We start from the raw sequence: 1,129,458 nt of genomic DNA, 5'->3' as shown, positions 1-1,129,458 counted from the left end.
CTTTGAACATTCAGCTAGATGTCCTCTGTCAGTTGGAGATACATATTGTTCACCAGTTTATTTCTTTTTTAAACTGAGCATTTGGAAGAGTGGCTGGGAGGAGCTGTCTGTTGCCTTTAAGGTCAGCGGAGGGAGAGAGAGGCACTGGCAGGAGCTGTGTCACCCTTCACTGGGTGTTATACGAGCCTCCTCCCCAGGCAGAGGCAGCTGAGACAACTCCCTTTAAGAAGATTCCTGGCATTTACACAGGCAAACTGAGGTTAAGCGCATCTTAATTGGAAAGGACCAGGAAATATAGTAGAGAGAAGGCCCCTACCACGAGGCATGCGCTGATGGCAGCTACCGTGAAAACATTTTTAACTCACTTTATTCAAATTCCTGCAGAGCCTCTGGCCTTCACAGCTTGTTCTCCAGGATTCTCAGTGAAGGAAAAGAAAAAAAGCTAGCTGGCTTTGCAGCCTGGTTTGCACTTTAGCTACCCAAGCAGCAAAGGTTGAGTCAGATAATAAACTTCTGTTGCCCTAAACTGCGATTTATCTGGTAGCTGCTTCCTTAACTGATCTCTTGTTCCAATTTGGGATAGGCAGAAAAATTCTGAATATGACTGTTGTGGGCAGGAAGGAGTTTTAGTTTTTCAAACAGGTTTATGGAGCAGCCTTTTTTATTTAAAGGAAGTTAAACCACATTAAATAATGTTTCTTCTACCCTAACTATGACTGGTATCAGTCTCAGACCACACCCTTGGAGTCACATGTAGGAGATGGACAGCAAAGTTCTGGAAGTAATGGTCAGGATGTAGACTTGGCCCAAAGCACAAACGTGCTCTGGACAGTGTGGTCTGTGCTGGTGGGTGAAACAACTTTTTGTCAGCCTTAGAGGAGTTTTGCACATGGTAACAAACTCTTTCAGGACACAGGTAAACCAAAAAGTCAGTAGGACTTCCCTTGCCCAATTCAGTTTTGCAGATCCCCAAGAAGCCCAGCTCCTCAAGAAAACTCTTATCCTATTTTTAAAGCAAATCCTGCACTCGAGTTGGGGTCATTTTCTGAGACCAGTGCTTCACCTGTGCCCCATGAGTTTCACAAGGCAGATTTGCACATGCAGTTAGCCCAGCTCCTTGATGGTCTCCTGTTCCCCCGGAGCTCAGCCCCTCAGTCCTGCATTGCTAAAGCAGCAGCCCTCCTCCTCATCCGAAGTCACCATGGGGGTAAAATTAGCAGCCAAGTCTGTTTTTACACTGAGGAAGAGGTTATGGTGTCCTCTTCTCTCCAGCTTCTCCTTTCCCAAGAGCTGCACACACACCCTCTGGGCCCCTTATCACAGTTTCACTGTAGCTTCCTCTGTTCCAGAGAGGGGGTTTTTTGGAAAAAAAAAATTAAAAAATCTGCCATTTATGCTTTGCTTTTGAACCAGCTGCTGCCTTCACTTCCATCCCAAACCATACCTCTGCATCATGGGAATATGGTCTGCGGGACCATGGTGCATGATGATGAAACCATGACTCGATGCCTGTTTCATTGGTAGGTTTTATTGGCACTAAGACTGGTTGGAAAGGATGCGATGCCGGCAGCTGGGCAGCAGCTGTCCAACAGAGTGCTCAGGCAGGAGCAACCTTGGCCAAAGGGATTTGCGTGGAAGTGGAGATGGTTGGTATCCAGCCTGTGGTTGCCCACAACAGGCTTTGAGCCAGTGTGGTTGCAGCTGTGGGTATTCCCCATGCTCCTCGAGGGCAAGGGGAAGGAGCAATCCAGCCCCTTAATTTGGCTGGCTGGTGCAAAGGAGGACATTGCTCCCTGCTTGCAGCTGGGCAGAGTTTGGCCATGGCTTTCCTGGTAGTTCATGAAAGGACGGGATGAGCAAGTGAGCGCCCCAGGGATGAGAAGAAATAGTCCTTCTGGTAATAACTGGCTGGGAGGAAACAGCAAACTGGAGCTTTCTGGGGTTTTCTGAGTGGGGAAATTGTCAGTTTGTTTCCATGATGTAGACAAGTGAGACTTCAAGCGTGTTTTTTCGCAAACAAAGAGACTGCATTGATCTCCGTGTCTGACAAGTAATTCTGATTTGTCTTAATAGCAATACTCCTACCCGGCACCAGACACTAGCACATTTCTCGCAGGCCAGACAGCAGTGACATGACACATCACTTTCCCCATCTGCTGCATAGAGAATATAAATGCTCCATTATTCGGCCGTGAAAAGAGCGTCACTTTGGTTCTTAGTAGCTGGGTTTGTTGGCAGTTGAAACCAAGAAAATCCACTTCTTATTTGTATTACTAAAGCAGAACACATCTGCAGGTTTACGCTGCCAACAAAATACTGCCACACACACACACGCCTTGTCTCTCTGTGTGTAGCTGTACACATATCCTCCCAGTGATATACTGCAAGATGTCATTGTAATTAAAAAAGAACTCGCCAGACACTACACCATACATTTAATTGGCAATCTTAAAGCTGTGTAAGAAGTCTGTTAAGTAAAAGGTGTGTAAAGAAGCCGACTCTATTCTCTCACAAATTCTTGCAGTTACAAAATAAAGGCAACGATCAAGACAAAGGAGTACATTGCACTTTTGGGAGGAATAAAAGCATGTTTTCCTCTAAAGCTTAGCAAAACTCATGCCTTCACATAAAGTTCATGAACTCATTGTTACAGTTCGAGGACAACTTGAAGAACAGGGTTGTATTTTTCTATAGAATTCCATTGCTACTGGTTTATTTAAGCTATACACACCCAATTTATGGTTTTTTTCAAGAGGATTATAAGCCCTATGTCTAAGGAATTTGTGTATCACAGCTTGGGTGGGATTTCCAGTGTTGCCGCTGGGGCGCTGCTGCAGGAATGATGCCGAAACAGGGGAAGGACGCTGGCAGGCAGCAGGCACAGGGGGCTGCTCCCCGCTCCCGAGGCCCGGCTCAGAGCAGCGCACCTGCCTGCAGCCCTGGGCTGCGGCTTCAGAGGGGCGGCGGGGAGCAGCCTCAGCACCTCTGGCTGCAGGCAGAAGGAGGTGTGTTTTCTGGAGAGAGAGCTGAGCAATGTCACTGCAAGAAGCCTGGCTTTGTCACAGAGGCCGTCCTTGTCCCTGCCAGTGCTGCCGGCCTCTGTTTTTAATGACTGTGAAACGGGCTTGCTCATACCAGGCTGTTTTCACTGGTGAAATCATTCTGATGCTGACGTCCATGAGACTCAAAAGGCTTTAGTCAAAGCAAGAAAGAAGAGAAAGAAAGAAAAAAACTTTATCCACTGTGCCACGTTTGCACAAAATGAAAGACTGGGTGTAGCATAAGGAAGAAAACAACCTAACTATCACCGCGTGTATCACCGTTTGTCACTGGCTGTCTTCTCGGCACTTCCTAACCAGTTTTGCTTTGCTTTGCTTTACCTTCATCACATCCCATAATGCTTTGCAGCACAATGCAGAGCCTGAGTTTCCTTTATTTACCCCACTGGTACTTGCTGGCTTTGGCTACCACCTACCCCAACGTTGGGAGCTCCCTCACACCCAGACCCAGGCGGGTGGCTGCAGCGTGCCTCCACCGCTCCCAATGGACAACCCTGGCCAGGCTGGGAGGCCCTAGCTGCACACTCCCCTCAGTGTGGCAGCTGGCCAAGGGAGTGATGGGGAGCCTTTTCCTGCAGAAGGGGAAGCAAGACTAAAGAAGAAAGGGCTGTAGCCAGGTCAATGCATGAAGCATCCCTCTCCACTGGCTATACGGTGCCCCCTCTTCTGCCAGCCTGAAATGCTAGCTTGCTGTCTTGAATGGGCATGTTGTAGCTCTTGTGAAGGCTAAGACCTGATGTATGAGCAGCCTCCTGTGCTCAGAGGGATGAGGCGGCTCACCATCAGGCAAGTCACAGCACGGCGTTTGCTTATCACTGGGTTAACTTTGTTTGCTTCTGTGTTTCCCCTGCTTTTTCTCAGGGCGGCAGCTCTGAGGTATGATGGTGGTTTGGAGAAGGCAACCTTTGGCACAGACCTCTCGAGGCTGCAGACCTGAAGCGCTACTGCTGCCATAGAGGTACAGGGCATCTGAGCATGCCTTGCTGCCACTTTGCTGCCCTCTCTGCTGCTACGCCTTACTGAGTTACTGGGCCTCCAAAATCACCGCTCCACATTACAGCTGGTGAAGAGGGTGATGCTAGAAAACCAAATGAAACAATAAAGGAAGAAAAAAGAAACCACTCTGCCCACCACTGACCGCTCATTTCCTTTGAGTCTTGCAGAAGATTGTATACAGCAAAAAATTATTTTTGCTCCTGGTTTCTGGAGAGAACCAAAGGTTCTTGGGGCTGCTCTTCAGATTAAATCTGGACTCAGTGAAAAGAGAGAAATGCAGAGTGGTCAGAACAACCAGATTGCAAGGGAGAATGGGAGAGAGGAATGGCCTGAGGCTTCATCAGGTCGAGACTCTGAAGGCATCTCAAGTGGTGGTGGTGAAGAGGCCCAGGCTCAGTCAGACTTCAGGAAAACAGAACTGACTGGGGAATGGAAAGCTTTTCACAATTAAAATGAAGTTTCCTACAGAAGACAGAGCTGGAAGAATTTCCTTGTACAAGGGCATTTCCAGAGCACAGCCACTGTTTCCCAGCTCTCTGTTGGATACACTGATGAGCCAAAGCAAAATAAACCTAATTTAATGAACACCACCCCCCCACCCCTCCATAGTTACATTCAGAGCACTGTTTATGTTAGCAATGAGGCAATTAATAACTTGCAGCAGAAAAATTTGACCGCAACTAAAAACACTCCGGTGCTTTTTAGCCACTACTTCCCCAAACCTCAGCACTTCCTCCTGGTGAGGCATGTCTGCCCGCAGGCCAGAGACACAGCCCAGGCAAGGTGCATTTGCAAGAGCTTCATCTGAAGAGGGAAAACCATCTCATCAAATATTTTCCCCTAATTCTGAAGAACAGCTGTGGCAGCAATGGCTTCTCTAGCTGATCCTGTGGTGATTGCAGTTCAGGTGGCACCGGACTGCACTTGGCCTGTGCTGCTCAGTGAGATCCACCTCTGGGCAGATGGGCTCAGGGCATGCTTTCCTCTCAATAGGCTCTTCAGAGAAGAAATCCTTTCCCTTGGCTGCCCCTGTGAACACAGCTGTTCTTTTTAAAGATCTGGGCTGAAATACAGCTGGCTGAAACATTCCGTCTGAGCCCAGCAATTCTTGAGGTCCTGGTAGACCTGGCTTGCTTTCACACTCCCAGATCTTTTTCTCTAGCATTATCTTGATTTCCTTATATTGAAGATTTGCTGCTGTTATAAGAGGCAGCTCAAAGTGCTTTACCGCAGTGTAGCCACTTTACAGAAGACATTGCACATTTCCATCTGCCATGGCATGCAGTTTGCGTGCATGTATTTCAACACCAAAGTATGAGCAAGCAGGTGCCCAGCAGCAGCAAGTCCACCCAGATAAGCTGTTCTTTAGCAAAAAGTCAGCTGTAGCCCACGTTCCACAGCAGGAGGTAACATCAGAGGCTGAGTGTGTGAAGTATGGGCAAACCAAGACAGTATCTTAATATTCCAGTTCCTGAGACATTTCATAACATCTCCGGCCATCTGTCCTTTGACGAGATCTTGTGGTAAGTGCAGCAAGGGGAAACAATACTTTATGCAACAAGGGTTGGCATGCTCTTCCCTGAAACCACTCCCTAGCTCCTAGGTTGCACTACGTCAACTCCAAGGTAGCTCCAGTCACTCAGGACATCTGTCCTATTCAATTTACGTGGCAGAGGCATATTCTTCTACTTTGGTGATATTGTGCTCAAACCACGTTGAACAACCACTGTTGCGCTTTTCAAAGGAAATCAAGTTTGTGAGCTGGGAAGTGTGGCTAACTCCTTCCCCCCAATTAAAGAGTGTAAAACCAAAAGGCAATAAGCAGAAGGTGGTAATGCAATTAGGAGCTGTTAGCACAGGTCTCCAGGCTTGCATAAAGGTCAAATAATCTAGAAAGCAGTCTCTTTATACACTTTCCCTTTTCAAATCGTTCCTTACTTAAAACAGATTCTAAATACATTTGTGGATGATAATGTGGAAGTGAATTCATGAATTATCCATGGATGACATGAAGGATCCACACAGGACATACGATCAATAAATACGTTTCCACTCTCCAAAGCTGGGATGCAATCTCACCTACCCCCTCCTTGTACAAAGGGGCAGCCCCAGGGTGTCCCAGCCCTGGAGAGCACAAGGCTTTCAGGTTCCCCTGCTGAGGCTTTAAGACTCAGAGACAAAGCTCTTGGATTTTGCTACGCAGCTTAGCCACCACCCCAAGCGACTTGTCTGCACCTCTTCTCCAGAGGCCGAGCTGACTGCAGTGCAAAGAGCAAACCTTCAACCCTCATCTTCCAGCAAGCATGTGTGAGACTGAGTGGTGCTCATGGGACCAAGCGTGCATTTGCAAAACCACCCGGTGTGCCTGCAGAGGCTGCTCCTTCACTGGGTGGGAGGCAGCCAAGCATGAAGGACGTGTGCAGTGTGAAGCACTTGGGCCTGGGGCTCTTCGGCAGTCTCCCTTTCTCAGAAGACGTAGCCAAACCACCATGTCGTCGCATCCGTGTGAAATGAAGCAAGCAGAATTTATGAACGGCTCCTGAGCCTTGTTTCATTTCTTGTGTAACTCTGCCCTAACGGGGATCAGCATCCTGCACTGCCAAGCCCCCTGTTCAGCGCTGGATGCCAGAGCTCACTGGAAGTGCACGCTACAGCTTGAAGCCAGAATTAAAACCTGCACTGTTTCAGAGCAATTTCTAGGTTTTCTTCCTTTCTGTCACGAACTAATGCTTCTTTTCCTGAAATAAAACTGATTCTTCTTTACTTTGGAATTTCTCACTTCAGAATTTCCCACAGCGCTGAAAAATCCAATTTCTCCCAAGCCCTACCACAAGCTGCTGCTGCCCATGGTGTGTAAAACTGGCAGTAGCACTAGGTGGTTGATGTGGGCAAAGTGAGGTTTGTCGAATGAGGTTTTAAAGACCAGCTGACACAGAATGAAAAACCAAGATGCTTGGAGAGCTTGTCTGCTTGTAGGTGAGCATCAGCAAGTCCTTCACTTTCAAGTTCTTTTCTATGACTGAGATACCAAACAACTCAGCTCTCCATCTACCATGTCTCTTTTTCCACCAATGTCTTTTGTTCTAGCAAACAATGTCTTTTGTCCTATTGCTGCAGGTAAGGTCTGGCTGATAAAGGCTTTTCTCAGCCTGTAGAAAGCATTGGCCAGGATACAAAGCTGAGCCTTGACTAAAGGGAATAAATTAGTAGGGATGGATCGTGACAGTCACTAACTGCAGCTTTTGGAGGAATTTGGGGCAGCTCCTTCATTAGGAGGCAGTTACCTGGGGCTTTTCAGCTGAAGCAGGTGGCCAGCATTCTTTCTGACTTTGATAGAGCCCTCCTGATTCCTATAGGGCAGCTGGCAAACTGTTCTTTTTTATCATGTTTATATTCTGCTGTCTTTCTGCTAGGGAAAAAAAATAGGAGAGATGAGTCACTTAAATTGTATACAAGTCGAAAGTAATTCTGTGGAAATGAATGATGAAAAAAAACCCATAAAAAAGGTAAAAAGAATTGTCCATAGAATTAGCAATATTTATCAATCTGAAAAATACAAAGTGACAGAGCCAGTAGCACTGTGCTTCCCTGCGCTTCAGGTATAATGCCGTTCCTCAGACCGCATGCATGTTGTGGGAGACACCCTAAGATCCAGAAGGGTTATTGGGGTGTCTGCTTTGATAGCTGTCCTGATCGGTGACAACCCACCCTGCCCATGCCCTTCAACAGCAGCGCTGCCCTTTTCCATCCAGCTTGGGGATGTGAGGTGTGCCCCTGTTTAAGGAAGTTTTTCTGCATATTTACAGATTTTATTGATTTTTTTCAGATCTCTAAATAGAGCTGTAGAAAATGAAAAGGCTTGTGAGCCAAGAGATTCGTCTGTTTTTTTGCAATAGGACCAGATGGTTTGACAAGAGCTTCGCACGCCTCTTGCCTGCGCTGGCGGGGCAGAAGGGAGAAGGGTGCAGGCTGGGTGCAGTGGTGCAAGTTAGCAATAGATGGCACGCTCGAACAGGGGTAACCCCTGCTTGCCCCCAAGCAGCCCAAGAAATCCCTTGCGAGAGACCCAGACAGCCATAGCTCTCTTCCAAAGGGAGGCTTAGCTGAGCATCTGCTCTTCAGCAGGCACATACATCCACGTCTACACCAGCTGCAGATAAGCAGAGCTGCTGGGAAGTCAGATTTGATCAGGTCTTGCGTGTGGCTGTAGGCGTGTCTGGGACCCTTGTGCTGTTTGCTGGGTACTGGGGTGCTGGCGGCGTGTTGTTCATCAGTGTGGATAAGGCAGTCTTGGTCCCCCATCCAGTCTGAAGCTCCATCACACCAGCCTGGGACTGGCAGTCTTGCTGCTGCGTCACCCCCTCTTCCCTGCTCCCTTCAAACCACCTGGCAGGGATGTTTTTGGGACCTGTGGTCTTCCCCAGGCAGCCGAGTCTCTTCTGGAAAGTGCATGAGAAGCTCTAAGCGCTAGCTGCATCTGCGTGGGTAATTTATGGTTCAGTTTGTGAGGCTAGGCTAAAACCTTGCCAGCAACAGGGTATTTTCAGGTACATTTCGTATGAAAACATTTGGGGTTTGTTCTTAGTGAAAAAGTAACAAAAACACGCATCTGTTTGGGACCATGGGGGAAGGCAGAAGGGCACTCTAATCACCTGATGTTTTTCTCATTTTTTGAAGTGCAAACATAATTTTGCTTTAAAACCGCAAGGGCAGAACACAAAGAAAGGCAAGCCTTGCATTTAGAACCTTGAAACCTCACGTGTCAACTTTTCATAACATTTTCCCTTGGTTTTTTTGACACCCTCCCCTTCCCAAAGGCTGTTGGAAATGACTCAGCCGTGCATGGGGCAGACCAGGGCACGCCTGCAGCTGGGCAGTGGCAGGCACTGCTGACTCAGCCCGGGCACTGCCCCATCACCTCCGCCTGCCCAGGCCAGACCCTCACGCCCCTCCAGAGCAGAGCACCCTTCTCTGAGCAGGCGAAGACCACCCTGGTCCCATGGGAGATGCAAGGCACCCTTGCTCCATTGCCCAGGCCATGCGTCCTCATGTCTCACTGCCCTGGTCCCCAGCTTGCCCCCCAGGTGGGAGGAAGACCGAATCACTGCCTAAAGCTCTTCCCAAAGCACCTTGCTCACAGTGTTTCCAAAGAGGAGTCTCAAATGAGAGGTGCCAACTGGCCAGCTCTGGTGGACAAAGGTGTTATGTTTTTGCTTGAATTTTAGATAAGAAGATAGCATGTTCTTCCATCACAGCTCCCCCACCAACAGCCACTATCACACTTTGCCTCATAAAAACCACCTCATGTGATAACAGGATACTTAGGTTTCAATGATCCCTTTCTCAAAGACACCGTGATACTTTGCCCCATCTTGGCTTTCATCCAGGTGTATCCACGTTGCTCATTAACACTAATGGTGATTGTTCTTACATATCCCAATAAGGCAGGTGATGAAAGCACGCAGAAACCAGCAAAAAGGGATAAAAGGGTTTTGTCAGAGCTGCAAGCATTAAGGCTTTATCTACCACATAAGGACAGTCCCTTGGCTGCAGTGGTACTTCTAAGATAACAAGTTAATAACCTCGCTATAGTCAGCTGGAGTTCAAGTGGAGGAGAGATGAACCAATGAAGTCTTCTTTTCTGTGAGCCTAGGGTTACTAAACTGAGTCTCAGGTCTCAATTTGTAATGAAGAAAAAACACTATTTGAAATTCAGTTTATTTTGTTTCAATTCTTCATCTAGGATTTTACAAGACTGTCCCTGTAGGCATCTGAGCAACAGGGTATAATTCTGCTCTTTTATGCTGGAAGGGCAATGTTCATTTTTTTTAACAATGACAGAGGAAAAATAATAAAGTTTGCACCCTGGCTTGTATATACATTCTTAAGACATATAAAGGATGTTCAGAAATTTAAATACAGACAAAAAAGAAGGGGAAACTTCTGCCTGTGTCCACAGCACACAGCATGTTTGACTCTTCTAGTTTTCCTGAAGTGCTCTGAAGCTGAGTGCAGAGATCTTCTGATACCTGGCGAATGAAATATGACTAATCAAGATGAGAAGTGGTTTTCCTGCGTGTCGGTTTATTTTGTTGATATCTTTCTACCTCCAACAGCAAAAGAACGCTTTGGAGAAAACATGTTAAAGTTTTGAGTATAGTTCCACCTCAGGGCTGAGAAAGCTTTAAGCCTGGGGAAGCAGGGGCCTCTCCTAGTAAAACCAGACTTCTCAGTCCCATCATAGCTGAGGCGGAGAGTGAGCAAGCCTGAAAAAAATCCTAAAATGGCAGCAGATTTACTTCTGCTACAGAGAGCCAGCCAAGACTAAAGCCACACCTTGAAGAACACAGCACCACAAGAAGCCTCTGCAGCTCTTGTTCAAAGTCTCTGGGTGGGGGTTTAGCTGGGCAGGCTCTTGAGGGCTTTCACACACTGTCAGGGGGGAACGGATGGAGCATCGTATGTGCCAGGCCCTTGGGCAGGTTTTTCATCCCCTGGAGGGATGAAATGTGTGCTCACACCTCTGATATGGCTATGCAAAGCTCAGGTGGCAAAGCTTAAACTGGTGATAAGTGTAGGTTTAAAATGAGTGCCTAGCTTTGCCAGCCATCACTGAGCACCCCACTTTGTTGCTTCAGCGCAGGGGAGTGGAGGCAGGAATTTGAACTGTTACAAAATAAAGTTATGAAGCTTTGTCTGACCATACCCAAAATGTGTCGTTATGAGCTGATCTAGTTAAAGCACAATTTGATTTAGGTCTGGTTACATCTATTTACATATTTCTGTACCAGCTTCATGCCTTCCTCCCATCAAGGCAAGCTAAATTAATGTAAGCCACTTTTAGGTCAGATTTGGTGTAACTGTATAGAGTTTTCTCTAAAACTTGCTTTTAAGTTGGCTTGAAGACAAAATGCCCTACTAATCTTTTCTAGAAACTAAGTCAAAGCATCACTGCATGTTCCTGGAGCGGGGGACTGGTACATTTTTGTTTGCTTCCTGTGCTTTTACTGAAGTCATCACGAAACTAAGCATCACACTTAGCTGAAATGTTACTGTTTCCCTATTTGTCCCTGCCAGGTGCCAAAGACGGCAGAGTGGACTTGTGTCCCTGTTTAGGGGACACCACGAGGACCTGACAAAGTGTGGCTGTAATTTTAGCAGTGGATTGTTGTCAAAACCATATTTCACATATCCTTTTTTTGATCTCTTTTTCTGCCTGGGCAGTTAAATAAAGTAAGGATGTAATCAGACTGAGGAGCACCATTTTCATCTTTCTTCCTGAGTTTTTGGCAGTAGATTTTTCTTGCCTCTGGCTTTTGGTGACTGCCCAGGTGATGGGGCAGGGTGTCCTGCAGCAGAGGTGGGTATGCTCAGCTGAAATACGGACAATGCCTACAGTGGGTCTCTTCTCTTGCCCCTTCTGGGATGTGTGAGGCTGTGCATGCAGGGCTGCTAATGCAGGACAGCGCCAGCTTCACCCAGAGCTCACACATCCAGCTGGCCCCCCTGCTTTAGGATGGCTCCCTGTAGGGTGGTATTTTGGGGAAGGGGGGTGTGTCATGGGAGCCTGGCTGGTCACACTGAGGCTCTGGGTGGTGTCTGGGAGTTTGCCCAGACCTCTTGGAGCAGGTCTGAAGAAGGTGCTTATGCACTGTTGAGCAGTGTGGCCCTATGGAGGGTCTCATGCCAGACTGAAACTGCGGGGTTGGGGAGCACAGGACACAAGAGACACCTAAATCTCTGCTGGCAGGCGCTGAGGATTGGAGAAGGTTGGAAAATAAAAGCTAACCTCAGCAAATCACTGTTTCCCAATGACAGTCTCAAAGTTGAAACCTCAGGTATGAATCACCTGCCCTTTAAAACCTCTTGGGGTTGCAACAAGTTCTGCTTGTGGATTAAGGACAAGGAGCTAATCAGTGAGGCTGCCAGTCCCTCTCCTTTGGGGCAAATGCAGCACACCCACATGCTGGTTCCCAAATTTGCTTTGCTTCCACTCTACAGCTTTGGCTTGGGAATACAGCCACGGCAAGAGCCCCTTGCCCACATCAAGCCAAGTCTGTGTAAACGGTCTGTCTGCAGCACAGATGGGGAGGTGGAGTAAGGCCAGAAAGAAAGTCTGCTAAAGCATTTCACCCAGTGCTTTGTGCAGCAGCCCCGCTGTGGTCAGTGGAGCTGCACTCATGTGGCTAAATTTGACCCTGTGGGTCTCTATCCTGCTGAGCTGCAAGGGAAAAGATGAAAAGGAGGAGAAATACACAGGGATGAACTGCCATCCTGCTGTGGAATTGGAGCCATCAAGATGACCAAAAGTAGATATTCTTAATTTTACTTTTACAAAAATAAAACTAGGCAGGGGCAATCCGAGCAGGGACAATCTGGACCTTAATGCATTTTCTTCTTCCCAGTGCTCCCCTTCCAAGCTTAGCTCGGCTCTTTCCTTCCTATGAGCTGTTTTGTAACCACTGCTCCTTGTTGCGCTGTGTGCCACAACACAAACAGCCCTGTGATGACAGCCAGGGTCTAACATGTGATGGTGAACGTTCAGGGTATTTAAATAGGGTGGGTTTTGGAGTCAGGATGTCAAGCCAGGTGCTGGCTCTGAATCCAGCTAATTTGCACAACCTCAGAAAGTGAGTTTTGTTGGCTCTCTGGAAAACTCTCCAACACAAGAGCAACGCTACAGCACGGTCTTGCTGTAGTTTCCCCAGGCCGTCCCACCTCTTTCTCCTCAGTTAATTTGAGCCATTGGAAATGGGATCAGACCCAGAGTACCCCATGTCCTGCGATTCTTTGTGGCTGTGACTGGATCCTGGATGGGGTGTGAGCTGAAACTGACCCTAAAAGGCAAAGCTCCTGCAAAGATATCTCAACTCATCTTTTCCTGAGATACCTCAGTATATTTTTCAAGGTTTTCTCGGAGAAAATAGCATGTCTTAATGGTGCCAAAAAGTAACACTGCAGAATGAGTGGCAGAGAGTGAGGTACATGGCTGGGAGACAAAGACCCTGGGCCAAGGCAGATGGGGGGAGTTTGACTTGATCCCCGGACTGATTACACCCTCGGTTACCATGACCTGGCCAAGGTCCCCTGTCCTCTGATAGGCACCACTCATGGACAGGTCTGACCTTCACAGTACTTTGCCTACATAGTTTTGGAGAGCTACAGGGCAATGGGAGAAAGCATGTGCATTTTGGAAGATTTCTCTTCTTTTCTAGAGGGACACAAAGTAGCAATTCCAGGGCATGCAAGGAGGAGTTGACAAGAGCTGGCAGCAGAGCAGAAGGTGTGCAGGAGTCCTGCCACTAGCTCTGCAGAGCAAGGCAGCTACACAGCTGTGATGCCAAAAGTGGAAGCCAGGGCGTGTAGTCAAATAGGCATGCACAATAGGGAGCCAGATGCTCTGGGGCCAGGTCCTGCTCAGGGGTTACAGCAGGTAAAGTTAAGTGTTAGCTAGTTTCAGAAGACCAGCTCCATATCTAGCTAGTGACACTGGCAGCAAAGCTTGCTTCCTTGGGTTGGTGTGGTGCAGCAGATGAGGAAGAGGCACTGGAGAACCTCAGAGCACAAAAAAAGAAAGATCAGCTCAAGCGTGGCCAAGGCTAACTGCAAGATATTCATCCTCATCACCTGCTTTCTGTTTCCTTCTTGGTGCTGCGCTGCCCATCCCTCCCTGTCCTGGCTGCCCATGGCCTCCCTGGATCTCCTCTCACTGTGCCCTGAGCTTGTGCTCCTGTTGCTTCACTTTCTTTACCCAGGTTCATTGCTCATCTCAGGTCTTTGCCTGTTGTCTGCAAACGGTGGCTAACACGCGGCACTGGATGACCGAAAAGAGGAGCTAAGATCCCTTTGATTCCTCTGCTAAACCCATGCTAACAGAGGCAGCCAAGCAGCTGTATGCATGCAAAGCCCCCTCTTTCCAGCTGGCAGGGGAATGGCTGCACTCACTGGACTGTCACCCCATGTTGCAGAGATGTCCCTTGCTAGAGGGCCATGAGCAGCAGAGGCGTTTTGCCATGGGCTGGTGAACCCCACAACAGGTGCCATCAGCACATGCTGTCTGTATTCCTCCTCCTGCTGCTCTTCTTGGGGTACCTGGACACTCCTTGGCTACCCTCTGCTCAAGGCTGCCCCTGATGCCCTGTGGTGATCCCTGCCACCTCATGGTGGTTCCTGCCATCCCGTGGCAGTCCCTGCTGTCCTGTGGTGGCCCTTTCCTCCAGGCATTTTGGCAAGCTAGGGGTTGGTACTGGTTTCCAGGGAGGACCGAGGTCTGCGTCAGCCCAAGACTTAGATGTGCATCGCTCCTGGCTGGAGGGGTCCACTGGCCATTGAGGTGGGGTCCGGTGGGGGACATCTCTGGTGGAGATGTAAGCACTCCCCAGGGGGGTAGATGGGGCACAGGGCAAGAGGTTGTGCAAAGGGAAGAAACACCTAACGGATAGTTGTCTGAACTGGGGAACCCACTCTGCTTCCCGCTCCGGCATTGCTCCAACATAGAGCATTTTACCCATTTTAACAGTGTAATGTGAAATCCATGGGCACTGTAGGACCCCACTTCACAGTTAGAGGCAGAGAAGCTGGCTGACAGCTGCAGTAGTCAGGGGGACAGCAACCCTCATATATCAAAACATATAGAGGCACTGCTTCCAGAAAACTTAACTGTAAGTATATCTATTTGGTGAGGTGGGGGAGCCTCAATGCCCAAAGGCAACCAGTGCTGTCCCCACGCCAGCCTCCGGCTCCTGCCATCTGTGCATCTCTGCAGCCCCAGGAGCCAACAGCTGCTGCCCCACACCACAGCACAGAAAGCTGCTCCCTCCTGGGTTCCTGCACAGCTCCTGCCAAAGCGCGTGCTGCCAGCGGAGGAGGAGGAGGACACTGAAGCAGAGCCGAGCTGGGAGGTAGGTAGTGCTCACACGTGTGGGAATTTGTTTTACCTACCCAGCATTGAGAAAAACTTGCCCAAACCCTGGCACTTTACTACAAGGGGACTGACTGGTGGCGGTATTTTATCTTTAGGACAGCCTGTTGTTTTCCTTCTCGTGCTCGCCTATTGTTCTTTGGATTCCATGAAGCCTAATTGCTGCTCCACATCTCCTCCTCCCACGGCTGCATTTGCACTGTCTCGGAAGCTGTGTTGAAAGTTGGTTGTTCCTTCCCCCCCCGCGTTGATTCCTGTATTTTTGCACCCATGGCTCTGAGTGACAGTGACCTGGTGCATCTGTCAACTGTGACTGCTTCTCACCTTTGGTAATCCGGTCCCTAGCACCTGTGCCGGAGATGAGAGAGGATTTGAAAAGCAAGCATGCTAGGGAGGGAGCAGCGTAGAGGATGTTTTCAGCTCAGGTTTGTGTGTTCACACTTCGGTGGTGGCCGAAGGGCTGATAGCTTCTGACCCAGCTAGTTCTCTGAAAACCTTTTCAAATGTATAGCCCCTGGTATCCCTGACTGCCAGCAGCGTTGGCTTTTTATGAGAGCGTGATCTTCTTCTCCCTGTGCTGGCAATTCCTTCCCTGCTGCTCTCACGCCGCAGGTGAGCCCCCTCCTTTCAGTGTACTTGTGGAGCAGGAGTGGGATGTCAGAGCAGGGGCAGCTTGCCCAGCCGTCTCTCCTCCCTCCAGGCCTGCAGCTCAGCCCTGCACCGTGTCTCCCTACCGCCGCTTCGCTGATGCTGCTGAAAACTTTTTGTTTACTGAAAGATTGGGTGACTTTTCTTTTTGCATAAGACTGATTCACAGCCAGAGCAGGCAGACCTCTCAGGACCAGCATTTTGGCGGAGGGTGGTAAATGAAAGAAGGCTCCTTCTGACGTGGTTCTGTAACACCTGAAGGCCATTTGCATGAACTTGTTGGCCGCCAGCACCCTCAGACTGTAGTTTACGATTCTGGACCTAAGATACACTAAACCCCAACTTTGTATTCAAAATGTTTCTGGATGTCGGGCTTGTAGATGATTCCTAGGCCCAAATTCTTAGCACAGCAAGTGATTTAATGACCTTTTTTTTTTTCTAGAGAGGCTGGAGACAAATGTGTGATTTCCCTATGCAGTCACTTCCTTGTCTTGTGCAAGGGGGGAGCAAACAGGTGTGTTTTCTACAAAGCTTAACACTGAAAGCATAAATGAAATCATGCTGGGAACAGACTTGCATTATTGAGTAGCATGCTTTACTGGGAAGTACATTGAATGTTAACCTGTGGTATATGTGGTCAGCAGCTGTTTGATGTCTTATCAGAATACATATTCACATTTCAAAAGGCAAAGAAAACCTTTGCATCTCTTTTTTTATGATGTGATTTCACCTTGCTGCCTTGGATAGTGGATCTATTTTATTACATTACAGTAGAGAATTTCTGTTTTAACTTTCTGTTTTTAATTTGTCAAAACTGAACTGAGACATAGCAAGAATAAACGAGGGTTGTTCTGTTCCCTCTTCAGACCTATGTTACTGATAAAAGTCCGAAGTAATTAGAACGGCAAGCATTCTTTGTCCCAGCTTATGACAATTATCGTTGACAAAGTGAAGTGCAAAGGTTTCTCAGAGCTGACTGCCCCCCCCCTATGCTCTGGGCTCTTCCTTAAGGAAACCTCACACTGGGAAGGGTTTTCTGAGTTTGAATTGCTGGTTTTGCACATATTTGGTAGAATAAAGATAAAGTAAGCAGAGCAGCATTTTGGGTAAAAGAAGTACAAACACCCAAGCCGCTATCTTGTGTTGTTGATTATTCAGTATTATTTAAGACTAATTTCAAGAGCTTTCTTTTTTTTCAAAGATTGCCTAAAGCACTGTGGCTCAACTATTGACTTCAGGGTTTCTCAGATGTCCATTGCTCTGTCCAAGAAATGTGGACGCATTACTATTAATCTTGTCTATAAAAGCTGGTCTTGTGTTTGGGCCTGGTCAGAAAGACATGTTCACACCTAGTAATTTCAATAAGTTAATGAAACGTTTGACTTTTTACTCTTCTGCCTACAAACTTATAAGAAGGGGACATATGAAATCTTGAAGGTTCTTGGAATTACTGAACTGTATCAAAAAAGAGTCAGCAAAATAAATTCTGTGCATTGTAAAAGGAAATACAGATTTTACCTATGCAGTGGCAAAAGTTCATCTGTTTTGTCCCACTCATTTGAAAACCACAGGAGCCCCTCTTGTGCTTTCAGTACACCAGAAAAACATGAAACTGCAGTTTGGTAATGAGAAGAAAACCTGCCCCAAGCATCTGCATACCGCAAAGACATTCCTCCTCTTCTTGAACCCAACTTCTTGCCGGATCTGGTATTTTTCAGAACTCGTATTTCTTATCTTCACTGAGCTGCTTGTCCATCGCCAGCCCACAGGAGAGGTCAGTGTAGGTGGTGGGAGCACGAGCTGCTTTACCCTGGCTAGCCTAAGGGATCCTCCTTGCTGCTAAGGCAAAGAGAGGGTGAGAAGGGCTGATGCATAAAGCAGACTCCCTCCTGTCAGTGCAAGGTCTGCCGTGCTGCATCCAAAGCCAGGCTTGCAGCCCCAGGCTGTGTTGGGAGGAATGCCTGCCTCCATGCTCTCCACACACCACCACCACCACCCAGCTCCCTATGGCTTCACTCTGTCCAGTATTACTGCTGGCAAACCTTGGCATGTCTCCCTGTAAGCAGCACCACGCGAGATCAGGAGAGAGTATAAAGATGGTCAGCATTGATTGATCCCTGCAGGTTTTGTACCTGCACTGCCGCCTACATCCTAGGACAAACTGTCCTGCTTGCTCCTGATGTGTCTGGATGACTTGCTGGGTCCACGCTAAGGTGCTGAGCATGAGTGGCCTTCCCTCTTCCCCAACAAGCTCTGGCATGTGGCCTCAGCATGGCTGCACTTGTTTGCAGCGGCATGCATGGTGGATGTGCCTGGTATGGACAGCATGCTCCCTGGTGGGTCTTTAAGGTTGAAAACGAGAAATGAGTTCCCCAAGAGCCTGGTGCTGCAGCTCTCCTGGCTGTCTTGATCAGAAACATTTGAAAGCTTCTTCTGATACCGGTGAAAAGCCCCTGAGTTGCAACATCTAATCATAGCACAAAAAGTATGTAAGCATCTTTATTCTGCATGGCCAAATTCTTTTAGACTTACTTTCACTCTTGTGAGCTTGACCCATGGGCTTCTAGCTTTTTCCAGTGCAATTGTGTTGCCTTTGTTGCCCTCCTTGCCAAGCCCTTTGACTCACCACCTCTCGTACAGCAGGTTGAGCTAACCATGAGGTTTTCAACACTTTTTGTATCTTGCACATTTCCTGCAAGAGGTGGCAGAAAAATGTTTCCTGAGATGAAGTAGGTGAAAAAGAATAGCTACAAAATCCAGACCAAAAGAACCTAAAAACCCAAGAAAAAGCGTAAAGCTGTTCAACAGGTTCCTGTTTACCAGTGGCTCAGATAAAGATTGATAAGTGGCATTGATGAACTCTCCTTGCACGTTCTCTCAGACCACAGCAGCACAGGAGGTGTGTGTTACCCCAGCAAAGACTCTCTTCACACATCTGGCGAGGGTAGAGGTCTGAGGGAAGATGTGAAAGACACGACAGCTCTGTGCAGATGCCTGCTTTGAGATCACAGCCACTGCAGTCTAGATGGGAAACACCATCAGGACCGGACCATTGCCCAGATTTTGCTGTGTGATGGTCTCAAGCTGAGAGCTGCCCTGGGGAGGCATTGCTAAAGGCACACGACCACTCTAAGGGGACCTGCTGCCAGTGGCAGGGTGCAGGCTTGAATCCAGGGTCCCTGAGTCACATTCCAGTCTTAAACCACACAGGCTTCCCTGTTTTAAGAGCATGATTTCATACGCTGAAAATATTTTTTCCTTTTAAAGTCTGGCAAGTGTGCAGAGCTGCTTCCAGGGGAGGCTCCTGTGGTGAGAGCTGAGCTGTGCTCACAAGGCAGACATGGGTGCCAGCGGCCACACAGGGAATTTCCTACCCTGCAGCACCCCAGTTCCTCACAGCCCCCAGGCTGGCATGACCCAAGGCCAGCCAGGAGGCAGAAGTGGTGTGGCCAACACAACATGGCAGTGAGCCCTCACAGGGGTACTGCTGGCACCCAGCCACGGGCAGGCACCAGGCTTGCCACCCAGGAGTAAGTCTGGCAGTCTGCACCATGCGCCACTGCTCCCAGGGGGCAGAGAGTGAGGACAGGGCCAAGCCCAAACCCTGCCAGGGACCACTCTAGCCTTTTCGCCAAGTAGCTCAGTGCCCTGGCCCATGCGCCAGCCACGTGTGGTTCACCTGCATTCACAGAGGCAAAGTGCTGTACAGGGTTAGGTGGCATTGCTGCGGTGGGAGCAATCCTGCCTGGTTGCTGTGCTGCAGCCCACAGACTTCACACCTGAAGGGTCAGTGAGCCCTGAGTGCTGGCAGTAAGGTGTGCTGGGGTTTTTGGTGGTCTCCAGCTGGCGCTGCCTGGCCGGGCGCTGGGAGCAGAGCTGTGCTCTGGCTGGGCGGTGAATTTGCCCCCTCTGCAGACTGGGGCAGCTGGGACTGGGCACTACTGGGGCAGGGCATATGCTCCAGTGGCCCTCTGCTCCAAGCCACTGTGGCCAGTGCCAAGCTCAGGTGGTGAGTACTGGGCAGCCAGCCAGCACAGGTAGCTTTGATCATCTGGTGGGGAAACATCAGTTTACACCAGAGAGGGAATCCTGTGCCAGTCAAACTAAGTTGCTGGAAAGCACTAGAAGAAATAAGCAGCCTGCAAGAATATAAAGAGTTGGAGCCAGTACAGGTTTGTCAAGAAGCAGCTGTGTCAAATCGGCCTCAATTACAGCATCAGGCAAGCCGGGCATAGTGGAGGTATCCCATACCTTGGAGCTAGCAAGCTTTCAGAGCACATCAAATAACCTTAACATGGGTGCACAAGTGGTCAGACGGTCAAAATTCCTGAGCAGTTGTGGCTGGACAGAATTGCTGCCCAGAAGGGTCCTGCAGCCAGGGCTGTGCTTTGCCCCGGCACAGGCCAGCGTGCACATTACTGCTCTGGATAAAGGGCTGGTGCACATTTTTACTATTTTTACATACACCGTGACCTTGGGAGGGGGTACAAAAGTACTGGTGGACAGGGTGGCTGCTCAACTTGACCTTGACAGATTAAAAAGCCTGAGAGTGATGGGCTTTGGTTCATTAAGGACAAGCGCCCACTTCTGCACATGGGCGGGGTCAGCCAAGGCCACAAACACAGGATGGGGAAGGCAGCACTTCTGGGGAAAAGGATCTGGGGGCCGTCATCCAGCACCAGAGAAGCGTGAGTCACCAGTGCTGCGTGACTGCAAAAGAAGACAACTACCCCAAGACAGGTGACTCCTCCAGTCTTCTTTGCCAGGGCTAAGGCCACAGCTGGGGCTGTATGTCTAGGTTTGGGCACTGCAATGCAAAAAAGATTAAGGAAAACTGGACAGCCACCAAAAGAGAACAGTGGTTATGATGAACAATTTAGAAAACATGACCTGAAAGGAAAAAGATGATGGAACATGGCCTATTAAGATTGAAGGGAAACATGGTCTTAGAAAATTTTAATGCAGCTAGAAGAAAGCAATTGTTCCTCCATGGATAATGTAAATAACCTACTCAAATCATACCAGAACAGTTTTAGATTAAGTCACATTTACTAGGAATGAATCTGGAGAAGCACTGGCATGGTTTGTAAGGAGAAGCTGAGGGGAATGCAGAGGCTGTGGGAGCAGGCTGAACAACTGCGTGGCAAGAATAACAGTGGGACACTGCTGCTGCCTTCAAGACAGAGGATGGGCTACATGATCTCCCAGTGTCCCATCCAGCCCAGTTTCCTGTGATTTCTCCATTCCAACTCATTCTCTCTTGCATCTTTCTCTCTTCTCCACCCTTAGGCAAAGCAACATCAGATGGCAATCTGAGAGGTGCCCATGCACTGGTGGACTGAAGGTGTGGGACAGTAAAGACTTAAAAACCTAAGTGCTTTGGGGTGAGGAAAAAAGCATCAGATAAGGGACAGATGGAAAATACTCTTGTTCTCAAAGACTCCAGATGTATTTTTTTACTTCTATCCCACAAGTGCCCTGTGGTAAAACATGAGTGAGAAAAACCCACTCACTGCTGACATTGTTATGAATTAGTTACTGTGCTGGGAGTTTTGCAACACACTGATTTTTCTGCTTTAGTGAGACCAAGCGATTGTGCAAGGCCACAGCTGTCAAAGCCATAATCTGTGTGGCTTTGGTGCCAGCTGCGAACAGCAGAGCATGGAGTGGAGTGAGCTGATCCAGGCCTCACCAAGCACCTCCAGCTGCTTCTACTGTACAAACTCAGCAACAGTTTTTGGAGGACTCTCTAGCTCTCAGCATTTTTTTCCGCATTGAGCATCTGCTGCAGGAGAGACAGAGAAACACCAAATAGGTCTTTTGGATGCACATTTGTATATGTCTACATACACAAACATTTTGTTACAGTAATACCAGTCCACTTTGGTGGAGGGTATCAGTATTTGACCAAGCTGAAAAGAAAATAAAAAAAAAATCTGTCTGCTATCAGCAAAACAGACACATCCTAATTCTACTGGAAATTTGTTGAAGATATGAAGTCTGCCTGTTTTTGAGGAAGAAAGGTTAGAAGAAGAGGTTATTTAGTTAAAAAATGCGGTATTTGAAAATGACACATTTAAAAATGAAAAATGGCCACGTCTTGTCTGGAACTTTTCAGAATAAAGTATTGTGACTTCATTTCTTTTTCTCTAATTTGGAGGGGGGAAATCCTCCCCAAACAATTTGGCACTTTCAGAGATATTTTAGTCAATCTAAATATACTTTTTTGATGACAAAAAAACCAGATTACTCAAAATATCACCTGCTTACAAAATCTCACCCACCTCTTTGTACACAGGCATACAAATATGTTATCCCCGTTAAGAAAAGGAAATGAACCATTCTGCCATATGGCACATTTGTACCTCTACACTGGCAATGGTCTGATTAAACAGTTTTGATTGATGTGGTCCTACTAAGACGGTGTGTTGACAGCTGATGTTGATAGAGCCGAGCATTGTGGCATTAACTGAAACAGGCAAGGATTTCTCAAAAGATAGCTCCTATGTGGGGTTTCCTCTTGTATCCCCCAGGTGACTGCCAGCCCTGGGCACCCAGGTCTCGGTGTCCCCCTTACCCATCCCTCCTGCCCTTTGGGAGAGGGGTGCAAGGGATTCGCTGAGGGTACTACAGCCAGGGAAGAGACCTTCTGGTCCATGCAGGAAGCAGAGGCATTTGGGAGAGGGCTGCTGAGACAGAGATGGCCAGGAGGAATTCAGGGTGGGAGGTTCATCAAAGTGCTACCTGACACACTGCTCCCATGCTGCAGAGGCCATGCTCACTGTGACCTCCTGCCTCTACCTTCTCCTGCAAAGCCAAGCTGTCATCATTGTTCTTCCCATCAACAGTGACGACTGCTGGTATTTTACAAGCCATTTTATCTGAGCAATCCAGCCTGTCTGAAGATTGCGTACTCCCTACTGCAGTTAATCCCAGTTCTGTTTCCTCTGCTGAAGTAAGCCCTCTGAAATGTGAAGTGAGAGCTGATTTGGAAGGGAAAGGCCTCTTCTTGATGAAGAAGCTGCTCTTATTTTGCTGTTGGGCAAAGGCAGAGGAAAGTGCTCTTCTCAGATAAGAGCACCTGACTCAGTTGTTTACCATTGCTTTGAGATGGGTGGAAGCAGGGCATGGCATCGAGGCAAACTTGTCCTCCACTTTCCAGCCAGCTGCTATGATAGCGAGCAGATCCAAGAAATACTTTGTCTTTTCTTGGGAAATACTCTGCCAGGTAGGGTATTTTACTCTGCTTTCCCCCCCCACCCCGTCTTTTCCTAATGGCTGCTGCACCAACATTGGAGCCTGTGCTGTCAGAAAGGTGCCTCCCATCCACCTTACCAAACAGCCAGGGCCATACTAGGGCTCACAGCTGGTGCTCCTGAGGCTGAAGCAAGTTGCTAGTGGTGTCTTCTGTTGCAGCCACAGTTTCCTTTCTGTGTTCAAACTCAATTCATCTAAACCATCTGTAGGAGGAAGGAGAGGTTTCTACAAGAGCAGGCAGTTTTGCAGCAGCTAAGCTGGCCCTCGCCCCCAGGCTGAGGAGCTGCAGTGGTGGCATGGGGTAAGAAAACCCTCTGTGACTAATGTCAGAGGCTGAGCTAGCATGCATGGGTGGTTCTTCGGTGCAAGTGAATATGTCTAGCTGTAGAAGCTGCAGATGTGGCCATGTTGTTTCCCTCACAGCAAGATTCATTTTGGTTGTGGCATTTGCCACAGCCTTTCCGTTTAACATGGGGCTTCAGTGGAGTATCACTCCCCTGACCTTGGGGCTTCAAGGAGTTCAGGGGAGTAGAAGTCTGCGTTACTCTGATGTGCTGGTCACTTTTAGGCTGACAGTGTCTTCAGCTATACGAAGTGTTGCATGTGTTTCTTCCACACTGAAGCAATTTTACTGACAGAAGATAAAAGCAGAAACTAACTTCAAAGGTAAATACAAGAACCACTGTGGTAGCGATGGCAGCAGCTAAAGGGGAAGTGTGAATGAATGGCATAGTGCAGAGTTTTGTGGAGACTCCCCTGCACCCACCAGCTGCCTGGGGCCACTCTGGCCACTGCAGGCTGACCCTAACAAGCACCATCAAAACATAAAAGACAAACCAGAAGGCTCCTCCGACAGTGACATTTTCCCTGTGTTTTTTAACCTGAGTGGTGACTGAGGTGCCTGTGCACCGGCATTTTTACCAAGGTGGTGATGCCACATGGCTCTTCTCTCCTGCCGCCCACAGCCCTGACTGGGTGCATAGTGTGGCGTGTGGCACAGCTCCTGCACCCAATTCCAAATTGGCCATAGGCTGGAGCACTGGAGATACCAAATCAATTGCTTCTGTTTTGCTGTAAGGCATTTCTTTCTCACAGGAAAGTTTGCAAGAGTTTGGAGAGACACAACTAGCCCTGGTATCAGTGTCCAGCTAAAACTCAACCACAGGGACACTGCAAGGTAGCAGCCAGGGCTGCTGAAGGGAGCTCTAGGGTGGATTCTGGATGGGTTCTTAGCAAACAGATCTGAGACCTCCCTGCCCCCTGGCTCCCACCCAGCACCTTGGGAGCACCACTGAGGCCCTGGGAGAGAGTGCCCCGTGCCTGCCGTCCTGTCCCCAGCTACGAGAGCTCCTGGATCAGGTGTCCCCTTTGTACACTTAACCAAGGACCACTTTATACCCGCTGGCTTGCTCTCCTCCTGCAGGAAGGGTGCTCCACAGCCTCAGTGCCACACTGGCAAGCTCCCTTCAGCCCAAGGGACAACCTGTAAATATTGTTTTCATATGCCTGTGCTTTCTGTAAGGTGAGACAATCCTCCCTTTCCCCTGGCCATTTCCTCACTGCATTGTCTGTATGTGGCAAAAGTATCCCTTCCATGACTTTGCTTTACCAGGCTGAGCCCAGCTCTCTTGCACTGCTCCTGCCACCTCACAGCCCCTCTGCACCTCCTTCCACTTCAGCACTTCTGAGTGCTGGTGACCTTTAACTTCTGTGTTCATTTTTTTACCACCTCTTGCTGGTTTACCACATTTTCTACTTTGTTATCTTCCTCACATGAACTTCAAAGTGCTGTTTGTTGGCTCAGTAGAAAATCCCTGTTTGCCTGCACGGCCCTTGTGTAACTCAGGACAAGGTGAATGCTACTCACAGACTGAAAAAGTGTCAGGAAGGATACAGGTCACCACAGCCTGGATCATAGCTGGTGGTGGAGAAAATCCAGAATGCATATCGCCCGTCCTCCTCCTGCCAGATATCTTCCTCTGAGCTTTCAATGGAAATTTAGCATACCTAGAGCTTCCATCACCCCACATCTGTGAACACACCAGTGGTTACTTCTCTCTATCGCACTCCAGCCCAGCAGTGCTCTGACTGCCCATGCTCTCCTCCAATTACCTGTAGGAGAGCAACTAGGGATCCGCATGGAGAAAAGAATAAAAGCTGCCTCCAGTTCTTCCCTGTCCCCTAGTCCAGGCATCTTCCATTAGGTTTCCTCATTGTAATTATTGCTCTTTCAGGCAATAGTTCCTACAATCCACCCCTGTGCTGTGGGCCTCCCCTCCTGTCACACCCACATACACCCAGGGACAGCACCTTTCCAAAGCCATATTTGTCATCTCCTAAACCCGTTTGCTCCCTTCCTTTCACTGCCTTCAATAAATCACATCCTTTCTTGCCTTTAATGAATTTTCTTCCTCTGTTGAGAAAAGCTCAGGTGACAGCTATGTGTCAGGAACACCGACTACCCCAAAAGTGGTGCAGGCGCGTAAACCTTTCTGAAAGACAGGCAGATCTAGGGACTTGAATGTGTATATCACTTCTCAAGCCACAGCAAAGCTGCTCCTGGAAACGTTACATCAGAGACTGTAATTCTGCTGTTTCCTTCCAAAACACTGATACCACCACAGTTTTTTCCTCCCTCTCCTTATTACCAGGCTGTTACCCATATGCAAAGTGCAGTCCTCTCTGGTCTTCCTAAAGTACAGCAGCCAGCTGTCTTCCAACCACAGCAGTTGTCAAGCCTGCTTACTTGTATCTTATCTTTTTTTCACTTGAATTCAAGCTCTTTTCCTTGCCTTTAAGATCCTCTGCATCTTCTTGCTTGCTCCAGCTTTTCACACAACAGCACTTCCTCTGATGTTTCCCTGTCACATCCTTCCAGCTTCATGCCTCACTTTGCCTGGGTGTGCAGAATTGTGGCTGGAATTCTGCTGGAAAAAAAACCCAACCAGCTGGAAATTTCTCAATTAAAAAAAAAATTAAATTAATGAACGGAAATCTTCTTGCAAAATCAGAATGTGTAACAGAAAATAAGAAAAAATATAAGATTTTTTTTCATTTTATAGTATGTATAAATGTTTTAAAATGCAGATCTGTTTCATTATTTTACAGGTTTCATGTCAAACTATTGTTTAAATTTTTGTTATATGTGTTAATAACTTATCAGACAAACTAATGCAAAAAGCATCCAATGGAAAAGCAGGAATCTTTAATAGATTGATGTTTTGTTCATAAGAAGAAATAATGAAAGTTGACCTTATTGACTTCTAAATGAAAAAAAATAATAGAATGGAGTTACATTATGTGGTACTGTATGTCTGTAACAGGATGTACTATTGACATACTAATGAGATAATTAATATATATAGACAGAATAAAATAAAGTTCTATTACAAAAATGTTCAAAAGTTAATTCTGAAAAAAACACCCCAACCAAAAAAAGAGGAGCTGGTGTCTCTTATGTAATAAGACCGAGTATTTAGAAGCAGGGTGATGCTGTGGTCATTGGTAGCGTTTTAAATACCTCAAGGGACAGGTCTTGGTAGCATTTTAAATACCTCAAGGGACAGGTCTTTTGTTTCTGACTGTGCTACTACACTAGTGCCAGGTCTTTCACTAGGTTACTTCTTTTCCCCAGCCCATTATCTCACTTTTTTTTTTTTTGTCTATCTGAAGTATTTAGCTCTTCTCTTCCTTGGGACTGTCTTTCACCATCCATTTAGGCAACAGCCACCAAGCTCAAAAGCTACTTCAAATTGGAGCTGATAGCTGCTACCAAAGAACAGGGCTGTAATTTTAATAACAGTCATGCTTTAGATCCACATGCCACACATTTATTTGGGGGTCTTGGACAAATCCCTTGTATTCTCTGTGCTCCTATAAAACAGGAACGGTGCTTGTTGAGAGTAATGAATGAAAAGCATATAATTTGGCTGACTTATAAAGCATCACAGTTTACAGTATTACACAAGACAAAAATAATTTAAAACTATTGAATAAGATAAAAAAATTCAAGCCTATTCTTGTTTCAATTTTTTTCCTTGACCGTGTACCCTAAATGCACTAAAATAGACTTTAAAAAAACCCAAAGTAGCAAAGAAATCCTGAAATATCTCCACTTGAATAAAAGCTGCTTAAAAAATGATTGTAAAGAGGTATCAGTAGGTGTGAGTCCTTATTTTGCTCAGAAAGTTAATACATTACTTAATAGGGAGGGACATAACTAGACTGCAGTATACAAGTTGATATCAGCTGAAGGAAATGAAAATCTAATATAATGCAACTCAGAAATTATATGTCAGCTGCTGTAAAAAGTTGCAAATTTATTAGGGTGTTTTCTGTGATGTAGACATCTGAACTTTTAAATTTTTCACTTAAATCTGGGGTGGCTGTGAAGAAGGGGGGGTTAGTAAACACATTAAAAGAACACCTGTCCATGTGCTACCTTTACCATCTTCAAAAAGAGCAGTGTTTGGTTTTTGTTTCACAGAATGTGTTTGTAAGCCCTCTCACTTCTTTTTCCTGTTTACTGCAGCTACAAAATTTTCTGTTTGCCTCAAAACCTATTCTGTAACTGGCAGATGCCCATTTGACACCTGCGTATCACCAAATCTCAGCCATCTCCACAAGTGAAGGAGTAAACTTGGAAACTCCCAAGAACGAGACACAGGACAAGAACGCAGAAGAAGGAGGAGGAGACTGAGGCCAACTGAGAGAGTAGAGGCTTCTTGCTGTCAAAGGTAAAGAGTCCATTTACATTTAATGTGCTGCTCTTGAAAGCAATAGGCTAACTTTGGCAACCAGAGGAAAGGGACCTGCAGCAGTTGTCTCTCATTTGATAGCTTCTGGAAAACTGCTTTTTTAGTTTGGCTGTTTTGCCAATTGATGTGGAGAGAAATGGAAAATGCTGGGCCCTGGTCAGAACCCGTCGAAGTTATAAAGGTGTAAAGGCAGTCTGAAGTGGAGCATCACCAGTCTCTGTTCAGCCTAGGAAAAACACTTCTGAATTTTGCCAAAATCAGATTCATCATATCTATAAATCTGTATCTATGTATCTGTATCTATCTACATATTTACGTATCTATATGTCTATGACTCAGTATTGAGTATTTTTTGAAAATTGTTTACTTTTGATTGTTGAATCTATGGACTGCTTTTATGGGGCCCCTGACAGGCAATTAAGAAAAGCAAGCCATTGCTGCCATGCTTACACTCAGTGTGTTGGGGTCACACATCAAAAGCATTAGTATGAAATATTTTCTGCCCATATCTGTTACTGCATGAACAGCCATTATGTAGCGACTCAGCATCTTGAAATTTAGGGGTTTATGCATGAAAACAAAGTTGAAATTAATAACGCAGGTGTCTGACCTACAGCTGAAAACTCAATATAAGAAAGTATTACGCCATCAATGTAGATTGCAGCACTGCTTTTCTCTCATTACTTATTTCTGAACAAGGAACTCCTTGGGGTTGAGTGCTGTATTTGTAACAGGTTTCTCCGCATTGCATGTGCCAATTGACTTTGACCAAGAAACAGTCCTGGTGCCTCAAGAAAAGCTGAGGCAGATCAGTGAGCCATGAGCAGCACCCACACCTGCAGTGGAGAACAAACACTGACTCTAGCACCCCCCTGTGCTGTGCATACGGATCCTCCCATTCCTCTGCACAAGGTGGCACAGACAGGCAAGAAGGGGTGAATTTTGATTCTTTCCTCGCCAATGTGAAAATTTTCACTGTTGTCTTTCTTTTCATATACCCAAGCAGCAATTTTTAACTCAGGGGAGCATGTCCTTTACTTTTAATGAATTGATCACCGTAATTCATATTATTGCTACAGCTTAATAGCAATGATTACTACAAATGATTCTTAACTCCTGGAAACCCTGTGCCTTTGAAGCTCTTTTCAAGATGTGACCAGCCTGTAAGCAAGCATAACATAAGTGCAGTGCATAATGATCATGCAGATGTTAGGGCAGCAACAAGGCAAACTCCTTTGAAATAGTGTTTTTTGAAAGAACCATTACTTCTTAAAATGTGAACACTTAATTCTGCAAACCAGAACCCCTTTTACAGGGGCCATGAGGTAATATCGGATTAAAAAAAGAGGTGGCTAAAGCACTGACTCACCTTTGGAGAGCAGGTCAGACTATTTTAAAGCTGTCTTCAAAGCGATTCTGAAATTCATTCCGAAATGACAGAAGGGAAACACCCTAGATTGTTTTGGGTTTCTCTAAACTAGAAAACTGAAGTTCAGCAGAACAGGCAGGAGCAATAAATTGCTGTGTTTTAGCAACAGGCACAGCCAAGCTGTTACCAGCTAACCTGGAGGTAAGTGGCAGCCTTGCAGCAGCAGCCCAGAGCTCAGCACTGCAATGCTGCTGTGTAACCCTGCTAACTCCTTGCTGCTGCCGAGGTTTTCTGTATGCAATCCTGCACTCACCCATGGAAAGCTAGCTTACATACCTCTGCACTCCATGACAGCATCTAGCTCGGATCAGCCCAGCTAAAAATGTGGCTATGCTGCTGGGTGATGGCTTCTTCAGTCAACACACTTTATAAGGGTTCTTACGCTACAGGCAAAAAGCTTCCCCGCCCCAGGGAGCACAAGAAAATCCAGATTCTAAGATCAGATGTAGGTTTTGTACCATTTTGCACCATTATGACAATTCAGAGCATGAATTTTTCCCTGTCACTATAATGATGAGGGGCTAACTTGCTGGCGCTGTGGTAGTTTCAGGGAAACTTGAGAGAATCCCAGTGCTCATACTTATGCATATATAGGAATGACTGGCAGGCTGCAGGTAAAGTTTTCGGGGTGGTACAGCTACTCTTGTCCAGCCAGTAAGACTGAGACTGCATTCTGCAGTCCTTCTCTGCCTGGAGGCTGACCCACAGGCTCAATCCAGCACAGAGAGAGGCAAAGACCCCTGGGAGTCCCGTGCCCAGCCAGCCATTTATTCCTTGCTTTTTCCTGCACAGGTATCAGATGAATCCCACAAGCCAGTTCCTTGGCACAACAGAGTATGACTACGGATATGATGAAAACACTGCTCCATGCAATGAAGGAAATAGCTTTCGCAGGTTTAAGTACCTCTTTCTGCCCATTCTTTACTGCCTTGTGTTTGTCTTCTGTCTTCTGGGAAATTCCTTGGTCCTTTGGGTTCTCCTGACCAGGAAAAGGCTGACAACGATGACTGACATCTGCCTGCTGAACCTCGCAGCCTCTGATCTCCTCTTTGTTGTGCCTCTCCCTTTCCAAGCCCACTATGCTTCAGACCAGTGGGTTTTTGGCAATGCTATGTGCAAGACAATGGCTGGCATTTATTATACAGGGTTTTATAGCAGTATTTTCTTTATAACCCTCATGAGCATAGACAGGTATATAGCAATTGTCCATGTTGTCAATTCCATGAGAATACGTACAGCCTCTCGTGGCATAATTACAAGTTTAATCCTGTGGCTGGTAGCTGGCTTGGCTTCTGTACCCAACATAATGTTCAACCAGCAGCTGGAAATTGAGCAGTCTGTCCACTGTGTCACCACATACCCCCCAGACAACAACACCTGGAAGGTAGCCTCTCAGTTTGCAGCCAATATCTTAGGTCTCTTGATTCCCCTTAGCATCCTCATTTGCTGCTATGCCCAGATACTGAAAAACCTGCAAAAATGCAAAAATCGGAACAAGATCAAGGTGGTCAAAATGATTTTCATAATTGTCATCGTTTTCTTCCTCTTCTGGACTCCCTTCCACATCGCGCTGTTCCTAGACTCTCTGCAGAGCCTGCACATCATCAATGACTGCAAGGCAAACTACCAGATAGCCCTGGCCCTGCAGCTGACAGAAACCATCTCCTTCATCCACTGCTGCCTGAACCCCGTGATCTACGCCTTTGCTGGGGTGACATTCAAGGCCCATCTTAAAGGACTACTGCAGTCCTGCGTCCGCGTCCTCTCCAGCCCTGTCGGAGGTGCCAGGTGTCAGTCATTTTCAGTGCCCACCCAGCTCTCTGGCTGCTCTGACAGCACAGGGGTCCTGTAAGCCCACTTGACCTGCCTTCTGGTGTGAGTCATTGGCCTAAGGTCTGACATGGCACTGGAGGTTGTACCACCTGCAGCATCCTCTTGGGAAAACCAGTATACCTGTATCTCCTTTCAGGATAGCTGTGAACTATGACATGAAAGCAGCAACATGAGTTTCCTGAGAAAGAGCACTGGTGCATTTGTAAATGGTGACCTTAGAAGCTTGCCACACAATGATTTTTAATTAAGTTTTAGAGTTCTTTTAATAAATTTCAGCAACCAGGGTGCTTCCTCTAGTACTTATTTTCGCCTTTGATGAAAGCATTGCTTAGACCTCACCCCCAGATATGCTTTCCCTGGTGGAAGCTGTCCATACATGAATCACTACATCCCTGGGACAGGCATGGGGCAACCCTCCAGGAAGCAGGGAAGAGGACAGGCATGATTACTTCACACTGCAAAGAGGGAATAATCTCAGCCACTGTCACCATTCCCACTTTGCTTCAGCTCCCGGATAAAGAGGCTCCTCAGCTCAGGGCCCTGTTGCTTTGCTGTGGGGCGTTCCCAGGGGCACAGCCATGGGGTCCCTGGAGCTGCCGCCACCCAAAGCATGCCTTCAAAAATAGCAGAACAACATCTCCAGGTGCCCCCTATACTGGTCACTTGTAGAGGCCCATACACTTGAATATGTCATCATCAAAGCAGCTTGGTAGTCTGCTTCACTGCTGAAGGCTTGGGACCTCCAGCTCTGTGCTCCTAGCTCTCTCTGCTAAATGTAACCACAAAACAGCATGTAGCACATAGGCTCTGTTTCTTCTTCCATACATCATTATTTTCTGCCATTTTAGAAATGTTTTCTTTGAATAAACATATTAATGCACCTTTTTGTCTTGGCTTCTGAAAGTCTTTCTAATGACTCACAAGCCTAGATTAGGATAAGAAAAGGATGTTTTTACAGATTTTTGAGGCAATATCATGCAAAATACATCTGATGGAATTGAGAGGCACCCTGGAGCTCTTCAGCAAAGTAAGTCTTGCCTCCACTCTCCTGTTGCGAAAGATTTATTCTTGAAACCCCAATAAAAATTCACAGTGAAAAAATAACATTTATGTTGAGGCAATATTACTGTAAACAAAATTTTAAGTTAAACAAGAGAGTACCTGAAACCAGGAAAAACACAGGCTGGATATTGTCAAAGATTGTATTTTCCAGGGCAATAAAAAAATCTTTTGTTTTCTTAGTTCTACCTTTCCTTCTGAAAATATAATTGCTTTTTTTTTGTTTATTTCCTAAACATTTCAAATACATTTCTAACCTCAGTACCAAAAAAAGCCTCATAGTATAGAAAATACTTTTTTCGTTTATGATAGCATAATTAAGATTTCTAGGTTTTACTCCTCAATGGATAAGAAATGCCCTGCAGCTCCATTATCATACTAGTTTACTTCTGAGAAGACTTCTAGGTATTTAGAAACAAACCCCTCTGTGTATTTTTGTGGGGTTTTTTATACTGCACTGGCATTTTAACAATTGAAAAGAAACATCAGTCAGCATCTCAGGGCAGTTATCTTGCCCCTGTGGTCAGACTTTTGGAGTTTGCATAGAAGTATTTCTGTTTAAGATGTTCAGTAACATTCACCATCATTTTACCTGTAATGTTTCAGATGAAAATGGAAGGGAGAAGACACAGAAGTGTTTTTTATATATATATATATATATATATATATTATATATATATATATATATACACATTTTTTTTTTCGTTGGTTGGTTTGAGTTTTTAATTGGCATTTTGAGAAGAAGGAAAGATGGAAATGTTTTCCAGCCAGCTCTCACACACTGACACTTTCCCAATGAGCTGCATCGCTGCAGCTTAGAAAGCAGAAAACCTGGCAGTCAGGAGCCAAGTTTCCTGGCTGCAAGGAAGAGATGCAACTGACTGATCAAAGAGGGCCCCCCCCAGTCTAATCCAGACTGCATGGGGCTTAGGCCTTCAAGGATATAAAGTGTCTATGGAGAGGCCCCTGCACTTTTTTAGGCCTCTAGATTTCAGGGAATAACTATTTCATTCCTGGCAGCTTTTTTTTCAGAGTTTTTTCTTACTGAAATTGGGCATGTGTGAAACAGCAAAGAATTTGCCCTGATCACTTTGTTTTACACAACTGTCAAGAATTGTGTAAAAAAGACCAAAACCAAGCAGAGACTGCTTTTCGGTAAAGATAGTATTCAAGGACTTTCTGGTTTTAAGACACAGATTTGGATCATATCTGCAATCTTGTCAATCAGAACAAATAAGACATAAGGTCGCTAAATTCCTATTATTTGAGTAATTGTTTATGTGCCTTGCTGAATTTCAAATTTCAAAAAGACAAGATGGTCAAAAGCACTGCAAGTTTTCAAAGATTATGCCCGTTTTCAGGTTGCTATGTCATTCAAAGTGATATGCACCAGATATGCCCCAGCCATGCACAATCCTTTCCAATACCATGACAAAATTCAGGAGTCTCTCTGGGTTACAAGGGCCAAACTCTTTGGTTTCTATTTTTTTTTTGTCCAGCTCCCACTGAATCATGCTGCGTATGTGCATAATAGCAGAATTTCACCCAAATGTGTGAGGCATTAACCAAAGAAGTAAAAAAGTAGGTTTTGTTGGACTCACTTCAGAGTTTCTTCCTCCTCCTTGTCTTCCAATGCTGTGTTTGAAAGATTGGTATTTAAGAATCCAGAAGCATAGATCCAAATGCCTTGTCCTCTGCTCAAGCACAGTCGATCTCTCACAGGTTAAGATTGCAGATTCTTAGGACACTTTTCCTTCAGAAGGCTCTTTCTCTGTCTAATGTGGCTGCAAAAAGCAGTAATACAAGTAGCTATTTTGCCCCTTTTATGAACTACCAGAATAGAGACACAAACATAGCCAGCATCACCCCAAGTACTCATACACAGCAGAGCTCTCAGAAGTATTGTGCCTCTTCTCTGAATGTGAAATTCTATTTTTAATGTAGTAAATCCATAGGATTTTATGCTACTCTGATATGTGATAGGAAGAATCTACAGAGGTATGATTATATATGTAAGCAATGTTCAAAAATTTTTGCGCTTGTATGCACTGAAACAGTTCTGGATAACAGCACTACACTTGTAGGATACTATTAAGGAGCAGGTGCTGCCATTTTTTCCATTATACTTTTTTTTAAGGTAGAAACTTGTCAACAACAATCTGCTTTCTTCTGCAGACTTAATATTCTCTTTGGAATAAAACAGGTGGCAGATGCACTATTTCTGCAGTTTCAAGGATTCTGAAACAAAGTAAAATTGGTAAAAGAATTTTGCAATCTACTCATAACCAGATCAGCTAGTTTTCCTGTGCTGAGATGTTGTCCACTGCAAATACCACTGCAAAAGCACAAAGGAGCATTCAAGTTTGATGTCACCTGGATTTTCTGCTGCTGTGTGTGGTAACATGATGTCATGGTTTAACCCCAGCCAGTCACTAAGTACCATGCAGCCACTCACTCGCTCCCTCCACAGAGGAATGGGGAGAAGAATCAGAAGGGAATGGAAAACTCAAGGGTTGAGGTAAGAACAATTTAGTAATTGAAATAAAATAAAACCAATAATAATATTTATAACAATTATAATGAAAGGGAGGAAGAAGGACAGAAGAACAAAATCCGAAGGGAAGGGAGAAAACAAGTGATGCACAATACAGTTGCTTACCACCTCCTGACCAATGCCCAGCCAGTCCCTGAGCAGCAATCAGCAGGCCCTGGCCAACTCTCCCCAGTTACTGAGCGTGACATTCTATGGTATGGAATATCCCTTTGGCTTTGGCTAGTTCAGGTCAGTTGTCCTGGCTGTGTCCCCTCCAGTTTCTTGTGCCCCTCCAGTCTTCTTGCTGGCAGGTCATGAGAAACTGAAAATTCCTTGACTTAGTATAAACATTACCCAGTAACGTCTAAAAACATTAATTATCAACATTATTTTCACACCAAATCCAAAACATAGCACTGCACCAGCTACTAAGAAGAAAATGAACTCTATCCCAGCTGGAACCAGGACATGTGAACATACATGCCAAAATATCTAGCCCAATCTTGTTCCATTAAATTAGTTGAAAGTTGATTGCTATTCTGACGACGATGGTATATGGAAATTATTGCTATTCCTAGAACAGATCTCCTAATCAGATGTTGCACAACTAAAGCAATTAATATCTCTGGAAGGACCAAGATGTAACACCTACCATTGATATCAGATTGCCAGCTAACATTTCCCTAGCTAGTTCTAAAATGTGTCTGAATCTAATTGAACTTTCTAGCTATTTTCATCTAACACGTTTCACAATTCTCCACTTTCTTGTTTCATGTTTGCTTGCCCCTTTGTAGCATTATGCTTATGACACTACAATAGGAAAATCTAGACCTTATTCTAGTCCAAGACCACTTAGCAGTGTGCAACAAAACATCCAGATGTGCACATTCTCAAAAACACCTCCCAGACCTTTAAAATAAATAAAGTATAATAAAAGTGTGTGAAGCCATGCAAAGGAGAACTGGAAGAGTTTGAAAAGCAAGAGTATCATGTAAGATGTGGTGCTGTTGGTGATTCCTTCTGGCTTTTTTCCAGCCTGCAGTGGCCAAGTTCACAGCTTTTGTAATGTACCTCAGTCCTACTGACTCACCATGGGACAGCTCAACCTTAAGAAGACATGAGACTGAATTAGAGGCAAGTCACATTTGGCCCACCTCCCCAGGCTAGGGTCATGAGAAATCCGATTTGATGAGGGCTCCTGGGAGGCTAAAAAAGTGAACATAGGAGATTATTCTATAGGAAGAAAAATTCCTTGAAGTGACGTTCTGCTTATTGAGGAAAGTACTTGGAGGCTGTGCACACTCTTCCTCTCTACCTCTTTGGCCCCATGAAGCTCCCCTCTTTCCCTATGGAGGAATGACAAGCTGCACCTGGTGTGGGAGCAGGGTAAAGTGCTGGTTTGTTCTGTGTCGGCATCTGGATTTGCCCCCATCATCTAGCAGGTGTAGAGGTCTGTAACCTAACTAAGGGGCTATGCCCTCCCAATGGGAACAGTGACAGAAGGTCAAGGGAGACAGCCCAAAGAAGCTGTAGAAAAGGTCTATTTTCCTTGCCTTTTCCACTTCTAGGGAGGAAAACTGGATGTTAATTTCTGACTAAATACTAGAATTTCATTTATTCAGGGGCTTTTTGGGTGCTTCTGCTCAGGCTCCTAGATTAAAACTAAACAGAAAAACACAGGTAGAACTCTAATTTAATATGCTTAAGCACTATGGAAAAAGTGGGAATCAACCCATAGAAACCACCTGTTGAAATCAAGCAATCCTTCAGGATTATACAGCTCAGGAAAAAAACCCCACATTAAACTTCATTTTATAATACTGAATTACTGAAGCTAATCTTCTCAGTGAGTTTGGGAAAACATGAGCATATGCTTTGAAAGAGCTGAAAAACTTATTTACACTCCTACTGGTTGTTCTTTGCTGCCCATTAGATGCTGAGGGCAGTGGTCTCCAGGCAGAACCCTGTCACTGGCAGTTCCAGGCAGCCCTGGGACTACACACTCTCAAGAGGTTAGACTATTTGGAAAATGTGTGATATACAAAAGACATTTCAGATTATTTGATATCACAAGTCACACACAACACTAGATGGCAATGAGCTAGAAAAAGTGTGCTTTAGGTACTACAAATAACTTTTTTTTCAGTGCAGTTTCTACAATGGACAGTTCAGGGTCATGAAGAAATAACAAAGTCACTTTCAAAATAAGAAATGTGCCAGCACACTAAATAGAGTATCACATACAGAGACTGCTCCAGAGACACAAATCTGTGAAGTCAAAAAAGCATTCAGCTTGCTCAGGCTAAATAGTAGCTGAGAGCTATGACTCTATGTCATATATCTAGGTCATATGGCTGCTGGTCCTGGACCTAGCTCAGATCTATCTGTAACTGTGCAATATAAACAGCTTTCTCCACTTATTACAGCTTGTGCACCAAAACGTGCCCAGAACTAGCTTTTGGAGAGTCTCTCAGGTTCTCCAGCTGTTCAGGGACAGGGACATCAGTAGTCTGTGACAGTAGGGGAATGGGAGATATGAAGAAGCCTCAGAGTCTGTGACTGGGATGTGAGATTTGTGACAAAACCGTATAGTGCCGCCAACTGCTCGGAATCCAGCACAGGGTGTCTAAAAATATCATGGAAAAAAAATGTCAACAGTTGTATGGTAGAATATAAAATTGTAAAGTGAATTGTTATCTCATCTCTCAGTGGGAGGGGGAAATGTGAAGTTATGACTTGGCACTGCTCTTGATTCCAGGAGCTGTTTTAGCCACTCTCCTACTCAGAAATTTCAACCCACTGTAACATATTCTTGAGCTTTCAATTTCCTTGCCCCTTTTTCTTTCTTCTGGGGCAATTCCCTTAGCACAGCCTTCCTACTCCTAAGGACTACTTCCTCTCTTTCAGGAGCCTCTAGCACCTTGATTTTTTTTCTGCTGTAAACATGCTAGAGGTTAAGTCTGTGCCTTTGTCCCCAGTCCTTTCCTCACAGCACACCTCTTTGCTTCTCCATATCAACCTGTCAGTTTGTTGGCTCTCAAAATCTGGGGCTGAGCAAAGCTGCCCTGTGTGGAAGGCTGGTGAGTGAGAGACATTCTTGAATTCCTTTAGGCTCACTATCTCCAGCTCAGAAATTTAAAAATTTCTGGAAATATATTACTGTATCTTCTTAGTATTGTCTTCTGAAGCATTCACTGAGTATTACCTCTTGTTACAAGGGGATGTAACAAGGGAGAGACTTCTGTAACCCTGTAAATGGAGACTGCTTTCTGAGTGTCTTCTGTAGCCCAGTCACACAGCAATACAGTAGATGTATTGCTATTGCTAGGCCACAGTCTTTGTACCAAGTGTGCAAGGCCTCAAGGCTGAGGCTTGCCAGCCTGGCTGTGTCTGAACTCATCTTGACCTGCCTGAAGCTTTATTGCAACAGCAGTTCTTTTGAGCAGGTGTGTATATTTAATTTGTCCTAGTTTTGCTTATCTTTGTGTGGCACAACCACAGTTTTTATACATCTAGTAGTAAAAAGTAAGTTATTCTTTCTAACGTGACTCTAATGTGAGAAATACAGTCCCAGTATGACAGCAGAAGCCTTGAGAAGTAGGGACAGAGCATGAGGTGCAGAGGGACTCTTTCACGGGGGACCAACAGGCTGAAGCCATTTAACTTCAGACTCAGAGGAGCAGTGCAAGAATGAAAGCATTACACTTAGAAAAGGGGTATAAACTAGGAAGTGTATATACAACAAACTATTATTATTATTATCTGCTGTTATTATTATTAAGATGTTTCTGCCCAGAAGTATTAATGTCTTTTTTTTTAATTTGTTTATTTCTTTTCCTGAGATAATTAGATCTGAACTAATAACAATTGTTGGATTTGAGTGTTAAAAGTTCATTTATACTAACAATAAATATTTGGATTGATGTATAAGGTGTTTCCTTTTTGCCCATAACAGAATTGTGAGCATTACAATTGCCCCACAGACCAGGTCAACCAGGCGGCATTGAGCACCTTGGTAGACAGGCTAGGTTGTGGCACTGCAAATTTATGAGGTACTGCACCACTTTGGGGAAACCCTCACTCTGAAAGCCTGAGATTTCAGAGCTCTGTATATGATAATCACTTTAAAGCCAGATTCTGTCATATTTGAGATCCACCACTGAATTCAGTGAGGCAGGATGCAATAGTCACTGGGATTTGTAGAACATTTTCCTAGGGCACTTAACATCAGTGTTAAAAAGATCCAGGTAAGAACTACTTATTACCTTCTCCTGTTATTTAACACAAAGATATAAAGAAGAAAAGTTGGATCAGTCAAAATTCATATTGTTCATTCGTGGCCACACACTATAACTACCTGTAGTCCTTATTCTAGAATCTTGGCTACAGAAACACATCTCACACAGTCTTCTTTCTGATACCTTGTGTGGCTTTTGCTCTTCTTAATTAGAAATGCATTATAACCCAAATACATTATCCAATGCAAACCCCAAATGCATTATTAACCCAGAAGTGAGATACAAAACTTTCTGTGGTTTAAAATTTTCTGCTGAAATGACCTCATAATGCCAATAATTTCTGAAGCTTGCCTGAGTTCAACTTTCTTTAAGAATCTGAAAATCTCAGAGGTCTGCTGCAACTCTGGTGGCCCTTAAATAACTTCCATGCCCAACTTCTCTCTCTCTGTCAGCAGTTCCCTTGTTTCTCTTGAGCTGGAGAAGATAATCAGGTGTCCTCTCTCATCCATCCCACTGCACTCTGGTGTCAGGTGGTAGTCTGTGTCTGTTCCTAATAGGTTGGCTTGTTTTTCTCCTCCTTCACAGTGATTCTCTAGCTAGCTGATAAATTGTGTTTTCACTTGTCACAGCTTTCTGATACAGCTTTTCCAGGTTGTGGCTGATGTCCAGAGCCTTTGGCCCTAATTTTTCTAGGCTTTTTTCTCTGGTAGAGGAAGCTTTAGGCTATATCCCAGGAAAGTCTCCCTGATTTCAGGGAAAAAACCCACAGGCTTGTGGGGCTTGGACGTACCAGTCTTTTCAGTTAAATGAGGGGAGGGAGGGAAGTTGGAAGTGTCAATGGTGAGCACTGTGTAAGTATTTAATGTTTAATGCATTAAACATATGAACAACTAGGAGATAAAAAATGGTCCCTTGCCAGTGTTGAAAACAGTAACAGATAATAAACTACTCCACTATCCAAGGACAAGTGCTAAAACTGAAAATATATTGCAACTTGAAGAAGTCGTGTAAAATGGAGCATCAGTGTACGATGTTACTTCCCCAAAGAAACATGCCACTGATAGTTTGGTTTTGAGATTTCAGGTGAATCCAAGAGCACTTCAGGCAATGCAAATACACTTTTTTTTTACTTAAAGCTTTTTGTAGGACTTTATCCCAGCATACTTTAGTAGAACTTATGCTGAAATACCAGCTTTTCTTTGAATTCTCTTGTTTAGATGGCTTTTCAGTTGAAGTTATTTTTACCACTTACTTGTGGCTTGCTTTCATCTTAACACTTACACAATCCCTTCCAAGAAAGGCAAACTAGTTTGCGTGTGCGAAATATACTGGCATAAAACTACTATTGCAATGTTCTCTGAGAGCTTCACAAATACCAATGGACTTGTCTTCACATCACACTTAATAAAACCGATACCGTTTTGCACAGTGGAACAAACAGCCTATCCACAACTGTTCAACTAACCATTCAACTATCAGAGCAGGTGTAAAATATCTCACTTGTGGAAAAAGCAGTAAGCTAGCTCTTCCATTTCCATTATGAGACAGAAATTAGTACTGCCTTTAAAAAGAGAGAGAATGCAATAAAATTTACCACAACATAGTACAGAAGTTGCTGGGGATGGAGAACAGCATGTACAGCCTGTGGTATTACAAACTCTGTGGTGTGGTTAGTTTGCTGTGGACTGAAAGAAAGGAGGTTTTGCTGACTTACCTAAACCCCAATGTTTTCAAATAGCTTCTCTACTGAAGTTACTAAGGAAACAGTGTCTCCACCCTGTAAATACCTGTCAGAAGATGATTAGGGTCAGATTCAGCCTGTCTATTAGTTGGTATAGTATGGCTACCATGCTAGCTTCAGGCTGCTGGAGTCTCCATGTGGAGTTTTCTCAGAAATAAAACAGGCTTTACCAGACAGGTGCACAGGAATATGAGGCCAGTCTCTGAGAAGGCTGAAGACTATCTGGGACTGGTTGTGTCTGATTCAGTTTCACTGAGCAGTCCCACAGATACCTGGGAAGCAAAGTCAGGGAAGATTTACATTTTAGAGATGCACAAATACTACCGAAATCTGCAGTCTTGTCACAGGGCTAGCACAAGTTCCATCAAGGGATTTAGACACTAAGGCCTGAATTTATCCTACTTACTCCTAAGTATCTTCTTCTAGCACATAAATTAAGCACCTTCCCATGGCCTCTGAGGTTGTGTTCTTCATGTTTCAGGACCAAATACAAGGACCAGCAGCTACAACAGATGGGAACCATGCCCCAGCATAATACTCTGGTTTGCAGAATAACAGTTCATCCACCAGGTTCCTCAAATTAATAGATGCTTGACAGTATTATTCATAATCCTGGCACTTCAGCACCCTCACTGCAAAACTGAGGTAATTGTAGTGATTCATCTTATAAATGTGGTGAGAAGACAAATGCTGTAATATCTGTGAAACACTCAGATATCACCCTAACAGAACTAGAGACATGGTCATGAAGGAAAAGAAAAATTCTGCAGTCCAAGAAGGGTCTGGATGGTGTATATTAAATAAGGCCTGGTCCTGCATGCTAGTGAAGTGCAATAAAAAGAATGCTGAATAACCAGTCCCTCAGCTGGGAGGATGGCTCCTGCAAACTGAATGAAGCATTGTGATGGGTGTACTCAAGAGGTTAACTTGAAGGGCAGACTGCATTGATATTTCCTCGTGTAGTTCTTCCTGTGAGCAACTCAGAGTATCTTAAGAATATGTTGAACTCCCAGTTTATTTACATCTCCGTTGTTGAGTCTTATTTCTCCTAGGTTCTGCAAAATGCCCCAAAGCTGTGAGGAAGTACTGTGACACCTGAGCAGCTGACAATGCAACTTTCATATGCCATCAACAGAAACTGTGTTTTGCTTTTATGTATCTTCCTACCTCTTCTAAAACACAGTGCCCCTTTGGAACACCTGCATGGGTATGAGGACATAGAGGAAGAGGAGGACAGCCTTTGCAGCCTTACTTCTGTGACACGATGGGGAGCATATACAGTTTTCATGGGTGTGAGCAGGTTGCAGTCCTCACTGCGCCAGTAAATCTGTTCCAGCTTCTGGGTGGGTCATCAGCAGGACTGGTCTACAGATCTACAGTATAGGTCTGTTCCTATTCAGCAAAGGATGTAAACAGCATTAGGATTACCTGCTGAAAGAAGACCTCAGCCCTGAAGAACAGCAAATCGGAAATATTTGGCTTGATTTTCTTCCAAAATAAAGAATGGTTTCTCATTACTAAAAGCCCCAAAGCTTTCATTCAGGTTACCTGAAGCATCTGATTGGGCTACAGCTCAGTTTTATCAATGTACAGGTTAGCTGTCTATCTGAACTGGCTGTCCAGGCTCTTTCTGTTGCTAATGAGAGCCCCCTTCATATGGTGATTCATTCTAGCCCAAGGTGGAGTAGCTTAAGATGGAGGCAGTTACTCTCTGTCATGGTTTAACCCCAGCTGTCAACCAAGCCCCATGCAGCCACTTGCTCACTCCCCCCCACCCAGATGGACAGGGAGGAGAATCAGAAAGAAATGTAAAGCTCAAGGGCTGAGATAAGAACAATTTAATAGGTAAAGCAAAAGCTGCCCACGAAAGCAAAGTAAAACAAGGAATTCATTCACTACATCCCATCAGCAGGCAGGTGTTCAGCCATCCCCAGGATAGCAGGGCTCCATCATGCGTAATGGTTACTTGGGAAGACAAACACCATAATGCCGAATGTCCCCCCCTTCCTCCTTCTTCCCCTAGTTTATATGCTCAGCATGATGTCATATGGTATGGAATACCCCTTTGGCTAGCTTGGGTCACCTGTCCTGGCTGTGTCCCCTCCCAATTTCCCATGCCCCTCCAGCCCTCTGGCTGGCAGGGCCCAAGAAACCAAAAAGTCCTTGATTTAGTATAAATATCACCCAGCAATAACTAAAAAAATTAGTGTCCTATCAACACTGTTCTCACATCATAGCCAAAACACCGCACTGTACTAATAGGAAGAAAATTAACTCTCCCAGCTAAACCCAGGGCACTCTCTCCAAATACTTACCTCTAGTTAGCTACCTCTGGCTAGCTAGCCAACTACCAGGTAAGGGTGGAAAAGATTATTCCTACAGCCTACAGCATAAAATTTGAAGGAATCTGGAATTATTTTCCTACTATCAGACTTTCAAAGTCCTCCTGTGTGCTCTTCCTTGTGCTCAACCAAAGTTGCCACATGCCCATCCCTGTAAGCTTGAGGGTCAACAAATTGTCTGAGAACTAATGTGGATAAGACACTTACAAGGATTCTACTGCACAGGACTCAGTAATAAGTTTACTGAACTCCCTTTTCAACAGAAAACATCCAATTTCACCATAAAAAGGCAAGCTGAAGCACATGACAGGAATAGGAAAGCAACTCCGTTGGTATGCACCTTCTTTCCTCGTGTCCTGCTTTGCCTGAAATTCTTAAAGATGTTTTGACACAGAGACTGTAGTCAGCATTTGCCCTTCCACGTGGGAGGCCTAGAATATGAGATAAACTGCAAGGCCATCACTTAATCTTTGCTATGGTTTTAGTGGTAAATGGCTGAGGCCCAGTCATTTCTACTTAGGTAATCTGCTGGGTAATTTTACCAATATTTCGGCTGACACTGAACTGTCTTTAGCTCTCCTTCCTCCACAGGAAGAGACCTCTTCAACAAATCAGGAAAATTATGTCAGTTCCCTTCGTGTATCCCCATGTCTTGACTTCAGTATCCACATAACGTTCTAAATTTAAGGCAATGGTGTTATTGTCAGAAAAAGCTAGTTCTCTCTTATGTGCAGCAGTTGATGCAGTAATAGAAGTACATCATGGTTTGGTTCCCTAGCTTCAGTTCTGTCGGTGGCAGTGTTGTGACAGCCTGTAGAAAGCCCCAGCTGAAGAAAGACAGTTTTGTTGCAGAAACTTTTTGTTCTTTTTTGATTCTTCTCTTTGGTACAACCAAGTGGTACTTCCCTGTTTATAGAATTTCAATTGCCTGGTGAAGTTTATATACTCTTTTCTTGCTCTTTCTAATTTTATAGATGGAGAACCTAAGCAGCTCTTTTAATTTTATAAGGCAAGCAGTCTTCACCTGGGAAACTCTCTAACTTTGGGAGGCTTTTCTCCCACTGCTTCCTCTGCTTCTATCTGCTAGGCAGTTCTTTTGATTGGTTAATGTTTATAAAGCTCACTAAACCCTTACAGGAGAGATGTTAAGAGTAACACCATAGAATGTAAGTCTGAGACAGCTCTCCAGAGATCATGAAATCCTTTACTGATCATTTCTCACAGGCCATTCTTCCTAGACCCATGAACACTTCATTCCTTTCCCCTGGATTTCTTCAGAGTCCCAACAGTCCTGAAAAAGGGAATTTCAGGTGGTTCTGTCCTTTCTAACAGGCCGTATCCTGTATAACATAATAATTATTTAGCTATGATTTGAAATGTAGCCTCAGGTGCCTAAAATTAAGTGTCCAATATGAGATATTTCTTCTCTTTTGAATCTCTTTATCTGTATTTTAATCTCAATCAAACTTTCTGAAGTAGCTTCTAATTATTTGCATTACCATTTTGGAAAGAAACTGTCCCTAATTTTCAAAGGTTAGAACAACTGGAGCTCAGGCAGCCCAAAACCATTGTCCACTTGTCTTCAATCTAAGCACCCAGAGTCGAGGCACAAAGAATTAAAACTCTTTCAAAACAGTGTATGCAAAACTGTGTTTTCTTTCTCAGAAGTGAGTCATGAGTCACTCATTCCCATCACACGGATCCAGCAAACCAATTATGCCAAACTCAAGACTGCTGCTTACCTCACAGATTACGAAACTAGCGTGTACGTCTTCCAAGGATGACTTCTTCTGTGATCTTTCCTAGGACCAACCGTTCTGTGTAAAGAGTGAAAATGAAAACAGTTTATTCATTCCTGAGAGACTTCAAATATTAGAAACTCTATCAATATATGGATGTTTTTCTCCCACATTTATTTAGAAAGTACTGTCTGCATAGGCTACTTGCTATACATGTAGGTCTTTTTTCCTTTCCTGTGTGGGAGGGATTCAGTCCCAAAGGACCACATTTGCCAAGTTTCCAAAACTTTTGCCGTCACTTACAGGTTGGCTCTGCTAGTTTCAGCTGTAACTGCTTTTTGCTTGGTCAAGCTAATAGAGCAAGCAAAAAGGAGCTTGGTGACTCCATAAAGGCCCTGAAAAAGGCAGAAGGAAGTCCCAGTATCACAAGACAGGGAGAGAAGAGGTCATGGATTACTTCTGGTACCCCCAGACAGTCACACCCACCCACAGGAGTCCCACTCTTGAGAGCTGAGACAAGCCCCTTCTCCAAGCAACTGCCCCTTTTTTTCCCATGAGGCAGTGAAAATGAAGTGCCTTAGGCAGGATTTTTGATCCTGCAAGCCAAGCGTGTCTTGTAGCTTAGTAGCACACAAAAAGATTAAACCTGCAAACAAAATTGCTGAACTAGCAGCCTGTACATTGATTCGTGAGAGATGTCCTGAGTGGTAAAACCCATAATTTTTCAAACACAGACAGCAACTCAGAGAGAGATGGTATAGAAAAAAAAAACGTGGATTGTATCTCCCTGTTACCCACTGTGTCCCTGTAGGGAAAGCCCTTTCTGCTCAGGCTTGAAGGTTTTCAGTGGCTTGCAGTCTATATTTAAAAGCAAAATCTACACAGCCCCTTCCAAATTAACAGGAAGTGTTTATGTTCTTTCAGCCATCAGAGACCACTCTTCCTAAAGGCTTACTTCAGCACTCCCTCTGAAACAGCTCTGTAAGTCTTTTTCATACTCTCTGGAACACATGTTCAGGTTATGTATGCCCGGTTTTATTGAAACTCCACATAAGGTTTCTAGGAAATGACACAATCCAGCTATAATTGTAGCACAAGCCAGTATTACAGCTTTTCAGGAATACTATAGGAGATCAAGCAGTCTTAAGAGAAAAGGGTGAACAGCCGCTGCCAAAACCCTGCAAATTTGAAAAATGTTGCCTTGCTATAAAATTGTAAAAACACTCCTCAGGGAGTGTTGCAGCACAAGCAAGCTATCAGGCTGCAACAAGGCTTCACCATTGGTCAGACTACTGTGCATGCTGTTTCTGCTTCCTCCAGAGGTCAGACCACACTGCTCCTCCTCCAAACAGCCACCCATCCCCCCCCCCCCTCTCCTTAGGGCTATTTAACCACTTAGCAGGAACAAGCCACAGCTGCACATCATCCATGTCAATCAACAAGGCCACAGCTGCATATTGTCAATGCTAATCAACCCACTGCCTTCATTCCTCTACAAGGGAGCAGCTAAGTGGCTATATTATTCATCAGTCCTGTTTATAATAGTCACTTACATAAGGCATCAATTTTCACTCCAACAGCTGGAGGCCATTGCAGCTGCAGTGTCAATGGCATTGGTGAAGTGTTTTAAAAAATTAAAGCCATAACACCAGCCTGTACACTCGACTATACTCCCTGCCTTTGAAGCAAAAATATGTTTCAACCTGTTATTTTAATCTTTATTTCTATTGCTTTCAGTCCTGCAATGTCACATGAAAAAGGCAATAAGCTGCAGGTCCCAGCTTGCCTCATACAATGGCTTCTTAGAAATGTAAGATTATTACAAATGGTTTTACAGAAATTGCAATAGATGTTCAAGGAGGATGTCTACACTACACAGTGCGTTGTGGTGTGGACTGCGTGAGCTGGTCACATAACTGCAAGCCAGATATCAGGCAGAGCACTGTGTTGCTAGAGCTTTTATTAGCTCTGAAACGTCTGGACCTTGTTTTGTCTCTCTTCACAATGCTCACTTAAGACAACTGTGATGTTGTCTAACATGACACTGCTTTGCATAGTATAAACATACCCTAATTTTTCTTACAGATTCTTTTTCACTAGTGACGATGAAAAGGAGAAATTATGTAGAAGCCAATGATAATAAATATGAAGAATACCTTGGTGGGGTTGTTTCAACAATAATTTTGGAGACCTGAATTTCATTTTAAAAGCACACATTCTCTATGCCAGGTATTTCACACCACTTTCTGTTGAGCTGCATAAGTGTCTGCAGCAGCTAGAAATACTTATTGTCCTGAGAACAGGATTATATTGAATTTAACCACCCAGTCTTAACCCTGTAGAGATGCAGTAGGTCAGATACTGACTGCTCCAGTTCCAGCTGGAGCAGAACAAGTAGACACCCATAAAGTCCTCATCTCTCAGTTCTGAACTCAGCCTGGAAACTGAGTGTTTTCAGAAAAGAAGAACCATACCCTTGATTGTTGTAATAACATTTTGCAACAGATCACACAGGAAGTGCTGTTTCCTATTTTCAGATCTAGAGTTTAACTATGTGTTTGTTCACAAAGAAGAAGACACGCTCAGACAAAACAAGCTTGATAAATCAGTGAGTAGCTAATATTTTCCTTTTTTACGTGCAAATGTATATATATATGGATTCACTCAGTGGGGAGGTATATGTGGCAGCAGAGCTACCATTCAAGCAGACACTATCTTTAAGAAAAATTGGGTCTTCTGACTTAGCTTACAACTTGGGATAAGGCTAGATGTGCAAGTAGAGAACTGAACTGGACAAATGGTGTAGAAAATTGTATAATCTTTTTTGTACAAGACACTGGGTCTTGGTTTCAAAGCTATTCCAGGAGGTCGGTAGCTTGCAAATGCATTCTGCGAAGGATATAAACTGATCAGATGTGAAATCCTTCACACTTCATCTAACCTCTCTAAGCCATATCTTGCTCTATCAGATGGAGATAGCAGATATTCTTCATCACTATCCTATCATATGGTTTCTTTGTATTATTCAAGCCTTTAATCTGTTAAAGGTGCTGTTTCAGTATCATGTTATGAAGGGATATGTTCTTTGGGATTGGTTCCTCTTTTTAACGTGATGTCTCTGACCCACCACATTAGGAAGCCTGTACTCCATATCTCAACTAGAAATACCAGTTTTATGGTCAGTCACGATCTGGCTTGCAATTTTTGTTAATGAGGTTTTACATTAATAAAATTCATCAGTAGTACACTGGAATTGTACCATTCTCACCCACAAGGACTGGTGAGCTCCTCTGCTTGGATAAATGAGACTTGCTACTTGGGTATTAGCAAAAAAGCTACAACAGCCTAAGTTTTGGGTTTTGGGGTGGGTTTTTTTCGGGTGTGGTGGTTTTTTTTGTGGTTTTTTTTTTTTTGTAGTTCATCAAATATGCAGCTATAGCAATGTTTGCTTTCATGGAAGAATTGTACTGTCATTTGCCAGGAACAGTTGACAGTATCAGAATAGTGGGCTTGAACTTCTTGTGTGGAGACCGTTATAGCAATAACAAGATAGAGCCATGATCCTATGACATATGTTGGCAATCTCCACTCCAGACTATTATCCTTCTTTTTTATACTCAAGTTCATCCCTAGAATGGTTGTGACTACAACTGTTGTTGGAATTACTCTGAATTCACTGTTTTAGCTGAAGCAGTTTAAACAGAGGCACTGAAGAAAAAAACCCCAAACAGAACCGGGATACTAGTACAGGACTTAGCACAGAGAAGAGAAGAGCCCTCTTGCACATACACTTGTGATCTGGAGTAAGACATTGAATAGCTGTCTCAAGTTTCTCTTTCTCAGGGTGCTTATTTTCACTGCTTATGCTACTCTTTAACTGTACGTTTGTTTAGGTAAGACTACCTCCTAATTCTCTTGTCTTGCAACTACATAGATGACTCTATTTAACTGCAGAAAAGCTCAGAATTGTAAGACTGCCATTCTTTTTTTGGTGAGGAATGCAAACAACTGGATTCTGAGGGTTCACAGAGGATTAAGCCTGTTTTTTGCAGCCCAGAACATATTTTTCCTTGAAAGTTCTGCAGGGATGGGAAAAACTCATCAGTTAGGAGGCAAGCAATTCTGAAGAGATGTTTCTAATGCTCAGCTATTATAAAAGAGGAAGAGGTTTCCAAAGGAAGGTTTAATTTTGAAGGTACTGTCTTTCCCTAATCATATCCTGGAAAGAAATCCTGTGGTTACTACCACAGGAAAAGATGGGTGTGAGGGGAACTATCAGCTCAGAGCCTTACATACAGCATTTAGTTTATGCTTCCTTCTTTATTGGTAACTCAAGAAAAGTATGTACATATATGCTTGCTCTCCAAGATGTCTTTGGTGTCGGCGTACAGTCTTCTCTGCAGTTTTGCCTGTCCACAGACTCCTTCTGCAAATCCAAAGGCAAAGTTAAAGAGATAGAGCTGTTAGCAGGAAACATTGGGCACCTCTCTTCCAACACCTGCTATCAGGATATGGGGTATTATTTTTCTTCATTTAAGTTTCACTTTTACTCTGTGCTACATTGTACTTCTCTCTCTTCGTAAAGTTCCCTAGATGCTGCTGACACATGCTTTTAATCTGAATAAGAGTGATAAATCAGTTTCTTTTCCTGTATGACAAACACTGCCATTTGTGAAAACAAGGAGAGCGAGGGCAGGAGGAGTAGCACTGTGTTACCCGTTCATACATTTCAAAAGAGAAACCTTGTCTTAGACTGTAAAAAGAGGACTGGAGCTTTGGTCATCATTCAGTTTTGAGTAAGTGGCTCTGTTAATGCATGGATGCTCTTCTAACATGTAGTTATCAAGTGTTCTGATTTCCATGAGGAAACTTTGTCCAAATCCCCTTCAGGGCACAGCAGACTCACTGAGCTGTGACAACTGCCATCCCTGAATAAGTCAGTGTAGCAACTCAGGAGCCTTTTTGCTTGGGTCTGTTTGTCATACCAGCACCCAGACACTTCTATAGCTAAAGGTGACACACTATAGGTAAGAGCTACTACTAAAAAGCTAGCAAGGCTTCTCTCAAAGCAGCCAAAATACAATAATCTGCAAACACATGATTCACAACTACATCTTCATTACAAGAATCTCTGATGTTGTTGTGAAGTGCAGCTTTGTTAAAACTTAAAGAAATGAAATTACATTTATTTTGGCTTACATTACAATTTTTAAGAAAATAAAATTTTCTCCCATCCAAGCTGTAATCCCATTTTCTCTGCAAGAACTCTTCCTGGGGTGCAGGTATTTGGCCCTGGGTTTGGTCATACTTCTCTGTACCAACTTCTGGGGAGACTCAGAACATAACTAGTCCTCCAGGGGGAAACATGAGTAGCCTCTTCTTGGACCCCTCATATATTGAGATGCCTTTGCATGATAAGCACACAGGATAAATTAGAAGGGAAGGAGGGCACCAAAAATAAAGTTTGCCTTCTCTTATATTTCTACCTTAGGCTTGACTTGGTTGCCCATTTTTGCAGAAATCATCCAAATTTCTGTTAGCAAACAAAACTACCCTGTGCATGCAGAAACTGTGGGTGTGTGGGAAGGGGCAGGACAGTGGGCGCTGATGGCCGCATGCAGTCCATAAAGTAAACAAAAAAACCCCAGAAATGAAAAGCATTAAGACTTCCTGAACATTAATTTGTAATTTTGGAAGGCAAAGAAAAGAGAAATGAGCCAAATAATCGCAAGTTCTGAAATCAGAATCTCTCAGAAAAGCCTATTTATACTTATAGCACAAGGTCAGAGACAAATGTGGAGATTTCTTTGTTAACGCATTCCCACCTTTCTGAATGTTCATGCCTAGGTATTTTTTAGAGCCAAAACCAGAACCCTTGTCAAGGGCTACAGCTTCTGCAGAAAATGTTCCTTTCTGCATGAAAATTAAAATTGAAAAAATAATTAAAGACAAATAAAAAAAAGCACACAGTAGTTTCCAATAGAATTTGTTAGCCAGATCAGTTTTCTATAGCTCTTTGTGATTAACATTGCTTGTGTGCAAAGAGTAAGGATTTTTTTAGAAAGCATTTCAGAAAACACTTTTAATATTTTGTGCTCATTGTGAAGAGGAAGATCTGACTTCTATCCCATGCAAATGCTCAGAGATTTCCCATCAGGTCACTGACAGTTAAACAAGATAACCACAGTGCATACTATCTTTCTAGACAGCATCAGTGTGAATTGTACAGGGCAGGAGCTTAATTTTAGTTGTGGGAAGACATACTGAATCTGGCTGGGATGGACTTAATTTTCTTCATAGCAGCCCTTATGGTGCTGTCTTTTAGATTTGTGACCTTGGCTGGGACAGGTGACCCAAACTGACCAAAAGGATATTCTATTCTGTGCAATACAACATCATGCTCAGCATAAAACTTGGGAGGCGGGGCAGGGAGGGAAGTTTTTCAGAGTAGGTGTTGCTCAGAGACTAGCTGGCCATCTGTCTGTTTGGTGGGAGTTGGCAAACATTTGTCCTCGTATCATCTCTTATGCTTTTTTCCATTTCCTTTGCTTATTTGACTGTCTTTAGCTCAACCCACAAGTTTTTCTTGCTTTTGTCCTTCTGATTTTCTCAACTGTCCCACTGTGGGTGGAGTGACTAGATGGGGGACAAGCTGCTGCTGGTCCCATCCCATCACAGGAGATAAGACTTGGAGAGCAAAGGAGACAAACTGGTAAGAAATCAGTTACCTTTAGTTCTGTTACTCCAACAATTATTTCTGTTGTTTTCAAGACTCAAAATAAGTTCCAAACTAGATTTAAAAAGTTATTAATTTCTTTGTATAAAAATATAAAAATTCAAAAATGCTAAGTGTGCCAGAGGAGGCTTAGATTAGGCATTAGGAAAAATTGCTTAACCAAAAGGGTTGTCAAGCACTTGGAACAGGCTACCCAGGGAAGTAGCTGAGCCACCATCCCTACAGGTATTTAAAAGACATGTAGATGTGGTACTTAGGGACATGGTTTAGTGGTGAACTTGGTAGTGTGAGGATTATGATTGGATTCGATGAACTTAAGGATGCTTTCCAAACTAAATGATTCTATGGCTCTAAAATTCTGATTTTCTCTATATATGTATGTATACTTGTGCATATACACACACAGAAAATTGTTTTAAAACAGTATAATCAATAAAATCTGTTCAAGATGATTATTTGTATTATATATATATCCACTGAAAGACCCACATTAAAACTAGATCCTCTGGATCCTGAATGAACTGTAATTATGTATTAGGATGTATAACTTTCTTGATACAGCTTAGTACGCTGACACAAGCTGAAGACACTTCAGAAATTTAATGTACTAAGGCTCAGAATGGCCCACAACATAATTAAAGTGGGTTTATACCAAAAGGGAGACACCAGCTATGGGCTGAGTTTCTTCAGTTACATTTAGTCTTGCAGAACTCAAGTGCAGAGAGAATGAAGTGGTGTTTTTCAGAATGTGGGCTCTGAAAAAGATGCCTGCAGTCACACAGGCTAGAGGTTGCCATTGAAAAAAGCGTACGGCAGGGCTGTAAGCAGGAAAGGAGCAAACACAGCTGTGCTCATGTATGTATGAGTGGGCAGGGATCACACAGCAAGTTGGGGCAGATGTACCACCTGAAGTCTTCTGTGTCAGGAACGGTCCTTTGCTTTTGTCAAGAGAACATCCAACTGCCTTGGTGAAGGCATCAAACTGGCAGGAAGATGCAGAATTCAAACCCATAAGCCTGCTAGGAACAGCCACCAATCTGCAATGAAGTGTCTGATAAAAGCAGTCGTGGTGACACAGGAAGAAAGAGCAGCCCTTTTACCAGACAGCAAACAGCTCTATTTGAGTGGCTGCCACACGCATCAATTTCACTTCCCCACTAAAGTGACCAGGAAGCACATTGGTCCCTCTGAACACCCGTCTTCACAAAATCTTCTTCCCAGCTTCTTAGGGGACACACAGGAGTTCTTCCATTTTCTCCGGGGGTCTGTGAGAAGACAGTTCTCCTCAACTTGTTCACAGACCAAACTACACAATGTTATGCTCCTGCATCTGGCTCACAGTCCTACCCGGCACTTGGGAAAGGGGAAGAGTTTGGCAACAGGAAGGGCTGACACCAAAGTCATAAGCCTTCATCTGCTCCCACTATAACAGAACCCGCCTGAGGGCTTTCATAGCTCTGCTGCCCACTTACCTCCCAGGCTGGGACTCCTTCTTGCAGGGGTAGCCCAATCCCTCCAACAGTCCCCAAAACAAAAATGGAGGGACAGAGAGTTCGGGCAAGCCTTACACTTCCTCAGTTACTGTGTCACTTCACTGGAAACATCGATTGACAGGATGAAGGACGATACCAAACAGCCGCTACACGCAAAGAACTGCTAGTGCACACTCCTAGTGATGGCCATATCTGCCTTTTGCCTTTGTGCCCTCTCCAAGACACTTAACCAATCTAAACCTTGGAGCTCCTGAACCACAGCTGCTAAACAGCTACTGAAACATGGAATCAAAACTTTCTTCATCCCCAAGCACTGGGGAGGTCGTCCAGTTGGCAGGGAGATGCGCAACACTGATAGCAACTGTCATCTTTTATGCCATTTGACAAGGTGGTTACCTCTCTCTTCTTTCTACAGGACTGCGCACCACTTTCATTCCAGAACTCCCTAACACCAGCACGCTTCCATGGCCTGCGCCTGACCCAGACTCTGTAACGGCACACGGCGTTTGCCATTTTGACCCAGACCAACACGGCCATCTTGCTGCTCTGCAACACCCAGGACAGCAGGTCCACCAGGTGGGTATGCCTAGGACTGCGCAAAGGTCATTTCTATACCTCCAGTGACCTGATTCCCAGAGGCATTAAGACTCCCAGGAAGTCACAACCTGAACATGCACCACTCAGTTGTCTTTGACCCCTGTCACAGTGCCTTTGCAGGCACCAATTTATTGCCAAAGTGCCTGGCCGTCCCTGGGTGAGGGCTACACTACGGGTTGGCACGACGGGAAGGTGGCCAGGTCCCAGGGAGAAACATGGCTACGCTCTGCGAGCCAACTGCTCCGCGTTCCTGTTGCTGCCTTGCTGGCTTGCTCTGCCCCTTTGCAAAGCCACTGCTGAGCACAGCAGCCCTGAACTTCTCACTGCTGAGATGACATTCATCATTCCTCTGCTTCTGGCTGGGTCAGTTAGCTGACAGGCTCTGCTGAGGAGGAAGAACGCTTCAGACCGTGTACACGTAGGAAATGACACGCACCACACTTCCCAACATGCGGCAACGTGACTTCATAGGTATATAGATGGGTTTGCTGGGAGCTCTGCAACTTCATTCACTTCCAGACCTTGACGTAGTAATGCTTGTGTGCTCAAAAGCAAAAACCGTTCCAGATGAGGACGCCAGCATGTTTCATTCCCCTCACTGCCAAGCTTAGCGTTTCCTCTAGTTTAACATCCTTTTCTTCCTTTCCAGACAAACAAGCCATGGAAAACCATACCACAGACTTAGCCGACTGGTCACTGACAACAGAATTTGACTACGGTGATTCAGCACCATGCATGGGAACGGAGGAAAAGCACTTTGCAGCAAACCTTTTGCCACCGCTTTATTCTTTAGTGGTGATATTTGGCCTCATAGGCAACATGCTTGTTGTCCTTATCCTGGTAAAATACAAGAGACTGAAGAGCATGACTGACATCTACCTGCTTAATTTGGCAATATCTGATTTGCTGTTTGTATTTTCTCTCCCTTTTTGGGCTTATTACGCTGTTCATGACTGGATTTTTGGGGAGGCGCTGTGCAGAATTCTCTCAGGCGTCTACCTCCTTGGCTTCTACAGCGGCATCTTTTTCATAATCCTGTTGACCCTAGACAGGTACCTGGCCATAGTGCATGCAGTGTTTGCCTTAAAAGCTAGGACAGTTACCTATGGCATCCTCACTAGTGTTGTCACTTGGGCTGTTGCTATTTTTGCTTCTGTCCCTGGGATAGTATTTCACAAAACTCAAAAGGAAAATTCACGTTATACCTGCAGTGCTCATTATCCAAGTGATGCCACGATAAATTGGAAGTACTCCTTTACTTTAAACATGAACATTCTGGGACTTATTGTTCCTATGTTAATTATGATTTTCAGTTACTCACAAATTCTAAAAACATTACTGCAATGTAGGAATGAGAAAAAGCAGAAGGCAGTGAGACTTATTTTCGTGATCATGGTTTTTTACTTTATCTTCTGGACACCATTCCATATTTCTTCTTTTTTGCATACATTTCAAAGTTCACTTTTTGTCCCAAACTGTGAAATCAAAGGTGAACTGGAGAAAGCAATCCAAGTGACAGAAACAATATCAATGATCCACTGTTGTATCAATCCTGTGATTTATGCTTTTGTTGGAGAAAAATTTAGGAAGTATCTTTACGCCTTTTTCAGAAAGCATGTTGCAGCCCATCTCTGCAAAAAATGTCCAACTCTTTATCGCGAAAAATTAGAAAGAGTTAGTTCCACATTCACACCATCCACTGCAGAGCATGACATCTCTACTGGACTGTAAAAATACATCAAATTAGTTAGTAATATTGCATCACTTGCTTTGCCTTAAGGACTGCCTGATACTATTTAAGATCTTTATGTTAACTATTACTGAAAATTGTATGACCCTCAAATCTTTTGGTTAACTGTTCCTTGGGGTTACAGCATTTTCCATTCTTAAACTAATAGAATCAGTGAGCTCTCCAGGAAGCATTAACACCATAGCTGGATGACGTCAAGATCTGAATGGGGCCCAGAATAGTATGATTCTATCTCTTCACCCAAATTCTATTCAATGAACAAATGCCAGTGAGATATACCTGGGGGGAATACACTGTTTAAGAGACTAGGGAGTAATATGTCATCTCACAAGAGTCATTTATTGTTATGTAAACATTGTAAGAGAAACACTGGGAGGAAGCTTTGAGGATTGATGTACCTGTTTAGTATTCAACATTAATGGAGCACCTTTTGGAAGTGACTGTATTCTTTCTGCAACATGGTCAGGCATTTGATGAAGGGAAGCTTTTAGTTTTCTTCATTTTTCCCCCCTACCCCTAGTTTTCCCTACATGAATAAAAGGTATTTCCATACAAACAAATGTGAGGATGAGTATGACATATATCAGGATAGTATCTCCCCTCTGATAGGAGATAAGACTGACCTTTATCTTACTGGGGCCATTTAACGCAAGGATTTTTCTGTTAGCTAAGAATGTAGTAATTTTTAAACATAATCCTTTGGACTCTAGGCTATGTTATAGTATTTTAATTTTAGTTCTTTAATTTTATACCTGTCATATTATTCAGTTGCTAACATTTTCCAAAGTGGGCTTTTAATTGGCAACATTGTGATTTTTGTGGGTGGAATTTTGCAAGTAACTGCACACACCAAGTCTGCTGACTGCACAAGACAACGATGCACTCCCAAACATGAGCTTGTTTCTAATAAATCATATCCCTCCAAGGAAAACTGCACTTAACCATTAAAAGCACATCACCAAAGATCTGCAAGGCCAGAATGAAAATCACCTTGGTATTTGCTATGCAAGATTCTGTATGAAAAAAATATCAGGACCCACTGAAGAATTTTGGAGATCATGAGCACAGTACTGAGTGGAGGCCTCCCTAGTTTTGGACAGGTGCATCATGTGTAGAGGAAGACTTTACATGGCAGATGCAGTTAAGTGTGTCAGGCTACGCTCTTGCATGAGAAATTCATGCTCTTCACATACACAGCAAGTCTGACATTAGGGATACACTTCCAGGCAGACAGTAGCCTTGGAACTGCAAAAGCAACCAACTGCAGAAGAGACATACCTGCTCTGCCTTCCCAGGAGAAGAGTGCCCACAGCTAACTGGTACCCCAACTAGAACTGCATACTAATTGAAGACTTTAGACCATTAGCCTACTGGTGTCCTATGGCCATACATTTATGCCATTAATAGGAGTGATGTATTTCCCTGTAAAACAAAGTAGTATTCTAGGGACATGATGTTTGCAAAGAAGAGAGAGGGGCATAGTGGAGAACTTTTTGCTTCAAACTGTAAGAAAGCACAGGTGAGCATTCCTTACACAAGTGAACCGTCCTTCTGGTTTTTTTCCCATATACTTCAAAGGGGGCCTTTCATGAGGTCTTGCTCATGGAAGTGTGGAGGGGCAGGTTCAACCAACCTTCAGGCAACACAAGGACACAAGAGGGCATTCCGTGCTACTTAACTTTAGGCATGTGATACAGATACCTAAATTAACAGTGAATTTCTTCAAGGTCCCTCAGTGGTCAGCAGAGAAAAACAGATGCCCGAGTCAGAAGCAGACATATGATTTAAATGGCCTCTGGGGAAGATTACCTGTCAGACTGTAGAAGGAACATGGAAATGCCAGCCTCTTAATTTAGGTATTAGATGCCTTAATCTAGGTGGTGCAAATACTCTTTCCCCTCTAGAAAGGGGATGTGCCTTTTAACATCAAAGCACTGCTTCTGTAAATAGTTACTTTTTATCCTATCAACTATTATAATCAGGCCACTACCTTGTGAGGTTAATAGTCACAGACAGACTAAAGAAAAGACCAAAAACCTATCCTCACAGTAAACTTTCTTGCTTGGAAATAATACTTTTATTTCTTTTGTACTTTTTTACTGCACTAAAGTAGAAGTACCTTTTTAATATTAAAGCATAAATTAGTTCAGTGTGATACAAATCCTGTTGCATCTGTGATATTTTTACTGCTGCGTTTTATTTTAAATCTTTGTCTTGTTGGAATTTTGTTTCTTCCTTTTTCATGTCGGTGCAGTGAAATGAATAAAATCTGTGTCTGAAAAGCCACATATACCCTGTAGCCCATGTTCTCCTCTATAAGCGAAAAGGCATCAGCTCTGCTCTGAGAATAAAAGATGCAAGCATGAACTTAAAACACCCACAATACCACACTCCAGCAAAAGAAATGAAACCTACCAGGCAGAGAACTGTCTGCTCAGTCCAAAAGCTACTGTTGCTGGCACAGCTTTTATCCACCCACAGCCTTGAGAAGAGTGCATTGTAATAGCTTTGGGAAATGTTTGGGACCACAGTTTTTACATGAATGAAATTTGGAGAAACAGGGCTGCATATGTTATAAATAGAGGAGGAAGAGGAATAAAGGAGGGCAATAAAAGATGGCACTCTCTTAATAGTGGGACAGAGACAGGATTCTCCATAGACTTTCTGCAGCTAATTTCAGCTCTCCTTGCACTGTATAGAGTGACCCCAGCCAAGTGATATGCATGATCTCCCAAGTTTTATCTATAAGGAACTTTCAGCATTGAAGTTCAATATGGAAATATGCCTCTGCTCACCATGTCATTTTCCCTATTCCACTGTCTCAGTTCCTTTTTTCAGCCTACATTCCACACCTTCTCACCCCTATACACTCTTTTAATCTGTCCACAAAGATATAAGCTAAATTCAATACCCACTGCCTTTGTTTTCTGATTTTCATTTTCTATTTTGTGTTGTCAGGAACACAAACAAACTAAACCTAAATATTAGCTTATTGTTATGCTATGTGTCCAGGCAGGATAATCCTTGGTTCTTCATTGCATCTTTGCACCGAGACAAGCAAGGCTTTATGGTTTTGCGGCAGATATTGAGTCTTTACTAGTCAGATGTGGCTGCAGCATGGTGTAGTTATAGGCCAGGTAGCTCCAAATTAGCAGGACTTCAGGCAGACTAGTCACAGTGGGATGGAGCTACCCACGGGGAAGATTTAACAAGATCCCTAATCCTTATGAAAGAGAATACAAGTCACCTTGGCAGAGAAGTGGGGGAAATTTTACATATGGGAGACAAGTATTCCATAACTCAAGGTTTGCAGGGAAAAGCATGGAGATAAAGATATAGTGTGGTTTTAAGAGCTAAAGAAGCAGGCAGATATACAGAAACTGTGTGATGAACAAGAGGTATGTTAAGAGTATGGTAAGGCACACCAGGATTGTAATTACAGCAGAGAAGAAAGTAGCACAAACAATGACTGCAGTGCTTGGGAGACATCTGAGCCGCTCTGGTGAGATATTGAGGAGATGAAAAAAAGTGTTTGAAAGAGTGTGCAAGTAGCACCAGAACACTAAAAAGATTCAGGACAGGACCTCTGTGCACACAAGTAAATTGCTGCTTTACAACGAACGTTGAACATCAAAGTGAAAATTGTTTCAAGTTCAAAACTTTTGGCAATGAACTTCTGAGAAGATAATATGTTGACTGGGCTTTCAGCATACTTACGAAAAGAACGTCCATGTGCCATGGACAAATATCTATGCACAGCCTTTAAATCAATCAAACAGTTTATTTTATGCACAGAACAGGACAGAGTCTGACATTCTTGTCAGAAGATGTTACTGCCACATGTTCAGAAGCATGTGGAGAGGAATGCCCTACACAGCAAAAGATAACTCTGCCATCTGTCGAGCAGACTTCCTAAGGGGCAAAAGGAAATGTAGCAAAAGTGCATATATGGTGTTGGTGAGTACTGAGCAGTACTCACAAGCAACCACCTGATTTATAATCACCGCCATTGGTTTGTCTGTGGTAAGTATATAAAGAACAAACACAGAAATAGTGAAACTTCTGGTAACCAGTACATAGAAGTGTTCCTGTCATAAGACTTTTTTGTTTGTTAACCCAACTGTGACTTTACGTATACATGTTTTAGAAGAAGATACAGGTAAATGCAGTATAAATGGTTAAATAGGAAAAAGTAGTGGCAAAAAATGAGAGAATTACTTTATTAGCCTTAACAGAGACTAGTAAAGTGATAGGTAGAGTAATGGGAAGATCAGAGATAAATACTTCAAGTAGAACATTAAAACATTCAGGCAAGTAAGAGACTTTCAGTTATGTGTTACTCAAATACCACACCAAAATAAGTATCACCCCTTCCAGTGAAAATTACAGAAGGGATGAATACAAAGAACATAAGGACAAATGTACATGGTATGTTGTTCCAGTTAACAAAAAATAAAGAAGTGCCAGGAGAATTACATGATGTTGACCAGGTTAATCAGCACAACAGGCTGATCCTGCTTATTTTGAAGCTTAATCTTGCTGCTCTTTTCAACCACTGTTGCCTACTGGACTTCTGCTAGCAGCACTGTGGCCTTAGAAGCATTATGCTTTAGTATAGTAATAAAAAAATTAAGCTAGCAGAGGAAACAAAACCAAACAAGTAAATTCTGGTGCATTTAGAATATCAGCAACAATCAGGCCAAAACAAAGAAGGATGTTTGCCTAGAAATAAGGGGTCAAGGCATTGCTTTGTACCCATGTTCTGGTGATACTTGCCTATCAGGAGCTATACTTCATTCAGAAAATTTAATAGTAGGGAAAATAAATGTTGTATAAATTTGTATAACTGCCAAGCAGTTTTTTAATTCCTGTGACAGTGATAGCAATCTCAGTTTGAGTGTTTCAAGCCTGAAATGACTATTTCAGGGAAGGTGGGGGGGCACAACACTGAACTGGAGGAAGACAGCATTATCAGATACCCCGGTCAATGTGCAAATCTGCACAAACCTTCAAGTGGCAATCAGCTTTGCAGAACTGTCTACAAGGTTGTGACAGTAGGACGCTAGCCACATGACATTAACAACACAACCTATCCTGATACCATACTTTTTGAATGGAATGAAAACGAAGTGGATGAAAGTGAAGGAGCCATTTGGACATAACTTCCAGGGATGCTATCATGAGGTATGGACAATTACAGACTACATCTAATCTTTAGCATGCTTTTAAAAGTACTTTCTGGTTCCTGGGTCCTGGCACACACCTTGTCATTATACAGACTCTGTCCATACTTTCTGTGACCTAGTTTTCATTGGGAAGAAATTTGGTGTGTGATTTTCCCAGCCTGCCTGATCAAAGGCCCAGGATCTACATGTAGAGTGAGGAGTATTTCCAATTCACGGTTGATGTAGTATTGATATAGCCCCAAACAGCACCTCTAGACCTAGAATTTATGTATTATAAATATACCTGAAAACTGAAAACTCTGAGAATTAAAGGCCTACGTAAAAATTATATTCTGAGAGTCAAAAATTTGTGAAATGCATAGCTATGGGCCACAAGCAAGGTCTATTGTACTATGATAAACCCTTATATATAAAACAGGGCAGCACACATCAGAAGCCTGGACAAAAATGGTAAAAGGAAGCAACGCTCTCTTCCCCCTCACTGCATGAGGAAACACAGCTAGTTCAGTTAAGAGCAGCCTGGGGGAAGCCAAAACAAAAATAATACCATGACAACACCATTAATATGTGCTGCAATGGATAATTATGTGTGTGCAAGATTTACAAGAGAGAAACAAACAGAAAACAGAAGAATTACAGAGGGGAAAAAACCCTTGATCTTACTGCCAGTAAACAACCATGTAGAAGTGCTTTTGTCTTCCAGAGGTTGTTGTTTATTTTGTACCCCAGCTTATTCAAAACTGTGAAATGTTTTGCTGGCTTCTTTTTTTTTACCAATCTCCATGACAGAAAGCTTAGGGTATGGTATATAACATTCCCCCCCCCCCTCCATTTTCTCCCCCCCCCCCCCTTTTCCTCAAAAAAATATAGCTCACAGATGTAAGATTGTGTGTGATTGTATGACGGCAGCAAAAGATTAGTTACAAGAACTCAACAGCCTGAAAGAAAAGCTTGATAAAAAAAAGCCCTAAGCAACAAAGTAGTTTTAGCTGGATGTCTTTATTCAGCCTCTTCAAAACAAAGACTTTTAACTATTACTGATATAATGAAGGATATGTTTATACTAACATAATCTGGACATGGATTTTGTGAATGTAACAAGTAAGAAAATGAGATACAGTTGGGGGAACCAATGGAAAAAGAAATGCATCCAGTCTGTGTTCACATGTCTTCATTAGACCTCTTCTCAGATGAAAAGTATGATCTGCTTTGCTGTAGCTATAGAATTTGATTAAGAGTGTTGTGCACTATTATATTTTGTACCTCTAAGAAAGATATCTGCCATTCTGTCCTAGGCATTTTTTTCCCCAGTCTTTCTTCTTCAGGTGGTACAAGTTTGTACTAACTTGAATGGAAACTGTTAGTTGCAGTTTCAAATTTCAGTACCCATAATTCTGCTTGATGACATTGGTATGTCACAGTGGTATGTGAGCATCTGGTTTATGTCCTAGTAGATGTTTCAGTACTGGTGCAGATTTCACATAAATGATGACATCTCCTCGGGGGAGTGCCATACCATTTATATACTGGATACATCAGTGTGATGGCCTGATTACTGTGAAAATGAATCATATAATCAGTCACTAGATAGAACAGACTGACAAACACAGTTTTACTTGACAGTGTACATGGTTGCATACTTGCTGAGTACAACAACTTGAGCCCCATAGGCAAGGAACAAAACCCACTGCCATTCCAGGAATGTCTTTATGGAGGGAATGAGTGCCACTCTACTAAACATAACTCCTACTCATCTCTGAAAGTAAAACTGTTAATAGGTAAAATACCAACCTATATTAACCCACTGTATTATTCCTTCTGATACTGGAACAATAGCTTCAATTTCTTGGTAAAATTATGATGCGCATCTGTAGGTGAAGGTTCTTAAAATCTGCTGTAGTTCATGGCAAGCAGCAGTGCACTTTCTCAAAGTGATGCTGGGCAAGGGATTGAGAAAAGCTGAAAAAAATCTGACTTGTAACAATGGATGTGCTGCTTGCATTGTCCATACGTCAGTGTTTACACACACACTGGATGGAGTCAGACAGAGGGCAGCAGGGAAGAGGGGGTGACGCAGCAGCAAGACTGCCAGTCCCAGGCTGGTGTGATGGAGCTTCAGACTGGATGGGGGACCAAGTCCCGCAGGGGCCCATTGAGAGTGGGGAGTAGGCGAGTGGAGAGGGAGACAAAAGAAAGATCTTGCCCTACCCACACTGATGAACAACACACCACGAGCACCCCAGTGCCCAGCAAAGAGCACAAGGGTCCCAGACACGCCTACAGCCACTGTAAAGCTCTGCTTATCTGCAGCTGGTGTAGAGCTAATTGAGCATATCATGTAGGTGCTGATAATCAAGTCACAGTCCAGATGCCTGTTGCCAGAGTCTGTCCCCATATTTGAGCTGCCAAGTGTCATAGCTATTCACGCCTCTGTGGGGAGTCTCTCATCCAGCTCTAAGAGCCAGCTGGTGAGCAGAGCAAAACGATTCCCCTTAGTAAGCTGCTATAACCATGAATGGCAGAGGCCCTCTGTTGGCATACAACACCTTATAGTGCTCATCAGTAAATGAAATATCCAGCTACGCTTGCTGATCACTGTGCTATGAGAATGAAAAGCTATAAGCAACAAAACCAAACATTAATAAAGTCAATGAATCTGTGGGAACAAGGGACTATTTCTGAAGACCAGCCTACCATGTCTTAATTTTAAGTTGTTGTTAGTTCAAAAGTTTGAGAACAGTTTTGTAAGAGCATATTTCAGAATCAAAAGCTTGATGTAAAATGTGCAAGTCCAGCAACAGGTTTAAGACAGTTTCCCTTGTTCATATAGTGTGAGATTATGAAAGGTATTAGTCTCCAGTAGGTTCAGTAATATGTAACAAACAGTGAACAATGAAGCACACTTCAGAAAGAAATCCTTAAAAGTCTTTTAAGTTCAGTATATAGACTGTTGAGGAATTACACATTGAATACAATTGATACAATACCTTGTTTGCAAAGGATTAATGATGAAAATGCAGGTTTTTGTCAGCAAAGTGCAGCAGCAATTAGGAGCTTGATTTAGGTGTAGTGGAAACATTTTCAGAAGCAGCTCTTTCCACTGACTGTATAGGGGGTCTAATATAGTCCATTAAGTAAGGCAGTGTGAACGTACCCTTAGAATACTCTACGGTGGCCATTGATTTTGATATTGAGACTCCAGCTCATCAGAACAGCTGATTAGGATAGGAAGAGAAAAATCTATCTAGCCTACAGAATAAAGACCTTGATTAGTCCCTCATGCAAAGACAGGTTCAGGAAAACAGGCTGAGCTTTTTGCTTTTTACTGTCTTCTCCCAGATGTGAGATGTAATTCAGAAGTTGTGATTCCCTTGACTTCCATTAAGGAATGACAGCATCCGAAGCAAGACATCTCAATGGATTTTGGCATTTTAAAATCTTTTAAGGATACTAAGGACTGAGTGCAGGAAAGACATGTCTTTAGTGCCTTCAAGGTTGACAGGATGAGATACTCCAGAACCCTCCAAAGAGATATCAAGGGGAGGCAGGGGGTTGCACTTTATTAGTTATCTCCTCAGGGTTTCTCTCTCAAGGGTTCTCAGGCATCTGATAAGGCACCATCTCTTTCTTGCTTCCTCTGTACCTTTCCTACCTCCTGTGTGGTTTCTCTGATGTCTAAGGAGGATCTAAAAAGCTGCTCCCAGTGCAGCATCAGTTTAATTCTAAAAGTCACGGGGATCACCCACATGGAAATAAGTTGATAAGAAATGAGATTCTATCAGGCTTTTCTGAAGCTTAATTCCAAAAAGTAAGCAACAGTGTTGCTTTAAAAGAAGGTCAGAACTTTCACTGAACAGACTAAGTCACAGTCTTATGACAGGGGTTAAAATAATAAAAACCCCACAGTCCAAATGACCAGTTAGAGAAAAACAGAATCAATCATATCTCCTAAAATATAAGGACTGCAACTCAGAGCAAGCCAAAAGAAAGCACAGGTAATTCTGAATAAAAGTGGCAGCTTTATTCAAAAGGTCCCACTTCAGGGACAAAAACCATAAAAGAAATATAATTACTGAGAAATGTAAAGGGATGAACCTCATGTAAACTGCTCTTGATTCAAAGATGTTAGCTAAATGAAAAAGAGAAAACAATATAAAAACCTTTTTCTAAAACTACAGCTGTGGGTTGTGAAACCTTGAGTTCAGCTCCTAGGAGGATCCTCCACAATTTCAACATCTCTGCACATCTCACAGTTAGAAAAGTAACATCTGATGAACCATTTTTAGAAAAAAGAGAACTGCTCCTTGATTTTTTTTAAATGAACACAGTTTTGTTTGCTAAAAGTTTTCAAACTGATACATCCTTCTTGAGGCAGGAAGAGGTGTTTTTGACCTTCTTACTGTGACTGTCAAACCAGTTTGGTGTTACTCTTGATGTAAATCCAGGCCATCACTTGCACCATAAGAGATATGGTAAGTCATCTTTGCTATTTTTTTTTCCTGTTACCCCCCCCCCTCCCCCCTCAGTAATTAGTAGTTGCTTAGGTAGTCTACTGCCTGAGGTGTAAAATACTTATGGAATCTTGCCAGTGTACTCATCTTTAAAAAAATACCCTGGAGAAATATACAGGATATGTTAAATAGAATACACTATTTTTAAAGGGCAGAACCACTAGAAGACTTGAGCAGAGGGTCCAGGTAAGCAAAGAAATATATCTTCAGAGATTGATCTAAGTAAGAACTATAATAGAGTATGCCTCTTTGATTTTTTCTCTAAAGATGATATATAATGATGGAAATCTGCATGTTAAAACTGTTACTGCAAAGACAAAACAGCTTATTTGAGTGAAGAGTACTTATTCTTCTCACAGGACAACTACAGAAAATCTGATGTATTTTAAATACTCTATCTTATGGAACCTGTTTACATGCAGTGTGGTTTAGCATTTTACCTCCATCCATTACACCTTTTTAATTGTTACCATTTTATAGCACTGTGCAAATGAACTTAAACTCACTTTAATAAAATCTTTGCCTCTTTAAAAACAAAGAGCTCTGACCTGAAACTCAGTCTGATACAGAGGCATGAATTTGCAGCTTTTCTATGGAGAGCTCTTCTTGAAAACTGCATGACTGCTAGTTTCAACCAGAGCAACAGAATTTCTATAGCAGATTTCAGATTTCTAGAAATACTGCATTTATATAAACTGTATTCAAAATAATACAGACCTCTTTTTGAAATATTCTTTCTTCAGAGATCTTGCAGGGATATCTTTGGGTTTTTTTCCTCGCAACCAGGAAACATAAAAACAGTCATATATCTCTAGTTAGGTAAACAAGCCAGCTTGATTAACCCAGTGAAGCATTCTAGCTAATGGCCAATGCTGTTTCCTAAAACACTGAGATTATAGGATAAAGCACAAAACTTACAATTCCTTTTTCTGGTTTCCAAATTAATACCTGCAGTTCCCATTGTCAGCATGTGCTGTATACTATACACAATTCAGGGTAGTAGGTACTTTTGCAGACAGAGGCTTCTGAAGCAAAGGCTAGGTTAGAGGAATGGGGCTCAACTAGCGGACGGAAGCACTCAGAGAGGAGAACACAATTTAAGCCTGCAAAAAGGGTTGAAAGAAAGAAAATAAGATGCAGAGAAGAGGTGGTTGTCATTCCAAGAAGGCAGTGGAAAAGGAGGGAAGGCACCGAGACAGCAGTTAGCAGGAAAAAGGGACTGTCGTGACAAGAATTACCACAGTAATATCAAGGCAGCATTTTGCAATAATATTTGCATGAACACTATCAATCACATACTCATAAAATCCCACTCTGGGTTTATGACTCAGGTGTTTTTCATACCCATGTTTATGCATGACCATCACACAGGTGCAGGATCATTAAGACAGGATGTTCTGGGTTTGGCACTGTGTTGTAGCCACATTCCATAATCCCAGTATACAGCACAGCTGACTGACACATAAGAAATGAGGATATTTAGCTATATGCAGTACCAGGGACTGGTATTGTTAGGGCATGCAACATAGACTTAGCAGATCTAGATGAAGGGAATATTAAATATTGGTGAAGTGCCCAATTCTTGGTAGTTCAGAGATAAAGAAGTTAATGCTTTGGACCAAAAAGGGTTTTATTTTATTTTTTTTTTTTTTTAAAAAAAAGGGTTGCTGAAAGTCCTTAAGAAATATAAACCCTTAGATACTTTAAAATCAACTTACTGTCAATACACCTGAACCACAGCCACTTCCTTTACCAACAAAACCATTATCTCAGTATTGTAATTACTATGTAGTTAGCACGGCTGTGGAAAAAAACTGTTTCACAGAGATTGCCATAGCTTCCTGAAAGCTGGTCTTTGAGGAGTTTGACAGTACTTATTTTCTCCCCAAGAAATTGTATCTAGGCAAAGCTGAGACACAAACTATTAAAACACACCAATTTTCTCTTATTCCTTGTTCTCCAGAAGAAGACTTCATGCCATACTCAACATGCTAAAGTAAGGTCTGAACATGGATGGTCTCATTCCTGATACTGTTAGGAGCAGAGTTGACAGCCAGATGTGGAGAAGGGGTGGGAAAAAAAGTCTGCAAAAGCAGCACTTATTTTTGTTTAGAAGGTGCAGATTTTTCTTCAATAAAGCTTCCTCCTTTTTTGGGGGGCAGATTCATATTTGGGGGCAGATGGACTCAGATCCTCATTTGTAAGGTCATGGGAAAGTGGTCAAAGACCTAGCAACCAGTCCCTTCCACAAGACCTCTGCTTAGGTTTAGCTAAGTTAACCACTCTGACATAATCAAGATATGGACATTAGCATTTCGAGAGATCTGTGCTTACATCAGAAAATACTCCCTTCAACTGGGCAGTTTTGTCTAGAGAGACACAAAGAGACACTTCAGAGATTTCACAGGCTGTAAATCAAAATGGACCATTGTGAGCTTATACCAAAAAAAGAAGACTGAGGGCCTGCCCCTGTGTCATACCAGCCATGGGCTGAGTTTCTTCAGTTACATTTAGTCTTGCAGAACTCAAGTGCAGAGAGAATGAAGTGGTGTTTTTCAGAATGTGGGCTCTGAAAAAGATGCCTGCAGTCACACAGGCTAGAGGTTGCCATTGAAAAAAGCGTACGGCAGGGCTGTAAGCAGGAAAGGAGCAAACACAGCTGTGCTCATGTATGTATGAGTGGGCAGGGATCACACAGCAAGTTGGGGCAGATGTACCACCTGAAGTCTTCTGTGTCAGGAACGGTCCTTTGCTTTTGTCAAGAGAACATCCAACTGCCTTGGTGAAGGCATCAAACTGGCAGGAAGATGCAGAATTCAAACCCATAAGCCTGCTAGGAACAGCCACCAATCTGCAATGAAGTGTCTGATAAAAGCAGTCGTGGTGACACAGGAAGAAAGAGCAGCCCTTTTACCAGACAGCAAACAGCTCTATTTGAGTGGCTGCCACACGCATCAATTTCACTTCCCCACTAAAGTGACCAGGAAGCACATTGGTCCCTCTGAACACCCGTCTTCACAAAATCTTCTTCCCAGCTTCTTAGGGGACACACAGGAGTTCTTCCATTTTCTCCGGGGGTCTGTGAGAAGACAGTTCTCCTCAACTTGTTCACAGACCAAACTACACAATGTTATGCTCCTGCATCTGGCTCACAGTCCTACCCGGCACTTGGGAAAGGGGAAGAGTTTGGCAACAGGAAGGGCTGACACCAAAGTCATAAGCCTTCATCTGCTCCCACTATAACAGAACCCGCCTGAGGGCTTTCATAGCTCTGCTGCCCACTTACCTCCCAGGCTGGGACTCCTTCTTGCAGGGGTAGCCCAATCCCTCCAACAGTCCCCAAAACAAAAATGGAGGGACAGAGAGTTCGGGCAAGCCTTACACTTCCTCAGTTACTGTGTCACTTCACTGGAAACATCGATTGACAGGATGAAGGACGATACCAAACAGCCGCTACACGCAAAGAACTGCTAGTGCACACTCCTAGTGATGGCCATATCTGCCTTTTGCCTTTGTGCCCTCTCCAAGACACTTAACCAATCTAAACCTTGGAGCTCCTGAACCACAGCTGCTAAACAGCTACTGAAACATGGAATCAAAACTTTCTTCATCCCCAAGCACTGGGGAGGTCGTCCAGTTGGCAGGGAGATGCGCAACACTGATAGCAACTGTCATCTTTTATGCCATTTGACAAGGTGGTTACCTCTCTCTTCTTTCTACAGGACTGCGCACCACTTTCATTCCAGAACTCCCTAACACCAGCACGCTTCCATGGCCTGCGCCTGACCCAGACTCTGTAACGGCACACGGCGTTTGCCATTTTGACCCAGACCAACACGGCCATCTTGCTGCTCTGCAACACCCAGGACAGCAGGTCCACCAGGTGGGTATGCCTAGGACTGCGCAAAGGTCATTTCTATACCTCCAGTGACCTGATTCCCAGAGGCATTAAGACTCCCAGGAAGTCACAACCTGAACATGCACCACTCAGTTGTCTTTGACCCCTGTCACAGTGCCTTTGCAGGCACCAATTTATTGCCAAAGTGCCTGGCCGTCCCTGGGTGAGGGCTACACTACGGGTTGGCACGACGGGAAGGTGGCCAGGTCCCAGGGAGAAACATGGCTACGCTCTGCGAGCCAACTGCTCCGCGTTCCTGTTGCTGCCTTGCTGGCTTGCTCTGCCCCTTTGCAAAGCCACTGCTGAGCACAGCAGCCCTGAACTTCTCACTGCTGAGATGACATTCATCATTCCTCTGCTTCTGGCTGGGTCAGTTAGCTGACAGGCTCTGCTGAGGAGGAAGAACGCTTCAGACCGTGTACACGTAGGAAATGACACGCACCACACTTCCCAACATGCGGCAACGTGACTTCATAGGTATATAGATGGGTTTGCTGGGAGCTCTGCAACTTCATTCACTTCCAGACCTTGACGTAGTAATGCTTGTGTGCTCAAAAGCAAAAACCGTTCCAGATGAGGACGCCAGCATGTTTCATTCCCCTCACTGCCAAGCTTAGCGTTTCCTCTAGTTTAACATCCTTTTCTTCCTTTCCAGACAAACAAGCCATGGAAAACCATACCACAGACTTAGCCGACTGGTCACTGACAACAGAATTTGACTACGGTGATTCAGCACCATGCATGGGAACGGAGGAAAAGCACTTTGCAGCAAACCTTTTGCCACCGCTTTATTCTTTAGTGGTGATATTTGGCCTCATAGGCAACATGCTTGTTGTCCTTATCCTGGTAAAATACAAGAGACTGAAGAGCATGACTGACATCTACCTGCTTAATTTGGCAATATCTGATTTGCTGTTTATATTTTCTCTCCCTTTTTGGGCTTATTACGCTGTTCATGACTGGATTTTTGGGGAGGCGCTGTGCAGAATTCTCTCAGGCGTCTACCTCCTTGGCTTCTACAGCGGCATCTTTTTCATAATCCTGTTGACCCTAGACAGGTACCTGGCCATAGTGCATGCAGTGTTTGCCTTAAAAGCTAGGACAGTTACCTATGGCATCCTCACTAGTGTTGTCACTTGGGCTGTTGCTATTTTTGCTTCTGTCCCTGGGATAGTATTTCACAAAACTCAAAAGGAAAATTCACGTTATACCTGCAGTGCTCATTATCCGTCAGAGCAGAGAAATGTATGGAAGCAATTCTTGACCTTAAAAATGAACATCCTGGGACTTGTTATTCCTATGTTAATTATGATCTGCAGCTACACACAAATTATAAAAACATTACTGCAATGTAGGAATGAGAAGAAACATAAAGCAGTCAGGCTTATTTTTATCATAATGATTGCCTACTTTTTTTTCTGGGCACCATATAACATTTGCATTCTCTTGCGTGATTTTCAAGGTGCATTTTCCATCACTACTTGTGAAGGCAGTGGTCAGCTGCACAAAGCAACCCAAGTGACAGAAACAATATCAATGATCCACTGTTGTATCAACCCTGTCATTTATGCCTTTGCCGGAGAAAAATTTAGGAAGTATCTTCATAGCTTTTTCAGAAAGCAGATTGCATTCCACTTCTCTAAATACTGTCCTGTTTTCTATGTTGACACAGCTGAACGAGCTAGCTCCACCTACACACAATCTACTGGAGAGCAGGAAGTTTCTGCTGCATTGTAAGTTGTGTCTAGCGAAAAAGTGGAATTGACTTTTGTTAAATCCAATCTTTGATGAAAGCCTGCAGAATTTGTCCTGGATACTGGCTCTAAGGCAGCTGCAAAAATCACAGAGTACATATGTACCAAAGCTTGTATTTGCTCATACATTTGGGTATTTGTAGGTAAATTAAAAGGATGTATGAAACTAGATACCTAGATATGCTAATGTGGGATTCGGTGGGAAAAGCGTTCTCTTATTTTCTGAATGTAAAAGCATAGTTTTGTACTATAGGGCCCAAAGCCACACAAAAGCTGAGGGACTAAGCTAGCAGGCTCATAAACTAATTTTTTGAAGTGAACTAGAGGTTAGAAATTGGCACTGGTTCTTTGGAAATATTTCTTGACTGTACTTTACACAAGGTATCTCAGTCATTTAAACCCAGTCTTGGTCACATCTTTCACTAGCCTAGTTGTGTATCTCTATAAATAACACAAAATCACTGAGGTCTGTGATACAGAATATTTACAAGTAGCATGTGAATTTTTATTACATTTAGAATAAACTCTGATATTTCAAGGTATATTTTTCTTTGCTTATGGTTGAATATCAACCTCTTGGATCTTTCTCTTAAGAGTTTTAACTGTTAGGTGTTGCTATGTCAGTGACTTGAGAGTTTGGTATTTCAGAAGGCTCTGTTTTCATCAACTGCTTTTTTATATGCTATTCATACTAAAAAGCTAATATAATGATCTATCATTGATCAGAAAATCAATGTGTTTACAATATTTTAAAAATAAAGTATTGCACATGGAGCTTTAACCAGGTTACATCAAATGTGGACAATGAGTCAATCACACTTTAGCTTCTTAGTACAGTGATTTTGCTTGTCATTTTTCTAGCCTACATAAGAGAAAAACTTCAAAATATAACACAAATGAAGTTGTAATGGCTGCAAAACCACAACAGCATTAGAGGTGTGAAAATGATTTCTGAACAGGGTTCAGCCAGATGTTTTTAGAGATAAGCATATGCTACAGACATTTAAGTTATCAAAACATATGAGTAAGTGAAAATAATTTCTGTTCTAGAGAGTCAAGGGCACAGTGCATCCCTTTTTATGTTTTAGAAGCAGCTATCATATGGGGGCTATGACAAGGATTTTTTCTGCCATTTAGGAGTTTTACAGAGAGTCGAATCTTCTATAATTACTAAGACTGATGATCAAATATGACTGGGCTTCCCCTTAAAGCTCAGATCCTACAAAGCACTTGAACACATAGAAAAGATGAAATAAATATGGGGATACTCACACACTTAAGATCATACCATAATCGCACTATTAATCAATTTAGGTTGAGTTGTCCTTTCTAGCATTTATTTCCCCTAAAACAGATGAGTTTGAATAACTCTGGAGACAGGAAATGAAAAGTGAATATTTTGATTGCTGTTCTTCTCCAGCAGGGCAATTTCTGTTTCCCAATTCCCCTAGATAGCCTTTTAAATAATATTTTCAAAGAAGCAAATGTTTCAAGCAGCCTCAAAGATATTTTACATTGCCAAGTGCATATGAAATCAGTAAGTGAAATAGGGAAATCTTGCTTATCAAACCACTTGTTTTAAGTTACTCAGTTTTGTCATATTAAGCACCACTTTTGGACTACATCCACATGGGAAGTGTAACAAAAGTATACTACACCTTCTAATTTACAAGATTTTCAGCTGCAGTGCTTTTTAAGACCCTGTGCATCAGTTACTTTCTGGACTTTGTTCTTTTAAAACAGGTAACTATAACAGTATAAGCAGAAAATGGGTAATTTCAGCATAAAATTATAAATACATGCATTTATTTTTTAAACTGATAGAAAGCTACTTGCAGTAACTTCTAGATAGGCTGGCCTTTTCCCCTCCTTCTAGAATACCTTCATGAAAACATTTTTATATTTTATTCTGCTCTGGACAAGAACTTCCATTTGACCCTTAAGACACCTTGTCTTTAAGAAGTTACTTTGTAGGGCTTTGATGCCAGGCAGTGTATGTATCTTGACCAGCCCTGCAGGAACGAAGTACAACAATCAAACATGCAGGAGCACACTGACAAGCTTTCCAAGAGGCATGCCAAAAAGCAGCATGGATCCTTCACAGTGTTCTCTTTTACAGCATGGACCTTTCCAAGCAACAAGCAGCTTCTAAAACAGATGGAACTTAAGAGATTGGTGGCCCAGTGGATCAGCAGCTTATCAAGAGCTGCTATCACCTCACCAAGAAGGGACCATGCTTCAGTGAATGAGAACAAGCCAGAACCCAGCTACTGTAGTGAACTGTGATCCACATTCAAGAAGGTAATACAACATAAGGCATTTGGTAGCATTGCTGGTGCATTCCATTAAGGACTCTGCTAATAGATTGTAATATTTTGTATCATTATACAATCCATTAAAGTTGGTTGACTTTTGTGTGTTAGACTTCTTGATCCTCCCCCTCCTGCCCTCCTTCTTTTTTTTTTTTTTTTAAATAGCCCAGAAGAAGGAAAAAAGAAGAGAATTTCTTTGTCATAACAGGTTGCTATGATGCTGAAAGAGTATGTTGAAGGATGACTCAGAAAATTTAGAATGGTATTGTTTTGTGCAAGATATACTTTATACATGTTAAGTTGACAAGTTTGTGCTGTAATCAGAAAGGTACACAGCCATTCTTTGAGCAAGGACACTCTGGAACTATTAGGCTTTGAAGAGACAGTCAAGGATACTTGGAGGATGTTTTGTGTGCATTACCAACTTGGCAAGAAAACTTAAAAGTTCATGTATCCTTAACTGAACCACCCTTATCATAATACTAAAAATTACACCCCTAGGTCAAAAAGACCCTTGCCCGAGTGAAGAATCCTCCCCGAGCATGCATGATAGTAGAAACATATTACAATTATATGCAAATTAGTAACAAATCAGTGTAAAAAGGAGGGATTTTGGCATTGACTAACTGCTGGTTTTGTGCATATAGTGAAATATCCCGTTTGGGGTGCTTGCTTTGTGGAATACCACCATCTAGCCCCCAGCTTTGTGCAAACCTGAAATAAATAAGCAATGTCTCCCTGTGTGTGAAAACTGACTTACTGCACACCAGGCAACGAATCCACTTTTTGCACAAGCAGTCCACTTTTAATACCCTGAATTTCTCCTGCCTAAGAGTTAGCATCATCAAATAACACAGGGCCACCAAGATAACTCCAGTGTTCTTAACCCTTGTCGCTAATAATCTAATAATAAATATGCTAGTTTGGTTGTCATTACATTTGATTTTATTTTTACAGATGGGAAAAGCACTATCTCACACAATTCAGTTTGATCCTAGAAGATTACTATTAAGTGATTTTAAAGTAAATAAGCATACAAAAGAATTTTTAGTGTGTTTAGGATCCGCCCTAGTGACCGAAGAGCTAACACCTAACAATTCCAGTAGCCTTGCATGCACGCTTCCCCTTCGGTTCTTAAGATTACGGTGCCATCGTGTGGCATGTAAGGTTTCATGCTACCGAACAGTCACTACCCCGGCAACGCTTTCGGTATTTTCCTTTCGAAACTTTTCCTAAGAGGGTCTTCTGTCAAAATGACTACCTCCACGACGGGCAGCATCAATATTACACAAACAGCAGGGAGCCTTAGAAAACACTCACGGCCACTAAGAACGGAGGTCCACTGGATGAGCGGGCATGGTCACCTCGTACAGACTCAGGCAGATGGGAGAAGTGAGGCTTACTCAGCTCCTGCACAAGTTTTGCACACAACTCGTGCCCGGATTCCAGCCATCTGCTCTGAAAGGAGCGCATTTGACGTTCTTTTCCATAGCTTGGAAATGACAAGAGTAAAAATACATTCCACACCGCATTTCCTTTGGAAAGCGATAAGGTTTGAAACGTGGATGGGAACGGGATGCTCACACTCCCAACCTCTCCCAGAGCCTGGCAGCTGCGATACCCCCCCCAGCAGAAGACGGCGGCACCAGTACCCATGCCTGTAAAGGAATTGTGTAACTTTTAACCGATGAAGGTTGGTGTCTTTGCTTGCTGAACGGTATAAACAACGTAAAGTTTTGACAGTCGAGGGGCGAGGCATTGGTGGGTGGCCACCTCACCCCCTCCTCTGCACAAACTATAGAATAAAGGAACAGAAATACCTCGACTCGGTGTGTGAATTGGCGCTGCGCACCGGATAACGAGCCCGTCTACAGGGCAACAGGAGGCCGGTCACACCGGCCCCGTTACTCGATCACCACAGATCACCACGGGCCGCCGAGCGCCCTCCCCGCCCGCCGAGGACGCGAGCGGGAGGAGCGGGGGGAGCGGCGGAGACCGGCTGCGCGCGCCCTCCCTCAGCGCCCCCTTCCCGCGCTCCGCGCCCCACGCCGGCAGCCCGCCGCAGCGCACGCGCCGTCACGTCACGGCGTGGAGCCGCCCCCCGCCCCCTCCCCACCCACATCTCCGGCGGCGCATGCGCCTCGCCTGCTCCGGCCGCGTAGGCCCCGCCGTGCGCCTGCGCAGTGCCAGCACCGCCGCTTTCCCGCCCGCCGTGCAGGCTTTGGGCCGCGGGTGAGAGGTTGTGGTGGCGGTGGGGTGCGTGCGTAAACCGGTAGCGTCAAGCACCTGCTGTGGAGCTCGTGGGTGTGTGGGCGGCAGTAGGGCCCTGACGTGAGGAGGGGGTCCTGTGAGTAAGAGGCCTCCCGGTGGGCCCGGCTTCCCCCGCCTCTCTCCGGTAGAAGTCGGCGCTGAGGCTGAGCGCCGTGGGGCAGGCCCGTGGGCCGGCGGGGACAGGGACAGGGAGGAGAGCAGTTCCGCAGCTCCTGGACGTGGCTGGTGTGCCCCCTCTGCGCGATTCCGGGCGGCTCCGGCAATGTCAGGGCATTTAACGGATTTTGGTTCTCAGGTAAAAGATGAAAGGTAGTAAGGAGCCACTTTTTGTGAAATTCATAAAGTCTTCAGGGAGCTCGGAGTATTTTTTTAAAGCCCTTGAGGTAAGTAAGTAAAAAAAAAGGCTTGATCACCTGTTTCAGTGAGCTTGGTGAATTGTTCAGTAAATGACTTCTGTGGTTGACTTAGATATACCATAAAAGTATGCATCTGGAAATAAAGCTATTTCTGTAATAGGTGTTTAGTGTTTAATAAAGTTTGTCGAACAAGAACAATTTTGTTGAAGAAACTACTTCTTGTTCAAGAAACAGTTATCATCTCAAAATTTGTTGACGTTGATGAAAAGTGACATGTAGCTTGGGAGGTCTGGATGGTGGTCACTCATCTGAGCACTAAGCAAACTTTGGAAGGGAACTGGATTGTTTCCCACCTTGAGAGGTTGGCGGGAGCTGAAGGCCCAGTGTGACAGGATCAGGTCCTGAATGGTTGTGTGATGCATGTTTAGGTCTCAGTATTGTGAAGGCTTGGAGGAATGAGGGGGACACCATTGAGGTATTTTAGCCCTTTATGTCGATATGTTCTTGCATGGTAGCTTTGCGGCGAACTGTCTGAAGTAGATGCACTTGAGTTGTTTCCACAGGATTGGCTGTTTGTGATTTGTTAATATAAATGTTGTACACACCGTTTACCTGCAGTCTATAGGAGAATTTCAGTCAGAAGAACATCTTCAGATCCTTGAAGAAGAAGCAGCACTCAATATAAAACAAAATGATAAATCACTTTACATCTGTGATCCTTTTAGAGGCGTTGTTTTCAGTCATCTCAAAAAGGTACGCTACCCATCAACTTAATTCTAGCTACATTCTTTCTTTTCTAGAATCAGTCATGTCCATACTTGCACTCTGTATGCTCTCTCTTTTTGCGCTGAATATAGCAGTATGGAGTACTCACAATAAAATCTTTTAAAACTTCACTGTATCCTGTATTTAGGGAAGAAGATGACTAGCAAGGCATAAGGATTATTTTTGTAACACATGGGAAAATAAATAGTATGATCCGTTCTGATTCTGCGAAGTAGTTGCTAAGCTTGCTCTCACACTTTTTTACCTCCTGAGTGATGCAGTTTTCTTTGACCTGCAAGGAATCGTCCAGCAGGCAACGATGGTCTAGCTGAAATTCTCTGGCATGTTAGCTGTAGCATCTGTTGCTTTTACTGAGGCCAGAAAACCTACAGGAAAATCCACAGTTGAAAGTGAAAGCAAAACTCTCAACTACCTGGAGATGCTAGAGGAGGAGGAGGACAGACCGAGGGCCCTGCCTTTCTCAGGATTCAGGGACAAGGAAAGCCTTCCTTATACCAGTGTACCTTCTGCTAATTTTCTTTGGGTTTGTTTTTTTTTTTTTTCTGTTAATTTATTGCAGCTTGGTTGTAGAATTGTTGGACCACAGGTAGTCCTGTACTGTATGCAGTCCCAGCGCTGTGTCCCAAGAGCCGAGTATCCTGTGTACAGTATGACCATGGCCGATGTGACAGTATCCTGTACCAGCCTTGAAAAAGATGTTAGGGTAATGCATTGTAAAAAATGGATTGTTTAGCTGATTATTGTTGACATTTGTTTCAAGTGGCTTCATTACTAAGGCAGCAGTCACACTAATACATCTAACTGTGCTTGTGTCTAGATTTATGTATCTTTGGTAGTTTGTAGACTGTAGTTTATGTAGAGAGTTGTATGGAGAAAGAGGGAGGCTTATATGTAGTGGTGCATCTGCGCGCACATGTATTTATTACATAAGCATATACATACATAATCATACATACATAATCATATAGGATTTCAGCTTATTACTATGGGAGTAAATGTATGGTTTAGGGATTTTTAGTAACTGATCAGAATACTTGCTAGTTGGTCTGCAGCTATAATGCTACGGACAACATGTATTTCTGATTACTCAAAACTACATAGTAAAGATTTAATACACAGTCAGCTATGGTTTAAATAGTTTTATCTTAGAAGTTTACTTTTTATGTGTTCTGATATAGCTCTTTCTAATTTATGCCGCTTAAAATGTCAACCATCTGTGAAATTTTGCTCTTACTATATGATTGCAGTATTTTTATTAAGGGTGTGTTATATTCACCTTGTCATAAATGCAAATAAAATGGAAATTATATTTGATTTTTTTATGGCATCCATATATATCCACTTTTTATTTTTGAATATGTTTTTAGGAGAAGCCATGGACAATACAAATCCATGATTTTGTTTTTTAAGGTGACTATGAGTGTGATGTAGGTTCATTCTTCTTTCTTGGTAATTTTCTGTAATTTCTTTTCACCACCCAGGAAGAAGTCCATAAATATGTGCAGATGATGGGTGGATATGTGTGCAGAGACCTCAGTCTGTCAGTAACTCATCTTATAGCTGGAGAAGTTGGCAGCAAGAAATACTTGGTAGCTGCTTCTCTGAAAAAACCTATTTTGCTTCCCACTTGGGTTAAGACACTGTGGGATAAGTCTCAGCAAAGGTATAAAACAAAACTTATTTTGGTGTGAGGACTGGTAATTGTTATGTTGATACAGACTGCTTTCTTTTTCTGATTGATTTTACTTGGAAGTAAAAATATTTCTTTTTTCCTCTTTCATTCCTTTAGCATGATGAGATACACTGATGTTAACATGGGAGATTACGCTTGCCCTGTGTTCCTTGGCTGTACAATTTGTGTAACTGGCTTAAGTAGTTCAGACAGGAAAGAAGTCCAGCGCCTCACTACTGAACATGGTGGGCAATATACAGGGCAGCTCAAGATGAATGAGTGTACCCATCTCATAGTTCAAGAGCCAAAAGGTAGAACTTAAAGAGTAAATATTATTTTCACTTCTTGAGTTGAAGTAGTGTAAATATGCATAAGGATAAGAGTTGAACTGTGTCTGCTTCAGTGTTGCTCTTACTACCTCTGTTTAGGGAATCACTGTTGATGGGAAGGTTAACACAGGGCACGCTTACTTTTCTCTAAAGGCATGAGAAAGTGAAAAGAAGAAAAAAACAGACACCCAGATGGTATTTAAGGGAAGAAAAAGCAAAAATCCTAGAGGGAAGGAAAGAATAAAGAAAAACTAAAATTTTTGAGAGTTGGATAGGACTTATATGCTGATTAAAATTGGACTGTGGACTAATTAAGTGATCTGTTCTTTGTGCCTTCTGAACTCCCTACTAAGATAATATGAAAACTCCCTTTCTTTCCTCTTGGGAAGATGAAAGGATTGTAGTTTTATAATTTGAATGGGAAGAGCTTTCTTTTGGCCCCATTTTCCCTTCCTTTCCCTATGGGGAAATGGCCTGGAACTTATTAAACTTTTTCTTTTCCCCTGTGCTTGCAAGCTTTAAAGCCTTTTTTTTTTTTTTTTTCCTTATTGCCCTGCCATACTGTACCCGTGAGCTAGCCATCAGTGAGATTTTTTGCTCTTAAGCTGCTTATTTATTCTCTAAATAAAGTTATCAGAAGAGTCAAGGGTAAGACAAACATTGAAATTAGTTATTTGAATTTTAAAATTTTCTTAATGTCCAGTCCGCTTTCAGCAATCGCTGTTTGAAGTGTTAGCCTTTTAGTGACTTGTGATTTTTCTTTTGTTTACATTTGAAAGGTCAGAAGTATGAATGTGCCAAAAAATGGAACGTGCACTGTGTGTCTGTGCAATGGTTTTCTGACAGCATTGAGAAAGGCTTCTGTCAGGATGAGACAATATATAAAATAGAGGCTGGATCAAAAATGGGTAATACACCTGCTACGTCAACACCTACAAATCATGCCAGCGAGGCCAATAGTAAGACCTTTTAAAATACGTTAAAGTAAGGTAGGAAACATTTGTAGTAAGGAGGAAGAACTGTTTCAAATTGGTAGGGTGCTGCTTGCTTTTGCAATGCTGGTTTGGCAGTTTGGGTTCTGATTCTGCTTACACTTGAAACACAATGTGACTTTTATGCACATTGAATATTCTAATATGTATAGACTTAAAATGTCAATAATTGTTTAAAAAGTAAACTTGAATTAGACAAATGATATTCTGCTTAAGTGTCAGTGATGTTTATTTCTTAAGTCCTAAAAAAGCACAACTGTTTGCAGATTTTAAAACAAGTGTCTTATGAATTTAATCTTATACCAGTCTTAGGGGGGAAAACAAACGCTGATTTTTTTTAAATATTTTTTTTTTTCTCCTTGATACTTTTTTTTTTTTTTTTACTTCATGCTATTAACAGAAGGAAAGTTAAAAGCATTTTGTAAACAAACATGGTAGTGTGAAAGACAGCCAGCTTTAAATGTGTCTTTCGGAATACCTGTTACTACTTCAGGAAATGAGTAAACCAGTAAGACCATACTTGGTCTGTGTGTAAATAAGCCCCTTGGTTGAACCAAGCTTATACTTATGTATTATATTCTGGTTTTCAGACTCTGTATTTCCTTCTAGCACAACAAAATAATACGTGGCAGTTTTGTATTTTGTTCAGTGAGGCAGCGGAGAGAGATGAGCCAAAACTAATGGATCTTTTTTAATTTTAATTTTATTTGAAGATCATGCCCTTTCGGACGTCAGCCACATTTCCAATATCAATTCAAGTGGTGTTAACGAAACTGCATGTAGTTCTGCTATGAGCAGCAGACTGGATCCCGTTCCTGATGAGCTGGAAAACCTGAATATAAGTTCTTTTCAAGGCCTTGAAGATTTATTAGATGGGTGTCGAGTATGTTTAATAACGTATATTTTGAAATGTTCAGTCTTAACCCTGTGGAAGCAATGAGGTTGAAGCACTGGCAGTGGCTGCTGGAGTAAATTGTTTCTATTGTAAGCAGCAAATGCCAGGTTTATTTTGTGTCCACATGCTGTAGCTTGCATGTGTGTCTACATACATACACAAGTGTGTATAATTTTATTAAATATGTAGTATAAATATATATATTTATAGACGTATATATTTAAAAACTATAGTGAATGGGTTGTGGAATTGGTGTGTGATTTTGGGTGGGGTTTGTTTTTGGTTTTGTTTGCATGACTTCAGCTGGGGGTTCATTCCATTAGTAAATACTGAAGCTTTGCTAGATTAATTTGCAAAATAAATTAATCCAATTCTAAATGCTTAGCTTTCTGGCTGCTTCTCAGAAGCTGCACCACTAGTTTCTGTGTTCTGCAGCAGTTAAACAAAAATAAAGAAAACAAACCAGGATAGCCTACTTTTTTCTTCTTTTTGACTTTTTTTCCTTTTTTCAAAAGCCTTTTTTGTTGCTCTGTTCTCTTTGTAGATCTATCTGTGTGGTTTCAGTGGCAGAAAGTTGGACAAGATGAGAAGGCTTATTAATTGCGGTGGTGGTATTCGATTTAATCAACTTAATGAAGATGTAACCCACGTTATTTTGGGGGAGAGTAATGATGAGCTGAAACACTTTTTGGACAAGACGACTCACAGGTTATGATAACTGTATTGCCTTGTTTTCCTGTTTACAGGGTGGTGGGAGAAAGAAAACATAATTGATTTGAAAATTCTAAATAGTTCTCAACTTAAATGAGAAGACTTACAACTAATGTTCATAAGTACACCCCAATGTATTCTTGAATACTGTGGTTCTTTGGGTAGCCATGAGTCAACTCAGTGAAGTGAAATACTGCTGAAAAGAGGTGTTAACATTAATTTGTTAATATATTGAGGATGAAGGATTTGGCAACCCAGCAGTGGCAGATACCATTTATATTATAGAAAATAAGTATGAAATTCTCTGTTCTCAGATCAAAAGAATTAAAAGAATATGTTTGTAAAGTACCCGAAGTTTGCTTAGTATTGGAGTTAGAAGCTTCAAGTGTGTGTATATACTAATACTTGCAGAGCGGGAAAGAAGAATCACAGTTCTGAAACCTGCTGTAACTTGTTTATATACACTTTATTTTATAGGCCTCATATAGTGACAGCAAAATGGTTGCTGGAGTCATTTAGTAAAGGTTATCTACATCCAGTGGAGCAATATATCCCTCTAAACTACCAGCTGTTAGAGAACCCAATTTTGGAGCAATGTGGCATGAAGTCAGTTCTTCCCAAAAATAACAATCTCTTGAAGAAAGAAGTGAATGCTATAAAGCATCAGAAGGCTGCTGAAGATGACTTCCTCTCTCAATATGTAAATAATGATTCTACATTAGGTATGTTCTAGGCTCAGCATGCCATAGAAAGCGTAATTACTCATAATTAGCATTTGATTTTTTGCAGCATTTGCTTTTCAAAAAGCTAGCTACATCTAGTATGTTAAATTCTGTACTGGTTTTTAGAAAACAAATTTAAACAGGCCTATATAGAGCAGTTTTTAGCTATAACCTGGCTGAAAACAGCAGAATACTGTCATTTCTTCATGAGCCTATTTTGAGTTGTCTTTGATGGTCTTGTCAGGTAACTGCTATGGTTGTGGGGTTGGGTTTTTTTTTTTTTTTCCCTTTCAGATGAAACCGAAAAGCTAACATCCACAACCTTCAAGGATGTTACTCACTTGACTGCTCAAGGAGAGAATCAGTTTTCCATCTGTAGTGATTCTTTAAGAGAGTCTTCTGCACTGGCTGAAGGAGGCTTATTTGTCAGAAAGAGATTTCTTCTTTTGGGTTTTGGTGAAGAGGAGGAGTCCTGCATTACAGATATTATAAAGGAGAATGCTGGGAAAATTCTGTCGCTGCAAAGCAGAACTGTTGCAGACTATGCTGTGGTACCTTTATTGGGGTGCATGGTGAAGCAGACTGTTGGTGATGTTGTCACAAATACGTGGCTGGTAAGGAAGTTACACTTTCAGTTCCGTGAGTAAATGGGTACCTATGTTAGAAGCATGTCTTGTCCGAATGCTGAGTTACTGTATGAGGCTTAGGAGACTTAAATGTGAGATACTGAGATTTTAGCATTGTTACATTTGAAATGTACTAAATGAAAGCATGCTTTAAAGCCTTTGCATCTGTAAGATGTCTTTTACCTGTTTCACTTCATTTTCTACAGGCTTGTTAAATAGGACTTCATTGTCATGACTCGGAGGCTTCTTGTACGAGACTGACAGCGTTCTCTCTAAATAATGAATTGTAGAAGGAGCTAGTTGACTAACAGTGATTTCATTTGGTGTCTTTATTTTTTCATACTTTTTTCAGCTTTTTAACTGGTGACAGAAGAGCAAGTCAGTCTCAAAGTCAAAAAATAACATGTCTGCCAAGAGTGGACAGATGATATAGACTAACTGCTGTTAGTATTTTCAGTACTAGGTAACTTTGCTGTGAAGTAAATCTATACAGACTCTCAGGTCACACCATGAACTACTTTAAGGTAACCTCTAGGGTTGAAAGAGAGTCACTGAAAAGTTCTGAATAATGCCTCAGTATGTCAAACCTGACAAAATTAAAATGCTCTAGAAAAGAATTTGTCTGATTCAGTGGGAAATAATTTGTGATGGAAGCAAGATTGTTTGTGTTGAGACCATAAATGCTATTGTACTGTTGCTGTAATATTGTTGACTTTGTTGCTGTTTGGCTTGATCTGGGTTTTCTCTCTTTCACCTTCTTTTAAGATTACATGTGTGGAACAGCAGCTCCTTTTAGATCCTCAGTCCAGTCCACTTTTCACGCCAGTCACAGTAATGGAAGGAGTTACCCCTCTGGAAGATTGTGTTCTTTCTTTTAGCCAGTTCACTGGTGCAGAGAGAGACTCCCTGGTTTATCTGGCAGGACTGCTAGGAGCCCGGTATGTCTGTCTCCTGTCACTGTTTCTTCGTGTTCTTAGACAGCCGGTGTGATGAAATCCATTATGCATTTTCTTTCTTCTTTTACAGAAGTAACAAATATTAGCATTAAAACTCTTCTGGATTCTATTCACTTACAAAGCCTAGTGCTGAAACGTTGAGACATTATTATATGGTACTTTTACTTCTCTTTAGACAAAGTTAGTCAGTGTTCATACAGCCTAATTTCTACCCCAGAATACCCCCATTCTCACATTTCTCAATGACTGAGTGTCAGTACCTTTCTGCCCTACTCTAGAGCCGAGTGTGGGGGAAAAAAAAAAAAAAAAAGTTTTTCACATGCCAGGTCTTCTGAGTTAGGCTTCCTTGTCCAGGAATGGACCATCTTTTTCAGTATTATCTTGTTCAGTCTCATAACAAGTGATAGTGTACCATTTCTTAGGAGCTGAGGTGGTGAATTATTTGCTCGCAGTTCATCAGAATCTTTAAAAAAAACATGCTTAGTCATGAAGTGGCAAAATTGTGTAGCTTGAAGTATCATTTGATCTGATTTGTAGTCCATTTGAACTAAATTCTTTGGTGGTGAGTTCTCAGTCCTGCCTTCTTGGAAGATTGGGTCCTTGATGATAAGAGAAAAATTGTAACATAAAGAAAACTTCTGTTCATTTGGAAATGGTGCTTGTTGGCTCTAGAAAGTAATCCAGCCTGTCCCATTCGTCTTGCAGAAGAGTGTTAGACCCAGTGTATTCGAAACGAGGTGTGTGAGGACCTCTGGAATATGAGAAATGTTACGTTTTCAATACTGATAGAAGCAAAACGTTGCTCTCTTTTTTTTTTTTTTTTTTTTTTTTTTTTTTTGTTCTGTAGGTATAGGTTAGGCTATAAAATGCAAAGTGGATGCCCTTAGATAATTCTACTGGTTCTTTTTCTGTTGCTTGAATGCATTTTTTAGTAGTATAAATGTGCCATAGCATAGTTTTGTTTATGACTAAATGAATCTTTTATTAATCTAACTTTAGCGTCCAAGAATTCTTTGTGCGGAAAGCCAATGCAAAAAAAGGAATGTTTGCCAGTACCCATCTTGTGGTGAGAGAACCGGATGGTTCCAAGTATGAAGCTGCGAAGAGGTGGAATTTGCCAGCAGTCACTGTAGCTTGGCTTTTGCAGTCTGCGAGGACGGGAAAGAGAGCAGATGAAAGCAAGTTCTTGGTTGAAAATGCAGAGGCCGAAGGTTGGTTATTAGCAAGTTAGGGAATATGATTATGTCGTTGTACTGTTTATTCATCATAAAGCAGGTAACGATGACAATTTATTTTCCTAACACCTTTGAAGTATTAGAGCTAAAGGATATTTTTCTAAGTATCTTTCCCCCCTGTTTTTTTCCTACTGTTGACTTGTGATTGTAGAAATGATAATGTGTTTGCTGCAAATCTCTTGGAGCTGGTGGAGTCTTGTGGTTATCAGTAGTTTGGAATCAAGGTCAGTGTCTCAGCTTCGTCCTTCGACACACATGCTGCTCTGTAGATTATGTGGAAATTGATGATAGATCCACCTTAGAACTTCATACTTGTTAGTCTGCAATGACATGATGCCCCTCTCTTCATATCTACTTAATCTTCTGATGCTTCTGCTCCTTTTCCAGTTAATTCACACATTTTATTTGGTAATATTTCTTCCATATTGAGATGCACACTACAGTGATTTAATACTGAATTTTAGCAGACCTGTTTTAACAGTGCCCTTGTGAATTAGTTACATGGGTCACTAAGAGGACAAAAGGTATGTTGTTGGCATAGGCATGTCTCACCTCAAATTTTTAAGGAAAAAAGGGGCAGGAAGCAGCAGAAGCGAACAGTAAAATGTAGAAGCAATTCTTATGTTAATCTTTTTGAGCTACGCAGGTGATGAGTCATGCTTATTTAGAAGTGTTTATGGTGGATAAGCTTTAACGGCTTATTCCTGGCTAAATCTTGGTTCTGTTAATCCAAAGGCATAAGGGGCTGGAAGAGTACATAGTGACCTAAAGAGGTATGATTCAGAGTCATGAATACAAAAGAAATTTTATGTTGTTTGGGAAATAAGGAGCCAGGGAGGAGTTACCTTTACTATTGAAAGGAAAGGATTTGGTGTGTATTACATCTTTTTCTTGGGATTTGTATTTTCATAACTCATCGTACAACATAATAAGCCCTATACAGGTATGTGTGGAACTGCAAACTGTGAGCAGACCAGGGGTTGCTCGCTGCTTTTCAGAAATTGAAGGTCAGGCTCAGTACCAATGGAAATCAAACTAAGCAGTTAACTGGAAGAGACACTTAAGACACTGGCTTTTAAAATATAATTGTCGGTTTAGGGCATTTATTGGGAGGATGTGAATTATTTTTTTACAGAAAGAAAGAAAGGTCAGATGAACTTACATTTGTATAAACAAGTGTATGTGAAATCTGTGTGCAAAAGAAAAATCAGGTTTTGCCTGCTTATGTTTTCTTTGTTCCTTTTAAAGGTACAGAGAGTTCCATTACTCGGCTTAGCATGACACCAACAACTATTAAATCTACTGATTTAGAACAGCCTGCTTATCTCCTTGAAGCGGGAAAAAAACCAGCTGTGACCCCTCTTGATGTCAACAAGTTCCGGAGTAAAGCTTTCCAAGCTGTAATGTCTCATCATACTGGGAAAACAACCCCTCTTGCACATGGAGGACCGCCACAGAAAGAACCATCTCTACATCTTGATACACCATCAAAATTTCTTTCCAAAGACAAGTTATTCAAGCCTTCTTTTGATGTAAAGGTGATCATCTTTGCAAAATTTTTAGTCTGTAGAGCCAGTAAAGTTAAAAGATGTGCATAAACTTAAAAACAGCACAGAAACCTGTGCTTACGCATTTTTATGTGTTAACATACAGACTTTCCATTTGAATAAAGCCAGGAAAACTGGCTCCATTTATTTATATATATACTGAATTCTTTGACTAGTAGATGCTAAAATGTCCTTAACAAAGCTCCTTTGTGCTTATTGCATTATATGCTCATGTGTTCTACACCTCACACAGTACACAATCTGTGTTCTTTACATCTCAAGACTGAGAAGTGCAACAAGAAGGCTTATAATTGCTCCAGATATTAGGAAACAAGTGTTTACTTGTTCTGTGATGAAATATTACTTTAATGATATGCTTTAATGTAATAGCTTTATGGCAATTGCGAAACTGTTAGTGCAAATTGAAAAAGGCACCAGGGTTTGGGGTTTGTTGTTTCATTCCGAAGGCCACAAAAGGCTAGAAAAGCTACTAATTTTAAAACAAAGCAAAGAAACCCCTGACACTTAGGGAGTGTCTGTGCTGGAATAGCTCTTGAATGACTCAAGTGTGCTTTGGAAGTCTTCAGGATTATTTTTTAATTTTTGAGCCCTTAACTGAAAGAGCAGTGATTTAATTCTTGCAAAGTTAGGTTGTTGGTTTTCGGGTGGGGTTTTTTTGTGAGGTGGTTTGTGGGTTGGCTGTTCTGTTGTGGTTTTCTGGGTTTTTTTAAACCTCTCTGCCTGCAATAGAACAAAGCATGTATTACAAAACCAGAAGAATCCAATGTTCTCTTTTTAGGTAGCTTTGGTTCATGAAGAGAAGGCTCCAAGGAGACATTATATTGGCCTTCCAGTACTTAAAGGGGGCCTACAGGAAAGATGGGGAGGGACTCTATTAGGAAGTGTAGTGATAGGATGAGGGATAATGGTTTTAAAATAAAGAGAGGGTAGATTTAAATTAGATAATATTAGGAAGAAATTCTTTACTGTGAGGATGGTGAGACACTGGAATAGGTTGCCTAGAGAAACTGGATGCTCCATCCCTGGAAGCATTCAAGGCCCAGTCAGATGGGACTTGGAGCAGTCTCCTGATCTAGTAGAAGGTGTCCCTGCCCATGGCAGGAGTGTGTGGAGCTAAATGATCTTTAAGGTCCCTTCGCACTTAAAGCATTCTGTGAGTGAGTGAGTCTGTGCAGTTGTTACTCTGCTTTTTGAAATCTAATAGTTCACTGCTCTGAAAATTTTCAAGAGCAAGATATTCTAGACCAAAATGTATGTGTGTGTGTCTCTCTCTCTTTAAAAAAAAAAAAGGGTAATAGGAAACATTGTTTTAAAGGTGTAGATAGAATGGCATATGAGTATGTGATTATCTAAAGTAATTGGTTGGAGTTAGGAATACCTGTGTTTGGCTACTGGCTTTTCCATTGAGGGCAGTTTCCCTTGATAGCAATGTAAAGAGATTAATAATCCATTTTCCTGGCTTGCTTATGTGATTGAGATTGTCTTGTACTGCTTTTGTGCAGTGGTACTACGGTTGCACTTGCTAGCTGCTGCTGTAGCACACCATCCTGGCTTAGGAGTATGAAATCTTACTACAGAGCATATCTGTGAAACTTACACTTGAGTGAGAATTTTGTAATGCATTTGTGCAAGTCAGTTAGTTGCTTCTTTTTTTGGTAGGATGCTCTGGCAGCTTTGGAAACTCCAGGAGATCCTGATCAAAAATCCAGGAAACTGAGCACACCCCTCTCTGAAGTCATCGGCAGAAACTTGAAATTGGCACTGGCAAACAGCACAAGACATACAGTAGCTCTTACTGCCAGCCCTCAGTTGACTGTTGCACAGCCAGAAGTGGTAGGAAATTTTGGTTTTGAGTTTCTGGAATATAGGCTTAAATAAGAAGATGCTATTATCATTTGTGATTTAAGTTATGAACGAGTTTGTGAATTGTGCTTTGTGATCTATTTGTGTAGAGATCCATATGATTATGCATTCTTCAATGACAGTTTAAAGGAAGGTAAGACAGGAGTTTCCTCCTGGAAGGCAAAAACTTTTAAAACCTTTTTCTACTGTCTGTACTGTCGTCTTGAGTATTAAGCAGTTGCCAAGTAACATGACATAGAAGTATGTACCAATTTAGACTTAGTATTGGGATGAGAGAATTTAATCATGCTTAAGAATTTCTCAGGCTCCAGATGAACAGAATTAAATGCTTTGGACTGAAGTTAGGAATTCTTTTTTTTAATGCATGTGGGTTTGAGGTTTTTGTGTGTGTGTGCGCCTATCTTCCTCTGTAAGGTGCTGCTTTCCTTTTTACTAGGAGGCACAAGATGTGATCAGTTGCTTACCCCTTTGTAAAGACATGTTATGTTACCCTTCCTTGTAGTCATCTTGCACCTTCTGTCTAATGTACCCGAGTGAGACAAAATGGAAGATATAGGAGGAAAGGAAGCATTTATATGCTGCTTGCCATGTTAGTACACTGTTTACTGTAGAGGAGGGCCAAGAAATCTGATGGCCTTCAGCAACGATAGGCAGTCACTTCGTGTTTTGTGGCTCCTTATTACTTTTCACTCCGATACAGGAATACACTCCTGTGGCATCAGGTTTGGTAATTCCCTAATTTCAGTATTTAGGGAGCACTTAGTCTGTGATGGAAGAAGTAGAATGTATTCCAAGGAGACTGGCTGAGAGTGAATCTTTTGTCTTTGGATTCCTGGTGCATGGAATGATAATAGTGCTGGGTTTTGACCATGGAGTTTGGGAGCGGCAAAAATAGAGAAAATGTGTTTGTCTTGGTTTTGTCGTTATTGCGTATTTTACTGCATACTACACTAAATATTAAAATATTTTTGTTATTGATACAGAAACCTTCCAAACATGACTGTCCTGTTTTTATCCCTTCTGTTTGAACAGGAAGAAGAGCCCAAGCTTCTAGCTGATGTTGTTATATATGTTAGTAAAAAACTTAGTAAGAGGCAAAGTGAACTGAATACAATAGCAGCTTCTCTTGGGGCAGACTACAGGTATCAACTGATACAAACAACTTCTAAGCTTCTGCACTGATATGTGACTTCTAATAAATATGAGTCTCTGCGCTAGTATGCTTTAGATTTGACCATCTTAAACAATTTCTATTGCAAAATAAGACCATCTTTCTCTGCCACATCCCCAGTCTCTTTGTCTTAATTAAGTCTATCTTGGAAAGGCAGTCTGTCATGAAGTCTTCCCAAATTGCAGAATGTTGTTGGGTTTTTTTTCCTTCTCTTCTTTTTTGAAGAAAACTACAAAACATTTAGCTTTGGGGTAGTTTAAAATTTGCTTTATATTTTAGATTTTGAATCTGAACTGAATTTGTGTGTGTTTCTCCCTGGCTCAAAATTAATTATTTTACAGATTGTAAGCATGGCAAATTTAGCATTTGTAGAAAAACTTAGGAAAAACAGGTTGTCACAAAGAGAAACTAATGTTTGTCGTTTAAGACAGAATTCTGTTCCCACTGAATCAGATGTATGTATTTTATACTGACTTCTATAAGTGTTACCATTCATGGTGTGGATGAGGAAATTGCCCTTACGTTTGATAGTAGCTTAGAAATGCTGAAGGCTTGCATGAGAGAGCAAATGCTGGGTTTTTTATCAGTTTAAATGTTAGAATCTCACGTTTTGTTTATTTTGAGCTTGGAGGATCAGTATTTCACTTGCATCTCAGTATGTCAACAAAAGAAAAGCTCTCTCATCCTGGGTCACACATTATTTTCAGAAACTGATTTGTAACTCCACTTAAAAACAGAACAACAAACCTAAAGCAAACCCCCTCTTCTTTCATATGTTTATGGGATTTAGTTTTGTTTACTTTGGGAATACTTTCAAAAAACATTGAAGATGTTCTATCCTGAATCTGAATGCTGTCTTTTTTGATGAAGAAAGCAGGCTTACTGCTTATTTAGGCATTACAAAATAGGCAAAACAATATTTTAACATGGACAAGGGATAGGACAGTTTCGAAGCTGGATTTCTGATACTTTTTGATAGAAATGATATCTTCAATTAGTTGTATTGTTTTCTTTTCTAGATGGTGCTTTGATGAAACAGTAACACACTTCATATACAAGGGAGGACAAAATGACAATAATAAGGAGTACAAAGCTGTTAAAGAACGGGGTATACATATTGTTTCAGAACACTGGCTTTTAGAGGTATGGAGCTTGCTTTGTTCCATTATTAAAAGTGAGGGGAACATGGGCTTAAACCAGTTACATGGCAGTGGCTTTTCTGTTTGCATTTATACTGAACATATGTAGGAACTGATGTTTTACATCCTGCTTTAAATTTATGAGTTGAGCAGTCAGTTTTCACTGATGTACTTTTAACTCATTCTCTATGAGGAGAAAAGAAATTCTTTTCCATTGAACATTTCTGCTGTGTTTCCCAGTATAAGTGCCACGCTTTTCTGTTGTGTAAATTACTTTTCAGTGATATCTAAACATAGGAAAAGTACAGTAAGAATGTGAAATTTCTTTTATCTCAGTTTCTCATCTGTGTTATGTTAACTGATCTTACTACAGAGTGCCCAAGAATGCAGACGGCTTCCTGAATCTCTCTTTCCTCACACTTACAATCCCAAAATGAGCCTGGACATCAGTGCAGTGCAAGATGTCACACTATCCTCCAGTAAACTTCCGTCAACTGGAAAACCAGCAGAGGAAAATGAGGTATAATGTGTGATATGACCTCATGTTCTATGAAGCAATTTGGATTCAGTTAACTTAATTGGTATATTAATAAAAATAATTGGTGCTTATTCAGTGATGCCGTGAATCAGGTTTAGCTAGTAATTAATAGTAGGTATTGCAGATGTTCCTTCAGGTTTTTCTGCATTTGTAATACTCCTTTTCTAGGGTGATGGAGGGAGACATAGGCATTTCAAGATTAGAAGTGCTTTCCAAATTTGAAGTGATATAGGTCCAGCCTTTGCTTTCTCTTGTAGGTAATGAGATTCAAGGTGTGAACGTGCCTTAGCAGACATTTAGACTGCAGTTTAGGTGTCACTGATGCTGCTGGTCACTGATTTACTGTAATTTTAATAGCAGAAAGGTTAGATTTACTCTAAGGCAAGATTATAATCTTCAGAATTTATACAAGTGTTGAACATGGGTAAAAAAGCCAAAAATGTTGGTTTTGAGAATTCTGACTCGTCTTAATTGGTTTTAGATTATTCCAGTGGACGAAGATGATGCAGAAGATGATGGAACTACTGACCAAATAAAGGAAACTGTCACTACAGGGGAAGAACAAATTGTAACAAGTGAATCCAAAGGAGGTAAATGTGAATCTGTTTTCAAGGGAGTTGTGGAATGTCAAACTGTCAATGTAAAGCTTTTACAGTTTCAGGTGCTGAATGTTAAAATCCGGAAGCTTTAGGTACTCTATTTATATAATGGTCAAGTACATGTATTGTTGCTGAATGAAAGGAAAGGGTTTTGCTCTCTGTTTTAAAGACTTTGACAGCCTATAAGAAAGTAATGATCATCTGTTGCAAATTATTTAATTGCAGCTTCTTTGGTTTTAAAACACTGAAGTTTGTCTTTAACATGATGAATCACTGTCTTAAGAATATATGGTTTTTGTTACGTAAATAAACGTGTTGTGGGATAATTGTGTATATGTTAGGTCATGCAAGGAAATTCACAGATGAGCCAGATGGAGATTTCTCCTTGTGTCTAGGGATAGGGGACTTGGGCATACATAGGTTTCCTAGATACTTTTTCACAGATATCTTTTCCTCTCCTTAATGTATTGTCTTTGTCCCAATGTGAGGGTGCAGGGGGGAGCTGACTGGAATTGCGGTTACTTTTCACTTGTTGCAATGTAACAGTCTTGATCTTATGAATTTTTTTCCTTCTCTTAAGTTTTAACCCAAGCACTAGAAATGAGGGAGAACTTCCAAAGGCAGCTGCAGGAGATCATGTCTGCCACATTGCTAGTGAAACCACAAGGGCAAAGAGGATCCCTTTCAAGGAACAGTTTTGATGGTTCTCCAGCCACTCCTGCTAGCGCACGCTCAGTGCGAAGTGGCCGCAGTAGGCTCTTGGAAGCTCTAAGGTACTGATTTGTGTTTCAAAGCATATTATTTTGTCCTCTGTGTACATACTTCGATATTCATTGAAACGTGAATAGGTCCCGAGGGTTTTCAGGTGTATTGGCTTTCTCTACTGATGTACTTCAGTTGCTTCTCCTGGAATTCAGAATCTTTAAGTGGGCATACTAGATAAAGTCAGAATGTTATCTTAATCTATAGTGGGTATCTTTTGTTTTCCAGAAAATCACAGAATAGTATGATGGCTTTTTTTCTTTTTTCTCTTTTCTTTCTTTTCTTTCTCTTCAGATTAGTTAGTGTTCTTACAGGTTTTGAAGAAAGCAGTGCTGCAGTATTTCAACACAGAGATCATATACAAGTAGTAGGTATTTCTGCAAAGTGCCTCTATGAATGTTTCTCCTCTCTGCTTTTTCTTTTCTCTCTAAACAGAGAATAGGATTTGAACTCTTTAACAGTGCTGAGCTGCAGTGAGAAAGTAATGGAAACCTTGCAAAATTATTCCTTTAGCTTGGTGTTTATTTGCAAATTAATAGGTTCAGTAGAGTACACTGATTTTGGAATAATGGTCAATACAACGCATAATAAAAGCATCTCCTGATATTTTGGTTGTCTTTTTATCAACCATGCTGACACTTTAGCAGCCTAGCTTTGTGAGCCTGAGTTGCATTTATACTGAAATATTCCCCTTTCCCAGTCATGCTTTTTAATAACGAGGTTGCTTGGACATTAGAGTTGATGTGATCATTAATGCATTGCCTTCTAGTATGGTAATCTTCTGTAAAACAAATGAATACTTAAGATATCTATGCTTTCTTCCTTAGGCAATCCCGTCAGGCAGTCACAGATATAAACACGGAGCCATCCCAGAGTGAGCAGATCATCTGGGACGACCCTACTGCAAGAGAGGAGAGAGCAAGACTTGTCAGCAACTTGCAGTGGCCTAACAGTCCTTCCACTGAGCAAGGTCAGAGTAATGCCAATAAGAACATGGATGAGCCTGCTTTTACAGCTGGATGCAGAGATTGCTGGTACATGTAAAACCAGAAACACCATATCCTTGTCCTTTCCTAAAGCATCCATTTAATATTTGGGACTTTTAAAATACAGTATTATTTGAATTCTACCTTTTTTTTTAAAGTGAGCATTGTTGGCACTTCTTGAACGCCAAAAATACAATTTTACATCTTTGAGCTCCATTATGTGTTGCTGTTTTTAAAGAGAAGCTTTCCTATCCATTTGCCATTTGTGGTCAAACACCAAGTAGCGCTTGTCTAGAAATAGTCTGAAGCAACTTTAGGAAACCCTCCAAATTTATTTTTTTTTATTGGGAACCACAGCTGGTTTCCAGGTAACAATTCAGGTAGGTGTAGTGGAATGCAAATGGGAATACCAGTAGCAAAATCTTTTTAATTGTAGTGGAAATATTCATAGGTGAAGAATGGAGATATAGGAAGAAGGTAACACATGAGCCTGAAAAACAGATGTCAGAGCTGCAGATGGATGTGCTTAGGTCAGGATTTTGTGAAGATACTGTATTTATCTTTCCTGTTCTCTTTGAAGTTCTTAGTCTACTGCTAGGACTAAGGAAGCAACATACTTAGTTTTTTCATCACTTTTTGCTTTCTTCCCATTCCTGCCTCCTGAGGGATAGTAAAATCCTTTATTTCTCCTTCCCTCTTGCCTCAACTCCTTCCCTCAATCTACTCACAGAGTTTCTGCTTGCAGCGATGGTCTTCCTGACCTATAGTTGACCCTAGCCTAGAGGTTGAAGAAAATCAGCTAAATGCATTCAGTTGATTTTTGATTTTGCCCTTCCCCCCTCCCCCGACCCAAGCAAGGCATCCAGGGATGTGAGTCAGCAATATTGCAGTTGGTAGTTTGTGTTACAAGGAAAAGCATCTTTATGAAAGGCAATGGTGAAATGTTGTACATGCTGTAGCAGCAGTTGTATTTTGTCCTTTTAGGATAGTTACTTCTTTTTTAATTTGTTATTTTTTACTTTATCTGTAATCATATTCAGCCAAAGACAAGTCATGCAACAATGCTTTACTTTCACAGCTGTTCCTGAGGCTGGGGTTGGAGATGTGACTGAAGGGGTAAACAGTCCTGTATGTAGAGATCCTGAAACACCGATTAAAGATGACTTGATCCCCACTCCACAAGCCCCCAGCATTGCGTTCCCACTGGCTAACCCTCCTGTGGCACCACAGCCCAAAGAAAAGGTGTGTAATATGAAGAAGTAGTTATGATGATTGAGAGATCTAGTGACACTTTTAAGAAGTTTTGAACTTGATGACAGATACAAAATAGGTCAATATCTGCAATTAGAACTTTGAAGTGGATTACTTTTGTGCAGTTCCATTTCTTTTGCCCCCCTTTCTGTGAGAGTTTGATCAAATAATGTTTGTTCAGACAAGTAAAGCTTTTTGTCCTGTTAGTTCCTGCTAGAATGTTGAAGTAGGCCTTGGAGTGCAGTTACTGTGTGTGTTGCCTGGAACTCCTCCAGCCACGTTAGGATGATGGAAAAAAGGTTAGGCCTTTGTTTCCTTGGTGGTACCTGGAAATTATGTTTAGGTACAAACAGAAAAATTTTCTGCTGAAAAACAGATTTAAAATGTTACTATTTTGTAGTGAACTTGGAAAGAGCTGGGAGAATGAGCTTAGTCTTTTTGCCTGCAGTGTATCACCTGATGCTCAGACTTTCAGCAACTATGTGTCTTCGAAGCCACAATGTGTCATGTTAGTAAATAAGCTGTGGTGGAAATACATAAAGGCCCTTGAAATCATAAAAAATCTGAATGAATGATGCAGTGTGATAGATAGATGATGATTTCTTAATGTGTTTGACTTGGTGTTCAGTGGATATGAATGAAGGATTAGTTTTTGACAGATTGGTTCAGTTGTGCCCTGAAGAAAGGGGGAACCAGGAGGATGTTAAGCAGGAGCCTGAATTTGATTTGATAAGATCCAAGCTTTTTTTTAGGTGACTGACAAGTTTGGTTCTGCTTTTCCATGATAAAAGAAAACTCAGTATAAAAATAACCCAGAATGTTTGGCAGAAAAATAGTCAGCTGTCTACCTAATCTTTCTGTCATATATTCAAAATCTGTTACTGTATTTCCAGGCTGTTACAGAAGATGAGAAGGCTGAGGAAGAACCAGAAAAACAACGTAAATTTCAGCTGTCTTCTCTTAATCCTCAAGAAAGATTTGATTACTGCCATCTGATTGAGGAATTAGGTACCAGATACTTGTGAAATGCAAAGAATAGTATGTGTCTGTGTGTGTCTGGTCAGCTGTGGCCCACTGGGGGAACGAAAGGGCTTCTGTTAGTGACTCATGAGATTTGAGGTCTCAAATTTATAGCTTTCTGTGCTTGTGAGTGATTCTTGGAATATATTATTATTATGTGAGCGCTCAGCTTTGCCGTAAAACAGCAATGGTTTTGTCTTCTGGCAGTTTTCTTTTAGTTGTCTCCACAACAGCCTCATTCTTTACTGTTCAGAGTGCCCAGTATCTGCTGTCCTCTGGTGTCTCTCTCTTATTCCTGTCTGTGTTACAGTGGCATTTTATTATCAGAACACTCTTGCCTGGCAGCTTCTCCTTCCTTGCCAGCTTCTGCCCATGTCACTTCAATGATAATATTTTCAATGTAAATTTGAGTTAATTTTTTTTTTATCTGAATTCAAATAATTCTCACTTTGGGTTGATCCTTCCTGTGGTACAGCATGACCCTTAAATAATTTGAATCAAATTAATTCCTCAATTCAAGGTGGAATAGTACTTGAGAAGCAGTGCTTTGATCCAAGCTGCACACATGTTGTTGTGGGACATCCTCTTCGAAATGAAAAATTCTTGGCTTCGATGGCAGCTGGAAAGTGGGTGCTTCATCGTTCCTACCTGGAGGCATGTAGAGGAGCTGGCTGCTTTGTTCAGGCATGTGACATTATTATTGAGAACTGAGAATGTTGTACCTTTTTGCATTTCTTTTTTTTTCTGCACTACTAGGAAAGGACTTAACCTATCAGAACCAATTAGTGGTTTCAGGTGCCCCAAGCCTTGGGAGTTTTAGAGGATCTGAAGTCTGAGAAATTCTTGGCAAGCTTTTCTCTAAAAAATAGCCCTGCACCAAACTCCTAGTATAGGATAAATGAGATACTTCTTATAGTTGCTTTTGAAAATTAACGCTTGAGTACCTTTTGGTAAATTCTCACTGGTATCAGCTAAATTTACGTGGATCTTGTTACACCAGGAGTTAAATCTTGATCCTTTCAATAAATGAACATATAATAGTTTTAAATATTCCAACTCTATAACCATGTACACAAACATTTTTGAACACTATCTCTTCCAACTCCTCACCTCCTGTGCTGTTATTTCACAGTTCTCCTGGGTCTAGAAGTTCTTTTACATTGACCAGGCTAACTCTGAAATAATGTCTGTAGAGTGGTTCATATCTTTCTGTATCAAAACCAACTTCCATTGTTTTGGAAGTAGTTGTTGATGGTGTCCAGAGTAGTGAGTTGCTTTGCTCTGCTGTTGAATTCCATTGTAGATAACTGCAAAAGGAATCTGGTTGTGTACATGACACAATGTCACTGAAAACATGATATGATTTAGATACATATGTGCAATTAAGAGCCATATAGATAATTTTACCTAGAGCTGTTTTGGCCAGGTAAAATCAATATGTAAAGCTAGAGTGAATTGCCATTTGTTCTGGTTTTTTTGGTTTTGTTATTTCTTTTTGGTGTAGTTTTTAAAATTTATTTTTCTGCTGGTAAAGTTGGCAGGACTGTTTTGTAATTCAAGCTTATGATTCTTCTAGGAAGAAGACTATGAGTGGGGAAGTAATTCCATACTTAATGTTTTGCCTGGAATCAATGTAAACCAGAAGAAACTAGCACTTGCAGCATTGAGGTGGAGGAAAAAAATTGATAAAGGGAGACAAGAAACTGGTGTTGTTGAGGTATGGTATTGCTGAGGTATTTAGATGCTCATGCAATGTAAGTTGCACGGTGTGAGTGGACAGGACAAGTATCGTCACCAAGAAACTCAGAAATTTAACTGGCGAGGAAAGATAATCTGCCTTGGTATTAAGAACAGAATGGCTTAGCTGGATATATTCTATAAATTTTTATATATATATAAAAGATACATTAAGTAACTTTGTTTTAAAAAACCTTTTAGTGCTGGTGCATTAAAAAGCTTAATCTCCTGAACCATTGTTCGTGTTTTGCAAAGCTGGAATATGGCTACTTATGTATGTAAATGTCCCTCAGCCAGGGAAGATGATGCTTAAGCGTCAGAGCTCTGACTGGGGAGCCAGCCGAACTCAGCTGTACTAGGGAACCACAGCTGGTGGTTGCAGTAATGGAAATAGTGTGCTGTGCTGTATAGTGAATATAGCTCTCTGGATAGCATTTTTATAGCTCTAGTACTGAGCATACTGTTGCACTTCAAACAGGGCACAAGTTTACACCTTTCCTAAAGCAGCTTCTGTGATTTTTATGGTGCAAGTTCTGTAGTTTTTCAGTGAGATTTTTGAAAGTGGGACTTGGGTTCCCCAAAGCCTTTTAACTCCTCTCTCAAATCAGGCATTGCAGTAGAATACTAGCTGAAAGGTAGAATTACTGCTGCAGTTTCAGTGACATCAGGATAAATCTTGACTTGCATGTATTTTACAATAACCTTTTTAAAATGAATGCTTGTAACAAATCTTCTGTACCTCTTGCCTACTTGGAAGTAGAATGCTTGTAGGAGGCAACCAGTTGGTCCTAGGTGCTGTTGCTGTAACTGAGTAGATAATTGTAGCGCATAGGGTGGGGGAGGAAATGTTTCCAAGCAACTGCTTTTTCTTAAGATGCTTTCCTGTAAATGAGTGTCTGGTGTTCTGGAAAAAATACTTATTGCCAAGGGTCTTTTCATAGATGGGTTTGCCAATCTTGCTATGCAGGTGAAAGGGCTTGGTGGCAAGCTGCTTGACTGTATGGTGTTGGTCCAGTAGTTGTGTTCTGGGTTGGGGGTTCTGCTGTTTACACCTAAAGACAAAACTGGGTGGTAACAAATCTTTATCTGATGGATATTCATCAGAAGGGAAACTATAGATCCCTTAAGTCTTTATATTTTTTTAGTACCAACATACTTGTGACTAAATTGAGTTTTTTATCTAGGGAGCTTTCAGTGGCTGGAAAGTGATCCTGAATGTTGATCAAACCAAGGAAGCAGGATTCCGTCGCCTTCTTCAGTCAGGAGGAGCAAAAGTATGTAGCTTTTCGGAGAAGAAAAAAAAACCTAAATACGTTTTGTTTTGTTTTTTCTGTTAAACTCTGTGCTGGGCATTTTTCATGTGAATAAAAGGTTTAACCAACAAAATTGCTTACACAAGGTAGCTGGTCAAAGGGTGGGAGGAAAAAGCTATGTCATCTTCATTTTGCAAGTGGTCAGCTTGTCTGTGGTTGCACAAGTCAGTAGTGCTGGTGGGAACTGAGGATAGAATTTCTGTGCCCTGCTCTGTTGAGAAGGATCAGCCTTCTCGAAAGGTACATTATGGTACAGAATGCAGCTGTAAATGGTATTTCATTTCCAATTGGCTTGCTAGTTGATTTGATGAGTGACAGTATAGGTCATGAACTGCATTTGTCTTGGGGAAGAAACACAAAAATAAACTTGTTTTTGTCTATTGTGTTTTAATCTGTAGGTGTTTTCTGGTCACTCCATGTCTCTCTTCAAAGAAGCAACTCATCTCTTCGCTGACTTCAGTAAGCTGAAGTCAGACGATACCAGGGTTAACATAGCAGAGGCTGCAGCCCAAGGAGTGAACTGCCTGAAACCAGAGTACATTGCTGACTACCTCATCCAGGTGTGCATGCCTCAGGGTGCTCTCAGGGTGTCATCGCCAGCCCCACAGGTGGATGGGGCAGGCCCGTCTCCTCTGAGAATCCCAGCCACCTGAAGTCTGTAAATGGGACAGCTGCTTTACTGGTCATGTGCCTCCTTTGCGAGGAATTGTGGCCATGAGTGCCTATACAGAGTATTTTGATCTGTGAACTCAATAACGCTATAACATGACTTGTTTAGTGCTGGCAGTGGGATCTGTTGCAGGGTAGGGAGCTTGCAAAACATATATTCAGAATGTAGATGTGCAATGGTTGGTTGTTTTAAATTTTAGAAATCTAATGAGCTGTTTCTTCTCAGAAGCTTTTTGAGATAAACAAAGACTTGAGCTAAACCATTTTTTTTTCTTTTTTTTCCTCTATTGAAGGATCCACCTCCCCCAATGGACTCTTACTGCCTGCTAGAAGCTGAATCTTACCTTCAGAATAACACAGAACTTAGACTTGGATTATCCCAGAAAAGAAAAGCACTGGGAGAAATAAGCGGAGTCAAACGATCCAGAACACACTGAGCAGATTATGTGCTTTTGATTTGTACATGTTTTTAATTCATAATTTTTTTATTCTCACCACAAAAATGAAAAGCTTTGAGTTCCACTTCCGATTTGTCCTGAGATTAAAACAACTTTACAGTAATGCTCACAAGAGATTGCTTTGGTTGACAGTAGCATGTAAAAATATTCATGCAAAAAATACTTTGTTTCTGAAATGTCCTAAATATCCCACTATAATTTTGTTTAGGGATGTCATTGTACAATAATAGTTAAGAAATACTTTGTCAGGCACTTCCCACAACTTTCATCTTTGTGTTGTGGGGAAAATACCAGTTGATAAGAAATCTTTTGCATTTCCAACACAGTAAGGGAGTTAGGTTTTACACTAATTTTTCCTCTTTTGCTATTTTATCTTGGAGGGGAAAAGGGGAACTGGACAAAAAAACTTGTGTATTGACAGATGTTAATAAATTTACTATAAAACAGAGGTACTATTGAAGTGCTGCCATTGTGAGTGCTCCCAAATCTGTTCAGCAAACATTGAACCAGCTCTGTTATACAGGAGCTGAGGTTTGTCTGACCATGCTCCCTCTTTGGGTCTGTGACAGGAACCAGAGCCAGAACAGACGCTAGTTCCCAGCAGCTGGAAATGTTCTTAGTCAGACAGTCACAACGTTTGACGAACTGCTTGATGCTTTAGCTGCTGTGGGGTCTGGATATTGTATGTGAGTTGTATTTCTCTATGTTAAAGCATGTGTATGAAATCTGAAGAGCTGTATTTAAGCAGCTAGAATTGCTGCAGCCTGCTTGAACAGAAAAGCACAACATGCAGTTGCACAGGCCCAGTGGGCGTTCTCTGGGGAATAATGTAACATCTTTAAAGTCTATTTAACTTACCTCTTAATTGGGGGGGTGTGTGTGTGTGTGTATTCTACTTATTTTCTAGCTGCTGAATACTCGTATAGAAAGTCTTTGCATCAGTGTCAGTTGCAGACAGAAGACAGGAAGAGCCATGAGCATCCAAGTCCTATGAAACCTGGAGAATCTTACTTTAGGCTGGGGAGAACTGGCACCTTACTGCTGGCAGAAGGGACAAAGGGACCTGAGCTGTGGGAATGTCCAGGTGAGAGAACAGGAAGGCAGCTTGCCTTTATGTCTGAGGCTGTACTTTGTGCTTCTGCTTCCTTCTTCAGTGCAGTGGATGTTTTGTCAACTCCACAACATGTTGGGATGACCTGAAGGAATTGTCAGGAAGGATCAAAAGATGCCAGTGAATGTGAGGGATTTGATTCTTTTTAAAAGTGTTTTTAAAAAAAAATCAGTGGGGGTTTAGGCTGGGGCAAGATTGCTAGGTTGAGCTGCAGCAACTGGAGTCTTAAACCTGCTTTGCTTTTCTTGGCTTGGTGCCATTTGTGGATGCTGAACATCTCCAACTTGCTCCAAGTCCACATACTGAAAAGAATGCTGTTAATTCAAAATGTGATTTAAGGCATTAACTTTGTTGTCACTGGCAATTTTCTGTTCTGCCTCCAAAATGCTGCTTTGTATTACAGGCAGTTTCAATAGGTATGGATATTAGTAGGTGAGACCTGAAAGTCCTGACTTTACTGTTGTTGTTTTCTTCTTCCCAGTCCTCAAGAAACTGCTATGGAAGGGTAGTGCTGCTATTCTCACTCAACAGATAAGAAACCACTCCCTGACCCACTTTAGCTAAGCTTTAAGGAAGTCTTGGAGACATACAGTTCCTGCAGCTGCTGCAAACCCTGGGGGGCAGGGCAGAAGGGGAGCAGTGAAAATCAGACACATACCAACCCCCAGTGGAACTAGTCATGTGGGATCTGAGCATTAGCTGTTCTCCAGTCAGCTTGCGTGTAGGCATATACCACAAATAGGCCAGGCCACAGCCCTGACGTGGGCTGTGAGCCAGGGGCAGCAAGGGGGAAGGAAAGAAGGAAGGAAGGGCAGACAGCTAGGGAGCACTGGGGGATCAGAGGCAGAAGACAGCTGTTAGAGCCAGAGCCAGACCCTCTCCTGTGCTGACCCTAGAACAACACCCTGACAACCAGCATGTTGCTGTCTGTCACTGACGGCTGTTGCTGGAGAGAGGCGTGAACACAACAAAAGTGAGACAAACTTGGAGGTATAAATTCAGTTGGTGCTGTTAAGATAAATTTATTTCCTTCAGCTTTCTTCACAGGAAACATCACAAAAGTGCTTTACAGAGTTTGATACCATTACTCTAACATGGGAAAAAAGGACAACAACAGGTGTGTGCACTGCACAGTTAGAAGTTGTCATATGCAGAAGCCATGATAGGTAAACAGGGTAAAAAAATCTACTGACAAAAAATATATATTTATTTAGTTCAGGTTTTGAACTTAAATTATGACTATAAACATATAATTATATAAATATACAGGCACCATTAGGTTCCTGTGTTAATGGTGGGGGCCACACAGGGATTCAAATAGATCACATTGTACTCTGCTGAAAGAGTTTCTGCTGTGCTCAGTGGGCTGCCAGCCAACCATTTTCCCAGCCAGACAGTATAATTCTTCCTTTTGCGCTACAATAAGCACTCAAATGGCTTTATCTTTGTTTCTTCAGGTTAAGTCTGGTGGTGAGACATTCTGGTAGATTGTTGAAAGCAAACTTTCGTATTTTTTCACTTAAAGAGATGTCTTTACTAGTCTTCACTCAGTCATCTCTTCATTAGAAAACAAAATGCTTTAGACTAGACCCTGCTGTCCAGGTAAGACAGTTTTGTTTGAGCTAGCACGTTACCAGTCTTGCAACGCCATTCCTTTTTGTAGCTGAACTGTGTTGTACTGCAACCAGCACTACTGCCTTCATTTTGCTGTATTCTATGGGAATTGGGCTCCTGTGTAGCCTCTGAGTGTTTAAACTCTTCAAGGAGATCACATTTACTTGCTAAACAATTTTGCCACAGGTGGAGCCATGTTTGTGATGCTAGAACCCTGACTGAAGAAATACAGCGTGATCAAGAATCAGGAGTTCTTGCTTTTAAAGCTGCTTTCTAAGTAAGTGGTGAATAATTCAGGCCCCTGACTAGAAGTTCTTGGTACGGAATACTCTAGGGTGAAGAAAGGTCAAATGAAGAAATTTTTTGCTGGGCTTTTTTTTCAGAAAAAAACCCTTAAGAATCAATTATCTAGAAAACACTGTTGTACGAGTTTACAAAGCCAGTTTGCCTTTTACACAATTCCCAGATTAAAGACAGTGTACAGCCAGAGAACTGGTCTGTCCTGAAGGTTACTGAGTGGCTAGCAAAAAACACAGTAAGGATTTACAGTGGCAAGACAGGGCTTTGGTGAGTGCAGCAGCACAGAGGTATCTTTTAGATGTGTGGGAGAGGGTGCAAAGTCCTACATTCTAACAACTATCAGATATTGCTGCATCTGCTTTATTCCCCCCTACACCCCCTCAAAATTAACAAAAATCCTCAGCTGCAATTTGCCAACTTTATAAACCCCAGAGCAGCCACAATTTTTTGACAGAATACTAGTAAGTGCTTTAATAGAACACCTAACTGATACAATTTATTTGGATGCAAAATCCAAGGTACATTCTTCTCAACCTCCTGTCATCGTTACTACTGGAAAGCAGCTGATCTAGATGATACAGTATTCTGATACTCGGACAATGCAGCTCTTAAGTGGTAGGCTATACATCCTAACAGGCTTGAGTCTTGCTTTATGACACCCCCTCTGTATTTATAAACTTAGCATTACTGGTAAATGCAGTCAGCATTTACAGACTTAACCTTATTTACAGTTGTACAATCTTTAAAGCACAAGATAAGAATGCAAAGAGATGAAACAAACCACAAAGACTAAGCCTGCCCTCCGGTGTTGCTGCAATCATCTTCATCTCAAGTATTGCAATTTAATTTCAGTGTCCAGTTAAATACTACAACAGGTATGTTAGACACCAAGCATGGCTGAGCCCATGTGGTTGCTGGCCAGAGATCAAGTAATAAATCTGCTTCATCTCTGCTGCAAACAAAGGAGCAGAGTAATGCAGAATTTAATACAAGTTTGCTGTGGGGCTTGTTCACCTGCACTTGACTCTGGCTGTTGCATCTAGACTTCAAATGAGATCTCAAATCAGGTTTTAATGAAACTGATTAAGTGACAGAAATAACTCCATAGAAACCAATGAAGTTAAGCTCTGGGAGCTCACATTAATCTAAGTTTTACGTGTTTCTCAATGCATTTGTTTTATCAGCCTGTTTTTATGGTTTGAATCATTTTGTTATGGTTGTACATAGTCTGAAAAAGATAGAGAATAAGTGACTTAAGTAAAAAAAAAAGGAAGCTTGTGGTAACACTTTTAACTATCAGTTTTCTGTAGGCAAATTATTTGAAATAAAGCAGACAGTCGTAACGCAGTGACATCAATGCCATAAATGAGCTAGAAAGAAAATTCAATACAGAAGATAGGAGACAAAAACAGAACAGATTGAGTAAAAGTTAGTAAGAGCATGCCATGCTTATCAGTGATAAGAGGAGTGAGTTACATAATACTGAAGACTTCGGTCTATCGGATGACAAAAGCCAGTGCCCATAAAAAGTTGTTAGGTTTGTCAGCACTGGGAAAGATGGAGATTGTCAGGGTAAGCTAACTAATTCTGTAAACTTGGCAGTTCAGTAGCAAGCGAATGTCAACAGAAAATAAACCCAAGGCAATGAATACTGGAAAGGCTTTAAACCACTCATACATGCTCTGGTGGATTCTGAATTAGTTGTGATCTTTCAAGGGGACGATCTAGGCATCACCATGGACAGCTTGATGAAGACATCTGCTCAATGTGTAGTTGCAGTCAAGAAAGCGAGTAAGATGTTAGGCTGTATTAAAGACAGAACAATATGGAAAAATATTACAGCATGTATTTCTCTTAGAGGTCCCCAATGACTATTTGCTGTTTCATCAGCATCTTAAGAAAAGTGACAAACTAGAAAAATACAGGGAGGAAAGTGATAAGAGAATGGCAGAAGCAGCCCTTTGTAGCTGGAAAGACAGTAAGACCAAGGTAGTTTATTTGTTAAGGTGGGAAAAGAATAGATGATATACATTCTCCCCACCATGTAACATGACATATAGCTCAGTCATTTTAAGCCATGTACCAGTCTGTTAACCTCAGTATCATTCATCATCACTACCATAATTATGCCAAAAAGCTCCGTGTTAGTCTTTAATGCTCATTATTCAGCTAGTTAGATATCTCTTATGAAGCAACTGCAGTAGTTGTTTGAAATTGAACAGTAGTAATTTCTGGAAGAGAATTGTCACAGCTGATGTAACAACTGCCTCAGAGGTGCTCAATGATAAAAATACCAGTAAGAAAAGATAGCTGCTGGGCCTCATCTCTGTCCAGTACCCACCAGAGGTCTAATTTGTCTGCATGCATGCCACCATCACATTCTCTGCTTCTATCTGGAGGTCTACTGTACAAGCAGAGTGATGAACCTTGAAAACATCAGCAACAGCAGTAAAGGGCATATTCATAAAAAAAAATATTTCTGCATTTTCAGCTGTAGTTAACTGGTAAAACAGGAGATAATACTGAATAGGGGAATCACCTCTTCTGTATCTATTCCTTCCTTACCCACCCCACTCCTCTCAGCTCTATAATTTCTTTGTTTCATAGAAACCACTCCTCCATGGGCAACTATTTCCCTTTGGTTTATTCATCTTTTTCCTCCACAGCCTGCCTTAATACTAGATTTTAAAAGGTTTGATGTTAAGATTACTCTGTCTCCCATCTCTCCATTGTACCTGCATGCTACTTCAACTTAAGTACGGGAAAGGATAAAGAACAGGATGGATGTGTTTACTGTGAAGAGGGGAAGAAAACTCTGTTCCTACTACAAAATGCAGCTTGGTAGCCTGACACAAATACAAGCTTTCAGGAGTGAACATTTCCAGTTCACATAGTTTGAACAAACTTTAAAGCAGCCACATAAGACATGGCTATCAACTGTGAGCACAATTTTATTTGTCATGGGGTTTACAAATGTAGCAGTATTGATTTTAATGGATTCCACATAAAACCAAAAAGCCTCATATTACTATACCATTTGGGTCACACAGATAATTAGAGAGGAAATAGCAGTTTAAAGTACTCAGCCTGAACTTTTTCCTTACTCATACATAGTAAAATGTCTGATGCCATAATACTTAAACAGAATGTATATTACACTCAGTAGAAATAAGCCTTTCCCAAAGTAGTATTAAAATACTGTAATGAAAGCTAATATAAAGTTCTTTTAATAAAGATTTTTAGTCCTCTTTAGCACCTTCCATCAGCCCCAGCCCTTGACAAAGAACAGCTTTGGCCTCACAACATCCCTGTGAGGTAGGTTGTCGAGGGGTTTTGGTACAGCTGGGGAAACAGAGGATACTGTAACTAAATTACTTGGAGTTAACACAGCAGCTCAGTGGAAAACCAAGCCTGAACACCAACTCTCTTCATCCTCTGCTCTTGCTACAAAATGGGCTTACTTCTTTTCAGTGCATGCAGTTGTCTTAGATGATACCTTCCATTCCAGTATTCCAGATGCACTACTTTCTCTGGTGACTCATTAATACTGTGATATATTTTAAATATTTGTATTCAGGCTAAGCAGCCCACTGAACTTCATTAACCTTGCTATATCAACATTATTCTAAGCAACTGAACATAAACCATGATATACGTACCATTAAAAGATGCAAGGGGTAATATCTTCATAGCAATTTGAATCAGTGTCTTAGCTTTTTATCATGCAGGAGTGAAGTTTTCTTAAATATAAACCTAGTTCTTTCCTAATAAGATTGCTGAACTATCTTGGAATCTGTCCTTTCCCAGTTCTCTCTTTAGGCAACTGGTTAGACAGCTTTGTACCAGTGCAAAATTCTACGTTCTCTCTGGACAGGTTTTCCAGATTAATTTCTTTTAAAGGGGAAAGATAAAGTGGCATGCCTTCCCCAAGTACTGAACTTCAAACGCTTTTGCTGATCTAGTCAGATGGATTTGTCACTTGTGAAAGCAGTGCTTACCCACGCAGAACTTATATCCAACCACTTAACGCCCTGCTCCCTACCTCAGGCTATGCATTTAATACTATCATTTAGAGAACTGCCTTCCTAATCCCTCTTTTATACCTCCTGTGTTTCATTTGCATAATTTCCACTCTCCCTAATATAAAAACAAAAACAAAAAATCTTCCTTCATGTTTTATTTTGTTTCAAACAGAACATGGCAGAACTATACTTGGTGTTTCGAAAGCCAAACTCTAGATACATGATAGTTACAGCTTATCCAAATTGATGAAGACATCTGCTCTTCATCATGCATCAGAAGATTCATTTTCTAATACCAATACAAACTGGTATTAGACTCCTCAGTTCTGTTTTCTGCTGTCATTTCTTCTTCCATCTGTTAGAGCCTGCAGGTTCTTATATGAATCTCTATACAGACAAGCTGACTTTTTAACTTTTTTTGAAAAATTTATCAGCAGATGTCAGATTTCCTCCCCTTTTTTACATACCTAATGTACGTATCTGAAATTTAAATATGCATGTTACTATTTTCTTACATTCCCAAATAAACCCACTATCATTAAAACCAGTTTGTGAAAGTGTAAGCTGAAAACAGAGGGACAATTCAGTAACTAACAGTCAGACAGCAAAACCTGGGTTGTGGCTATTCGTAAAAACCTCTTAAGTACTTGAGGTAGTTTTGGTAAGATTTAGTTTCTTGGGCCTCTGATACAAATTGCTCATGTAAAATAGGAGATATTAATTTGTCTGACCATATCAATATTGGAAAGAATAATATTACTGCCTTGTAAATAAACACTTTTTAAGGACATGAAGCCTTCTTAGTTTAAAAAGGAATTATCTGCTCTATTTTAGTTATGGTATTTGACAGAAAATCACAAGCAACTTCGTAACTGCTCAACCAGGTTGAAACAAGACAGACAAAGATGTAACTATTGCAAAAGCTCCAAGATGTGCAGCCCTGTCAAGTTTACATTGTTTACTTGACCTGAACAGCACAGGTGTCTCAGCCTGTTGTGGTGAAAGTTTCCAAGAAGCCAAAAGATGCAGTCAGATACCAAACCCCCTAGTCCCTGTGGTGTCAGGTGTCTTAACACAGTTTGTACCATTCATCTATTTGTAAGTTTTGTAAGAGAACTACTGTGGACATGACTGGTAAAGCTAGCTACAAAGACAAAACTGAAATAGGAGACAGTCACTTTTAGTTGTCCCATTTATCTTCATTTGTGAGTAAGATTAAACATGGCACAGCTAAACCAGGGAGGAAGGGGAGGAAAACTAATCCTCTCTTACATTCATCATCGGCTCAAGTAAATACAGATGCCAGATTCCTACAGCAGGCATTTGAGAAGTCCAACTTCAATAAAGCTACCTAGTTTTTGGCATTTTAACATTCCTTAAATACAGACTGTATCACCAAGAACCACAAATCCAAGCTGTTCCTTTCCCAGTAAGTACTGGACATTGGAAATTAGTAACTAACCCACCGTAACAGCATGTTACAGGTAAGGAAGTTCCTGAAGCAGCAAACTGCATTTTACTGACTGGTATCAAGAATCTCATTTCTACAACTGATAATCCTTCATTTATGGCATGAGCCCTCAACAAGCTTTTCAAAGGAATGAAATGGACATTCTTAGCATGCCTTGAATGAATGCAACAAACCAGATAAAGTTGGACTTCAGAGTCTCAAAAGCATACTGAACTTCCACAGAGAACCGACTTTCAAAATTTCAGGTATGCAGAACAATCAATTGTTATAAGGAAGATACTGACAACTGGCATTTTGATAGTTGCTGGCAGCAATATTTAACACAAGAAACACTTTAAAATAGTTTAACATTCTGTATTATGGAAATTGGCGGCATTTCTGGCTGGTTTTTTTTTTCTTTATGCCTCCAGAAAGAACCTGGAATGATACACTTCAAAAAAGCCTCCAGAACAACACTTCTAGTTATCAGTAGCTGATGGACTCCAGTGACAGCAACCATGCAGAAGTTTGGTTTCTTTCTTTTTTTTCCCCCTCCTTAATTTAGCAGAGCTACTTTCAAGTGAAAAGCAAATCAAAGCTTCATTCATACTCAATTCACAATCTCAAACTAGTCCTAGATGGTGGGAGTAGGAAGACACTCTGAGAGGCAGCAAACTAAACTTCTAGGTATGAATAAGTCCTATTAATATGCACTGCTATAAGCTCTTAAACATAGGCCACCTGACCATAGGGCTGACTACCCACCCCATGGCCTGTCCCTTAAAGGGATCTAAATGTTCTGTTTCCTCAGCTGTTGTATGGTCATAAGCTAGAACTTAAGGTAAAGATTCATTAGACTCCAGAATCCATGTATATTTCCATTTTATTTGATTTGAAACTGTTACAAGGTTGTCTTGAACTGCCAGAATTCATGCCCAAAACCTCAAATAAAGATGGTACAATGGACAGTCTCATCTACCCTTCATACAGTAGACTAAAACTAGATTCATGTGCATTGGTGATCTCAATTGCTTTAAAGCATCAGGAAAAGAGTTTTTAAGATTTCACATTTCTACCATATCAAGCGACATGTCCATTTACCACAAATTCCACAGAAATCTTTAGTGACAAATCAACAGGTTTTGCTGTTGAATTTTCAAGGAAGATACATGGCTCAGAGTCCAAGATATCGGTATCAGTCTTTCAGTGGGATTTTGTTTCCAAATGAAGTCTCCAACTTTAAGAATAGTCTTTTGAGCCCTCTCTTTAATAGCAGCTTCTAGCAGAAGTTTTAGAGACAATTAACTCTGCAAGGCCAAGGCCAGTTTTAGCCTGTGCACAAAAGAACCAGGCGGAACCCCAGCCGCACTGAAGTCAACAGCAAAATTCCCATTGGCCTCAGAGTAGATTTAAAGCAAGTCAGCAGTTAGTCAGAGGGAACCCAGCTAGGCAATTCCTGCACTATCCTCATCTTCTGCACATACACAGTACTCCCACACATGTAAGCAAGTTTTGTTCCCTTGTTTTTCTTGCCATTGGCAACTCTTACAGATGTTGGGTCTATTTTTTGGCATTTACTCTTGAGAAACCTCAACACTGGAGCACGCCACTATTTTACTTCATTTCTGGTGCAATAATTCAGAGAAGAGAAGTTACAGCAGGACACTTTTGGTACTTGACAGATTTCATTCAGTGAATCAGAGTTACGGACAATGTCCTGTATTTTTAGTGTATCAGTGCCATTTTGCCTACTTCCACTAAATTAAGTCAGAGATGACAACAACTTAAAGAAGTCACTGCCTTCCACTATTACTAAACTTCCTGACTGAATAAACACCATTTATGAGTTTTCCTTAGAGGATTTCTGCCTCAAAAAGCCTGCATGCTTCACAGAAGTAGCCAAACAAATAAGGCTTACCAGCTTCAGTTATCCCTCTGCATACTAAGTTATTCTGGTTATCAATTATCCATTACCCTTCAACAACCAACTACTTTTAGGAGAAAATTTTATCTAGTATCGCTACTGCCATGTATCTCATTTTTAAAGATAAATTCTGAAGACTAGTTGGAGTCTGGATACCTCTCTGTCAAATCAAAACTCTAAAGTCTTAGTGCTTTAGGGTAAGAAAGACAAACTTATGATAAAAAACAAAATAAACCCGATTTCATTACAACATCTCACGTTAATATACTGCAATTTGATACCAGAAACAAGGCAGGCTTTTTTTTTTTGTGGAGAATAGAAAAAAACATTTAAACAGACAAACATGAAAATGGCTAATGCAAACAGACCATTCAAACCCATCATTCCTCAAATCTGATACTGAGTTTTCGTTTGTTTTGCAGTTATCAGCACAGCTATCTAAAAAGGTAAACAAACTACAGCTCTGTTATACTTTGATAGTATGAGTGGTATGGTACGCTCCAGAAGTCTCTAGTAGGCTATGGCTACACATGACAGGATTCCTCAGAAGGGGAACAGAACAGGTTTGTCATTAAGGTCACTTAAATCTTTGTTATAGCAAATTGGAACCAAATGGCTGACTTCTGCGGGATTTCTGACAGGAATCCAGTAGAGCTGGTTTCAAGTTTCAGATGGCCACTAAAACAGCTGTAACCTTCTCTTCCAGAAGTTGTGATCCACATGGTGTCCACAATGAGTGCAGCAAGTCTGAGGTAGTCAACCTTTACGAAGGCTCAGTATCTGAACATAAAAAGATTTTGAAATGACCACTGGCTGTAGGTATCTTTCTGAGCAATTAAAGAACACTGATGACTCTTGTTCAACCATTTACATTAATTTGCCCCATATCCAATGAAGAAGTTGTAACATATTACGCTTCCATAGTGCAGGAGAACCAATCACTTATGTCAAAAGTAGTCTGCACTTGCTGCAGTAGATCCAGCAGAAATAAGGTGGCATGTTCATCATAGCCGTTAGCTGTAGTTTAGTTACCTTAGTAGAAGGGTTACCATAAAAGCATTCCTTAATTGTAATGTGTATGCAGCTCTACTGATCCCCAAGCACAGCATACTGGTTGTCTAGCTGAAGTTTAAGTGCCTGGTTTTTTGAGACCTCATCCCTACCTCTAGTTTTGTGTTTTACTACTTCAAAGCTCTTCTCCATTTCTTTATCCCTAAGGGAAAATAAATGTAATCAGTAAATATCTTATCACTAGCTTGTGAACTGAACTTCTAGTCTATTTCCACCCCATCCCAACAAAAACATTATAAACAGAACACTAAGGTCTAGAGATAACAGACCAGTCAAACATTCCCAAGCAAATCTTGTAAAACCATCTCCAGAATCAAGCTCATCACCCAGTACAATTCAGGTTACATTCTAAATTTCAATATTAACAGTCTCAAAAGTTTAAGTGCATTTATGAAAAACAGGTTTTAGAAAGCAGAAGTCCATTTCTAGAATGCTCACTCGGAATTTCATCTTAGCTCAATTTTCACCATTCAAACCCTAAAGCATCAGTGACAGCTTATCTCATTTGCCAAGCAAAGCTACACCAAAAAAAACTCAAAAGAGAAACAAAAAGCTTCTGTCAGGCTGTTATAGTCAGTAACACAGCAAGCAGAGAAAATAACTCAAAAAGCCCCCAAACCCAAGTGAATTACATTGGCCTAGCTATGTCTTCTAATTACATAAAGGTCAGGACTTAAAAGCAGGGCGAGACTCAGGTCTTCAGCACCACAAAATACAGATCACGTCAGTAAAACCAGGGGGGTTCATCATTGTAAACCACAGCTCAGACAGCAAGTTTAATTATTTATATTTCTATTAAACCCCGTTCTTCCACTTAAGTTACCTTTACATCTCTAATGAGAGGACAGTGCGCTCAAGACATCCTACTGACAGTATTAACACAGAGCCCCACTATGGCTAGTAAGTATCTCAGGGAACCAGATGCTGTCAAGAGCAGAAATACTCTGCTTCAGGGAAATCCTTCAGCAAGTTGAAGAAGTTAACTGGCACCCTTGTTTGGCTATCTTACTGGGCTACATCCTGTGAAAGTTATTTCATTGGAAGCCCTTCCTAGATTTGGAAAATACAGTTGAGCCCTCTCCCATATCTCTTTGGGAAACAGAGTAATTTCTTAGTTATTTCTTTCCTCTGTGGAAAGATTCAGGCTTAAGCTCTGAAACAAAATAAAAACTTAGAGAAGGCAGTTAAAATATGTCTCTTAGGAAATTAATGAAATGCACTTACTTTCGACTGTCTACAAGCTTGGCGGTGGACTGCAGTGATGGAAACTGCGTATCACTATAGATTTCTGGTGGTCCTTGCTGTGCTCTCCGTGGCCTGCCGCCCTCCCTGGCACCAGGCGGCCTGTATACACCACCAGTCTGAACTGGTTCTGGGGTTTCTGTTACTGGTTATAAGAACAAGATACAGACAAGAAAGTAAGTTTGCATTCACAACTGAAAAAACCCACAATATTTTTTTTTTTTTTAAAAAAGTCTTACAAAGTATGGTTTTGCACCTTTAAAAGCTCTGAAAGTATTTCAGTCAAGGCAGGAAATCAGGCATCACATAATTTAACCTATACTTTAGCAGTCAAATTAAAACGTGACTCCAGTGTATTACCTCAAAGTTCAGGGAATCAAAATCACTGATGACAACTTTGTGTTTCTTATTTGCAATTTAGTAGCAGCTTACATTTAAAACTAGAGATTTAAACACCTAACTGTATATTCACCAAATTTAAAGCACTTCTCCAGATGCAGAATATAATATCCAAGTAGTTTGTATTTAAGGTAACAATCTACAATGAAGTAACACTAATTATCTTTACCTCCTTGCCTGTACAGGCAGGAAAAACCACCACAGGCCACTTTTAAATGAATTTCTCAATGGAAGAGAATAGTCTGAACAGGTCATGACTAAGTAGTTTATCACCACTGATGCTAATAAATTGCAACATTGCTAATAAAGAAGCAACACTGATTTGCAAAGCATACCACTAACTATGGAACCCTACTCAAGAACTGCCATATTAGACACCAGATATTGTCTCAACATCCACTTAATTGTCAAAGCAGTATTTTTAGATCAATGGAAAAAGCTTCCAATTGATATATTGCAAAGCACAGAAATCTCCTTCCAAGATTGAATGCTTTCCCCACCCTCCACCAAAATCAGAAATAAAACCCCTCCACTTGTGTTTTAAGTATCTGACAGTACTATCAATTCAGTTCCTTAGATCCTTTCACGGGACAATTTCCTCATTCGCTCACATGTCAAGCCATTAGTATGAAGGTGCCTGAATAGGAACTGTTCCTTGCGCTCTGCCCTCTCCGAGTAGCTTAATTCAACCTGATACACTTCCCACTGGAAAAAGCAACAACTCCAAGTTAAATTTACCAATTGGTTCAACGACAGGTGCTGGTGCAGGAGCTGACTTGTTCCAAGGACCAGATGATCTGTCTATACCACCACCAGTCTCCTCCCAGTTGTCACCAGGTTCTTCTCTTTTTTCACTTTCATCATCTTCTTTTTCACTACAAAAGAGAAATGCTAAGTAGCATTTTAGAACCACAATCACCATAGACAAGACAGACTTCATAGCTACTGTACTGAAGATACCAGATTTAACCGGACTATGTTAGTCCTGCAATCACTGTATTAGTACTTCCATCTGAACAATTTCTGGCACACTGCTACATAACTTGGCAACTGAGAAGGAAAAAAGTTCTTAAAAATAAGACAAATTCAAACTGTACTAAGGGATCAAAAAAGTGATTTCATATTTTAAACTTAAAGACTTTTTTCTTACTAAGATAGTCATGCATTGGGAAGTGATAAGAAGATAAAGCAAGAATGGGCTACAAATGCTGTTTCCATAAAATGCTTTAGTCAAGAGAAAGAAGTTGCGGAAGAGGAGTGATAGAAAGCAAGTCCTGAGCTTCCTTTCCGTATAACCACAGCCACCTGAGAAACACTCTTATACTACCCATACAAATATAATCTACAAACCAACTCAAGATTTTTTTGAAGCAATAAAAAAATACAAAGAGAAAACCAGCCCATTTTAAAAAGGTAAGGAAGTCCTATGCCAAAGCCTGACTATTTTATTTAGACTCTTCTATTTTACATAGAAATAGTCGGAGACTCAAAATAATTTGCTAGACAAAGCTACTACAGAAAGCTGTGCGCTATAATGAGACATACGTGAAGGGTGAGGCTGTTAAAAAAACCCAAGACATTGATCTTGACAGCAGTAGCAAAGTACGAATACAGAAGTTCATAATACAGCAACCCCTACTAAGCATGATTGGATAAGCTTTCTATGTAAGTAATTATCAGGGAACAGTTAAAAATACCTATCATGTCTGAAAATGAAACAGCCTTTCACTGTTCATCCAAATACAGTAACACTCATAGTAAGCTGGACCAAGTGCCTAGGCACACTACTATCCTGTTTTAAACTACAGTCAAAAGCAGATGCCTACCAACTAACTAGAACAGAGTAAGTACACGTAACATCCACCCCCACAAGATACTCTGTGTCTTACTTTCAGCATAAAGATCTCCAAAGCTGGATAATTTATAACCTCCAGTGGGTTTTTCTTCCATTTGCTCCTCCACTCTCTCCCAAATCCACTACCTGAGTGGTTACAAAATCCTGTGACAGAAACTTCCATCTGCCACAGCATCAAAAGCATTCAGAATGTTGGCCTTTGTCTGGAAAACCAAAGTACTTGCTTTTCAGTCAAACTGTACCAGTAGTCAGTGAAGCAGCAGCCTACTCATTTCTTGCCTATTAAGACACGTGATTATCTGCTGTGACACTTCAAAGGTGTGGAGAGCTTGTGGACCAAATATGTGCAAATGACCTAAAAGGACTAGTTAACTGAAATGGAGCATGTGTTAAAAACAAACAAATCAAAGAACATACAGGACCTGCTCAAACACTGAAGAAAGCACCTATTGCAGTGGTTACAGGCGAGATGATAAAACATCATTAATACCTGGACAATGAGGATTATGTGACATCTTCAGTCTAAGACTGAGGATGTAAAAATCCTTTTTCTGACCTGATGAAACATTCCTCTTACATTTTTCTTAACACTAGTTTTACCAACTACATTTTTGTTCTTTTGAAATACAAATGCAACTGTTCAAGAATTCACTCCCCAAACTGACATGCTGAATACACTGCGTCAGATTCACTTGACTGCTGTAAGGGTCTCTATGGGAATTACTATCCTGCAGTAATCTCTCATAGAAATTACTACTTTACTATCTTTATGGAGGGGAAGGTTAAGTATGTGTAATAAAAATCTTAGTTCCAACCAAAACAGACCTAGAATATCAACAGAGATTTAAAAAATGAAGAGGAAATTGGCAGAGAATAGTCAAACCGAACTTGCCCCACAGCAGACTTCTACACTAGCAGAACATACCAAACCACTGTTTAATTGGACTCCAGGGAGGCAGCTCTGAAGAAAGAACATGCTTTTTAGACATAGGTAATGCTGATACTAGAGAGAAAAAGAAAAAACAGTAGTACCTTATTTGCATGGACTGAACTCTAAGACCACTATAATCGATTTCTTCCTTTTGCTCAAACTCCTTCCAATCATCCTCTTCCTGTAAGAAAAGTGTAAATTGTTACTTTAGACAAAGTAGACAAGAACAACATTAAGGTAATACAAAGAAAAGTAAGGGTGAAGGTACAGTTCCATGGGAAACCAATCTGTGTGCACCACTGCCAACAGGGCAAAGGAGTCCATTCCCTCCTCCCCTAACTTACTATATGTGATCTAGGATGCACTTGTGAGCCGACTTTAATTCACTAGAACAGCTAAGAAATGCCCCAGCAAAAAAGTTGTTCAAGCAACAGAAAACCACATCACCTCAGCAAAAACCCAGTGGGAAGTCAAGGGACAACACAAAGTAGGGAACAGGACCATGCAGTCAAGACTAAGGAATACAAGGGCAAGACCTCTCCCTTTTACTAACAGTAAGTTTTTGTAACAGTTTGAATGCACATGAAGCTTTAGATTTACTTTTCTGTCGTGTATTTCATGAGCCAAAAAGCAAAGAACATGTGGAACAGCTTACAGTGGATTTATGACAAAGATTAGTATCATTACGTTTGACTTTTTCATATTCACAACCACATTTATAGCCTTCCTTGTTTTCTTAATAATGTTCTTATAATAGTAAAAAGGTCAGCTTCAAAACCATAGTGATCTTGGTACACAAAAATAGAGTACCAGCCTTTGGAAAGCACCACTTCAAGGCTTTAAAACAGGAGTTTGATTATGTGTTCTGGGAAAGAGGAACCCACCCCAGTGGTGCCAATTTTGCCCTAATATGTAATCAGCAGATTCTGGGGTTATTAAGAAATGGAACAGAGCAGATAAAGCCGTGACTAGGAACACATGGGAACTGCTTAAGACACACACAGCCTAATTAGTAGTCTACGTAATTCCTATACTCTACGTGAAATGCAGTTATTATTACTCTACATCTGCCAATGGTATAGCCCCCCTTCTACTGAACAGCTGGCAATACAGCTTCTTTTAAAGCCCTGTCCTAAGCTCTTCTACTTATCAACCTCTAGCAGGAAAACTTTGACCTGCTTTAAAGGAACAGCAGCAGTAGAAAGTGACCTGGTGTTATTGCACCATCTGCTCAAGACCCAGTCTTCTGGAATACAGTGAGTCTACAGCTCTAAAGTCTTTCTGATTTCTTGTATCCCCATCTCCATGGAAACATCAGTTTCCAAACTGATGTACCTTTCACATTTAATGATCTTTATTTCTAATCCAAGTACAATCTCCAGTCAAACCCAGGTATTATTTTACAAGCAAACGAGCAGAAGAGCAGCTGAAAGATTACCGCTGACCTTGGTCTACTTAGAAAGCTACTGCAGGTGTCAAGCTCCCGAGGGTAAGCAGCATTAGGAAATAGCAAAGTATTTCACAAAATTTATTTTAATATATACAGCACGACCATCTATAAGATGCTAACTCAACAAGCATCTCTTGCACTCATCGTTTCACTGTAAAATGGTACAAAAAAAATAATAAATTCTGGCAGTAAGCCCCTTCCTGGCAGAAAGGCTGAGCACGCAGCGTACTTTTGTCTGCAGAGCCAAGCGTGATCCTACCGCCAAGGCCCAAAGGCCACGGACCCCGGTGGGCTCCGGCCGCCACCGAGCGCCAAGGCCAAGCGCGCGGGGCGGGCTGGGCAGCACGGAAGGCGCAGGCAGGGACCGGCCCCGCTCCCCTCGCCGCGGACACGGGGCGCGTTTCCCGGCCGGGACCCCGCCCGGGCCGGAGCCGCCGAGTGGCGCCCCCGCCAGCGGCGCCCTGCCCGAGGGCACCCGCCCGCTGCCGTTGCGCTGCGGGGGACCCGGCCCGGCCGCCCCGCCAGGCCCCTGCGGCCAAGGGCGCCCGCATGGCCGTGCCGTTCCCCGGGCCGGCGGCGGCGCCCCCTGCCGGCAGGAAGGCGCCGCCCGGGCCGGCGGAGGAAGCCCTGACCCTTCCCCCACCGCCGCCCCGACGGGGCGGCCCCGCTCACCCCCCCTCCCCCCGCACCTCCTCCCGGCCGCACCTTGGTCGCCGTCTTGGCGGAGCCGGCGTTGGAGGCGGCGGCCCCAGAGCTGCTACCATCAGCCGGGCGGGCTCCCCCGGCCGCCGCGGCCGCCCCCGCGGCGTTAGAGGCGGCGTTGGAAGCGCTGGAGGCGGCGGCGGCCCCTCGGCTGCTCTTCTCCTTCCGCTTCTTCTTGTCCCGCTTGGCGAAGAAGTCGTCGAGGCTCCTCTCCTCGGTCTCCGCCATGGCGGCGGCGGCGGCCGGGCCCAACGGCGGGGCGGGGGGGGGGGTGTGCGTGGGCGCGAGAGCGCAGCGGCGGCCCGGGCCAACAGGTGAGCCCCCGCGCGGCGGCGGCGCGGCCTCCCGCTGCCTGCCGCCCCCCGCCGAGGGGAGCGAGCGCGGCCGCCTAACGGTTGCGGCTGGCCGGGACCGCGGGAGCCCGCCCGACGCCCGGCGGAAGAAGGCCGCCGCGCTCCACGTTGGTGGCCGCCGCTTGACACGGCCCGAAAAAGAGGAGGGGGAGGCGGCCCGCCGCGGGGCTGGGCTGAGGGAAGAGGGGGCGGGGCCTTCCGGCCGTGCCCCCTCCCGCGCCTGCGCCGCAGCGTTCCGGCCAATGAGCGGCCGGGAAGGAAGTGCCCGCCGGCCAGTCACAAGTCTCCAGGGGCAAGCCGCTGACGTCGCGACGTGAGAATGCGTGGACGGACGGGGCGGTGGCGGCGCGGCCGGGGATTGGCCGAGGCGGGCGGGGAGGGGGGGCCGCAAGGTGCGGGTGAGCGGCGCGGCGCGTGCGCCCTAGGGCGGTTGCCCCGCGTGCGGGGGGCGCCTGCGTTCCCGCCCGCCCCTGAGGGGAGCCGTGCGTGGGGCCGGTAGGGCGGGGCTCACCGACCGTGGCTGCTCGGGAGGCTGATGGCTGCTTCCCGCGTCGGGGGCAGGCCCTTCCTGTCAGCGGTCGCCGCGGGGCGAAGCAGGGACAGGGACGGGAGCCCGGGGCGGGGGTGCTGTCGCCACAGAGCGCTGCGAGAGCCGCTCCGCGGGAGGCTGAGAGGGCTGCTGGAGCGGCCTCGGCCGGGCCTACCGGCTCAGGGGGCTTCGGCCTGCCGAGCGGCGGCTCGGTTTGTGCCCGGCTCCCAGCCCTCGCGTTCCTTTAGCGTGGACCGAGATGACTTAAGACTCTGCCTCCCCGCACCCTGGAAAGCGCCGTGCATTTGCACTGTCGTTGTAAAGGTTGCAAGGAAGTAATTTAACTCTCATCTTGGAAGTGGTGTGGTTGAGTGAGTAAAACTTGAACAACCACTCTGTCTAGGATCTCCGATGTGGGTGTGAGCGTTCCAGCTGCTTTCCTGCCTCGTAGGGAAGCCTAGGGAATACCTGCTGGAAAACAAGCTTCGCAGTGGGTACCTTCAGGTACCGTAGTGACCTTTAGCTCTGGAAAAGAACATAGGTGTTTTTAAAAAGTTCACCGTGGCTAAAAAATGCATTGTCAAAAGTTTTGAGGCAGGATATTTTGAATAAACAGCCTCAGACTGTCATATGAGTCATACGTAACTGCATGAGACATCATTTGTGATTATTTCGTTGGTCAGCCATCAAAAGGAGACAGATGTTCCTAATGCTGAGGTGTGAGCCCAAACAAGAATTACCCATCAAATAATCATTGGTTTCTATTATAAAAGTAAGCATATTTGTGTTCTTGATATATTTAGTATCATTTTGTTTTGTGATACTTTCTCTTGAAATTACATATGTTTGTATATGTTAACATTTAAATGAAAAGTTTTTGTGAACTGTTTGACAGGCTCTTTAACTTGTGTCCATAAAAATACGTTACTTAGTGTTTTCATCCATAATTCTCACCTTGTTTGAAAAAAAAGGTTAGATACCATTGTCACATTAATCACAGATTAAATACTCTTTGTCTGTGCAAAGCATTTTATAGCAGTGACTGAATCACTGTAGTTGAGTGTCCTGCATTTGAGAGATTTCTTGGAATCCTCTTCTTATGTTCTGCCATGCTGTGTTCTCCCTGTATTTCTCTACTACCGTTGACATTCTGTGCGCTTACAGGATCTGATCCCGCACAGAGATCCCTGAGAACTAAAATTTGCAAGCGTAACAGTTCATCTGGTAACACCAAGAATGCCATGTGATCAATGACACTTTCCCTTTTGTGATAGGAGTAACTACCAAAGTAGAGAGAAAATTCAGTAGCAAAGTCTCATTTTCTGTGCCTCCTTGGTGCACCTGGGCGCCCCTCTCCTACTGCTGTCCCCTTTGGTTGATAGAAGGTCGCATGGAAGATGTGACACAGGACAGCAGTGTGGAAGAGTGATGTTCCTTTTGTCATAGTGCTGCTTTCCCTTGCATTGGTACTCCATTACTGCCCAGAAAGCTGACATACCTCCATGCTGCACCATGCTGTGACTTGCAGGCTCAGCATTGATAATAATATGCCACTAAGCAGACAATTTGTATGCCTCAGCTTTTGTGGTAGATAAGTTAATAATGGCAGCTAAGTACAGTGCTGTGCCTGATTTGAAGCTAAACTTTTTAAATTTCAGCAGCTGGTAAAATACTTTCATTGCATTATTATGGATAGCCCCGAGTATCAGGCTGCAGAATGTGAACCCGATACCTTTTTGCTGCTTTTAGCACCTGCGTCACTTGTCCCTTGCAAACACAGTGCTGTAAGGCTGGAATGACCAACTCTGGATTAGAAACTTAATACCTGTCAGGAGCAGAGTACCAAGAAACATTTCAGCTGTTAAATCTGGAACAGACTCGGTAGAAACCATGGAAAGTAGCAGCAACATTTTAGGCCTCCGAAGGCTTAGATCCAAATTTGAAGACATGTCTCAGTTGGCACTTTAAAGGAAGCATTAGTTATGCAGTTATGCTTGGATTTGCCTCCCGCTTTTAGTTTTATTTTTATGTAAAATTGTGAAAACATGCTGATGCACAGCATTTGTAGTTCTCTGCAAATGCATTGCATTAACTTTTATGGTTAAGATTGTTGCTGTGTAAAATGTTAGATGCAGGGAAAAAAAGCTCAGTATTCCTGTATTTACTTTTTTCTTTTCCTCTCTCAAATTCAGCGATCCTCAATACTTATGCAGAGGACATTTGGCTGAAGAATGGCTTGGAGGCATGGACTGGCAGAAGTAATGTTTGTTTGTAATGTAAGGAGTATATCCAGAAAGCCACGTTGCCATGACGGAAGCATGAGCTCAGCGGACAGGTTTCTACTGTGCTGTCTATCACTGACCCGTGTGACTAACTTTTGGCAAGACACAGCGTGCTGAATGCCTCTGCTCAGGTATGGGTTCACCCGGAGGACTCTGAAAACCTCGCCCACATTAGCAGTGTGCTCTGCACCATGCCTGTCCACCTCTTGTGTCTGTCCTGTAGCTATGATGAGTCTTGCCATGATGCTGTTCCCTGTGCATCTTGGTGCATTTTATAAAGATTGGGGAATTAAGCACTACTGCATATAGGGGAAGTGATGCAGCAGTCACTATTCGTGTGGAGAAAGGAAAGCTGAAGTGAGTTGTGGGTGATGCAAGGGTTTGGAGCAGACTTCTATTTCCAGTCACCCAGTGTTTTGTCTTACCCTTACTCCTTTGTACCTGCTTTCCTCCATTCTGTGACAGGAAGGTGATAGCACTGCAAACTGCTTGGACATTTGCAGAGCACAAGCAGTAGAACTATTAATTTGGTAACTCTTAGGCATATGCCTGCTTAAGGAAATTGAGAAGGTGCCCCTAGGTGCAGAGCAGCTTGCAGAGGATTCTGGGGGAGTCCTTGCCACAGCATGGGCCCTAGTTCTCCTTAGGAGCTTAACCTTCCTATCAGCTTTGGGGCACTAAGAGTTGCTGTAATTTCAGACCTTTACAGCCAGAAGGCAGAAGACTTAACACGCCCATTTTTCCACCCATAATTGCCATCTGAAAGCAGGCAGTGGTGGCAGCAGTGTTCTGTCGAAGTATTGCATTTTACACAATGCCAGCTTGAAATAATTTAAAAAATAATCTTTTAACTGTGGAATCAATGTAATAACGCTTATGCTAATATGTAAACAGTAGGATGGTAGGCTCTGGAGTACCAGTTCCTAGCTGGTATGGTATGCTGCTACTTGAGTGGAAATCTGAAATGAAGCGTGGGCTAGCATTGGGCTGGCACCCTCTGCTTCCTCTGAGGATGCAGCAGGGTGTGTTCAAGCTGAGGTGCAGCAAAAGCCGTGCCTGGCTGAGGAGGAAGGTAAAGCATGCATATGGTTTGATGGTACAGCTAATCCGACCTAGTGACTAGCTATCGCCAAGGGGGCGGCCGTGTTTTACACCCCTGATTAGTCTCTCTCTGCCTCCCATCCCTGTGCTGCTACTGGTATGTGTTTGGACCTGCAGTGGCCTGATTCAGGGAGCTAAGTAGCAGGGTAGTTTCCCTGCGTTTCACAGGGCTAATTTTCTGCTAGTTTTGCTTCCTGAACTGTCTCCTCTCTTGAGACATCAGACAGGTGTTGGTGCCAACACAAGACAGTGTGATGGGAACGCATAGCAAGTGAGGGGGAACGGAAATGTCCTTTTATGCAGCAGCTGGCTGTTAGATTGTGTTATCTGTACTCCCTGCATCCTGAGTCTTCGTAACAGCAAATGTCACAAATCTCTTTGTGGGTGTATAGGTGTGATAGATACTGCAGTAGAAGATAATAAAATCTGTTTTCTGGTTTTGGTTTTCTTAGGAAAACCACTGGGAAACATGTTCACCCATATTTAATTTAACAACTGCTAGACTAGAGGATAAAGATAAATCAGTTTATGAACCTTAGCACTGACAAATAGTTGTGAAAGCCTTTAGTCTCTTGTTCTCAATTTCCCATCTCATGTGGTGAAGACTGTCAATGCTTAGATGGCATTCAGGCTGGCAAAGCATGCCGGAGGAGCTGTGCAAGCTATCAGTAATCTGTGGAAAAGTAGAGATTTCTTCACAAGAGCTTTAGTGCTTAATGTGAGAGCACTTTGTTTTAGGAGGGCCAGATGTGCTACATTTGACTTCTGATGAACTATTCACAAAAATAGTATTTTCAGTGGGTTTTGGTCTTTGCTAGGGGTCAAGGGAAAACCTTCTGGAAATTCACTATTTACGCTTAGATGCTTCCACCTTTTCCAGCCACTTCCCCATGCTGGAATACCTTGATTTTGCATTTTCCATTCCAATGAATAATCTGCTTGTATTTTTGTGAAACTTGCTGCATCATTTGAACCTAACAAGGAATGGCATATTAGAAACTTCAAAAAATCCTTCCTTTCATATCACAGTATGATTGTAGATTCATAATTTCACCAGGTTTATCTCTGTCAGTGACATTTATAAAGAACAGTATTACAGTGGGCTAGCCAGCAGTGTCTTCATACCTGAGGCATCACCAAAAAATAGCAAAGAAATCTGATACCAGGTTGTATATTTTTATGCTATAGGATTAATTTGATTATTTATAGAAGCTATCTGATTACAGTGCACATGAGACAGAAAGAAAACCTGAAAACCTATCAGGGGGTTTCTATGAAGAAATATACAAATAATTTGTAAATTCTGTTTTCTTTCTCAAACCACAGTGAAACTGCTCTCGCTTAAGTGTCAAGAATGAGGGGGAGGATATGTTTCACTAATGTCAAAAAGTGACCACTCCTAGACAGCATCCACTTAACAACCCAAGGGTCTCTGCCATCTCATCCCTTGTACCACTGTTTGTATATATTTTCTCTCATCATCACTATCCTTGATGGAGTCTTAGCTTGGCAAGTTCTGCGTTGATATGTAAGAAGGTAGTATTGCTGCTCTGAGGAGCCAGCATTCTGTGAGGAAAAAAAAAAAGGAATCTGCCATCATCTGCCTTTCTTTTTTGGTTGTTGTTGGGTAATCTCTTAATCCAGTACTTTTTTGTCAAAATCTTGAAGGTGGTACCTGCCAAACGGCCTTTTTGCAGAGATTAAATGAGGAATTGTTTGTCAATAACTGTATCAGGAAGGATTTTCCACGTGTGTGGGAATGTGCAAGGAAGGGCATGGCAATACATGTGTGCTGATTCTTGTTACTCTCTGGTGGATCATGTATGGTGGATTTGGAGTGCATTTGATTTTATCAGTCATTAAAAACTTAAGTACCTTTGTTAGCTAATATTTCAATTAAAGATCAAAATATCTACAGACTCTCTCTCATACATGCTGTATGCCATTACGTTCTCTAATATATGCCATTTCTCAGTAGTCTTTGAGTCTGCTTAATGAACTATGTTGTCACCCTGTGTAACTGTCGATACTGTAAAGTCGTAATCCAACACACGCATGTAGGGATAGCTTCATTCCTGGGCAGGGACTCAGGAAGGAAAGCCAGCCATCCACCTGAGATTTTGTGTGATGGGGGCCAAGGTTCATTATGTTCCTCTGAAAATGCAGGATCCATCTTGGCACTTTATATGACCACACTGTGAATGCAATACAATGAGGATATCAATATTTAAAATACAGAAGTCAGAAGTGAAAGATGACAAATCTTTTTCATCATACCATCAAAATAAGAGAATCTACTTAGGGTCACCTGCACGTTGATGCTATGTGGGTGTCTGTTGAAAAGAAGTTTGGCCAACCTGCCTTAAGGGATGTTGATATCAAGAAAGATCCAGGCATATAAAAAACCAAGTATCAAAATATATCAATAGATCAGAAAGTATCATATTTGCACAAACTGACACTCTGGCTAGGATATGCAGTATACAGTAAAAGGATGTGACCTGGACTGCAGACAACTACTGTTGCTCTCCTGCACCTTCAGCTTTTCCAGAAGTTTAGTTTAGAGTTAAAACACGTTTATTAAATGCTGCTGAGATGCTCACATGAATGCTTATGCTGACTTACGTATTGCAGAATTAATTGTGTTGAGTTAACAGCACACTTGAACTGCTTCAGCATTATTTGATTTAGATTTCACACTAGTGAGCTGATGGTCTTGTGACACAACAGAGTGCTTGCCATTTCCACCTGGATGCTGTGTGCAAAGTGGAAGGGTAGTTCAGTCTTGGTATATTTGTACTGCAAAAAGGAAGAGTTTACTGGCTGTAGAGTGGAGGGCCTATGTCTTTAATCCAACCCCCTTCAGCTATCATGAAAAATACTGGAAGGGAAAAAAAAAAGTCAAACTAAACCCCTGATATTCTTTATTTTTATTATAATTTTAACAACATGAGTAAATTGAAATCTGTAAGCAAAGCAATTACATGAGGAGGGTCTAATAAAGTTGTTCAAGCTACAACCTACTTTGAGTGTTGAATCAAACTGAATAAAGCAGGCTGCTCTGATGGGGTTTTAGCTTCCACGAACATAATTGGCAGTGACATCTCCTTTTGCTTTAATGGCAATGGTCTTCTGTGGGCTGGGAGTTTCATAATCAGCTGAAAGTAAAAAACAAATAAAATTAATCACTACTACAAATAGGAAAATTGCTGAACCAAATACTATCCTCAGTTCAGCTGGTGAAATCTCATCAACTTCAGCAGGATCTGTTTATAAAATAATTTCTCCCTGACTGGAGCAGAAGAGCAAGTCAAAATCTGTGGATCAGATTCTCAGGGGTTCCATGACTAGTGGTGATTAAGGATCTTTAAAAAGCCCAACCAAGCAACCCAACCACTGTAAAGGCATTTAAGGTTATTCCCAGAGGACAAACATTAAGAGTCTGAACTATGGTTTTTCACAAAAGGTACGGTCAGTTGGCCAGATTCTGTCCTCGGGCTTCAGGGCAGGGGGAACTTATATGCTTAGAAAGGGAGGTTCCCCAGGATCACAGCTTTAATATTTGGACTGTATAGTAGGAGGTCGAGGGAAGGCATAATGTACCCGAGGCAAGAAACAACACAGCTGCTTTGCAGCCACCAATGTAGCCCCCAGATTCTGTACTAGCTTTATAATCTCACATCTCAAATCTTCAGGGAAGCGACATGTAGACCTACTGGCATATTCCTAAGAGTCTTTCCGCGGCAGTGCTGGAAACCACTCATCTCCAATACGTCAGGAATCTCTGCACGACTGGATTCGGGGTGTTATTCCCCTTTGGCAACTGCTCCAAACGTCACCATCACCACTTAACCTTATGAAATACAAGAATCACCCTAGTCTTCCTGCTTCCAGCAACCTCACAACCCCTTCTCGGGGGGGCACATGTTCTCCATCCTCATGGCACACTTGCTTTTAAGGACAAGTACCTGCTTTGTTCTCCATCCAGAAGGCAGTGATACGCAGCAATGTCTTTCTCCAGCTGTTGTTTGCTGGTCAGCAGGTTTTCACGATCCCGCTGCTGCTGCTCGGTTTCTACTTTGATCTCTCCCATCTCAGCCTCCAGCTTGGAAATGACAGAGCCTAGGTTCTGCAGTTCGATGTCATGCCAGTGCTTGGCATCATATAAAGAGTTCTCCAGGCCCCTTTTCTATAAGGGCAGGACAGCAGACGTTAGAAGTCAGTTTTCCTATACTTCATAGTGATTTTTATTCAGGTTTGGCCAAAATCTCTATTGAATATGCTTAAAGTGGAGATGTAATATTTTGATAATTCCTTTCTTTAGATACTTTGAAAAATGTGTATTATCATTACAAAGGTTGAGCCACCGTGGTTACAAGGTGCAGATACTCTTCACGTTGTCAAGTACTACCCACCCAGCAATCTCTGTGAAATTATTATTGAGTATGAAGACACTGAAGATTGAAATCTGGGGCCTGGTTGTCAAATATGTTACACTTGGTGCACCATGTCAATCAAGAAGAGGCCAGAAATGTCTGGCATCTCTGGAAGCAGTATCTGCTGGAAAACGGAGTTTCTTAAGCCTGCGTGCCAAGACAGGAATGTTTTCCTCAGAAGGCATGTTGACTTTGCACAGAATATACCCACTGAAACCCCAACATTGCTTACCAAAGTTCTCAAAGATTCGGTTTCTGCTTGCAAGCTCTGTATTTTGCAGGCAGTTTCATGGAACTCAGTTCTAAGACCCTCCACCAGCTCTTCCTCCTGTGTTCGCACGGCAGCCATTGTTTCAGCCTGTTGCTAGTAAAAAATTGTGACTGTCACAGAATCATGGAATCATTTAGGCTGGAAAAGACCTTTAAGATCATTGAGTCCAACCCTTAACTTAGCACTGCCAAGTCCACCACTAAACCATGTCCCTAAGCACCACATCTGCAGGTCTTTTAAATACCTCCAGGGATGGTGATTCCACCACTTCCCTGGGCAGCCTGTTCCAGTGCTTGACAACCCCTTCAGTGAAGAAATTTTTCCTAATACCCGATCTAAACCTCCCCTGGTGCAACTTGAGGCCATTTCCTCTTGTCCTGTTGCTTGTTATCTGGCAGAAGAGACCAAACACCCACCTGCCTACAGCTCCTTTCAGGCAATTGTAGAGAGCCATAGGGTCCCCCCGAGTCCCCTCCTCTCCAAGCTAAACAACCCCAGTTCCTGCCGCAGCCCCTCATAAGACCTGTGCTCCAGACCCTTCACCAGCTTTGAAAGATACAGCCTATTCAAATTATGGTTTAGTTTCCTTACATACCAAACTGACAGTTAATATTTTCACGGTTTGTGGCAATTTTGACTTTAAGTTTGATTCTTGTATATTAAATCCCTCAGTTGAATAATTCTGAATACTTCTTAGTGTCAAAATTACCACATTTCCTATGCATTTACTGTAAAAAGGCTTATACATATAAGCATATATATTTTATCTACGTCAACAAAAGCTATTCACCATTGATACTAGTACATTTAAAATGACCTATAAAAAGAAAACATTGCTGGATTTCTTCATTTTGTAGCTATACTACAAATTTTTTTTGAGTGTTTTTAAAGTGGTTTTTAAAGACGTAAGTGCTTTCACTTAGTCTACTGGATTTCAGAAGTATTCACAGCTTGATTTTTCACACAGGATTTGGTGAGTAAGAGCAAGTCATATCACAGAGTCAGAAAAATAATTTCTGTTAATTGAATTAAGGTATTCTTATGCCATTTCATGCTCTTGTTGCTTGCAGGTTTTTATGTGTTTAGTTCAGTCTCCTTGGAAATAGGTGAAGGAAAAGGTACCTGAGTGAAAATGTCTATACTTTTTAATGAGGGCTGAGATCATGGTTTTCAATCCAGAGCTCTGGGCTCTAGCAAATACAATTCTTCAGTCAAAACCTACATTTCTTCTAGTTGACACTAAAGTTAAACTATGCAAAATACTTCCATTCTACTGTGAAAATTCATCTTGACCCTGTCCTGCTTTTCTGATTATGCTTTCTTTTATTTTAAACGTAAGATCAAATTTAAAAAAAAAATCTGGGACCATGCACAGGAAATAATTTCTGTAATTTTTTAGGGTACCATAATATGAACCCCACACCTTGGCTGTTGTGAATGAAATAATCTCAGGTGCAGAAGGTCATTTTAGTACCATTTCAGTCTCAAGCAGAACTTAGGTTTATGAACCTGTGTTGCAGATGGCTGAGTTTCAATCCAGGCACCAAAACTGTCCTTTCCAGCAAATTGCACAGAGCCTGTATTTTCTAGAAATACTTTGTAGGGGCTTATGCTTCAGAGAGACGTAATCCCACCTCACTGATTCTGCTGAACCCAGCCTAGTGATCATGGACCTGCCATTCTGGAGTGATTTGCATCTCCTAAATTGTGTTGAGAGTGTAGTCTGCACGTTATTATGGTATGAAGACTATAAATGTCTCTTTTTAAAGTGATACATAGGGCAGAGAGGGGGCCTTTGCATCTATATTTATAGCCTACACCCATTACCTGAAGCCTGGCATCTCTCATTCACATTTACCCTGCTGGTGGCCCAAATGCTACCTATAAATCCAACTCACCATCACCACAGGTGATGCTGAAACTCCTCCAGGAGCTAGCCTGAGCTGATGTTAGTGATGTGAATGATAGAACAGGCAGGTAGAGTAGATGGAGGTAGCCACAACAGGCACTAAATACTGAGGATGATACAGCAAATAAGCACACACTGAATGAGCTCCAACACTTTTGGTACACACAAGGTTTTCCCATCCTCCTTACAGAATTACCAGCTGAGTCGCCCTAAGAGTCCATGTGGAGGGTGCTGCTGGGTGTGACATTTGGCCTCAGCTTTGGGATTCCTTCTGTAGAGAAGTGCAGACATGTGCCACTAGACAATTCGTGTTTTCTGGGGGCTCTGCTCTTCCTATTCCTGAGATGCTTCACAAGGCAGATGCTATACCGAATTGTGATGCCCACAAACAACTGGAGGGAAAGGATGAAATCGTTCTCCTAAATCTTTATCATTTTGGTGCTTGAGCTTCCTAGGAATGTGTGGATTTCAAGCACCTCTGTACAGTTCTGAGCCAGCCATTGTGCAAGAGTGCAGAATCTCTCATTAGTCTGTTTTTCGTGGAATCAAGATAATTAAAGTATGATATGGACAGAACACCAACACCAGGGTCTGATCAGCATGATATCTGCAGAAGGAAAGTGACTTTTATAAGATCTTTAGAGTTCTGAGAACATGTTGGCAAAGTAGTAAAGAAAGGAAAAACAACTGATATAATCCACAAGATTTTTCAAAACTTTTTATGAGGTCTCGCATAGGGGATGACAGAGGAAAGTGTGTAATTGTGTGCTCAGGGAAGAGCATTGCCATGGATCAACAGCTGGTCAAGAGACGGGACATGAAGAGGAGGATTAATGTCTAGTTCCATTATGACAGAAGCTTAACAGCTCGATGCCTCAAGGTTTACAGCCTTGGGGATGAAACATGAACTAGAAGGATTTATGGATGGCAGAAAGCAATACAGATCAGCAGTGAGCAGGGGTGGATGTGCGGAATCAACCTACATGAATGAACAGCACCACATCATTAAGTAAAGCATTTTTCAGGGGAAAATACTAAATAGCTTGTGTGTCTTACAAGGGTTTAAATCACTGCTGTCAGTTCAGGGAAAGGTTTTGAGCATTATGGACAAGAAAGTGCAGAGGTCAAACCAATGGACTCGAGTTTCAAGGTTATACTCATCTAAAAAAGTCCCATGTGAAGCCCTGTTAGGTATGAATGGAAATTGGTGTGTTTTGGTGTCCGAATACCTGTGAAAAATCTAGCCAAGACTGCAGGTCTAGTCAGGAGACAAAGCAAACGAGGCAAGTGAATTAGAAAATAACAATACTGCACTGACGTCTAAGTCAGTGCTAGGACGTCATTTGAAATACCTTGGTCTCACATTGTCACAGCTACACTAAAGAGTGGGTGCAGGTAAAGGAAATTAAAATATTAGGGACCAAGGAAAACCTCACACAGAGAGATTAAAGAAACTAGTAATGAATAGCAAAGTTGAGGAGGGAATGGCTCGCTTTCTGATGTTACAAAAGAGTAAGGACAAATTTTTCACAGTGTGGATAACTGAATGGTGCAGCTTAGCCACATAAGATGGCATAAGTCCACAAGATTAGTTGAAAAAAGCTGAACTCTCATTATCTGTCTTAATAGGAATAATCTGAATAGATCTGTATGAAATACAAAACTGTATGAGATGTGAGATGCAAAACTGCATCATCTGGGTTTAATGAGAGGTATGCCTCGGGGAAAAAAAAATCTGGAATGTCATACCAGACCCTGTTCAGAACCAGAACTGATCTTTCCAGAAATCTGTGATGCTCTAATTCTTCCTCCCATCAAAAAAACCCCAAAACAGTATCAACTTAAACTAGTAGGAGCTTAGACCAAGAGGGCCAAGTAGAGATGGGCTAGGTATAAAAGACACGTTAATGGGATCCAGTCATCAGTCTAATATGAGCTGGCAGTTTTCTCCCCAAATGATATCTCTGAGCATCTGAAAGACCAGATATTGAAGGTATGAAAGAAATAAGAAAGAAGTTGTGAGGGTGTGTTTGCACAGGAGGAGGAGAAAGTGGAACAGAAAAGGAGAAAGCAGGACAGAAAAGTGGGAACACTGAAAAATTTGGTGCTGTTCAAAGTAATGCTCATTTTGCTGAAACCTGGTGGTGGGCCAGGAAGAGAGATTCTGGGAGAAGCTTAGGAGGCTACTGAGGATGCTTAGGCTTTTCAGGGCTGCGTATGCTTTGTATGGAGGCACTGTCTGGGCTCGTGTAGTTATTACTGTGTCACCGATTTCCTTTGGGCTGTACGAGCTGAAAATCAGGCCCCTGCAGACCAACCTTATGAAAAATTTGTTGAGTAACAGTCTGGCATGCTCACAAACTTGATGGGACCTCTGGGTTAAACTCCTCTGGTTGGCTGGCTGGCTCCTTTGTTATCACTGTTGTCACAGGATTTTTCTTGTTTTGAAAACAGACACGTACTCAGAGCTTGCATTTATCTCTGAAAACGTATTTCTTACTTTTTTTCTTGCTGTTTGCTTTCACTAACCCTGAATCCTGTCATGGCAGTTCTGTACCATCGAACAGGGGAGGCTATGTTTTTGCAAAATATTTCTTATAGCACAGCTGTAGTTATGATTTGCTGTGCCATGCTCTGCTGTAATAGCCAACTCAGAATGAGATGGCTGCTAACATACAGGATCATCTGCTGATCTTAATGCTTCAGCTCTGCAAAAATACTTACTTCAGTCAGCCAATTTGGAAAATGTGTGATCCTTCATGACAGAGAAAAAGATGCATTAAAAGGCTGTTTCAGACTCAGTGTCAGGAGAGGAGAGGCCTTTTAAAGGCAATAGCTATTATCATCACTTTTCATTTCTAAGTTAATAGCCAGTTTTCCCACTGCTGCCAAAGGAAATAATATCAAGAAGAAACCCACAAGGAGTCTGTAGCTGTATAATTAGTGTAGAGCAATCTGTTTTGCCCTTTTGCTTTATAGACCCTTGTAAATTGTTCAGTGGAGGAATGATGCTAGGAAGAAGGGTAATAACTGTGGCTTATCCTACGCAGAAGGTATCAACTGATTTTTTTCTCTTAGCCAACATTTCAGAGCCCTTAGAAGGTTCACACAAATATTGGTAGGGCCATTTCCACCTGTGTGTACACATTTAACTCTGTGTATGCCAAGAAAGCCACTGATATTTATGAGTGTATTTTCCCATGAGCTTGGACCAAAATCCTTTAGATTTTTACCATCTTTTTTGTTTCAAGAAAAAAAACAAACATCCAACCCTCCAAGTTACTACAGAGTATTAGGTGTTGTGTTTGCTTCAAATCCACTAAGGTTAGAGTGGGCTACAGAGTGCTTACCTTGGTACGGAGCAGGGCACCTGTCTCAGCACGATTCTTTTCAATGTCTCTCTCCCAGTGGATTCTGATTTTTTCCAGTATGTCATCCAGGCCACTTCCCAGGGGAACATCAAGTTCTTCCAGCTGAGATCCAGCAAGCTGCTTGTATAATACCTTCACATCCTTGAACAAAAATAACAGACATAAAAGAAGGTGAACCGGACAACTGAATGTGGTAGCTTCAGAGGCTCGAGGAAGAGCTCTTTCAGTGCCACAGAGAGAGTAATTAAATTTGGTCCCAAAAGGTGTCTACATTAATGACTTCGTGCACTGGAGGGTTTCTTTTGCAGATGTGGATTTGCCTTGCTTCTGCATAGGGAGTCTTACTGCAGATCTGGGGTGCTAGAAGTTGTTTCCCTCTTGGTGGAAGGACACTGAAGCCCTACACCAAGGCACTGCCTGGAGCAGCCCCCACTCACAGTGGGAAGTTTCTGCATCAGTCAGAGCTTGACACATGCGTACTGTGCACCCAGGACCTGAACCCATCACAACTATATTGCCCATAAAGCTGCAATGTGGACTCTGGGTCAAGGAACTAACAGCTTACAGCAAATCAGACCCTGCTCTTCCCTCTCTGCTGCACCACTCGATAACAAAGACATGCATTTACTGGGAGATACAAGTTGTGCAAAACAGCAGGAGGTCTACAGCCTTGCAGCTTGTGCGAGCCACGTGTGCTTGTGTGCTTCTGTGCATGTACATGTTAGGTGAAGAGTACTGTCCTTGTCCGTGACAGCATTCTGTTCTTTATATATACGTGCTCCAAAAACATGTAAGCAGTAGAGAAATAGTGTGTTTAGAATTAGAATTGCATGCTTAAAGGTAGCACATCAGTTGTACATTGTGTTCAGGAACACAAGAATAAATGAGATTTGCACATGTATCTAAACTGTCTGGCACTATGATCTTTTTACATCAATCTGTTCATATGTGCTGTTAGCATAAGCAAAAATGTAGTGTAAAAGCCTCTGGGAACTGTGTAAACAATGGCCCCTGACAGTGGCAATACTGGAAAAAAACTGATGGAATTGTATGAATTACGAACCTGCAAGGATGAAAGCCTCAAAATGTGCCCACTCCAAGTTCATAAGAGCCTCAAAAGGACCTGACATGTATTACCTAGTGGGGGCACTTGAGGAAAGAAAGGTTTGAATTAGTTCAGAAAAATCCTTAGGACTTTCTGTCTCGAGCCAGAGCTCAGCTGAAGTAACTGCAATAGTTGCTTCCAGCCTTTATTCTATGACTTCTCTTGAGCAGCTTCCCTTGGTGATGCTGCCGTGGGAAAATCAAGTCTGTTCTGAGGTGGTTCTGCAAATGCTCAGATACTCCCAACGGGTAAAGAAAGGAGCATCCTTCTACCTTGCAGGGGCTCCTCGCTGGCTAAATGCAGAGCAGGAGGAGCTGTTGGAGAGGTGGTGTTCTCGTTACACCATACATATGGGCAGAGAACAGCATCAGCGCCAGCTTTTCTGGTTTCACAGCAGTCATTGCAATACACAGAGGTTTAAGGGGGTTCCTGTATATTCCTAGGAATTTTCTGTTTTCCTTCTTATCAAAAATAACTTCCGTCTTTCTCATGCCATGCAGTGGTGTTGAAGCCACTGGTTATTTTCTGCAAGATGCCAGCCTTGGGATTAGCCTCATGAAAGTAGGGAGGGGATGAAGCAACCTCATCTTGGCAAACCACGTCACCGTATGCCTGCAATGTTGCTGAAATATGAAAATGCTGGAAAAATAACCTGTAAGAAATGTAAGGTAGGATAGTACCTTGCTTCTGTGAGGCATCTCAATTCAAGCTCTCTCTTACTTTTGAGGCATCCCCGCAATTGCTTGCTCTCCCTTATGTGGGATTAGTAGCAGCTCTGTATTCGAGCCTCCATCAGGTGAATGTAATGAGTAAGTGGGAAAGTATTGCAAAATTGGGTAATAATGGGCTTCCCTTCCAGCGGCCTGTCCCTGTGACTTGCTTCAGTGGTGTGTTGCGCAGGAGAGACATGTTTTTGGGAACTGAGCAGCTTGCTAAGCCAAGCAGGATATTTTCAGAAGAACCTGGTTAATGCTCAGTGTTAGTGCAGCAGGACCAGAGCTTGTTCCCTGCACATGCATTTTCTCTTTACATCTCTAGCTGAGAATCAGATCTCACTGTTGAGATGTCTACATACAGGACTGTGCAGCCTTGTGACCATCATGTGGTGTCTAGCAGGAAAGGAAGTGATGACATCTCTTCCATGTCATATTTATCAGATGAGAACGGGTTAAAACTTAAATGTAAGCAAATTGATCATGCTTCAGAGGTTAGCTCTTTAACAGAGAAGAGGTAAGTAGGAGGGGGTTTCAGGAGAATCTCCCCATCCAGATGGCAGGCAGACCTTTTTAGTGCTTCTTTGCACTAGATACATGACACCAACTGGGTGAAACAGGCACACGTTGGCTTTGCAGTGTGCTGAGTCTGGACTTACTTCTTCATGATTCTTTGACAGCAAAGTTAATTCTTCTTTCATGCTCTCTATCTGACTCTCCAGATCCATTTTAGTTAAATTAGCATCATCAATCACTTTATATAGGGAATTAATTTCATCTTCCACTGCCTTTCTGAATGGCTGTTCATTTTCATACCTGCAGAGAAAAAAAAAGAAAACCCCAAACCTTAATACAGCACAGCTCAGCAAGAAAAACCTGCTTTTTTTTTAAAATGACACCGTTTATGCTAATTAGCTCATGCGTCCCAGACAGAGACACAGAAACACAGAAGATATACTTTGCTCTCACCTTGTCTTGCTATACTTGAATTTGACTGCCTGAAGTACCCTGTCATTAACTCAGAGTGTAATAAAAGAGGCCAAGTTAGCAGTCTGCACTAGGGTGGTTATCAGCCTGATAGGATTCCTGAATAAGCACGGAGCGGCATGCGGTCTCTTGCTAGATCTGGTATTTAGACACAGTATGACTATGGGTGGCTTTTTCTCTGCTTGGCTTTAAAATGAGAATAACTGCTCATTCATCTACATAAGAATTTTTCAGAGCTATGGTCAAAGAAAATATGTGTGCATCAAGGTTTTACTAATGGACAAGCTGATGTTTCAGGGTACCAGCCTGTGCTTAAGACCTAATGCCAGTGCTATTAAAATAAAGAGGAAATCTGAGTGGTTTGTTTGTCAACTAGAATTGCTGTTAAATCAAACGGCTCATTTCTAAATTGTGCCTGCAATGGTAAGGGAAATTGTGGCAGGCAGTTGCTATTTTATACTGCTGCTTGCTGCAATCGCTCTTGTTTTGTACCTTTTCATTTTAGGCTTTCCATTGAAAATGTGGCTGGGTTGCATGGTGAATCTGCTTCGGTGAGAGGCTTTTGTGTCAGACCTGGTGGCCAGGGAGGCTAGACAGGAGGGTTTTCAGGTTAGATGGGACCCAGCTTCATAAACAAGTCCTGCACTCTGCCGCCCCTTGAGAGCCACCTACTTTGCTGGAAGTTCAAGTGCTTGGGAAAGTGGCAGGTGATCCCAGTGAGAATTAGGAGCTTTTACTATGCAGTGGATTGATCTGACATTGGTTTTGTTATGTAGACTGCTTGTCCGAGTCAGATGACATTTTTAAGAAATATTTTTTAAAACTACTTAAAATGTAAGTGTAACCATGTACATAAAGACATAAAAAGAGTATCTCAGACTTGTACCTTTCTGAAATAAAAGGCAAACCTAAGAACATGATTAACACACTTTTTGATGTGATTAAATAAAATAATACCAGAGAGAGAGAGAGAAGTGTAAGGGATGATAAAAATCATAGGAGATAAAAATCAATTAGTTTGAAATACAGTTTATGTGTCAGATCTTGCAAAAAGCTATTTGTAAATGAATGAGTTCATTATGAGTAAATCTAGAAGGACCACATCTCCTGAGTAAAGAGCTTCATGCACTCATGTACATGAATATTAGGCTCTGCAAACAGAAAGACATTAAAAAAGTAGTTTGTCAGTATGTAAGATCTTCTTCTACTGTTCATTTCTTTCAGTAAAGACAAGGAAAATCAGTGCAGCCTGTTTCTGTTTTCTTAACTAACGTTTCCACACTGATGTTTGTAGTGGTGCAATTTTTGCTTTTCAGCTGCTGCAGCAGAATGATTGTTACTTCCAAAACCACTCATGTGGTACCAAAAATTAAAACTAAAAAGTACATGGAAGTTTGTCTTTATAAAAATGTCAACCCAAATTTGAATGAATACTGACCTCTCAGTAAATCAATGGTTGTATATCAAAGAATAGCTTAAGTAGTTTTGCTAGTGCACATTTTTGTTACTATAAATCTTCAAAATCTTCCAAAATAATGCTAGCATCGTAATTATTTTGCTGTTACAAACCCCCTCCCAAGTCAAATGGTTGAATATTCAACTTAAAAGAACAAGCCTGTTCTACTCACTGAGTGTTACTCCCCTATAGAGTAAGCATTTGCCAAAGCAAAGTTTCAAAGAAAGTGGCCAACTAGGTGCCACCACAAGACTACCTGTCTTTAAAGTCTTCAGCACAGGCTTGAATGTTCTCGGTGTGCAGCATAAGACGAGCATTTTCAAGGACTGCTTCACCCACCTAGAAGAAAGAGAAAACAGAGCTCAAGCAATGAAGAGCTTCAGCACATTAGCTATGTGCACTGTACGTGTATCTTAAACAGATGTATAGGTTTGATTCTGAAAATAGTCCTTTAGCCTAGGGCTGTTTAAGTGACTCATTCCATATAACAAATGAATTTTGTACATATAAATTCACAAATTCTCTGCAAATAGGCTGTAATTTGTTATCGAACTGTTCATTGCTCCTAAGCATTCATCTTCTTGTGGAAACACATTTATTCTGATCGTCAGCTGGTCACAAGGGGCAAAATTCATTACTGCGCGCAAGGTACGTTCATCATTTTAGTCCCACTTACATTTTCTAAATACAGTTTAAGTAGCACTTATGCAGTTCCTATTCTACTTCCCATATCAGCAGTCCTCTTCAGGGTTGTCATCTTCAGTGAGCCAAGGGATACTTGTTGCTCATGCCACCTGTGAGCCGTCCTCAGCTCCCAGAGCGTCACTTTTCTTCTCTGATGGAATCCTGTAAGCTCTTGCGAAAGATATGTGACCTGAGGAGCAGGCAGTCTTCAAAGATTATTACAGTGAATGTGAAGTGCTTTGGAAAGATTGTGCAAATAAGACAGACCATGGTATCATTGCTTTGGCTCTGGGGTCTATCTTTAGTGCCTAGGATGCACTTTGAGGGGTAAGCAAACTGAAAGGCTTGTGACATAGCAGCTTGTTGTGATTCAAGGTTATATAAAATGATAAAAAGGTAAAAAAAGACCACTGCCTGCCCTGAAGTCACATGTGCACTGAGCTATGGAGGTGACCAAAGACATGCGGAGTTTGGTACCAGGCTTAGAGCGATCACCTCTGCAAATACCTGTCTGGGGCCTCCAGCCATCCCATGGTCCATGCTGTCACTCGGGAGGAGCTCCACTGAACATCTCTTGGGTCTTTTTCAGGAGATACACATGGAGATTTGTAGTTGAAACTAAACCACCACATGAATAAGAGAAGCTTTTTTTATGTGGGCCAGGAGAGTTCTTGAAGCAGGAATGTTTCTTTAGATAATTAAGTCTGCAATTAAATGAGCTTGCAAATTCCCCTGAAGCATTCTGCTCCCCTGAGGTGAAACGGGCCATGCAATATGGAGACATCAAGGCTGCGTCCAGATAAGTTACCTCAAGTACCGCCAAGTGGGAACATTGCCTTAGTATGGCCCCACCTGCTTTTTGGCCTGCTGCTTGGTGACAGGGTGGAGGTGGACATGCAAGGCTGAAGCATTTCTACATGGTAACTAACATTCACCCTTACTGCTTACTGCTAGAGCTTACTGCTCCAGATGTTTTACAAATGGTTGGACAAACAAATATGAAATATCTGAAGGCATCTGATGAGGAGAGATCTGGAGGAATAACCTATTCCCCACATTGAGATGTCCATAATGGATCATGAAGTTAAAAGCACTCTATATCTTTTAAATCAGAGGAGGCACGAGAGTTAAACAAAGTGGTTTGCTTACTTCTCACCTGCTGTAAGGAACAAAAAGGAAAGGCAGCTGTGGCTGGAAGCCTGGGACTGGAACTCTGTTCCTGCCAGCTCCAGCTTGGAGCTTAGCTTCCAAGGGAAACAGAGCTCATGCCATTGCATGGGCGGCCAATTTTTCTTTAATAACTCTGTGATTTCTTAGCCAATTCCAACCAAATGATCGAGGGGTAGGCCACCTCAGGGACATGCAGCTCTAACATGTTTCATGGAAATAGCATCTAGGCAGAGGAGAGAGGTCCCATGAATACTGTCACTGGGCAAAAAAGTCCCAGTTTTGGCATAGAGAAAATTAAGAGAGCGCAGTGAACGCGCAGGAGGCAGAGATGTTATGAAAGCCCCAGATGTGGGAAAGAGATGGTATCTCACAGCACACCAGCCAGCTCTGCTGTGCGGCACACAAATACAGAAGACTTTATATGCTCTCTCGCACGTAGAACTGGCTCTTCTTTATTGTTCACCCCCTTATTTCCTTCTCCCTGCTTTTTTGCAACCCCACTTTGCCAGCACTGGCCTAACTCCTCAACTCCTGGGTCGTCCCTTCTGCAGCATTTCAGAGTGGCTGGCCAGACCCAGGACTTTGCGGATGTGCTGCTCTGCTAGCCTCAGGTCCCCTTGCACCAGGAAACCTGAGTTTCTCCAGAAAGATGGAGAAAAGACATTTAGTTTTTACATGCCAGCAGCATGGATGTAGTAGAAGCTCTGAATTTTTTGGTGTTTTTTCCTTCTTCCTTTTTTCTTTTCTTTTCTTTCCTTTTTTCCTACAGAAGTTATTTTGTCTTCCTGCCAACTCATACATGTGTGGATCTTCATAGAAGCTTTTATTTTTTTCCCTGACTCAAATCAGGAAGCAGAAATGCTGCCCTGTGATTTGCCCTGTCCTGTCAAATCAAACTTATTGCCTCCGGTAGTGAGCCCACACGGTTACAGTATTTGACCTAAAGTCTGATGAAAATGAATGTCTTTGAGAGAACTGGGAACATCCCATGAGGAAAAGTAGCATTAAATCCTGTGAGCTGCACAGTGCCACACAGAGGTATGTTAATGGCTAAGTTTAGAGGCTGAATGCAGTGTAAAATGGCTGCAATGAAAGCAGAAGGGAATAGCTGGTGATTTGCTGCTGCTGGATTTCTGCCTTATACGGAGACAAACTGCAAGTGCTTTTCAGTAGCAATCTTACAGTTTTATGGAGTCATTTGAGGTGACTTCTCACCTACCCCACAGTGGATGTCTTTACCAGAACCCTGGTAGCACACATTCCTGAGGACTTCATCAAAATCCAACTCCCCTCTTCATAGACCAGCAGCTAATGACAACGGTTCAGTGAAAAAGTCCAGAGCTTTCCAGAACTGCACACAAACCTGAACTGTGCCATATAAGTAAAAATGTTATAAAGAAGTCTAATGTTTGGAAGGCTTCAGGGATGAATGTTGCAGTGGGAGCCAGCACTTTCAGCCCTCCTGGAAATCAGCTGCGTATGCTTCAAATCCAACAGTAAACTTAGGATAAACAATGACACGGTAGTTTCTGTGTAGAAACCAGGTTTCCTGAAAAATTACCACGTGATCTGTGAAAGCCCTTTCCTAGGCTTCAGAAGAAGAAATGTAAGACTTCCATCTAGTGGCTCTTTTGTTTGATTTAATTCTCCTAATAATCAACAGCTGGGTGCAAACATGCAGCATTAGTGACATGGATTCGTAGCTACATTGCTGACACACATACCAAAATGCATGAGGCAGGAGTTTTGGAAACACCCTTCTTTGTGTCCATTGGAAATGAGAGGGTTTGCAATGCTGCAAGCACTTAGACATTGCCGCCTCTGCTTGTAAAGCAGAAGGCAACACTGTCCTGCCTTGCAGGGCTTCTGGGAGGCTTAAGTCACTGATGCTCATGTGGCATTTAAATGGACAAAATGAGAAGTGTTTTAAAAATGCAAATGTTATTACTAATAATAGCTCCTTTAAGTCACATACTGTCTTTCGACACTTGGATCTGTGATACACATACACCTTTTGAACATGATTTTTTTCAGCTCTTGAATTAACACTGAATATTTGTGGTATAAAACATCGTAACTAAAAAGCAGCAACAATTTTCTTTAATTTCATTGCGGTTTTATGGACATGAAAATGCAATTTTCATTTTTAGGAAAAAAAATCAAAATCTGCATCAACATACTGGCCCATTTACTGGGTTATGACTGGTAATAAGGAAAACTAGCTGCTTCCAGGGAGTTTGCAGGCTCCAGCCTTGATAAGGTGTGATGTGATACAGACACTTATGGGGAGAACTTATCCCTGCTGACTGGCAGCGTTTGATTTTTAAGAGAGATCTGACCAAGCTTGGCATTGCAAGATTTAATATGTCTTCCAGATTCTTAGCTATGTTTTATCGATAGCTTTGTATAGTTTTGCTGTTCTTACAAATGCCTAAATCTTTTCTGAATGCTGCTAAATTTGTGGCCTCAGGTGTGGTTTAAATATTTATGTAATGGAAAATTATCTGGCTTTTAAGTTCACTTCAGTTAAAGCAAATGATGCCTCTGTGGAGAAAGATCAGAAGATGGCGGTCTAGGCTTCCTTTCCACACACAGAAGGAAGTGGTTGGTATCAGCCCATTGCCTCCAACATGTTTTAATTCACGACTAAATCAAGCTAAAAGCATGCAACCCCATGCTTGCTGCTCAGGTGCCAAGCAGTAAAATCATAACGCTTTTGGTCATGCTTTCTGTGCTGAACCCCTTCTCAGAGCCTGAAGGAGGAAAACTCAAAGGTAGCAAGAGTGGCATTTGTTGCATTGCCTCGGGAAAGGTAATACCTAGAGACAGGCTGGCAAGATTGATGGGTCCTTTGCCGATCCCTGCTGCATCCAGGAAAAAACTTCATTTATACATTATTTTCTGAGTAAACAGGCCTGCATCAAAGAATGCCTGGTTCTCAAAGCAGGAGGTAACTCCTAAAGAAACAATCTGTAAAACCTGTAATGTTGCCTAAGCACAAGGAGGAAACCTCCGCGCCCCACCTCACAGCTGTAGGTGAAGGTAGTCCAAGGTTGTGCTGTTGGAGGTGGCTGAGGACATAATTAAACCTACTTTATTGCCATCCTCTGTACGGCAGTTGACCAAGCTCTGCACCATTTTGTGGGAGTTCATTGTGCCCTTAGATGAGTAGCAGAATGCTGTTTTGCCCATTTACGGACACTACACATGGTGTTGGCGTTAGAGTGTGTTACAGATAATACTCAGCTGCTCCTGGCCCCACAGCAAATAAATTACTGGGTGCGAGTCCAAATGTGGCGATTCCTCAGGCTGTGGGCCTCCAGGCTTAGTACTAACACTGAGTAAATGCTGACAGTAAGTCCAGGTGCAAATAAAAGTATCTCTATGGAAAAACGGTGATTTTTCAGATGCTGCCGACCATGCACAGGAATCACAGCAGTGATAACATTGGTCCAGGATGTTGATTCCTTCTGCTTTTGTGTTTACTCCTGTGATCTGAACCACGCTACGTGCCATCTCATAGACAAAATAAATCTCTGTGTCTCCCACTCAGCCGTAATTGAATGGTCACGGAGGCTGAGCTACCCGCTCCTCTCCATACACTCACTGAGACTGTTTCAAGCATCTGCTCTTCTCAGGTGCTACCCTGCTCTGTGGGAAGGAACTGCCATTACAAACAACCTCCTATTCTGCAGAAGTGACACATTTGATTAGAGAGAGATTTTCCCACAAGAAGACCAGGATAAAGCCTGCAGAAAAGGAGTATGCCCAGGGTAAAATGCGATGAATTTGTATTTCTGTCACATGAATTCCTCTCCGCAAGGATTTCTCATTTCCTGCAAAAAATCCTCCCATTTTGTGCCTGTCCCAATTAGTGTGTGTCCACCTGCTCTGCTAAAAACCAGCTGCCCGGGCTGATAATTAATGCTGTGAGCTGGATAGCAGCTTCCCATCATTCAGCTCCTGTCAGTGATCCCCTGCTGCAGTAATAGCTCTGACAATTGCAATGAAACACGAGTGGTTTTTCCCCTGAGGGAGCCTCCACTCATACCCTCCGAGTCACTCATTGCCACATTTTTCCCCAAGCTCTGTCTCTGGGAGAAATGCTGGCACCCGGTTGTTATTGCTGGGAGGACAACTACTTGAAATTTGGGATGCTGGAGCACATCCTAGGAAGGGCAGGAGGGAAATGGAACCTCGGGTCCGCTGGGGTCTCTCCTACCCCACTGTGGAGATGAGCCCATCACATTTCTGATTTTGGGACCAGGAGAGCCCTGTGTGGCCATACCCTTGTCTTCTCACTAGCAGTGCAGGAGGAAGGGGCTCCTGTCTAGACCCCACCCCCACTTGTGTATTTTCCTTCCCTGCTTCTTGTTCAAAAACTGTTCCTATTGTGGACATTTGGGTTAAACCAGGTGGCTGCTTAAGTGGCTTTCTGCCCTAAAACTTTCACAGCTGCTTCATGCGAATGGCACCAAGGGGTTTTATGGCTGCCAGGCACCCCTCCCGGCTGAATTCACAGGGCTGGCAGGGAATGAAAATGAATCCTCAGATTTTGCAGTAGGCTGAAAGAAGTATATGTCACATTAAGGTGGATGTGGACATCTACACAAAATCTATTTACAAAAAATACATCTAGAAATGTATCTTCCAGGTATCTCTCATTTCTGTTCACCCGCTCCTGGACACCTTTTACTTTTCCTACTGGGACGTGCCGTGGCAGGAGGGTCTGACTTCCTGTGATTGCAGCCGTTTCTGCAGCAACTGATTTTGATGCAGCTTTAATAAATGTGACAGTTTCAGTGTCGATGCTGGCATACTTTTAGCAGTTAGCTCCAGGGTGAATGAGTGGGGCTGGATGAGGTCCTACTTTCATTTTGGTTAGATGCTTATTATAAAAAAAGTGAAGAAACCTATTAGTCAGAACTGTACATAGCAGCTCAGATTATATCTGAGAAAGTCAAAACCCATTAAGTGATGCCTCTTTTATTGATTTAATTGAAGTAATTCAGAAAACTTTATGTGTTCTCTAATGTGTTTTAATGGTGAAGTAGATATGGATGGTGCTAATCTTTTTCTCTTATTTTCTGTGTTACTTGCAAATGCTACTACTACATAGCTCTATTTTTCTGATTTTATATAGGAAGAGCCCAATATTCAAGCCAGATTTCATTATGAGCTGCTCTTACTCATAAAGAGAGGAGGGTAGAAGCAAGGTGGCAGGATGACAATATAAAGAAAGGTTAAAAGGAAAGCCATTTGGGTGAAAAATTATTATATGAGTAGATTCATCTGCACTACAAAGTTGGGGTTTCCTATAAAGAAATACCAAACAGTCCTTCCTAAGGTACCCACAGTTCTACTTTTTTTGATCTTAACTGTAAGCCCTGGTAGTTTTTACAGGTGAGGTCTACAACGGCAGAATGGGACACACCTAGAAAACACAGGATGGCGGCTGTAAAGCATTAACCCCCATCTCCCATCATAGTCCCCATGTACCTCAGTGAGATGATAGGTTCAAGGGTGTGGCTTTTCGTAAGCACCCCATATTCAGAGCACCCATTGGCTTCAGCAACTAGCCACTTCAAGAAGCTTTATAGAAATGTAACTTATATTAGCAGCAACAATTAGTCATTCACCAATACAAAAAGATAACAGCTGTAAAAGTCGGTGCTTAACTGGGTGTTTCTGCTGGCACGACCTTTGTTCAACAAGCTTACACCGCCGCATTCAGGGTTCAGATGACATTTGTAGTATTCTGGGTGAAGGTCTGCCCTAAAAATTCAGCACACCATAAAAATATACCTTCTTCTATGCTGGAGTAAAACTCTGGCCAGCCCAACGTAAAACACACAATTGTCCCAGGGAATTTAAAAGTTGTCTTTCAGGCTTTCTGAGGACCCACCGACGGCATGTTCTGTGCCTGCACCAGTGCTGCTGGGAAGAGATGTGCAAGATGCTGGGTTCCAGCTCTTCAGGGTCCTGTCCGCTCCCGCTGGCTGGGAGTCGAGAAGCCAGGACTTGAGAGGTGCCCTGAGACCTCAGGGGACAAAGCCCCATGTATGCTGCAAGCAGGACATCAGCCTGTAAAGTCTTACTGGTCTTACTGGTCAGCAAAAGAGCTGCTGCTTGTCCCCGAGGTCAATGCAAACACCATTTTGCACCCCCACAATAAACACTCTCCCAAAGAACCCGCAGCCTGTGCCGTATGGAGAAGGTGGGAGTAAGGGATAGCAGGGTGGTGACAAAGGGAAAGAAAGGAGTCACTCATTTTTAGCCATGTAATTATTATTTTTAAATAAATAGACCTTTTGAAAATGTGATTAAGCGAACAAGGGAATCAAGTAAAAATCTGAATTGCTAATGAAAGAAACCCAACCAACCAATGTGCTTATAATGATATCATGTTGAGGGAAAAAAACTAATTCGGTCCTAGCAGTTGTCTTTTAATAATTTTGATGCTCAGTATAATAACCACAGCTAAGAAAAAAAATAGTATGAAAAACCCCCACCCATTTTAATCAGCCCAGATATCACGCCTTGGGGTGCATTTCAATCACCCCCATGTGCAGGATGCCCAAGGCAATTCTCCTGCTTAATAGGCATTTTCCACAACACACTGTGAAATGATAATGCTAATTATCATGAAGACAGATTTAAAACCCTCCGTCTAGGGCACCGTGCCTTGAAATCAGGCGGCATTCATCAGCAGCATCAACCCTCACCACTCAAGGTTGCTAACTACTCCTGAAGCTCCCCCTGTCCCCCCTGCTGCCAACAGCACTCCGGTGCTCACCTGATGGTAAATGGCCTCCCAGTTCTCCCGCAGTGCTCCCCAGCTGCCCACGCTGGCCGCTTTCTTGTCCAGGTAGACTCTGATGTGCTCCTCTAGCTCTTGGTTGACCTGCTCGAGAGCTCGCACCTTCTCGATGTACTCCACCAAGCAGCCGTTCAGGCTCTCATAGGAGAGACCCCTGCCCTTCTCCAACCCCGGGGCCAAGGGCACAGCAGCAGAGGAGCTGCGCAGACCCTGGAGGAAGACGCTGCTGATGCCCAGGGCTCTGCGGGACACTCGGGTGCCCAAGCTGCTCACGCCGCCGGTGGGGACGGTTCCCACGTAGACGCCGGGGGGTCTCAACAGGCTCCCTCCACCCCCGACACTCACTCGGCGGCCAGGTGGCCCCGAGCTCTCGGCCGCGGAGGAAGAGGGCTGCTGCCCCCCCAAGAAGGACGACCGGCGCCTCGGCAAGGGCATGCTGCCGCTCCAGCCCGCCGAGCACCGCCGCTCAGCCCGGCCGCCTTGCCCCGCACTGGCGGGAGGGATGTGCCGAGCCCAGCAGGTTGGGGCTTGCGTGGGGTTTCGGCTTTGTGTGACGGCTTTCTGGAAGGGGGGCTTTGTGCTGCCTGGGAGCGCCTGTCACATTGTCTGGGCGGCCGCTGGGTCAGCAATCCCATTTCAGGGGAAATCTCTCTGCTGCTGCTGCTGCAAATGTGGCAGATGAGAAGCACAATGGTGTTTACAGGGAGAGCGGGACGGGGATTCAGTACGACGTACGTGTTAAAATACCAGCAGTGTTTTCTACACTGACACCCAGATGATTTCCTACCCTTATACCCGCAGGTATCTACACCTATGTTACAAATGCATTGGCTGCTCACACCCATGCTTGCTCCAGACTGTCTCCTGCGGCAAGATGTTACCTAAAGTTAGCAAAACCCAAACTTTTGAAGAGCCAGCAGGGACATGGCCAGGCAGAGCTGAGCCAGCCTTTCGCTGCCACAGAGCCTCGAATGCTCCCTCGGCCCTGCTGCAGCTTCTGGATTTCTCTGCGCTTTGGCTTCACCACTCGACCAAGGCACGTTGCCCCAAACCCAGCAGATTCTAATGAGGGACAAGCACCTGCTCAACGGTTTAACATCACATCAACTGCACTTGGTCTGTTCAACAAGGGCCCCTTTCTTTTTGCCTGCATAACGTGGCAATAATGGTGCGGTGGGGTCCTTCACCATACAATGTCAGGTATAGCTTTTTCTACCTACACACAGGGATGCTTCACAGTCAGGATGCCAGACTTGTTCCAGGGTAGGACTACCATGTGTGCATCTTTGTAGGCATGCCTGTAATGTGCTGATGTTGGGCATTGCCCTAATGCGGTGTAGGTTTGTACAGGGGCGGTGGTGAGTCTTTGGCGAGATGGAATAAAATCAGAAATCCCCGTCTTCCGCGGGTGCCTAATCCTGGCTTGCCGGGTTGGTGGCTGGAGTCTGTTTCACTTGTTTTTTAAGTCTGAAAACTGTGAGACTGCCTACAGTCAGCATTGCCTACAGTCAGATCACCGTTTCCCGGTTGTGTGAAGCCTAGGAATAGCGCGGCATCTCACAGCTTTGCAAGTATTTTTGGCTAGTTTCTAGGCATTCTGCATTTGGATCACCAAGCAAACTGTGTTGGCTGAGTGAGAGGAATCCTCCTCTATTTCTTACACACATTTTCAGCATACTTCCTCTGTGTCAAATAAAACTACCTTGCAAGAGAATTACCATGTACAGAAAACAAATGTAAAAACACAGACTTTTTTGCAAGGAATTGAAATTAGTTCTCTGTAACCTTATTTTCTCTTTCCACCTCCCTGTTGAAATGGAAGAGGAAGGTCTTCATGAGATTGCTTTCCCTCTTGGCATGACTGTCTGGAAGTTTTTACTCACAAATCAACCAGTGATTTGCAGGAGCCCACTTAGTATTTGATCGTGAGGATCACGGCTATCATGTTGCATAGCATTTATCCCATGGTGAAAAGATATATTCCCAAAGAGCCCAATACATGTCCATGCACAGCCATGTCTTCCTGCCTGCCCTGGTCACCTTGTAGGGAAGTGGTGCTTTACTCTGTGATACTGAGCAGAAAATCAAATACCTAGGAGAGACCCTGTAACATTACAATTTTCTAATTTTAGGAAGCCTGTGGCCCACATTCAGGTTTGTGCTTCAGCACAGTAGACATGCACATGTGGGACAGGGAGAAAGGAGGGACAACAATGCCACTGTGCCCCCTGGTCCTGGGGGGAGCTGCGTCTTGGTTTGATTCCAGCCATCATTTAGTAAAGCTGTCAGGTTGCTCTGACTAACTGCAGCCACCAGCACACTGCTGGCAGGTGGGAACAGCTGGACCAGATGTGCTGCTGCTACAATTCCCTTTTCTGGTACCAGCCGTGGCTGCCCTTGAACAAGGCATATGGTTAATAATGCTATGCCAACCCTGTCCTGCTCAAACTTCCCTTTCACACAACCAAGCGATAAACCTGAGCACCTAGTGGCACGGAGCAGCCAGCTGGAGCAGGGCGTAAAATCCCTGCTCCTGATGAAGTGAGGAGTGCAGGTAGAAAATAATCTACAAGGACTGACAGCCAGAGGTGTGGAGAGGCCGGCCGAGACCTGAAAGGACAGAGGCCATTTCACTTGCTGAACGATACAAAAAAGGAAATTTCAGAAGCAAAACTGAAAATTGAGCCCACAGTAACGGTTCTGGGTTACTCAAAGAGAGAGCATTGATTTAGGCAACATCATTTCCTGTTAGCCTCTCCTTGTAACAACCTATATTTAGTCCATCATTTAAGCTTTGTTCACCCCTACTATTCCCCTAACACCATTACAGCCTGCAATCTAGTGCTTAACTGGGCAGGACTGAAATGCCATTTTGCTCTGAAACACCGTGTTTTCATTCCTAAGGGGGTAAGAACATTCTGAGAGAGGGGGCTATGAGGAAACTTGATTCAATGGCACTAGCAGCCGAAGAACATAAATAAAACAGTGGGGAAGTGGAAATGTGGTCAATTCAGTTGGTGGGAGTCCCTAGTCACTAGATTTCAAGATTTCTGATCAGTTCAGAGGAGGTTTATGTTCCTTTGAAGGGGGCTCTCTATGTACCTTCTTTTGAGGCTGTTTGCTCTGCAGGAAATAATTCAGGACTTGACTCATTGGGCCAGAGTGGAGGAGCTGTGAGTCCAATGTGCAGCATGGTTATGACATTTGTGCAGGAAAAAAAGTCATTCTTGTCTGTGCTCATGTAAAACAGTATTGGAGTTCAAACTGGAACTTGGCTCTCCTGTTGAAGCCTGAAGATAATATAAAAAAGTCACGGGGCAACATTACTACCCTGATGGGTTTGCCTGTGTCTTGCGTGGCCCTGGATGCCATGCATACGTCAGGTTTGTTCATCATCCCACTGTAGCCCAGCTCCCCTTCTCTCCTCATGCTGAGCTGGCAGACCCTGGCTGGTTTCTACTGGAAGGGGAACTCTGAAAGGTGAGCCCTTCTATATCCCGGTACTGGAGTCACTCAAAGGATACAAGACTGGCACACGAGCCGTACAGACTGCTTCTGGCAACTGAGCTGGTCCTGTCTGGTTTGTATTCTAGCTTTGCAGCCTAGAAGAAAGGAGTGACCGAAGTCATTTTACAGTACGAGAAGGGACATTCACCAAGCAGCAACGCTCATGGCCAGGCTGAATGATCTCACGTAGGATGCAGGGCGCTGTACGCAACACATGCTGTCTCCACCAAACCCAGCCTTATCCCATATTTTTCCAGACCGAGTATATTTAGCAGCAGATTGTAAATGACAGCAAAGAAAACAGCCCACCTGACAGGTGTTTTGCTTAGAAATACCTTTATTTTATAAAGCCACAGTTTGTTCTGTAAAGTTTTACCACACTTATAAAAAAGGGGCTGACAATTCTGAGGGACAAAAGAAAAGCTGAAAACATTTCTTGTAATTCAGGGTTACACAAAGGTTATATTTATAATATATATATTTATTTATAATTTGGAGACATTAGAGATGAAACTGCAGTACGTGGGCAGCTGTGGGGTCATATTTCAGAGACTTGCTCGTGTCCTACAAATAGTGTTTCTTGACAGAAGGGGTTCACAAGGACCATCCCGCTGTCACGGTAGTCGCCATTGGCAGGGGAGCGCGGCTCAGAGAGGTGGTCCTAGGAGAAAGAGAAACAGGGTGAGCACTTCACACCCCTAACCCTCCACGAGCACACCAGGGCATTCCACTGCCCTGTGCAAATGCATGTGAGGAATCAACTGCTATTTTTATCACTTCTCCCAGTCCTCCAAAAGTGCCTGAATTTTGGGGGCTCGGGCTCCCGGAGAGCTAAGTTTGGTGAGCCAGTTTGGAGATCTTCAGGCAGTAGGAGATGCGAGTGAAGAGCTCCTCTGATAGTCACGCTGATTCTTTCTCAGTCTGGGGACACAGAAGTCAGATGCACCAAACTTCAGGTCCCTTAGCAGAATTTGAGCTTTCATGTTTCTTTTTTGATATCTTTTTTTCCACTTTCACGATGCATTGCAACAGTTTCCTCTCTATCAGTTGGCTTTGACTCTTCAAAGATGCATTTTCAGCTTCTTTTTAAGGTCAGAAAGCCACATATACGGTTCCAAGCTAACTGAGCACGCTGCAGTTCAGTCATGTTCCGATCAGGTTTAAATGACTCAGATGACAGCTTTTGGAGACCATTCCACATGTCAATAGGTCTATCACTGGTCAAGAGGAAACAGCCTCAAGTTGTGCCAGGAGAGGTTTAGATTGGCTATTAGGAAAAATGTCTCCACCAAAAGGGTTGTCAAGCGCTGGAACAGGCTGCCCAGGGAAGTGGTTGAGTCACCATCCCTGGAGGTATTTAAAAGACCTGCAGATGTGGTGCTTAGGGACATGGTTTAGTGGTGGACTTGGCAGTACTAGGTTAAGGGTTGGACTCAATGATCTTAAGGTCTTTTCCAACCTAAATGATTCTATGGTTCTATTGATTTGATTCTTGGTAAGTCTAGACCAGATCCTGCCTTAGTTTGAGCAACATAATTGCCAGCAAAGTGGGATTAATGAAGTGACTGTGAGTACTTGTCTAATCACATCTGACAGGTTCGTTTCTGAACACTTTTTTTTTTTTAAGATTTTATTTAATGAGATGAGTTAAGTCAGCTAGCTGATCTGAAGATTACTTCAGTATAAACCCAAACTCTCCACTGTTTCTAGGTTTTAAATACCTCTGAACTAACCAAATTTATTATTCTCTATCTCTGAGGCCATCAGTAAGATCACCTGCCCATATATGAATAATCCCACTGAACCAGTAAAGGATGAGTATACACCACCACTACACACTCCCATATACTGATGTCTTGATTGCTTATATGCTGGGAACACTCACTCCCTGAACTGGAGAAGCTATAGGCAGCTCCCGAGACATAAATGCACAAAATTTGTGCTAACTCCCACAACCCCTATATCTGATGCTGTGTGGGACATGCACGAGACAGATTAGAAGGGCTGACTGTCAGTAACAAGCCAGCCCGAAGAGCTCTCCTAAGCAGTCATGGTATGCCTAGACGCTGGCCTTAGGCTCAAAAGGAAGAGAAACCCGGGAACAAATTCACCAAAAGGTGGTTAACTCCCATGACCCCACAGCAATATGGAATATATCTGCAATGGCTGGGAACAGGGTGGCAATACCACTGTGGTTAACATATTTATCCCATATTATACATGCACAGGGGCAACTCCTTCTCAAAAAGCTGTCTCTCCCTGAATGTGCGCAGGGATTTCAAGGTGTTATTAATACGACTTCCTCTGCCCTTCTCCCAGCACGGCTACAGTTACAGTTTTCAGACACTAGTTCTGCAAGTGAGGTACCTCTGAAGTCTCCAGCGACTGGATCTCTCTTGGTAACTCTACAGCATGCCTGTTGAAGTAGTCCATGGTAATAGCATTATTCCAATAGCTCAGGTTGTTTTCTGGGTTAGATGTCTTTTTCTTCCTCCTCATGCAGCAGACTGTCAGCAGAACTGCTGTCAATAGAAACATGTAAAAATGTGGTTATTTCCTTTCAATAACGACTCATCAGTACAATGGATTTGTTTTTTATATTACTTAAGGAGAGGGCTGGTGACCTTTGTTCATACAGTTCACTCTCAGCCAGATCTAGCTCTCTCCTAACAAACCCCACACAGTTAAGTCAGAATCTGGGCCAAGGAGATGAGGCTTTGGGCTTGGCAGAATATACAGGTTTTACTTTCTTTTTGATGTGAGTTTATAATCTTCAGGATGTGGCTGTGTGGCTAATGGAAAGTATTGGTGTTGTAGCTGATGCTATTTTAATACCTAAGCAGGGATTTATAGACCCTCTAGGACAGAGGGCTCTCCCCAGGGACTGCAAAAGATGCCTCTGCACAGATCTTTTCTACTTCTAATGCGTTCAGGTGCTGCAGCAAAGGGCACATTACCAAATGGGCAGTGAGAGGCACCTGTCCTAGGCTCACATACCAAATTCCTAAATGCTTGTAGCTGCACGTCTTTAATACCAAAAGCTTCTGCCCTGAAGTGCCACGGATTCCTGCCTCTCTCACCTGCCCTTCATAGCTTGGATTTTGGGTACGTTGTGATCATGCTCCAAAACATCAGTGACCAGCAAGGGCTCCTGAGCAGGATGAGACAGTGGTGAGGTGGTGTGGAGATCCCCTCTGGCACCTGTCCCACGTAGCTTATGCTTCCAGGGTACCACTAACCCCAGAGCTGGGCTTTTCCTGCCTGTCTCCATCAGCCATATCAGGATGTGGGATCTACTGATAAGCATAATCTGCTCCCCACACTTCCCTGAGCACTGGTGGTGTCTGAGCCTGGCTTTTTTTTCTTACCTGTGGAGCACACTTAAGCTTCTGCAGTCTGAAATACTTGAGCTTAAAGTAGAGCAGTTAAGCAAGATGAAGATGAAGTGACCAGCAAGTGAAACTCCCTGATACAATTTTCTGTCTGGTCTCAAGGCCACAGGCACCCATTGACGGCAGAGATGCCAGGATACTGCGCCCGAGGCAGGTGGGCCCAACGCAAAGCTGGTTGAATGTTTTTTTCTGGAATTGCTTTTGGTTTAGTCATCTCTCGCAATTCAGATGGGTAATCTTGGCAATTTTATGAAAGCCAGGCAAACCCACTGTAACAAACTTACTGCTCCCAATGGTCCAGGCTCAGGCATAAGCTGAGGTGCATACAAGGGTTTGTTCAGAGGAGTAATGCATAAGCTCTGTGTGCTTACCTTACACCTGTGGAATTAATTGACCAGTTGTGCTTATAATCTGCCTGATTTATATAGACAGACAGGTAGCTGGACATGTACTTAGTTTGATTTGTACCTGTGAAATAGGGAATGCCCTCTCGTAAATTCACTCCATTATTTCTAAACCCCTCATGGTAGAAAGAAAGAGAGAAAATATTCATGAAGCAGAAAAATATATTATTTTCTCAGCTACAGCCAAAATTATTTATTAGAATTATAGCCCAGAGGAAAGAAAAGACTGCAGAGAGGTCAAAGCTGCTTTGTATGTTTTGACAAACATTGCAGCTACTCATATGCCATGCGTCTAATTTCTTTTTCCGTCTACTCACATAAAATGGCAATACAAAAGTGCAAGGCTAGAGCTCTATTTAAAACAAAACAATATGCTACTAAGAAAAAAATAAATTAACAGGTTTGAGTTCAGGCAGGTTATGTCTCTTCAAAGGGAAAGGTGAGCTTATTGTATAAATCTTCCGAAACTAATGGAAAAATCTCCCACACTATTCCTGCATGTTTCAGAAAAGCAGGTCACCATCAAACTTGCTATTATCTTTGACTCATATTGCTTCGTTCTTTCTATCACCAATAACTTCATGTGCTGACAGCCCGACTCCTGCTGCTGCGCCCGTAGGCAGGCACCACGTTGGGGCTGCCAGAACTGCCCTCCCTGCCTGGGGAAACACTCATCCTCATGAAGGGCTACATCTTTGCTCCCTGCTCTGCTGCTACGCTCTCTGTGTCCCAGCCCAGCCTGCAGGCTTGTTAAGATTAGAAAGTGAAGCAGGACCTACATTTAGTCTTCCCCACTGCTGGTGAGATCCAACAGACCTTTTGGTACTCCTTAAGGCACGGAGCGTTTTTTGAAGGTGCCTGAGGATATGAGAGCCCCAGTAAAGCCAACTCTACCACTGTGCAAATATTTTGAAAACCTGAGGTTTTACAGCTTACAAAACATTGTGACTGCTGACAGAGAAGTATCAGATTTGGGTTTTATGGGCTGGAAAGCCGGTGACACTGAGTCGAGAACTCTGCTTCTTCCAGCAGGAAATGGCCTTGCCATGTGCAGATATGGCTGCTCTAAGGCAATAATGCTCTCTCCGTTAATTACACTCTTGCCCTCTAACATTAGTGCACACACAAGCAAACGGATGGAAGACTGTGGAAAATGGGTTCCTGAGCCTCCTTGAATATAACATATTTTAGCAGAAGGCTATTTACCTAAGCTGCCCCAATTCAAAGATGAGGAGACCTGATTTAAGAGGGACAGAGAGGACAGCAGCGCTGGAATGAGGCTGTTCCCTTTTCATCTCATATTAACTACCCTTTGGGGGCATATTTTAGTGAAATTAACGTAGCTAACACAGGACCGCTCACTTCCAGAACAATACTATGAATGGGGTACAGCTTTACAAATATTCTTAGAAATCTATTTGCTCCTATGACTAGAATTATGTGTATTACAGAAAAAAATTCTTTCCAGAAAGACAGTTGCGATGGCCAGCAAGGACATATTAAATGGATGAAATACACAGAGGGCAGAGATGGTCTAGAAGGGAGAAATGGCAATAACAACAACAGAGCTGAAGAGAGAAACAGTAGCTGCAATAGCCTGCTTATCCTTCCTGGTACATTATGTCATGTCCTCATAAGGACGAGAAAGTGCTGTTGTTCAGCGCTGCCATGTATATCACCTCTGTTTCAGAGCTGGCCAACCCTTCAGGCAGGAAGAAGGCTAACTTCTCTGGTTTTCAAGGACTCGCGTCTGAAAAGTTAGACGAACTTTTCCCTTTGCCTGCTCAATAGCTAGTGCCCCGAGAATGACACTTCAGTGTTGTCCCTGTGTCAGCCTGAAGTTCTACATACAAAGATGATGATACATGTTAGGAAATAGCAGGGCTCTGTGCAATTTTGTGGACACTGGAGGTTCAGGGAGCTCAGAAGCATTTCTAACTCATATGCTTTGACCTGTGGCTAGTCTGGAGGGAGAAAAGTCAACCCACACATTCAGGGGCTGAGCTGTTAAGCTCCAGCTATGATGCTGGCCTCTTTCTGACCCCAAGGCAAATTACAACTGCATTATCTGTCCCCCCTACCCACGAAACAAGACTTAATACATCCCGCAAATGGGAGAAATGAGATTCTCACAGATTTACAGGTTTCTAGGCTGTTGGGAACATATCTGTCATATACTCTCAACTGCACGACACCTGCTCAACCAGGAGACTTTCACCTGTTAACCACAAGCTGCATTTAAGGTACAGCCTATCTCATGGGAAAATATCCACCTTCATTTAAGGACATGGAGTGACCGGATAACGAATCCATCCCCACAAAGTTTGTTTCAATGCTTAATTTCTGTTGTGGCAACATGTTTACATTCCCCTTGTTGTCTAAATACCTCCAGCTTCAGCCGCCACTTCCTCAATCTGCTTTTGCTTTTTTTTATTAAAAGTTTCCACTATGCTATCAGAAATGTCCCCTATATATGTGGGCTTCAGCCTTTTCTTGGACTACTTGGTGACACAAGATGTCTCAGCTCTTAAATCATTCAAATGGCTCTTTTCTACTCTTCCAGTGCTTTCTTTTTTAAACATAAACCACCAGGATTATACACCATATTCAATACCGGCTTCATAAATGCAGTGTAATGAGATCATACCAACTCCCTACAGTTTCCTGATAGTCTTCTGTCTTTCTTTTCAACTCGATTAAATATTTTACCAATCTTATATAGCTGCGGAGCCCCATGCCCCACTCTCCAGCTCCCATGTAAAACACAATGTTAACAAACCTGAACATTGCAAGCGCTTAAAAGTCAGGAAATACTCAGACCGAAGGATGTTCATTTACTTCTCCCTATGCCTGTAGATCATAACATAAATGAAGTTTCTATTGAATCCTTGCCTCGTTTACTAAAATAGAGGTTTTTCCATATTTCTTTCAATTTCCCTTGTTTACCGTGGCCATCTATAGTAGAACAGCCTTAGCCATGATAAAGGTATCACAATGGGTTTGGTTATCGACCGTCACTGCTTACATCTGGAGACAGGATGCTCTTCTCCAGCTCAGCCTGAGCTCTCACCTGGGGATTAGACTCAGGGCTTGGGATCTCTCCTGCTTCAGACAAGGACGCAAACATTTGTAGGCTTTGTGATAGAGAAAATGGGTGAGATAATTTTGGAAAGCATCCCAGTGCATGAAATGCGATCTAAGTGGGGTTAGGTCCAAGGCAATTCTTCATATATTCTTTGAGTTCTGCTGACGCCTGTGTTCAGAGGCTCAGCCTTCCTCTCGTGTTTTCCTGTGTCAGCAGAACTGACTGAATGAATTGACTTCTGTGCATCTGATTTGCAAGTTTCTGTTCTTCTACATTTTATCGTGCCATTCTGTAATTACAGAGATGTAAGTACTGGGAGCCCAAGGACCGGGATATTGGGTTTTAAAAAGAGTTCATATTGTGTCTTGTTCTGCACTGCAGAGGCTGGCAGCCACACACACATAACTGCATGTGCACAAAAATGTTCAAGGCTGCCTGAAGGACACCACAAAACCAACTCAAACTGTGACATGCATAAAATACAGATATCAGTGTTATATATGACTGCTTTTCTGGGAATGCAATGATACAGAATCCTCCATTTTGCAGCCGTTAAATAGCATTAGCAACATTACCCCTGTTGTTTGTATCATGAAACTGAAGCAGCAAAAGGTGAAATGATTTCCCCAGGTTCACAGAGCAGACATGGCTCAAGCATTCCTATTCAAAGCATCACTTTTCTGGCCAGCATTTTAAGGGATTTCAGTGGGACTCAGAAACCTATGCATTCTTAAAGAAAAAGATACTGTAAGGACGGGGAGGCTAAACCCCATCTCTTAGTTCAGTAGGCAAGCTCCTGAGGCCCAGGTCTTCAGGCTAGTGCTATAGCCACTGAGCTGTGCTACCAGCATGGCTGGCAGGACCTGCCAGTCCACAGTGGGGCTCAGATGCCAGAGCACAACGATGCTGAACAAAGCTTCTGCTGCTTCCTGCTCTTAGATGCAAATCCCCATGGCAGGGATGGGCCAGCGAGGAGCCCCAGTGGGGTCTTTCTTCTGCAAGAAGCGCAGCATCCCAGGCATTTCTTGCAGTGGGGACGAAGAGCCAAGGGCTCCTGCAGTCACTCTCCAGCAGGTCACTTCCCCTGCTACGGAAGTTAAAATGCCCACAGGTTTTCATTTAACAGGTGCCTGTCAATAAAAGATGTGACAGCAAGCAGTGTGCGGGGCCCTACTGCACCAGGCGTTCGAGAGGGACAGACATGTTTCTGCAGCATGGTGGTGTGGGGCAGCACAAGCCGTGCCCAGAAGCCCCCTGAGAAAGAAGGCTTTTCCAGCCTCCTCGCTACACTCCTCGTGCAGGGGAGGGATTCCAGGGAAAGGTACCAGGGCTCCTGGCAGAGGAGAGATGCACCGGCCACTGCGTAGCTCTGCAAGGGCTCTGGCAACAGCCCCGAGGTCAGCGAGCTGGCTGAGGGGCACTGCTCATTAGCAGGAGGAGGGAGCCGAGTTCATTAGATTCCTGCAGCTCTGCAGCTGCGCACAGGCTCTGGTCGCCTCTCCTCACCTCCCTCCACTCCTTTCCAGGGTTTGTTGCTAACTTCCCTGCCTTGGGGCTGCCTCTCTGCCTGGTGCAGGGCCTTATCCCTTCTCACAGATGTCCCAGCAGCAGCTCAGGGCTCACCGCCCCCCTTGGTGGCTCTGGCCAGCAGCCTTGAGGGTGCCAGCCCGAGCACAGAGCTGCCAGCTTGCAGCTCCGGGGTAGCAATAACTTCCAGCCTCCCATGATCGGAGCCCTCCGTGACTTTCCCCGTGGTTGTTCCCTCCTAAGGCAGATCAGATATTTAAAAGCATGGGGCCGAGTCTTGATGTCGGAGATGCCTCCACCTTTCAGCATGCCAAGGCGGGGGCAGGACAGTGTTTTCCCAGTCCATGCCCACAGCAGCTGTGAGAGCATTTTCATGCCTTGAAGATGAAATGAAATCCAAAGGGCTGTACGCTTCGACCGCCTCTTAGCATCAGCCCCCCCTAGACCAGAAGTGAATGCCAGCTCTGTCCTCAGCTGCAGGCGCTTGTGCCCGGGAGGTGGCGACAGTCCCCTGCACACCCCGGACTGCACCGCGCACCGCGCACCCTGCTGAAGGCACGCAGCTGCCCGAGGGCCAGGACAGAAAGTGCCCCTCCAGTGTGCAGCACAGAGGGGAGCCATGGCCGATGCATGTGCATCTGGGTAAAAATGCTTTAAGTTGTTATAACTTCTTTTTCTTCTCCTCTAGGAATAACTTATGCCTGTACAACAGCACTTACCATGGAATAGTTTAACAGCATAACTTTTGGATGAAAGCAATTCCCTAGGCACTTCAGCCAGATCCAAAAAAATCCCAGTTAAAAGCCTACCTGCCAGTCTTTTAAACTCTGAAATATGTCTGAGGATCCCCAGATTTTAAAAGGAGAGTCCCACTGAAGACCATCCTCAGAAATCTGGCCCTCAAAGCAGGACTTAAATACCTGCATCATTTAAACACTCAGATATATTAGAGCTGGTATAGATAATTTTCAAAATAACATTTGCCTTTTTAAAAAATGTAGCTTATAAAGATAAGAAACAGAACAGACACAGCCATATGAACACATACTGTTATGGCACACATGATAAGAAGAAAAGGTTAAACACCACTATTTAATGAATAGTGCGTTAGAAGTCCTGCCAACAGACTCCTATTATTATTGTTATTAATAAAAATAACAACTATCATTACTTATTAGCTCATATGTGGCACACTGCAGGCAGAATACACCAGTGTACACACTAGTTATGCTTCCTATGCTTGTGTTGTATGGTATTGTATTTTGTGGTTTATTTTGTTTGGACACTTTCCATTAGGATCACCTTCCTTTCTGAATATTGGCCGAAAAAATAATGCTTGGAAGAATTTATTTCATCCTCTATTTCTACTGATTGATAAGACAAGGCTGTTTGTAAAATCATCAAATATCACTGCTTCTCATCATGTGCTATAACCCAGTTTCTCCTCTCCATCTTTTGCAGATGTATCTATGCACACTTCTGCTTTGGTTTATCTTTATTTTGGTTTTCCATCTTTAAGGTTTAAGCTTTGTTCTCACCCGTGGTTTTAACCACGTTGACAACAGCAGAAGGGACAAGCCTAACCGAGACGCTGAGCCAATCCAAGAATTTGCAGCTGCTGAAAGGATTAGCGTGGCTGCCCCTCCAGGTGTATATTCCTGCAGCCTCATCCACTCCACGTCTCACGCTCACCTGACCCTGCAGGGAGCTGATTCAACTCACTGGGTGGACAGAAAGTGCCAAAGAGAAAAGCGAGCACTTTTTGGCCACTTCAGCAATCTGGAAGTGTCTCAGGGAAGTGTCAGTCAGGCCTGGGCAGAAGGAGAGGCGCAAGATCAGGTGGCTGCGCCCCAGAGACAGCAGGGGACAGCAGCACTGTCCTTTTTGGCAGGAGTAAGCTGTGTGCAAGACTCTCCCAGTCAGCTTATCTAGCCTTGTCCTCAGAACAGCTAGTAGATGTAAATAACTGAATTAACACACAATATTGTTGGCTGCTACCCTTTAATATTTCCTCAGGCAGCAAAGGCTGGGAAACGTTTGGTTTTGTTTCACTCCAGACAAAGCAGCACAATCACACCCCACAACAGTGAAAGCCCAGAGCGTATGTTGTCCTACCTTGGTGATATAACCCTGCTAAGCAGGGGACACATCAGCATCCACTCACAAGCTTCCTCATTGTTTCTCATGTGCTTTTTGTAGCTTAGGCAAATGACAAGACCCTAAGCCAGCTCTGGGAACCCAACCTGCCCTGGTCCTCCCTGTGGCTGAATCCTGGTGTCTGAAGGCCAGGATTTAAAATTCTTCCTTCTCCTTCAACGGCTGCAAAATTGGAATTAAAATGGAGGAAACCGGCACTCTGATTATCAGACTTTAAAGTCTGATAGTTTACAAATTGCCTGCAATGAAATATTCTATCGCATGGGAAAACTGGTGTTTCCTAAGGTATTAGTCATTACAACTGTCATTAATACTTTGGGTTAGCAATAGGCTTTTCAAATCCAGTTGAAAATCCAGGGCAGCATATAGCGGTTTCTAGATTAAAGACTTGCACAATTTTTCATTACCAGCTTAAATGCCTTGAAGTAAAGCTGCTTCACCTTCTAGAGTTTTTCAGCCTTGTGTCACACCCTCAAATGGAGGGCCCCAAAGTGATTTCTAATAGCAACAGAACAAGTATATGCTTTGAGCACAAACATTTTGGCCCTGCATTTTGAAGCGAAGCACTTTGGTCAGTGAATGTGATCCCTGTCTAGTGATTGCTTCTCATCCACCTCAAGCTGCCCTGTCTCCGTTAGCTCTCCACCTCCTTGAATCACGAGCCGAAATCTGAATTTTAAGGAAAGAAAAAGCAAAATAAAGCAGCAATTAACTTACAACATGAAGATATAGGTACGCTGATAGCCAAGATGATCCAGGCAATGTCCATCTTGCTGAGACAGATGGTTGCTCTGTGCTGGGGTTTGTCCCCCTCGGTGACATGGGAGATGTTTCCTTGCACCCCGGGTTTCCAGGTCCCAGCAGGAACCAGTCTGTTCAGGAAGTTCCCGGTGGCGGTGGAGCCAGCTGTGGAAAGGGAGCTGGACAACCTTGTGGCAGGTGCTGCAGAGAGAGCCCTGCCTAGCAAGGTTGTGTTAGTCACCACGCCATGCTGTGTTGGAGCAGGTCCCTTGGGGTCTCCTGCTGCCAGGGAGGAGACGCTGACGTCGAAACTGGTCTGAACCGAGTGACCCGCTGCTGCTGTTGCAGATCCAGGGCCAGCAAACAGAGGGACGTTTGTACTGAGATTCAAGGTTACCCAAGAGTTGTTTTTGCTCAGCATATCCCACACGCCGTAGCGGGTGGGTTTAAAAGGCACCGACACTGCTTCAGGATCAGTTGATGGTCCAGCAGTTGTGGTGGCAAAATCTGCCTCCTGCACCACTAGCTCGGCCCCGTCCCCTCGCTCTGCTTCCCTAAGGCTTCCCGAGGCGTTGCGGTGGGGAGAAGGGTCTGAGTGTGTAGTTCTTGCCAGCCCCGTGCCATTTGGATCGCTGGATGCTGCGGTCTGGGACTGAAACGGGTGGTCTGTGAAAGGGCTCCTCAGGGTAGGGAAGGGAGAGTGCAGGGTGGTCTTTAGGTAAGGCTCTGAGGACTCTGTGAAGTTGCCTTTGAAAACCTGGAATATTTTCCCCTTGGGGCGAGTCTGTCCCGAGTACAAAGCACTCTGGTTGTATAAATGATACGTTTCCTTTTCACTGATGTGAGGGCTGCTCACTTGCTTTTGCCCGGTGGAAGGGGCTTTCTCCGCCAAGCTGACAGGATGGGGAATGGTGTGAGCAGTTGTGGGAAGGGGCTCTGCCACGTGGTGGTCTTTGTGGCGAGGTGTTGCTCCCATGGCCGTGGTAGTGGTAGTGTCCATTGGGAAGCCCTGAGAGGAGGAGACAGTGGGAGACAGTACCTGAACAGAAAACACCAGCTCTTCTGTCAGTGCCAAGATCAGTAGAACACCTGGAGGAAAAAGCACAGGGAGAGGGTGAGACACCAGGGAGGGACCAGCCGACAGGGAACAGGCTTGCACATCTGGCAGTAAGAAATATCTTCCGTTTTCTGCAGAAGGACAGAAGAGTTAGTATCCAATTTTGTTGGCTTCTCTGGGAAAGCAGGAAAATCTGCAGGGGCTGTGGTGGCCCCGCGGCTGCGGGAGCAGTGAGGTGGGAATGGGAAGATTGCAGGGAATCTCTGTGGCAAAGGGAGACGAGGTTGCAGTATGGCCTCAGGAGAGTCCCTTGAAATGCCATAAGCAGGTGATTTCCCTGTAGAAGCTACAAAGCATCCTACTCTTTAGGGGTAGAAACAAAAGACATTTTCATTTTTGTTTTGGCCAGGCAGGCCTCCACATGCATGTCTGTATCATTATAGGAAGCCTTAGTCTGCTCATCCCTTTGGCTGAAAACCCCTAAATTTGGCTGCCTCCAGTCCTGGGTGCCATTAAGCAATCTGTTTTTTGAGAGACCAGCTGCTTAGCCCTAGCCAAAAATTAGGTCAAGAAGGGATGTCTGATCAGAGGGCTTCTTGGGTTATATATGCCATCCTTTACTTAGCAACTTTGGAACATCTAGTCATTTATTTTAGAATCTGAGACGTGGAAAATGTCCAAATGATAAAAATGAACAAGAAAACATAGCTACTGCAGCCGTTTTAAAAAGCCACATGATTACTAGGGATCTGACTCAAATCTAACAGAACCACCCTTCTCACCCATATACAAATGTTTGGTTGTAACCTGTTCTGTGCTCACATGTGCTGTGCGATTGGATTGTGTGAAATTTGCCTCCCGCTACCCTCCGTAGTGCACATTATTTCACGAGGTGCCAGATTCACACCGCTGGGAACATCCATTCTTCCATTTATTCCTAATCCAGATAATGGACGTGGGCAGCTGCAGTAGCATAAGCCTCCCCGGGACGCAGGGCTAATACACCGTGAGTTAGCGTGACCTGCAGGGACCACATCAATCACACGTCACCATTTCCATATGTTGAAGCTGTCGAGTGTAATGTGGATCTCTGCCCACTAGGAAGCACACAGAATAAATCCATTTTGCACAGTCCGCTGAGCATCATCAGATGGCATCATTAGCACTGTGCTAGTGTGAATTTCAACCAGTGGTGTCAAGGTGAAAAACGTTGTCACAGCCTTAACAAATCAGAGAGATGAGTTCGTCAAAGCTGCAGGACTCCAAACTGGGTAATGATCATCTTCCAGCCAAGACTATGGAGTGCCTTCCTGCCCCCTTCTCCACCCTTCCCAGGCTTGCCAGCTTTCTCTGTGAGCGATTATGCCTTTTACTTCTACCCTACTTGGGTATACGTTATGGGCACCAGCAGAAAAGGAAGACAGGGACTTGGGAAAGTGAAAGAAGATCTCTGATTAGGTGTCCACTGGGCCCTAGGGCTCTGCTGCACATTTGGCAGATGCAAATGCCATGAAATGTGTTTATCCCAAGTCCTGTGCATCATTCACACCCATTCGCAAGCGGTGCAATAAATGTAGCAAAAACTCACCAAAGGAGGAGTACCTATTCTTCTTTCCCAGCTAAATGCTCTGCTTTGATCACTAACCATCACCTCTGAACCAGAACAGAGCAGAGCTCTGCAACTGAGAAAATTCACCCCATCTTGCCCCCAGCCTCCTGTTACTTTGCAGAGCATCCAGAAGATGAAAACACTGGTGAACACAGCGAGAGCCAATTACAAGCAGTGCACTTCCCATGATGCTAAAATTAGCTCCTTTTTTTGGTTGTTTTTTTTTGGGGGGGGTTGTTTTTGTTTTTGTTATTTCTCAAATAAATATCTCTGCCAAATAAACCATCACCTGGGATACTGCTTACCAGTTCCTAGCCAGCCACACAATATGTTCTTAGCAGAACACACCTAGTAAAAAAAAAAAAAAATAAATTTCTGTACACTGAGATGCAAACAGCAGAGCAGATCATGCTATACTCATGGAGCATCACTCTTGGAAATGAAAGACAGGAGTTATCTTCACACTTTTGGCAGCACTTATTCTGAGGTCAAGGTCAAAGCAGATATTCTAGTGTCCATATGGCTAATATTTCATGCCAAGACAAGTTGCTGCCACCAAACAAATTCAAAGAGGAAAGGATGACAATTTATTTTGGATTTGGTGTGTGAAGATAATGTTTCAGGATACTTTAGGCCTGCTGTTCTGAGCACACAAGATGAAGTGCATTGGCAGGTCTTATGAGATACTAGATTATGATGATTGTAATGCCTGCTAAAGTTTTTGGATGTTCTTTGTGTAACTAATTTCTCTCACAGCTCACATGCAGAAAAAACATCTCTATTGCGTTAATATTCTTCTCCAGGATATTCCTTAAGGAATAAGGAAGTTGTCAGCTTTTCTGCATATTGTGCCCTGGGGTTAGAAACCCTGATCTTTGACTAAAAACCTACCTAATATCCATCTCCACTTCCTGAAATACTGGTAAATCAGAAGCTTGCTGCTGTAAAGATTTACAATCTCTCTGGGGCAGTCTGTTGCGGTAGCAGGTCAGCACACATCAGGCATGGGAAGCCAGATGCATTTAGTTAGTACCTTTAAGTGACTTGTAAAGTATGAATAATTGTTCAAAGGAAATACTACATCAGAAGTAATTTATCTGACAATAAACAATAACCCCCATGACATTTGGCTGTCTCAGGCTGTGGCAGTCAGGTTTTGCTCCTCTGCTAGACTCCGTTTAACAGCCTCTGCAAAGCCACCATGGCCCCCTAAGCTACAGCTTCTTAGGATTTTCTTTTACTGCCTGAATGTACCACTAACTCCTTCAGTGACAACCAGAGCTAATCTGTGCCCCTGACTACTGAAAAAACATTCAGTTTAGTAGATTATTGTAAAAATAGCCAGTGCTCTATATTTAGGAAGAACCAGCTGATAATAAGAACTTCACAGTGGGCTTTTGCTGGTCCTTTTAAGTAGAATTAATTTGCTTTATAACTGTTCAACAGCCAACTTGAAAGCAAAAGTAAAGCTGGAATTGGTATTTTCACATGCTCTGCATCATCACCTAAGCATGCTCTGGCTGGAATTGCGGTGATCCGGAGTGCCCAGAGCTCCTGCTTGCTTTTCTATCACTTGAGGATATGCAGTGTCTTACAAAGTGGGACTCTTATTGAGGTCCCTGATATTAGACTGCCCTTTTGGCAATTTTGGCTTAAGCCTAGGAAAATGATATTCTGAATTTCTCTATTAAGGTGCAGGAGGCATTTGTCACAGAAATGAACTTCACCAGCTCCAGATTTCTTCCCTTCCCAGTCTCTGTCTCTGCTTCACAAATGCATCTGCACTGAGAAAAGGGCCACGGTGCGTATGACACCAATCATCCCCCAGTGCCTTAGCTTACCCTCCATCAGACTACCACTGAAAGGAAACCTTCTGGTTGCTATCAAGTTGTCACGGCCAAAGTTTTGATATCCCAGGTGAGATGGTACATTGCAGATGCTCTTGGTTAGTTCAAAGCACAGTCCTGCAGCTCTTTGCGGAAATCCTTCAGTTTTGGCTGCCTAAGACTCTTGGGATTCATGTTACTTAAGAGCGTAAGCCCCTTGGGTAAGGACTAGCATAATGGTATACAGACTAATGTAAGCTCATTATAGCAAATAATAATAATAAATTATATTTTCAAAGGTCAGTTCACACCATTAAGTTTTTTCATAAGGGGCCATTTCTACAGTATAGATGCTCAGGCTGAGAAGGGGTCAAACTGGTTTGGCTTTTAAATGCTGTGTGTCAATTTCCCGCTTTTGGAGTCTAATTTTATGACTACATTAAAACCATTCAACCCTAATGAGGCGGCTGATTGACCTGACATCTCTGTGGTGTGAACTGTGTCATCCTGTGGTCTTGCATAGTGCACCAAGAAGGGAATATTAAGTACAAAATGAATTAACTCAAGGATGAAGCACAGCAGAGTGACAGCAGAGTGTACACAGAGGGTACTGATGTGCATTTAGCCATAAAAACTCCTTCCTGACAACACGGTGTAATGGTTCAAATCTCAACAGGATCTCCCTGCAGTGCTTCTTCCCACGGTACACTCACATGAGGAGTCCAGAAATGGTGTGTGCAGTTGTTTAGGTGAAGAAAATTAAGGAGCTTCTTTACAGCAACGTTTTAAAAGACCACAGCTGATGTCCTCAGGAAATCTCAGTAAAGTCGGGGAGAGAAGTATTTTGCTTTCCCAGACTATGAAATCTGCAGGGTCGTACTGTTTGGGAACTTCCTCATGGCCCTTCTATTTGCAAGCAGGAAGCAGAACTGCCTCCCTTCAAACCAGAAAAACAAAGCACTTCGGGCCCCTGATGTTCTTTGTTTTATCTCAGGACCTCAGCAGCCCTCGCTAGGAGCCAGTGTCCTGCCACAGGACAACGTTAAAAGGCTTAATTTAGGAGTGAATACCACCTGGTGCTGCACGGGACACTTCATGGGCACTTCGAGAACAGCCTTTTTGCATGACATGGCAGAGCTGGCATGCGGCTGTCTAGTCAGCTCACGCGTTCAGCCTCCCCAGGGCAACCCCTTTAAACAACACAAACTTACGTAACTTCTGATCTAAAGCCCGTGGAAAGGTTCCCAATGACTTTAGCGGGCTTTGGACCAAGTCCTAATTGCTGGAGATACAGTGGAAACTTTTGAGCTTCACATCACATTTTCTACAGTGCTGGAATACGCACAATGAGCTCAGTCTGGTATTTGACCCCTTCTAGCCTCTGCTACCTCGGACCTTGCAGCAAGACAAACAGAGCCACCCTGAGCAGTACTTGGCAAACATTTTTGCTCTAGGAAGTCAGGAAGAGCTTTTTGTGCAGAGAACTACTGCTGGACTCATTATTTCGGACTGCCATGGGCAAGGGAAGCAAAGGGAGCCATCCTACAAAGGACCCATTATCTACGGACGCAGGGCTTGGGTGCACATGGGCAGCGTATGGGCTGCTGAAGCCTCTCTATGCTTCTAACAGTCTTGACTTAATAATGGTGAGAGAAGGTTGTGGAAAACATGTTCAAAGCAACAGCAATGTTATTGTTGTAATGAAAGCTTCCTTCATGACACTATTAACTTCTCATGTGTCTCTCAGCAAACCTAAAACATTACAGGAAGCAAAATGAATCTTTAATAGATGGAAACTGTGCATTAAGTATATATTATTACTTTTGTTATGGACGTTTCTTTGTAATCTCCCAAAGCAATATCATTTTCACTCATAATAAAGCAGTCTTTGTATAAAGAGTTAAGCAAATATCATCTCCATGATTGGTGGCAGAACTGAGGGAAGAAAAAGTAGGTTACTCTGCACAGAAAATTTCTCTTCCATGCCTATCAGTGGCTGTCATGCCAGAACTCCCAGCTATTAACTTACAAGTTATTGTCCGTTTTCCCTTTTAAGTATTAAACAGGGTGATCAACTCCAACTTGAAAACAACAAGCTGTTTGGTAAAATGCAGGGAGCGAGACACACAGAGTAACAGCTCTATTTGCAATAACAAAAACCAGCACCAGCAGAAGCTCTGGAAATCACATGTACAAACACAAATTAAGCAGTACTCGCTGACACTCCCTGTGCAACAACAGTAACGGTAGCTACAGTTTTCATGTGGCAAGATGCCCCGGTCCTTTAACAATATAAAAACATTGCAGAACACTATTATTGCCTCTAAGATGCACTTCCATCAAAGACTTTGAGAGAGTGAGCTTGTAAATCAAAATTCCTTTCTGGTCCTCCAGGGAGTTAAACAATGGGTGATAGAAATAGGAGGACAGTGTCATGTAGTCACAGAGCAGGCAGCTCCCAATTCATTCTCACACTGCACTAGAGACTCACGGATACTGGGAATAGGTGCTTTAGAAATGCTTCATAACCCCTGTTCAGCTAAATATATACAGATATCTAAGCTGCTGAACCTTGTGAAAAGGCTTACTGACAATCTAGGACAACAGTAATTACTGAGAGGAGGGTAATAAAAAGAAAGAGCCTGAGTCTAGCTGCTTGTTCAAGATAATCACTTACCTGAAAATATCATTTGGACTTGTCAGCAGACATCCTCACCTGCTCACATCACACAGACTGGGAAGCTTCATCCCTCAATAGAAAAAGGAAAAATGCATCTTCTCCCTAATGAGGCAGCTGCACGCAGGAGTTGCTGTTATTGTTGGAACTGGTTTGGAGGAATGAGGACAGAGACAGCCCAGGCAGGCGTGTCTTGCAGGGCTGTGCAGCGAGAGGGCTTGCTCCTTTATGGAGTACCTTTGCAACTGCAAGGCAAGGTTACTTACTGAGCCAGTCCCCCTCTCTGCCAGCGGATCGAACGGCTGCTTGGTATTCCAGCTTGGTTACTCATCAAGTCCAGATACAGTTTGTCTGACACGGGTCTATTCAGATGCCAGAGGATTGCTGGCAGTTCTCGTTTTCTGGGAACAAAACAGCAACAAGCACCCCAGCTGCACGCCCTTGTGAGGCTGTTCAGTCCCTGTTTCAAGGCAGAGTACCCTCCCTCCAGTGCAGCGTTTAGCTTCCCATGTGTGGATAAATTTTACAGATCTACCTCCTGCTTCGGCATCTCCGCCAGATTTCCACTTTATTCAATTACCTCTAATGATACTAATATTCCTGTCAGAGGACAATATGGGGAATTAAACAGTGATCATCTTCTCTCCTTCTCCTTCCCTGGCATCAAAATGCATGTTCTGCATTTTATCTCTTCACCCCTCAGCAGTGAATGGGCAATTTCTACTTTGTAACCATAAAGAAGACCACAGATCCTGTGATCTCTGAAGCCGTAATCCTACTTCCCTTCTTCCATTTCTTCTTCTCTCTGTTTCTCTCTTTCCCTCTGGCACACCTGGGTGTCTGGAAGAACACACTGCCTGAAAAGCACAAAAATGCGGCCAACTACCAATCCCTCAAAAGGCACAGGGAGATGGTAAGAGAGCAACAAGCTGGGAGCTTCTTGAGATCAGTGTAAGAATCCCCCAGGAGTCAGAGGGCAATCCCCGCTCTCCGTCTTTCATGCACAGACCCTGTTGTATCTAGGGGTGCCACAACAGCCCAGGAAGTTTGTTACACGGGCTCTTCGCAAAATTAACTCCTAGTATTTTGCTAGAGGGAAAAACTAGTTCCTTCTTCTCTCTTGTCATACCAGGTGAGAAGACCCTCCTTTTTCCAGGTCCTAGATACAAGCATGCTGCAGCCAGACTTCTTTTTTGATGCTGTGGCCCAGTCAGAAAAGAATGGTGCTGTGATGACAGGCTGGAGATTTGGCAGCACTAGCAGCTATGAGGCCTATGACAGTGACCCCAGTGCTGATTTTTGGGGACTGAAGTCCCTATCAGGAAGGCTAGGCAGATGCATATATGATATCACAAGTATATTTTACCCATAGTTATACAAACTCTGTTTTCACAGCCATGATCATTTCATGGAGGACATGGAAAGATGGAGTGAAAATAATAACCTTAGATGTGCTTTGCATTTTTGTGCTGTCGTGCTGATGCTCCTTCTCTCCCTTACTGTTTCCAGTCTGAAGGTTTTTCTAAGTAAAGATATCCAGTGCATTATATATTTAAAAAAAAGGTCCTTACAAATAGCTTGTTTAGCAGTTTCTAGAACTCAGGGCTGATTAAGAGCTTGCTGCTGAAACAATGATTTAGCATGAAGCTGCAGCTGGCGTAACAAGAGAACCATGCCACATATTTTAACCTTTGCTGGAGGATTTGACACATCTGTAAGTAGTAACTCACCACAGATTTCTTCCCTGTGTGCTGTCATGGATGGAAACATATAGCTCAAAACTGCAGAGACTGTTGTTTGGAATTTCAGATGAAAACTCTTCATAAGGACAGAGGCTCTGTGCATTCCCTTGTCCAAAACCACATGGAACAAACCAAAAATAATTTTAAAAGCACATGAGTGTTCCTTAGTCTGACAGCTCCCCCCTTGCACAAAGCTTGTCCAGCCCCAGCTTTGCAAACGCACATCCCTTCCTTTCCAGCCTTTACTTGGCAGCAGTTTTTGTTGGCAGGATGCTGTTGCCAAGGGAGACAGAAAGGATGTGCAGCTGGCTTTTCTTTCACCTGCACTTAGTGTTGCTGATCCTATTTATGTTACTGCAGAACCTTTGGCTTCTAAAAGACCTACCATCAATGTCACTGGACCTTCTGAAGAGTTTTGACAATGACACAAACAGCTGTGGCCTCTGATGGAAAGCTTAAAATAGGATCTTGCCAAAGAGAGGATGGAGTTGGTGTCCAGATGCTGACTCAAGCAAGGGTATCTGTTTCACAAGCAGCAATAAGAAGGTGGAAAGAAGGATTCAAAGCCATCTTAAAAAGGTTTCTGACAACTCCCCAAAACAGTGAGTAACTTCAGATATGTAAAAGTTACATGCTTTGTCTAAGGCAGCCGTGGCTCTGGCAGGCAATTCACCCCATCCACAGGCTGACCCCAGAGAGGCTCCTCGCTTGCCCTTAGCAGAAGAGGTCACATAGAGGATGATGAGCTTTAATGAGATGTCCAGCTTTCAGCTGATGAAAATTAGGTGAGATGAATCCCACTTTATAACCCTCTATCTATTTACATGGCATCATCATAAAGCAAACCAAGGATTTTAGTACAGTAAAGGTATTAAATCAAAGTGATGTTTGAAAAGGTGAAAAGTAGTCTCTGTATTACAATACCTTCCAGGAGAGGAAACCCTACTGCTCTGGACGTTCAGAATCAGTTTCTACAGAACACCAAACAACGAGCCATAGAGAGCAACGCTTCATTGGCATGAAGAGTGGACTAGAGCAGGGCCTGGCAGCCTTTCCATGGTAATGCATTAGGAAGCATTTTTCCTTCCCATATTAGAGGGTAAGTGGGCAAGCATAATTCAGCTGAATCTAGGAGCTGCTGCCTCTCAAAGAAACAGCACACTACCAATCAGCTGCGCCTGACCCCTGCAAGGCAAGACGTTTGGTGCCTGCTGAACTGGAAAGCGGCAGATAGTGTGAGGAAGTAGGAGCCACTTACTCATGCAAAATCCTTTTTCCAAAAAAGCACAGCTCCTAGACCTGCTGCACTATTTTCAAAATTCTCCCACTTGCAGCTGAAGGTAACCAAGTCAGAAGCTTTTGATTCCAGCACATGATGTGTCTTCCAAACCTAATTTCTTCAGCACCAAGCCCCCAGCTCTAAGTAATTTACACCAACATACCTATTAATCAAGGACGCTTATTTGAGGTTCAGGATACTCCTTCATTACAGCATAGTCATTTTTAGCTTGTCTTTTCTAAGGAAACATTTCTAGAGGCAGGTTGTCTATCCCTCTGTCTCTCCCAGTAACTTCTGATCCATGGCTGATTTCAAATATTTTAACACACTGTATGACAACTGGTGAGGAGACAGAGCAGTGTGTCCTACTCATGGATCCCTCTGCTTCGACAATGCAGACCTTTTTTTCTCTACTTTGCAAAAGCTGTTCTTAAATTCTCCAGCTGCAGGTACAGAAATGTTGATACAGCAGCCAGAAGGGATGTTATAGTTATGCATAGGCTGACTAACTTCTACAAAACCTGAAGGTATTTCAGTCATTTCATCTGTTCACTCTAAGTAATTTGGATGATTTATTACCTATGTCCCCTTCAAACACATTCTTATCTCCAAGTGCCTGGTTATCCTTGTGCTTGATCTCCAATGAGAGCTTGTAATGAGGAACTTGCACCAATTTGTTAATGTGAGCAGGTAACACACAATTAGAAAGTAACTGTTACATTTACCTACAGGAAAGCTTTACCATTTTTTTGACCATTGCCCAGTTGAAGGAAAAGGGACACTGTGCCTCAGAGCGTGTAAATGGGCAGCAGAGGCTTGTGCAGTTATTCACGTCCCAGTTTACCATCTGGGCAAATCAGAAACAAACCAGGTCAGGATCAAGGGAGTCAGCATTTCCAGTATGGGGACTATCTACTGGTTTGGGGGTACAAAGGGTCAGAAATGGCAATAATTCCCAAGGTGGACTTGGGGTACAAAAGGCAGCGACAATTTCCACATCCAGATTTTCCCCTGTGAGCACAGCCCGAGGATGTAAGGTTACACATGAATCAGCCAGAAAGGCTGTAATGTGCTGCTCTTATTATCTGCTGGATTATAGAGGGCTAGCAAAGCCTCTGGAGTGGATGTGAGGTTGCTAGGGAAAGAAGTGAGCTGTTATTTTTCATTTCTGCTCATCCTTCCTACAAACTAGCAACAGCTTTCTTTTGGCTTCTGGAACAGAAGTTTGTATTGCCTCTTAGCTGTCTTGAGGTGAACCTGGCTTCAGCTAAGGGTGATTCCAGAATAACCTGGAAGTTCATCATGGCCCAGCTGCACTGAGCCACGTGGGTGCTCCATGAGCTGCTCTTCCAGGAAGTCTGCTAATGGCCTGAGGGGGGAAGCCCTCCACAGCCTGCAAAAAATGGAGATGCATGCCTGAAACTCAGGAGTTTCAGGGGTGCATGTTGCATTATGATGTACAAGCATAAAAGGGAAAGACCAAATTCCCTTCTTGAACATATCAGCTGCTCATTGCAGAGATGAAGAAAGGGGGCTTTGCTCCATTAGGTGAATTGCAGGATTGCACAGGTACGAAGATACGGATTTTTTGCCATCCTTTGAAGGAATGATAGTCCAACGTGATGTAGTAAATCGTATGCTCTTGTAAGTAAGGTCACAGCAGTAGCTGGATATAATTTCTGCTAATGAGAGCAGGACTCTGCTGCTTATATTTCACTCAGTGTTACTGCTCCTGAATTAGATTCGAGAGGTGGAGATATGCAATATCATACACAAAGAACATAAGGGTGAGATGACATGGTGATACAGTGTACTTGATTAGTCAGGGGATCAGGAATTCAAGTGGAAATACGTATGGAGTTAGGAACAGGATCTCACTTTATAAAAATATGCTCTATCAACTCTGCAGTTCATTCATGTCTGCAATTCGTATTTCCTATTCACCATGAATGCAGTTACAAAACAAAGTAAAACGTTTCACCTTTCTGTGTGGATGGTCTCTTTCGACAAGCACATTTGCATTTTTTTAAAAACAATTCACTACCAATATGTATGTGCTACTTCGGAATGTCACTTTGAACATGTGTTGGTCTTGTCTTTTGACAGGAACACGTTGCATATCTGAAATATCATTTACATTCAATGGTTTAAATGTTCACAGTGGTCTCAGGTCATTAGAGTTTCATCCTGCCTTAAATGTGACAGGCTGGTGCTGTCATATGCGCTTCTTCACACCATCAACATAGAGTCACTGTTTGGAATAATAGTAATAATAATGAGCATAGCCCCTATCACACCATAATTTGCTCAGTACTTTACAAGTAAGATATTCTGTCTCCTTTCTGGTTAAAACTGCCTCTATTTATATTCAGGAGAGAATCTACTTCACCCATTCCTGAAATGTCATCACCTCCACAATTTTATTTTGGAAGGAAATTGGGCTGACAACCCTAACAACTTCTGATTATTCACAGAACAGCCCTTGTGAAGAGATTAAATGTACCAGCGTTTCCATGTTGCCCTGTCAGCACACAGCCCTTCAGGGATCTTCTCTTGATGTGAAATTTAGCTCAGCCCCAATGTTCATTCATCCTTGACTTCTGTTTTGTTAATACCAGTTATGCTGTTGGTGATATGACGTGGACATCTTATCTCTCTCCTTCCCCCTCCAGCAACCACGCTGGAAGCCTCATTTATTTTCAGTCAGGCTATTACATAGTTCCCAAGGCGTGGTACTTACTCTTCAGCTCTTGCTGATGGGGGGTGGACCCAGCGGGCAAACCAGAGAGCAGCTGCTCTCCTACCTCTCCCCTGCACCATCTCCCCTCCAGGAGCAGAGCATCTGTGCAGTGTTGCACAGCAACCCTGGATGGCTACCAAGAGAGCACCCAGTGCTCAGACACCTCTGCCTTTACAGCAAATGTACAGCCTGGGTGTCCTGTGCTGAGAAAGCATCACAGCAGCAAAGTCCTGAGGTGCTTGTCCTAATACTTTGCTGTGTGATCTGTCTCTAGCCCTGTGATCAGACTGCTCTGCTTTTGAAAGCTATTGATTTTTATTTTTTTTCTGGTGGCAGTGCAGGAACGTCAGCCATGTATCAGGAACATTCAATTTTTGGTAGTTTCAGTGCCTACCTCAGTGGTAGCACCTGGCTTCACTGCACTGCCCTTAATATGTCTGACTGCCTGGGTCCCAGGGAGGGCTTGAGACTTCCTGATGCATCGGCAACAAACTAAACACAGCTGTGGGTTCCCTCCTCAGAAACGATGCAAGTGCAAACATACCCAGTGGTGCATTTGGAAAGACAAATTCATCTCTGAAATAGCTAATAACATGTTTTTACTGCTTACACTGCCCTGATCCAGGCTTTCCTTGGCCTGGACTTAATTTATTAATATACAAAACATAACCTTGAAACTAGGGCACAGCAGAGCTAACGACAAACATAGAACTTTCCTGTTCAAGCACTCTGAATGAACTACGGATAAACATCACTCTGGGTCCTCAACAGACAGATGCTGGAGGAGCTGTGTGGCAGTCATATGTTACATTCCCATGAAATGCAATGATAGTACTGACGTAAGTGTCTTGTCATGCTTTTGCCTTATTACTTTTCCCCTTTCTCTCTTTTTAAGCATTCTCAGCTGTCATTGCACCCAAGCAGTAAAATTATTCCCACAGTAAAGTGCAATATCGTAAAGCAATTCTGTTTGGAGACAGAGCACTAAGTGTGGCATATCAGCCTTAAAGCTGCAGAAGAACATTAGTCTTTGCATTAATGTTAACTACCACGGCTAAGAGAATATATTAGCAACAGCCTTAGTAAAGGTCAGGACACCAAGAGGAAGGAATACCAAGAAGCATTACAGAAAGGACATAATTTTAAGATAAAGTGCTGAGTTTCAGCCCCATTCGATGTGAGTTGAAAGGACTGGGTGGAAATAAATAACGGAAGGCTTGCTTGAGGGACCAATTTCAGGACCATTGATAGCAGTGCCAGAAAAAGTCCACCAGGACAGATGGTGGCTTCTGCTGCACCGATGTAAATCCAGGACGACCCCTCTCCAATTAGTAAGATTATTCAGCATACAAATGACTCTGAGAGGAGAACACAGGAACTAAAGGAACCAGCAGAGGTGAAACAAGGTTGGGAGCTGAAGGCCTATGACCAAATGAAAAGTACATAATCTGAAGTTTAATGGCAATTAAGAACTGGAAGGAGTAGTCAAAGGAGTGGAGAGGTTCGCCTTTTGTTCTGTTTAAATCTGGGTACTGGGTGGGCCACCTGAACCCATCATGGCAGCTCAGCTCAATTAATGCTTGGGTGCCTAATTCCCCTTTTCCTGGTTTGTTGGAAATTAGTGTTTCAGCCAAACAGGAGATTTAAATAAAACTCAAGTACTTGCCTACCAAAGATGCGGAAAACAGCTGCTTGGCCCAAGATTATTTGCAAACCATAACTTGTATATAGTAGCTAAAAATGAGTTATCTGACATGAACCAAGGTTAGTGGCAGAAATGCCTAAGGTAACAAGAAACCCGCCTAAGGTTATGTTTTGATGCAGTCAGAATCTGACTTCTAGGTTTTGGCCCTGCCTCAGCAAGGCCCTGGAGTGAGAGCCGCTTCCATCTGATGTCAGTGCCGTCACCATCACACATGATCAACACTTTACTGAACCGGGACCAGGGCGGGAGCAGGCCGATGAAGCAGAGGGAGCAGCAAAATCAACACGAACCTCTGCTGTTACAGGCCTAAACCAGAGAAGATTTTTGAGAGGATGTACAGCATGCAGTTCTTTATGCAGCTACTTTACTCTCCCATTCTGCTGTGTTATTTAGTGTATGTTTATTCAAAAGTGTCCCTGCTGGGAGCTGCTCCTGCATGCTCATTCACTGTCAATTACAGTGCCAGAAACACAGCAGCACCTACAGCAACATTTCTATTGCATTGCAACTATTTCCTTAAGATGACCTTGGGGCAGAGATATTTACCAGGAGAGAAATAAAACAAAAAGAGGAAAAAATGACACAGCAACAGTTTGCAACAATTTGTGAAGGTGGTGTGATTTGAGCTTGCACACAACAGGCAAACACTTTGTACTTGCTATGGCAATAAAAAGCACGTCTTACTCAGAACTCTGTGACAACTTCTGCCTCTGTGTAAATTAATACTTCCAATTAGTCCTGTTTTATTTCACATCCATCACAGGAGATTCACTGTTAGGGCTTTGAACAATACAAATCCATACACTGGTAATTATGAAAAAATACATTTAGCAAGACACAAATGTTTCATATTTATCAGCAGTGCCTTGGGCGCTTTACAGGGTTTTTTCTAACACATTTTTAATTTCTGCTGTCAGATTTCTCTTTGAGTGTAGTAACTAACTGGAGTCAAAGGTTGTATAACTTCACACTGGGCTCAGGCTTGGCTACTTAATTTTTCAGTATGCCTCTTGAAAAAATCATCTAGCTACCATGCATGCGTCCAAGGCAGTAACTGATCTCCCAAGCTACGTGGCATGCACCATGTAGGGGGAAAAAAATATCCAGACTTATTCCTTGAAATTACATCATATTACCTAACTTATCCAGTGCTGTTTCCAAACTTTCTCTCTCTTTATATGTAAAATCTTTGGCACATACTAAAAATATATGGGGAATAGTTTAGAAAGCACTGAAAAGATGGCAAAAGGGAAGAATGTACTTAGGGCTCTGACCAAAATTATGGTTCCCTAATAAGCCTATGGTTTTAAGAGACATATGACTGTCACAATAATTATTTAACTGGGCTAAAAATTTTCAGGTTTGGAGTCAGTCCAGATATGATATTTCCAGAAGACAGGAGAAGGAGCAATATAAGGCTCAGCCCTGAACCAAAGCAGAGGAAGTTCTCATCTCTGCTTGCTCACTAGGGTCTTGGGTGCAGCTGGACACAAACACCTTTTCACCACTGCAGCAGCTGCTCTTGGCAAAGCATGATTAAAAAGTGAATATGAATACAACAATTTTTACAAGTTATTTTAAATATCATCCCTGAAGATAAATATTTATTTTTTGAAATGAAACATGCGGAATTGTTGGAAAACAAAACAACTGACAGCAAGCTTTAATCAGAGCAGGAGATTTTCACTGATGCTTTATTGTCCAGTCACCTACAGAGTGCCTCTGGAGGCACAGGAAGATCACGACCTCACTCGACAAGGCCCTTCTGATATAAGAAGACTGTCTGCATAGCCCTGCATTATCTTAACAGCTCTATCTCACTGTCTAACGTAGACCTTGACGTGAGTGGGGGACAGGGCTGATGAAGGGGAAATGGTGTATTGGGAAAGTTCTGCCTCTTGGTTTCTGGAATGGCAGCAAGAGACGTGCTCAAGGGCAGGCTGAATCACTTTGCAGAGAGCTGCTCTGCTTCATCACTGCTTCAAAGGGAAATATTTGAAAACTCTATCTCTTTGTGGCTCCAGACAATGGTCTAGTGAGAAAGAGAGGGCATCATAAGCTCTGGGGCCAGGTATCACATGCAGATAGCATCAGGGTTTTCCTACTTGCTTCCATGCAGCCCATATGGGGACCATGGAGAAAAACCACAGGGGAATCTTAGCAGGGATGAAACCAGCAGGTTGCTGTAGAAATTATTCTTTTAAATCCTTTAAGTTTTAGTAAAGATGCAGATCTTTTTCTACAGCAGGCTAAAACTTGTCCTGTGTGATTCCACAGAGGCTTTTTAACTGTAGAGGGTGTTAACTTTTCCACAAGAGATGGAGCTGAAAAGCCTCAACCTCTCCAGGCACAAGGAAGGAGGGAGGGAGGGAGAAAGGGATGGAAGAAGCTCATTTGGCTTTTCCTGCAGCAGATGTGTGGGGTGAGCAGACCCCACCTAGCCCTTCATTTTCAGTTCCTGGCCCAGGCAACACACATGCTTGACCATCTCATAGGCACTTCAGAGCAACAGACCAGACCCTCAGCTCATACGAGTCACCCGGCCCTACCGAAAGCCCAAAAGCACTGCCAACTCGAGGCCATCCTGGGGCTGGCTCTGCACCTGGAAAGCTGCAAGGCCAAGCACACTCTATCGTTTCATGACATTTTCACAACACACTGAAAGCCAGCAGTGCAGAGCAACCCCTCCAAAGCTCCAGCCTCACCACGGTGGCACAGTTCATTAACAGAATCACGTCAATGTGGGCTTCTCCCTACACCTCCCTCCTGAGACAGTGCTGTTGAGCTACTAGCCTTAAACAAACACACTGATTGCAAGAGCGAGGAGGAAAGGGAGGACTGAAGGGGAAGGGAGAAACGGAATAATATTTTTAGATGGCATGAGAAAATAAACAATTGTAATCTCCGTTTTAAAAAAAACGAATCACCCATTCATTCATTCACAGGAATGAATATGATCAAACTCATCCTCCATTGAATAAGCATTGCTGATGGAAGTTATGCAAATCCATTCCTAGCAGACTCCTGGTGGTGTACATTTACATGCCTTCCCGTTATGTGTATATGATTATGCTGAAGAGTCTTCTTGTCCAAAGATGAAATCTGTGGACTGAGAAGCCCTCCCTCCTGTGTACCCACAGGCAACAGGCACGCTACGGCAGTAGTTGCGGGGGAATAAGGCTGGGCATATCAGTGTTATTTCTAACTAACATATTATTTCTTGTTCATCTTTTTATCAATAAACAGATTAGAAAAAACCACAATATTTTATAGTTCATATCTAGGTTCCTCTTCCAGTAAACACATCACGGTCTTTCATTTGTCAGAAGTTAGAAAAAACTAGTGACACAGGCTGCCCAAGAAAGACAGTACCATGGATCAGATGGAGCATGCTGAGGTTGTCTAAGTGTCCACACAGCATGGTCTCCATTGGGACAGGAGATAAAAATTCAGACTTGCGAGGCTCCTTCTTAGTCTTTATTACAGACCCTGGGCAAAATTATCTCATATGGAGGCACCATCTTGACATGGCAAAACCTCTTACATGTATCCACGACACAGCTTATGAAGATAAAATCTATTTGAAAGGATGCCTGCTCACGCAAAGTGAAGCCGCAATCACGTTTGCTTAACTCTAAATGTGTGTTATGACAACCGAAGCTTAGCTCAGGTGTCAGGTTTGAGTGCTCTGACACCAATTCAGAAGAGGTAAAATATCTTGAAATGAGTGGATGAGAGCCCTGGTTGACACACTGACCTCAGCTAGACCCAGGGGGCCTTGCTGAGGCACATGGCTGTTGGACCAAGTAGAGAATAGCACTAAGAGATACCAGCGGATGGCTGGACCATTTGGGGAGGCTTCTTGAGATGGTTTAGGAGTAGAAAGACTTGATTTCTTAACTGCTGTTCCTCTGCTGTTTGCCTGATACAGCAGTGACAATCTGATAATGGGCACAGGCTGGGAAAATCCACTTTTTGTAAATATGCTATGGGTTTGAGGGGTTTTAACACACCTGTTCCCTTTAACCATTTACAGCTTACAGTGATTTTTCTTGGTTCAAGCAGCTTATTTGAAGATGAAGGGTCAGATTTGGTGGAATGTTATGGGGAATTTATGTGGAATTTCACACAAAGGCTCAGCTTGATAGAAACAAGAAGTTTCACCCAACAAAAAACCCAAGTCAAAGGCTAGTTCAAACCCACTGAATGGATTTACGTGACTGATCGCACATAACTTTGGTAAGATGTAGTTTATACTTGTGTTCTGGGTTTCTAAAAAATGAAAGTTTGTCTCTCTTTACTGTCACTAACATGTCAAGTCAAAGCCCGAAACTGACATGTAAATGGCACCATTAACTCTTTAACTACCACTCCCTGGAATGGGGAAGATATTAGAGAGACCCCTGCAGATAGCAGGCTTAGACCATTGGTATAAGGAAGGAAAAGATGAAGGAAGGACAAAAGAGATGCCTCAGGGAGTAGAGAGAAAGACAGAGGAAGGAAAAGGGGAACAGAGAAAAGCAGGCATAGAAAACGGTGGAGTACGCACATTTTCCTACCAAGCGACGCTGGATACAAGAAATATGTCCAGAATAATGTTACCTGCAAAAGTTAATTGCTATACATGACCAAACCCCTTTTCTGATCATTGCACAAATCTCCCATTGACATGGCCGAGATATTTACTCCATGCTGAATGCACATTATTTATACTTCAGCCCATGGGTTCGCATCAGAGCTGGAATGGGGCCTTTTGTGCAGAATAAATCTGACATTCCTCCTTTTGACCTCTGTCTAACATTCTAGGAAAAACAAATTTCTTCATGGATATGTACAAAATGTGCCAAGATGAGTTCTGCCCTCAGACTGGCATTTCAGTGGGGCTGTGCTGCTGTATTTCAAAGCAAAATTTGGCCTTCGACTCTAATTGCTCCCAACTCTAGAAACATTGAATTGATTTTCCTCAGACATGAACTGTTTTCTCCTTCATCACCGAGGTCTATAAAACAAGCCGAGTTCAAATTTCCTAGCGTCAGCTGTTCTTGAGTTATGAGGGCAGAGAAGCTGCAACCGGAACAAATAGGAATAGCTGGTTTCTCTTCACACCCACATATCATAAAGAAAAGCCATGCTGATTTTGCTGAGAGTTCTTGAAATATTCACCTTTAGGCTGAGGCCAAGCCTGAAAAGTACACTGCCACCCCCTGAGGAACTTTCTTAAGAAAATTAGAAACAAGTGGAAAACGGGGGTAAGCCTGGAAACAGAAATCAATCTGAAGCCATAACAGTGGTTTGTTTCCACAGGAGTAATCAGCAATTCCCACGCCTCCATCATAAATTAGCTTTGTAAGAGCCTCCATGATCCTGAGTCGGACTGTGGCTTTCTTCTTTCCTAGAAGACATTTTTGTTCCTAGCATCAGATAATCACAGGCTGTTTAGGGTAAATTTAATCGGTTTCTTATGTATGTCTGGCAGACAGGAATCCTGCCATGAAGACTATCAGAAACATCTGCAAGACTTCACCCAGATCCTTGCTCACTGCCTGCTTTGGCAGCTCCCTCTTTCAAGTTCAGCCTTGCAGCCCAGAGTGCAGCCAGAACCGTGTGAGCAGGACTCCACACTGCTGCTTGCAAAGCCCGCCCAGGGGTTTTATCATCATCATCCGATATATTTATGGCTTTCATGTTGAGACACATCAGTTGGATTTAGGGGTCCTCACTGCATTAGACATTGCAGAGACCTTGTAGTCATCCATCTGTTCTCCAATGAAAACTTGCATCCATGTATGTCTACTGCAGCTTTGAGAAAAGCAAAGTAGATTTTTAAAAATCTGAGCCACTGGAAACAAAAGCCCCAGCTCCAAATGCTCACAGTGGAGGGTTCAAGGAGGAATTTGCATTTGGTGCTTAAAAACTAACTTGCTTTGTTGTGGATAACACACACAGATGGACAAGAAAAGCTGTTTTAATTCCAGTTGTCCCTTTTTCACTAAAAATTACTTGCACTTGAAAGCCTTCTGACGAGCCTAACTGCATGCACATCCTTAGCCAAAGGCAGTGGTTATGAAACACCACAGAAGTACCCCGTTTCACATGTCATTCGCTGGGACAGGGAATCTCTAGTACAGCATGCAGACACAGAGGACATCATGTGGGGCCACCACGTGAACACATGTTATTACTCAGTTGTCACACTGTCAAAAGCTGCAACTACTCACTGCTCTAGTGAGCCATGAATGACTTGCTTTGCTCCTCACCAAGCTCTCCTGGTAAATACAGAAATACTGAGACAGAAATGGCCGTACCTAGATCACCAGAAAGAGAGGATGCAGAGATGCTGAAATACATTTTTTATGGTGATCAAGAGCAAGTGCTGTGGGCAGCAGACAGCAGTTTCTCAAGGACCCAGATGCCTGCTCTGCCATTTTTGCTTCATGATTCTAAGACAAAAAGCCTGCATAGTCATCCTGTAGCATGATTCCCCATCAGTTTCAGTCTCACCTTGATGCTGTGATGATGATGAGGATATAACAAGATTCAAAGGGGAGCAGGATCTGCCTTTCCATGAGGCACCTGCGATGCACTGAACTCACATTAGCAGAGCCGAGGGCAGATTTGGACCCATTATCTTTTGGCTGTTTTGTGAAATCAAGTGTAATAGTGAAGCTGTTCTTTAGAAATGAGTTACAGGGTATGCACGTTTATGGGGCTTTGCTCCCCAAGGTGCATGCATGTAACTCCCATTTAGCTAAAGTTGCTGATGTGGGAATGCTGAGGACAAATTAATAGGAGGTTTACCACTCAGACTTTCCAAGAACACACAGCATTCTTATTTAACAATAATAGAATAATGGTATTTGTAAAGCATCTGCAACTCAGCATTCAGAACACCAGGGGAATTTGTTTAGAAAAACATTTCAAAGCCTGAAAACAATGGTGTAAAGCAATAGTAGCAACAATTTAAAGAAAAGCAGATACAATCTTGCCCAGGGACTTAGGGGAACGGGGATCAGGAAGCCTTTCTTTCTTTTCTTTTTTTTTTTTTTAATATATATATTTTAAAAAGACATTTTTAAAGTGGGAAAACAAGATCAGATAGATTTTAGGAAGGAGCAGAAGAGACAGGCAGTCAGCAGGGCTGTGGGATCCTAGTAGAGAACACACAGGATCTGGTTGCACTGCATATGAAAGAAGTTACGTTTAGTGGGCAGGCGACCCTGTGTTTCTCGCTGCCTTTCCAATGGGCATGTGATGTAGTACAGGCTCAGCTGCCTGGGATGTGCATATGGAGTACCTCTATGTCCTGGCCAGGACTCAGCAGTCCTGCAGTGTGCTCTTGCTGTCTACACCGCAAAAATAAGAGTACAGGAATGATGTCTGCACCATAGGGAGTACTGATGCATCACCGTGAGCGCACGGTCAATTTATTTTATGGATCCACTTCCTGAGCATGTAATTAATGAGTCCAGAAACTATAAACACCAAGCCTCAAACATGCCCTGTTGCATTGATAGACAAGTGACTGTGAAGAGCTAGGCTTGGATATCATGTGGATGTTTCCGTTTTTCTTCAAAAGGAACCTCAGAGGCTGCATGTAAAGGAACAGCAGGGAACACAAGGAAAGCCACCCAAGCCTTGACATCAGATGTGCTGCCCTGCCTGCCTCTGCCTTTTCAGGAGCTGCCAAAGGAACCTTCTTGTGAAGCTGCAGAATGGTTGTCTGCAACACCTCAGAGTAGAGGGACAGAGCCTGCTGTGTCCCATGATGTTCTGGCCTCCTCCTGCCCAAAGTGGGGCAGGACACAGCTGATCCAGCCTGCTTATGCCCCACTGTCCATGTAATGAATGGGGCAGGGGCTTAAATAAAGGGACTTACTATGGGATGCTGCAACCAGATGGCTTTTTAAAGATATAGTAATATAAATATATATATATAAAAACATGTAGCATGTTATATCATCAGTCTATCTACCTACTCCATATACGGTTTTATATCTATATATAGATACAGAAATAAACATAAACCGTATAATATACATACACACCATTTTAAGACACAAAGTTACAATAGTTCAAAACATTTGGTGCCAAATTTCACTGTTGCTTTGCACAGCCAGACATCCTCCAGTTGACTCAATATACTTTGATTAAAATACCTCGTGGAGGGAGAGGTGCACAGCCAGCACCTTTCTGCAGCTGCCCTCACACACAGGCACGACAGCAGCCAAAGACATGAGGGCAAACTGGCATGGCAAACCAACCTCCCTCAGGTTTCTGTTCTATTTCTGTTCTGCTAAAGGGTAGGAGCCCCAGCTGATGAGCTTGCTACTGAGTGATAGCTGGGATGGAAATTAAATAGATGGAACATCTGCCTGCATGTACAGAGGGTGGCAAATAGGGAGGGGGAAACAGCTGAGACATAGCGGTTGCCGTAGAGCAGTAAATATTAGCATTAATTTTGCTCATCACAACTGCACATTCATTATAGTTTTCCACGTACCAAATCCATAAGTCTATACGTGCTGAGCCAGTGGCTTGCCATAGCAAGCAGCAAATAACGAATGATGTATTACCTCTCTTATAATGGATTGGTTATTTCAACTGTACTTGCCTTGATGTGATGGAATAAATGACAGCAATTTTCCTAATACATGGGTTTTCTGCTCTCCCCCTCCTTTCAAACAGGGCAGAAAGGTGTCCTTTAACATTTAAAGCCATGGAAGAACACAATATGTAGGATGGTAAATGACTATAATGTAGTATGCCATAAACTGTAAGTACTGTCTGGTTTGGAAGGAAGATGACGCGAGGTATAAAGAAGGTATTTTACACATGACAGAGGTAATAAATCTAGAGTTTGCTGGAGGATTTAGATCCAACTGGAAATAAATCCATTGCAAATATTTTTGAAGTATTGTATAGCTACATTAAGAGAGGACTCTGCCACTGAGCTGAAAGTGCTTCTGGTTCAGCTGGTGATATTACAGCTTTGCCACTCAAATATTGATAATACCAAACAGTTTTCTATTTCAGACTGGGATCTATTCAGATCTATCTATTTCAGACAGATGATGGGAAATGTATGGCATGAGCAATATTACCATATTCTCCATTAAAATACAACATCCAACTCAATAGCAAAGAATTGCTGGTTAATGCCATCCATTAAGATAAAGAAATTGGATGGGGTGAGTACATCACAGCCCTTGTCCTTCCCTGTGCTCTGCTTGCCTTGTTCATGAGGCCAAGTTATGACCAAGAAATTGGAAAAAGCAGCCAGGAGTAAGTTTCCATAAGCCTAACCCCATTACTAGCACACAGCGACCAAGAGCCCTTGCCCCAAGGAGCTCAAACAATACCACCAAATTCAGCCTGCACAATCCCAGGAGAAGCAGGTGTGGCCGGAGGCTCCTGCAGAGAGGTCCCTCCATGCCTGCAGAAACCCAGAGGAAAAGGACCTTGGTGACACCTCCATGATAAGGTTATCTTGGGGGAGGAAACCACCAGGCAGGGGGAAAGCACAGGTCATTTCAGGGCTGGGAATACTAGCAAATTCTTAGGGTAACACGGATGACTCCATTACAAATGACTCTGGTTTGTTCAAGTTAAGATGCATTCAGGGTCTGACCCTGAGGCCACTGCCATCAGTGGAAGGACGTCCACTAATCTAAGGTGGCTTTAGATAAAACCCTTAGTTTGGCCCTCATTTTGTACAAGCATGTAGGCCTTATTCTGTCCCCACCAAATGGTCGTGGCCCTGCACTGCTCTAGTCCTTGGCAAGAGGATGAAATCATGCTGGGAACTCAAGTAATTCCCACGGCGTGAGGCCCACTCTGCCCTTCAGTACGGCTGGATGCTAAGCCAGCTGTTAAATGCTGCCTGCAGCCAGCTGCACTATCTCTAGCTGCTGAGGCTCTCATCTTCCCTCTGAGAAGAGGCAACACCTCTTGGTGATATGGCAGTTGTCCCTTCTTTTTGCTGGCTTGGACATGGAAGTCCCTGCCACCCCAAGGTTTCTTGATCCTCATTACATTATTAATTTTCCAACACTTCCATTGTGCATTGGGGTTCTCAGTCCTCAAAGTTTTACCAGACGCAGCAGACTGGACGCCACAGTGGCAGTAGTTGCTCCTGATGTTTATCATCACTAATATTACTGTTTTTCACCGCAGATATTTTTTTCCCCCTGATGAATGCTGACTAGTCTCTTTCCCTTCTGCCACTTTGCTTAAGTCACATTTACCCTCAGAGAAAAATGTGGCAGCATCACGAATAGGAATGGAAAGCTCTGTCATATGGAGACGCTAGGATGCAACGTGATTATCATGTTAACCAACTCGCTGCCCTTTGGATGCTTGGCCCACATCCAGCAAAGTGACATCAACATGGTGCTCTGGGCACATGCTGCAAGTTGTCAGATTGTACCGAAATGTCAAACAGTGTCCTGGATGCTGAGGGGATCTCAGGACCTGATCAGCGAAGTGCTGCACATCTCTGCCTGGCTGGATCCATGCTCCCTCAGCAACAAGTGCAGCACACGGCGCGGGGGCAGCAGGGCTGATCCACCCTCTTGGAAAGCCACTCAGATCATTACATAATCCCCCGGGGGCAAGCAGGCCAAAGGATATCCTTCATTATTTTCTACAGCAAACACTAGGTGCAATAAGTAAAAATATTAAATGGGCATCTGGCCTCTCCTTGCTAATAGAGAGCCTTTTCTTGTGGGATTTCTTTCAGACCTTCTACTGAAACGCAAGCATTTCAGGGAACCTTGTGTGCTTTGTCTTGGGTAAATCAAGGACTGAATTTGCAACCATATAGATCACTGGAGCCTGAGGAGCCCTGGCTCCCAGTAGGGGCCCATACACTGATGTTCTGGCACCCATCTGCTAGCCACCGAGACATGACCCACCTGTGGCAGGCAAAGGCACAGACTGAACCCTCTTTTCCAGCGCTGGGCTGCCAGTTATACCCCTCTCCCAGTGCTGTCACATAAACTGGGCAACAGCCCGATCCCAGGCATGGCGCAGCAAATCCAGGGTCAGGACTTTGCTTTCTGAGGTTCCTCAGGTTTGGTAGCAGTACAGCCATGCCCACAGTCTTGCCCTTTTAGCAAATCAAGGTTCCCTTCCTACCCAGTCTATCTTTTGTCTTCTCCCTAATCCATCAGTGAAGTTACAAAGCTGAATTTCCATGGCAACAGACTGTGTGGTTAGAGAGAAAGTACTAGGCAGGATCAAGCATCTGAAGTGGACTTGGGAAAGGGAAAGAACAACATTACTTAAAAAAATTAACAGTCATAATAGAAGGAATAATAAAAAGAAAACAACAGGCAGGTCAGATAATCTGCTCCTGGTGTAAAGACTCCTTTTGGTTTCTGACAAAGCCAGCACCAGCAAAAACACCCTTTTGTACATGCAGAAACCAAATTTGTCTCTTTACTTCCTTTGAAGTCAACAGCAACTCCAACAGGAGCAAGATATGGTTGTCCAAGAATTTGCAGGGGAATTCCCAGCCATCAGGAAAATTCCCCAGTATCTGCCTCTTGCGTAGGAAGAGCCCACTGCATGTTGTCACAAGCCTCTAGTGAAAGAGCATTGCCACCTCCACAGGTGGTGGGACACGGAGATTTTAAACATGTTTTTCTAAACAGAGGGCATGCCAACACGTTTCTCTTTTAATCACCTCAAAGGTGTAGTGACCACAGCCTAACACCATGTTTAATTAGCAATGAATTGTTTGCTCCCTGGCATAGCCCTAAACCAGGCTCCCACCCCACAACCAGGTGCTCCTGGGGGACCAGCTGCCAGTGCCTCCAGCATCCACATTGCACACCCCGTGGAGGCAGTGGAGGCAACAGGGTGAGCCCATAGATGGTCAGCACAACTTCAGTGAGCGTCAGCAATGGGGGCAGCGAGGTGGGAATACAGATTTCCCCCAGTGATGCAGCCATCCCTTTGGAGTCAGACAACTTGTCGCACAGGGAGCTGCATTTTTGCAGGAAGGCTGGCAGTTAGAATTCTCCTGTTTTTAATAGGGTCTCCTGCTGTGCCTGAGACACAGTCACTGAGGTGGCCCCCATGCAAAGTGCCTGCCGTCACATCACAGCTGTCACACAATGCTGGCGCTGACGGGCTGGAGCCCTGTCACAGACCCAGTGCCTTGCCTTCCCTTTCAGCAATGCCACAACACCGCAGTATATTGCCTGTCCGCCTTTGTCACTACCTTCCCCTTCCAGTCCATGATCTAGGATCTACAGTTCTTCAGAGAAATCCAATTAAGGACGTTGAGTGAGCCCCTCTTCAGATGAAAGCCACCAATTCATTAAGCTATTGCTGCCTACACCCAAAGAGTGAAAAATGTGTTTCCCCCCTTCCCCCCAGCAATGCTGCCTCCCCTCCTTTCCCTGCAATCAGCAGACACTGCACATCAGAGGAGACAAGAGGCTTTGGGGTCTCTGCATTCCCCACAGGGGATTTTTCTCCCTTATTCAGGAAAAATCGAGAAGGCAGGCAGTATCAGACCCCGAAAACATTCTGGTGATGTTTGGAGGGGAGGCAGGCAGATACAGAGAAAAACCTCTAGCACCTATATGAGATTTATAATGGGCATGGGTCTCTGTGACTTAAATTTCTCATTTTTTTTTCTGCTGCTTGATCTGAGAGCATATTTGCGTCGATCTGAATGTCAAAGAAATTCAGAAAGGCAGTGGGGCAAGGAGTAGGGCAGAGACTGACAGGAAAATAAGAAACCAGGGAGGTGGCACAATCACGGTATTGCAGACAGACCAGGTTAAAAGATGAAGAAAAGAGGTGATGTGCCTGGCCATCAGGCAAAACTGCTCAACTTAAATATGCTCTCTTCCCCCCCGACTTAATTTTCTCAAATACACATTTTATGCTCTGTCCATAGGCTACACATACTCTCTTTGAACTAAAGGTTTTCTGACACGGGGTGACAGAAGAGCTACGCCACAGCTTTGCACCAAAGTGCTATGGAGCAATCCCTGCTCCAGGACAGTTCCTCTGAACCATGCCTCCAGAACAAATCCAGAGCTTGACCTGGCTCCCAGGAATGTGCGTTTAGCACACTTGGCCAGATAAAAGCATTAACAGACCCTATCTGATTAAATAGTGCTCTGCAATCCTGAAAATTGAAGGGGAATGTACGTGTGCATGGTGGGACACAGCAGAGTACTGAAGCACTCCAGCCTTTTCATGGTATGTGGCTGTCAGTGGCTCTAGGAGGTGGAACATACTCCGCTCCATAAAAAAGAGCAAGAAGAGACAGTATGTCCATAGCCCCTCTGCCAAAGGACCACATGGAAAAGCTAATCATGCCTGTAAGACCAAATCATCACCACTTTTATTATTATTCCCTTTCCCCAGCATAATACTCCTTTGTCCATAAAGCCAGGAAAAGTCTAGGAGGTATTAAGAGAGAGCATGCCAGCCCCATGGCATGTTCCCCATCATGCTGACTTTACAAAAATCCTTCACTGTGTTACAAAACCAATTCACACATATGACTAAGGACCATAGCCTGTGTTCAATATCCAGGGATTCATCAGTAATGGATGACAGCATAGTCACCAAGAAGATGGCTATTTGGAAGCTTTATTACCAATGGCTTAAAGGGAGTAGGAGACACTCACAATTGTAAAATTTTACGCGCACATCTTATGTGTCTCTGTGTATAAATATATATATGCACACATATGTACATAATCACACAAACCCCTCTAATGAGTATTTTCACACTCAAATTCTTATACTGCCCCTACATTGTAATTAGCATTATCATTCTATTAATTAAAATTTTCTGCTGTCTTGAATTTAAGGATAGCACATATGGTGGCTTGTATTAATGAAGTATAAAATCATCGCTTCTCTTAACTCTAAGCTAAGATTCCTCTCACTTTTCCCCATATGCTGTTTTGAGGGTTAGCTTTGCTGTGATTTCCTTCTCTCCCTTATTGATATTGAAATATTCTTACTTCTGATTCTACTTTCATTGCTCCTATTGGTTTCACACATTTTCTTCACATGGTCATGAGTACTTACTGTTTTTATGATTTGCACATTTCCACCCATATATAAACTGGCTCTCATACAAGTCATTCAAAATTACATTTTGATTAAAAAAAGACATAACAATGTCATTTCTTCCATCCAGCTTTCAGATCAGTTTCGCAATGAGCCAGTTAACGAAATCTTGACTTGTTTATCTGCGGTTTCCAGGTTGGATTATAGCTGCATTTGGGGGGCCATTTCCTGCCTCTCTGTTTTGTTAAGAATCTACTCCAAACTTGGCAGCTACTGAAAAGTTGTGCGCTCTTCTCACAACTTGTTATCTTCCATCTTTATTCAGGCATTGCACTTGGCTACCTTTTGAGGCTTGAAATTAACATGTTATTATTGTTTCTGAAGACCCTTTAAACTTTGACTCCTACCTATTGGAGAAATTTTTATTTCTGTTTACGTACTTGCTCATAATTTGGGTTCTGTTTCCAATCTGTCACTTGCTAAACCATCTGTGCCATCTGGAATGTGCCTGGCCCCAATTTGGTGGAATTCTCTTCCTTATGAAATTCATGAGATTCAGCCTGCAGATGCTTTCACTGCTTCTCTGACAAATTTACTTAATTTGGAAGCTTTGAGGTTTGCATTTTTGTCAGTTTCCAGGACCGCATCCTGTTCTTGTTACTATGTTATAGGTGGTGGGGTTATCTTGAACAGGGATATGTATGAAACAGGAGAAACCTTTCAGTTTCAACAGCTTTGACATACAAGTGAACACAAAGATCTGGGTACCAAAGATCCTTATGAGCCATTTTCCCTCTAGTATGCCATAAAATCACAGGCACTGTAGAACACAGGTATAAGGTAAATGAAATTAATAGCTACGCAGAATGTCGCCATCAGGTTTATGTTCCAGATTAATTGGTGCTGCAGGTTACAGCATACAGGAAGAACTGGAACAGACAAGACTCTGGCTCAAATATTCCATCAAGGTGAAAGCATAACTTAGCCATCTGTAGATAAATCCTTCTATCTGTGAGAATTTTTAACTCCTGAGAAACAAAACCATACTGGAGATCTCCTGAGGATCTGATTTTGGTGTTTTCCAAACCACTGAGGTGGGCCCAGTAGCCTCATGAAGACTGATGAAACTGGCCAGACTTTTGAAGGATTATCTGAATGATCCCTGGCTAATCAAAATATGCTGGACCAACCATGGGTAAAATGGTGCCAAATAGGGTCTATGTGCTTCTAAATTGGCCTTCATAAAGGTTACTCACTTCTCAATGCCCAGGATGACATACTTTACAGGAAAGCATTCCTACTTTTTTATTTGTTGATGCTTCCCTTTTCTGGACCAAATTCAGCTCCTAGAAACTAAAGTTTTGATGTACAATGACAGAAAAATTTGGTCCGAAGAGCACAGTTCTAACACATAGCCAAAATTAGAATCATATTAAGTTTTATGTGAAAGAAAAATGAACTTTTCCGTAAGTTTTATCTCACTCCCATTCAAACTGCAACTTCCTAGACAGACATCATGAAATATGTAAAGTATGTTAGTATGTATTCTAGCACCTTACAAAAGTGAGCTGATTTCCAGGGGGATAATCCCTCCCCAGCAGAAGTAATTCACAGAAAATGAGAAAACCCAGGTAATGAAAAGGTATTGAAGCCAGATGGTACCTAAGTCCATCTTGCTGTGCTTACCTGTTTTTCTCTGTCACTCCCCCATGGCTGCCATGATCATCCCACTTCATATTACAGCATTAAAGAAAAGTTCTGATGATCAGCATTTAGCCTGCTATATCATCAGAAAATGTTCAAAGTGAGCAGGTGGTCAGGGAGAAACCCTACCAAACCACATTGTGTTCTACATTGAGAACAAGACAGGACACCATTCACAACAGCCTCTACTGAATCATTTCCTTACAGCTATCAACATTGCCATGTGTTTTTTGTGGCAGTCACAAAAACACTACAGTAGGACCTCAGCAAATAGGGAACACGAAGATAAACGAGCTTTGCCGGTTATGTTTTCTTCCTCACTGTAAGGGAGTCACGGAGCTATATTTCGCACTATTAACAGCAACACGACTGCCATGGCTTGAAGCTCTCACTAAGATCAGATGAACAACCCGACACCAGTTCGTGGAGGTGCACTGTATTTCCGTGTCCTAATTTTACTGCCCAATTCAGATATGTTGTTACTGTGATTACAGATGTGTTTAGTAATAATAAAACGCACAAAGAAACCATATAAGGTTAAAAGGTGCTATCTGAATTTAAATTTTTTAACGTCATTAGCACAAAACACTCCTTTGGAAGACCCAAAGCAGTATAGTCTGGATTGATGCTAACGGGCAGCATCCCAGCAGGAAAGTGATGCATGCTTCATCACGATGCTGGAAGGAGTTTGTCTGCTAGCCAAAATCTCTCTCCTACTGTTTATAAAGCAGTACCCCACTGAACTACCCCCCTTTTTACAGTTCATTACTGCACAGTCTTTTAAAGGGATTGGCTGCTGTTCAATTTCATGGCTTCAAAGTTGCAGAAAAGCACCTTTCAGGGTATCTAACCTTCCCTCCAATCTCATGGCTACTCAGCATGCTAGGTAATATTTCACTAGGTCTCTTGCTCAGAAATGCCTTGTTCATTGCTCCTGTGATAATCCCAAGCGAACAGAAAATCCATCGATCCCTTGTACCGCAAGTAATTAGAACTGGGGCTGCATATCATTCTTGCAAAGTTGTATGGGTCAGGATTTTAAACATGATATGGTTTTCAGTGGATTCAGCACTCAGCCTCTGAATAATGTAGCCTATAAATTGAAAGTGCCTTTAAAAGATGACATTTTTATTCTTTATTGTCCTCAATTACTGTTGCTATAATTCGAAAACAAAGCTGGTGTTTCTCCTGTTCATAGGATACTAAGATTGTGATGAGAGGCATTACATTGTATGTGTTGTAACTTCTAAATTCTCCTAACAATTTTTATGATTCTCTTGAATTAATTGATCTCCCTTGTGTACTCATATTTTCACATTTGATTGGAGGAAATTAATTTTATTACCATAAAAAAGCCTTCTGAAATTCTTTTATGATGAGCTTGCTCTATTTAGCCATTAAGCTGTGACGAAAGCAACACCTCTAACGGCTCAGTCAAAAACCTTCTACTGGCAACACATATAATTCTGCTGTGAGGGGTTAATCTTTTATTAGATTATAGTTATTGTAAAAGCAGGCATTCAATTGTTTAATAGGGTTTCTTAATTCTAATCTTCTACACTCTAAGAAATAGCTAGAGGTAGATGATAAAAAAGGTCTCGAGGCTTTACTGCAGTTGCATGGCTTCCTAGGCATGAACTATAATTACTTACAGGCTATTTGTAAATAACAAAATCCTTTTATTTCCTTTCCAGCCAATGCCACCAACATTTTAATAAAACATTTAGGACTTACAGAGAGAAACAAACTATTTTGTGAATGAATTGCAAAAATCAGATTATACAGATGAGCATGTAGATGGTTTCCACAAGCTCCTGCTGGCCACCAGCGCTTTCTGCCACACCTCTGGTAGGAAGGAATTTATTTGAATTCACTAGACAGTTTTGAAAGAAGAGAAAATGCATACCCTTTTGGGGTACCACTCAGCTGCAGACAAAGACTATTGTGACCTCTGGGAAGGCTGATGAGAACCATTTATAATCTGACTGACTCGTCTCAGCATTAAAACGCCTAATACAATTAGTTCTGTCCTTATGAGACAGAAATTCTGTTTCCAAGCACACATTTCACTTGACAATACATGTTATTTGTGGGTGGACTCCATCCTGGGCTTCAAGTTCTCAGCACCGGGTGGGACTGAGAGCACCTGAACCAAAAAGCATTGCTGGGGCCTGCCAGGAGTGTAAATTTAGGAGTGTGTATTTTTGTGGCCTTGGTAGTTGCTGCAATAATAAAATATTTTTGCTTATTCACTGAACATAAATTTTAGTTAACAGTTCCATGTACTGCAGGACAAATCCAAAATGACACTTGTAACTGACCTTGTAATTGTGGAAAACATACTAAAGAAAACCAGGGAAAACAGATAATGATTCCCTGTAATGGAGTATGCTAAGGAGTGAAAAAGAATGCTGACTCCTAAGGAATTTCCCAGTTTTCTTTTCAAGCCTCTTTCTAATGCACTTACAAATGCATAAATTGTTCTAATGCTCTTTAGGTCATAAAAAACAAATTGGAAGGGTAAGAACTGTTTTTCCTTGTCAAATTGGGCACCCTACCTAGTTACAGAAATGAAGACAGTCTGCTTCCTTCTCACCATGCCATCATGATCAAAGGAACAGGATGCAAAATTTTTCCTCACTGGAACATATTGTATTCAAAGCCCTTTGTAGGCACCTCACAGCAAAATACAAGTGTCTGGTATGAGATGAAAAGAGAATACATGTATTTATTTATTCAGGATGGCATTGTGCAGCTCCAAAAGAAATGTATGCATACATGTATGTCTGTATACGGGGGTCGCTAACGAGGACAGCACTGTCTGTGGGGTGCTCTCTTCCCCCCGGACAAAACCTCAGCCTTGAAGAGGACTCGCAGGCTACCACTGACTCCTGGCGGGTCTCTGCCATCCCTTCCTCTGTTACCAGGCAACATTATCAGTGATGCTGCACATGTGTGCTGGACATTAATTACCACTTTCTGCTCGCTGTTTATATTTTCATGTATGCATTTTCCTTTAGAAACATTGGGTATTCTAGAGCGTCAATGTCAGAAACGTTACAGCATTCTGATTTTGAACAGGCTGCTACTACCTGTCCTCTAAAAACTCACTCTCCAACCTCCTCAGTGTTTTATATTGAAATGCCCTAAATGATGGGGCTCACTTAAAAAGCTGGCAAGGTTTTACTGTAGGAGACGGTCTCACCATTGTAAGCAGCATCCCTTTTTTGCTTCAGAAAAACTCTTCCAACATTCCTCCATGCTAGTGTAGTCTCTGTGTCCGTGGGCAGCCTATGGTTTCTCTAGCCGCACATATTATAAATGTGAAAATGTTCCAGAATACACAAGACATGATTTCAGAAAGGCAGAATTATCTGTCATCACCCTGCCTCTGGTTTCACTGCAACAACACAATACTTTCAGTCTCTTACAAGAACCTTCAAGAAAGAATTTAGGGTATATGGCTCTTCTAATCCTCATAAATCTGGAATTACCCCAATTACCAAGAAGAGACATCATTAAAAAAGAATGACTGGACAACAACCTTCTCAACGTCACTGTCACTACACTGATAATTTAATTAAAACTGCTGTGCGTTTAGGTATAACTAGTTTGTATCAATAAGGAAGACACAGATTTTTTTAAAATTTTCAGACCGCACTCAACAAAACATACCTCAGTGCTGCTACTTAGGGATTACATCAATTAACAGATTTTATCATTCTTGGAGATAGGTGACTATCTCAAAAGAAAATTCTCATCTTCATATGGCATCTTCATACCAGCATATAAATGGAGTTGACTAGAAATTAATCATCTTTACTGCAAAAACCATGACCCTGAGTATATGAACATCATATTCATTATATAATACTCCACATTTTTTTGCCCTGTTTTTCTGCCTGATGTAGAAAATGAAGAAATATGTGAAGGAATTAGAAAGTAAACAAAGAAAAGATTATTTTTCAATTTATTGTACCATTTTTTGACAGCAGAAGTCTACCCTGACTCTGGTCTCATATGCTCAGGTGTAAATGTGGAGCAGTGGCCTTGACGCCTGTGGAGTTAGGGAAGCCAGGTGCTTACTCATTGAAAACTGATGCTCTCCTTTCCAGATCAAAAACTCGGGGAACTGTTGCAGTGATTCCTGTCACGTTTTGTGACTTTCTTCAAACACGGAAACAACCTCACTTGAAAAGCTCAGCTTCACTTTTTAATAAAAATATGTTTCTGTCCCATGTGAGCCTTTAATGCTTCAATATCAAAAGGCAACTAAATAAACCCCAAAAGCATTTTCTAATCTCCTATTATTTAAGCCAATCTCAGGATTTCTTGGAGCCTGACTAATGATTTTCAAGCACTTAGGGCTGCGATGACTCCAGCTGGGTATGTGGTATCCACTTATTTTATTTAGTAAATTACTTTGTAACAACTGCTCGCCTTTCACATGTCTGATCCCTGACATCCTGTTTTACCAAAGCCGAGCCCAAGCCTGTTCCAGCAGAAAGGCTGTGGCACTCACTTCAGTCAGACCCTCTGCCAGTACTTTTTTGATCTGGACACGGAGCACTGATAATATCCTGCCTTCACAAAGCAGAGCTTCAGATGGGGGATGCAAAAGATGCCAACAGAGTAAAGGAAAGGCCAAGCAGCGAAGAGAAAAGCACCTCTGAAGTCAAGGAGCCTGAAATACACTGGAAGGGCAAAGGTTGCCTTTGATCTCCTGTTCTTTTCTGACATGCTGGTTTCTCCAGAAAGATGAAATTCAGATATGACCTCAGCCTATTTTCCTGGCATGCGCTGATTTGCAGTCCTTAGCAGAAAGAGGGAAGCGGGATAGTAAGGCAGATTGAGTAGTTTGCATGCAATTAGCAGAAAAAAACAGGCAATGCTTTCAGTGTCAGCAGGTTGTATCTGCTGGAGCAAAACCCAGCTCTCATGAACTACTATCATGACAGCTAGAAAAGAAAACACGCACCTTAAGACCTGGATGTTGTGCAAAAAAGCCAGTGCTGGGTGGAAGAGTGGGGGATCCGGGAAAGAAAGCCAACCAGGACATTAAGCTGTCTTGCCAGCATAATGGGCTGGGAAGAACGTGGCCCGCAGTACACTGCCATTGCTCTCAAAACCAGTAGCCTGTGCTCTAACATTCATTACTGCGTATGCAGAGCATGGCTGGAGTGTCCTGGCCACAGCCCTGAGCTGATGGGTGCTGCTGCCCTAGAGCTACAGGACTGCTAGGCCTGCTTCTATTAGTAAAGGCAAAGCAAAGATAAGGTGGTCCTGGCATCCCTTCCTGGCAGGATGGCAGATCCAAAAAGGCCAGCTGCAGGCTAGACCCATGCCTGTAGGTTGCCAAACGCCTTAAGTCAATGGTGAGGAATTACAGTTGAAGTTTGTTGAAGAGGAAGCATCAGGGAAGAGGGAAGGTTTGCCACAAGAACAGTAATTTGGGAAACTGGTTCTCTGTTTTGTTTTGTTTCCATATGGAATTCTCATCCAAATGTATGTTTTTCTGCTGCTGCTTCTGTATTTCAGATTTATTTTCTTTTTGGGAGCAGCATGTGTTGTCTCTCAGCTGCACTCTTTATGTTCCTCTCAGCCTGCATACCAGCTGCACGGCAACACGCTGCAGGTTGCCAATAAACACAACTGGAAGCCGATGAGACAAGAGTGTCTTTGAAGACCGAGGCACAGTGTTCTCCTTGGGGTGACATGCCATGCCAGATCAAAAGCTCTCTGTATACCCAGACACTGGTGATAACACGGACACTTGATGCAACACAAATGCAGATTAGTATGGTCACCTCCTGATGCAGGAACCTCGAGGTTGCTTGGCTTTTAGAGCCAGATGAAGAGCACAGTCAGGTTTATTTGACTTACATGCTCTCTGAAAGCATCATTCTGAGGGAGAGCTTCCAAAATCATTCAAGTTTTTATTAAGTGCTATCGGGTTTGTTCAACGGCACATATCATCTGTAAGGTCACCTAATCATCTCACACATATAAATCTCCATCTCAGACCTTCCCCTCCCCAGTTCTCCCTCTGTTCCCCAAGGAATCAAGCAAAGCCCCATGAAAACTGATGGTGTTAGTTGGATTTGATCTCAGCTGGATGTCTCACTGTGCTGGATACCTGCAACTGACCTGTTGCAGACTGGTGACTGTGTTTATTATATTCATTCATGCTTAGGAAAGTAAATAAATAATTATACAAATACATAGCTCCTCTCAGAACACACTTCAGCACCCCAACACAATTATGGATTAATTACAAACTGGTTCTGCATGTAGGACAATTAAATGCTTACTGGAAAGACAATCACAGCTCTTCAAGCCTTGTACATTTTACTAGCACCACAAGCAAGATTATTGGATATGGTGAAGACATCTTGTTCTGTCAAAGGGCTCCAGCCACTGATAAATACACCTGGCTGTGGAAAGCCTGTGCAAAGCCACGATGGATGGCCATGGGATGGCACCTGCCATGATGGCGTTGGGACTGGACCTCCTTCATGAAAAAGAGATGAACTTAACATGCAGTTACACTGTGATAATTGCAGTCAGTGCCATAAAGCCAACAACCTTCACCAGGACACGCCTGCTTTGGGGGGAGAGCTAGCAAAATCTTTGGTCTGCAAAAAGACAGTCAGCTGCCCAGAGCAGCTAGAATGCACAGAGCAGCCTGCAGAAGACATCCACACTGGCAGGACCTCTCTCTCTGTGCTGGACTTAATTCTGAACTTCTTGATCAGAGGAACTTCTGGTCAGAAGTTGGTAAACATTTCCTGAAAGAAATGGGGCTTTGAATTGTCTTCACATAAAATGTTTTGGGATTTTGTTGTTGTTTTTTTTTTCTATTTAAAAAGGAAAAAAGCAACTAGATTTTGAGTATCTTCAAACATCAAAACAAAAAATAATTTAGTTTTGACTTTCTTGAAGATAAACATTCCCCAGATTTCCCCCTTTTTCTAAAAACTGGAACATCTTTAGCGTTTACAGTTTTATAGAGGTTAATACAGGTTACTACCTATTAAATCAATACTTTAAATGAAAATCATGTTCAAACCCCCTATTATTATGAGAGAAAACTACCTGAAAAAGAGACCTTTGCTCCAAAAATAACAGATTCTATCTGGACCCTCCACCATTCCATGCTTAGGAAGAATAAGAAATGCTGCTGTGGTTTCTGGATTAGGAACTAAGACATGACATAGTGTGACGTAGAGACACGAGTTCTCAAAGAGCGCAAGGTTAGCATTGGAGACCCGTGCAGACATATTTGCTTGACCCCCAGAATAGGTCATGAGTCACTTGGCTGTTTCTCTTGTAGAAGGAGGAAGAGGAAACACGAAACAAGACAGCACAACTGCAGACATTTGAACTAATCTGCGTTGCAGCACAACTGCATCTCTGAGCTGAGGAGATCTACTTTTGCTTTGTTGCCTCTAAATGTCACTAACATTGCCTGACCATAAGAATCAATGTTCTCCACTTTCTTTCAGCTTAAGTAAACTCAAACCAGTCACTGGGATAGCATGTAAGGTGAAACCATGATCATGGTCACCATCACAAATTAAAGCCAGTGACGGCAATGAACAATTAAACAGGTCACCCTTTAATATTTCCTATAGCTCAGTGTAAGCTCCTTAGACATCACCCCTTCCCCCTCTGCTAATGCCCCTGCGTACTTTTTTGCCCTTTCCCAGTATCTCCTCACTAAAGACTGGCAAGTCTGGGGATAATGTAAGACACATAGCAGATCTATTTCAGCTAAACCAAGGCTCTTGGCAATACAAGCATTTTTCATGTAAAACATTTTTTGTCTTTCACACTAATTCCTCAGGGTTGTGGAGGCGCGGTGTTCAGTGTGGTTGGTTAATTTTTATTAATGTGATCTCTCCTTCTCCCTTTATTGGTTACATAGGGGCGTGAAGTTGATTAGCCAAGGGAAAAGTAAAGTTACACATCATTTGTCTTCTCCTACATTTCCATTGATCAATCCATTCAACATTATCCAGTTCCCGTTAATTTTCTATTTGCAGCACACCTTATTTTTAGAGCTATAGTTAGCAAATTGATTTGCGGCTCTTAATCAGCAGTTTCCATTTACAGCCTGGGAAGTGGGATTAACACAGCATACTTGCCATTTCGTTTCTGTCAGTGATACCTCACACTAAATAATTCTTATGTTTGGTATGTTTTGCTGATTGAGTTGGCCTTCTGGAAGAAGAACAAGCTATATGAAAGTACAGCCTACTCATCGGGCTCTGGGCCAAGTGTCTAGTGTAGGCACAGATTACAGGTCTTTCCAGCAACACTGACAGGGTTTGTAGAAGTCTAAGGAAGCCACGATACCTCTGTTCGAAGTCACAACACAGTGGTGAGAACATTGCCTCCTACATTTACGCTGCCTTCAACTCTCACTCCTCTATCAGATTTTAAATGAAACTCGATTAGAGACTTATTATCTGGTGTTATTGCTCTGAAAAGGTGTCATGAAGGCAGGATGGTTTTTTTTTCAAAGTAGCACAGAAGTGTTTGAATGAATTAGGAGATAATCTGTTAATTCATCAGATTGTTCAGGCATAATGTACACAAATGATAGAGTAAGAAACATTGCTGGTTTTCTATTAATGGTTTCACATAATGCTGTCTTCCCTCCTGAGAGTTGATTAAAATGTAATTTAAATTGCTCCTGTCTTAGAGCTTCACTGTCTATTATCTTGAACTGAGCCAGAGGCTCCCTATTGAGAGGATGTTTAACAGCAGAACATTAACTGATCTCCTCACTTTCATTTCATCGCAGACGAATTCTCCATCTTTCTCAGCTGATCTTGTTCATTATGGCAAGATGATGAACACAGGTGATAGCATCCAAAAGAGATGAGCCAGTCAGTAACCGATTGGCATTTTTTTTCCTTTATTCGGCACAAAACACTACCAGCTCCTGTTACCATCTTTTTCAGTGGACCAAAAATGCAACACAACAGAATATGATCTATTGCTGTTGTTGCAGCTCTTTTGCCTAAATTAAATGCAGCTGATATATGTTAACTTCAAACAGGAATAAACCTTATTACAATACATCATTGCAAAAAAATGAGTCAGAACTTTCTGGCTCGCTACATACTGTTTAATCAATGGAAACTATTTCTAAAAAATGCACTGTGTTAAATAACTGATTTGGAAGGGAGAATTATTTGCCATATACTCTGATTTATGTTTAAATACTTTTTTTCCCCTTTCCCTACTGAAAATAAGAATGATTTGGCAACTAAAACCATTCCTCAAACAAACTGAGTGAAAGTAACACTTTTGCTTTCTTTGTTATCTCAATGCAACCCCCCCATCCAAGAGACAAAAATTGTTACACTGAGCTCTCTCATTATACATTAATTCAGTACCAAAGTTGATCATAATACTGCAACAGAAAACAGCAAACAGAACACCATAACAGAAATCAGTGAGGTTTCTTTTATGTCCGTTTCTCTTTATCCCTTGATTCTGGTACAAAGCCAGAAATTTTTCTCAGTCTTTCACACTGGGTCCTAGCACAGTACATTTCTACAGAAACTTGGGTCTGTAAGTCAACTAAAAGGAGTAATTCCATAACCATTTTCTACCACACAGCACTGATGCTGATCTCCAAGTCTAACACTTCTGACTTTCCTTGGTATCAGAGTGCTCCACAGAACAGCCATGCAAAATCTCAATCTCATTTCCATCCCCTTTACTCTGTTAGCACTTTTTCCCTTGCATGACAACTAGGCAGCATGAAAATTTTTAAATATTTCTTTCAGAAATGCTGTGAAATCTTACCATCTCAGAGAAACATGAATCTTAAGTCGCAAATCTGACTTAGGGACCTGTACTTACTAAGTTCCTTGGAAAACAGCACACAAACATTGAATAAAGATATGCCTATACTAGTTAATTAAGAAGGATGATCCTCAGGTCCTGGGTTGCAGTTGTCCATGTTATCCAAAAGTAAAAGGGTTCCCAGGCATAGGACTGACAGTGTTCCAGTGGGGCTACCAAACTGCTGCCGAGCACAGTGGGGAATCAGCCACCCTCTCCTGCAGGCTCGGAGAGTTTCCCAGTCTAGGGATGTCAGTAAACCTCAGCAGCCCACTGCTTCGTGCCAGTTGGCATCAGCTCTCAGGCTTGTTCTCAGGCGTGCTTAATTTACTAGTGTAGATACTAGCGCAAAGAGTTTGAAGTACTCATGAGAGATGTAGAATAGGATTAAGACCAGCTGGAACCACTTCCAGAGGTGCAGTGTTAAACACATGCGGAGTGGGAGCAAGGCTGGGCGAAACAGGACCTGCCCGAGAGATCCGTTTCATGTATATTTACACAACTTGAGAATGTGCAAAATACTATGCTTGTTTACTCATATCACAAAAAACTAACTGCAAAACTGGACATTCTGTGTTGTAAGGTACTTAAACACAGTATCAGTCAAAAGTATTTCTGAGTAGCAGTTTTGCTCTATACTCAAAATGCATTCCTGATTAAGAAGAGATGCTATATTCCCCGCAGCATAATCAGATGCATACAAAAATATTTTGGGGGAAGTCTTGACTGAGCTGTAAGCCATTATGTGTGAAAGAAAGCTTACAGGAACAAAGATGGGAAAGGTAATCACACAGCCACAAGCATTGAAACACATTTGTATAAGGGTAGAGTAATGTTTATGGTTGATAGAACTAGCAGAAATCTGTTAAGTAGATTGAGCAGAAGTACACAGTCAGACAAAGATAAATTATCTCATTTGGCATTGTGTTAAATCTAAATTGTGGTTTAAAACAAAATGATGAAAAAAACAGAATCGCTGCAAGGGAAGTTGAAAGAACTCAGCATTTCACCAGAATGAAAGGAATTTTTTCTCCTGCTTCTTCAAGACGCATTACGTAGCATTTCTATTTTAATCTCTGAATTTGAAACCATTTGCTTTGAACTTCTGTATTCTATACTCAAATTAGGATTTTATTCAATTATTTCAAGCATTTACGAAGTTAGCCTAACTGCATTTCCTATCGCAGGCAAGAGGATTTTAAGAACTGTATCAAGAAGGATTTTGAAAATTTCATGATTTGGTTCTTCTGACCAAGTCTTCTGAAGTAATTACACCTGACAAGAGGGGACTCAAAATTTGATAGTGCATGAAAACTGAGAAATAAGCAAATTAAAATAAATGTAACGAATTAAATGGGTAAGTTTTTCTCACTTCCTGGTAAATACGATTTGAACACAGGCAGGATGACTTTTGAATCAGGTAGGTATCCAGTGTCAGTAAGAGCTGCACATTCATTCATTAAGTCTCTTGCCAACCCAGTTCTGAAGGAAAAATTCTGATTTTGCCTTGTGCATATATATGTAAATCTTACAGCAGCAATGCTTTTGCTATAGAATGATAATGGATTTGGTGTGGCCATGAAGCTTGAGACTGTGACTGATTTGGAGTCACCTATCTCACCCAGAAATGCTGACTAAGAGTGGAGATCATGCACCATCTCGTCTGACTCACAGCATGAGAGGATTCTGGAAGCAAGTGCCAACACCCACATTAGCAAACAGTGTGGTGGGGAGCTCTAAAGCAGAACAGGAGGTGCTGAGGACCCGACATCTGTGCTGTATGTGTTTCAGGGGGGCTACTCTCATTAGCACCCATCAGGAGCTGCAGTACATCAGTGTGTTCCCTGGGCACAGACTCAATCCTAGTCTCATCCGTAGGAACCAAACCACAAAGCTCCCTGTAGCGAACCAAAGTGCACTAGGTGGGGACAGGCAGAAGATTCACTTCAAAAGTATCTTCCTGATCTGAATGAAAATGCTGACCTTGCCTAGACTGGTGGTCTAAATGAGAACCAGTCACTGAAATCTAGAGCGTTCTTGGGCAGAGTAACAGGATGTGAATTAAGTACAGTACTTTGAGGCCACAATAAGGGCAGCCACTTCTGCTTTAGGTAAACAAGAAACCAAGAAACTGATGACACTAGTTGTTTACAGTTAGAAGACTTTAAAGGTAAGTTAATAGACAAAGGAAAAGATACTGAGTCAGATGTGAACATCTTCACAGATACTGTCGGCTTTGTGTTCTGTCTGGGAAGGTGCCAGCAGTAAAACACTGTAATTTCTGACATCTTCCCATCTAAATGTCTCAGCAGAATTGGTGCCTCTTTATGTAGAAGATGTGGGATGAAAAACTACCTGAAAGCAGACAGCATTCATTCTGTTTGTACGTTGCTGCATGCACAAATTTCAAACTGCTTTGCATAGTTTTAGGCATGCAGCTCTGACTGAGTTCAAATGAGTTGCACATGGCTAAACCACCATGATCTACTTAAAAAATACTCCCCCTGAGTCTTAAGCAAAAACTCATTGTGTAAGTGTTGATCATTATTTTTTCTCCACTGAGATTAATTAAGGTCTTTAAGGAGCAGAAGGGAAAAGAAGGAAAGAGAACTTGCTTATCAGATTAATTTTTTCATGTGTGTGCTGCTAATGTTCAGTTGTGGCTGACACACAATGAGAAGTCAGCACGCACACATGCAGGCACACATCTGATCGTGGACCTTAAGGTAATCTATCCAGGTAACAATGCTGGTTAGCTGAGAGAGATATTAAGAGTTGAGAAACCATCAGTACATTCATAACGAGGGACACAGCCACTTGTGTGAAAACCACTAGAAAACAGCATTAGGCAGCCGGACACTAAAGAACACTTCGAAAGTATGAACATGTTTATGCTTTAACAGAAATATATTCAGGGAGCTCGAAACTATCTTTTGTCATCTGTAGAGCTACTTCCTCTGCAGGATCAAGTCCACTGAATAAAGCTAAATGAAAGAACAAAAATAAGTTCCTTTACTGCAGCATAAATGGAGACAGACCTAAATTATGGTACTCCCCTAACAACCATGTTGTTTTAGTCCATCTGAGGCTCTGCTTGTAGTATTATACTCCAGGACTGTAAATCAGTGCCAGAAAAACACAATTTAAGCAAAACTGCAGGTCAGAAATCAGGATCTAACTAACCCTTTTTCCTCCCATGAGGCTGATTTGCATGAGACTGATTTAAAATGCAGAATAATACATGAACTGCATGAGCAGTTTAAAGGTTTATAAAATCTCCTAATGCTCTCCATACCCAGACAGCTAATTTAGATTTTTGCTGTGGATTAACTCACAAGCAGTCCAAACTCATCTTTCCATTAACCCGTCCTGATTAGCAAGATCCCAACCATCATACAAGGGGCGAACTCCATCTCAGATGTACTCATGTGGATACAGAGGCTAAAGTGCCCCGATTACTATTCTCTTTTGTGATCAAGAGTAATTTTAAATGGTTTCACTAATCTGATGTATGGGTTAGATGAGGAGGAAAACCTTCAGTCGCATCAGCTTGAGAACTAACCATTATGACCTACATTAACTGATACGGCGCACACTCTCACAGAAGCCAAGTCCTGGTCCCAGACAGACTCTGAAGAGCTAGATCTCCTTCCTCTGCCTCAGATGCAAACGATTGTGACATGGGAGAGTTAAGCAATGAGAAGGCCCTCCAAGCACCCAACGGAGGGGAGATAAAACAATAAAATCCTATTGAAATGTAATGCTTGCTTTCAGGGGCATTCAATTAATCAGTTCCTGTGCACCTGAGGTAACATTAAATATTGTCCCAGCAGGGTATCCAGTAATTTGTTGAGTAATAATTACCACCCCCAAACAGGAAGCAGCAGGAACACTGTTTATCCATCAGTGTGCTACCGTTTGTACATGATCATAGGATAAATTGTCTTGGGCAGGGGAGAAAATATTCACGGACATACGTTTCAAAGCTCACGCCAGTGCTCTGATACTAACTCCAAGACCTACAATAGAGCCACCTTTACCCATATAAAAAAATCCATGATGTACCAATAAGCTTCAGAATTTTTTTATATGAGCTTGACCAGCACACAGTACTAAATGGATCATTACTTGGAGCCAATATTGCCATTTTGTCTGATAATTTAGCACGGTCTACATGAAGAACATACAGTTGGCAGCAGTTAACTGGTGAAGTAGAGACCAATATTCAGAAGTGCTCCAAGTTCTTGCCACCATCAAAACTGACAAAGAACTTGGGGGTTGTAGTTTTGCTGTGAAGAACAGTTTGGGGGTTGGGGTCTTTTTTGTTTGTTTGTTTTTGGGGTTTTTTTGAAAGAAGGTGAGGTGACACTGAGAGATGAATGGCGTATTTGTCCCCATGGCAGACCTTCCACCTTGCTGTTGAGAACTGCAGTGGGCAGGGAATTGGGCATTACTGCTGCCTGTGGACTCTGCACTGTGACGGCCAGGAGAGAATCTCTTTCTGCAGAGATGACAAACAGGTATCCTTCGCAAAACACTGATATGAGAGAGGTCCTGAAGAATCAGGCAGAGACTGGGATTCTAGACAAGTTGGTCTTCTGTTTAGATTTTTGTGCATGTCTGTGTTGCTCAACAGCTCTGTCAAGGGATTTGGCTCCTCTGAGATGGTTTTCTTCTTCTAAGTCTGTATTGGATTTGTGTGGCAAGGTTTTGGTAGTGGGGTGGGGTGGCTACAGGGGTAGCTTCTGTGAGAAGCTGCTAGAAGGCTTCCCCTATGTCCCACAGAGCCAGTGCCAGACAGCTCTAAGGCGGACCTGCCACTTGCCAAGGCCGAGCTCATCAGCGATGATGGTAGCACCTCTGGGATAGCATATGTAAGAAGAGGGAAAAAATTACTGTGCAATTGCAGCTAGAGAGAGGAGCGAGAATATGTGAAACAACTCTGCAGACACCCAAGACAGTGCAGGGGGAGGCAGGAGGTGCCCCAGGTACCAAAGCAGAGGTTCCCCTGCAGCCCGTGGTGAGGCAAACTGCTCCTGCAGCCCATGATGGCCCATGGTGGAGCAGGTATCCACCTGCAGCCCATGGAGGAACCCACACCAGAGCAGGGGGATGCCCGAAGGAGGCTGTGAACCCACAGGAAGCTTGTGCTGCAGCAGGCTCCTGGCAGGACCTGTGGAGAGAGGAGCCCAGGCTGGAGCAGGGTTGCTGGCCGGGCTTGTGACCCCATGGGGACCCACGCTGGAGCAGCCTGTGCCTGAGGGGCTGCACCCCGTGGGAGGGACCCACGCTGGAGCAGGGGAAGAGTGTGAGGAGCCCTCCCCCTGAGGACGAAGGAGCGGCAGAGACAATGTGTGATGGACTGACTACAGCCCCCATTCCTCATCCCCCTGCACCACTCAGGGAAGGAGGTGGAGAAAATCAGGAGTAAAGTTGAGCCTGGGAAGAAGGGAGGGGTGAGAAGAAGGTGCTTTAAGATTTATTTTTACTTCTTGTTATCCTACTCTGATTGGTAATAAATTGAAATAATTTCCCCAAGTTGAGTCAGTTTTGCCCATGATTGTAATTAGTGAATGATCTCTCCCTGTCCTTATCTTGACCCATGACCCTTTCATTATATGCTTCTGAGGAGGGGAGTGATAGAGCCGCTTGCGGTGGGCACCTGGCCTCCAGCCAGGATCAATTCACCACAAAGTCAAGGTCTGGTTTTCAAATACTCACATACACTCAGAGAAATTCAGGCAGACATCACAGACATATGAATCATAGCCATGAGCACAACAGTTGACAGGTGGCAAGAATCGAGCTTTGTCGCAGAGCACCTAAATACTACATTTGTGAGACAGCTGCAGGTTATTTTCAAATAAGCAGGTATTGGACTGAATAGGAAAATGAATCCTTCAACATGGGCACTATTATTAATATTGCTTACTTTAAGAGACAGTTTCCTTTTATTTGTATTGTACTCCAATTTTTTCAGTGCTTCATTTTGTGATTTTTGTTTCTAAACATCCCAGTAAGGTAAACAGGCTAGTTCAGATTTGCTCAAAGCCAGTATTTCAGGCTATTTGCAAATTTAGGCAGAGACAAAGCCTATTATACAGACACTGTAGTCAGTTTTTGAGTTGTCTCATTCATACATTCACCCTCCAGGGACTGACTCTAGCTTACATCTAAAAAGGAGCTGCGGAGTGGTATAATGGAGGCTACATCAGCACGCATTAACTTGTGTATGCTAAGAATCACTTTTCTCACTGACTTCCTAAAGATAGCGTGGGGCAGTCTGGCTTGGAAGACCCTTGATAACTGGTTCTTAATCTGTGATGAGCAGTGGATCCCAGCTCAGGTCTCCTGACTCAGGGTTCCAGCTGCCAGGTGGCTGGTGGTTGCTGGAGGCATTCAGCTCCAAACCAGCACAAGCCCAGAACACCAAGCCACAGCGTGACACAGTGTGCCACAGTATCTGGTGTGAGATACTGCTCCTGAGCTGATTTTGCTTTTGTGAAATTAGCTGTCTCACAGTCTCTGGTAACTTTAGAATTCAAAGGGGGATGGAAGCTGGAAATAGCTGTGTCTCCCAGAGGTGAGATCTTGTTAAGGTGAGAAAAAAAGACTGCTTAGTGAGAGCTGCACATTAGGAAACCTTCCTGCAAAATCCAGCCAGCAAAATCTGTGCACATACATATCTGTTGGAAAGCATCAATCATATGCATGGGCTGGCGATGAGATTGCAAGTAGGGTCAGTGTGCAGACTGGGGGTGCTTCAAAACAGCCCAAAACTGCGGAGGAGATCAATCACTTAAAAGGCTTGTCCACAGTAGGGTGTCCTGTGACACTGAGGTCACATTCTTGAGCTTTTTCCACAATTTTTAAGGCCAGAAAGTTTCTTGGAAATCTAAGCTGAGCGCCCAAAGGACAATTTCTGTGGGTAAGGTAAATGCAGCAGGTGTTGAATTTGCTTGTTGAAACGCGTGATAAAGTCATATATAAAGAAATTGCCTGCTCAGAAATGGATGTTCTGGGATCTTATTTGGACAAAATCTCACAACCCTGTCCTTTGTCAGGCACCACCTGGCCCTTTTGCACTTCCCACTAAAGATACAATAAGAAAGAAATGACCTGACAATAGAGAGCAAAATGCAATTAGTTTGCAGCTGGTTTAGAGAGAACAAGCATTCCACAAGGTGCATCTGTTTAACGTATCAGGAATGAATAATTGACATGGCATGGGATGAAGGAATTGACATGACATCTACCCACACCTGACTTCTATTCGGACAGCATTTTGATATAAATCTGTGAATTAATCTCACTGGTGCCAAGGAGATGGAAATATTTATCTAAAATATATTGCTATAGAATAGACTTTTTGCTGAGGACGAAAAAAAATAAAAAGCCAAAATACATATTAGGCATCCCCAAAATAGCCCATTTTTCAATTCAACCAGTAGCCGGCACTGTTTTCTCTTTCCAGAGGTCTGAAGTATTACGGCCTACAATATGACAACAATAGCAGAACTTTTTCAGCTGATACAGATGACTTTGCAGCAGGCATCAGCAGTAGCATTTACTTTCGCCAGAGATGAAAGTGGCTTAATAAACTGTGTTTGTGTCAGTGCTGCATGATGCATGTGTACAGCACTGCCAACTAGAAAACAACAGGCAGCATGGGAATTGATGACTCAGGCAGCAGAATTATGGTTATGCTGAAGGAGCAGGACTACATTCTTCAAATACAGGTCATATGTCCCCAATTATTTCCAAGTTTCACTTCAATTATCTGAGTGATTGTTAAAATGTCACTTCTTGGGCTTATGATTTGTTTATACAATTATCAAGTAACATTACAACCTGTCCTGTTCTCTTTAATTATGTAGCCAATATTCTGCTAAATATGCTGAAGCAAAAGTATAGACATTCAAATCGGGAACAGACACAATCAGAGTATTGTGTTGAGCCCCAAAATTATCAATACCTTGTGTCTTCTGGCAGGAGCCAAATGTGAATGATGTTAAAAATAACTAAGTCATTACAGTTTTCACAAAGATGAAGAGACGAAAATTTAAGGCTTAGAGATGATATGCGCAGAAAAGATTGCAAGACAGTTCTGCACACTAATAATCAGAAAAGGTCAATCTAACAGTCCTATGTATTATGTCTGGGAATTCAATAATATCTAGATATCTAGAATAGCAAGATTTATGAAAACTGAAAAGCTGTAGAAATAAAACTAGTCTTGTACACAGTCCTGAACAGAAGGAGAAAGGAATAGAGTGGTGACCACAGTTAGTTTGTGTTATCCTTGTAGAAAGAGAAATTTAATGACTCAAACAAGAGCTAATCTAGCTCTACCTGGGGAAAAAAACCTCCAAAACTGCACACTGCTAATCTAAACAGCTTAAAAAAGAACAATAAACCCTTTAATTTCAGGACAAAAGTCAGTCATTAAGTACTCTCTTGTGCATTGTCTAGTATATTGGCCATTCTCAGGAAGACAGTATCAGATTAGATATACCCAGCTTTAGATGTTGGATGTGCCAAATTGGATGAGCTGGTATGTTCCTCCAATATAAGAGCTCTTCCCTTATTTAAAAAAAAAAAAAGAAAAGTGCACTAAGCACAATCAGCTCCTAGCCATGCAGTTTTCAAAGTGTCCATTAAAACTAATGAATAGAGCAGTGGGGAAAAAACACAACCAGAATGGATGTGCTATGCTTAAGGGTTTGAGGGCAGTATATCAAACGTGACTTGACTCTTTTCATTCAATACAACATGATTGTTAATGAGGAGTAATCAATAAACGTTCTTCAAATAAAACACCAGAGAGCCACACATGAGATAAGCAAACAACAGAAATTTCCAAGAGGGGATGCACCTTTCATTGTTATTACAGTAGCAATTGTTAATGTCTTGATTTAGACTCAAGGGACTCCTGTAAACATTGTTTCCTCATTCTGTTCCATTTATTCAGTTGAAAATCCTGTCACAGACATTTCTAGCTGAAGGAGACCCAAATAAATTCCAACACCAAATGTTTCAGTGAAAACAAGGATCAGGGTGGATTTTCTGTGTAAGTAAAAAATGAAAAGCCCATTCAATTAGTTGTCTATCCCATAATTGTAGAGAGATTACAGAAATTGCAAACTTAATTTTATTTTTTTTTCTGAAAGATGTCTTCATTTTGTTAAACAGCTTAATTCCCCACCCATATGGAAAATCTGAAGTTATGCTGCTTACACTGTCCTTCCATTTTTTTGTGAACTTGATGTATCGAGCATCTATATTTTATCAGAAAAACACAAGCTTGAAAACTGCCTGACACAGAATTAAGCTCTCATTCTTTAAAATATGTAACAATTACAGATATTTTTTTAGACAGATAGATATAATCTGTTTTCTGTGCTTCTGTATTCAGGGATATTTAAGTGAAAGTCTGTGTCTGCAAATAAATCTCCAGCTAAAAATTAAATGACTTTACCAGCTGTCCACAGCAGGGACAGTCTGTAGCTCATCTATTATTTCATCTGATCTCACCAGCTAATTATGGTTTGGTCTAGTAAATTCTAAGATGACAGGTCTCTTAAAAATTGTGGGGTTTGGGTACTGCTGACAGTTGTATTTGCTATTTGTTGGGTGGCACACTTCCCTCTCTGTCAACACAGAGCGTGATTTTCAGGTGCTGCTAGGGATGCTACTTTTTCAGATGAAACAGAAGCCAGGAGAACAAATATTATTTGCAGGGGTAAGCCAGGGATATATTTTTTTTCAGTTTCCATCACTGGTATATTAATGATATATCTGTGTTTGAAGTTCAGGAATTTTTCTTTCCATATCTACTCGTGCTCTAAGTCCCTCCAGATGAAGGTGCTGTCGTAACAGCCAACTCAACTTCTGGAGCTGCTGCACTGTTCCAAAGACAGGGGAAACCCTGTTGGAAGTGCACATCAGGGATATCAGGTTTTTGAGAGGTTCTGGATAGGGAGATCAAGGCAAGTAATCTACTCATTCTTTCTTGTAATGCTGGGTGAAATACCTAAGATAATACAAAACTTTCAACATGAACATACTCTCAGGGACTATATATAAGGAGATCAGTCTGTAGACACTTCCAGTGCCACAGATTGTACTGAATATCAGAAAAAGCATTCAGCATTCACAAACTAATGTAACTCATGGTTTTTCCCCCCCTCCTTAATGCTATTATAAGTTGGACCATTCAGCAGCACCCATAAATATTGAACTGATGATACCAAACTGATGCAAGCACAATAGCACAGTCTATAACACACTAGATTAGTTTCTGGGCTCTTGGGATTCAGTGTGGTGTTGGGCTGTGTTCAGCTGGGCTCCAACTGTCCCAGCACAGGGGTCTCTTGGGGCAGCAGACCACGCTGCTTTTATTTTATGCCGATTAGCACCACACCACCATTTTTTACATATAGACTTCATGTGCACGGTTTCACATGATGCGCTGCCTGCATTATTTCACAGGTAAGGCCAGTCAAGCAGGTAGATCCCAGCAATATAATGCTGATCGAGCCCACCGAGTTTCTGCTGTCTTAGATGCCACCTGCTTCCTCCCACCGATGGGAGTTACCGCTAATGGCCGAGCAGCAGTGGTGAGCCACACTGGAGTAAAGCAGGAGCCCCCACCCCAGACTGCTCCCCTGCCCAGCAGGAGCTCAGCCAGACCTGGAAACCAAAGGCTGGCTGCAGGAAAGGGAAGCACGGCCAGGCAAGCTGGCTGTCTGTATGGGGGCTCTGCGCACCACAACAGCTCCCCTCAAAACCATGGTCCCATTAAGGAACCAAACCTGTGCTTTTGCCCTCTACCTCGCTTGATGATAACAGTGCATCGGCCTGCAGAGAAGGGGCAGTGCCAAGCAGAACAGCAGCACTTCAAGGGTGATCATGTCTCCTGCCAGCGCCTGAGTTTTTCCACTCGCTTTTCCTCAGGGACAAAATGTCTGTCATAAAGCCTGTGCTTAGCTCACAACGAGGGCTGTAATTTGGCAGCCTGGCAGCAGCGTTAGGTAGGCATGCCGGCCTGCACATAAGTACAGAAAGAGCTTTATGGTTCATCCTGTTGTATGACCGTGTAAGAACAGGAAGAATTTAATCCACAGTGACAGCTGTTGTGGGTGAGAATTTTGAGATAGCACTTGAAACCCAGGAGCAGCAGCAATCCATCCAAATCTCCAGCACATCTGCTGGAGCGCTGGTGATTTGACTCCAGAGTTGCCATCCCACCCACCAGTGCATGCCACCGCTTTGGAAACTTCAGCCTCATTCTTGTCCTGAAAGGGAAATCCGTCCCCATCACTGGAAAGGCCTTTTCCCATTCACATCATGACCTGCAGAATCTGTTTCTCTTAACATTATAAAATAGGAGTAATTACAGGCTGTATGAGAAGCAAATAAATGTGATTACTTGGTGTAAACGGTGCCAGAGTTAACCCCACACACCCACCCTTGGCAGACCCACCACTCTGCAGAGCACGCAATTTAAAAATAGCAGGAATCAAAGATCCCATCTTGTTAGAAAAGCAGCAAAACCCACACGTTTTGGGACTTTCAGGAAAGAGAAATCTCCTAACTTGGCACTGACTGTCACTTAACCTGCAGGCAAAGCTGCCAAGACCTTGTAATTACAAGTACCTGAATTATACTGCAGGTATCGATCCTCTACGGTGTGGAACAGGAGTGGTGTGTTGACCCCAGTATTCCTTTTCACAGAGCAGCTGGGGTTTGACAACAACAGTGAATCAATGTCTGGGTAAACTGTTGGGGATTTTTTTTCTCCTTCAGTGATAATTCAATTTAGCATCAATAAAGCAGAAGTTAATTCTTTGCCTGATTGTATTTGGGTTTTCAGAGACTTGCTGCCCTACTGTTTCAGAAAATAGCCCTGTCTAAAATGGTCACAGCACTTTATTCAAAATCACCAATTCCCTCCCATCAGTCTTGAGTGGGCCTCATTGTTATGAGTCTCTTTAGGATGTTTCAAATGAAAAACCATATGCCTAGTCGCGTTCCCATGGAACAGCCAATCTCTCCTGGTGGAAAGAAGAGCTGGCATTACATTGTGGAAAAACTGTCCCATAAATGTATTCTTTATTACTAATATTGAAAGCTTGATTCTGCCACATTTACACAAGTTGACTGGCTGATTTTAATGGAAATGCTCTGCTTAATGAAGGAGGGGAGAACTGCTACAAAATAAACAAATAGTAAATAATAATTAAATAAAAAAGACAAGTTCTAAGACTATTGAGGTTTCAAATTTAGGCTCACATCCTGCAGTCTGATTTAGGTATACTTCAATTTGGCTCTGTGCAGAGTAGCTTGGATGAATGTTGTCTTAAATTGTAACTAATTGCTTTGCTATCTGTGCTGACGAATCTGTCCATGTATGATCTCCTGTTCCCTTGCCAAATTCCAAAATGAATTTCTTGAAACACATAGTACGACAGGAGGTGAAGGTACATGGATGGGGACACAGACGACCTACTTCTTGTTGTAGAACTAGCACCTGGTGCCAGGGACCCTGCTCTTGGTTGGCCTGTAAAGAGACACCATAGTAATTCTGGCAGACACACACATGGCATGTTAGGCAGCAGTGAATCAGTCAGTGGGATTTTACAGTCCGAGAATTAAGAGTGTAAGGAAAGAAAATGATCAAATTCCACTGAATATATAGCTATGAGAGGATGGAAAGAGCCATAAGAATGCCTCAGCTTTAAAGTTACAACTTAGCTTCATGCCTGAGATTTGATTTAAAATGGCTAGTGTTGCTAGTACAGGAAAAACCCCACCAAACATAGAACCCTTCTAAATTTGATCTGTGCAAGGCATAAGCAGTAGTGCCAGCTCTGGAACGGATATGTGATGACTCATTCCAAAGCTGTGTTCACTCTGAATACTAATGCTGACAAATAAGTATCATTTCAAGAGGCTCATCATCTTATCAGCAGGAAGAAGTGCAAGGTGCTTTTTCACTGGCAGCAGGTATTAGTAATTATTACATATATAAATCAATATATTAGTCTGTTATTACAAAAGGTTCCTCAAGCATAAATTTGAAGCAACCTCCAGCTTTGTGAAAAGAAGGTTCACTCCTAATCAGGTTTTTAATCAATATCAAGTGATACTGTGCAATGAATCAGAAGTCCTAAAAGATGTAGTCTATTTAGTGAAACCTCTAACTTTCCCTGGACAACTTCTGTAATGCAATAGAGTATCTGTCCATTGCATTTTACGTTTGCACATGAACACCAAGCAGGAGTGGAACACATGGGTCAATGTGGAATAAATTAAGCTCAATATCAAAACCAAAGGTATATAGATGAGAAGAAAGGAAGAAACAGGAAGTAGGGAAAATTTTTGTGGGCTTTTCCACGTATTCTAGCTCTGCGTTATTCAACTTAGATTTCATGTCCTGCGTAGTCATAAGGTATTGGGAGAGATAATAATGGACCTTAAATTGTTATTCCTTGGTAACTTTTAGACTCAGAGGTGTGATTAAAGACAGGAGTGTATCAAGGCTGGAAAATATGATGTGGGAACATCTGGCAACAATTGGCAGCGTGTAAAAATAGACTATATGTCCTAATATTTTTTCTTCCTGTTTCCAGTGTCTGTGTTTCTGTGCTAGCAAGCAGTTTTACAAAATCAGCTTTTAAAAGCAGAGTATCAAATTTATGAGTATGATGGTACTTGGTCACATGGCCCCTAACACTTTGTAAGCATAAGGTTAGAAGAAGTATCCCTTCTCTGACAGTTATAGCATGTGCACATCCCTGGTACCGTCGAACATCTTACACTCACATATTCCTGACGCAATGAGCATGTGTCCAGGAGCCACAGCAGGACAGCTCTTCTGAGCTGATAAGCAAACCTCTGTTTCTCTCAATCTCTTTCTCCACATATGCAAAGCCCTAGTCATGCCGGTAACTCTCTGCACATATGGCACAAAACCCCCCAAGTCAGGGCTTGGTTTACAAGAATAATCCCAAAGGGCCTACATAAAAGCTTGTTTAACTGCTGTTTGCAAACGAATATGAACTAGAGGAACAGGGCAGGTCTGAGTCCGTTTCAGAGAGGATGCTCTGATCAGACTTACTTGAAATCCTTATTTTCTTGGAAAAGTCAGCTGTTGTTTTCTTCAAATGTGTTCATTCTGAGAAGCCTCTGGGGCACACTCAGGTTCATGCAGAATAAGTGGTTCCTTTCCTGCTAAAGCTCACAGACTCTTAAAAGCCTATTCATCTGAGAGTGCTGCTGGAGGGGAGTTTGCTTCAATTTAAAAAGAAAACCCACAAGAAAACATTAAGCCACCACACTACTTATGGCCACCAGCTCTGTTATGTTTGCACGTCCCAGTCTCTGCACAGGACATGGGCAAGGCGAGGTGCAGGGATGGGGAAACGAGGCAAAAGAAGGATTAAGTCCCCCAAGGTTAAATGGGAAATTTAACTGAGAAAGTCAGCAGAGCAGCCAGTTATTCAGAACAACATCTCAGCACTGCTCTGCTCTGCTAAAGACAAGACATCCCTCCTAGCTGGGCAGTACTCAGTACGGTAATGCCACTGGCCAGGGTCAGCAAGCTGAGCAAATGTAAGAGGTAAGGAGAATCCACACAACAAGAACAAAAATGGAAGACAAGGAAACTGTCAAAAAAGGTACGTGAGAGTAAGAAAACCCAACATGGCTGAAATTACCCAATATAAACAGAGGATTTGGATCTGTGATTTTTAATAGGACAAAAACATTTAACTCTGTGCAATCTCATCTCTCCCAGGGAAAGTGAGTAAGGAAGAGGTACACACAAACACTTCAGGGCGTGCTCAGTCTACCTGTTGAATACTCAGGGATTAGATTATATTATATTCTTGGTTAGTTTGTAATAAAGATAAAAAATGAAAAGCAAGGACAAAGGTTTCAGTAAAAAGGGAAAGAAATATACTTATTTCATTGTCCTGTGGCAAGCAATGGTGTCCTGCCATGTGCTCAACAGGGACTACCATTTCAGTGTAGTTCATCCACTTTGGTGATAAGCACAGAGCCTCCCTTTCTGAATAGAAACTGTGCTGCTTTTCTACTTCACAAAGCTATAGTGATTATGGGGAAACAGCAGGGGACTTCTGCCTCCCCAGAAGATAAGCTCCCTATGTGAGCAGAGTGCTAATCACTTGCACAGCACCTATCTGCAGGACCTACACTTACTATACAGTTCTCAGTGAAATAAAAATTGAGTCATTTACTCTTTGCTGCTTTGTTATTTTTTCTTTTTACAGTCCTGAAGACCAGAAAGAGAAATTAGCACAGGATCATATTTTCCCCTGGTTCAGTAAGCTAGACTGGTTCATAAAATGAGTGAAGAACTTGCACTAAAGCACTGGGAAGAGCCCTGACAGTCGAGTTTGGATCCACCAGATTTCCCTGTAATCTTGGGGAAGCCAATTCCACACCATTTCAGTTTTCCAAGACTAAAATAATGCTTTTGCTCATCTTCCCTCTGTTCAGATTTTGAATGCATTAGGATCTAAGACGGTATAGCACTCATGTGTACAGCATTTAAAAAATGAGCCCTTCTCCTGCTTGAATGCAACAGGACAACCATTACCACTAGAAACAATAAACAACAGAAAGACTTCCTCAACTTTTGTGCCCTTGTCCCTAGCACTTGAGGATGGGCAACACAACCTTGAAAATGCTGTGTTTGAGAGAAACTCTTCTGGTTGTAATAACTTCACCTTAAATGGCCCCATTGATCTCTACATACTGATTTCCATCGCTCCACCTGAAAGATGAGTGAGAAATTGTTGGATTTGTTCATAGGTGAGAGGAACAAGGTTCCTGAAGTTAAGGTTTCCTTATTCAATTCCATTACTGTGGGCAAGACCGGTGATGCAGAGAGTGTAGGGCTCCCCTGCAGTCAATAGGGTCTGTCATACCAGAGATCAGCCTGGTCACTATACCCTGACTGTACAGTCACTTTGCTGTAACTGGCCTTTTAGCTCCTCATTGGCTGGGGCCAAAAAAGGGAGAACTGGGACCCTTCCTACAAAACACTCCATTCTTTTGGTGATGGAAGAAGAAAGCCAAGAACTAAAAAAAAAAAAACAAAAACCTGGATTCATTTTCTTTCAATTTTCCATTATACAAAATGTTCTCAGTAGAGATTAATGTCTGTTCATGTCAGGCATTACTTCATCGAAGAAGGAAGGAGAACTACTCAGCCATCACTCAAAAAATAAAAGCAATCTCAGATCAAATCACCAGTCTCCTGCTTTGATCAAGTCATCGTCTGAGCTAAACCCAGTCAAGGAAAAAAAACATTTTGAGGAAAACTTTAAAATTTGGGTCCATGCTCACCAAAAATGTACAACAACCAGGAATTATACAGAAAAAAACATCCTTCAGATGTTTCTGCAATGTGAGTCTAATCATCCTGCACACCTAAACCTTCAACCTGACGCTTCCAGCTCAGGTGTACTAAAAGCCCAGGATGCCTGGAGCCTGTGCGCAGGCTGGCTGCATGGCACTGCCATAGCTGGGTGGTCTGCTGGTGGCTAGTGGGGCTGCTGGAGATGGCACCCCAGCTCCGTTCTGCCACCAACCTGCTAAAGGTCTTCAAGTTGTGAGTTTCTTCCCTGCATAATTTGGCTTCCCACCAGCAGAACAGGCAGAGACACTAACTACGTACCTGGTTACACTACCTATTTCTACCTACAACAAGTATTTGTAGTACACCAAGTTCTAGGGTAGTTAAGGGGTGATTCATTTCTGGATCTCACTAATGAGGTATGAGCTGTTTGGTTTATCTGCACAAAACACCATGAGAGCCTCAAAAGAAGAAATAATGCACAACATTATTCTTAATTGTTCGTAACTGTGTCTGTGTCCAAATTATCAGAGTTGCTTGTGTCTGCTGTGCGATACATAGCAGTGAAGTGGTTATTTTGTTGTTTTACTTTTTTTTTTTTTCTTCCCTTTTTGCTCTCCTGAGAGAAGCACATTGTGCCATGGAAAAACAACTCACAAACCCCCGGTCTAACTACTACTCACAGCTATGCTTCAGGGTCAAAGGCACATATAATCATATGGCTGGACATTGTTGTGCCTGCATCTGGTTCTCCTGCACCTACAGAGAAGTCAACTAGGGGCATCCTATGTCACTCCATGCAACTCTCCTCCTTGAGGTGTGCACCACTCGTATAGCTGCAAAATTGGTATACTTCAAGGGATCATCTTCCTGTGAAGCACCCTACCCTTGCCATGTGTCCACTATTGGTCTCTCACACTCACAATCAGCCAGCTTACTATCTAGGACTACTGTAAATAGGCAAAAATTAAAGAAAATGCAGCAAGGAAGGGATATAGACAAAATAATTCAGTAGATCAGTTTTCTCACTGGAACAGATGTGAAGGGAACCAAATCACATTTAATGCTAGTATAAATCCAAAGATGATTTACTAAAATTAGATTTTTTTCTCCTCAAATTAAATCATCAGAGTAACCAAGATGAGAATCTGGAGCTGATCGCACCAGCTGTGTTCTGACAATGCCTAAATGCCCGTACTAGCTAAAGAAAGAAGTTGTCAAGGACCAGAAAATAAATTAAGACATACTTGAGGGATTTCAGTTGGAGTATTCATGTGAATAGCTGCATGAAAAGGGACTTGCAGAGACCTTCCATATATGCTTCTGTGAGACTATGCTAATGTGGAAAACTGGAGGAACAGCCTCAAGAAGATGCTTCAATGGATATCTGCTAACTTCAAGTTTTGCAAATAAATGTTCCACTAAATCAATGGCTATGCAATACAGTATCAGTATTTTATTAACTACAATAAAGCTGTGTCTAAAAGATGAGCTTTACTTTACCTGACCAAGTCCTAACTTGAATTAAAAGTTGCTTTGTCTTTACTGTTTGTCTTAATTTTGTCTTGGCTTACCTGAATCTAACCAACTAATTGAGGGTGGGTTTTTTGCACTGCAGGGGTGTCCTAAGTTTATACCTATGTATAACAGAAGAATAAAATGTTGAATTCACTGACACTGTGGCTTACCGAATGCATTCATCCACAACAGGACACTATAAAATTATTCTGTCTAGTATAGAAAACACCCGTCACAGTACATCAGTTGCTTAACTACTTGCAAGCTTTTACAGACATCATGGGCAAGAAGCCTTCCTAGCAAGGCTATGAAACAGAATCTAAATTTTACTAGTATTACTAGGACCCAAAATTTTTAAATTAACTACTATTTACTACTTTCAGGACCCATCACACTGCTGGGAGGACAGGGATGCACAACATGAGTGCACACAGTCACCGTGCTCTTTAACTCATTGCACTGCATATATTGTATACACTATATACATCGAGGCTAATAAAAAAGAAGGGTTTGAAGAATGAACAGTGTTTTCAACAGATACCCTGACAAAGGACACAAGAAAGCCAGTCACAGCTCACATAAGTAACTGGTTTATATCTGTCATTACTTGTCTGTACCATCTGGAACAGGTTGCCCAGAGAAGCTGTGGATGCCCAATCCCTGGAAGTATCCAAGGCCAGGTGGGATGTGGGTTTTAGCAACTGGTTTAGTGAAAGGTGTGCCTGCCCATGGAAGAGGGGTTGGAACTCAATGATCTTTAAAGTCTCTTCCAGCCCAAACCATTCTGTGATTCTGCGATTGATTCTATCTCCATATTTTACTAATATAATACATAAAATAAATACATAATACATAAAGTATATATAAAATAGCGTAATTTATTTCAGTGGAGTGATAATGATTTAAACGAAGCTAATCATGTACTTATTTCTGTGCACTGGGAATCTGATTCAGTGAATTAAAGAAATCCAAATGCTGTGACTGGACTTACTTTACTATAGACAGAGTATGATCTTTAGATCCTATAGAAGCATCAATAATGGAATGTTTCATGCTCCTGCATTCTGGTTCACTTGTGTTAAATATTTTCTAAACAACACTATGAGTTAATCTTCATTTCCAATGCTTCTGCATTCCCATTATACATACTGTTGCTTCACTGACTGACCTGTACTTGCTGACCCTCCTTTCTACCAAAGCATGTTAATGAATTCCATCTCAGTTGTCACAGTTGCATCTTCTCTTGAGCTGGACCTGCCATTCACTTGTTTAGGCTAAGCATTTGATCTAGTGACTGCCAGCAGAGACAGTCACAGAGGAATGGGCGGACATTGGTTTTTTTGAGGGAAGCAGCTTGGGTAGCCACAACTCTACCTACACTTTGCAGCATTCTCCTCACAGTCTGATAAATTCTTGTTCAAATGATAGGAAATAAAATTAAAGGAATGAAAACTGCAGGTGCTCCATCACTGCCAGCAGCGTTTGAGAGTACTGCAATCCCAACATACATTAAAAACAGCCTAAGGGTGCTTTTAGCATACTGACTTAGAACTAAGTAAAGCTCCTTTAAAAAAGAGACCCATTAATCCCCTCCATCACAAAAATCGGCTGTAGAGAGGAGTCATCACAAATATAATTCAATTCAAAGCTGAACATATAGCTAGAAGGCTGCTGACACAAATACTATAGAAGCATAGCAGTCAAACATACATTTCCAAGGTCTCCCCTTTACATCATCCCCAAACTGTGCCACAGAGCATTTTTGGGGGGTGAAGACTAGCCAGCCATAACACAGTTTGGGTTATGTTGAGTCTCTGCCTCTCTGCAAAGGCTGCAGGACACTTGAGTAACTCCAGTGCCTCCCCACCAATTACTTGAGAACTTCTGCAATATTTTTGTCAAATGTATCACTGCAATACATCTTCTCCATGAGATCACAGAACAGGGTATAGACTTCACTTGCAGATATCCATCACCTTTGTTTGTAGAGCACCTAAAACAACAGGTTCTAGGTCCTTGCTGGGGTCTGTAGAGGCTGTTGGGCTGGAAATAGAAATATTGAAATGCCACTGCCCTCACCAGAACATTACTGCAACAGCAAATTCACTGATGACTGTTTCCGTGTTGTGCTCCTTGCTGATGCTGATGGGCATTTCCAAGAGGTAGCAGCCTGAATGAGTTATGGGCAGAGCTATGCATCTCCCCTTTTCCTGTTAAACAATCCTACCATGTTCCTATGACAACCAGCAGTGCCAAGGTCCTCTAAAAATGAAAATGGGGTCGGAGAAGGGGAAGAAACCACAAGATTGATGCAGTTCATATGCAAACTTGCCCTTGAGGCAACACCTTAACAATCTAAAGTGCCTGATGAACATGCCGTAGCGTAGCAGATGTGCTTAAAGCATGTATGGTGCACAGGTTGAAATTATCTTATGCTGAACAATGGTCAAATGGATTAAGTAATGGAAAAAAAATATACTAATGTTTAAAACACTGAAATATGTGGCAAATTCAGTAGACTGTGAAGTACCCGTCTTCTCCTAGATACATACAGTTCCCAATCTATAACTCTCACAGCTTAATATAAGTGACAAAGCCCCAGAACTGTCATGAAAATACATCCTCAATAGTTGCCAGAATCACTATGAATGATAACAGTGAACCTCTAATGCAGCTACTGATTTTATATATGAAAATGGCAAAAGAGGTGCTTACGACTGGTGATTTATGTCTTCATTAAAGCACTCGTCCTTCAAACCAAACCCTGCAATTCATTGAAATTAACAGGGTCTTAAAATCGGAATATGTATTATAAATTAATGAATTTTTGACCATTTAAAACGACAAGTATAATACTATTGGCATCTTACCTTTCCTGCATAAAAAATACTGCCTGCTACATTAATACATATTGCCTTACGCAGAAAAGCAAACCTAAGAATGTAAATCTCTAAAGCTCATTTATCAGAGGCTTCCACGGTATTCTGCTATAAGTCAGTCCAGAACTACCAGTTTTAAATTTTCAAAACCCGAGTAGCTCTCAATTTAGTGTCTTGTGCATTTCAGGACTGTCAAAGTGAAAACATTACAGCTAATAACTTAAAGGGAAAATTTTCTCACTGACAAATTCATGACTGTTTCCTACTCTTGCACAGATGCACCATAGAAAATATGTTTTGCTTTCTCTTGCATGAAAAAGCAGCCACAGATGACTAGCCTCACGGAACGACTTCATTTTCTTTCCTACTACAGCTTTGATGTGCAGGGAACCACACTGATCAGAGAGTAATCTTCCCCACCCTTACTGGGTAAGCTATCCTCACCCACTCCACTCTTCTCCTTCAACGATGGCTTCTGAAGGGCTAGCCAGCTGCAACAGGGGCGGGTCTGCCAGACTCCTTTCTCTGCACTTCAAAAGGAGCACCCAAAAATGCTGCCAGAAGAAATTCTAGGTGTGGGTCCTCCTCCAGTGGCTGTAAAGGAGCTACTTCTTTCAGTAACTCATCCCTGGCTGTAGGTGCTGAGCAATGAAATAGATGGACCCTGCAAGAATGGGCAGGAGTTAAACATTAGTGTGGTCTGTTAGAGGCTCTTGTGAGCAGGGGGTGGACGGCTGAAAAACTGATTGACACTGCGAAGCAGAGAGAAGAACTCACCCTCACTGATCCCATGACTGAGAAAACCACATAAGCTGAAGAGTCTTTCCTAGCATGATTGTTTTCTTACCTCTGACTGTAAAAAAATGCTATTAGTTCCCCTTTCTACCAAGTACATTTTTGTGCTTCCCTCTTAGCACAAGAACCGATGGATGCAGAGGAAAAGCCGAGTACTGAAAATGAAATAATGTCTCTTCCATTGCCTTTTTTTAACTTGCTTTTCTCCACCTGTCTTTTCTACAAACCACACATCATGATGGAAGCTTCCAAAACACCACAACAGTGCCACAGGCAAAATCAGAATGGGTAGTTTTCCCCCTTTGTTTTTTCAGAAGTTTCTTTTATAGTGGTTTCCATTTGTGTTTGCCAGGGGCTCTCAGCAGCAGGAAGGCTGACTGAACATTGTTATGACATGTCATTTTTAAAAGTCTTTTTATTAATATTTTCTCCAAATTTATTTGTTTCAATAGCAGATTTATTGTGAGTTTTAGAGTTATGTGCAAAATCCATGAACACAAAGGATGTTGAAACTATGCAAAAACGTATTGCTTTCCAAAGAAACATTAATAACACATTTGTAGATACCAAGACCTGCTCCATACTAGTTGAGACAGAGTATGGATCTAATGTACTCAACAAGCACTGTGGATAAATCACCTGGATAAATTCTTTATGCTATACTGTAATCTCCAAAAGCTCTCTGACTGGTAAAAATCAGCCTTGCTGATCTGTTTGCAATTCTTCTCACAATCTTGTTATTCATCTGCCAGTAACACCTGAGGTTGAAACAACCTATGTCCTTATACATCTGGCACCACAAAACAACTTTATTTCACAAAAGAAAGTCTTGTTTGTTTTTAAAAGATACTAATGCAAACCCGCATCCTCCTGCACACCTCTTCCCCATGTTCCCCCTCAGCGTATCAGACCACACTAAAAATGTACTTATCTGTGCTTTGGTTCTCATGAAGGCAGTAGTCAAAGCTTTTCAGTAATTTCTACTTAATATTTAAACACAAGAAATAGTTCTTCCAAAATTATCAGTGAAATGGACATACTGCATGACAGTCCTTTCTTAACAGCAATAAACATGATATTCTACTCACAGCTAAACTTTAGAGAAATACACCTCTATACGCTCATGCATTACTTTAAAGATCAACTGTAAACGCTACTTTGATGATTTAATTACCGAGATGACCCAAATGCTTGGTCTGAGTTTCATTCCCTTGTGAATGCTGTCGCCCAGGTGCATCCTTTGCACTACATCACAGTCTCAGCAACATACCGCTTGTCTCAGCCAGTGACAATATGCCTCTAGTCCAAAAAGCAGGACATGCAATACACAGTCTGGAGATACAGCAGGACCATGTGTGAACTCCCTTCCTCCATGGATATAACGCTTGAATCCCTTCAACCTACAGGACAAAAGAGGCTTTATACTGGTCCATACCATGCTGAAAAGTATCACCTCCGCTAGACATGAAAACCTCATCTTGAAATACTGAAGACTGAAATTTCCCAGTCTCACATAAGTCACTAGACAGCAAGTAAGAGGGACTCTATCATAACTCTGCTGCATTGTCCGAAAAGCAGAATAAAACTTGCAAATTGAAATTTGAGAGTAACATGTCTCTACCCCACGGATCTCACATTTGTGGTTAAACATGTTAGGATAGGTGTTGGTAATGCCATGATCAAACACCACCTGATTTCCAAACGAGTACTTGGATTCATGAATTCATTTGGATTCGTCTCCCATTCTCTGATAGCAGGCACCTGAGGGTGCAAAGAACGTTCCCTACAGGGGACACATCCCTTTGAGGATTAAATGTAGGATTATTCAACCAGGAAATTTAATTTTAAAAGACAAGTAGTAGGAGACAGCTTTCTTTTTTCATTCATTCTTCACACCTTCTGTAATAACCTGAATACTTCTAAAAATAAAAGCAGAAGGATGGCATAACCGATGGCTGTTAATAGAAAAATAATTGGCTTAAATGAGGCACACACTCATATGCACAAAAAATAAATGGCCCAACAATTCTTTTGAGAGTTACAATATTTTTAGCCATATGGCATTTTTTATTAATTGTTATAATTTCTAACTAAGAGCCAAATGTATATCGGCACTGTATAACACATCCAAATACTCTCAACTCCTAGCACAAAACACTTACAGATAAGACATGTAGGAACAGGAGATAGTGAGAAATACAGCAACAGCAGCCCAAGTTCTCCCCAATATTAGGAGGTGGATTTGGCTTTACTCTTGCAGCTACATCAGCAACATCCCTCCTCTGAGAATGACAAAATGGGCTCTAAGCCTTTTCTCCACAGAGTCAGCAAAGATAAAGAAGAAAGAAAAAGGGAACATGTTTTGAGGCTTAACAATCCACACGAGCTCTACAACATATTTTGGGCCTTTGGCAATTTATGCTAATTGAATGTAACCCTCAAGCTGTTCTTTCTGCAATGGTGCTGTTCTGGAGCACAGCCAGCCCAGAGTCCAGAGAAGCACATGCTCCCACACTGAACCACCCTAGGTCACCACGGAGCCTACAAACCAAGGGAACCGCACTGAAAATTTTGATGTACCAGTGAAAACCACTGTGAGAAAGGCATGTTGCTCTGGTAGGAGTGAATCACATTTAACTGCATGTTCTGGTTTGGGCTTGGTGCTACAGCATCCCCACAGCTCTCCTTGCTGCTGGGTTCGCTGCCCTACCTATTTTATCTGAGGCCAGAAGCAGGGAGCACGGGCAGGAGGGGGCAGTGGTCTTTTCAGGGCTGTGAGGAAACACATGAAGTCACCAGATGGCATTGTCACCTTCTGCAATAGAAAGGGATATTTTCCACGCTGGGGAATGCCAGTGAAGACAGGTGCGTTGTAATCGAGAACAGCTTAATAGCCAGGAACATTAAGAAATGCTCCTAATAATGATTAAGACCAAGACATTTTCCTTAGAACTACCTTTGATTTCTGAAACAGGTTTTCCTGAAACAAGAGCTAGTCAAGTCTACATACACTGCACAACAGTCTCCCCAGGTTTTCTCTGGCTCTGTAAATTACAGCAATAGAGAACCTTCCTTTATCACGTAGAAGCCCTTCCTTGGACAATGTACACTAAGCATTCTCTGTCTTATGCTGTCTCCACTCCATCCATCTCCACCTCAGAGACCAGAGGATTTATATCTGATTCCTTGTCAGTGCTTTGCAGTGACTTTGCAACTAATGGTCCCAGTCATAAACATCCCAAGGGCCAGGAAAGATGCACTGCAATATGCACAGCTGAGGCCCAAGGTCCTGTTTCTCCATCTTGTAGATGACCTCTCTCCTAAGGGATCACTCTGCTTGAAAAAAAAAGCTGCTAGTGTCCCTTCCTATTAAGCTGTAGCAACTACTCCATTCCTGCACACCCTCCTTGCCCACTCCTGGGAATTGGTCTCAGAGCATCCTCCTTCCTTTAGCACCTATTGCTCTTTCTCCAGCACAGGCTTCATCCTTAATAACTTTCAGGGTGCTTCTGCACAGCACAGACTGTAATGTGATTAACTTTATGCTTCGCAGCCTCAGCATTAAGAAGTAGATCCTGGGGCAGGGATTCAACATGAGGCTCTCAGGCATGTAGAGGCCTTGATCAGGGAGACAGCTCTTCCTTCCAGATATGGCTGAACAAAACACCTTTGAACTAGGTGAAATGGCCAGATGCTCTAAAGAAACAACACTGCCAAACCCAAGCACTAGTGAATTGAAAGACATAAAACATTAGATAATTGTTCCATTCTACCTCCAAGACAAGAGCAAAAGGTCACAGGGCTTGAAACCACTTTCTTTCTCTCCCTGTGCTTTAAAGCTCTGAATTAACTCTCTCCATACAAATACAATCGGTTTGCCCTGAAAGCATATGGTTGTCTATTTATCAGGTGCTCTCATGTTTGTTATCTTCACTTTCTTCTCTTTAACATTTTAATCGTCGTGTCTATGTTAATTGTTAATGCCCTCAGCAATGAGAAGCTGTGATAACATAATGGATTTGTAGCCTCTGCAGGAGCCAGCGGTATCTAAATCTTCAGAAGATAACTGCAAAGTCATAATTCTCCTTCTTACAGGATGCTAACTTAAAGAAACAGTGCCTTTTTCAAATACATAAACAGTTAGAAACTTCATGTTGAAGTACTGAGAGCCCTTCAAAGGCTGGCCACAAGGGAATTCTAGCAGCAGCAAAGCCCTGGGATTTACACAATGTGACTTATAATCTGGCCAGAAATCATGCTGTTTTTCATGCAGTTTATACTACAAGTACTGCCACTAATACTCCACGGTTCACTTTGAAAGCCACAATGAAATGTGATGTGAGGCCTTGTATAAGTGCAGAAATTTTCAGACTCCTCTAGGTTCTCATGTAATGACTCATAACTACTGATGACATTGGTTTTATAAGACCAATACTCCTCAGGGATGAGAGGAAATTGTTTGTTCCCTTTCTAGCAATAAGGAAGGTCCATGGGTTAAAGACCACAATGAGACAGAGGCTGTTGTATGGTCTGAACAGTTCCATCTAAGCAATATTTTAGCTTTCTTTGCAAAGCATGTTTTATTCTGTAGCAGCACACACCACATGTGCTTCTACTAACGACGGCAGTTATTACATACATATGATGCATACATAAACATATCTGTATGCATCAGCAGTACAGAGTAAGAACAACAGTATAGTGAATACAGAATGTGCACCTAATAAAATTGATCAGCACAAGTGTTTCAGTGTGTATATGAAATACACTTACAGATTGCAACTATACCTGCAATAAGAAATTAATATATCTGCTTTATTAAGAGAAATATCCAGCCATCTCTCCTTCTCTGCATTGCTTCCTTTACTGATTATCCCTTCACTGACAGGATACAAAAAAGGTTTCTTTTCCTTCTTCTTCTCCCAGCAGCTGGAATCTCTTATAGCAGAATTAGGAAGCAACGTCTTGTGAAAGCTACTCTGACCATGGCAAGCTGCAGGGCAGTGTGAACACACAAGAGCAGCCTTTGTGGAACAAATGCATGTGGGAGTGTGTAGACAGAATACACACCCTAGTGTGTGAGACAGATCCACTCATCAGTTGTAACATTTTAAATTGGAGACTGAAATTACTTGTATAGTTTCACTGGAACCTAAATTAATTAATTAACATCTACATAGTGCTGTGACTTCATAAAATACTACATAAGAAGCATTTGCTACCACTACTAGGAACTGTAAATGTGCACTTGATTCTGTGCCACCCCCTTTTGTTTTTCCTTTCCTTATAACTCAGTCTTTGTAAGCACTGATTATTCTTCACCAACTTTTGCCTCAGGCAAAAGACTTACATTCTGCACGGTATTACACAGTTTTGAAACACTCCGCTCCGTTACATTAGGAGAAAAGGGATCAGATTTTCCAAAGTATCTTGGCACTCCTTATCAGAGAGACAGCCTAGTGCAATTCTTAAAGGTACCTGCAGAAGTTTCTTACTTAGTCACCATGAAGATCACAAGTTAGCCTGCTTAGGGACTTAGAAAACTCACTGAGTGCTCAACTGAGTTACTAAGCATTTGCTGATTTGGAAAACTTGGCCTCAAAATCCTGTCCCTGTCCCTGGATATGACAGGAGCCTGGTCTTGAGTGAAAAGGGTAGCTCAAGAACCATGTCATCATCACAGCAGAGCAGAAAAGCTCAGTGATTGGAACACTAGTGGGGCTACATTGTACCATTCCTTCAAAGCCTGGAGCGGTGGGTTCCTCCTGGGCACTCGTGGTGCACATCCTAACAGACACACCAGCCGGCACGGGGGCACAGCTCCTCTGCTCCAAGGAAACACAGCCTTGGGGTTGTGGTTCCCTTGTCTTCTCTAGCTGAAGGGTGCTATAAGCATGCTATAAACTTTCTCTCCTAATTTCCAGAATCTTTTCTGAACCTAGTAGAGTGGGTTTAAGTTACTACAGCACTGCTAAAGTATTCTTCCTGCCAAGGTCACTTTTCAAAAATCTTTTGTGAGACATAAAACAAGCATCTTCCTTTATCCAAGAACAATGTGGGGGGAAAAAAAATAATGTGAAATGAGACTGTGGGCTTTTTCCAGACCTTGGGACCACATCCTGCCCTTGAGGTTTCACGCATTAGAGGATACACATAGTTTAAACCGATAATTTACTACAAAACAATACATTCATACCGATTATGTATAGGCCTTGATTTGTCAAGGAAGTTTTGCAGATGTCTATCTTCAAAATAAAGACCAGCCGGATGCACTGCTTTGAGAAGCAATGGCTTTATTCCAAAGGCTAACTTAGGTAACGCTCACAGCAAGTTCTTTTGCAGGTGGAGTTTTGAAGTCTTTCATTGAATTGAATGTGCTTAAATTTTGGCATATGCTCAAGTTCTTTGGAGATCTGTTGTAGAACTGGAAAGGACATCTATATATTTGTTATTTAGAGATGAGACAGGGGTAGTACCCACCACATGCTGCCAAGCTGGATAACACTTTCATTTATATGTATTTCTTCCAAACTGTTGCCACAGCCTGCAGTGAGCTACAATGGACACATACATGAGTGATCAAAGGTGCCATAATCTTCACAGTTAGGTCTTCCTTGTTCAAAAATAATGGGATATAGATTGCCAAGGGGCAGGTGGAGGGAGAAAAGTTCAAAGGCTTTGCAAAAAGTCAAGACATTTTTAACACATAGAAGTTCCAGCACCTAAATGCGATGGTATAAATATCACTGTATTACTGATACCAGTGGTACATGTCCCTGTGCATGGCAGTTCACACGTGGGGAAATACCAGGTACCAAGGTATGTTAAGTATCTAACAGCCATTTTTCTGTCTTCCTCATAGGAACACTGTCACAAGCACTGGACAATTCATGAATGTTAGACACCAGTGTTCGTGCTGACATAAAAATTTTCTTACTTCAAATTACTGAAATGCAGTCCAACAGAGATTCAAGCCTATGGCTAGTGGCTGCTGTAGGAGCAGTCTGCCTGGTGCTAAGAGCTCTATTTACATATTTAACTGCCTTTCCTGGATTAGGGCTTGATTGCAATATTGTCAAAAACATATCAATGTCTCTTAGGCACAACCAGCAAGAAAAGGCGGCTTCGGGGAAGGAAATAAAAGTTTGACAGGATATTTTTGTTTTATAAAGCAACATGTCAAAGCAAGATGGGAACATGAAGGCTGGGAATAAAATCCCAATCCTACTAAAGTCAGTGGGAGTTTTGCCACTGAACTCAATAGGACCAATATTTCACAGTTGCTAGGCTCCTGTCTGCATATCAGTAACATTTCTTCCTCCACTTGACTTGACTCTGAGTCTCAAAGACACACATAAAATTGTACAAGCTGCTACGTCTTTGTTCCTGAAGTTTCATTTTTATTACAGATGGATGAATAGACTTTTGAAAGGGAAAATAGAGAAAAGTAAAATTTGTACTGTTGCCTATTCACTCTCCCTGTAACACCCCTCTCTCAAGGGTTGAGGCAAACAATACTGAACCTAAAATAGAAGATTAGAAAGATACATTGTCATACAACGGGGACTGCTTCAAGTCCAAAACACAAGTAATTCACAACGTAAGATGGAAATAATATTGTGAGTTCACTTTTGACCTATCAAATAATGGTTTAACAAGACAGAAAGGAATTTTAAAACCAAATCCTTGCAGCATCTTCCAGCTTGGGTAAACATCCATATTTATACATATTTAATATCTCTTGGTTTTCTAGCATAATGAACATGGACATTGTTACCAGAAATGTCCCACAACTGGTTTGTGAATGCTTGATGAATATAAACACAGGGAAATTATCCATGTTCTCAGTAATTTTGAAAAAATCTACAGGGTTCTAATGCAAATAGTACCAGTATAAGCATAAAATTGAAGGTATTTAATGCCAAGAACATAACCAGATTATCAAATGATATATGCAAAGGCACAAACTGCTTGCTTGCCAATAGAAAGAGCAAATATAATAATGTAACTGTCTGTTGGCTTTTCATCCCAAATTCAGAGTCAAGGACTTAAACCATGACCTGAAATTCTACAGCCCCAGGCCTGTTCCACATCTTTCTGTGTTTCAGCAAATCTGCAAGAACAGTGGAGAAGCTTCCACAATATATTAGTTGTTTGGGAGGGTTGCTGTGTCCTGAATTTGTACCTGCTCCTGGCAGAACAAGGCAAAAAATCCCCTCTCCAATAGATGTACCTCAAACTCTTCAGTAAGCTTATCCAATTTGTGAAACACTGCCAAACTGTTATGTCTTTGAAGGCAAGAATGTTCAGGGAACCAGCAAATTTAAAATAAATATTGCAAACTATTCATGGGAACAATCTCAGGTTTAGAATGACAAGAGCTATCTGATTCACAGAGTGGTGCTTATCCAGAGGGCAAGCAGGAACAAGTTCTCTTGTGTGAGTGCAGTTGAAATCTCACTAAAGCGCACATCAAGGACTCTGGAGCCTACATCTGGTAAGTAAATGCATATTCAATTTCATTTCTTTATAAGGTGCATCAGTTTGCTTCTAAAGCTGTCTTTAAAAAGGTCTGTTTTCCAAGAAGGGACCGCAAAATGGAAGGCTGCAGCTTCTTTCAAGGCACAAGGTTTTTGCTGAGAAACTGAAGCAACAACTTTTAATTGAATTCTGGGAAAAGCAAGCGTTGATGCACTGCTTGCTGCAAGCTGCCTGATGGGCAGTCTGTTACCAAGCCACGTGACTTGCAAATACAAATGCTCCAGCCCAGTGAGTATCCCAAAAAGCTTTGTACATGAAACACTGCATATCCAGAGGCTGTTTACCTTTCTAATTTTTAAGCAAACCAGTTGGAATCTGTTGCTGGATAACCACTCCCTGCTGCTCTCTTTACTGAAGCCAACACCTACCAGCCTAACAGAGGACAACAAAAACATTGTTTTCTTTTCTCTCTGTGAATGATAGGAAAAGACTCTCTGCTGATCTGTATCAGGTGATCCCCAGTACCTTTAAGCATACGTCAGCTGTACATTTCTATCGCATGGATTAATTATACATGGCTCATGCAAACCGAGAGCCCTCTATCAAAGCAAGCAGGCTCATTTGCACTAAGGACACAGTACCTAGTGGTCACAGGATCAGAGTGTTTCATGGGAGCTTTTGAAATCACCTAGATGACCTCTGTCTCCCCAGACAGATGTGGTTTTTTTTCCATTCAGTGCTTCAGTGGCAGACTAAAACCTTCCTTACTAGCCTGCTGTTCTAATGTTTCAAAGTCCTAACCTTCTAAAGCGTTTTTGCCTGATGTCTAATGGCAAGCTACCTGCTCTATAAATCCATTTCTTCATGTCTTATCTACTGCTATGGGCAGAGAACAGGTTATTCCTCTGCTTCTGGCAGTAGTCTTTTTTGCAGTTACTATGCCTCCCTCACTTGCTATAAACAAGCCACGTATAGTTGTATAAATGAGCCATCGGTGCATACCATCTTACTACCACACGTAATTATTCACAGACAGTACTTGACAGTAGAAATGGGACTTGGTGGGTTCCTATTACAGGCAATAGGCATTAAGAGACAATGCTGCTCAGCACCTTTCAGAAGGCACTGCGAATTGGATCTTCTCTAAAAATGGAATTTGACAAACTCGCATTGCTCATCAAATATTTATGTAAAGACACATGAGCCTCTGGACTTGCTTCCATCTCAAATGAAGCACTGGTGTGGGCTAACCCTTTCTACAGGATGAACTTCACCGCAAGAGACTTAAAGTCAGTCAGGCTGGCAGTTAAAACTGAGGAAGGCTAGCTGCACCCACAGCAAGGGGATACTGACAGCCTGTGTTATAAGGCACAGCCACTCACTGCCATTTTTGCTCAGTTTGCTACACAGAACGGTGCAAGACTGTACATAGGAGACTCTTCCTATTGATATTACTGGGCATTGAGCCAGACTTGAAGACAGAAGGGTGATGCTTAGGAATGCACTAAGTGACAATGGCATGAAGAAACACTCAGACTGATGTTTATAAACAGGTCTCATACAGACTCTGGTGCTGTGAGCAAACAGAAAATAGTAGTCCTTCCATTTTCCAGGAAAACAAGTGTCTGAAGAAAGTCTTGTATACACCTTGTACACCAAGGGCTTCACTAGTTACCTTTCTCCACTTTTTTCTCAGTTTATATGCAACCTGGAAGCCCTTGGTTAAAAGTGCATGCATGGTAAATTATAATGTGCATGTTTTATTACAGAAAATGCAGACATATTGTGGCTCATGCTGTAGGGCTTAAATCATCACATTAGGTCTTTATAAAAAATGGAGATCACTCAGCCTCACGGGAAAGGCATTTGCATCTTCATCATTACAGAGGCAACAAACTTAATCCATAAAGATGTGCCTAGAACAAATGGCAGCAAATTGTGGACACATGTTTTGCTTTAATTGGTCCTCATCAACTCAACCTAGATAGTGACTTCAAAGAGCTCTTACCAAGAAACCTCTTCCACATTTTTTATTTTAATCTTTTTATGTTTTTTTTAAACGTCTTAGAGATTTCAGATTAAATAGAATCTTTAGGATACAGTTTGAAAGCACTGCTTCTTCACAGTTACACCACATGTTCAACTACTTATAAGTTACGAGTGACTAGAGGTAAAGTAGCATCGCCCAGCGCCCCTGTCCTGGGCCAAGTGTAGCACTGCAATTTTTTACAGTGCCTACCCCTCTTGACAACTGGGATCAGATCCAAGCCAGCTACAACCATATTCAAAAGAGCAGCTGCTGCTAGTGCCATTTTCACATGCTATTCTTGATCAGCATAAATGGATGGAATATGCTCTTTTTGGAAAGCACAGCAGAAGGACATGGATGGCAACAGACTGGTTACATAACTCACCTAAAATTCACAACAAAAAAGACATACGCTTCATGTAAAACCTTATTTAGATATGGGCCTGACTTAAAAATACAGCTAACAAACACCATTAGTCTGTACATCACAAAAATATCTATGTAAGTCTTTTCCTCCAGCCCCAAAGCTAAGCAGTTGTGATGAAAACAAGGGCCCCACTGTCTCAAGACACTGCACAGACACAGCTGAACACAGCACAAATGAACAGAGGTCGAAATGAACACAGAGAAAAGTTTAGCCACTATTGGCCCAGCGGAACAGCTGGAACTCAACCAAGATGTGACAAGCCTCATAGCAACACATCAGTTTGGGATAAAACTGCTTCCTCCTACATTTCTTAGCCACAGGCATGCTCACACAAGCACAACAGCTTTGTGTCTCCAGCTGATCACTGTTTCTACAAAAAACCCCAACACTTTGTTCAAGCCATCCTAGTTTTTGACTCACAAGAGTACATACATAGGGCACCTCTCCCTATAGCCCAAAGCCTCAATTAATCATTAATAACACAGCAGGAAAGAGGAAGATGCTGCCACATCAGAGGCGCAGCACCATGGACCCACTTGTTACAGTTGCAGATGAGGAAGGCAGGCAGGCAGGCAGATGACATCGGTGAATCAGCCCAAAGCAGAACATCTTTTGACACTTTCTCTGAAGGTCTGTTTTTCCTTCTCTGTATAGTAGTAGCAACCTTCCTTCTTTTGTGCAAATGAAACAAATAAGACCATGCTGCAGGCCCTTCTTATAGCATAAAGAATAGTTACAGGAAATACATTAATTTCCTCTTCCTTGGTTGTAGAATGTACTCTCTGGTTATCATTTTTAGCATTGTGGTGCAACTACAGAAAAAGGGAGCTCAGTAACACCTACAGCATATCTAAAGGAAAACTGATTTAATAGGAATTAAGTAACTTGGTGGATCTTACCACAGGCTTTTTACAAACCAGCCAACCAACCAGCCAGTGAAAAAACTCATTCCAGCTGCCCAAAATATCTCTTCTATAACTATAGCTGTTGCATTTGTTAATGATAACTACATTTAGTACACATTTTTGCTGCATTCAGAGAAATAAAACAGTTTGCCAGTAGAAATAGTATGTTCAAATTCCATCCTTTCAAATTGTATCATGGAGTTCATAATAGTGTTGCCTATTCATACTATATATATAAATACACACATACATATATATATAGTTTGGTCACTCTTTCCATCTTCGTTGTCAGTGTTCACCTATTTGCTTCCTAGATCTCCAACATATTACCCTGAAAAACACAGTTTCAAGGAGCAGGGATAGCAATGGGGAATGCTGCCAAGCAGGGAAGCATGGTACTAATAAAAAAAAAAAAATTGCAGAAAGACCCAACACTGTAATAGGTTGGATGTAGAGTATACATTCCTTTTTTTCCCCTACCACGCTGGTAGAAATGTATTCATACAGTTTAGTTTCATATTTTCATTACAGTGAACCTAATGTTGGTCCAGCAACCAAGATAATTTTACAATTAAGTTACAATTCAATGTTCAGAAGCACATCAAAATGTGACAAAGTATTCTGGGCCCTTAGCTATTGTAACACTACCACTGCCTCCACTGCTGTCGGTGGGTTTCTGGTTACAGCCCTCCTTGAGTAGCTCTTCCCCCCCTTGCACTTCAGCCAGCCACCCAACCTCTGGGAGCCAAAGGTATGCTGCTGGGCAGGTTGTCTAGGCACATCTGGCCTAGCTTTATGCTCATGAAAGCAAAATTATCTTGGGTGCACCTTCAGAGTCTCCCCTCGGATGTCATGAAGACACAGCTGAGTTTATCCTATGTCATAGGAGAAGCTGTAGATAAGAATAGGAACACTAGCCAATCTAGCAAAGCAAAAGAGATCTCTCACTCTGCACCCTGAAGGCAATGAATAAAGGAAAGATATTCACTAGTTTTCGGTAACAGTACATAAAATATTTGTTAGACTTAATTTTCACACGTGCTAATAAAAGTAATAGTCCTTGCATTGCTCACTGCACGTATACTACCATGATTTTCTGGTTTCTGTCTTGCTTGGACCAAAATAAGACAAATCCAGACAAAACTGTCTATAGAAATATGTATCTCAAAGTCAGAAATTCTGCTGAATTGAATAGAAAACATTAAAAAAATTTTTAGATTCTTACTCTAAGTTAGCAATTTCCTTTGTAAAACATATGACAACGAGTGATTACACTTACGTTTTGCCTATGCTTATTTTATTTTAGCTCTAAAATGTTGAAGTTGTTGCTTGTGATGTTGACACTGAAAACGGTCAGTCTACAGAAATGCCCTAACAGTGTCAATACTATTTTAAAGCTAAAGCCTCCCCTTACTCCCATGAACAGGGGAGGCAGCTCCCATCTACATAGCCTAAATTTCACCTGAATCTTTCTGCTGGACTTTCATATTGGAGGGACTCTTCTGAAAGCCAAAACTTAAGAGAAGAGAAACTAGTCATCTCAGGAAGTGAAACAGAATTTAGGTCTGACTCTGGAGCTCCCTTCCCTCACCCACAGATGTTTTATTGAGAAACCGCTACCACATGTGCCAAGTGGGATGGACCTCTATTGTCCACTGAGAACTAGACAAAACCATGATTACACAAAAACGTTGCATTATTTCTTCCAACCACCGTACTGTTTCTAACATCTCATTTTTTAAGGGTGATCACAGTTGCAAGGCACAGCAAATCATGTTTATTTTCGTATGAAACCACAGAATCGCTGATGCTTCAACTAATTTTTTTAAATACACCTCCAAATACCTCAGTTAATAAGGTAATTTAACTTCCATATGGTTCCTTCAGGTATCTAAAACAAGGCACATGGTTAAGTACCTCTCTGAATTGTGCCCTGCATAAACATTACTATATTATATGAGGATTTTAATAGTTCCTTTTATATATATATATAAATATTAATATTTACTTACTAAACAGTTGGCAATAGAGGACCTGTAAGCTTCTCTTCATGGTATCATGTGGTCCTGCTGGTCTGCCAGTTTATTCATGATTCTGTCAGGAAAACCAAGACAAGAAGAAAATTATGTATTGCAAAATATATGTTCTATCATTACACCTGTTGATTACAAAGTAAGATGAAGCTTCACAGGAAAATCGTATTAACTAGCAATAGGAAATTGCCTAACTGCGCTTCGCTAGTGCTAGCCATGCTGACCAACAGCTCGGCAGCGAAGGGCAGAGCTGTGGCCAAAGAAAAGTAAAAAGTCTCAAGAGTATACAAAAGACATGCACAGAGAATTACTTTCACATTGTGTCGCAGCACTCTCCAAACTAGCCAGCTGCAACAAGGTCTTTTTACCATCTCATACCAACATACTCTTCATGCCAGTCCCTCTGCTGCCTTCTCCGAGTCTCTCCTCATCCAGGGCATGCATTCTTACTCTCTTCTCTCTGCTTCTTCCTCCTCTCTCTTCCTCCGCTGCTCTCTCTTCACTGGCTGCCCAACCACTTAACAGAACCAGCCACAGCTGTACCTTATCTAGACCCACGGCCCCTGAAGCCAGCCCACAGCTGTATATTATCAGTGTTAATTAACCCAGCTTCATTCCTCTACAATGTTGTGCCTAGGACTTTATAAAATCAATCTCACAAGAATCTTTTTAGTTTGAAGAAAGGGTCCTCACTGCAGAAGCAAACGTGAGATGTGGACACTGCTAGACAGCTCTGCTGGGCACACCGAGCTGGCGTCTCCTCCCCACATCTCACCTTTTCACATCCCTCAAGAAGTACAACAGGAATAAAGTCCACCTTCCTTTCCCAATCAAAACTTCAGTGGTGCTGAAGGGGGAAGATCCCAAACTGTGCTGAAATGATAGCACAGAGGGCATTTTTGTCTGAATTGTCTGAAGCAATTTTTAGCTTCATGTTAGCCAACTGTTGTAGCTCACATCACCTCCTGACCTACCCCATCAGCTACCAGGGCTGCAGCCAGAGCAGTGGCAACTGGAAAAGCTTCTCTATGTCCTTGGAAACTTTTTTCTCCTAAACTGTATCATCTCGGTGTAGGAGGGAATCTCATAATTCTTGTAACTACTGTCTGAAAATGGCATGTGGCGAAAATATCTGACTACCACATCTCCCCGCTTTTGCCCACTTGGGGAGCAACTAACAACATTTTATGTGTCCTCATGTCACCAAAATCGTATTTTCAAATACATGTCACATATTTTTCACCTCAGTTAAAAAAATATTATGAAAAAATAAATCCCAATCATGCGGACATTAATTATTCATATTGTGAGGAAAATAAATGCATAAATCGGAAGCAAAAAGCAAATGTAGTCCCAAAGCACTGTCATGAGTAATGTCTCACTGAGTACCCAAAGATAACACAACATTTAAGTTCTTCATTCCATAAAAAAGCATTTGCTAAACATTCATAACCAACTTTGAAAGACAGGACACAGATCATCCTCCTAAAATGCTTCATGTCAATATTAAATAGCATGTAGTGTCCTCTAGTTTTCACTTCAACGTAATTTCATCTTCTGAACCCTCAGGATATTTCTGAGTTGTTTTAACATGCCCCCATATTAATCTTTAAGCTTATTTAAAATGCAATCTTGAAGGTATAAGATAAACAAGTTAAACCAATTAGTAACACCTTTGAACTGAATAAATGCGGAAGAGTTTGTGAAAACAGAACTATGTTCGACTCTTATGTGAAGCCTCAAAAGGATTGTGACTTTCCTTGCCTATGCTCTGCAATAAAAACTTTCTTGGGTTTTGTTATGTTATTAGATACAGAAATTTATGTATGCAAAACCCATGTTTTTTGATCCTCCCATGCTTCCCTTTCCATTTAAAACTGGACCTTAAAAACATGAAAAACTTGTGGAAATGTCAGTATTTGCAAGGTGTTTTCCCCTAAATGGAAAGCAATCACCAATGAATTAATTTACTATTTTTTAGTCAAAATCAGAATTTGACTCAGGCCATGGTTTGATCACGAAAACTTGCTGAGGGACTCCTGTTCACCCCTTTCTCCTTGAGGTTTACCAAACAACAGCGCAGTAAAAGCTCAGTCTTTATGCATAAATAGACATCATATAGTCTATTATAGCAGTTTTCAAAGATTCATATACAGAAAGCCTATGTTTAGCATCCATTCAGATATTAATAAATATATATGCAGGAAAGGACAAGAATGAGATAAGCCACTGACAATGTAGATTCCATATCCCCACGGACTCTGCTTGTAAGTTTGTGTCAAAACAGGTTTTACAAGCACTGGCCCATATGAAGTCATAAAAATACATTGGAAAAAAGGGAGAATCTGAAATTGCAACCCTAAATTCACATTATTTGCTTTGTGTAATTTGAACTGTGCTTCACAACTGCGATGTGATACAGTTTGTGGCTATGAACTACAATTCTTTCATATTTCTCTTCAATCTCCAAGTTAATGCTACCCATAATGTATAAAGGTATTTGCTTATAAATTCTGGTATTGTGGTTAAAATAAATAGTATGGGTTTGTGTATATATTTATTTATACAGGACTCTTAGGGTAATTTACCCTGTGCTAAGAAACAGGAACCAATGTGCATATGGGGAAGGAAACAAAGATTAGCACTGGAAAACTTTCACTATGTTTTTTCTGTTGCCCTCAATTAGATTTACCTTTTTGACTACAGGGCTATAAAATTATACTCAGAAAACTCAGTGAAGATACATAAATCAAATGTTGCCATGAGTTTACAACCTCTCAATTTCTTCAAAGTCCTTGGTATGACTTGGGGTTAACAGAACAGAATAGTGTATTTCAGCTGGGCAGGCCCTACTTCAATCATCTACTCCAACGGATTTAAATTTAAACACGGGTGGAAAATACTGCAATCAAACTTTCCATAATTTTTAATACCTTATTTCTTGTGTACAGGAAATGCATGCAAACCAAGGATTTATTTTACAGATATTGTAAGGCAAGAGACATTTTATGAGATTTATTTGTATACCCTTGGAAGCCAAATCACACCAACAATGGTTTTCCAAAGACAGAGACTGATTGCAACAACTATCAATGCTGCACGAAGTTCAGGCAGATGAACCAGCCCATTAAGTGCCTGAATCAAAAAGACCTGATATAAGAACAAAGGAACCACTGCTGCACCTGCCCAGATGAAAGCTCCAGTAAGCCCACTACCCTGTCCTTAACATTAGCTGCTAGCAGGATTGTAGGGAAATAACATGTGAAACAACATAATCTTTACACCCTAGCATAGCTTGCTCTATTTCCAGCAACCCTGAGCTGAATAAAGCATCTGAGCTGCCATGTTTTTTAACTTGACAATAATTATCCCTCACTTATCTCCTCTGTGTCATACACAATTTTAATCTTTCATTAGATCATTTAGAATGTCTTTTCCAAGCTGAGGAGTTCTTGTCTTTTTGTTTCTTTCATACAGAAGACATACCCTATGTTTGATAATCATCATGTCTTAAGATGTACATATCCCTTCCAGTTTGGATCTGAGAAGCAGGGAACAGAATTGCATGCAGCCATGAAAATTTGGGTGTGTATTGGATTTTCACACTGGACAGCGACGTTTCCTGTTTCTTCTCTATTCCATTCCCAATTCTGCCTTATGATTCTCTTTTCCCTTGTGACTGCTGCTGAGCTTTACTCCTCTGTTTTATAGAGCTGCCTGCTACAAATCCATGAGTGGCAATAACTCATCTGGATTCCATCCTCAGATACGCAGAGTGAGGACTGGTTTTCGCCTGTGTATGTGCCTTTGCAATTATCAGCACTGAATTTCATCTGCCATTTTACCACCCCATCCCTTACTACCATGACATTTCTGAGATCGCAATGAAGACCTGAATTATTATATAACAAACACACACCTGTTGTATATAACAGCTTCTGAACTTGCTACAGTTTCAACACTAATACTAATTTCAGCAGCTTCCAAACACAGTTCAATCACGGAAAATCTGTATCTCTAACAAGAGAAAGCAAAGGTTCATGGCCAGGCATTTGAAAAGCTGCAGAAGAAACTCCCTTTCTGATCACCAACCCATGTCCAGCCATCACACCATCTCATGGCCATGCGGGCACACTGGATTCAAAAGGTCTTTTCCTGAAAGTACCTGTTTTCTGTAGTCTTTAGCTTATGAAAACATTTTTCAGGTCTTCTGTGATAAACACATTTATTTTTCACAAGCAAGGAAGGTTACATATTGAGTGGCTGGTAGCTTAGAGTGCTCCAGTTCACCAACCCATGTTTTCTTAGGTATTTGAGCCTGTAGTTTTAGTCACCAATAGATTAGCAGAGTAGTGCGCATGTAGATGGAAAATGCAGACACACAGCCAGTTCCTGACCTTGGGCAGATGAATGTAAAACCAGAGTATCACCACCTCAAATGCACAAACTGTCACTTACTTACACAGCGGTGGGAAAAAAAAAAAAAAAAAAAAAAAAAAGAAGAGTGAGCAGAAACAGAAATGGTCCTGGAAAAAAGTGTGTTAAACTTTAATAATCCAAAATCTAATCTGAGTACCTAGGGTTTGTACCCACTTTATCATCACTTTATTCTTTAACACTTTCCTGAGTCTTCTCAGGTATACGCTTCTCCAAAGTATTAATTTTAAAATATACTGTACTTTAATGTTTGAGAAGCGTTTCTGAGTATTTGAGGGAATTATGTTAAAAATACACCAGATCTTTGATTAAGATTTTTTGTTTGGTTGGGTTTTTTTTTTTTGGTTTTTTTTTTTTTAAGGATTCTTAACCTTAGTTTCCTAGATTCATAGTTAGGTCTCCAAGTAAATGGGCATATTCCCAATTACTCTGAACAACCACTGTTTCTCCTTTGAAAACTAGGAAATAAAGGCCCAAATGATGGCTTTGGTGTTTTTTTTCTATATTGCAATTCACATTGGTGTACCTACTGATGTATTTTGAAACAATGTAATAAAGCTAGTGCAAGTTTGTACTCAAATCCAATTTTAATTTAGAAAGACCCATCTTCAGCAGTTAAATTGGTAGAAATTTGTATCCATAAAAGGTGTCATATGCCTAGCCTCAGAGACCTGTGTTTGAAAACAGCAGCTAATCATTCAGTGTCTGAAAGGGACTTACTTATTTTGCCCTTTTTAGTGCACAATATTTCAAGTATAGTTTATCTTATGCAGGATGAGGAATACATGTATGAAATCCCTACGGACATCTAGCAATATTGTCTTTCACAGTAAGTGATACCCTCAACATCACAACTAAATTAAAGAGGACAATCAAGACAATGATGAATAGAAGATGAAAGAGTCCAAAAGAACTGACAGCTCCCAGTCATTCATTATGCCCGACAGGGAAAAAATACCAACGGTGCCTTAAATTAAAGAAGAAATGGAGCAGAACAGAAGGTGAGCATTGGGCAAAGCTAACAGTCAATGGAGACTCCTTTTTCTTTGTGAGTCTGTCAAACACAAACCTGAAGACTGAAATAAAGAAGCTGAAAAATCAGTAATGGAAAGAGGAGACAGGTAAAAGACATGCCACTTCCATCCCACGAAGAATATGAACTTTATTATGTTATTTCTGACTGCCTTCTTTCCTCTTGTGGATTATTCTGAGAAGAAGAAAAAGCTACATCACTGACAGTTCCACTGTATTACTCCTGGTTCTGCAGAAAATGAAGGAGAAAAAGATGACACACTCAGAAGTTCTTCCATCTCCAATCACTGTTGAATCCCCAGTCAAGGAAACTGGTCGTTTTAGTATCATACTATCCTGTGATGTTCAATGAATGCCTTACAGAGATAGCAACAGCAGAGGCTCCTCACTCAGAGAGTTATGACTCCCTCCAGGAGTTACTCACCCAGTGTAAATTCCACCACCAAGGTCTTCACCCATTGCTTCCTATACTTAAGTGGTTATTCAAGTGTGCCTCATAAAATGAAGCAGGTGTACTCTTCTTGACTACAAAGGGCTAAAGTGCAACTTTGTGTTATCAAGTTTGCATGGTTTGTTTCTTAATTCAGTGGCCCAGTTCCACAATCCAGCTGTTATTTTGCAAAATTTATATCCCAAAAAGCTTCAGTTAATCATCCAAAAAGATGATTAACTTACAGCAATAAGATTCCTCCAAACAAGAATTCTGTGTTCATGTTTAACTTGTGCCACATTGTCTGCTGTGATTTATTTCCCACTGCTTGAAACATGCAAACCATCACTACCATCTTTCTTCATAACATCCTGAGTGCAGCACATTTTATATTTATGTTCTCTTTATACATAGATCTTTTGTAGCACTCTTTGGAATGGTTTATTCTTTGCAGATTTAAGAAAGAACAATTCTCATCTGCTTCCACAATCATCCTCAAAAGTGTACACCCTTCGCTTTCCTAAGGTCTCCAAAGAGAGGGTCTACCCTCAGGATATCATAGCTGAACAGAATCAGTCTTGCTGGCATGTAGACCTGTCATACATACATAAGGAATAGTCAGGTAGGAGCTGAACTAGATACTACCGTGCTTTTCTGCATATACAAGACTTACATCCTATGTAACTGGACTTAGAAACACAGAATCTCATAGCATCCAGAAAAACCCCCAGCAGCCCCAAAGCCTCTCCTCTCTTCATTCAGATGCAGAGCATCCCCACTGGACTGGCTGTGGTTGTTCTTGTATTGGTGTTTGAATCCATACCTTCCCACTACCACAGAGATAAACACACCCTGCTAACATCATAGTATGAATTATTACATTCCCACAGGCCTCAGCCCCACTGTAATAGTGTCTCCATGAACACTCCTACGCTAGATGATCACTTAAAGGCTACTGTCATTACTGTAGTGAGTGGAGGACACAGTCAGCTAACTCATTCCTCATCTTCTTTTATTCACAAATTGAACCTGAGACATGTTGATGAAAGGGAGACGGAGGAAAGGTCTACACTCTTGGGATTCACTGTCATAGATGGGCTTGAAGAACCTCATGTCCAGGTGAAGAACGTAGTCTGAAAAGGTCAGGTAACACCGCTGTTGCCTTTGGTTGTCTAATGCCTTGGTGTCTGTGGCAATCTTATGAAGGATCACTGAAAGGGTAGGGAAAACGGAGAGGAAAAATACCAGGGTGTAAATAAAAGGTCATTTCACATGAGACTTCCTTGCTTTGATGTGTGCGTGCCCTCCAGCAAATTTGAGCCCCATGACCTTTTTGGAAAAGCTATGACAGACAGTTTTACCATCTTGGCTGACCATAACAGAAGTCCCAGAGATGGAGATCGGAACAACTATAAAGCACTAGGCTATTGAATGTCCTTCACACTCCATCGATAGTACAAGGGACTTTATTTCCTAATATTGTTCCTAATTATCTACCGTTAGCAAATACTTTTGAAGGCAGCTCCAGTGGGACAGAAGTCTGAACATCAATTGTTCTGGTTTGTTCTTGTTCCCACAGGTACACAGACAAGACTCTGTGTGTGCATCTGTCTGTCCAGTTGTAGAAAAAGAAAAAGCTTCTCCTTTTCAGCATTCACCTCTGTGGAGCTCCAAGAAGCTAAATTCTCCATAAGTCTCAAACTGACTTAGCAGCTGTAGCGATAACTAGATTTTGGTCATTAATACACATTAGGGGTGGCGAGAAGACGCTCGTGTGCATTTTAAAACTTTTATATGGTTGAATTTTGATGCAGTAGCATTTATGTAATAGAAGCTCCTTTGCTGCTTCTCCTACACCATTACTCAAGATGCACTGCTTATTAGTTACATATTATTTAGTTGCAATTACACCACATGTAAAAACACTTCTTCACTTTTGCCAATTATTCACATATGAATTAATGATCCCATTACTGTCATCAAGTTATACAAAGCTGAAAGAAGTCCCACAAGTCAGTGTCTACAGTCTAACACTGGATTGTGACACTAGTCTTTTTAAGGCACTATAGAATGCCATTGCTCTTACTTTACAAAAGATCTATTGCCACAAAAGGTCTGGTGGGTATTTATTTGCCTTCCGTAGCTTAAAAAGGATTTTTTTTTTCTAATCATAGTACCAGGGTGCTGTTTTCCAGGTGGAAGAAGTGACTTCTGCCACCTGAATAACTTTAAAATCTGTATTATCTAACAGTAATAAGAGATACAGCACACATACCTGAGCCATTCAAACCTCTTTCAGGAAATCTCACATACAACTATGTGCTTTGTAAATTTACTTCAACTGGAAAACTAATAATAATATATTAAGGTCTAGCTACATAAATATTTCCACTGCAGTTCTTTCTTTTCAGTTACTAATGGTCATTTGAAACTTATCTTTGATGATGAAATTTTACTGCGCAGCTTGAAACACGCTATTTTTGCTAACTGTTTGAAGAAAAAGAGTCCAACTTCTCTGAGTTAGGAGGAGGATCATCTCTCACATTACAATATAAAAAACCAACAACAATAAAAGTTAAACAACTGGGTCAAGAAAGTTGTATAGAAATAGACCTTAGGGAAAATACATTTCACTGTTCTCTGGAAAAGGACTTTTTTTTTTTTTTTAAACACAACAACAACAACAAAGTGAAATATGATAGATTTAAGACTAAGCTGTGTAATTTTTCAAAATTTTCTTTATGGGTCTTATGGGAGCCAAAGCAAAGAAAATCTTTTCATATTGTATCAAGTTCATGATGAAAATTCCACATGCTGTGCTATGCCCAGGAAACATTCAGCAGTTTAAACTGTCTTCTCTTTCACAGGAAAACTTTATAACCACTGGAAGCACTTCTGCTAAAAGACTTTCTTGACACACAAGACTATGCTAGTTAAGATATCTCTATGACTTCTGGGAAAAAAACAGAAAATACAGCTTGTTCTTCCTTGTCAGTCACAGCAGGGAATGGATGTAGAAATATGCTCCATTTCCACATCACATTTGTGATGGTGTCTTTTCCCTGGAGGATCTCCCATGGCATCCCATCTGCCTCAGAGTATGCACCTTTGGACCATGTGGAGGGACAGCATCCATGCTGATGTTAACATGTGATTTACTCAGCTGAAGTCCCTCTGTAGACAGCAGGTAGATTGACTCCTCTGAAGCCTGATGCCTGTGACGGGTATCTCTCTTGGAAGGAGAAGACCCATTCCCTATGTGGGGCCACCTCACTCCATTGAGTTTGAGAGGGCTGAAGGTCCACCATCGATTTGAGCTTGTAACACTGAAAATGGGGATTCCAACATATGTACAAAGGAAGCCCACACAGTGTTTTCTCCAGCTACAGGGATCTCAAGGTTTATGGGGTTAACTTCTCTGCAGCTGCATTAAACTGTTCCTTTGTTCCTATTGTGTAGGATACACAATAAAAAATAAAAATGTAAAGAACAGGCAAGCAAATATCTCTGCCTGCACTATAATAAACACTGGAGAGTCGGAAAAAGGTGTACCTTTGTGAAGCAGCTGAAATAATGCTTTTCACATTATTCAGCTTGATTAAATGTAAATATTGCAAGTAGAGAAGAAAAAAGGGTGCAAAAGAGAAGGTACTATTTTCCCTCTCTTATAATATGGTACTGTATTCCTAAGGTTGACTGGGTCAAATTTTGAAGCATTTGAAAGCATCAGCTATAAACAAAGAGGAGTATGCATGCTCTGCATGTCTGAAATCTAGGCCAAAATAAGTTTCATAAAGATGCTTGAGTATTTCAAAAATACAAGTAAATGCCATTGAACCACTGAAAACACTGTTACACTGACTCTAGAGGACTTCGAAGAAAATCTGTAGTAGAGATAGAAGCATCTCAATATAATATTTTAACTGCAAGATTATCTTCTCTTTAGTAAACACCACAATCACCCAGCTAAAGAAATAACTCCTAATAAACCATCACAAAGGAGGCTCAATACTGTGCATCACCATTATCTGATTTACAGTGAACTAAAGATGTGAGCTAAGGAAGGAAAATGCCTGTAATTGCTTAGACAAAAATCTCACAAAATGGTTTTTGGCTTTGAAAACTTTTAACTGTAAAGAAGGCTCATTTTACTGACTTTCCTCAAGAGACTTTCAAGATTAAAAAGATAAGGGGATATAGAAGAAGAAAAAGGTCAAGATAGAATAATTAAGTTTTGGCCCATCTCAAGGGGAATTTCAACTGACCTCATGTAAGATAAGTGCAGAAGAGCCCAGCCCATAATCTATACATTCTGCTTTGTCTCTCAACTCCCTGGCTAGTTTACATCTGTAAAACACAGTGGAAATAATTGCCAGTGAAGGATAGCAACACAGTGCTCTGACTCCACCAGATGCTGAATCCAGTCCACAAACACAGACTTTGAAAACCAAAGATAGGTGAGGAAAAAGAGCTTTGAATCCGGTCACAGTGCCCCACCAGCATATTTTGGTTGCGGCCCATTCTATTGTACCAAACAAGATGACATAACCAAGGAGAACAGAAACAGCTCAGCTGCCAAAAAAATTAAACAAAAAGCAATGCATTTATTATTGCAATTTTGAATTGCACACATATGTTTATGTATGCATACAGCAGATGACGACTACGTTTTCTGCTTGTCTTTCCTTATTTCCATATTAATACTAGCATGCCACTCCCAGTGACAAAAGGAAAAAAAAAAGAAGGAAAAAAATTAAACATATATGGCATTTTCACTTTCTCTTTTCAGTGAAAAGAAAATAAAACTAAAATTCCTATCTAAATATATATTTAAGAATATTTCCGTGTCAGTTTTGGATGGAGTGTTTTGAACCAGATCTTAATCATAACATGTAAGTATAGCATAAGGATCTAATTTTACAATGACAGGTAATAATAGACATATATAAGTACCTAAGATTGAAAGAAACATTTTATTATAGCTGAAAAAAATCATGGTAGGAAAACATAACCACTTTTTGAATTCTTAACCATTCAGTCTCAATGGTGCATTAATATATTTAATAGTAATCCACACTGTTGGTTTTTTTAACAGCATAAATTCCTAACAAAAACAACATGGTCTATAATGATATTTTATTAACAATATCAGTATAGTAAACAAACAGAAAAGGTTGTTTGTTTTTTTTATGATCTCCTCAGGTGCCTTGCCGGATCCTCTTGCTCCCACGACAGGATGTTAGTTCTGGGCCAATCCCAACTGAACTGTTTGCTGGTTTCCTTTGAACAACTCATTTAGAGCACACATTCATCTTAGAATAAAATACATCACTTCAAAGACTAAGTCTGTCTGAAGTAGCTTCTATGAAATTATAACAACTCATACTCTAAGAATAGACACATCTTTGGCAGATTTGGATGTATGGATGCATAAATGCATGTAGACAATCCTACACCACAAAAAGTAAGATGATGTCTTGACCTACGTCTCCCTGGTTAAACCTCCTTTTAATAGAGCCCTTTACTACCTCTCTTATAATCAGACATTCAATATGGTAAGACAAGAAGGGAGATAAAGTGAGCTCTGAAATATGACTGCTCTGCTTTGGAGGGCTGATCAACATACACTGAAAAGTAGAAGAGTACACTTGCTTAGACTTGACATTTCATCTGAGAGTTTATTATGTCTGTGTCTAGTTCAAGGGACTTATCCCCAGCTTTCAGCCCCAGGGTTTGATGTCAAAGGAAGAAGTGGGCTCAGAAAGAATAGGGGACTACCAGCCAGTCACCCCAGTCATAAATAGCAATCCCTTTTACAGATGATTGTTTTGCACACCATTTTGACACAGCATGTGGGAATAAAATGAAAATTTTACATTGTATCAAACAGAAATATATCCTCACAAAAATTCAGGTTTGGAGGTAGGTGGCAGGAAATAAGCTCTTGGTAATTTCAAAATTATTCATTCTTGTCCATACAAGGTTAGTGTAGTGCAAACACTGCATTTCATTTGAAAATGTATGTAGTCCTGCCTGATTCAATAGCAAGAGTTTCCATGAAAATTAAATGTCAGAGCAGTGCAGCTTATTGGTTTTACTCAATGTAAACTCACTTTTTATGCAACTCTGAATAATAATGGCCTGCTCTGTGTCAACGTGATGTCAACAACTTCAGGCTTTGGAGGAGGGGACGGAAGGCAAGGGAAGGAGAGACGGGTACGTGCAGTGCTAACCTGGCGCTATCCGAGATACAGCTCTAGTGACAGGTCTGTAGCTTTAGAGAGGATTTAGCACAATGATCATTGCATGTCTGATTTTCTTCCCTTTTGCTTTGTGCAGCCAGCAAGACTGCTACTGGCTAAACAGCTCATCTTCCCCCCTTCAAAGGCTTCAAACACTGGCATATATAGAGGTGCAAGTTAGCCACAGGGAAATACATATGAAAGAATATGAAAAATCCCAAACAGCAGTATCTGAAAACACGTCAAGCTACCAAGTAAGATTACACTCAGATGCACAATTTGTTCTAATAGGTTAGTTAAAACTCCCATTTACTGCCCAGAAATACGAAGTTCTTCCTCAAGCAAAACCCACTGACGCTGATGGGAGCCTTGCTTCAGTACAGACCCCAGCACCTGGCTCAGAATTTGTAAAGCAGTGCAAGCAAAGGCCACTGTTCCAAGAAGGCTGTTCTGTTAGGCTTTGTTTTGGTTTGGTGGTTTTTGTTTGTTTGTTTGTTTGTTTTTCTGAAAGAGGTAAGAAACAGCACAAGCAGGAAAAGAATAGGAATCTCTGAGACTGCATGTTTGATAGGTGGATTTAATAAATAAACTTCTTACTGAATAATTCACCTCAGCTAAAATGCAATGAGGATAGTTTCCAGTATGTCAGATATTCTTTTCCTGCATTGCAACTAAGATGGGCTAAACCATGTTCTGAGCTGCTGAGTGCAAATCCAGAGTATTCCCAGTGACTCTGTCACAGCACAATGTGATTGAGTATGAAAATGAACTCATGAAAGAAAAAGGGCAAGAATGGCCTTGTGTAAAGTACGGAACCGCACTGCAGAGGATCTGGGGGATGCTAGATCCCTCTCAAAAAAACCTGCAGCTTCTCTCTTGCTTTAGGGGCCCCTTCTCCTGAGTGCTAAGACTGCCACAACAGAGTTACAGGAGATGGGGATCAATAAACTGCAATGAGAGCTCTTTTGGTGCATCTATCCCTGCAGTGCCAAAGTCTCCACTGGCTATAGTCTGTACATACTGTGACAACCCAAATAATAAACTCGCTTCAGTTTTTTTGTCTACTATCCAGCCTCATTCAATGTAACAGCAGGGACTGTCCACACACGTCCAGCGAGTCAAGGTCACATCAAGAAGGAACCTGCTGTTTGCTGCATCTCTGCCTCATCACTGATAGCACTGGACAGCCCGATGAGAATGAGGTAAGGGCTTAGAGAACTACCATGGCTGTGCCTAGGGCAGCTGAAAGCTGCCCTGGGGAACTGGATTATCTCTCTGCCTAATGCCAAGGAAGTCACAAAACCCAAACTCTGCACAGGCAGTCATTAATTCCATCTTGTTTGCTTAGAGCAGAGCGCAAAACACCTGCGCTCTGATCTGTGGAAGCAAGGAACAATTCCAACTGTGACTGACTTGGCAAAAGCCGACTCCAGAACAAAGAAAGGGTGATCAAACACTATTTCTGGAAAATCGGGGCACAAACATCTGAAGCTGGGCATCTAAATTGAATATACCTTCTTGAAATTATGCTTCTGTCCTCATTTTCCCTGATGTATAATATCATTTCACCTTATTGTGAAGATAAATTCATTAACATTTGTGAAGTACTCAGATGCCACAATAATGAGAGACGCAGAAGTGCTCCCCAGGAAATTAATAACTCTGGCCTCAAAGCTGGATCTGAATGATGTACAGTTACAGGAGGAAGGGGTGACCTAATGAACTACTAAGATAAAATAAAATACTGATTATTCTGAACAGTGTTGACTCAAATCTCTATTTAAAAGAGATTTGCTTTGTACCCTTAACAGGCTTTTAAGTGTGACTTACATAGTTTAAAAAACACAAGCCACAACAGAAAAATGAGAAAAGAAGACCCTAACTCAGAAATTGTTTCACACAGCCCTACCACCACCCACAAAATTCTACAGAGAACTGGAGCCTTTAGGTCCTCAGCCCTGACTTGTAACACTTGAGCTAACACTTGACCTTGCCTTACTACTAGTCTGGTCTCTTCTGTCAGAACCCTGTCCATCTCTCTCCTGTGTACTGCCTTCATCCCTTCTTAAATGTCCCACCCATCCCTCTGCAGTTCCCCTCTGCTCCTACTCTCTGTGTCACCACTTCATTCCACATATTCATATGGGACAATACCCCATGCCTGGTCCTTTCTTTCTTAATCATTTCAATACCCAGATCAACCACCTAGACCATGGTCACAACATTCATATACCTGGTCTGCAGCACACTGCCTACTAACAAAATCCTAGGAGAGCTGAGCTGTAAAACTTTAAGAAACATACACGGATAAGAATTTTTTAGACCAGAATGTAGTCTAATCTGGCAGATCTCCACTAAAATGCAGGAGTCTTTAACCTTGACTCCCACTATAGAAATCCCACTTAGTTTTTGCCCTGCATCTTCCTCTCTCCCTGATAAATTTCAGTTTCCTGATCTGTGACATGGAAGTCCCACAAAATAATAGAAGGTGCTGAAACTTCATAAAACATGATACCCCCTCTGTTGTGGGGATTTTTTTCAGAGACTGAACTACTTCTACTAACATGAAAAAACTGCAGGCTGAAATTGGAATGGAGATCTCCTGGGTTGGAAAATTTCACCTTGAATGGTAAGAGAACAGTTTTACTGAGTGAGGCATCAGACAACTTTTACCAGATTCAAGGTCAACTGAGTCCTTGTCTGTACTGTTCTGCACTCAAGACGACTCTGACCCACCAAATCACATAAGGAACTTAAATTGTTTGAAGGAAGCAATCAAACCATCAGGAAGGGGAAGTCCTGTAGATACACATCTCATTCTTCATATATTTCCCTCCAAATTAGGCAAGCAAAACTTCTGTCTGGTTTTTGCTGGACTATATACTTATAGGTGTGTTGTGATTTACAGAATTTATCACTGCAGAGGTCTTCAATTTCATTCATATTGGAAGACATGAATGCAAATCTTTAACTGAAAAATATTTAAAGAAATTACCTGAAATAACAGAATACTTTTGCAAGAAATGCATTAATTCTTTGCAAACTGAATTAAGTCTTTTACTAGCATCTAATTGAAGGAAATATTAATAAATTATTTTAATTTGAAAAAAACATGTTAGCAGCTTTGAAACAGAAAGCTGTATAATGGCATCTTTAACATTAAGATGTCATTGTAAAAATGAATGTATATAATGAACTCAGAAAAATAGAAATATAAGTGTCTGATCCTTTCCTTGTTCCTGTACATCTGCATTGGAGTTTGCCTATTGTTATTCAACTAGCTAATCATCATCTTTTGTGTGGTGTGACTGTGTTTTTACTCAGAGAGGCTAATCTGTGAAGACATCTGTTATTCAGTAGATAATAGGCCATTTTAAGTCTCAAAGCCCTGCAAGGCATTTCTGAAGAAGTAGATACATCTGTTCCCACCAGGTAGGACTACAATTGAGCACGCTGTGACACAGCAGAACAAAACTCTTTTACTGCTATTCACCAAAATGCTCAATGAACATGGAACGATGCAAACAAAGAGCAATTCTGGTGTAGTTTGTTAGGGCTGGGAGGGAGACTGACTTTATGTAATTAACATTTTCTTGAGAAAACAGAACATCTCACACCACAGAACAGCGGGATTTGTCACAATGATCACAACCACTGGATCTATAAACCAGGTGCAGCCACAAAAAGCAGTGGTCTACTGAATTTGATATTCTGTTGTTGGTAAAGGTCAACATTAGACATTTTGAGGGCAATGCAAATGCTTGATTATTCACTTGGAAAGAAAATCATGTGCTGTTGCTCACTAATGACGTATCCATATGAACCAGTTCTCTGCATTCCACTGAAAATATACTAGCTCTGCATCATCCATGAATCAACTGCAGCTCTGAATAACCCTTCCTATGAATATGGGAAGAAACAGGACATATCTTTATCTTCAGGCTGCCTAAGCAACCTAGCACACAGTAGCTGCATTCTGCAAGCTTCCATTCCTTATATCTTCACTACTCTGTCTGTCTTTCCCATTGTGCTACGAATGCAGATAAGATCAATATATTCAGATTTATCTTACCTAGGCTTTATGACACTTCTACTGACAAATGACTGCTCCTAAAGCAGGCTGGCCCTGTACACAGTACTCTGTATATGCCAGTAGTAGGACAATGTGTATATGTGAAATTACAGTATGTACAGCTTCCTTGTACTTAAGACTTTGGAATGGCACTAGGCAAACACTGCAAATTCAAGGAGTTTATGTAATTTCTTACTCCAGTTTCACCTACTCATGCATTTTGGAGAATCATTGTCCAAACATGAGTTAACGTTTTTTGGCTTGTTTTTTTACTGCCTCAGCTCACAGGCTTAGAATATTGCAGAGAAAGCAGAGTTGACACAGTGCTGCCCCATTCTCTGTTTAGTCAATTGTAGAAATGCAAAACTGAAAAGTGACATATGAAGTCAACACTTTCTGCTGGTACATACAACAGAGTGTTGTTCAGTAAGACCAGCTAGACATGTTTCTATCCCTGAACATTATTATTTTTTTTTTATGTTTCAGACATTTGCCCACTCCTGTTGGATTAGAAAATGGCCTTTCAACTCTTATCTCAGAAAAATAAGGCTCAACCCTGTAGTTTGGTGGTTAAGGTAGTTATCCACAACCATCACTCTGCTGAGTACCCTAATACAAGACTTCTCTTACTGCCCTGCTACAGTTATTTTTCCATTTTGTATAAATAATTAAGACATTAAAAACATCAAAGGCATGAACCTGAGGCTCCTGTTTGTAATGTGAGTGCCCTGTCCACTAAGTGTCAGGGTCAGTTTCTCTGTCTCTGGCTACGAACACTGAACTATTTGAGGAAGAACAGCTATAGCAGGACAAACTGAGAGACACAGACTGATGCTGTAGCCTGCTAGCTTGTAATTTAGGTAATCAGAATAAACTGACATGCATAGCTTTAAAACTCAGGTAGCTATTTCCTCGTTCTATTTCTTGACTGAGACATCTAACCACCAACAGCCTGAGATCTCTGGACAACATTAAACCAACCTACTCCCTGTTACAAATGTATGCACATTTTGTCAGATACTAAGCACAGGCCCATGGATGCAAAGTAGCTGAGGCAACTTTGCATTTTTCTTTTGTGTTGATAATACTTTGACTACAGCAAGAGTCAAGAAAGACTACAGCTGCCGTGCAGCTGCCTCCAAAACCTCCACATGTGATGGGATGATTCCAGTCAATGCCGCAGTACGCTCTCAACTTGCATATATGCCAAAATCCTGAATCCATGTGCAGTCCCAGTTTCACAATGTTAAGGGCAGGGTTTCAAACAGCTGAAGGGCTTGGGAATGACAGAAAACTGTTGCTCCTAGATATCATCTACATATAAAGAAGTATCTCCCCAAGGAGCCAACAGCTTGCAGTTCCAGACAAACACTCCAAATATCTGTGTTACATATACACAGCCTTTTCAGATAAGGGCAAACATATTTTGCTGAAAATGGAAGCTGGCTGAAGGCAAAAGCCACACAATGTGGTGGTATGCTCCAGGGAATGAACCCGACCTCCTGACAGAGCTTATTGGATCAAGTATAGCTAAGACAGCTACAGGGCTTCCCATTCAAGGCTGTGTTTTTGTGGCAGTCAGGAGCAAAGTGAACTCAGACTGGTCTGCAAAACTCCATCAAAGGACAAGTAATAGGCAGGAAACCCAAATCCTGGTAAGAGATTTCTCTGTAAAATACAAAGTAATAGCTCTGTGTGAAAAACAGACAGACCCTGGAAGAAATTAATTATACAGTTATGGCATAAAATGCTGTACAGATGAAGAAGGAAACACTGGAAATGAACTAACAACAAAAAGGATTAACAGCAACATCACACACAAGTTTTCCAGCAACACTGCAAAATGCTGGTTTACAGTTTTGACCTCATTAGTGGCTATTAAACTGCAAAATGCTGGTTTACAGTTTTGACCTCATTAGTGGCTATTCCTCTCTACCAATGCAGGACCCACGCACATTGATCTTGCTTTGCAAGGCTCCATGGTGTCTGGAGGAATTATTCTTCAGCTTAACCGTAGACTTCAGGCAAGGCTCATCCTCCCTTTTTTTAGCCATATACAAATCGGGAATCTCATGTAAGCTGATTGCATAAGCTCCTTTTAAATCAATGCAAATAAGAGAGGGTGTCCTGGGTGATAACTGAGCTTGTCTTAACAAAGTTGGGATGAAACCCTGTCTTAAAATAGGATGGCTCACTAGCCACAGGTAGCTATCTCCCCTCACTGATGACATGGAAAGCCTAGGAGCCTTGCTCCGAGGGAACAGGCCTTTTTTAGAGAACAAAGACTGTGAAATCAATTTCAGCCTAACCGGTTAGTCCAAAATCAGATCTGGGAACTTGAGTGGGGTCAGAAATCAAACAAAGGCTTCCAGAGTTCCTGACTAGTGCCTTAGCTTAAAACATGTTTCTTTTCCAAGTGGGTGTTGCAGTAGAACATACAGATGAGATTCTTCCCCATAATATGTCTAGAGCAACTGCATATAAAATATGCTATTCAGTCCACAACACAGAATTGCTAAATAGATGCTAGGACTGAAGTAAGTTCAGCAATAAAGCTGATCAAATTGCTGGAGAAATTATCTATAAGGAACAATTTTAATTGACAGTGGGTAAATGCTATAAAGACAACATGAAGTATAGAGATGGTAGAAAGAGGAAGAATCAAGACAAATTAAGAAAGGCAACATATAGATAAAATATCAGAAAGGATTTCACGGTACCCAGATACATTCTGTTATGGAACAGTCTTCCAAGACAGGTCGGGTGAGTAGAGCAGCACATTATAAGACAGACAGCCAAAACACCTGGAAATATATTGCCAGACAGAATAGTTTCACAGGATTTTGGTGCTTGAATAGCTCACGTCTCTCTCTAGCTTCCATGCTTCTATTTTAACACAACCAGTTCAGTTTTGCACTTGCTTTTCAGTCCACAAGAGATACTATAATGAAATCTGGAGACACTGCTTGAAACTGCAAGCACTGATCAATTAGCATTTCTCACCATACAATTTATTACCTTTCTTCGTAATGCCCTTAAGTGCCACGCTGATTCACTACACTGTTCTACTTAATTATCTCCAGTGCTTTATTTGAGAAGTGATACTATTCTTAGCTGTTTCTTTATTGGTAGTATTGCATTCAGAGGGATCATCCCATCATCAGTTTCAAAGCTACAGCAGCAAGTCCAGACCTGTAGTTTAGAAACAAGGGATACATTTCAAGTATTTTGGGAAGAAGATACTACTGTAAATTACAGAAAGCAAATTCCAAGATTAGGTTACACCAACAGGTCTGAGAAAAAAAAAAAAAAAGCAAGCTGCCAGCTCCTCTCTGGAAGGCACTAAGATTATTCTGCGAGTGAGAGAAGACAACATTCATATATATAAGAAATTAATTTTTGCTCGGACTCTAACTCAACTATAACACCCTGCAAGGAGGCTTTCAGCTATCTCACCCAGGAGCACAGGAACGTGCTGGTTGGCACAGGTGAGGACATGGTGATAGCCAGCTGTGAATGCATTGAGATTGTAAATCAAAAGATAGTCACTAAGTAGCAGAGATTACAGAGTGCAGTATTGGAATAAAAAACACTTAGCTTTTAAAATGGAACTCAGAGGGTCTGTCAAAAGGTCATTGATACAGCAGTTGAGACAGAAGGGGACTGGATTCCACGTCTGTTTCTCCATTCATGGAAAGGCTGCTTTGTTAAGGACAAGCCAAGTAACAACGACCTATGCTTTTGATACTTGTGCTCCTACATAATAGCACTTCACAGTACGTGTGAAATGTAAGTAGAAAACTACCTGAATTAAAAGTGGGAGAGAAAGATACCTGAAATCTAAAGAGCAGACTCAAGTACCTAACTTCTATTAATAAAAGCAATCTGTACATTCTATAAGACAGATTCCTGCAATCCAAACCCACCGCTAACAATAGCATTACTCTTAAAAAACCTAACCAGTACTGAACTAAGAGTCTTAGTCCAGGGGTAATGGTTGAATAACATCCCTAGCACATATATTGTTCATGCTTAAAAGACATTTGCCAAAAGGTTACAAAACATTTCTGCACATAATAAGAAAGGCCTGTTGTAACTTGGATGCATGGTACCTGCTGGCCACTGAACAAAATTTGCTTGTTTACTACTGGATATTGCATAAGAAAGGGTAGTCAAGGTAATGGGATAGGTGTTCATTTAGGAGAGAGAACACATTAGGTAGCTAACAACAAAACAGCTTTGAAAGAAAATCTGGTTTTCTCTCAGAATTCATGGCAAATACAATACCATTTCTTAAATTATTCCTCATTTCCACATTCTTTATTTTTTGCACCAATTGCTGCTCCTACCTCTAACAGGAAAGTGTCAGTGTCAAAAATGAGAGACATGGTATAACTGCAAATAAAAGTTAATTACTGTGGAAATTCAACTCCAGTGCTTTAATTAAAGCCTGACAAATGTATCATGGACCCCAGGCACCAGCGTGGAGCACACCCATTAGAGAGATTACTCCTTTTTCTATGGCCTCCCATGCCAACACAAAGGAAATATCAATCATGCCAGAAAATGGCTTTTCCAAATCAAAGATGCTGGAAATTATTCTATTACCTTTCTCGTAGATAATTTTCAGAGTTGCTGAGAGGGATTTTTATGCAAGAAAGCAGCATGTTAGTGTAAATTTTTGCTTAATTGCTAGGTTAAAGTTAAATTGCAGCTTTTCTTTTAGGAAAAATGGCAGCTGGTGAGCCCCTTCTACAAACCTACATTTCCTCTGTAACTTTATGATATGTAAATAGGTATGCATGAGACAAACAGCTTCAAAATGACATGTGATGAAAAGAAGCAGAGGACACTGAGATGCTTGAAGCAATCTTCTCATGGGGAAAACTGCAGTGGACTCCATCTAGAACTCTTCAACAAGCCCATGTGCATTTTTGCTGCCCTCCAAAATCAGCCTGCTGAGAATAAGTATTTCCCAGAGCAGTCTCGGATGAGTCACCCACACAATGCAGACAGTATCACTTTCTCTTTTGGGCTCTAACCCTCCCAGCCAATTGATGCCAGGGCACTGCTAAGAGACAAAGGGGTTTTCCTTTAGATATACTTTATTGCTCCAACTGCAATTGTTTCATCATCATGCTGAGCACTCAGAAGTAATGAACAATGCTGACAAGCTAATGCAGCAAGACAGGTGCACATTTTTGCTTTTACTTGCTTAATATTTAAGGCTTGGTTTTGCAAGTGATCAAGAAGTAAAAGGAAAATACACTCAGATCTCAAGAGTTGTTTTGTTACTCCTTTTACTGCTAAGATATTTTAAAAATGAACTTTCTCTTTCACAGCCCAGGTTCTCCCCTTCTTTGATCCTGAAGCAATAATCTCATATTTATGAGATTATTTTCGTTGCCATGGAAATTAACAATGTAATAATTCAGCATTATCATTTCCGTATAAGCAGGCAAGATATAGTTCTCTTGAAAGAGCCATTTTCCTGACACCCCTCCCTACCCCTACCATCCTATCAACCTGTACACACGGCAGATCACAGCACATGAGCCAAAAGACCCAATGCTGTGTATAGCACACCACAGCCTTGCATATGGCAAGAATCCTCATACAGGTCAGACCAACACTTCCGTTTTTATGTTATGGGAATATTTTTAGGACTCTGAGGAAAGATCCATCCCATCTCAATGCTTCAGTAGTCTTCGCTTGTGGCACCATCAGCTGTCACAGAAACTAGAGACAATGGTTTGTAGCAGTTTCTACCCTACTAGGTAGTAGACTAAAATTACCCACTCTTCTCCCCAAAAAATCCAACTTTAGGTCGTTAAAAGCACTTTAAGATACCATCTGTTTGCATAGGCACCAAACAGCACAGTAATCCATGAAGTGGGACTTCAGTGTTTCAAACAATTTGATCTCCATGCTCATCCTGTAGTGAGATACTACTTACCAATGCTGACTGGTAGACGTCTCAGTCTTTAGTAAATCTGCAACCTGTTCAGGAACAAAAACATTCCCAAAGGATCCTGCTCTTATGTCTTGCATATGTTGGTGGCTGATAAGTTAAACCACCCACAGCAAATGTTAAGTTGTTCCTCAGTAAAGTACTGGTTTAAACACCTTATTCTGTCAATAAATTTGGCTTTTAAGAGTTGTTGTTATCCAGAGAAAGGATGGAAAGCCAGGATTCAGGAAATTGTACTTTCATGCAATCTTTGAATCTGAAAAATACACTACTACACCCCAGGCATATCTAATGAGTTTGACTTACATACTTACAGAAGTCAGTGACAGCATTTGCACAATGCTCCCAAAAAATGCAAAAGCAAACCCCAAAAGCACTCGGATCATCCCTCCTGTTCTGCTAAGTTCACTCCTTCACAGTGATCCAGTGCTTGTGCCAGAGCTGGGGATAAAACTGATTTCCTTCTCTCACTCCCTTTGCACTAAATCCTTAATGCACCCCCCTCTCAGGCTGAGCATGATGTGAGTAAACTAACCATTCCACAACAACATTGCCTACATCTTTTTGTTTATATGTCTGTTTTAATAACATGATATTCCTAAAGGACATGCCAGAAAGCATGGGATTTCAAAACCCATACAATATAACATGTTAAGTAACTAAGTAGGTTTCTTTACTCTCCTTTGCTATTTACTCAGGTCTGTAGAAAGACCAAGAGAGGTAAAACTCCACATCTCTTCAGTCCTTAGACGCATGTACGAGACAGACATCTCAAGCCAACTGTGATGATGATTGTTATGATGTGGACATCTGTTTGCTGAGAATGGCACATTTGTTTCCTTACAAATGAAAGGGGTGAGAAAAGAAGCCAATTTTTATTCATCTTTATGGATTTACTCTGACAGTAATACTCAAGAAAAATAAAATCGAACAATCTATATTCTGGTATATTTTAGAATTTTGATGGTTCAAAAAACCTTGTTTTAGCTACAGGGAATTTATCTCTTGAAATAGGAAATAGTTTCTTGACCAAAGTTTCTATAATTTCATGCCTTACTGAAAGCAAATAAATTTTGTAGTACATCTCTGAAGGCAAAATGGGGAGTTAATGTTGAGCGACAATTCATATTAATGTGCCTAGGTATTAATATCATAATTATCCAGTTTTCTGACCATTCCGCATGAGCACAGACAGGAAAGGATACTGACAACTGCAGTTCACAATACCTGTCACCTTTCTACTGTGGGCATAAGTTGTATCTGGCTTTTAAGCCAATTACTGGTTTAGAGATGACGTTTGCAACTAATTGGATACACACACAGATTTATTTTCCTCCCTCACGGTTTTTATCTTCACTTGTATGTTTGTTTATTTGTTGTTCTTTCAAGAAAGTTGTAAGCTCCAACTCAGACAATTTAGTGAACAGCAGCTACAACAACTACAATTAACAGGTTCATATGGAATGACCATCACCGACCACCTGCAGCAGCTACAGCAAGAGAGCTTTAGGCACCAAAGCTCACCTGTTTCTGGACCTAAAGGGATATTGCAATTCACTAGCAACAGTAGCAAATTCATGTCCCCTCTGTACAAGCACCACTGGAATTAACTCTGTTGAGTTTTAGAAGGATGCACAGAGTCTCTCTTCTCATATGGACGGATGCAGACGTGAAGAACTCGACATTGCTGCCATACTACTTAGGTTCTTTCTTGACCAGGTGCCAATCTGCTCACCAAATGTTAGAAAAGACAACTTCTCTCCGCCTTTCCTAAGTAAAAGCTGTTTGGCAAAACAGAAGCTCCATGTACCTCGGGCTGCCATGCCAGAGCCTCACCTGAGTGCTGAATTCACAAGATGTAAAGAAATACTAAAAGTGGCCAAATTCTTTCCCGAAATGAAAAGATCCCTACCGCTCAGCGGAGACACATTTGTTTGTGTTTACAAATGTTCCCCCTGCCAAGCTGTGATACCTGAACATGAATACACTGCAATTCTGATAAGAGATGGAAAGATTAATGTACTCTAAGTCCAGAGGGAAATCCCTCCAGACATTGTTTTTGAAAAGCTTAGAAATCAGCTTTTTTTTTTGTGGTTGCCACTATTCCTTAGCAACAAAGCTAGTCTGCTGAACATGGCTCTGCTGTAACACATTCCAGAAATAACTAGCAGGGCTGGCATTGTCTGGACTAACAGGAAAACTAATCGGGTCATTTGCTATGTGCTAGTGATATCCACCTGCTGACCACCTGCCCATCCCCGGGACAATCCAAGAAATACCCACACACACTCACATGTGTGTGTGTTTGTGTATACCTAAACATACATATGTACATTTAAAGGGTATTTATAAAAGAAGGTAGTAACAAAAGGTAGTAAGAGTCCTACTGAAGCCCAAAGTGCCTTCTCCTCCCATCAAAGTGCTCCACAATGACCAGGAAGAACCCATGTCCTTGTCCTCCACACAGCATAAGAACCAGCCTCTCCACAAAAATGCAGACTCCAGTCCCCACAAGTGGAGACATTACAGAGAGGAGCTTAAATCGTGTTCCCACATTTCTCCATCTTTACAACAGCGTGGATGTAGCAGCTCCAAAACCTGGTATGCTAATGTAGAAGCTCCCTTGTCACAACAGGGAGCATTTGGAGACTTCCCTCCTTGTTTTCCAGCACTTGCCAGCAAGATGGGGTTCCAGACCAGGACATATTGCAGACCGAGTCCTACAGGTCATCATGTTTTCCTTAGAAAGGATGCATCAGTTAAACAAAGAACTCCTCAGCAATGCAGTATTAAGGGTAGGATTTTTTTCCCTGTTATGTAAATTGTCAACATTTTGAATATTTTTCTGTTCCACACTGGGAAAAAAAAGTGTTGTGTTAATGAAAAAAACCCTCAAACCCTAAACAAAACCTCACCGAGGATCTAGGGGAAAAAAAAGCTCAAATTGTTGCTTTGTCTGATTCAACTGAGGTCTTGAATCTATAGCTTCAGCTTCTCACATGAGTGTCTAAATCAGGAGAGCATTACATATCCTGGAGAGGGACGTTCTTCTTGTGACCAGAAATTCTATCTTGGACTTGAGAAACAGTGATTAGACAAAATGGCTATGTTTTAGCAAAACAACACTTTCCTTTCAATGCAAAAGTATTTTCTGACAAAGCTTGTATTTTGAACATCCAGGCTTGCTCCAATTCATATCTAAGAGGTCAAATCCCAAAGCTCTGTGCCAACAGAAGCACCGACTGCGCAGATCTTCACATGCAGAGACAAAATAGCAACATCAGTGGCAACTGCTTTGCCATCAAGTAAATGGCCACAAACTGAAATGCTATACTATATAAAGAAGCACAGACAAGAACACAGTAAACATGTCCAAAATTCAAGAGAACACAGCTAGGGCCCTGCATCATCAGTTCTCGCTTATGGTACCATCTGAGATTATCCCCTCGGTGTTTTTGACATGTCTGTGTTACTGCTAACATGCCACCATTACACTGAATGATACCATGGTACATTGAATTCCAGGTCAAAACAGGGCAGAAAAATTAGCAGATTTAGACCTCTTTTGATTTGCTTTTTAAAGGCATGGGATAAATTCTTCCCTCTCAACTTCAGCCCAACAGAAGTGAGCGGAAACCAGAGGGGAGTGCAGATCACACCTCTGAAAAGTTCAGTAACACCTGCTATCACAGACCAGAAGGCTCCCTTTCTGCTCTGACACACACAGTGCCTCAAGGTGCAATCTAGTCTACCATGTATAAGCTCCTTCATTTTTAATTTTATGCATTTGCTTCTTCATAAAAGAATTTGATACTCCAGTACCAATGAACCGATACAAGGCACATATTAATGCACCACTGGTGCACATTTTGGGTAGGTAAAAATCACTCAGCCTTCCCCAAGGTGCTTCCCAACATGCCTCATGCATGTTCAATGGGCTGATGCATGCTGAGCGTCCAAATTGCTATACACTGTCATATATTCTACATACCTCACAGCACTTCATTGCCAAGGCAGTGCCTCCAGGGGAGAGGTACGCAGCTAAAACACAGGCGAGCACGCTGGATGCCCATAGACTCAGATGCACCCTAAATTGTTGCAGCCATGAACCAGTTAATGAACTAATCACCTTATAAATTAAATGCTAGCTGTTAAAAATCTCTTTTGACAACCTTCAATTACAAAGACTTGCTCTATTCATACCCAAATGAAACGTAAAACTCTGACTTTCAACTGCTAATTAGCCATAGAAGATAGAGTTACATTTCTGTTATGGCAGATTATACTTTCTGTTAATTGTTATTTACTCCCACTGTTTTGAAACTGCCATTTGATATCTAGCAATGTTAAATCCATGTCTGTAAGACTTGAGAAAAAAGAAAGTAAAGGTTCAGGCACCTGTTTGGAAGAAAAGACACCGTAAAAATAAAATACCAAGTCTTGTTTGGTTAAAATCAATGTATGTCTACTGAAGTCAATGAAGCCACATCGATTTTTAGACATGCTGGAAATCTGGCCCGTTATTGCTTATACCCATTAAAGACAAATCAAGCAGACCCAAAAGTGTTTGTTTCTAAGTAGCAGTAGCAATAATGGAAGGAGATGGGGGGGTGGGGGGGGGGTGTGGAGAAGGAAGCTAAAAACCTAGGGTTTATTTTCAAAGTATTTTTTAAAAAACCCACATGAACAATTTAACCTTTTGGTGACCTCTTCCTTAATTGAAGCTTTGCCAGTTAGTACCAAAAGGCAAAACCACCGATGGTAAAAGAACCATTTGTATACTTTCTTGTATCACATTTTCTTGTATCACATGGAGGGTTACTAACATAAGTAGCATTAACATCTCCTAAAGCCTACTTTTCTGTTCTGACGATTTACTTGGCTCATATATTTAACTAATCCAGTACTCAGCATTCCCTTCCCAGCAAGTGAAAGTCAAAGCTCTATGAACAGGACTGTTTACTGTCTTAATCTGTGCTATTTTTTAGACTTGTACTAATTATAGAAATAAACACATATTATACATCAAGGAAATATAAAGAATGCATTGGATTGGTTTCTGTTCTTACTAACATAGGATTTGTAGGGATTTTAATTTGTTTCAACTGAGTTAAAGCTTCATGAGATGAAATTCAGGCTCTTCAATAGCTAAAAATTACACAGAGGAATGCATTTACTTCTAATGAAATATTATGGTTTTCAATGAAAATCAGTATTTCGCTTAAATGACCCTTTTTAATAACACTAAATTGTAATATACACTAGCATACCATCTCAGAAGATTTGATACTATCGAATTGCTGAGTGTATTAAATGCTAAAAAGCCACCAAGAGAGGAAAATGACCCTTAATGTTTTATTTTCTTTTTCATGTCATTTAACTGGAGTAGCACTCCAATTCATTTTCCAAAGCTCACATATACATCCAGAAAAACCTGAGCCCAAATTTTGTCACTTTCAAAATCTCTAGTATAATTGCCATTGACTTCAGGAGAGTCAGATTTTGGCTTACATAATTTTGGGGTAAAAAACACTATTTCTTGTTTCCAATGAAATCAATAGCAAATGTACTTACAGTAGGCTTGGGCTTTAAATATGAACCACATTATTAAATGTACATCACAACAAGGAATAAAAGATTATCCCTCCTTTTTCCATTTTGTGAGTTATAGTGATTGAGGCAACATAAAAATCTGACCTGTCTGAAATACCTCTTTTGGGTATGGTTTCAGTGAAGAATTATTGCAACCCATCTCTTTCTTCCATAATCTAAGGTAACAATCAGAGATCAGCTAGTATCTTTGCTATCTCCTTAAATGATGGCTTCCAAAATTCCAGCGTATTTGTTATATAATACAAATATTTACTGTATATATTCTATATATTATATTATATAATATAAAGTATATTTATTAAAAATGGAAAGCTAGTGCCTGTCAATTTGGGAAAACAGATCAAGCGCGCCTAACAGGTTACATTTAACCTGCAATACAAGAGCCATGAAAATGTCTAAACTGAACACAAAGGAGATTTTAAAACTAATGGAAATGTAATCAGTGGTGGTTTTATCCTGCAGGATTCCGTTATACTGCTCCAGACTGCTCGCGATATCTCCTGTCTCAAAAGCTCAATCTTCTCAAGCAAAGCTTTGATCTACATGTTCATTGCTAAGGAGTCTCATGTATTAAAGAATTAATAACCATGCAGCGTATTTCCTCTCGCCTAATTCTGCATGCTGTATGGCTCTTCAGAAAATCAAATATTATCTGTCAGACAAATGGCACCATGGTTATTTGACACAATTTGGCTGTTTCATAGCAATTCAGTAGTATTTTCAGTTACGGTAATAGAATACTGAGAACACTGGTACTGTGCAGCTACCACAGAGACAGTTTTCTGGTGCAGCACGAGAGAAATGAAGACCACCCAGATGTCCTAACAAGGATTAAATACACGGCTTAATACACAGTCCACTTGGTGGAAATGAGCTGCAACTCCAATCTTTTGCTCAGCTACTGCAGGGCACCTTCTGAACTTTCACAGCCTCCACACAATGTGCTTTTTGTTGATCATTTATCAACTATATAACTACATTAATTTCTGCTGTTTCATTCAGATAGTAGCAATAATAAACATTGCTACTCAGAAAGCATTTGTATCCTGCACTGTCTTCGGCACTTTTTAGTTAACAGCATGTGAAATTAAGCAGACATAACTGCTCTTCCACCCCTTAAGAGATCCAGAGTCCTGGTGGTAGCATTTCTTCACAATGCTGAGGAAGGAAAGTGAATTATGAAGTTCATACGGATCACCCATCTCCAAAGGATCACAGTTACTGTAGTCCAAAGGAGGCATTCCTCCTTGCCCAGCTGCTAGTGTCTAAAAAGGTGATCTCACCCTCCCCAGGTGTGAGTACTTAGGGGCTGCTGAAACAACCACCACCACCATCTCTGTCAAGGTAGGTTTTGAATATGGAGTCCTCCACACAGGAGCAGCAATATATGAAGGTCTGAGTTGAACTCCAGGGAGTGAGTTGCTCTACACAGCTTGGTAGTCCTGGGCTATGTCTATTGAGCAAGTAGTGTAGCCCAATAGAAATAGTTTTGTATGAAAAACAGTGGTGGCTAAGGGCTCAGCAACCACACTGCATATGTTTCCGGGTGACTTACTTGGGACTAACCTAGCTTTGGTCTCCCATGGATTGAGTAAGAGCTAGCATTTGGATATGTGAGATGCACCTTCTGGTTTAACTTCTTTCAAGAGCAACCCAGTTCATAAGCACCAAGACTACTGTAAACAAAAGCATAGCAAGTGCAGACAACTGGAGAGATTCACATCAAAAGCATATTCCTAAACCAAACTAAAACACTAGTGCAGGTGTACCCTCTGCTGGCTGTCTTTCTTTTTCAATGGGGCTGATCATTGAACACCCAGATGCGTAGCGCCAGAAGCACAGCCAAGAAAGATGTTTATAGCAGGGTGGCATTTCAGCATCTGCATCAACAGAGGTAAGGTGGCTGAGTTAGTGCAATGGCTGATGCCCCCACATGCATCATGAAAATTTTCCCCAAATTTACTCCTTATGTAACCCCATAACCATAAATAAACTTAGGTAATTTTAAGAGCTGCTGAGCAGGGAGCTATAGAGCAGCCAACACAGCACATAGTGATTGCTGCCGCTGGCTAAGGAATAGCTGCAACTGTTCTCTCCTTCATTTTTCAGCCATAGCCAAGGGACATATATGGTCCTCACAATGTATGCTACTATTGGGGAAAAAAAATAATTCCTGTCATGTTCAAAGGATGCAAAGCAGAATACACAAGAACAAATAGTGGAAAGACAAACTTTAACAAAGTCTTTGGATTTCTTATTCTTATTCTACAGTAATATGCCCTATCCTGCAGCTCTTGGTACCCTTGTTAAGCCACTAACACAAGGACAAGAAGACTGGGCCTCAGGACAGATATGCAATTAAACATAAACTCTTGAAAACATTTTTGTGAAGGATGCTGGGAGGAACGGTTAATAGCATAGCAGTGCCACATGGATGATGCAAATAACCTGGCTATTTAACTGCCCAATCATAATTTGCTGTGGCATGAACACACTGCTAGAGGCCTGGATTTTCTCTGCCAGCCAGTGTAATAGTTATCCTGGACCTCTATATATCGAAATGTTGGCTAGTTTACTGACTTCCCCAACGTCAACTTCAAAGCTCTCAAAGACACAACTCCTTTCCAAAGAAGCTAGCAGTGGTATTTTCACTTTTGAAAATAGTAAGTGACAATTCAGTTGCAGAAAAATCCCACCAATATAACAGTGGTATTGCCTGAACTGAGATGCTGTGAAAAGGATCAACTCACTAAGCCATTGCCTGCTTGTGCTGTACTGCAAAAAAAGAAAGTACACTTTTCCCACGCAAAAGGCTGCTCCAGAAAATTTTTTGGTCATCTACAGAATTTCTGGGTAGCAACTAAAACCAGTCTAAAATTGGGCACTCACAGGACATCGTTTTTCACAATAACCCCATTAAAGCAGAATTTCATGCTTATTTTTAGGTGTTTCTCGATGGCCACCAATATTTCAGTTGTTCAACTACAGCTGACATCTGCAACAACTTAGTTCTTGCTCTCTCAGACAAACCCACTGTAATGCCTAAAAAGCCGCACTTTTGCTTCTTAGAGATCTCTCTCAGGAGAAGGCACCTCACACCAACAAGAGGCAGAGACACACGAGGAAGACATACTGAGTGTGTGTTCAAAAAAACCAGTCCAATTTGATGGCTATTTTCAATTGCCATTTTTAATGCATACTACAACTAGTGCAGAAATACTGAACTATTTACAAGATCAGAACTTATCTAAAGTCAAGATGCTGATAAACTGCACAAGAGGACCTGGATGACTACACCCCCCATGAATTACAGCTTGCACAAGTTGTTTCACTAATAAGGGAACCCATTTTCCCACAAGTTTTTTCATGTGGTTTACCACAGACATCAAGCACAGCTTGATTTGAGTTTCCTGATGCTGTAGAGAAGCTCATTGAACCCCATGTTGTGTGTTCCTGCTCTGTTAAAATCACAGGGAATCCTTCAAACTTATTCATACTGGGAGGCTTCAAGAACGCCAACTTTCATACCACCAGAATCATGATCCTTACCCTGCACAAAAATGGATCCTTTTATACTTGCACAGAGTCATATCGATGCCTACATGTGCAGCAAGTACGAAAAAAAACATACCAGGCCACTGAACAGTATTGGCAAAGCAACTCAACTTTTCTGTGCTCTTCTTCCCGATTTGCATAGATTTGTGCCACAAATTAAATACTGTGCACATAAACTCACCTGAAACTGTGATTATTTTTTTTAAATCTTTCAGCATTGATTAGGAGAATATGAAAAAGAGGAAAAAAATCAAATTTTCTTTAATACCCCTGCAGCCAATTATAATACATATTGTGAGCTCTTTAAGGGCACTTCTGTTTTTCCTTCACCACTCTGAATACTGAGTGTTGTTTATTTGATATGTTCTCCTGATCCCTCAGAAAAACACAGTAATTCGCAAATGGGCCAGACCTGTTAGGTGAAAATCTTAAAAACTGTGCGTATAAAAATGCCTGAAACTCTGATGTATTTCTTGTTAAACTGGAGTTAGCTGCCCCCTTTTCAAACATATAAGCCCATAACCTAACGTGGGAGACAAGGCCAGCTTTTCTGAGACAATAAAGCTATTCACATTGTTCTGGTGCCTTTAAGTGCCCTTATATCAGACTTTCATAGCCTCTGTTTCATCAAACACCTTCCACGATTCCCAAATGAGATAAAGGAATTTCCCAATGCTCTCCCACTATCAGAAGGGTTTGCTGGAGCTAAATGATTGCTTTACACCCAGAGTGCAAGGGTACGCTAACTTCTAACCCAGGACAGTCCAGTAGCACTGCTCTACCAAGGTGGCCAGCTGCTCTGAGCCGTCCTGGATGGAGAGAAGAGCTAACTGATCATTCAGAATCAATGATCACAATCCAGGTCTTAAGGCATTTGAATAACAAAATTACCCACATATTACAACTTTATGGATCTGAGATAGAATGACTGTTCTTCGCAGCCAGGTACTGTCTGCAATACCCAAGCATTATGCCAGTGAATGCTTATCTCATTCATTTCACTGGCAGACCATCTGACATTGGCAAAATACAGCTTTCGATGCCAATCTTCAACATATGTATATGAACTAGTAGAATAAATTTTATCACTCTGCTCTGGCTACTATTCCAGCACATTTTCCTGAATAGGACTCCATCTACAGACAGCTCCCAAATTTAATCATGTAGAGTCTTGTCCATAAGGGAATAATTTTAGGGCACTCTTCCTGTAATAAGTTGAGCTCCCCAACTCCCATTAGAGCCCCATAGAGTCGAAGGAGCTCCCTAAAACCCAAAATATTCAAGTGAAAGATAGTTATTCCAAATGTTTTCAGTAAAACAGAAATCCACCCAAATGTTCCAAGTAAAACAGAAATCCACTTATTCACACAGGCTGGCTTAATTAAATACTCCTAAAAGACAACCCTCCTTGTTACTTCTGATCTTCAGTCCATTTAGCTTTTTACCTATTTTACAACAGGGAAAAAATACAAAAAAATCTTTTCTCTGCCACTTTTACACGAGTATTGCATGTCATCTAGCTTGACAGTCTGATGGCAAGCAAAATCAGCAAGAATGTTAATCATTCACAACTGCTGATGGCAACCAGCCTTGCAAATTTGAAGAGGAAAATCAAAAAGGAGACAAGAAGTTTAACTCTTGTGTTTAAAGGTCCTATCACACAAGGTAGCACCTATTAAAAATGATGTTGCTGATATGCAAACATACAGGAAAAGAACTGGCTGTCAGTTTGTTTCAATGCCACTTGTTTATGAGACCAGACTCATGGGAAATACTAATCCTTTATATATATATATATATGTATGTATAATTTCAAAAAAATGAATATGTAAGTAGGCAAGACAGAAAGTCTTTAGCAGGTATATACAGGTGATCTATTTGAAACCCTTTAGGTTTTTCTAGGATTGGCTGTGGCTTCAGACACAAGCTGTAACTCTGGCTCAGGATGCTCCATCTTGTAATCAAAGGCTTAATCTCCTCCTAGTCATCTGGGCAGCTGTAATGCAATATGCCAGTTACTCCCTACTCTTGTTTTGGAAAAATGCCCAGAAGATTACAACAGCAACGAAATTAAATTACCCGTTCTGTATGTCCACTTCACAGCATACCCTTACTGCCCTTTACCAGATTCACATTAAAGCCAGAAATATTAAACTAAAACAGCTTTCTCTCTTTTGCAGATTTCGTTACTCTTCAGGAAAAAAGAAAAGTCTTGCTCAGGACTCAGTATGTCACTTGCTTTTTTGACATGTCGCTTCACACTTCTGTTGCGACACAGCTTTCTACAGCACTAGAAGGAACACATTTTAGCTGCTACATGTTAGCAACTAAGCAACATTAACTGCAGACTCCTAACTCAAAAAAAAAAGAATAACAAGGGTATAAAATATTCTTGGAAGCAAGATACCATCCCCCAAATATACCCCTATACCATCTGGTTTTGACCACTCCTTTTCCTCTCCCTTTCTCCCTCATCCTTTCACTTCCTTCCTGCTCCACATCCTGCAGGTGTCAGTGACCAGCCTGAGCAGCAGGTGGAAACAAGGCTGAAACAAAATCAATGTAAGGTAAAAAATAAAGTGAGTGAGGAGAAAGTAAACAGCAGCTGCCTGCTGGCTTCTGAAACTGTTCAACAGCTCAGCTGAACTCAGAGAAGTCACATCTTACATACAAACATACACGCTTTTACTGGTCTAGACTGAAAAATTTTCAGTCACGTTCTGCTGTGATAGATCTAACAAGGCCAAGAGTCCCACCAACACCTGAATGCTATGACTGCTACAACAAACCGTCCCAAGTACCTCTCTGGAGTGCTGGAGTGAAGATTCACCTCTTTTTACAGAGACCAGAATATCTGTTTTTGGTACCATTGATGATCTCTGAATAGATGCAGGAGATGAGACTCTTGGTGTTCTCAGCATAAAGAGTACATGGGTCAGGCCAAAATTTAGGTGCATACTGAAAAATCCACCCTGCACTAACACAATGCAATTGTCACTGCCTTTCTTCCAGTAACTCCAGGAGCAGCACAAGTGAACTATACCTGACTGGTTTTATTAAGAAAAGCTGAAAGATCATCTGTTGAACACTATCTAATGAATAAGCTAAAAAAAGGGGGCATAGCTAGTCAAAAATACAATAAAAATCTAAGTACTAGTGGTATTTCTTAAATCTATTTACGGAGCAAGAGGTTCTGCATTGTGATCCTGGGAAGGGAGGAGCAGCAGAGTATGTTTCTGTAAGCCCTTCTGGACTTCGCATGACATTACTTGTTATTTCAAGGGACTGAACCTAACGATCATTTCATTTTTGTATTCTTCATTAAGGACTAAATTAGCTTAAGAGAAGTATGGAATAAGTCTGTTTCAGTTGTTCTGGATTTACAAAAGATGAGAAAACATGCTGTCCAGAGAATTGTTCCGGTAACACATGCATTTGTACAATAAAAATGGGCTCACGCAAAGCCCTTACTCCACATACTTCAGCTCTTCAGGGGATTGCGGAAGACACATGGCATTTGTACCCTAATACGGAATAGCTGCTGTCTCACAGCCCATCCTCAACACTATTACAAAGTGCCAAGAATTGAGGGAAGTGGATAAAACACAGATGCACCTGTATTTCAATTGTGAACTGTTCACACGCAGAAACAGGACATACTTTTCAGCAGCGCGCAACTCCCATGAGCCCTGCTGTTAGCAAGGAGTCAGACTGCAGTAAAGTAGCAGTCAAACACATACAACACTATACAAAAAACTCCAGTACAAACCAAACAAAAAAGTTGCTCCAGAGCTTCATGTGTTAACAAACAACCACACAGATTTGGATTCTATATCTGGTCTTCCCCTTTTTCATAAAGCTATTACAAAGCAACTTTAGATAGCAGAGCATGATTTTATATAGCATGATTTTAACCAGAAAAACAAAACAACAAACCCCTAGTGTTTACATTTATATCTTTGTATATATTTTTATACAATGAAGATGACCAACCTAGATGAGTATTTCTTATAAAAGCAGACAAATGTGAATACCCTTGGAAGGATGGAGAAAACGGCAGTCATTAAGCAGACAACTACCAAGATAGGGGGACTAAATGAATGCCAAAATGAGAATGGGAATTCCCCTTCCTTTTGTTTGTTTTTATTCCACTGCTGCTCAGCCTCCATCAAAATGACTTTGATGATGTTATTAAAAATCACAGGTTCTTACAGAGCAAGGGCTTAGAACATCTTAAGGCAGCTATTCCAGCTCCTGTAGCAAGGGCGAAATTAGTTTGTTGCAAAATAGTTACTCCTACAGCCAATAAAAGTGACTGTGGGGTAGATGAAACAAACGCAGTTCTGGAAAAGCTTTCAAGCAATTCATGTTTAATTTAGGAATTTGGACAGTAAGTTTGACATTTGATTAAATCTAAATTTCCAAATTAATCTAAAGAGCACTAAATTAATAACAGCATTATATCTTGCTGGTGACATAACTCTCAGTGCCTCCCTGGGTGATGTTAGGCACCAGCAGTTGATCAGCAGTCCTGACAAAGCTCAGTCAACTCTCCCCAGACTGATTAAATGCAGGTGTTTTTTACATCTTGTTTTCAGAGTCTGCACAAACCTAGCGTGCATCACAGCTGAGACCCATTTCACTACTATTCTGCAGCTCTTTCTGAATAAGCTCACTGATCACTCCAGAAGCAAACGTGTTTGTCTGCCTTCAGTTTATGTCTCCCTATACCCTGTCCCAGCTGAATTTTACATTTTCTCATATGCAGCTATTCGAAAATGTATGCAAGTGCTCACACGACCAACATCTAGCAGCAGATGTCCCGTGTCAAATGATACAGTGTTGAAGCCAGAGCTGGGGAAGCCAACAGACAGGTGTTCCTACTCCTCTGCGCTGCCAAGTCTGCCCCATTAAGGCAAAGAGGCTGAAGGCCATCAGTGTAACAGTCCAAACTTAATCTCCAAATGTGTCTCCATTCTAAATACCTCTCACCAGCTGGTTACTACTTATCCCCTGATGGTGTCTGGGCACATCCCCTCCAAAAAAGCAATCAGCCTCTTCCAATGTGGTGTGAAAGGCCATGTCTGTTCCTTCTTCAATGTACGAGTACACAAGAACATGATCCACCTCCAGTAAGTTCACAGAGTGCCAAAAAGAATTGCTCAACAACTCATTTTTCCATGCTGCGCTGGGAAAAGCCCTACCACAATCAAAGCTGACATTTTCCTTTCGTCACCAGGAAATCTTTCCAGTGAGGCAGAAGCAGCATTACTGCCCTCCTCATCTGCCCCTGCAATTGCCAAAAGACATCAGACCAAATTCTTCACTACTGGAAGCTAGGTGCAGCTCCAGGGATTCGGTAGTATGTAACCCAAAGTAGGGCTTTTCATGGTCTTACCACTGCTTCTGGAAATGTGTTCTCTGCCTTGCACCCAAAGGATGGGTTAGGAATAGATAAGCCATGTTTTATCAGCAGAGATAAAGGCTTCTTCAAAAATGCAAAGGGATTTTATTTACAGTTGGACTCTATCAGACCTAAATAATTCTATGATTCTGTTTTTTAAGGGAAGTTACAGGTTTAACTGTGCTTTTGTAACTCCCCTGCTGGAGTCTCTGCCTCTGAGTGGAAAAATATCTGGGCACGGGCTTACTTTAAAAATCAGCATTTGAGTTTGTTGCCTATTTCAGGGAGGGACTTTCCCAAAAACATGCAGGGCTGAGTTAGGGAACAGCCACTGCCAGCACAGGAATGTGACCCAGGAGTGTAAGCACCAAACCTAGGTCACATACACAACTTGTGTTACTGGCACTCAAACACACGCTTTACCTGTTTTTTTCCTACTTATCCAAGCATCCAGGCTAACCTTGAGTGCTAAAAAGTATGAGGTGGTGCTCTGCGTCAAAGTAGAAGCAACTCTTAGATTTTTAGAGGTGTTGCTAAGATATCTGTAATTTATTAAGAGGGGGAAAAAGGTGAGCTAATTTATTTTCATTATATCTGTTTACTTTTTGCACCTTACCCACTCCACACAATACTTTCTCTCATCTACCAAAAGAATGCTACTTAGTTTCCAGCCTATCAGAGGTATGCTTGAATTTTGTTTAGAAATCACAAAGGAGGACGATTGTATTTTTATCATAGTGTATCAGGACGCAAGAAACCTAAGCTCAATCCCTACTCTGACAGAAACTTTCTTTTTGACATTTGGCAAAATGCTTTACTTCTCCACACTTCTGAAAAGAGCATTACTGTTCTGTTATCCCACATGAATAGTGATACCCCATCTGAAAAAGAGAGATAACATTTCCTTTTTGCTACCCATCGTCTTACCTGCTTATTTTGCAGTCTCTGCAAGGATTGGGACTTTTCCCCACTATGGGTTTATACAGCATCTATGATACAGTGGGCCTCTGGTGCAGCTCAAAACCTCTAGACAGTACTGGAAGACTAACATTAGTGCAACTATGACCACTGAGAAGCACAGATTACTGGGGGAAGGTAATCTGTGAAAGCTCCAAAATCAAGTCCTGCAGTCCTTGTACTAACAAAACTCTTCCTGCTATCAAGACGTCAGGATATAGCCATAAACAAGGAAGGTATTATTTTAACAACCAAGCTGGTAATACCTTTTCAGTACCAAATGTAGAACTGGAGCCCAGACCAGCAACACATTTGTGAGAATAAAGAGATCTAAAACCCTACCTGACTGACAAATTCAGATTTTTCATTATTCAAACCAGAGAACTTCATATGAAGGCAACTGCAAAGGAGAAAGCTTAATTTATCCTACATTAAGATTCAAATTGTTCAGAGCTAGACTATCACTGATTTAACTCCACTCTACAAGATATCATGGCCTATGATTTAATTGGCCAATTAGTTATCCCTGATGAGAAATTAGTGAGAATGCTCTGCCTCATACAAGAAGCAGTGGTTGTGGTAAGGGATAAAATGTGCAAGTCTGAATCACAGCATTTTATCAATCATTTCCAAAGCTGACAGCTCTAATGGGTTTGGAATGATGAATATACTGACATTTTGTTCTTTGTCACAAACTAATAGAAAGCCCTATTAAAGTTATGTAATTTTTTTGTCCAGCACAAACAAATGATGATCTGTATTCATACGTGCTCCAGGAGGAATAAGCCATATTCTTAAACTAGTTATTTGTTTTTCCTGACTAATATTTCATACACAAAGTGGGGAAATTTATTTTTGTAGATGTCCAACTATACCCTCTGTTTTTTTCCACAATGTGCTCAGGGAAATCGGATCTCCCTTAGACTTAGAAGTCAAGCCATGGACAAGATACTGCCATTTGCAATACACAACAAGCTCCTGGTCGGTCATCACTGCCTGGGTGTGTGGCACCTGGGGACAAGTTTATTGATGTCTGAATGAAAAACCCCAAGGATGACCGGCAAACAGAGAAAACAGAGATCTGGCAAGGAAGAAAAGCGTATTTCAGTTCTGATGCCATTTTCTGTCAATCCTATCCCCCACCCAAGGCACAGTTCAGACAGAGATTATTACGCAAATACTTTTGTTGTGCTGAAAGTCCTTATATGGGACCACTGTGCAGGATTAGGCTGGGTGAAGCCCACATTTGCTTGTGCATGGCGAGAAAAGCAGGTAACAAGAACACCACCACAAAGAACACAGGAGCACACGTGTCCACAGACAACAGTCATGTGCCTTAGCGCACTCCTTTAAGCAGCATGTTCAGCCAGCATGTGCTGATATTCTTTTGTGGCAAAATGTATCATTTGCTCCAAACCTTTCTGTTCCCTTTTCTGTGTCTGTTCAATTTACCTCCTTAACAGGGATAAAGACATTTCCATCTTTTATATTGCACATTACAATGGCTGAGCATTTCAGTCTCCACTAGGAGTTCATTGCTTATAGAGCTTCATGTTAAGCGCCCGAACTGACTAGCATGTGCAGAACAAGATGAGGCCTCTGCTCTTCATGCTGTAGAAAGTAAGCAGGGGACAGCAGATTCCCAATATCCAGGCAATGCCAGCTAGCATAAGATTTATGTTAACTTTTGCTCCTTCCTTTTTCCATTGCCTTCTGATGGTGATGGGCCATCTCATTTGCGGTGCCTGAACAGGAAAGCATTATGCTTTCTAAATCGAAAGGGAAGTATCTGCAAGCACAAGCTTATCACTGAAGGGAAATATACCACACCTTGGAACTGAGTGCTCACAATAACTTCCGTCAGTTCCTGGGAGAGCAAAGGAGGAGAACTGGGGCTGTGATTTCTTTATTTCTCAGTTGGTATAGCTGCATGCATTAGCATTAAAGGCAACGAAGTGGGAGCCCTTAACATTCTGGGGATCCACAACTTAAGCTTAGATGTCATCAGTGCTTAGCTCCACACCCTGTAGTGCATGATATTTAGGATCTTGGTTGAAAGAGATGATAGCATTGAAAATGATTATGCGCAATAGATATTCCAAGGAAAACCACTAAAGAAGGAAAGCTTCACAGTGAAGGAGCCCAAGAGACCTGAGGTCCTCTAGACAGATATGCAAAAATGTCAAGTGAAATGAGGCTTTCAACTAGGCATCTTTGGCTTGCTCAGTTCATGGAGAGAGAATGCCTGAAAACACTTACCAGGCATTAGGTTAGCAGTGATCCTTGTGTGTCTACAGCTGGCCAGCTGCCTCACCACCTGTCAGCACATGCTCTTCTTCACTTTGTAAGAGAAGTCCCCAGAGCCTAAGAACGAACACTTTAGCAATGGCATTCAAGGCCTCTCAAGTTTGCTTAGGTAAATTGCTATAGCTCTGCTGCACTGGCATCCAGGAAAGAACTTTAAGCCACATGGGTTCAGATGAACTTGGGTTGTAGCCATTTTAATTCTTTAAATGAGGGAGTCAGATTTGAAGTCCACTGTGTTCAGCAGAGGATCTCCACGGGCCTTGGAGCAGGCTCTTAATCACAAAACACATCTTGAAACACAAAAGAATAAGTGAGAAGTGTTGTGCTTATGGGATTTCCACATTATCAAACTATTAAGGTGAAGTAGTGTCTAGGGAGGAGGCACCTGAAAATTGCATACTACCAGTGCTTTTAAAAATTTCTACTACTACTGTGCAGGGTATGAAACTTATTATACTAGATAATATTCCTGCATATAAATGAAAGCAGAAAGAAACCATCGAGAGGAATCAATGAGCTGAATGGAAGTTTTTTTCTTCCTTCTTAATCATGTCCCAATTTGATATTTTCTGAAAGTTATTCTTGTCTTTTTCTATTATCAAGTGCCTGAAATTCTCTTTGGTGTAGGACAGCTGCATCCTACCGAAGTTGACAAGCCCTAGAAAACGGTATCTGACAACCAAACTCTAGAATGAATCTGTAATGGCTACTTTCAGGGTAAAAGGAATCAGTGCAGCAAGGTATGACACCTTGCTCAGCTGCTGCTTTCTGACACTTCAACGGCTGCTTGCAAGGTGACTTAGCCTGTAGGCATGCCAGAGAGGACTCCAATCTTGTCACATCTCATAAACAAAGCAGGACTGGAATTGGTCAGTATTTGAATGGAAAGCTAAATTTTGTGGGAGACAGGGATTCAATAGATGGCAGTCTCACCTCAGAGTCAGGACTGAGCAGACAAACGAGTGTGTTACCAAGGGCTGGAGGTGCCATTTTTAGAGGAGGTGCAAAAATCAGGTACCAGGCTGAAAAAACCCTAAGGTACTTTTGGAAGATCATGACCAGCTGTTAATTTCTCACTGAGAAACAACATTCTGCCAGTCTGTAGACATCCTCTCTCAGTTTCAAAGTGATACTCTGATGAAACTATGACAGGCTCTTTCAAGTCTCCTATCTCCCACTCCAGAGATTGCTCAGCTTAGTGAAAAGTGATTTATTTTCTGTGTGTATAAGACCAGAGTTTCACTGTACAAGCCACTGAATACAGCATCAGATGGGCAGCAGATGTCACAAGAGTGACACTGAACTACGGATTTTTTTAACTTTTAGCATTGAATCATTCTCACAACACACTGCTAAGAGATGATTGAGCTGTGACTTTGACCATGTAATCAGAAGGGAGAGAGGTAGAAGAATTTCACTTACATCCCTGTAAGATTTATCCTGTTCTTGGGTCTGTGTAAAAGAGTGCAGGTCTCCTGAACAGGTGGGAGATAAAAAGCTTCACCTTCTGCTATATCATGCAAACTAGCTAGCAGAGTTCAACCAGCGTGAGTCATGAGTCATCTGGACCAACAGCAATGCTACATATTCAATCTTTAATGTCAGAAGCAAAGTCACATCAAGGAACACATCTCTCTAATTGTCCTGTCTTCACCAGCCAGACACAATGCATCATATCAAGGATTGAAGCTACCTGCCCTTGTGGGCAATACACTACTTTCAATCACCTTGTCCTAAACACGAACTGATGTCAAGCTGCTGTCCAACAGCACCTACACAAACAGCTGGATGATTTCCCCATACCAAACTCCAAGCGATTTTAATAGTTCTGGATAAAGGTATTCTGATGTGTTTACCAGTGTCTGGGATGTCTGTTCCCCCCTTTTTCTTGTCAGAGTGCTGTAGGGACTTAATCCCTGCAGCTCCAACTCAGAGTTTGGAAAAACTACAAGCTAGAAGGGCCTTTTGTTTTGCCAGCATTCAACACATAAAACACGTACCCCTTTCTTCCTGGGCCTATCATACAATGTCAACCTCATCTCACACTATTTTTTTCCCTCTCTGATACAAGCAAAAAAAATAGCGTCGATGTACATGTGTCAATATGTTCATAAATACAATTGTGAACAAGATGCTTCTAGAGCGACTGAGGAAAAGTGTGCATGGGTATGTGACTTTACCTCTATCTGCACGTGTATATGTGCTCACATATATGCACAGTATTTTTACTTTTTAAGTTTTGTACACATAGTAGTTCAGTTTTGTTCCCATATTTTTTCTGAACACAGAGAGGTAATACTCCACACTGCTTTTTAGGCACAAAATATTTTGCCTTGTTTGCAGAAAACAAAGTAACTTTTAAACAGTAAAAGAGAAAAGGAAACAAAGCATTGCACAATGATCAATGGGGACAATCTGAAAAGGGGTAGACAAACATACTGAAAAGGAGCCCTACCCCAGGAAAGCAAATTACTATTTCAAGCCTTTGAAGAATTTCATTACCTATTCCATCACAGGTTTGATTTACTGTACCAAGCAATCAACTAGTCTTTGGCACATGGTGCAGAGAGATCTGCACTCAATGAAGAAAAAGGCTAAAGACGACATTTATTGAAGTCAACTCCTGCTCTTTTGTTAGCAATGTATGACTTTCTCAGTGTATCAGTGACACAGAACTCAGAAAACCTGAAAAAAAAATACACAATGGGGCTACCAAAAGTACGAGTAAATGGTACTGGTTAAATGAACAGCATATGACTGGGATGAGGAAAGTCAAAAAATACAGAAAACAGCATTCTTGTTCACTTGTGTGGCTACACGCAAATCATTTGGGCATATTATGCTGTCAGGACACAGAAGCCCAGTCATTCAAAAGTATGTTCCAATGCACATTAGGAACTTTTGGGTCCCAGCCTCCTCTCTGGCACTGATGCTGTGTTGTTTTTGACAAGCTACTTTATCTTTTCACTGAAGTTTAACTAGCTGTAAATAGAGAGAATATTACTTACCTACCTTAGGGGCAGGTTAGGATTCTTAACTACATAATAGACCTTAAGTGTTGTCATCCCAAAACCCCTTTAACTGAAAAAAAACATGACGTACATTTCAAGGAGTTTCAGCCATTTGTATCGATTCATTTCTTGCAAAGATGGAACACATTTAACCCAACAGAGGAAGGAAAGACATGGAAAGAAACACAGACTTCTAGATCATTATATTTTAATGTAATAAAGAGATGTAAGTACTACAGAGTTGGCATGGATTGCAAGAAAGGGCCACTGCTAATGGTACCAATACAGCTTTGAGACCTGAAATATCTATGACTGTACATACAATCAAGTACAATGAGTATTCATAATGAGAGCAAAAAAATCTTTAGGTTTTCTCATAAAAAATGAAAGCTGATGTTCTGTGCCATTTCATGTTTCTCAGTTGTGAATGAACTGCTTTTTGTTCACTCCTGCTTTTGGCTAGCAATGGAGGTTCAGCAATATTCCCTTCCCATTTTCACCATAAGCCAAGCCTGGTGACCTAGCTGCCTCATAACAAAAATCTTGACTGAACAAAGAAACCATTTCTCATCCACTTCACATAATGCAGCACAAATGAAAGCCCGGGAAATATTTTATTCCTCCATACTGCTTTTCACAATGTAGCTTTTCAGAAGCATTTCATTTGTCCTCTATGCATTTCTACACAGTAACTTTGTTATCAGCCAGCCCTGGAAGGGCAGGAACTCACTGCTGTCAAAATGTAAGGACACACTTCAAACTGCTTAATGCTCTTGGCAACCTGCAAACTCAACTGCAGCACGGAGAAGTCCATCTCTGGATAAGCACACCTATACTGCAGGGCTCACTGGGGAAGTGGTACACAAAAGCAAGACCTGCTCTCAGGCATGTCTCTCTCAAGTGGGCAAATTCCCGGGAACTAGATGCTGTATTGTTGTTACAAATACTGTAAATTTAAAGGTGTATTCCATAATTAAGAGTTGCAACTTAAAACAACTGCTTGTTCTTAAATTAAAAGACAATGGCAAATTTGTTTGCAAAAGGTGCACAAAATGTTCAGTGGAAATTAGTTTGAAAGAATCTTGATGAGTTTCTACACACGACAAAAACAACAGTGTAATTCAAAGAAACTCTATTGCTGTTATTCCTGTCTTATTTATACAGTCTTATTTCCAGCAGAAATCAGGAACTACTTCTGAAAGCCATAGTGTTGAGTACACGTCTTTCCCCAATACAGATTTTTTTGCGTTTACTCCAGCTTTTTAGTATACATTCGAACTATGGTATCTAGTTCAGTCCAGCTTGATCTACTCTTGACTCTGTTTTTGTCCTTTCTTTTTATTTAAATCAATACCTACATTATTTATCAAAATGTTTTCATAGTCCTACTACAAAGAAGTAGCATCATATTAATCACAAGAGGTGCTCACCTCAGTATAACATTACACACAATCCCCTCTACAGTCTACCTATTTTGAGAAAGTCTATCTTACAAGCCAGCAAAAAGGGCTTACAAGCAGATTAAAGGATAAAACTGCTAACTGTGCTAAAATGCATGGTCGATACACCGTTAACCACAAATCCGTAACTGTTTTGCTGATAAAACATTGCCTAAGATCCAATTTGTTCACATTCTTCATTACATGATCAGCAAAACAAGAAAAAATTCTGCTGTTTCCAAAAGAGCTGTGCTGACCTGCAGTTGTATCTTTATAATTGATTTTCAAATTCCTCTGTTGAGTTTTAAAGTGATTAAAGGAAACCAGCATGGAATTACCCCTTTACGTTCACTTTCCCTTCACCACACCTAATTATGGCAAGTGTTTTGACTTACAGTGTAGGTCTTACAGTTTAAGTGATAAATACCTCCTTCTGCCTGGAACTGGGTGCTGAAACTCCTGCACAACAGCAAAATCACCATGCTGGAATGCTACTTTGCCCAGAGAAGTTGCAGAATCTCCACCTTTTGGAGGTTTGCAAGACTCAGCAAAGCAAAACCACAGTTAACCTTTGGCAGTAGCCCCTTTTGAGCTGGACGCTAGACCACGTGACCTTCAGAGACCTCTTCTAAACACAATTTATATGATCCTATGACTTTGTACTTGGTTGGTGATTAATATGTAAAAGGCAATTCTCCTGGAACAGCTATTTCTGGAGCGCTTCTCGCTCAGTGGAGAGTCTTTAGTGACAATTTGAAGTGGAAGATTTTACTTCATGAGGATGTGTTTGGAATCCTCTGCCATCTATCATCCTCAGAAGTATACTATCTTGTAACATTACAAGAATGTATGCAAAAGGAAGAGATGTTGAAGACACTACTTTCCCCATGCTGACCAGGGCTAAGAAAAAGATCTTCAGTGAGCAGAGTAAGACACAGCCACATGGACGATTAACAGAGATCTGTAGCAATTGCAAAGTCCCCTCCTCATCACAAGCTCTTTCTCTAATTGAATGAAGACATAGGATAACTTGCAAAAATCCTTCAGGTGCTCTGAGTTCCTCATATATGCAAGGTACGGAGTCTAATGTTATAGAAAACATTCACTCACGTACTTGGAAAAAAATAGTCTGTATTATGCACAAAAATGCTTAAAAGTTTTTGCCCCACCTATTTCCATCTTTATTTTTTTTCCTTCAAAATATGATCCTATCATATACAAGGCTAGCCTTGTATAGTAAACTGTTTCTTTAAAAGGGAATTAAGAAAAGCCAGAGCTCACAAGTACTCTTCATTCAGAGCAAAGAGGAATATAAAATAAACCAATTAAACACTAGAATTTTAATATGCATATACTAAAAAATTACAAGTATCTCAAATGCATTGAAACCAAAGTAAAACAATAGATCATTCTACATTCTGGTATCTCCTTAAAAAAATAAAAAAAAAATCTAGCCTATTAGTAGTTTTTAGTCTAGCCTTACAGTTTATAAACAAAGATTCACTTAAGGAAACAGTCTACAAATATTTTTACATGTGATCACCTCAATCTCCAGACAAAAGTAAGCATTTAACATCTAAATATAAATTTATGCATGAAACTCACCTCAATTTCATAGAAATTGTTTGAGAAAGCATCCATATTATAGCAGCTAGCCCCATCCATTTAAACTTGGTCTATGTTAACCATTTCACACATCACTTAAGCAAAAGTAACTAAAATGATTAAAAAGCTTAACTTGTAACTAGAATTGAGTACGCAAATTTTATTGTTGAAGTTATGCACAATGCTGGAAGCATAAATCACACTTACAGCAGACAGACACTTTGATTTCTCTCTGGAGTACAATCTACTTGGAAAGTCATTGCTGGAAGGTAACTTTTGTGCCAAGGTAGTTTGATATCTAAATAACAGATTTAAAAGCCTTCTTAGTTGATGGCTGACCATAAAAGCATTTGGTCTGTTTGCTAAAATAGTTCAAAAAAGATCAATCATTCATGTAGGAGAGCTCTCATGAGCAATCTGGTGGGTTTTTTGCCCCACAAATCATATCTGATGCTTAAGTGTTCTTCACCTGAAGAAATGAGAAGAAAAGCATTTTATTTTCCAGTATATACATTAATCCAATTATTAGAATAACTCACCTTGAGAACTTTTAATCTGGGTTAGATTAACTCCTTGTTATAAACATACATACATAACTGTGTAGCCTAGTGATCTGCAGTCTTTCTTCATTTGCAGACACACCTCCTGCCCCACCCCACCCCACCCCTCCCCAGGTATTTTCTAATGGAGGTGAGACTGAGTCTCAAACAAATTTAAGCCTCCTGACAGTAAACTTACTTGACTTTGACTGTTGTAGAATATTTATAAGTATCCCAGTGGTACCCAGAGATCTGCAGACTGTCAGCTCCATGACCACTGTGCTGCCACCACAAGTCTGCTCATACTGGCATGGGCATGTTCTTCAGTGGGAAACCTTCAACTAGTAACTGAACTCTGTTTTCCTTGTAGATAAAATTACACAAGCCTCACAGATCGAGAGGATAACACTGTCTCATATCTTTTATTTAGGGTTGGTTTTTTGGGTTTTTTTTTTTCAAATTAAAGAAAGCCAACTTTGACCAAAATTATCTGTCTTACAATACCTTACTTTTAAGCTTTTTAATACGTAGATCATAAAAAGAATACATAATAGTCATTACAGATTTTATAGAAAACATTCACTCATGTACTTGGAAAAAAATAGTCTGTATTATGCACAAAAATGCTAAAAAGTTTTTGCCCCACCTATTTCCATCTTTACTTTTTTTTCCTTCAAAATACGATCCTATCATTACATCCTGGTGAGGCATCTCACCTGGTCATGGATCTGAAATCAAAACTAGTCAAAGGCTAATACATAGTTTCCCAACTGAAGACTCTTCTTCCAGCACTCACTCCCCAAGAACCAGGAGCACCGAATTACATGAAAAGTGAGAAGAATTACACTGCCTTCACTGTTCCTGGCCAGTGGTATTAAAACAGACGCCTTCTTTGCATTTCAAACCTGCATTCAGAGCATGAATGCTATAAACCAGCTGGGCACTTTGCTAAGTCAGCTCAAAAAAGGAAGACTGCTTCAGAAGAAATTTCAGATTCCTGCCAAGAACCACTTTAATTTTTTATTTTTTAAAAAAAGCAAACCCTACAACACAAAACAAACCACCACAGTCTAGAAGAACAAAAAAGACAAAGTTTAATGGGCCTGAACATAGATTACATTCTTCCTTCAGTGACATTCATGAAAAATCAAGTCATGTCTAGTTTTAATAGAAATGAAAATATAGTCTCAGTCCATGAGGCTACCAATGAAAAAATCAAGTTTTCACAAGTATGTTCAAAAAGTACCTAGGTAAGTGTCCATGCATTGGTTACCAGAACAAAACCCTCTTTTACGTACACAAACAATAGCTTGGCTGTGCATCCTGAGGGCTGTGCTATCTGCTTGTAGGCACAGCAATCCAACATACTTACGCAAATTTGAGTTTGTTTTATTGTAGCAGTGAGCAAACTTTTGCCAGAAAGCCTGTAGTGTTTGTGTCAGCTAGATACTAGGAGGTGCTCCCAGACACTGCAGGATGAGTATGTTCCGTCCCATTGTTTGACAGAGGGCTCTAACTACAAATGCCTCTTTAAAGTCTTGCTTTATTTTAGAAGTTGCATTGGGTACAACCAGATATAGTCAATTCTGTTCATGTATCATGCTGGTATATAGCCCTATGAGAACTCATGCCTTCCATAGCTTGCTGTTTTCACAAACTATTCCATAAACTTACATCTTTGTAAGGTGTTTCATTAAAAATTATGACAAAGTCAGAATTGCCTCTGACTCTGCACAAACTTGATTTTTATCCTGTTATTCATTCATGCAGAATTTCTGAGCTCATCCAGTCCTTACCACTTATTATTTATTCCATGTCTCACATAGCAGAGATGAGAACTCTGTTTTACTTTGGTGTCAGTCCAGCCCTTCAAACTCACAACCTTGTATAAACGAGGCAGAGTGCTAGAAGGGAACCTGTTAAAAACTTTACTGTAAGGACCAGAAACAGGCTATTAATCATCAAAAAAATCTCCTTAATATTGCACAGAAGTAGTAGGGCCAGTTTTGGTGGCAGACTTAAGACGCTAGTTTGTAGTCATTTAACGTTAAAACTGTCCTGTGAATTGTGTATTGAATTGAGTCTAGAATCTTGCCACAAAAAACCTCCATACCTTCAAAAATTCATTTAGTTTGTTCAAAATTATTAAAAACGCACAGGAGGAAAACTACTGAACAGAAGAGCGAAGTCCTGAAGTGCAATACCTACTTCTAAAAATTTTCTTAACAGAACATGCTTTTCAACTACAGCCAGTGTTCTACCCAATTTATTCTAATATATTGACTTTTAAGGCCACAGCTGTCATCCTCTGGACTTCATTCCCAGCTGTCCCTTCTTTTTCTTGTAATCAATGCAACTAAAGCTACTGCAATATTTACTTCTGCCAACTTAGTTCACACAAGTCTATTTGCCTTTTTTTTTTTTTTTGTAAAAGTATTTTATTTCTATCTTGGCTTCAAAGTTGAATCAAAACTTTTCGGCTGTATCTCTCATAACTACTTACTGTATATTAAATAAAAAGCAACTAGGCATGAATAACAGAAGTAAGGCTAATTGAAAAGTCTGCTTTTCCCAAGCATGTAATGACCCTGTTGCAATGGCAGGGGATTTGGTAGCTTTGCAAAGCATTTTTGATATTTTCAACAGGCAGAAAACATCTCAACTCCCTAGGCACTCCACTTCCAGCATGCCACCGCTTAAAGGAAAGTATATCCATCTACGCAAACAAAAAACTGGCTGAAGTCAATGCATTAGAGATAACTCATTTTTGTTCCCCCACTCTGTAAAAGGGCAACTGTCTAAAAACATTGTTTACTTTCTCTACAGGTGCCTCTTTGCTTCTCCTTCCTTCTTAGACCCCCAAAACACGGCACTAAATTCAAAGCATCAGAACAAGCCCACCGCAGCCAGAATGCAGTTCTAAGTGCGCATGCATAAACAAAGCTGTCATAAATGTCACCCCACCAGGAGTCCTGGACTTGACTAAATTATTGTAATGAGTTCAGTATCAATCAAATATGCTCCCCTTGTCAGAAACAAAGCCTGGTTTTTTGACTTTTAAAAATAGCTATTAATGTCAATCATGATTTGAAGTCAATCGCACCAGGAGGGCTGTGGTTGGATCTTGAAAATTTTAAGTATGGCATGACAGATGGTAATAGGAAGCCTTTGTTACTCATGCAGCAGCAACAACAACTACTCTGCTGCCAGAATATACAAGGAGAAACACAAGCAGGGCTTTAGGTCAACATTTCCTACTGAGATGAAACACACATAGCAATGAAGGGCTTTTTATTGTACAGGAACACGTGAGCCTCTAATTCTGGAACTTCCATGAAAGCGAGACCTGCATTTCACATACACGGGTTAAAAACCTGCATAATTTTTAAAAAGATACCTTTTTTTTATATAAGAGATGTATATAATACATCTGCAAAACAGTCCTGCAAGGGAACACCTCATGCTAAAAGCATGTCTGTCTACATGAGCAACCAGCACTAGATGCAGCTATGTAAAAATGTCTATGTAAAAATCAGTGCATCAAAATAACATCAGCCCTGTTATCAAAATGTCTTAAGCCTTACTCCTAGAAAAAGTGGGTGCAGAAGTATATGAGGTATGCCACAAAATATCTATTTTGTGTGTATGTGATTTTCCTCCACAGCATTTTCCTGGGCTGACAATTAGGCTTCCTGTATTGCTTTGCACTTTGCCTTTGATGCCTTCTGCATCATCACTCTGCATTTGAAAAGCCACACAGCCATTTACACTCTGGTTTGATGCAGGTTCTCTCTCTTTGGGCTCCTATGCCCAAGGAGCAACAAGCCAAGCAAAGAACTCTTCCCTTACACCTAGCCTTATACTTTTTGTACCAAGTGGGTAGCTATATTGAATGTGAAGGGCCAAGACTATAAAGTTTCCAGTCTTTAGACACAAACCAACACCTCATTTGGAATGGGTTATCACAAAGATGGCCAAGCATTACACTGAACAATGTGCTCTTTAAAGCATAAACATGACTTGCAAGCATGTTAAAGAAAAGAAACACATGCCTAAAATCACTCTAGCTGCATTATGAAAATATTGAACAGATTTTTGGCACAGGACAACAGCCTGAATTCCTGATTCATCACATACTGCTGTATGTCTATAAAGAAAATAGAGGGTAGGGGCAATGACTCCTTTCGAGGGGACACACAGAAAACACAGGATCTTGTCACTGAACTGGGGTCTACTGATGAAACCACCAAAAGTGACCAAGAACCTGCAACTCTTTCTTTGCTGCAAGCTGGCATATTGCTCCTGAGAACAGTATGGCTGTCAGGCAGCAATGCAAAGGAAAGTGGCAAACATCACTGCATTAGTCCTTACAACACAAACGTCTTGCGATATACAAGTAGCATTTCTTCTAGCCCCCCCTATCTTAGATGATGCATTCTTAGGAGAATGACAAGGTAATTCACCATCAAGCTGTTGCCTCCTCATCACCACCTCTCTTCATGTGACAATCATTGCTGTCATGAATGTTCCACTAAAATTGATGCTTGGTACCTATCCCTGATACCCAACTCACAGTCTTGCAGCTCCAGAAAAGCTCCAAAGAGGAAAAGAAATCATTTGACAGATCTTGTCACTAAGCTGCTAGCCACTAAGGTGTTCCCTTTTTTACACCTCCTGGTAAAGATAATTTTCATTGTCCATACTTTTGGTATTTGGTTTACATTTTGCGCATCAGTCTATGTACCGTGGCATGTAAAGTTCATAGCTATATAAAAAACAACCTACAAAGCAGTCTCTGCAGAACTCCACATATAGCAAAATCAGCCTGTTCAGGTCTCAAGGCTTAGCTCCCCCAAATTCACAAAGATTTGCAACGTATGCCAAACTAACACCACACAGCTTAGAATTCCCCAACAGCACATCAAAACTTGTTCCTCTTCTTCACACAGATGCAATCGAGAGGCACGTCTACCACTCATCCCTGAGTGAGACATATAAAGGACTTCCAACAGATTTTTTGCAGTCTCTGAAACTCTGTCCTAGCTCTCAGTGAGGTTTTCTGCCTTGATCTTACAGATCTTGAGTAGAGCACAGCACAAGGTTATAATTCAAGGCAGGCACTGCTCAGTTGTCTAAGCCTTCCAATTAGTGTCCATCATGTGTTCTCATCCTCAAAAGCTGTGCTACAACACTGCAGCTGCTTAGGTGGTAAATAAACAATTCTTTGTCATCCAAGTGTCCAGGATAATGCTCTCTAGTCATGGGTAAAAACAGGTAAGCAGAGCTTCCCGGAATAAGAGGTGGAACACAGAGATCATTAAAGCAAGAAAAGGTCGGTAAACAACTTGCCTTTCCTCAGACAAAACAGGTGAGAACACTTATTCTACTTTCCATCTCTGTTTTTTAATCTTCAGCTTTCCAAGTGAACCCACACCAAGCTTACACTGAAGTCGGCAAGGGAGAACATAATCCTATTTATGAACTGCAGACCCCATGGGGGAGGACAAGCAATGGGACAGAGTGTGCAGTCAACGTGACTGGGTAATTCCTTGCAGCTGAGGGCCTCAGAAGCCTCAATATTATCTGCCTCACTTTGATGTCATCTGTTATGATAGGCTTTGATTTCAATTAGGGCTACTCTGTTTTCTTCTTTATGTCCTTTTTTTACTGTTTGAAGAGCATACAGACAAAGAAAACAAGAAAGATACGATTCTTTGTCGGGAATTTTTGGACACTGAACAGCCATGGTCAGAGAGGACTAGCTCATATCTAAAATGCATTTGAAAACTGTAGGCATCCCGATCAACTGCACAAGACCTGCCCTGTGGATTAAATATACCAAAGTGCAGTATGTTCAATATCACTAGAAATGAGCAGAACTGCTGTGCTTGTCCAGGCCACGACTCACATGCAGTAAGGCCTAGGTATCCATTGAGAGGCATGCTACTTCTTACTGGCTGACATGAAGCAAATGCACGGAAGATTGATCCCTCATTGTTTATGTTTTGCTTGTAAAAGTTGAGGAAGAGACCTTGAAAAAACATTACCTACTTTGAAAGGGAAGAATTCAGTCAGTTGTTTTTTCCTAGAGAAACTGCTCGCCTATCTAGCTAGAAAGATTATCTAGCCTGCTCCGTTTCTCCAAATAACTGCCCATCCCAAGATGCAATGCACCTTCAACTGACATCCCTAAACAAATTCAGTCTTATATAATTTTTCCTCAAAATCTACTAGCTAATGCACATTTTGAATAACTGGGACATTTCTAATGCAGAGTAATAAGTAGTCCAGCATTCAGAGCAAGCTTTCCTCAGGCACCAACCTCAATCCAAACAATTTATTGTGGTTTTCATTTTAAGCCACTTCTAGATCTCTCCATTTCCACCAGCCTGCAAATAAGCTACTTTTTTTTTCCCACCCCCCAAGGGGGCACTATTCACACAGTATTTCCAACTTTGCTAGAACTAGGACATAAAAGGTGCCAAAATAATCCAAAAAGTCCCATCCTATTGACTGCTGCCAATTTGGATTCTCTGAACTTAACCATACTGGAAATGGCTATTTAACCATAAGCTTAGTATATTTCCTCTGAAAAAACAAGGCAAAGGCCCAGATTTTTCAAGTGATTTGTCTTCAGTTTATTACCAAAGCTGAGATCATTCCTAAATCCTACAAAACAGCCTCTATGGTCTTTAGTGCAAGCTGGCTTAGTTCTTCTTGCTATGTAAGCACTTGGATTTGACATTTCTTTCCAATAAAGTGTTCTGTGCCACATGCTCTTGTGTGAAAGGAGCTATAAGAAATGTTATCATTTCATCTTACAGTTGTAGCCTACTACTTTTATTTTTTTTTTTTTTTTAAATGCCCAAATAGGTGAAATTCCTGGATCAATTTACTGTGAAAAGCTACTTCGGATGTGGAGTAGGAAAAGAGGGGGAAGGGTGGGTGATGTCAGTTTGATAATACAGTTGCTGGAAGAAAACACATTTTATATGGGTAGCAAGGGTCATCAATAAAAACAGTGGACATCATAAAACACTGTTACAATATAAATGTGGCAACTATTCTGAGATAGGGCTGTTGGGTTTTTAACTGCACCATGAAATATGACATTTCCTAGTGGTTTACGCCAGTTAACAGGGGCAGGGCCATATTCAATGTGTGTCTATTTCTCTGCTTACAATAAAAACATTTCAGGTCTCCTTCATTATTTAAATTTTACAATTGAGTTGTTCACAGCTTCAGTCAGGTTTAAGATTAGCAGCTGGGCTATGACTGTCATAGTCAGATATTCCACTTCTCCTTGGAAAAATGCTGTGTGAGGACATGGCTGAATTACAGTCAGCTTTCAGTTGCTCTTCGAACAGATTCATCTTGCTGGATGCTTGGTAAGTGAATAAATACAAGAGATGTGGGGGGAAAAGGAAAAAAATTGTCTATTAGAAATTTAACGTATAGCCTAGGCAGCAATAGCAGCTTGACAGGTCAGGCAGATGTACAGTTGGTACCCCCAAAAATGGACAGAAATCACTATCTCCGTCTTCCTGACTCAGATCCACTGACACAGTTACAATTAGGTAATTATTAGGAAACTGTCCAGGATCTTCTAACCTTGATGGAAGTTGTATTGTGCTGTTATTAGCAAGCAACCCAAGGATGTGAAGTGTGTTTTTCCATGGGTTAAGGATGATGCCAATTTTACCAGATATTACTCAAATCAGTTCAGCCGTGTTCTCAGTGGCAAAACTCTGAAAGAGACCAGAGCTATTCCTTCACAGAAATTACTTTGACATCAAAACAGAAATTTAAAAATGGAGCCAGGACTTTTACCATATTTCTACAACAAAAGTATTAAAAAAAAAATATTTCATCTTAAGAACCACAAAATATAGCTATTAAGTTCAAAGAAAGCAAAAAAGTGAAATTTTATATGCTTGGACACACAAAAAAAAACCCCAACCACAACACAGTGAAATGATGCTCACTGTACAGAAAAAAAGTACCATTACAGGAAAAAGTCTGTTGTAAAAAGATAAAATAATAACCCAATATATAGACAATAGCTAAAGAAGTTTGGTAATGTTATTTCAAAAAGCATTCATTCCACTGGATTGCTTTAAAAAGTGATTCTTTCACTGACATCCTGTTTCCTAAACAGTATTTTTCCCCCCGTACCTTAATAATCCTAGAAAAGCCCACTATCCAATTACTTCCCTGGGTAAGAGAACACTGTGCTGTGGCTCAGAGCTATGAACCAGACAGACGGGCCAGCCAGTTTTTGCCAGACAGAGCCTAGAACAGGCAAGTTCTGCCTGCATTTTCCTCCATGGAGGAAATAAATTCATTCTTTCCATTCTAACCAGTTATGGAGGCTGTTCTAGTATTCCCTCCTGCAGTTAACTTTTGGGAGGAAGAAAAAACATGGAATATGATGAATAGTTTATTGTGCTGAAGCATGGCAGAGTAATCAGTGTAGATCGACAATCACTAGCTTCAGTTAAGCTGCATGGCTTGTGTAAATTAAGCCTTTAAATAGCCCTGAACACACAGCATATGTCTAACACATCCCGACCAGCCATTGCATGGCCACTGAACATAGAGCTCCAGCTGCTGTTCCTATGACATTGAAGTTGTCAAAGGCATGCCAAACAGGCACTCAGGGAATTAGCCAGCACTTTTGGAGACAGCATTAACCGCTCAGTGTGTGGATTTCACGAGCCTAGAAAGTACAGAGGAATCTGACAAACAAATCCAAACAATTCAGGTTATGTGAGTCCCAGACCACCACAAGACAGTGACAGGTCAATCTGCTTAGTTGAAGTACTTTCTGGTATCAGAAAAGCACTGCACACACTAGAAGAAAAAAAAAAGTATCATCAGCAAACTCTCCATTTGCTCTCCATCCCCACAGCATGTGAAACAGAGCAGAATGAGCCCTTGGGACACAAGGGCGGTCTTCCTGTACCACAAATAACACCATGAGAAACTATATCCAGCAGCAATGTCACCCACATGAGGGTCTGTCTCACCTCCCTCTGATACCCAGAATAAGGCTGTTACCTTTTGTGCCAGAGACTATTGGTCCCCTTGAAGACTTGAGCCTGCAAGGTGAAGGTAATTATAAGCTTTACATGTTCATCTTTCCCCCAAACAACCTGAATGAACCACATGGTTCCGCTGCTTGGGCCCTGAATTAAGGGCCTGAACAAATCACGAGCTCTGTCCTGGGCTTGCCTGCCAGAAGAATGCATGCAGTTACCTCCTCTGCAGAGCATTAACATCTGCTTTAGCAGCAAACCACGATTCCAATGAATGCTAAAACCCACCAGGTTTATGTAATGCTGGACAAGATGCTTCTCCTTTCATGTTTTAGTCTACAAGATTAAGCCTAGATAACAGGAGAAAAATATTTGAAATTATGACTGCTATGGGATATTATTAACTAGTTTAACATCTTTATTAAGGAAGTTGTAAAGATCTCAGGGAAGCGATGTCTAGAATCCTACGCTTGAGCATTTAATCTTTCTCACTAACAGGATGTTACTACCGTTTAGACTGTGACTATTCAAAGACAAGCAGCCAAGCATATGTGAAGGGGGTCTGCTTGACCACTGTGTACCTTACAGAATTATTTGTACAACTTGAACTCAGTAGAGTTATCTTAGCATGAAACTGGCATAACACAGTGTCTAATCAGTCTTATTATCCTAAATTCTCAACTGTTTCCTGGTAAGCTGCATTTATGTCTTAGCTGATTATCCACTTAAACTATCAAGTACCAATTACAAAATGCAGTAACATTAACGTCACAGATGCTTGGATTCAGAGAGAAGAAACCCCAGATCATTTTTGGGATAACAAGTTGCACTACAGAGGCAGCAGACCTCAGTATGAAATGCCTGTCTCTGTGGTTTAAAATAAATTCATTCTTGTGTACAAATTACTCATTCCTAAATAAGACTCTAATTAGTTAGAAATAAACCATGGTATAAGTTTGCTCACAGCGCTACTGCAAACAGGCATTAGGATCACATTCATATAATGGCATTGGCAAGTGCAATTCCTTGTGCAGTCAACAGGAAAGTGCATCTTTTAAGCGTTGTTTTATGGCTGGTCCTCATGGAATAAAGCCCCAAGAATCTTGTTTTCCTTGTACAGAGAGGTCTGAAAAATTTAAGCAGTTTTGTTGAAGACTGCTTGCAACCTGCCCCTGTCCACTTTGCCAACTGAGCTCCCCAGGCTCAAACAAACTGCAGACATTCAAAAGAAAAACTTGTTCAAAGCATTCTCTTAGCTCCTGAAGGCATGGTAAAGTCAACCCAAAACACCATAGTGGCACTGTCAAGATCAACATGTCTCACTGTGCTTCCTCACTGCCTGTGTCTGACCTGACCTTACATTATCGTTGTAACATCAGCTTTCCAACTTTCCAGACCCTTCGGAGAAGGCCAGCCTGTTGCACCCTGGGCACTGGAAATTAATCAATGGTGCTAAATCGTTCAAACGGTTACTGGCTAACTTTTGACAATGCTTAGGCACACTTTGGGAGTTAGCAACATGCAGATAGAACCCCAAGCAAGCAGTTTACAGGTGGCTACCTTCCGGAAGCTAAAAGAGTTTACTTATATAAGGACAAGCTACATGTAGCTTGCTGTGCTCAGGGCATGCCAGCCACATTTATTTTATTAATACTGATGCAGCCACACTGGCTAGGTAAGATAAACAGTTCCCAGCTGCAGCGTCACAGCACGCAGGGACATGGTTTAAGCAATGGACTTGTAAGTCCTGGGTTAACGGTTGGACTTGATGATCTCAAAGGTTTTTTCCAATCTAAATGATTTTCTGATTCTATGATTCTCCCTTGCAGCACGGCCTAATGGCATAGGATAAGTTGTGGCTCCATCCTGAACATCCAAGAAGAAACATGAATCAAAGCAGTTGAGATGTTTGTATGTCTTGATCTAGAAACCTGGGTCTTTTAGCTCAGTGTGGACAAGCCAAAGGTTCATCCCCAGTAGGCAGCAGCTCACCATGGGCCACTCATCAGAAAGAATGCTCTGTCTGGGAAGACTGGTGTTTTGTCCACTTTCAAGCTCTCACCAACTTTGCCTTAGGTCCCCCAGTTGTCTTCCTTCCCCTGCATATTGCTTTGAAAACATTATTTATCTTTCTTTGAGAAATACTGCTCCCTTGTATCTTCATGGCTTCTTAGCTCTCCCTTCATGCCATCTGTTGCCTCTTGCCTGCCTCCCTGCTGACACATAGGCTTCTCTCAATTGTGCAGCAAAAATGCATTAAGGGAATTATTTTCCTTCTTGCTTTCTACTCCATCTGAACAACACTGTCACAAGGACAGCTGAAACTGAGGAAAGAGAAGGAAAAAAATAAAAGAAAAAATATGCAGAAGATACAAAGCAAGGGGAATGAAGCCTATAGTGCTGTGGAAAAGCAGGCTGGTGTTATTTCTGGTAGATCACTGTAACTTGAATAGTTTTTAAGACAGTGTCATTAAATGGTTTAAAAATTGAGTGCTGTGCAAATGTAATTGGTAGGAGTAGTAGGAGAAGCAAGTGTTCAGAGAAGAGCTGCTATAATCTAAAAAGTGCCATCCTGAAACTGATCAGCCATCCATCTACCCGGTATTCTGCCTTCAATGAAAAGCATGTCTGAAAAAGCCATTTATTTCCCCTCAGGACCTAATCCTTGGCTACTGAAAAATCTTCCATTTTAAAATGCCAGTGGCTTAACAGTGAGTAAATATCTAGGGCTTTAGAAGAGAGAAAGAATGAATTTTGACTGCAGTGACAGGGTAAGAGTACAAAAAAATAACACCCCCCCCCCCCCCAAAAAAAAAACAACTTTTCTCCCCATACTTCCCCCTCCCTCCAGTGCTCTTCTAATGCACTAAGATGAATATCACACCCATGTTTGCTGCCAAGCCAAAACAATACATAGTAAATGTCTAAAAAGACTTGAGGAATTACTTAGCAGATCCCAGCAGGTTTCTTCCAGTCCTTTCCATAGGGCAGTAATGATGTGCTCTGTAATTGCACTAGGCTGAGGTGCTTGTCTGCATTCATTTCTACATCTGCACCTATCTACATACAACTTTTCATTCACAGTTCCCAAAGTTTTACAAATAACCTGTAGAACCCTTTATTAAACCAGCTAACACAACCTTCTTGCAGACACACATACTGAAAAGCAAAGGTACTTTGTCTCAGAGAGCAAACAAATCAGCTGGGAAGTTGGGAACTCTGACTCCACCTCCTCCCCTTGCTCAATTTGCCAAGCCACATGCACATGCCTCAGTCCTATTTATTTCACCTTCCCTTCTCCCTTCCATTCTTCTTGTTTCATAAGCAAAGTGCTTTTGTCAGCACAATTCCTTAACGATAAGGCCAAATGGGAACGAACATCTAACACTTCTTTTCAAAACTACACATAAACCGTTTGCCTTTTTTATTTTTCTTTTTTTAATCGTGCAGAGATAGTTATCTGGCCAGAATTCAGAAGGCTGGGCAAGCAGCTTCAGTTCCACAGGGACAGGAAGAACAAAATTCAGTGGATGGATCTGCTAATCAAGGGATAAATGCTGGATTGTACGTACTTCAGTAATCACTTCCATCAGCTGAGTTAAGTGACAATAGATGCTCCAGAGGCTCAAGCTTTATACTTCAGTATGCTTTGCCCTATTAAATAAGCAAAGAGAGTACAAAAACTTTCCACTTGGAGAAGGAGCTCACTTGAAGCACTTTCCCACTGACAATTATTTCTGGAAGAGATTAAGTGTAATTTGGGGAAAAGTAAAGGAAACATCATAAAAGTAATCTTTTAAATATAATTAAAGTTTTAGTTGAGGAATTAAGTGTGGTGGACAGCGGAAGAGAGGAGGAAGGAAAAGTTTTAGCTGGATTAAGAAGAATTTAAATGACTAGGCTGGACTGCCTGGTTTTTTCCAAGTAGATTAAGAGTTATAAAAAGGAAAAGGACTCATACTACATGAGATCAGCCTCTCCCTCCAGATTACAAGGAGTTTAGTAATTATAGTTATGGAACACTGCCACTTCCCTAACTAAGGGACTGAAACAACAACTTCTCACGTCTGACAACCTACTCACCACTGAATTTTCCCTGGAGACTGGAATGCAAAACCCCATGTTTAGTGCTGAGCCCTAAAAACAATCACTTAATAAACCACCTGAAAAGACTCTGTTAATCTATAAAAGGGGTAAGCAGTGAGGGCTCGAGTTAGGAAGTCTTGCTGACTTGAGGAAGCAGTAGTCTTCCAGCAAAGTGCAGCTTTTCCCTTTATAAACTCTGTTAGTTAAAATAACCTGTAGCGTACTTACCCACTTGACTGGTTGTGCTCTCCTTGGCAAAGAGACAGTCACATGACTACATAGCTAACATTGAAGAAGCAATGTCTCTACCTGTTCAGACTCTTGTAAGTCAAGGGGTCATATGCCTTCTCTTCCAATTTCACCATCTAGCCATTAAGGCTTATACACTGTTCCATTACTACATGAAATACATAAAATTCATCTTGATCAATTTGGCAAATGTCATTCTACATTGATGAACTACTTACTGCAACAAAGAATAACCCTCTTACTAAAACTCATGTAAGAGCCTGAATCTTACCTAGAGAGAAAGAATAAATTACGGGCAATCTGTCTTTCAAGTCACCAGAAAGTGTATTAGGCAAAACAATGGAAAATATGACACCAGGAACAATTCATTGCTGTGCCAAAGCAGGATTAAGTTATCTATCATCTTTTTAATCATCTGCCATTGGATTATATGAATTCAAAGACAGTATAAATACACTGTAATTATTACTTAAAAAAACACCTGAAACTACTGGTATTTCATTTAAAAGATCAGAACAGATAAATTATTTTGAAACTAGATTCTGATACTCCTGTTTACACCAAGTAGTACATTGGCCAAAACTGACCAACTGTAACAGCTGTGGGAGAACATCTGAGAGGACATTGACTTAAGTGAGCAGCTGTGAAATTGCATGGTCCTGAACCAAGAATAAGTACCAGAAAGTTGTCTAGTTTTTAAGGTAATTTATTATCTTATTAGACTTTTCTGGCACTCTGCAGTTAGATGTTACATTTCAAATTATATCTTCACTGAATAAAGGGGAATAAAAACATCAATAGTTGAATTCTTCCTTGATATGAAGATAAAGGATTAGAAAGAAAAGCTAGGGACAGGACTAAACAGTATTTGCCATTCATCCTGATGTACAACACTCTTGTACTGCAAAATAACAGAAGAAATTTGTCAAAAATTGGGCAAAACAATTTTAAAGTATGCTAAATAACGCTGTATAGTACAGAAAGTAATAAAAAAAAATAATCTCCATGAGAAGAATTACAACTATAGACACTGTACAAAAACATTGTAATTAAAACTATGATCATTAATAGCCCAGGGCCAAAATCTCTCACATTGACTCATGAGTAAATAGGAGAGGGAGTATCTCCATGTTTATTCTGTTCCAAAACAGAAACAAAAAAGCTGCTTTACCTCAGTGAATGACACCTTCTGGAGAAGGCCATTTAACAACAATGTTATCCATGCTACAGGGTACCACTGCTTTGGAGCCAAGAAACCAGTATCACATCTAACACAAGACCCGCTTACTTCAGCAATCTCTAGGGTCACTGCAGGACTATACAGTTTCTAATTAACCCTACTTTCTTGCTGTCAAATCTTTGTCATACTCCTGTAATCAGTCCTGTCCAAATCATTGAAAACAACTGCACAAATACACCAAACAACTTCAACTATTAAGTCAACAGAAAGATTACTGTTAATTTCAGTAAGTGATCCTCCATGCTTTTTCAAAAATATTCACGATGTAATCTATTTTCTGCAGTCAAGACATATGCATAAATTACTGAAGATTGCCTTGTACTAAGTAGGGACCAGATTATCCTTCCAGCAGAAAGTGCTACATAAATGGGAGAAAATTACCCTAGGGATTCCCTTGAGGTGGTACCTCCACACCAATTAAAAAAACAATCCAACAATTAAAAAAAAATAGACTATCACAGTTCAGAATACAGAAGCAGACAAAGGAAATAAATTCAGTCGTGGGACACATCCCATCCCAGAAACCAGCGGACATCTGTGAAAGACCCTGTATGAGTTCCAGCCCTTACACACAGCAGTATGGTATCAACTAATTTTTCTGTTACTGAACAGTATTTGTGGTCAGTATGTTATTTTGGATAATGCTGTTGCAGCAAAGCAGTGAGCAGCTGGCTATTTAACAATAGGAACTGGGCAACCCCTCTTGAAATAAGAAACTAAACTTTCATTAGCCACTTTTCTCATCACATTGTGTATGCCGTGAGGGAGATCCGAACGGAACCCACCTCTGCAGCTAGTTACCGTATTTAGAAAGGGTCTACAGTGCCAGAATGCAAAGTGGTGGATTACTCCTGACCTTACATGATTACCCAGCTGTCAGCTACAGACTGTAAGCTCCAGTGGTAAAGAAATCTGCTTGAATAGTCCTTTGGTGATCATGTTTCATGAGTTTTGCTGTATTTATAACACAGTAGGAAAAAAATCTGTATTAGACCTGACATGATAGACCCACCAATATTAGAGTGGAGCTGTGCAGGCTCTCTAAAGAATGAGAATTTTAGCCTTGAACATCTATATAAAAAAGAGGGTCGTGGAACAGGCATAGGAGAAAAAACAAAAAACAGTGGCTGTGTTTTGGTTAACTACTGGCTTGCCTTGCACATCAGTAAGGGCATTCTATTAAAAAATACCCAAATGTTGTCAATTTTCATGCGCTACCAACTACATGGCAAGAAGCAGTTCAGTATGATTCCTACTATATCTAACTTGAAGAAAGACAGTGCCAACCCCCTATGGAAGAGATTTATGGCTGCAGTTACCTTTCACTTAGATGTTGATCTAGGGCCAGGCTGTTTCTCTGCAACAAAGGTAGAAAGAAGTCAGGTTAAAGTACACACACAGAAGAAAGTCCTAAGGGTGGAAACACTGCCCAGTGATGAATTCACTCTCCCAGAAGTTAAGACTCCTGATTTCTATTTTTGGCATTCCTGTTGTCATAGCATTGAGGCATTGGGAGAAGGGTATATGATATGTGATGGGGCTAGCTTCCATGATTTTACCCAGCACCATTCTTACAGTCATAAACAGCTGCACTAATTAGCATATAACTACTCACAGAGCACTGCCTAAAGTCAGTCAGATACTGCCTCAGAAGGGTATTGTGAAGTTTAATTAATGCACACGAAATACCTGACAAGCCTGACACTGGTTCTCTGCATCACTGCAAGGTAGTATGCCACAGCTGCAGAACACCGTTACTGGTAGTTTAAAGAAAAATAGCAAATGATCCCCTTGATAGACTTGAGTATTTGCCATAACCCACTAATGCATTTTATATCAGACAGAGAAAATGAAGGCGATTCAGTACAACATGAGGTTAAACTGAATATAAAAAGCATTGAAAAAAAATATGTGGAAAATATTTTACAGCTACCCTTCCTGCAGCGTGTCAGTGAGTTATCCTCTCCTCACATAAAAACTTCTTAGTTACAGTCTTTGAATATCTCCCCTGGATAGTTATCCATGTCAGATTTCAGAATATTAGATTAAACAAAGAGCTTACACTACTTGCACAGAGTGTGAAAATCATCCTCCCACCTCCTCAATGCCTTTCCCAACTCACTCTCCCAAGCTCCTGCCTCAGAAACAAACTGCAACAGCTGTGCTGTCAGATTGAGCATCAGACTGGTTTTGTACAATTAGGTGCCGATACCTAAAATCACCTATTCCTTGAAGAAAAAGGCGCTGCTGGCAGCCATGTATCCAAACCCAATTCTTAGGGAGCCCTGCTGGTACACAGTACACTATGGTTCTTGAAAACTAAACACACATTTTGGGAAGCAGCCAATTATTTCTTTCTAATCTTAGATAAAAAAACATACCCCTTTGACAGTCTAACACTTTGTACATTTCATACATAACTTTCATCTACAAATCTTAAAGCACTTCCCAAACAAATCTCTGTGCAGCAACACCACACCTTCCATAGGAAATCCACCATTATAGACAAAGTGTCAGATTTTAACACGTCTTGCCACATTTGATATTGACATGGATAGGTCCTAATGGTAGCCTTCAAATCAGCCAGGGCTAGCTGCCTAGCCCTTCTGTTAATTACACTGAGCAACAATCTCTGTGTGGGGTTTTTAAAGATCCTAAAAGCTTTTTACATTTGTTCATTTACTAGCCCGTTACACAGGAAACTTGACAGAAGCAGCAGAACCATTCTCTTCACTTGCATTCAGTTATTCCTTTCACTATGAATTATAAGATCTTAATAAATTGATCTTTGATATGAACACAAGTTTCTCTCAGAGAACCACATTTTTTTTAAACACATTCATTTTTCCACATTCCTCCCTGGTCTACTGCAACAGATGCACGTTTTAGGTGAGACTGCCTCTGATATCTATAAGGGGAAAAGAGCTGCAGAAAAACATGCAGAACAGCTTCCTCCATACCTGGAGACTTCCATTGATCACTGCAGACAGTCTTCATACTTGAGTCAACATTCTAGGAAAACTTCCAAGGAACATGCCCCTAACAGATTTCACCACATCACTTTCCTATGCCTCCTCTACTCATGCAAGAGAAAAAGCATAACCCTTCTTTCCCAGAAGCTGCTTATGTGAAGAGAGAAAGAAGGGCAGTTTTATTAGGACTCCTTTACTCTGATCTGCTCTGTGTACAGTGCATGCCTCAGGTCATTCTATTTTGGTCTTTTATTCCTGAGGTTGCTTTAAAATAAGCCGCACCACTTACATCAGAGAGAAACCAGGTATCAGGATTTCTTAACCCATTACTGGATGAGCTATTGAAAATTACTACCTCCACTTCTTGAAATTTCAATTTTCCAAAAAATTTCCTTCACTCCTCCAAGTCTGGGTCAGGCATCCTGCAACTTGAATCATGAGTGCAGCAACATTAAATTAGAAAAGATGCCGGAGAGAACAAACCTGGAAACTGTTAAGAGATACCCAGCAGAAAGTCACTGGGAAGTTATATACAAGTGTGTGAAGAGCACAAAGTACTGTTTCCCTATACATACATGTAATTGAAGCTGCAAGAGACAAGCATGATGTTACACATGCATGTCTAGTAAGTTTAGCACAAGAAAACAGGAATGCTAGCTGAATTCCCTTGTAGATGAAAAGACGTCGTGTAAATCTTTCTGATCTGAGATTAGGTAAGACAATAAAATGCTAACTACCAACATGGAAATGTGCTTGATAGTTTTGTGACCAAGAAGCAGAATATTTTTATTTCTTTACAAAGCAAAAGTTCATGGGATGACACAATCCCAGGAAAGAAACACACAGAAGATCCTCCTTAGTGTAAAGCTGGATAAAACCAGATTGATCACCCATAAGCAGACAGCTAAAATTAACCTGGAAAGGCGCAGTAAGATGAAGGAAGAATTTCAACAGCCTAAGGGGAAGGGTAGAAGATGTCAAATTCTCCAAAAGAGGAAAATTAAGGCAAGACATAAACGTATAGAGTTTGAAAGATGAAGATAGATGTAAGCTACTGCTGAGGAACAGAAAACTGAAGAATACAGTATTATTAAATTGCCAAAGAAAAGTCCAAAGTAAGAGTAGCGTGGTGGTTCCTGCCAACTGGTACCTGACAGCCTCCATCCTGAAAGCTATTAGGTTCTGTGGCAGAATGAGGAAATATAGTAGACTGTGTGCCTAAGACAACAGCATGTTAAGTGAGATTCCACTCAAGGACATGAAAGTTTACATCTGAAAAGAGAAAGCAACAAATGCAAGTTAATAAGCCTACTGTGATAGGTAAAACATCCTTCTTCAGTTTAAAGAAAAGCTCTTAGAACTCTTAGAATAAGATTTTACATGCACCATTTTCAGTGAACGGTTTCCTGTACTGTAAAACAACACATAAGCAGCTAGTAGAACAAATCAGAGAGAAGACTAGTGTAAGGTGAAACTCTGCAGTAATTCTTAGCTTTTGAAGTCTCATCTGGAGACTAGTGTGGAAAAGAAAAAAAGACTCAGCATAAAAGGCAGAGTAGCTGAACAACCTGAAGTTTATAGACAATATACCCTGCCTCCAAAATCTAAGCTGAGCAAGGAAAGCCAGCAAGGATGCAGCTAAACGAGCAAAAAGTACAATTCTTCATTCAGGAAGCATTCAGGAAAAGGACTTGGAAAAATAGAACTTTCAAAAAACATCAGATAATCTCTTCTTTGAATACCTATAAAAGGAAAGAATTATGACACAGATGTCATCAAAAGCCAACCCCAAGAGAGGATTTAGGATATTAAATACTTATTTGGTACTTCACTAAGATGCCTAGACAAAGCTTCCTGCTGATTACGTTGTTCAAACTAAACCAAAGTCACATAACAACAGTACTCTGCATTTTTAACTACCTGGATCTTCAGCAACTGCACATACATTTTTTTCCTCTCATTTCATTCCCAAAGTCAAATGAAGCTAGTACTACTACTCCATTTAATCACAGGAAAGATTTAAGGTGGATAAATTAGGTAATTTGTCTAAAGCCACACAAAAACACCCAGTCAGATCTTGTGAGTAAGACCATGCTTAGGCCATCTTTGTCTCACTTCCTAGCAAACCACCATTCCTTCCTCCGACACAGTTTATCATACATTCATTTTCCCATGCCTTTTAACACACATTTAGAAAGCTGCCAACAATTTGGATCCCACACTGAAATGCATGAAAACATGATTTTACAGAACATTCAAAAGTCAAAATCTTTCCCCGCTATTTAAGCACTTTGATTCAGCACTCAGCCAGCTCTTTGCAGCTATAAACAACTCCAACTACGTGCAAAAAAGGTTGCTGGCTTTCACTTGTGAAACTTCACATGATGTGCTTCTGCCTTCCTACTCAAGCATTCCTTTGACTTCTTCGCACTGCTGTTGGCATGCTAAATGCCAGAAGACACTTGTTTTAAAAAAAAATTACTTTGCATTTGCTTTTACAAAGGTTTGGTTTTAAGTAGTATACATCTAACTAAATCTAAGCAATGAGCACATGCATGTAAGGAGGATTTTTTTTTAAAAAAAGATGAAAACAGAAACAAAAAAAGAGAAGGTTGTATCACAAGTAGGGCTTAAAAAATGTATTTTTAGTAATTTAACATTCAATTAACAGCACAGATACAGAAATAAATATGCAAGTCACACTGTATACATTTGCAACATTTTCTGTACTGACTTAATTTCCAGCATGGTAAACTTAAAGGGATCTCTTTCGCACAACAAGGTGATGCTGTCTCAGCTGCAACCTCACCTTTGCAGACTGACTAGAATTTAAAAGTTCAGTTTGGCCTCTTTCTTGGAAGAAGCTGAACTCCAAATCTGAGTGTCTCCTGAATTTCTGTAGTTTTCTGTACTCCATTTACTATTTTCAGTTCTATTCCTGAACACCACATAGTTGAAACAAAGTGTGACCTTTTTACTCACTTTAAATCTGACCTAGAAATGCACAGTTGAAATTCAACAGATGGATCCTGAATCTAACTGAGGATAGGAGTGGTATAGCCTATTCATTCTGCAGAAAGATCAACCCACTGGTGTAAGAGTATTGAGTGAATAGTCAAGTCTGGTGCTTGGTTTTAGAAGTGGAATTTAGTTCTCTGCTTTGCACGATCCTGGGCTAATCTCAGTGGTCATCTGTATAGGGGGGTGGGATAAGAGCATTTCCATACCTCACGTAGCTATAAGGTTGTCCTCAAAACCATGACTCATGGGTTGTGAGGAACCTGAGGCTAAATAAGTAGACACCTAAAAGTGTCCCAGTTTTTGTTTCTGTTTAGCAAGAAACCAGAGGAAGCACTACGCATCCTGCATAACCAGGTGCCCGCTTCTTTCGTTTTACTAGTATTTGTGGAGTCTATTAGATTAGTCTCATAGCAAGTTTATCTTTATATCAGATTTCCCTGTCTGATTTTACACAGTATAGCAGTTTACTTTTATACCAGCTATCAAACAAGAGCTCACACTCCCAAACTTCTCCCCTTACTGGTTACTGGTGAATTCCCCACCACGCTTGACTGCATTTAACTGCACCCGCAAGACACTTCTTGTTTTCATCCACATTGTACTTAGCAGTTGCCTACCACCCCAAAAGAACTGTTATTTCTTACTATTAGGAACAGTAATCAAACTTGTCAAGGCCAGAGCATCAAGTGGAGTGAATTATGCATATTCAATAGCATCAGCATGAACAAAGTGTTACCAAAATAACTGTATTTTCCATCTAGTCACGAGGAAATAATTCCAGCATTCCACATGCAACTTGAATAGATCACTAAGTAGCAACAAGAGTTTAGGCAATCTTTATTGAGTAAAGACTCTCTCCTTGCCGAAAGAAATTAAAAACAAAGTCGTAATAATTCCCACTTGGTGACCCATATAAAAACTAGAAAAACGCACTGTTTTTGATTGCGAAGACTCTGATCTCACTCCATACCACTTTCCTTTTGATGGGTTTTTAAGTATTATATTCTGTGACTAGCATCCAATGTTAGTAGTAATAAATGGAGGCAAGCACAAACACACCTTATTGCTAGTTGGCTCTGTTGTTACTTCTACATCTTTATGTCTGCTTTGGGAGGGCTAACTTCTGAATCTAACTCCTACAGGATTTCGGTCTTGAAGGATCAATGACTTCTAGCATGCTCTCAAGTAGCAACAGGGGAAAAACCTTGGACTGCTAGCTGCTATCTCATCTTTTCACTTCAGGCAGCACTGGGAAACATTGCAAAGCAGAACTTATCATTGGGGACAAGTGATCAAAAGGGCTGAAATTAGAAACGACAGTTTGCCGCTTTCAGCTCAAGTGGAAGTATTATGAAAAAGCATTTCGAATTATGTCACATAGGGCAAGTGTCACTGCAGTTTGTAAGAACTTACTGTGCCAGCTAATGTCATGACAAATTATACTGCAGGACAGACAAGCTGTATGTCACCCTCACTTCCAAAAGCAAAAGGCTTCCCCACACTGTGAAGAGGCTGCTCCAATTTCCAAGTTGATTTAAAGCAAACTGCTTATTCAAATCAAACCAGCATGGAGTACTATAATGACATTACGGGCAATTCTTTGGATCCCTCCTTGCTTGCATAGATGAAATGCTTTGATTCTCCACCACCTTAAAACACAACCACCTCGAGGCTATAGAGTTGCATATGTAAATGGCTGCCTGCAGGTTCCTGAAGCCACTGCTTACCATGCTGATGGGGAAAAAAAAAAAAAAAAAAAAAAAATCTCACTGTCCTCTGTGCTCCTGGGTCTGTGCCCATCTAATATTTCTTGCCTCTTTGGTCATATACTTTTTGCAGAAAGGTGCATTTACAATTTATACTGGACCCAGCAAGGTACACAGCATGGTACCCAGCACAATTGATGCCTTGTCAACACATGGGGTCCCTTACTAGTATAAGTGAGTAATAGAAACACCAATTTCAATGCACTAGAAAGGAAAAAAACAGGACTAAGTAATAAGAAAAATCAATTTATTTTATTCATATATTATAAGGAAATCTTTCACTGAACTGTGAACTCCTAGCAAAATGAACTGGTTTTGATTGAACTATCCTGAAGTTTGAAAATAAATGTTTCACTTATAAGTTACCAGTGCTTCAATATAGAGTCCAAACACATCTTTATGCTCTGCAGAGGAAAAAAAAAAAAAAAACAAACCAAGAGCTACAAAACATTGATGAGTTGAAGGAGGTTTTTTATTGTTTTGAAGTTTTCTGGTGCTTATTCAGGCTTTCATTTAAAACTTAGATTGCAAAAAAAACCAACATTAACTGAAACTCACATATCTTCTGTTAATATCAGAACACCTGTGTTGGGTATAAACCAGAAGGTAGTCTATTCTTTCATTTCCTAAGTTTTGCTTGATGTTCCAATCATTTCTCAGCCAAAAAAGGATAAACACACCTAGAAGGCTATCAAGAATAATGCCCACACATAAATGGCAATTCAAAAGTTCAGGGATTCAAGGCCTGGCTCTGATTTAAGCTGCTCTTAGCTCCAGTTATTTATTCTATCCTACAGCTGCAGGGTACCATCCCAAATAGAAGAGTCACTATAGTAGACCATGTCAGGTGCTTTAAAGCACACAGTATACAGCACTGAAAGAGCAATGAAGTTTTAAGTGAAGACCAAGACCATACACAGAAGTAGCTGTGTTGCATGTTCACATTTCCACATGACAACTCTGCAGGGCTGGCAGCTTTTGTTAAAATAAAACTAACAAAGCAACTCAGAGGCTCGAACATTGTTCCTCTAAGTAAGTGCCTATAAATCCAGTTAAGACATTGCAGACACTCTGGCCCTGTACATTTTTCTTAGCCACTAGTACCAGTCCTTTTCAGAAAGGACTCAATTTACGTGCAACTCTGTCTGTCACTGACTCGTGTTCTGAATGGCTGGACTTGAGCTATGTCTGTGTAAGCAGAATTCGCCTCCATGGATTCATTCTCTGTCCTCAGAATGGCTGCTGCAAGAATGCAAATCCTATTTGGAAGGATTACTTGCCACGCAACAGCCAGAGGCCCTGTCCAAGGCTGGGCTCTCTCCCTCACAAAGCAGGACAAACTCTGAAGCTCTGATTCAGAGAAGGACATGATTAAAGCAGGCCAGGTGGCAACACAAAATTGTATTCTCATTTTGCATTTGAGGAACCAAAGCTGTCATTCCCCTCCCACACATTGTATTAGGAATTTGCACTAAAGCTAGGGACTTTGTAAAATGCAAGTGTAAAGACTTTCAAACAAGAAAGCACAGACCAGGCCAGCATTTATACTTGTGGAAGCCGGCAACACCCGGTGGCGATACAGATTCCACTGGAGCACTTGTGTGTGGACACCAGGGGTCACACAAGCATCTGGGAAGGGAAATAAAACTCTTTAGGGAGGTGTTATCTAGACCAGATCTTACAGGTCTTTATGGTCTATCTACATTTCTCCATAACAACAACTACAGAAAATTACTGGAATGTCTCAAGTACTCAAGGGTTTGAATCCATTTTTCCTTCTAAGTTGTATTTACTTTTGCTTATCTTTGCATTTTTCTAAATACTTTACAAGTTTCATTCCTGTTATTTCAGCATACAAGTGAGTACCTCCTGTTTCTACAGCACGCAGTGCCACAGTCTGTTACATTCCCCACCTTAGGAAGAGGATCACTTCAATTAGTTCTTCCACAAAAGAATGAGAGGCATGAAGAAGAATACCATGCTTGTGAAAATGGCAGACTGCTAATACTGGACACTGTTGGCTAGTATTTCTGTACGCCATAGAAGCAACGGCAGTGTACTGCCCCAGCACAGATTGTTACCTCATTATTCAACACTGGCTGGTGAAAATGGAGAAACAGCGTCATGCTGACTTCAGCTGAAAGTCTTCTCTGGGTTAAAGCAGAAACCAGCTAAGTCCAGTTGTAACGGCCCCTTTTTGTAACAGGGCAACTGCCTGATTTGAGCTCCCAAATAACACAGAGCTGGTGTTTTGGGTTTGCATTTGCTCTGTAGCAATCTTGTGTTGGTCAAAATTGTTAGAATATGAAGTCCCATCTATCCATCCCCCAGCCACACAGAACTACTTCTTGGAAACAAGAAATTTTACTTTTACATTAGTTCGCTTCGTGTATCTCTCAAGTGCTTCTACCAGTCCCAAATAAGTTTTTGAAAATCTGTGTTGTGTACCTTCCATGAAAACAACTCAGTACAGGAAGCATTCCGTGTAAATGACAGTACACCCAGGTATCAGGCAAAAACTTGCCAAGAAAACGCACCAAGCTCTCCACCACCCTCATCTTAAACCAATATGTAACAAATCTTAATGGAATAGGAAAAAAAAAATGCAGCAGCTTTTGTAGACAAACCATATAACAACCCTGAAAGCGAAAGAACACTAAGACTTCACAAAGAAAATGGCATAACTTGCATCTTCAGTTAGACACATTTTCTGGCATACAACTCTGAGATACTTTCTCTTGATTCTCCACTTCAGTCTACAGCAATTAATAAGCACATAAAAAAAAAGAAATAGACAACTTGTAGAGTCATCTGAACAGACACTTTATATTACAAAACTTAGAATTTTACAGGTCCCGAGGATCCACATTTGTCACTGACTTCTGAAAGTTGAGGCCTTTTGGGTCTGAATATAGTCCAGTTATACATTAACTATAGGCTACAGTTACTAGCAATGAGCCACTAGACTGAACCAGCTTTGGAGAACACCTCCATTGCCATCTTGGGCAGTGCCACAACAGAGAGCTGCACTGCACCGAAGAGAAACAAACCAGCAGAAAAATCCTTGTGTGTCTTACCTTGTAATGGGAAGAGCAGATGCCTTCAAACATGCCTGTATCCGTACAGTCCATTGGTTCAGATCTTCCTGGTAATAGCAACTCTTCCAAATTCTTAATTTTCTTACTTTTAATCGGACTGCTGGTGCAACCTGTAAATTTAGAGAAGTGGGTGTGTTATTCCAAGGTGTTTATTAATCTTATTCTACAAGGCATTAAATTTAAACACATATGGCTCTATGCCACATTGCTCCAATTGCTCTCCAGAGCTTTCAGTGTAATGGATTACAGACCACAGTGTTTCTGTAAGTTATTGATTTTTAGGAATGTAAGTAGAGGATTCTTTAGGATTTCTTTGCAGACTTTCCAGAACATCACATTCCATATGTGTATATCTTACATATTTGAGAACAGCTCCTACCTTATGAAATTCAAACACTTTACTGTACAAAAAAAATGGCATAACTTGCTTCTCTGAATTGTCAATTTATCTGTCAAAGGTTGATTCTTGTGGAAAGGAAGTAAGTTACATTTAAATACTAGCTCAGGAATAGGAATGCTATTAATTTGAGAAACTGGAGGTTGAAAGAGTGGCCAAGATTTATATTCAGCAATTAAGGTAACAAAAAAAGAAAAAAGCCTTCCAAAAATGTGACTTTGAATGCTGTCAAGGGTTTCGGGAGCAGAGCAAATTAGGGAGACAGTAGGAAAATTCAGTCAGAGAGATGTTTTTTGGTAGAAATACTCAGAAAATCACAGTGAGATTCCTCAAATGTATCTACAGATGCAGTGCCTTCTAGGTATTTAAATCTGGTCATGCAAACCAAGAGGACCTCTGAAAACCAAGCAACAGGTTCACTGCTTAGGCACTACAGTTTTCATCAGCAAAAGCTGTAAGTTTGACTCCCCCACCTGCAAACTTGACAGATACCCCTCCTCCCCCCCTGTATGCAGGATCCACAAGCAGAATGAACTTTTACGGTGGATTTTACCAAAGTATATTTTAGTTTCATGACATTTCAATTAAACAATGGAGTGCAGTTATCTCTTTACTGGCAGACAGGCAGTCCACGTTAGCTCAGATCTGCTTTGCTGAGCTGTGTTCGGCTTCTCAAAGCATTTGACTGTTTTGAGATTTCACCAGACACCCCTGGCTCCAGCACCACGACACAGAAAGTGGGATGCACAACACCTGCTGCTTTCCGCATTTTGGCTGCTGCTGCTGCTTAAAATCTACTGCTCTCTACAGAAACTGTTTACAAGTATTTCAAAGGTTAGCATAGCTCTGTGTATGTATGGTTTGTAGCGTACACATCTTACCAGGCCACTCTCTCCCCCCATCCCTTTTTTACGATGGAAAAGTGAAAATTAGTGGCTTTGTTTTCACCTTGTTTGCTCAGAACGCCTAAAAATCATCAGCAATGGTATTTCAGACTATATTACCATGTGTAGTTTTACATCCTGCTGTAACTTCCTGCCACAGAGGATGGCACACGGGGCCACTCAGTCCCTGCATGGCAGAGCTGGCATGTCACACACTGATAGTGCAAGGCACTAAATCTGATTTAATTGCCATTTAAACCTGGAACTCCTGATGGAGCCAGAAAATCCTTGATGCTGGGAGATGTTTCAAGTCGGCGGTGCCCCTTCCTCGATGCAGACAGATCTCAGATCTGAAAGGTCGTGCACAATTACGCTGGAGCCCTTGACTCTGAATCTCCAGAAAACGACCAATGTGCGTAGGCTCTCCTCCTCCCTCTGAGGGCTTTCAGGACTTGGTATCAGTGAAATACAAGGTTTGTCTTTCAGAAGTACTGGCTAAAATGAGAGCTGGGACTTAACATGAGAAAAAAGATACAACATTCATTCTTAGAAATTAAGCATCCCTCACTGTGCAGGCCATCTATAGATTCCAGACTGTATTTACATTTGGTCCATGGTTTGGGACCTCTCTAAGTAGGACAAAACCTTTCTCTTTGTGGCAGCGGGGCATGTAGAGACTGGCATGGGGAATTGGTTTGTATTGTGATTCTACCATACATTACAATCTTACGTCATGCTTGTGTCATTTGGGCATAATGCTGTATCACTCTTGTAAATAAAAATTCCAATGTAATATCAAATATCTACAGGTAAGTAAATCTGGTATTAAAACATGAAACCCTCCTGCCATCTCAGACCTGCTGGATAAAATAGAGCCTGTAGGTCAGGACCAACAGCCATCAAGTCTCCTTGGCGTTACACAGCCAACCATCTCAGTGAGGAGGTGATCAATCTCCGTGTCCCTGTAGCACCAAGGAGACCTGAAGCAAGCAGTGTCCAGACAGAGGAGAGTAGATGTTGTCCTTTGGATGGTGGGCCAAAGAGGTACTTCACTGAACCATGGATTAGATCACTCAACTTGGCAGGAAGAGGCAGCAGGTTAAGAAAAGGGACATGTGGGACATAGGCTTTGGCATATGCCTGGATGCAGGTAAAGAGAACTGTGAAGTGTACCACTCCTACAACACTACTGAAGAACTGATTACAGCTCAATGGAAAAACTGGTTGTCACGTGCCAAAGTCCTATAGAGTAAGGACTCCGTGTATGCAATCATGTCAATTATGTGACTGCAGGGATAGGTAGGAGGGTAGCCTGCATTAGAGAACAGAAAGGAATGAGCCAACAGCAGCAAGCACGATAGAGTGAAAAGACATCTAAAACTTTTTTGTTGGTTGATCACCAAGATCGATTACCCTCAGGATGCACAGGCTCTGCTCAAACACTGACAAACAGAAATGAACTAGAGATCCCCTTGAATATACCATTACAAATAGAATGCTACAATACTATTTTGTATTCAAACCTTGGATATATACACTATTTCTAGTCCTTTGTGTACAATACTGTTACTATTTTACAGTGTTTTCCTACATACTGATAGACATTACATGAACCACAGAAAGTGCAGGTTAACTAAAAAAAACCTCCAAGAGTGTCTTCAAGTGTCTGGTTACACGATCTGCTGTTAACTATTTACTCAGAAACTGAAGCAAACTGAGCTGTTGGAGAGATAACATACATCTTTATTAGCTACTGTCCTGATTTCAGTAACACTGTTAATCTACAAAGGTATAAAAAAAAAAAAAAAAGCTGAGCAAAGGAGCATTAGCAATATGTAAAAATGATCGCAGTGCTTTCAACTCCACTCAGAGTTGTTAGCTCTGCCTCTTAAAATCTTAACATGCAAAAACCTGATCGTAGTATTCCTGTGTGTGCTCCTGTACAGAGAGTACTCTACCTGCCTCTCTACTATGAAGTTGCACAACATGCTTTAACAGCTTGGCAGATATCATACGGATCACACCTCTGAAATCTTTGAATAGGAACACCACTGACCAAGAAAATCCCTCTATTTTATGTCTTGGGTGGCTTTCAACCTTCTGGAAGAAAAAACACAACAGACAACATACAGCAAGGGTAGACAGGTACTGCTCCATTGACTTTGATTGACCTACTTACAGCGGATGCAGGTCTGGACCAATGATAAAGACAAACTATTTCTCAAATATGAAGAACTCCCAGTGCACCTGTGTTATTTCCAAACATGAAAGAGTTATATGCTCAAATGTACATGCACATAATGAAGCTTGCACAACATCCATTTCAGGACCATCATAAAGGACTCTTAAATGTAGTCCTGCATCATCTATTCTTGAGGACTACTGCTGAATGCCAGTGATCCTCTAAGTGATGACAGAAGGCTTCTTTCGGCACCAATTCCCCCCATGTCTTCCACAGCTAATATACTATACTAGTGTCATGAAACTATGTTTGCTCCTTTGAAGCATCATGATCCTTCCTGGAAAAGTCTGCCTTAATAGACAGAGATTAGTAACGCAACATGAGCTGCCCAGAAAAACTTTTCTTTGTCATACCAGTACTGCCAGAACTACACCATTGCAAAGACAGTTGAAAAGGAAAGCATCCTGGCTGCCCTGGAAGCGTATATACCAATCTCAGAATAAAACTCACACATCTTTTTTGATTCATATTAATATCATCATTTACAGTTGCAGGGTACATTAAAACCTATTTAAACTACCAAGCATAGAAGCACTTGTGGATTGACATTCAAGACTGTGGTCTTCCCCCAACAGCATTATAATGAGGCTGAGGTCAACCAGCCTGCTGCAACCACCATACTGGCTATAGTTGCCTGCATTCCTCTACACACTACCATCCCCCCAATCCCTTCTTCTACCATTTCCTCTTTGTCATTTTCCTCTGCTTCCTCCCTTCTCCTTTTGTACCAGGCCAGGTTAGAGGCCAACTGGCTGGGAAAACAGCTTTGCAGAGAAAGACCTGGGAGCCACAATGGAAAAGCTGACCATAAACCAGAGGGGTGCCCTTCTGACAAAGAAGGGAAAGTAAAGAAGCTGGAGCCAGACTTTTCTTAGGGATGTGCAATGAAAAAACAAGATGAAACAGGCACAAACCAAAACACAAGCAATTTCATTTAAACATAAGAAACTCTTGCAGTGAGAGCGTGGTCCAACGCAGGTACAGGTCACCCAGGCTGCAGAGTCTGGATCCCCAGAGACTGGAGTTATTCAAAACCCAGCTGAACAGAGTCCTGTGCAACCTGCTCTAAATGCTATAAGCCGAGGGTTGGACCAGACAACATTCAGAGGTCCCTGCAACCTCAGCCATTTTGTCAGCCTATAAAGAAAATAATTAGGGAACAGTTTAAGAAATATGTTACTGACATGGTTAAGGTGAAAATCTGATCCTGAACAGTGGGACAAGAATTTCATTTGAGGCCTCCACACTTTATGGATGGAAGGGACTGATGAAACAATGACTTTGAAAATTAACCTAGAGTTAGAGATACTCCTAGATGCTCCTTACTCTAAGAATCACGCAACTTCTCTTGTGCTTTCCAGAGAAGAAAAAGCTGCAGCGGTCACTGCTGCTTGCAGTAAGACCAGTAGCTCTGCTTGCAGCATTTAATGCATTGCCCAGTTGTGGCATTATGTTTATGTATTGCCCTTTAGATCACGCTCCCAAACAAAAACTACCAAAGCAATTTTAGTTAGCAAACCTTTTCCTCAGCATCACAGTACACTGCATAAAACCTGCTTTCTGACGCAGAAGAAATTATGAACAAGCAGAGAGAAGAACTTGCCCCCACAATAACGAACAAGTTAGACCTTTACCCAGTGCTCAAGAGAGCTTTGCAAAGGAAAACTAGTAAGTGTGGCAGCTCATACACTTCTTTCTATCAGAAAACCAAAGGTCACAACGACTGCTTTAGCTACAGATTACATGTATTGTCATCAGTGGCAAGGGCTACGCAGTATCAAGCAGAGATGCATCATGTTCTTATCCAAAGAGATGGCTACGTGTTCTGCATAATCCAGTTCCTCAGTCAACCAGGAACAAGAGATGGGTTGTTCTTTCCCATACCCATCACTCCTTATTGCAGTGTTACCCTATTCCTGTCATTAATGATCTATAGGTAAACATCTCTAACCTCAACGTTCTGAGTTCTAGTACCTCAAACTTGAGCTTGAAAATCTTTATTTACAACAGGCTACAAAGTAGGTCTAAAATTACAATCTGGTCTCACTCCTGTTTCTTTTGAAGAATAACTCAGTCCTCAGTCAGACAATAGTCAACTATGAAGCTTTTTCGGTAGATACTAGATTAGGAACTTAACAGCAATTTTCCTTTTTCCTATTTTGTATATTTCCTGTGGCCAGCATGTGCCTCTAGCAGAGTTACTTGCAGTTACCCTCCAGTAACTATGCTGCTTAATGGCTTCCTCTGAATAATGCAGGGAATGGCAAGATAGTTTTTGGTTCACTTTAATTTCTACTGATTTTAAGTTAACCATCTTCAGTATCACAGTCATAAATTCACATCCTATCACTCAAAGGCAATCTCTTGCAGGCACCACATTGTCTTCAGCTGTGCTCCACCACACAGCTGAGCATTGGATGCAAAACCCTAGTATTTATTCACAAATTTATTGGTTATTAATTCATTTTGTTGCTTAGTAGATAAAAGCCAGGCATACCAGTTCATATATTCCACAAACAAGGATGTAATGAAACAATTCAGTGAAAGTTTTTACACAGATGCATTAACTCTGACCAGAATAAATAATTTGCAAGTACATATGCTAGAATTTGTGTGTACATTAATTGCCTCTATATACCTGGCAACTGATCAATCCATTTTAGAGCACAGCCAAAACCTCTGGTCTAGCGATAATCCTCAGAGAATTATTTGTTTACCTGCAGTGAGCTAGACTGGAGGATGAGTTGGTTGATGCAACTGAGGTCTGTTGCATGCCCTCTGAGGGATTCAGCTTAGCTAAACTTTTGCTATGGGCAGCTGCAGGCTGTGAAGAAATGCAATCTGTGCTGATTCAGCTTATCTGCTAAGGCAGAATAGCTCTGGCAAGACCTCTAAGGGAAGGCAGCACCAGAGCAGATGCTACAGCACAAGCACTTAGGAATATTGCCTCTTTTTGCCAGGAGAGGAAAGATTGCCCAGTGTTTTGAAACTTTTTAAGGCAATCAGTGTCAATACATAAAGTGTCTATAATGTATGCTTATTATTGCAGCTACTTTAGCATTATATTGGCACGTCAGTTTTATTAGCAGAAATAAAAGGCTTTGCCAATAATAAACTTGTTTTATTTTATTCTGCATTACGGTGTTGTAACTGCAAATCCTGTATACAATCGCATAATTGAATCTCTACCAGTGTAACACTTGTAATTGCCTTCCCTCTTTCCTTAATCTCTCCAGTGGAAAGTTCAAACTATTCCATATCTGGCATTAATCCAGAGAACATCAGTTTACAAGGACAGAGTAAATTCCATCAGTCCTAATAGGATTAAAGGTATTTCTGCAATTTTAAAATCCTGAGAAGCAACAATTTTTTTTTAAAGGAATAGGTGGTCTTCAAACAGTTGATTAGCATGGTCCACCATAATCAGAATAGGTTGGGAGAAATTTACCATTATAATTTCACTGTATCTGCATCAAAGATTACTTTACGATTAGGATTTATAGTAAGTCTGCTATATAAACTAGAGGAGAATAGGTCACTCTGGGACAACAACATAGTAGGCAATATCCACTTGCTTGCATGTGTAGATTTAGGTCTAATTAATACAGATTTTAAGTCAAGTCACTAGAATATTTTCAAATACAGGTAGTGTCACTGTTACTATACTGTTACCTATTCCTTCAATTTATCTGGTTAAAATCACTCAGCAATGTAAGAGTCGGGACCTAATATAGATTTGAATGGCTGCATCTGCTTTCCAGGGGTACTTCTGCAGAGCATCAGGAGAAAATCATAGCTTTTTTTAAATTTGCTTTTGAATTGCATTCCTTAATCTCCTATTCTGCCCCCCCCCCCCCAAAAAAAAAGAAAAAAAAAGCCAGCTGTTAAAATGACAGCCTCATTCGTCAGAAGCATATTCCCATTGCTGATTTACCTCCTGAGGCAGTCAAAGGGTCATTTTTAAACATTAACTTGTCAATAGGATAAAGAGGGACTGATCCTGCTTGCTTTAATTAGCAGCTATTTCCACAGAAGCCTCTCCATAAAAAGGACTCCCTCCACAGACCTTGAATGTATGGCTGCTTCCTGCAGTTGAGAGAGGTGGGTTTTCTCTTAGATTACATATTTTGCACTTCTGCACAGGCACAGCCATTTATTCATAGCACAGTTCGGCTTCCTTCCCATTTTTTCCTGAAGAAGTCAGTTCAATCCTTAATTACTTATCCATAGTTGGTTTATCTCTGTTATAACCCATATATTCAATGTATGCTTTAAAATATTTTCCTGAAACAGTCATCTGGCCCCTCCTACTATATGAGAGAAATATATGAAGGCTTTCTCTCGTGAACTGCCTAGATAAAAGGTACTGCCTATCACAGTACTACAACAGGCTTTTTCAATGGGCTATGCTTCAAGACCGGTTTAAAAAAGGATGCAGTCTTTCATGCGGTGCTCTACTTTAAATACAGTATGCAAGCCACAGGCTCCCAGTTCATTACGATATGGAGCAGTCTCGTGCCTTCGGTTGTGTATTACCGATCCGCATCTCGGCAAACACACTCACTAGTCACGACAAGCACCTTGTAGCACCTGCTTAAAAAAATTAAACATCTTGCCTTCCACAAGAGATACGATGCTATTCATGCAGCCACAGGTATTAACGTCACCCTCCCTCCCAGCTCCCACCCATTCAAAAAGAGTGGAAATAATCCATACGCGATTTCCACTACGTGCCTACCCCTGAAACTGCTTATTCACATACAGCCGAGCCCACCGAGCCGCAGGAAAGCTACAATGATGCAATGCTTTTTAAACTAGCAGCGCAAAGCCCTAAGCAGCTGCCGCTTCCGATCATATTTCATAAAATACGTGGAATAAGAAGAGAACCGATAAACCAGCGCATCTCGGGAGCGGAGCCCCCGCCTCACCCCTCGCTCCAGAGCCCGTGATGCCGAACCCACCCCGCAGCACCCGCCCCGGCGGACGAGCCCCGGGAAGGAGCCGGCGGCTGCCGCTCTTACCTCAGGCGCGGCGCCGGCGGCTCCCCCCGCGCTGCGGAGCGGGCGGCGCTGCTGGCGGGCACGCACGGCCGCGCGCTGCTGCTGCTCCCGCTCCCCGCGGCGCGGGCGGGGCTCCCGCCGGCCCGGCCTCCCCGGGAAGCGGCGCCGGCTGCGGCGCGGGGGAGGCGGCGGCGGCGGCAGCCCCGGTGCGGAGCCGCGGGAGGCGCGGGCAGCGAATGTAAATGAGGAGCCGGTGTTGCGGCAGCGGCTGGGAGGCGGATTAGGGCAGGGTTTTACAGGGGCTGTACGGGATTAGCCGTAATTGGGCCGGCAGGGGAAGTCCGGAACGGGCGGGGGGGCCAGGCTGGAAAGGTTAAATGCACGGCACAAGCTGCTGACAGGAGTTCGGCGTTACAAAGAGATTACAGGTGGCTGCTACAGCGGTTTGCTCCACGCAGGCCCTTTTGCTACAAGCAGTGGGTTGTTTGACATTCTGGTAGCGTTTTACTGCTCTTACTTAGGCCAGGGCTCGCCTGTTCGCAGGGTAGCTCTGACAGTTTCGAGCCTGGCTGGAGGAGACACACGCCCCCAGCCCTAGAGGGTATTTGCCACCACCGAGCGAGCGTTTGTTCTGTAGGTACATCGTGTGGCTGCTCGGAGGGAAACTGCGCCTCGGAAGTGCAGATCCAGCAGGAGTGCCAGCTCCCATCCCACATCCCTTCCAGTTTAACGCCTTACCCTGTTGCACTACTGCTTGCTGCACGTTTTAAGCCTTTGTTCCTCTTCCCTCGTTAACTGAAATATTTATCGGTTTGTATTTTTCTGTATTCGCTAATAGAAGGTAACATCCTACTCTCTTGTTCTGGGTTTTCTATTGCCATATAATTATTAACAGCCAACACAAAGCTGCTAGCTACATCTGTCTTTTGCCAGTGTAGGCATCTTACTTGTTATTTCTTATTACTTCAATGGAAATGATGAGCGTGTCAAGTACCCACCAAGAGCGGAAAGTGGTATGTGCAGCTTCAGACATATGTGATAGGTCATAGCAATCACAGAATAGTTTGCGTTGGAAGGGACCTTTAGAGGTCATCTAGTCCAACCCCCCTGCAACCAGCAGGCACATCTTCAGCCAGATCAGGCTGCTTGGAACTCCACCCACCCTGACTTTGAATGTTTCCAGGGATGGGGCATCTACCACCTCTCTGGGCAACCTGTTCCAAGCATTTCAGCACCATCACGGGGAAAAAAAAATCATCCTTATATCTACTCTGAACCAACCCTCTTTGTTTAAAACGTCTGTTCCCCTCTTTCTTTACCAGCCTTCTTTAAGTACTTGAAAGGCCACTGTAAGGTTTTCCCAGCTGCCTGATCACTCAGCATTTCATTCCAAAGGCTCTGCAATCTTTGCAGTCTTCTTTCTGATTAAAGAAAGAGTTGCTACTGGTAAAATATTATGAACATTGAAACTATGGATTATTCAATGAGAGTTTCCTTTATCCATGCAGGAGCATCAACCACTGTCTTGTTTTTACCGCTTTCCCTTCTCTCTTCTTCTTTTGTCCAGTATTTTCTTTAAATTGCTGCATACTAATAAAAAATGAATGGCTGAATACATGTCATACACCAACAATTAACAACATCTGTAGTCAGTTATGTTTTCAAATCATGGTAAAAATATTAAATAATTAGGCTAAATGTGCTAATTGAGCTGTAATAATGGAGTATCCCATTACTGACTAGAAAGCATAATATTCCCAGCCTCCTATATGATGATCAGATAGACAGGAGGACAATTTCTCAGATCAGCATCCTCAATTACATCTGCCAGTTTGTGGATACTCCAGTTTACAATGCCCAAACTAAGTAAACTGATCGCCAGCTTATAGGCTCCAGATCATAGTCAATAACGTTAAGAGTTATAGAGGAGGAGAGAGAATTAGCGGTCCAGAGTTTGGCAACAAAAAGTCTGTATAGGTAAAATACATTTTTCCATCTACATTAAGTGCCCAACTAAGGACTGCGAAAATTCTAGCTGTAAATGCCCAGTTCAGCTTTGTAATAGGCAGTGCTTTCTAGCAACTAGTGGGATCAAGCATGTCCTCCCCGAGGAAACTTATCTTGCCCACAAACCCTTTAAAAATTCCTTTTTCTGGATTTTATGCACTTACTGTACCTTTGCTAGCAGTGAAGTTGGTAGTAGCGGGAATATTACTGGAAGTGGGTAACAGAGGACTTCAGATCCTAGTCTGATGGAGTAGACCTGATGCAGAAGCAGTGTTGGAAATGGAGTAACTGTTCTTAGATCAAGAAGAATAGGGATTTTTTTTCACTAGAAATTAAACCTTAGTCCAGATTCAAAGAGAAAAGGAGCTTCGGTTTGCCTAATCATCCTGCTGCCCTATATAGAAAAAGATAACAGTCCAAAGGTAAAAAGCACCCCTATGCTCCACACAGAGGGGATTTGTTTGGCAGAATGTCCATCAATTCTGTTAATCTTTTAAAGTAATTTTGTTCTGTAAAAGCTTTTTTTTCTATAGCTGCTTAGTGCAATTCAGGAGGAAATCTCAGCTGCTGAGGAAACATCCTAGTGTTCACACAGAGCACATATGAAAACGATGTTTCAGAGAAATCATTTGTCTATGTTTAAGATGACTGAGGTTAACCACTTTAAGGCCATTTAGTAATTTATTTTTAACTAGCCAGCAATAGTTATTCATAGGTTAAAAGATATTTTCTGAAGAAGACTGAGGTTCAGCCTCTTCAGAGATCTAGAAGCTAAAAAGAGGTTATGGCTTGTCTCTGGTCAAAACCCAGCAACATTGGCTCCTTTGAGGCACTATAATTCATAAGTAATTATAAAGAACAAATAAGAAGGACTGGAATTTCTTCATCACTGGAACAAAATTAATTTTGATGTTATAACTATAGTTATAAGAAATTTAAAAAATCCTCATGGGATTTGTGAAAGCACAAGACATGACTCATCCTTGTACCTAATGAAAAATCAAAAAAGGAGTTCCAAACCAAAATAAATGGCAATTTTCAGTGCATAGAGAATCAACATTTAACTACTTTAGATACAAAGTAAAATTTGTCTTTGTAAAATGGATGGAAGTTGTAAAGTGGGATGAACGAGGGTATATACATGAGTTCTTTGTCCTTGAAGTACTCCTTAGCAGTCAAGAGAACTGAAGCCTGATAGAACTCTACCACCTTCAAAGTATCTGGATGAGGTGCACAAGCAACACTGATCCAGTGTTAATAACCCATTCATGTAGGAGCCGGGGGAAGTCAGGTTTCTCTTTCTGAGACTGCCACCAAGCTAGAACATTTTTTTGACAAGCCAGGTCATTTCTCAGACTTCTTTTTCTCTCCTGTCTTTGGCCAGCTTGACTTCAAGCTCCCTGGGATAGACATAGTCTTTAAAAACAAGCGCACAGACTCAAAAAAGTTCCTAATTTCATCTAGGAATAGTAGGCACAATATAAACAAATTTACAGAACCAGAGCCAGCAAACAAATTCCAAATTTTTCAGTGTCCCTTTGAAAATATGCCCCAGCAAGGGTGCTCTCTTGGACAACACAGGAGTGATTCCGTTGCCAACTCCCAGAGCTACAGCCCTGAGGAACCACAGATGAGCCCTCTATGACTGCAGGAATTCCTCTCTGTAAACCAGTCGCATGGTGGGTATCAAACATCCAGCAGGAGCTTATAAATATGCAATTTTTAAAACTGAATCAGTCTGTCCCTGGAAGGAAAAAGTATAGAAAACTTATTACACAGTATTTTTCCACCCCCTTCTTATTCTAGAAGGACTATAATTATTCCCTGTTGCAGGAGCCATACAGTAGTAATCCCTCTCCTCCTACATGCTTCATTTACAACGTGAGAGCTAACAGCCTATTAAGTTTTTAATAAATTACACTAAAATATTGTGTCACTGTTCTAAAAATAAAACCTAGAGATGAGTTGTTAAAGATGTGTTCCTTATGTGCATAAAACTTTGCCTTAAACTACATTTTTTAACAAAAATTTCTTGGCTTATAAACATCTGTGATCATAAATATTTCTTGGAAAAGCACTGGCAGTGAATTTGTAGTATCAGAGTCACTTTTTTAAAGGAGAAAGCTTTTTTCTCTTCAGTATTAATCTCTTTTCCTTTCATCTCAAATTTAATTCATCTCTAGGTCTTTACAAAGTCATGATATTATTCATGTGCTAAGAAGGATAAGGTAGCAGGAAAGAGAGACCTCATGAAGGCTTGATAAAAGTAACAGTAAAAATACTGGGAATAATGTTGAAAATACTGGAGTTTTATTCATTCAGGACCACAACATCTGCCTGAGATTTTAGAAAGTTTTTAAAATAATGCTTCTTATTTTGCATTCGCAGGACAGATTTTGATGGGGAGTTCAGATAACAGGAGGCAGTGGAGTGTGCTTTCACTACTGTCTCTTTTTATTTACGTGTATCCTTAACATTAAGTCCCTGAAACCATAGTTAAGGTATTTAAAGTAGTCTGCTTTTCAGGCATCTTGAACATTCACCTGCTTCACTGACAATCATAGAAGCTATAAATACCTAGCAGCTCTAAGACTGAGTAACATTTACTTAAATCTCTCACCTGGTCCTGGAAGTCTAACATTAAGCCTACAACCTTTAAAAACCTTGACCTTCATATCTGGGGGTTTTCTATCCTTTTCTGTCTCTCACAATCATCCTATAGCACCCCAGAATGATCAGATATGAATGCCAAAGTCATTTACACATAGGACATGCTTATATATTGGATGGCTCCTCAAGCCATTCACAAAGCTTCACAGATTTCATTTTGATGCATATTAACCAGAATGGATTCTCAAAAAGACAGCTTTTAATAGGGGAAAGTTGTTTTTCTGCTGGTTGCATAAACATATCACCAGTCTCTAAGCATTTAATTAAGCAAATATCTTAAAGATGAAAAAGAAGCAATATATTAAAAATCTTCAACAACAACAAAAAAAAATTACCAAAGCTTTCTTTCTCTACAACTCTACAAAAGGTCTCAGCGAGGGAAGAAAAAACCTTAAGCCTTACAGAAGACTCTAGAAGACTTCAAGAGTACTGTTCTTTGGGTAAGACTGCAGCTGTTTAGGTATTCTGCTGAAAAGCATGGAGTATACCATTGAAAAGAGTAAACTAGAATATGAAATTTTCAATGCTCATCACAATTATTTTAGTTCTGTGCTCTAAATATTGCACATCAGACTTCAAAATATGGATATTTTTCTTAGAGATGTGCTGAAGAGACTATTCAAAATCTCATGTATATATGCTGAGGATACATACATACCTCACACATATCCTAATGAAACACATTTCTGAGGATGATCACTGGCAACTGGAAATAAAAATAGGGGTATTTTGTCCAGCATAGCCATTTTAGAGTAGTTTACATGGAGAAAAGCATTTCTTGCAACATGTCAACAAAGACATCTAGTTTAAAGAAGCCCTCGGGCATAAAGAATTCCTACTACTGTTCAAGCAACTACTACTGGCAGGATCTGTCTTCCTGAAGGGTCACCACATCACACCAAAACAATGGAAGCTTAAATTTCCATTTTACCATGTGTCTATCAGAGTCAGGATCAACAACAGTGGCACAGCAGGGAAGAAACTCAGGCACTCTGGACAGCAAATGACTGAGACCTCCCCTTACAGCCTCTTCAACAAACCACACATCTTCATGTGTCCCGTAAACTCCAGGGTTTTGTTGCTGCTGCCTTTTCCTTCATCTTAGGTGCTTCCCTAGTTTATGTCTGCATGGTTGACAGAAATGTTGCATGACCACCTTTATGCTGGGGTTTTGTATGTGTTTTGCAGTAGCCGAAGATCCCTGATGATCACCTGGTAAACTGCTTTGTGCTGGGAACTGCATTGGAGCATATTTGCAGAGCTTCTACTTCATTTTGCACCCCAAGACAGCTGCTCAGGCATTTGTGTATCATCTGACCATCCTGCATCGGGAGAGCTCTCCCCAAGCAAGTTTTCTTCATGCAAGTTTGAGTGAGCTTTCATTAAAAAGATCTGCATACCTGAAAACAATGGACTTTTTAAACAAGAAAAGATTTGCTTACTGCAAGAACTTATCAAAATATTATGTGCCTCAAACAGGTGGAATTTAGTCAGGGAGCCAGATGTACACCTTGTGGAAACTTAGTGGTGTCAAATAATTCTCAAAAGGACCTTAGGCCCAGCTCTTGGAAACAGAGGGGAAAAAGATTATTATAATGGTACAAATAAATGACAAAAACTAAAAGCAACTGCAGGAAGAGTTTTGATTACCTCTGAAAGAATATGAGATACAACAGTAATGAGATCTTAAATTCTTTCCGTATCTGTTGTTAAATGTTCTTAACTAAGTACTTAATCCTGCAGTTGGGTTTTAATAAACTGCTGTTGGCGCTGTTATTACTGTGTCAGCATCATGATAAAAATCCTGGAGGCCTTTCCAGAGACCATCACCATAACAGCAAAAAGATAGAGTCTGTTATTTTCTTAATATACAACACATAAGATACAAACTTCCTTTGTATGTAGAACCTCCCTCCTGTCCAGAAACTAAATTCATTGCTTTGTTATAATTAGGACTTTTGCAGATTTCTTTATAATTGCTAATTACTTTTTAATCTCCCGGGCAATAAATAGCTTTTCTAAACTTAATTGATTTCACTTACAAGGACTAACAGATTACCCAGGATTCTGCTCACCATCTGTCATGTAAACACAGGTAAAGTAAAATTTTCCTTGCTTTTTCCTCCTAAATGGCCGCTCTTTTCCTTCAGAGTTGTTCTGTCCAGATTCAGAGTAGCACACAGCAGTGCTTGGTTGGATGCATTTAGTTTTAAAAGAACTTTTCAGAAGCGGGAATTAAACATACAGTGAACACCAGAGACTTCCAAAAAGTTACAAAGGGTTATATTGAGCTAAAAGTCCCCCTGAAAATATAGTGCAATTCTTATTCCTAAATGTAAAAATCCCTAAAACTACAATCAGGTTCCAAACTAGAAAGGGATTGGATTAATTAATTATTATACTTCTTTGAATTAAGAAAACTAAAATAAGCTATGTTATTTGTCTTCTTCCGAACTCTGCATTTCAGGGAGAGAAGGAAAATTCATGTGTTTCCATCCTCAAAGGTTGGGACTGCTTTGTAATGAAAACTGATCTCACATAACTTATAAATCTAGAAAGTGAGACTTTAAAAACAGATGTCTGATAAAAATTGTTTGCACTGTCCCTGATCCAGTTAGAAAATTATCTACCTGCCATTATGGCACTGTTTTTATGAAAATACAACCAGTTAGAGCCTACTGGATCTCTTCTCTATAGTTGGATTAAAGTATTTGAACAACTGCATCAACAAACCAATATTAATAGGCCTTTTTCAAGGGCTATTAATTCAGCCATGTAAAAGTTAGCATTTTGTAGAGATTTTTAAGTGCATTTGGTCACATAATACACTGTAGGATTCTGATTCACTAATGCATGACTTGTCTGCTGGTGTGACTCCTGGAAATCTCCCAGTCAAAGCAGCTTTCCAGAAGGCTTCCATAACAGCCTCCATGTCCTGACAACAGTATTTTTTCTTCACTTTGTCAAAGAAAGAAAAAGACGACCTTTTTTTCTAAATATGACTTGCGATAGAAGCATGGAAGTATTTCAGCCAAACAGAAGATACAGCCAAGGTATCTGCCTTTTATTTATTAAAAATAAATGTGGAGTGTTGACAAAACAAATAGAATGTGGCTGTTTTCTTTGAGGGGAAAAAAAAAGTTAAATTAGGTATGGCACTGAAACACCTGAAGCCTGACATGTGAATTCTATTACAGTATATTGATTTCTTTTGATTATTTTTGTCCACAGAGTGTTAGATTTTTGTTTAGTACACAGATGGGAAAAACAAAGATTATTTCCAGAGAGACCTTTTCCTTTCTTTTTGTATCTTCCAGGGGGGAAAAACCCTCTTTGTTTTCCACCCACTTGCCATCCTCTTGCCTACCATTTGCTGCTTTCATGCCTGCTTGCAAAAGGTTCTCAGGTATTTTTACAGGGTCAACCTCCTAAACAGCCTTTCCCCACTAGTTTCCTACAGGTTCAGGTGTTTGACTTTCTCCCATGACTTTTCCAAACTTCCGGAAAGACCAGCCCATAGCTCTGCAATACAAATCTCCATCAAAACCTCGACTTGCATTATCAGTTCTGATACTCTGTGGATATTTATCTATCTTCTAATATGTATGAATTAGCTATATTAATTAATTCTGGCATTAATTGCCAGGCACAGCATTATGATCAGAGAAACAAGTCTCAAAGGGTGCCATTCCCTGGTTCCATGTTGGGGAGAGTACCGGGCTCAGGTGATGCACAGTCAGGCTACTCCTCAGGGACTCATAATAACCCTCCCACTGTCAACCAGATGCAGCAGCAGGGTGAAGGTTTGCAGATGCCTGTAAGTAGGTCTTTAGCCTATTGGCAAGCTCCATCACTTCTAAAGATACAATACAGAAAGCAAGCACAGCATCCACCTTGTCTTGATTTTAAAGCAATTACAAGTTACTCAGTGTATCTAGCACAATTGCTGATATTTGTGAGAGTCATGTAGGGATTTTCTGGGAAAGGATGGATCAGCAAATGTTTTGGCTTCTTATTCACATCCAGTAAAAAGGGAGGTCCTCAATGTGGGTGATTTTGTTTATAATGTGTCACACTTCAAGGTATTTGGCTGAACATTGGTCATGCTCTGAAATGCACAGAATCGAATGCATTGGGATGGCAGCAGGCCAATCCTTGGAAAGAAAATAGATGTTTCAGGCTGTGAGATTTGGAGTAATGTTTCACCCAGCCTTGTAGCAGCAGTGTAAAGGAGCCAGGCTGGTAGATGCTGAGCCTGGACTGATAGGAGCAGGGCTGCTTTCTCTTGAAACAATCACCCAAGCAGGACTTGGCAATCCCTCACTAGGGGTGTTGTGCCATGCCTCGAATTCCGAGAACAGACAACAAATTATGTCCATATGTGTATGTGCACACATGCAGCAGCAAATAAATATTGTGACTTGCAGCTCAATTCCAAGTAGCATCTGTGTCCTCTTTCATCAGTGTGCCTAAGTCAAGTGTTTTTTCGGCACTAGAGCAAGCTTCTCAGCTCAAAACTAAGGGATTTTTCTTAGACCATTTAACAGTTTACAGTGCTCCCGTCTGCCCTGTAACTTCCTCGCTGCACATGGAAAATGGAGGTTTCCAATCTATTTGTCTCGTTCTGTTTCAAATGCTAAATTCAACCTTGTTATTAACCACCCCCTAGCAATTCACAGTCCTACAATACATTGACCAAGATGATCCTAATGGTTTTACAGGCCTGTGGCCATATACTGAGACTTTGAAGTTAATAATTTTGCTGGAATAAGGACTTCAGTCATATTAAAGCATTTGGTTAAGAACTGCAGACACAGAAACAAAAAATACAATGTCCCTACATACTCCTTGTTCTCTTGAAGACAAAGTGGAAATATTTGCCTCATTCTTTTCTCTTCCTATGCAAATGTCTGCAGTTTCATGAGGTTTACATTATTAAAAATTATCCTCCAAGGCAAAAGTTGTAGAGCCAACTGAATGCGGCTCATTTTCAAGTCAATGAGTTTCTATTTGAACAGTCAAGTCATACAAGTTAAGAGAGCAGAATAAGAAAGCAATAATCTAGTAATAACAAAGTGGGAAGAAGTACGAGTACTTATTAAGCCTTGCTCCCTCAGGACTGCACAATTACATCCGAGTTTTTAAATACACTCAGCTTCAACTTAAGTTGTAGGCATGTAATGGAGCAGGCAAAATTTTAACAGATTCACACAGTTAACCACTTACTGAATTTTGCACTTGTGTGAGTAGTATCTCAGTACATTATTTATTTTTCCTAAGCTGCCATTCAAAAATAAATTTAATTAAGGAAAAAGTAAATGCAAAGCTGTATTCAGTTGAAAAGAATGTGTATGTGTTAGTGCTGTTCTTTTTTCAGTTTGCTTTGTTTTAAAGGAGGACCATGAGTAAGTTTTTCCCACTGCAGTTAAAGCTGGAAGGATCGAAAGAAAGAATGAAGAAATGAACAGAAAACAAAAGACATTTGTAAAAGACCAACTAATATAATCTGTCTGTGGAATTTTAGCACTCATGTGACACATGTTTATATTCAGAAGTTTAAATTTTCCCTTCTCTTTCTGAATTTATTTTAGGAGACACTGACCACATTTCAGCTTTGATGAAACCATTTTCAACCTACACAAATGCTAGCTTTATTTAGTACCTCTGTGTCAGACAGCTGAATGTTTGGACTTCATCCTTCATTACTTCTTCAATGAGAAATCTCTAAACCTCTTGTTCCCCTACCCTTCCTGCCTCCAGTGGGTCTTCTCAGCCTCATCACAGACTAAAGTCAAACTTTAGCCAACCCATAATCAACTTCTTCTAACCAGTGCTTTTATTTATTCTGTGCCTTTTGATTTATAATGCCATTCAGTGTGGCACCTGCCTCATCTCAGCCCTCATGAATGGCTTACTAGGCACTTGTTTATTCACCTCCTCCAAGAAATGCTTTACCTAATGGAGAGTTGCAATTCTCCATTTCTTAAAGAAAGGAGTGAAAGAACCCATTTTTCTTTGTCAGCTCCATGCACACACATATATGCACATATATATATTTTCATTACTCACTACAGATTTTTCCAATCATAAAGCTTCTCTGTGTGGCTGTCAGGAAAAATCTGTGTTCTCACATTACCAATATTAAAGTCAGCTCTGACTTCTATCACTAGTAACACAAAATAGAATTGATTCTCCTGTTTCCTCATAATTTTTATTTCCTATGCTTCCTAGCCAAGGCAAGAAAGACTATTTAGGAAACAGAATCCACCCAGGCAAAAGAAAATTTAGTCTAAAGAGACAAACTTGGTTAAACATCTCTCTGAATACTACCAGAAATCATAAACCCCCAAATAAATTAAAAATCAAAGACACGGTCATGCTTTACATAATGCTGATCTACCAGTACTTTTCTACTTCCAGAAGTGTATTTTTCTAGCTCCTGAGAAGTATTTTCCCCTGTTACCCAAGGTAAATTCCAGAGCAAATCCCTCTGGATCTGCCAGTAAAAACTGTGCCAAAGTTCAGACCTGAGCTTCAGATCACCATAAAAAAGACTTGGAGCACAATTCTATGAACTCTGTAGTTGGGAAAGTAAAAATTCAAATTTGATTTGGAGGCTTGATTTAATTTTGGTTAAAAAACAAAAGTTTTTTCTTCTTCTGCATGGATCCATTACTGAAGAGGGAGAATATAACAGGGAGAAAGCTTCTTGCTGTCTTGTAAGCAAGTTTGCTCCTGCTCTGGGTGGTTGCCCTAAGATGTCTCAGTAGCCGCTATGGATAACTGTGCTATACAACACAGGCTAGAAAGACCATGCTGCTAATAATAGGGATATCCCTCCAACCCCTCTAACCTGTTGAGCAGCATGCTCAGCATCTGCATTGTTATCACAAGACCTTTGGCACTGGTACATAAATATAAGCCCTGCTGTTGACTCAAAGGATCAGGAACTTTATTTCAGACACAAGTCAGAATTTTGCTTTCTAAACAATGGTTTTTTTTCTGTTAGCATCAAAGGTGGTTTTACCTTCTCTTTACCTGTTGCTTTCTTCCTACCTTGTTGAGTAGAATGACTAAAAAATAACTACTTGGTTATAAATAACTAATGCCCCTGAAAACAAGAGCAAATGAGAACTGCAAGATCTTTTGCATTAGATCAAAATCTGTTAGGAACATTTTCCTTTGGAGTGTAATTGTAATTGGCCAGCTTTGTGACTTCAGGGTAGGAAAGACTTTAAGAAATAAAAGGCATATAAATCAGGGAGGGAAACAGCCCACTTCAAAGTTCACATCTCATTTTGAAGTTGTATCTGTTTCCATGACACTAACAGCCTTGGTTAATAACTTCACAGCAGACGTACAAATAGTCAGGGTTTTTGTCCATAATGTGAAAAAAAGATAAATAGAATTGAGCAACAAAAGTCTAAGGGAAAACTAAAAATAGCATGGAGTTGTGCCAGTCAGACATGGGACCAACAACAGTGCTAAGTGTTGTACAGAAAAAGTAAGAAACAATTTCTTTAGAAGATGCAAATTCCCAAAAGTTTTGTATGGTATCAGACTTTTTTGTCTGGAAGGACGTTATGCCCTTGCAAAAAAAAAAAAAAAAAAAAAAAAAAAATTTGGTACTGGCTTTGAACAGACAGCTTCCTCTTGCAGAATTAGGTTTGATTTCCTTGCATTTTGCTTAAAATTACATTTTATTTTCAAGACTGTTCTGTAAACTAGCAAATGTTTGTGAAATATTAAAGACATGAATTTTTGTGTATAGGCAATTTTAATGAAAAAAAGAAGCTGTCTAAGAATGCATACCTAGAGTATGCTCTAACAAACAATACTTACCCATTTTGATCAGACACCCTGATTACAAAAATAAATAGATAAGACACAATTCATACTAAGTTTTCTGGTCTTACCACCACTCTTTTTAGCAACTGGGATGATTCAAGGGGTTGACCTGGGAAGGATTTTCTGTTCAACGAGGTATGGTTTCTGCTAGAAGAAGGATTCTGTTTCTTCCTACTTAAAAAGCTGCCCAAGTTCACTAAAATATAAATGAGTACACTTGTATTTTTCTGCACATTACTCTTGTTTGAATGGATAATGGGATGGAAGACACAACTGAAAACCAGACCTAGGTTTGTTCAAAACCTGGACAGACTTACAAATGTTGATACGAATGAGGGTTTATTTTAAAGGTTATAGTACAGCAAGAGGACATGGGGGATTCTAGAGTTTCAGCGTGAGGTTCTGCCTATTCGAACGTACAGTCTATGTCACTGGAAATAATGGCAACATGCTGATAAAATGAGGCAGTCTTTACGCAATTTTTAACAGAAAAATGCAGGTGAGTTACCATTTGCTTTACTAGCCAGAAGCAGTTCAGTTCCATCTCTCTCATTTTAACTTTGTAAGGCTCTATATCCTGGTTGTTAAAACACAATTCTGCCCTCCCAGTCTGCCTTATGTTGCTTTAAAAACTGTTCCTCAGAAATCATCTGCAGGATTTAAGTGTTTCTATTACTTGCATGCTTCTGAGAATGCTGCCTATTTGTCTTATCTTTGAAAGATCTGGGGCAAAACTTTAGTGACACAAAAGAGAAATGGGAATGAGTTATCTCACAAGAAGAACGGAATTTTTTTTAAGGGAAAATCATTTTGAGGAATTTTGTATTCAAAAGAAAGGTAGTTATATCAGTCATTGCTCGTGTTAATAATTTTTAATTTTTTAACACACACAGAGTTCTATTATTGATTTGCTAGCCATTCAGCATGAAAGCAGTAGTACTGGATTTCAATGCACATAATTCTACTTCAAATTTGCATAAACCTTTAAAAAATTACTATGAACTACAATGACCTTCAACTGCACAAAACATTCCAGATAAAAAGAGCTCAAATCCCTAATTTTTATCTCCTTTGCTATAAATAAAGGTTACAATTCTGACACATTTATTCACAGTGCAAGTACCTGACTGCATGCATTGCCCTCCTACAGACTAGAAAGGCATGGTCCTGACTGAAGGACAGATGCTGCAATGAACACTAAGTCTGCAGAAGCATGGGTATAAATAGGTCGTGCTCAGCCTAAGTCACGCATGTAGTTTTTGCCCCATCAGGCATAAAAAAAACCATCAGTTCTCTTTATGTTCTCCATCTTTGTCTGGATAACTTACTTGTTAATCCAATACAGGCAGCAAGCAATTCACTTCATTTTTTAGTTCTGCTCTTTTTCCTAATAATAGACAGTCTAATAATAGACGGCTGTGTTTTGTTGTTTCTTTGGATCATTACTGAAACACATTTATTCACTGCTGTCTCAGGGTTGATGAACAGGAGTATTCTTAAATCTTCATGTAGTTTTCAATGAATCATTTGAATGTTTCTGAGTTCAGTCTCTCACATCCACTCCTTCACGTCATTCAGATTTCCCCTGTGTTGACAGGATTGCAGTGCCAGATTAATTAATGCATATGAGTTTGCTTTGCTAGCAAGTCATGAGTTGAGGAAACTATGATGCATTAAAAAAAAGTATTGTTACAGTTCTAATAAAGCAAGGTTTGTAGGACAGGCACATCCTTTCATTAGATCAAATGATACAGTTAGGAAAAATGGAAAAGCTTCCAGACAAAAACATGTGAAGCCTAATTGTTTGTCACAACTGTATTAGCTGGTTTAATACCATTCTCCAAAAGCTTTGTCTCTCTGTCACACACACACATACACATGCACACAGTACTTTATGCCTTGCACAGTCATTTCATGTGACAATTTATTGGCAAGGCATTTATAGTTTTTATCTAGGAAATAGGGGCAGGGGGGTATAGGTAAGAAACAGTTATTAAGAGGTGACACTGAATTTCCCTGAAACTGAACAGACTTAGTTGCTTATGAAGATTGTTATAGAGCAGGTATTGGTACACACAACCAGCCACACATTTCTTTGTGAGTTGACTGTGATCAAGGTCCAAATCTATAGACCTCTGGGCTTTATAAATTTGGATCATAAAGATTTTCAGCTGCTCTGTGCTGATTTACATTCTCTCAGGTTATTCTGTTGTTGAAATGTTTACTGCATGAATTTATTGGTATGAGGTGGCAGCTGGGAAGAAATAAATAGGAAGTGTTGAAAATGTTAAGAAATTGTCTGGGAAAAGACCTGTGAAGAGAGGACAAAATCCAAGGTTCTTTCTGAAGAAGAAAAGTGGTAGACTGGAGGAACCAAGCCAAGAAACAAGCACTTGCTGAAGTATTAGAGATAACTAGAGAGGCAAGAGATGGACATCTAATTCAGTTACTATAAACATACATGGCCTGTTTCACAACTTCTTGCTCTAAAAGTGCTGTACTTACACCTAGAAAAAGACAGTAGGAAAGCTGGTAGGAAGACTGTCTGGTTATTGTACTCAGAATGGTTTTCACAGTGTTGAAGAGAAGATCCAGAGGTATCTGAACTTCATTCTGCAGACAAATGACAAGGCCAACCTTTGAATAATGAATAAAAAAACCCAAAAAAACCCAATAAACACCTAGAGAGGCATATAGCTCTGCACAGGCAAAATTAATTGCAGCTTATCACATCTGAACAAAATCGCACAAGTATTCGGGAACGTATCATAAAAATAAGTGCTACAGATGTCCTCTGCAGACATGTTCCCACATTTTGTGCCCCTGACTAGGATCTGGTTCCCCAGGTCGTATTACAATCTCCCTGAACCCCGACTCATCCTCCAATAGTTGTTATTGTTTCCTAATTACAAGTTCACCTTGATGAATTGTTTCAAAATCTTTCTGGCCTGAAGGAACCTCTGGATGTTATATTGTATCATCAAGGGGTAAGATAAAACATTTTTCTACTAACTGTCAACTGAAAATACACCCTATTTCTGAGTCTGACTGTGTAAAATTCAAGAAATTTAGCTGATATGTCCTTAACCTTCAAGGTCAGAGATGTTGTCACCACTGAAGGCCCACTGCTTTTAATAATGTTTTTTATTGGTGAAATTTCACCAATTTCATTGGTGAAAGCAATAAGTTCTTGTCCAGGTAGGTGACAAGACAGTGAAGTTTTTGGTTTTTTCATGTTTTATTTGTCAGTCTGACAGAGTGTGTCCTATCTCAATCTTATGTTTACCATGCAGATTAAAGCAGAGGTCTTACCAGAGGAAGAAGATATGTAGTTTGCAAAGGACTATGGTGAGTTGCTGGACCACTGAACTGGTGGTTCCAGTTGACGGTATTGTTAAAAAAAAAGGAGATACTCATGATACCAATGAGAAAAAAAAACAACAACCCAAAACCAAACCGACAACTTGGCTATTATGATCACAGGATCAGGCCAAGTTATCAACTGGAAAAAGTAGTTCAAAGATAACAGTTACTCTGGGCCCTGGGGAAAACAGTCTGGCTCAGCTGCTGCCTATGCCAAAAGGAAATGGCTCACCTGTGAAAATGAATGCTTTTTGTAACTAAGGTTGACATTGGCAGGGCTTTTACCATCCCACAATAATGCAGTGGATGTAGCTAAGATTAAAAGGACTTGCAAAGCATGATTTACATGATAGGACAATAGAAAATGCTATTTACCACTCACCTTTCTAGCCCTGGTATTCATTAGAGTGACACATGATGTTTTCTTTGAAGTCCAGAGAAGGAAGAAAGGCTTGGACAGATCTCATCAAACTGTAAACTCCCTGCCCACATTTGATGCATGTCGATGTTGCTTTCAGATCACTTCTGCAAGGCTCTGAGCACACCCTGAAAAGTGTTTCTTTCCTCTTTCCCCAAGCTCAGACCCTGCCTTCCTCCTTTAGCCTCAGACTCTACTACATCATTTTCCATTACTAAGTTTGTCTGCTAACTATGTATTGGCAACCTTTGCAAAAGTCTCCATTTGTTATTTCTACCCAACCTCCTCTACTTTGTTTATTTCTAATATACAAAGACGATTCAGAAGAAAAACCTAATATATATAACATAACATTTCTACATTTTGGTGTGTTTATTGGAGTGATCATGCATTGTTGCTTGTGTTCGGACCATAAGGAACACAACAGTTGTTTTTTCTGTCCATTAGCATCATTGCATGTGCCTCTCCGCCCATTTATTCTGAGTTATCTGATCCTTCTCTACTTTGGTTGCCCTGTATAATGCTTATTGCAAGTAAGGAATGACAAATGTGTTCCTAAATACTACATCTACTGCCACAAAGCAATCAGCTCTAGGGTGGGACTGCTGCTCCTTCATTCTCTACCCTTCTCTCCTATGGCAGACCTGCGGCTATGGCTTTAGTTTTCATAAGCTCAGGAGGATCAGGCCAGCACTGCACTTGACAGTGGGAGCTCCAGCCCAAAGCCACAGGACCTGCAATAGTTACAAAGCCAAATCAGCAGCTAGGCAGTTCATTACTACCATGGTGATGGGTGTGATTGTCATCCAGGTGGTGAAACAAAACCAGTGATTTTGGCCTTTGCAGATGACTGAAAATCCCAATGGTTTTGATTACTTCCAATGTCATGGAGGCCACAGTAAGTGATCTGTACCCAATCTGCAACCGTATTGTCATGAAGATGATGCCTTTGCACTGATAAACCAGAAATGCTGAGTGCTGCGTGTTATAAAATGTTCAGGAACCCCGTTCCCAGAACCAGTTCTAACCTGTTATAACCTATAACTATATTGTAGGGACTTAAATGCCCAACAAATTTTAAATGGTTATTTGGGGTTTATTCCCACTTCATCCTCTAAGCCTCCATCTTCTTGCTACTTCCTGTGAAATAAAAGGCCTCATTTCCAGCTAAGACACAAACTCATAAGATATTATACACACATGCTACTATATGTGTCTACCTTTTTGATGTGCTTTGAGGTGAAAAGCAGTATATTAATGTGAGATTACTATCTTTTCTGCAATAAGAAATCAAAGCAAATAAAGATCAAATGGTTGGGTTTTCATATAAAACCAAATGAGAGGTCTCCGTCTTCATGTTTTGTCTACCAAGTTATTTATAACCTGTAATTATTACTGCCCTTTCCATGGTGTAACTAAGTTGCACATTGTAGATTATTAGAGTGATTATTTAGTATTGGTCAAACCTTAAGGCCCTAATTAATTCCTAGTACAAGTGAAGTGACTGAAGTCAGTCACAGTTTTATCTACAAATGGAGTAAAACCAGACTGTTTTGTCAGAACCTGGCCTACTGCTTTATTTCATAATTCTATTGTCATCTTTATCTTCACTGCTTTATTCAACATACATCATTTCCACTGTCTTTGCATGAGAATGAGACTAACAGAGATCCCTTGGAGCAGCTTTGCCAGGACAAGCTAAGAGATAACACAAACCAGCACTGCCTTCTGGTGCCACACACTGCTCCCTTTTCCAACAGACCGAATTATGAAGTATTGTGTAAATTCCTGTTTATATCACATTGATTTCCAGAGAAGGTTGCAGAAGTAAGGTGAAAATTGAGAAATTACTTCAGGTTCTGATCCAGCTTTCAGCAGCCACCAATATTTAAGGAATAAACTGAGAGATACCATCATTGGCAAAATGTACTGAAGTGAGACTACACAATTTCCCATGCTTTAAATTCATTATTGTAGTAGCAATAGAGAAGTTTATCCCTATATTAAATATCATTTCAGTTAGCATTTCAGATTTATTGAAAATTATGATGGGAAGCAAAGCATGAAAAAATGGAAAGCAGCTAGTGTGAAGTGCTTACTTTCTGGGAATCTAACAACAGGGTACACAATATCTACATTTCTGAACTGAAAGTTTAGAGAGATAAAGAGAGTTGGACATGAACCAAAATATCAGAACCAAACCCTGAAACTAAAGTTTATATTTTCCCTCCATATCCATACTTGCCTTTTATTTACAAAGAGTAGTGTTCCAGAACTCATGATTCCAGTTCATATTTCTTTGACTTATAAGGAGAGTTGGATGGGAAACCAGATTCACATTTTTCAACTCAGTCCAAATCACAATGCATGGCTGGTGTAAAATTTCATCTAATTTACCCCTCTGTTTTAAAAATCTACACAGACTAAGTCCCACATGCATTAGAAGTAAAACAGACAGATAAACAAGTACATAAAATCTCAGATTTTTATTACAAATAAATACTTTGGAAAATAATTTTTCCATCTGCAAACTAGCAGAGAAAAAAAGGAATTATTTTTCACTTCTTTTTCAGTAGATGCCAAGTGTTTCATGTACTGCCTATAAGCTGCCAACTTTCCCTTAGTCTACATAATAAGTGAAATCTGATCACTTTAAAGCTCAAAAATATATCACAGGATAGAAATAATAGCTGTAAACCAGGACAGACATCCTTCTGATGAAGTGATGCCAAAATCTCATGGTCATGCAGAAACTAACAGAAAATGGAATGACTTCCACTACTGTACCCAGTAAAAATTACAACTTCTGAACAGTCAGCAGTTAATTTTAAGCAATGCCAAGTGCTGTTTTTAGAAGTTGATTACGTATCATTTATTTCTCGTTCCTTGTGGTATCATTGTGCAGACATCACTGGCATTTTACTGAAGGTACAAGTCTATTCTAAATCTCCCCAATGACTAGTTTAAGTTATGGAGGAAGGAGCAGAACCTGTGCTGAGCAATTGTAATCCGTTAATACAATGGTCCTGTGATTTAACCCCAGCTGGCAACTAAGTACCATGCAGCTGCTCAGTCACTCTCCCCCAGCCCTACAGTGGGATGTGGAGGAGAATTGGGGGAAAAGGTAAAACTCGTGGGTTGAGATAAGAACACTTTAATAATTGGAATATACAACAGCAATAATAATAACAATAATAATAATAATAGGGAAAGAGGAATAAAACCTAGAAGAAAAAACAAGTGATGCACAATACACTTGCCCACCACCCACTGACTGATGCCCAGCCAGTCCCCCAGCAGTGATCAGCGGCTCCCAAACTATTCCCCCCAGTTTACATACTGAGCACGATGTTCTATGGTATGGAATACCCCTTTGGGTAGTTCGGGTCAGCTGTCCTGGCTCTGCTCCCTCCCAGGTTCTTGTGTACCCGCTCACTGGCAGAGCAGGGGAAACTGGAAAAGTCCTTGATTTAGAGTCAGCACTACCTAGCAACAACTAAACCATCAGTGTGTTATCAATATTATTCTCATACTAAATCCAAAATGCAGCACTGTACCAGCTACTAAGAAGAAAATTAACTCTATCCCAGCCAAAACCAGGATGACAAATGGACTGAAAATGTGACTCTAACCATACTGGTTTCATATTTTGATTAAAGGAGATTGATAGAGAGGCAGAAAAAAGTCTTAGTCTATTGCACTCAGAGAAGAAAGAACATGTGATTGACAATGTGATAAGCAGTAGGAACAGGGGAAGGATTAGTAACTCTGAGCTCTGAGGCGCTGAAGTTATGAGTGTCATCCCATACTGAACCACTTGAATGTCTATGCCATACTGCATATTGCATATGCCACATACATTACAGAAAATATGTTTACATGTTCATTGTATTGTTTAGAAACCTTTTTGGGGAGTAAAACATTTCCATCTAGATGCAGCAGTAACTATAAGGACAATGCTCAGGTCTTGTTCTCCAATAAACTACAGTGTTTTTCACGTTCTTAAAAGTACCGTACGGTTAAAACCTAGTGCCTCTACAAAAGAAGTCCCTTTAAAGAATGCTTTTGTACAGCTGGTCAGGAAACTAGAATGCATGAAAAATTCTGAGATTTCAGTCTTTTGCTACTCCCATTTTAAGGTATTGCCAGTATTTTCTCAGGAAAATGCTATACATGCTGAACACAGATTATTTAAGTCAAGGGAATCAACACCTTACATGTGAGAGGCAGAGTTCCACTGTCCTGCTCTTCTTAAGCTGAAGAGCAACCTTAGCCTCCCATTACTCTGGTGTCAAGAGCAGTGGAGTTCTTACACAAAGCACAGTAACTGAATCCAGAGAGTCTGAGGACTCCCATTCTGGAAAAGCCAACCATTTCATTGTAAGGCACTCATAGGATATGTCAGTGCTTGCTTGGCTCCTTGTTACGAATTCAACATACTGATGATTTAACCAGACCTGTTCTTATCCCAAATGAGTACCTTGGTTAGCGGCTCTTAGCTGCTGTGGGATCTTCTCCTCATGTGCCCCTGTTGCAGAAGCCCATATCCTGAACGTAAAAAACTCCAAATATTTTTTCATCAAAACTGGCACGTTTCTATTTTAAAGTTTCTTTCTCATAAAGTGAGAATTTTAAAAAAACACACCCCAAAAAATAAAAACTTGTTGACTAACTTTAGTGATGTATGTGTTATAGGTGGGTGAGGAATTCTTTCAGCCTCTCTTTTTATCATGGTAAGACTGATAGAGATCTAGTTTTCAGACAGCTGTGACATTTTCAAGCAGAGGAAAATCATGACCTGCCACTTTGGAATCCTGTTTATCTTCAGATTCACCCAAATGTGTCTTTTCCCTAGCAGGAAGAACAGATAGTTTAAAATTTGAAGACATACTTGTGCCATAATGATTTTTCCTTAACAAGCAGTTTGAAATGATAGCACAAATGTTGAGGAGATGCATTAAGGAGGAATAGTAGGTTTGCCGCCCTAAAGCCAGCAGCAAATGTATTTCTTACCTAGTGCTAAAATTTGCTGTGCAGATTGGACAGGTAATCCTTGCAAACTTTCAAAGGCACTGGTGTGGCATTAGCAAACACCACCCTCATTTTAAGAAACTGCTTACATCTCTCTAATAGGTATCATAGCGCTCCTGTTTGTCAGAAACAGAAATTTAAAAAACCATGAATGTCAGTATAAAAGAAGTTAGAAAGGGAAGAGAAGTATGAGCTTCTGCAATATGTTCTCCTACTGAAGATTCATTTCTTTATTCTAATTTATGTGAAATGTTCAGGTGTGTTCTAATTTTAGCATTTTGAGAAACAGCTTTTTAAGAATATTTGAAGAAATTGACTTGCTTTTACAACAGTGAGCTATATGGGAAGTGTTTTTCCTTAGAGAGCAAGGAATCTAAAACATCACCAATCTGTTCTGTGTTTGGAAATCATTTACCTACCACCTGGGAACATTACAAACTGACATATGGTACTGTCATTGTCTGCCTCCTGGCAACTAGTGGAGGGTATCTACATGAGAGGAACGTTTAGCCTAGTTAGCACTAAAGAACTACTAGAAAGAAGAACTATATTTTTTTCCAAGCGGAAATTACACTCTTAAATAATTCTTAAAATATTGAAGCAATAATTAGAGACCAGGAGAGACTGAGCTTGCCACACTACTATTTTTAAAGGTAGGGACTTAAATAAGAAGCACAAGAGAAGAACAACTTAACACAATAAATAATTCAGCAGTGGATCTCATGGCCACAGGAGAGCACATTTATGAAGAGATTCAAAAGATTACTAGATAAATTCATGTAAGAAAAACCCTTAAATGGCTATCAAGTATTATACAAGTGCAAACTCCAATTCAAGAGGTGCCCCTAATGTGTGCATATAGTGCACCACTATATGCTTGTCATTTTTTAGTACTCTTTCTAAAACATCCAATACTAGACATCGCCAAAGTTACTGGGGAAGGCTGCTTTCTTGTCTGACCTGCTGTAGCTGTTGTATGTAAGAAATTTTATTTACAAAATCACCAGTCATCATGTAAGCTGTGAGTCTAAAGGAATACTCAGCTATGTACCTTCATTTATGCATTTAGTCATGTACTTTTATTTATGTGTCTGAATACAGGTGTAAATGTCATATTATAGGCATTTACTTTCAAAACTTTCAGCTAAAGGACTTTTTAAAGTATGAAACATAAACCAGTTGTGTAAAAAATGGATATATGGCACCTGATTGTGATAGTTATGGCATAACTTTATACAGGCTCTAAATGCTATTTCAAGACCTTTTAACATCCTGTAGTATGCGTTTTGTGTTTTTTCAGCCTACATCTGCTCTGGTTGCAATAAAGGAAACTTAAAAGAAGGACATTTCCAATCTAAAGCTAAATATATGTGCTAAGCAGTAAATATAAGCAAGATCTCATCTGCAAATCTGACATTCACACATAACCTGGGTTGTTATTAAAATGATGGAAATAGTTAAGTAACTTGCATACACCTGGAGAAGGAATGACACTGACAAAACAGGTTTGAAGTCCAAGTGTATATCAAAGGTTGCAGTTGCTAACCTTGCAGCCAGTCTAAAATTATGCAGATGGATTAAGAATTTATTAACATTTCAAATGTAAATAGTTTATTGATCCTGAAAGACTGGAAGAGAGATGAATCTGGCAACTATGTTTCTGGAACATATGTGATTCTATTGTGAACAGCTCCAAGCCATGGGGCAAAAAACCCCACTAGAATGGAGTTGAGCAAACCTTTCTGATGGGAAAGCAACTGAACCTCCTCTTCTGTATGGCAACCCTGCTTGTCTTTAGAGATCAGAAGCCTACAAAGGATGTAGAAAAAGCTTAGTCCTAAGCAATCTGAATTCATTAATTATTTTTTCTGAATTCATTAATTATTTTTTTACCTGTCCTTGGACTCTCAGCTCATAGAAGGACTAATGAAATCACCATTCTTTGATATTCCAGGGAAAATTAATATGCAGTTTGCCTAAACAAACCTCTTAGCAGTTATTTTTCATTGCTGCTTCACAGTGGCAGTAAGACAGCAGCAGAAAAGATAACTCCCGCCTTGATATGTAATCCCCCATCACAGTTAAATGCTAGATAGTAGGATATCTTGTGTGTATATATATAGATATGTATTATATCTTCAGCCATGTAACTCTTACTTTCACTGCTTCCCACGACTGCTCAAACTGAGCTGGTAGCTCCACGTGCTCTAGTCACTGGTGGAGATAGCAACTGAAAACTATACAGCAGCATAATATAGCACTGTGCTGTGTTTAAGCTGATGCACATTCACAGCAAGGATGTTGAAGCCTGTTTTGATGGTCTCTGCAGCTCAGGTATGCCCTGCCCTGTTTAAGTGCTTCTCACAGAGATGTCTCTATTTTGAACAGTGATGACAAACCATCTCTGCTGCCAGTGGATTCCAACTGGAAGCCTCTGCACAAGAAAAAGCATGGAAAAGCAGGGTTACAGGACCAAGTCCTCAATTGTTTTTGATCCAGATACCTCCAGTAATGTCAGCGGATCAATGTCCATTTTCATTACTAGAAGATATGCCCTATTGTGTGTGTGAGGAAGCTACCAACTTACTTTCTTGAAGGAACATAGTGCTGCACATAAGGAATTCGTAGTTCCTGAACAAAGAGCCCATTTTCTTCTGCTTGATCTCACTGCCCCTCAGTAGTTATAGCCTTAGCCTGCTCTTTCATCACCATACAACACTGAGTTGGGCTGGGACTTAGACTGAGAGCTGATATATAACATTACCAGCCTCCATGAGGAAAGAGATAGGAGTCAATTAGCTAACAAATTCTTCTGTAATGAAAGTAGTGCATAGCGAAAAGTATGCAATGGAGTAGAAAAATATCTTCCATATACTCTTACAGACAACATCTTGTGAAAAAGAACTAAATTACTTCAGGCTACACTCCTGAGCGTAACTTCCCTGAGGAAAGCAAAAAGGGAAAACACTGGGTTAAGCTACTGGATCAAAACTAAACATGGGTGTGTGTGCACACACAGGAGAAAGCCAGCATTACTTATGAGAATTAAAACTGGAGGCATAGTTGGGAGTGTATTACATCACTGACATTTAGAGAACTGGACTTTCTGTTCGATTTTACATCAGCATCCCCAGAAAGCACTTTGAGATATGCAGGCTCTTTTCTTCTACATTTAACATGTGTATCCAGCCCTTTCACCTGTTTTTTTCAGCTTGCTTTTTTGCGCAGACAATGATCCATAACATGTAAGTGAGAAGACTCCAGGGCAGTAGTTAAATGGAAATGCTAGCTTATTTTTCTAGGGTCAATAGTCTCTAACACATTCAAGAAGTTGTCTTTCTAGCTTGTAAATATGTAACATTTCAAACAGAGTGGCTGCAGAGTGATGGCAACAAGCAAAGGAGCCTGAGGAAAGTTGTCCTTATTTCTTTGCAAAAGGATTGATCTTCCTACCATCAATCAGTAAACAAGGCTTTAAAAATGACACTGGGTGAAGGAGGGAACCAAAACCACTGTGAAGGAGTGCAGAAAGAATGTCTCTCTTTGTTAAATAACTCCTTAAAATTTGCCAATTATATCTTCTTGTTAAATAACTCCTTAAAATTTGCCAACGACAGACAACCACTTTATTGTCACATTTTATCTTCTCCTTTATATCAAAGCACCATATTTGCAATGGCAGCCACACAAGCAGCAGATTTTATTGTGGCCTAATATTTGGAATTTGGCAATGGAAAAGCAGGTGCTGCCACTGCACACAGTGAACAACAAATCCATCAACTACCTTTACTTTACTAGATTCTTAGTAGCGGGCTTACAGCTGTCAGCAGGCTTCACACCAGGGAAATGTCATTGATTTCAATTAAATTGTTCCTTTACATTGGTGTAATTGAAAGGAGGTGTAGGGCCTATAGTTTCTTTCTTCCACCTTAGTGGTATACCCAAGTTTTACTTCGGTCTCTTGCAAAATGGGGAGCAAATGCATTAAAATGTAAAACCAAAAAAGGGAGGTAAACAAAGGGGATGTAGAAAATAAAACTACTTTTATGCCTTTAGAATCTGATGTGTTAATTTGAGAAAGCAGTAAGATTTATTTTTCTGTGTCCTATCATCCAGAACGAGCATCCCTTTCTCTGAATCTGCAATTTAATGCTAAAAAAGATTATTTAGTTTCCACCCATCCTCATAAAAAATGGACAAGGTCTAATTTCCTGTTCAGATCGTGGATGTTAAGATTGACAGCAGTTTACTTGCTTTGGTGTGTGGATGGGAAAAAGCTAAAGGACTGTCTGTTTACAGAGATTGTGCAATCTTTTCCCTCTTGCTATTGTTGCTGCAGCCATAGCTTTGGATGGAGCCCTGACCACAGCCATTTTTTATTAATTTAACAGCTGGATGTGTTTAATTGGACACAAGATCAAGTTTTACCTCAACTGTTATGGAGAAGGGCAGGGAAGCAGGAATACTGCCACATCCATCTCCTACAGAAATCCATTGTGCACAGATGTTCTGTTACTTAGTGTGTGCACAGCTAATACTTATTCCTGACTCAAAAAAATGCAAATGGTTAATATGGGTTGTATGAAATGAACTGGTGGTTAGGTCAGAGCTCTTTCAATTATCCTCACCTAGCAAGCAATTCATTACCATAAGAAAACAAACAAACAAACAAAAAAAAACAACCAAAAAAACCACCCCAAACCCTGACTTTTTATTTCCTGTATGAGGGAAAGGGTTCCTTAAACTCTCCTGTTCTTCATGACATCAGAAAAGCACAGCTTAGGACCTTCAGTACCAACCTGTGACACAAGTGTAGATTTCCATTTGATTTGTGCTGATTTATATGAGAAAGAAAAGGTGATTAGAGTCAAAGGTGCTGGAGGCTTTTCAAATATTTAATTACCAAAAAAATCAGTCTTCCTACAAGGAAGATGCTCAATTTCATCTCATTTATAGTATTTTCAACAGAAAACTAGAGAAACAATGAAGAGTTGAATACCATCTGCTTTGCTGACAAGACTGAAGGAAAGATCATAATGTTTGATTACATTTGATGACACTTGGTTGACAGCCAATATAAAATACTCAAAAAGCCCAACAAAAACGAATTTTCCCCCTCTCCAAATTAGAAGGCAAGTCACAACTCTGATTTACATTACTTTACGAAAAGCAATATGCATATATTACTTTCTGCAGGGTTATTTATTATATTTACCTATATAACATTATAGGTTTGTGGAACAAGAACCTAATACTCAGTGCCAATTGAAACCAACATGTTTTAGATATTGTAAAGGTTCAAAATCGGATGTATGCATGTATGTTCCTACATATGTTCTTATGGAACATTTCCTTCTTCAAGGCTGGAAAAGGTATTTCCAAGATACCTTATCAGAAGACCAGAAATTTCTTTTGCTGGGGCTAAGTGGAGCTTCAGATGCCCCAAACCTTGACTTTAGATGTACAAATAACCACAGCTTGCTCTAACAAAAGAGCAAATAGAAAAAAAAATATAAAACAAAAAAAGGAGACAGGTCGAATATGACCAATACATGTTTTCTGCAGGCATGATCAAAAGATTTTCCAAAATTACTGCACCACTTACATTAATTACTTTGAGAGGATATCATGGATCACTACATCCTACATTGCAGGTATGTCTAAATGAGTACGTTTATTTCCCTACTTAAAAAGAGAACAATTTTTTTCGTTCACTAAAAATAATTTATTCCTTACATTGCTGGAGAGATTTTCCTTCATCATTAGACAGCTAAAGTGAACTCATAACTCTCACCAGAGCTGCCATCGGTTCAGTGTTTAGTAGATCTAACATTCCTATATATTTTGAAATGGTAACAAATTAGATAACATAGCAAGGAACCATAAATTACTAGAGGTTTGGTCATCCAACCTTTGTATGTAAGAGCAATTCTGAAATTAACAAGAACAGAACAAACATAGTTAATGAAACACCTTATGCAGAGAAGAATGGAGAAAATCCACCTACACACTTTCGTCACATGCATTAGCTCAATAAACTGATTACCTGAAGAGTCCTTATCATCTGCATGTTCTCATTCTACCCTCCTTCCATCCATACAAATTTTATTATGCCTAAATTTAGGCACAGGCCTGGACCTTCTCATGAGAGTTCTTGCTCCATACTATAATCAAAATGCTTTCAAAATAGAGACCTCTTCCTGACAGGGCCTTATGCTTGACTGCTCTTCAGCACTGCTGGGTACTATAAGCATGAAATAGCAATACTGCAAAGCGAAAGGACGGACCATTAAAATGATGACACATTATTAAGTGGGCACTGATCTGGCCCTCCCAGACAGGTATGTGTCACCTGTCTAATGAGATTCAGAATATAAAAGAGACCCAGATGTTTATGCTGTTACTGAAAGAGTTGCTCACATGACAAAAAAAATCAAAGAATGGATCATAAATGCAACAAAATTAAACAAGTGTGGTCCAGGGGAACAGCTTCTGTCTGCAATAATGGAAAGATAAAACAAGGGAAGGGATCTACACCTCTCACCATTTTCATTTGTCTATTAGAGTTGATGCTTAAACTATCCCTTCTGGCCTTTGAAAAGAGGTAGCAAAAGTCTAAGGTGTTTGGCAATACCTGCCTTTAGGTTTCTCTATGCTTATCTGACTGTATCTCCTCCTTTACAAGCATTTTTGACATCAGAATTAAGTTTATGTTTACATATATTTTGATTTGTTGATCTTCTGCCTGTAGCCATATGTTCTCTTATGACAACCTGCCCAGTGGTATTTGAACTTGTTTCCTATATTCCTTTCTCCAATCTAAAATCCTATTATAATATTATTATGGCTTGTCATGGCCACAGAGAGGCCAGAAACTTATGCTTCAGAAGTTACAGAATCAGGAAACCTTGATTTCATTGCAGTTAATAGTAAATCACAGGTAGAATAGGAAGTGTCCTCACTTAAAGTTCAAGCAGGTTTTTTAGTTTTCTCATAACCATGTTTTTTTCGATAATCGCTCCCAGCCATATAGTCTCATCATAATTCAGAACTGCTTTATCTAAGATTTCCACTAAACAGGTGGGGAAGTACATAATGAAGGTGGATTGCTGTTACATGGTACAAATTACAGGCTTTTTTATGTCCTCTGAGAGCACTACTTTAGAATAACAGTAGATGGGCCTAGAATGTCTCTTCTTCTAGAAACCTTTTGCCTGTTTGAAAACAGATATCACCTTGCCTCTAATTTCTCTAGGCTGTTTTTCACACCCTCCTTGTGTAGATCTCAAGGGGATTTTCTGCTGTGTGTATGCGTTTGACAGGGATGGAAGCATTTGCTTCCATTACTTATGTAGTATTATTGCAACCCCACCACATTTCAAATTTGTATACATGAAACAAAACCAGTAACATACATTTTAATATGGAAATTCTCTGTACCATGATACCACCGTTCAGTGAAAGGACACTGTTCGCTTGTTTTACTGAGGAAAGAGTTGAATTCAACACAAAACGCGTTTATTAAAGCTAGGAAATAATATTTTTAAATCCTGGAGTGGATGTTACTCACATGACCCTCCAGATTTACAATACAATCTTTTTTTTTTCCAAAATGCAACACTACTAGGTTTCAATCTTTTATATTTAATTTCTGTAATTACAATGAGATTAATATTTTATCCTCCACCCTAGGCTGTTTAATTTTAGACCAGGAACCATATTTTAACTAATACATTAAAATGTAAGATATCATCCAAAATTACTTGGGTTTTTTAATACATTGATATATGGAGTGTGAACCTTAGAAGGCACTTTCACTGTACGTCCATTTACTGTGAAATTTCTGTTCTCTCCAAGCTTATCACATTGTGAAGATATGACAAACTGTATCAGTATTATATTATCACAGAGTAACCTGCAGAACTAAAAAGGTTTAATCGCTCAGAAAGTATGTGCCTGTGTGAAAATGCTGCCTATTTCTGCTTTGTTTCTCCCAATGTTGCTAAAATCTGTGTCTCACTTTGGCAACCTCCACTACCCAAGGGAGGAAAGAAAATGTCATGGAGCTGGTGCTCTTGCACCAAGACATTTCAATGCTCCAGAACACCCCCCACTGCTCTGTTTTCTTCAACGCACTGGCTCTTTCACTTCCCCTACTGTTACTTCTTCTCTCTCTTTTTCCATTACAGAGGATGCCAGAGGGATCTGACCGTCTGCTTATGCAGGCAACAGCTCTGAATGCTTCCATCCCTTGTCATTGTGCACAGGGTCAAACTCAATAAATGGGAGCATTCCTTTGTCAGATTTTAGGACACTAAGGAAGATGACAATGCTTGTGTCATGTTCCTGGTAGGAATAACTGTTACAGAACCCTGCAGCTGATTGCATTTGACTGAGAAGACTCAATACTTTCTTGCCAAGTGTCTTAAAACCCTAACTTGAGTAACTGCAGGGCACAGCCTCTTACTAGGTTTAGACTAGTCTTCAGTATCAGGACCTAGTCTGGATTAGTGCTCAGGGTCATCTCCGTACAGAGTCAGAGACTATGGAGATGAAATCTCACTCTCCAACATTACAGTTAGTTGTATATTAGTTGTATACTCTCCTTGTTAGATCAGACCTATCTTATTACTGGCCTCTCGCCTCCACATCTTTAGGTGGGACAGATTGCAAAGAATGCTGGTAGCATTGTATAGGCTTAAAAATGCCCTTCTGTGTCTGGCGTGAATATTGCAGACCCTTCCAAACTTGTCTGTTCAGCACATTTAAGTCTGTGGCCATGACAGAGTAAGAAAATCTGCATTCTTGTATATATATTCCAGTTGGTGAGGAACCCAGAATGCAGCCAAAGGACAAAGTGCTCTCCCTGATCTTGGCACTTACGTGCTTCACTGTACTAAGTTGTTTCAATGGGGTGTGGCATATAACCAATATAAATTTACTGCCTGGCTGGTAATACCAGAAAAACTTAATAAAAATCTAATCAACACAATTGAATAGATGCTTTTGTCCTCAGACTCTTGAGAAAATACTTCTCTAGGCTCATTTTGGAGGTGTCTTTCTACAATATAAATCATTCAAAAAGTCTAGACACATAGGTATGCAAAGTAATTCCCTGGGAGCACTAAGAGCTCTGCTGAAGGCTTCTGGCCAGATAAAGTATGCTTTATGAGATGTCCTAATGGATTCTCAGAGCTGCGAAGTGCTATATAACACCTTCGTTGCTGTGAGTCCCCACTGCAGTCCCCAGAAGTGCACACATCTGTTCTTTTACATTTGGGGTCACTTACTAGGCAAGTGCAGCCCTCAGTCATACTTGGGCATTCCCTACAGAGCAGACCAGGGTATGAAAAGTTCTGTAAGCAGGTTATGCATATCTTTGGGTCATATCTGAGGTTAATTAATATCCCATAACAAATACAAAGTGGGTATTGTTCCAAGAATGCTGTCTAGTCCTCACTGAAAACCTCCAAGTATGCTGCAAGTATATGGGGGTTTTAGGATAATATCCACTAATTTCAGAAATATGACTCTGTGCAGCACTTGGAGGTTATTTACACTGTCTTTTTAACCATTTAGCTAAAGGGTTGATGTTCCCTACACATTTGGTGACAATAAAGAGACAGACTTCTTCAGAGGGAGAATGCATCCACATGCATGAAAAGCCTTCTCTCCACTCATGTCCAATACTCCTATGTACCTCTTAACTGAAACACACAGTATTGCTTTTCCTCTAATTTTTGTGAATCAGAAGCCAGTGGTATTAACAAAAGAGAAAGAAAACATGTTCAGCCTTTGAAGTGTTCCTCCTTGCAATTAATTTCTTCCCCTTTTTGTTGGGTTGGTTGTTTTTTGGGTTTTTTTTTGTAAATCATAATCTCTTGGATCAAAATAGGAAGATAGTGACTTATAGTATCCCTTTCCTTTGAAGTTCCTTTTAGAATAGTACTCTGGCATGAAACAAAGGCATAATTCAAAATTTGACTGGGTTTTGCTGTCATATATTTTTTAAAATGTCCTTTAAAGTGCAATGACAATTTATTCAAAATAGGGCTCTAAAAATTATTATTAACTTACCACTTCAATATACTTTCACATAAAATCTTCTTGAAGAGAACCTGAAGGAAAAATAAAGCCAGATGATTGGCTGCATTTGTAGGCTCATTTCAGCCTATCCTGTGACTCAGCTGTTAGCTGGACTCCATGCTTTTTTCTGTGGGTATTTTTAAACGGCCTTGCTCTTCCCTCTTCTCTTAGCACATTTGCCCAGAATGTCTCCTTTGTCTTTACAGCCACAGTAGTGAGATAACTTTGTTTCCAGGATGTTTCCCAAAAGAAAATACAGGGATATTGGATGCAGCTATTCCCAAATGGTAAAAATTTAAAATTTCTTATAAGTGTGCTGGTTTTAAAAGACAGGGTAGGAATCTATTGTTCTTCAAGGGAACAAACATTATCTCCTACCAATTCAACCCTATTGGAAAGAAATATCTAGTGATACACAACTAGTGTGCTGTGGTTGTGCTGCAGTTTCTACAGAGGATTTTGGGTATTACATTTCTAAAATAACCACTAAATCTATTCAATATCCATCTTCAGAAATATAAAAAATCCATCACTGGAAAATGCTTAATAAGGTCGAATATAAGGAGAGTCTCAGGGTAAGAAAGCAATATATAAATAAGAGCCTTCAGATGTCTGTGCTGTAGCCAGTGTAATTGGAATAATAAATGTGGAAGAGTATTACTGCATACTCCATTAGTCTACCCCAAACCCAGAGGTGTTTCATAAGCTTAGCACCAGTAGTACATACATTGTCATCAGACGTTTCTTCTCCAGAAAATATGGCTTGGCATCAAACCTCTAATCTGGAAGTCCTTTGCTACCTACTAAATGTACAGCATGGATAAATACAACAGACTTGCAACTCTATCTCATTTTCAGGAACTTCCCCCGAGATCATCCCTCAAAGCTGTGTCCCAAAACTCACCTAATAATTTCATCTCAGGCTCTGGGACAATCTAAGTTATTCTAGCATCATGTTTTATATTGAAATTAATGGAGCTCTTGCAACAAATAACACATTTTATTGGGTTTGTGTTTGCTCAGATAATATTATTAACAATTGTCACCAATATATACTTGTAAAAAGGTCAATAATCTGAAGTAAAATGTGACAGTACATAATTGGAATTGCAGATAACAAAACAATTATCTTACAGAAAATGTCCCCCCTCCTTAAGAAACAGATAATATAAAATTTAGATTCCAGTTGTATCAGTTTAATTGCTGACTTTATAATCTCTGTTCACAATGGAAAATTACATTCCCTTGAAAAAACTAATTACCATTTCCGAGCATTTCCCCTAGCTCCTAAGACTTATATCAAACTCTAACAAAGGATAGAATTGCCATAGCAACAGCCAATCTGATTGCTTTTTATTTCTGTTTTTGTTTTCTCACTCAGAAGCCCACATAATAAACCCATTTCATCAAATGACCAGCCATGGGAGACTGAAGCCAATGCTTTTAGAGAAGACAGTACTTTTCTACTAGAGCAAGATGTTGAAAGTAGAGAAAACAGCAAATGCACGTCATGATTACAGCCCAACTGCACTCTGAAACTTCCAACAGGATGAATCTTTGTCATCACTGAAGTATCCAACAACACAATTTTGCTGCAGAAAAAAACCCCATTTCTTAGTATTGCTTTTACAAGCTTTACTCCCCATCAGGAGATCTTCACTGGTCTACTGGCCTCTCATATAGTATGACATTGTGGCTCAGAAAAGTCACAGTGTTAAAAGCCAGATTCTTGGTATGGAAACAAGACCTTTCACCTATATTCACTTAGGCAAGTTATGCCCTAAGAACACAGTAAATTCTCATCACCAAACATAACTGAATGGCAAAACCATGTTTAATTTCTGAAAGGAATGAAATAAACTGTGGAAACTGATGAATTGCTAAAAAGGGCTCTAAGGACTCCTTACACAGAGAAAGCAATTAAATGTTTGAGCTATACGGTACATAACTCTTATTCTGCCTTTATTGCCACTAAAAGTACTTTTGATGAAAATATATTCTTAAATTGTACACATGTTGAGCGAAGAAACTTGAAAGTCTGAAGGTTCTGGGCTTTCACTCATGGAAAATCACACTCTTGCCTTAGCATTTGAGAAAAAGGTTCACGGGTCATTTATTGAAAAGCTGTCATTCACCGCTCAAAAATGATACAGTTAAATTCTAAGAATATTATTGTCTTCACCTGTCTTAAATTCTGTGTATTTTTTTCCATGCAGAACTCTTTGCAAGCCTATTTACATTACTTTCAATTCTCCCTGCAAGCCCACTCTCTCCTTTTATTTATATCATGTCCAAGAACATGGCAGTTGTAAGCTTGTTCTTCAGTGCAGGACAAATGTGGGACTGTAGAGCAATATTTCAAAAATGTCAGCTTATATAGCATATAGCATGCTATGATTTAACTGGCCATATCAGTCATCTCTGCAATTTAAAGGCAGTACTGGTTTCAGTTTAGCTGACAACACATAAAAAGTTTCTCTGACCTATTCCTGAGGTTTTGACTCATGGTAGTGGAATGAGGAGTGAGAAATGAAATGCTTAACAGTGTATTCATCCTTTGCCAATTACCTGCAATCAAAGTCACCCGGCAGTACCTATGCAAGATATTGCTTTTGGATCCTTCTAAAGCATGGCCGCCCAACCAAGCTTTTGCTATTTCTGTTCTTAAACACACCATGGTGGTAATACAACTTGTGCTTAACAAAATAATAATAATTTTTAATGTCTCCAAAATCCAGATAAAAATGGAATAAACTTCAAAAAAAATCCTAGTTTTACAAGTAGAGCAGCAGGACAAAAGCACTAGCTTATGCCTAATCCATCAAACATTAGTGGCTGGTTCAATAATATCAGAAGGAGAAATGGCTTCCATAGATGTTGGAAAACTTTCCAAAGCAGAAATAACGTGATATTTTGCTTTTCATTGCAAGTTTTGTTTTTACTGTATATGCTGGAAATTCTAGAGATCAGCTTATGTATTTGGGCAGTGCTATTTAATGGATATTTTTTTACGTCAGAAAACTGACACATGTCATAAGATGAAAAATTAAACAAGATCTTTTTGACTCCAGAAAGGTTTCAGCTTCATCCTTCATCCTTTCTGCTCCTAAAACCACACATACCAAACTCCAATTCCTTCTCTTTCAAAAATGGCTTGAAAGAACCTTTTCCATCATCGTTCCTTTCAGTAGAAAGAAGGAAAAGCAGTCTCTCAATCCATCTTTCATCAGAAAACAGGTAAAACATACTATGAAACAAAGCAACGCCTAAAAAATATTCATTAGAGGTCTCTGCAGTGACCTGACTGGCAAAACAGCCCCAGCAGCACCAGTGGTTGTCTTCCTTCCTTTGTTACTCTCACCCCACCCCCACCCCCACCCTGCCCACCTTGCATGTAGGATGCTTCAGGCTTTTGTCTGAATTGGGGTTCTGTTTGCTGACTGTTGCCTCATGAGTCTGGACTCCTGCAGCTTTCATTTTGAGTCATATCTTATGCTGCCGAGGAACCAGGCTGAAAATGAAAGGCTGGATTATAGGTTAACAGGCCCTGTCAGAAAGCTGCAAAAAACTCTTTCTCTTGCAAACATGGAAAAGCTGCATCAAAAGCTTCTACATATACATATGGATGTCTAATTTCCCTTTTTAGGTATGCTGTGTATACTTTTTAGGTATCTGCAAACTGATTAAAAATAGCTGTGCAGTTTCTAGTGTAACTACTTAGAAGAAGTATTTTTATAAAATATATCATATTCTATGACTTATTGCCACAGAGAAGAAGTTCCAGCCCTTAAGGGAAAACACAGAACTTTAATAAAATTTACATTTAAAACTAAATATCCTAATTATGTAGTTCCTTAAAGTCACTTGGGCAATAGATGCAGAATTTGTTTCACCAAGATCAAACATTCTTCGCTGAATCACCTTATTAGGCAATCTGTATGTATACTTGGTACTTGTTTCTTTTTAAAAAATTAAGTAGCATTTATGATAGCTTTTTGCAAATTACACTTGTAGTTGTATTTCAGTTAATAAATGTAAATATTTTAGATCAGAGATGAATAATTGCATTATACTTCATTCCTAATTTACATGTAAAAGTACTTGCTAGCTATTAATGGGGTATTTATTACACCGTATAGTACATATACTACTAAATACACGAAACAATACACATTATTTTTTTTTAATCCAATTTGCCCTTTGCTTAAGTGGATGGCAAAACTTCACGTACCTCGGTAAATGCAGAAACATCACCAAAGCCTATTTCTCTTACATGGAATAGAACCCCCCCAAACTATCCAAAATAAGCAATGGAAAGAAGAATATGCTGTACACTGTAGATAGTTCAAGAGTAGTATGAGAATTTGTAATGGATAAAGAGATGGATATGATTTCACCTTATACAGTAACCTTTAAAATCACTGTGTTTCTACTGAAAAGAGATCCAATATCCCTGATACACAGTGCCATCTCCAGCAAATGCACGTGCCTCTGAAGACCTTGGTGACGGTTTACAACTCCCAAGTAGCCAACTGTCTGGCACCTTGTTCTTACCGAACATGCATTGCTATTCTGGACTGGCACTGCTGAATTAAATTTGTCCCATGTGTTTTCCACAGTCTTTAATGAATGTGAACTGCCTGGAAGGAAAACCTTTGGGAGCACAAAGCAAACGAAGGAACAAACTTTTAATCAAAGAATCTAAGTATGCTCAGAGCTTCGTTGTGGACAGGGAGCTGAGGGTTCTTAGCATCCCACAGGAATAAGTAAATATGGTGGAAGGTGAAAAACTTGCAACCAGAAAGTCAAAATCACCCATTCTCAAAAATCAGGTTTTATAATGCACACCTTGTAGAGAACAATTTACCAATAATGGCTAATTTGCAAGAAGAAATTACGTTCTGAAATTAAAACCCTAATTAAAACTGTATTAAATTTTGAGATGTATAAAGCTTTAGTCTGAACAGTGGGTTTAAAAAGTGAATTAACGGCTTACTGATATCATTCCCTTCAAACAATATCAGAAATTGCTTTCCCCTCTTCATGTAAAGATTTTAAAAGAAATTACATTTTACAAATTCAGACAGAAAAAATACCGATGTAAGGGTAACTCTTGAATTTCCAAAATGTGTGTCAATTTTTCTGTGAATTAATCATTACAAATCACAGCCAACACATTTGGAAATCCTGTTGCTTAACCAATATTTTGCAGTTATTTTCTTAGGTTTAAAATACTGGTGTGAGAACATCTTTTGAGAATGTTTCATACATCCAAACCCCATTTTGCAACAGTTTTTACTGAGGAGAAAAGGAAGACATAATTTCTTTATCTGAGTAGGTAATTCATATGGGGAGGATTGCATACAATGGTGGAAACCTCATAACACACTTAGAATAGCATGTAGTATCCCCAGGTGATCTTCATATTTGCAAAACAGTACTCAAAGTTGAGATTTCTGTATCTTTACAGAGAATTTATTTTCACACTAACACTCTGCTGGGTAAGATCTATTCACATAAGAAAACATTCCCAGATACAGATCCTAGAAAGGGTTATAGGTGCACAGCATGATTTATCAAAAGATGTAAGTACCCTTGAAATCAAAGGCACGTGCTCAACTCTGCAAGAGCACGCCTGCTCCAAAGCCAGTTAGCTCTGCAGTACAACCTGAGTACTCAAGCGTTCTGGAAAAGAACTCCTTTGAAACCCCGTGGCACGATTCTAGGTCATGTCAAGGTCTCTGAACTGTCTCATGAACCTCAGAACAGGCTCTGTGCAAAGCAGAAGGATACCTCCGCACTGTTAATGACAATGCTGACAGCATAGGTATGTATCTAAACGATAGTTTAATTGGTTAATTTTAAGCTAGGTAGGAAATTTCAAAAGGTGTAGCTGTAATAACATGGAGACCAGTTTGTGCCATAAAAAGCACCCAGTAAATAAAATCTACACCTAACTTGTCATTCTGTGTTGACCCTTGGAAGCAATAGCCAAACTAATTTATAACTGATTTCATTGTGTTCACAAGACCATCACAGCTGCAATACAAACATACAACTGCTGCATGACAAATTGCCACTTGTCCTGGCAAGCAGAATGGTATGGAGGCTGCAAGTGCAATGTGCATTTAGCAAAGCTTTATGCTGGTAAGAACCCCAAGCATCTGAGCATCTTCAAATGGAATCACAATCGCTCCATTCCAGAAGGACAAACTACTTCTATAGCCAAGATTTTAACTCTAACATATGTATTTAAAGCTATCCCAACATTCATGCTGGGCACGGGTTGGGGGGGAAGTAGCATTATATTTGGCTGCCTAATTGAAGACATAATCTGAGGGGGGAAACAGATCTTGTACAGGTTTTTCCTATAAACAAGTTTATAGTTTTTCATCAACTCATTCTCTTCCAGTCCCAATGAAAATGCAGAGATTATGAATGCCCATTCTGCTCATGGGATAATACCATGAATAGTCTTTGCATTCCATTTTTATTAACTCATTGTTTTGGACCATTATTGACATTTCTTAAAATCTAGAAATGGGACCAGGAGAGCAGAGTTCATTTGTACGCTATTAAAAAACATTTAAAAAATGAACAGCATAAAGATTCATTGAACTAATAACAAAATACAGATATCTTGCTGAGAAACAGCATTACACAACAAAATTTTCTGCATCTTACATTATTTTAATAAACGTATCAAAGGGAGAAAATAGCTAATATTTTTGCTGCTGGATAATAGTTCTTGTTCACTTTTGTATTTTATGTAATTACTCCATAGCTCAGAAACTCAGCTAAACCATTTTTAAAATATATCACATGGTTAAAATATTAGGAACCTCTTTGATGTATACTCCCAAGATGGGTCTATCTGCCAGACACACTAGTTTATTTTTATAACACTTACTTGAAATCAAGCATCCTCTATTGATGGAAAATAATGAAATTTTGAATGTGAGTAGGAAGTCACTTTTCTTGGGATACTGTGAACATGTTCACTTGAAATAAATTTCACTTTCTGTAACCGTTCTAGATCTAATGTTGTAAGATGCTGAGCACCTTCCTTTGTTGTAGGCTATACCCAAAATGTTTTTTTCCAAAATTGTGTATATAAACTGTTTTTCTCACAAGATCTTTTCTGTTAGCAAGTTATCCCCACTTCAAGAAAGCTGTTGGCGTGGGAGGTGTTGGACCAGATGCCCTCCCAGAGTCTTTCTAATGTAAAAGATTTTATGATTCTATTTAAGGCCAGCCAAGTTCTGACAGGAAACAGCATACCACTAGATTTGGTGTTACTCGATACAGCGGTACAAAAAAACCCCAGGATATCAACAATTAATGCCTGGAAGATATGCTTCTAAGCACTCAGGCAACAGAGAAGTGATCAGGCCCAGCTTTAGAGATGGGATCTGCTGCAGAGTTTAGATACAGATATGCAATTCCTAAGTCTCAGCAACTGAAAATCTATGTCTTTGGGATTCATTTGGACATATCTGGATTTCAGAATTATATAATTAAATGTAAGAACATCCGTATGTCAAATCACAAGTAATCCATCTGAAACCTTTCATCTACATTTATTTTCTATTGGGATTTTGGGCCCAATTTCGCTTATCTGTCATCCCTCTTTAGCATCTCCTTTACAACTGAGACTTAAAGCATCAATTATCATATCACAGTCTTCTGAGATCTGCATTGCTGGTGATTACAAAAGATCCAAAGGGCAAGGAAAAAGTTCTCTATTGACTCTTGCATTCTGCATGTTAGCGATGACAGGTTTGCCTCCCTGGCTCCTGCTTGAAAATATAAATACAGAAAAACAAAGGACCTGGCTTTAAGCCCATTATGATCAATAGGACAAAGCCTATTAATTGAAGTGTCTGGGAAGACTGAGATGTCAATGGGAAATTACATCTCACTCTGGTTAAAAAGCCTTCCAGTCCTCCCTTACTCTTTCTCTTTTTGTAGTTTGTTGTCTTTTAATCCTCTTTCTTCCCTTCCTTTTCCCATTTTTTTCTCTTCTTCATTGTCATGAATAAGTAGTAACTCCATTCAGTTCAGTGACCTTGAATTGGTCTAGATCCAGGTTGGTTTGGTTTGGTACAACTTTAAATTAATGACTATGCTGCTGTCAGTCCAGGTTTGTCTACCCCATGCGGAGGACATACCTTCAGTTCATGGGCTCTCCCAGAGCATGGAACAGTCTATCCAGGGAAAAGATGAAAGCAATTTATAATTCAGGTGGCTGCAACACTAGTACTTATCATATATGATAAGGAACCAATGTGTCTGGAAAGAGGCAAACTGAATGATCTAATAAAGTATTTCCATTCCTGATAAATATCAGAAAATCAAGTAAATTATTCTCCTTTTCTGAACTATTACTTATATTATTCTTCAAAACAAAACCTAAGTAATTCTACTACTCTTCTGGGGCTTTTGCAAATGGAAACAATAAAAAAGCATGGTGCAATGCAAACAAACAATGCTATAAAATACAGTGCTAGGAAATACCGAAGTAAGAAGTATGATTTGACTGGCAAGCATTGATGCACAGTGAAAGAATAGATTTCTATTATCTTTCAGTCTGCCTTGCACTGTTATGTCCTACAAAGAAACAGATTGCCAATAAAGCTAATTACTGATCAGTTCCAGGAACTTACCAGTTACAGTTGAAGTGGGCCTCTGACTGCTAATGGCAGGTTCCTGACTGGATTAATTTTGCAGGAGTTCCTATTGACATTTTTATTGGTCTCATGCTATGGAGAACATTTTACTGCTATCAGCAATGGTAACTGGCACAGCTCTTCCTTTGGGTGAACACAACTATACAATTTCTAGCATATGATCTAACACAGATATCCCTGTACAGCGCTGCTTTGTGCTGGGTAGCTGCAGCCTTCTGCCACTGAGCTAACTCTACAAATGCTGAATCTTTTTATCAAACGTTACATTTTTCAGATGACTCTGAAATGTACCACTTATGGGAGACTTTAGTAAGGGTGAAAGAATCCAGAGCAGGTGGATACTACCAAAAAAGAAGCTCCTGTCTGTAGAGGCTTTGAACAGTATCACAGACAAAAAAAGGAATTGTAATGTATGGTTTAATAATGGTCTATCGCGTGCTCCCCTACACATACACTCTCTCTCTCTCATTAACGTTTTCAAAATGATTTTGCAGATTTCTCTTACCACAGGCCAAAAATAAAAGCAAATAAATAAATACAGATTAGCAACTCCAAGAGGTATAGCCAAAGGGAATAGATAAAAAAAAGTTTGATCTCTTATTGAGTCTTTCAAAATCTTAAGCCTTTAAATAATATGTTTAATAATAACATTAAAATAAAATAAAATAAAACAAACCCATATATGTGAAATATAAGATACAAGACATTTTCTTCTATGCTGTGTGTATGATTTGCATTCTGTTTAAGAATTACTGGTGGTGGCTCTCCCAGAAACTTTTGAGCTAAAGAAAATTGTGAGATTTTAAATAAATAGACTAAAACAGAACAAAACCCAAGAAAAACCAAAAACAACCAACCAAACAAAAGTAGCTCCTGCTTGGACAAAGCAGCTATACTAGTACAGCTAAGGATGATGTATTAACCATGTATTAAGGGTATCATCCTCTTCAGTATCTTGAGCAACAGCAGGGAATTACTAGGTTTTCGCTAGCTCCACATAGCCTGCCATTGGAAAATCACTTATATTTGACAGGCTTCACAAGCACACTGAGACTGGGACTCAGGTACATTAAAATGGGCAAAACAGCAATCAGTCCTACCCTGAACTGATTCTGGGCACGAAGAATTTCCAGTTCTTTTCTTCTCCAAGCTCTAAAGTTACAGTATACACAGATAACCAAGGGAGAAACTTCCCAGTACCTTTGGGATTTTGATGATAAAATGAAAAAGAAAAGCACAGCTTTCTTCCTGGATTTTGGTATGTTAGTCACAGAAAGAAAAATCCATCACTTTCCCCTGGAAAAAAAGGTGGGCTTCTTGCCCAGTGAGTCACAGGTATATATTTGACCTTTTTACAGGGCAATCAAACGCAAAATAAACCACACTTTTATCTCCTTTTCCCCTTGGATTTTTTTACATTGTCAGTTGCTGTATCTTCCAGCAAAATTACAGTTAAACAGATGACAATTTAAAATGCCTTTCCATAAAATGCCAGCAAAGCCCATCATCACATCTCCATAGGTTTTAAATGATTTGGAGTTCACAGTCAAAACTGCATTTTCCAGTTCAGTGAATCCTTTCGCTGACTATTGCGCCAACATCCTTGTTGTTTCCCATTACAGAACAGAAAATCACCATGTGACTCATAATAATTTGAATTTAATTGCAAAGATACTACTTTGGTCCAAACGGATAATATGGGAGGGAGGTGCAGGGGATTATTCCCTTTTTCTGAAGCCATGATACAATTTCTTTGAAACATTTTCAAATCTCCAGCACAACATGTTCACCCTAACTCTGAAGGTACTTATTAGATTTCCTCTAATCTAAAATATTCCTGGGGTTTCTCTCTTGTGATGTTATTGCCTAATAAATGGTGTGGAAACTTGGAATCTTTCATAAAAGCTCCAACAACATGAAAATAGTTTCCATAATGAATAGATTCCAATCTCTAACTCCCTCTGTATAAATGTTTTAATCATGAAAAACAGAATGGAGTTCTCATGGGGCTGTTATTTAAAATAGTAAAGAAAAGTATTTCCATCCATTATGCAATTATGGAATATGGCTTGGTGCTTTGTTTACAATGGGCAAGCAGACAGTTATTTTACTGAAAGAATTGACATCTTGTGTGGATTTTTGAGAGGGAGTGTGTTTGTGCTCTGTGAAATTCTCATTTTTCTTGACAGTCTGAAAAACGATATTTTTCTCAGTCTACATCTTGATATTATTTGTAAGGGGATAGCCAGCATTTGAAGAAAGAACCTTTCCACATAAGATTCCTCACATGTATTTGAGGCAAATGAATAGCTTCTATGAACAGCAAGATTCTGTCAAATGCAGTATTCTCCCATAGCTTCATGCTATTGCTTTCTCTAGAATGATGATAGAGAGGATAGGGCATCAGTGTGAATTTCTCATTTTCCACTTCCACATTTTGAAGCGCTGAAAATGGAAGGAATATATAAAGGCAACCAAGTTTGCAGGTACTGTTCAACATCTAAATAACATGGGTCTTGGCTCTACCTACAAACAGTACTGCAACAATAAAATTTCACTCCAGCTGCACATCCTGCATTTATTAGCAATTAACACCATTTTGATTTCCAGCTTCTTCTATTCCTTTTTACATATGCAACATGTACCACACAAGCATTTCAGTTTAATCTTCTAGTGTGACTGATAAATATGGATGTGATGAGAGGTTCATGACTCTGTAGAAAAAATAAAACAAACCACTCTGGAATTTTATTTTGTGTATAATTAAGCAATGAAAATATTAATAAAATCGGTTATATAATTTTGTTGCCAGTCTAATACTGGACACACAAGTAGGGAAAGTAACAATAGCCTTACTGACACATGTACCTACCTATGACTGCAAATGCCCAGAGAAGTATGTTAATAAAGTTATGGATGATAACTTTATTAAACTGTAGATAGGCTTGCATAGAAAGAAGTAAATTGAATGGAATCTTTACTTAAAATAAGTATTCAATAAAGCCTTGATTTTGAGTGAATTTTATTTTTTATGTTAGAATAATTTGCCCTGAATATAGCAACACAATTAAATTTCAAGGAAATTTAAGAACTTATTTAAGAAGTTTTTAATATTCTCCTGAATCAATCAGCAAACAGGTTGGAACATGGGGTAAGCAACAACAAAAAGAGAACAGATTCAATGTACAATGGAAAGAAAAAATTTGCCTAGGGAAAAAAACCCAAACACCTTAAAAAACTGTTTAATTTGAAAGTTGAAAACAGAATATTTTTTCTATTAGTTACAAGCTTAGTGAGAACAGAAGCATTGCCCGATAAGTTCAAGTAAGTAAAAATTTTAAAAGTAAACTTTTCTACCCACAGCTACAAAACCATCAAAACCTGAGAGCACTATGGGATCTGATATTGTCCTTAAGTTACGTCAAATACAAGGGTACACATATACTGCTAATGAATCAAGCATCTACCAAGCCAGGGATCATTTAATACTATCATATTCTAGGAATATTTTGTATCTGTTTATCTCTATTTTAGGGCCTATTAATAGGTCCTTTCTAAAATATATGAACATTTTCTCATACATTTTCTCCTTGAAAGTACATTTTCTTGTTCAAACACATTAGTATATTTTAGTGTTGATTGTGATTGTGTCTCTTATGAAGAGACTTACACAATATCATTCAGAAAAACATAAATTTTCCATGGTGTCTTATCCTTCTGAATGTTCAACTGAAGTTCATCTAAGAATAAAGGATTATATTAGGCACAATTTTAAAACCCATAGAAAGAAAGGTCATGTTTTAATAAGAGACATACATTTTTAATAATAATGTACGTGGAGGCCTACTGATTTTATTTCTATTAGGTTGCATAAGACGTTCCCATTGGAGTAGCATATTGATCTCCTAACTCCTGCTGAAGTGTTGCATGTTACTATATTGACAGAAAAGGCTGTGGGATAAAATGCTCAGGAATGTTTGAGCTAATGATTCTGAAGAGCTCCACAAGGACCTATTATAACAAAGCAATTGGATAATATGATGACCCGATCACATTGAATGTAGAAAATTGCAAGCTAGTGCACATTGGAAAGAACAATTTAAACTTCTGAATTAGTTATACGATCCCGCTGAAAAAAAAATGAAGGACTCATCAAGGAGAACTGAATAAAGACATTTGCTCAATATGCAGCCAGTACCTAAAAAATCATTATAAGACATTAAGTTGCGTTAAGAAGGAAATACAGAATACTACTAAAGCTATAATGCTAATATCTAACTCACTTATGCATCTTCACTTTCAATATTACATGCAGGTGTGTGATCTCATCCCCCAAAAATGATCCAGTAGAAATAGAATAAAGAAAAATATAACTATGCCTTAGAGGCAGTTAGAGACTGTCATAGGATCTTTCTTAATGTTAAGAACCTCAAGAAAAAAAAGTCAGGAGTAGAGAAACATAAGACTCCAAAATGGTTCCCAAGCTTTCTAGGAATATTCAAAAGAAAAACGCAAAGAGGCTTTCACTGTATTTAAAGAGCCAGTGTGGGAGGAGAAAAAGATACAAAGAGACTATTCCAGAAAAATAGAAAATAAGACAAGTAGGAACATGAGCAGATTTTCTAATCCATCCCTCAGGCCCTGTCAAAAATTACTGAGTACATCCCTCAGCCCCTAAAATGCAGGTCTGTATTTCATGCTTGCTCATGACTTGTATTTTTGCAGTGGTCACAGAAGTGCCAACATGATGGTAGTGATGGTTTAGGCCAGGGACATGCAATCCTCCCCCTGAAGCCAACATGGAGAGAGGATTCCATTGCTCCTAGGTCTGCAAAATCTGCTACATATGGACCTTTGGGTAAAGTCATGGTTTGGACATTCAGATACAAGTCGATCAAAAGCAGTCTAATAAGTTATCAAATGCTCAAAAAAGGCCCAATTAGTATGCCCTGCAATGTCAAAACAAGTAGTATGCACTTACCAATATTTTAAATACTTTATTTGTATACACACCATATTAACTAGTGCTACAAGATATTACCGAAGCAAAGAGTGTGGTAAAACTTTAAAAAGCAACCATGGTGAACTAGGCTGTAGTAAGTAGTCAGCAACTGCAACTTCTGTACTACCCTGGGTGAGCACATCCTGTCCCACAAGCCATTTTTCAGGCAACTGGCATTTTTTCCTAGGCAAAGCAACACATTACAGGAAACAAAACAGCATATTTCAGTATGCACTGTAGCAAATAGAATGCTTCTGAGTCAGGAAGAAACTTCTACCCAATTATGGAACTAACTTAGTCACTTTTCGAGGTGGTCCTAAGATACCACAGTGCCAAGTGCATAATAAAAGCCTCAGAAGATTAGGTTAACCAAAAAAATAGGTCACTTTCTATCAAGAAATATTCCATAATCACCTAAAGAAAGATATAAAAATATTTTCTACTTAATCCCTTCCAAAGAAAACTGAATTATAACAGATCTGAAACAGTACAGTCTTTATCTTTAAATAAAATTAACATTTGAAAAGAAAAGATGACATAGTTATTCTCATCTTGGCATCTTCACTAGGGTTCTAGTTTCCTTTTACCCATCGTTTCTGAAGATATATGTTGGAAGTAACAGTGTTCCATGTTGTTTTGGGCTGAATGGAAGACATGAGTGTCTTGATAATAATTCTCTTCTGGAATTTGTGTTGACTGCTGACCAAGCTGTCTGAATCTTAGCAATAGAAAGACAGGAATTACTTAGTGACTGTCTCTTTTCTTCAGTGTCTTTCAGTTCCAGACATCCCTGTATACACTGAAGATGAAAAGACATGCTCATTTTCCGGTCTGGGTACAGGCTCACAGTCTGTAAAATATTTGTCTCTTATATAGACATGGGTAGTTGATCTATTTTATAAGAAAAAATAAGCAGCAAATGTCAGACTCATGCCAACTTTATCAATATTGGCTTTTAAACCCCCCAAACGTAACAACTACAATAAGAAAGGTTTGCTGGAAAAATTATGCCCAGACTCTCAACTGTTGCAATTATGCTCTTTTAGCAATAGATTTCTGACAATTTACAGCTTGGGACCGTAGTCACTTCTATACTACTACTACTGTATAACTCTTCTTCTTCCAGAATTCTTGATTCTCTCTTTCATTTGTTTGCAGGTTTCATGGTCACAAAAGTATTTACTTCACTGTATGATATGAACAAGAGACTGTCAAAAAGAAAATATGAAATGTGATGGGACTCTTAAACTGTCTTTATACATCTAGGGAAAGCTGCCTCTGAAAGACTTAGATGCCACATAGGTGACGTCTGTTGATTTATTTTTTCTTTAGAAACTGATATGCATCTGGGCATTTTTTGTCAGGTTATCTCAAGATTTCTGAAAACTTGCAGAGGTGAAAAAAGTGTAGTAGAAGGGGAAAACTGAAAACACTACATCACTGAAGTACAGTTTGAAGTTTTCGAATGAAAAAGGTTGCCACTTTAATGAAGCCCCAGATCCTAAAGGAGTCTGTATAAAAGGAAAACAACACTGAAATGCTGAGGTAGGCAAATGGAAGCCAAAGGTTTGCACAAGTGAAGCAACAAACAACTAATACAAGTAACTGAGTCATTTCATATTCAGCACTTCTTGGTCTTATGTCTTCATTACTTGGTTTATGTCCCACTTATTTTAACAAATCAGCCTCTTGGTCTTCAATATTATAGCTTTCCAGAGTTTCCAAAAAGCATCTTAATTCCTATTTCCTTTGCTGGCAACCTGGCTAGCAAAAGTGTTTGTGCTTTCCTCTAAGCTAGTATAATGCTGGCAGAGAATGCTCTCCTTAACTTTTATTATGTCAGAACTTACAGAGTTAGATTTAGTCTATGTGAGGCCAAAGAGAACTTGCAGTAGCTATGTGGCTTATTTGACTGCGGGAAAAAATGTCAGGATTAGCTCAGAAATAAGACAGTCAAGTTATCTGTGTTGATGACAGGAAAGCTGACTTGAAAGGCCAACCTGCAATATATTTTCAAAAATTCTTTGTTTCTGTAGGAAACTGACAGTATTGCAACCATGTTTCTACTGTCAATCATAAACTTTCTCAGTCTTCTGGTATGATTATTTTTCAAGGTATTAAAATTCTGAGTGTTGACTAGCATAGGATGAAAAATAAAGACAACTTCACTCAACTTGAACTCATTTTACTAAAATAAAGTCTTCCTCAAGCTGGAAAATTACCATCTTAACCATTCAAATATTTTTATAGACAGGCTCAATTGCAATTACAGGAATGAGATAGCAAAGAGAAGGAAGAAATGCAAATAAAATTGATCATTTACATGAACCCAAATGTAAGGTCACATTTCCAAATAGCATACCAAAACCTTAACAGTGTAATGTTATTTACAGGCAATTTCAATGGCACTGAAATTAATAAATTTCAATGGAATTGTAACCATTTACCAGAATAGCAAGTCTGATCCACCCATTTATACTGTCAGCATTTTTCAGTTTATAAGAGAAAACTATAACTAGTTCTGATGGTTGATAAATGAGGCTAGGAAATTAAGGCTGGCTTGTTTTCCCCACCCCTCACTGACATGATTAGGTGCAGAGCAGCCTAGAGAGTGTGGAGTTCCCTGCTGTTGCAACTTTTAACTACAAAATAGTTAGCCTCCTAAATGGACTTAATGTCTGATTACTAATTGCAGTTTTATTATCTGTACTTTGCAGTGGGAACTGTTAGATCATCCAAATGCTCCTTTTGACTCCACAGTCTAAGCAGCTAATCCTGGAAGCAAGCCAACAAGTAGACACACACATTTGCAATATACCCTTGAATGTCATTTTTTAATGTCTTCTTATGGCTTACTCTTCTTGATGACCAGATCAGCTGAGCTATTAGTAGGAAACCATCTTGGAATACCTAGTCACTAGATGGTCAGGGTCTGACTCAGGTTACTGTTGCCCACTTCTTGGATGAAGTAGTTAGACAAATTTGGCAGATTTCAGATTAGTCCCTTGGAGAAGAAAAACTGATAATGGAAGCACAAATGCCTTTAATATAAACTTGTTTATATACAACAGGAAACTCCTGTTTCCCTGAACCCCAGTAAGGAATTCCCTGCCTTACTGTAGTAAGCACTCAGCCCAAAACTGCCTCTCCCTTTGTTTCTCAAAGGTCATTGTGACTTTGGCTTCTTTGCTTTTGATTTAGCTGCATTTCCTTTTCCTTCTCCCCTTTCTCCAGTCGATCCTAGTTCCTGTATGTGCTTTATCATTTTCCAAGAAAAGGCTTTAGCCTAAATAGTTTCTGCTCATTCTTATCCAGGCCTGAGGTCAGGATACTGGCCATTTTTACTATGGCCGAACAAAAGGGTATTAACTGCTTCTTCATTTAGACTGAATGAAAGGACAACTTTCATTCAACAGCTTCCACCCAAAACTGTAACAAGAATTATTTCATTACACACACATGGATGTCCTTTAAAGTTTTTCTAATCCTCTATTACATATATTTTGCACATACTAGGTTTTGGGACACATTGATGACTGATGGAATTAAGCAATCCCCATTGTCAGAGCTCAAGAAATGTTCATATAAGCATATGGTCTTATTTATAATAATTCCATAAAGGCCTTGCTTCTAGCATTAACATGCTGCATAACAATACATTAAAGCTATGCAGGACACATGGCTTCTACTTATGATATTTTTCTATAATAAGAATCAGAGTTATGAAAAGTCCATGTACAGAGCAATAGGCAAGTATGAAGTCACACTATGTGATCCATTTTGCACAACACGGATTTCACTGAAGACTAACCCTACCTGGCAGAAGAGCCATGAGGAATGAAAAGGATCAACACCAATATGACTTTAAAAAGTGATTTATAGAACTGGTTAAGAAAATAATGATCTTTACTAGATAGCTAGCATGTTTCCCTCTTTCTCCAAAAACAACCCTGAACAAATGCTATTTCAAAAATAATTCTAATAGGACTTTTCAATGAAGGCAGGATGAAAAAACTATTTTCATGGTTGCTAATTTAATTTAGGTAAAGTACACATCACTGTTAGATGTGGTTCAAACCAAAACCACTTTGAACTTCTTCAAAGCTTGTCTATTTAATCTTCTAAATACATCCACCACCAAACACATAGCATGACTGTATTTCCAAAGAATGTAAGATGTTTATAATGCATTCGTTGTTATATGCCAATTAACACCATCCCGTAACAGCATGTAGCCTTTCCATAGACTGTGATGTTGCTCAACAGAATAGCTTTTGCCAAAATTATTAGTCTACAAAGTGTCATCTTCCTACCCAATAGCACATGGGAGGCAAACCTGCTGTTATTTCAGATATATAGATTGTACTCTTCTCATTACGAAAACATTCACATAAAAAGACAAACCTGTGTTATGAATATAGTCATATATTTATTATTTTTAAAACAGTGACACTAATAGATATTATAGAAAATATAGCCCTAATTCTTCTGCGCTGCTTACAGAAATTTAAACCATCTGGTAATACTTAGTGTGCCATACATATGGCTACATTTCTAAACATTCATGAAGACATGTATCTATAGCTAGCTACATCTTCGCTTTTTGAAAGCGCCTATAACCAGCTGGCCAAGTTACATTGAATCTGAAAAGCATGAAAATAGTGAACTATTGTTTCACAATTAAAAGCATAGCTAGTATTTTCAGCATTCAAGTAGATACAGTTTTGTTACTAAGTATAAATTCTGTGAGGGTTCATATAAATCAATAACTTTAAGTATATTTCTACCACTCTACTTGATCATGTCTCATAATGGCATATCTCAATTACAACAGCTATTTTCAGTGTTTCAGCAGAAATCTCTATTTGAAGGAAAGTGGAAACAACAGAAATTCAGCATTTCAGCAGTCCGTTACAGAAATTCTAAGTATCCAGCAATCATAAAGTTACTTTTAGAAATTATACTTTTGGAAAACAGATACTGGGAAGATACAACAGAAAAACCACAACAAGCTAAACACCTCCAGATCAGTCCAACATCAGAGAATGAAAATTACAGTCTCACAGAGCTGTGTTTGCAGACAGGAACAGAACATACCCTTAAACCAATTGCACAAAAAGAGAAAAAAACCCTGCCTGTCTCAAAGAAACTTGGTTTCTCCAAAGGAGATTGCAATGCAGAACCAAGTAGTGCTGGAAAAGACAAGAGCTCAAACAGGCTTCACTGTCACACCCTTCAAGAAATCTCAACTAAATCTTCACCTGGCAGTCTTTGCTCTAGCAAGTCAAAAGTGACCTTACCTAAATAAGGTCTAAATAAAATAAACACAATTGTTTCACTGACAGTGCTCTTCAGTAAAGCTCACAAAATAAAATACTTGTGAACCACTGGAAAAGAATTACAGACAAATACATCTGGAAATAAAATGATATTTTCAGGCTCCTGAAAACAGGGAGGACAAGATGATGCATAAGACTTTTTGAGTATATGACTTTACTGGAACAAAGAGTAGGAAACAAAAAAATATCTTTGTTTTCCAGCTGAGGAACTACTTGGTGCAACACAGCATCAAAATGTGAAAAGAAATGAGCACCATTATGGAAATGTATTCATGCCTGGCTTCCTACAGAATGCTTGGAGTTAATGAGCAACTGGCATTCTAAAGTCACTGTTCATCCTATCAATTGTAATTATTTTATTATTACCTGGGTATGTGTTGCATCTACTTATCAGATGTTTAGAAAGGAATATCTCTGTGTCCTGGAAGACTTTTACATTTTTGTGTAATGTAAGTTGTGCCTATAACAAACAAGCCCTAAATAACAACTAGCTCTTCAAGCACCCCGGGATAAAAATTTTCCAGTAGAAACCCTTCCTTCCCCCAATCTCTCTTCAATATCCGTATCATATATATGGCCAAATTTTCAGCTCAAATGGTACAGAGAAGGGAAAACTTGTAGTTTTGGGAACTGTGATCTAACATGTGACTAACAGTAAGAGCAGGCTTTTCTGTTACCTAATATTTAACATAGTCAGTTATATCAGTGCGGAGATTTGAAAGACTGTATAAACAGAACAGTGTCTTTTGTAGAGACATTACTAAAACAGGACAATGGCACAGACACACACAGGAAAAACAGGCAAAAGGAAGGCTAGCCCAAAATAACCTTGATGCATTGAACTGAAAGAGATTCTGCTTATTTTTAAAATTATCATAGACAGTCATGTTCATATGCTATAAAAATAGATGAGATAAAATGGACTTTAGAGGATTTAAGTGTAGCACTTACAAGAAGGAAGTGAAATGTGCGTCCAAGATATAAAGCTGTCATGGCCAAAGTCTGCAAACTTACAGGTACTTGCAAAATCTTGTTTCTGTTAAGTCATACTGTTTGAAGTATGAAAGCTGAAGACTACGTATTTGTTAAGGATTTAAAATATTTATTAATATTTTAAGCATTAGGATTGAAAAACAAGAACGAAGAGTTCTCAGCTTAAAGGTGCACTTTAAATAGAGGTTTCCAGCTACATGTATCTCTGCAGAAGAACCATCAGATTCACAACTGGGTAGGTAATTCATTGCAACTGATGGAAAAAGCTTAAACCTAATATTGTATCAGGCCACAGAAGATATTTCTTTTAAAAATGCCTTCAAGACAGACGGAACAAATTATAATCAGCATTTCTGGATAATATTTTTGCTATTTAAATTGTTTGTATCAAACCACTTCCCTCAAAACACATACAGGCCCTGACCTTAGCTCTACGAGTATTTATTGAATAGGTTAATTATAATGGCATTATTTCAACAGGATCATGATCATTCTAAAGAGTTTGTTACTTCCTACATACCAAAGTCCCAGCTCATACTTTTCTCCTTTGTTTCTACAACTTTTGAGGAAGTTGCAGAAAATGAAGATACACTTATAATAAGTGTTTTGTCAAAGCTTGTATTGCAATTCTTAATCCATCATATAGAATGTCTAGAGCATTCAGTGGATGGCTGCAGATGGTTTTAAAAAAATGGAAGAATAGCAAAGAATCAGATCTATTCTGCACTCATTCTCCATACAGAATATGCCTTTTCTATTCTTACTGAGCTGACCGGCCGTTAAACTGGGTTAAATACACTTTATCAAAAGAATTTCTACCCGAGTGTATATGTCTCATGCATCTGACCCTTCAAGGTCTTTCTAATTAAAGACAGACTATATCATCATTTGCTAAGTGCACAATGGAGTTAATGTAATTTTCCATGGCATTTCTAATACATTACAAGATATTTTACTTGGATTCCACTATGAAAGAGAACTACTGCCAACATAATGAAATCATTACAGCAATTAACAAAACCACAATTGTATAAAATCCTGAACCTGCAGCAGAAAAATCTGAGTGGGATAGTGGCTAAGACAAGATAGAGAGAACTTCCATCAAAGCAGAGAGGGGCACAAATGCAATCTAGCAAACAAATGGTATGAGGGTTAGGGAACTTGGCATGATTTCATATGCAAATTATTTACACACAATGACTGAATAACCACAGTGTGATGTAGAAATAATGTATAAAGTCTCTGCTACTCTGAACCTATAGCCCTCAAAGTACAGAACCTACAAAGAGGGGAATCTCCAGTGGTGAAGAGCTGGCTCCACCAACTTCATGTAACAGTGAGTGGCTGCGGAAGAAACATTGTTGTAAACAGTTCCGGCAACTGAATCATTAGCATGGATGTTTGGCACATAGGCGCAACAAAGAGCAAATAAAATATCCCTCAGCACTGTATTTTTAGTCTCTTTAGATTCTGAGAAGATTCAGAGAGTAGAACGTCCTTTCTGATGCACTGCCAGTAAAATACAGAGGAAAGATAAAAGAGCAGCAGATCTAAAGAATGTTTTAGAAGTTGTAGTTTCTATTTCTGCACACGAAAACCACCCGCATACATACATACAAACTGGCCATATGAATAGTGATACTATTTTTAGCAGCAAGGATTCAACTGGTTATTCTCACATACAGAATCCTTTATTATTTGAGATAAGAGATTTAGCTCTGAAAAAGTAATAGTTGTAATGCAGCCAGTTTCTAAGGGGATTATTATTAACCCATAGTATTATTGATACATACAGAAACTACATGGAACTATCCTACCACAAGATGATGCAAAAGTACCTAATTCCTGGCTATAACATAGTTTAAATGAACTTTGTAGGTGGCTTAACAGGTATACCAAGTACTAGAGCTCTTCAGGCTCTAATGCCACATTATGCAAACTGCAATTTAGACAGTAAGCCATGCTCCAGTACCTTATTGAATGTGGCAATCTATAAAATAATCAGATGGAGAAAATCAGACATATGATCTTATGTTGACTGCTGAGTAAAAGTATCCCCTGATAGATGGTGCTAGACTTGTTGTTTACAATGCAAATGAGATATTCCTTTAAGTCCTTGTGTGAAAAAAAATGCCAAATCTCATTCTAATTCAAGTGCATATTAAAACCTGAAAAGCTCAAATAGATTTCAAATTGTTGTACAATGTCAAATAATTTAAGCTGGTGAAATGCTTCATATTTTTTTTCTCTGCAGAGAACAATTTTCAATGTTGGAAGCCAGCCAAAAAGCTCAGCTTGGCCATATAAAAGACATCTTGAAAAATATCACTTCAAAAATTCATAAATTAAATGATGAAAATAAAGCTGGGGAAGAAAGAAAAAATATTTCCGTCTCTGTACAATAACCTTTTATGAATCAGGAATTAAATAGAAAAAATAGCCAATAGGAAAAAAACACCCAACTTCTGGAGCATCACTTCAGCTGGATGCAAATATTTTGTTATACACCAAAACCAAGTTTGTGCCACAAGCAAGAATTTGTAACTGCAAGAATCTGTGCATGTGAAGAAAGGTATACAGAAACATAGATAGGGAACTTGAGTTCCTGGCTGCAAAACCATTACTCAGATGAGAAGGAGAAAGCCTAAGGCTTATATAAAGCCATACAAGCAGGGCATACCTCTGTACAATGTGGATTTCACGTCCAGCTATCTATACCTTGTCCACTTCCCAAACACAGACCCAAGGAACACCTGGAGAAGCAGCAGCTAAGGGACTAGGTGTCGTAAGGCAGAATTTTTTCCTTATTTTGCTATTTTTCCCATCCTACTCCCCTAGTAGAGACATACTCCGGCAGAGCTTTGACTGAGAGCATTAATGTGGGACAAAAGATCCCACTACATTCTGCAAGTGGATATGCACATCAGATAGCTGTCATGTGGCTATCTAGCGTATCAATTAAGCAAAATGTGGACGTGACTATGAGTTACACTGCCAGTCACCTATGCTAAATGGAGAAGACTAATAAGATAATGTTATTTACTTGCAAAGCTGTGAGAGAGTTTAAAGAAGCATTTCTGCTTTTATTGTTAAATTGCATCAGAACTATATAGCTGCTGGTGTATTTTCTAAAACTGCAACATTTTCCCCTTTACTTACTGTCATATAATATTTATAAGGTACCCACACCTCCACCCCTGGGGTGCTTCATAAGCAATTAAAACGCAATCATCATAATAAAGAAATAAATAACCTTAATTAAAACATTGCACAGGAACCTTCCTCGGATGCAGAGCCAGTGGGGAGCTGTCTGTCTTCATGAGATTTTACGTATCTGTCAGTTAGACTGAGATCCAAATGCAACATCAGGTTTCATGGACATCCGGATTTATTATAGTCCCCGAGGGTCATGGATTCACACCCCACCAAACAGATGATACTCAAATGTAGATTACTTATTTGTTAGATAAGATTTTTTAATTGCTTCATTTAATTAGATTTTAAAGAGTTCTGGGCACCTGCACCACACACAGTCTCCTCTACAGCCCTGCTACCCTTCTTACTCTCTTTTTTTCAAAAACAGAACATCTCTAACAAATCTCTTCCCACTCCTACATTTTGTTTTTCTACCCAGGGCTGTTACAATATAACCTTTGGTACTTCCTTCTATCATTCTCTATTCAACACTGTGTTTATCAGCCCCTGGTCATTCCAGGCAAGAAAGAAATATGAAAAATATCCTTCCCCTACCTGTTACCCATCAGTAGGCCTAGATCGTTCTCAATTACATTGTTTTAATCCTCAGTTTTGCAGTGTAATATTCCCCGGAGGGAGCAGAAGACCACATCAAAAGAATACTTCTGGTGTGAAGTAGAGTTGTGTTCAAAAGCACTACACAGACCTTTTCTGTGTGCTAAAACTTCAGAACAGAAGGAGATGAAGAAAAAAGAATGGATTTATTTAAAGGGATTGGAAACAATCACAGTTCTTCCTGGGCCAAAACTCCTATTTGACAATGTAATTAACTCTCCAACTCCAAAGCAATTTTTGTGTGCTTTGCTTAGCATTTTGTATAAAATTTTCATATAAATTTATCTATCCCTTTTACATATTTTGATACATATTAAGGAAATTCTGAACAGTTTCTGATTCATAATGCCAAGTCTGTGACTTCCACTTCTAATATACAAGCTTACCTGGCCCAGAACATTTGCCTAACTCATTCTTTCTAGTGTAACATCAGAAAATGTAAATACTCTGCCAATTTTGTAGACCACAGAGGCAACAACCATGACTCTACAATGTCTCTGCTAGAAATACTGACTTGTGGCACCACCCTTTCACACCTTTCAAGAAGAGTCCAGGCCCTTAAAGATGATCATGTGCTCTATTACAACTGTAACAACGATGATGGCTATTTTCAAAGTAGTCAGTGCAGCTCTTCCACGCAGGACCTTGCCTCATGTAGCTGCAAGTTCAGTACAAATAGGCAGCAAAATTCTCATGAAGACACAGGACTAAGGATGCTACTAAAAGATACCCCTTGTCTAACACAGAGGCATAGAGATTAGCACAGATGGCTCTTGCCTCAAATAAGTATATGGTTTCCACAGGTACACGGGAAGAGGTGTATCTCATCTTCCCAAGCCTGCCACCTTTCATTTTGTTTGTATGAAGATAATGCAGCTAAGAGCTACAATCATACTGCTGTGTTCAGCTAATTCCATGTTTACAATTTACTGTAAGGTTACTGAGCTATACATATTATATATGATGCCTTTCATGTGCTTTGAGTATGTTATTTTCTAACTGTATCTGTACCTATTGGTATTCACTGAGGACTATGAGTCTCTCATGTTTAGTACTGAAGCATTTAGACCTGAATAATGCATATTAATTTCAGGAAATCTCTCCAATTCTCAATAGGTTTCTGACGAGTGAAACACAATGAGATAACATCATTTCCTTCTTTTCCAGGAGGAATTCAGGATCTCTCCTTGCTTAAGGTATTTACTATTTATTTTCAGTTAATTACTGGAGGGGAGTTTATACACCAAGCTTCCAACCTGTTATAACTATGTTTAGAACATATTATGCTTTTCTGACCCGTCCTTTTGTATTTTAATTCCTCCTCTTTTGAACTAAAGGGAAATGAATTATAAATAGCTAAGAACTGGCAACATACATAAGTATAAATACAGGACAACATGAATACAGCTATTTTATTGTATAGCTTTGAAACAGCAGCTTTGTATGCCATGATCTACTTAATTTGTTGTACAAACAACTGTTCCTTTCACAAGTCTTCCTACGAGATACTTGTGATCTACCATTGTACTCAGGTAAATACAGCTAAGAACTATATGCTGTTTTCTGACTGATAGCTGCATTTGGCAACTCCTGACATTGCTTTTAGGACAGTTTTACAAATTAAAATAATGTGCTGGATGAATAGAAAGCATTATAGACTCAAGAGGAGGTCACATACCTTTGTACTTTTTATTTCTGATGTTCATGACTGCATATGGCATACACTGTCTCCATGTGGGCTGACTGCATCCCCTCTGAAACAGCAATCCAACCCTCCCCAAAACCTCATGTCACCATCCTTACTCTCTGTGAGCCCTCCTGTCACCTCAACCTGAAGCAGCTGCAAAGGCTGCAAGCTGTAACCGATCCTCCTTTCTTTGTCTTTGTTGTAAACAGATACAAACATTGTCTTCACTAAAATAAAAAACCCCAACCCTTTTATTCTTGCCTTTTGTCCCTTCTTTCTGAGATTGTGTTGGAATGATCAAACTAGTAACACTGATGAATGGACTGCAATTATTTTATACCATTTCATACTACACAGTTCATCATTGTTCTAACAGAAATAATCAACAAATGGTTGCAAGAGGGGAAAAAATAGAAGTAGTATATTGTGCATAATCTACATAGCATAGATCATCATTTTTATACTCTAGAAATTCAGTATGTCAGTAAAAAAAAAAACAAAAACATTTTAAAACCCACAGCTTTTTCTTTAAAATACAAAATTATTCCATTAGTAACTCCAAATGAGTACAAGAGAGCCACACATTCATGAGAAACCTACTATTTGTCTATTGCCAACTGAATAAACATTCCTGCAAGAAGAAATTTGTTCTGGATTACCAAAAATTGTAACCCACATCACATTGGAATTGAGATTAGACTGAAGATATGTAATCCTACTAGATTTTCAAACAGCCAGACTTTGACAGTAGTTTAAACCAGCCTATTCATGTAATTATCTTTGTGAGAGAATGAAAGACAGGTGGAGCTAATTTTGAAATTAAAACATGACTAAAATTCAGTAACTGATATATATGCATGTACATCAAAATAGATCTGAATCTCATGAGAAGGCAGAATTTCTTTTAACATCTTGAGATGCAGGAGGAAATGTTAAAACTTTAAATTATATCTTCTTGATACAGATAATATCTTAGGTACATTAGAGTATATATGTGTATATTTATAAGCACTATAAATATGATGGTGGTATATATGGTGTGCAATGCATGTGAAAATGGTCAGAATTTTCATTTCAATTATGGTATCTGCATGAATAGACATGGGTTAAATGAGAGTATCCATCCTTGCCTTTATTTCTGTGAAAGTTCACAGAGTTACAAGGAGATGCAAGACTCTTTTGACTTGTAAATTCTATCTTAAAGTGCACCTGAAGGTGGGTGTTTTGTTCATCCATAGCCTTGTTTAGATCAGGAAGTTAACAGGTGAATTTGAAATTCAATAGCTAATACACACTAATTTCCTGTGTTAACACTATTTCCTGTATTAACACTAAGTGTACAGAATAAGTAGAGTGAGGGCGTATGCAGGATAATGTTTCACTCAAAGTAAAGAGATGTCCATACTAGGAGAAAGAGTGCAATTACAATTTAAAATTACAGTTACTGCTACAAGCGAGTGGGATAAAAAGAAAATTATCCTCTCTATATTTTAATTGTGTTCAAGCAAGTTTCAACACAGAAGTTTCAAGACTACCATCTCACAGGGATTTATCTCAGAGTAGACTGAAGAAGGGAGTTTAGTTGTAAGAGAGAGAAGCTAAAGGCTCTAATTTATAAGTAAGATCTAGATCATTTTAGTGACTGAGGTCTTAAATATCTAAATATTTTGTGGGGGTTTATATTACAAATATTGTAATGAAGTCTTTATTGCTAATCTAATTGCTAAGTAATTATATGGTGACTAGATTTATCTCATACTTTTAAGTCTCAGAGTTCTTTTTTAACATTAATTTCTTAATAAAAATATTGCAAAACCATGTCTAAATCCAAATCTAATACTTTTCTTAGTTAAAGGCAAGTGAGTGTAATAATTTCTACATTCCCCATTATTTACATTGTGGAAGCCCCCAAGTGTACCAATTGATTTGAAAAAACCAAAACTCTTTCCAGTAGCATAAGTGCTCCACTGTACCATTTAATTTTACTCATGACAGTTTCTTTTCACATTAAGTATTCATTCATGTAAAGAAACATCTTACAGTTAACATTAAATCAATGTAAGTTACAAATAATTGTTTCTTAGATCCTTACACAGCTAAGGTTTTTAACTCACATATCAAAACTAGACTAGCCAAAATATTGTTGAAAATAAGGTTACTAACTGCTGTTGTTCTGCCTGACATCTACATACACAGAACTCCAAAGGATGAGTGGAATGCTCTTTTCATATTTTACATCTCTCATTTTAAAGAAGAAAAAAAGCATTTTACTTTTAATCCCATGCTTTGTCATAAGTAATTTATTTCCATAAACTGGGAGAATTGCAAAGATTAATCTAAAGATCATCAGACAAATGATGGGTTTAACTTACGCTGTAGCTAAATTACTGCAGCTATAAATTACATAATAAATGAAATAAGAATTCCAAATATGTTTTAGTTGATGTTAATGTATTGTATTTTGCAATATAATATTTGAGCCATAGCTAAAGTCCCTATCCAGACAACTATATTACTAAGGTCACTTGCAATACATGCATGGTCATTTGTCTCATCTCACCTGGCAAGGACAGATGTACAGAATGTGTTTTACTGAATTTGTCTCCATTGACCTGAAAGTTGCACTGACTTTCAAAATATATTCTTGCTTAAAAGAATAGTTTCTTTATTCATACTGTACCCAAACAATTTTGGTTTTAATTCTAACTAAGTCTGTTTTCAAGCACACATCATGGGAAAGTATCCAAGAAATTTTCCTCATCTGTTTCCCTTGTGAGAAATTTGTTTTAGATCTGGAAGTGTTAAAACAACAAAGTTACAAGAGTCAGAAAATTACTTCTATGTCTTCTTCCTTCCAAGAAGCAAAATAGTGATGAACATAGTTGCAGAAACAGAGCAATAATGGATTTGCACTCACAACATTGTAAGGGGCATATAGCAGTCAGCCTAGAAATATATTAAAAACCAAAGTGACACTGAGGATTAATAATTTTACCATGAAAGAAAGAAGTCTGATAACTGAGTAGTGGTGTTGCCCACCCCACCACCGAAGAAAAAATTAACCAAGTTGTTTTTTGGTTTTTTTCCCCATTGTAATTCATAGACTATTTTAATTTAACTGCTGTCATTACCTCCAGAAGACAGTGAAGTGCAAGGACTAAATTCTGCCATTATATTGTTACTACAGATTGGGAACTAGTGAAGCAGCTAGTTGATGGCAGTACCCATGATTAAGTTACAATCTGATGACGATTCAGAATCAAAGAATCATTTAGGTTGAAAAAGATCTTTAAGGTCCTCGAGTCCAAATGTAAATCTAACATTGCCAAGTCCACCACTAAATCATGTCCTTAAGTGGCCTGTCTACACGTCTTTTAAATACTTCCAGGGATGGTGACTCAACCACTTCCCTGGGCAGCCTGTTCCAGTGCTTGACAACCCTTTCAGTGAAGAAATTTTTCCTAACATCCAATCTGAACCTCCCCTGGTGCAACTTGAGGACGCTTCCTCTTGTCCTATCAATTGTTATTTGGGAGAAGAGACTGACAGCCCGGCTACAACCTCCTTTCATCACACTCCCAGAAAAATGAATCCTTAGATCCACTCCATCTGTAAAACTGCACACTGCCAAAACACAAGCACTGTGCAAGTAAAAACTACCATTCCATGAAACAATTAGGAAAAATCCTATAGTTCTACCAGAAACCAGAACACAGGATCCTGTTTGTAAACAGTCAGTGCCATTATTTAAATGCCCCTCAGAAGGACAAGAATTAAACTGAGGCCTAATGTAACAACTGACCTTACAAAGAAAATTTGCTGTAAACCATTGAATGTATAGCAGTTATGGATCTCTGTCAGACATGAGGCCAATTTCAGTGGCAATGTAACTTCCTAAGCGAACACAGTTATAGTCTCTTACTTATATCCAATTACACTAATCTACAAGGAGCGAAGCATTTTATATCAAATGACTCATTTTGTAGTAAAACTGAAATCCTCATACAAATTATGTCCTGACAGTTTATAGAAACCGGGAAAACTCTGCCCTGTCTTCCAACAATATAGCTCTGTAACTAGGAGCAGAGCAATTCATTCCCTTGCTCACAGGAAACATAAAGGGGTGACAATACATTAGCATGTATGTGATAGACGGATAGCTACATAAGGAACTGAATCCTTCCAAACTACAGCTTTATAGAAACAATCTTTCAAGACAATGTGCTGTCCTAGAACACAAAGACAAAATATCGCCCCAAACTGGAAAGCAGAGGGGGGAAGGGGGAGAAGGGAAGAGAGGCTGAAATATAAAACCCTCCAAAAATCAAAGCAGTGGTGCAAACCTGGTATTTCCTTTAGATATTACCTAAGAATATACTGGAATGACAGAAAACAAGTAACGGCTTGATAAAAGTCAATAATCTTCTCCTTTTATAACACAGGTACACACAGCATATTTCTAGTCCATTTACTTTCTCTCTAAAACCTTTGAACTACATCTCCATATCTATAAATATATGGAGAATATATATAATAAATATCTAAAAGGAGATTGTCTGCAAAAAGATAAGGTAGTGGCATACCAAGTACATAAGAAATATGAATATTTTTTTGTATCTGATAAAGAATTACTGGCAGTTACAGTATAAATGAGCAATCAAGATGTCAGATCAAAACAGATATGATATATGTGAGATATGACAAAAAGAACATTTGGCATGTGTTGTAGACATTGAAAGACACGGACAGATTCTTTATAAGAAATATTATAGCATTAAATTAGGATTTGATTCTAGTAATCCACCGAATTCTTCAGAAAACACTTATCTGCTGCTGAGAATTCTGTTCATCACTAAGCTTTTGGAAAGAAACAACAGCAGAGAGCCTGAAAGCCTGTCTGTGAGGGAGTGATGCTCTTTAAAACACATGCGTTCTGAGCAGCTAGACAGCAGACTGCAACAGCTTTTTCACACCTAAACCAGAAGACTCATACGTCTGTGATTAACAGGTATGGTATCTGAAAGCAAGATCAGTGACTAATCCAGAACAATTAAAAAAATATTTCTAGATACTCAATAAGAAGCTGGAAATAAAAAGACTACTTCTGCATTCAAGGGAAAATAAATTGCCTTTCATATTTAAACTATTGCAAGAAGCAAGTGTTTTTCCCTTTTGAAACCTAATTATGTATATATATTACATATATAAGTTATCCTGTACAGGAATACAGGATATTAAAAATCAGTAGAAGACCATTAGAAGAAAGCACTCAGAATGTGAAGGTCAAGGGGAGTGACAAGGATAGAGTTATCCTTGACAGTTACTGGACAGTTGTCTTAAGCCATCCAAGCAATTGAATATCCTCAATAATATTAGCCACAAGGATGTTATTTATCTATAATGCTGTTATTATTTTTGAATTTAATAGAAAATGAAGGTTACTCTGAATACTTGTCTGGAGAGCAGTTTCTTTGCAGAAGTAAAGGTGAGTTAGAAAGCAGACACCTTGTACCATAATGGCCTAAAAACATACACTAAATACTTTGACCAGAGTTCCTTAGTCAAGATAACAGCAAAGCCTGAAGACGACTAATCTTAATTGCCAAATTTTTCTGCTCCTACTGGACTTCAATGGGCACAAAGACAGCTCAGCATGCCATGCACTGCAGTCAAAGGGATTTGTTCCCAGCCAAACTCCACCTACCTTTGAGAACTAGGAGTCAGATGATTTCATCAGCAATGAACCCAGATAACACTCAGGCTGGATAAAGTGGGTTAAATTTCTGTAAGTTGTTTGGGCTTGTGATGCCCTGTAATTACTGGGAGTGCTCTCTCAAATGGAAAATGTCCAGCAGCTACTAAAACCAGCCTTATAACAAACTCAATTGAATTGTCTTGTGGATAGCACGAAATTGAATACACTAAGGTCATTAACCTTCAATACTCAAATTATGTTTTTCTACAATTATGTTTTCTAATCACAGGAACCCTGCATATCAGAGCCAACAACACACACACTACACTACTAAACAAAAGTTGAGGCCACAGGGTTGACTGGCCTTCACATTCAACATTCATAGACAAAAACAGATTATAAAGCAAACATTTTTTGTTTTAGACTACTTCCACTGCTGATAGACATAATTCTAAACTTAAGAATTATGCTATATTGCTTCCTTTGGCATGTTTTGCCCTTAACTATGTAATAAAAATGCTAGTGCAATTCATATTGCACGGTATGTATTAGCTATTTTATTGCTTATGTTATGTTTGGAAAGAAACATATAAATTCAATTTATCCATCCTATATGTTGCAATCTCACAGGATTATAGCCCTTCATTTAAAATTCTGGGTGTAGTTTATAGAGTAATAAATGCTTGAAAGCATTGTATTGTAAAAAGCATGATCCCTTTTTCAGAACTTGAGATATCAGTTCTTATCCTGACTTCTAATGCATTTACACTGAACTTAATTTGTAATCTTTCTTTACATTAGCCTCAGCACTTGTGGTATTTAGTGACTCCTTATAAACTTGGTGCTTACAGGTAATCTCAGAAGAAAACGCACTCCATGGAAACAGTTTGTTTCCTACACAATACCGTGAGAAACATGCTGCTCTCCTTAATAATTTGATATTTTAAAAATTGTATTGTAATCCAGTTTTACTAACAGTTATCCAACATTATGGGCAAAAGAAATACTGTCAGAACAAATGGCTGAAGATGAAATCAGAAGGACGAAAGGAAGAAATGGTGCAAATCACTGATCATCTTAGATGTCTGCATACTAAAGCAAAAAACCAGGAGGTGGTAAAAATCTTAGCATATGATCAGGGCTATGAAATAAATGGCAAAGCAGAGATCCAATGATACAACTCAGTGAACTGCCCTGCATTTAATTTAGTTTGTTTCAGGAAGATAAAAGAGAGAAAAAAAAAAAAAGGTGATGTTAGCTTGCACATGAAGGGTTTGCTCTGAGTCCTGTAATGTGGATGAACACACTGAAAGTCTAAGAATGAACAGGAAAAAGAATAGGGGATCGCTTCTGGAAAACTTAGTCATGAAACCAAATCAGCAAAATCAGAAAAATCAAGATTTCTGTAAGTCTTCTGCAAAATCATTCAAAACAAACTGAGTGGTGGGTATGAAGGATGTTAGTTGTCCAGATAATTCCTGGAAAGGACCATGTTTTGTCTAGTCAGCTCTTGAAATGCATTGGTCAAAAAGAACTATGCACAAATACTCCTCAATATTTGTTTCTAATACTAGGAAGCAGCTGCTGGAGGAGGCTGAACTAGAAAGCATGTTGGTCTTCAGTAACCTCATAGGAGGATATAGAGGAAAAAAATGTCCCCGTGAAGGCAGTTGATCACTGGAAGAGGATGCTCAAAGAGGCTGCAAAAGCTCCATTGTTGGAGATACTAAAAATTGGACAAGACCATTATCAACCTGATTTAAGTTGGAGTTGCTTTGAACAGGGATTTGAACCAGGAGGTCCTCCAAACTTCCCATTCCACGCTATACTGTTTCTTTGATTCTGTGACACTTTATGAAATGGCAGTGTTCTTAGTCCTCAAAACAGAAAGGACAAAAAAATATGAATCTACACCAAAACTGAACCTCTGTAAACTTCAGAACTAAATCAATATATACCTCACTCAAAATCCTACCTTAGTCAGTGACTGAACTATTAACTGAAGTGACTGTATTATTTTTGCATTAGAAGAATGAAAGGTAACTAATATAGCACCAATCTTTAAGGCAAGGGTTGAAGGGGACGTTCAACCTGCAGCAAAACCAGTTCAGGTTAGGCATTAGGAACAACATTTAAGTGAGAGAGGCAGTCAATCAATAAAAAAGAGAAAGTAGATAAGTTGCAGAAGCTCCAACACTGGAGACTGTTTTAAGAATACATTGGACAACTATATATTCACCCTGTAATATTTACTAACATAACTTAAACCGAATGACTCATCTGCCTCCTCCTGTCTCACAGACATCCATTCATCAATATGACTAAAAATCTCTTACATTTTCTTTTGATCACTCCCTTCTGTTTCCTTTACCAGCCACTAAATGTCTCTCATCAGTATTCATATACAGCAGCTATCACTACTTCTGAGTTAGATTTCCCTCTAAAACCCTCATACCCATATTACATCTAAAACTCAATCAAGTTAGAAAGCTCCACTCCACCTCTATAATTCTGTACATGCTATCTAACCATAGGATCTGGATCTCATTACCTGATATTCATAATACCGTAACCTCCTTTCCACTGGTCCTGATCAATGCAAGCTGGCTTTGCTCATACACGTTCAGAAAGCTGCTGAAACAGTAATTTTCCAAGTTTATATTACAACAGCTGTCTCTTCACATCCTTCCACTGGCTCCCCTCTTTTATTGCAAGAAATCAGAAAAGACTGGTATGCATTTTCAGAATGTGCACATGTATCTCTACCCAATCAAAAGACTTCTACTGACATGGTGATCTGCCAATGCTGAAATAATTTTAGGCTTACTAAATGAACAGGCAAGCAAGTGAAGAGTAAAATATTTTGTGCTTTCTGCCCTGCTGTCCCTGATACTTTGGGCATCTGTTAACATCAGCATCTGCATAGCTGCCTCATTATTCTCTTCACATCTCTCTTTGCTTAGGCACCCTTCACAGAATGGTAACATTAGCTAAATTGGTGTCGGGCTAACACAACGGGCTACCAGACTGACTGAAAGCAGCCCACTGATTCCTTGTCCTCCCTTTTTGGTCTTCATTTACATCCATTTTATAATATGCTGACTTATATTTAAGATTTACTTTGTAAGATAAAAGTACAATTTCTCTTTTCTGTGTACACAGCATCTAACAAAATGGGCCCCATAGCATAACAACTACATTGCTACTACAGCCTGGCTTCTCAAAGGTATTTATATGTCTGAGAATCTGGATCTGAAAATCTGTATTTCCTTTTCTTAGCGTTTAATATTACACAACAAAGATAAGTCCAGATATTTCCTAAATAGTCCTCCTGAGCCAGGATGCTTGTAACAGTATTGGCTTTGGTTTGGGGAGGGGGAGAGGGGGATTTAGCAAGTCTTGGTAGTACGTTCCCTAAACACAATAAGCTGCACAGCTAAAAGAGCGCTGGCTTTAATTCTGGCACTCCTCATCCCCCAGTCAGCGCAGGACAGGCACACTGGAAAAAATATATCTTTTCTTCTTCCAGTGACTCTATTAAAAGTACAAACCTGCAAGGCTGAGGGAAACCCCCTGGGCAGGTGCTGGGAACTGTGTTGTATGCTCCTAAAAGAGGATCAAGACCTGGCTGAAAAGAAGTGAGATACTCTGTAAATGGGGAAGGTGCTGACTCTCCATCTCCCCTCTGCAAATAATTACACTGTTCTGTACAAGGTATGGTTTTAAACAAAGGTAATCCAAGGTTTCTCTAAGCTTTGGTATTGTAACTGACTGCTGAATACTCATTACTTATGCCATTTGAAGCCTCTTTTGTAAGGACATACAAAGCAAGAGTAAATAAACAAGATATCTATGTGGTTGAACCTCCAGAGTACAGTAAAGTCAAAATAAACCATTCCTTTAGGCATGTGGCAAAGAGCTCAGTATGTCTTCCTTCAAGAAGTAGGGGTACAATTCTGTTCTTAGATAGAAGCTGGTAGATTTAATCTACCTGCGGGTGCAATTGCCTATTTCTTATGATGAAGAAAGAATATTATATGAATGATCGCTTCCCTCTCTCTCTGCAAGCAGAAAAAGCAGCATATAAATTGTGCACCTGGAATCAAGCATACTGTTGTTTCCATTTCGTCATTGCTCGAACCAAGATTAAAATCTCTGTTTCACAGTGACTTTATTTTGTTAACAGGGCCATTTTTGTAATATCAACCTTTTCTTTAACCTGCCCTATTATTGTGAAGTATATTAAAACTGATTTTATTCAGCTAAATTCTTGTGATCTTTTAAAACAAATAAACCAGATGATAAAATGGGATAGAAAAGCACTCAGGTGTACACCAATGACTTAAAAAGGATTCTTCACGGATACAGAGATCTAAGCTATTATATGCCAGTTGAGGGTCAAGGCCTCACTGTTGGTATTCCATAGGGATGTTAGACAAACTTTGCGTTAACAGCACTTGCCTTACTGGAAAGGCACTGAAAAGTGTTTTGTTTCTCTTTCCTATGCATTAAGTATGTGAATGTTAAATTGCAGCTCTCTCCTTAAGTCAGGCTATTTTTAAGAAAACTGAAGGCACTGCAATCAAAGGTCTGCCACTTCATCTAATTTATACCATTATTGGCCCAGAGTCAGAATTTCAAAATATTGTAAAGTTGGGAAGGGGGGGTTAATCTAAAAAGTTACTTTATTAAAATACTTGATTCCTGTGTATCAAGGGGACATATATAACATGGTGGCCTTTTTGATATTTAGCAAGTATTATTTAAAGTACTAAATTAGACTGTTTATTTCAACTAAAATACTGTGTAGTGAAATATCACAGCTATCACATCTAAACACAGGGCTTCAGTACATGCAGAATAATAATTTAAAAATGTGCAAAAGTTATTCAGCATGATGGAAAGCATAAGAATTTTTTTTCAGCAACCATTATCTGGCATTCACATCTTTCTCAGTATACAACACCAGAACTTTAATAGGGAAGTACTCAGACTGAAGCTGTCTCATTGTAAAAGAGGTGTGAACATTCTCCAGAAGTCTTTCAACATCTTTTCATAAACACTACAAATGTGATACTCCGTGCCCCTCAAAGTTCACTTTTCTTCTCCCTTTGAAGCTATCAGCAGCAAAGATCATTGCACCTTAGAAAATACAGAGTGCTAAAGAACAGTTCATAGGGAACGTTTTCATAGTTTTCTTTTGTCTTTAATTTTGCATTATCTGCAGTTGTATGCATTTAAGGAGGTGACAGCTCCCTAAAACATTTGGTTGGGTTCTTCTTTAGTGGCATGAAAAATTTAGACCTTTTTCCTCCAAAGGAACAGTCTCTACTTCAACTATTCCTGTCCCCTGGGAAGTTAGGCACCTGCATAAGCCCAAAATGTAACAGTGCCCTTGTACCTTCTGTTTAATGCTTGCTGCTGAATGTCTTGGTTGAGCAACTTTGCTCTGGAAAGGTAGTAGCTTGCTGTATGTGGCTGTACTCTTTTTCTTTTCATGCAGTTAAAAAATATGGAAATAAGTACCTTGACAATCAGCCTCAGAGATTGCTTTTGTATCATACAGATGGAGGGGGGGGACGACGGAACAACAGTTTTCAGAAAGGATAAAATCAGCAGAGAAAAAATGCAACTGTCAAAACTCTAATATGGTTAACCAGGAATATAAATTAGACTCTATGGAAGTACTTGATAATATTTCTCTAAGCACTACTATAAAGGTTTGAAAATCACACTGTCTTTGACTGCGGTCAAACACAATTAATCTTAAATTTGTAAAGAAGAAAAAGATGATGCCCAAATATATATGGTTTTATTATTATTATTATTATTGCTGGCACTTGGCTCTGTAGGGCTATCATTATTTTTTAAAGTCATCACAAATCAGGAAACTTCATATTTATCTACTTGATCAATGAAGAAAAGCTCTCCATATTCAAGCAATTTTAGGACTTTGAGCCATTCTTCTCAACCCAGTTATTTGGTGTCAATTAGCCTATGCAGTTAAGTTAAGCTGTTTTCTCAGTAGTGGACATTGTTACAAAATACTGAGGAGCGGGGCTGCTGACATGGTCTTCCCTGGGTTGAAATGATGGTCTGTATCCTCACCTGACTCCAATTCCTTGGCACCGTAGAAATCAGTAGTCCAGGTATACACATAAGAAACTCAATAAGACACCTGCACTTGAATCCTTTGGAAGTAGAAAAGTTTTAAAGAAACTGTTCATGGGCTGGTTCATCTGCCCCTTAAAGAAGCACAAGTATGACAGCTTCTCTTTCTTTCTTGCCAAAGCCTTGAAGGAACAATTCTTTAAGCTCTGTTCATCTTTGGGTACTCATTCTAGGGCTGATATAAGTTGTAGCTGTTTAACTCATTGCAGTTCATTCTCTCTCATATCACAGAATCACAGACTCCAGAATCACAGAATGGTTGAGGTTGGAAGGGACCTCTAGAGATCATCTAGTCCAACCCCCTGCTAAAGCAGGTTCACCTCAGCAGGTTGCATGGAGTTGCATCCAGGCAGGTTCTGAATGTCTCCAGCAAAAGACACTCCACAATTTCTTGGGGCAGCCTGTTCCAGGGATCTGTCACCCTCAAGGTAAAGAAGTTCTTCCTCAAATTCAGAAGGAACTTCCCGTGTTGCAGTTTGTGCCTGTTGCCCCTTGTCCTGTCACTGGGCACCACTGAAAAAAGCCCAGCCCCATCCTCTTGACACTCGTCCTTCAGATATTTGTAGGCATTGATAAGATCCCCTCTCAGCCTTCTCTTCTCACAGCTAAACAGGTCCAGCTCTCAGCCATTCCTTATAAGGGAGATGCCCCAGTTCCTGGACCCCATCAGCCTTCTTGGCCACAGGGCCTCTGCTGGCCCATGGGCAACTTGCTGTCCCCCAGCACTCCCAGGTCCTTCACCACAGAGCTGCCCCCCAGCAGGCCAGCCCCAGCCTATCCTGGCGTGGGGCTGTGCCTCCCTGGTGCAGGATCTTACACTGGCGTCTGTTGAACTCCATCAGGTTCCTCTCTGCGCAACTCTCCAGCATGTCCAGGTCTCACTGAATGGCAGCGCAGCCTCTGGTGAATCAGCCCCTCCTCCCAGTTTTGTATCACCCGCAAACTTGCTGAGGGCACACTCCATCCCTTCATCCAGGTCATAGATGAATCAAGTTGAACAAGACTGGACCCAGTACTGACCCCTGAGGAACACCATTAGCTACAGGCCCCTGCTAGATTCTGTGCCATTAATCCCAACTCTCTGAGCTCTGCCATCAGCCAGCTCTCAGTCCACCTTGTTGTCCACTCATCTAACCCGCACTTCTGAGCTTACCTATGAGGATATTATGGGAAACAGTGTCAAAAGCCTTGCTGAGGTCAAGTAGACAACATCCACTGCTCCCCTCTCATCTACCCAGCCAGTCATTTGCTACAGGTTGGTCAGGCATGATTTCCCCTTGGTGAATCCATGTTGACTGTTCCTGATAACCTTCTTTTCCTCCACATGCTTTGAGATGACCCCCAGGATGAGCTGTTCCATCACCCTTCCAGGGATGGAGGTGAGGCTGACCAGCCTGTAGTATCCTGGGTCCTCCTTCTTGCCCTTTTTGAAGACTGGAGTGACATTGGCTTTTCTCCTGTCCTCAGGCACCTCTCCTATTCTCCATGACCTTTCAAAGATGATGGAGAGTGGCTGTGATGATCAGTGATTGTTCATCCTGTACCAAGTGAATTTGATTCAAAACTCAGAAATGTCTGGAGAAATTCATAACCAACTGCTACCCAAATTATCAAATAGCCTTTCAGTATTACCTAGAAATCATAGAAACTCCAGATTCCAATTTACAGGAAACTGGGAAAAATCAGGAGCTGATATGGATACAAAACCAGGAGTTCAAATAATATATCTCTATTTAATTAATATATCTCTATTAATATAGGAAGGAAACAGTAATTGAACTATTTTGTTGCCATTGTGAAGTTATTAATACTATAGAACAATTCAGCAGATTGTTTTTTCTGATTCACTGGACAACTAAATTCATTGCCATTCATTGACATAAAGCAAAAAACCTCCATATTTGAAAGATTTTTCCCTCAGTAGAATGAAGGTGTGCAATTAAGGAATGCAGTCCTTTACAGGACTCTGTAGTCAGCGTACATAACAGGAAATGAGCTACTCAGTAAGATGGGAGCGTGCATCTATCATTTCAGAATATTTTCACTCAGAAATCAAGTAAGTGTTTGTAAAAACAAGATTACTCACCACTCTCTCCCCGCCCTGCACTACTGTTCCTTTTCTTGGCACCATCTGTCTTTGGCCAAACCCCCAACTTAAACTGAGACATTTAAGTCAGTGGAATAATGACATTTTATATCAGCTGGAAATCCTATTACAGATATCAATGTGGCAGTATGATGTGTATGATGTAGCAGTGTTTGCCATCAGACAAAGCAAAATAAATCATATGAAATATACAGCTGTTTTTTTATCTAATGACAAGACTTATTTATAGATATTTGGCATAGTAACTAAGCCAATAAATTTCATTTTGCATTGTAGAAGTAGCTGCATTATTCAAAATGCATTTCATAGCCTGTTGGCCCTCAGAAATTTCTTTGTTTTCCTGTCTTTTGATCAGTACCAGGCAAAAGAAAGATGGAACTAATCCAACTACATTGGATAGAACCAGTGCACCTGAGAAGCTGAAGGCTTGGCCACCTAAATGCATAACTTGGTTCTGATGAAAATGTGCAATGTAGCAAATTCTTCTTCAATCAGCATTGCCCCTTGTTCTTGCTTTTGTGGTGTCAGATACATTCTTCTGGCTTTCTGAAACTGCATTCTCATCTATGTCCTCCTTTATCTCATTTATTTTATACTTTTCTCCTTTCATGCCATTCTGTCTTCCGCCTTCATTTAGTGGTTTCTAACTTCCACACCCATGCTATCTCCCCAATCCCCTCCCTCTTTTTCAAGATCCGTTGTCCATGCAGAGAACAATGAAAGATTTCAAGATCTGAAAAGAATTTACAATCATGTAATCTGACATTGAGATTAAAAAAAAAAAAAAAAAATCTTCTAGGTATTACAGCACAATCCTTGAATCTAGCCCCAAATTTGTGGTTGAATGAAATTAAGTTGTTAAAAGAAATCTAATGCTGATTGAAAAATTTTGAGTGATGCAGAATCTAACATCCTAGGAAATGTAGTTCTGATGTATTTCTGTTACTGAACAGGGTCCAAGTTTATCATCAGTCACTCTAAAAGACATTTATAAGCATACATGCTCAAGGTTATGAGAAAGAAAGATATATTCACAAGTCTGGGCTTTTGCAAACACAAAAAACCTGATGTATAAAACTTGCAAAAGCTCCTTTTGGAAGGCTTAAAATAACTGGTGCAAAGTCTTCTTTGCAGAACCTCCCTGTTTTTTCTGAGCTTATTCAGGGAGGTATTAAAATTCCAGAAGAGGTTTTGGGGTTCAAACCAAATCTTGTACTGTCAAGTTAAAGAAGCTGCATTAACACAGGATTACACTTTCTTTAGAAAGTTTATGATGTGAACTGTGTAATTGAAATAATCCTACTTTTTCTTTTTGAAGATTTTTATAGGAGAGAATTTTTACTTCTGTTTTCAAAGAAAAGCATTTCTCTTTGTTACATCTTTTATTATATTCAGTGAAATTTCTAGTGTCTTTTGATATTTTTGCAAAAAGTTCTTCACAAGTAGCTTTTATTTTTCTTTAATCCACTTTGTTATGAAACACACATTTATTTGCAAAGTAAGTACATATCTTAGTGGAAGATTTAGGAGTTGCTTCTTTAAGATTTACCTTCTCCTTTTGGATATAATCTATACAGCTACATGAATAGTAGATTTAGAAACATGATGCAGTATAACATTTTTCCACAAACATCAGGATTTTTGAGTCAAAACATGAGTAAGTAAAATGGATATTCAGCTATTATTTTTATCTTAATTCAAGTATGTTAACAAAGTTTTTCTTGAAAGAAGTGGATAAATAAAAGTATGTGGTTTCCTAAAAATTTTGAATTGTGATGAAAATGGTGCCATGTGTGAATCTATACTTTAATTTTCATCCCTCCCCCACAATATGTAGAAGAGATATTTACATCCAGACTGTCCTTTTCCTCTGCAAAAGTGGAAATATAAACAGAAGAAAGTCCTTGTCACATTCCAAGGCAAGATGTAATTTCTAGTACTGTTCAGGTTTGGATTTCTCCTCACAGATTTCAGGATAATTTAGATCTCCAGGAATTACTCCTGCATAAAGACAGGAAGGCCTAAAAAGTGAAGGCTGAGGATTGCCAGCATTTCTAACTGTATGAGCTTTGCAGAAAAAACATGGATGAGTGATTTTTACCTACATGTGTACCCAGATATTTCATTAATGTTGGTACTAGTTAAAAATGGAGGAAAAAAAGAGCTGTTGAAACTACATCCAAAGTGCATGTATTTTATCTCAGGACCAAAACCCTGGAAGAGCAGCTCAAATCCAAATATTACATAACCTCATAATTCTTTATAACTTCATTATCCAGTATATTCTGTCACCCAGTAAAGACATGTGTCAGCAAACATCTCTGAACTGCATTTAAAATTTTACCATCTTCCAAATTTATTCCATATTTCAAGTTCAAATCTATTTAAAATGTATTATTTTAAAATACTTAGATAAAGCATTATAGCAAAATAAAACAATGACTGAACAGAAAGAATAAAACAAAACCAAGTAACACACACACACAAATTATTTCTTTCATCAAAAGCAAATATGTATTTACAATACAAAGATGTATTTACAACAGACTGCTGAAGGTTTCAAAGGTAAGGTTCTGCAGTTTGAGTAGTGTAAATTATGTAGACTTCTAAGATACAAAAATGAAGAATACAATAGTCTGCTCAGTGGTGGTGTTATGAGTCTAGGAGAGAATCATGTACTAAGAAAAATAATTCTTCAGGGTACTTAATGTCTTTCTGCTTTGGTTTCTCCTTGACACTTTTAGTTCATTTCCTACTCTTTTCTGCTAATACTACCACTTGCTATTCAGCTTCACAAGCCAGCTGCACTGATTCAAAGGAAGAGTGTAACAATAATACTTCTCATTTTCTATCTTTCCTAACAAACACAAGGATTCTTTAAAGTGAAGATATGGGTACACATTAGATATGGGTATTCAACATTGTTCTAAGAAATCTGATAAAAAGGATAGTTAGACTTCTAAGTCACCTAGAAGATTTTTTAATATTTTACCTGGTGTTTAATTAAAATATCACAACCCAAGTAGAAAGCAAGGCACTCCTCTACTTTGCTACATCCTGGAGCGCATCTCTGAACAAATCAGCTCCGAGCTGTAATAGGAAAATGTGGTTTTGAGAACAACAAGCACACAGATGCTTAACCATATGGGAACGTAGCTGCATAAAGCTCTCTTAATACCCACTTCTCACCTCCTCACTTATATCCAAACGCGTTGCCTTGGGGCAGGCTCCCACTTCCACCTTTGCTCCACTGCAGCCTCAGCCTCCTACTCTTACCATCCTTTTGTCCTCTTGAGAGCTCTAGCAGGTCACCCAGCCACATGACCTTGAACACTGACAAGCATCCTGCCAAATTTACCAATTCTTGCAGCTTATTTTAGACAAATGTTAGATGTCTCTGGTAACCAAGTATATATGCATCACTAACTGGAAAAATCAGTCAAACAATATCATGTCCTGTCCACAGAGCTGGAGTCCCACAGTGATGTTACTGGTCTGCAGGGGATATATACTGCTTTTTCAGTCACTCACTATGCATAACTTTATACATTAATATGATTTGATCCTCTTCATTCTTTATTTTTCTGTAGCAAAACTAAAAAGGAAGATAGATAGGACCCAATATACAGAATTCTATTATTTGAAAAACTAGATTATAAATTATGCATGTGACAGCTAATGAAGATCAAACTTATAAAAGAAGTTAAACAGCTAGATTAATATCAGAAGCATGAACATGTCTAAACCTATTATCTTTACCTAATAAACTTACTGATAGGTTTCAAGTTGACAAAGAAATAATTTATTTACCACACACAAGGGCTGAGTACTTTCTCTGTTGAATTTGTCATGGATATAAGTAAATTCCCCATCCATTAGCACAGAATTGGAGAGGGGAACTTTTTAGCACAGACATGATTGCTTACTACACCCATTTTTCACCAGTTTGTTTTAAATAACAGACAAAAAAAGACTCCAATTCTTCTCCCATGATAACAATAGAAACATGCTATAAGAGAGCAACCTGAACATTTAGCATAAGAAAATTTCCCTAAGGTGTGATAACTAAATAGGTAGCTCCTTGAACCTCATCAAAATTCACATGACTGCTCTGAAATACAAAATCAGAACCTGCTACCAAGCACATAGTCTCTACCCAAACATCATCGAAGAAAAAGCATGCTCAGTTCTGCTGCTCATTCCCTGTGGGCTTCAGGCACTGAATCCCATCTGTGCTGTCATCATTTGTCTGTGAGCTGCATTCTTAGGCTGATATTCTGCTTTCACACCCTTCTGAAAGCGCTTCGTGCCTAAGGAGACACTTCATATAGAACATACAATTGCCTGTGCTCAGAAAAACAAACCATACCATTTAAACACCATTCTATGTTGCAGGCTGACCAAACACATGTTGGCCTTTGAAAAGATGAATTCAAACACTGCAGCATCCTCTCCAGGATAGCAAGCTACTCTGTGTCAATGCCATTGCCCTAAACTGCAACAGGAGGACAACAGAGAGACAGCCTCATTTCCTTAGCACATCCTGCAGAGAACCCTGGAATGCAATTCCCATAAAGCATTGCCACATTGCTAAGAGAAGGAATTTGGAGAGATCTGTTTCTGAAACCAAGCACCTGACTTTGCTGCTTACTAGATATGAATACTCTCCTCAGTGCTCCTGATGCACTGAGGAAGCCCTGTCATTATACCCCAAAGCAGAGGTACTTCACTTGTGCCCAGTTCATTTGCAAGCTGTTCAGGTATTGCAAAGGAAAAGCACAGCTCATTGCTGCCTGAGCTCCAGACACAAACTGGCCCTTAACCTAGAAACTACAGTTAGTCTATCATCTGTATACACAAGTGCAGCAGGAAGAACAGGCATTGCCCTTACTTTTAATTTCTCTTCCATGAGGATTAATTTTCAAAGGAAACTCTGAATGTTTGAAGTAGCCTTGGGCTTTGCTTTAGCAGATGCATGAGAATGAAGTGACAGACTTTAGGGAGGATGGGGAAATAAAGTAATATTTTGAATGTTTCCTTTACTGTTAGATATCAGTAGTGTTTATTCTAACGTATCACCTAATCTAAAGTCATGTCAATGAAAAGGCTTCACCAGAGACTGCAACAAATTGTTTACTCAATAAAGGTCATTCAATTGGTGCTGTTAATCATTTAGTTCCATTGTGAACATAAGCCCAGCTCTGACATTTAACAATGGAAAGCTAGGTAGGGTTACTGTTTCCAAGACTAGTCTCACTGCTAGACAGAATTCTAATAAAATTGTTTTCAACATGCAGTGTGAAATGTTTCTTCTCATTTAAAGGCAGTATATTTTTTGACAGGTCTGAGCTATGCATTTTGTGGCTTTATTTATATTGTTTAAGAATAAAGTGTCAATTTGCTGTTTAAAAATACATTGAAAAAGTGTTTATGGCATATTTGCCTGTTGAAGGCAATATAAAAGGTATTTTAAAAAAGTAGAAAAGACTTTGCCTGCTTTGTTGTTGTTTGAAACTGCTCTGGGGAGTCAGGTTGCTCTTCTCATTGCAGCTTGCTTTCTTTGTGTGGAGCAGAAGCTTTATACAAGAAGTTTAGCGCTTGTGATTGCAAAGACAGGTTTCTAATGTACTTGAGATACCAGCAGGTATTAAAGATTGTACCTCACACCAAGCACTTTGCATTCTTTTCCAAGTGATTTGTAGCACCTGTGATCTGCTTCCTACCACAGAGAAAATAATGAGAAACCAGTTTTCCCATTGCCAGAAGACATCTTCCTTCATCTGTTGACCCCAAGCTTTTTCCTCTTCCTTTACCATATGTGATGTCTCTTCACACAGCACAGTTTTCATTTGTGGGGTTTTTTTTTAAAACAAAAAATAGACAGAAGACTGAATTAGGAGCTAAGGGGATGAAGCAGACAGCAGTCAGATTTGTGGTGTGGAGCAATACCTAAATTAATGCAGAGAAATGGCTGGCTGTTGAAATGCTTCTGCTTGAGCAGAAGGAGTGAAGAGCCCTGCTAATGCTATCTGGTTCTCTTACTATTCCTTTGGCATGCACTGAAAGATGCTGAAAGGTGGAATGGGATGGGAATGAAGCCTGGAAAGGAGCAAAAATGAAGTCTGTAGAATGAGAAGGACAGCATGGCAAACAACTTTTCAGAAATCAAGTAATGATTATGCATTATGTCCCTTCTTTTGAAGTCTTCAAGACATTTTCAGTAAAGTCTACTTCTAGTATCTTATGCAGTTGTGAAATGCCTCTGTGTGTACTGCAGAGAAGCTGTGGCTCCAGATACAGGGCACACACAAGTAGAATTGCTGTGTACAAATGGAGCTGTCATGTTTCCCAGGCACAAGTACTATGGACACACTGCAGCTTGTAGTGCATGTTCCGTAAATCCAGTATATCTCATATGGATCAGATCCACTGCATTTGAGCAGATGGAATCATAGAATCATTTAGTTTGGAAAAGACCTTTAAGTTCCTCAAGTCCAACCGTAAACCTAATACTGCCAAGTCTACCACTAAACCATGTCCCTAAGTGCCTCGTCTACAGTCTTTTAAACACCTCCAGGGATGGTGACTCCACCACTTCCCTGGGCAGCCTGTTCCAGTGCTTGACAACTCTTTCAGTGCAGAAATACCCAATCTAAATCTCCCCTGGTGCAACTTGAAGCCATTTCCTCTCATACTATTGCTTGTTGCTTGGGAGAAGACACTAACACCCACCTGCCTACAACCTCCTTTCAGGTAGCTGTAGAGAGCCATGAGGTCTCCCTTCAGCCTCCTTTTCTCCAGACAACTCCCATTTCCTCAGCTGCTCCTCATAAGACTTGTGCTCTAGACCGTCCACCAGCTGCATTGCTCTTTGGATGCGCTTCAGCACCTGTCTTTCTTGTAGTGAGGGGCCCCAAACCGATAATCTGTACAACAGATGCATGTTGATTTGACACTTTCTACAACAACAAATTCAGTGCACAGGCACAGTGGAGCTGATTAGCATGTGCACAGTGGGCAATCCTCAGCATGCGTCACTATACAACAACCAGCCAGACCTACCCAGTAAGAACTTATACCACTTGACACCATGGAGATACTCCCCAGTTCCAAACTTCCAGAAGGTCACAAGATCACAACCACATTTCTTATACAATAAAGAACATGCTCTGTTTACAGATATATATACATATTCGCAATTCATAAACTGAAGCCACTCCAAATGTGGAGACTTAAAGTAGCAATGAACACACCACAAAACACTTCACAAGTGCACATCTCTGCTGTATGCACTACAGACAAGTTTTTTTTTCCTTCCTCCCATTCTCTCTAGTCACAGTTCATTGCTACAAAACTCCTGAAGTAAGATGAGTTGTGGCATGAACCTGGAATGCAATCACAGACCTTTACACCTTCAATCTAAAGTACTCCCAGAAGAGTTACTGTAATGGCATGCCTTACATGTTTCAGAGAAAAATTAAGTAGACCTTCTCCCATATTATAGCCCATTGGTCTAATTTCAGCAATGCCACAACATAGCTTTGGTGTGTTTAAGTAAGCTGTAACTTAATTTAATATATATCTGACCACAAAGCCTTTCTTCATTCGAGTCACACTTTATAAGTTACATGTTTAAAGGAGTATATGCAGCTCCACTGTTCTCCAGCTATTCCTGTTATGCAATGGTTATCTAATCTCTCTGTGTGCCAGTCAATTATAGCCTCAAGACATTCAGAATTTGCTGCAGTTATAAAAAGAGAAACATCATTTGGTTTCAATACACATCTCATATATATAATTTAAGCACAATAAACAATGAAGTGCTAAAAAAACCTGCCAGCCCAATAGCCCAAGAAGGTTTTTTGGAAACTATATAAACTGACTCCACTAATATGCCACATGAATGGTTTAAAGATAAAATTCTACATCACGTGGTTGTCAGATTCAGCTCATACATGCCAAATTAATGCAGCAGAGAAGTAACTACATGCTCTTTCTAATAACATGATTTACATGGAAAATACCTAAGATTCTTCATTTATTTCAGCAATTTCTACACTACCCAGATTCATTTCTTCAAATGATATACTGTTCAGCAGGACAAATAATATAGTACAGCAGCACTCCTCAACAGTGAGCACTTTTGTTACACAACTAAAACTGGAGGGATCAACGAAAACCTTACATTTTCAGCTAGATGAAAAGGACCTTCCTCTGGAAGGTAGGAGATCAGAGCATCTAAGCCTCTATAGGGATCTATTCAGAGCTCAAATCAGAGTTTCAAAGGTACATGCTAAGAACTCCCGAGAAGCTTTCTAGTATTTACCTTCTTAACGCTGGGATTCAACATCCTATCTGCCGTGCCCCTGTTGGGACTTCTACTGCTAGACTAGCAACATGGGCATTTCTGAACAACCTTCATCTCCCAGGATATGAACATAATTTCTTCTGCATTTGATCAAGTCAGAAAACAATCTATGTGACTGCCTTTATACCCCCTAAAAGCAAAACTACTTCTGCATGAAAATAAGAGAATGACACCAACCACAAGAAAAAATGGCAGGAAGGGATTTAATATCAAAGTAAATACTGACACGATTAAGGACATTGCTAAATTGATATATTAGTGAAATGCAGCCATTTGCATCGTTGAATAAAGGTTATTCTAGAAAGAGGCAAATATGGCATCTTATAGTATTGTCACAGCAAACTCTTAAGCCTCTTGTCCTGATGACGCAATCAATCCATTACTTTAAATGTCTGACTTCTCTAGGCACTACAGGGGGAGGGTCACACTTGACCCTCACAGGCAGAATACTGAATAACAAAGATGACAGCTACCTAAAGGAATGATGAAAATGGCTATGTTTTATAACTGATCACCCTTGAGATCTCAGGTGCCTCTCTGAAGCAAGAGTTCATTTCAACCTCATCTGTGTATGGCTGAGTACATCTGGAGACAGAAGACTTTTATTTTTAGCTTGTTGTAAGAGAGGAGGTGTCCTAATCACTGAATTAAAGAGTCATGATCCTTATAGTTCTTTCTCTCTGGTCCCATAATCCATGCACTCCCTACTGAATGACATACTAGTTCTCCCCAGACAGTTGCAGAAGGTCTGAGCCCAGCCCTCCCTACAGCCTCCTGGTCAGGGCACCCTTCCGAGAAACAAAACATGCAGGATCTAACTGCTGTAGGCTAAAGAAGCCAGTGAACCCACTCAGGTATCAACCATTTGGATTGGGTCCATTTCCACCATCTGTTTTTGAAGAAAATTTTGTTCAGATCTAGGATGCCTAATTTGCATATCCAGATCAGGATAAGCTATTGGGACACTTGGCTCTGCCAAGAAGGCAGGTGTTCTGGGTGTGCACAATACAACATGAAAATATTCTGGAAATTTCACTCAGGTCCTGTTGAATTTCACACTCCCACTAGCACAAGAAGGTTTTGTAAAGAGTACTCTTAAGTGATCTTAAAAATTATTAGGTGCAATCTTCAGACTATTTCTTCTATATTCATCCCTTCTTACGCACCACTGTAGTTTTGTAGCTCTAGGCTGAACCAATAAAGAGCACAGCAACAGCAACTGCTTGTTGGACATTTCCCTTTCACCCCACTTTTCTGGTGAGCAAGATTAGTTGTTGTTCAGCATTGTGAACACACACAGTATTAATCCAATTCACCTGGAATCAAATGACCTTGAGACTGCAAAATCTGAGATGTCCTTCTCAGTTCAGTGATAATAAAACGGATGTCCAAGAACCCTCTTCTTGCTAGGATTATAACTCATTGTGGAATTCTCAGTTAAAACTCAATTCAGGCTTCTGACAAACTAAGGTCACTTCAAAGCTTGTTTCAAACTTTGAATGCAGAAATGTTACCAAGTGACTTGCTGTAAAGATTAAAGTTTATCTTGTCTGACACACTGAGGCCATGAAGGTGAAAAGTTTGTTTCTGATTATGAATTGCGTTGTTCTGAAACCATTTCCTATAGCTTATGTTGAAACATTTAATGTGTCCTTGCATTACAAGTTACAAACATAAACAAAATTTAAAGTAATAGACAGGTGTGGAGGCAGAAGATTCCAGACTATTATTTCCATTCTAAATAACAGACTGCAAAAACCTTCCTGCATAAGGGCATCTATTTCTTTCATAAAAAAATCAGAACACCTACCAGTTATTGAAGATTGCAAAGAAAAGCCCTATTGAAGATTGCAAAGAAAAGCCCTATTCTTACTGAAACCAATACAAAAAGTATTTATGAATTTAATGGAAGGAGTATATGGTTCTTGAAACCAGTTAGTGTTATGCTTTTCAAATTACACTATCTGTGAGTGACAGGCAAACCGGTACACTAAAACTTTAGGTTTTATTTATCTGTCTCCTCTGCATTTTGTCTTGAAACATCTTCCAAAACTGTCTCAATTCTTTTAAAAGCTTGATTATAGCTAGAAGCATGTAACTTCTGAACTAATACTTTCTTAACTCTTGTGTATGCAATTACTGTCCTTTTCTCCCACCTCTTCACACAATCCCATTTTCATGAGGTCGTGCTGTCCTCTAGTGGCAAAGAACTATGACATGTAAAGTTATGGGGGCATTTAAAAGTAGACATTCCTTCCTTCATTATGATTTTCATCATCTCTGCTCCGGGTAATTTTCAGGTCTCTCACCAAACGGATTCTTGAAAGAAGCTGATGATCTCAGCTTGACGACTGTAGTAAAGTTACTGAGTGAAACACAGCAAAGTTCAATAGCTATTTGAACTTAGAACCATGCCCCGAAGTTGAATTTGTTAATTTTGCTGTTTGAATTGTTTTGCAACTACCCACCTATATGTTGTATTCTTTTTAGCTTGAAAAGAAAAATCGGATGCATTAGATACTCTCATAAATGTGTCAATAGAAATAAATTATCTTAAGACTTTAGGTGGGATTTTCAGCACGTTTCTTCAGATTTCAGCTGTACAGTTCTACTTATAAAGCTTAAGTTTATAACAAAGTCATGGTTAGGAATGTAAACTTCTAACCTGTTGAGTTAATGATGAATCAGTTTCTTAGTTACCCTGTCTCCTGTACTCACAATATACCTCAAATTACTCCAACCCCAGTTCTGCAATTTCATGTCAGGTCATAGAAAGACTGTGCAAGGCATAAGCCAGTCATAATGATGGATATAGCCCCAGCCATGCTGGGTCACATGAAAAAGGGAAGACAACCTCTGCCTCCCCACCATCCAGATGACATTCCCTCAGCTGCACACAGCTCCAGAACCCTATACACTAGTCATAGTGGCTGGTGAATCATGGAACTGCTGCCACTTAGCGTGAAGGTATCAGAGGACAGAGGCAGATGCCTTTCATGCAGATGAACAAAATGCAGGTGCTGCAACAGGGCAGAGACAACAATTATCATGCTCTGAGCTAAGATCTGGCAGTTTCAGGCTTTTATGGAACAACTAGAGTACCATATACAACACAGACCATCTCTATTGAAAAATTCCCCCTGACTTCACTGTGCTGTACATCAGGCCTCATGCTATATAAAAGAAAGAAGCTGAATAAGTAGATCAGTCATTTGGCTTATTCAGGCTTGCACTTCCTGCACAGGGTAGAGTACGGAGGAAAGCCAACAAGTTAATAAAAACCAGCCCAACAGCAAGCAACATCTTAGAGCAAAGTCTTCATCATCACTAAAAAGAGGGAAGTAGAATCATATATAATCCAGGACAAAGTGAATCTTTTAAAAATTACCATACTACATCTTTTCATTGCGTGTCTTCAATATAACTCTCTTAATCATGCTCCATCAGACACAGATATTTTTGAATAATGGAGATCATAAAGAATTATCAACTTGATTCAGCGCAGGCACAAACAATTTAATAGTGATTTATGAAGGGCTTCTAACAGACTTTGCTTATGTCTGTGGTATATAGCCCTGTCACTCCATCATCTGAGTTAACAAAAAGGATGTGTAGAAGTTTGGTCAGCTGCCTTTCATTCAAAGCATCTTCTGCTTTCAGGTCATTATCAACATTCATTCTAACCACAGCAACTCTTGTTTTAATGGGTAGTCAATCTGTGGCAACTATCACTTTCAAATCTTCCTCAGCTTCCTCTGATCTTGCTGCATTCTGACCTTGTACACTAAATTCTACAGGAATACAGAGGCAATAGCGTACCAGACATATTATTTTATAAAATGAACATCTGCTAACTTTGAGCTGAACCATAATAATCCTTGTAAAAAACCAACCTTCTTTCAGAGGGCCATTTCCCACAGCTGTACTTTTCTCTGTGGGACAGATCCTTAGATCCATAATTTTGTTGTCAACAATCACCACCAACTCCTAAAATGAAATAAAGAGAAAGAAACCTCAACAATAAATCATGTAGTAATATAGTAGATATATCACAGACAAAAGCAATACCCCTACAGATGCCACATAGATGTTTTTAAACTGTAGCCCAGCAGATTTTAAGTATCAGCAAATAAAGTATTTAGAATGTTTGCACAAAATTGTCTATGCCATAAAACACAAAGGTCCATGGGCTTCTAAGTAATACATACAACAAAATACCCCCATAGTCTCCGTAGGAGGAAAACATTGGCAGAGCAGTTGTTCCATGATGGATCAGGAGTTAGATTGTATACTGACCCTGAAGGTGTAGGTAGAAGAATAAATTTGTTAAGAGGATCTGCCAATGTACTGTACTCCTCATTATGTGGATTCAGGGATGGAAAGCAGTCTGGTTCTGTTACAGCTGAAGTCAGGAAGGAGCTTTACAAAGTACAGGTCCTCATCTGACAAATACATCTGTACTGCGTCTGGTGAGATAGAGCTGATTTTCTTCATACCAGCCTGTACAGTGCTTTGTTTTAGATTTGTGACTAAACCAGTGTTGCTAACACATGTGTTTTAGCTACTGCAGAGCAGTGCTTGCACAGCGTCAAGGTGCTCTCTGCTTCTCACTCTGCCCACCAGCAAATAGGCTGAGGGTAGGAAAAAGCTGGCCGGGGACACAGCCAGGACAAATGATCCAAACTGGGCAAAGGCATATTCCATGCCATATAACATGATGCTCAGCAATAAAACCTGGGGTGGTCTCTCCAAAGTAGCTGTTCCCCAGAGATTAGCTGGGCATTGGTCTGCTGGTAGGAGGTTGTGAGTGACCACCTCTGCATCACTTGTTGTTTGAGTTCTTTTTTTCTTTTCTCTCTTTCCTTCACTAGTTAAACTGTCACTATTTTGACCCACAAGGTTTTCTCACTTTTGCTTTTCCAACTCTCTTCCCCATCCCGCTGGGCTGGGATACTGACTGAGCAACTGGTGGGTGCTTAGTTGCTGACCAGGGTTAAGCCACCGAATCTCACACAGAGATTGTCTTAATAACCTTTTTAAATTAGGTAAATAATAACAATGTTAAACATGAAGCTGCTCAAGTATCCCAAATGTATTCACTGCACTGTATTTACAGCACAATTCACCCAGCATTAATGTCCTCAATGGACTAAGGATTGGGCTGCCCTAACTGAAGCTTAAAAAAGTAACATAACATGACAAAGCAGTTTTTAAAGAACTTGATAATATATTTTCTCCAGCAATTAATTTTCTGGGTCGATTCATTTTTGAAAGTTAAGACAGCTCATCCTCAAATACTCTGAGAATTGTTTCCAACATCTGGGCAATGAACAGTTGGATTTCTTTCTGAATTGTCCTAGTTGGAGATTTAAAGCAATCTTTGTTTAGTTTACAAATTAGATGTTGAAGCAAGCTAATCTAATCCCTAAACATTAGGAAAACCAATCCATGAAGCAACAGGAAAGTAGTGTAATTTTTCTGTTTAGAAAGGGTTGTGTGAATATGGTCTCCACTATCCATAAAAATTCTGTAATGCACCCAAAAGCAGCATTAGAGAAACAGTATTTACAGTTCTTCCAATCTATTTGTTAATTTCAAGTGGACTATTAGAAGGAATCCAGGAGCTCTACAATACTACACTTTCTATTCTAGGCTTGAAGCTTGGAGATTTTGACTTTCATGAACTCAGAATATGAGAACAATTCAGCTGAAGCACCAGCATGAACATATTTTTAATTATTCCCAGAGTCCAAACAACAGTGAAGTGGAGAAACAGCCTGATACCAACATGCGAATGAAAAAATCAAGAGCCCTGCTTTGTTACAGAATTACAGGCTTATTTGCCATATCACCTAATATTGTGCAGGCTATATTATAGTCAATATTAGGGAAAACACAGTAGCATCCTTCCTCTTCCCACAATTGTCACATATTCTGTATCTGTCTTTTTCACTGAAAAGGGGTTTAACCAGAATAGATCACCAACATAACCATAAATGATATTCAGACAAGAAATTACCTTTTCTTTTTTCTTTTTTTTTTCATTAAAACAAAGAGGTAAATTAGGGCAAACAGCACATATTCCCCAAACCCAGTTTTTACTCTGGGAAATAAACCAACACTTTTTCTCTGTTGTACACAAAAGTAATTCTCCCCTCCAAGAGATTTTGCAATTCAGGGACATACCATTTGAAAGACATTTCCAAAACTCCCCCCCAGCCTTAAAAGCAGATGACTCCCTTGGTCATGGCAACAAACGTGGCACACATGAGGCAAAATCTGCTTTAAAGTAGCAACATTTTTGTTATTCATGCCAATAGTAGGGCAGGTTCTGAGATTTGGGAACAATCAGATGTTCTCCTCAGTCTTGGGGATCTGCTCCTCTGAAATCACCAGGATGAGTGAAGGAACCACACCTTTTTTTTTGAAGAGAGGGAAATCGCATTAGGATAATTTAAGGGACAGCTAATCTATGACTGCCTTATTCCTGAAAGGAAAGGTCTTCAAACAGAGAATTCACGTTTCAGACGAGGCCCTGAGGCACTGAATAGGGGTAGCACAGGGAGCCATTACCCAGCACTTACTTCTGGGTGGACCCACTACTGTCTCTTCTCAGTTCTTCTTTTTCAAGAGTGTGCCAGCTGGTCTCAAATGTCACCATTTTAGGGTGGTGAGAGATTTCCCCCACAAGGTCTCTACCTCACAAAAGCTTGTGGCACAACCTGTGCGCCCCTGCTTGGCTGAGGAGAACCGGGCGTTGTGAACGTGCAGGCCAATCCGGGGTGCGGAGCAGCCCGGTGGCTTCGGAGCGGCGGGTGGACCCGGTCGGGCCCTCTTCTCTGAAGAGAAAATGGCCGCTTTTTTGCGGACGCTGCTCGGCCCGGCAGCAGAGGCCGAGGAATGGGAGGGCTTGCCCTGCCCTCACGTTACCTCCTGGTTTGAAAAGCAAAACCCCACAAAGCTCCCACTTTTCCTCAGAGGTGCAGATTTCCGTCCCCCGGCGCCGCCAGGCCCCGCCTTTCCCCGGCCTTCGCGCGCCCCCTCCCGGGCTGCTCCAGCAGCGCTCCCCGAACGGGAGCCGCCGTGGGACGGGACGGGACGGGGCGGGAGGGGGAGAGGGAGGGAGGCGGCCCGCGGGGCCTCCCGCCTTCTCTTCCTCGTCCGGCTGCCGCAAGGAGCGGCCCGTGGCCCGCGGGCTCGGAGGGCCCCCCGGCTCGGCCGGGCCGGGGCAGCGGTGAGAGGCGCTGGCCGGGGGGAGGCGGGGAGCTGCCGCCTCGGGGAACGCGGCGCCTCAGGCATGTCCCCGCCGCCAGGGCCTGCCGGAGGCGGTGGCTCCCTCGTTCGGCGTTGAAGCCTCACCCGGCGGTGGGCGCGGCAGCGGCGTTCCCCGGCCATGGGGACGGCGTCGTCGCTTGTGAGCCCGGCGGGCGGGGTCGGGGAGGTGATCGAGGACACGTACGGCGGCGGCGGCGAGGCCTGCGAGATCCCGGTGGAGGTGAAGCCCAAAGCTCGGCTGCTGCGCGGCTCCCTGCGACGCGTTGGGGCCTCACGGCCCGGCGGCCTCATCGGCGCCAGCTTCAAATCGACGGCCTCGGTGCAGGAGCTGGAGTGCGTGGCGGAGTACGAGCGCCTGAAGAAGGAGTACGAGATCTTCCGAGTCAGCAAGAACAACGAGGTGGCCTCCATGGTGAAGAAGGAGGCTAAACTGGACAGGGAGAACAAGCGGCTGCGCGCTGAGCTGCAGGTAGCGCCTGCCGCCCTCTCCGGCAAGGGGACTGAGCAGCGCAGCAGGGCTCTTGCGCGTGAAACCGCAAAGGACTCGGCCTGCTTCCCAGGAAAGCTGTGGCAGGGAGGTGATGGGTGTGATGGCTTTTCCTTCCCAAGGAAGGCAAGGTGTTCGGGGGACAGTCCTGGTGAGCTGTGGGGGCACGTTCAGGTGTGCCTCTGGGGATGGGGACCACATGGTGCGCAGCTGTCTTCCCTCGAGCAAGGAGAGGTGTAGGGTTCTGGGATAATGCTGTTGCAGTCAGGCAAAAAAGTAATCTAAAACCATTGATCAAAGATTGCTTTCACTCAGAAAATTGGTATGTTAAATATTTGCAGGCACTTCAGAAAACTTACCAGAAAATACTTAGAGAGAAAGAAAGTGCATTAGAAGCTAAATACCAAGCCATGGAAAGAGCTGCTACTTTTGAACATGATCGAGACAAGGTCAAAAGGCAATTCAAGGTATGGATTGACTTTTCTTTTCCTGGGAAATTGACCAAAAAGAAGAGTGATGTCACTTGGTCACATTGCCCCAGTGAACTTTTCTCCAGTAGCTTTCATAGCTTTCATGCAGACCTCTCCTCCTTAAAAAAAAAAAAAAAAAAAAAAAAAAAGTGTGTGGGGGGCACAGTATGGTAGCTGTAGCTGCCTATTCCATTTAAGATGAGCCTACCAAAACTTCTCTGTAAAACTGTGAGGAAAAAATAGAATATATCTTTTTAAATATTATAAAAGGAGAATGTGCAGTGATGCATCATAAATTCCTGCATTATTTGAACACAGGAGTATCTTCATATTTGAGAGTGACGAGAAAACACGGGCTGCAAACTGATACATACTGAAGGAACGTATGAACAGAGTTCCACTATTTCTGATTTTACATATAGTATTAGAATGTTTAACACTTCTAGCTTTTATTAAAGAAAGGTGTGTATTGGTGCATCTCTTTTGGCTACTAAAATATGATGGCTAGTTAAAGACAAAAGCCTTTGCACTTTCTGGAGGGATGACTTGAAAGGCCAGGCTGATGCTTCCACTTTTCCCTTGATGCAGGTTTCTGCCACCCAAAACAGGGCAATAGATCCTGGGTTTGCACTGTTTTCAGATTCTTGATGTCTTGAATTGCAACAGGGGTTCATGTTTGGCAAATACATAAAAAGAGGGTTGGTTTTGACCTTATTTAAGAAAATGGGACTCAAAGAAGATTTCCTCTCTTCTTGTGATTGTGTTTTCTTCCCAACATGATGGTGATATTTTACAAACAAGACAACGGGAGATGTTTGATCTCTTTCTATCTTAGGAAATTTTAATTTCTGCAACAATAAAAAGTAAATATGAGATTATATGTAAATGTAGAAAAATTCTTGGAAGAGTAAAAGGGAATCTTTGAAAGAGTTTATACCATGTAGTGTGATTTTAGAGGATAAACTTTAAAAGGTAAAGAAAATTACTTGCCATTTTTAATGAACTTCCCATACTAATGTAGACTTCTAACTTTCAAAACATTATGTTGAGCTATAAAATGGTAAAATTTTAAATATAGATAATTATAAACTATGTTTTCCTGCTCAATTATAGGCTGCTTATGGCTTCTTGTTCTCGTTTTCATGCCTTTGCCTGCTAAATGAATGCTAGAAACTTATTTTTCCAATTGAAAGCAGATAACATGAATTCAGGAACTGATACTGAATTTTGAAAGATTTATCGTTTGTTGGTGGTTTTTTTCTTTTTTTTTTTTTTTCTTCTTCCCCTTCCTGCGATAGATTTTTAGAGAAACTAAAGAAAATGAGATCCAGGACTTACTGAGGGCCAAACGAGAGCTGGAAGCAAAACTTCAGAGACTCCAGGCCCAAGGAATCCAAGTGTTTGATCCTGAAGAGTCTGATTCTGATGATAATTGTACAGATGTTACGGGTGAGAATTTCATCCCCAACGTGTTGTGCTGGAACATGACTGAACTCTGATTAGTAAAGCACAAGACAAATTATGTTCTTTTGAAAAAAGTTAGTTAATCCAGGTGAATAGCAACATAAAGAGTAAAAGCAGCTGACTTTACAAACTTGGTGTAGATGTGGGAACTCCACATTTCTAGTTGTATGAATGGATAGATGAAGAAAATAGAGCACTGTCTAGACACAGTGACTTGAACATTTTTTTTTAAATTGTTCCATGAACAATTCTGAGTTTTCTAGTCTTTTTTTGAGTTTTCTCATACTAGATGTAAGAGATCACGTTCCAAAGGATCCAAAAAGGACACCTGAAACTAGAGGGAATCTTAGGTAGACTTGCTGTCTTGGTTGATGAGGTGTGCTAGTCTCAGCTGCTGTACTTTTCAGAATAGCAGTTAGATATCTACCAAAAATGAACTGACCAGAGAGTCATTGAAGAATTTTTCAAAGGGAAGCCCTAGCAAACTTAATGACATAAAAGGCAAAACCTTCTGTATGCTGGAAGAGGTATTTGATAACATCCTAAGAATTCAGATAGGTATGTGATCAGTCCGCTGACTTTGTATCAGTCAAAATAGAGCAATAATTGTAGCAGTTCGCACCTTAACACTCTTAAGGATGGCCACCATTGCTTCTTGCACCATGAAGGGTTGCTGAGGAAAAACTGTGCAAGTGCTGTTGCTTAACCTTTGTTTTGCTTATTGAGTTATATTGACTGTCACATCTTGGCAGGAGTATAAATATGCAGTCTTTAAAAGTAGTAATGTTTCAAAATCCAGTGGTCATCTTTTTGCATAGTAATTATGCATTTGGTGAATTTTAGTGGTACAGATAGTCTTTTCTTTAATGTATTTTATCTTTTTTCTTTTGTGTTAAATTAATTTTTGAATTCATACCTCCTTTCTTACTTTTTTTCTGTCTTTTTCAATGTCCTGGTTTTCTCCATGGAGTATTTATTTAGTGTCTTGAATGTTCTATTCTATTGATTGGCAGAAGTGTAATCCAAGCATATTGTGAAGAGATACCGTGAAAGCTCTTTCATGTGGCACAGAGAATGTATTTCAGTCCTGACCTACAGCCTCTTTACGCTTTTTCAGTGCTGGGACATTCCTGAACAAAAGTTGTCAGTTTTGTGAGGTGCACAAATGACTGAAGCAATACTGTGAACTGTTTTTCTGATCTGTAATGCAATTCAGCATTTGAACCCAATAGATGCGAGCAATCTGTATACTAACAAATACTAGCAAATAACCTCATCCTTTAGCAGCCTGGCTTCTCATTAACTTGGGATAAGCACCCATTTAGATTGCTTGTGTGTAAAGCACACAAAAGTGTGAGCAAAGCTGCTGAATGAGTAAAAATGATGGTCAGTGGCCTGTGCTAGTAAGTTTCAGCTAGAGTATTTAAGGCTGACAATTTACCTTGTTCAGTGACAATTACGAGGGGGGTTTTTTTGTTTTCCAATTCTTAGCTGCTGGGGCACAATCTGAATACTGGAATGGAGGAGCTTTGGGAAGTGAACCATCCATGGGTAGTATGATGCAACTTCAGCAGTCTTTCAGAGGGCCTGAATTTGCTCATAGCTCCATAGATGTTGAGGGACCATTTGCAAATATAAACAGGGGTAAGTAATCAGGTTTTTTGCTGGGATGATAGGTGTCTGTGTAATTTTTCTATCCATTCTTAAGTAATTCTGTTCTTTCTTAGTTCCTTTTTGGTCTGTTCTTGGGTTATTAGAAGGATTATTTGGAATTCTTTGTAAAAATAGAAGGAACTGTGCATGCTAAGTTGTGTTTAATATATTTGATGACTGTGGTATGTGCAGCAGTGATTTTAGCAAACAGCAGTGAATGGTGCTTCATTGTGAGTAAACTAAATAATAAATTGTTACTTATGTGGGCTAAGGAAGATGGTGATCTCTCTTTCAGTATCTGCTGGCATTCCTTTTTCCATTTTGTATTCAAATTCTTTACTTCCTGAGTATGAATGATACATTCATGTTAAAATGAACTATATCCCTGGGTTTTTTCATTGGTTTTTCATGGATTTTGACTCTGCTTAGGTGGCCATTTATGGAAATCTGATTGCAAGGCTAGGATGTATGCACTGTTATGTGAATCAGTGTTAGATATTTTTCTTGTCAATAATTGTTGCTTTTGAACATTTTTCCCAAATGGCCTGTTGTAAATTATCTTCCCGTGCTCTGGTTTCCCTCACTGTTGTCCTGGCCCTGGAACTCCTCCTGCATATAGCTGACTTCATGGCAGGTTTTTCCCTTTTTCCTTCAATGCTTCAGGCTGTGCTTCAAAAAGTCTGTGTCTGCAAAGTGGGAGGGGAAGGTCTGCTCTGTGATGGCTCCAGCTTAATACACAAAGCCTTTCATCATCCCATGTGGCACTGAAAGGAGAACCTATTCCTATCTTGAAACAATAACCAGCCACAAAGCCAAGAACCTAAGAAAATTTTAACATTCATTGCTTCTATAGGGAATTGACATACAGTACTACAGAAAGCAATGGACTTTTCTCTGAAGAGGAAGTTCCCATAATATTTTGCTGTCATTTATTTGTGTGGTCTAATTTAAATATATGTAGATCTAGAGAAAGAAATAAAATAATGTTTGATTATGAGCGATTTTAATTATTTCTGCATATTTTTACAACTATCAGCTCGATTTTTGTGGATAAGTTTCATCAATCCTATTTAAAGGGAATATTGTAATGATAATATGAATATATTTAACACTAGTCTTTTGCCACATTATCAAATTATGTGACAGTATCAGATGATACAGGTTTTCTGCATTCAAATTTATAAAATTGAAATAGTTGATGTATGTAAAGATGTTACTACTATTTTAAGTAAAGTGCAGTATTAATAATGTTAAGAGGTGATAACTTACCTGTTACGCAGCGTAATCAGATGTGAAGATCTCTAGGCTTCATTTTGGGCATTTTTTTTCATTGGCAGATGATTGGGATGCTGCTGTTGCCAGTTTATTACAGGTTACTCCTCTGTTTTCCCACTCTCTGTGGAGTAACACAGTAAGGTGTTTCATTATTAGTACTGATGAGACTCAACCAGAGGTGGACATCTTTGTTACAGTGAGTACCTCACAAACTTACGCTAACTTGTATGTTCTTTGCTTCAACTGTGATACTTATTCAGAAATTTGTCTAATATTCTGTGAAAGCTTTATTTAAGTGTAGCCGATTTCAGTGAAAGTACTGTCGAGGACTTCAGGGAAAGAAACTGCCTAGAGAAAAGAAACTGAGATTTATGTAATAGGTCCTTAGTGTTATGCAGATTTAGTAATAAATTTATTTAAATTTGCTTTCAGAACTACTCACCAAAACTTCAGAGACTCTGTGAAACAATGGGGTATTTCTTTCAAGTTGTTCATTTTTCAGCAGAAAATGAAAGGCCTCTTAAGGATGTAAGAAAATGGGAGATTGAAAAAAGCTCATTAGTCATTTTGCTCCTGCATTTAACTTTGCCAAGGTGAGTATTTTCCAGACTGGTAAAGCAAATGGAAACTGGTAATTTTTGCAGAGTGCATGGCTTATTAAAATGTATGTGGTGCTGTGCTCAGTACATTTCCTAAGTTAAGTGCCTTGGAAGTGATACTACTTCAAACTTTAGGTTTGCTAGTGCAGACAGTTAAAATAATATATCAGCATTGTATCTTTTTCTTGTAGCTACAGGTTCTCTTAAAATACAGTATGAAAGATGTCTTCATAATAAAGAAATGTCTGTTTTGCTTTCCAAGAGCAGCTCTCTGTTGTGCATATTGCTAGAGTCTTAGGAATTCAAGATGGCTGGTGTGAATGTCCTCAGTGTTTTTCATGTGCTTATCTAGCCTTACATCTGTCTGTAGTATTTTGGTTTTATTCTATCACTTACTATTTCCTGTCCTTGGCTATTTTTTGGACCGATTTCATGGTTGTCCTGTGTGATACCTTATGCTAGCTTTCTGTGGCTTAATTTACTGAAGTCATGATGTTTTATGACAAATGGTGATGCAATGTGTTCTGTTTGTTCAGTGAGTAATTTCCTAACTTTCTAGAAGAAGAAACATGAGTTACTAAATGAAAAACACCGAACCAGGGGTACTTGTAGAATTGTGTTAGGACTGTTTCAGTTACGCATTTGGGAATTTGAGTGGAGTTTGGTTTTGATATTTGGAGGAGGGAAGACTGTCCTTTTGCTGAAGGAGAGGAAAAGGGATTAGCAAAGATAATTTTAAGGATCACAGAGTGATCATTCCAAAACATCTCTGAATGCAAAAATCTGAAAATACTGGTATGCATTAAGTTTCATATTAGAGGTAGATTTTGAACTCTAGGGATTTCTAGTACTGTTGAATTGTTAGAGCTCTGTATTAACTAGACCTCCTGTTTCTGTAAATAAACCATCTCTTCACAGAGAATTGAAAAAAGGCTGGTTGAAGGCACTAGTGGCTAAAAGTTACAACAGTGAAGTGCTTCAGGGAGCAGCTAGGTACCACAGAAGATGTGCTTTTGTTTTCAGAGTGGAATCGGACTAGAGCTACTGTACACTTATGGTCTTAGAAAGATAATGTCAGCTGCTGAGGGTATATTGGCACTCTGAAGGGATACTCTTGCCAAATAACATGGTTTTATGTATGTGGGTCACAAGTGATCGAGAACAAAATAAGCAAGAGAAAAAAACACCACAATGGAGCATTCCTGACAACAGTATTTAGTTAGAGAGTTTCTCGCAGAAAAAACTGTGTTGAAAATTGTAGTGCTTATATAAAGAACATAATATTTGAGAGATCCTGTCTGCTAATGTCAGCATTCCTAAGTTGTATAGCTCCTTCTGTGGAACAGCGTTGCTGAGAAAGATATCCATGGATATCATTCACATATATAAATGCAAAATGTTTTTTAGTCTAGAGGTGTGTAATTCTCCCTTTCAACTACTATAAATTAAAAGGCTATCCTACATCTGACAAATACTGAAGGACTTACCCTAAAAAGGCCAAGGAGTAGAACAGAACCTTCAAATAAGAGATGGCAGAGCGTATGATGCTTATTAATCATGTGATTCCATGTTCTTTCCATGAAAGGCAATTAATTAGCTTTCACTCTGCATACTGGTGACAGGGAGATAAACTTCTAATTTACAAAGCAATTAATCATAAAAAAAGTAAATTAATGGTTTTGGTACAAGTAGCATAAATTTAGCTCTTAGCTTTTCCTTGTGTCAGACTTTTATCTTATTCTCTGCTGAAATATTTGCTTGCCCTTTGTTGTAAATAGATGAGACTTTTGAATTAGATTTTGCAGTGAAACCCATCTTTGGAGCTTGTGTTGATTGAACTGTTTACTACAGCAGTGTAATATAGCACAAGAATGCTGATTTCCAATCTAGTTGTTTGTTGGAGGACTATGAGGAAGCCTTCTTGAGGAATCCAGAAGAAAAACCCCGGCTAATTTACCACAGAAAGGAGAATGGCAGAGTCAGTTCAGTCTCAGTCCAGCAATTAATCGAACAAATTTCTTACATGAACAAAGCAAAGGTATGGCATTTTAAAGACTGTTGTATTTTAAAAGGCTTACTTTCCTGCTATAAACAACATTGAGTGCTGGTAGTCCCAGATTTTAGGAGAAATTGCATTACACTCATTGCTCTGGGTGCTCATTATATAAGCAGATTGATGAAGCTGAACTTTTTCAATGTTATGAAATTTTCATTAGCAGGGGAGAAAAAAAGCTACTGCATTTTCACTGAAAAAAAATTCCCTGTACTATAAGAATAGAAATTCTCACCTGTGTTTAGCCATTTGAATGGCAAAGTTATTTATCTAAGGTCCCTCTGTAGCCACTGAAGAGAAAGATGTGTACCTCCTGAGAGATTCCTCCCATCTGAAAATAGATCAGTTGTCATTTGTTTCCCTCTACAGAGATAACTGTTGAGAACAGCTGAAACTAGATGCCCAACTTCTAAAAGCTTAGGGAAAGTGAATCCTACCTAAGGAATGCAACAGAATGGAATTTAAATGTATTCCAGAATGTTTGTGTTGGAAGTCCTAAATAAACCCAGGTGGGTTCAGAGTTGCATCATGCTTTGCCTTGTACTTTTTCAGATAATTGACCATATTGGAGGTGTGGAGGAAGGAGCATATGAAATCTATAATTGTGTGGAAAAGATAATTAAACAGGTAGAGTACATGATGCATTTCAGCTTTTTCTGTTCCTACTTTGATTTATGAACTTAAATGATTTCAGCGTCATTACTATACACTTAAATGTAATTGAGAGAATCTTCTTTTTGTTTTCATCTTTAATATCTAGCAAGCAAGGAAATCTGCAAGTAGAAAATAAAACCCAAAGCTGAGCAGTGCTTTTATGGACAGAAGCAGAATTATCAGGGGAAAGGGATCTTTGTGGCCTTAATTAGCTTTTGTTTTCTTTTTATCCATATCATAGGATAAGGAAAAATTGCATAGGGCATGCTCTCCTTATCCCTGCTCGTGGTGAGTTGCTTCCACTGTGAGAAGACTAAAACCAGTGTTTTGAGACCTATGCATTCAGAGTTAACTTAGTTTCATCTGATTGCTCTTTTATTCATGTTCCCTGCTAGCCTGAAAGGAAGCGAGCATATTGATGTTAGCAGAGCTGCACTCGTATACAGTGGAATTGAGACTAATGCCAAATGTGCCTGCACTGTTAAGAACTATAATTGTGGTTTTCTCCACGTAATTTTCTTTTTACTTAGGATATATTGGGATATGAAATGGCAGAACTAGAAGGCAAGGATTTGGGTAATAAGGAAGAGTCCACTACTCCTGAAGAAGTTTTTGGTGATGTATTGTGGGATGCACATGATGAACAAGAACAGATGGAAGCTTTTCAGCAGGCTTCTAATTCAACATGTGAGCTGGGATTTGAGAAAGTAAGTATTGGGAACGTATGTGGGTGAAGAGAAAGTCATCACTGATTTCTGTCTCTTGTTAGGCGAGATGTACTTCTACAGAAGAAGTGATGTCTGAGGGCGTACTTGAGGCTGTTACTCCTTAGGCTAGAATAAGCCATATGTCTTCTATAGATGGCATATTTATTTTCTGGGAGAGATGCCAATTTGTGTGTTGTTGAATGACATTGATGAAGCAGCAGTTGTTGTTCCTGCACTGGGGAAAAGCACTATAACAATATGTCAGAAGTAAGGTGTCCTGCTAGACTTTGGTTGTCAATAGAAAATGCTCTGAATGTCTTTTTATTTTCTTTTTTTGTTTCTTTTCTGATTTATGAGGAAATCTGAACTCTGTCTCGACACCTGGAGTTAGGTCTTTCGGAGATAACTAATGAAAAGATTTCAACTCATCATGCAGCCATACATATGTGAGAAGAAGACAGGAAACTTAAAAGTAGAGAGCTGCTGAATAGCTCAGTCCTTTCTCATTACTTGAAATAAAATAAATTTTTAAAAATATTTCAAATTGGGGGTATTGGAAACAGTTACATATGTAGAGAAGGTGTAATGAATGTAGGAAGGAAAAACAAAGTGGCCATGGAAAGTGATGTGACAGCCTTTTTAGGCAACCATTCCTTGATGTTATAATGTAACATAACCATGCAGTTTCTGTTACTGTATTGAAATTGTAGTTACCACTATTTGACTAGCAAAACTTCTCTTTTTCTTCACTACTCATATACTGGCAATAGTTTGGCAGATTGTGACACTTTTTTCTACATCTAGAACAGTAAAATAATAGAATATTAATAGAAAAAAATACCAATGTGTATCTTAATGTCCCTCCGCTGCTTTTTTTCAGACAAAAAAAATTTCAAAAAAAAATAATACTTCTTCCAAGTGGATGGAGGGTAGTTTTTGTTTTTGTCATCCTGAACTCTGCTACAACATTCTTGGGCATTCATGTGGTGAAAGAAAACCTTTCTTTTTGTGCTTAGTGCCTCAAAATACTGTTCATGGCAGATGTCAACATTGAAGGCTTTATCCTGGCAACCATATCCAGTGCAGTGGTGTAGTTGGGGAAGAGGGGGGGCGAGGAAGCCTGAACATAGTACCCAGCTGCTTTACTATAGTAACAGGAACTCAGTTTATTAGCACTGAAAGTTCCATCTTAAATAGAGTTTTGGAAAAAAAAATAGTATTTTACACTTTCTTTAGAAGAGATGATAAATTCTGTGATTTAAGTGTTTCATTACAAAATTTATTTCCATTTGTATTCTGTTTCATTTCAATATATTCCTTTACCTTAATGAATTTGTACGTGCATTTTGTATCTAGATGGTTTATAATACCAAGCACTATATTTGTCCCTTAAACAGTGAAATGTTTGTAATGATTGTGTCTTTGTTATAGTATTTTGAACGTCTAAATGACCTAGTAGCAGCACCAGCACCAATTCCACCTCTGCTTGTATCAGGAGGACCAGGCTCTGGGAAATCTCTCCTTCTGTCCAAATGGTAGTTTAAAGTTTTTATCCTTTTTTTTTTGTTGTTTGGGTTTGTTGGGGTTTTTTTTGTATAAATGAATGTCAAGAAAAAAATATATTACATTTCAAAGATTGTACCAGTTTAATTGAAGGTAAAATGGGAGCATTTACAAAGCACTGAAGCTATTGAAGCATCCTGGAAGGATTCGTAATAACTGAGTAGCTAATTCCATCTGGACTGCCTTCCACATGTCCCTGACTCCAACTGTAATACCCTACAGATCTGTCTTTGCGCAGAATTAGTGTGTGATTTTATTAGCTTGGTAGTGTTGCCCTTCTCTGATACACGAGAAGGATGCTTTGGAGTCTTTTTAACTGAAACAAAGGAAAGATCAGACCTAATAATTTATCATAGAAATGCATTTTATGGTCACTTGTAGGCTATGACAAAATTTGCTCACATAAGAATAAATTGATAGCCATTACTTCTTAAAAGCTTAGTGACACATGACTATCCAGTGCCAGGAGGGGCACTGGGCAATGGCTATCAATACTGGGGAGAACAAAAATGAAATCTGACATAAAAAGTTCAATTACAGCTCAGGAAATCATCCTATTTCGTAAGATAAACATGGAACACCTCTAGCTCAGACACTCTTGTTTCCTTTGGCAAAACTGTTGGGGTTCATTTGAGAGATATTTGCAGAATTACAGTCTGTTCCGTGCTTTTTCTTTTTTTGTCCCGTTTCTTCCTCTTACTAGGATTCAGTTGCAACAGAAACATTCACCAAACACTCTGATTCTTTATCACTTTGTTGGGAGGCCTATGTCTACTAGCTCAGAATCTGCATTGATAATTAAACGTCTTACTTTAAAGGTATGCTGTATTATTACCTACCTTTCATTGCATGATTCTTTGGAAAGTGCCTTTGTGTGCATGTGTCAAAAGATAGAATTTTCTACATGATTTTCTACATCAGTTAAGAGTAATACAAATGTAAAGCATTATAGAGTGGGGAAAATCTGATCCTGTGTATTGAATGCAGATCAATTAAATACCATCTCTGGATATTCGTAATAGATTGGCATTAGCAGTTAGGCTTCCAGTGACCTATATTGATGGCTTATAAAACCATGTAAGCTTCTTCCAAAACTTCCTGCCATCTGGCCAATGAGAGATGCAGGTGGTACCTCTTCTGTCTATGTATTTTGAAACCCGAGGCTGTATTCACCAATTGGCACCATATTGTTCCTTGACTAGTCTCTTTCCTATGTTAAAATTTATTTTTTAATTGTCTGTTATATGGAAGAAATGAGGAGTATTTTTGTGCCAGGGTCTCAGCTTTCCTTTTCCTTTGTAGGGTAGCACTAAGGGCCTCACAGGACTATAACATTTAGAAAAAATAATCGACTGTGCACTCCTTGCAATTTTCTCATGTATTAGAAGTCTGCCTTTTTAACCTGTGGAACTTTTAAGCCTTTAAGTCTCCACATTCCTTTTCAATTGTGTAAACTCAGATTATCTGTCTGGAATTTACTCAACAAGTTTGATAAATATTCTTTGTTCTGCATATGCCAGCTTTCTGCATACACTAGAAGGAAAGAATTCTTGTGAACTTGACTAGAAAAATTGCCCCAAGATAGTGTGTTGGGTTTTTTTGTTTTGGGTTATTTTTCCCCTCTAGTGTCTATAGGACTACATTCAACTATCCTAGTTGATTTTTAAGGTAGAATTTGTTATATATGCTTATAATTTTGCAGCTTATGCAGCATTCTTGGCTAGTGTCACCTCTGACTTTGGATCCAGCAAAACTTCTGGAAGAGTTTCCCCGCTGGCTGGAAAAACTTTCGGCACGTCATCAAGGCAGCATTATTATAATTATTGATTCTATTGACCAAATACAGGTATGTTTTCAAAATACTTGCCATTTGTCAGTCTGAAGGAAACCTTGGCGACTCTAATAGATTCAGCTATAGCTATGTAATAGAAATATTGTTTGCCTTGCTCTAAAGAGTACATATAAAAAATAGTTTTGCAAACAGTGCGAATGAGTTAAAGTAGTCTTTCAATTTTTATAGATAGATTTTATGTTGGGTTGGGTTTTTTTTACTTCTGAATTTATTTTAACACCTTAATTTTTGAGCAGTCCAGTTACATGATCTATCCAAAGATTGAAGGCTGTGAGCTAACTTATTGGACATGTAAATAGCCTAGTCTTTATGAGGTGAACTTTGCAACAGTAGTATTCTATCTGCTTTATTTAATGTATGGTCATGCTGATACATATCAGTGGATCATTTAGCACCATTTCGAGAACCAGATCATGAACAATTTTTAAGGACACTGGAGAATTTAAGACTTCTTTCACTGAGCTGTGTAGTTAATGAAATGTATCAACTTCTGGCATTGTTTTGAACAACCTTTGTATTAAATAACCCAAATTTGTTTTTAAGCAAGCTGAGAAGCATATGAAGTGGCTGATAGATCCACTGCCAGTCAATGTGAGGGTGATTGTATCAGTGAATGTAGAAACATGTCCACAGGCTTGGAGGTACGTTATGTTTCTGAGATGTTTCAAAGTAGCCTGGGTTAGAATTACTGTTTTAAATTACGGTTACTCATTGAAGAGAAAACAGTCAGATTTGTCAAGATCTGGAGACTTAGTAAGATAAGATTTTTCAACCATTGAAGGCAATGACAGCTTCTTTATTGCAGCTGCAGTGAGGATGGGTTTTAGCTGTTGGGAAACCAGGGTTTTGTTTTACCGTGGTGGATCTATCTACGTGACTGTATGATGCACGTGACTGTAAATGCAGTTAGATGCACGTGACAAACCTCAATACCATGATGTAGATCCAGGATAAGGCTAAAAGTGGAAATTTGAATTGTGATGACTGGAATTACTTAGTGGCAGGAAATAGCTTCAATTACTGCTTTGATATAAATCTTTAAAAAGTTCTGGAACATTGATGTCTTTTTTTTTTTTTTTTTTCCTTTTGTGTGCTATTTAATAAGGTCTGAATATGACTTTGTTCTCTTTTAACAAAGGTTGTGGCCCACGCTTCATCTTGATCCACTGAATTCCAAAGATGTTAAATCTCTCATTAGTGCAGAATGTAACTCTGCAAATGTTAAATTGACTAAAGAGCAGGTATGTCTGTTGCAGTTCTTCTAGAGTACCTTTCTCTAGTATAACTTTTAATGAAAACATGGAAAGATGAAACAAGTCCAGCTGCCAGAAGGGTATTATATTTGGCTAACTAAATGCTGCTGCTCAAAATAGCATGCAATTTGAGTATTTCTACCTCATGGCTCATAGCTCTGAAAGAACAGTGTAAATTAACACAAAACTAGTTATGCAGTTGCACATATTGCTGTAAACATGATATTTTATTTTAGAATAATAGAAGGTATAGTATTGCATGATACTGTAACAATGATTAGCAGCGTACGAAAAGAGTATTTTACCTTTTTGCCTTGGAGTCTGATTCTGTAAGTTAATCCTCATACAATGATTAGATCCTAACCCTTCATCTTAAATTCAAAAGGGAACTTTCACTTGTATGCTCGTGTAGCTCTAAAAGCATGCACTATTTTGTGCACTACTTATTATGTCATAGTCAGATAGAAGCATATTTGGAATTCTTTAATTTTGTGTCAAAACTGAACATTTTAATGGTGTGGTTAATTTCATCTTGGCTCACAGATTTTGTTTAAAATGTTGTAGGAGAAGAAGCTTGAGAGACATTGTCGTTCTGCCACAACTTGCAATGCTTTGTATGTCACTCTCCTGGGCAAAACCATTGCTTGGTAAGTTGAGATGATCTTGAAATTGTTATACTCATCATTAGACTAAAAGACTTCAAGTAGTTTGTTAGCATTTTGAAATACATTCATTTAACACAGAATGAATCTCATTAAGAAAAAACAGTGGAGCAATGTACAGATTTTTCCCCTTTCACTGACTGTGAATGCGATGTGAGGAAAAAATCAGAGAGTTTGCAATCACCATTTTGATACTTCAAGTGAATCCACATAGTTGCATCTGTCTGTTTTCAGCTGTTCTGGTTTTATTTTTTTTTCCTGTTGTTCTGCTTTCTTGCTATGTTGGTTGCTTCAGTGCTTTTTAAAGGTATTTGGAGAATGTTGGTATGTTCTGTCAAACAGTTTAATTCAGATCTGTTGTATTTGCTGATGTACCAGATAGTTTGCCTCATAGATTTTTAAGGCTAAAAGGAAGTTCAGCAACTGTTTATTTTAACAGGCTGCATAGGGTACTTTGCCCTATAATTCCTGCTGTGGAGAAAAATAATCTTCCCTCTTTTGCAAGAGAATACTTAATAAGTGCATTGACTTATTAACCTAGACTTCATCTTGAGAAAGATGTGGGTTTAGTTTAGAGGCACCCAGAAGATGATACACTGATAATTTACTCTGGGTGACTGATTTTCATTATTTTTTGTTTGTTCTATATCCTAGAATGTTTAATTGCTCCTGGAAACATGCTTTGTAAATGCATTAAAAGAAACAGCAGCATGTAGTTTTATCTTTATCCAATCTGATGTTCCTATTTGGTACTCCTGGAAGAAGGAACACTGCAACATACTTTTTTTAAAAAAGAAAGATTTTGCAGCAATTTAGAAAAATCAGTGTGCTAGAAGGTGGTTTCAGGAATTCACCTCTTCTGTGTTTAATCTCTCTAGATGCTGTGCACCTTTCAAACCCAGTAGGAATTCAGAGCACTTTTAAGATACAGCTCTTCAGTGGTTTAAATTCATCTTACTCAGCCAAATGTAATATGCTAAATCATGCCCTTTTTGTCCTTCTGCTCAGCGTTGGAAATACAGGAAATATTGATGAAACCCTTCAACAGTGTTTTCAATGTCAAGACACTGTGTCGCTGTACAGGCTTGTTCTGAGATCAATTCAAGAATCATTGCAGAATGATAAAGAGAAAAGTCTTTTGAGAGAGGTAAGCAGAGAATGTATCACTGTGTCTACAGGTAAAGTATATTCTTTCCTGTGAAAAGTTTTTTCTTAACTTAAAAATAAGTATAAATTTCTGTTGGTTCATGTGTATGATTCAGAGATTACTGTGTTCGTAGTATACAAAGGAAACTTTATTAATCTAATTGTATCTATTGCAGAACTATAGAACATACAAATGCTTTGCATTAAATTTCAACTAAGCCGTTGTCTTACAGAACAGAACAGAACTTTTGCACTATGATGAGATACAGAATTAGCACTTCCTTGCCAATCACTGCCCTGATCCAATGATTAACTACATTGAGCATAGTAAATGTAATTAAAACATGGTATCTTGTGAATACAGGGCACCACTTACTAGATGTCTGATTCCTCTTTATACCTTTGCAGAATTTCCCTGTTCTGTGGGACATTTTTTTGATTAGGACATGCTACTCAATAATTGCTGGAAGTTTTTTGGTGCTGGCAGCATAAGACCTTTTAGCATATTTTACTTAGGTGGAAATCCGTTATGGTAAAGGAGTTATTTTCCCACAGTGTTCTAGAGGAAAGTCTAAGGAGGCATTTGTTTGTCCCAGAGCATCCTATTTGGTGCTTTATCTATTAGAATATTAATCTATTAGTGCTGAGGACTACTCTTTGAGGACAGAAGAGGGAAAGGGCTTGTGTAGGCAGGTTTGGGTTTTTCTTTCCCCTTGGCCTATAAAGTTATACACAGTGATACACTGAAATGCCAAGAAAAATATTGTGTAACTAAACTGTGTACCAAATATTGCTGACTGTGTAAAATTATTTTTCTGCTTTCTGTAGATACTGTGTGTCATCGGTGTTAGCCACAATGGTGTGAGTGAGTCAGAGCTGATGGACCTTTATCCTGAACTATCTTCTGCAGTGTTAGCCTCGCTTGTTCATAGCCTGCACAAAATGTGTTTGCTGACATACGGCTGTGGTTTGCTGAAGTTCCAGCACCTCCAGGTAAATTTTGTAATTCTAAACACGTGTAAGTAAAACTTGACCCCCTAAGCCCCTGCTGTTTCTTAGTTAAGTTCTGTTGTTAACTAGGTAGGCCATGATATTGTTTGTGTTTGCTCATCCGTTTTCCTTAACATCTGGTCTGATGTTAGAATCGTCTTGAAAGTTACTAGAACTATGATACCAGTATTGGTCAGTATTGTTCAGCAGTTGAAAACCTGGCATTTCAAACCTTCAGAAATTTCTGATCTATTAGTTGTTAACTCAGGTGTCATAGAAAAAACTGGTTCCGCAAAAACCAAGCAGAATTGAAGGAGAAGGGAATATTTATTATCTGAATAATACCAGATATTATCTGAATAATACCAGAGCTTTGATCTAATATAAGATGACCTGTTTGTAGTGCTGTTGTCATAGAAAGATATTCAGTTCTACAACACGAGACAAGTTTCATAGCACCCTGTATATCATCACCACTTAATAAAATGCATTCTCTTTCTCTCAATTATACTCTTTCAGGCTTGGGAGATGGTGAGACTAGAGTATATGGAAGAAGGTGAAAATGTTATTTCTGCCTATAGACAAAAACTAGTGGAGTATTTCACCATGCAGCTAAGGTAGGTCAGAATTCCTCAAGCTGTGCTAAACCATAAAGGTTTTATGCCCTGTGGATATTTTTGATTTCTTCACATAGATTCTTTGACTCAGTTTAGTACATTATTATGGCAAAATAACTCTCCAAAACCCTAGTTGTCAGCTTAGCAGTTTATTATTGATATGTTGCTTTTTAATCTTGGAAAAGATTGAGGGCTGTGGAGGGGAATGGGCATAGAGTGAAGTTATCATGTGTAATGGTAGGACATGAATTTGTACCGCATCAGTTATTTTGTGGTGACTGACTCGTGTGGATTTTTAGCTCCAAGTAAATACTAGGAAATTTGAGGTTGCTCAGAGCATGAAGGAGCAGCAGAAGACCACATGCATTCAGCGATACAAAAGAGGAGATGCAGTAAGCAGCTGAACAGCTACAAGTTCATATCCAGCTTGAAAACTGATTTGCATTTATAGTCCTGAGTTAGTGTGTCCCAGCTGTGGGCTACTACTTACTGTTCCTCAGAGCATCCACTTCTAGGTAGCAGAAAGCTAAGAGGGCCATGGTGTGCCGGGCAAAGGAGGTGCGAAGGGACAGTGGGCTGCTGCAGAGCTGTAGTCCTGCTAGCAGGCGTAGATTAGCCCGTATGGGAGGGAGGAGCAGCTTCCTGTGGGGTACCTGGGGGTTCCAGTACCCTCTGAGGTAAAAGTAAGATGTGGGGAAATGGAGTACGTAGGTCTTGCAGTAGTCTGTTTAGTCATTCAGGTATGGCAATTGTATGCTTGCCTAGTTCTCACATCAAATTGACAAGTTCTATTAGGCTTCTCAGAGTTTTTATTTTTATTTGCTTTTCTTTCAATAGTCGAGACCGAGTGACTTGGAGAAGTGCAGATGAACTTCCCTGGCTCTTCCAACAGCAGGGTGATAAGCAAAAGCTACACAAGTGTCTTTTGAATCTCTTTGTATCCCAAAACCTTTACAAAAGGTACAAAGGTAGCCACTGCTTTGGCAGTTATAAATATTTCAAAGTAATTCTTTGTCAATATAAATCAGAAAATGACAGATAGAGGTTAAAGGAACTTAAATAGTAGAGCCTGGAATGCTAAATTCAATTACAAATTCAAATTTGCTATTCAAAACTTAAAAATCGTATTTTTTTCTATTCTGTTATACCTGGGGGTTGGTAAAGGGAGAAATACTGCTGTTGAATAGCATTAGTCTCCATGGATTGTCTCTGTAGATGCTGTAGCATAAAGACAACATTCATGCATATGGCCCTTTTCCTCTAAGTTAGCATCAGTCTGAATAGAGGGGTATCAGAGATAAGATGAGCTTCTTATTTCCTTGTTAAAACAGGGGACATTTTGCAGAATTGCTGAGTTACTGGCAGCTGGTTGGGAAAGATAAGAGCTCTATGGCAGCTGAGTATTTTGACTCTCTGAAAGAATATGAAAAAAGCTGTGAGGGAGAGGAAAGTATGATCTGCCTGGCTGATCTTTATGAGACCCTGGGACGGTTTCTTAAGGACCTAGGTCTTCTCAGTCAGGTAAGTACATTTAGAGATTGTTGTAACAGCAAGAAGGCAAATTAAGCAGAGCTCATTGTGTGCTTTCTGTTGCAGTTGTTAACTTACTGTAGCATACAGGATGCTGCCTGCTGCCATTATGTTCTGAACTTTGTTGTTACAGGCTGTAGCTCCTCTGCAGCGGTCTCTGGAGATTCGAGAGACTGCACTGGATCCAGACCACCCAAGGGTGGCGCAGTCACTCCACCAGCTAGCAGGAGTTTATGTTCAGTGGAAAAAGTTTGGAAATGCTGAACAGTTGTATAAACAGGCACTGGAAATTTCTGAAAATGCTTACGGAGGTGAACATCCTCAGGTAGCCCGTGAACTTGATGCACTTGCAACCTTATACCAAAAGCAGAACAAGTAAGCTTTACACTGGTATTTTCCGTTTACGTTGAGGTGGTACAAAAATAAGAGCAAAGATTTTCTCCCTGAAGCCAGAATGTTTCTTTGGTTCTTTTTGAGGATTTCAGAAGTTCCAATGCAACCATGAGCATCCCCTCTGTGTTCTTGTAGCAGGCCACCCAATAGGGGCCAACTTTTGTGCTTAGTTTAACAACAAACCTCTAGAGATAGAGGAGGAGATTTTTCTGGCCCAAAGCATTTTGGATATTTTTATCTTTGACAAAAAATGTGATATTTTTTTTTTCTTCCCCAAGATTCTTATTAAATTGCAATACTCAAGTAACTTAAAAGCTTTCCAAAATACTCACTGATGCTACATTTGGCATTCTTTTAACACTATAAATAACTGTTTTCAGATATGAACAAGCTGAGCAACTGAGAAAAAAGTCCTTCAAAATACGCCAAAAAGCAGCAAGGCAGAAAGGCAGTCTGGTAAGGAAATTTTTGATATTTAATAAAAGCGCAGGGCATGCTGCGACTCTGCTAAATAGATGATAAAGTGTGTCAGCAGAGCTGACAAAGCTCCAGTGCTTTTGATAATTAAGGACATAGGTAGTGAAGTAGTCTAGCAGCAGCTTTTGGTGACTGCTGGAAATTTCAACTCTGCTGGAAGTGAAGATGCATCAGTACAACTGGTATGGAGTTGAGAAAGGTGGAAAAGAAATAAGTGGATATATGGTTTTGGGGGTACAGATTTACTGCTGATAGAATTGGCTGTCAAAGTGGCAACAGAAAGAAAGTGTTCTCCAAAATAACTGAGCCATTTATCCTACAAATATTAGTGAACACAGTGCTTACTGCAGTGGATAATCCCAGTAATAGTATTAGGTGCCATACTGAATTCTTCCTTATTTTTTCTTCTGTGTTTTTCAGCTACAGAGTTCCTTTTGTACTTTTAGAGCTAAGGATTTGTTTGTAATGTAGTGCTTGTCCTACAGGAGTTCATTTAGTAACTCCAGAATTCTAGTTGTGACTCTAATGATAGTGGTGAAAAGCCATAAAAATGTTCTGTTTCCACAGTGCTCAAATACAAATTAATTTGGATCATGGAAGTTTTGTCCATTTCTGCGATGAGTTCTACTACACAAATATTTTTTGTTAAGACTGCAAAGATCAAGAATAGGTAGAGTGTGTATCAATGGCTGCACTTTTTATTTGTAATTGCCTTCGCATGTAAACATTAGCTTGGCAGTCCATTCTACAAGGATCCATGTAAAGCCTTGAGAAATACTTTTATATGCATTTTTTATATGGCATTTAGGATAAGAGTTTTAACTTGATTTTAACTTTTGAGCTTCTAAAACTAAGAATTTGATCCATATTGGTTATTTGAACTGTGGAGTTTAAGCAGATTAGCATGTGGGATACAGGGAAAACAAAGCTGTATGACAGCACAGTAATTTAAATTTCCTGGAAGCATTTTTGGTGAAATTCACAGTTGGATTGTAAATAAGCAGAATGCCTATGTGCTATTTAGCTTCAAATGAGAACTTAGGTAGGATTATTGTGCTGCTGTGGCACCAAACTGAGTCTTTTGATTTTCTGTTTTCAGTTGTACACTTTAAAAGTAATGGTGATTGGCTTGCATTACCTTGTGCTTTGCTGTAGTGTGGCTTTGCTCTCCTGCGTCAGAGAGCCCTGCAACTGGAAGAGCTCACATTAGGCAAGGATACACCAGATAATGCTCGAACCCTCAATGAGCTTGGAGTCCTCTATTACCTGCAGAATAATCTTGAGTAAGTTGTATTAGTTTTGACACATACACTGAGTGCTCTCATAGATCTAAATGGAAGCAAAGCATTGAGGACTGGCATTAAATGTAGAGACATGACTCATTATGGTGCCATCCTGATTCTTTCTACTGGTTTTTGTTTACTGTGAAATTTACTTGTATTTTCTAGAGTTCATGCGGTTAGCATGTGAGTGTTTACCAAGTCGGTGCATTTTCTGTGTTCAGAATTGATGTTTGACAGTTAACTAGCGTTCATTGCAAATACCATTTCTCTCTCAAAATTTATGCCCCTTCTACTCAGCTTCACTATTTTGTTACCCTCCTTTATAGTGTTCATCCTTGAAGAGCAGGATTGTTGTCACTCCAAATTGTCATATTATAAGAGATAACGAGTTAAATACTCAATGTGCTTGTAATCCTCAGGCTCCTACCCTGCTAGCCTTTTTAAGGGAAAAAGAGGACAGAACAAGCACAAAGGTATTCTAAAAGCAGAGAGATAAGCAGGGGTTTTGAGGGGGAACAAAATGTGCAGAACAGTTCTGATTGCATGGTTAGCCACATTTCATATCAACTTCTTCAGTCCACAGAGTAGTCTAAAACTGTGTTGTGAGGTGATTGTAAAGTGACTTTAAATCCCACTCTGCTGAACTGAATCTCTTCAGAGGAGAAAGTAAGTGCACAGCAAAAAAGCACCAAATAAATTCTGGAAGTATTTTTACATTCTTCCTATATCTGATGTTTATGTCACCAGTAGTTGTTGGATAACTACAGAAGTATGTTATAATGTAGGATCTGAACACAGAATCTCTGTTAAATGCAGGACCTTTACAGTGAAGCAACTGATTTTTAACAGTTGTTGGAAATGCAGGAGTTTTCGTCAGTTTACCCTCATGAAGTCATACTGAAGTGACTGATTATAAAGGAGTGATACCGATCTAACCTCATACACAATCATTTTATATTCCACATTATTCATATGTAGTTCCTGTCCAACACAACCCGCTTCTAGAGTAACCATATCTCCACTATTTCATAGGTGACCAAAAGTTTAAACTTTGTTCTAGTAAAGGTTTAAGTCATTTCTCTAAATGGGTATTGTATGTCTGTTCTGAATCGGCAAGTCCAAAATTGAATTTTTTTCATAAATTTGATGCAGTTAGAATGAAATCAGTGGCAGAAGGCTATGTCACTTTGTTATATGCTATATCACACATCATCCTCTAGCCCTTGCATGGGGTCAGCACCTTTTGACACTTGTCTAAGAGTTCCAGAATTGAACCTACAGTTCTGTGTATAAATGGTCTTTTTTATTTTTTTATCTAGTGCGAAGTGGATTTTTCCAATTTACTAAGCTGACCTCTTGGGAATAGCGTCACGCAGAATTAGGTGTATGTCAGGATGACAAACTGCCTAGTTATACTGGATGCTACCAGTATTACATGGGGATCACCCGTTGTTTGTGATGGAGGAGCTGCTGTAAATCTGTAACGTAATGGTAGTAAGCTAGTCTAGTGAGAGAAAATATACCCTTTTGACAGGGAAACACTTGAATGGTGGCATTACACAGAGTCTTTTCTACTTTGTTACTTCTAGATGGGCTCTACCGCCATAATCTAGCTCATGATACACATAAATTTCTCGCCCTTTGGTATGAAAGCTGTCTGTTGAACTCTGTAGTATATTTTCTATTCTTTAAAGTTATTTGAAAAATAAGTGGGGCGTTCTGAACCTTTACTTTATATTCCACTGTTGCTTTATCTATGGGAAGTACTTGACTACTATGAGGAGTTGCCCTGAAGTCAGTAGAATGTCTTGAATAAAGAAGGATTATTTGCATAACTGAAGATATAGGCTGAATTAAATAAAAGAGCAGCTATGGGGTAGTGTAAAGTCTGCTGAAATCTGCTAGATTGGCTTGTCAGTCCTTGACAGGAGGGATCCAGGATTGCACAGGGGTATATTGACCAGCTTTCTGTCTGCATTCTTATGGTCAGCTTGCATAGCAGGACCATATCTGGGATGTATAGTTCCTCACTGTGTAAATTAATTGCTGATCTGGCATTGGCTTATTCTGAGAAAAGTCTATTTCCAGATGTCAGTATTTGTGCACTTTCCAAGGCTGAGTTTGTTCTGTTTCACTTCAGCCTGTACAGATGTTACCAGCTTTAAAATATCACTGAATGAATGTGTTCTGTAGGACAGCAGAGCTTTTTCTGAAGCGCTCCTTGGAAATGAGAGAGAGAGTCCTGGGACCCAACCACCCAGACTGTGCACAGTCTTTGAACAATCTGGCAGCCTTGTACAATGAGAAGAAGCACTATGACAAGGCTGAGGAACTCTATGAAAAAGCTTTAGATATCAGGAGGAGAGCACTGGCTCCAGATCATCCCTCCTTGGCTTATACTGTGAAACACCTGGCAGTGCTATACAAAAAGATGGTAAGCACAAGCCTCTTCTCTTACCACCTAAATTAACTGCAATGCCTTGCATTGCTACAGTCTTCAATCCAAGAGGAGTGGGGCGTGGGAATTTTGTCTGCTATTGGTGTTCCACACACACCATGCATGAAAGATGTAGTCAGTGGCCTCAGTCTGTTTCCAAAAAGCCCAGCAGATTTTTCGAAGCATGCTTTACTTAAAGGAAAGCTATTTATGAATAATGTCTTCATTGTTCTCAGTATTCACGATGGAGAATTTCTGTTTTGGTTAAAAGCTAGTGTTTTAGCTGCAGTGAGGGAAGCTCTTCCCAACTGCATTTGAGTTCTCCAGTGTCTGCCATGTGACTTGTGCATACAAGAGTTTGGTCATGTGTGCCTTAATAGAAAAATCATGTTTCAGGGTGTAGGGATAGTTCTTTTTACACAGTGACCTTGAATTTTACAGTCAAATTGAGAGTAACTTGAAGGTTCACAAGGGACATAATACTTAAAAAATAATCCCTTTGGCTGAGCCACCACAAGCTTATGTTGATTCACTGAAAGAAGAGTTAACCCACTGTGACATGCACTACAGGGAATAACATTAACAGTAGTATAAACTTCTGCATTTCATCATTTCAAGATGTTTTATGAATAGTTGTGCTTGCAGATGGTTGTTCTAATCATTCAATATCATAAGTGTAAGAGTGATGTAAGGTTTCCAGCTGTTGAACCAAGATCAAATCCAGAGTATGAAAATATTTTTTTTTCTTTTATATTTTCACATTTTACCATTCTTCGAAGAGAAAAGAGTCCGTGAAGATAATCCCTTGGATCAGATGCGCCTGTGGTTGTGCTCAATAACTGTTCCCTGCTCTTATGTCCATTAAATTGTTTTGGGTCACGTATTTCCTGCTCACTTCTGCTTCTAATTTTTGTGCTGCTGGAAACTGCAAAAGCACTCAATATTTGCATTAAGAAACTCTTTGCTAGTTTGGAGGAGCACAAATCAAAATTCATGGTGTACTAGTGATGCAGGGAAGAGGGGAGGAAGAGAAGGGACGGGAATCAGATGTAGAAAATTACAGTTATTTATAAATAAGTATTTATTCCAGATGAATTACTAATCATCTTCAAACTGTGGTGTGGTGATGCTTTGAAAAAAGGAAGCAATTTGATTTGAATTTTGCAGTTATGGTAAACCATTATACAACGGACGTTTGCTGTATTTAAGTTCTGATTGCTATTAAACACGGGAATTGACATTCTAGTAATAGAAGCCTCAACACACTTCTGAAGTATGTCCAGTTCATGTGTGAGCAGACTGAGAATTGGAGGAGAACAGATTTTCTGGAAAAATAATCTACATTAAAACATTAGTTGGAATAAGGGAAGGGTATTTTAGAGAAACCAAAGTCTCAGTATGGTGACTGGGAAGCAACAGGTACTTGAAATGACGCTGGGCACTGCAGCTGTTCCAAAGATGGTGCAAACACCGCTTCAGCAAGCAGAAGACTGCTCGAAAGTTAAGGCAGCTACATTCCCATATCACCAGTGAAATTTAGTCCGTTTAGGACAAAAAGTAAGTTCTGCTTTCTTGTACGGCAGAATGAGGAAATAAAAGTGGAGAAAGTTATTTGGATAGAAGTACAACTGAAAATTGTTTTTAACAAACAGCCTTCTCAATGAGACACTTACGGGGAAAAGTTAAAGAAATAGACATAACTGAGCTGGGAGTTGAATATGCTCAGTGTTTTGGAAAATTAGTTCATGATAAATATTAATGAGAAACAATCTGTGCAGAATTAATTAATGAAAGTGAAACCCTTATTCTGGAAACACATCTCCAGGGCTTTTTGTTTAAAATAGATTTGGCTGTTACCATTTTAACACAAGAGAACAGAATCATTTTTTCCCTATTATTTCTAGGGAAAACTTGACAAGGCTGTTCCTCTGTACGAGCTAGCGGTTGAAATTCGACAGAAGTCTTTTGGCCCAAAACACCCTAGTGTAGCAACTGCTTTGGTAAATCTGGCTGTCCTTTATTGTCAGATGGTAAGTTTTTCATGTCTTACATGTTTATTATTCCTGTGCTAGGCTTTTTATGATTTGTTCCTAAATGATACCAAAGAAACTTGATCACATTTAAAAGGGAAATTCCTTGTAAGATTTGCAAATTCTTAGGTTCCATTGTAAAGATTGAAAGGTTATTTGGCAAGGAAAATGTATGCAGGGAACAGGTAATTGCTGTTAGTGGTATTTCACAAGAACGCTCGGGCTAATACTTTTCAGATTATTCAGCATGCCCACATGCTTTATAAGACTAGAGCTGGAGTACAGCATTTTCTGCAATATGGTGGTTCTCACAGTAAGATGAAACACAGCTCCACTGCTGACTTGGAGGGAAACACAATCCTTTGAAATTTATGTCCATGAATAAAGAGTGTTCACTGTGGCCAACTGCAACTCTGTGCAACTAAAAACCTGAGAAGGCTGTGGACTGTCTAGGAAGTCTGCAACTACTATGAGATTCAAAGGAGGTGCAATCAGCTTGCCAAATTAATTATTTAGCATCAATAGGAGTGAGCTGTAGATTGTTTGCTTGTTTCCTGTATTTCTGCAATCTGCATATCTGATTTTAAACAAGTATTAAAGCTGCCTCAGGTAAAATCAAAGAGCATCTGGTAATTCCAGACTTTTAGGACTGAGATTTTTTCAAAACTGCTGAAGAAGTCCCAGGTGCTAATTATGATAATATTATGGGAATTGCATTTGCAAGTGCAAGCCAGTTGCTTTGACAATCTCAATTATCATACTCATCTGTCAACAGTATCAAGAACTCAAAACACCTGTCTGGTTAAATACACATGACTGAATATAGGATGTGTTGATACTATGTTGGAAAAAATAATAACAAATGTAATCTACGTCTGTAACAAACAACTTTCTACTACCCAAAGAAAAAGCAGATTGAAGCTTTACCTCTTTATGAACGTGCATTAAAGATTTATGAAGACAGCTTTGGTCACATGCATCCTCGTGTCGGGGAAACTCTGAAAAACTTGGCTGTGCTAAGGTAAGATTGTATGCTTTAGCCCTATAAAATCAAGTTACTATAAAAATTGCTGGATAAAACAAAACATCCTGGACTTCTGTCCAGGAAAGTAGAGAGCTTTAAGTAAACTTTGTTGATAGCATATTATGCATTTCAATTTAAATGAATTGACTTGTTTTATTTGCTTGTTTCAACTTTGTTTTACTCTGCTCCAAAGCTACGAAGGGGGAGACTTTGAGAAGGCAGCTGAACTTTACAAGAGAGCTATGGAAATAAAAGAAGCAGAGACTTTGTTGATAGGTGGAAAAGCAACTTCTCGACACTCATCGAATGGAGATACATTCAGCTTAAAAAGTGCGTTATCACCAAACATTTTCCTGGAACATGGACAAAGGTGATATAAACCTGCTCAAAGAAAAGGCAGTCTATTGCTATTGTAAAGCAGACATAAAATTATTAAGACAAACTTATTTTTCCTAGGCTAATGTACTATTTTGGGACCAACACCTGTCTTCATGAATGACGGGGAAACAGATCTTTAAGCTTGAAATCCCTCCACGTTAACTTTGCAGACTCTATGGTACAAAGTGAGTTTCTTCCATTGTATATAGATACGCATATTAATTACTAGCTAAAGTTACAGTTAACACCAAAAATGTGGATTTGATACCTCTTAGCTTAAGCGCCAGGATTACAGCAAGTTGAACCAACTGTATATACTCTGTAGGGTAGTTCTTATTTCTGTGTTGTAATAGCCTGGCTTAGATGATTTGTGTATTTTTGTTTCATCAATCTTTTCTGCCTTTTCAGAAGCTTTTGAATTTGTTTCTAAAGAGAGAGTAATTTTGAAAAAGTCAAAATACTGTTCCACCCAAAGCTTTACCTTGCAGGGTGATTTCAGCTTTAAGCAAACTTAATTCAAGGGATTTGTGCGAAAATAATTGGGTTTCCTTGGAAAGCTAATATATCTAAATATATTGTCACCTACAGTTACAGGTGTTTAACAGATTCACTGTGTTCAGTAAGAATATTTCCAGTGAGGGATTCTATGACCCAGCTCCCTGTTGTTGACCCTTTAGTGATACGTTCACCATTAAATCTCATTGAATCCCTTAAAATACAAGAATGTTTGTATTGGAGAAACCTAGTGATACAAAACAGTTTGCCCTCAGATAAAGAGATGCTAGTCAATCCTACCTGCCCGTCATTTCTTAATGCCCTGGTCATCTAGAAGAACCAGTTTGAAGTCTGTTCTCATTCAATGCATAAATCCGTGAATCAATTTAAATACATACTAAAGAAAAGATTTTGTAAAAAGTTGAATATAAGTGAAAAATTACTTGAAGCCTCACTATCATGTTCGAAGCAACTGATGTGAAGATTTATTTGATAGAGTTTGAAAAATGCAAATGGCCTTTATGTCAAAGGGGTACTTATCTTCCACAGCATTTTTTCCTTTTTAGAGTAGAGTTAAATATAACCTGTTCAGCCTTTGTTTTGTTTAGAAGGATTTAAATATTTTGGCAAGGCTGTAACTTGGCAAAAGAAACAGTATATAAAACTGACAGAACAAATACACAACCCAAATTTGATTTTTAAGATTACGATTTAGTTGGAAAAAAATAAAAATATATAGCTCTTGAAGTTATTACAGTACATCAACAAGAGCTGACACTTTGTAATAGCTCTCTAAGTATTTTCCTTTTACTTTAGAAAATGGGGATTTAATCAAAGAATCCACTGTATTCCAGCCACCTTGAAAACTTCTGAAAACAACAGAGTTCTTTGCAGGATTGTTACTGAGTAAGGAGAGGGGCAAAAAGGGAAAAAAACCCACCAACCTTGTAACTAACCAACCAAAACCACCAAAACAAAAAAAAAGCCAAAGCCAAGCCCAAAAACCTCATCCTTGCCAGCTTGTATGTGTGTCTGTTGCCTACTCTTCTCAGACCTGGTAATTCCCTCCTCTAATGTTTTGTGCTATGAATTACCAGATGTCGTATCTAGCTTATCACTTCTGATTTTAACACGTATAATGATGTACCTTGCTCTCCTAAATAGTTTTCCTTAATGTTACTGGCTTAAATAGGGAGCTGCTTTTCTAGACCTTCAGTGTTCTATCAGCCCTCTTCCCATTTAGTCATTTCCAATTTTGAACTGTTACTATTTTCCCTTGAGTGACTTCTCTCCAACTTACTCGTAGGTTGCAGGGTTGCTTTTGGAAGAAAAATCAGTCCCTAAAAAGCAGAGCAGATCCCAACCACCTATGGCCCATTAGCAGAGACCGTGAGGAAACAATCTGCTTACCCTGTCAACCCCCCCAAAATTATTACAGAAATAAAATAGCATTATGAGTAACAGTGGAGGGTCTTGCAGGCCCCATTTTGGCCATAACTATTGCTGCTGGTGTGACTGTTGCTGAATAGCCTCAAGATAGTTGTCCATGTCATTGTAGCTGTACCTCATGGACATTAAAAAATAATTGTATAGCTGATGTATGCCAAATAATTTTTCTATGTATAACTGCACCTCAGACCAAAGCGTCACCAGTTTCAATGGAGATTTCATCATAGTCAGAATGCTGCAGAAATGGAGAACTTCTTTTACGGGTTTGCCAAATAAACAAAGCTGGATGAAACCCTTGCAGTGTGCTTTGTAATGCGTAACAAAAGTAATAAACTTTCAGTTATGTTTTATAGTTGGAGCAGATTTCTACTTGTAAATGCCTTTTTAATTAAAAAAAGACCCTTAAAGCCGCTTCTGTCTTTGATGTTTATTTTAAAATAATTTTAACCACTGGCACATACAGTCATCTTAATGTATTTTCTAATTGTTTCCAATTCTTCTTATATATACAAGCTGAAAGTAACAAGAGACCCATTTTGCATACTTTGTAAATAAGCATATAAAAGTGTATTTATTTGGTCATAAAACTGTACGTGAAGTAAAATGGTAAACAATTGCCTCTTGTAAAGCTGACTGTCAGTCATGTGATAGCACTGAGGAAAAATTTCTTCTGTTTGGATTCAATGATCTTAAAGGCCTTTTCCAACCTAAATAGTTCTACAATTCTATGTCAGCCAAATAATTAAGAGTCAGGATTATCTGGGCTGTTATAGGAGCCAGGTGCATGTCTCACTTCTATTGTTCTCAATGGAAAGGTAAAGTCACAAAGAAACCTAAGTAACACTTAAATTGACACTTGGATCAAACTAATGTAGACTTAGTGACATAGATTCAATTATGCACCTTTTTAATGACCTCATTATTCTATTTCCCATCCCTCTTTACAGTTCAATTCTAAAATCTGGTTTCTCCAAAACTGAACTTAATCCAAAAAAAATCACTTCCATTTTACAGTATAATGGACCACACCAAAATGCCAACCAAAACCCCAATCTCTGAATGTAGTGAGGATTTGTATGTATATAATACAGTCTTAGCTGTGGAGAAACCAGATCTTGACATTTGTAACCACTGCTTAGAAATCAAACATTTAAGTAATTAATCATTCAGCTGCCCTAAGAAACAGAAGCACCTCTGCAATATCACTGTCTTCTTACATGTTGGTTGGATGCTGCTACTACCATTGCCAGCTGGTTCTGCGTTGGCTGTTATCATGCTGTGGAAAGGTTTTATGAACGGCCCAAGTTAGAGATACTTGTATTATTTTGCACCGCAAAGGCTGAAATTTACGTTTCTAAGCCAAATTTTGAAAAAAATAAGAAATTATGACCAAGCCAAATCTAAGTAATGATCAAGTTCTGGGTCAGACACCCACAGTAGTTAAAATGTGTGAAATTGATCCTTCCAGTTCAGCAGGGTACATTTACAGGTCAGTTTGATGCATGGTAATTTAAAAGGTAGTATGACTGTACTAACGTTATTCACAAGACAAATATAATAGCTAAGCTACTCCCCTGAAGATACTTGCAACACCAAACAAAGTTTAGAGCACTTAATTTTAGAAGCTTTCCCATGCAAACTCTGATTAATTATATTCATTAATCTAGCTCATGTGATGGGGATGGATCAGAATTATAGCTAAACTTCTAATAACCCCAAAAAAAAAAAATTTAGGTTTTCAAAAAGATAGATAAAATCTCTTCTTTCCAGTGTTGCTGGTGAGTCTTGAAAAAATTTTGTCATGAAAAGCATCTGCTGGCTGAAATGGTGACATACTAATACCCAGCCTGCTAGTGTAATTACTGACAGAAGACTTCGCCTTGTTGCAGCATACTCAAAGCATTATCACATGCAAAACATATAGGCAGCTACTTAAGAACAAGCAGTAGTAAAACACTGATAAAACCAGAGGCATTTAAAAAAAAAAATCCATCCCAGAGATATTTAAGGCAGATAAAAAGGCTGAAATGTTCTGTTTACTCAGAAAAAGTAACCACAGCACAATCCATGCCAAGAATTTGGACAACAGTGAACAACAACAGAGTACAAGTGCCTGGAAAATCAGGAGCAGCAATCTGAATGAGGCACTAGCATCTGCCCTTAACCTACTCGGTCCAACTCCAGCAGATTCCATCTTTCACTTGTCCTATACCATGTACTGTTCTCATTGCATGATACTGCATATAACATGCTACACCTGCTTTTGATAAATAATAAAAGGAGATGGATAAACTGAGTATCTGGACACTAGCAATGCTGAGAAATTAAAATTTACAGTAGCACAACTCTTTTATGTTAAAGACATGAATAGACAACAGAATATAAACAACGTAAGTCTGTTTCCTTCCTGTCCCTGTAACAGTTCCGTTTCATCAGAAAGGTAAAAATAAGCTTCAGTTGAGGTAAAAATAAGGGGGGGGGGAAGACATCTGGTCTTCTCAAAATCCAATGTCAATCCAAACTCCCAGAAGTTGTACTTCATATTTGTTTTGCTACATGTTTCTCATTTTGGCCATGAGTTCTTCTAGGCTTTCTTCAGACTCTGCTACCGTTTCCTCAGTTACCAAGTTCTCTTCCTGTTAGGAACATGAAGAAAAAGTTGGCAACAAAAATAGCAAACAAAAAGCCCCACAGAAGTAAGCTTGATTGCCATTACACCACATCGCTTTCCTAGAACCAAGTGCTCAACTGCACCATTAAGTCTAAGTGATTATAAGCTTAAATTGTAAACTATTCTGACTAGGAGTTAGAACATTCTGGCTGCAATAAATAACAGATTCTGTGTTCCCCAGTAATTGCTCTTTAACTGCATATAGCTTTTACAAATTAAATATGCTAAAAATCAATTAGTGACCAAAATATCAACTGAGAAATTCACATTTCATTTCCTTCCCCCCCCCCCCCAAATACACTCGTTCCTATCATCTCAAAACTACATTCACGCTAGCGTTCATACTTAAATGTATTATATAGAAACACAAAACTAGACCGTAGAAGGCACTAATCTGATGTACCGAGGTACAGTTTTCAATTTTATTTTAGGTTTAAACTGTATTTCAAAAATTCATAAAGAATAAATATTACCTTGTTTGGGATAGTATAAGCTACAGTAATTCCCTCAGGAAGCTCAGGTACTGGGCCAGATGCAGCCTTCAGCTCATCTTCTGAAATTTCTGATACTAATTCGATGCCTTTGCATTAAAAGGAATCAAGAACTCCATTACAACTTTAAAGAAATTTTTCTTCTATCACCAAGTTGTCACAGTAAGAGGAAAACAGCAGCTACTTTTCCAAAACAATAAATTCAAAAGCAGAAAGACCTTTGATTTCAATGACTTCCATTATCAATACAAGTATCCTTTACAATACAGGAAATGATTCTACACAGATAACTTACAGACAAGAATGGCACCTCTCCCATAGGACTTCCTTGTCCTTACCATTTAAATCTTACCATGAGGACACTTCTCCTGATGGCAATCTTAAGATTATTTTCTATATCATGTAATAAACAGAAGGTATATATCCATTCTTCAAATCGTTCTATAAAACACACTTACCACTCCTTAACACAACTCCTTCTAACTTAAAGCCCCCAGAGGAACATAAAAATCCATGAGATGCCTCAGCACAGTGGTTATGGAAACCACAAATGCTTTCTAGTTATGTATTTAAAAGGAATATGCAGTGAATACACCTCCTCACACATCTTTCATATCTTCAGACCACCTTTCAAGAAAGTTTTTTATTCAAATGGTGGTTACGTTTTGAGCCTAAAACCTGCACGTTACACTAAAAATGCATCATTAAGTTGTGGCAACGTTACTGTCAAAACCTGTGAAAAGCCAACAGCAATTACACAGTGCAAGTTAACAAAAAATACAAACCAGAAGAAGTCTCTGTGCCCTACAGTGTGTTCACCCAAAACAAAGACTTCAATTGAATCTTGGCACTGTGAACATCATTTAGTCTCCAGCTGATTACTTACCCCAGTCATTGTCTTCATGTACTATTTCTTCTTTCTGTTCAATTACTTCCTGTTTTGGTTGTGCAGCTTCTCTTTTCTGAAGGGAAAACATAAAAAGATAAAACCCACAATATATGTAATAGTCCAGTTTTCAACTATAGTGAAGAAGATAAAATCTAACATTCACACTTCTCTTAAGATATGCAGTCACCATTTAGAACTTTGCTAGGCATAAAAAGGTGGAATACCTGCAAGTTAAAAAAACACAAACCCCATTAATACTCAAAAATACATGACTGCCAGAAAGGTTGAGTAATTACTGTAGAAGAAAATGGTATCTAACTGAACACAAGCCATTCTGCCTACCCTTTGCTTTAAGATAACTCTAAGTACAGTATTTTCAGAAAAACATGCAACCATCTGAAGACAAGGCTGCTGAAAATTGCACTGGCAATGAAAGTTTTGTGTTACTACACATCTGTAGCCTGCTTTGTTCTTAGGACTTTAAGGTCAAAAAAACCCCAAACAACAAACCTCAAAACATTGTTACCTTATAATTTTCTTGTTGTTTTCTGCAATTTTGGTCACTACATTGTGGGTTTGGCTTCATAGACATAGTTGGAAAGAAATCCTGCATTGCATTGTAACCAAGATAGTAACTCACGGTACCAAAATTTAACAGGTATCTAGAAACACAAACAGAGAAAGTAGGCCCTTATATACCAGTGCAACCCTAACAATTCAGTTGCTCAAGGAATAACTTCTCCTCAAAGAACTTTTAGAATACACTTTCACACTACTGAAGTTTTAAAGAATTACTGTAATTGTCTTAAAATAAGCTGTAATCAACTGACAACAGTGTAACTACATCAACATAACAACCCGCTCCTCTTGTGGTGTGTGTGAGAACAAGTCCACTACAGTCTCAGAAAAAACACATTTAGAGTCGTAAGTAAGCAGTTTTCTCCTGTGCTCTAGTCCGTTGCTTGAAACACTCAGATGCCCTATATTACAACGGGAGAGTTTTCAACAGCTAATCAGAACCAGTTCAATCATCTTTACTGTAGGGTCAGAATTGCAATGAAAATAAAGATTTAGATTAAGCTGCATTGTTTGCATTCTTCATTAAAGAAACATAGATGTTGCTATGCAATTTTATATAATACATCTCTCTGCACAGCTGAAAATGGAGCTTTGTTGTTTATAGGCACTTGCAAACTTGAAAACTTTTATTCTTTGTAACCATAAATTTTTGGATAACTGACAAAGCCAAGCTAAGGCTACAAACAGGCTAAATAAGAACCTCTTCTCAAAGATGCTTGTAAAAGACAGTAAAACTGGGTACAAAGTTGTTCAAATATTTTCCTTGCTGGTACATGCAGTTCTTTTAGCAGTTGGAGTCATGTGACTACTTCTTGACAATATTAAAATAGGTCATACAGCTGTATAACTAATATTAATCCACCTCAGGTTTTTAGAATACAAACACTGCAAGAGAAATTATTTATTCTTTGTCCATGTACAAAATTTCAAAGACACATTTTCAGCACTTCAGCATTTTTTGTGTATAATTTAATGAGATCACATAATACATTTAAATGCAGAACTAAGAAAAAAATGTGTGTGTGTGTGTATGCAGTAAAAGAAATTCTTCGAGAAACTCTGAAGACCTTTTTCTTATGCCTGAAAAGTTCTATTAAGAACAGCCACCCCAAAGTAAACACACCAGTAATTCAAGCAGTGTGTATTTCAGCCCTGTCCAATAATGCCAATACCTTTACGGAAACAGGCCACAAATACAGAAAAAGAACTAAACCCATCATTATGAAATGTTCCTTCAGGTTTCTTTCTCTTACTGTGCTGTACACCTGTTGCAGCACAATCAAACTAGTAGACTGCAACAAGGCTTTACTGTTGGTCAGATTCTACTGTTTGTGCTGTATCTCCTTCCTCCAGGGGTCAGACCACACTACTCCTCCCTCCCCCCCCATCCTCTGGGCTATTTAACCACTTAGTGGGAACGAGCTACAGCTGCACATCATCCATGTCAATCAACCCACGGCCTCTGAGGCAAGGCCACAGCTGCATGTTATCACTGCTAATCAACCCACTGCCTTCATTCCTCTACATACACCGAAAAGCAACAACTCAATCACTTACTTCAGAACATTTTGTACGAGAATTCCTGCCACAACACCCATAGTTGTAGGAAGACTAGCTGCACAAACTCCTTCTCGTTTTAATGTTTTTTCATCAATATTTGCAGCGACTACAAGTGGAGGCGCACACTGATGGGAAATAAAGAAATTAAGTTTAAAAGAAGTATGAACGCTCCCGCCACACAGATCACACACAATCTTAAGATACTCCACCAGCTGTGCCAGGATCACATTCACTACCCAGCTAATCTTCATATTTCCAGTGCCACTTTAAAAGACAAACGAGCTATTCAGCAGAGTACTGCATACCGCAAAACAAGCAGATTCACCAGGTATGATCAGCTGTATATGGCCTGACACTGCATTTTCACTCACTCCAGATTCCATCCAGATTTGTCCAAGTTCATTGCAGGCCTTAGAAACACAGAAACACACACATCAGCACTGCAGAAGTTTAAGGAAAAGAAAAAAGTAAAAAAGAAACATAGTAAATTGAGAGTGATTAAACACACTGATCTTCCTACTTTAAGACAAAAAGGTTATGATCAGAAAAGGTAGAATAGAAATTGCTTATCAGAGTCAAAGGGGAAATCGAAGGACAAATTAAAGTCATCCTCATGAAGCCCTTTGTGCTTTCCTGAGGATCTGAGATTTTTGAACATGCATTAGTGATCCAGTTACTAGCACACTACAGAATCTAATTACACTGTATCCATGACTAAAAGTAGTTTGTGCATCTGTGTACCTTCAGTGCATGCAATTTATGAATCAAGTTAGCTGAAGGGTAACAGAAAACATGCATTTGGCGTGTACCCTATGCTGGCTGCTACTACAAAAAAACCCAGTTTGATTAGGTACATAGCCTTAAGATGTTTTTAGTATACAAAAAGTCATATGAAGTATACAATTAGCTATACACAGTCTTTTGAAAGTTAGCAAGATTTAACATACCAGGCTTTGATAATACCTTTATATAAACAGGATAATTTGGAAAGACAGAGAGGGCTCACAATACTGAACTCTTCCACTAAGCATTACCTGCCAGTAACTTAAAAGGCTACAGTTATATTTATACATATAAAATGTGTTTCGTAAGAACTGGGAAAAAGCCCAGATTCTGTTTTGTTAAACCAAGGAGGAAATTTCTTAGAAGATTCCTGAAAGTTCCTGTCCTTTCTCTAGTCCCCACAATTCCTAACACCATAGAAGAAAATATGTGAAGCTCACACCTTCAATGGCCTTACCGTGTTAATAGCCATGCGAGCTTCAAAGTTGTCCACACAGCTTAGAACAAGATCGACAGGCTGCCCTTCCTCTAGCGCACCGTTACTGAAATAAGTATCAGAAGTTTGCATAACATTGCTGGCAGAACTAAATACCAGCAGGGGAATCAACATACTGCTTTAGAGTATAGAAGCACATGGGAAGTGTATTTCTAATAAAACCTGTGCAAATGCAGAACAGGACAAAACTAGCATCATAGATCTACAATAGACACAAGAGCATGCTGAAGGTGGGTTTTAAATATAAGTGCATTTTAGATTAAAGTAAGTTGTATATAGTATACAGTCACAATAAAAAGTATTGCAAAAGAGCACCTTTGTACAACATAACTGCAAATGGGAAAAGTTACTTCAGAACCTAGTCTGAGATCCACTAATAACTATTTCCTTTCTTCATTCTACAAAGCATATCTGAAACTGCTCCAGAGCAGTCAAAATATGATCTGATCTGTTTTCTATAATGGAAAAAGCCTGTTAAGACCTGCAGCTTTGGCTGGAAATCTAAAGATGCACTAATATAATATATAACTGTAACAGTAGAAATAAATGCCAGCTCCAGAGAAAAGGTCTAGGCTGGAACGTCTTTATATATACATATTTCCCACTGGTTTCCAATTAGCAGTCATTAAATTAAAAAAAAACAAACAAGAATAAAAATGTGAGGCTGTACAGAACCACACATCAGCAGAAGTTAGTGACATGCTTTTGTTCAGAGATTTTTTACCTTATTCTATCCATGAAGTGTTCAAAGTTGTCCAGTGTTGTGATGTTGTAGTTATGTACTTCAAATTGAACATCAGGATTAATATTCCTTATGGAGGAAACAGAGTGAATATTAATAAATAAAATGGTAACTTGCATTCTGCTCCCTAACTTCACTAACTACACAAGCTACAGCCTTAAGCTTCCAGTCCGAAGTCTGGAATACACCCATATTTGTCAAAAATTCCCAGACTAGATGAGAAAAACCCCACAACATATTGAAGTGGCATAGTTTATACCAAACTTCCAAGCAAAATTAGCTATACATAAAAAGTAGACTCACACTGAGGTTTTGGCCAGTACAAAAATGTCCTTAAAATATCAACCTTTCCCACAACTATTTTATGCCCAAATCTCCAAATTATATCATGCTACTTTGCGAGTGATTAAGAGTGAAACACCAGTTTCCTGGAGCAGCACTGTGGGTAAAATGTATTTTGATACCCATTTCTCCAAGTTATACCTCAAAGTATGCTCTGCTGCTTGCACTTTACTTAATCCAGCTTGATGAGGTTGGAAGAAGAGTCTGTTCATGTTTGCCAGTTCCACTTTGTCGTAATCAAACAGAAGCAGCTACAATAAAGATAGTATTAATCTACGTGAAACTCCAAAGACTGCAACCACAGCACTACAGCAAGACATTTTAAACAACAAAACTCCTCTAAAACCAGCAACAAAACCCCCAACTAAACATGCCCTCCATCCCTGCAGTCCCATTCAGTTCACATACAAAAGGTACCAACATTGTAAGTACGCGAAGACTGAATTCCAACTGCCATTCACCAGGACCTGACTCGTTAAGTCATGAAAACCACTCTTAATAAAAAGCAAACTGTCCATTTGATTTAAACTAAGAAAATTCAGATCATCTACATGAACAGTATCACCTCTGTTATCACATTCCTACTTGCTGTTATGGCATTAACTGGAAATGTGTAATTTCTTTCACTTGTTTTGGCATGTAGTTCTTCAAAAACAATTCATTTGAAATACCTAAATAAGACAGGGACATGTTGATTCTGAATCAACTATCCAATGTCCTTTTCTATGCCCAAGATGCTGGTCTTCAGGAAATGCTCCTTCAGAGAAAGGGGCAATAAACTTTGCAATAGCTGCATCACCTCTGTATTAAGAAACTTCTCAAAGTTCCAAGAATCAATGGTCAGGTTTGCCTGGAAATACAAACATCTAAGCCACTGCACAAATTCACCCTTTAAAGAAAAATCCTGTTCTATTAACTCTGGAGGTCCTTGCTATCTAGACACCATCAAATTATTTTTAACCACTGCTAAATTTTTAGCTTTAAGTCTGCCGTATGACAAACTAATGTTTGCGATAAAAATATCTGCCTGACATCTACCACATCTCCATTTCATGAACATCAACTTGTTCACTTGAGCTTACATAAAAGCATGTAGAAGACAATATCCAAACAAGAACCATTCACACAATACAGAATTAAGCCCTAAGTAAATCAATTTTACTAGCATAAGAAAAATACAGACTCTTTGTTTGTGATGTTTACACAAGTACTGTTCTTGAGTGCGTCTTCACAGTACTTTTTTATTTGGGAAAAATCAACTGAGTGAAATCAAATTAACTCTTCTGTGAAAAGACTGGTCCATCTCCTATAAAGAAGTAGAAGAAAACTCTCATTACCTTACCAATGCCACACCTTGTCAACATTTCAGCAGTCACACTGCCAACTCCACCTACACCTACTACTGCAACTGTAAAGGTACGAATTTTCTGTAGAAAGAAATAAAACACAGATCAGTATATCAAAAGTGGTCCTTGCAGGGTAAAAATGCAAGGGTGTTTTAATGCAGATAGAATCCTACCTCATAGTCTTTGACAATTCCCATTCTTTTTAATGCCATCAAGCGACTACAAAGAAAAACAGCAATGTTATACAGAAAATCCTCTCTACTTTTCCAATAGCAATTTTGCTTTTCTGGTATTTAAAAATCACTTTTGCTTTAAAAACAACCCTGCCACGCACCAAACTCAAGCCTGCTGTTTTCTCTGTAGTTGTAACTGCCAGCTAGATACAGTCTAAACGAGACAGTGGGTGCTTTCCTATGAGCAACAGAGTACTGAACCCTGCAGAAACTCATGCACTTATTCAGTTGGTATGAGTAACATCAGTGAAATCAGGAGGACGCACAGCTATTTTTGAAAAATAATCCCAGATTTACAGAATGAAAGCCTATGCTTTTTTCTGTAATGAACCATATGGCAGCAGGCCAGTGAAGACTTTTCACTGCTTTCTGATCAATTTGGTTAACTCAAATATAACATTAAAAAAAAAGTTATAGAGAAGATCAGGTTGTGAGGATAACTGGAGAGATTGTAAAGTAACATTTTATCCTACTATTGCATTTTTTCATTGAAAGTATCAATGAAAGAACAAGTATCAACTTGTATCCTGAAAATTAAAAGTGCATCAGATTTCCAGAAGACCTGAGCATTAGAAGGGGTCCGAGATCCTCAAGACTTCTCTAAACCACCTAAGTTAGAGGAACGGGAATGAGACCTCATGTAATACCAACAGCTGTTCCATTTATTAGCTACTTAGCTGAAAAACTCACAGGGTCTCCTCTCTGTCTGCCCGTGCTGTAAGGCAAGACAACATAAAATAACCCCGGTGGACACCCCTGCCAGCCCAGCCAGGTGGGAAACCTGAGTGCATCTCTCCCCTCCTCCCCACAGAGCATCCACCTCCAGCACCCCCAGCCCCATCCCTCGGGCCCCCGCCGGCCCCAGCCCACCTCCACGTGCCTCTTCCCCTTTTCCACAGTTCCTGAGGCCGCAGAGCCCTCCCTCTTCCCCATCCTGCACACCCTGACACGGGCTCTAGGCCTCCTCCTCATAGCTCTCGCCGCAATCCAGCTCCGCAGGCGCAGCCCCCTCCCCCACAGCGCTCTCGCCCGCCGGCCGCACCTGTAGGGGTTGGAGTCCGTCACCTCCGGGCTCATGCTCTCGATGCGGGCCCGCGGCGGCCGCCGCCCGCTCCTCTCCCGGGCCAGCTCCTCCTCCAGCTCCCGCACACGCCGCTCCAGCTGCTCCAGCCGGCTCGGCTCCGCCATGGCAGCGCCGGCGACGCCGCAGCGACACGTCTCCCCGTCCGAGGGAGCTTCCGGGAGCGGCAGGGAGCGCCGTCCCCTGCTCGCCCCGACGCCTCGGGGAGCGTTCCCGCCCCGAGGGGGCCTGCTGCCCCGCAGCAGCGGGCAGCGAGCGGGCTCCGGCGGGGACTGAGGAGGGCAGGTGTCAGCCGGGGCGGTGACTACCTCCTGGGAGCCGCTTTCTTCCAGGAGAAGCCACCCGGCTCCGAGAACCCCGCTGGCTCGGCGCCGGGGACCGCTTTCCTTGACGGACCGAGCCGCCCCCGGTTGCCGCGGCGACGCAGGGCCGGGCCGGGCCGGGCGAGGCAGCTCCGCCTGCGGCCGCAGGGCAGGGGCCAGGCATGGCGGCGGAGCCGGGCACCACCGAGGTGGGGCCGCGGCACCGCTTCGACCAGGAGAGATTGGAGCGGTACCTGCGCGTCCACCTGCCCGGCTTCCCTCGGCAGCCCGCGGGGGCTCTGGCGGTCAGGCAGTACAGGTAACGCACGGGTGGGCCGCTCTCCTGCCCCGAGGCCGCCTGTGAGGGGCGGGCAGCGACCGCCGTGCCTGCTGGCCTGGGCCCTGGCCCGTGGGGCGCCCCGGGGCGCGGAGCCAGAGCGCGGGCCCCAAGCGTGCCTCGGTGGGGCGAGGAGAGCGGCCGCGGCCTCGCTCGCTGCCCGGCGGGAGGGTTGGTGCCCTTGGCCCCGGTGCTGGCGGACAGCAGGGTGACAGCTCGACCCTTGGATGGCTGGAGAGGTTGAAGCTGGCGGTGGCGGCAGGGGTGGCCGTTGGCACAGGCAGAGCCTGCGGCTGCAGCTGTCTGCCTGCGAGCAGGCGATGTGGTGGGTGGCCTTCCCACAGTCCGCTGCAAAATGTGTGTTTGGCCCCCAGTGGTGCGACCTGTTGGAGTACGCGCACAACTCTTTTTATTACCTACTCTTAAATCACAATTTGTCTGATTCCTCTTTAATTGCACATCAAATAATAATGTTCAGGAGCACGTACATGGCTTGAGAAGTCAACTTGCCAGGTAAGCAAATCCATGAGAAGAGTGTAACACCGCTGAGATTCCCATTAAGACCCCGAGAGCAATGCATTGCACTAGTGAGGCGCTGCACCTGGGCTCCTAAGCCGCTGCTGCACAGAACATCTAGTTCACTGGCATTCAGTGAGTTAGTGGTGCAGCTGTCTGACTTCAAATTGGGAGCTACAAGAAGTTATTCTAAATATAAGTATTAATTCCTTTGTCAACATGACCTCAGCTGCATTATCTGCAGCTATGACTAAGAAACAGTGAACAAGTTTTCATTGTCTTCTGATACAAATAGAAAGTATCCATTGAATCCTCAGCTGTACTCTAATCCTTGTATGTACTTGAACCGAGACTTTAGGAGGGGTCTCAGGAGAGTAACTGATAGCAAAATCTGCTAAAATATCACCAGTATTTATGCTGTTGCTTTTTGTTAGTGTTGTGGTTGCACTTCAAGGCTTCAGCTGATCTAAATCTCTGTTGTGCCAGGCAGAGTACTTGTCCGTGCAGTATACTTGTTAAATTATATTACGGACTGTGCCCTAACTACCTCAGGGAGAATGGAAATGTCATGGGGAGCATGAGGGCAAAAGTCCACTTGATTCTGATTTTTCCAATGGTTGTCTAATCTTTCACTAGACTAGTTCAGAATGTGCCTTAAAAATGATCTAGAATGAGGAGAGGAAGGCATATAGATGAGCGCAGAACCTTGAGGAAAATAAGGATCAATGAGCTTGATTGGGATAGAATGAGCAAGGTGTTATGAAGGGTTTAACCAGGCTGTCCTTCTCTTTTACATGTGTTTGTGATTGAAATGTCTAATTTCTATGATTCTTTGTCACTACAACATTCATTCTTTAAAATTTTACAGTTACTATTGGCAGCCCCTTAAGCATAGTGCAGGTGTGTGATGATCAGGCTAGAATACAGTGGGGCTGGGTACTAGAATCATCAGTTACTTGGAAAGTTTCCTCTATGCTTACATTGTTCAAAATACAGCTCACCAAAGGGCAGATACAATTGTGGGCTAGTGTGAATTCTTCTCTGTTTAATTTCCTCTAAATCAGAAAGCTTTAAAGTTAGTATCTACGCATACCTTGAAAACATTAATGATGTCTTTTTAGGGTGGAGGGGTAAATGCTGCCTTCATTTCACAGGAGAACAAATTGAGTATCTGTGACCTCTCTGCAATGAAATAAGATATCTTTCTCATAGGTAGGAATAGAACATATGACTTCTGATTTTTAGGCTATCACTTGCATCCTTGTAAGACTATATTTTAAAAAAATACCCCAAACCCAAAAAACAAAACAAAACAATAACAAGAGAAGAAACTCTTGAGAAGAACCCTTTCATCTGTCTTGCCATTTTGTTCAGCCCAAGTCACAGTGTACTCTGCATCATTTCTGTTAAAAGTTTGTAAATTTGTAAGTACTTGAATTTGTAAGTAATTAGAATCTTTCTTTTTGTAGCTCAGGCCAGTCAAATCCAACCTTTTATCTTCAGAAGGGTGGGCAGGTTTACGTGCTCAGGAAGAAGCCCCATGGCCCCCTTTTACCTAGAGCTCACAACGTAAGTAACATTCTTCTTAAGCTCCAAACACTTTCTATTGCAAGTTGCTAAGTCCTATACACGATGGTGTGGCACATGGTTGAATGTATCCAGAAATGCAGTGAATTTCTGGATCTTTTCCAATTTTCTGTGCAATACATGTAACTCAGCATTTTAAGAGGGAGATTGGTCATTCACTGTACTCATTTATGTTTGGGAGCTTTTCATTGAACCTAAATTTCTGTGTTGTCTTCAGGTTGATAGAGAATATCGTGTGCAGAAAGCCTTATTTTCAGCTGGATTTCCAGTGCCTGAGCCCCTGTTGTATTGCAGTGACGTTTCTATCATTGGAACAGAATTTTATGTAATGCAGCATGTGCAGGTTGGTCCTCCAATGTGAGAGATTTTTTTTTTCTCCCTACTACAAACTGCTTTTAAATTGTCTAAGACCTTTCTGTTAGAACCTTATGCAGCATTTACTAAGTTTTGTGATATGAACATAAATAATCCTTATTTTTAATATTTTTTAGTATTTTTAAGAAATGCCGCTATTAGAGATTCTCGCTGATTTCAGCTTCTCCAGGACTTATTTCCTACTTTGTTGACGTTTTCTGCTCAGTATTTAACTTCCTGTTCTTGTTTTGAGCTCTCAGAAGGATGTATTGAAATGAGGCAATATTGCTTCTCTGAAAAGCATACACAAGTCAGAGGGAGAACAATCAAGCTATAAAGTTAAACGGAATCTTTGGACATCCTGGAACCTGCTTAGTACTGAAGATAGGAATCTACAATCACTTCTTTTTGAAAACCAAGCAGGATTCTAGCTCAAGCACTGGCTTCAGAAAGAACATGGCGTAGCTCTGTCTGTTGTCCATCACTCTGGGGGTGCAGTAGTTGAGTTCATAGAACCACAGAATCATCATGTTGGAAAAGACCTTTGAGATCATCAAGCCCAACTGTTAACCCAGGACTTCGAAGTCCATCACTAAACCATGTCCCTGAGAGCCCCCATCTACTGGTCTTTTAAAAACCTCTAGGGATGATGATTCCACCACCTCCCTGGGCAGCATGTTCCAATGCTTAATGCTTTCAGTGAAGAAATTTTTCCAAATATCCAATCTGAACCTCACCTGGCATAACCTGAGGCAGTTTCCTCTTGTCCTGTTGCTTTTTATCTGGGAGAGGAGACCAACCCTCACTTGCCTACAACCTCCTTTCAGATAGTTGTAGAGAGCAATAAGGGCCCCCCATGAACCTCTTCCTCTCCAGGCTAAACAACCCCAGTTTCCTCAGTTGCTCCTCATAAGACCTGTGCTCCAGATACTTTGCCAGCTTTGTTGCCCTTCTCTGGGCATGCTCCAGCACCTCAATGTCTTCCTTGTAGTGCAGGGCCCAAAATCAGTATTTGAGGTGTGGCCTCACCAGTGCCGTGTACTGGGGGCGACCACTTCCCTTGTCCTGTTGACCGTGCTGTTTCTGGTACAATCCAGGATGCTGTTGGCCATTTTGGCCACCTGGGCACACTGCTGGCTCATGTTCAGCTGGCTGTCAACCAGCACCCCCAGGTCCTTTTCTGCAGGGATGCTTCCCCAAGCCTGTAGAGTTGCCTGGGGTTGTTGTGACCCAAGTGCAGGACTCAGCATTTCTTGTTGAACCTCATACTTGGCCCGTCAATCCAGCCTATTCAGAGCCTTCCTACCCTCAAGCAGATCAACACCCCTCCAGCTTGGTGTTGTCTGCAAACTTACCGAGGGTGCACTTTATCCCCTCATCCAGGTTGTCGATAAAGATACTCAACAGGACTGGCCTCAATACTGAGCCCTGGGGAACACCACTTGTCACCAGTCACCAGCCAGATGTAACTCCATTTCCTACCGCTCTTTGGGCCCAGCCATCCAGCCAGCTTTTTACCCAATGTGAAGTACACCCATCCAAGCCATCCATGAGCAGCCAGTTTCTCCAGGAGAATGCTGTGGGAGATGGTATCAAAGGCTTTACTATGGTCCAGGTGGACAACATCCATGGCCTTTCCCTCATCCACTAGGGCAGGTCATCACCAACCAGGAGACCAGGTTCGTCAAGCAGGACTTGCCTTTCATAAAACCATGCTGGCTGGGCCTGATCACCTGGTGGTCCCGCACATGCTGCGTGACAGCGCTCAGGATGATCTGCTCCATAACCTTCCCCAGCACCGAGGTCAGGCTGACAGGCCTATAGTTCCCTGGATCCTCCTTCCTGCCCTTCTTGTGGATGGGCATCACACTGGCTAACCTCCAGTCTTCTAGGACCTCCCCAGTCAGCCAGAACAGTTGATAAATGATGGAGAGTTGCTTGGTGAGCTGCTCCAGCAGCTTCTTCAGTACCCTTGGATGGATCCTATGTGGCACCACAGACTTGTGCATATCTAAGTGGAGAAGCAGGTTACTGACCATTTCCTCCTGGACTGTGAGGACTTTATTCTGCTCCTCATACCTGTCTTCCAGTGCAGAGAGCAGAGTACTGTGAGGGTAACTGGTCTTCCTATTAAAGACTGAGCAAAGAAAGCATTAAGTACCTCAGCCTTTTCCTCATTCCTTGTGGCAACGTTCCCTGCCTCGTCCAGTAAAGAATGCATATTATCTTTGTATTTGTAAAAACATTTATGTTGACTTTTATGGCAGTGGGCAGTCTGAGTTCTAGCAGGGCTCTTGCCTCTCTAATCCTCGCCCTGCATAACCTCAGGAGTTTGTAGCCATCCATTGCAGCACTCCAGTCATGCGAGTTATCTCACCATGTTTCCCTGATGGTGACTATGTCAGAGTCGTCCTGCTGCACAACAGCTTCCAGCTCCTCCTGTTTGTTGCCCGTGCTTCAGGCACTGGCATAAATGCACTTCAGTTGTGCTATCGATTTCACCTCAGTGGACGCTGCCCCCAGGCTCATCTCTAACAAGCTTGTTTTTATTCTCTTCCCTCTTCGAATCTAGTTTAAAGCTCTCTCAGTGAGCCCTGCTAACTCCTGACCTAGAATCCTTTTCCCTCTTTGAGACAGCTGAACCCCATCTGTTGCCAGCAGGCCTACTGCTGTGTAAACTGACCCATGATCAAAAAACCCAAAATTTAGTGGCCCAGAGCCAGGTGTCGATCTGTGTGATCTTCCGATTGCATGCACCATTGTTCCCTGAAACGGGCAGAATAGAAAAAGTTACTACTTGTGCTCCTGATCCCTCAACCAGTTGACCCAAGGCTCTGAGATCTCTCTTAATTGCCCTCAGACTGCTTCTTGTTTGGATTTCATCACTGCCCACCTGTAAAACCCGTAATGGGTAATAATCAGAGGGCTGTACCAGACAAGGTAGTTTTCTAGAAACATCCCTTACCCAGGCCCCAGAGAGGCAGCAGACTTCCCAATGGGTTGGGTTTGGTCAGCATTGTTTTGGGCCTTCTGTTTCTCCTGGAGTACACTTGCTGATGACAACCACCTTTCTTTTTTTCCTAGCAGAGCTGGACATGATGTGTGGGGCAACTCCTTCAACCTGAACGGGCTTTCATTCACATCATTATTTTCCTGGCTCTCAGGTTCCAAAGCCACATACCTATGGTATAGGAGTACCTGGGAAGGTGGAGTAGGCTGGGAGGTGATTCATCTGCTGCCCCAAGCAGGGACCTGTTTCCATTCCCCCCTGTCTCTTAGGTCCCCTCTGCCTGCCTGGTGGCAAGTAGGTCGGGGAGCTGCCTCTTCTTGTGAAGTGTCCATGTGGTACAGTTGTCTCAGTTGATACTGTTTCTGTTAGATACTGGTGATTCTGAGTGTAAATTTGCTCTATCATGGCGGGGTGTTTTTTTTTCCCTGTGGGAGAAGGATTTGAATTCAGGCCTCTTCCCTTTTATTACATCTTACTCTATTATCAGGTTCGCTGGGAAATTAGAAATGTAAGAGTTTGTGGGCTAGTTCCTGAAGATTAAGTTAACCTTCCTACAAAAACCATGAATCAAGAGTAATAAATAAAATGTACAAGCTATGAAGAATTTGAAACAAATTTCTTACATTAAAGATGGAGAATTTTTCTGGTTTTGATTAAAACAAAGTGATTCCTTAATAAAAAAACTTGCTACTGATGTATTTACATTTCTAAGGATGTACATTTACAGTCTATTCATTCTAAGATGGACAGCAGTGCACTGTTTATGACAAATGCATGGTGTATTTAGAAAACAATTACACATTTACTGTGTTGAATGAACTATTCCACCATACAAAATGTGATTTCTAGATTTATTTTGCAGACTCTTTCAGCAAAAAAGTTCTATTGATGCTTTAGCTGCGTAAATATATTGAAGCTAGCATATGAACCAGTGAAACTGAGGAACTTAGAGGAGTGAAGAGACTGTTTTTTCTTTTCCAATCTATTACTGACAGGGTCAAAATTAACAGAGAAAATGGAAAACCACACCCATCTTCTAAATGTATTGAACTTTTAATACATTTAAAGCTTTTAAGGAGATTTAATAGCTTAATACAAAAAAAAAAGCTTTTAAGGAGAATGCAACTGAATTTCTTTGGATTGTTCGCCTCTTTGTACATACAACCCAACTATTCACCAGCTCTCTCTGCCAGCTCTCTTCCAGCCCACTCCAAGGACTTCATTGATATTTCTTCTGGAAGTAACTTTTTTTTTTTTCCCCTGGTAATCTCAAGTTTGAGGATATCTGGACTGAGTGCTCCAATTCAGACTTTCGTCTGCTGAATATATCTGTTATTTTAATTGCCCTGCAATAGATATCCTGTATACCAATGATCTGAAATTACTGTGAATCCCTTCATCTGTTCTGAGCAAGGAATAAAATAAATGAGGAAGGAATTTTTGATTGCACAGGGAGTGTTGGTTCACTGCAGTTGTTCTTGCTGCTGGAGTGTATAGATGTACTCCTCTTCATCTTCGTGTACATCCCACCAAATATCTAATTCATGATGTTTCTAGGGTCGCATCTTCCGAGACCTCTCTCTGCCTGAAGTGGGCCCAGCAGAGCGTTCTGCTTTGTATATTGCAATGATAGAAACTTTGGCCTTGCTGCACTCCTTTGATTTACAGTCATTGGGCCTCCAAGGATATGGTAAAGGACCAGGATACTGCAAAAGACAGGTACAGCTCTTAAAAAATTCTCTTGTTTTGTCAGGTATATGAAGATTTATTTGATTTGGAAGCTAAACTGTTAATTATTAATGACTTGTGAAAGTAACCATCATATTTTAGCTATTAAGCACCTTAGTTCAATTATTTGTGCAGACTATAAAGTTGCTACTACATTCAGATCAATTCTGTAATGCTATACTCAGGGAATGATACTCATTCACTTTTGAAATAATATTAGATTTGAGCTATGTAAATAGGATTGAAATAGAAAATAGAGGCACTCTTCATTGCATCTTTTGATCTCACAGTTCACATTTTCAAATGCTGAGGTAGTGTTTTTTACTGAATTTACAGGTAACACGGTAATAACCAAAGCCCAGAAGCATGTGCTTCAGAATTTTGTGCTGTTGAAAAACTTGTAAATCAGCTGGAAAATCTGTTGAAGTGTTTGTATTTCTTTAGGTATCAACTTGGAAAAGACAGTATGATGCAGCTGCTCATGCAGATATTCCTGCCGTGACCAAACTGGCTGAATGGTTAGCAAACAACTTGCCATCTGATGATAATGAAGAAAGGCTGATTCATGGGGACTTTAGAATAGATAACATCATCTTCCACCCCACAAAGGTATTTGAAACATCTTTGTATGTTGGGTAGTTTTAGGTTCTCCATGGTAGGAGTACAAACAAATGTAATGGGACATTTACATGGGTCTTTTAGTGCATGATACATCTTTGAAAGGAACAGTAGAGAATTTAACTCCTCTATGCACTGTGTATGGTGTTTAGGTACCTAATAGAGTCCTGGTTTTCATTGCGGGAGGTGGTTACTCAATTTATTCCTTAGTTCTAGTCCCTACTTCAAAGTCCAGGAACAAAATATTTTATATGCATAAATCCTATTTAATTCACTGCAACTTAAGGACATAGTGAAGGCTCACTTCATTAAACTACATAAGCGTCTGATCCAAAGCCTGTTGAAATCTGTGGCATGGCTTCAGTTAACAATGGTGGCTTTTGGAACATGATCTGAATGCGTGATGCTAGTGGAAGCAAAGAAGAATCTGCCAAAGCTGCTTAGGTATGGAGCACACACAGATCACAGAGACCCTGAAAGTTCCTTATTCATCTTTAGGGAAAGGGAAGAGATTTTTTTCTAGTTTGTGGAAATAAATGTGTGTTACCTGTCTATCAACAGAACATAATTTTCATTATTTTTTTCCATGCTATTTGCTATGTTGTGATCGGAAGATATGCCTGAGATTTGTGGCCAATACCCTGCAATGCCTGCTTCACAAGAAAGCAGCAGATCCCAGAGATACCCATTGCTGTGCATAGATCAGTTGATAGACACTATTTGTAGGCTTAAATGTGCTGACTGACTCCCTGAGCAGAAAATCTGGCAGTCTCGGACACTCTCCCAGCCACTCCTGATGTATCTGAAAGAATTGACCGAACTGCACATAGGTAATTTTAAATAATCTGTAGAAACTTTTCCTGTATGTGCAGGAACGATCATGGAAGGAAGTCTTTTAATCATAAGTAGGCTGGAGGGTCATTCAGGATGACAGGCCAGCTAGGTTGTAAGAATTCTTCAGAAGGACTGTGTGGGGAGTTTCAGCCATCCAGCTGAAGACACCATTGCAAGGGATGTTTGCAGCAGAGGATGTCACTATTGCATTATTATGCAATATTGCTTATGCATATTAATATTGCAAATGCACTATTTGCAGCAGCAGATGTCACTATCTGGGCAGTGATTGACTGTCCTGTTTAAGAAACTCAGTTCCCCATCTAAGTGTTAATCTATGCATAATACTGTGATAATTTTTTTTAGTGCATGGGCTGTCCATGAGTATCTGTGCAAAAGGACTATGCAACAGAACTGGAAAAAAAAACCCCAGCTGTCAATACTACTGTTCTTTGGGATATTTTAATTCAGTCATATTGTGACTAGAAGAGTTTAGAAGTTTCTGACAGGAAGAACACTACTCAAAAAAGTAGAAATTAAAACAGATTTTCATTAGAAAAATGCCTGGTTTTCTGCCCCTATGTGAATGTTAATTTTCTGCAGATCCTTACGTAGTACTAAAAGGAACTGGTTTTGCTGTAGACAGGCAGAGTGCGTGTTTTTAATTTTAAACACATGGTAACTGAATAAAGCTGTTGGATATAAAATGGGTTGTTCATTTGTGGATGGAGAGAATTTATCTTCCAGCATTCACTTGAGTTTTTAATTTTTATTTAAGGCTTGTGTTTTGGCAGTGCTGGACTGGGAACTTTCAACTGCTGGTCATCCTTTAGCAGATTTAGCATATGCCTGTCTCTTCTACTTTTGGCCTACATCTACTAAGGACTTAGTTCAAGGAACTGTCTTGGGTTTCAAAGACACCATAGGTATGAAACTGTAATCTTACTGTTGAAATGAATTCTAGGGTTGATTTCTATTTGATATGTTACCTTCATAAACAATAATAAAATTTTAAATTAATAAGCACATCATTTTGCATTTGAAAAGATTTTTTCCATAGTTTTCTTCGTTGTAGGAAACATGCTGATAGTGAGGCTTTAACAAGCTGTGGCTTTGTCACAGTATACTAGTTCTATAATTATTTTTTTTTATCTTTCTTAGAGATAATGGAGGAAAATAGAAATTTAAATGCAAATTTATCATTTATTTAAACAAATAAAGGCATCCCACCCCATGGTGAAATTAATTTCCTGACTGGAGTGGAGGCGAGGGGCATTAGGAAGTTTTATGCTTACCTGGAATTCTGACAACTCCTATTGCCTTTTGGCTCTCCATATCACACTTAGGTCATAAGAAATGATAAATCATGGGGTTTTACTATGTAAATGGAATATCTGATAAAGCTGAAAAGCTGGTCAAATGTTGAAGCATCAGGTGGAAAAAATTGTAGAAAATGTTGAATATTCTAAAATATTCTGATTTTTTTTGTAGAAACTCCTTCATTTGAAGAACTGGTTTCCATTTATTGCCACTGCCGGGGTATTAGCACTACTTTATCCAACTTCAATTTTTTTCTTGCTTTGTCATATTTTAAAATGGCAGCAATATCCCAGGTAATACACTCAAAGTTTGTTGAAATGTCACATACTTTTATTATGAGTATTTGTAGTTGGTAACACTTGTTCAAAATTTTAATAGTAATTTAAAAAATACTAGAACCACTGCATTTCAGTTTGTTACTTTAGAAGCAGTATCTTAGATGCCTATGACTGATAAGTCTCTAAGATAGCATTCTTGCTACCTAAAGTACATTGCGTTAGATATAGCTGACTTCTTAGGAAAGTAGCCTAAAAATGAAGAAAATGTGGATATGTGGACTTTTCTTACTCGTGTTCCAGTATGCATCCAATGTTGTCATTGCCATTTTCACTCTCTGGCTCATTTAAATCCTGTATTATCACTCTCTGGCTCATTTAAATCCTGTATTACAGTGAAACAAAGATCTTTTCTAAGTTTCTGCAGCTCTCATGGAAGTAGATAGCAGCATAGATCAGTAAGATCCTGTTGGTGCCACCCAGATGAAAAAGGATGTGTTGTGAACTCGGGTTATTATGAGCATGGGAGGCCAATCTTGAGATGTGATTATAGGAGAAAATAAGTTTTCTTGGTTCATTGTTACAGAAGTAAATGTTTAATTATATATTCAAGCACTGTAGGGCATAAATACATTTTAAGAAGTTGCAGCGTGAGATCAGCATGCCAAATGTGGGATAAGCTACTTGGTATTAATTTGGAGTAAGAGTGTGTCTGTGGGTAGTGAATTTAATAGTGGATAATAATTATATGTGTATACTGTTGTCAGTTGGCTTAAGGGACAGATTGGGCTTGCTTGCATTATCATGTGCAGACATTTTCCTTTTTTTTCTTTTTTTTTTCCCCACCCTTTATTAGTTTTTGTGATTTGCCTTTAGTTTGGTTTAGCTGTGGTATGGTTTTTTTAATCTCTTGTGCACCAAGCATCTCCAATATATCAGAAATGGACCAAAAGCAGTATTAACATATCCCAGTAAAATCTGTCTGGGTGCTAAGTTTTTCCTTTTAAGAATATGAGAATTTAAGTGTTACTTCTGTAGTTCAAGAAATCACTATTCTCTTAAAAAGACAATTTTAAGTCCATGATTATACCATATATGCCTTCCTTTTGGTTTTAGGGTATATATGCTAGATATCTCATTGGAAATGCTTCTGCAGAGAATAGTCATGAATTTGCAAAGATTGTGAAGCCTTTGGCAGAGAGAGGGTTAGAGCTCTCAGAAAGGTAAGTGTGGTCAAAGGCAATGCAAAGCTTTTACAATGTCTCCACTTATTTAAATGCCTCTACAAGGTAGCTTATATTATTATGAGGGAAATTCTGGTCTTACTTGTCATTGCATTGAACGTTCTTCTCTAGGTCATCTTTCAGCAGCACACATCACAGTGTTTCTGGAGAGCTGTTCCATCAAAGTAGGAAAGGCCAAGAAATTTTGTTGAAAGTCAAGCAGTTCATGAAGCAGCACATATATCCAGCTGAGAAGGTAAAAGCTTTTAGTAAACCTACTTGTAAATGTACATTTTATGACTGGAGTTTATGAAAATTGTAAAGTATGTCCTATTTTTATTTTTATTTTCAAAGCATTCTTATTTTCTTGCAGTGATGTTTGTGACATTGCAAAATATTAACAGAAATTATAGTCTGCATCAATTTTTTTTCAGAACTAAAATGTTGTATGGATTGCTAATGAAAGCTAAGAGTTACTTTTTAATTTTTTTAAAGTTTAAGAACTACTCTTTTTAAAGAGTTACTTTGTGAAGGTGTTTGCCAAAATACTTCTAACAAAAACCTAGAACTCTTACATACTAAATGGAAAGATGCTTAGTTAAAAAATGTAAACTGCTGGTTTTAACCATACAAAATGGAATGTTTCTGTTTGTTGCCTTATTTTTTAAAATGTGACACTTACATTATGGAATCTTGTTTTTTGTTCTATCAACATGCCCTCATTCCTGGATATATCTAATACCAGTGAATGTTTGAAATCAGATAATGAATTAGCCTAGAGAGATTAGAAATTTTCCACTTAAAAAGTTGGTTCAACTTTTAGCCTTGTGGAAGCACAGGTGACTTTTCTTGCAGAACTGGGGGGTTTGGCTTTTTGATTTTTTTTCCCCTTTTGATTTGTAGTCAGGCAGAAATGCAGAGAATGTATTAATATATAAGATTTATGAATTCCTCTGCCTATCACAAGCAGGGATTGAGATCAGAAACTCTTGATATGCAAAGTTTCTTGAAAGTCTATCTGTAACTAGCTTTGGATTATCCAAGGGAGCCTTGCAATAATTGAAGTACTTGCTTTAAAAACAAATGAACCACAAATAGCCATGCCAGTTTTGCAGATGAGTAGTGTTGGGCTTGTAAGTTAGTTCTGATAACAGGGATTGTGAATGAGACTTATAAAATCTACTTCAGAATTTGTCTTATTGTGCGATTTTCAGAAGAGGGCACTATTTTGTTTGTTCTAAAACTAGTTCTGGGCCAGCTTTGAAGTGCTGTGTTTCACTAAAACATGCTTGTGAAAATACTAGGATTACTGAATATACAGTTTTACTTAATACTAATCATTGGTGGTCAGAATGACTGCTTGTATCATCTGTTAAGGAATTGTTTTGACAGGAAAATAAAAAGTATTCTTTGTGGTTTTTTCTCAGTTAAAAAAAGATTAACTGGCTTATATATCTCCATATGATGATGGGAAACCTGAATCTTAAATGTCAGTACCTCAGGTTTTTATTTATTTTTGGATTATTTTACTTTTGGATTCATGCCTCTTGTGCATACTGTTTGGTAACAGTTGCTTGTATCATCAGAAATCACTCACCTTCTAGCGTCATCATCACATACTTTAAAACATCCCAAATCTTTTCCTGCTATGAAATAAGGTACGGATTGGGGTCATCTCCATGATGCATTTAAAGTCTTGCAAAATTAATAGATTGCAGTTTGATTGTCAGTTATATTTTTAATTTTATAATGCAACCAACTATGTAATAAAAACCTGTGTTGAATTTTTTTTGTACTGGTTCTTTGGGGTGTAGGGCTGGAAAAGATACCATATTATTACTTGTGTGTTACATGTGTTCTTAATTTAAACAGCATCTTTTAAACTGTCTCTCTAAGGAAATAATAAAATACTATGCTGGATGTGGAAGTACTGAGGAAAAATGGAAGAAACCACCACTGCTTGAGAGACTGAAGGTATCAGATAATAAATACTCCTGAGCACTCTAGCAGTAAAAGAAACAGGCATTGACATAGAGCATAAGAATGTTTGGCATATCCTGCTGGAGAAGTTACTCTGCATGGAAAGAAACAGTGTGAGGAATAGTGGAAGGAAAGGAAGAAGGAAGTGTGCAAAAGGAGGTGGGAGATACGAATGAGAGAGGAGGAAAGCAAAAGTGAGTTCTGTGAGGTGTATGCCTGAATTTGAAGTCAAAGACTGTACCTACTGAAAATAGCTATCGAAAAAAGGCATCAGATACACTGGACAGTATGTTAGGCAGAAAGGAAGAAAAAGGGCAGCAAGATTTATTAAGATTTATTGCTTATGTTTTTCTCGGATGATTCTTTCAACAGGAAATGGCCAAAGCAGAAGGTCTGTGGAACCTTTTTCTCCCAGATGTCAGTGGTCTCAGCCAGCTGGACTACGCACTAATAGCTGAGGAGATGGGGAAATGCTGCTTTGCTCCTGAGGTTTTCAACTGTCACGCACCAGGTTAGCAACCTTGTCCATAAGTACAACACTGAGAGCATTAAAAAGTTGGGCATCTTATGCCTTGAGTTGGGCGTTTCAAGAAGAAAACATGACTGCTGATCTTTTACAGACACTGGAAACATGGAAGTCCTGCACATGTATGGGACTGAAGAGCAGAAGAAGGAGTGGCTGGAGCCTCTCCTAGAAGGGAAGATTAGTTCTTGTTTCTGCATGACAGGTAAATTTTTCTCCAGAAGAAAGTTAGATGCAATTGGCGGAAATTTCATATGGCATATGTGAAAAGTACAAACCTACAAGTTGTTATGTGTTTGTGAATACAGAAATTTCCACTGTACCTGTGAATGTGTTTGAAGGTGAAATCATCTATGAGCTGTGAATGCAAAGTGAAGCACTCTTGGTGCCCTTCCCCAATAGTTACCATTCTTCATGGTTACAATAATCAGTATTTGCTTTCCATATATTTTCAGTTTATTTTTAGTACTAGTAAAATACATTTTATTGTACCAAATTGGTTTACAATAACACTTACCCTTTTTTGTAATGTGCTTTGGGGTTCTCTAGAAACATACAATTAGATACAAGTATGATTATTGTGATTAAAGTTGTGTGGTTTTGCAGTATGTCTTAGGTAGAGGTTTTAAGACATAACCTGAAGATAACTTGTACAACATATGGTTCACTTGCTTTATGTCTGTTATGTCTGTAGCTCAGCATTGTATTAATTTTTGCTCTTGAAAGCCTGTGGCATTCAGCGTCTCTGGAAGGCCTGGCTCTTGCTATAGGAAGGTAGCTTTTGAAGATGTGATGTCAAAATCTTGATCTTCCTGTGTCAGCAGGAATTAAGAGAACTCAGCCTTGCAAATTCTGTTTCACTGTGTTTCCCAAGAGGAAAGGGATGGTTTTGCTTTAAAGAAGGTGGCCTATAAAAGAACTTAAGGGTTAAAGGACAGGAAGAATCTTTCCTGTTCTAAACAATCATGGATGACATTTTGCTGGCAACTTTGTGTAACCTATTTCATAACCTGTCACAAAAGCAGTAGTAAATCTCTTTAGTTTCACTTGAGAAGAGCCTAGGGGAAAAAAAAAGGCTGAGGAGAGATACAACTTGCCTGTAAGTACATTGGAAGGAGGAAGGTTTTAAAAACATCAGGGAAGGAAGAAGGCTGCTGACTATAAAGGATAGTCTGAGCTCAAGAACGAGTAAGTTTAAATGGGCTGTGAATGTGGGTTGTTGGAACACCCAACCAATGTGGGTTGTTGGAAAATAGAAAGCCTTTGACCGCCAGCAGAGTGAGGTTCTGAAAAAAGTTTTTCTACCGGGAGCAAAATAGTGTTCCTGTCAATAGAGTATATCCAGATCCCTATATTTATGGAGGTAGGACTACCTGCATATTTAATCCAGTGGCTTGGTGGTGTTTTTTTTATTTAACACAGAACCTGACGTGGCTTCAAGTGATGCTACCAATATGCAATGCAGTATTGAGCGAGATGGAAACAGTTATGTGATCAATGGCAAGAAGTGGTGGAGCAGTGGTAAGTATGGAAACCCTATATAAGAATGGCTAAGTCTAGCATTCTTTCCAAAAACTGATAAACCAAAAATATTTATGCTCCATTTCTGAGATGGAAAAACGTGTCTTCTTGAGTAAAGGTAATAGAATGTGAAATAAGGAAAATAGCTGAATCAAGCTTTTTTTTCCTTGAAGCAAACTCCAAGACTCAAATCCACCTTGCAGGTTTGGGCCCTTTTTAGAACCTCTGAATTTTGTTTCCATCAGGTAACTTACGTATTTCTGTAAGGCTGTAGCCTTTAAACTTTGTTCTTATGAAGCTGCCTTTGGGAGCTTGTCTGTGAGGTTTGAGTATATTGTGCAGTTACAGTAGAATTTGGCTGCTTTTTAAACTAGCCTGTGATGCAGTTGAACTGGATTTTCTTATACTGTACTTCGCAGAGAAATCAATGTATTTGTACCATAAGTAGTATAAGTCCTTGGTACTGTAGCACTGTTACGTTTTCACCAAAACATACGTGACAACAACTTGAAAATCATCATTCCCTGGGAGTCAGGAAGCCAACTAAATACAGTGAGGTGCCAACTGGAGTGAAACTTGAATGTTTCATTTATGTACCTTGTGAGAGTGGCAGCTACCTGATACACGCTTGTGCAATACCTAGACTTACCAGAAAATAGGGCTCTCTCTTTCCTAGTACTGCAAAACGGGCAGCAAAAGGTGTCATGGTATCTTGTCTCTTGACATGAGAGCGTTGCTTAACTGCTGGCTGCTACCTTTGCTCTGGATCAGTGTTTCCCAGCTGTGCATTGCGGTTCCTAAGGTAGTAATAGGAAAGTTTGTAGGAGGTCACACACAAAAATATTATTCATAATATTACTTATGTGGATTAAAAAAAGGAGAGTAAACATAAGAGAGTAAGCATGATTTGGTTTGTCTTATTTCTGATCAAAATAACTAGGACAGTCAGGTTTGCATAAAGACAGATGCTTAAAAGGCACCGTGATTTCAAGAAGATTGAGGAACACATACGTGCAGCTCAGAGTCTCCTTTTCTGCCTGGTTGGTTTTTTTGGTTTCGGAGGGTTTGGGGTTCTTTCTTCCTTTTTACTGTGAGTGGGATTTTAGGACCTTGGGCATTTGGGAATTCCAGAAGCCTGGCAGCCTGGTCAGAATGTCGCTCTGGGTGCAACCACTCTGTATTTGTGAAGACAAGTCATAAATCACATATGGAAGGAGTCAGTTCCTTTGTGGAATGGGTGCTTTGCATGTCTACAGTAAATCCAGTATGGCTTAAATATGTCAGATTTATGGTGTATGTGTAGACCATCTGTCAAGCGCTTCTGACTTGTCTGTTCACGCCCTAGTACTTTGTAAAATACTGGGCAGAAATTCTGTAAGCTTTTGCCACCCAGAGAGAAGAGGCTTGTGCTGTGTTTATCCTACTGTTGTTCCTTGTCTGTCATTTTAGAGCTTTTTCTTCCAGTCCATAACTGTGTAACTAGCAACAGTGTCTAGGAATGAGACACTCTTGTTGGCTTTCATAAGCCATAGATCAGGCATTTTTTCAGAGCCCCTGAGGTGTTTGAAGGCAGGGACAGTATGTTGTAATAGCACTTTTTTCATCTTGAAAGCTTAGCATGTCAATATATTTTAAATGCTTGCAGACACTCATGGAAAACTGCTGTTTTCCTGGCATCCTTGCCAGGACTTTGGCAGGGGACGACCTTGGTACCTCTCCATGAGAAAACTGTAAATCCCACTGACCATGAGCTCCATATTGAGTCAGAACCTCAATTGTTCATCAAGTAAGCCCTCCAGCTTGATAAATTGATAAATGCCTGTGAAGAGATATGTCAGTATCTACTAAAACAAAGACAAAGGCACGAATAAATGAAAGCGTACTTGTATTCTTTGATTTTATTTTATCTCCATATATTTTAGCAGATACAGTTGTTGTAGTGTTTGATTCATTTTACAAATTCAGACTAGAAATTCCAGGCCCTGTATCTGAAGATTAACTTAACTTTTCGTTACATTTCTGCCAATGCTTTAACGTTATTTTGTATATTTGACACTGGGGTAGCATTTACAGAGATCTAAAATGTGCCTCCCACGGGGTACCGGGCTTGTTGAAGTTTAGAGTGAGCCAAAAAGGAGAGGTTAAAGGTCATTTTTGGTAGTTACTGAGAAGGATTTACTGTTCGTTGGGGAGGATATTGTTGTTGCTATATGTATGCGGAATGACATACAGAATGGGTTTTTTCTCCTCTCTCTCAGTTCTCAGCCATGAACTTATACCTCACTTCAAGCTGCAAAAGTATATGGAATGATAGCAGAGGAAAAGAAATGGAACTGACTTATTAGGCAAATGTGCGAAAGTTTTACAGAATAGTTGGAGAAACACAAGATTATTAATTTTTGGTACAAAAGAATCTGTACTGCTATTTTATTACTGATGGTTCCTTTTTCTGTTTTATGTAGATGTTTGCACGTGTACAGATTGTTCGCTACACAGCTATTTAATTGCCTGCTACTGTGACACTTTTAAATTTACATCTTGGGATTTTTTTAGGTGTTTGGGGTTTGTTGTAGGTTTTTTGGGTTTGGGTTGGTTTTTTTTCTTTTCTTTTTTTTTTTTTTTTTTCCCCCTACTAAACAGCTCTAGTAGTTTCTAGGAATTTCAGGATTTAGTTCTTGCCTGATGCCTAATTTTGATCAATATGTTCCACTTGGAACTGCACTGTACTGTCTTGGCTAGTCTGCAGGTTCAGAAATTCATCTGAAAGTTGAAATGCAGTGAAAAAGCTGCTGAAACAATACCACCAGAATTAGTAAATAATTCCCTTGGTTATATAAGATAATGAAAGTAATGGAGATGCTATATAGTGAAACTAATTGTTTCTTCAGTGTGGTCTTCATAATTCATAGAAATTTCTTCAGGTCTTCCATTCTGTTGTTGTCTTCTCCAGTATCCATAATTTTTTGCGATTTTCATAATATGCATTTTAAAAGAGGCACCCAGAAAGGCATAGAGAAGAGGGTTCAGGCAGGTATGAAACAAAGCTATGCTCTTGGTGACCTGGAGTGCAACATCTATGGTTTTGCTTGCATCACAGTCAGTAATCAACATGTAGATGATATCTATGGCTCGCCAGAGCTTAACTATGTTGTAAGGTAGCTGGGTGATAATGAAAGCAGCCACTACTGCCAGCAGAACCATAAAAGGTCTAGATTTTTTAACATTTGCAGATCTAAAGATTGCTCGAGCAGTAGCTGAATAGCAGATCAGCATTACTAGGAAAGGAAGCAGAAATTCCAGGATAATTTCCAAGATTTGAATGGTTGCTTTTAAGAGTGTTTCCATGTTCATTGGAAATACAGGAAGGCATTCATTCCTGTCATTGTGTTTCTTGACTTGATTAAATATCAGTTCAGGGATACTGAGGAAAATAGCAGACAGCCAGACACAGATGCAGGTAACACTGCAGTGTTTACCAATTCTTCTATGACTCTGGGATTCGGAAGTGGCCTTGTACCTATCCACACTGATACAGGCCAGGAACAGCATGCTAGAGCTGAAATTCATGGTGTACAGAGAAGAAGCGAGCTTGCACATTGAGTTTCCAAGTTCCCATCCCTGCACTGCATTTGCAGCCCAAAAAGGGAGTGTAAAGAGCAAGAGCAGATCAGCAATGGCTAGGTGCATGATGTACACATCCGTCTTAGTCTTCGGTTTCTTGCAATAGGCATAAATTGCAACCACTAATGAATTTCCAGCAACTCCAACAGTGAAAGCCAATGCATAGAACACAGGGAGAAATAATTTACTGAAATTTCTCACATCACTCTTTTCACAGAGAAGCTCATATGTATTGTAATCTGTTACAGAGTTGAGATAGTCTTCTTCATCCTCAATCCAGTAATCGGTTGAGTTATTCGTATCCCAGCCCATGGCAAAGCTACAAGACACAAGAAAAAGCAGGGAAGAAGGGAAGACCAAACAAATAATACTGGGTTTACATTTTAAAAATTCTGTTGAAGCCTAAATCCCTTGCTCAAGGTTGCTTACACATTTTAAGTTTAAAGAAGTTGGATACTGAGAATACATTAGAGCTAGACAGTGATGGAGGCAGAACAGACTGTCTCACATTCTTACATCAAATAGGGTAACTGACTACATCCGCACATGCAATACAGAGTAAAAGGGATTAAATTTAAATGTTTTCATTAACCTTAGTGTTTGAGATTGCAAGGTGCTTGGAGTGCACCTCACTGGTCTCCACCTTTCAGTTGAGGAGCCATCATTGCTTAAACTGCTCTGATGGAGTTACGTTTAACAATATTAATTGCAAAATAAATGTGTACCTTTGTAGGGTTGAAATTACACCTTCCTCTCTACAGCCTCTACAAAGCAAAGATGTACCAGCTGAAGGCTGTAAATGCTATTACAATAGAGTGCATAAGGAATACTAACAGATTAAAGCTGAGAGGCAAGCAGAAATATTCTGTGCCTACCGTCATAAATTTTGGCAGATCCGGGATACGAGTGTAACATAGGGAGAGTGTGCTTGCTTGTTTCTCAGGCACACATATACATGCCTGTTACATAAAGCACAGCAGTAGAGTCAGTTGCTGAACAGCAGTAGAACAAGCTTAGTTTAGTCTCCATCCCACACAGTGAGCCATGCCCATGTGGAATTTCATACAGAATCAAGTTGCTGTGGGTACACTGCAATTTACAGCTGGAGAGTTCTGAGGATATGTCAGAAAGGAATCTTACTGCATACAAAGCTGCCCGCAAGTACCCAAACAGCTCAGAAACTCTCCTGTTTTTCATGACAAAGTACTCTGTAAACAACTAAGGCTCTATTCTTGCTGCCAGCTTAGGGTTGAAGTTTGAGAGTTCTTATCTTCAGATAAGTCTTAAGCAAGTCATGTCCTACGGTATTCTCTTCTTTTCCTGGAATTGTGTTCATTGACTAATTTGCTGAAATTCTTTCTGTTGTCAACTACAGTCCAGCAGTGCCCTGTTTTCTTGAAATAAATGGGATTAAGATTTCTTAACAGCACTAGCAAAAAGCAGCTGAGAATTAAAAGCACATCCCCCTTTCTCATCATCTGCAGTGTTTCGGAATTTGAGGCCAGCGTTTCTGAAAGCAGATTCTTATCTGCTATTCTGCCCGAGAGCTACAGTTTGGCTTTTTCAAGCTTCAAAAGTTCCAAATACCATTTCTGTTTTTCAGGGTTTATATGAAGGGTTGGCAAACCTTTATTGTGAACAGTATCTCTTAAAAAAATGTTAATATATTCTGTCTGGCAGGAAAAAATGATTGATCTTGTATTCAGGGATGCAGACCAATTAAATAGAAAGGAATGAATAATATCTACTTTTGCTTGATATTTATTTTTCGGCAGTGAATCTGCAATCTAAATTTTTTTTAAAGTGTGTTAGAAATGAACTGTTTGGTTTGGCTTCATCCTTAATGACCTCCTTGGATTACTCGGTTAACATTTCAAACCACTTCCCATTAAACCTTAAAAAGGATTACTTTTATTTTAAGTCTTGTAATCTGTCATTTACTGCTGCCTAAACGAGGTGTGCAGAATGGAAAAATACAGCAATTCTATTTATTATTGCTGCGAGAGATGTCTGTTCTATGCCTAACAAGCTATTTTAGCAGGATTTTTCAGCATGGGTAATCTTTTGCAGCTTTATGGCACTTTGAGGAGAGATTCAGAGATCAGCAGCAAATTTATCTTTTTTTTTTTGTTGTGGAAGAGAAATTGCTGTAGGGAGAGTTTAATCCATTTAGCCAAGATTAGAATTAAAATAAAAATGAAACTGAAAAGATTTGCTTGTGATCTAAAACACTTATTGCAGAACCCATCTGGGAATGCTTAATCAAATTGTATCACTGGCAAATTTGCTTGAAAGACAAACAATAAACATTTCGGTGCAAACTTCAACAAGTCTGCATATCGCAAAGAGGTTTGGCAGTGGCGAGGAACATACTCTGCTGCCTTGATAGGCTTTTGCCTGACCTGAGTTATTGACAGAAACAAAGTTACCTAAATTCTAACCGCTGAAATTTCTCCCATAAAAACACAGTTATGTTTTGGCTAACATACCCATTCATGTTTGTCATTCCTGTTAATCTTTTTTCTGGGGCGCATGTATACATGCTCATTACATAAAGCAAAGCAGAGTAGTGCCGTGGGGTGCTGAACGGTGCTGGAATAGGCTTAGTTTAGTCTCCATCCCACACAGTGAGCCATGCCCATGTGGAATTTCATACAGAATCAAGTTGCTGTGGGTACACTGCAATTTACAGCTGGAGAGTTCTGAGGATATGTCAGAAAGGAATCTTACTGCATACAAAGCTGCCCGCAAGTACCCAAACAGCTCAGAAACTCTCCTGTTTTTCATGACAAAGTACTCTGTAAACAACTAAGGCTCTATTCTTGCTGCCAGCTTAGGGTTGAAGTTTGAGAGTTCTTATCTTCAGATAAGTCTTAAGCAAGTCATGTCCTACGGTATTCTCTTCTTTTCCTGGAATTGTGTTCATTGACTAATTTGCTGAAATTCTTTCTGTTGTCAACTACAGTCCAGCAGTGCCCTGTTTTCTTGAAATAAATGGGATTAAGATTTCTTAACAGCACTAGCAAAAAGCAGCTGAGAATTAAAAGCACATCCCCCTTTCTCATCATCTGCAGTGTTTCGGAATTTGAGGCCAGCGTTTCTGAAAGCAGATTCTTATCTGCTATTCTGCCCGAGAGCTACAGTTTGGCTTTTTCAAGCTTCAAAAGTTCCAAATACCATTTCTGTTTTTCAGGGTTTATATGAAGGGTTGGCAAACCTTTATTGTGAACAGTATCTCTTAAAAAAATGTTAATATATTCTGTCTGGCAGGAAAAAATGATTGATCTTGTATTCAGGGATGCAGACCAATTAAATAGAAAGGAATGAATAATATCTACTTTTGCTTGATATTTATTTTTCGGCAGTGAATCTGCAATCTAAATTTTTTTTAAAGTGTGTTAGAAATGAACTGTTTGGTTTGGCTTCATCCTTAATGACCTCCTTGGATTACTCGGTTAACATTTCAAACCACTTCCCATTAAACCTTAAAAAGGATTACTTTTATTTTAAGTCTTGTAATCTGTCATTTACTGCTGCCTAAACGAGGTGTGCAGAATGGAAAAATACAGCAATTCTATTTATTATTGCTGCGAGAGATGTCTGTTCTATGCCTAACAAGCTATTTTAGCAGGATTTTTCAGCATGGGTAATCTTTTGCAGCTTTATGGCACTTTGAGGAGAGATTCAGAGATCAGCAGCAAATTTATCTTTTTTTTTTTGTTGTGGAAGAGAAATTGCTGTAGGGAGAGTTTAATCCATTTAGCCAAGATTAGAATTAAAATAAAAATGAAACTGAAAAGATTTGCTTGTGATCTAAAACACTTATTGCAGAACCCATCTGGGAATGCTTAATCAAATTGTATCACTGGCAAATTTGCTTGAAAGACAAACAATAAACATTTCGGTGCAAACTTCAACAAGTCTGCATATCGCAAAGAGGTTTGGCAGTGGCGAGGAACATACTCTGCTGCCTTGATAGGCTTTTGCCTGACCTGAGTTATTGACAGAAACAAAGTTACCTAAATTCTAACCGCTGAAATTTCTCCCATAAAAACACAGTTATGTTTTGGCTAACATACCCATTCATGTTTGTCATTCCTGTTAATCTTTTTTCTGGGGCGCATGTATACATGCTCATTACATAAAGCAAAGCAGAGTAGTGCCGTGGGGTGCTGAACGGTGCTGGAATAGGCTTAGTTTAGTCTCCATCCCACACAGTGAGCTGCCTTAAGCCTATGTGGAATTTCATACAAATTGCTGTGGGTACAGTGCATCTTACAGCTGGAGACTTCTCAGGATGTTATGCACAGAAAACATTCTTATTGCATACAAAACTGCCCGCAAGTACCCAAAACAGCTCAGAACCTCAGCTGTTTTTTTCAAGTAGTGTTTTCTAAGAGGTATATTAATAGATATGTTAACAGACAGCCTGTATGTTTTCTTGCAGAATTACTCCAGCCTTACATTTAGACACAAATTCATTGTTTCTGTGTGTTTAAACTTGACAAGGGATTTTATGAGTATTCATATACAACATTCAACATGAAGTTAATATCCCAGTTTAAACAGACAGGGTTTTTTTTTCTTTCATGAATTAAAGTTTTCTGTTCTTCTGCTAAACAAATCTAATTTTAAGACTGGAAATGAGCATGTGCCTTAGTGAAATGATGTATTTCTGTAAAGCCAACTTAACTACATTAAATCCTAGCTCTTCTCTATGTAAACAAGGTAAGTATATCACACATAATATACAGAGCAGTAAATATTAAAAAAAACTAACCTCCTTTTGTCAGTAGACTAGTAGCCGGTACTGCAATAGAGATGTGCTTCAGTGAAATGATCTGAATTGGTCTGACACATTGCATTTTGTCTTCAAGCACCACACCCTCATCTGGAAGTCAGTTGCACTTTCATTTTGGCTTGTCAGTTAAAAAAAAAAAAAATAAAAAAAATAATCTGGCTTTCCTGGAAACTTCTCATGTTGAACACATACATTTCCTACATTCCTCCCTGTTCCAACCAGAATGTGAGTGGAAGGTCAAGACTCTCTTACTCTTTCACTGTGGTGTTGGTTGTTTTATTCTTGAAAGTCTAAATATTTTTTTTACATCATCAAAAGGCTTTTATCAACTCAAACATTTAAAAGGTGAAAAGGAGAGAAAGAAGGGGAGGTCTGCCTGGGGCAGAGTTACCTGTAGGGAGTCACTATATTTTTGCCTCAGGGGACTACTGTGCATTTAATGGCTGCCTATATAAGGTTTTAAGGGATCCTTATATTCCCTTTTTAATTAACTTTCTAGGGGATACAATGGAGAGATGAGGTTACTTTTTCTGAGATGGTGAAGGTTGCTGTTTCAGTATGTGGTACTAAACAAAACCAGGAAGATGATAGGGAAAAGATGTGAAAGCACATGGTAAATTGGCAAGCAGAGTATAAGCAGATAGTCCTGCACCCTGTAGGTATTTTTGTTTTATTTTAGAGGAAAGGGAAGATGAGGAAGTTGTGCCATTTACATGCAGACATTAGCATTTCTGCGCTGAGGCATGAATCTACCAGTGCTAAGAATTCCTAAAATGACTGGATCTTGCTTAAATTTCCACAGTCTTTACAGCTTCAAATTGGTCTCTTCTGCAGAGTACCTTGTGCAGACTGTCAGGAGCCTTCCATGGTCTTCCAGAGCTTTTATTTTGTTTGAATTATCCTGTATCCTGTAGCAGTCTAATGAGTTTCAGTAAATGCAATATTGAAGGCCAACAACAGAGAGAGATTTTGAGCAGACAGAAGTCAGGTTTTGCTTTGTGATACATTGACTAAATGGATGCACGTGCCATGGGTGGATTAGCCATCTGTGTTCTTCAACTATTTTGGAATGTGTGAAAGGAAAGGTTTTTCAAAATGGGCAGCTAAGAATGTAATGGGCAGGCGTTTCCCACATGCTTCTATCTTCATTTGAATTCACAACAAGAAAGAAAAATGGGTTGGAAGAGGCATTGGAATCTAGAGAAAGAGTGCTCCTAATATTTCTGAAATGTGTTTATCCTGAGTTATCACAGTACTTCACAGCAGCAAATAAGACATTTGTGTTGCTTCCAGCCCATCTGCTTCTTGCAGGTCCTATCATTGCTTAGATGACTGAGCTATATCTCTTTGCGATAGGTGAATCTCTCAGTTCTGAATAGGCTTTGTCTCAATACGGTCCCCCACAAGACAGAACAATCGGGCTAGGACTAAGAAAGCTTCCAGGGAAATATCTCCGTGTGTTGCCTGCAGAAAAGAAGACTGTGTTACCAGTGCCTGAGAGGCCCTGTGGCCAGCCTGTAGGAACGCTGTTCATGTAAATCTTGTGCTGTTTATTACAGTGCCCCAGCTCCTTGTGACTTTGCAGGGTGCAGGGAGGACAGAACCTTCCAGTCAGGGTTCAGAAGTAATACTGTTGTGTAGTACTACATTTCAGTATATGGCCCTATAGGCTCAAAAATAATAAACATCATAAAATAAGTAAGAGTGAATGCAGCATGACAATGGATCTTGTTTAACAAAGAAGGACTTGTGGCTGTGTAAAAGTGGGATGAAGGTGAGGAAAAAAAGATGCTTAAACTCAGCAGCTGCTCTCACTGGCACCATCTGAGACTGTGCGCCCTCCTGGGAACAGTTAGCAGCCACATTCAGTGGCAGGACATAGCCCTTGCTGATTAGCTGCAGAACCCCAGCACTGACTCTGTCTTTACCGGTTGTAGCAAATTTGCTTGCAGCTACGTTATGATCTTTGTCATATGAGAACCAGATGCTCAGCAGCGTTATCTGGAGAAGACGAGATAAAAATGTGGAATACATTGTGCTAGTGGATAGAAATTACTGCAGGATCTTGGGGTGTCCTCTTTGCTCCTTCAGAAGATTCCCATATGACAACAATCAATACCATGCTGCCATCCACCCTACTGCGTCCGGTTTCTTCTTGTAGGAGAGTCCAGAATATGTGTTTATCAGTGCCTTTCTAGGAAGCTGCCAAGTCTGTAATGTCACCACAGTCCTCTGATCTTTAGCAGAGTGAGGTAACCCACTGGGCTTACCAATGCAGCAGCCAATACGGCAAGAGTCATAGTTACTCTGAGCATTCATGCAGTAGACGATCCTGTCTTAATCACCTTAGACAAAAATTTGAAGACTGGACACTGAAAAATAGCTAATTAGGCTGCAAGAATTAAGTGCTATTGGCTTCTGAAACCAGGTTATATGGCAGCTTCTTTAAGTAAAGGTTGTACTGTCCGTCTGTGCCACATTTAGTATTCTCCACCAGAAGGAACCTGTGTAAGTTGGTTGTGTGAGGATCAGTAATCTTAAGCATATTACACCCCCTGACAGCAAAGACTAGGCTTTTAGTAGGATTTTGATCAACCCTCTTAGCACATTGAAAAATATAGTCTTTGCCTATGTAGGTGCCATGAAGAGTTAAAAAATGTAATACATTAAACTTATAATGTTTCCCAATGTAGCAACATTACAGTTTAAAAGTTTTGGATAGGTTGTGCAGACATATATATGAAGAAGCTTCTTAAAAAGCTTATCCATATGGAAATATGTTTAAAACTGACCTTCTAAAATCTCTATTTCTATTTGGTCCGTTGTGCATTTCTTGCAAAACTACTGTCTTAACTCCTGCCAAAAAGTCAGGCTTCGCTGACTCTTCTCCCCCATCCTCCAGCAGCTTCTTTGAATTCCGTAAGTGTTGTAAAAATGCCATTTACGAATCAGAGGTTTATTCCCTCCAGGCAGTCTGCATTTCTTCCAGAGCACTGGAGTCTGAAAGACTGAAGTCTTGCATTAGACCAGAGCTCTTTCTGGTGTTTATGGGTCAAAGCTGCATAAAACTTGCTTTAGGTTTTCAGGACTTTAGAGTCTAAGGGATGCCTTTGCTGTGTTCAGATGGGAAGAAGCACATAGAAACAGAGGTATTAATTTGCCTTCCAGAAACTAGTACTAATGATTTAGAGCATCTAACCAGATGTCTATCTCTCGGTGAACTACTCTCCAAGTTCAACATGAAAGCTTCTTTGGATTTTTTTCATACAACACGGTGAAATTTGTCTTTTCTTGAAGCAGGGATGTGGCTTGAGGATTGTTTACGAAATAGTTTGTGAAGATATTCCAGAAAGTCAAAATGTCTTTTGTTGTAAACATCACTTCAAGATAAATGTTTAGAAAATACCACTTTTGCAATTCTTTACCTTCTGTGGAAAAGGAGAAGAGTTAAATACCCCTTAAGAGTTGTAGCATTTCTCTTTGCAGGACAGTGCGTTCCAAAGCATATGTTGTGTTATTTTGGGGTTGGTCACGCACTTGTAGTTGCCCAAATGAGCCAACTGTTTGAGAGCTACCTCTGTTTTTTACCAAGCTGATTTACGTCCTCCCCCCCCCCCTTCCCCCAACCCAGCTTTTCACTCAAATATTTTAGCTCATGAGCATTGTACAGCTCAAGGGCCACGAATATAATCCCACTTCAATAACAATGGGTGAAAAGCATGTTGCAAAGTTTTGCATATCGCATGTTACAGGAAAGTAAACAGCCAGCGGTCTGGCCCACAAAACAGGCAGTGTTTATCAGAACGAAATAAATCTGTCTCCCGCTTCCCAGCCATCACTGTGACTGTGTTTAGGAGGAAGTAGCTCAGCTCAAAGCCAGGTGGTTGTATTGTTTAGACCAGAGGTTCCCAAACCTTGTGATAGCAGCTGCCAGAGAAGTTAAAAAATCATCTTTGTTTCTGACCTCAAAACAAACCGAGTTGGTGCAGATCAAATCTTGAATTGTATCCCTGCAAAGCTTGTCATCTGCATTGAGATAGCAATAAAAAAAATACTGTTTGTTACATATGTCAGGTGTAATCAGGTTTTTCCCAGGCTCCCTAGCTTTGTCATCTCTGTGAGACTTTGAAAGGAATGAGAGCATGCTTTGGTACTAAGAAACTTTTAAAATAAAAGGTTGCGAGGATTAAGGCTCTTGGAAATAAGATGCCATTTTAATTAATGGTAGAATCTTCTTTAGGGCTTGTACATTAAAATGTTAGCTTTACGCTACAAAGACACGTAATGTTATCAATGCCTTTAAGTGCTGGCAGATTATTTTCAGGCAATGATTTCCATTCGGATACTTCTTTGGAGTGCAAACTAAAATTATTTGCATAAAGGGGGAAAAAAAACATTCATTCCAGAGAATTTACACTGAAGTAGTAGCAAAGCCATCATCATAACCCTTTGACAGCCTTATTTGTGTAATTTGGTTATATTGTGGTCAGCATTTCATTCCCACATAGATCCTCCAGTCTTTATAGCTGTAAGAAGGTTTACTTTTGAAATGGCAACATCTCAGCTTGAGGTGTGCTTTGGTATCACATAATGGAGAAAGAAGTAGTTAAATTCCATTTCAAACACCTTCTTGTTCTCTTTTCATAGGATTAGATGATGGAGCTGGATCCTTGAGGATTTGGATGTTTGGTTTTTCATTGTTCCCCTCCTCACAAGTCAATTCCCTTTTCCATGTTAAGCAAGAAGGTGTATTTTGTTTGTCTGATTACTCGGAGTATGAACACTGAAGTAGATTGCATGCTTTTGCTCCTGTGTCATGAAAGGAAGGGAGTAAGATTTATTCGTATGAAACTTCATTGGATCCTACACTGAGATTTTAATATTGAAAGCTATTATTGTGTTTGTGTTTTTTTTAAGGTGCTGGGAATCCAAATTGCAAAGTTGCAATTGTAATGGGCAAAACCAAGAACTCCTCAGCATCCAGGTAAGGATTCATAGGAGCGTGGAGAATTACCTAGAACTTGTTCCCTGGAGGAATCACTGCTTGCAAAAATTTTGTTAAGTGAAATACCATGAAGTGCCTTGATCAGTTGGATGTGCTCATGAATTACAGGGCGGTTTTAAACCTGTGCATGTGTCTGTTACTGACCAAGCTCCTGTTTTGCCACCAGCTGCTGCTGACTGAAGCCTTTCAACCTTACCGCTGTCACCAGCTTGCGTTGGCATGCTTCCCCCCTTGCACTGGCACTAGCTCTAGTGTTTGTTTGTGCAGCTGTGTGATGAATTGGATCAGGAAATTTTGGGGGTTCACTAACTTTATGTTGGCCACATTATTTCTATTCTGCATCAGTTGTTCCACCAACAACTATCTCTGGCTTGCAGTTTATTTCCAGAATGTAGCATACAAAATAATTAACAAGAGGAAGAATCGTGTGCTTAAATGATAAAAACCCCAAACTTCTGGGGTTCCTGAATGGAATGAGTACCGGTGGTACATCAGAGACCTGAAGGTATCTACTGTTTTTCACAAAGTTATCTGTAGGCGTAGAAAGTTAAGTTTGAAACATGGGATGCTTGTTCTGTGAAGATGTGGGAGCAGACAGCATTGTACATCTTTAATCAGACCTACTCATTCCATTCCTATCTGTGTAATATAATACTTCCCTCTTCATGTTTAAAATAAATGTTGTTGTTCAACTCATTACCAAACTAAAATTGCCTTTTACAAAAACCTACGCAAATGATGAATAAAATGCTTCGTGACTGGTTCCATTAAAATCACGCAGCTTGTAATGCAAAAGAAGTGGAACTTTTATATCTCTGAGTTGGATTTTAGCCCAAATTCCACTGATTAAGTTTTTAGATTTGGCTAGGTTCCGTTGACAAGTAAACACTAACTTACTTCCAGCCTACAGCAGGGTTTGTGCAGCAGCTGTGCAGACAGTGGCATCTGTAAAGCTCTTGGAAGCTGAATGCAAGTTCTTGGAGGGGATTATGTGATACTGCACTTGCTAGGACTTGCAACTGAATTCAGGGACCTGAGATGTCACCTCCCGTTCTGTGTGACTAATAGCTGACTTTAAATATTCTGAAGGAATTTAAACATTGGGATTTTTTTTCCTAAACTATAAGCAAACCAAGATGATGATGATGATAAACATGTTTTGAGAACAAAAACGAAAGGTGGTGGTGAGTGTGGGAAATTGACTGGGTGATGCAGAAGGGACAGAAGCAGTATTTTTACAGTTGTGGTGCATTAGATGCTGGTGTAGTACCTTTTAACTCGTTGACTGGTGATTCAGGGAGTGTTGAAGCATGCATGCCACACTGCATGCAGGCAGGGTGGCTGCAGTCAGTAGAGATAAATCTCAGTATTGGCTTTATGTGATGCTAAATTGAGGATAGAAAATAAAAGTGGTGGGAGGGGACAGAAGGGAGACTCAAAGTTAATCATAACGTGTGCATTTTGTCTTGATCAGGTACAAGCAGCACAGCATGATTATTGTTCCCATGGACACACCAGGGCTGAAGCTGATAAGACCCCTCTCAGTGTTTGGCTACCTGGGTAGGTGGTAACATTTATCACCTATACGTGTATTAATTTGTTAGTACTCTCAGAAGCTGCAGTAATACTAATAAATATTGTACATGAAATAAATGAGTGAAATGCATGTAATAGAAGAAGAGTTAGGAATTGAAGACCCATATTGTTGTCCTCCTCCATTTTACCCTGCTGTTGTGTCTTCTCTTTCCCTGTAGATGAGATCCATGGAGGACATTTTGAGATACACTTTAATGATGTGCGAGTACCTGTCTCCAATATAATACTGGGTGAGTTTCAGTATTAATTCCTTTTTAGTAAGTACAGTAATGAGCCAAGTTTTATGAAATGGTGGTTTATTTTATGAACCTGCTATGGTCAGTTGACTGCTATGGTCAGTTGAGCCAGGGTCTCAAACACGTGAGGGGGAGCCCACTCTTCCTTTAGCAGTCTACCTGCTGCTTGAATGTAACTTGTTCAGAGCAGAAAGGTAAAGGAAGGAAGCAGGGCAGCTGTAGCTGTCACGTGCAAATCACTTCCCTGAAGTAGAGCAAACCAGAAACTGTCAGTGGCATTCTTTGTCCAAACTGACTTCTCACAGACTTTACAGACTTCTAAAAAGAGTGTTCTGCTGTAGTCCACGGCTGTCCAAGCCTGAGTGCCTACAGACTTAGCAGAATGGAAAAAAAAGGAAGGAATGAGCAGGCCAGCACGTGACCTTCTGCAGGGAGAGCTTTGCTCTGCTTCTCTCACTTACTATAAATCCTGATTTCTTCTGTCTCCTCTCTGCTGTTTTTATTTCACTGAAAGCTTTCCGGAGTAGCCTTAGGACCTGGAAACCTCCGAGTCTTCCCCCCAGGTTCTCATACCTCATACCAGATCCCATGGATGTATTTTTCAGTTAAGATTAACATTTAAATTAAAACAGGTAAATCAAATCCTCTCAGAAACCATCTTAGGAGTGTGCTTGGTGCTATAAGTGCTACTAACTGTCTGTCAGTACAGATTTAGTTGGAGTAAAAAACCAACAGTTCTGTAAAGTGTAAAATAAATTTTTAAGAAGATTGCTTCTAGCTCTGGTGCTCTGAAGCCACTTCTGCTCAGAACCGTGGATCATGTCAAGGGGCAATTGAGTCTGCATGTGCCTGTTTTTCTTTCCAACCAGGTGAGGGCAGGGGCTTTGAGATCGCTCAAGGTCGGCTTGGGCCAGGCCGCATTCATCACTGCATGAGGTCCCTCGGTGCGGCTGAAACAGCTTTAGAGATCTTGTGCAAGCGCGCAGCACAGAGAGAGACTTTTGGGAAGAAACTGTATCACCATGTAAGTATGTTCCCTCTGTCTCAATTCACGTGCTCCCAACATCACCCTTTGTTTTGCCCACACAGAACGTTGTGACTCTGGTGTGCCCTAACCTTGAATTCATAATGCTATAGGTGGCAAAGGAAAAAAATCCCAGTGCGAGAATCCCATTTTTAATTATAACCTGCAGGATATTTTCCCCCCTTGCAATGAATTGGATATTCTTTGCTGGATTTGAATAAGGGTTTTGTCATCATGGGGTTTTTTTCTGCTTTCACTGATCAGTTTGGACAGGTATTTTTTCAGGCATACAGGTTATGTTTCTGTAGTTAAAATGTGAATTCACCATTTTCGTGCATTGATTTTGTCACCTAGACATCTATGTTCGTGCTTACCAGAGACACTCAAGGGTCTACATTTGACTAAAAGTTTTACTTCTCTGATGAATTATTTGTACTTACTTATGGAACTACAGACCAAGCCAAGGCCATGTGGGGATTTTTGGTCTTATTTTGCTCTTGAATTGAAATACTGTTTTTTGAGGGAGAGCTTGCAAGAATAATAAAAAAATGACAGTCTGCTTTTTATAGAACTGTCAGCATTTAGTAGTTGGCCCATCCCATTTCAAGAGTTCCTCAATCTTATCCAAAAGCTAGGATGACTTTATTGGAAAAAACAAGTAAAGGCAACGGAAAGAGGAAACTGAATTAGTGTCTGGCACAGGTTATAGAAAATTGTTTGTACAGATCCAGAGGGAACAATCTTACATATCCATTTTCCAGTCATGTCATTGCCAAACTTCCATTCACAACCGTAACCTAGAATTAATGAGTTGGATGAGGTGCACTCTTGTTTCTCAGAAGCTCATAAATGTAAAACCAGTGTTTGACGGAGCCACAGGCAAGACCTGGAGGCCAGCTGCATAGGCCACGTACATTCTCCACAGCTCTAGGATAGCTAGAAAGAGGGGATGCTGCCTTGGCTAACAGGCTGACTCGCCACCGCCCATGTGGAGTTAGTCACAGCCCTGGGAGCTGTTGGCAGAAGTGTCTGAACGCCTCCACGCAGGTTCCAACCACCTTTGCTGGCATGGGCTAAGCTCAGCCCCCAGACTTTGCACTGAAGCAAGTGCTGAGCGTTAGCTCGTGCCTCCTGCAGCTGCCACAGCTACCGCATCCACAGTCCGGCAGGAGCGTGAGCCTGAGGCTGGCTCAGGCTCCAAGCAGCTTTCGCACGGACAGGCAGCACACGTACTTTTTTTTCTGCTGGGGTTTGTTGGCTGCAGATGCGGATTAGCTAAGCGGAGCAGGGAAGGGCTGCCAAGACTGTAATTTTGGATCAAGTGAGCTGCTGATTTGTCATCCACGTGAACAGACAGATGCAGCAGGTACCACCCTGCAGCTGTTCACCAGTAGTTCAAGCAAAACACAACCAATTTCTCTCCTCTTTCACAACTACCCCTCACCCCCCAATTTTTGTATACTGGGGCATGTTACACAGAGCGGGTTGTGAGTCATGGTACTGGGTAAAGGAAAGCAGGGTGTAAAAAGCAGGCGCTGAAGGGCTCCAGGAAAATGGCTAGCAGTGCGTCTGTCCAGGAAATGAAAGTGTGCCAGAATGGGGAGGTCTACCCCTTTTCACTTTTTCCTGCCAGGAAGAGAACTGCTCTAGCTTAAGTATTTGTCAGTCAAGTGTTCTCTTTCTTTTTTCCTCATTAATCAGAGCACATGGCAACAAACTATCTGTGATTTGCACAAGAGCATCTCTAAGTGGCTGAACCTGCACATGTGGAGGAAGAGGGCCGTCTTCACCCAGGGATGCTGGGAGGCAGGGACTGACTTTATCTGTTGGCTTTGGTTTCCGCAGGAAGTTGTTGCCCACTGGATCGCTGAATGCCGCCTTAGCATAGAACAGGCTCGACTGCTTACTCTAAAAACAGCCAGGAAGATCGACACGTTGGGCAACAGAAGAGCAAGAAAAGAGGTAAAATTTCTTTTTGGCAGCCGTAGGCTAAGACTTGGGGGATACAGTACCTCTGCATTCAGCTGGTCGAGCTACAAGCTAAAACATTTTTAAACATGATTCTTCTAATTGTAGAGTATAACTTCATGTTGAAAAGAGGCAGCCTTAAGCTGTGCTTTTGATTGTCACAGGATTAGAAAGTGTTCTGTTTAAAACTTTGAGATCAATGTGATAAGGTATTTAAAAATTGAAGTAGTTCAAGAATTGCTTACTTGTCTCAACACAATGAGATAGCTCTGGGTGACTGGGAACATTTTCACCTTACCCAGGGAACAGAGACAGCAGAGCTCTCCTCAAATCCAAAGGGGAAGGAATGTACTGTGAGATACCAATCTTCAGAAGCGCTGTTAAAGAGATATATATTTTCACTTGCTTGTGAAACTGTCACCGGTAATGTGAGTTCTCACCGCAGGTAGCCATGACCAAAGTGGTTGTCCCTCGAGCTGTGCTCAAAGTCATTGACTGTGCAATCCAAGTGTGTGGTGGAGCTGGAGTTTCCCAGGACTTTCCTTTGGCTTCTATGTGAGTAAAGAAAACTTACCTGTAGAGTCCAAGTATTGCTTTTAAGGAAAGTTGGTAACAGTAGTACATCTCTTTCACCTCAGATAGCCCAAAATAATGGTCCGTATACCTTTCAGCTATAAAGGTTAAGACAACTGCTTTCATAATTCAACTCCAGTGCAATTGCACTGCTTTACTCTTACACCTGCCCTGCCAAAAAACCACCACCGCCCCACAAACTGAAAACTGGCACTAGACCTAGTTCTTATCAGCAGCACAGAGAATCTGTTTCTAAAGCTTAGTATTCTCCCTTAGGGCCTTGGGGAGAGGCAAGCCTTTGGAATTTCCAGCCCACACATCTCAATCCTGCCGGGAAGGTTTTGCTGTAATATCTCCTGTGTGATAACAATAGTATCTGTGAGAAGAGCTAAGAGGGTGGCTGTGGCAAAAACAGTACTAAGAACTTCTGCGGTCAGAGTGGCTTGCTGCTGTGGCACGATTAGAAATCTACCCCTAATTTGGCTCTTCTGACACAGGTTTGCTTCTATACGGACCTTGCGCGTGGCGGACGGGCCGGATGAAGTTCATCTCTCAACAGTTGCAAAGTTGGAACTACTTGATCAGTCCAAGCAGCTAACTGCAAAAATCTAATGTCAACATAAAGCCATCTGAAATGGTTGGAAGACTTAGAATTTTGTTCCGTGCAATAATGTTTAAGGTAAGATAGGATGAATATAAAAACTTGATTCTAGCTTGAAGCAATACCTATTTGCTCACTTTAAGTACAGTAATTAATTACAAGTAATCAGGAGTATAGTAATTTTAAATTTTTTTTAAATTTTCACACTTTTTAAATTTACACACTTTTAAAAATTTGCAGAATGCCAATGTTAATACCAGAATTTGTCTGGGTTCTTTATAACATGAAATAAAGACTGTTTTCAAAGAGGCCTGAAGTGCTTTATTTGCTCTGAGCCAAAGCCGCCTTTGTCCTTTTATTGTAGGCAAAGCAGTTTTGATTTGGCAGTTTCACCCCATTTTGTTTATTGCAAGCTAGGATAAACTTTTATTTTTTTATTAAATGAGACTTAAGCACTTCGGTTAATGCCTTTCTTTTCCCTTTCCAAAGCTCACCTGCAGTCCCACACCTTCCTGCCCAGCTCCTGCTCTGAGCTGCCACCCCTTGCACTAATGCTATGCTCAGTCCTTCCCCCACCTCTCCTCAAGGGAGGCAGGCTGGGGTCAGGGTGTAGCTGTTTGCCTGCTCCTCCTCACTTTTTACTCCTCTACTTTCTTTCTCCAAATAAATCTTCTCACATTCTTCCTTAGAGGTGCCCCTTTTGTGCATCCTCACACAAAGTTGTCTCCTGGCCCCAGCTGCTCCCATTCTTTCTTAAATACATCTAAGCACAGGCAGCACCTTCCCCTCTGAGGGACTGAGTTTTGGCTGGAACCAGCCGGGACCAGCCCAGGGCAGTTCACGGCCACCTCTGCTACCAAAACAGGCTCTGCCATTTATGCCCAATACACCTTTGTGATGTTCTCAAAGGTCAAGAGTTTCTCAGCTCTGCTCCTGTAATGACACTCTTTGACATTAATTACAAGAACTTCTCCGTACAGTAACAGCACCAGGCAGCTCCCAGCATACTGTGCCTGCAGTAGGTCTACTTCCTATAAAGTTAAGACAATCACTTTTCAGCTTATAGGGGGTTGATCAACAATTATCTTAAGAATACAAGCTTTTACTTCTTGCATGAACAAACAAACCACCCTAGCATAGTGCTGGAGCTTGGAGAGAACACGCTGCCTTTGGCTCCATCTTCAGGATGAGCCTGCAGCCAAGTGTTCATCGGAAGGGTGTCCCAGCTAGAGCTGCTGAAGTCAGTCAGGGTGGTTAGTTTCAGAGTACCTAGAACCACATGCTTCCCACAAATATGTTTCTCTCATCTCCGTTCATTATACCTAAAACCAAGATTATAATCTCTTTTTAGAAAGCAGTAATTCTTGTTTGTATTTCCATCCATCTTAAGTTTCCTCTTGCTTCCTGCCTGGAATGCTTCTTAAGAAGTCAAGAACAGCAGCAAGTCAGTGGCTGAAGTGCATTTCAAGTACAAAACAACCTGTGCTGTACCACTACCTGTGGTTTAGGAGTCAACAGCCTGGAGCAAAACATCTGCACGCTGTGTTTTGCCAAGCAAGAATGCCCAGGAATCCTGTTTAATCCCACTGAAAATTAAGGTCTCTGGCTCACCCTCATTTCCCACACCTTCAAAGGACATCTACATAAGAACACCACCTTTATCTCATTAACAAGGCTCTTAATTCCCTTTATTTTAAAATTTTATGTACATATGAATGATCTGTATAATGTACACTCAATATAGAAAGTTTTTATATACTGGATAATGTATAGAACATTTCACAATTACACTAATTTCTTACATAACATGTCAACTTTAAGGTTTTTTGCTGAAGCTTTGTCAATTTGGTCAAGCCAGTTATACATATGAATGTCTAAATCTGTTTGATCTCGGGGAAGAAGATAATGTTAATGATTAAGGACATCAGTGAACTGGTGCAGGGCCAAACCCTTTACGTGTCATGTTCAATGGGAGTGATCACATCAGACCAGGAAAAGGGATGCCCTTTCGGGGGGGGGGTCAGTGAGGTCAAAGTGATTTTAGCCCAATTCCTCTAGACTGTAGCTCAACTCCAGTCATGCTAATTAATAAAATATAAAAACTAGGAAAGTTTGATTCACAGTCTTGTAAACAAATACAAAGGAACAAAATGTGCTTACGTACGACAAGAAAAAAAATCTTGTGTACCCATTTCAGTTGATCCACAGAGTGCTTTCTTGTATTACAGTGTGATAGATAGTATCACCAACTTTTTCCTAAAAAAACCCAACAAAAACAAAACAGTCATAGAAAAAGGAATAACACTGTCATAAACACTTGGAAAGGCAGTAAGTTCACTTCAATGTGTCGGAGGAAAGTGCTGTTCCTCATCACTGGCCTGTCTGCCTTTGTCTCTTTCACAAGGATTTCCAGTCCTTAGCTGACATCTCCCACTTCGTTGTCTACTGGGGGTGGTACACTGGGCATTACAGATGACGTCGTCCCTGCAGTAAGGTAACCAGCAACTCCAGGGCCTTTCGGGAAGAAAACAGAACACTGGTGATTAGTTCTGAAGCTAAGGAACGACTGCACAGCTTTATTCCCTCTGGTAACACCCAAATCATCCAGAGTCAGCCAGACACATTAAACCAAGAACATTTAACAGTTTTCATTTAGATTCTTTGGAATCCAGGAACACTAGGAATTAAGGCATCTTAGTGGACTGAGTAGCTTGTGGAAGCCATTCTCTGACTTGCTTTATTCCTATTTATTACCAAGTAAGTTACAAAAGCACCCCGACCACCACAGTTACCCATCTGACCTTCCTCCATGGAAGCGGCAGTAAAGAGGGGTGGCCCTCCTTTGCTCGGGAAAGAACCTGCTGCCAAGGTGAAGTGATTGAGGCGTGCATTCCACTGCTGGGCTCCACATCTATGCTTTCAGTGTTGCAAACGTTTTCCCAGCTGTATATTTAAAGGAAGCTCAACAGGCTGCCCCATGAATGAGCCGAACTGCCTTATGCTTGTCTAGGCAGCTCTTTGTGCCTTCAGTTAGAAAAAGTAACAGCATTCCCAGGGTGCACAAACTACTGGAGATACAGAACTCCTTCCCATTAATAAGTCTCCATGACTGTTACTACAGGGGCAATCAGGTCCGCACTGCAGACAAAGCCCCTCTCCCTCAAAGCTTATAGTCCTATAGAAGCTTTCCACAAATAGACTAAACTCCTATTGCGGCGTGAGGTGTTTCAACAGCAACTCTTACCAGATCAATGGCTGTAGAAAACTGCCAACTTGCAGCATGTTCCTGCATCAATGCAGTGATCAGCTTGGTATGAGACCACCAGCCTACAGTGCCGATCTTTAACATGGTAAGTTCCGCTGGGTCCTTTACCCTCCCCCCTTATGTCATCCGCGCTGAGTTCTCCCAAGTTTACTGCTCCTTCATGCCCCACCCTCCCCTTCTCACACCACAGCCTGGAGCCAGAACATCAGAGCATGGTCTGTCTCCTTACAACGAGTCCTATACTACTACTGCAAGCAGGAGAGCAAAGCAAGCAGTGACTTTTGGTAAAAAAAAAACAAAAACAAAAGCCAAGCTCTCTGGCTTCAGAAGGTGACTTCTCTTTGCCAGCCCATCAGTGGCACTTGTGAAGAGCCAGACCCGCTGCTACATGTCCTAGCACCAAAATTCCACTAGTTCTCTCATTGCTCAAACTTTTCCATTCAGAAGTTTAGTTCACCTGTAGCACCAGCAAGTCTCAGCCACTGCAGTTGTTAGTTTTCTGCTCCTGTGTGCTTGAAGGCAAGTTTATCGGCGTTTTGCAGTTTGGGACCGCAAATTACAGTTCTACGACATGCACCTGTTACTTGGAATGCAGCAAGTGCAGCATGCATTTTGCAAGATGGTATCTACCTGCTTTAGAGAGCTACACAGAAGTTAGCAAGCTGCCTGGCAGAGCAGATCTAAAGCCCGCTTCTCAGGTGAAGGGGACTGCTGCCAGTTAGAAGGGAAGGAGAAGAGACACCTGAGGGAAGAGAAATAGGCAAGGGAAGTTTCAAGGGAAGTGCAAGTAGCAAAGCAATTTGAAGCAAGACATAAGGCAGAATACAAGATAAAGCAGGTTAAAAATAAAGCTTGTTGTTTAGTTTTCATCTATACTTTGCATTTGTACAGCACCTTCACTCTACATCTGCAAGCACTTAAACATTATGCTATTTAAATGCAGCACAGGCCTTTGGGCAGTTGGATAGCTGTATTGCCCCCCGTCTCAAGCCTGACAACATCTCTTATAGTTTCAGTTCTTAGCCAGCATTTACTTCATACTTCTAGTTTTACAGTACTTATGAAATACCAAGGAAATTCAGTACCAACTGAATCAAGCGTTCTTTTGTCTAAGCGACAGTAGATGGTGCAATAAACAGAAAATTTGCTCAGAGCTAAAGCACTGTGTCTTTCCTGTGTGGAAAAACACATCAAGTGTTGCAATATACCTACTCTCAAAGTATTAAACAAATGCTGAATTCCTGACTTGAAAGGTTCTTGCTTCATTTTCTAAAAATACACGCGAGTATCTTGCAAGAATAACTTTCCTGTCTATGCAGTCTTCTGATTTATACCTCATCAGTAGAGTTACACTCAAAAGCTTTACGATTCCTATATTGGGTTAGATGAGGCACATTCCATGTGGCACACAGAAGTGTTCATGTTTACTTGTCACAACTTACCTGGGAGGCTAAACTTTTAAAGACCAAATGATTGTTCAGCCGATGGCTATTGAGGAGTCAGGTGGTTTCATAATGTGTTGCTTTAGACAAAGTTTGCTGCAATATCGTTACGTAAAGTATTTTCAGATATAGCAAGTAATCTGTGATAGCAAAGCTCTGGACTGTGATACCGCAGAACGCAATCATTAAACATGTATGTATCAAGTGCTGCATGTGAGAGAAGGAAGCACCAGAGTTTGATTTGCTGTGACCTAACTGTCCCAGGGTTACGTCCCCGCTGTGCCATTACCAGCGAGGAAGTTCACATCAATTGCACACACAGCAAGAATGCTCTTCTACACGGCTAGCGGCACTGAGGCGGTGACCCTGGAGTGCCACTTTACTCTTGGTGGCACCAGCAGGGGACTCAACCAGAGTGCATCACAGGTGCTTTGAAGTATACACCACAAGCTCCAAGTACAGGCACGAGGCCGTTCCCACCGGAGAAAGGCCCTATGAGCACACAGACCGACTGGAACATGGCCTCACGATCTGAACGAGCTATTAACATTCAAACTTTTCCAATACTACATTTACACACCTAACGCGCTAAAGCAACACAATTCACATGGCACAATTAATACAGTCTAAGTGACTTTGAACAAAGTTTACTCCTCCCCCTAACCCTGGAAAACAGTTTGTTCTCGACCTAAAGCAGACTGATCCTGAGAAAGCATGGAAAGCTACTGTCATTCATTACTCCAATTGCACCTCTGCTTTATCACTACAGGGTACTTGCAAGACTTGCCTGTGTCCAGATTCCATTGCTCTGCTATTTTAGAAGTAGGTACAGCAATGTCTATCCAGCAAAATACAGCCTCAACCACAAAATAGTTAGGCTTTTTCTAAGTGTTTTAAAAACTCACTGGATTTTTACAGTTTTGAATGTTCAGGCCATGTGATGGCACTAGATCCTGAGGGTAACAGTATCTCCAGAGTCAAGTGACAAGCAACATTCCAGTACGATTCAGGACAAATAGGAAAGATTTGCTAACCTGTGAGGTATCCTGCTGTTTGCGTCTCAGAAATGAACAAGTCATGTTTCTGATCCTTAAAGGCACTCCACACAGAAGAACGAGACAGAACTTCATTTACCTACAGTATTTGAAGACATTAACAGAGTGAGCAAGTGACATTTGTAGCGTTCTAGGGGAATAGACTCATTTTCTAGAACCAAACCACTCTGAAGAGATTACCGGACAGCACGGCAGTAGTTCAGGCTGCAATGTGGAATCACACATTTCCAAGGTGACTACAGCAACCTGCTTTCCCATTTGAATTGTGCAGCTGAATGCATAATGCAGAAGAGCTCGTAAAGAAGTCATTTAGTGGTTTGACTACCTCCCTCATTGCCCAGTTAGGTGACAAGGAAAAGCACCCTGCAAGCAGCCACTTGCCACGCATCTAGAGCCAAGGTAGAAGATGAAAGCGAGATAGGGCCAACTTGGAGGAGAGACCTAATCCCAGTTTCCCTCCCCTTAAAGTTTTCAACAGAGGGGCAAGCAAAAGGCACCAAGAATTAACAGTTACTGGGACAAGTCACCAACTTGAATTTACATCCTTAGCACTGCTGCAATTGTCTACAACGGTATTTATCCGGGGGGGGGGGGGGGGTGGTGGGACGGATGGTGGGACGGACGACACACGGACGGGACAGGGACGACGGGGGGGGACATGGACACCAAAACACAATTTACATTTCTAACCCAAGTTGTGAAGAGCTGTCAGTAGAAGCCTACTACCTTACAGAACATTTCTGGATTTAGGATTTGTCTTTCTCATTGCTTGCATTTCTTTCCCATGCATTGAACCAATGACTTCTCCACAAGAGATGGAGATGTTCCAAACCCATAGTGATTTTGTAGTTACATCGTGTTAACATTTTAGGTGGAATGATGTACATGACAGCCATAATACCAAACAAAGGCTGTTCAGAGTTTGAACTTCCATGTGTCCAAAACCCAGTCAAGGACTTGTCAGTACTTACCTGTTCTCCATACTGCAGGCTGCGAGACATGGATTTCAGAGTTTTAACAATCTGAGCTTTAGTGGCAGATGGGCTTTCCAGGTTCTCAAGACCAATACCTTCAAGCAGCTTTAGAAGGTAAGGGACCAAATCTGCTTTCAAAGCCTGCAAATATACCCAGATGAGTTGCTTTAACATGGACTAGAAAGCTCTGTTCAGATGTTTTATATCACTAGCACTAGTGTGAACCAGAAGTGCCAGCAGCTATTACGTTTATGCCAGTCAGTTTTTCCTGAGCTGCATGAAATACAATACAAGAGAAAGCAAAGACACTGTCCAGCAGTTCTGCCCTGTCTAGATGTAAACTCCATCGCATTAGCTAGCATTCCGATGTTATGCTTTCTCAGCAGAGACAAGCCAACACCATCCTACACATTGAGCTTCACTGCTCGGGTAACATCCTTGAGCAGGTCTACATTTTTGGTAAAGAACCGACTTCTGACTTCTCCAACATGAAAAATACATTAGTTAGATGGCTCCTAGGAAGCCTCACGGACACATACCGAACAGTACCTCTGTTCTTAAGAACAGTTTAGATACAGAAATATAAAAATATCAAACTTACAGCTTGAGAATGTACTACTTACTTGGGCTACCAAGTCATTTTGTTCCTTCTGAAACATTCGATTAAGTGCTTCACATGCTACACCAACTATATCCGATCTCTTCTTCATTCCATTCATGAGAGGGCTAATGGTCTCTAGTGATGCCATTGCTCGAACACAAAGCTGCAGAGACAGAAACAGGTGGGTTTTTTTGTTGGGTGTTTTTTTTTTTGTTTTTTTTTTTGTTTTTTTTTTTTTTTTACACTCAGCTTGACAGTTCTGACCAATACGGTCAGCCAAGACCATAAATATCTCAGGGTCTTTAATCTATCAATTCCCCATTAATTAGCCTCAAGTCCCCATTCACCTGGTACACAGTGTTTATAGTTACAGTAACACCCTTCTAGGAACAATACTAAACACCACAAGTAACTCCAGTTATGTTTTTTTCTCCCCTTGAGCACTTAAATGATTTAGTACCTCATTGTCAGACAGTATGTGAATGACACGAATGGCACTTCTAGGAATGGCATTGTTCTTGTGATTCATAGCTTGGATTATCTTGTGAAGATGACCAAGCGGAGGAACTTGATCAGCTAGCTGAGGCTGGGCACTGAACAGGCACACAGTTGCTGTGGTAATGGTTTCTAAAGTTTCCCCCTGGAGAAAACAAACAAACAAAAAAAGCAGCAGAAAGTATAACTCTGTAAAGGCTTATGTATCACCATAATAGTAACATTTCTCACATGCTCTGTATTGTAGACTTTTTCCCTAATGCTTGTATCATGTCACTATGCTTTGAAGTTGTTAGAACAAGAAGTTTAGAAGAACATGATCAGCTCCAGTAGTGACAGGCATGCGCTAGTTTCAAGAACACAGATCACGGAAGTTTCTAGGCACTATTTCTGGTACCTGGAGAAGCCAGTGTCTGGCTGCAGCCTCTGCATGCACAGCAGCATATGTGCTATTTTGCTTGGTGGAAGCATGATAGAACGGATGTTTAGGCTGACAACCCGAATCATTAAAGGGTTCTGCAGCCTGTGCAGCAGCACTCACTGCACTTGCTGTATTCTGCATGCCTACACAAACTGCTATCACTTCTTTATTACAAAGAAGTCTGCTTTATACAATATACAGGTTAGTTCTTTCCCTGCAAGTCTAACCCAGAGTCTAAACACTGTTTAACAAATTCAGGTTTTAGTAATATCATTAAGTTACAGTTTGACAATGTTCAAGAGTAACACATTAGTCTTTCTGCTTTATACTAATGGTTATGTGGCAGCCTTGTATAGGTCACAATTTACACTAGAGCTGGAAGTTAGTGTTGCAGAAGGACACTAGAAGTGTCAAATTCTGCACTACCTAAAAAATTTCAGCTCAAGTGGCATTTTCTTAGGTTGGTCAGTCATAGATTAATTGAAGACACTTCATTTGTTAGACCTCATCTCTACCACAAAATAAGCTTCTAAAACTTACTGAAGCTAGTTCTGTGGCTTCAGGGACTTAAAAAGCACTGACTCATGTTCAGAAGTTGCCTAAACCTATCTACACACTTTAGAGAGTCAGAAAATAGACAAAAAAAATAATCATTCGTGTTGGGAAGAAAGTGCGAGAATTCAAGTTAATCGGATACTGAAGACCAGAAGCTTAAGACTACTAAACAAATTCAAAGAGCAGAATCACAAAAATCATCTTACATGGGGGTTATTTTTCTCCAGTAGTTCAGTAAACTTTTCCAACAGTGCAATGAGAAATTCTCTTGGTTTCCGTAAAACCCAGGCCGGCTGGGCAATAAAAATCCTTAGGAAGACTCCCCCCACTGAAAGTTCACCTTCTGCCTCACCATACACCACAGCAAAGTCTTCAGGCAGCTGTTGAATTATAAAGTAGGAGTTACTGGCAAGGGTATTTGCAAGAGCTGCAATTCATGACTAATTCATAACACCATGACTAAGCAGCAAGGGTCACTGAACTAACTGTATTCTCCAAAACTGAACTATGCAAGACTAATAAACACTATCGTGAAGAGGTGTGAGGTAAGAAATCAGTGTATAAAGAATGGTGCAGGCACTACTACTACAGTGGACTCTTCTTTCAAAGAAAGGTAGTAACTCAGTCTAAACTACACCAGTGGTAAACTCTAGTTCAAAAGAAGCACCAGCAACAAGACTGATAGAACAGTCCTTTCCTTTCTTGCACACTTCAGGGGAAGGTTTTTCACCATCAACCTAAAGAAGTTTCCAGTTCCGACCTGCACCAAAATAGCCATCCTGCACATGAACACATGAAGTGGTTTTAAGGCTGAACTAGACTACTATTGGAAGTCACGTCTGCCCTCTCCCAGATATTGAGAAATACTACAGAAATACTGAAACATCTCACTGACTGGCCAGATGTGATGGAATGGCTCAGGACAATAATTTGAGACTCAGTAGCTTACTAAAATACCTGAACATCTACCAAGATCAAGTTTACTACAGCTACATAGTAAGTGACAGTCACTAGCAAAATTATATTCTCCTTTGTTGCTGACTGTTGACAATTTTTAGAATTACCTATGAGAAAATTCAGAGTATTACTGGCAAAACCGCTGGCAATACAGTGTGTGATTTCAAGGTATAACTAGTAACAAAAGCATCCATTCAATACAGTTATGTGAGCACACCAGTGAGTTCCTGTTGGTATTTTAAAAGGAAAGCCTGTCAGAGTTACATGGATGCATATATTATTAGCTGGTTTACAGTCTCCCTGGACGCACTCAAAGCAAAACAGTATGCTTTTACCTTCCAGTTAGTGTCAGGGTTGTCCCTCTGAAGTTTAAAGTGCCTTTAAAAAGAAAGTAAGTTTTAGCAAGCAGTAAAAGAAGCAGTTGTTCCTTACTTGACATCTCAGTCTCCCTCCACCTTTGTGAAGTACTTCCAGTTTCTAAACCCCATTTTCTCCTCATTGTAATCCCCTCCCAAATCTCATAGCAGTGAGCAAATAGCTGGATTGTGCACAAACCGCACCTGCGTCACTGAGTTACAGGTATGATATACAAACAGTGAACAGGTTCCTTTTCACCGAAGTCTGGCTTGCAAGGCTTCTACTTTTTAAAGGCAAAGCTCTGTCTGACAGTTCTTCTATAGCAACTCTGGTTTATTGCCACTAAAAGTGTCTCAGATAAGGAAATGCTTAGTCAGTAGGTCTCCACATACTCAAGCATCATTTCTCGAACTGTTGTTGATACTCTCTCCCTGGAGGCATCATTCCAAATTAACTCAGGATTTTCATGAGTTCCCTCAAAGATGTGAACAGCAGCTTCAGGGTTGTCCCTCATGGCATCCATGAAGACTCCAGGTAAAAATTTCATCAGTGTAATCCTAACCTACAACAGACAAGTAGAATTGACATTTAGTATACCATGAGAAAAAGTGACAGAGAGAGAACTCAAGGAAGTCCAGTTATTTGTAGTGCTTGAATGTCAACTGCTAGAACACAACACCACCAGATAAGATAGTGCTATCATTTTAAATAGCAATAGCCAGTGACAGGTCTGAAATCTAGGTATCTATAGTTGAAGTCATTACAAATGGAAGTCGAACTGCTTATAGTAGTTACAATAAATACAACTGCTTCTAGAAACCTGCTCACAGATTAAGAGTTAACTGTTTTGAAAGAGCCAGATTGCTCTTCACACGAATCTTTCAGTCGCAGAAGAGGTTTTTTTGTTCCGTCTTGAGAAGGGTGGGTAATATCAAGATAAGTGTTCCAATGGGAGCTGTTAAGATTCTTACCTTTGGACCCACCAGCTTATCTGCAGTCATTTTGGCAAAGAGCTCTGCTGTTTGGGCTCGGACTTGTGGATGAGTTGAGTTGCAAAACATATCTAGTAAGTAGATTAAAGCACCTGTACAAAGAGACAGAAAAACATTCAAATTTTTTTCTGGTCACAAGTAGTATGAATTCACCAATTCCTCATTGATTGTTCTAGAGGGAAGAGTACAATTTGGCCAGCCATTGTATTTACTTTAAGTCCAGTGCTGCAGAAATATTTGCTTTCAATGTAGTACTGTACCTTTTGCCATGGCCTCTTTAATTATTTTTGTGCTAGACGTCAAAGCATACAATGTTTCAAGGACAAGTTGCCGACCTGTCAAAATAAAAACTGTTAATAGTCTATATGGCACAAAGTTCTTAACTAATCAAAGATGAATTAAACAGATCTTAACAGAAAGCTGTAGCAAAACCACAATAAAGCTTATGACAATTGCAAGCTCAGGGCTTTCTGGCTAAATTCAGCCAGTTAAGAAACATCAAATGAATCATACATTTTAGTAGAGCATAACTTCTTAGTTAAATGTTTATCACCTAAATTCCTTAAGAGCATTGGTCAACAAAATACTACACAATTCAAACATGATTTGAATATCTGCAATTCATGTTTCATCTCTCAGATTTAAGACAAACAACTTTTTTATTTACTCATCCCCACTGTAACGCCGTTCTAACCTAAAACTCAGTAGTAAGCTCAGCCAGCTGCATCCTAATTGATTTCTAAGTTGGAAACCCTTTGCCTTGCAAGACTAAAAATTGTATGGTACATACTTGAAGGTAAGGAATGCAGGAGTGCCAGTAAGTTAGCCAGAACCATTGCCTCAGCAATGTTGTTAACACATTCTTGGTTACTTGTTACTATGTTTACTACCTGTAAAAGATCAGAAACAGCACTTGATTATATACCAGCTATTAAGACATTGCTCAAAAGATGCAGTGTATGAAGTCAGTCACCTCACTGGCCAACATAACTAGTATTTACGATATTTATCCCTACCACCAGATTGTCTTGTCACCTCAGGGAAAAAGGGAGCAAGGACTCAGGCAAAAAGCTATCACTTGTTCCCCCCCAGAGGAGCTGACACCTTGGAACACCAGTCTTCATACATTTAAGGTACTATTCTAACAGTTACACAATCAGGTTTGTTTATTCTCATTATATACAGCATCCAGACAGGGGGCTCTGGGGGCTTTTAAAAGTGTCTTTTTTCAGGGTTTTTTTGTTATTTTGTTTGGGTTTTTTTACCTCCAGAGCCAACTGCTGCACTTGGCCAGCTCCATGAACACGCAGAAGGGAGAATATCAACTTAAAGTGACCTATGCATTCACACTCAGAACCTGCAAGAGACCAAATAAGTTATTCTCTTCAAGTTAGCCCAAGTATTCACTGCCAGCTATCCCAAGCGCACATTTCACTATACAGAGAGGTGTTCCCAAGTCTGTGTCTAAATAGAAAGTCACAGTAGTTTTAACAGCTCCTACAGGACAGCACCTGCTACAGAATTTGAAAATTATGAAGTCCTGTCTATTAATCTAGCTTCCGTAATGTCTCAGGTCAAAAATATTTCAAAAGCAGAGGGTACTGACTGAGTCAACTGACTGAGCTAGTTCTTGGACTACCTAGCTACTTGCATTCTTACAAAACAACTAAGACAACTAAACAAGTGTAGTTACTTCATTTATCATTGATGAGTACTTCTTGTCTTCAAATACACTTGCCCTTTTTGACTCTCCCAGCTCACAGTAGGGTTGTGATTTGCATGACAGCTGCCTTCAGGGTTATAATCGCCAAATACAGAGAAAGCAGTATGAAGCAACCTAACCAGTTGTATTAGAAGCCATGATAATAACACAAGTGGCTTTCAGAACTACCATATAATACCACAGGAGAACATCCTAATCATGTTTCTCAGGCTTTTCCAATCTGTACATTGACACCGGCTTATAAATCTTGGCTGGTGTTACCCGCCCACTCTCAAGAGCATCTTCTCCTCCTGCTTTAGTAAGGCCCTAACATTTTATGTGTTTAGTAGTATGCACTACTCTGCTCAAGGAGGTTCTTTTTGAGGCAAGGAAGTTTAAAAATCAAGTGAAGATGCTTTGAAGGACTGCAGAAAGTTTCATCCAAGTCCTCCTGGTAACAGGCTAGAACTAGAGTTAAACCCCAGCATTTCAAGAAAGAAACTAGATAAGGCTGGGACTTCACACAAAACTAATACATCTACAGATAACATTCTCCAGGGGGTAAAAAACCCCACCAAATAAAACCAAGCCTATACAGCTTATCAACAATGCTAAAGTCTGTTAGCCAGCAAAACAAGCTTCCTTCTCACTAGAAGATAAAGATCAGAGGTCTGCAGTTTTTGAGGTTGTCCCCAAGGCGGCCTATCGGGGTAGTTCAGTTTTAAGCCTACCTGGGTTGTGTTTTATCACATTTCTCAGAGCCTCCAGAGCCATTTCAACTCTCCGTAACCGATCTCCATGTTGATTGGACTCTACTTTCCCAGTCTGTGTTATTGCCATTAGCGTATGAAGGTACTGTGCTTGTGAGCCTATGTAATCCAAGAGGCTTGCAGCAAATGCTTTAGGAACCTTTAAGTTAGAGATGAGAGCATTTTTAGGTGTGGGATGTAACAGTATTCACACTCGTGGAAAGTATATCTGAATAACTTTTCTACATTTCACATATACCTTTCTTCCAGACAGGAAGCACTTTTCTACTATGATCACTAACATCTGGACAACATTAGCTCTATTTCTACCTACACATACCCTTAAGAAAGCTGCCACTACTTCAACAGCACTCTTAAGGTGTACATTTGTCCATATATATGGATGGATAGCAATGCCACTAGGCAGAATCACTGCCTCCTGGAATTACTGAATAAGCCCAAGCACCTGCAGTGCAAGCTTGTAGAGAAAAGGCATTAAGACATCTGAAGCAGCACATCTTATGACAAACTCATTGTTCTTTTTAATTTATTCTGCTCGGACACAGAGATAACCTGTAAGATGCTGATCATGTTGAAGGAAATTTTATATGCTGTTTGCACTGATAGATAAAGAAGAACTAACATTCCAAACGCTAGTTTCAACAGGAAGGTTTTAGCTATCTCTCACCTCTAGTTGGAAGGTAGGGACCTCATTGTAGACTCTAACAAAAATCTCTCCCACAATAAGTTCCTTTGCATGGTCACTGAAGACAAAGTCAGATCCATAGCTCTTGTCACAATCACCCTTTAAGCAGAGATAAGCAGCACAAGCTCAGACAGAAAGTAATCTTGTAGAAAGTGTAAAGCTATAACCCAATAATGACAAACCATAACTGTACAGAACACTTAAGGCTTTAACAGAAGTCCAGGAAGTAGACAAGCAAACTCTTTGTTTTCTTTTTATGACTGCCGAATGAAGGAAGTGACTTAGGAGTAGACAACAAGGGATACTTGTATTAACTGTACCACAGCATTACAAGTGGATGTACCAAAACATGAAATCTTTTTTAAAAATTACTAGTGAGATTTAAAGCAAAGATTATCTCACCCTCTTAATCATGCTTTCTTGTTGAGATTCCAAAAACTCAAGTAATTCAGCTCTAGTCCCATTGTTCCAGATTAAGTAGGGGTTCTCTGTGTTACTGTTAAGCACCTTCAGAGTCTAGGAAATAAGGAATTTACACAATGTAACATTTTTATAACAGTTGTGGGTCATTATGCATAGTAATCTGCATGCATCATGACAAATTAATCCAATCTCATTAATAACCAAGCTGATTTCATAAGCAACTTAAGTGTCAAGTATCCCTCATACTGGAAAAACAGCGTAAATTATTTGGTACAGTACAATCTATATTTTAGTTTTTCTTTATCCTGCTTTGAGCCACACTTACTTCAGATTCTCCTATTTTTGACAGTGAGCAGCAGCTACCTGCAGTACCTCTTTGTAGATGACTTCCTCGGCACTACTTTTAAAGAGAAGTTTAACCTTTGCTCTCCATCATCATTACATCCCTAAGCCTTCAACAATTAACCCAACTTCTTCGTTCCCATATTTGTTTCACAAATATTCTATAGGCCTCTGTTCCTGTCTATAGCGTTTGAGGCTAAACCAGCTTCTTCTCCTTGCAGTTAATCCAACTGCAAAGAAAAACTATACTGCTGTTCTCTGTATCAGGTTGGTCTAAGAGCATTCAGTGTTTTAGAAGCTACCAGATACTCCTTCCATAAATTGCTAGAGAAAGGTTTGGCCAACAGATGCTTACCTCAGTAGGACTGACCACAGCAAGTTTCCTTGCAATATAGGGTGTCAACATTCCAGCCAAGCTTTTCCTGATCGTTGGGTTTTCAGGTGTAGCTTGCTCTTCAGAGAGATACCCTCCAAGGCGACTCAAGGCCAGGAGACTGAGCTTAGCAAGGCTATTTGCTACCTCCTGAAAAATACAAAGACAGTTGTAAAAAAAAGCCCCATGGCTTATTGAAGAAGTATCACAATAGCCAGAAAGAGTTGTTCAACACTTTGGCACCAGAACAAACAGTTTGTATTATCTATTTATCTCCATTGCTAATTATGCATTGTCTAACAAAACACTAGGTGCTGCAGAACAGTGCAGTATGATAACTGTGTCGTGGGCTTGATAAATGCAGTTAGACATAAGCACTAGTAAGTAGGAAAAACTGGGGCCATCAAGATGAGGTGAAAGCTACAGAAGCTATTTAGTGTAATAACTTCTGACCAGACAACTATTCCTGCTAGCACAGTCAAATACCAGCATAATAAACCTTTTATGATAGTGACAGAAGAGTTAATAACTACAATACTGTTTAAAGTTCATTTCATCCAGTAGCTGAGGAAAAAGTGCCATACTGAGAGTGTCACCATTTAAGGAAACGGAAATGTGAAGCCACTTACATAGCTGTGGGGCAAAGGGACAATACTGTCCTGAAGCAGACATTTCAGGTTAAGTTCATGTGTCACTAGACAACCCCTTCAGCTGAGCTTCAGACAGACCTTTTCTTCCGATAGCACAAATTTACTTTTTTACTATCACTGTAGAGAACATCTCTTGCATTAAGTTTCTAATAAGCTACAGGGTTTGGCAGCTTGAACTCAACACACAAGCTACACTAAAAAAAAAAAAAGAAAAAACAAACCCCAAATAACAGTGTTTACACTACTACACAAAATTCCCTTTCAAAACTGCTCTGTTAATATTGAATTACATGAACAATAATGATTCTAATAAGTATTTGAATACACTTACTTTGTTAGAAAGATATGGCAAGCAACAACCATTAGTTTCTGAGAACATGCACCTTGTTAACATTACCTGGTGATTTGAATCTTCACTTTTCTGAATACCACTCTCTTCTAGCGTATAGTCATAGTTGAAGAGGTAACCCAGTAAGTACCAGAGAACTCCAGCTTGGAACAAGTGTGTTTGTAGCCAGTAATCTAAGGCAAAGGAGCTAACACACTCTACTCCCAAAGAAGCTACTCGTGGTATGTTCTGAAGAAGGAAAAAAAAGTTTGCCTTAGTACTTGTGACCAACAAAAGCTAACTAGCTTCCTTACCAAAAACTTAAAAGCCCAAACTTGTTAATTCTAGAGTACTATCTAAGCAGCACAGAGATGAAAATTGAAGTACTCGGAACAACATGCGTCTGGTAGCCAAAAACCAGTTAATTAGTCTGCATCCTTCATCAATGCTTATTTCTAATTACATGAAACTATTGAAGTGCTCTTCCTTTGAACTGGTGGAAAAACAATTCAAGAAGCTGGCAGAGATTCCGACGTGAGTTTTTTATGGTAACACATATTCTGCAGGGACTAGAGAACACACAAGCATCTTACAATCAATTACTACAGTCTGATTTTAGAGTCTTCTGTTTTCACATGCCCTGTATGAAAAGTTCAAGACAAGCTTTCCTTTAGTTCAAAATTCAGCATTTATATAATGTCAGGCAAGTTCTAAAGAGCTAAATGGGATCAAAAACTTCTTGAATATTGTTCCCAGAGTTTATGCTGATTTAGAAGTCTCCTTAATGCAAGATCTAGCCCTTCTGTTCTAATCTGCCGATTTAGTACGGTCAGCTAGTCAGGTAGACGTATCAATAAAAAAGCAAGAAGTAGTGAATCATTGTAGTGAGTGCATTTTAAGTGCACCAAATGGATTGAAATACAAGTGCTGCGAACAAGGCACTAGAGTTCTGTATCCTGTAATGATTAGATGGGATCTGACAGAAGGATTTCATCACTCTCTGCAATTATTTTATCTGCCACCTTAAAAGGTGAGCGTTCCCCTAATCATAATAGTTAAATACCCATTTAGGTAAAGGAAAGGAGCTCTTACCTTGCCATAATACAGTAGTCTACAGAGGTCCTTGATGATGTTAGGCATTTCTGTAATCTTCTCTCTGCATTCCTCAAACTGAGCTGCTACACTGTAACACTTACTAATATAGCCACACACCTAAAAAAAAGCAGTAATTTATTGGTTCCAAGTGGAGGGAAAATATGTTTACAATCCTATTTAACATATGTAATACTATATCCATATTATATAAAACCACACTTTTTACTGTATTATGTATATATACACACATAAATACTGCCTTCTGAGAAGCTGATACAGTCAAAGTTGCTGCAACCTACCTGTACAGACATATCATCTGGTTTACTAGAACGAGTCAAGACTGCTACACAACGATTAAATGCTTCTTGCAATACCTGTGAGGATTGGATGATGAACAAAGTTCAGTCACAACAAAAACTGAATAATGCTGGCAGAAATAAAACATTAGCTGGTTAACCCATTGTTAATGGCAGAAGGGAAACATTTGGCCAAGCCTGCTGCTTGCTCAAATAGTTTGTAGGACCAAAATTCCTTGCAAGTGCTGCTACTAGACTTCGGTGCTTTTTGAGTTGATAGCATTCCCACATGTGAGCTAAAGCCTTAGTCAGTCTGCAGATGACACCCAAGCTGGAGGGGGGAGTGTTGGTTAATCTGCTTGAGGGTAGGAAGGCTCTGTAGAGGGATCTGGACAGGCTGGATTGATGGTCCGAGACCAATTGTATGAGGTTCAACAAGAAGTGCCAGGTCCTGCACTTGGGTCACAATCACCCCACGCAATGCTACAGGCTCGGTAAAGAGTGGTGGGGAAAAGCTGCCTGGCAGAAAAGGACCCAGGGGGGCTGGTCAACAGCCATCTGAACATTAGCCAGCAGTGTGCCCAGGTAGCCAAGGGCAACAATATCCTGGCTTGTATCCAAAACAGCATGGCTAGCAGGACAAGGGAAATGACTGTGTCCCTGCACTTGGCACTGGTGAGGCTGCACCTCAAATATTATGTCCAGTTTTGGGTCCCTCACTATAAGGGGGACACAAATGTGCTAGAGTGTTCCCAGAGAAGGGCAACAGAGCTGGTGAAGGGTCTGGAGCACAAGTCTGATGAGATGTGGCTGCGTAAACTGGCGTTGTTTAGCCTGGAGAGGTGGCAGCTTAGGAGGGACCTCATCACTGTGTACTACTACCTGAAAGGAGGCTACAGCAAAATGAGTGCCAGTCTCTTCTGTCAAGTAACAAGCAACAGGACAAGAGGGAATGGCCTGAAGTTGCACCAAGGGAGGTTTAGATTGGATATTAGGAAAAAATCTTCACAGAAAGGGGAATCATGCATTGGAACAGGTTGCCTAGGGAGGCAGTAGAATCACCATCTCTGGAGGTGTTTAAAAAATGTGTAGATGCAGCACTTAGGGACATGGTTTAGTGGGATTTGGCAGTCTTACATTAATGGTTGGACTCTTATCTTAAAGGTCTTTTCCAACTTAAATGACTGATTCTAATACAAACAGAAAGGCTTTTCATTGCGCAAGTGACTTGTTCACCTTCATCTATTTTTTCACATACAGAATGCAAAAGCTCTCAAAGTTTTGTAAAGAAGTAGAGAAACATCATATGTAGTTTCCTTATTCACAGTTCAACAGACAAACCAAGGTCCAGAGAGAGGGATCCTCTGCAGGAGGCTTCTGCTGCATCAAGAGACATTAAGAATGGACAAGTGTCTCAACAAGGCTAAAAGCAATTGTCAATTGCATCTGATATCCTATGCATTGATGATATAGGATTTTTAGCTGTGGAAAATTAAAAGTAAATAATTTCACTAAATTTCTTCCCATTTACCTCAATTCCATTTTCTCTTCTCAGTTCCTCTGCATTTAATGCTGAGCAGTTGACAGTATGGAAAGCAAGTTCCGTTGCAGCAGGCAACAGAGGAGATTCTTTGGAAAACAAAAGATCATCTGATGTTTCAATGGTAATAGTCTTTATCAGCATAGGATAGCCTGCATACTTGTAAGGTTTCAACTCTGAAAGAAAAAAGTCAAAGTTTACATATATGCAGTGTCTAAGCAATTTAAACCATGGCACACTTATGAGTTGAAGATGTATCAGATATGCAAGGACTAAGTGTCAAAGCAAGCCAATGCCCAGGAAAATTGGAGCAAGACTAGAGCAGTCCATGCAATCTGACGCCTTTTTACGTAAGACCATTCATGCTAGAAGCTAACAGAGCTTGATAGAAAGAACTCATTTAAGATTAAAAAGATTTATCTCCAGCTCAGCAAGGCTCAAGAGTCTTCCAAATGATGCTTGTCTATCTTCTGAGAAACACAACTACAATCCTAGCCTCGGACGGGCAAAGCTGTCTAACAATAAGCCTATAATAACTTTTCCAGTTTGACATGGCAATCTATTTTAAACAATTATATTTTTCATTCCTTTAGGGGTCAGCAGTACTAAAGAACAATTTCATCTTGCAGTACAGAGCTGACCTACTCCACACTGATGTAGTCACTGCCTCCATACAACTGACAGAGCTATGAATGCATACAAGGTTCTTAATTTACCATTTTAATGTAACACTTAAGTAGCAGAACACTGACTCTGCAAGACATGGGCATGCCGGCAACGGCCAGCCAGAGACTGTAGGTAGAGCCAAGGGTTAGGGTATTCTAGCTACCCCTCTTTCCTAGTTGGGCTGCGAAACAGCTAGTGTTGCAGCCTACTCACCAGAGGATGAACACTAGTCAATTTCTGCAAGATTACACTTGTGGCTATTAAAAGTGAGACAATTTATACCCAGGATCTGCCATCTAGGTAACTGAATACTAGTGGGGACTTTTCTACATAGATAGAACTGTAAGTCTAAGGTATATACAGAGGAAGATTCAAACTGAGTAGTTTTGGAGCAGAGAATTTCAAAAAGCTATTTGTGCTTTCTTGAATTAAGTTTTACTGTAGATTTATTTCACAGGAGAAAAAGTCCTATTTTGAAGTCCTTTACTATAGCTACATAATGCTGTGGCAAGCCAGAAATCAGATAAACAGAACACAGACTGAAGAGCAGGGGAGATTAAAACCAACTGCAATAACCACTAAAGAAATGAACATTCTGAGACAGCATGCTTACCTTCCTTATGCCTGTTGAAGAGGATGCTTTGAGTTTTCAAGATCAAAATTATGTTTTCTGGATCTGGCCCATCTATCACCTTGGCAGACTTTGTGCATAGAAACTCATATGCTTTATTAACTTTTTCAAACATATCCTGCAAATAAAGAAGAATAATCTTAAAAATTGCTAAGAACCCCCTAAATTACTACAAGTCTGTAGCATCAGTTTAGACACAGGTAAAGTAAAACATTCCAGGTTATTAGCCACAACACTAGTTTTATTGTCTTATTACACTTCAGAAAATATCTCAACACTGACTCACAGATCAATTTTGTCTCCTAAACTCTGCCATAGGCAAGAGCCTAAAACTATGTCAATTCCACTATGACAAAAGTAGTAAGTACAGTTTAATTGACTGTAAGAGTGTGTAGAGGATGCAGTCTGTTTCTGAAAGGGAGTAATTAGCTTATTTAGGTCCTGTGTTAACTCCAAACCAGACACTTTCCAACATGTGGGTATGACCCGATTACATCAGTTTACTGTAGGAATCCTAATATTCCTTGACTAACATCAGTTAAATCACTCATAGTATTAATCTGTATTCTAGTATTCATCTAGGGCATCGCTTTTAAAAGGAAGAAAGAAAATTAAGTGGGCATTTCAGAATTTCTAGTACACATAACAGCTGAACTTGTCCCCACCTTTAACACCATAAATTTGTGTTGTACATACCCTGCCTTCTGGATTCTTGTCTGGGTGATATTTTTGCGCCAGCCTGAAATAAGCTTTCCTGATCTTGCTTTCATCATGCCTATGAGAAAACAAGTCCCATTACATTGAGTAACAACCTAAGAATAAGCCTGAATTCTGACAGCAGTACTAGTAGTAACTGCAATGAAGTGAAAACTACATAGCGCTCATATTTCAATTTGAAAATTCTGCTTTATCAACTGACACTGAACAGGGGTAATCATGTGGCCACAGAACAGAAATTTTAGAAATTCAAAGCATTTTAGTACTGAATATACTAACCAGAAGGTGCACAAAGTCCCTGAATCTTCAAAATGAAGACCCTAAATAAGCTGTAAGTGGTAAAAGTAGTAGTTTGTGATTTGTAGCAAGTGCACTGTTCTTGAAGGATGAATACAAAGTGCTGTTAGTTCTCCTCTACAGGCCTGAAGTCAGAAACCAGTGGTGAGATAGAAGGTAAAAAATCCTAAGGATATTATCACCAAGAAATAGGACAATATTTGGCAGGGGTAAGAAGGATGATTAGAGAAACCAAGTTCTGCTTTGAATACAGTCAATTTCTGCCATGCTCTTTGCTCACTATGGGTCTGTTTATCCTGTAAAACTACCTAGTGAATACTTTGAAGCTCAGAACATTTTCTCCCCAGTTTCAGTTTATCTGAACCCTTGACAACTATTCTCTCAAACACTGGAGTTGGGTTTTCAAACTTAGTTTCTTTTTAGATAAAGCAATCCTCCACTGCAAGAGAAGTAGGTGCACTGAACTGGTACCACTAATTGGCTGCAAGTACTATCATAAGAAACCGCAGTTTGCTCAGTGTATGGAGTTTATGTAAGTAATTCTACAACTTAAAATACTGAAAACAACTTACTGGCCTTGTCCTTTGGGAAGGTTAAGGACTTCATAAGCATCATCTATTGACATGGTAGGTGGTTTCTTTTCTACCTCCTTCTTCCAAGCTTCTAGCGTATCTTTCAGCAGTTTAACCTACGTAATTACAATTCATTAGTGTTTCATTTATACTGACACCAGTACACGTCATCATCTTTAAAAAAGTGATGCTTTATTAATGAATCTTTATCATCCGATACCCTAAGTTCAAAGACCTAGACCTACCCACTTCAGTAATTATGGTTCCCCCTGCAGTCAGGAAGCAATTAAGACTTTGTTTCACTGCAGCACTGTATTTTATTCAAGTTAAGGAGCACTTTAAGGTTAAAATGTCTATGTAAGAGTCATGTTAAAAGAGGGGAAAATCACTTTAAATTACACCTGCCTCACATCTCAATACTACATAAACTGCAATAGAGCTACATGAATAAGTAAAGCTGCTTAGACAGATCTAGATCATAGACTTGTACTGAAAGGATTCACCAGTTCACACACTGATACCAAGTTAGCTCAGTTTCTTGTCCAGCATGGACAAACGAGAACCTACAAGTGATCACTTCTCACCCCCACCCCACCACCACGTGAGGTTCATTGAAACACTATCTGAAGTTTCTTGGATGCTTTACTTTTCTATTTTAGTAGCTGCCACAAGGAGGATATGCTTAACATGTTGCTATTTGGCATGAAGACTGTTTTGCTTCAAGATAAAGAACTGTTTAACATATTTGCACTTATGAACTGAAAGTCAAGATCAATCAGTTATTTAAAACAACCTAGCATTTGATTTCCTTAATTTTTGTTACAAATTCCACTCTGAAAAAATCAAGAACTAAACGAATCCTAAAATACTTCTTACTTACTGGATCTTTAATTGGCCAGTCTGGAAATCTGAGTGTATCACAAAGATGCTTGAGATAATAAATATTACAGAACAGTTCATTTTCCAGTTGTGGATAGTTGATAACTGGGATAGGACAGTATTGGTAGAGTGCTCTTGTATTGCTTTGAAGACGAGGGGTGAAGTCAGCAAGATGAGCAGCAATCTTCTCTATCATAAGACGCCTAAAAGTTACAAAGTTTGGTTTAATGCTTGCCAAGCAGTCCTCAGTGACTGCAGAAGTGTGTTCAATGACTTCTTCTGAAAAGATTTTCCCTTAGTAGTTTCCCACATTTCAGAAGGGGTTCAGAATAGGATCCAGTCCTATTCTGTTATAAAGCTATTTCAATGCCATGAAATTAAAGTGTGTTAAAAACAGTGTAAAGTGACATTTTGCCCTCCCTCAACACCTCTTTTTTGGGAGACCCTAAAATTGTATTGTACTATTAGAGGTGTATCTCCCAGACAACTACTGTTAATAAATGAGACTAAGTATAAAGCAGTCTACATACATAGTGAAGTCTCCACTCATAAAAGGAACTTAAGTATGACAGAAGCAGATGCAAAGCATGTTGTCAGATGTTCAGAAAATATTCCCCTTCCTGCAGCTAATTCTGCTCCCCCCACCCCTATTATTTTTGATACAAGCAGAAGGTAAACACAGAACATTGCAGAACATACAGAAGACAAAAAGAGGGAAGCAATGGAAACCATGGAATCCAGGTGTTTTGGGTTTTCTTTAGAAATGTCTAACACAAGAACTCTTCAGCATGAGACACTGTTCAGAATAATTTGTCCCCGACAGAAAACAGTTACCTCATTTCATTGCTCCATATTGCTTCTGGAGTGTCAAATTCTCCAAGGAATATCTCAGAAAATTTTTCTGGTTCATAGTTTTCTAAATAACACACCATTGCTTCAGGAAGAATATGTCCAAGTATACTTCTTTGAACTATATCTTGGCTTTTTGTCTACAGAAGAGATTACATTGTCACCTCAAAGGTAAGCTGAATTCAGTCTTGCTAACCAACCTGAAATGTAAAGAACCCTCCCCCATTTCCCTTTGGTTCTTAAATTCTAAATCCTGAGAACTCAGAAAAAGAACAAGCATCAAGTAATGTTAAAGCAACTACAGGCAGTTTGTAAAAGCATTTGGAAACAGAGGTAGTTACTTTTGCAATCTACTCACTTCTTCAGATTTGAAAGCTTGTTTTGCATGTGTGTATTTCAAAAACCTAGAAGAGAAACAGCAGTTATTTTTTGTTTAATTGACACCTAAAGTACCCTTGAAAGATAAACAGACCAACACAGACCACCTGGCAAGTCTCATACATTTACTTGGAGATAAAAGAGTGAAAGCATCAAATTAATGAATCTCTGTACAAAGTCCATCAAACCCTTGGGAATTTTAAGTTAAGCAATCCTGTGTTATAAATGTTGCCTTATGTTCTTTGTTTCAGCTTGAAAGTCCTATTCCTGAAAGTTTACTTTCTCCACACAAAAAAACCCTAAAAATCAAACAGACACGCACCACCTTTCCCTACAAACCTCTCCCTGCAGTTAGATCATCACTGCAGGGATGAAACAAGGTGATCTTACATTAACTGCTGGGCAGTCCCGTTACACTACAGTCATCATGGAAACATGCCATTATTTCCCAATGCATTTTGCTACACAAGAAACTTACTGGAATTGTACAATGGCTTTTTATGAACTATTGAATTTAGAGGACGAGTAGTGGAATGAACTGGAATAGATACCTGCATGTGCAGTGCACCTGTGTCAGGCAGTACAGACCAATTTAACTGTTTCAGGCTTCAATACTAGACTGGACTATTAGATGTTCTCTCAGCATTCGATAGCTGCTTACTATCAAAAACTACATTAGCGTATCAATAGCCTATATTAATACTCTTTAGAGCTTCTAACAATTTGTTCTTCCATGATAAACCATGCCTAGTTGTACTGTTAGAACCGTATGACCAGACATGCTCTCATTCCCTCCCTGCCAGGGTCAATAAACAATTCACTTCTTAGTGACTGACTAGACCATGTGGAGGTGATTCTTGTAAAGGGCATTTGCTTGCAATCTCATGTTGGTTCTAGCAAGCCACACTCCCTGGAGCATTTAGAACAGCAGTACTAAGCATGACTGGTGAAGAGGCACTTCTAGGTTGTTTGTTGTTTTTTTTTTACTCACCTTGCAATAGGAAGTACATTGGAACCCGTGTACATCATGATAAAGAAGAACACTCCACTCAGATAAAAACGAGGTAACTGAGGGTTATCTTGCATGACATGAAACAGCAGTATAGCTACTTTTTCCACAAGGATAGGATCAAAAGTCAGTAGTAGCTGCAATCAAACAAGCATTTACATTAGCTGCTTGAGTAGTGCAAGTTACCTAGCCAAAACTGAAGTTTTAACTAATCCAGTACTGGGACAAGCCAGTAAATTTACAAGAATTTCAGTTAAAGGATACTTCAGCCCAAGAGTTAGAAGTTCAAATCACAGAATGTTTAGAGTTGGAAGGGACCTCTGGAGGTCACCTTGTCAAAGCCCCCTACAAGAGTCCCCTACAGCTGGTTGCCAAGGACCACATCCAGACGGCTTTTCAGTATCTTCAAGGACATAAGTGTTTATTAATGAGATATCAGCTGAAAAACCATGAAATTTGTAACACCCAGTAAAACAAACAACTGCTTTTCCAGAGGTTTGCAGTTTGTTACAGATGTCATTTGATGTGTTTATCACACAAAGTACTCACACAGTATTCAAAGATAGTAAAGTCAGACTTTTGCTAGTTTAGATACATTTTTGAAGACTTGCATACCTGAGTGATGTGAGGAAGGCAAGTACTGTCTGACAACAGCCTTTTCACTCTAGGCAGAGGTCTTATAATAGCATTGTCTTGATCCCTAAAAAAAAAAAAAGAAGTGACACAGCAGAAAGCACACTTGTGCCTTTTCTCTTTCAAGAGCGAACAACTAAGTACCACACTAGTGAGATCATACCCAGTGTCGTCATTTTTAACTTCCAAACTTGTTGTTAGACTTGATGTCATGCATTATAGCAGTTTAAGCTAAACAATAACCTGTGTGCAAGCGTAAGACTATACCACTAAGTGTTAGAAATGCACATGGCTTGTGCATTCATGCAGTCCTTTTCACAATACTAGTATTGTCTCATTTACAAACTATTTGCCTGCAGATCTAATTAATACTATGTAAAAGGCTTTACTGCAGTTTGTTAACATACTACTTTGTTTCTAATAAAAGCTTTAAGATAGAATTTATCAATTTATGCATCTGCCAGAGAAAGTTAACCACTTCTGCTGAAAATTGTTTACCTGCTGGGAAAATATCCACACATTGTGATGAGCATGTTGAGTACAAGTGTGGCAAGGTCACTCTCATTCAACACAGGCTGGCCACTGGCTAACAAGCACCACTTCAACTGAGGGATAACCTGTAATGGTCGCCATCCATCCATACCTTGAGCCCAACAACGTGTTTTTGAAGTCAGCTTTCCACTGTTCCATAGTTCCTGCATCTATTGTAAGATTAGAGATTCATTTAGTGATTCAGCATTCACAGCTACCTTTACTCCTAAACATACACACTCAAGACAAGCTTTTAACTGCTGTATGGCAGACTACTATAGTTGCATGAAATTCTGATGTATTTGTAATTCTGTTGGGAAACATGAAAAAAGTTGTGGAGGGGTAGGCAGCCTTACCAAAGGCTGTGGTTCTTGACGCAATATCAAATTTCTTATCTAGGTTTAACCCTTATTTAAAGGGTTACTTTGAGAATATACTTTGACATCATTTAAAGTTTTCCCCTCTCAGTATTTTAAACACACTGTCACCAGGATGAAAACAATTTGTCCAGTTTGAGAGTTCATAGCTGACAGGTACCTCTTGAAAACTGTAAGGACCACTCCTTTCTTTGTCAGCGTTGCCGAAGTACCATTCTTTCTCACTCTCCCTCTTCATGTCAGGTGCTGCCTCAATCACATTGCTCTAGAAGTTGATGTTTATAAGAATAGCTTTATCACAAATATAACATTTCTACAGGAAGTGTGAAAAGGACATTGTTTCATATTTTTTGTTAAGAATTGTCCTTTTAGCAAAGGAACACTTGTAGTAATAAACAGAGGCTACATACCTGCAGAGGAACCGTAGCTCTGCTCGTGTGAAGATGTGCCAGAGTAAGCAGATCTACAAGGATTCTAATACCATTTGAATCCATAAGGTCCTTCACATTTTTCTGTCAATGGATAAACTGCATTAACACAAGCATTTTCTAGATAAAAGTTATTACAAGTACTGAACAGTCTATAAGAAAAGTCAAGTCATTCTCTAAAGTAACTAGAATGGTAGCATCACCACAGTATCTACGTGTTTCCTTCAGTTTCCTCACCAGTGAGTAACTGCCACCACATCCCAGAGAGCCGTATCTAACATTGTTTTTAAGACCTTCTCAAGACTTGAATTTTTGCTCAATTTAACCCTGAAAGACTAGTTCAAGCCATTTTATACAGCGGAAAGACTGATCAACTACTGTTATGGGTGCATGTCCACCTTACCTTATTAAGGATCAGCTTGTTGAGAAACAGTATCAATCTGTCCCGCTCAAGTCTGTCAGTGCACTGTTGCAGCAGAAGAGAACAGATTAGTATTTGATAGTGTATTAGAAGTTACCTTCAAAAGTCAACTGAGTTGACCCTGTAAAGACTCATTTACTTTTTTCATGCCCCAGATAAAACTGCAGACTATTAAGTGTCCAGTTTCATGCACAGCTAATAAATGTAGCTTTCTGCCACTGAGAAGGAAAACCCTCATTACTCCCTATCCCCTTTGTTGCTCTGGGTCTGACACTTAAAACTTACTTTTCTGCCAAGTCTATTGCTCTAAAGGGTGAGTGTTTGAATCCCCCAGTGACCCAGTTCACACAAATACGAGAGAAAAAGAGAATGCTTTCAGCCAGCAGACTGAATGCGTCATTGATGATACGTCCCTGGTGAGACGATCAAGACTGGAGGCAAAATAACAAGAGACTGCATGGGTTCAGCTTCACTTACAACAGCCATATCTAAAACCCATATTGATGTGCATGAAGAATCCCTTCTTCAGACTGCCTGGAAATGTATTTTTGCAAGCTGTATCAGTTGTCAGACAAAACTTAGCAGACACTTAATAGGCAAAAGCAGTTACCACCAAAAATCTAATCCATCACATGTGCCCACCCAAGGCTACCATTTCATTAGGTCTGGGGCTGTTGCTACTGCTCTTGAAATCAGTATTTTGAAATAATGTGACATGGAACAAGGTTCTCTTAAAAAAAACTTTATACTTCTGCATTTTTCAAAAGCACAAGATTAATACCACAATGTTCTTTCATACTATTACTGTACAACCCAAAAAGCTGTTAAGGTCAACAAAATCCAGATCTAGACATTACTTTGAAATACCTTTAAGATCAGCAATTTTTTTAGTAAAACTTCAACTTAATTAAGGGGAGATACTAGGAACACTTGGTGACAGCATGGAAAAATATTTATTCTGCAGCTTCAATCATGTAAAAGTAAAACCTGTGTTTCACAGCAACCAGAAGGATCTAAAGATGTTGGACTAGCAGTATGTTAACTACCATATCAAGTAATTTTAAATAATTCTTACCCTTTCTAACATGCCAACAATGTATTTAGTATCAGAAAATGGTCCTATTTCTTCATGACATCTTCCATAAACAATTGCCAATGCTTGCAGACATAAGCACTTCATATTTACTTTTGGGGTAAGCAAGAAACGATGGTAGAGTTCATTGAAGAATTCATAACTAAGAAAGAGATGAGAGTTTAGAGAAGAAAACTGGAACCTTGGGAATGAGATAGATTTTAATAATGTCTCACGATTTTTTGATTGCTCCACTCTCTTCAGTTTCATCTTCTTCTAGTAGCAATCTTAGATAATAATCTCCTATTTTTATTTCCTCAGAAAGGCACTCATATTTTACCTGTAACACAGAACAAGTTATTTAATAGTAAATATTGTTTCTCCTTCATTAAGCTCTTGTTTGCACAACATCACTGTACTTCCTTGCATCCATAAACTCAGCAAGGTTAGCAACCCCTTCTACTGTTTGAGGAAGACTGAAATCTGCAAGTTTGCTGTTAAAGAAACACACCTCTATAAAATGCATGCCATAAACTATTGTTGGTCCCCGGAACGAAGTAATTCTCATCTTTCTGAAATCTCGGCTTCCAGCCTTTAACTAACTTACTTCTAACGACAGCTGGTTTTACAAACTACACTTGGATAATACACGGTGTATTCAGTGACTCACACTTTAATAAGTAGTTATTCCATTGCAAGGTACTCCACTCAAAGTTACTACAAGCATGAAACACAAGCATGACTTAATTACTAGTTACACTTGCTATTACACTGTGTAATTAAAGCCTAGAGGCATCAGTACATACACACCAAGAAACTGAAGTGAATTTGCACAATGAGAGCCATCATTAACTTCAGAGCAACTACATTAGATTTAACCGCATGCCTCAGTGCCCAGTGGTTTTAAGCATTTGGCAAACAACTCATTTAGAGGTACCTCTAACAGCACAAAAGCCACACTTCACAGTTTGTTTTCTTATCTCTAGTTTGCAGGCCGCTGTCATGAGGCCACGTAAGTTACCTACAGATTTGACCACAGCACACAATACAAAGATATCCCCACTAACCAGTATACTTTCAGACCAATCTCAAGCTACCATCCCACTTGGCAAAGTGACAGGTTCCACAGCTGACAGTGAAGCCTTTGTCACCACACTACATAGTTCAAATACTTACAGCATAGCCTGATAAAGTATTCGTTTAAAATATTTAAAAGCAAATCTTTGAGACAGCAGCTGCCCAAAGCCCAGATGACAGAAGGTCCCTCAAACCAGTCCCAAAGTATCCTGGGCTGTAACTCCAAGAATCCTAGTGACAGATCCCAGCAGTATAAGTCACAGAGCATTGCAAAGTGCAGGTGAGAAGCCCACATTACTGAGTTTCAAATCTGTACTTTTGATTTCATGCCACTTAGCATCTCTAAAGTACAGAGACAGAGCAGACACTGTGGTGCCCAGAAGTTCTGTACAGGCCTGACCCATACCTAAAGACGACTTTGAAAGATAGATGCCAGTGCAAAAAACACTAATCCAAACTCAAATTTAGCTAATTACTGCATCAAGTAAGTAGTAATCTGTAGCTGAGACACAGCTGATTACAATAAAGTAGTTTTCTCCTAAAGCATTAACCCCATGTCTTGTAATTCTTCAATTTGCCAGTCAACTGAAAATTCAGCAAAAGCAGCAGTTTACTCATTTCACTACTATTCCTCTGCTCAAGTTTCAGCTAGAAAGCTGTACTGTGACAAGGGTGGCATTTAGTAACACCTAAGAATACCTTAACAGTTGAATTCAAGCGTGGGCTTGCTTTGCTTTAGCATTACACATTAATTAAAACTGTGTGGAACCATAACAATACTGGAGATAAACCTTTCCTGTACTCTGCTCTTATCAGCATATCACTCAAATATCTTGCAAGTTGTTTTGAGAAAGCCAATTGGGACCATACCAATTGTTTTGCAGAAGCCTGGAAGGCTACTCTGACTTTAGATACTGCTGTTCCTAGAATGTGAAAACAGAATCCTCAATCAGTAATCTACAGAGCAGCATTGTTTTAGCCACATAATCTATTCGTGGTTTGGCAACCCAATATTTGACAGCCTTATGATCACTGAGACATGACGGAAATAAAGACAATGAACTTGTTATCGGGAAGTGACTTGTGGAACTAACAAAAACAAGTCTCATAAAACACAATTCAAGAACAAGTATGACTTACCCTGACAACAACGTAAACCCAACTTCTCTTTTTATCTTAATACAAAGAATGTATCAAGGGTTCTGATCAATGTTTAATTTCCACAGTGTCATGTCAGCTGAAGAGAGTTCAGTTTTGCAGAGTGACACTGGACAACAGTACCTGTTCACAGCCTCAAGCTTTAGCAGTTTGTTCCCTAAAGAACCCTAGCTTGCAGTCCATTATTGTCAACACAAGATTCACTCATGTAGTTAAGGGACAGAAAAGTGACATTTGAACTAGACATTTTACATATGCAGTTTTTCCTACAGTGGGTCATTTACCTCAAACTCCTGATGGTTCCATGAGATAACATTAGCACTACCAAGTTCTCTGTCGATATTAAATGCTCTCATCTCAGACTCAAGAGTATCTCTCAGTTCTTCCCGTGTTTTGAAGTTCCAAATCAAGTTCGATCTAGCATGATCCTGAAGAAATCTAAGAAGGGAGTTACATAGCTTAAACCCCTCAAAACATTTTCTGAAAGGCAGACAAGACTCAGCTGGCAAGCTACAGAATATTCTCATTAGTGGACCTTTATTAGAAGGCACTGAGTAGTGGTCTCTAGTTTGTTACGTAATTATGGTTGTTCACTTGTATAGTATTTCCAGCCATGGAGGTCAGCCTAGATTAAAGTATGCCTGTTGTCATCCCTTTTAGCTCAATTTGTTATCTGCATACAGTTTATGACCAGGAGACATGCAAGCTATTTGTTATATCTGCCAGTAAGGGCCTCAAGGGCACAATAACCCAGGGCAGCAGACAGGCCCATACCATGCGTATGCTTTCAACAAAAAAAGTAGTTCATACAGGAAAAAATAGAATTTGACATCTCAAGTGTCACAAGACAGCCAGTGGACAATCTTCAGTAGAAGTTACAAAACAGCCTTTGGATCCACAGAGTGGCTGAGAGCAGCACTTTAATACTGGAAGTTTAGGAACGTGCAAGTCTTCCTTTCTTACAACACTTGTGCAGAATGGACTGTATTTGACCTTTAGAAACGTTAAGCACCAAATCGAACAGCTGAAGTTCAAGGAATTTCCTCAAGCTTCCTTTCAGAGTTTGTTGAATAGTCAAGCTTTAATTAGTCCATTTACCTTAAGACACCTAACCAAAGTAAAGCGATAGTAACTTTTTTCAAATGGAAACTTACAGTTGTAAGTTGTAAACTTTGACAGTTGTAAGAACTCACAGGCAAGCCAGCTGCATTTAGTAGCTTACAGGTTGATGCACCAACACACTACAATAATTTTCAGTGCTACTTTGCTTAGCCTCCAACATCATGCAGATCTGCACCTGTAGTTTCTTATTCACTCTTCCTTTTGAGTCAAGGGAAAAAAGGATGTATTTTGATAACATTTGAGAAAATTTCCAAATCCCCCCCCTTTCCTAAACACAAGCTAAATCCTTAAGAACACCTTAGGATTTATTTTTTCCCAAGTTCCTATTATGAAGCACTTGCATTGTTTCAAGGCAGGCAGAAATTGGAATCAAGCCACAGCAACTCAGAAGATACTAACAAAAATCATAACCCCATCAACCACATTAATCTTAATATTTTACCTGTAATAGAAGAGATCCCAGTTTGCTTCTATTTTTATCCTTTGGCGTCGTTTCCTTAATATCACTGGCTTTTGAATAATGTTCTGCAAAAGAGCCGAATTTAGGAAGACAGTAGAAACATATTCCCCATTTTCCCCTTTTAAAATAAAAAGCTGGAGCTTTTTACTGCTTCAAAAGCCACACTAAGTTAAGCCTCATTAAGGTGGTCTCCCTTCTAGCAAGTAGTAGCAATACACTTTCACAAGTGTTATTTATGCCAAGTTAAATCATGCCAGAGAAACTTTCAGCTGTTTAACAAGTCATTAATTTAGAAGCAAGTTATCCCTGAGGAAAACTTAGTTCCCAATACCATAAGCACTCATCAGCTCCAAAGCTGATGGAAGAGGGGAATCCCACAAAACAAGAATGCTTTGCTCTTGAAAGGAACTAGCCATAGATCAAGTCGCAGAAATTAGTCACAAACCTGACTTGGCCACCGAAAGGTTCCCTAGTATGATCAAGCATGAAAATCAGTGTTATACTCTACATAAGGTACCACATGCAAGCAGAAGTCTAAGCAACATAATGCACACAAGTGGCAGAGAATACAGACTCACCATATTGTTTCTGTCCTGATTGTGATTGAGAGTTGGAAGAAAAAGAAAAGGTACGTTTAACAAGCCACAGCCACTGAAGTAATTCAAAGTGTTAATACCAAACTTGCTACTATTTTTTCCAAGCTACACTTGCATACATTTACTCTGAAATTAAACAGCTCAGAACTCCAGACAGAAAAATGATTGTTTAAACTCAGTATTTAGACAAGATATTTAAAGTGCAATCTGCTCTTCCACCGTTTTCTCCATTTCTCCATTAATATTTTGTTTTGAACCTAGTTCATTGTTATTCCAGAAATACTACCTGTCAATATCCTGCACCACAGGCTACAAACTTGAGCTAGATTTTACCAAGTTCACGTTTCCTTAAATTAAAGCTTATTGCTACATCAGATCAAGCACAAAGACAGACATTTCCAACACCCTTGCATTGCTCTTTTCATCCTTCCTTGCATATATAATAGTTTCATTTCCAGAACACACAAAACAACTTTTAGTCTCCTGACTAAGCCTGAAGGTAAACAGCTCATAATGCAAAAAGTTTGTCAAACTGAACACAACAATAAAATCAGAAGAAAAAGGAGACCAACAGTAAGAACTCAAGCAGTGCTTGGGCTATCCTATTATAATATCAGATCAAACCAGTCACTTATCACTCCTGTCTTAACCGTGGTTTCATGTATAGTCTTATGTTGCAATTTAAGTACTGAGAGACCTATATTAAAGGTAATACTAAGCTTCTTCAAGCACGTTCCATAGCTAAAAATCGAGCTAGCACAAAGTACGTAATTTTGGATGCAAAGAGCATTCATAGTTTCTTCCAGATGTAGTTTAAAAACTGGTTTTGCCACATTTCAAGGAATTTACTATTCTCCTGTATAATTATCTTGGAAGAAATACACATAAGCTGCAGTCCAGTTTGATAAGGTTGGCTAAACCAAGAACAAGCAAAAGGTTAATGCATATACTGAAGGAATCCATTTGCCTGCTTTACATCCTCCCTGGAATTCATTTCTAACTCAAGATGAAGAGTGGTAAGAGGTAGAGAGTTTGCGAAAAGGAAGCAGAACTATGAAGTTTTTCACATTTCTACACTTTATTATTGTCAAACTTGCCTCTGATTTCATGGGACTTGTAGGTGTTCCTCTCTACACTTAGTCAAGTTGCTGTAACAAAGTTCCAAATACTTTTACCTCTTTTTGAGCTATGCCCATTCTGTCTCTCCAGTGCATCAAGACTAGATCCACCTTCTCTTTGGCAAATTTCTCAACTTCCTTTGCAGCTTTTCCAGCCAGTCTCTGCCACTCCGGTACTTTATTAAACTTGCCATACTGATCCTGCAGAACAGATCTTATCAGTTATTTGCAGTTGCAGGTCTATCATGTTGGATGCAGGTCAATGCAACAGTTAAGTATCTGTTTTTAGAAAAGTCACTAAAACTGTGCATCTGTACAATGGAAGAGGTAAGACAGCGGCATTTACTCACACTTGCAATTTTTAAGTTATCTCTAACATGCATCCTATCAGCATCTTTTTCAGGAACAGGATCAGCACTGTCAAGGTATGCCAGCAAACCTGGTGGCTAGAAACATTTAAAACCAGCGTAAACACACATGTGGTTAATTGAACAGAAAACATCATATTACATAACAAGTTCATTTCTTTAAATTAGCGATTTCAAAAAAGAATTTATATTCTACTCTAAAGCAAGTATATAAAGCCACCGCAGCTTTTTGCTTTTATCTGTGAAATGTCACCATACTCGAAAGAACCCTTCAACAGAGGTACATGATTAGCTTCCATACAGCAGAGCTCTTGCCTATATCCCATTTCTTAAAGGAGTACTTAATGAAGCTAAGGACTGCAGGGAGAAGAGTTGATCCCACAACAACATTGAGAGGGATGAATACTGTAGTACTAGAATCTGTCCATATCTGATATGGACCGAATGTTGCATGTGACATTAGAGATGAGATAGTTTCATTTTACTAAGCCTTCCAGAAGATAGTAACCAATATCAGGCCAGTTCGCTCTGCTAAAAGTGAACTACCATTTTTAATGTAAAAGTTGGTATTTCTCCAGATTTAACAAATCCTTACAACACTATCTGAGCTAGTTTCACTCAAGTAACTTAAGCAAGAATCTTTCAGGAGGCTGTAAGGGTGAAAGAACATAAGAACTATCAGCCAATATATAAATTTAACTACAATATAAGCAGTTGGACAAGCATGGAAGTGGAGACAGAACTGTGGCCTTAAGTTTCTAATGCTTAGTGCCAGTAAAAAATCATGTTTATTATGTCTCCCACATTTTTTTCCTTTTAACAAAAAAAAGCAATCAGACACCTTATTTTTAAGTTTTGTGTCGTACACTATTTTTCAAAGTAGCAGGAAAGTAACAGAGTACTTTAAGAATTCAAGATGTTTTCTACTAGCCATCAGCATCCTTTAAACAGCAGATGCCAACCTGGTGATTTTCCAGGCTAGCCTTCCCCCTTGGATGGAAAAGGGGTTAGTGTTACTATATAGACTACCCCAAGTTTCCCAGTACTGCAGGCTCTCCAATTTTATTCTTTCCCTACTCTGTATCACATTTTTACTCACCAAAATACGTTTCAACAAATTCATAGCAGTTTTGTTCTCAGCTGTCCAGAGGCCAACCAAATGTCTACTTAACTGCCTGAAAAAAGCCATTGAAATCAATAAACTGCAGGTTAGTATTTTAAACAGCTTGTTAAACCACTAAACTGACACCCTTACCATGCTGGTGAAATGAAGATGAGCAAGAGCTTCATGCTCTTGAGTGAGTAAGAGCAAAAAGCATTATGTTGTTCCAGTTCAAGTATATGCTTAGCATGCTTTACAGTGTTGCCCTTAGGAAGTTCCAGTGAAGTTAGTGGAACAGTAGCAGTACATGCTTTTTGATCTAGACCTCAAAAGAACACTTGAGCAATAGAGCAGAAAATAATCATCAAATAATCAAATGAAAGTTTATCCAGTGAATCTTAAGTTAAGGTTAAAGGGTCTAGAAGCCATCAAGAACTGTTAACTGCCCTACTTGAAGCTCTTAACACCCATTATTGGCCATGAAAACCTCTTTGGGAGCCTGCCTTCTACACCAACTGACATTTTTTGCCAGAATTTGTCACTACAGTTCTACTACACTGAACTGAAGCATTGCTTACAAACAGCTCATAAGTAGTAGCTCCAAACAGAACTAGTATGACAGAAGGCTTCACACTAGCTCCCCCTTGGACGACAGAGGCAACAAGTTCCATTTGCCACTACATTGCTTTGCAACTCTTTAGGCACTTCAGGAACATGCACCCAGACCTTCTATAATCTTGTATTTCAGTGGAAATAATTGAATTATCACTCATCCTCCCCAGTATACCCTCAGGCCCGCTACCAAAACGCAAGTTTTACAGACTGCTAAATTCAGGGAATGATTTCTGCACGAGGAGACTTCTCTCTGGCAGGTTGAATGAGTCTAAGTGCATGCAAGATGCCAAAGGTGTGCAAACCAGGATTTATACAGTTGTAAAATACAAGTTAAACCTTTATACACGTTCCAGACATTCTACTTGCCTTTTCTTTCCCTGAATGTTTTCAGACAAGAATAAAAAACTAAACTTGAGCCTTTAACGAATAACCAACCCATGTCCCATTCTGGAAAAAAGTAATTTAAAAAAAAAAAATCAAACATTTATTAAGTGGCTGCAGTCTCAGCTGAAGCTTGCTCTCCTTAAACATACCAGCTGCTGAAAAAAGTATTTTCCTGAAGAACTTCAGGATTTCTTCCCTGATCTCCTGATGTTTCTAACATTAGCTAGGCCATTACTTAAGACTTTTTAAACATGATATAGCAAGTGACACAGACATACCTATTTGTAAGCATCCTCTGATCTGTGCTTATTGTAAACATAGCAGTGTGCAAATGACGAGGTAAGGCACCTTCACTGAGGGCAAGATCTTGCATTTTGGTAGCAATCTCTTTGTCTCCTTCCTTTGGAAACAGGGCAAGATGATTACTAAAGAAAGAATCTTAGTTAAGCTGCTTTTACCTTAAGCCTACAGTTCCAAGGCCTTCCTGACTATCAGTTATATCAGCTAATATCCAAAAGCCAGACACTATAGTATGACACGCTTTAAGTGCCAGTTCTGAACAGCAACTGATCAAAGTTGTAGTAAAGCCACAGACCTGACAATCTGTAGTTATATCTGAGGACAGTAATTGGACAGGATAAGACGTAAGCCTCTCATCACAGATCAGGAGGTTGGTTGTACATTTACAAGTACCACTTCTATACTGTTTAACCCTAATTTGCAATTGCAGAGAACGACAGCCACAAGTAACTGCTTGTTGCTTGTCAAGTGTAACCATTTAAGAATAACTGTTTAAACAGCCACATGGATAAGATTGTCACTCAGTTGAGATACATTAGTTGCAATAAGTAATTAAGAAAAAGCTTTCCCTGCGTTTTTACTTGCCCATGGCCCACCATAGTTCAAGTGACAGGTGTTAAACAGCATAGAAACTTTTAGCTAACATTATCAGTTATATCAATGGAAACTTGAAGATTTATGATACCTCTATTTCAAGTGTTCATTCACTTCCATTCCAAGAAAGTACTAGATGCATTTCAAATGCATGAGCCATTGTGATACACAATGAGGCACTAAGTTAAGCCCTGAATTTCAACACAGGAAGTGTCAAGAGTCAGTTAGCAAGGTCACCCTGCAACAATCATGAGCAGCCCTTAAGTAGTATGGACTTAGCCCATAGATCGTGTGGTATGAAAACTAACAAAGCCAAATCATCCTTTGCTGAAGCAGAAAGAGCAAGAACAGGCACTGACATCACTCGTCTGCTCTGGGACTGTACTACCTGTTAATTCCAGTCCCATTCTGTCTGGCAATGCATCCCAGGAAATACGGCCTCTCCTCAAGAGACCCTCTTTAACATGCAGGAGAAGTCTGGTGGCTCTGAAGCATGTGACTGAGCTACATACAACACCAACAGCCACCTCTTGACTGCAGTATGAAAACACACACTACCTAATGTCCCAACTCACATGCCTTCCAAACCCCCAAGTGGAAGATAAAGCAAATTGCTGTATTAAACCACACACAATTAAGCCAGTGTTCTGTTCCTCCCCCCAACCCCCTGCAAGAAGCTAATATAACAAACAACTTCTGGTAAGTAACTGCAGGTCTGAAATAGACAATACATATTTTAATAGGCTAGCCCAGATAACACTGATAAAGTCTCACCTCTATTATTGCCTTCATTACTAAACCTGCTCCTTTGACAATTGCCATGGAAGGGTGCTAAAATAGAACATTGACAAATAGTTACCCAAGTGCAAAATCTGAGGATTAGATCATCTGTGATTCAGTTTCCTTAATGCATTTACACAGCTGTTCTACCTCCAGTTTTGGGCAAAAGGTTAGTATTCCAGTTTTGTGAAAGCTAGCACCAGGAAGAGCTCCTACAGTATGCCTATCAACAAGAATCTCTCATGCGACTATCAGATCGACTTCTTGGCACTGAACAGCAGTATATACCAAAGAAGCTGGTATAATGCTGGGAAAACTGACAAGCTGATTCGGAACAAGGAGCTTACCGTTTTTAGAGAAAATTAGCATTTGCATTTTAGCTAAAAATCCTAGAACTCTTACAGGTTTACTAATGAAGAGGATGTTACTCTTGTTTTGCAACCCTTTCAACTCTCATTTACTGTGAAAGAAATTAAAAGGCGGCAAATGCTCCCAATGAGAGAAAAATCTGTGCATCTGCTCAATCTAGCTTAATATTTAACTGGTACTTTAAAATGTTTCTAGGAACAAGTCTTAGGCAGTCTATTCTACAATTTGGCATATCATTCACTATAGAATAACCACCTCAATCTGATATATGAAGATAAGGCAACAGGTCACTAAAAAACTGACCAAGGTAGAAAAGGTTTACACACATTAACCAGCTGAACAGTAGACAAATTTGTCATTCAGGAGAACAAGCAAGTTCATGCTCGCTGACTACCTAAGGCCTCTAAGAATAATAACAAATTATGAAATCTTACCTGAAAGAGCTTAAATAGCGTTCTTCCATTAGATGCCACCATTTCCAACAACATGTCAAACTGCTGCCCCTCAGTAGTCTCACTATATGGAGCACATAGGGCAAATGTCAGGAAGTCCAGAAGCGAACTAATTACTAGGGCACCTGTCCCATGATCCTGAAATTAGGAAGACAGGTATGTAATACAGATAGTGTTCTCTCCTGCCCAACAGTATTCATGTAAGTTTTATTCAGTACTCATGATGCTGAAGGTGCTCTTCCCTGTAATACCACAAAATACTCTGCAAAGAAAAATTACAAGTTTACAATATGCCATTACTCTGAGTATGGCAATACTCTGGTAAAGTACTGGCTCCTAGAGCATATTGGAGACTATATATATTGGAGACCTCATATATCAGTGTGCTGCAAATTACTTTTTCTGGTTTTAATCCCCTAAGTACCAGTTTACACTATCCTTTTGGCTAAAAGGACCCGGTTTCCATGTTAAACATGACAACTTTTGTTGCATGACACGTTCTGCAGCATAGACAGCTACATTCTAACCTGTCAAGATCCAAAGGTGTTTAGAACAAACCTCAGTGCCAGACACAGCTCTATTTTCTGCACTTCAATTACAGGTACAAATACATTCAATGATATATCCAAGTATGACAGCAGTGTTTCCATAGCAATTTGGAAAAGCACTTGAAGCTGTTTTCAAAATTTGACTTACCACATGGGAATTGAATTTCTCCAGGAGGTTTTCTAGAAACTTCTTTGAAGAAAGAAGGGAAGCTTTGTTCAGCTGCTCCTGCCTCAAGTCATAGTCATCATGCATGGGCTGTAAAAAAAGTATTCAGTATGTAGTCACATTTCAACCCTGAGCTCATAACAGCCGTAGTCCAAAAGCCACGCTCTGAACCCATAAAAAGCACATCCTACTTAAAATTCAGTAGGAAATCACTGTACCATAGGTTATTTCATGTCTGAGCACACTGCAAGTTGAAAGACAGTCCCTGCTTCTACATCTTTCAGTAGATTGAAGTTCATCCCAAAGTTGCAGAATCTGCAATTTAATACTTACACACATAAGAGCACAAAGCATGTCAATAGAGGCATGAGTTACTCCATCATTGTTCCTTTTGAGGGCTTTCACAACCTTCACTCCTAATCGTTCTCGAAATCTTTTGAAAGGAAAGGAAAAAATTAGAGGAAACAGAAATCTTAGTTTTAAGATAAAAGTCCAACCAAGACCAAAACTGACCTGCTCCCACTGCATTTGGCAAGCCAGGACCTTGACATCTACATATATATGAGATTCCTTGGTAGGAAAACACTAATATTGACTTCACTGTTAACAACGTGCACAGAGCATGCTCACCAAAACAAAGATATTTCTGTAGTTATGTGATAGTGAGCAATTTTTCTGCTTTCTTATGTCGTCCAGTTAAGACACAAACTCCAAGTAGCCTGTACTTACTGTAGGAGTACAAGTCTGCTTCCTAACATCACGTTTTATCTTGCATTGAACTCAAGATAGTAATGGCATCAACATTCTTTAAGAATGAAGAACCACCTACTTCAAGGACAGATGAAGGTGCATTTTAGAAGTTTTTCCACTAGGAAAAACATTAAACCATTTTTGACTCAAGGCAGAGAGTATGCAGCAAAGGATAGCTTTACATACTAATGATCATTTGGGATTTTCAACTTGTGTTAAAGCCTGATGACAGCCTCATACTACTAGAAGCAAACAAACATGTACAGATTCTTCTAGGCTTTTTCAAAAGTGAGGCTTAACTCCCAACTCTCAGTTTTAAAAATAAGACATCAAAAGCGTAAGAGTTGTTTTCACCTACTACTTCCAAGCTTGAAGAGACTTCTCACTTACTTTGGAAGCTGAGTAAAGGCAAGGAAGCCCGCTTTTGAAGCCACTAGTCGTCTTACTGCTTGGAATTGGCTTTCAAGCTCTGCATTAGATGCTGCAATATCTCCCTCTTGTGAAAGCAATGCTGTTATGGCATTATTAATTAGTTTCTCCTTGTTTTCTGAGAACAGACCCTGGGGTTAAGAAATAACAATTATTAATACCTTTATGGATTAACAACATCTTAAGAGGATGGACACAGGACTTATTCTTACATCTTGTGTAACTGCATGTAGTACCCCGCTGTATGAAATGTTAGCATTGAACCTGAACACAGCATCTGCAAAGTTACCATCTGGAAGAAGACATAATAGAAGTTAAGTGCACAGTACCTGACTAAATATCTGGATGCTTTAAAGAGTACTATAAAACCAGGTAATATGCGTTAGCTTACTTGGAGGAGCAGCCAAAAACCTCAGATGAAGGCTCTCTACTTCTTCATCTACAGGCATACTAAGTAATCCCCAGCGCTGGCCTTTGTGTGTGGAGGTCATTTTCACACAAACATCTCTATTACCAGAAGCTCTCACTCCATCTAACAAGCTAGCCAGGAGAGAATCTCTAGGTTGGGAGAAGGAAATATAAATACAATTTAAAGCAATGCCAGAGAATCAAGGTAAGAAAAACAGGCAAAAAAAAATTCAAATATAGAACGAAAGACAGCAATGCTTTGAATCTCTTACCAACACTAGTGCAAATAGCTACACCTCTGGAAGAAATCATTAACTTTCAAGCATTCCTTTAGTCACTGTAAGACTAGAGCTGCCTTACACCCAGTATAGCCAGCTGCAGCCTTCCACTAAAGGGATCAACTCTAGATTATCTGTTAATGAGTTACAAATGTTGCAAGCCACTTCATCCCTCTGCCTTCTGCAAAACCTCACTTGGCAGGATTAGACTATGTTACAACTGCAAGTGCACTCAGGGACTATTCAGTTGGTTGTTTTAAATAGAATCAACTAAGGCTATCCCAAGCAGACAGCACAGCTCAAAGGATTTACAGCCTTCACATTTCTGTATCACCTACATTGTGCTTTCTTTCCTTGTGTCAGATATACTGCTTAACCAAGTTCAACATACACAGAACAACACTGCTTAGGAGAAACGGGCTGCATCTAACTGTTCAACACCCTTACATATTCATCAGAAAACTTCTGGATGGATTTCCTTAAGTTGGGATGAAGGTAAATCGAAGAGATTTAGATCCCTACAAATCTTGATTTTTAAGTAGCAGACCACTAGAATAGCAAGGCTTTGAGTTAACACTTACAAGGGTCAGAGTTTATGGAAGCTGAGAAAACAGAAGTACTACAATGCCAACTTCCATCTGAATTTATAACCCACAGGAGCTCCAGTTACCTTTCTGTTGAAGAGTATTTCCGAATTTGTCCTTTGATAAATTCAATGGTAAAAAGCTGAGGATTTTCATAGTCGCATACTATTGCAAATACCTAAAAGTAAGAAATAAGGGTCACACAAAGTGGAGTTATTTATCTAGCCTACAAATTAAGGCCATCTTATGTATACTATCAAATGCCTACTATTATCATCTTAGTACCACTTCTTCCAATAGAAACTGTAAAAGAAAGGCTGCTCCTTACCTCACATAAAGGTTTCAAAGTTGCAATGTTATAAGTAGCTGGATCCCGCTCAACTAAGCAAGCTTCTGTAAGAGCTAGTACTCTTTTCACAGGTTCCTTAAAGAAGAAAAAAAAAGGCATGTTAAGTGCTAAGTACTCTCTTTCCTAAGAGGAACCAAGTAGGTCTAGTTCAATACCCTTACCAAGTGTCTAGGTGTTATTTTTTGAACAACAAACTCTGCTAAAGATGTTACAGATTCATCATTGCTGTATTTTCCAAAGCGTAGATTCAAGTACTGCTCAAATTCTAGGGATTCTTTCCTTATCCGCAGAGAGATACCTATGAAGTTGCCAGCATGCTCTATTGCACTTTTGATAATTTCCTCCCTCTGCTCAGATGCAAACAGGTGCTGCAAATTTTGACAAGAAAAAAAGCAGGTGAAAAATATGGTATAGCTCAAGAAGTCAGTTCCATAAATAATCCTCCACTATATACCCTACAGCAGACAATCGACCCAACAGCAGCCAATCTTCCAGCAGCTGGGCGTGACTTTGATAAGTGCATGGTATAAAGAGAGGAGCTAATTATTACACAAGAGATCCACTATTAGTTCACATTTGCCTTTCGGGGAAAAAAAAAAATATCTATAGCAGCTACTCCTGCTGCCATTAAAGGTCTGCACGACCTGCCTGTCCACCCCTGGCAACAGAACCTGACAGCCTGGCAGGAATGAGGAGCCAGGAACCACAGTGGTAGCCCTAGCTGCTGTCTCTAAGGGCTGCTATCCAGCCCGGCTAGGCAAGGTTAGGACAGATCTAGAGGATCCATTATATATTGCTAGTTTTATGCAAGAGAAAAGCATGCTGCAGTATGTAAGACATGGAAACCCTGATCTAGAGAACACAGTCCTATCTTGTTCATAGTGACAGAGATAGCTGTATTTACATTGGTAACTGTAAGTTAATTCCTGTAAGAATTACTATGCTGCTTGCAGTGTAGCACACAGAAACCCTTTTAAGATTGAAACCAGCATTACACCACAGTATTTCCCAAGCAAAGCTGCTGAGTATCAGATCACAGGCCTAAAAAGAAAACATCACCATTGATCAATATATTTCTGCATAAAATCCCTCCATTAGTCAAATAGATTAGCAACACTACCTGTCACTTTTGTAGCTTTGAGAAATGTCAGGAAACTCCCATGTTCACATTACTTTCTTATTCACTATCCCATATAAATAACTAGGCATTTTATGCTCAGTAGTTTTTAAACATGCAATAAGCAAAAAAAACCAAAAACACCCTAACACATTGCTCTCAAAAGTTTTTAAAACCTCTTTTTTTACAGGAAATTAGTTAAAACTTGTCCACAAGCCTTGAGGCTCCACAGCTGAGTTCCAAAGACATGCATACTTGTATGTTCAAATTATGCTGAATCCTCATTATTTAACATGCAGCTTAAACATCCTAAGCACCATACCAAGACGTTTTGGTTTAGTACTCACCAATCTACTAAATCCTCCGTAGAGGATACAGAAGCCTCCCTGATAGCCAGCAATATCAACAAAGCCTTCAATGTTTCTGTAGTCATAGGAGCACAGGACTTTATTTGTTGCAGGATCAATTTGGTCAATACCTCCAGGAGTCACTTCCAGAATCACAGGTTTCCTTGAATCACTCCAGTGATGTTTATAGCAGTTATACCTCTGCAGAGAGAGCTACTTTTAGACATCTACACACACTCCTTTACTACACAGCAATAGCTCTTTTCCCATCTAGTAAGCAGTGTGGGTGTAAAGTTCAAAAAAATTAAATCATTTTCCTTAATGCTCCTATCTATGTTAAGAACACTATGAATCAAAGGAAAGTAGCTGTCAACTGACAAGGAAGTCATCGCTTAAACAATGCATTTTGAAGTGAGAACAGCAATCCCAAAACAGCCACTCCAAAAGGGAGTAAGTTTCTTCCACTGCAGATTGTCTACTCTCAGACTACACGTGCTGTGGTTAGACAAGGAAATAGCTATTGCATCAGATACTGTTACTCAGCTAATCAAACTAAAGTAAACCTATCACTACAGTGCAAATTTTTCATCTCCTGCAGTCATACTCCATTACAAATACAGACAATGAAACCACCAAAAGTTAGAGATCTATTCTAAACTACAGCAAGGCAAAAGGGACCCCCATATTCCAGCAACATTACTAGACTGATCAATTAAGATTTATTCTATACAATGCTTCAAGTTACATTAAGTGCTATCCTCTGTGACCAGAAGACATAACACCAAATATAAAGTCCAGCTCTGTGTGCTTTGCTTGTTACCATATTACCAAGATACATTAAATGGCAATCTTGTCTTTAATTTGTCGTACAGAAATCCTCCTGGAAAACAATATTCCCACATCAAGTGTTCAAGATGCTACACAGAAAACTATTTAGTTAGAAAGTGAAGTGCTGGAAGTAGTAAACATTGAATAATGAAAACTTATGTTTTTCTTCTTTCTTCTCTCCAAGTAAGAGCTCCACAAGGCAAAGCCCTTTATTTGAGAGTAACATTCAGAGTATTCAAGTGTACCACCATAAGGCTCAGGTCAAGTGAAGAAAACTCAAATATTCCACTGTTGAAAAGGTTCCCATTGTTTTTTAACAAACTTCTTTTTTTTTTTTCAAAGCAAGACTTCAGATTCAAATTTACAACAGCTATTTTAGGTAGTATATTTAGCATAATATACATGAACAAAGTAGAAGTTTAGGTCTTTAGATCATTTCATTAAACTGCACATGATGCAGACAAGCCAGACACTTACCCGTCCTGTGATTTTTCCTTCTGAGAAGTCTGTCCTGAATCTCTGTTTTTTAAAAAAGTTAACCATGAGTGAATGCAAATATGATAGCAAATCCATGCAGGAAGTCTATGTTTAAGCTGACCCTGTTTTAAGAAACTCAAACTAAGCCTCCTTGAAAGCTCACCACTCCACTGCAGTTTAATACATTCAGTATTTCTAATTTTACTCAATATTTAAGAATCATACACTAGTTGCTGCAACTGACACTAGATCAAGTCATTAAGATAACAGCCTAAGACAACTTGCTTTCATACTTTTTATATAAGGAAAGAAAACTTATTAAGCTACCACAAAATGTAATGATAGCCAAGAAAAAAATTCTTACCAGTGCCTCTGTAAGGAGTTCTGTTCTGTGCTCTGTGGAAAACTTAAGTGTTTCAGACTTTTTTCCACTCCCTTTGCGAAAAGTGAGACTAAATTCTGTTCCTTGTCCTTTTCCAACAGGAGAAATGCTACAGATATCTCCATAAGGCCACTAGACAATTGAAAGTAATTAGGTTATACTGTTAGTAATTTTAAAGCTACATCTCATCTACTCAAAACCCCTTAGTACCTATAACAACCGAGTTACTGTAATGAGACAATAGCTAGCAGTCTACGTGACAGCCTTAGCTTGAACTTCCTATTTGATACTCTGCAAAGTAAATAAACGTCCCAGCTCCCTTCAGGGACATAGCCTTACAGTGATCAAACTTAGCCCCATTCATTCGGAACAGCACACCCAGAAGCAAACTACTACTTATTAGCCAATAAAGACAAACTGCCTAGAAGTACAAAACCCACTGGATATTCATAGAGTTAGTAAAGGCAACACCAGCTTTCTGTTATGTGTACTTTTGTAACTGCTGCCATACCTTCTGGCTTTGCCAAGATCTTGTCAGACTAGGTAGCTTCTAAAGACTGAATACCACTGTTCACTCTGAATAATGAACGCAAGTCAGAAATCAACTTTAAAAATGGTAGTTACCTGATTTGTAACTTCTAGTGTGTTGGGATTGTATGTGGTGATGGCATGGGTTCCAACTGAAAAGACTCGTTTATATCTAGAATACAGAAGAGAGTTAGTTTCTCCAGAAGTCACAAAAAATCCCCACTGAACTGCAAAAATTATGTTTAGAGGCTATATAGAAATTATTGGTAGGAAATTGATATAGTTTTCTTTGGTTTTAGTTTGCAATTTGCCCTTGTAATACGTTAAGCTCCTCTTCTTAATATATCAATAAAAGGGACGTACAAGTTAAATACTACTAAATATATTTCTTCACGCATAACTTTGCCCTACCATTTTCCATTATTACTCAAATTAGTGCAAGTTCAAACTCATCTGGGCCAGTAATGGCTTATCTAGGAATTAAGAAGTGCTTATTTTCTTCAAAACTTAGAAAAATCTGTACTATTGAAGCGACCTGCCACCTTAAATTTGTTTAATCTGTTTGAAAAACCTATTTGTTTTTCCATGTAGTTAAATTTTCTTTATTTAGGATGCAGATCAAGAAGTCATAGTAATGAAGCATAACATTTGAAGTTACTCTGGCTGCTAATAATTCCACTATATTCAGCTTGTCAAAAAATGCTCCAGTTCTTAGATCATAACAAAATCCTCTGACCAAAATCAACTGCTCCCTCTCCTCATGTTACACAATTTAGGTAGGTATTCTTGTTTATGCTGTGCTAAAGAACTTTTCACAAGTAATAAAGCACTTTATTACTTGCATAAGGTTTTGTTTACTCACTTAACATACTACAGAGCTTCACAGTGCTTTGTGGCAGAATAAGGATCTGCCATGATCACACACAATTGAAGAACATCTGCCAAACATTACAGCCCCTTCTTTTTCTTCCCTCATGCTCAAGCCAGCACTTCAATATCTAAGAAGCATATTTATTATCCAGCATTCTTAATATGTGATGCAACAAGGAAAGCAAGAAAGAAGAGCAGATTTACTGAGTTACCGTTTCCTTCATCTTGTCTCCCTAGGCAACTTCAGAAAATCCAAGTCTTGTTGCGTGAACAGAGGAGACTACCAAGTCAGTTCTTAGATGCAGCCTAAACATATTCTTGCCCAGAACTTCACCTTTAAATATGTAAGAAGGTATTTATACCTTCAGGCCGTGAAGATTCTACTGTCAATTATCTCAAATTACACTGAAGTACAGTCTAACACCAGGCTGTTTTAAGAAGAATATGAAGCAAATGTGCTCTTCCTAGTAAAAAGGCTATTATTGCCTATTCACTAGTTTCTCTGAAGCACTGTAGAAGTCAAAAGTTACATTTTTTAAATTAATATGAACCTGCTAGCCAAGTTTTATACCATCACACTTAAGAGAAGGACAGTGTTCATTAATTTTACAGAACTACAGACTGACACTGGAGCATTATCATCTGCACTACTAGAAAATACTTCTCATATTTTCTGCCATGTACCCAGCCCTCATTCAGCAGTGGGATAAATCATACAAATATTCAAAGTGATTCAGGCCGGTTTAGCACTACACATTAAGGTCCTGCTTTTTATGTTGTTCGCAGATTATACTGAGAATGTGTAACTATGATCTGAGTGGAATTAGGAATTCTTATATATATGTATAGGAATATATAGAAGCTTACTACAAGCCATATAAGCTTCTGCTGCAACACAAGACAACTACTCACTAGATATGCCTTTCCCCTCATTATGTGAAAAGTGCCATTGAGTTTTTAAACTAAGCCTCCGATTTAGTCTTTAGACTTAGTTTGAAGTTCCGCAAGACTTCATAGTTTATCAGAATGTTGCCATCAGACTTCAAGATCATACTACTCTAACTTCAGCAGCTTGCATCACATAGCAACAGGCTCTTTAATGGAAGGCATTGGGCAAATGAAGAAATCAGAGTTTATGTATTTGATTTTCACCAGGTAGCTCTTATCACATGCACGCTAGATTTGCACATATGCCTTAGAAACTTCAAATAGAGGCACCTGGTATTGTCTGCTGGGCAACAGAAGGATTAAAAGGGACAAACAGTTCTAATGTTATACCCCACATCACTACTCTTATTATTACTAAAGGAAACAGTTTATTTACCCATGCCCACACTAATTCAAATGCATGGAACTTAACTCAGGTAAGAATCTACACAAGTATTAGCTAGAATTCTAATGAGGTAAAATTAAATATTAAGCTATTTATTTCAGGTCAATCAAGAATCTGTCTGGGCAGAGGAAAGATTGTCCTCAGACAACTGCTCAGTCTAGTCTGGACTCTCAACTACCCAGGGCTGTAATTTTTGCTGACAAAGGCAAGAAGCTTTTTGATTAGACACTGAAACAATCTCATAGTTCTTCAAAGCACAATCGAGAAAGATCTGTGGCTGCCACTCCCTGCAATCCCATCCTCCTTTCCTTCCCAGCATTCCCAGTCTTTGATAGGAAGAATTCATTAAGTATCTATCAGCATACAGCCAACAAAGAGCGCCAGTTTCAACTTACTGGACAAACAGATTTAGACATCACCTCTTACTAAAATAAAGCAGTAGTCATGCTCCTGAGGTGTAGAAAACGTACCCTCTTTGCTCTGTTGATGTTTAGGTAGCAAGGAAAAATCCCAGTTCCACAGTGCTACTATGCATGTGAGAAGGAACAATGGGTAAGGATACCAAAGAAATTCCTATGAAGCCTTAAAAAGTATGCGTAACAGCTGATTTCAAACACTGTGTGACAGATGCCAGTTATGATAATTTAATGGATAGTTTTATTAGAAGTTCCCTAAATTTTACAGTCAGAAGCATCACTGAAAATTCATTATTAGATCCAAGACCCCCATTAGGGATGAAGTTTATTTCTATTAACAGAAGTCTTTAAAATCTCAGTAGTTTAATAGATAATCTATTAGACAACATGTTAAGTGTATGTGTGAACTAGCAAGCCTCAGCTATTAAAGTCTGTAAGACACTACTCCTCCAAGACCCTGTTCTGAGAAGCATTTCCACTTCAAAACTGGTGCTTTATGTATTAGTTCAAGAGACTGAGAAGCTATGTCAGGTGGCCCATTTCTGAGCTACACTGAAGTGTGGGAACATGTGCAGAGGAAGGCTAAAATTAAGCGTTTAAATCCAAATTGGTTCTAGTGTAGGTACATTCTGTTCAGAGATTGAGCATCAGGAGCCTTTAGTTCAATTTTCATCCATCAATATATGAACTACGCAGTTAAATCCAATAATGGAGAAGAGTCATGTCTCGCACTTTAAAAAAAACGCCAAACTCGAAACTACTTACTTTCCCCTCCATGAATGTTTTGTTGTGTAGAAACAAGCAAGATCTCTGTTTTCTCTGATTATATTCATTCTGTGCCAAGACCTGAAAACAAAAGAGACATCCTGTTAGTACCCACGATTTTCATTTAAAACCAATGTTCACTAATCATCAATATGCTTCAAGACAGAAAGACTTCGTTTTTAAACATTCAAGTCATTGCTTGGTCAATTCCACACAAAATAATATTAGGAATACTTAGGTTTATCAAGCAATGCACAGACTAAGTTGCACATGGAGTTCAACATGAAATTGTTTCCCCACTGATTTTGTTACACTAGTTACTCTAACAGTACCAGGTTACAGTAATTTACACCCCACTATTTGCCATATTATTTCAATCACTATTTTTGCTGCACCTTCACACATTCAAATTCAATTAAATTCTATATCCTTTCAAGAATGCTTAACTCCTGGAAATTGTGTAATATTCTGAAATATGTGTAATAAAAAAACCTGAGTACCCTGACTCCACAACTCCAGCTAAGCTGTATTCCTATTGCAATTTTTAAATACACAGCAAGGAAAAACCTGGACACATGTAACAGGTTATTTTCCAGTCTGAGATGGAATCTGAAGTTGAGAAGTTTACTTACTAGCTAAGAATTATGGCTGAAGAGCTAAGTACCCTTTCTCTACTTTAAAAGCTTAAGGAATCCCACCAATAACATCCTGACATGCCTATTTCACACACGAATACCTATTCTCTAAGAATTTAGTAAAACTTGCCCTTAACTGCCTGACTAGATCACTGCCTTAGGAGCTCTAAGTTCCAAGGAATGCTTCTGAACACTACACACAACCTTCCATGAGTAAAATGGATGCATGTTGAGTTGCTTTTCCTTTTCACTTTGCTTTATTACATATACAAGGCACTTAAGTAGACATACCCTAACTAAGCTGCAAGAGCAAAGCTGTCACTCAAGCTTACTGCTACAGCATTGGTTTTATTTCCGAATGTGTCAAAACAAGTTCCCCTGCTCCTGACTGCAGACTGGTACTACTCTCAGGATCACACCCTTAAATGTGGTAGCATCCCCAAAACATCACACACAAACTAATGTGCAAGAATTCATATTCATAGCTTGCCTGAAGCAACACTAAAGTAATCCAATCCCAGTCAGCACCCCACTAAAAGTTAGACTACAACTCCAGTTATCTTTATACATTCAGCTAACCACTTGGTTTGGCAAAGGAAGATCTCTCATTTTAGGACGGATGACCTGTAACATTAGCTCATTGCTAATTTCTACCCTCTGCAACTTCAGGCTATTTTCTTTCTGGGCAGAGACTGTAGCAGTTATGTAGTCACAAACATGAAGAATGGATAGCCTGACTGAAATGAACTTGAGAATTCCTTCCCTCGGGTGAAAAACCAGCACAACCATCACTACCTACTGAAAAGAACTTGTGGTACTGCCTCTGGAAAAAAAGAGAAAAGCAGTATTTACGTATTTCAATGACTCAATCTTCGAGTCACGTTTTCAGAGTTAATATCCCACTGACTTGTGACAAGCTAAATTCTCTAAATCCGGTTTTTGGAAATAAAATTTCATGAGGGTAAGATATCCAACAGCATTATTCCTGAAGTTCTCCATTTTGCTCAGTTATAAGAACTATACTGTATTATTATTGCCACAGATAAGCATCAGAACAGTACACTGTTCAAACTACACAGATCTTACTGTATAGTAGGACACTTTAGATCTGATGTGTTTTAAAGTTATTTTTCAGAATGAAGAGCCAGATACTGTTGCAGCACTCTCCAAACGAGCCGGCTGCAACAAGGTCTTTCACCATCTCATATCAACACACTCTTCACACCAGTCCCTCTGCTGCCTTCTCCCTGTCTCGCTTCATCCAGGGCCTGCTCTCTCTTGCTTCTTCCTCGGCTGCTCTCTCTTCATTGTCTCTCAACCACTTAACAGAACCAGCCACAGCTGCACCTCATCTACATCGGCCAACGCGCCGCCCCTGAAACCCACAGCTGTATACTATCAATGTTAATTAACCCAGCTTCATTCCTCTACAAGATACTCAATCTTCATACCTCCCTTTTTAAGCCATTTTCTTGACATTGACTAATGTATTAATAAAAATAAAAGGTTTATAAGACTAGTCCACTAAGTTTGGGATTATAAGATCTATTTATCTGTAATTCCAGTTTCACCAATACCGGTCCTCTGACCAGCTCTATTAAATCTCCCAGACCTGAACACCACCTGCTTTAGAGTATTTAAAGCAGGATGTTTTCACACTTGCAAACATCTTAACAATACTGAACCAAGAAACACTCATTTATGAACTACTAGCAGCTTCCATTAATTTTAGCACCACTATCTACGATTCAGACTACTGACACATGAAGTATTGTACATGCAGTGGAACTGACAAATTCACCACAATGCTTTTCTGTTTAGATTAAAACTACTAAAGTCACTAAGCTTTGATGCTTCACTCACTGTGCTTCTGGACAGTGATTGTAACTATCTCTCCCACTGAGAAGACTAGCACAGAGGCAATACATGCCAAAACCTAATAACAATTAATTCTTGTACACATCTTCCCGCAGTTTGAGAACAAGGCTAACAATAGCCCAGTGTTCTGAGCTGCTATGTTGAAGTCCAGCAATCATTTTTCAGTTGTCCTTGGTTCTGCAGCAAGAGCAAGATAAAATAGTTCATGACAAAGACATTTTAGAAGAAACCAAGAAGTTACCTTCCTTCACTCATTCTGGCAGAATCAATGTGGCATCACTTTTACTATACTCTCTACAGTATGATACACTGTAATTTTATTACCTGAGACAGTGCAACCACTGACTTTGCAGAGCACATCAGGTTTTATGATTAATCAAGTTTAGCCATATTGCCAGTGTAAGCTATAGCAGCCTGCTTAGTCCTATCAATTTCCAAAAACAATAGAACATTGTCACTTTTACATCTTCTTCCTGTATTAAGAAAACATTTTAAAACTTTACTGACTTCACAAAAATTGAGTTATATTCTTTACTTCACTCATAAAAGTATCCAGAGTAAGACCCCAATTTTTATTATCATCTTAGTGTCCTGAGGTAACCAATAATAGAAAATAACTTCAGATGTTATTTCAAACATTTTACAGCACAACCATTGGATATCCCCATACTCACGACTCTCAAAGGCTTAATACTAGAGAAACACCTGTTTCAGTTGTTCTACTTCCATTGCAGTAGAGGCAACAAGTACTTTGAAAGGAGCAGTTTATAGACATGTTTCATCTGGTTGAGAGAGAGTGCAAGCATGCTGAATGCAAAGTAGTCAAGTAATCTGAAGTTCCTGCAGGCAAAACATTGTCTACAATTCACAACTTCTATTGGGAGCTTAACTAAAGCACTCCCCTAATACCTGGATATTTTAATTAGCTTTTTCATAGACAGAAGTTCAGCAATACTCTCCAATTTGGTTCATGTGGTACCGTAAGCAGCAATGAAACAACTTTTTGGGGAAAGAGTTGAAACCACATTTTCTACTTACCACATGTGCTACACATACCAGAAGTAGGAACCCCTAAAATTAAAGGGCCTGAACTACTGCCAGCTACCTGAATAGGTATATTATACAAGCTGTGTTCAACTTGCGTTCACTTTTCTGGGATTTCACTTTCTTCAGACAAAATTATCATGTGGGAAAACAGAAGCTATTTCAGGAAACAGAAACAAGTCAGTCTCAAAGTAACACTTGCAGAGTTAGAAACAAAGCTGTGACCTTGGAGGCATCAAGCCAACAGGCATAGCTGTAATTATACATAAGTGTCCCTTAGTTTAAATAAAGTCAGAAGTCTGAACATGGGTTCAAAGTTTAGAGCAGAATTCAGTTTGACTTTTTTTCCTGATCATATTATTCCTCTACAATTACAAAGCTTCCGTATGTTTCACAGAAGGTTTGCCTTATGCTGCAGTAGCACTTCAGAGCCCCACATAGGATTATTATTCTCTTCCACTGGGGGAGGAGGAAGAGAAATGCTGATTAGAAACAGAGATTTCTTGCGGGAAAGAGGAAGAGAAATGCCGATAAACTCACATTTCTTTTTTTTAAAAAAAATCTTATTCTAGCAAGGTTAAAATACAAGGTAAAGTTCCTGGAAAGTCTATACTACACAGAGACAGACACTCAGATCAAGCTCAAGTGTGTCTTTTCTGAGAGAGCAAAGCCATACCAGTAAGATAAACCCAGGGACCAACTGGAAAGAGAGTAAAGCACTGAAAAAAGCCCCAAGGTTCTGTTAATCTGTGGTTCTACATACCTACCTTTCAGCTTAGAGGTCTGGAGCCTGATTTCCAGTCATCTACTCATCTGTAGCTTTAAAAGCGTTATTTAAATAAATGAGTTTTTCTGCACCAAAATGTTTTAGCTGTCTAGGTTTCATCTGCTTCTTCCACTGCTGTGTGCACCAACTGGCAGAGTTTTGCCTCAGACAGATGCTTTCTAACAAACACTAAACTTTTCCCCTATTCCCTAAACAGTACTCTTAAAGCACTACAGCCCAATTAGCTGTGGAAACCCAGATTTCTTGATCTGTTGTGCAGAAACTCACAGCCCTTTTTCTAAGAGTAGAAAGAGTTGAGATCCACCAGATCCTTAGAAGAGGATTCGTGCAGCCTGCCTCATTGCTGCCTTTAGTTGGTCCAGGATGCAGACAGGCTGAGAATTTCAACTTTACTACTACCAGAAATGATGCTGATGACAGTAGTATCCATCCTTCATCTGACTGTTCAGTTTCCCCCACTGAGGACTGGTATCTTCCATGCTTGTTATTTCTCTTTTCCGTCTACATTAGCATTCTGCTGTACCAATGAACCAATCTGATTCACCAGCTAGACAGGTGAATATCAGAACAAAAAGGTTCATTTACTAATCAGGGAAAAGAAAAAAGTCATCCTTTCAGACATAGTTTAACCTTACTGTAATATTTCCTCAGAATATTGCTCTACTTTAAGTTTTATTAATGAGGTAGGACAATTGTTATGGGTTTTTTTGGCATAAGAGTAGTTTTTTTGGAAGCAAATTGAGAGGTTAAACAGTTGAGGTTAACACTTCCAAGACACAGTTGAATGCCAGCTGAAGGATTACTTTATTAATTCACTAATCTTCATTTACTGAGGCTCAAACACAAGTTAAAAGAAAAGTTATTTGCTCAGTCTGAAGCACAGATTGGCCCTTAAGACCAATACCCAGCATACCACTTAAAATCTGGAAGTGCTCAGTGATTCAGTCCCTCAGGACAATATGTGTTTGGAAACTGTGAAAAATACCACATGACCCCCAGAGGAGCAAGTGATACATAAGAAACAAAGTCTTTTTAGAACTGTACTCCAGCAAGGCTGAAATACAAGATAAAGTTCCTGGAAAGACTATATTACACAGGGACAGATACTCAGGTCTGAGTCTCCAAACACTTAGAAATCTGTTGCAATTGGGGGGAGGGGGGAAGAGTCAGTAATAATGGAAAGGAGTCTCATTTCTGGTTAAGAGTTCTGGCACTTGGTTGCCTATAGCAGGCTGGGATTAGACCAAGACGCATATCTACAAACTGAAGCAGGCTAGAGCCAAGCATAGTTTTTACATCTATAATACCGGTCCTGTTACACGGCAGACTGTCTGAACAGCATCTTCTTAAGTCAATTCCAAGATGTATCTTGAGTCACTGGCAGTTCCTTCAACAGCCTTCTTCCTTTTCTACATATCTCACTACATGCAAGTGGCCTATGTAGGCAACCTTCTAATAATCAAGAAGAGGCTTCAGCTTCTGGTAACTTGAGTTCCAAAACAAGGAATATTTTCTTAAATACAGTATTATTTAATCAGTACTAAGTAACAGGAAACAAAGCAGCTATCTACTCAGCTTCACCTTCTCAGACTGACTGCCGTAGATCTTATTTGTGAAAGGACACAAGAGAAAAAGGGAAAATACATTTCAATTAACTTCAAAAGCAGCCACAGAGCTGAGAATAAGTGCATTAATAGCAATACTCCAAATAAACTTATATGCCCGTTTCCCCCAAGCAGCATGCTCAAACATTCCTTTGGCCTAAGGGCACTAAGCTGAAAGAAACACACACATCCTCAAACAAAATTTGTACAGTCCAGTGCTTGGCCCTCAGTACAGGTACAGCTACCAAAAGGTGCATGCTCCACACCACCCGACAGGGAAATCTATCCTGAACACTGTTGGCAGCTCACTGCAGACAGAAAACCATTCAGCATGCCTACCTGCTTTGACTGTCAGAAAACAAAAAGCAAGTGAAAAAGCATCCATCAGAGAAATCAAAAAACTGTTTGAAAAATAAGCACGTTAAGGGTAGCTTTTCTGAAAGATACATTTGGTTCTGTTCATGCTTTCCAGGCATACTATTACCACTCAAAAAAGAAATAAAATGTCATCTCTGTGACAGCAAGTCTCCTCCTCACCTCTCCCACTCTTCATAAATTATTTCCCAAAGCATCTCATGATAAGTATATTTTCATCTGAGGCCAGGAGGAGAAAATATAACACATCTTTTCTGAACGGACACGCTAGTACTCATGTGGGAAAGAGGACAAATTCTGCCCCACGGCTAAAAAAGCTGCATCAGGTGCAGAGCACGTTCAGTGAAGCACCAGCCAGGCTGTGGATAGAGTAAAGCCCAGATTCTCCTCTGCTGGGAGATGCAGGAAGAGAAGGGCTTGAGAATGGCTCGTAATAAAACAGGTGCCGCACCTAGGGATCCCGGCCGCCCCGGCCGGCTGCTCCCGCCCCGCGGCCCTCGCCCCCCCGCCCGCGGCAGCGCCTGCCCCCAGGCACACAGCGCGCTGCCTCCCGCCCTGCCCCCGCTCCCCACGCAGCCCCGGCAGCCTGGCGCGTCCCCCGGCCTCAAGCGGCACCTCGGTGCCAGCGGTCCCGCCTGAGGCTGAGGAAGGAGGCAGCGGCCGCCACCGCCTCCTCACCTCCCCCGCCGCTGAGATTTACCTGGCCGGGGAGCCTGCGCCGCCCGGACCTGCCCCCACCAGCACCGCGCTTCCCGCCGCTGCCGGCAATAAGGGTGAAGGGCCACCGAGAGGAGCCCTCGCCCCTCGCCCTCCACCTGGCCAGGCAGCAGCCGCTACACCTCTCCAGCTCCCTCAGAGCCTGGCTCTGGAGGCCGCCATCTTAGCTCCGGCAGCAAGACCGCCCTCTCGACGCAGTCGCCGTCAAGCCCGGGGCCGTCACGGGACGCGGTCAGCTGATATACTGCCTCCCGCGGCCGCGCTGGCCCGGCCCGCCCCACCGCCTCGCCTGGCTTCCTTCCTCCCGCCCCTTGCCCCCTGCCCTGCCGGGAACCGGGGCGGGGGGAGCGTGGGGTGGCTCCGTGCGCAGGCGCGAAGGCGCTGGGTGCCGCCTCCCGTCACCGCGGGCCCCGGGGAGGGGGGAGGGAGGAGCGGGGAGCGGGGCCCGCAGGGGGCGGGCTCTAGCTCGAGCGTGGCGGGAGCGGGCGCGGGAGGAGAGAGGTTGGGGCAGTGCCTGGGGCTGTGGCGGTGGCGTGTCGCCTGAGGCGGGCTGGGGGGTTGCCCGGCGCCCTGGGTGGCTCAGCTCGTCGTCTTGCTCTCTGTTGTATTTTAACAAGAGTTTAGTCTGTCTAGACTAGGTCAACTAGTTTGGGGCTAGTTGGCGGTTTCCTGAGCGCCCGGCTCCTGGAGACTTGTGATTGTGTAGCGCTGGGAGAATGGACATCTCCAGCACCGCCAGGTTTCCGAGCCTTCGGCATCCTGCTACTGCATTTTTGAGGCCTGGTACTGGTTTTAGGCTCATCACAGAAGTATGTATCTAATGAGAGAAGTGCTTTAATTGCATACAAAATGTTGCTAACCTGCCATCTCCTGTTAGAGAATGTACATCATCAGGGCATGAAAGGCACATTGAACAGTCAAAAAGCAAAGTATGCTTTTAAGTTATGCGTATTATTTGTGTGGTTGTAAAAATGTTAAATCCCTTATTAATGTTGCTGAAGCACTGATTTAGGTGGTTGCCTAGCCACCATCGGAAGTTGTTACAGGACTTTTCAAGCTCTCTGTTGACTTCCCATATTCTGTACCAAACATAAGATTTCCCAGAGATGTTATAAACTACAGCAGCATTGTAACAGCTTGCCACCATCTTATTAAAATGCCTAGATTGACATAAATATTTTGAAATGTGACTCAGAAGAACACGTGAGCTTACCATGCCTTTCCTGTAAAGTAGTGCTTTTAAAGTCTGCAGATGAGAGAAATGAGGAACAGATCGTAACTGCAGCTAATTATTTTGGAGAAAAAATAAGATTAAAATCACAGGCCGTATGTTGCTATTTTTTAATATCATATAAACTACCCTTCATCTCTTACATTTTACATAAGATATTTAAATACTAATAAGTCATTCTTTTGATAACTCTAGTCCTCTGAATCTGGGTCACCATTGTAAAATAGTGCTAATGGGAAAATAACATTACTTATGGGAAGCTGATAAATTACTTTTGGTCACAGAACTGAGGGGGAAAAAAGATTTCATGTTTTATTAACATACTAGGAATTGCAGAAATGCAATTTCAGAAGGAGGTGATATGATTCAGAAGAGTTTCTTTGGCTGAGTGCATGGAAGAGGTTTTGGGAGGGGTTTGGAGAGATTTTTTTCTGTTCTTGATGAGCTGGCTTGGAGAATTTTTTTATTCAGAAGGGTTGTATTTTGTATTAATACTTTTTTTGTGTTGCTAATATAGGTGGGTAAAACAACAAGCGAAGCAACAGCTTGTTAGATGTTTATTACTTGAGAACGAAGAATGATATTTGCATAATGAAATTGATGTAACTAGGAATCAATGTTTTCATAGCCAGATTTTAATTAGACAACATAGATTGTATTTCAGCATATTTATTTTGGTCAAGCTAGTATTTCAGTAATAAACTATGTGTTTACCTGTTTGTTTTACTTTATGAACTACCACTATTTTTGGATATGATTTTGTGTAAGTAGCGATATTAACTTTGGTTTATAATGCAGAAAAATGATAAAAGGAAGGGAAGATACAGATCAAGAGTGAGAAAATATGAGAGGAAGTAAAAGAATACTTTTGAAATTATTATTCAGAGAAAAAGCAAACAAGAAAGGTGTGTTTAGCAGTTTGGACAACAAATTTTGGAAATTATATTGTCAACATGGCAAAATGACTTTCAGAAATTAAAGTAGATCAGGATTTCATAATTGTTTAATTGTAAAGCATGTGTGAAATTATGATTGTGTGCAGACAACATAATTTTAGTTTTCTTGGTCATTTTTTCTCATGAGGTGGTACTACATATTTTTAGAGAAAGGGCGTTTTCTGTTTACCTAAAGTTGTGTTGAAAGCCTGGAATACAAAATAAAGTTTTTAACATAATCTTTTAATTCTAAAGTTTAAAATTTTACGTTAAAAAGCTATTAAAAAGAAAGCGGACAAAATGCCTACTCCATTAACGTCAATGGCAGTTTTATTATTAGCTGTGACATGGGTACTGTTTCACCCTTAGTTTTCCCAGTCACACATTCAGGAACCATATTAGAGCCATTCTCATTATTAAAATAAGAATAAAAAAGCACGGGTTTGATGCCTTCCTGAAAGATAAAATGCTAAATTGCTTCAGTCCACTTTGGAGAAGTGAACACATTTTCGTTATTTCTAGATCTTTCATGTGAAGAAGTACTGCAAATGTCAATCTGACCTTGTCAGTTTAAATACTGTCTTTTGCAAAAGATTGCAGGCTACCACCAGTCTAGAGAGCAAGGTCTCTCCTTACCATCCAATTATTGAAATCCGGAAGGAATGAAGAGTTCCAGTCCACTACTAAATAATTAACACTCCCCTGGCTATTTCTGTGATCAGCACCTAATCTGAAAGACTGTGGTTTAGGATGGCTGAATTCTTCAAGCACACCACAGAAAAAATACAGTAGAGGGCCTATACAAGGATTCTCTGCAGCAGCAGTAAATATGATGATTTTAAATACAACCGATAGTAGCAGAGCTCCTATTATTTTTAAAAAGGATATGTTGTGGTTTATAAAGAACAAGTTTCTACCCAACTTGCACACAGTGAGCAAAGGACACGTTAACTCCTTTTCCCAGTACTGCCTCTAATGACGGGGCAGAATTTTGTGTCAGCTTTCTGGAGAAAGGAGAGACTCCTTCACTCTTCCTTTTCTACCAAGAAAATAGGTTTCTAGTAGAATTGCGAATAGTTATGTCACTTTCTTACTCGATATATTTACAGTATAGGAAGGTGCAGGACTATCCACTCAGACCAACTACTGATTTTCTGCCATAAGGTGATGGGGAGCTATCCAGTCTTAAAGTTTGTGTGTAAGTGGTACACTACAGCTTAGTATAAATGTAGGATAATCAAGAGATATTAAGATAATCTGCTTAATAATTGTATTTTTTAGGTCACCAGATAACAATAATACTTTGATGCCTAATTATAGGACTTGACTGATAGAGGATACCAGAAAGATTTTCAAAGGGGCAAGAGGGAGGTAAGTGTACAAGTCCTACCTGAAACCAATAAAGTAAGATGCCTTTCAAAACCTCTTTCCTGAATCTTGTTACTTTTACTCCTAATTTGTTGCTGATGCCAAAACACAGGTTACACAGATGGCCTTCTGCGAATCAGACCCAGATTACTGCATCTGTCTTTGTTCTACTCTTTCTCATCCCAAAGGTGCATTAAGACCATGCTGAGTATTTGCCAGCAGTTCAAAGCTTAAATCAAGTTTTTTATGTAATTTGACATATTTTGTCTAAAAATAAATGCAGATAATATTGATAATTTAATTTATAATCTCTGTGAGATTAATTAAAAGGTAATTTCTGGGTGCTCCCTATTAATAATTCCATATTTCCTGATAGACTCATTAAATGATATTTGTTTGTTGTCACAGCTAATAGCTTGATAATAACTGCAGCCTAAGCTAATTGGCTTCACAATACTGTTACTGAGTTTTGTTGAATTATTAATAAGGAGCATCTTTAATACAGTGATTCACGCTAAACTGTATTCATATTCATACTATTCCTTTTGGCTACAACAAGCCCTTCTCTTCTGTTTGGATATTCTTTTCATTTTGGCATCTACTTACATGCAGTAAATACTGCTGATTAACTTTTGATCTCTTCATCTACCTATAGTCCTGTATAACTCAGTATTTTTGGTGTGTCTTTTGAAGATAATCTGTGTATTATCTTTTAACTCTTTTACCTTCCAATAGATAGGTTTCAATATTAGTTGCAATCCAGTCTTACTAGTGTATGTGGGTACATCTGGCATAAGTACAGTGAATGTAATAATTTACTTCATATCTCAGATGTCATTCATTGTACAATGAGTTTTTTCATGAGCCTTAATAGCAATGGACAATGGCACAACAATTATTAACAGAATTACATTGTTTAAAAATGTGTGTTTATATTTTTTTCAAAGGAAAAAGTAAAGGAGAAATATGTTGTTTATTGCATGTAAAAGAAAATAGAAACCATTTCATAAAGTCTGTAAATACCTTCTCTTTTGACTGCATTTAGCTCGGTTGTGTACATCTGAAAAAACTGCGTTCACCCATGTTCAGTGGAAACTTTGATAAAATACAACAGTGAATATTTCCAAATGCTTAATTCATCCTGAGGACACTTCATCTTAGTATTGCAAACCTGCTTGAGGTAAACTGCTCTTTGAAATATCTGGCTATTGGGGACAATTTTGTGATAGAAGGTACAGAAGATATCCCAGTTTTTGTCTTCCCACTGATGACACACTGCCCTTGCAGTGGAACGGCCTAAAACACAGAGAGGCATTGAAGAAGGAGTAGGCTGTAATAAAGGCAAGGGGCTCAGGGAAAAAAGAAGGAGCATAGGAGAGGAACTGGAGATCAGGTGCTAGCTGGGGCCAATGTGGTAGGAGTGAGTTTTGCATATGGGAATCACAGGGTGGATAAAGATCTTGGAACAGCTGAGTGGGGAGGAGTGACCAGTTAGCTTCAACAGGCTAGACCTGAGAACGGGAAAGATAGGAAGAACTGTGAGGCTATGATTTTGGAAAATTTGAAAAAAATAGACTATGAACAGAAAAAGCACTTACGTAGGGAGAAGAGGACTTTTTCCTCAAGAAGACTAGTACTAAGAACTCACAGAAGAGGGAAAGTAAAAGGAGTAAGGAGAGAAACACCTAGGTCTGCCATAGGGAAACACTGTTAATGATACAAGTAGCTGAGAGGAAAGGCTGGGAATGGCTGGGAAAGGAGACAAGGACTGATCTAAGGAATACAGTGAGGAATACGAACTTAGTCAACATAGGATGCTAGAAAGATTCAAATGTAGAGGCAAGGAGAGGGAGAGAGGGCTTAGCAGAGTAACAGGCTGAAAAAGACAGGGCAAAAAAAGCAGTACCCACAACAGTCTGCTAAAATAGAACCAATGGCTCCAGCATGACTCCAGCTGAAAAAATTAATGCCCAAATGTGTATTTAACATGCTCTAGTGGATGTCAATTTAATTCTGTTGCTAGTTACTGTTAGTCCTCTCGTCAGAGATCTGTGTTGCAGATCTGGATGTAGTGTATGATATAATCCCACATCATAGTTATGTGGATTTTTTAGATAAACCTAGAATATTATACATCTACACACATAAACAGCTATGCAATATTGACATTGTAAAACCAGAAGACTTTAAGAGTTAAAAACAACCAGAAGATTAGGATTATCTTTGCAAGTAGTTGTATACTTATGTACCATTTTTTTTCCATGGGAACTTTGCCTTATTCACTCCACAAGATCAAAGGACTCATTCAATCAACATGTATGCAATACTGTATTCTATCCACATTGCTCAATTTGATGGCCCAAGATTTATTTAATGTAAGCTGTACCAACTCTATTATTCAAGCTCTAAATTTATTAATTTCCATATTGACATTTCTGTGACATTCTTCAGTACACTGAGTGCTCCACAAATATTAATTAATTTTCACAACATCCTTCTGCTTCTAATATTTGACTAGCTGAAAGTGCATTAATGCTTCTTTCTCTGTATATTCTTGTGTATAATTTCCAGCTATCCTACACAAGCTCTAAAAATCATGTGTTTCTTAGCAAAACTACACTCTTTCTGTAAAAATATAGAATTGCTGTTTGATTCTCTCCATGTCTCTTTTTATGGGCGGTAGAACCAAAACAGATGATACTATACATTGCAGGCTTATTCAATGTATTTGACCTATATAACACCATGTCATGTCATGTTTTACATACCTTGCACATTTGAGAACATAAACATAGGATACTTTGGGTTGGAAGGGACCTTTAAAGGTCATCTAGTCCAATGCCCCTGTGATAAGCAGGGACATTTTCAACTAGAGCAGATTGCTACTCAGAGCCCCATCCAACCTGACCTTGAATGTTTCCAGGGATGGGGCATCTATCACCTCTCTGGGCAGCTTGTTCCCGTGTTTTGCCACCCTCATTGTAAAAAATTTCTTCCTCATATCTGGTCTAAATCTACCCTTTCTCAGTTTAAAGACATTATGCCTTGTCATATCACAACAGGCCCTGCTAAAAAGTTTTGTTCCCATCTTTCTTATAAGCTCCCTTTAAGTACTGAAAGCCACAATAAGGTCTCCCCAGAGCCTTCTCTTCTCCAACCCCAACTCTCAGTCTTTTTTCATAGGAGAGCTGTTCCATCCATCTGACCATCTTTGTGGCTCTCCTCTGGACCCACACCAACAGGTTCACTCCTGCCTTGTGAAGTTCAAACGCTTAAGACTTTCAATTGCCAATTTGTTTGTCAATTTTTTTAAGCTTGATTCTTGTGGAAAGGGCTAAGTTAAATTTAAATACTAGCTCAGGAATGGGAATGCTACTAATATGAGAAGCTGGAGGTTGACAGAGTGTCTGAGATTTGTGTTCAGCAATTAAGGTAACAAAAAAGAAAAAATGCTTCCAAAAAAGTAGCTTGAACACTGTTCAGAGGTTTTCAGGAGTAGAGTGAATTAGTGGGACAGTAGGTAAATTCAGTCAGAGGGATTTTTTTTGTAGAACTACTCAGGAAATCACGGTGGGGTTTTTTGAATGTATCTATAGCTGCAGTGCCTTCCAGGAATTTAAATTTGATCATCCAAACCAAGAGGACCTCTGAAAAGGAAGCAACAGGCTCTCTGCCTAGGCACTAATCCATGAGAATAAGAGGAAGTCAATTATATATACTTGATTCCCCACTTCAGCTTTTGCAGCATCTAGAGGAAACATAAGTACTAATCCTCTGATTCCCTGCCCTGGGGTCAAATCCCAATGTAGAAATAAGAGTGAGATTGTAGTAATTGTGAACAAAGCAACAGACAAGAATTACTAACCTTGCCCACAATGCCTCAGAGTATCAGAACATTCTTACTATTTTCAAAGAGTAAGAATGTTCTTGAGTATATCCAGCCTTTCCTTCATGAAAAATTGTTCATGAAGCACAGAGAACAGAGGAGATTATGATGACATAACTTGCAGGCCAAGCCATTGAAATTATAGCCTCATGAGAAAGAATGGGAATCAGAAGGTTTCTTTCATTTTACTTTTTTTTTTTTAAAAGAAACCCTCCCTTAGTCCAGCGGTGTGCTCTTTACCATTTAGAATGACTGGTAGCTGAGAGAAGCAGACTAATTGTGTATAAATGATACAGATGCAAGGTGGTTTTGCAAAAACAAGAGAACATTTTTTTGCCTAATAACACTCCCCAACTCTAATCCATCTATGAACAGATCACTACCAACAACAGCAGCAGCAGCGAAAAGACTTCTAGCTAAAAAGTCTAAGTTGCATGGTATGCGAAAGTTGTATTGTTTTTGTAACAATATAATCTCAAGCATTATCTGTGTAACTGATAGAGACCTCCACCCCACAATAGCTTAATCCCCTATATGCAGGATCCACAAGCAGAATGGATTTTTATGGTGGATTTTACCAAAGTGTATTTTAGTTTCATGACATTTCAATTAAACAATGGAGTGCAGTTATCTCTTTACTGGCAGACAGGCAGTCCACGTTAGCTCAGATCTGCTTTGCTGAGCTGTGTTCGGCTTCTCAAAGCATTTGACTGTTTTGAGATTTCACCAGACACCCCTGGCTCCAGCACCACGACACAGAAAGTGGGATGCACAACACCTGCTGCTTTCCGCATTTTGGCTGCTGCTGCTGCTGCTGCTTAAAATCTACTGCTTTCTACAGAAACTGTTTACAAGTATTTCAAAGGTTAGCATAGCTCTGTGTATGTATGGTTTGTAGCGTACACATCTTACCAGGCCACTCTCTCCCCCCATCCCTTTTTTACGATGGAAAAGTGAAAATTAGTGGCTTTGTTTTCACCTTGTTTGCTCAGAACGCCTAAAAATCATCAACAATGGTATTTCAGACTATATTACCATGTGCAGTTTTACATCCTGCTGTAACTTCCTGCCACAGAGGATGGCACACGGGGCCACTCAGTCCCTGCATGGCAGAGCTGGCATGTCACACACTGATAGTGCAAGGCACTAAATCTGATTTAATTGCCATTTAAACCTGGAACTCCTGATGGAGCCAGAAAATCCTTGATGCTGGGAGATGTTTCAAGTCGGCGGTGCCCCTTCCTCGATGCAGACAGATCTCAGATCTGAAAGGTCGTGCACAATTACGCTGGAGCCCTTGACTCTGAATCTCCAGAAAACGACCAATGTGCGTAGGCTCTCCTCCTCCCTCTGAGGGCTTTCAGGACTTGGTATCAGTGAAATACAAGGTTTGTCTTTCAGAAGTACTGGCTAAAACGAGAGCTGGGACTTAACATGAGAAAAAAAGATACAACATTCATTCTTAGAAATTAAGCATCCCTCACTGTGCAGGCCATCTAAAGATTCCAGACTGTATTTACATTTGGTCCATGGTTTGGGACCTCTCTAAGTAGGACAAAACCTTTCTTGTTGTGGCAGTGGAGCATGTAGAGACTGGTATGGGGAATTGGTTTGTATTGTGATTCTACCATACATTACAATCTTACGTCATGCTTGTGTCATTTGGGCATAATGCTGTATCACTCTTGTAAATAAAAATTCCAATGTAATATCAAATATCTACAGGTAAGTAAATCTGGTATTAAAACATGAAACCCTCCTGCCATCTCAGACCTGTTGGATAGACCAGAGCCTGTAGGTCAGGACATAGAGCTACCACATCTCCTTGGTACTACAGGGCAAACAAGCTCCAGCTGGCCCACAAGTCACTGACCTCCTTGTCCCTGTAGCACCAAGGAGACCTGGAACAAGCAGGATCAAGGCAAGCAGAAGTGAGTGACTGCTGTCCTTTGGGTAGCGCACTAAGGCGTCTCTTTGCTGAACCATGGACCAGATCACTCAACTTGGCAGGAAAAGGCAGAAGGTTAAGAAATGGGACATCTGGGATGTTGTTTTAGGCACATGAGCCATTGCTGGTGCTCATGCAAATGATGACACACAGTGGAGCCCATGGAGCAAAACGACAGGGTAGAACCCATGGAGGTGGACTCACTGGTATTCCCCATAGGAATATGTTCTCACCCTTGAGCACAGGCAAGAGGTCTGGTCATTCATACATAGGTCAGTGTGCAACACCAGTGATCACTAGTGCTCATCTGAACGAGGGTGGGGAATATCACCAGGCAACAGAGCCTCTCCTTGGAAGAAGTCTTAGAGGAGATGGGCACAGGTGATGTGCTTATGAAGCTCATGTTGTGGGCTATTTACAGGGATAATCGGATTATATCTATGTTAACAATAGGAGGAGAGTGTAGCTTTATACTGCAATAATGCTAAACTCCTGCATTGCAAATCGTGGCCATACAGAAGCTAGTAGTTTGCCTTTCCTCTGTTATTGAATGACATCTACACTGTAAGAATGCCAGACACAGTGAGTCATTAAGAGCATCAGTCAGCATAATTTTCAGGCTCTTTCCTCTTTTTGTAATAAGCAGAAGCAGGACTTTGGAAATGTCTCTTTTTCTTTTGGGTTGGTAGATTCTGTTTTTTCTTGGGTCTTTGCAGTTTCACCTTAATTTTTGTTGTGCTGTTCCTGGTTCTAGTTTTCTTATTAGGACTGAATCATTGATTCCCTTGCCAGTTTCTCATTATTGCAGAGATACCAGCATTTCAGCTTTCAGAAGTGTCGCTTCTGAAGATGAAAAAGTAGTTTGCTTTTAATATCCTTAAAATTGTCTGTAATCAGATCACTGGGTTATTTGGCTAAATTAATGGAAACAGAAGTATATGAATCTGAGAAAGCACAACAAGCAAGGCAGAAATGCACACAGCTAACACCACTTCTAGCATCCATTTCAGGGAGTATATTTTCCATATTATCTTCCCACTCCTTTTGCATTGCTTTAACACAGATCGTGACCATCAAATGGTATATAAGGCATATGCTGTTGTTTTTAAGCATAAGCATATGGGTACTTATGTAATCTTATTTAGTGCTAGTTTGTAATGATACTATTAATGCTTGGGGTTTTGGCCAAATTTCCCTGAACTTCTGCTGTCCCATTTTTACTGTATGGCAGAGAGGCGTGTAAGAAAAGAAGCTTGAATATATCCCTATTTACATATCTTTATTTCTGAAAAATATTGAATTATTATTGTATTATACTAATAAAGTAGGCTTGGATTATATGAAGTAATTAGTTGTTTGGTAAATCACTTAACAGGGAACTGAAATTAGCTAGTATACTTGTTTAATTAGTTGGCCAGCAAGTGGAGGCTATCCACTGGAGAGGAGGGTAGACTAAAGTATTTAAAAATGCTTGAACAGTCCTTCCGTTAAGGTGATATTATAGCAGCCATGAAGAGGATAGTGTTTTCTATCATACAAGCACAGAATGCTTTTGTTTCTGCTCTTGGTCCAAATTCCATTTTGACAAATCGTTGTTCATTATTTCTATTCCACTATTGGAGTGTCAGGAATAAAATTAATGAATTTATAAACCAATTTCATAATTGTTCAAGCTTTTTACTGATAATTTTTCTCTACAATCTGCAAAATAAGTGGTTTGTTACCAAACAAGCTAAGCGTGTTCAGACTGGATCTTTTACGAAGAAGTAATTATTTGCATAACACCAGATATGCTGATTTAATTACTTCCAATGTGAATCTTATGATCTGAAGCAACCTGACCTGTACAAGAAAATTTTTCTATGCACAAGTAAGATTGAAGTCAAGAAAGTTATAGAACATACTCTATACAGAAATAGCCTAAACCTGAATTGTTTGTTGTTTTTTTTTTTAATTTGAATTTTTGTTTCATTTGAATTTGAATAAACTCAAGCATTTTGATAGTTATTAAGAGGAACTGAAGTATGGTATTTATTTATTTTCTGTTCTTTTTCTTACATAAAAGTGACTAGCAATTATGTCTTTGAATAAAACTTGGTTTTCTTTCTGACCAGTGCTTAGAGCTCTGGTGCACTCAGTTTTTTAGGAACACTAATACAGCTTTTGACAGAAGCACAAGGTGATGACTCCTCACTTGGCAGATAAAAGACGTACTGTTCAGTTGTGGCCCTAAATTTATTTTAGTTCAATCAGTAAACAGGGGCCCAGCATGGACTTTGCTGATTAAAAGCAAAACTGAAAAAACTGAAGCTGGGTGTGACAATGTTCCAACTTGTAACAAGTTCATCACATGGGTTTCTGTTTCCTTTTACTTTCAGCTCCTGATAGCTATTGGCTTCAGGAATCCCAGTGCAGAATATTACTGTTTCATTGTGGTGATTTAACTCCATCCCAGCCAAAACCAGGACACCTAGGAAGGGATTTCTGTCCTCCTCTCAAATTCCTAGAGACTTAATACCCCCTGCCCAAATGTTTGCATCTTACCAGTTCTTTGTTTTACTGCTCATGCCTTTACTATGTAGGAAGACCTATCTCTGCAGGCGTTTGCTTATGCAAGTACTCTCAGTGTGAGCGATCAGTCAATGGAACTAGCATATGTGATGAATAATCACACAGGTGAGGATTTCCAGGAGGTGGCTGCAAGTATATTGCATATCTTCACATCCCCTTCCCTATTTTTGTCTCATGTGTACTCTTGTGTGTCCCTTCTTCATGTGTTGTCTGAATGTACTTCAAACAGCATTGTACTGAAAAGTTACTAATCATTTTCTGATTATTAACTTCAGCTACCTCAAGGAATGCCTTCTTTAATGTGATTACTACTATTAAAAGCAGTATAAATCTGTTAAAACAGCTTTCTTTCAATATATCATAATTTTAGGTAGTTATACTAGTACAAGATCTTGAAGGAAAACTTGGAGAAGTGAATTTCCTTGCCATGAGACATTTCTCACATTACTGCAGTCTTATCCATTAATAGCTTAGTATAATTTTTATGTTCTAAATTTTCCCAAAATTAAAAAACAAAAGAAGTTCAAGCTTGCTAGGCCTGAAAAAAGCTTTCTAAAACAAGTGTGTCTTTTGGTGACTTCTGATGGAAAGCTTGCATCTGTGTGTGACAACAGCATTTGACTTCGGGTGACAAAATGTTGAAAAATCCCCAGCTGAAATTCCTGGTGTCAGACTGAGCGGCCAGATGTGATGTGATGGATTCATCGTTGTAATCAACAAGAAGTGAGAAAACGTTGGTGGAAAGTCTGTGGTCAGGATGAAAATTGAATATAGCAAAACTGAGCCTGTACTCAACAGCTAGACTGATCAAATATGTTTCTCCTCGTGTTCTTCAGAAGTTAAACACAGATAAGATGGACACAGACTAACAGAAGGTCAGAAAAATGTAATCATCCTCTGAAGTTTAGCCATTGAATGTGACTGAATAGGAATTTTTTCCTGTGAGAAACTTACTGATTAATCCCTGAGCCAATTGTGTAGTGTTTTCTGAGGCTGCAGAATCTGTTCTTTTGGCACTAACTTACCTGTCATCAACTTCTGCATACTTTATCTAGAAGAAAATTTTTAGTAGTATCTTCTCTACTTCTTTAAAAAAGAAGTTGATTCTGGAAGGGCAGAACAGGCCTTTTAACATCCAAGAGGAATTTGGCTCCAGATTCTGAAGCATCAAAGTGAGCTAAATCCCATTTAAACAAGCTTTCTTACACTTTAGGTGGAAAGCTGCAAACACAGAGAGCTTGTATAGGCAATAGGTGGCAGACTGCTCCCAGTAATCAGTAGGTAGCTGTGACTCAAGCCTTTCTTAATGCCTATGCAGCTGTAGTTAAAATGTAAGGAGAGATGTAAAGGTGGAGAGAATCCTAGGGTTCAAACAGACTACCTACTTTTATAAAGCATGCCAGGGATACTCTGGTTGGCTCTTGCCAGGAGCAGAGATGTTGCTTCTATGCACCCTGAACTATCAGTTCCTAAAGTAACTGTAAAGGCAGCTTATCCTGCCCTGCAGCAGCTGGATGACCTTGATCTTGCTTTGGAGGATTTGCCACTTGTGCATGGTAAGCTACTTCTCTCATGGCTTTGCCACCTCTACAAAACAGTATGCCTTAGTTTACTCACTACTTGGGAATCCCTCTTAACTCCAGATACCTCAAGAAGTTTTTTAAACCAAAATAGAGTTTAACACATGAATTATTATATCTGAAGATGTCTACAGATAAACCAAGGCCTTCACTACTCTCTGCATATATGTGACATAAATGATGTGCTAAAGCATTCTCCAAACAGCAGTCCATCCCATTAAAATAGCTTCTGTACAGTACCAAAAAAAATGTCATCCAGTCTTGACAAAGTTTTTTCATGCTTGCCATTCCCTAAATGACGCTAATGTAGAACAAATCTACTTTTCTCTATTTAACAGATTTTTTTCAAACTTAAATTCACCTTGAGGGGTTTCCACGATGTTCTGCTGCTAATAATTAATGCACCTAGGGAAATACCTTGTGCTTTAGCTTCTGTCTCATATCTTTTATTGCAAGGGAAGCTTGTGGTGCTTCTACAGACTGTCTCTCCCATCACATTTGTTTCTTATGCCATTATTTTGCTGACTGCCAAGGGCTTTAGCTAGAATACACTGAGTCATTTCATTACTCACCTAGGACTGGGCTGCTGTATCAAGGTAGAGGACTGCCCAAAGACTGCTGAAAACCACACAACCCAATAGCTGGTAAACACCTGGGGGAGCTGCTCATCCACTACATGAAAAGATTGGATCTGATTTATGGAATGATATGCTTAGCATTCACCAGATTATCTAGGACTAGTTTTGTCACCAGACAAGATTTAAAAGTAGAAGAATCTATAAACATAGATTTTTGTAATGGGAAAAGCATTATAAAACTACAAAATAACCAAACATTATGAAAATTATGTTTTTATTAATATTATGCTATTTTTAAAAGTATACCTCCTCAGGTGCTTCTATATTTAAGCTGGTGTCTAAGACTGATCCTTTAAGCTCTGCCAATGGTTACTGGGGCATCACATGGGTATGCAGAAACTTTTTGCTTTCCTTCTCAGGCTATTTAACATTTCTACTGCATGCTTTGGTTAGACTAACATTATGCCATTAGTCTTCAAGATACTTTCTCCTGCTTATATCTTCCCTGAAAAATAATGGAATATACATCATGAAACATGCAGATTGTCGGAGCTCCCTTCCATTTGCAGTGTAAGCTTGCTATCGGTTTTGCATCAATTGCTTAGCGTATAAATGAAAGATTGATTTGAGAATGTGGTGTCCAGCTGTGCACAGTTCCCCTTCTTCCTCCCTCATACACTCTTATTCAGACTTAGGGGCAATCCTGAGTGATCCGGTCACAGTAACATTTACTCGTTACTACTAACTACATGCACATGTAAGCATGTGGCGGAAAACAAAAACATCTCCAAGAACAGAAAGAATAGCTTCAGAACCATCCCAATCATTTCCTGACAGAAGACCTCATATTCAGAAGTGTTAGATTTTATTATTATAAACCTCCCCAAGTCATACTATTCTATGACCATTCCTATAGTATTTCCAGTTGTCTTTGGATTTGCTTTGAACAGGTAGGAGTCTGTAAAATGCTTCTGACTCAGCAATGCAGTTCTTTTAAAGTTTATCATTATTATTTCAGGTTATTTGGTCTCTTTCTTGAACAATCAAGGCCTGTCATCATCAAGAGCCTCATATCAGTGTTTGTGTTTTCTCTGATAACAAACATACTTAGGACTACATTCTAAAACTACATTCTAAAACAGAAAGATATGTCATTATAAACTCAACAAACATGCTCAAGAAGAGCCAGAGTGTGTTTGCACTCTCCAAAGTGGCAGTTACTTCACTGAAATAAAGAAGAAAGTTTGCCTAGAGCGCTTAGTCTGCTTTTGATAATGCAAGCTGCGGTTTTGAAAATCTCCTAGTGTTCTGTTCAGAGATACTTGCCTGAAGCAACAACTAAATAATTATTAAGTAATGGTGCTCTTGCCTGCAATTCTGCATAAAATAGGATTTTTCGTAAGGTTCAAGTGAGACAGTTATTAATGACAACAGCACTTCATGATGGAGAATGGTCTCCTTTACAGAGAATCTGAACTAAAATTACAGTGAAACATCATCCAGACAACCAGACCAACAAAGACAGTTGCAACTCAGCTAATGGATTTTTTACGATATTGATATTATTGAATGTAGTCAGAAAGGGAGAGACATAAATCAGCAGAGACTATGCTTTGGTACATACACTAAGGTTGAGTGTGGTAGTTAGAATGGAGGGTTGAGGGCATTAAAGACCCATTTGGTTCACATCTATGACCAAATAGTTTTGATGGTTAAAACATGTAGGTGTAAGCAACTGCAGCTTGTGTTGCTCACTACAGTTTAGTATATTTGTTGTTCTTCACCTCCATCCTACCAGTGATTCAGAAGTGAGAGCAAATAGCCATATAAGAGAAGACAACTGAATAACTGTACTGGAGACAGGCCAACCACCACATAGTGCTGCTTAATATATCCTGTCTTTGCCAAATCCAATCCATTCCAAACAATGAAGTGAAAATTAGGCCTTCGTTTGTCAGAGGAAGATTGTCATCTGCGTATTTGAAGAGTCTGAACTTGCAGATTAATGTGGTTTTTGATCCATATCTTCCTTTACCAAGAAAAGAGGACTCTTTCTTGTGCATAAATGGATTGATGAAGCTCTCTTCCACCTGAATATCGCAGAAGATACACAAGACTGTCATGAAGGGCTGCTTATATCAGTAGCAAATGGTCTCGTCTTTTTACAAGTGTAACATACTATGTTTGAATTGTTCATTTAACTCTTCTGCCCTGGAGGAGGTGGCCTGTACTGTAAAAATACATCTGTCTTAATTTTGCAAGTAAAAAACTGTCATACAACAAACAGTAATTTATTTATCATATCCATTCTAATCTGAAGTGCATGTGGTTCAAAAATTCTGAACAAGAATTGAGCTTCAGATTTGCTTCAGCTCTTGCTGCTTCCTGAAGAGCAGCCAGGAGAAGCTCTGAGGAGCCTTAGAATGGAAAGTATGGAGGAGCTCTGCTTCGCTGAAGTACTGGAAATGTCCTCAATCAGCTTGATAGTTGTGGGTATAACAGAATTTTGCTAGTCTTCCTGTAATTATAGATCCAAATGCTGTCCAGACCAGTATTTTAGAGAATATAGGACATGTACTTACCTATTTGGGCCTTAAGTTATAGGTTTTTAAGTCCATATAGCCTTTTAATTCTCATAGAATCAAAGAATTGTTTAGATTGGAAAAGATGTTTAAGATCTTTGAGTCCAACTGTTAACCTAGTACCGCCAAGTCCACCACTAAACCATATCCCTAAGCACCACATCTACATGTCTTGCTAAAGAAAAGGCTTTATGATCATCCTGCATCTTACAACATTTCTTTCCATAGTTTATAGTGTAGGTGAGCTAGTAGAATTGCTAAGTCCTTTGAAGTCAAGGGCTCCCTACAGGAAGAGGGCAAGAGCTTTAGTTGCCATAAAGAAAGCACAGAGAAATTACCCTTTTTTTTTGACATGGACCTGATTCTGGCTAAATGTATAGAAATGGAGCCAGGGTAATTGTCTTTTGCCTCTATTTATTTTGAACTGAAAAATAAATTTTTCTACGTATTTTTTAAAAGATCACTGGAACCTCAGTCAGCAGGGTGGATTAATTTGGCAGTATACTATCAGTCTCAGGAGAGGAAGTAGTGTCATTATTCTACTTTAAGAGAAGTTACAGAAATTAGCACAACTTGAGTTTGGACATGTCTTTTTAACTGTCTTTTCAACTATACCTGATCTCCTAAATGTGCTCTTGCAGGCCTTGCCAGTGCTAAAATCCCTTTGGAAGTGAAATTGCCTAGTCATAGAAGAGACCATGTAATGTAATAGTTCAAATGATTTACTATTACTTCAGTAGCAACTTGTGTTTATTCGTTTCAGTGTTAATACTTGGCAACTTCTGATGAAGAAGCATTATTATCTGAATCAATAAAGCTAGCCATTTATAGGTAAATTTCCACGTTTCGTCCCCATTTTATAAGAAATGCTTTAAGGAGTACAGTATTTTCAGCTATTTTATGCCAAGAATACAATCCCATGCAATATTGCTGATGTCACCTCAACATGGATTCGTAAGGGCCAAAGTTATATGCCCAAGAGTAACCCAGCCTGTACCTCATCATCACTGTCAAATTCCATCACTGTAAATCTTTATTCTTTGTAGAGTATAGATTTTAGCATTTCTTTGTTTGTGGAGAAAAATTTAGATACATAGCCTTTGTCTTTTTGGGTTCAATCCAAAGTCAAGATTTTTTGGACTGAATTTTATTTTATTTTATTAATACAGTGCACTTTTTATTCTGTTTTCTGTATCTTACCACACATAAGAAAATGCATTTAAGTGAGAAGAAGTAATATCATTTGGATCAAATGTCCCTACATTACAGGCACAAATGAACATGAGTGCTCCAGACTGAGCTGGTGTTACTGGTGTTGCTCTACTGACCCAGTGTGTGCAATATTCAGGACTGTGAATAAACAAGTTCCAGAATGAAATCAATTCAGTAAGAGGAATTGATTGTTCCAGACATAGCTGGAAAGTGCTGTGTATGCACTGCTGTCTACCATATGCACCAGAAAACCCTGCTGCAGAGCTTCTAGTTGCTACCATAATTATCATAGAGGCAGATGAGGTCACTGCTAGAGGGCAAATGGAAGAGCTTAATGTCATCAACATTAGTGTTATCTGTGTCAAAGCATCAGTGTTTTAAAAATCTGTTCTTATAGAAAGAGCAAATCTGAACATTCACTTTTGTTTGGAAACTCTAAGCATACTGAAAGCTCCATTATTTTTCACTCAAATACAATTGCAAATGCTGAATTGTTTCTTTAATATACTTTATTGCAGTGCTACAAGTTGCTTGGAGACAAGATATTTTCTAATCACAAACAGTCTGCAGATTATACGAAGCAAATTTTAAATATGGCTGAAAAATTTAAAAAGCCACAAGCTTGTCTTGGTGCTTACAACCTTTTACTGCACTGGAGAAATTTTACATGATTTAATCACAGCAAGACAAAGCATCTTTACTATAACTGAGATTCAGGGCCTGCATTAATAATGTATTACATCTTTATTGTACCTTCATTAATTCTGAAGTTACAGCATCTGGACCTATCCATTACATTCTGTGTAACTTGTATTCATTCACTGGATCCTCTCTAAAAGTGCATGGTCATTTTCAAGTCGGTTAGCAAAAAGGCGTCCCTACAATAAAATTACTTCATGATAGCTCCTGCTGCAGCTAGTATTGCCTCCTGTCCTGAAATTCTCTGTAACAGCCTAGGCTTGAGTATCATAAACCACAAAAGATGTCTCAGACACTTCATATTTTACTTTCTGTCTGTCTGTAGTTCTTTTACTAAGAAGCAATCTTGGAAAAAACATGCCCCATTCTACTTCTTGTGGAGTGCAACCGACTTTCTGATATCTCAAAACCAGTTATTACTGCACATTATTAGTCAACTATATATCTTCATTTATCAAGCATCTGACTGCCTCTAATAAAAGATACTCAATCAATCCTTAAGTGAGTACCATCAACGCTGTGGCCGTGGTAATACAGAGCTCAGCATCAGCTAATTACTGAGTATATATATACTCAGGAGACAGGATCAGTTTTGCAGTCAGTCCTGAGTTTTTCCCCACTATGGGTACACTGCTAACAGTAAGCAAGCCAGCTCAGGCATTTTTCCTAGAGCTACTGTAACACTTTTGACTGCAATATAGACTTTTCTTTTAAGTTTTTGCACTGAGGATCAGAACTACTAGTTACAATATGAAGCTTGTACATCGAAAAAATCTGATTTAAGGATCAGCTTTTTGACAGCTTTGCCCCAAATTGTTATACAATAAAACATCCTTACCATCTAAGAATCAAATCCATCACTTATTTATGATACTTCCTATAACAGATAAAATGGAAACATCAGGGATACTTGCAAAAGCTTTTTACTGAGTGGGAAATACTGCTTCAAAAGGTGGACACATCAGTACCTGAAGGGACTATGAGAAAATACAATGATGTTTGGAAAGTGCTGTATTCTCACAAGTTTTGCTATTATTTTTGATTTATCCTATTTAATATCAGTACATCTAACTACATCACATTTTAAATGTGTCCATAGCTGCAATACTGAGGGCTGATCTCTAGATCAGTGGTAGCTGACCCAAGCTTCTGGGCTCCAAGTTGCAACCCACAGATGTGAGTCAAAGTCAGTCTGTCCGGAAGCAACGTATTCACATCGATATGATGCTATGCCTGAGCTAAGCAGCTCCATCTCTCAGCTTTCTCTAGACTTCTGCACCTCAACAGGACTCATTAGCTTGAGCACACGATTGCTCATTATATCTGTTGGGCTGGACTTGCTGCTGGCACCTGTCTGTATAGTTGTCTTGATTTTCAAAAAGGCTTCTCCATGGTAATGTAATTCACAGTATCCTCTGCAGGACTACAGGATAAAAAAATCTTGATTCAGCCCTTGAAACATATTATGATAGGCAGTATTTTATACAGCAATATTAGTGCTTATGATACTAGAAAGCAATTATGGAAACACATTCCCTGCCCTTAGGAGCTTACAATCTGAAAAAAATATATTACACAGAAGAGATAAACCTACAAAAAGCAGAAATGTTATTTCCTTACTTTCAGTGCGTATCTTGCTAACATAAGGGATTTTGAACATAGGAAGGACATAAAGGAGTTATTGCAAATTAAAATGGAAAAGTGATGAACGGAGTGATAGCTTGAGAAATTATTGTAAGAGTGGCTCGAAGAAATAAAATTACAGAAGGGACCTGAAGCAGGACAGTAAACAGCTGCATTGTAGAAAAGATGCAGGGCAAAGGATCATTTATGACTCAGAGCTCAGAAAAACAGCAAAGCAGTGTAGCAACAAGAAATAGATTTTATGTATTTGCTTATCCATATTACTGAAGTTGTGGACACTGACCAAGATCCTTTTGCACTAAGCTTCTTGTTTGATGCCTGGGTATGTGACAGAGCTCTCCCCAGTTTCTGCCAATTTCAGTGATAGCTATGGTAGTGTAACTCCTTTCAAAAGCAGGCTGCAGACTTTTATTAGCTGAAGGCCAAGGTCAAAACTCATGCATAGATTTGCATGAATAAATGCAGAAACAGTATGCCCAAGTGCTGGCATGAATCTTTTTCACACAGTAATTGCAGCTTCTGCTCACTGAAACATCTTCCTGTGCATCAACAAAATAGCCATTTATAAGAAGGAAAATATTACAAACTGTGATTTTGAAGGAAGACTCATTGAACAGCAGAGGGCTAAATGGTAATAGGCAATATAAAAGTAAAACAGAGGCCATAGCATCTCCTCACCCCACTGGTTACTTTAAGAGTGATCAATGGTAGTAGAAAACCTAAAGATATAAATTGGAGTAATTCCATCTTCCTACAAAAGTAAATTCTTAACAATAATGTATTTCTACAGTATGTCTCACTGCAGATGTTTAGTCTTTTAGGAGCTAGGCCGCAGATACCTCAGCTGTTCAAAATTATTGAATATGCTTTGGAGATTAATTTGGCCAGAGCAAACTGATGGATATAAGCAACTTCAAGGGTTGCTCAGTGTCTAGCTGCTCTCTCTTTCATTTCTTTACCTCTCCGTTAAATGTCTTGGTAATTGTTTCTGCGCCTGCAGCGTCCATAATGATAAAGCAGGTAGAGCAGTACAAGGTCAAAAATGAACAACAAGCCAACAGCAACATCAAATCCAATAAAAATATCTGTGAAGGAAAAACAATAAAGGAAAAGGGAGTTAATGAAAGACATGCATAGATATCATGTACAATGGAAATATAGTTACATTTTGTTCATACTTCTGGCAAGATCACATAGCCTGCATTTACTGACATATGCATTACTGACATACGCAACATAAGTACAAAAGCGTATACTTCAGTCCTGGAAATGCATAGGTAGCTTCCTGTGCATGGGTAGATCTTACTCCTAGATTTTCACAGGTCAAGACAGACCATGTGTAGTTAACGCAATGAGGAGTTTCATCAGGGATCAGCAAAACACCAAATATATGTAGAAAGGGGGAAATACCAGGACTGTTTGAAAGTAGCATATATTGCCTTGCCCTTCACTTCCCTCCTAGAAATAATATCGAGGCAGGAAGAGGTTATCAGCTGTCAGCTGACTGGTAGTCCAAGGCAAATAGCTGCTATGTCTGCATGGATCAGCTGCACTCTGTCTGTACAGTGGAGGTTAAGGTGTCAATTCATAGTACATGTGCCAGAAATACAGATGCATCGATCTTACTGTGCATGTGCAAGCCATTTTTGCTTCACATCTACAGATGTCTGTTGCAGGTCTGATGCATCCAGCATACACAGGACTCCTTTCATAGCACCCACATTAATACTTCTGTTGGACATTCTCAACAAGCAGAGCTCTAGTTTTGGCCATGGCCTTTAAGTAGCTCCTTATGTGAGTATGCTAATAGTAGCACTGCCTTCACACTGGTGGACAAGTCTACTCTTCACATTTTCAGAGAAATTTAATTTCTGTCAGCTTTCCCTGTCTGTAGTAAAGCTGTCCGCACTTGTTAAAGGGAGATCTATCTATTGTGTGAAAGGTACCTTTGGAGCCGTTGATACAATTTTTGCCTCCATGTCTTATGTAGAAAATACAATGCTGTTACACTACCTTTCATTTTGTCTTTCTTCCCACATTCTTTTGACCAATTTTCTGTTATCACAGGAGAAACTAGTTGAGCAAACTTCTCAAGTGGACAAGAAGAGGTGCATCCTGGCAGAGTGAGTAGGTAAGGATCCTTTGAAGAGTCATTCCGATAATGCATTTCAATGCTATATCGCCTGATTAACAACATTGAAAAGATTTTTTTAAAAAAGTTCTTAAACTGAAGTTTTCCTATTTAGAGATAGAATGTTGGAAATAGGCTCTGGCATCCTGCTCTAGAACCTGTTCTTCAGGAGTGGAGGCTTTGTGAAAAACACCTGGAAAGCTCACTTTGCCAAAGCTGGTTACACTACTGCACAGGTCACCAGTCAGCTCAAAAGGCCCTTCTGAAGGCTCCTTGAATGGCAACAGCACCAGGCTCTTGTAAACCAACTCGTTTACCTTGGGATTTATGAGGTGCCTTGGATATGTTGTTGCTATCATTTGAAGAATCAGGAAAATTTATTTTACCATTTACTTCCAGCTGGTAAAGTGTGTTTTCCTCTTCTTCCTCTCTTTCAAACCACACAGATGCATACGCATAAGCAAACTTATTTTTTCCTAGTTTTAATACAACTTTGTGCCTACTCAGTGAAGTACCAGTTTAAAATGAATTTATATTTCCTCGCAATATTTGAGATGAAAAATATTTTGGGGAAGAGGGAACCAATTTCCAAACACTCCTTGTTCTTGCATAGATAAGAGGATACTTGCCCACTGCTTTCTTGGTAGAGTTCAAAAAACTGGCAAGCAGCATATGGTGGCAGTTTTCCATTAAAAATACTGAGAGCAATCTGGAGGGCCCCAACTGTGGTGTCATGCTATTGGAAAAAAAATAATCCATCATTGAAAGTCAGTTAAGTCAACTACCTTTTATCCAGAGTAATGAGACGAGTAGAGATGGAGTGGAAATCAAGATAAAACAAAAACTATGTAAATTTGACCATAAAAATGTATTAGGTATATTAATCATTGGGAAAAACATGTTAACAGATTACTACAGACAGCCCTGAGGCATTTTCAAAGAGTTCCTGCAGTATGTGTCTTACACCATCTGGCAATATTTTGGAGACAGAGATACTGAGGGAAAGGAAGATGTGGTCTGAATAATGAATTAGTTTTTCAGTGCATTTTGCTACTCCTTCCTTCAGCAGTGTTTTGGGTTCCAAGGTCAGATTAAGGCAGTATAAAGTAATATATTCTAAGTCATTTCAAGTGAAGATACAAGTACTTTTTTTCAGTGGTATAACAGACAAACAGTTGTGAACAAAGACTACTCTTCTCGCCTCCACACACACTCCAGAACTTTTTGAAGTGTTCTTCCTTCCGTTTGGATTTATACAATAAAATCTCAGTTTGGCTTCTATTTTGATGGAATGAGTTTCCCCTCCATCTTGAGTCTCTTTCTCTCCCCATTGTCCCTCCTCTTGCAGGGTATGCCAGGAGGAAGAGCTGAATGAAGGAAGTCCAGTCACCTCGATTCCTAAATTTTACAAGCATCTTTGTATACATATTTTCTAGGGTTATTTGTATTATAGTCTAATAGCTATGCTTTAATTTCTATTCAGGATCTGGAACTTTTTAGACTGATCAGTTTCAAAAATAAGAGTATAGTTGGCTTCAAGGCATTAAAGCAGCAATGAAAAAAATTCTGTATGCACTTCTTCCTTTTCAAAAATAATACAATAGGGCTAGAAAACAGAAAAAAGCAGCAAGGAAGATTTAAGATATTGAGTGGTTTCTACATGAGTAAAGATTTAAATAGAGTAGGACTCTATCTTGGAAAAGGAAAGGTGGAAGAGGTATGACAGAAAATAGTAAATTCATCAGTGACCCAGAAAAAGTGAATAAAGAATGACTATCCCCTGTTTCTCACAATAGAAATGCTAAGAAGGAGCTCAGTTTAAAAAAAAAATAAGGAAGTACTTTTTTTCTTTCAATACACAAGTCATTGCCACAGGATGTTGCAGAGGCCAAAAGTATAAATGCATTAAAAAAGTGATTAGATAAATTGATGGAAGAAAGTTTGTCAAGAGCTATCAAACACTCAGATACAGATTCTATCTCAGGAAGTCCTAAGCCACAGATTGCTGGACGGTTGTATCAGGGGAAGCATCACTCTGTGCTGACATTATTCTCACATTCTTCCCTGCCGTTGGCCATTGTCAGAGACAGGATAATGAATGAGCTAAGTGGAGCTTGGTCTGACCCGAATGGCCCTCTTCATCCGCTAAAATAAACAAAAAGAATCCACAGCTATGTCATCCTATTCTAAGCAGAGGAAAGGTTTGGAGGCGCAACTGAAGTTCTGCTATGTGCCAGCATCTCTGAGTTAGGAGCACTTAAGGAAAGATGCAACTTACAGAAACTCTACCATTAGGCAGAAAAAATGGATGATAAAATATGTAGTTTTCTTTACCAAATGCGGTTTGACTGAAACTGAGGTGAGATCCATGCTTCTGCTGTGTTCTTGTACTGACTGGTGTTCAGCTTGTTAGCTGAATTGAACTATATTATATTATTCATTCATTTAACTTACAGGGAGACTGATTATTCTCTTTAAGGGTCTTTTATGGGTAAAATCATAGCAAGATTTATGAAACATGAAAATACTCACTGCAGAGTAGACCTCCATTTTTCTTTGTTTTGAAGAATTGGCAGCTTGCTTAATACTATTTAAGATAATATTCACAAGGACACCTTAAAGAGATTGGAACAAGGAAGAGGAATGAAGAGATGATATTTGCATAGAAACCAAAAAGACAAAAGATTTTGAGTATCAAATAGAAGACATCTACTCGGGTCCTGTGCTCATTTTTTAGCTTACTATAAGTCCATAACTAGAGAGAAAACGTTACAGAGGTGAAATATATCATCCAGGTCAAGTGAAGAGGCAGAATTTACAGGAAATCATCTAGAACTGTATTGAGAACTGGGGCTAATGATGCTTCCAGTTTTGTTATGCTGAGACCTCCTCTCCATCATTTTTTGTCTGTTTGGAGTGTTGCAATAATGACAGCTGTGCTAGCCTCTTCCTCTCTACGTGCTGAAGAAATATTTTTAACTGTTTACTTCCAACAAGTCACACAGTATCAATTCTTCGTTTTTCCAAAGCTCTTTTGTTCTCATTCTCTAGACCAGAGATATTCGAAAACGAATGGGATAAGGGCAGCAGAAATTCCTCATAACACAATTTATACAGTTCTAGAGAAAGAGGACGTAACTGGTGTAACACTAGGAAAAACGTCCTGAGCACATGATATGGCCAGCTACCAGCTAGAAGGCTTTAATGCAGGCTGGGCCTGTAATTACTATATGGATGGATCTGGTGATATATATGCCCAGATGATGAGGCTGCTAATAACTCTTTACCTAGGTCTAGACTGCAGGGTACGTGCATTACAAAGGCTAGCCCTGAACAGTCCAGCCTGCAGACATACAAGCTGACTTGTTTGGGTTTCCTGCTCATGGACACCTGAGGATCATATGATAAATTCCTGGGTTGTGTCCTGAAGTAGCGTTAGCATGTGCATAACCTGTGTGCCCCAGTTTTGGAGCTAAGCAGTAATGCCATTTCTTGCAGTATAGACATAACGTGAATCTCTCAACTTCTATTCTGATCAGACTCAGACTGTTCCGGAGCAGCTTTATATCAGTCTCTCAGAGAGCTACCAATGTGTTGCTAAGGTTTGGGCGCAATATATAACCAGTACATCAAAAGGAAAAACAAAGGTCAGGAAACAATTAGAATAAATGGAGAAACAGAATATAAACTTAATCTAACCTAGTATGAGACAAATAATGATCATACCCATGAGGGCTTGAATTTTCCCTTGATTTTCTATATTCTTTCTTAAAATCCTAATCCCTTAAAAACTATGGTATAACTTAATACATTAATGTTTACACCTTGTTTCAATATATCATCCATGCAAATGCCAGCATTCAGCATGTATTTTCATGCTTAATATGGCATCCAATGTCCATAGTTACAAACCAATGTTCTGTATCAATAATTTTGCATGAGTCAGGTGACAGGATGTTGCACATTATCATAAACATTGTCTCCTTTCTGGGAGCTGTGCATTTTTTAATTTACCTCCTTGTAGTCGTGATTTCTCTTCTGTTTTATAAAGCCCAAATAGTGATAATAAGGACAATTCTGCCAGTTTTTCCATCTTGTCGATTACATCTTTGGTGGCCCATACAGGGAGAGTATAATTGTGAATACCCTAGTGATAAAGGAAAACAAAATAATGTTTTTTTCTTCAACTGGTTTCCATCATCCTATTGCCCAGCCCCACACTACCACATTTAGACTCTCTGTCCTGCAATTCTTTGCCCAGTGAGGTTTCACTCACCAGCATTCCCTGAAATACACTTTGTAGGAATGGGGATCAACCTGAAGTGGGTGGATGGGAAGAGGGGAAACACCCATGTGAAGGGATTCTCTTGTAGGTTTAATGTGTTCTTGCTATATATGTATGTTTTTGGTTTTGCTAGTGTGAAAGATTGCAGACGTGTCTTATTCTCTTGCTTTCCTCTGGGTCTTCAGGGTATAACCTAGCTACAGCTCTTCCTGCCTTTTCCATGCAGTTGTCAGGTGCCAGTTCCATCACTGGCCATTAACAGGCAAGTGTCACTCTCCAGTCATGTAACAGTGACAGTGTCTTACAGTGTTTAAGTGCCTCAGTGTGTGGAGGATATGTTCAGCAGCCTTCACACGCTGCTCATAATGACTGGGCCAAACAGAATCATTCCATGCTTTGAGCCAGTCTGATTTTATTCCCTGGTAGCAATCATAATCTCCTAATTTTCTAACTGAGAGATCATAATCTTACCTCTCATTTTGAACATCTGAGTATTTAGACATTTGGCTGTTGATAGATTAAATCAAATAATGTCATTTTCCTGTTAAAAATCATAAATATGACCTAGGCAGCACGCTCAAATAATTCTATAGCAGCATATTCGGAAGGAAAATGAGATAATAAAAGGAATGGATTCTGGTACCAGTACTTCAGGAGAAAACCAAAGGAAACAGCAATTTCCCAAGCTGTAAACCATGTTTTTTGGGTTATCTTTTACCAATGCACTAAATTAGAACTTAAATTCAAACTAAAAAAAAAAAAAAAAAAGCAAGCAAATCCATGAGAGAAGGCAACTCATTCCTATGAAATCACATTGCCATGGTTTAATTGAAACCCGGCTTAGGAGTTATACTCTTTCCTGACCTCTATTGTATTATTATTACCTCACAGTGTAGAGTATCGTATGTATTCCAGAGCTGGAAATTGTCCAGTATTTTAAGATGATTTAGTTCAAGTCCTGTATTAACTGCCATTGTTCGTAAAAAATCCTGGGGGGAAAAAAGTGAAGTGTATACCACAAATACTCAATACATATGGAACATATATGCATACAGATTCATTAGCACCCAACCTGGCAACACAGTAGTGTTTAATTTTACATGGGTGAAGCCCTTTTAGGAGAAGATTTTGGTTGCAGATTTCATTTTGTAATCATCTCAAGGTACTGATCTCTGTTTCAGACACTGCTTTTTCTCAGCCCTGCTATGGATAAGTCTGGTGCTCTCTGCACTGCACTCTTCTCTCTTCTGACTGTTTCAGGAGACTACCTCAGTCATCTCAAGCCTTCAGATACACAGAAGGCACTAAAGGAAAAGGAACATGAGAAAAATGTTGAGGAGAAAATAGAAAATTAAAGACAGCTGAGGCAAATATTCAAGATGAGGCAAAAAGAAATTGAAAATGAAACTAGGTTTTCCTTCTACCATTAAAGAGGAGCTGAATATCTATGTAATAGTTCCACAACAATTCCCATAGGGATTCTTGCTACATGCTACCACAGGGACTCTTTAATAACCCTTGTTCCCATGTTACCTGTTTCATACTAGTAGCTGAGAGATAGGATAGCTGTGAAGCCCTAACTGCCCTCCCACTGCAGGTGAGTAAGGCTGACCAGAGCAGCTGAGCTAGCAAAAGGTTAGAAATAAGCCAAAAAAGGAAACTGTTTGGTTTAGCCCAAGCAGTAAGCCTGAAGTGACTTAGAGAGAATGTGTACAGGTGCAGTCGGGGTATGAGGAACATGAGACCCATGCTTTTTTGTGCAGTAGTGCTATTATGAAGTGCATGGTAGACAAATGAGAGCAGCAGTAACCACTGTTTAGAGCAATTGTTATCCACAAGAACACATTTGCTTGAGTCAGGTATAACATCCATATACCTACATCTTTCTGCAGCACTGGAGTCAGAAATTTTTAATCTCTCACTGTCAAGACTTGTGTCAGGGCCAAAACAGAAGCGTGTCTTGTAATGGATCCAAAATACATCTCAGAAAAATTTACTTAAGTCAGAGTGTTCACCTGGATGGGCTTCTTTAGTCCTCTGTTGTAGTGTCAAGTTCAGAAAAACACAGCAGGAAGGAATAAATCTTGCAAAGTTTCACATTTATCAGATTTACTCAGATTCATTTTGTGCTACCCTGTGGAATGACATCACTGCATCCAGAAATTTCTTCTCCCCTCATATCATGGAACTTTAATTATATACAGCTCTAAATAGTCTCAGAAAATTAATGTTAAAGTCACATTTTAAAAGATTGATATAGAAAAGTGTGAGAAATGCATAAGCATATAAAACATACTTTTTGATTCTATTGGCCTAAATTTCCAATTTTAAGAAAGCCCTCAGGATTTTTTTTTTTCATTTTAGTGAAAGGAAACAATGCAATTCTGTAACTGTTACATCTTACTTACATTCCTTCTTCTTAGATTTTGGTTCCTTTTTATTTTGTCTTACCATGTATGGTTGTATTCTATTTTGAAATTCATTAGATGTTTGTGTTTCATTCTGAAGTTCATCAAAACGGGGACAGTCAGGCAGAGGAAAATGGAGCCTCTGAAACAAGAGATACAAAACTTAGAATAGTTCTATAATTAATCATCAGACTTCTAGTTTTTCTGTTCCTGAGATTGCTGATGTAATGTTTGTTATATAGATTTATGGCTGTGTACAGCTACTCCATAATGGTTTGTTCAGGTACCTTGTTCATGAATTCAGTTACCATAAGCAATGAACTGTGGTAACTTGCTTTTTTCAGTGGCTACTTGTGGCTATAATAGCTTGATTTGTCTCAGTTTTGGCAAAAAGCAATTATGCTAATCTGTCAGGGGATCACTTTGAGAAATGGATCAAGGTCCATTATCAGGAATTTAAAAAAGCTAACAATTCCTTCTTAATTTCTGAATCCCCCCAGGTGCAGCTTGAGTCCACCTGGTACTGGAATATGAATTGCTTCTGCATCTACACATCCTGCTCTCATCTCTTTGGAGATAAGCAGCATATTATATTAAGCATTTTAAGTATCGCTTAATGGACAGAACTTGAAAGAAGAATGAAAAAGAAACTGTGCTCCTGAAATACTAAAAAGCTGTGAGCTTAATGGCTCTGTTCTTTTTTAGGGATATGGTTCACTTTTAATAACTCCAAGTGTATGCTTTACGAGGTCACCTGATAGTACATATTTATCTGAACCATGTGTAAATACATATGTGTCCATCCGATGCTGCTCTAGCAAATACACTTTACACTAGTTGCAGAAGGACAGATGATATCTGATCCAGCATAAAGTGTCAGTAGAAAGTTATGATGAGCAAAATAAGCTTGTGTTGTTTCAGCACTTTATGTTGCATCACTAGAGCATTTTTGACCCGGCACTGATATTATCCTGTCAACCGTACAAATCATGGCAAGGAACTGACTTTAATATACAGTGGTAAAATTAACTTCAAGATCTATGGCTTATGTATGTGCAAGAAGGTCTGCTTTGTCTTGGGTGAGCCTTAGCAGACTGCACTTCCAGTGCGCATCTTTTCTTTTTGATTTATCAACATGAAGCTTGCAGCAGCCACCAACTGACACTAGTACACTTTCACATGGACGGATTTCCAAGGGTGCATTTTTTCTGTAACAGCAGCACACTGGAGGGTGAAGGCTTAAAGCTGCAATATGAACTGGAGAATGTTGCTTAATTACACAATAACAAATGTTTTCCCTGCTCTATGGTATAATTATCCCACTCTAGATGTTATTAATTAAGCCACTCCCTTTGGCCTCATCAAGCAGTACTCAGTACTGTTGCCTGTCAGGCCAAAAAGTAAGCTGTGATGAGGATTTTTTACAGGACTGTACTTGGCCTCAGTTTACCACTGTTGCTTAGGGCTTGAAAATTCCTTCAAACTTCTCCTTCATTTAACAAGGGAACCATTGTTTTGGGGTGATTTGCATATTTAATAGGAATTTTGACTTGCCTTAGAGTTGTGTTTCAGTGAAACATCAGTACTCCCCGAGGCAGCTGCAGAAGTGGTAAGGTACCATAGTTTCCTACAAATGAGCTTGCCTTCTCCAGACAGGTCATTGTACTGCACTGTGATTCCCCTAAGGCCTTTGAGGTTTTATTTAGCCAAAGCTCTCCCTACTTTGATGCTTTTTCAGTCTTCTGCTGAAGTTTCAAGCTGAATCACATTGTGCCTAATACAGTTTGTGGAAACCCCTTCTCTCTGTACCTGCTTTCAAGCATGGCCTCCGAGAATAGAGGAATGCCAATGGGAGGCACATGCGGCCACCCCCTAATGACAGAGTCCATCCTCTGATGTTGGTGACTGGACAGGCGGTTATTTAATGGGGGAGTTGGGGGGGTGTATACATTTCCTTAAACTCAACTTGTGTCCTTAAAGGCAGAAGAAAACTACCCTTTCTGTCATTACACTCAGTAACTTTTTATCCTTGTTTAACACACTGTTCCTTACACGATCCTTGCCACTGGAGCCAGGGAAATTAAAATGTACAACTGAGTCAGTCAGAGAGAACTATGTATAGTAAAACTTCTCTGCAAGACCTATTATTCAGGTAGGTCTGCTCTTACTATGAACCACAAGGCAAGCACTAGGGTTTCATTAAATGTTTGTATAACACTGAGCATAAAAGGACCCTTGTCTGTAATTAAGGTGCCTAAGTGCTACAAGAATAGGAAAGTAATAATTGAGAGGTCATGACAGTGGCTGGTGAAAATTCCATTCTTTGAATAAACTATGGGGCAAACTTGACAAAGAGGAGAGGCCTGTCTAGCTGATTGGTGCTTAGAAAAGCACTTGTTCTCTATAAAGGTTTAGGCAACTTCCCTATAATATTGTTCAAAAGTGTCCTTGCCAGGAGAAATGTTAGGGCTGTACCTTGAAGAAAATGGTAGCACATATGACAATTCAGATATTCTGCTACTATAGAAGAAGGATATTCATGCAGCTATTACAGTTGGCCTATGACATACTTGTCAGCCAGTAGCTGCAGTTGATGTTTTCTATTAGATTGAACTCAAAAAGAATAGAAAATATTTTTTAGCTTTTTTTCCCCATTTTTCCTCTTTTTTGATTCTGGGAAAGTTTATGGTGTTATAGGAAGTGTCCAGTCAGTACTCACCTGGTCTGTTGATTTTTGCAGGATATGAACTGGAATGGGTTGCCAGAGAAGGTCAGGGTTCCAAATTTGGCTGCTAGTTGGTGGGAAGAGGCCAGAAAGGTATGACTGGGCACTCATAATGGTGCGATCATAGTCTGTACTTTGGATGTAAAACTGAAGATAGAATGGAAAAGATTAAAAATAAAATGGAAACAGTAAAAAAAAAACAAAACCCAAAAAGAAGGAAATTTTACCCAACTCATAAATCCTGGATTCTCATTTTTAGTTTTATCGTTTTGCCTAAAATCAAAGCAGTGAAAGCATAACTCAGCTTCCTAGGGCCCTACTTCATTTGCATAAATGAAATTGCCAAAGCAAACTTTCAGTTTGGAATCTGATCCTCAGATTGAACTAGGAAGAATAAGAAAGCGTGATTTAAAAGAATGAAACTCTATCTTCTGAGATTCAGAGGAATATTGATATACGTAGATGTGTCACTTAGGGATGTGGTTTAGCCATGGACTTGACAGCACTAGGTTTATTGTTGGGCTCAATGATCTTAAAGGTCTTTTCCCACCTAAATGATTTATGATTCCATGATCCATCTGCTGTACCTCAGGAATGAAGGCACTTAAACTTCTCTTGGAAGCAGGGCAATGCTATAGTCTTTTATGCCTTCCCATCAACGGATCCCTCACGTACAGACCAAAATGATAGTGGTATCTTCCCCACGATGGATCTGTACCATGCGAAAAACACATCCAAACAACTGTTAGACCTCTCTTTTACAGGATGAAGTATGTGAGCATGGCCCATCACATGGTTGGATACTCATTCATTCGCCTTTCAATGGAATATTGGGTCACTATGTATAATTTCCCAATTAATTTGGTGGCATGGAGCTGTTCGGTCCTGGAAAACTGGGCAGTAGAAGACCTGAACTAAATGTAGGAGCTGAAAGTTAGACTCTAGTCTATGTTTTTACCCTTACTTGATAGCCGGGCTATTCTTTTATTACCTTAATTTTTCTATTAATGAAATTAATATGATGATGTGCTTTTATCTGGCACAAGTCTATAGTTCTGCTATGCCAGAGAAACGTCCTCCAGACAGTTCTGCTATATACCTCTTGCCGGTTGTATGTGCTGTTCAAAAAGTTGGAATATCTTTCCCTTGTGTACTGTCCCAGTTCAAACAGCTGCTGCATTCCAGTCTGTGAGGCAAACAAACAGATGACTATTAGATTAAGGTCACTGAAGGATCTTCACGTAGAAGTTTCATTTCTGTTTTATTTTTTGTCTTCAGCAATCAGTTTTTAAGTGATCATTAACCATTTATATAAAGTACTGTATATGTTGTATGTGATCTAGAATTTTTAACAGAAATACTCATATCTATGAAAAATGATACATTCTGAAATGCTAAGACTCCAACATCTGCTACAGGAAAGGCAATGTGCCTGATTCTATACAAGTACTGTTTCCACAGTGCTGTAGCTCTGTGGATGTTCCTGGAGTTATTAATGATCAACATTGTTTTTTACAATGCATGTCAGTTAGTGACAGCTGAGAAAGGGTGATTGATAACCTGGTATTTATTATTGTCATTGCTTTGCTATTGGATCAACCTGATAAATTTCTGCCTTGCAAATCATGCCTTAAGTGATTTTCTTTCACGTTTGCCTTGGTGCACCTGCAGTTGTGTTAGATTGCACGCTGTCTTTTCTGTTATTCATTTCAAAAGCTGTGAGCTGAACTTTCTAACTTCTAGATGTCAGAGAATTACATTCTTTACTACTGTTGCTAAAAAGATAATAGAATAGCAAAAAGCTCTCAAAATTCATGCCAAAGCAGAAACTTTTGTTTCTTCTTACAACATAAGCTATGTACCTGGAGATAGTGATGTGTTGTGCAAGCGTCTGAATTTTACAGATCCTTCAAGCCTCACTTCAAAAACCAAATGCTGAATTGACTCTGATTCATGCTTCTGCATCATGATAAAGTATTAGGAAATGCATTGGCCTTTCTTTGCTCCAGAATTTCATGTCAGATACAGTTAAAGAGCTAAGGCTAGATGTTGAAGTAGGTTCAGTGCATCCTACTGAAAATCTGGGCTGAAAGTAACCTTATTAGAAGGCATGTTAGAAGCAGCCTTCTCCTGCAAGACATCCCTTGTTTTGCGAGTAGTTGGTTACCAGTCAAATGATGAGATGTGGACTCATCACTTGACCTGGTGGGCAGGCGTCATTCCTTTACCCTGTCACAGGGCCCAGTACGTAGTGGTCATTGGAACTTCATCAATGTTAAGAGTATAGACAACGTTTAAACTTGCCATTTGTTTGAATGCAAACACACTATCAGGAAGTTGTTGCTTTTAGGAAGGTAGTTATAAAGCTATGATGAACAAGATTTCAATTTAACAGTAATTGGATGAATAATGTTACAAAAATGTTTAGGAATTACGGGGTATTGCTAATACCAACTGTTAGTACTTGGGATTTGCTAACATTTCTGAGGCACACGTAAGCAAATCTGCCCACTTCCTATTTTAGTAGCATATATAAGTTCTAAGAAAGTCAATGTACCTTGGTAAGTTGTCCAAATCCCTGGGGCCATTCACTTTCTTTGTGTAGATCAGTCGGAAAGTTTACAATTGGTGTTCGGTCACCATGTCGGAAAACCTAACAATATTACCAATGAAAAAAATTTATTTAATTACTGTTAACATTCCTTTATTACCTAGCTAGAAGTCAAGCATACATTACACTTCCAGTGCCATTTTTCAAATTAAAATATCGCAGAGTCTGCAGAAACCTAGTCATGTAGGATCGGAGTACATTCTTTACACACAAGAATATGTATAATTATATAGGAATTTAGCAGACGTGAGCCTGATGAGTCTTCCTCCTAGAACATAAAATTAATCAGCCAAGATGTTAATGCTGAGATTATATCCATAGCTAGGAACTTAGACAAGAAATCTGACTGAATTTTGTACATTCGACACCTCTGAATATTAAACCAGTTTCTGATGTGCTTATATTAGTATTTAATTACTTTGGCATAGACACTTGAAACTTTTGGTAACTGCTTTTTTCATAGCAGTATCTTCAATAGTAACTCCATGTACACATGACTCTTATGTTTGATCTCTAAAGTCATCCTAAAATATAAAGATGAAAAAGTATAAACTTTTAGACTGTTAGCTTAGTTAATATTTATTAATACTTTTACATAGATGTATGAAAATACTTTTGAAAGTCTGTAGGTTTGTTGATTTTTTTTTCTGTTAAATTCAGTGAGAGCAAAGAATTTGGTCGCTTTCCTATCCCAAACACTCCAGCATGGTGAATATCAGTGTGATACATTCAGTCATATTATTTTTACATCAGAAACCTTAAATGAGCCTTTTTTATATTTTTCTTCCAGCATACAAAGGAAGTGCCAACTCTAGATTAAATGGTTCTGAAAAATTCTGGATTACCCTCCTTAAGTATGTCATGTGTGGCTTAGAAAAATGAAGTCCACAAAAGTTTCACATTAGAGGAAATGCTGAAATACAAATTCACAGGGCTCCAGACAATCTTCCAGGATTCTGACCTAAACTGTTGCAAACATTACCTTTGCTTGCATCAATGTTCACATAATGAACCTCATTCCTGCAGAATAAAATGACAATGTGGAAGAATGGTATATTTGTTCATAAAGTGACATTTATTCCATAATACCTCACTGGTATAGAGCTTGATTATAATTAATACTCTCCATTGCCTTATTAAGCCACATCATTCTTGCCCAAACATCAGAGAGGTTTGTACTTGCTAGTTAGTTTGCCACTCCCACTGGGAGGTGTTTTATGTTTATATTTTTCAAAGTAAACACAAGCAGTGTGGCTTAATGTTTTAATTACAACACACACCCTTTTCATCAGCCTTCTGGACTAATGTGCATGAACCTGTGCTAGAGCAGGTACTTCAGAGGTGGAAAATACTGTCCTTTAAAAGCAAACAGAATTGGATTTCTCCCTATGTTAATTTTCTACAATAGGCAGCAAGGTTTGCTAGACTAAGTGTTACCATTAGAACCATGTAGAAAACTGCTTGTTACTTTTTTGCTTTGCTAGTTGAATTTCACTAAAGATGTGACCAAATTGAAGTGAATATTTTTCAGCAAATCAAGGAGTTTTTTTCACCATGATCAACAACATGTTGATCAACATGAAATTGCACAGTTTTCAAGAAAAAAAAAAACTTTTTTTTTTCTGAGTTCAAGTACAGCAAGAGTCCATAAAAGCTTTCTTTTTCTTTTTTTTTTTTGCTTCTCTATGCAATTTTTAATTCTCTTCTTTCTAATGTGGAATCTCCGTTCTTTATAATAATTTCTCAGAGCATTTCTAGTGAACAGGAGAATAAGTAAAGAGCTACATTGTCAGGTGACTGATTCAGTTGCATGCAAGAAAAATGAGTGAGGAGGACTTTTGTGTCACTGCTTATTTCCTTGGTGTTTTAACATGCTGACATACATAGGTGTCAGGTAGGATTCATCAGCTTTTCTGGACAAGCTAATGACTCTAAAGAATGAAGGTTAAATTCCCAATTAAAATGTAGCTGCATACTTTCTTCTTAAATTATCCAGCTTCACAGAAAAGCATTTTTATGGGTAACTAACAGTTATTCCAACTGACTGACATCTTTAAATTATTTTGTTAGGCAATATGTAGCAATGGATCAACACTTTGCCAATAAATATGCCTTTTTTATTATTGACAAATTACTGAAAATATGTTAGATTTTAAATACTGGTTTATGATACTTTATACTAAATGTGCAACATAATCCTCAGTGTGTATTTCACTGTCACAACAGTCGGACCCTAAAAATTTTCCATAAGCCATAACAGAGTAGCATTTTATCTGAACAGAGGTTAGAGGGCAAAAAGATCAAGATTTAAAGATATTCAAATATATGTGGGAGCAGGTGATGTAAAGAAAAATATTTTTTATCTTTGTAACCTTAAGAAATGGAAGCAGTGGAGTATGTTCTCTTCTAAAAGGCAGCACAGCTTCATTAAGTCCACACAAAATAGAAAAAAAGTTCAGTTCCTTGTTTGTATTTCTGCACCTTCATTGCACAGTGACATATAAATGTGATATTAATACTAAGTTGGAAGTAGCAAGAACAGAACAGATACTTAGCAGAACCCTGTTTTTAGGAGTTGAAGGACTAAGCTTTTCAGCCAACTGATTTTTGTTTGAGCTCAAACCTCCTTGCTTGCTATTTCTGAAAATGACCTTGTTTCAGTTGCAGTTGGAAATGAAACAATGACCTTATGAACAGCCACTTAACCTAAAAGGCTAACTCCTTCAGTCATAGCTACATTTTAGGATACTTTTTTAGTATATATTTTAAAGCTTTAAGAAGAGCTTGTGTATTTGGAAGTTTTGTCTTTTTCATTAGAACACCTGATACTGTTAGGGAAAGAAAGTGTTTCCCTGCAGAGCATGACTTGCTCATCAGTATATGCTTTGCAACATTCATCATTTGGATTTTGTTAAAAAGGAGTTGATCCTTCAAATTAATTTGAAAATACATGTACTGCAGCATTTATTACTCCTGGCCTACAGATTGCATTCCTGACCTTTCAGAAGACAGAACATGGCAGGATGAGAGAAAAGGAACAAGGAGGCATCGTAAAAGGTGGAAAGACACTAGAAATCAAGAAGGAAGGGAGGTCAAGGAGGATGTACACAAAAGGAGCAAAGTATACCTGTTTGGTGTATTTATTTCAGTACTTCTATCTGAGGTGCTTCACCTCAGTCAGTTCTCAAAAGCAATAGATGGATAGTTACCAAATACCCTCTCCTTCAGCTCTAATACAGCTTGAACCTGATTTGGTGTCTGGGTTCTCCCATTCACTCTTTGTAACTTTGTGAGGGTGATCACTTCAGATCAAAATGGCCACATGGCTCAGACTTCGGCCAGTATTTACTTCCAGTAATCTTAGGTGAAAAATCATATTGGAGAAAAACGGGTGGAGGAGAGGGTAAACTGAGAATATGGCATGTATAATATACATAACATCTTCATTCAGAAATGCCATTAATTATCTGACTCTGAGTAATAGTGAGCCTCTTACAGACATTCTTTATTGACAGACTCAACTTCAAACAAAAAGATTTTTATCTTAAGCTGGCAACAGGGATGAAAAAGCAAGAGAGAAATGGAACCAGTCATGCTGCCAGTTCAGGGAAATCATAGATGCAGAAACACTGAGCATGTTTTGTCAAGGTTCAAATGGCTTGGCTTGATCAGACACATAGATGACATGCTCAGTCAACACTTCCTATCTTGAGTTACAGGAAGAAAGACATGATGAAATCACAGTACTTCAAAAACCGCACCTCTTTGTATATATGACAGGTGAAATGCCTGTGTGGAGCCAGAAATTACAGGTCAGAACTTCTTTATACAGACACAATAAACCAGTATTTCATTTCTACTTGGGCATCTGATGTTCCTACATGTTTCCTAATTTCTTCTTTTATGTCTAGTCTAAATTCAGTGCACAGGAATTCTGGTGAAGGCTAATATGTACATGTGAGAAAGAAAATTAAAATAGCATTTTGACAAATTGGCTTGAATTAGAGCTTTTCAGCCAAAAGGACTTGTGGCCAGTAATCAAAATGCACAGAATCAGCACAAAGATGGATATCATGAGCAGAGATTAAGTCACCTTCCCAGAGCACAGAACAATTCTAGAAATGAGCAAAAGGGAACATTTATCCATTTTTTCTTCCCTGTAGATGTATTTATATTGTGCAGTTCTGCTGAAAAAGTTTAAAGAAGTCATTATGACATATCTTCACAATGCAGTACTACTCCCAGGTGAAAACATAGCAACTTACAGAGTATAGCTGGGAAATGGCTATTGAATTATCTCAGAAAAATGCCTTTTAGACTTACCTTGACTGTAGCCATACCCTCGTTATATCTCATTATATCAGTGAAATGTTCTGGGGCTAATTCCTATCCTATTTGTCCATGCTAGCAATTCTGTTCCCATGAAAATTCAATCAGTGAGTTCAGAAGGCAAAATTCAATTGAAGACACAGAAACCATGCCTTGAGAAAAGAGATGCATGTTGATAATAAAATTAAGCCTATTGTAAATTGTTATGCAGATTGGTCAGTCTGAGTAAAAGTATCAGGGATAAAAGGAAGACATTTTAGATTAAATTTACCTATTATTTTAATATTAATTGTGATAAGCTACCTTATAAATAAATAAAATCCTAATTATTTTTTTTTGGTAGGTGGCTGCATAGTTGTGGTAAGCAGCTGATTTTGGATAGGAAACCTCTAGCTCCATAGTGGTGAGCATTTCCTGTAACTCCTGCTGCAAAATCACTGCTTGATAGAACACAGTAACAGCTGCAATTCAATACGTGTCTCCTCCCCTTGAAACAGTTAATTCTCCAAAGCTTGCTGATTACTTGATTTCATCTGCATATCCAGGTCTCCGTTTTATCATTAAAACAACATTTAAGTATATTGCTATACACAGGTTACTGGAGTTAGTGTTGAGTCCCTGCCATGTGTAGTGTCTGATAGGGCAGTAAACCTCAGCAGGAGTAGGAACTGGTTTTTCCTGTGGACTCTGGCCTCTTTCCAAGTGGCACATCTACAATACAGCCAATAGACAGCTAGATATGAAATAATTTACGTAGAGCTAGGTAATATGTGTTGGACACCGTACTTCTGTCTATTTACTGCACATGCACAAAATGTGTCAAATAGAGAAAGGTGGAAGAAGATCTTAAAATTCCTATTTCTAAATGTGAATTCAAATCCCCACAACTTCGTATTGAAAATTTTCATTTACACTAACTATTCTTTATCAGTATATCTCTTACTAAAAAAAAGAAATTATAATGAACAGGACTGTGATGCAACCTTTACAATCCAAACTATTTCACTGAATTAATCTCTCTTTTACCTGAGGTATTGGGGAAATGACACTGGAGTAGTGTCTAGAGACTTTAAAATAAGAAGTGACCCACCAAAAATTATTACAGTCCATTTGCAACCAAGCTGCAGTTAATGCAACATGTATCTCAAATCTCTACATAAAAATGCCCTTTTCTGTTTCTCAGTGTACTGCTGTGCCAATTCAGTTATTCTGAAATGGAAAATACATTTGTTTTTATGGTAACTTCTGTAACATCATAAGCTTCAGCTTCCAAGAACAGAGAATGTAGGCCATAATCATCAGCTCTCAGACTATGCATCAGTTTCAGCTAAATTAAGCAAGAACAGGTAAACATTGACCTTAGATCTCTCCTGTGCACTATGCATCTACCACAAAGCTAAGTTGTTCGGTTATCTTGAAAGAATAACTAGAGGTCATGAGATGAAAAATTTTGTATCTTGAGGCATTTTTATCTTCTTTCAGTAAAGTCTTTAACCTCAGTAGAGCAGAAGGGCAGCAGTGGTTATCTTTAAGTCTAAAAAGAAGTAAAGAAGCTACACACCTTGTTTGATTAAACAGCCCTATCAAATTCCCTGTGTTGCCCGCAACAAGATAGAAAAAAATCTACTTACTACAGCCACAAACTTCAGTTCTCTTTCTGCAGTAGTCTGCTGAAGCAGAATGAGGATAATATGAAAATAAAAACATAGGATCCTAGATGGGTTGGGAAACCGTATCACTTCCATCCTGGCAGAGGATGAAAAAGGCTTTGTAGCTCCAGCAGCTGCTCAGGCTGAACAGCCCAGACGTCAGGCTGTACTTTCAAAAGGGGTGGAACTGCTGCTGGTGAATTTCAAATCCAAGAGGAATGTTGTGTGACTACGCAACAAATTGCATTGCCCTTTGTTTTCAAATTACTGTTTACATTCTATTTAATCAAATCATAACTCAGTTCCTTTTCCTTTGTGATATTTTTCTCTTTTGGAGTGTAAGGATGAGGTTAAAATATGAAGGGTTACTAAACTTTCCTAATGTTTCAACCTACCTGTTCTGTTTCCACTTCTCAGGGCTTGGAATTTTTCCATACTATAGCATGGCCATGAGGATGAACTTAGAATCAAGAGCTGGGCAATACTGTTTCTCTTTCCTCTTTGCTGCTCAATTAGTCTTCTTTTCAGCTTTCCTCCCCTCCTTTTTTCTTTCCTCTTCTACATTGTCCCTTGAAAACAGTATAATTATTTCAAACAACATTTCGTGTAGGTTAAAATTACTAGTCCCTCAGATAAAACAGTTGAATAAATCTTGCAACAAGTATGTTCTTTAGGCTCCTTTCTGGGCAGCTATTTGCTCTTCAATTTGTGTGTGCTCTTTTCCCTTGGAGTATATCTATACTTCCCCTTGTGTAACTGCTTTTGTCAAGTTCTTCTTTAGCCTCAGTTCTCTATTAAATTTCTTGTGAACAAGCCCTGGAGCTCTCATTTTTATTGTTACTGATTCAGAGCACTCTTTCTGACAATAGCTCACTGACTTTGAGAAGATTGGTCAGCTTGCCTTGGCTGACTTCCTTTCTATAAAATAAGCATAATGATATTTCTAGACTTGATTTCATAAGGATTTTCTGAGTAAATAAATTACAGTTTGCAGAGGCCATAAATAGAATTCTCTCAGTGTTAAAACTTAAGATCTACTGTGTATTGTCTGAGTCATCCCACTCTGTTATAACCAAACCTGTGTCAGGGTCTTCTGTTGAGCTCTCTGCAACAGTATTGTCTACAACTGGTATTTTACAGTTTACCAGAAATTCTGTCTTTAGGGCCCTAAACCCCACTAAGCCTCAAGGGCTTTTTCCTCTGAGTTGTGTGAATAACTTGATGTATTCATTTCATCTGATGGGTGGGAGTGGAAGAAGAAGGACCATGGCTCCCAGGCTTTCCCATCTCTCTTGTCAGTCCATGCCCACTTTTCACCACTTCTCTCTTCCTCCACTGTTATGTCCCCACCCTGCATTTTGGTCTCTCCTGGTGTGATTGTGCCAATGCAGAAGGTGTAAAAGAGTAATCCGTACTTCATAAATACATAATACTTTGTCTTTCCGAAAACAAGCGTAAGCTGATCACCTTCCTCTATCAAGAGTGCAGGTCATAAAATTTGCTTTCTTTAGAATATTTCAATATCTCTCAAAAATCAAGCATGAATGTCCTACTTTTTTAATCTACATAGCTTTTTGGATTAGTGGTTCCTAAACTTTTTGGATCAAGGACTCCTTGTTGGCTCTCAGAATTTTTTGCCATCCTTCCTAGGTCCTTATAAAATTCATAACTCGTTAGTTTTTATAAGGTTTGCTGGTTTATTGTCTTTCTTTGATGAGTGACTATGACTAATGAAGTCTCATTATTATAGAACCCTTACAGTAATTTCCCTTTAGATGTGAACTCAATTTTTTGTGATGCTTGATGGCATCATTCAGGAATGTTTGAAAATACATAACATCTGCATTGTATAGAAAAAATTTGCTAACATCCAAGCATATGATACATAGTTCTACTTTCTGTGGTTTCACTCTTCCCTTTGGCATGTATACTTTGCTAGTGAAATTATTTTATGCCCAAAAGAATGGGCACTGCAACATCTTAAATAAATCTCTACACATTCCAAAATGGAAGAATACCCTCATTTATGTGTCATAGTGGTGAAGACAGGGTCCTGTAGGAATCCTGGAGGTAGTCTGTAAGTATGTTGGTAGCATGTACTTAATTTGGAAATTTCCTTGCTTCTCTTTTGTCTCCATTCCTACTGTGTGTTTGGCAGCTATAAACTGTCATGTTCTGCAACAATTAAATTCTTACCTTTTTTGGGGAAAGTTGCTTCAAAATAAAAAAAAAAATCATTCCTTTATCTATCTAGTTACAGTTGTCCAAGCATTATAATGCAAGTGGACCTAAACAATCTGAATCATGTTTATGTTAATTTTGCTCATTGGCATATATTTTAATTATGAAATTATGGCATTAAGTAGAATTAGCTTAGGACCAATTGTCCATTTTAAGTGCATGTAGCTACCTTGAAGGCTTGCTGAAGCATAGCTAGATTGGCTTTGAAGTGGATAGTTGCAAAAGAAGCCATGCTTTAGTGTTTGCAAGGGTTACCTTAGGTAACTGCTGCTGGTGAAGCACAACCTACACACTGAAAGGGCAGAAGCCATTGCAGACAAGGCAGCTGGGTGTGAAAGCATTGCCAGCACCCATGGACCAGGCTGCTCACATGGGGAAACAGCTCAGGATCTGTCACTGACTGAATGGGCAGGTCAGCACTTAACCTAGTTTGGATTTATCTGCAACCATTTTTCTCGGGTTTTTTCTTGAGCTGGAAAAGGGAAAGAAAATTTTGGTGACAAGAGACAAATTTTCCAAGAACTGTGTTGAAGCACTTATGACAAAACCAAAAGACTTTCTTGCAGTCCTGTCTTGGGGTGATTTCACCCAATTGTGGGGAGTAGGAAGGGATAAAGTGTTCATTGGTGACACGGGAAGAGTTAACTTGCTTAAGCTGGTGACAGGACATGAACCTGTGTCTTGCAATACAGGATAAAATGCTCTAAGCATGAAGTTACTATTCTAAGAGAGATGGGGTGGAGGAGTTGAAGAAAGTGTCTACTCAATGTCTCCTAAGAATTTTTTAGCCAAATTTATAGTATTCACCTGGTTACAGGGCACTCAGACAATTTCTTTCTGGTCTTATGTTTAAGGTGTTTGCCTGAGACATAGGAAGCCTAATTTGCACACCAGAAAATATGTAAACAAAGTGAACTGCTATGAGAAAGAGGTAGAAAGTACTATTCATCTTCACATTCCTCTCTGAAACTCTGCAGCTTGGTGGTGATTTTATTTTTCTGGAAGATGTAGGGTGAGATCCTTTCGGTACAGGAGGGATTTGAATTTGTGCCTGCCACATTTCAGATGAGTACCCTAAGCACTAAGTAAAAAGAAGGAACACCTACTTGTAGCACTACCATGAAACAAATCAAAATTAGTCAATGAATTTGATCCATATTTGTGAATTATGGTAGGTTTGGTTTTTTCTTTCTTTTTTAGGGAGTCACTCAGCTCAGTAAACAACCTAAAGAGAAAAGGAAGTGGTGAAAAAAAGGAAAATTACAGTCCAGGTAGTACAGTGCCACATTTCCCAGGCAGCACAAGATTACTGTTGCTTTTCTGTTGTTCATTCCCCATCTTACTGACATTGTTTCAGTGTACAACGGGAAAAATAGTGGGCGTCATGAGCTACGTCTCACCTATATTACAGCACCTATGACTATTCAGGCTATTGTATTATAGCAAGTCTTCTTTAAATACGACTGGACTGTCTATGCATTGTTTGTGAAGGAAGCAAGGGAGTTCCATTTTCATGTGATACTGCTTTTGCAACATAATATAAAAAATTCTTTTCATTTGCATTCTAAATAATTCCAAAGCTGAACTGTAATATTTTACTCATTTCTTCTTTAAGAGGAACTGAAATTAAACTGTTTATGGTTTCTTACCTGCAAAAGACTATGGGACAGATTTTTCAAATGGAGTCAGCTGGTGCAGTTGTAGAAAAACATCATTTAAAGTGTTTTATTATTCATTCACTGACACTCCCAATTTGTATTCCTACAACAAGATCTGGGCTTGATGTTTCAGACTTAATGAACACTGATGTTTATTTTTCCTTGAAGTAAGCAAGGTATAAAGGAAGTCTTCCTTTCTGTGTTCCTACAGGGAAAGTCCTAAGAACAAAAAACATGAAGAATGTGTGTGATGGGATTTCTGCTGAATAGGGATGAGGCTTTAGAAATATCTTAGGAAATTAATTTGAAATTTAATTTTGCTCAACAGAAGTCAGAATGTCCAAGGTACTTTCACTAGGGCATGTAACAGGGAAGAAGACATGGTCTTCTTATATGTGATGGAAATCTATATAAGGTAAGATATCTTCCTATAATGTGATGGAAAAGGAGGACCTTCTGTTGGTGTTCTGTGAGCAGCAGCCTCAGCTAGAATGCACTTCCATACTGAACTGAAGTGCTGAGGCCAGGGTCCAGCTCCATGATCCCCCATTCCAGACAAATCTGTGGGCAGAAGGGTCTTCATGCAGTTCTGAAAATTTTTGGGATGGATTTGGGTGAGGAAGGAAGGGAGAAACTGGAAACTGGAGGCTGAAGAGAGTAATGAAGGATGTCTCAGCTCTATATTGCATTTTCTATGTGAGCCTTGCCGAGTCAAGAAATCAGCAGAAAATTTACCCTTGCATTTGATGGGAGAAGAATGAGACCACCTGTACAGCTCTTGAGCTTCTAGTTCTAAATATTTCACAAACAAAACATGAAAAGCAACTCAAGCAACACAAGTTGGCACAAGTTTAGAAAAAGGAGAAATAGGAACAAGTTCCAAATAGAAGAGAAGATGACTGGAAACTTGGTTTTGGCAGCCAAGGCTACAGTCTTGTTAGAAGTCTAATACCGATAAAGATGGAGTCTTAAATTTTCCTCTCTGCTTTCTTGGCAATGTTTTTTTAATTACCTCTTGTTAAGGGAGGTGTGATGATCAGCTGTGTGCTTTTGAGATGAATCATTTAAACTGCTTGCACTAAATCTCCTGTGAGGGCTGCCAGACTTAGGAAGGCTGTCTGCTGGTGTCCATTATAGATGTTAAGATAATATGGAAAAAAACAAGCTTGTTCTTCTTTGCATTTAGAAGCATTTAGAAATGGTTTTCTCATGCTGTTGGAAAACATTTTTACCCTTGTTTGGATGCTATGATAAAAGGGATTGCATTTTTCACGAGAGGGAATAATTTATTTTTATCTATGTGTTTGAACTTCTTTGCTGTGAAATGTAACAGCTCTTCTTGATGAACTGTGTTTCATATGCTGGCTTAGGAAGCACGGGAATTGGGCCCTGCTGAGAAGAGAATAGGCTTTTGCAGTGAGAATTCTGAAACTTAAGGTTCTTGCTAGAGGGGGAAGGGATCTTTTTGTTCTTTTTATTCTTTTGTAGCTTATGGACTAGTACTTTCCTGCTTATGCTGTAGTTCTAAAAAGGAATAGAGATTTCATAGGTTTAGCATCTATTTTAAAGGCCTAGTCGGACGAAAGGAACTAGAATGCCAAAACTTTCTGCATCTCATCCACTATTCTGGTTCTCTTTGAAATGATCCATGGGCAACAAGGCTGTGGACAAAGGTCCTGTCCACTGTGAGGAAATAATAAATAAGAAAGCCTAGTTTTTCAAGCAAAGAAGGTTTCCACTATTTTCAGAAGTTAGTTGCATCTGATTGTTCTGACCCACCTTTTATAGTAAGAACACAAATTAGTTTTGCAACAGCAATATTAGAAAATGTAACTAGCGAAGGATTGCCTAGCATGTTCTGCATGTTTTAACTAGCATGTAGCTCTGGATTTTTTCATTTTGTGTTGTCAGTAAGATCTTTTTGTTGTTATTGTCAAGAACAGTATGGACTTACAGACTTCCCTGAAGCACAGACTTTTAATGATCAGATCAGAGTATACAATCAAGGTAATATAACAAAAGGAAGATGTTTGAAAAGCTGTTTGAAACCACTGCTGTTTGACAACCACAAATGGTTTTTCTTCCAAAATTAACAGTTGGCTTTGCTGTCTTTTTGGAAAGAGACAGAATGGCTTAACACCCAAAAGCCTTGTTGGGTCAGCTAATTGCCTGCCAGGTTTTCATGGTAGCCAGGCTGGCTGTTTGTAGGCTTCTCTTAGGTCTAGATCCATGGCCTGTTATTTCCATAAGTCTCACCTTCCTTCTGTATAGAGGTGGTATACTTGTGCATTTATAAGACAGAAATTAAAAAGACAGATATCACTTAGGTAAGTAAACAGCTATTATCCTATTTTTTGTAGCTTCTGTGACCTGTTTGTGTAAAATGCTTCATTACTTCTTGAATAAAATAAAGTAGAAGGAAAGTAGAAGGACACTGGAATACTCCTTTTGGTGGCTCCTTTTGAAGCACTGCTTCTCTCATCAATCCTGAAAGCCCTTGTCTCATTCTTCAAAAGAGGGCAACACTCCTTCAGAGGTATTTTCCAGTTTTGCTAAATTAAGGCTATAGCTCTTCAAAACACTGTAACTATAATTACATTCTCAAATTAGTTCTTCTAATCTTCTTCATTCTTGGAATGAATAGATTTTGAAAAACTTCTCTGGTTTCATATTACACTTAGGTCTTGCCACTTGATAAAATAAAGCAAATGTTTATGAAGGATAGGTCACTGCTTTCTGTAATTTTGATTTGTTTTACTGAGGGATGTTTTCTTTCAACAGAGATCAGGAGATTGTTGGTCATGCTGATGGACATTAATGAGAAATGTAGTCACATCACAGTGGGAGGAGTTGTTTCATAAAACTAATCACACTGAAGATCTTGGAGGGAACACCTAAAGGTAAGAAAAAAAGAGAATTGTTCTTAGCATATAGCCTCGTTCTCTGCAAACATGGCAAATTTGTTAATAGTACCTCACCAAGTGGGTAGCTTAGACTGAGTGCAGAAGAGTTAATAAATTTGCTCCCATTTTGATGGATTTAGGAAGAGTCTGTTGAAATGGTGAGCCAAACCACACTGAAAACTTCTTGAGCAACCAAAAGAACACAGAAATGTTGTATCTCCTTCCCAAATATGCTGAGCTGTCTTCATCTCCTATGTTCCACACTGTGGTCACCATTACATGGAAGAAATACTGCTGCTCTTGTGTGACTTGTAATAGCATTACTTCCCTAAACCCCATATTTCCTTATACTGGGGACATAAGTCATCTCCATGAGATTTCAATTAAGCATTTTCTGGAAACAGCTTTATGTTTGGGAAATGGTGTCTTCATGTCGAATAGCTATGTGAGGTAAATTTTTGAGCTCAGTCACACTCCTGGATTTCACTCAAAAAAAATCACATTTATGGGCTTCTTTTCATCAAATGCATGTATAATAAAAGTATTAACATATGTATTAGCAAAGGACAATATTTGAGATGATTTTTGACAAAGCTGAAAACAGCTGAAATCAGTGATGTTGCAGCTGTGTATGTTAGGTGTAAATGTGACGTGTAAACTCCTTGCATCACTTTTCAGCTTGGGTTGGCTTCCTGGCATTAAAGATCAGCTGTTCCAGCCTATCTGCATTCATTGAGAATTGGTAATGCACAGTGGTTTAGCACAGCACAGTCCCTCTGCCAGTGTGCTGCACTGTGCAGGCTGCAGGGCAGTGTTTTTTGGCATTTTCTTAAGTGCCATTCAAGCACAGAAGAGTTTAAAACTTCTGCCTGCAGGAAGAGTTGTGAGCCCCACAATTGGGTTCTGGCCTTAACACGTACTGAGATGGAACCATTCTGAATCAGGATAAAATAGGGGAAAGTGTCAAATTTTGATCTGACAACATGACAAATATTTTAATTGGAGTGTCAGTTCTGGGTGAAATCTCTTTTGTGGGCTGTATGTGATTTCAGCACTCAGTATCACTAATGAAGGCAGTCATCAGCAGTGATGCTGGACTTGGTGGTGTAAAATGCCTGAACACCATCTAAGTTCTGCTTAAGCAAAATTGAGAACCAAAACAATCTGCAGCCTTTGTGTTGAACTTAAAACATTGTGTCTTCATTAATGCTAAATTTTTATTATATAATAGATATTTTTTTTATTTGCTTGGTCAGTTATACAGTTTGTTTTGTGAAGAAGGGGAACTAATCTCCACAAAACTTAGATTACTAAACGCCACAGTATAAACATGAAGTGCTTATCACTGTCTTCCATGACTGTATTAGTGGCTTGGACCAAAAAGGTCGTCTGAACCAACTTCCTCTTGATGAATTACCTTTTGCAATTAAGTGTGTTGATTTCCTGATGTTTCCTGAGAATTTGTGAGCAATTAATATAGTGAAGAAAAATATTCAGATAATCATTAGTTGCTAGTTATTCATTCATTCTGGCTAAACTATCTCTAGTCTGTTCATGAATTCAAGATATTTAATAGGAAATTATTTGCAACAAGGTAAGTTGGCTTGCCTGCATGCTTCTAATCTCTGAAATTTCAAATTCTTTTAAGATCAGTGATTCAAAAATCTGTTCAGATTTTTTAACATTAGGTACAACATTTGATCATCAAAAAAGTGGGGACACTTTTGAATAGTGGGGCTTGTTTGCATTTCCTCTCCCTTAAGGAATATAAAGCTAGAAACAAGAGAGACAGTGTAATTCTCTGCCTTCCTGTTCCCTCTTTCTGCAAATGTAAGTATCATCAGTGGTCAAGGTGGAAAGTTAGGCATCCTAATACGGAGATACAGACAACTTACTAGAGAATGTGTTAGTATGCCAATGTGTGCCTGTATATGTTTGACATTCTGGTACCAGACTGGTATGCTATTCAATATCTACCTGCTTTGACCTCTGAATGTCTCCTAAAATCAAGGGAATGCATAATGTTGATATCAGCTTGGACAAATACTCTACAGTTTGAGAAGATAAGGTGAATTGTTATAATTCACTGCATGTGTATCTGCTTCTTCAGTAACTGCAGGTCTTCTTGACTATACTAAAACAAAAAACCCCATGAAAAATAGTATCCTAAAGTCTAATCAGCCTTGGTTCCATTGAACTAGAAAGTTGGGCTGGAATAAATACATCAATGGAGCAGAAATTATGGCCATGGGTACAATTCTGTCTTCCTGGATCTGCATGTCTTTCATTTCAGACCAGACCCTTATGAGAATGATCGTTACTTCAAATGAGCTCTTGGCAGATGTAATCCTGACTTTACTTTCGGGTACATGTGCCCAAAACACTTAACTTACCTCTTTTAATGTCCTACATCCTACATTCTCTTGTCCAATAATGTACTAGGACTGGGTAGACCAACTGAGTAAATCTCTCCAGTGGACAGCGAAATTTGCATCCAGGGAGAGTGAGGGGGTGAGGACCTCTCAAGGAATTATTCCGATAGTACATTTCTATGGTGTATTGCCTGTTTCAAAATACAGAAGGGTCAAAATGAAGTTAGGTATGCAAAACCACACAGCCTTTCCATGTGGTAGTGATTGTACTTCTGGACAAACTTTTAGCCAGCTTATTTGTCTGGCTGTTAACATCTATCATTAGTAGTCTGAAGAAATCTTTTTAAACAATAGTTCGTCAACACCAACTTGCATGTAGTTTGTCTTCTTGGTAGAGAGTCAAGGAGTTCAATAGATTAAAAGCATAGATAACAACTGTAATGAAGAAACAGACAGAGGGTTTTCTGGCTGCAGTGCTGTAATTCTGCTATTGTCAATAACTACTGAGTCCAATTATAATAATTAAAATCAATCTATAATCTTTTCCTATGTAGTGAACCTTGTGTATCCAGTTTAATTAGTCTGGGGTATCAGTACATTGCTTTTTAGAAAAAGTCTATTTTAGCAGTAAAGCTTGGAGATACTTGCCCATTTGTTTCCTGGTAAAGTTCAAAAAAATGACAAGCACTGTAAGGAGGCAATTTCCCATTGAAAACATTGAGTGCCATCTGTAAGGCAACAATGGTGGCTGCATGCTGTAAACAGAAGAAACCTTTAATCAAAAGCCTATGAAATGTACCTATTTTTTAACAATATAACCAGCACTGTATCTGTCCACTTAATGTTACTTGCATGGCCTCATTAATACTTGCCCTCTGCAACACTGAGAAAATACTGTCCTTTTAATGGCTGTACAATAAACATATGTAAATATTTAAGAAGTCTTAGTCACTTGCAGTTCTTATCAAAGTTAGTAGGAGCTGTTAAAACTTCTTTTAAAAGGGACTAGTGATTTTGCATGTTAATTAAACAGTATTTGACATCAGATCAATAAACTCTTTGGCCGATATAAAACTTATAGGTCATAATCTATCTGCAGTTTAGAAATAGGAGCTTTTAACTGACAGCAATCCAAGTATTTCCTTCTCAGTGATGGTGTTTGCACATTCTAAGCCAAAATATAAAGTCACAGTTGAGTAACTGACTTCATAAGACCTTCTAAAATAACTAACTTTAACTTAATTTTTCTTTTTTTTCTTTTTTTTTTTTTTTTGGCATCTGAAAAAGATACAGGAAGCAGGAGGTTTGTTGCTAAATTATCTTTGTCATAAAAATTCAATAAAACATGAGGCATGGTATTTCCAGTTCTCTGCTCAATCCCAGCAATAAGACAGTGAAACAAGCCATGACATCAGGTGGAAAATGGAATTCTGCAGGTTTCAAAGTAGTATTTGTTCATCAAAGAATGAAAATAATTCAGTGATATTGAACTTTAACCAAATAAAAAATGCTTGTAGGTGCATTTCATGAAGGAAATAAAGTTTCATGGTTTTCACTGCATTTAATAACTGCAGAAAGGGAGCATAAAAGAAACAGAAAGGACTCACCGCAGAATACATAACCATCTTTTGCTGGTGTGAAGGCTTTTTTCTAGCATCTGAGATATGCTTTAGAATATTTTTTAAAAGAATACCTGAAAAAAAATGGGGAGGCAATGATAATGAAAGGGATGCTTGTGTCAACATCTGTATCACTTGTTGGTGTTTTAACACAATCTATCTTTAAATGCAATTGACTATAGGTGATTTGTGCAGAGTCCTCTGATTAATTCTGATACTATCTCTTATATGAACAGTGGGCCTATTTTACTCCTGCGTGAAATGTTTTGGGTGTCCCTAATAGCCTAAACAGCTTCAAGCAGTGCATTCACAGCTGCTTTGTGCCAGCAGAACAGTGCAAGAAGAGCAGGGTAATGAATACTACCTTATTTTATGTGTAACTCCATTGACTTCCTGATTTCCAGAGGAAAAGAGCATATCCTTTGGATTCTTGGCCTTCTTAAATCATGTGGTTGTCTGTATTTTGTTAATGTTAACTGCTGAAAAGTTGTATGACAAACTATATGAATTAAATCAATGGCCGTGCTAGCAGTATGTTAGCATAAGGTTCGAATCTTGACAAATTAAAATCCTAAAATGAGAACCGTACATGCTAGCAGAATTAGACACATGTATTGTCTTCAGCTACTGGCACATGTTTTTTAATAGCAATTGTTAGTAAAGCAAGAACAGAGATGTGAACTTTGTGCTTAGTTTTGTAAGTTGGAACTCCAAAAAAGCGAACAAATTGGTCCATGCTTAATGTGACTTGTCCTTGTAGCTCACAGAGCCTGACTGTACAGTGTCCAAATAAAACAAAAAAGGCCTGAAAGGTGACAGTGGATGAATGGAGGAGAATGAATGATTGAAAAGATATAAACTATTTTGAAATTTCAGCTACTATTTGCTGAGCAGAATAAAGTTTAGAAGCAGTTTAATAATCTCGTTTTAGTACTCTTAGTAATGGCATATGAAGACTGTAAGGCAACAAAATTACCATCCTAGAGATTATTACAAATAATCTCTTCTTAAGTAAGTTAAGCATGGTGCTTTACATTAAATTCAGACTTGGTTCTGTTCAGCAAGGATCTCTATATTACTTTGGATTTCTTGTATAGTGTAACCAAAATGATACCTCCATTATAATGTTGGACTAGGATATTCATGACTCATATCCTCACCATCTCTCTTCGCATTAATCAAAATCTTTCAGTGCTGATCACAAATATCCACATCATGGAATCTTTCATAGTTCTGCTACGGAATCAGTAGCAATTTTTATGATATGCCCTCTCTTCTTTCCCATTCTACTCGTGGCTTTAAATGGGGTAAGAATTCGGCTTACCTCCCTGCAAACGTGATTTTTGTATTCGTTTGTGGAACCCAAATTCCGCCTGCAATAACAATTCTGAGAGCTTTATCAGCTTGGTCCTGACACCGTGAGTAGCCCAAACAGGTAAAGTGTAATTGTTAATATCCTACAGTGAAGAAAGAGAACATGGTGATTTTCGTACAGATTCCTACTGCTAACTGTTGGTTGTTCTGGCACAAAATGCTTGTCAGAACAAATTCTGAATGTTTCACTCAAGTAATATTTTCTCTATAATAAAATAATGAGTGTATTTTGCATTTAGACAGCTGTAGTATTCTATTTATAGCATCACATAGGTCAAAACAAATTTGTATGGCAGTGTTCCACAAGAAGAAGAAATATAATACTAAAAATTATGCAAAAAGTGACTGGCATTATTTATGCGAATTACTAATGCAGTTTTCATGTGCAAAAAAATGAACTTTATGACTCTTTCTTTTCCAGCCATTTACTGGCATATATCCTGAGATCTTTACTGAAACAAACCCTAGATAGATGTCAGGATTTTAGGGGCTGGCAGCCCTGAGATATGAGTGAGATCCAGAGGTCCAGTAGGAATATATATGGCTGTAGTCAGATGGACCAGAGTATAAGCTATATGTATAAGGATTAGAAACATAGATGGAATTCATACCTACCTATACCAGGTCTATTGGATAATGACACAGTCCTCAAGCTAAAGCGGAATGGATTAGTCTTTCCCTAGGGATGCAGCCCAAGATATGTTAATGGTTACAACTATGAGAAGGGAAGATCTGCCCAACACTCCTGGTTTGCACTACCTTGAATTCCTGTTTAAACAAGGTGGGTACATTTCCTTCAGTGCAATGTAACCATTGGACTGAGCTCACCAAAGGGAGTGTTCTTGTAACAACGACTTCTGAGGAAAATGCAAACTACTTAACGCATTTGTTTAAACAAGCGAAACAATGGAACATGTTAGGTTACACCAACTCAGGTCACAATGTATCACTTTCTTTTTTAACAGATATGATTTGTATCTTGAGAGGAAAATTGGCTAGTTGAGTGCTATTTAAGACAGTACTGTAGGCAAGCAAGTACTTCAGTTTCCAGGACACTTGAAAGTCAGATGATATTTAGCCAAAAGTAACAGATACAGAATGCAAGCTACTGTAGTTTCATGAATTGTATTTTATAAAACGATGTGAGAAAGCTCTCTTTGTATGCTTGAAAGGGTGAGAGTGGCTTTTATAGTAGATTTCTTAATTGATACCCCCAGAGTCTTCACTGAGTAGTATGAAAGACCAAAGCTCATCAAATCTAACACTAGGAGGAAAAACCCAACTAATGAGCTTTTTCTTCCAACATTTTGCTAGATCCTTGATGGGAGCTGTTGATTTTGCACATTTCTCTGATGGCACAGGTTTCTCAGTATGATATAACAACTGAAATAAAAAGTTGTGGTGCTGAGCTATCCTGCATTTGGAAAATATGAAAGGGTGACCTCAATGAAATTACAGTGAGATATCCCAACATGTTAACATTTCATTTAACTTAAGGCCTGCCTAACATTCTATTCAACATTTGGTCCATTTGGACCAAAGTTGGGCCTTTGCAGAAACTGCAAGGACAGAAGGTAAACTCATTAGCATCACACCCAAATATTACATTTGCTTGTGAAATCTACATTAAAACTGCCTCAGTTTTCTAGGGAATATTCCAGTACTGATGACTGATTTATCATTATTATTTGAATTTAAAAATAATTATGCATTAAAGCATTTGTAGTGAAAGCTGCCTGCAACAATAACTTGTTAACGCAAGACTGCAGTTCTCACTTGCTTCAGCTGAGATAAGTCTAGACTTTGAAGTGACATGAAGAGGGGCTTGTTGCTACATTAAGGGCACTCAGGATTTTTTCGAATTCCAATCAGAGGTACCAGACTGTGGGACCCAGATACCCATGACAGCTGGGCACCACAATACCCCTTTTGTTATAAAATCCATGCTTCTTTCTGATGTGCCTGGTTCCTTTGCATAGAACAGGCTCCTAAACTTGCCCAAATAGCCATCTGTGACATTCCAATGGCTGCTTAATTCCTGAAAATACTCTTGACTGCTACTGTCCATATGCAAATAATGACTTATGTTGCTTATACAATGTGCATAAAATCTTTGTGGAAGGATGCTTATGTTTCTTTGCCAGCAACATATTTTATTCGTGTGCATCTCTGTGAAGGGGTTTGGAGGAGTAACATGATAATTTTATCCAAAGGTATGCTTTTACCTAACTCATATGCGGTCACTGACAGGATCTTGAATTTGGTAAGTCATTGCTTTCTGTTCCTTATAGTGGTGGACGACCCACAGCAGCCTCACACAGTCATACTGTCTTTACAGGATTTTCAGTTGCAATTTAGATGTTAGGTGAGGGTTTCTGGGGAAGAAGCTGCAAATAGTGCTTCAAAAAGGTCTGGAAGCACAGAGATACCCTCTTTTGACGTCTTACAGACAGTAGAAATAAGAGCTAAAACAATTTTGTGAAAGTGTAAGTATTTCTATTGGACCTTTGGAATTTTCTTTATATTATTACCTCATATTGTAAAGTGTCAGAGAGCTTCAGAATTCTTTCAGTGTTCAGCTTCTTCAATGGGTATCCTGTATGAGTGGCTAAAAACTTCAGAAATGGCTGGAAAACAAAAAAGCAAACTTTTAGTACACAGGGCCTTTGTACATCATTTCCTCACACTGCCATACTAGAAGATAGTAATTTTTAGAACCAAGATAGTCTTTGCACTTAAGCAATGAACTGTTGCTGAGTGGTAAGAGAATCAGGCCTATTCATCTAGACAAGGTTGGTGACCTGAGTTCAGATTTGAAGTACGGTGGTGGTTTATGCTTGATGGAAATGTTCAGAAGGGGGCAGAGTAGAGGGGACACTGATATATGAGGAAGTCTGGCAGAAATTTAGAAAGTGCTTAAAGGAAGTGTGATAAACAGAATTATGTTGGTACTCAGCAGAAGGGAAGTACGATGTAAATACGATAAAACTGGGAATTATGATTCACTCATGTATAATACCCAGATGTAGAGCCACAGATAGATGGCTGAGGTCAGTGATTAAAGATTATAGAAAACCAGGTGAGTTTGATAGTGTCATTTTTAATAAACCTGAGAAGAAGACGGTTGCAGCAGAATAAACAAGTGATTACATAGCCATGGAAAGATTTTGGTGGTGGAGAAAGAAAGGAAAGGATACCTTACAGAGGCAAAAACAATGAATGAAGACTTCAGGTGTGAAACATGAACGGGTACTTGAGGAAAGCACTGAGTCTGTTTTATAGAAAATCTGGGAAATTAAGCTGTGAGCATCTTGTGGATGAGGAAGGTGGAAGAGGAATCTGAACTAGCAGAGAGTTATATAGACAGAGACAGAGGAATTGCTTTACATGGGAGTAAACAGAGAGAGGTGTTGGAGTGATTTGAGAGGTTTTGGCACCGACTGATCTGAGTTTTTGTTTTGTCTGCTGTCCTAGAAGGTAGGTGGGCTGGGTTTTTGCAAGGTAGTCAATAATTTATCTTTTCTATGACTTCCAATTTTCAATTGATGGGAATAGCCCCCTCCAGCTGGATCTATAATGTTGTAATAATGTTTTGGGTATGTTGCCTACACCCACTGTGAAGATTAGAGATCTGGAAGGAGCATATTGACTGCCATTTTTTAAACTTACCTGTTAGATAATGTTGACAAAAGTGGTCCATTTTAACTGGATTTCCAGAACTGAAAATACTTTACCTTGTACTGCTTGAATTGCCTTTGGAAATCCCTTGTTTCAAAGGTTTCTCTCAGAAGCTCACTGTATCTTGGGCAGTGTGAAAAAGGTAAGTATAGCAACTGAAAAGAAAATTGCAAAACACTTGTTAGGCAAGGTGCTTTATGTTCTGCAATTCAATATACCCTGGCAAGATTGCTGTTCTAATTGGCTGCACTAGTTAGAACAAGCTGAAAAATAATTTGGGAATGTAGTTTTCAAGGATAATAATCTTCAGGACTGTAAGAGTCATACTGATGACTACTTACAAAATAATCTTTAAATGTTCAGAGGACTAATAGCTGCAGTAGTTCAAAGTTAAGGGATCCATTTACACAAGATGAAATTTGTCCCTCAACAGAAGACTAACACAAGCCCTCATGTACAGCTTTGTGCTTGGCTTCCCCAGGGATGATTTCATTCATTGTGTTCAGTCTTTCTTTAAACACACCGTCACCTTTTTGCAACAAATTGCCAAGCAGCAACTGGACTGCAATAGGAGTCTTTGTGCATACTCAGCTGTATTAAGTGGACTTACCACAGCTTACCTCAAAGTGCATGCACTGAGCTTCAAAGTGCATGAAAAACAATCCTGCAACTCAATTTTCACAGTAATGAAAGTCCCAGAATAATTATTTTGTCTTTTCTGTTGGCTGCAAACTGAGAAATGTTGAAGCACTAGTGAAAACAGGTATGCTTCCTCTTCTCATACAAAGCAAGCCATGTTTGTGATAAGTTTAAGATTAATCTGCTTCTATAGTGGTTAACTCACATAATAGGATAACTCTTTTTCTCTGTACCTAGGACTTCTGTTTTTCTTCCTTTTTTTGTTAGGTCCGGGTCTCTGATACATAAGTCCATTCTTGTGGAAGCTCTTGACAATATTTCTACTCAGCTTATTAGGACTTTCTGTGCAATGCTTGTTACATAATGTACTTTTTGTTGCCTTTATCATGCCCTTTATGCGGCCTCTTCATCTCATATCCTAAGCAGTTTACTAATGATTAAGGGAAAACAAATGCCTCTAGTATATACTCACATTATCATGTGACAGTGGCACTGTGTGAACTGGAATTGGCTGCCAAAGAATTCTGGGGTTCCAAATCTCACCCTGTGTTGGCGGGTACAGCCCAGCAAGACTTGCCTGAGCACTCATAAGTGTGTGATCACAGTCAGTGCTTTGAACATAAATCTGGAGCAAGAAAAAGACAAAAATTTTGAAAGGTCATTTCTCTTCTTAGGTTTTGGGTTTCTTTTTTTCTGTTGGTAGGAAAGAAGGCGACCAGTACTGTGCTGGGGAAGCTTTCATTAAAATGGAGTGGGGTGAAGAAGGGCTGTGAGAAAGAAGGAGGAGGGAGAAAGAGTGAAGCTGGAATAGGGCCTTGGAATAAAATGTTGTTGGACAAGTGAGCTGCAGCATGGTAGCATTTCACTTAGAAATCCTAGTGGAAAACATAAGAATGACTCCATTTGACCACTAGGCTTTGGGACATTGCGTATGCACTGAACAGTTGCACTCTAAATGAAAACAACTAAGCTGTACCTGCACTCCATGTGGAAGTGTAGCACTGGAGTTATCCAACATAGATACTCTGCCATACAACAGTGAGGCATCTGAACGTGATAGCCTAAAAAGTCTTTCACATGGTTTTCAGTTAGCCATCTGCCTGAATAAAAGTTGACCCAGTTTCAGGGATACTTTGAAATTACATTGAATTCAGTGGGTATTAAATTTTCTCCAACCTCACCAGGTTTGGACTCTCATGCATTCAGGAAGTCTCATTAACATCCATGAAAAAAAATCTTCCCTCCCAGATCCAGTACTTGCCTCACACTGCTTGTATATGACACTCAGGAAATAAGAGTATCTCCTCCGCATGTACTGTCCAAGCTCATACTGTTGCTGTATGCCAAGCTGTAGAAGTAACAGAATAGTGTAAGAGGCTCAAGAAGTGTGCTATGCATCCATTTCTGCAACCAAAAAACGAGACAGTATTTCATATTATTTTGACAAATACCTTTTTCCTTTATAAAATGGAGGAAAGGAGACGGGGAAAAAAGCAGTAAAGTTGCTGCATGTACAGTAATGGATAATGTTAGAGATCTCTTCCTGATGGATGCCATTTTACATTGTGCTTTACAGAAAGCTATGTATATGTTTATCCAAGCCAGTAAGACTGGCTGAGGGGCAGGGTGACTTACAGCAGGCATAGAGATGTCCTGACACCATCTGTCTAGTTTCTGCTCTTTGGATGGCTCACAGCTGATTAACTGGGAATTCAGAGTAACCACCTGTCCCTGAAGACACATCCAGGGTATGAGTCCCATAGAGTATCACCAGTGATTCTGTATGGAGGCTACAGTTTTGGCCTGAATCTTGAATCAAAGATTTCAAGTAGAAGTCCTCTAACGCTTCAGGTATTTTGCTGCAATGATTAATTATTATCAACAGTCTAAAACATTTGATTCTTGGTTCTTTTCTATGTTCCCAGTTTTCAGTCAGTGGATCTTGTTACATTTTTGAATGACACATTCTTTACCATCACAGATCTTATTCCCAGTAAGATAATAATCAGTAAGATGGAATCAAGTCACTTAATCTCTGTGCTAAACTAAGTAGATGACAATTCTCTACTCTCACAGAAAAATGTTTTCCAGCCTCAGCATTTTAGTAGCTCTAACTGAACATTTTCCAGTTTACCAACATAATTTGGTAAACACGTGACATGAGAATCACATGCAATGTCCCTGTAATGGTCTCAATACTGTTATCTTTTTACTTGTACCTGGTGTTATGTGGCATACATAGAAATATATTCAACTTTGCTCAAGTAATCACTACTCTGCACTGGAGTCACAGGTACAGTGATTACTCATTGCTTGCTAAAGTCCTTTTGTAAGTCATAGGATAATTCAGGTTGAAAGGGAGCTCAGGAAGTCTCCAGTCCAACCTCCTGTTCACAGCAGAGTCAGCTATGAGGTCAGACCAAGTTAGTCAGGGCATTATCCAGAGTGCCAGATGTGGCCCACAGTGTGTGTGTGTGATCACCTCTTTCTGTTGCTGGAATTGTGCATCCAGTTTCCTAGGGTATATTTGACTTAGGCTTCTGCCCCAACTTGCCTAACGTGTGTTGTTAAATCCTGACACCCTGGTCTTGAAGCCTTCCATGCCCTGGAACAAGCTGGCTTGTAGTGCTGAACTCACAGAGTGTCTATGTGGAATGACTGAGTCACAGCCGAGTTAAGGCATAGGAAGCTGGTCTGTTACTCCTGTTTCTTCAAGGGAGATGACGTGAGAGGAAACAGGCCTGACTTTTGCATTGGAGATCAGTTTGGCCTCCTAAGAATGTGGAGGAAGAGAAACCCCTCAGGCCGTTTGTTCTATTCTGATTTTGGTGAAGACCTGGCAAGTGGCTACTTCCTCTAGGAGAGAAAAACATGTGCATTGTGCTGGACCCACTGGACATAAGGTGTGTAAGTGAACTCACTTCAGCAGCCTAACAGAGACACACACCTCACAGTCTGCCTACATATGCACAATAGCCATTCATCTGGAACATCAGATTTCTGGCACATCTAAACTACTTCAGTGAGGCTGCCTGGTTCCCAGGATCCTGGGCAAATAACCAGTGGATTTTTCTATCCAAAAAACGTATCTTGGGGAAAAAGGAATGAAGCACAGACACAGTGGGTACTGCTGGTGGGAGTGCAGCAGAAGAAGGGTTAAAGCCACTAGTGTCCACATACTCCATTACAGTCTGATGATACAAGAGTTCACCCTTTGCTCCATTCACAAGAGGTGGCAGCTAATAAAATTACAGTTAATGCAGAGGCACAGTTTCTGCAGTTGGACTCTGCAGTTGCCTTAGCTGCTACTAGTTACTGCCATCAGCTGATACGTGTGTGCAAGCTCAGCTCTGCTGTATTCCACCAATACCTGCACTAAAATAGCTGAGCTTTAAATCAACTTTCCCTGGTACAGCTTGAGAGAAATTTCTGCTAGTACTGATTTTAGTAGTTCATGAGCTAGGAGGCACTCCTACTCAGCAGAGATTGAGGCTGGTCTGTGAACACTTCCACCGCCTTATGCCACTGATGATTAAAGCATCATGTTTGGTCTCAGGTGGACTGTGATGGTCACTAGTGCTTGGCTCCTCCCAAAACACCCACATCTGCAAACAACTCAACATATGCTGCTACTGGACCAGAACAGGCTGACTCTGTCGTTTAAAATCGGTGACTGCTCGTAGCTGTAGCTTCCTAGTAAGTTCTTTGGCTGTCCTTTTGGAGAGCTATATATAGCACCTTAATATGGGCTTCCCCCAAGTGAGAACAAAGTTCCAAACCCCAAATATCAACACGCTACATTTCAATATTTCAGTATATTGGGCCAGGTAAGAAAACAGACCTTGGTAAGCTGTCCGTATCCCTGCTGCCTTGCAACTTCTCTGTGGTTGTCAGTTGGAAAAAACTCTTGTGGAGTGTGGTCACCATGACGAAATACCTGATAAAACAGATGGAATTCCCTTTGCATTACTGGGATTTTTGTGATAGATGTAATTAGTGCAGTCACAAGGAATATGCAAAGACAGTGAGTACTGTATCTGACAGATGCTGAATATACTCATGCTGCTTTTCTTGGGTCTAGAGAGCTACACCACCTGTTTGATTTATTTAGACAAGTGTAACTTGTCTTTTTTTCCTGGCATTTGAAAAGTAATGAGCTTAAATAAATTTTGGTAAGTCATAAGAACTATAAAATATCTTAATATAATTTAAAGAGGGTTTATATATTTCAGGAGCTATAGATCACAACATTAAATAAACAGAAAACAAACAGAAGCATGTAAGTAATTTTCCAGAAATATTATAATGTTAATATTTTGGTAGGACTGAGGGGGAATTCAGAAGGAAAAACCCCCAAACTACTGCTCTAAGATACTGTTTCTGTGGCTGACTGCTTTGAAGCCTTCTTTCTTGGAAGAAATTGGCCTTAAAAAGCCACCTGTTGACAGTTTCATCACACAAGATGATAGAAGTGTCATCCAATATCTAAATACAGACTAAACTGTTAGTTTGAAAACATTGAACCTGTTCTGCAATTTCAGTTCACATAGAAGGTATATCTATAAAGATGCATCTAGATTTTTTATTTCTATAATGAATTATTTCCTTGTCCAGCATAATTCCTGTATATATATATTAATCTATGTGTCACATAATTTTAAAAATTAACCACCAGATTTTTTTTTATTTTTTAATCCAAGTAGAGAGAAATAAAATTGAAAACTGCAGCAAAAATAGTATATAAGTGATTTACAAGCACATACAGTGTTCAGAACAAGATTCAGGCTTCCTGCAAACAAACAGTACATCATAATCATTGCAAGTACCTATAGTTTCACAACACTGGTTCAGTGTTGCTTATTCAGTGCCATAGTACACTAGTTTGGATTTCACATAGTGAAATTTGTTTTGCATGTTAATCCATTGCAACCACTGGAAAAGTGGGAACTCTTCCATGGTAAAGAGGGTTTTTGCACTAGTTGTGAAATCCTCTTCTACAATTTAAAGAAGAATTCTACATGATTCCTCTCTTAGTGCTATAAAAAAGGCATTCTTTGTCAATCCAGAAAGTTAAGTTCATCTAGGACTGCACAAAGGAGACAAATTATACAATCTTATTTAAAATTGAGGATTTTGTTGTACAATGCAACAGTGAACTTTGAATATGCAGGAAACAAATATTCAAAAAGTGCCCCCTGCCCCCCTATCCTAGAGTACAAGAGCCGTAAGTGACAAGTTTTAAAGAAATTCCATTTGCCCATGAACTATCTACTTACTATGGACACAAACTTCAGTTTTCTTTTAGCTGTCGTTTGGTGAAGAAAGATGCAGAAAAGGCAGAACATGAAACACAGACTCCAGATTCCACACACCAGCTGCCTTGCTCTCATCCTGAGGGTAGCTTTCAGCTATTTTGCACACCAAGGTCCCTGGCAGATGTGGTGGTACAGTAGATATGTGGTTCAGAGGGGAGGAGTCAGTTGTGCTCAGTGAAGTCCAAAAGCGGGCTGTGAGCTTGCATCCTCCTCCCTTTTTTCCCTTCTAAGGTTAGTGCTTTTCAGGAGATTTGTGAAATGAAAAGTGTATTTTGCATTTGCACTCCATTTCTGTGTCCCATGTATAACATGAAGTGGCATCTCTGAGCACTCTAATTCCTGTCCTGGCACTTGCAAGGCAGGTGAACATAAAGAACTAGAAGATGCCTTCTGTTATTTAAGCTAGGATATAGTATGGTCAATCAGCCTTCTCAAAAGTGAAAATGCTGCAGATATGCTGTCTCTTGCTGTATGCAGAAGAGCTAGTAAACCATCCTCATACCTACTGCTCACACAGGCTTCTCTGAACACTTTGTACTAGAAAGCTAGAAGGACCAGTGCTAACATTTGTTCTTTTATAAAGGATCTATGGATTTTCCCCTGGATTTGGCAGTGGTCTGTAGAAGGAATAGACAGCAGAAGGTTTTGTTGCACACGAGCAGGGATAAGACCAAATTCATTGAAAACAAAAAAAAAGTTACATGGATGAACTTTTAATCTCTACAGTAGTTTGACTGTGTCTCTAGTGGCAAAATGTGTGCCACTGTTTCCTAGAACTATTCCACAGAATTTAATACAGTTAGGTAAATTCATTATTTTCAAATCTTTCTTGCTGCAAACACTCACATTGTTACAGCATGCATAATTCAAACATTGTTTCTGTCATTTCCCCAGTATATTTTAAATAAAGAAAAAATGTAGTTTGGATACAGTGTTGCAAAAGACAGGATTGATCTTACAAGCTTATTGGTCTATGTTCAGTCACATTCATGTGTTAATGGAAGCCCTGATAATATGTAAAAAATTGAGGATGATTTCTGAATGATCAAAAGCTCTCTGTATGTAAGAATGTAAAAGAAATTAGTGGAAACAAAAGTATTGCTACCTAAAAAGGTTATATACTCTCAGCCCAGTTTAAGGCACAAAAAGCAAAACTTTCCTTCATAATTATTAGGTACAGCCTTGTCTAAAGGCATCAGTTCTCTTTCCTAAAGTAACAATGCTGTACCTTTCACATCTGTCAAAGCTGAAGAGATTCCTCTGTGGAACTTCCAGAGGTCAGACTTTCTTGGTGCAAGATGGCTCATCTGTTGTTTCTGCTTTTGTGCCTGACAAGTCTAACACACTCATGCAGAAATAGAAAAATACGGGGAACCGTCCGCATTTATTGAGAAAGATTTATTTATTTTTTTTTAGATAAGGAACCGAGGGGAGATGTGGTCAACTAATTAAAGCTGCTCACACCCTGTACATTTTCTTGCCTCCACTGGCTGTCATACTTCAAAAAGCTCTTTGAAGAGACTATGTATTTTGCTGTTTCTAGAGGACATGACATCAGATGCCACTCCTAAAATACACTGCTCTGCAAGGCAAGGTTTTCAATTAGACCAATTGGTATCACTAAGGAAAAGCAGGCAAGTTCTCAGGATGGCAAGGCTCCATTCAGGTTCTTCAGATACTGTAGATACATCTAGCAGGGACAGCAGATATACAACAGGAGCAGAAAGGTTTAACTTTATTCTTTTCAAGCACCCATTGTGTCATACTTTATGTGAGATTTCTTTGACAAGCAAGGTGAAATTACTCTTTCTTTGGAGATGGCAAAATATTAGTGTAACAACTGATACTTGCTTCCTTCAATCTGAGCTTGGCGTTGCTAATTCTGTGGGTAGACACATAAAAGGCTGGAGTTATTTTAAAGTACACTGTGTTGGTTAACTCTGTTCCTGCTGAAGGTCATAGAGGGAGAATGAAACAGTGTGCTGTGCAGTGTACCAGTGTTCCTGAGTGAAACTCTAGGGAGTGGGAAATGGAGCATTCTTGGCAGCTAACTCTAACCTGCAGAAATCCCTTGTTGCAGGTGGTGAAAGGTGTGAAAACTGTAGCTGCTTTCAAAGTCAAGGTAACTGATACTTTAATATGCCTGCAGCCGGCGTTAAAACAACAGCTGAAGGTAGAAGAGGAGGAGATAATGATAAAGACAGTAAGTGAACCTCCCTCACTGCCTTGGAAGTACAAATGAAAATATCTGAGGTGTAGATTGTATGCCTTTATTTTACCAATAAACTTGATGAAATATTTGAGGCATCGTGATGAACATAACATTATATAAGCAAGTAAAAGTACAGCTTTGTGTTGTGTCCTGTATTGCGGTGTCTGAAGAGTCAGTGTGTTAAGAAATGCTGCTGGATCTCTGACATTGTTTAGGGAATTTAAGTTTTCATTAACAGTCCTTCAGAGCTTTAAAGTAGGTTCACAGTTTAAGTGCTGTTGTTGTTGTATTTAAAAGCTCAGTAATCCAAAGGACAAAATTTGGCCCTCTCTCCCCAAACTGCAATGTGAAGAATCTTCTCCAAGCTGTGATGCTTACCCTCTCCTCCAGTTTTTAAGTGTAGGGTAAAATCTGCTTGGTTTTTAAACACAGTGTAGGATTGGACTTAAATTTCAGATGCTACGTCTTCATCTGAAGTGGAGGAGGATCAGAATCAGTTGAAGATACACTGATAAGCATATTAGGAGAAGACTTCAGTGTAGAATTAGTGGGGAGAGAAGGCAGGTGTAGGAGGATTTCAACCTTCCCACCCTGCCTCCCCTCATTCCCCCTTTCCTGAAATGCCCCCTAGTGGGGCATAGTGAGGATATAATTCATTCAGCTGCGATAAACTGACAGCCAGAACAAAAAAATTCCAACTCCATGCCACTTGCTTAGTATCTAAATAGATAGGTATCAGCTGCTCTATTTAGCTAATGCTTAACAGACTTCTTTGGTCCTTAACGTTAGGAAAAAAAACAAAGGCATGTCATGTCACCATGCCTGTGTCCAAGGGACACGTTACCCCCACCACAAAAAGAATTCTCCCCCAGTTAGATACACACTTTCTCTTAATGATTTCAGTGGCTGGCATGCAATGTTCTTTCAGCCCATTTTAAGATTTAGAGGCATGTTCAGCTGTTCTGAGGAGCTGGGTCAAGGCTTGTCAGGAGTATGAGCAAAATGGAGCATTTGCACTCTGCAAATAAGAGTAATCTGCAATGGTAACAGGCACCCTAAAAAGCAGTGTGTGATGTTCTTGCTGCTGCTGGCAGGAGGCAGAGCTCCATATTCTCCAAACCTTCCTTAAATGGCAGCAGAAAACAGAGACAGCAGTTGGTCTTGGGACTTGTAAGGTGTGGGGCTTTGGCTGGTCTTAGGCCATTCAGCATTATAAGCAATTGCCTTCTCTTTGGGTTCAAAGCTGCGCTCTTGATGTCAATCTGAGATAAAATACTTGTAGCCAGGTTCTTCTCCGTTACACTGATGCAAATATAGAGTAACTGCGCAGAAGTTGATGAACTTACTCCAGATATATTTCCCTTGGGGTTTACACAGCTGTTCTTCTAGTGATGCTCTTCTCAGCACATTCTGATCTTCTGCATTTTGTGGCTGTGTTTGGGACATACACATCTGCTGCTCCAGATCCTAATTTGGTGTGAGTTAGATTAGCTCTTTGTCTTTCATGGAGTTGCACTGGCTAACAGGTACTTCAAAATACAGGAAGAGGAGGATGTTAAAATCAATTTATTCCACCTGTTCTGATAAAAAAAGCATTATTAAAAACCTGGGTCCCAGTGTTGGTGCAAAAATAGATCAAATTCCAGATCCAACCTTTGTCTGGAGTTTTGTGTGACTGTAAAGCTTCCTCCTCTCAAATGTTTTTTCTCTCCATGTGATTGACCTTTGCTGTCATAAAATATACCACTCCAGAGAAGCAAGACTGACATGGAGGAATTGCAGATTAAGGTGCATCTTGATATTTGTGTCTTAACAAATGATTACTGTAATATCAGGACAAAGGGATTTAGCTGGCGTTATTCCACACAGTGGTGGTACTTATTTTGGTCTTAGGCCATCAGCGAGTCACAAACCTGAATGTTGTGCAGTGTAAAAGCTCTTTATTCTATTTCCCAAATTCTGTGAATGAATTCAAGCAACCTTGCTTGGGTGTGATGGATGGCTGTATCACATAACCAGACTGCCACTGCAGGAGAGAGGTAAGCCTTGTAGCAAATTGCTAGGAGACAGAGACCTTTAGACCACTAACACTATCTAGTCATTTAGACTTACTAATGAGTTGCATGGGACTGACAGGATCCTGTTGTTTTGGCAATGGGAGGTGAGATGTTTCTTGTACTGGAGGAAAAGAACATTTTCTTCAAGCCAGCCATCATCATAGCTGTCTAGCTTGGGCATAAACCAGAAGTGTTTCATCCAGGTGCTGACATTAAGTCCAAACAACAGCAACCTCCCTGTGTGTAATCAAGCATCAAGCTATTGTCCTTGTACACCTTAGAATACCTGAGGGGTTTGGGTTGCTGCTTTCTTTAAATTTTAGTAATTATATTTAACTTTGAGGTAGGCTACAATAACTATGATTAAAGCAATCGTTCTGCTCAGCTGGAATGATTTCTGATCATGCCCTAGCACAATGCTCTAAGATTTGGAAGGCAAATATGTTGGAGGGAAGAAATGTTCTTTCAGTAACTTTTTTATTTCTTTTGGAATAAACCAAAAAGTCCTTTGTAAAAACCCAAACTGAGGTCAAATATAAGAGCAATTTCTCATAAATATTGGATCTTGCTGGTAATGTGTCAACTACCCATGTAGTTTAGGGTTTGGTACTTAAATCCTGAATTAAGAATGAAGAATTACTGAATTAGTAAATTAGCTGTTTGCTTCAAAACTGTTATCCCCCCTCCTTCTCGTCCTACACTGTTTTCATACTTCAGTCTCTTTGGATTCTTGGACTTTGTGGTTATTTTTGCTCTTCTTTCATTTTAATCAGTGAAGCATTTTATGCTAGGTCATAGGCATACTTTCATAGCAGATTTTGAATCTTTTTTGATCAAGTGTTTTCCTGAGAGGCTAGTGATTGATTTAAATATCACCACAAACATTTTCTGAATGAAACTGTCAGAGCTGTTACAATGGAAAACTGTGGGTTTATGTTGCTGGACTGTGTCTATGAATACTAAATAGGCTGCATGTTGGTATTACTTCCAAGCTCTCCTTGGTGTTTCCAATGTGACTTTTATCAGTGAAATTTTCATTAACTGTCAATGTGGTTGTTAGAAGCAAACTGCTATTTTTGCTAGGTCATATATCCAGTTTCTCTCATGTTAAATTGAACTGAAATAAATATTACATATCAGGGTAATAGAAACTCAAGATGTTTACAGACTTTCACTTAATTTAAGAAGTGACATTGAGCTTGTTCTGTCAGGTATTTTGATCTGCCTCTACAAAGTACTTAAAAAAGATGTCCCATCTTCTTGCCTACTATAATTGTGCATTGTCCATGTTTTCCTTCACAGGCACATCCATAAAATCACAAAAGATGTAGAAGTTCCTTTTGCAGAAATATGAGACAAACTATTCAGAGGGCAATAGCTAAAATGATCAACAGAAAGAATAGTACTGGCAGTTAACCTGTTGTGTTGTTTTGGGATCTGTTACTTACTGAATCGGTGGGAGGAAGAGTAAGTTGCATGTGGGAGTGGTAATAGCTTCAAGGACTCATTTTCATCAAAAAAGAAGCACCAGTAGAAGGAAGACATGCTCAAAGTCACACAGGGAATTGGCCAAGGGCTTTCTGAGATGCTGCCACTGCTGAGACAGATCAATGTTACCTTCAAATACTAATCATTCTTGGAAACAACCAAGCAACCCATTAATTAGCAGCTTAGTAGGTAATTATAACGTGAGTTTAGTTTTACAAAGTGTGGGTTTATAGATTTGATTTATAACATGTTAGGCTTTCCAAGGAATTTGGGAAAGCGCTACACTAAGTATAGGTAAGCCATCCAAAGTACCTTGGATAACTGTAGTACAATCCATGCTATTCGACCTGCATAACTGACTTGGACTTCAGTAGAGGCCACATGCTTAGGCATGAGCACAAAACGGCTAACCAAGATTAATGCTTTAGGTAACTCAAAGGAATCCTGAGCTGAATAGGTACATGATCACATTCATGTTCTGATTTACATCAGTGGATGAAAGGTATTGGCACACAAAATAAGCTTTCTTTTGATTTACAGTTCACCAAGCATGATACAATTGGTAAACACTTATCATGTGATTCTTCACTTTTTACACTCACACTGTGTAGTGAATGATTTATAACATACTTCCAGTTAAACTGTGAATCTCTTCTGTTTGGTCAGCTCTAGGTTAGAGTACCGTCTAAACTTAATTTAAAGCAAACAATGAGAAAAATGCAATAGCATGAAAGGAAAGTGTATTTTAGTTCAAACAAAACAAAAACTGTATGCCTAAACCTACATAAGAACTAAGAAATAGTATAACGATTGGAAAAATACTTACCTATGTCTAGGCATCTCAGAGAAATATTTTGTAAAGGCATATTGCCATCTAGTGTTAAACTTTCTTCTGTTTGCTGTACTTCGGGCTAGCGTAGTTGCAGTAGATTCTTGACAGTCACTCCTGTGAGAATCATTGGAAATCCATATTGAGAAATGCAGAACAGCATCACTGCAACCAGACAACAAGAACATATGACCACGTTTCTAAAATAAATAAAGATTAAGTTCAATGATATTCACTCCTATATTCAGGGTTGCTGGTAATATAAATTTACTCTCCAGAAGGAGCTTGTAAAAGTTGGCGTCCAATTCTTTCAGTATTATGACAAGTGGTGAAAAAACATGTTTGTTTTCAATGTTGTGGTTTTTATATACTTGCAGTATTGAATCTTAAATAATTTTATCTTTGTATGCTGTCATTTATGTTGTCATCTTTCAAAAGAAGTCAACACCTTTGTAGAAAGAGAGGCATCTGCATTTATTTTACAAAATGAGAGAATCTGAGTGGCCACAAAGATCAAGCTGGGATAATGTAGCTTCTTTTCCTCTCACATATTTTATTGGGTTGGTTTTTTTCTCCTTTTCTATGCATCTCAGTTCTGAGTTTTACTTAAAGTGAAACAGAGGAATTATGTAGATTGTTTTGGTTGGTATTCAAAGATGACATTGCTTTCACATCTCTCTTTCCATGTTTTCTCTTAACTTTGGACTCCCCTGATTCATAGCAATGACTTCCAGATAGTGAACTGAAGGTTAGAATTCTATCAGCTGGCTGGAAACACTTCCTCTTAGAAAGGACTTTTGCTTCTGTGACATCCTGCTTTATAGTTATATAAAACTTTTCAGTACTTTAGTGATTGAAGCTGTAATTTCCTATTGTATGACTTAGATTTAAAAAACAAACAAACAAACTAGTTTTACCTAGAAACAGTATAATAAAAGCTCCAGTACATCCAGCAGTGCTATTTGCTCTGTTAAGACATCTTTTTCAAATGGTAGAAGACAAGTTTTCAGCCATTCCAAACTAGCATATTTACACTAAACATTTGTTGAAAGTTGTTGGGTAGGGGAAGGAAAAGGAAAAGGGAGAAGTTTTTTCTATATTTCATCATCTATTAGCCTTGGAAAGGTAAAAACAAATTCAGAGTTTTATCTATTTCCTACCTATGTATGTATAACTTAACTATTAGACTGCTAATATGTCTGTTTTCTTTTCATCCTGAGAATGAACAATGAAGAAGCAGCAGAAGCTTTCTTAACTCTGTATTATGTGTGAACATATTAAAGTTAAAAATGTGAACATATTTAAGAATAGCAAGTATAGCTTCTGTACTTGCACCCAGCCAGCTTTGTCGGAGTCAAGTTAGCAGCATCTCCTGTGCTTGCTATTTGTAACTAAGCTACTTTAAAGTTTGGTTTCAGATAAAACTATGTTGTCAGAAAATCGTGGCTGCAATGGATTTTTTTTTCTCATACAGTGCCATATTCTATTTGTTTGTCTTTAGTTTTTGAATACATGGCTCTGTTTCTTACTTGCTCTTTTTCAAACAACTAACATTTATTGATTGGGAGGTTGGTAATTTCTGGCAGATTTCATAGCACTTTCTTCGCCTCTTGTCTATAATGGTCTAACAAAGTTACTTTCAAGAAGTTTGGGGTTTCTTTTCCCCTTCATTATCACCTTGTGAAGCAAAGAATATCTAAATCTACACTCTGCTGTTTAAATTTTAGTTTCCTGGAAACAACATTTTCTGACATATTGGAAGGCTTAGTATGGCTTGATCTTTCACTAAACTGTTTACAATATTCTATTGGAAATCCATACTTTACTGAAGTCATTGTATTACAGATACCAAGTTTTGATAATGACATAGGCAGTCTTAGATAATTTGGGAAAATTACAAGTAAATTCAGTTTTGGAAATCGTATGAATGATTTCCCTTTCAGAAAAAAAGGAAAGGGAGCGATCCCATTAGCAGATATCATTATGCATTTCTAATTGAGTTACTATCTGTCTTTGAAACCATGAGACAGACACAATGTTCTGGGACTGACCTGTGTTTTATAATGGCTCCAGATTTATTATGTAAGTAAGTGACACTACTGTGGAGTTACACCAGCGGAACATTGCATAAGGATGATACAAGTATTGCAATGCGATATCAGTGCCTTTTGACTTGGTTGCTTTGTCCATTGGATAACTGAATTTCCCTTCCCTTTTCTTTAAATCATGAGCAGATATTATTGCTACTTCCCTAAAGAGCCATCATTTCTGTTCCCTTGGGCTATTAAAAGAATTTTTATGTTTCTTTGTTTTCTCCTGCCTAACCTGTTGGCTATGTGCAGGAGCAAAATCACAGACTCAGTGACATATCACTAAGATCCTAGTTGAATCCACTTTACTTAAGTTTCTGCAGGCTTATATACAATGCTAATATTCATACGTCACACCATAATTCTATTGGTTACATACACTGTTCACATGCTGCTATACAGATACTAATTGGTTAAAAGCATACAAGCGGTTAGTCCCATCTTTAAAATTGTTGACATTCTTGCTGTCATCAGTTCCCAGCACAGCTCCTGTTTTTCTGCCTGCTTAACTGCCAGAGATCCTGTTTTCTTTGTTCCAGGTGTCTTTCTCACACAACCTTGCGGCCTTGCTGGGCAGATAAAGCTTTTAATCATATCAAGCTGCTAAAGCAAGAGCTACTTTTGATAGGCCAGGTGTCCCTTTTCTCCCAAATACATTGCCACAATTCCCCCTTTTTCTTCCTGGACTATCAAAACACGCTTAATAGCCTTTTCTATTATTCCATAGATACATTTAAGAATACAAGGAATCAAAAGTATTAAAAAACAAAATAATTGCTGAAATCGTTACACCTTGTTTAACCAAATCTAATAACCATCCATTAATTCCCCAACCCTTGAGCCACTGGTCCAGACCTCCATCTGTTAGAGTGAGTTTCTTCATGTTCGTTCTTGATTGTTCTAATTGTTTATGAATTGAAACTGAGTGATCAGACAGGTTCATACAACACATACCCTCAAAATCTTCACATCCGTGCCCATGTGCTAACAATAAAAATTCAACGGCTGCACAATTTTGTAAGGTAGCATGCCTTACACTATCCAAATCTACAAGAAAATTTTAATGAATTTGTACTCCTTGAAACCAAAAGGCTATACAAGAGAAATCTCTTGGAGGAATGTAAAGTCTGGCTTTCAGGTCTGACTAGGCCATTGTGTTTTTTACTGTAATCAACTTCCTCTCAAAAACCAAAGGCAGCATTATAAACTCTTAATGCAAATACATTTTCCATCTCTGTTTTTCAAGAAAGAGGAATCCTCTTCACTATATTCTGTTCTATAGATTTTTTTTTATTAAAAAAGTGAAAAACAAAATTAAATTCTATATATGGATATAGTGGAAAGGTTAAAAGTCTTTCTATTGTTTTCAGAACTCCTGAAATTTGAATGTTCATGTTCACCACCATTTACAGGCTGAGGAAAAATGAGGCTGTTCAGACTAAAGAACGCGTCACAACAGTCTTCATATATTTAAAAGCTGCTGCTAAGAGGAAAGTAATAATCGTCCCCATACTGAGCAAGGAAAGAAACAAACATAGTCTGGAATTGCAATGAAACAGACTGAGCTTAGGCAATAACGCAAACTAAAAATAAGGAACATGAAGTATTGCCTATGAAGAGTGTGAAGTTTCCATCACTGAAGGTGTTTAAAAGTGAGTTACATGAATATCTGCTATAGGAGTATAGATACATACCTGCTGTGTGGAATTTGGAATAGGAGAGCTCACCTCTTGGTTTCCCTTCCATTCCCATTGTTCACTGATTTTATGATTTCACAACATGAATGTCCTGGGTTGTACTATTTACTAATATTAGTTTGAGGGACCAGATATTCTTTTGGGACTGAAAATTCTAGCAATTAAAAACTTGGGTATTGGGTCTGGATAGCAGAAAATAGTTATGGCCTGCTGCACTTAGAGACAACTTTAAAGCACCGTCTCCTGGGCAATTTAATTTCTGTGCATTGCATAGTACAGCTTCTAATTAGTGAAGTTCATTTTTAAAAATGGAGTTCATTTTCACCTGTTTGATATTTAATTCCATTCTGCCATGGTACTGTTGAATAGTTGAAGCTAATGAGTTGGTTGAAAGCAATGAGACCAAATTCAAAGTGTCAAGCACAGTTACTAGCCACTCCACCTGATGCACACAGATAAGAAATTACATTCTCTGCCAAAAAAAAAATTTTTTTGGGGTTGTATTAATGAAGCACATCCTGGATGTTTCTGTAGAAACTTTGCCCTCAAGCCCCCTGTCAATTCCCTTTGTTGGGATTTTTTCAAAATCCTTTCCGTAACCAAGGCTTGTGCAGTTAAAGTGTAAAAGATGGGCAGCATGACAGGAAAACATCTAGATAGCTGAAGATCATCTGTTACATGGAATTGATGGGCATTAAATCCTATGCACAAAGGCATGATTATCTCTGTTGCTTACTAGCTGCTGATTTTGGTACTGTCAGGCTTGTAGAAGAAGAGATATTTAGCTTCCTCTAGTCAGAAAATGGCAGAAGACTGAATGAATTGTCTGTGATCTGTAGTATTCTGGAGAAATTATTTTTGTGGGTGAAGCCCTGAACTGAGTTGCAAGATACCTGGCTCCAGTCTAAGACCACATTTGATTTCCTGTGTGACTTCCTAAAAATTACAGTGCAATGCAGACATAATGAATTAGTACAGATCTAGCTATTCCATATACCAGAAACAATACAGCTGGAAGACCACTGTGCTGTTATAAATTGTCTCTGGCATCATCAGTTGAAGCACCCTGTGATTGCAGTGCAGAGCAGTAACATGAAGCTAAGTGTAGCTGCACAAGAAGCTGAATGAATGAGCTGAGTTGGAGTGTTCTGATACTGTGACTGAAATCCCTCCAGGACCCATCCTCCCTGACTTGTTACTGCTAAAAGTTTCAGCGTGGGTATACCTTTTTCTGCCTGTGAATGTCTGTTACTACTGGTGAGATAATTCATTTAGTTAGAAAAGAAGTAGGAAATGTGCCAGCTCCATTTTCTAGTTCTTTGCCCCAATCATTATTCCTTGCATTTTAACCCAATAATAAACTTCCCTATAAGTGTTAGTTGTCTGTTGGTTTTTTTTTAAAGCTCAAAATGGAGACTTTTCTGAATAGGATTTCTACAGTACTGTTCAGGAAGCATTTTGTCCTTCAGATGTCCAGAGCATAAGTTGATCACCAGTTCAGACCGTAAAGAAATGTGTATCCATGGCATACTATTGTATGGTTAGAGGCTCTTACTTGAATTTTATATCAATTTGTTTTTCATTTTTGACCATTTTAGTTTTCATGGCTGACTACTACCAAGTAATGCTGAATTTAATTTGTCTGATGCTGCTCTTCACTGCCAAGATTTCTACTGGGAGAATGATTTCCACTTCTGGTCATGTGGATAACACTTGTATTAGTACTACATGTAAGACGGCCCTGTTACAACAGCCATTGAATTGATTTGAATGAAACAACTTATTAAAGTCCTTACAATACTTATTCAGCAAATTAAAAATTGAGTTAGTATAAAGATCTTAAGCATTAAAAAAACCTTATTAAGAAAGGTAGGATGCTTCAACTGTATTAAAAAAACCCCAAACCAACAGCACAAAACAAGTCTAATCTCAATAAAAGCTGACCTAACTTTCTTCCCAGTTCAGGAGTCATGTGTAAATCCACAGATGTGTGGATTCATGGTCCTGAAAGTGTTCTTTGTCTCTACTGCCTTTACGCACAAACATTTCTCCACCTCCCCTAGTGACACATATTTCAAGGACAGACACTACCAGTGTGTAGGTGGTGGAGTTCAAATGCCTTTTACCACTTATAGAAATCAAAATCTGCCACCTATACCTCCTTATCCTTGTCTTCTCAGAAAAGGGGAAAAAACCTTTGGATTTCAAGTGCACAGACTTCAGGCTAAGGAACAGTTCAACCTTTGGCTTCTTTCCAATAGTACTGCCTGGAAAGCAACGCTTAAGGGGCTTTGTTCTGTAAGAGTGGAGATGGCCAAACTTCCAGTCCCTATGACCACAGACATATTTTCCTGCGACAGAGATGCATATCTCAAAGACTTGAGAGCTGCGAGAACTTTTCAAAGCGAAGAGACAACAGCTCCTCACTTAGGATCACATACTTTGATGTGGGAAGAATACACTGAACATGCAGCTGGAAGGCGTGCTTTCTCAGCACTCTGTGCCAGAAGCTCATGCTGGTTTGTTTCTTCACATAGTCAGGGATTTGGATAGACTTTCACCCTTTGTGTTCATTGCTGCTGATTAAAGGATGAAGTTTTGGCCTGGGACCCTGATTTTGCTTAATAAATATATTGATTCCTGAAAAGAAAAAGGAAGTTCTCTGATCCTGAATACTAAAAAAATTTCCTTCATGTGAACATGGTCCTGCTGCATGAAAAAACATCAGTCATATCAACAGTGTTAATGTACCTTGGAAACTGTGACATATCCAACTGTGAAGCTGTGGCAGAAACTGTAACATTTCCAACACAAGGATTTAAGCAAAGGAAAGCTTCTTTCAAACACTTGGTCTTCATAACACTGCCCAGGTATTTGGCTGAGAGTGCACATTGGATAGACTCGCTTAATAAAATGGAAATCACAACAGCTGTTTAACAGAGTACCAGGTTCCCTTAGCTCCATTTCCATAGGAAGAACTCCAGTTAAATGGTAAAAAAATCAGAGCCCTTGTGAAGTATAGATGTCTATAAACTATCCATTTATCTGTGCAGACAGATATCAAGTGGGGTAGAAGGGCCAAACTGAGTATGTGAGGTTTGTATACTATAAAATTGCTGCACAGAGGTAGTTTGTACAGTGCTTGAGGTCTTCCTCTTTATATTAGTCAAGGAATCATTAACAAAAGCTAGATGAGAGTGAAACTCATAAATTAGCTGTTCCTTCTTACACTTTGTGTATCTCTGGTACTATTTTTTTCTCTTATTTTAAAGTAATGTTAGATGCATCCAGCAAAGCTACTCTGGCAGTTGTAGAGGAATGAAGCTGGGTTAATTAACAATATACAGCTGTGGGCTGGCTTCAGGGGCGGTGGGTTGGCTGATGTGGATAAGGTGCAGCTGTGGCTGGTTCCTGCTAAGTAGTTAAATAGCTCTAAGGACTGTATGAAAGAGGAGCAGCCAATGAAGAGAGATCTGGAGGGAGTGAGGGAGTGAGGGAGTGAGGGAGTGAGGGAGTGAGGGAGTGAGGGAGTGAGGGAGTGAGGGAGTGAGGGAGTGAGGGAGTGAGGGAGTGAGGGAGTGAGGGAGTGAGGGAGTGAGGGAGTGAGGGAGTGAGGGAGTGAGGGAGTGAAGAAGCAGGGGGACTGACCTAAAGAGTTTGAAGAAACAAGACAGACAGTAGAATCTGATCAATGGTAAAAGCCTTGTTGTAGCCTACTAGTTTGTGCTGCAACAGACCGTTTTTTCTATTTACAGCTGGTAGTAAAGCTGTTTCTTTCCTGAGACATGTTTGTAATAGTTTTGGCTAGTATGTTGTCTGTGACAGTAACCTTGCCAGGAAAAACTGAGGACCTTTTTTGGAAAACTAGTACAAGATGGAATGGAGGAAGAAAAACAGGCAAATGGTCATCTGTTGTACTGCACCTCTGTCTTAGTGTCCCATCTGTGACTCAGCTGTATACATACATGCTTGTGTGTGTGCACGCACAAATGCATTCAAACTACTGGTCTCCAAAAGTCCCAGTGACCTGCCTTGCAAGAAATCATAAATTGTTCTGCTGTGATGTATAGAAACATCTGGTGCTTGCTTGCTTCAGACTCTGACATCTCTGATCTGCAAAACATGTTTCTCTCCTGGGCTTGCCACTTGGGGAGCATGAGCCTGCCTTTAACGTTCTTTTGCTGGGTAAACAGAGTCAGGTTAGATCTGTGCTGTTATTGAATCTCAATGAAAGTGAGGCTGTGGAACATCAAACATGAATCTTCTCTCTGATGATTACCTTGTGCAATAAAAAAAATATTTACCTTGTCTTTTGTAAGAATCACAAGTTACTTAGCATAATTCACTGAGTTAACTTTGAAGTTATGAAGAACGTGCATTTTCTTCTGCAGTGCCTTAAAGGTGTTTTTAGGCTTAGCATATCTTCACTGGGCACATACAAATATGAAAGTAGATATATTTCCTACCCTAAAGAGACAGCAAAAGCAACTTACTAACAAAATTATCTAGTTTTGTTCATCTGACTTTCAGTCTTATTCTCTGCAGCATTAAACTACATGTAGTTGTCACCTCTTTGCAATATTACAAGAAGAATATAGTACAGTCAACAAGCTGTTCATATGTTCAGAATTATTTCTCAGCGTGAACATTTAAATAATGAGAAGAAAAGCAAGCATAGATTTCCTGTCAGTGTTCCAATTATATGAAATCTAATCTGTACTAGATCAAAAAGGTTATGTATGGACCTCAGTGATTTAAGTAATTTGGTTAAATTATACAGTCTACTAATATTTGATCCAAGCATTCTTCTTTTCATAATTTTTAGAGGCATACATTGGGCTTTCAATTTTCTCCATGATTTGTGCTGCATATAAATTATAAGGGTTACCCTAAGAGGCATTCTTCCTTTGAGCTTGCCAGCATAAAAAAGTATGTCTAGCTTAAACTTGCAAAGGACATCAGAATTGCATACTTGCAGTATCATATTTAACAGTGATGATTTGATTGAATAGTTTTGTTCTTACATGGAGCTGCAGCATAACAGTTGTTACAGTGAAGAAAATGGAAATGACTAGTATGAGACAAATAATGAGGGAGGAGATGGTGAAGAAGCACATTTTCAAGTAGCTAGTATGGGAGTTGGGTGGGAGATGATTACTAGGATGAACTAGTTTGATCTTCTGCTGCATGTCAGATTGAAAAGTCCATATATCAATAATATTTTTAAAACTACTTTATGCTGGTCCTATAACTGAACAAGTGTTTTTTTGCTAACTTTTCTCTTCTTTTCTGGGACGGTGTCCTTCCTGGCCATGGTACACTATCTGTGCCAGGTCCTAGCATCATAGAAATTGCTGTTGTAGGCTGTTCTGCATTAAGAGCAGCTTTCTACGTGGCCAGCTACTCAACCCTCCTCACAAAAAAAAAAAAAAAAAAGGCAGGCAAGAATGAGAAGGAATAAATATCTCTGAAGTGCTTCCCTCTTCTGAAGTCTTCACGACTGAAACCTTTGTGATTCTGTGCAGTGTGTGACCCCTTTTCCCTGTGTCAAATGGGACCCATCCAACAATCTGATCTTGTTCACAGCAGCTCTGTAGTAATTCTCAGCTTCTTGCAGCCTATTTTATGTTAGTATAATGCACATCTCAAAACACCAGCTTGACCTGTGATTGCTCTTTAGACAAGGTATATGTTCTCTCAAACAGAAAGGTGTGGTTTGCAGGAGGTAAACAAAATAACATCAGTGGTTGACAGCTAGACACTTACATGGGCCTTTCATCCACACCAAATGCACTTTTCACATCAGCTGTGACTTGTGAATTAAAGTAACAAACCTATGTTTGTGCAACTAAACTAACAGAACACTGAATAAAGCATCCAAGCCATTGTTCCTTGAACCATCCTTCTTGGAATCCACTTAACACAAAATGACCCACCTTGCCAGCTATTGTGTTGCTAACTTTCCATTACGGATGTAGCTGCCTGTATGGTAACCCTGCAAGCCAGTGTAGTCTGAGAATGTAAGGATCAGGAGGTTACTTTCTAGAGGTCAATGGCATTTCCTGGCCAGTCTGATTTTCTGGTGGAAAAGAAAAAAAAAAGAAATAAAATTTTTGCCAGCAGGTCCTCTCTTTTTCCATCCTACTCTTGGCATGCTCTGTGTTTTGCTATCTACTACAACAATGTCTGGGTTTTGCCTTCAGTTTCACATCTGATGGACTCAACAGGCTAGGTTTCACATGAGATGAAGCTAACTGTCCTGATTTCAGCTGGGATGGATTTTTTTTCTTAGTAGCTGGTCCAGTGTTGTGTTTTGGATTTGGTGTGGGAACAAAGTTGACAACATGCTGATGTTTTTAGTTGTTGCAGGTAATGTTTATACTAAGTCAAGGACTTTGCAGTTTCTCAGGCCCTGCCAGTGAGAAGTGTGGAGGGGCACCAGAAAGTGAGAGGGGACACAGCCAAGACAGCTGACCCAAACTAGCCAAAGGGGTATTCCATACCATAAAACATCATGTTTGGTAAGCTGGTGGAAGAAGAAGGAAGGGAAAGACATTTGGAGTGGTGGCGTTTGTCTTCCCAAGTCACCGTTAAAAGAGATGGAGCCCTGCTTTCCTGGGGATGGCTGAACACCTGCCTGCTGATGGGATTTTTTTATTATTTGCTTGCATGCATGGCTTTTGCTTTTTCTACTAATCTGTTTATCTCAATCCACAAGTTTTCTCACTTTTACCCTTCTGATTCTCTCCCCCATCCCACTATGGGGGGAGTGAGCGAGCAGCTGTGTGGTGCTTGGGTGCCAGCAGGGGTTAAACTACGACAGGAATTTTTAGCTGCTGCACTGAACTGAAACAGATGTTGTGCCATCATTCTTTCTCAGCCTTGGAATATAAACTCTCATACCATGTCACCTGTGTGGATATATCTAGTCAGCAGTATTGGTTGGTAACTTGAGGGCAGAGAGAATGGATGCATACCATTTTGGTATTTTTAGGCAATATTTGAAGAGAATCCAGAGAAAGCTGAGGGAGTTTTTATTATTAATTTCCAAGTAGGAACAGGATTACTCAGGAAAACTCAGTCAGAATAATGACAGATCCTGGGGTTTTTTGCAGTTCTTAGCAAAAGGTGTGGAGTGAAGGTATCCAGAGAAATAATGAAGTACAACAGCCAAAAAACATGGCCTCCATCACAGACCACAGTCTTTTTTAAAAGTGTAACAGGACAGTCAACACTTTTTGGCCAAAGTGTCAAAAAAAAAAAAAAAAAAAGTATTCAGTGTCTGTAAATGAGATGAGATGGTACAGATTTGTTTGCTTCAACCTCACAGTCCTTGCCCCTAACTAATACTGAGTTTCTCTCCCTGTATAAGTACAGCTTTAAGGTAAGGTCTGCTGCTGGGCACTTGCTTATTTCTTTGTATTCAGAAAAGACACTGCAATGCTTCCTAGCTCATGTTTGGCTGCCATGTGGAAATATCTCTGCTTCAATGAGCTATTGTGTCTGTGTTCATCATTGTTTCAAATTTTTTTTATCCTGGTTTGTTAATCCTATTAGCATATTTTTACAGCTGAAAACCATTGAACAATTATTATGTGGCATTCAGGGTATGATTACTATCCTTTAGAAATGGTCTCCTTCCTTACTGGGTTGTAATGCACTCTGTCCTGGGTTTTGAAGCATTAGCCAGCTGGTAATTTGGCAGTCCCTGTACTGCATTTCTAACTGGGTGATAGTGTAATGGACATGTAGCTGGTCTTTATGGCCGCTGATATGATTTTCAAGCTTCCCGACAGCTACTAACTTGAACTTTCTTGAGAGGAGAAAGAATTAATCCAAGTTGTGAGTAAAACCAATTTTCATTAAACAACTAAGAGGTTGGTCCTGCCCATCCATTCCAATATGAGATTTTGAAAATCTTTTCAACTGGTATTCACATCAGGATTGTCACATTCCCATCACATATGCATCAGTTCCAGTTAATTCACAAGGGAGTCAAGGCAAGAGAAGTGACTTGTTCATGGATTCCCAGGAGATGAATGAAAAATGTGGGATTTCAAAGCCAGATGTGCTGGCTGTCAGTCCTCTCTCCAGTCACAAAACCTGTGTTGTGTAAGCTAGTCTGCTCTTTCTACTACTTTTTTCCCTTTTAAAGTTACCCATAGTTTCACTTGCTGGGATATGAGTTGTGTTCATTCCTTTGAAAACTGATCCTCCACCAGAGATAGGCTGAAAAGTTTAATGATTTTTTAATAATGATATATGCCTACTGTTTTATGGTTATAGTATAATACTCTGGATAGGTTAATCATGATTGCCTCTTACCCATCCTATATTTTTTAGATTGGTTAGACTGACTGTCACACTAGGTGATTGGATTAGTACGTACCAACTGACCGCTGTTACAGTGTTAGTATCATCCCACTGAGCAGTTCCTGTGAAAGAGTTAAGGTGCTGCTAAATTAGTAAACTGGAAGCTGAGTCAGCAATTCACAGTCATTTATTATAATTCTGCACAAATGCAGAATAACAACCTGGAGCTAGCTTGCTTTCTGGGTCCAGTTTTACAGTTTTATTTATCCTTTAGTAGAATAAGGTGATCTATAGTCAATAAATATTCTATGGGGAAAGTCTGAAAAAAATTGGTTTTATTTCTCACTTACTTTACATACAAGTTTTACCAAGCATTCCTTACTCATAACTGCATAAGGAATAAGATACCTAGATTGTACTAAGCTTTCTGAATCTCTCATTTACATTTATTTCAAAATTACAAATTATTTAAAAAAAGAAATAGTAGAAAATGCCTGATGGAGGAAAAGGGAGAAAGAGATTAGTGGCATTAATGACACAGAATTTATTAAGTATTTATGGATGACATTTATGCCCTCCTAATTAAGTAAGAGTTTTGCTCTACCAGCACTCATTCAGAAATACACTGGTTTACCACACTGAATCATCCTAAGACAAACAAGCCAGGAAAATGGATCATCTAGATGCTGAGAAGGCCTATTTCATGTGGCTATCACATCCTAACTGGCAATACTCATGGAAAATGAAGTAGTTCTTTTGAACCGTTATTTAATTCTTCCTCTTTATTCATAGAGGTGCAGTTTGTCCCGTCATCTGTTGTGAATACATCTAAGGATATGTTTCTCATAGTTTATAAGACATTTTCTTGTCAGCAAGATTTGAAATGCTTTACCTAACTTCTGCCACCAGTAAGAATTCCTTTTTCTTCGCTCCTGCTTGACTGCATAGGCGAGAGCTTTCCAAGCCGTGGAAAACAAGAAACATGGTATCGGATTCTGGACTGAGAAACTTTAGTTTCTTTATGTCAGCTGTCCCAGACCTCTGATAGGTACTGGAAGTCTTGAGTCTTGAGGAAGTCCTTTTGCAGGGCAGGACTCCAGAACACCAGGTTTTGAGATAGATTTTAATCCAAGATCAGAAATTCTGCAGTTCTCACCAAGTCTCCAAAACTCACTGCAGCAGAGATGAGGTGCTGTCCCAGTTGGAACTGAAGCTTCTGGGACTTTCAAACAGAGTACTCTGCCAGGACTGCAAGCATTCATTCTATCTTACAGTGTGTCCCAAGTCAGTGACTGTGAAGCCCATTGCAGTCACGAAGCCAGGGAATCGTACTTTTGATTTGTTTAAAAGTCAACTGAATCTAAGATAACGCTGGCAAAACACTGCAGTATCACCCAAGCAGCATTTTTAAAAAGTGAAGTTCAATTTCAGACATGAAAGAAGTAACAACAACAACTACAACCAACAAGTTCTATTGTGGAGAGGACTGCAAGTAACAAAGGATGAGGGTCCCGATACCTCTGACAGTACTAAGTGTGGTAAAGAGAGGAGAAAGAAAAGGAGGTTGTGGGGTGACCAGTCCTGCTTTTTTTTGCAAAGAACTAGGATGGAACATATATTTCCAATAGCTGTTCTATATCTGCCCTTTTGAGATAACATACAGATCTTTTCTGGTTGAATTCTAGCATCCTTCATCATCCCAGAGTCTCTTTACATAGGATGTGCGTGTATAATTTCACAACCATTTTTAATGCCAAAATCTAGCCAGATGAGTTCAGTGAAGGACCATATGTTTTTACTGGTCTGAATTTAGCTTATAACATGTTGCAGTAATGTTCCTACAAGAAATAGCTGGTGGAAGACTCCAATTCTTTGTTCTGCTTTGCCGCTGATCTACTTTCTGACATTAAATTACTCAGGCAAGATGTTTCATTTGAATATCTGTGGTATAAATTACCAGTGTTGTTTTTCCCTAGCACTTGCTTGACAAATTAATTAACAATACAGTTTTGTGCAGCCTATGCATTTGCAAGGCTGTATAAGGTGGTAGCTGAGGGTTCAGCTTGTGTAAATTATAGGTGCAGTTGACCTTGTGTGAAAGTGGCTGTGGCATGCATAAGATTAAGAGCCATTGTGTTAGGCTGTCACTAGGAAGCACCTGCTCTTTGTATTTCTGACTCAGTCAGTGTAAGGAGCAGGATTGTATCTGATAAGAGGGTGTGATAGCTTACTCTGGGAAGTAGGAGAGCAAGAGAAGGGAGGTAATGTGGAAAGAGACTATACCTCAGGTGCCTCCATTACCTGATGCAGATGTGTAGAGGGGGCTATGATTCAACTTCATTCCCATAGGGTGCTGGGTTAAATGGCATTCGGGAGATGTTAGGACTGCCCTAACTCAGATGCTTGGAAGATGGCAGTGCTACATGGAGTTATGCTAACTTTCCACTTGTGGGTGGCATGCACCACTTGGTAGTACCCATGAAGCCTGCTTAGCTCTCTTGATATCTGCTATATAAGGAGTCTTGGTCAGTGAAAATCAGAAAAGGACAGGGGACAGTGTAGCTCAACAATGGCTTCAGTTCAGAGAGGCATCTGCTGATGCATCAACACTCACAATGCTCAGATTGTCCAGATATTTCATTACTTTGCTGACTATCATTTGACTACTTGTTTCTCAGGAAAACTTTGGAAATTGTTGCATATATAGTTTGCCTGCTGTTCTGTTTTTTTTTTTTTTTAGCTAGGGATGGGGGAAAGTTTTCAAGGATGCTTTTCTTTCCTGCAGGTTTCATCACCTTGTGCTTATTCCTCCGATGAAAGAATAATCTATGAAATCAATTGGTTGGTGCAGGAATGATTATGCACCTTGGGATGATTATAATTTCAGGTAGGGAATAAATGAAAGGACCAGACACTTCTGAAAGAATAAGTAGCGTGTAAAATTTCCGATGTCCTTGGCAAAAACACATATATAGTGCCTTAAAAAAACCCAATATTTTCTGAGTTTAGCAGTGCCTTCTAAGTGTTACCCAGGGCAGAATTAAAAATACAGACATCAAAATTATAGTATGCTTAAGCTTTTGCAGTGAGACTTAAAATGCTGAATACTGCTAAGGCAAAGTGCCTGTGGGATGGTGTGGGGGTGATGCTTTATGGAAAAGTTTGGAAAATTCTCTAGACTGGATGCAATTTCTAGCTACATCAGCATAAATTGGAGTAAGTTTCCTGGAGACAGTGGCAAGGGTAGTTTATTGGCAGTGAGATGTGAAGTGAGAAGCTCATCTTTCATGTATAAAAAAAACTGCACAGTTTTTCTTATTCTTCCTTCTTGGTCTGAGGAAATTATCTTCTCACTGCAGTCATTTTTCTTATATCTACATCTTCCTTCTGGATTCCTGTTTCTGGTCAAATGAGCATGACCCCAATTTGACAAGTCTGAAAGTGTTTCTGGATCTGTAGTGGGGGGCTTATGTTGGTGAAGCTGCAGAGAATCACTAGGGCTGAAAGTAACTTCTGGAGGTTTCTAGTCCAAACTCCTGCTCAAAACAAGTTCAATCCCACAACCCCTCTGGGCCAGTGTTTGACCACTCTGACAGTAATTTTTTTTTTTTTTCTAATGGAAGTGTCCCAAGTTCCTGCTTGTGGTTATTGCCTCTCCTCCACCCACTGTGTAGCTGAAGAGTCTGACTCTTCTCTACACTGTCACGAGGCAGTTGTAGACAGCAACAAGGTCTCCCTGAGCCTTCTTTTCTTAAGCTGGACAAAACAGGCTCCTGTCAGTTGTCACATGTCCATCCCATCTAGCACAGTTCAGCCCAGTTATAAATCATAATTAATTGATGCTTAAAATGCTGTGTGAACACTAGCAGTCTTTGTTTCAGAGACAGAGCCTAAAGGTAAGAAACTTCATATTGTATTAATAATCTCTGTTGGCAATTGTATTAGAATCCTGCCTTGTTGGAGTACATAGAAATTTTCCATTGACTTCAGACTATTTTCATTCAATGCTATAGAAAGCAGCTAGAATTTTGCTCTGAATTTGATGGGTCTAGGATTAAACATCTATGCAGCAGAAAGGTGACCTGAATGTCCTTGTTTCAGAGATTTCTGAATGGCTACCAAAGGGTGGCTTGAACTGCTATGGGTCTGTACAGAGAACGGAGTAATATTTAACAACAACAAATGAAGTTGGGGGGGGGGGGGGGGGGGGGGGCAGGGCAGGGCAGGGGCAAGGAGAAGGAAAATATACTGGTTCCCAGAAATTCACTAGAAAACTACCAAAGAACCATGGAACAATTCCAGGCACCTCAGAAATACATGTGTATACACAGTGCCTAGCTTATCCTACTGGAGCGTTTCCATTTAATAAGTTTTTCATAGCAGTGCTTTTGAATTAATTTCTATTCCACAGGATCAAACATCAACATTTCAAATTCAGCAACAATTTAACTCTGCAACATATTTATTGTCCTTCAGCTCTGCAACTGTTAATTGCAAACGAAATACAAGGAAAAGGGTGGCTTTTTTTTTATTGTAAAATACATGATCAAGTGCAGTTTACACTGTCTTTAGACATTTGTATGCATTTAGTCATTGTAATGCTGCTGAGGTGTACAAATACAAGAACGTGTTCTCCACCATAATGATCTTGTGACTGGCTTTCTTGGCAGCTACTGGATTGCTGATGTGTGTTAACTCACTTGTAGCTAATGCTCTTAAAAATTAAAGCCCTCAGAAAACAGTGTCAGAGAGCTACATTGTTTTACCTGCGTTTGTGTTACCCTGGAGGACATCTGGGGATGTTTGCAATGTATGGTGAGTGACGGTTCTTCCAGCATCCATTGTGTCCTGTGAAAACAGAAAAGGAGAGAACATGTCCACCTGGATATAAAGGGATCCAACATTAATGCTTTCAACCAAAGCCATTGTATTTGGTTCTCTGAGATCTCTGCTAGCACAGAAGATGAACGTATGTAGCCCCTAACATGTAGGTTTTGATGACAGCACAGAAAACTTTTGATCATAAGTTTCTATGGTGGGTTGACCCTGGCTTGACACCAGATACCCACCAAGCTGTTCCGTCACTCCCCTCCTCAGCTTGACAGGGGAGAGAAAATACAACAAAAGGCTTGGGGGTGTCTGCTTCACTGTGGGCCTTCATGGGCTGCAGGGCACAGCCTGCCTCACCATGGACTTTACCATGGGCTGCAGAGGAATCTCTGCTCCAGTGCCTGGAGGACCTCCTGCTCTGAGTGTCTGCAGGGCTGTTGCTCTCACATGTTCTCACTTGCCTCTTTGCTGCAGTTCCACAGGTGGGTTTTTTTTCCCCTTCTTAGATATGTTATCCCAGAGGTGCTACCACCGTCACTGATGGGCTCAGCTTTGGCCAGCAGTGGGTCTGTCTTGGAGCCAACTGGTATTGGCTCTATCAGACATGGGGGGAAGCTTCTAGCAGCTTCTTACAGAAGCCACCCTTGTAGCCCTCCTGTTATGAAAACCTTGCCACACAAACTCAAATACAGCTTTGTATGTTTAGAACTAATGGGTTTAATGCACACACAGCTCTGCAGAATCAAAGGCTTGTGCAGGTCCTCATTTTTGAAGCTCCAAACAGAGCGCTGACTACATATTGGGTGAAATTCTGACTGCACTGAAACTTTTATTGATCACAATAGGGTCTTTATGTTATTGTTCGTGTGTAACATGTAAGCAACTAGATGATCTATAAGAAAATTCCTTAAACAAGAGGAAGCTCATCTACTGCTATGTGGATGACTGGTACAGAGGAAGGTCCTTAAACAAGGTGACATTGTCTCATTCTTGTGAGGGCCCTCAGGGCACTAACAGACTTCATTGGCTCTGAGCAACCCCATCTGCGGCCTCCACCCATGCCCATTTAAGCTCAGCCTGGGGCCTTTGGTTTTCAGGAGCTGTTACGGGTTTGTCTGCCTCTTTCTCTGCCTCCTGGCTGGATCTTTGCCATGTGCTGCATGTAGATCATCTCTTGGATGAACCCCTTAGTTGTGTGTTATAGCCTTATCTCCAGCTCTGTCTTCTTTGCCTCCTGACTGAAGCCTGTGGTTGGACCCTTGGACTTCATTCATCACTTTCTGGGTCTGTGGCTATTGAAGGACCCTTTTACCAGTCCCCAGGTCTGTCTGATGTGTTCAGACCCTGTGGGACTGTGCCCAGGTGGTAAAGGCATGCCCTGTATTGTGGCCACCATCAACTCTTGGCTCTGTTTCCCTGGCCCTCGCTGTTCCCCAACACTACTGGGGAATTTGAGTCACTGTCTTAATTTAAGGAGTAGTCAGCCTAGTTTTAACTGTTTCCTATGCCTTGCTCTTAATGCTGTGGATCTGGTTTCCCAGGTCACTTATTACTATTCTGTTTGGAGAGGACATTAATTGGCAGAAGTAGATCCATAGTTGTTCCCATGTGAATGGTCCTTCTCCCAAATGTGTCATATGTCAGTTCCAGACTCTAAACTTTTGCAAATAATCAAATGCCAGAAAAATCTCTGATATGAATGTTCATAGGGAAAGAAGAGTGGGGAAAAAAAATAAGTACTGTGAGTGAAAATTACGTTGTGGTTTAGATGCATTGTAACAATGAGACAAAAGGATTATTTTGTAATGTGCATTGTATTACTCCACATGAATTTTTAGAAGCAACATCCTCAGCTCACAGTTGTTTAATGCTCACCTGGATCAGCATGTTAGGGTAGATATTTGTCAAATATTAGGTGCTAAGCAAATGTGGATTCTGTGGAGTTTGGCATGGATGACGCTCATTTGTTCTGATATGTTGCTAATTATACATTCTTGTCACAAAAATGTATGGTTTGGGTGATTCTGGTCTGTTTCCAGTTAGCCGAGCTGTTAAATCAGTATTTTATCTTCCCAATATGTGGAAAGCCAAAAACGTTAGGAATTCCAGATTTTGTTTAGCAAAAGCGCAAAAAACACCAGCTGCGCACTGCTGATTTGTAGTAACCATTTTGAGTGAACTTCTGTCTAAACAACATGCAGAAATCCTGGAAGAGCAGAAGACTAAGGTTTGCCAAAGCTGGCTGTATTTGCATAGATTGTAGGTGGCAGTGGGTCAATCACTTAAATCACCAGAGTCTGGGTTGTATTTCAAAATGAGTTTGGAAATAAATAGGGGGGTTACTTTTCTTAGGGATGTGTAAATCTAGATTTCCATATAAACTGAACATAAGGTTTGTTCAGGGGAAGAAATACTGTCTGATTTCCATATGAAAGACCACATCAGAGTTAAATAAGCTTTTCAAAATCAAGACACATTTTGTGCCTTATTCATTCTCAAAATGCTAATTTATAAAAAAGAAATTAAAGGTTCAAGTAAATGACTTTCGGTGTTTGGAAGAAAGTGTTTCTACCTCTTGTCCTCCTTTAAAGGGCTGTCATTTCTGTGTTCAGATCTGGACCTGCAAATTGTAAATCTATGTGCATGTATATACAATAATACATGCAATGCAGTAACATGTGGAGGTACTGTGAAGTGGCAGTGTGGATTGTAGGGTTGGACTTAGGATCTTTATTCTCTGTATTCTGGTGGTGGCCACGTGTTAGTATGAGGCGGCTTACAGTTCTGTGGTCTTTGTTATCTGTCCTATCATCTCTGGGAATTTTTCATTCCAAAAACACATGGCAATAACGATCGATCACCCTAACCTGAGCCATATACCAGTGGTGGTTCACTTCTATCATCTCCTTCTCAGGTTTGCCTGATGCACTGTGAGAACTGAAGTTGCTGTATATTACTGGCCTTTTTTCAGCTATGTGCTCTTAAGATGATGCAGCAGTGTACTTTTGTTTAGCATAAACTAGTACTTTCCCATTTTGGGAAGATACTCAGGAAGCTGGTGAGGCTGGAAGAGGTGTATTTTACTTCTTTTTTTTTTTGCGTCTTGCTGTGGTTTCACTAAACAATGGGATTGGTTGAAAACCCTCAAAATTAGTAGTAATAATTACTGACATTCAAGGGTTTGGGGTTTTTTTGAATTTCCAAGTATACAACATAAAGGTTTATTTTTAAGTATGATAACCACTTGCATAATATTTTTTACAATGACCACACAAAAATAAATCAACCTTCTTAAATTGTATAGAGAATGCATTTTTGAGGAAAAGGAAATTAAAAAAATTAAAAGGTTGCCTAGACAAGAGATTCCTTTGAATAACAGAGTGATGCCTTTCTCTAAGTACCCAGGTGAAAGGCTTGCCTCAGGAAATTCTTGCCACTGCCTTCAGGACATAGATGTACTCTGGCTCTACACCTGGGATAGGTGATTTTCCACTTTGGACCATCTCTGCTGTTTTCATGCCCTTATGTGCCTATGAGGAGGGAGCAGCCCTGATTACAAGTGCACTTTAAACAAATTAGTAGTTCTGTACAGCCTTGTTCACAAAATGGTTTTAACTCTCTAAATATTCTGTCATTGACGCTGCTGTGAGGTTGGTTTCTTCATTCTTTTTCCAGTGGAAGTTATTGAGTGCTGACTATTTGGGGAAGGTAGTGCTTTGTCAGTAATTTCTTCCCTAGCAGACAAGAAGTTCCTCCTTATATTCTTCATTGCTGCTCTCTACATATATCCAGTGTATTGGCTAGAGAATGGAGATTTCAGTATTTTTTCTTAGTTATTTCAATGATCGTCTCCTTGGAAAAGTGAACTTCCTTCTTGTGGGAGAAGCACACGAGATCATATGGTGTTTTTCCTGATAAGATCTATGCTTCACCAAGAGCTGTGTGCAAAGTACCTGACCAAAATCTCTTTTGGGATATCTTAGTGATATCATATCGCCAGCCTCTTCATTTAATTCTGTGAATGAATGAATGAATGAATGGACTTCCAGTAACTCATTCTTAGGAGTTATGCTGCTATCAGGTAGGCTCTGCATACAGTACTTAACTGCTCAGCATTAAAGAGAGGATATAAAGAGGCTTTTTCAGTGGAAAAGCGAAACCTCCACCTACAAATCCAAATTCCCAGATATCTTAGTGGTGAACTACAGAGATTTGGAGTGATTTAGATGAGCTGTTAATTCCTTTTAATAAATCAAGGAAGACAGCATTATTGGGATTCAGGTAGGAATGGGAGGGATCAATGAACTCCTAATGTCTTTATAGTAAAAATTACTTATTTTAAATGGTGTAATAATTGATGATCTTTACATGTTTTATTTCTATAGATGTCTGTGATAGTCCCTGTGCCATCTAACCTATCTGTGGCTCTGACCCTGAAGTGTAACTGGGCTTCCTGTCAAATACACAAAGGAAGGAGTTTTACAGTGTTCGGCTCTATTATTTTTTTAAGGGTTTTTTTTCTGAAAGCAGCATGGATGGAGTGCTGCCGCTGGCTATTTTTAACCTTAGGGCCAGTTGCCAGTAATGATAACTTATCAGCAAAGAAAAGGCTAGGAGGTTTTAGCATTTGCTAAGAGTAAGTAATGAGAGGACAGATAATAGCATTGGTGTGTCAGGACACAGACAGGGGAATTGTAGCCAGGACCAAATCTTCCCCTTCTCAACTGCTCTTTATGTAAGACATCTTAATTACCCCCTTGCTTTCTGTGTGATGAATTAACTATACAAACCATGGTCCCCTGGAGAGCTATGGGTGGTGACTAGAATGACTTTCTGCCTTCACTAGCTCCCATTGGGTTCATGACAATTCTCTCTGAAGCAATTTTGTAACAGTAATATTTTAGGTTTAATACTTGAAATTGTCAATTTTGGATGGCCAGGAGTTGTGGCTGCAACAGCAGGCCTGGCACTAAACTGAAGCTAAAGAATTCCTCAGCAGTCATTCATGTATCTTATCTGTGTGAACCCTGAATTTGGGCAACAGCCTCCAGAAAGGCTGGTTCTGAGGGAAGCACCTCAGGAGAAACCCTGCAGCAGGCTCCTTCCTAAGGAAGCCAATCGATACAGGCAGCCTGAAATAAGTCTTTAACCTTCACAAGAGTTTCTCTTGCCTCTAAAAGTGTAATCTAAGTGGAAGCCAATATTGCTGTTAGTGCACTGAACGAGAGGCCACCTGTTTTGAACTGTTTCTGTCCTGGAGCCTGGGCAGGGATGTGCTCCTAGGGAGGCAGGGGCTATAGTCTACTCTGCACGTATCTCACTTAGCCTAATGTTGTTCACTTTTATAGATGCTGCTTATTATATAACAACAGTGGTAATGATCAAAATGATTAATGAGTGAAGTCCCTTTCCTCTTACGGTCATAATTTGCTGCAGTGCTGTATTTTGTCACCCGCAGCTTCTCACAAGAGTCATGCGTTTAATACTAAGCTTGTGTTCAGAATGTTTTACTCCTTGATGTGTTTAATGAAGTCTGGCTGCATCTGCAGCACTGCCTTTACCTGTGCAGTGTTTTTCACAAAGAATTTTTTGCTTCCTGCAGCCTTTCATGACTAACTTTCCTAAATGATATGAACTGTGCAATTATATTTTATTTCTGACAGTTTATAGCTTAGTATTTAAAAAAGGCACTTAGAGAGCTTGCTTATTTCTGAATTGGATGTACCTGGTTTTGTTTCTCTTACTGAATTCTGTTTAGCAGTTTTGAAATTGCGGTTTCTGGCAGTAGTGAATGGAATGAATGTAAATACTTTAGTACTTTCCCTTCAGAATTTTTCATATTTTAGTTGGAGTACATAGATATTAACATACAAATTTGGGAGAACCACTATGGTTTTGTTGCTGCGGTACACAAAGTTATGAAAGTGCGTATTTCACTGTACAGAAGAGCTACTGAAGACTTCTTTTGATTTGTGTGTGTGTTTTTGGTTTTTGGTTGTTTTTTTCTTTTGAGCTAGTATGGCCAAGAATTAACGTTCTGGAGCAATCTCTGTTGTATCTGTTATATTCTTGGAATGCTATAAAGCTGTCATAGGTAACTACAGGATGTCACATAGCCTTTATATTTTGCCCACTGGCTTTTTTTGTTTTCTTAGTGTCTTTTATATTCTTGAATGCTTTTACCTGTCATGGTTCAGAGCCTTGATTCAAATATTTAGGAACCTAGATGCCTTGTCGCAAACTTGTTCAAACTCCATTGGCTGGAAATATATCTTGATAAACTTCTTGGGTTTTGTTCAGCAAGGACTATCTTGAGAAGAACCTTTAATATTTCAGTACTTCAATCCTGTGAAAACCAGGCATACCGAAGTATCTAATATAGTATTAGCTCAGTGTTAGGTTTGGAGCAAAACTTTTGGTTTTATTGGTAAATATTGATTTATGCAATCTATATTCTTCATGGGAAATTTTTAAAGACATTATAAAAGTTATGGTTTCTAGATAAAAATCATTGAGATTGTCACTGCTTAAGATGTGGAAAGTATTATTTTTTCTCAAGAGCTTGGCTTTTTATCCCAATCTAAAATCTGTACCTTAGCATATATAGAGTTCACACCTGTCTCTTGCTAAAGTGTCAGGGAGAACCTATATAGATGTGCAGGCCCAAGGTGTGACCTCTTGCCTCCCACCCTGTGGGATGGCTGTAGGGACTCAGGGCATGGCTGTGTCACCTTGAATCACACTCCTGTAAAAAGATGTGTAAGAACTGATCAGAGGATCCCTTGTTTGCTCTGGAGCCGCAAGGCAGATCAGGCACAGGCTAAGAGGAAAGCTTCAGCTACATCCCAGCCATGCCCATGTCTGGCCATGTACCTTACTGATAAACCCTGACCTGTGGCTTTACTTTCCAGCTTGACCTCAACGAGCCTTATTGCTATAGATTTGTCTGATGATCACTGGCTCAGCAGCTTAGCCAGGTTAGCATCACCAGCCTTGAGCTCCTACTTTTGTTCAGGTGCCACGGGACTGAACACCTCTGTTCAGTGAGGCCACTACCCTGTGTCTGCTTTGGCGTCACCTTGGGCTCCCGACTCTGCTTTGCTTGGAGAGGAGCTGTCTCCTGCACCTTCCTGGCAACAGACACAAAGCTGTTTTCTGGTCAGTTGAACAACCTGACTTTGCATACAGAATAACCAACCCCAAATGATGAGGCACACTGCACTAAACCATCTTTGAATGATATGTGTTATACAGTTGACCACTGTCATGTAGCTTGAATTGGTCTGCTAGCTTATTTTGATGCCAAAAGTGGGCAAAAGAGCCTGAAAACCAATTTTTTTCTGGTGTAATAAAATATTATCGACTTCAGTAGAACTATATTGACTACAAGGCTGCAGAGTTTATACTAATGTCTTGTCTCAACAGAAAAGTTAGTTTAATTCTGATACTGTTTATTTCAGTGAAAATGAAATATTCTTAAACTTTTATTTGCTCTTAAAAAAAAAAAGAAAAAAAAAAAAAAAGAAGAGCACTGGGTAAATGGGATCGCATGCAAACTCTTGGACAAGGACCCAAAGCTCTCATGGTCTTTTACCAAAGGAAAGTTAGGAAAGTTTGGGACTTTCATTGTTCTGCCCGTCACCAAGCACTAGCCAAAACTGGGGAACATCTGTGTCTGGGTGTTTTTTTCCAATCTTCAGTATTACTGCAGTAGTTAAGAGGAAAATCTTCTTGAATTGCGAGTCTAACTTACTGTGTATCTCGAGAGAATTTTACCTTCCATTCCCCATAAATCAATTTACAGTGACACATCTTGCAGATGGTCTACCAGCAACCAAACATTTGGTGCAGCTGTCCATATATCAGACGTCCAAGTTCCAGGATATAATGTCCAGTTTTGTTTGCTGGATGCTCAAATAATGGAACCACTGGTTTGGTTTATGGTTGCATAATTTTATGGAAGGAGAGAGATCAGTGTCATTGCAGTCAGACAAAATAGCTCTGTCATTTCAGGTTCAGGGCTGTAGTCAGGTACACAGTGATGTTTCATTTGTCTGTCTTTTAGGGATTAGCACTGTGTATTTACCTTCTAAAATGATTAACATAATACTGAGGAGAGACTCCCTTGCCAACTGAGATGTCAACAAAGATAATATTAACTGTGACAAGCTGAAAAGAAACAGTACTCACCACATGAAGGGGGGAAAAGCAAAAAAAGTTCTTAACTGGTATTGGATCCTTATGGCACAGGCAGGTGTTAAAGGTACACAGCAGACAATTACAGCACAATTAGAATTACAGAGCTGGCCTCTCACCTCAATTAAAGGGAAACCTGGTGTGGGCAATATAACAAGGAGGGGAACTGTTCTTTCCTTTTATCTTGTGAAGTGTTTCTTTCTTTGCTTCCATGGACTGTTTAGTCAGGTCTTCAATTAGCGTTTAGTAGAGGTGTGAATTCTTTCTGCTTTCCTATGAGAAAATCCATACTTAAAAAGAAGAAAAAAGGTAGACTTTGAAAACTGAGAAGAAATCTCAAGGCGGGTGGGGGTGGGAAAAGGAGCAAATAGTGTCTCACTTGCTATTAACTGTTGTGGGTCTTCTGACTTCAGCGCACTTCCTCAGGCACCCTCCTCCACAAATCTATCTCTTCTATTCCTTCAGAGCCAGTGACTTCCCATTGTCACTAGGTGACTCACTGGAAGCATTAGAAAGGGCCTGGATATTGACATCTGTGCTAGCTCCTCAAATCACTGTTCAGCTCCTTTTCAAATGACCTTTGAAGATGGAGATCAGCCCTCCTAATGAAGGTACATAGCAGTGCAGTAGAGCTGTTTCTCACCACTACCCATAGACATATTTACAATCACATTCTGTTGTGTGTGGATATGTCTTTCATTATTCTTAATGCTGAAATATAATCTAGTAGATCATCTTGTCACTTTTCATCCCCCTGTCATTATCACCAGGCAGCAGCTAGGTTACTGACCCTGTGGGTGAAGGGAGGATGAATTTTTTTAATACAGAGACAATGCTGAACCTAGTGTGGAAAATTGAATGAAGGTGAAAGGGTCTTTAGAGTGCTTCCTTTGCTAAGTTAAGTTGTCCATTTGATTCCATACTTATGAAATTATTGATGTTTGACAGAAAAAGAGTGTTTTCAAGTTGTGATTGAACTAATCTGCGTCTTCATATGATACTTTGGTAATCGTTGGTTACCAGACTCTCTCCCATCTGTAAGAGCAATGGCTGATATCTATACAGGAGTTAACATATACTGGCATGTAAACAGATATATATATGTATGCAAATGCACCTTCTAGGTTCCATATGTAACACTGTTTAAAAAAAATAAATCACCTGCTTAATCTTGGCATGATCATACTTGCTTAAGAAACTAATGTTAATGTGTAACTACAGAGTAGATGGGAGCACTTCTGAAAGATATACCAAGATGATCTCTAAACTGAACATTTAAGTTAAATTTGTGCTCAAAGTCCAGAGAATATGACTGAGGCCACAGTCTTCTCAGCTTTCTATGTATGTTTAGTCCAACATGATGACATTTTGCAAGACAAGCTGATATCATGCGTCTTTAGATGTTTTTTCCCACCTCTTCTTGCAATGTCCTCGCAGAGAAACTCTCTTTTTCAGTTCTAAGGGTAGACACTATTTAGTTTTTGTTGCAGGGGCTAGTTTGTTTTCTGTCCATATGGACTGTCAGTGGTTTTGATTTTCTTGACTGCTTGGTACCTGACATGTTTGATAGAATGTATTCTTTTGGTGTGCAACAGGAGTGAATAATTGGAAATTGAAGTTAGTGAATGATTGCCATACTCCCTACAGTGAGCAGAAACAAAAACCTCCTGTTATTTACATCTTAACATGTTCAAGCTTGTTCCTATGGGAAACAAATATGTAGCTTTGGTTTAAATGGATTGGCTGAATATGTTTATTAAAATGAACATTGTTCCATCTTCCCTTAATTTCCTCTTTAAGAAAATAAATTCTTTTTACTGAAATCTTAAATTTTTTTTTGGCTCTGAATGATGTGAAACATGAAAGATGTACCTTAAAGTTGCATGTAGCTAGTGTATAGATCAATTGATCCTACTTACACATTAAGAGGGTTTTGCAGATATTTGCTCCAACATCAGAAATTGGAAATATGAGCAAAAATTTCATCACGGTAAATTAGAAACAGACATTCTTACAAGCTGCAAATCTTCTTCTGACATTAAGACTTTGCCTTAGATTGCTCTTGAGCGGCACTGTGTACTTATTCAAAATCCTGTAGGTAGATAAGAGGTGGTGTAAGGTGTAGTTTTACTTTAATAAATGTTTAAGACCCTTATTTGGGCACGAGGGCTTAGTTTCTTGCTTTGTTTTCGGGTTTTTTTGCTATTTTGGGGACAACTGCACATTCCTGACCGGTGGCTGAGTTTGAAATGGGGTCCAGAGAACTCTGCTTATAGCCTCAGAGCAGCAAATGTTATTTTTCATCTGAAAATCTGCATTATGGCACACAGTAATGCTGTGGATACTCCATCCACATCAAGCTTTCTTTAAAAGTTTATGAGCTTGTTCACTGGAATGCTGTGTCCTTAGGGAAAGAAGCACAAATAAATATATCTGCATAGTTAGCAGGTTCTGATTTAGCAAAAATTCTGTCCCCGTCTTATGTGAACAAAGGTGGAAAAATGGACTCTGGCAACATCATCTATATCCATAAGATATTCCACACAAGGGTTTGTAAAGGTCATGAAAGATTTTGTGCCCACAGAAAAAGTTGTTATTTCTGAAATATTACTCTGTGTCTGGACTTGACTGACTAGTGAATTATGAAAAAAAGAGAGGGAGTTTGTCTGCAATGATTATAGGAGGGGAAAATCCTACTCAAACTTTGATTTCTATGATGATGACTCTTATGCAAGTATTATGCTTATTAATAAGGCCCTGCAAGATATTCCCCCAAAGCTTGGAATATGATCATGTAGTTCAAATGGACCCTCTTGATTCAAAACCACGAGGACAGTTCCAATACTTAATTTCTAACCAAGCGCCTTGGTTTGCATTCAGGTGGTGGTAACCCTCCTTCACAAGCTGTCAGACAGCTATGGATGAAGTGTTTGAGAAGTTTTAAGGTAGGAGTGCAACATTACATTTTGTTGTATAACATAAACATTTTGGGGATTTCCTGACAAAGCACCCTAATGTCTTAAGGGATTGTGGGGGGCTGAAATACTTTACCCTTGAGATTTTGCACTGCAATTAATCAACAGCATGTGTATATCTCTTCTGCTTTTGTGATGATGAGCCTCGACAGGTGAGCCTTCTCTGGACAGAAAAATTTCACTTCTGTACAATCAGCCTGTCACATTTTGAAGAGCATTAACTTAATTTTTAAAACAAACATCTGGAAATAGAAATGTAGGTTAGAAGAAATAGAACTATGAGGTCAGATACAACAGCCTTCCCCCAGCAATCTATTTTGAAAACCCAACATTTTTCTAATACTAAGTTCACTCCGACATGGAAAGCTTCAGATTAGTTTTCTGATGAGGTTGTGGGTAGTGGAATCACACTGAAGCAATTTATGGATCGATCCAGAATGGCCCACAAACTTGGGGTGAAAATTCATGCTTCTGCAGCTCAGTGTGGAATATATGGTTTGTAAGATGACTGAGGCGCTCTGTCAGGGAAAGAGTAAGGGTTAAGGTCAGTATTAGAGGACTAAATATAATAATTCCTTCCTGAATCCAGTAAAAGCCTAGAAGTAAAGCTATGATTCTCATGAGTCAGTGTTACATATGGAGCTTGAGTAGCATCATAGTTCCTCTGCCAGAGGAAGGCAGAGCTGCAGGTAGGTGACAATTATTGAAAATGAGAGTGAAAGATACAATTTGTTTGTAACTCCTCAAAGCTTATGATGAGAGGATAAGGTTTAGTATTTGCATGGGACTGTGTCAAATGTCTAATTTTCTGATGGTCGGGCAAAGATTAGGGTTGCACAAGACAGGAGTGAAGACTGTTATTTATTGTTGGACTATGGGGTTCAGTAGAGTTAAGACAGACTGGTATTTCCAGGGGATAGTGTTGTATCTCCATTACGGTGGTCACTGCTCAAATTAATTCCATCACAGAAATCATGTGAGTTAGACAGAAGGTGCTGGCAAAGCAACCAGCTTACATGGACCTCGTGTGAATGGTATGGATGGAAATGCCACCTCTCATCCTACCTTGCTCTAGGATGCAGCAATGAACTTGTTGGCTCCTACTTCCCCTAAGTTTTCCCTTGGGACTGATAATGCTATGTGCATGGGGAAAAGGGAGCCTCATCTTTGATATGATTTCAGTGAAGCAACTGGGCATAGCAGGTATAAATTTTGCTATTTCAGTGTCCTGGAAACAATATGCTTTCAGCATACAAAGACAGTAATTTCAGTTGCTCTGCTTATGATCTGCTAATACTCAGTTACATACATGTTTGGATCTAGTCATCTTGCACATAAAATCTTCAGTGCACATGAAAACACATCCAGAGTGAGTTAGATAGCTGTTTTATTACGCATCTGTCCAGATACCTAGAAATGGCTGTTAGAAATGTATTTCCAGAGCTGTGATTCCATCAGATATATTGCATAAAACAAATGCTTCTGTCACAGAAATTTTACTTTAGTACAGCTAAAAAGAAATGTTTATTTGTGTATGGGTACTTATGGAGGGGATATAGAGGGAAGGTTGCAGGTGGCTCTGGAAATTTGATGGTAGATTACCGAGACAAATTAAGTTTTCACTCACTTTAAAATGCTAAGGGATTTGGGAAAGTCAAGCAAAAGTACTTTGGCCCTTAAAATTTTGTGATGCAGCTTATCCCCTGCCAAAAAACGAACCAGTAAAGCACATCTGAGTAGATGCTGAGTGCTGGTAGGGACTTTGGGGAAAAATGCAGTTCATTACTACTCAGCACTTGTCTTCTTGATTTTAGTGAGTAATTAAGTTGCAGTGGCCCTTCTAGTGATCTGAGCTATGCACAAGAAATTCAAAGCCCAAAATCCAATAGCGTGTGCTCTCCTGTTTCCTGACTAATCCTATAAGATGCAGTGGGTTGAATGTATGATCTAATAAGAGAACATAACTGCAGTCAGCTCACTCTTCTACAGAAATTAATAGTGAAAGCCCACTGAAATAAAGAGAAAGAAACTCATTTATGAAGGAATAATAAAATAAAATAGCTGAAGTGGAAAGTTGCCTATTGGAGAATCAAATCTTGTAAGCAATTGTGTTAAGTGTAAAGTATGTCCACTGTGCTTCATACACCTGTGATTGCTGAATCTCTTGTGTCTACTCCCTCTAGTAACCACGTTGACAGACAGTGGCCTGGGAAGGTAGTTTCGTGCAGCAACATCATTCAGAAATTTTGGATGCAGAATAATTTACAAGTGAAAATGTATCTGAGAGACTTCCTCACAGGCCAAGGAAGTTTGTAAACCAAATTACTACTGTATACACACAAGTAAAAACTCTACATTTGTAGAAAGCAAGAGAAGGTAGACATAGAATTGCAGAAGCTGGTTATTGGGTCAGTTATTAAATTGTATCTTTGTAGCTCTGTTACACACAGCGAACTGTTTTCACCCTTCTGTGGGGAAAAGCTACACACGGAAGATACTTTGCAAGCTATGGAACTGACTGAATACATCTACGCCACTCTGGAAAAATTTGCAGCCAAAAATCTCACTTTTTCATAAAAAATTTATCAAACTTCCTCTTTCTCTGCAGTGAAAACATACTGTCTTTTCAACCCCAGCACTATCTCCTTGCTTCAGTACTTAAAATCCTCCATGCTTTCTCCAGCTCATCTTTTCTTATACTCCTCTCAGCCCCTCTGAACCCCTAATGCTGTTCAAAGCTGGCACAGAAACCAAAAAATTGAATTAAATACAAACTGTAGGTCATTCTTTACTGCAGTTTCTTCACCTTCTGGTTTGGCAGCAACATGATGGTCCTGTCTAGCATCTGGCAGTTTACCATACTGCGGCTCCGCAAGATAAATCAGGGGCCAAGGCTTATCAGCTGTTTTTAAAAAGTTAAGGATTAATTTCCCTGGAAGGAAGTTCAGCTACTGTTGTGGGACTGCCTGTACCAAAACACTCTAAGGCACTATGAACTTGGCAACTTACTAGTAGCAAATTTAACATGTGAAACTTTCTGTTGGTGGAAGAGACCACAAGTTTTGCAAGAAAGTTTGCATCTACACTCACACATTTCTCTGTGGTGCATTGCAACTTGCACGTCCCTTCCACAAACCTGCAGCTGTCTGCTCCTGTGTCCTCTGTGCATCTGGACCAAGTGCTCTTGTTTGTCCCAAGGAAAATCAAGCAGTAAGTAGCTTTCTTTTCCGAGTTGTGGGGAGACCTAGGCAAAACAGCAGAGCCTCCTTTCATATAAAACTCAGTTTGGGCCACATCTTAAGTGAGGAACAGATCAAGGATGAAAACATCTCACCTCTCACTTAAAATCAGTTTGACAAGTCTTTCTCAGTTACAGTCATCTGTAACAGAGAAACAGACTCCACAGAGTGTAAAGATATTGCTGATTTCTTGGTTTTGGCTTCAAGGCCCTTTGGGCAAGGTCTCTTACTGTTTTTTAACAGTGTCCAGCACCCAGCAACTTTGGTTTGACTATAACAATAAGGCCCCTGACTGTACAAGGTAGACTAATGACACTGGGCAGGCATATGATAGTTCATCTGCTGGGCCAGAAGACAGTCCTACAGCTCTAACCTTTGAGGTAAGACCTCTGCCCCAGGGCTCTGCTCTCCCACCAGCTGGATGAAAACCTGTGACTGAACACCAAGGAAAATAAGAGGAAAGAGAGGAGTGCCTTGTGGCTGTTGGCCATACTTAGTTGCCTTGTCACCTGTGGGACATACTTTTATCCAGAATGGTGTCAGATGAGGTACAGTTTAGCATGACCATATTCTGTGTGATACAGGATTCTGATATCTTATGGCTTCATAGCTACAGTGGATCAGTAATAAGTTTATAATGTTTTCATGCCTGATATTAGGCTTATTCAGATTCTTAAATATCCTGATGTCTTATTTTGCTGTTCATTGCCTGCAAATCCACTGTTCAGAAGCAGATCATTATACCAGGAAACAGCAATGTTGGTGTTTCAGGAGGTATGTAACTGTGGATGCTTCCTATGGGAGGTTTCTTCTGACCCTTGATTTGTTATTTGCCACCACCACGGAGCAATTTCTCATCTGGCTTCTGGTTTTGCTATTGTCTTTGGTTACAATGGGCTAAACTCATTTGTACTTCAGCTCCAGGGAAGTCAGCGGAGATTCAGTTCGGGTTAATTAGGAACGGTGTTTAAACTTCAGCAATCGGAATCAGGGTATTTTGCTATGGCTTGTGTTACTGCTGCGGCTTATTCTTTATCTGCCAGAACAGTCTTTTAACCAGTTTTTGTCCAGTCCTTGAGGATGGGATTGGAAAGAACCAGACTGGTTTGTGGTAGAAATGCTCAGTCATGTAGGAGCTGATCAGGTCATAAACACCTACTTGCTTTCTATAGGTCAGCATATACTTCGACTATCACGGTTTATGCTGTTTTTACTATTACTTTTTAAATTTAATTTAATTTAATTTTACATATTTAATTAATTATAACACAATTAATATAAATTATTTATACTATAATTACTATAAATAATAAATAATATAATTAATATAAATTTAATTTAAGATTACAGACTATTACACTGAAGGGGTTTTATGTCATGGCCAGATTCTGCTCTTTCCTTTCACTGAAGAACTGAGATCTTTGGTCTGTACCAACTATTGTTCCCACAGACATTAGCATCCATCTTTTAGTGATGTCATTATGGGATTTTGTTTCATTTTTCTAGAAGTCTTTCTAATTGTATGGGTTTTTTAATTGTAGAACAATTGGATTTGTGTATGTAAAGGGAAAGCTGAGTTTAGTAGTCTATTGCATCTGATAAGCAGCAAAGGCAGGGCACCTATGAACACATTTGGCACAACTTTACTTGCTGATACCAAGACCACTGGGTAGAGAGAGCATACTCCTACTTCTGTGTGTCCCTGTAAGGGATAGGCATGCTCCAGTTTTTAATAAATGTGTTTTCCATCTTAGTTTATATTAAGATCTATAGCATGAATCACAACATAGTCCTGGTGACTGTATTATACTCCTACTGCATACACCTACAGCTATCTCACAACAAACAAGCTCACAAATTACAGCTTTTCTCTGCTACTTTGTGACACTGCTACTGGTATTAGAATGCCAATTTACTAGCAGACTGCTCTCTCTAACCCAGTAATAGCAACAACACGAACAAGTGAACTGTCTGAAGTATGTTTGAAAGTTGTCATGTCTGCTACTGATCTCAGGAGTAGATCTATGGTTGTTAAGACATTGATTTCCTTGATAAAATCAACGATTCAAAACTGTCTTTCATTTAAACAATGGGGCTTATGACAGGAACTGTTCAATTATGCTTTTTTCTTGTGTATATATTGTCAGTTTTCTTGATGGTTCCCCAAAGACATCCCATCTGGGAGAAAAACATGTTCAGTCCAGCATTACTGTCTTCCTCTGTGGTAAGGGAAAGCAGACATATTGTATCATCAAAAATAGCATTGCCTGACAGCCTCTAGAAATATACATCACACATCGCTAGCTATTTTAAGTAGCTAGCTAAAGGAAGAAAACCTCTCCAACATATCTCAGTTATAAGTATCGACACATTAACATTTTACATAAAAGAAACAGCTCTTCATGAGCAGAAACTTACAACGAAGCAGCTAAACATTTTTAGCCATTTTGAACAGAAAGATACATTAGACTGCTTAGATCACTGAGGATACAGGTTTGGGCAATGCCTACAGAGAAATTAAGTGAATCAATGCACTAGGTATTCACTCCATCCCCTAAAGAATATTGCCTGGTTATTATATAAGCTCAAAACTTCCATTAATGACCCCAGATCAGATGATTACACTGAGCAAAAATCAGTGCTGAAGGGAAAGGAAAACCATACAAATCATGGGATACAATTCTGTACCCCAGCATCATCCTGAAGTGCTTTCCTCTGCTCCAGGGGAATTATTTAGCATTTGTACTGAAATAAATTCTGAGAACAGTAGCAACTCTTGAGGATAAATTTTGGTCTCCTCAAGCTTGCCTGGATTTTGGAGCTAGTAGGAAATGCAGCCTCCATAGGTATTCCAGCTGGCATGATGGGGATAGGGAAATGCATGTTGCTGTTCCTTACTCTATTCAGAACTCTTCAGAGTAGCTGACTAAGCTGTAAATATGAAAATGTGCTGCAATTTTGCATCAACGACACTAATATTCTTTCCATCTCAACTATTATCTGACAGTAGAGGAATATTTGCAGTTCACTGGACTGTTATTGGGGTAATGCCTCAATTATTACCTTTTGTTCAACAAGAAGACCCAAAGTACACTTTGGCTTCTGAATGGGATCAATTTAAGCACTTTTGTGCAAGTTAAAATGCTTCCTTTTGAAAAGTCTTCCTCTTAAATTTACTGCATTCATTCATTGTCAGCACACCCTTACTTTGCAAGTGGTCACTAATCTTTCCTCTGAGAGGCTGGTGACAAGGTTACCTGCAGTCTGATATAGCTTACAAGGCAGGGGGACATCCCTGTGGGCTCTGAATGCAGTTTGACTGCTAGCTCCAAGGATGCTTAGAATATCCCTTAGCAAGGGCCAGACATCAGGGGTCTTCTGAGGGTGTCCATCTGTTTGTCACTGCTCAGAAGACTGAAACACATTAGTAGAATGCATCATGGAGTAAGAAATTCAGAGCTTTTATTCTTTTGAGCTTTTTAATCTCCCTCAATGCAATCCTTAAACAGTACTTGATTTGAGAGTAGCATTTTATCTGGATATTCACTATTTTTTCTTCTGTTAAACAAAAATTTAAAAATCTTGCTGACACTATGTTTACCAGCAGACAGATAACATATGCAGAATGGTCTCTGGTCATCTTACAATTGCATAGTATGGAATGGTAGGGGTTTTTTCAGGGCTCATAACAATAAACATCTCTCTTGTAGATACTAGTCTCCAAAACCCAGGTAGGTCATATAAGGGAAAGTCTTATATTATTGGTGATGCTTTTGACTTGCTGTGAGACCTTGAATAAAAGACAGCCCCTCTACATTGCCTCAGTTTACGTTCCCAGCCACTTCTTCTCTATGTGTCTCTGAAACCTTTGGAACACAACATTGTCCCTTAAAATAAAAATAAGTAAGCAAATCTTCATACAAAACAGCTTTGTGGTTGCAAGGATTGCCAAGAAGTTGTTGCTTGTTTTCTCATTTTTGGAATTGCTAAGTCTATGGAACTGAAATAAATAGAATTTACTCTATATATTACAAAGCACAGGAAAGCCTATGAGTTACATAGCTCCATCCTGGAATAGTAACAAGCACACAGGATGCACCTGTGGTGTTGTCATGACAGTGATTATTGTCAGAGTTTCCTGATCTGGCTGATGTTAGATGAAATAAACTTAATGTACTAAACTTCACTAAACCTCATTGATTTGCTTTACTAATGAAAAAAGTAATCTATTTTTCTTAAAGAATGTCTAAGAAAAGGAACTCACCATTTAAAAAAAAAAAAAGGAAGTTCTAGAGTAACTGAAACTTTGCCTTGTTGTAGTACTAGGGAAAGCACTGTAAGTTGTCTGTAACTTCCTCTGTGCTGCTTTGTCCCTTTTTCTGTCTCTTGAAAGAGCTCTTTTCCCTGGAGCCTCAGAATCTGCTCTTGCCTCCTGTTGTTATTTAGAGAGCATGCAGTGGAGTTTCACCATCAGCATATAAAGGTTTAATAGTGAACTGCAAAACAACATAACCTGGTCATGCTCTGCTACAGTTTCATGTCTCTAGATGTGCTCTCCGGACAGCCTCAAAAAATGTTGCTGTCCTAGTTTTGGCTGGGGTAGAGTTGATTTTCTTCTTAGCAGCTGGTGCAGTGCTGTGTTTTGGATTTGGTGTGAGAACAGTGTTGATAACACAGTGATGGTTTTGGTTGTTGCTAGGTAGTGTTTTTATGAGGTCAAGGACTTTTCAGTTTCTGCCAGTGAGAAGGCTAGAGGGGCACAGGGGCTTGGGGATGGGACACAGCTGGGATGGCTGACCCAGGCTAGCCAGGGGAATATCCCATACCATATGACATCGTGCTGAGTATATATAAGTTAGTGGAAGAAGGAGGAAGGAGGGGACATTCAAAGTGATGGCATTTATCTTCCTGAGTAACTGTTAGGCGTGATGGAGCCCTGCTTTCCTGGAGATGGCTGAACGAACACCTGCCTGCCAATGGGAAGCAGTGAATGAATTCCTTGTTTTGCTTTGCTAGCATGCGCGGCTTTTGCTTTTCCTATTAAGCTGTCTTTATGTTAGCTCATGAGTTTTCTCACTTCTACTCTTCCGATTCTCTCCCGTATCCCGCTGTGGCGGGAGTGGGTGAGCAGCTGCATGGTGCTTGGTTGACAGCTGGAGTTAAACTACTACAGTTGCTTTTGTGCCAAAGAGGTGATGTGAAAGGTCTTCCACTCACTGACAATATCCTAAGTTCACTTTCTTTTTGCACAACTGCATGATGAATTTACAGAAGGCTTAAGACTTACTTTGCAGAACTGGTGTAAACTATTCCTTTATAGTAGCACTGGAATACTTCTCCATGTGAACCCTCCGCCACAGAATAAGTTACAGTATTTCAGAATACCTATTTCCTTTTAGACGGAGAGACATAATGGTTTTGAAAAATGTTATATTTGCTCTGGAGTGTACTGTACACAGAGGTAATTATCCTGAGGTAGCTATCCTTCTGCCCCTCAGTTTCACCAGTTAGGCATGCTCTGGTAGGATCATAATGTGCAATAAAGTGCAATCCACTTTTATCAGGACAGATCTATGAGAATGACACTGTCAGTGTGTAAATTCAGCCAGGAAGGACTAGCAGGTCATTCTCTGATGTCATGTGAGGAGATGGGAGACTTGTTACCTTCTACACCAGAAATTTGTCTATGAGCTATACACTGAGTCCTCCTACAGCATATTTAGGGTTAAAATACAGTCATGAGGGTTTCCTATGTAGGTTTCTGTAGCACTGAGAACAGGAAATGTTTTCTATATTCAGGTTTGTGTTTTACAGATAGGTTAATACCTTTGTTTAGTGGTCAAACAAATATAAAAGTAAGGATATTTCAAAATCAGCTTGGGATCTACATGCCAGCCCCCATCTGCAGAGTGCATTTTTAAAATGTCTGTGTGATGGAGTGGTAGACACCTGTCCATTTTGACAACTACAGACTGTGGGGGTAGAGTCTTGGCTTTGTTCTTCATACTCACTTATGTGTTTTCTTCCCTTACTACTTGGCTGCATCTTTGTTTCTTGAGGAGTTTTTTTTTCCAGATTCCTTGTTAGAACCAAATTATCTTTTTTTGCTTGCAGATGAGGTGTCTATCTATGTGGGTGAGGATAAAGACAATAAATGCAGTATTATTTGAGAAACTGGCAGACTGTGGAGACACAGGTGTGGACACATCTTATGCTTCTGAGAGGTAATTGTAGCTTGGGTGATTTCTCAATGGCAAGTTGCTTCAGTTTTCTTTGTTTTGTTATCCTTTTTCAAGGAGTTGTTGGGCTCAAAGCGTTAATAGATGCAAAGTGCTTTAGAACTGGAAAGAGCTGTCTTAGTGCAGCTGCTGTTATTGTCTTAGTGGCAACTCCGGACTGAAGGGAGTAAACACTTCTCTTGCTGTGCTGTAGCTGGTAAATAAAATTAAATGCAGACTTGTCACCTTTCCGAGTACTGGAGTTAGAGGTTAGTCATCCTCTGTCCTCAGGTTTCCACAGCAATTTTCTGTTGTCATGCTTCAGAACTGAAGGACTTTATGAGGCAGAATACTTCAATAGGCTACCAGAAATAGATGTGTGCAGGTGGCAGTATATTTCGGTTATGAACTATCTGTGGATAATGAATTAGTCTTCCCCTTAATAAACAATTTGTGCAGCATCCAGGAGGGAGGGGGAAAAAGAGCATGGGTATCTTCTAATTATTTTGCCATTCTCCAAAAATGCCTTTGGCAAGATATCAACAGGAATTAATAAACATTAATAAAACTTGAAAGCAACAGCGAAAATTGTTTGATTCAGAGGTGGTAAGTACTTGCCTGCCGCCATCCTAATTGATGTGCACTCTCCAGCCATGATGGGGGCTGTACAGAGAGAAGAGCCCACTTCGATGGAAAGCTGTGGGGGGTAGCCCCATCAGGGAGACGAAAGGCTTACCTTTCACAATATGCTGGGTAATGCTGATAGAAAAGGACTTCCGTTAGCAGAGCAGCAGGCATGGGGATGGAAAGAAGATGAAAAAGTACATCTGGGAATGTGACTGATGGATGGCACACTGGAGGTGAAAGACTCTGAAACTCCACTCTCTTGGGAAGAATCACAGAAAAGAAAGCAGAAGGTGGATGGCCTGGGGAGGAGAGCTTGAGCCAAGTTAGGAATGTGCTGCCCACTGGTTTCACACAATCATGAGCAGAGCCTAGGATCTCCTGTGTAAATGGCTTGTGTTGGTTGTTGGTCAGACTCTGAAGTCCTGAGGGTCCTTGCCACCACGGTTGGCCAGGGTGAGGGCTATATCAGACAAGTGGCTGGTGTGATGGATGTGCTCTTCCCCTCACATGGGCAGAGGGTGTGTTCCAGCTGATGGGCAAGTCCATGGATGAATCAAGACAGACAGTGGTCTGGGCTGTGGTCAGATGCAGCAAACAATGTTTGAATATTTGCTTTTGTACAGACACTGAATTGTGGCTAATCTGATTCTGTGTGACTTTATAGGGCTCTTACAGAGACCTCTATATGGCAGGTCCTATTGTCCTTTCAGCTAGGAAATGTGGACTTTACAGAACTGGGAGGGAAGCTCACTGGATGCAGTCCAGAATAAAAAGTGGACCAAATGAGAGCAAGAGGAGGGATGATGGCTGCAATGTCTTCATGCTGCTGTTATCCTATTCAGTTGGTCCCCTTTATTTCTTCCTTGTGATCCATACTAATTTCTGTTCATAGCTGTGGCAAATACTTCACTCACTCCTCTCTGGGAGGAGAATCTCTTGTTCTTCATGCTCAGAAATGGGATTTTTTGTTTAGCTGTCAGTATCCATGTTACCAACTCTTCCAATGAGTCTCACATGTACAGGTTTTATAGTGATTACTGTCAGGGTGCTGCAAGGGCCAGCTATTCCCTAACAGACCGGGACTCAAAAGAACTTTGCAGGGCAGCCAGGGCCCATCACACCATCCCAGTGAAGAGTAGGTCAGCCCCACCCCTGGGCATCAGACACCTCACTGTGGACAGGGATGGGACGGGATGTGGACCCAGGTCAGTGGGGTCCATAGCCAGACCAGGCAGGGCTGTAGGACACTGGAGGCTGGCCTTGCTGCATCATTTCTGGGGCAGGATCTGGTGCTCCTGGGGATGCTGGGACAGTGGGCAGGGTGAGGAGAGCCCCAGGGAGGCTAGGCAGGGGCAGTCAGGGCTGGTGGTTTGGATGGCCTCCAAGGACCAAGAAAGACTTCAGTAGCTGATTTGCATTTGGCTAGAGTATGGCATATAAGAAATAATAAGCTCTTTCTTAGCTAATGATGACCCTTGAGGGGAGTCTGTGGGTAACATGATGTAGGCTTCCCTCCAGTAAGAAAGTGCAAATCTTTTGACAGGAGCTGCTGGACTGAGTGATTCATCACTGATGAATTTGCTATGGGAAATAGACTGTGGCTAGCTAGGGCTCAGTAAATAGGATCCATAGCATTCAGGCTACTGTATGTCATAAGCTACATTTCAGTGGGAAGCCTTTCTGGGGAACACCTTTTTCTGGAGTTAAGCCAATTTGCTGCTCAGACACAGGAAGATAATTATTTTCCTAATTGACTTCAGCAGTATAGAAGATGCATAATGAAAGATTATTAATAAAATGATAACATTTGTCATTAATGATAATGTTTGTAGTCCTAAATATTGTTTGGAAAGGAAAATAAACCCAAACCTGAGGTTAGTGAAATAGAGCTAGAAAAGAAGAGTCAGTAAATTGGGGATGAGGAAAGAGGAGAGAAAAAAATGGAATCCCAGATGATGGGCCAGAGGTAAGATCAATGAAAAAAGGCAGGACCTGTACAGAGAAGATAAAAAAGAAGCTTAGAAAGGATAAACCAATGAGTTTCTAATTTTCCCATTGGCTTCCTGCATAGAACTGCTCTGAGGCACAGATGCGCACATGCGTCCTTTCCCTTTGGTCATGAATTACTACCTCAGCTAACATTTCTGACTTAAGCAAGGTGCTATATAAAAATGCTTTAGTAGATGGTTGAATGTCTTCTTCACAGGTAACAGTTCAGGTGCATCACGGTAGACTCTTGGAAATATTTTGTTAACTTGCAAAAAAAAAAAAGGAAAAGAAAAGAAAAAAGAAGCCGTTGAAAAGGGACACACCAGGAGATAACCTTTCTCATTAAATCTTAGTGCCCTTGGCCTCCATCTTCAGCAATTATGCAGAAAAATATCAGCTCAGCAGTGTTAGCCACACTACAAAGGAAAGTCTTCCTGTAGGAAATCTAAGGATTCCTCACTCCTTTTATTTATGATGCAAAATGACTGAAACATTGGAACATCACAGACCCCATTTTTGGAAGCCCTGTCACAGGCTGAAAAAACACATGCACACACAGCAGCCTAAAGAAAGAAGGGTGACAATCTTTCTTTCTTCCTTTGGTTTTTTTTTTTTTTTTTATACTTTTGTATGAACTAAATTCGGGTAGGATAAAAGTCAGCACTTTGGGGAAAACCTAAAGCAGCAGCATGTAAGAAGTTTCATGCTGAATCAGACCCATGCTTCATCTTGTTCTGACATCTTACCTTTGTGAATGGCAATGTTGCCTCGGTGGGCAGGTGATTAATCTAGAGTAACCTGTACACAGGCACAATTTCTTCCTAGTCTTGTCAGATAGGGGTTGGGATTTGCTGTGCTGTATGAAAAGCTGCACTCCTTCTAAACAACTAGATTTTTAAATAGTCGTAAGTTCTGAAGAGTGTGGTTACAAATATAGTGGGTGGGTTTTTTTAAGCCCTTGTCTTGTCATGTGATTTGTTGTGACTGATCCCTGCTAAATTCTGCAGAACACCCTTGTAATCTTACAGGACAAGAATCTCCCTGTAAGGGTTACCTTATTCTAGTTTCACTTGGCATATTTTTATTTTCTGTTTGAAGTTCCATCACTCACACTTATCTAAAACACTTCTCCTGTCGCTAGCAGAAGCGGTAAGAGAGAAAATAGCATCCTGCTTCGGATGGTATTAGTTAAAATGATTGCAAAGAACACATTTAATGTATCCTTTTGTGTAAAATGCTTTTAGCATATATTTTCATCACCCCAGAAGACCTCTTCTACCCTTGCCACTGTGGGAAGTCTTTGTCTTAGCACTACCCACAAAAGCTGGCAGAGTGGCTCAGGCAACTGTTTACATCTGACATCTTCCTCACCCTGTCCTTGCTATAGCTCTCCCTAACCAAATGTTAAAAACGTTGTGTACACAGGCATTTTGGGGGTAATTCTATGCCTCTCTTGTGAAAGTCCAGGGGTCATCCCAATCTAGATTGCTAGATTGTCTGAAATGTTCACTGGGATAACTGTACACTTCCAACTGTAAAGCTTATGCTTTTCTTGAATAAGGAGCAGCTTCTTAATAGTAAGTACTTTTCTATGCTCAAAACCTATAGGTGAGTTGTAACTATTTGGTTGTTCATGGGAGTTTAGCACACCAGTGCTGAACTGGACTGGGAAGGGGTGATCAGAAGCTTTGCATCAGAAGACACTGAACTTGCACTTTTCCTCTGTTTCTTGTCTGGAGTATATGTGTAAGAGGAGGTTTCTGTTCTGACACTGAAAAACTGATTTTACCTTCACAGACTACTACCTTATTATAGAGAATTGGCTTAACTACACCTTTAAATGGTGAAGATAAGATATTTAAAAGCTCTGAATGTACTTTTATTGGTAAATTCCAGTTTGGTACAGTAGCTCCTTATTCATATTCTTGTAAAAAACATTACAAATTACCATCTGTAGGTTACAGGGAATATGGGGTATTGAATATCTTCTATGATATCAGGGCTCTAAGTGTTGCCAGGAACCATGGTACCTTGTAAAGAAACACCTCTGACCCTGACGGTAGAGACTTTTTATTACTGATACACTGAGATAGCCTCCTGCTGTGTATGAAACTTAAGCACAAAGGGAGCTGGGTGTTTTTAAGCAAACCATTATTTCTAACAAAAGATGCTTTTTCTCTCAGCCAATTGTTGAGAGAAAGCAACAGGCACTTATTGTTAAACAAGCCTTGGAGTTTTCCAAGGAAAATAGCATGAGGCTGGCATAATCAATGGCTGTTTGACAGAGCGATAGAAATGCACATGCTACACAGTAGCTAAAAATCTGCCAAGAAGCAGCCAGAATGGCAAATGACCGAACACATTTGGGCAATAGTGTGGACAAAGTGTTGTATGAGGCGTAACCTTTACCCTGTCTTAACTAGTGGATGAACAAAATGCAGTCAAATGGAGCCTTTATTTTTAGGTGGAATGTCATGTTTCATTCAGAAAAAAGGCTATGATGGATGGGTTATTCTCAGCTTGTTTTAGGCTGTGACATTTCCTCATTCTCTGGTTTTCTCTGGGGGCAGTGGAGGGGGCACAAAAAAAATATACGGGCTGCCAAAACACAGAAGAGGCTGGTAAGAGAAAAAGTATTGTTATATTAGCATATCCTTGCCAAATGATCACCAAAGTATATTAGATGAGGCCTACTGTAATTCCTCTCAGTTCCACCATTGCTATAAGGAAAACTTTATTGAATAACACAATGCCACTTTAAACCAATATCCCTCTGTCTAGATGCTGTGATCTGCCTTCACTTTTCCATGATCTTCATATAGCTTGTTTACATTTTTAACTGTCTTTTAAATTCACCCACATTAAGTGCAGATATAACAAAAAAGGTTGCGAACAGCTTCTTTATAGTATAGGCACTGTTATCTTGCCTCCTGCACCCCTTGTCACCATATGGAAGGCAGTATGGCTATGATACCCTGACCAATGCCTGTTTGTGGTGCTGCCAGATGCCATGACAGCATCCTACGTGTTGGGTAGGTCTTGCATCACCAGTCCATTGGCCAGTGAAAGGCCATACTGGCTGCTTGTATGGGGCTTGAAGATGTGTATAGGGGTAAATGGAGCCAAAATAGTGATTCTGTAGTGGCAGAGAGGCACAGCCTCTTCTAACTACTTATCTGACAACACAGAGACTCATGAAATGTAGGGAGTGTGGTACTAGTGGGACCTGCAGTAGTGCCCTGACCTTAACATTGTGAACTTAATTTCTGTAATACCTAATTAGCATGAAATTAAAGTAACTGTAGCTGAATGTCTTTTGAATATGGTTACAGAGCTTATAGAGAAGCTATATACCTATATAGGGAGTTTTCTTGTGGCTACAGTGTCAGTGGCCACAAGTTCTGCAAGTTGATAAAAACTGCTTACGCTGATCTCTGCTGACCTATATGGTTCTTCATAAATAAGCCTTCAGGCCAGAATCACACAGGCATGTACTGAAATCAGCAGAAGTAAAGACCTAAAATCCACAGGTGGAAGCTCTACGTTTCAGTCCGCTTACAGTTGCAGCTGAATTGCATTGCTACAAGATGGGACATGTCTCTGGCATCACCGATGGCCACTGTCACTGTAGCCACAAGAAAACCCCTGTGAGTTTTCTGGGGAGTATGAGGGAGGATTAAATTTTCCTTTCCTAAATTTTGGGCAGTGACAAATATTTTTTATCTAGAGGAAGGATTATTTTTATTCTGTGTTGATTGACTTGATGTCCAGGCAGGGCTGGCTTTGTGAGATTGTACAATAGGGATGCCGACACTACCATCCATGGCAAAATGGCTTGGGGACCCCTTAGCAAGCTGGGCAGGAAAAGCTGAAGCGATTTTGTGTACCTTAGAATTTTCAACCCTTATTACTTTGATTATCTTGCTTTTTCAATAGTTTTCTTCAACAGGAACCTTTATTAGAGAAACAAAGATATCTTTGTCTTTTTCCAATTCTTTCACTTGATGTCACTTTCCAGAGATGTTGGATAGCTCAGCAGGTGGAACTGAAGATAATATGATCTTGCTAAGTCAGTGGCAGTAATTTCTGCATCAGTTATTGCTTGTCATTGTCTTGCTTGGGATAACTTTTGTCTCCTGGGAGCTGCTGGGCACTACTCAGACTCCATGTCATTCTTGCTATGGCATGAATGACTGTAATGCAGCAGTGGCAGGCAGCAAGAGATGATATGTCTTAGCAGGGCCAAAGGAGCTTTGCTAGAAAGCATAGTGCCTGCCTTCAAGCTAATGTGTACCTTCTCCTCTTTCACATTACTCAGTATTACGTCCTACACAGAGCAATAGCATCAGCTTTATGGCTATTTGGTGACACAAAACTATGCTAAGGGACTCCAGAGTGATTAAGGATTGAAGCCAAGAGAGTCCAGTATAAGGGTTCAGGTACTGCCACGCATCACAAGATCACCTGGTTGATTTGTAAAACTGTTGGGTCCCAAGCTATAGCTGTAACCCCACTCACTATTGCTTTTTTTTCTTTTTTTATAATTCCCATGTCATTTTCATTTTCTCTAATGTTTAGTAGCTCTGAGCCATCTAAAGGCAATGATGTGCTGGTGGAGGCTCTTGGGAACTGTTGGTTAAAATTCTGCTGCCAATACAATGAGAGTTTTAGGGTGATTTCCTGTACTGGGAGATCAGCTCCTTTCTGATACTATCAAAGCTGCCAATGTGTATCTATTGTGCCTATGACACACACAAGGACCGTGTAGAAAACTAAGAACAGCAACACTGCTGACAAGATAAAAACCCTTAGTCTGTGCCACCTACTCACAATGACTATGGTACATACAGAATCATAATCTCAGGAGAACCAATCTTGCTTTTTTTTGTGTAATAACTGTTAGGAATAAATTCATGGGAGGAAATGGAAAACTGGAATTGATCCTGTATTAGCATAGATCAGAGGTGAGTTTTAGGGCAGCATATGTGATTTCTGATCCTGGAAACACCCTGAAAGAACCTAGTTTTCAGAAGGTGGATGATTTTAACCTCAGCCTTCTCTCACATATATAAACTTTAAAACAAAGGGATCTTACCTCACTAGTCATTGTGGAGATCAAGGATTTGGTCTCAAATGCAATTAGTCCAGGCCTTTTGCAAGCAACAGTGTCAATGAAGTTCCTAAGCAAAATCTTGTACACATCTGGTAGAAGAGTCTGGTGTAAATGTTCAGTGAGCAGACCAGCACTTGCAAAGCCAACAAACACCAACTTTTATCAGTTAAAATGCTTTTAAAGAAGGGGAAGAAAATAAAAGGAAAAAAAACCCAACACAAATGCTTTTCCTGATGTGTTTTTGAAGGTCCTGTTTTCCCCCATTTACAACCAGTCATGGTTTCTGGGCGTATGCTGATTAAGCTTTGCTGTGGTTATGGTGTCAGGCTGTGGAATTTAGTCATATGGGCAACTGAACAGTACAAGGTACTCTCTGAAATTCTGAAAAAAGTATTCTAAAATGAGCACAAGAATGAGCTTTGTATTCCTATCTTTCTTAGCCTTAAGAAATATTGGCTGTGTAATACTCTGAAGGTAAGATAGTCATTTGCTCAGTAGTTACACCCATATAGTTTTGCGCATTAGCACTTGAGTGTTTGAAAGTGCATACTGGCTTCGGGGTGTGCACTGACTTATCCCAGTGCAATAAGATCTTTCCTGATCTATACAGCTACCAAACCCAAGCATGACAGTTGTAACATGACATTTTAAAAACACAGAGCAACCCTGCTCTGGTTACAAGTGAACATCTTAAATCTGTAGCCTCTGATATCCTGGCTTGCACTTAGACTTCTGTGTCCTGTCAGATGACTGTGGGGATTCACTCATATTCATCAATTTGTAACTGTCTCATTGAGGGCAACATGAAAAGATGTGACACTACTCCTGGTGGTGATAAAGTTCTGATTTTGCTGAAGCTGTGGAAGCTGAGATGTTTAATCACACATTTGCATCTTCCTCTTGTGGTAACTGCAACATGTAGAGGGCGTGGACGCAAGGTGTGATAGAGCTTTCTTTATCAGAATTAAAAGAGTTGCTGGAGCGGTGCTAATTCTTACTATTTTATATCATTCATTTAATTTAAGGATCTACTGGTTTATGGGAGCTTCTTAGCAAAAGCAGCACCTGCACTGCAATGATACTTAGGTGTTGGCAAGGAGTATCTTCTCCCTCCTGCTTCTTTCCCAAGCAACACTTGGTCCACTGAAGATATTCTGATGCCACCCACAGGAGGACGCAGGTACTTTCAACAGTTCTGTGCCCTGTGAAGGGTGCTTCAGCAATACTAGCAGGAGACTAGCAGGTAATATTAGCAAGCAGAGGAAACGTCGAGGCATCTATCTGTGTGGACATGTAACTAAAGGTGATATTCAAGGCCCTTATTGTATCCATGCCTCAGAATGGGATGTATGATTTGAGGGCTGGAGCGTAAGATAGAGAACAGAAATCTCACGCTTGGTGTTCATCAGGATTCAGTTAAGTGCAGATTGAGGCTGGATCCTGCTCCTTCCTCTCACAGTCCCTACTGTCGGTTACCTAAGTGGTAGGCACCAGTCTACAGCTAGACCACAAATACATTTTTGTGAAAATCTTGCCAGAGCTACGGATGTGCGAGGTCTCGCTCGTTCCTGCAGGGCATCCTGGATTTCTTGCTGTTTTCTAGAGAGTGGAGCTGAACATCCAACACCGTGGTGTGCAGAGAGGCTGTGTCCCACTAGCAGGAAGCAGATCCAGTGTGCTGTCACAGCTCCTAGCCATGACACAGCATGCAGAGTCTAGGAACCAAGCAGCCTTGCCCAACAGTTATTCTGGGACAGCACTAGTACCTACTGATACATAGATTTTTTTCCCTGGTGGCTTCACCAATATATTTCAGCACAATATGGTTCTGCTGTTATTAAGCTAAAATATTTGTGAGATCCAAGTAAAACTAAGGGAAACCTTGGCTCTCTGGAGAGCTTGATTAGTTCTGTGGTTATGCTATGATGCACTAGGTGCATAAGGGAAAAAAATCTCAACTTTTCTTTTACAAGAATAGTAACAGAGATGAGGTAAGCAGAAAAGACAAGGGAGATCATACTGTTTATTACAGTAAATGATATTTAAATGAGTTTTGTGTAAACCTCACTGTACTATAAAAGTAAATTAAGTTTATTTCTGTAGATGCAGAAATAGAATGACTGATCTTTGCTTTTAGTGCTGTGAACAAATTACCGATTAGCAGTATTTTTGCATAATATGCTCAGTAAAATGCTGCTTTTTATCTGCACTGTGAAAAAACCCAGGTTTACAGTGTGTATTTCTAACGTGTGGCAGTATGATGTTGAAGTCTCTAATTAGAGAGTCTGGGGTTTCTGGCAGAAGATTTCAGCTACACCCCAAGTAGCAGTTGTTATACTTTTTAATTTGGAAGTCTTGTGACGAGTGTTCCTGGTATGGGCTAGCAAATTTGTTTGGTTGCCTGCTCTCTATTTCATACCTCACAGTGCTCAGGAGCAGTACTCTGGATTTGCCGGCTCAGCAAACACCTGATGTCAAATTCGCAGCATAAGACTGATTTGCTTGTTTTGCGCTCCTTTCCTTTCCTGGAAAATTTGCAACACTGGAGATATTCTCTTTTCAAAATGTTTTGTGCATATATCTTTATGCCTATTTGGGGGTGGACGGATGCAACTGCAGCATCTCTCTGTCGGTGGCTGTGCTCCAGGAGCTCTATCACTGTCAAATCGGTGTGCCTCAGAGACGTCTATAAACTTCTTTTCATCAGATTCTTGTGAGGTGGGGAGTGGAAATTAGATTATACAGATGGGAAGCTATGACACAAAGATGCTGTATTCCACAAACATTTAGGCATGTGTTTAACTGACAAGTGCAAATCCAGTTCTCTTCGTAATCTGAGGTTTTCTGGGAAGCCAGCCAGGCTTTTCACAGGAGCACGCTTTGCCATCGCCACAGCTGCTTGGTAGATCAAGTACTGCATGGCCACCATGGGTGGGCAAAGTCAAAGAGTGAATCCTGATATCCCAGGTCCTTGTGCTGTGTTTTAACTGTAAGAACTCTTTTCTGCTTAGCTGAGGCCATTCTATCCCTTCTCCCTGTTAGGTCATCTAGGGAGGCATTGCAGAATCAGCAAGAGCCCTGATGCCAGGAGGAGCGGTGGCCCCTCAGCAACCAGCCCAGCCTGCTCGCTCCTGCAAGGCCACTGCTGCTCCATGGGCTTGCGGGCCCTGATGCATTTGTGCTGCTTGCCGCCATGTGCATGCTACAGGCCGAATTTAACCAGGTGCTAAACTTGAACCAGAAGGCTTTCTGGAAATACTGGTTGGACTTAACGCCGCGCTCAGGGCTTCTCAGCCGCAGCGAACCGCAGCTCCTGCCCGGCCATCAGGTTTGCTGGTCGGCCCCCGAGAAGAACAGGCTGCTCCCGGCCGGGAGGGCGGAGATGCGCCCGAGAGAGGCGCGGAGCGGCTCCAGCACCCGCCCCGCCCTAGCCCCGCGGCTCGGCCTCCCCGCGCCGCCGAGGCCAAGGCAGCTGGGCGGGCACCGGCGACGGGAGCGGGGCTGGGCACGAGCCGGCCGAGGGAGGCTCCACGCCCGCCGCGGCCCCCAGGGGGCGCTGCCGCGGGCTCCGCGGCTCCGGCACCGCCGGGGCCGGGGCGGCACCGCGCGGGGGGAGCGCCGGGCGCATCAGGGCGGGCGCGCCCGCCTCCTCCCCTCGTCCCCTCCCCTCGGCGGCGGCGGTGGCGCCGGGCTCCCTCGCTCCTCTTCACATGGGGCTCGCCCTGCTGGAGGGACGGCGCTCCTGCCAGCTGCCGAGAGGGAGCCGGCGCGGGGGGCTCGCCGCCGGCGGGCAGGTAGGGGCGGGCGGCGAACCTGAGGGGAAGTTGGGGAGCGGGTGGCGGCGGGACGGGCGCGCGGGGCTCTGCCGCCCCGGCCGCGCGCGTCGGTTACGGCGCGAGGCTTCACCCGGGCGCGGCGGCCGTTGGCGCGGGGCGCACGTGGAGCGGGCACGGCCGGCCCGCCCGGCTCTTCCCGCCGCGGTCTCGGCGTGGCGGCGGGCACACCGGCAGCCGGGGAGCCCCGCGCCGCCGCCCGCTTGCGGACGCGTCGCGGGTGCCCGCTCGTCCCGCCAGCGGCTGCGGCCGGCAGCTCCCCGGCTGCCGCGGGAGCGGCGCAACTTCAGGGGGAACCCGGGCGGGGACGCGGGGCTCCCCCGCTTACCCAGAGGTGATGTAGTTTACTTGCAGAGCCGCGCATCTCCCGCCGCCCGCGCCGTCTTGTCTTTTAACTGGCGTACGAGGGTCGCAGCTGGAGAACGGCTCCGTTATTTGTGAAGTTATTTTATGTCAGTTTAGGGTTTGCGGTTCGTTTGCTACCAAAGGCAGAGTGCCGACGGGATTAATTTCTGTGGTCGGTAGATTAAACGGGGCAAATTCCTTATGCCATTAAAGCGAGCGTTACGGGCTTGCCGACTTCATATAATCTGGCGTTCTCGTAGCTCAGAATAAACCTTTTCACTACAAAGGAGAAAACCGGATCCAGTCCTTGCAGCTTCTGATTGATTAGAGCTCCCTCGTGGAAATCAGCAGGGAGTTTTGCCTGATTAAGACCTGTAAAATTGTCCTGAGGTTTGTTACACAACTAACTGGCTGTAGATGTGCAGTATGGGCTCCGTTAGGTAACTTTGCATCTAGGTCTTGTTTTCACTGGTCCAGTCGAAGTACTTTCGAGTCAAACTAGTTTTGGTGCACCGCTTCAAGGAGTCTTGACATGTCTTAAGGGAGCAGGACAACTGTTTTATCTGCCTTAAAAGAAGAGCAAACTTGTTGGTTAAACAGAGAAATGAGTGACATCCTTTGAAGATACTGATTGAAATCTAGAAATGCATAGGTATTTTGCTGGCAGTGCCAGGTAAAATCAGCTGTTTTCATTCCTGGATGTGTTTTATTCCCTACTGCTTGTGTCGCAGTTGAGCTTTAGAAGTCCCAACCAGGAACCAGGGACCCAGCTGTAACAGAAGATGTACAGGCATGCATGTAATTGTCGTCTCTCCATTAAAGAGCATCCTTTCTGGTATGATTATGCAGAAATATTACAGAAAACAGAGCGTTGCACCCAGAAAAGCTTGCAGGTTGCCATTTCCACGCATGAGCTGACTATTCAGTCATTGTAGTTTTTGTTTTTTCTGTGTTCCTAAAATACCTGTTAGTAAGCAGGGTTACGGATTCTAGTCAGTTGTTCATGGAACTTTTCTTGTTGCTGCAACTGCAAAAGTTGCTGTCAATTATTTTTTTTTTTAAGGTGCGAAAGTAAGTAAAATAAAATAGAAACTTCCTTGCACTTCAAATAGCAGCAATATAGGACCAGGCTTGGGAAGAGTGGAACAAAAAAAACCCCCAAAACCCAACACTTTTTTGTTGTACCTGCTTTCAGATGAGAACTCCTTTGGGGTGGCATTTCTCAAGTTTGTTCTTGGGTCCTTGGAATTTCAGGTGGCAAAAGTCTCATCAGTCTAGCTCTTTGAGTAAGAAAAAGGCACTGTATTGTGGTCTGTAGAGTTCAAATGCACATTACTGGAAAGTTTCAAATAGCCTTAAAATAATCTTTAGTGGGGCAGGTGTGTTTGCTGTATTTGGAGCAATTTGATTTGGTTATGAAAGAGCAGGTATTGTTTCTGAATTAGGGCATACCAGCATAACTGTTAGCTAACTGTTAGTACTTCAGTACTGGTGTTCCCAAAGACCATGATCCAGTATGAATACATGCATGTAAATTCAGTGTCTGTAGAGACATGTGTTGGTACTGTTAACCTCATGGCCACATTGGTGGCTTGGGTACCAGATATCCTTAAGGACAGGTATATGGGAAAAACTCAAGCATGTGCTGAACAGCTTTCCTGGGCTAGAGTTTTTTGTGACTAAATTGTGATTTTGTCACAAATTGCTTTCCTGAATACTTTTAACTTTAGTGACAAACGGTTGGTAACATTCAAAAAGATTTTTTTAATATGCATATAAAGAGCTTTATTGGTTTGTGTAGCTCAGTAGCCATTATGTATCTGGGCTATCATGCCTAACTGTCCATCCCCTAATCTTTTGGGAGAGATTTTTCTAAAATAGGATGCTTAAATGAGCCCCAGTTTAAAATACTGAAGTGAGGTGGAGTACGATGAAGTAATTGTACTCTTAAGATTGGATGTTTGTACCTTGGACAGAAAAACTATCTTCTTAGCAGCATGTCAAAGCTTGGAGCTCTCCATAAGCAGAAAAGCTAATGGAGTACACATTGTGGTATTACATGTTCGGTGCTGTTTACAGGAGGCATTTATATGGCAGTTAGCAATGAAATATCGTAATTGCTGATTTGTCTTTATAGGGGTAGGATTGTCTCTCCACATCCCTCATATTTTCCTAAGTGTCTTGCTGAGTCACTTGAGAAGTCTGAAAGAGCAAGAAGTTGAAGCCAGATGGGAGAAGGTCTAGACTGGCAATCCTACCTGGATTGTCTGCCTTGTCTGCTATAGATCGTTTGAATTATGCTATAAAATAAAGATATTTCTAGGTATTGCATCCGGTGGTTGGCTTACAATGTTCAAAGTTTATGAAGTGATTTTCTGTTAGATGGCTTTCTATGTCTTTGCATGCATATTTTGTAGATGTTGGTATTTGATTATGCTGTCATAGCTTCCCTTTTCCTAGATTTGTTATTTTAATGTTTTAAAATTATCTAGTAGACTCCATGCAGAAACAACACACTCTTAATGGAGTGTTAGAGTGGAGAATTTGAATGTGAGATAGCCCGTGGTCAGCATTATGGTTCCCGATGCAACCATTAGTCAGCAACGCTTCACATAAATATCCAAACTAAAATTTAATATCATCCGCTGTACATACTTCATCGGAAAGGTGACTTTAAGCAAGCAGGAAGTTCTAACTCGAGGATGAAGAATACATGTCTACAAAGATCTGTGCTGAGGTTGCTGTGAAAATGATAACTTTGAGGTTTAAGTGTTCATGACTCAAAGTTTAAGTCCATTTTTGCTCTTACAAACTGTAACATACAATTTTAAAGAGTAGCTAAACAGTTTTAGCTTTTTCCAAGATGCCTGACAGCAAAACCTCTGTGTAAGAGGGTGTGCTTCCCTGAGGAGCTGTGCTGTTGCTGGCAGTTGCAACTGGAGTGTCCTTTGCTGGTTCAGTTGCATGCACCACTGATGCTAGCTGATGGCAGTGAGAGGCATTTGTTCTGTGTAAACTCAGGTTTGAGCAGCTGAAGACCCTCATGGTGTTTACCACTAATGAGCCAATTGTAGTTTCTGTGTTTACTGCAAATTAACAAAAAGAAGTGTGTTAGATTGCTTCTGCTTGACCTTTTATGCTGCAGACGCTACACAGCTATGAAGTTGCCTTTAGCTCTGGCTTAGGAACATACTTTTCAAGGTGGGGTGCATGTCCTTAAACAGCCTTGATTCTCAAAGAAAGGTTAAGTTTGAAAGTGGCATTTGTGCCCTAGAAAAAGCTGTGCCGAGAAAAGGGGAGCTACGTGCATGCTTAAAAACTAACACATGGCCAAATGTTTTGGTGAATAAGCTTGAGTGCTTTGCTGAATCACAGCTGTGAGCGTGCAGAAATACTATACCTACGAAGTCTGCTGCAACTGAGTACAGTCTTTGTTACGTATTTCAGTGCAGGTGTTTGGAGACCATCCGAACAGCAAAAATGAATTAGGAGTGGGATTATACATGCTATCAGACAAGAAGGGAAGCGTAACATTGCCAGTGGCTTAGTTCAGGCTTCGCTGGGAAATCTCACCAGGATTTCTCCCTTTCTCTCTGATACTCTAATACCAGGTGAAAACTGTTGCAGTAACTGTTCTACTTACCGTTGATTACATTAAGAAAGTGGGGCGTCCAAATACATATAAAGGGGGCATCCAAGTAAACTGCCTTGGGAGTTCCACCAGTGGCTTGCAGAAACTGTGGGATTTGCCCGATAGTAACGTTTTTGTGGCAATCTGTGAGGCCGATTTGACAAGCTAGAGTAGCTGGTAAATTTGACAGCTCGCGGGGACCCGCGGTCCCGGTCCCGCCCGCCCGCATGTCGCTCTCTTCATTTGAGGGCAGCGGAGACGGGGCCGGCCGCACGCCGCTGGGGGGAACGGGGCTGGCCCCCAGGCCCCCTTCGGGCGCGGGGCCGCCAGGGGGCGCCCGAGGACCGGCGGAGCGCGGCGGCGGTGTGCGGGGCGCGGGCGCGCCCGAGTCCCGCCGCCTCCCCGGGGGATCCGGGCCGGTTTCGGAGTGGGGCCGTTAATCCCAACTTAGCCGATCCACTCCTCGGGTAAACTACATCGCCCGCCTGCGCGCCCTCGTGTGCGCAGTGAGGGGCCGCGTTCCGCTGGCCTTGGCTTACGGACAGCAGCGAGGTAACCTCGAGGGAAGCCAGGCCGCCGAGGTGCGCGGCGCGGCGGTGAGGCGGGGCGGTACGCTGCCCGGCGGGGTTCAGATGAGTTTTGCACCGCATCCCTGTGCAAGGCAAAGCGACCTGGTGTCACGGGTGCCCGCGCACCCTGGCTGGCTCCCACAGGGAGCGGGCCCTCTGTGTTGGCGGGCGAGCTGCTGGAAGAGGGGCACGGGGCGAGGAAAACGCTGCTTTGGCAGAAGTCCTTCAACAGCAGAGTCCTTTCACGATGGGCCTGGTTAGCTACAGGAGGTTGTCTGGCCGGGAGGAGTTTTCTCTCCTAGCTTAGCTCTTTGCGCCCGCAACACCAACATCATTTTACCGCTAACCTTTCCTACTTTTCCAGCGCAGGCCCTCTGAAGCTGGCAATGAAATGGCTGCCAGCTTCTTTGGTAGCCTGAGCACCTCCTGATGTGGGTGCCACAAGGACCCTAGGCCAGGCCAGCCTTTCCTGGCTAGAGCAGTGGTTCCCAGCTGTAGCTACCTATGTGACTTCGATTCCTCATTTATTTTCAGTAGATTGACACGGGGTGGGGGGGGTACCTACAGCATTTGATTCAGTAATGAGGCTCATTCATGGATCGGCGCAGTCTGTAAGTGACTGTTAAGGAGAGTTGGGGTGGTACAGAATAAGACTCCCTTTATTTGAACAGCAGACAAATGGAAAGATGAGTCCTAAGTAAGAAGAGTTTTCTTGGTGGAAAGGATTGTGAGCTGTGGAACTGTTTTGGCACGACACCTCTGTGCAGTTAATCCACGCTTTCCTAATCTACTGCCTGCTGTAATTTTCTCCAGTGAATTATTTAAATAATTTACTTGAATCGATCACTGAATGTTACATGGATTGCCAGTCATCAGGCAGCAAGACAGATATTCACTGTACATCTGGAGAGGGCAAGACACCCTTCTCACAGGTGGCAAAAGCCAATCATTTGGCTACGGGGTACAGCTTGGACAGGGGTGATATTTGGAATTAATTTCTACCGTGTTTTTTTTTAATTATCTGTTTACTTAAGGGAGTTTCTCCTCTTGCATTATCTTGTCTAGAGCCTTCAGGCAAGATTGTTGTCTTTAGTAATTCTTGTCACTGTGGCTCTGCACAACATGAAGGACTAGGATTGTTAATGTTAGTTTCTGCCTAGAAGGATTCTGTCGGTAAGCAACTGGATATTCTGATACATGCAGAATTGTCTTGTTGAATTAAAAAATACCTTGTATATAATCTGCAGTAAGGATATATCCGTACAGTTATGTGAGGACTGTAAGTGACTGGCACTTTGTCAATGCCAGTAAAATTCTTGGAAATGTGAGCAAAGGAATAATCCACAGCTAAAAGTATGCTAAGTAATGTAGACAGCTGTTTCTTATTTGGTTTTATGCTAATTGCTGTTACTGTTGGATTTGCTAATGGATTTGAGCATCATTTGTATACTCTTGGTGCAAACATTGCTTTGGTACATCATGTGTTGGTAACGGATAAAACAGATGCTTTTACTTGGCTGTTAATTTATGCTGAAAGTTTTATGGGATCATGAAGGTTCACTGAGAAAGATTGAAAATGATTCTGAGATCTTGCCAGACATTTGGCCAGATAGGAGCATCTTTGCATAGTGATCAAAGGAATGAGGAAGAAAAAAAAATTATGAAATTATTTGTATGGAGTTAGCATATAGATGAAGGAGAGGAGAGGAATAAGGGAAGGAGAAAGAGAAAATTGCACTAGTCTGTCTGTCAGAGTAGGTTCCAATTCTCTGTGAGAGATTGTGGGCAGCTTGTAAACTGCCTGGGTATGTTTTCTGAACTTGCAGAAAGGCTTTCGGTCTTAAGCTTGTATTAATGGTCTGGGCTGAGGCTCAGCTTCACTTGTGTGGAAGAAATGGAAGAAGGTTTGCTATGCTACAACTTGGCTTTCTGTTATTTTGTGGATGTATAAAATAAAATGTCGGCCCTCGTGCTGGGGCTTACAGTACATGCTGGAGTTGGCCACAGACCAAGCAGAAGCTTTAAAGGCACATGTAATTTCCTCTGAACTTAGGAAGTGTCCTTTTGTCTCTTCACCTAGATTAACTGCTGCTTGACTAACTTTAATTTTAATTTTGCTTCTCTTTGTGACATAAGCAGCCATGCTAACTGATAGAGATTAAAAATAAATATTTGTCAGTTTTGATTTGATATCTTAAAAGCTCAAGTGCAACTTATAGGAAAAATGACAGTCCTTCCTTCTCATATCCATTGAAGTCTTACCTTCCAGAAGAAAGAATTGAGCCATAGGGCTATAGAGTAGTCAGAACTGGGGAGGCTGGTGAACTGTATTTGAAAGTCATTTCTGCACAAGCTGAGATACTTTGTATCTCTCTCTATTGAAGGGCTAGGAGGTGAAGCAAAATAAATGCTTGTTATATGCATGTTGTAACTGGTTTGAAATGTCATCAAGATGCAGCTTATAATTAGAAACACGAGACTAAACCCTCATCTTTCTGAACATGGATTTGTAATGAATGGCTGATTTAGAACAAAGTATACACAACAAGTATACGCATGAAAAATGTTTAAACAAATGTGTTTATGAGATTATCCCTTGGTACTGAATCAAATATTGTGTCACTTCTCTAACTATTGTGTCAAGAATGATATGAAAGTGACTAATTACACAATATACAGTTATACAATAACATCTTTTTTGGGGTGGAATTTTATTAGTCTTGTTTATAGGTGGACTATGTGCAACTACGGACCCAAGAAAGAGATAGCACATGATAGACCTGAATAAGCTGATCTAATGCTTCCCCATCAACTCGATACAGTTTTAAAAATAAGAATAACTGCAACATTGAATAAAATTGTTTGCAAGGATAATTTTGTTGGAGAAGCAGTCTTTAGGTGACTAATACTTAAATGTCTTCCACGGACTGGTAAGGGAGACGGTATTCCAGTTTTTGCACACAAAGATAAAATGCCTAGTTTGTAGGGACTTATTATAAACAAAGACTTTCTTATTTCATCAGTGCATTCATAACAGTAGAATTCTAAGAACTATTCAGTGTACTTGGTCAGCAGCATAGATCCTGTTAGACAGAGATCCTGTTAATTGCCCCTGCGGGGAGAAGCTAATGCAGTTATCTTTAGTGCTCTTTCTTGGCCACTTTGTTCACACTGTACTGTGCACGAAGCGACTATGGAAGCAAGAGAGATGTAACCTTAAACCATTTATTGACTGAGGTGTGTAGCAGATGGGATTAGTGCGCAACTGGGCAAAGCATTGACATACCACCTCCAGTTAAGACTCCAGTTAAGACAGAAGCACAGAATGGTTGAGGTTGGAAGGGACCTCTGGAGGTCATTGGGTCCAACGCCCTTCCTCAAGCAAGGCCACCTGGAGCCAGTTGCCCGGGACTGTGTCTAGACGGTTTTTGAATTTCTCCAAGGAGAAAGACTCTACAGCTTCCTTGGGCAACCTGTGCCATGCTTGGTCACCCTCACAGTGAAAAATGTTTCCTGATTTTCAGAGAGAACCTCCTGTGTTTCAGTTTGTGCCCATTGCCTCTGGTCCTGTCACTGGGCACCACTGGGAAAAGCCTGGCTCTGTCCTCTTTGCATCCTCCCTTCAAGTATTTGTATACATTGTTAAGATCTCCCTTCTCAATCTTCTGTTCTCCAGGCTGAACAGTCCCAGCTCTCTCACAGCCTTTCCTCTTATGTGAGGTGCTCTAGTCCATGCAGTCCATTCATCATCCTTGTGGCCCTTTGCTGGATTCTCTCCAGTATGTCCATGCTGCTCTTTTACTGAGGAGCCCAGAACTGGACACAGTATTCTAGTGGCCTCACCCATTCTGGCATGGTTGCTGGCCTGGCAGCCGTCAGTATTGGGGAAGGTTGACTTCTACTGCTTCTTGGATGGACTGATGCCCAGTGTTGTGGAGATGCTATATTCTGATTCCCTAGGTTTTTTTTCTACTATAGGTTTTCATAGCTTTTCATGGGGTTTTGTTTGGTTTGTTGTTTTTGGGTTGTTTTTTTTTTTTGAGTGCTTGAACTGTTAACAACCTATGTTTCAAGGATCTTAGGTCTAACTGCAAATTTACTGTTCTTATGTATCATGGCTCAAGTCTAAGTATCGCCACACAGATTCCTTGCAAGCTGGCAGTTTCCTCAGAAGTTTGATTCAAGGTTATGCAGTTCTGAGCGTGTCATAACTAGGCCTTGGATCACAGACAGCTGAACCCCTAGGAGAAGGATTCACAGAAAGCTGAGGTGTGAAATCAGTATGAGCTATGCTATGCTGATTCCCTTAGGAGGACATACAGCAAATAGTAGCTGCAAGGTTGTTTGAACTACTTTCAAAATAACTGAATGCCTGCAGGAGAAGCCTTGTAACAAGCTTTCTCTGTGCTGGACTGTTATCCATCAGTGTGTATTTCTGACACTAATATGGTTTATAATTGGCTCTTTGCCTGGCCTTACACAGTGACAAGTGGTGCTGGTATGGATTGCCTGTGGTAAGGAACGCGCTTTTTTTTTTTTTTTTTTTTTTTTTTTTTTGTGTCTAGGAGGTTTCGATTGAATGATAGGAAAAAATCTTCACTGAAAGGGTTCTCAAGCGTTGGAATAGGCTGCTGCAGAAAAGGTTGAGTCGCCATTCCTGGAGGTATTCAAAAGACCTGTAGATATGGTGCTGAGGGACATGGTTTACTGGTGGACTTGGAAGTGTTACATTTATGGTTAGACTTAATGGTCTTAAAGGTCTTTTCCAACCTATATGATTCTATGATCCAAAAAAAATGGCACGAAATCCATCTAAAGAAACAGGTGAAGATGAAGCTCAGGGTGTTGACAGGAGTTGTAAAGGAGCAATTGACTGAGGGTGAGAATGAGTATACTGGCCTGCTATGTTACATTCTATGTGACAGTTACGAAAAGGTGGTGCAGTAGGTAAAATTGGAGAGAAGGAAAAATAAGAACAGGTTTTATGAAGAGAGGAGAAGACACTTTTCGTATTTCCCTGAGAGGTAGAAGGATCAAAAATCCTCTTTGGCTTTTTTTTCATTAAAAACCACTCATTTGGTAAATTTCTGACTCTTGTTGAAATGCAAAGCAAAACTTTACATTGCATTCACTGGTGCTGGAATTACTCCTGTCGCGAATGTCAGGAAAAAGCCTAAATTTTTTGTTGTATTTTTAAGTTTACAAACTTGGAGCATTTCTATATGCAATGGAAAATCAGGTCAAACACTGGGAAAAACTTTCTTACTGGAACAGTAGTGTAACTGAAAAATATTTCTGAAGGAAGTGAGATTTCAGTCATCTGGAAGTTTTAAGAACAGAGAGTATCTACCATGAGATCTTGAGATAAAGTTAATTCGGTTTTGGGGGCAGTTTATGTTTCAACCACACCCTTTGTGATTTTATAAAATTTTCCAGAAAGCAGACTTTCAAATATGTTTGATCCCTTCTACACAGGAGGCAAAGAGTTCTTAAATTGTTGATCTCTGTGCAGCACATCAAGGAAGCCAATGTGTTTCTAACATAAAATCACAAGAGTTAACAAATCTGTGATGGTACTTACTTGTGAACTGGCTATTTATTAATGCTCTTAAATTTTTTTGCTGCTGCAATTTAGATATTTATTTTGACAACCAAAAGTGGCCCCTATGACTTACAATTATGTACAGGTATCAGTCAGACATCTCTGAAAAGTGCCACCCCTTTATTGCCACTAGAGACTTGAGTCTCAAGTGTGACTTGAGTGACTTCCCACTACTTCTTATGAATAGGGACAGAGGATGTGGTATCTTCTTCTAAGAGATGATACTTAAAGCTTCAGACATAGTGGCATAAGCATTCATCAGGTGTTATCAAAGTGACTGGCACACCAGTCGTCTTCTAACTATTTCTGCAGTAAAATATAAGTAATTGGATTGTTAAGGATTATTTTACTCTCTGGAGTGGTGGTGTTTGTGTGTAGGTTTATTTTTTGGCGTGTGGTGTATTTCATGGTTTGTTTTATTTTGGTTGTGGGGATTTTTTGTTGGGTGTTTTTTTTTTTTGTGTGTGTGAAGTGTTCAGTTTGAGAGCAATTGCAACAGTCTTTATAGGACAATTTCTGTGAGTATTGTTTTTGGAAACAGTTAACTGAATGGATGACAAGACTGAAATCCTCATTTTTATTATGGCCTTTCTTCCGTCCATCTGTGATCTTTACTTCATGCTGTAGCAAAACAACAACTTGCAATGGTTCTTGCATTCAGCTGAAATTTCTTAGAGCAGTGTTCTTTCTAGTTCTTTCTAGCTGTTCACTTAATTATGGGTTCTAAGATGGATTTGCTTTGTTTGTTTTAAAAAAAAAAAGCCAAGAATATCAGAGACCAGTTGTTTTGAAGTTCAGTAAAACCTTTTTTGAGGAAGCATCCTTGAAACTTTTTGAGTTAACTGCTCAAAGAGGTGTATTTGAAGTTTAGCAGTGATATTCAGCGGGCTTGACTGGGGGAGTTTGTAAAGTTAGCTGTTCTAGTCTGTGATGGAAATGGCTTTGGTTTGAACCAAAGTTTAACCAGTTTAAACAAAGTTTAACTGGTGTTCACAGAAAGTAGTTTCATGGTGAGGATGCTTGTTTCCTGCCTTAAATGAATCTTTAATTTTTACACCTTCCTACTTGTGATGTTAATGAATTGGTTTCCTTTCCTGTCCTATTAAGCTGTATTTGGCCTTCTTTTACTGAAATAAATCTGGTCCTAACAGTTTTCTTATGTAAATACTACCTACATAGTATTAAGAAAGTGTAAAGCTGGTCCGTACTAAGTATAAGATGAAGCATGACTTTTATAAGTGATGATGATGCAGCCAAATGTGTTCTGTAGGCATTTATGATCGTAATTGGCAAAAAGCAAATTTTTACATGACTCAAATTTTATTACCTTCTCGGATATAATGCATTTCGCTGTGGGCAAATAATTACTGTATAATCACTCTCTTTAGTGAGTACCCAGAGTTAATTTACTTATTTGCACTTATGTCTTGGTGGAGTTTTATTGTGGAAGTAGTTATATTTAATGACCCATTTAGCAGGTGAATAATTCTTTCATGCTGTTGTATCCATTTCCCTGTGACCATCTATGACTTGTCACATACTAATTTTTTCAAAAGGTGCAGTTTTATATCTGTGACCAGAGGCTAAATTGGAGTTGAACAAAATAGCAGAGAGAGAGGAATGTTGGGGATTTGATCAATTTGAAATGGTCCATTTCTCCTTCAACTTAAGAGAATCGGGGAAGATGGATTCAGCAAGTGACTTGCAATGTAGCTGATCTCCTTAAATTCACTGACAAAATAGGAGCTGCATTCAAGCAATGTTTACAAATTACTGCCTTGTAGGTTGCCAGCAGAATGCATGAGATCTGCAAAAGTGGCAGTACCCAGTGATTTCTGAAAGATAAGGGAAAACAAAGGGGAGAGTAGCCCTAACATTTTTCATGCAGCTGTTGCCAAGAAGCTTCAGTCGAACATAATCTGTTATTGATTGTGGTTTTCTTGGTTTAGGAATGACAGAAGTTAGACCACAATTCAGTTTCTCTAAACTGATTCTGATGTGACCTATGCTCTGGCAGCAAAGAAATTTTGTACTATGGATTTTGTGCTGTGTTGGAACTGAAATTGCAGTTGGAAAATAAGGTAGAAGATCAAGTCACTAGTGTTGAAGTGGGGGAAAAATTAGTGTGCAGCTTAAAGTTTATGTATAAATGAAGGATTGGTGTTAAATGTTCTTAATAGCCATCCATTGGAAGGAAAACACAGTTGACCTCTGTGGAAAAGGATGCATTAGACGTCAGTACAAAATATCTAATAAAACTGGATTAATAGCACTAATGTTTGGAAGGAGAGAGGAAAGCCTTTGAATCGTTTTGATTAGAGGTGGAGGAACTTGAATCTTTTTCCTGTCCGGGGCCAATATTCTTTGGACAAAAGATGAGGCTGGTTACAGCTCTTTGATGTACGTTGTCATTCAATTTTTAGTTGAAAGCACTTAGCAAAGTCAGTGGAAATCACTAATAAATTGTTATGACAGAGGGACTAAAACTCTGGGGTTTTGGGGTTGTTTTTCCTAATATTTTCAGTAGCTCTCCCCCCATCCAGTTCAACTTGATGTGAAACTCCAGACAGTATTACTATTGCACAGGGTATTACTAGCTGTCAGGGAAAGTGGTGGCTCTCAGCTTTTTCTGCTTTTGTTCCTGTAGGGAGGGACTGAAGTATTCTGGGGAAAGCAGGGTTCAGGTGTGAGGAATGTCTGGGCAGCAATGCAGGGTAACAGATCTGCCTTTGCTCCCTGTCATGGTGTCTCTTCTGTAAGGTGTGTATTTGGGAAGCAAGAGGCAATATGAAAGCTTGAAGCAGGAAGAAAAGGAAGGGAAGATAAAAAAGAAAAACTGCCTTTGAAGTCACAGTCCAACAGCTTATGAATTCTTACAGATGTTGAATAGTTTTGCTCCTCTTTGCCTTGGTGAGTGAGTCACCAACGTTGCTGCTGTGCTTTTTCAAATTTGGTGTAAAGAGGGGAAGCAATGCTGCTTCCACTCTGCTGTCTGGGAACTGAGGGCCAGCAGGGTTATGTGATCTGTCTGCACTCACACTAGGGATCTGTGGCAGTGAGGCACCAGAAGAGGGGTGTTTGGACTTCTGGTCCAGCACACAATTATATGCAATTCCTCTAAAAAAGCATTTGTGCATATTCTGTGTATATTGGAAGAAAAGAGCAGAAAACTTGATCCCAAGATTCTCATTAGTTTCTATTAAAAAATTAAGTGACAGGCAGAAATTGCTTGTGATACTTCAATAGTGCAGGTATGCTTTTGGCCTATGTAGAAGCACTTGTGGAAAAATTACTATTTATGAAGAGATTTAGAGCTATTTATCTTCCATGAGCTATTTACTTCTTCAACTGAGCTAACATCTATTAAACATTCATTCAAAGTAAAATAATCTCAAGAGTCAATTTAGGTAAACTGCAGTACCTCTTTCTAGACTAAAAATTGCTTTGCATAATGCACGTAGAAAAATCCATTAAATTAATTTTTCTGTTCCTCTCAGTCTTTATTATATGTTGAGATTAAAAGAATTTTATGAGGAAAGGAGGGAAGAAAGCTCTTTTGTCAGCTGCATAAAGGGACAGTCAGAGCTTTTGTGTGTAAGGGTGTTTTTTTTAATCATGTCTTCAATTTTCTTCTCTTTTATGTTGAATATGTTATCATGATGGCAAACTTCCACACTCCCATTGATATAAACAATAGTCTAATAACCTTTAGAGCTTTGGTATTTTCCAGCCTGTCAACCAAATGAATGTGTGGAAGAATGTGGAAGACAGTGACTTAAATCATGTTGCAATACACAGTTAGCTTGTCCTTTACTTGAAATAATGTATATTTTTAAAACCATGTGGCTGCAGCAGTGGATGATTTTTGAGAATTAGTATCACTTTTGATTACTGTTCGAGAAGACAAGCAGCTGCTTTGTGTTGGAGGTATAAACAAGATGCTGCTGTACTGCACAGCTTGCTGAGCTGAAAGCTTGGGGACTGATTACGAATGAGGACGATGCAGGTGAGACCTGCCTAGAGGTGTGGGCCTTGGTGGGAAACTGGAGGGATTAAGCTTATTCTGGGTTGGGTGGTGGTTGGAGACGGTCTGCAGTCTCCTAGCCTTACCCCGATACCATTGTCGCTCTCTCTTAGAAGTTCAGTTTTACACTACATTTAGATGTTACCAGGTATTTAAAGTGCTGATGTTTTAAGACCTAGCTGTTAAGGGGTGGGTCATTAAGGGGCACAAAGAACTGGTGCACATCAAACTTCGGGAGATATACCATTAAGGGACAGGACCACAGCCCGCTAAAGTCAAGGAACGTTTTTTCCTTAGTCTCTAGTGTGGTTGTGGTGGCATTATATAAATGTTTTAACAAGTTGGGTATTCCTGTGCAATGTCCTAACATTTTTTTTGCCAGGATGTTTTAAAGAGACAAAAAAAACCCCAAAACATTTTGAGACTTTGTGCAAGGTTTCTTTGTTCATTCAGTTGTATTAACTCAGCTTTAAATTAATTTATCGGCATTGCAGGAGGGTAGGGGAATACCAGTAGGCCATCAGTAGATGGTAGCTTTGCTTTTGTTGCTACAATTGTCCAGTAAAGCTAATACTTGCCTGTACTTCAGTGAATCCTCTCCCAATGCCTTCTCAGATACTATCAGCTATTTCCAAGCTTAGGAAGGGGATTCAAGTAAGCAATATCAGGCTCTGAACCATGGGTCGAGGAGGGCTAGCAAGTTACTGTAAGTCAGATGAGCCATGTTAGCTCTCCATGTTTATGCTCTGAACTTGACTACCATGTGTCTCCTTTAGACTACTTTAGCTGAATGTTGGAAATAAAAATCTTTGGCTGCAAACAGTTGTTCGTGTTGCTGCACTATTTGAAGTTGATGTCACCTGCTGGTACTTGCCAGTGCCATGTTGCCAGAGATTGTTCCCCTACAGCTCTGCAAGCAGAATAGATGTGTGAGAGTATTCCAGTCTGTTTCAGTCTGAATCCGTGATGTTAGTTTAACTTGCTTTGCATGTGGGAGTGGATTTGAGTTATCCAACTGACTTTGCTGGAAGGAGATTAGAAAGTGCTTTCTACTGTCACAGCCATAGGGAGGGGACAATGACAGGTAGCACAGTACCTACACAAGACATCTTTGTAGAGCCTGTGATTTTTCATGAGTTCATATTGATGTAAGATATATAAGTTAAAGAGGTTAAAGCATGTAAAAGTGCTCATGGAGGTCCAAACTATACTAGCAGGCTTATACCTGCTATGATTGTGACAGAATTCTTAGATTTTGATGTCCCAGCAAAGTCTTCTGAGTGTAGGCAAAGGCACAGTGTTGATTCTTCCACCTCATCTAGCTTTGATTGTCTTAAAAATCTCTGCTTAATAAGAATCCCCCCTTATCAGGTAACTAGCTTGCTGTAATTCTGAGTGCGACTGAACAAGTTTAAAGCAGGCACATCTGTGTAAGAAAGATGTATCTCTGTAAACATCCAACAAGCCCAGCCAATCCACTTTGGAATCCTGGCTGGAGAATATGTGTGCTGGCAGTCAAATAGCAGTTCACAGTTCAGTTAAAAATGCAGATTTTATTTAATTTTCTACTTGTTTTCTCACATGACGCTTTTGCCATCTATCTTTCTTTATAAAACACTCAAATTGAACTCTAGGAACCATATTTTCCCAGGCAGAAGTCATTTCTTTTCTCAGCAGCAACTAGTGGTACATAATTTAATGCCACCTGGGAGCGTGGCTGTAAAAGGTTTTTAATTCCTTCCCCCCCACCCCCCCACCTCCTCCTCCTTCCCCCTTATAAGGTACTATAAGCACCCTTCAAAGTAGCAGCAATCTAGAATGTTCATTTTCAAATAATTTCTTAAAATTCATAATTCTGTCATACTTTATTATTTCTATAGGTGAAATATGTTACAAAAAAGTCGGTTTTCAGGAAATACTGAGCTCATATAAAAAAAAAGAAAATTCTAAACTAATGTTGTAAACCAATTATGAACAGCTGAGTATACTCAATAAGCCAATCTTGCAGTAAGGTGTTTGTTTTAATAATTAGAGTATTCAAGCTTTGGAAGCACTTACTACCGATGTAGTGAATTCATTGTTATTGTAATTCTTATTCATAATTTCTATCTTTATAAAAGTTCGTCCTTCACTCAATGATGAGTCATAGGCTTGCTTTAAAACTTAGGTGAAAACAGTCTTTTTCTGATTTCTGATGCAAAATATCAAACTTCTTGTTTACAGTGATCTTTTCTGCCCTCAAGATAAGAATCTTGTTGCAGAATCAGGACATCAAGTTGTTGTCTTTGTCAGGGGTTGGATAGTAAATTTATGTTGTATTCTGTGTTTATTACGATGTGCTCACCTAGTTGAATTGTATCTGGTTTTTGACATAATTGATATGCCTACTGGTTTTCCACAGTATAAAATGGACTCTTGCAGCTCTTGGGGAAAATGAAGTTGAGGAAGGAAAAGCTCAGCACATTGCACTGCTTAGGTGTCAGACTAGGGGAGATCTGATGATGTAGAAATGATGATATAAGAAACCAGAAAAAGACTTCTACAGTGATTCATTTTCTCATCTCTGGCAGCCATAGAAACAGATCTGAGAGCCTGTTTTTCTAGGTTTTATGCTGTTACTGTGCCTACAGTATGTTGGTTAATGTGAAAACAGGCCTCCCCTAAAGACTACTAGTTTGTAAAGTGACAAGATTTGTGGATATACATGAATATATGTATGTATGTGTGTATTTCTTCCCTATTGTCTTGAAATTTTATTTCAAAAGTGTTTCTGCAACTCTGTTCTTCACTCCTTGGGCTTTGCTGATGTACAGTAAAGTCAAGGGAGCCTACCTCAGAGTCAGCATTTTGTCTACGGGACTGTGCTATACAGGGCTACGGGGGAGAGAAAAAAGTGCCAGAGAAATATCTATTATATGATGTCATCAAAGGTTTCCAAAGCATCATAAACCCAAATGTGTTTAAGTCAGGTCTCTTTGAGGGTGTGTTGGGGTGGGGGGGGCGGGCACTAACTACTTGTTCATGGTGTTATATGTGACAATAGTGTCCCATTTTAGACTCCCTGACCTGAATCTGTCATCTGTAAGATGAGGCTGTTTTAAAGAGCATGGGATCCAAAGAATGTTTTTCCTGGCCTCTCCTGTACATCATTTAATTCTCTTTTATTTTAATGGCTATAAGTAAAATACAAACAGCACGCAGACTGTAGTAGCTGAATAAATGTTATGAATGGTGGGTGTTTTAAAAAGAAAAAGCCGTTTTAGGAAGGGCTGTTTTCTCTTTGTGACATTATGGTTTGTCAGTCTTTGTGCGTATCGTAGCCCTGTCAGATGCTGCTCATGAATCAGAAAAGGAGATGGGAGAGCTGTTAAAAGGGCTTATTCGAAAAGATGGAATACATGCAAGATGAATTTTGAATGATGAGGTAGAGCTCTGCTTCAGGTCACTCGTGCTTGTATGAAGGCTCATCAGTGTTGTGCGCTGGAGTGAATTTGCTGGTGCCAGGAGCTCCTTGTGCATTTGTGTCAGAAGGCTGCAGAAGGGAGTTTGTAGGTTAGCTGTCAGCAGGCAGTGCGCGGCGTGCTCGCCTGCCCTAGAGCTTTACACGGAGGGATGTGGGCTGTGGCTGGGGGCATGCAGTGAGACCGCTGCTAGGTGCACCATATAAAGAACCCACGATTCAGTAATCCTTCAGTGAAATACAGGAACTTGCTCTTGGATGGCGTGAAAGTGTAGGAATTTGCTGTTTGTTTAAAAAAGCAAACAAACCAAATGAAACCTCCCCCAAACCTGAAAAATGTTTGTTTCCTGTGAATCGTTTACAACTCCCTTCCTCCCTAGTTCTTGTTTTGGCCTGTGCTCCAGAAAGTCTGCAATTTTCCCATGTTCCCATGTCTTCTCTTGGGCAGAAGAGATGGGTGCAAAAAACTGATGGGTGCCCTTGATGACCCTGTCAGATTGGCACATGAATGCCCACTATATGTCAAACATCGCTTTCTCAGCTCTGTGCGCAGTATTTGAATGGCATGCTCTGAATGCCTCTAGTGCTGGTATTGCATCTCTTCTTGTTCAAAGCACATCTAGATAATGATCATAGAATATTAAGTGACTGGTACAGTAACTATTGTTACTAATACACTGTTCCTGATATTGTTGAATTGCACTGCCTCTAGATTAACAGTGGGGAGAATTGCTTCTAATTCAGACAGTAATAAGGATTCTCAGTGTGGTCATTCCTGAATTGACTGGTTTTTGGTACTGGCAGTGCACTACTTGTTTTGCAGCCCTATTATCAGGGCATCTTGAATAGAAGTTGGAAATGTGAAGTGTGGGATTTGAAAATGAGGATCTGGAAATACTGGTGTGGATACTTAAAAAGTGGTAGAGTGGAGAGATATTCCCAGAAAGTCCTTTTTTTACCTTGTTTCTTTCTGAAGTGCTGGTACAGTGGGTATCCCAGCAGGTACAGTCCTTATAAAGGAGAACGTGTATATAGTTATTATCCTTTCTATTTAATCTATGTGCATGCTTTCTCAGTTCAAGTTCAGCCACCTCTAACTCACTCATGCAGGTCCTTTTGATTAGTTAATTTATTGCCCTTATTGAATGTCATTCTGATATTAAAAGGCTAGCACATGAAAGCCTCAACACAGGACCTTTGCTGGACCTATTTGTTGAGCAGCCTGATCCTTTTAATCAAGTTACTGAATTGCTCTGTTCCATCAGGCATGGTCTGGTCTCCTGAGTCTCAAGGAACTTGATTGCAGGAGAGGAAAATGTTAAAGCTATTTAATGTAATATTCTGGGTTCAGAAAACAGTAAAATTGCTGTTTAGGTAAGTAAATAATGAGAAACCAGTTTTTAAAGGAATTACTAAGTCTGCAGATATGCTTTGGCAATTTTTCATGGCAAAACAGTGTATTAAGGTAATACATTTTTCAAAGTTTTGATTTATATGGCTGATTTTACAGTTCTGTTTTACTCTGTAGAATAGGGTGAAGTGCAGTGCAAGAGTCATCCTGGGAAGTTTTTTTTGTCGTGGTTATTTGAGACTGCAATCTCAGCCCAATAGACTCTGCAATACAGAGTCTGTGCATCCTTTTGGGGAGAAGAGGACCATGTTGTCTGCTTGGTGCTGTGAAGAACAGAAAATATTCTCACTGAAACTCCTAGATGAGAGTGTATGGATGTCTAGGATTAAAAAAAAACAACCATGAATATAAACCACACAATAAGAAGACACAGCAAAACACTGTAAGTTCTCGGAGTCGCTGCTTGTGTTAGTACTCTTTCATAGATACATACTGAAAACTGACTGGAGAGTTGCTCCCTGTAGCTGAAGTTATTGCTGTGTGACAATATTGGGCTGGAAATACCACATTACCGAGAGCTCAAGTGGTAAATTTGTATTTGGTCTCCAAAATGTTCAGTCCAAAATTAAGAACCATCTTTTCAGCATGTCATTGGGAGGATTTGTCTTATTTTTCACCACAGGTTTTAATCATCAGGGTGATTAAAAAACAAAACAAGAACAAAAAATAAACAAACCACATATAGGGTGATTGGCTGAAGCTCTGTTGGGAATTTTCACTGGGAATTTGAATTTGTCTTCCCAAATCCTGTTCCACTGACCTGTCATTTAGAACAGTCTTTCCTGATCTAAGCTAATGCTAAGAGAAAGCAACCTGATCTAGATGAACCTGCTTTAGCAGGTGGGTTAGACTAGTTGATCTCCAGAGGTGTCCCTTCCAACCCTGAGCATTCTGTGATTCTGTGAAGCATCTATGGCATTAGATAGTTGCCTGATTCCTGTATCTGCATTGGTGGAAATCAGTGGGAAGCTAGAGGCACCAAAATGATGTGGAGCTGTCCCTTATGCTTTATTTAGTGTTGTCTTTAATTAAAAAAAAAAAAAAAAGGAAAAAAAAAAGTAGCAGTCACCCAAAGCTAATCGCATCAAAGTTCTATTTAGACCAATACTGAGGTATGCATCATTGCACCTTATGCTGTGACCATAAGGGGAGGTAAGTGCTAGGTATAGGAGCAAAGTAGATTAATTGTAATTGTAATATCCTGTTATAGAAGGTATTTTTTCTTTAACATGGAGGAAGAATGTGAACAATTGCAGGCAACACACAGCTTGATTCTGTGGACTTCCTAGAATTACTTCATCTTGAAGACTGCCATCCTTTTTGGGGACTGTACTAGTGCTACCATGTCTATTTAAAATAGTCTAGAACTTCCAGAAGTTCCAGATAATCTCCTGGCATAATTAATTTCATTTGCCCATTCTTATGTTGAGTTACTGAATACAAAAATCCATTTGGCAACCTCTCATCAAAGGAACATATGTAATATGGAGGAGCTCTACTTCAACCTGCTATGGAGACTTCCATCTTAGCCTCGTGATCTTGCTAGATCAATCTGTCAAAGTAACTTTTTTAGAAGAATTTAATGAATAAAAGCATCTATATTCATATTTCTATCTATGTCTGCCTAACCCCAAGCTCTTGCCATTCCCCCACATTTGTATGAGCAGCACATACCACATCCGTCTCTAGAGTGCCTTAAATAGAGCTGACAAAGGACTGATCTTCCTGCTGCCTATTGTGTGACAAGGGCTTTTTCACAATTTTCTCGATTTCCACTGTGACTCAGGTCTGTCATGATAGAGCTGGCAGAACAAAAAGGTTGTAGGCTCCTTAAAGTTAATTCCATCCTCATTTCCTGAAGGTATTTGAAGAATATTTGGCTTTTGCTTGTTTTCCAGCAGCCTTTCTTGAATGCAAATGCCTGGATAAACATTCTGGTAATCCTGGTTTAGTTATTTAAGCCAGGACAATAATTAGGCCTTGTGTGCTTTAAAAACCCTCATATTGTGCAGGCACATGTGGCTGAGTAATTGATCTGGAAAGTAAACAGGAAACCTCAGCAAATGGTATCACACAGTGCAAAGGCAGAAATATATCTGCTATATAGACTTAGTGTAGGATCATTGTCATTTCGTATGTGACAACTTGTGCAAAGCTGGTGAGAACAGGGAAGTACATGGCTTTACCCCAAAGCTGTGTATAAGCATACACCTTTTCTTTCCAGTGCTTTTTAAGGAATGTTTTTAAGCATGACTGTAAGGCAAAAGCACTTTTTTCAGTACTGTTGTCTTGATGTGACTGTCTAGTAAAGGGCTGAGTATTCCAGTTATTGTTACTAGGAGATATAACACATTAAGTATTTTCCAGGTCATTATTAATTTAAATGTATGGTGGTTATGGGTGACAGCCTATGCTTTATATAGGCTTGTGTATTTCACTTACTACCACAGGTCAGTTGCCAGCCCCTCTTCGCTGGGTGCCAGACACTTATATTAAATTCAAACACCAGAAAAATAATCAATAAACTTTCCATATTATATTCTGAATTTTTAATAAAACCCGTTGGGAGTACTGCACAATGCTATGGAGCATATTCAGTAAAGCAGCTAGATAAGAAATATTCGTAATGTGAAAGGAACTATTGATCTTCCTGAAGCTTATCTATTTCTTGAATTCTGTTTCTACGAAGACACTGAATTACTTCCTGAAGGACACTTTTGAGGACCTTTTCATTTGTTGGTTTCATTGGTTTTGGTTTTTTAAAATACCATTCCTATCATCAGATGCATAAGAGGATTTAAATTTGTTGTGGAAAGAATTAAAGACATTGGGGATGTAAGTCTAGGTAGAGCCATGTAATCAAGAGACAGTGGAAAATAATAACACCACCAAACATTTCATGAACAGAGCAATTGGGGTAAAATAGGACATGATCAGCTTGAAAGTATCAACTTTCTATGCATGTTTTTGAAGGCAAATTTGGAAAATAAACATGTCATCAATCGTAGATTGCATCACCTGCAAAACGATTCTGAAACTTTAAAATTAGGCTTTAAAACTTCTTAGATATTCCCTCCTTTGGGTTTGACCAGATGGCCTCCAGAGGTCCCTTGCAATTTTAAGTTACTGTGACTCTCCACATTTTTTTCTCCAGCCAAAAGTATCTGGTAAATTTAATTTCAAATAATTTTGTTTTCCCTAAATTATTTTTGTGAAGAATAAACTGCTTATTTAGAGCAGATAGTTGCTCCCCCCTCCGCCCCTTAATAGTGACTGTGAATGGAAAGGTACAAATTGAAGGAGAACTGTGCTGCTAAAAAGAGTGTCAATACTGTGGGTGTGTGATCAGAAGCTAAGATGAGGTGACGCTTGCATCAGCTATGAAAAGAGTTCTGTTGTTTGGTACAGATTTGCCTGAAATCAATGGCAACTATATCAGCATATTTTTTTTGGCCCTATGTTTTTTCAGTCTTTTATGTAACCCATAAATGCACTTAAATCTAGCAGAAACCTCTCCTTTGAGAGTTATTTCTATAAAGTACAACTGTAGTGCAGTCTCCCTAATTTTGTCATTCTTTTTTTTTATTGAAAACATAACCCCATTGTTGACATGTTGTTAAGGTTTCTGCGCTCAAAGGTCAGCTCTCCCTAGAGTCTCCTTTCGTCTGGAAGATGGCATATATTAAAATTTTATAACAGTTCCTATTAGTTCCAATCCTAGAACCTTGGGATCAGTCTGGCTGCCCTTCTTCACAGCCTATCAAGTGCAATAAATGCCTTGGGTGAGCAATAAAGAGATTGGAATTAGATACTTCTAAGCAAGACTTGTTTGCATAAAGGTTTAAACCTAACCACAGTTGTGCTGATTAAGACTCCTTTCACTTCAGGTGAAAGAAGCTGCTAACACTTCCACATATAAACCAGCTGATCTTATGAAATAAGGTATAGTAAATATGCATGCATGTAGAGGCAGGGCTACACTTTCAACTTTCTTTCACTTCACAGTTTGCTTTTTGTAGATAATTGAAAAAGAAATTACTTCCTCTTAGTGTTAAGTGTGAATAGATAACTTCACCAAGGTTTCTAAAGGAAAAGGGTATTTTCATTGCCAATAATTAATGTTCCATTCCCAAGAACAGTATCTGTCCTTTCCACTTCACTCTCCATGTCTTTCTTTGGGATTGGCTCTTGGTTTTGGTCAACAGCCCCTGGGAAAGCTAGAATGGGAGAGTCCCTCCCAGCTGTTAGGGAGGGGATCCAGATCATCCAAGAATATGCTTGCTTTGAGTTGTGTGTGAGAGGACTGCCCTGCGGTAGTCTGAGTAAGCTCTGTGGGTTAGCATGGTGGGAGTGGACTTGAAAGCAGAGGCCAGAATTCCGCTTGTCCTTCAGTCGCTCTAAAAGGAGGGTACTGAATAAACACTTGTGCCTGAAAAACTGGATTTCAGATATTTCCATCAGAAAAGTTTAGATAAGGTCAAGGTAATTATTTTTTTCCTACAGACTTACTCCACTGTGAGTGACACAATAGTCTGATGTCTCTAGAGACTATTGTGCCCCTGGACATTATTATGTGGATAATAAGATTAGCTTAAAAGCTTGGAGAGAGTCACTAAACTTGTATTTTCAGTGTGGGATAAATTTTTCTCAAACAGCATGCCTTTTCATAATTGATTGCATTTTTAAAAATGTCAAGCAGTGTCCTGCTAAGTTTATTGATGAATGCAATGGGTGATATCTAATATTAAGGAGAAAAAATAACACAGCATCTAACAAACAAATCACGCTTTTCTTTTAAATCTCCTCTTGTCATGGTCCATTTGAAGGATGTTGCAACACATCTTCGAGAATTAATATTACAGCTCACTGAGTATTTGTGAATGAGTAAGATGTCTGTCCTCTCGGCCAGCTCTTTAACAAGGGAAGATATTGCCAGGGCCAAACCTCCATGATGAAATTGTTTCGATGAGCTGCTCCTTTTGACTTTTGTAAAGAAGCCAAACTGTCAAATACCTTAACACTAAAAAGATTTATTGAGTTAAGCTGCAGTTGTGAAGTGTTTAGATAGCTCCTATCATCACCATTTGATCGGGTATGTGCCCTACTGGGACTGATTGATCACTCAGTGCTGCTTGGTGGATAAGCGTGTGAACTGCACTGAGAGGTGCCGATTGAGCTGCCAAGGTGCTGTTACAGAAACTTGTGACAATTCCAGCATTAGGTGATCCTGTGCTATTATATAATGGATCTATATAATGGATCTTTTGACTGTGGTGGTGGTGTTCGGTTGGTTTTTTTGCGGTGTGGTTTTGTTGTTTGGGTTTCTTTGAGTTACGGGTGGGGCAAAAGAGTTAGTATCTTAACAGCTTTCTCAATTCATGCAGGTGTTGAGTTTGCCCAGCAAAATAAACAAACATGGCAAGTGACTTCTGTTCTGCTTTCCACTTCCATGTCTATATGTAACTCCAGACCTGCAACATTCTGTTCTTGTGGATAAATGAATAATTAAGAAAACCCAAAGAAATACATGTGGATTAAATTAAGCACTTAATTTCTTCAGAATGTGGAGAGCCTTCCACAGCGTCCTGTGAAAATTCATGAGTCACATGAAATTATTTCAGGCAGTAATGTCAGCAGAAGTTCATCTTGGGGATGCTGAAAGTGAGTTTCAATGTTATTTTAAAAAATGAAGGAAGAACGAATGGTAAGCTCCAAGGGATTGGTTATCTTCTGATCATGCTGGGTGAGGGAGACAAATACCTCTGTTAATGTAGGCATAATCTGATGTTAACCTAAAACTTTATTTGTTCAGAATGTATGTTTTTCTTGCTGCATATTTTACAACACTTTGTCTTTGGTACCCATGGTCTTAAAGAAACTGCAACACTATTTTGCATCCCTTTACATTGAAGAGAAGAGCATGGTGTGTTATTATTAGGGTCATCTGACAGCTCACACTACAATACTCCATTCTGAATTGCTTGCTGACTCTGATAAACTTTCATGCTGGAATTTGTGTTCCATACTATGTAAAACCTCGTAACTGCAAAGAAAAGCCAAAGCATTCTTCAAGTAAGGTTCCAAGAAAGTGTTATATTTATACTTTTAAAATAAAATACAGTAGTCTTTTCTTTGAATAAAACTAAGTTCTCTGTGTTGTAGATGAGGGATTTGAAATTTGGCAGACTCAGTCTTCTGCTGCAAGGAATATCAGCTAAAAATAGGTGTATGGAAGAACTTCTGTAGACTAGACTGAAACCCATCAGGTCTGATTCTTTGAGTATGCCAGGGCATTTCATAGCTCTGACTGTTCACCAGTCTTTAGAGCCACTCCACCTACTTGAGCTGGGAGCTACAGGGTCAGGTCAGGTTTTGTGTACAATGTCTTTTTCCCTAGCATCCTGCCTGCCTACTTCTTAAAATTCATAGAACAGCTTGGGTTGGCAGGGAACTTTAAAGGTCATATAGTCCAACACACCCTGCAGTAAGCAGGGACATGTACAACTAGATCAGGCAGCTCAGAGCTTCATCTACACTGACCTTGAATGTTTCTAGGGATGGGGCATTTACCACCTCTCCAGGCAGCCTGTTCCTGGGTTTCACCACCATCATCAGAAAAAAGTTTCTTCCTTATATCTAGCCCGAACCTACTCCCTTTTAGTTTAAAACTGTTACCCCATGTCCTATTGCTACAGACCCTACTAAAAGTTTTGTCCCTCTCTTTCTTGTAAGCTCTCTTTAAGAACTGGAAGTTTGCAATAAGGTCTCCCCAGAGCCTTCTCTTCTCCAGGCTGAACAACCCCGGCTCTCTCGGCCTGTCTTCATAGGGGAGGTGCTTCAGCCATCTGAGCATCTGTGTGGCCCTGCTCTGGACCTGCTCCAACAGGTTCATGTCTTTCCTGTATTGGGGGCCCCAGAGCTGAACGCAGTGCTGCAGGTGGGGTCTCACCACAGCAGAGGGGGGAGAATCACTTCCTTCAGCCTGCTGTTGGCCACGCTTCTTTTGATGCAGCCCAGGATATGGTTGGCTTTCTGGGCTGTGAGCATTGCCAGCTCATGTCCAGCTTTTCATTCACCAGCACCCCCAAGACCTTCTCTGCAGGGCTGCTCTCAATCCCTTCATCCCCTAACCTGTATTTGTACTTGGGATTGCCTTGACCCATGTGCAGGACCTTGTGCTTGGCCTTGTTGAACCTCATGAAGTTCATATGGGCCTACTTCTCGAGCTTGTTCAGATCCGTCTGGATGGCGTCCTGACCCTCAGGCGTGTCAACCGCACCACGCAGCTTGGTGTCATTGGCAAGCTTGCTGAGCATTTACTTGATCCCTCTATGTTATTGATGAAGATATTAAAGAAGTGCTGGTCCCAATACAGACCCCTGAGGGACACCACTTGTCACTGATCCCCATCTAGATGTTGAGCTGTTGACCACTATTGTCTGGATGCAACCATCCAACCAGTTCTTCATCCACTGAACAGTCCACGCATCAAATCAATATCTCTCCAATTTAGAGACAAGGATGTTGTGGAGGACAGTGTCAAAGGCCTTACAGAAGACCACATAGATGACACCCATAGACCTTCCCTTATCCACTGGTGTGGTCACTCCATCACAGAAGGGCACTAGGCTGGTCACACAAGACTTGCCCTTGGTAAGGTTATGCTGGCTGTCTCGAATCACCTCCCTGTCCCCCGTGTGTTTTAGCATAGCTTCTAGGAGGATCTGTTCTATGACCTTCCCAGGCACAGAGGTGAAACTGACCGGTTGGTAGTTCCCAGGGTCCTCCTTTTCTACCCTCTTTAAAAATGGGTGCAATTTTCCCATTTTCCAGTCACTGGGGCATTTCAGCTGACCACCATGACTTTTCAAATACTATGGAGAGTGGCTTGGCAGCTATGCCAGTCAGTTCCCTCAGGACTCGGGGATGCATTTCATCAGGTCCCATAGACTTGGTATGTTTAGTTTCCTCAGTGGTAATGAACCTGATCTTCTCTTATGGTGGGAGGGACTTTTCTACCCCCATCCCTGTCTTACAATCCACCCACTTGAGAGGTGTGGGAAGAGAGGTTGCCAGTGAAGACTTAAGAAAAAAAGTTGTTGTTTACCTCAGCCTTCTCCTTGTCTGTTGTTACCAGTGATTTCAAGTTGGTCTTTCCTTTCTGGGCAAAAGGGAGTGAGAGTTGTCTTTGAGAAGAGAAACAGATTAGATTAGCCTGTGGTGGAAGGGAAGGAGAGCTATAGACTAGGCGAGGAAATTGGATGGGTTAGGTAACAATTTGGTTAGATTTGGAAAGAGCTCTGTTGAGGAGGTGAGGACAGGGCAGAGACTAGTGCTGTGAAACAACAGTGAGGAGGAGGAGTGAGCTGAGATACATGAAATACAGGCTTAAAGGGTTGGGTGGGAAGATGATAGGGAGTCTCCTGAGCAAGAAAACCTGGATGGAGGGAGCAAAAGGCAAGGAGGATTTTCTTTTTGAAACAAACCAACCAGCCCCCCTGCCCCTCCTGGAAAAAAACAAAACAAAAAAACCCAAACCACAAAAAAAAACCTCAAACCCCCCCCCCCCCCCCCCCCCCCACAACAACCCCAAACCAGAAACAAACAAAACAAAAAACCCAGAACAAAAGAAATGTTGTAGTAGCGAGAGCACAGTGGGTTGAGAGGCACTTGAGCATTTAAGGCTGGTATCTATTTGAACAAGGAAATTTGGTAGAAGGTTGGTGATCTTAGCTCAAATGAGGAACAGAAAATGAGACCGAGCTAAGGGTAGAAAAGAGAGAGGGTAGGCAGAGGTGGCAGAAAACAAGGGTTAATAAAGGAGCAGTATATAGCTGTATAGCTGTGCTATAGCCTGGAATGGGACCTTCGCCCCTCCTTTTATTCTTCTAAGTCTACAATTTATAGCAGAGCTTCCAATGCAAAAAACCTTTGTTAACCAGGTGCTTCCTCCCATCACCTCTGCTGCTCTTGTGCTTTTTGGCACAAAAACTTTTGCATTTAGTGTATTTGCTACAAAGATCTGAGTATTGTATGCCTATGCCAACAACTGTCATCAGGGAGTCATTCCTCTCCTGTGTGACACTAACTGAAAGTGGATTAGCAAAGCCCCCTTGTGCAGAGCCTTTTGCCACAGGTTGTGTTTTGTCGCAGCCTTTACTTTGCTATGGCCTACGGTAGACCGGAAACTCTACTACTGCTGTGAGGTTCCAAACAGCAGATATCTATGCAATAAAACCCCCTCTGTCTTGTTGATGTCTGTAAGTGTTTGGTACCATCAAGTATTTCTTGGAATGGACTGTCTGCTTATGGTTTACTTTCTAAATAACTCTGGCATATTTCATGTAGCTCCCTCCTTTGAAAAGCAAAGCCAAGCGCTCGAGGATCAGGAAGTGCCAGAACAGAATGTGTCATATGGACTTAACTAAGCCTTCTAGCTTGTGTGTGTTATGACACTGTCTTTTATGAAGTGATCATATGCCTTTTTCTTGGTGCCAATCCTGCAACAGGAGGGCCTTTGCCATCTTAGGTGGCAATTTTACCACTCTTCTTGAGAGCATATGGGTTTGTAGATGACTCACTCCATAGCTTTTCTGCACCAAAGATCAAATGCTGCCAAAGCAAGTGACTACGAGAACTCCACAGCCCTTTGAGGTAAATGGCATCTTTAAATTTACTTCAGTAGGCTTTAGAGTAGGCTTCAAATTGAGACAAAATTTGGACTGGAACTTTTTCCTTCTCCAATGACTTAATTAATGGGAAGACATGTAGAAGAACTGCTTCAGTGCAGTTCCGTTAATTTTGGAAGCATGTTTGGGTTTTTTTCCAAACACTGAATAATACAAAACAAAGGGGTTTTTTTTCTGTTTTTTAAATATTTGTCTGGATGCTTCACTGTTCAAGTGTGTTCCTTGATGCAATTCATTAGGTGGAAAAACATCCCGAACAGTAAAGATTTATGTTCCAATCTAGTAATGCAATTTACAGTGTTGTAAAGGATCTAAAATTAGCTGGAAAATCAATTCCTTTTATAATCAAGGGAATTGCAAAGAACAAAGCATTTGGTAGTGCAAGCTGTGTGTAATTGTGATGGAAGGTTCGCAGTATTCAACCTTAGGATATCACTTGACAGCATTTTAAGGATCTTGGAAATCTGCATAGCTGTATTGCTTATCTTTTAATCAAAGAGTATTAATATGAAAGTCATAAAGTTTAATAAAAAAACAGTTACTGAAAGCAAGTTTTTCCTCTGACGTGATTACTACTTCCATATGTATGTTGCAAATTTACTGTAAGGGTCTCATCTGCTTTCTCGGTGTGCAGCAGCTCTGCTAGGGATAATACTATCATATAGGTTGCTGGAACGCCTTGGTAAATGACAGAAGGCTCTGATCTGGAGAGCCACTGGAATCCTGCAGAAAGACTGGAAATGCCACTCTGTAGCCATAAAATGATTTTAACTGTGCAAATAGTTTTGAATGGATACTTCATGTAACGGATGTTTGTCTCTCCCTGTGTTTGCAGAATGTCCATGAAGAAGGTGGTAATGTGCTCAGTGCATTTGCTGTTCAATAAAATTTGAGTAGCAAACAACATTCTTCAATAAATATTGATCTCCATTTTTATTACATACTTGTGACCGGCCAGCGGGTTGGCTGTCGTCTTTCTGATTTGACCTTATATGACCAAAATCTCATGGAGAGAGGATTTTCTCTAAGTGGCGTAGAAAATGCCTCCTTTATTAAAGTTTTGACCCTTGTTGCTCTGAAGGGGAAACGTGGAGAGATTTCTTGCCTTTTTTGGGTAAAGATAGGTGGGCCTGGCTAAGTATGATCATCTATAGTAATCATCACTCTTTTTGGAGCAGCTGCAGACTTTGTGTAGGGAAGTTTACTGGATACATTTGGTTCAGCAGTTCAGATCTACTTTCTTCTTTCTCTTGCCAGCTGAATGAATCCTATCTGAACTCAAAAAGCATCTGTTTGTGCTGGAGACAGAGAATGTTGGTGCCACACTGTGTGCATCCTCTGCATTCCACCTCTTGTCCATTAAATATCATTCTAGAGCAGCAGACTCAGCTTTCCATAGCTGGCAATAGGAGTGACATTGCAGTGCTGCCAAAAAGATTGGGAAGCTGGCCAAGGTGGAGATGGGACAGAAGGTCTGTGATAAGTTTGCCAAAGAAAAATAAAGGGAAAGTCAGAGGTAGACAGTTTTTTGAAAAGGGTTTTAATAAGAACTGCTGCTTACTGTAGGTTTTTTTGAGGGGGAATGCTGGCTTCTGTCTTAAGGGTCTCAATTCTGCAGCATGTTAACTGTCTGAAGTGCCACTGAGGGGATCTTTAGGGGCAGGAACACCTTGCTGTGTTCATAACCAGTCTCTAATATGTCTATACCCTTCTTTTTCTCTCTTGTGGCTTTTGTGGTCCTTCTTGACCATGCTATTGCCACAGTGACAATACTTGTCCCACTAAACACTGTAGAATAATTGAGCTAAGGGCATTAAAAGGTGCATTTTGGGTATTTTGTGCTTTTCTTGCACAAATACCTTTGGCAAAATACTGGCTGTATCAGAGCTAAGCTTCTGACTCTGGAGGTGACAGGATTTTGATTGTAGTCTGTGGGTTGGGTGTGGAACTCCCAACCACTCAAACCTCACTGTCACTCCAGAAGGGAAGCAGTTGGTCTGTTTTCATTATTGGCAAGATGTACCATATATTTATTTTCTAACCAAAGAGCACAACAGTACAGCTGCTGTGTTGACAGTAGAGGACAAAATGAGTATCCCAAATCTTACCCTTGAGACAGAACATTGGCTACTGGAAAAAGAGTAGCCCCTCCCCAATTTCACAGGACCTCTGTTCAGTCACAGTAACTATGCATTTAGGCCTCATAATATCTGCTCTGAAGACATGAATTGTGTGTGGTTTTGCTTTGGGCCTTATTTTGAGGCAAATGGGAGAAGGGCTTTAGTCTTACCTTCTATGGTTTGGAAACACTGTCCTTTTTTGAATAGGTGGAGTCATCGGCTGCCGTGTTGATTATTTGGAGGTCACCTTTGGAGTCCTACAGGCAATAGATTGATAAATGAACTTCATTGCTTGGTGTGGGGACTGTGTTTTAACTTGGAATTAAGAATTTGTTGATCTAAGGCGGAGGTGTATAGGAAATCCTAAAGGTTGTTGTTTGGGTAAGCACAAACTGTTTGAGGGGCAACATGCTGTGGCAGAAGTAAGTGCCCTGTGGAACTTGCTTTCCAGCTGAAGATATTTTCCCTTATTTTCAAATATACTTTGTAGAACAAATGTTTGCCTTGACTCCCCATGATTAGGAGGGAGACAGCTAGTCAGAGATGCTGCTTTCTCCCTCTGGGTCACTGGTAAACCTCATACAGGTGTATTTGTGGTATCCTTATAAGCAGACAGGGGTGTATAAACATTTGTGATCTTGCTGATTTGAGTGGTGGTAGGAACGAACTAGATAGGCACAAGTACATGCTAATAGTTTTAAAGTGCACAAGCTACCGGTAATATGTAGCTTCCATTTTCCACCATGAATAGCATTACCCAAATGTTTAAGTCATGGTGCTATATCAAACCAGACTTAATTATCTGAAGAATTTACCTGCCTCTGTGTGGTTTGACCTTGAATGATAGCTGTGTAAGATGGGATGTTCTTAGGTAAAGGAAAATAAAAGAGAAATCTTGCAATTAGAAGGCATATTATGTGCAGAGATAGAAAGATGTAAAAAGGTGTACAGTGAAGAATGCATTAATGGTTTCCCCAGTCTGGACTTCTAACAGCACCAGACAAGGCTAGAAGCGGGACCACTCCATCCTCATTAACAAACAGGGAAGGTGAGGAACAGTGTGGTCTTTGAGTTATTTGCTGTTCGGGGATGTCAGGTTCTCGGCCATGCAGAGATGTGTGGTTCATAGCTGAGGTGCAGTTTGGCATTCTGCATCAGGGTAGTTTAAATCAGCTTACACTTTGGGTAGCCTCTTTTAGCCTCTTAGAACAAAATGCATTGTACTATTTAAATACAAAGAAGTACTCAGTTTCTCTTGATAGCAGGTCCTGATTTTGCTGATGCAGAGATAAGTACTTGTCAGTTCAGTACCAGGCAAGATAAGGTCAGACAACTAGCAAAGCCAGGCTAGATTGAAATGGTTTCTCCTTTCCTGTAAACACCTGGGTTTGTTCTCATATAAGCTAACGGACTGCTGGTTGTTAGTTAAGGAATGCAATTTTACACATTGATATTTGTACGCACTGTTGTGTTTCTGTATTGCAAATGAAAAAGACATTGGAACGACAGAACAGGTCTGAGTTCTTCCTGCTTGGGGTCTCTGGTGTGTCAGCTTAGGAGTTTTTAGCTTGTGGGTCCTTGAGGGGCAATATAAAAGGTTCCTTGCCTTTAGATCGTTATAAATGAATATAATTTATATCAATATAAATGAATAAAAAACCTACTCCAAATGGTATTGCCTAAATAAAATTATTTTCATGACAAAAATTGAAATGTTTGAGTAGCCAGGTGAGTAATGAAATTATATTTGGGCAAAATAGTTTGGATTTTCATGTAGTCAGAGTAAAAGCATGATATTTTTTTTTGCCTTTTTACGTTGAACTAAGCTTAATGCAATCAGAAATACGATTTAAAAAAAAAAAAGCTTAAAGCTGTTTTTGAGGAAGCATTTTCCACTTTTTTTTGACAGGAAACTTCTGTGTGATCTCTTTCTAAGTAGTTTCTAAGTATTACTTCTCTGTGGATGGGGAGAACAAAATTAAGTTTTGATGTCTTGGGGCTTTTATCTTGCTGTTAGGGAGTTTGAGGCTATTGTTTCAAAAATAACATGAAACAGAGAAGAAATTTCAAAGATAAGAAATCAAAGATGAGAATATCGGAGATAAGGCTATAGAAAATACAACTTCTGCGCTGAGCTGACATTTAGATTATTGCTTTAACTACTAAGGAAAGACAAGGCCAGCATCTGTCAGACATGCAGGTTCCAGCAAAGTTAAAAGTTACAACCTATATGGCAAATAAGGAAACCATGATATTGTTGACAAACTAAGAGCCTTTATTAGAGTCTGTATCAATAAGTTTGTTTCCAAACTTCCTTTTTCTTTCCTAGACAAGTTTATATAACAGGCAGATTCAAAGTGTTTTCACTTTGAACATCATTTTTAAGCTAAGACAGTAATTTTTCTAGCAAATGGCTAATTTTCATGCATTAAGAAATATTAATTGTAAAGGGCAGCCAATAGATAAGCTGAGGAAACAAGGAAGATTAATACTCTTAAAATTGCTGTGCAATTTTAATGAAATTTTTAATTTTAAAATACTGCAGAGAGAAATTACAACCCATTTTGAACAATTAGAAGGTAAAAGTAACTTTAAATATTTCATTTTCTCAGTGCAGTCTTTGATTGAACAAAATTCCGAGGGGGAAAAAATCTCCAGATACCATTTGTCTGAGTTCAAATGTATTCAGTGACTGAAAGAAGTTATTCACAAATTCAAAAAGACCAACTAGTGAAAGATAAAGTTTTAAACAGTCCTCCCTATTTATCACTGTCTTCTGCTAAGCTACCTTTCTACTCAGAAACTTCATTGTAACAACCAGACTAAACTTGCGTTAATTTGTTTTACCTTTGTTGAGTGTCCCTTAAAGGAATGCATGGGAAGTACTACACCCCCATAAAAGATGTATTATTAGTTACTCTGTAGGCAATGTGTTAATGAGATGTTCGAGAGCTTGCAGTTTTGTTCATAGGATTTGACCAGCCAAAGTTGTCATGCATTGCAAATGGCTTTCTGTAAAGTCATTTATGGATGCAGCTCCCAGTTGGTATATGCTGTTTGGTTGATTGTAACTATGGTCTTCTAAAGCCTGTCTTCTGCCTGTAACATGCAGGAAGTGGCAATGAGCTTTCTCCTTCTTTGTCCTAAATTGCTGTAACTGAGTTAACCAGCCCTTCTGATACATGCCAGTTAAGTCAGTGAATTCACAAGGGAGTCCTGGAAGGATCTGAGAACAAGCTTTGTTCAGTATTAAGAGAGAAGGTCAAAGGGATGTGGTCTTAGTGCTGTCATCAGAGAAGATGAAGCCAGGTTCTTCGTGGAGGGTCAGTGGTAGGAAGAGTAGCAACAGGCACATGTTGCAACAAGGAAACACAATAAATTATTCAGTGAGATAGTGGTCAAATGCTGGAATAGAGGCCCAGAGAGGCTGTGGGATCGCTGTCCTTGAAGACAGTCAGAACTCACCTGGACTGGACCTGCTTTGAGCTAGGGATTAGAAATAAAGACCCCCAGAGGTCCCTTTCAACCTAAATTATTCTTACCAGACAGTTTGCCTGCATTAACTGTATGAAAGACCCAGTGCAATTTCACTTTAGTAATACCGTATCTTGTCAGATGTCAAAGTGTCAGTGACTGAAAATTAAAGAGCTCCTTTGTGATATCATTGTCTCTCATGATGTAGGTATATTCAAACTGTACTGAAATTTTTCTTAGGCAACCCATCTCGCTTGGAAGCATAATCTTGGCAGAAGCCTGAGGTGGAAAAGACAGTCATAGATTACTTACCACAGAGGAAAAAACACAGCTGCTCAGAGGCCAAAAAAGGGGAGGAATGGAGAAAGCAAGCTGAAACTTTGTATCTGAAGTAGTAGCTAAGTGAGAAATGCTGCAGTAATAATTTGACTGAATCAGTTTTCTTAAAACATTGCAAAATGCCCATGTTCCTGAAAAGGGGAAAATTGAGACCCAGCACAGGGTAATTCAGGTAGGAAATGCACTTTCAGGGCAGGCTTTCGACCTTACGGTAAAAATCTCATGAGAAGAATTGGAGTTTTCCTCCACTAAGTATTAAAAATTTGTCCATGCTATTTCTACCTTCAATTAAATTAATGTTTAAGATGTCTCTCTTTATGTGCTTCATTTACTAGCATATTACACAGGTGAATCATTTGAAGAATTCTTCAGTGAAATATAGAAATAATTTTCATGTAATGTCAGAAAATTAACATCTTTCTTTGATGTATTACTCTAACTTAATATCCCAGCTCAGTCTTTGTTGATGTATTTACTCCAAAGTTGAAGCAATTTGGAACACTAAATGGTATGACTGCATTTCATCTCGTTACAGGCTTAGTGCAACAGCAGTCAAGCACCTGGTGAATGTATAACCCAATTTTTGTACAGGGCAGGAATTATAGGTAAAATTTGCATTCTGGCTCCAGAGCATAATGTCATGCATCATTCACTGGACCAGATCTGAATTGCTGTAGTGTTTGTAACTGGCAGACAGTGCTGATGACTGAAACAGCACAATGCTTTTAAAAGGACATTATCTTTTCAGAATGTCTTAAAACTTTTGAGTACATCTTTTCCATAGGTATCCACAGCTGGATTTGGTACCACAGATCTGTATGAAGAAGCATGTAAAGATCTGCCACTGAGACATTGATATTGTGAGGACATATGTTTACTATAAGCTATGTTCGTTCTCCAGTGTTCATTTGTATGGTTTGTTTGTTTGTTCTTTTCCTCTCCAAGCACCTTTACCTATGGGGACTGCTGGCACTAGACAAGAAAATAAAAAAAAAGTCTTCTGCTAGTTAAGAGGAACAAGAATTATGATCTTGGGTTCCATACTCACAAAAGCCTGTCAAATCTCTTCCGTCTGGAGTTCCCTTACACTTGTGTAGCTGGAGCATGAGCATGTTTACGCGTTAAAACAAGTAGTTACATAAAATTTTGACAATATAATTTTTAAAAAGTTATGAAAAACTATCTCACACTGTTGGACCTATTTGTACTGGATCAATGCAGATCGCGGTTAAGACACGGATAAACACAGACTACATATTAAGTGTCTTGTATAGTTGGAGTATTGTCTGTTGGTACAGTTGTGTTTTAGTTACTGTCAACATGCATATTCCTAACTCTAAAACTAGGTAGGTATAGAGCCTGATGGCTATGCTTTTAAAGTTAAAATCCAGATATAAATACTTGAACAGTGAAGACATTGCTTTGTGCGCTGAGCAATGATCAGGTTGTAGTGTGTTCTAGATTTTGTGTTTTCTTTAGTTGGCAGTTTTTGTGGACACTTGGAACACAGCTTAGTTATCACCACTCCTTTTTGGCATCATGGGATATCTACTGAGTCTTCTATGTGGGCTTCTACTTTTCCATGCTTTTAGGAAATATCAATCTCTCCATAAGCATAAAGAGTTTGACCAGGCTTGTTTTGATGTTTCTGTCCCTTGGTGATGAGGCAGAGAACATCACAATACAAGTTCTTGTCAGTCAAATGCAGCTAGTGTGGAGGGAATGACAGGCACAACCAGATGTTGCAGTCTGGCTTCACACCTTTATTTTTACTAAAAACTCTGTAGCATCACTTTTGAGCAAAGTGCTGACAGCCTTTTTATTTAGGCTTATAAAACTTGCAACTATTTTGGTATTTCAAAGAAACCATAATATTGAACACCTACTTAAGCTACGCTCAAGTGAAATGCTTGTTTTCTTTCTACTGCTGCAATTTACCCTTAGGGCGAAGATTGTAATCTTCTGAGTTCTTCCACCCACCATGTAAAGTGGATTATTACGTCACGGTGACCCTGCTTTGCTATTCCTTATCTATATAATCTCCTTGATGCTTTGCAGCTGTCTCTTAATAAACAATGTAAGAGAGTTGATAAATTTCTTTTTGGAGAGAAATCATGTTCAGCAGAGGGCAGGTGGGGGAGAGAATAATTTCATTTTCATTTCATCTTATCATTTTCACAGGTTTGGAGAGGAAGCCCAGGGATGCCTTAAAACTTCTAATTCATACAGCACTTAGGTAATTTGACCAGACCTATTGTGAAGTGGAAACCTATGGGTGGGACTTCGATACCACCCTCTTCTGTCTCTTCTTCACTGAGTGGCATCACTGCTGACTCGACTCACTGGCATTGTTTTCTCTCTGTAATTTTAACTAGCAGCTGCAGTGGGTGGTTCATTTGCATAAATTTGTCCTTTAAAGACAGATGGATATAGGTGAAGCCCTGTGCAACATGTGTCCAGATCTTAGGGGTATTGCCTGCCTAATGTGAACTTCATTAAATGCTCTCCTACCAGGCAGTGATGTCAAGATCAGCAGGTTTTATGCTGTTCTTTGTGTGTGGCGGTTGGTAGTAGGATTTCCATCAATACTGATGATACGAGTCCTTATTTTTTGGTATACGTTATTTAAGAACTGAGAACCCCTTCCCTCCATCTTCAAACTCTGTAGTAACTGGCAGAGCTGAATTGTGTTATCCTTTTGTTGTCAGTATATGCTAACGAAGACTGATGGTGACTTGCAGATTTCACAAGGAAGGCGTAACTCCTGTGTATGCTCTTAGGTTCCTTTTTTGAAAAGTTTAAGAGACAATCTTGTGTCAGAGAAAGTTTTGTAAAAGACATTCCAAGTATCTTACTACTTATCTGTGTTAGCTCACAACAAAGATGTTTCTCATGTCCCAACAATTCCTGAGGGAGAGAAACATTTGAAAACTCTTGGTGGCTTGGATCCTTAAAGCTTTTTTTCAAAAGTGATGTTAAGCCAAAGCCTTGGCACTGTGACAGGAGGAAGTAGCTCCATTATAACACTGCTGACAAAGCTCTGTTGCTTCCAGAGCCCAGGTTAGGATATATGTGAGACTACGCTGTGTCTTGACACATTAGGACCCAGCTTTGGTGGCTCACTATTCCTGTGGAGCATGGACTTGCCAGCAGAGGAATGGTAAGGCAGCGGCACCAGCAGTACATTTGGCACCGATAGGAGCTTTTGCTGACAAGCGAGCTGCAGTTATTTTTTGAATCATTTTGATACCAAAACCAGCTACCGGCTTCTTCAGAGACTGAGTCTATCATGGTATGGGGGTACTGTGATTGCAGAGCACTTCCAAAGTGGGTTAGGATATAGCTCCACAGAGGAAGGTCAGACTAAGCTAGTAGAAATGAATCTAGGAAAGAACTGAACACTTGCTGTATAATTTGGCTGGCAGAGCTGCCAAAAATCCTTTAGGATTTTCTGGTGCCTTCAGTTGGAGCTGCAATGTCATTGTATCCCTTGCTGATTTAGTTGAGGCAGTAGAAGTGTGTTCTTGGCCTAAGTCACATGGGTGACACTTCAAACATTTGATCAAGGATCTTGAAAAGAAAATAGTAAGTAAATGACAAGAAGGAAGAAAAGCTCATGCTCTGAATTAAAATAGTGGTACAAGCCCCATCTGTTGTCATTGAACCTCTGCTGCAAAGGAAGTGAACTCAGGACTGGCTGTAGTGATCAGCCAAAGCTGGCCATTGCCAAGCAGCCCCCTGAGGGTGGGCAGGCTGCTCTTTGTGCATCAGAGCCCTGAGAGGGCACAGAGCTTCTGGTTGTTGCTGAGAAAGGGATCAAGCATGTTGGGGGAGCATATGAAGTGAGAGAGCAACTGCCTGTGGCAGTATCAGTTTCTCCCTTTCTTCTGCCTACCTGACAGGACAACTTGACTTTAAAGCTCTGTCCCAGTTTGGGGCTCAGCATGGCCCCAAGAACATTCCTGTGTAGTAGATAAATTCAGTTTTTCTCACACTGCTAAGAAGCCCTAAGCCAACTTATAGTAAGTACACCTTCAGGTTCCATTGCAAATCCAGAAATTAAATGCTGAATGGGAAGAGTGTCCTCACTGTTGTTCTTAATGTGCCTATCTTTGGATTAGCAGCAGAAAGAAGCTTCTCTTGTAGGATCATTTTTATGCTCCAGGAAAAGCCGTTATGGCCATCTGTTGAGGAAAACGAGCAGTTTGCAATATGTTATATCTGTAAATGGATAAACTCTTCCAAGCATTACATGTGTTTATATAGATACTTTGGTGTAATTGAGTATAACTGAGGAATACAATTTGCTGCTTCATTTCTAAGTAACAAGGACAAGAGGAAATGGCCTCAAGTTGCACCAGGAGAGGTTTAGTCTGGATATTAGGAAAAATTTCTTCACCAAAAGGGTTGTCAAGCACTGGAACAGGCTGCCCAGGGAAGCAGTGGAGTCACCGTCCCTGGAGGTATTTGTGACATGTAGATGTGGTGCTTAGGGACATTAGGTAGACTTGGCAGCACTATGTTAACTGTTGGACTTGATCTTAAAGGTCTTTTCCAACTTAAACAAATCTATGATTCTATGATTTCCCTGCAGCTGGTAGCCAGCGTGCTTTTGATAGTGGGTAACTGTCATTTCAAATGTATTTTATATATGTCTATATGATAATGCAAGAATTAACACAGTAGACTCTTAATCTTTCTTGTTCAGAACTGCTAATTATTTGAACAATTATTTTGGCTCAAATGTCTTCTGAAGGCTCTCAGCTGGATTTATTTGATAGCAGAATTGTGATTTCTACACCTTGGAGTGCTGGGACTATTTGATTTTGTTCCAGGCTTATCTTTCTCTGAAGTGTAGTGGAATATCAGTTAAACCTTAATTATTTAAGATTCTTGGATAAGTAACTATATTGTAAGGCTTCTTGTTAAGACAAACCCTGTTTTATTTTTCCTTTAATACCTAACTGGGAGAACTGATTTTAAAAAAGCAGCAAACATATCCTCAGAGTGAATAGAGGGTTTTTTCCGGTGTTTCATTTGGTATATTACATAGTACAAGCAGCAAACTAGAATGGCAAAGCTAAGATAATTGTAACGGATTTTAGTGATAAGCAGTCAAGTGTCACATGCTAATAGCTTTGAAGTTGTTGATTCAAGATATTCAATTACATTAGTGTGATTTACTATGCTTACATTTCACTTACATTCACAAACCACACATGGTGTGTGTATAATAGGTTATTTTTTTGTGTGAAACTCCTCAGTATGGCATTTGAAGTGGATTCAATAGTCCTGAGGTTTTCTGTGTGTCAGTGCCTAGTCTCTGCGCTTACAGCTACCTATGCTTCAGGTATCTCAACAATAATACTGCTGACTCCTTGAGATTCGATAGCCAAACCATCAGGCAAGTCGTTTACTTGTTTGGCAGCCTGAATTTTACTGGGCCTTCATGTTGTGCAGTCCTGCTTGTAAACCCTCAGCTCATGGAGTCATGTTATAGAGCAATCTGAACTTTGCTGGTATTTCTTTCCTTTGCTTTTAAAATACATTTTAAACTTTTATAGTTATGAGAAAGTGCTGTAGAACATCAGTTCTAACAGCTTTGCAAATAGAAGTGAAATTAAGAACGAACCCAGTTTCTTTAATATTTTCTTAGATAAAATATGCTGTTTTCACAATTGGGAAGAGCAACACTGGGACTGTTTAATATTTTTGCTTGGCAGTATCGAGTTCTAAGTGAAGGATTTGGACAGGCACATTTAAGAAACAAGACTGTGGATAAGAGGACAATTATGGGCCTAGCTGTTCCAGTGTGTCAGCCTATAGAGGAGTTAGTCTGTTTTCTCCCTGGCTTCTACGCTGTTCCCAATAAAATATATTCTGTTATCCTGTTAAGACGCCACGCTGTCTTAGAAGGTGTCATTTTATAAACAGTGCAAAATATGCACCCTCGGTCCAAAAGCCTGTAAGCTAGCCTTGCTGCAGGAAAGGCAGACTCCTTGTGACTGGTACAAATCCAGTGAACATGACTTTGCTTAATTCTGTGAAAAATCTTTGCTGCTTGCCCACTAAAAAACATCAGTACTGCTTTCCAGTAGCGGAGGATCTTCTTGTCTGCATTTATCCATAGGTAAGTTATTTTGGTCTCTTAATTTGTTCAGTCTCCTGTCTTTCCTATTAATGATTTTTAAGATGTCTCTTCTACATATTACAACATCGCAAGCGGGAAGACAGTGGGAACTTTGTAAAGTAAGAGGTGACTGATGGCATTAGTTAGCTACATGCTAAAGGAACAAGGGAGAATCTTAGATATGTACTTCTAGTAGAGGGTAATGGAATATATGTATTTTAACTGCTGACTTTTACAGATGGTTTGTATTGCGTCAAGTGAGTCTGCCTGCAATGGGGACTACTCAGAGCATCCAGAACTGGGCACATTCAAGCATCTCCCAGTGCTCCAGTTATTGTGGGGCTTTCCCCTCCCTTAATTGAAATGGAGTTATTTGTATAGGTGCAGCACACTTTTGTACAGTGTTCTGTCATACATTATGTGTCTCAATTTCTTTTTGGTAATTTGCTCTGTGGTAATGAGTCCTTTTGAACTGTCAATGTGTGTATAGTTCCATTTACACTGCTGGCACTTTGTTCTGAACCTTCTCCCCTCCTGTCCAAATAAATTGCTTACACTATCAGATCTGTCTTACTGTTCACAATAGTACTGCTCTGGATTCTCCAGATCCTCCTTTGTTACTGAGTTTATTGCTCATTTTGCAAAGGGTTCTTTCAAACTTCAGTAGGTATAACTTTAAATAATCCCTGTTAATTGTTGTATGAGTCAGAGAATGAAAGGGAAGGAGGAAAAAATATTTTTAATTGCACAAACTATCCTGTGGAGGGGTCTAGCTAACCTGTTGATTTCTTGTTATATAGTAATTTATATTCAAATTAATTTTGATAGCTGGCATTTTGTCTGTATTACCTGTGAATGTGAATGTTTAAACTTCTGTAGCAATTTATAATGTAGTTGATGTTGACCAGAACAGTATTTTAATACTGATAGGAGGAGTCTTGTGCAGTGATAAGAGATACAGCTGGTAGTCAGGAGTCTGGGAGTGTGGTTAAGGATAAGTAATTGAATGACCATGTTTAAAGATAGTATTGATTGTTTGTGAGAAGTAAGTTTCCAGATGATAGGGAAAAATCAGAGACAAAACTCTCTAATACCCAGTTTGGAGTTTTAGAAAGTAGGCATTCTTTATTTTCGGCGTTGGATGCACGGGGAATAAGTTCCACCCAATGTGCATACCGACTCTGTTCACTGTTTATGTGGCAGATCTATACATATTAATGACATTTCTGAAAAAATGTTAGCATATTCATTACAGTTCCAAGAACTGCTTATCATATCTACACTCTTACCACGCATGTGTGGCCTTATGGGTTGAGGGTCCTCTGGTGGTGGTTTTGGGACATCTTCATCCTCTTTGTCATCTTCCTCCTCTTATCCTTTTCATGACCTTCTCTTCTTCTGGCCCTGTTTCACCGCTCTTGGCTCATGTCTCTGTTTCAGACCGGTTCTTATCTACTTAATAGATAAACTATATGATGCGCTGTTCTACTAGTAGCTAAACTACATAATACAGTGTTGTACAGTTCAGCAATGTCATGGATACATCAGTTGCAACGTTTACAGTTACGCATACTGGCAAAGTTCCCCTAGTATCGCAGAGATGCACAGAGAAAGGCTAAGAGGCAGTGGTCACAGCTGCAACAAGGATTAGGAATAAGGAAAAAAATAGTTCATAGTGAGGTTGGTCAAACGATGTAACAGGGGTTACAGAAAACCCTATGCTATGAAAATGCTATAGTGAGAAAAAAATTCTGCTATACGGAGGAACTGGAGGGCAATGAATATCAGCTGTTGTGGCTGATCACTGGTTTCCAATCACTCATATACACTTGTAATAAAGATAGGTCTGCTTTCTCTACTATCACTCTGGGCTCCGCCTTCAGTCCTGGGCCAGCCAGGTGTCTTAGCAAGTTCCTCGTTACATACATGGAATATTAATTTAATCAACTTGCTGAATCTCCAGTCACAATGAATTCCCATCTTTCTTCATTTGTGCAAAGCTTATTTGCCAACCATGCAGCTGAATGAGAAGGAATGGGCTTGCTTTTTACAGCCAAGGAAGCCTTGATGCCAACAACTGATAGAGTAATTCAGTGAGACTGGGAATTCCAAATTGTGTAGTTTCTTAAAGAAAAATTATTGCTTATCTCAATTAGTATCATTTCCTGAAGGGGTCTGTGGCCTACATTCTGCTGGAGCTCAACAGGTAACTAAACAGAAGAACCTTTTAAAACTTTTATTCCTGAACACCCAAAGTAATTTCATCTTTTTCTATAAATCTTGCCCTTACTGTATTTTGTGTAGCTTGGTCTTGCATCATAATGTGAGATAGGAGAGAAGCACATGAAATCCTCAAGGCCTGAGAAATGCACATTTGAAGCCAATGAATAAGCTTAGTGGCATTTGGGTCAGGCCCCAAGAGGTGGTTCTGAAGCATTTGAACCCTCTTTGCCTGATGATTATGTTTCAGTACTGTGTTGTCAAATGACTGGGAGAAGACAGGATTGCTTGGGGTGCTATATTACTCAGCTGCCCACTCTACTGAAATCAGTGGGACATTTTCTCACTGACTTCTGTGGATCTCAAAGTAAACCCTATAAAAAGTAAATACTTTCACAATGGTATTTTGTTTAATCAGATTCTGCTTGTCACTTAAAGCTAGTGATTTCACCCCAAAATGAATACGACTATTTAGACTTTGATTTTGCCGGAGTTATAACATAAATTGAGAATCTAGAACAGAATTAGAGGAAACAATTTTCCTAGTGCTACAGGATCACATTTTTAATCATGTAGAAAAATGAGTTTCCATCTGGTTCGAACTGTGGAGCACTAACTTTTTTCCAGGAGAAGTTGGTAGTCTGAGTTTTAAGAATTTTAAGCTGCTAACTGTAGACTTGGTTTTCATATTTTTATTAGACTCTAAGCCCTGGAAGATCCAGAAACTGTAGGTTCAAAGCTTTCCGTCTAGAGAGTTCAGCTGCTCCTGTCTTGAATGCTAAATTTCTGTCCTGTATGGAGGTATAAGTAAGTAGGGAGCACTTAATGCTACAACATCTAGTGTTTTTAGGTCTTTCCCTCTTTTGGAGGTGCTTATTCACAACTCTTATTTCAGATAACTACCGTTAGTATTTCCCACTGCATGCACATACTTGTAAACAACATTTACCTCTCCAGGAGTAGAGTCTTGCTGTTTATTTTTGCAGAAGCAGGCAGATGCTCTTGGTTCATTTTCATTTCATGACCACAGTGCCAATAAAAGAAATGGTTCAGACACAGCCCTCAACAAATGGTGATGGGGAACCTGCAACTCCCAAATTCATTTGCATGTACTTTGGGCTGGAGTACAAGTTTCAGAATAGTAGGCCCTGTTTCCAAATGCAGAGCACACTGGTTACTCCTTTTAATCTCAGCATCTTTCTTCTTCCCTACTCATTTATTACCTGAACTGACGGTAAGGCTGAGTGTGCATGTTTCCCTGATTCTTTGCAAGGTGCTGTGGAGAAGCAAACTTCTTATACTTCACCCAGACAACTTGAAGAAAAGCTTTTTGGAGATTTTTTTTTTTTTGTGTGTGTGTGTAGGACAGCAAAATGGCAGTGTGGACATGGGAGAAAATTTGAAATCTGAATTCAGATAACATCTTAGAGTTATTTCATGAATCTAAGGAGCCCAGTTACAACTTTGCAGTGAGGTTCTCTAAAGCCCTCTGTGGATCATATTTTGTAACAAGGTAGATTGATTGTGTGAGCTGAATTAAAGGCTTTTAGATCTCGATGAGAGGCATGTACTGTTTCTATTTCACCTCAGAGTTCCTTACTTTTGTAGGCACTAGATGGCTAAACATTTTTAAGCCATTCAGTCTCTCTGAGAGAAGAAAGACTAGCTAGCAAACGTGTAATACTGGTTTTCAGTGTAATCCAGTTATCTAGCCAGGCCAGACTTCTGGACTTCCATGCTATTACTTTTAATGCAGTAGCTACACATAGGAGCTTTTGTAGCGCTAGTTACCAGAAATGCTGGGCTCATGTCTGTCTTCTGATTTTCTACCTGATTTTGGAGCCAAGGGGCCCAAAGCATTGATTAGTATCCATCTGTGCTAAGCACATGAAAAACAGATCACAAAGGAAATCTGTAAACTAAGAAGTTTACAATTTGGTTGTCTCCTGCTTAGTCACAGAGTACTAGAGGTTGGAAAGGACCTCTGCAGATCATCTATTCTAAAACTCTGCTCAAAGCAGGTTGCTCAGGTTTGGGTGTCTCCACCCAAACACCCAAACCTGTTGCTCAGGAACACTCAGACAAGGTGTGTGTCTCCAGGGATGGAGTCGACACAAGTTCTCTGAGCAGCTTGTTCCAGTATTCAACCAACCTTACAGCAGAAAGTTTCCATTTGTTTAATCAGAATTTTCAGTATTTCAGTTTGTGCCAATTGCCTGTTGTCCTATCACTGGGCCCTGCTGAGAAAATTTTGGCTTCATGTTCTTTATTCCCCCCCATCAGGAATTTATACACATCAGATCCCTCTGAGCCATGAATCTCTTAAAAAAATGTCAGAAGAGCACATTAATCTCTACTAAATAAGCTCTAAGTATGCTAGACATAGAATATTTTTGGGACAGTGGAACCATCTTCCAAGGTCCTCACTTTTTCTTTGTATTCCATAGGGTACATGGTCATGGTGCTATCAAGGTCTTTCACACCTTTTTTTTTTTTTTTTTTTTTTTCTTCTTTGGCTTGGGGTTTTTTGTTAACATAGTATATGCTTCAGTTTCAGCACAGTGTACTTTAAATTTTGTCCAGTTGGTACTGCCTTCTTCCTTGCTATTTCACCATGGAGAGGTGAAACCATAAGGCCTGGTCTTGCTTCCTCGTTCTGTGCAGTCTAGCACTGGCTAAGAAGTTTGTGTGGGAAGTGTATGATGATACACTGTTTTCCTCGGAAATGAAAAAGAACGTGTGCAGCAATGAACTGGAAACTTCAGTAGTATGTGATTTATCACTTAGTTCACTTCCTTATCTACAGTGTCACTTTCCTCTCACAGAAACAGATCTTATTCAGTGAATGTTAAAGCCACATGGACATTGAAGAAATAATGAGGTTATAATGAAGTGAAGAAGGAAGAGTTTGCAGCAATGAAAAATGAGCAATTTATTCTTCCATGTACATAGTTAATTGACAAAATACTTCTTACGCAATCTACCTCATCTACATTTACGTAAAATAATACTTTTTTTAGCCACCTTCAGTAGACTCAGAATCTATTTTCCAGGCTGCCAGCTTCCTGGTAACTTGACATCAGTACAACAGCCCAAGCTGGTGATTATACTAAAAGAAGAATATAATGGGACAAAAGAATAAGACTATGGCTTGTTGTAATAGTTGTAGTGATAAAAAGAAATGTAATTTTATACTTGCCTGCTGTTCTGAAAAACCAGTGTATAATTATTGTGGGAGGAGGAAAAATACATCTCTCCCCCTCACTCTGCTACTTTTTCCCCTTCTCTTTAGTGTTGAAATCATCCAGTTTAATTAAATCACCAACCCATTTCTGCACAATGGATGACATTTCATTAATGATGTAAGATGTGCATGAGAGAGAATTAACCCAATTTTCAAATGGATTTCAATTTGGAAAGGGCAGCATGTAAAAATGTCTTGTAAATGTGTGGGATGAGCTTGTTGAGCAGCTTTCTGAAGGAGACTGGATTATAAAATGATGAATAATTAGATAACAGTCTCTCCTCCACCTCAATTTCTGTGTCTTTTCATAATCCCAGTTAATGGAAACTTGGGTACCTGACATCATATATCAGAGACATATCAGCAATAGAATGGAAAAACAGACTTGTGATGACTGCTAGCAAAATACATATACATACAATCTTCTCTGTAATTTTTAGCTAAATAGACTTCAGTGGCTTTGTCAAAGTTACCACCACCTTAAACTGTTCTCTTTTTGGAAAAAAAGCAACAAAAAGAAGAAAACTAGTCTCCCAATCATTGTTTTGAATCATCACTTTTGGTAGTCCAGATATTATTGTCATGCTTAGTTGAGGTGGCAAGTCCTTCTTGCATGCAGATCATTGCTTCTCAGGTTATGGTTTTATCAGAGTAGTTCCGATTAGGCTAGAGCCCAGTTCCCCCTCCTTGGCATTGCTTTCAAGGTAGGACTGTGATCTTTGCCATCACTGACCCGAATTGACCCAGCACAAAATGTTGTTCCCTACCCTCTAAAAGACTGTGAGAACTGAGGTGTGCTTGTCTATTTTCAGTGTTAAGAGTCTTAGCTAAAAATGTATGAGAAGCTAAACTAGTGCATAGGAATAGACTGTGTAGAAGTTGAGTATGCTCCTTGGGCTTTGTAACATAGCTTAATGTCATTATGTTATTTTACCATGTTTGTTTAGTTTTGCTTTTTTCCCCAGTCATGTTTCTTTCCTGGGGGTGAATCCAAGGAAACATAGTTTAGCTGGCAGCATTTACAGGTCAGGTGACTGCGAAGGGCTGAAGGAGGCTGTTTTGATCTTAGGATGTCAGGCACTATGGTTGTGTCACGGCTCATGTTTCGAGAAGCCTGTTTTACCGTAAGGAAAAACGTCCACAGAGCCTGAGCTAGAGATGGTAGTTAGAGCCCATCTGCACTCAGTTCACTTACAAACATCTCGAAACCAGAAGGCTGGGTTTTTGCAGCAGATCAGTGGTCATATAGTAAGTTGCTGTATAGAGCTGAAGAATTCTAAGTTGTTAACAAGCTTTTCTCTCATCTGCAAGGAGAGCAGATCGTCCGCATCATCATTCAGGCTTACCTTCCTTAAGTTTATCTGTATGTATTCAAGGTCCTCACTGTACTGCCAACTGTTCTTACGCTGAATTTAGAAATACCTTTCTAATGTTGCCTTTATAATTCATAGGAAAGCTGGATATTCTGAAGGTGTGGCTTTGTGAGTTTTGGTTTTATTTTTAACTTCACAGAGCAAGCAGCTGCATGGTACTTAGTTGCCAGCTGGGGTTAAACCACGAGAACTGTGTAACAACAAGATTTGCCAGCATAAATATCCTGCTTTTCTGCTTGGGATGTCAGTCTTGACTACTTGCTTAGGAATGGGGTGGTGGTGTAATCTTCTGCAGTAATGTGGAAATAGAGAGTGAAATGTATTTGGGAATTTAAGGTTGATATGAAAGGGGCCTTCTATGGCATTTACGTTAAAAGTTTCTGTAAGATAAACCACTTGCTTTTTAGATGGAGTATAGAGAAATAAAGGCAGATTGAAGGAGTGCTTAACAAATTTAATTTAGCCTTGTTACTGGAATAAGGTGTTATCTGAAGAAATTCAGAGTTGCCATCCTGTCTATCCTTTGGCAAGGACAGAACTGGAAGTCGAGGTCTCAGTTCACCCCCAGAGTTCAGGGGCATGGTGGAAAATTTAATTCTGAGCTTGACTTATTTCTAAACATACAAGACGATGTATTTCTTTCTTCTACAGGTACTCCTTTGATTTTATTTCCCCTCTTGCTTTGGACCTCATTCACAGTTATGGGGTCCCATTGGCTAGTAGAATATTGTGTTGGCTTCTGCATGGGAGGACAGACTGTACCATGCGTGCACTGTTCATAATGGACTTTTTGTCTCTTTCAGATAAAGGAATGAAGAAGATGAGCAACATCTACGAATCAGCAGCCAATACCCTGGGAATTTTTAACAGCCCATGCCTGACTAAAGTGGAGCTGCGAGTTGCATGCAAAGGCATATCAGACAGGGATGCCCTCTCAAAACCAGATCCCTGTGTCATACTTAAAATGCAGTCACATGGCCAGTGGTTTGAGGTGAGTGTTTAATAGAATAAAAATTCTTCTGATGCTTTAGGACAGTATAGACAAAGTGAGGCAAAATACAAATAGCAGGAACAATAAAGAGAAGAAGCAATTTGAAGCATGTGGCATAATCGTGTAAGAGTGAAGGGAGATTTTTCCATTAACTCTAACACAATTTGAATCAGACTCTTAATGACACTTTGAACTTCTCTTTGGAGTCTAGATTAAAAATGAAGATGAATAAAGAATGAAGCATCATAAAACTTTTCCCTTTAGGCCCTCTTGTTTCATCAAAGCTGTATAATATCAGAGGTAATGATAGTGACCATCATGTATTCCAATCTAAAGAAGAAAAATGTTGTGAAAGAGAGGAGTATTTATTACTAGCTTGCAAGGAATTTGGTGACAGAGTAGCTTGATTTGCAAATTTTGAGTGTTACAGTTGGATTGCAGGTTTGATTAATATCCCACTTTGTGTTATTTTACCTAATCTTAGAAACCATTTCATAGATAACGGAAACGGGATGTCTTAGAGGCATGCAAATTGTAAATAAAGAACATTAGAATGGAATGTAATATTTTAAATGATATCTTGTAGGTTATTTTACTTACAAGTTACACTTGAGTGTTTGTGATTAATCAGGCTATAATAGGTGTGAGTTTTAATGGAAAGTATGTGTGAGAAAATTAGGAATGTATTAAATCCAGTTCATTTTGAGTAAGCATTCATCCCTCTGTTTTCGACATTTTAGCATTCAGATTAAGATTGTGTTATCTTTCAGAAGATAAAAATGATAATAACTGTGAACATATCCAGAAAGCAAAGTCTCAAATTCATGAGTGTTTTAATTTAGCATTTTCAGCCAAGTTTGTCAGACTTTGGGAGTTTTGTTCCAGTTATTTCAATTGTGTGGTTTTGACCTATGGACCTCTGGAAATATTCCAGTGCAGGGTCAGTAGCAGCATAGCAGTTAAGGATTTTTTGGTGGTATTTTTCCTCTTTTCTTATTTCAATGCTGTGGAACTGTTAGATAGGTGCCTGGTAGGAAACCAGTTTATAAGTAGAAAAAAAACTTTCACAATTGTCCTAGTGCTGCAAAAATCAGTGTCTTCATGTAATTGAAATTTAAGGTGATGTAATAGCCCCCCAAAAGGTAATTCTAGCTAGTCATGTAGAAAAGAGAATTCAGCTGCACTGTATGTAATCACTCAAATAGTAGAAATTAAACAAGCAGTGGATTAAAGGTCAAAATAAATGAAACACTCCTGTTTGGAAAGGAAAGATTGAAATCTTTTGGGCCATTTCAGTGAGTGCATTTCACATGGTCTGTCTGTGGCCAGTTACGAGCAGGGTAAGCAGCTTTAAATTATATATTCTTATGTTGTAATGGAGATTGCTTTTATTTGATGTGGTTTTTAATTTGGAAAGTGATTGTCTGAATAGAGTAATTCTTGCAGAACAGATCTGCTTGCTGATATGATTCTCATCTTATGTCAGTTGCTGCTACTGTATAATGAAAGTCCAGGGTATTCATTTTAGTATGAACAAAAAGTTTTTATTAGTTCATGTTCCTATCAGTGCAGCAGAGCTAATACAGCTCTGACATGAGCCTTTTCCTATTCTGGCCAGCACATTCTCAACAGAATTTTTAATCAAGTTCCAGTTGCTGAGCTAAATTAATCAGAGTCACTCAGGTATACCTGAAGACATAATTTGGCTGCAAGGATCTTCTGCTGATGACAATCAATGATCCAGTAAGACCTGAGATGGCAGGCAGACTAGTAATTGAAAATAAAAAAATCTAGTTACCCGTGAAGTGAGTATATTCAACATAGAAATCACTAAATGGCAACCCAGAGTGGAGTGGAACTGAAGAGGTTTGCATCTATGGATTTGGTGATTTCATTAACTTGTCTTGAATGTCCAGGTACCTTAAACCCCTTGGAGGCTGGATGTCTCCAAACAGGCTGTAGCAAAATCTAGTATTACTGAAACATGCATACTGGTCACATTCTGATTGTGTGAAGGATTTACAAACATGGAGCACAAGCTGTGGTCTGTATATGCTTGTGCTCTTGCAAATAGGTGCTTTTGAAATGCATGGAAGGTACTGAGGACTGACTGCACAGCTCCTGCTAGGCCAGCTGCAGCTGAAGCTGGTGGGCTTAGGCTAATGGGATTGCATTGTAGGTGCAATTATAGATGGTAGGACATGATGGCCTCAGTCTATGTATGCAGACAATCCGTGCAAGTGAGAAATCTGTGCATATTTGTCTCTGGCAAAGTTTTGGTAACACATGTCAGCCTGTCACTTAGGAGAAATTTTCTTTTTTTCTCTCTTTCTTTCTCTCTTTCTCTCTTTCTCTCTTTCTCTCTCCAGTTCTGCAGTACTGTGCATATGTGTTTGTGTAAATTACGCCACTCACACATATAAATATAGAATGAAACTATCCATGATGTTGTAGAGTGGGTAGGTGCTGTTTCCAGAGATTGGAAATAGCATATGTGTATTTTTTTTTTTATGTGGTGGATTTTCTGTGGTTTGTTGTTTTTCGTGGTTGTTGCTGTTATTATTATTATTATTGTTATTACTATTATTGTTCAGTCACTGAAAGGGTGAGGTTGGAAGGGACCTCTAGAGGTCATCTGGTCCAGCACCTGCTGCTCAACCTAGAGCCAATTGCCCAGGACTATGTCAGATGGTTTTTGAATATACCTAGGGAGGGGGACTCTACAACCTCCCTGTAAACCCTATGCCACTGCTCAGTCACCCTCACAGTAAAAAAAGTGTTTCCTGATGTTCTTATGTTTCTACTGGTGCCTATTGTCTCTGGTCCTGCCGCTAGCCACCACTAAAAAGAAGCCTGGCTTTGTCATCTTTGCATCCTCCCTTCAGGTATTTGTATACATTGATAAGATCCACTCCACCCCCAAGTGCTCCAGCTGCGGCCTCGCCCATCCTGAGTAGGGGGGAAGGATGACCTCCCTTGATCTGCTGGCAATACTTTGTCTAAGGTAGTCAAGGATACCATGTGCCTTTGCCGCAAGGGCACATTGCTGGCTCATGATCAACTCTGTCCAGCAGAACCCCCAGGTTCTTTTCTGCGAAGCTGCTTTCCAACTGGTTGGGACCCTCAGCACATATTTGTGCATGGGGTTATTCCTCTGCAGGGGTAGGGCTCTGCATCTCCCTCAGAACTTCATGAGGTTCCTGTTCGCTCATTCCTCCAGCCTGTCAAAGTCCCTCTGGATGGCAGCATGACCCTCTGGCATATTAGCTACTCCTCTGTTTGATGCCATCTACAAACTTGCTATGAAGGTACAGTCTACCCTATCATTCAGATCATTAATGAAGATGTTAAAGAGGACTGGACTTTGAGTCACTGATGACCAGTCTCTGGGCCTGGCCATTCAGCCAGTTTTCAGTCCACTTCACTGTCTGCTCATCCATCCATACCTTAACAGGTCCTCTATAAGGATCTTATGGAGAAACTGTGTCAAAGGCCTTACTGAAGTCCAGGTAGACAATATCCACTGCTCTTCTGTCATCTACCAGGCTGTCAGATTGGTCAAGCGTGACTTCCCCTTGGTGAAGCCATGCTGACTACTCCTGATGATTTTCTTATCCTTAATGTCCCTGGAAATGGTTTCCAAGATTAACTGCTCCATCACCTTCCCAGGAATTGAGGTGAGATTGTCCAGCCTGTAGTTCCCTGCATCATTTGAGGTTGGCCATATTATTCCTCAGACGTGAAACCATTAGGAACATGTGCAGGACATGGACAAGTACTCAAAGAAATCTGAGTATTGTCCCCAGTTTTGGCACAGATATGCTTGCTGGTTTTATCTTTCTATCTGGGTAGATGTTTCCCCATAAACAAACCTGCATGTTCAAAATGTGAAGACATACCACTCCCCTCAAATTTCTCTGTGTATGTATGTTGATGCTGTCTGAAAAGCGCTATCTACACCGATCTAGAGTTAAAATGATATATTGTGTCTCCCAGGAAAATCGGCAGTTTACTCCTTCTCTTAGATTAAGTTTGTATTTTTAGCCTGAGATGACAGGGTGTGATACAGCAGAATTTAAGATTATGCTGTCCAAACATACCAGAAGACAATTTGCTGATCCGGGGCTGAATTTTAGCTCTTCTGGCCTTAATTTTAGGCAGGTACACTTGCAGGGTGGCCAAATGTTATACTTCTTAAGCAATGTAAGATAATAATTTGATGGCTGTTTTTCCATATTGATTTGAATGTTCAAGGAGTTTAATTAATGGACTAAGCTTCAGATGGTGAATGGCTGAGTGGGGTAATGGAGTCAGGCAAAGGTAGATGATAATAAATTCCTTTGCTCCGATGGTTATTTTACCCACCTGCAGTGTGAATGTCCTTGTGTAAGAAATGTTAATTGTATATAGCACGGCAGTCTTCAGCTGAGATGTGTTAGCATTGAAATTCTCATTAACTTCTTATTCCTAAGAAAGTAGCTTGGGCCTGTTCACAGGTTGTAACCTGCATGTGGCAAGTACATGTTATTTTGAAAGTCAAGTAGATTGCTGAGCTGTGTCTGGTCATACGAGATTACATGAGATCAGAAGGTGTAATATAGCCTGAAGTAGCCAGGTGGAATGTGATGTCTGTAACTATGAAAAGAGGAGAGGAGCTTAAGAAGACAGTAGCCATGTTTTGAAATCAGGGTGGGCTTCCTGTAGCTGTACTCCTACAGCTTTCTGCAGCAGGACATGGAGTATCTGCTACCTTGTGGGTCTGAACAGCCAGCTGGAGTTTTTGCTTTTTCCCCTAAGATGTTATTAAGCTTGAAGTAACCGCAGAGCAAATAAAGCAGCACACAAAGGCAATGTGCAGTTCGTAAAATTCATGTTGATGGAATTGGGTGAAATTTTTTGGATGGATAAGTTTGTTTATGGAAATAGTTTTTTCATTAAAATGTTATCTGAAGTCACAAATTTGGTGAAGCTCAGTAAGCTTTGATAAAAATGTGTAGGGCAAACCCTCAACTTTTCATTTTGGTGTATTTAAAATAAAAGGCATCCACTTGCCATTTAGCATGACATTTGATTTCAAGGATCAGCTTGGCATGATTAAAAAAAACAAAAGTGAGTTATCTTTTTTTTCTTTTGCTTTGAGAACTAACCCTGCTCATCCACACAAACTTTCATGCAAACAGACAGTAGAGAACAGTTCCCTTGGAAATGCATGCAACTAATGAATGTGTGGAATACCAGTGCAGCCTACTAAACGGGCTAACTAGGAATCAAGCTATAGGAAGGATACAGTCTTGCTCTTAATCTGTGTTTTCTTTTCCATGTAGTCCTGCTCTGTCTTTTGTTTCATTTCTGAATTAATTCCAGCTACCTTCTCCTTCCTCTACCTTTTCACCTGCCTCAGCTCCCCATTTCGCTTCCTAGCACCTGCTGCCTTGTTTCGCTCCTCTGCATTTTGGAGGGTGAGGGATATTCCTTGCCCCTTCCTAGCATGGGGGAGGGATCTGAAGAGAAGGCCTCGAGTCAGACTCCAGCTACTTGTTTCCATAGAAACCCAAAAGTCTCTCATGTTATCCATCTGTGGCTGTTACAGCCCACCGCAGAAGCCAACAAGCCATGAAACAGGGGCGTCTGTGGGCTGACATGTTCCATGACTCTACCAAACTGTTCCAAAATAACTACAAAAGCACTGTGAAGAGGAAAAACATCATCTATATATAGGTATACAAATAAACCCAAATAAATACATTTTTTTGTTCATCTACATGAACTGAAAGTAATAGCTGAAGCATCTGGATGGAAGTGAAAAGTTTTAATGATTAGAAACAAGAACTACCACCACCAGCAGCCATACAGAACCAGGCTCAAGGCCCGTCTAACCCTGTCTTGCATTTGCTAGTTGCTGACAGTGAAGAAGTGTGAGGGAAATATAAGTGTCTTTCCAGCTTGCTCTACCAGCCCTCAGTGCTCTGCAGCTTAGGGAGTTCTTAAATAAGAGTTTGTGTCTTTGTAGTTAAAAAATATTGGTATAATAACTTCCATACCTTTGTTCAAATGATTTTAAAAGTTACTGTATTTAAAAAAATAAACTTTCATGATATCCTGGGACATAAGAGTTCTGCAGCTTAAATGGTGATTGAATAAAGTAATACTACTTGTATTTTCTGAACTTGCCACTTGTTGATTCATTTTAAGTCCCTTGTTCCTGTATAGGATGAGACACCGTGAAAAAAAAGGAAGATACTATGATAAAAGGAATATACTGTGATAAGAAGAAGACTAGGGAAAATGTGGGCCCTCTCTGGAAGGAAACTTTTACCCAGGATATGGAGAAGGCTGAGGGTACTCAATGACTTTTTTTTTGCCTCAGTCTTCACTGGCAAGTGGTCTAGCCACACCATCCAAGTCGCAGAATGCAAAGGCAGGGACTGGGAGAATGAGGAACCATCCACTGTAGGAGGTCAGGTTCAAAAACATCTAAGGAACCAGGAGGTGCACAAGTCCATGGGACACAATGAGATGCATCCACGGGTCCTCAGGGAAGTAACAAATGAAGTGACTAAGCCACTATCCATCATATTTGAGAAGCTGTAGCAGTCCGGTGAAGTTCCCAATGACTGGAAAAGGGGAAACATAAAGCGCATTTTTAAAAAGGGAAAAAATGAAGACCTGGGAGCTACAAGCCAGTCAGTCTCACTTCTGTGCTTTGAGAGTTCCTCCTGGAAGCTATGCTAAGGCACAGAGAAAACAGAGAGGTGATTAGTGACAGCCAACGTGCCTTCACTAAGGGCAAATCATACCTGACAAATCTGGTGGCCTTCTATGATGGGGTTACAGTGTTGATGGATGAGGGAAAAAAACCTTGACATCATCGACCTGGACTTCTGCAAAGCATTTGACACCGTCCTGCACAACATCCATCTCTAAACTGGAGAGACATGGATTTGATGGATGGACCACTTAATGGATAAGGAATTTTCTGTGTGGTTGCACTCAAAGAGTTGTGATCAGTGGCTTGATGTCCAAGTGGAGACTAGTGACGAGTGGTGTTCCTCGGGTTGGTATTGGGACTGGTGCTGTTTAACGTTTTTGTCAGTGACATGGACAGTGAGGTTGAGCACACCCTCAGCAAATTTGCCGATGACACCAGGTGTGGTGCAGTTAATGTGCTGGAGGGAAGTGATGCCATCCAGAGGGACCTTGACAGGCTTGAGAGGTGAGCCTGTGCAAACCTCATGGAGTTCAACAAGGCCAAGTGCAGGGTCCTTGGGTCAAGGCAATCCCAAGCACAAATACAGGCTGGAGGATGAAGGAATTGAGGGCAGCCCTGAGGAGAAGGACCTGGGGGTACAGGTAGATGAAAAATTGGACATGAGCTCACAGCCCAGAAAGCCAACCATATCCTGGGCTGCATCAAAAGAAGCGTGGCCAGCAGCAGGCTGAAGGAGGGGATTCTCCCCCCTCTGCTGTGGTGAGACCCCACCTGGACTACTGCGTTCAGCTCTGGGGTCCTCAGTATAAGAACGACATGGGCCTGTTGGAGTGAGTCCAGAGGAGGGCCACACAGATGATCAGAGGCTGGAGCACTTCTGTGAAGACAGGTTGAGAGAGCCGGGGTTGTTCAGTCTGGAGAAGAGAAGGCTCTGGGGAGACCTTATAGCAGCCTTGCAGTGCCTGAAGGGGGTCTGCAAGAAAGCTCAAGAGGGACTTTTTAGAAGGGCATGTTGTGAGAGGACAATGGGTAAAGGCTTTACAGTGGAAGAGGATCAATTTATATTAGATACTAGGAATACATTCTTTACTGAGAGGGTAGCAAGGCACAGGAACAGGTTGGCCAGAGCAGCTGTGGATGCCCCCTCCCTGGCAGTGTTCAAGGCCAGGCTGGATGGGGCTTTGAGCAACCTGGGCTAGTGGAAGGTGTCCCTGCCTGTGGCACGGAGGTGGAGCTAGCTCAGGGGTCCTCAAACTTTTTAACCAGGGGGCCGGCACGCGGATGAAGTGGCAGGCAGTCATCTGCGGCTGCTTGGTTTCCCCCCCCAAACCCTGGCGGGGGGGTCTGTAAATACCGGGGGCCGGATTGAGGACCCTGGGGGGCCGTATCTGGCCCACGGGCTGTAGTTTGAGGACCCCTGAGCTAGATGATCTTTAAAGTCCCTTCCAACCTGACCATTCTATCATTCTATGAAAATCTCTGTTAATTTGGGCTTTTAGTCTTCTGATTTTTCTGTGACAAATCAGTATCTAACCTGTCAAGGAACATGGATTAGTTTGGATGGTTATTTGAACCATGTTTATTTCAGAACACTGTAGAGATGCTGTGCCAAAAGTGATTGCTATATTCTGATAGAGATTTTTAGGCAGTGATTTGGGTTTTATTCTCTGCTTTAGAGAGCTGCAAGGCTTCATAGTGGGCTGATTTATTGGATATTTGGTGGCTTTTTGAATTATTATTTTTTAATAATAGGCAATGCTAGAGCAGATTCTAGATGCTCTTTTTTTCTGAGTTCACTAAGATTTCAACTTGGTAAACAAACATCCTGTATAAGATTAATTGTAAGTAATGAGGTAACAGTAAGATGAACATACCATCTTATGAAGATTTTTCTCTGACAAAGTAAGGGAGTTACAAAGTTCTAATGAGATGGTTTTTATCAGATTATGCACAATTTGGTGGCAAGGGAGGTGCTTTCATTCAATATCTATTATGAAGTTAAGTTAGCTCTTCTCGTTGTGAAGAAGCTTCCGATCTGTTTGCAGATTTGGGATTTTTTTTTCTTCTGGATGTAGAATGGGACTGATAATTGGAAATGCTACCTGAATTTCTCTGGCCAAAGCTTAGGATAAGGTCTTTAGTAAAATATTGGGTTTATTGTAATTATCTTTGATTTCATGCAACTCTTTGGTGGTGAAAGCCAACGGGGAAGAATTGTGTCATTTACTGAAATGATCAAGATCTTCACCAGAAAAGGAAGGCAGTGAGTTGTTTTGTTTTGTTTTTTTTTAATGAAGCCACCATGTGGCCAAGGTCCAACATTTCCTGACTTTGAGCTGGCAGTCTAGCTGGTTGAGCCCTACTGCCCAGATCTCTCAGGTCTTTAGAGCGCTTAGTCTCGTGCACAGATCTGTGCCCTGCACATCTTGCAGGTGATGATCTATTAGCACAAATGTCAATTACTGACCTTTGGACCTAAGAAGAAATGGGAGCAGTCCTGCTGCATTCATTTCCTAAGGAGTATTCCTAGAAGGTGATGCTTAAGCATTTTTTCAGGTACCATTAGATCTCTCTTGTTCTAACTGTTGAAACAGCTGTGATTTTATTTACACCACAGCAATGTGCCTGTGTATATGTCTTTATAGCCTATTGTATTATCATGATTCAATATTGTACTTTTCTTTCTCACTTTTCATTAAGTGTATGTTGATGCTAATGAATTCTTCTTTGCTCAGGACTACTCGGTAACCTCTGTTCCTGCTAAGATTTGCTTTTAGCTTCTGCTTTCTGTGGCTGGTAAATTTCCCTGAAGTCTTTCTGTATGGTGTGAATGACAAAGGCAGCTCATCTTTTTCAAAAAGCAATGTAAGTTTGTGGGGTCAGGCTGCAGGGTAATTGAATATTTTATCTCGGTCCATTCTCTGCCTGAATTCATCTAATTGGATATTTTACTTTCCAAGCCTTAATATTTTGGAGGCATTCTCTGTTCCAAGTGTTTGCCTGTTGAAGAACTCCTATCATTAACACTTTCGGGAAGAGTTCTCTCTATGGAGGGAATCTACTGTGAAGTTTTCCTCCATATCTTATAGGACATCCTTAATATTCTGTCCAACTCCTAATGCACTGAGTATATTTTTACAAACATATATGCATAAACTCAAAACCTGGAACTGTGTTTTATATTACCCTTCTTTTTTAAAAGAAAGACAACCTTCTTCCTCTCTCAGGTCTTTTCTAACTACATACGCAAAGTCAGAAGTCTGAAAACTAAAGGCTGTAAATCTTCTGTGTTGGCAAATACTTGATTAGAAGCTGGTACTGGGAATTTTTTCCTCCTGTGCCTAGTTCAGAAACACGAACATCATTAGGTTTTGATGAGATTTTTCTTTTTACACCCCAGGTAGTAATAAGTGACTATTTATTTTAAATGGAATTTATAATAACTTTTGGTTTTATCTCATCCATCAATGCTGCATTCTCTAGAGCTTCCTCATTTCAGCATTTAAACATAGCCACAGTGCTTTCCCCCCCTATCTTTTAAAATCCACTAGTCTTTAAACTTGAATTAATTTGAATCAGATTGTCTCAACTAAAGTCAAATACTGTCACATTGAGTCATCATATATGAACTATCATAATGTCCCACTACCTCAAACAGCAATTTCTGCCTCTGTAGCGCAGTTTGTAAAACATACTGCATGACCAAAGGAGAGAAAACTTGCATTGTAGAAGTCTGTTTTCTTAGTGACAGTGGTTATGTTTGGGCAGGCTGCTGCCTCTCTACTGGAGCTGTGGGATCCCTGCCTGCAGCAGCAGCCGGAGGCTGGCTTCTGGCTGCATCTGTCCAACAAAATCTCTTCAGGTTCCCTGTCTTCATGTCATAGCAAAGTGAAGAGTGTTTTCTCATAGTGTACATAAATGAATAAAAGCAAGTGTACTCCTGAGAAGCCAGGAAGGAACACTTACACAGAGAGGTGGTAAAAGCTACGAGGTGTCTCCCTGATCCTGTGGCCTGGAACATCATCTACTGGGAAGATCTGCACTGGGATCAGTTTTCACAGGAGCCTTCTGCCTGGTAAATCTGCCTCTGGGAGAGCTACGGAAATGAAAAAGTCAAAAGACTTGTGGGATCACATAGTCATTTTTCCATGTTGAGAAATAGTTACCTGCTTAAAAATCAGTTTAATACTGTAGTAGCTTAGAAGAAAATCTGAAAGACCTGTACTTGTTTACATCCTGTTTCAGTGTCCAGTGGATCAGGGACGGTGGATAGGAAGAACTCTGTTCATTTCTCGTGAACAATTTCAGTATAACCATACTCCAGCAGCCATCTTCAATTAGTGCATATCAATGTTTTTGCAAGCAGCACTATGCACGTATCTTCCCATTTGTGCCTGTGAAAGTGGGAACTGGGATGAATGCTCAGTTGTTAGACTTCTCTATACCTTTGCAAATGATTGTGTATTGTTGCTGGTAGAAATGTCTTGAATAGTTTTAAGCTGCCTGGGAATTTTACCTTCATCTTAACTGTTGAGTAATTTGCAGACATGAAATACTGCAATGAATACAACTTGGAGGAGTTATCATTTATTTGTTATCACATTTGATCAAAATACCGTGGCTGACAAAATACATATCTTCTATTAATAAAAGCTTTTTTTGCTTCAGAAACAGGGCACTTCTCCACACCCCCCACACCCTCTGCCCGCCCAGTTGTGAATATTTCTTTATTATTATTGCACTTTCATTAGTATTTCTAATGGTCCTAAGATATGCTTGCAAATACCACCTTTAGCCATGCTGTCTGATGGTTCTCAACTCATGCTTCACTAACTTTTCACAACTTTTTCTCAGGATGACTCACCATGAAAGCTGTGACGCTTGAACAGTGTTCTCAGTCATATTAATAAAAAAAGAGTTTTCTATTACTGATGTTTTAAACCAGGTCAAGCCTTGTAGTTTTGGTATATGAGAAGGGTAAAAAAAAAAGAAAAAAAGAGAGACTGTTCAAAATGTTTTCAAAATTATCTAATGAAGATACTGGGAAAAGGAATGCTTTACAGTGCTCCCACTGCTTTGTTAACACTGTGTAACTGGCTTGGTAATCTGTCACAATGTATATCTTTATAGAATAGATATGAAGCTGTCTTTCACACCTGTAAGATTGAGCATTGGTGTATGGTACTTACTAGTAGTACTCCTCACGGTACCCAGAGCGTCAGGAATAGATCTGAGGGCCCTGTGGCTGGCTGAGAGTGATTATTTCATTCCAGTGCAGAAAGCAATCAGTCTTTCTCTAAAATCTGTAGCAGTAATCCCAGATGCACAAAAAAGGGCACTTGAGCTTTTCTGTACACAAGTGTGTGAGGACAGCCTTTAAGTAGAATGACAGCCTCATTAGGTAGAGATGCTTAAAGAGGAGGGTTATTTTTGTTTTCATGTGTCCCTGTGGGGCAGAGACAACATGGACTGAGAAGGTGCAGATGGTGGGAAGCCTTCATCTGCAGCTCCCTTGCGTGTCAAGATAAAAGAATTGACAGCCATGAAGGATGAGTTTAAGAAAGAGCTTGCTTTCCGTCTTTCTCTTTCATTCATGAATTAAACCAGATTGTAAAATAAAACCTGGGATGTGTTTTTTTCATGCCGTACTATACTAGGCTTTTGCAGATATAGGTCATCAAAAGAGCTTTTTCAGAGGCATTTAGCAAGTAAAGGAAACCAAAGAGCTGATAATAAAAATATGAGAAATAAAGAAATGTGACTGCTACTTTTTTTTTTTTTAAAAAAATAGTTCTGATTCCTGATGAAGAGGTACAGAATACCAGTAGCTCATGTGACTGAACAGCCTTAGGGAGAACTTTGCAGAGATCCAACTCTGATCTGTGAAGTGGGGAGGATGTATTATCACTATATTTAGAATTAAGCGTATCTTTACTGCGTTTAGTATTCTTTTTTATTCTTTTGCTCTCTTTCCCTGCAGTTTAATTATCTATCCATCAGATGCGTAATATTTTTAAATTTAGTTGAAGAGTCTAAGGGCTGCTTTTATCATGGGCAGGCAGATGCACATTTCAGATTGACTCAGTGATATGTCTGCCTCTCATGAGCTATTTATTACAGATACACAAAGTTCACACATCTCCAGGACAGATTTTAAGCCTGACTTGACTTTAGTAGTCTGACAGATTGTGATAAACCTACAGTAAACGGGAGTCTTTGGAGCTGCTTTGTAGGTAGATAATTCACTTGATTGATTTGGTGCACTAATTTTAACCTATAGCATCAGAACAGGACTGAGAGATTGTTAGCATTTGAACCTCTTCTGCTTTTACTGGGAGGGGGTTTAGAGCCTAATATGAATTGTTTCCTGAAGGGAAAGAGTGGTTATGAAACTCTGAGATTAACTGATTTAGAAAACCAGCCAGAATTACTGTGAATATTCTTTGAAAAATCTTCTACTCAAATATTGATGACAAGAGAGACCAAATTAATTAAGCTGGTTTGGTTTAAAACCAGTGCATAACAAGATAGTATGCTGTTGATACCAGTTGATGGAGTTTTAAGTTTATGTAAAAGTAAAAGCAATGTCACTGGAGCTGTTGTTTTTTTTAATCTTACCTCACATTTGTTGTAATCGAGACAGAATATAGACTCCATGAAATCTAACTGAGAATTAAGTGTGTCCAAACTACATTTCTGTATAGATATGCTGACCTCATCTATTAACAGATATTTTCAGTCTTTGCCTGATTTTTTAAATTTTTTTTTAATGGAACAGATTGACTTTTTCTTCCTTTCTCCCCTTGAAAACTTCACAATTTTGCATATAAACCCCATGAAATCCAAGCAGAACCGCATTGCATTAATTACCTGCATTGAGATTTCTTACGTAGTTTGTGGTGTTAATCGTGTATGTGATTTCTGCTCTTGTTTCTTTTACTACTCTTTGCATTCTCCAAAAGAAGATCTGAGATGGTAGCATGTGTGAACTGGTAAAAGACTGCTTCAGAGGAGTAAAGCAATAAAGCTGAAAAAATCCCCTATTCTTGGCAGGGGGCTTGTGGTGGCTGCTGCCACCACCACACCACTGCTGCTGTCAGCAAAGCAAAATGCTTTTACCAATCCTGGCTCTACAAAGATGCTTACTTGCCAAGAAAATGTCAGGGCGCTATGGACAGTCTGTACTATTTGGGTGTAGGTCGCTTAGGTGATCTGGTTCAACAGATTTTACCTGTCTTTTGTTCAAAATGTCATGCGAAATAAAAGTATGTGATAAGCCAGTTCTTGGTTTGAACAGTCTCCTCTAGAAGAGCATGTAAGTCATTGGAACTGCAATCATTGCTGCAGATCCCTATCAATAGTTTTTCTGCTCAAAGACCTATAAGGTATTGTTCAGTGAGATTCTTTATAATTTAGCTTGAATTCATCGTAAAATATTAACTGCAACTATCTGAGGTAGATCTCATCATTTTGTGAGATGCTCGGTTTTCATTCCACACCACCAACCCAGTATGTTGTGGTTTTAAAGCAGAAAATACCCACTGTGGTAATCTGAATTTGTTATGATATACTTAATCAGAGGGGGGAAAAAAAAGTGGTTTGAGGCTTTTGTTTATCCAAACATTTGGAAAAACATATTGCGTGCCGTCGGTGTAGAAGTGGCTGCTATTGTAGAACCAGGCGTACTACATCAGTTCTAAATGCTGCTTCAGGGAAGCATTATGATGATCACCGTACCTTGTTGTATTTTAACTTTATATGTTTGTTTGAGGGCTGATTAGTCTGCAGTAGCCTTATTACTTGTGTAACTTAAACGATTGTGCCGTGTCACTGCGATGTGAACTGGACTAGTTTCAACAGCCTTACTCCACTGGCTGCCCTTTGGATTCCACATGGCTGCAGGAACTGTTTACAAACAGTGACATTTGCTGTTATAGAACCCTATCTGCACTTCTCCAGCTTACATCGGGCATGCCAGCTGCCATGCGTGTGTCTTCCCTGTTCTGCACAGGAACATATAATATAAATTCCAATGCCTTTGTTTCTCTGTTTGAAGTTACTGCCTTTACGTTGTCAGTTACTACCCAATGTTTCAGTAGTCTGTTTACAGCCCAGTGTGTGCTTACATTGTTAAAGGCCTTGTGCTTCTCTGCTAGCTTCCTTGGTTCTTTAATATAAATCCCATAGTAGTTCTTTGACCATCTTTGCATTAATCTTATTCTTCCTCTTAACAAAGAAGCTATTAATGTATTTTGTAAGTAGTGTCTCTTCTTTCTTCCTTTAGGTTGGTGGGACTTGCTTGATGGTCTCCCATGCTTAGCCTAATAGCTCCATGATGAAGGCACATCAAAACATTACAGGCCAAATTTTCCTTTTTTGTATATATAACTTGTGTTTTTCACTGGGAAATTATTGAGATTCTCTAATAATATTGGAAAGTGTTGATAATAACTAATCCTGTGGTACTGAGCGAGACTTATCCTTAACAAAAGTTAAAATTCTATGTGCAACTCCATTTCCACAGAAAAGTGCTATTTTTTTATTCAATTTGTATGTTATGCTGGTTTTTAACTTCTAGAGCTTTTTGCTCAGATTTTGGTTGGTTGTGGATTTGCTGATTGACAATAAATTGCAGTATTGGCACCAAAAATAAAGTGCTTGCAGGGTTTGCATGCTTTTTTTAAAAAATTATTTTATAGATTTTGCCTTTTGTAATCGATCTAATGTTGTTATGATGTGAAGTGGCTGTGTCCTGACCTCCAGGTGTGCCTGCTTTCTGGGAAAAAAGGTGGTTGCAAGTTGCAGTTTTAATGGAGAATAACACACTTAGTGTAGCACTTTTAACTAGATAGCATTTGTGTCTCTCAGCTTTTCTTTTATGGTAGAAACCCTTCCAGTTCACACAATTTGGAGTTAAAGAATGAATGGAATTGTTACTGCATTTTAAGGAATGATTCAAAAGCCTGAGGTTTTCTTTGTAATTTAGAAGAGCTGTACGTATTCTCTACTAAGCTGAGCATCAAGGGTTTATGTTTGTGTTATTCTTGGAGAGGTAATACTAAGAACCGCAAGGAATATATGCTTCTTTAACAAATTTTAAAAACAAGGAAGTCCATATTTTTTAATACATTTTAATTGTATCAGTTGGGAATATTTTTAAGTACGAATCTGGCACAGTGCTAGAGTTCATAGCATTTACGTTGTCATAGTATGCCTCTTTCCAGCTGTATATCCTCTTTCAAGGCAGCCATGTGCTCTTACCGATTTAACTGCAGCACAGCTGATGTGGACTAATTATTTTTTTCCTCCTCTTCATTGTATTGTTCTGCTTTTTCTGCTGATTTTAGCTGGAGTTGGAGGTCAGTCTATTTAAAGAGCATACACTTTTATCTTGATGTCTCTTGTGAACCATTGTATGATTTGGCTACTCCCGGGGATCTTTGCAGTAAGAATACATAATTTACTGACCATCTGTCCATCTTTCCCTTTTTCTTTCACTACAAATGTGGAGAGGAAAAGCTGAAAAGGAGGCAGTTGTATAACACGTATACAGAACTGGTTGGTAAACTGCTGACCAAGTTACATACTCTGTTATTCAGAAGTCAGCTTTGTGCCAGCAGTTGCTGTTAAGACATGAAATACAAAGAAAGCTGGTGTGTCTCACATAGTACTGAAGAGAAATGTTTATGATGGATTAGTTTGTTTCAAAAGCAGTTGTTTGAGTTTTTTTCCTGATATATTTGTTGATTTCCTTACAGCTCTATATTGCTTTCAGCCAGTGTTCAAAATCTCAGGCTACATCTTATTTTGTGACCAGCATTCTTTTATTGCAGCTCTGGGAAACATTCTGTCCAAACAGGGAGCTAATGAAAGTCCTGAATGATCTGGCTGGAAGGGCTCAAGCTAGTTTTATTTGGGGATTGTATGTATATGTGAATGGGAGAAAGAGGGAATCGAGATAAGATGGAAGAGATGCTAATGTAGAATCAAAATGAGATTGTATCTAAAACCCAATAAGCACGGAAACTTTAATACAGCCTGGGGAGCAGTGGAAGGTGGGCCAAAGAGAAGCTTACAGAATAGGCTTTTGGTTCTGAGGTGTGTCTAAAGGACAACTAGGGCTGTGAGGAAGGAAAACTTTGGTCATTTGACTTCTTTACGAGTGTCTTAAAATAGTTGCATCAAAGCTAACTGACTCTAGGAAGCTACTCTGTTCTAAAGAACAAGTCTTATGAGGAGAAGCTGAGGGAACTGGGTTGTTTAGCCTGAGAGAAGGAGGCTCAGGGGAGACCTTACCGCTCTCTACAACAACCTGAGAGGAGGTTGTAGCAAGGTGGGTGTTGGTCTCTTCTCCCAAGCAACAAGTGATAGGACAAGAGGAAACAGCCTCAAGGAGGCCCAGGGGAAGTTTTAGATTGGGTATTAGGACAAAAATTTTTACTGAAAGGTTTGTCAAGCACTGGGACAGGCTGCCCAGGGAAGTGGTTGAGTCAACATCCCTGGAGGTATTTATAAGACATGTAGATGTGGCACTTAGGGACATGGTTTCATGGTGGACTTGGCGGTGTTAGATTTACAGCTGGACTTGATGTCATCCAAGGTCTTTCCCAACCCAAATGATTGTATTATTCTAACCCATTTTCATTCTCAGTGAAATAATCTTACAGGACCCAAAGCTTGGCATATAGTTCAGGTGGGATCATACTTCACCAGGGTGGATATTTTTTTATTGGATACTCTTGCCTTTTTGTACAAGTTGCAACATCTGTATGAAAGTGATTGATTATGGTATATCGGCAGAGTGATGCTTCATGTGGCAGATTTCACTAGGTATAGGTGTGATAGATGTATTCTTCACCATCACTGCTAAAGGTGATCTCTTAAATCCCTACAAGGATCTTATACACAATCTCACAAATTGCAGTTTTCTTCTAAAAATACAAGTATGCAAACTCAGACCAAAAGTAGTCATTTTGCTCTGGTGATTTTTTTTCCCAATTGCTTGCCATGCTGTTGTCTGTGTTTATAAACTACTTAGATATAAACTTTTAGGGGCTAACAATACCTCTTTTGTTTTATTTGCAAAGGATAGTAAGAATCTTATCTAGGTCTCTAGGTGCTATCACAATGTAAATAATCATAATGATAGGCCTCAGAACAGTAGTAAGTCTGATACAGCTGAAGTGAAGTAGTAGCTTACCCTGGAGTCAAAGTTTTTATTTGAAGTGTGGAGAAAACAGAGCACTATATACATAGATTATTTTTTTATCTTTTGCTTAGAGAAGATATTAAACATGGCTTGTCACTGAACTTGACCAGGACATTGGGGTTTTTATAAACAAATTCTGCAATATGGAGTGTTTTGATTTAGACATGCTTTTTCAAGAGCATTCATGGCACATGCAGTGAAGATCAATTTAAAATTAGAAGGCTGCTTTAGACTTTTAAGAGCACCTGGATCTTATTGAAGAAATTAGAACTCTGGGCCAGCACATTGTAGGGTAATTTAAATTCTTTTTTTCTTTTGAGTAGTTGGTGAGGAATTGATTTGAACAGTGTGGTGCTGAGCTCTTCAGATTTTGAAGTGCTTCCAATTCTCAATCACATTGAGCTGCAGATCATGATCCTCTCCTCTTGGTCTTACAAGGCCAGTCATCTTAAGAATATCACCCAGACAAAGAAATTAGTTTAGGATCTTTCGATTTATCAAACATTTTATTTTTTCTCTTTTGCTTATGCATAGAAGAAGTTCCTTAGGTCACCAGGAAGACATTTAAAAGTTTAAAAAGAAATGACAGGCATGTAAAAGTAGCCAGTTGTACCATATCAGTTCAATATTTGAAGAAAGTATTTTCATCAGTGAAATGTTCATAAGCACTGCAGTAAATTATGTGTATTGATTTGTCCCGGGTAAAAGCAGGGAGAGGGGAGAAGAAACAATCCTTTAGATGTGTTTTCAGTACTCCACATGGGAGTATGGTCTACCCTGTGCCCCATGTGAGACAGCAGACCTGTGGGGATGAGGTGCAGGGGAGGAGGGAATCATCACATAATTAAGACTTATCATTATTCACAGGTGCAAAGAGAAACTGTGGCTGTACAGGTAGTCTTTGTTCTGGAAATTACTACCCTGAGTACTTGGCTTTGAACTACATGTCTTCATTTTAATGAAGACTTTCTGGATGTTTTTGGAATGCCCTATGGAAATGCAGGGACATAATGATGTTTTACTCGTATAAAGTGACACAAGACAGTAATTTGCTTCCTTAGCTTTATTTTCAAAAGTACAAAAATGTGGCAATGTATACTCTCAGCAAGAGGTGATAATTGTCCTAAATAGAGGGATTTTTGTTTCTGCTCTCCATAGAGCAGTCAGCCCCTTGCAGATGTACACAGGTGGGATTGCAAGCAGCTGGGGCTATAGTGGTGGGTCTGTAAGTCACTCACTGGAATTTCAGTGGGACGTGAACCATCAGCCAGAACCTCTGTAATACAATAGCTGCAATACAATGAGAAGCTGCCAACAGGCAGCTCATGGTAACAGTTTGTGACTACTTGCAGTGGTGCTCCGGGATGGTGTGGGGAAGTATATGCCAATGCAGAAATCTTTTCTAAAATGCAACTTTGAAACAGTGAGGATGACATTAAACAGCATCAGCATCTCCCCATACTGCGTGGATTTCTTATAAAAGTCTGGAGGAAGCTGATATAATTTATTTGGGGAAAAGCTTAACGTATTTTTGCCTCTGGGTTGAGATAAATGCTACATCATAAGATATGTTAGAGATTTCACTGGAGTGTGGAGGAGGAGAATGTAAAGTCTGAGTATTTTGTTTTCTGTCTGAATCGCTAATGTGCTACCAGTCAGTTTAATTAGAATAATTAGTCATGAAATATATAATTGGTGTGAATCTTCCTGCAGATTATATAGAGAGCTTTTGAAGAGGAATGTGGTTATTTGATACTGATCCTGCAAACATTTATGCACACTGTTAGCTCAGCATGCATGAATCAGCGTGTATGCAGTGACATCCCATTGACTGCGGAAAGGAAGCTTCCCTTTAGCCAAGGGGCTTTTTCAAATTGAGCTCCATCAAAGGGCTGCATTTTTCTGTGACCGTGAGATTTGTGGACAGGCCCCCTGTTTTAGGGGTGCCTTCAGTAAAGGGGAACTGCTTTCACCTTTAAACAAGTACTGGTGTTTGCACAACAGTAATTGTGAGTGACCAAGTGGTGCCATGTCCTCTGTGGCTTGGTTTGTATCTTGGTCTCTAAAGGGGTGCTTCTCCTGTAGCCTCTCTGTGAGGTTATTTTGGCACCAGTGTGGTGGGTCCTGCTGTGAGGAAATGACCCAGTTAGGTAGTAACTGTGAGGAAGAGCGGGCTGTCACTTTCTCGTGGACTATGCTGGATCATTTCCCAGATGTGGTTGAGCTTGTGGCTGTGCATACATCTGATTCTGTGAAGCCTGGGAGAAGTGAAGTGAGTGTGGGAAGTTGCTGGTGCTGTGTGGGAGAAGGGGCGTGGAGTGAGTGAGACTTGTCTAGGTTTGGGTTGTTTTCCTTTTACCTGTGGAAAAACTTGAAAAAACAGGGCAATTATTGTAGATATTTGCAAGTGCTACCATTTGATCCCTTTTTCCCTACTCAGAAGAGATTTACATTTTTTTCTATCGTGGGCTTTACTGTTGGTTGTTTTGTTGTGTCTTATCATTTAAGTGTCCCTGCTTATTATAAATTATATGAATGAATGATATGTCCTTGATTTTTGCAAGTTAGGAGCACTGATGTCTGTGCCATTACTGTGAATAGTTCCATCCAAGTCAGTAGGTTTACTCTTCATAGGACAGTGAAGTATTTTAAGTTGTGTTTGCAAGTTTTAGATGGATAGGACATTATTGTGAGCTGAAGAAAAGGGACCATATAAGTAGTGATGTTGATAGTATATTTCCTAGCTACTGGTTACCTGGATTTTGAATTTCTGCTGACAGGTCTGAAATTGCATTCCTTTTGGCATCCCGTTCAGTGTGATAACAGATTGCTTATGCGAACAAGAGATATTTTGGTCTAGAAACACATGAAATGTCAGTTAATCTTGTCTCAATGGCATGTTCTTTAATGGTACCGGCTTGAAGTTCTCCCAGTTTTCTGAGAAAGTAACATTAAGACACTCTGCTTACCTTATTTCTTTCTTATTTCAAAATTATTTCTCACCCTGAGATTATGTAACAGTTTCATTACAGATAGTAAATTTATTGCCAAAGAAGTCCTGTAAAGGTATTTAGGCAGACCTGCTATATGTGTAGGATTTTCTGCTTGTACCATATGCTTATGTGCTTTGATCTAGTTTGAAAGTCTAATGGATTGCAATAGTAGATTCTGTTCATCAACTGTGTAAAAAAACCTGACAGTTTTCATTATCTTTGGCCACAAAGGTGTGTTAAAAGCTTATGGAGTTTCTCACTATTTTTATGGTACTTCAGTTAATTCAATTTCTCTTTTTTGGCATGCTGTACAATGTTTAATATAAAAATACATGATTCAGCAAAAGCTGTGGAAGGGTTTCTGTTACTATGGTGTACAGAATTGCAGGTACTGTGAAACAGACTGAAATATAAAGAAGGGAATATAGTATATCCAAAGGGTAAGACTGTGTCACACTGTGGCTGTACTTACTAGTTTACAAAACTAATTGTGGTGTTCCCTTGAGTGTTCTGTATGCACTAGAAACCCTGCTGAAGCCACATCGGATACCCTTTGCTATCCAGAAAAGAAGAAATCCCCCAATGTTTAATAAAGTTGCATCTCTCCTTCACCAGTGTCAGGAACCTGGCCTCAAGTATCCTTCTCATTAGTTCAGCTCAGGACCTGTTACTTCCCAAGGGCTGATCTTGCCTATTCAGTATTTGGTATCTCTTGTCTCTCCAACACATCACTTGGTGCACAGAAGCCATCCTTACCTTTTAGCCCCAGCCCTGGTTCCAGTGTCAGTGATGTGAGCAGCACCAGGAGACTGGAGCAGTGATTTGGATCTAAAGTGACCTAACTCAAGGACTTTGCGGATGGACAGATTTGTGAAGCACAGTCTCTCCTTACTCTATCACAGGAAAATCCAAGACAGACTTTATTTTCCATGCTTCTGTTTTCACAAAAGCCTGTTTCAGTGGGACTGACCCAGGACCATTCCTCTGTAGCTCAGAAGTTATCTTTGAAATTAGGACTCTTTCCAGCTTAAGTTGCTTTTGCTGACTTTGTTGACCCCTCAGGCTATGTTAGTATTAGTAAATGACACAGGCCGGTAAGAGTGGATCTGTGAGGCAAAATAGTTTGTGCTGACGTCCTGACATCCACTCACCTCTGTGTTTTAGACTTTTTTTTCTAGTTGTAACTCTAGTCTTTCTCATCTGTTTCCAGACACAGGATGTTCGTTAGTGGCAGGAGTGTGTTAGGTGCACTCCTGGAGTGTATCTTCCAATTTAATTTCATGCAAAAGGAGGGTGGATCCATGTGCACATAATGTCAACCAATGCACAGTAAGAGTAGATGACCAGGTGACTGGCTTAAAAATTGCAGTCCTGACTGAATTAAAGCACTCATGTAAGTTTACCATCAGTTAAGCTGAATCACCTCAGCCAAAAATGCCCGTTTCCTTCTGTGCATGCTAGTAAGATAAACTTAATGAACCTTCCTGGTCTGGGAGGATCATAGTGTATCCCCTTGTTGGCCACATGGCAAATTCCTTCACTTAAAAGCATTAAAAATGCAAGTCTTTCTACTATGAAATTGTTACTACTAACTATAAATTCATAACATATATAGAGAAAATGTTCCTAAATTGTGTCTTCTGGTTGAACAGGTAGTATTGTGTCCTGACGTATCTTGAAGTCCCAAGGTATTGTCTGCTTTAAATCCTGAGTTTAGCAAGCAAATATCACTGAGTCTAAGATAAATTACAACTAGTGTCAGACACAGTTTGAAACTCCTTAAGTGGAATGACAAAAGACACAGTAAGGTGTATATGAAATCAGTGGCATGACCCACATTTTCTGAAGCCCAGGTATTTTCTTAAGCAGGGGTCCTCAAACTACGGCCCGTGGGCCAGATACGGCCCCCCAGGGTCCTCAATCTGGCCCCCGGTATTTACAGACCCCCCTGCCAGGGTTTTGGGGGGGAAACCAAGAGCCGTAGATGACTGCCTGCCACTCCAGCCCCCTGTTCAAAAAGTTTGAGAACCCCTGTTCTTAAGGATGCTCAACAGTTGATAGCACAACATTTCTCTTTTGGTGGCCAGAAAATTTTAAGCTGTTCAGGTTAGTGCTTTTTGCCTCTTTTGAGGAGCAGACTACCACCAGTCTTTCTATTTAAGTACCATACCATGCTCTCCCAATGATACTGGGGGTTTGCATGCTGAAGTTATGGCTACAATGGGAGACAATGTATGTAGGATTTAGTGTCTTATGAATGTAGCTTTCTCTATTAGCACAGTGTGTCCAGGGGTAAGCCAGGTGATGATGACACAGTAGTTCTTTCTAATACTGAAGGTCACGGATGTGCAGGGTCTTGCTGTCACCGTTCTTGAATAACCATGTGGCTTTCACTGAGGTCTGGTGGAGTTCAAGTTGAGGAGCTCTTGCCTCACCTGAAAACTGCTCTGAAAAGCCACATCTGAAGACTGAGAGTTTCTTTGGGATGCTAGAAACCAGAATGAATATAAAATGTTATGCATTTAAGCAACTTCTTTTGATGACTGGCCCTGAATTTATTGGAACTTCTGTATAGTCTTTTGGATTCTGGTAAGTTAGAATAACTTAAAATAAGCCTAGCAGAATTTATATTTTAGAAGAGTGTGAATATAATGTTGCTCAATTTCAAATAACCATTCAGTTGCATTCCTATGCAAACCATGTCTTTCCTATCCCAACCCTTCTCTAAATCTCATCTTTGCATAAAATAAACAGAACCAACCAAACAAAACCCTCATATTATGAACCTCATGCAGTAGATTGTCAGTTTGTTTCCATAAAACACCATGGATGTCTGTGATGTATTAGGTGGTTAAAAAAAAGTGTACAACAGCAAAACCCCTTATAAAATCCTAGTACATCTGACAAGTTCTCTGGGGTTGTTGCAAGAAAAATTACTGCACGCTGCACAGTCCAGATTGTGTAGTAGTCCAGGGTAACTCTTGTTCTTCTTTGGTTCTTTCATGCTGGTGAAATTTACAAGTCTCATTGCTCAAAGCCTAGCATATTCGACTATGTTAGCTGTTGTTGTTTCTAGACAGCTGCCTAGAAACTCAGGACAAAGCATGTAGATTTGTAGAAAAGAGAAGGAAAAAAGAAAGAAGAGGGAGACCTCTAAGTATATATCAACTCAAAGTTAAAGGAAAACCAAATAGAGTAGAACCAGGTTCTTTTTTTCATGCATTTCACAAAGTGTTAGCAAAATCCATGAGGAGGGGAAGCTGGACACTTGTGAGGAAGGTGCTATCTTAAATTATTTGAGCGAAAAGTACTTCTTTCTGTACATTTAAGTTGAAAACTACTGAGTGCCTTTCAAGCAGCCATATGTTATAACATTTTGGCTGAAAGAGAAGTCTGTGTTTGGGTATTTTTATATTTTTATATAAAAGTTTGAAAAATGTAATGGGAAAATTGACATTTCCCTTTTACAACAACAAAGCATGCCATCTCCTGTCTCAGATTTGGCCAGCTATGTCCCAAACTCTCTAATTCCTTCAGGCGTTTTAGAGAGGAAGGTAAGTATTGTTCTTTTGTACCAGTGAATGAGCAGCTGAGAATTAAAACTGAATTGAGAACTAAAGCCCGTCTATGGCAGAGCCTGGATTCTAGAGTTCAGTGCCTTGACCAGGCGGGTTGTCTATCTGTCTAGCTTATCTACCTCATTCACATGTTTGTGTACCAGTTCATTTATACTTGGATCACCTCTGTGAGGCTGATATTTACTGTTGTGCTGTTTGTGTAAGTGTATAATCCAAGAGTAGGTGATCTGAATGATTGCCCAAGGTTACATAAGAAATCTGTGGAATAGAAGAAACTGAATAAAGCTTGCTTAAATCCCAAGCAATACGCTTAATTTTTTGGACCTTATTCATTTGCTTGAGAGAAAAGCAGAGACAAATAAGGAGGACAAAAAAAAAAAAAAAAGAGAGAAACACCCAAGGGGTTGTCTTCTTTCCCTTCAGGACTGGTTTCCTATTTTGATTTCAGAAACAAACCCAGTAGTTTTCAATTTTAATTTCAGAGGTGGTACTTTTTTCCAGCAGATGCCAGTTTTTCAGAGGAATTCTCTGGTTTCACAGAGAAGTTACAGTGAACAGAGAAGGAGAAAAAAATAAAGGAGAAAAGAGAGGATGCTATGAATGGATTCTTCCTCTGTCTACAAGACGTTCCTGCTTCCACCTGCCAGTGTTATGGCTTCCTTTTCAGTCCATGCCTTTGAAACTGGCTTCAGTCCATGCCTTTGAAACTGGCTTAGCAGGATCTTTGCTCTTTCTAAGGTGGGTGTTGTGTATTCAGTCAGAGCACCAACTTCATGCTGTGAGGCATGGGGGAGCACATAGTGGCATTTCTAGCAATAAGCCTGTCACAATAAACAGTCTCGCTTTTAAACTATGTATCTGGAATGTGTTGCCTGCTAATGCATATTCATGTCTTAAATGCAAATATCTCTCTTCCTGCACATATTGTGGATGTTTGCCCTCTCTGTTTGGGTAGTGTATCATATGGCATGTAAATAAGAGATGACAAGTTGTATAATAAGTGGAGGGGGGAGGAGAAGAGGAGTTAAAGGGATTTGATTTAGTAAGAAACGTGCATAATTTACACAGCACTATTCCACTCCAGTTTTGTATACTTTAATTGCAAATCCTGTGGCTTCTTACCAACCAGTATCTTACAAATAATAGTCTTTTACTACTCTCAAATACAAGGTTTCTCAGATGACGTTCACTTGCTAGAATAAGCATCCTGCAGTGGTTTAGCTTTACACTGAAGTTTGTAAATGCCCTTGTTTCTTTGCAAGGTGAAGGAAAATATGTCAGTTTGGCTAGATAAATCAAATATACAGTATGAGCAAGAAGACGTGTTTTAGGTGATGTTTTTTCACACCCACAAGCTGGAAATACAAATTATTTTAGGATGGATTTATGTCTCTCTGGCCTGTAAATGACCTAAGCTGAGGCACAAATTGATATTAAGGTGCTGAGGTACCCAAATATCCATAGTTCTTTGCCCTTGCAATATGGTGGTGGCACAAAACTATAGAGGGTAGTTTAAGAATATTTTTTATAATCACTGGTCTTTATTTCAGTCGCTCGAGCAACTGACTGTGTGAAATGGTTTCATTTTGACACTGTAGTCTGAGCCACGGCTGGGAATAGCCAGCTGAAGGAACAGATGATCCTCACTGTGAAAAGTTAGACCCATGGCTACAAAGAAAGCATGTGCCACAAGACCACCAGATGTCGAGTTGCTTCCCAGACTTTAGGTATGGATTCTGTACATGTACATATCCCTCTGTGTGCAAGAACCAAAATGACTGAATAGGCAGAAAGTGGAAAAGTTACTCTGAGATGTCATTCAGGAAAGCTTCACAATTAGTGAAAGACACCATGGGGTATCAAATCCAGTCCCAAACTACCACAGGGACTTGTCTCTTATAATCAAGGAGAAAGAGAAAAAAATGGCAGAGAGATTCTGAGGGGCAACACAGAGAAAAGAAATAGGAGAGATGAGCCTTCTGCATGGAAAAGCTTAAGCTGCGTCTGGTGTTTGTGGAGACATTGGGTGCTTGTGTGAGCGGCTAATGGTGCACCGCTGGGCTGGCCCCATAGCCCTGAGCTCCTTTGTCATATGCTCTGTTATAGCTTGTCTGTGATCTAACAGTGCTGCCTGCCTCCACTTGTGGGTTAGGTAAGCGGCTCCCAGTTTGCAGATTGGTCTCCAGTACCCAGAGAAACACTTCATGAGCCCACCGAACCCAGCCTAGCATTTCAGGAACTGCATCTGACTTGGATTGAAAATGAGTTCTATAATGAGAGAAACCCATAAAGTTTGAATGTGATTTTGGACCCAAATTCTGCTAGAGTTTGTGATCTCCCAATCTTTTTTTTTTTGGTTGCTTTGTTTTTAAGCATAGACTCACTTATAATTACTGTTAAATTTCTATCTCTTCCCTGTTTCCTTGTCTTTTTTTTTTCTGTTTTTTTTTTTTTCTTTCTTAAATCCTACCTTAGACATGAGTATTTCAGGCAAGTGCTGAATCCAAAAATGTCATTGGCCCATTAAAGCCTGAAGTTTGTTGTGATATGGGTAGAGATATAGCTGAACAAAACAGCTTTTTACTTGAAGATAGCAATTCAAGGAATGCGCTAATGGACCATTCTTCTGGCACAAAATGAAACGGTAATGGAGGAGTTCCTGTGATGTTGCAGTCCTGACTGGTGTGGGCCTTCATTTGACCTCAGGTGTGTGCCAGGTGTCTGGTGCAGCATTGTAAGGCATCTTCCCTGTAGTTGTGTCCCCTCATCATACAGCATGGAGTGGAGTGGGAAGGAGTTCAGTTTGTTCCTGAACTTTTATGGGTCCTTGACCCATGCATACTGTCTCTGGGTTCTAGGCCAGATCCCAGAGAGGAGAAAAAAAATGCTGTTGCTTTTTGAAGGTAGTTCAGCAAGGTTTAGTGTGATGGAATATTAGAAGGGGAAGTTTATTTTGTTGGGGTTTTCTTCTGGTAGAAGTAAAGTTTTTCAAAATCCAGCTCTCTTGTATGAAGGTCATAAAAATGCTAATATCCTATCTTACAGGGGTGGCAAATCTTTGGTGGTAGTGTTGTTTCTTCCTTCTTGCTCCCCAGACTAAAGAGACTCACAAGCAGAAGGAGCACCAGGCTTAAGCAACAACTGAGATTTGCCTCCTTCTCATACATATGCCTTAATGATGAAGGACACTTCTTGTCAAAAATGACAGTCCCTTGTGATGCCTGTAAAGCTCTCTGCAATGACATGAGCAGTTTCATGATTTCTCTTATTGGGGAAACTAAGATGCCCATTGCTCCACACATGTTCATTTCCGTACTGCTTATGTAAAGACATGCAGTCTTCAGAGCAGTGTGTTGTAGATGTAATCCTCAGTTGGGAATAACTAAACACACTGAAATGGAAATAATTAGTGATGATTTTTTCCCCTCGTTCCGTATTAACTTCCTAAAAGAGGCTGAGCAAAACAAGCAGTAAGGAAATGCTGCTCTCCAAATATATAACTAGGAACTTGTCTCTTGAAGGCTGCTAAATAAATATGGAAAAGATTAAAATTTACTTTTCTGAATTATGGAATGGATTTCTGAGCAATGAACTACTACTTGTGTCTCAAATACCTTTCATCAGTTTTTCTGAAAAAATACAGCATATGTGAATACTTCGTGGAATTTTATCTTCAAAAAAGCAGAATTAAAATTATGTGGATGGGGGAGTGTTTTTACAAATGCAAGGTAATTGTGTCTTTATTAAGTTTATTGACTTTCTGCGTTTTCTCTATTTTAAGTCTTTGTACTATTCAAGTCTCCTAATCATCCATTTGAGTAGATAAAAATGTATTCTGGGTAGATACAAAAGTGCTAGTTCTTTGGCTACCTCCCTCCCTTGGCAGATGAGGAAAAGTAATCAAATATTAAGTCTTGATTCCTGGTGCCTACTGAGCAGAGAGGGACTGAATGTTTTGGAAGAAGGTCAGTTGAAGGGTAAGATCTGAATATGGTAGGGATTGTTCTGGAAAAAATTGCCATCCAGAGTGGTGTTTGGCTTAGGAGGAGAGTGCTCTCCTGCTGCTCTGCCATTGTTGTTTTGGAAAGCTTTATACTTGCTTGTCAGTGTGGGAGAGCTGGGAGCTGCTGAAGTGTGAGCCGTCTTGCCCTTGCAGGACAGGCAGGCATGCAGTGGTGGTTGAGCTCCTCTGTTGCCGGGGGGTCTTGTGACTCTGAACAGTGGTGCTGGATGGCTGTAGGTCCTCAGGCCAGGGAGGATCTTCAAGGCAAGCTAACTGGGGAACAGAGGCTATGCAGTGTTGCCTATGTCAGGTAAGAACCTGTCTTCCTGCTGCAAGGGCATTCTATTTAAAAAGATAACAGCCAGGTGCCTTCAGAAGGGTAGGTTTTGGCATATCAGTCCTGTCTGGAGGTAAGCCGGTCAGCAGGTAACGATATCAAGTGGTCACCTATTGATTTCTCCTCTACCAAAGCCTCTGTACAGCTGAGAGCTAGTGAGCATACAGATAGTGTAAGGGCTAAAATAGCCTGGTGACTGGAACAGAAAGGAAAAGAAAGGAAAATTAAGGGCTGTGGTCAGTTAAGCAGTTAATTGGAGAAGCTGACTGTAGAAACCTTGAACTTCCCGCCTTTTTGTTATACTGTACATATGCTGCCATGGTTTCATACCTATCAATGGGAATTCTGTAGCCTGATACAATGTCAGGGGTTTTTTTACAAATAAATACCCATGAATACCCATGTAAACTAATATGAGGGAAGATACACAAGCTCAAGAAGTGTGCTTATGTAAACTTCATGAGGTTCAACAAGGCCAAGCACAAGGTCCTGCGCATGGGTCAAGGCAATCCCAAGTACAAATACAGGTTAGGGGATGAAGGGATTGAGAGCAGCCCTGCAGAGAAGGTCTTGGGGGTGCTGGTGAATGAAAAGCTGGACATGAGCTGGCAATGCTCACAGCCCAGAAAGCCAACCATGTCCTGGGCTGCATCAAAAGAAGCGTGGCCAACAGCAGGCTGAAGGAAGTGATTCTCCCCCCTCTACTCAGCTGTGGTGAGACCCCACCTGCAGCACTGCGTTCAGCTCTGGGGCCCTCAATACAGGAAAGACATGAACCTGTTGGAGCAGGTCCAGAGCAGGGCCACACAGATGCTCAGATGGCTGAAGCACCTCCCCTATGAAGACAGGCCGAGAGAGCCGGGGTTGTTCAGCCTGGAGAAGAGAAGGCTCTGGGGAGACCTTATTGCAAACTTCCAGTTCTTAAAGAGAGCTTACAAGAAAGAGAGGGACAAAACTTTTAGTAGGGTCTGTAGCAATAGGACATGGGGTAACAGTTTTAAACTAAAAGGGAGTAGGTTCGGGCTAGATATAAGGAAGAAACTTTTTTCTGATGATGGTGGTGAAACCCAGGAACAGGCTGCCTGGAGAGGTGGTAAATGCCCCATCCCTAGAAACATTCAAGGTCAGTGTAGATGAAGCTCTGAGCTGCCTGATCTAGTTGTACATGTCCCTGCTTACTGCAGGGTGTGTTGGACTATATGACCTTTAAAGTTCCCTGCCAACCCAAGCTGTTCTATGATTCTATGAAAATGCATGATTTTGGGTGGGAAGGAAGTAGTACAATAGGCTCATTTTTCTGTTCCTTCCTAACAGCACTTCCTTTCACATCGTTCTTATCTTTGTTGCCCTTCCATCTTCGGCAGACATGCAACCTTTTCTTCACCACATATATTATTAAAAACCATTGGTTTGCGACAACCACTGCTCACAGACTAGAGGTGCTGGGAAGAGAGACAGGAGGGGAAATAGGGTAGCACGGAAGGACCTGAGTGTTTTGTTCCCAGTAGTCTGGTTCAGGAGCCAGGCATGGTAGTCCTTTGTGTTAGTGTCTGACACTCATGACGTGGACTACTCATTAAGCTGAGTATTCATACAGTAGTCTGAGGGGATGAAAACATACATGTATGCGATGTAAAAATAATGTATGCTGTTCTTTGGATACATACCCAAAATAGTAACACATGAAAATTTCTATCGGATAGATTAGGATAGTCTACTATCTTGTATCCTTGATATCCACTAATATGAATACCACTAGAGCAATTTCTGATCCTCCCTGTTCACCTTGCTGCAGTTATCCAAGAAGAGAGACCCTTCCCTCCCCCCATGCATGCTTGTCTATCTGGAAAAATTTTGTGTGAGGTCTGGCTGAAAAGCTCAGGAAATGTTCTTGAAACTCCTCTGATTACAACCCCACATCCCTTGTATCAAAGCGCTTGGTGCTTGCTCACTTCATGTGTTGGGGCTGGAAATGAGACCTCTGATGAGCAAAGGTCCAGGCAGCTGAAAAGCAACCTCCTTTGAGCTGCCTCTGGGACAAGAGGTGGCAGAGCTGCAGTGCCTGTGCTCATCCCAGTGCAGCAGTGTAGTTGCTAACTTCAGTGCAAATCCAGAGCATTACAGCTGCATCTTTTGTGCTGAAAGAGCTTGAGGAATCCCATTCTATCAAAGATTTATAGTCTGTGCAGTGTAAAGTTGGCTGCTTGCGCTTTACATGGGGGCAGTGCTTCTCTGGCCTCCAGGTCTGAGGCTTGATTTAACCAAGCAGGCTGCAACAGTGAGGATGGCAAAATTTTGGGCTGCTGATCCAGTGCATTGGTGCCATCAGTCATGCAGTGTGCAGCTCTGGCTGTTCAGAAATCCTAACTCTGCTGTTTGGCACAGTGTCTTACCAAGAGGTTGCATAAATCAGATGAGCTTTGAGTCCCCTAGCAAATGAGAATAATGGATGAATTACACTTACATAGCTATCTTGTATTTGTCAGACTGACTCGTTTGGCTTTCAAATCCTTAATTTGGGTTTTATACTTGGTTACTGTTAAATATCCTTTTATCACCCCAGCAGCACTGTCAGGCCAATGTCTCGCTTGTCTTCCTCCTACTGGCATGGAAATACCAGTTCGCTGATCAATTTATCATTCCTTCTTGAATAGTCTCCCAGGAGGTATTCTCTGGAAAACAGCCAGTTCATTGTACAATGCTATAACTACTGAAATCTAAATGAATATGAAACAAAATTCTCCTAGATTATGCTTCCTACTACAGCAGATTCCGGCTGTGGGCAGAGTTCTAATGGTTCAGATTCAAATTCTGTGTTTCTAGATTAATGCATCCACTTCAGTCTCAGAAATGCAATGGCTGAACCTCACTGCCTGCGCTTCTCTTACAGGTTGCTCTGTAACAAACACACATAGTTCAGAGTTTTATGAAAATAGGCCAGAGGCCAGAATAAATGGGCTACTAAATCTTCTTTCAGTAGATTTCTTCAGCCTCGTCACTGTCATATCTAACAGTATGGCACAGTAAAGGTCAACTTAATAAGGGGCAGCTAATTAAGAAAAGGGATGTGTTGTGCCCCACAGGAAAAATCTCATAAAATATGTTGCTTCTCTTAACGCCAGACCTCCTGGCATAATGACTCTCACTTCTTTTCTTTCTCCCCTCACCCCACCCCCAGAAAAAATGAGTTGTTGCTTTTTGCATGGAAAGGAGGAGAGAGTATATCTGTAAGGTCACAAAAAGGAGTGTAAATGTGGAACTGTTGAATATGTACCTATTTAAAACAAGAAAATCAACAACTTAGGATTTTTGAGGCTAGAATTACTATTTCAGATGCTGAGGACTGACTTGCAATTTTTTACAGACTTCAGCTTAGTGAGGCAAAGGATGAGCAGATCTCAGCTCCCCACTTATCTGGTGTTGTGGTCATGCAAGATTTGGTAATAGCTGGCATCTTTACCCAGAAATTATTTTTGCTTTGCCTTTTCATTTTCAGCTCTCTGTCATGCTTTCCTGTTGCCTGCTCTTCCCTTTGCTTTTGCTGTCCTCAGTGGCAGCTATATGTTTCTAATTTGAGAAGATGAATACCACTCGGGTTAGATACCAATGCTTTTGCGCCAAGAAGGCTTCACATTTCAGTCCACCACAGTGCATTGGTGTGATGCTATGCTGCAGTCAGCTCACCAAGAACTGCTAACAGCATGCTCCTATATTAATGAAAACACCACTAGCAACCTGGTCTAGTGGAGTGTGTCCAGCCTCCCATGGCAGGGGGGATGGAACTGGATGATCTTTAAGGTCCCTTCCAACCCAAACCATTCTAGGATTCTATGACTATAAACACCTTTTGATGCTTCCATGCTAAAAATTTCTTTTCAGTTGCTTATGATTTTGCCAAACTGCTTCTGTTTGTGTTGGCATGCTACAAGATAGGTATAAGCCTTCTGGTGAATTATTTCTTGTGGAAGTTTGTACCAACCCCAGCTATTTAATGACTAGACTAGGGCAAAATATGCTGTTATGAAACTGATATTCAGAATCAAACCTGAGCTGCACATCCACGATTACGCTGCACCAGACTGAACATAGTGACTTTATCTGCATCTTTGCTCTCATCAAACCTTTTGTTGGGGGGAATTAATGACGCAGTATGTTATCCTGCCTGTATTCAAAGATGCATTCACTTTTTTGGATAGAGGTAGTGCCTCCCACCAGCAGTTTGGTGAAGGGGTTGCCCTCTCTAGGAAAATCTGCCCGTATTTAGAAAACTAATAAGCATGTTTTAAACCATAAACTTGTGTTTAATCAAATTTTCTTAGATTTTAGTGGATGAACTTGTCCCTGATTGTAGAGAACTTAAATATCACTCTGATGCACAGCTCAGAAAATCCCACAAAATTGTTAATGCTGCTTTGAGAGCCCGGTTTGAATAATCTGCAGTGGATAGGATAAGGGGTTGCACATTGAACAATAAGAAGAAAGGAAGAAGACAGCTGCTCATGAAGTGAGTATCATCTTTTCTGTGTGTTGAATGAGGCAAAGGTTAGGTAAAAAAAGGGGGATGTGAACATGTAATTAAGAACTGTATCATAATGTATATGGACAAAAGGGCCAAAATTAGGGTTGTACAGGCAACCCTGAGAAGAAAGGAAGTGTATTTCATGTAGCAACTTTAATAATGCTTTTCTAATGCAAGGGGTATGTGTGTCTATTTAAGTTGTGTGACAGTATTACATAAACATAGTTAATACACAGTAACACTATTGCACATCATAAAATGCTGAGCATTTTATCTTGTGTGCTCCCATCTTAAAATTTCCTGCTATGTGAGGGGAAATACTAATTCTGCATCATATCAAATGGAAGCACTGAGAAAAAGAAAACTGAATACTTATGTCCCTACTACTGTGGACACTCAGAGTGCTAATTCAAGTCTCTAATTTTCATCAAACTTGTAGGAATTCACTTCTCTGAGGCTTCTTTCTCTCTTTCAAACATGGTTAAAACTGACCAAAGTCCTCTAAAGTTGATCAAGAGGTGCTTACAGGAGGGAACAAGGCTGTGACAGCAGGTAGTTCTGAACAACCATGGGGTTCCTGTGTAGCTGCTGGTTGTTTGAGTTTGTCTTTTTTCTGATTGTGCTTAACCATATTCCTTCCCTGCCTTCTCCAGACCTGGAAGCAAGGAGGTGCAGATCCACCTCATCCTAAAGGAGAGATGCCTGATAGCTGCTTGGCTGAAGGGATGGCTTTTTGGTCTTTCCGCCTCTGTTAGTCTCCATGGGCCATAATGGGAGGGTTGGACATCTAGCTCACACGTAGACATTAAATTGAGCTATCTTCAGTATCAGGATAAATCCCACCCCCGCAGACACAGAGTTATTGCATTCTGTGGCTTGAGGCATTATCTTTGGAATTAAGAACTGGAAAATTACTTTCCAAACAGGTTTAAATTGGTCTATTTTTTTACCCCATCTGTGATACTCTTGGTACTTTCTTCAGCAACAGGTATTTTCTTTTAAGCAAATACCACTTATTTCTACACCTTGAAGCATGGTATTTCAGAAAAAAAAAAAAAAAAAAAAAGAAGAAGAAAGAATCCGGAGAACTTGTGTTATGATAATGGATGGCTTTTTATTATGTACCTCACACCATCAACAAACATCCTTTAGTTTCAGGGAGAAAACAGAAGCTTAATATAATTTTTATGTTTCTTCTGTGGAGTATTCCCCACCCCCCAGCGCAATTTTTTTTATTTTTTCCTGACTTCAGAAATGTCTTTACTGCTTTAGGAACTCCTGCCCAATTGTCAGGTAGTCAGTAAATAGCAGTAGAATATCAAATTAACCTTAAAATAACCCTCAAACTGATTTAGGGAATCAGGAACTCTAAACGTGTTCTTGGTGAGATTTTTAGTAAGATTTTTAAACCTACCCTGGCTTTTCGGAGTTTTTTATCTGTATCCTCATGTGTACAATTTTTACAAACTTTTTTTTTAAATTATTCAGAGTTGTTTCTTCAACATGGTAAGAGGAAGAATAGTATAAACAGAATAAATCTTGTGACTAGAAAGAGTAGGAGCTTATCCTTTCAGCTGTGTGATCTGACTGGGTTTGTGGTACATGCAATGGCTTCTTCTTGATTTAAAGGCTCGGCTGCTCAGACCATCTAGCACAGGCTTCCTAAACATCCGAACTGCCCAGGTGAGTGAAAAAGCAAGCAGTAAGAGTTGAAGTTGCATTTAGGGCAAAGAATTGTGCAGGGCCAGGGATGTGACTGTAAAACATCCAGCATGGTTTTGATTATATTTGTGAATTTGTGGCTTTTTATTACAGGACATCTTATTGATGTTATATTTTCTTAAAAGCAACTGGAGTCCTACCAATTAAATGTTTACGTAGCAGTGGATAACTGAAAGCAAGGATCCACTTACGAAAGTGATGGTTTGTGTCATAGAAGTGGCATCCTCTCATAAAGAACGCATTGCTCTTTGATGAGAAATATTGCAGCTCAGAGACCATGAAAAAGACGGTACCTTTGAGTGTCACTCTCAAACTGGCATGCTTATTGCATGCAGCACTTATTTTCCAGTTATGTACAGCTTTCTTCATGCTTTGAGAAAGAAGTATGGTCACTGTTATTTAGCCAGTGACAGTTATGTAAGAATAAGCATCAGGAACAGTGGTGTCGAAGTCTTCATGACATATCCTGCTGATTTCATCTCACTTCACCTGGTGGTGTTCTTATACTGCCATACTTGTCTCTCCCCAGCACTGCCAGCAGAGTGCTACACACAGCACTGCAGCATTTTCCACTTACTTCTCCTGGTTTTTTTTTTTAATGTATTTTTAAACATTTCAGTGACAATGTGTTATTTATCTTTCCCCAGGGCACCTCAATGCATAACAATAGCTGACATTTTGGGTGGTAAATTTTAATGGTATATCCCAGTGGACACAATGCATTTCTTCTATATGAAAATATTTTCAATGGGATTAACCATCAAGAGATTAGTCACCTTGGAGATATTGTCTACTCTAGAAACTCTAAGATTAGATACAAAAGCATTAAAAAAGCTGATCGTGGCACAAATGACATGTGGATGAGAATTTCATTCACTCCTTTTCACTACAGTATCAACTGCTTCAGTGTCTTAGCATTTTCAGCAGGTGTGCTCTTTGATTGATTACTCCCATACTTTGGAGATTCCTTTCCTCAGCAGTCTAATGAAATTGAAACGCAAATCACTAGCAGTGCAAACTTGCATAGCGCTCCTGCAGCAAGCAGAAGCAGGCCATTTTCTATCAGCTGAGGAGCAGCCTTGGAGTATCAGTAAGTTGCAGACCAGTATGCTTTGTTGTTTCACTAGTATATGAAGTGCATCCATAAAGTTAATTGCTCTCAACTCCTGGTTCCCCAAATGGCTTCATCTCAGAAAAAGGAGAGAATGCTGATCACTCTTTTAAACCTCTGCTGGTAAGATTTATTTGTGAAGTCTCACTTTTGAGCAGAATGGGAATACCTGACTAATTACTGCAACGTGGTGTTCCTAGATCTTCTTGACAGGGAGATCGGCAGAAGTTTCACCTGGCTCCATGATTTCTCATCCCAGCCAGTAGCCTGCTGGGGGAAGTCAGATTCTTGTCCAGTTGCTGTCAGATGTCTTGTTCTTTGAGAAAACGGATGTTGTAACATGAAAAGGAAAGTTGTCTTTTAAACTTTATTGAGAAATACAGAAAGAACAGAAGTGCAATGAGAACTTGACCTAAGAGCTGCCTTTTTGGGCTGGGAGTGGATTGTTACTACCTTCAGACCACTGCAGGCAAAAGCTTCTGCCACTGTTAGGCAGCGCTTGCTCAGGAGCCAGAATCGGCAATCCAGCAGATGGTGTGAGCTCCCTGGTAACTGAGCAATTCATTAATTCAGATATTCACCTGTTGTCTGTGTCTAATGAAATTTCTCTCTCCGACTATGTCTGATTGTTAAGTGACACCTAATCTGGCAATCTCTGACACAGAAAATGTGCTTTGACTATAGCAGTAGGCATCACTGAGGTGCCCAGCTCTCCCTGGTTTATTCTTACTTGTGTGTTAAAGAAAGCACTTCTCTTTGCAGTATCATTGTGCCTGTTTCTTCTGTGTTCTGGTGAGGATGGAGGCATGTCTAATATTGAGTAGTTTCAAAAGGTCGTCCAGATTTGGTTCTTTTCTGGATGCCTCTCCCCATTATTCCCCCTTGCAAAGGATTCTTTGTCTGTCCTTTGCAGAACTGGAAAGGGTCTAGGACCTTGTCCATTTTCTGTGCTCTGAAAGCAGATGTATGTCTCACCTCTTCAAGACCTCCAGTGATGGAGAATCCAGAGCTTCCCCAGGCATCCTGTTATAGCACTGTTACTCTTTAAGTTCATTTCATTATATTTTCCATTGCATTTAACCTTAGTGGGTTGGGTTTTTTTGCAGTTTCAGCACTTAAATCCTCTGAGCATGAAGAACAGACTTTTCCCTCCTCTTTTGAAGCAGCTGGTTGTAAACTTCTGTCAGTCTTTTTAGGACATCAAACGCAGTTTGCTCAGTCTTTCCCTCAAGTTTTCCAGAGCCATGTTTGTTCTTCATTATTCTGTCTGTGGGCATGCTTCAGGGGGCTATTCCTGTTTTGGAATGCAATGCACAAGCTGAGCAGGTAACCCATCTGGGTAAAGCTGAGTGGAAGGACGCACTTTGTGCATCTCACAAGCTGTACCTTGCCTTGTACACTGCCATAAAAAGATTGCTGTCTTCTCAACAGCATGGTGGAACAGTTGTCATGTGTCCATTGTTGATCTGCAGATTGCCTTCCCTGTAGCCAGGTATTCCCTGACTTGCAGTGATATACCTAATTACTCCTGCTGCGGTATAGAACATTACACTGCTTACAGGTAGCACATGCACTGACTATTTTCAGCCTGTTCTCCAGTTTGCCAAGATAGTTTGAAGTCTTGCTTTCCAGTATACTTAAACTCCCTCCCAGCTGAGTGCTGTGTAAGAAACTTTTTTTCCCATCCTTCAGTACATTAAGAAAAATATTCAGTAATGCCACATCTAGGACACTTCCCTGTGGAATATCATTGAATGCATGCATCTCTCTTTAATTGTCATGAGCCATGTATGTTTTCTTTCTCTAGCTTTTTCCAACCATTTCTAGAACTTCCTAATATTTCCATCCTGTTTTAGAGAATCTCACATGAAATCAAAGTCAAACTCACTTAAGTAAAGCAATATGACAGCTACTGTTTTTCCTCTATCCCCAAAGGCCATTATCCTGTCATAGAAGGAAATTAGGTTGGTTTGATGGGGCTCCTTCCTGACCAATCTGTGCTGTCTGTTATTCATCTTCTTGTTTGTTTCTCTAGGTATTTACAAGTAGTTTGATTATTTATTCTGTTACAGTTCTGGGAATTGAAGCTAAGCTTTTGGTTTTATAGGTCTGTGGCTCTTCCTTTTTATTGTTTGCCATTTTGCAGTTTTCTGGTAACTCACTGTATCCCAGGGGACCTCCAAGATAAATGCCAACAGCTCATCCAGCAGCTCTTCAAGGAAAGCCAGACCAAACTAAAACTGTCTGATTTACCAAGGTAATCTAATCCTTTTCTTTCCTGATTAGAGACTGATGTCTTCATCAGTTGCTAGTATTAATTATGAGAGCTAACTGATGTTTAATGACATGATGATGCGAAATAAGGCATTCCAAATTTCACCTTTCCAGGTGACATCCCTAAGGAAGGCCCAGTTTCACTGAGTGGTAGACTGACACTTTTGTTGATTTTCTTCTTCTATTAAAATATTTATAGGACACTTTCTTGTTATTCTTGATGGTCTTTGTTAATTGCATCTGACTATAGCCTTGGCTTTCCTGACTTTGAAAATACCAGTGCATACTGTATTTTTTACCTGCCCCTAACAGACTGGCCTGGTGCTTTTAAACTGTCTTGAATTTAAGGTACAGGATGTGCTCAGGGTGTAGTCAAATCCATCCTCTAGTTACGTATGCTATTTTACCTCCACCCACAGGATGTTTTGTATTTCTGCCATTACTATTTTTTCTCTAAGGAAATGTCACTCTTTACTACCCTTTTCCTTTAGACCAGTGTTCCTAGGGATCTGTAGTCGCATCTCTTGTGTGTGCTGAAATTTGCCTCCCTGAATGCCATTGATTTTTATTTTGCTGTTCCCGCTTTCCTAAGCCAAAGATTGTAAACTCTGTTGCAGTCCCTGTTGGCTTTCTTTAGGTAGGAAGAAAATGCAATGGCACAAACATCCACGTTTAAACCAGGCTATTCAGATTTTGAAGATACGCTGATTCGCAGTGGCTTTCCTTAGCCTACCTTCATCCTTAGTGGGTTCAGGGGTAAAAATCACTGGTTCAAGCATTAAGGTCAGAACCTAAAATCCCCATGTGGTAGCCTGGTCAGTCAGAGCAGTCAGTGAGAGGAATGTGTCTGAAACTGTGAAAACCACCGGGATTACATCCCTAGGAGTGCTATGCATATCACAGGGTAACTACTGTGAATGTCAGCTACCTTTCCTCTTCTCTGCCTTCAAACCCCTGAGTATCACGGAAGCAGTAATTTACTGCCATCAGGCCTTTTTAAAAGAAAAGCAAAAATCATTAGTTGTCTCTTCAATCTTTTACCAATTAGAGAAATTAACTTAAATGGCCTGTATCCAAAAATAGCACAAACTTGCTTTGAAATTTTGGGAAGTGTGTAACTGTAATAATTTAAAAATAGGCTTTGAAATTTTATTTTCTCTTTTGCCAATGTTGGTTGCCATGGAGTTCAAGTAATAGGTTGTGATGTTTAACACTGAATTAATTACTACTTCTCACTCACAGAGAACATCTAATTATACATATTCATGAAGAACGGTGTTTGGCATTCCTGAGGGAGAAAGTATCTTTTTAAAATACTGCGTATACATACTTTTGGGACCAGATGGGGTCTGTTAGCATAGTCTTATAGTGCTTTCCCCCAGATTTTTAATTGTTTCCTAATTTAACAAAAATTTGTAGTTTATTTTAAATATTTGGAATCTTAAAGTCTTAAAATAAATTCCTTGTATTATGAATATTTACCTTCAATGAGTACAGGCATTTACTTTTAAAGTATTACAAGTGTAAATGGACATATAGATGGATGAATACATAGGACAACATACACTTCTTTTTTTCTCAGGCAAAACAGGACTACAGTGATTACTTAGTTCTTTGGCCGTGATGTTCAGCAGTCCTTGCTCTGTTGTGGTCAGAGCAGCTAAATGAATGGATACTGATTATAGATGTGAGTCTGGGATGTCTGCAACAAGGCTGTTCTGCACTTCTAGCCTTGCAGAGCTCTTGCACTTGGCTCTCTCTAGCCTCACGGTAGCTTCACAAACCAGAACAGCCCTCAGCATGAAGGCTCACAAACCTAGATCTTAATTTCAGTGGGACTTTAGCACTTAACTATGTGTATGCTTTGGGTCTCTGTTCAGGAAGGCATCTCTGCTCAAAAAGATCTGTTTCTGCTAAGCACATTCCTTAGGGCTGTCCTGTCTATTGATGGGAACCAAAAATGGTGGCATTGAGTATAGACCATTCTTTCCCACAGACAAGCTATTAGAGATGTTTGGCTTACACAGACAGTTCCTGGCTCTTCAAGAGTCACCGTTACTTTCCTTAGCACCTCTGTGTAAGACAGTCTTGACAGGGCCCTGTGAAAATATCTTTTGTCATACAGTTAAAATAGTTGGTTCTGACTACAAGCAGTTTTTATTGTCAAACACACACCTAAGCTTAAGCAACGTTTGCAGTACAATTTCTCGGGATTGTCCAGTTTTGCACATAACTGTCTTGTGCTTCTAGAAACTGATCTTGTGTACTTGATGCCAAATCGCATATTTTGAAGGAGGTATTCAGTGTGTTGAACCTGTTTTCTCCTTAGCATGTATAGTTGTGTTTCTCTTCAATAAATAGTCATATAAATGACAAATGCAGGTGGAGGGAAGGATGAGAATCCTTACTGTCTTTATTTCAGCTGATCTAGGCTTTTCAGATTCTCCATAGAAAAGAATCTGATGCTTAGAGATAGATTTGTTGCTTTTAGATAGTAAATCACATTCTAAGATGGATACTAGTATATTTGGCTTTGGTGAGTGAAACTGAGAATCATCCTAGATAAAACACATCAGTTATCTGCTTTGGTCTGATAAACATCTGTAGAAAGCTTTTGTGAAAACTGAGCACTTAACATCAATTAAATATGAATGTTGTTAACTAGAAAGGCTGAGGTGTTAAATCACTAGTGTTCTCTTACCTGTCTCTGGTATATTGTTTCCTAAAAGTGAGCAGCTGAGCTGTGCTTTTTCAAATGTAAAACCTCGTAAAAGTGGAGGTTGCATGAGTAATGGTATTTTTCTTTACATACAGCATCAGTCTTTCACAGTCTGTCTATTGGTGACTATCTAGTTGAAATTAATGTGATGTGTGCTGTCTTTCCTTACACATCCAGTGGCAATAGCTTGCTTATAGCAGTCATTTTCTTAAGACCAAGTACCTTTACTTTCCCACTTACAAAACAGTAAGTCACATAGGTGTATTATCAGATGTTAAGGCAATAGACTGTATATGGACTTCAGCTAAGCAGGTAACAAAAAATGTTGGAGATAAAGGTTACCAACAAGATTCTTAAATTCAGATCTCTTGCTTACATGCAACAGGTGCAAGGAAGAACTAATGTGGTGTTAGTGGTTTTACTTTCTTTGGGCAGTTAGCTTAATTCTGAGTTGATTTCAGTCTTACAAAGAAGGATTGGGTATCACTGAAGCATTTTAATGTACCAAGACCTGTTTCCTTTTCTGTTTTTCTGGCAGGCAAAAAATGTTGACAATAATGTGGGTAAAAATGTCAAGAATGAAGTAGTGATACATCAAAAATTTTGAGGGATGCTTACAAGTGTGCATGAAAATGTCTCTTAAGAATTTTTTTCAAGAGGGAAAAAGTGAAGAAATGTGTAATAGATAAGGCAATTAGTACCTTTAAAGTAACTACAATATTTCAGGTTTTTGAATCATCAGTTGTCAACAGTTGGCAACTAGATGTTTTATTTTTCTCCCTATGGCCTCCCATCAAAAGAAGAAAAGAAAAAATGAGATTCTAAACTGATCGAGGTTTGCTAATCTTCTGTTGGCTACATAAAACATTCTCTGCTTTTATACTGGAATTTCTGATCCTTTGCATCATCACTGCTCATGATGGTACTTGGAATTTCAGCTAGCCCAAAGTCTGGATTTTGTAACTTTTTTTTGTAAATCTGGCATTGAAAATAATTTCCCTTCAGAACTATTGCACCTTTAGCAGTTTTCAGTGGTAATAATGCACACCGTGCTATAATTTCTTTAGTCTTTTTCGCATAGACTAATTTGCTATCTATTCTTTGAGTGACAAGGGTGGGACAGAATCAGAAGTAAGAATAAGAGAAAAAATTGATGGCTACAACAGATTGCTTCATTATGAGAGTTCTTGTGGGAGTAGGATGTGTACACACGGGAAGCATTATGGTTTTCCTTTTGCAAGTTAGTTCAGCGTATGTTTCATCATCTTGTTGCAAGGACTGTAGGACTGGGGAGCTGAAACTTCAGTACTGCTGTGTATGATATTGAAATTAAGCATGATGAGGGGCACTAGTGTAGTTTTACTGATAACTCATGAGCTCCTGAGAAATACAATGTTCTGTTTTGCTTGGGCAAAGAAGTTATATCCACCCTCCAGAAACTGATGGAAGACCCTATAAGCCCCTGCTAGCCCGATGATCCTATTCAAACCACAACATTTATACTGCTTATACCACTAAGCAGCAAAATCATCTCCAAAGACGGTTTGGGTCGGCACAGTACGTGGTTAAAATAATTAATATAGAACTGGTTTTTGACCCTGCTGATCTCAGGATTTCTTATCGCTTGCCATTGCCATCCCTCTTATCTTGCACTGAGTCCATTGCACTGTCTGTTGCTATTGCAATTCTGAGATCATACATTGTTGTTACCTGATGTTCTGGAAAAAAAAAAATATGAAAAAAAATATCTGTGAGTTGCACCTTTTTGATCTGGTCTTGTTTCTGTGACAAAACTGTATGCTAAGTTTGCTTTTGTGAGACACACTAGGAATTGTATCATAGCAGGCATTTTCCTTCTTTTAGATTCCAAAACTCTGCTCTCTCTGTATTGGGACTCTAGGGGAAAGCTGTCTTTCAGCTCCTCTTCCCTCTTGGGGTCATAATATCTAAGTGCTTCCATGGATGTCCCAGACTTTGTGCTCTTTCTGGGTTCAGTGTTTTTTTTTTTCTGGCAGTAAGTGTTCACATACGTAATTTCACCAAGGTAAACCCCATTTTTCATCTTTTCTTTCAGCCATTCAGAGAAGTTCCATCCACTCTCACATTGCTGTTCCTGGACACAGGCTCTGATTTTGTGTGGTGGCTCCTATTGTTCAAACTTGCATGGTTCTAACAAGGAGCTTAACATCTCCTCAGACTCAACAGCTATTGTGCCACAACTTTAACAATGCTCTTCTCAACTGCTGGTCCACCACAGTCCAAGCCACTGAAATGAAGTTTAATGAAAATGGCATGGTTCAAATAGGAACCAGTTTGGAAATGTCGCTGTTTACCCAGAAAGAGAGCTGCCGGAAGTTCAATTGATTACAGACCATGTACCTAACGAGGCTGGCCTTGGCCAGCTCTAAATTTTGTCAGCAAGGGAGCTGACGTTGACTGTGTGACCCAGCAGCAGCTGTGTGTGTGGAGCTGCCGCAGGAGTTAGGTGGTAGGGCATGACATCCCTATGGGAGGACATAACACCCTTTCTCTCTCATAGGGAGTTCCAGGAACCGTCTCCCCTTGGGTAGATTTCAAGGCGTTGCTGGCTTTGAGTATAATTCGCAACAAAATCTGTACTTTAGCTCCTCAGTTTGATCTGTGTTCTTGTTCCTTTACTAACTAGGGGATTTAGATACATCTGCATATTGATATGATTCTCACATGTGATTTTTTTACACTTTAAGATACCTAAAGCCTGCACCAACTTTATCAAGCTCTTTTCCATCACCAAGATGAATATACACTGTAAAACTACCCTGATCTTATTAATATTTTAAGGTGCTGTCAGATTTCAAATTAAATCTTACTTGGCTGTATTAAAAAGAATGGAATCCATCCAACCTGAAAGTTGTCATTAGTTTCCAAAATGCTTTTAGGAAGACAAATATATGTTAGAAAATAAAAAGTGTAATTAGGAGAGGAGCTCTGAAGAAGAGAATTGTATTTAATATTTAAACCCATAAGTAGTATAGTGACAGTGTTTTCTGCCAAGAACATACTTTTATTGCATATTAATGCAATTAAAATTACATCACAGTCTACTAATTTCCTTCCAGTTCTGTACACTTACATGCAAGAGTAAATCCTGCTGATTAATGCTTGTAAAGGAGTATCTTTCTGTGAAAAGTATTGCAGTGGGGCAAAGTTATACAGCAGCGATGGTTTGCGCTACCCTGTGCAATTTTTCCTTTTTGCCCACTTTTCTCTCTTTTGCCCTGGTGTTAGTCAACTGGAAGTCTTACTACTGGTACTGCAGATAACAACCTTGAAATTCTTGATTAAAGAAGACACCACAGATAATACTCTCTTAAGGGGTTCACATTGCTTTCTATGTGTGGTTTTTTGTGTGTGTGTGTGTGTGCGCCATGCAATACTCTAGGCATCATATAAATTGTGGCACAGGAGCATGGTATTCAGAATAATGCAGCCTGGAATTAGGCCGGTTGGACTCAGAATGGCGAAGCTGTTCACTTCTCTCAAAGTGAATGCATTATGATTCACATGAAAAAGTTATGATTCAGATTGACGTTTTCCTCAGACAAGATTTGCTGTGAGCCTTGGACCCTGGAAATCCCAGGCTTCTTTGGAGCTCTGAGCTTGGATGGCAGGTCTCTTCTTGGAGGCCTTCAGCTCCAAAGTACTATGGCTGGCAATACACGTCATTTTTTAAGGTCATTTCAGGATAGAACTTTTATGGTTTGCTTTGATTTTTAGTGATGGTCAAAGTGAAATGAGTATGGCAATTTCCAGCACCAAAACACCATGCTGGACCTTTCCTCACTCTGCTTGGGTTGTGCTATGAAATTCAGAGCCATCCTCATTTTATCCATCCATGGGACCTGCCAGCCATTTCTGAATTACCTTGTTACTATTTTCACTGTTCCCAGATACTGCTGTAATCAGACATTCTTTAAGAGAAACTTTTTTGTTGTTTCTGAACTCTCCAGATGTCTCCTGATGTTCTTCAGCTCTACTTATCTCAAGTGTGGTAGTTAGCTACCTGCCAATTGGTTTATTAACTCTTCCATTCCTAGCAGGAGTTGCAGAATAAGCATTCATTTTGGTAAGAGTCATGCCAGATTGACTTAAATGGTGTCTTGGAGAAAGTACGGTTCAGGAAGTGGTCCTTGGTGGGGTTTGGCTTCTCCTCTCATTTTGCCAATAGCCAGCTGTAAGAGCTGGGTTAATTTACTCCTTTTTCCTGTCTTCTGGTACACAGCAGCAGCTGTCAGTTCTGTCCAACTAATGTGTAATACAGAGACATACAGGTTTAGGACAGATTGGATTACGCAGCAATGTAGCCAGCAAAGCCAATAACCCCACTGCATCAGCATGACACTATGGATTTCAGATCTGAGCTGATGTATCTGTACACATCTCAGATTGGGTATCCACTAGAGTTGGGGGTGGATGGGGTAGTGTGTGCCGCTGTACTGCACTCATTTTCAAGTGTAAATGAGACCAATTTTTCAATCCTACTCTCTGGCAGCTCTTCGGGTTTAGCAGCAATAGCTTTAATCAGCAAGGAATGACAGGGACTTCAGCATGCGCTAGCAACTCAGACCTGTCCTTGAATCCTTCTTCAGTGTGCTGGTTGCAGCTGCAGGTACAGCTTGCTCCATCGCAGTCAGGTCTGTGCTCTTTTCCACTTGGACAGATAACTGGCCCTCACCTACCTGCCTCGGCATGCTGAGCTCTGTGACCTGAAAGGGAGGGGAAAAGGAACTGGTAGGGTCCTGCGCTGTGAAAGTTTGTGGAAATCAGTTCCCTGCACAGGCTACTATTTTCCATGGCTTCTCTAGCCCTTTGGGCCCTTGGAAACTCTTTAATGGTAATTGACCTTATGTGATCATTACAGGCTTTGTTTGAACACTCAGTGCTGCAGTTAATGGGTTAGGGAAGGTCTCCTGACCAGGGCCTGGCAATGAGTCCTTTAAATCAAAGTAATCTTTTAGAGGCTAAGGTAAGAGGTTTAGCTCTCGAAGTATGCTGTATTCGCTCGTGTAGGGGCTGTGAATCCTTCCCCGTCCTGTGGATATGTTGTCTTAAAACAAAGTCGCAACCATTGCCTGTTCTTGAAATCAGCAGTGATCTACAGCTTGCTGCCAATCAAGGAGCATCCACTAAATGTGCTAATACAGTATTTAAATTATTGAGTTATAGAAAGTACAAGCTCAAAGAGCCTCTGTGACATGAGATAGAAGCTTCTATGAACTGGCTTTATTAGACTTTAATGGAACAGCAGATGCCACACAGAGTAATGCATAGTCTATTCACTTGGAAATGTTGTCCAGGCTTTTTCTGTGTTTTATTTCTGTGGCAAGACTACAGCTTTCTGCAACTTCCACCTCCCTGCCTTCTCTTTCCTTCACATCTGAGAATGTGGTATCCCCATCTCTTTGAGTTTCAGGTCATCCAGGAGATATTCAGTGCAACTGACAACTCTAAGAAAAAGTGGAATAAATATTCATCTTTCATTTATTAAAAATAGTGTATTTTTTAACAGGGTTCTGGCAGGTGCTCAGCCGTGCCTGTATCAAATCTGTGATTCCAAATAAGACTTTTTTGACTGGTTTTATTTTGTTTTTGAGGGAGAGAGGCTCAGAGAAAATGGTGAGCATCTGTTCTGCACATCTGGCCAAAACTCACACTCCAGAAATATTCCAGAGGTTTTTGTTTGGGATCAGAGATCTCTTTCGGGGTATGCATTTTTTGATACATCCCTGCTCTAGCTTTCTGCAGTGTTTGATTTATGGCATCTCTGCAAGGACAGTTTTACCAGGTTCTTAAGGTGGGGATGACTTGAAGGAAAAAAAGGTTGTAAGGAACCATTAAATTATAAAACCGATCTAATTTACATCTGAATTATAGTACGTCATGTTTATATAATGCAAGTTTAAAACTATTTAACTCATTATTACTGATATTAATAGAAATAGCATTTTTTGGTAGCTACTGCTTATGTAAGCTGCCTTTAAATAACGTATAAGCCAAATTGTATTTATTTAGACGAGAAATCTGTTTCAGCTAATCAGCTATATTTAGTAAAATGCTGTAATATGCACTAAGTTTTAAATGCTGGGTTTTAAGCCATGCTGTTTTCATTTGGACTTAAGTATATTATTACCAGGACTTACCTGTATTACTGAGCATGCGACTGACTGCTTTGCTGGGGGAAGAGTCACTAAAATGCAACTTAGAAGCCTGGTTTAACTGGAGCTTAAGCAGAGGATGATTTGTATTTATATGGGTATTCAGAGTGGTTTCTTTCATGACAGTCTTAAAAACATCTAATGAATTGAAAGCTACAGTTATTTGCTCATTTTTACATAATCTTTGATTCAAGTACTTGAAGGCTATTGGGAAGTGCACGCTGTGAAAGCCTAGTAGATAGGTTACACAGCATACATTTTGCAAGTGAACTTCCTTTAAGAAAACTGGAAAAGTAAAACAATAAGGGAATGAATGCATGTGAAATCTTTCAGGTAATGTCTTTCCAGGATACCTCAGAGACAATTATTATTAAGGCCAATGAAACAAGATCAATTTAAATTCAAAATGTGACCTGGCTGAACCCTTTTATAGTTTGATCTCATTTGTACTCAGTGGTGCTTGGAGAGAGAAGACGCTAAATTCTGTCTTCCTATATAAAGCACTAATCCAGATTTTCATTACGCAGTTTGAATGCAGCTAATTTTCTCTCTTTATCCTTGTGGATTTCTTTTTTCCAGCATTGACCATAATTTTTTCAGGACTTAGCAGATGCATCTGTCCCCTTCTTTTTGCTAAATCCAAGTGAAATGCTGTGCTTTGTCTACCACTATGGAACCTGTGCTACGCAACTAAGGCAGCAGAGCTTTGAGAGCACAGCCCCTTAGCAGAGGTGCAAAGCAAGCCTACCAAAGGTGGTTTTCTGCTGGAGTATGTGTGCTTCCTCTTCCTAAGATGTGTACAAAGATGACAACAGCTCTTTCTTGAATATATCTATAAGGTGTTTTTTGGGTTTTAAAGCAGTGTGATTTTTTTTTCAACATGGAGCTGGCAGCTCTTCCAATCAAACTCCTGGGAATACAGGCTGAACTGAAGAATAATTAATCTTAGATTTAAATAATACTTCTTTTCATTAAAAAATTAAGTATGTATTTAAACGTCCTGGGTATCAGTTGGACTTGAGTGTATGCTGTGCAGAATCAGGACAGACTTAAGGGTCTGCTTGAGACTGAACTTGCTTGAATAAAATCCTTGCATGCTGCAATCATTATAATATTTTATTGATCAGATTATATACTGTGGTACAGGCATAAGTTTTCTAGTGGGTTTGGGGTCTATTGTAGTAAATTAAAATGCAGTTTAATTTTTGTGGAAGGAATATGATATGATAAGCCTGATAGGCTTTGCTCGTACAGAAACACTGAGGGCTGGCTTGGAGAAGTTGAAGAATGCAAATATAGGATCAGCTAGTTCACGTGTTCTGAGTCTCCTTGTCATTACACTAAGGTTTCTATGGGTAGGGCATGTATTCATCTGAATTACACCTTCAGTGTTTAAGGTACATGCAGAAAATACTGCATTAAGTGTAAATAATGGAAGGAAATGATCCTCACGGAGTTGTGTGGTGTTTTGTCCTTTTTCCTAATTGGAAGAGAGGTAAGGAGAAAAATAGTTCTCACATTTTAAAGAAAGGACATAAAAGTAAATAAGAACAAATACAATATAGATTAATTTTTCCTCTTGTTGTGTTATCTGTCGAGGACTCCGCTCAGAAGACCTGTCAGAAGGAATTTCTGCTACTTTTCTGACAGTCTTCCTGTTGGTCAAGAGTGTTGTCAGGAAGCATTTTTAACGTCAGAAAACCAAAGCTTTTTGCAGACTCCTGTGGTGTGGTATCTTAGTGTCTGTCAGTTGAAAAATATCAGTGAGTGTGGTTAAAATGCACACAGAATTACTGTGTTAAAATAAGAAAGCAGGGAATTTAGAAATATTCTCCTGTTGTTAAGCTAGATCATTTACAAAAGCAAATGTAACTGTTTTGTATTTTATTTCTCTTCATGACTGACACTTAGTATTCTGCAGGTTTTCAGCAAGTCTCTCAGTTCAGCGGGAATTCAGCAAGTCTCTCAGTTTAGTGGGAAGTGTATCTCAGGTGTGTGCTTCTGCTGTAGCAAGCTTTTTTGGTAAGGAGTGGGACTCTTCCTTTTCAAAATGTAATTGTGCAGGTACAGAGGAACATGAGGAATGTGTGAAGAGAGGACTGTGTTTATGTATGTATCCCAGCCAGCCAAAAAATCATTTGAACAAATGCTACAAAGCCTCATTTTGTTTTCTGTTACATTTTTATTGACTTTTTAATCTTCTGTTATTCTCCTGAAGGAGAGCTAAGAAGTACTGTCATGTGAGATTCTGTTAGACCATGGTAAGCATTTTTTCTTACCTTTTTGTGTTGTCATTTTTGTGAACCATTTCGTAGCACAGGTACGCATAACTTCTAGATTTCAAAGACACATGCATACGCTATTAGTGTGTACTCACATACATGCACAAGTTTGTGGAGAATTCACAGTTAGATTGCTGAGTGTTCCAATGCTAAATGGCCACCTGTTACATGCCTTTTAAACCCATGCACACATCTGTACACACAGTTAAAAAGAAAAAAAAAAAAAAAGGAATACACACAAGTAAGGCAGGTTATTTATTTTGGTGCAGTGGGACTTTGCAACAGTGGCGAAAAGCACCTTCTGAATTTTATAGCCCCATCTCCCTGCCCCTCCTCCTTCAACCCCTTCCTTGAATTCATATATTATATATATACTGTTCATGAATTGTATATTTCCTTGCCTTGAATTATATAGAGGGTGGTTGGGGTTTTTTTCCCATTCTGTCTATTCATGTCTGTATTTGGCTGGCATTGTGCCTTTCACAGCTAGTTTGCCTGCAGTGGATGCCATATGATGATGGATTTAGCCACCTGCGTAGCACTGCAAGTGATACTGCTATAACATATGTTAGCTCTTCACTCCCAGGGAAACCATTTCAAGGCAAAGTAATGTCAGTAGGGAATGAACACAGGCCAAGTTTGTGTAATCAGTGTTTTGCCTGGTAGAGCTACCACCAAACAGCTCCTAGGGGTACAGCTAATGTTGCCCCTTAGCTCGCAAAGCCTGTGCAAACCCAGACAACATCCTAAGTGAAATGACTTATTGGCAAAGAACAGTTTTGTTGGTAGAACTTTATTTGGTGGGACTTGGTGATCCCTCTGTGTTACACAGGAGTGACACCTGATACAGCTAAATTGGCACAAGCCCATGGCAGAGAGCTGTCACCAAAGGGTCAAGCGAGAAAAGTCTGAGACAAGAACCAAAATTTCCAGAAAGGCAGATTTTTTTGAGGTTTGAGTAACTGTTAAAATATGTCTCTCAAACTGGGTACACCAACATTGTTGTTCCCATAACAAAATAAACAGCTATATAGGAATCTAGACCAAGCTGGAAACAGCCACCCAGCAGCATCCAGCAGTTGCACTTTGTGACACCATTGTTACGTGTTCCTCCTGTGGTAAGAGAAAACTGAGTGCACAGGGCAGAGATTCAGAGCCGTGAAAAAGATGGCTAACAGTAACAAGAGTTTGAGGATTAGTTGGATTCATACATTTATACGGGAGAAAATAATGTCCAAGCATATCTGGAGGCAGTACGTGTGCAAAAGTCAGGTGTGTGTATGCAGGAATCTGTGACACTGCCACAGCTCACCCGTGCTTTTCAGCTCTCTGGGTGGTTAGCACCGTAATACAGACACTCAAACAGATTTTCAAAGCCAAGAGAAGATTTGGATGCTCAGCGCCGTTTGGTGTCCTGATTTCCTGAGTGACCTGGTCCCACCATGTTGTTACTGTAGAAGACTGAGAAGAAACTGTTGTGCAGTTCTAGGAAAAAGCTCAAGCTGTTGGAAATACCCGCAACGAAACCGAGACCAAGTACATTTGATCTTGCATAACCTCATGGACACATCATGCACATGATGTGTATTAGAGTATTCCTTGACCCCGCTCACACAGGTAGAAATGAGAGGCCACACCTGGTTATAAATGTATTTGAACCTAGGCCAAGGCCATCGCACCTCTTCTCTGATGGAAACGTGCATGTTATCCTGCCAATAAAGTATTCAGCCAGAGAGGAAGAAACCTGCAGACCACTGCTCTTCCTGGTGACTCCATTGAAGCCCTTTGAGTAAGAGGCTCTGTTCATTTGTAAATGCGGTGACATTTTGAGCTTTTTGTACAGCTAACAGAAGCTCCCTGGGAGGCTTATGGCTGAATGGTTTCTTCCTAGAGAGCAGTAAATTAGGTTAAATCCATTTCCTCCTGAAACAGGAGGGGGACGGAAGAAGGAATAACACTTCTCCTTTTAGCTCTCAGAGAAAAGTAGTTTTCTTTACAGAACTTTTCATTATATTTTCCATTTTAGTTTTGATCATTCACATTTCCAAAACTAGGAAATCTTTTGTCTTAGGCACAAAATCCTCTTTAAATCTGTAGTAACAAATATAACACTGGCTTATCAAGAACCTATATCGCAAGAGTATTTCCTTTGCATTAAACCCCTGTTACTGTTACGGAAAAGTCAGTAATCAGTGCTTAGAAGTTTGGTAACACACTGATATTTAATATCCCTTACAACTGTCAGATATGTGAGATATTTTTGACAGCTGGTAGAAACACCGTGGGAGTCAGGTAGTACCTTTGCTAGATTGTAAGAGTGAGGAAAAATACCTCTCTCTTCTCCCTGCCACCCTGCCTTTGATTCCTTGAAACTAAAGAGGTTTATATGTATTTTGTTACCTTGCTGTCCTTTGTGTGTGGTGGGGTGGGAGGAGAAGAGAATCCTGTGAAGCCATAGTCTCACTTCAGGCATGAGTGTGCACACATGGGTGGTGGTAGCAGTGGACTGGGCAGCTTGCTATTTCTGTGTATTTCTCCTTCCTCAGCATGGGATGAGTAAGATGTGAATAGCACTGAGAGATTAATAATTGCATGGAAAACAATAGGTGAAAGATTTTGAGCCCCCTGAGAAACCTTGACTTTGGCTCCCTCTTTGTTTTGGTTACTTCTTAATTATTGTCTAAGCTGATGTATGCTTCTCTGAACAATTTCTGGAAATCTTCCAAGGTGAGATGGCAGTGCGCTTGTATGGCAAAAGACTAGTATCGGTAGCTCTGTTGGTATCTCACATACATTTTGACTGAAGTACAAATGTGTCAGGTGAATTGAGCCTGGGAGGGGCTGACAACCTGCACTGTATAAGGGCACTGCAGTGAGGTTTATCCCTCTATGAAAGAATGTAGATTTGGATAGAAATATTAAGGAAAAAAAAACATGTGAGCATGTTGTGGTTTAGAAGTACTGAAAACCTCCTCCTCTGATTGAAGTGCTCAAGTCCTTTGTAAATATGACTAAATTTACCTATTTCTAAAAGCACAAATACATATATATATAATATATGTACATGTATATTTAAAGACACTGTGTAAATAAACATTTCAGTTATCCTTTTGTAAATACAGACTAGAAAATATCAGTCACTTTCAGTAGCTCCCTAGCCCAGTAAGTGTGTAAACCTGAGTTATACTGAGGCAGTCCTTGTTTTTCTTAGAACAGCCTTATATTCCATTTTCTTCAAGCTTCCTGAGAGAGTTTTTTGTTTCTATCAGGCTAAGCGGTGGAGTATTTTTTCCCTTACAACAATAAGCATTTTGTTGCCTGTGTAGTATTGCATTAAACAGAATTTTGTCCTTGTTTACCAGGAACAGTCCAATGGAAGAAATTCTTATAGGAATAGTATTGGGGGTCAGGAGGAAGGTAAAGTAAGGACAGATTCCCTGAGTTACTCATCAGTTCTAATGATTCTTGCTTATTATTTCACAATATGTTCACTTATGTCTTAGGTTACTGGAGGCAAAATTCTCCACGCTGAATGGGATGGCTCTGTTTAAGAGGAATCAGAAGCTCATAGTAGCTACAGCACACATTTCCTGAGGTGTAGCTTTTCCAGGAGTGTTTTATTACCCTGGAGTAATTCTGACTTTTGTTTGAATTACTTCATCCAGAGCTAAACACCCCATTTAATTTTGGCACTGTCTCTCAATGCCCATGATGCTCATGGTGCTCACATCTGGATTTAGGTCCATTTCTTTCCCTAACTGATGATGTGCATCAGACTAAATCATTGTGGCTAAATGACTTCTGCAAATATTTTTTAATCATCTTAAAGATTAATGAAAGCAAGGAGGAACATTTTATAATTTGTTGACATTAATTTTATGATTGTATGCTTAATATGTGCATGATGGGCTTATTTTCCCCTTACCACTGTGAGACAAGACATTACTCTTAAAGCAGAAAAGGGAATCTTAACACAAGATTAAATAGAAAGGTCCTTGTGTTTGCAAAGTCAACGCAAGGACAACCATTTAAAATGTAAACCAAACCAAATAGTCTTGATTTGAGTGCAAGTGGGACGCATAATATCCACTGAACATTAATGAGTTTTATGATTTGCTACCACTTCTGAGCATATTACTGAGCAGTGATGTAGTTTTGGTTTGGTATCTTACAATGCCAGCCATCCTTCCCATCCTGTAATTCCCTCATATTACCGTAGAATCATAGAATGGTTTGGGTTGGAAGGGACCTTAAAGATCATCCAGTTCCATCCCCCCTACCATGGGCACCTTCCACTACACCAGGTTGCTCAAAGCCCCATCCAGCCTGGCCTAGAACACTGCCAGGGAGGGGGCATCCACAGCTTCTCTGGGCAACCTGTGCCAGTGCCTTACCATCTTCACAGTAAAGAATTCCTTCCTAATACCTAATCTAAATCTATCCCCTTTCCATGGAAAGCCATTAACCTTTGTCCTCTCACATGCCCTTGTAAAAATTCCCTCTTGAGCTTTCTTGCACACCCTCTTTAGGTTCTGCAAGGCTGCTAAGAGGTCTTTCCAGAGCCTTCTCTTCTCCAGTCTGAACAACCCCAGCTCTCTCAACCTGTCTTCACAGGGGAGGTGCTCCAGCCATCTGATCATCTGTGTGGCCCTCCTCTGGACTCACTCCAACAGGCCCATGTCGTTCTTATATTGGGGGGCCCAGAGCTGAACGCAGTGCTGCAGGTGGGGTCTCACCACAGCAGAGTAGAGGGGGAGAATCCCCTCCTTCAGCCTGCTGCTGGCCACGCTTCTTTTGATGTAGCCCAGGACATGGTTGGCTTTCTGGGCTGCAAGCACACATTGCCAGCTCATGGTGAGCTTTTCATCCACCAGCACCCTCAGGTCTTTCTCATCAGGGCTGCTTTCAGTCCATTGTCTGCCCAGTCTGCAATGATGCCAGGGGTTGCCTTGACCCATGTGCAGGACGTTGCACTTGGCCTTGTTGAACTTCATGAGATTTGCACAGGCCCACCTCTCAAGCCTGTCAAGGTCCCTCTGGATGGCATCACTTCCTTTCAGCACGTCTACTGCACCACACAGCTTGGGGGACACTACTGAAGTACATGTGCATCCAGGCAATAGGATGCTCCAACCGTAAATTAAAAATGGGAAGAAAATTTCAGTATTTTGATGCAATGTTGGTAAACTGTGTATAATTAGCAAGTGTTATATTGGATGGCTAGTATCACTTCTGTTAACAGTTGTTCAGGAAAACAGATTTCAGAGCAGATTCTACATGTGTGAAAATCTAGAGACACATCTAAATATGCTTCCATGTGCATATGGATTTACAGCAGCTCTTCTGCCTCTCCTGACTTCTCTCTGCTGTTACTTCTTTGTGAGAAGTAAAGCCTGTAGTGGAAGTGTGTTCAGCATAGGCCTGCAGCTTAGAAGGATGGGGTGGACAGTCTTCCTCCCTAATGTCAGTGCATGTCCTTCTGATTCTGCACTGCCCAGAGCTCTATGGGCCAGTCAGGATTTGATGGGACGTGCTCGGATTCTGCCTTCATTTTTCCAAGGAGAGTTAGCTACAGTTGGCTACCACGGTGTTACACCACCGACAGATCCTACAAAAAAATAACCAGTGTCTCGTCTCCTACAGTGGCCAGTGACAGCTGTGTGGAGAAACATACTGGGAACAGGGCAGATGTTGGCTAGTGCTTGCTTTTGTATAGCTTCTCAGGACTTTTAGGCCCCTTAAGGTAGAGGCTGGATTTCTTCATGAGAATTGGCTTTCAGCTACCCAGCTTGCAGCACAGGCAAAGGAGTCCAGGTCTTAGTGGCCTCCATCACAGGCTGCCCAAGAATCTGGTTCTCTGTTTCACATGAAACTTTTCCATGAGTTGCATGTGTTTGAGTTTTGGGGAAGCAGGTGGAGATAGTAGTGTGTGCACACAGTTTGGAAGTGATATGAATTACAAATGTGTTACGTTGTAAATAGAGGTGTTGACGATATCGTTGGCAATAACAGATGTACTTGACAGAAGGTGTGGGTAGCTGTTTAGTACTCAGGAGAAGAGCGTTCAACCCCCCTGGTCTTCAGGAGTTTTATGAAACATTGTCAAAACCAGCCAGTATCTGAAAAGCACCTTCCTCCTTTCAGCCAGCAGGACTGTATGTGCAGGAGAGTGCTGGACTGGATATGTGTTTGCTGAGCTACCTCAATGTAATGTACATCTGCTGTGAACAAGAGTTCTGTACAATCCTGGTGGTTTGTGTTGCTGTTTGTCACGGGATGCACCTAAAGCCAAGTTCAACAAGTCTTTTCTTGTAACTGATCGGTGCAGTGTCAGAGGTATCATCTTGCTGCTTGTTGGCCACTTCTCCTAGTGCTGCTAAGAGCCTCGCAGCCATATGTGCACTCCTGCACATGCTGCTTAAATTTTCCATATGCCACCTGACAAGCTTTCCATTGCACTTCATACCACCTTGAAATAACTCCCACTTCTTTTAACGAAATGTGTCATGTGAGAATATTTTGCCCTTCAGAATATTTCGCAAAGACTCTAGGCCTTCTCATGAGATGAGCAGTGCCTTTGCAGAAAGATTTAGATTTTCAGGTTATTTCATAAGTAATAATATACAAGCAGTAAATAGTCTGCCACCATCACAAGCCAACAATACATTGTAGTCTTTTTGCACCCTTAGATCTACTGGTAGCTTTTTTCCATCCTATATTTTTGGTATTGCTGGCTCCATAAGTAACCACAAAAGAGACTATGTGGTATCTAATGTGGGGGCTATATTAGTTTCTCATTTTTGTTATTGTGACTCTAGGGAGTATGTCTCCACAGGTAACAGCGAAGTGGCCCTTCCCTCTGAATCTCAAGTCTCTGGATGATTCACTGTAGCAATCATCTATGTGACTTTTTATCCATAGATATTGGAATTTAAGCACAGTTTCACCTTATATTTTGAAATCTGGTCTGGACAGACCCTGTGCAGTTTTTCCTTATGTACCCAGAGCTTCATCCAAGCATCACCAGCACAAGTTTGGATTTCAGTTTTTAACCCAGGAACATCTCAGCAATTGAGTAGCATGAGAAAAACACCCACTCCAGGAACTTGCTGATTATTTCTAGAGATGTTGGCTTTTTTTTCCTTTCTTTTTCATTCTGTCATTGATTTTATAGCTGAGGAAAACTGTGCAAAGTACACTTTCATTTGGAGCTTTTTACATAAGTTACCTTCTAAAAAATAACTTGACCCCAGCCTTCCAAATTCTTTTTCTGAGACTAGCTGTTTACATAGCTGTGTCACGTTGTGAAAATGCCAGTGATATATTAAGAGTTTGGGTGTACAGTGCAGTGGGTTTATATTGCAGGGGTAAAAAATCCAAGATAATGCTCTGAGGAATTTGTAAATAGGTGCTTTTTTTTAGCTTTGCCTTACAGTAATTCCATGCCCCATTACAATTAAGAAATTGCATTTAAAAGTACAACTGTTCCCTGCAGAAGATAAAGGAATGAAATCACTGTCCCTTTTCATTAAGGTGGGTATCATGATTAAGACAGATGCTGAAAGATATTCAATTGATGCCAAGTCCACGTAGGATGTTACAGTATTTCTAGAATACAGGTGAGAGATTTGTAATTTTTTTTTTAAGGTTGGGATTAAAAATCCTGTTTCCTCCATACGGAGCAGGAGCAGATGTCAAGAACCATAACTTTCTTTTGCTGAGGAAATCAGTGGTGGTTCATCTGTGATTTTTTCTTGTATAACTATGTCTATGGCAGTCCTTCAAAGAAATGCCACAAAAAGCAGGCCTGCTGCTTCTCAGGGATGCCCAGGTTCTTTTTCATAGAACATACTAGTTGGAGTGCTGAAGCCAGGGTTCACACACCCTGCCTCCCTGCAGTACTTTTTGCCCCAAATGCTGTGTGTCTGAAAATAAGCAATAGCAAAACTGTCCCATGAGACTGAACAATGCTTGAACATCTAGGGAAATATTTGTGCCAGTGTGTGTAGCATTACTAACTGAAGGCCCAATTATAACTGTAGCAAGCAAAAATAAGCTTGATTTGAACTATTGAGATAATTGTTAGGTCCTTTCAGAGAGGTTTTTAAGATTCCAGGTAGCAGTGGCTAATTAAAACAGGACCCCTGTGCAATTTAAACAGCAATATTGTGACTTAGCAGAGATGACTTTTAAGAGTTACATTGCTACATAATCAAAGTACTACGAAGTGCCCCAATTCACAAGACACTTAGGTACTTCATTACCTTTGTGCAGTCTGATCATCCGTTACAGCTGGGGAGACTTCTACACCTACATGAAAGGACGCATGTAAATGCTTCATTGAATCGGGGTTAAATTAGCAGCACTGCCTACTATTCCATGAAAACTTAGTTTCTGATGAGCCCTGCAAGATTTCATATATACATAGTTAATTTTCCTAGAATAAATAGGGCAGTACATGAATAAAAAGGGCATTTTTTGGAAAAAAGATATGGCAGCAAATCCATTCTTACAGTTTTTGTAGAAACACTGAAAAGTTTGGCAATGATTGAAATACGTCCTTTTACACTGTGGTTTTACATGGGTTCTGAACACTGATATCTCAAGCATGGGTTTACTGGCAGGGAAGCAGTGTTAGACAGTTATGTTATCACTGGTGTGTGTGATCTGCACTTCCACATCAGCTGACATGGGTGCATCTGTGCAGATGTCCTTCTTAAACTTTTCCACCCCTGTTATATCAGTACTTGTGGTGAAATATTCTGCTGCTAAATTAGATTCTAGGAATGTCCCCACTGTATCTTAGAAGACCTAGCTATGATTAGGAGGGGAAAATAAAGGCTAAACTGGGATGATGGGGAGAAACGAAGAAGGAGATTGCTTGGGTCTATCGTTCATGTGTCTTCTTTTAGGTTTTCAACTCAAAGTGGGTTGGTTTTGTTTGGTTTTTTTTCCTGTAAACAGTACATATACCTATATTCATTCTGCAAAGCTGAGGGTCCTCTGTATCTGATTCATCAAATCACTTTGCTTCATGAGGATCACAGCTCATTATGCCTAACGGGATCATGGCTAAACTGTTCTCTTCTGAGCTGTCCCCTGTGTTTTGGTACACCTGTCCCTTGAAACTGCGGTGGCAGCAGCCTGTACAGCCATGTTTTCACATATTAGATTAACACTGAGGTTTCTCTGCAATATCATTACATAGTTAATGGAGAGAAAACCCAACTTTCTCTAATGCTGAGGTGGATTAGAAGCAGATAGCCCCTCCCTGCACCAAAACTGACTCTGAAATGAAGATAAGTGATTTACATTCTGAAAGGCTCATTAACTGCTGTGGATTAGATCACTAATGACATCCTGATGGATGCATGCAACTTCTAGTGCATTTGTTGGTAGCTAGCATTAAATCTATTTTAATTATAATGGGGAGGCCCTAGTACATAAACATTTATTAGCAGGACTCTGTAGCTATGACTGCCTGCTCCTTATTTTAATTTTCACTAATAGTTTCATGCTTTTCCTAGAAATTGTTGCTTACAGGACCAAGTGGGATGCTATGCTGTGGCAGTTTATGCCAGAGATTCAAACCCAGGATGCCAAAATCTAAAAGCATCAAATCCTGGACTCATTCCCTACATGTGACTCAACCAATCATGTCATTACAGCAGGCATTACAGACGTTGACAAGGCCAGCTTCACACATTTCAGGGCATTGCATCAACTCTTCCAGCTTGTGAGGTCATTGAAAAAGAAATAGATTAGGAAAAGTACGTTAACTCTATTGTAGTTGTTTGCTGTCATCCTGTTTCTCAGATTACTAGGTAATTCTCCTTATATTTCAGAACTTCTCCCAAAAACATGAAGGAAAGAACTTTAGATAAGAAAACTGGTACTTGTGTCATCTGGGATCTTTATGAGAGGTGCCAAAACTCACATTGCTTGCAGCAAAACCAAGACAATTGACAGCACTGGAAAGGATAGAAAAGGTTATTGTAACTAAGTTTTCAATGCATTTACCAATTCCCTAGCCTACCTTCTGCCCATTGCTCTCAGCAACATCCCAGCACAACTCTGCATAACCCTCAGGTTAAATTACATGCAATCCTCTTTGCTTTTCTTTCCTCTGTGCTCCCTCACACCTCGAAGGAGCTGAATTCTTTTGTGGAGACCTCCAAGCTGGGTTGTGGCTGTCCCACTGCTCACTGGTTTAGATATGACCTTCAAAACTGCTGAGCACTCACAGTTCTTGCTGGAATCAGCTGGAGTGCTGGGAGCACAGCAGCCTTAAAAGGCAGACTACACATATCTTGATGGATAGACACTGCAACAAAGATGCCTGAAATGAAAGGCCGCCATTGAATACATTTAGTCCCAAGAGATTTGTTGTGCAAATGCAGGAAGTGATGTTAGAGACACAGTTAAATCTGCTAACTGGTAGAAATATGAAACCATCCTTTACTATTGATAAAATAAAAGCAAAGGTAGAAAACTGAAGTAGACGATGAAAAAAGGGGTAAAGGCTGTAGGATTCAATGAATAATTGATTGATTGTACTGTTTTCTTCCTGGCTTTCAACATGTCTAGTTAAAGAAAGGCATTCTCCTTGAGCTGCTTTCTTCTGATTACATAGAAGTATTGTCCTATCAAAAAAGAACAGCAGGAATTTATTAGAAGCCTTCTGGAGATGCTGCGGATTGTTTGAAGACCAGTTATGTCTCTATTGTGTCTCAATATTGACATATTTTGTCATGATTGGTATCTACTTCACCTGGTTCTCTCCATTTGAAGCTGAAGAGAGCAGTGTGTCTGTGATAATTATTCTTTCACACCGCTATCTTTTTATTCTGCCGGAGTGGCAATAAGATAGCAGGATGAACAATGTTCCACTCCCGATTGTATCATGGGAGCTTCATCCTACTGCTGTCCCTTTTCCCTAGCCTTTATTTTCCTCTAGCCATGCTAGCTATTCACCTGTCTTCTCCACATTTCATAGTGTGTCACTCTGCTAGAGCACTGATGCCACTGCCTCAGTCCAGCAGCAAGCAGGCCCTGGATTCTTTTCTCAGTATGCAAAGAGAGTTGGCTCAATATCCTGGGCTGAAGCACCCAGGGAAGAGTCATTTAGTGCAGTATGTTTGTGTTTCAGGGCTGGCAACTGGACCTCCAAACACACAACAGACTGATAGGGAGTGGATTACAGGCTGGACTTCTAACACACATAGAGCAACCTGCCAGTGTCCCATCAGTGATCATATAGCCTAAGGGTTCTCTCAGTGATATCTACATGCAGGCAATACTCTTAGAATGATAGGATCAATGCAAGATGTGCCCTGACATGCTGCTCTTTGTTTCCGCTGTGTGGTTCAGCCGAGATCTCTCTTGTACTTAGTTGCTATAGGGAGAGTTTTCCTTTGGTTTTGTCAATCACTGGAAAGCGCTAAAGGATTTGCTACACCATACCAGAGATTACCTAATGCCAGGGTTGGTTGGATAGGTGGCAGCCTGATGGAAGTCTGCACGGAAGTACACCTCAGTGAGGATACATGCAGTGTGCCTGAACCCATCTCTTCCATGTTTAAATTCAGCCCTAGTGAGGCCATGTTGTGCTCACCACAAGGCTCTGCACTGAAACAATACTGAGAGCATCCTCTCTCAACCATGAATGTGTTTTGGGGTTGGACTGTTGGTATAGGAGAAGAGTAAGTGCATTGCTGTAAGTCTCTCAAATTGGAACAGAATGCAAAAATATTTTTTTCTCTTCCGCCCAAACCTGTGCAACAGGAACAATTTTCTAGAGTATTCCAGATATAAAGATGAACTTCCATCAAACATTATTTACATTTCTCATTTTCACATCAGTTTTTTAATAGAAAATGCCATGATGCACAGAGAAGGTACTGAAAAGAAGTCTTGTCAGAGGGAGTTGTAGACAAGATGTGGAGAGCAAATATTAATTTTTTTGCATGGAAGATTGGATAAACTTTCTGAATGTATCAGCTGCAAAACAGCATGCCTGAAATATTAGCATATTACTAGGCTGAAAGGCCAGTTTAGAAAACATCTTCTATGCAAAAAGAAAAAATGAATGCATTTCACACTGCAGATACATACTTACATACTAACAAGTGCCACTGGTTTCCATTGTTTTCCATTTCTATTGTTTAGCAAAACATGAGAATGCATATTTGAGTTTTGTTGACTTCAAAATTACTGGTATCAGGCAAACAGCTCAGACAGAGAGAACTGAAATCCACTCAAAGCTTTCTTTGGTTTATAACAGGTTCATAGTGACTGGAAGGTGAAGGCAAGAGAATCTTACTGCCAAATCTGTACTTCTGTGTGAGTCCAGCATGGCAGCCTTCTGGGATGAGAAAATATTTGATCATATTTGGTTTCATTAATTTTTTCTTCTGTTTTTTAAAAGTAGATAAAATGCAGGACATTTTAGCCAAAATGTCTCTCAGTGATGCATTTCATCCCAGAAACAGCTCGTAGCTTTTCAGCAGTGTCACCAAAATGAAATTTTCAGACCCCGTGCATAAAGTCCAAATGGCTTATGAATTAGTAACTGAGTAAGCAAGTTCCATTGCAGTGGTCCCCCGGGCAGGTGGTATGGGAACCAGGGGTGGGGAAGTGTAAGGGCTGTGAACAGCCTTGGCCATGACTGTCCCCTTCTGAGCGAGCAGGTGCCCTGCATGCAAACTGGGTGAGAACTGGGATCTTGCTACATGTTGCAGGCATGCTGAACAGCTTGGGAATGCTGAACATTTTGCCTCTACTCTTGAAGTCAGAGTAGCCTGGGCAGTGTTTTCATTTTGAAACTGTTTTCTCACACCCATGTGTCTGCCTGTGCCTAAAGCCAGCCTTACTATGAGCCTCAGAAGGGCAACCCTGAACTAAACCTGGACAAGTCTCCATCAAAATCTGCCTTGCTACAAGCTGCTGCTTCATAGCTTCAGTCACAGCTAAGTTTTAAATTCTTCTACCAAGAAGACCAGATCCTGCTGACACTGCTTGCTGACTGTGGCCATTAGCGTCTGCAGTTTCATGGGCCTTACTGTGAATTCCATGGGTTTTATCTGAAGATTGCTCAGATTTAGCTATTCTGCGATATTTTTGGCCTAGCTTTCTTGTATAGTTGTATTAACCACTCTCCTAACAGGCATATCTTCCACAGGATGTTGTGCTCTGTCTGTTGGCTGTTTCATCATAAGTTAAAACCCCTGAGTGCCAGGGCTGAAGTATCTCATGGTGGAATATACAGATTCTGCATTGTGAAATGATGGCTCATCTTTACAGTAGTCAGCAATTTCTTACATACCCTTCATACTCCGGTTTAAAAATCCCAAACTCCCTTCCCCTTATGGTGTGCTGTAAGGAGATGAATACAGAAACTGGCAGGTATAATTTCACTGTGATTGAATATACCTTGTCTTAGGCTCTTCATGCTGTTAGACTTGTGCTTTCTTAAGCTTATGGCCTAAATCAGACAGGAGAACCTTGGAGTGATTTTTGCCCAAGCCATGGAATTATTACCACCTTCTCAGGTTGAGTTAGTAAATAAAAGTTTAATTAGCTCATTGCTGGTCTGGGGCCTGATTTGCCTCTGTATTGCACATCTGAAGTCTGTGTTATAAAGCGGGAAGTAATAATAGCTCTGATTGACAAGATCTGAAGGACAGTGAGATGAGTTGGGAAACAGAAAACATGCAAAGATGGGAAATTGGTTAATTATAATGACATAGAAGTAAAATGAAGTTTGGGAAAAAAAAAATAAAATTGAGGGACCACTCTAAAAACATTCCTGAATAATTATTAGTATTAATTAGAATCTTCTATCTCAAACCAAGAATTTAAACACCATCTGGAAATGGAATTATTTATTTAATTAATTTATATAATTAGGATGCTCTTGCAAGTGCGGGTGTAAGTGCCAATTTTTTTTCTTCACAAGTGAATTATTGAAGACATTCCAAGTTATTTCGCTAAGACATGACATAACTCCATGTACTGTCTTGCATCTGCTAAGGCACCTGATAAAGTAGCAAATCAGATGCTGAAGAGTTTATATCACAGATGAGGAAAACCTCCTCTCTGAGCTCAAAGCTCTTCTGTGCACAAGGGGACTTCCTAATTTTTCTGTCCCTATGGCCTCAAATAACAAGGTGCTAAAACTTTTGAGAAACCAACTCCCTTGAAAATTCCAGCTCTAAAGTAATACAATCAGCAGTATAATATTGAATCATTATGGAGCATGTATAAATTATACTAATAGGCCTGTGTTTACGATATGCAGAACATGGTAGTAGGAAACAGTAGATATGTGGACTGTGGACTGCTTCCACTTAGTGGAAGTACCTGCAAGACTAACACTTGTCTTTTATGATCAAATCTTGTGCTCACTAGTTGAAAAAGCCAGTATTTAGCATCCCTGCTGTTGCCAAGAGGTGCACCAGGGTGGATTTGATGTGCTATGCAAATATGAGCCTGCTTCACAACTATGCATATACCAACCAATTTTATAAATCACGAATGTAAAAGGGATTGATGTGTATGTGTGCTGTATGTATCTGATGCTGGCGGACATGTCAGGCATACTGCTTACAAGCAACTGAAAGTCATAATGCTTTCCAGGAGGGCCTGCAGCCATTATACAGAAATCAGCTTTCAACTGCTTATTGCCCAAAGTGATTGTGTGAGCAAGTCAGATTTAGCGTATCCCTGGCTGCAGTCATTCTTGGGGAAGGGAAAATTGTGGTCATGTCAGATGACGTTTATATATCTTTGGGTAGCAGGCATCTATATCGAGCTTGATTGCAAGGTTTTTGTTTTCCAGAAATCACTTTGGCATAGATATTCCCAGATAAATACAGGAACCAAACTAACTGAGATCCTTCAAGAGTAGTGCAAACCAAACAGCTCCTGAGTCAGGAGGTAGGATGCTGTCTGCAAAACTGTAATATAGCTCAGCTAAACTTGCTCTCTACTTCTAATCAGTTAGTTGTGTACTATTCAGTGCCAGAACGTGTGCTTGTGGGTGTAATTGGGCTGAAAAATAAATAATGTCATGTTCTATTTTCGTGGGTTTTGTAGTAGTTCGCAGAAAGGCTTCCACTGCTGTTCCTGGGTAGTGGATCAAGCTGTTGAGCTGCTGTGATTCCAGCAAATGGCAACCCCATTGACAAGCTTAATAAGATGCCTGTGTAAAAGAAAAGAAAAGAGAGTTGCTTATAATGGACATGAGTCACAAGAAATCTGTTAAATTTCTAGGCAGTCATTGGAACACGTGGTCCAAATTCCCCAGTTGTTTGGGAAGACTCAAACTGGTTTAAATGGGCCTTGTAAATAGTTACTTCTGGTATAGGAATTCAGAAGAGCCTGATAAAGCAGCATGTGTCTTGCATAAAAGCGTGTTGCCTTCCTGCTGTTAATGCCTCGATGATATAATTGATTTAGCAGTTGAATTACAACATTAGAGGTAAATTAATAAATCTTTAATTATGAGCACTTTGATAGCAAATTAATTTCTTCAACTAACAACTTGACTAGGCCTGTATCAATTGATATAATTCATTAACCCATATGACAATCTATATTAGTTGCGCTTAACTTACCTGAGTGTATGAGGCAGAGAACTTTCTCAGCATAAATAAATTATCAAATCACTATTTATAGCCGGTTAATTAAAGAGCAAATTACTGAAGCAGTGTAGATTTCCTACTTAGTATAACATTGTCCCACTGATACGCGGTGAGCAAAGGATCATCCCATCACTTAATTTTTCTCTGTTCTCTATTACCTGTAAACTCCTGAGAGATGGTATGATGCCAGATTTCCCTCCTAATCAATTCTGTGCCACCATGCACTCTTCTAAAGACCTCTTTGCAGGCTTAATTGCTGCTCAACAACAGTGTTTAAATTGGGCTGGCACTACAATACCTTCGTTAAACTTCTAAATCTCTTGCCCTCCAGGACATCAGGCAAAGAAGAAAAAACGCCTGTAATTGCTGTGGAAGCCCAGTGCCCAGGATGTGAGATTAGGAAAAGGTGGCAATACTTGGCAATACTGAAAATTAATTCTGGAAGTCAGTTGTCAAGTAATGAAAGGTGTAATTAGCAAATAAATACTTTGCATCCTGACTAAAGTAAGTTTGAATTCATTTGTTTGTAGTACAATGCTGCAGCAGAATATAATTGTGTGAGTACAGTATTCTGGTAATGAACTGACGATTCCCAAGCAATTGCATTTGAAAAAAAGCAACCTTCAGGTACCTGGCACATTTTAAATCATATTCCAAAACGCAGTAATGTAGCACTTTTGTTTCTGTCATGCAGGCAAGGTCATACATTGCATTGTGAATCAAAAGAACATTCAAAACAGAATTTCCTTTTAAAGTAAATAACTTAAAATTTAGCTGATGAGGAGACATTAAAATATCATCTGTATGGGGAAAAGCAGTCAAGTGATTGATACACGCCTTGATAAAAAACTGTCCTTGTTGCGTGAAAATAAACAACAAAACTGCGTTTCTCCCTACAAGTGGACTAAAAATGAGCAACCAAATAACAATGAAATTGAAACTCCATCAGTGAAGACCTGTATTCCCAGTGCTCACTTTCTAATTTGTGGAGGAATATGGCTGAAGAGCCTTCAAATAGCTGCATGGTGCTTTGACTTTCAGACTGCTGCCAGGCACTGCACTGCTTACTAGCATTTTGTGACTAGTCGAGAGTCGAGCTAAGTGGTGTAATATGTGAATATTTTTGTTGCCACTTCGAAGGACCAGCCTTATCCTCTACAAAACCCCTGTGTCCTCAGGGACATGTAAATTAAGAAGATTGGATTGACACTCTCAACATCAAATGAATATTGGGGAATAACAGCAGTCATCACAGTCTTTAAATTTCTGGGCTATATTTGGGATATAAAGTAAAACAAGACTTAGTATCCAGGCTTCAGGGCTCAGCTTTGAGGTAGCATTCAAGAGTTTTCAGTGAAAAAATTAATTCTTTTTTTTTTTCTTATGCCAGTGTAATCACATCTGAGTGGGTTACAGCACCTTATCCCATGAGCTGGTGCGGGTCATTATCCACTTGTGTTGATGTTTGCTGAGTGCTTGTTAAATATGCAGGGAGCACAGTACATGGATATCTCCTCCCACTGAATGATTTCTATTTGTGGTACTTACGGCTGGGTCAGGATGTGTTGACTACCTCAGCAGAAGCTCTCTCTAATACCAAAGTGTCTATAGCTGACAATTTTATATATGTTTGTTAAGGCTCTGAAGGTCTTACCAGAGTAAGAGAAAGGGCTTTGACGTAATTCCATTTACTGTCTGAACCCTCTAGCAGGAGTAGCATGATCATTGCTTGTCTCTCTGTAATGACTCTGCAGGAGGTAAGCTGGTGCAGACAAGCATGCAGCGCTCTTATTGCTGCCTGCTCCAAAACACAGCTCCGTCCATGGCCACGGGTACATTGGAAGGGGTGGCCTCCAAAATATCACCTCCTGCAGCTGCTGGCCTTGTGCAAAGGGAGCCTCAGGGCTGGGCTTTCTCACCAGGGGATTGAATGTGGGCCAGCTCAAGTCTTTTTTTTTTAAACTTCAAGTCATGCTCATCCATTTTGGCCAGGTGTTAATGCAGAAAGGTAGCTCTTGAGCTGCTGTAATTTGCTGTATATGGCAACTGGCAGTAGAATCAGAGGGAGAATGGCAATTCACTTTGAACAGAAATCTGCTCAAAGCACTTCTGGGAGGGGAGCAAACAGATTTTGGAGGTTAAAAGGGAGGGGTCCCCAGGCACCTTTGGAAAATCTTGTGTTAATGACACTATGATCACAGCATGTCATCAACATGGAGGCTCCTATAGGAAGATGGAGCCACAACCTTCCCTCAGCTGATGAAGAGCATCAAAGGTCTAGCATACCATTTACACTGAGTGGTAGCTCCTGTTTTGGAGTGCTGGCTCCGTCTCACAGATTGATACTATGCTCCAAAGTACTGTGTGTACCTCAAGTTAGAAAAAATAATAAAATTTGTTTTAAAAGTCAAGGCTTTAAAGCAACTAGTTATTCGGCAATGCAAGCCTATATTTTTGGATGCCTGAGAGGGTATTGTGTTAGGTCATTCTGAGTGATACCTCATAGCTAATTATGAAGACAACTTTGTGATTTAAGCAGGAATACAGATGAAAGAGCTTGCACAATCCTCTATGCTGAGGCATGAGACTACACAGGGCAGTGATAGCAGGGACCAAAGTGATGCCTGAGCACCCAGGGGAGCCCACCCTTGAGGCTCCAGGTCAGATAAAATCCTTGTGCTGCTTTGCAGGAAGTTCAGTTTGCTTGTAAAGAAGTTGCTTCAGTCTTTTATGCTTACCTGAAGCGATGGTCTCCCTTCAGACTTCTTCTGATCTCTAGCAGGACTCAAAATATTAAACACAAAAATTCAAAATTACAAGTGTTCCATATTAAATGTAAGAAAATGTAAAATATCTTCTAGAAAAAACAGGTAGTGCTATCTCACTGTGTTATCATGGTCCCCTCAGTGTTCAGTCCTCTTAATCATTTTTCATTGGAAAGACCTTAATTTATGCTGTGTTAATGATGTACTCTATAAAGAGACATTGTGCTTTTCAGGTTCACTGCAGCTGGCTCTTCAAAACTGGCTTGAATATTCACAGTGCAGCAGCTGGTGCAAGGAGTATTGTCCTTTATAACCCAAGGTCAACAGATAGGAAAAAGCCTCGTGTTTTACAGTTTTTACCTACTGAAGAAGTGCTGCAATTAGGCTCAGAGAAGCTGCAGTGTTCATGTTTGTCCTCAGTTAAAATTTTAGGGCTGGAGTTCTTTGCTGTTCCATGTTTTATGCCAAATCCTAATTCACAGGAGGCAAATTAAAATTGGCACACGTTTTCCTTGCCATCCCTGAGCCTGGACTGGCCAGGCAGTAAGTGAAAGCCTTTGCAGATGGCACAGTCTGGAGTTTCCCCCTCTGCAGGAGAGGAGCTTCCTCGGGGAGCTGGTCTCAATTCAGCAGCTCAGCGACCCCTCTGCCCTTCGGTGCTTCCCCGTAACGAGCCAGCAGAGGAAGAGTCAGCGCAGCGCCCGCAGCCAGGTGAGACAGTGACTAGCTCCAGAGGCCAGGCCAGGCCGGGGATTAGCCGCTGCGGTGTGTGCGTACATTTGGCAGCTGGGGCTCCGCTGTACAGGAGCACGGTGTGAGCCAGAGGCACTGCTGTGCCGGGCTCCTGGTGGCCCTTCCTGGCCTTAAGCACCGTGTGGTGGGACTGACACCGGTGCTGGGGGTTGGCCGGCGCTCCCCCGCCACCAGCCCTGTGGCACTGCGTTCATGGATGCGGTTGCAGTCTGCTTCTCTGGGACAGTGAGTGTTTTATAATTGATGGAGAATGCAGAGGGAGCCGCGTGAAATAGCCAGTAGCCTGGTGGCTAAGATGGTCCCCAGTGGTGCAAGGGACCAAAGTCAGTGTTTCTGGTCTGAATCAGATGAAGCAGAGACCTTGGTCTGAGCCTCTGATGTCCAGGACAAGCAGCAGGGTTGTTTTCAAAGCCTTCCAGGCAAAAGTTTCATCAAACCTCTGTGGCCGACAAAGCCTCCAAACTTCTTGTTCAGCCTAAGCTGATGTTCCAGTGATGTGCTCTTTCCCTGGAAAATGCCTGACCATCTCTGTTCTTACAGGGACACAACAAGCAGGGCTCATCCCCTGTGGTTAACCACATGTGCTAGGTGCTTTGGCCTTAGGCCGGTTGAGCTTATCAGTTCTTTTGTTTTATAAAGAATGTGTTGGTTTTATTTTGTTATTTGGGAGGGCTTTTTAAAAACTGTTGTTGGTAAGAAATAGTGGGTGAGAATCCACTCAGATTGTGTCAGCATCATCCAGCTAAAACTGTCACAGAATCAGGGCACAACAGGTCTGCCAGCACTGACAAATGCAGATGGGGTTCCATCAGCAATGTTATCAGGAAAGCAATTAGAGATCCGAGGGGATTACATGAAAGTCTTCCCAAGAAAGTAACAATTTTAATCTGTTTGCTTTCATTGCAGTCCGTACAGTGACTAAGGGTTCCCACTCCAGCCCGAAAGATGTGGTTTTCCTGACACGAGGCTGAGAAGACTGGGTGTCCTCTGACTCCCAGAACTATTTGAAAGAAATGAGTGTCTTTCTTCCCACAGGAGAAGAAAGTGAAACAAAGCAGGTATCTAGTGCATTCAGGGACAGGGTGACGATGCATTAATGCATTAGTTGAGCACTTGCACTTTTTTCTCACATATTTGAGCTTTCCTAAACGACAGTGAGAGTAGGAGGGATACCTTTTTATACTTTCCAGTATCTTTATGCAACCTAGAAAGCTTAGACTTACCAAGGAGGTTGATGATGACAACTGCACATGGTCCTAAAGCTAAAGGGGAGTTGTAGCTTCCCCAGAGATGCCTTTTGTTCCAGGAGACTGGGGTTTCCCTTGGCACAAGGGTTCCCAACCGGTTTAGGTCCTGCTTTCTTCACACTGGGGACTGAGCATCACTCTTTCCCACCCCAGCTGAAACGATCTCCCTGTTCAGCTTGTGAACAACGTTACCAAGATTTGCCTGCCACTAGTAGTTAGCGGTTATTGCACCCACAGATTTTTGCAGGTTTTCTAACTGTGAGAGCTGGGAGTTGCTTGGATGTAGACATAAATCTGTAGTTGCTGGGAGTCTGCCAAGGATCGGTGTAAGTCTTAAAGTGCAAATATTGAGTGCCCATCTGTGCAGAGGCTACTTAACTGTATCATATTTTGTTACTGAGTAGATGAGAGAAACTACATGCAAATACTTATCAACAATCATATTTCTCTCGTCTTTTCAAGCATATAAGGCTAACTCCATCCAGGAACTTTTCAAAGACTTTATACATAGTATATATTATAAATTATCTGCTTCGTGCTTCAGAACAATGGAAAGTAACTGAGACAGTAAAAGTAATTAAGCAGAGGACAGTCAGTGGCCCTGAACAGACAACTGGGCTTTCTTAATGAAGAACTTTTCAACTAAGAAATAATAATGCTTGTTGTACTGTAATTCCAGTTGTTCAGACTGGAACCCCTTAAAGCCTGGGCTGTTTCTATGTATTTGTCTTTACAGCGCTTGGAAGCAGATCTTCATGGTTGTGACTGGGAGGTTTACAAGCTATCTAATATTTATGTCACATAAATAAAAGAAACTACTTGCAGATAATTTCCATAAAGCCCATAATTTCCAGGAATTAAATGCTTCTCTTCCAGCCAACCTGTGGGCAAAAGGTTTTTGCCAACATTGGCAAGATTGTGCTTAGCTTTGAGCTTTACAGCCTAAAAAGAGTTAAAGACTTGGTTTACGGGTTTGTTTTCACTGTTTTTAATCATCAATTAAACTGAAAACAAGGGCTATAAATTATGGTGACGTTTGCAATGACTTTTCATTTGTGGGATAGAGATGTGATGGTGTGAAAGCACTTTTAATAATAAAAATAATTATTAGTAACTTCCTCAGGAGTCACCAAGCAAAGTGTAAATTGCTTTCTGCTTGGTGTCAAATTTTCACGTAAGGTAGTGTATCATGGAAATTTTCAGTCTTGTTAAAATTCAGATGACCTAAAAACAATGCTACCCTTTGCTTCTGTACTTTTTGTCATCTCAGCTGACAAATGTGATTCGTATAGATTTAGTCAGCATTTTATAATGACTTCTACTGAAAATACAGACTGTTGGTTTTTCATTGTTGGGCTGTAAAATGTATAGGGAACAGTGGGTTTATTTGTTGAACTAAGAACTTGCTAAAAACGTAACAGCCACAAAAAAACATGCTTTGGGCTGAATAGCAGCACCTGCTCTCTATTTAATAGAATTTGCATATTTATGGTTTTCCAACTATTTTTTTACAGGAAATGCAGCAGCAGGATGAATTTTCAGACCATAGTTCTGTAGACCAAAGATTTTCCTCAGTTCATGAGACAGCTGTATCATTATTGAATATATCATTTCCATGGTATTTCATGAGCCTGATTAAAATTTCCCCAAAATAATTGTCCTTTTGTTGAGAAGACAGTGAATTCTCCACAGTCCTTTCACTCTTGGCTGCTCTCACCTCAAAGATGTCAAGTAACATCCACTGAAAATATGTTGCTTTTGTGCTAGTTACGTGTTTGCTGGAAACAGAGTGGAGAGCAGGTACCAGTTATCTGTGTGAGACACTTGAGTTCTCCACACAGCTGATCTGTGCTAAATGCTAAAGCATGGTCTTGAGATGCAGAGCTTTAGGTCCTGTAGGTAATTCTCTGTTTCCTTGGTTCCCAAAGGCATGCTGACAAAGCTGTGGTTATGATCATTTGAAAGCCTGAGCTACAAGGTGACAGTAAGCTCCTACCCAATCCTTGTTCATACATATATATGTAATAGCTTATACTTCATTTAAATTTGATAGAAGAAGAAGAAAAAAATCCCTCTCAGGCTGGTTGTTTTTCCTCACCCTCACTTTTCAGCTAATGGTGGAAGATGTGGAGGAGATCCTCAGTCTGTACTTTAACCATTGAATTACTTCTTTGTCAGTGAAATTTTAGCTAGGATGAAGAATTGTTTCCTCACTGAAATTACCGTGTTTATCACAGTTCCACAAAGCTCACTGCTTTTCATAAGCTCACAGATGAATCATGCAGACTGCATAAGAAGGCTGAATTTTAGTATCTGTTCGTCTGTCTTTTGAGCTTCCTTTGATTTGACGCTATCTGACTGTAAGGGTGGCTTTGCAGTTCTTCGGCAGTGATGGTGGGCCGACAGGAAAGGAGGCAAACATTTCTACTAACTGTCCATCCACAGTGAGCAGCACAGAGAGAAGAAAACTTTCAAACCCAGCTTCCAGCTTCCTCTGGGTTTCACAAGAGGATTCAGAAAGTCCAAAGCAAGCAGACCTTTTCTTCACTGTATTTTAATTTTTGCTGTTGAGATGATGCTTTACACTGTGGAGGCCTGCTTTGGTGTTTGTATGTCATTCACAGTTCCCCAAGGGGAAGCTCACAGGGTGGCTGCATCCAGATGGGCCTGCCAAGTAATCCTGGCTGCTCAGCAGGGTGCCACCTTCTGTGGAGTGACAAGGGCCTAAAGAGATGAAGAGGGAAAGCAGCGTGATTCCGTCCCAGGAGGTGAAGATGCAAGTCCTATTCTCTGTATAAATTGTCCTTGAAGGGAAAGTGCAGGTAAAGCTGTACCACAAAACAGATGTTCAGATTGTGGTGTCAGCTGAAGCACTGATCTTTTTAAGGTCATCTTTAACTGTTGACACGGCCCAAAGATGCATGTAGCTGTCAATTGTTTCTTTTGAAAATTAGTTTTGCTTTAATAGATTGGAGAAATTCCTTGTTCTAGCAAAGTCTAGAAATAACAGATGGCTCATATGTCAGGCATCAGCAAATCCTAAAGCTGTGGGCATGACCCCTGTCCACGTCCTGTTGAGAAATCTACCTGCCTTCAGGATTAGGTTGCCCAAGAGTTTGGTGTTTTCTGTAACAAGACCCAAAGTGTAAGTTCTACTTGCTTATAACATGCTGTTGTTGGTCTCAAAAGCTGTCTTCCCAAAAGTAATGGAAGTTTTATGTGGTTGCTGGTGTCCTTCTTTGTGTTTGGGAGCTCGTTCAAGCTGAGAAGTTCTAACTCTGAATGTTCAGTTGGTGAGGCTAGGCAAAGCTAAATAGTGTTTTCTTTAAGTGTTTGAGCCTTCATCGTCCATGCAAGTAGAAGTACTGTTACTGATTTTGGGTGACAGGATTAAGGACATACAGCATGGGGTCAACATTGTGTCAGACTGCTATGGACCTGCGTTTCAGGTTAGTATGTATGGAACATGACGCATGGATGACATGAAATGGATCCCGCAGGTATTGGATAAGTTGTTGTGGCCAATGACAAGTCAGCCTTTTTTTTTTTTTTTAAGTGTCTGCGGCACTGTAGATCATGACCTCCTTGATGATTAGTGGCATGGAACTGCACCTAGCAATAGTATTCTCACCAGTTTTCATTAAGGTTTCACACTCATCCAGCATTTCTAAAGAGAGTGTTAAGGCTTTGCAGTTGACTATGAAAGCAGGAATACCTGAGAAAGAACAGCCTCTAATAAGTGGCAGAAGTCAAATGGAGATTATATCTTGTGTTTATATAGCATCTCTTAACCTAGAGTCTTCTGTGAGAGTTACTGAATTTATTGAACTGTTCTGTTCACCACTGCTGCTTTGTCATGAGTCACTCAAGCTGGTTATCAGTGCTTAGCACTGCTGCACAGTAGTCAAAGCAAGGGAATGGAGCTGGGCTTCCCTTGCTGAAGACCTGCCAGACTTTCTAGCCAAAGAACAGGGCAGCTGAAATACACTGACAAAGCAGATGGGAGACAAGGTACACTAAGGCTAATGATAACAGCATGCTGCTGAAGAATTGTGTATTGCTTGTGTAGCTGCTGGCATTGCTTCTTTTGACATAGATTTTTCCATGCAATCCCATGCTTTGACGTGCTGGATTGATGCATTATTTCAATAATGTGGGAAGACTGGGGAAATTCAGTGAAATGGTTGTATTTCAATACCGTGTCTGTCAATGAAAGAATGTCAGTCAGTCACAGGCTGGAAAAAGCCAAGTGTCTTACTGCTATGTGAGACTGAAATTCTTAACATCCCTGTGTGCAGACCTGTGCCTCCATTTTCAGGCACTTTACTCCTTTGAGTAGTCACATATTTAACCTGTGTTGAGCACAAGTGTAGATCCTGCTGCATTTTGCAATGGAGAACCCTTTCCCCACATTCCAGCAGCAGGGTAGAGATGAGGAGAAACGGTAAACAGAGAAAATTCAGTTACTGCCTGAGGACATCTGCTGTACCAATGAAGCAATTAAAATGACACCATTAAATTAACACTTTATATACTTACAAGGAATGAGTTTAGGAGATTGCTATGGCTATCAAGAAAGACTTCAAACTGATCATTTAAATGTGTTGATTATTGGATCTGCTGATGCACTATTTCATGAGGTGACCATTCTTCTGCAAGTGGTTGGAATAAATCACTTTCCACTTAGATCTCATGGAGATCCTATTTAAATGACTGGTCATCTGACATAAGGAATATTTCATGTTTTAGCAGTAATGGTGATTTCAAGTCACATTGATTGCAAGAGGAGATCAAAAAAATTTTGAGATAGGCTAAGGACCTGAATGAAGGTAGCCGATATCCTTTCCCACTTACGTTATTCTCATGCTTTGCATCACTGTTACCAGAACCATCATTTTTAGCTAGTCTAAGCAAAGAGATTAAGAATTGAATTCGTAAGTAAGGCTGCTTTCCTTCTTGTGACAGTCTTGTCTTGGCATAGTCAAAGCACATTGACACAGCTGTGTGAGAAGACAGCAATGGCAACACTGGTTTGCATCTGTTCAATGACTGGTAGCATCTGTTTGGTGATTAGCTAAAAGTTTTCAGCTGTTAGAGTTGTCAATCTGACATCTTTGATGAGCACTAAAATAAGTATGTGCTACCAGGAAATGCTCATTTTTTCCCCTCTGCTTTTGATTTGCTTGACTCTTTGTGTCCTTGCCGATAACTACAAGTAAGGCTAATGCATTACAAACCCTGAAAAGTGAAGCAAGTGGCTGTCATTTTTTGCACAACAGATGTTCCTGATCAGGAATCAGGCAAAGGATCTCATCACTCTTCCTCTGAGCAATTTGATTTGTCTGTTCCATGGCACACCAGCTACCTCCTGTCTAGTGACTGATGTGCCCAAGTCCTACTTCATTTTAGGATCAGTTCCTTTAATCTCACAGAATTATTAGGGGGGGGTTTCTGTGCCAGAGCAAAGAGAGTGGAAAAAAGGAAATCGCTTCATTGCTTATGCTGTCACCAATAATGCATCATAATGAAAAGCAGCAAAAGCCTACTTCAAAAACCAAGTACTACGTTTTGGGAGAACTGGAAAGTATTCTATGAATACTTTCTTGAATAAATAGCAATTTTGATTTGATGGTGTTTCTTTAGCAGTTGTAAGGCTCAGAGGTAGGGATAAGTAGGATAAGTAGCGTATAACCCATCAAATTCTTGTAATGCAAGTTAGCGACGTGGAAAAATAGATATATTTTTAAGAAAAGTTGTTTGCTGTGGATCTAATTCTCCTCTCCTTAATCATGCAAGTTGTCTAAAATGAGTAATTACTGGGGGATTTGCTTGCTTTTCCATTTAATTTGAAAAAAACTGTATTGCTCTGCTGTTCTGTAGTGATGGATGGGTGCTGCTGGAGATGTAAATTCTGTAGTTATTCTATAGTTGATTTCCCAGCTATTAGTCTAGCACAAGATGTTCATTTTGCCTATGTGCAGCTCCTGACTCTGACACCTAACTGATCTAGTACACCCAATGGGGAGCAGTCATTGCTCACCCTGCAGAGGAGGCTGCAGACTGTGCCCCATATTCCTACCAATGTCTACCAAAAGACTTGTTAGAAGGGAGAGACCAGGGAAGCTGGCCTTACCTTGTGCATGTGGCCAGCCCTGCACAAACATGGAAGCAGCTGCCCATACAAATAGTAGTGTTCATGGCCACAGTCACAGATGTCAGTCCTGATAAATGAGCAAACTGTATTTGAGGAGCTCGTTGTATTCCGTCACTGGTAGAAAAAGAAACCACTCATATGACCTCTTTTCTGTTTGGCAGGTTGACAGGACAGAAGTGATTCGAACCTGTATAAATCCCATTTTCTCCAAGCTGTTCACGGTGGACTTCTATTTTGAAGAGGTGCAGAGGTTGCGTTTTGAAGTCCATGACATTAGCAGCAATCACAATGGGCTGAAGGAAGCAGATTTTCTTGGTGGCATGGAGTGCACTCTTGGACAGGTAGGTATCGCTGCCATTTTTGCCCCTTGTCATTCATCTTTTGTATGTATCTGAAATATATCGCTTTGTTAAATGGCTGGTGGGTGAGATTTGTCATTCATGACAAAATTATTAATCAGTACTTTGAACAGAATAATTAAAAACTTATACTGGTTTGATTTACTACTGTAGTATAGCTTCAAGTCAGACAGTGTTGTAGGAAACTGAGTGTCAGTGTTTGGCCTTGTGCAGTAAGAGACCAGGTTCATTAGACTGATTTGGGAGATAGTTACTGTTCCTAACATTTTATGGGATTTAAAGCAAGTTCCAAGTCTGAGGAATGCTTACAAATACACTTTTTTTCACAGGAAGTCGTGCCTGCTGATGTGGCAAATAGAGTGATAGGGTTGGATTCATTTCCCTGACTCTCAGTCATTCAAAAGTTAGGTGTCTAGATTAAGTTACTCTTCTGATTTCCATCTTTAGTTCAGTGGAGAGAAACAGACAGTTCCAAGAGTTGATTCATCCCACCTGAACACCCATCATAGATTACAATAAATTGCCTTGAGGAGATGCTTGTCTTTCCTCATCAGATATCAAAGAGGGTCTAGACAGCTGGCTTAGAGTAGATACCTAACTTTTTAGATGACTAAATTTAAGGGTGATGAGTCCTACCCACAGGATCAATATCTAGAGCTTGTCAGAGCCAGGTCTGCAGTGAAATCCTGTATTGTTGACTGGTAGCACACTACAGTGTCCCAGGTATCACAGTTTATTTCTGACTGGCAGACTTCTTGTTATGCAGGATCTCATAACACAGATCTTGGCTCTGTCCATAATGGCAATGCCAAGGATGGTCTCAGTTTCACTGAGCTGAGTGTGAATTTGCTCTCCATTCTGTGGTAGCTCGTGTGATGAGACAGGCAGTGCTTTCATTTAGATTATCCCTTGAGGTGTTTCCACGTAAATTTGTACCCTGAACATGGTAGCTTGGCATGGAAGGTGCTGCAAAGCTTTTGTTTCCTATTTTCGCACCTTTTGTTGTTGCTCCCTCAGCCTTACTGCACATGAATCCCTTTATTTTTCTTCCCAAAGCCACTGAAAGAAGAAAAGTCCTCTCAGTGAGAGAATTAATATGAAATAGATGTATTTACTAAATTGAAAGCTCAACATGAAGATACTGGTATTTAGGATATTTAAAGTGCATATAAAGTCTGGTTTTTTTGACAGACTTCTTGTGGCCTTAATGAAAATAAGCTATTCTATAACACCAAGGAGAATGAGAAACAAAAGAAAGAAGCTATTACAGTGTTCTTGCTTAATTGGCTTGAAAAAGGAGGAGGAAAAAAAGTCATTGCTGCTGCCTGTAGCATAAATGTCTTTATAATGATTTGATCTCTATAAATAGCACACAGCTGGGTTGGTTGCAGTGTAATTTTAATGGTAACCAAGAAAAAATAATAACAGTGTGAAATCTGTTCACAGTATTGTAGCCTTGAGGACTCTGATCTCATATTTAGACTTTTTTGATGGGGTTTCCCCCCCCCCCCCCTCTAGTTTTTTAACTTTACATAATTCCTCAACTGATTTAAAACCCAAAAATGTTAACACTGGAATTGCAGTCCAAGCAAAGCCATTATGAGAAATCCAGCATTGAAAATCCTGCAGTACAGGCTGTACAATAGGAGTTTACACGTAAGCTTAACTCTTCAGTGTAGTTACTGCATTTTTTAAATAATGGTAATAGGGCCGTGGCTTTTCTTGAGATAATTTTGACATGATTTTGTTGCTCTGCCTCACTTGAATGCCTGAATAAAACATGATTTTGTGTGAGTATGTGCCTGCCTATCAATTCACTTTCCCATTGCAAGTAGGTCTTACCTGATACATGTAGGAAGGCTGTAGATTTTTACGCATAGTCTGAAAGACTGGTTCCCTCTCCACCATAAATGTGCCAACTTCTGTTGCTCTCTTCTAGGTAATAGTTGGTCTATAAGAGATTCGCTGCTACCCGTACCTGTTTGTAGATCATCATTTAGATGTGTAGTAAACCTGCATTTTTGCCAGAATCATGTAATACTCCTACCTAAAACAAAATCAGTAGGAATAATAAGTGCTGGGGAAGGCGATAGCATGGTTATACAGTAAGCTGACAGAGGAAAGTGAGTTTTCTGTTTCTTCTGATCTATCTAAGTCCTACATGTAGCCTACCTGATAGATACAAGCTTATTGAAAATTTGGAGTGTTGGATGTGAACAATGGAGAAATGTGTTCTTTCAGAAGGTGTCATTACTAGTAGTTTAATACTTTTATTAGTATTGGTAGTAGTAGTTTAATAACCTTTATAGTATAATAAACCTATGTCCCAAGGGAGTGACTTGTAGGCTGTTAGATACTGAATGTACACTGTCTAGTGACATCCCTCTGGATATTCAGCAAGATTTATTTCTTCTGCTCTTGCCAGGGCAATCCAATTCTGTGCCTCTACTGGTAAATACTGTGGTTAGCAGCATCCTGGCATGCAGTCAGTTATAACTGGATTTGAAGAGTAGATGCATCAAGGGGAATTCCATATGCCACAGTATTTAAACACATTATAGAACAAGTGGTTGTGGATAGATACCTGCTGAGTGTAATTAAGAAAATGTCAATGTGCTAAATAGAGACATTTCCTTAAAGTAGTTTCTTTTGTCCATCATGCTCAAAAGTTGCCCTTTCAAAGAAAATAACAGCAGATTATCTCTTGAAGGGTTTGAGGGGGAGAAGGTTTAGTGCAAGGTTTTTTGTGGAAATTTTTTGGTCTGTTTTAAAGTACTGAAAGTCTGTTCCTTCCACTCAGAAAGACTCATTTTACATTCCAGTTTCCCAGCTTCTTCGGTAATGTGCCGAATTGCAGAATGTTAACAAATGGAATGATAGTGAGATCAAAAAAGCCCTAAAATACTAGAGAAGGTGCTCAATTTGGAAGTGCAAACTAATTTTCCTCAATCAGTAGCATAATCTTAAAATATGGTCTGCAATTGCATGTAGTTTATAAAATAGAGTTTCTTAAGGATCTTTACCTCAAAGAATCTACCATACTCCAACCAATTAAGCTATCCATGCTGTATTACTTAAATAAACTGGCGTTGTTAAATGGTAGGTTAAGGCACATAATTAAAACCTCTGCATTTTTAAAATATGATACTATTTTTCATTTTAGAGGTAATTTCTAAGTAACTGAATAAGACTAACATCTAATAATACTGTTTTTTTAACAATTAAGCTGTGTAGTCATATGGTAGCTACTTAAGCAAGGAAACTATACTGTGTTGTGCTTGTAACATCACAAAGATTATTCCAAATCTGAAACGTATTTGTGATATTATGGGACACCTTTTTTTTTTTTTTAACAGTGATATTCTTCAAAATGCAACAGAGCATGAAGCATCCTTTATCCAAATGTGTTTGTGAAACGTTATTTGGGTTTTACCTTTGACGTTGTTTAGAAATATTGCTATAGAAAGAGTGGATCAATTCTAGGAAAGTTAACATTTCTAGTTTTTACCCTAATTTTAGGTATTTGTGCACAGAATTCCTACGTGGAAGACATTTCTTATCAGAATTTGAGCATGCAACCACCTTGTTCTGACAGAATCTGTTAATTCTTGAGTTCAAGGCTGAGTCTGGATAATCTCATTCCACATGAAATAACTTTGAGAAGATAAGGTTGAGAAACCTGTGTGAGGCTGGAAGCAGAGACTAAACTGTGACAGAACAGTGTGTGTGTTTCAAGTGGGCCTAACGAAAGCTGAAATTGGAGGGAAAGTTTAGTGCAATTTACTTGAAATGCCATGCAAGGAGGTAGCATAGACATTTGGGAATGTGTGCTCTTCCTGTTCAAATTGTAAAGTAATTTAAGCGAGGAGGGACCTCGGGAGTCTCTAGTTCAGTCTACTGCTCAAAACAGGTTAGAGCAGATTGCTCAGGGGCTTGTCCAGTCCCATTTTGAATGTCTCCAAGGATGGAGATCTTTATAGCCTCTCTGGGCTTTGTCCCAGTGCTTTGCCACTGTCTCAACAGCAATGGCTTCCTGTCCCTAGGGCTTGCCTACCTCTGGCAAGACCAGAGAAAAGCAGAGGCATAATGAACCCTCACTCTTGTGTAGCGTTGAAATATTTACAAATACTTGTAGTAGCCTTCAAGTGGTAAAAGAAAGTCTGAATATGCAAATCAGAAGTAAAACAAGCAGCGATGACTTAGCTGTAGCTGGGCTTGCTTTGGGAGGAAGGGAATAATAGCAGCCTTTTCAAGCTGCTGCTGTAGATGACAGCTCTCATGCTTTGGAGCGTGGTTTGGCACTGTGCTTTTCACTGCAACAGAACTGGCTTGGGATGCTCCATCAGGCTGTGCATCTGCGCACTAGTTTTCTAGCTTTCTGATTCACTCTAAATAGTTGCTGTTCTTTGCATAGGCACTGGCAATCAGAGTCACCCGTGTATCTTCGTAGTGATAAGCAGTGAAATCGCAAGCAGTGATATTTTAACTGCCATTTTGGGGCACCACTATATAAAGGTGGCCTCTTGCATTCATATAGTTGCTTTAGGTGCTATGAATCAGTTCATCCTTCATTCTGGCTTTACAAATGATGTCTCTAACAGAGTAAATTCTCCCCCTTCTCTTCCACTTTTGTTTTTCCTTTTCCCCTTCCCCATTCCTAGGTAAAATGTTCAGGCACTCCACTCACGCAGACTCATCACTTCCAACTGAACCCTCATCTAATCACTGGAGGTTTTATATTTCTGTTGGCTTTTGCTCACAAAAACTGTGATTGATTGTTTCAAAGGGCAGGATATAGTTGTTTAGGGGGAAGGGGGGTTCAGTCAAGAGGGCTGGGTTTTGTTATCCATGCAGAAACAATAGAAACGAATTTTAGATGGACAAGTACTGTCAGAAATTTGATAGCCTAATTTTCATGGTTCAGCTGGGATAACAGAACCCCAAACCCAAATCCTTTTCTGTTTATGTGTTAGTGCCTTCACGTGTAATGAGCCTCTCTAAAGCTGTCTTGTTGGAATTCTTCAGTTCTGTATTCCATAAACTTTACAAAGCATTGAAATCGCATCAAGGGATCAAACTTTCTAATAGCCAAAGTTAACTTCTTAACCTCACAGGAACTAAGTACCAGGAGGGTGGCTTAGGAACTCCTTTTCTTCTTGTGTCTCAGCCTGAGCTTTAAAAACTCACCAAAAATATTTCATTGAATAATCATTTTCTGATGAGAACTAAACAAATTTTAATTGCCCAGACATTCTTGATTACTGCTCAGCTATGCCTGCGACATCATTAAATTATAGGAACCAGTAAAGTTCTTATTTCTTAAATGCTGTGAACCATTCCAGCTCTGCAGTCTGGGAATAGCCTTCGTGGCTTTTATTTCATTACTTACCATGGCTGGTCTTTATCATTTTCAAATCTGTGATTCCATTTTATGTTTGGTTTCTTTAATTTACAGAAGTGTTAAATTATAGTTAAATTCACAACTCCCTTACTTGCTCAGCTAGTAGCACAAGTAAAGAAAACTGCAGAGATGTAATTTTTTCCTCCCAAGAACGTTTTCAGGTATTATTTAGAGATTTAATGTTTTTCATGCATGTCTTTGTGTAAAAATTATATTGAAAACACTCCTTCTCAGTAAGTAATATTATTGTTTCTCATGTGCTTTTAATAGTATATGGAATTAGCAGATTATGTACTTGAAAATGCTGACTGATTATTAGTTTAGTTTCAGCCATTGCAAATCCCCTTACTCTTGAATTGGAGAAAGGCAAAAAGAGCCATGATTACACTTGAATTTAATTAAATTGAAGTAATCTGTATAAGAGTATTTGTTTAATAGACTGTTGACTGCTTGTGTGGTGCAAAGGACAATAGGACCAGTTTTTTCAAGGTATTTGAATTCCTGAATCTCATTAGATGTCTGTATGCCTCCTTAGGTATCTAAATACCTTTAAATACTTGGCCTTTGATCTCCTCCAAATGAAGTTGCTCAGTTCATTAGTAGGATGAATAATGTACTTTATTAGGTATGAATGTCATTTTCTACCAGGGCTGACTCGGAGCACAGCCAATCATCAACACAGCACTCTCCCTAACTTTACCTAACCATTTAAACACCTCAGTTATCCCCAGGAAACTCTTGGTTTGCCATTGCAGCATCGTCTCTGAAGCTGTAAGGTTTTCAGTTCTAGATGAATCTTGCCAGTCAAATTTAATGGAATTATTTGTACAGTGTGTACTGCTTTGTTTTTATATACTTCATCTTTTTGTATGTAGCAGTCTTTAGAAAAGCAATTTAAAATTTAGTTTGCTATTGTAATGAGTTATTATTATGCATAATTCTAAAAGGGGTGCTGCACTACGTACTAATTAAATTCAAAGACCTTTTATGCTATTGATAAGCCATTTCCTGTAATAACATTATTGCCACTTGTGTTAGGGATATCTTTTTTTCTCAATGTTCTGTTTTGATTGACTGGTTTCAGCTACAGGTCTTTAACAAAGACAGGGAGAGGTATAATTCAGCTGTAAATAGGCTGTGAGCTGATCAATACTATAGGGAACAAAAGAAATCTTAGAGTGGTGAACATGGTACAGAAAGTATCATACATAGGAAGAGGATGATTATAGCTATAGAACTGCTCTACCAAGAAACAAGAATTCTGTGAGCAGTTAGACTGCAACATCCTTCATTATGGACATACGCATCAGAACTTGCAGGGATTTCTGGGTATCTGTGAAGGGGTAAACTCATCCCCAAAACTTTTTTCTTCCTTTTTTTTTTTTTTTTTTTTTTTTCCTTGAGAGTGGAGTAAAGTCACTGGCAAGGTCACCAGACCTACTGTTTGGTCTTTCTTCATGTTTGATGCACCTTCGACTGTCTGCCACCATTCACGGAAATTATTAGATGGGTTCAAAAGTTCCTGGAGGATAGATAGAAAGACACAAGCACATCAGAGTTGTACAAATCTTGCTTAGTCAAAAAACAAGCTAAAGGTGAATGTGTGAAGAAGAGAGATATTTTACACTGTGAGCCAGGGCTACCTCAGTTCTGCTGCCCTTGCTTAAATTGGTCATTTACTGACACAAGTGAAATGTCGGTAAAGTCCATCATTTTATTTGTGGGTGTTCAGAGACTTTCAGTATTTGACTTGAATGGATTGTATTAAGAGCACATTAATATTGTAATTGACAGGCTTCAAGATACATTTTACAAATGTTAAATCTCCACTCATTTCTCAAGCCACTCTGGTTGTATCATTCTACTTACAGCAATATTGCAAAAGTACTGCAGTTCTTCACTTGGGTGACTTTGTAGCTGTGAAAAAGGTGCTTTAAGGGGTTTAATTGTTTTTATGCAAGAAGGGGGGAGCTTAAGAGACCATGTGTCATAACTAGTAAATGCTTTTCATATGGGTATGTCCTGAGTTTTGCGTTTCACAGAATCCTTTCCTTCCTATGTACGGAGGATAAAAGTGATTTTGCAACACAGTCAATTCATTTTAAGTGTGTTAAAATCTCTGCCCCAGCTTGGCAAGATAGCAATTGCTTGTCAAGAAAGGGACAGAACTCAGAGAAAAGATTCTTTAGGTTAGGTAAGCTGTGCATTTTAGCACCTTTTGTAGCAAACAATTAAAAAAGCTGTAACTTTAGGAGGCCCTGAAAAACTCATTCAAGTCAACTGTTGCTTTAGAAAAGCAGACTGCTGTACAGTGCCGAGCAGTCTGAACTTGGAGGTGAAATTTCACAAGTACTTGTCTCAGTTGTTGAATCCAAGCAATGCCGAGCACAACATGAAAAAAACCCCAAAAAACCAAAGTAGTGATTGAAAGATGTGACACAATGATTCCTTTCTAAAAATGTGGAGGACAGCCCAAGAAGGCTTAAATAGTATTCATCCTCTCTCTAAAAGCAGTGAGGTGCCGGCAAAGAAGATGACAGTAAAATAGAGACAGTCTTCTTATAAAGTGGGTTTGAAGCATTTAATGTTTTAGTAGGTATTACTTGATTTAACTGGAGAAGAGCACCTAACAATGTATTACAGGAATTTGAAGAATATCCTTTGAAAAGGAGCATGTTCATTTTTCAAATTGAGAAAAAACAAATGAAAATATGGAAGGCTGATGTAAGGTTGAAGACTCAGTCTTGTCAGTTCGCGGTATTAACTGAGCCCATCTTAAGACACTAAATCATAACTAATAACTGAGGCAAAATGCTTCAAAAAGACAACTGCAGGGAACAGAATTAGCCCTTGCTGAAGTTTTAAGGAAGGAGAAGAAAAGAGAGCTGTGGTACTGTGAAATGTAAATCAAGATATCACAGAGGAATGCCATTTGGGCAGAATGTGCTTCATAGCTGGCCTCACAAACACCACCACAGGGAGGTGTACACACTGTTGTAACAAAGTAGTGCCACGTTTGAAAAAAGGTACTGATAGCTGCATGTAATATGCCACTTGGGAAGCACATGCATAGTGTGAGCGAAAAGACGAGAAGATTAGCTCAGAGAGGTTGGGCAGATGACCAGTATCACAGCTAAAGGTGCATGGGCTAGCAGTCCAAAAGCAGCGGGAATGTTCTTGAGGCTTAAGCTAGACACTGGTGCATGAGCTAACATGATGCCAAAACCATGGACAAGACTGAGAGCTTACGGTGGTCATTTTGCAGCTAGAGAGGTAGTTCAACTGCGATTTGGAAAGATACAAATTTTAGCACTTAGGGGAGGTGGGAAAAGTAATGCATGTTGAGTCAGAAGCCCTATCAAGCCACAGAGCTGATCAGGGTTAACATCCACTGGAGGGTACTTACATGTCTAATGAAGAATTTGCAGATATTAGCAAGGTGTTCTGGTTTTGACTGGGATAGAGTTTATTTTTTTTTTTTTTCCATAATAGCTTGTATGAGATTAAGTTTTGGATTTGTGCTGAGAAGTGTTGATAATACAGGGATGTTTTCATTCTTACTGAGCAGCGCTTACACAGAGTCAAGGCCTTTCTGCTTCTCTCACCACCCTGCCAATGAGTAGGCTGGTGGGTGCACAAGAAGCTGGGGGGGGACACAGCCAGGACAGCTGACCTCAACTGAACAAAGAGATATTCTGTACCATATGATGTCGTGCTCAGCAATATAAAGCTGAGTGAAGAAGAAGGAAGGGGGGAGATATTTGGAGTGACAGCATTTGTCTTCCTCAGTAACCATTACATGTGACGGAGCCCTGCCTTCCTGCGTATGGCGGAACACCTGCCAGCCAATGGGAAGTGGTGAATGAATTCCTTGTTTTGCTTTGCTTGTGTGCACAGCTTTAGTTTTACCTATTAAACTATATTTATCTCCGCCCATGAATTTTCTCATTTTTACCCTTCTGATTCTCTCCCCCATCCTACCTGGGGGGAGTGAGCAGGTGGCTGTGTGGTGCTGAGTTGCCATCTGGGATTAAACCACAACACAAAGTTGGTGAAAGAGTCAAGAGAGACATTTTTTGAAAGAGTATGATAGTTACTTTTCTTTTCTTATTATATCAACATGGTTCTAGGGGATGCGGTTAGAAGAGCATTCTCTTCCTGCGTGTACCACTGCTGTTTGGTGGGAGGTTGCTTCTCCAGACTCAGGGTTGGATTGTGTGTGGCATCAAGGGCTCTGTACTGGGCAAGTGAATGCGTTTGATGGTGAAGATTCAGTCTGTGAAAAAGGCGTTTGGATCAAGTGAAAAATGCTAGTAAAATGTGAGTAGCTGCTCTTTGCAGTCCTGAAAAGAGTTGGGTCTGCTAGAAGAAAGTTAAACAACTGTGCAAGTCCATGTAACAGGAATAACAAATCTGGAAGAAGAATTAACACAGAGGTCCTGGGGGATGATTGTTTAGCTAAAGTTATTTGTCTGACTGTACCAGCTGGCAAGGAAGAGATGCAAAGACTTCTTCAAGCTGTGTACTATGGAGGGAAATTTGTGCTTAACCTGGCTGTCTAGACAACTAAATTTGGGCTTCCTGGAAGAAAATCCAGTGGACAGAAGAGCCCAGTGTGAATAAAGAATTTGAGACATTGAAGGAGTTATTTTAAATAATCCTAATCTTCTAGTTTTATAACCACAAATCTAAGTTGTGTACACTCTTACATGTCACTAAGCAGAGTATTTGCCAAGTCCTTGGTTCTGTCAAAATCAGAGACCAGTGGTTCACATGCCACAAGAGTTAACAAAAGCCAAGTGGCATAGGACATGAATAGAGAAGGAGCTATGGCCATTATCCATGGACATTCCAAGACGCCTTTAACAAAAGAACATTGGTGTTATGTCCAGAGCTAGGTATTATATAAGTCAATTTAATTGAAGCAAGTAAATATACAGAAATAACACAGCTTTCTAATCCCAGAGCAAATGTGGGCTGTGACCATCGGGCCTCTGGCTCAGGGTGGCACCTTGGAAAACTGAGTCAGTGCTGTTGAAAGAACTTTGACCAGTCCCAGCTGTCAATGTAAACAGGACTTCTCAGTATGATATATGGGATTTATCTGTTCCCACCAATGCTAAATCACTAAATGCTAAAATTTTCTCATTAGTTTGATTGATAAGCATTGGGAATTCTGTATGGTATTATCGAAAGTTATCCTTATATTTGGTTAAGGAAGAACCACATGGGGAAATATATTTTAAAAGGTTCTTAAACAAGCCAGGTGAAATAGGTCATTATATTTCACAGCTCATCTTACACAGTGCTGATTAGTCATGACTCAGACATAGGAGAGAGCAAACATTCATCAGAGTCCCTGTCTCTGAGTGACTGCTGAGCAGTGCACTGTACACAGCTAGTGTCAGTGCCTTTGTGCTTTTTCCAAGGGTTGAATCTATTCATACTTCTAAAATAAATTTTTAAAAAAGCAAGGCACTTTTTCTATATTGTAAATTGGCAGCAGGTGAATCCAGATCTGTCAGCCTATTCGGGCTTGTACGTAATAAGGCAAATTGAGATAATCTTCGAGGGAATTTCCCATCCCCATATTACCATAGAGCCGATATCCCTTAGCACCACAGACAAGAAATCTAGTCGAGATGACCTGCTTTTATATGCTGTTCCTGTTCCCATCTCTTGCAAATGTATTAAGTGTGATATGTTTTATTGGACATGTGGCTGTCTCAGACCAGAACTGGGTAGTAGTTTATAGGTGGCAGTAGCAGCAAATAAACTTAACATCGCTTCCTAAGTCTCTCTTAGCCTCACTTCTTAGATCTCTGAGATTTCTACATCCATTTCTTCACTGGTAGGTCATGGTTCTAATAAAATGTTAATGAAAAAATGTGTTCTAGAAATGTAATGAGGTTTACTAGGGCTGAACTGGATTCTGCTATCTGTGTTTTAGAAAGACAATGCACTTCACATCAGTTTTGGAGAACAAAATACATTTTTTCTCTGTAGTTGAAGTTGTAAAATGCAAGTATTTGAAGTAGAAATGTCCTGGTTTTGGCTGGGATAGAGTTAATTTTCTTCTTAGTAGCTGGTACAGTGCTGTGTTCTGTGGATTTAGTATAAGAATAATGTTGATAACACGCTGATGGTTTAGTTCTTGCTAAGTAGTGCTTGCTCTAAATCAAGGACTTTTCCAGTTTCCCATGCTCTGCCAGCGAGCAGATATGCAAGAAGCTGGGAGGGAGCGTGGCCAGGACAGCTGACCCGAACTAGCCAAAGGGTTTTTCCATACCATCAAACATTGTGCTCGGTATATAAATTGCGGGGAGGTGGCCAGGGGAGCCACTGATCTCTGCTCAGGAGATGGCTGGGCATCAGTCAGTCGGGGGTCAACAACTGTACTGTGCATTGTACTGTGCATCACTTGTCTGGCTTCGTATTTATTTCTCTCTCTTTTTGTTGTCTCCCTTTTCATTACTATTATTATAACTGTTACTAGTAGTATTAGAGCTGTATTATATTATATTATATTACTATATTTTTAGATTTCAATTCTTAAACTGTTATTATCTCAGCCCATGAGTTTTACCTTTTTTTCTAGTTCGTCTCCCCATCCAACTTGGGGGGAGTGGGAAGAGAGGTGTGAGTGAGCAGCTGCATGGTACTTAGTTGCGGGCTGTGGTTAAACCACAACGAAGAGTCAAACCAAAGAGTTCTGGCAAATCGGAGACCTTTAGTTAATTACTTTCTTTTAAGCCATTTTGCTAGTTCAGCTATCTCTGTAACTCTGAACTTAGGCAAATGCTTTCTAGGCCCTTGAGTTTTCATTATTTAAGACTTGCTGTCTGGCAATCAGGTCAGCAAAACTTTTAATAATAATTTTCAGAAGATTTACACTGATACGTAAACAATGAATATGACATATAATCGATGGCAACTTCTTTACCAGTGGTTCTTTTAATCAATGAGAGCTGGTTTGCACAGCACATGAACAAAAAGGGCAATTTACAGCTAAGGAAAATAGTTTCTTTGACAGTTACTGCAATGATAGCCTGCAGATCCTAAATCACTAGTTAGAGTTTGAGGCAATGATGTTGGCACATTGTTGCCAGATGGAAGATTCATTTTACTGGCCACTTAATTAGCAACTGATAAACGGTTGCACCCAAATACACGTATTTACGTATGCAGAATGCTTACAGTGTCACAATGATGCTAATGGCTTAGAGAGCAAGTCTTATTAATACAATCTGCTAATGGGAATGTCAGAATGAATTATCTTCTCAGGAACTGCAAGCTGTCTACCTGCCACCTGCATGGGAGCTCCCAAGCTTCAGGTTTCTGTCTGCCCGATGCCTCTTGAAAGCTGGGACACTTTTCAAAGCGGCAAAGGGAACTGGTGCAATTTGGGTAGTTCAGGGGGAGAGATCCTGATGTTTCTAAAGGAGTCTAGCTAAAGGATGGGTTCCCATCCAAGTTCTATCTCATACCATGGGTGTATATATATCAGATATAACATATCTGAAAAGGTTTCCGGTACACAATACCCACAGCTTTCAATGAAAGAGCTTAATGTGTTTTACAGAGTTGTCTGTGCATCTTGGGGAAGGTGGAGGTCATAGAGATAAAGGGCCCTGCTCCCCAACTGCCATAATTAATTGTCTGGTTGGTACAGAATTTTGATTATATATTAAGAACAATCTGTCATATTTCTGTATTACCTCCCATCTGAGATTCTCAAACAAGTTTTTTTAAACTGTACCTCACAATTCACAAGAATGCAACAATTTGTTCTTGAACTGGTTTAGCTGGCAAGAAAACAGAGATATGGGTGACGTACGGGGTCACAGCAAGCACTCTTTCCAAGATCCTACAGAAGAAAAATGACATTTGAATCGTGGCATTACTGGTCATCTTACCTTTACTCCTGTCTGTTGTTGCCATTGACCAATATCAGTGGTCAAATCCAAAAGTTAATATTCAAAAGTGAGTGAGATGATGGCAGCAAGCTGGTTTATGGAAGGCGGTCCAAAAAGGATGCGTGTTAAATTATTCACTTAAGTAATAACAAGCTGCAAAAATACAGTGTAAGAAACGGCTGGCAATCTGACATGGTCATAAAATGAACATTAGTTAACAGTATCGTGACGTTCTTAAAATAAGTCAAATGCAATTCTGGAGTGTATCAGCAGCACAGCTTGCAAGATATGAGAAGCTCTTCTTGCATAGGAAGAACCAGGAGTATTATGTCCAGTTTTGAGCATTACTCTTAAGAGTAGGATATAGGCCAGTCAGTGAGGGCTTAGCAGAGAGCAGTGGGAATGGCTTGAGGGCTAGAAAATTTGGTCAAAAAGGAAAGAGAAAACAAACTTGGGTTCTGTACTCTAAAGAAGACTGTAGGGAGTTGCTGTTAGTCTTCGAGTACAAAGGCTGCTTGAGAGAGGAAGGGAAAAAGATTGTTTCACTTATTCATGGTGCATTAGACAGAAATAATGGGCTTAATCTGCAGATAATTGGGTTAGGTGTTAGAAAAACATATTTACAGTAAGGATAATGAATACCGTAATAAATTGCCAGAGGAGTGTGTTTCCCTCTACCTCTGGATATTTTTAAGAACTGATTAGACACACACCTGTCAACTATAGCTGACCCAGGTGTACTTGGTCCTGCATTAGGACCGGGAAGCTGGGTAAAATAATTCTGGATGTCTGGTCCACCCCTGTGGCAGGCCTGTGTTCCAGCCCTGTCATGGCTCTTCTATCTCACATTTAAAGCCCATTTAATTTTTTTTCTTTCCTGCTGCTTCTGTCATGACAGTAGCTAAGAATAATCTGAGCTGCTGATTTTGCTTTTCTGTTCAATTCAGCAAACTGATGGGCAGGACAAACATGTTTCGCTATGGAGATGCTGGGCAAAAATTTACATCCTATTGACTCCAGTCTCACAGTGCCTTTTTTGCCTGGCCATGGCTTTGCATTACTCACACTCCTCTGGCTCTGGCCATTACCCACTGATGTGGTTTATTGCCGAAATGTGTATGATGCCCAGGACTCTAATGAGGGGCCTGGAGCCATTCTTCTGCCTTGATGATTGCCTCTCCTTTACAAGTAATACTTATGCATGCTTTGCCAAAGATGTCTATTTGTGGATGATTTTATTTGAAGTGTTATGGATTAGCCATGAGGATGAGGTTGTCCAAGTACTGTTGGATGTGGGAAAGGACTGTTTCTGGTATAAAAGCCACATTCCAGAGGTTAGGGATTTTTGTAGGGCAGAAGCAATGTTTTGCTCAGTATCTGCACAGCACAATCCTGCTGCAGTATTGTTACATTAAAAATTATACTAATTGTGATTCCTAAGCTGTATTTGGAGTTAGCTGTACCTCTGTCTACATTTGGAAGTTTTCCAATTAAAAAAAACAAATAAATAAATACTGCATTAACTTTACAGAGAAGAGGGACCTAATATACTGGGACATCACTATAGCTTACAATTATGCATTATTGTAAGGTTTTTTCCTCTTCTAGTATTTTTACTGGTCTGATTATAAATGTTTCAGGATGATTCAGGAAATTTAATGATTATTATATATGGGAAATGACACCTTTTGTTAGTGTCACTCTGGTAACATTTATTTGAAGTACAGAAAAGTTCATTTGCAATGCTGAGTTCTAGAGGAGGTCTGGTACCTGGTAAGCAAAGGAGGCAATTTTGGAACTAAAACTATGGGGCAGATTGCTTGCTTCTGTCCTGAGCTTAGACTTGCTGATATTTTGAAATAAAATAAGTGTCTTCTCTTTGCAATGGCTTTCAGTTTCCTGTAAAATTAAACAGCTTTTGGAGGCATCTATGATAGATTTGCTGTGTACAGCTGTCCTCTGACTGCCTTTTAAGTCCATTTAAAGCTTACTGCTGTCCTGCTGTCACCATTGTTGCAATAATTGAGGAAAATCAGAGATGTGGTTTCCACTATTCTGTTAAACTCAATGAACTGTGTTCTTCCCATTCTGCCCCACCCCTTCCGCTTGCTTTGTCCTTCCATTGCATCCTGTCTGTGGGCTTCCTTGGGAACCTTTCTTCTCAGTCATGGTCTTACTGTGCTAACTTTGATCATGGATTAAGACACTACCTTGATTTAAAAAAAAATCAACATAAAATCAAAATAAGCCATGTGTTTACTACAGATTCGATTTCCCCCCCCCCTTTGTTTTTATTTTTCTGCAGATTGTTTCTCAGAGGAAACTCTCCAAGTCCTTACTTAAACATGGGAACACAGCAGGAAAGTCATCTATAACAGTAAGTCAGTCTTAAATACAGTCTTATTTTCCTGTTATTTTGAAATATCTGATGTGACTAATTCTCCCTAAAAGCATCCTGCTAAGTCACCAGAACAACCCTCGATTGAGAAATGTATTAAAATTATTTAACAGATTACTTGTACTGTTTCAGGCAAATGCTTGTTGTAAGGAAATGGCAACAAATAATGTATGATTTGTACAAAAGCACAATATTTACTACTACATTTAAAGTACTCTGATGACAGCAAGAAAGTTGTGCTGCTTGAATACTTTTAGTTGAAGTTCTAGAACCTTCAGAAATTCATTTTGGCTTGCTTTGACACATGAAGGAGTCTGATGTTTCTTGGACTTTGGGCTTTTTCCAGTTTCTAGAAAAAAAAAAGAAGAAGAAAAACCAACTCAGAAAACACACAGACACCCAGCAATACCACATGCAAATCCAGAAGTTTGCTAAGAATAGGTATTTTAGCTGTGTTGTAACACAATTACACACTGGATAGTTACAGCCCCATGTGTATCTTGAAATCTGCAAATCGATGTGTTGACTCTCTTTCATCTTTCTTATTGCGGGCTTGTTTGGGAGATCAAGCTTGTCTGCACTGAAGCTAGCATCAGCAAGCTTGTGACATTTGCAGCTCTGCTTTAAGACAAAGGCTACAGTAAAATATTCTGCTTTGGGGATCTCTGCTCTGTTGCCTCATGGGGTTGAGAAGGAGTTTTTTTCCTTGATGTGCAATTAGCCAGATGGGTTTCTTTTGGCTTGATTGTTTGGATTTTTTTTCCTCTCTTCAGACCCAGAAGAGACAGCAGACTGTGAGAAATAATGCTTTCTGAGAGCCCAGGGAATTTTCTTTCTTAGATGTCTTCCTTGCTTAGCTGGGAAGTGATTTGCTTAAATGCATAAAATAAACTCATTTTTGGTCTGGGGTTGGAAAGGAATTCCCTGTTCATCTGGCTGAACTGAACCAGGAGAGACCTTTTCTTCTTGAATAATTTGGTGTGGTTTGCCTGCTGGGATTAACTGGGCATACTTCATCTCGTCCATCCCCACTGTGGTCTAGATGCAATTCCTGTTTTGCGAGGGACACAGAGTTTAGTCTTGTGAAAACACAAATACTCTAGTTCAACTAAAATCATTAGGCTCGTTTGTACAGTGTTCTGGCAAAAAATAATGCTCTGTGATATACAGAAGATGAGAGAAAATGCGTTAATAGTTCCTGCTGGCCTAACACTGGATGATAATTGTGAAATGCAGACCTTGGTTCCTTGCTTTGGCTCTCGGCCAGTAGTACTGAAGAGCAAGCTGACTTTACTTGGATGGGAGAAACTGAACTCAGACAAAAATTACTGTGTGAAAAGTTTGCTATCTTGACAGAATAAGTCAAAGTGGATTATTTGTCAGTATTTCTGGACCTGGGGGCATACCAGTTGTCTGTCAAGTATGGAAGTTACAAATACTAGTTACCTAACTCATTCATTGTACTGAATTACGGGTTTTTCGTAGGATTTTGAAAGTTCCTATCTTGGAATGTTTTCTTGGAATTTTATTAGCCCTTTGTATAACGTCTCACCACTACAGTTTTATTATATGGCTGTGGGATGAAAACAGGGCATTGCTCACCTTCTCCACTAAGAAGTCTGTCAACCTTTGTAAGAAAGGGTTCATTATTTTCAGTTAAAAATATTTGTGAGACTTGGTGTGCAAATCCTGGACCACTGTTGGTCATATACAACTTATGATCTTTTAAAACATCAGACTACATGTAAATGTGTCAGACTTTATAGGCCAAATTTCCAGCAAGCTCACATTTGCCTGGAACGTGTGAAACACCACATATGTGCCTGTGTGATGGTACTTTAATGCACAGTTAAGCAACTGTGCTCCTACATGGCTGTATGTGAATATTTTCCATGAGGAAGCACCACAGTTCACTGGCTGTGATGTGTCATAGCCAGAACAGGCTCAACTTGGAGAATTTTACTTAATTTAATTTATTGCCAATTAACATAAACTTTTAATTACTGATTGATATTAAGAAACAAATATGAAAAGCAAACTCTTAGGGAAAATATCTTTCCTCACCCTCCCATGGACTCATCTCCTGGCCCCTTCATAGTCTCCACTCCCTTTGCCTTCGCTATATGTTATGCTCAGTCCCTTTGGTGAGGTGATGGGTAGCACAGGTCAGGATCAGAGCATAGTGATTTTTTTTTTTTTTTTTTCTGCTCTTTGTTACCAATTTTTTCAGCCCTGCTATGGGCTTACACATGAGCAACAGTCTCTTTGGAGGCATCCTTGCTCCAGTGTAGGTTTTCCTGTGGGTACAGGCCCTCAGAGGTATCTCCTCTGGTATGGCACACCTCCTTCCAAGAGTGCATCTCCAACCGTGTCCCCAACAACATCCCCTTCGCCATGCTTCCTCCTGGATCATCTTTACAGTTGCCTCACAGGCCTCCTAGTGCTCCTCCTTTTGTGCCTCCTGCCTCTACCAGCTGCTGCCCTTTCTTAAATACGTTCACACAGAGGTGCTGTATGCACCTCTGACGGGCTGATGTTTTGGGGTGCAGTTTGTAGCCTCTGCCCACTGCCAAGCCAGCTGGAGCTGGCTGTGACAAACACGGGGCTGTTCTCAGCCTCCCCACACAGGTCACCCCTGCAGCCCCTGCTACCAAACCCCTGCCAGTTATGCCCGATACAGAGTCTAAGTTTCCAGCAAAGAAAGAAAAAGTCTGTGATGCTGAAGTTTATTGAGGCTGTGGACAGCCTGGCTAATTACTGGGAGCTGCATATGTGGGCAGTGAATGCATCCCACACTGCATGCTCTGACTGCAGCTCTAACCTCAGCAGCCTTCAGCTGGTTTGAAGAATAGTGGGGGGTGTCCCAAGTGGCTCCCAAGGAGTCTGGAGTCCGTGTAGCGGAGACAGTTTGAGCCTGGCTGGGGACTGACATGGCTGACAAGTGTGTGGCCATGGGCGTGAAACGCTCAATAAGTCGGTTCTTTGGGGCGATTTAATCTGTGGGGAGAATATTTGCAATAGGGAAAGATTTTATAACTGTCAAATAGAATGTAGCGTGGTTTGTTTCAAACATTTTCCAGTGAAATAGCCCAGGTTTCGTTAATACCCTCTCTCTACTGAACCATTCTAATGGCTAGTCAGGAAGACTGTTTATGTTGGTTTTGTTGGGTTTTTTAACAGTATTGCACAGCACAGCAACTGGCATCATTATTAGCCTAGCCTACACCATTTGAAAGAATCACACTAGATTATTTTTGTGTTACTTTTTTCTGACTCAGTCTAGAGTAAATGGTTTTGCTGATGTAGCTATTGCAGAAAAACTATACCAGAACTCCTCTACTTTAAGTGTGCCTTTCGTGGCAACTAAGATGGGTGACTTCACTCCTTTTTCCATTTAGCTTGCCGAATGATGCTGAAGCAGCATAAAAATAATTAAACTTTACACTGAAGTAATACAACTCTTGTATAGCTTTTTCGTTTCCTTGGACAGTGTGATACTGTGAAATTCTCCCTTGTCCTACCTGAGGAAAAGTACTTGGTCAGAGGAAGGGGATCCCTGATGGATGTTGATGTCTGTCCATTGACAAGTGATTGACAAGGCATAGTTGTGTGTTACAAAGTGATTCAGGTTTGTAGGCTTAACAGGGTGGCACTGATCTGCTGAGCAAAGGATTCACTGAATGCTTTTAGCCCTTCCAGACTGCAAAGAGAAATGTACTAACTTGTACCACATTTCAGTTTTTCCTAATGGGGTCTAGAGTCTTCACACTGGAAAATGGCATCTTACTCCCCTTCCATTACACCATGCAAAACTCAAATGTAGCTTTCCATTTAGGTGATTGCTGAGGAATTGTCTGGCAATGACGACTACGTTGAACTTTCATTCAGTGCACGGAAATTGGATGACAAGGTAAGCTGCTTGATATTAACCTTACTGAAAGATACAAGAATGCCAGCAAGTTTAATTTGATGAGGTTTTCCCTAACAGATATTTTTTGCTTATATTATTAAACACATCAGAGATTTCAGATGAATGTTCACAATGAGGCTTTCCTCAAGTTGCAAAGTAATTAAAAAAAACCCAATGGAATCTAATTAAAACCAAGACAAGTTAATTACTCTATAACCAAGACAATTTAATTATTTAAAATGAGACAGATCAGAAGTGCATAGAGAAGTGAAACTTTCTATAACTAGTCAAAGATGTTACAGTTGAAAGTGTCTTAAAATAGAGCTAGAAAACTTCATAACAGCTCAGTTATGATACGCATTTTGTTCAACAAAAAGAAGCTTTAATGTAAGAAAGATTCTTGAATATTTGTTAAAAGCTTTTTCCCTCCTTAATAAGAAAGTTCTCCACTGACTTAAACACTACTCTTCATTATAAGGACTACCTCTTTCTGAAAATATCTACTGTTGTTTAGCAATATATATATATATATATATATATGTATATATAAAATAAGCATCTCAAGCAACACACAGCCCCAGAAATGGAGATGACTGCTTGTAAGGCACACTGCCTGTTATCTCAATGTAATAGCAGACATAATTATTTGAGGTAATCAGGGGAATATCTTTGTAGTTAATAGATGTCATAAGACTACGATCCTGTTTAGATAATCGGGCTTTACATATAATTGAAGATCAGATGATAACAATTGTACTGGATCACAGTATCTACAATTAGTATAAAGTCTCTTATACGTGAAGCTGCTTCTAATTGGAAACATATGTTAACACTACAGAAAAGTTTATAATTCTGGTGCTCCAAGCAAATGCTTGTAAACATTTGACATGTAAGTAGTTTAAAATCACATTAGTGAGAGTATTTTTGGATACATACATCAGATTTTCAAAATCAGGCCATAACTGAGGAATAATATTTTCGGTTGAAACTACCGGAAAATCTCAGGCAAGCAGAAAGTACACAGAAAGATTAATAGTACTGGAATTTATGTAGAACATACAGGTAAATAACATTACTGTGCTCAGGATCATTAACAATCATAAATGATCAGGACCTGAATTTGCTTCTCATCTGAAAGATTAATTACCTCTTCCTCCAGAGTTGCTGAAGTCTTAATGTTTCCAAATCATGTATTTACGTGTCAAAATGTAGATTTAACAACCTCTCTTTAGACAGCCATCTTTAGATGTGATTTCCAAAGTTATACACGTTTCTTCCTGTTGCACATGCTGTCACATGTAGATAAAAGGAAAGGATGTATACAACGTAATAAGACTCTACTTCGTCATTCCTTTTCCACGAATGTAAAATGTGATCTGGTGTAAATATTATGATTGCTTATGACTCTTGGTATAAATTAAAAGGATGCTGCCAGAGTGCACTTATGAGCCAGGTCAGTGCTGTCTAGGCAACAGCTTTAGAGAGTGATTGAAACACTGTATGGGGATAAGTTAAGGAGGATCTTTCTGAAATATTGCAAGAATATTATAATTTCTGACATTTTAACATGTCCAGTCAATGTGGGCTTCATCTAATAAAAAATTCCTGGATGATGCAGTGTGCGGCTCAAGCAATGACTCATCATGGGTTATCTGAATCAAAACTCCTGTCTTCAGCTGATTAAAATCACTGGAAGCCTATTACAGTTGAAAGCAGTCTTTCCATTTCCTCCAGCTACAGGTGTAGCTCTAAACTTGGCTGAACCTTTCCTTACCTCATTTATAAGAAAAGGCTATGGCTTTTGGTATGGCTTATAATATACTTTGATGTCAGTAGATGCAAGGCCCTATTAGTCATTTTGCAATTACTTAAATTGTATAGTTCAGCCCTTGGTGAAAAGCATGTGTTCCTATGTCACATGAAGATAAAAAAAAAATCAGAGAATTGAGAAGAGCCCATCTTGTAAAATCCTAAGCATGGTTTTGCATGCCTCTCCCTACTCAGAGAATTGAACACCTGAGTAGAGAAGTAACATCAGAGAAGCAGACTGAGAGCTGGAACTGGCCTTGGAGTCTCCTGAAAGACAGAGGAAGCCTGTGGAAGCAGTTGTTCATGCTCTGCTACACAGGGTCACCTTTGTAACCCCAGAGATTCCTGAACTGGTAGCTGTGGAGGTGGCAAAAGACAAGTTGAATTATGATGTCTTACAACTTGCAGGTAAAGGAAGAGGTGGAAGGAGGTTCTGGATGTGCTTTAAGGATAAAAAGAAGAAGAATTTCTTTCCATCTATTACCATCAGTGGTAACTTGGATGGACAGGAATTTTCTTCCTCCATCCTTTAAAAGAAAATTCTTTGAGAGAGGATCCAGACCGGTGTCCTTAAACATGTGAGTTTCCTCCACTAAGGAAAAAGATGTAAACAACACAGTTTTGGCAGATTAAAGAAAATATGCTTGTTGTGTTTGCTTTTACTCCCTCCACATAAAACTGCAAGAGTTTTAGAGAAGACACAAAACAAGTAAGGCCTACTCAATTTTCCCTGGAGTCATGGCTGAAAAATTCAGTGAAAAATTATAGGAAAGTCACAGATATGAAATTTTCCTTTACTTAACTGACTTTGCAGAGATAAAGGTTGTTTTTTTTTATCGCAGTGCTTGCTTGGAAGGTATAACTGCATTTTTATGTTTTATTGAAGCCCTGTCAGCTCAGGTGGCACATCTTTGTTTCAAGAGACCCACTGAGAACACTTCACAGGAGAACAATGTCTTTTGGAAAGTTTCTATTGCATTAATAGCTGTGTCATAATTACCATAACAAGCAGCTAAATTTTTATGATAGTTATAATATATTATGAGCACTGAGGCAGGCAAACTCTTTTCCTGTTCTGAGAGGCAGTTATTGCTTGGGAAAGATTCTCCAGCAAATGTCTGCAAAATACAAGCTCCAATATTACTTTTTTACATACTTCCCTGGTACTAAACTACTACTACTACTACTACTGCTACTACAAATAATCCTTAAATGCCCTGTGTTGCTGCTGAAGAATTTTCAAAATTATTAGTGTCTTTTGGCTACTTCAGCCCTTTCCTGAGAGACCTCTTTCACCCCAAAACCTGAATTTTAAGAAGTGTCATGCTCTGAAGATTAATATACTAAAAGACGTGTCAAAGTAGTTACTCAGAAACAGAGGTAGCTAAATTTTTAAAGTTTAAGCCAGGTACTTGTGTTATTGCTGTGTAACTACTGCACATACTGAAAGAACAACACGCATTATGCCACTAGCACATGCATTACATTAATTATTTAACCATTATTAAAATATCAGAACATTAAACCTTTATTGCAGCTATTCTTCTTTCAGAGGATATTCTTGTGAGATAATGCAAAGCTGTTAGATTCAGCGTAACAACCAAAAAGCTTTGAAAATGTTAATAGCTATGAAACAAAATGTTTCTTCAGCTTACCATTTTTGAGTTGTTATGAGGCATCTTGAATATTGAAGGATTTTTTTTGTTTGTACCTTCATTCGGAAAGGAATTAGGCTTTGTTTTTGCATTGAAGGGGAGGTGATACAAGCTGTCATCCAGCATTAAAATCTTTCCCTTTAGGTGGTATCGCCTTGGTAGTTAAAACCAGATATTAAAATTACTTCCCTTTTGCTGATTTGCTGTTTCAACTTTCATGATACTCAACCGGGAATTATGATATATTTTGATTCTTACACAAAATCCTGGTTTCCTTTCTGAATTTTTCTGCACTCCAAGGTACATTCTTTGGATGTATCATCTTGAGATGTTTTATTTCAGATAACTTTTCTTGTCAAACTTGCATTTGATAAAGAATCTGTTAACATTAAGCTTTTACTCAGCTTCAATCAGTATGCCTATGTGTGAGAAGAGGCAGCTCAAACTTTTTTAACCCTATGCACTCTGGATTTTGGTGTCACTGTGCTGAAACCAGCACCCCCACTCTCTGCTTGTTCTCTTTGCTATGCAGTAGTAATCTGGCAGAATTTGATCACCAAAGCCCCCTGTTTACTATCAGTTTCAAGTGCTGAATGGAGTCCAGATACTAAAACTACATCACGACCTTGAGGCAAACTCTGGAGTTACAGACTTTGTTGGGTTTTGTGCTGGTTCTACACACTCTTACATTAAATGTCTTGCGTCCATATAATTGGAACAAATAAGCAAACATTTGGCTTTGTTGGTTAGAGCTCCACATGGTAGGATCTAACAAATACATATGCATGTGCTTTGCTTCAGTTCCTAAACATACTGTTGCCTTTTCTCTAGGAGGAAAAGAAATAGATGGTTCACAGAATGGCACTGAACACAGTCTTGATAGGTGTCAAATTTAGGGCATGGGAAAACCTTTAGGTTGCTTGAGCCTTGCCCAAGGCTTCATGGTCCCTAGCAAGTCACTTCCTTCTCCAGACTTTCAAATTAAGGTGTCCCTTTTCAAAGCCCTGATATCTTTGCATGTTTCACAGCTGTGGAATTATAAAAATGTGTCAAATTGTAAAGAAAATTTACATTTTACAAAAATGTAAAACTGGTCAAATTTTAAAGACATACTTGGAATAGCATCTACCTGAAGCTGTTCCTATCCTAATGGCTATCCAGCTAGTCAAAAATAAGTATGGTGTGCATTTGGTATGGAGAAAATTGTAGAACTATGCATATTACAGTCATTTTTACATTAATGCTTTTATGGAAACGCTGGGAGAGCAAACTTTCCAAACTGATGTGGAGGTCTGTGGTTTTGGATATGGCCTATAGAGAAGAATGATACTGATATGCATAGAGTTAATCATGTGGCTCTTTTGTAGAAGAAAATAAAGATGGGAGTTGAAACTACAGAAAATGGTCTGAGTCCATTTGAATCCTGCTCTTGCAGCTTTGCACAGTTAGAAATTTGAGTTAGCCAGCTTTCCCCCTCCAGCCGTGGAGGGCTAACACCCAGCTACTCTTCTGCCTCCCAGCCAGCATGTCCAGAAGGAATGTCATTGAAACAAAAGAAGCTGTGGCCAGACTGCAACAATGCTACAGAAAGTAACTTAATCTAGGTTTCTGTAAGAACACTCAGGGTTATTAGCTAGATGTAAGACTAGAGGAGGGTGTTTGCAGTGCAGTGAGTATGTGAACCTTAATGTCTGTCATGGATTTGCTTGTACTTAGAGATATCAAGTAATTTTTGGCACTCCCCTGCTCTGTTTGTCGTCTTAGCATGGACCGTATTATCACATCCCAAAGAGGACTTGCTTCTTTAACCTTCTTTAATCTGTCTTGCCAGTACTTGTGTTAGGTGGTAGCAGCACTATGTCTTGGTCAATTAACTTCTGTTTTGAGAGGGTGGGTGAATAGTGTGAAGTTCAACCCCACTGTAGAATATGCTTCAAAGGGCCTTGCATGATAAAACTGATGTCAAAAGACCAAATGGGTTATGGGGACAGAAACAAGTTAGGTGGATGAAGGAGCTAAAGCTCAGTAATCCGGGCTGGGTTCAAGCAGGTAAAAAGCTCTAAAATGATATTTTGACTGCCATGACTGAACAGCCAAACTGAGAACAGCAATGCCACAGAAATCCTTGTGGAACAAGGACAAGAATGAAATGTTGCTGAGAGACACCAAAGGGCACTAAACCATGCTGACTCTCCTTTTTCATTAGCAGTCAGGGAAGCACCAGTGCACTGTGCCTGAAAAGCTCAACGAAAAAGAATTCTCAAGAGTAACCTGTCCTATATTTTATTTTAGGATTTTTTCAGCAAATCTGATCCTTTTCTGGAGATTTTCCGCATGAATGATGATGCAACCCAACAACTTGTTCACAGGACTGAGGTAAGGAATAGGGTTGGATTTACTTTCCAAGGACACAGGTGGGCTTTCAGGAGAAATAGTTTATGCTTCCCATGTCATAAAAGGTGTTGCAAGCACCCACATTTAAAAACTCTTCTATCTCTTGTGTAATTACATATAGCTATAAACTGATGCTGCCCATCTCCGTTGCCTGGACCTGTCTGCCTTCCATGGCTCCCAGTTCAGGGATGTATTCTGCAACCTCTCTGTGGCATCATCTGTGTATGGGACCATTTCCCACCTGTGCTCCTTTTTGGGGCTTTCCAGAGGAGGCATATTGCAAACTGCAGGTTGCTCAAGGGCACATATCCCATGCATGTTTTTCTGCAAACCTCCAGCTAAGCTCTGTGTTCTCTTTCTGGTGAATGTACCATATTGAAAATTGTGGCTCTTGTTAGCATTCTGTTTGGAGATGAGCAAATGTTAAGGGTTCCGTTCCTTTCTTTTCACTCACAGGTTGTGATGAATAACTTAAATCCAGCCTGGAAGACCTTTAAAGTGTCTGTAAATTCTCTGTGCAGTGGAGACCAGGACCGCAGGCTAAAGGTCAGAAGTCATTCCTACTGTTTGAATAGTTCTACTCATAGAAAACAAAACTTTGTCTCTCTTTTTCAATTGAAGATTGCTACCCTGAACTGCCCTTTTTGACGGAAAAGATGATCACACAGCTGCTTTATGATTACCACAATCAAATTAAGGATGCAGAGAAGTCATAATCCACTGTAATCAGTAGATTATGCTCTATACTTCTTACAGAAACCTCAGAAAATGATGGGGCTGGTTTTGCTAATCAGTTGGATAATTTGAACCCACTATCATTTAACTGGTGGAAGTATATTCAAGGGAAGTGGCAGCTCTACCAGTGTTTTAACTACTATTTCCTCACTTATGTCTGGAGACCCTCTGTAAAAGAAGCGCTGAACTATGAGATCTGTTATATTTGATAAATAGGGTGGCCACAAAAAGACCTGCACCATAGTAATGACAGTGTTACTAGTCAGCAGAAAGAATGATTGTTGGGAACTTGGAGCTTTTTGTAGAAAAATTCATCTTCTGGATAATTTGTGTTAAATCAAGGCTGAATCCAGTTATTCATAAACTCTAATCAGGTTTAAGAATAATACTAAATTAAAACCTGTTAAATGAAGAGCACTGTCCTCATTGGCTATTCAGCCCCTTGGACCTGATGAAAGGACATTGGACCCAAAAGTATGTTGGTGGGGTTTTTTTCTTACCTTTCCAAATTAAATAATAAAAAAATTTCCTCTTTTGTCATTATAGCTGCCCAACCCTGCAGAACCTGTATGGTAATTTTTCACTCAGCAGAATGTGCTGTGCAGATAGGAAAACTAAAATGCCTGGTGTGTATATGTTACAATGTATGCCACAAATGGGTGGAAAAGGTAAAAAGTGGTCTTATGAATTCTTGGATTTTTACTGGTCATGATAATTGTGATTTATAACTTCACAAAATCAGCACTGTTTTTATGGAACAACAGTGGTACGGACACAGAGTTTGTACAGTATTGGCATGCACAAGAAAGGCACAGGTATGAATGGTTATTTTTATATGTTGTTTGTGTCCTTTGTGGCACTGTTGGACAAACAAGATGAGTCCAAAAGAATGAGGAAGTTTGGGAAAACAATGAGAGATGTAGCAAGGAAAAGTGAAGGATGAAGTAGATGGAGCACAGGATACTTAAGAGGCCAGACCAACATGTTTGTGACAGGTGCATCTGAGAAGTTGGAAGGAAGCTCAGCACCTCAGATGGTACAGGGAGGCAGTTGTGAAAGATCTTTCCATTTACCCCTTAGTCAGTAAATGGTCAAACCAATTGAGTTTGGCATGTCCAATGGGATTGAAACAGAGGTGTAGCAGATGAAATAGAGAATGAGGTGTAGGGAAAGAGCAGCCTCCATTATAAACTGCAAGCAAAATTAACAGTATTGGCTAAAGAGGATTTCTAATACAAATTAAGAAATGTAGAAAAGGTTTTTGCTGTACTATGCATAGGACGGTAACAATGTCAAGTGTCAGGATAATGACTTTGTTATCTTGTAAGGCTGCAATTTTATAAGCTTCCTGGGTAGATAAAATATCTGTGAAGTTGCCTGAAGATAAGTGAATTACTTTGTGTTGTATAAGCAATGTAGATCTCCAGGAGAGGAAAAGAAAAAGAGCTAAGAGCAGCTACCTTCCAGAGGTAGTAACATGAGTGACTCAAAGGATGATCAAGGACAAGGAGCACTGCCATGGCTGGAGCCTCCATTGGCACCTCTGATGACTGGGCTGCTACTTCATGACAAAGGGGAAGTGCTGGAATAAGCACGGACAGTGCATCTTTGGGCAGTGAGTTCACTTCACAATTCAGACAGGGCTGGGAGCTGAGCTTTTGCCAGGAGTAAGCCTGGAAAGGCTTGGAAAGGGAGGGTGAGCAATTCTTTGATGTATCAGAGAAGGGCAAGCCACTGGTGGGACATATAGACAGAGGGGACATGGTTCAAGCAGGTAGGAGTGCTGTAGCTGCTGCAGCATTCTGTGAAGGTGAAAGGGAGCAGGACTGAAGAGGGCAATGCTAAAGAACATAGTATGCTCAGAACATGAGATGCTGAGAGGCTGAAGAAGAGATGTAATGTGACATTATCTGTGTTATCTGTAGCCCCTCTGAGGGTGCACTGTACACAACCAGATGCAGAAAGTTGCACCCTGCATCTTCCTTGGCACAGGGTCCCAGATCACATAGTCCAGCTTGTATCTGACAGTAACAAGCAATTATTTGTGGCTGCCCTTATAGGATCTGCTTCTTGAGGCAGCTTAAATCGAAAAGGGTGACTATATAGGTTTCAGACAAGAGATGAATCAGATTTCTGCCACTCAGATGAAAAGCAGAATTAGCACAACACTGCCTTCACCACATTGTGTATATCTGGCCTTTAAATCACTTAGATGAGAAAACCTAGGAAGAGATGCAAACAAAATGTGAAGCTTAGAATGTCAGAGAAAGTGCCAAGTGCGTAAGGATAGAGAAAGGTGGTTCTGGAGGAAGAAACATGCTATCATCTCTTCAAAACTGAAGTGAGAAGTATGAGAATAGCTAAGATTTCAATTTGGGCAGAAGAAGATAGGTCTGGGAATAAAGGGGGTCTTTGAGCTATGAGCAGAGAGACAGTAGTTGAATTTTTTGCAGATGATACTGCCAAGAGACAGGCTCAAGAAGTAGGGAAGAGGAACAAGAATAGTCTTTCGGATTGCCTGTAGAGAAGGTGAGGGGAAACTCAGTGAAGGAATGGGTGAAGAAGAGAACCGGGGCAAGATGGATCTTATGAACCTATTGACAGTTTTTGGAATAGTCTTGATTCTGTGGAATATTCTTTTTTCCTTTGTTTTTTTAGAGAATATATCTTTTTTTTTTAATGTATGCAAATGTTTGCAGGCCCTGATTTAGATATCTGAGTAGTTGCCTGCGGCTGCAGTTCAGGCATTTGCAGAAAAGCTAAAAATAGGATGAGTTGCACCAGATCATTCATGAGTTTAGAAATATTTTAAAATTAATTATGGCAGTGAAATAAGAAAAAAACTGAAAAGTCTTTAAAATTCAGGCCCTTTATACTTTTTGCTGGGTGTAGGATAAGGCTGCTATGATAGAGCAACCCCCAAAATCACTTGTGTTTGAAAGATAGCATATAGTACTTGTCAGATGACTATTCTGTTTGCTTTCTATACAGACTATAACTTAGGAATTTGATGGCAGCAAGGACAGAAAAGTCAAAATTATAAGAATTAGAGAAGTGAAGTGTCCGTGACAGGTTTATGACTGTGTCAATGTTTATACTTTGATTTACATTGGCAAAGCATTCTAGTCTTCATGCTACCATATCTTGGAACTTTTGACTTTAGTTGCTTGGTTTCACTTCATAAAGTATACAGCAATATGTTACTGCTAAGTGTTGGAAGAATTCCCTGTGCCATATTTAATGTGGGGAGATTTAGTGTATTCCAGCTGCCTTGCAGAGCATCAGCTTCTCGCCAGGATTGCTTGATCACTGTGAACATTAATTGTGGAGCGCTGGGTAGTTTTGTACCTGTACCTGCTGTTTCCTTTTTACATACTTTGGAAGGCATAATCAAAGTTAAGGCTTTAAGAGGCACCAGAAATGGTTGGAGGGAAATGTCAACTTGTGGAAATGTTGCAAATGGAGGAAGACTTTTTATCAACAACAGATATATTGCAATTGTCACTACCTTTGGCTTGCCTCTGTAGGCTGTTTGGCATCTGAAGCCTTGGCCTTTCGTCTCTGCCACTGAAATCACATGTGTACGGAGCTCAGTGGTCTGATTTGTGTTATGAAAAATAAGGATTAACTTGGCAAAAATACACTAAACCAATTCAGTTTAACTTACAGAAGTTTGCTCTTTGTAAGTCTTGCACCCAAAGCAGCCTTTACACGGGGCATTTGAAACTTTCTTGTTTTAAATGTCTGTTTAGAAAGATAAGATAAGCAAGGTCACTAAAGACAAACCGATCGGTTACAGTCTGCCTCAAAGGTCTTTTACTAGCATCCTTTACAAAGTCTATACATTTGATTTCCTTATGGGCTTTAAAAAAAAAAAAAAATCTTAATTTTGCTTTATTTAGCTGTGGTGCAGAGCAGTTAATTTTTCTATTTCTCTCAGGATGCCTTGTAAAACTTTAGTGCAATTATTGCTGCTCTAGGTTTATTATGAAAAAGATATATTAGATTTATGAACCTACTGAGCTTTCCTTCCCAGACATTGAAACCATCTGAGAAGTCTGGTCACACTTCAGTGCCGGTCATAACTTCTTTTAATGTTAACGGTAAAGACAATTTGTGTATGCGTTAAAGTGAACAAAATACCTCTTTGATCCAAGAGTTGTGCATTGCTTTCCTAATACTTAATGAGATTCAGTTCACCATGGTAATTACTGACAAATCAAGTGAGGGGTATAATCCTTCTGAGAGCAGTTTTTATCCTAGTCTGCTGTGCTGAAGGTCCTGTAAATTGTGAAACTTTGGCATTCAGGTTTGGGTTCACCATGTGAAGTATGTTGCTGTCAAAGGCTTATCTGAAATACAGGCTTGCATTTTGAGTATCTTATGGTAGGGATCATCTACTGTCCATCCATACTAATAGTTGCAACATTCCTCTTTTTCTGTGGGAGTCCTAGTAATGTACACAGAAAAATAATCTCTTTTTGTTTTGGTATTAGATATTTTAATATTTGGGAAATAAACACCTAACAAGGTGCCTCTAGAAGCACAGGCCAAGCAGTGCATGTGGCATGGAGTAAGAATATCTTCTGCTGAGGTTGTACAGAGAACGTTACTGAAATAAATTATTTTCATAAGGAAAAGTAGGAAAAGAGGCAAAAAAAACCTGGTAGAAAAGCATTGCTGCAGGTGAAGTACTAAGCTGCAAGGAGAGAGGGAAGCACGTGTCATATCTATTTAGAAAGTCCTTTCCATCTTCCACCCACATAGGGGAAATTTGCCAAAGAAAGTCCATTGGATGTTTTTTCTACCTTTCAAATATCTCTGTGTTACAACTGTATCATTGTCAGTTAGTTTATTGTTTCATCCCTGCCTAACCCACGTTACAGGTGATGATCCTGCTCCTGATGACATTTACGCATGTATGGTTATGAGTAGGACTCACAGCTGTGGCTACCAGGGCTATTACGTGCCTCAGGTCATAAAGCCTCTGTGTATATGAATGGCTCTTTGCAGCATGAAGCCCTGAGACATTACTGTTGCTTACTTTTGGGTAATCGTGAGAAGGTTGACTCTTCCTGTGAACTTTTAGTGACATTAAAACCTTGTTCTGCCATTCTTCTTCATTCTCTCTTGTGTCCACTTGGCTTCCTTGGCTCTGTCCAGCTGACCTGTTGGAGCAGCTGTGTCTTAGCACATGAATTACATGTTTGGGTTTCCGCTGAGGGGTCTGTCTGCATATGCTAGTAGGCCCCAGTATGTCTACGGTGCTCTACTGCTAGTGAGATGCACTCCAAGAGTTTAACGGTCATGTGATTTTCAATTCATTTCCATACTGAGACCTTTCTAAATAGCAATACATTGTACTTTCCAATGTGAATTTTCACAGGCCATGAATTTTGTATGTTTCTGTGGTAGACCGTTGTTTACAAGGTTTTCTTGAGTGGTCTGCACTTCGCTTAAATTAATAATCTATACAGTGCCTCTTCTGCCTCGTTGATACTGTTATATAATGTGATCCTTGCTTACAATATTAATAGAAGAAGCTCCACAGTCTACGAGAAAGTTTTTGATGTTATGCTGGATGGAAATAGACAATCGCTTCATTTTAATTTTATCATTTTTTAAAAAGAAAATTAAAAATTATTATTATTAATTTAATAATCTCTTCCCCAGGGTCTGTTGCGGCACTTTGCGGGGTAGAAGGTTGGGTTTTCCTTGTGTAGTTGTAACCTTCTGTTTCCTTCTGCTTTCTTCATCAAAGTGTTCAATCTTTCATGCAAAATGATGGATCATTAGGGGGAAAAATGTTTCTTAAAGCTCTGTAAGTGTACTGGCTGCTCCATTCTGAATTAAGGCAGAGCAAATAGCAGTGGTTATTTTAATATTCTCTGAGTTATTACTGCAGTGTTCTCTAGATCAATAAGCTTTCAGTGACCTTTAATACTTGACTACAGCTCTGCTTATACAGGTGTATTGTAAACTGTAATCCTTCAATAAGCCCTCAGTATCTCTGAAAACCAGTGGTGAAAGTAACTGAGCAGAACCTGTGAAGGCGGCCAAGTAAAGCTTAAGAGATAAGCAATAAGTAATACTTTCAGACAAATCCATTAGTGCTTTTATTCTTTCACAGTTTAGCTGTCATAGTGTTTGAAACACTAACATGAAAAGATACAGTTTATGGTCAACAGCAATAATTTGTGGAGGATTTAAAAAAGCATGTGGCACAAACTGGGTAGTCCAAGCAGTGTCAAACGGTGATTAGAAAAGCACGAGCTGAAGGATTTCACACTGTTCCATAATACAACACTCATTTTTGGTTGCAGTTTTCTTTGGGCTTTTAATTCCATGTAGGAAGAGACTGGCACCAAGAATTAATTACAGTGTAGGCTAGACTTGATGTTTATTTACTTGATTGGGTGATTTCAGTCATACCTGATTAACCACACAGTTCTACATTTTCCCCTTCAATTTACTCACACAATTAATGCCAGTGAAGCCAATAATTTCCTGCTTGCTTACCCTGATCTTGCTGAAGATGTATTTGCATATGGAGTCCTACTTGTGGAAAGTCTTCAACAACAAGAAAGGGGGACTGAACCTTTACATGTCTTGAATATGAATCACAAGATGCCTTGAAATGACTTTTTCAGAAGTATTTTCTTTTTCATTAGGTCAGGGCATTTTCCTGGAATCTTTAGAATTGCCTCACTCTTGGAAGGTGCAGATCCTTATCATCTGAATACTGTTTATTTAGTAGTCATTTTAAGGATGTTACCGTGTTGTGAATTTCCAGAGAAGTTCTTGTAAAGCTGACTGTGCAGCTGATGATTTTAGATAATAAAAAGTTCCTTCTTCATGGTCAAAAAACCCACAAAAAAATTAGGCTTAAATATTGGGATGTGGTGTATATTTAAAAAGCTAATAGAAATATTTCTATAAGTGCATACTACTTAACCAAAGTAAGATTTTTAAAAGTCTTCTGAGAGGATGATACATTATTTTGAGGATTATTATAAAGTTAAATGACACACTGTGAAAGCCAATTTCTGACACCACCTTGTATAAATGCCATCGGACCTACTCTTCCAGTAAATGATTCATTAGAATGCTACAGTTCTTAAGTGTTTCTCTTCCTTTCTCTCTCATATTCCCCTTGTTCTCTCAATGTGCCTGTGGTTCCAGGGTCCACACCAATTATTAAAAACTCAAGTGGCTTACTTCACAAGGTCTACAATGATTGTGGTGAATTCGCTGCAACTACTCACCCTGTTTTGTCAGTTTGGGTTAATCTATAATTTAGCAATGGGTTTATAATATGAGTGCCTCCTGAATTCATTAATTGCAGCAATGTGTTTGAAACCATGATTTATCTGAGCATGTCAAGGACTGATGAGATCAATCTTCATACACTCTGTGCAGGCAGAGTGCAAGATTTAAGGTCATCCTTAAAACAAAACTAATTAACTCCTTATCTGTGTGATCTCAGCTCACAGATTCCTTTTTTTTTTTCTTTTCTTTTTTTTCTTCTCCCCTTTCCTTGGCTGTATTCTTGATGAAGCAGTTGAAGATGCTGGGGATGAAGATTTGGGAGAGAGAAATAGACTCAAGAAATTAGCTTGACCCCATTTTTATTAGAGACAAGGGAACTCATTCTGATTACTTTTATAGGCACTACTTTGTTCTTCATTTTTGTAACTGCTAGATATATAGCAACTTAATTGTCAGATTAATTAATCTAGATTTGGGTTAATTGATGTTTGTGAAGTGCTTTGAAGATGAAAGAGCTATCTAAATGACAAGTGTTGTCACAACAATTAGGGGTGCAAGTGGATTGCACAAGAGAGATCATCTGATATACAGTGGTTAAAAAGAGTTCATAGTCACATCTCCAAGGGCTTGGGCTGCTAATAAAGATGGTGATAAACGGCTGAAGAGCTGTTACATATGAATAAAATGGACAGGAGGCTTCCTCCCATCCGTTGGGTGATTCTGACAGACTGAATTTCAGAGTTCACCCTGTAAAAGGAGATTTTTATTTGCCATTCCTTACCAGTGCCCCCAGTTCCATGAGCCCTGGGACAGAAATGAAGAAACTTCCCCCTGACATTGCAAGGAGCATTCATGGTGCGAAACAACAGCAGAGAACAACAAACAAGCAAAAATGTTGTGTGGGAATTTGTTTCCCTGGATTAGGGGACTTGAGGAGTGTTTTCTCTGTTTCTCTTTTCCAAATAAGAGATAATTGCCTACAAATAATTCATCGTTGCATTTATTGTTAGCTTTCTTCAAATTGCTTACTGCCTCTATAGTTCCATCCCAAGACAAATAAATACAGCCTTCTACAGCTTTGCTACGCAAGTCATCGGTATGAGAAATACTTCGAAGGGCCCTCTCTTGCCTGTCTTGAGCTGTCTTTGAAAGTGAGTTTTAATCCTCTGAAATGAAACAGAGGCTCCTGTAAATGTTGCTGACTATAAGCCAAAGCAGAGGTGTCTGGTTCCTTCACAGGGTAATGGCTGATAAAGTACTAAATCCCATCCCTGGGACCATTTAAAATGAGACAAAGCAAAGCCCTGATAATGAGGATCAGTTCCACAATGGAGGGTGGGGCCTAGGGGATGCTAATGAATTAAATGACCTCTGCATTCTTTCCAATTTTCAGGTCACTGTGTTGATAATGTACTGAACATCCTACAGACCCCAATATTAGCTGCAGGGCTGCTTACTGTACTTATGGTAACAAGTGCTACCATTTTGAATTGAAAAAAAAAATAAAAAGAAGCTTTGCTTTCACTAAAGTAGATTGAGAGTTAGCTGTAACCTTGTAAAGCAGCTGAACACTGTAGTGAATTTTAAAGTGTTACATATCTTAAAGAAAATCTGTAAGTCTCATACCTTTGTGTCTGCAGGACATTTTGCTGTGTGCCCTACAGTATCATTATATTAAAAATGAGAGAAAATGAAAATGTAAGGAGTTTATTAATATTCGTTTTTCATTTCTTTCATTAGAGACTGGAAAAATAGTGAAGGCAATTTCCAGACAATCTTATTTCAGACTCTTTTAAAGTAGCAAAGCCTTAAATTGGCTGACACATAACCAACTTATAAAGAACCTTTGTTTCTTTTCAGATATCTTTTTAAACTGAAAATTATAGACTCATGGAAATTCCTCTCTTGTTGTAATAAATATATTCTTCGCTATGAACAGTATATTTTTGCTACTTAGATAGAAAGCTTACCTTAAAATTCTACTCATACATTGAATCTTTATAGTTTATGTGATAACATTCTGCCACGCAAAAATGGTTACACCGTGCAGATAATAAAATGTGTATTCTAAATTATATTATTCTCAGAGGACATACCATAATATATTTGTTTTTAAAAAAATTACACTAAATATTTTCAGAGACCTAATTACAAATTAATGTTTGTGATACTGTAGGCAGTATTAGGGCAGAAATAGCTATTAAGTGTGTCTAAACTTTATTATTTAAGAAGATATCTCAGTACACAGGGGTCACTTGAAAAGTGTGGACTTTGTCTCACACTGGAAATGTGTGTTTAGCCCTTCCATACAAACTGATCTCACCTACCACTCACTCTGTTAAAATAACTTAGATCTGCATTTTCCATTTGCCAAGAGCATGCTTCCTCCCAGTCAGAGGACATGCATGTTTGGTAACGTGTACATACATGTATATAATGTATATGCACCTTACATAACGAATGGAGCTGTGTTTTGTCATAAAAAAATTTTATCTGCCTTACCAAATCTAAATTAAACATGTTTATAGTGTATGTTGGGTCTCCAAATTATTTTGAAAATGCTCGATAGCTATGCTCTGCAGGACTCCCCAGAAAAAGCAGTTAGCTGATCACAACCCTCCTTGTGGTAATGCTAGAAGAAACCAAGGCTCTTGGGATCAGACACTTCAGTGTGGTTGTGCGTAGTTATTGTTCTGTTTGTATGTTACAGCTGCTAAAGCATGCCAGGGAAGTTTTACCATAGATTTGACTACCACTAGCTCTGAGCTTTGGGCAGGATTCGGTGTTGAGATAAAACTTTTTTGTGAAACCTTCATCCTAGTCCCCCTAAGAAAATAAGAAATTGAGTTGCTTGTTCACTAGGGACAGTGGAGTTACTATAATGGTCTGCTCAGCAAAAGTAATGCTGTCAGGATATTTTCAGGAAGCCTGGGACAAAGGTGTTCCTTGTACCCCTCTGCTCTGAGCTGCCAGTACAGCAGCCCCGGCTGTTAATGCTCTTCAGGGCTTCTCACCAACTCTGGCCAGCTGCAGCACAGCAATCCTTTCCCCCTTCCGTGTGGCTGTTTCCATCATGCTATTCATAGAAGTCTTGCTCAATAGAATTGTTCAAGGTGGCCGCCAGATTAGTGTGTCCAGTTCATCGCTACCACTGAACATCTCGAAGGATGTGCAAGCTGTTTTGAGCCTAAGACTGCTTTGTGGCTATGCAGCTGATTCGTGTCCTGAGCATGACGTTCATCATGTCTGCTTTGGCTGAGATTAAAAAAGGGATAGTGTTTCCTATCACAATCATACTAATCCTTCCCCTTCTAATAAGTGCATAGATAGTCCATACGTCCTTAAGTGAAGGAGAAGGAGAGTCATGTGAGAAACAATTTATTGGTGTTACCAGTATTTTACAGACAGTTGAGTTTTCTTGTCTGCTTTCAGAAGAGATCATTAGAAAGGCTATGGCTGGCCTGCCTCCTACGCTCTTAATTGCCTTGGTCTAAAGTTACAACATATAAACAGCAACAGCAACAGCAGCAGGGGCTGATCTCTTAGACAACTCTTTAGCTATCAACTGCCTAAGGTTTGTTCAGTTCTACTAATCACCTGTTATATTGTTGACCATTGCATGACTAGCCTGGAGTTCCTATTGAGTCTCCTCATTTGTTTTATTTCTGAGAAAGTCCAGGATTTACTGATAACTATACTAGGAAATTTCCTCATGGAATGCCAGCAAGATCTCTTCAGTCTCACACACTTTTCCACACTCTTGCCATTACTTAACAAGTGTTCAGCAGTAGAGGAGGAGTACTGGACAGACAAAGACTTTGTGATACCTCTTAAACAATTACAACAGCAGGACAAGTTCTGTCATTCATACCCATGCCTTGAATTAATAGCACAGCATTATACTGAACAGCACGTCAGAAATCTGAAGAGTAGTATAATTTCCAGTTTTAATGTACATGAAATATATATGGGACCTTGAATCACATCAGACCTCCTAAGTAACTGCAGAAGCCAAGATACTAGACCATTGTATTGGGGCCCCAAAGAAGATAAATGCTGGGTCCATTCATACCGTTGTGCAGAATGCAGTTAGATGTGTACTAAGTAACATAGTTTCTGTTGACAGCTTTTCCTGGAATAAAAGAAAAGAAATAAAAGATGGGAAGAACTGCAGGAAGTTTCTCGTTATCTTTTTCTGGGACCAGATATTGTTTAAGATAGTCATAAATGACTGGAGAAAGGGAAAAACAGGGTAACAAAGTTTGTAGGTGACCAAGTAATCTAGGATTGTCTTGACTTCAAAATGTCACAGAAGGATCTTAGTGCTAATGATTGGCACTAAGATCCACAGAAAATCAACAAAAATGATCACAGGAAGGCTTCCTTCTGCAAAGAGACTGAATTCAGACTGGAAAGAAAAATAATTTATACAGGTACTCTGAAGTCATGAATGACTTGGAGGAAATGGCGAGGGAATGGTTCGATTACTTGTCCTCAGGGTACATGAAGTTGAAAATCACCGTGACCAGGAACAATGCTTAAAACAAAAGGGACTTCTCTTTCCATACAGCACAATTCAATGATGGGGTACAGCCACTGATGGGACATCAGGAGGCCAAAAACTGTAAATAGGCTAAAAATGGGACTAGACAAACTTATGAATTATTATTGCAATGGCTGGCTATTAACAGCATATATCAGATACTCTCCAGCTGTAGAAGAGTATAAAGTTGTAGTCTGATGTTAACTGGGAGAATATGATGAAGTAAAGATGAATGTACTTCTTCTTGTCTTGCATAGTCTTTTTCAAGTACTCACTAGCATCTGACAGAAAGATGATACTTATACCATGTACTTTTAATATTTTCTTATGGTGAGTGCTTGTAGCTTTCGAAGTGAAATTTAAGTGTTGATTTTCATCTGAAAAAGCTCTAAATGGTTAGGATTTCATTATATGAGAAATTGTGCATATTCATAGCAAGAGTATGCACAAACTGCTAGTGAGTCATGGTACAAGGTTTCTTCTCTTCCAGTACAATTTCATGAAAAGGTGAAAGGTAAATGGATTATTTAGAGATTAAGTGTGTCTAAACACATAAATAAGATCATCTAGTCCTTTGCTATTTTATGGCAGCGGCAGTAGAGCATAGGGAATTCTATGTGTGCCTTCAAATACTCACTCTGACCCTGGTTACACATGCACAGCCCTCTGCTGTGTTTCTTTCTTGTATGTATTAGTTTATACATTTTTCATAAAAAATACTACCTTTCAACAGAATCCCTGTTTGATATCAGCTATTTCTGGGTTTTAGTGAACCTGTTTCTAGTTGCAAGTAAAACATCTGAAAATCTGATGACTAGATGTCTGGAAAGGCAGGCTTATTTTTGCAGGCTAATTAAAAAGTAGTCTGCTCACATTAGGCAATCATGATTCTTCTCTTAGGCAGACAAAAGTGTGTCAGTGCTCTTCAAAATACTGAAAAAAATACTTAGTTAGACTTGTGCCAAAAATGAGTCTTCAACTCATGACCAAGCTAAAACGTGGAAGTAAAAAATTTGCCTGTTGTCAGATTCAAAAGGTATTTTCTTGTTAATACTATAAGCAACCATTCATGAATACAAGGGCACCGGGGGGGGGCAGAGAAATATTGCTGCAGGCTGATTGTAAATGTTATTAATAAATTACTTATGTTGATCCAAGCAGTGCTGAAAGTTATCACTTAAATTTTTCATGATACTGTCACTAGGAAAGAAAGGTATCAGGACACAACCAGATATCTGACAGAGGTTCCTGTGGGGAAGGTGTCTCCTTCCTCCCTAGGTGCCCATTACTCAACCAGTCTGAGCTGTCTGGGAAGAGTCAGGATCCGGCCATGGGGGACTTCATCTAGTAGTTGTCATGGGCATAGTAAGAAAACCTATATGCCTTCCCACTCTCTTTCAAGTATGGGATCCCTCTGCTACAGTTGAGCATCCCTTGTCCCTCTCCTGGGAGTCCTGGGTGACCCCAGCTGTGACACTTGCAGGGGCTGGCTGAGATGAGGGAAGCAGAAGCATGGCCTGGCTCTAGCCATTCCCCATATTAATCTGGGTAGGAGGAATTCATGCAGATTAAAGCCTGTCAGCCCTGGGCAGGGCAGAGCTGAGCAGAGTGGGTGGGCCAGAGCCAGGCAGCAGAAGGTGCTGTGTGTGGTTAGAATTGAGGTTGTGATAGTATCATCCCCTAGTCACACTATGGACATTTGAAACTGAGTCCACTGCAATGTTATTTTACATCCTGTCCCTGAAACCTTGTCTTGTGCTGCACTGAAGCTGTGTTAAGAGCATGAGATAATGGCATTCCTCATCAGAATGCAGCGTGTGCTTCTCCAGACAGACTTATGAATATGTAAAACTTGCACAAAATAATTAAAAATCACTAACTCATACTCATAATCATCTCATGCACATTTTAAAATTTAGAATTGTGATTTTAGTACCCTAAATTTGTTTGTTCACAGCACTTGAACCCTTAATCTCCTTAAAAGCTTTAAATTCTCAATGCAACATAGCTTTAAGGTGACCTGCAAAAGTAAAATACAGGATCCTGGTAATGTAATGTTCATTGAATGCTCTCCTAGGCTGACTTGTTCCCATTTTCCTGGCTGTTCAGAGCATTAAGCATGTACTTGTAAAGTTGTTGACATTTGAGTTCTTTCCTTCGATCTGTAATGAGACAGAAGTAAGGGCCTGATCTATCTTATATATAGCTTCTTGAGCTGATGCCTTTGGCTGGTAATTTCCTGCCTTCCTACAGAAAGCAACACATCACTGTGGTCACTACTATGTAACTGTCATCACTGTGTGCACAGGGACAGGCTTGGTACCAAGTTTAAGATCAAGATCAGGTTTATAGGATAGATATTCAGAGGAGCTTAGGAGGTAAAGGCGAAGTCTGAGGAAGAGGAATAAGGCGAAGAAGGATATTCCTTTTCTTAGTCTTGTATAAGTGAACATTCCTTTATAGGCAAATAGCCTATAAATAGCTTAGGTTTTCTGTAAAGCCAAGTGTTATCTGTACAGGATATTACTTTTAAGCACTCTTTCATTTTAAAAGGCATGCAGAGGTTTGCCTGTGTTAATTAAAAAAAAAAATAATTGTGTTTCAAGGAGTACAGCATTAGCAGAGGCCGGTACTGGAATCAGTTCTGCTTATGATGTTTCGGACATAGTATATGTATCCCCCAATTGCAGATGCAGATGCAGTGATCCTTCACAACCCCAAACACTACAGATGCCAGTGAATTCTGCAAAAAATAGGCATATTTTTAGTACTGAAAGCTTCCCTTATTTATCTGCCAGGATTGAGAATAAAAAGATGCACATTTTGTCAGTACTATTCTCTTAATAGTTGCCAAGAAGGATCTTCTTCTTTCACCTTCCATATTTTATCTGTCCATCAATTCATGCTGCTCACAGGATATCCATTGCTGCAGTGTCTCAGCATTGTGCTTGTTGGAAACATCCAGAATTATTGATCATTTTTCAAAAATATTATCCTGTATCCTTTAGGAAAGTTTGCACAAAATCCAGTGATGCCAGGATCCTTTTGTGAATTTTAGATGTGTGCTTCCACTTGATGTTCTGGACAGAGAAAAGTATCTGTGCAAGCCTGCAATAGCAACCCCACAAGAGCACTTAGTGAATAGCCTATTTATGCCAACACAGCGTTGTGCTGAAGGAGAGCCTTGGGACAGCAGTGTGTTCATTCCCTTTTTCACCCATCCCTCTGCTCATACCATCTTTATGCTTAACATATATCCCCTAAAACCAGAAGAAATACAAAGGGCTAAACAAAGTTTGACAGGATTTTCATCCCAGCTTTTTTCACCAAAACTTCCTGCTTGGTTCAGCTGAAACAGTTTGAACCTATGACAATTTTGCCAGTCTGTTCATCAAAAGGAGTCCCCGGCAAACCAAATATATTTATGTTTTGCTACTCAAGGCAGCATTTCATAGATAAATTTTCTTCTCTTACCCTAAATTTTAAAACTGGGAATTGAAAGCCCGTGACTTTTTCTGTTGTCTTATGTGTTTTTAATTGGTTTAGATCAAACAGGACAAGTTTGCATAATATCTTTTGCAACCTCCAATGAAGATAGGATTTCACATAGTTCTGTTCCTGTGCAAGGAGACTGGATAGCAGTGAGTCTAGGGTGATGTTCTTGGGGAACAGGCAGTAGGCAGTCAGCGTCTTTGCTGTTCAGGTGCTTGATTTAAGCCCCCTCACGGTTTGTAGAAAGGTGGATTTTGGAAGAATGCATTTCATATAGACAAGATCTTCAATTCCCAGCTGTCCTGTATGAAAAGGGACCACTTATCAGTCATTTTAAATTTCTTCCTGGTGTATCCTGTAAATGAAGTATCTTGAGTATACTCTGGGAATCTTAAACTACCTTGTAAATTTGGAATAGTACTTGAGAAGTTACATTGCCATTGGCTTTGTGATAAAATACCGTTTTCATCTACAGGAGATGTGTTATTAAAATGAATGTTACAGCACTGCAAGCAGAAACTGCATGTTCCATTTACTGTCATTTCTTACAAAGGAGAAACATAACCACATTTAAGCATGAATACTTTTATTCAATGAACATGAACAGACTGGTATTTTGAAACTAATTGTGCTTGGATTTTCTAAAAACAGCTTAATACATGACTTCTTTTATACTCCACTTTGGTTTCTTAAAGGCTGAACAAGCTGCTTAAAGCTTCTCCTCCTTAGGAATCTATTTTTCATGTGGCATTTCCATGCTAGTAATAATTCTTTAGTGCCCTTTCCTGTTTCAGACCTCTGTGATTTTATCTATAAAAAAAGAGGTGGTAGTAGCTGGGAAAAGAAACCTGTCAGCTTGTTTTCTCTCATTCCTTTCTGCCCCAATTAAAAAAAAATACTGTGAAATAAAATAATTACTAGAATCATAGAAACTTTCTTTCTAGCTTATGAACCATCTCCAGTGTGTTGCAATTAATGAAAATTTGTTCTCATGCTATACTTAAGCATCTTAGAGAGGAGCATTTGTTTCAGAACTCAGGAGTGTTTCTGATTAAGTCTTGGGGTTTGTGTTTTTTTTAACAGAAAGTGTGTAAAACCCTGTTACTCTGAACACAACAGTCAAGTGGCAGGCAGCTTCTTTGCTCATACTTTCAAGTTCTTTTCTGCTGAGCCAAAATTATTTTCCTGCTTTTGTTTTTGGCTTTCCAGTGCTTTTTAGCTCAGCTTCTCCTCTGCCATCCCTACTTACCTCACATACAGCTAGAAAGGTCTACCAGAGCCATTTCAGTGAGACTCCTTTTTTTCAAGGGTTTTTTTTGAGAGGTGATGTGAATCTCCTTTTCATTTGGAGTCTCCATTGCTTCTTAGTGATTCCCAAAAAGGGGCTTCATTGTTTCATACATTTCTCAGTTGTCGAGAATGGCTATTACATATCCGCTAATGAAAGACAGGTGGACCCCAATCTGCCAAGAAGTATTTTATTTTAATATCGATATCTGGCCTTGTTCCTACATTACCTTGAATTTTGTATCAAACCTACTTTAAAGCAAATACAGGTCTGAGCATTACTTCTTTGTTGGTTGTTTTTTTTTCTCCCCACTGATAACTGAAGGAGGACAATCACGTATCCAAAAAGGATAGATAATATATTGTAATATTCAGGAATGGTACCTTGACTTTTTTCTAGCCATTTCTGTTTCACTTCTTACATCATGGTTAGCCAACGTAATATCAGCGCTTCTAAAGCATATTTTTTTCTACAGATTTTATTAGTTACATTTACTTCCAAAGCCCCCTCAGAAGTCCTTAAATATTTTATTACATCCACGATACTAATAGCATAAATAAAGCATATCAGTGAAGTGACTTAAACTGTAGAAAGGCTTTCAGAGCTCAGATGAGATCACAGGTGTTCTTCAGGCCTGGGTCTGTACTGAATCACTGGATAACAGACCTCCCTAAGTTCCAGGAGTCATCCCCTGGAAAAAATGAGAGCAATTACATGGCCTTCTGCTAAGATTCTAGATACCCATAGATGATGACAAAATTATAGAATAATTTAGCCTGGAAGGGACCTTAACATTTTGAATTCAAATGACCTTGTTAACAGGATTTCTCTTAGATGAATATGTAGAAGTAGGGCATAACTATGAAAGATGTTTTAATCTCCAAATCCTGTCCCTAAGCTGGAAGTAAACTGAAACCACGTGAAGGAAGTCTGATTCAAGTGCTTTTAACTGAAACATACTGGAGATTTTTGGCTATGATTTTAAAAGTACCAGTTATTTTTGTGCACCTAACCTGAGGCAGTCTAGGAAGATTTGGCTTTTCAAAGGGGTATGTTCTCAGCACTTCCTGAAAAATCTCTTGGAACAGTCTTAAGCTGGAGGAATCAAAATCACAAGTCTCTGATGAAAAATTTTGGTTTGTGAAGTTATTTCTGTATCTCATCTTTATTATTTTGTTTAGATATATGTCTAGCCCCCACCCCACCCCCCGCCCCCCACCTAGCTGTCTTGTTAAATTTAAAAACACAGAGGCAGGGATCATTGTTCCTGGGTAGGGGCCAGTTAACTGTCGTGCTTGATGAATTCATATGGTATTTTTCAGTACTTCTGAAAGACAGGATCTTCTAACACAGTGAAGAACACATCGCTAAAACACACTCTTGCTAACTGCATTTGATTTTGTAACTTCAGCTAGTATGCTGTGGTAATAAATAGCCAATTTTATGTAAGTGAATGAAAGATTAGGGTTATAACCACTGAAAGGAGTTATTCCTTTTCTACTTTCTTGTGCATTCATTAAATACATTTCTTTATTTCACAGTTTCAATGTGTGGAACTAATGTGTCTTTCCTTAACACATTCACCTAATAGATTTAATATTTGGTATTTATTCAGAGCATTTCCTTCAAGGATTTTGAAATACTTTTCATGTTATATACAATTTTATATACTCGGGACATGAAGCTGTGTAATAACAATACAATCACCTGGAGAGAACTAGAGAAAGTAAAGCCCTAGACTCTGCTGTTACCTCAGATAATACTGCCAAGCACCATTGTTCAAAATAATGAATCAGATCACAGGAAGTTACACAAGTGAGGTAAAAGCATAACAATTTTAAAACCTGTTGCTTACCTTCTGTTCAGGTTTTCAAACTTTTTTATATGTACAAAGACTCACTTTTTTATATATGTGAGTTGAGATATAGTCACAGGACTCCAGGAGGTCAAATGTAAAAATGTTATGATATTTGGGACAAGTTACAACACACTTCTGGTTCAATGCAGGGACATCATCACAGCAGCATAGCCAAGAAATTCTGCACCTTAAGTCCACTTTTTTCTTGGTGCCAGTGAATGGAAAAAGTGATTATGTATGTAAATAATTTAACTGAGATCACATCAGTGTTAGAACCTACTACCACTTGTTCCTGACACTTGACAATGCTACAAGATGGGTGATAAGCATCAATAGATGTTTTCTGTAGGTGATTGTACACCAGAAGATGTTGATTTAACTACATCTGAAAATTCATGGAAATGCACCTATTTTGACAAAAATTTCCCATGACAAATATTTTAAGCAGGATGGGAAATTCTGGTTAGAATGACAGAAAGAAGGAGCAAGCGATTAGTACTGCAAGAGCCTATGGCCCTGAACAGCTGCTGAGATGTGGAAAAGGCATGTGAATACAAGTCATTCACATATTGGCTAATTGCAAGCTGATTTTACCAGTCTTTTCTATTGAAGTAGATCCACATTGTATAATTGAACTGGAGGGAGTGAACAAGAGAGAGGCTGATGCTATCATCTGATATTTAAATGCTCTCCTTTGATGTGGGAAACTCAGGTTCAAAACCTTGCCTTAATAAATATTTAAAGATTTATGCAAAGCGAAACAGCTCCAACGGAGAATAAGAGAGAGGCACCAAGCAGAAGCCTAGAATAACTCAGTGGATAAAGGCTGCCACTGGAAAGTGGGGAAATGGTGGAGCAGGAAGTCAAAGCAAAAAGTGCCCTACCCACAGGGCAGAAATGCTGGTTTCTGTTCCCTCCCTCAGTCCTTAAGAGAAATATGAACAGTCTCAGCTTTGACCTGATACAGAAGCAGGGAGGCTTCTGAAATCCTGAAAGTCCTCCAGGGAGAAGAAAACATTTTCCCTCATTGTCTCATAAGAAAAAGATTTCTTATTTACAAATGCTATCAAGGACAGGTGTACAAGGCAGGATCTTAGAGATATGCAGGATAGCTAGGCTGTTGACCAAGGACAGGAATTAGAATATAGCACGAGTAGCTTAATAACGTAATGTTTAATAAAATTAATTCCCTTTAAAAGGAGCAACAGCTCCTTCTTAGGGATTTCTTGATGAGGATATAAAAAAAAAAGTACTTAGCCAGCTTGCTTGTTGTTACCTTCTTTTAACAGATGGGGAAAAAAAAATGAAAATGCACAGAATTTAACTCCTGGCTCCAAATTATTCTAGGAGTTCCAGACACTGCATCTTGAGCTTAGGTACCTACAAGTCATTTTGGAATATGAAGCGTTTTGTACATACATTTTCCAACTGAATGTGGCAGTAAGATGGTGAGAATTTAATTACATGTAATAAGTTGACATCTTTCTGCAAATTTCATCATTTATTTCAGCTCATACTTGCATAGTGCAATACTGAAATGAAATTATGACTTCAAAATGTGCAATCCACTTCAGTCCAAGATCTGTTTTCAGTGATTTGAATCTCCATTAAGGACCATGCCAGCTTTTTTATACACTACTGGAATTAAGCCTAACACTGCTCTGTGGGCAGTCAGAAAGCAAAGTGTATGACAAATACTGAAGAATTTTCTATCCTCTATGATGTTAACTTGTCTGGAATACAGATTTCTCTCAGCCTTGAGTACTCTCAGACCCGTTCATATAAAAGGTTATTTACATATTTCTCTTTATAATTCCTGAGACAGTTTACCCTGGATTTCATCTTTCCACTTGTGAGTCCCTGCTGACTACTCAGCCTCACCTTAATATCTTGTCTGTTAACTGACTGACTGCTAAGCAGCAACATTTTTCCTTCATCCAGAGGTGGCCTCCCTGGGACAGTTTATATAGCTTTGGAATAATTGATCAAACTGGTAGGTGGGAGCTAGCTTAAAGGGAGATTGACAGCTGTTGCTGACTTACAGAACTCCTCCTGATGATACTGCAGAAACTTGAAAGACAGTGAAGCTAAGTGCTGACATGCTGGTCCACACCTAGTGGAAGTGAATGCTTTTGTGTGCTGTACACCTTGCAAGAGGTACCTCTTCTGAGAAGTCTCCTGAGAATCAGTGTTTCTGTACACAGCAGAGTCATCACAAATTGGAAATATTTCTGTGTTTGCGCGTGAAAGGTAGAGAAAAGTCTTGTGCTGACTGCAGAGCTTCCACAGTTAGCATGCTACATTGGGTGATTTAGATTTAGGCACAGGTCTAATGTATTTTTCATGTGTCATAGCACCAGCTAAGGTAAGTGGTGTAGAGGTCCCTCTTCATCCAAGTAGCTCCGCGAAGCATCCTGTTATTTCATCCAAGTAGCATCCTGTTCCTGCCAACTCCACCACAAACTTTTTGTTAGCTGTACATAGGATAGGTACATACAGATACATTTCTGTACATAAACCACACCTATTTTAAATATAGAGATCTCACACTATTATGCTTACACGGTTTTTTTATCTCAGGTGTTCCTTCTGAGGGCCCCTTCCAAAGGCCATTGAAGGTCAATGGGACATTCTCAGGTGGTTTAAATGATACATCTCCGTTTACTTCAGCTAATATTGACAGTTTGCATTAGATGATACCTCCTAATCTTTGCCTCAGAGAGAATTGTTCTTCCTATATATTACTACGATTAGATTGCATACTTTATATTCATGGAGTATTTCGCCAAGTAGGTTAGACTCCTCTGTGCTGCCTACTTGTCTTGGAAGTAATGTTGCTTCATTTCATAATGACATAATGGTGCCACCTGCAGTCCAGAGCCTTATACAAGTGGTTTCAGATAGTGTGGCTCACAATAATAAAAGCATTGAACACAGGAACAGGAAGAATAACAATAGTCAGTCATTTATAGAAACCATTGCATTTTAAGAAGAGCTGCTTTATTTCTGTTACCATAATAAGAACTTAAATTTCTCGCTATTTGTCTTGAAAGTGAAGCCAATGAAACTAAAATCTTTGCACTGGTGACTTGTTAGGGACATCCAATAAATCTCAGTAATATTATTTTCTGTAGCTCTTTATGATACCAAGTGTGCTGGAACCTGCTAAAACACTTGATTGCAAGTGCAGTCCCTGTGCACACATCATAAATAAGGAAAGCTTGTACCCTGTAAACTGTGTTTGAACCTGAGATATTTTTCTTTTTATTAGCAGGGTAAAATCAGAATGACTAACTGATTAATGTTGTTCTTTTGTGTCTTTCTCATCTTTCTGAGGGGTTTTCTCTTCTTTTTTGATGGGGAAGCCTGTCTTCTAGTGCCAAAGGATGCCCAACTACTGAGTATTCTGCTGTGGTTTCTTTATTACTATTACTTTTAATATGTGGATTTTGATATATTTTCAGTGCTTTTTGTTCCATCTCCTTTTCACAGTTATGTTTTACATAAATGCATGAAAATATATCTCTAAGAAGTGTTGACCTGTGCAGAATCAATGTGCAAACATCCCACTTGGTTTGGGAAACTGGGAGAAGGAACATGATGAAATAGAGTTAGTTCCAGTTGCAGTTGTTTAATAGAATGAATTTGGTATTTATAACTTGGATTTTTTTTTCACTTACTTTTCTTTGTGGGTAGTCTTCAGAGAGTGTCAGCTGACTGGTTAGAATAACTACTTTACTATGCCTGAATAGTCTTCTTTGTGTAGGGTCTCTTTTTTACTGAAATGTGATCATTGTTTAATAGCTAGCCTATTGATACAGTCACGTGTTTTACTTAAGTGTCCTTACTTCCTTTAATCATAGGGAGATAAATGACCCACATAAGGAGGAAATAGTGGTTATAATTACATTGAATTAAATGTTTGATTCTTCTTCCTCTTCCATTGGTAATTATTTTAATGATAGCTTTGTAATTCACCTAGTAGAGTAATGAAAGAATGTCCACACCTACATCATTTTCCTGAATGCACAGGAAATTGCACATTAATGTGACGAAATGTTAACATTAGGGAATGAATTATCAGCTCAGTTTTAACAGACCTCTTTTTATTCACCTCCAGTTATTTATGGCATAATTTTGGTCATTTATGCAATCTAAGAACCTGACAACATATTCAGAGAAGGTACTTGGATACTGAGCGCTGTTACTTCCTACCATTTATTTGAAGCACAAACCTAGAGCCCAGCTATTGAAAGTCTGGTTTTAGAGTACTAGTTACACCCTTTATTGAAGTTTACATTTTTCCAAAACGCTGCATTTCTTTGCATTCTCAAAATACCCAAGCCCACTGCTAAACCCAGTGGTAACAGGCATTGCTACCTTTTTTCCAAAACTGTTTGCTAGTTCCACATGCTATAAAATACTCCAGCATGATGATCATACTATTTTTATCCCATTCTACTTTGCAGTGTCCCTCAGTCTGGGGTGTGTTAGTGGGTAGTTTTAACTTGAGAGCAGGCATTCTGAAATATATAGGGTTTATTTTTACAGAAAGTTAACAGGCAATCAGCAATTTTCTTTCCTTTAATCTCATTGCTTATGTACACCCTGGGAACAGATTTGAAGTGCAGAGAAGGAAACAGAAAATAGGCGGATATGTACAAATGTTTTCATTTTATTCTTCTGTGCTGTTGTGCCATGGAAGCACAAGTATTTTAAGTTGCTCTTCACAACTTAGTCATCTTCAATAACAAAAAGGGGCTAGACCTAGATTTTCTTCAGCTGATGAGAGATGATGGTGGAACAATAAGCAGTGAAGGCCTTCGCTCTCAGTTGCTTTTGACAGAGTAATTCCAAAGTCTTGCATGTGAGCAGGGCTTCTGCTGCTGCTGTTAGGCAGCCATCTTTCGAGGTGAACTGTGGCAACTCCTCAACAGCATGCAGAAACACTGCGACAGTTCAGGGCAGGGAACAGCAAATAGCACTGTTCTGGTCTGAACTGCAGGGGTTGCTGAGATGGTAGAAATGTAATTGCTTGTGCTGGAATCAGGCCAGTAAACAGGGTCAGCATTCTTGTCCTTTGAAGAAGTTTTTTGCCACATCTCAGATGCAGCAGTGGCACATAAGTGTTGCAGCAGAATTTTTTTGCTGCAAGCTTCATTCCCATCCCGAATCTGGAGGGTCGTCCCTGTATTGAAAAACCCACCCTGTACCCTGTCACGTAGGATTCACTCAAATAACAGCAGTGCCATCCACAGTCCAGCTCTGAGTGTCTGTCTTCACTAGGATCTTTTGCCAAAATCTTGGCTCTTTGGAGTAGGGTGAAGGTGTGTATCTCTGCCACCTAATTCATATGCCACTGCTGATAGCCATGGGTCGGTTTCTCTGTTTGGTGCTAATCTTTATTTGCTTATTTTGAAGGAGAAAAGGTGGTTGGATACAGGATTATTTTCAAAACTGCTGAGTATCTGTTAGAAATGTGATAGTTCAATGGAAACAGAGAAATCCTGAAAATAAACTTGATACTAAGCAACGTTACCTTTTGTTGTCACTAGAAAACATGCCAAGAAATAGAATTTGAATGGGTATTTCCTTCCTGAAAATCTTAATGGTTGGCTTCTCACCACTGATTCTAGGCACTTTGGGCTCTTAACTTTGCTGTTTTATGAATATGTCAGAATTTTGTTGACATTGTTTAGTACCAAACTTTGAACCTTCCCTTAGTCACAAGAAATTGCTCACAGATGAAAACAGGGTAAGCACAGAAACTCTTCAAAATATATCATTTCACAAAAATCATCATCTGTTTGTAGATTGTTCAGAAGAGGGAGGGAGACAAAATTAATCAAAATACTGCTTGCACATGCTTTGCTTTGCATAGTTGGTAAAAAAAAGTCACAACAGTGATTTAAGGCAACTACTTTCTACGGCATTCTGTGTGCAGCAGACTATTTGCCTCAGAAATACTGTTAGGCTCACAGAAAGCTGTCAGATTCCTTCTTTAGTTTCAGTATGTGCAGCCCAGTTTCCTTATAAGTCAACGTTTACACGACATCATGTTTCCTTACTCAAGAAGCAGGGAAGGATTCATATAAAGCAAGCTTAATATATTATTTTAATTGTTGATTTGGACTGTATATATATTATATATGTGATAGTATATATGATACTATATATACTATATTTCATAAATTTATTCTATATTATTTACATTAATATAGAACTATAATATGGTACATTACAATATATGTGTATATTCCACAGTGTCTCATCTTCTCCACAGGGGGAAAATCTGATCTCACTAGAAGCTGTAGCAAGCCACTCAATTACCTCATTAGACTTAGGCTTTCATCTGGTTTCTAGATCATTTCACCCACGTGGAGACCTCAATGGTTCTATTTTCTGTGGCATATTTTCTACCACAAGTTTTCTCCCTTCCTCCCATGCCTTTATCTTTACAAAATGTTCTTTCAGAAGAGTCTGCTTCATTCAACCCATCCATATATGCCTGTAACTTAAGGTTTGCCAGTCATCTAGGGTAACTGTGGTGCAGCACTTTGGGTTTCCAGTCTGTTCCTTCCTGATTTTTAAGAGATGTTGGAAACAAACCTAATTGGCAAATATAAGAGGAGCTCCCTGTTCATGTGCCAGTTTTCCTAGTGAGCTCATCCTCAAGTTTTCACCCCACCATACAGCCTGTTTGCTTATCTAAAGTGTCACATCCATTTTTATGGAAAGAAATAAACCCAGAAAATACAGAGCAGTTACTGAGAACTTATTATGGAGAACATTTTTTAAGCACTTGAATAGATGGAAGGGAAATTACAAATAGGAAAGTAAACCTTATAGATTTATGCAGGCAGTTAATGTAATCTATTAAAGTCTTATTTTCTACCCAGTACAAGAACAAAAAACAGAAACCTGGTTACTGTAAGTGTACAAAAAACCACAAAGATCTGAAAAATTAAATTAAAAATACAGTATGTCAGCAGTGTTATGTTTCACAGTTTTAGCTTGTTTGTAAGCTTCCAAGGAAAATATCTGTATTTAGCTGATATGTGTTATTTTTTTTTAAAGATCCAGACACCATGTCATGATCTTAATTTAAGTCTTACTGGAAATCTTCAACACTACATTGCTGCCGGAGCCTGTGGCAGTGCAGGGTTTTAGATTCTTCATGGAAATGCTTTCAGTGTCCATACAGGAGATTAATTCAAAACTAAATACAAAATAAGAGATCAAATAAGACTCTGGCCAGAACACTAACTTAAAAGCAGTGGTGAAAAAGGCTGGAGGTTTTGGTTATAAGTATGTAATCTGTGCACAAATCAAGAGGAGATATGTGGACGGTTCTCCTTCAAGCAACAGTGTATCTGCGTGAGGATGCTAACTGAAGTTCAGAACAACAAAAAAACCCTAGAAATGAGACCATTTACACCCAGTGACGACTGCTACATCAAGTGCGAAATTTTCAGTATAAGTTTCACAAGGATTTAAAAAATCCAGTATGTGAATATGAGGTAAGGTACTGTGACCTTTATTCTCAGACCTTTACCCTTAAATTAAGCTTAGGTTTAACCTTTAACCTTGACTTCTTATGTTACTTTAGCCATTTCAGTTATAGTGGCATATGCATTGGGTCTCTGCTTAATCTAGAAATCTAAGTATTTCATCGCTTCATTTTCTGTAGGAAATGTGGTTTAGAATATAAGTTTAATAACATGTCATATTGCTTCACTTTTTTTAATTAATTTTCTTGTCCACTTTATACTAAAAACTTTCCATGTTTGAAACCTCTGCCAGTCTTAGTTTTATAAATTGCCCATAATTCTGAAGATTCACCTCCACGTATGTTTATGCTGTTGTATCATCCACTGAACAGAGTGACCGGTTCAGGGCCATTAAACCCAGTGCTCTTTGTCCAGTAATTCTTTTGGAATGATATCCAAGAGATGTGTGTAATTAACTCCCCCACTGATTGACAACAGAAAGAACAGTGTTGACAACAGAAAGTAACAGTCACTTTGTATAAACACTCATTATTATAAGTGGTGTTTGGGGACATGCTGCTCTGGTGGGGAAGAGTGTTTTGTACTCTTTCTGCCAAGTATCATCATCTTCCTTTCCTGCTCGGGATATAAGGCAATGGTAGATGGATAAAGATCTCCTGATGTTCAGAGTGCAAGATAAAGCTGACCTGAGCTTTGCTATTTTTAGGAACTGAGAGTAGACAATGGGAACTGGATTGTGTCTTCTCCTGTCTGAGAGCTTTTTGTTATGCTACCATGAATTATGGCAAATTTCACTGCTTTGCCTGCAGCTTCTCCAATAGGTACTTCAGGGAGGCCTGCCCATGAGCAGTGCCTTTTCTGGTACACAGGGATTTGTTACTTAGGTGTGCAGGTATCTCCATTACATGTAATGAGAGGAGGCACTACTGGGTCAGTATGCCAGTTTATCACCTCTCACATAAATTTTGGAAGACAGGCTCTTTTGCATAAAGACAGTCAGTGAACTAAAAGGAAGGATACTCATGAAGAAAACTACCTGAGACATATTAATAATCTCACAAGAGGAGCATTACGGTAGTATTTGCAGATGGTTTTGCTGTTGTTATGGGTTTTTTTATTTTTTTATTGGGTTTGTGTGTATCGTATCTTATGCAAAAAAAGTTGCACATTATGTTATGGGCGATTAGGCCAAAGACATAGGCTCAAAAACTCCAATCTCATTGATTGAGATGGAAGGTCACCATTTTATATTTGTTTTAAAAAGTGCTCCAGCCTGCTCTCTCATTTGCTGGACAGCTACGTCTTCATGAACACAAGCAGGATACTGAAAAATTGTCCCATTTCTGTGTTGCTTATTAAGCTACTAGGGGTGTTTTGGGTGAGGAAATAGGAAAAAAGAAATGAGATTAATGTGGAGTTCTTTGCCCTTAACATAAAGAAAGTGTAGTTTCTAATAAATGTATAGGCATGCATTACAACTGTACAGACCTCTATTTTAGGCCAGTGCACAAATCAAAGTGCACATTCATATCCATGATTAGTAACTGCACAGTTTCTGGTATATATACTGAGGATTTTGTTGCATAAACCTAACTATGACTGCAAAGTAGAAGCTTATTTATGTTGTCACCCTCAAAACCTACAGAGTTATTGAAAATCCAGTTACAAGCTGTCCCTCAATTATGTAACTTACAGCATATTTCTCTGTTTCAGAGGAATATCTCTGAGGTTCATTTGTCAGCACTGAACAGGGTGAAGGATCTATGTTTGAGGCTCCTAGGCACCCTTGTAATAAAAATAAGGGTAATCGACAAGCTATGGTTTTAAGTAATTGGTTTTGGAATGACCCAGATGGTTCTTACTTGCGGTGACCTGTCAAGAAGAGACAACATCCAACTGTGAGGCTTCCCGTCATTGCTGAGCCGCTACCGATGTGCTCAAGTATCTTATGGTGATGTAGAGAGACTGCCTTGGTGATAACAGCTCTGTAAACAGTCCCTGTTTTCATTCAGCAAGAGGTGAAATAGGCTTAGGCTGGTGTCGTATCCACAGCTGTCAATAAAATATGACTCACTCACTCTGATCTTGAATCAGAGAACCTGCCACTTTTTGTAGAAAAGTAAGAATTCGCCTTCCATCCACTCTTCTCTCCCAAGCAGATGATTTTAAAACCAAACTCCCCATATATTTAGATTCCACGGGAAGATTATTTCCCTTTGTGTTTTGACTGTCTTGGGTGCTGTACTTACTGCAGCATGTTGAAGGGAATGCTGAATCACTCACGATTAACCAAGAGAAGCTATCAATGACTGTCTTTCTCAAGTCTCCTTCAACGGGCAAAGGATCTGAATCCAATACAACCCTGTCAACTTTCAAAATACCAATTACCACCATCCATGTACAGGAGGAACAAAGGTATTGATGAAATCCTGGCACTTGTGGAATTTAATAGGAAAGGTCTCATTGTCTGCAGTGCAGCCAGGATTTCACCTAATGCTTATGGAGCAAACTCAGCTGCACTGGTGAATTGATGAGTATTGGTCCATTCAGAACTGAAGATTAGTTTTCAAAAAGGATGAGGCTTTGTAGTCAAGAAGAAAATTTTGAAAGTTGCTTCCAGATGGGCCTCACAGGGGCTGCAGATAGCCTAATAGTATAGGGTTCGAGCTCTTTTCTGCCCATTAGCCCAGGCGGTTTTGAGCAGTTTAGTTTGAAGAATTGAGTTAATCTTTCTAAGAGGAAAAATTCAAATATTGTATCTACAGTGCTCTGAAAAAAGCTTTAGTTTAGTGAGAGGCTCGCAAGAAACAAAGGTTCGTTTCAGCTGCTTCATTCTGTTCTCACTGGAGCCCAACTTCAGAGGAAATCTGAAATGAGCCATAAAAAGTTTATTTTAACTTTTTGGAGAAGAGCAACTAGTGAAAAAAACTGTGATGGCCAGCTTGGATGAAAAAAAAAAAAAAAAAAAAAAAGCAGCAGAGTGAAGAATTTAATATACAGCAGGAAAGAGCAAATCTCTATACAGGTATTCTCCAGCATGTAACCCAGGGTCGTGATGTCTTTAATTTAGAATTTGGCCTTGGAACATGATGACTGCAGCAACAGGATAAAATGAAGTGTTCTAGCTTTTTTACTGAAGGTTTTGTGTAGCTTTTCTCATACCCAAGTTAGGAGAATGGGTAGGTAGTGGATAAAGGCCTTCCTATAAAAAGACCTTCTTTGAAGTATTCCAAGTGGGGTACATATACTTCAGGGAGGTACAGTAGGAGGTTTACTTCGTTATCAAGTAATAATAACCCTGATGAGAGAGAGAGACTGTTCCAGAAAAAGCACTTTGATGATCAAGTAAATTTTTTTCTGAGGTTTTTTTTTTCCACTTTCTCTGGCTTTTATGAGTATTTTTTTTCTTTCTTTCTTTCTTTCTTTTTATGTTGTCACTCATCCTAGAGAGTGAACTGAAGAAGAGTTTCTGTTTGTAGCCTTTTGCCACCTCGTACCACCTGCAGCTCAAAGTGATTCTAGAATTAGAGTAGGTCACTGACATTTGGGTCAAGACTTCATTTATTTGAGAGATAGTAAGTGTCACATAAACTCTACCTAAAAATTATTGTCGTGTTATTTTAGTTTAGAGTTGAACTTAGGTAAGAACTTTATAACTGACCAGGCTATAACTCATTACATTCAAGTCCATTACTTATTACATTCAAGCATTCTTCTTCTTGCCTAGCCACAAGATACCTTGTTTCACAGAAATGCCAGGAAAATCCATCCAAGACAGTTTCTGTTCAGAATTTAAACCACTCTTGTTCAGTTCTGTTCCCCCAACACCTAGCTAGGCACTACAGGCAATTAATGGGCAAAGATAGTTCTTTTCCTTGAAAGGTATCCCTTCCACTCCTTACTGAGTATCGGGATAGATACTGAAGTAACAACACACAGAAGAATCTTACGTTTTCAGGAGGACTGTCTAACACTATACCTCCTCAACCAGATGGCAAGGTAGTACCAGCACAAGGCATACTAACGTTTCATAATTGGACTTTGAGTATACACAGAGCTGAAGAAACTCAGCCTGGGAAGACTGGGAATTTTCTAGTTTTTGCTGGCTTTGTGCATGCTATGAACTGCAGTGTCTGGCCAGCTGGGGAAAAACTTAATTGGATTATTTTCAAGAAGTACATTTCCATGGTCTGGCTGTCAGCTGCTTCCAGATAGGATTTAGTCATGAGATTCACTGCCAGTCTTTTAGAAACTAATCTTTGGAGCATGTTTTGGGCTGGTTCATAAATTGGAAGGTTAAGTTACAAGTCTCTCCATTACCCCTGCCCAAAGGTGCTGTATATAATAATTCTGTCATTGTGACAGTCTAATGGGGACAAATAGCTTGAAGCATTTCCCTAAAGGTGTATAGGGAAAATTATCTCAGTACTTACAGACACCCACACACAAAAGCATACTTTACAGTAGTCAATCCTTTCTCTTAGATTTCCTTGTGATTAAAGCTAGGTGAGCATGGGAAGAATTTTTTTATGACACTTGTACAAGAATTTAGCTCAGTGAAAACATAGTCTGACTTTCATATTGAGATTTGGAACACCACTTTCTTGTCTCCAGTTAGATCACATAAATTAAACTTTAAAACCTGAGTTTGGATCATATGATCTGGATCTGAGGTAGTAATTCTTTTTTTGCTGTTGAATTATCAAAGAGGAAAACTGCCTCACTCTGTGGGAGACATTGCATAGAGAAATTGGTTTCTTTATTTCTAGGCATCATCACATCACGGATTATCAGTATTGGCTGGAGCTGGAGGATGGTCCAGATAATGCTTTTGTGAAATATATATTAAAATCAAAAATTGTGCAAGTGAGTTTTTGTGATCACACAGAGGTAGGAAGATTAATCTGGCTGCCATCTTCCAAGAAGCATTAGGAAATTCAGCCAGAGGAGCCCGTGCTGTTGTAGCTCCAGTGCCAGTGCAGTTTTTCTTGCATGCTGCCCAGAAGTTCCCTTTGTAGTGAGAGTGTTGCTAAAATCTACACTTGGTGAAAAAGCTGAACAGAAATAAAATCAGGGAAATTTTCCATCTGCATCAACCTGAGATACCTTTTTCTTTTTAAAATCTACCTTTCTCCCTCCTTTCTCCAGTGAAAAGTTCAATTTCAGCCTGAAAGGAAATCTTTCCTTTTGAGCTATTTACAAAAAAAGCTGAAGGAATGAAGATGTGGATACCCAGAAGTGATCCTCTGATGTCCTCTTAACTGAGTCTACTGGTTAGCTCTGTAAGGCACAGCGCCTTGCCTTGAGAGGGCCTGAAGCAGTGTTCCCTCTACCTGCAGTCAGCAGGTATTTTGGGGAGGGAAGAAGCACCATGCAAGGGTGGAAGATGTTCTCCATCACTCCAGTCAGTGCTATTTCAACACCATGCAGCATTGGACAGATGTTTTTATTCCCTGCATTTGAGCCTATAACCAATAGGTAGGAGACTGAATTCTTTCACCAGTTATCTGAACACTGATTTACCGATGTTTAAAATTAAACATATGGAAAGCCTTCTTAATGAGACTTTTAATAGAGTGTAGTATATAGTACTATATATATATATATATAGAGAGAGAGAGAGTGTGTGTGTGTATATATATGTAAAATAGGTATACTGTTAATCTTCTGCTTAAGCAACCTGTAAAAGTACACACCCAAAGAGCATATTAAGGTTTGCCTAAAGATAAAGAATGTTTTGTGGAGGATTTGATTTGAAAAGCACATAGGGCCTTCTTAAAAAAAAAAAAAAAAGGGAACAAACCCCAAACAACTGTAAAGTATATCATAGGGGAATAATTCTTTGGTTCTCACCTCTATTCTTTACCTGATTCTGGATTATTTGTAAAGGTCTTTCCCTGCTTATTTTATCTGTCTGACTGAGTTTTTATAAAAATTCTGAGGTCTAGTATTTATATGTTTCAGAAATACTTTTCACATACAGTTCAAATGCAGAATCATTACTGTGTACAACATGTTTTTGTTGTTGAGAATAACAATACGTTTCTATGGCCAGATGTGAAACTCTGAAAAGAAAAAGAAGTTGTAATGGATGTACTTATAGGGACCACCCTTCTCCCTTAGCTCTAATTGTGCAAATGGCATTGAGATAATACTGTAATTGTTTGTCTTTTCCATGAAGCCAATATGAAGATTAAAGTACCATCTGACTTTCTGAAAGCTAAAGTTAGAAAACCTCTAGCTTGACTGAAAAAGCAGTTGGATCCTGTCGCGACGGAGGGAAGACACAGTCACTCAATATGAGTGATCAGCAGACTTCGTTTATTGTCTCTTACAGTCACCTTTTATGCCTTCTTATAATTAGCTCCATACATATTACAAAAGTTAAGCTCATTATTGGTTAGTTGCCTAAATACCAAGCCCACCCCTAGTTTCTCTTCTGTAGTTTTCTGTTCCCACCTGCAACATTCTTTTCCCACCAAAATCTTCCTGTTATTGTGTAACAAGGACAGCCAAAGACAGTGTATTTTGCTTTACTTCAGATAAGCTGAGAGCGATGTGCATTTTTGTCCAGCCAGCTGGACTATGTCTATGTGACCCTTTTCAGCTAGTCAGTTATCCACAGGATCCCTGTTGGGTGGACGTTTTAAATCTAATTTAACTTTGCTCATCTCCGGTTAAAATTCTAACCACAAATCAGCACTCTGAGCTTTTCCTTCCTCATAAGAGCAAGCATCCAAACAGAATTTTTTCAAAGTACTTTTTCATGGAAGTCTCTGATAACCTTGGGTCTGTTCTTGTATTTATGCTCCAATAGAGTTTAAAGATAGAACCTGGAAAGTAAATCTGGTTGGAAAATTTCACAATAAGGGTTGCTGTTTTTTCTTTTTGAAATAGCCATTTTTTCAAAAACATCTTTGGAAAAGTTGCCAACATTACTAAAACTATACTTTTTGCACATTCATATCAATTTTACTATGAAATTTTGACAAATCTTTTTACTTAACATTTTAGGATCTTAAATCTTATTTTTACAATCATTACAGAAAACAAAAAAATTTTAAATCATGCTTCATCCATGAAATCTATTTTTCATTAAATATTTAGAAAGTAATTTCAATAAAAATTGATGAATTTATATCAACAATAAATTTCTCAGGAAAAGAAAATGAAGCTCTTTCAAGCTCTATGAAACAAAAATGGTAAAATTGCAGGTGATAGGATGGAAAGGTAACAGAAGGCTCAAGAACCAGGTCTTTGCCTGACCAGGAGCTCTTTCAACTGATTCATGTCAGTAGCAATAACAGGTATACTTGTACTCTTTCCCTATAGGCAGTCCTTTGTACCGCTACTGGACGTCTACTATAGGGATCAAAGAAATTTCCCTTGCTTCAAACCAAATCTCTTCCTGGGGCTAAGTGAAACAATGTTGAAAGTTCAAAAGAAAGTTAGACTAATTATTAAAAAAGAAGGAATCTAAATGATAACATCAGTGATGGTATACTGCCTGGAGGAGCTCTGGGTATGAGTTTAGTAAGATCACCACCTGTGTTGCTTCTACAAAGGCAAATAAGGTGCCTGGGCACTTAACAGCATAATAAATTCAGGTAGCTGGCTTAGATGTAGACCTACCTGTGCTTCAAGTCCGTGGACCTCACATGGACAAACATTTGTGTGGAAGATGCTATTTATTAATTTATGGCTGTGGTGAGAGGATGTTAGGTGATAAACATCCATTAAGGCTAACTTTGTGAGAGACCCCGAATGTAGTGAATTAAATTGTTTTAGACAGTCTTTCTCCTGAAACTTTGTTTGTTTTCTTGCTCTCACTCAAAGAATTCAGTCATTTTGCCCATACCTCAAGCTTTCTATAGAGTTCTTCCCTCTATCCTCAAAGTGAATTTACAAACCACTAGTTTGGTGGTGAAAAGGGATTGGCTACAGTGCTCACATACCGGCTTTGACTGGATTATTCAGGCTGGTTAGAAAGCATAGCTGGTGGACATGGAAGTCTGTTTCAATTAAATGTTTTCCTGGAAATATTTAACACTCAAGATCCACCTGAGATCCAATAATTTCAGTTCCCCTTTGGGTGAACTCAAAGTGCCCCTTGGGACCAAGCAACCTTCAAATGGCTTGAGGACTCTCTGAGGTGCTTCTTCTTGTGTTTTCTGACCACCAGTGCTGGGTTAAAAGCACTGAGCCTCATTGAGACAAAGTGGCCTGATAAAACCCACTGTTGTTAAGCCTGGTACCCCACTATTGCAGCCCTGCCACCCCCAGTTATGTTTCATTCCTGCCTTTCTCAGTAGGGAACTCCTCAACTACTTCCACCAGTTCCGTCCTCACCTTACACCCATGCGCAGACCTAGAGGCCTCTGGCCCTCAGTAGGAAGTCGAAGTTCCCCTCAAAGTCATCTGATAGCCAAATGGCAGTACACTCCTCCTGTGACAGTGCAGAGGGCTTTGAGGCATTACTGCTTTAAAAAAAATAGTAAGAAAAGATACTTTGTAGCAGGACATTTTCAGTAAAGGCCTCCTGAATCTGTCAATGTATGCGAGCTTTTATCTAGGGAGACCAATGAGGCTGAATTCAGGATTTTGTTCTTTAAAGTTGTAAGCCCCTTTGTTGTCTTTAGGCCAGTTTTAAAATTAATGTTTAGCAAAGCATGTAGCTATTGCTATGTGCTTCAGTCTTGGCTAGCTGAATTGTATTTAGCAATATCTGTAAAATAAAATTCTCACGGCTCAAACTCATTAACATATTCATGTTTATGCATGAATTTAGGAATTTTTACTGGCAGGGTTTGGCTTGAATATTCACTGTTGAGCAACACTGGAAAAAAAGCCAAGCTAGGGGCACCAAACACTGACATCTATAAATTCAAAGCCATTGCAAATAATTATAACTATTGGTTCACCTTCACTGCCTGTAAAAATGATAATGGTAATTTTTGCCCACAACAACTAGTCTTATGAATACTGATTTATATTTGTAAAGCACTTCAATGAGGTAAGTTACCCTTAATTCAGGACACCATTTGACCATGAACATGCTAATACACACAATCCTGTGTTTTCACACCTAGCAAAAAGATGGAGTCAAGGAATCATTTCTTTCTAAAATACATAAATGTGCTTTCGTCAGTAGCAAGCTGCGTTGAAATTCCGCTTGTCATTACATTTTGATCCAGACAAGGATATGATTTTATTATATCTTGTGATTTCCTTCTGGGTAAAACACTCCACGCAATGCGTATTATAATTTCTCCTGTAGTATTTTTCAATAAAACCTGTTCTCTAGCTAAAGAAAAATGTGCTCTTTTGTTCTTCTCCCCTTTGTCTACCCAGTGCATAGTTTGGGACTGGGATTCGAATGGAAAGCATGACTTCATTGGAGAATTTAGCTCGACATTCAAGGAAATGCGAGGAGCTATGGAAGGAAGACAGGTAAGTTGGAAACCACCCAAGCAGTCTCAATATGTAAGCTTTGTAGAGCAGTGTCCCTCAGACAATACTGTAATGAAGCAAGTGGTATTGCCTCATTGTCTCAGAAGTCAGTTGCTGTGTTGATCTCTCCTTTAAGTTTTACTGTTATCTGAGCATGGTAATCTGAAAATGTAAAAAGCAGCCTTTCCCGTACTTCCATGCCTGAAATACTTAGGGTCTTTTTCTAGTTCACATTCTGCAGGCATTTCTTTCTGCTAAGATTTATATCCTTTGAGCCCAAGCACATGTTTTCTGTGAGTTGCTGTGCTGTTATGGCAAAGCAGATGCACAGTCTGGGTACTCGAAGCATTGCCCTACTGACCTAAAGGCCTCTAATGAGGGAGGGTCATTCTGTCTTTCTCTCTTTCTCATGTGCTGCATTCATTGCTGCCAGCTCTCACTTGAACCCATCATGATGAAAGTAATCAATTTCCTAAATATCTCATGAATTACAATCCTAAGGGAAAATTAAATTGTTAGTTTATTAATAATTTCACTTATGTCAGCCTGATCCCTTCAAATTGAAGTTGATGGTAATTATTGAATATGATAAATAATTTAACATATCTAATTCCAGAAATTGTCATTTCCTCTTATTACTTACTCCTGAAGGTGTTAATTTTGATAAATTCTCTGAGAGGGAGTTAAAAATGTTGACTTTCTAATCTGCTGAGAATTTGTGTTCACTGCTTCATGTGATCTCAAAACCAAACACAAATGCCTAATAAGCTTTATTTGGGCTTTATATTAAGGTTTTGTTTATAGTGTGTTAATAGAAAGCTATCAAAGAGTCAACAGAAGTTTAATAAATGGCAAGCAGTTAGGCTATTCCATAGGTCAAGTAGTTTTTATGAGTCTTCTAGATATTTTCTATTCATGTTCTTAGAGTTAGAACAACCTAGAGTTTAGCAAATGTTGCTCATGTGCGTAAAATACTGTTGATATATATGTCATATATTAATCCATTACGAATAACTTCTGAACAGAACCTGAGTGTAAATGAAACCCAGTTTTGTTCTCTGAAATTGAGTCGGAGGATGAAAACTTAAACCAAACTCAATTTAAAAAACTGAAAATTTTGAACTAAAAATTTTAGTAAATATACCTAAAGAGGTAAAGAGATTCCAGTGTGAATAACATTAACAAGGCCAGTGATGTGACAACACTCCAATTTTGCATACAAATACCTGCAGCTGGGAAAGGGACTGTGTGAGAGTGGTAAAGGGTGTGTATTTCCAATGTAAATGCCTTCAAAAGAGCATTGCAGTCCTTCCCGAACAGACAGCTTGTTGGCCAAGACGAGATTTGCAGTCCAGAGTGCCAGGAATGGCTGTGAAGAATATATATTCTTTATTATGATGGAGAAACAGTCCACTCTTTTCATCATCAGCTAGCAAAAAGGATGATTACTCTTTCAGAGGCACAAGAAGTTAGTGCAGCCATTTGTCAATTCTTGTTCTCAGTTGACACAGCAGTATCAGAGTGCCATCCAGGAATGTTTTCATGTTGTGCAATGCTTTAAGTGTCTGAACCTTTGTCTTGCTAAGGGCCTACCATTTGGCATTCCGCTGGCTGCCTTTTACCTGTAATGTTGCAATCTGCTTTTCACTACAAAAGTGCAGTTTTTTCTCCTCCACATGCCTAAGGCATAATGGCATTATTTCTTTCTTGTTGCTCTCATTCTGTTACTGTGCAGTTATTCTGTGGGCTTGCACCTGCGAAACCCAATGATGTTGTTATAGCCATTCTCATAGGACATAATTGCCACCAATGTGAGAATTCGTACTTCTCCCCCCTCTTTTGTAATCCTTGATTTGTAGTCTAGTTAGAGGAAAACAAGATTTAGTTGGTAAGATAGTAGGTAATTGTCATTTAAGTGGCTAATAAATATTGCTCAAAATATATGCATGCACATGCTAGATGGCTGTTGCATCTGATGAAAGCAGGCTTCAGTGAGCGCTAATAGCATGATAGGTAAGTGCAAACAATAGGAAGTTTGAGCAGATCCTAGTGAAAATGATATAGCTATTATGGAAAAAGTGTTGTAATCACATGTTGTACAGGAGAGGTTGCTTGTGTGGGAGACCATGTCACTTGTTACTTGGCTGGAGCCCAGAGAGCATTTTCCCTTTCCCTTTCCCTCTTTATCTCTCCCTCTGCCTCTCCCTCCCTCATCCTCTCTCCTTTTTCTCTATTCTCTCCCTCCCTCCCTCCCTTCCTCCTATCTCCTTTTATTGATTCACCAGGAATAACTGTTGCTTCTAAAGGCAATATATGCCATTAGCTGTGGACCCCATAAATACATCTTAGTGCATAGTTTATCTCAACATCCTTTGTGCAACATTAAGTAATGTGATAAGCATTTGTCAGTTTTTTTCCTTAGTTTTATTCTTCCCAAAGAAAAACCATGTGCAACAGAGTGTTTACTTTGAATAAAGGGGGTTTAGTAAACCTTAAGGGAATGATAAAGGAAGAGGGAGGTGTTCTGCCTTCAAGTGGATGTGTTGCTAGGTATTTCTAATAAGGAAGGCCACATCAGAGAAATGTAATTACACGTGGGTGAGGTGATAAGGAGGTTAGATGCAGTCCTTTGTTCCTAGAAGAGATTCCTTCATAACCTCAGACCGGAAAATGTTGTTTTCCATGTAGTACTTCTTTCAGTCAGAGGAATAAAACTGCCAGCTACATCCACCAGCCCATGGTATTAAGCATTCTTTCACATAGCATCGCAACAGTGAGTGTTGAAGATGAGGACCAAAACTTGGAATTTCATCTCAGATGCTGTGGAAACCAGTGTAAAGAGCAGAACTCAGGTCTGACATCCCTGTTTGAGTTGCTAAGGAGATACTATGAAGGATCTTATTCTGGTTATATTTTCTTTTGTGCAGTAGACTTCATGGCCAGCTCTAGTACATTGCTATAGATCTGTCAAAAGCTAATCAAAAGATAATCAAAACACCCGAGTGATTGTCAGCCAGGGTTTTTCACTCTCCCAGGCAACTGCACAGAACAGGAGGGAATATTTATCATTGACAGGGGATCCAGGAACTCTCCTTAAGCTCCAGCTGCAAATCTGTGCGGTGTTAATGAAGGCTACACCAATGGCACAGCTCTCTCTCTCTGCTCATCAGCAATGTCTGTATTAGTTTGTATCAGCTTCACAAGTTGTCATAAGTGCATTAAGCAGTGAGAGTGGGAGTAACACAGTTTGTGCTGGGGAGCAGGAAGAACTGTGTGTTATCTGTGAACTGCTAGTACTTCTCACCATTTCATCAGTTCACCTCATCTATGGAGCATTTGACAAGGATCTTGAAGTTGCCTTTTAATTGTACATATTTTGCCCTCCAGAAAACACAGAGTATTCTGACCCATTCTTCAAGCTCCATTCTTAGCTACATGATAGAAGTATCTTGTAGCCCATCTGTCAACCACTACAGAACCACTTGAGGTGATCAGAATATGTATGTGTCACCTGCTTACTTACAGGAGGTGGCGGTGCTCTTAAGACTGTTTCAATTCCATCCCTGGGCTGCGTACTGATTACCCCAAGTTTTGAGTGTCAGCCTCTGATCTGGTAATTTTATGGTTGGATCTGGTAATTTTATGGTTGGCTTGCTGGCTTGCCTCCACTGTGAGATTTTTTGAGAATTTGTGTCTGAGACCAGGCATCATTTAGATAAATATTGTGAATCTAGCACTGGCAGCTTGCTGGTGGTTGTACCAGTACTGTGTGAAGGAAGGAGAGCAGATTCCCTATCTGAAGGACTGATGACTTGTTTTTATCAGAAGTGGCATGAGTAGTTTATGAATTCCTTTTCTAAACGTGGCAGGTCTTGGTCGATACTCACAGGTCTTGAATTATGACTTCTTTAGAGTGACAGTTGCTTCTCCATGACTGAAAGGACTGAATTATGGGAATGTTTGTTGGTCTTTGGTTGGTGGTACAGATGAAATTAATTCACACTGTTTAAGAAGACTTCCTAATCATGAACGACCTCAGGATAATAGCTTGTTGTGTGTTTCTGTTCTGTAATAATTACCTTGTTTTCACAGACCGTTACATTCTGACACCTAGCCTGTTTTCATACTGACCACCAACAAAAAACAGTACAAAAATATGCTGTTGTTCAAATGCACATCTGAAGCAGGCATTTCTAAACCTTCTATTTAACATTTTCCACCATTCCAAAATTCATCATTTTACTCCTTCACCTTAGTCTTGACACAAGAAAACAAAGTAAGAACAAGTGCATCCCTCTTTGTGACAGTTATATTTTTAGTGAAATACTGGTAAATACTTGGATTTTATTGTATGCTTAAGATTTGTTCCAAATATATGCATAATATACATTTTTAATATGTGTGTACAGTGGCAATTTCATAAGGTGTTCTAATATTAATCTATCAAACATTTTAATACAAGACTAGAAAAGCTTGATAAAAATTTAAAGACTGTTAAAGCTTTTCATAGTTGAAAGGAGAAATCCTCTGCTAATGAGAAAAAAGTCACTTTTTTTTTTTTTTTTAATGGAGGCAATAAAGCCAGAAGGATTGGGGGAGGGGGGGGGAAGTCACAGAAACATAAACCACCTGGATCCCAATGCAGCATGGGAGTTACGTAAGAGAAAAATCTGTTCCTATATTACATAAAAATGGACATGTGTGTATACACACATGCACACACGGAAAGGGGAGGAAGAAACCCTGCTGCACTTCCAATCTCCACTGGCATTCCCACAAGTTCAGTGTGTTATCAGGGGCTGAGGAAGGCTGCTGAGGTGAACAGGATTGCATGGGGTCCTGCGGGGATCTGGGTCAGGTTCACCTGTTTGCCCAGATATCTGACTGTGGCCTTCGCTCAGGGCCTTTGTGTCAGGTGAATGTGCATGGACCTTTAAAAGCCTTTGGTAGTGGACCAAGGAGTTTATTGACACCAGTGGACATTTCCATACCTAGTTTTATCAGGAGACAGTCAAGTTCATCCAGGACTGTCTGCAACCTCAGCAGCTGCTGCAGGCCCCAGAGAGGGCAGCAGAGGCCTCGGAGGAGGGTGCAGCCATGTCAGGCGCCTGCCATATCCATGCGATCCCATCAACCAGTGGTGCCACCTCAGGAGCGTGGGTGAGGCTGGGGCCTTGGCTGAGGAAACAAGAAATGCTTGGATTCTCATGGCATGCCCTAGGTGCAAATTTCCAGAAGAAACTTCTAATAGTGATTAAAAGCAGCTCTTCTCCCATGGTGAATGTATTTCTGGGACAGAAGGAAAAAAAAAAAAGCAACAACCCATACTGTCCTCTTGCCTAAAGGGACGGCAGGAATAAACTATCCTTTCAGGCAGGAGGACTTGCAGTTTGCTTAAAAGTGACTTGCCTTTCTTGAGGTGTCAGAAAAGGATAATGCAGGATATAACACTGCCTGCTGTCGATGGGGGTTTTTCACCTTGTCCATTAAACCGTGATGCCTATTGCAGTTTGCTTAAAAGTGACTTGCTTTTCTTGAGGTGTCAGAAAGAGATAATGCAGGATATGACGCTGCCTGCTGTTGATGAGGGGGTTTCGCCTTGTACATTAGACTGTGATGCCTATTTGCAAGCTGTGCAATTTGTTGCAGTAGCTGTACATGAAGGAACAAGAGAGAAAAAAAAGCAGGGGAGGCAAGAGAACATGCTAATGATAACCCAAGCTTTGCAGTAGCTCTCTAGCCCTTTCCTGGCAGGGCTACCCAATGTCCCAGTGTGCAAGCATGGTATCCCAGAGAAAGTGACTGCTGTATATGATGATTTCTCTTGCCTTACAGTACATGAAACTCTTGACACCTTCGTTTCTTTCTCTGAATAACTTGTGCTATTGGTAGCCACATACTGTCAAAATTTTGGTTGTACAACAGTTGCCTGCATTTAGTCACCTCCACTTCCTTTTGCTGGTGTGTGGCGTGGGTGGTCACATTGTTTGCTCTTCTCTTCTGAAGGTTTGGTAAGAGAAGGGGTAGGGATGTTTGGGAAGGCGGCACCTTTCACTGCAGAGAGTAACATCTCCCACTGAGGGACCTGTGTCTTCTCATTACAGTAATGAGAGCATTAGGACCTTCCAAGTGTCAACATTAGTTTGCTGACTTTCTCTGAAGGATAGCTGGATGGAGTTAGCTTTACATTCAGAAATTCTCCACACAGTGGTTTAAATTTCAGGGTATAACAGAAACACCAAAGCAGTATGGTCTGGCAGTTCATTACCAACATTTGCAACAGTACTTATATTAAAATAACAGGAGTTAGTTAAAACCAGGTTGCTTTCTGTTTCAGATTCACTGTGTTGTTTGACAGGAAAAGAGCCTGCATATTTCAGAGGTGCCAGGCATTTGGAGGAAATGCTAAGTGACTTTCAGGAATGATGAATCCAAACTTCATGATGGTTACCATTAGTGTCAGATTGCAGGCTTTTGCCTTAGTTTCCTCTCAACTGAAAAGTTAATTTAAGAGACAAAAATGAATCAATAAAAAACAATGTCAGATACCAAATCAATACTGGGAAAGTAGGAACAGACTGAAAATTGAGGTTGGCCTCACAGTGCAAGCAAAATATTTGAAAATTGTTTCTCATTATTACTTACCTGCTTAGAGCTGTGTTCTGAACTCTGTTCACTTTAGGAGAGCTGGTAATATGACAAGGCCTGTATATGGAATTTCCTTCAAATGATGCTTGTCACATCTCCAGCTCAAACTGTGGAAATTGCCAAAGTCAGAACTGTATCTTGGTGGGTAAGTGAAGATTGAGAGTTTCATGTAAAACAGTCTTACTGTTTTTTTAAGGCTATGAATGGGGAAATATCTTCTCCCTCCTCTCCTCTCCTGTTCCCTTCCATTCTTTATACTATCACATCAACAGATTTAGCAGGTACAAAATTACTATGATTTCTTTCTGTTTTCCTACTTTCTAGGAATTTGCTAGTCTTTCTTTTGCTTTACTATCCACATCAGCCAATGACATGTTAGTGACTTACACATGGAATATTTTAATGAGCTTTAGATAGCTGCTGAGAATTGTTATCCATATATCTCAAAATGCATTACAAAAGTAGGTGAACATTCCTAGTTACATTCTACAGTTAGCACAGAGAAGCTGAGAGGCTGGCCACAGGCACAGGTTTTTCTCCCCTGAAGTAGTGTTTTATGGTGCTTTGGTCCTTATATAGTGCAAACATCTTCCAGAAAACAATTACATGAACATAAGGTTTATCAGGCTTTAATAATCCCTTACCCAAGGAGAAGAATTATGTGCATAATGTAGGGGCTGATATAGGTCAGGCCTTGTTTAAACATGCACATTGAAAAGTGTTCATACTGGAGGATGATAAAATTAAGGAAGTGCACCTTGGGCATTCAGGGGAAAGCAATGAGGTCTCCCCAGTGTAGTTCAGTGTCAAAAGAAGGAACACAAATTCTGAATCATTTTTTCTCTCTATTCAATATATAACAATTTCTTTATAATATACAGTCAGCACAATTTCTCTGTAGGAATGCTTCCAACAAGTTTGGAGAGAACTGTATGCTAAACCATTTTGCCAGACAGCAACATATCAAGACGCGAGTGGGCAGTGCTTTTACCTTGCTGTCAGATTGCTTTCCCAAATATGAGCTTATTGCACTCTGGCATTGTGTCACGCAACGCACTTTTTTCTTGGAGAGAGAAGGGCTGTTATTTCTTAAGCCTGACTGCTTCTTGAGTAGAGGAAAAATGCGTATGGAGGATTTCCCCTGAACATGTGGGCCTGTGTCTGCCTGTCTTCTCAGTTGGAAAATTCATTTCACAAGACAAATAATTGAGCTGTAGGCTAACTGGGAGAGCAAGCAGATGTGCTTCCTCCAGTTGGAATATTTTTTGTCTTTTCCCATTCTTCACTCAGACACCTGTCTCCAATAACAGTCATGAAAATACTTCTCCCCTATGCAGAAAAGGTCTCATATTGCTCCAAAGCCATATGTTTTGGCTTCCCTTTTTTGACATTTGAAAAAAACCCTAAGCTTGAAATACTTCAGAGGCATCCAAATAATTGCTGTTAGGCAGTTGTTTGAAGCTTGATTAAATCACTGGGCTGTTCATAAGGTAAAAAACAGTTTTATGTGCTCAAACACTTTGCTCAGATTCTATATGAATGTCTTCACTACAGACAAAGTATTGTAACACTTAAGACAGATATGTTTCATTTTAAAATGTCATAATAGGGATTTTTAGATAATAGGCCATCATGGTTCCCTTTGGAGATATATTCATTATGTTACTCAGTGTCACATGTTTTCTCCCAGCACTTGAAAACACCTCTCTCAAAGAAAATAGTAATGTTCTTAATGGTATTTAATAGCACATTACAGATACAACTCTGGATTTACAAATACTAGTAGATACTTACATGTACAAACAAACGTACATTTTACTCCTGCAGTAAGAGGCACGTATAATATTTTAGACATCAGCAGTCAGGGTCTGAAAGGTTGGCCTTACCAATCTGCCTGAAACCAGAGGAGGGCAGAATGGTTGAAGTGGAAGTCAGTAAGGCTCTGGGAGATGTTATGATGGGAACAAGACAACATATTTCAGTAACAAGGTAGGACAGTTTTGCTGTAAAAATGACTATTTGTAAATAAAACCAATCAGAACATTTTCCAAAGAAAAGGTTTTAGTATCTTCTCTAGGGATAATTTTCAAATATATCAGTGATTAGTTAACTGCAGCTTCATGCAGTTTTTAGTGATTTTCTTGGCTTTTTATTCTACTGTTGGACTTAAAGGAGAAACTGTTGCTCTCTTTCAAGAGAGAGCGAGATGATCTCTCATCAGAATTTCTCCAATCATCAGTTTAAAACTAAACACTAGTGTTACTGTGTAGACAGTTTTGTAGTTAACACGATGCATCAGATTGCTTCCCCCAAGTCATTTGTATTAAGTTCCTTCTTTTTTTCTCCTCTTAAATATCTCAAAACATCCTCAATCTTGCTTATGTAACACCTGAACCTACAAGACTGGAAGATGATGACACATGATTCTGGGTATCTCTCTTAGTGCTGTGTCCACACATGTACGTTCAAAGACAAATATTTGCCCTGGAACTTTTCTTTTAAGATAATTCTCTGTGTAGTTATTTGTTTTCATTTTTTCTTCTGTGTGCAGCATTATTTGGTAGGATTTTGTCGACTATGGAAATCAGACAGTGCCATTTTTGTTTATTATTCAATTTGTACATAATTTTTCCTTCAAGCAGTGACTGCTGTTTTTCACAGGTACAATGGGAATGCATTAACCCCAAGTACAAGGCAAAGAAGAAGAATTACAAGAACTCAGGCATTGTCATCCTTAACCAGTGCAAGGTAAATAAGTATTTTGCTTTCTGGCTGTTACTTTACTAAGCTCTCAGCAATATTTTTTAATGTTGTTTGGAAATATAGACAACAAAGTGGAACTGCCAGTAGAATAGCAATGGAAACTGGTTCACTACAAAAAGTAAGGACAAGGACTTGAATCCCAAAAGTAAGCTGACTGTCCCCAGCTCTGCTCCTTCATTTCTCTTGCCTGACCCCTGCTGTTGTACAATGGAGTAGGCAGCACTAAACTCATACCTACAGGCTTTCCAATTGGCCTTTTGTGTGTTTCCCTTCTAATCTTTCCATCATTTCTACAAAATTGCTCTTGTTCCTCCTAAATCAATAGCAAAATTTCCACTGACTTCCCACTGAGAAGTAGCAGAGCTTAATTCTACTTTTGATGTGAATTTTCCTTTCTATGGTTTTAGAATTTCGATATTTTCTCTGTTTACATTTTTGTTTCGGTCTCAAACTATATTTAATGCTTTCTTAATTTACCTTATTTTCATTTGGTTCCTCCCCTTCTTTCAATTTACTTTTTCCAGGCAGTTCTCTGATGTTTTAGCAGTACAAAGCTAAGCTGAATGTCTTACTTTCTTGTCTGCAGATCCACAAGATGCATTCTTTCTTAGATTATATCATGGGAGGCTGCCAAATACAGTTTACAGTAAGTGTCTTACTTCTCTAACTTACTTTAAAGAAAGGGAATCCCCTTAGATACTAAATCATTACTGTCACAGAGAAATTATTCTTATATGCCATTCCTTGATGAATTATTAAGGTCTTCTTGCAAAATGTATTAAGGCTAGAAAATAAAACTATGCTAATGCAGTAAGAATTTTCTTGCACATGCTAATTTACTTTTATGTTTTGCAGCAATGACAATCACATTGCAAAAAGTAAAAACAACTTCATACAGGGGTCAGAAGCTAAGCTGGTGTAGTCCCATCAATTCCATCTAAGCTACACCCTGTCCCAAAAGCTGGGGAACTGAATTAGCCCCTGTGACAGTGCTGACTGGCCGTTGGCTTTTGAGCCTCAGTTTGTTCACAAGAATTTCGAATAAATTCCCTTGCTGGGGCTGTATTACAGGGAGGGATTTCATCTCACCTACCTTTAGCTACTTAAATTTTAGATGTCCTGTTCATCAGTCCTATGGGCCAGTCTTCCTTTCCAGAATGAGTCCTTCATTAAAGCAAGTTTTTACCCATCTCATAGCACCATACAGAAAGTCACTGGCAGAAGAAAGAAAGGTAGTCCAGCCAGGGACCCCTCTCTGCTTGTCTGGAGTAAATGCTAGGGTAAATACTGATGTTTCATACCTTATCCATAGCTACCAACAGTACAATGGCACTACAGGGGGAACACAGTTGTAATTTAGAGTGAATTCAGAAGCTATTTAATTCAAGGAATAGGGGATAAAATTATTTTCAGAGCTCTCCATAAACAGAAATACAATGTTTTGCATTTCCAAATAATCATTTGTAGAAACATTCAATGTTGTGTTGTTTTGATTTTTCTTTTTTTTTTTGGTATTTTGAATCTGGCAAATAAAATAAAACTAAAATAAAATAATATATCAGTGTTTCCCACAGCACAGGAATACAGACTTTGGCTCAGTTACAGTCTGTTTTATGTGACCTCTAATTTCATGCCAGTTACAGGGGTAAATTCTAATGCTCCAAGGTAATATTCTTCTTCTGGAGATCTTTCCTTTTCCTGTTGCACCCTGCCCTGTTTCTGCTCCCAAGTATCAAGTATCAGACATTGGATGCTACTGAAATGTTCCATTTCACTTTTTTCCAGAGAAGCCTTCATTTTCAAAAAAAGATTTAACAATAAAAAGAAATACTTTTTTTTGCCCCAACAGAAAGTTTCAGCAACAGCAGCAGCTATGGACAGTAGTGGATTATCTTCTTGTGTACAAATCAGCTTTTTGAAATGTAAAACATGCACTTGGCCAGTACACCTCGTAAACTCATTGGGTAACACCCAGAACTGAGGACCCTCTTTCTGGTTTTGAAGGAAATACCTACTACAGTGGACAAAAATCTTTATAGTTGTCTTGTCTCAAGCAAAGTGTCCTGTGTGATTAGTTCTCCACCTTCTCAAAAAATCACAGAATAGTCAGGTTTGAAAGAGGCCTCTGGAGATCATCTAGTCCAACCCCCTGCTAAAGCAGGTTCACCTACAGCAGGTTGCACAGAGTCGCATCCAGGCAGGTTTTGAATGCCTCCAGAGGAGACTCCAAAACTTTTCTGGGCAGCCTGTGCCAGGGCTCTGTTACCCTCAAGGTAAAGAAGTTTTCCCTCACATTCAGATGGAACTTCCTGTGTTGCAGTTTGTGCCCATTGGCCCTTGTGCTGTCGCTGGGCAGCACTGAAAAGAACCCGGCCCCGTCCTCTTGACACTCACCCTTAAGATATTTGTATGCATCAGTAAGATCCCCCCCTCCATCTTCTCTTCTCCAAGCTAAACAGGCCCAGCTCTCTCAGCCTTTCCTCATTGGGGAGATGCTCCAGTCCCCTCATCCTCTTTGTAGCCCTCCACTGGACCCTCTCCAGTAGTTCCCTGTCTCTCTTGAACTGGGGAGCCGAGCACTGGACACAGCACCCCAGATGTGCCTCACCAGGGCAGAGGGGGAGGATCCCCTCCCTCGACCTGCTGGCCGTGCTCCTGATGCAGCCCAGGATCCCACTGGCCTTCTTGGCCACTGCTGCCCATGGGCAACTTGCCATCCACCAGCATTCCCAGGTCCTTCTCCGCAGAGCTGCCTTCCAGCAGGTCAGCCCGAGCCTGTCCTGGTGTGTGGGGTTGTCCCTCCCCAGGTGCAGGACCCTACACTGGCCTTTGTTGAACTCCATGAGGTTTCTCCCCGCCCAGCTCTCCAGCCTGCCCAGGTCTCACTGAATGGCAGCGCAGCCTCCTGCTGGGTCAGCTGCTCCTCCCAGTTCTGTATCATCAGCAAACTTGCTGAGAGTACACTCTGTCCCTTCATCCAGGTCACTGGTGAATCAAGTTGAACAAGACTGGACCCAGTACTGACCCCTGGGGAACACCACTAGCTACAGGCCTCCAGCTGGACTCTGTGCCATTGATCTGGCAGAGCAGTGAGCTCTGCCATTCAGCCAGTCCTCAATCCACTGTCTAACCCACACTTCCTGAGCTTACCTATGAGGATGTTATGGGAAACAGTGTCAAAAGCCTTGCTGAGGTCAAGGTAGACAACATCTACCACTCCCTCTTCATCTATCCAGCCAGTCATTCCATCATAGAAGGCTATCAGGTTGGTCAGACATGATTCCTCCTTGGTGAATCCATGTTGACTGTTCCTGATGACCTTCTTTTCCTCAATGTGCTTCAAGATGACCCCCAAGATGAGCTGTTCCATCACCTTTCCAGGGATGGAGGTGAGGCTGACTGGGCTGTAGTTTCCTGGGTCCTTCTTCTTGCCCTTTTTGAAGATTGGAGTGACATTGTCTTTCCTCCTGTCTTCAGGCACCTCTCCCGTTCTCCATGACCTTTCGAAGATGATGGAGAATGGCTTGGCAATAACATCTGCCAGCTCCCTCAGGACTCGGGGGTGCATCCCATCAGGGTCCATGGATTTGTGGGTGTCAGGTTTGCTTAAGTGATCCCTAACATGATCCTCCTTGCCCAAGGGAAAATCTTCCTTTCTCCAGACTTCCTCCCCTGCCTCCAGGGTCTAGGAAACCTGAGGACCAGCCTTGGCAGTGAAGACTGAAACAAAGAAGGCATTCAGTAACTCTTTCTCTGTGTCCTTCATCTCCAGGGCACCCACCTCATTCAGCAGTGGGCCCATATTTTCCCTAGTCATCCTTTTTCTGCTGATGTACTGGAAGAAGCTATTCTTGTTCTTGACCTCTCTTGACAGATTTAATTCTAAACAGACCTTTGCTTTTCTTGTTGTCTCCTTACATATTCTGATCACATCCCTGTATTCTCTGTCCCTTTTTCCAGATCCTGTAAACTTCTGTCTTCTGTTTGAGGTTTGCCAGAAGCTCCTTGCTCATCCATGCAGGCCTCCTGCTCCCTTTGCTTGATTTCCTACTCATGGGGATGCACTGATCTTGAGCTGGGAGGAACTGATACTTGAATATTAGCCAGCTTCTTCTTCTGTTATCCCCACCTGCCTGCAATGCCCATTTCTCCTCCAAGTCTGAAACTCTTCCCATCCCTGGAAACCTCTTTGATATGTCTTTCCTGACATCTCCTCCCTAAAAATATGACTGGAAGAACACAATTATCAAATGTGTTCAAGGTCATTAGCAGAAAGACAGCAATGTCATTAAGTAATATTTAAAAGCCTTTTCTAATTGGGGCAGGTGCTTAAGCACATGTAAAGACTGGTTAATATGCATTTCCCAGAACTCTAGCTTAAGCACAGGAGCTCTGTAACCATTAGAGAGTGTCTAGGGATATACTTATTATTATGTTACAGCTGTGCTTTTCAAACACTTGTTGATTCATCCTACATGTTTTCCAGTGGAAGAGCAAGTCCTTACGGAGCACACTGAAGGGTCATGGCAATTTGGCTCCATTTTATTTACTTGTCACAGACTTCCTATTAGTAGGCTGTGAACCACAAGTTGAAAATGTCTCTGTTAAAAACGTTAGTATTGCTTGTACTATATTTTACTATTGTAATGTTTCATTTTACTGAAATGAAACAAACCCATTGATAATAGGAAACTTAGGTGAATTCATCTGCAAGGATGGACAGTGAGGACAAAAAGGAAATGAAAGATCCAATATACTGTGAACCACAGAGATCCCTGAATTACTGCTGACCTCAGTGGTAAATCCACCAGCTACAGTATTGTGTAAACTCACCACTATCCATTTTCAACCTACATGGAGTCAGGGGAAGCTGTTGTGGATGGCTCTGTGCCTGTAGCTCTGTTCATGTATAACTTAGTGGTTCTGCTTAAAGATTGTCACAATCTGACTCTTCCTCCTGCCTCATTTGCACCAGTCCCCAGTGATGGTAGCAGAGACTGGTGGTGAGATGTGTTGCTGTTTCCAGAAACATATCAGAGGTTCTCCAGTGGACACTGAAGCAAAAGGGTGCAGCCTGCAGGGGAGATATTCAGTGTTGCCTTGCTTTCTGCACACATCACATAATCTCCTTTTCACATAGTCCTAACCTGGTTAATTCAGATCACTGAACTCAAGGAGGCCTATTCCCTCCACCTTCCCAGGTTTCCATTTCTTTTAACTCGAGTGGATCTGGAATTGTTTGAAACTCTCCTGGCACATGTATTGTTGTTGTTTTTGTCTTAATATTAATGACGTTTCTATTGAGTTCATGCTGTGTACAGGCAGTATGATACAACTGTGATTTGAAAGGGCACTTGCTGAGGGAGGGGAACTGGGATGCTAAGCATACATTTGATAACAGAAGGCTGTAGTATGATGTACCTGCTAATTTAAGGCACTAATGAAGGCTTTGGTGACATCATGCTGTGTGTTCTTGAAATACTTTGTAAATCTATTGTAGAAACATAATTTATACTTAGAAAGAATATTTCTGAAAATCAAAAGTAAACTTTTCCTTCAGTGTTAACAAGCTTTCATCTATAGAGATCAATAGTGCTGATTCCAGTCTGCTATTTTTATGCACTACTTACTGCAAAACCTTGTATCTCTTATTAGACAGTGTTCCCTGCTGCAGAAGAAATGTTCAGAAGCTGGAAGTGCAAATGGGTCTGTAGTCAGAAGACATTTTCATCAGTTTAAGAAATACAGCAGAAAGGATGTGTAACATGCATAAAAGGAACTGTAATAGAAAGATATATTGGACAGATTCTCTCTCAGGCAGGTCATGGTATTGAGTAGGCTGATTCCTTGCTGACAGATCTAGCAGATCCAAGCTATGTAGGATGTTTCCAGTGCAATGAAAATTACCCTTTTACAAGGCTGAGGGGAAAATGTATTACCAGTGTAGTTATTGCTATGTTATGTTCTTATTTAGCTGTGGGAAGATGACTGATACATTTAAAGATACACTGATAAAAATCAAATGTATGCACTGGTAAGAAAGATTCCTGATTTGCTGCCCACAATATTAGCTCTGTTGTGATATTAGCCTAACTTCTGTGATAAGTTAACTTAGTTACAAATCCTTATCCTATGTATTTGCACAAAACCTTTGTGCTACTGGGTAATGCTAAAAGAGCAGAGCTTTGTGTTGTTATTTTGGAATCATGGCAAGTAACGACGGTCACCTTCCTTAAAAGTCCTGCCCTCAGGAGTCAAACAGAGATTTCTGTCAGTCAAGCACACTGCATCCAGCTACAAATATTAATAAAGGCTTCATCGTAGGAAGTTAGGATCTTTTTTGCTTATCACAGATCTCTACTACAAGGACTGTTTCGAAAAAGGAAGCTTGTTCTGAGATTTTTTTATTTTCCCAAACAGTAGCCACAGACTTTTTTGCCAAGCTCATGAAAGCCACTGCTTATTCCTACACTGTGCTCTTGGTTTTAGTTAAAAAACCCTTAGTCATGGCTAACAGCCACAAAGGAAGACTTGTCCACTCCTTTCTGATCTGTCACTTGAATCTTCTTAATGTCTGTCTTGAGATTATCAGTAAAAACGCTCACTTTTAACAATGTTATAGAAATGCCCTTTGTTTATCATACAGTTACATTTTTGCACTTCATATAATCAGAACAAAAACCTGAGATTAAATTAATACCAGGGGAAATACACATATTTTTTAAAAAATATGCACACCTCAGTTAAGATTTGTTAAAAATATGTGTCCCCAAACTAATCTAATCCATACAAGCATCTGTGGATTTACCTCAGGTTTCACAAACCACTGGTGTTTCTTTCTTCCTCACTTACATACATGCATGCAAGTGAGAACATGACAGGTTTCCCATTGATTTACTCAAGTTAAATCAAGCCATCATTTTCAGAAAAAGACCTATGTGGAAAACAGACTCATTGCTTCAGCGCATGAACAGTAAGTAGGGAAGCAGAGGTGAAAGATTACTCTTTTTGCAAGCCAAATCAAGCTCACATCTCCTGACTGAAATGTGGTGAGGTACCAGTGGTTCATAGTTGATCAAGGTGTTGAAGGCATTTCCAAGCTAACTAGAGCCCAGTGAAAAATATTTGTCTTCAAGTAGGAGTTAGAGGTGGAAAATCAGAAACACTGGGGAAAAGACACATTGGGTAAACCCAGTACGATTTTTCTCTTTTAGTTTTTAGCAACAAAAAAGTTTCAGAACTCTGTCATTTTTTTAAGGGAGAATGAAAATGTCATGTTTCATTTTCATTTTATAGCTGCATAAAATAGTCTTCCCTGTGCCAAGCAGAGGGTTCAGCTGGGGAAGCTGCATATCTGCAGTGGCATGCTGGGACTTCAAAGTTCTTTTTGCAGCCTTCAGCTAAGCCCTTACCTGTCAACTGCGCTGTAAATCTGAACTCTGCTCATTCATCTATTGAATAGCCAAGGTATAGCAGGTTTTTTGGATGAAGCGTTGTTGGACAAAATCATAAGGAAGTTTGCAAATGGCTTTGTTCCCTCAGGAGAGCCTTTGGGTTTCTTGTTGCTCCTTTTAGGAATTCCTAGAAAGCAACATCACAAATTCAGAAAAGGGCTTTCTGGTCTATGACAGTCCTATCACAGGAAGATGCATGCCAGAGTATGTATTCAGTGAGAAGTATAAAGAGCATTTTAAAAGAGAGACATTAATTTTAAGAGGATTTGTTAATATTTGCTTTTGCATTGAATGCTTCCCACAATCTTCTCTAAGCCTTTTCAACACAAAAATCTGTGCAGTGTTCAAGCTTTGTTTTTACCCTGCCGCTCACCTTTGAGCTTGCTATGCCATTGGGAGGGTTAATTATTTAATGTTTAAATGCTTTGAAGATAAAAAATACCAGACAGGCAGTATCTACTACAATTAATACTGCCACAGTAAGGGCTAAATAGCTTAGAAATGTCCTTAACTGGACTTTTAATTTGTAGTTTTAGTAGGACTTCTAAATCTCAGGACATTTTTGCTGCAAAGCTTTTATGTCCTGATCATCACCTGAGCTGGAATAGTTTAATTAAGTATGAGAACCTAAAGATAGTTTGATTCATTTGTATTAGAACATAATTTTCCACGTAGGATAATAATGCAGTTCATTTTTTTCCTAATTATGCCATTTTATTTTTATTACTTCTTATTTTATAAGCTGTCATGTACTTTTAGACATATGTATCAATACTATCCTAAATCAAATTTGATGAAGGACACTATAAAATGACCTTTGCTGTAAGGCTGTGGTCTCTACAGAAAACTGTTTCTGGTAAAGGTTCATGGTTGATGTGGGTATACTTATGTCCAGAAATGCTCCGCAACACATTGACTTTTCTTCTTTTCCAGGTAGCTATAGACTTTACTGCATCAAATGGTGATCCTAGGAACAGCTGCTCACTGCACTATATCCACCCCTATCAACCCAATGAGTACTTGAAAGCATTGGTAGCTGTTGGGGAGATTTGCCAAGACTATGACAGGTAAATAACCACATAAGATAACAGAGTTGTCTTTAGAAAGTGTTTTCACAGTGTGAAATCAATGACTGCCTGCTGCCAGCTGCGGTAGCTCCATGTTTAGTCACTTAAGAGAAATGGCTGCATGTCAGGAAGATTAGTCTATCTTGACATACTTTTGAGTGGGTTTAGATTAGCTTCATGGTAATGAAAGGCCCAGTTCTTGGCTGTTTCACTGATACATGTGTTTAGTTTCATGTTTGTATTCACATGCCAAAATTGCATGGTTTAGTGGATTTTTCACATGTGTTAAACTTGAAGCCTGTTTTGCAGATGCCTATAGCATCCTTTCTGATATGCTTGGGAATCTGGTTCTGTCCCATCCTACAGGAAAGTGTTCCCAAGATGTTGTGTTCGAAACTGAATTTGTAGTTGCCTAAACTGCTTAGTGGCCATGCCTAGTAGAAATAAATGTGTGGTCTTTTTCAGTGTTCTTCTGACCTGTTGAATATTAAAGTCACTTCTAAAATAAGTATTAAAAAATAGTGGTAATGTGTGCACTCAACATGCCTTTAAATAAATAAACAAATGCAAGTAATTGGGCCAAATATGCTTTGATTACATTATGTACTTCTGTTGCTTTCAAATAAGCTGCCTGCTTCTGTCAAATTAATTGCCCATTATTAATCTAATTACTAAGTGCATTTCCTTTAAATGTTCTTTCTTTGTTCCTGAGGCACAGTATCTTACACAATTATTCTTTCTAAACTTTGCACATGTAATAGACATCCACCCACCACTTTGCCATATGTAAATACCACATCTCAAAAAACCAATGGTATTTCCAATCAAATTTGAACTATCCTTTCTCTATAAATTGTGGGGTGACTTAATACTGTGGTTTTCATGTTACACGATGCATATATCAGTTAGCCTGCTCAGAGGCACTTCCATTTGCATGGTAATGAAATGTCTTCTCGAAAAAGAATGTGGAAAATCCTGCCTTGATACAATTTCTGTACAAATTTGATGGTCAAACTTAGTAAATGAGTCTAAGAAAATTCATATTTCTTTGTATGTGAGCTGATAATTCCTCGTGATTATCCAGCAAGATATTTTACTAGCAAGAATTCAGAGGATTAATATACTTCAAAATAGGGAAAGGAATAAAAAAGGGCTGGTTTATGCACACAGATTGTTTTTATGTATCACTTAAGGTGTATTTTTTAAAAAAGATAAAATAGTTAAGTGGCGCAGTCCCTCCTGTTTGGAGATATTAATCCCAAATCAGGATTCTTCTCTCTCCCAATATAGCATATTCCAATCAGTACAAAAATTAATGGCCAGTCATTTTTCAAATAAAATCATCAGCATCATTCAGTTCTGTGTTGCTGCAGAAAATGCCTGTTGATGCTGATCAGCACAACTGAGGTTGTATGAGCTATGGAGTAAGGCTGAACAAAATCCAGAATTTATTTTCCCAGGGAAATGTCACCTTTCTGGCACGTGTTTGACCTGTACATGCTCTTAATATATTTCCATGGGCAAGCTGATTCAACATGGTCAGTGCTTTCTGATCAAAATGTCAAGCGAGGGCCTTTTCTTGCGCATTTTGAATCCAGCAAACTAAAAATGAAAACTTATAATTTCTCTACAGACGAGAAGAAATAAGGAGGAGCAAACCTTTATGTAGTTTTCTTTGTGTCTCAGGATTAATGTATTTGCGTCAAATGCAAGAGTAGCTGCAATAAAGTATTTTATTCCAATAAATAAAATACTTTTTGCATTCCAATAGCACAGCTATTGAATGCTAAGTACTTTTGCTACACTTATATACTGAGAGACTGCTTTTATAATTTGGAAAGAATGAAAAAAAAAAGCCTATAGCTATTACTTAAAATACTTCTTTAATTAGAAACATTCAAATTTATTTGTAATTTGGGAGGAATTTGATTGGCAAGTAATATAGAGAGAGACTTACACTCACAATCTAAAATTTTCCTTTATATACTTTATTTAGTTCTGCTGATCAAGCCAAATCTTCTCATAATTTAGGTTTCTGTACATATCAGCCTAATGTATCCCTAAGTAATTAATGCTCCAATTTAAGTGCTGCCTCACTCACATCCCTTGATACAGTGGAATAATCCCTGCTCATCCAAAAGCCCATTTATCTGTATGGTTCAGAGATTCCTGAAACATTTAAATGAATAGCGCCGTTCTGCACAGTTAAGCATGAAAGAGTAAGATTCATTCTTTCAACAGCAATATTCAGAGAATGAGAAATAGACTTTGATTATTATCTTGATTATAGAAATGCTACAGTCCCATGGGAATAGGACAATCTGATAATGGTGTGGGAAATGGAAGAGCTGTTCATCTGCACAAAAGACTTAATACTTTATCTATATGGTGGAATTGTGTCAGGCTATAACAGCATTTGTCATAAGAGATAAGATGAAGTTTGTATGTGATACAATCAGTGGCTAAGCAACAATATCAATGGATCGTAACGGAAGGAGAAGCATTCATTAGTTTTAAGGAATCGGGCTCTAAAATGTACTTAGAAATACTGGAAAGGGGAAAACACATTAAAAAGTTATTATTGAAAATATTTGGTAAAATAAGCAGACAGCTCCATGAAGAAGAATTTATTTCAGATAAATGAGAAATGTTTATTTCCATTTAAACATTTCACAAGTTTTCTTTTATATTAAGAATTATATCGCTGGTGTAATTTTACCTTGAAATTGGGAAGTCTTCTCCATCTTTTTGTAGTATAGATGAAAATGATGAAAAATCATTGGGCACTGAAGTGTTTAACATTAAAAGGATCTGCTTCTGTATCATTCCATTTTTATTCTTTACCTCAGTAATTTCAGTATTGAATTCTCTGAATCAGAAGTCAAATCAAGTGGTTTCTGATGACCAGCAGTATCATCCTAGCCAGGATCCTCAAAAATAAGTTGATCACTACCAAATGTGCGTATATTCCCTCTACATGTTTTGAACAATGAGTTAGCAAGTGTACTTGCGACAGATGAGGTTATACCTAGCTCTCTGTGCACTATGGCTGCGTTAGGACTTCTAACTTTCACCAATTCTGAACAATGCGTTTGCCCATCTTTTTGTTTTGGAGCCTGATGGACACCCATTCAAGAGAATGCTCTTTTTGGAAGATAGATGGCAGGTGTCTTTGCTGATTGAATACCCAGATATGAGGAAAGACAGACTCATTCATCAGTTGAAATATCAGACCTGTGAACCAGAATCTTATAAAAGCCATGAAATTCTGTATGTAGTTATTACTATATAACTTTGAATGTGTCCTGTTCTCTGTTCCCCAAATACTTTTCATTTGTATCACAAAACTGCCCCCTGCTCAGCATGGAACAGCACTGCTTTGTAAGCCAGAGAAGCCTATAGCTAAACTGGGGAATCAGGGAACATATCCTTTCCCCTGTGTCCCAGCATAAGGTCTGGCCATGTCCTGACATTAAGTCAGGACCTGAACTATGTCCTCTCCCTTCCCCTTCATGCATCCTGGTTTCTACTGAAAGGAAACAGAGGCATGTGGACAGGGAGGAGCTCCCGTGGTCTGCAGAAGAATGTACTGTCTGAATAATGGCACGGGGACCGTGCCTGCAAGCTGCACAGAACGCAGCTGCCTTGTGTAGGTGAGAACCAGCACCCAAATAGTACTGGAATGTGCCTCTGCAGAGCAAAGCCATAAGTCACAATAACAACAGTGCACACAGTTTATTAAAATGGCTGGTGCTTTGATCTTAATGATTTGTTTTACCAGTGCTGGAATACAACCAGCTAGCCATGAGTGTAGCTCATCTTTCATTCTACAGTGATTGATGGCTCTGGTAAAGAAAAAAGGGCTGGAATGGGACTGCAAAGAGCTTGAGTGTAAGGATAAATGCTATTACATGCACACAATGTTATTTCCTAATAGCTGAATATAATATAATATAGCTGAATTATTTCCTAAATGATTGTCATAGTTTAACCCCAGCTAGCAACTAAGTACCACACAGCTGCTCTCTCACCACCTGCCTCCTCCCACAGCAGGATGGGGAGGAAAATCAGAAAAAAAAGGTAAAACCCATGGGTTGAGTTAAGAACAATTGGATAATTGAAATAATGTTGGTTTTGTTGTTATTATTATTATTACTGAAAATAATTATAATAATAGTAGTAGTAGTAATGAAAAGGGAGATAACAAAAAAAGAAAGAGAAATAACACTCAAGGAGGAAAAAAACCAAAAAACCCACAATCAAACAAAAAAGCTAAAAAAAACCCAAGTGATGCACAATACAATTGCTGACCAATGCCCAGCCAGTCCCTGAGCAGCAATCTGCCCCCCAGTTTATGTACTGAACATGACATTCTATGGTATGGAGTATCCTTTTGGTCAGTTTGGGTCAGCTACCCTGGCTGTGTTCTCTCCTGAGTTCTTGTGCCCCTCCAGCCTTCTCGCTGGCAGGGCCTGAGAAGCTGAAAAGTCCTTGACTTGGTATAAACACTACTTAGCAACAACAAAATATCAGTGTGTTATCAACATTATTCTCATACTAAATCCAAAACACAGCACTGCACCAGCTACTAGGAAGAAAAATAAATCTATCCCAGCTGAAAGCAGGACAGTATCCACCCCTTATTCTATACCATTTACGTCATGCCCAGGTCCCACACTTTCCAATACAGCATCACCTTTTCTGTCTTTTGATATATACACGTAGATATCATTCCCTTACTCTGTGGGGCTTCCCTATGAAATTCCATTGAGTTCATTTAGTCAATGACTTCGAGTTCCATCTGTCATAACAGTCTTTCAGAGCAGGAAAGATGATGTGTCATCTTAGACTGTTGCATGCTCAAGCCAGTTCTGATTCCATCACCACTGTGCTTGTCTGGTTTCATCGAAGTTCATTTTTCATTAATGTGGTGATCAGAAGGGAGTCAGAATCAGATCCCCAAAACCAGAGTGGCAGGGATGGGCACCACAAGGTTCCCAGTGTGGTGATGGGCATTTAGCCACCATCAAGGTGATAATATACACTGTCATGTAGTAATCAACATCACACAATTTAATCCATTTCATTGGCTCTTCTCACCCAAAGTCAAATCCCATGGAGGCAGACACCAGACTTCCCCACCCTCACGCGTTACCCACCAAGTGCACCCATGTCCTTGAGCAAAAGCAGTCTCATGGAGGAGTTTGCCTTTGCCTGAGGCAGGAATAAACCAGTTTTCCCCAGCATATATTTAATGTGTTCTACAGGAACTTTATCCCCTTCTACAATATGCCAAAGCTTTGATTGGTCAGGGCCTCTAGTGTTGACTAACCAGGCAGTTTTTGCTAAATGCAGAACCGAGTGTTTGAAGGTCCCACCACCCATTGCTCTCAGTGTAGTTTTTAACAGTCCATACTGTTAAACAGTACATGATTTTTCCAGAGGCTGGTGCATGATAGGGGATGTGATATACCCACTCAATGCCATGCTGTTTGGCCCAAGTGTCTATGAGGTTGTTCAGGAAATGAGTCCCGTTGTCTGACTCAGTTCTTTCTAGGGTACAGTGTCACCATAAGACTTGCTTTTCAAGGCCCAGGGCAGTGTTCCAGGCAGTGGCATGGGGCACAGGGTGTGTTTCCAGCCATCTGGTGTTTGCTTCCACCACGGTTAGCATATGGCACTTGCCTTGGGGGGTTTGTGGAAATGTGGTATAGTCACTCAGTCTGCCAGGCCTCCCCACAGTTAGATTTCAGCCATTGTCCTCCATACTGGAGAGGCTTTAACCACTTGACTTGATTAATTTTACCGCATGTTTCACATTCATGGATACCCTGTGTGATAGTGTTCATGGTCAAGTCCACCCCCGATCATGAGCCTGTTTACGTGTTGCATCTCTTCCTTTATGGCCTTGAGATGTCATGGGCCCGCTGAGCTATAAATACTTCACCCTTATGTTGCCAGTCCAGATCCACCTAAGACACTTCAGTCTTAGCAGTCTGACGCATCTGTTGGTTATTTTGATTTTTTCAGTGGTCCAGCTCTTGGGTACATGAACATCTATGGGACATACCTTCACAGCCAGGTTCTCCACCTGGGCAGCAGTATCTTGCCACAATGCTGCAGCCCAGATGGGTTTACGCATTTAAGCTGCCAGTTACTCTGCTTCCATTGCTGTAGCCACCACCACAGGGCATTTGCTACCATCCATGAGTCAGTGTAGAGATAAAGTATTGGCCATTTTTCTCATTCAGAAATGTCTAAAGCCAGCTGGATAGCTTTTACCTCTGCAAACTGACTTGATTCACCTTCTCCTTCAGCTGTTTCTGCAGCTTCTCATAGGGGGATCCATACAGCTGCCTTCCATGCCTGATGCTTTCCTACAATACGGCAGGACCCATCAGTAAACTGAGCATATTGCCTCCCATTTTCTGGGGCTTCTTCAGCACTTATCACCTTCTCTGGTGACATTACAAAATCTTTGCCTACTGGCCAATTCATGATAACTTCCAAGATTCCTGGACAACTATTTGATCTCGTGTGATCAGTGTGACCCACTTACTCCATGTAGCATCAGTTGCATGATGTGTAGAGGAGACCCTCCCTTTGAACATCTGTCCCAGCAGCAGCAACCATGGTGCCAGGAGGAGCTGTGCTTCACTACCAATCACTTCTGAAGCAGCTCTAACCCCTTCATAAGCTGCCAATATCTTTTTTTCAATTGGAGTATAGCAGGCCTCAGATCCTCAGTATCCCTGGCTCCAAAACCCTAAGGGTTGACCTCAACTCTCCCCTGGTGCTTTCTGCCAGGGGCTCCAGGTAGGACTGTTCTCCCTGGCTGTGGTGTAGAGCACATGTTTTACATCTTGCCCTGTCTGGACTGGCCCAAGGGCTGCACAAACTATCTCCTGTTTAATTTGTTCAATGGCTTGTCATTGCTCAGGGCTCCATTTGAAATCATTCTTCCAGGTCACTTGTTAAAGAGGGCTCACAAGCAGACAGTACTTTAGAATATGCATTCTCCGAAGACCCACAGTGCCTAAGAAAGCTTGGGTTTCTTTCTTATCAATTGGTGGAGACGTAGCTGTTATTGTGTTGATCACACCTGTTGTGATCTGATGACATCTATCTTGCCATTTTATTCCTAAAAACTGGATTTCCTTTGCAGGTCCCTCAACTTTACTTTGGTTTATGGCAAAATTGACTTTCAGAAGGATTTGGACTATTTTTTCCCTTTCTCAAAAACAACTTCTGCTGTATTGCTCCACATGATGATATCATCAATGTATTGCAGTTGTTCCAGAGCTTCATCCTTTTCCAGTACAGTGGCATGTTGAAACCAGGACTGAAACCAGGACAACGATCTTACATCATTAGAGGTTTTAATGATGATATTGTGAGCGAAGCCCATGGCAAGACTTGCAAATCTGCTCCTCAGTTTGAAATCTGTTTTCTGCAATTACTAGCTTTCCTTTCTCTTCTGCTTATTACAAGTCTCTTTCTATTACATTAAATATTTATTTTTTCATTAAAACAACTATTCTGATTCAGCAAGACACTAGAGCTTATTATCAGTCTGACTCAAGCAAACACTGAAGTATTATGCAAAATACAGGTGGCACTAAGATGGAGTTAAGGGTTTTACTGAATTTGAACTTTATTGTTAATTGCTCACACCACACCCTAATGTTCAGTTCCTCCCATATACCTGGATGATCTTTATGATTAATTTTTACACACAGTCTTATAGTTGTGCAAATATACAGAGTTCTTCACTGGATTAATAAAAAGTGCTCCACAAGCACATGTGAGAATCAGCTTTTTTGTGGTCAAATCAATACTCATACCTTGAAAAAGACAAAGGTTGGATTTATTTTGTCAAATACTTTTAAGCATTTGTTGCATTGGAAATTTTTGGAACTTCCCATTCTTTATGGGCCATCCCTGTTCTGATCTATGCACTCAACTCATGAGTCCATATGTTTGACCACATAGCTTTGTAAAATGATGTCATAAAATTGGTCTTCATTTTATCTGTATTCAAAATCTATTTCAAAAAATAGTTCTTAATTATTTTAAATCTCTATGTCTGTTTATTCAGTCTTAAAGTTACTGCAGATTTTAATTTTTATTTCCAAGAGCCCTTGAAACACATGGAAGATAAATTCTGTTTCTTGACACTAATATCCTTTCATTTAGGCAAACAGCCTCCTTAACTCTAAATACTCAAGTAGCTCTTTAAAACTGACACTCACACTGAGATCATACGTTAGCAAATAAACTGCTTGTGTAAAACACACTTGTCTAGCAACCTCCCCAAAGGCCACTAATGAGCAAAGAGTACATTATTCCTGCAAAGTGCAGAAATTATTTATGTGTAGAGCTCTATAAAATACTTAAGAGTGAAAATTTAAAAACTGGGCCATGTTCCACAAAAGATATGCAAGTCATGAATTCAGTTTGAGTTTCAACATTAGATTCTGCAATCAATGAATTGCAACGGTAGCTGACTAGATGCAGAAATTCCTCTATGAGTTCTTCCTCAGTATTTTAGGCCTGAGCGAGTGTGTTCACTCTGAAAACCATGTATAAAACCTTCCTTCCCTCATTCAATAAAGTGCACTTGAAAATTAAGAAGGGGGGGGGGGGGGGGGAATGAAAGGAGAGAATAAAAAGACTAGGGTTCCCAGTCTTATCAGTGTAGACCTAAGAAGTGAATAAAACCAAGTCAGTCAGATGAAAGGTCCATCTGTCCCAGAAACATATTTCCTGTGGTACCCAGCAGAGGGCAGTTAGGGAGGAGACAGGGGACAAGGTATGTAAAATGCAATACGTGCTATGGAAGTCATATATAAATAAGTGCAATTGGTCCCAAATACAAAGAACTGTATGTACTTAAATGCTGTGTTTTGGACTGAGGCTTTAAGTGGAAAAGAGATCCCAGAGTTTACACCTTGAAATCTGCTTTATTAATCACAGCCTCATCCCCAAGAATTACTTAACAGGTCATTCATCCTGAAGCTCTATCTGGGTTTGTGGATGAAGACTCAGAGGGTTACTTTGACTGGAGGGATCTGAATCAAATACCTTGGGGTAATTATGCCAAACACAAGGAGAAAAGCAGAAATTTGCTTTGGTTGAGATAGTAGTGTAATAGTAGTTCATTAAAACTGGGGTAAAAATGATGCCTAGAATAACTGGCACTATGTGTGACATTAAATATTTCATGAAATTCATACATAGAGCTACAGATTAAAAATTTAATCTACCCTTGCAGATCAATAAGTAAAAATATGCTTAATTATTAACCATCTCTCTTTATTACTTTAATTACAGAAACAACCTTTCTGGAGACAGTTAAGCAAAAAAGCTGATTAGCATATCTAAACAAGTTTAAAAGCCGTAGGGGAAAAGACATGAATCTTTTTATTTAGTGCTTTAATAGGAGCAAATTTGCATAGACATAAACCAGAAGAAAAGCAGAAAAACAGTAACCTATCCATAAAAAGTTGTAGCTTATGTTTATCAATAAGCTCAGGTGTGATTAAACGTATTCTGAAGTGTCTGGATAACCCAGGATTAAAACTGCACTGGGAAAAAGGAGTTGCTGTTACTTTTAATCACAAAACTGGATTGAAAATCTTTGAATTTAACTGTTGAGGACCTAGGCTGGCACAATTGCATAATATATATATACATATATATTGTGTATTGGCAGACTGCTGCCACACAGGGTTTCTGCAATCACCACTTCTTATTCTAAGAACCAGTACAGGAGAATTAGCCTAGTACCACAACTGTGTCAGGGAGATGACTTTGTAACAGTTTCTTTTGCATGTGTACATGCATACATACATATATACATATACGTCTATGTATCTGTGTATGTATATATATATATATGCGTGTGTGTATATATATCTACAGGCCCTTTATCTAGGCAGATACTGTGAATTCTTACAGTTCTGTCTTTTCCCTTACTGAATTTCCATCTTACTGTCTTCTGTACACTGCCTCTTCTTCCACGAACTCAGTTCCTATGTCAGCATATCAGTCATGAGCAGTCCCTTCCAAGTTGCTTAGCAAAACCACTGCCTCCTCTGCATGCTTTTGAAAGACCTCTGCTGCATTGCCAGCTGGTAGATACATCAAAATCTGAATCCTCTGCATGGCTTTTCTTATGTGGCCTTTGCTATTTCTCAATTCAGCTTGAAATCTCTGAGGAAGAGCTTTGTTCTGTGTAGTCAGGGAAGCTGACACTTCTCTGGAACTGTGCAGACTGGTACTGTTGGGATTTCTTTGTCAGCATTTCTTTCTGAAGAGAATGACTTGAAGTATAAACCCTACAAACTTTATGTGAAATTGCATACCACCTACTGCTGTAGAGACTAGGCACCTGTGTAAATAAATAAGTATTTATAAGTAAATAAGCATAAATAAAGGAGATAGCAATTTATCTTGCCATTTTCATTGATGCTGTCTGATACTGATCTGGTGTATCTTTAGTCAGTGCAACCATTTCTTCAATTTCAGAAGCATGAATTTCCCCCTTGCATTGTTAAGGTTATAACTATTCTAGTCATCCACTCCATTATATTAGCGTATAGCTGAGAAACAAATTATTCCTATTTGGAAACCCATTCATGGGGTAAGTAAACACCATGGCCTAGATCTTCTCATGCAAGTTTCCTCCTTTACAGAAAGTGGATACCTTTTGCCTGAGTTGATTTTAACAGGATGTTTGTGGGTCAAATTGCTCTCAGTTAAAGCTAGGCAATTCTTGTGAATTAGGTTCCATTTACTATATCTCCTCCAAATTATTGTGAAATTAACCTTGATCAGAGATTCCAAATCAGCAGATGAATAAAGGGTAGTAGCCCATTTCCTCCTACAGATTCAGTGATGCCTAGCTGAATGTTAGTCATCAGTATATTTCATTTACAATTTTGCTCTAACGTGTTTTGATAGAGTTCTTCATTTTGACTTAATGTAATTTTGTATTTTGGTAAAATCACATCAACAGCTCGTTTAGTCACATTAAATGACAGTATATTCTCTATAATGGTTTTATCCTGCTCATCTTAGAAAACTCATGTGTATCTTGAGAGCATTTGGTGAGAAATTCCTCTGCCAGCACCTTCCGGCATACATATGCTGATGCAGTCCCATATTCCTCTCTTCTCAGCATACCCCTTATAGGTAGTTATTTGCTGATAGAAAATGTTGCAGAGGAAGGTCTCTGACAAACCCTTTCCACTTTAATTTGTAAAAAAAGGACAAAATTATGTGCATACATAGCAAAGCTTTAGTTCTTGTGGTGGCTTAGTGCAGTGCATCCTGAAACTTGAAAGCCACATTTGTGTTTCAAGAGGACAGGGTCCCACCACCATTCGGTTTGGATGATCTGCACCTTACGTGATGGAATTTGGCCTGCTGCCTGCAGTGTCGTCTTCAGGTCATGTCAAGTTTTAAACATCTGAGGTAACAATCTGTGTCAGAAAGACCTTTTTAGTGATGGTACAGTTTTCCATATATGATCCCACAAATATGCAAATTCACTCTAGAATTAAGGTTTTGGAAGGTACAGGGGCATATGTGCAACCCTTTTATATAGGACTGTCTGGAACCTGCCTGCTTTGAGAAGTTAAATGTAACTCTGTAGCCTCTTACAGCAGCATTCCCTTACAGCATCCCCTTCCCTAGTTTTATCTCAGTTATACAGTCCCATTTCTTAGATACATTTTACTGAATTGGATCATTCATGTAGTTATAAATCAGGTCACTGCAATTTATTTGTCATCTTGCAGGGAAGCCTGACTTTTTTTCTCACCTTCTTGAGTCTGCCATTTTATTAGGCTGTCCTAGCAAATTATATCTAGCTGCCATTTCATTTTGCTTACCTCTTTCAAGCTCTGATGACTTTTTTTTCTGTGGGTATTTACTTTTCCTCAGTCTAGGAATTTCTGAGTTCACTTGATATTTTTACCCTGCAGAGCTTCTTTTGCAATTCAGTTAATGTTAACAAGGGAAAGTTTAAATCCATTGTAGCTGTATTTGGCTTTGTTAGTTATTTCATGAGTTGATGCCTTTTGGTGGTTAGCTTCTGGGAGTCTGTATTCCCCTGCTTCATTAACTATTTCCCTCACAGGTGAGACAGGCATTCCCTTGTATTCTTGAAACCAAATTACATGATAGTATCTATTTCTCAGTATGCAACAGATTCCAGCTCCCCTAAGGTGATTAAAAGCTGTAATTAAAGGTAGTGAGTGAATTTTAACATCAGGGTTTTGCACAATTGTGTAGCTTCTCTGTGAAAGACCAAACAATGTAGCTGTTGCAGTGATTTACCACTGATTTGCATGCTCCCAGCTCTCTTTTGTGACCAAGATGTATGGTAATCGGTTCATTCTTGCTGCTCCATTAAAAATCACTGTGTGTTATGGGCTGGATGCCAAGCCTTCTTAGGTACAGTGCAACTTTGTTTAAACACGCAGTAAACCGGTCCAAACCAGAGGTGTGGTTGTATCAAACCAGGCACAAGCGCAGTGAATATGTGGTGACAGCATTGCGGTCCCCCAGAGAGGAATAGCAGTTTGGGGAGAAAACACTGCTCCTGCTGAACTCTTGTGCTCATTCTGACCCTGACTGAGGCAGTCTGAGAGCTGGACCACAGCCTGGCTATAGCTCCAGCCCATCCTGGAGGAGCACAGGTGGCTGTGCAGGACTGCAAGGGGTGAAGCAGATGTGTTCTGGTCCCTTCCACTTAAATGGTTTTATTTAGCCTTATTTGATCATACAGATCGTGTCCTTTATTTACCTAGCTCTGCTTGCAAAGCAGGGACTGAAAATGTTTAAATATTTCAAATGATTTCTGTATTTTCTTTGGAGTTGCTGCTAATCTGTAAGATGTTATGATTCAGAATTTGTTGGCATCAAGCCCTTCTCAGATAAGTACTAAATAATACACTCAGGAACATGATTCATTCATATGGTTTAGAAAAGAAACGCTTAATTCAGTTCATTTTCCTCCAGTTTGCTCCCTGAACATGAAAGATTACAATTTTCATTGAGTTTAGAGATGATTCTATTTTGTTTGTGGCATTTGCTGTTTTCTCCTTTTTCTTTTCCTTTACCCTTTCCTCTCTCTTCTCTCCCTCTTCCTCTTCCCATGCCCTTTCCCTTTCCTTCTCCCCCTCCTCACATTCACACTTCTGTCCATGATACGTGTAACTGACACTCCTTTTATATTTGGGCAATTTGAAATTTTTTTCTAACAGAGAAAAAAAATCTGATTTCATCATGGGGAAAGTGTGTAGAGCACAGCAGATCCATAGTTTATTCTTTTAAGATTGGAACTGAAAACGAAAGGCACAGTAATTGTTTTTGCTGCATCCAGCTTAGTACTTTAAAAATACCTCTCTGATAATTCTGATCTGACCCAAAACCAAAATTACAAGTGACACCTTAATATCCAGGGATTCTATCATGTATATTCCTTACAAGAATTTCAAAGAGATGTGAATTTAAGATTCTTGGTCACCTGAAACTGAAGATGAGGTTTTAGTGTTTCTCTCTTCCTACCCTATGTTTCTTTCTTTTCCCCCCATTCACTTCATATTTAGTACTGCTGATGCTACTATGTTGCTCTAGCATAAAGTGAGCATGTTTTCAGACTGAAGCTTTTCAAGGTCAGTTCAGTAGCATCCATATAAATTGCTGCATTGACTTCAGGAGCTTAAAGGTAAGTACATCTATAATTACATACCAAGGAGCTTTCACAAGCACCAGTAAAATGAATCCCAAACAACCTGTGTAAGTGGCTAGATAGAAGTTCATCTTTCAGAAATAAATGGCATATAGAATGGCTTAGGCCTTTTTTACCCCTACATTTACTCCATGCAATTAAGAACTTAGATTCCCCATTTAGATTTTAAAAGGGAACTGATTTTCATAGCACATGGCCCTGGCAGCTCTTGTTTTGCTTTCTGAGTACAGGTATTGCCACACTGGTAAGTATCTATCTCTATCTCCAGCATTGTCTATGCCAGCAGCTTCAGAGGAAGTTGCAGAAGACTCTCTAATGCCTGACTAATTAATTTCACCCAGTGGAAGAATTTTACCGGAATTCTTCTTGTTACTAGAAATAGCAAATCCTTCTCAGGATAAAGCTGAGCTCCATGTTTTAATGGTACTAGATGTCAGAGGGCACCAGCAGTTAATGAGTACTAGTAGTTAATGTTCTTAATTTTGTCTCCTTATCTTTGTTATAAACATATATCTTACCTTCCAGTGATCACTAGGATTCCTAGTGAAACAGAAAAAGGTATTATCTGCATCACTTTTACTAATTGTCAAAACCTTACTACTTCCTCTATTCATCTCTTTTCCTGTCTGTGCAGCACAGCTTACTGACATGCCTCTCCTCTCTGCCCCTATTAATATACTGATTTGTCATTGCACTTCCTCTGTTTCCACTGAATAGCTTGAAGGATAGATGACTAAAACTGAGCAATGTTCCAAAGGGATAATATGGGATATTCTCAGAATTTATTTTCTGCTATGCATTATGTTATGGTTGAGGTTATTGAGGAACTTCTCTCTAACTGGCTATATATCTGTTGGGAAGACTGCAGTCCTGGAGTCCTGACAGTTTCTTTCTGTGTGCACTAACTTACATTTACCAATATGAACATTGAACCTGAACCCTCTCCCTGCTTCTACCTTTAGGGTGTAACCTAGATCTGCTCAGTCTTTGGTATCTTTCAGTAATACATGCCTGTTTGACTGAAGGAAGTACCAGAAGCCATATACATCTGTGCTTGCATGACTACTCATGGCCCTTATATAACCAGGTATAAAAGTCAAAATCTAATGCTTTTGCTTTTTTGACCTTCCTGACAAGTACCTCAGCTTTTTGAAAATTATGCCAAGTTTTGATTTTCAGAGGAACCTGTATAAAACAAAGAACCGTATAGAATGTGAAGTAGACTTGACAGAGTAATTTTGTAAAGATTCTGTCAAGCCACAATCCTCTTTTTCTTGCTTGATTTTGTAAATTTGAGGTTTTATACAACCAGCTTGCTTTTCCTGCATTTCTCTCCTGTCCCTTTAGCAATCTGTCTCCAGCAGGACAGTGCGGGCAGTTTCCCTGCATATGCCAAGGACTCTCTGGCTCGGTTTAAACAGAACAAGTCAAAGATCCTGATGTGGCCCGAGGCCAAGGATATGACACTGTCCGTGTCCTTGTATCTCAGCTTTCTTCCTCCCAGCACAAACTGGTGATGCCCAATTGCCACTGGGAGCAGTCTCAAGCACAGCTCTCCCCAGCATTGTCCCTGGGAAGGCTCTGGAGGCTGCTGGTTGGCAGGAGCCAGCACTGTGCCAGGGAGAGTGCTAACAGACCATGTCTCTGGTCCTGTCCCAGTGCTTCAGTCAGGGTCCCAGGCCTATTTCCTGTGAAGCCCCAATGCCTGAGCAAGCAACACAAAGGAAAAGAAAACTGGTTCTGACTTTTCTTCTTTTGAGTGAGTTTAAATTAAAAAAGAAGAAAAGAAGTTACTAGAGCAGATCCCTTTCCTGCTGAAATGCAAGGTTAGGAAACAGGGCTGGAGTCTGTGATGCATGCAACTCACCCTTGAGGCAGGAGGAAACCTTTTCATTTTCTGACTGTAGTTTCAGTGCCTGGATGGCCTAACCCTTGACATAGCTTCCAGAAGCTGGGACGCTGCTCTTCTTTCTGCTGCAAGCTGCCATGATAGCCCTGGATCTGCTAGAGTAGCTCTGCCATGCCTCTGTACCACAAGGGACTGTCCTGAAAACAAGAGAGTCCTTGGCTTCCCTTCTGGGTCACTTTCTCCCTGCTGTGTCTCAGTTGCGCAGGGTAAGCAGAACGAGAGCAGCAGGTTCAGCTGCTGCAGTTTTTCTCAGATGACAAATGAGGGGTGGATGGGAAGACTAGAAAGGGTTACTTTGTAAAATATCACTAAGCCATTAAACTGCATACTTACAAAAGAATGAGATCTTTATATTATCTAAACACCTTATTTTGTGTGATAGGAGGCAAAGTATTGCTTACAGTAAAATTTTATTTTATTCTGAAAGCTGTCAGTCACAAATTTTGAGATGGATATCAAGGAATAACATATCTTTTTTATGCAAGGAATTTCATGAGATATAATCAAAAGGTTCCCTTCTTACTTTAAAGATCAAGCTCCAGGAGCACATGAAAGTTAATTCCTTGGTCCTAGCAACTTGAATCCAAACATGAGAGGTATGTACCTAAACTCTGTAAAATGAAGGGCTTCCTAAGGAGAGCGTGGAGCTGTTCTGAGTGAACCAAGAGAGAGTACTAAGCACAGGAGTGCACCCCAGGGTACCCCTTCTCTCTAGAGTTTATGCATTTCCCTCTAGAAAACAGCCATGTGGAATCCTGTCTTGAAGGGGTACCTGATCAGGCTTTACTCTTTCACAAGGCAATGGTAGCAGTAACTAGCACTTGCTCAAAAAGGACATATGGGAGATTCAGACATAAAGGCAAGTGTCTTGACTGTGGTGGTAAGGTATTCTATGTGCAGAATAACAGTGGGGGCTATGCCACTGGGTGACTGGGAATGTGGGAGTCTCCCCACCAGAAGGAGAATCCAGGCTGCTGGAGGTATCACTTAGTGCTGTCTCTGAATTGCTGCAGAGCAGAAGATGGAGCTGCAGATACAAGAGTGCCTACACTTATTTACATTCGAGAAACATTGCAGTACAAATGCAGGCACTCTATGTGTTTAGGCATCTCCCAGGTTGGGTAATGGCTGCCAACATCAGCTTTTGGATCGCTATATTGAACTTGGACACTTATGTTCTACCTAAGTAAAATTCTTTTTTAGTCTTTGTTTGCTCTTGCCCAAAATCAATTAACTTACAACTCCACAGGGTTTGATTTTCTAATCCAACCATGCTTAATCATTAATGTAAAACAAGATTTTCTTTCTCCCCTCAGATTCTTTTCTAATGGCTTCTTATTTCTTGCCCTCTAAGTGTGCACCTGAATTCTCTGCATCTACTTATAAGGGTTTCCCCACTTCCAGGAGTGTTTAATCAAAGAGAAGGCTATCAGCAGGTGGTTAGCATCAAGTATCAGCAGCTACTTCATTTCTGACATCTCTTGGAAAAAATGTTTCATTACCATGCAAATGATGTTAGTCTTCCTCTCCAACATCCATTGTCACACAGTGTAACATGTGGTACAGAGAATTGTGCTCCCAGGATCTGTGTGGCAACTACATTTTGTAGCAGAACGCCAATTGTGAGAGCTAAACCTTTACACGACAATCATAATTTCCCAACGAGCTGTTGGATATGTCTGTATCTTGTGGTTAATTGGGGGGTGTGTGTGTGTGTGTGTGCTTATTTCTGCTTTCTTTTAAACCCTTCCATTTTTCTTTAGCTTTTGTCAGAAATACCATGGTGTCTTTCACAGCCAATGCCAGACAGAGTAACCCAGGAGCTTTAATGGGTGCTATTATCTTTCTTGAGTATGTCTGGGAAACAAATTATTGAGTTGATACTTGGAGTGGCAATGTCTTGAACTATACGAAGGAAACTGAAGCTTCTGGCCTCTTGTTGGAATTTTTGAAAGTGCCAATAATGGTAGTAGGAACTCAACTTTTCCAAGGGCCCTGAAGCCCAGTAAGCAGAATAGGATCAAGCTATGAGGGGTCTGATTCATCAGAGCACTAGAGTACAGTTCAGGGACTTCAGTGGGGCTTCAGGATGTGTTTAGAGTTAAGCATATGTTTGGGTGAATTGTTAACCTCCAGTGTGTGATCCAGTGCTTTGCTGACTCAGAGACGAGACATTCCTTACAGCTTGTTGTTTTCCACTTTGCCATCTGGGAAGAGGCAGCTTGACAGCGTGTGGGCTGTGTGAGACATTATTGCATTTCTGGAAGGGTGTTAGCAGCCTTGAAGTTTCCAGGTTCTCTGAATCAGGAATTTTTGTCTCTACAGATCTAACTGGGGTAGAACAACCTCTCTGTAAGTGTTTGAAAGCTAACTGACCATACTACACATTTGCTAGGTTATCAGTCAACCTATGCCTAATTAAAATAATCTCATGTTTCAGTGGAACTACTGAACATGCAGGAAAACTTTACAGAACCTGCAGGTTTGGGGGGGTGAAATTGCCCCTTTCAGGTATTTTTGGAAGTCTATTTTGCACCTGGACAACTGTAAGAACCCAAATTTGCAAACACTTTTAATTACAGAGTCATATCTTCACTATACCCGTTTTCTGAGCTGGGAGAGCACATCTGTATTTCTGTGAAATAAATGTTGTGACAGGCTCTTAAGACAACTCATGCTCATACTGCAGTCAGGTAGTGCAGAAGAGTGGGTGATACAGACCTGTTGCTGCAGTTGTGGGAGAAATGCAAGATATCTTGATCCCTCAGTATTCTCCAAATGATTTTAACTTCCCAAAAATACTAGGGATTCCCCTGAAAGATCTCCCGTATCACTCCCCCATCTGCTCAGCACATGCCCTTGCTTCTCTAATCCAAAACCCTTCCAGTCTGCCATGTAACACTCTTAATGTAGAAGCCATTTCTGTACTGTTGTACTGCTTTGCATTTCTGATGAATGCTTACAGAAGAATAAATGTTTATTGTAACAAAATACATTTCTCTGTGGGATCTCTTTTTTTTTCTTTTTTTTTTTTTGTTGTTGTTCTTTTTCAGTGACAAAATGTTCCCAGCCTTTGGATTCGGAGCAAGGATACCCCCAGAATACAAAGTAGGTGCATAAATTACTTTTTATAATTTCCTTGGTTTATGAGGGACAAAATAAGGGAGAAATTGTTTGGGGCAGGGCAGGGGCTAGGGCAAGCAGCTCCTACTGCTTGTTTTCTTTCATCTGGCATTCTCACCCAGTGATACCTCACTGAAACCAGAGATCAAGGCTAGACTTAAGATGGTTGTGTTACACCCAAAATATGTCATGGTATTGGTGAAGCTTTGATAACGGATGCTAGTCTAGTAAGAGGAGAACTGATTTGTTGAACAACACATGCCAAGCATATTTTGAAGCTTTGTGAGCCCTGGTTTGATGGAACCATGTTTGGAAGATGTGGTTCAGTGAGTAACCTAGCATCCATGCTTTATGATGAAGAGACTTAACATCTGCCTGAAAACAAAGACTTGAGAAGAGTTTTGATCTGCAAATTTGTGGACATTATCAGTACCAGGAAGAGAAATATGAGAGCATGTATCCATGCCGGAAAGAAGTAGTATTTATAAACAAAATGAGAGTGATCCACAGTGATGGTGCAATTGTGAGTGTAAATATGCAGTCTGGGAGGGCTGGCGTGGAGACAGTGGAGTAAAAGAAGGAACATCCAACAGAGAAAGGCCTAAGAAGAAATAGGCAGAAGTTCAGATCTTGTGTTGCACATGTAGAGGTAATGTGGGCGGGAGAGTAGTTCTGTACAAATAAGTAACCAAAAACTAGCTGGGGATTCTGCAACTCAGATACTAGCTAGAAAAGAACAGCATTAGACTTCTGATTATGCAGACTTCATCCAGTATCCCCTTGTCCCCTGCTCTGAGTTGTGTCTCTTGGTTGTGGCTGGGGTAGGGAGGTAAATACCGGGCAGGTGAGAATTTCTGTGCAGAGAGGGATTGTGTGTCACTCAGCATTGTAAAGCATGAATCAGCAGATGAAAAAAAATGTACCAGTGTGTTCCTCATGACTTGTAGATTTGATACCTGCATAAGAATAACAGTAGTGAGGTACAGCAAATTTGATAGGTCTTGCAAACAGGTGGCTAAGGTAAGTCAGCATATGTCTTAACAACATTGCCTTCTATGCTAAAAAGCACTGTTATAAAAAAGACCACTGTGGCTGACAAGGTGTTGGCAGTGCTCTGTTCCTGAAAAGTAACACCAGTGTTAATGCTTTCCAAAATCAGAGACATCTTCCAGAACTTTGATATAGATTTTAATGTGGTAAATGTGCACAGAATATCTGTGCCTGTTGTTTTTCTAATCCAACTGCAGCAAGTGACAACCATATATAAGGTTATATCCAACTATATAAGGGGGAAGTGTTTTAGGGAATAAACATAAGCAGCCTCTTACCACCAGATACATTAGTGAAATGCAGTATCTACTTACCAAACGTCCATCCCTTTGCCATGAATATGTGCCTCCCCACCCATGGCTGTATAGCAGTGTTGACTGGGTGAGTTGGGCTATACATCACAACCAGATCATTCTTTCAAGCCCAGTACTGGCCATCATTGCATGGGGGAAAACTTGCAATTCTTTCAGCTGCAGAGAGCCATCCTTATCTAAGGACTGCTTGAAGGAAGATGTTACTGTGCCAGCTGAAGTCTTTTCACTGTTTTGCTGGTGATGGCAGTAGAGTGAAATTAATAGCACGAGCTATTAACAGACTCCTTCTTTCTCAGCCAAAATAATCAGCTGATGGCATTGATGCCTCAGGTCACATGAGCATATTGGCAACATACTAGTTTTGTCAGACCCCAGCAACAGCCTCTTCACCTGATTATGAGAGCAAATCTCAGGTGTCAGCTGAAAAACATGTCTTGCCAGAAAGTGATTTCAGAGGGACTTTGTAACCAGATATTCCTACAGTCACCAACATGACTTGATTTTCTGCTTTGGCAGAACTGGTGTTTGGATAATTTCCTGACAACTACTCTTAAGAAAGTTGGAGACTTGCACTGAACTTAGTAGCCCATGCATGGATGAAGAGTCTTGCTGTATGTTACTAACCTCTCAAAGTAAGAAAAGGGATGAATCGTGACCTTCAGATTTTGAGAACTTCAGGAAGAGTAAGGGGGGACTTAAGACGATGGAGCTACTTGCTTGTGGATAACATGTGTGAGAAACAAAACAAGTCCCAAAGTAACTGGATATGCAAGTGAGTGGCAGAAGAATGTCTGTTATCTCCACTATGGAAAATTGTGACAGAAAATGACAAAGACAAAATGACATGGCATCAGCTTACCAATGTAATAAGACTTTGAAGAAGAGAAGAACCATGTCGCAGGGGGACTAGCTCTTCTTGTGCCCCAGATGGGCACAAATAATTTGCTTGGTGTCTATCATGGACACATCCAAGTGGAACTGTATTAGGAATCGACAGCCATCCATTGTGTGCTATTGTGATACTCTACACAGTCCATACATGTATTTGTCCTCTTAAAATAAACTGTATCAGCAGTTCCCAATTTGTGCTTGCCTTTGGCTGCACTTCTGAATTGAAAGATATGCCCTCTAAGAGAGTGAAGAGTCAGCCTCATCATGATGCCTTTATAAGTCAAGACCAATAAACCTGAAAATCCTTCAGTAATTTAGTCTACACTGGTATCGTAAAGTTAATTTAAAGGCAACATCAGTGTTTGATGTGGAACATAGCCAAGATGCATAAGAAACAGAGAAGAATCTGTTATAATTAGAAGTGAGAAAGACTGTAGAAAAAAGTATTCCCAACTTGTCTCCCATAACTTCTCATGTTTTTCTGCAAAAATATGGTAACACTATAGACACCACAGCAACACTGCAGATCTTGTGCTACACAAAAGTTCTTTTGATGTTATCAGTCAAAGGTATTACAAGTCATACATATCTTTTGCTTTATTACAGGACAGCAGTATCGTAACTGTAATAATTCACATCTTCAAATTTAGTTTGAATCATTACAAGAAATTCCAAGTTCTGACCCCATCATGTGGATAGATCAGCTTTTCATTTTAGAGTGTCTGCTTTCAAGCCTCCAGTTTTAATGAGATGATCTAACCTGCTCATAGCATGTTGGTCTCTGCACACCAGCAGCTGCTCTTTTATTTCTTCCAGTAGACAACAAATTTCTAGGGCTGTGGAAAAAAAATTATTCCCACTGCCAAGGGTTTCTAAGTAACCAACCATGAGACCCTTCAAACAACATAGCTTCCGTGAAAGTCTAAATGAAAGCTGACCAACATATGCATGACAGTAACACAGTGAGGGAGGGACAGAAGTAAGCGGACTGATAAAAACAGTAGGCGAAATGGATCGAGTGGATTCATGTCTAATTTATATCATGCTCAGTCACAAGCTATGGAAAAATGAGTCCTGTAACTCACTATTCAGCGTGAATCAATGCTAACTAATGTTAGCAGCTGAAAGCCACTGCTTTCAGGTTGTCCGTAAGCTCTTAATATTTTTTGCTAAGGTTTCCTTGGTGCCCTCAGCCACATGGGAGAAAGGTGTCCATTTCCAGCCTTGTCAGACCAGTGCCTTGGTTTCATGCTGTCTTGAGCTCCTGCCAGTAGCCTGGGATGGGTACTAGAGGGCAGTATCCACCTGTCCGTTTAGTGAGATGCTAGCCTTCTCACATCCTTTTACATGCTACAAGAAAAGCAATGTTTGCTATGCCAACTATTATTCCCCATGGAAAAATACCCGCCTCCCCCATTTTACATTAGCACTTCAGAACAATGTCAGTATCCACCTCTGCAGGCTCTTAATTAATCTCTTGAGGCTGAACCCCTTTAAATCATATTTTTGTATATGCTTTCTACAGAATTTCCATTTCCAGAGCACACCGCTATGTTACACTGACTTGGTTTTCCCTCATTTCAGCTCCAAATGAAACACTTAAGCTGTTAGCAGAAACCCAGCAGTTTCTCAGTGGTATATGGAACCTGTGGGAGCGAGGAAGGCAAGACTGCCATATATAACATTCTGCATCAGTTTAGAGATCTTTCTTCTAATGTTTGGCAATATGACCCTTTTTCCCCAAGGCCTAACAAACATGTCACCCTGCTCACTGATCTAAGTAAACCTCTGAGAGCAATGTTCCCCTCTTGAGTTTCTATCACATGAAACTTGCAGAACATGCTGGTTATTCCACAGCAGTGTCTGCAGCCCATTACTTATTTTTTGCAATGAGAAATATCTGAGAAGTCTGACGTAAAGCAAAGAGGTGGCAGATAATATGGACTCAGACACTGCTGCAAAAGGTCACAGGGAAGAGGAGGAAAGAAAGCTGGACCACACACACTGATTTCTTAGCGGGCAGGACTCAAAGCAGCTGAAAAAACACACAGCAGCACAAAACTTACTGTTAAAATGGAAAGAAAGTTCGAATTTTGTCAGCCCCATGATGGTTGTATTGCCAATAATGAAGTGGTCTTTCCTAAAGAAGAACTGCAGGCTGGGACCTGAATAAGTACAAAACAACTTGTAGTTTGTTTTAAGAAGTCCTGGTTATTTCTGCATTTCTTAATGAAAGCTTCATCCACTGCTTATGCTGGGAAGAGCTGCTGGAGAGAACCTTACTGCAGTTAACAGAAACAGTACTGCATCTTCACAACCCTAACCTGCACTGTCTGGTTTGCTGCACAGGTAAGGGACTTGAAAAGTGCTATGCTTTTTGTGATTCCTGCACTTTTCAGGAGCTGGAGGGAAAAAATACATGCAAACCTGACAAAAAAAGAACCAACAGAAAGATGTGTAACATAGCAAGGGGAAAAGCAGAATTTGTCACCTTATCCACGCAACTTGGATTTACATGTGGAAACTGAGCAGCATGCTCAAACATCAAGTACAAAGGAAAATAAATGGCCAGGGTTTGCCAAGCAGAAATGTCTACAACATAGTCTTAGCCAGAGACACAAGTTGTCCAGCTCCCAAACTATTTGATTAATGAGCATTCTGAAAATAATAGCTTTTCAGCAATGTTTCTTTAAATTTGTTAGTGTCTTAAGTTTTTGCAAAATATGCAGGCATTCCATATTTAATTTTCAGACTGGCAGTGGCTTAATAGTGTTCAATTATTCTCAGATAAGTGCTCAACATTGTGCATCTCAGCCTTTATGCTTGTATGCAAGTATTGTTCATGGTTTTTTGACAATCTCTATTTAAATTAGTAAGAAAGCATTCCTAAACATGCCTGAATTTGTCAGATTGTTTGTCAAGTAGTCCCAGTACCATCACCATAGAGATTTCAGGAAAGCTGGAGCTATTTAGGACAGGGAGGTTAAGTTAAATTAATTTAACAATCTAGAGAGGGAAAAAAAGTGCTACTGATTCTCAGAATTCAGGCATCCACATTCAGCATTTGCAAAATGAATGAAAAATGTGGTTTCTGAGTCAAAACAGCTTTCTATTTAAAAAATGGAAGTTCAGTTAAAGGGGTTTAAAAAAGTGTGGAGGCCAAAATAGAATAACATATTTTGATGCAACTTAAATAAAATGACTTTGTGTAGTCCAGAAGCTTTGCAGAAATTTGCTTTATGATTTTGTGGGGGTTTATTATTTGTCAGATTCCAAGGCAGGGTTTTTGTTTGTGTTCTGAGGTTTCAGTCTGAGTCCAGAAGACTTTTTTTTTTTTTTTTTAAATCTCAGAAATTCTCGTTAATTAGGAAATTCTCCTTTCAGACTTAATTAAAAACCTATTTAGCAAGGACCGTGCTAAGAGGGTGAATTTCATTACACCCCAATACAAGGGAAATAAGTTACCTGCTACATTAAATCAAGGGGACTTTTCTACTAAACTGGTGATAAGCATGTGGAAGTATGGTTATGATTCTTGCAAGAGCCTCATGGGTGCCATCACATTGATGGACAACTACCTTTCTGTATGTAGGTGCTTGTCACTGTGTATGTACAGGCAATGGAGGCATTGTACAGCAGTAAGACAAAAAATTACTATAATCTGCCTTAGCAAAAATATTTTGGATTGTTTATTTATTTGATATATCCTCAGAAATGCTGTCATCGTAATCTACATCATGATATATGGTAGAGCTACTTATTTTTCTTGTTAAAAAGTTGAAGAAATTACCTGCGAAATAATATGTTCCTTGTGCAGGAAGTTCCTGAACAGCTGTGCTTTAATAATCCCACTTCCATGATTTTATCTGCTAAATAATTTATCTGGAGTCCTGCAGAGGCAAAAGATTAATATGTAGTCAAGTTCAAGTAAAAGCCCATAGGTAGAGGCTTTGAGTGGTGCTTTGTGCAGCAAACCAGGTAATGCCAGACTGATCACATGTAATCACCTCTGCACTCCAGAATTTCTCTTTCCTTTCCTTTTATTGAGTTTATGGACTGATGTTGAGAGAGAGGAGGAGGGCTGAGCAGAGGGCCAGCTACATATTCAAAACTTAATCCAGGGTCCATGACACAGTCACAGTTCTGCGAGGACATTCCTTACCATGAGGCTGACTTCTACCACAGAGCACGATCTGCAGTTCTTTGCAAAGTTCTCTGTGCCAGGCACTAATGTAAAGCAGTCACTCTGTGTTTGTGTGACTTGCCATATTCCAGGATTTCCTGACTGTTAGATTGATCCATTTTACAAACCACCCTAGTGCATCTGAACAGCCAAGTGTCTTCTTGTTTCCCCTGAGGATTTCCCAGACTTCAGCATCTTATATGTTCACAGTTTTGCCTCCTTTTCCTCATTACTTTATCAGTTCTGGGAGTGCATGAGGACTGCGCCATTCAATATCAGAAAGATGCCATTTAATATACCAGCTTTTGGTCCTCTGTCACCAGCATGGTTTGCATTTTAGTCACAAAAGCCCTTGCATGTTTAATTTAAAAAAAAAAAAAAAAAAAAAAAAAAAAAGGAGGAAGGCTCATTACCTTGCACTGTTTTGAAAACAAAAGCATTGAATCTTTGATCCAAACCACCTTCTGACATGAGTAGGCTTTACATGGAGTCTTATCAGGTAGCAGCCCAAGTTCAGTAAGGCCTTTAGTACATGTCATATGTCTGAAGTCTCTGCTGGCTTGGACCCTCTTGAACTTTGGCCACCACAGGGGAGACAGCACAGGGGTGGGTTGAAGCATAGCTGGTTTTACTTACCTGGGTGGAGAATGAGTTCTGAGCATCTGGAGGAACTCTACTTTAAAAGTTGGCTTGCCTTAGGTGATGATTTCCTGTTTGTGAACCATCACTGAGCTGCTCAAAGAACTTCTCCCCTTCACATTATACTTACATCTTGTTTAAATTGTGATATATTGTTCAGATGGCATAGGAAACAACCTAATCTTTTGCACATTCACCGTGTTTCCTGTCCTATCTTCAGGATACGTTTCAATACTCTTCTTGGTAAATGAGGATGACAATGTGTGAAGGCACATTTGCTTTGGGAGGATAGCAGCTGTTGCTCAGATAGTAATATTTTTTGGATCATTGTACACACTTACTAGACTTGGGCTTTCCTTGTTAGCCTGAACCATTGTCTACATTTTTTTCTTAAATAATAGACTGGGTGCCTTAGCTCTGAACCAGATAAATTGTTTGCATAGTGTGATTCTGAAAGAGGTATAGCAACAAAAGGATCCAGCCTATGCTTGCACGTGAGATTAAAATACTGTATTCATAGCTCTGGAAAAGAATTGTGATACTCCTTTAGCTATAATTTTGAATGCATTTGGAGAAAACAAAATCACTGAAGGGTCACAGTGTTGAAAGACTCAGCCTGCAATACATAAACATGCATCACTGTCCTTCTTGCTCTTGAGATGCAGTTAATACAAAATATAGAGAACCTAAAGGAAGGAGGGCTACTGAAACAACAGAAAAATCATCAGTGAGTGAAAATTCATATAATTGTTCTTGACAGCTGCAATTACCTTTGGCCTGCAGCTGGTCATGAGTCTGGCAGATACCAGCTGGGCAAAGTGTGCAGAGACATAGCAGAGCGGCCAGACAGAAGGGCTCTGGAGCACTTCTGAGTTACTGAGTGTAACTGACAGCCCTGCTCTTCTGTGCCTGCTCAGTGAGGAACATAGGTAGGGACTTCATGGATTATCTTCCGTGACCAAGTAGGGTAGCCTGAATGGCCCACACAAAACCCTCCATAAAAGGCAACTGATGCTTGGTGTAGACATACCAAATTCCTGGCTGGGCTGAGGTGGCTACAGTTTCGTCAGTGAGTTTTTGCTTCAGTCCTTTACCATTGTGGTAGAAGTCCTGCTTTATTTAACCTCTTAATAAGCAATGGTGAGCATCACTGGGGTAAGCAAGGCCAGCATCTGATGGGGAAATTCAATTTATGAGAAACTCTCTTTGGCAGTCATTAGCCAACTTACACCACTTTGCTTTCACAGAAGTTTCTCTGTAATCACATTTGATCTATGGGTCTGTTAGTCATAGACCAGTTTCTGTGTGCTGTCAAGTTGTCTAAACTAGCAAATAAAACAGCAACGTCCAACAAATAAATCTCTCTCTGCACATAATCCAGGTTCCATTGTAAGGGAGTTAACAGATTGCTTTCCATATGACTAGGACCGTTGGTGCTTCTGAAGGCCCTACAGAGATCTATAAAGTCTCAAATGTGTGTAATTGGAGTTAGATATGTAAATGCCTTCATGAATTGGGGATGATATACCTGATGTCAACTTTAAATTACGCAGATCACCTGCTTAACTCTTGGCCATATCCACCTTTTGCATACCAAATACATAGATGATATAGATATATAGATGTAGATGTAGATGTAGATGTAGGTATAGATTGCATTGCAAGACGAAAGTTGGGCTTCATTCAAGACAATTTAAGACAAACAGGAGAATTAAGAAACTGAGCTTCAGAGCTGAGATTAAAAGGAATCAAGCCTTCTTATTGATCAAACAAAGGAGCAAAAAGGAATCTGGAGAAAATGCAGGCAAGAACAAAACTTAGAACCAGAAAAGAGCATCTGAAGAAAGTTTCAGTCCCAACAGATTTGTGCTGTGGATGCAGAACTCTAAGCAACAGACAGAGGAAGCCTGGAACCTGAGACTTGCATTCTCTTGCATTATTTGTGCATACAGAAGCCTTGTATTATTTTCCTAAGCCTTGAAAGATACAATACATTGTTTTATTAGAAAATCAGCAACCTTTTTGTGTTCACAGTCATTTCTTTGGGGGGTGGGGGGGGGGGTGGGGGGGTGGGGGCTGGGATATTCACTAAATTTGAGGGAAAACAAGAGTCTTCAGGTTTTTTCTTATTAATTTCCCCCCAGCCTAACGTAACTTCTTAACCAGCTTCGACCCCTTAAATTTCTTACATTATTATTTCACAGAGGGTCTGGGTGACTTCCTTGATCTCTTTGAAGAATATTTTTTCCCAGTATTCCCATGGCCTTCAAATGAGGAACTGGTCACAGATGTGAGTGCAGGATTCAGAAGGGGGCTGATTTTCTGTCAGTTCTGTATCACAACCTGCTTTCTCTCTCCTGCAGTTTGAGATGCTGAGTTAGGGAGAGCTGGCGTTTAAATCTCCTCAGCCATAGTTCCCTCTTCAGTGCCTGGCATTGATAGCCCAGTCCTGACACCATATTTATGTGATTTCTCAGGGACTTGGGTGTTTTTTCTTTGTGCTATTTTTTCTTGGGTTTGTTGTTGTTATTGATGAGTTTGATTCTAGTTTTATTACTTTGTTTCTGTGGGGAGATCTCTGGTTTCATGCAGAAAGAATGTAAATGCTGTTTAACTGCAGGTCCTCTTGGAATATTTCTTCTGACTACAGTCTTCTCTTCTTTCTGTTTATCTGCAGGTCTCTCATGATTTTGCAATTAATTTCAATGAAGACAACCCAGAATGTGCAGGTAACACTCACATTAGGACAGACTGCCGTATTTTTGCTGTGTGCAAAATGTGCTTGCATTTTTCATTGTATCCCCTGTGTTATCCAAAGTGGTTTCTAAAGAAAGCAGCCAGGATTTTTGAAACCTGACAGACTCCAAGCCATTTGGCTTAGCTTTAGAAACCTGAGAAAGTGCCACACATTAATTTCCTGAAAAATATGTCCCTTTGAAAGTATACCATCTTGGACATTCAGCACTTGTACTTTCCCAAATCACTAGCAATTCCTGAAAACTAAAGCCTTGTCTTCTAGATTCATTCCAGATCTTCAGCTACATCAACAACATAGGTTGTGCAGCTAAGAAGGGCAGAGCATGCAAAAGCAGGCTGTGAACCTCTGTGATCAAAGATTCCCTCAGCTTGGAGCCAGTTCTTTGGCCAGACCTGTAGCTACAGTAGCCTGCTGCAAATCAGCCCAGTGACATCCAGCACCAAAGGGTCAGGGTAAAGCTGAGGACTACTGTGGTAGAGGAAGCGTACTTCCATGACAGCAAATGCAGTAGGAGATTGTTGTAACACAGTGTAGGGTATTGGTGTGTTCTAGCAATATTCACTAATCCTTGGTAGTCAGAGGCCAGATTCACATAGCAGATGTTGCTGTATGTCTTGTCTTTGTAAGTGACAAACGTTAGTTTTGCAATATGTAATTCAGTCACTGGAATTACCAAGGGAAATGTTGTAACATTACATTTTAGCCAATCGTAGCTATAATTGGAGCGTGTTCTTTTGTCTGTGAGCACTGCAATAGAAAAATATGTAGCTATAAAGAGAGAAGACTGCGTTCTCCACCATTTTTTCATAGGAGGTTCAGGTGTATTGTTGTAAAGCAATTACAGCTCCCTGTGATTTGTTAGTAATCGATCTGCACCCATATATCCTCTAAACATGGTTGAGTAAAATATCCTGAGTGAGCTAGTCTCAGTGCAAACTGAAACTGGCTTAGGATCTTATTGAAGTAATTCCGTTCTTCAGCATCCTTTACAAAGCTCTTCAGTCTATCACTTTCTTTCCAACTTTTGACCTCTAATCCTTTAGGTCTGGTAAGCTGGGGGTTCTGAATGTTGAGGATAACATGCATCACTTCAACAAATCCTTCTTCTTGATGATTGAAAACACCAGTTTCCATTCTGTGATCTTTCAAGTGTGTCAGCAGAAGTCTGGCTACATATCCTGAAATAAAAAAGCCAAAAATAGCTAGCTTTCCATCAAAACTTCTTGACTAAAGCTGATTTTTCTGTAGACTGCAAAGCATCCTGCTGTTTCTCCCAAGATTTCACAGTGTTTTGGTCATAGCTGAATTCAACCTGTGAGCAATTATGCAAATTCACCCTGAAAAATTATTTTCTTAGCACAGGGGAGTCAGGTATTTGAAAAGATGTTTGAATTCCTTGACAGCTCTAAGTTATAAGTACAAAGGGCAAATTTGCTGATAACTACCATGATAAGCAGAAATAAATATGTATCTGAAGAGGAGAAGAGAGAAGTGTTGAAGTGTTTTTGATTGATGTCTACCCCAAGATTGATGAATCTTAGCTGGTGATCAGGAAGTGATCACTTCCACCTTGAACTGACAAGGATGGAAGCTATGGCATTGCGAGCTGATAGCTGGAAAGTAGACATTAAAAACTCCTGGAAAGGAGAAGCATGGTATAATGAATTATATATATTACAAACTAGATTCAAGACAGCTAGAGACAACTTCTTGGAAATTATCTGAAGCAGTTAGTCCTTGCTAATCATGTTATATTTAAAATTTATTCAGTAAGAACCTGCCTGTTGTTTACATTTTAAACAAGCATGATATTGGTGATGTACTCCACATTTATTTTCCTTTTGTGTGGCTTTTTGTGCCAGGAATACAAGGTGTTGTGGAGGCTTATCAGAGCTGCCTTCCCAAGCTGCAGCTATATGGGCCTACAAACATTGCTCCCATCATCCAGAAAGTGGCAAAATCAGCATCAGAGGAGACCAACACCAAGGAGGCCTCGGTAAGGACATAATGCTGTGTTTGGCTTTTTTCTTGTCTTGTGATGGATCTTTTGTAGGCCATCAATACAAGGCCTTTTCATGTATGTAAATCATGCCTTCACAGTTTTCACTAACTGCCTTCACAGAAGGCAGCTTGAGTCTGTTTCAGCTGGGGCAATGTATCTGGCCTTTATAGCTTTGATAGTCACAACTTGAAATTCTGCCCTCACTGTTCTGTTTCCTGCTTTTAAAGCTACTGTAAGACATCCAATTCTTCACTGTGTAAACATAAATGGCGCCACTAAGGTTACAAAAATTTAGAGGCCAAGCCCAAAGAGTGTTGATCATACAAGTAGATGAGTTCAAACCATTCCCTACACTCACCCAGTTTCAAGTCTCTTGCAGAGGATGTACTAAGACTCTTTTGTTCAGCTAGGGGATTTTTCTAACCATTCCTTTGAAAACTGTAGGGATTTTCAGTGTAGTTTTCAATTTGCTATTACTGACATGGAGTATCGCATGCATTTTAGAAATCAGGAGACAAGTCTGTTAGCCTGCATCTGACATAAAACCCACAACAGATTTCTTGGGCTAGAAGACTTAAGCCTAGATTGTGTTTTAAATGTACATCTTTGAAATGCATTAGGCTTGGTTTTCTCCTGCCTTCTAGACGAAAGGGAGAAAGGGAGATGAGAGAATATGTGAGTAAGTAGGCCTGAAACATTTATAGTGTTGTGGGAATAAAGGATGTAACAGAGAACTTGTATACTGCAGAAAGTAAAATGCCTGTGTATATGAACAGAAGAGAGCTGTACACCGATATGCATCTCATCACCAGGCCTAGAGCTTTCTCTAAGCTTTCTTCATGTGCTGAGCCTTTTTTTAAGTCCTATTAAGGCAGCAGTTCCCAAATATTTCTGCTTATGAGTCAGCTTGTGATTATGACTCCACTGCCATCTCTAGGATCTTGATAGTATTTAGGTCCCAGTCCTAAAATGGGGAATTGGTATGTTTGAATTTCCATATCCACCTAATCCTGAGGTGGCTCACTCTGTTCCCAGTGCTGCCTCTGAACTAGTATGTCATATTGAATAGGTTGCTTCGTTCTTCTAAACTTAAGCTTCCCCTCTTTCTGTTTGAAAAATGAATTAATTTATATCATAAGTCTTCAATATAAGGTTTTCTCCCTGTATGTTTTGTTTTGTTCATGGCAGGAAGTGATGAACAGAACATTTGAGTTTATATGGCTGTGTATACACAAACTTTAATGATGTTTAGTGTGTTGGTATTGCTTGCGCAGAGTGACCAAATTCTATGACCTGTTCATTTTTCCTATTAATGCATGTTTGTTAAATGACTCCAGCTGCCTAACAATTCATAAAGCAACCTAGTGAGAGTTACCCTTCCCCATTACCAAGTGAAGATGTATCATAGCCCATGATTCCAGTTCAGTGGGCTTTGAAGTTTTGGGAAAGAAAAAAAAAAGTGCACAAAATTTCTTGCTCTCCTTTTGAGAATGAGAAAACATCTCTTCAGGGCTGTCTATGAAGTGTTTGAAGATGGGTATATTCCTCCCTGCACATGCCCTTGCTCTCCTCAGGGACCCGGTTACTCCGCAGAATGCAGTAGGCCTGCCATGGTGTGGTGCTTCTCCCACAGGTGGCAGTGGGTCAGCCTCCAGTTTGCAGACAGCTGCACCCATCCTACTTACCTGTTAGAAAAGCTCCTCTGCAAAGTGCTGTCATAACCTCCCTGACAGCTCTGCTACAAGCTTGTAACACTTCAGTACCCTATCCCTCCATGCCTCCCACTGGATCCCAAAGGTTAAAAAAAAAGTAATCAGAAACTGTCAGCAGAAGTGATTGTGCAGGAGATGAAAATAGGGCTAGTGAGGATCTCAGGACTAATCCAGACTTCCCAGCCAAAGTCCTGACTCTCCTAGCCCTAGCAGCTAGAAACTCCCTTTTCTACACTGCATCCCTTGGCTCCCTCAAGCTCATGGAAATTACCTGAACTACAGCTAAACTCCAGAAGAGGAGAAATTAATAGCTAAGGAAGTTTGGACGGGAAACGCACTTAACCCTTGAGCCTCTTTTCTATTTAAAAAAGTCCATGAGTGATTTACCAGAAACACTTTTATACTGGAAAAAGGCAAGCAGCTTTGGAAGATTGACTAATGATGTAATTTTTCACTTCTTGTCCAACAACTTCAGCAATATTTCATCTTGCTGATCCTGACGGATGGCGTCATCACAGACATGGCTGACACCAGAGAGGCCATTGTCCATGCCTCTCACCTTCCCATGTCAGTCATCATCGTCGGGGTGGGGAACGCTGATTTTAGTGACATGCAGATGCTGGATGGTGATGATGGGATCCTGAGGTCTCCCAAGGGCGAGCCTGTGCTTCGAGACATTGTCCAGTTTGTGCCATTTAGGAACTTCAAACATGTAAGCTGACTTTTCCATCCATTCTGCAGAAGGGTAAATGTATATAACATATATTGAACAGTCCCTGGGGCTGGGCATAACTTTGGGTGGGCATGAAATGTTTAGTAAGTCTATGGCATTATTGTGTCAGAAATGGAGACTAAAAGGAATACAGAATGAAATGTGCTGCATTAGTGAGATGGTAAGGGTGGGAAAGGAAGATGGGGCAGAATCCATATACTTCTTACGGTGCCAGTCTTTACTTCCACTTTCCCCCTGATTTTAGTGTGGTTGCTCTCCCTTACTTTTTTTTTCCTGGTATCTCTTTTCCATTCTCTTTGCACCTGTTATTAGGACCACTTCATTCTTCTTTCCATCCCTTCATTTCCACAGCCAGCTGAAATGGCTGTGAATTTGTACTCACAGTGTTCCCCAGCAGGCTGTTTCCTTACTGAAATTTAGGTCCCTAAGTTCTCAAAGGCAGGACTATCCACCCACAGCATCCTGGTTGCCTCCAAGCCCTTTCCTCAAATACTATACAAGAACACAACCAGAAAAGTGGTGTTACTAAGAGATTCCCTGTGCCCTCATCCAGCTGTTTCTATCCAAGCCCAATGTGGTGTAGGAGACACTCTGTAGGAGAGGAAGGGACAAACCCAACATTAAATTGCCAAATCTGAAATAATGCCTTGGCTGTGTACTTTTCTCCTCAGTCACCTGCCCTACATTGCAGCACCTGTTCCGAGGACTTTCTCAGCAGATGGGTAGAAACAGTGTTCACCCACCGAAGGAGCTTTCCCACACAAAGATGTTTTTTTCAGGGCCCTTTGCCTCCATATGGGGGCATGGAATGGTCATTTGGTGATGCTGCTGATCACATCCCTTTCCTTCTGTTTTTCCATCTTTCTCTCCCTTCCTGCCCCTCAGTCCTTCTGTTATATTTAAGTGGGTCTCCAGACAGGTTTTTTGCTCACCTTAGTGTCTAAGAAGGATATCCTTAGTATTTGATTTGAAAATTTCTTTATCCCACAGTGTCATTGAATCATTCTCCTCATGAGATTGCTTTTTCCAATCTGTTCCCGTACACTAGTGATCCTTAGATCTGGATATGTCACACAGAAGTTTTCAACTCTGGGTTGGTTTTGGTCTGCATATGGGTTCGTAGTGCTTACATTTATTTAGTTTTTCTAGGCTTCTTGTTACCACAGGAGATATTTGTTTTCTGTTTGCTGCTTCCAAGATACTTTCATTTTATTCTCCTCTTCTCAAGAGTTGTTCTTTTCTCACTTAAAAATACAATTTTGCCATATTTGTCTTAGATCTAGACGCACTTACTTTCACAAACTTCACTGAGGAGTAAGAGAAACAAGCTTGTTCCTCTTTTCCCTCTACCTTTAGGTAAACAATAGATCCTCAAGGAGGGAAAACTCACCTTGCACTACTAGTTTGGTGACACCATGCCAAATGGCTGCAGCTTTGCCACTGAACTGTAGATACATACATTTCTATGCTGACAGTGTCACTCAGTCACCTATCAGCTGGAATGAAGTATGAGCATGACCTGCTCATAGCTTGTGATTCTCCTTCATCAGATAATCACAAGTGCGTAGTGCTGTGCTGTAGTCTATCGTAAAAGTGTTGAGAGGGAAGTTATTTATGGGCTAGTGCTAGACCTACTTTTTTTGCAGAAACAAAAACATGTTTCTGCAAGGAACTGGCAAAGCCACCTGCATTTGTTATTTTTAGTTTCATTTTGTGATTTTATAACGAAGTTGAAATCTTCCTTGCTTGAATAGATTAATGCTGGCAGTTGCAGTTCTGGGCACTGAATATATTGTGCCTCTGGTGTTAACTTGTGAGTGAATCTATGTGTGATTTTAATTGCTAGCATTGGTCAAATGACAAGCATATATTATTTTTAGCTGGTTTAGTTTAACTTCTTCAGTACTGGGAGAGGATAGAAATCTTAAAAATGTATTGCTCTTGTTAAATAATGATATTTTTCTCCCCTTTTCTCTCAGTAGCAGACATAATACAGAGATAGGTAATGTATTTGCTATATCAGAAAAGCCAGTATATCTTATGCAACTCGATATTTAGGCTGTTTATTGTGATTTTTCAGTATTTCAACAAATGTCGGTATAATGGATGAGTGCCCATAACAATAGCCATTTCTGGTTGAATGTCTTTGTTGCTATATGCCAAATAATACCTCTCTTAACAAACTGACATTCACAGCTATCTTGCTTATTTATCCTCAGCACAAACAAAAGATCATGCCTTTTGCATCAAATAGTGCAATCATTTTTCATGGGAGAAATGAGTGTGATGTTTTGATTCGAACTTATTTTTCCCAACAGAGAAATGTGAATTTAATACATCTGGGAGATTTCTGTCAGATTAGTTCTGGTCAAACACAAGAATTACAATAAATCAGCATATTACTTTTGACAGCTATAAGTAAGAAATGTATTTAGTTAAAAATCAGATCCCTTTTGTCAATGTATCTTCTGTTTAGTGTATTAAGCAGCAAAAAAATGTTGAAGGATCTTTTTAGAAAGACTGCAAATCAGGTTTTATAAGTTTTACAGGTTTTTCTGATAAATCAAGTATTTCTTTATGCCTAAATCCATATTACCTCAACTACTGATGGAAGGAGGGAAGAAAATGTTATTTGTGAGCAATTATTTTTTGTTCTGCTGGAACAAAAAACCAAAATTCATTTGGAATCAACCCAAATGATATTTTTTTTTCATTACTTCAAGTCTCAGGTCAGCCTGTAACTCAAAATCTCATATCTATCCAAAGACATCAAAAATAGTCTATCCAAAAGCTGCTCCTGTGAGAAAATCGAAAGGAGGGAGAAAGAAGTTTTAAAAAGTAATCTACAGAGTGAATCCCTTTTATTTTATAAGCATGACTTCAGAGAAGCTTCTGATGCTGCATGGCACTCATAGGGGTATTTAACATATTTCAATTAGTTACAGTTATTCACAAACCTAAAACTTCATACCTCCTTCCGTGTTTTACTGGCTTATGACCCAATGTAGACAGAAAGCTCTGTTGTAGGGGTTTAATCCCCTATATGATGTAGTTTGTCAGGATTACTTCAGTAAAGCATCTTACCTTTTTGACTCTCTCTTTAAGGAATACATTTGAAGCTATCAAATTAATAACATTTATATGATTCTTAGCAAATCTTATAGTTGCAGAGGCTTGATAAAACCAAGGTTAACCATTACTGCTTTAAAAGATGTCCCATTGTATAGTGACAGATGCAATTCACTACAGGGGAACATAACAAACAAAAGGAAAATATTTTCCCTGAACCCAAGTGAATTTCTTCTTTCAATAACTATGACCACCCCAGCAATGTGAGTGTCCTTCATCTGAACAGTGATGCTCACAATCGCTGAAATGTAGTTGAAGAAAACTGCTTGTCTCAATCCATTCACAGTCATATTTTAAGAGATTAAATTTTCTGCCTTTAGGATGCACGATCTATTTACTGTGCATAGATCTGATGCCACGGGTAGATTGTATTCTACTCTGCCTTGTATTTAATCATAAAGGCTAACAACTGTGACTTAATAACACATATCACAAATGTGAAAAGCACAGCTCTTAAACTACTTGCAAGGAGCAATGTTTCACACTATGCATTGTAATTAAAGATTAAGCACAGTGAAGCTATAGAACTGAATCAATAGTAATTTGTAATATACACCAATTATCATCAAAGGGGATTATATTCCTGCTGCTGGCTGATCTGATTGTTGTGTATTAGCCATCAGCTGAGAACTATTCATCTTGAGGTGTTTATTGCTAGGATGCTTTTCAAGCATAGGAGTTAAACAGTGGAGAAAACATTACAGTAAAATATTAATGTACCATCCATGTTAAAAACTCAGCTAAGGTAACCTTTACCTAGCACTGCTGAACTGGGGATGGATTTTAGCTCAGAAATTACTGGGTCTGATTCTTACTTACACAAATCCTGTTTTGTGCTATCTTGTCTAGAAGTAAGAGTGCTTTACCACCACAAAAGTATGTAAGGTACAGATGGCCCAAATTGTCAGACAGGAAATCACCCCTGACCTGGTTTTGGGATGCTCCCTGCTAGAAAGAGCCCCAGAACCAACTGACATCACTAGCATGATAAAACTCTGTAAAGTAACAGCTGTCCGTATTCAGACTGAAGCACAGAGTCAAGCCACCTACCCCAGGGCCACTCTGTGTGCGGCTGCATGTTGCCTGTGAGCCTGTGGGCACAGTAAATGCCTTAGCTTAAACGTCAGTGAAAGGCTTTTTACTTCACATGCACGCTGGGCAAGGAGTGCATAGCTGACTCCTCAATTGGCGGTGATTCAGCTGTGCATCTGAGCCCTGACAGAGCCTGTTCTGAAGGGCTGACCCTTTGTTCAGGAAGAATGGATGTGGCATCAGGAGAGAAAGAAGGGGCAGCAGGAGGATGATGCAGAGAGATGAGTGTTGGCCCAGTGTTCAGACATGTGGACTACACGTGATCCAGAGGGGCTGATGGCAAATGCTCCTGTTTTTTTCAAGATAGAGCAGAGGGAAGTTTCCTGATCGCTAGGGCTTGTGTGTGCAGCCAAGCCCAGGACTCTTCCCCCATGCCCTGTTTTTACCCTTTCTGTAGGGTTGTATTTTTGGTAAGGTGGCACAGAAGCAGGCTAAGGTATACACTGCTTTGGCACACTGGGAAGAAGATTTATAAAAACAGTAATTCTCAGTAGTGAAATAGAAATCAGCTATTTGCCAGACTCCAAGGGGTATTTTCTGCTGATTTCAGTGAGAACAGGTTTACGCAAGAACAGCAACTGTGGAAAACCATGCGTTTCACTCTAAAGGATTAAAATAAATGGGTTCTGTTACTGTGTAACACCTGAAGAGGGTTGCTGTGCTGTTATAGAAAGTATGGGCTCTGCTTTGCCAGTTTGTTCATGCAGAAATGGTGCAGGCTTTTTTGCCTGCACAAATATTTTGGTATAAATGTCACAGTAGGAAAACAGCAGTTCATTTTATTCATTACTAATCACATATGTTACTCAAAATACCATAATACAAAAACTAGTTTTGTTTCTGCTTTTGCTAGCATTATCTTTGTATTTATAGTATTGTAGCATTTGATACTGGAATTTATAATAGCAATGGAGCTTTCTGCAACCCCAGATTAACTTGCCTATAAATAGTTTACCATTTACATCCTATGTAAACCTGATTTTAAGACTGGAATTATAAGGATCCCACCCCATGAAATAGGGCAAGGCAATAAACAGTCAATATAACTACTTTGTGACAAGGTAGTTTTTAAATCTGGCTGACACCCTAACAGACCGTGAGGAGGGAAGTGTTCGTTAATGTGGGAAAAAGCACTTGGTGTGCAGAAAAGTGTGACCCATGCATCGTCCGAGCTGCAATTGGTGATCCACGGGTGCTCTATCTGGAGATGAACACATCAGTTTAAACCTCTCAAATGGACATACAGGCACTTGCATTAGGTGCTGTTGGGCTGCATGGGAGTACAGGAGGAGTCCAGTTTTGTTACTGTTGAATTCAGGGACCAAGGAAAATCCCTCCAGCACATGTAGGTAATGGTTGCCCACAAAACATCCACAGGCTCTGCTGCTTAAAATTAGGCATTGTCAGAGTGTGAGGCAGCAATTGTGTGTTGCTGATGGAGGGCATGGTTTCTCATTGCACTGAAAGGTAGCCTTCCTTCCTGTCCAGGGGAAAAGCCAGTGGTCATCTCTATATCCATCTCTTTATTTCAAGGTCAGCAGTTCCTAAGTCTAGTTGACACCCTCCATTTATGTGTTGCAGGAAGAGCTTTAAAGCCTCCACAAAGCCTAGACTGAAGCTTTGTCCTGACCATGGTTTAATTTCAATAAAAACAAACTACTTTTTATTGAAATAAAAAATTGCCCAGCCATTAAAACACCATGCACCTGACAAGCAGAATGGTGACAAGGGAGGGCCTCCATTTTACAGTGATGTGCATTCATGTTCATCTTGCAACTCTGCAGGGTTCTGTGGTGAGTACTGATGAATGGAGTCTTTAAAGCCCTTTTCATTGCAATATGGTGCTCTCAGAGTGCAGGGAATTTCAGTTAGCCTGAACTTAAAATAATCCAAACAGACCTGAAGAACATGTAGAGCACCTCTGGCTTTAGTGTACTTTCAGGCAGTTACAGCTACATGCCCAAACTGACTGATAAAATGAGTTTCCAGCAACAGTGCCACTCACTTTGAGTCTTTTTTGCCTTCCATTTCTGTACCATACTTCCCACCTCGATTTCATGGCATCAATGCCTCGAAAACCCATGGCACTTCTAACAGAGAGACAGGTTAACGCTTCTGTTTTCTACCATTTCCTGCAGGCATCCCCAGCTGCTCTAGCAAAAAGCGTTTTGGCTGAAGTTCCAAACCAAGTCGTGGACTATTACAATGGCAAAGGGATAAAACCAAAATGTATGTCAGAGTACGAGTCTTCCAGGACACTAGCTCCATGAACCTGCCTGCACTCTTTTACAAAATTAAAAAAGAAAAATGCTACTGTCTACAACTACTGTACTTAAAAATGAAACAAAAAAATAGCACGTTTTGGTGATTTTTAACTAAAATAACCATTTTTTTTGCATGTGTAGCCTAAAGGCTTAAATCTGTTAAGCAGTTGTATTGTTGAAAACTTTTTATGAGAAAAAAAATCCAGAAAAAAAAAGTGAACTCTTTACATTACAGCATGTCGCGTTGAAATAAAAAGTTATCTGTATCTGTTTTTTATACAGGTTTGTTCAAATTTTGCTAAATTTCTTATCTTTACACTGTAAAGCATTTTGAAATATTTATTGAGAGTTGATAGCCAAAAAGTATTTGGTTTAATCTGCTAAGAACTGAGAGATTTTTCAAAATGGCAGATGCATGAACTGTATTTTGCATGTTTAAAATAAAAACAACACAGTTTTGCAGTTGTCTTTATTTCTCTCTCTGCCACAAGGCTGCCTGCTTTCAACTTCCATATTCCAATAAAAGGGTAATAAAGTGTTTCAAGAGATATTGGCCTGAAGCATGGGCATTTCTAATGTTAGCAGCTTGTAACATGGCCACCCAAACATGACCACTCAGTCTGTGGCCTGAGCAGCAATTTTTCAAAAGCCTGACGTATCTGGTTGTTCTGGAGGGTTCAGTCCATAGCTGTAAACAGGTCTGGCTTGGAGGGCTTAATCCATCAGGACTGCATGTCTTAAAATATGCCTACTTAATTCAAATGGTCTGGCTGGCTTTCAAACAGGTTGTGTTTTGGCTAAAAAAAGTTATAATCTCTTATGTTTGGGAATTCTTATTTTGTTTCATTTGTATGTTTTAAACTCATACCCAATATCAAACTTTGCGTGACACATTTTCTGAAAGAAATTTCGCACAGCCTGATTTTGTGACAAACTTCATGCGTATGCAGATCATTCGTGTGTCACAGAAAACTGCCTTTGTACCAAAATAATTTTCCATCCGCTTTTTTTTTTTATTCCCCTAAAGAGGACACAGAAGAACAGATTGGCAGTGTATTGATCTTTCTGTTGACATATTTATGTATATAAATGAAGAAATTAGACCATTGTTATTTATCGTGTTTGAATTTTGGCTTCTTCATTTGCTAAAAGACAATAGTGAAAAATGTGACTTGTTAGAAGTTACAGGTAAAATTTGACCAAAAATAATTTGTGTGCGATTGTCCAAAGGGCACAGCTTTGGATCAGTTGTGCTCCCACTGAATTGAAAACATTCTTGTTGCTACTTCCAGAAGCCATTTGGGGCCAGTGCTGAATATTTTGGAAAATCTCACCTGTGAGCAGGGGGGGTTGATTTAGAAATATTTATTTTTAAATGAGTTTGCAGGTAATGTAGAACTCTAGCTCCCTGATTCTCCTTTAGAAGTAACTTCCATGGGATCAGCTTTGATTGATGATTTTGTACCATAAAATGAAGGCAACGGGATAGCCAAGATGCATGTGACTGTCTCCCCAGCACATTCAGTTCTGCTCCATCTATATCCTGCAGTGCAATCATTCATGCTTGCTAGTAAAGATTCCTTCAGCTGATAGAATATTGAACAGCAGCCACTATTACTTAGTCATAGGTATAAACTGTCTGAAGACATCCCAACTGATAGATCTCAAATTCACTGGCTGACACTTCATTGCAGAGCTTACCCCAGCAAGCTGCACATCTCCCTCTGTGGATGTATTTCAGCTGGAAGCTACTGTGATTTTCCTTTACATCTCATACACCACTCTGCCAACATGTCTTAATTTTCATGTACAACGTCTCTAGATTCTTACACCCATTTCTCCCCTTTTTTCTTTCCTTCCCTATTCTCAGAAAGAGCATTTTCTAACTGGTAAAGCACATGACTGAAAAATCAATGACTCCATGTTGTTTGCTCCTCCAGTATTTTATTTTGTAATCTTGGCCAGGTTTAACTTTTCTCCACCTCAGATTCCTCTTCTGTAAAATGAAGGTCACTGCCATATATTCATAAATATCTCACAATGGTACTGGAGGACTTTAATATTTGAAAAGTGATTTGAGATCCTCTGAGGCATGATTGTGCTCTCAGCACATAAAAAGTATTACCCTAGGACATGAATTTAGAGAAGTAATGTACAGCTGAGGAGGGGGTAAGCCTTTTCTTTATTATTTGCCAGATTAGAGGAAAGTAAAAGAAAGATTTCAGAAAGAAAAATTAGGAATCAGATAAATTGTTCTTCTGTTATGTATGATCTTTGGCTAAACTGATTTTTGAAGTGTTTATAGTTACATAGAATTTGGCAGTTACAACTCTTCATTAGCAGAAGTGTTACAAGGTGCTTCTATAACGTAGCATCACATAAAATGCAGAGATCAACAAGTTATTGTATGCTGAGCTGTATAAATCATCAGTCATTTTCATGTGGTCTATATAAGTGCCTCAAGAGAATCAAGAGTTGCTGCAGATCTTTCTGTTTACTTCACACAATCCAGATTATAAATATTGTCTACTTAAAAACAAGTCATTATCAGTGATAATATAGATCAGCAATTCTGTAGCAGCCCTTAAGGTATTGGAAAAGGTACCTCCTTGATACTGAAAAAAACAACTGGAAATCTCCTTCAATCTATACAGAACCCAGAATGTAAAACAAGCACGTAGTAGTGTGATGAGCTGGTATAGGAGAATGCACAGAAGACAAAACTAGCCATATGGCGAAGGCATTCTAATGAGGCTTTGAATGTTAATTTCATTGCTCCAAGTTAATCAGTGCAAAAAGATTCTGTGGGCTTTGTGCAGTGTCATATCATTAAGTATAGGAATATATCTCTGAAATGGCATTTTTTTCCTCCTGTTTTATCTATTTAGGGTTTTAGCAAGGCTATCCTGCCTTTAGGCTGAATCGCCATCAATTTCTCTTATAGATTTTTTTAATGCAGATTTAAACTTCTGCCTTTTGATAGATCATTTTAAATTCTAAAAAATCCTTTAGAATAAATTATATCTTGTCCTTTCGAAGTAATTGATGATCTAAAATATCTTCTCTGCCAACTGCAATCCTGCCTTCCTTTTTACTATCTCTCAAATCCAATTCGAAACCCAGAAGTCCCAGAGTACTCAAATATCTTCATGATCCCTATTAGCCCAAAATACATTAACACCCATAAATCTTGAGCCAGATACTGAGCCAAGTTGTATTTTTAGTTGTGTAGGTGAAACCAAGTCTACAATAATAAAAAAAAAAAAAGTGCTTATACACTGCTAATTGCTTATTACCCTAAAGTGAAACCTACCCATATGAAGTTCTTACCATGATAAGCAATAACGTTCTATAGCATTTGATGAAACAGTCTACAGGTATGTAATGAAAACAAAATTATAATAATAGTATTGCTTTAAAACACGTATTTTCTTTTAGCCTCCAATTATCAAAGGTATGCAACTGACGACAGCTAAAATGTTTATGGTTTGATCTGTTAGAGATCTGCTGAGCACGACGGAGAACAGAAGTCTGAGCCAAGGCTTGCTGCAGGTTGCAGAGGTGATACTACAACAAATACACAGGTGGAAGGCCCCAGTCCTGTGCAGATTTGCACAACAGAGCCCTGCAGCTCTGCAACACTCAACTACATTCCTTGGGTTTACTCACACACCAGATACTATGACAGAACAGCATGTGGCTTAGTGAGCCTCATTACCGTACTGTAGTAAGATCTTTGCCGATGAGTTAAACTGAGTTACCTCCTTCAGCTTGGCTTTCCAGCTGCACGAACAGGACATGGTTTACTCCCAGAAAGAACCCAACTGGTTATTGAGATTGACCTTCCTCACTTGCGATTATGGGTCTTGCAGTCACAGCTGCTATGTGAATCTAAACCTATATCCAACCTTTCCAGAGTGAACAAGGTACTAGACAAACTCCCTTTACTGCTAAGTAGCATGGACATTGCAGGCACAAAGCATTGGTACATTTACATTCCCATTTTTTTGAATGGGAAGGATGAGCTGGAGAACTCCTAGGGTAAGGTTACACCTCAGATTGTTTTTTCTCTTTATTTATAGAAAGTGCCATTTTGCCACAAGGAAAATAGAGTTTATAGCACTATCCATCCTCCTTCCTTCATAGCTCTTACTTGTACCTGCAGGCCTGGGCTGAGAACTTGCATTTTACCAGAAACAAGTTCAGCAATTAAGAGAGCTAGGTGTGTGACAGTGGTCAGCCCAGATGTACATTTGCGTGCAACATTCACTGCAAACCATTAGTTCCCTGCACTCACACCCCCTCTTTTCTGTTTTTCCAATTTCATTGCATAGTTGGGGAGATCCTCCAAACCGATCAAGTGAACCTAGGAGATTTCGCCTTGTGAAGGCTGCCAGTTCAAAAGCAATGTTTCCATTTCCTCATTTCTGCAATTCTGACTACCCAAGGCAGCAGGCTGGCAGGGAAGGTTATTTTGTAATGGGCACTGTTTCTTTCTCTTCCTTCTCTCCAGAGAAGCGCTAGCCGTTTCTACTACTGTGCAGAAAGCCTTTTACTGCTGTGTTCAGGAGGCACTTGAATTCACTGAATTGAGCAGGCAGTTGGCAATCTGAGTGCATTCAAAGTTGCAGCCGTCTTGCTACACACACACACACGCACACAAATTGACAAGAGTTCATGCCTTTTTAGCATCACGAAAAGCTGCATGGACAAAAAAAAAAATAAAAAAAGGTTTGCTACTGCATCATCGTGTTAAAAAGGAGAAAACTTTTCCTTCCAAAATGTGTGCATGTATTACTTCCAAGTTACTGCTACATGAAGTCCTGCATCATCTCAGCTACAGTGCATGCTAGATGAGAAACGCATCATACCGTGGCAACAAGGCTAGCTAGCATCAAGACAGCCCCCTTCTCTAGCTGGAACATCCATCATGACTTGGCAAGTCACTTAATCTTGCTGTGTGCCTTGGTTCCACATCTTTAAAACAAGGATAAATAGCATTTCGCTACTTCTGGGGACTTTGGCAGGGTAAGCATCACTGTAGGGTTGTCACAGTGCTTAGAAATTGGGAGGTATCACTTTTAGCATTTTTAGATCCCTTCTTCCCCCTACTACAGAAGTCCCTGTCAGAGCAGCAGCCTAAGCTACTGATGGACACCCCAAGAAAGTGTCTATATGAAATCTAGCAACACCCCTGTGGTTCCTGATGTCAGGGAGAGAACAAAAAGATGCAGTGGTCGCTATGGTAGCAGAGATGACTAACCAGCTTCAGAGAGGGAGTATCAGTTGGACCGTGAACTTGAGAGATGCATTTCAGAACACACCTTGTGTTTACTTCTTAAAAAGACAAGAAGGAAACATAAGGACAAGGAGCATGTGTGAAAGCTGCTGGTAGTTTTCTGGGTCACAGTTTTGGGTGTGAACACCAAAATTCTGCTCAGTTGCCCACCCTGCAGTGCCTGCGGCCCCTGTCAGGCCTGGCTAGCTGGCCACAAGCCTCAGGTGCAACACCCATGCACACACAGGCAAAGCCACGACCGACTTCAGCTGACCACCCTGACCAGTCACGGATCTTTAAAAAAGATTTCTGTTGAAACCAAAAGGCAGCCTCGGGTCCACAGCCCTCCGCTTCCCTAACTAGTGCGCTCTCAGCTGTGCTGGTGCCCTGCTCAGGGGAAAGGCTGAGTTAATTCTGAATGCTGATGAAAGCCAGACCTCACCGAGACCGGCCAGAGGTACCAGCCTTGTGCCAGGCTGCCCAGCCCACCCGCTGTAACCTTGCCAGTAACTTCACCGGCTACTATATTAAACACTCTCACCAAAAATGTCGCCCTCCCTCCCTCCTTGCGTGCCCTACCCACCCGGAGAAGCCCCCGAGGCAGCCAACCCCACACTGCGCGGGGCTCCGGCACCCAGACGCGCCGCAGCCCGCCCGCGGGGCACCGGGGCGGGGCGGGGGGAAGGGCTCCGGGGGGCGCCGCCGCTGACGCCGACATGTCGCGTGTCACTGTGTGGCGGCCAGAGCAAAGGAAGGGGAGCGATGGCAGGGGTGGTGGTGTTGCGGGGGGAAGGGTGCTCGTGTCTATTTCTGCATGTCCTCTCTCATCACCCCCTTGCGTGAGGTCTTACCCCCCGCCCCCGTGTCAGAGAAGCCCCATCCGCCACGGATGCCGCAACCCTGACCCGCGGGGCCTCGGGGCAGCCCTCAGCCCAGCGGCCGCCCGCCAGGGCCCAGGTCAAACCGCAGGCAGTGCCGCGGGGCAGGTGCCTTCGCCTGGGGAGGGCAGCGTGTCCCCCCCGGGACAGTTACTTTGGAGTTAACCGCAGCCCCCCTCGCAGGGAGCGCGGCCGGAACCTTCTTCGCGCGGCCGCACGGGAGGTTTTCAGCGCCGGAGCAGGCGGCGCCGGAAGCTGGCGGCGGGTGCGCTGACGGCCGCGGCATGGCGGGCGGGGGGCTGCTGAGCCGGCTGGTGGGCCGGCTGCGGGCCGCAGCGCCAGGGAGGCCGCTCTGGGCGGCGGCGGGGGCTTCTGGCGGCAGGTAGCGGAAGGTCTGGGAGGGAAAGGGGCTGCAGCGGGGAGGGTCGCGGCGAGGGCCGGGAAGAGCGGGGGCAGAGGCGGGGCCGCCGCAGCCCGAGGCGAGGGACACCGTGAGGACACCTCGGCGGCCCCTGCCCGGCCGCGGCCTCTCTGGTCGCCGCCGCTGGGAGAGGCCTCGGGGTGCAGTCTGCCGGCAGCGCCCGGGGCGTTTGCACGGGTAGAGGTGGTGGGGCCGCGGGTTGCTGCCGGGGCACTCGAGCCTTAGCAATAGCCCCAGGCCGTGTGGGAGTGACGGCGGGACACGCGTGTGTGCATCCAGAGCACCTTTGCTTCCTAGTGAACGACTTGACTTGCTGTGCTTTCAGGCACCTCGGCCCGCTGTCACAGCTAGCTACCTGCCTTTGCTAAATCCATGGTGAAATACTCTGTTTCATTGTACTTGCAGAGGATGGAGGGGCTTGAGCTTTTCCGAGCCCTTAAAAGTTATGTCAGTATGGCAGGCTGTTTAGCAGCAAACATAAAATCAGAGTTGTTGGGGCTGGAGGGGAGCTGAGGAGCTTTCTGGTCTAACCTCCTGCTCGCAGTGTGGCCAGCTCTGAGGCCAGGGCAGTTGTTAGGGCTCCAAGGATGGAGGCTGCAAAGCATCTCTGGGCCCCTGTTCCAGTGTTTGACTGGCCTCAGGCTGAATGTTAACGTTTTTTCCATATGTCAAATCAGAACTTCCTTTTTCAGTTTATACCAATTCTCTCATCCTCCGCAGTGTATCTCAGTAAGCATGGCCTGGCCCTGTCTTATCACTTCTCATAGGTATTGGAAAGCTGCTGTCAGCCCCCCCCCATCCCCCCAAGCCTGCTCCTCTCTAGACTAAACAAGCCCAGTTACCTCAATCCCCCTCGTAAGGCAAGTGCTGCAGCCCCTGTATTTTTGTGTACCACTGCTGGACTTGTCTATAAGTGTCCCTGTTGGGGACCCAAAACTGGATTTAGTATTACAGATATGGTCTACTTGGAGCACCAAAGAAAGGGTGATAGCTGCTTCCCTTGATCTTCTCACCGTGCTTCTGTTGATACAGCCCAGGCTACTGTTAGTTTTCATTGCTGCCAGGAGCTTGCTGGCTCCTTTTATTACCTTTTTGCCCCTGGGACTCCCAGGTCCTTTGCCTGGCTGGGGAGCAGCTCTGCTGAAGTCACAGCCTGTACTATTGCAAGTAGTTATTCCATCCAAGTTGTGGGACTTTGCATTTCTCCTTTACTAATTTCATTGGGTTCCTTGTTGGCTTTTCCCTCTGACTGACAGAGGGACGCCCTTGAGCATTCATTATCAACTGCTCCCCTCAGTTTAGTTTTGTTCACAAACTTAAGAAGGGTGCACTGATCCTCTGTTAGAGGTCACTGATAAAGGTATTAAACTGGACAAGTCCCTGAACAGACTCTTGAGGAACTCCAGTTGTAACTGGCCCTCTGGTAGCGTGTAAACCGTGACTCGTTCAGCCTGATGATCCAACCAGGTTTTTGCCCATTTGATAGCCCACCCATCTGTGCCATAACCTCCCGGTTTGGAGAGAAGGATGCCACAGGAGACTGTGCTGAAAGCCTTGCTAAAGTTCAAGTAAACAAAACCCACTGCTATCTATATCTTTGTTCACAGATCTAGGTTTTTTTATCGTAGGAGTGGTTGGTTGATTTGTTACTGCTTGCTCCCCTTTGGTAGATTTTAGAATACTTTGAAGTCAGACGAATGCCTGATGAATAATTAGGTGGTGTTGGTCAAGGGTGGCCAGTTTGGTGTTGGTTGAATAGCATGCTAGTATGGTTTCTGTCTTCGTGACTACACTGTGGTATGTGGTATGTATTACATTGCGAACATATGTGTTGTGAGACATTATTTGAACTGATAAGACACTTAAAATACTTTTCCCACCACTGGAAAGGGGACAGCTGGGCTTTGTAGTCAGGCACGTTAACAGTGTAACGTGGTGGCATGAGCATCTTTCTGAAGAGAACGTCCAGTTCCTCAAGAAGGTAACTGCGGAGGAGTACAAAGCTCAGACAGCCAGCAAGCTGTGCCCTCTGAAAGATGAGCCATGGGCACTGAATGAGTGGAAACCAGGTGAGAAAGTCTCTCTTCTGAAATACTAAACTCATGCTGAAATTATTGTTTTGTTGTTGCATTCACTAACAACAGGATTGTGTCTTATAAAGTATTCTTTTTGCTTTTACCTCAGCCATTCAATACATGTCCTAGTCAGTAAGTACATGTAATACATCTGTTCTCTGAAGAGCATTTAAAGTATTACAAGGTATTAAGAACCTTGTAAGAACTTAGGTTTTTGTCCAAATCAGCACTTGGCCAGTCCCACTGCTGCACAATGACAAGATAATAAACTAAAAATTTATTTAAGAAGACTCCCTAGGATGTGAAGTATGTGAACTTGAAAATGTTCTTGTAAATATCACTGGACTCTGAAGAAAAAGTGTAATATTTAACACATCCCTTCTGTTCAATGATTCCAAAGTCTTATGGACTAGAACACAATGTAAAGTTTTTGAGCCTTCAGAAGGGTCACATCCCTTGACAGCAAACAACAACATGACAGCCTGAAAATCCATGAGAAGATCCTCAGGTATGACAGTGGAAACTTGAACAAAAGGCATTTTTTTCAAGCTTTAAAGCATTTATTCTTCACCTTAAGTGTTTTGGTTTTCACATCACGGACTGTCAGAAGCCAGACTTGACAGTTTGCCTTTGCTGTATAGTTACAAGGACAAAAAAATATGCAAAGGTTTGGGCTGGGAGGAATGCCCTACAGTAAACTTTTCAATAGTTTCTTCGGCTCTAATATACTACATGGGTGTTGTGTTTTCTAAAAGAAAAAAGGAGTCTGAAGCATTGGTTATTTAAATGGGGAGCTAATTTGCATGTTCTGTCAAACACAACTGAAACAGATAGAACTTTATGGCTAGTGGAATTAAAAGCAATGAACAGGTTATTCCCAGCCTACTCACAAAGGGAGTCAGCAATGTTTTCTCGCCTTAGGAAAGATCAGAATTAATGGGACTTTGCAGGTTATGAGATGGGCTCTTTCAAATATTAAGTATGGAATTGCATCCATGTTTTGTTTTGATCTACAGGTTCTGTCAGAGTTGGTGTTGTTGCAGTAAAGCTGGGAATGATGCCAATATGGACCAAGTCAGGAAAAAAACATGCTGTCACACTACTTAAGGTGAAATAAATCATAAATAATTTCATCTCCTGGACTGTATTCAGATTGTTAACCAGAAGTTTCAGGCAAAAGTGAAACTTATCCCTCGTACAGAGTAGGAAAACTCTGAAGAAAATAACCATTTCTTTCAACCCTGCATAGTACACCATGCTTATTCTGTTTATATCCTGAACTTTCTAGGAGTGGTCTGCCTTCTGCTATTCAAGTGCTGCAGAACTGTGCATAGTATTACGTGAGGGGAGATGGGAGGCAGCATAAAGCTGGGTTTAACTGCCCCTCTTCGCTGCTTTTATTTTGCTACCTGCAGGCACAAGTTTCACCTTGATTTCTGAGCCTTTGTAGCTCTGAAGCTGCTGCTTCATATTCTCTGGCAGCAACTGCAGTGATGAAGCTGTTCAGTGACCTCTTGCTTCCATATGATGAACCAGTGCTGTGAAGGGTGTCAGGTTTACAGAGTAAAGGAGCAGAAGCCTAAACTGTGGGCTCTTACTGTATGCTGTACCGCTGCACATAGTAGGAATTGTACAGATCTTGCAGGCAAAAGATGACTGTAGGATGTTATTTGATTTCTAGAGCATTTATAGAAATATAGTTTGCATTCTACTAATATTTTAATATTAGTAATAATAGATACTATAATTAGTATATTTACTATATGATTAGTATGTTTATTATAATTACTAATAATAGATAAGCCTTTAATTGATTGGAAGAAGGATGTCTTACGGTAAAAAGGTAACACACTCCCCTTCTTGTAGGCTGGATCTCCTGTTATGTAAATACAAATGAAAACAGAAACTGACTTTGTTTCACTTGTTTTGATAATCTCTTACTTAAGGTCCTGGAGCATACAAATCTGCATATACTCAAACACTGTTTTTCTTTTCTTAAGGTGCAAGATTGCCATGTTTTAAGATACATTTCAAAAGAAGAGTCAGGGGGAAAAACAGCTAAGCTACTTGTTGGAGGCAAAAACACATCTCCTTTTTCTGTAAGTGAACCACTTTGAGTGTTTTTGTTAGAGTAACTTTCTGTTGTGATTACAGTACAAAAGTAGCATAGGTAGCCTTCTCCAAGAGATTAATTGGCAGACATGCATGCTGTGGAACTGATCTTTTATCATAGTCACCTTTGCTTATTTCCTTAATGCTGGTGTTGATTCTTGGTTAAGAGAATAGCAAGAACTTTTTGAAGGTTTTGCCTCTTGATTCTCTAGGAAATGCAATTTGAGACAAGGACTGCAAGAGACACGCTTTAATGGCCTTTTGTAAACTTACCCAGCTTCATCAGTTTTTCAGAAGACTTTGTTCTCTACCTTACTCTTCCTGTTTTATTAGCTTTAGTTGTAATTTTTCCACAGATCTGTTGAGATTGTCTAATTTGCATATAATTTTACTGATTAATAAGTTTAAGACTTAATTTTCAGGAAGACAGCTTTGTGATTCTAGCTCATCGACAGTGGTATCAAAACAACTCACTTGTCTAAACAACTCAGTTGCCTGATGTGGAATTCCCAGAAATCTTCAGTGGCTAAGCTTGTCTAGCAGAGCTGTCGTTCCTGAGGAAAATTGAATTATAGATCAAGGCAGGAACAAAGCTTTCCCTCAAAGGACTGCAGTTTCCATGATCCATTATTTCTATAAAATACCACTTTTCACTTCTTGCAGTATCCTGACACTTGTCTGTTTGATTTAGACTAGTAAATATAAATAGGACTTGTGATTACAAAGCAGATTGTCTCAGTTGGTGATTGTGGCTTTTTGAGGACATACATATCCCTTTTTCAAACAAAAGGTTTTCCCAGAGCCTCAAAATTAATCTGTGTACTTGTTTTTGCTTCAGTGGAGGTGAGAGACGGAGGAGCTTTTTTCATTTGATAAATCTCTTGGCTTTTATATTTTGAACAGGCTTATATTTAAAGTTATCTTTCTTTTATTCAGTGGGTTTGTGCCATGTTTCACCATCATTGCTTGTACTTTCTCGTGTCTATCCTGTCACTTCAGTCCGTTTCCATTTTCTAGGTGTGACATTTTTCCTGGAGAAATGACAGCTGTGTTTTTAGTTTTCTGTTACCTTGGCTTAAGACATGCAAGAATCATGTAAATAATAATTTTCAAGTTTTATTACACACGTTAGACTCCTTACAGTCAATCTTTTCATAAAGATGATGTTACCCGTGATTCAATACATTGTCAGAGTAAAAATGTGCAGGAAGCAAGGAGGTATATAAAAAATTTCTATTTGAACAGCTCTTGAGAACTAAGAAAATTTTTTCAAAGCCAAACTACCTAAAAAGTCAGCTCAAGGATTTTTTAGTAGTTTGAGTTATGTTAGTGACTCTCTTGGACTTTTCACAAGTTAGCTCCTATTAATTTGATTGGATTTAGACTTATTTCAGTAAAGAAATTAATTAAATACCCTTAGACCAATCTGTGGTGAGGACATGGCCTGAGACTGAGCTCCGTAATATTACCGTTATTGATGCTGCCATTGTTGTTATCATCACTGTACAAACTAGGTAATTTCTAAGAAAGAATTTGGCATGCCGATTCTGAACAATTTTGCTTGTTAAGGTTGGGTGATGTCTTTCTGTGGCTTAGCTGCAGATTTGAATCATTGCTCTCCTATGTTTATCAGTCTTTTAATGTGTTTCTTTAATCTCTGAAGTGTCTGAAAGTGAGAATTAAAAGAAAGCTGAATGATACTGTATTGTATTAGCATAAGCAGTTTATCTTCTGTTAATTCCTTGTAGGAACATCTCTCTTCCTCAGATGCCTCACAGCTACCGATTTTTAATTAATTCAATGTAATGATTCCATCAGTAATTTTACTAAGAAAGAGTTTCATGTATTTCATATTGCTTGGAAAATGATCACATATTTATGCATAATATTGCATATTTAGCAAGATATTTTTTTTCTTTTAAACTTGAATATGTCTATTACAAGTGAACAGATTTTTCATGATTTTTTTAATGCAAAATTATTCTAGAAAGTACAATTCTGTAAGTGTAACAACAGTTTTTTGTCAGAAATATTTTATATGCTTCCCTGAAGTGAGGACATATTGATCATGTTTCTATAATACTGGCAGATGTTGTTGGTCTTTTCAGAAATAAGAACATCTGAGAATTCACTCAATGTTCTTCTATTTAGTATTGCTTTTTAGGAAGGCTTTGTAAAGACTGCAGTATTTTGTTTGTAGAAGTACATCTCTCGGACTTAACTGTCTGAAGAAAACTTGTTGGAATCAGAAGAGTGCAAGGCTATGGTGGGACTCTTGAGATGGAAGCAGTTTTTACCCTTTGACTTTACTATGCTTTTCTTCAGCTGTAGTAGCTCTTTGCAAGCAGTTGTGCTGAGCACAGAGCTCTCCTTGCTGTCGTCTTAAGGCGGCAGTTTTGCATAACAGTGGAAATAAAGGATCAATATGCAGGCGTTTAATAAGAAGCAGATTTCTTTATTTTTAATTCTTACATATGTTACTACAGTTTAATACAGTTAGCCTCCATTGATGCTTTAAATTTTTGTGGTCGTAGGGGAGATTTTTTATTTAGTTGATTAATTTTGTTTTTTAATTTGGGTTTGTACTATGAACTCAAATTAACAAACCACTCCAAAAATCCTTTTAACTCTCAAAGACTTTGTGTGCACACTTTGTCCTCAAATAAGGACAGATTCTTAAAGTTAAGATTTTGTATCTATGTCAGAGATCCTCATCATCTTGCTCCCTCATTCTTCACAAAACTTCCTTTGTTCTCCTAACACTTTTAAACCAGATCTATAAGAACAAAAGGAAGGTCAACATGCAGATTTTCAAAATAAGTTATGATTTTAAAGCCATTCACATTATTCTCTCTTTAAATACACAAAATTATTTTTGAGAGAGAGAGAAAGAATTGCGCAGAACGTTTGTGAAGTGAACCTCAGATATGTGACTATCCAAGTGTGACAGTATTCACAGGTGGTTAAATTGCTTTCTAGAATTCATTTGAAAAACAATCAGCTGCATTGCTTTTTTCCTGTGGCCACAGTTTTCCTGCATCAGTTTCCATTGCTTGGTATCATCTCAGTGGCCAGCTGTTCTATGAGTTGTCTTGTGAGCTGAGAGCAATTTTAAGTACTTCTGGTTTTGTCAGACTGCAAAAGAAGAGCCCTTCATTAATAGGTCAGCATTTTTTTGACACTGAGTGTACTTGGTATATCTTAAAAATACATGAATCGTAAATTATTCTTCATTTTTCTTTTTTTGTTCGGAGACTCTAGCTTGGTTTCTGTGGGAGGTTAAGCATTTCGAGAAGTTTTTGCAAGACTAGGCTTTATTTCTGTGGTTTTGTTAGTTAAATAAATTATATTTATGGTGGTGTGGAACTAAGTTGTTAGAAGCTTTGAAAAAGAGAAAATGCTTTTAAATTACTACAAAACTCCTTAAAAGCCATGAAAAGGCAGTAATATAGCTGATGTACATTCTAAATGATTGTTTTCTCTTTTCTGATCTTAGAAATTTCCATATGTCTCTTGTTTATGTGATGTAGCTGTAGGGTAAGTAGTTGACAGAAAATAAAATGCAGACACAGGAGTTTTAAATTGATTTTCTATAGAGTTAAAATGCTAGTCTCAGGATGAAAGTGTAGTATGATATATCTGTTTCTCTGAGTGGTGTTGACAGTTTGCAATCCCTTTCTGTGCTAGGTTAATCCTTGGGTATCCTTCTTTTTTATGGCTGCTCTTTGTTACAGGTATCAGAGGCTGCAATGGAAATTTTTAAAGAAGCTGGAGTACCACGGAAGCAGAAAGTTACAACATTTAACGTAACAGATGATGCCATAATTAAACCAGGTAATCTTTTTGAGCTACTGCATATTACATGTGTAATCATTTAACATCTGCTGCTTGTAGACCTAAACCAAGTTGACACGTGTATTTAGTTTTTGTTATGGAAATTGCTGAATTCTTAATTCATTGTCATTTACTACAAACATTTTTCTTAGGGAAAACTAGAAATTAGGCTTTACTTTCTAGGTGATGAGAAGTAGGATTTTTCCTTTTTCCTGGATGCTGTGTTTCCATTGATTAGAGAATGTCTGATCCGAACTAGCTAATATGAACATTGAGTTAAAAAAATACTTGTCTGTAACCTTGACTCACTTGTTGGGAATAAATAGGAATGCATTTACAAGAAGTTATCTGATTATCCTTATGAGAAGGGCACAGAATTTTGTGGCAATGTTTCTCAGGAGCCTAAAATAGAAGTTTGAGGTTTGTTTCTTCTTGCTGCATTCAGAAGTAGGACTGATGGCTATCATATATAGTGTTTTTTTCTGACAACTTTATATTTATAGTATATTATATGTATATATTTATATACAACATTATAATGTTCTCACTAAAAATTAGTTTTAGAAGTTTGGAGATTTAATGAAAAGTTTTATGTTTTTAAGGTTTACTAGCTGGTGTATTTAGGTTGCTTTCATTTTGTGCTTTTTGACAGTTGTAGGTATTTTCCCAAGAATTATGTAGCGTAGGAAATTCTAATACATATCTTTATTTACCTTTAAAGAAGGTTTTTGCAAGACCTTTTAAGACAGTGCAGTGACTGATTAAAATAAAATCTGACATGAAGAGGAAGTCTGGACTGATAAATGGAAGCAAAAGTTTGAGATAAAGCAGAATTGGAAGTTCTCAATAAACTGATTTTAATTGTGTGTATTTTGTACATAACACTTTTCATGTACATGATTTTTTGTCAGTTGACAGGCATCTTATCCTAGGTGTGTATAAATATAATATTAAATAATATGAGTATTTTTATGCTTGACACTTAGGAGAGTTTTACATCACTTCAGTTTGTGTTCATAGAAATTTGAAAACACAATGAAAATAGGTGTGGATATGAAGCAATTAAAATTTCTTTTTTTTAATTGTCTTAAAACAGGCTGGAAACTGTTAAACATGCTGCTGCATGCATCTCCAGATTAAAGTTAATTTATAATTAACTAAGTTATCAATTCAGGTGTTTTGTTGGGTGTTTTTTTAAAGCTGCTAATAAAAGAATATTGCACTCAGATGAAAAAAATGCTGACAACAAAATAAATTTTAATTAGAATTAAAATGTTGCTACTACAAGCACTTGGAATGAGTGTAATTGCAGTCAGGTGAGTGATATCACTGACCTACAGTAGCACTGCTTCTGTTAAAGGCTACTGTAATGGGCAGTTCCCCAGTGAATGAATCTGTACTTCTGCCACAGTCTTTTTAGTTTGGAAATACTGTGTCTTAACAAAGAGGAAGCATTGCAAAAATCTTTTTCTTGATTCCTAACCCCATTTTTTAATAGGAAGCATTTAGGGGTTTGTTTTTTTTTTTAAAAAACCCTCCACCTTGTGAAGTGCTAGTAGTTATAAGTGGAACATGTTTTGTTTTCTTGCCAGGTTTGTTTATTGTGAGTCTTCACTAATTAAGCATTTTGGGCTTTGTCTCTTTTGGCGTCTGAAGTGCAGCATATCTGAGTAAAGTCCTGACCCCTCCTGGTCCTACTCATCTGAAACTGGGGTAGGAACTGAGAAATGTGCTTAAGTAGTAACTACAAAGCATCTGGTTTAGTTGGTGTTTATAAGGAAGAACAAATAATATGTGAATATAAAGTTTTGTTTCCTTCCCTGTGACTGTAATCTATGCTGGATGGTAATGACTGGATAGTGGTTTGAGGTTTTCAGCACTTGGCTGAACATGATCTCTTTTTCTTTTGAAGGTACTCCTTTGTATGCTGCTCACTTCCGCCCAGGGCAGTTCGTGGATGTTACTGCAAAAACGTAGGTTCCTAATGATGTAATGTGTATGGTTCATCTTCCAAATAGACTGGTTGAATTTTTTTCCCCCTCTACTTTGACTTGAACTCATGGTTTACAAAAGCAAGGGTAGCGGCAGGAAATACAAGTCCATTCAGCCATTGGGTCAAAAATATAAAATTATCTTTCTTTGCTGAGGCTTACTTTTGACTTTGAATATCGAAGGTCAACAAATAGTACTGTTAGAGCTATGGTGCTGATGTGTTGTCTGTCACACATACATGAGGTATTTAAGATGTGTGGATGTGGCAGTTAGGCACATGGTCTAGTGCTGGACTTGGCAGTGCTAGGTTAACAGTTGCACTCAATGATCTTAAAGGTCTTTTCCAACCTAAACAATTGTATGATTAGCATGGAAGGGCTTGATAGACAACTTGAGAAGAGGTCCTTTAGCTTAGCAGGGGTGAAGAGGTCTATAATGCTGCATCTGTGATATGTGAAAGTGGGGAATAATTGCATAAAGGCATCAGTTCCCAGAAAAACTGCTTAATTTTGATTTGGCAGAGAGAGATTTAACATGTGGACGAAAAGAAAAGCAAAAAGATTGTGAATACATTCAGCAGAACAACAGAGCTGTCAGATTCCGTTTTTGTTTTCTCTCGTGTTCCAGCTCATCTCCTTGCCAGCAATGGCTAATGATCTTTTACTTTAACGTGGGAGGAATGATTTCCTCTCAGACCACTGTGAATGCCAAATTAGAGCTCAAGTGGTAGAGGGTGTCAAAAGAAAAACTGGCATCATGCAGCAAAGATTAAGTCTTACCTCTTCTATTACGTCCATGATTTCTACTGAGAATTCCTAGCTCTGTATTTCAATGAAGTGTATTTTTGTTGTGTTGTGATACAAAGATAATGTTTTCCATTTGATGTTTTATTTTTTGTGTAATGAAGGTAATATCCAACTGGTCTTGTTGAAATGTCATCCATTGTAATTGTCTCACATATGTTTAATACTTAAAGATGTCTAATATTATTCACAGGGCTTTGTATATATGGGGAAACCAACCATATCAGTACAGCCAAGCTGTCAGTTCTAATACACATGTAAGGGCACCCTGTTGAGAAAGGAGGTAAAGGAGTTGACTGGAATGAATATTTTTCTCTGTCAAACTTCATTACGTAATACTCGGAGCTCGTATATTATTCATTCTGCTTCTCAATTGCATTCAGTGAACAGCCTATAAGAGGCAATAGCTTGTTTGCAAAGCAAAGCATAGTGTCATTAGGAATACACTCATTCCGTTTAGATTAAGTGCACTTTGTTAATGCAGAAAAGCTTTGCTTTCCTAGAAGGATTTCAAGAACTAGGAAAGGCGTTTTTTGGTAATGTAAAAGATACTGGTAAGCAGCCACAGGGTATTGATTTGTATCTTGCTATATGTATTTGAAAATACGAGCAAGCTAAAAATAGACTGGGTTCTTGGTCAAGTTCATGAACCCATCCTATCTTAATTCAGTATTTCTAATCTGTTTTCTCCAGATATTTTTATGATCCCATATCAGAAATTAGCCTTTTGTTTGTAGTGCTGATTTTGATAGCTTATTATATGCAATATTACTATACAGGTGAAGAAAAAATTCTTCAGCCAAAGAGAAAGATACATTTATATTTTTTTTATCGTGGGATTTCTGTCAATATGATTCTCTAATCATTCCATTCTTTCTGTATCTGGGGGGAGTTTAACCTTTTTCTATGACTTGCTTGCATGCTGATTTCTACTTTTAATGCTTCTTTCATCTTAATTTCCATGTTTCTGGAATGTTGCACTTACCACATTCCCTTAACTCTTGGGCAAGAATTAAGTTACTAGTTTTCCTTTGAGTCTTTTACTTTATTCCATGCAATTTCATCCAGTGTTGCTTTAAGTCAGGTACTTGGGCAGGGTTTGATTTTTCATTATTTTTCAGAATACTGTTTCTGTCATTCTTAGTTACAGTACTTGTAAGTACAGGTTTCACAATGTCACAAAAATACCCAAGAAATGCTTCAGTGAAGGGCAAAAAAAGTTTTCTTGGAAGTTATTATAGCATTGAGCTGTAGCATTTGGGCTATGCTGTGGGGGAAACATGAGAACATACTTAATGTTGGACTTGTGTTCTGAACCCCCCACAAGAGAAGCCGGCTTCTCCCTACTGAACAAAGAGGGAACCTGGGGAGGGTTCACAGGGTGAAATAAAGCCTTTGTACATTACTCTCTAAAGACCCATTTTCAAAAGTGGTGTAGGCACTTGAAAAATCCTGAGCTATAGGGGCATTTTGAAAAGGTACTTCAGGATATAATGCTGGGTTACAATAGGGAGCACAGTGTGAGTTCCTCTCCTTCCTCCCACAACTTCCATCTACCTGAATCAAATCATTATGGACATAAAAGGCAGTAATTCCTGGAAACTTGCTATCGCCGCTAATGAAGTTTTTAGATATACTTTTACATGAACATGTTCTTTACTTTTTTGTAATGGTCAGTAGTTTTGTTTTACTGGAGGAAACACTGAAGTGTGCAATGTTTGAAATCATATAGATGAAAATAGCAGTGTTATTGTTAATAGCACGATTAATTCTAATTATTCCTTTAAAAAGGTTCACCTCAATGGGGAGATAATATAGTGGAATATAAAGGATATTTTATTTTTTTACCAACTCCTAATGATTCCGATGAGCAAGATACCCTTCTGTATGCTTCCTTCTGCCAAGATGTAAATCAAAAATATGTTCCTTAAAATTGAGCAAGCTTTTCTTAGTTATCGTAGCATACTAAGTAACATACTTGCACTACATTTTGGAAGTCGTGGTTAAGCATCTTGATTTGGTTACCAAAGTGTAGTGTGGTTTTTTATGACTGCTTTTAAACTTCCCTTGCAAATGTTTTTGTCTTTTGAAATGTTTTGATCCATCTGTACCTCTGAAGAGAAACACTTTCACAAAAACAAGAAGGTTCAGTTAAAGATGCGTGCAGTTTGTTTTTATTTGAAGTCTCGTAATTTGTTCAGCACAGTATGAGTAGCTTTTAAAGCACTGACAGTAGGCAGTGCGTCTGCATGCTGTCAATCTTCTTCTTTAGTGCTGAATTTTTTTCTTAATACTTATTTTCAGCAATTTAAAAGCTCAATCCCAAAGTTTTATAGCAGTCTTTAATGACAAGACTTTTCCTTGGTGCTTCAGAGGCATCTTTCAAAAACATGTAAAGGCTTGGTGCCTTTTTTAGGGACAGCAATAAACTTCAGAATTCCTGTGGGCTGATGGTCTGGTTTTACCCTGATATGCTTTGGGCTAAAATACATATCACAGTCCACAAACACTTCTCACGGGCTGCACTTCTGTCACTTCTTTAAGCCAACATAGTAGAGGCTGCTGCCCAAAGGGGAGGTGGTGCTTGCTCCTACAGAGCTCCCATTGACCTTCTGTCACTGGTACTGGCATCCTGAGTTGCATGAAGGACAAGATCAGTGTGAGAAATCTGTATTCTTCACTAGGTTAGTTTTCAGCTGAATCAGTTGCATGTCCCAGCTTGTTGATCAGCTGAGTGAGCTTCTGCACTAGTACAAAGATGACCAAAACATGAGGATGGGGAGAGGTGGGACTGTGCCTTACAGTGGTAGCCCAATGCTGTATGGACGTGGAGGTGTAAAAATACCCTCCTTTTTCTGCCACTTCATGACCTGTTTCATCAACATTTCAGGAAACCTTTGGAACATCAGAAGTTTTGTCATTCCAAAGAAAAAGCCAACAGTAGTTTTATTTGAAATGTGCCAGAATTAAGTGGTGATTCTGGTGTGTTTATGGGGGTTTTTTAAGCTTTGCTAGGTTAACAGTGTAATCTGAGCCCGAAAGTATGCTCTATGATTGTCTGAATTATTTGACTAAGTAGTTGGGAATCCTTTTCCTCTGCGGCATCTAATTAATTGTCTTTTAAATTATCTAAGTTTGAAGAGTTAGCAGCAAACTAAATTGTTGTTTAATTAGAGTGCTTTATTCCAGTAACTTTCTAAATGAAAGCTGGCTCATTAGGTACTGGCATTTTACTTGTATCAAACCTGGAAAATGAGGTTTTGCACAAAATTAGGTGGTTAACCTGAACAGTTGCTTTCCTGCAGGTGAGACTAGAACAACTGTAATTAAGCTATATTTTTAATTCTAAAGAAGTATTATTTTCCTTTCATTTAACATTTGTGTATCTTAGTTTTGCATATCATCATTGCTGCCTGTGATTCCTTTCTGGGACTCAGGTAATCATGCTTCAGCAAAGCAAAGTTCAGTGACTAAATTCATTTATGGAATAACAGTGGCATTAGGCGTATCATACCTAATAAAGATAGGTCTTGTGCATGGGTTTTTGTTCAGTTATGGTGTTTATTGTTACTGTTGTCAGAACAAAAATATATAGTCTTTAAGTCAAGCCAAGATGACAGGTAAAAGATATATTAGCAAGAAATTACAACAGTGTTAAGTAGGATGACAGATGTTCTACTTCAGTGTACATTCTTGATTATCACATCTCAGATACTGCACACAACTTGATTCTTTCAGAATGGAATGTAGATATTAATTCTGTTTAATTATTAGATGGTTCTGGATTAAGATCCCACTTTGACAAACCATGCATGTTGTTCAAAAATATCTGAAGTTGTCAGTACTTATGCCTATTGAGAGATTTGGAGTTATACCACTTCTGATGCATGTTTGAGTTTGTTCTAAATTAGAATTGTATTGTGTTTCTTTTTAAATATTTCACAGATTGTAATGAGCTAGATGTGGTGGGATGTCAGTAGTTAGGACTTTTTTGGGGGAAATAAGGGATTCCTTTGATGCATTCTTAAATGAAATGGTGATGCAGATCATCATAAGAAAATAACTTCAGGAGAGGTACATGCTTGGTTGGTATCTTTTATACATATGTTGACTAATAAATTAAATAGAATTATGTATATATAGTATACATGAAACAGTATGTATCGCATATTTAATAACAATATGTTTTAAACTTTTGATTTGGCTAGCTCACACTAATTTAATGTTATGAAATATTTGTTGGAAATGAGCTCACAAGACTTTTTAAGTAATAGAAGATCCCATGTTCTTTGAGGGGATTTTTTGTCTTTCATTCATTTTTGCAAAATACTGTTTTAGGTTTAGTTTCAATTATTAGTTTTCTTGTATTTTATTGGTGATAACTTGCTAAATGCATTCACACCTAGTGAATTTTAAGAAGATCAAAGAAATCAATTAAACAATTTGAAATTAATAAGTGATACTATTAGCTGACATCTGGCATCTGTTCAGAAGTCAACAAGAAAATATCCTTACATTTATTTGTGATTTTTTGGAAAAAATAAAATAGTTTAAAAAACTGCAAACTGTATCAATCCTTCTCAGATTTTCTATAATATTTTTTTAACAGTATGCATCTAAGTTCTCTTCCTTGCTTATATGAGTATTGATTTCAAAAGGACTTTGCTTTTCATACAATTGGAAGAATATAAAAATTGTTGCATTAAAAATACAGGTAAATTTTGAGTCATGGAAAATGTAGTCCTTATATTTGTTTTTTCGCATGTAGTACAGAAATTCACCACTTGCCTGAGCCCAGAGATCACAGTCACATCAAGGTGGACTTAGGCTGGAAAAACAGTATTCTTCTGGAACGAATGAGCTATAGTGGCTGGGCTACTAAGAACATAGTTGAACAGTCCTGCTTTCTAAATTTGCTTTAAAGATCTTAGTAGTTCCTTAATTTATTTTAAATTTTACATTTTATTTACATAACCCTTTAGTTTTTATTCTGGTTCCAGCTTTATTTCACATAGAGCATGAGTCTAGGAAGAAATATACACTACCTCAGTAACTGTTTTTCATCTTGACATGTGTTTAAAGGACATTATAAACTGTTTATTAAAAAAATCAAAAACTCCAAAATGAAAGAAAACTATAGCTTTTTATTTAATTAATAACAACTTGTTTTTATTTTCAATCATGATGATGGCGGTGTCATGTTGAATAGAAAATGTTCAAAAAATCAAAAAATAAAGTGTGTGTGTAGGTAATTCAGAGATTTCAGTCAGTTTTTCACAATTAAAAAATGTAACTATTCTAAAACATTATCATTGAACTAATATGACAAAAGAACCTTGGTAGATAGTAAAGCATTATTACCTTATGAAATATTCTGATTTCATCATTGAGATATCTTTCCTTGACTTGAGCCACAGTATTTCAGATGTTGGAGATTTGTTTTCATATTCCAGATCAACAGATGCGTAAGAATGTTCAGGTTTACCAGAGTGTTCTTTTTTCAGTCTGGCCACACTTGCTGTGAATTTGCTAAGACTTCAATATTGTAAAGTACAAGTCTTTCTTCACAGAAAATGTGTAGTTGGAAAGACCGAGTAGAAGATGAGCATAGTCTGTTACATAAGACATTAAACACTAGCAATTATATCATGTGACATAATTGCTTCTTGCTGAAAATACCTGATAGCATTTGATGAAGTAAACATTTTTTCAAAAAGTATCTCTTACAGTTAACTCTTTCTTATATTTTTACATTTTATTAAAAAGTACAGTTTACCGTACTCTAAATTGTTCATGTCTAAAAACGAACAATCTGGATGAAATATTGAAGTGGTTTCATTACATCGGCGATTTATGCTTCTTGATGAAAGTTGATAGTAGTTTTCTTTTGAAATGATAGCTTTTGATGGTTGTATGGTTTTCTCTGAATGCAAGTACATTTCTTCAGCTAAAGAATCAATCAATTCCCCAATCTGCTTGCTCTAGCTATCTGCATGACTGTTGTTGTGCAGCCCACTTGCAGTTGGGTTTGGAGAGTTTGCTAATTCCATCTTCCAGCTAGAGATGCCGGCAGCAGTCTACTTGGAAACATGGCCAGTAATAGATAGTTCCAAAGGAAAAAAACAGCATTTTGGCAGAGCAGATAAGAGTTTTTGTGTAGCTTAGTTTCTGCTATGTATTTTAAAGTTATTAATTCCCTAGCAATCTGCAGACATAGAAAAACAAATTTTGAGCCTTTCTTAAAGTGTATTTTTCAAACTGTTTTTCACAATTATCTCTGTTTGTTACTGCAGGCTTTTAAAATAAGCTGATTCATGAGAAACTGGTGTAACAAAACATTGCATCCTTTAGATTTCTGTCCTGTGTTCCTGATTCCAGGTAGCCCAGGTCCTCCCTCCTGCAGATGCCATCAGCTCTGTCCCATAGCCCTGACCCTCTCCATATCCCCAGGTTTCACCACTGTCAGCTGGCCTGGAAGGACTCTTGCTGGTGGCAACCACTTGCATGACTGGCTAACTGGCAAGCCAAAGGAACATGTCACCAATTGAATCACATTTTAGCATTTCCTCAGGACTTTTGATTTCAAACAATTACATATCTGTCTTCTGTACCAGATTTAACTGGAGTTGACCACTGGGTTCTGAGCAGGTAGACGTACACCCTGGTTGTTCTAGTCTTGTTTCCTTACAGTTCTGTGGCTTTAGTGAGTCTTGCTGTTTGTGGCTGGTTTTGACTGTAGTTTGACTTGCTGTAGGCCAGCAATCAGTGGAGAATATAGAAGAGGAAAGAATCCAGGTTTTGTTTTCCACATTTGTATATTTTTCTGTAGTTTTTAATGGTAATGCTTTTCTTATCAGGGGAGTCAGCAAAATTTAGTCCATATATACAGCTGTGCGCATACTCATACCCAGTTTTATTTTCCTGTGTTTGACTGGAAGGTTCTAATGCTTGAAGTAATAGGACCGTGACATTGCAAAGTACATTAGCAGGGAAAGGATTTCTGTAAACTGGAGGAAAAGGATCATCTTGTTAAATTAATTAAATAATCAGGCAGCCATAAACCCTGTGGTCAGACTTTTTCTTTTGGAAAGAGACAATGCTGGCTTAAACACAAGCTTTAATCAGCTTTTCTTTTGTGCCGTGGTGAGGGAGTTTTTCCTGTCAAGTCTGTCCCTGCAGTAAACAGAGAACTCCAAAGCCAGTAACATTATCATGTGCCTCAAAGATTAAGGCATGGACCCTGAAAATATGTTTTATTTGTTATTGTGGTTTAGACCTTATTTGTCAGATGAGTACCAATCAAAAGAGTTGTGTTTTCACTACATAGCAAACTGTTTAAGAGATTAGTTTGGAAAATAAATGTTTCTTCATTTATTTTTATACTAGTCTAAGCAGCCGTCTTTTCCCTCTCATGATGCTTATGTCCTGTCCTTAAGTTTTGGTATGTGTTATTACGTAGTTGCTTTTTATTTGTGGTTTTTTGGTTGGTTTTTTTGTTTATTCCGGTGTCCCCTTGCCAAAAGCTTCATTACAGTACCATGTATTGAGGACCTTCGTAACAAGGAGCATTTTATGTTAGTGTTTTTGCCTATTTCGCTATCTTCTAGTGCTTCTTATTCTGTAAAGCAGTCTTTAAGTATTGCACTAGAATATGTTTATGGTATAAAATACAGATTTTTTTAAAATGTGTGTAGTCTTCTGTCTGCTGAGCTTTGCTAAAGGTAAAAAGATCATGAGCCTGATTTAAATTACTGGTTATTGCTAGAAACCTTAAGTCCAACTAACCCCGATTTGTTTCTTAATTATTTTTCTTTTCAGAATTGGTAAAGGATTTCAAGGTGTCATGAAGAGGTGGGGATTTAAAGGTCAGCCTGCAAGCCATGGCCAGACAAAGACTCACAGACGTCCTGGAGCAATATCTACCAATGTGAGGGTTCCTATTTCCTGTTTAAACATTCTTCAGTATTTTGAGAACTGCTTACTAAAAGTGAACGATTTCACAATAGTTAGCTGTTAGTATATACTCGGTGGTAGCAGTGAATCCCAGCTGTTTCAAGGAGGTTCAGAAACCTGTATAATAAACAACGCAGATAGCTGTTCTCTTATGCCTTGATTATAAGTGAGCAAACATATTGTAACTGAGCAAATTGTGGTATTTTGTGATATAGCTGAGAGAACTAGTCTTCATGCTTCAAAGAGTTCTGTGCATCTTTTATCACAGCTTTTATAGATTGGAAAGGATTTAGCTGTTATTTTATACTGCAAATATTGTACTATTCTTTGGAACCTTATTTGCTTTTATCACCTTGTCTGGATGCATAGCTGCTTAATGAACTCTTTTGATTCACAGAATAGTTTGTTGCCTTCTAAGAATTTTTAAGCAGATTACAGAGTCATATTTTTAAGTTTCAAACTGTAAATAATATTAGTTTAAAAGCTGTTTGGAACAGATTAATTTAAAGCTTGTCCCTATAAAGACTGCACAATATTTAGGCTGAACTAAGAGGGATTTTTGCAAACTAGCTTCATTGTACAGAATTAAGACCAACTGATTCACGGTACTGAACCTGAATTGTCTGTAATTTTCTTAGAGAAATTAAAAGAAAAATTGAAAAAGGATTATAAAAAGCAAAAAGGCACCAGGCAATGAAGTTAGAGTAATTGAGAATGTAAAAACATACAGTACTGATTTACAGTCCTTCATTTCAGCTGGAAAATGAATTTTACACCTGGCACTATTTTCTCTGAAGACTGAAAAATATAAACGTTTAAATGTACAACACTTTTTTATTTATTTTTTTGTTAGCAGATTGTATTCATTACAAAATAACCCCTCTTCAAATTAGAATTTCATAAGAAGTGATGCTGGATGTAATTTCACAAAGTATATAGAATGGGAAATAGTATTGGAAATGGGTATCATGAAAAGGAGACAAAGTGAAAGGATGCAATAGGGGAAAAAAAATGTCTTGACTTTTATTTTCCAGTCCAGTGTTGACCACCTCAGATATTTTTTTGTAATCCTGCATTGTCTATTACAGAATCCTGTCACTAGAACTTAATTGCAGATGATTTCCTGAAATTCTGACTTTCGTATGATTAAAAAACCTGAAAAACCACCAAACCAAAACATTATTAATGCATGACAGATTGGTGCAGGAAGCTGACACAAATGCCTTGATTATACTGTAGAACCGAAAATTATTGCTCTTACTCCTGCCTTTTCTTTTCCACCTTTGTTCTCCAGGTTATACCCAGCCAAACAAAAATGGAATACCAAAACTAAGCAATAGCAAGGAATGTAATTAAAAATTCAGTTCTCAAAAATACATGCTTTAAAAAATCTGGTTTATATCAGTATAAATGACATGGATTAAGGAGAGGGAAGAAGCTACAGTATTATCTTCGTTTTGGGAGCCTTCCTGGGCAGGACTGCTCTGGAGTGCTATGGTAGCATCCACAATTTAAGCAAGTTTCCATTTGCTACAGTCTTGTGAGGTGGATGAGTCTTGTGTTGACAGAGCTTTTAGGAAAAAAACTTTTCTTGACTTTTACGACATGAAAACATGGGATGAGTGCAGATTTTGCTCTGAATCTATACACATTAAGTATTAAGCAAAGCTAGAATCCGTTTGTTGATATGACAGTATGTATAGCAATTTTATGATTGAGGGCAGGTATTTCAGGTAACATGTAGAATAATACCTAATCTCTAGCAGGAGGTATTTAAAATACTAATCAATATTAGATATTTTCAACATTGGAAATACCAGCATATTTTCTTCGGTACTTCTCTTGAGTTTGTAAGTTTACCTCTTGCAGTTACATTAATTTTATTGTCCCTGGTTTTGTCTAGAAAGCTGCTAAAGTTTATCGTGGAAAGAAAATGCCTGGTAAAATGGGCAATATCTATAGGACATCTTTTGGATTAAAGGTGAGTTTGGAGTATACTGGAATGTGTATGAGGGGGTTGCATTGCCAAGCAATAGATTTAGCCATTGTGTTGGTGTACTGTCTGTCATTTCTATTAGAATCCAGAGCATCTTGAAGTAAGCAAGTGGAAAGACAAGAGCAGCAAATGTGTACTCCTGTCTTCTTGTGGGTTACAAATAAGTTATCTGAACTCCCTTTGCATCTGTGTACCCTGGGAACTGGGTTTCCAGGGGATACTTCCACATCTGATGTGTTTTTCACTGTATCCCTTGACTTCTGCCTTTGGAATGGGAAACAGTCAGGCTTCTGGTGACCTTCAGTTAATGTTAGTGCCCAGATATAGGGCAAGGGGCAATGGGCACAAACTGAAAGCCAGAAAGTTCCATCTGAATATGAGGAAAAACTTTTTTACCTTGAGGACCACAGAGCACTGGAACAGGCTACCCAGAGAGGTTGTGGAGTCTCCTTCTGTGGAGACATTCAGAACCCGCCTGGACGTGACTCTGTGCAACCTGCTCTAGGAGAACCTGCTTTGGCAGGGGCTTGGACTGGATGATCTTCAGAGGTCCCTTCCAACCCTGACCATTCTGTGATGTTTTCATACCTATTCCACTTGTTTCAAACCCAACCCAAGCCTGAGTTGTTTGAAGTTCTAACCTTATCATGGTCCTTCACTTCCATGTGCAAAAAGGGGATTATAGTTTCTGTCCAGGTTCTGATGTGCACACAGCTGCAGCAGTTCCTCTGCTATTACAGCTACTACTCTGTGTCTCTAAAGGCAACCTCTGCAGTTTGCACAAAAAGTGTATTAGCTTCTAGTTTGCCAAAAAAAAAAAAAAAAAAGTGGTGCTGCTGCTGTCTGCCAACTGAAATTAATTTCTTGAAACAAAAAACATGTGTGTTCAGTTGAGCACCTCATAGAATTAAGAAACAAATGGGCACAGTAAGATTTTCATGAGCATATTTGGTTTAATTTGTCAGGTGTTAGGTTTTTCAACAGCTGTTGCTGTTAGAGGGAAAGGCTTTGGAGCTTTGGTTGGTGTTACACTGAACAAAGAGCTGCCTTACCAAACATAGCCTGATCACAAGCCCTTTAGAACTGTTTAGTAGTCTCCGTGTTAGAAAGCTCTGCGCTCGGAGTGGCACGTCACTGAATTTTGTGGCAAGTTTATGCCTGTGCAGAACATTCTTCTTGCCCAGAGTACCACCTCCAATTAATCAGTTTGTACTTTGCTGGACTGTTGTTTGTAAAGCTGGGAATAGTCTTTAATATGAGCTCAGTGTCTGGGTTTTTTTTCTGTCTTCTAGGTGTGGAGGATCAACACAAAACATGATATTATTTATGTAAATGGGTCTGTTCCAGGTCACACAAATTGTCTGGTGAAGGTATGTTTACTAGTTTCAACTTAGTGGTATTAGTGACTCCTAAGCTCTCTACAATGCAATCTTCATTTCTTCAGAGTCCCATCTTGTACTATTGAATTAAAGGATGGTAGGATCAGTTATGTAAAAGGGTGATTAATAGGGGCAGTGGGTCACCAGCTTCCTTGAAATGGCTCATTTTTAGCTTTGCACTGGGGTTGTGCACCCATGTAGCATATAATAAACCAACACAGTCACTGTAACCCTGTTACAGGACCCTCAGAGCTGGGTCTATCCCTTTTAACACTAACCTGAGTCAACAGCACGGTGGTGAGATTTCCAGAACGTTATTTAAGGGCTGTATTCGTGAACAGAAATGCACAACAGGCACTGCTTTAAAGGTTATTCAAAGTATTCCCATAACAGTAGCAGTTACCTTTCTAAGGAGCAGGAGAGGTACAGGAGACAGCTGGAGTTCACAATAGTGATACAAGTTCCCTTTGCAACAAGTATAAATGTGTCAGTGTTATTTTCTGTGGCAGTCTACAGAATTAATTTCAAATTTTATGGAGATTGTTTCAGCGTTGTCTATGAAAAACTGAAACAATGAAGAGTCTGATATGTGTTCTTGTGAATAATCTGCATCAAAGCAAGGAAAGTACTCTTAAGGATTTTCGAAATAGATTTTTCTTTCTAATTAGGTATGTTTACACAACTGCAAGTGCAAATTTTGTTGGTCATATACCTATGTATCTGATATATAGCTTAAAATTCTCGGTATTGTAGGGATTTAAACGATCCAGTTCTTGAAAAGTTACAGAGATCAAGTTCAGATTTTTCAACTAGTTTATTCACGCTTTTGTCATATTTTACTATGGGCACCCAGTTTCTGTTACGTGTTTTCTAGTTGTGGAGCAGAACTCCACAGTTACTGGGCATTAAATAAAGCAACCCTAGCTTTTGAGTAGGTGTTTTACACACAGAAAAATGAAGTTTATTGTTGTGTTTCTCTCACTGGAAATATCGCCTTTTTTTCCGAGTGAGGTATCTTTAAACTGCTGTGATTGTAATGTCCAGCCCAAGCCTGGAAAATACATCCTGCATTTCTCACCCAAGACAGTGAAAATTGGTTAACAGATGTCCAGGAGAAATAGTTCTCAGGATAACTGCTGCAAAATAACTTGGCATGACATCAGTGACACAGACGTAAGACTGTAGTTTGACTGGGTTTTCATCCTTGTATTGGACTGAATGCCCTTTTCAACTGTGTTCTAAGAATTTTTTATAATCCTGAGCCATGAACCTGGTTGCTATATGTTAGTCTGAGGTTTAAAAATGACATCCTATGACAAATGCACAATTAAATGACAACGTATGTATGCAAGCAGCATCATGTAGCTGAATAAAAGAGTAACATTTGACGCCCAGACTTCATTCTTTGATCTTAATGGTGCTCATAAGCAAGAGCTAATTGTTGCAAGAGATGTTACATCTTGTTCTCCTAGTCATGCTGTTAAAATCCACACTTATATCATTCAGTGGCAGCTACATGTGCACATCTCTGTCTTATCTGCAAGGATACAACGTTTTATGAAGCCATTGAGACTCTGAATACAATACTTATTTCTACCAGCTCATAATAGCTAGACTCAGTAAATTAATTTTTTGATTTCTGGTTTTAAGTGAGTTAAGAAAAGAAACATTTTTTAAACACCTGTAATATAAACTGTTTTTAAAAGCAAAGCCGTGTGTGTTAATACCACACATTCTTACATACACCATGAATATCTCATTTAAACAAGTCAATGCCCCCTTGCTTATCAGACACTGCTCAGTCACACTTGGAGGAGAAACTACTGCAAGTGTTATGTGCTTTCTCTCGTGACTGGGTCACTTCCACCTTTTTCTTCCACTTTTTCTTTCTCTTTACTCAGGCATTACTTTTGCCTAGGAAAGCATCCTCCTTAACACCTTGGATTTACTGTTTTGTTCTGAAAGCAGTCCTGCTATTAGCTTAAAAAAATTCTTAGGCAGCAGTACTGTCAACAGCCTTATTAACAGGAGACTGCTGGACCAAGCTATTTGAGCATACTGCAGGAAAACAACCGTTTTGACATCTGTGATGTGAAGAGGATAGTGGACTTTGATTGCCATGGCAGTCTGCTGCATACCATTTTAAGTGCTTGCCATGTCCAGGAGTGATTTCTGTTCAGTTGATTTGTCATGGGTGATGGTTGGAACTTTATCCTAAGTTCAAAAGTTAAAATGTCTCCCTTGGTGGTTTGTTGTTTTTTTTTTTTTAAAGTAAACTTAATGCACCAGTATTAACTAAGTGGCACAAGGCATTTTTCTGACTGCTTTATTAATCCTTGTACATGACTTCTGCAAGATACAGAATCTGTATTAATTGTATTCATAAGTCAGCTATATTTGAAAATGTTTCAAGTCATAGTTATCTACAGTTTAGAAGTCCAGGTATCTTCAAGTATGCATTTTGGTATACCCATTTTAGAGTTGTGGGTAATTTCATTAATGAGGGTTGAGGATCCATGGGAAGAATGAGGGATTTCATCCCTTCAAGCTGTTTGATTAACATAATATAGTATTTGAAAGATCTTGACCAAAGTGCTCAAGACTCCAATTTTCATGGCTTTTTAGTAATAAATAACACTGAGATGAAGGCACAGTGGTAGGTATTACTATTATGAAATAGGTTTTTTTTTAAATTGCCTCCACTCACATATTTGGTGATTGGAGGGAGTATGTAGTCAGCAACAGTTCGTTCCAGCTCCATAAACTGATAAATCCATTCTGTTTTGTTTCCTTCCATAAGCTACATGAATTACATATATTAATTAGATTTTTTTCCCTTATATTTCCAAATACATGTCCGAAGAGGAGAGAAAGCTTTAGTTAAAAAAGCATGCAAAGCAATACTATTTAGCATGTATTTTCTAATTTCTGGTTTTTCTTTCTCTGTTTAATCTTGCTGCACTCACCTGTTGTGGTTTTAGCTTGTGTCTTATGCCTTTGTTCCAGGGTGTTTTCTTGTTTGCATATAGACTTTGACTTTCTATACATTGTTGTATATTTGTTTGTATCTGTAGCTGGGGGGAGAAATTGGGATATTAGCATTCATAATTACTGTTCATTCCACTAAATACCTGCCTATAATTAGGTAGGACTAATGTCTAGGGAATTTGGATCCATCTGGTTTTGAGCTCAAAAACTGGAATATTGCATAATGCTTTTCCTTGTGTGTCTGTAAGAGGAAGGCATTTGTGCTCAGTACCCACTCTGTTGCCTGGTAGCCATTAAAACCACAGTACTCCTTAAAGCAATTTTTTTTTTTTTGTATGTTCTTTATTTTTGGAAACTTAGTGCATCAGCACTGTATCAAGACAGAGGTGACACACTTAATTTTTCAAGTTTCATTTTCAGTAGAATAAAAGTGCAGAATACTGCATTTGCTGGATTCCTGGTTTAATTAGAAATCAGTTTTCATTTGTTATGGCACGCTGAAGCATGCATGTAAATAACTGACATAAGTAATGTTTCTAGCCAACTGGAAAACTAATCAGAAAGCTTACTTTAGCATGGATTTCTTTCTCAATGACAAGGTCTAATAAAATTAAGAAACTTTAACAGTGTGCTAGAATATATGGAATATTTCTGTTACAAGAGTAACGTCACAGAGTAAGCATTTGTAGATTAGTGTTTTGTGCCTATCGAGGCAGCCTACCTCAGGTAATACCTGTTTCTCTTGATGTATCTTCTTAGGTCACAGGGCCTATAGTTACCGTCTGTGGTGTTGATCCTCTAGAAAAAAAGCTAATAGTTTTTTCTTTTGGAAGCTTATGGCTCTCAATTTCTCTCTGAAATGTATTACCAAAAAGTTACCTCTTCTGGTATTCAAGAGAGAAGCCCAAGACTAATACCCTGTTTAAGTAGATGCTTTGTAATGGAGGGGATACTGTAATATAGTGTATTATAATTCAGGATGTTATAGTTTGTCTTTGATAATGTTTTATACCTGTCCTAATTTTAAAGCATCTGGTTTTCTTAGGACATTCAATGTTGATCACTTTGAATATATCACTTGTGGTGAAAGCAGAAATTCCGGCCAGTCCTGTAACCCATAGGAATTACTTAGCGAGTTAGATACTGAACTGGCCTTTTTGTATGCTGGAATTGAATTAAACTTGGTGTACACAGTTGCTTTAGCATTCTGCTTGAGCTAATAAACAACTTCTCAGTTTTCACCTACTGCTGCTTTTTTTTTGGGGGGGGGGGGGGGGGGTGTTGGGGGGGAGGCAGCGCCAGGGCTGAAGTCCATAGTGGTTTGCATCCTACTTACTTTGTATCACACTTGCCAGTATTGCTGTCTCTGTTTCTAGCAGCTGATACCAAGCTGGATGAGCTGTGCTCAGATTGAGGACATGCAAGCATAGTGTGATGCTTTCATACTTTGGCCCCCATGATAGAATTGAGTGAAGGTGGTTTTTTAGTTTTAAGACAAAATAAGGCTGGTCAGAAATGGATACAGTTCTTGGATTCAATTTTTTGTCTAGCTTCAAAAATAGCAGAGAAGCTGAGCTAGGTAATATATGACACCTGTGGTGATTATTTCTAATATTCTGTATATTTAAGCACATTTTACTGTTCAGCAAACAACTTGCATTCTTTGCTGTGGTTGCTAACAGCCTGAAGCCCCATTAAACTACAGATGTGAGTTGTGACTTAAGCATCAAGTTTTAATGCCTTGTTTAAGGCCATATTAAGTATTTTGTGGTGATAGATTTCTGAATTTGTATTTGTTTATACTATCTGTTATGCAGTGAATATATGGGACAGGCATATGTGCAATTTATTAGTCTGCAAAACCTTTATGACTGTTTTAAAGATCTAGTGACAAAATCCCAGCTAGCTCTGATTTCAGCTTTCGCTGGTAACTTTGTTAATAAAAAACTTCACAGAGAATATACTGTAGTTTATATACAATATATACCATCTATCTATAGTACAGTGTACTGTAACATATAGTGGTAATAGTACAGAAGTTGAGCAAGCCAAGTGATTAGGTTAGATTGAGTCATGCAGTGAATGCTTTTATGGATTGTAATAACAAGTTGGGCTTTCAGCCCGATTCCTTCTGTGGATGAGAGCTAAATTCACTGGATTTTCTAACACGGCATTAAAACTTACTCTTTTATTAGGGATGTTCTCAGAAGGTTATTGGGAGAGCAGGAAGAGCTGTGCTGGGTCGCATGTACTTCTTGTCTGTGTATGTGCTTATACAGACAAGTGTAACTGCTGCTGCTACCATTTAACCCTTTATAATACCCTGAAATTATTGTGCAGGAATCTGAGGTAGTACATACAGGAAGCCTTTGGGTATGGTGCTGCCCATACCCAAAGTAAATGTAAAGGAAATAATTTGGTAATTTTTTAAAGTTGCTGATCAGTAAAGGTAAATGTAAAGGAAATCATTCGGTAATTTTTTTAAGTTGCTGATCAGTACTTTCAGATGTAAAATGAAATTGAGTTCTTCCCTTTGAGAGGAGTAATAATAGTATCTGTTTTAACTTTTGAAGCTTAGAATGGAGAAAGAGTATGGTCATTCAGTTTGTTAGGGATGCTCTAAGATGGTGCTTCAGGAGTAGAACTTAAATTATGTTTGAAAGCCATGAATGTGGAAGAAAATGGAAGAGCAGCAGTAATTTTCATCAGTCAAAAGAACTGTTTCAGTTATGCCAGTCAAGAAAAAGCATATCAGAAGGAAATCATTTTAATATCAGATGTGGCTTGTGCTGCTGGGATCTGTCAAGCATCTGAAGATTTTGGAAGGGGTGAAATGAAATAGTATTGTACTCCTCTGAGAACAACAATGGTCTGTTGAAAATGTTTCGTAAGAATCTTAAAAGTACTTCAAGATTTCTCCTTATCACACAAGAGGCACTATCTGCAAAATGCCACCTGACATTAATATGTAAAATACAATGTTAAGGTGGCACAGAAATTTTGCATTTATTTAGATAAACTAATGCAGGACTAAGATTAGACTGTTGGGTTTGCCTTCAGTTAAGGGCAACTCATAAACCCTGTTGATAAGTTGTTGTAAGAAAAGATGGGGGGGTGGGGGACAACATGGCCATTTAAATTCCTTTCATTTTCTAGATGTTCAAAACTGCCTGTATGTAACAGCAAATATTATTTCATGGTGAGAATAATCCAGAATAACAAAGCATTTTAATAAGATACGTATGAAAGTTATAAGTTATCAGAAATAAATAATTTATTCTAATCTTCCTAATATTATGGTAAGTCGTGTAGAGACCATGGGGGTTTTTACTGTTGATGAAGCAGGCTTGTGATGTGTAATAGGATTAGGGAGTAAAAGAGAAAGGGGCAAGGGAAATAATAGGTAACTGGTGAAGTTAATTAAAACCTGTTTTCATATGGTAAAAGAAACAGTGGCAGCGTAATGGAAGGGGAGGATGACTTCTCAGCTTCAGCAGTTCAGATGGTACCGCTGAAGCTGTGTTTCCTCTGAACCCACTGCTGGTGGAACTGTTGCAGCAGAGGTCTTTGGATGTGGACCTCAGCCTCGTCTATTCCATGTAGATACACAATGTAAATTGCTGTCTGCCAGGAGTACAGGTGCTTTGGTAGCTACACATGGCAGTTTACAAGTGAATAGAGAACACTTTTCATAGGGAAGTGTCTGACAGAAGAGGAATGGTCAGCTTGAAAAGCTGTAGCCATCCTAACCAGTGCAACATGTTGAGCCCTTCACCCCTCAATTCTTAGAAAAAAAGTTTTATTTTGTTTATCCAGCCTGTGCTTAGAAAACTGTTGGAACTTCCTCAGGGGAAAAAAAAACCAAAACCAAACAAACCAACAAAAAACTAGAACCAAAACAGTTCTTCAGAAGCTGAAGTAAGTCAGATTTATTGTGCATTTCATCTGCAGGAATCATCCTAGACTTTGGGAAAGGCTCAAGTAACCGCATATATGAATCTGGTAAATATAGTGCTGTCAGAACAGAAATTTCAGTGGGCATAAAATTGTTTTATTTAATTTCTGGCATAAATCACGGTTGTCCTATGTGAGGTTTTTGTCCAACCAAGTAAGAGCAAGCTTCTGGTTCTTTAAAAGGCCACCATAAAAATAAGAGGAAGAGCCTGTCTTCTCTATATTTTGTTTAATCTATTTGTACTTTTTTTCTTTTTAATCCACTTGAGTATAGTGGATGAAAGGGATTATTACAGCTGAGGAGGAAGATCATATGTAATAATTTAAAAATGAAGAAGTTAATTTTAAATAAAATTTCATCACTTGGGAATTTGTAGCCTTTTTTCTTCAGAGATACCAGCTATCTACTGCAGACAAACTGCTTTTTGCTGATAATTCTAGCTACTAATTTTCTTCAGAGATTGGAGTTTCAGGGGGCTAGATTTTAAATCTTTCCATATGTAGAGAGGTCAGTGAAGGAAAGTAATTTCCCTGTGGCACTACAGTTCTTGGAAATAACTCGTGTTTGACAAACTTGGGTACTGATTCCTAGATGAAGAATTTTAGATGCTTAATTGCAGTCACTGAATAGCTCTGCAGTAGGCAGAAGGACTGAATACAGCACATGCACATGTCTTTGCAAACTTAGTTGCCATAATTAGTTTGTATCATAAATGCAAAAGCATGTCTTGGTTGTTGAAGGGGTGATTATACCAATTTACCTTGGTATGTCATGTGGGAAAGTGCTGTGGGATATAAACAAAGTTTAAACAAGCCATACTTACATGTCTTTTAATAACATTTTAAAATATTGAGCAATGAATTAATGAGAGTAGGTTGGTTTTGATTCTCTCACAGTACTGATAAACCTATCATACAAGTGATAAATTCACCTTTGTTGTTTTGTTTTGCTGTTTTGTTAAAAACTCCTTAGTGACGGGTACAAAATGTTAAATTCAGTAGCTGGGGTTGATGTTAAAGTAACTGGTGATACACCTGGGATTCTTCACGTATACAAGTGTAATGTGATAATGGAATGCTGTTGGGGTTTTTTTCTTACGCATGCAAAGTGATTTCTTTAATTTCTAGTGTATCACTGTCTGAATGTCTTCTGTGAGACTTATTAACCCTACCCTTCCCCCTCCTGCTTTCTAGGTCAAAGATAGCAGATTGCCTACTTACAAAGACTGCAATACAAACCCTCCATTCCCTACGTTTTTTGCTGATGGAGATGAAAAACTACCAGAAGACCTGTATGATGAGGAGGTTTTCCAGTTCACAGACCCATCTGTCACATATGCATAATGTTCTTCACAGCTTCAAAAACACACAATTTTGTTATTTTCACAAACTTTGCAATGTTGTATAAAAATAAACCTATGAATTGCAGTCTTGCCAACTGACTTGAACACTTCAGATATTGCCATTTTGGTCAGGTAATAAGATTTACCGCTGTCAGTTTCAAACCTGTATTTACAGCAGCAGGTGAGGCCGAGGGACAACTTGTGAAGCACGCCAGATAGTTTGTCTTCAGTGATCCTCTGTCCTCTGCCTCGGGCTGTGAAAACTTAGACATTTCTGAAAAACTTGTTTTGAAGGTGGTTCCATTTAATTTTCTAAATGCTACCAAACTCTGTTTTTCTTTTGTGGAAAGTATTCTGTCCAACTCTGAGCAATCAAAAAAGCTTCCAAATCTGCTTCTGGGGGGATCCATGAAGAATAATCCAAAATAAAACAAGAAAATGCTCTGTAGCAGCATGAGCTTGTTTTGTTTCCTTCTTTTCACCAGAGCTCTTTCTCTCCTTTTGCTTTAGTGTTCTGTTGAGTTTAATGTGGCATATACACAACAAATTTTCTAGAGGGAAGATGATACCAACCACTGCCTTCAGAGGAGTTCTGGCAGCATGTACAGTGAGGGGGTGTTTGGATGGGGAATGTTCAGTAACAAAGCGGCACTAAGACTGCAGTGGCCACCTGTTTGTCGCCTTCATTGACAACTTGTTCTGAACTTCACAAAGGATCCCTTGCATGCTCTCTGGAGAAATATCTCCACATCTACACTTGTCTCCGTATTAGATTTGTATGCTGTTACAGGAGAGCTATTATAAAGAGAACAGGCCAAATGTGAAGGATTTGTCTTTATGATAGTGCTCGTTACCTTCTACCTCGCCTTTCAATGACAGCTGGAATCAATATGCTCCATTTATTTTTCATCTTACATGTTTTACTATTTAAAAGTCTGATCTTTTGAACACTGTAAATCCTCTCACATGCAGAAGCAAGTAGCTGCGTAACTGTCAGGGCCTCTGAGCACACACTTACAAGCCCTGCAGTAGTTCAAGAATTTGCATATACTAACCTACCATTAATACTGTGACAGTGCTGTCTGCTCATCTTTGCAGTTTCATCACAAGACATCAAATATCTACAGTAAATACAAGATTTCTAAAGACCTTGTTAATACTATCCAGTTTGAAAGGTGATGTCCTTGTCATGATGGTATGTCAGTTACTGAAAATATTTTGACTTTTTTTTTTGGTAATAGCTTCAAGAAACCACATGCCATCTTAAAGAGGCTGTACTGTCTACTACTGGCTTATAGGAGACCAGGAGACATCTTTAGAGACTGTGGTATAGAAATGTGAACTGGTAAATACCTACATGGTAGAGTATCCTCTTAGCTGGATTCAGTTGAGTTAAAAATGCAATTGAAATGAGTGCATCAGAATGCTGGAGAACAGCACCATCTTCATGCTTCCCCTTCAGTAACACAGGCTCTGCAAGTGCAGACATCACGCACAGCAGGTGTGGTGCAAAAAGCCTATACACGTAGCAAATAACCCAGTGGGGTGTCGGGTTTTGACCATGATACTTTAAAAGTTACAGCATTTCCATTTTTTTTTTGCCCTTGAACATATTTAAAGCAGGGTGTGCACAGGCGTGTAGCTTGCTGTTCTTGGGCTGGCTTATGGAATAATTCTGGCACCCATAAGTTTTCCTTGAGAAGCTTTGCTGTTATTTTTTATTTTATTTTTTTAATTTAATTTGTAATGGTACAGGACTATGACTGAGGTGATCACATGGAGAGATGCTTTCTCCTACATGTTTTCTCAGCCGGAGGTTGCGAGACTGTGGGATCCTCACCTGTAAGTTGTTATATTTTGGGTTTGCTTTCAGTACATGCCTTGGAAAGCACCAAGAATCAAATGTGAGTTCAAAGGGAGCCACAGGTTTAAAAAGTAAGTTAAGATTAACTCTGTATCAAATGACATTTCAGCTTTAGGGGAAAATCAACAACCTACTTGAGTTCCTGTTTCTTTAGTATGAGAACTTCTCCCTTTTTGGCATAAACAGTGAAATTCCAATGATCTGATCATGTTACTTTTCAGTTTTGTTGTCCAGGGAATGACTGTAGTCATCCAGGAAATTCTGTAGTTAACATTGCCTTCCATTTCTTTAGCTTTAAAATTTCTGTTGAAGCCTATATGCTATCAGAGTAGTCTCTACAGCTGTGCTTTTGAAGTGCATGTGGGATGTCAGGGGTTTTTTTTAGTGCGTGTGTTGGGGTGGGTGGGAGTGAGGGTGTTAGTTTTGTTTTTTGAGATGTAGCTTATTCAGGTAATTATTGGTCTCAGCTTTCTTGAGATGTACAAGTGAAACCTTTTCCATCTTTGTTTATCAAGAGTGCTTGGATTCTAAAGACAAGAGCTTTCATGGCTTAAGTAAAGACTGATGTCCTGAATGTAAGTATTTTCTGTAGAGCAGATGCAGGGTGAGATGGGTGAGTAAGATCTGTTGACATGACCTCAAAGTAGCGCAACCTAGATTGGAACATAAACATCTATTAGACCTGTTCTTCCATCAGGCGTAGGAAGGCTTATGGTGTTTTGTATTTAATTTCCCACACGCTCTCCATCTCTCTGTCTTCTGCTCTTCTGCCTAATGAAGGGACTTTGTGCAGGAAAAAGGCAGGCTGAATTTATTGCAGGGGCCAAAATTGTTCAAAAGTGTAATGATACCAAATACTTTAAGCCCACCTACAAGTTTATTCTTAGGAAAGGCTAAGGGGTGCTTACTGAAGTATTTTTAGATTTTATCAAAGGTGCTGGAGCTGAGTATTCTTTAATTCCTCAACATGGCTGAAGGTTGTTGAAGTTTATTGAGAGATGTGCTTTTGAGAGTCAAATAAAAGCAGACAAAATTAGGCAAATACCAAGTCCTCATGTCTGATTAGCCACCAGTGTCATGTGCTAAGGGCTGTGTTCAGTTTTCTAAAAGGCAAACCAAGGGCTCAGTTGCAAGTAGATAACCTGTGCGTTCTGTTGCTGTGCCTGAGTATCAAAAGTTTAGAGCCACCAGGGAACATACGCCCAGGCAGCAATAACAGCATCAAAAAGAAGCTCTTACTCTATATTACCTGTAGATTATTAAAGAAGCAGGAGCTGAACGTGTTACCGGGAGTCTGAATCCCATAGGACAACATCCTATCCAACGTTTTACTGTCTGAATAAGTAATTGTTGGCAAGTTCTGCTGCCACTGCCATAACCTGTGAAACAGCTAAGATCTGCTGTGAATTGTGTAGCTGCTTCAGCACAGAGAGAGAGCAAATTATTCCTCTCTTCTGGGAGTATAATGCTTGGAAGTCGTGCACACTCTCCTCAGCCTCTTCTGTGTCCTTGGGCTGGTAAAGGGCCTGCACTTTCTCTGGCATGTACCATTTTGCTTTGTGATGCTTAAAAGTCATGAGAGGATCCAGCAAAAAAGCGTGAGTGCTTTTAAAATTGTGAGTGCAAGTAGATTTATTGTGGCCTCTACTGTATTACCATCTTACCAGGAAACATGTTGTGCAGCGCTTTTTTTTGCTCGTGTTTTCTGGAAAAACACCTACACGAGTGCCCGTACACCCTGGGAATTTGACTGTCTGGAAGTTTCTGTAACAGTGAGGCAAAGCGTGGGTACCAAGCAGTGCCTTCGATTTGGTCTGTTTTCTGCAGGCATTTGGGAATATAAGGGCTATGGGTTAGACCCTGAGCTGGGCTTTGCACGTTACCCACTCCTTAGGCTGTTCTGTTTGGGCTGGAGGAGTCTTTAGCATCGCTAACACGCTGCTTTGGAGGAGCATGTAGTGTTAAGCTTTAGCTGTATCCATGGCTTCATGGCGTGACTGCTTTGAAAAATAAATACTCTTCATTAATAACCCCTCTCAGCGGTTCTGTAATAGTACATGAATAAACAGTGGCAAGCTTACAATATAAGTTGAGGTAAAAAGACAGCAGGAAGAGGAAATCAAAACACTCATTTGTCACTTGACAACATAATTGCAGTCGTTGATGATAAACAAGGAGTTTATTTTTCTTGAATTCATACTTTTAAATACCGTTGCTCTGTCATTATCTGAGACCAATAAACATTTTCCTTTGCTGTTTTCACTTGATGTGGAAAAATGTGGTTTGTTCTTTTAGTATTTAATAAACATTACTCTAGTAAAAGCTGAAAGATGACAGGAGTTCATATGTAGACTTTCACCTTCCTCCACCCTCCATGTGGATTTTGGAGCCTGGTGTGGCCCAAGCTTTTCCAGAAATTGCTGTTTCCTTGCTGAAATTCTAAAATCTTTGGAGGACTGAAAGAAGACTGATGACAATGTGGACCATGAGGGAGGCTGACATTGCGTAACCCAGCTGCCCCCGTGATGCCTGGCAGCAGAGAGCCCAACACCCGCAACCAGTGGCTTTGCCCTGGCAGCCTGGTGCAGAGCCAGCAAGTGCACTGGTCCCAGCCCCATACTGTGAGCTCTGGCACACAGGGCTCCCGCATGATGCCAAGGTGATTGCTATTTTAAAGAAGTTGCTGGCCCAGTCCTAGAGTGCTTTATAAAGTCTGTCGATTAGAGGGATGGTTCCTGTCCTAGTAACCACAGTGTGGACAGCAGTGGGGTGAGTTCATTTAGTGCTGTGTCTGTAACTCCTATCACTTGGCTGGGATCATTCTCCTGATTTATGTTATTCCCACATCTCCTTGAAATTTTGTGTGGGAGTGCCTTGGTTTTGTAACTGTAAGCATTACTTAGACACCCTGTCTTCTAATTAGCTCCTGTGCCCTTCAGTGCACAGATAGTGCTTATTAATTGCATTATGGAGCATCTCTCACCTGCAGCAAATTGCCCTGTGCTGTTACACACCTTAGTGTGTAACATAGCATAGTATAATTTATTTATATAACACACTTGATGGCTCTTAACATCTGTGAAAACATGCGAAAATGCTCACCTTCGTCTTGGGTATTTACTGGTTTTGGAGAATGTGTGCAGTTTCTGGTGGAGGAGTTTGAGTTGGTCACATGTAGCCTTAACTTTATCACACCAGCAAGAGAATTCATTTCTATCAGTGCAGCTCTGCTGTGTTTGAGGTGTGCGGCCGCCCAACAGATAGAAGGCTGGCCGTTTTTCCTGGGGGCTGTGTATTGCAGCAAGCTATAGTGTCAGGTAGTAAGGCTGTACATTAGGACTGATAGTCTCCAAATTAATGCAGCCAGCTGACCTACCTCATGAAGTATCCAGAAAGATGTGTGATGTGAAATGAGGAGGACTGTCACACCAGTTCAGTCCCTTGTCATTCTGGCAGTGTGCTCTTCCTTGCATCTCTCCCCTTGCTTTACAGAAGCATGTGTGCAGTGAGGGTGAACGCATCACTGGAGTGGGCGTCACAAGAAAGATTTCTAGCAGCGTCAACATCCATGATAACATTAGGACTAATAATATGCTAGTTCTCTCTGTTTGTACTTCCTTCATACCGGTAGGACATCACGTGTGGGTTCCCACCTGTGTGCATGGTTGATATGCCATAGACTCCTTTCTGTTTAAAAAGTGAAGACTCAAGGTATTTTCTTCCTTTCTGATTTAAGTGGGCAACCAGTAATCTGCAGAATTAGAGCTTCTACCCAGCTACTGCCCATGATGAACTGAAATTCACTGCTTGTGATTAATACTCACTTTCATGGCAGTAACTTTGAGCACTAGAACAGAACCCAGAAGAGGCAATCAGCTGAGAAACCAGTGTGAATGTGGAAAATGGCTTGAAATATTTGCTGTAACTTAATGAGTATACCTGGAGATGGAGCCTTTTGTGCTCTGTTGCTTGCTGCTGTTTCCTGAATTGCAGTGTGTAAAGTCTTCTGCCATAAGCTGTACATATTGAAGTCAAACTATGGATGAATCCAGCTTCTGGGGATTTGGCAGGGGTGGGATTGCAAGGGGAGGTTGTCAACAGAAGATAGACTTAAACCAGTTTGATATCATTCAAATTGTGTTATATAATTTGCTTCACATTTCCCTGGGTGCACAGTCTTGCGCTCAGCTAAGTCAAGTTTTCATCTGTCCATTTTCATCTCCTTCTTCCTTTCCTTTTTAAGTAGTAGAAAACCTTAATAAAAGAATGGGGTTGGGTGTTTTTGCAGGTTCTCAAAACAATAACCTTGAAGAGGGTCCCCTGGAAACCTGCTGCTCTATTGAAAATCAGTATGATTCATCTTTCATAGGCAAGACAGTAATGTTATAAAGGTTTCTTTTTTTATTTCTAGATCAAGATTTCAAGGTCAAGAGGAAAGATTAACATTGCTGAAGCAGAGGCTTTTCTGCATGAGCCTCTCTGAAAGCAGTGTTACACAGATTCTCACCAAATCCTGCCTGAGCTGTGAAGTTGCTCCATACAGTAATGAACTTGTGGCACAAAAAGTTTTGGTGCCTCAGTCTTGTTTAATATGCATCTGTCCAGCACCACACAAAATATGCATGAAATAATTTGGTAGTGGGTGATGAGAGATTTACCACATGGTGTAGATAGTTGAAAAATTGTGGTACCTTTCTCTGCAGTTAGCAAGAAAGGGATTTTTGTCTGCTGGTTTGTTCTCAGATCTCACCTCCTGTTTTCAAAGGGGGATTTTCCTTGGGAGCATCCATGTTCTTCCTTAGGCTAGCCTGAGATTTTCCTTTATTTGACCTGAAAGTTTAGAGCTGCATATGGAGAAATAGCCTGACAGAAAATAAAAGTATTTGATTTCCCTTCTCTCATCTTTTATTTCCCTTGATCACAGGTCAACAGAGAGCTGTTTTCCCTGTATGCTACTGAAAGAGAAAATCAATTGTTTTCTGTGAAATTGCCAGTTGATTTCTAAACTGCTATTTCATCCCCACAGAGAAGATGTTGAGAAATGTCTTTCTGCTCTTTGTCACCCTGTCTTGGATCCATAAGGCCACGGCTCTGAGCCCAAGGCTATCAGCCTGCAGCCGCACCAAGCGCCAGAGGCAGAATGTTTCAGGCTTTGTTATATGAAGCTATTGGACAATGTCATGGTGCCGCTGCTGAAGTCTACGTGTTACAGGGTGCACTGAGGACACTCACCCAGCCATGCCATACACGTGGCATGGAAAGAGTTTCAGGGAGGCTTTGTCTTCTCATGCTATGGAAAAGCAAAGAAGTGCTTTTAGAAGCACTATTTGCTAAGTACCCTGCGCAGCGGCTCTTCTTATAGCTGTGAACTTGTACCAGCTCTGACTTAGTAGCTGAATAAGCCAAACAATAATGGTGTAGACACTGTGTGTGTGTGTGTGTGTGCCTGCCTGTCTGCCAGCACTTGCTGTTTGTTCATTTCGGATCGGGAGACTCAGTGACAGGCTTTCAAGCATCACCTGTTTGCAATTCAATGAAACTGCTGCAGTTGGCAAAGCAGTCTGTTCTCTGCCCTCTTTGTAGGAACGAAAAAAAATCAAACGCAGTCCTGAAACTTCAGTGTAGATGTATAAGCTAAAATGTTGGCTTTCTTCCCTATTCCGCATCCCCCACAGCCAGATTTGTCGTGTTTATTGATGTCCAAAATACATGCTTTGATGTGAACACAAAACTTGCTCCTGTCTGAAATGCAGCCTGTATCAGAAATATCATCAGGTGGTGTCATCTGTTCTCATTGAAGCCATTGTGTTTTAACTGGTCATGTTCACTTACTCTCTTAATGAGCTTTATTGTGGGTGATTAAAAGTAATTGCTTATTTGCAAACATGGAGAGATTTTGACAAAACAATTTCACAGTTACTGAACATCAAGTTAAGGTATTTACCATTTTATAAACATGTAAGTAGCTCATCTGTTAATTTACATTTTTCATATAATCATATCACATAATTCACCTGATTAATTATTAGTGCCCAGTTCCTTATTTATAAAGTATTTTTACAACCACAGACTTATGTTTCCAAAAGCTGTTAACTGTGTTTAAATTTATGCTAGTAAGCTACAAGAGAGCACAGGTCTGTGAGATGCCAGTAAACCGCAAGATTTATACCCCGTCCCAGGGCCTATGGAATTTAAATGAAATGTAATACAGGACAAGTGTTTTGTGAGGTCCTGGAGAAGCAAGTGCTGCTCAGAAAAGGGATTTGAAGAAGAGGAAAGTAAACACCTGGCAGCTGAGGACTGGGCAAGTTGTTACAGCTGTGCTGCACTGAGGGCAGCACACCTGAAGGCTGATGGGGAGGGAGAGGAGCGATAAGGGAGTGAGGAGGAAGGTGTGTAAAGGAGTATGAGGAATCCAGTGCTGCAGTCCCCAGGGAAGGAGACCCCCAAGGGCCAGGAATCTGCAGAGGAGTGGCTCAGCTGACAGGAGAGAAACATGGCTTCGTGCTGCAGGTTGGTGGGAGCAAGGGAAGAGACTGTAAAGTCAGGATGGATGTGGGTAATAAATCTAGGAAGTGTTTGTAGCTAAGGACTGTGTTAAAAAGATCTGACTGGGCATCACCTGAAAGAATGACCCTATAGAAACAGATAAACTCTCAGAAGGGCAGTGTTGGAGGAAGATGGGGGCATAAAGATAAAGCCCTGTGCTTTAACGCAGCAGAAAAGATAAGCAACCCTCCTGAAAGGAGAAATTCTGGCACTAAATTATTTTCTGAGGGAAATGCCTGCCAGTTGCAACTAGGCTTTCATTCCCTGATTAAGGGCAGGATTTAAGTTTAAGTCCCATCTTTGGTGATTCCTATTAGCTTTCTCAAGTAGCCCCCTGCTTGCTGTGCCAGCTGCTGTGTGCTCTTGATATCCAGAGTATTTTGGTATGGGGCCAGCAGGATGTACAGACCTCATGTTTTGAAAGCTGAGTGCAATGCAAGGATGATCTGTACTGAGGTGTCCATCAGCCTCTGCCCCTCTGTCCTCCTCTCATTTGTCTCTACCTGCCTCCCTGTGGCAGTGGCTGTCAGTCATTTAATAACACTCTATTACTACCACTGACTTGTTGGGTGTGTTACAGGCAGTAAGCTTACTGCAAAAGCTAACAAGAAACATAGAAGATGCAATGTATTAGATAGGTGGAGGAAGAGAATGTTTTGTGGAAGGAGTTAAATAGATAAAAGGCTTCATTCTGCATCCAAAATTAGCTACAATGAAATATTTGAATAGGGAGGGAATGCAGGATCAGGCCTAGATGTAATTATACCCGTGGTGCTTGATGTCTATGGGGTGACAGGTTTTACAGTCCCACTCCTGATACTTCGACAGGTTCACTTGGAATTTAACGTGTGTCTGGCAGGCTTTGTGACTGATCAAATCTTGTCTTCCTGGCAGTTCTTACACAGCACAGGTTATGTTAACATCTCCAGAAAGGTGTTGACAGACAAAATCCTAAAAGGTGATAATATCTTAGTAACAACTAAGCTTTCTTCTCTCTTTTTTTCTTTTTTCTTTTTCTCTTGTTTTAATCTTCTTTCCCCCCCCGCCCCCCCCTGCCCAATTCTTTCTTTTCTTTTTTTTTTTTTTTTCCTTTCTTTTTTCTTTTTTTCTTCAGTACCTTACTGTAATTGCCAGCCAGGTCTGTAAACCCTGATTATCTGTTGTCGGGTACTGCAGGTTTGGTGTGACAGCAATGAATGGTGCTTAGGTTTCTGCACAGGGAAGTCCAGTGGTTCATTTCTCCTGTGAGAATCAGAGTATGCTTGGCTCCTTCATTGCAGAGAGCTGCAGAATAGATTTTATTTCGTGTTACTTTAATCTGCTTTTCCTCAGCTGCCTCTTTCCTTCTCCGCTTCTTTCGGTTTTCCATTGTGTTTAAAGTAGGGAACAGCAGCGCAGGATCTGGCAGTTTTTGCATTTTGTGGGTTCGAGTATTCAAAAGTAAAACTTAAAGTCCTCTGAGGTTGATTAGTTTACAGACTAGAAATTGGATCTCACAAAATCTAGCACCAGATTTTATAGGTCTAGACTGAGTAACCAAATAGTCAAAGTTAACTAAAATCTACCTTGTAGATATAATTCCTGATTTCACATCATCTTTCAGCAAAGGCATACTTTTTAAAAAATCCCTGAATATAGAAATATTTTTGCTTGTTCTGCTACAAAGGCAGACCCATGGGAACCTGTGTGGAGGGAGTGAATGTGGGTGTACAATCTCCACAGCAGCAATAACTCAAAAGAAAGTGGAGGGCAGGCTTTGCAGAGTCAGCTCTTTACCTGGAGGACTGGGATATGTGGGTGTGACTGGGAAAGCAGCAACTGTAAGACATGGCTTGTACTGGAGGAATGCAGGACCACATGTGCTTCTAGCTCTGGAGAATGTGTGCTCTGCTCTGGCCAAATGCTTTCCTGTCACTGGGAGATGAGAGCAAGGCTGTGCTTCCAACCTCAAAACTGATGCCAGTGCTGCAATCTCCGGTGAGCCCTATAGAGCCAAATATCATGTCCTAAGCCTTGTCACATCCTGGGAGTGCTCCCTGCTGTAGCACAGGGAAGCCTTTGGACCTAAATGTAACTCTGGTTTGAGGGCTCCTCTGATCTGGTAAGCATTATATAGAGTTATAAAAAGTGCGTTTTGTTCCCCAACAGCTCCTTGTACTCAGGTTACTAAGGCTGATGTATATAACAGCTTCTGCTTGGTCTTACTCCCAGTTGGACGGCTGAAGCCTGTTGGCCCCTTTCGTTTGCTGTTTTGCAGGTTTACTTGTAAAATTCATTTTAGAAATGCAGTGAGAGAAATAGAATATCTGGATGCTGCATCTCAGGAAAGTTTGCAGCATCATTTTGTTTCCATTTGGTCAGTGGTTCCCATGGGAACACGGGTAAGCCAATGTGGAGTGCCTTGGAGAAGTCTCTGCCCTAAATCACATTAATCATGCCCACAAAAGTGTGTGTGCAATAGAGAATTTGAGTTAAATCAAGGCTTAAGGAAAAAATCAAGCTTAAAAAGGCTTTGTTTGTATCCAGGAAAATTACCTACCTCCTATGTTAAAAAATTCTATACTTTTCTACCTTCCTCCAGTAATTCCTGTCATTAAGTTTCATACAGTAAATGTAAAATGCTGTAGGCTACGATATTAATTTGAGCTAAGGGCTCAGGTGCTTGGGTTTTCATTAAGTTCATCCATCTATAAAGCAGCCAGACCTTTATGAGAAAGAAAGTATGAACTCCTTTTGCTGATCGTATATTACTAACAAAAGCAGGAGGCCTTATGTATGTACTTTGCATGGACAGATGCACTTCAGCTCTCCTTTGTGTGCTGAGGCAATGTAGCATAGCACAGTTTTCAAGTGAGTTGCAGCAGTGCAGACTGCAAAGCAAAAAAGCCAGGCAAGTCCTCAGGGACCTACAATTACTATTCAGAAAGTCAGAGCAAGCTTTCTGGAGTGTGGAAAAATTTCAGGTCATCTAATTATGGGGTATGCACCACCGACAGCAACAGTAGGAACCCAAGTGCTCATTGGAAATTTTTGTCACTTCCATTTTACCCTTCAAGATGAGTTGTATCTTGCCCAGTGTTTCAGCATGTGACGATTCAGGTGGGACATGCAGGAGCTGGTGTTCGCTGCGCTGCCTCTGAAGTGAAACTGCTGCCAGTTATTGACTTTATGGGGAGTGCTGACAACTCTGTCCCAATCTCAGAGCTGGTTCCCATTCCTTGCAGCCCATGAATGGTGTCCACTGCCCTGGAGGTTGTCTCAGGTTTGTGAGCATGTTACACCTGCCAAGCACTGTCTTATTTAATGAGTCCATTGAACAAACAGACAGGAGGCAACCAAACCATCTGGGGTGTTCAAAGAGGTTTCTATGCAGCAGCTCCAGACTAGGCTGGAGCTCCCTGTGAACAGGGCAGAGTAGCTCACCTTGCATTGCCTGTGCTAAGAGGACTTCTGCTGCTGTCTCTATTCATGCGCTGGACCCCAAAATCCTCCAGTAGAGCAGGGAGTGATGCAGCCTCTTAAGGAAAAGCAAATAGGTTTTTGCTGATGCCTTAGCAAAACTGTATCACTAGAGCTGTTATAGATGCATGTGATGAGATTTATTTGGGTCTTTGAAAGAACTGGAAAGCAAAAATTAAGAAGCTAATAATTTTCTTTTTAGAAAAGGAAACTGTTGGCAGCTTCTTGCTGTCTTTTGCTTTAGTCTTGTATTTGCACCAGTATTGTGAAACACCAACATCATATAAAGTATCTTTGTTGAATGCAACTTGTATCCAATCCTAGTCCCACAGTCCCACAAGCATCCAAGCCAAGAAAAAAAGGGAGGAGATGAGCTCTATTCTCAGGTTTCATTATCACAATGAATCTTAATTACACATTCCTTTTCATCACAGGTTCACCACACCTTTTTTCTTACCATCCTACACGTCACCGTCTAATTAAAGGGCAAAGCAAGGTGAAGGTGGCCTTTCAAATACTCACTTTTCATATGACTTGTTGATTACTTTGAATGGGCTTTCCTTACAGAAAAGATGATATCTCTGCCTTTCAAGCTAGTTTGACCTGTCTGCTCACTGTTTGTTGAGGGTTATCTCTGGAAATCCGTATTCAAGTCTAATATTACTACTTACTATCATTAATAATAGCAGCTACAGCATCAATAACAAGTGCTGTTTATCTTACCAAAGATCTTAGGGAGTGCAGTTGAAGTGGCCCTCTCCTTTGCTTCCACTGCTTGTACCTTTGGGGCGGTCTTTGCCTGGAAGAGCTGCTAAAGTCTGCAAGAGAGGAGCCAGAGGAGCTGTGCCTTCCTGCCTGGTCAGCCCCTCTTTGTGGAGCTAACTGAGCTGAACCCCTAGTCAGGGAAGGAGGATCCCAGAAGCTGGTGGTCCCTATGGAAGTGCTGCTTTCTGCAGGTCCTGGGTAGCCGAAGTTAAACCTATGTCAGTTTGGGGATCAATAAAGCAGGCCAAAAGAATGATAAAAGTGAACAATATGAAACAGAAAGCATAAATAAAAATTAAGAAACTGACTACACTTTATGGTCTGCTTGTAATGACTGATACTTTAAAAAAATAAGCACCTAAATTTAGTCTCCTGCATTGTTTTGCTTATTTTCCAACTCTGGACATCTCATTAGCTAGGTGTTTCAAATTATTTGGCTATTTATTTAGGTACCTAAAACTTAGATGTAAGAAATTTAAGGCTAAGAAAAAAAAGCTCTGAGCTGCTCTGTCAGAATTAGGTCTTTGCATTCTGCTCTTCATAAGTCATATGTAAGCTGGGATAATGTCCATAAATTGTGGCTTGGGAGGTTCAGGATGGACATTTAGGAAGAAATTTCTCCACACTGGAAGAGGTTACTGAGAAGCTGTAGATTAAGCAAAGTTCAGACTGGTGTCTGAGGGAGAGTCAGAGATGATGGGAAGGCAACTGCTGCACATTGGCACCGGCAGCGCTCAGCCAGCATTTCTGGGACACTGTGAAAACAACCCTAGGCTGTCTGTATTTCAGGTATAGGCCAGCAAGTTGATCTTCATGGTTATGAAATGGCCAAAAAGAAAATAATGAATGACAAGAAAAAATTTTGTTCTACTGTGTGTTCAGAAAGGACAGGGGTGTTAATTATTTTTTTTTTTTAATGCAATGTGCTATCAAAACCTTTGCTGTGCATTTCCCATCCCCAGCAAGCAAAACTCGCAGTGCCTGACTACAGCTGCAGTTTAATCACTAGCTCTATTTTATACCAGAGCAAACCATGTGGCTATAATCATGTTTTCAAACATAAACCCAATCTTAAATTTAGCTTTATTTTTGCCAGTAAGCTTTAGCAACACATGATGGATCTGCCTATTTCAGTAGGCTCTGTCTTCAGGTCTTCACTAGTCCTTCCTCAGCCAGGCTCCCACTGGGTGCATGAGCAGTGGTGCTGGTGTGAGCCCCTGCTTTGGGCAGGAGGAACCTGTAGCCAGACTGGGGCTGTTGATAAGGGATTTTACATCTGTAGAAGTCACAAGCCATATAATTCCTTACTAGATGCCAGGAGGTGCATCTCTGGAAAAATTACTGATAATTTGTTGTTTCCCATGACGGTTCCTAGGTAAGCTGTTGCATCTGAGTTGCCAAGTCCCGAGTTGTGTTCAGATTCCCAACTTTTTGTTCCAAGAAAGTGCACCAGCTTCTTCCCCCCCTGGAGAGCAGCTAGTTCTTCCATCTGGCACCAGAGCCTGACACCCCTCCCAAACCGTCCTGTTGCACTGCACAGTGTAGGGCTGGATGGTAAAACCCAGGTCACTGCAAGTTTTTTTGGGGATACAGCCTTAGCTGATCAATATTGTCCTAGCTCTAGTAATGTCTCCAAGTGAGAATGTCCCTTGATAAGGCTTCCAGCGCCAGACATTTGCCTCTGCCTCTTTAGTGAAGGGTGAACTGGTTATCTCACTGGTACATCTTCCTTTGCTTGCTGCCCCACCCCCACCCCCCACCCCCCATATTTATTTGGTCTCTCTGATTTTTCACCTATATTGGATAAAACCAGCTGTGAATTATTTATAGCATCAATCTAAGCCAATCCACGCTTCCCCCCCCGCCCCCCCCCCCGCCTTTTATACTCATAAATTGAGCAGAGTTCAAATGAATGTCTGCAGGAGAGGTGGTAGGAGGCTCTAAAAAGATGAAAATAACAGGAAGGCAGGTGCTGTACATTGGCTCCATTGGTGTGGCTCAGCACTCCCCTGTCTATTGAGGGATGGATCGACTTGCATTAATCAAAACACAGTTAATATTAAAGAAAAAAAAAAAAGGCAGAAAAACTCTTCTGCCTGAGTGCCGGGTTTCTCTTCATTCTGCAGTTCAGCTTTCTCCACAGGCTCATCAGAAATAGAAAGCGCCATTGTGCTGATGATTGCTGGGTTTTAACTCAGAGGAGCGAAAGAGGGGGAACAAGATACAATTTAAGCTTTACAATCTGTAAGTGCAGAAAAAGAAGTTTGAAACACTTCTATGCCTACTAGTACCAAAAATACTTTCAATGTCTCTGTAAGAGTCTACCCTGCCAGGTGAGGGCTGTGGAGGTAGCCCTGGGGGTGCTTGGATGCTCATCCCCACAACCTGTCTGCAGAGTCCAAAGGAGCAGCCTGGGCACAGGGGTGGTTTCGGGGTCTATGGAGCAGACTCAGGCAGCCATGGGGGATGCTGTATGAAGGATTCTGCAGGTTGAGTGCCCCAGTGCACATGTCTCCCTGAAGCACACCAAAATGTCGTGTCCCAGTCAGGGCAGGCACTGGTTTCCTCCAGAAGATCTCATCTGACCTCTGCAGACAGGTTGTCTCTTCCTAGTGAAGCATAAACACTTTGGGGCAGGTGTATTTTCATCCTCGATTGCTTGCAAAAGCCCTCTGCAGTTTGGTTGCTCTGTAAATAGCAATAACATTTAGGTCCTGCTGAGAAATGCGCTTGGTATGAAGCCCTGCAGGAAAATGTACTTACTGCCAAGTCCAGATGGAGGATTTTGAAGGGGGTTGCAACTCTCCACATGTTACATGGGGTCCAAACAAATCTCCAAGGGAACACGAAGTGTTTATGCCCAGTGGGATGGATGCCTGAGTTAAAGGAGTCAGGCAGAAACCTGGTGTGGCTCTGGGGAAGGAAGTTTCTCCCTGGCTCTGTGCCACTGACCCCCATCTATCACTGTGCCCCAGCAGCCTGATTCGGCTGGTTCTGTCCCTGGGAGTAGCCACCTACCTCAGCAGTCCTCGACAGTTATGTTTCCACCAAGGAAGAGTGGCCAAAGCCCAGGGGTTTTCCTTGTCTTGTAAGATGTAGACTTGCACCTGAACCTCAAGCATGCAATGCAACCTAGCAATGCTCAGCCATGCAAAAGCATCAGTTGGGGCCAAGGCTGAGCAGAAAGGAAAGTGTGGTTGTGCCTAAGATGAAAATCCTGTGAGGTCACCTGGGACTGGTACCATGATCTGACTTTGCATCAGGGGTTGGTGTGCCATGGGTGCCATTTTACTCCAGACTCTGTGCGAGTGAGATCGTGGAGCTGACTGGTCCCTGCTCCTCCTCTGCCCCCACACATATACTCTTGATTTGCTGCGTCTCCAGGCCTTTTACTGGCACTAGATAAGAGGTGGACATATGAGTAAATGGTCTAATTTTGCATTGTGCAGATACTCCTTCTACCCTTGTGAGAAAGATGAGCAGGAAGCTCATCAACACATAAGCAAAAACCGGATGACTTGTGCTCCTTCACTGCCCTGTTGTGGTGAAAGGGTGACCTCTCTGTGTACTGTTGCAACCTTATATGCAACAACAGGTAATAAATTGGTAGTAAACTATGGCTGTCTTCAAAGCCTGATGCTGAAAACGTTTGCTGCATTGATTGGTAGGAAATCGTACTGCAAGTGTCTCTTCCAAAAGTTATCTTTAGCTCTGTTACTTTTGTCCTTGCTAGTAAGTGCCCTGCTTAATTATCATTGCTCTGTGTGCTCCCAAGGATTTTGTCCTTTCCTCTCCTCCCATCAGGAATCACCTTCTGTGGGGAAGTGCCTCAAGATGGTGCCTTAAGGGAATAAATTCTCTGTGGGATCTTTGCAAGGTTTTGCCAGGCTCCTTTAGGGGACAGTAGGGTTTCACCCATCCATCCCAAAATGAGCAGCTGTCACCCCTGTGCACTGCAAATGTCTAAAACCTGTGCCCACCATCAGCTGAGGGCTCTGGACACAGGTGTATCTGGGGAAGCTGCGTGGGGAGGTGTCTGCTGTGATGGGTGATGTTCCCTTCTGATGTTTTATCTGTGCTGAACTGGGCCTGTTTGGTGTGGGGGTTGGTTTCGCCATGTCTTTCAGTGGCAACTCAGGCTAGCTTGTGATCAAAGATGAAATTAGTGCTATGTTGTGACATTTGGAAAGGATATAGTGAAAACTCCTTAAATGCTATTGGGTCACTGAGAAAGGATGGGGTTGGAGTTGGTGCAGACGCAGCACTTTATGGAGCTTGAGTGTTTCTAAATAGGCTTCTGCCCTCTTTTTTTCCCTTTTTACAAATGGTATTTGACCCCACTGTTGCAGAGCCAGCTGGGAAAGTGTAGGTGAAAGAGAGCTATAAAGATCTCATTCCTACAGCCTTGTTTTAGGAACCCACCCACTCAAGGGCAGAAGTTGAGAGAAACTCACTTTGCTGAAGAGGGTCACCCAAATAGGCACAAAGCCAGGCCAATGCCCACTGTCTTTAAGAGAGTTCTGTTTATAGGGCTGTAATTCAAAAGCCATATTAATCCATAAAATGTCTGTGAAGATAGTAGTATTAGTGTTTTCATCTGTTTCTTAATTATGTCATACTTTTTAAAAAATATATATATAATGAGGAAGTAGTTTTGGAGGCTATTGCATGTTCCCACCCAAAAAACCTGAAGTTATTATTTTCATTAAGTATAACAACAATTTTTTCTATAGGACTTGAAATAATTGTTTGTTTCTGGTACTTCTGAACTCTGTCTGGTTAGTTTTTCTCCATACTTTCTTGTTATGCCTGCTTTTAAAAAGCCCTGAGCATTTTGTCTCTGCTTCATGCTTTTGATTTTTATTCATGTCACTAATAAGCACACCAGTTCTGATCACAGTGGCTCAGTGTTCAGTCAGCCAGGTCAGTCAACAGATACGTTTTCCTCTTGCAGAGAAAAATTGTTTGTATAACTTCACTGGGGCAAATAATAATAAAAAAAAATATCTGACAGCCATCAGTCCTCTGCCTCTCTCATTAGAGTAAGCAAAAACTTCCCTCTGATTCCTGGGGCCTTTGGATTAGGCTCCTGTAGAGAATGGGGCTCCTTGACAACAGAATAATACTTTTTGTTTCATAACTTACAGTCACAAACTTGTTGGATTTGATCACTGGTGGTTTTGAAGCAGGTTCCAAGATCAGTTTCAAATAAATGCCAGTTCCCAGATTCACAGGATTGTGGGTTTTTTCCTTTCATTATGCTGGATTTATCAAGGCAAGGTTTATTTTCATCCTGGAGTGCAGTCACACTCCCACTTCAAGTCTGCCAGGATCAGCAGCAATCCTTGTGGAAATGACTCACCCGCGCAGACAGCCCATAGAACAGTATAGATGAAAAGAGGCTTGAGGAATAAAAAAGGAGTCAGAAAAGGATGTGGTTCCTATCTGATAGGGTGCCCGACTGGTTGCATTGAACCACATCATGAGAAAGTGTGATTTGCACTGGTTGATGTTAACTATGGAGAAGTTAAGGGCTCCTATTTTCCTTGTTCTCCCCATCACCCTCATGCTTCCCATTTTTTTTTTTTTGCCTGTATTTGCTCTAGGATATCCACAAAATGAAATGAGTCTGGGTGGATTCATCATGTTCAAGGATCTGTCATGCTCTGGCTCAGTAAAGAGGCCCAGTTCTGGTTAGAAGGGGCAAGGATATTCTCAGCAGTGTGTCTCAAATACCAGAAATGTAGAGGACAAATGAAGGCAAAGTGGGGCAGAAATCTGCTGAGGTGCCCTGCCAGGGCTGTAGGCTAGAGCAGCTCCTTTGGCAGCTCTAAACCATAGCCAGACTTGGCTCACACAGGACCAAGGGTGACACATCCAGCTCCCTCTCCAGGACCCTTGGCCACCCTTTGTGCTCAGCAGGCATACAAGAGCACCAAGCCTGTATGAAATAATAGAGGATTGGCACTGCTCACTAGCCCAGGGCAGCGTGTTAACAAAACCAGACATACTAAAGGAAGGGCTCAACATTTTCCTGGGGAGTGCTGAAATTTAAACAATCATTTTCAGGCAGTCCTCTTCAGAAAGCCCAGCTGGGAAGCCCACCTGCCTTCTCTGGGCCATTGTGATAAGACGGCAAACTATCTTGGGGTGCCTCCTCGCCGCAGGTGGCTGCTCAGCTGGGTCCTCCGCAAGCCTTCTGATGTGTTGGGGAATCAAAGGGGGAGACACAAAGAATTGGCAGAAGTCATACATATGAATGTGCACATACATAGACAGTAACCTTTCCTCCTCTGATTACCCTAGCCATAAATGCTTGTGACATCAATACTTTATGAGAACGAACCTTGTGTGATTTGCAAGTGGAGGGAAAGGATTTAACCACCTTAGTTTAAGTGACAGCACAAGTTTTATAAAGTTGCAGAAGATGGAGTGAGTGAACACCATATAGATAAGCCGTTACTTCTACAAAGAAGTTTCCTGGTGTAAGACACATTAGATGTGAATTTGTTGCATGGCTGTTTTTGGTTGCATGTTCTGCTTCATGCAAAATAGCATCATGAAGCACTTATTTGTGTTTATTTATATGTGTGTGTGTATGTATGCATATAGATGCACACACGTATGTCCGTGTACATATTTTGTATGCATTTTACACATGTGTCTATATAAAACAAACACATTACATATATATGCACCCATACAGAATGCAAAAGTGCTAGGATGAAGTGCTAGAATGCTTTAACACGGACAGCTATTTTTAGTTGAGTAAATAAGAACAGGAAACATTTCTAGCGCCTGAGTTCTTGCCAGCTGTTAAGATCTAGCCAAGAGTGAGAGGTGTGTGTAGGTTTTGAAACTAGATTAATAAACATTACGTTTTTACTCCCAGATTATGCCTGATTTTGGCTAATTTTTGTACTCTACATTTTATGCCTTACAGTAAGATTCAGTTTCCAGGTGTTTTCAGTAGGGAGACTAAAGCCTGGAGTATTTTCTGCAGCTGATTGCCAGTGTTGAAGATGTGGTTCAGTGGATGCAGGTGCAGACAGGGACAGACACAAGGACAGGCAGAGGGACGGGGACATTGCCATTGAGGAGAAGAAGAGCCCTTTTACGAAGGAGGTATGCTTGTTCTCTAGCAATTGTGCCAGAAGGTGGGGAAATGAAGATCAGGAAAGAAGGGTTTTCAATGGCCAGGGATAAACTTTAGCCTGAAAAGAGGCTTAAGCAGTAGAGACTTGTACTTGTCCATTTTAACACCCAGGGTTCTCATCTTATGAAGCCCACCTGGCCATGTGAGATGGCTATCAGGCCTATGCAGTCTCTTCCCAAACTCTGTTCACAGCTAACCACTGCTACTTCTGCTGTATAAATAATGGGGGTTTAACATCTCAAAACATCAAAAAGCTGAGAGGGAGACAGCAGCATATAGAGAACATGATAAAGTCAAACTGCAGAATTTGGTACTCTCAGGGCTCTCCTGGGAATGAAAAGTATTACCAGCTCCCAGAGCCATTTTAGCTGTGGCTGGCTGCGCAGATGTGCGTTGTTTACCCTACCCAAGAAAGTGTTGCCTTTTAAAACGTTGTGGTACGTCATTTCTCTGAAGCTGGAGCATCCTCTGCTAGGGATGCCCATGCATTTTTAAATGAGGCATTTGATCAGTTTGAAAGGAATCAAAACTGCGCATCAGACAGGACCTCTTGGCTTTGATGTGCCAGTTTTAGGACAATCATAAAATTTCTTAAAAGCCCTTACAAGGGCAGGGTGACAAGATTCTCTCAATGAGCATGAAACTTTGCACAGCCTTCATTACAGTAGATCACGGGCTGGTTATCCTCTGCTATTAGTTTGAACTAGAGTGGCCCTGAAAAGCTTCCCCTAAATCAGCTGCTGGGAGAACACAGGGTCCTTTCCCTGCAGCCGGAGTCTTGCTTACATAGGATCCTCAGTTAGGGATGGCAGTCTCTGAAGCTGGTCCCAGCCCCACACTTGATCACCTTGCAAGCAGCGGAGAGCAGCTCCAGCCCCTGAGCTGTGAGGAGCAGGTGGTCTCAGTGACAGGCAGGCAGCATCTGCTGGTGGTGGTGTCATGGCTGGAGGCTACAGGGTTGCCCTTAGCACTAGGCATACTGAGGAGGGTTTTACTACAGGTCTAGACCACCTGAAGATGGGTAGGAAGACCCTCGCTAAGCAGTGTAACACTGCCTAGGGAAGCTGAGAGTACAGCCCCAAAGGGCTTGGGTCGGGGCTGGGGGGAAGCTCTGGGATTTTTGTTAGTTATTACGCTAAACTATAAGTACTAAATTCACACTAAACATCATCATCTGAAATACAGAAGCAATTGGGAGAGGCACTGAGTGCCTTTTACAAGAACCCTTTAAAAGTACCCACCAACAATGTGATTTATTCCAGTATTTTTATAAAGCAGTTAACAGTTCTTGAGTTTTGCAAGGTAAAGAAGCAGATACAGATGAAAGATTTGGAACAGCAAAGATGCAGGATGCACTGTATTGTGCAATATTATATTTAAATTATCTTAACCCTAGGAGAGGAAAGAGAGCAAGAACTCAAAGCATGAGCAATAAAATATTAAAGCTCTAAGAGACAATGTTGTAGGCAGCAGTTTTTGTAGTCCTTGCTATCAAAAGACAGACATTTCTGTTCTTCACATACTTCATAGGTGCTTTATTTTATTAAGTGAGCTCTGAACTGGTTGGCCATGATGAAATGCCTGGTAACTGCCAATTTTAGCTGAGGAAATTAGCAAATGACTCATGGCCTGCAAGTGGTGGGGAGCCTCATCCATCACCTCCAGAGCAGCCTTCACTTTCATACACTCCACTGTTGTTTAACTGAAGGATGACGTAAAATAAAATGCAAAAGGTCATGAATGAAATGGTTTGGGAGAGATTTAACCCAAGCAGGCACAACCAAGGGTGGTACTGATGGCTGGGGTTTTTTTCTTATGGCTGATGTTCAGAGAGGATGTCCTGAAAACCTGATCCCTGCCACGGGGCTGGAGAGGTTTGACAGGGTGAGAGTCACAGTCAGCCAAGCAGAAGGAGACAGTGCAGATGAGTACTAAATAGGACTGAACTCCAGGGAGCTCAGGGGTTTGTCTATCCTTGCAGAGAAACGAGAATTAGGTACATAATTAATGTAGATGGAACTATTATCTCAGCTGGGAATTTTCTTGCATCTTTAGGTGGAAAATTAAAGCCTGAACAGCCCAACCAAACGCTTCTTACTAAGAAACAGGGGATGGGGTGGGATGTCTCAGCTCATCCAGTGGATTTTGGAAGAGAAGTAACCCATTGCTTATGTTAAGATGCAAACCTCTACTCTTACCCAGGCTAATATGGGGAATGTCCTGGTCTGGAGGAGAGCAGGGAGGGCTGAATAATACCCTAAAAAAATAATTTTATTAGGTAGCAGGGCTGGAAAAAAACGTGTTGCTTCGTAATAGACTGTAACAAGCATGATTTTTCCCTTTATAAAACCAGTGCTCTTCTGTTGTTAACTCCATTGACAAAACAGTGTAGGTGGACTGGTGAATCAAACCTTGTGTTTATTTATAAAAACAACCAAACAATAGAATGTTTTCCCTGGTAAAGTCACTAACTTTAGTAACAAAGTGAGTTTAGTCTGTGAAATTGTAACTAGATCTATTTATAGGAAACATACCAGTTAGACAAAACAAAGACCCTTTTGAACACTCATTCCCTGTAAAAATAGAATAGAAGCAGTCAAACCAAGCCTTATTCACTTTCTCATAAAATAACAAATTGATCTGAAATTAATGAATATAATATTCTGCTAAAGAATTTTCCAAGAAGTGGAAATACATAAGCAGTTAGGTAAACATTGTCTCAAACAATATAACAGCAAATCAGTTACTCCTACATTGAATGGTATAGTAGTTTAGCATTATGGAAAACTGCAGTTGAAAAGAACAGCTTTTCAACTAAATTCCTTCAAGAAAAAAGAGGTCCGAATGTGCTTCAGATTATCACCTTTCCTTGCAAATCAGCAGTAATTATTCTGTCTCACACCAAGACAGATACATCTGGAGGGAGAATAAAATAGCCCCACCAAACCTTAATCAGAAAATGTGCGGGAGACAACTCCTTTGACAGTAGACTACTTAACATATTATTTTTTTTCTGCAAAACGTGTGTTATGTTGTCTTCTGAAGCAACTGTTAAATTACCAGGAAAATGGCTGAACGTCAGTGCATTAGCTTTCTAAATGACCTGAATACATATTTTTTGTATTTTGGTTTTTGTGTTTCTTATTTATGTTCTTAAATTACAGTCAGACTTCTGAGTAAGAAGTTTATAGGTCTCTGGTAGGGAAGGGAAAGTGGCTTTTAAAAAAAAAACTAATTAAGTATGATTATGGGAAAAACAGCATTTCCCATTGTTTTTCATATATGCTACCCTTCTTACCATTCCCACAGAAAACTGTTTTTACAGTAGATCCCATTAAAGTCCCCCAAACCAGAGGTAAAGATGAAAGTGCATTAGTATGAGAGCTAACAGGAGAAGCTCAAATATTGCATGAAACCTGTTGATCCAGATTATCTTTAATGTGCTTTTTCAGTTCTCTCCCCAGAACACAATCCACAATTATTTGACCAACTACATTGATTTTCCTCTGGTCTCAGCACTCTCCAAAGGCAGGGGAGAAAGTCAACCACAGAGCAGATGGTTGGAGGCTGCAGAGTGCGTTGGTACTGGCACACTGAAGATGCCTTCCTGGTTGCTTTGTCAAATGAAGGAGAGGTCCAGACAGGTGGTGTTTAATTCCCAGGTGAGCAGCTTGGGATTGATTTGGCATGGAGAACAGTAGGAGGTCAGTTCATGGTATGAGGCTGGTTAAGCCAGTTCTAGGTGCAGCAGTCTAACTACGCTTGCTGGAGGTGCCTGCAAGCCAGCAGGGCTGGGCTGGGGTCCCCAGCTTCTGGGACATGCACCTTGGCCAACTGCCCTCTCCTCTCAGGTGTGGTTGTGGTGGCTGAATCGGGGAAAAAACAGGACAAATAGTGAGTGGCAGCATGAAATGGAAGCAATTAGTCACTCTAGCATGGTCACCACTCAGCAGTGACAAACATGCCCTCCTGCTTTGCAGCTCTCTTGTGTTTGGCATTCCAGTCTGCCACCAGCCAGTGCCACATCAACATTACCTCCCTTCCTGCACCCCGATGTGGCAGCAGTCCTCTCCAGCCCAAGCACTAGGCCAGGGGTCCTCAAACTTTTTGAACAGGGGGCCAGATGAAGTGGCAGGCAGTCATTTGCAGCTGCTTGGTTTCACACACACCCCAACCCTGGCGGGGGGGTCTGTAAATACCGGGGGCCGGATTGAGGATCCTGGGGGGCTGTGTCTGGCCTGTGGGCCGTAGTTTGAGGACCTCTGCACTAGGCTGACTTGCTGCAGCCCCTGTGGCTGTCCTTCTCTTTGGCTCCCTGCAATAACCCCATCTCGTGCCCCTCACAGTGGTTCTCTTAGATGTCACCCAGAGATCAACAAAGAAGGGAAAAAACACAGACTAGATGTAAGTCGAAAAGGAGAGAGGCATGGGAGAACTTGGCAGTACAGCCCTCTGAAGAGAAACTGGAAATGCCTTCTTTGATGGAGGTATTTCTGCCAGCCTGGTTTAAGGAACCTCATCAAAACTGTATTCCAAGGCCAGGCTGGCTCCTGGGTAGCTGCAAGCCCCAAGACACACATTGCTTAGCCAAACTTCTGTCTCATTCCTGGCCAAACACTTCCTTGGACTTATCAACGGCTCACTGCACCAGGAGACAGAGCAGGTGCGTGGGAGAAGTCCATCCCAGGTACGGCAGTGAGTTGCACTTGCCTGTGATGGGCACTGTTTCTTGCAATGAGCAAGCTGTTGCCTGGTCATTTTTCAGAGGCAGAACAGGAATGTTATTTGGTAAATGCAGGCAGAGAAGCTGCCAACTGGAAGAATGTGCTTGGAAATTACCGTAAACACACAGTGATGAGCAAGTATGAAGAGTGTTCAGGAGACTTTGGGAGGAGCAAGGAACTCTCACCTGACCCTGTGGGGAGGGTGAATGATCAGTTCCAGCACAGGGGGCATGAGCCAGGTGCCAGTAAAGGTGTGGGCTGTTTTCTTCCAGGCTCTTCTGACCCAGGATCAACCGCTGCTGCCCAGAGACTGTTCCTTAACGTCATTGCCTTCAGATATCACCCCCTTCTCCGTGAAACAAGTCATTCTGCAATCAAGACAGTGTTTCTGTAACATTGCCAGAAATTCAAAGCAGGTACTGCAAGTCAACGAAATGCTAATTCCCAAAAGGTTAATTAAACTGAGCAGGACTCATAGATGAAATGCAACAGCTGACTGCTGCAATTAACTGTGGCTTTGTGGTTAGCCTTAAGTGGCACTCCAGTGTGGGGGAGTTCCTCAGATGAGTTATTCTGGCACTGTCACAGGTCAGGGTGGTGTCGTGTGTATATCAGTCATTTCATTCTCCAGGAGATGGAAACTAGTGACAACAAATTCAGTCAGCTGGGGGGAACAAAAATGCATTGCTTCTCTGCAACCCCTCTGAACAGAAACTTGTTAACACTGAGTTATAAGGTACAAGGCTCTATTTAAAGCTAGTTTTCTGATGTAAATGTAATATGTAAATACTGCTCATTACTGTATGGCCTTCATCATCCCTTCCAGGTAAAGCTGGAGGGAGAGGACATAAGAACAGTTTTGTGGGCTTGGGAAGGCTGGGCAATACTGTTAGGCAAAACAGAACTTTGCAGCCAGTGACATGGAACACAGAGGAGGGTCGCTTTTTTCCTTTAATATATTGACATTTAGTCTCATCGTGGGCATTCCAGTAAACAGGGATTCAGACCTGCAAATCTTTCATGTTCCACACTGCTGAGAGAGATGCCCCGAATGCCCCTTCCAGGGCATCTGGCAGGAAAAGGGAGGGAGCCAGCAGTCCCCAGTTCACATACTTTGCTGCAAATGTTTGGGCACAGTCTCACTTGCAGGGAGCAAGGCTCACACTTGCTGCCTGTGTCCTCATGTGGTGGAGGAGCCCTCCCCACCTGCCCTGCTCCCCTCTATCATCACGCAGCAAGCTGAGCTGCCATGCTGCAGTTGCTCAGCTGTGGGCAGTGTTTGGCCCTTGCAGGTGGAGGTCTTTTGCTCCTGGTTCGGGAGAGGGGAATGGTGTGTGCATGTATGCACTGGTTTCCAGTCTGGCTCACTAAGCCAGTGAGACAGATGGAGCCGACAAAGTTCATCTGCCCACGCTCCACTGTTGTGTTCCACGGTGAAGAGCTGGAGCATGTAACTTTGCCAGGTCCATGCCAGCTCCTGCAGGCAGCCCTGAGCTCCCTATGGGGGACTGTTGCCTCCAGATGAATAGCTATTGTTGTTTTCCCCAGGAGGTACCTGCCACATAATAACATCCAAGAAACTCTTCCCATTACTGCCTTTTTATAGAAATATGAGGAACAATTACATAACAGCTGCATGCAATTACTACATCAGGTGATGTGACCTTTTCAAAACCAAGAAGTAATATAATTTTACAGGTAGAACAGGAAAAGTTTTTCTTGTTGAATATAAAAAAAATAAAACCTGTGAGTTCAAAACAAAACCTTTTTTTTTTTTTTTTTTGTAGGATTCCCTTTTAAAACACAGATAATGGTTGTTCTTTCAATCGCATCTCACACCAGTTTCTGGCCATCTGGAGACAATGGAATAAAAGGAAGTCATAAACCAAGTAAGTCAACTCATAAGCAAAAGTATGAAGCCTGTACTAAGACCTTGTGCCTTTAGGGAAAGCCCTCCTTTCTCTAGGATGAGCTGAGTTCATCTTGCAGCCTGGAAGGTCTGTTGGCATTATTTGTCACTTTCACCCCTCTTGTTTTGTTTTTTTCTCTAATAGTAGAAACTTCCTCTCTGAAACTTCAGCCTGCCAAGTGCAATTAACATTGCCCAGTGGCTTCAGAAGTTACTGATAAGCACCCAGACACCACTATTGCATTCAGGTTAGTTATTTAGGCTAACATGCAGTGTAGTTTTCAAGGTTGAGGTTGCAAGAAAGGCTCTGGCAAAAGACAGTGGATAAATACATAAATAAAAAATATATAATACAAGTCTTGAAATCAGGGGCTGAGGAGTAGAAAAGTTTTTTCCTTCATCACCAAACAACCTTTTTCCATCAGGGCTTTTCCCTTTGCAAAAGATTTATCCATGATTCTGATATATGTTTTCGTGGTCTCCCTTTCTGGCCTTCATTCCCTTGACGTCTGGCCGGGCTGGCATACAACCAGGCTGTCCTGAGTTGGTCTCATTGTGTGGGGAAGGGATGGTTAGCATGGCGACACGGAGATGCTTGGCTGGAGGATGAGGAAGAATGAGAACGGAGCCTTACTTTACACCCACAAAAGACCATAACTCTACTCTGACTTGGAAGTGGAGCAAAGGAGGCATGCCTTTTGCATGCCTTTCCAGCCCCAAAATCCAGGAATTCTCCAGCTCAAAAACCCACAGGCTCTGAAGTCCTCAACTCTTGATTTTATTTTTTTTTATATAACCTCCACGGGTATGGTTGCAAGGAGCAGTTATCATTTAAGTGATTAAATTATAACAGTGAGCAGTTAGCATTTAAGTCTAATTCCCACAAAAATCATTACAATGTTCAAGACCCATGCCTTGCCCCTGAACCTGGCCTATGCTATACAAAATAGCAGGGAGACAGACTGGACCTCTCTGTGCACCTTTCCTTGGACCTTAAAAAGGCATCAGACCACAAAACAAGTTGTTACCACTCCAGCCTCTCCTGCTAATCTCTCTCTATTCAGCATAGCTAGGCAAGCCTGCAAATATAGACAGACTTCTATGAAAGACTAACAGAGGAAGCTGATCCAGGCTGTTGTCCCACTTGTAAGTCAACTCTTTACATCCTGGTGCATTCAGCAGTTTTTGTTCATCCCAAAGGTCTGGAGAGTCATGACATCCCAACAAACAGCCTTCATGCTATGTTATCAGTGGTTTGTTTTCCCCGTTTAGTTTGCTGTCTGGTATCATAAGTCCCTTGGATTGTATTTTCCTCTGGATAAACCTTTTTTCTGAAATAAATCTGGAATCACGCATATCTACCTAGGGAAAACTGAGCATGGCCAGGTATATAGGATGGTATATAGATGCCATCAGACTTATTAAAAAATGGCACCGTTCTATACATTTTCCCTAGAAGAGAAGTAACTTTGTCTCTAAGCTTTTAAATGGCCTCATGAAGAGCTGTAAATGTCTCTTCAGCCAATTTATGTGTTTGTCTTCCTGTGGATGTGATCTGATATAGTTTATTAGCCAAACATATTCAACTCCTTTTTTTGAAAGCTTAATGAGTTAATAAATAATGCATTCTTTATTTTTAGATCTATCTGTTAATACTCTACATAGCTCAAATGGCATGTGGATACCCAGGACCACAAAACATTTGGAAGTCTTATTCCTCTGCTTTTTGATAATCCCTTTTCTTCCTGCTGAGAACATTTCCATCCTTGTGATTGCTTTTCCATGGCCCCATCCTCTTGCATGAAAGCAGATACCATAAACAATATTTGAGAAGGCTGAAGGACCAGTGATGTGAAAATTGCTTCAGTGCTAATTCTACTTTCTAAATATAGGCACATTTTTTTTCTGAATACAAGGGACAAGACAACAGAAGGTGAATGGTACTGATACTTACTTTTATAATCCTTCACAACATCTGCAATATTTAATTTGGACTTCTAGGAGGAGGCATATTTTTATACCATTGTTTCCTATGGGCCTTTCCCTCCTTCATGATGCTGAGGAAAGAAAGAAGTGTACGTGTGTTTGTGTGCTTACACGTGTAGTTATAAGAAGAGGGAGAGGGAGACACCTACTTACATGTACTACAAAATGCAGTCTTTTTTAAAAGCACATGGATTTAATGCTTTTAAATTGACACCTGTCTATTCAGAAGAAAGGTTTCTTCTGGGCAAGAGGCTTGATCTTTATTATCATCCTTCAGTATTGTGATAATCCTGTCCCCAGCCCCAGGTGGAGTCTTTCTAGGATTATTCTTACAGTCAAGTGACATTATAGGCCAAACTTGCTGCTGTTGTATTTCAATGTATAGTGATGATATGATAGGTGTTATTCATATTTATTTCTTGATTTATTTGATACAGATCTGCTAGTATGAAAACTTTGTTTCAGGCACCTGTTTCTGTCCACTTGCTGAATGACTCTGCTAATGCTGTTTTCCTTGCCAGGATGTAAGATGCATTTTGATAACATCTCCTTTGTATGCCATGGATCTTATGGATGAAGCAGTCTCTGCATTTTGATGTGGACCAAAAAAAAAAATCCACCAGGGAGGAAAAAGAAACGCAAATGAGAGCTCATAAGGTAACAATGCTGCCAAAATGCTAATGCTATTCCCCAGTACATGTGGAAATGAATTACAAGTAAAATCAAAGGGTTGTGTTGTCACTTTCTGCAAGCTCATAGCTATAATTTTTGAAACTTGAATAGCATTTTAAAGGAAACTTGAACAACTGTTTACAAAACTTGAACAATGTTTTACCATTTTCCTTTAAGAGCCTTTGCAAAAACCTGTCAGACATACCCACCAAAGGCTATGACTCTGTAAAACCAGAGACGGAAGGATGTGGTGGTCCTTGTAGGTGCTGGGTAAGTATAACATGTAACGCTCTCTTTTAAATTGCTCTGCCTTCCCTTGTCTCTTACTTTGACTCTCAGTTTTCTCTCTTCCTCACTCAAGTCATGCCTAGCATAGTCCTTCAGGAACAAGATTGTCATGGGTACAAGGTCCCACCACCCTCACACATGGTCATTGAGGTGGTTGGCATGCAGATACCCTCAGACTGAAACTGTTGAATTGGGTAGCACAAAGCGCTATTAGGAGTGGCCAGATTTATTGAGGCATCCAAAGGAGTTGGAGAAGTCTCTTGGTTCCATAGAGAAGTCTTCACTGTATGGTAAATCCATCCTATGGGCTAAAAAACTAGGACAAGTTAAGTCTCTGAGCTTTCTCCTTGGAGTCATAATGTTCCTGAAAATGCTTGCTTAACATTAAGGTAGCAGTTGGATTTCATGAGGTGGGAGAAAATAGTACCCGGGTCTTGGGGAGAGGGAGTGGGGGGAAAGGGAACCATATCAGAAAAGTCACTGGGTAATATCTAAATTAAGTATCTCCTTGACCACTGGATCCTGATTTCCTATAACTCATCTATAACTTTCTCCTCTGTGGAGTCTCTAATGTTTAAAACAGAGACAGTAGGCTTGGACCTGAAGGAAATTTTGCAGGCCAAGAAGCTGTGTATTTTTTCTAGCTGTATTAGATGATTTCATAAAATGACCCCACTGTACCTATTTTCATGACTGTTTTCTGTCTGTTTTCATGCAACTTGTAGAAAGTGAATGTTGAGACTTTTGAACAGCTACCAAATCTGTTGGAAACTGAGTCACACTGCCAAAAGTTATCAAAGGGGACAGACTAAACACAAACACAGCATAACTGTGCAAGGCTTTCTTCGGAAGCCAAATTAAATAGCAGTTAACTCTGAGGCAGCAGCTCTCAGAGCTTTCAGACCCAACAGATTTAGCATTACAGTGAAAGAGAGCTACTCCAGCTCCGAGACAGCTCATCTAAGCTGCCGGCTCTTAGCATGCGTCATCTTGGCTCCCTCAAGCGGCTGGTCCTAGCGAGCAGACAGCTGTCCTGTTTCAAAGCTCAAGTGTTTTCCTCCTAGCAGAAGTGTTAGAGGTCTTTGCTTCAGGTACTTCTGCTGCGGGCTCTGCTAAAAAACGTAGCATGCATTTCTGTGCAGCCATGGTTTCTTAGAAATTGGTACACAGTCAATAAGCGCCACGTAGTTCTGAGGTCTCATCACCCAAGAAAAGACTGAAGGACTGGGACAGCCTGTATTTCTTATCATGTCCTTTCTCTCGTCATCCTGTAAAGGACTATCTTGCTAGTAGTACTTTTCTCTAAATTCAGTGACAGATCCTAATGGGGTTTTTTTGCTGGTTACAGTAAGACTTCATTAGCTGTATTAACTGAGGTCTGCTCTAAAAAAGGCTGGCTGGGTAGCTGTGGGACCACATCCTGACTGTAGCATCCTGAAGTTCATAAAAAACGAATACAAAAATCCTCTACCTGAGTTAGAAATGGTAAGTAAGATACTTAGGTCCTACACTTAAGAAATTAAAATGCAGGACTGGTAAGTGACAAGACCAGGATATTTTCAGATGTAAGTTTAGACTCTTGTGCATTTTAAGACAGCTAATAAAATTGACTTGGTATTTTTTTCCCAAGGTACCACTGACTGTGAGGATTTGCAACATGCTTTCTGAGGATGTGCTTGACATCTGCTGAATTTGTGATTCTCAGCAATTTGGAAAACCTAAAGAAAAAAATAATTTTGTCCCAAACACCTGGCTTTGGTTTCTGGCTTTAAACTCCCAAGAGAAAAAATGCTGGTTAGCATGCCCTTAGTAGTCTTTCCTTGGTCACTGAGCACACCGCATCACAACAGAATAACACATTGAAGGTTGGGAATGGGATCTGCCACTGTAAGTAAGGAAGGCAAAGGATGGTGGAAGGGGAGACTTTTTTTTTCCCCCAAGCCTTGAGCACCAGCATCACTGTTTCAGTAGTGTGATTTTCATGGATTTACTTGAGAATGCACTGCTTGGCTTATTTGGTTTAAGTAACTGTTTCACTAGTAAGAATTGAAGGAGCCTCCAACCACCCATTTCCATTTCTCTGTAGGGATTATACAGGGTGAAGAAAAATGCCTGAGGAGCTACACCTCCCTTTTTTTTAAAAAAAAAAAAAAAACACCTGGCATTTCAAAGCAGTGGTGACAGGGCAAGTAGGGTGGAAAAAAAGGATGTATATTGCCACTGAAAACCCCTTGTGCAGGCTTGACAGTCTGGGTCTGCCAGCACAGGTCAGTGTGGCCCCGCAGTTACAAGCTGCAGCCTGGGCTCTGGTGTCCAGCAGATGCCTGCAGTGGAGCGTGGCAGCCCCCATGGCCCTGCAAGTGCTGTGGCGTTACTTTCTTTAGGCTCTGCTGTTGCAGAAGTTAACCAGCCAGCTGCCCAATCCAGCCAACACCCCAGTAACCTCTGCCAATTAATCAGTTAAAAAAAAATGTTCCTGCTTTTCCAGGTGTAAGGACGTTTCTGTGGACACATGCTACTGATTCCCTGGAAAGACCAAAGTCAGACTCTAATGTTCCAGCAGCCTTGACTTGCCTGGGTAAGGGTTTAAAAATCTTTCTTGAGAAGCCAGGAGATCACTATGGCTATTCTCTGAAGACACTTTCCCAGCTGATGTGCTGTCCCAGAAAGGCAGCCAGTGAGGGAGAGCCTGAGCATTGTCATGCAGAAACTGTGATAAAGCTGAACTACCTTTATAAAGCAGCCCAATATTACTCTTAAGTTTGTCATTATATTAGATTCCTGCCAAGCCATTTCTCACCCCCTTTGCATCTTTGTAGTGAGAACAAAGCAAAGACAAATCATGGCTCCCAGTGGTAGGTGAGGAACAAGATCAGTCCCCTCTGTGCCATTCTTAAAGGGTTTTGTGTGAGAATAAGTATGTGTTTGTATCTTTGATTTGTTTTAAATGCCATCTTAGCTATTTTTTTCTGAATGACTTCGTTTTTATTACGTATTCCCTATTCCTACAGGAAAAGAGCTAATTTACCTCTTCCCTTCTGCTCATCCTTCCTTCCCATCGCTGCTCTGTTTTGGTGGGTCAAAAGAAATTCATTATTCTTAAAAAAGTGGTCAATACATGGTCTGATAGAAGGTCACTCCAGAAATTATTCCAATGCATGAAAACATGAATGCTAGAGTTACTGTCAAGTCCACGCAAGCCTGGTAACTTTCAACAGTCAACTGAACACAAACCATGCAAGACTTACGCCATGTATAAGAGAAATGCCTCCATTTTTGACCCTTGGAAACTCAGTGATGGCTTATTCCTGAAACATTCGAACCACTTTAGACTTGAGTGGGCTTCTCAATACACATCTGCAGCATCTGGGACAGTTGTGACATCAGAAAAAAAGAAGGGGAGTAACAATAACGTGCAAATGTGTGCGCCATTGGGAAGGCAACCAGGATCACAGAACAGAGGAGGGCTGACAGCAGTGGAGGCAATGCTGAGATGAAGGAGAGGCGAGAACTGATTGTGAGTAAAAGCGTATGAACCCTCCAGTGCACACTAAATTCGGTTGGGAGCAAAGGGGTTACATGGCAGTGAGGGGTGTGTGACTCTGCAGGGGGAGCCTGCCATACATAAAATACTAGTGTAAAGCCCTGTGAGAGCTGGTGTGCCCTGAGGGCCCAGGAATTGTCCCATCGTTGCTTTGAGGCAGCTCCTCACAGAATGGCAGATTGTGGATGTTCTTTCCCCTCCATGCAGGTGGGTCCCCTCTCTCCCTGTCTCTTCCCCAAGTGACAGCATGAAGGACAAAGACTAAGCACAGATGTTGAAACTGCAATTGTCCATCCTGAGAGCAGGGCTGGAGAGAAGAAGCCCCAGGGATAGCCCATAATATAGAATTACTAAGAAATAGTCATAGGCTGTACAAAAAGATCCTGGAAGTTGAGCCAATCCAAATTACACCCTCTTGCTTCCCACTATAACCAAGAACATCAGTATTTCAGCTGAAAAAAATGAAAAGCAGGAAGACGACAGTAGTGGATTTTTGCACTGTGCCAAAACACACTTCTCCCCCATCACAAAGGTATGTTTATCTTTCCAGTGGAGTTTCAGATGGGAGAAGGGCCTGGCCTAGGCTGGCACATGTTAAGAGCCAAATCTCATTAGTGCTACCCAGTGTGTATTTTAAACAACATTAATGAATACATATGTGGCACCTGGGATTTTAAGCAGAGTCTAGCTCCATCAGGAGATTTCCCTGAAGCCACCGTGCATATACATCAAGTGGCACTGGAAGCCTGGGAGCAAAGCAACTGGTTTCCTGCAAAACAGTGCTATTGATCATGCCCCATGCCTTACCGTGCTGAAACATAAAGGCAGTGGGATTACAAACACCCTGCTACAACCATTACTGACTCTCATCAAAAGCTGAACTACAAAAAGTGAACAGTTTAGTGCAACAGCATAAGTACAGCTCAGAGGCGTTAGCCTCAAGGAGCAAAAAAGGAAGAGGAAATGCCCTTCATCAAAAGGCTGATAAGCATATTTTTAAGAAAAGGAGATCAAGGCTGAGATGCACATCGAAGCCAAGTAAAGGCAGAACTAGCCTAGCTTCCATGCAGAGAAGAGGTGATAAATGCACTTTATTAAGTTGTTTCTAAAATTGGAGCAGATGAGATAAGCCTCAAAGGAGATACTAATTTAAGATTGATGTGGATTAAGCGTGGAGAGATAGCTGTTGAAAAGACTTCCATAAACCAGCTTTCTAAGTTGTCATTCACTAACAATCCCCAGTGTTTTCTAATAAAAATAATCTGTTAAAATCAGTCTCTGGAGACAAGTTGCCTTTGGCTGTCAGTGCAATTCCTCATAATTGTTTCACATAGTAAATGCTTTTGGAATAAGCCAGGGATTGTTTGAAGAAGAGACAGCTTTGAGCTAGATCCTTAAGTTACTGCTATTTATACAGGCAAGCACTTTATACAGCTTTAAAACAGAAAAAAAGGTTACAAGTTACAAAAGAAGAGGGAAAAATCTTTTTTTTAAAAAAAATTCCAAATAGCTAGTCAGAGTCACTTCAGTTGCTGATGAACAGTCTTTCCATATACAAGTTTGCTGTACTATACAGCTGTGGAGGGACTTAGCCTTGTGCTTGCATGGGACTACGGCAGTGCTGGAGATAATGAAATGCTTGTAAGCCCACAGGATAAACTGATAACCAGGAACTGCAAAGTACTGTGGAGACCTCATGCCAACATGCAGCTAAAATCCTTGCCGACACAATTACTATGAAGTTAGTTACCTAAGGCAGCAAAGGCTACGTTGCACAGAAGTGAGCAGAGACCATGAGCAGCCTGGCTAGGTCTGCCCATACACATGATAGTGCCCTGGGTCTGAGAGCAGGGAGACAAAGTTATAGTCCCTCTTTGCTGGAACCGGGGCCATGGAGCTGCAGGCCTTGGGCTGTATCCTGAACACACAGCTGGTAGGCTCTTCCTGCCACCTCTCTTAGTCATCCAAAATTCAGGACACTTCTTGGAAAGGAAAGACCAGACCTCCCCCATTTTCTTCCACAATCCCGCCTCAGTAAAACAAGAGTGCGGTGACATTTGGCTTTCAAAGTGGAGTTGAACTGAAGCTAGAAAACCTTCATGAATCCACAATGTCCATTTCTTGTATGTGTCATAAAATTCTACTCATTATTTGGCCATTAAGTTTGAGAGATGGACAGCAGAGTATGTCTCTTTGTTAGCGATAATGCAGACAAGCCCCCAGCTTCCCTGGTGCAGTGCCAGCCTAGGGGGGGAGCAGTTAATAGTGATTTTTCTGAGATGACAATTTGAAATTCCAAGCTGGTTTCACTAGTGAGCCATGAAAGTCATCTTTGACTCTTACATATTAGTCATGATTTTGAAACTTTTAGTGTGAAAAAGCCATCCTCCTGCTTTGCATAGCTTTGAAGCGGTTGCTAGCAGGGTTCAGCTGCACGAATATTTCCAACCATCGAACTGTGCAACAACCATCTTTCATAAAAATAAGAAAACACCCTTTGATAAGGGTAATCTATATACCACATCTCAGCTACCTGGAAACACTTCTACTGTTTTTCACTGAAAAAAAACACCTCTTCACCTATTAAAATATTATGATCAACTCTAAATGAGGTTTTTAGGTGCTTCTATAAAGTGCAGTGTGTTACCTTATTGCTGTACCAGAGGCCACTTAAAAGCAAAGAAGCTTTCATAAGCATTTTGCTAAGGGATTTGTTCAATATGGGCCATGCTTAGCAGGAGCAGGATATAGTGATGAATACAGCTCCACCTGCTGCTGCAGGACCTGGGAGGTGTGAGGCTACTTCCGATCATCATACACCTAAAAGCCAAAAGAGGGTAAGGTACAGCCCAGACACCACTTGGTTGAGGATTCCCCTTGGAGGGAGGGAGAGTTGGTGTTAGTTGGACAGCAGGAATTCACTTCTGTAGTTTTCCAAGTGATTTTCATGCTTATGTCCTCATCATTAAGTGGCTCTCTATGGATAGACTGTGGGTACTGGGTGTGGACCATGCACCTCCAACAAAAGACATCCATGTCTCCAATCCAAAGCCTCAGGACCTGCTTTCCCAATAATCTCTTTGTCCCATCTTGTCATGGATGCATCTATTGTATGACCCAGTGATGTTTGCACAGTGCATTGCTGTGGTGTGTAGATGAAAAGGGGCTATATAAATGCTAATTTAATATATTCATTTATTCTATACTGAAGGTTGTACTGAAGGCCAGGTAAATTACACCCACGGCATCTGCCTGTCAGCTATTAACGTCACCCACTTCAGAAACAATAAGTTTCCATATAATCTGTTAAGCATGATTTTCTTTTGTCAGTCCTTGAGACTATTTTTAATCAAATTACACTTCTCTAGGTGTTCTGTCTGGACTCACTACCTGTTCAATTCAAGAAACCCGATTCATTACTACCTGCGTCATTTGCCTGCCCTTGCCACAAGACCACAGTGGCAATGTAATGAGGGAGGTCTGTCCATCCAGCACAGCCCTGGCTTCTCCCAGCTCACTGCTGAGATCCTCAGGAACTGAATCCTTGCCCTGAAGCTTTGTTGTAACCTGCAGCAAGAGCAAGTTCTTTATCACTTGCTCTGGCTTTACCTGGAGTCCCTTCATTATTTCTTTTACTCCCCTTGAAAGTGTATGGCTGTCCCCAGCGTCATTCTCATTATCCCTCTGTGAACACTGGAAAAAACGTGTTTACATTTCCTGACATGCTTAGTATTCCTGCCATTGCCATCTACCTGACCCTGCCCTGACCTTTGCAACAACTCTACTCCAAACACTTTTTCTTCTTAGCTGCTATTTCCTGTGCAATTTTGGCTTCGTTTTCCCAGCCCCATTTTTGTTATTATTTTCTTCTTTGCTTTTTTATGCTCTCCTATATAGATCCCCTGTGGTAGTGATGACCCGATAGCCCTTTCAGATATCGGTTTCTGGACTTGGAGCTCCCTGCCACCAGCCTCATTGTAATTCATAATGCTGCTGGGTACTGAGCAAGGGGCAATTAAGGTCAGCTACAAGTGAGGCTCAGCACACGAAAGGAAGTTTTTCTTGTGTAACTTCAGGCAGATCAGCTACTCTGCTGCTGGGAGTTAGGTGCAGCTGGGCTCATGCAGAGGTGGTATGTCAAGAGAAAGACTAAGCTTACAGCTGCCAGCATCCCTAGTGCGGCTGTTTTGGCCTCAGGCTAAACACAGCTACGAGATCTAAAGCTGTGTGCACCTGTGCTCAGGATCAATGTCCCTTCAGCTTGACACACCTCTGCATATCTGTGTCCCAGGGCCCACTGTGTCTCCAGACCCTCAGAGAGTCTGTGAGAGGCAGGGAAATAGTTTTGAATAGGTAATAGCAAGATTGTATTTTCCCAGCTCAAATTACATGGGGAGACATGAAGCCTTGAGAAACAAAAGGTGGCTTATGATACCCTGACCTGTGCGGTAGCTCCAGACTTAGCCCTGAAATTTGGGAAAAGGTAATCTGTGCTGGGGCAGACCTCTGGCTTTGTTTTGAGGCTAATCTGTAAGTAGCTGCAGAGTCTGAACCTTGTCAAGCAAGTTCTTGGATTTGTCTGTAGAGTCAGTAAGTGGTGCAGCCAGACCTTTAGTGGCCATAAAGCAGTAAAACTTCAGTGCAAACCCACTGCCATCACTAATTTACACTGGCATAGCTAACAGTCCACAGGAAGAACGCAGTTTATTATATTTCTGTCAGTAAAATATATATTCTCTTGAAAGCAGATACAGAAGTTACTTACTAGGACATCCTTATCACCACAGTCTTTCAGTCATCCACCTTCCCTTACTGGTGTAACAAGGTTGATGTGGTTCAGAATGGCACCTATTAATTGTTTTCATTACCTTATTTCCCCCCCTGTTTTTTTCTTTTCCCTAGGAGGCAGTGCTGCTGGAGAAAGCTGGTACTCTGGTTTTGTACTATCAGCAAGTGAGGGCCTGGCTGCTCAGAGAGAACAAATGCTGCTCTTCCAATGGACTCTCCAAATCCTTGGAAGAGGCACCCTTAATCTCTGGGAACCTCTTGGGGAAGCAGCCCAAGAAGGACAGATGCACAGCTGGGCAACACATGTTTAGTCTCACTAGTGCAAGGAGTTTGGCTAAAACAGTATGAGGATTACAGTGAGTAAGAGTGATGAGAGCAGGAGCAGTATCGTTTCACCCAGGCAAACTGAACAGCAAAGACTTGAGCATTTCCAGTGCTGAAAGCTGATGTTATGGTGGCACAGCTAAAGGGACAAGCCATTTCCCTCCTGAAACCAAACAAAATGCCTTTGGTTTCTGCTTGGTTTTGTAGCCTTACTATTTTTTCCTCTTTTTTGGGAACAAATGGAGTGCAACAATGCTGGTAGCAGTTTGTACATCTGACTGCTGCTATGGGAAATAGATGGCAGAGAAAGGGGTTGAAGGACACAGCTGCAAGGAGTAGCTGACAGTCAGGTTGTACAGGTCTTGTAACAGCTACAGAGCGAATCTTAGTTTCTTCATTTATGTTAGTGCAAGGAAGCAAGTGGAAGCAATCTAGCAGCTGCCTCACCAAAACAAAATGCAGTGAAAATTGTTTAAGTTCTAGCTCTGCTTTAGAAAATAGTTGCAATGGCTACTGCTTACCTATCTTGCTAGAGCTTTATTGTCCCTTTTAACAAAAATAATGTTCATTAAGCCATCTGATTTCTCTTTGCAAGTTCGGAACATCAACTCACCAAGGACAACAGAATTTAGTAGATGTTTTCCTTGTTTCTGGCTCACACTCTTAAGCTTGATCACAGCCCTTGTTGTTGCCAGTTAAGTTCTGGCAGATGGGTTACACTTGGAAATTGAGGTTTCCAGGACTAAGCAGCAGCTGAAGGAGGAGTACGAATACTGAGATTTGGAATCAGGCACTAAATCTTTAGGAAGATACTACCCTGAAAGATTGTCTATTTCTTTACCAGAGCAGCGTGAGAAGCTGCAAACTTCATGCTGTTTCCTGGAGACCAGACACCCAGCAGGTCCCCTGCCTGGCTGGCAAATCCAAGCAGAAGGTCCTATAGGCTTGGTAAGGCTCAGTTGGATGACTTACCAGGCTTTTTCATAGCTGCTAATTGGCTGCCCTTTCCAGTTACCCGTTACTCAGCTAGAAGGAGCTGCACAGAACCCAGCAGCAGAGCTATCTAAAGCAGACCTTCTGCCTGCTGGGCATGCTCAGCAATGCCTCAGTCTATCTATTGTAAGAAGACCATGAGAACCAGGGTGTGCAGTCATCCCAAGACAGACTGCTGAGAGAGCACTAAGTAGCCTAAAATACAGTTTTGTTAATTCTGAGTAATCTAGTTAGATTTTAGAAGACATAGTACTGTGAGTTCCACACCTCTGTGGTCAAATGAGCGTGTCAGCAGGAAGTATACCAATTCATAGAGTATCACCAGTACGCCTGCAGCAAAAAGCTTTGCATCTGCAGTCAAGACTTCAACAAACCCTTCCCAGGGTCTGTGAGCACTTGAACAGTGCCAGTGCTCTCAGCTTTCCCTTTTAATCTAGTCCGTAGCGTCATCCATCTGAAGCTGTAACTACATTTCTTCCCAACAGCATCTTATACTGTCCATGAAGGTGAAGCAAAAGGAGAAGCAACAAGAATTAGCACTTCCCAATTGTGTGGTCTGAACCTGGGGGGCAGCAGATAACCTGGTGGGTCAGGCACTCGCTTTCTTGAGTTGTGCTTCTCTCAGAGGAAACTGTAAATGTGATGCCTCAAACCCAGATATCAGTGTGGGGAGGAGTGTTTGTATGTTTCACACCACAAAGAGCTACCCTGCTTGGGCAAGCAGGAAAGGATGCCTATTGCCTTTCTCCAGACTAGAGCCATGGAGCTGAGAATGGATGGGAACGTGCATGGTTCGAGAAAGGACAAGTAGCAAATAAATAAATTTCCAGGCACTACTCGCTTCCCATGCATCCCTGTCTTACGTCTCTCATCTGGTAGTCTTTACTCCTGACTGTAGGAGATGCTTGACCTGTGCTGGAGGTTAGCAGTTGTCCTGGTTTCAGCTAGGATAGGGTTAATTTTCTTCTTACTAGCTGGTCCAGTGCTGTGGTTTGAATTTGTATTTGGTGTGAGAACAAAGTTGATAGCACACTGATGTTTTCAGTTGTTGCTGGGTAATGTTTATACTAAGTCAAGGAATTTTCAGCTTCTCAGGCCCTGCCAGCAAGAAGGGTGGAGGGGCACAAGAAATTGGGAGGGGACACAGCCAGAATGGCTGACCTGAACTAGCCAAGGGGATATTCCATACCCTAGAACGTCACACTTTATTTTCCAGCTGCGGTGAGTTGGCTGGGAGCTACTGGTCACTGCTCAGGGTCTGGCTGGGCATCGGTCAGCAGGTGGTGAGCAGCTGCATTGTGCATCACATTTTTTCTTTCCTCCCTTCCCTTTGGATTTCATTCCTCTCCCCTTTTCCCTCCTTTTCATTGTAACTGTTACTATTATTGTGACCTTTTTTATTTATTTTATTTCAATTAATAAACTACTCTTATCTCAACCCTCAAGTTTCACATTCCTCTCTAATTCTCCTTCCCACCCCTCTGCGTGAGGCGGGGAGTGAGCAAGCAGCTGCTTGGTGCTCAGTTACTGGCTGGGGTTAAACTACAACAGTGACAACTTCAGCTCCCAGAATCTTGTCAAGACCTTGTCTCAAGGAACAGCCATGCATTGCTGATTTAGTCAGAGTTTCTCAGCCTGCCCATGAGCAGTAAGCCTATTCTTGCAAGCTATTATAAATGACTATTTTGGCCTCCACAGTGGATGCTCCATCCTTCCTCCATTGTTTCTGTATAGAACCAAGGACAGTTGTAGATAGTAGCTGGTCTGAATCACTGGGACTAAGACATCAGAAGAAACAGTCTTAATAGCATAAGCTCAATTAATCAACAAATATAAATTAATCTAGGCAGACAATTAAAACAAATAATGAGACAGTAATAGGAACTGCATATCTAAATCCAGTTAGTGGCTTTGAAATGCTTTTCAAAGTCTGAGTCATGCACAGAGTGCAGATACTAGAGATACCGTAGTTAGCAAGGGGATGCTGTCTCTGGCAAATTGTCAGTGGGCAACCACTCAGAGGTCTTTCTGCATGCACCCTACTGAGACCCACCTGCCTTCTTCCTTGGTTCTGGGCAAGCTCAGACACATCTTCCTGCCCCAGCTGGGAATTGCTCCTCTCCAGAGCACCCGCATCTCTGTGGAAGCACTGTTGTCACATGCTGTCACCTCTGCATGCCTTCTCTTCCCGACATGCCACCAGAGTTAAAGCTTAAATGCTCATCAGCATGTGATTTTCTCAAGGAAATCCACTGGTGAGCTCTGTAGGGAGGGGACATGCACGCTGGGATGCTAAAGTGAAGGAGGAGGAAACCATTTCTTGCACCACTGTAATTTCAACTTTGAAAACTTCTGAGGATTAGCCTCTGGGGAATGAAGTCAATTAAACTGCAATCTGGCAAGCCTATGAGGCATCCCCTCCTTCCAATGGAAGTCCTTTTCTGAGTGACATGAGCTGAGTGAGGCAAGACTAAACAGATAGCAGCAGCAGCAAGTTGTTTCTAACTGAATAACTGCACAGTTTTATATTGTGGTGCACTGCCACTGAGAGGCTGTCATTTTTTCAGAAGCAAATGCTCTGAAACTAGAGAAGACTGATTTCTGCTTTGGCAATCAAGATGTGACAACACCTCTGAACCCTTCCACCCCCCACCCCCCCACCCCTCTTACATAAAAGACACAATTCAAAAAGACACAGTCTGCATCTTTTTGCTTGGAAAGGAAAACCAGACATGGCCGAAACTCCCAGTGTGATGTTCCTTAAGAATACACCTCTCCAATCAACTAATGTTTGCCCAAGCACTTTCAAACACAGAAAAGATCGTGCTGATAAAAATAACTGCTTCTTGCTTGTATGGCTGCATAAAAAACATACCTGCCAAGCTGCCCAGGGAGCCAGAAAGCCTGCTACAGTCTACCGCTGTGACACGCTACCCTGTATAGGTCCTTTCCTTTCACCTATCTAACTCCTCCTTAGACCAAGTGACTTGAACCTTGTAGCTGCTGTTATTCATACCCATACCAGTACAGGGCTAAAGCCTGTCTACCAGTTTTTTATTTTCAGACCACTGAGGCTGAGAATTAATCTTTTCCCTGGTCCTTGCAGTTAAACACACCAACCAGAACACAGCTGAAGTCCTTGCCAGCTGTAGGTTTTGATACATGTTTTGTCTCAAGATACAAGAGAGCTTTAGGTACTTGGTATTTTCCCCAACATGAGAGATCAACAAGTCATTTTTTAACCTTCCACCTTTGACAAAATAACCTGTCTGAGCTATGTGTCTTAGTATATGTTCTTGAAGACCTTCATGGATCTTTTGTGCCCCTCCCCATTTTTTTCCAAGACTTTTCCAAAATAAGACCAATAAAATGGTATGTGAGCCACAAAGGATGGTCAGTATCTCCCACCTTCTTATTTCTACGGTCCAGTCCTCCACTTCGACATGAAAAAATTCTGCTAGCAAAGGTTTTATCACATCACTATGTTAAAAATGCTTGTTCAGTTGCTGGCACAGTAGAGGCCCAAGAACCTTGCCAGGGTTGACATGATTCTTCATCTGCTGACTGGAGCCCAGGAACTGGCCTCTGTCAGGTGTATTTTGCTTCCCACCAAACCCATTACAAATTGTTGTGCCGTCATGTTTTGTCAGCAGAGCAATTATACTCAATTCCAGACCACTGACAGAAACAGAGCGGTGTTGGCCTTGTACCAACACTTGCAATTCCCACTAGAAAAAAAATAAATAGTTGGATCACAATTCCCTACTGACAGGTAGTTTCTGAGCTGTCAGTTAGGCAGTATGTAAGCCACTTAACAGGGCTTTAGTGATACTGCAAACTGCTCATTTCTTTGTGCTGCTCAGTACCATCCCCTGTGATTTCTGTAGGATCTCAGGAAATCAATAATGTGGGGTCATCTCGATGGGAACAGAAATTTGAGACAGGCGATGGCAGGAGTAGGGGGAGGACTACGAACTAACTTCTGGTTCAGCATGGAAATGCCTTCTTGTCCCCAGACACTGCCCACGCTACCCCCATATTGGGCTTCTTTTGCCAGTTTAGTTTCTGCTTAGCCATCGTCTCTGTCCACCCCAAAACCCCATTCCCCCTGTGGCCTGGCAGCTTGCACTTTCCTCCCCTCCCCAGATCAGAATTAGAAAAAAATAAAGTTCCCTTTGCTCCCCATTTTGAGAGCTGCTGCACTTGGGTTATCACCGTGCTAAACCCACAGACTGCAAAATGGCACTGAGAATGCTCTGTCAGCTCAGTTGCCCCCAAGCCAGACCGTGGCAGTGGCTAACTTCCAGTAGCCTGAGACAACCAGTGTACAGGGTCTTGACATGTAATTTCAAGTGGTGAACACAATTTATCACCAAGGAATGAGCGGAGTGGACACCAAACAGAGCTACCCACAGGTCAGTAAGCAAAGACACACTCAGTGTGAGTCTTTCTGAGCCAAACTGTGCTTGTGATTAGCTACCACATACACCGACATACAGTGATTGAAGAACTTATTTTTTGTATCTCTTGGCCTATCATACCCATAAAATACATCAGACTCCAACCTCATCTTCCAGAGCTCCTGGGTTTAGCTCAACTCCTTCATTACCACCTCATGTTCTTGCCTTCTCTCTATTGATGAGAGCAGTCACATTTATCCCATTCTCCAGCCAGCACCTTTGACTTTCTCTATTGCAAGCATCCCTTTCCTGACTCCCCTCAGCTTCATCCTTGTTCACTTAATGCTGTCATGTGACAATAAGTCAGTGCTTCTCTGGAAGAAGAGTAGTGCATGTGGACTTGCCTGTGCTGATAGATCTTACTGGTTTGCTCTCTTGCCACCTCAATTCTCATTCCTTTGTTCTGGCCACCTGTCATGACTTGTTTTTTCACCTCTACACCCTTTGGAGATAGCTCTGCTGCTGAACAGGTATATTGCTGGCAATCCAGCCACCGAGTAAAACCATAACACAAACCTTATTTAATAAGAAAAACATCTCAGGGTGCACTGTTGATCCATGACACCTTTTGCCTAATTTCCCTTAATGAAGGAGCTGATATTTCATTGAAAACCATTTGCTGAAGAACATGAGCTTCACCCTCACACTGATAAATCTTAAAACAAAGAAGTAATTCAAACAGCCTACAGTCAGCCTACTGCAACATCAAGGGCTTTATTCCAAATTGAGTTCAAATTCCTCCTGCTGCCAAAGCAACAAAAAGCACTCTGTTTATTAACATGAAAAGAATTGTTCCTACTTCAGTATATCTTATTAACCCAGGAAGGGAATTCAAGCACCCTGCTATATTACATTTGATAGCTGGTATTAAACTCATCAGACCCAGCTCTAAACTCAAGACACATTTAACAATATTCAGGCATTAAAAAAGTGCTGACATTATGAAATACCTGATTTATATTTGATCCTCTAGGGAGGATGAGGAAGATCACTTTCTCTGCTGTGTTCCCCAGTGCTCTGCTTTGGCTGAAATCAGATGTCTTAAGGGATGGGCCCTAACGAGGACAATTATTTGAAACATGAGGTCAGCCACACCAGGCCTATCTGAATTTACAAAGCTGGCATGTTTTATGGTGTTATTAGTACTCAAAAGACTTAATTGCCATTTTGTTTGAAAGAGAACTTAAAACATTGGCAGATAGCCATGGGGATAGTAAGGCTCTCCTCAGAAATGTGTCTCTTTTTTAGGGCTTCCTACCTTCTGAGGGGACTTATTTGTCCTCATTTACCAGGCTGGGTTTGAGGTCTATATCTTCAAGGCATTCTGCCTCTTCTCCTTTTTATCCTCCGCTCATCTGGAGTTTCTGCATCTCTCTTCATACATCCCATTCCCAGAAACAGTTTCCTCATACATCTTCTACATTGTTCTTGGAAACGTAACCAACTACTGAGTCCAGGGGGGGCTGACTGGCCCAAGTGGAATGAAATATTCCTTCTCACCTGACCCACAGCAGACAGAACGGTGGCATGACCAGCAGCAGTGGCCAGAAAGTCATCACTGTGCCTAGATAGCCAGCAACTCATGCAATGCAGGGAAAGAAAAGTGGAAAGTCACAAATCCAAGAGCGAGAGCTCTTTTAGAGAATAAATGCCTAAAGCTCACCTCACCAGCAAATGAGTTTTTGTCTTGCTTCCACAATGAGTGTCGACACTAGTGGGTTTTAATGATGTTTAAAGGCTAAATTAGGGGGCGATGGCACACAGCATTTGAGCACACAGTGTACTGCTTTCAGGGCTCCATACCTGCAGGCTAATCAATGCACGTCCAGCTCCCACTGGAAGCACACATCTACCCAGCAGGTACTGCTGTACCCGTTCCTGAAACAGAAGCCAAGATACAAGCAAATCCACTGTCGACATACAGAGCATAATTGGAAACTCTCAGCTTAGCTGCTCGCTCATTAATCAAAACAGATTCATAATGTACCTGGCTCCTTCTGCCTGCTCCTAGTCTATAATTAGCAACTTGTGCGTAGGTAGCAGCACCGGTAAATTGCTTCCAGTCTTCGGTGACAGTAACTTGTACCTGTGAGAAGGATATGACAAAGACACGAGCAATAGGCATGAATGGCTTGAATAGGCATGAATAATGCAGAAAGCCATTAGCACTAAACAGCAACAATAACTCTTCACATCTCAGTACTAGCTCTGCTTTCATTTGCATGAGTCTCCATTGGCTTATCAGAATTACAGACAGATGTTAGCAGCTGGGAAAGGCAGGCACCACACAGCAGTCAAGCAGGCTCCTTTTACAGAAGTAGAACCAGCACTGAGATTTTACTCTGTGGCTCCTTGGAAAAAAACCTGAAAGCTGCTGTGCTGGTCCCAGACCTGTTCTGCCTGGCTCTCAGGAAGCGATTCACCCCATCCATCCTCACCATCTGAACTGGGTGCTCAAGTCTCCTTTTTTTGCGATCCAACAAAATCACACCACCTGTGCCCTTGGGAGCCCATTTCCCTTGATCATCTCCTTTCATTGACACGGCAACAAGACCTCCAGGCAGAGACAGGATCATGTTCTGCCTTAGGGATGCTGCTGGTAGTAGCAGTGCCCATGCGCGGTCCCACATTCATATCACCATAGCACCTGCACTTCTCACAAGTAGAGATGGAACCAAGGCTCTTCTTTTAGCCTAAGATTCTGTTATTACTCATCCCTACCAGGTTCTACCACCACAGACCTGAGACATGGTCCACACAAGGACATTTGTGGCTCTTCTAGATAGTAACTGCATAGGGAATAATTTATCCCTGGTCTCAGGCAGCTTTAAATGAGTTGGTGCGCTACCATGGAGAAATGGAAATGTTCATAGGTGTGAGAATGCCACTCATTATAATTCATGGGAATTGTCATTAAATCAACACATCCTCAGGTTCCGCAAACCCCTGAATCTGTTGCTGAAAAAAAAGTCAAATCTGTCTAGTCTTTTTGATTGCAAATGAATATATTGAATATGTGCCTCATTCTCTTTGAGAAATCAAAGCCTGTTTGATTGAAGCTCATTTTCACACAATCAGCTGATGCAGCTCACACTTTAGACATTTTCAAACTCTTTTTACTTTTCTAGAAAAAAAGACATAAATCCTGGAGAAAAGTGACTTTCTCCAAAGTCATCTGTCCAGGCTTTTAGTCTTTTACAGTTTTTGCTGCCAAACTTTGATTTAATAAGATGAAAAATTGTGTATTTTCTTAGATAACAATAACAGGATGACCTTCTTCCTGTCTGTTCTGACTATAAACAAAGTAATATAAAAGCTGTTTTCATGGCAAAGAATTAGATTCAGGTACTGATAATACTAAAATACTGTAGGTTTATTTTGTAAGAATAATGCCTAAATCATGCTTCCCATTTTTCTTATAATCTTGCAGGTATTTCATTACATGGCAATAATTCTGAAAAAACTGTCCCTTCTTTTGGTAGCTGAAAACCTGGTCCTTTTTCTGAATTCTCTCTCTGATGTTTTGCTTTGTAGAGTCTCTAGCTGGAATGGTATTTCTGTCTTGCTGTGAAGTATTGCTTGGTGCTCGCCTTTCATCCCTAGGAAGAATTCGTGTTTGTAATTATTTCAAAAGTTCAAAACTAATTTAAAATGTAGGGAACACTTGGAAAGTGTAAAGGAAAAGTTCAGCTCTTCAAAAGGAAAAGGACAGCAAGAGGAAGAGATGTGACAGAAATATAGTTCTGGTGTCTTTTAAGAGGTAGCCATTAATAAATAGATAGAAAGCATAACAATTGATCCAAAGTTTCTGAAAAATTATGCCACTAACTTTACACCTGTCAGAAGCTTGGAAGGATAATTTCCTGAAATGTTACCAGGACGTGGACACCCAGTACAACAAACTCCTAAGAAAATTTCATAAGAAAGCTTCTTAGAGTCAAACAAATACAGACAGACAGAGAGAAAGAAAGAAAGGGGTGGGGTGGGGTGTGATTTTGTTTTCTTTATGAAAACATTGGAGCCCAAAATGTTTCATTAAGAATTACCAGAAAATCCAGCAGAGAAGAAGCCAAAAGAGAAGTTGCATCAGAGACACCTGTCAGATTAGTGCCTGGTGACAAAATGCGGGACATGGAAGGAGAGAAACAAACAGGTACAATCAGAGGTGTCAGCACCTGGCCAGAGTTTTCTGTTGGTTCAGGTTAAAATACCCCATAAATGTGCATCCTTCAGAGTTGAAAAGAGTAAAATTAAGGGAGAGCCTGTGGGCTGTTGTCGTCATCATCCCAAACCCACATTTTCTGTCATCTTATGGGGATTTGTTGTGATTTACGGACAAATGCTGCTTTAGATCATTTTCTAGCATTAAGAAGGAAGTAATTACAGATGCATCTGCTCCACCAATGCTGCTCGCTGGTGAGTTCCCACTGTCAAATCAAATGCTACAGCTTGTTAGAGTAGCAGGGGAGAAAAACTACCTGTGATGCATGGCCCTGCAGCCCAGCCAGGTGACAGCCAAACGGAGATAACCCAGCTAAGAAGGGTGTCCTGCTCTCCAGGCCTCGGCTGCATTTTACATTTAGTCAGATTATGAACACACAAAATAAAGGAAAAAGGGGATGTCAATCTGTTTATAGAACTCTGTTTATTTAAATGTCAATTAAATTAAATAAATCTTTTGATTGTATAAATCTCTATTCATTTAGTTCAACTGATTGGACCACCAGGCTGCAGTACTGTCAAGATCTCCAGTGGATGGAGGTCTTCTCAGACCTCTGAATGCCTGTTGCTTCAAAGCTGGGGCTTCAAGCTCTGAAGACCTACATCTTTTACAAGCAAAAAGTGCCTGTGCTGTGTTTTGTTCAGTACTACAGACTGGTGTTCCCTGGTCTCCTGGCGATTGGCAGCAGCAGGGCTGGCATTCAAAGCTAAGCACATGTTTAAATGCTTGATGGACTTAGGGCTCATTTTGTCTTCTTTCATTTGGGCCTTTCTGCTCTGTGTACTTCTCACGTAATGCAGGTTCATTCGATATGGTGAAAAATAATGTAAGCAGACATCAGAAAGGGCACAATGCTAAAAAGCAACCTCTGAAAAGACCATCTGCACTGACCTGATGATGTGGATTGGATTTTCCATACACTGGCAACTACTCGGTATTTCATTCAGTATAACTTTAATTACCTCACTGACACACAATAATCTATTTTTCTGCCAGATCATGCTGAAGAAAACTTCAGTTTTTAACAAAAGTAAAAATGTACTTTTGATCCAAAGGGGTGGCAGGCGCACAACAGTATTGCTTTCTCTTGTTACATTATTTTCATGGTCTTTTCCACAAATGCTTGGGTGTCTCTTAGGTATTGCTTTTTATTCATCTACCCTCATTACATGTAGTGTTTGCTCCTTTTTCATTTTATAGCACAAAGCCAGAAAGAAAGCAATTAAAATTCAATAATGGTGCAGTACTTAGACACTCATTAAGTAGTCATTAGGTAGTCTGGAGACTCGTCTTCACTCATTTCCTTGCTCTCTGTGAATCTCCTCAATGCAGTATTAGCTCAAAACAGTGAGTGTGATGTGAATGTGAATCTGGAAGGGCTGGTGAGCCTCCTGGCCCAGGCACAAGTGCTTCACTGCCTCCCAGACACCCACCACCTGGGATGCAGCAAATCCCTGAGGCTCCTCCAACAGCACTGGGGAGATGCCCAGACCTGAGGCTGCTCTGGCTGCCACCATCCATGCCATGCTCCTTGGCTGGGACTGACGCATCAGTGATTCCCGTCCTCCTCAGCTGACATAAGGACCACCTCAACGCCCTCACTTACTCTGGCTTGAATAGCACCCCCTCCCAGAAACACAGCCCTTAGTTGTGAAGACAGATTGTAGAAGGATGTGCTTCTCGGCATGAGTAGTTGTCAGAACTCAGGCCTCTAGGGAGTCAGGAGCGTTTACTGTCAGCATCAGGAGCCAAGCTCCTGCCAACAGAGTGTTCAAAACAAGCAAGCTTCATTTTGAGGTGGGAAAAAAACCACTGGCAGACACAGGATGGCAAGAGAATGACACTGATTGTCAGATGCATACAGGCATCAATAAAGTAATGCTCACACTCAAAAATTGTCTTACAAAACAAAGAGAAGCAGCTTGCCTCGATTATAAGGATTGCCTCTGGACAATAAACAGCAGCATCTGTTCTCTGAATTCTGAGCATCTTGAGTTTGCTTTGCTTTCTGCCCTTGAGGAGATGGGGAGAAGAGAGGACAAGACAATGCAACTGAGACAGTTCAAGCTGGGAAGGCTCCACAGTGGTTCTAAGGAGCATTTCACCAGAGCTCACTGAGAGCAGAGGGAGCAAACTCCAATACTTTAAGACTACTCGCGCACTGCTGACCCTTTATAGATGCAGTTCAATATAGTGGCCTCTGCCAGAAAAAGGAGGCTTCAATAGGGAAAAAAAAATCATATTAGAGATGCTGAGGGCAAATTATACAGTCCAAGCAAATATCCACATGACATGGTACAATAAGGTGGGCCTTGAGGGGTCAGCAGATAGCAGTGGAGGGAGCAGAGCAATTCACAGGTTCCCAGCTTGTTTGTAGCCCTCAGAAACCTCTGGGGCATAAAGTTCTGGCACAGAATCACCTTATCAATAGTGCATCACCTGCACACTCGCTTGTACAGCCATGGAGTCACATTTCATGAAATAATGAGTTTCCATATTAAAACTCATTTTACCTCTCACTAAGCACTGCATTGCTCTTTAATACCTTGCTCTCCCCCGGTACCTGCAAGCCACCCTGACTGCCTGGCATGGTGTCAGGTGAGGAGCAAGAGGAGTGCTGCACTTTGCAGGCTGCCTGTCGCATTTTGCTACACATGCTCAGGCTACTCTGAGCCGTCTTATACGCATCTTCCAGTTTGGTACTTCAGCTGTGAGGTCTCTGAAGTTGGGATCGCCTTGGGACTGTTTTGTACAGTGCCTGGTGCTGGTGCTTATCAGGACTTTTGGGGTTTTTCCCCTTAAGGTGTATTTAGCTGTGCATTTAGCTGCTTGTAAGATTTTTTCTGAGTAGTTGGCAGATGTTTTGTTTATTAAGAGAGAAAAAGTATTCCTGAAGATTTGGTGATGTGCTGTGCGTAAGGATATATACATACCTATATGTGTATATATGTCTGTGTGCGCATGTGTAGATGTACAGGCATTTGACAGATAGACAAATCATGACAGATTCACAATTAATTTCTCTATATAGATACAAATATGGAGATATAACATTCTCAGATTCCCCAAGACAGACTGCAGATTCTAAATGGAAAAATGAATCAATACACAGGACAGTTAATTAGTAGAAAGGTGTAACCTTCTCCCCTTCCATTTGCCATTTTTCTTTGGAAGTATTATTTCTTGTTTGCACACCACTGCCTTTGTACTTTGATAACAGCTACCCAGGTATTAATGAAAATGACAATAAAAAAGAGCCCATTTTATCTGTGGGATGATAGTCACAATGTGTGCATTGCTGGCATGTTGCAAAACACTGGGAATCCCTGGCCAGGTCTCATCAAGTGGAATGGATAAATATATACTAAATAATTAAAAGATGCACTTCTAAACCAGCTGACTAAAAGTTTGTTTTCCTCAACAGACTGATTTTTCTGCTGGGAAGTTTATTCTCATGACCTGGTTTCTGTTTCCTGACCTGATGGGGTAGTGACCAGCTACACAGTGTGGGAATACCGAAAATCAGGTGGCTGCAGCAAACCATGTGTGAAACAACTCAAGACTGAAACCTGTCTGCAGAGCTAACATGGCAAATTATCTGTCAATACTAATTATATGATGGACATATTACAATCCAGATAAAAGAAAATTGGACCCATAGTTGTATGGATATCTTCTTTGCATGTCTTCTCTTGCTCTGAACACTGCACTTGAGGTCAAGGTTTCCTGCTAGGATTTCCCTCCTGGTCTCATTCCAGTTATTTCAGTGCCTGCAGAAAACCATCCACTCTCCCTTCCTTCCCCCAATGATGAAAAAGTGACAAAAATAAGTAGGACTGGGTGGGGAATTATGTATATGAGGAGAAGGTGCAAGAGGGAGGAACCCATGACCATTTTCTTTCTATTCTGTCCCTTCCCCACCCCCTGTTCCAACAAGTCTGTACATAAATACATTTGCCTTTGCTGTTCCCAGCTCTTCTCATGTACACAGGCCCAGGACATCTGGGTAGTTCTCATCAAGGCAGTCATATTCCTGAGCAGTAATAATCATCAGCCAGATCAGCAGTTGGTGACTGTATTTTCATGAGACTTCTACTTAGTACTGATAATCACATGCAGAAAACTTTCTGTGGGACCTCTCCTGAAAAACACCGTTTTCAGAGGAGACAGACTAAAGGGTTTTCAGGTTATGATGTGTTGTGAACACATATTACAGATATAAAATTAAGTATGCCTACATGCCTATTGTTCCTTGTCTCTAAGTGACTTTCCTCTTTGAGCTTTTCTTCTCTTGCCCAGTAAATTCCTTCAGGTAACACCAGTTGCACTTATAGTGCACTGAAAGGCAAGTCTGTAAGCCTGCTTTGCTGCCTCCTATCTTTTTTTCACCTGTGTATCTGCTCGATGCTCCATCACCCCAGTTACATGTGGAGCTGGAGAGCCAGCAGTGGTCAGGGGTGAGCTCTGGCTGTGCCAGCTGCAGGTTTGTGGTTTGGCCCTGAGGGCATCTCGGAGCTGGTCCTCACAAGGCAGCACCCACAGAGCCAGGTCCTGCAGAAGGATGATCCTTTCCTGCAGGCAGGATTTTCAGACACTGGAAACCTCTAATTCATTTTATAGACAGGAAACTCTGATGCCTTCTAGGGATTATCTGGCAGGCCAATCACCTCTAAGAAAGGATTAACTTTTTCTTTGCTGTGACAAATATAATTGGTCTGCCTGCTAATCCAGCTGTGGACAAGATGTTGACAGTTCTACTCCTTATCAAAAAATTCAAATGTTCTTTTTCCCTTTATAGTTCAAGCACCTTTTCACCAGGTTCAAGGCACTAAAGCATTAAATAATTACTCACCTCACTTCCTTTGTTTGCAGTTATCTCTGCATCAATACAGCCCGTAGCATTTTTAAGAGAGTCAATAAAAAAGCAGCAAGGTTGCCCAATGCTTGTGAAGCTTTTGGTACAAATCCGTAGGTCAAATGAGACCTTTTATGAAGCCCAATCTGCAGGAATCTAACATCTTTACATTTATTTCCTCACATTCACTTCCAGCAGCTCTGTTGCTTTTTTATTACTGAAGATACATGATAGTAACAACCCTCCTTCTTTCTTTTAGTTTTCTACTAATGACCACAAGCAATGGGATTTTGCTGGAAATGAACTTGCTTGTAATTCCTTTGTTTTCACATATGAAATGCATTTCATATATAAAAGACAGGGACTAAGTCTTTTCTTCATCTTAAGCCCTTTTCCTGCAGCAAGCAGAATAAACCTGAAAACTAAAATCTATCCTATGCAAGATCTGATCTTCTATGAAGAGATTTATTTTTTCTAAAAAAAAAAATTCTGGCAAGTCACTGCATTTTGTAATAGACCTTGTAATGAATTTGATCTGTTTCTCTCCTTCCATCAAGGCTTTATTAGGTTAGAAAAGAACTCTGCCCTTCTCTCCTTGTAGATTAACCTGTTCATGGAACAATAAGGCCTGTTAAAAGCCTGACTGGGCTTGACTATTGCTTGGACTTCATGATCACTGACCATTCCTGCTTTCTTGAGACTTTTGGCATTTCTAGGGACCTCTAAGGATTCATTACCATACTTTTTTTTGTCAGTTCAAAATTTACTATTCTCTTTTTATACTGCACTTGCCTACAGAAAAATAACTGATCTGGTAACCATATAGAGATTATCAGCATGACATTTCAATAAATGCTGTTACCTTTAATACTCATACCATTGTACCAAATGCAGCTTCCCCAGGTTCCACAAAGACAGCCTACCCATATTATGGCACCAGCCTCTCTACCCCAGGGTGTGTAGAGACAATTTTTGATTCATGTGTCTATATATATTTTTATAAAATATACACAATTTTTGATTCATGTGTCTACATATTTTTTTAAAAAATCTTCATTGATCTATTTAGTCTGAAATATTCAGAATCAGTGGATTTTTAGCCAGTGGCGACCTCAAGAGAGAATCTGATAGGAGACATGTGTGTTTGTGCAAGGTTTATGATAACAGTATCACATGAATCATGAACAGTGTAGACTATACATTATCAAGATAATATCAGTATGATGGGTATACTTAGTTGTTATGTTGTAAAACAGATAGATATGGCAATTGTCTGGAAAAAGACCTTGCAACTTTTTTTTCTATATACGCACATGCCCATCTCTGCAAGCTTGGTGATAGCACACAAAATCCCCACTGCATTAGTGCAGCTGCATTAGTGTAGAATAAGGCCTTTAAACATCACTAAAACCAAACCAAAAGTCAGCTGTGGAACTCCTGATGCATATCCTCCCTGGGGTACAGAAGGCAGGACAGAAACAAATTAATTGGGTTTTATCAAGTTCTGGTGGAGAAAGACCTAATTGTCTCTAAAATAAGAGCCAGTCCTGGTCCGGATGATGCAGTTTCAAACCCAGCAATTTGCTGAGGATTTTGAAAGGGATGAGATCTGAAAAAGGTAGGGCTTTATTGGAAAATCAGAGTAGAAACAAAGGCATATAATGCAACCTAACACCTTTCTGAAATGACTGTCAAAAGAAACAGTCATGTAAGAATTTCTGTCAAATCCACGGTATTTATTTATGTGCTTTTACTACAGTACAAAGACAAAAAGGTTCCTGCTGAGTTTAATATGTATACCACATCACCTAACTGTGGTATGATTGATGGCAAAACCAAACCAAAGCGTTTAAAGCATATAACCAGTAAAGCAGTAGCCTCCAGATCCTCACATGACTTGAAGGTCATATCCTGCAGAAAGAAGAAAGCAACTGAAGTAACTGTAAAAAGCACTGTGATGTCTTTTTTGCATGCAACAACCAGAAGTACTTCTCATCAGAGAGCAACTGTTTCCCTGAGGGGCAACTTGCATGGCTAAACCATGTTTTCCAGGCTTTAAGGGTTGCCCTTTAATGATCTTCCTAGTGCTTGACTGCCTTCAAGAGCCTGACCCATTCCTACGCAACTCTTTCTTGCATGCTGCACAAATAAAGTCTGATGAGGTGTTTGTCATTAATAAAATGGAACTGGCTGCTTACAGAGGCTGTTTTTGAAGTTTCTGTGGTAAATCACTTTGAATCACAGCCAGAGGTAAGAGCAGTAGTCAAGATTATCTTTCTCTGACATTATTCTCACCAAGTGTCAGTTACTGTTTGCTTTGTGAACTTTTTAGTCCCTGCAACATCCAACCCCTCCTCCTGTATCTTGGACTTCGGCACGTCTGTGTTTAAATGGTCTTAAACGGAGTCATGTGCAAAAAATATGGAGGCAGGTATAGACACAACACTGAGAAGGATGGGCAGTGTAAGTACAAGAAGTAGTAACAGGAAAGAGAATGAACCTTACTGAAAATCTGGGCTTCAAACTGTCTCTCCACCTAAGGGATCTGAAGCACCACATAGAAGAAAAAAACCCTTATGTTTCCCTGCCTCAGTGAACATCACAGCAGATTTTAGCCTCTGGTTTGTAACACCATGTATTCCAAATAAAAGCTGAAATCAAACATGCCAGGATCTTCTATTACTTTGAGCTGGAAATACAATGCCACATCTTCTGTAGCTGTGCATGTCCTTTGCTTCCTCAGTCTGTGTTGCTGCTGAGACAGATTAAGATGACCCTACTTACCTTTCCCTTTGAGCATCTTAAAGCATGTCACAAAGATGGATCAGTAGCATTGCTTAAATTACTATCAATACCAGCATCCTTAGCTGTAAATAACTCATCTCAGGCCAAATAACAATGTTTTTTGATATTCATATTATTAATTTCTTTTAATGTATTTAATTCAGCCCGAGTACTTTAAGAGTTGTGGCATAAAAGCAGGAATTATAAGGATTATGATAATGGTTTGATGCCTAAAATTAATTTGGTCCACAGTTCATCTGAGATTCCCTTATGGATTGTACCACTTTGTTACCTTTTAGTGTTTTACACAGATGGATGAAGGAGCTCAGCATGCAGAATAAAGAAGAGGTGAAAGGAAAACATCAGGTATGTAATCAGAGCATGATATACAGCTGACATCAGCAAAAGTGTGATGCATATGAAGAAAGGATCATAAACACTAAGAAAAAACATTAATGGTAACTATGTGCAAGCAAAAACCCTCACGTTTATTGTTCCATCTGTGTACAATGAATTTGATCCAAAACTCTTAGAAGTCGCAGTAAGGATTTCTATCTAACATAGTTGGCTATAGCTCAGGCCTCACATCTGTCTCTACACATGCACATGCATTCGGTATATGGCCTGACATCCTTCTGCCTCTATGCATATATATACCTATCTCTGCGTAGCTGAGCATGAATATAAATACACATGTATGCATGTATTTCACAGTTCCTTTGAAAGTCACACAGATTAAATGCAGTCCTTTTGAACAATGAATAATAACAAGACAATTAGTGGCCATGTATGTTCAAGGGTAAATCTGCTGAAGTACAAAAAATACGGGCTCAAATGTCATGAGGACCAGTTAAGTGCCAGATAATCGACAGCAGCTGGAGTCTAACCCCATTTCCATCAGATGCAGCTTTGCCAGGATGTCTGAGGGCAGGATTGACACCTGGCCCAGGCCCAGAACACCTTTCTTTATGCCTTAAGTGGTGAAAAAAGGGGACTCTGGTAACAGTGAATCCTCCTCTCGAATGTCACAAACATTTGTTCTTCCTCCTGCCCCTGTAATCTGTACCATATTTACCCAGTTCGCACTGCCGTCTGGATTCTCAAATAGAGTTCACCCACATGCTTGTGTACTACGTTACCTTCAGCAGTTTCCTCTAAACACCTCCCACGCTTGCTGGCCTGAGGAAGGCAGCTCAGCATCTTCACACCTCCTTGCCTTTCCAGCGCTGTTACTGACACACCTTTTACACCTGAAGACATGATTCTGAAGCCTGTAGCTGCTCTTCAAAGTAGAGAAGCTGATCCACTTCAAAGCAATCGCTTGCTCTAGAAACCAGTTTCTCCAGACGTCTCCTGATCTCCACCTCACTGGCGTTCTGCTGTCTCGCTTGCTTGAGATAGCTGTACATGGTCTCAAAAAGTTCCACTCCCAGCTTCTCAATGGCAAATCTGGGGATAAATATTACATAAAGATCAAGTAAAAGTTAATTCACATTTGATATTAATACAAGCAATAGTTCATACTAATTTTTTCTAAATGTTGTAGCTACCTTCGATTAACATGATATAATGATGCACTTCATTTGTGTCCTGCTTTTAGCTGGGATAGAGTTAATTTTCTTCTTAGTAGTTAGTGCAGTGCTGTGTTTTGGCTATGATGTGAGAACAATGTTGATAGCACACTGATGGCTTTATTTGTTGCTGGGTGATATTTATACTAAATCAAGGACTTTTTGGTTTCTTGGGCCCTGCCAGCCAGAGGGCTGGAGGGGCACAAGAAATTGGGAGGGGACACAGCCAGGACAGGTGACCCAAGCTAGCCAAAGGGGTATTCCATACCATATGATGTCATGCTGAGCATATAAACTGGGGGAAGAAGGAAGGGGAGGGACGTGACATTTGGCATTATGGTGTTTGTCTTCCCGAGTAATGGAGCCCTGCTGTCCTGGGGATGGCCGAACACCTGCCTGCCCATGGGAAGTGGTGAATGAATACTTTGCTTTGCTTTGCTTGCATGCACAGCTTTTGCTTTACCTATTAAATTGTTCTTATCTCAACCCTTGAGTTTTACATTCCTTTCCGATCCTCCTTCCCATCCCTCTGGGGGGGGGGGGGGGGAGCGAGCAAGTGGCTGCGTGGTGCTTGGTTGCCAGCTGGGGTTAAACCACAACAATTTGTCTGACAGTACAAGGAACTAAAGTCTCCTGGGGAATTTCTCTGTGATTGATTGTTATACAAAAAGCCCAGGAGTAAAAACCTGGCCATAGTAATGTCATGGGAAGCATGGCCATCATCACTGTTAACAAACCAAGATTCCTTTTCATGCTGAATCTGACGTACTGTTTTATCTACAGGAAACCTGGTATACACACATGTATTATTGCCTCTGCATTTCATCCAAGCCAAAATGAGCAACCCCAGTAGCCATACACCAGTGGCATTTTATATGAACAAACACATTGCAGGATTCATTGCTTTATTTTAGCTTCTATCATATAACAAGGAAACCATTGTACAAGCTCAGCATAAGCCAACTGACATCTTTTTCTTTTCCTGCAGCACTCTCCTTTTATCTGAAGACAGACCTGTAACTCAGTGACAAAGAATACACTCACAGGATCTTAATGCTATAATTTATAAAGAAAAGCCATCTGCAAACTACAAGACAATGAACAGCACTTCTTTTTCTAAAGGCAAACACCTTTAAATTCATGTATCACAAGCCACAGGTAACATAAAATTTTCCATTCAGTGATGGGTTCATAATATTTTGATTAATATATTGGATTAATTTTCCTTCAGCATATCACAAACTATCTACCTGCTTTGCACACATCTGCCACAGGATTTGTGTTGTTTTCTTTCACTAAACTTTTATATGTTAGAGCAGTTGAGATTTGATTGTCTGTTAGTTCAAACTTGCACATTGTAGGGGTGATGATGCTCTTCACTTAGAAAGTAAGCTGGACTATTTGGGATCACCTTGCACGAACATCTTTAATTTGCATTTTAAAATGTCTTCTTTTGGTTGGGTAAAGTTGTGGTAAGCAGCCTTTCCTTCCACTAGCATTTTGTTAGGATTTCAAGGGGTTTTAGATAGGGCAATCACTCCTTTTTCAGGAAATCCATCATGGCATGAAGACCTGTTCAATAAAGCTTCTCAGCATATCTGAACAAGGTTTCTCCAACAAATTTTCCCTCCATACTAAAATAACTAATGCTCTCTTGTATTTCTCAAGCACTATACATATTGTGTCTCTAGCATGTTACAACATTTGATACCTTAAAACTTTGTTTGATGGTAATTCTTTTAGACAAAAAAGGAGGTACAAGGAAGTAAACTGCACAGTGTTCCAAAATTTCAGCCTGGATATCTGTGCTCATGTTCCCTTACCACTGACTCTCTGTCACACACTGCTTTCTACAAATTTAGACTATGGAAAACTGAGAAAATGTAATGGAAAACTGAGAAAAATGGCCCCCAGAGTTGTCCCAGGATGGAACTGCCTCATTTATCACTCCAGCAGTGAGCTGCCTATTATTTAGAAAGGATTAGCATGCTTTTACAGTATTTACTGTCTATACTGTCCCTGATGGGGGCTTTGAGCTGCTCCCTGCTTCTGCACACAGTGTGCTTGCCGGCACAGCCTCAGGCACGAGCAGATCGTGTCTTCAGGGGAACATGCACAAGACTCCCCGAAGGCAGTTTAAATGGTAAAACACGCACACCACCCTCCAGCAACATCCCATACTCCAGCTGTATTTTTTTGCTGATTTTGTACTGATTTTGCTACATATCTAACACCAGGGTAAGGCCAACTGTTCTAACCTGATAGCATAATTCACCTAAAGGGGTGAATTCATGTTTCATCTGTGGGCATCCTGTTATTGCTGAGTAATAACATTGTTATAGTGAGACTGCAGTCAGTAAAATTTCCACGTTATGAAAATTCCTCCATTCTTAGAAAACCGTTGCAAAGAATTTTACTTTATTGTTTCTCAAACTTCATTTGATATGAAAACATATACAGTTTCCTCAGTAATACAGAACCACTTCACTAGCATGTTAGAGACTTCTGAAAAATCCTGTTGCTATATAAATTAGGACCTACTGCTGGTAAAAACGGACAATACAGCCAATATGGTATTTTTACTTGTTATCCTAGATGTCTGCTCTGATCTCAGAAGGAGGAAACACTTCTCCTCACACCCACCTGCTCTCTGCTTTTCTGCAGCTCAGTCATGCCCAGCTGAGATCTCCCCTTTGCCTACACATTACCACTCCCTGCTGGCTCCTGACACAGAGGTGGATCAAGAGCTTGGGGCAGAGAAAGCCAAGACCCAGGATCAGAAGCCACAGGGCCAAGCTGGAAGCTCTGCAGGTCCAGATGCGACTCAGTCCTGCTTCCCGTAACTAGAAACTGCATTTTTTTCTACCAACAGTGCTGTTTAGGGGAAAACTAAAACTGTTGGAAGTTATTATCAGACACTCAAAACCTAGGAATCAGATTACCACAGGAAGCTAAGTAGGGATTTGTTTGGCACATAATGTACATTTCTTCACAAAACTTAATCTGAAATACCACAGTATTTCTCTCCAATGGTTAAAATTCAACACATGAGAAGCTATTTTGAAATCACTGCTACTTCATCAATGCCTTTACTGACTCCTCTCTCCCTCTTAAGACAAGGATGTTTAATTTTTTGGCAATCCTCTCTATTTAAAGATGAAAAATTAAGCAAACGTACCTTGGGAGTATTCCTTCTGCTAATAAATGTGACCTGCAGAGTTGAATCTTTTTGGTTAAGCTTGGCAGAGCATGCAAATAGGCTAATCTGTATAATAGCTGATACAATAGAATCAGGGAAAAATGTTCACAGGTTGAAAATTAAGGGGTAGGTAACAAAAATTACAACTTGCTATTACAAAAGAAGACATCAGGCTCTGTTTGGACTTGAGAGCTGCATTAATGTGAGTCTGCTACCACATCATGCTTTTTCTGTCACAGAGGTAGACGTGTGGGATCTAAGACACTAAATGTCAAATAGATGTTACTGAGTGAATCTATCATCCTGATGGAGGAAAGGAGGAGGTGGTTTCCTGCAAAGCAAGGTTTGCCCTTTACGGCCCCAGTCCTGTGCTAGGGGATATTTGTCTATCCATGCAAAGTCCTACAAAGGCACGATTACGGATTTTGCCATGCCCTTCTGTTTATAGTTACTTCTATTTCACATGAAATATAGGACACCTGCATCACTGTATTGAAATGGTTAAAAGCCTTACCACCAAATGTGCTGTGAGAACAAGTACAGAGCTCACACTTACACTCTCATTTGGCCACGTTTTCTGATTTATTCTCTTTCTGTTGTCTTATAGCTCGCTTACCTACAAACGCACTATTTTCTGCCAGAAATGAGCCATCATTTCTTTCTCAGCCATGAGTACATGAGCAAAGGGGATACCTGACATCTGGGATTTCATTACTGTAACAAACTTTGTGGGCCACAACCCCATCCCACACTGCCCTAAACTGTTTTTTCGCTATGCTGAAATCAAAGAAGTTACATCAGGCTCTACCAACCAATGGTCTCACCCAGGATGACATACACTAATGTGCTTAAATGTCATGTCTCAGGTTGTTCTTTCTCTTGTTTCACTGTTACAGAGGCTTCCATATGTGGAGGGATTCATTGCTGGCATTGGAGCATCCTGTTTCCTAACTTTTCAGCATCTTGTTAAGCAATGAAATTCACAGCTTTCTAGTTGAACCCTATGCTCCCTGTACAATGCAGGCAATCCCAGAAAGGCATTGACCCAAAACATGAGCCCACCACAAGTGAAGAAAGGCATATCCTAAATCTGACACCTCTCTGGCTTTACCGAAGTTGGGAATCACCTCTGCCCCCCCAGAACTCGCTGCACTTCAGCATGAACACATAGAGACCACGGTTAGAGCATTTACCCAGAAAGTTGGAAACCTGGGGGAAGGACAAGATTCAAACACATGCCTCCCAGAGCAGTACCATAATCACCAGATATGGGGGACAAAGGACACCACTTCCATTCTGATTTGTATGAAAGCAGATGTCTTGGGACAGAAGAACATGTGCAATGATGGAGGATAACTCTGGATAGACTGAGGACTATGGACAACACTGCAAGTATGTGCAAGCATTATTTGCATGAAAAACTCCCTGAATAAAATAGTATGAGCAGTCCTTGGAGTCCTTCAGTCCTGGGGACTGAAATCCAGGTTACCACATGTGTGTGAGTGCCCAGAGAGTGTGCTTTCTCATGCAAACTGCAAGAGATTCAACAGCGATCCCTAGTTCCCTCAGTCCTGGCTGCAGAGAGCAGTAGCAATGCTCTAGGCAGAGAAGGCACAGGGCTGGGGACCTCCACAGCCTGGAGGTACGCTGCAACCACCTACCTACTGGCTGGACAGCAGATATTGCCAGTCCCCACACTGTCATCTGTGGAAGCTGTGGTCTGAAAAAAACCCCACATCTTGCTGCAAGCTTTTGTGCAGCACTCAGTCCACACCTGGAGAAAATCAGCTGGGGCAAGCCCCAAAGGCCACAGAGGCAGGTATCTGATTTGTGGCTATTGATGGGATCAGGGCATGAGATAGGGACTTGGTTCTATCAAGGGTAAGGTGCTTCCAAGCATGTGAGAAGCAGTACGAATATCAGCAAAATCATAGGCACTTAGCACTCTGACTCGCTGCCAGTGTTAGAGGGGAGCTAAACAGAAGCCTTGAGAACTGTAATTTTATACTCAGGGTGTCTAAAAAGGTTCCAAGTCATTTAGTGGATCTGGGCAGGCTATCTGGTGATTTGTAGCAGATTTCCTACACATCAGTGCAAAATTACTAAAATTTGACAATGTAATAATGTTGTGCTCTCAACAGGCTGAGGAAGTTGTAAATCTTTCCCTGGGTGAAAAGAATTTTCTATTATCCCATGGGTCTTTATTTTGACTATTCCACTACTAGCTACATACTGACATTTCCTTTCTGGTTTGGAGATCAATTACAATACACCTTCCTTTATGCAACACTGACAAAAGCCACAAAACAAGATTAATGCTTAAGTTTTGCACTCCTCCATGGGTGTTAGCAGCTGGGTTAATATCTCTCAACAGCTTGTCATTGCCTGCCTTGAAGGATAACTACGACACAAATCAGCAGCTAAAGGGGTTTTCAGCTTCTCACTTTCAAATGTCATTCAACATGATAGTAACTATCATTTAAAACCATTCTGCCTTCCCTCATCCACCCCTAAAAGGAAGCAGCACTTTTTGCTCACAAACACTGAGTTTCCACTAGTGCGTCCAGGGAGCTGAGGCATGGTCCATGCTCAGGAGCCAGGAGAGGCTCTGCAGCTGCCCATGCTCTGCACAAGTCACTACTGAGCACACCAGAATAACACCATGGAAGTCCCTCTGGATCAGGCATCAGCAATAACATCTCACCTCTGCTATAACAGGCAACAAACACACAGCTCCTAAGCCAACCACAGAAAATTAAGTTATTTCAAAATACTACTGTTACTCGTGGCTACCTCAAGGCAAACCTTAAAAGAGCAGCTTTCTGGACATGGAATACCTATTCCAGTGGGCATTTATTTATCCTTTTGGATGCAGCCAGGCTGTCTGCATCCTACAGCAACAAGCATATTGTAAAACAGGACACACATCCATTGTGATAAGGGCTCCCAGGGTGTAAAAGGAAGTGTAGGGATCTCTGAAAGATTAATTTCAGCAGATGTCACTAAATTCTGTTCTCCTTAACTCAACAGTATCCCCATGGAGTCCAGCAGTATTACTTACTATTACATCCAACTCTGATTTGTCCCTGAACATGTTATTTCTAAGCATGAATCTATTAACCTTGTACTTCTCTTTAAAACAGAGTACTATCGTGCCACTTTGCAGCTAACCAGTAGTAACCTGAATCTTGGTGAAAAAGTGTTACATTTATCTCCTGAAATTACTTTGCAAAAGAATCAGGGAATTGTCTATCTTTGATCTCATACAAGATATTGTTTTCTAACTGTACCAGAAAATCTTAGGATTATCTGCTACCGCATTTCATGGTTCAGTAAACAAACAGATTTATCTCAGTTACCACACAAAAGGTCCCTTTCCTCTCAGGTTATCTTCCTGTCATTCAGTATGTTGGCATTACTGATTATGAACGATTAAAATGGTGCTGAAACTTGAAAGAAACAGCTCTAGGTTCAAAATTGCATTTGCAGCAAAGTTTGTCTGTTGCTTTCTAAAGACCCTTTGAGATCTGTTAGGAGAAGCACATTATAAGTTCCATGACTTATTTTTTAGGAACTTATTTCTAAAGGTAGGGCAATACCTTTCTAGTTCTGACAGTTGTTTCATCTTGGGAATGTGAAAAGTGTGGCAAAGTCTAAGAAAAGGGCTTAATTAAAAAAAAAAAAAAGGAAATTTAAAGAATTATTATATAAAAGCTAGTAAAAGAAAATCTGAATTGCTAATATTAGCCCCTAACTTCACCTTCAAGTCTCAATGGACTTTGACTTTTGTCATATTACTGCTGAATGAAAATTTCTTCACTTGAAGACACAATGATAATTTTCATAATTCAACCTTAATTACTTCATAATTCCTGAATTATAGCACCTTAATATGATTACAAACAAAACTCTCTAATGTCCTACTTCAAAGACCTGCAAAATCTAAAGCATATTTAGGACATGTTTTCCCATGAGCTAAGCAGGATCTTATTATTAAAAGCTGTAGACACACAGCTGAAAAAATATCAACAATAATATTCTCCATGCATCTCATTTTCTGACATAAATGAATTTGTAAAATAGGAATTGAAGCTGACATGTGCTCTTGGAAGAAGTGTTACTTAGAATTTCGAGCTGCTAGTTGAATGCTAGCTACTACAGATTTAGAATATAGTTTGTCATAAGAGGAAATGGTTTTTCAGTTTTTCCCACAGAAAAAAACCACCAAATCACAACAAAACATGATCATTTAAATCAAACCTACCTATTTCAATTTTAGTCTTCCTATATTAACAAATTTACTGCCAATATAAAAAATGAAAAACAAGTTTACTTATGTGGAGCTGTTCTTCAGCGGGGAAGACAGCTGAAAATGATACCATTTAGTGGCCATGAAGAATTACCTGAAACATGCTTCCCCCGGCAGCAGTTTCTTTATACACATTTTGAGATTTCCTAGCCTTGCTAAAATTATTTTAAACATCATCCTGGTTTTTAACAGTGTCATGGCATACAAAGAATCTTTGAAAAATCATCAGTTTAACTCATTCAGCATCACTGATAAAGATCAAGCAAAAATTCAAGGCACATTTAACATATCTGATGCCATTTGCTTTGATTGTCAATGCATTTGTTTTAGACAGATGTGTCTGAAGAGCAAGAAAATATACAGCTGCTTCTTGAATGTGGGCATGCAAGCATACAGTAGTTATCTCTGAAAAGTCAACAATTATATACAGTTGTCATCCAAGTTTAAGAATAAAACTGCAAACTTTTATTCAGCTGTGCGGTAATTCAGAGGTAATGCTGATCTCCTTTTACATGGCTTGAATTTTTTTTGGGGTCTCTCCTGATTTAGGGTCTCACACCAAAATGACAGTTACAAAACTAACAATTTGCCCATCAGAGAAAGGAAAAAATACAGATTTATGCATTTCAATGAAACAATCACAATATTAGATACTACTACATATATTTTTGCTCAATGCAAGCATTGCCTTTAGCCATATTGTATTAAATGTTACTATTGGCTGGAAAACAACACATTTCTGAGTTATCAATAAGCCAGTCTCATTAAAATGCTGTCAACATGTCAAGTGCATCAATGGAGAGATTAATGTAATCAGCTGGTATGGAGCTGGACAATTCTTGATAGAAACATCACAAGCCCCATAGTAATTTACTAAAAAAACCTTCAGCTAGGCTTGTGTACTGTGCAACAGCAGAGGGAGATGAAGCAGCACTTGAGAGCTGAATTATGCTCAACAACCATACAGTTATCATAAAAGTAATAATACTCTTAAGTAATCCAATCAAAAAGACATTTTAAAAGCTAAAAAAACCCCCAACTACTGTTGAACCTGAGATACCCAGTTATGACGAGTATATATGCACATATACACATACACATAAAAATAGATATTAACATATACACACAAAAAAATGTGTAAAGTTTTTGTACATCAACCATTTTGGCTTAGTTCACATCTATATCCACTCAAAGGGGCCTGAAGGTAGGCAGATTAAGGCCACAACTTCTCTCAGGTCCCTTTACACATCTGTAGCCCTTGAAGAAGTTGATAGCACAAAACAGAACTAAAGTCAATCCACATTTTGGCAGAGCCATACAATCCCATGACTACACTATACTATAGAGAAAGAAAGAAAAGCAATTACCAACTATGGACAGTAGACCTATGACTTTCAGAAAGGCCTAGAAAGGTTTAGGCATTTAGTTTCTTCTGGCTCTTAATCAAAATGAGACAAGCTTCACAGAGCTATTTGGGCATTTAAAGAGGCAGACAGCAGTCTAGTCCTTTTATTTTTTTTCCAAATGTAAACATTTAATACCTGAACACTTTTCAAAATTGGACCCTGGCCATTCCTTTGTCTCATATCTCTTGGAAAATCAAATAATTGCACATCTAGATTCCTGAAAATATGGCATATAAAAGAATAATGAAGATTTCTAATAACATTTACAGAAATGTAGCAGTCATAACATACAACAAAGTCACCCCTGATGCTGCTACACTCTCAGAAGTGGCAGCTGCTCCCTTTGTAGTAATGGCAAATGCAGTGGTTTGGGTCTGCTAACTTCTTCACACAAGACAGTTTGCATGTTGCCCAGTCTCTGGTGTTCTACCCCATGGTCTATTTTTTAATGATACCAACATTGCTCACCTCCTTCCACATGGGGAATATGAGATGTATATCTTAAATGACTTACATGTACAAAAGAAAGAAATCACTATCTGATGACTGAGTAAAAATGTGGTGAAGGAAAGAAGGAAAAGGACAGATTTTTCTTACAGACAAGTACGGTATTAGAGTAGTAAGCAGATGAAGGCAGAAGCAATGCAGGAATGGTAAACATCAGTAGTCTTGGCAAGGGTTTGGTGAATGCCCTTTGCGTAATCCCTACCTATATTTCTCCCAAGTGTCTCTGTAAACCTCCCAAGGTCACAATGCTGCATCTAGTAAACACTGTCAAGATTCTTCAAGTGCTTCCATATCAAAACCAGACTATATAATTAAAGCCACATGAAAGCATTCTCCCATTTTTAAACTACTGACAAAATCAAGGCGCTAGAAAACTGAACAGCTCAATCTATGCATTATGTATGCACAGCACGAGAAACTAGGGAAATCATGCTTTCTGTGCAAAGCAAAAAGATGTATTAGTCTAATTCTTCTAATGTTTTAAGTGTTTGGGGCTACTTGAAATTTTAAAATTAGTGAGTCTATACTTACCATTTTATGTGGTTTTCTACTGGAATACAATTTTCAAACTGAATAAAAACTCTCTGTAGTGCTAAAGCAATTATGACATTACTGTCCACTTAAAAAAAAAAAATCCTTAAAAATTCAGGATAACAGAATGGCTCACAGATCTATGGCATGCAGCTTAGTAGAGAAGCTGAAAAAGTCTGAGTTTTCTTTACATATCTAAGTAAATTCACAAAATCTTACACTTTAAGAGTTGGACCTGGGGTTCAAGTAATGCACAAAATGAGTGCCAGGATGAGCATCCCAAGAAAACAGATCAGAGTTTAACCATGCCCTAGTAGAATCACTCACTACCTCAAACACCAAGTTTATTCTCTTTATTCCTTTCAAAGTACATCATAACGAACGTAAAGCTGCTAAGAACTGCTGAAATGATGGCATCAGCAGGTGACGTGCTCTTCCCATCCCCAGATGCAGGATGGAATGGAGAACTGTAAAAGACAGAGGGCCAACACAAGAGAGGCAGCCCATTTTTGCTGTGGAAAGGGGAACAGCATGGACAGTGGGAAGAAGCTGAATGAAAACCCATGGAAAATGCCTGGGGAATTAGACCATCAAGTCCAGCTTCAGCCTTGAGGGGGAAACTACTGCTTCTGCTGCAGAGGACTCCTACACTTCTGGGCAGCAGCCACTGCCTTGCTCACCTTCATTTCTTCTTTGGCAGGAAGAGTCCAGTACTCACTTTTTCCCCTTTCTCAGTTGTTGCCCTAGGACTGCAAGGACTCACAAGCTGGGAGCATTCACTCACTTCTCCCTGACAGGAACCAAGAACCGAGTTCCCAGCTTGGTCACATAAAGGCAGGTTCAACTCTCCTAGCATTCCCAGCTAGTTTTACTGTATTCTTATTTCACATGCCTGTAAAGTGAACAGCAAAACCAAAATACTTCAGACCTTCAAATCTGGGTCTGGAAGGCAACTATGCAATTACCTTGAAACAGATCAACAGGAAAAGAAAAAGAAACTCATGGGCTAAGATGTTTGATGTGTTTCATAGTGAGCTCATCTGGCCCTAAACAATTAAAGAGATGGAGACTGGCCTTTAAAAATGAAATGTGAGAAATACTGGTGAGGAGGATGGATAAGTAAGCAATACTTTGGCTTAGCTCATAAGAAGCAAAAAGCTACAGTTATACTGTAAGATGTCTTGGGATCACCAGAAAGAAATTATTACCAGAAAATGGAGTGCTGAACAGAACAACTGTGGTGTGTGTAAAAGGAAATTTCATGCTCAAAAACATTTCAGGATCAATACCTTCAAGAATACTGTCCTCTATTTGTCTGCAAAAAACAGTCATAGCTCAGACAGTGTCCAAATACATCTTTTGTCTGTGAATTCCACATCTATGTCTACATCATGACACCTTCCACCTGACAGTCAATGCCAATTAAAAGGTCACTGAGAATTTTTTTTTACGGAAGCCTAAAAAACTGATTAGCTTTTCTCTTTGTTGCTTTTGCCTCCACCTAAAGCTGCCCTCAATGTCATGCAATTGTTAAAAAAATGTGCAAAACCAAACACAGAGTAAGTCTTCTATACTTCAGGCATTTTAGGACTACTTATCTTAAAGAATATCCAGTACCTATCCAATGACTTCAGTATGACCTTTCTTTTTGAATTTTTAAAATAAACATTACAGCTGATACCAAAGTCACAAGTACAAGAAGTATATATGCATACTGCTCATGAGTCTAAACCAGTAGTATTCACAGGAACGGAACAGAAGTATCACCAAATGCCTTTTCTCCATGACTTCTGAAAGATGGCTTTACTTACACTCAGCGGGTGATGATGAAGTCTTTTGCCTGATCATGGTATGCTGCTGTGTGTAAGACTTCAGGGACTGACTAAGAGGTGCTTACTGCTGTGCTAAAGGATTTTAATTTACTTAAAATTCGGGGCATAAAAGCCTCTTCCTTTTACTGACATACATTTTATTGAATTCTAAACTGCATCTTAAAGTTCATGGCTATTAAAATGACTCATTGTATATATTCATAGATACCTCCACAAAGGAGAACAAAGCACTCTCTGTACTAAGTTTTTTTTTCTTCATTTCCTACATTTTTATTTCTTTTTATATTTTCAGAAAAGAGAGAACAAGATATACATTCTATTCCATGGCTATTCCATTACTCAAAAATTATCCTTACTCTGTAAAACACAAATCCTGGTTTTGCAAAGCCCAAGAAATTAATTTTGCTATACAGTACTGAAGAGGCTTCAAGGTGATGCCTTCACTCACTGGAGACCTGGGATACAAATGCTACATAATACAGAGAGGTGCAAATGTGAATACGGCCAGCTGCACCAAAACCCCTAATAAAGCTTGTTGTCCACAAATTTCTGCACACTCTTGTCATATTTCTCACCTTTGCTTTTCTGTTTTAGATCATGAAAACCTGCACAAACTTGAGATGTCAAGCATGCATCGTAAGACTTTGCATAGGCTTCTGCACTTCTGCCAGGCCCTTCATTGCAGTCAAACTGTGTCTGAGGTGGTAAAAAATTTGGAAAGAGCCGCCTCATAGTAAGATACAGTAAGCTGAAAAGAAGTAGAAAAACTTTCTCAGCTAGAGATCTAAACAAGGTGGACTGTCTCTTTTAATGTAGATTTTGACCTCTTTAGCCTCTTACAAGCTATCACAGCTGTTAGCCCAAGTCTGAAGAGTTTGCCTACTAAGTTTTTCAGAAGCTGGCAGAAAACAAGCTAGTGTTAGCTACAATGACTCTTCTTTCTAAAGGCTTTCCTTAGGGACAAAGCCAATCTTTCAGACAACAGGTACTGCCAAGCCTTCTGACATCTTGTAAAAAAGACTTTGACAAGCAGTATGGACCTCAGAGGGAAAAAAGGAATAGCTGCTATAACAATTTGATCTGATGGGGGGAAAAAATGCTTCGGCTTGAGGAGCTGTTTCTGAAGAACACTATGATTCTTTTCTGAGACGCGTAGTTAGAAAGTCTCTATAGGGGAGCATCAGTGGAACCATCATTAGCTTTTCTTCATGGGTCTCTCTGGTGAAGACAATTTGGCTCTGGACAGCATGTGAAAGTACAGCTTCTCAGACTGAGGCATGCACCAGCTTACCCAGTACTATCAAGGATGCAAACCACCATGAGAATGAGATGGTGGGCAGGACAGAAAACACCAAGAAACGGCTCCTCCTATTTCCTGCATCCGAGAATTCCTCAGCCTAAAAGCCCAATATGAGGAATATGAGTGACACAACTCTGATTTATGTATTTGCTTGACTTCTCACTGTTAACATGCAAGGCTGGGAAGGAGCATAATGAGAAAAAGTTCAAGATAACCTTTGCAGGAGCTAGTTCAAGAAATGGTGATTTCTTATCAACACTGCAGAAGATCCCAATATCGAAATAGTTAGCACCGAAGTAGAAATTTTTGCAGAGAGAATGACCTCCACTTGAAAGGTAAATTTAAATCTCTGCTGCTATGAACTTCATAATGAATACTGATAACAAGTATAACAAACCAGAAATTGTTGTCACTGGGGTAGGTGATTTTATCATGACTTTTACTGAGAGGACAGCAATTCAAAATGCTAGAACAGAGTGCAATGGGAATTGGCAAAAATATGTTGGGGGAAAATATTCAGGGATTGTAGTGAAGGAAGCTGGTGACTGAATCATAAACACTATAAGGCTGTCTACAGGTTACGCTTGAGTCATTCTTTTATTCAAAATAGGAGGAGACGAAGGACTCCTACCTACCATATTCAAGAACATGTGTGGCTTCCTTCTACATTCTTGTAAAACTTTTAGCAGAACTTCCCTCTCCTGTGAGTATCTCTATAAAGTCCTGCACAAGAATACAGTAGAAACTACTTAAAGTGGCACTCTGATAAACGACAAGTCTCTCTACTGTCAAAGAATGCATTTAGTGCAGCACACTGCAATAACTCAAGCAATGCGCACATCACATCTTGTCAAGTGACTGTCCTGCTGCAGTTTGCAAGCCCATGTCATTCAAGTGTCAATTAGAAATGGCTAAAAGGCCCTTTTGCTGTTAGACCCTGTATTATTTTACATGAATCTACCATTTTATCAGAGCTAATGAGAGTTTCTTTCATTAATGTTACTTGTAATACGTAGGCACAATGCTTACTTTCTGAGCAATTCGTGACATAAAAGAGTCTCCCTCATCAGAATCTACTATTGTTAGCATCTGAAAATGGTACAAATCCAAAACCTTCATATTTCTCTTTCAGTAGTGACTTTCCACCCAAACAGATTTCACTGCACTTCCACATTGTATCCCCTGCTCTTCTTTTCTGTTTCCTCATGAGAACTCCAGCTACTCAGTTTCTGTAGACAAAAAAACCCCATGTTCGTTCTTTCTTCAGAAGCTGTCATCTGGAAGACCCCAACGTAAGTCTGTGGCTTCCTGAGTAAAACTGAACAGCACAAGTCTAAATGATATTAGCCTTCCTTAAGTGGCACTGCTGTGTGGATGACATACAACACATCATGTGAAGTTTGCTGAGGGATGAGCAGAGCAGTTGAGACTCCATGCACCATTCTGCAGCCAGATGTTATTTCCTTCTCACTACTGAAAACTCCCCCACTGTGCCCTGTGTGCAGATTGGCCACATGTAAGAGTTTGCAGGGATCTCCTTGTGTGTGTGTGCGTGCTAGGTACTATGCTCACTCATTTAACACCCTAACTTCCAAGCAATTAACACACTTGCTCACCTTTACATGTTCAGAAAACAAGAAGGTCATAGTATGTTTAGGAGAAAGGGCAATAATGTGAGTAGATATTTTGATAGACTTCTTTAAACTAGCTGCTACAGTGCACAAGAAGAGATCTGTACCTTTATTTACCAAAACAAACAAACAAACCCAAAACATATTCCCTCCTTCATTTGTTCCCTTAATGAATGTAACTTGAAAATTGGTTGTGGGTACAGTCTGCTGGAAGTTCTCAAGATGTCAGTTGGGTGGGTCTTTTGGCCTACAGACCCAGCTGACTGTCCTCATTCAGGGATGCAATTACCAGAAAAGTGTTCCAAAATCACAAAGTCTAATGCATTAAATGTGAATTACTGCAGTTAATCAGGTTTGTCATTAGCAGATGGCTGTTCTATGAACTATTCTGAAATGTGATGTTTCTGAAGGACCATATAACAGCACTTCCAAATTTTTCAGCATTTAATCACCACTACATACATGCTTATCCTATCAGAACCAACAAACTCTGGAAACCATGAAACAGCACTGGAAAAACAGAATTTGAAAGAAGCAAGTGATTTAATCATACCTCAGCTCTAAAGGCAATGACCGTGAAGTTCACATAGTTAAGGATTATCCTTTAGCCATGAGAATACAAGGTGAAGGCTGTAAGACTAGTGACTAAACATTTGGGCTAAACAACCTCACCTTGCAACTAGTTGGCACAACGTGATGCATTTTTTTTATTTTTGTAAGTACTTTCCATAAAAAGGGAATGGAAAGCAATCAGAGTGGTAGGCTGTGATGCCAACTAGTTGCACAATAAAGGCTAAGCCATGAAGTGAAACCCTAGGAAATATCATAAAACTGAACAACTTCTACCTGGGGTAAATCTGATTGGTATTTCCATTGAATACATGGTGCATCTGGTGCTGTAATTTGTTTTAAAGAGTGATTGGGATCAACATTGTTGTGGATGCATTCATTTTCTTTAGAGGATTCACTTAAATAAGTACTACTATTAACTGTTTGAACTTATTTGTATTCTGATAACATCCACCATACTGTTGGCACTGTCCACCTACACAAGAGAAAACTGCCTTTTTTTTAAAGTTTATGATCTGAGATCAGTTGAATTTTGTAACACTGCAAAGAAAATTTGAGTTCAGAAATAATACGTAGCATTGTGATTATCAGATCAGTACCTAAATTAGGGTGCAATAAATCTTGGAAGGCCAGAAATTACTGAATCAAGACAAAAGCTCAAGATACATTGACTACTACATTCTAGGAAGGAAACACAGATCTTTGTTTCACTAAGACACTGAAACCTTTATTAATAAAGCTGGGGTATCAATGATGCTGAAATCAATTAGACAATGAGTTTCAAAGGGAGCTGCACATGTAAATTCCTCTGTCTCATTTGAAAATCCCAGACAACAGCTGAAATCACGTTTGGTTTAAATCATCGTATCATCGTGTGAAACAAATCCATTAGTATTTCATTCCAGGCATGAATGAAGTGTGGGTGAGGAAACAAACATGGTGGGAACATGAATATCTGCAGGTAATTTATGGGCATGGACTGAGCTAACAAAGCAAGCAAAGTTCAAAACACCACCGACAGCAGTGAAGGCAAACTGGGGTATGACAGTGATCGTGCAGAGAAAACAATCAGAAGTGACAGCCAACCTTCATCCTCTCTGGAGGCAAGCAGGCAACCAGTCTGTAAAGAATACCTTACCATCCACTTTAAGGGGTTTTTTTGGGGTGGGGAAACAACACATGAAACCATTGTTGTTTTCTTTTCAAAAACGAAAACTCTTTGCTGTGTTCTGCAGTTTTTCAGATCTATCCTCTTTGTCTGAACATTAGTTACTCATAAACATGCTACTTACTCCCTCATGTGTTCCAGTTTGGTCTCAGCCGTAGTGCTGTTGAGAGCTCTGAATCCCTGGGGCGCCTCTGGAGACACTCCGGTGACAGTCCCTGAGCTTACAAATCAATGCACAGACAATAACCTTATTCATCTTCATCCCCTGAGCTCTGTTGCAGAGTCAAGGACAGTCAGAAGGAGGAAGACTATTCCCGTTTCTCACAAGGTAGTGCCACATTAATTAAAGATGAATTAGATTATTAAATGCACATTAAGGGCAACTCCTTTCTGAAGGATAAGTAGATTTATAGCTTAAAGGTACCAGAATTGTAACAACAATTTTCCTTTTGTGTATCATACAGGGAATTACATTACAACAGAAAGGACAGTCACCCAAGGAAGTCCTGAGACAGGTAAATATTCAAGAAAATGAAATTCACTTACACAATATGTATTTTTCTCCACTGTTCTTGCACTTACTGATAAGAGTGAGAACCTTCTTCCTAACAGGCAAGTCTCTCCCTTAGCTTGATTATTACCGTAAACTGCAAATATTTAACTTATGACATCACTTTCCCCTTCATATGAAGGTACTCTTTTTACATAGACATACACAGAGGTATGTTTATATATATATATATATATATGTAACTGTGAGAAATATACATATATGCACACTCTCTCTATTTACAGGCCTCATGGGCTGTTCCAGTATCTACAGACCTAATAGAGATTGTTGTACTCATTCACAGGAACACAGAAGTGCTGAATCACAGAGAACTGTCAGGTTTGTCAGCTCAAATATCCTGCAATTTCATGTTGTCATTCTATCACACAAGTCCCTGCTTAACCTAAGGAGTTTATTTATTTATTGCCCCACCTGTTCCCACTAGAAGACAATTCCAGAGCCTCACTGTGAGCTGGTGGCTAAAAATCTCTCCTCTAATTTCCCAACAAAACTTCTCTATTGGCCAGTTCATGATCATTTTTCTCCTGTGCCAGTCCTTTTTCTTTGGCTTACACAGTTCTTCTCTTCCCTTTTCCATATTCCTTTCATTTCTTTATAATTGGAAAAAGAGATCCTACTTCAACGGTCAATTTCCTAGGCTAAACAAAGCAGCTATTTTAGTTTCTTCTTGCAAAGTATTTGGCATTAGGATTTCACTTGCCAAAAGCGGAGAATATGTATCATGGTGGAACTACATCCTGCGTAAATGTGTGGGCTGTGGCACACAGGACCCATGTTCTGCACAGACATGGGAGGGCTCTGCACGGGATATGAACAAGCCAAAATTCACACAAACACATTAACACGATGCCTTGTCTACATGAACACACACTCCCTCTCCTAGCAGGGTTTTTTCACTAGGACTCGGCTAGGGTTTAGTTTCGATTGCATTAACATTGATCGCATACAGCCAGAGGGAACTTGAAGCTACCTTGCCGCTACGAGCAGAATAGACACCCCCAGAGAGTGCTGAATGCTTCCCTGGAATGCGTAACCATGGCTTTCCCAAGAGTTAAGCTTCTATGTCTTACATGATTCTAAATCCTGATCACATGAGGTTGAATAGTGAGATAAAATCTTTCTGTCATGAGGGATCCTACTGAATCACTCACTGTAAGTGTCTGCTGTATTCAGAGCTGTGCTTAAGAGTCGGAAGATAGGAAGTAGACATAGAGAGCGACCACAGAAGAAATTAATTCCTGACTCTGTTATCTGGCTATGGACAATTTGACTTTTAAAAACATTTTCCTAACTTCTCTTTACACTTAATGGCTAACAGCTGTCTGATGCCTAAATATTACAACTGAGGTATAGTTAACATAGTTTAAAAGATGAAAATTTACAAGCTCAGTTCCTACTAGCAACCAATAACTTCACCCATTGATGCAACAACCATTTCCTGATCATTTACTTTAACACGACACATGCATATCCATGCATTTTTACATGGAGTCTGTAAGCATTCTATTACTTTAGCAGCACTGAAAAATTCAGCCATCCTCATGGTGTCCCTGAGGAAAGCCCAAGTGCTGCACAAAGCAATGCTCATGACTTACCAGGCGGCACACTCCTCTTCAAGTCGGCGTAGAATTAAGGTCCAGATGTGGGGCTTTCACAAGCAATAAAAAGTTGACGCCCTGAGCACCAGTGGTCTAAGGAAAATATAACCTTTACATTCTCTTAAGAAAGAGCATGCTGTGTAAAAATCTAGCTGGATAGCTAAGCCCAAAGAGTGGTAGGAAATGGAGTTACATCCAGCTGGCAGCCCGTCACAAGTGGTGTTCCCCAGGGCTCAGTACTGGGCCCAGTCCTGTTTAATATCCTTATCGACAACTTGTCCAAGGGGATCAAGTGCACCCTCAGCAAGTTTACAGATGACACCAAGTTGGGCAGGAGTGTTCATTTGCTGGAGGCCAGGAAGGCTCTGCAGAGGGATCTGGACAGGCTGGATCAATGGGCCAAGGCCAATTGTATGAGGCTCAACAAGGCTCAGTGCCGGGTCCTGCACTTGGGTCACAACAACCCCAGGCAGTGCTACAGGCGTGGGGAAGAGTGGCTGGAAAGCTGCCTGGTAGGAAAGGACCTGGGGGTACTGGTTGACAGCCAGCTGAGCATGAGCCCCCAGTATGCCTGGTGGCCAAGGTGGCCAACAGCATCCTGGCTTGTATGCAAAACAGTGTGGCCAGCAGGACTAGGGCAGTGATGGTTCCCCTGTACTCAGCACTGGTGAGGCCACACCTTGAATATTCTGTTCAGTTTTGGGCCCTTCACTACAAGAGGGAAGCAGAGATGCTGAAGCATGTCCAGAGAAGGGTAACAAAGCTGGTGAAGGGTCTGGAGCACAGGTCTTATGAGGAGTGGCTGAGGGAACTGGGGTTGTTTAGCCTGGAGAGGATGCTCAGGGGGGACCTTACTGCTCTCTACAACTACCTGACAGGAGGCTGTAGGCAGGTGGGGGTCGGTCTCTTCTCCCAGATAACAAGCAACAGGAAACGAGGAAACAGCCTCAAGTTACACCAGGCGAGGCTTAGATTGGATATTCGGAAAAATTTCTTCACGGAAAGGGTAGTCCAGCACTGGAAGAGGCTGCCCAGAGACGTGGTGGAATCACCATCCCTGGAGGTATTTAAAAAACACATAGATGTGGCGCTTAGGGACAGGGTTTAGTGATGGACTTGGCAGTCCTGGGTTAATGGCTGGACTTGATGTCGTCAAAGGTCTTTTCCAACCTAAATGATTCTATGATTCTATTTAACCACAGGTCCCACCTAAATTCTGGTATTACTATTATTACGTGATATATCACTGTAGTAAAAGCTCAGCATACTCTTTCTGCTTAGTGAGTTCAGTCTATTGCTACAATACCTCCTTCTCCTCTGACATTTCATTATTAAAGACATCTTTCTTCTTGTTCCTGGGATTCCAGGCTAAATAGTTCCTACTCTTTCTGCTCTCCACACTGGCAGCTGGACAAGCAAAACTTATTCTCTACATGCAAACTAGTATCTATCTTCCTCTCATTTAATATTCTTTCCTGGGTACTATGAGGCACCTGCAAGGACTACAGATTGTAGGATCCTGCAAAGGTGTCGTTAATCATACAAAAATGAGTTCTCAGTGAAAACTGCTAAAAGCTTTACACACTGTTGCCACAAAAAGCCTCGAAAAATTTTCCTTGGGCGACTCATAACCCACACCAACTTCTGTATCAGAGGTATTTTCTTAAAAGCAGTTACTTGATTAGTAATATATTTTGCACCCAGCTTCAAGCAGCTTGCCTACCCACACACCAACACAGGAAAAGGAACCATTCTTCAAAAAGTGACCAGGTAACTATTTGCATTTTGCAATATATCATTCTTGATTCTTTAAACAAAATCAAATGAAGCAAGATCACTGACTTTTCAAAAGCAGGTATTGTGGCTTTCTACATATATTTCAAAGATGAATACCATCCCAGAGTCTAGCCCAGTACTGCAGAGAACAACATAAGGCAAAAGATCTTTGTCCTCTCAGGTCACGGAGCACAAGTTTGAGGTTCTCACTGCATCCTTCCTACTCTGTTAAAGGGAAGATGAAAGGATCTGTAGGGAAATAAATCCTCTGGCTGACATTTATTCACAAGTATTTACATCTAAAACAGGTGATTATGATTAGCTAGTGAGATTTTTCATACATTATGGCCCAAATGCATTCCTATACCAACATTTCTGCTAACAACTGAATAACTAGTGACACCTACTGCATCTCTTGGTAAGTCATTATGTATTGTGAAGCTATTATCTCCACTGAATATTAGACTTCTGTTTGGGTTTCAGATTTCTTTCTTCAGCTTTCACTGCTACGTAAGAGATCCTACAATGCCCTTTTCTACAGGATTAAAAAGCTCCTTAGAATCAGCTGTATTTTCCTGAGTTTATAATCAAAACAAAGTGACCCAACTGCCTTTAACCTTCTCTTCCTTTAATCTAAGCAGATTCAATAAATTGTAAAAACAGTTTTTCAAAGTTTCTTGCATTTTGCAGTTCTTTTCTGGGATCTTCCCAATTTTTCAAACTTCGTCAGCATGGACTATCTTATTTCAAACACAATCCACATGGAACTGTATAGCCAACTCAAAATGAACCTTGTACCACACTAAAGCACTGGTATTTATAGCAACTCAGTGGGAACTCTTGAGGAGAAAACTCAGTTACTTCAAAAGTCCTTTTACCCTCCGACACTGAGGTTTATACTACAGAAACTCTAACAGTGGAAAAACAATGTATATTTATTGCATCCTCTTTATTACAGCCCTTGGTGATCTAAAAAAAGTTCTCATTTTATGCTACTCAGATGTTCTCTAACATCTGCTTGAAATGGCATGAAGTTTTTCACAATCCCTTTAACAATGAAAGACCCTACAAGAAATTCTGGCAAGGCCAGATTTCTGCATATGCCCTATTATTGCCATGAAATCCATACTTTTTTCAGGAGTAGCCATTATAATGATGTTGTAGCTATGTAGCCTGGTAATATGATATTGTCACAGGCAATACCATGTCACAAAGCTTGGATGTGAGCCTGCAAGGCTTCAGGCTTTGTCTGAACTTACCTTGACCTGCCAGGAACTTTGAGTTAATTGTTGAAGCTGTTACAGCAACTCTTCTAACGATCAGGTAGTTGTGGCTACTTTGTTTTATTTCCACTTATTATGCATTGTACAACCCCCATTTTTAGATGGACAGTAGTATTCTGTGCAGAATGACATATTTATAACTAACTAAATTCAATTAATGTAGAGAAACACAGGCCTGGTACAACAGCAGATACCTTGAAAAGTGGGGACAAAGGATAAGGTGTAAAGGATAGGCATGGTATGACAAGAGGTGGGGCACAGGCTGGTACTGGCAATCCCTTGGCCATAACCAACATGCTAGTGGTCAGTTAAAAGAAATGCAGACCTGGAAGTGGGCATAACTAGCTTTAGGGTGAACAAAGAGAACAAGCGTCTGACCTATGTAAACGCACCATATACAGAAAATTTTGATGTAACATGAATTCGCAGCCTAGTGAAGAAAATGCGAGGTATAAATGAATGTTAGTAAATATAGAAAAATGACCCTACTTGCACCTTTGTAGCTTGATTTTGGAAGAACCTATAAAATAGTAAACATTTAAACTTCCTCAGTGACACTGTGCATACAAAGATAAAAGGGACCCTAGAAGATTTCTGTCATATTATCATCACATATATTTGTTTGGAACATATCCTACAAACCCAATTACTAACTCAGCTTGAAGAAAGGCTTTAAGTTTCAGCACAAATTGGTCAGAGATTTTTTTTAAGGATTAAAGCACAATCTAATTCTTTAACACTATACTTTAAAAAGGCATCTTCTTGTTCTTACTACTGCAAGAAAAAAAGGGAGAAAAGAGTCCCTTTAATACTACAGTTTCAAAAAAATACTGCTGTTTGGCTAATACTCTAGATCAGGGGTCCTCAAAACTTTTTGAACAAGGGGCCAGCGCGTGGATGAAGTGGCAGGCAGTCATCTGCGGCTGCTTGGTTTCCGCCCCCAGCCCCCAGCGGGGGGGTCTGTAAATACTGGGGGCCAGATTGAGGACCCTGGGGGGCCGTATGTAGCCCGTGGGCCGTAGTTTGAGGACCCCTGCTCTAGGTTATTCCCAGAAGCCCTCAAGGCAATTCCTCTCTTTCATTAAAATAACAAAATACTGAAGCACAGAGCTAAATTTTGTTCCTATTTCCACTTCTGCAAACCCACTGCAGACAATGATGCTGCAAATGCATAAATGAGGGCAGAATTTGAAAACTGTGGGATCTCTGTTAGTGTGAAGACAACCTGGACATGAATATTTCTTCCTTCAGTACTAAGGATTTCCCTGATGTGGAACCCAGAAGGTGACCAGACATGATTCAGTGGCTAGAAGACTATGACAGCTACAGCTTTGATTACCCCCTTTCACCCTTTTTCTTCTTTGGCTTTCTCTTCCTACCAGTTCATGCTCACGTGCACGGGTGAAATAGAGCTCGGCACTGGATGAACTCTACAAGGAGGACTTCCCAGGCTTCCACTATATTCTAGTTTTAGAGCCAGAAGAGAATAGATGTATAGGTTTATTCCGACTGAATGAGTGCAAATGAGGCAGCTAAACAACACTGAGGTTCCTGTGGGAGCTTTTGGGAACTCATCTGGGCTTTCATGCAAACCACATGCAGGCTGCTGCTGGCACAGTTCAACTCAATGGTCTTGAAGGACCGTGACTATGCCAGCCTCAGTAAATAGCCTTCTTTTGTGTAAGTTTTCTTTTTAGCTTTTTAGAACACAAAAAACCTCTAAATTTACAGACAGAATTTGCAGGACATTTTAGGATTAACATGCAAACTTAAATTCTCAGTGATTTTTCTGTGCCTGTAATAAGATACTGTAAAATAAAATATTATCCAAACTTGGATCATAATTAAAAAAAAATTACAAATATTTTAATTCATTTTCTTTTAGTGTTACCAGTAGTAGAAACTATAAAACAACTTACATCCTTAAATATTTTCCCCTGCTTCCTGAAGAAAAGATGGCAGAAGTCAAATTTTTAAGTCTTTGTTATAACATTCCTGACTTTTGACCATCATGCTTTATGGCTCTATTATTTTCAACAAAAGCACTTAACTGTGTATGCCTTGCCTTTTGGCATATCTATACTTCTCTGCAGCAGATTAAGGAAGCAATTTTCAGGAAGGTCACATTTTTTGAGCTACTTTGTTGCAAAATGGAAATAATTGGACTGTGATTAATATAGACTGCTAATTGCTGCTACTGCATTTAAAGAAGAGATGTCATCTTACCTATTGAGCTGTTACTCAGGACACTCTCCAAATACTTGACCATTGCCTCAGTATCACTGTCCTCCTGTGGATAAATAAAATAAGGAATAGCATTAGTGTGAGCACAGATTTAAATATAAACACTGTGTACCAGATTTAAATATAAACACTGTGTTCCATACAATCAATTATTTACATCAGATTCCTTGCAGAACACAAGCGTGTAGAACAACTGTGCACAGAGTTTAAAGAAGATATGTTTAGTGTGGAAGCTGATGTGCTATCTCTGAAAAAACACCAGCAATTTATTATCAGTTAGTCCTGGAATATCTAAAACAATACCACACAGAAAAAGGCAAGTATGTACTTCTTAACTATGCTAAAGTTTCTTATGCTTATGATAGCTGCCCACTGCAAATTAATACTTACGTTTCCTATAATTGCATCTACTTACATATCTAGTAACAACTAACTGCTACCAGACAGATGACTTAAGAGTTTTGCCATGATACCTTTCATGTGAAATGCTGTTTGTGTACATGGATGAAATTCAAAGATCTGGCCATGATTATGGTCCAGGAAGTAGGTCACAAGTATATTAAAGTCCAAGACAAACCTGGACTCTTGAGTTTCTAGAAGCTGCTGCTGTATGACATCTGACAACGTGGCATTTCTTGACTGTTTAAAAATGAAAGACAAAATCGTCCTTGCTGAAAAATCTGCCTATGGTTTTAAAATTTAAAACACTGGAATAAAAAGAAACAATATTGTCCTCAGCTTCTATAGTGGACAATCTGCTTTATATTTCTATGCAACCTTACTCAAAATGCTCATTCTAAATTTCTCAAACTGAGGAACTGCCAGTATACCTTAACTGGGTAACAGTAATTGTTGGCAATGACTGTTAGCTGGTTAGTGACCTTTCAGTGCAAGTGAGAGCTGTTATGAATGAACACGACCTAACATCTTATCACCCTAAGTTGTTTCATGGGCTTATACTTGTAACAGGCTCTGCTGTTTTAGCTGATGTTTGCAAGATGGGAATCAGCTTCTTGGTTGGCCATTTCAACAGATAACCCAAAAGCTCATAGGTTTGAAAGAGCCTCTTTGTCCTTTTGGAGCAGCCTGTGGAGTCCTGGCTGGTTAAAGTCAGCACCAAATTTACAGTTCTGCAGTCCACCCAAAGTGCCTGAGTTAATTCAGAAAGCAAGTTAATCTGAACCTGCTTAACCCAGGGTTTGTCAATTAGCAGTAAAGTGCGCAGGAAATGCTACAGAATGCATTACATTTATATTTACAATATACATTGAATATTGAATTAAGACAGACTTAATATTACAGATATAATTTCTCTGTATTTGTCAAAAAAAAATCAAATGAACCTTATATGACTTCACTAAAAAGTTATTAAACATTTTTCATTCAAAGTTGATATTTTATACTAATTTTCTGCTAATATAAATCGGTAATTACTTTTTATTTTCATTATCACTAACAGTTAACTGAAAATCTACAGAGACAAGACAAAAACCATGGTAAACGGCCACATAAAATACTAATACAATTACTTTAATAAAACCTTTTTTTTTTTTAAGGGGATAAAGACTGCAACTACCAAACCTTTGACTTCTCACAATAGGATGTCATATTTACTCCAAATACCACAACAGAGCTGATTTTTTTCTCAATATGCTGTAACGCAAAAGATACACTTTCATCACCATTGCTTTTCAAGGAAACTAGCTGGCTTAATTTGGCTATCTTGAAATAAAATTTCAATGAGGGAGAGAATGTGGTTTTCACACAGTGGTAAACAGTTGAATAGATGGTTAATCAACTTACACTGAAGTAGAAAATACCTATGCCTTCTCTCCACTTGGGTTTAGCAATCTAAGAGGATTTAAGCTGTTTTATTTATTATGTTTATCTATTTAATATATTTCTTTTATGTTTCTCTTTTTTGCAGTAAAAGCAAAGCCATACAGAATAGGCATGCACCTCTGGCAGGTGCACATAAGGTGACACATAAGGGCCAGCGTGGAATAAATGCTTGCACATTTCAGATTCAGAACAAATTAACCCCCTTCTAACACCAACAGGTCATGCCAAGGTACATGTTAGGAGCATTGTTTGGGTGACAGCACGCAAACACCCACAGCCGCTGAAGCTATGATAATTTAGGCCAGCTGATTATCTGGTTTGACTGTCTCAGAAGCAACCTGGAGACTGAAAATAGGAAGCTGATGTACCACATTAGTAGACTTTGTCATAATGGAAAAGGTGAATTTGCTATTATTGTCACTAAAAGAAAACACAAAGCACAAGGTGATGAACTGCAGTAACAAGCATCCATTAGCATCTCAGCTAAATCAAAGCCAATGAAAGCTTCACTGTGCACTAACTTTTCAAGATGAAACCTCTCCCAAGCTTCATATTTTTTAATTTTTTTAGGAACAGTTTCTCACTCTCCTTCATGTTTTCCCGTAGTTAGAAACCAACGTTCCCAAAAAAACCCCAAACATGTGGAAAAGAGACATTGGCTCAAAGAGGTAAGAGGTCTGGAAAAGTAATTGGCAAATTGCTGCTTGAAATCTGGCAATCTGCATTTCTGTTCCAAAAGAGAGAAACAAAGGACACTAAACTTCAATGCTACAACAAAGATGAGAGGTACAGATGTGCTTAGGGTCTGAAATTGGTGGTAACTCCACACCTCCATCTGGACGATGTAGCTGAAAACACACAGGCTGTGCTGAAAGATATCAACGTGGGGAAAACAGCTGTCTCAGCTCCCATGCTATACCTTTAAAGTTACACCGTTCCAGTGCCTACCTCCCTCCTCTACATCCCACGTAAAGCCACTACTTCTCAGTCTGTCTTGACATCTGTGGGAACCTAATACAGCTTGAATAAATAGCTCAGATCTCTTTCTGCATCATGCACCCCAATGTGTTGTTCAATTAGATGACTTCTCTGACCCCATGCTACTGCATGAACATCAGAAATTTTTTTAGTCATTGTTTGAAGTAATGGGGTCACTAGAGAGCACTGCCAGGTGCAGCATTTCTGCACTCTCTGCACAGAAGTAACCAGTAAAGCAATCTTGGCACTGGAAAATTGAGAGATTTGCACAGATTAGGAAAGTAAATATCTTACAAGTCCTTACCCTGTGTTGCAGCGGAATGACTTCTTTAATAGCACACACCTCCAAAAGCCTAATTTATAAAGGTATTTTTGAAGAAAGGGCTTAAGAGTATGAATCCCATCATAGAAATAGGAGTAGGAGTTTTGGTATTAAGTAAATGACTGTGGAAGCAAACCCCTGCCATACACTTGCAAGATCAAATCTATTCTGGTAGGATTTGAAGCTTACTATTAATATGGAGCATGATCCCACCTACCTTTGAGTGGGATTCATTTCACGTAACTGTTGACATCCAGAATGAAGATGTCCTGTGCATACTAACAACTGTTGATCCCTTTATAATCACCAGAAAGAGGGACTTCCTAGTATACTCCATCTAACCTATGTTAGATGTTTACACCAAGATAACATTATACCCTAAAAATGCTTGCCTACTCCCCTTTAATGTACAGACTTTCTGTTCGGTTAGTTCAGACACAGGTGTCCAGATTTGTACAGCTATGTTCAGTCTGCTTTGACCTCAGACTTACTGCAGAATTTTTCACTTGAGAAAGAGAAAACTGAAAATTATGCTCACTTCCCAAGAAAAAGAAAAGGTGATTGTTTCAATAACCAGAAACACACTTCTGCCTTATCTAAGGTGCTGGGGTCAACATGAGAAAAAACAAAGACAGACAATTAGTTTCTTTGATAAAGGAAGTCCTATAAGGCAAATGGTCACGGGGGATTCTTCCCAGTCAGCCTGTGTAGGCTGGTTGTCAGGGGCTTACTGCTCTGTGAGCACACAGACTGCTGGTAAAGCAAAGCCTCAGGGCCATCAGGGCTGGATACAGACAAGAAGGTGCCAGTGGGACAACTCTTCTAGCCCATGGTGCTGGTTCTTTTCATTACAGAATTCTGAGTCACTGCAAAATGAAAGAATGTCCCTGCTCAGATCTGAATGCCAACACCTAATTTCTTCTGCATTATTGAGAAATCTAATTTTATCCTCTGCCCTTCATTAATTCTAAGCAGCAGTGTGCCTGTTCAAAAGTATTACTGATTGAGACTTAATGATACTGTCAATGAAAGTTGAATGAAAACTTTAAACAGTGTACTAAAAACTAAAAAATTATCTGAGAGTCTGATGAAGCTGAGCAATAATTTATTTTCAAGGTATCTGCGGTAGACTTCCTGGGCAACACAGTACATGTCTATGTCTTGTGGGTAAGCACAGACCCATAAAACTGAAAAAAAACATTGTCTTAGATATTCCACTGATTTACAACTGACTAATAATTTCTTTAGACCACCGATCCTGAATTTTATAGCGTCCTGTGTGTTTAGTTTGAAAGCTAGGAGGACATTTCTAGATTGAATGAAGCTGTTCCTGAGTAAACTTGAAGTTTAACTGATAAGACAATTTCAGAACTCCCTGCTACCATGGTAGAAGCAGAGTTCTGATTTCTCATGCAAACATTTTATTTCTGCCTCAAAAAGTTCCTCTTAAAGAAGCTATTCGTTCAAAATTTTCAAAAATCAGTACAAGTTATTTGTAATTTAGTGGAGAGTATTAGTATACTTGGCTGGTTCCCTGAAATGCAGAAGACATACACTCTGTTCTACAAAATTTGCACATAAACACTGAATAACATATATGATCCTAAGCAGAACCAGACAATACTGTTCAGAGTCACTGTACTCAATGTTTTACGCTGGTGGCCCAGGGGAGAAATCAATTGTTCTTGAATGCCTTAGGAAGATCCATTTTCAGAACTGACTTGGGCATTTAAGTTCATTGATTTCACTGAGACTTGGTCACTGCGGACAAGATTCACCTCAGCTCATTCTGATCAGATCTAGATTAGGTGCCTTTTCCAATAATCTTCAAATTTCTTCTCACTGGAATCCCCAAGACTTTTTTGTAGCAGCAGCAGCATCTGATAAAGCTACTTTAAGACTTTCAATAATAAGTTTTCTCTTCAGTGACACTTTCTGAGTTTCTTGGGAAAATCTACAGATTTGCTGGTCAAGTCTTGCAGCTGTTTAGGCTCATAGTTCAACACACTGTCCTAGAAAACGTCTAATATAGGCAGGAAAAAGTGGCAACTAAAGGTGCCTATCTCTGCTTGGGAATTAGAGCTGGAACTTCGATCTTATGCTTGAAGTATATTTTCAGCTTTAACTTAATTTACTCATAGCTAACAAGAGGAGAGAACCCCACTCTGAGTGTTTTACAGTCACAAGGCATTTTACTGACAACGATCTACCTTAAGGTGTTCATGGTATTCATATCCTTAATCTTGAAGGAATGCAAAAAGCTCTCTCATCAACATCTCAGAAGAATTACATATACATACACATATAATTAATTAATGGTACTGATATACACACACATTCTTAACAAAAATAAATTTCAGTAATGTCAGTAGTACAAAAATCTTGGAAGGAGCTCAATTTTCCCATGGAAAATGAGCATCAAGTGTCTACTGTTTTCCCAAAAGTCATATATACCTGGTGATTTGTCTTAGAGACAGTCTGTGATGATTCTGCATCCTCCTCCTCTTCACTGCCTTCTGAACAGGATTCAAACTCATCATTATAATATTCTTCTGCAATTTCTGGGTCTTCAGGGATCTCTAAAAGCAGTTATGAGTTTATAGCATGTAGACACAAAAAATAAATTATTTTTAAAGACAAAATGGATTTTATAGCACCCATGGTATGTTACTAGCAATACATTCCCTAACTGAAATCATGGGATAGGTTCTAAGGTTAAAATGTTCATATTCGATGACATGATAAGCAGTGTTAAAGCTTTCTCTGGCAAAAGGTCAGTTCCTCAACATCCGTAAATTAATGACCTGAAAGGATCTATATTGACTTTGGGCTTAAATCACTGAACCATAGTATAATTCAGGCTGGAAGGGACCTCATGGGATCATCAAAGCAGGGTCAGCACTGAACTGAATCCAGCTTTTGTGAGCTGACATTACGCCCCACTTTGGTTTTCTCTAACACACATAACCTGTGCTGAATACCACTGTTAAGCTAAAATGGAAAATAATAATTATTATTTTATTAATATAAAATAGTAATAAAAAAATAAGCAGGCACATGTTTAAAATATACAAGAAATAAAATCTCTTATCTTCTTCCAAATTTTCCTGAAGCACAACCATAACAAAATAAAAGAAACTGGTGTAAAGTCAAGCTATGCATACTTGGGTATCATGTTCTCTCAATTTACTATAAGCCAATGAGCCTATGAAGTACAATCAGCATATTCCTCACAGCATGAAAAACAACCCAGCCATTCTGCTCTGGATGAAGTCCTTTAGTATCCCAGACTCCACAAGTAAGGATTTTGTGAGATGGCTTGAGGCCTGATTGCTTTGGGGAGCTGTCCTTTCTCAGCAACTGCACTTAAGCATGTGTTGAATTCTAAGCAGAGGCTGGACTGTGATGACTCTTTGGATAAAAAGTAGATTCCCCACTTTCCTAGAGAGAAAGCTGCAAGGCATAGAGTCGCCCATGGGAGACGTGGCTCACCAGCATGAGACAGGGTCAGAAGACAAGGGAGCCCAGCTCACCAGCCATCCCATGATGGGATGCCCTAAGCGCTCACAAAGAGAGAGAGTCCAGAAGAGCTAACTCCCATGCTTTGACTTTGGGCAGTCCCTCACTGACTCATCAAGGAAAGTTACATCCAAGCCCAGAAACAATGTTTTTCACACTAGCAGTTTTTTTAAAAAAAAAAGTTTGGTATCCATCCTTGCATGGTACTACTGCAAGAAATACTATTGAAGATAAAAAAATGCTTAATATTCAACTGTAAAAAATCACCATAGTCCTAACTTTAGCTGATGATTTCCATCATTCTCCTCAACTAAATCTGCCATTCAAAGAAATATAAACCGACTTACTTTACATATTACTGCATTGAAGAAAATCAAATTCAACCAATACGACATAAAAATGTTTAGTAGATTTCTTTTTTACTTGTTTCATGTGGCTAAAAAACCAAAAAAAGATTTAAACAGAGGAATAAAAATAAAATAAATTACAAAGACATTGGAGCTTGGGCAGGAAGAAAAATTCTAATCTTTAAGGCATAAAGAAAGAGAACTTGGGGGGGGGGGGGGGAGGAAGCTGCTAACCCTCTATGGACATATTTACCTTAGTTAATGAATGTGTTAAGTGGTAAGAAAGGGTCTGCAGCAGAAAAAACAGGCCAAGCCAGTTCTGTGGTTTGTCAAGGGGTTTGCCAAGTAGGGACTACATGTAAGAACTCAGGGGGTGATGGGGCAAACAATGGGATGAAGAGAAGTAAACAGGACGTTAACAACTACCAGATCATTGGGGCAACCACCTGCGCAGGCATAAAAAGGGTCACGGTCATACTAATGGAGGCCCTGAGAAGACTCGTATATATGCAGCTGATTACTGGACATGTAATGAATACATATAGTGATGTAACATAAAACTGATCCCCGTGAAACAGTTGTGGATGCATATTTAGTGGAGCAATTCCCAGCATATCTGGCGTCACAGCAAGCAATGCCTGCTTCTTAATACTACACTGGTGTTAAGGAGTTTGATTCCCGATTTTCGGTGACACTAGGGATGGAGGTCTCAGTACTGCTAGATGCACAGGGTTAATTCCTAGTGTGCAAGGCTCGACGACTGCATGGGTCAGCTCAGTCTTCAGGGGAAATGGTAATAAAAGCGGTTTAGACAGGAGGGTATGTAGAAAGAATTGGAAAGGTTGTGAGTAACTAGCAGCAGGGATAGGGTATCCAAGATAAAGCACATTCCACTCAGGACCCGAAACCGAGAATGGTAATTTCGAAGGTGGGGGGCAAAATTCGCTTTGGAGTGGGAAGGCCCTTCGGACCGCGGGGTAGACGTGGTCTCCCTTGCCCGAACCGTCGGGCAGACCTGGCCGCCCTGATGGCTCCATACTACCGAGTACACCTGGCCGCCCCACGCTGCCGTGATGCCATGGTAGACCTGGCCTTCATACGGAGCGTTCGCTTTTTGAGGCGCCGCGTGGGGCTCTTTTGGTCGATTTTTAAAATAAATTATTGGAAAATTATTTAAGTTTTTTTTATTTATTTAACTCAATTTAATTGCAATTTCGCGTTCATTAACTAAATGCTTAAGCAGCAACAGTGACCTCCATAAGAGAGTACGTGTCAGATAACAAACACATTGCTTGTTCAGCGTCCTTTAAGTTACTCTTCATTGGGTATTGATTAGCACCGGCTTAATTATTACTCTTACATTCGTATTAGAGTAGAGCAATGCCTACGAAAGCAGTAATTCCGTCACCGTTAATAACGTAGAATTAAATTCTGTACACGCGTCTTTTTCATGAGGAGACCGTGTAGGTCTAACCGGTTACTGAGCTGTTACCGATCGCCTCAGGCTTACCGCGGTGCACTATGGATGCTGTAGTACTGCTGACACTACTGAGACAGGAACAGAAAAAAAAAAAGAGAAACGAAACCCAGTAATAATAAATCGTTACTCGCGTCTTGCCGATTCCGTCTACGCGGCTGCGGGAGCCCGGGACGACCTTCGGCGAGAGCCCGGGAGCCCGACAGGCCACTGCCGGAGCGTTCTGCGAAAAGAGCGGCCACGTCTACACGGGGCCAGAAAAATATGGCAGCATTTCCGGCCCGAGGGGAAGACATGTTATCCCCATCGATGCTGCCGAAGGCGTCATCCTTAACCGCTGCCTCTGGTTACGTCATAGTAAGAGCCCCTGCCATTAGCGCTACTCCCCGTAGGTGGAGTCTCCCCTCTTAAGACTCTGACGGGCCCGGGGCTATCGCGGTTCATACTATAGGAGCAGGCGATTGCTCAAGCTCCGAAATAACACTAGGCGGTCGGTGGGCTCCCAGTGATGCCTTTTCGGCAACGGGCCGCAAATTACTCCGATAGCTACCCAATTGTGAAGTGAGAGCCATCCTTTTTCAGCGATACTTTGTTTACAAGTAGCAGTCCGTAATATAGCAGCGACCCGTGTGTCGACTCCGAACCATCATTACCGGCGTATCCGGCCACAAAGCGGTCACGGGGCGGTCGTTCCGCTCGCCGTTCTACCTTCACGGCAAACGCCCGCCTATCGGTGCAGCCGGCGATAACGAGCTCGCCGATTGCCGCCGGCCGGACCGGCTCGCCGTTCTAGCCCCTCGGCACCCGCCCGCCCCGCGGCGCGGTCGCAGGGGGGTCGTTAAGGCTCGCCATTCCGCCCGCTCGGCACCCGCCCACCGGGTGGACGGGCGGCCGGGGGGTCGTTAAGGCTCGCCGTTCCGCAGGCTCGGCGCCCGTCTGCTCCGCGGCGCGGTTGCCGGGCGGGTCGTTCGACTCGCCCTTCTGATCCCTCGGCACCCGCCCGTCGGGCGGCACCGTTAGCGGGGAGGGGGTGGTGTCATTCGGCTCTCCCTTCTGCACCGTCGTGGTGGTGGTGTTTCATTCGCTTCGCCATTCTGCCCGCTCGGCACCTGCCCGCCCCTCGTCGCGGTCGCCGGGGGGTCGTACCAGCTCGCCCTTCTGCCCCCTCGGCACCCACCCACCGGGTGGACGGGCGGCCCGGGGGGTCCTTCGGTTCGCCCTTCTGCCCTCCCTTCTGCCCCCGGCACCCGCCCGCCGGGAGGCGCGGTCGTTCCGCTCGTCCTTCCGCCCGTTCGGCACCCGGCCGTCCTGCGTAAGTCCAAAGTATTTCAGATCTTTTGGAAGAAACAAATAAGACTGGGACTAATAATTTACTATTTCTCAATTATACTATGAAGTTGTGAAAGAAAAATGTAATAGTGTTTGGAAATAAGGCCTGGAATCTCTGTGAGTTCACCAAAACTAACCTCGCACCGAGTAGAAGGCATGATGAGCATTTGGTACCATGGGAGTCTAATTATGGAATTTGATTTTCCACATTTTGTAGAAGATCCTTTTGTGCACTCCCTGATACCACATCCTAAACACAAGTATTCTGTGTTTCCAGAAAGCTGGCAGAAGAAAAATATCAAGAAAATATCAAAGGAATGCAAGAAATCAGGTCCCGTAATTTTCAGCAGCTGAATGCCGATGTCCTACATGTAAGTATGGGCTGGTTGTGGTAGGCCTCATTTACGCACATTCGGTGTACAACACGTTTGTTTCCCTGCATGCTTTCTTTAGCACTAGAGGCACAGGCCTGTTCTGAAACTAATAATTGGGAAGTGCATCAAAGCCTGGGACGGCCTAGCTGAACCTGTGGCTCTATGGTGAGGGTAAGTATATATATGGTTCGACAAACTCTGTTGATTGCACAATTTTCTTGTATTAAGTCACTCTTAAATCTAAATCTGCTCAAAATACATTCAATTTCAAGATGTTTAGAACTGCAGTCCTTTAAACACTAAGTTGGCATGGCTGTGGTTCTTTTCACTTGATTAATTAAGAATATTAACGTTTCAACTGGCTTTTTAGTAAGAATGAAGTCTTGGAATGACTCCCAGCATAAGCTGTCCCTTTACTTTTAAGCTATCTGCAACAGAAGATAGGCCTGTTCGGTTGTAGCACTGTCAGTTTGGAAACAGTCAGTGAAAGCATCAGAGAAATAATGAGATTTTGCCTTGTCTTCTACCTTTAGTTACTAGATTTCCCCTTGTGTCTGGAAAAACACTAAATCTCTCACTACTGATAATTTACCAAAAAAAAGGATTTATTTTTTTTTTAGTATTTGCCTAATACAAGTCCCAGCATCTGTTGTATTGTGCTCCTGCTGAAAGCTCTAACTGTACCTGTGTCTCCATGCTGCTTTAATTCAACTAAGGAATCTGACGAGCAGGCTTCAAAACCCCCAATTCAGTCTTAGCCAGTCGCTACAGGAGATTATGTGTCCATAAGACATGATGAACCAAGTGGAAATGAGACAAGTCAACCCTGCATGTCTGAACTTACAGGCCATGGTAAGAATTCAAAATTTGATGTTGAAATGAAACCTACTATCAAGAAAGCAAGATTTGTCCCTTGTAGTTAACTGCAGTACGGAAACTGCAGTATAAAATGTGGTCAGGTTTGTAAAGCTGTCGAAAAAAAACTCAGAGAGAAGGAAGATAATCTAGGTGGATGTATGTACAGAAAGATTACATGTCAGGAGGTCTGAGTTTCCAAAGTTTGAGTGACCTGTGAGCAGCAACGGAGGTGAACACGCCTTCTTCCCATGAGATGCTGAGTTAGAAGGAAGTAGCTTTAATTTTACACATATGAAAAACATTTCCTGAATTATCTCTCTAGTGCAGGAGTGAGTAATACCTTGATGCCATGGTCTTTATAACAATGAGAGAAGCAGACAGAAACTCTTTTAAACTGTGCTTAACCTTTTATACTGTCCTCAAATACTAAACACTAAAGAATATGAAGTGCTATATACAACATAGATGAAAAAGTAGTCAAGCTTTTCAAAAAGAGTCAGAGTGTGGACATTTGGACATTGACTAATGATTTGGCATGTATAGATGAACTGTTCTCTGCCACTCACTGATGGTGGCCCTGCTCTGAGTTGTGATCAAAGCAAACCTAGTCGTACCCACGTCTGTGTAAATTTTTCCTTTAATTTCTCTTGAATTTCTGGTCCTCATCAATAAAGACAATTCACTGGTAAAATGGTCTCCATAGACGATCTCTAAAAGTCTGAGATCAATATTAGTCTTGTCTTTCGTCCATTATCAAACTCTGAGATTAATATCCTGTTTCTGATAATGGACTGTCTTTCTGACCAGACTAATATTGATCTCAGACTTTTATCTCATATCCTACAGTAACTACGTATTTTACTATACGTACCAAGTATTAATTTCAAATTACTATGTTTTGTAACCATACAACTTGTAACACTCCTGGACTATCATTTTGAAATCAGGATTTTAATAAATGAGTTGTTTTCATTATGCTTTTCAAATGTTGACTATCGAGGGAAATAGTGTAAAGCTATGAATATTAGTGTGAAATACGGAAGATTAAGGACAAAGACAAGAAGAATGCAATTATTCATAGGAATGGAACTCCTCAAGTATGAATAATGTAGACATATTTCTTGTCCCTGGTAAAAAACTCTGATTTAAATTATAAGAATCTCCTGAGGAAAAAAAAGCCGTTTTTCATCCAAGTTGCAACTGAACTTGTACAGCTTTATGCTTACTTTTAAATATTTGAAGTTATGACTTGCATGGGATTGGAATATAGTAAGCTATTAAAAGGCCTTTACTAGCAGAAACTAGACTCAACTATACATGGCAAATATAATTCCTCATGAGAAAAAAATTCATAAAGTAGCAATGATTGAGGAAGACACCATAACAAGCAACTTAGACTAGAGTATTGCTTTATTACAGATGTGGGAAATTCACTTTCTCCTCCACTTTTCTGCTCTCAAAATAAAAAAATACATTTTGCAGGTATTTTTATTTCATTTTACCTACCTCTTTAGATCTGGGATTGCAAAAATTATTTGGCATTTTACTTACCACCACAGACATTTACTTACCAGCACAGACAGCTGACATTCTCATAAACACAGTGAAAGTAATAATAAGATTACGGGTTCATGCATATTCCAAAGGCAGTACTGACGTAAGAGCCAAGAAACATCGCTAGCCTTAATTTCTCACTATACTCACAAGACAAATATAATAGTACCCTATGGACATATTAGCTGAATATTAGTTTAAGTGTATATGTTTTTAGTTTGGTCTCATTTAGGAAGCATGGCTTTCACCTTCAATAGGGACACAAACAGCAGCACTATAAATGATCATGACATAAGATGATGATCTAAACCTTTAAAACGTAAAGACAAAGGTCATAATTTACATACCAATTGGTACTAAATTAACATATGCATATATCACCACATGCACGTGCAGTTTACAGTTATATAATAAAAATATTTCATCTGTAAATCCTTTTTATCCCCCCTAAATCTTAACCGTGTGTCTCACTAATGTGGTTGCTCTTCTGTATTTCAGTGGAATGGGTCTCTCTAACTATAAAGCACTATGAGATTAACAACATCATATTATTTGGCAACAGTGTAAATTCATATACTGTTGCCCATAATCATAACACTTAAAACTACTTACACAGCATCAAACATGGGAGCACCTTCTTTCTGCCAGTTTTCTGCCTTGTCTTTCACAGTCATGTTTGTGAACTTGTACTGCATGTTCTGCAAGGAAATAAAATAGAAGTGGTATCAACACTTGAGGCTAAAGTGATCTCGACTCTTCAGCTATGACGCGATAGAGTCCTAATGTAAAACTTGACTTAAGCAGTTTCTTTCCTCACCTTCTTAGAAAGCCAGATATTACATACACCAAAGCAGGGACTGAAAAAGCAAGATGCACTGTTTTTCTTTAGAAACACTACTAAGCAGGACAGTTTAGAGATAATATGTACCCAGGCCTGAATGATCTGCACTTGTTACACATAAATGTCCATTAATTAATTACTGCTCAAAAAGGGGATATACATTCAGCATAAAAGCAACAAGGGCTTCATTTCTCACTGCCTCGGTACTTCAGTCATATTTGGAATTTAGCTCTGAAAGTCCCCTGGATTAATGCTCCCATGAACTGCTATTAATTATTTTTCCTCAACACATTGTCTTTGCCTCCATTCTGCTTTTGCAAAGTACATACTCAAATAGTAAGTGTACAGCTATCTCTTTTTCTCATATACCTTTAGTTGCTCATCGATATAAGGGACTTTTATGATCTCTGCTGCTGCTGGTCTCAATGAAGCATTCTTATTTAACATGCTGAAACATTAAAACCCAAAAGTCACAATTAAGCTATTTCCCAAATTAACTTAAAAATCCTGCTAAATAAGAAAATAACATACCTGCGCAGCACAGCATTCAGTTGGCTTGGATATCTTATCAGGAAGAGAGGGTGTATCACCTTCTACAATTTTTAACACAACAGACAAAAAAACTGTGTCCAGTAAATGCATGGTTCATACAGCACATCTCATACAAAATGCATCCCAGGGACCTTGAAGAATAAAATAATAGGGACATATAAATAATATTTTTGTAAGTGACATTGCCGTAAGTAACATCACAATTTTATGCCCTTCTCTCCTGGGAACAGGGTAGTTCATTATCATGCTATCCTTTCCATCTGAAATACTTTTTTACTCAGATCACAAATTTGTAATGATGAGAAATCATCAATTTCTGTAAGTGCTGACACAAACTTAAATTCTGCATGTGTGTGTATATATATATATAAAAAAATAAAGCAAAACCCTATTACATGAACTACCAACTATTACATGAACTGCTTTAAGTGGTTACTCATTAAGAATGACTTAACTGAGAAAAGAGTTTTGTGGTGTTTTGACATAGCTTTAAATTGTTTTGCAAATCAGTATCTGACAACAAACTGAGGCTAAAATTTGAGTTCAAATTAAATAATGCCAGTTTCAAATAACAGAAGTGTCTTCTGCTGTGATTTCACTAATTTGGCCACATACTCAAAACAGATTTTGAAATCAGTTTGTACTACTCAAGTATCAACTTTGAGATGAGAGCATCATATCGCAACATATAAAAACAAATTTTATTTGGAGAAGAAGAAATCTGAACATGTAGTCCTGGAGACCTAGCTAAGAACTGGTGTCAGCTTTAAATCATTAAAAACCAGGATGAATGATTACAATTTTAATTGGGCCTCTGGTTTACCATCACCTTATTTACCAGGCTTTATTCACTGGTCCTAATGGAGATCATAAAAGATCATCAAGTTGAACATTTTAAATTAAACATTCTCACAATAATTTATGTAATGACTATTCACAACAATTTGCACTTCAGCTAGGTTCTATCTGACAAACATTTTTTAAAAAAATATGGGCGTTGAGCTTTCCAGGCTTTGAAGGATGCTCAGCATTACCTTCAGTTTGCAGTTAGAAGAACTGAGGCACTGATGAGTGACAAGGTCACACTCAAGGTCACAGAAAATGCCTGTAAGAGCCAGCTACAGGATGAGACTCGTCTAAGTAACCAAATTAAATATCAGAGCCACTTTACTCTTAATGTCGTATTTGATTGTGATCTATATTTATGATGTACGTTCAAACTCTGAAGCAAGATAATTACAACATGAGAAAATACTTAAAAACAACAGCCAAAAAAACCCTGCACACATGGCATCTGAAAACATCAAACAAAAATGGAAACCAGCCAGAAGGAAGAAAAAAGGAAGGAAAATCCCAACCTGACAGAGTGCACTGTAACTGCTTTTTGCAGAATCAGTTGGTTTTGGAGGCTGCTTGATTCTGGCAGCTAGAAATTGCTTAATGAGCCATTAAGGAGGACAGGATTTGCCACATCAGGGAAGCCCATTTATTCATCTAGTTTGACTACACCTGAGGCTTTGGAGAAAGATGAAAAGAATACCCAGGGCATTCTGCTGAGCCAGGGCCATGAACAGGCTCCCCGGGGAAAATCCCATCTGTCCCATGAAAAAAAATAAAAGAAAAATGAGGGGAAAAGAATAAAGTTTTTACTGCAGGATACAATTCTTTGAAATTAAATAAATACCTCCTAAGACGAGAAATGCTGCCCTGGGTCCCAGAGCAAAGCTGTTTCTTCCCAGGATAGCTGCTGAGCTGCAGTTGTCTGAGGAAGTTACCACCAAGCTTTTGCCTCAAAACTGCATTTCTCAGTTGTGTTCCTACCATTCCAGTCTAAGTATCTTGTAAGGGACGAGAGAAAATTGCTTCCTGATTCGCATAAGCCAGATGTCGTCAAACCACGGCCCACAGGCTGGATACGGCCCCCCAGGGTCCGCAATCCGGCCCCCGGTATTTAAAGACCGCCCCCCCGCTGGGGGCTGGGGGGGGAAACCAAGCAGCCGCAGATGACTGCCTGCCACTTCATCCACACGCCGGCCCCCTGGTTAAAAAGTTTGAGGACCCCTGCCATAAGCAATCTGCACATGACCCAAACATACAATTTAATTACTTTTCTAATCTTATCTTGTATAACTACCAGTGTTATAAAATACTAAAATGCTCATTAAACTATCCATCCAGCACATTTGGTTTGATGGCTCCCTATATTCTGCTAAATTTTATGTAGAAGTAGAAGAGTGAAGACCTGAAAAAGTAGTGTCTGAGAGTCATGATGGTAGTATGTGTGCACATAGAATCATAGATTACCTGAAGTTGGGAGGGATCCATAAGCATCATCAAGTCCAACTCCCTGCTCCTCACACGACTGCCTAAAACTAAATCATATGACTAAGAGCATCATGTTTAAAATATATATATATTTATAAATATATACAAATATTATATGTGCATACACACACACACATATATATAAGGTCCTAAACAGCACTTCATTTCAGCAAAATTGATGTATGATCACTTCACGTTGGAGCTACTTATGCTCAATCACATCATAAAATGGAGCATCTGGACAGGCAGGCTTCTCTACAATATCAACTGACAGACCTCTAACTTCTCCTTCTCAAGAGAAGTTTTAGTTTCTAATTTTCTAAATTCTAAAACTTCTAATTGTTCATATAAGTGTTGCCATCCATTTAATATCTTCAGATCTTTTGTAGATCCTTCCAAATGATATAGTTCTTCAAAGGCTGTAAGTTCCAAGCTTTTAAATTAAGCTCCACAAGCCAGATAATGTAAATGCACATACCTTTGTGGCTTGTATCTCTCAGCCTGATCATACCAGGAGGTCTTAAGAATTTGCTGACTCCAAAGTGTATGAGGAATATGTTTCTGAATTTAATTTCCTCACATACTCATCAGCAGTGATACTAGCTCCAGATGGTGTACGAGGCCTTATTGCTGAGGAGGGATGCTCCCAAACCTCTGTAAATACTTTCATTCCCTTAAATTAGAAAATGAGAAACCCACGCTGCTGTCTTTCTGATCCCCATCACCTCAGCATCAACTTTACACCTACCTGAACACTGTCAGTGCTGTGGCTGGGAAATAGAGGGTGGACGCAAGGTCTATTACCATGTACAAAAGGAAGCTGCTATGAAGCATGATAAATGTGACGCTCTTAGTCATATGATGTAGTTTTAGGCAGTCGTGTGAGGAGCTGGGAGTTGGACTTGATCATGCTTATGGATCCCTCCCAACCTGAGATAATCTAATCATCGTGACACTCGGACACTGCTTTTCAGGTCTTCACTGCTTTTACTTCTACATAAAATTTAGCAGGAAAAAAAATTATCCATTTTTGGATTGTTAATATTAAACAAAATATTAAACCAGGGGAAAAGCACAGACAAGCAAGCACAATTAAAATGAAAGTCCCAAGTTCTGTGGGGTAGGGAGCCCAGTTTACCCAAACTCTACAGACAAACCATCTGCCAAAATCTGACAGTACTTGATGAAAGGCAATAGAGTACAATGGATTTACATGTGACCGTGATATTGCTTTGTCTCTGGAAGACACAAAGGAAGTTATTTGTACCTCTCAAAGAATTTGCTAAGTCTTTAAGTGAAAAAAAGCATTGTTTCTCAACTAAATGATTTCTGTTATAATTTCTGCCATTGAGATAATTTATATTTAATATAAATATAATAAAATATTTAATATTTATATAAATATATAAATATTTATATTAAATAAAAATATCTAAATAATATAAATATAATAAAAAATGCACAGATCCTTGGAAAAGCCCCTGGATGGAGTTAACCTTATATGCTCGTAGCTTTGAAAAGAAAAACAAAATGCTATTGCTGATAACTGTTTGCATACACTTTATCTCATCCACTCAGAAACAAAATACCACCACACAGACGGGTGCTCAATATTCGCACTCAAAGACTTATACCGATCCTTGGCAGACTCCCAGCAACTACAGATTTACGTCTACATCTGAGCAACTCCCAGCTCTCATAGAAAACCTGCAAAAATCTGTGGGTGCAGTACAGGCTAACCACTAGCGGCAGGCAAATCTTGGTAACGTTGCTCACAAGCTGAACAGGGAGATCGTTTCAGCTGGGGTGGGAAAGAGTGATGCTCAGTCCCCAGTGTGAAGAAAGCAGGACCTAAACCGGTTGGGAACCCTTGTGCCAAGGGAAACCCCAGTCTCCTGGAACAAAAGGCATCTCTGGGGAAGCTACAACTCCCCTTTAGCTTTAGGACCATGTGCAGTTGTCATCATCAACCTCCTTGGTAAGTCTAAGCTTTCTAGGTTGCATAAAGATACTGGAAAGTATAAAAAGGTATCCCTCCTACTCTCACTGTCATTTAGGAAAGCTCAAATATGTGAGAAAAAAGTGCAAGTGCTCAACTAATGCATTAATGCATCGTCACCCTGTCCCTGAATGCACTAGATACCTGCTTTGTTTCACTTTCTTCTCCTGTGGGAAGAAAGACACTCATTTCTTTCAAATAGTTCTGGGAGTCAGAGGACACCTAGTCTTCTCAGCCTCATGTCAGGAAAACCACATCTTTCGGGCTGGAGTGGGAACCCTTAGTCACTGTACGGACTGCAATGAAAGCAAACAGATTAAAATTGTTACTTTCTTGGGAAGACTTTCATGTAATCCCCTCGGATCTCTAATTGCTTTCCTGATAACATTGCTGATGGGACTCCATCTGCATTTGTTAGTGCTGGCAGACCTGTTGTGCCCTGATTCTGTGACAGTTTTAGCTGGATGACGCTGACACAATCTGAGTGGATTCTCACCCACTATTTCTTACCAACAACAGTTTTTAAAAAGCCCTCCCAAATAACAAAATAAAACCAACACATTCCTTATAAAACAAAAGAACTGATAAGCTCAACCGGCCTAAGGCCAAAGCACCTAGCACATGTGGTTAACCACAGGGGATGAGCCCTGCTTGTTGTGTCCCTGTAAGAACAGAGATGGTCAGGCATTTTCCAGGGAAAGAGCACATCACTGGAACATCAGCTTAGGCTGAACAAGAAGTTTGGAGGCTTTGTCAGCCACAGAGGTTTGATGAAACTTTTGCCTGGAAGGCTTTGAAAACAACCCTGCTGCTTGTCCTGGACATCAGAGGCTCAGACCAAGGTCTCTGCTTCATCTGATTCAGACCAGAAACACTGACTTTGGTCCCTTGCACCACTGGGGACCATCTTAGCCACCAGGCTACTGGCTATTTCACGCGGCTCCCTCTGCATTTTCCATCAATTATAAAACACTCACTGTCCCAGAGAAGCAGACTGCAACCGCATCCATGAACGCAGTGCCACAGGGCTGGTGGCGGGGGAGTGCCGGCCAACCCCCAGCACCTGCGTCAGTCCCACCACACGGTGCTTTAAGGCCAGGAAGGGCCACCAGGAGCCCGGCACAGCAGTGCCTCTGGCTCACACCGTGCTCCTGTACAGCGGAGCCCCAGCTGCCAAATGTACGCACACACCGCAGCGGCTAATCCCCGGCCTGGCCCGGCCTCTGGAGCTAGTCACTGTCTCACCTGGCTGCGGGCGCTGCGCTGACTCTTCCTCTGCTGGCTCGTTACGGGGAAGCACCGAAGGGCTGAGGGGTCGCTGAGCTGCTGAATTGAGACCAGCTCCCCGAGGAAGCTCCTCTCCTGCAGAGGGGGAAACTCCAGACTGTGCCATCTGCAAAGGCTTTCACTTACTGCCTGGCCAGTCCAGGCTCAGGGATGGCAAGGAAAACGTGTGCCAATTTTAATTTGCCTCCTGTGAATTAGGATTTGGCATAAAACATGGAACAGCAAAGAACTCCAGCCCTAAAATTTTAACTGAGGACAAACATAAACACTGCAGCTTCTCTGAGCCTAATTGCAGCACTTCTTCAGCAGGTAAAAACTGTAAAACACGAGGCTTTTTCCTATCTGTTGACCTTGGGTTATAAAGGACAATACTCCTTGCACCAGCTGCTGCACTGTGAATATTCAAGCCAGTTCTGAAGAGCCAGCTGCAGCGAACCTGAAAAGCACAATGTCTCTTTATAGAGTACATCATTAACGCAGCATAAAAATGAACAATGCTTAACTGGACTAAACGGTGAGAGGTCCATGATAATGTAGTGAGATAGCACAAACTGTTTACATTTTCTTACATTTAATATGGGAACAATTGTAATTCAGAATTTTGATATGCCATATTTTGAGTCCTGCTAGAGATCAGAACAAGAAGTCTGAAGGAAGAACATAATTTCAGGTAAACCTGAACAATTTCTTTACGTTTACAATTTCTGAACAATTTCTTTACGTCATTAAACCAGACCTGGACAATTTCTTTACGAGCAAACTGAACTTCCTGCAAAGCAGCACAAGGATTTAATCTGACCTGGAGCCTCCAGGGTGGGCTCCCCTGGGCGCTCAGGGACCTCTCCTCTCTTGGCCCCTGCTAGAGGTGCAAGTGAGAAAAAAAATATAATCAAACAGAATCATTATTAAAAGATTAAATGAAGAGATGACATTACAAAAATTTCAAACATATGAGTTGTGGCAGCTGACAAGTCCTGATCAAAAGAGAGTTTCTTGGCTCGGAAAGAGAAGGGTTTTGTGGGCTGGGAGTCTACTGAGTCGAGGCACACCTCCTCCTTAGTGCCCCTACAGTGGTGGCCAAGAAGCTCCTACTGAAGGTCGTTCCACCCTCAGATGAATGCCCTTGGTACTGCTGTGGAAGGATTACAAAATACATGAAGTATAGCAGAAAGCTAAGAGCTAGTGTGTTGGGGGGGTGAGCTATTTTGTAAATTTTAAAAGACTGATCAACACATCATCTATAAAAATACTGGACTAAACTCTTCTTTCATTTACTCTGTACAGCTTCAGTGACTTATATGGACTGACACTTGTAACCACAAATAGAACTTCAGTATTATTTTACATTCTATTTCAACTGCAACAAAAATACCTACTCTTTTACAGTAGAAGAGCACAAAAGGCAAGTTTTCCTGTCTATTCACTTGTTTTGACATCTTCTGAAATCTTCTCTCAATATATTTTTATTGACTACATGTAATAACGGATATTTGTTTCGATACAGATGAACAGAAAGACTCTGACAGCAAATCCATCTCGGTTCAGCTATATAGACCATGAGATGAGATTCCTGACATATCCATTCACTGGATTAAACACATTACTGTGAAGAATGGTTGCCACCAGTTGGAAGTACAGGTGACTGTTCTCAACTTTTAGAGTTATATCCTGCAGTCACAAGTATATTTTGAAAAAGGAAAACTGAACAGAAGTTACAAATTATCAAGTAAACAAACTACATTCCAGTGGCCAAATGTTTTATGAAGGAAATTTCCTGATTTGAAATATTCATTAAAAAAGAACCTTCAGTTATGCATACCTACAGAAAAAACACCTCTTAAAAAAGAAAGCAGATTTTATATAAAAATACTATGACAGAATTAAAAAACACATTAGTTCTATCATCTTAAAGCACGAGATGTTTTAGGACACACAAGCTAGATATTTTCCCGATTCCAAAAAAATCATTCTTCATCTTAGCTTGCAAGAATAGCTGCACACCTAAAGGCTTCCTTAAGTTTTTCAACATATCTCAGCATCTCAACCTGATTTTCTAACCACCACCTCAGAAGTCTTCATCTCAGTAATTTCTGTGATCTAAGTGCAGAACTGACACTTGTCTTTCTACCTTTTTGCCTTTTCGCTTCTGTCCTAACACTTAATTAGTTATTCTCATTTTCAGCTCCCCTTCCAAGTACCTTCTTCCTTTTTGCATTTGCCAATGTTCAGTTCCTAAGGTCCTTCTGCTTGCCTCCCAGCCTGGAATCCTTCTTTACTTGTCCACTTGGAAGTTTCACAGAAAGTTGCTTCTTTCCATTCGTCTCAATATAAGAAAGATAAAGATTTTCCCCTTCCTAGCAAAACCTGAACTTGGTCTACAATCATCCTCTGTCACAGCAGAGACCAGACCTGAATCTTACACTCTTCAAAGTCTCAGACAAACCAGAACAATAGCAAACGACACACTTCTTAACACAAAAAGAAAACCTTCAAATTGCAACTTGTGATATAAATGTCCTGGAATAGTATTGTATGTATGTAGGATACCCTACATAGAGAGCCATTTTCAAAAGGAGGAGAAAAAAAAAAAAAAGTAGTTCCTAAGTAACACCAAATACTGACCTAGAAAAGAAATGCCTAATTCAACCGAAACAGCATGCTGACTACTCACCAAATATCAGATTTTGTGTTATATCCCTGGGGCTTCAGTGCTTCTGGACTCATGTAGTATGGTGTCCCAGTAAACGTAGTTGCCAGATCACATGAACCCATCAAAAGACGAGAAACTCCAAAGTCCCCTAAAAGTAACAACAGAAACAATAATCCATTCAAATAAACCTATATCTATTCATATAAACTCTTTGTGTTTATTGTTAGACATGATACAATGACTGTATGTCAAAAAAACCTGCCAGTATTTTAAAATATGGAAAAACAATTTTCTGTAGTTCTTCAAAATAAAAACACCATACAAACATAGAACTATAGAATGATGTAGGTTTGAAGAGGCCTCACAAGGTCATTTGATTCAAACCCCCGCCTCAAAGCAAAGCCTACTTCAAAGTTATATCAGGCTGCTCGGGTCCAGCCAAGCTTGGAGCACCTTCAAGGCTGGAGATCTCCCTGCCTCTCTGGGAGGCACTGTTCCTGTGTCCAACTGTCACAAATCAAAATGCTACCAGATATGACTTTATTTAAAACCCTTTATAGACAAACATCTGCCACACTGTTCTATCATACTAAAATTATCTTTAGGAAGTATGGAAATCTCACCAATTTTAAGCAGATCATTTATTCAAAAATATATTCTTGGCTTTCAAATCTGTTAAGTATCCGCATGGAATATAAAAGGAAATTCAACCTCATGCAACTTAAAGCATTCATGGTCACATAACAAGAAGTATTTAAGTTCATTCCTTGTTAGGAAGGCCAGCCCACCACTGCTATACTCCAACCCTGTAAATGACAATTCACAGATGATGGCATTAGGGAGCTACACAGAGGTGCATTCACATACACCCACATGCAGGATGCCTAAGCAGCCAGGATAATAAAAATGCACCCAGGGATCCCAGCTTGAGAATACAGATACAGACTTAACATGAGCAGAGGAAGGAACAAAGGCAAGTCTTCTTATCTGACTTTTCTTAAAATAATTATTTTCTTAGTTTCCGCCAGGAGAATGAGATGCCTCACGGTAGAATAAGGGGTGAGAAAAACAGCAATAAGAGATTCTCAAAGCTCAGGGAACTCTCCTTCAGAGAAAATGAAAAACAAATATGTATAATAGACTAGGCTAGTAGTTCAAATTTTTACAGCAACTGTGTCAAAAATAAAAGAACTTTACAAGGACAGAGATCAAAAGGAGAAGAAAAAGAATAACCAGCTTTTACAGACTCGTTTTTCTATCAAAGACAGAAACAAATCATAAACTACACAGCATATGAGGACAGACAGCATCTTCTCCATTTCTTGAAATCTCAATGTGTGCCAGTATTCCTCTAGCTCCTGAGGAAAATAAAATATCTTTACAGTGTACAAAACACGTTCTCAATTAATTCTTGTTAATAACATTTCCAAAAGGTTCCCTACAACCTCAGCTAAACTAGAACTCATCCACTTCTGATGTTGTTTCAGTCTTTGATGGAAAAAGATGTCTGTAAAATAGCTTGATAACACACAGTCATCAGGTCTGCTCAGGAGGAGCTTAGAATAGCATTTGGTATGGACCGGCTACAGAAGCTGAATTTGCTAATACAAATACAGTAGTTGTTCAGCCATTTAGAACAGGTAAAGCAACTGACACTCTAAGATTCTTGATATGTGAGCAGGAAAAACAAATCTATTTTAATTTTTTTTTGCGCAAACCTCAAGTATTACCTCAAATTTTATCAAAATGTTAGTCTTAGGCATTGAGATATGATCTCTAAACCAGTTGCCATATTAATCCTAGTTTCCAACTAGGAAATACATCTTCTACAGCAAAATTTAAATAAGCAATTTAGTCCACAACTCATTTGAAAACAATTTTTGCAAGAAAAGAAAAAAATCATTAAATTCAATATACTCAGTTCACAAAAGGGGAAAAAAACCGTGAACAATAGAAGACCTTTTAGTATGCACATACACTGAGTATGAAAAGGAAACATTTCTATTTTTATGGGACAAAGAAAAGAGTTCTTTATGCTTCTTATGGCTCTCTCTCCAGTTTTTGTCCTGAATGTAATGCTTGTAGAGAAAGGTTTGCACATTGGGAAAAATGAGTTTTATTCAGTGTGCCTCCACTGATGCTTATAAATAATTTGTGCTCTACTTGGCAACTTTCTGGAGCAATACATGTACACTCATCATACATTACCTCAGTAAGGAAATTAAGCAAAAGTGATATTCATTATTATTTCATAAAACTATATATACACAGTTTTACATAAATCTTGCTCTATTAGTTTAGATCCATAAAGCCTTTCCCTACCATTCATCACACAGAGCCTTTAAAAGGACTTTACCAAGTTAGATTTTTCTTGCCTATTGTTGAGCACTGGTGGGTTTTAACCATTATTATTATTATTACTACTACTACTACTACTACTTTGTAGAAATATAACCATGGACTCTTTGAACCTAAAATTATCCTGGATATCTGTGATTTGAGTAACAGGTACCTTGAATTGTAAAAACTATCCAGAAAGCTTTCAGTAGCATATTATTTGAAAAAGAGATGAAGAGAAGATGTTTTGAAACTCACATTAGTTTGAATTGGAATGTAATGCCAATAAGCTTGCAACATATTGATGAAAATGTTATGCCCATTATTTGCATTACCAGTAATTATAAGATACTTTTACATATTAATATGACTAAGAAAAACTTGGGATGATTCTTTGGAACTTCCCACAATGATGTCTCTTCAATGCAAACCGCCTTATTCTGCCAGGATATATCAGAAGATAAACAAGTTACAAGCTGAAACCTTAACTGAAACAACTATTTTAATTCTGGTAAGAAATATTGAGCCTGCACTGTAAATCCCGTTTTAGAAAGAGCGTGACTTTTTAACGTAGCAAGAGAGACCTATAAAGGTAACATGAATTAACTGGGCTCCAGCAAAACTTACTCTAATTTGACAGTCAGTGAAGTGGTTATTGACATTTTGGGTAGAAATTAACACTTAGGGATAGTTTTGAATTTGGGCTATAAAGATACCCATTACCTATGTTCTAGAGTACCTGCTTGCTGTCTCATAGTCATAAAAAAGCAGCACAAAGCACTGAGCAGTGGGCAGCCTCCTTGAATAAAGCTTCGTCTGCAACATACCAGCAAATGAAGCTGATTGAAGCTGAAGTAGTTTACCACTGTGAAATATCCAGCAATTAATGTCTCTTTCCCCTATCTGAAGAACTATTTAGAGAAGTAAGAGGTTCTGAGCAAGTCTGAATCCTGTACTAGGGAAGACAACATGAAATCCAGATAAAGTACTTGGGTGAAGCCTTCTGTTCCATAGACTGAAAGCAACAGTTTTCTTTGCATACCTGTGTTAGCATATTGTCCATAAAGATTAGTAAAGTGATAGATAATGGTCAATCCATTTTTTACAGACCAAATGATCAAAAAAGGTCAGCTTGATTCAAATTGAGGTTAAATGAATCAACGGCCTCATTGCCTGATTGCTGTGGGATCAATTTTGTGCATTGATATGAATTCTGTCAGAGACACTAGATCAGGGTCCTCAAACTTTTTAAACAGGGGGCCGGTGTGCAGATGAAGTGGCAGGCAGTCATCTGCGGCTGCTTGGTTTCCCCCCCCAACCCCTGATGCGGGGGGTGGGGGGTGGGTGAGTGGGTTCTGTAAATACCGGGGGCCGTATTGAGGACCCTGGGGGGCCGTATCCGGCCCGCAGGCCGTAGTTTGAGGACCCCTGCACTAGATGATAGTTTTGTGCTAACGGTCTTCATCTAGGTAAGACTGCTGAACTACACTGCCTGTCCTGTACTTCTTTCTCAGGTTCCATCAATGACAGATGAACACTGAATCTATTTAATTCTAGATAATTTAGCTTTCAAGTTTAAAATAAAAAAAAATCTTCCAATTATGCAAAATAGCCACTAGACAGGATAATGGCCACAAGATATTCATGCCCCCTTTGGGATTAATGAAGCATACAGATTAGATATTCCTGTGTTTTACCTATAATCACAGGAAAACAAAACAAAAAAAAACCCAAACCCAAATAACCTGAGGCAGCAAAAAATGTCCTGTTAAAATAAGTTTCCTGCATAAGAGTTTTCAAAAAGTGCAGAAGTTCAACTAAAGCTGTGCAAGAAGGACAACCAAAAGAATAGTCTATGTCTAAACCTAGACATAGTAATTATTCCTGCTCTAGAATAAAAATTCCCATTCACAGCAGCTGAATTTTTTTAATGAATGGCATGAGGAAGTCCAACCCACACATAATGAACACTTCAAGCTTCTAATTCTAGGGAAAAGTTTTTGCATTAGAACATAGTTCAAACATATTACAGCTTTTTTCCCTACCAGTAGAGAAGAAATCATGTATGACTGTACATAAACAGAGGGTTGTTACTACATTTCAGTAATTCAAATTCATTTCTGCAAGTAGTTCTAAATTATTTTAAGCCTAACATTTTCCACTTAAGCTACTGTTTGTCTCTGAGCTAGTAAGATAAAGATTACATTTTCTAATGTGCATACAGTCAAATAACACATTTTACAACACAGGAAATTCAAATAAGAACAAAACTGTCATGTCGTTTGTATGTATCTGGAGAGGCGCTATTAAATAGCTGTGATTCAAAGATAGGAAATGAAATACTGTCTAGAAAATCAAATATTGCTGCTTTCACTGGAGAATTAAATGACCCTTCAGGAAACCCAGTAATTTAATATACATATTTACCAAAGACATATGAGGTTGGGTTTTTTTTATATATTTATTGGAGAACAAGTAGAAGATGAGAAAAATAGAGAGACTAGACAAAAAGGACATATGGGAGAACAAGAGATCAAAGAGGCATGAAGAAATACAGAGAATGAAAAAAAATAATGACTTATTCAATAGAATAGTGCAGTTGAAAGGGACCTACAAAGATCATCTAGTTATTATTACGCTGCATTAGTCTGCACAATGCATCCTTTAAACACATACATAAAGGATTTCACCAAAAGTGGACTTCTCGGATTATCAAAACTTTTAATGATAAATTGTTAAATTGGAATTCGAGAAGGGAAAAAAAACCAAAAAACAACACTAGCTTAGTTAAACAGTCAGGATTTTTATTTCCATTTCCCTCTGTCCTTTCAGCCTGAGGTGAATGTTGAAGAGCACAGAATCCCAAGAGAGCTCTCTTCTCTGCGCTCCTATTGCTGCTGTCGGTGGGGGCAGCACTTCATGTACAAGCCCCAGATTAATTGGCATTTAGGAACCAAAATGCTCTTCCATCTGCAACAGCAATTTACTCTGCCCTTTTCCCTCTACATTCTGACACTGTAGGTACAAAAACTCATTAGGGATCTATCAGTTTAGATCAAACAGATCCCACAAACTTCAGCTCAACTCAGAAATGGTTGTTCTTGGTGACAAATGGCTTTATCTACGACTCTTGCAACTCAAATTCAGGCAACCAAATTTGACCCAAGCCCTGCTGTGAAAGATGTCTGAAACAGCTACATCAGTTTGGTGTTTTCATCAAAATCTTGTTTTTTGAGCACTCATGCAGGATAGAAGGTTATGGATTCTAGTTTACACGCAGCTTGAAAAAACCTGAATTCTCATCTCCAGATTCTGGGTGTAACGCAGCCTTCGAATATAAACATCTTCTCCCCTGCTCCTTCCCCCCAGTCTGTATTAATTAATAATTTAGACCATTATTTTAGCCAAATGACCTCCCCAAAACATGCAGATGATTACAGACAAACATCCTTAGCCTCTGCTAAGACAGTCCCTTAAAGCCATGCCATTCTTATTTCTAAAAGTTCGATAGGAATAATAGTCCAAATAGTTCGGCTTGGCAGGATGAAAAATCTTGGGCTTTTGGGCTACAATGCTCTTTTGGAAAGTATTCTCTGTCTTGTTCATTAACAACATTTCACAGCTGCCAACAGGCTAAAAGCAAGAGGGAGGAGCCAGAGAAAAGAAGATGCTGAAAGCCAGGTTAACTTCAACTGGATTACTTTCTGAAAAGCTACCAGGAAAGGAGCTTGGTATTCCCATTTGCCAGCCATTCCTCCAGCTCTCAATGTGGGTGGCAGTGTGCTGGGCCTTCTCCTCCTGGCTCAGTACAGCACTCAGTCTCCCTTGTACCATGCTAAATAGTCTCACCTACTTCAAAAGGTGACAGCGCTGGATGATGTGAGAAGGGAAGCGGACAGGGCTCATACACGTGTCCAGTACACTGGCAACAAGGGAACTGTTCAAATTGCTGAAGTTAGCCTGCCTAAATTAGGTTGCAGGCAAGAACTACACCCATGGAGATAACCAGCTAGGTCTTCAACTGTTATCTACCTCTGCTCCAAACCAAGTGTGATATCCACATGTCACTGTCTGGATGACCTGCGGTATTTTTTTAGGTTAATCTTTGATGTGCTGTTAGAAGTTATGTCTGTTTTCAAAGAACTTATGTATGTAACTTCACTTATTTTAGAGGGTGTACATCAAGCATATATATTGGATTCTTCACATTAAATATCTTCATGAGATCCTTTTGACTCCTCTTGAAAAAGCTGACTTTGTTATAATCTTTTAATCCATTTCCTTCTAACAACATTCAACTATTTCTATTGTGCTAAATTCTTCACTTGGCTCTTAGAAAAAGCATATCTAATGCTGAAAGACATCTACCACTGCTGCTAAAAGACAGACTAATACACAGTGTTCTTGCAGGATGGATAGTTAATTACATTTTAGGTATATGACATACTACAGCAGTTTGGTGAACAGGACTTTATACCAGTACAAGACAATCCATATGGTTTTGTTTCTGTTTGAATATCTACAACTAGTCAGTAAGCCTACTATTCCCCTCCCAAGCTAAATGCTCTCATTTTAAATGACTGTACCTTTCATGCATATAGTTGACTCCGAGTAACAACTGTATCAACCAGTCTATAATTGTCTTTGAGCGAATGTCTTCCCCGATTCTCTGTACTGTTGAATTCTAAAGTGTAGATCACCCTGAAAAACATCACAATGTATTTGTACATTTAAAGTAAGTTCTTAAGATGTCTTCTCCTTTAAAGTACACAACTCCACTTTCTTAGACCTTCAGGCTCCCTATCACATAGTCTGTAAAACTGATGCTTACACATGAATTCTGAACTCTCCTAGCAGAAAAAGCATACACAACCGAGGATCAAAATGAGATCAAGCAGACTGGCCACATAGAGAGAAAGTACGTTGGTTTTCTCTTAGTGTTACACAATATCATTGACGTTTTTCAACTGTTCTCACTTCATGTCACCCAACTTTAGACACGTGCATCTGAGCCGGTCACCTTAAACTCCCTTTAATGTTAACACAAAGAACAGGCATCTGTACAGTGCAATTACCTCTGCCATCTAAGCTGTCTACCTTAGGAAGGGATGGATCATGTTGTAGAAATGCTGTTTCTCTGCAAAGGTTTATGATGAGGGCCTGCATTGACTGGCTAATATGGAGACACCTAAATCTGCTCCAATCAGTCCAAGTAAGTTTATAAATTTGGGAAAAGCATTTCCACTTAAGTCAAAGATTGCACAGTCAAGAGACACTGTCATTTATTATGCTAAAATAACCATGTCAGCAAAGAAACCATGCTGTTTCCTTAAGAATTAAAATACAGTCTCTTTTAATTATGATAGTTTATCCCTCTTCCAAAGCCACTTTGCCAGAAACAAAGTAGAATTAAAGCTTCAACAATCTGTAGCATGTGTTATAATTAATACTTCATTAAAACTAAAATTGATCTTGAAGTAACACCAGAGATGGAGCAATATGACACACAGTAGACACTGAAAATAAAGCAGAATATACAGAAAAAGGCTACTTGATAACTTTAAGTCGGACATTTAGAAAAAACAGTTGAACAGCAGCGTGATAAAAGTTTTTTGAGAAGACTTATATGAAAATTGTTCATTTTGCTAAAAACCAGACAGATGGTTGTCATCTGGCTGTTTATCTAGTTTAAAAAATAAATGGACTTTGTCTACAAGAATGCACCTTAGTGGCAAGCACTGTGCTGAGGTAACTAATCCCAGAGCAAAGGGACGGAGCCTCATTGTACTCCAGTGGCTAACTACCTTACATGAGCTCCTGAAATCATTACTTTTATGCTATAAATTCTGCATAAAATTAGAAGTTTTATGTGCCATATACAAGAAAACAGGTTAAACTGTACCACTGTTTCCTATCATCCTATGTACTGCTGACTCTCAACATTTTATGATCTCTTCAGCATTTCTTGTTTTTCTGTTTCCAACACCACAGTGCTTCATACTGCTGCTGCAAAGTAAGTAGGTTCTGTCCTTCTAGATCCATACATTTCTGTCCTGTACTTCGACATTAATTTACAGTAATTTCTGTGGTCCCTGAGGTTCTAAGTTACAACATGCAAGATTGAGTGTGTTAAAAAAAGAAAATATGTTTTGTCATATATCAAAATGTGTTCCCTGACCATGTCCTGCAATCTTATAATTCAAATGTCTGAATCATCTCACTCACTAGGGAAGGGAATATGGCTTCAGCTCTCCATCTGCCTCCCCTGCTGCAACCCTGAGAGAAGCTCTTCTGGGAACTTGGACCTCTCAGCAGCTGCTTCCCCTTTGCAACTCCAAATGTTCAACAGCTCCCCCCTGGTTGCTTGCAGCAGAGTAGAGGAAGGAAAAATAAAGTATTGCTGGGTACTCTGCTGCACAGTAACCAGATGGGCTGTGTCTGAGCATACTCACACACCTCAAAAATAATCTATTCCAGACGGCTCCTCCAGACCATCCATCCAGAGCCAAATGTTGCAACAGCCCAGGACTCAGGGGCTGCTCAAACATGTGTCAGCTGGCTACTGGCTGCAAGGGACTATGTACTATCCATGTGATGACAGATGTCAAATGACAATCACCATTTCTCCCTGTCCAAATGTGTCCCCTCTCACAACCACACATTGCCACTAGAAATGCAAAGAAAAGAAGTGTAGGCCCTACACAGTTAGGCTAGCAAATACTGCCTTAAGCTGGGGGTCGCTTCCTTCTAAAGGTCTAAGGAGTTTACCTTCAAGCACAGAAGACATGTCTCAGCATCCTGTAAATAACTTAACCTTGATTTTATGTCTAAATAAGGAAAACAAACAAACAAACAAACAAACAATTTTGCTGAAATACTGCTGCCATGAAACTCTGAAGAAGTTTGTTAATCCAATTTTGTGTTTTGGAAGGTCAGTATAATAAAGTTCATAAAGCATTTAACAAAATAAGTACATAGGGAGTTTCCAAGGTGCAGTTTCTATTTAAATATCAAGAGTATCAAACACACCAGTAATTTATTTAAAACAGCTTAGCATCTACAGCTGATAATGTGAACAGGCACAGACTACTTCAGTTATTCCTTTTGCTCAGATTTCCTTAACTCACATCATGGCTGAGACCACAGTGAAGAGACAGAAATAATTGTTTGGGGGAAAGTACAACTAGTTCTAGTTTATGATGTATTAAAATGATGCAACTCTGTAAAAACTGTACTTTATTGAAGTCTAATTTATGTTATAAAATGAAATCCAAGGTTCATGAAGGCATTTTTATTTGAAATCTGACTTCTCTGACAATGTTTATATTGCCTGTAAGATTGTGATTTGGGAAAATTGCCAAAGAAGATCAACAAGCAGATCAAAACAGAACACATAGACATCTTTTCTACAACTTTGAGTGAAATCAGTTACAATAAAAGACATCAGGTGAGCAGTGGAGACCAGCATTCTCTTTTGTTCACAGGACAGGTATAGCACTGGGCAGGTGCATTGGAGACTCACTCTATGCTACTCATGCAAGAATGAACAAAGTACTGTGGCTATTAAGTAAGCCACATTACTTTGGAGAAAATAGAATAAGGCTCAGAGGATAGTTCTGTTTTTATGCCAACTTAATGCTTATTTTTTGTTTTGAGTCTGCCCAAAAGTACCAATTACTGCCAATTTGGTAATTACTCTATGCACCAGAAACCAAATGTACTAGACTTCCAAACAAGGATCAGGTAGCAAGACATTTTTCTCATTCTCAATTTATGTGCAATTTAAACAGGCATTTTTTAGGTAAAAGGTCCAAATCCCACCACATACAAAGGCAGGTTATAGGCAAGTAAATAAGACAGTATACCTTCTGGAAATACTCCCACTAAAACAGAAAAGAAACATTATAGCACTATGTGAAACCTTGCTTTGTACTTTTTTTGTCTGAACATTTGATTAAATACATCATAACTACTTAAACGAAATGATACTACATAGTGTGTCATACATACATAGGAAAAAGTCAGAAGCATATCCCAGTGGATCAACTGTCATTCTGACCTGACCTTGCAGACTCAAAATGAAGATTCAGCTGCATAGCCAACGCATCCATTTCCTACTTCTTCATTTGCCTTGCTCTAACACATTCTCATGTGTTTAAGTATATGACTCCCAGACCCTAGGGTAACTCCACACTGAAATGTTTTCATGCAGGGTATTTTATATTGCCTGAATTAAAAAAAAATCCCAAGGGGTGCTGCAGCAGCTTGAGATTACTCTGTTGATTGATATTGTGCTCTTTTTTATTCACCTATAACTTTATTCCAGATTTTTTAAAAAAAAAGGTGGGGGGTGGGAAGAGAGAGAGAAAAAAAAACCCAGTGGCCCAAAGCCACTAGTCCAGCTCTATATAATGCAGCTGAAAGAAGCTCCTTTATTCCTATAGGTTTAACTGATCTCGTGTCTGCTGTTGGGCCACTTTCTACCACTAGCAGAGAGAAAATCTTAGTGTGTGGGAATATCTGGGCAGTTAGAATAATCCTTCAGTTCTGAGCTCTGAATTTCCACAGAGTTGGCAACACCAAATTTCCATCAAGCCCCAACTGTCAGACATTCAAGGAATGATGCAAAGAGCTTCTGTATGGGTGAACAACATGTGAACAAATATTCAGCTTGCATAACATAACATAAATTGAACATTTCAGATTTAATGTTCAAAAATCCCAGCAATAAATAGGCATTTAAGAATCATGTCATCAAAGAAAGCTTCTGGGGAAGTAGTGACTGGCAGGAATAGTAAATACTTCTTTAATTATTCACACCAAGCCAAATACTTGAAGAAATGAAGAAATTAGTTAATGCAAGCCTGATTTGTGGGCAGGTAACTTAGTATTCCAAGGTCATTAGCTTTCAAAGCATTTCAAATGTCTAGCAGAGCACAACTGAAGAGTGTGCTTTACAGTTTCATAAAAAGATCACTGTATGTATGACAGATTTTTTTTTAAAGAGAGCACATCTATATTTAATATAAAGTAGGCACTTTTTTACACAAACTCCTAAAAAGCTGGCTTAAATATGTTTAGATTCTTATTTTAAAGCCTTAAGAAAAATTTCAGCAATCTGTTTTTAAACCACATGCGGAGATCCAAAAAAAATGGCAAATATACTGCAGTATATCCTGCTTTAATATCTACTGTCTACCTCTACTACACTCTGGTCTTTGACTCATACTATTCTTTTCACTTCATAAAGCCAATGCTGTTCCCAAACTCATCATCTGTATGATCAGGCTTAAGCTTCTTGTAATCGCCTCCAAATCACAAGTGAGTTTTCACTTCCTCATTTATATCAGATTACATATTGTGCCCCCATACTCCCAATCTCATCCTCTCTTACCTATCACTAGTACATATGTGGTACAGCCTTTCTGAGTTCACCCATAGATCTGGTAAAGTGTCTGCATTTAAATCCTTCTTATAATACCAATTAGTGAATGAAATGAACTTGTGTTTAATATTACCTATTTCTTCTTCTCTGGTATGTCTGTCTATGAGCTATGAGTCTCATGTGAGCAGGTAACATTGCTTATTTGAAATACACCTAACAAGTAGCAGGTGACATCACAAGTAACAAAGAATAAAATTCAAACTAAAACCTAAAAAAACTGGGCTAGGCTTCTTTTAAGACCCTATGAATGCACACATTCTGTCAAATTTCTTCAAAGTAATCTACAAGTCTCACCTCACGGCATTCAGTGATAATACAAAAACTATCTCGCTCCACAAAGCTTGCATAAAATCTGACAATGGCTGGATGACCCAATTTGGAGAGTAGCTGTGCTTCCATATTTGCTTCAACTGTTTCATTAGGCTTTAGGTCTCCAATAGAGATTTCCTTTAGGACCTTTCTAGAGGAAAAAAGAAATCTTTATATTAATAAACCCAGAAAAATGTAAGATATAAAAATCACATAATGTTCAAAATCCCATCATAATTTCTTAAAATTAAAAATAACGACATTAACCAAGTATTTGGCAACAGGAACCAATGAGGCAAACATGGATAAGCAAAGAGACTGCATTAAAATGCAAATAAATATGCTAGGCACCATAGTGATTAAGCAACATTTTGAAACTACTACTTTGAAGTATTTTTCCCACTAATTCCCTATTGCACTGCTTTCTTTATGATGTGTTTTCAGTGGTAGGGATTAGTGCATAATAATAAACATAAATAAGAAAAAATCAAATCTAAGTGACTTCAAACCCACTCAGAGCATATGGCTCAAGATTCATACATGAAATAAGGAGCACCAAGAAACTGGTTTTGCTGCTTCTGCCAAAGTCTCTCCATGGAGGCATGAGAAAAATCACACAGAAGGTAGTATTTCTGTGACTATTTTTCTGGTGATAATATCAGGATGCCAATTCTTTTTCCAAAGATCAGCCTGCCCTTCACCTGAACACCTAAGTGAAAAGTGCAAATCTGGATTTGTGGTTGAAACCTAATTCTACTGTTTCAATGAACTCTACATTTTCTGTGCTTAACATTTGCTTTGAGAGGCCCTAAATCCTCTGAGAAAGACTGAAAAAAATAAAGGGATTTTTCATATTCTTCAACTTTAACATGTGAACATGCCATAGGACAATCTGTAGTTCAGACCTCACTCTAAACAGAATGTGGACTTGGAGAGTTTATTGTCAGCTTGTTCTGGAAAAAAGCCCTTCGTGCAGGGCACATTAAGGAAGCGTATTTTGCTGAGATCTTCCTGATGAAATGTTTTTAAAAGGCACACATCACACAAAGGCATGCCATTTCTATCTCCTTCACCAGCCGCTGAAGAATGCGTTACTGATCTATGTCTGAAGGAGCCTTTTGAGACTATTAGAGAATATAATGGTATTTTACTGAAACAAAGTGATGAATTTCCAATAACTTTTGAATACATGGAATGCCAGTTCCACACTGAAAGGTTGTCTTCACAGTGCTTTTAGTAATTTCCCTATTCAATACTACACAGTTGTAAGGTCACAGTAGGTAAATATGACAGTGATAAAACTACAGTAATTCACTTGATCTAAGGAAAAAAACCTTGATTTCTCCGTAAGAAAATTTCTTCCTAAATCTCAACCACCAGTTTCTGACTAACAACGCATGAAATTTTTATATAAACTTGCCTAATCCCCATCTGGCAGTGTGATGAAAAACACATGCCATTTAATTTGTCTGCAACTCTACAGACAAGTTTCATACCACAGAGACAGGTAACACCTACTCCAGTCTTGTCATCTCCAGTTGACATGGGGACATTACTCTTTCCTTCATATAGATCATGTCACAGAACTGACAAAACAGAATGAGTCTTTGTTAAACACCACTTAATAAAAGTTTCTGGTATACCCAAGGCAGCAATAAAAGCCTGATGTGTTAATACGTAGGGATAGCTTGTCATCTTAGTCACCCAGTGATTTTGGTGCTGTCATCAGCCATCAGACAAGACAGGTGTTTGTTTTTCTTATTTAAATTAATTCCCAGAAAAAGAAATCGGGAAAATGTATTTTTTGTAAATAAGGTATTGCTTTTCTGCTACACAATGGTAATTCATATCCAGAGTTGGAAGTCATTTGCATCTAGAAAGAAAACTTTTGTCATGCAATCTAAGATTAAGTATATATGTAGATAAGGTTTGATTTTACTGCATTTAATATAAAGAATGTAACTAGACTTCATACCTTCTACAAAGCTTTTGATACCTACACTTAAAAATTTAAAATGCATACTTAAATAACTCTCTGTTGATTAAATATTGACAAAGAAGTTATGTCAGTCTCAGAAGTCTCACAGTGAAAACAGACGAGCCTCCAGATCTGAAGCGGCTCTTTTCTGATAACTTTAGGAGAAAAACAATGAAGCTAGAAGTCTTCAGTCAGAAATTCATCTATATAAATTAACTATACTTTTCAATACATAGAACACTTAAAGAGTGCTTAAATTCACTCTACCCCATTTTAGTGTTTACACAAGTAACTTATACCTGAACAGGGAGATAAAATGAGCAATTTCTGTGATTCACCTATTTCCTAAGAAAACTCAAATTAGACATCCCTGGTGATGCTAAATAGGCTGGTAGATCCATAACCTGATACTCTGCCTATTAAAAAAAAAAAAAAAAAAAAAGTAATCATAAGAAAAGAACAAACTTTTCTTAGTTAAGCAATCATGACAGCATTTGCCCTCTACTATGAAAATCCAGCTCTACACTTTGAAGGCGACAAAAAGTGTTTCTGTTTATACGATCCAACCTGCATTTTAAGGTTGCCTTATAATAAAGAATAAGTTATCATTGCTCGTATTTCAGCCATAGTGTATCATCTGCTGAAAACCTGCATTGAAGAGTTTAGAAGCAGAGTTAGGTAACACAAAGTATTTTAAACAAACCTTTTGAAGCATGCCACATGAACATTTATTATGGATATTGGGAATAACAGACCCTCCTGTTAAGATTTTGTCAAGACTCCATCTAAACTACACAGGTCTATCTGAAGCTTTTTTCATAAAACCCACCTCTATATTTTCTGCCATTTAGGCTCAAGTATAAAGCAGGACTTAAAAGGTCCAAAACTATTTGCATGACCTAAGAGATCATAGGTTTAGGTGGCACAGACAGAAAAACAGGTAAAACCACTAAAATGTGGATGCCCTCCAAATACCAAATTAGCAAATATACTAAAAGAGATGTACCAGTTTAAATATATTTATTATAAATTCCATTTAATTTAGAATACAGACACATAAGCAGATCACAGAATCATTTAGGTTGGAAAAGACCTTTAAGATCATCAAGTCCAACTCAAACATAATGCTGCCAAGTTCACCGCTAACCCATGTCCCTAAACTAAAGAGAAGATAAAATGTCAGTGAACACAACTAGAAAACTGTTATAGGAGTGCTAGCAGATACCTTAAATACAGAACAATAGCCTCCAGATGTTAACTGTGTGGGAAAAAAGCCCTAACCATGCAATTTAATAGTGCAAAGACACTTCGAACTTTATCTTGAACTGACTGTAACTGGAAGAGTCTTGCAGTGAATGCATTGACATCTTGGGAGTAAAAAGCGCTGGCTGTCACTATTTACATCCATCGCGGAGGAAGTTGGGTCTGGTACAGGTAACAGCATCCATCGCCTCAGGGCAGAAAAATAACACAAGCAATAAGCCCACTCCCCAAAACACAGAAAGCAGCTGCCCTGTCTCTGCAGGGCCCACGCCTTGGCAAGCTCACAGACCTTCCCTGGGAACACCTTCTAGCTCAGGGGTCCTCAAACTTTTTGGACAGGGGGCCAGTGCGCGGATGAAGTGGCAGGCAGTCATCTGCGGCTGCTTGGTTTCTCCCCCCAACCCATGGCGGGGGGTCTGTAAATACCGGGGACTGGATTGAGGACCCTGGGGGGCCATATCCGGCCCGCGGGCTGTAGTTTGAGGACCCCTGTTCTAGCTTATCATCACCAAAACCTTGCTGGCTTGCATTGTCAGGCTTTGAAATGCAGCCAGGCCAGCACACCACATCTGAAAGTGCAGTTATGTGGAGCAAATAGGGATAAATAGAGCAAGATTTAAAACAAGAGAAAAACAATCATGAAGGTGGAACTCTCCAGGATATGGACACACAGTGGGAATCCCTTACTGAGCTTTACTAGTGACTGACAATATGCCACAGCAGTGTTTATCTCTGTCTATTTGCACTGATCTAAAATGTTTTACAACCCATCTGGTATTTGTTTACATTGATGACAAACTTTATTATTATATAATCTGGTTAATCGGATCAGCTGCAATTCTCAAAAGACTGCCTTTCTCAAAATGCACTGTTTACTGAGTAAACTGCAACATGAATTATTGACTAGGTACATTTGCTTGCTGGTAATGAAGTAAAAGAAATATAACTCTTTCAATGTGAGCTCTAATTAATGATGTCTTAAATTCTATTTATCAAACAGCAGAGAAGGTATGGTTCTACAAATGGGGGCCAAAATGAAGAAGAGGCGACAACCCTCATGCAGAAGTCCTGTCTGCACAACAGCTTCCACGTATTAATGGGAAATTCAGTAACAAGGACACCATGTGCCTACAGACAAGATGAAGTCACCCATGACTACCACTTCTCACAGTCAGTTGCTTTCTAGAATATTGCACAGTTGATGAGATTTGCAAGTTACAGCCAACAGAATAGTTCTAAAATCATAATTTTAGATCTGTGCTGATAACTTCCAGATTGAAAATATTACATTACTGGAATCTAATTTTTGATACATAGTCCTGCCTATCTCCAACTTAAACTGTCCTTTCTGTACAGTTTACATCTGGGTATTACAGAGTTCCTTTGATTCTGACATTCCACTATGCATATGAGGTTCTCTTCATGTAAAGTAACTTGCCTGCCATCAGGCATTATGACTCCCACACGTTTCCTTTTGTATCACATTTCAATTCGGCACATCCATCTTTTATTTGCAATTAAGATACTTCACTGATTTTATACGGCACCCTGTTGCCTGGAAACTACTTCCCTGAATTAGGTTGGTCTTCTAGTCCATTGGAATTTTCATCTAATCCTTACCCATCATACATACAGCTATCCCATTACTAATAATCTCACCAGATTCCTCTGCCTGGTGTCAGTGACTAGCTTTCCTGCAGTTTACAGCTTAGTATGAAAAAATCAAATAATCATTCTTTACATTTTATCCACTATGTTTAGAGCACCATTTTCTGCATGCTCAGATGATTAAAGACATTGATCTATCTGTTAGGGAAAGAAGGACCTGGTGAAACCATGAAATGCAAAACGTCAGCACACTAATCAGTCCTACCTAGAACAAATACTTGGTTTTAGTTAAGGAAAGAAACACTCACAGTAAATTAAGAGCACTTGGTTTCTGTGGGAAAAATCAAGATTACCACACTTCCAATGAAAAACAAATTACAAGTGCTGTTTCCTACTCCTACTTATATACATATGTTTACTCATTAACCAAAACATTTCAAACTTCAGTGTTACTACGCAATTTCTTAAATCAAATCTTGCATTCCTTTTATCATTCCTACGGCCATTACAGATTTATTAGTTAAGACATAAACCCATTTCAATCCTATGTATTGCTGCACAACTCCTTAAATCAAATGCTGTACTTCTTTTTCCATCCCCACAAACACTATTGACTTATTAGTAAATCTGTAACACTCATGAATGACTGTTTTTTTCCTATTCTCCAGAACAGCCTATTCATGCTGTTCACAAACGTTCACAAGCATCAAGAACCAATCCCGAGTTAAACACTAAGATTTCAACTGCTGTATGAACGCTGTAGTATCTGTAGACGGATTAAATATAATTTCATTTTCTGAATAAGCGCTTTAAAGAATTTAACTGAGCTTAAATATCTTTGAATGGTGATAAGATTTCATAAATTTACAAGTGAAATGGATGATTCATTTCATTTCCATCAGCAAGTCACAATTATAGCACCTACAAATGTTTTTCAAGATGCCTAATTTTCAAATGCTCTAACATATGCACTAACACTGAGCAGTTCAGCTCATGATGTAAACATTTTATGGTTATTTGAAAATTAACAGTTCTTAATTAGTATCCCAAAGGAATAAAGAATATTTTTTCTGGAACATGAAAGAGAACACTGCTGAAATAAGTTAACTTCAAGGAATACAGCTTATATAATTTTCTTCTGGCATGAGAAAAATCTCATGTATACAAAGGCACATATTTCAAATTATTTTTGGTCAACTTTAGGTGCCAACACTGAGGAAAAATCAATAATTACAAAGCAAAGCAGAGTACTTGTGTTATCCTGCACAGAACTGAACAAGACATATTACTACTGCACAAAAGCATCCATGAATGTTATTTATTTAGATATTAAAATTATTTATTTTGTGTAATTCTTTGGGATCTCTTGGCTTGTCATCTACACTGATTAAAAATTACAAAATAAAAGTGGACATTGATTAATAAAGGAAGAGTTTTCCACTAAAGCCACATTTTTGAAACCTAGAATTTTTGTCCTTGACAGAAATGAAAAGATAAAACAGAACTAGATTTGTAGTCTATGCATATGCTTAAGCTCTAAATCAAATACTAACTGAACTGAAGAAATTTGTGTCTACTCAGGAAAATTATAAAAAAATTGTTAGGGCGTGCAAACTAAATACCTGTAAATTTTTTAAATCTTTTTTTAGCAATGCTTTATCTCTACATGTTGCACTATCACCATCTACTGTTCATTTAACCTTTTTTCTACATCCTAGTCTTGTTTAAGAATGTAATTAAGTACCATGCTGTCACTAATCTAAATGGAATTTTAGGGAGAAATATGACAAGGACTAAACAATTTGTTTATTCTTTGTATCTTTGAAGACCTAATTCCATCAAACATTAACTCATCTAAACCAGGCATTTCTCCATTGCGATTTCATTACACACACTCAATACATTTCACTATTAACTGCTCTCTGCTAATTAATATTCCCCTTCAGATAAAAGAGATACCGTTAGAGAGCTACAGTTGGATGCAGCATTTTTTTTTCAAGCATTATAATATGATTAAACATCTCAAAATTGCAATGTTACATTTCTTCAACTTGCATCCTTAGGCTGCAGCATCTGCCAAAAAGAATTTTCCTTGTATAGAAATTAGTTTGAATTTTGAAATCAGTTTCAATTAAAAGTTTTGAAGAAAGACCCTCATATCACCTGCTTCATATACACCAGTTTACAGAAAACAGTTTTGAAGAGCAGGAGTTGAAGGGAAGCCAGGCACACTAACAATCACTATAAGAATGCATTCCATAGAAATTCAACTAAAACATTTCCTAGTATAAAATTTACTTGGTTCTTTCCTGAATGTAAATATATTGGTAAGCAGAACTATGTTCCTTTCAATGTTGCAAGGATATTTGTGTCAACAGTATTGTCCCTTCAGTGGAACTAATTCCCATAAGTAATTTAAATACTAATTGCTGCAACTTTAATGAAAAAACTCACTCTTCCTACATGTCTCTTTCCAGCAAGCATCTTCTGCAATGTTTATTTCTGATATACAATGTATTATCTATGGTACAAAAAAAGGCGGGGGAGGAGAGAAAGAGATAAAAGCATAGTTCGTACCTTTACAAAAGCATATTACTAAGTAGTCTACAATCAAAAGCAAAGGGAATCAAGAAATGCTGAGGAAATTAATTGTGTATAACATCTATTGTTAGATAACAATCTTTTAATACTTTCCAGCCCTCCTGAGTATGATACTGTGGTCTTAGAAATCAGTGAAACAGGTGAATTAAAAAATGAAGGAACTACCCAGCAACACTGAAAAGTTATTTTAGATCACATGAAGGGCAAACCACGCATGTAAGAGAAACAGTGAACTAGGAATTACATTTACTACTGTGTCACATAAGCACAACCAAAAAAACAGAAAAGAAGGAAAAATACACTGACTGCCGAGCAAATCCAGAATTTATTTCACTCACTGCAGCAGTTTTCTCATTACAATGTACTGAACACAACAAAGAGCTGGAGGCTTGTTCTGCATGGAAGAAATGACAACATCCTTGATGCAAATTTAAGAGAAAACACCTTGCCAATAAGGGTAAACTGCAACAAGATACAATAGACAGGCATATTCAAATGTTGCAAAAACACTGTATCTTTAAGGCAGGTGGTCACAGTTCAACCTGAAGTAATAATACTATACCTCTCAACTTTCCTACTAAAGCTAGCTTACAAATGCATAAACCCTAAATCTCAGTTTCAACAAAACGAATGAGACAGAAGTGATCTCAAGGCATTTGCTTAATTACAAAATCATTAAATACTGTCTCTGCTGTGCATCTCAAAGAACCAGTAATTCACCAGCAACGCCTTAAGCACAATTCTCTGCCTGATGTTGGAAATGCTACTTGTAAACAATTTGATAAACAGTGAACTCAACCACCAGCACCACTCAGTGCCCATACACAAGATCAGAACATGGCAGGTGCTACAGCACTGAGCCTGTGGGGGACGAAATTTGGAGTAAACCCAAGTAGTATTTTCTTTATGGAACACTGCCTCCCACTCACATAAATTAAGGGCATAGTTAGAATGCACCTCAGTCAAATGGGCAAATCCCACTGAAAGAAGAGTAGGCTACTTAGTTAAAAAAGTGTAAAAATAAGAAAAAAAGAAAACCAAATATCAATACCACCAAAACTCATACAGATGACAGCAGATGCAAACGTTGCATCAGACATTGCTGCAGAGGATTTTCAGAGGCACCTGTGTTACACAAGCTGAGCAAAGAGCCCAAGTATGTTCCGAGTATTCACCCTTCAATGGCAAAGAAGCCACAGAATACCAGGTTTTATAATTTTTGAGAAGGAAGGGAACTAGAAATTTTAACAAAGAAATTGCTTGCGCAAAGGCCTACAGCATGGCTGTCACTTTAAATTGCCAAATCTGTCACCAGCATGAGCAGTGTGAAAACTCACATCTGTGCTCCAATGTCAAGCTATCCTGCAGCCCCCACTAGAGATTTATCTGGCACAGGGACTTTCAATACTTTCTTATGTTGAGCTCTAAATAAATTGTTCCAGCACGAGATGGTCCATTTCTTGGATTCCTCTGTGTCATAACAATCAATTCTGTTGTTCTATCAGCTTTAGCAGAACATCCTTCTGCAGAGATGCATGTATGCGTCTGTTTCCGTAGCTTTGTGGTAGCTGTGTAAAAGCATAGCTTTACTGGAGAGAGGAATGCAGAGCTGTAATGGTAGCTCCTGCCTTCTCTACCTGTGTTGTACTTTGGCACTGACAAATTCCCACTGCAAGAGAGGTCTGCAGATCTCCAGGGGCCAAAAGCCAGGAGGAATCCTATAGAGCAATTGCCGGGCCGCAGGAAAAGCTGGGCACTGACAGGGATGCAGAAGGCAGGGAGTAAAGCACCTTCCCATACAGTCTTCAGTGAGAACTGCTTTGAATGAGTCAGGGTTAGCAAACTGGTCCCTGAACCTGTATTGGTCTGCACTAAAAACTATCCGAAACAATTGTGGCCACAGCTGCAACTGTCTACCAAAACTGAAACAAAAACATTTACAGTTCAGTGGAATTTCCAGGTGTCCTCTTCAACTAAGCCACAAGAGCATCAGCCACTGCTACAGAGATTTCAGCAAGGACTTTGACACTTGGCTGCATCTTGACTCCTGCAGCATTGTTCACAGAATATGAAAGTCATGCTTAGCCACTCAACTGGAAAGCTCATGAAGGCTAACTCTTCAAACTGCTCTAGCTAAATCAGCAAGACCTCTCTGTCAGTTATTCTTATTTGGGGCCAAGAATGACTGCACACCTTAGTAACGGTGGCAGCTCAGCTGATACATGGTAGTCTGAGCCTTACAGGAAGATGCAGAGGCACACTTGACTGAACCAAGCAAAAGATGGTTCACTAGGAAAAGCTTATTTAAAAATAAGCAGCAACCAGGAAGGTCCTATAGGAAATGCACCTTTGTTCAGTTTCCAAGGTGATCATGAATATCTGTTCACAAACCTAAAATGACCCGATGGATTCTAGTTTAAATTTCTAGTTTTTATTATTAAATGAGGGAGAAGAAAAAAGGAAAGCGGCATAATTAGATGAACGTGCAGATAACAACTGGCAGGGAGTAATTTTTACTGGTTTAATCAATTCAATATCAAATGACCATTCCCATAGAATACCTTCAGAGAAGCAAGCAGGCACCAAACACAGGGACTGACAACACAGCAATCTGCTGATGGTCACTTGGATATTCCTAAGTTACAAAACTCTTCCAGCTTTAGATTTTATTTCATTTGTTATAAGAAGTCATAAATAATTGAAAGTCACATGATAAATTATTCAGCTAAGTGCACAGTTTCCAAGGAGTCATAGCATGAGTCTGGATTAATGGTATAATGCAAGTCAGATGCAGAGGCTGAGCTGACACCCCACCATTACCACACACAGGAGCAGTCCAGGGAGTTTGGCGCTTCTCAGCGTGTGCTTTCCACCATAGGGACATGTAAGTACCTTGTGAATATTTATGAACTAGAAGTCCCTATTGCCTACTGTGTACTTCAGCTGCTTGCCCATGCATGGTTATGAATTAGTGAAACTTAACCTAGAGCTTCAACTGGCACAATTGATCGGGATATTCATTATCTATACGTGATAGCACTGTCCTTCAAGACTACTGCTGAATGTACATCTCTGCTATAACAGGCTTTGACTCTAACCATAATTGCCTGTTATAATTTAACCAATAAGCTACTCAGGGGGACTAGGATAGAAGTGACTGCAGGAATACTACTGTTTGCTGTAAAGATACTGGTACAATCCTGCTACTTTATACAAACCAAGTTTCTAATTATTTTGGGTAGGTCTAGGTCCATGATGTCCAGAAACAGAAGCAAACTCCTCAAAAATTGAGACAGACTTTTGCAAAAAAATATGCAAGTCAAGAATCTGGGGGGAAAAAAACAAACACCTGCAGATGTCCTGCATTTTGAAGGTGATTTGTAAATTTTCTCTGAATGTACCAATAAATTAAAAGCTATACTGACACAATTTACAAAAATTCATATAAACTATTTTCTAGACACAATATTGAAATGCCTTCCTTTTCTTTGTCATTAGAGATTGCACTTGAGCAGAACATTGAGATGGTAGAGTTTTATAAAACAGTACCGGCTTGATAACTACTGAGCTGCTGATACTTTGCCAACAAAATTGGCATTGTATTCATACATGGGCGTACCTTGAATTTCCTATCAAATAAGATCTAATAAGCTTCAAAGCATTTACATATGATGTTAGCAAAGAACTGAGGGTAGGTATTAAATACCAAGTACATTGGAAAGGTGCAGAAGAATTTGTAATGTAATTGTTCCACCAGCATTTCCAATTTTTTCCAATTTTCCTAAGTTTAGAGACTTGTCTACCAAGCAAAAAAGATCTATCTAGCAATCACTACTCATCTCAGGGAGCTACCATCCAGTTTCGAACAAATCCGTCAGAAGGGTAGCGATTTCATGGATCTTAAGATGACTTTAATGATCTAGGCAGGAAGCACAAGAGCCTTAGTGGGCCCTGGATCTCAAAAGTTACACATTGTTTGACCTGCCAAGCAGCTAGTGTATGTATATCAATCATAGAATCATTTAGGTTGGAAAAGACCTTAAGATCATTGAGTCCAACCATTAACCCAACACTCTGCTCAGGAGCCACCATGGCTTGACCTGTTTCTCTTGCAACCACTAATTAGGGAATATGGAAGGAAAATGTAAATATTGGGGGGATACAAGAGGGAAGGGAGAAGCTGGAGCTACAATTAGAGGAAGTAAAAAAAAAAAAAACCAGGGGACATCCCAGAAACAGGAATGTTGTCATAACATGTGTGGTGAAAAGGTAGGGTTTCTTGTGGTAGATTAAGGGAACAGAGGATGTAAATCTACAGGAAACTAGGCTTCCTTCCTGACATGCACAGAACAGTTTGTTTCCAAACTACAGAACTGAAACCTATGATATTAGGCTCTAGAAGAGGATCGAGCGCCTACAATGTCATTAGAAGTTCTGCTAACATTTAGCGAGATCAAGATATCAAGGAATGATTTCTGAAGTAGTGGCCCTTTATTTTCGACAGCCTTGCTACATGAACCCAGGCAAACTCTTTAACCTTCCTGTTTATTGCCCATTTGCAAATTGGATAATAATACTTCACAGCTCTGAGAAGTGCTTTCAGGTCTCAGAATAGTAAAGGTGCTAAATGCATGCAAAGAGTCATTCTTAATAGACAGTATCCCACGGTGGGCATACATGAGTCTAGAAGAGTGACAGAGTAGCACTGTTTATCCTTTGCTAGTTGCTAGTAACATTAAATTATACAAACATAAAGGGGGGGGGGGGGGGGAGGAGGGACACTTAGATCTAACTTCATGAATGGTGCAAATTTACAAAAGACAAATAGGAAAATTAACAAAACCACATTAAGTAGTAGTTTTTACCCAAATTAAAGCTACCATTTTTTCCTCTGAAAAGAGTGAAACCCAGAGCCTTTTAGAGGCTTAAAATTTGTGGAACTCCACTAATGGCAACTAGTGATATGCATCCCCACCTACTGTGCCTAAATTCAGTTCAAACTCTGGAAAAGATTAAAAACCACAGCAAATACTTGCAGGTGTATCCAATCTTTTTTGGAATCCAATTACCTATCAGGTAAATCAGTTTTCGTTTTGAAATAAAGACTTGCCAGAACTTGTTTTAGAGACCACTAGAATGGAAAACAGTGTCAACATCATGCAATTCAATCTCAGTTTTAGTGAATGTACAGTACCTGGCTCAAAACAGGATCTGCAAACATCTGACAGGGAAAATATCAAATAATTCATAAACCAAGCCATTCTGCGTAACTGGAACTAAGAGGCTTGCATTCATACAAATATGTCTCTTGTGTTTAGCTGACTTTAGGGCTTATGATAAAAATTGTGACCATAGTTTCTTTCAAAACTGGGGGAAACTGATGATCCCTCTACTGTGTTGATTGTCTATGACATGAGAAACTTCTTTCATGGTGAACAGCCTCCCAGGTTCTGACCTTTCTCTTTATGAGGGCATTTGTTTTGTTCTGTGCTGTTTGTTTCCACAAAAGTTGCAGGAACTTCTATCTCTGAGACCTTTAACTGTCTGTCATGCCTGGTGAGAAGGCGATGGCATAACTTTCTATACAAACATAGAAGACAAAAGTCACCTTCCCTAGCTTTAAACCTAAAATCAAGAACTTGCACTTTTCTTTTTAGGAAATTATTATGAAATTCAGAAAAGTCATTCATCGCATGTCTGCACAAAGCTGGTATCTCAGAATAAAGTAAGTGTGATCCTTAAGTCTAACAACCAGTCTGAAATAACCCCAATCTCACTCCAGAATACTAAGCACTGGTTTGGCTTTCTCTGACCACTGTGGATAATATACTTTGGGAAAACATAAACCACAAGCAATACAAGCAGAGAAGCTACTGCTCAGTAAACTTAAGTGTGAGCAGAGCCTATGAAAGCATATTTAAGACTATACAATGACTTGCAACTATTATTTTCTAAAGGAAAACAGAGTCCACTGACACAAGAAGACTTGCTGTATAATAGGGATTTTCCTAACTTAGCCTTTTAGGTATACAGCTATGTCTGTAACTGACAGCTGTTTACAGCAGTACATAATTTTCTAGTTGAGACAAGGTAGAATGCTAAATTAAAAATGTTTTCAGAGACAGCTAATAAAAAAAGAAGGCAAAATTGTAGAAATCACACAGGACTATGAGCATAAATTACCAGGAAATGCAATTTACAAAAAATACAAATGAGGAAGTTAAAACAACAGGCAAGAAATGTGTCGTACAGTCAACACTTAAGAGGGACTTAAAGTAAGAAACTTACATATGCTACTATATTTGTAGTACTTCATAACCTTATTATTTATAGACTATGCAACTCCACCATATCACACTGGATGTTTCTGATCTAGTATGATCTCAGAAAGTCAGTATCCAGATCCCTTCCATGCACAGGACTGGAGATCTGCATGAAGCTGGCACGTACTTCTAAGAGAGGCAGGTATTGCTGGCCTGAGCAGCAGTATGTGAGTTTTATGTAAAGTAAGTCTGCCAACTTGAGGCATGCCCCAAAATAATCTTTCTCCCTCTCAGCTGAAGCAGTTTTGTGCACAACACTTCACTCACCACAGACAAGATCCTTGAGAGGTAACAAAGTACAAGGCATGCCCAAAAGCTATTTCTAAAAACATGCAAAAGCTTTGCTGAACATACATTACATTACATTAAATGATAAGCATTGTCTCTGCATTAACTCATTCTGTAGACATTGCACTAATGGAAAATTGAAAAAGGTATCCCCAAACAGCTTCTGTGCCAATATCTAAGATGCCACCCTTCTTGGGAATGTTCCACAAGCACAAGAAAGTATTTTCTGATTTGAAAGTAGTGTTAAGAATGTAACTTCTAATATATTTTTCCACCTTGAGAAACAGTATTTTTAAATAGCCTACACTCTAGCTCAATATGCTACCTGAGCTTTCACGTTCACCTGGACCAGTATTTTTGTCGTCTATTAGAATGTAAGTGATAGAAAGTTGGAGGAATCTACTTGAAAATCTGCATTTGAGGCACAGAAGAAATGAGTAACTGTGATACACAAGTACCCCCTAGTGATGAAAGAATGAACTACAGTATTACACTACCACTTCGCTTTGTTAAATATCGTCGTAGTCACAAAGAGATTGATAAAACAAAAAAATAACCCGCCATTTGATACTCAGCGTCTGTCCTGAAGTTGGCAGAGGACATACTCAGCCTCATCCCTAACAAAACACAGGCATTCAATGCTGCAGGCAGTGAATGTTTGTTCAAAACACAGTCACTCTGAACTAAAATTCGGAAAAAAAATTCTTAAGGAAAAAATAGATATAGTAACTACTTAAGGGCAAAGCACACATTCCTTGTTTGGCAGCTTGTGCTACAGCAGCAAATGTGTGAAGACACACATTTCACTATACTTTTAACATTCTAAGAATGAGTTTAAAATAGCTGAATTCTGAAGGGTTTTATAAGTCTGGTAGTTCCTGCCACCCTATTTGCATGATAAATTATTTAACATAAAAAGAAAATGAAAAATATTTTCTACTGGTTTTAATGAAAGCTTTCATTAAAGAACATTATTGCAGAAAACCATACCTAAGGCCAAGAGAGATCCAGAAGTCTTACAAGCCCGCTGGAAAAAGCTAAAAGCATAGTAGCCTCTAACTCTAATCCAAGGAGCTGAGAAACTGTAAATGGCGCAGAAGGAAAACAAGTGAAATAACTATGCCTTGGCTGCACATTTATTGAAGCAATATTGCCAAGAATGCATTGTCATAAATAGCAAGAGTGAGGCACAAATGAATCAGAAAAAACTCTTTTATCATATAGTGCTCATTAATGTACTCATCAATACGGACCAATAGACCCCCATATTTAAAGAAAGGATGTATTTCTGGCTGAAAAGCACACTGATTAGATGTTTGAGACTTTAAACAAAAAGCCTCACAAATTTTATGGGATAAAACCAAAAATATTCACATCTAAATTTCACTTGATTTCAAACTGATAGACAAACACAGTTCTAACACAACAGCAAGTCCAGCTAGTAATGCATTTCCCAGGCACTCAACTTTAAACTCACATACAGAAATGTGAACACCCTGAAAGTGTTCTTTTGTCTTTGTGGCTTCAGAATCCTAAAAGGTTTATCAACCAAACTGACAAGACCTGTCCAAATTCAGGCAGGCTAAAAAAAATAATAAAATAATCGAGATTTGCTGACAATGAAAAAGAAGTGCTCTCAGTTAGGCATACAGTAAATGGAAAGGTGTTTACTGAAATTTCTGTAAATATTCCTTCTCAGGTTTCATTTAGACAACTGAATTATCAAAAAATAGAACACCAACATAGAACAGTTTCCTTTGAGACCCCTCCAACAATCTGTGTCCTTACAATGACACAGAATTGATTCCTGAAAACTTCCAATTAAGCGTTATCAAAAAACTTATCTACAGTAAAAAAATCAGAAATTATCAGAAGCGAAGAAAGAAGTCCATTAAAATACACTCAAATTCTGACATTTTCACGCTCCCTTTCAATGTTCCATGCTTTAATGAGCACGTGTAACTGAATGAAGCATTATAGAGCTAGATATTGCAGTAGCTGGACTTGATTAGAGTAATGATTCTAGTCTAATTTTTTTTTTCCACACGTAAAACAAAAACATGATGTTCATGAAGATGGGTAAGTATGGGATGGAAGACAAATGCCAGCACTTTAGTAGAGTGTTCTGAAGAAAGAACTTCAAGAACTGAGTTTATTTATGAAATACCACATTATGAAAAGACTGCAAAAATAAACTACACAATACTACTACACACATATATATTGACATAATTGTTAAATGGTACCTTGTAAATGATAAAGCTTTAAGCCTTTAACAAACAATTTTGTTACAAAGAGCAGCAGCAAATTTGTGAAACCTAACATATATCTTTGTCCTGCTTCTTGTCAGGACAATGATAAAATTTACCTCGGTTCTGAGCAAATACAAGGGTCTTTTCCAGGAGAGATTCAGCCATAATGCTGAGTCAGCATAAAACCTGCTCCTATCCTGTGTCTAAAGTTATACAGTTCAGGCTGCAATGTTAACATCAGAGATGAGACATACATACAAAGAAAACAACCACAATACAAGAAATATGTTCCAGACATTTTTATATAAAGTATGTGAAGGGTTTACTTACAATTCTTCTCCTTGTTTTGCTTTTCTTTCAGAAACCAGATACACATTTCCAAAGCTTCCATTGCCAAGTTTCCTCCAAATAGTGTATCGTTGTGCAATTGTAGTGTCTGAGCAAACAGAATTAAATCTGGCAGCGACATGCTTATCAGTTTCTTGAAATTTCAGCATTTCTCTGTGTAACAGAAACTACAGAAATTTCTCTCAAATGCAGCTTCCGGATCCTTTTACTCTTCCATGGACACCCACAGGAAACACTTTTAAAAGAGAAAAAAAAATTATTTGTCAATGTATTAGCCCTATTAAGTCCCTGTGAAATGACCATTTAATTCTATGGCAGTGCCTATGGTGCTCAGCTTGCAGCAAAACACAGATTAAGTGGAATCATTAGTTGCTAAGTTGATTAGTCTGCTAAGTTGCAGACTTGATAAAGAAACTCCATATAATGTAGATGTGACATAATCAGCCTTCCTCTAAATGGACCTTAATTTAATTCACTGAAATGACAACACAGGGCAAATAAAATGCAGGTGCTTATACATTAATGTATTTAAAAGTTCAAGTGCTTTTTGCAAGGACACCAATACCTGTATTTTACTTGGCAGTTCCCCTAGATATAGCACTCTTCCTCACCACCTGTTTTTATAACCAACTTGGTACCTGGCACCAGAAATAGCTGTGTTTCAGAATACAAGTTTCATGACTTTTGTATAGAGTAGACATAATCTCCACCTGTAGTTTGAATTCACTCCTATCAATAACTGCAAAGCTGTTATCTCTACTCTTTCGTTTGCCCCTCAGATTTCACCATGTGTTTCAGTGCTGACCTTACAGCTTCTGTGTGATTCACTACTAGTACCTTCTGCAAATCAGAGCTTCATGGCCACCCAGAAGTCTACAAGACTTCCAGTAAAATCCAATTCTTCCAAAAGTTCTTCATTTTTTTTCACTGTAATAACTTGCTTGAGCCACATTTCTAACAATTTAGCTTTGACTTGAAATTCTTGTCTAACAGAGTCCTAATTCTGCAAACATAGGGACTGCAAAGGCAAATCTCTGGTGTTTCTATGGTTTTCAATAACTGAACGTGAGTTTACTATAGCTTTGTTTACGCAAACTTCCTCATTCCCAAAGATAAAGGGTGTTCAACTGCACATAATAAAACAATATTGCTTTCATTACCTTGCCTCTATAAAACACTGCCTGCATGATTTGTGCTTGAGGATCCTTTGGAACAAATACAGATGTTGCAAGATCCCACATTCAGCGTGACCAATACTACTATCAGCACTGCCCGCTGCAGTGCAGCGCTCCCACACTGGGTTTGTTCACCATAGTATTTTAATGTCAATGCAAGTACATCAAAATAGGGTGGGGGTGGGTGGGTTTGGAAGAGAAAAGACAAATTGGTTAATTTTAAAAGCTAACTGCTGGGTCCAAGTTGCTGTCTTCACTTCCGAACAAAAGCAGAGCTTAAATGAAGATTACAGATTTGCATCTTACAACAGTGTGTGTGCAAGAACCTATTTTAATATTCATCTGCTGAGCTACTATCACACTGTATCAAGAAGCTTGACATTGCAGTGTCACTATATTATGAAAAACACAGCCAAATTTTAATTATTACAAGCCATCTTAACAATGATACAAATCCTGTATGTTTCTAATCAAAAGCACTCCTGAGATTCTTTCTGTATTCCCTTTCAGATAGCAAGTGACAAAAATTTTGAAATGCAAATGCTAAGCAAATAATGTCAGCTAGAAGATTACTTCTTCTGTAACTCTGAATTTGTCTGAAAAGGCAAAAATGGATCATGTTGAGGAGGAGGGGAGAGGAGTAAGATTAACTCCATAAAAATATTACTTTGCCAGTTCTGGAAAAGTTTATGTATTTTTAATATTTTTCATTTACTATCCTATTCTCCTAGGAATTTGCTCTTTTACAGACGCCTTTATAAACTCCAAAACAGAATAGCTTTGAAACACGTAACCTTTAAAAATAACTACATTTACAAAAACTGATGAACTATCTATTCCTTTTTTCTGGAGAACTGTCCCTTAACACTGCTCACTTTCAATTTTTTTTACTTACTTAGGCCCTAGGAGTATATTACAATCCTTTACACCACAATATCACACTTGACATCAAGTAGCCCATTGAGTGTAATGGCTGTACTTTATTTCCAGCCCTGCCTCTCACCCTCTACTCTGTTTCAATTTCCCTCTGTATATAGTAATGACTGTCATATAACTTTGGGAAGTACTTTTGATATATACTGCTGAACAGTGTTCTAAGGCAGGGGTTGTTGACTGCCGTTGTGATGTCACAGGCACATTTTAATGGCACAGAGACATAGATCGCTGAGCCACTGCATTTGAAAGAAATACCCTATGAGTCATTAGACTTTAGAGCCTGACTCAACCGTAAGTCTGATTCTTTGGGAAGCATATGAATGGGGCAGCCTCTCCTACCTCACTCAAACCTTTAGCCTAACCTTTGGTGTATTTTTTTACCCACATCCATTTTCTCCCACTGAACAGGTATTTCCCAAAGAGCAGTACATCAGTTGCTTCAATAAAGTTCAGAAGAACTAGAGATAACTCAAAGAAATCAACTTTCCATCCGCTTTTCCTCAAAAATCCCAGCATGCTCTATCCAGTAGCACTCTGGTAAACAGTTAACATTCTTCATTTCCGCCTTGGACCAAACCCCATTCCAGAGTCTGGCGGACTGCAGATGCCATACTAATGCAACTACATCATCTGGATCACTTTTTTTATTTTCCCTTCTTCCTTGGCTAGAGTTCAATCTCCTTCCTGTTTGGTTTTTTGTTGTTGTTGTTGTTGCAAGCTAAAGCAAAGCTGTTGTTTAGGGTTTCATAGTTCCACCTACACATGCTAAATGCACAGCACCTCCACTTCTTCCTCTGACCTTCCTTTGCTTATGTAAGAAATATATGGGGTTTAGTTTTCTTTACATAATCTTCAGGTTTCTTTAGCAACAGCGAAGAGATAACACTTCCTGACTTCAAGATAAACCCTTCTTTGCCAATAAAGGCCATTTTCCAATTCTATCAGGTTTTCTTTTTATTCCTTAAGAACCCCTATGCTACATAAATATTTGTTGCCCCTCACCCCTTGCAACACAAATTCCAGAGTTTTTATATTTAAACTCTAAATATCCTCGGTATTTACTACCTTGAATTTTTTTCCTGCCAATGACTTCAGGCCAGTCATAATTTTTTTTTTTTTTTTTTTTGGGGGGGAAATATTTATTCGGTTTTTTCTTTCATTTAAAAAAAACCCAACTCCTGAACGCTGGTGCCATTATAATTTTCTGCAACATCATTATAAACCTAGCCAAGTCTAAAGTAACATCACCTCACTTGGCTCAGTTTACTCCTCCCAGAGAAAGGATAACTAAAAAGATTTTATTAGTAGCGTCGGTAGCAAAGAAGCTTGATTGCAGATGATGGTAAAACAAGGTCAAATTGATAGCTGGGACTATCAGAGAGGCTAATTAATTTTCTCCCTGACGCATACTCAGGGCGCCGCGATCCCCTCACGCTCCGAGCGACCGGGGCACGCGCGCACCTTCCCCTTTGCGCCACCCCCGGTACGAAGTGTCCCCGCTTCCCCGACCAGATACCCCCACACAGAGGGGAGAGAGCGCCATGCCTTCCCCCACTCCGCCTCCCTCAGCCCTCCGGGGAAGGCGGTGCTCCCCAGAACCCCTCAGGATTCGCCACCAGGTACACGACCTCCCCCACCAGTTTCCTGCCCTTCCAGGGCCCGGCCCCCGGACAGCCGCCATGGCCGCCGGACGGCGGGGCTACGGTCCCTCAGGGTCCTCCGGCTCCCCTCAGGACGGCCTGAGGCTAGGCGCTGCCAGCCCGAGGCAAAAAGAGGGAGCGGCCCCAGCCTCCTACCTCGCCCGGCCTCGGGAGCCAACCCGGCCGGCGCGGTTAGGCTGCCCGCCCCGGCCCGTCGGCCGGGCCCGTGTTTGCGGCCCCGTCGCTAGGAGACGCCGCGCACGCGTACTGAGAGCCGGTGGGCGGGAAGAGGAAGAGGCGCCCTGATCGGAGCACGCAGCCCGTCACTCCTAGCACGGCTGCCGGCGGCGTGGCGCTGTTGCTGGGGAGGTGGGTGGCCGCCGCCGCCATGGGCATCCAGGGGCTGACGGGCTTCGTGGAGGAGCGCGGGGCGTTCTTCACCGAGCTGCGGGTGAGGGACACCAAGCTGGTCATCGACGGGAGCAGCCTCTACCACCGGCTGTGCTTCGCCTCCGCCGTCGACTTCTGCCGTGGCGGCGATTACGGCCTCTTCGCGGCGGCCGTGCGCGATTTCTTCAGCAGCCTGCGGGCCTGCAGCGTCGCCCCCTTCGTGGTGCTGGACGGCGGGCGCGGCGCCGACGACAGGAAGCTGCCCACGCTGCGGGGCCGCGCCACCGAGCGGCTGCGGGCGGCTCACGGCCTCTCCCGCGGCGACGGCGGCTGCCTGGTGCCGCTGCTGACCCGGGAGGCCTTCGTGCAGGCGCTAGGCCGGCTCGGCGTACCCTTCCTGCAGTGCTTCGCCGAGGCCGACCGGGAGATCGCCGGCCTGGCCAACCGCTGGGGCTGCCCCGTCCTCTCCCTCGACAGCGACTTCTGCGTCTTCGACCTGGCGGCCGGGTACTGCCCCCTCAACCACTTCCAGTGGCAGAGCGTGTGCGCGGGAGAGGGGGCGCAGGGCTGCTACGTGCCCGCGCGCTGCTTTTCCGTGGAGAAGTTCTGCAGGCACTTCGGACCCCTGGACAGACGCCTGCTCCCGCTCTTTGCCGTCATGAACGGCAACGACTACATCGATGTGGCAGCGCTCGAGGGGTTCTTCAGCAAAGTGCGCTTGCCGAGGGGCTGCGCGTCGGGAAGGGGGGGGAAGCACCTCCGCCTGCAGGGGCTTCTGCACTGGCTGTCGCAGTTCGCTGAGCCCACCGAGGCTGTGGACGGTGTGCTGAAATACCTTAAGAAGCAGCAGAGAGAAGAAATAAGGGAGCTTCTGTGCGCTTCAGTGGAGGATTATACGCCGTCTGACGTGAAGCTTGAGGAATTTTTCCAGAATGGAAAGTACGAATGTGAAGCTGCCCAGAAAGCAGGCGTACCGCGGTGGGTACTTGATGCTTTGGCAAAAGGTAAGCTGGCCCCATTCATCAGCGATGCCCTGATCCTAAGAAGTATCTTCCTCCACGTTCAGGTGGAGAACATGCAGAGACCTAGCGCACACAGCACAGCTTTGCCCATTCGACAAGTTATCTATGGACTGCTTCTGAAAGTAGCTCAAAATGCCAAAGCCGCTTCTCCAAGTAAGCAGACCAACGAGCTGCCAGTTGTATGTGAATTTGACAGACTCCAAAAGACACTTAAAAAAACATTTGTTCAAGCAGCAAGCCTACCCACAGATTTTAGTGATGATCATTTTACTTTGGACAAGTTAATGGAGGTAAATGGTTGTTACAACAGGTCACAGTTAACAATGTTTCACACATGACAAAAAATACTTGGGAGTCGTGTTTGCCAACTGGTTGTTCCTAACGTGATGCCTGAACTAGGCCACCTCAGTAACTACTTCATGGGTACCTACAGGGCTTTAGGTACCCACAGCTTGGCCTGCGGTATTTCAGAAGCTACATAGATTATGCCTTTATCTTCTTCCCTTTCTGCCTCCCCCCACCCCCAAGTGGGCCAAGACAAATTATACAATAAGTTGGCTGTGTGTATATGTAGTATTGCCTAAATTTTCCATTCTAAGCCCTTCTCATACCTATGAATTCTGTTACACTAATACTTGCTTTTGTAACTATAGGAAGGAACTCAGTTTCCTGACATTTAGACGAGTATAGTTTACCACTACAAAAGTTAATTTATATTTGATCAAGCTGTGGATGTTTCAGAGCAATGCTTTAAAACGGAATCAGACCCATGCTTCTTTGCTAAAAATTACTGTTATTTCATGTATGAATCTTGCAGCTGTCCAGCAATTTTACCTGCCACGAGTATGCATCCTGCTAACGTGGACCCCTGCTGCTTGCCAGACGCAACAGCACCTGAAAAACAGCTTGTAATCAAAGGGATGTTGTACTAGGTTAGTTCCAGTCACCATTAGCAATTCTGTATTTAAATTCTAATGATTAAGACTGTAACTTTTGCTGTGAACAGAAAGTAATTTCCCATTCACGGGTTGCATAACCTGAAGTTTTGTATGCAGTAATTTCTGAAACATTTGGAAATAGAATCTGTGTCTTTTAATACTGCATATTTAAGCCACATGCTCTATGCATCTGGCATTCAGATCGGCTGTTAACATGTCTCTGTGTGTGGGCTGTGCTGCTGTGTTTTCATTACTTGCTGGTGGCTATTTCATATATAAGAACGAAGTCTTATCACTACTACAACCATTAAACACTATAGATAGCTATGGATCCGAAGGCCTACATATGGGTTATTTTACACAAGTTATTGTTACAGGCCTTTTAAATGAGCAACGTGCAAAGACTTAAGAGTTCGAAAAATCATGTTTGGGGATTTTAAGAAACATTAACAACTTACTTCTTGAGCCTTGGTATGTATGCTGCTGCTTTAATGAATTTGAGCTTCTGCTATTACAACTTTTCATACTAAAGGCAGGGGAATTGCCAGTTCAGCAGAAGGTTATAAGAAGGGTTATTCTGCATTTAAAGTGCTCTAGCCAAAACTGGTATCAGGTTGTCTTCTACTGTGGGGATGTCTGCCTAAGAATAGGCAAAACCGTCCTAAGCCTGTTGTGATTCTGCTGCATGCATGAAGTTGTGGATCAGGTTTATAACACCACTTTTTAGAAGTTAAATAGCACAACAAACAGGGAACATGTACTAGGAATTAATATGTTGCAGGTGAAGACTACAGGATTTCATTGTGATTACAGGTAAGGGTGTTTTAAACGCATCAAGAACAGGTCTCACCATTGCATTTCACAAAGCAAAGGTAACTTCTAAGAGGCACAAAATGAAGTTTTTTTCATATATATTTGCCATACTAAAGTACTTTTACTGCATTATGGTTACAAGATTGTCCAAGTAAAGTTTTACGTAGAAGTTAAGTCACCTGATTTGAAGACAACTCCGAAGCCTCTTAAAATCTAACCTCAGGCAATTGAAAAAACTACTTTTATCCTTCTACCTAACATTTAACCATGTAGTTTTTAAAGCTTAAGTAGCATTTAAAAATATTTCCTGTTCAGAATATCGACGAAACTTAATTTTTTGTTGAAAACCTGAAGTAGTATCTAGTTTAAACACAAGCTTATTTGCCTTTTGGAAACTGCTCACAGCAAATAAAATCTTGCCTTTATTTTCCATTCCAATTTAATTTGTTTTCAGGTACCCATGTCATGCCGTCAGATGCTTTTGCTGGAGACTCTAGGAGTGAAAATGAGTTTCATAGAATCTATCCCCAGTCACTTACAACTCCCTGTTGCTGTAACATGTTACTGGATTTGTTGTTCAGAACCAAAAGTTAATTTGCATCAATTAAAGGCTTTACTTCTAATGATAGTATCTGGAGAACTGCACAGGATAACAAGTGATCCAGGTAGGTCTCCAAAGAATACAATTTTAAGTGTTCAGCTACTATGAAAATCTATACCATAATTAGTTTTTCCTCGTTTGTGGCAAGTTGTCAAAATTCAGATGAGTTAGCACTGATATACACTATATCCTGAAGCATCACACCCTTTCTATTAGTACAGAGGAACAGTGCTAGTCATCAATTTAACACATTTTATATAGTTAAAACAGTACTTTGACATCTTGTAAAACATCGATTTGCCTTCATAAATGCTTACTTTAGGATTAAAAGATTAATTTTGATATAAAAATTAATAAGGTTAACATGCTCATGCATCAAAATATAATAACTGTTACTGATGCATTCTGATGTTTTTCTCATGCGTTTTTCTAGAATTATCTGTACTTAAAACTGAGTTGCACTGGCACCCCTTATCTGCCTGTGCATTGCAAGAATTTGAAAGGACTAAATTATCAGGAAATTGTTTCAGTAATATTTCTACCTATTACAGTCATGGTGGCATTTCCTCTAGCAGTCCTTCATTTGATGACAAAGATAAAGTTTGCCAGGGTTATACAGTTTCTTTAGGTTCTAGTTTATAGAAACTGGACTTTCATGGTTGCCACCTGCTATCCCAAGTGGGTGGGAGTAGAATGGAAATCTTGTTTAGAACTGATCTGTTCACAGAACAGCGTAGCAAATCACCTAACAAATGCAATTCCCGATTTCACAATTTTATATTCTTGTGGATATTCATACTTGAATGTTTACAGAATTTTACATCTTGAAAGTTCAGCTTGAGACATTTGAAAACATTACTAATGCTTCCTGAAATGGAACTGGAAGTTTGAAGACCCTGTAGACTGTAGATGCCTTTTCTGCTGTTCACAGCAGAACATTTATTCGCATGTCATTTTTTGTTTCTAACCTAGATCCCACAGTTTTACATGCTGAAGTTGACAGTATTGCATATAATGAATTTCTAAAATGGAAGGAAAAGAAATTGCAAAATAAAGACTTTGATTTAGATGCTGCACACAGTTTTTGCCAATGGCAGTGCTGTCTTCAGATGGGACTGTATCTCAACCAGCTACTTGGCACTCCTCTCTCTGAGCCAGACCTGAGTAGGTAAGGATGTTCCAGAGATCCACTCTCCACACAAGCCTGTGATAGAATGTGTTCACATGTTGGTTTATATGTGTCAAACTCCTTTGGCCAATTTTACTGTACTTGAACTCCTGTCTTTAAAGATACTGATTAGAAAAAAAATACTGAGTAGAATAGGTATCCCGTAGGAACCTACTATTGGATGCTGTCTGTAGTCAGACATGTTTTTTCATGAAGCAGCATGCTTCTGTACCTGTCTTGCTGAGGTATGATTCAAAGTGAGGATTCTCTCCTTCCTTTGAGCAGGCTTTACAGTGGGACCCTTGTGCACAGACTGTATCAAGAGCTTAAATCAGCACCTGCAGTGGAAAATCTGTTCAGTTTCTCTCAAAAAATGACTTGGCTTTATCAGATTTTGTTAAATACAGTGAAGTCAGCTGTACCTCCAGACTGCTTTCAGAAGATGACCAAGACAAAATCTGAGTCCTGCAAAAAGAAGAAAGCATCTAATAAGAAAAAAAAGCCTATCAGGTGTGCTATACCAGAAACTCAGCATTTATGCAATGTTAATAGGTTTGCATCACTTGGAGGGGATGAGTGAAAGTATTATTTCTGGAATAACTTAATGCCATGCAGATGGAAGAAAAATTGTATTAAAATATGTGACTGTATGGGAATCACATAAGTAGCTGATTCAGTCTTTACCAGCAATTCTTGCTGCAGGGAATTTTTTTATTTCCTTTTCTCTAACAACATTCTTATAAAGGAGGTGCTGTATAAAAGTTGTGGTGTTTTGGTTTTTCTTTAAAGGTGGACAATGAGAGCAAAGTTGTTCAGCCTTTCAGAGCTGGACTATTTTAGAGGAATTATTTTCCTGAACATTTATATTTGGCTATTCCTCCATCTCCCTGAAAACTTCTGATGTCCAGAAAATCAGATTTTTAAGTTTGTGTTTGAGGAACAGTGATGACAATCTTACAGATCAGATGAAAATGGAGATTGACAAGTTTTGAAAAAATACTCTTTACAGGTACAAGTATTTATACTTTCACGGAGAGAGCACTTTTCTCAGCAATAGCTGAGGCAGTGTGCTTGGAGCATTAGAGGTACTAAACTACACCCAGGGAGAAACCAGCTTCTGTTCTGTGTTGTGTCCCCTTATCCCTGCCCCATTTGGTATGTTTAAGTAAGAGTTAAATGCTTAAATGCCTGTTCAAAGCTACCACATCGTAGCAAGTTTCCATAGGTTTGCTAATTCAGTGTAACTGTGTACAATCTTCTGTCATTGACTGTTGTCGTTCAAGTAAACCTCCTTCTCTAATAGCTGTATGAAAATTACAGACCTGTTTTAACTGGCCCTGATATACACAGTTACTTGACAAACCTTTACTATCAATGTGGTAATACAGAACAACAATTTTAAAAAAATCCTACGTCATCAGGATTTCTCAGTGCTTTGTATTAGCAACTTCCAGCAAAATTAGTCAATTATAATACATGCGTAAGTGCTTTTTTTAATAAAACTTGGTTTTCCAGCGTGTTCCTCATGTGAAATTACTACGTTTCTGGATGTTCTCCTCAAGAACTCATATACCTTTTTCTTATATTCGGGAAAATCGTTATTTCCACCTTTAATCATTAAAAAGTTTTGCCCATTACTTACCAAAATTCAAGCTCGATCCCTGCATCGCTGTATGTTGTTTTCAGATCTGGTTGTGCTCCCCTAACAGAAGTTATCCACGTGGAAGTAACTGTCTTGTGACTTACAGGAAGGATGCCCGATACCATACAGCTAAGTCTTGATACTGCCATAATATGTTAACGAGAACTGACTTACAACAAGTATTATATTAATGAGAAAATATTTGAGATAGTGTGTGATAGTATTTTAATTTTTTCCCAGTACAAACCTACTTAAAACTGTCAGCAGATGGCATCTACACTCAAGCATACAGCAAATTACTAGCGCTTCACAACCATTACACTTCTATTTGCAACTTCCTAGTCACATTTCCATCAGATGGCTATGGAAATTTAGCCTTTTTCAACTTTACAGTTCTTGATTTTAGTAACTAAACCTTCAATCCTTAATAGTCTAAATCATCCTCTGATCCATTATGAATCCACATTTCATTTTACCAAGCCCTTATGGTTTTTAACCATCAGGAACATTTAAGTAAGTCACATTTAAAGTAAGTCTTAAATACAGGCATGGTTGGTTCCACTTTGTTAGTGATGTGAGAAAAAGAGATCTTAATTTACTCTAAATCCCATACTGAAAAACTGCTGGAGAACAAATTCTTGAGACTTGCTGAAAAGCAGTATCTTCAATTAGATAGTTCAGAAGACTGGGATAAACTCAAGTACTCCACTTTCAGATAAAAACACTATGATCACATGGCATTTTGGAAATTTTGGGAGTGCTGACTTGATGATCAAGAATTAACTCTACTGGAAATGTGTTCTCAATGCAGAATTTGGCTATTTTTTGTTGCTGACAAAATAAAATACATCTCGTTCCAACCACCAATCCTGTATGCTGAAGAAAGTAATTACTGATTCAAGGGTTGCTATGCAGAATTTAAATCAAAAAGGATAAGTGAAACATTTAAATCATTATAGGTTTTCTATCTTCTTTGTAGGAAAAATAAAAATAAAGGTCCTTATTAAAACTGAAAAGTTCTTTATTCCATGCTTTAGCAAGACCAACTATAATTTCAGTGGTTGCTGCCTATTTTCAGCCCACGTGAAATGCCTTTTAATTTTTGTGGAAAGATCCTACCATTGATTCAGTTGCTCTGGAGAAAAATCTTTCAACCTTTCTGTTAGGTGACAATGACCAAGAGTGGAGAAAAAAAAAAAAAAAAACCCCACCAAACAAAGGTAATGGCATTCAGGCCAAGCATTTTCTGTAAATAATGAGATTGAGCTACATTAATTGTTACTGTGTCATCTTTCATTGGAAAGCACAGTTTGGCATATTTAAAGTGAATTACATTCAATTTAGTTCATCCTGCAAGAAGGTGAAATTGTTCTTCAAAAGACTGAAATTTTATTTCTTGTCTAGACTGATATACCTTATTCAGAAAGTTAGTCTTGTGCTGGGAAAGGAGTACTTCATAAGATTTGTTTAAAGACTAGGCAGTAACACTTCCAAGCCAAGACAATAAAACTGGCATTCACTTCACTTCTGTACTTACCTGGATTTCCGAGACTCCAAGTGCAGAGAACAAAACAGTCAAAACCCATGGAAGAATATCAACATGTTAAGACCTACTATGTGAAAGGCACAGTTGCTATAAAACCCAGAGTTTCTCAAAACCCAAGTTTGTTCAAGAGATTCTTCATCAGCATGCACTGTCAGTTTTTACTATAGAATACTAAAGATTTTATTAGTAAGCATTCTCAAATTGTATTAAGATACTGAATGCACTACAATACAGAGCAACTACAGCCCCACCTTGCCAAAGACTGTAATAGTTCAACAGGAAGAACGCTGACAAATCTGTTCAACTTCTGAGAGGCAAAACTGCTGGAAATAAAACTTTTGCTTGAAAACATGACAGTGTTTCTGTAAGAGGTCATCTTGTTCAGGCCCTACCAGCTCAGTGGTTCACAACCATGCAGGAAGAGATGAGAGCCATAAGCTGCAGTCTTTGTCTTTACACAACTAAATCTCCAGTACATTGGTAGTCCAGGTAGTAAGTGCATATTGAGTAGGCCCTGGTTGAGCCAGAGCAATGAATGGATGAACTGCCCATGTAAAGCAGACTCGGTCGCACACTCACATCCTGCCTGCAGCCCCACTTCCTGAACAAGTCTGCAAATCTCCCAAGGGGGAAAAACCCCAAACAATTAAAATAATCTCTTAGCAGAGGAGTTCAAACAGCACTTTCCAAACTGCCTTGTTTACCATGAACTCCCCAGATTTTGAGCATGGCACATGGGGCAAGCCACAAAGGTAAGTGCAGAAATATCCCAGTGCCTGTTTCCAATGATTCCTCATTAACTGACAGGATGACCATTGTAACAGCAGGGCCCAGAGCCAATACCAACGCTCCACTTCGAGGCCACCGTGTGAAAGGTATGTTATCCACATGCTTTCAAGTAAAAGAGATACCTTTACATCTCCAACTCCCCCTAGAGATCCTAGACATCCTCTTTTCAAGATTGCCTAAGTGATTGTTTCTTGCATTTCCTCAAGGAATGACGAGTCCTGCTGTGATGAGAAGACACTAATGACAACAGCTGCAAGTCTATTTTGAAGAACATTTCCAATTAGTGAATATTATTCAAGCATTATCATATCTTAATACTTTCAACATATGAAGACACAAATCTGTTACAATGCTTTTCTAGCCAGAAAAAGTCATTCTGTAGGTTAAATTTTTAAGTTAAACTACCAGTAAAAAGTTTATTTTTTATAGTCACAGTGAAAGAAGGAAGAAGGAAAATCAAGCTTCTTTTTCAAAGAAAGGGTGGGGGGTTTTGCCATTAGAGTGAGGATTAGTGCATTCATTTTCTAATTCAATACACTACAAGTCATTTCAACAGTACCGTCTTAAAATCACTCAAGTGATCTAACAGTCATAAGCTAAAGTAAATATGAACAAGACATGAACAAAGACTGGATCTAAAATTGTATCAAAACAAGCATGCTAATCTGGTGTAAATGCCAGTTTCTTTTAAGACAAAGAGACAACACACTTTTAAGAAAGCAAACATTTACTTCAAATTGCAGTATAGGCTTTTCAATCACAGAATAAAGAAAAGAGAAACAGTGATCCAACAGCGGTCACATCCTGTGCAAAAAACCAAAACTTGGGATACAAAAAACTAGCACAAGGTACTTGAGCCGCTCACACATTGCAGGATAAAGTAAATAAATACAGTAGCTAGAATATGGCACTCTTGAGACAGACTCTAAACCCAGTGGAATGCCTCTGAAATATTTCTTTTATCTGTGTATTAGTAGCAAAGTCCCACCACCATAAAAGTAAAATAGTACAATGTTTTAAATAAAACCGAACTAAAATATTTATATCTAAGAGAAGGATTTTACACAGTTATATCTTTTAAGTGCAGAAAATGGGACTTGGGCTTAGATCTTTCTTTAAATTAGACCCCACCCTCACCCCACCCCCGCAAAATCCCGTTCAATCTCAAAAGTAAATTTATGTTTGAGGAAAAATGTTACCAAAGTTGCATAATGTCATTTGTTACTCCCACAGGTGGAAGTTAAATTCTAAACAGTCTTGAAACATGAATGTTCATCATTACCCAGTGAAACAAAGGACTTGTCAAAAGCCCTCAGGATTTCTTTATCCTCCAAATAATGTTTTGCTTTCTCCTACATCTTTAGACAGCAATCTCTAAGTTTGCAAACAAAAGAATGCAATATGCATCATACATCGAGAAAAGACGAAGTTGACGAAGAAGAACTTCCACGTTTCTGGATCTTTTCCTTGCTTCTTTCAAACTTCTTTATGATCTCAGTGACTATGCACACAGAGGAAGTGAGTCCCAGAAGAAACAGTAAATCTGGAAAGAGATAATTTGCTATTTAAAGCTGAGGGAACTTAAAAAAGAACAAGTCTATTAAGACTTTCAAATTGTCTCCCAATCATTGGAGAAGTTCAGGAGAAATAAAGCAAGAATCAATTTTTGCAACATAAGATTAACATGCATAGTTTAAGCACAAATCAAAAGTAGAGGCCATGGTATTTCAAACTTCTGATGTATTTCATAACCCTATTTTTATTAACACCTATGAAAACAAAGAACACTTAGCAATATAATTAACTTAATACTGAAAAAATATTAGTATCATCAGAAATAACACTTCAATAAAGAGAATTATGTAAAAATATGTATTTTGTGACAATCATTTAATTCCAGAAAACCACAAGATAATAAACGTCTTATGAGGCCAACAGCGGTATCTATAGCTGCTTAAAATCCTCATGTCTTTTTACCCTACAACAACACAATTAATTATTAAATAAGGGATCAACGTTTCTAAATAAAGTGTTTATATTTAAAGAATGCTGAATAGCATTATTAACAGTGCTTAAAAAAACTTCAATAAAGTCTATGCTTAACATAAGTTTTGATGTAGGCAAAAATTAAGAAACCTAATACACATAAACACCTATGAAATTTAAGAATGTGCTGATCAGTTGTGTACCATAAGCATTTAAATCATGGTTCCCAAAGAAAACATCTAGAAGGACTTTTTTATTTTTTTTTTGAGAGAGAAAAAAAACCAAAAGTCAGCAGGGTTTGTATTCCTGTTGTATGCAAACAGCCAGAAAGTGCTCTTACAGAACCATCAGCTAATGCATTTGCAAATTAATCCCTATTGTACAGTTTTGAAAAGGGAACTGTTCTTACCCAAGACACTCAGGCTCTCGGTTTGGAAAACCTTCTGAAGTGGGGGAAAGTAAATGACCAGTAATTGCCCCATTATAGATCCAAGGACGGCATAGCAGAACATTTTGTTACTGCAGAGTCCAATCTCAAACACAGATTTTGTCTGTAAAGCAAAACAGCACATGACACTGAAATAATTCATGATTACAGTTTCTTTTCATCCAGATTTTTGGAAAAATTAAAAAAAAAAAATCTTGTTGACCTTTTATATAATCCAGAACAAGTTCTCTCTGCTAAACAGTACAAATCTTGTCTTCAGAGTCAAGAACCTCTATTTTGAGCTTTTCTGCAAGTACAGTGCATTAAGAGGACTCCCTCTACACTAGAAGGAAGTGGTTTTGTTGATCCTGATAATTCACATCGGAAAATACACTGCAAATTAGTGTAAATGTAATATTATACCAGCAATGTACTTTTCTCCAACTAGCACAAGATTTCAAGATTTGCTTCCTTAAAACAAATATATAGACAGAACAGTTTAAGAATTTTTCCTTGGATTATGGGTTTAGGGTTACAAAATAAAGTTAAGGCCTTCCAGAAATTTCAGATTCTGGCTAGGATGCTGAACTAAGAGTTTTCAGGGAAAAAAACCCAACCAAGTGTATACAGCAGTACAAAGGACCACTGCACTTCAGCTTTGAATAAAAACTTCCTTGCTTCTGTCAGGACAGAAGTATTACTACCAGCTCTGCATTGTGTAAACACATTAAGGAAACTAATACTTAGCTGTAATTCAAAAAATCCTACCTAGTAAATATGTGAAACTTTGAAGCTTAATAGCAGATATGAAGTAAATCTGCTGGAAAACATTTGAAATGAATGCAACAAGATCCCTCAAGGAAAATTCTGCTTATTGTGTAAATACTATGTAAATAGACAATATATATCACTTACCTGAGATCTAGAACTCAAAGCATTGAACATATCAAAAAATACAAAACAGGTGAAAGTCATGGTTGTATCTCGAGGTGTTATTACGTTGTCTCTTAACTGCCAAAAGAAAATGAAATAGTTTTAGCATGTTTTAAATCCTCTGCAACTAAACAAAGTTATTACAACAATTCAAGTTCTACTAGCTAGTAAATGAAAGCAAAAGCAACTTGTTTGCCCCAAGCTAATTTAATAAAATCATACCGCAAACATTATGTACCTGTAACTTATAACAATTTGTAATTCCAAGCTATGATTAAATGAAGCCTCCTGACAAGCATTTATGCAAGCACATGCAATACCAAGAATTCTATGATGTGCTACCAAAAGTTCAAACATTTTTCTCTATTGGGAAAAGAAAGTCAAATAGCTGTTTCATAACAGTCTGGCTAGAAGATTTGTACATTTACTTTCTATGGGCCAAGGTTTCCCAAGTAGATTTGGGACCTGGAAAAGTCTGTCTTAAAATAGAGACTGGAGAATAAAACTGTATCCCTCACTTCAACAACTACTTTGAAAATCTTTCTTGCTAACCTGCTAGCTGAAGATTATTTAATAAGCATGGACAAAACTTGCAGCTAAGTTCATGTAAATTCTGAATTCCAACTGCTGGTATAAAAAGGACTTCTTTTAAATTAGAAGTTTACTTTGTTACTGCTTTAAGTTTTGTATTTTTGTCATACCTCTCTCCAGAAGACGAACAGTGTCCCACACACGATAATTATTGATGAAACCAGTATTTTAACAATCAGGTTTTTGGTCAGAATGCTGTCCTTCAAATTTCTTGGAGGCTTCCGAATAACATCTTTATCCACAGGCTCCACCCCAAGACTTACAATTAAAACAACATCTTAGATTTTTATCATTGTAAAAATAATTCACTGCTTCTAACTTAAGGACCAGATTTTCTGAGTTGAAAGAAAGATTTTAATCTTCTCTCCACAGCCCAAAAATAATTTCATGCAAATAAGCACATATTTTCACTTTCTGTAAACTTAGTTAAATGTATTAGTAACAGGCAATATTCTAATACTGCAGTTTGAGAGTCCATAAACACATGATATCCGACCGTATTAAAATTACCAGATGTTAATTTTAAAGCAAGCTGCAGTATTAGTTACATTCCCTATTTCTGTTACTATTGTCAAGCTAGCTAAGGAATTTACTGCTAATTTCTTTCCACCTTCCCTCCACTATCTACTTGCAATGAAGAGGGTCAGAGGAAGAACCCAGAGGGAAGCCAGAATCCTGCATGCAAATTTCATGGGCATATCCATGCTCTTTAGGTATCCACACTGTCCCCATAATTATAATTAGATTCTAAAACAAACTAAAAGGAATGAGCATAGAACTACAATGCAAACATTGTGATTCAAAGAAAAACTCTTGATGATTCAGAAGCATTTCACTGAAGTTTTCTTTATAAGCAACCATTTTACTTGCTGAAACAGAAGGACTACAGACCTCTACTGGAATTTAAAATAAGTACTTACCTTTGAGCTGGAGGTCCATCCATAATAATATTGATCCATAAGATCTGCATGGCATTGAGAGGGTTAGGAAAGTTCATTAATGTAGCCAGTGAGATTAAAGTCAGTGCTGCTATACTCCTGTTGAAAGAATCCATTTTTATAACTGTCAGCATGGAACATTTGTGAAGATCCACTGATAACTGCTTTGTAGTCAACACTTCAACTGCTTAAGAGTAGATACAGATTTTGACAGTGTGAATCATGACTGACATAAGCCTAGCTTTAAAGGTAGAACATGAATGAATTTAGATTATTCATCTTGACACAGTCCGTATTTAAACCAGCATTGTTTTGGCAATAAAAAGGCAGCAAATTTGTGTCTTAGAAGCCTCCCAAACTTTAAGATAACATTTCAGGGTTATCACTTACCTTCACCTAATTGATTTTTCACCAGGCAACTGGGTCCTTACTTTCATCGTGCAAGAAACAGAACTTCTAATTACAGTTTTGAAAAACAAATTGCTTTTACATCTTTGATGTAAACACAGCCACCCTGTGCACCTGTCACTATTTTGACTAATCAGTCAAGGCAAGGTACTACTCAAGCTTCCTAGAAGTACTTCTGCCACCCCTCATCATTAGCAAGATGAGAAGGCTAAGCAAAAGACTGGAAACAGATTAGCTGTTTGCAAGCCTGGTATTAGAAACCTCTCTAAATTAGTATGCACAGATTGCTTTCAGTGCAAGATTAAGTGGTTTCATAACCAACTAGAAGAGAGCAAGGCTTAGAGTAATTCCAAGTTTCGCGCTCTACTGAACACGATTATGCTCTCCCGACAAAGGTGAACAGAAAAAAAAAGGTAACTCATTCAGCAAAAATCTGAACTCTTGTCATCATGTACGTAAGACAAGAAACAGTTAGCACAGGAATCCTTATATGCAAGAAAAGTAATTCAGCTTCTCAGAGCTATCTCACTCCACAAGCAAGTACATGGATTACAGAGAAACTAACCTCCCATTTCCCTGGTTTCTTCTATTTGATGTACATGTTCTGGTTAAGGAGGGAATGACTACTAACTTCTTTCTCCTTTAAACAAGGACCCAAAGGTAGCTATGCTCCATCCTCTCAGTTACTGACTTTTCACATCTTAACAGGAAGAACTGTGACAAAGTTAGATGTCTGTTTATTGCACTATTTTCTGGTTCTTTAAAAATGAAACAAGCCACCAAATACAAATTACTGAATGTTCAAAAGCATAGCATATCAGCATCCTATGCAAAATTTACGATGTTCACATTAATTTATGCAGCATCTACTTCATGATGCTTTAATTCATAATGTAGTTATAACCTTCTGATATTGCTAAATTTTCAAAAACTTACGTGCTCAGTTGAAATCTAACAAAATTTTTTATGTTATTATAAATTCCTTTACCCTCTTCAATTGCAGACCTGCAATTAAAAACAAAGAGTACATCACTAGACTAACGAGACTACTGCCAAAAAAAATAAATTTTATTTGTTTTAATTAATTTAAACAAATCCTTTAAGCAGCAATACAAACATCAAGAACAAATTGAATTGAGGTTCTTGTAACTTTAGCAGTCAGTTTTTCAACTTCACTAAGAGATTAATGACAAGTTATTTTTCCAGCTGCTTAACTTTCAAAATGAGGTATCAATAGTAAAATCTCCTCCTTGTCCAAGATTCACCATCATCCCTGATGAGGCCTTTCAATTCAAGTTAGATAATTAAAATAAACCCACACCCACACACTTTTACAAAACCATAGAAATACAGTATGACTTTAGAAGACCATGTATGTTTACTACACCAGAATGATAGACCATCTTCTCAACCTCCAGCATGTGTTTCAACTTGCCTATCACATTATCATGACTATGGTAGTGCTAAAGTCTACTTTATCTAAAAATCTTTATCTAAATAGCTAAATCAAGTCTACTCTGCTGCAAATAAAACAGGTTTCTTCCTTCCATTCTCCCAGTAGCCAAGAATAACAATTTAATCAGCATTTCTTTTGAATTTTTTGTCCTAAAAGTTACAAGGGGTTGGAAGAAGGATGTAGAACTGTGGAAGCTCATATTTCTTCCCCCATTAGCACTCATAACTTTTCACTCTCCTGTTGAGAGCTTCCCTGATGAGGTGAGCAAAACTGGGTAAAGCATTCCAACAAAATCCTCATCAAGCCCAGCTGAAGTACTTACCATAGATGTCCATCCTATGTACTCTTTTGAATAGCTTAATTATTCCCTTTGTTTTTGCACAACAGCACATGACTGTTGGATGAATTAGTATGGAAAGTTTTAAGTAAGAGATCTTCTGTTGGCATACTGCTGCCTACGTAGATTTTCTTACACTGTACTTCTGCATTTCACTTCTTCCCAAGGGTTAAGCATCATACTTTCAGACAAACCGAAGTGTTCTGAGATTGATGTATAATTTTGAAATGAAGCCTATCTCACTAGGCAGCAGTTCAGCTCTGCCAACAACCGCTACCTTCAAAAGTCAGATGGATTAAATTCAAAATGAGGTAAGTTTAGCTCTGCTCTCTTTGAAGTCAACCAAACAAAATAGTGAACAGCTGGTTACCAGAAGTTGGTAATTTATTTTCACCTGTGATACTTTAATAGCTTATATTCCTTTCCTTTTCTGAAACACTACCACATAGAGACTTGAAAACGCAGCACTGTAAAATTTTTAAGTAGAGAGGAATGTGGTCTCTTGTTCTTACATGTGATTCATGCTTCCAAAGTAAGAAATTAAATTAAGATGAATCCTACTGACAGCTAACAGACTCACAATTCCACCTCAGTTACATTTCCAAATATGCTACTACCATAATTCTACATGGAGAAGCAGAAATACAGGTTAGCTTTTATAGCACACACATGTATAACCTCCTTTGTTACTTATATCTGATCTATGTACAAGACCAAAGTAGCAAAACTTCTAAATATGTAGATACATTCTTATATTATTAAGATACATAAAAAGACAGAAATGCTTAGCTGCTCCTCATACTATTATACTCCCAGATCTTTAAAAGGATAATACGTGTAATCACCATAAAGATTAATCTCCTGATTTAGTGGAGAACTCATTCACAGCTGCTACACTTACAAGTTTGGGGAATTCCTTTTGTTTTTAACTCAGACCACATTTCATTAAAACTATATAGCACAAGTTATGTACATAAATGCCACCTACATTATTGTCTGAAAATCATCATCCACAAGGATCATATCTGCTGCCTCTTTACAAACATCTGTTCCGGTTTGTCCCATTGCTACACCAATATCTGCAGCCTTCAGAGCAACAGCATCATTCACTCCATCTCCCGTCATAGCTACTACTGCACCGTTATTTTGCAGGGACTAAAGAAAGGGAAATCAATTTATATCAGGGATTGAAATAATCCATCCTATAAAGTTATTCTAGATACAAGGTTGGCGTCATTGGTCACCACCCCCACCCCTCCAATTTCTTACAATTCCACTGTAACTTCCTTAAAAGAAAAGCAGCAGCTGTTTGTATATCAATTAATTTTTATACAAGATATTAGATTAAACATCAGTTCACATATTCAAAGAGCCCAAACTGTAAAGCTAGGGTACGTAAGATCTGCCTTTAAGAGAAAGTAAAAAACCTCTAGACAGAAAGATTATATTGTACTTGCATTTTAACATTACCACCCTCTTAAAATTCTTGATACATTCCAACTGTCTTAACATTTGACTTCCTTCTGCTTAATGTTGCTTTTCCAGTTCTTCCGATTGTTACGTTGAGTAGGTCCCTCTTCACTACCTTCTGAATAGAAGCATTACCTCAGACATGGCTTCAAATCCATGCCCTTTTATCTTGTTCTAAGAAGTATCAGAATATGGTTCTTTCATGTTCCTAGTCAATTCAACTGCTACATGACAAAACCTCAATCAGTCCCCACCTCCCTATATAAAGCATGACGCTGCCTACCAGCAGCTGCCTTTCCCTTGTGGGCACTATGCATTTTTCTAGGCAATTTTTTTCACATGCATTTCACTTTCAAATCAAATGCATTTCCGATTTCATATCGATACACTGCAGCATGTTATAATTTAAGTAAAGGCACCACAAACAGTATCCAGTATTCCAGCCTCTAGTAAGACATACCTTTATAATTTTTAATTTATGTCGGGGACTGGCTCTGTAAAACACTGCAACCTGTTAAAAGCACAATGAAGAATTAGTGAAAATGTGACAAAATAAAAGAATCACACTGGATTCTATAAAGCCAGAGGATAAAAAAATACTATCAAAGGTCAACTGTACTCGTTAGCTCTAAAGTTGAAGCACCAGTAAGCTGCGTTTTTAATAGAGTGAAATCATTAATTCCAGAAAAGATTCAAAGTGTGCTCTGGTAAACAAAGTTGGTACTACTTATTTCAAGATACAGTATATAATTTTAAAAACTTCTGAAATCATGGAGCAACTGAGGTAGATAGAATGGGTTGCTGCTGGCCTTCCTGACTAAATTCATGCAGGCAATCATCATGCTGACTACAGTTAATGTCCTTGTCTCTTATCAGCACTAGTGCCAAGCTACTCAGGACGTTTCAATTTTACTACTTTACATAGCATATTATTAACAGATCGAATTTTTAAAGCTAATTAATATAGATTTCATCTTAGAAGATTATATTAATTTTCAGATTTTTTTTGTCTCTAGTCTTCTCTGTAAATTTAAATTTCAGCACGTGGAATTTAGTTTTCCATAACCTTACTGTTAGCACGCACATGTATTTTTCCTTTTTAAGAAACTGGATAAGAAGTTGGACTTCTCAACAGCCACTTTAGACTGTACACAGATATCAATATTACTGGTTGATTTTAATTAATTCCTAGTAAGATTTTAAATAAATGCCTAGAAAATTAATTGGGTCTCAGGTCAAACATGCACAAAGTAAATGTGTAGCTATTTCAGCTACTTAAAGTAGACAGCCCTTAAGAGCAAGTATTACCAAATAAACCAAAAATTACTATTTGCCACACAATTCTTTTTTTCGAAGTTTGTGTGACTCACCAAGGAAAGAGACAAAGCTGTCATGCACATTTCTTGACTGTAAATACTGGCTTTTGTCTTGCTTACATCAGACTCAAGTATGCTGCAGTCTAATTTTGCAGTCTTTTGCAAACAGGGCACCATTTTCATGCATAAATTTTGCAACATAGCCAAGGCTGAACCTGAACTGCATTTGATTATGCCTTCACATTTAAACTGACACTGGCTAATACCTTTAGCTTTTAATAATTAAAAATTATTAAACAGTAGCTTAATAAATAGACCCTTTCAAAATTCACAACCAATGACTTGATTAAGAATTAAGAATCATTAAAGATACAGACAGCTCCTTTTATGAATTACAAAAGGATGGACTGTCTGAACATAACTTTAAAGTTACACATATATGAGCTGAGCTACTTCAAAAAGTAAAACGGTCTAACACTACAAAAAGACAAAAAGGTGATGTCACTCAAAGTGAGAAGTGGCAAAATGAAAGTTCCAATACAGGCATTGAAAGGTAAAAACAAATCAAATCATTAAGAGAGAGAAAAACAAGCTCACTAAAAAAGATAAACTTGTGAGTTGAGAGAAATATATTTCAGTACGGTTTTATGTCAAACAAAGATACTTGTTTGATCTGGGACAGTTTCTGTACTAAAAGCCTCTAGTAATGTACTGTTATCATTTCTATTAGAACCACATTATTTGCATCTCGGAAGTTAGTTTAGCTTTCCACAGACAAAAGTATTTCTCAATATAAAATATGTCCTTTATTGCATTTTAGTAAGTAGTATATCAAAACAAACCTTTGGCGTTATTTGAGAAAGCTGCTGAATATCCAAATCATCTATTTCTTCTCCAGAGATCGCCTGTGAATTTTTTGAATACAATCCCAGTCGACTTGCTGGAAATAAGTAATAAAAAAGGCATTGTAATAATTTACCCTTTTAAAACATTAAGTACCCAGTTTTATTTTTTTAAACCTACTATTTTCTGCGGCATTTCAGATTTTAAATGCCTGGAACAGAACATCTTAACACCTTACTAATTAAGTATACTGAAGGGAATTTATCTGAACCCTTGAGTAACACATGCTACAAAGTATATTCTAATCTGATATTTCTTCCCTTACAAATTTTAGGACTAAAAAAATCTGCAATTCATTATGCCAGGTATCATATAAACACAAGAGCTAAGTTATCTCTAAAGAATTCACAGTTCAAAAATAACAAAACAGAAAATGAAAAATGACATGGGGGAGGAAAGGGTGAAAAAAATCCTCTGACAGCACTGCTAATCTGAGAATATACTTTTCATGTGCACATTCAACAATTTGTTCATCATCCTGTATATAAAAAAATAATATTCTGGTTAAAGTACTTTTACTTTTTACAATATAATACATTAAAGTAGTAGTTTGTTTGAATATTTATTAATTGTACTTAAGCTTCAAAAGTGCAATACATCCTAAATACTCATTATCGCTGACTATTTTAGTTTCTCACTGTTTCTCCAAGATGGGCGTCTGAAAGCTGACGGTAGGGAGATTAGTGGGGGATGTAATAACAAGAATCAGAAATCAAGCATGTTTTAACAAAATACAGTACAAAAATGCATGGTTTCAGGTAGCAAAAGTCATACATTAACCAAATTAGAAACACTACAGTTCAGGCTGAAATCAAAGGATCACTTCAGGTTAGGGTGCTGGGGTTTTGTGGGTTTTTTTCCTCCTAATTCCACTGTACCATATGTTAACCTAATACACAGAACTCACAAATGTTGAAGACTTAATACCTATGCTTTACAACAATTAGCTAGGCACTGCCAAAACAGAAAACAAGTGAAATGTGACAGGTGGACTATTCCTACCAATGGCAACTGCAGTCTCCTGTGAATCTCCAGTAATCATTTTTATTGCAACACCTGATGTGATAAGTGTAGTAACAGCTTCTTTTACACCAGTCCGTGGAGGATCAATTATTCCCACAAGCCCCAAAAAAGTCAGTTGTCCTAATTCAGGACCAGAAGCTAAGGCCAGAACTTTTAGGAGACAAAGAAAAAAGAAGGTTAAGATTTGAAATTAACATTTACATCAGCATTTAAAACAACCGTTTTAAAATAGTAGGCCAGCATAAAGCAGAGGGCGGGAATCGCCATTTTTCTTTTTTAAACCTTGGTAGCAATGCCTATTATCGTCTGTATTCAGAATGGCCTACTTGGGTATATTCCTTTCTTGTAAAGAGTAGTCTTCTTACCAAATATACATACTTCAGGTTTTAAAGACAACTTTCCTGCTTATTCTCAGATTAAAGTGTTTATACTTTCACTGTGTGGAAGAAACAGCATCTAGCTTTGTGGTTTCTCTGTACATGCGCAGTCTTTTATGCAAAACTATGAAAGGGAGGATCAGTTAATATGGTTATTTTCTGCTTTGTTTTTTTTTTTTCTTTTAGAGAAGCAGATTTCATTTAGTACATGATGAATATTTTCTGGAATGTCTTTTACAGTAGGATATTTAATTCAAATATATTTAAGTGACATTAGAGTTGTAAGGGAAAAGCAAATCCACTTGTTTTAAAAAAATACCCTAGATTTTTTTGACAGTGGTCTGAAGCAGACAAAAAATGACTGTCCAAACAAAACTGCACAAAGAGATACCACTCTTAGCATATCCTCTCAGTTTCTAGAAATTTGCATCCTAGGAATTTCCTGAGCCACAGAGTACCCATACCTTACAAAAATATAAAAATTAAAAAGCTATGGAAATTACTCAAGAGCCTAGAGGTCTCTTTACAGAGCTCAAAGCCAGCCACATATAATGCTTGCCTCCCAACACCTATCAGTCATGTTGTGAAAAATTCTTTCAGTTATGTTTTAAAATCTACACAGCTTTTTAACACGAAAGGTAATTCTAATGGCATCTTCTGACCTATAATCAGTTGTGCTAGCCTAACTCAGACAGGTGCTGGAAGCCAAAGTAATAGAAAAAAAAAGTATATTTACTTTGTAAAAAATCCACAGACATCTATGAGATACGGAAGCTATTAGGTAGCAATGTACTGTTCAGTTATGGTCACAGGTAAGAGATGACAGGAACCAGCAAGGGCCTTTTCTCACCCTTTGCAATTTAATCATGTTACTATACAGGCCTTAGGCAACAGCACGTGTTTTTCCACTCCCTCATTTTGAACTAAGCAAACCTGTGGCCCTTACTGAACAATAAGAAAATTTCTAGTAGTTTTGGTTGTTTCTGTTTCTTTTAAATAAGCAGTGCCTTTTTTTTTTTTAAAAAAAAAAAAGGTTATTCTGAGACACTGAAACATCCTTACCCCTAAGTCCTGCAGAGCCCATAGATGTCTTCTCTTGTTGATACTGCTCTCTCTGTTGCTGAACAAGAGGTAGGGTCTGCCCCTTACAGTTATATGATGTACAGTACCTAATGACTTGTTCGTAAGCACCCTTCATAAAGCAAACTTCAGGTTTGTCCTATAAGGAAAAAAAATCATGTGCACACAACGTGTGTATGTATGTATATATAAATATACACACACAAGTACATAGACATGCACATGTAAGCATGGCATATCTATACTTGTCTATGAAGTCTTCAGAACATAATGTAAATCCAAGTTACACTTCCAATCCTAAAAATCTGTTGAGTATCTCTATACAGTGCATGTTCAATGTTGAGTATCTCTATACAGTGCATGTTCAAAAGTGGTAATGTTAAAAAGCCAAGCTAATAATTGATATCTCACTTCACCATACACATTAGATGCTGCAGGTCACAGTTTACATATTGAAGAGGCTGTGCAGAAGCCAGAAATCAAACCTACACAGAACATTAGACCTGAAGGACCTTTAGTTCACCATTTGACCAGCTGCACAGGTCATAAAAAGATCACCTGCATCCTTTTACCATGCCTAACTCCTATAATATTTTCCAGATAGTCATCTAGCCTTGAGAGTTTCAATGGACTGAGAATCCACCACCTACCTGGAACACTTAACTCCAATGCTAAATCAACTCATATCTTCCCTTCCCCCTTTTTCCATCAAGAATTGCTGCCTTAGGTCAATATCCAATCACTGATTCTCATCTTCTGTCCTGTTGAGCTAAAAAGCTCTTTAAATAGAGCCGTTTTATCCCTCTGAAGGTATTTATGCACAGTAATCATTACCTTAATCTTGCTGATAGGCTGAACTGACAGAGGTCTAAGTTTCTAAATCTGCTACATTTCTTAGCCTTCATATAACCTATGCTCCCTTTAAAACTGTTACCAGTTTTTCAACAATCTTTTGAAAAGCTGATCCCAAACCACACACACAGTAAATCCTTACATGGATGAAAATTATATAGCAGTTACAAGGAAAATAGAAACATACTATCCATACAGATAAAAGGAGCCAAATGCTTTGTTTCCAAGGCAAAGATTTCACTGTGATACTTGAACCCTGTCAGCAAGCCTTTTTTTGGTCAGAAGTACTTTGAAGTCTTTCGTAAGTCCAAGACTGTACATGTAACAACAGCCCTTATCTAGAAGGCTTCAGTTACCAGACTGGCAATGATGATGTCTCAGTTATTGTAACAAAAACATTTGGATTAGTCTAAATTAGATACAAATGCAAATATGTATGTGAAAGCCCCAGAAGACAGAAGAAGAGGTTAAAGAATGGTTTCTATAGATAATCCAGGACACTGCTGACATCAATAAAGTCTGCATCAAAACCAGAAAACCTGTGTTTTCAAACAAAAGGTATTTCATAATCAAACATCAACACATCTTGCTCTTAATTAATTATGTAACTATGTAGCACTGAAACAGCAGCAGATTAGCAGAATTGCTTTAGATATTTGAGGGGGGAAGAGAAGGAAGAAAAAAAACATCTAGGTACACATTAAAAGTCTCATGTATCAAAACATTTAAAATAATATCCCCGTATGCCTTTTACACAAAGACTTTCTTGTAATTCTCAACCTCCACTTCAGAGCTTGAAACTACAATTGTGTCTCTTATCAAACCATATTCCCAGGACTATGCACTACCACCACCCTGCCATAACTTCTGAAGTAAAAAACTAGGATATTAAACAAGACAGATAACCATTCCACAGAGCCAGTGCACAATGCAAGAAGTAACTGAAGTTTACCTGCTGTGTTCTGTGAACACATTTAACTGCCATCCATTTTTGTTCCGAACTGAAGGGATATTCAGCCTTCCTTATGTAGTCTTCCTGGAGTCCATCTAAACCCATCTGTATAAACCAGAAGTACTACCACAATGTCAAGACCTTTTCTTTTCAAACAGGTATGCAATTTATTGACTTGTTGAGACATTTCAGATAATCATTATTTAGTTAAAAAACAGTTTCATCTCCAAAGTTGCTTTTGAGCACGCTGTTCCAGTTTAGACAAACTAGCACTGAAAAATCCTAGAAGTTTCTTTCAGGCCTCATCTGAAGTCAGACCATTTAACACTATATACTATCTTTGATCCAAAGATCTTGAAATCCTTTGTAGATTATGACCATTCACAAACAAATCTTGCAATGGCTGACAATGTTGGTTTGACAAAGTACGTCTATCACCTCAGAGCATTATTTTTTTCCCCCCAGTATCTTCTGTACAATTTCTCTGCTAGAAGGGCCTACAAAATTCTAACACAAGACTGTGGCAAAGTATGAGGAAGGCAAATCACTGATTTTAAGTTTGAATGATCCAACCTGAAATTACTTTTAGTGATCAGAATCACCCAAATATTTAATCTGAAACTAACCACAAAGACTCCAAACAAAATGCATTTAATTTCAAATGCTGTTATCTCCCCACCCCTGATGCAACTCACAGCATTCCATGCTCTACACTTAACTAAGTCCAAGAGAAGGTGCCAACTAAAGAAGATGCAGAAGCAGCAGCCTGCTGTAAGCCATTCCTAGTACTTACACTGTACTTCACAACTCCTTCACTACCTCCCTTGCCAGCAACAGATGTGAGACACTCCTGTTGTTCTCAGTTTCTACGGGCTCTTGCCAAAATAACACCACTCTGATCCTCTCCAGTCAAAGACTGGGGACTTGGAATGAGTCTCAGAAAGAATATCGATACACCTCAGGCCTCAGCTACACAGGGAAAGACAGACTGTAAAGCATTAATCTCTCAAAGTTTGAGTTTATTCACTGTCACAGAAAGAAATTAAAAAAAAAAATTAAGTGCCAAGATAGCTTGCCACATTTCTTAGTAGCTGTAATGGGTATATCACAGCATTATTAAAAAAAAAAAACCCAAAACATTTAATCACAGTGACCACAATCCAAACTAACTGTACCCTGCACTTAAAGGGCCCTACAAATACTACAGTCACCACTACATCAGTTAACTTCTTACTGCTTCTGATGAGAACTGGGAAAGTTCAACAGGTGAATTAGCTGTGGCAGGTACGGAGACAGCACTAAGTGCAAAAAGTTGAAAGTAAATAATTCACCTAAGTTCTAAGCGATTTTCTCTCATCTTTTAGAATGCCCGAAGAGTTCCAACAAGTAAGAAACTTAGGAGATAAGCAGTTGCAACACAAATCCAGGAGACTCAAAGGAGAAGAAAATGGCAGGGGGGCAGCGCAACATGGGGATGGGATGACCAAACCCACACCTTATTTCTACACACTTCCCATCTGTCACCTGATTCAAAAAAGCACCATCAAGTACGCACCTTCATAGCAAGTGCAATTAAAGCCCCTTCTGTTGGCTTCCCCATTAATGTGTTGTTTCTAATTAGAGCATCATTGCACACACAACCAGCCTAGAAGATAAGGAAGAGAAGGGGAGGAAACAGAATAGAGTAAATGCCATACAAAGTTCTTGAGTTACATCATCAATTAAAATTTACCTCTCTGTGCCAAGATCTTACCTCAACAATTTTGCTAATGGATGGGTTGTTGTAACCATGAATAACTTCACCATCAAGCATCACTTCTCCAAACCTGTTATAACCTACTCCAGTAACCTGAAAGACATACAGCCAAAAGGTAATATGCAATGTGATATTCACCAGGTTCACAAACGGTTTTAATCTCAGCTTTTTACTATAAACTATAGAAAAATTTTTAAAACGCCACCCACAATGATTGACTTTATCCAGTGCTAATGGATTCTCCTACTCAGCTTGTAATGTAGCAGATACTAGATTAAGAAATAAAAACTGAAGGCAAGTGAGTTCGATGAAATATATTAGAGACTAATTTTTTTTAAAGTAGCAATTTTATTTCTTAGCATAAATAAATGCAATATATGTTGTTTCCTTAAAGTATTAGGCAAACTTTCTATCTTTCTTATTTCTCTTGCTTTTTCATTTTTTCCTCCTATTCATCTTCATCCTGGTTAATAATGCATACCCCCTGCAGGGGAATGGAAGCAGAGGAGAGTCCTACTTTCACCCAGTAAGAAAAAAAAAAACAAACCACAACAGCAACATAATGGAACAGCCTCTCAGGTCTCGGAGAGCTAGAACTGTATTTTTAGCGCACGGGTCCTCAAACTTTTTAACCAGGGGGCCGGCGCGCGGATGAAGTGGCAGGCAGTCATCTGTGGCTGCTTGGTTTCCCCCCCGCAACCCCCGGCGGGGGGGTCTGTAAATACTGGGGGGCCAGATTGAGGACCCTGGGGGGCCCGTATCCGGCCCGCGGGCCATAGTTTGAGGACCCCTGTTTGAGAACATAAGCCAGGCATCCCATCAGGATCCTAAAAAAGTCTCCATGTCTACAGCACTAACAGCCAAGACATTTTACAGTCATTTCAAGTTCTCTTTCATTTTAGGAAGGAGCAGCTGATTTGACCCAGATGTAAACAAACTGTGCTAGTACTAAAGAAAAAGCAATTATAGTATTCCTATAGATATCTAATAATAGAAAAATAAATAACAAGATATATAAGCAAACATCAGTAAATGACAGGAAAGAATAAGAAAAAGTGTCAGTATTTATGCCTACAGAAGACAATGACAAGACCCTCTTAACTGTATTGTGGGGAAAAAAGCTCTGGTCAAGAAGAGTTCCAGAACTTAAGAACTTTTTTTTAAAACAGTCCCATAAAACCAGATGTAGCTCCACACCTTGCTGCTTTTCCATTTCTGCTGCTTTTGATCATTTACTTCAGTCCTTGCAACAACTCCCTAACCTCAACCACCACTGTTTGATGTTTCATCTCCTGCTCCTACTTCCAACTTCATCCATCATGAAAAAGCAAGAATGACAGTATGCACTAAGTATGAAGGTTCACAAAATAAATTGCCTTTCAGTCAAAAGGTGGATATCCCTATTTTAAATGTTTGTAACATGAAAAGTTTTTATGCACCTGCAACAGCAAAATAGCCTCAACTTTCTGTAATGAAGAGAAACACAATCTCTCAACTTGTCTTTGTACCATATCTCTGCATCTGTCTTATTGTGACCTACAACCAGCAGGAGATTCAAGATCTTAACATAATACACAAAAAAATTCTTCTGTACCTAGAGAGGGCTTGGATAACACAGCTCAAAGGCTGCAATACTAAATGAAGAACAAATTAGCTGGAAGTTGAGGAACAGGAGTTTGGTGCAATAAATTTATGCTTTCTTAACTGATGTTTCACCTGCAGTGGGCTCAAGCATGTTTCAGCTCATACACACAAGTGGAAAGGAAAACTAGAGTCTAAGAGTCTCACTACATACCTCAGCATGCTGCCCATCTGATGTAAAAATATGAGTAACAGTCATTTCGTTCTTTGTCAGAGTTCCAGTTTTATCTGAACAAATTACGTTGCAACAACCTGAAATAACCCATTAACATTTATAAGACAATGCTTGTTTAGAACAATGTAACTAGGAAGAACAAAGTATTCTAGACAGGGAAAATTTCTAGAAATAGTGCAGCTGTCAAAAAAACCCCAAAAGAAAACAAGATTTAACAAAGACAGCCAATTTTAAATTATTAACAAATAACTGTACAAGGTTCTTCTCAAGTTTATCCAATAAATCAAAAAAAGTAATTAAAATCCAAATTCACAACTTACCTGAAATACTTCCATTCACTACCTCTCCTTCACCTTATTCCACTCTATCTCAAAGTACATTACTGAAACCTCAAATTGTAACTCCTGGTGAGGAGGAAAGCTAAGAGCCTGCTTTACAGCAGCCATTCTTCTTTATCAAAAAGTGCAACATCTAACACTAGCCACGTTTTCGTCACACAACTGTGACTGACTACTAAACCTGCAAATTTCAGTAAGATCAAAGAGATTACAGAAATGTGAAAATTGTATATGCCTTTTTAACTCAGGAAAAGGGTATTTTAGGAGTGTTGCAGTATCTTGATGTTTCTGGACACAATAGGTGAAATTGCAAAAGCAATGAGAAACCTTGCAAAACTAATGAATCTCTGCTAGAGGCACTGGAAAAAATATTTCCAAACTTCAAATGCCAAAAGAAATTCAAATGCAGCAGAATCGTTTAACTTAGAATTTCTACTTTTTTTTCCCATGCCTTGTGTTTTACATTTTATGACTGCAATGCATACAGAATGTTTTTAAGCCTTAACGTTTTTGAAGTTTTAATACGAGCAGCATAACACCCTGAAGGTGCATTATGATTAAAAAGCTTTTTATAATATTAATATCTGGATTTGTTTTCAACTGTCACTATCACTCCTAAATTTACACCAAAAATTTACTTTAAAAAAAACATTTTACACATTTAACAAGAACGTCTTGCAACAAACAAGTATAAAGAGTATTCCATACATCCAATCACTCAGCCTGTTTAGAATACTGCTACTGTGGCACATTATTAACTGACAGACTGTTTATTTCAGTTAACTATGAAAAACATAGTTAAAGGGCCCACAAAAACATAAACCTGAATTCTAACATTCTAACTGTGTAAAATGCATTACATTTAGAAACATTTTAAAGATAATGTCACGTTACCAGCAAATAAGAATACCTGCTTTATTTTAACTATTAGTCATCAATATTTGTGTTAATTTCCCAACATTTGTATCAAAACACTATTTATATGTTAGTCTAGTCATACCTAAAGTTTCAACAATAGGCAGTTTTTTTACAATAGCCCTTTTCTTCACCATTCTCATCACACCAAGAGCCAGTGTCACTGTTACCACAATTGGGAGTCCTTCAGGGATTGCAGCTACAGCCAAACTGTAAGGAAAGTAAATACACAAATCTTGTCTTATAACATCATACATGAATACATATGCATTTACACTTCAAAACATTGTTTCTGTAGGTGCCTGTTCACTGAGGTTGGAAGTTAAAAGGAATCAGCTGCCATCTGAATGATATACAACTAGATTCACAACAGAACACACACTGAAGACAGTAACAAAATGCAGTAACTTAAGACATTTCTATTCATTACTTATGCAAAAGTATGAAGAAAACTCAGGGGGGAGGGAGAAATCAATTGTACGTCTGTTTTGCCTACACAAAACACCAGTTAGAGCTGTGCAAAGCATGACTGTGAAGAATAAGTGTAGTCAGCACTAAACAGAACTGGGAAATGCCACCACTGCATGTTGACTGCTCATCCACAGCTGTTACTTCCAGATCATGAGGTGGCAGCAAGTCAAGTATGGGAATGGCACAGAAGATCATTTAAGAAACAAACAAATGAAAGACCCAGTAACAGTGCAAGCAAGATCACCATAACTCATTACACAATGTTCAAAGATGCAGCTGACTGTGCTTCTCGGACCCACTCACCTCCCAAAACCCCCACCCTCCAAAAAAAGGGAAATCTCTAGAGTCTGACCCTGTAATTTAAAGGAGCACTTCTGCTTTCTGCACTGTCCATGTAGTTGTACTCTGAGAAAAATTCCTGAATTGCTAGAGTTAAATCATCTAATTCAGCATTACCCTCAGCAGACAACTCCCTGGGATTAAGTTTCCATAATATGCTATAAAATGAGCTAATGAAATACATGACAAGGACTGTAGTAACTTAGTTTACCTGATGCCACTTATAAAATTACAGTTACTTATTCAGTGATGGAAATTCAAATCGTACAACTCTTATCTGTTTGCAGATTTTCTAGAAGACACTCAGAAATCACCATACAAATGCAGTTTGAGAGACTGACAATGTACCATATCCTTAAAAATAGGTATGAATTTGCTTTTTTGTAACAAAGTCTATTTTCATTTTTAATTCCTTATACGAATTTCAAAGCAGAGTCTGTATGCAAGCATATTGTAATAGACATCACTAGCTTTGAGAAACTTGTTGTAATACACAATCCACACTATTTAAAAACAAAATTCTTACCTTACACCAATTGTGAACATATCAAGAATATGCTTTCCTTGCAACCAGCCAACCAGCATGATAACTCCTGTAAAGAAAATGGTCATCAGGATAAATGTAAAAACCAATACCGTAGCCTCAAAGGGACAAGAAAAAGAACTCCAACAGCTAAAACTAAGCTTATCATTGTGATATCTATAAAAATCTGTTACTCCTTTCACTGTCAAAGTATGATTCCACTAGTATGGCAAAGGTGAAGAAAGTTTCTACCAGTCAAGTTGCCCAAACATACCAACAATGAGGTGATCATGCACACCTTGAACCAGAAAAAAAGACACACTGCAATTTAAAAAGATGCGTTTAGAGGACAAAAAGTCAGAAAAGTACTTTGCAGGAAGAAACAAGTAAATACCCTTATGATCAAAGTTAGGTCACATTAGTAATCTTCATACGGTTTACGGTGTGAACTCCAAGTGACCAATAAAATGAAGAGCCAAATATTTAAAAGATCAAATCTTTCATTTTCCCAAGCCTACATGCTAGTTTCAGTTACATTATACAATTTTGTAATTCATTTACGTAAATTCCCTTACCTATTATACCAAAGGAATACAAGGAAAGCTGTTTTCCCAAGAGATCCATGCTCTTCTGCAGAGGTGTCTTTGGAGCCTTGATGAATGGTAAACACACAGCAGTTAACAAGCACAGGTTAAAAACCATGAACTGTATCACATATTACTTCAGATACACGATTTCAAGACGCTGTCAACGAATAAGATGCAGTTATACCCTAATGTTTCTACATGTTTATTTTATGAAAAGAGACTATTCTGTTCCATTCTTGTGTAGAATGCAAGACAACTCAAGAATGCTTCAATGAAATATTTATTAGAAATATTCTTTGGGAGCTTTGTTATGTCTACAGCAAATCTAATACAAAAGGTCTTATCAACAATTCTATACAAAAAAAAAACCGCACAACAACATGTTGACTAAAAGCCACTGCACTTGTTTGAAGACCAAAAAGTTATTGATAGCAAGAATAAAACTGACTTTTCAAGACTGAAGCATTAGAGCCCTGAAAGGCCAATTTGTTAGTCACCTGCAAAAAATTCAATTTAGCCAAACAGAAAATTATGGAAATATTTATACAATATAGTGGGGGAAAAAAAAAAAAGAAAATAAAAAGAAACAAGGAGAGGACGCAAAGCAAAAAATTTGAATCAGAAAAAACACACCACAAAACAGGAAAATGGATTTTTACATTGGATGCCAATAAGTTTGGGGTTTTTAGCAGTAATATATGGTGGACTACAGTACAGAAAGCCTGGCAAAAAAAGGAAGACCGGGTCATCATCTTTGTTCCACAAGTTATGAAAAAAGCCCATACACTCTACACAAGCAAGCTGGTATCAAGTTTGATTCACTCTCACCTTCAAAATTTACAAAGAGAGTTTACTGTAATGTAAACATAAAAAATAACCTTACAATACTCTGTTATTTCAGAATGCTGTTGGTGCAGAACACTCATAGGGCTCGCTCTTTGTTGTTTTTTTTTCATTAATAATTCCACTTTTAAAGTGGATTCCACTTCACAGAATGGACAGTAGTATTCCCTTGAAATGTGTAGCAAGGCACTGCAGCTAACAACACACAAAGCACTCAAGAGTCTGAATTCCCATGTGGATCAGTGTAGTGCAATAAAGAAAAATCACTCTGTGGGAGCTTGATATACAAGAGTTAAAAGGGAACTTATAAAAGGATAAGGTGGAGATCATGAAACAGCAGGAGGCACATGCATAACCCCAAAGCACACTGCTAATAAAGTGAAAACAGTCCCGTGCACACAGCGCACAAATCTGTCATACAAATCCCCTCCACGCAAATGTAGTTCCACCTGAAAGAAATACACTTCCACAAACTGCAGTGAGATTTGTTCTGTTCAACAGGTTCAGAATATTATTTTCAGCCAACATTTTTAGGTCAGCTATGGATATTTTGTTGTACTTAATTATTTTCACATTCAAAAGCTAAGATTTGTTTTACTAGAGAAAAAAATACTAAAAGCTATGCTTAACTAAGTTCCTATGGTATAAATTTGAGGTTTTCATTAATGAAATAAATATATATATATATATATATCTTTGCTTCTAAATATTCACTCTTACCTCTTCTGCTTGCATCATTTTGAAAACCTCCCCAAACTCAGAATTCTCTCCTGTTCCAATAACTATCCCCTAAAAAAAACCAAAAATAAAACCAATTCAACTCTGAAGTTGAAATTTTACTATTAGCAGTTGCTTTGACTCAGAGAGTGGGCAAATACCATTAACTCTACTACAACTTCGTTAGTTTTGTTTATAAAATTAATTCTTGGCATAAGCAGGGAATGTTTTTCCTAAAAACATTTTGCCTCTGTAAAACTAATGGCTATTCTGTGCGCTGCTAAAGTGTTTAGTAATTACCAGTAACAAAACTCAAATAGGGTTACACCTATCTAACACTAGCCACAACTGTTTTTTCAGTTACAGATTTTCAAACACATGAATGTAGTTCTAGAAGTAAAATACCATATCCTAGACCAAAGAGTTTCACATCATCTGCTTCCTATAAATTCTCCTGCCCCTAGATTCATTTTCTTTTAAAAACGGTTTCTCAAAAAGCACCAATGAGTACAGCTATGCACCGTATCACAATAAAGTCTTCTGTATTTCCAGTAAAAATGTGTACTTCTATTCCATTTCTATTGTATCAGAATACTCAACATACATGTAGTCATTAAAGTACATTTCTGAATTGACAGGTGAACTTTCAAAGTAAGAACTGCCTTCATATAGTTGAAACACGGAAAATATTCTTCCCTATCAACAATGACTTTACCTTTGCTTTTCCACATCTGACCAATGTTCCCATGAAAGCAATATTGCTTCTAGAAGTAAGGTCTCCATTGGTTGCTGCTGGCTGAGGGGTTGTAGATTTAGAGCAAGGAGCTGTCTCACCTGTGAGACTGGATTCATCAATAGAAAGGTCCACAGCCTTTGAAAACAAAATAGGTAAAAAGCATGACAATCTTTTGTAAGTAGTTGGAAGTGTTAATAGAAGTTTCCTGATTTCAACTATTAAAAACATATCCTATTTATTCATATGCTAAGATGCCATGGCAACATCAACTGTATTTTAAGGATCAAAGCAGCAATGCGCACTCCTACAGAACACCGCAACAATACAACAGGTTCTCCCTTTGAAGACTCAAAAGTTTACTCAAAATTTTGCAGTCATTATTGGTTTTTTATAAAACATTCAAGGGGCTGCAACTGTGAAACATTTGTCATCAAACAAAATAATTAACTGGGAATGCAAGTGCACATACATACTACCTTCAACTCTTCCTCTGTCCACTTCTTCCTAGCACGGTCTGTTAAGAACTCACTAATGAGAACCGTATTTCATGCAGTGGTTTTTGCTCGCAAATCTTCTAGAGAAAATATGCTATATTTTCAGGCAACATTTACAGACTAGAGGAACGTTTGTGTTATTTTTGTAGTTTGTTGGTAGCAAGTGGGGGCAGTTAGAGAAGGAAAAGCTAAAAATAAATTATGCTGTATTAATCAGCTGACAGATGAAAATAAAATGTGTGTTCCATAGATACAATCCAAAACAAAAAATAATTTATGAAAATATAAAATTAAATATCTTTCCCTACCTGACATCTATTTGTACATCTTAATGTATTGACTTTAATGGGTCTTGAAAAGAGCCAAGACTCAATCATAAAACTCTGCTCACAAAATTTAAGTACAATAATTTTGCATTATTAGATTAAGTATAGCTATTACAGTAAGTATAGCATGCTATGAGCAAGAAAGTAGATGCTGCTGCAACAGCTATTTTGTATCAATGCAGAGACTGCACAATTGCTGAGGGAAGAAGAAAGTGGCTACAGTCACAAAAAACAAACCCACTCAAGTACTAACTGCTCTACAGGATGCATAACATAACAGATGATCCAGTCAAATTTCTGAAGAGCACCACAAATTCATCTCAGACTGGACAACCTGAGGACACCCAATCTAACAGGAAAGCAACATGATACTATTCAAACAAAAGAATCAAAATAAGCAAGATTAATATATACCCAATTCACTTCATTTAGAGAATCTGCAAGTACTGTTACAGTGCCACTGCTTCAACTCAAGCACTTCCAGCAGTGTTAATGATACACATTAAATATTTAGTAAACTGGAAGATGCTGAACAACACACACTGATGAAAAAGTGTCAGAGAGAAAAGATTACACTGGTATGATTTCACAATTATTTCTTTTAATATTCCATTATCAGAGAATACTGAAACTATATCCCAAAGACTAATACAAATAAAAGACTCAAAACCACCTGCAACCAGCTGCCGAAGTATCATTCAGACTGAAAAAAAAATAATTTCACAAAAAGTTTAACATCGAGGAAGAAGGAGTCTAAAATTTTCAAGAATGCGTTACTACATAAAATTGGCACATTCTTTCCTTCCATGCCCTACAGTAAGAAACTACATATATTGTTAAGAACCTAGTTACATTTGAGAAGTAATTCTTTCAAAATTTCTATCAAAATAGTTATGAATTCCAAACACCACCACTTATTGCACTTCTGTATTCAGTAGCTATTTTCCCCTCTGTCCCACAAAAAGAAAAGTTATTAAGTATTAAAGCAATATTAGGTATATACCTCAAATAACCGTAGATCAGCTGGGACTCTGTCTCCAACTGACAGGCAGACTGTATCACCGGGGACTAAATCTCTTGCAAGTGTATGTTCCACTCTACCTTCTCGTACACTGTAGGTAAAACCAAGAACAATAAGAAAGTCTTCTTTGGCATTTTATCTGACAAAAGCACACTGTTGTGTGCAGTGTTACTGGTTTCAGCAAAACATTATTTAATTTGCTGCTTGTTTCTTTGACGTTACACATCAGTAACATCATTTGAAAGGTTCAGAGGGGCAATGCGGATTAAGTTTTTGGCTCATAAAACAATCTTTAAAATGAGCAAAAGCAAAGCATGTTCTATGCCAGAATAAGAGCTTGATACAAAGGCAGTAAGTTCAGTGAAATCTTTTTCATTTACTCTTTTCTGATTAAGTCATGTTAAATTAAATTTAGGAGTGAAAGGACAATTACATACCAATGGCATTCTGGAGGCACAAGTTTACTAAGCTCTTCAAGAGATTTTTCTGATCTGTACTCCTGCAGAGACATTTTTAGGTAGTAAAGCAGATGGTATCTTTTAAAACGGGCAAAAGTTAAACAGCAATAGGATACATCCACATCTATTCCAAACAATCAGATGCCATTCAACAGCTCTGTTACATTACACATTTTAAAAAGCAAATATGGTCCAAACACTGAAAAATTTACAGATTTGTCTACATGCATTTCTTCTGAAAGAACAGCAGAGGTCCTTTGCATTTTCCATCAGTATCTTTAAGTCTTTGTAATAATGCTTCTAAACTCAGGGGTCAGATACATGATTAAATTCTACTGTTTAACAAGTTAGTAAGAAAAATACTGTGTTCATGCTCTTAGCCCCTGAAGAACTAAGGTAACACAACTCATCTTTAACTTAGTAAACATATTACAGAATTAAGGTAAACAAAGACATAAAGCAGAGACACAAAGCAATTCTGGTTTAGGCACACAGTGAGTAAAGCTGTGTATTTACAGAATTAAACAACATTTTTATGATTTAAAAAGCTACAGAATCACACAACGGCTGGGGTTGGAAGGGACCTCTGGAGATCTAGTCCAACCCGCTGCTAAAGGAGGTTCACCTACAGCAGGTTGCACAGCATCATGTCCAGGTGGGTTCTGAATGTCTCCAGAGAAGGAGACTCCACAACCTCGCTGGGCACACCAAGGGCTCTGTTGCTCTCAAGATGAAGAAGTTTTCCCTCATATTAAGAGGAATTTCTTATGTTGCAGTTCCTGCCTGTTGCCCCCTTGTCATGTCTCTGGGCATCACTGAAAACAGCCTGGCCCCATCCGCTTGACACTCACCCTTAAGGTATTTGTAGACATTGGTAAGATCCCCTCTCAGTCTTTTCTCCAGTCTAAACAGCCCCGGCTCTCTCAGCCTTTCCTCATCAGGGAGATGCTGCAGTCCCCTCATCATTTTTGTCGCCCACCTGTCTCTCCTGAACTGGGGAGCCCAGAACTGGACACAGCACTCCAGATGCACCCCAGGATGCCACTGGCCTTCTTGGCCACAGGGCACACTGCTGGCCCATGGGCAACCTGTCATCCACCAGCATTCCCACATTCTTCTCCACAGAGCTGCCTTCCAGCAGGTCAGCCCCCAGCCTGTACCGGTGCATGGGGTTGCTCCTTCCCAGGTGCAGGACCTTACACTTGCATTTACTGAACTCCATCAGGTTTCTCTCCACCCAATTCCCCATCTGGTCCAGGTCTTGCTGAATGGCAGCACAGCCTGCTGGTGAATCAGCCCCTCCTCCTCCCAGTTTTGTATCACCAGCAAACTTGCTGAGGACACGCTCCATCCAGGTCACTGATGAATCAAGTTGACCAGGACTGGACCCAGTACTGACCCCTGGGGAACACCACTAGCTACAGGCCTCCAGCTGGAGACTGTGCCATTGATCACAACCCTCTGAGCTCTGCTGTTCAGCCAGTTCTCAATTCATCATCTAACCCACACTTCCTGGGCTTACCTATGAGGATGTTATACAAGCCTGTCAAAAAGCCTTGCTGAGGTCAAGGTAGACAACATCCACTGCTCCCCCACATCTACCCAGACAGTCATTCCATCACAGAAGGCTAATCATGCTTGACCAATCTGATATAGACGATTATATATTTTTTTCAATTCCTGTACAAAATTGAAGCCAGAGCTATGTTTTCAACATCTGTTTTGTATGAAGTTAAATATTTAAGTACCTCTACACTGTTTATTCTAAGTACTTCTTTACAAGTACTCTTTTATGGCTGAGCATAATATCAATATAGATGTGTAAATGTCAATGTGGTTAAAGCAGGACAAATCATGCAATTTAGAAAAGGCAAGACTGATAAAAGCACAGCACTTTGTACTCCACCATTCACAGCACAATGCATCAAGACAACTGCTTCAGTCTTATAAATAGAAGAATTTACATAAAAGCAATCATCTTAACAGCTATCTTACCTGAACGAAGGCAACTGTAACAACAATGAGTATTGCCTGCAAGAAAACAAAAGCAGGTGAGATAAAAGAACTCCAAATGGCCACAGAAGTATGTGATCATATTTGGGTTTGCTCAGCCACAGCTGTTACTACATATTAACAATATGATTTGAAACAAACTTTCTCATGCTCAGAATCACGCTGCATCCCTTGGGTTTGTTACAAAAGCAATGCCGTTATCTATTTACATCTGCTCTAGTGATGTCCAAGAACTCAATAACCTGATTTTACTAAAACTACGATAACTAGACAGCAATTTTCAAGAAAAACTTCCTCTGCTCCCTGTTTCTAAAGGGTGAGCAAAAGACAGCAGTGGAGAGAGATCCATGACACAAAGAAGAACTGGTCTGAATTAAGTGTGAATGCTGTTCTCTCTGAACAACGGTTAGGAATGGTGTGTTAACTGCCACAGAGCATCATAGGTGTGGTTTGATTCAAACAACAGGTAACAGAAAGACTAAAAATAAACTGAAGACTAGAGATGAAGTAGCAAGCTGAAGAACAGGTCTGAAGCCATAAAATATCCCAGCAAGAACAAGAGGGAGATGAGACTCATAAGCTGCCCAAGACTCCCAAGGAGTGAAACAGGACACTGAAGTATACCCTAAACAAGTCAAGATGCAAGAGATCCCAAACAAATAAAGCTTTAAAAAATTGCTTATCACAATTAATCCAAGAGAAGTACTAAGGCCTCAACAGGTTCTCCATTATTACATACAATTCTGGTCACAACACTTCAATATAAACACCACAGGGCCTGTAAGTATGTGATGTGAAAGTGAGTGAGTGAATGAATCAATGAAATCTATTACAGGAAGTCACAAAGATCAACTTTGTGTAGAGTTAAGCATCATCTTCCCCTTCAATATATTCTCAAATTGAGTTTTGTTACAATAGCTGAATTTGTAACTCAAATAACGAGATATCCAAGATACAAGACACTCAAATAACCACGATATTACCATTTTCTAAGAGACAACCTTCTTGAAGAACTCTTCACTAAATCAAGGATAACTCCAGTAAATCTGCTTTATTTGTGGTACTAAAATTCACCTCACCAACTATGTATTAGGAAATAATTATATAAATTCCATCTTTCCATGGAATAATTTCCACCAAAGCTACATGTGTTTCTTTTGGAAGCAGTATTATCTTCTACAGTTTGTGCTACCTGACATAACTTTGCATCTCTAGCCTCACATCGGTGTCTCAGCTTGTGTCAATGTGCAATGGCTTACATTAAGAAGCCAATATCCTCCAAATGGGAAAAAGTCTAATTTTTTAAAAGCTTCATCAGTTCCTAGTCCAGATCAAGAAGTTTTATGATATGTTTTTACCAGCAGAGCTAAAAAGATGACAAAAGCTGCTCAAGCCAGCATTGCCACCAAAAGAAATAAATTCACGGACCTTTAGCAGCACATTAGTTTTGTTGTCAAGGTTCTGACCACAAATACACAGTCACAGAAAAACTACGCTATCATCTGAAAATGAAGCAAGACAAATATTCACTAGGTGATAAAGTGGGCATTAATAACAACAAGACTAAACGGTAGGTTAGTCAAGAGTTAGACAACAACCACAACTGGTGAACTTTAACGCAACCATACTTTTTCTCTGTATTTTAAGACACCTCCACTAACATTCATGAGGCTATCAAAAATTCCTTCTCAAGTTGTAGCATAGAATGCAGAAATTAACACTCCCTTACACTAACTGGCCTGTTCTTTTCTCATTGCCTTGCTCAAGAGTTAGGAAACAAGACTTAAGGTCACTAACCAAGGAAAAAAAAAAATGAAATAATTAAACTTTCAGCCACAATATAATTAAATACATTTCGTAATACAATGATTTACCTAAACCCAATTTAGGAATACAATGGACCGTTCCAAACTAACACTATAATCAAATTCAAAATAGCTTGTTTTTCTTAAAGCAGACACATAGTTTATATTCCAAATAAAACTACACTTTCTAAAGAATTAGAGGGGTTAGGAGCAAACTCCCAGTTACCCTATGTTAATTACAAAAGAAAACTCAACATAGAGAGTGTAGAGCTTAACCAAGACAAAACAGCTAGAAGTTGCCTCTGATCATACTGAAATCCCAATTTTCAGTTATCACCTGTCACCCCAAAAAGGTCAAAGGGATGATAATATTTTTCTGTGTCATTAGCAAATGTTTAGCAGTACTATATTTCGCTCACTAGTTTAGCACCCTATTTAACTGCAAGTTTCTATAAAAAAAAATTATTTCAGCTTTGGACTTCCATCTGCTGTTTCTGAAGACTTCACTTATTTTGACGTTATTAAAAGATTACATCTTGCAAGTAAATTCATAGAAGGCTTATATTGGTTTCAATTTGCAATTAAAGCATAATTTAAGACAAAGATTACATAGCAACAAATGCCTGAAGACAAGCATTTCAACCAATGAAAGAGTAAAGATGCGAGAGGCAGGCAGATAATTATTCATTGATGCATTTTGATATGTGTTACTGCTATCAGTCAACAACAAAAAAAAAACCCCAAAACACAAATCCAGTCACAAGCTAAAAAGATTTAATGACAGCATACAAATCAAAGTCATTAATTAGAATAAGGTAATATCATCCCACATTGGCATTTATATGATGTTGAAAGTACATGCGATCACACATTCTGAAGTACTCCCAAAGATAAAATTTTTAATTCCTTACCACAGTGATACTGACAGCATCATCAAACTGATGCATTACAACACTGATGACTGCAGATGCCAGGAGAAGCATAATAAGAGGATTTTTAAACTGAAATTAAACAGAACAGTAATTTAGTGGTACTTGACAGAAAGACCATTTTATCTACCCCTCAAAGTATATCTAATCTACTTTTGAAACATATTATTCTATAAATAAAATATTTCTAACCTATCAGTGCAAAGAAAATCTGACTCTGTACAGTTCAGATGTTTACCTGAGGGTTTTTTTAAATATCAAAGACCTTGAAAAGACCGTATTAGATATATAACGGGAAAAACACTTGTTACATTTGATTCACATTTTTAAAACAAAACCAATCATCTCCTTTATTTGTTTATACTGTATTTAAACATAAAAAAAAGAAGCCTCAAATATATCAAACTGTCTTTGAGGTAACAGGCTATCCTGTTACCAGCAACTGATCACTATCAAGGCAGCAATGTATTTCATAACTTTCAATTCATGATTTCTTTTTTTACTAGATGGAAGCTCTCCTTTTAGATCATATGTTTTATTCAGATTTTTAAGGCTAAAATAAAAAAGGATCATGCTTGTACATGACAACTGGTTGCTAACATGTGGGGTTTTTTAAATAAATATTACAAGAACGAACCCACTCCTACAATTAAAGAGCATTCTAAAAGTGCACATAAGCACATTCAAAGCAAATGTGTATCTTAATAAATCCTATCTAAAATAGACTTGGATAATATGTTTTAGAAGCGTTCTGATGGATCTGACTAATTTGATACTACACATGGGAAAATAAAACATTAATGTCGGGGACATTAATGTGATGATGTTCTCACCGATATCACATCACCAGAGCACTGAACACCTTTTTAGTCACTCCCAAGTAAAACAGTGTCTTTAGAATTAACCATCTATTACTTCAGGGTTTACTCCAGAACTTTATGGCGCTGTTGTTCAGACAAGGTGCAGGAAACAGTGTCCAAAGTATTTCATGTCAACATGTTCACTATAAAGAACTTCTGTGTGAAAATTAGTTGTAAATATCTTGTGTAGCTGGGGGGCAGGAGAGGTAGGCTAGAGGAAGTAGTGACACTTACACACCACTCAGGGAAGCTGCACATGCTCATTCACATATATATATATATATATATATGAGATAAATCACAGTAATAGAAAAAAAAATATCACACTTTACTTTCACCAGTTCTGCCCAACACCAGAATGAAGGTGCCTCACACCTCTACCCTCAGTTCACAGGCAGCCATTTTGCTGTTTAAAATTTGTCTATCAAGTTATTCATACTTCATGTTCAATTTAAATATTTACCAACAGTCATATGCATCTGTGCCTGACCTTAGTGTGATTCGTGCTCGAGTGTTTGCCTACAGGGAACTGTTTTCTACTTCTCCAGCCTTCAGGCTAGTTATGAACAGTACTACTTTGGCTAGTTATGAAGATACGTTCAAGAACAAATCATGTAATTAAACCACCAGATTTTCATTAAATTGGATATTAGATTTAAATTAAAACTGGCATATATCTAAATAAAAGCTTTTTCAATACATAAAACAGATATGAATTACAGAAGCTGCCATTTCCTGTTCTACTAGATTTTCCCCACTTTCATCAGAAGATGTTCATGCAGACAAAAGGTAAGTAAATTGAAATAAAATTCAATGCTACTGACAAGTATTGAAACCAAAAAGCAGAAAGGACAAAATCTTAACCTGGGAAATGTATTTTTTCCATAGTGGTTCATCTTCACTAATATCAAATTCATTCCATCCATGGAATGCCCGTCTATGACAAACTTCACAGTTTTTTAAGCCATTCTGAATATTAGCCTATTAAAATATGAAAAGAATAAAACAGTCAGCAATTACACTGGTAAGACTCCAAACTGAATTCCAACACCTAAATATATAGCCTTAGATTATACAAATTTGGCTGGTATCAGAAAGACAAACTTGGTACTAATGTTTGTACAACAATATAAGCTAACTATTTCAAAACTCAAGTTGGCAGTAATTAAGAGATTCAACAAAAAATTCACAGAACTACTACAGAAGCAGATGCTGTTTAACATCTCTAAAAGATTGCTGATCTTCCCTGCAGAAACTCTACAAGCAGCCAAACTATGGGCACAGTTCAGACCCTTGAGGATTATGTCAGGAGTTTGGTCACACAGCCAAAAACCAGCAATAGCTTCAAAGTCTGAGCTGTCAGTGACAAACTCTTACCACTGTGTACGCCTCAAGCAGTCAAGCATACAGAGAATGAAAAAAGACCATCTATCATGAAAATTAACCCAGATTCAATGGTTCATAAATCTGTCAATGGGTAGCTTTTCCAGTCCTGTTCCTCCACTTAAAATGGAGGCTACCAAAACAAATTAAGGACATTAAGGATTCCTTAAAGAAACTGAAGCAATAGCTATGAGAAAGAGGACAGAATTTAATAAGATTGACTCTGGCGTTTATATTAACAAAAAAATCTTATACAAAGCGTACAGAAATCCAAACACTTTCAAGCTGAATCCCACCCCCCCCTCCAAATCCTCAATTTAAAAAAAAAAAAAAAGTTAGATTAGGATATTTCAAGTAATAATTTAAAAATCAACATGCTTTTAGAAGTAGGCAATAGCCAGTACCAAACTGCATGACAATGCACAGACATCCAATGACAAGATCTGTCCTTAAGAAATAACAAACTTATTGTTTGGTAACATCAGTGTCTTCTTAAGAGATACAAAATCAATCACTTACTTGCAGAATGCTTGCTACTTCATCAACCGGCAATTCACTTGCTTTTTTTGAAGACAGTACAGGAATCATTGTCTCATTGTCACCATCAGGGATTTTTTCAAGACGTGCAACCTAAGAAATAGGATCAAAGTCTGAAGGGAAAGAGTGCACTACCATTTCATTTCAAAAAACATACCAGAGCAATACAGTATTAATGTCATTAAAAGGTAGTTTTTGATAACCACTGCACTTAAAATCTACAGTTCAGCTTATTTTCATGCAGTACCACCTACAATAATAAAAGAAAATGCTAGACATGCAACTGAAGACTTATTTCTTTAATGACATGTTCAGTGATGACAAAGATCCTAACAGTTAAATGAATTCATAATCCTTTAGGCTCATTATCACCAATAGCTGGTCAGAAAGTAATCACTCCCTGCCCCAACTTTCTACTCATTAACGAAGGTGGTCTAAGCAGGCCTATTCACATTTCTTGTACACAAAGAAAGGCGAAACAACATTAAGAAAACCTCAAATGAGCACAGATGCAAGTAAAGTAATAAAATTTGACTATAGTACAAAAACTTTAAGTCAATGCTACAAAAAGCAATGTTTTCTGGTAATTTTCCAAAGTGAAAATTCTGTGAACTACAACACAGTGCAATAGCAACATTGACCACACAGCTCAGTACTGCTTTGATATTTAATGAAGCTTCAGAATTTCCAAATTCTTACTTAGTAAAAGAGAAGCTGGAATGGTACTCTTTCTTCCCCCCTCACTACCTTATTGCACCCACAATTAATATCTCGTCCCATCGTGCCACACATATCCACTCCCTTCCATTAACTGGAAGACACCTAACATGCAAACATGCACACCACAGAAATTGTATTCCCATTAATACTGTCACAGAATTCAAATAGGTGGTTTTATGCTTTAAAAAAAATAATTGTCATATATAAATCTCCTCCATGGACGCTGAGACATAAAATATAAGATAAAGTACTTGAAGATGACAATACATTAAGAGATTCCAGCATTTTTGTCCCCTAAAAAAGGTAGGACAATCTTCATTTTCTATCCTGAATGCAGTTCGCCATGTACTCAAATAGAATAGCTGAGATTTATGTAACTCAGTACATGTTGTTCTAGCTCCTTACCTAAAGGGACTCCACAGAGATTTCATCCCAGGGGCCCAATGGAACAATGAGCAAAGGTGAAAGCGCGTGCGCTTTCACTTTCAAGAGAACCCCTTGGAAACTCTCTACACTTGCCATGTAGCTCCTAGTCAAACAGTAAAGCAACAAGACTTGCTCCTTCACTGTAGTTCTAAGAAAGCAGGTCTAGAGACTTAAGGTGAGAGGCAGGTGAAACGGGGTGTGGGTTTGAGCTCTTGGGCAGGGGAGATGGCAGAGAAAAGAACTGCACCTTAACGGTGTGTTTACTGGCCTCCAAAGATGGGGAGTCCCTTGGGCCCCACTCAGCTTTCTGTAGACTGAAACCAGCAGGACTCAGCAGCTGGAATGCAGCTCAGCAAAGGCCAGGAATAAACGCTCAGCTATGGTCTGCCACACCTCCACTCCAGTTTCTATATTTCATCCCACTGCAAGACCTTTGTTTTGTTCTTTACTATCCTTTTAACGATGCATTTGTGCAAAGACCAGAATTGGAAAGTCTATGGCCTAATTTCTGGAGTATTACAAAATATGTGACTTAAATACACTTTAACATTGGCTAGGTACTTACTGAAACCTTAAGTATATACACTGATGTTACACCAGTGTAAGTAGTCTTTTAAAATTATGGTGAATACATATTATTATACACTATAAATACATAAACAAAATTATCCACCAAGTTATCATTTTCAAATACCTTTACATGTTTCAAATCAGATAAGAAAAAAATCAGTCAAAAATATCTCAGCCATGGTTCAACAAAACAACAGGCTTTTCCTCTCTCAACATTTTATGTACATTTGAGATATTTCAAAAGAACTATTACTTTCAACATCAGAAGAAAACCAAAATTATTAGTATAATTCTGTCCTAACAAGGCGTCTTATTACAAAACCCAGTGGTAAAAAGCCCTTACATGAACAAGGTTAGACCTATTCTGGACCAGAGGGACAAACATTTGCTTCACAGTCTAAGGCTACTCATGGAATACAGCACCACAGACTCCCTCTACAACACCGAACTATTATTAAATCAACTTAAGCTGACCACAGCAGCAGCAGAATAGTAGGTATTTCAGTTAAGAAGAATACAGACTTTGTGACCCTAAGCCTTATAAAATACTCTTTGGTATCTACAGATTCATTTCCCCAAAATGTCATTATGGGAAGTGATACATCATCATGATCACTCAGTCTTTCATGCAGACAGACAGCCTTTGATTTAAGCATACAACCACTTTTACCAGAATTCACGAAACACTTGATGCTCACAAGATTCATTCCCTTTTGTGGAGTACGAAGGCACAGACTCCAGCTGCGGTTCAACCAGAGACACTTTATTGTACAGAGAAGCTCATATTTATATCTCTGAGCCCAGATACAAATTCCAGCTATATGTACCACCAGGCTCAAGGCAGAAACCATTCATGCAGTTACATAGCTATATTCACTACAAGCACGCAGACACCTTTTTGCTACTAGATAACCATGTTTATCTTTCTTACTCTCCTTCACAATACCCAGCTGTTCTCTCATCCCCTGCCAGTTCAGACATTCTCCATCCTCCTCTCATATATCTCTCTTCAGACATCCTCTGTCCTCCTCTCCCACACCCTAGGAAGAAAGTTTTGTTCTAAGTCACCTATTTTGCAGTTAACACACCCAGTTAACAGCTGCTGTTAAATGTCCACATACAAGCCAATGTTAAGTTAAATCAATTCTCAGGAAATTGCCATTGGAGATTATGACTTTTCATACTTTACATGGTTATACTTTGGATTTTAACCTTACTTGTGTTTCAGTTTTCTAAACCGAAAATTCACCCAGAATTTTGCCACAATCTCCCCTCATTGATAACACACCCTACAGAATTACAGCTCATGTTTTCTTTAAGATTTCCTATCGTAAGTACTAGCTTTTGATCTTTATTGAAAAATAGATACCACATTCATGGTATTAGCTACCAAACATCAGTTTAGGGCTGAATATCATTACGCCTAAGTGCTGTTTCAAGACAAACTCACAAACAAATGACTTTGACCAAGATGACTCCACATTCAACAAAAATGCTGAGCAATCAAGCTTTGCCAGTAAGAGCAGGCAAAAGTCAACTGACCAGCATTACAAATTTTAATCTGGAGAAAAATCTTTTTCCCTATACCACCTGACACATATGCTAAACACAAACAACAATTCCAAAAAAGGATACTGATTACAGATCATTTCCCTAGTATTACCAATTAGGACTTCAGAAAGTCTAACATGCTTTTTAGGGATATTTTAAGAAGTTAAATATTCTTAAACAGAGACCAGGCTTTTCCAAATAACTCTTCACTAGCACAGAAGGATTGTACTACAAAAAGCCTATTTTGACAATCTTTTTTTGACAGACTCAAAAAGCCATTACTTTTGAACGTGTGTTTCATTCATATCATCTCCCACTTTTTACAAAGAAAACTCTACTGTATGTAGAGAAAATCTGGTATAGGATTAGAAAAATAAAGGCTCAGAAGGTCTTTTTATAGCCAGCTCCTTTCTCTAGAGCAAAATTAGATATCTTAAGACTCTTCTGGATGGATCCTCATCTAATTTCTCAAAAACCTCTACAATCTGTGTGCATTATGCTACACTTGTAGTTCAGAAGTGTTTCAAATATCTAACACTTTACCAATTAAATCCAGTTGCTTAAGACAATGAGAAACTGATTACTGCTCCCTTCATCACCCCCTTCCAACATATAAAGCAAGTTATACCAACAGATTCAGATAAAAAAAATAGTTAGAAAGAGTGCCTGCTATCTGCTAGAACACAAAAACTATATTTAAGCGAGTAATTTTGCCTTTACTATGCATTACTTCCACAAAGCAAGAGAAAGATTACTTACTCGACTGTTGGCAAAGGCTCTACAGTGCTTTGCACTGCTGCCCAGATCTATACACTGGAGAGCTGGGCTTCTGCAACACCTTTTAGCAGAAGCTACCCCCAAAAAACCAGTGTTCCACAATAAAGGAGTCCACCCACATATAGTAAGATGTCTTCCCATCCTATGTTGCAATTAGTTTTCAAGCATCTATCAGCTGATACCTTATACAGTTAAATTCTTTGTTGTAGGCCAAGTTTTCATATGGATAATTGGGCTAAGAAATTGTACTAGCCCATACTGCTCTATCAGATAGGCAGCACATACATACATGACCACTGAAGCTTCTGGAGCTATGACTACAGCTTTCCATTCCCTACTTGCAATGCTACCAAAGAACAAAGCAGCAGGATTCTAGCTAATAAAAATAAATAGCTGCCTCGGGAAGGACTTTTCTTGGACCACTTCCAATGTACACCACTATTTCTAGGCCAAGAAATACACATTAATCATATGACCACAGAACTGTGACCAAAGTATGTTTATCGAAATTAATACAAATTCATCTGAAGGCTTAGACTACCAGAAATTCGGAGTTCTCTATCTAAAGGAAAATCCAGTTACCAGTAATGTGTTACTGTTTCTTCTTCCTCATACGCTACAAGAGCATGTCTACCCTCTTTCTACCACGATCAATACAAAGTACCAACAACTTACACCATTCTGTTTCTCAGATTAGCAGGAAGAGTCCATTATCAATCAGCAGGGCTCACTGACATTGAGAAACTTCACGATTATTTTTAAGGGGAAGCTCTGCTTGCTCAGAGAATGCAAATGGCAGGACCTACATTCACCAAGAGTGGTCTAAAAATTTAGAACACTCCAGCAGCAAAACCTATTTTTAGACAAACTTGTGACCAAAACACTTTGGCTAACTTGCTAATATAAAGTCCTGTAAATGTTACATACAGTTACTCAACTGACCTAAAAGTGCAAAATACAAAGGTGGTGTAGGAACAAAACTACAGAGAACAGTAAAAGTGGGGAAAAAACCACCAAACAAAAAATCCAGAGGTTTTCAAAACCATGAAATTTAAGTTGAGATACTTGAGAGAAATGCTGGCTCTTTGAGAAGTTCCTTCAGAAAACTGACATAGAAGACACCTGCCTTTGAACACTCCACTCTCCGAAGTGTTTACCCTACCACACAAGAAACTGACAAACTGCAGGTTAGTAGAGAGAGTTCTCAGAAAACACCATGGCAAAACTGTGAATGTTAAAAAAAGACTGGAAGCACTGACTCAGCATGCTTTCTATATTTACATCTTAACCATACCTATCACTTTCTTCTGAATCTTCCCATCCACCTGAACAGCTGATTAAGTCGGCCTGAATCTACCCCATTAGTCCCTGTGTAACTGAACCCCTCTGAGGCCAACTCAAGTACTACAAAGGCCTTTCAACTTCTTTGTACTGATCAATCTGTAAGACTAATATTGTACAAGCAGTTAGTGACCCACATCCAGGTATATGACTAACGTGGATACCATACGATCGCTACTGAATCTTGCCATGTCTAATCAATAATAAAATTAATGAATGCACACAATCGATGTGTAATTGATGTGCATTTACTCTTAACTATACATACTGTACAGTGTCTTTTCCACTTGAAATATCACACGTACCTGCTCAGGAACTACAGCTTTATTAATGAGATAAGGGTATCAGAGCATGTTATCCAAGGGACACCTCAACACCCACATTCCAAACCCAATTGCTATTAGTGATTGATGAATCTCTGCTGTGAGCAAAACCCCTAAGAGTACTAGCTAACTCAAGAACTGACAAGATTTACAGTGTGCCATGCCCTGACCAGGGATCCATCCAAAGCCATATCATCTCAGGGTTCCCAGCATCAGAAAGAACATATGATTTTATGTCACAGCACTCTCCAAACTAGCTGGCTGCAACAAGGTCTTTTACCATCTCATACCAGCATACTCTTCATGCCAGTCCCTCTGCTGCCTTCTCCTAGTCTCTCCTCACCTAGGACACATGTGCTCACTCCCTCTCTTTTCTCTCTGCTTCTTCCTCCTCTCTCTTATTTGGCTGCTCTCTCTTCACTGGCTCTCAACCACTTAAGGTGCAGGTGTGGCTGGTGCAGTTATCTACATCAGTCAACCCACCACCCCTGAAGCCAACCCACAGTTGTATATTAGCAATGCTAATTAACCCAACTTTATTCCTCTACAATTTTATACCTTGCTATCACTTTTTCTGAGTTATTAATAGTCATCTGCCTTGCAAGTGTTTGTCGCTTTCTTATTGGGATCCCCAAAGAATCAGCATTTCCTCACCCACCAGAAGAATTAGCTTCCATTTTTTTATCTACCTTCCCCACACTGAAAAAGCAATAGTGTTCAAGAGCACAATAAAAAGGTATTTCATTGAATACAAAACAGACTGAAACTTACAAGCTTCCCATTTCCTGGACTTTTTGTATGATAAAACTCTGTGATGGATACTAAAAGGTTCAGGAACTCAGATCCTACTAAGCATATTTTTCTCCAGTTCTCTACAATTCAGAGCCAGGATGGTGGGTGCAGAGGGGTAATGACAGATAGATCAACTACTGTAGACATCTGTGCACACAGTAACATAATAAAATACCAAGCGCTTACCTCTTCTGCACTGTCTGGAATCCTGAAAGCACAGGGGGTTAGAGATCAACTAGACGCCAATGGGCATAGAGGCCTGAGTCTGTTTGTGTGTGTGTGCGTGGACTTTGGAAACAGCTCCTGCTAGGCAAAGACTCCTGATGGAGAAAAGAATCTTTAAGGAGAAGACTCTTACCCAAAATAGAAGTAATCCTGTTTTCTGTCAGTTCCATCAGACATGAAGCATTGGTGCAAAGTCTTCTCCTACTCATAAGCACATGGTGGTGGCTAGAGGTTTCAGAGATCCAGATCTTTAACCATCTCATTGTTCATCTTCAAACTCTCCACTTAAATAGGTCATTGCTCAGCATCAGGAATCATGCTTGTGATTCCACAGAGCCTCTTTCCAACAATGCCCTCAAAAATATTTATTTCACTAGATGTTTCTGCCATCTTTGCCTCCCTCATTTGTCTAGAAGGCAAGGTGCTCCTTGAACCTCAATAACCTCAATACAAGTCCCAGCTACAGAACAATAACCAAGTGATGACAACACACAGCAAAAAGCCAAGCACAAAAAACAACAACAAAAAAACATTAAGCACACTCAACAGTTAAAAGTCTTAGATCAACTGCCTACCCAGCAGCAAACCCCAGATGCCCAGCAGGATTCCAAAAGTTGAGACAGGGTGGACAAGAGCACATGAAGAGCCCGCCCTCATTCTGGAACAAGCACTACCCAACATGGTTGTGACAATGACGAAACTTCCTCCTTGCAATTCTGCGAGATTTTAACAGGAATTAAATTTCCAGAGAAACTCACCAGTTATGCTAATAGATGCAGTAGGTAGGAGTAGCTGAGTGTAGTGGATTCAGATTTAATAAGATTTATAAAAATCAGTGCAATCAAGTTTACAAACTACAGATGCAGACAAGCTACAAACTAACATTAAATAAATTTAATTTTTTAATATCTTACTCTTGACCTTTGGACTAGTTATCTATGCTTTGATGATGCACATAAAATTGGACATTATATTCAGGAAGACTTCATCTATACAGACTCCACTGATAAAGTTGCGTGTAATATACCTCGTATGTGATTAAATCAAAGACCAAGTACATCCTGTATTCTCAACTAGCAATTTCTCTAATGAGCCTCAAAACCTTGAAAATTTAGATATGAAAAATACTCAAATACTGTGACTGACCAATAAACCCCTATAACACAAGGCTCAGAAGAGACGGGCAATAGCCATGTGCCCATGAAGCTCAGGAAATAGTGGAAAGTGTGACTAACCACAGCTGTTGAAAGGAGGCTAACTTTACCTCAACACAACGGGGACTAGACGGTGGCCTTTGCTTTCGATAAACAGCTATGTCAGTTGAGTGAATCTTCTACTGCTGTAAATGTTTCTCCTCAATTTCATCAAAAAAACGTGAATGCCAGTTAGCCAGACCAGCATGGGTGGGGGATGCATATGTGGCTCAGTCCAACATATGCACTGAACAACCAACAAAATTTCAAAGAGAGCATCCCCCACCTGAGGATGCCCAGCATCACGATGGTGAGCACATTATAGAGACTAGTAACAGGAACCAAACTGGCATTGTGATTGGCCTGCGTATTTCTGTATTTTGCTAAGTGTAACTTAGAAAATATACTGAAAACATAGCACAAGTGTGACAATCCACTAAATCAGAAATCCCACATATCAAGTATCATCAGATACGTACATTTGATAGTAAACGTTACACCCTCCATATGTGGGTTATCTAAAAGAACCTGGTCAGAAAGTATTATACCCTGTCAAATACCTTTATGGGAAATAATGCTGCTTTCTTAGAGTGACAAGTAAGTGCCAACACTCATTCAATACAAACAACCATGACCAATTTGCAAAAAGTGTATTTTACTTGCCACAACAAAGAGCTGTCCCTTCCCACCCCAAAAGGTTCAAGTCTGCAGACTAATGAGCCACTTGTTTTCTACCAGGCACTGTTTGCTCAGGATAAAAAGTACTTTTTAAAGGCTTTGAAGTTACTGTCTACTATCTTCATTTGAATGGACTCCTTTGGAAAAGTGTGATGAATTTTCACTTCTGGGGAAACAGCTGCAGCAGCCATGTATTCTAATATTCAAAGAAATTGATTCCTATTCAACAGTATTGTAGTTTAAACATTTTACCACATCAAAGGAAGTGCACACAGAAAAGTTCTGTCTCTAAAAAAGCCAGAAGGAAAGAGTAAGACTAATTTGCATTGATGAGTTCTCCTTGCAGAGTAATTTCTATCCTGGGAGGTCACATAGTTCCAGCCCCTTGCTACTGTGTGTTATTTTGAGAGACTTGATGGAAAAAAGGGTGATATTCAACCTAGCACTGACACCACGCAATAACCAAAGAAATTCAAATACCCAAATTGATGAGAACAACCTGCTAAACTGCCTGTAAGCCTGAAAAAACCTGCCGTGTATTCAAATACTATTTCAGCAGTGATTAGGACTTTCACTATGGCCAACCACCAGCCGTAACACAGAACTGTGCTCCTTGGCATTTCTGACCAGATCTGAATACTGGCACTGACCATGTTAAATCTCAAGGTTTGCCCAATCTTAACATTTGTGAAGCATTTTCTTAAACCTATCCCCAACCCCATCTACTTCAGTCAGTGTGACTGAAACTATGATGCTCCATTTAACATACAACTTACTAACTCTACAGCAGTCTAAAGCGCAAGAACTACTTTCAAGTACTAAAAATATCTTCTAAAAAAAAAAAAAAAAAAAAAAGACTTCTCCAAGAAACAAGTCCCTACAACCTGAAATACATCTTACTCTTTCAGGATGTTTCAACATGCCTTCTTTAATTTAAAAAATAGAAAGTAGGACATCTAGTTCAATTGAGGCTACCAACACAACAATAAAGCTGGGCAATTTTCTGTAATTGTAATATATACCATGTGGTAATCTTGCAAGCCTTGTGAATGACAACTTGCCTCCTCTTCAGCTACAAAAAATATTTCACAAAAATAATGATACCTTAACTCGACTGCAGCGCTGTAGACTGTAAGAGTAATGGCAACAGAAATTCAGACTAAAAACCCCAAGACCACTTTATCTTCCTTTAGCTCACTTATGTAGTACACACTTGAAACTTAAGAACACCAAACATTGAAACTTTGCATTCAATCATTACAAAAGATTTACCATTTAGAACATTCCTGTATACTCTGGAGGATGTACTATGACTAATTTAAAGCCTGGTTACTGAAAGCCTTGAGGTGGCATCAGTTACCAAGAATGCACTGACAAAAAACATCAGACCAATCTGTATTTGGTTGACCAAAATATTCAGCTTTGATTCTTATTGTTCAAAAATACTCCTTGAACACTGGAAAAAGTCTGCTTGAACATTTCATACATTTTGCATTTACTTATTAATCAGAAGAACAAAAAGATACAGAATCCTAAGCACACACTAAAATGACCAAATCAATGCTAGTACCTTGATGAAAGCAAAGTTTATACATAACAGCGTTGGGCCAGTTCAGAAACTCATCACCCAAGGAAGAGCACCGATGGCCACCTCTCATGACTCCAAACAGCATACGCCTCTGCTTAAATCCTGATTCACATGAAATCTTTCAGAAGTTGAAGGTCAAAAGACCTTTGGGTCTAAATATCAGTCAATTATCTTGCCAGAGAGGTGCTAACTTTCCAGAAGAGAACATTTATGCTTAGAAATAAGATCACATGGCTCCTCTCCAATAGACTGCTTTATCTCACACACTTAACTGCTGAGCTTCTCAAAATGAAGGATGGCACTCAAACAGCAAACACTAGTAAAAATTTTAGCACCCTATGATATACTACTACAATATCTATGACATGTGCAGACTTCAGTTGCCATAATTGTATTAAGCAAAAAGAACAAAAATATTTGCTCAGTATTTGTTTTATAAAAAAAGTGAAGCTCCAAGACCCAATCAACAATTATATGCTTGACAGCTATGCAATTACTTCATAATGCAACAAAATTCTAACCAAAAAAATCCTGAACTTACTGTTTACAACAGGTCTCAGTACCAAGCTAGCGTCAGTGCTGATTTAAATGCAAACATAACTCAATGCATAATTACTCTACTTATGTTAATAAGCTTTCTTATAATTAGCGTTAAGAAAGCAGCAACATTGTATTCACCAAGCTTTTTTTGGTGAATTATGTATGCAGAAAAAAAGTGCTGCAGAAAATTTATGAATTAAAAATATTTATAAAAGATTCTGTAGGCTGCATCTGATAACCCACTATCCATTTTAATCCTTCTAATTGTTAGGATAAAATGTTTACAAAGCAAATAACTAGAAATAGATGCTTGTCCAAAGTTTATACCTTGATTATTGTATTTTATTTTCCCTCTCTTTTCTGCACAGAAACTTCATCATTCCTTCTAGCTTCTACAAACCACACTACAAATGCCAATTTTATCACCCATTGCCAATAAGGTATCACCTGAATGCTTTCATGAACTCGAAAACAGGTATCAACTAAAATCTTATTAACTTATTCCATTCTTGCAAAATTCCACCACGGCCTATGGGTGAATTTATATTGAACTGAAGCTACGATTACATAAAGAACTGAGTTAAGCTAATGGTCTGCCTGTTCTAATAGGAAGAGGTCTCACTCCTTTGCCCTTCACTGTTTCCACCGTCAACTGGGCACTTCGTGAGCCCATTCAATTTACTAATTCAACAGAAAGTTGTTCAACAGGGGGCTAGGGAAAAGAAGGGCTGGACTAACCTTCCACCAAGCTAGCAAGTCAGTCAAACTCAACAACCAGTAGCCAAGACAATGCATACAGCAGGAAGACAGCTGAAAGTAAGATCTTCTTTCAGCAGTAATGAGACCATTTTCATTCAGTCCTACAGAAGAGCATCCCAAGATCACCACAGGTTTTTTTTGGTGAAGAGTGACAAGTGAAAATATTTGTTTCTCTTCGGTTAAATTAGCTACCCTAAGAACTGTCTGCATTTTCGTTACACATTTCATTACACTGTTTTTCCTAACTCACTAAGAGATTATGCGATAGACCCTCCACGTAAAGGACGTACAAAGCTAGCAAAATAACTATACATACACTCTGTGATGTCTGCACTCAAGCAGACTCGATGTTAAACCACTTCTATATTATTATAGATTTAACATTTCTGATTTATCCGCATAGGGAAAAAGGGGAAAGAAAAGACTAAAGCTATCTAATGCTCCATCAACAGTCAAACAACAGATTAAAAGATGACACCGACTGTTCCATTTAAAAGAAAATACATGTTTCTAATGCAAGAGAAGTGCTGTGTTAACTTAGTTATTAAAGTTAACACAGCACTGTTAAAAGATAGGCAGGTATCTATCAGAACTGGTCTTCAGTGAAGACTCCACTTTTTAACAAAAGGGGAGGGGGGGAATCTCTTCTCTCACCTTACCCTCCAAGTTAAACAAGAGATGTGACTTTTTTGCTAACATAGGTGTAAAGTATTGGGTTATGATCTTCTGCAAGCTGTAGATGGTAAAAAGCAGCAATCAATGAATATCAAAATTCTTCTTTTACCTACTACATTATTAAGAAATTATCTACATGTCAAAAGAAACATGAACTGCTGTAATAACACCAAGTCCATTTCAGAATTTCTAACGTTTCCCATCACAAATTTAGTTGATTATTTTGGATATTACTTTCACAAACGACTGATAATGCCACTCTGGAACAATTTACACTCTTTTCAAGTCACTGCTGCTACAGGTATCCCTTACCCCTCTGTTGTCAGTTCCACGTATACATCCTCCACCCCTTACACTTACAGCTGCCTAACCCACGATGAGCTAGTCCAGGGTGCTAACTCACTGCCCCCCAAAACCAAAACCTATTTACTGATCTTCAATCTGTTAGTTTAGAAACTAAACCCATTTTCACCATTTAAGAAAAACACACATGAAAATCATTAAGAAATTCAACAGCACATGACAAAAAAAAACCTATTTGTCATCTCAGGATTATGTGAAGAACTAAAGCACCTTTTTCAAAGAAAAAAAAAAAATCTTGACTTATATTTCACCATTCATCTAATTATCAAAATACTCCTGAAATTACTCCTGACAGACTACAGGCTGAAGTTAACAGCCATCAGTCTTTGACAATTAGCTGAAATTAACTAGGACTCAAAACAACGAAGATTAAGGAGAATTTCAGAATCACCACATGATGTTTTTATTACTTACAGTAAGTCTGGTCTGAGTTTTTGTACCAACATTCTACATAATTTTGGGAAAGTCTTTTTAGTTTACAAGTGGGAAAATGTTACTCTGACCTCTTCCGTTAGGCACTTAATGATCTGAAAACAAATGCTGCAGAGGGCCTTGGTAACAAAACAGTGCTCCTATTTAACAATTTACATTTGTAATCATAGTTTGACCTCAGAGTAGAGAAACTCAAAAAGCTGATGTAACCTAAACTGTAACCTTATTATCGTATTAAAAGGCAGTCTTCTACAAGACACTCCTCAGTAGAAAAAAAAAAGAACCTGTCACAATCTAAAAGATGCTGATAAAAAGATGGGGGGGAGGGGGGAACGAACGAACAGATTACAATACAGAAAATTACTTAAAACAGCCCAAAGGCATTAACACAGAGAACCAAAAATTAGACAGCCTAGTTTGCACTCAGTTACGTTTTCTCTATGCAACTTATCTTTACTGTCTACAGTAAGAAAAAACTCCACTTACGGAAAAAAGTCACAAAATTCGGCGTTTCTGAACAGAAATACAAAGTCTTCCTATGATGGGAAATTCTCTTCTCCATTACCATGAGATACATGGATTTTTGCAGAAGTTTAATCATCCTAACACAAGAAACAGGAACTGCAAAAGTCTTGGGACAAAGCATTAACTGAGAGCAAACATACAATACTGCCTGTGAGTAATGAATTAACACAGGAAAACAACAATTTTCCAAACCACCTTATCACTTCCCAATCTTGAATATCCATCCAAATGGGAGGGGTGGGGGGCAGGAAATCTGCCATCTCTTGCTCAATATCCCAAGTAAGGAGACCTTTCAAATGCAATCTTACAAAACAAAATAAAAGAGTTTAAAGATAGTCTAACTGCAATCTTTGTTCTATGAGATTACAAAGATTCTTCAGCTGTCTCCTGGAGAAAATACATTAAGGATCCTTAATAGAGTTCTGAAAAGTTCCAATATGAGCACTGCTAGTGCCTAGCTGTCTCAAAATGTCAAACATATAGAAAAAGGATGGCTCAGAAATACCAAGAACACCAAAACAGACAGTAGACAGCTGTCAATATATGTGCCTGTCTGGAGAGTCAATTATGACACGGCAGGTGGGTGTGTGGAAGGAGGGGAGAGAAAGTAATTCAAATGTTAAGAGAACCAGTCTTTTTATTCACACTGGAGTTTAGCTTTCCTTCTACCCCCAGAAGTCTACTCCGTTTTGAAAGCCCTCAATAAACTACGGCATTTCTTTATGCCTTTGAAATAGGCATCTGATAATCTTTTGAAGTATTTTTCCCCTAGATAAAGCTTTTTTCACATTACTTTTATCATACAAATATTAGCAATTTTTAAACATTATTTATTCCATAAAAAACTTAAGAAATGCCATCTTTGTGCTACCAGCATTCAGAAGAATTAGAATGGACCATACTATCATATGCAGCTTGATTATAAACTACATCTATGATAAACTATTTGTTTGGTAATAGAACTAAAAAGCATTAAGTCTTCCTGCTGTTTTAGTTTTGGCAGATAAGTGTCAGCTAGGTCTCTTTTTCCCCCACCCTGTTTTTTCTATTCAACGGTATTACATCTGCTTTCCTTCCCCCACTTTCAGTGCTGCCCATTCAAAGACCTTTTACTTGCAACCCGGTGACTGAAACACAAAGGCACCGACACTACTTCTATCAGCTATCTAGCCTCTCAGAACAAAGATCAATCTTCTAGAGATTCTCATACACACTTCAAAATTCCTTCTACCTAGCAAGTTCCCAAGATCTTTCAAGTGGTAGAATTCAAAACTTCAGTGCCACTTTTTATTTAAATACCGTCCAAGAGAACAAAGTTCAGTCATTTTTAAGACTACAAAATACGCACAAAAAATATTTTTTTTAAAAAAATGCAACTATTGCTTCTCAATCTCACCCTGAAAGATGAATTTTAATGAAATCATATAATCTAAGCAAAATACCAAGCAACTAATGCTCAGAAGCCCCTAAACAAGAGATTTCTATTTCAAACACACAGAGCACTAAAATACGCCATGGATGCTTTGAGTATCTGTCAAAAGAGGAAATAACGTCTATTTAGATCAACAAGCAAGCAGTACAAATAAAGGAAAAGCAATGGTCCTACAACTCTTAAACTAGAAAACGCAGATCAGAATTCCTACCACGAGACTGACACACGACAGCAACCCTGCAAACCCCTGGAACGGTAAAACATACACACGCACCAGTTGGAGTTGTCACCAAATCGCATGCAAAAATCCTCTTAGCTCCAATGAAGCCAGTGACTCTGATGAGACCTTTACCTTCATTTTCCATCGAAATTGTACTTGAGTCGATAGTTACAAAAGTCTTTAGCGACAGCAGCACTGGAGGAGGAGCTGAAAGGTGAAGAGAGAGATGCCCCAAGATCCCAGGCAATCACACTGCTCCCTTTGCCCCCACCTGCAGCAACATCTGCAAGAGAAACCAGCGCTAAAAAAGGAAAATAAAGGTGATATTTAAAAAAAAAAAAACCACAAACAAAACCAACCACAGCCGAACCCAGTAAGTCTCCACGGTCTCTGCACTCACGCCAGAGCGGAGCAGGCACACGCACGCAGGGAGCCCGCAGAGCTGTCAGAGGCCACCAAGGATTAGGATTAGTTGCCCAGCAGCTACAGCAGCACAGAGCAGCGCCGCCGCTTCCTCCTCGCCTCCAACTGCCTTGTCCCGCCCGGGGAGGGGCTCCGCTCGGAATGAACGCCCCGCACCTAAAAATAAACCCTCACCCCAAGTAACCCACGCATACCCCGGCCTGCCCTCCCCGCACCCCGTCCCCTCAGCGCCAGGCGGGAGGAAAGCGGCGGCTCCCTGAAGCTCGGCGGCCCCGACGCTGCCCGCGGCGACTCCCGCCCCGGCTCCCTCAGCCGCCCCGGCCCCGCCCGCTCACCCTGTGGCACAGGCCGCCGCGGGAAGCAGGGTGGCGCGGAGGGGAAACAGGCGCAAGCGGCAGCTCCCTCACCACCACCGCCGCCGCCTCGTCCCTGCCGCCTCGCGGCGCCTCTCACCGCTGAGGCTCGGGGCGGCAGCAGCGGCGGCACGGCCGCATCCCCGCTCCGCTCACTTCCGCGGGCGGCGGGGGAAGGGGGAGGCAGCGGACGGGGCGGGGCGCGGCAGCGGAAGGGCGGGCAGGTCCCCCCCACCGCGCGCAGGGGCGCCTGCGCCGCAGGAGGGAAGCGGCGGCTCCCTGCCGGCAGCGGCGTGCGGGAGGTTGCCGAGGGGACGACGGGGCGGCCCTGGTGGCCCCGTCACCCCCCTCAGCCACGCACGCGAAGTGGGCTTTGGCCACAGCCGCGGGCTGGAGATTGGCAGGCTGCGGAGAGCCCCGCCACTGCGCGGCGAGCCACGAAAATAAACGCATTTTAAGTCCCCAGCCGCTGCTGGAGCCTCGGGGGGTGCCCCCGGCGTGGAGGCCTACGGCCCCGGTGCCCGCCTCCGCGGCGAAGCCGCCTCACCTCGCTGCCGGGCAGAGAAAGCGCGTTACCGTGAGGGACGCGGAGCCGCGAGCAGTGCCGAGCGGTCTCAGTCAGGGGCGCGGGCGGCCGAGGAGCCAGGGGCGGCGGTGCCGCCGCAGCGCGTCCGACCGGCCCCGCCCGAGAGGCCCCACCGCCGCCGAGCCCGGGCCGTGCCTCAGCCCCGCCGGCTCCAGTGCCGGGCTGGCCGGCTCCTGTGCCCCGCCGGGGCCCGGGACCGGCCTTGCGGGCACGGGCCGGTCGTGGGAGGAAAGAATCCCGTACCACCCACCGGCCTCGGAGCGCTCTGCAGCCTTCCGCGCCGCCCGTCTCCGAAGCGGTAGTTCTGTGAAAAACTAGTGTCACACAGACGGACAGAGTAGCTGCTATTTTTAGCGTTACAGTACACCCAGCCTGGAGTTGTAGGCCAGTTAGTTTTGAA

At 40.1% G+C, this 1,129,458-nt stretch overlaps 19 protein-coding genes and 4 long non-coding RNA genes across 50 annotated transcripts; 11 read left to right on the top strand and 12 right to left on the bottom strand.

The window, feature by feature from the left end:
* Positions 1–14,100: 14,100 nt before the first annotated feature.
* LOC130148424 (C-C chemokine receptor type 8-like) lies at positions 14,101–31,187 on the top strand. Of its 3 annotated transcripts, XM_056336951.1 has the most exons (4): positions 14,101–14,956; positions 16,067–16,138; positions 27,413–27,617; positions 29,860–31,187. In XM_056336951.1, the coding sequence occupies exon 4, from the start codon at positions 29,867–29,869 to the stop codon at positions 30,917–30,919; it is 1,053 nt and encodes a 350-aa protein (XP_056192926.1). In that variant the 5' UTR covers positions 14,101–14,956; positions 16,067–16,138; positions 27,413–27,617; positions 29,860–29,866; the 3' UTR covers positions 30,920–31,187. The 3 variants fall into 3 exon arrangements, with proteins under 3 accessions (XP_056192926.1, XP_056192927.1, XP_056192924.1); XM_056336952.1 differs by lacking the exons at positions 14,101–14,956; positions 16,067–16,138 and adding an exon at positions 17,787–23,547 and having other exon boundaries at positions 27,459–27,617; XM_056336949.1 differs by lacking the exons at positions 14,101–14,956; positions 16,067–16,138 and adding an exon at positions 17,787–23,547.
* Positions 30,399–68,541, bottom strand: LOC130148429 (uncharacterized). Its single transcript, XR_008821559.1, has 6 exons — positions 65,543–68,541; positions 44,556–44,630; positions 40,445–40,517; positions 34,619–34,814; positions 33,561–33,743; positions 30,399–30,538 (listed from the first exon to the last, which is right to left on the bottom strand). It is a non-coding gene; the product is annotated as an uncharacterized LOC130148429 (long non-coding RNA).
* Positions 47,001–57,418, top strand: LOC130148422 (C-C chemokine receptor type 2-like). Of its 2 annotated transcripts, none has more exons than XM_056336945.1 (3): positions 47,001–47,160; positions 53,197–53,357; positions 54,028–57,418. In XM_056336945.1, the coding sequence occupies exon 3, from the start codon at positions 54,039–54,041 to the stop codon at positions 55,107–55,109; it is 1,071 nt and encodes a 356-aa protein (XP_056192920.1). In that variant the 5' UTR covers positions 47,001–47,160; positions 53,197–53,357; positions 54,028–54,038; the 3' UTR covers positions 55,110–57,418. The 2 variants fall into 2 exon arrangements, with proteins under 2 accessions (XP_056192920.1, XP_056192921.1); XM_056336946.1 differs by lacking the exon at positions 47,001–47,160 and adding an exon at positions 51,052–51,264.
* LOC130148423 (C-C chemokine receptor type 5-like) lies at positions 64,628–72,901 on the top strand. 2 transcript variants are annotated; one of them, XM_056336947.1, is made up of 3 exons: positions 64,628–64,786; positions 68,548–68,708; positions 69,379–72,901. In XM_056336947.1, exon 3 carries the CDS (start codon positions 69,390–69,392, stop codon positions 70,458–70,460), a length of 1,071 nt encoding a protein of 356 aa, XP_056192922.1. In that variant the 5' UTR covers positions 64,628–64,786; positions 68,548–68,708; positions 69,379–69,389; the 3' UTR covers positions 70,461–72,901. The 2 variants fall into 2 exon arrangements, with proteins under 2 accessions (XP_056192922.1, XP_056192923.1); XM_056336948.1 differs by lacking the exon at positions 64,628–64,786 and adding an exon at positions 64,866–65,011.
* A 2,053-nt stretch (positions 72,902–74,954) lies between these two features.
* Positions 74,955–99,879, top strand: TOPBP1 (DNA topoisomerase II binding protein 1). 2 transcript variants are annotated; one of them, XM_056336141.1, is made up of 27 exons: positions 74,955–75,443; positions 76,035–76,169; positions 76,762–76,905; positions 77,684–77,865; positions 77,992–78,185; positions 78,983–79,162; positions 79,909–80,078; positions 80,635–80,798; positions 81,279–81,523; positions 81,818–82,137; positions 82,915–83,087; positions 84,105–84,316; positions 85,589–85,878; positions 87,568–87,741; positions 88,804–88,913; positions 89,962–90,085; positions 90,455–90,601; positions 91,101–91,209; positions 91,799–91,991; positions 92,808–92,950; positions 94,045–94,208; positions 95,111–95,225; positions 95,758–95,921; positions 96,814–96,954; positions 98,159–98,248; positions 98,686–98,847; positions 99,250–99,879. In XM_056336141.1, the coding sequence occupies exons 1-27, from the start codon at positions 75,363–75,365 to the stop codon at positions 99,391–99,393; spliced, it is 4,470 nt and encodes a 1,489-aa protein (XP_056192116.1). In that variant the 5' UTR covers positions 74,955–75,362; the 3' UTR covers positions 99,394–99,879. The 2 variants fall into 2 exon arrangements, with proteins under 2 accessions (XP_056192116.1, XP_056192117.1); XM_056336142.1 differs by lacking the exons at positions 98,159–98,248; positions 98,686–98,847; positions 99,250–99,879 and having other exon boundaries at positions 95,758–95,925; positions 96,818–96,940.
* Positions 99,880–101,509: 1,630 nt separating this feature from the next.
* On the bottom strand, positions 101,510–117,964 carry CDV3 (CDV3 homolog). Of its 5 annotated transcripts, none has more exons than XM_056336150.1 (6): positions 117,489–117,964; positions 115,435–115,514; positions 113,286–113,422; positions 112,131–112,293; positions 110,999–111,048; positions 101,510–104,243 (listed from the first exon to the last, which is right to left on the bottom strand). In XM_056336150.1, exons 1-6 carry the CDS (start codon positions 117,711–117,713, stop codon positions 104,239–104,241), a joined length of 660 nt encoding a protein of 219 aa, XP_056192125.1. In that variant the 5' UTR covers positions 117,714–117,964; the 3' UTR covers positions 101,510–104,238. The 5 variants fall into 5 exon arrangements, with proteins under 5 accessions (XP_056192125.1, XP_056192126.1, XP_056192124.1 ...); XM_056336149.1 differs by lacking the exon at positions 101,510–104,243 and adding an exon at positions 105,371–110,615; XM_056336151.1 differs by lacking the exon at positions 110,999–111,048 and having other exon boundaries at positions 117,489–117,963.
* A 7,481-nt stretch (positions 117,965–125,445) lies between these two features.
* Positions 125,446–145,255, bottom strand: BFSP2 (beaded filament structural protein 2). Its single transcript, XM_056336153.1, is given in 7 exon segments — positions 125,446–125,939; positions 126,419–126,550; positions 131,717–131,878; positions 134,215–134,371; positions 136,255–136,337; positions 136,702–136,872; positions 144,649–145,255. Coding segments are annotated over 7 exon segments (1,416 nt in total). The 5' UTR covers positions 145,108–145,255; the 3' UTR covers positions 125,446–125,687.
* Positions 145,256–148,498: 3,243 nt separating this feature from the next.
* Positions 148,499–316,011, bottom strand: TMEM108 (transmembrane protein 108). 5 transcript variants are annotated; one of them, XM_056336144.1, is made up of 6 exons: positions 315,814–316,011; positions 307,249–307,379; positions 235,165–235,246; positions 159,462–160,574; positions 150,547–150,701; positions 148,499–148,840 (listed from the first exon to the last, which is right to left on the bottom strand). In XM_056336144.1, exons 3-6 carry the CDS (start codon positions 235,202–235,204, stop codon positions 148,718–148,720), a joined length of 1,431 nt encoding a protein of 476 aa, XP_056192119.1. In that variant the 5' UTR covers positions 235,205–235,246; positions 307,249–307,379; positions 315,814–316,011; the 3' UTR covers positions 148,499–148,717. The 5 variants fall into 5 exon arrangements, with proteins under 5 accessions (XP_056192119.1, XP_056192120.1, XP_056192121.1 ...); XM_056336145.1 differs by lacking the exons at positions 307,249–307,379; positions 315,814–316,011 and adding exons at positions 297,732–297,769; positions 299,373–299,489; XM_056336146.1 differs by lacking the exons at positions 307,249–307,379; positions 315,814–316,011 and adding an exon at positions 299,373–299,474.
* An 86,191-nt stretch (positions 316,012–402,202) lies between these two features.
* Positions 402,203–431,704, top strand: NPHP3 (nephrocystin 3). 6 transcript variants are annotated; one of them, XM_056336259.1, is made up of 27 exons: positions 402,204–402,821; positions 403,181–403,306; positions 404,608–404,758; positions 406,265–406,417; positions 407,764–407,897; positions 408,134–408,294; positions 410,191–410,338; positions 410,906–410,980; positions 411,538–411,714; positions 413,146–413,249; positions 413,981–414,095; positions 414,980–415,123; positions 415,673–415,770; positions 416,268–416,370; positions 416,947–417,029; positions 418,053–418,191; positions 419,019–419,183; positions 419,700–419,797; positions 420,635–420,757; positions 421,129–421,318; positions 421,461–421,702; positions 422,101–422,176; positions 423,353–423,480; positions 425,674–425,914; positions 427,822–427,947; positions 428,853–428,968; positions 429,165–431,704. In XM_056336259.1, exons 1-27 carry the CDS (start codon positions 402,471–402,473, stop codon positions 429,343–429,345), a joined length of 3,948 nt encoding a protein of 1,315 aa, XP_056192234.1. In that variant the 5' UTR covers positions 402,204–402,470; the 3' UTR covers positions 429,346–431,704. The 6 variants fall into 6 exon arrangements, 3 of the variants coding, with proteins under 3 accessions (XP_056192235.1, XP_056192236.1, XP_056192234.1); XR_008821466.1 differs by lacking the exons at positions 425,674–425,914; positions 428,853–428,968; positions 429,165–431,704 and having other exon boundaries at positions 402,203–402,821; positions 423,297–423,480; XR_008821465.1 differs by lacking the exons at positions 427,822–427,947; positions 428,853–428,968; positions 429,165–431,704 and having other exon boundaries at positions 402,203–402,821; positions 423,297–423,480; positions 425,674–425,813.
* Position 431,705: 1 nt separating this feature from the next.
* On the bottom strand, positions 431,706–442,682 carry UBA5 (ubiquitin like modifier activating enzyme 5). 2 transcript variants are annotated; one of them, XM_056336265.1, is made up of 12 exons: positions 442,468–442,682; positions 441,366–441,411; positions 441,184–441,273; positions 439,988–440,097; positions 439,487–439,573; positions 438,724–438,808; positions 437,789–437,893; positions 437,481–437,608; positions 435,871–436,006; positions 435,342–435,417; positions 434,438–434,544; positions 431,706–433,929 (listed from the first exon to the last, which is right to left on the bottom strand). In XM_056336265.1, the coding sequence occupies exons 1-12, from the start codon at positions 442,611–442,613 to the stop codon at positions 433,846–433,848; spliced, it is 1,200 nt and encodes a 399-aa protein (XP_056192240.1). In that variant the 5' UTR covers positions 442,614–442,682; the 3' UTR covers positions 431,706–433,845. The 2 variants fall into 2 exon arrangements, with proteins under 2 accessions (XP_056192240.1, XP_056192241.1); XM_056336266.1 differs by lacking the exon at positions 442,468–442,682 and having other exon boundaries at positions 441,189–441,273; positions 441,366–441,413.
* Positions 442,683–442,944: 262 nt separating this feature from the next.
* Positions 442,945–478,514, top strand: ACAD11 (acyl-CoA dehydrogenase family member 11). The gene is made up of 20 exons (XM_056336263.1): positions 442,945–443,127; positions 445,131–445,230; positions 445,466–445,591; positions 450,170–450,331; positions 450,785–450,949; positions 452,571–452,718; positions 453,284–453,405; positions 454,504–454,610; positions 454,743–454,866; positions 456,507–456,584; positions 456,963–457,101; positions 457,211–457,318; positions 458,536–458,634; positions 471,974–472,040; positions 473,536–473,621; positions 473,816–473,887; positions 474,763–474,917; positions 476,763–476,879; positions 477,331–477,440; positions 477,956–478,514. Exons 1-20 carry the CDS (start codon positions 442,991–442,993, stop codon positions 478,068–478,070), a joined length of 2,337 nt encoding a protein of 778 aa, XP_056192238.1. The 5' UTR covers positions 442,945–442,990; the 3' UTR covers positions 478,071–478,514.
* On the bottom strand, positions 460,509–471,967 carry ACKR4 (atypical chemokine receptor 4). The gene is given in 2 exon segments (XM_056336267.1): positions 460,509–462,574; positions 467,036–471,967. Coding segments are annotated over 2 exon segments (1,161 nt in total). The 5' UTR covers positions 467,116–471,967; the 3' UTR covers positions 460,509–461,493.
* A 1,211-nt stretch (positions 478,515–479,725) lies between the features above and the next one.
* DNAJC13 (DnaJ heat shock protein family (Hsp40) member C13) lies at positions 479,726–535,124 on the bottom strand. 2 transcript variants are annotated; one of them, XM_056336257.1, is made up of 57 exons: positions 534,931–535,124; positions 527,908–527,988; positions 524,620–524,695; positions 523,978–524,127; positions 523,614–523,655; positions 522,309–522,509; positions 521,006–521,212; positions 520,824–520,919; positions 520,582–520,673; positions 519,617–519,783; positions 519,438–519,517; positions 519,187–519,356; positions 518,380–518,479; positions 518,029–518,136; positions 517,315–517,470; positions 516,506–516,562; positions 515,116–515,237; positions 513,836–513,911; positions 512,719–512,814; positions 512,426–512,569; positions 511,233–511,247; positions 510,637–510,719; positions 509,357–509,510; positions 507,074–507,177; positions 506,841–507,000; positions 505,748–505,810; positions 505,327–505,428; positions 505,077–505,181; positions 504,507–504,709; positions 503,991–504,075; positions 503,358–503,512; positions 502,347–502,392; positions 501,974–502,128; positions 501,141–501,342; positions 500,261–500,376; positions 499,371–499,449; positions 498,657–498,792; positions 497,369–497,553; positions 495,841–495,915; positions 495,539–495,658; positions 494,516–494,695; positions 493,451–493,618; positions 492,733–492,846; positions 492,313–492,429; positions 491,607–491,784; positions 490,439–490,530; positions 489,964–490,063; positions 489,434–489,508; positions 489,153–489,265; positions 488,574–488,743; positions 488,160–488,202; positions 487,074–487,247; positions 485,857–486,036; positions 485,419–485,559; positions 484,793–484,936; positions 483,801–483,900; positions 479,726–480,573 (listed from the first exon to the last, which is right to left on the bottom strand). In XM_056336257.1, the coding sequence occupies exons 2-57, from the start codon at positions 527,973–527,975 to the stop codon at positions 480,476–480,478; spliced, it is 6,738 nt and encodes a 2,245-aa protein (XP_056192232.1). In that variant the 5' UTR covers positions 527,976–527,988; positions 534,931–535,124; the 3' UTR covers positions 479,726–480,475. The 2 variants fall into 2 exon arrangements, with proteins under 2 accessions (XP_056192232.1, XP_056192233.1); XM_056336258.1 differs by lacking the exon at positions 511,233–511,247.
* Positions 535,125–535,326: 202 nt separating this feature from the next.
* LOC130148091 (uncharacterized) lies at positions 535,327–564,586 on the top strand. Its single transcript, XR_008821468.1, has 4 exons — positions 535,327–535,756; positions 538,395–538,484; positions 557,249–557,312; positions 564,506–564,586. It is a non-coding gene; the product is annotated as an uncharacterized LOC130148091 (long non-coding RNA).
* LOC130148088 (prostatic acid phosphatase-like) lies at positions 552,950–575,417 on the bottom strand. Its single transcript, XM_056336264.1, has 11 exons — positions 575,302–575,417; positions 569,288–569,383; positions 567,830–567,916; positions 566,725–566,877; positions 564,049–564,147; positions 562,482–562,586; positions 561,327–561,459; positions 559,845–559,927; positions 557,942–558,048; positions 557,195–557,364; positions 552,950–556,266 (listed from the first exon to the last, which is right to left on the bottom strand). The coding sequence occupies exons 1-11, from the start codon at positions 575,413–575,415 to the stop codon at positions 556,148–556,150; spliced, it is 1,266 nt and encodes a 421-aa protein (XP_056192239.1). The 5' UTR covers positions 575,416–575,417; the 3' UTR covers positions 552,950–556,147.
* A 6,592-nt stretch (positions 575,418–582,009) lies between these two features.
* CPNE4 (copine 4) lies at positions 582,010–897,597 on the top strand. Of its 3 annotated transcripts, none has more exons than XM_056337704.1 (16): positions 582,010–582,118; positions 701,259–701,446; positions 777,821–778,000; positions 793,641–793,712; positions 797,569–797,643; positions 803,400–803,483; positions 803,958–804,047; positions 839,549–839,647; positions 848,957–849,043; positions 849,645–849,704; positions 857,446–857,579; positions 876,304–876,358; positions 886,128–886,179; positions 888,071–888,204; positions 890,398–890,634; positions 897,015–897,597. In XM_056337704.1, the coding sequence occupies exons 2-16, from the start codon at positions 701,267–701,269 to the stop codon at positions 897,144–897,146; spliced, it is 1,671 nt and encodes a 556-aa protein (XP_056193679.1). In that variant the 5' UTR covers positions 582,010–582,118; positions 701,259–701,266; the 3' UTR covers positions 897,147–897,597. The 3 variants fall into 3 exon arrangements, with proteins under 3 accessions (XP_056193679.1, XP_056193680.1, XP_056193681.1); XM_056337706.1 differs by lacking the exon at positions 582,010–582,118 and adding an exon at positions 652,646–652,785; XM_056337705.1 differs by lacking the exon at positions 849,645–849,704.
* Positions 584,528–597,193, bottom strand: LOC130149244 (prostatic acid phosphatase-like). The gene is made up of 10 exons (XM_056338668.1): positions 597,080–597,193; positions 595,645–595,740; positions 593,065–593,151; positions 592,276–592,428; positions 591,221–591,319; positions 590,018–590,113; positions 587,437–587,569; positions 586,101–586,186; positions 585,142–585,248; positions 584,528–584,684 (listed from the first exon to the last, which is right to left on the bottom strand). The coding sequence occupies exons 1-10, from the start codon at positions 597,191–597,193 to the stop codon at positions 584,528–584,530; spliced, it is 1,128 nt and encodes a 375-aa protein (XP_056194643.1).
* Positions 897,598–903,482: 5,885 nt separating the features above from the next.
* Positions 903,483–934,600, top strand: MRPL3 (mitochondrial ribosomal protein L3). Of its 2 annotated transcripts, XM_056336020.1 has the most exons (11): positions 903,483–903,678; positions 905,608–905,786; positions 906,809–906,900; positions 907,793–907,891; positions 911,639–911,738; positions 913,651–913,711; positions 922,352–922,460; positions 924,390–924,467; positions 925,775–925,852; positions 932,801–932,851; positions 933,998–934,128. In XM_056336020.1, the coding sequence occupies exons 1-10, from the start codon at positions 903,581–903,583 to the stop codon at positions 932,810–932,812; spliced, it is 906 nt and encodes a 301-aa protein (XP_056191995.1). In that variant the 5' UTR covers positions 903,483–903,580; the 3' UTR covers positions 932,813–932,851; positions 933,998–934,128. The 2 variants fall into 2 exon arrangements, with proteins under 2 accessions (XP_056191995.1, XP_056191994.1); XM_056336019.1 differs by lacking the exon at positions 932,801–932,851 and having other exon boundaries at positions 903,493–903,678; positions 933,998–934,600.
* Positions 934,601–956,340: 21,740 nt separating this feature from the next.
* Positions 956,341–975,725, bottom strand: LOC130149132 (uncharacterized). 2 transcript variants are annotated; one of them, XR_008821803.1, is made up of 4 exons: positions 975,221–975,725; positions 960,985–961,171; positions 960,596–960,879; positions 956,341–957,805 (listed from the first exon to the last, which is right to left on the bottom strand). It is a non-coding gene; the product is annotated as an uncharacterized LOC130149132 (long non-coding RNA). The 2 variants fall into 2 exon arrangements; XR_008821802.1 differs by having other exon boundaries at positions 960,596–961,171.
* LOC130149133 (uncharacterized) lies at positions 961,167–965,652 on the top strand. The gene is made up of 2 exons (XR_008821804.1): positions 961,167–963,808; positions 965,149–965,652. It is a non-coding gene; the product is annotated as an uncharacterized LOC130149133 (long non-coding RNA).
* Positions 975,726–989,955: 14,230 nt separating the features above from the next.
* On the bottom strand, positions 989,956–1,069,997 carry NEK11 (NIMA related kinase 11). The gene is given in 22 exon segments (XM_056338663.1): positions 989,956–990,937; positions 1,007,637–1,007,732; positions 1,010,681–1,010,738; positions 1,014,967–1,015,030; positions 1,020,581–1,020,705; positions 1,023,600–1,023,818; positions 1,024,579–1,024,803; positions 1,027,833–1,027,894; positions 1,028,197–1,028,282; positions 1,028,795–1,028,873; positions 1,028,957–1,028,991; positions 1,028,993–1,029,046; positions 1,029,048–1,029,108; positions 1,037,260–1,037,386; positions 1,037,862–1,037,880; positions 1,037,882–1,037,910; positions 1,038,108–1,038,122; positions 1,044,157–1,044,213; positions 1,044,216–1,044,276; positions 1,049,315–1,049,480; positions 1,065,973–1,066,225; positions 1,069,898–1,069,997. Coding segments are annotated over 21 exon segments (2,010 nt in total). The 5' UTR covers positions 1,066,140–1,066,225; positions 1,069,898–1,069,997; the 3' UTR covers positions 989,956–990,732.
* Positions 1,069,998–1,070,024: 27 nt separating this feature from the next.
* On the top strand, positions 1,070,025–1,075,434 carry ASTE1 (asteroid homolog 1). Its single transcript, XM_056338435.1, has 4 exons — positions 1,070,025–1,071,443; positions 1,073,359–1,073,569; positions 1,074,478–1,074,673; positions 1,074,959–1,075,434. Exons 1-4 carry the CDS (start codon positions 1,070,130–1,070,132, stop codon positions 1,075,251–1,075,253), a joined length of 2,016 nt encoding a protein of 671 aa, XP_056194410.1. The 5' UTR covers positions 1,070,025–1,070,129; the 3' UTR covers positions 1,075,254–1,075,434.
* A 3,925-nt stretch (positions 1,075,435–1,079,359) lies between these two features.
* On the bottom strand, positions 1,079,360–1,128,649 carry ATP2C1 (ATPase secretory pathway Ca2+ transporting 1). Of its 4 annotated transcripts, none has more exons than XM_056338434.1 (28): positions 1,128,455–1,128,649; positions 1,127,751–1,127,997; positions 1,112,549–1,112,659; positions 1,111,511–1,111,627; positions 1,109,769–1,109,858; positions 1,107,035–1,107,070; positions 1,105,019–1,105,080; positions 1,104,564–1,104,672; positions 1,102,720–1,102,875; positions 1,102,008–1,102,076; positions 1,100,433–1,100,508; positions 1,099,861–1,099,927; positions 1,098,610–1,098,734; positions 1,097,251–1,097,348; positions 1,095,453–1,095,548; positions 1,095,255–1,095,344; positions 1,093,700–1,093,804; positions 1,091,878–1,092,034; positions 1,090,418–1,090,588; positions 1,089,355–1,089,452; positions 1,087,657–1,087,707; positions 1,086,715–1,086,881; positions 1,084,870–1,084,938; positions 1,083,508–1,083,624; positions 1,082,698–1,082,845; positions 1,081,979–1,082,074; positions 1,081,046–1,081,187; positions 1,079,360–1,080,193 (listed from the first exon to the last, which is right to left on the bottom strand). In XM_056338434.1, the coding sequence occupies exons 3-28, from the start codon at positions 1,112,615–1,112,617 to the stop codon at positions 1,080,057–1,080,059; spliced, it is 2,718 nt and encodes a 905-aa protein (XP_056194409.1). In that variant the 5' UTR covers positions 1,112,618–1,112,659; positions 1,127,751–1,127,997; positions 1,128,455–1,128,649; the 3' UTR covers positions 1,079,360–1,080,056. The 4 variants fall into 4 exon arrangements, with proteins under 4 accessions (XP_056194409.1, XP_056194406.1, XP_056194407.1 ...); XM_056338431.1 differs by having other exon boundaries at positions 1,127,829–1,127,997; XM_056338432.1 differs by having other exon boundaries at positions 1,127,829–1,127,979.
* Positions 1,128,650–1,129,458: the final 809 nt, after the last annotated feature.

Source organism: Falco biarmicus, chromosome 4, assembly GCF_023638135.1.
Source record: "Falco biarmicus isolate bFalBia1 chromosome 4, bFalBia1.pri, whole genome shotgun sequence".
In the NCBI taxonomy this organism is placed as follows: domain Eukaryota; kingdom Metazoa; phylum Chordata; class Aves; order Falconiformes; family Falconidae; genus Falco; species Falco biarmicus.
This window is presented reverse-complemented; position numbering and strand designations above follow the sequence as displayed.

Excerpts from the sequence above, each read along its gene's own strand:
- LOC130149244 (XM_056338668.1), bottom strand. The coding sequence starts at position 597,193 with ATGAGAGCAAGGCAGCTGGTGTGTGGAATCTGGAGTCTGTGTTTCATG. Across the intron at positions 593,152-595,644 it reads GATACGGACAGCTTACCAAG|CTTGGCATACAGCAACAGTA; the intron begins GTCTGTTTTCTT and ends TTACTTCTACAG. Across the intron at positions 590,114-591,220 it reads GGCAATTCAAGCAGTACAAG|CCATTTCTGAAGTTTTTAGC; the intron begins GTAAAGTATTTT and ends TTTGTTTTCCAG.
- CDV3 (XM_056336148.1), bottom strand. The coding sequence starts at position 117,713 with ATGGCGGAGACCGAGGAGAGGAGCCTCGACGACTTCTTCGCCAAGCGG. Across the intron at positions 113,423-115,434 it reads GTTCAGTCCATGCAAATAAG|TGAAAAAGAAGATGATGAAA; the intron begins GTACTACTGTTT and ends TCTCTTTTGTAG. Across the intron at positions 111,049-112,130 it reads AAGCTTGTAGACAGTCGAAA|GGATAAAGAAATGGAGAAGA; the intron begins GTAAGTGCATTT and ends ATTTTCCCTTAG.
- LOC130148424 (XM_056336951.1), top strand. The coding sequence starts at position 29,867 with ATGAATCCCACAAGCCAGTTCCTTGGCACAACAGAGTATGACTACGGA.
- DNAJC13 (XM_056336257.1), bottom strand. The coding sequence starts at position 527,975 with ATGAATATAATCAGAGAAAACAGAGATCTTGCTTGTTTCTACACAACA. Across the intron at positions 522,510-523,613 it reads AAGGAAAAATCACAGGACGG|AGGTATAACTGCTATAAACA; the intron begins GTAAGTGTCTGG and ends CTCTCTCTGCAG. Across the intron at positions 505,182-505,326 it reads GAGCTACGGTTCCTCTGCAG|AGCAATGTGATTGAGGCAGC; the intron begins GTATGTAGCCTC and ends ATCAACTTCTAG.
- NPHP3 (XM_056336259.1), top strand. The coding sequence starts at position 402,471 with ATGGGGACGGCGTCGTCGCTTGTGAGCCCGGCGGGCGGGGTCGGGGAG. Across the intron at positions 411,715-413,145 it reads GTGAGCTGGGATTTGAGAAA|TATTTTGAACGTCTAAATGA; the intron begins GTAAGTATTGGG and ends TCTTTGTTATAG. Across the intron at positions 419,798-420,634 it reads TATTTCACCATGCAGCTAAG|TCGAGACCGAGTGACTTGGA; the intron begins GTAGGTCAGAAT and ends TTCTTTCAATAG.
- TOPBP1 (XM_056336141.1), top strand. The coding sequence starts at position 75,363 with ATGAAAGGTAGTAAGGAGCCACTTTTTGTGAAATTCATAAAGTCTTCA. Across the intron at positions 87,742-88,803 it reads CTGTTGCACAGCCAGAAGTG|GAAGAAGAGCCCAAGCTTCT; the intron begins GTAGGAAATTTT and ends CTGTTTGAACAG. Across the intron at positions 96,955-98,158 it reads AAGAAACTGGTGTTGTTGAG|GGAGCTTTCAGTGGCTGGAA; the intron begins GTATGGTATTGC and ends TTTTTTATCTAG.
- LOC130148423 (XM_056336947.1), top strand. The coding sequence starts at position 69,390 with ATGGAAAACCATACCACAGACTTAGCCGACTGGTCACTGACAACAGAA.
- ATP2C1 (XM_056338431.1), bottom strand. Across the intron at positions 1,105,081-1,107,034 it reads TTACAGTTGCCTTCGTTCAG|GAGTACAGATCAGAAAAATC; the intron begins GTAAGATAGCTG and ends ATGTCTCTGCAG. Across the intron at positions 1,102,876-1,104,563 it reads CTGATCTACGGTTATTTGAG|GCTGTGGACCTTTCTATTGA; the intron begins GTATATACCTAA and ends TTGTTTTCAAAG.
- LOC130148088 (XM_056336264.1), bottom strand. The coding sequence starts at position 575,415 with ATGGAAGTGATACGGTTTCCCAACCCATCTAGGATCCTATGTTTTTAT. Across the intron at positions 557,365-557,941 it reads CTCTACCAAGAAAGCAGTGG|GCGATATAGCATTGAAATGC; the intron begins GCAAGTATCCTC and ends GTTGTTAATCAG. Across the intron at positions 556,267-557,194 it reads GAAGAAAGACAAAATGAAAG|ATATTTTTATTGGATTTGAT; the intron begins GTAGTGTAACAG and ends TTTCCTTCACAG.
- ASTE1 (XM_056338435.1), top strand. The coding sequence starts at position 1,070,130 with ATGGGCATCCAGGGGCTGACGGGCTTCGTGGAGGAGCGCGGGGCGTTC. Across the intron at positions 1,071,444-1,073,358 it reads CTTTGGACAAGTTAATGGAG|GTACCCATGTCATGCCGTCA; the intron begins GTAAATGGTTGT and ends ATTTGTTTTCAG. Across the intron at positions 1,074,674-1,074,958 it reads TCTGAGCCAGACCTGAGTAG|GCTTTACAGTGGGACCCTTG; the intron begins GTAAGGATGTTC and ends TCCTTTGAGCAG.
- ACAD11 (XM_056336263.1), top strand. The coding sequence starts at position 442,991 with ATGGCGGCGGAGCCGGGCACCACCGAGGTGGGGCCGCGGCACCGCTTC. Across the intron at positions 458,635-471,973 it reads CAAGAAGTGGTGGAGCAGTG|GTGCTGGGAATCCAAATTGC; the intron begins GTAAGTATGGAA and ends GTTTTTTTTAAG. Across the intron at positions 474,918-476,762 it reads GGAAGAAACTGTATCACCAT|GAAGTTGTTGCCCACTGGAT; the intron begins GTAAGTATGTTC and ends TGGTTTCCGCAG.
- CPNE4 (XM_056337704.1), top strand. The coding sequence starts at position 701,267 with ATGAAGAAGATGAGCAACATCTACGAATCAGCAGCCAATACCCTGGGA. Across the intron at positions 804,048-839,548 it reads ACCAGGACCGCAGGCTAAAG|TGCATAGTTTGGGACTGGGA; the intron begins GTCAGAAGTCAT and ends TTGTCTACCCAG. Across the intron at positions 886,180-888,070 it reads AGACAACCCAGAATGTGCAG|GAATACAAGGTGTTGTGGAG; the intron begins GTAACACTCACA and ends TTTTTGTGCCAG.
- LOC130148422 (XM_056336945.1), top strand. The coding sequence starts at position 54,039 with ATGGAAAACCATACCACAGACTTAGCCGACTGGTCACTGACAACAGAA.
- TMEM108 (XM_056336143.1), bottom strand. The coding sequence starts at position 232,856 with ATGTTCTGCTTTGGGCTGATTCACCGATGTCATCTGCCTGCCTGCCTG. Across the intron at positions 160,575-232,783 it reads CTCATCTGCAACTGTAACAA|GTGTTCTACTGATCTTGGCA; the intron begins GTGGGTCCATGG and ends TTTTTCCTCCAG. Across the intron at positions 150,702-159,461 it reads CGTACCTATATCTTCATGTT|CAGTTCTGCTGACAGTCTGC; the intron begins GTAAGTTAATTG and ends TTCTATTGACAG.
- MRPL3 (XM_056336019.1), top strand. The coding sequence starts at position 903,581 with ATGGCGGGCGGGGGGCTGCTGAGCCGGCTGGTGGGCCGGCTGCGGGCC. Across the intron at positions 903,679-905,607 it reads GCGGGGGCTTCTGGCGGCAG|GGGACAGCTGGGCTTTGTAG; the intron begins GTAGCGGAAGGT and ends ACCACTGGAAAG. Across the intron at positions 913,712-922,351 it reads GTGGATGTTACTGCAAAAAC|AATTGGTAAAGGATTTCAAG; the intron begins GTAGGTTCCTAA and ends TTTTCTTTTCAG.
- UBA5 (XM_056336265.1), bottom strand. The coding sequence starts at position 442,613 with ATGGCGGAGCCGAGCCGGCTGGAGCAGCTGGAGCGGCGTGTGCGGGAG. Across the intron at positions 441,412-442,467 it reads ACGGACTCCAACCCCTACAG|TCGCTTGATGGCATTAAAAA; the intron begins GTGCGGCCGGCG and ends TTTTCTTTGTAG. Across the intron at positions 437,609-437,788 it reads GTGAATCTGCTTGTTTTGCG|TGTGCGCCTCCACTTGTAGT; the intron begins GTATGCAGTACT and ends ATTTCCCATCAG.